We start from the raw sequence: 1,137,983 nt of genomic DNA, 5'->3' as shown, positions 1-1,137,983 counted from the left end.
AGAACGTACCAACCCCAGCTAAGGGCCAGAGTGTGTTGTATATGGAACAGAGGTACTTCTCGGGGGCAACACTACAAATAAATCAGTTCTGATGAGCGAAACAGAGCTCACCTCCCATGCCCACCCATTCAATTCATTCCAAAGGCTTGAGCGCATTACGGTAGGATAGCTCTTCATGGATTTCCAGGAGAGAAAATCCTTGAGGAAACCGGCCTGCTTTTTCTCTGCAGGAGCACCCGGATGTTGTCAACCCAAATTTATGACAGAGGAAACAGTGTAGATAAGTAAAACACAAAATGCAAGTATGGAACTTCTTTTAGGTTTACTCTGTAAGTCACTCAAATAACCATCCAAAAACATGCGACTAACTCTCAAGTGCTTAAATTGCTTCAAAAAGGTACTGTTAGGTACCTGAGTAATTTAAGAGCTTTTTGAGGAAAATTCTACATTTTGCACTGACCTGGCTTTGTTCCCTTACAGGGATCAGCTCTCTCTGACAGGATGTGAACCTCTCCCTCCTGCACCTCAAAGCCAAGACTTCCAAAAACAAGGTCAAATCACTACAGTTAAATTCTAAGTACGTGCCTCGATTTCTCCTCCCTGTCTTCAAAGAGCATTGTTAGGCACTCTGCATTTTTTTTTTCCCTCTCAAACTGTGCCACCCATTTCAAATTTAAGCTTCTATCTCTTGAAAGACACATGGCCCAGATTTCTACTGCCTCTATTTTTCTTTCCCTCCACGATCATTTCTCTAACGGTATTTAACTCTTACAGGCATTACTCGGGTACAGCTTGTGCTGCGTATGTCCCAAGACCTGAACGCCACAGGTTTCCCTGGCTAAACTACAATCTGTGACCCTATCAGTGAAAGTGAACAAAGACATAAACAAAAGTCATAAACTGAATTTATTTGACTTCTGATAAAACTTCTTCTGACAGGTTTGTTGGGCGGTTTTTTTTTAGCTGACAATTTTTGTTCCAGACTTGAGGCTGTTTCAGGCTTGCTGCCTGTTTACTGTGCCTGTGGTGCATGCCTATTAGAAATACATCACTTGCTGGCATCAAAACAGAAGGGTAAGCAGTAATTAATGGCATGTTCTATGAATTTCACCCTTTTCCTTCTCCTTTCTGCTACTAAATGTGCAAGAGATGACTGGAGAGGTGCTCTGACAACACTAGGAGACAAGAGTATATCCATTACTTACCTCAATAAAAAGGAACCTGAAAACAACTGTTTTCTGTCACCTTATTGCTTTAGTTTACTCTTCTCCCCACAGGGAAAATTTTACTCTTCTCCCCACGTTAATCATCTCACACTCATCTTACACTCCCAGCCTTTCTTTGTTCTGGTTTTGTTTTAAAAATTAACTTTCATGTTTTCTTGGAGCTGAGAAAGCCATTACGGAAAAGACCAAACCAATTTTTCTTTCCAGTATATGTGATTGTTTTCTACTTCCCTAAAAGGTTAATGTTTAAAATGAATAATGGGTAGTGGGGAACAGGAGAAAGAAAGAAAGGTTTTTCCTGCTTGCCTTTTTCTCAGCTCACACAGCACAGAAGTATTGCTGTTTCCTTGCACTGCTAGCACTTTTGCAGCCTACAGAGCTGTTTGCACTTGGGTGGTGGCCTCCAAACTAGATTCAGGCTACTGATGGATCTGCTTAGAAAGGGAATCATTTTGTCCTCCTCTTTTCCTCTCTTGACTCCTCTTAATCAACAGGTTTTTGCTGCTGCTGCCTCCAAGGCTTGATTATTTCCTGCCAGCAGATTACTTACCAAGTCCCCTATACAAGCCAGCACCCATGAATCTGCAGCAGTTTCACCAGTTAGTAATCTGTGCAAATATTCCTCCTGCTACCAGTGGGCTTCAAGGAATGAAGCCAAAGGAATTAGGGTAAGCTGGAAGAATAGCTAAAAAAGCCATCAAAAATGTAATAGTTCACACAAATTTAAGAGCAGCAGTATGAAACGTACCCATCAGCAACAAAGGTTACCTACTGCTTGTGCTCATAACTTCACAACAGCAGCGGGAAGAGAACTCGGTTCTTCGTGATTCCAAAAGCTGACTCTGAGCTGGCAAACAATACGAGGTCTGCGGCACAAAGCAGCAGGATTCCAGCCAACAGGAGGGCAGCAACAAAAGGCAGGAAGCCACGCTGTATCCAAGCCTTGCGGAAATAGTGCAGTTCCATTTTGAAAAGCCATTGGATTATCCTGGAATAAATCCACATTGGAAAACACTATTACTCCTTATTAAATCAAAACCTACTGGCTTGTAGAAAAAATTAGTAGTGCTGTGAATTCTCCTGGGGGTTGAAAATATAAGAGAGCCTGACATGACATAAAGAGCTCTTGAGCTGCAGCAGAACATAATTCTTTGCAAGAGGGAAGAAAGTAAGGAAATCTATGAAGTCGACTAGTTTAGTCCAAAAATACACGGCTCAAAATCTCAATATAATTATCACAGAGCCTGGAGCTCCTGTTGGATATGTTAGCCTAAAAAGAAGAAAATATTGACCCAACAGTATAAGCTAACATGTACATTTTGTTTCAGGAAGATGCTAAATACAATGCATTTAATTTAACAAAATAAACATCTACACTTATGCAGTCATCTATTGGCGATCCCTGATGTTTATACTGAAAGTGGTAATTTTGAAACCAACAGAGCCCACAGACAATGACAATCTCCCTCTGGAAACAGCCCAGTTATTCAACATAGCTCAGCAGTCCAGGCTTCTGGATGTTACAAAGCTGAGGCATGTCTTTTTGTGTGCCCACTTAATTTTTTGTCCTCCTTAGATTTCACCCTCCCAGAGTTTCAGTTCACAGGTAAAACCATACAACTACTGACTTCCATGATAAAAGGTGTGCAAAACCACCGATTTTTCATAGTTACGCTGCAAACCTGACGCTCTGGCTAAGTCCTATCATAATTTTCCACTACCCTGCTGTGGACTCTCAAACCAGAACCTTCTGCATCGCTTCCTTTTTCTCTGCATGTCCTTGATACATGTACAGAGGAAACTGTGCACTCTCCAGAGATGGATGAATGTATTCCTGAAACCTGAAGACTGTGGCTTTGAGAATTAAATCTGCCACAGTGCCTTCTAATCGTAAGGCAAATGTGTCACAAATTCACGGTATTCAGATTTCTGCAAATGCCTCTGTCAGAAATCTAAATCTAAGCTGGAAGTCCAGCCTTGTATTTCTCTCACCTAGGTGATATTATATTTTGCTGTTAATCTCTTCCTTCTCTCCACATATCATCCATTTGGATTCATTCTGTCTCATTTTCATACTAAGAAAAATTCAGACAAAGTAGGATCTAATGGTCACAGAAGATCCTGGTAATAAAACATCTAGGCTCATTTTTGTTCATCTATTGTTGTGTATAACTTCACCTTTGCATTCCTTAGTTCAGTCTGTTTAAATCACAGCCTCCTCAGGGAAAAGACCTCACTCTGTGTGTGTAGGTAATTATGAAGGCTTAGGAGAGAAGAAACCTCCACCTTGGTTAGGGCCTGTAGGCACCACTGTAGTACTAAGGATAAATCCAGAGAGGCCGCCTGACTACATAAGGCTGTAAAAAAAAAAAAAAAACAACCCATCAATGAGTATTGCATGTCATGGTGAAAACGTGAACAAGACGGGAAAAAAATTACCTCTGTGGATGGCACAGCTGAATTGCACTTCATTATATTGCACTGGTGTCACACAGAGTGCGATAGACTGTTGAGAAAAAAAAAGAAACTCATGTCACAGGCAGTGTAAGGAAGTACATTGCTAAGGGTGCATTAAACTTTGATGGCTCCATTTATACATTATACATGTGCAAGTCAGCAAAGCTGTACTGGTGGTAATTTTCCAAAGGAATCAGCTAATAATGTTACAGCACATGCTGGAACAAATTATTGCACAGGTTGTTGCTGTTTTTTTCTGTTTTTCTTTTGCTTATTAGCACACAAAACATGTAATGCTCCACACTATTTTATGCCCTAGGGTATGGACCAAAGAGCAAAGTAAAGGGGAATTGTAAGGAAGATTGATAGAGATATGCTTTGCCTCTATAAACAGCATGCTGACGAAGAGGAGAGGAGAGAAGATTAAAACTGGAGGTCCCCTTACATTTGAATCACCTATGACTCTCAATCTTATGGAAAAGCCCACTGCAGAAATTATGCAAATTACACCACAAGCATCAGCAGTTTTAGGAGGGGCTGGACTCTTTCAAAGCCTAAGGCCACAGGTGTTTAGAAACCATGCTGACAAACAGCATAAAATATCCTGGTAGAGAAGGGCTGACAGGAAAGAAAGCAGCTGATACTTCAGTAGTTTTCTCCTTTGAAGCAGAACTCCAGCTGATTACGTAGTTGGAATATGAAAAAGAAAAGGATAGCGTGAGTTCTGTCCTCAACATACCATTAACTCTGAGAACAATCATTGCTGCACAGGGAAAGGCAGAAGGCCTAGAGGAGAGGGTAACAGCAAATCTCAGAGAAATTTTTTTATTTTCACCCCCTCGATAGTTGAGTCTTACACAAAGCATCAATTAGTCCTGATCCAACATCTGCTTTCCACCAGTAATTCTCCAGTACTCCAATGATTCATAGGACATTTGGGACAGCCCAGTAGGAGAGGACAAGCATCTAGAAAACTTCAGTTCCACAGGTGAAAAGGCATCATCTGTCTCTATCATCTGCTGAAGAACACCTAAACCTCATAAAATTTTCCAGGCTCTGAGGAAAATGTGAGACTCGCTTCCATTGTTTCTGTTGCAAATAAAGGACTGAATTAATATCCTCCCTACCCAAGGTATGCTAATCTCAAAGATAAGAAAGAGACTAGCATATTAGGAGTCACAGGAGCAGCAGCAATACGTTAATCTGAAAATAGGTATTTCTGAGATTTGAAAAAGTTGTGATAACTGATAAAATGGTCCCATGACTCAATTTAAATATCTACGGCTTGAGAGAGGACTATAGGAGAACTGACATAAAAATGCTTTGAGGCAACAACTGTATTCTCATTCTCTTTTTGCCCAGCCACTGGCACAATAATTCTTTCCTCAGTGTTAAAACTTCTTTATATACTACCATAACAAGCAATAAAAACAACAGCAAAAGGAATGAGAATCTCCAATTGAAATGAAACTTATTCCAGACCATAATCTAGCAGGATTATGCTCCCCTTCACCCAATGTGAACTGAAGCAGAAACACACTGTAACTCGTGCAAGTCTCTGTTCAGTTGGAATAACTTACTTTCAATACTGAAAATGTTGCACCGGAACATTTTGCCTATTTCCAAATCTCAAAATCAATTTTGTGCTTGTGGCGGGATGACTCTCTACTGAAAAAGATTAATTACTCTCACTACAGAGACAGCGTATGATTTGTTCACTGTTCACTGCTATCAGTTTAGCTTTTACAGCCCTTTCTCCAACTTATTCCCATTTTTTTGTTATTCCACTCTCACATCTTGCTGTAGCTTTTTTTAAATTCCGAGTTCTGCACAGCAGTGGTTTATTTCGTACAGCACCTTGCACAGCAGGGCTGTTCTCCCTGACTGCTGCCATTACAGACAAGGAAATACAAAGAAGGACGCTTCTCAGAAGCCCCCGGGTGCTATCTCAGTAGCACATAACTATCACAAGCACTGCTTGCATTTGCAGGATACAAAATTGAAATTCCACCAACAATGTCAGAAACATAAAGAACAAGTACTGGAATTGCTTGTGCTTTATAGACACTTCCTGACAGGAGCTTATCTCTGCCTGTACAATGTGTTGTTATTCCGGTAAACACTGCATGTTGGTTTATTACAGTTAATGAAATGCAGTCCTAACAACTCATAAGATACAGAAGGACTGTTAGAGCATCTTGCAGGGATCGGATAATTCAATGTGCTGTGGTTAACAGGAAGAAAAATGTGGGAAAGAGCAGATTATTAGTGCAAGAAAAACAAACTAGAGGGAACTTCATGACCACCGGGAACTTTTTATGACTTTCTGGCATTCAGGTCTCAATTACCAGAGACACAACTCAGATCATAAACAAAATTTATCTCTGGCAGAGGTAGGCTGCTACATTACAGACCTCAGAAAGAGTGAATGTTTTGATAATGAAGTTAAAGAAAACCAGAACTTCCCAATTTGAGAGTAGCCTTTTCTGATCATGATGCTAGTGCTGTGCTAGGTCAAAAGTAAATCAATAATGCAGCCCTCTGGAAGGCTCTATTTATGAAAAATTCTGTAAATTGATGCTTATGTGCCGCTGGCAAAGAATAATATTTTCTTTAAGGGGCCTAGATCTCTGGAGATAAAAAGAGGTTGTATGGAAGTCAAGGTATATTTATACACTGACTGCATAAATACACACACTGTGGCTGAATTTATCAAATTTAAAACATGACAGACAGAAGAGGGTTCAGAGAAGGCAGCCCTGCTATAGCCTGTAAGAAAATATCTGTTTCCTTAGGAGGCAGAATCTGACCCACCACGTGCGAGTGAGCAGTGGGAAAAACCTCATGAGGGACCTGTCGTGCAGCTCATTAAAAGCTAGAGCACAGCAGGTGAGTTTTGTAGGAAGGGATCTTCAAAGCTTTACTTTCTTTGAACAGAAAATCCGTCAGATAGGGGTGAAAAGCAGCTGGGAGCTGTATCACACACCTTTGCAGCAATCCTGTGCTACTGCTATACTCATAACTACTCTGTTTTACACAGTTTGTCCAGCTTAGCTTATGCACAGAATGTTATTAATCAAATGCCCTTTTGGAAAAAGAATTCTGCTTTTGCAGCTGATTTATTCATGGCACATGAATGATGAAATCTCTCTCTTGGCTTCTACCCTTCAGAGGCCAAGGAAATCAAGAAGCACAGGTGCATTTTAAAAGACTCATTAAAAGATGTAAAAGATTCCCTTCAATGCTGGTGAAAGGTGAGCGTGCGTGCGCACACGCGTAAGGGGTTTTTTGTTGTTTCTAATTCAAGGACTAAAGGGGGCTTTCAAAGACCCAAGGACAGGCTAGCTACCACTCAGCTCTCACAGGCTTGCAATACAAATTGCATGTAATTGCCCTTGTGCCACTGAAGACCCTCCTCCAATATTTTCATCTCGTGGCAAGTATGGGAATGGCAGCCCGTGTCTCTGAATATGACGTGACCCTTCCTTTAACAGCGTGTGCCTGCTCCCCACCTCATGCACATGTTCTTTTCCAAGGCATTTTGCATTGGCTTCTAACAGTCACTCGCCTTCACCAAAGTGATTAAAAAGTCTGTTATTTTATAGATATCGTTTTGCATTTATCACTCCTTAGTTTCAGCAGTTCCCTGAGGTGACCACATTAGCATCTTAATTACTCCAGGCTCCTTCCATAACCAAAGTAGAGACTTCAGATGGGATGAGTTGTGCTATGCACATCTCTCTCTTTCCACTAAGTTCAGAGAAAGCTCAAGGCACCGGATTCCTACTCTACGTGCTCCAGTTTATTACAATGCAGGATAAATTCAGACAGTAGCATTTTCAGTTTTACCCTCTCAACCCATATAGCAAATAGGAACAAACAACAGAGCGTGGTCAAACCTTCACAAGTGAAACCAGCCAGACACAAGTCCATTATTACCCTACCCAACTACTTATTCATTTTACAAACCATCCTTAGCCTCTGTGTCTTTTTGCACTCCACCCTGCAAAGCCTCAGGAGCAAGATTAATGTTAACTATGTGTTTTCCCATTAAACGCCTAAATTTTTGCATTATTAAACCTTTAGATTATAAACTGGCATGGGTTACTGGTTTTGTGCAACACCATGTTCATAACGTAACAGCATTAGCAGTGGCTGGGGAAACCAAGGTAGCATTCAGGATTTCGGGAAGTTTTTCCAACCCTGTTTTCAACTGATTCACTCCTCAGCACAGCTCCTCCCTCCCCCCTGAGGAAAAATATAATTATCTCAATTTTACAAACAAAGCGTAAGCTCAAATAACTGTGTTACTCATAGGTCACAGAGGGAATAAGTGGTAAAGTTGGAAATGAAACCCAGGAGCCTTGCCTACCAGTTCCCTACTCTAATATACATTAAGCACGAGGAGGAAAAGCTTGCCCATCTGGACATCCACATGATGGGGTAATTTTATTGTAAAAATATCTCTAATTGCTGTTTCAGCAGGCAGGTTTGGAATTACAGATGGAGTGGAAATTTTCTTGCCTTTGCTGAAATTAGCTTTGAAGCTTCTGCTTTTCTCCTGTTTCATAAGAGTTGCAGGAACAGAATTTCAGGATCGAATTGTGTTAGCAGAAAGATTTTTTTTCATTTGCACCATGGATGCTTTAGCTGTTCACTGGAAGGGGCCAACCTATTGCTGCAGGAACCGTCCCCAGGAAGGTACCTGTGCTTTTCATTTTGTATTTCATCGTTCACAGCTGCCTAGAGATTGTACAGGGCTAAAGCACTGCTAATCCCTTGCACTGCACTGACTACAGACATTTCCTTTCATAATACACAAAAAGCTCCTAATGTGAATAGGAATCTACATTGCATTGTGGTTTGGGTGTTGGGTTTGGTTTTTTTTTGGTTAAAAAAGTCAGTTGGGTGGGCGTGCAGCTTGTACCCAAAACCAGGAAAGGGGCAGTTGTCTAATGGCAGTGCTCTAGCTTGAGAAGCAGCACACTTGGGCATGTTTCCTAGTTGCACCCCAATATCTTGTGTGCTCAAATGCCACTTGCTATTTTCCTTGATTTCTGAATTAAAGTACAAGTATAATTTAGATAGCTCTACCCACTCATCCAAGTACAGCAGCATGAAGATGCATCACACTATGGCACCCACGGGCAGTCAGTCAATATACTGATCCAAGAAATAGTCCCTTGCCAGGGCTTTTTAGGAAGCCAAGACCTTTCCCCATGGACCCACTACTGTCCTGTCAGTATTTATTAGGAAAAGCCTTTACTGAGCCTAATTCAATGCTCAGTACAAACCAGGTCAAGTATCAGTAGCAGTGAGTCACTGTAGCGTGACCTCCTTGTTGCTCAAGTCATGACTCAAGCAAAACAATCTCTTTGAAGTCAGTCCTGTTCTCCAAAAGCCAAATCAGACAGCATCAAAGCCAAGATACAAGGGGTCAATGGCTCTGATGTAGTAATCACAACACCATTACAGGTTTAGAGACCTGGAAATCAAGTACATCTCCATGTTATCATTGCTGAAAAGTTATAGTCAGCTGGTCATCAGAACAATGTGATTTATTAATTTATTTGTGTCTGCTAACATAGGGAGGATAAGCAATTAATAAGGCTTTGAGGGAAATGCTTCTGCTGGATTCACTCGTCAGAGACAGTGATTAAAGGAACTATGACTCAATCAATACAGAACAGGATTATTTTATCATCCTGCCCATTCCCAAGTGCACCTGATGTTTAGAAACCAAGAGAATAAGGCCCCTGACAATGTTATCCATAGAAAGTGTACAAAGGAAATAATAAAAAAATACAACTAACCTCCCCTGTTCAGATATAGGAAAGCTGAGATTTCTGGAAGAAGTGTTTACTAGTAGTCAAGCATTTTGTGTTGTTCAAACAGCTCAAAAAAAAGTACAGAAGTTGGCATGAGAAAGGTTTCAGCTGCTGTTAAAACTTTACAGCTGTAGGAAGAGAAGAAGTTTGTAACCTAGAGCAGCCCACAGGCTCTTCTGCTGCACTACAGCAGCCAGAGCTCCTGCGACCCGAGAGGCAAGTTTCCTGCTCCCTCGTGTGAGAGAGCGCTTGGCAAACAGAAGAAACGTCTCAATGCTCGCCTGTCAGAGGACAGTAAAACAAATATCTGAAGAAACCTGAAGAAGCAGTGTAGAAGGCATTTTCAAAAATGTCATGTAAATTACAACCATATGTGAAAACATATTGGGGAATAGCAATTCAGGATATGTTTGTGTACAGTATCAGAAGTTAACACCCTGAACTATCAGCTTTCTGTGTTAGGTCTCTTCTATTAACTCAGATACAACAACCTTTTGCTTTTCATGCCTGACTACTTCCAAAATCGTGATTTTTTTTCCCCAGGATTCTGTATGTGCAGAATTAGAACATCAAAGCTCGGACTGACAGCCCTCTAAGGACGTGACTATGGCTATTTCTGGCTAGACTTGGAAAAAACCCAATTCCATTAGCAAGTTCTTATGATTAACCAGAGAATGCATCAATTAGAGCACAAAGATGCTGCAGGCTTATCTTCATGGTTACAGCCACAGTAACATTTATTGGACCATCTTATGAGACTTAGCTCTCCCAATGCTAAGTATGCCCTATCTGATGTTCTGGACTTAAACACCAGCACAAACAACCCCCGTGCCTACCAAGGACAGACCTTCAGACTAAAGGAAGGCCTGTCCATTTAGTTAAAACATCTGGGAGGCACACAGGGAGTTCCTTCCATATTCACAGCAGTTATAGTCTGCAAGATGCATGGAAATCTTTTTCCAGCAGGTTCTCAACACTGCGGGGCACACAAAAGGGAACATTCTGTCCAACGAGGAACAGGAAAGAGAAGGGTTGTTTAAAGAAGCATTGTGAGGGTTTCAGAGGACATTGTTTTATGTTAAAAAATAACTGGGGGGAGACAAAGTATTTCATATTGAAATTCTGTCAAGCAGCTACAGATCCCAGTTTAAAGAAAGGGAATGAGCATATACCTGTGAACATGCCTCTCAGCAAATGGACTAGAGCAAATATTTTGATTTCATTAGTAATTCCATTACCCTAATTGGTACAGACTAGAACATTTTTTCCTGAAGTTGTATTAAAATAAAGTTTTAGAACAGGTAATAAAATCAGTATAAATGGACTCTCCTGCCTACGGCTTTATTGAAGATACACAGATTTTTAGCCTTGTTTCCCATGAAAACAACACTTAAGCTTTTATGGTGGTTTTATGTCTTAATCTGCATCTTTGAGTCTCCAAATAAATTTAAGACAACTTGGTCAAACGTGACAGAGGGTCAGGAGACACAGAAAAAATCCCCATAGAATTCTTGTAAACAGGTAAATGTAAGCAAAGACACACAGTAAGTGTCCTGACAGAAGGAAGATGGTAGCATTTCATTAGAAAGCAAAGGCCACCAAAGCCCCAGGCCCAGAAAAGCTTTCATCACATCTATGATCTCTTGGGTGCTGAAGTCAATTAACCATGATAATTAAACCATAGGAAGCCATGATTCAACACTTCTGGTATTCAAAGGCCCTCTGCCTTAAAGGAGTAAGGCATGGTCATGAAGTCTATTCAGGAACCTTGTGGGCAGTGGGGGAGAAAAAACCCAAAAAAGACAACAGTTATACTGGACTATATTTCATAACCATATAATTACACTGTAATTGCCCAACAATTACAGTACACAATGCATTTGTTATAAGCCTTTTTGAAATTGCCACTTAGTTATGTAACTGGAAATGCACCAAGCAAGTAGGAATAATTACAACATAAATATGATGTAGTTAAATATCTGGAGTTTAATAGCACTTCATTAAGAATAATATCCAAGGCTGTTATGTTGTCATGAAGTTAACCTTCTAGTCATAAGGATAAGCATTATTTACATATTTGAAAACAAAACTGGAATGTAATTCCACTGTCATTACACACAGGAAACTGTAAAGTTATGACAGTCACTATTATAAAAAGTGACTTTATACCCTACTTTAATCATTCACATCGTCAAACAGGGAAGCTTAAGTGTACGACAAAGATGAAAAGAGAGGAATATCTATGAGACAGTGTTGTCCCTCTTCTTTCCAGAGAATTTTGACATTTTTCAATCATCTCAAGTTTCCATTTCCCCTGCTATTTTCCCCTTAAGGTTTAAACCAAGGCCTCAATAATTCCACCTTACTGGAACCACAATTTCTGGAGCTGTGCCTCCTTTGCATGGTGTCTGGTTTTGTGCACACAGATCACCCAGAATAAACATTTCCCACAAGCAAACATCTTGCCCACTGCCTTAAGCACAGCAGTAGTGAAACGCCCAGGGAATAACCACTGCACTTCACGTAAACTATCACGAGATGCCGTGTAAAACAAATGCAACCTGCAAAACTCTCAGGCTTTCACAGTAAATGGACTTATGTCTGTTACTTCAGCATAGCTAAATCCTTTAGGTGGTACAGCTAGGATGACACCTCTGAAATATATGAATCTACACAGATTTGACCAAGTTCAAGTCTATTACATTGACCAAGAGAAATTAAAATATTGTTTTCCATTCTAGATACAAGGAGACTCCTCCTGTGCAATTGCCAGATTAAGACATTCAGCGTTACACACGTGTAGTAGTACACCCAGCATTTACAGCTTTGGAAAATGTTGGCATTTTTAAAATTTTCATTTCTCAAGTTTTAGTATGCGTAAGAGACAAAAGCTATTGAAATCTACTAATTCTCATAACAGGCCAGTGGACAAGTTTAGCTAAACATCATTAAGCTGCTCAGTTGCCACTTGTTTTTTCCAAGATGCTGAAGTACTGATTCTTCTAAAGCAAAACCAGGATCCTACTGCCATCTTTCAGCCATTACCCTGTACCCAGAATACCAGTACACAACTAGGTGGAAGCTATTTTTTCCAGAGCCAGCATGAAGTTCTGACTACTACAAACTCATTCAATGCTACAGCAGTCAAGTTACTCAGGAGAATTTCCACTCACCCGAAGCTTCCCCAATTCCTCCCTGCTCCCTTTTCTGCTCTGGTTTGGGCACAGCCATTCAGAAATTATCATCTATGACCACAGAGGCAAATGAAGGCAGAGCATGCCAGGCAGCCTGCAGGATACTTGCACCGGATGGTACCAGAGATAAGAAGCCTCATCAGGGCACAAAAAAAAGCCTGGGAAAGTTGAGCTCAGAGGGAAGAAATAGCAGAGGAAGGACCTCATAATCACAACTTTGCTCTTTGACTCAATACAAAGGTTGTAATTCAATTTCGGAGTTCTGCTTCAGTGCATCTCTTATGATGTTAACAGAGAATCTCTCGACTGAGTTAAAGAATTGTATCAATCAGCAGACAGACATTATTTTATAGAGAGAAAAAGCAAGAGAAAGACAGTTTATATATGTGTGTCTGCACTATGTTCCAATTTAATTACTTATAATTATAAGGTAGTGGGATGTGAAACGCTAATTGAAAATTTTGGGTGCTTACGTCTCAAAGTCAGAGAAGAATTTGTGTGCCCATCTGGTTAATAGGAAAGGGATTTTATTTTCTAGATCATTGATTTATCATCATTAAGGGCCCGAATACAGAGTTCTGTAAGTCAGCTTCAGGAATATGTTTCTTCCATTACGTTTACACTCTGTCTAAAATTGCCTCTAGCACTATGAATGTTAAAATTGACTGGATTCAATTTAGTGAGATCGCCTTCTTGCTCTGTCAGGGGTTATTTATCTCATTTAGCTTTTGTAATGGAAGTTTTTTGCTTTTTTGAAAAAAATAAAGGTCCACATAATTATTCTTTTTTTATTATTTCTAAAATACAAGCCCAAAACTGTATTGATTTTGAATAGTAACAATGTCTTGATGGCACCTTTTGTATAAATATACTCACTCTTGCCAAACAGAATCTCAATAATCAGAAGTGAGGCTGTTGTTTTATTACAGGCTATACAAGAACAAATCCCCTTTAGCAATCTGAAATTCCTTTCCCATCCAGTGCAAAGGTCCATGGGGTACTTCAGAACATTACATGAATTAAGAGCCAAATCTAGCACGTCTTATATCAAGTTTACTTACCATCCAGACTTGTGACAGTTTGTAGAAGAGTGACTGCTTATAAAAGAGGAGAGAGAATGCCCCGGAGGAGCCAGCTTTTACCTCCAGAAAACCTAGGAGTAGCATTCATACCAATTTTGGAAGTTCCTTTTTAGGTCTTTTTTTGTGCAGATGGAAGAACCAGTTAGGAAGAAGATTCAATCTCTCATAACAGCTTATTCCTAGATCTTATTTACTCATTACTCCTTCCAAAGAAGACCTTGCTGAAAACAACTCTTTTGCTCCGCTGAGTCACCTCACCAGCTTTCAAACTAGCTAAAAGTGTACCAACGCTACAGCTGGCCAAAGAATTCTGGTTAAATTTTTGAGCAAAAGATGAGTATCATCAGAATACCCAGAATACTGTAGAATACCATGAGGTTTCTTTTCAGCTTTCAGTTCCACAAGTACCAGCTGAGGATGCTGCTTTTCTTGTTGATAAGATTAATACATGAGAAAACAGGGAACACCAGACTCAGAGGAGAGAAGATGGATGGTGTAATTTACAGCTCGCTAAAGAAATAGATGAATAATGCAACAATAACACATAGTATTAATATAAGACTACATAAAGAATGTGGTCTTGTAGTTAAGCATCTGCCCCAGTCTCAGGACAGATGGGTAAAATGTTGGATTTTTCAAGTAACAGTATAAAAAGAGGCATTGTGTTTAATTTTCCTGGGCCTCGGTCCCACATCTGCTATGCTTTCTGTATAGTGCTTATTACAACACATCCATTACTAAGAACTATTATATATATACACTACTACTGTTAACAATACACATAAATGTATAAATACATGCCTAGCCAGCAAGAGCAGAAAGAAAATGCCTAGTGCTCAGTCACCCTGTAGGCAAACAGCTCTGTGCCAAGCCATACTGGTCCCTCTGGTATCAGCAGCAGCAACAGGACTGAGATACACTAGTACAGGCCATGGTAGTTTGAGGAAACCGACTTAGTACTCCTAATGATTTATTTATTCAGTAACTCCTACAGGAACAGCAATCCATTCACCCTTCTGCCCTCCCCTAGCACTAAAGTACTTAATTTTTTCCTTTATTTTCTTTGGCTTTGTTGATTTTTTTTTTCCTTCACTGAATGCCTTTTACCCGATAATGATTAAATTTTTTTCAAGGTTGCAATTTCAGAACAAAATGCACAAAGCTTTGCAGTCAAAGCCTTTATTTTCACAAAGATACATTGTCAAAGGGCCATTTTCTGTACAGTACAACTCTCACCTGCTATCAGCATGCATCTTCTTCCTGGTACTACATACCTATATTTCCCTTTCTCCTACAGGAGGATTTGGAGGAAATATGTAATTATTCTGTTGGGTCAGTGGGCATCTCTCCCCTGAAAAATTAATCTTATATAAAAAGAAAGAGTCATAGTCTAAAGTACCAAATATCTGGCAATAAATATGCTTCCCTCAGGTTTGGTTTGAAAACTTCCATTTAACTCAAAAATCAACTTGCAGTATTTGCAAAGAGATTCATAACTGAATACATGCCGCTGGCCACATTCACGTCCTGTTATAAGAAAAGTCCCTGCGTCTGTTAAAAGGCATCAAAGGATTTAGCTCTCAATAACAACAGCTTGCTTGCCTTACTGGGAATCTACACGGGGTGGGAATATCTGCTTCGTCCACAGCAGGGATAACGGACATATGTCCTGCTTTTCCAGAACACACTCTGAAAGCAACCTGGCTGCCATTGCTGAGAAGACTTGGCTGCCTATCATCCTTCTGCACATCCTGGTTTCCTTTGGCAGCTGACTCCAATGAGTGAGCAGGGAGAGAAGGAACATGAGGTATGTTGCAGAGGACACCAGTTCTGCAGTCCAAGCACGGCTAGAGAGCCCCCCACAGGGACCCGGACTTTAGGGGTCACAACTGAAAGATGAGGCCTACAGATTTTTCACTGAAAGGCAACAAAAATAAATATATGCATGACTGTATTTGGGTGAAAACTTTCACTTTGGGTAGAACTGGTAGCTCGCCTCTGTACTGGGAAGTGTTGAAACAATGATTTCACAAAAGTAACTTCAAGCATCCTGGCATTGTCTTTCCCTCATCTTCCCTAGGCAGCAGACAAAAAGCTCACTCTCCATCAAACAAAGACCACCTGGTTTAGGTAAGGTGACTCAGAGCAGACCGCAGCATTTTCCATGAGTCCTTAGAAGTGCAGTGAGGCTGAAAGCAACTTGTTCCTCCTCCCCTGCTGAGCCATTCTCCCATCTCTCTTATTTCTCTCACCTCCCACTAGCACAACCAGTTACATCCTCACCTGCCCTTTTGCTACTGCAAACCTTGCATGAATTTGCTATTTGATTTCTTCCAGCAGGAGCCCTGTGAAAGCTCAGATTGGCTTCCTGTAGAGGAGAGAATACCAGTCTATAAACACTAGGCTGATGGAAATCAAATTTGCTGTTGGCTCTTGAAATAGAGATCTTTTTTTCTGTAGCATTAGCTCCTGTACAGGTCTATCTTCCCAGCTGGGCTTACAGCACTGAGGATACTGATCGCTAAACACCTCCCAATGAGCACATATTAGAATTCAGACATTTACAGCCATCCAAAAACCATCTGTGGAAATCCAGTGACAAGACGCTCTCACATTTACAGCAGAACTATTAAACCCTCTTCCTTGTTTTCTGCAGCTAGCCAGCCCCAGGCACACGTTCATGCATTGACAGGGTTACAAGGCAGAATGCAAGCTCAAAAATGATGCTAAAGTGTACCTATTTATTTTTACTCCCCAGCTATACTCATGATTTCACAGGGGCCTTCTGGTTATCCTTATATTAATTTGTAACTTCCTAAAATAATCATGTTTCCAAACCACTCAGGAAAACGCTACAGTGAAAAACCCAGGTATCAAAACATAATTAGATGCAAACGAGCTCACGACCCACTACATGGAATGCTCCCTCAAAAACCTTAGAGACAACCTCCCCCCCCCCCCCAAAAAAAAAAATCACATGCAAATGTTAACCTTTAGATCTGAGCTTGCAATTAAAGCACTGAGCTTAGACTTGCAAGACTTTCACTCTGTTCCTAGTTCCACTAGTGACCTCGGGCAAGTCATTTAATTTTTCTCTGCCTTAATTCTCTATCTTAAATGAAAGAATAACAGCTGCTTTTAACAGAAGGAATTGTAAGGGGGGAAAAAAGGGAAGCTAAATCAGTAGGTACTTAGGCTGGGCTCAAACATGGTATTGGAAATTAGTGGCACACTTGACAACTAGCTCCATACCCAAATGCCTGACGAAAAAGATGCCACATATTTCCAGCATTTAAAGCAGGAAAACCTTGCTATGACTACTTGAACAGTGCAGAAGTTACTGCTTTCAGGGAACCACTCCTTCAATTTTAATTTTTTTTGTATAGACCATGTACAGATAATGCATAAGGAGGTAAGAGGGGAAATAAAAGCAATGGGAGAGCGACAAATTCTCCCAAGACAATTTCCACATTTAACTATAAAAAAGGGATCCCTCATAAGCATCATCTCAAGAACTACAGTTTCTGCATCCTGAACCTTATTATTGAGAGGCAGAATAAACTGCATATGCATACAGCTCATGGTAAAGGTGTCAGAACAAATATAGCAACCACAGTGGAGGAGTTGAGAATGCCACCATGACGAGTCTAATAAAGTCTAATGAAAAGAAAATACAGGCACAGACAGCCCTGTGTCCTGGATGTAGCTCACGGTAATCCAACTGTCATGATTTGAGATTAAACACTAATATCATGGTGCAGTGATAGCAACAATCTTTGCCCACCTTCCTGCAATCAACTTCAAAACCAATTGTTAAATGCCAGCTTTGTGCTGGTAAGTACAGGCAAGGAAGTGTGTTAGTCCTTTCAGGCAGACGTGAATGCAGGCAAAAGGCTATACATGTATGTCAGCGTTTAGAGAACATCCACAGGACTACACACGTGTATATCTACTGTCAACAAATGCCTGAAGGCCAACGTACATCTCTTATGTCAGTCAATGAACATATACATCAATGGCTGTCTGATGCATATTTGTTTTAATGTACAGCATAGCCATTTGAGTAAGTATTTGTGCAAGTGTTTAACTCCTTATCTTTGCGTGTCTTGCCCCTGTGAAAACACGTGCATAGACATGCACGTCTGAGTGTGTATGTGACAGGCATACACATTAACTGCATATCTCAGTCAGGATATGCGTGTGCATGAACGCGTCAAATGGCTGGTGGGTTTTTTGAGAAGTGATGCTACAGGGCTACTGCTGTAAGCTGTCTCGTGATTTGAGATAATAAAGCAATCTGCCTTCCTACCAGGGAAGAGCCAGAGGTGCAATCATTCTAAAACTCCTATCTAACAAATTCCCTCTGATACCTCCTTTTCTTCTACTACAAAATTAGCACAGGCTTGGAGAGCTTATTAGCATGGGCTCTAAACTTCATCTGTAATGTGCTCACATCTCAATATTGTAACAGGAAGCCAGGGAAAGGCATGGAGGGTGAAGATCTATATGCAGAGAAGTGTTAGGCATTAATGAATAAGGCATGATTAAAAAACAAACAATCCTTCCCACCCACTCACCTTTTGGGAACTGTTCATCTGTTGGGTACAGACGATCTTGCGATCCGTTTGGTAACAGTGATACCTCTTACCTATCAAATACCACAAACATGGTTTTAAGTTAAAGCCTGATATGAAATGTCAGAGACGTAAAATCCACACATTCAGGTACAGTGTGAAACCTGCACAGAACATGATACAGTAGGTTGGAACAATATATTCCCAATTCACAGTGAGAAACAGACAACTGATGCGATGCTTCATTTCCAAAGTATAATGCATGTTCATTATTGTCCATATGAGTGGGCAGGACATTCTGTATTCCTTCTCAGCACTGTAGCAGTGCAATTTGCATCCAGATCTGGAAGAACAGTTGTATTTCCAGAGATGCTTTTAAGAGGTGCCTGAGAAAAACTGGCTCCTGACAGGAACCAGGTAACGGGTGGATAATACACAAACCCATTTGCTAAACGCCACTTGAAAAATCACAGGCAGCATAATTGACTTTTACAGCTTGGATAATGTAGGTCACTGCGTTAGTGCAACAAGAAAATGAATGTATGTTGGAGTGAAAGACAGAAGGGAAGTAATTACAAAATATAGATTAAATAACCATCAGATAACAGGCATAATAATAAGAACAACTAGGGTGAAGATAGAGGAGAAACAATTTGTTAAATGGATTGCAGCAGGGTCCTAAGGAACTGCTGGTCTCGGATGCTAGGCTTTTTCTCCTTCATTTCAAACTCAATAAAGTATTCCTCCCCATTTTAGAGCTGATATCCTACTTCTCATGGTATCAGCTTACAGCTTGCTCAGCCTAGAGAGCTATTAAGTTAGAACCTGATTATATTAACACACAATTCTTAACTCTTGCAGAAACAGGAAGCCATAAAGTCTCCAACAACTAAAAGGGATCACAGTTCAATCCTGCAAAGCTCTGAATTCTGGCAAAGGCTTACTAAAAGCTTTGCCTTCTCAGTGCTTCTGCAGTTTAGCCCAAAGAAGTTTAAAAAAAACAAAACCAAACCCATAACCAAAAAACCTCTGTTCTCCCCCTAAACAAACAACCCCAAGAAATCCAAAACAAAGGAAAAATACAGCACAGGAACTATACAAAGATGCATATGTGGGTTTTTTGTCCCCTCCACATTAAACAATTTCAGTCCAGCCTGGCTTAATAGCACTCTGAACTTACCAGTAACAGATAGCTGTTTCTTTTAGAGCTCACTGAACATCTGGAAGACTGTCTGTCTACCAGCAGTTAGGTATTTTCACATCACGTTAAATCACCATCACAACTACCACTCCTTTGAGGAGGGTAAAAAAATAACAGAGATCTGAACTTCTATTTGCTAGAAAAGGGTCCATGCAAACCTACAGTGAGTGACACCCGAGATGATCGAGGGTGAAGAGGACAAGGCAGAAGGGATACAACATCACTGCTGCTTGTACTCAATCAGTACCGTGTATCAATGTTTAAGTGACACTAACCTGCGCTCCAGAAGAAACACTTTTGTTCATCTCAGCTCCTGCAAATTCACATCTGCTAGCTGATACACAGATGACACCCAATGGCATTCTGATTGTCATTTGACTAAGGCCAGGGATGGAAGCTGGAACAAAAGATTGAGAGTCACTGAAAACTTCACGGAAGCAAAAGATGCATAATTTTCATGTTGAAGAGGAACAAAATCCATCAGCTCAGTGTCCCTTACACAGCTGCCTCTGAATCTAACTTTATGAGATCAAAGGGAGTCACGCAACAGCCACATACAAACCTCTAGAAGTGGGAATACAGAGCGAGCCTCACAGGTACATCTACGTCCCCCAGAAAGGCACAGACCATCATTATACATAACAACATAGAAGGCTACCAGCCACCTCCTCTTTGTCCCACAAGTGTGGAAAAGGTATAGCCAAGGAAAAAAAAAAGAGGACACTAAAAAGGGCTCTAAAGAAGCACGCCTGAAGAAGAAACCTTTGGTCCTCCTGAATGCAGGAGAAGCTACAACTATCCCATTCATTACTGCATTGTACAAAGCACAGGATGCCCTTGCCCCACAGAAACTGTTGAGTTTTAACATTTTTCTCCCTTAAAGTAAGAATTTAACATGGGCTCGTCATCTGCATTTGACCATGCGCTAGGACAGCCTAACATAGAAACACAGCACTGGGGGCGGGGGGCATCTAAGAAGCAGGTCTCACTTTTGCTCATTCAGTGCCTGAGAGGGGGAATGGGAAAGAAGCTCATGTAAGACCCGATTCTTGTTTTTACCACAATGAGGGGCAGCACTGCCTCATTTGGTGATTTGCAACACAGTCCGTAATAAACCTTCTCCTGAAGCGTTACTTCTGCTGTATGCAGCTCATAGCCTGTGGCTGCATTGGATCATCCCTGTCCTCTGTTCATTAATCAATGGCTCCTCTGAATGCGAATGAGTTCTGAAAGGAGCCAGGTGAAAGGAATGGCAATTTGCTCACAGCTTGACAATTACACATTTTTCAAAATAAATTAAAGCCAGAGATAACAGCAGCACACTGTTTTCAGAAGTCCTGCTTATAGAGAGAAATTAATTGGAAAGTACATTGATTGGAGGGGCTGCTGAATTCCAGCATGGAATTTATTTCCCCATTGTTCCACGGCAGCTCCCAGACTGCTTAACCAAACAGAACCTCTCACCTCTGCTCAAACCAGGAGGGAGATAAAAGGAAGCATAAATAACCTCTACTCATTTGAAACCGTCTTTGGAGAAACCTCATTTCTTCACAGAATAAAGCAGTGTTTGGGAGGGAAAGGGATCACAATCTTCAACGAATCTTTGCTTTTGGGTTACCCAAGGCAGCAAAGCTTCAAGATCAATTAAAACAACAAGGCATATGGCAATGAGTAGTTTTACAATAGAAACGCTTCAAAATAGCTCTTTCATCCCAAGACATACAATTCAGGGGTTTGGGCGAACAAGCAGCAGATAAACATGATGGGCATAAAATATCTCTGCTCTTTACGTCTTAATGAAGAAATTTCACAAGCAAGCAAAAAGAGAAACTCATCCACTCCAGAACTACAGGCTCTTGGTTACTCCCTGTGGAAAGGTAACTAAACTCCAGCCCAAACACTGTGGCAGCTTGCCACTCAATCTGAGGTATGGGAAAGAGGTAACTTCAGGGATTCCTGGGTTACAAGACACCACAGAGCACACTGCAAGGACCCCAATTTAGAAGAGAATCCTTTCCCCTGAGTGTGCTAAGAAGCATACCAACTGACAGCAAGGATAGGACAATCTTCCTAGCTACTACTACCTTAGATTACAGAAGGTGATTGTTTTCTTGTAGAACACATCTGGGGTTGTTGCTTTATTCTGTTTAATTTTTTTTTTTTTTTTTTACACAACCCTGCTTGCCTTACCAGCTTGCACGTGTTTAAGAGGGCAGGTCTGCATAATGAATTGAGTTTGTGTAATCAAATATTTTAGGAGGAGATGAGATTAGTTTTAATTTGTTGTTCTCACAATTCCTCCCCCACTCTTCCTAAAACTGCACCCAGCACAGCAGGAATTTATGTTAACCAGGGCTTTTCAGATCTGATGCTGGCATAGTCAGGCAATTATTGCAAATAAGTAAAAGATAGAATCCACAAGAGAATCACATCTACTTGGATCCACATTTGTTTCACTACACAAAACGTAAGGTGGCAAGATGATAATTGTTGCTTTCTTCCTAAGAGCAAGACACTGGAATGCTCAGAAAAGACCAAAAAACCGCTCCCATTCCAACTGGTTTAGATATACAACATCTTCAGCAATGGATATTGCTGCCAAAAGCAAGAGTCCAGGGTTTATAATCCAGTTGTACTACAACATCCGAAACAAAAGATTAAAACCTGATCTCATTCCTACAGTTGCCCAGATTTGCTTATCTGAAACTCTTGGTTTGCCCCATTAGGAAACAATGGCTGCAAGCACAGTTTCAATGGAGTCAGCATGTGACTACACCTGAGGTTTTGATTTATACCCTTTATAGCTATCTTTAGGTTTCATCTTTCCACACATCATCACCATAGTGTTATTTGCAAAAAAAAAAAAAAAACCCCAACCAAAAAACCCCTCAGAGTAATAGCAAGTACCCTTCCCTTTATTCAATGCCAGGGTAAAATAGATTATTTTCTGTTCCAGCTGAAATTACTCTTGGCTAAGCTAGGAGACATTTGTATGAATTATTCTTGAGATCCTTGGGATCCATGTGCAGGGAAGAGGGGTATGAATCGGCAAGACAGGAACAGCTGCAGCCCACTTCTCATTGCCTAAGCAAGTTATCTTCATAATAAAAATAAAACAAACCCCATCATCAGCCAAAAGCAGAAGCAACACTCTGAAGCATCATCTGTATTAACCCTTCCTACATATGAATAAGCAACATGCTGTTTTTACATAGAAGTCAGAAAGGTACTAGGGCATTTGGCTGGGATACAGGCTACAGTGGCATCAGGCCAGGGTGGTTTTCTGGTCAGTTGTATGTGCCTTTCCTTTGCTCCGCGTGATACTGCTGTGTGCTGGGTGGGAAAGAGCTATAGAGCAATATGGCAGGAGTAGTAAAAAGCAGGTTTCAGAGAGCTTTTTATAGCCCCCTAAGTGCCACCTACATTTCAGCCAAAGCATAGTTTTAACCATAGACCTCACCTACATTATTTATTCATATCAAGGCCATGCATACTTCAGGAGTAAAATACTACTGAACTCAATGACAGTTTGATGATTAATGCCATGGGAACTGTCTTCAACTCTGAACTCATTCAGTGCTGCACATACAGTCCCTTGAATTACTGACAACACACTCTCTCATCTACAGCAGAACATATAAATTCCCTATGGACCCCTACACCCTTCATCAGTAGTCCGTTGACACAATGTCATTAATTCCTTATCAATTCCCCAGTTCAACACCGTTCATCAATTCTTATGTTAATGATAAAGCTTCTCCTCAGTGTCATTGTGCCCAGCAAAATGACAGATCTAATGGATCAGAGATACCTGAGCTATCACAGAGCTTGCACATTTCGAAGCACTTTCAAGGGAAAAAAATCCAAACAAACAAAAGCCTAAAGAAATACAGAGGGGGAAAAAAACCCAAACAAGCATAGTGCAGGTTGCATATTAATGTTGATAACACAAACTTTAAGCTGCCTGAAGTCCATTGAACCCCACAGGCCATATTTTTTAAAAGCTTCCCTTTTAAAGAAAGTTACAAAGTGTTTTTTAATTATTATTTTTCCATTTGCACTGCTTCCATTCTTTCAAGGGATCAGCTGAGGACATGGGGAAAAACCACTTTTCTTTCCTTGTCACCTTCTGCACCAGTCAAACTGTATCAATTGGTATGCAGGGTATGAGCCAGCCCATAGGACTTCCTATTCATTCCCCGATTAACTTGTTTTGGTTGTGCCAACTTGGATTCTGCTGCCAAAGCCACGTAGGAAACTGTGCTAAGGGACTGTATGTTTCAGAAAGGAAAGGCATAGACCTCACATCTTCCAAAAAACACAAAGAAATGCCAAAGTAGCATTTACCTGTAACTTCAAGACACACTAACTTTTTATTTATGGATCTGAAGCACAAGTCATATATCCAAAATATACCTCCATTTTGGAAGCAGTTGAATCCTTTTCAAGGCAATTTGTAAGATTTACACTTGCTATATTTAATAAGGCTATTAAACACATGGACAAAGCAGACTTGGAGATTGGTAGTAACAAACTTTTTCATTCCTCACTCCTCTGCAATTCCCTTGAGCATGCTGAACTTATTTACAGCAACCTTTCAATTGCCCTGGCCTGGAACATCACTGCTGCTGCTTTTGGAGTTTTGCTGAAATACAGCCACAGGGCTGAGTAGCACCTATGGACAGATCCAGCTCCACTTCAGTGCAAGAGGGGAAAAAAAACATCCAAAAGAACACCTTTTGTGTGTCTCTGTTCCTTTTGAAAATCGTTGCGGTTTTATTCTCTAAAGAGTTTCTATCTTCCAGTGGGCATTCCTACCACCATTCTTACAACTATTTAGTATTATTGTGGAAAGGCTCCTAAATCCAGCGGTCTAGACCCTCCCCAGGAAAGCCTAGGTCCTACTCTGAGAAGTGATGCCCGAGACGATCCGTAACCCCAGTTACTGTGCATAATTACAACTTAGCATTTGTTACTTATGTTATTAATATTTGCACCTATTCAAGAAACCACTGCACACACAGAGCATATCCCTTCCCAAGAAATACAGCCACCTCAGGAGGAAGGAACTTGGCATCTCTTAAGGTACAGCAGAACTAGGCAACTGCTAGAGACAAAGAAAGAGGAAGGATGCTGTACAAAGACAATAAATACCTCTGTACTAGCAGACATTGCCACTGGTATCAGCCAAATATTCCAGCCACCAGTGTGAATGGAAAGGCACCCTCTACCTTTGGTGAGAGCTGCAGTACAATTCTAAGTAAATCAGCCCTTCAAAACAACTGATCACATGAATGGATGCAGCTGCAGAGCACAGCAAGAGCAAAAGGGTCAGTGTGTCTGGGCCACATCTCTGCAAGCCCCATGAAAAATGCCAGCAGAGGCTTGCCCCTCGGTGCCTGGGAGGCCTGCCCGGTGCCATGCCAGGGGAGCGCCCTCGAGGTTTGCAGCTCCCTGGCAGACCTTTGCAGGTCTTGCTTCATTAACTCCTCAGGGCTGCTGCACTGCAGAGATAGGCAGAGCATCAGTGGTTCTTTTCTGAAAAATTCATTTACACAGTAGAGCTGGGTGGGACTGGGGAGGCAGCAGCCAATTAAGGAGCCATCAAACTTCTCTTAAAAACCTCCCTCAATAACATTTCCCCCTCCTGCCTCCAGCCAACATGGTAATTGTGTCTAATTTCTAAATTTTCATGCAGTTGCTGCATTTGCCTCCCCTTAATGAGATGTAAATGTGTTGCCAGTTTGTGGATTTGTTTAATTGCAGGGTAGCTAAACTGTGATTGGCCAGAAGGTTCATTTTTACATTTATTTATTTAGCACACACGCAAGGCATTTTTAAGATTCTTTTCTCCAGCTAAAAGAGGGAGGGGAACGTATTCTATTCTCCTGTTATGTTCAGGGTTCTGTTGCAAAGAAACCATCTGGTTTTCCAAGTGTTTCCTGGTGAACTTAAAAGACTTCTGCCACATTCTAAGTGTTTGAAATAACTCTAAATACCTCCTGTTTGATTCGGGTTCCTAAGCTAGACTCTGATGCTCACAGATCTTTGGTTCTCAATGGGCACAAGAAACACAGTCAAAGCCTTTTAAGCAGCTTTGCTACACAACAATACTCATTCACTGGGCTCTTCCTCACCTACTTCTCATAAAGGCATTTAAAAGAAAGGATGAAGGACTCAGGTCCTAAACTGGGTAAAAACAGAGTCATCATTACATATTCTAACTCCAATAAGATCCACTAAAGCTTGAAGGAAATACCAACTGATTTTAGTATCTTTAACTTACTGCCACTTCAGAGTTTTTGCTCAAATACAGAAGAGTAATAAGAAATCTCCTGAATTTTAACAAAACTTTGCAAGTGTAGATAAAACCCTAATTTGCCCTGCAGAATCTTTACTACTGAGGATGATGATTATAGGAAAGCCCTGGTTTGATTTGCAGATCTCAAAACATCTGGAAGTAAGAAAATAATCTCCTATAAACTGTGTCCACCTGGTATCAATGATGTAAGCAGAACCACAGGGCCATTTCTGCAGGGGCAGCTTTCAAACCAGACCCACACAGTAGAAGAAAAAGTTCTGGTTTTGCTGCTTTGTAACCCAGACATCAATTCTGCTGCTACTTAACAACAATTAGTCTGCTGAGAAAGTATAGCTTTTTCAATACTAAGACCACTGTATAAATAATATATTAGTTTTCAGAATTTCTTTAACATGCTGGTTTCAATCAGTTTTATAGCACCTAACACTGCTTTTAGCACTTACCTTCATGTAATGACTCACCCATATAACTCATTGAGACTTGCACACATAAATTTCCCCTCCACCTCCCAGTAAAATTCTAAAGCAGCAGTATTTACCTTAACATTAGACATCTTAATACAGCACCTAGCACAACAGATTCCAATTACCATCATCTCTAAGCCCCAACATCTAGTCTCAAGAAGTTAAGGGTCCCTTTCCCATTCTGGTGTCCTACAAGAATATCAGAGGATACATCTTGCCCCCAAAATACTACTCCTACAGGAGCACAGACCTGTGCAGATCTATATTTAGACCTACATGTTTCTTCTTGGGCTAGAAGGCCCAAATAATGACCTTGGATCAGAAACACTTAACACATTTAGGAAAGCTTCATTTCCTGGCAAATCTGTCTAGGAGGCACTGCAAGCATTTGATTGCTAGTGAAAGATATCACCACACAAGTGGTGAATATCTCGCTGTGCAAGTCACTTCCACATATCCTGAAGAATGAAAGTTGATTTCAGCTCCATCTGCCTGTTATTCCACCATAAACAGATAGCTACAAAGGTAATCAGCATGTCCCAGGGCCAAGGGCATCACTTCTCTCAACCATTGTCAGTAACGGCCAATAACACAAGCCAGCAAAGTAAAGGGAAGTGACAGCAGGGAAATAATTTAGCCTTTAACTGACACGTTATCCAGTTAAAAGCCATTTACCTTCTGCTGCTCGGTGTGTCATTGCTCATTTTAGTTTTGAAGTGACATCTCCCCAAGTGCCATTAACATGCCAGCACTGAAAGGGAATTTATAGAGTATGCACCCTGGAGAATTATAGCCTGGGTGGTTGTGGTGAAGGAGAGTACTTTGTGGACTCTTTGTTTATCCTTACAGCTCCCACCCCATCCAATTCAGAGCATCCAGAAGGGGAAGTATCACGCAACTCCACTGTCATCACCTTCTCCCTGCAGCACGGTATGACCTGATAATGCATTTCAGTAGCAATTATTGTCTAGGAGGATCCCCTAGCATTCAACAAAGTACAGCATTTAAATTCCTCTTTCCAGAGGAAGAAGGGTCTATTCTACAACACTGGCAGGCCAACACTACTGAGTGGACCATGGTAACAACTCACCAACAAACATAAATGTCCTAGGTAAAGCACAAAGGATTATAGTGTAAAACAGAGGGAAATTTTGTGCAATAGCATGACCTAAACCGGAGGGGGTTTTTCCAGGACTAGATGCCTGCAATTACAAAAACGTTACATGAAACTGCATGTGAAAGAGAGCTCAGCTCACAGCTACTTCTTGTATTTGATGTGGTCCAAGAGGAGAAGACTTAGGACTACTATCTTCCCTTCTAATCATCCAAGCTAACCATAAAGAGCAGCGGATTTCAAGCTACTAGACAAACTGTGGCTTCTTAAAATGATCGAGTCAGGGCAAGGATAAAAGACACCATTTATCATAAGCCAAGGAGTAGCAGTAAAAGCCCAAGTCACCTTGGAAGTTAGAATTACTAATGCTATCAGCATCGATATCTACAAGTTCAAATTTGATGTAGCAAACAGACACAAGTCTGCTCCCACCGCAGTAAGGTCAGGCAGGATTCAAACCACACCAACGGGCGACTTCCACAGGAAGCTGTGCACCCTCAGTTGCTAAGTAGGAGAGGGGCAAACAGTCACTAATTGAATTCACAGTTGCCCTTTACTCAGATATATTCAGACGACAGATGAATTTGCATTAGTTTAATGTGACTCACCACGGATAATGGAAAACAATACTTATGCTAATAAGAGAACAGAGCAAAAGCTTTGCAAATGAGACGCCATTTGTTCACCAGCCGGGGTGCAGCTGATTAGAAACAGCACCATGATTGATGGCTCCATCCACCCCCGCTTCTGGCATCCCACCTCTGTGGGGCATCCCCACGGCACCCTTACTTCCCCAGTGCTTTCCAGGCACCCCAGAGGCGCAGCCTGGGCAGGGGAGAGGCACCTCAAGCCAGGAGAAGACAGCCCAGGAGCCAAACGGGAAGGAGGGCGCCTAGCTGAGGTAAAACCCCAGCACTTGCCAGCATACCTGTGCCTTCCCACGAGGCCACACGTGCTCCTTCCACCGTCAGTGCCCGCTTTTCCACTTCCTGGCCGAACCCCACACCGACCGGCAGCCCCGGCTCTCACCGGCCGCCATTTTCACCCGAAACATGGCGGAGGTGAGCTGCTGCACATGACGGAGGCGGGGCGTGCACCTGCACGGGGCGCCAAGTGGGCGGGGCGAGCGGGGCGTGGGGTGGGCCCGAAGCGCGTGGGGAGCGCGTGGGGAGCGCGTGGGAAGCACGTGGCGGCGCGTGGGAAGCGCAGCACCAGCAGCAGGAGCAGAGTCGTCGCAATGTGTGTGGCACCCTCAGGGCAGCACTTCCACCCCGCCTTGGGAAGGGTAAGGCAATGCCTTCAGAAAACCAAACCAAACCAGAACAAAACGGAAAAAAAAACCCTTGAGATTTGGGGTGTTTCCTTCGTGTGGTAATGCGGCACAGAGCAGGTCCCTCCCTGCCTTTGTCTTCTGTCAGAAGCCATCGCCCCTGAGGAGAGGAGCAAGGGTGTTTTTCCCTGAGGGGTGACAGCGCGGAGGAGCTGCGAGGCCCTGCGAGGCCCCCGGTAGGAGTGCTGGGCTTTGGGGGAGACGGGGGTAAGTGGGTGGAGGAGGTCTGAGGGGGGCACACGCCGGCCCTGCGGCTTCCCCTGGCCTTTGGTAGCTGTGGTGCTAGAGGAGGTGTGGCAATCAATTTCTGTAAATATTATTTATTAGGTTGCCAAGCACTGTTTAATGTATACAAACCTGTGACCAGAAGGGCTTGAGGCAGAAATTTGCTGCTTCTGCTTCAGGGGTGTTTGTAGCAATGTGACTGAGCAAGGTTTGTTGGTTCTCACTGCTACTGAGCGAAGTCCCAGTCTTCGAGTCCTTGGTTTCGTGACTAAATTGCCTGATGCCAATGTGAAATGTGTATATGGAGGAGGGTTGTCTGCATGAGTGACCCGAAAACAGTTCGTGTGCAAGGTAAACTTGTGTGAGAGTTGTCCTGTCAGGCAGTGGCTCATTTACAGTTTTTAAAGACTCTGTGATGGAACGAAAGCCTCATGAATGGAGGTAAATGCACAGCACGAGAAAACATTGTGGATACCTGGAAAATGCTGCTTGGCATTCATGGGATATTTTGATGCCTTGTGCTAGAATAGAGTTGGCACCCCAAAAACACGAGGGAGCCAGGAAAGAGGCATGGAGGGTGACTCCATCAGCAAGGTGAGAGGGGATGTGGCAACAAATGCGAGCCAAATATGACACTAGTGTGAAGGTGTGGGCTGAGCAGGCAGAGCTCTGAAAGGACTTCAGAGCCAGCAGGCTACTTGCAGGCAAAAATTGTGGTACGTGGGCAAAGCTTTGTGGAATAACCATGCTGTGGCAGGATATGATTCAGAGGCACTGGCACAGCTGTATAGGCTTTTATAACCTTAGTTATAGTACTGAACTATAATCGTGTTGAATTGTATGATAAGAGTTTACTCTGCTCCTGCCTGTGCGAGCTCTGGAAATTTGTTGCTTCCTTAATTTTCACAGCCACTAAGAAAGATTTAAAATACTTGTGGTTTTAGGAAGGGAATAAGGATGTGGGTGTATAATGGCATTGCTGGCTTGGCTTACTGTACCCAGTGTTGTACTTTCATAATTTCTTGCACTTTGGCTTTTAATATGTTATTATATAAATATTCATCAAATACAGAAGCATACTGACCCAGAACAATGGAAATCAGCATCTCCTGGAGGAGGACTGGAGGTAGGGTGCCACATTATCTTGGGATTTCCTTGAATATTTGTATTTAATTCCTGAGATTTCTAAAGCAACTGAATAGCTCCAGACTCAGGGTGGTACCGTAGCAGAATCTGTTCTTCGGCTAGTTAGCTATTTCAGCAGGGTAAAGATCTGAATAAATGAGAAATGTCTGAACTAAGGAGGCTTGCCCCACTGAGAGATGCTGACCTGACTCTTTTTAAAGTAATGTAGCTGCATGTTTCCAAGGGCGGAGGGGATAACTGCTCAGCAGGGGAGGAGGATGCTGCTGGGAAGGTTTGTCCTGTTTTGCCCCTTTTTTATTCCTTTCCTTTTCTTTTAATAGTGTCTCCTCCTGTGATCCATCACACAGGGTTAGGCAAATCCTAATCCTTAATGCAAGCAAATGGTACAGTTTTCTGCCTTCTGCTCTCTGCGATCTCTTTTCTTGCAGTAACAGAGTCCGGCTGGCATTGTGACCTTGTGTGGGGCATTTGGCAACTTTTGCAACGTTGGTAGCTTGTGGATAAATTGCTCTTCTAGCAGTGCTTTGGCAGAGGCAGTAGTTTTGGAGGAATGCAGTGGCGTTTTGTGAAAGTTGCTCACTGGTGTTCAGACCAAACAATGAAGATGTACATAGCCCTTTCCCTTGGAGCTCTGCCAGCATACCCAGACCTGCCACTGAAGTTTCTACTGCTGCTTGGAAACTGCGTGCAGCTGCAAGGATATCCCACATTCATGAGCTATGGCATTTGTTTCATCTTGCCTCTACTACAAACATCTGCACCAGAATCCAAATCAGAAATGCTAAATTTTACTTCAGTTCAGGGACCACTGAATGAACCACAGCCTCGACCATCACAAGAACTTCTACTATATAACTTGCTGAATCTAAATTCTGAACAGTAACTTCTCCAGTGGCTCGCTCCTGTGCTGCTTTGTATCATGTCCCCTCAGCAGCTGGACACAGATTTTCTCCTGAACCCCTTTACCCTTTTGTCTTCCAAGGAAAATTTATACTAGAATGGAATTTGCATTAATCTGAACACGCAGTGCCTAGGACTCTCCTGGGACCTTGCTCTCTGTTGAACCCGTTTTTATTCATCCATCAAAAAGTATTAATTCTCCCTTTTGCATTGCGCTCTGCCTGGATTTTTTATTTTTTTTCATTATCTTTTAAAGCACTGAGGAGCCCCATCCCCTTCTGCTCAAGCCACAAGATGATAAAGTTGTTTTTCCCTCCAGCTCTTTTCAATGCATCATTTAGCAGACCTCCTCTAACATGTTCTGAAAAGCCTCTCTTATCCCAGGTGGAGGGCAGGGAGGAGGATCCGTAGGCTGGTGGGACTATGGAGTTGAAATCCATCTAGGTTTAAATAGCTCAAGGTCAGCTCAGGATGGAAAGGACAACAGCAGATTTCTGGAGACTTCGTTCAATGAATTGTTGATTGGAAAAGCTCTTTCAGATCCCCGTAGAGCAGAATCTGGAAGAAATGTGTTTTCCAAAAGGAGGACAGCGGGTTAGTTGTTAATGATTTCAATAAAGCAAGAGAAGGCACATTAGGAGGTTGGCCATAAGGGTAAAAAAGGAGGCTGGTGTATTGCTCATTAGTGGTTTGCTAAAATTAACTCCATTACCGTGTTTGCTTTCATTGCAAACCTTCCATTTAATTGCAATTACCACTGAACTGCAAAGAAGGGACCCTGCTTCGTGCTACAGGTTGCCTGTATCAGGAGAGAACCCAAAGCTGAGATGTGTGAACTGCTGTTTTAGGGATTGTCTCAGTGGTATAGTTGAGCCTGTTGAGCGTGGTTTTGCTATGCCGGTAACTCAGGAGGAAATGGGGATTTACTGTTGTTCCTTTCCAAAGGTATCACACGTATTATTTCACAAGTGTGGGCAGGGAGTTTGAACTAAAATAAAAAAAATCCAGAGGACCTGATCCAAAGGGTGGTGAAGTCAGTGACAGCTGTGATATAGTTTTGTTTCAGCCTTGGATTAAGCCCAAACCCCTACAAATTTAGTTTCTGTGAGAAAAAAGTGGCATTTTTTACCTTTTTCCTCTTGTACTCTTGCATTTCCTTTGATGTTCCTTTTCTCTTTCACAAGCTACTGATTCTCATCTTGTCTTTTATTTACTGCCAGTTCTCTCATTATGTCAGCATCCTGTACTGAAATGCTGTTCCATTTTCTGCATACACCACATACACCATCGTGTTTTCTGCATTTACAACTTTTAAATAAAGCAAAGGCTTTGCTGTTCTCTGTGAAGGTGGTTGCCAGTTGGCTAGTTAGTGTTTGAGTTTATAATGCAGAATGAAAAAAAGGGAATAGCTGGAATGCTATTCCAGCACTGGGAGGTATTTTGCTTTCATCATAGAGATATCTAGTCCGTTCAGAAAATGGTGCCAGGGACAGTTTTGACTAAAGACACTAGGATACATTGGGCAGCTTTTTTTTCTTTCTAGTGAAATCCATGAGGATTTCAGGAGTCTATCCACAGTGTGAAGACAGGGAGAGAGTTAGCCCTCTGTTCTTAAGGGCTTCTCCGAAACCTCCAAGGATATCTGCTGCTCTTTCTGGCAAGTTCAGATGAGAGAAGGGCTAAATAAATTACACATGCATAGATTTCAACTTGTGGCTTTGTGGTGTGAGGTTACTGCAAACCTGCCATTCCCTTCAGCCTCTAGTTTATCCTCCTTTGCTGGTCACAGGTAAGTGTAGATCCATCTGGTGGCAGCTTTTTTGGGAACAGAAGCTAGTTTGGGAAGAGAAGGCTGCAAGCAGCAAAGTGGATAGAAGGAGAGAAAAGGAAAAAGAGGTGATAACAATTCTTTGATGGAAGTAGGTCAGTTTTTAATGCTATGGCCTGTCTCTTTGGGCTCCTTAGGAACAGTTATAGCTGCAGTTTGAGATGGAGATTGCACTACGAACTGAAAGCAGATGTTCTCTGAAGGCAGTTAGCTACTAGCAATAAAATGCTAAGTGTTTGGAAAATGCTGTAATTCAGTCATGTGATTTTTGTTTCTGTACTTTGGTCACTGACCCTACAATGGCACTGAAAAATGGGAGTAGATTGTATTTAGGAAGAAAATGGAAGATGGCTGTCAAAAAAATAAATAAAATGAAGTGGCTAAGTCCATTTTAATTAAAACTCAGGGTGAAGTAGTTATCTCATTCTTGTAGATGGTTCCAAAGCTCTGCTTCCCACTTTATGTCGATGTTTTGTGTCTGTTGATCTGCTGCAGATAAAGTTAATTCATAGAGCGATACCAATATGAAGCTACTTCTGGTAATGTACTGTGTAATCAGCAGAACTGGCTGCCAGGAATTATGTTGCTGCTCTCACCAATTAGTGCTAGCATGTGGGGTAGTTATAAATATAAAATGAATTGGGGGGGTTTTGATTACCTGATTGTACAGGAATGTGCTCAGGTAGTGTGGAGCTAGGAGAGCATTAGAAATGCCTTGCCAGATCTCTGCCGTAGGTTCGGGAGGAGTATTGATCGATTGGTATAGCTCTGTAGGTAGACGAACTGAGGAATGGGGCAGGAGGGAATGACCATAAGTGAGCCTTCCTTCTCTGCTTAGCCAGAGGCAGAAATATCAGAGTAAAAATACTCTGGTTTTAGCTCTAACCTTGTCAAACCATAGATACCCATTTTCGATTGTGAAAGCTCAGCTTATCTAGCCCTGAGAATGCTGAGCATTTTCTCCCTGTGCTCCCAGGGCTCTGTAAATGAGCCACAAATGAGCTTCAAAACTAGAGCGTTGTTTGTGGCAAGTGGATGGGGGGGTGCGGGAGAGGTACGGCCAGGAATCAGCGACTGACTTGGTAGCCAGAGAGCTGCCACTAGAGAGGGGCACTGGAGCTTGCTGTGCAGCTCTTTTCTGACTGTGCAACAGGTTTGCCTTGCTGTGCATTGGTTTCCCTAACAACAAAAAAAAGTAATAAATGGAGCTGTGTAAATAATCAGTGTTTATATTCAGCAACATGCTGAAAAGCAGAAAGCACGCTTTTGGGGAAAGAAGCATTTGTTACTTTCCCCGGAGGTGGAGGGAAAACGAAGAAGGAAATACGTGTTTCAGGTTGAATGAAACATTGATTTGTTTTGGAGGAAGGGGGAGGAGGTTATCCGTTCTGTTACAATTTGGCGTATTTTTAAAATAAAAGATCTTGGTGATGGAAAAAAGAAAGGGTTAGTTTAAAAAAGAAAAATGCTGAAAATATGTTTCATTTTTTCTAATTTGTTTTCTTTGGTTGAAAGAATTTCTAAATTTGTGTCACGCGTTAGTCCCTCTGCATATGTCTATCAACAAAGCCTTTACTAGAACCACCTCTCCCTGTCAATTAACAACATTTTCTCCAAGGGGCAGTGGTTATTTAGTGCCAGCAGAGGTTATTTAGTTAATTTCTGTGTGTATGCAAAGTGAAGAAGCTCCAATGTTTCTGAGTGCTGGCGCAGACTCGGCCAGAATCAAAAGATGTGAACAATATCTGCCCCCACTGCATTTATCCCTGCAAGACCTGATAGTTGTTGGAGCTGACAACGGCTGTATCATTATTAATACTGAAGGGAACTCTGTTATGTTGTTATGCAGGTCCAGGTACCACTTATTCTTTGTGCTTTCTGGATGCTGCTCTTGAAGGACAAGTAGCTTTTGAAGTAGACCAAGGTTAGATCTGGCAACCTTTACTGATATTTTTTCCTTTCTCTCCCCTCCCCTACATACCCTTGCCCTGTCCTCCTATGTTTTGCATTGGTTCTGTGTTGGAGGTACATTGTGGGTTGAGTGTATCTCTGGGTAATTCTTTCTCGGCTGGGGAGGGATAAGCAAGGGGCCCATACATGTCAGGAGCATGAGACTGGCTGGAAGATACCACTGATTAGCTCAGACACTTGGAACTGTTTTCAGCAGCCCTCAGACACCCAAGGAGAGAGCAGGAAGAAAAGCACAGCCTGGATTTAAGTGGGGATCCTGTGCAGGTAATAAAACACAAGGGACCTGTATCAGAAGCAGATAAATGATCTGTTAAGTCCTGCAGTCAGCAAGTAGGGAAGTAGACAGAACCAAATGCATTAAGTTCAGTTGCATCTGTGCGTGTTTGCTTATTCATATGGATGAGATGGAGCGCAGGGATGGTGAAGGCCGCAGACTGCAGGCAGGAGGGATGCAGATGCAGAAATACGGTGGAACAATGTGTGCGTGTGTGTTCATGATTATGTCTGGCAGTGCTCTGCATGAAGCCCAGCACAGAGACAAGACATACAAGGTCCAATTATCGGCAAAACTGGTGGAGAAAGAGTAAGGAGCTATCAGCTGTTGACCTCACTGATGGATAATGCTCACTGTTCACTGGTCAGCATTTTGAGTTGGAGGAGACTGCAGCATTGCCAGGGCATGCTAGTGTTTTATGGCTTCCTAAACATGTGGGGAGGTGAGGCTGTCTTGTGATGCTCTGGGGAGAGAAAGAAAAATGAGCCAGTTAGGAGAAAGTAAGAAGGACTCATGGCCAAGCTTGTAATTTGGAGTTTTCTGTAAATTTGCTACGTTGACTAACGGGAGGGGAGAGGATGAAGTAGGCAGATGGTTTAAAAGCAAAACCAAAAAAAGGTGTCACCTTTACTAAGTGCAGATGAAAAGAGCAACAAAAGAGTGACCAGCAGCTTCTTAGCTGTTCCCAACCTACAGCTAGGAGCTCTCCAGCCCAGCTCGACCAACAAACTGCTTATGCTTCTTGCTGCTGGTTTCCTGGTAGCTTTAGCTCTCCAAGTGTTACTGCAAATAAATGCCTGCAGTCCAGAGCCAATTAAAAAAAAATGCGATGAGAAAGGTAGAAAAATGGAAAGGAAGGAATAGGTCCTGGCAAAGAGAATTAACGGTCCACCTGGCTGGTCTCCAGTGAGCTCTGATTCCTGCTTTGTGAAGCACTGTAGAGGATGAGGAGTAGAAAGCGAGTGGAGTGGAGCCTGTGCCGAGCAGGAAGGGATATGAGGAAGGATGAATATGCATTATGTGGGAGTGATAGGACAGAGGGATGAACAGGAGGAGGCAAATGCAGCTGGGGGAGTTGTACAGGGTCATCATCCAGAGAATGAAGATAAACATTCAGGGAGAGAGCGCTATGGAAAGTGAATATACAACTGTGATTTGTAAGAAAGCTTTGGGGGGATATTTTAACAAGGCCTGAATATCTGCGCATGTTGGGGCTGAGCCTGCGTTCTTTCACTTTCAGATTGCAGTCAAGCTCGGCAGTAAGTAAAAGTTGGTGCCATCCTATGCCCCAGAGTGAAATGAATCAGGAGGTGGTGCTCACATCCCCCAAAAGATTAGTTCTGCTAGGCGTTGTGGGTTTCAGCTTCAGGGTTAAATAAGCCTGACGCAGTCTATGTCACTATGGAAATGACTGCTGAAGGGCAGGATTGGGTCAGAAAGGCACTGGAAAGCAAAGAGCTGCTGCGACAGGTCCTGGCTAAAAAGAGGCTCTAAGGCTCAAGCCTGGCATTTCCCATCTTTTGTTGCTGGTTTAAACAAATACATCTTGTGTGGATAACCAGTTAGCCAGCAGGAAAATGGTTAGGAGAGAGAGGTGTGCTGCACTGAAGGACAGATAGATCAGAGCACCAGCAGAGGAACTAATCCAGCCCCTCTGGTACCAACTGGCTTTGATGTGGTTCCGAAATCAGCTTTCGCTGGGTCTCTGAAGCAAGGCATTGCTTCAGAAGTGCAAACTGCTGCTCCCTGCAGAAAATTAGTAAGGCGACTTTGGATTCCACCCTGCATCTGACCTAAACAGCTAAATAGGTTACTCTAAGTTTTAAGAATTGCCCCAGTTTTCCTTTTAATAGGCAATTTTTCTGCTTAATTTGCAGAACAAGCAAAAAGCTGTTATGTAAAATTTATCAGCAGCAATTGGCTCTCATTAGAGATTGGGAGCAGGAGGCTTTGTCGTAAGGGGGAAGGATCCTCCAAATTTTCATTTACCAGCTTTAGTTTCCCAGCATTTATGCTGACTTGTGCCCTGAACAAATTCAGACACTGAGCCATCAACATTTCTTTCCTATTCTCACAAGAGCTGTTCTCACCTTCCTCCAGTCTGGTTTTAGAAGTCCTTAAGCAGTCAGTAACCAATTCTGTTCGAAGTACATGATCCAGGCTGAATGAAGTGCCTGTAAATTGCAGTGCTATTATTACAGGGTTTGAGCAGTGAATTTTGCCACGTTGAGCAAACTCAACTCCAGTAGAAATATTTTGTTCAAGAAAGTTAGAGTGCAGTTGTGTGCAGACCTCCTTGCTGGGCGAACAAGTTGTCCGGTTGTGCCTATGGGAGGCAGGCAAGGTCAGCCTTTATGTGCCACGTGGACTCCAGCAGCTTGGGTCTGGAAACTCCTTCCCGAGTCTAACATCTTTATAAATATAGTGGGATAGTTGCAGATACCCGCAAGGCTGCCTTTTCTCACCACTCTTTTCTCCAATGTCCTGTGCTGGATATAGCAGACATAGAAAGAGCTACTGTCCGTATTTCCTGGAGACCAGAACACAGCGTGATCTGAAATTGCTCATGTTTTCTTCATGTTGCAGCAGCGTCTTTTGGCTCCAGCTAAAGACAGCTGTGACTTGCATTGTGTAGGGGGACAGGTAAACTGTAACATACCTTCCTATGAGAGACTTTAGGGAAGTGGAAATTATTACTGACATTGAAACATTCAGATGGGGATTTTTCCTTTCCTTTTCCCCCTACAGTAAATGTTAATTATACATGAAGGTTCACTACAGCAGAAGGGATTATAATTAATTTATATTTGAACTATAATAGATTTCACTACAAACTGCATTTCATTGCAACAAAGTGTATTATAACTGTTGTTTGCTGCCAGCAATTTACATAAACCGACCACAAAGCATTGCATCCATTAATCCTGCATTAAGGACAGCAGCAGGCAGATAAAACTATGAAAAAAAAAAATTAAGCAAGTCTGTTTAACTTGTGAACAGACATCTGGTACTTGTTGCAGAACCTATGTAATCTAACCTGAGACATGCATTGGACTATGTGAATTTGTAAGGTAATATTTGGATCCAAATCCATGTCTGAACTTGCCTAGAAATGAGAATTTACCTGTGTGTTTTCTCTCTACTTTAAACTGCAAAAAAAATTTAGAATCCATCTGAAAGAAGTATAATGCTTTGTTCTTCTCGGTGCCCTGAGTCACATGCCAAAGCAGTGTGAAGACAGTAGTGACCCAGGGGAGAGGCAAGCAGATTTTTATTCTTGACCTGATGGAAAAAACCCTTACTTTCCTGTGCCTCTCTCTCCTTTTCCAACATTACCTACATAGTTTTATGGGATGGGAGTTTCTCCAAGGCAGGAATTACACTTACAAAGGTAGGCTGGAGCAACTCCCAGAGCAGAGTCTCTTTCATAGTACAAGCATTAAACCAAACATACCAGACGGTATATTAAAAGCATAAGATGGCAAGTTGATAACTTTTAATTGGCGCTTCCTAGTTTATTACTGCTAACACACTAACCTTACAGCTCTCCCTCCTTGTCATCTTTTTGTGATATCTCAGTGATATCAAGTCTTGGGCCTTGGTTTCTTTGCCATCAGGCATACTCTGACACCTTACAGCCCTTCACTAGGGAGTGTATCAGACTGCTGATGCTATCTGTTGCACTGCATGCTGTCACCTTCTGTCTCTGAACATAATATAACAAGCTTTCGTCCACAGACAGGAGCTTCATCCCTGATGACCCAATCTCAGACTGTAGAAAAGGGCAAGACGGCCTGTCAGGGACTTCAACAAACAGCTCGACAGCTGTTGTAAACAGCCGAGAGGAAAGGTCAGAGCCAGCCCTCCTTTGCCACTGATGAATGTTTCCTCTCCTACGCTGCCAAGGTTTGGCCAAGCAATGTGAAATGCAGCAGAAGGGGCCGAGGAGAGAAGAGTCAGGAACAAGCAACACAAATAAAGTCAGTTTGACCAACAAAGAAGAGAATTTGGAACTGTGGCTAGACTTTGCAAAAGGCTGAGGCTGTCTCTCAAAACAATAAAAAACTCTTTCCAGAGAAAGGATTGATGACACTTTCAATTAATGGCCAGGTCACTGATTATCCCTTTGTCATTTATTTTTACAAAGTGCCTTGGGATTTCTTTGGTTGTTAGAACCAGCACCTGCAGGATTCCCACTTTTCCTCTTTCTTTTGGAAGCATTCCGCAACAGCTTTGCCTGGGAAACACAGGTATGAATGCAGCTTCTGCCATCTTCTAGGGGGCTTGGTTGCCACCCCCTCAGGCAAGGCACTCCATTCTTTTTGGGCATCCAGTGCGTGACTGGATGGTAATAAGGATTTTCACTGTTTTCATTGCTGTGCCAATGTAGAAGCAGTGCATATATGCATGGCTGGCCCTGGTGTGGTATGACTGGGAGTAACGCTGCTCGAACTGTATTGGTAGCTTGATGTAGGAACCAGTATTGGGCTCTGGAAGCGCAAGTCATTCTCACCCAGAAGAGCTCAGATGATTGAGGGAGTTACATGTCAGCACTTTTGTCTTCCACAGAGGGCTATTAAAAGCCATGCTGATATTGCAGCTGGGGTCTGTGTATGCAGCACATCTGGATGTACTCGAGTTATCTTTATGCTAGAGAGCTTGGGCACCAAAAAATAAAAAATTGCAGCAACACAGCTCTCAGTACAGTCAGCACAAGCCTGCCTGAGACCCTGGAAAATTAGCTGCTAGCTGAAGTGCTATTGTCCTTAGCTCCTGTGCTCGTCAATATACCTAGATTAAGTAAGCCTGTACCGCTGTCGTCTTGTGGCAGTGCTGAAGCGCACTTTACATTGGGGCATTCCTTGCCCAATTTGCACTTTCTTTGCTTTCTGGCTATTTCATGGCTATGCTGAAGGCACTCATGGCCACTTCAGCGAAATCTGGTTTGCTTCCAAGAGCTTTCTTACACAATTCATACTTATACTCTAGCTGTAAAATTAACAGACTGTTTTATTACACAGGCTTTATTATTCAGGAGGACTCATCCAAAGGCTAGGAGCAGTTTTAATCCCAGCAGAATGACACCTTGGCAGTAAAACAGTTTTGCTACTAAGATTTTGTTGGAAGTTTTTGCTGAGAAAGGGAGAGAAGTCCTGAACAGGCTACTCTAGCTCCACTTGATGCAAGAAGATGCAGGATAGAGTGTCCTAATTTTGGAGCAGCACAGAGCAACCATGAGGCTAGTCCCTTTCCAGGAGATGCTGCGGGAAGTAGAGAAATGGGACTCTGGTGGCAGCATTGCAATGCCTACCGTATTGAGGAGAAGCCACTGCAGGGAGTGTCGTGACACTGTGATTATTAAAGACCTGGCACCATTTCCTTCCCACGCACCCCGCAGTATGAATCACGGTTTAGTGAAAAATACCCACAGAAACCACTTTTCCTGTGCCATCTGAATATGTACATTGTCCTAAAATGAAAACTGCTGTGGTCTGAGGTGCGGGATCAGAAATGGCTTCCAGAAATTCCTTCTGTCCTGCAGTGAGACAGAAGTGACAGTCCTGCCATAGCAGGCTGTGTGGGGCGAGTCATCTGCTCCCTTACTTGCCTCTGACTCAGCTTCTGAGATAAAAAACCATTTCCAGAAAGCACTCAAGGTGAAAATATTTCACTTTGCTTCTGCTCTGCAGTTGCCAGTCTCACTAATTTCTGCTCTGATGTCACCAGCACTGGCCCCATTAATGTTATTTATAGTGTTTATGCCGTGGGCTTTGGTTGTGCTCAAGGCTCTGTTGCTGGTCTGCAAGGAAGGGAAGAGCAGCTTGAATGCTTTCTGTGACATGTCTTTCAGCCTGGAGTGTATTCCATGCTTTTCATGTCAAACCTGGGCTGCCTGGATCTACCCCATACTCCTGTCTGTACCTTGGTTTGTTCCAGCAAACTGAACCATCCTGGGGCTTATTTTAGTTAGTTAGAACTTAGTTTTTAAAATGCAGCAAGTCATGAGACCAAGCAAATCCGATAAAGACACTTCAGGGGAAGGCAGTCTGCAAAGCCAGATGCAAATGCAGCCAACCAGAAACCAAAAATATATTAGTACTGAGAGAGCAGGCAATTATTCTCCTCTCTGAGTTGCAGGATTTTCAGTGTGTATGACTTCAGTGCTACTTCAGGACAGCCAGGCATCCGTTTTTGGCTGAAAATGAGTAGAGCCATGGTTGCTTCAGAGCTCATGTCTTTTCTTGCATGACACCCATAAGCTGCAATTAATTGATGCATTTAACAAGCACATGCCAGTCTATGTGAGATGGACCTTTTCAGCTTCTAACCCAAAGTACTGAAAAATCATGAGGCAGTCTTTTTATCTGATTCTGCTAATGATAAAATTAAAAAAACCAACCAACCAACCAAAAAAAAAAACCAAAAAAAAAGAAAACAAAGAAGCAGCCAGGGCTTCAGTATTTACCTGCAGAGGTTTAAATCTCTGCAGTTTGTGTCTGTAAGCTATTCTGCCTGAAAGCTGAACTTCTCAGGTAATCTAATGATTCAGGGACCTAAGGCTTTTTAGAAAAAGCACCGGATATTGCCAGAGATGGTACATCTGTAAGCACTGGAAACTCTGCAGTCAAAAAGTATGTCCCAGAAGAGCTATTTCAGCACTTAAGCTGATCTCCAATATGAAGTGTGCACTCGTGTCAGTGTATAGGAGAGAGACTTGGGCAGATAACGTGTGCCTACAGAACAGGCCCTTGTATCTTTAAGACATCCCATAAACCACATGGCCTGGATCAGTCCCTGGGTGAAAAATTTTTTACAGTGAACTTGTGCCCTGTACCTTATACGTTTCACATTTTTCTGCAATATTTCAGCTTGTAAGAAGCCACTCAATGTATTAATGATCAGGAAATAATAACGTTCTCAACCCAGGGCCAAGTATCCTCCATCTCCCTGCCATCTGTAATAACAGCCCGTTTAATGGATGTGTGCGAGATGGTCTCTTAGGAACCCTCGGGGAGCTACACCGAAAGCACGGTTGCTCAGCTGTTGCTGGAGAATTTAAGACTCTCTGCAATATTTCAGTGCCAGTTTGGTGACTTTCCCAGCGAAGTCAGTCTTTGTTACCTGCAGCAGGTTCTGTGTTGTTTCCCGTCTGACCTGGGAGCTGATTTCTCCATGGGCACGAAGGTATCTTGCGCATGTGCTGTGAGCCTCCTACGGTAGAGATTGATGGCAAGCAGCAAGAACCACATGGTTGCAAAGTCTCCCAGCAATTGCCATGCATGATGGAGGAGGCTGTCAATCAGCAGTCACCAGCATCAGTGTTATGTTAAATCAAATATATCAGAGTGGCTGCCTGTGCTTGTAAATTGCCACTGGGTATCAATTATGGTTTGCCAGATCAGCCTTGCTCCATGCTGCCTTTGTTGCGTTGTCCATGCTGTGTGCCTTTTGTGGCTTTAAAGGCGATGTATGATATTGCCTCCCAACCCAAGAGAAATCCTGTTTTGAGGGACACTTTTCAGAGTGATTGGTCACAACCATTAGACCTAACACATAGCTTGTTCTGCCACCTAATTCATCTTTAGTTCTTCAAGAGACCAGCACTAAAGAAAACGCAATTACTGGACTTGATCTAGGAATCGTAGACTTAAAGCTGATGGCCTTTAAGTGGTATGAACATAATGGCCTCCACTAAGCATTAGTCACTATGAGACTTTGAACACAGGAACTTGGGCTATTTTTTGTAAGCCTGTCAGCTATGAGCTATATATCTTTGGGCAAGTTTTGTCTTTTCCCTGTGGCCCAAGAACAGCTGAACAAAGCATGTAATAACACTGAAGTGTCTCTAAAGACTAGGTTGTTGATTAATAAATTCTTACTGCAGTTTTTTTTGAGATTTTTGGATGCTGACCACTATTTTAGTGCAAAGTAGTATTGATTATCATCATGCATATATAATACAGTAAGTTGTTACTCATTTCCTTATTGCTTCTCTACTCTGACACGATCCTTATTAGGTACCTCAGGGGACAGGTTAATAAAACTCTATCTATTTACATGAAATACTAAGGGAAGCATTACCCTTAGCACAATCCCATTCAGTGTCCTAGCAAAACCCATCCATTTGGCGCAAGGCTCCGAGGCAGTGTTTGAGCACATCTCCTGAGCGTCAGGCTGGGATTCTGCAATGATATATGTTTCCTTTCTTTTTCCTCTGCTGCATTTTGTAACTGCTAGTCCGACCTGGGATTGCTACCTATCATAGAGAGAGGCTGCTTTTTTCCTGAGTAATCTCACAGTACTTATTTTTATAGGTATATTGAAGATAATGATCCTGCTTCTGAATGGGAGATAAGAGTGAGACAAAGACAGAGCTGCTGGCTTTTAATTCTCACGAAAAGCTTCAGATACTACAATGAGGACCGTATATGAAGACAGAGCGGTGTCATGAGTGGTAAGAGAGTGAGCAATGTAGCAACTTTGATATGAACAGTGACCTTTTCAGCATTAGGCATATTGCATTATGTTGCAGGAATAAGGCTTAAGACCCAGACTCACAAAGGTGACAAAGTGATGGTGAATTCAGCAGCAACTGAGCATCTAAATACCTTTGTAGATATGGACATAAGTGCCTTATTTAATCTGAATTAACATGACTGAAAAAGTGAAGTGTTAGCACAGTGGAACATACTCTGTCTGCGGTTGTGTCTGCACTTTCCACTGTAACTGCCATTTTGTATTATGGGTTGCACATGTTGCCAGTCTTGCCCCAGGCAAGGTTAATGAATTTCTTGTGATCTGCCTGGCTTCAGAGAGCTGCACCATAACTTGTTGAAGGATCATCACTGGGAAACAATCGCAAGGCAATCTGGAGCCATTGGGTTTGATTGTCTCTCAGTGGTTGGCCAGATGCCATCATCAACAGATTTGCAACACGGTGATGCCAGTGTAGCGGGTGTCTCAGTCGCTTCTCAGCCCAACACATGGCAAAAGGCTGAGGAGAGCAGGGAAGCCAAAAATTATCGGCTGGAAGTGGGGGCAGTGCAGGAGAGAGGGCAAGCGGGATTCTGCCAAGCCTTAATACCCATAAAACCCAGGGTCACAGAGGAAGACTATTAATATAGATTTTCAGATAGTTTCTTTCCTTGTTTCCAGTATTTCCTGGTTCTTATCTCCTGTAAGAGCAAAGTTGGCAGAGCTGGGCAGCCTCCTCTCTCCTCACCACAGCACTGGTCAGATTGTGTCTGAAATCTGGAGTAATAAAGGAACTGCAGCAATTTCACAAGTATTTTACCCACTTGTAGTGTGCAAGGGACTTGTTTTATGGTTTTACCATCCTTTCCCATACAGAGAGGGAGAAGCATTCTCATTTAATATTAATCTCCCCTACATGGATTCAGGCTGCTTCTGACAGCGTAACAATTATTTAAACTTGTTTAAAAAAATTCTAGGATTAAAGAGATTATTTTCTTGTTGATTTTGGTAATTCCTCCTGCTTTTGCATCTTTGAGGCTGAGTACAGCACAGCTACCGAGTTCCTATTTGCTCAGAGTTCACCCTATCCAGGGGCAAAATGGAAATTTTGTTTCCATTTGTAATTGCCAAGTTCATGTCTGAGGTAAGCAGCTCCCGCAAGCTGGGTATTAGTAAAGCAATTGAAGACCTTTTAGGTGGCATTGTTAGGTGAATAATCACTTGTACCACTACACAGGGAATATTAATTGTACGTTTGTGTGTACAGTTAGGATCTTTCTGCAGAATTTTACATTATGAAAGTAAATTTGAAAGAGACAACAACATTTGCAGTTTTCCTTTGTGATGGTTTGTATTTCTCAACTACATAGAGACCAGTCCCTTCCAGCAGACAGCCGAGGTGACTCCACTGTCAAATCAAAGAACCTCACGTGCTACTGTCACAAATTTAAACAATGTCTAAAGATCATCTATTGTCCCTTGCATAGTGTGTCTTTGTTAGCTGTGGAAGAACAGCTCAACTGCTCCAGCCTACAAGTTGAAATTTGCAACTGGCACTTAAGAAAATCTAGAAAAAAAGAATAAAAAGAATAATCAAAGAGCTTTAAACATCAAAAAGCAAACAGGTCTATGAAATATACATAAAAACACACTAAAACCTCAATCCCAGCATTACCTGTCACCCATCCGATCATTAATTCATGTTTTTTTGCTACTGGGGAAAGTGAACTCCTTAAGTGGGTTCTTTGGCTGGGTCTTCCCTTTGCTAAGCAAGACTGCCTGAACAGTCCAGCTCATCACTCCAGCAGAAAGGAATGTTTGTGGCTTCCTGCGATATCCCATAAATGTACCTTTGCTTTAATTAACTGGTTAGACAATCTTGCTTAACAAAGAGAAGACCTAGTGATATTTGTATCTAAAAGTAAGTTTCTATAATTACAAATTAATTAAGAAAAAACTCTCAGTAAGCTTTTCACACTAAATATTCACCGTTAGAACGAATCAGACGACCCATTATTTTTCTTCCCAACTGCTTCATGCTGCATGATAGACTTTATCAATCAGCCCCAAAAACCAATCTTCTCCCAGTCTCCAGCACAGTCATCATCAATCACATCTGTGAGCAATGGTGCTAGAGCCTCATCACAGCCCTTCCTTTGCTAGCAAGCGTCGCAGCTCAGAGAGAGAGAGGTGGAGATGTACGTTTCAAATATCGATCATTCTCTCCTGCAGTGAAAGGATGGTGGGAGGGAAGAAAAGAGAGAGATCGCATGTGTTAAAATGTTTTATTTTTGTTGTCAGTGTCTCTGGCTAGAAACTGATAAGCTGCAGGAGCTGAGAGCATGGAGAGAGTCTGGCATGAATGGTGTGTGGGAGGGAGGTCAGGAAGGGAGGAAAACAAAATGTCATGTTGCTACTACCATTATTTGTATTATAGCAGTACTACCGAGCTCTTAGATTGCACGTTCTGTCCACCTACTGTGAACACCTTTATAAAGGCCAGGATTATTATCTTCGTTTTCCAAATGGAGAAACCAAGGAAGGTTTAACTTGCATGAGGCAAGCAGGCCCCAGACAGAGGTGAGAGAAATGCTCCATTTTCTTGAGACTTAGGATAGCACTCTGTCTCCCGGGTTGCCTTGCCTTCCCTTTATAGAAGAGGGTGAATTTGAGATCAGAGTCTCGCTGGGCAGAGTACAGTACAAGGAATACAGGAAGAAAACAGAATTCCCAAAGGTCCCTGTATTCTTTCCATTTCCTGAATTCTCTTTGTTGTCGTGGGTCATCAGTTGTCATGTGGTTTTCCATCTCAAGACTTTATTTTATGCTTGTATACACGCACAGGAAATGTGTTCCAGCTTCACATCATTGTAGTGGGAACCCCAGAGAAGTAAGGTGCTTCTTCAAATATATTTCACTGATTTATTTTGTATGTATGTTTCACACTTCATTGATTTCACTTGATTTGTTCCTAATTTACAGGTAAAGGTAAAGCTTAGTCTCTTGAGTCTAGTTTTTCCACCCGTTCATACAAACTGTGTGTCTGTAAATCACACCTGTAATGTCTGCAAGGGAGACAGAGAACAGGATGTCTGTCAGTCTGTGTTACACCCTTTAACACTGTTGATTCGCCTTCCAGCACTGAGGGAGTTTATTCATTTGAGGTTTCTTTAAGCCATTCTTAGACGCTGAGAATTTAATCTCTGAGTGTTTCTAGTTGTCTGCATTAACTACTTGAAGAAATCAGGCTGAGGCTGCACAGCCAGTTGAAATGTGGCTCCTTGTCAGGTTTAAGGAGGTTGAGAATTGTGAAGCACGCGTTCACCATCTGCAGCATTGCCATGCTGTGGTCTGCAACTGTCTCTGACCAGGCTGATGCAACGTGGTTGCATGGAGCTATACTGGATGTTGTGCTAGGATTTGAGTTTTGTTTCAGGAACTTTCTGGAGAATGAGTGAAGCCTGCAGCTAACGAGCTGCCTATATTTGCAAAGCATAAATGATAGACAACTCGGAGCTGGAATACAGGCTTTGGATGATGATATGGAGCTATAAGCTTCTGTCTTTGTCCCTCTGAATCACAGATGCTATGTTTGGTCAAAATAAATGATTTGTATGTGGACTTCTGTATTTAAGTTACATGTACCACACATGTCTTGAGCTGGAAATCCCTCAAAAAGGGATTTATCTGTCTTTCCCAAGCTTGTGCTTTGAGCAGTCCTATGAAATATCTTGATTTTCTATTGCACATAGGGCTTTTTGTTTGTTTGTTTTTGCATTGGACAAATATATGACACTTATCCAACTGTTTATTTTCCACCTGTGTTAGTCTGGTTTCCTGCTGATCTCAATTCTGCAAAACCACAGCAAAGCCCATCCCTTCTGTCATTAGGCTTCTTAAATACAAAGAATGTGTATTTTGTCCAAAATCAGCTGTGGAATTAGTAGCTAAGGTGCACAGGCTTCCCAGTTCCTGCTTCCCCCAGTTACCTGGGTACCATGCTCTTTGAATCACATCCCATTCCTTCGTCATGTAAGCAGAATAAGCTTTCAGTGGGACCAGTGAAAAGCAACATTAAGAATAAAGTGCCCAGGAAGGGGATGGATGGAGATACAATGGTAATTAAGCTGGCAAAGTTATGTGGAATCAAATCGCCTCACGCTTCCATGCCTTTCTGTCCTTTAAAAAAAAAATTCTCTGGATGCCGGTTTACCCTAATTGGCTCTTCATTCTGGCAAGCCAAAGAGAGATCAGCTTCTCTTTCCCTGCCTTTGTGTCCCTGCTTCCCGTCCTAACTTAGTGTAGTCTTCTGTGAAATTGTTTTCTCTGCAGAGACGGAGTTGCCTCGTCTCTCGTAATTCCACTAGAATAATCCTTGGCTCTGTGCTAGAAAAATGCTGAGCGTAGTCACTGAAGGGAACGCTGGGGAAACAGGCATCTGCACACATACACCTTAGTGCTGGGGGAATTCAGGCAACTCAGAAAACATGGAAGATTTGCAAATATATCTTTCTTTCCTTCAATGCTTGTTCTGTGGCAAAGTAGAAAAGGCTCAGGGAGCAGCCAGCCAGGAGGGCATGCCAAGTGAGCAGAAATAGTGGGGCACTGAAGGCAAATGCAGGGAGAACAAGTGCTTTGCACAGGACCTCACCAGGTAAGGAGCAGGGTGTTTTGCGGGCAGTGCACGTAGAGACCTGGGACTGCTTAGCATCAGAGCTGAACACAGGGCCAGACTGTCAGCATCGTAACTCCACTGACCTTACCCAATTAGTACAAGAGGTTTTGTCCCAGAGTGCTTATGATCTCAAGTGATGAAAATAATAACCTGACTTACCTTTATCTGTAACTCTGTGCTACAAGAGGGAAAGACCTAGGCGTAATTATTTAACTAAATAAAGGATCCTCATCAATGTCCTGTGACCAAGATAGGCATTGCCCTCATTTTTACTCAGAGATATGCAGAGGTAAAGCACGGCTCCTTTAATAGATCTTACAATTCCAAACTCACCATCTGAAGCCCAAACCATGTGGTGCCAAACCAGAAGGAAGCATAGCTATTAAATGCGTGTGATTTAAAGCCAGAAGGGAACACTGTGGTAGGCCTCCCTCATACAACTGAGTAATTCTTTTCCCTTGCTAGATAAATGATGACAATAATACCGAGCTTAACAATTCCCAGTTACACTAAAGAGCAGCTCTTTCTGAGAGTTAGTCAATAGCGATTTTCAGATATTATCGACATAGCCTACAGTTCCAGCCGTATCACACCAGAGTCCTGGCAGACGGTTCACTGCTCCCTGTGGAGACAATAGGACTTCTTTCAGAGTTTATTGTCACCGTATCAGTATTGCGCCTCAGGTTATCAGCCAGCATCCAAATGGCAGTGCTGAGGAAGATGCTTATCCTATGGTCCGATTATTCAGTAATTTCCTGTTATTATTCTCTTGTATTTGCTTCTGAATCCTGGCCATTGACAGCAAGAAGATTTGAGATAGATAGGCATGCTCGAGTTAGTATGGTAGTGCCCGCATTCATAACCTGGTTGTGACCTGTGATGCACTGAGCTTTAATGAAGTCTGATAGATAGTTGAAAATTTTCTGTAGTTACATCAGCCAGAGTAGATTTAAATCTGAAATCAATTTGTAGACATGGCTTTGACATGGTTCAAATTGGAAGGATGTAGAGCAGGAACTCAGGAGTAGGGAGACAGCAATTGCCGTGTAATTATGGGGTCTCTCGCTTAACGTTTATATGTGATGGGTGTCCAAAAAGATGAGAGGTTGTCATTTGCATTATGGATATGCTAATTTGTCATGCTGACAGACAACAGAATCCCAACTCATACAGCCATTGTAACTAATTAGACAGACAAACCAATCAACAGACATGGCAGATGAGGAGTTTTAATGTGAAGAGTTACATATATAGAGTGACCTCACAATGGTGCTTAGTATAATTTTGTTTAATACCAGAGTCTTAGCAGGAAATTACCTTAAAAAGCACATAAAGCGCAACAAGGCAGTAATTACAATTTTGCCAAGGTTCCATAGCACCTTTCATCCTGATGGATACCAAGGCATTTTATCAGCTGTTTAGATTCACTTCATGAAAATGAGAATGCATTAAAATGTAAGCTGGATACCAGTGCGCTTGACCAGTGCTGCTCTCTGCGGAGGTCAGTTCGGTTTCCTTTTTAGTTCCGGCATTAAAGATTAACTCTTTCTTTCTTTGTCCATCTATCTACTTGGTCTTTGTCTTGTTCATCAGAGGTGCACTGCACTATAATTAAAGTAATATGAGGAAGTCTTTTGTACAACCCTCTATTTTTTTTAATTTTTATTTTATTTCTTTGTTTCCAAGAAGCAGATACGGCGAATCTCCTGTTCAGGAAACAGGATCCAATAGCATGAGGATTTACTTCTCAGCTTTGTCGCTTTAAATGCGGTGAACTGGGCAATCCATTTCCTGTCTCTCTCATTCATAGAGCCATCTGGGTACATCAGCTGTGATGGATCATTTCAATATTATGCCTTCTATCCTGGAAATGGAGCTTTCCCTCCCCTTTTAGATAAAAGCTGCTAATATTTGAGTCCCCATTCTAGACAACCAGGCCATCAGACATAAGGCTTCCTGACAGCATATTTGTGTCATGAGCATGTGACACTGCTCCTTGCTTCACTAGCCCAGACAATAAATATTATGGAGCCAGAGCAAGAAATGAGAAGGGGGATTTACAGTGCATAGCATCATATGGCTTGTAGGCTAGGTTCATCCCTGGGTTAGTGCTGTTCAATTCAGAGGAATTATCCCAAGCAGTGAATCTGCTCCAATGGCAGACATGCAAGACTGGAATTTCAGCTCTGTTTTTTTAACTCACTCTTGTCCAAAATACATAGAAGAAGGCTTAGCACAGGGTGCTGGGGATTTATACTGAGCTTGGTTAATCTATTGCAGAGTCGGGAGAATTCTGAGGCTGGGATTTGATTTTAGCTTGGGTGCTATCGAGCTTTTAAAGCTATCCAACTTCCAGAGGGATTCAGGTAACAGCTAGGATTAGAACATTGTCAAAGCTGATATGAAAAGAATTTACATAGGTAAAGGCTGAGGGAAACTGAGAGAAGGTCCCCAGCAAAGTTTGGCGAGTGGGCAGATTAATTTCTTTGTTGAGAAATTCAGGGTAAATTATTTTAAAAACAGTTATTCTTCCACTTGCGAACCTCTTTGAAATTTAGCTGACCTTTAAAAACTTAGTTTGTTATTAGATAGCTCAACAAAATGCTCTTTAAGCATTTGAGCAGACAGACTGCCAACGCTTCTATGAGGCATAAGGACTAGGAATAGAAAATAGTATTGGCAAAGCTGTAAGTCATTGCATCCCTCAGCAGAGGAACTCTTTTGGCTAAGGAAGTAATGAAACTGGAAGGGGTTAAATGTTCAAACTTTCTAATCAGCCAAGGGTTCAGAACAAATAGTTTGATGTATGATGTGCTTTCCCTTTTTTAGTCAAGTTTTAGTTTCTTTGCAGTCATTCTTCTTATCTTCCTGTGCACATAAAAAGCAGTAAAAGCATTTAAGGTCTGTGAGTGTTTTTTATACAGGATGAAAGGTGTTCATGCATACAGTAGCTGTGCGGTGAGCTCCCAGTGGAATCCCAGGCTACATGGAATTTACCCATTAGATTTCATTTTGAAGAACATCCGTTCTGTATGGAAATCACTGAAATTTATCAGACCGTCAGTTTCGCTTGTTTAGACGAAGATTAAAGCTTACAGTTTTTGCAATGCCTGGTAATTTGGACATGCAATCTTACAATAACAAACAAACACGCACCCGCCCACATCCCAGTAATACGAAACCATGTGCACTTAAATTTGGGGTTTCCTGAAATCAAAATTCAAAGGCAGCCCTTGCCGAAGGAGGTATATGGAATGGGGAGTGAAAAGAAAATGACAGCTATCATATCTGTCTGAATACCTCTGTGGCCTCTGTTACCATAGCATCTGAGCTCTTCCGAATCACTAACCAATTTTGACTGCACAACCCTCCTGTCCGGGGTAGAAGCAGTTCCACTCCTTTAAATTCATTCTTCCTATGGAGAGTTAAATGGAGAGGAGGGGAGGGAGAGACCTGTGGAGAGGCCAAATAAATCAGCACCATTTACAAAAAGGTTGAAAATTAAAAGAGAGGGTGGGGAAAGAGGCAAGTGCTAACAGTAAAACGAAAAATGAAGAAGTGCCATGATAAAAATGATACAGTGTCCAGGCAACCCAGTCCCCAACCTTGAAAACCCCATGAGTAAAACATTGCTCAATGAAGATGAATTCTTTCAGTTAACCTTGTTCACAGCAACATCTTTGCAGGTCAGAAAATTACTACTTTGTCACTTTCCAGCTCTCGAGTAGGTTCCTGAGTATCTCTGCATATGGATGGGTAGATTGGATTGGCTTAGGCTGAACTGAATTGGCAGACAGATTCCCTAAATCTAGGAATATTGTGCAGTATCATTCTTTTTCAATAAGAATATAACAAGGAAAAAATCCTCCCTGAAACAAACAAAGGGACCTCAGTATGTTGCCATCACGCTGTTTTTTAGCTGTTGGCCAGACTGAAATAGCTGCACTGCAGCAGAAGTGCCTGGAAAAATTACGAGGACTTCAGCAAAACTGCAAAAGCTATAGGAGCAAGTTGCTTGTGAGTGCCTCCTCCATTCCCATCTGAAAGGATTCATGCACCTTCCTTCTTTGTACCTCAGCCCTGAATGCGCTTTCAGCTCCCCTGCAACTATGCAGTATGGAAACAGTCGTCTTCACCTTCTCCGCTTTTACTTGGTCTTTTGACTGTGAGGCTGGATGCTTGGGTTCTCAATTAGGAAAGGTCCTCCCTGGGGGCTTTTGGACCCTAGATCAAATCAACAGGTCTATGCATTTTCATGATGCAATGGGCCTGTTGTACAGCCACGAGTGCAGGATGGCGCTCCATCACCAAGCAAATACAAACCAGTGATATGCAAGGGAAGTGCTCCACAAGGCAGCACGCTCCCCGTTCTCCCTCCAAGCCATCCAGTTGCTTCCAAAAAGCTGGTGATTTAGTCTGGGGAGAACAGCAAAATCTCGTAACATCCTGCCACTTCTCACATCCCCAGGCAAAGAGATATGGGGGATAATGGAGTGTCATGTTTGTCTAATGGACTTATTACTACTTACCAATGCAATTTCATCAGCAAAAGCAGGCAAAAATTGATAAAGAGATAGCAAACAAAGCGTTGCAGTTTGGTGTTTATTGATAATCCTTGCTCATGGAATAGTTTCAATCCTGAGGCAAACATGAGAGCCCGAATGTCCTTAGGCAGTTGCTTGTAGGCAGATCCACAGCAGCGTACTGAGGAATAAGGATTCCTAGCTACTCTAAACACTGAGCATTCATTTAGGATAATAAGGTGAATTGGTCAGACCTTGCAGGTCACAGATCCTTACGTTTCACTGAACTGGCCTTAAAAGGGGATCAGTTGTTCAGGTCTCAGAAAACTACATGGCTCCATGCCACAGGAAAAAACAAACAAGCAAAAAAATCCTGGTGTGCCACCAGTGTCCAAGGTGCTAGGGCGAAAATTGGCATGAAAAGCCTGTGTGAAGGCAACAAGAAGCACGAGAAATTGTGCCCGATCCTTTTAGGATCTGATCTTTAGCTGAAGAGCACAGTAATAGATTGCAGAACCATATCAGATCATTGGGAAAAAAGCTAGATGGAGAAGCAGAAGCATGTGGCCTTGAGAAATGGAAAATAGACCTTTTCTGCTTTTAATAATGTGTCAGCCTTTGTATAAACTGGCCCAGAGCCCAAAGAAATGGACTGTTGCTTCCATTTACAAGAAGATCAAGTCTGGCCTTCTGATGGCTCTATAAATAAATGCTCCATTATCTCTTACAAATATTTTTCCAATATGTTATCTAACCCTAGGTTTATTCATTCACAAATTTGGTCACCTTTTATAGCAGAAGCTATCTCTTACTTTTATCCAGGAATTTCGAAGTGCTCCACACATATCGGTGATTTCAGCTTGTTAAATGTTACCAAAAAGGAAGCTGAGGCATGGAGAAAATGAAATAAATGTATCCAAATTCATGCTGTGAGTCAGAAACAGAGCCAGGAATAGACTGGCAATGAACATACCAGAAATGATGAAAGGTCAGGACAAAACCCAGGACTCACTAGTTAGATGAAGCTGCCTCTTTACAAGGTAAGACACTCACCAGAGCTAGGATTCACTGTGTGCATGAAGAAAAGCTGATAAAATAGGTATTCTTACATTGCTTACACTGTTCTTGTTTCTACTTTTCTCTAATTTCCCAGTCTATATGTTTGTGGTTTTCCCCTCATCAGAAGAGGGTGTTTAGCATGCTGTAGTATTTCACTGGTAGCTTTGAAACACTGTGTTAATTTTAACCTTCCAATATCTGTCATTGAAGTGAAGGAAGGGGATGCCTCAGATGGTCGTTTTGCTTTATTTTTCTTGCAGAGATTTGTATCCTGGGTAAGCATATTACATAAAAGAGTCACTGTTTGATGCAATTTGTGTTAGTTCATTAAGCACAAGATATGATTAACACGAACACTTCTTTAATCAACCAAAGATGCTGTTGCACTTAAAAGCCCTGTGCACTTCTAGCTGTTCTTTTCTCTGTATTGCTGCTCTGCCCAGATTTGTAGGAGAGCAGACAGTTCACGGTCGCTACACGCCAACATAGAGCAATTTTGAGCCCTGGTAGCAGTTTCAATACTGGATCAGAGAACCTGCAAAAGAATCTGCTTCTTTCCTGCAAATAATTGCCTAGCTTTTGCACTTAAACCATGTATCTGGGCTGTTATGCACCAAGAAGGACTTATTCCATTAACTGAGGTATAAAGAGCTGTGTAATGCTTAAGCAGGATGTGGAAGGTCAGATTACCAAGACCCCTGTTTCACCCAGCAAACCACTACAATGCAGGTCTGTTCAGGCTAACACAGAAAGAAACAAAATGATTTTTATTTTCGTCTTCTTTCTTGATTCCCTCTGCCTTCAAGCCAGACTGACATACCAGTTATGGTTTCCATCTTTAGCTCCATAAAGATATGATCTTTTCCATGATCTTTTCTTGCAGCTTACCTTGTGGTAGCTTGTCCATATTTCAGTACTCTTTGTTACTAGTTTTAAATAAAAAATGACTGTTTCCTCACCGTTTAATTCTTCTTTCCCTAGGCTTAGACTGCCTAAGGCCAGCTGCATCTGCCCCTGGCTGCAGTGGCTCAAACTTGCGGCTTTGTGTCCTTGCCGTAATGGGAGTTACGTGGCGTCTCTTTGCCCAGTCTGGTATTATCAGACCATAGGGCAAGCTAAAGAGAGAGACACAGACGCTGCTTACAATTCACTTTGGCCACTCACTGCAGTCTGGTGATTCTCCATTACATCTCTGCTCATTATGAATACAGATAACAGACTATCATGAGCTGAGTAGCCTTATCCTTAAGAGATAAAACTAATCTGTGTGCTTAGATCAGCAGCCTTGTTCTTGCCTAATCTCACCTTGGAAAGAACAGTAATTGCAGAAACATAGAAAGGAAGTAAAGAGTAAGGGGCTGAAAAACCCGGTGAATGTATCCCTCTAATTCTATCCTCTGAGCCTGTGGACTCGCACTGGTTCCTAGCCACATCTTTTCTGAGTATTGTGCATTTACACTGCACATCATAAGAAAACAGTCTTTTACAAGAATTCTCTTGTTCAAATAAAAAAACCCCTTATGCATGGCTTAAAGAATAATCATGCTGGGTAAAAGAACCCCTTGTACTCGAAGCTTAACTGGTACAATGGGCACCATGTGCAAAACGCTTTCCTTTTATACTAGATTTCCTCTCTTTTCCCTGTTTTGACCACCTTTTGTTTTTTCTCAGAACAAAAGCAAAATCCATATGCTCTGATGACCTTAGTGTCAGATGGCTGTCTTTTGACCCTACACTAATGCAAACAATGAAAGCATTAAAACCAAGATTGTTCAAGTTCAAGCTCTAAACCAACTAGGTTCAAGCAGGCGCACAGTCCTGCTAATATTACTTGTAGCTTGCAAGGACACGCCTGACCCAAAGGTCTGCATTCAGCTACAGCAAACAGACCCACATGCATGTTTCCCAGATGGGTTTCCATTCTTACTGTGGCCTAGGCCAGACCTTTTAATCTTACTTTGAGCTTGTTTTTGGAGAGAAATCCGATATGACCTATAATCCAGATCCAAATCCCCTTCCAGGCTGACTTTGTAGTTGCTATCCTAAAACCCCAGTGATTTGGCCATTCCCAAACTCAGTGCCAAAAACTATCATCTCCTTGCCTTTGGTGAAAATTTATACCAAAGCTTTTGAGACACAGTTTTCTCCTTTCAACTCATGCAATTTCAGCCTCCAAATGTGAGCTGAGACTGCAGAGTTATAAATGAAAAAACAAAACAGCATCCAGTTTGTAAAATCTATGACTTAATATTGATTTTGAACATCCCATGAATTGAAACAAGCCTTCTGTGCAGAAATCCTCCAAAGATGCCATGTTCACCTCTCCTCTTGACACAACATTTTATCGATCTCCATGTTTGTGCCACATGAATGATGGATTATCGCATATCAAACCTTGCAGTATTCATTTAATGCCTTTGAATAAAACATTTCTCACAGATTAACTGAGCAGTTTTAAGTGAACAACCATTTTCATCTGTTTTAAATTTTCATGGGTACTTTTCTGGAGAATAAGTAAACTGTTAATAATTGAAGGGAATGAGACCTTGCTAATCTCTTTGTATTTTAATAAAGTCCTGTTGCACCCCGTTCATTTATTTTTAAAATATCAGCATTTATAAAAATTCAGTAAATTCACTTCCCTCCCTTTGAAATGAATAATCCCGAGATTACATGAAAAGAAGCGATTATTTATGTACCAGGGAACTGGAATTTCATTGTGTCCAGATAGCTATAAATGTGGCTTGTGATAGATTGAATGGACCAGAGGAGGGAGAAACACTTTTTAGTGGAAGCAGAGATGCACCGGAACAGCAAGTTTAGAGAGGGGAAGGTGTAAAGAGAAAGAAGCAGGAGGCTAGAAGAGAAAGAATAGGGAAGCAGTTTGGTCACAGAGACAGATGGGCATATAAAACCAAGACAAAGTGTGGGTAGGTAAATATGTAGAAATATATGTACTTGGATGAATGCATACATCTCTCTAATGTTTTTATCTCTCATTGGGTCCTTTCATCCCTCTGTCTATGATGCTATTCCAGTGACCTATTGCAACTCTTTCTCCAGTTCACCTTTTGTCTTCTGTGTCTCATTGTCAATCCTTTTCTGTGCCTCAGACTCCAATTCAAATCTTCTCTGCCTGTGCCGAGAGCTTCTCAAAGCTTGACTTTACATGGTCCCATTTCTCTTTTTCAAATACAATTACTTCTTTACACACAGCCTCAGGATTACATTTCAAAGGAAGAGAGAAAACCCAATACGTACATGATTTCTTTTATCATTATCAAGACAATGTCAACCCGTAAAATGCTGGTCTCAAAAATATTTCATTCCTGCAAGTTTCATTAAATTCGGTGGTCAGATAGAGCATGTTTGGTACAGGGATCTGATAAAGAGAGTCCTGAAGGCTCCCAAAGATGCTGTACGTTAGTCATAGATGGTCAGAACGGCAAGTGAGTGAAGAGGCTTTGGCAGCAGTAGTGAAAAAAAACAAAATAAATGCATTAGGTGCCCTCCTCAGAGGATGTTTGTGCACACAGAGTGAGGGATTCCTTCTCTAACTCTAGGTTACTACAGATTTTTATGACCAGTAGATTTTTGCTGATTCCAACCACTCAAGCTATTCTGCTTTCAGTTCTACATCTGGTAATTGTCTTTTGGTTTGAAGGGGCTATGTTGAGAGGGTAGTAATCAAACACTCATGCCATAAACTGAGATCTCTGCCTCCTCCAAGAATCTCTTTGAAACGTTGCTTGTAAATTGCTTGTTGATATTTGACCATGGGTCACCTCTGCATAAATCTTTGCCAGGTATTAAAACCATTGAAAAGATGCTGGAATGCTGATACAAGTTGATGTATTAGTGGGAGGAACAGAAATTGGACTGGGCAGCACAGCTTACATTTAGATAGACGGCCTTCTGTGTGAGTGATTCCAAGCAACAAGTTGTGAAAACCTGTTGTGGGAAGGAGCTTAAAACAGCTCTGCATTAAATCTTCCTGTACAGGAGAAAATCTTCTTTTTTCACATTTTTAATCAAGTTTCTGCTTAGCTGTTTACTGATGAGCTCATGACGGGGGATAGAAAAAGGCAAAATCAGTGCTTGAGACAGATTTTTAATGGAGCTGCTGTTATCAAGCTAAGCAGGTTGAGTTTGATCAGTATTTAGGGTGAGACTTCTCAAAAAAAATGCTACTGTGCTGCTAGAAAGGGTATTGTTCAACAAGAACATCAGTGTATTAAGTACCTCTAATTAGGCCCTTGGCAAAGGAGTATGGTCACAGAGGGTGGTATCAGTCACTGCCATTTGGTTGGATATAAAACTGAATGTCTGAGTACTAGTGATCTGGGACACCTTCCCATTCACAGACTAATATTCTTCCTATCTGTATTCCCCTTGGATTTGCACAAGTTACAGTTCCTTTCACTTCCTATCTCAGACTGTGTAGCATCATCCTTAAATAGCTGTCATATTCCACCCAAGGTGGAATTTGCTGCATTTCAGTGGTGGATAAAGTGATTTCAGTTTTTGTACAGGAGAGAGATCACATGGAAACTGGGCTAAGCTCTGGGCTGTGCCCTAGCAATTTCTGCTACTTCTTGGGCACAAAGCAGTTGGGAAACTGGATTATCCATTTGCAGGCAGGTTCCCAGAAGCACATGCAGCTGGCATAGCTATCTGTATCACCCCATCCATGGCCCTGCTTGAGATTCCTCCTCAAAGTATTACTGACTGCTGGTGTGCCTCTGGGTCATTCTCATTTATGCCATGGGCTGGTACCCCGTGGCACCAGTCACAATGCAATGGTTGGACTTTCACATCAGTTGGAATTTTATCTTTATCGTGTACATTAAATGCACAGGACCAATTTCATCTGGGGTGTAAGCTCCCCTGAATAGCCAGGGAAGAAGCATACAGGAGGAATTAATTGATGGGATAGTTCACACAATGCTCAGTGTTTGTCCAGTTCTGTTGTATGGTAAATCAATTCCAAAACACAGTCAGGCAGCACTGAATGCTTGGGGAAATGCCACCTAATTTGCATTTATTATTCCTGCTGTATGTCCAGTTATGGTCTTTGGCTCATGCATCTACAGACAGTGAAGAAGGAGGTTCTTAGGGCAGTAAATAGCTGTCTTGTCCTCTCCTTGGAAGTGAAATAGGGGCCAGTTTACATCTTTCCATTGTGCATTTGTTTAGAGCAACTGCCTTTCTACCAGGTCAGCTGTTCATCCCTGTGTGCCTACTTGTCTCTAAAAGATATGGACTGTTGCTTTCCTGCAGTCCAGGCCCAGTTGACTGTGACTGATGGCTTTGCTTAGAACTTGGGAACTTCAGGCCAGTGGAATATTTCAGTGGAAATAAGGATGTAGCCTTTTTAGAAAACTAAAGTCTTGTCTGGAAGTTCACTCGCTCTCTGGAATATAACACAATCAGTGCTCACATGACTGCTGCACGCACTCCCTGTGACTACAGGCTGGAGAGTAACGCAAGCCAGGGCTCAGCTGCAAACCCTTTGTACTTCTGTGACGTGGGCTTTTTTGGATTTGAACTGCAACTGATGTCAGTGCTCTTGTCACTTGAAGCTCTGGCCTCCTGATGATCTGGTTTTTGCAATTGGCTTGTCCCAAACCGACCTCCTTTAGCTGCTACTTAGTAAATGCACGGTCATACACATACCACGACACCTGGGCATGCAAGCACACAACTCCAAATTCATATGAGACAATTCACTCTCTCTCATCCCGTCTCTGCACTTACATACATTTTTACAGTCTTACAAACAGAACCATGTAGGTTAAATCTTTCCAACACACAGGCTGCTGTGGGTACATGCTTTCTTGCTTGTAGACACAGCCAGACACGCAATCCCAAGTTTGCAAGCAGTAACATTCAAAATACAAATATTCATACTTTGCTTGCTTTCTTGTGCGTGTTTACACACATAGCACACAGTCACTTTCCTCCATGTGTGCTCTGGATCTCATATTTCCACAAAGTCTCACAAGCCCTCAAACATTGTCTGTCTTGCACAAGCAGACGCAACCCCTTGAAATCATTAGATTTGTGTGAACACCAGTGCGTAATACACACACTGTATGACAGGTAAAGTTATCCAGGCCACCCTCCTCTGCATCACACATCCACTGTCAGTGCAGAGATCACATGAAAACATGTTTTTATTTTTACTTTACTTGAGATGTACAAAACTAATGAACTGAACTTTGCTCTAGGACCAGTAAAGCAGCTGTGGGAATGTTTTGAAATCATGTTACATTGAAGGTCTGCTATTTTTTAATATACCCATATCCCCAGGTGTATTTTCAAATATGATCTATGGGTGAATACTGAGCCAGCTGTAACCCTGACAACAGTGACCCAGATGGTAATCAGCAAAATGGACTAATTAAATAATGTTGAGTTAGAACCAGTGCTTTGCAGAACTCTGTTAGACCCTGCAGTGACTTAATATAATTTAAAGATGTTGAGCGAATTTCACATTCTCCATTGTGATCCCACACCTGGAGATCCTGGAAAGGACGTGCATATGGACAGCACAGACAATATAACAGCCCAGTGTGGCAGTGTGTATCTGCAGACATCTTTCTGGAATTAAAAGAACTGGATGTATTTATCCCCATAAACCTCTTTGAGGCCCTTGAATAACCTAGAGACATGACTATTCTTTACCAGTCAGGAGTCATAGTGACAGATCTGCCGTGGAGTAGAGGAGACTTTTGTAGAGTTAGAGCACCATGGCTTTGTATTTTTAGGGCTCTCCATTAGTTTAGGAGGCTTACCTGTGCCTTGAAAAGGGAGGGACATACAGCAGGTTTATGTGTCCTGTTTGCTCTGCTGGAATACTAACCCAGGCTTGGGATGTTGCAGGGACACTCAGAGCATCGCGGCTCACAGGGACAAGGAAGGCTGGTAGGATGGGATCCCTGAATCAGTGAATTAATATTAAGGGCCCCCATACCTCTGACAGGACACAAGCAGGAGAAAATGTGTTAGATGAGTCAGCCCACATAGAGAAATATGACAACTATCTGGAGGGAAATAGGAGTTAGAGTGTCAAAATGGTTGCTAAAAAAAGGGATGAGGAGCTAGTTCATTGAGGCTACGGTAAGCACACAGGGCTGAAAGGCTGGGCCCAGTGTGGAGAGCAGAGATCTGTTCCCAGTGTTGACTGAGAGGCTGGGCTAGTGGTGAGTGTGGGAGGCCATGATTCAGCCACCACCAGGGCCTGTGTTTCTGCAAGCTTTGAATCAGCCTAGCTGCAGCAATAGAGAGGGATGATTGGAAGCAGAAAACAAAGCATCTGTGAATGGGAAGGGGCATTGACTTTCTGCCTTTATCCTTTGAGACCCTCTTTGGCAGTCCTAGCAAGGAGAAGAATAATGAGCAACGGCCAGTGTCGTCGTTGTGCAGAGACCACTCCAGCCAACTGATTTATGGAGCAACTGAATAATTCAGCTTTCTCCTGCAATGCTGTATTAATTCTTGTTCTGTCACCAGAGCTGAGGTGTGCCTGGGGCATATGGGCTTAGGATGGTTACTTGACAAGCTCCTCTTCCTCACTGTACCAGGACACTACAGCAGAGCTGAGACAGAAGGGTATAAAAGAAAGGGGCAACTGGAGTAGCAGCAGAGAGATGCTGCTGGTGAGGAGTGTTGGGAATAATTCTTAGATGAACAGGGAGCCCAGAGGAATGCAAGATAATTGCCAAGAACAAGACCAGGTCAGTCCAACCCTGGAGCATCCATCAATTTAGCTACGGTAATTCCAGCAGATGTGCACAACTTTGTTCCTGCTTGAGAGCGGAGACCAAGGGAACCTCTTAGCTGCAGAGGTCTGAAGAGCTGTCTCCTGGACACAGTAATTTCAGCTATGGTGATTGTGTGCTGCTAACTCCATTAAGTGTAACAACTCCAGGAATGCTACAGCCATAATGATGTGTTACCCCTAATAATGAGTCCATTTGTGAGAATTGCAGTCCCCAGTGTGAAAAATGCTTTGAGACTACATTCAAAGGTCCCTCAGTGGATAGGGGGTTGGAGTGAAACGTCAGGAGAGAGATGAAGACACCCAGGGATAGGGGATGGATGTGGGGGGCAGGTTGATGATGTGCTTTTGCCAAGATAGTCTGGGTGGCATCTGACATTTCAGAAAGCTGTAAAAATCCAGAAAGTAAACAAGCCTCATTAATTCCAACAAAGGGCAATGTACATAGCTGCCAGCTTCTGCTCTTTTCTTTAGCTTTCCCCCTTATTGTCTAAGGGTTTCATTATCGTAAACAGCTTCACAAATTGCATAACAAATAGAGCTTTAAAATATTTAAAGAATAGTCAAATGGTAGGTAACACATATTCCATGGAGTGAGTCTTTTTCTTCCTTCCTTTCCATTACCATAGATCCCTCCTTTTCTTTTTCTCCCATATCACCTCGTGTCTCTCCTCCCTTGATGTCTTCCTTGCTCTCTGCTTCTGCCCCTCTCTGTGTCTGTCTCCTCTCTCAGCTTCTCACTCTGCCAGACAGCGCGCGTGTGTTCCCAGTGCCTCCAGTTATTCTCCTAGCTGTTGGGAAGGAAGAGATTTGGGGTGGAAAATTTAATGAGGTGATCCATAAGCCAGCTGTTTCCCATTTGTGTTTGTTTCTTGCTGGAACGAGATAATTTCTACAACCACTTGGCACAATGAGGGACAAAGTGTCAGAGTCGAGCTCTGTGACACACACAGACTTTCACATGCTTTTGCTCATGTATGATTTGGGAGATGTAGAGCTAAACTCAAGCTAAGCTCCACCCCAGGCGATGCCCAGCATAAAGCTGCCAGGAAGAGATCCGCAAGCAGGGTGCCTTTCAGACAGAGGAAAGCAGCTTGAGAAAGCAGCTGACATTGAATAGCACGCACAGCAGTGACAGACATTATTTGCAGAGGTGCCAAATCATTTCTGCAGGTTCAGGCACAGGGTAGTGAAACCACGCTCTCTCATAATAACCTATCGTGCTGAGGGGTGCCTGGATAAGGATGACAATTCATCCAGGGGTGCTCTCCCTCTCTTTTCTTAGGGCTAGTCTGTTGGCCCACATATAGTATCAGAAGATGCTGTATTGTTAGATATGGAGCATCATATTCAGGCATGAATTTATTTTCAAAAGCGAAGATTTCTAGTCTGTTCCTGTTGGTAGAAAGTTCCCTTTCTGAATGCCATGAACCAAAAAAAGATACAGACTCACCTATGGATACTAGAGACAGTGCTCCCACTTGACAGAGCTTGCTTTCTTTCTTTCTTGGTGCTAAATTCTGTCAAATTCAAACTGGGCAAAAGTGAATACTGCTTAGCCAAGGATTGTTTCATTATTTAACAAGCCTACCCAGAGTTATTATCAAAGTGAAGAGCAACTTGGGAGTATATGTTTAATATCATGCTCCGGGATTATGTCACATTGTGTGTTAAGGCTAAGATGGGATGTTGGAGATTTGGTTACTCCGTATCCACTGGGGTAGGAGTTCATACTCAGGATGATCAGAGGAGTCGATGTGACAGTCTTATCTTGTGGTATTGGCCTCCTGCATAAAGGAAAGTGTTGCAAAACCCAGCTGTTCTCATTTGAAACTGATCCAGTGCAGATATGTGAGATGCGCATAGCTGTACAGGAGTCCTGACTCCTTCCCAAGAGTTCAGGAATGGTCTTCTCTGTGGTCTGCTTGCCTGGGCTCTCTGTTTCTGATCTTTGCGTGTCAGCCTATGACACTGAGACTATGCAGAATAGAGAAACTCCTTCTTTTGTCCGAGGATCAGCCCAAAAGCAATCTCCTATCTTCTGTGGTTTGCCTGCTACTGCTTCAGAAGTTTCCCGTTACATGAGCCTGGAATTCATTTTGTGCTACCACGGCTTGTGGTTAATAGCACTGCTAACTTCAATGCCACTGGGATCCTTCTTCCGGCTGGAGAATCACCATGGAGACCCCTGATGTGTCTATGCACCCAGCACACCTCTTGGCCCTGGCATTAATCCTTTTGCAATGTACCACAAAGCCAGCTTTAGCTTGGAGGAACGGTCAAATAAACATGAAAACTGCTCCCAGAGGAGGTAAATATTCGCTAGACAAGCAGAAAGAAAAGCAATAATATACCATGTAAGCTACTGCCTTTTATTAGCTCAGCTCCCTTTTCTCCCCTTGTAAAGTATTGTTGCATTGTTACATTAATCTTTACTCTGAAGCAAATTAAAGCAGGGACAGTTGTCAGAGTATTATTAAGAACATCTGTTTAATTAGGGCTGCCTTTGCATCCATTTGAGAGAGAAACGTAACACCCCCGTTCATCCACTCCTGCTGTCTCACTCCCCTTTCCTACCCTTCCCCAGCTATGTTGCATGCCAGAGGAAGAACGTGTAGTGAATACAGGAGCACCTGGGGCCTTTATTACCTTCCATTTCCTCTGCTCATAAGAGGTGTCAGTTCTTCCTATTAATGCTAGGGAAGGAGGCGAGGCAGGCAGGGAGGTATAGCTGTCGTGGGGTTTTTTAGTGATCTCTGTCTTGGGAGCCTCTATCCTTACTTTCTTCCCCTCAGAAAATAATTTGGAATTCTGTAAAGAGATCATGAATAACTATTAATTATCATTAGCAATTTGCCATTCCAGGCCAGCCTTTCATCTGGGAATCTCAGAGCAGTTTTACAAATGCTAATTAATTGAGACTACTTCATGAAGTACTCCGTTAAACTCATTTTACAGGGGTAAATCAAGGCTAAGAGATATGAAGCGACTTGCTTGAGCCAAAAGTGGTGCTGCCAGTGGAACCCAGGCTTCCCAGCTACAAATCATGTATTGCAACCACGCCACAAGTGAGGTTCTTAAGCTCTCCCACCTTCCCCACCATGCCCCAGCTGGACGATGGCATTCCCCCCGACACACAAGGCAACACCAGAAGGTGATAAAAACAGTCACCAAAGCTTTGGCTTTGTCCATTTCTTTGTCTTCATGAGATGGTTCACAAAATACAGGTTCACTAATAATGACAAAATACATTGATCTAACTACAGTCTGTCTATGATAGCCAGCATTTGAAGGGAGGTAGAGGACTGCTGTGAACGTATTCTGTTCTTCCTTAAACATTTGCTACTGGTCTTTGTCAGGACTGTGATCCAGCACGGCTTTTGCTCTGACCAATTCAAAACAGTTCTTACAATCTTATACCTGTCTGTATCCCTTCCTCCATGTATCTCTGCATTTCTGTGTCTTTCCAGATTGCAGTATCTGATTGTCTAGGCACCATTTCTTCTGTATTTATGTAGCCATTTACCCAGGCAGCCAGCAGTGATTAATCATTATGTCTACAGTCTCAGCTGGGAGAGGTATTGACTCATAGATTCAAGTCCAGGAGGCCAAGAGCTTGTTTGTTACCTGATAAGACTAGACTTCATTTGGGGCTGCCCAAGATGTCACGGGTGGTTTAATGAACTAACTTCATGAACTATGAAGGTTGGAGCTTAGCTCTGCGCCACTGCCCAGGAAACACAGTTTGTGTATCTGGTATTGGTCCTATTCTGTGTGCAGCAATTCGGCATGCTGCAGATCACAGCAGTGCAGGGAGGCGCTTGCAGCAAAGAACAGTTACGAATTCACAGGGGTTGAGGGAAACAGAACTAACTTCTCCCTGCAACCCTTTATCTTCTCCATGCCCTATCTGTCCTGTCATATGTTCTTAAAAATTAGACATTTCAATTGAGTCAAACCTTTTTCTCCACTTAGCTCAGACCATTTTCCCTGAAGAGTATACTCCCTGAAAGGTCTGCCTGTTCAATCATATAAATTATCCACAGACTCAGGCTATCTTGGTGAGTTAATCAGGTGTTGAGTTATGTCAGGTCACTCAGAAGTTCAAAGCAGTCCACACCTACGTGTGAATCCAAATTCCAGGGAGCAGTTGGAGATATTGTAGCAAGAGCTGTTTTACATGCTAGAAATAGTAAAAAACCCATAAATTGTAGCTCCATTTACAAGTGCTTGGAAATATCTCGAGTTCTGGGATAGTCTGAAATATCTGGACTCTGAATATTTGAGGCTTTCCCATCATTATAAGTATTAACCATATAATTAGGTATTATCTGAGAATTATCCATAAATACTCACTACAACATGATATTTGCTAAGTAATAATTAGGCTATGAAAGGAACTCAAATAATACCTTTGTCTAGAAAATTAAAGGCCCTGCAATGCATTTATACAGCACCATGCTGAGGGGGTAATAGGGTTTAAAATTGCAGTAAATTACAGTCAGACCAAATCTCAGTCCCCTTAAGTGTAAAAAAGCTACAGGGCAAAAGAGAATCAGGCCTCCAAGGAAATTTTAGAGTCAGAAAGCTATGTAGATTATAGTTCTTTACGACACATTTGAAATCCAGTCAGTGAAAGATGCATGCATCACAGTGTGCTTTACCATCCAGCTCCAGAGGAGCTGTCTGACTGCCATCAGCATGGCTGAAGGCCCCCAGGCCATGTTCACACATTTGTGATACCAGGTTAGGTGCTGTGCAGGAGCCTGTCCTGCTGCACCCAGCTCCCTGGGCACTGCACAGAGCCGTCCACTGACAGCTACAGCATCCTCATCGATGGGTTGACCATGTTACAAAAAGAGAGGGGACAAGGCACTAGGTCCGTTCACAGGGACAGCACCTGCGGACTATACCTCCTTCAACGTTTTCATTTTAATTGAAGTCCCCATTTTTCAAACTCAGGTTTTTCTCGGAAGTGCAGGATTTTTATTCTCTAAACTTTCACTATCCTAGATTGGGTGAAATGAGAGCTACCAAGGATGGAAATTATTTCAAGGGGATAGAGTTACGTTTTGCTTGGGTTTGCAATGTTTCAAAACTCTCCTGATGAGCACAGCAGAATCTTACGTATTTATTTATCATCATTAGAGATTTTGAGTTGAACCTAAGGAAGACAAACATGCAAATTTCATTGAATTTCATATTTCTGTTAGATTCATTTCAGAATCACAGGGCACAAGCACATTTAGGGCAAGCCTTTGCTGCATAGGACTAAGTGCTGAGTATCTCAAAGCAGACTACAAAGTAAAAGGAGAATTTAAACATTAGATCATTTCTGCTTCAACTTTGCCCTCCCTCCCCCTTTGAACACAGTGTAAAACAGGGATAGTGACCTTCCACATGAACTCCCATCAGTTCTGCATGCACAGCAGGGCTTGAAAAGCAAGCTGCAAATAAGGCTTAGGGCCACACAAAAAGCTTTGAAGGTAAAATAGAACCCCAAGTAACTGCTCAGTTGCGGGGCACCATGTCTACTGGACGAGAATAGAATCAGCTTTTGATGAGGGTGGGGTCACAGAGATAAGATACGGCCGAATGTGCTAGTGGCAAACTGATCGTAATGAATCTGCAGAGAGAGCTGAACTAAACATGGCTGGGTAAGCTTGGTTCTGAAATTGTCTAACGTTTGCATGCTGGAACTTGGAACTTGACCATTAAAAAGTAGTTTTAGGTTGATTTTCCCCCTTCTCTCAATCTGATAGGTTCTTTTAATTTTAGCACTGGTGATCTCTATGTAGTAGAAAAAGCTGACTTCTGGTATCCTGCCTGAAATCCAGGATTTACTAAAAGCTCATTGCGTCCTAGTGGTTGGCAGTTTATGGCTTTTTCAAGAATAAAAGCAGCATTTGACTTTTGGAAATGGAAAAGAACAAGAGCATACTGCTTGTGTGAGGCTTACTGACTCCTCTCCATGCATGCTTTGCTTGCGGGATTACAACACATTCACATTTCCTCTCCTGTGTAGCCAAACCTCTAAATGGATCTTTTGGTACCTGGTGCATTTTGGTCAATAATACTTGCTGTCTCTTAGTTCTCTGTAGAGAGGGACTATAAATGAGAACAAGCACTATAACAGGGTGCTGTAACCACTGGCATCAGACACCCTCTGCAGCAGCTGACGCTCCCTTTGCGTCGAATATATTTGCCTGGGTATAGTAGTGCATTCCTGGTCACTGTATTTTGAATAGTGATTTTCTGTGGATGAGACCCAGCTCTCATCTTCTTGTTTGATGGCTCCTTGAGCTCTCTTCTTACCCAAGAGAGAAAAGACATCCTTCTCCAGCAAAGACATGTCTGCACTGAATGGAAATTTAGTCTTCGTGTGCTTTAAACGCTTTCATAAATAGATCAGAGCTGATGAAAGCTGCTAGTGCAGCGGTCGTAGCGGTTGGAATCCTCTGCAGGAGGGGAACAAAATGAGCAAATTCTCACTCCATACCTTGTACCATCACGATGCCTCAAACCTCCCTCTCCGGCCTCTGCAGCTGAGAAATGGCTCCCATTTCCAGTCAGCAGAAACCAGTGGAGTGGAGTTAATGCCACCTGAAGTGGGGATTTCTTGGTATAGAGACCCGTCTGTTCACAGTGGGATTGGGCCTTACCAAACTCAGTTCGTGCTTACCCAACCGCCACCAGTCAGTGCCAGTCTGGAGTTATACAGGGTTGGGACCTGGTTATCTCTGGCTTGGAGCAGGTGGCACTTGGGAGTCTGGAATCTGGATTTAATTCTAATCTCTTTTTACACTCGCCCTCTGGCAAAGACCATCGGCTTCAGGAGATCCCAGTCCTGCCCTGGTCATTTAGTAAGAGAGAGGCTGTGAAATCTTCATACCATTAGGAAATAACAGAGCTGAGGAAAGAAGACAATTTGTCTAAAAGAAAAAAAAAAGTGTGTGAGGGCATCAGTGGTGTTTAAATCTGTGCAGAAAGTGCATTATAAACATTAGCTGCTGTGCAGGAGGCTGAATCAATTGAAATCTCTAACAGATTTTAAAATGTTTTTATTAAAGTTCCCCTTTCAGCCTTTTTATTGTAGGTTTTAAATTCTAATGTGCAGAGAGGACAAAGTAGGTGACTTAAACCTGCCACTGCCTGGTGAACTCTGGCTTTTTATATAGGGAGTCCTCTGCCCAGAAGGCTTTGAAAAGAAAATGTGTTTCTGTGCTCTGATCCGTGAAGGATCTGTGCTATGTTTGTTCACTTCACAGAAGTAAACACGTATGTGTTGAGGACAGAAAATTTAAGGACAACGCCATGCTGGTAACATTAAAACTGGCTTAAAATTTTTGTAAATTTGGCTGAGGATATAAAACCCAGTCCATATTCAGTGTACACAGCTATACCAGCTTGGACTGTTCAGATCTGCATCCTGCCTAAGTTTTGGACAGGAGTCTGCAAGTTAGAACATATGTATTGTAGGACCCTACAATTGTTAGTTGTTCCTCAAATGTCTGATGCAAAGGGCCTCATGCTGGTAAGCCTGGGGCACGTTTATTTTACAGAGCTCTATATACTTGAACACTGCAGCCCTGCCCCAGCTATTTGTAACCCATATCTCTACCCAAGATTACTGCCTGCCTGTCTGTGGGAGGAATGTTTCACATGAGTGCTCTGTAAGCTGCTTCCATCAGACTCAGCCAGGTTAGCGCAAACATATCATTTATGCCATTTGAGCTAAGCTGACCGATTATGACTGAAGTGGATCAAGGAATGCTCTCAAGAAGCAATCTGTCTGCTGAGCTGCAGGGATGGTAACTTCTGACAGAAGGGCGATAACAGTGCTGTGAGGTAGGGAGACAATGTCTTAAACTTTTCCAGCTGGTCTGTAGAAGGGCCATCTTTTGGTAAAGGCGTTCTGGCACAGATGCTAGCCTGCTAGCTCAGGTTCCCAGTGTGGTATCAGTATAAATCTCACAGCAAATTTTGCAGGTCCTGTTTCGTGAATTCCTGCCATCTCAGCCAGGTTTCCCCAGCGAATTCAAGTAGATAGGTGAGGGATTTTCACTTGCCATTGCAGAAATTTCCATATTCCAGCCATCTGGCCTTTTGGGAAGAAATTCTACAGCTATACAGCAGCACAGCCCTAGTTCAACATCCTCAGTAATCGGCATTCTTAGGCTGTAGAATCAAGCAGCTCTGAATCTCTTATTGCAAGACAGAGGTCCCGCATGACAATAGTGAGTAATTGGCACCATCTGCCACTGTGCAAAGCCTTGTAGGCTTTTCTGTAGCTGGAGGAAGTTTCTCTCCACTGGCACCTGTATGCCATTTAAATTATGTATGTGTCCCCTCCCTGATATCTTTGTTTCCAAATGAAAGGCAGAGATGAGACAGCAAGATATTACTGCTCTGCCTACCTTTCAAGCACTCTAAATCTGGCATGTAACATTTGGAGTGGTTTGAGCTTGGTTCTTGCATGGTTTCCACTGGGGCAAAAGTAGAAGTATCCTCCTCTTTGGGTCAGACTGCCATTCTACCACACAGGCCATTGAATAATGGCATTCACTCTGCAGTGCATCAGCCTGGGTCAAGTCCCAGTATCGTTTTCCATTTCTTGAAATCTTCTTCCCCACCTTGTCGCTGTTTTCTTTTTTTAAACTTGAAAAAATCAGGACATGGTACTGAGCTTTGGAGTCAGAGTCCCTGGCGGATTATTAACACCAATAATGAAGAGCACAAGTTTATGAGGATGAGGAGTTTGTTAAACTCATTAATTTTATTCATAATAGGGAATTAATGTGCAGAAAGGCAATGCCAGCCTGGCAGTAATTGCTTTTTGGTTTTAAAACACTAAGTGGAAAAGTTCGAAATCATTTCCAGCTGCTGCTTCCTTTCTCTTCTCCTTCACTCCCCCCTTCCTTCTCTTACTCTACTCCTCTCTTATTTTTGTTTCACAAGAGTTGATTTTTTTTCCTGCCTCTTCTTCATTACGAGTCATTATATTTCATCATTACAAGACTTTGGTCATATTTCATTGCTTTCCCATTATGTTTTCATAATTCTTTCTCCCAATATTACTGTACAGAGCAGAACCAGGCAGAGAATTCAAGCAGCCCAGGTCTATTTCAATGCCATAGCTCTTGTTAGAGTTAACGAGCAGCCAGACCTCTGGCCACTTTTGGTCTTTGAGCAAGCAGATGCAATTTGTTTTCCCTCTTGTCACTGAATGCACCATCATCTTCAGGCAATGAGTTGTCCCACCCATGATTCAAGGATAATGCCTTGCGAAAATGTAAATACTATTTCATGCTCTCTTTAAAGTTGAAATAGCTCTTTCTCCTGTAGACTTCAGAATGTGAGAGGAGGGAAGATTATTGAATAAAACAATCGAAGAGGAGCGCTGACCAGCCTAAATCATGCTTAACATTGTCTGGCATTGTGGTCTTTTGTGCTCTTGGAAAGGAGCATCATTCAATATTTACACTGCAAGGAGAAAATCTGCTATGTCAAGCTTGCTGCTGTTGTAATGCTGTAGCCCTGGACTAATCCCCAGACTTTCTTTTAGGTTTGATAACACTGTCTTAAGTACAGCTTAGTCCTGGACTGAGCCCAGAAGTTCGTGGTCTTGATTGTCTGACTCATCTAAGTTTCATGTAGAAGATGTGTGGTTTGGTTGTCAGCGTTTAACATACACATGTACCCAAGTGCATGCAGTCAGCTTCAGCTTTGCTTGAAGACAGAATGGGAATGGTGTGAAAAGGTCAGAGGCAGGTGTCACACTTCAATTTGAAGAGAAGAATGAAGGAGTAAAAAGTTCAGTCTTTTTAATTCGTTTTTTTATTGTTGCAATAAATTTTATCAATTGCCTAAATGCAAGCAGATTCTGAAAAAAACATCTGCAAAGTTCCCAGAGCCTTACAGGAGAACTGGAAACTTTAGAGGCAGCTTTGTAGTGCCTTTCTTCCAGGGTGCTAAGGTGATTCAGAGAAAGTCTTGAGAACTGCTCTCAGTCAGACTCAGTCTCTGCTAAGGAGTTGCAGTTTGGGCTTTTTAATTGTCTAGACCAGAACATTAAGTCTGAAAAAGTCCTGTGACCCAGTTCCAGATGGAGACCTCGTGACTTATCTCAACTGCACCAAAATATAAGAAAAATTAGTTATCATCCTTTTCTTGCTCTTTCCCTCTCCTTCTTTGTTATATCTTTAGTGTGTGTATGGCTTAATTTTAGTCCTGATAAAAGCAAATGACATTTTAATTTTTATAGCATGATTTATTGTCATTTGGGTTTTAATTTATGAAAAAATAATTGAAAAGAAAGAGAGATTTAACCCTGACCGGCATTCTTGATAGCTGTGAGCCATAGCTATGAGACTGTCGCTATTTCAGGACATATTTTATTCACCCATGCAGGACAGGGATATATAATTTTCTGATACTAGTTCTGTGCAAAGGCCTAATTGTTTGCTTGCTGGCTGAAAGAAGATTTAAAAAGAAAAATAATCTGATGATCATAGTACACATTTTTTTTCTACTCGTTTTCTGCAATCAAAATGAAATACAAGGAAGTATACCTGTTGTTTATTCTATTTCTCTGCTCCATCACAGACCTTCTCTGTTGCTTTGTGGTATGACCATATCACCAAAGATTTTTGTCTGCTATAATTTATAGCTGATTTAGAGAACTCTCTATCTTCTGTCCCTCCTCCTTTCATGCCCTGGTCCCGCCAGCACTATCTGGCAAGCCAGGAAGACTTTCATGTCTAGCTGGCTGCAAGGATCGCAGTTCTGTCCAGGTCCTAAGCAGACGGTGGCTGCCTTATTGTCAGCAGTTGTCTTTGCCTCTGCCACAAGCACCCTGGCAGGCCAGAAAATATGGTTACCAGGCTGCCTTTCTATACTCCTGCTATGCTCCTGCTCTGTGAACTGCAAAGGGATTTCATCTTCCTGGAGGGCTGTGCCTCTCGGAGCCTGACCAGGACTTGGCAGCATCCAGCAGTGCCCTAGAGGCCCACAAAATAGCACAGATGCATCTACCAGCACCTCTTTCGTTCTTTGAAGATGCACATGGTGCCTCATCAGAGGCCAGTCATGCTCTGATGCATGGGTCAAACCCCGGGAGCTTGCCAGGGATCCAGCCTATATCAAATGGGGCAGAGCTGTGTCCCCCAGCCCTTCTGCACCGGCTTGCTGCCCTAGCTGGCTGCGGGAGCACATCCTCTGCCCCCTCTTAATGGAAGGTGACACTGTGGCTGTGCTCCATAGCATGACCAGGAGGCACTTGGCAGCCAGAGAAGCAGCGTGAGTGCTTGGACCCAGCCCCAGTGTGTGCCAGGGCCTAACTGGCACAACTGGTCCTTGAATGCTAATCAGGTTCCTTATTAGCATCACCCAGCACAGGCACTGGGGAAGGAGTGGGCATAGTAGCAAACAGAAGCATAAGGAGTGCTACCCGAGTCCATTGGAAGGGTCTGACTAATCCTCTGTCCTGTCTAAATGGCTGGCATGCACTTGGCTGCAAAGAGGGATCTTTCCTCTAATGCTTTTCTTTATCTTTTATAGCAGCTGAGGCCAAGCTCAGTATTTACTTTTGTTCTTTTTAAAATCCTCTTGGTCTCTATTTTACCTGGTAGTGAATTCCACAGCTTAATTATGCATTTGAAAGAAGTAATTGACCTGTATTCATCATAAAGGTGATGCCTTTTCTTCACTTCCCTCCCCCACTACTTTATTTTATGTATTCACAAGTTCGCACACCTTCATCACAAGATGCCATTGCAAGGTGGATGTGTTAGGAGGGTTTTCTTTGGTGCCTGCTGTGTATGGCACAGCGAGCACGTGCCACAGTGAAAGATGAGTATGCACGGGGCTGCAGCTTCCTTTTTTCCTCCTAGTAAATGTGTCTCTGTGCACTTGGTCACTGGGAATTTATGCAATGTTTTCCATATATGAAAAATGCGATACAAAAAGAGCTTGGCTCCTCTTTCACCTGCAGAGGGAGCTCAGTGAGGGCCAGGGAGATACTAGCTCTGCCTTTTCTGTACAATCTGCAGATTTATCACATTTTGGACCCTGGGCTCTTCGACAGAGGCCATTCACCAGGACTAAGCTCTTCTGAAGGTAAAAAATCCCACTACATTTGTTCCCAAGCAAGCTCCCCTGCTTTTCTCTGCTTTAAACATCTTTGAGTAAACTGCTGTCAACAGCATCCTCTCCTTCGCTCTCTCCATGGGGTCTGTCTTGTAAGCACAGCACGGGTGAAGAAGAAAAGCGAGCAGATGTTCGGGTTTCACACTGCACCTCTCCTCCCTCCCCATCTGCCAGTCCTGGAAGATTTTTCACCAATAAGTGCAATGGGGATTCTTAATGAACAGCCAGAAAAAATGTCCTGTGAATACCAGGGGCAGCTGATGGATGTGTGCTGGTGTTGAGGGCAGGATGCTGGGGTGCTGCAGGGATTTCTTGCTTAGGCAAGACAATTCTGAGTTCCTCCAGCCTTATCTTTAGCAGAGGGGGTGGATCAAGGACCACTGAGCAGAGCTTTGCCAGTTCTGTGAAACTTAGCATGTCTGTGGCCTCCAGTGTTGAAGGACTGATGGCGTGAATCGCAGTCCTGGTGCCTGATCGTCTGCGGTCTTCTTGTATCGAAGAGGCCTGTATCTAAGAGGCCAAGAGGAAGAAGCTTGTGGTATCCTTTCTGGAATTCCCACATCTTCATGTATCAGGAATTAAGATCCTGGTTCTAATGTCCTGTCATGACACCTACTTAATTTAAATGCTGATATTTATTTGTGCAGGGAAGGAAGTGAAATTCTAACCTATATAAGCAGGCTTCTAAAGTGCAATTCTAGCAATACAATGCAATATTCTAGCAATAGATAAAATCACCGTGCTTTGCATATGTTAGGGATGTGGTGATAAACCAGGAATTTAGATAGCCTGAATTTCTCAGTGGATTACACTAGGAAATGCAGCTACTACAATGGGATGGAGCGCATTCTTCCAGCTAGCACATAGCACGGTCCTGGGGTGATATAAAGCCATGGGCATGATTTCTTGTCAGTCTGGGCATGTGTTTCTTACAGAAAGATTCTCCCCCTTTGGAAACATTTTCTCTGATTGTGATTCCTCTCAGCAGTTTCTCTCTGACCTTTGAGTTTAGAAAGCCCTTAAGTACCAGAAAGAAGGAAAGCAAAATATTTGTAGTGACAAATTTTCACCCTTGCTGGCAAGTCAGTATTAGTCCTATTTTTGTGACATTGTCAGGCTCTAATGGATCAAAAATGGACCTTGTTTCCAATAGCTTTGATTCCCCAAGCAGGTACCTGTGCAGTAGTCCATATTTTGTCTCCAGAATGTGATAAAATGATATAAAATTTTATAGATGTTACATGTTTTGTTTATGTGCTTTATTTTATACATTTCAAAAAGGATAAAAATGACAGACTCAAAATATGGTACTCTTGCAAAACTACACGAAATTGCCAGCAGCATCCTAAATTAGAGTACATGTAAATAGACTGTACGGCATTTGGAGAGCCTTGCTGCAGGTCTAGCTTGAGCAGCTGATGGTGTAGAGATTTTGCTCGTCTAAACAGCTCCCAGTTATGCAGCTCTATAAAGTGGCAGCTGGGACAGCCTAAGCACGGGCACTTGGACTCGGAAAACCCAGTGACTCAGCAGGCAAGTCCCGCGTGGAAGGACAGCCTAACTAGCACCATGGTTTTCCACTCTGAGGTGCTGTGCTTGCTGGAAGCGTCCTCCTGCATGTGAGTTGAAGAACTGGCTTGGCTGCAGCCTACAGGCAGCAAAGAGCCCAGCGGACTCTGGGTTGAGACATGGCTCACTTCAGTGCATTTGCTGTCGTCTGGCTGGATCCCTTCCACTCGCTTTAAATCAATGCTGTGGTTTCAGACAGATGTGGTATGTTTTAGCGTCTCTGCCGAACTGCTTGGCTGTCTGGCAGTGCGCTGCTGTAAGGTCTACTGCTTGCCATGCAGTACTGGCTGCATTTCAGTGACAGATGACATTTTCCTAGTGTATGCATAGTTTATAACCAGCTTTTATTTAAGCTTTCTCCTTGAGCAAAAGGACATCTATTAGGAGGAGAGACTGGCAGTGGAATCAGGGATCTTTGATGCCATCCTGTTGATTGGCTAAGAATGTACCACATCCTGCTTCACAGAGCACAGCAGGAGTCAAATAACAGAAAATATCCTTTCCTTGCATCTTCAGATCCCTCTCAGCCAGCACTTGGCCCAAATATTCTCCCTTCACTGTCTTTCAGAGCTGTGCTACTGCTGCTAATTCTGCCTCTGCATACCTTCTCTCTTGACTTCCTTAACCTTCTTGCTACTCTTTCACAAACATACAAGCCATCACAAAAAATAGCCAACTACATGTCTTCTTCTGGCAGTAGCTTGCATGTGCATTTATTTTTGACAGTTATTTTTCCGTTTGATTGATGAAACGCACTCATGTTTTGATTCTCTGATTCCACATATATCTGCATAGTGGATAGGAAAGAAGGTGTGACACACGAGCATATGCAGTACATGGATTTTGTGGGAGTGTGGATATGAATATACATTATTTTTGTATGCATGTGTGCACATGTCTTTAGATGCCTCTCAGTCTGTGCCAGGTGCGGTATATGACAGTACAATGATTTTTTACATATTTAACGCATTTCTGTGCAACGTCAGTATGGTTTATTCTTCATGTGAATTCCTATTTTAAACAACCTGCCTTTCCTTCAACCAGCATATTGTTTTAAGCTCTGCCTCTCTATGGACTATGAAGAATAGGTAAATAGAGAGCCAGAGAATGGAGTGAGGCAGCTGGGAGATTATTAATATTGAAAATATCAGCAAGCATCAGCCCTTTGATCACAAGGCATGTTTACAAAAGGACCTTTCCACTGCATGAGGATGCTCGCACACTCTACCAAGCTAGTTGGCATTCAGTGCATGCCATAGCATCTGGTTCTGTCTCTTGCTCTGTGGCTGTCCAGAGAGAGATTGTAAAATGAGTCGACAGGTAGATAAATAAAGAGAGAAAACTGGGCTATTGTCAGAGACAAATGCAGGTTTATGGAGATGCAGCTTGACAGGAGGCGGGGAGGGATAAGTCACGTTTGCAGACTGTGTGTGGAGGCATTGCAATTGCACTGGAGCCTGTGGTCCAAAGAATTCTGGATGTGGGCTGAGAAGACTGGGAAAGGAGAGGGGAGAGGTGGAATCAGCGCTGTCAGTTGGCTGGACCCGGTGTGCAATTTCAACCCTTGTGCTGCACCTGATGCCAGCTGTGCCACATCACTGCTGCAAAGCATTTATGCTCCCCCAGGTCGTGATCTGATTGTGTTCATGCTGATTATGTCCTCTGGGCTCTTCCAAAAAAGAAATAATAAATAGCACCAGTCTGCTCTGTGCTGCATCCTCATCTGGGTACTGACTTGAATCTTCTTCTGAACCACCTCCTTGGGAGAGGGTTTGAATCACTGCAAATCAAGAGCAGAAAAAGAACTGTGTGATCACCCAGTCCTGTTGCTCCCAGTCTGTTCTGCAGATATTAATACAATTTCTGTTGTGTTTTTTCCCATGGGAAACTAGTGTATGAATCTGGTGGCTGGTTTTTTTTGGTTTTTTTTTTTCTTTTTAAACCAGGAATCAGCAATACCTAGCAAGACAGTTGATCCACTTTAGCATTTCAGAGCCTTAGCCCAGGTATGTTGTGACTGGTATAAAAACACTTGTAGCAGGAGATGGCATAGTGGAATCTCTGTTCCTTGGCTAAGACTGCCGGATGCTAGTCACAGTGTAAATACTAATCATTAATAATAATGTCTGAGTAGCTATCTGAAAGTCTCCCTTGCTCAGTGCCATCCACATTGGCAGGCAATGGCAGGAGATGGCTCAGTATTTCATAAACAGCATTTGCAAGCTTTTGTTCAGACTCAGTACAGATGTTCAGTTCGGCCGTGTTTGTGCCCCTTTTTATTCACTGTTGGCTAATACACGGGGAGAGTCTGGCCGTTTGGGGGAAGGGGGTTCCTTGTGGGTGTTCAGAGCACTTTTAGAAAGGCACTTATGGGTAAGTGTGAGAACGGACCTTAGATCATAAGAGTTACGTGAAACCTTTGCAAAAGGAGAGTCTCAGTCCCTTGCCAGTGTGCTCGTCAATCCATGTCTGCCATGCAGGGCTCTAAATTGCACGCTCCCAATGTCTCTGCAGATTAGACCGTGTTTGGAAATCAGCGAATTTCTAATGCTGTAATGCTGTAAGAGGAAAATATCCCTAAGAGGAGAAACATCTTAGATTTCACTGAAGTGATCTACACACTAAAATGATGGGAACAGAAAGTAAGGAGTAGGGACAATTCACCTGTCTCAGAGGCTGCTAATTTCCAGATCTCTCCTACGGCATACAGAAGAAAGGTTCTGTGTTTTTACTTCTGAATCTCTCTATCCCTCTCTCTTAGTCACATGAGGCATTTTTTATAGATTTAACCACCCTTGCCTTGTCTTTTCCTCACACCCAGCGGCAGTGTTTTATATCTTTCTCACACATGCAAATACCTGTACACAGAAATGCACACACAAGCTGTTCTCATAGATTTAACTCGTGCATATATCTGCTTTACGGTTGAAAAGATTCCTATAGCTTTCGCTTGCACATATATAAATAGTCTCTCACACACACACATACACGAAAGCGTGCTGCTATACCTTTAGTTCTGGGGTCACACAGAAACAGGTTTTGCTCCTTTCGAAAGGTAACAAGTGGGGGAGGGCGTTGCCTAGCTTTACATTACTAGAAGTCACATTAAAAGATCTGCAGAACTCTTTGCTGTGGCAAACCACAGTTTAGCCATAGGAGATGGAAATGCTTTAATTTAGCTGAAATTACTGGAATTAGTAGAGGTAAATGTCACGTATATCATGGTAAATGTAATATCTGTGATGTACAAGAGATATCCTAGATAATTAGCTGGCTCCCTCTTACCTTCAAAGAAAGGTTGTGTTTTCTTTTGTACTGTTTACTTCTGGAAGAAAAAAACGCCACAGCAATAGAAGAATGTATGGCTGTAGTATTTGTTTCTCTGCTTTCCAAAACTGGAAAATGGTCCTGGAAGACAAATATGTCAGTAGAAACAAAGAAAAGCTCATTTTTGAATAGCAGATAATATTTTGGTTTGCAGCAACTTTGTTCTTTTCAGAGTTTTCAATTTTCATTAGACCAAAATAAGCAAAACAGCAAGCAAACAAGCAAAAAAAGTATTCAAATAAAATTTGGGGAGGAGGGAGTATTTTCCCCTCAAGATTTTTGCCAAAAAAATTAGTGCTTTTTTTTGCCAGCTTGTCCCTAGACTTTTGATTCAGTCTTAAATTTTTGTACCCTTAGTAATGACCTGCTGTATTATGAATTGAAAATTTTTTTAACGTTATACCTCATAAATAATTTTAAGGCGCTCTTCATATAGCATTGCCCCCTTATGCCAGCAATGGTCTTATCCACCAGAAGAGGAGCCTTTAGTGGGAGATGCTTCATTGGGAGGGATGATAACTGCTGCTGAGTCAATGGACATGAATTAGCTATAAATTTCCTCAAGGGTGAATATTACTCTAGCAGCGGTTTTAGCATCTTTGCCTGACAGAGAACAGTAAGTGGTAATATTCTGACGTCATTTTAAATGTTCTTAAGGCTATCTCTAGTCACACTGTTTATACAGTTTAAGGTCTGAAACGTAAGTGTTGCTGTTATCCCAAGATAAGACACAATGAAATGGTGTCTGTAGCTGGTGAGGGTTATTTCTGAATATCAAATTATTTCATGCTAGAAGGTTTTCAAATGGCCTCTAATTAAATTAAACAGCTTCTTTTTTTCTTTTCTCTTTATCACCACAGGCAGATCGAGATTGTGTTGCATTTATGGGGAAAGATCTGTATTTATAGTGTGGAAAGAATTTGTACAGAAGCCACAGTTGTCTCTCTGCCTGGCATGACATTTTCATTCCGCACTAATGTTGTGTAACCTTCTGGTAAGTAAAACAGGCACAAAGTATCTACCAGCATTGTAAAGACAAAGCTACAGGTCTTTCTTCTCTTGTGCTTAAAATACGATAGCAGATACTAAACCCTTTTCTTTCTAATATGTTGGTGGTTGGAAGTTGAAAGCTGAAATTCACACTTACTGACATGAATGCAAGAGCTAGGGCTTCAAGAGAAATATCAGGTAACCTTGGTTGCAGCAGAAAAATACACAAGAAATACAATACTGGTAATATTTGCTGTGGAATTCCAATTACACTTTGGCTTTCATTTGCTGTTTTATACAGTTGTATCTGAGCATCTTCTAATCTTTCATGTATCTGTCCTCAGAACATCCCTATGAAAAATTGCTGACCTATTTTCCCAGGAGTCACAATACAGATTGGCAAAAGAAGTAGTTCATAACTTTTCCAACATCAGACCCTCATCAATTCACGGTTGACAAAGGCTACACAGGAAAACTGGTTTCCCCCAGCACAAAAACAATGCGATTGGAGGCATTCAGTATTGATGAAAGATGCTCTTTGTGTAACAGGCCTGGGCTAGGGAGCTGTAAAATCTGAGTTCAGTTTGTAAAATCTGTTGTAAAATCTGAGTTCAGTTTTGGCTCTGCCAGAGCCTTCCTTAGTGTATGTTCTTGGACAAAGCAGGTCTTCCTCTGCCTCAGTTTTTCCATGTGTGAAATGCACAGCTCTGTCTGATTAAGCACTCTCAATAGTGGTCCAGATGTACTGGGATATTCAGGGACAGAAACTGCATCACTTCATAATTGTGTGAATTCCAGCAGCATTTTGCAAATAGCGTTCAGACATACAAATGCTGGCCTGGGAAGCTTGCCTATCACTGGGCTTGTCACTTGTCACTGGGCTTTCTCATTACCATAATCAATACAGTTTACACCCAAAATAATCAATGAATAGCAGTCTACTCCAGTTCCCTTCACTTTTTTCTCTACTGTTTGCACTACAGCTTGCATTGTTGTAAAAATGTCTAGAAGTTGAGCATAATAAAATGAAAAAAAAAAAATCTAATTCAAAGTTAAAGGTGCAGTCTCATTTAAGGTTTCCAGAATAGCGCAGTTTATACAGACACTTGGTGCTAGCATCTGTGGCCCATGCCGTTACTACAAAAATACTTTGTAATAATTTTGTTAATACATAAAAAATAAGTATAAATGCAGAACCCAGGTTCTTTGTGACTTTCTGGTGATGACAATTCAGATTAAGAAGAAATGAGAATCTGTTGCAGCAAACAAGTTATAATATTAAAATGTGCCCTTTTTTTGCTTTGTTAGTTTTCCTTTAACATGCTGTGTTTTTTAGCCTTCTGCCAATGCTCCGCAGTTTCTCAGCAAATTACTCAGTGGGCAACTGGCTGGTCATCTCTCAGATCGTCTTTTAACGGCAGGAGAGGAATGTACACCAAAGCTCTCCATAGCTGTATAAGCAATATACATGATCTGTGCACACAGAGAAGATTTGATGTATGCCAGTGGTGCCAGATTCTCTCTGTGTGTGCAGATCAGCAAAACTATCCATGTGCAGTCAAAAAGCCTTCATCCTGCTCCCTGTTTGGATTCAAGGAGCACTTTGGAAAAAAAAAAAAAAAAAAAAAAAAAAGGCTGCCGGGGGTGGCTGCTACTACTTGTTCATCTAAACAAACACACGCTCATTATGCGGCAGGAGGGAAGATTGTGGTTCACCATGACAGTTCATTTACTCTGACACCTACCTCAGGGACTATTTAGAAAGAGGGACATCAGTAGTAGGCTTTTTGCCCAGAAAATTGTCTCTCTGTGATATATGGCCTGCATTCACAGGTGGAGCATCTCTGCCTCGGGGAACGGATATCTTTGAAGAAGAAAAGGACCGTAGTTTAAAATCACTTTAGGCTTGGCCCACAAAGACATAGGGATCACTCATCTGATCTTCATGCAAATGATCTTAGGGAGCCCTTGTTCTTCTAAGTGACTTGCCCAAAGTCTCATGACAACTTAAATTCAACACTGGAAGTAGGAGCTACGTGTCCTCGGCAGCTGCTGTAACTACTAGGCAGAGCCACGCCTGTGGTTTGATAAGACCAAGGAAGCTAAGCAGCAGCCCTGGCACTGCGCTCCTGAGACAGCCTCCTCTATGTTTTCTGTTCAGCACGAGTGGTATGTGGGCAGAGTTGTAAGAGACTGGCTGGGTAAGAAGGTGAAGGCACTGGCTCTCCTTTTAACATCTGGAGATGAAAATACTTCCAGATGGCTCTATGAGCTTTCCAAATAGAAAATTCACGGTCATGTTCAACTAATTATTTGCAGCCAGAGAGGTCTGGGACATCTTTCAAATGCTGCCTAGATAAGCAGTAAATTAAAATCCAGTTAAGAATGAGAAGACAGAGGGAAATGATGCCAGGTGTGGAAAGTGGTGGCCTAGGTGTGTTTAAACTTGATACTCTGCTTGTCACACTTCATCCGATTGCCAGCTGTAAAAACAGTGTGCTTGTGCTCAGGGGCCTCAAGGTAGCAGCACTGTTGCATGTCTGAAGCAAGCGGACACCTGAGCACTTGCAGGCAAAGTACTTCTTGAAGAACATCTCTTCTGCCTCGTACCATTGATCATAGAGCCGGTTCTGTCCTCCCTTTTAATATTACTTTCCTTGCTGTGCATCCACAAGAGCTCTCCTGGTTTAGGATTTCCTACCCTAACCAAATCACTAATATTATGAATCCAATCTCATTATTAATAGTGTTATTCAGTGTGATCATTTTTATCACAGTTGTGCTTAGAAGCCACTCCCAAATTCCTGGTTTTGTTCTGCATACCCAGTAAATAACAGCATCTTTCCAAAAAACAAATGTCCCAGGTAATCCAGATGAAGCAGGTCACCACTGCAGCATTTTGCATCTTTCTTGCAGTCTAGTCCATGTAACTGACTTCTCATGTCAAGTCCTGGCCCCAGTGAAATCAGCAGGAACTTCGCCACAGGCATCAGCTGGACAAGGATTCCATCTCTAATGCACTGAGTGTGATCCAGGGTAGTTAATGACACTTGGGTTTCATCTTCGTTCAGAGGGGCTGAATTTTTTTATGTATTTGTTTATTTATTTTGGGCTTTGCTAATGAACAGGTGGCCTCTGATTCCTGACTCTCTTTGTAATGAAGCCATTTGCAAATATGTTGCAGAATTGTTTACTAAATACAGTTTACCGAGCTTTTGGAATAAAAACTACTTAAGATGTCCAAGAGCTCCGGCTGGTGATATGCCTCATACGATCTGTTTTTCAGTAATGGATTATAATTCCAAACACGACACTACTTATTCCACTCTGTGAAGTCTAATTAACTGTCAGAAATGCATTGTTGAAGGGATGATGGATTATACCAAGGAAAACATTAATGAAGCTCATTCCAGGCAGCCCACGTGAAGACCACAGCTGATGTCACTGGCAGCATGGAGAGTCCGTTCCTTTTGGTTTCCAAAGCCTCAAGCAGGGAGAACCTCAATAGCCTGTCAATCCCACCCAATTAAGAGCCCATTAGATGCACCCTTTTCTTTCACTGACATGATCAAGGTGATTTTTGTCTTTGCAAGTAGCTAGCTGTACTGCAGAAGGAGAGACCGTGGAAAGTGAGCAATGACTATCCAGTAGTCACAGTATGACTTTATTATTCCTGACCTGACAGTGCTGCCTGCTAGCAGAGGAGGTGTGAAGTAGCCAAGGTGAGAGAATAAACTATGCTCGGCAATGCACGCTTCCTAGAAGGTCAAGGCTTGCCTCCTTTTGTGGAGTTGGAGACAGCTGAAAAGTCTGAGCTCTGAAGCATTCGTCTTTTCATGTTACCACGTGTATCCTCCCACCTCAGATGAACGCTATGCCACACAGTGACATCCAGCTCTGAAACTGTTGTTCTGATGTGAGCCACGTGTCTTCTCCTGACCATGGCTTGAAGACAGCCGCCTCCAGTCTCGGAGCAGTAGGCTGCCACTGGTGTCTCCTTCCTGTATGTGTGCAAAAATTTTGCAGGATCAGCTTTTCTCCACCTCTCTTCCTACTGCACCATCCCCAGCAGAAACAGGACAGACCTGGTAGTGACCTTCTGTGCTTCCTCACACAAATTGGGAAGCTATTAGTTTTGAGATTGTACTGGAGAACAGTCTTCCCAGTGGTGAGAGCTCCAGTGTCCCAGACAGCCTGATCCTCTCAGCAGGGAACTGCTGGAAACAGGGCAGAGAGCATCCGTTCAACACTCACAACTTGTCTCCTGCTGGCCAAGGCTGTGCCATCTGCTGAAGAGAGAGGAGCATTTCTCTCCAGCCACTCTCCAGCCTTCGGGTGCCAGTTCAAAGGCAACAGCAGTAAATGTGACAGCATGTAATTAAGTGGGAATGGATACCCGTGTGAACCCAGCGGACAGGGGTGAACATAAGATGCTGGCAGAATTCCTCTCACCTCATCCTGAGCAGATGGCACCAGATTAGCCCTTTTTTTTTTTTTTTTCTTTTGTAACCTTTTAAATAATGAAGCAGCAACCTGGCTAAAATAGCCCCATCTGGATCATATAATCCTAATCTTCCTCAGGGTTAAGTGCAGTTATCTCACCATGGGCTGAGGTAAGAGCACGGTCACTGGCACACAAATTGCGTGGCTGGAAATCGATTCTGTTAGGTGACTTCATTTCCACCTGTGTTAAATCTGGGATTAGAAATACTCCCTTCTAGCTCCTAAACTAGTGGATATTCTACTGCTGACTTTTTTTACCATTAGCGGTTCTCTCCCCACTCACCAAATCTGCAACAGACGGGAAGAACAAGAGCAAGCCTTACTCTAAATTTAGCTGAAATCACATTTGCCCGACCTCGGAGCTGGCCCTACGCTTGTAAGAGGTCGGGTTAGAGGGTTGGTTGTGGACTGTTCTCTGTTTCTACTCAATGGCTGGTCCAACTACTTAATTTAGTATAGTGGGATGCCCTGGGGATTGAGTCCAAGACTTCAGCCTTCCAGTTTCTCCTTCCAGTCTCTGCAGGACCAGCCTGGGAAAGGCTGTGGGTACCAAGATAGGATGGGGCTTAAGGGTGATGCAATAAAGTCTGAATAACACTAGTGAGATTAAATAAAGCACAGAGGGTTTTACACTATGAGGAATTATATCCTATTAGACTACAGGATAATCCCAAGAGAGGTGGCAGAATGCAATAGACAGTTTAAACCAAATTGCTTATACCAGCTTGCGAATACTGAAAGATAAAAGACAGCAGATAGATTAATTAAAAATCCATGGTTCAGACATGCCTTGATATGTCTCTTACTGTCCCTGGAATTCACGAGGAGAGAAAGCAGAACAAAGCGAGTGGAGTAGGCAAGGGCAAGGTTCCTAGCATTTTTTTTTGGCATTTGATTGTGTCAGTTAATTTAAGCCAAAGACACTGCAACACAAAAAACATTGCAGCAAACAAAAGTCTTATCTGAACAAGTAATTTTTCACCTTTTTTATGACTGCATTTATCAGACAATCTCTGAAATCAAGTTCACCTCACTTATATCTCATCATGAAGACTCAGTGTCTGTTGAAATGAAAGCAGTTAATTGAGGTCTTTTACAGAGAGCCACATTACTTTCTCTCATGCATCATTGAGTTAATTATTTAATGACACATAAATCCTAACGGTTCAAAAGGTCTGGGGCTGTGCTGGAACTACATTGCAAAGCTGTCTTTCATCTATCTCTTCTCACAGAAGAGCAACTTCCACTTCCTTGTGAAGAAGGAGCTATCTCTTTGAAATATTGTTGTGGCAGCCATCAAAAGGTGCGATATGAAATGTTTATTCACACACAGATACTAGATATTAAGTGAAATGAAACATATGTGATTGCCTGTTTGTTTGTTATTCCCCTGTTAAACCCTAAAGACATTTTCCTATCACTCTCTCTTGTCGGATTAGCTGTTGAATAGTATGCGTCTGTTTGATGTAGTTTGTTAGTTTCATTAGATAGTATTTCTCATTAAGGAAATATCGCAAGTTAATTAATTTGTAAAAAGACCGAACATTTTGTTAATAATGCTTTGGATTTATTTGGTACCTTTTATGTAAGAATCTTGGAGTGCTCTGCAGAACTGAATTAATTAATGATGAAGTTGCATTTTCTATCACACAAGTGTGATCTTGGCACCTTTGGGACTACAGCTTTTTGTTTGTCCTTTAAACAGGGTATTTGGACCCAGCCCTGGCAGATGCTGCGTACCTTCATCACTGAGTGACACAGGAACTCACTGACCCTTTCATGGCCTTGGGCACACCATGTTTTCATCTCAGTGTAAGTGTACTGGCCCTGGTCTTGCAGAATCTTTCTAGGGACGCTTTCTGAGCCATTTTTCTGCATTCTTTCACTGCCCAGAAATGTCTTCTTTTTGTGAATAGCTAGACCACAGTAAGAGTATGGTTTCTGCTAATGTCCCTACCTGTTAAAGTGATGTAAGACTGCTGAAAAAGTGGACTGGAAAGGTTGAAGCTCCCAAAGTAATAGTAAATGCCCAGTATTCAGAATTGCCATGTCACCTCTATATCCTTGGTCTGAATGCTGCTGTGTGAGTACTTTCCCCTTCTGTCCCTAAGTATGAAAGGTTCCTTGTGAACAGTTTGGTTTGGACATTTAGCCTGTGTTATGTTATGCTTTGCTAAGTACATGAACAGGATCTGCAGACAAACGGAGCCCACAGGCTGAGATTAGGCTTGACTTCACTTTCAGTGGCAGGGAGATGCTCTGAGCTTGGAGCAGTGTGTCTCATAGCCTGCTGCCAAAAAAAAGTGAAAAAGCACATGTGGCCGGTATGAGTTTCCCTGAGATAATTTTCTTTCAGCTGACACTGGCTGCTTCTTACTTGTAGCCATTTTGTGAATGGGAATGAATGCCTCTGTTTCACAAAAAAGAAATGGCTGTTTCTCAAACCCATACTCCAAAGGCTAGAAACAATCATTCTTCATTGTAGACCAGCCTTTGTAATGTGTAAATTATCTTGTGTCCATTACAATCAGTTAAAAACCTAGCATAGATATATTCACTGTAGCTGGGGAAATTCGAACACATTTGCAAACATCCCTTGTCTGCAACGGAAACAATAGGCTGAGCACAGCTGCCTGGAAACAGCTCAGCCACCAGTGAACAGCTGCAGCTTTTGCGATGCCTGCTTTTCCGAGAGATGACATCTGTGAAGGTACTGTAGCAGGGCATCCAGTTTTATGTGAGGAGAATACCCTCTACTTTGAAGTGGTGCGTAAAACCCTGGGCACCTTTAGGAGCTACTCTGGAGCTTTACCAAAGAGTTAAACGTGTTCTGGAGATGTGTTGAGGCTATATTGTTCTGCTTGACATGATCTTGATAACTCGTCTGTTTTGGAGCTGCAGAGGCACTTTAATACACAGGTTGCATGCGATGGCAATTGAAGATGAGATGGGAAATCAGCCAAAGAAAAGAGCCGAAGTTTCAATATGAAAAGCACCCAGAATTTCAAATGCCTGCCAGAGCAGGATTTTTTCTAGCGCCAAGAACATGAGAGAAACGGAGCTTGGGAGAGGTTGGCCCTGATTGTCGTCTGACTTGTGCCAACCCTTATGCTGGAGTACACGTATTGCTCTGGGAAGGGTAACTCCAGTCATGGTGTGTTAGTGTGTCAGGGAGTCAAGGCCACTCTCCTGGAGTGCAGGGACTCCTCTCTTCACCAACACTTTTGCAGTGCCTTTTAGTAAAGAGCTGTTGCAGCCTAGGGGGGAGGTCTGAAAAACCTATTTAGAGCCCATTCTGCATGCACGTCAGCTGGCATTTGTGTTCCCTGTGCTAATCGTGCTGCAGAGGCCCTCCACATGAAAACAGGAGCTCCATTTCTCTGGTGTCCATAATTTCTGCCACAGCTACCTCCTCCTCTCTTCTCTAGAAGATCTAAAGACCATCTAAAATGAGGGCTTTCTGCAGCAGTCAAAATCACAAAGTACTGGAGAAGGGTCTGAGTTGTCTGAAGTGTCTCATTTTGGTCAAAACTTGAAAGAGGCAGCGAGAATCCAGCAAGAAATGCAAGATTTTTCTAGGTCATTTGTACCTACTTGAAAATTACGAAACACACAGATATGCCTGCACAAATTAAGGGGGGAAAAAAAGAAAGAAATCCTTCATGGCCTGTGAAAGACAAAGATGCCACCTGTGAATCAAAAATCTTTCAGTCTCTGGAGGCTGTCAGATTGTGTTGGGGAGAGGTATGCTTGCCCTCTGGTTACACTTTTTCCTTCACGTTTGGTTTTACCCACTCTGAGAGACAGTATGGGATTTGGTAAGGCTCTGCACACAAATTGAACCCTTCTCCTTCTTCCACTGAAAATGCCAGCAAATCTCTTGCAGTCTTCAACAGAAGTATCATGCTTTAACCCTTGCTCAGAAAACTGTGAGGCAGTGATTGCCACACCAGGACTGATTTTACAATAGAACATTTTTCCAGGGCATGTTTTTTTAATAAAAATACATTTCCAAGGACCCCTGCTACTAAAGAGATCAAAGAAAAAGCTTAGCTGATATAAAGGCAGTTGCAGACATACATAGCAAAAGAATATGAACAGAAATTAGCAAGGGGAGTGAGGACTACTCTGAAAATAATTCATATGCCTGATATAACAAGAGCTGTGCAGTTTTATTAATTATTCCTAAAGCAGTTTTTAGGAAATAACCTTTTTTACCTACTTGCTTCCTGATTCCTTGTTTCAGCCACAGCTAACAGGTCCTCTTCGGTTTCCTTTCCTCAGGGAAGGAGCTGTAATTGAAAGAAGGAGGAGAATGAATTAAATAGATCCACTTTGAAAGTGAATTGTAGCTTTTCAGGTTTCCCAAACTCATACAAGCTGCCCATGAGATAAAGCTTTTGCATCTGTGGGAGAGAAACAGCTGGATGGCCAGGCCAGGAGAACCACTTCCAATACACTTTGGCCACACTTTCTAAATTAAGTGTCTTAAAGATTCCATTTAGATTCTGTCAGGCAGTTTCTGGGTGTTAATTAAATACTGGCTGATTATGGAAAACATATTTATGGGGATACTAGACCTGTTGATGCCTCTAGGAGTATTTTATAACACATCCTACTTAGAAATAATTTTTTTTGCATTGATTTTTCTGTACTCTTTTTTTTTTTCACTTACTTTAAGAATATTATAATGAAACGAAAGATCTTTCTTCCTTAAAAGTTTTCCTGCCATAACTTAAAAATTCTCTGCTTCTTAGTGGATGAGTAGGAGACCGCAGGCGATAAATCATAAACTCAAATTAGAAATATTTAGACTGTGGAATTGCAGCAATTTTGATGAAAAATAGAGACATATTAACATTTTCTTCTGATTTGTGGGGCTAGACACATATTTTGCTATGAACAACAATATTTTTATTGTGAGTGTCAGCAAGTTAATAGTTAAAAGCTGACAGAGAGGATTAGAGATTCAGTGGCTTGAAATACCCGCAAAACCTCTTTGTGGCTTCCCTGCAGGAAAAGCGTTCACATAAATGTAACAACAAGTGTGTGTGGAACTCTGGCAATTTATCTTAAGAATATAACTCTTGTGATTGTCACTGTGATGTTTCACTGTCAGTAAACAGCTGAGATAACTAGCTTTTCTTTTGAAGCTTCTGCATAGTTTCTGTGTGTGGGTAGAGGGGGAGCCTTTGCATGACTGTCATCTTACTGAGGGCTCCTGGCTTCCTGTTGTGCGAACTGGTGGCACTGCTCATGCTGGACCTATGTGAGATCCTTGCATAATTCCACCCTAAGGAGTCTATCTAAATAACACTGTGTAATATACCATACAAAGAACCTCCAGATTTGACTCATACATAGGAAATCCAACATAGCACCAACATTTTCCTTGAAACTATTAAAACTGAGATTAGGAACACACTCCAGAAGAACAGGAATGGCAAACGAGTATGACCAAAGCTCAAACAGATCAAATACAACTCTTTTAGGCTGGCATTTTCCCAAGAAAGCCGGATGAACAACTTTATTTTGCAAAAAGGATTGAGGGTTGTCAGAGACACGGTTTAATGTTGCATCAAAGGAAACGTGACCTCCTCTGTAAGTACAGGTTCCTTGAACATCACGTTGCACTGCAGATGGCCTGGTTCTGGGTCCAGATGAGCAATGCAGCCGGCTGAATCACAGAGACAACTTGATATATCATCATTTGGCTTTTATTTAATACACAATAACATTGCCTCTAAGCCTAAATTAATTGCACAGTAGTACATATGAGTCACTTAATTGTAATTGTTATTACCTTAATTTCTACCATTACAGTGGATAAACAACTGTACTTCATTTTCCAAGTGATGTGGCTTACATTTATAGCACATTTTCTTTCTACCTTGCACATTTCTCATAGCAGTTCTCTAGAAAACTCACATAATGTAAATCCTCCCTAGCAGAGGATTCTGAAGCATTGCAACACTTTGTGCTAAAAACTTAACCTTCAGCTGTGGCCACCTCCTGGGTGGGATGTGGTGATGGATTAACACCAACCTGCCCTACTAGGCAACAACTTCAGCTAGTAGATGAGCTTACACTCTCTTGTCTTCTTTTAGTGGCTGTACCCCACAGAAAGGTTTATAAATCCATTGTGCCATCAGCTTTATAGCTTTTCCAGACAGTGTCCTTTTTTTTATTTTGAATAGTAGATACATATTTTGTAGATCTCCTGGTCCTGGGTTCAGTTCTAGTAGATGATTGAGCCAGGAGCGGTGTTTTCTCATGAACTGAATGAGACAATGCCTTTCCAGCAGCAGAGCTTTAGAGATCCATCACAGCTGCTGCACACATGCAGATCTATAAGAGGAGAGTTCACTAATAACTTTATTTCCTGTACTCTCCCTTCAAGCTACAATCCCTTTAATTACAGGCCTGTAAGATTTTTCAGTAGTTCTCACTTCCCAGCAAATACTTTGGGTAATAGTAGCTCTATTGATGGACCCATCTACCAGAGCAGAGAAAGAACCAAAGCTCATAGATTTAAAATGAATGGAGTGTTTACCTGTACATCATTTTAATGGATGGTGAAATTCATTCTCATGATAGACCCATAAATGTCACTTTCTGTCTGCCACAGCAAAATACTTGTGTAACAAATGGCATGCTGCATTAATACCCAACAAGAGGACGTTCAAAGCAGCTTGACTTGCATTACACACGCTAATAAAGGCTCAACCTGGGATTTTTATTCATTCCGTTGGCTCAGGGAGCAGCAGAAACACATGGGTGGAGGTGCAGCAACAAGGAAGATGAATGATATGAAGACAAATAAACCAGCCTGGCTTCCCAGAAATGATATCTCTTTGTTGAGCTTGGGTTTATTCCAGATACTCTGGTAGGAACAATTCTTTTTTACCTGGAGCTCCCTCTTCAATTTATATACAATCCACTGTCAGGTTGCTCAGCTAGCCTGTGCTCCAAGAAAACTCTGAGACTGATCAGTTTCTTAGATTTGTCAGTGGAAACAGTCACATCCCTGAAATCCCAATGTCCAGGGAGGCAATGAAATCAAAGCCCTCAGACTGACACAGATGTGCATGAAAGAAGAACCATAGCCCTTTGTTTCTTTACAGCCTGATTTGCCACAGTCTTTTAGGACTGCAGCAGTGTCTTTGTGCATGGCTGCAAAGTACTTTGGACACTGTGGGCAGTATGCAAACAGTAAGCATCAAAATATATTCAGCCTTCCTTTTGTTTTCCAGTGTGTCTCTGTACTTTCTACCCAGGAAAGCCTTTTCTCAGGTTCTCTTGACTGGATTTCACTGAATTGTGGAGTGGTACAGATACGAAAGCAGCGATACTGCTCATCAGCCTCTCCTAGGCTCAGCGGCTGGCGTTCAGTGTAGCAAACAGCATCACTATTGCTCAGTAGGGAAACGACCACAGTTACTGTACCAGTACTCAGCTCTGTTTCTGTCCTACTGCTTTTTAAAAAATGCTGTTTGTCTGCCTCACAAATCCATACTGATGTCTTGAGAGATGCCTGTGGAATTTCAGAAGGGTGAAACCAAAATAGAATTAAAAACGGTTCTTTAGCAATAACTCAAAACCTATGTAGTTCTATAGAGATTAGGTCCTTTCTATTCCTATAAATCATCCACTAGACTTTAATAGAGAATAATGTCTCATATAAGGGATTGTAAAAGTAGGTTCAAAATGTAGAGAAAAATAGTCTCTCTCTCTCTCTCCCTCTAAGTTTCCCACAAGCAGCTGTCGTCTTGGTATTTTTGATGTACTTATCACCCTGTGATGGAAAGGGCTGGATGTTTCATGAGCTATAAACAGTCCTGCCACCACTTTGTGTCTGAGGCTCTTCCTAAGAAAGAAGTCCTGTGAAAGCTTTCTTGAATCAGCCCTTTATTGTTCAAGAAAGGTTTTCATTAAAGATGCCTACCAAAAGAGAACACCCACTCTTTGAGTCACCCAGCCTCTCCCTGGCAAGGTAGGTGATAAATTGGGAATGGGAATGGATTATAAATCCCTAATCATGGGTGCCCAAAAGTGTTAGAGAAATGTTTGTTAATTTGCCTCTTCCAACATATTTATATATATATATATATATATATGATAAATATCCCCTGGATAGCAGAGCTTAAAGCTACAAACCCTTTCTCAAGAAGCTGCTAGAGACAGAGCTTGTGTAATGCAGAATAGTTTTCCCCTGGTTGCCAATTCCCATGATCAATGGGCCATTTTCCTCAGCCTTGGCTACAGCTCAGATAGCCCCGAAGCATCCAGAAGGGCAGCATTGCTCAGTATTTGGATGGAGTCATATCTTAGGTCTCCATCAGAAAGCCAAGAGCATCTGTTAATCTCCTGAGCACTGTCATTGGATCAGGACATACGGCAATTGACAGGCCCTCAGCGGAGATGCGATCTGAAGAGTTCATCTGCTGCTGATATTTTTTCTTGCCGAGCTGTTGTGCGAATATGTTTAAGGCAAATACCCTTGCTCCACTCTGATGGCCTCTCTAGCTTTTTATGTGAGGAGAGTGGTAATTCCATAGTGATATTTCAAGAAAGCTGGTTCTCTGTATTTAAGAGCTTTGAATTGTGGAGAGAAAGGGAAAATATAATCTTCTTACATTATCATTAAAGGCATCAACTAATCCTGCTGCAAAAGGTGTGATTTGCTGACCGAAAGGAAAAAAATTCTGCTGCATGGGAATACGTATCGCCAGCTAATGAATACTTCTTCCCTAGTTACTCGAATGCTTATCTGTCACTGATAAATTCCATATCCCTGCCTAGTTAATGCAGAATCCCCATGTAGCAAATGCTATATCCCTTTCTCTAAATATTTTCCTTTTTTCACTGCTGTGTAAATTCAGCCTGTGCAAAACCAACAAACTAATGATGCTGGGATATAAACGTGCTGCAGATCAGGCAAGAGGTGGTATAGTCAGGCGGGCTAATCATCAGACCGTCAAGGGTCACACACTCGGTTTTTCATCTTGCTGCTGACTTGATCTGCTGTCTTAGGCAAATCCCTTCACCTCTCTCTGCTTCATGTTATACCCAAAGGGAAAATATCAGTATATCCAGCTTTGCCCCACTCCTTTTAAAAACAGAAAAGAAGAAAAGATCTGTGTAGAAGCAGCTAGGCATTTAGCTGTGTGACAGTGACTATCTGCCATCTTGTCCATGGCAGGAGGGAAAGCCTAACTGTTGATTCCTCATTTTTGCAGAGAGATAGCCCAGCAAGTGAGCCATGAGGTGGGACTCAGTTGTGCGACCTCCCCAAGAGGAAGAGGGATGTGAGCAAGGTTAGTGAGCTTCTGGGCAAGAGGATTTATGGTGAAAGAGCTGCCAGTTTGCCGACAGTACTTTTTTTTCCCCGTGATATGTTTTGCTACTATTACAGGTGCAAATTGGCTAGATTTACCTTGCTGCTGTGTGTTTACAACAGTTCCATCTACAGACATGCAGCAAATTAGCTCTGCTGATAACATGTGCTGCTTCCCTTTCCTCGTGTCCCAGATGTTTGTACATTCTCTGGGCTTTGAGCACTCAGTTCTGCAGTAGCTTCAAAAAAATGTTCCGTGCCTTGGATAGACTTTGCATAAGGAAAATGTTGGGGGATGGCTACAATGGTGTTAATAGAAAGAGTTTCAGGTTTGGTGCAGGTTGTGCAGAAATGTGACTCAAAGCCAACAATGTCTGTAGAGGTGTGTGGGCTGGGGACAATAACAGAGGATAACAATAACAGAGGATTTAGTTCCAGGGAAAGGAGGTTTCATAAATAGAAAGTATATACAAGCAAGATGAATGCAAAGGGACTATTGTTTAGAAGGCTGGAGGAGTTGAAGCATCTAATACGTGAATAAGAAATATTATATTAAGAAGCTGAAGGCTCATAGGGAACAGCAGTTCTGTGACAATAGCTAGAATTGTCTTGGACATGTGGGTTGACCATCACCAAACACAAAGATACAACCAGCTTCTGACATTGCTGTCAGCAGACTTGAGGTTTGCAGCCAGCTGGCAGCAGAGGGTAAGTCTCTTATTTTAACATTTATTTTGTGCCAGTGTTTTGCAGTGCATCTGAGTGATTGCAGCACTATCCAAAAACGAACAAAATTATTTTGGATTTCCCATTTCTTATCTTTTTTTTTTTTTCTTAATGACTTGCTTTTAGTTAATGAAACATCCTGCTTCTTAAGAGAGAAAAGAATAGACCATGATTTCCAGCCAAATGTGTATGTGTTTGCCAGTGCCTGTCAGCATAATACCCCATTAAAGTTCGTGCATGGATCTGGGCGCAGGAAGCTGATTGCAGGATCAGGACCTGAGACTCTTTACTTGTCTAGTGTTGCTCACGTGTGATCTGGAATTTGAATTTAGGGCTTACTTGTTGGCCTTTTATCAAGATGTGTGAAAGTGTCGATTACCATCAGTAATCTGGGTGGACATGCCAGGAACTGAACTAGGAGCACACGGAGAGGAAATCAAACCTTCTATAGCTTGGACTCCACACCTCCATCTTCTGTGGGTTAGACAAAGATGACTTGTATAATCCTGATTGAAAAGTGGGTAACAGTTGTGATTTAAAAGGAAAGCATCCTTTGTTAGCTTTTGTGGGTTTTGTAAAAGCTTTTTTATCCCATATGCAGGGAGAAAAAGAGGAAGGATGCCTTTGAATAACAAGTGTGTCTTGGAAACATTTTTAAGATCCCTTTAAATATAAGCTACAGCATATTTCTAGGCAGTATGAACTGCTATTATATTAAAAATGTAGCAGTGGTGTTTTATGAAGGGGAAACATTTTTTAATGCGAAAGTAGTGCTATTTCAAAATGAATCGCTTTTATGAAATGGATGAGGTAGTTTTATTAAAAAAGACCATTTGTGAGGGAAAACTGTGGCTGTATTTCTGTCCTACGGTATAAGGCAAATCTGCATTTTTCCCCCACTCCCTTTTTGGAAAAGCAGGGGCTAGGCTCTGATCAGTTGGGTTTTCTGTGGAGACAGTTTAGGCTCTGTCTGCGTACACAAATGCTCTGCAGTTTTACGTGAAGGGTATGGTAGTAGCTGTTGACAAAGGTAAGGTGTTTCTTTGGCCCAAGTACAGACTGACCTTGTGGAAAACTGTGCTTAGGCAAAGTTCGCATTTAGGTTAATTGTAAAATATTACCCTTCTCCTCCGCTGTGTAGAAAATGCTGTGATAGCTGGTACCCAGTACTCCAGGGTAAGGAGGGGAGCAATCAAATGTCAAATGTATCGCCAGCAAGTTCAGGGTGCACCTCTCTCCCTGGGAACCACTCTGCCTCACCATGGCTAGCATCATTACCAGGTCTTTGGTTCTGGTAGCAGAGGGCTTTGCATTAGCTCAGAAGGGGGAAGCGGGCCTTGCCATGGCCAAAAAAAGGTGGATATTGTTGCTGATAGTTATCTGGCAATGAAGCCAGCAGCGCATTCCTCCTGCAAGAGCCATGAGGCTGGATGCTTTTAATTTTCAAGGATGGTAATCTGCAATTCTTGCTGTTGCACAGAATGAGAAAGCTGCACAGCAGGTGGTTGGTGCAGTTAAGGAGGTTGGCTAAGGTTCCCAGTTATAGCCACAGCTCACCCTTCCTGCCAAAGGTGTGCTTCTGCTTGAGGAAAGGAAAGCATCACCCCCGCCTGGTCTTCAGCAGGCGTGCCAGCTTAGTGCATCTCCGCAAGAGGATTGGAAACATAAACACTGTGTAATTCAGTTAAGTGGGAAGAGAAGGCAAACTCATCATAATAGCTCAAAATAAGAAACCCAAACCCAACAACCACCCCAAAAACAACAAATAACAGCTGCTTTTTGCAGGAGCAGCAACGGCCAATTTTCCTTCTCATAAAAGAGAGCAATGATGTGTGTCTCTCTGAGCGTGCTGCAGCTGCAGCCATCTCTCTGAGCACAGCTCTAACCAAGTTTCCGGAACAATATGATAGATTGTATCTGCATAATCAGAAGAATACAGGATCCTAACTGAGCCAAACTGCTAACAGGCAATAAAGCCAGGGCACTAACACGCTCACCCCATAAAGCACCTAATCAGTTACCTTTATATTTATACAAGTGCACTGCTTATGGATATATTTTTGGTTGAGTATAATGCATCTGTGCACTGAGTCACAGGGTCGGAACCGTTTGAACAAAAGTTAGGGGACGGTATACTACTTCTCCCCTGTTGCCTGAGAGCACGCCACTGTTCCCAGCTACGTTGCTGTCACTTGAGACCGGCTTGCTGAGCTGTGATTCAGAATACTAGTTCTCATCTGCATCACCTGTGCAATTTGTTTTCTCATTAAAAGCTCTTGTTCCTGGAATTACATTATTTTCCCAGAATGTCAGTGTGCTTCTTTCTCTCCCCCACCCCTTGTCCCCTGTAGTGAGCATCACATCTTCATGGTTGTAGGCACAGAGAAAAAGCTTGGTAATGCACTCTCCAAAGATCAAAAAAAGTAAAACACTGGGAAAATCTTTTTTTTTTTTAAGTGCACTTCATTGCATGAAGTTGTGAGTATAGAAATAACTATGTAGCTGTCGTACAGAACTATGAAGCAGATCCATGCTTACTCAGAACTTGAGGACAGACTGTGGGCGGCACAGGACCAAAAGACAGATTTAAACTTTGTTTTCAGAGGTATAATTCCTCCTTTCCTAAAGTACCCTCTTCACTTATCTTAGGGTATGTCGCGACTTGGTATACGTCCTAGAGAGATGTTGCCAAGAGAGGTAGTGCTTTACCAGCCCTGTGACTGACACACATCCCCTAAGCACTGTACATGTGTCTACAACAACACAATCGACTGGAACTGAACCCTCCAGAAAACCCACGTCTGGCAATTCCCTGACAAGGAGTGCAGGAGAGAAAGGACACTCAGGTGCCCAAGGAAATAACCGCTGAATATACATGATCTCTCCTGACCTAAACAGCTGTGTGTTGTTGCTGCGGTCATATCGCTGGTACTTCTCCCTGTCCCAGTGTCTTACTGTTTCATCAAACGTTGCAAGAGTCATGAAATATCTTTCTTCCCTCCACAAATCTTCAGTTTCTAGCTCTGCATGAGTATATGAATATCTCAGCTTTCCATTCAAATTAAGAACATAAATAGTTACGTAGATCAACTGGTTGCAGACAGAGTGTGCTTCAGGTTAAGTTTCTATAATTGCTGGAGTTGAAAGGCAACGGAAAAAAATTCCTAGTGTTTGTTTTGTCTTTAATCATGCCTTCACAAAGTCAGTTTTGTGACTCCCTGGGGTTTAGCTGGATATTTTTGCATATCTAAGAGAGGCGGTGTTGCCTTCCCCCTTCTGTCTCCATTATTTGTCTATTCCTTTGTGTCAGGTCCAGCTTAAGTTGTGAGCATTCTCTGGGCTGTGGTGATAATTATATTTATTCCTCTGAGATGGTTTGCATTGGGTTTGCAAACCAGACAGGGCCTCTGAGATCCTACTGTCTTTGGCCCTCTGATAGCTTTTGAACCATTGGCACATTTCACACAAATTTCTCCAGAGTGTGTCAGTCTCAAAGAGCCCTCAAAGAGAATGATATTTTTATTACCCAAAGGGACTGGCAGAATCCTCTGTGTCTATAGGCTTCATAAACATAGGTGGCCAGAGAAGCGACTCCATTAGTCCGACTACTGGGGGCTGGACTGTCAGATCACCCTTATTAGAAACCAGGATCTGTGTGGGAGACATTGCAAATGCCCCAAGAACAGGAAAAGCTGCTCTGTGAGCATGCATCTCGCTAAACAATAGCACCTAAACCTCGATCCATTTCCATAGGAAATTCAGAGTTCTCTGATTCCGCTGCTCACAAAGTGATCTGAGTGTTGATGGGCTTTTATTTATTTATATATCTTTACATGGTGTTCATTTCACTGTTTAAGCAATATAACTGTCATCTATCACATTATTTGTTTTGCCCTGTCCAGAGAAAGGAGCATCTGAGGACTGGAAGTAGTATAAATGTTGCTGTGTTTCAGATAGAGAAGGCAACATCCGAGAAACACACCTTGTGTCTGTCATTTTGGAAAGTGCTGAACACTCTGATCCCTTCCCTTCCTGGGGACAGAGATGCTTCGTGGGTGCATGATTCAAGTTAACTTAATGATTTAGTCTCTTTTACATCTAAATGAGTGGGTACAGCATACCCTCCGGGATTAGCACAGATGACCTCATGTCTGGAACAGCACAGTACACCCTGCTTCCGGCAGGAATGAATGTACTTTCTGGATGTTTTGAGATTTGATTTTCAGTGGTGATCTGTACCGAGCATCTTCCTTTAAGAAAAAGATGTGCAGAGCCTTATATGTCCCATTTTCAAGGGATCAGGAGAGTCCCAGTTTCCTGCATGAGAAAAAGGTAGGCTCTGGGTATAAAACAATTACATTTAAATACTCTATTCCTTTTAAATGCGCATCTAAACCAATGAGATACCTCTCTGAAAAATGCTGGAACCTTGTTTAATCAGCTATCTATCTCCTTCACCACATTTCAATAAACTCTGAGGGTAGACAAAAGGCCTCTTGCGGTGTGAGTTGGGAAGGGATCTGCACCCTTCGCCCCCGCTAGCCTTGCAACACAAGGACAGTCATTGCTCTTCTCTGTCAAAAGCTCTAATTCCTAATTTAGGAGGTAATTCTAGTGCAAATTAGTGCGCCTTGCAGATAGAATTAGAGTCTGTGTGATGATTTGGAAAATACAATCAATTTACTCCAATTGTTTGTACATGTCAGATCTCTCCAATAATGAAGAATTTACTCCTCGTGCATGAATACAAACAATGAGCTATTAGCCATGCGAGATGAGAGAGCCTGTCAGAAACAACAATCCCAAGATGCGATGCGCTACATTTGAACATCAGTGAGGATATGCCCAGGTCTGTGCCATAGGTTTTCGTGCAGCCAATCCAGCCCTGTGCAGAGGCCGTGGGTTTGAAACACTGAGTGTGTGAGGAGGGTGACTCCTCCTAGTTAGGGGATGAAAACCTACTCCCCTGTCCAAAGTGATGTGGGAGAGGGGTAAAGGGAAGGCTCTGAATCCTGCTGCTACAGCAGGAGAAGAGAATCCAGTGCTGGGTTCAGGGTGGCACTGCCTCTGAAAGGGGGACTGTCCCCTGCCACTGAGCTCTGCAATGTGGCCGGAGTGGCCACGTTACCCAGCTGTGAGCTTCTCCGCAGCTCCTGTGCTCCCCAAAGACTTGTTGTGCCTCTGGAGCCTGTAAAGAGTGCCACTGTGCAACATCTTTTGAAGTCCCACTTGGGACTTTGCTGATGCAACTGTTATTAATACTGTAGGTGTGGATTCTCTGTTGCAGGAATACGTTTTTTGAGATTTTGTCCTGTGTGGAAGACAGACTGGATCTTCAGCTGGTTCAGGGAGCTATGGGCTATTTCTCAATACGGTGATGTACATCAGCAGAGAGTGCCCAGTGCTCCTGCCTCTTTTAGAGCTCTTACAGACTATCCCTTTGTTCCACATCCATCCAGGGCTCATTAGAGGGTAAATGGAGAGTGGCTGTTGATCTAATCCTTAATTTCTGGTCTTTTCATGGTCTGATCTCAACAGCTTTTTAGGAAACAAACAATATGCATATTTCATGAAATTAATTTTCAATATCTGTTTAATTGTGAATGCTGTCTGTGAGGCTATGAGATGCTTGCTGCTCCTTGTGAATCATTTGAGCTAACAAACAGGGAAACTAGGAAATTGGTAATGAATTTCTGAGCGCTAAGCCTTCTTCAGTCTTCTGCTCCTCTCCCTCTTACCTCAGAAACTAGCTCTTTTGCCTGAGTCCAGCAAAAGTCTGGCAGCCAGACACCTGATTTCTTTCCAGCACAGTTTCACATCTGATTTTTGGCTTTGGGCAGTTTCTAGCCCTCCTTCTGTCTGATACTTTCCCATAGTTTCTGCACCTCCAGAGTTAGCAGGATAAGTAGGTCATGTAAAACCTCATCCTTGTAATGTTGTACCGAACTGCTCGCTGCCTGCAACCTGAATGACTTGCTGTTGTTTCCAAAAGGGCAGTTTGGCAGGTCGGTTCTTCTTTAAGTCAAATGACAGGGAAAAAAAACAGCTCTGAGGTCTTAGTGGCTCTCAGAAGTCCCAGGCAGTTAGTGTGCAATACTCAGTTTCCTGAATATTGGTAATATGGCAGCTTGTAAAATGTGCTTAACCTTCCTCCTCTTTAGAGGCTGAGGAATCTTGGCTGTGCAAGGGAAAGGCTGTTCCCAAGAAAAGGTTCCCTTTAATCCCCATGATGCCTGCTGGAAAAGGTGACTGCTTTAACAGGGGCCCATGCTGGCTTCTGGGGCTGGAGGCCAGGACGCAGAGATCGCCTCTGTGCTGAGTCCAGGTAGGAGATTCTTGTGGCTGTAAATTACTTAGGCATGCAGATGTTTAAGCATATGTATCCTATCGCTGGGGCCAGCCTTAATGCTGTGGGAAATGTATGAGATGGTAAAACCTACATTATCTGGGATTTAGGATGTTTGCTTTGCAGAACAAGGGATTAGAGAATAGAAAGCTGAAATGACCATCTGTCTGCAGAAAAAGGATCCTGTGAATTAAAATTTCCGTGGTCATTTTCCTTAATCTGCTTGACTTTATTTGATATCTTCTATCGGAACCGATGTCCTTGTGCCCCAAACAGTACCATAGTTAATTTTCCACACATGGAAGTTTTCTTCTACTTCAGTCTTTCTACAAGGAGTTGCAAGTTAACGGTAGAAAACATTTACTTCTCTGTTGCTCTTGGAGTTTCCCATTATTTGCAGCCCTCTATAATCTCAATGCTTCCAGCACCTTCTATCTCAAAGAATGACAGCTGTGAGTGTGCACCTGGTTTTTGTATTGCTTCTACATGTAGTATTGAAATGCAGTTGCCTCTGGGGTGGAATGACTCATGCTGTTGAACCATATCACTGCGCAATAGTTTAGATCAGGAAGTAAGTAGTAATACTGTGTGCTTATATACTAGTGTTGTCAATTTTTGCAATGTGATTGTGGATCTAATGGTATTTGATGTTTCTCTGTAGAGCCTCTGTTCCTGGAAACATAGGAACTTTGAGCTTTTGTTTTTAAATAAGCTTCTAGGCCTTGTGGCTATAGAGAAGAAATCTGAAAGTGTGTTAAAAGTGTAGCCTACAGATTCACAATCCAGAAACCTGAAAGCCCCAAGCTTATTAATTTTAAATCTCATTAATTTTAAGAGCAAATTATATTTCCCTTGAAGTAGCAGAGACATAATACCTGCAAAGAGCCAGCAGATCCCTGGTTCTGTGATGGAGTTGTGCACTGTAAAATGCAGAGGCCTCTGCTCACCTAACATAACTGATACAGAGATGCTTAGTGTCTGAATGAAATAAAGTTCTTTTCTTTGTTTTTAAACCTTTCCTTGCTCTCATTCTTTGGTGGATGTAGTTCTGAAGACAGAGAACCTGCCCATGGGAGCTTGATTCTGGGTATCTTCAGCAAGACAAAGAGGTTGCTGAGCACTAACCAGCGCTGGCAGAATGGCTTGCAGTTGTGCTGGCATTGGCATGCGCTCTCCAGAGCCTCACAGGTGTCTTCAGAGTGAAACACACCAAATAGATTGGGGTTCTCACCCTAGTGCAGGCTGTATTGCTTGAGGAGTTTGAAATTTTTTGCTGTACTGTGTGTTTTCCTTTTTCTTTTCTTTCTTTCTTTCTTTTTTTTTTTTTAATTTAAGCACAAACCAGCACCGTCACTTAGCATTTCCTTGTTTACAGCAAGGTGAGTCGTATTTACAGTGCTGGGGAATTTGTCAGGAGCTGCATTCCGCTCGTCATCTGTTTCTTCCCCATTTCAGAAAGCAATTAGCAGGCAGAGCATGTGAATAACAAAATGTGCTGGAAGGGGCTGTTCACCCAACTGTGCCGAACGAAACGGCTGCCTGTCAGTTGCTGCAAGCGACTGACAGCTCTGACACCAGGGTACAACCCAGGTCCTGTAAACAGGGATGCCCTGGACTGGCAAGTCAGCGGAGAGAAGAAAGGGATCCACGTGAAATAGCAACTGGACTTTAGGGTGCTGGAGGAGACCATCTTGGGGCAAATAGTGGCAATTAGGGGCATATAGTGTAGGGCTTGGTCCTTCCTCTTTCCATGTAAGCTGATGAGTTGGGCATGCAGACTTCTAGCGGTGTCCTGAGCTGCTCTTATCTTAGAAAGGAAGAATAGGGGGGAAAAAAACCTTCTTTTGTGCTGACTTCCGCTACTTCAGATGCAGCCTGGGTTGACATAGCATGTGTGATTGGCATTTTAGCCAGGGGAGAGTTAAAAGATGCAGGACAACTGAGTAGTGTTTCATGGACATTTAAAAATAAATCATCTACAAATATAAGTTAATATTTTACTTCAGTTGCATGGGACGATTCACTGCCCTTGGAGTTACTGTACTGAGTTTGGATGCTGGATTCAATCAGGGAAGTGTGAAGCAGAGGGATTTTAGTCTGCTTTAAGTGCAAATGTCTGTGCAAACTTAAACACGGAGCTGCTACAGACTTTTCCATTATTCATATATTAGATGTCTTGCTCTAAGTATGGACTTGGTATCTCCAAAACTCAGCCTCTCCTCTATATGTGTGGCTTGGGGGAGGGATGAGATTACCCCTCTTTTTTTAGAAAAGGAGCACCGTAAGGCTTTTTGAGCTGCAAGACTGAAATATGTGTATATTCTTTGTCCAGAGCTGTGCAAATCTCAGAAGAGCAGGTCAGAGCAGTGCCTGACAACCGAAAAGCTTGGATTTTGTTACTATCCTATTCTGGGAACTTGAGCACGCTGCAAATCTAAAGCTTGCACTTCTCACTTTGCTTCACAGAGGTAGGTCTGGGCAATGAAATCAATTTTTTTGCAAAACACTCAGTGTTTGGACAGGCCCTGTTCTAAAACAGAAAATGCTGCCTCCCCAGGGTGAGGGACCAGAAGGGAAAGAAGGAGAGGAGAGAAGGAACATCCTCTTATCCCAGGCATTTGGATACTTCCAAATCTTTTCCTTCCCTCACAGATTTATTGTGGCATCCTTCAAGTGAGTAGGTCACCTGAAAAGCTTCATAAAGCTTTGCATCCATCCAGCTTACTATAAAATAATAATCATACCATTTAGAATATGAAACCCATCAGTATTGCCCGAGGGTAGACGCACCCTTGAAAGGAAAAGCTAAGAGTGTTTGTTCAGAGCAAGAAGGCAGCAGAGAGGATGGAGCTGGATGCAGGCGACAGCTCCTGAGCACGATGCTTTCTGATGGGCGGTGGCAGCTCCTTCCATCAGCCGGTACCTGCGGGAATCCATCAGGCTTCCCACCTGAGGCCACCGTGTAAGGGTGAGCGAAGGTTTGGCTACACGGCAGCGCTGTGAACAACCCGGGCACGAGCTGGCTTCTGTGCGCAACTTTGTGGAGAGATCTAGAGCTCAGTCTCAGGAAGGATAGGGACTGAGGAGCAGCCTTCCCAGGAGTGGCTGTAGGCAGGGGCGTTCTCTTAATCCAGATGTGTTTATGGCAGTTGTTTCCCTAGTGGGAACGGCACTGTACAAACAACTGTCTTCGCAGAGCTGTTTCCCAGTGGAGCATTGTACTTGCTCCTTTCATTGCAAGGGAGAAATGTTATTCCTGTCCTGTCTGTGTGTTTCTCAGCTGCTGGTGGAGAATGTTTGCACATATCAGAACTCATCATGGCAATATTTAATTTGCCTGAACAGGCATGAGCTGCTGAACTGTCGCAAGCAACAAAAACATAGCGTGGTGTCTTGGTGCTACAGCTTGCAGGCCTGAAGTGAAGCGTCATGACCAACCAAGCCTCTGAGCACTGCTGGTTTGATTCTTTGTCTTATGCTGGCATTGAACAGCTGCATTTGTTGGAACAGAGATGGGAGGAGAAAGTGGGTCAGCATTGAACTGGGTCTTAGCAGACCCAAGTTTATTTAGTTGTAGGGACACTTTGAAAACATCCTCTGTGCAATGGGAGCCCTGTGACCCAAGGAAGAGTCCAGATCCCATTCCTTTCTCTGCCATCACGCCTCTGTGAGAGAGGCATTGCAGCAGCTGTGCAAAAGGGCCTTGAGATTCAGCAACAAAGTGGTTATTTAGAAATGAGATGTCTGTTGTTTTTATAATAGTGCATTCCTTTGAAATGATGGGCTCGGCTCCTTGGCAGAGGACGCTGCTGGATGTGAATGCCACGCACAGCCCGCACGTCCACAGACACCGTAGACATAAATGTTCTGTGTGATGGAGACAACCCAGCTTGCAAAGCTCAGATCTGTAATCCTGCAGGAAGAGTGCACGTTTGCGCGTCTGTGCTTGAGTCCAAACGCTGTGCCTTTTCCTGCCTGTGCGTATGTCATCAGTGTATGCCATGAATAAGATGGCTCTAAGTCTGTGTGCTTTTGTAGTCCTTTAGGTTTCAGCCAGGGCTTGAGCTGTTTACTTTCTGAAAGGACTTGGGCAGTCCCTCACCTACAGTGCAGTCTGTTCACAGATAGAGCAAGACTTTGTCTCACTTTTGGCTGGTCTGCTTTAGATTTGTCTCTCTCTTTCTAGATGGAAATGAGTAGCTGGGAGACGAGGGAGGAAAGAGGAAAGGAGAGTGAATAATGAGTAAATGTTAAATTTCTGTTTATGAAAAGGCTGTTTGATAAGTTGGTAGCCATTTAAACAGCACTCTTAATAAAATACAGCCTCTCAGAAAGGCCGGTTCAATTCTGTGCCATACATGGATTTGCAGTATTGGAGATGGATGAGATCTCTCCTCTGCTTTCACGAGAAGCAATTATTTACAGGACGATGCTGTCAGACCTGCATGAACGCTGCCAAACCTGGCAGGTCTGCAGAATAAGCTTGTGTTTGGTTTGTATTTCTAGCTTTTTCCTTCAGCCAAAGTGGCTCTGCTTGTGCTGCAAGCTTTGTTCTGAGAACTATTAGATGGTCAAAAGACAGGCCCTGTTCTCGCCTGCCAGCTAGTCCTGACTGATGCTGCATGTGTTTGGCAGTGTGCTGTGTGGGATGGCTTGGAGCAGAAATGAGTACTGCAAAGGTGTTGTTGCTTGAACCTCCATGGAGAATAAAAGCCTGATTTCTCTCTTTAGCTGGGAATTAGTTTGGGGAATGACTCACTCTGCTGTCCACGTACCTAATTCTGCTTGAAGGATTATCCTGGCTGCTGCAGCTTGGACTCCCCACTCAGATTGTTCCAGTTACTCGAGTGACACTTGGCCTTACTTAAAATGTGTAATTGTAGTTGCTTTTTCTTTGCTGCTTGCTAAGCTAATGGGGTGATCAAAGAGGGAGGCAGGAGGGTCCACTGGGAAAAGTCAGAGATCTTTCATGGCATTGCCAGAATGCCAGAGCTCAACTTGGTCTAGCTTGTGGTATCATTTTTTACCAGAAGAGATCAAACACCATGAGCTTTGCATCTACTATCTGTAGGAGACAGATTGATGTTTCTGTTCCACTGGAGCCTATGGCTCAGAAATAATGACCTGGTGAGAGGCACACTAAAATAGTGCATGGAAAGGTCATGATAACAATTACAGGAGAGTAATAAAAGCAATTAAGTATTCACATCAGCTTATTCCTTTATAAGGGTGGAGATATCCCATTTTAGAGAGGAGCACAGGTCATGCTGTAGAAAGATGATGAGCATATTTGATGCAGCAGGTGATGGATTCCCTGACTTGAGCAGGGTGAGTGTCCTTTTTGTCCGTCTTCAGGGCGGTGCAGGAGCAGGAATCAGCACAGACTATGAAGAAGCCTTCCCTTACACCTGCTCTGAAGGCCATGAGGCAAGAAGCTGCAGGACTTCCTCGTGCTGTGAAGGGGAAGCAAGCATCTGTGCCAAATCCCCACGGTGGTACCAGTCCTCTAGGGAGAAAGAACAGCAGCAGCACGCTGGAGCTTTCAGCATTCTTAGTCTGAAGATGCACAACCTCTGTGGCTTCGACATCTAATTCAGCCGCTGCGATGCCTCTCCATTCCTGGACTGAATCTAGTGGGTTGGGAACATTCCTAACACCAGAGGCTTTATCTGCCACGCTGCAGGCTTGTTCCTTCATCTCTGCCAAAGGGTTTGTAGCCTGAATCCTCTGCTATGGAAAGGCAACATTTTGCTGCCAAGGTGATGGTGTAACTGAGATTTAAGGCCTGTGTGTGTGCAAAACCCTGCAGTGTTTGAAATGGAAGTAGAAACACAGTCATCCTCAATCTGTTTTTTTGTATGATTCACAAGGGGACTTCTGGGCCTTGAAAAGAAAATGCATATCCCATGCCAATAAGTAAATGTTGCAATGCTTACGGGTGCATTAACAGTGTTTTCAGTGCAGGATTGATACTAAAGCATTGGGCGAGTGTGTACGCACATCCCATCAGCTTTACAAATGACAGTGTTGTTGCTGTGAAATGGGTGAGGAAGCAGGCTCAGAGTTAAGTGCCTTGCACATTTGGAGTCAGCGGCAGAGCTGGAAATAGGACCCTGGCGCCTTGGCTCTCAATCCTCTGCTAATCACAGCACTGCAGGTGAAATGAAAGCCTTCTCCAACCTTCTACTGCTGGTGCCCAGTGCTAGGAGGCACATCTCCTCCCTCTTGGAGCAGCTGGCATGGAGATACAGATGGAGAGCTGACAGTGCTGTCTGGGGCTAGAGAAACTCCTCGTGCTGCTCATCTAGGATGCTGTGAGGGTGTCGGCTGCTCTTGCTGAGTTGGAGGGACTGCAGTAACGCTCCCTGCTATTAACCCCGGACTGCTTTTGTTTTGTTCTCTGATTCTATCAGAAAGCAATGTGCTTCGCTCCCTTTTTGTTGTCGGTGGTGGTGGGTTTTTTGTTTAGCAGCAATTTCGCCTTTGTTGCCAAAGCTGCAAGTAGGGCTGGGCAGAGTGAGGAAGTGTAATTAAAGTTTGCTCAGACAAAGGCGTTTGGTGACGAGATGCAGTGTTGCTGAATCCACAAGGGGCACAATTAACTGATAAGAGTAAACTAATTGTTATTCATATTAAATTAGGGCACAGGTGATTTGGAAAATCTATAGACACTCCCATATGCTTTGCGATTTTGCATTGCAGATTATGGTTTTATAAGGCCCTTCTGGGAGTCGGATTATAGAGGCAAAGTGTGGAGCTGTATCTAAACTGAACATACTCTTTCCTGATTAACTACATGATAAAAACATAAATGTGCACATCAGAGGATTTATCACTGTGTTTGCATACTAATTTTTCTTTTCCAGGCATGAACACAACAGTTTTTTATAGATCCAAGCGATTCTGTTCAGTGGCAGCTGGGTAAATCCAGACAAGGTGATGTGATTCCCATGTTGTCACCTAATAGTTGTGAGATGGAGGTTAATAGCAGGGAATTGGCATATGGCAGGGACATGACTGCGACAGGAGTGGTAGGAGATGCTGAGATTTTTTGCTACTGGTTCTTTTGTGCCGTGCTGTCATGGTCTGTGAATATTTGTAGGCAAGAGGCAGCAGGGCTGTGCTCAGCGTGGCAGGATGAGGCATGGCTGCGAAGAGGTGCAGTTTGCCTGCACGCTGCACGGGAATGGCAGGCTGCTTGAGGTTTTGGTGCAATTCTGCATCAGGCTCTGTTGGTTTAAAACAGCTCTGAAATGAATATTTATAAACAGGACACGAAAAAAGAGTCTAAATTGCTTGTGTGATCTTGGGACGTGTGAGATGTTATGATTATTTATGCGCTTCTATGTCTCGCTTTATCAGTTCATTGTGTTGCAATCCCAGAGTGTCACAAGCTGCTCATGAAGGAAGTTCTCTCTCAGTAAGATCCAAAGCTGCCTAGCGAAGCAGTGGTAGAAAATGCGGGGACAGCAGAGCAGGAAATGGGGCAGAGCATGTGTGAACAGCACACGTAAAGTGCTAAGGCAGAGAGAAATGCAGGCCTTTGGCTTGGACCTGCTGGTAAGTCTTCTGAGCCCTAAAAAACAGAGAGAACCTGTGACTTATGTCATCTGGAAGTCCCCATTTGGGGTTGTCTCACTTAACACACCCAGAAACCCAGCAATAATTCTAGCAGTGCATGCACGTTCTTGCTTCCTCTCCTCTCTTCTGGTCTCAAGCTGTGGCATGCAGAGCAGAGACAAGAGTTCCTGACCTGTGTGATGGGCGCGTGGAGGGTTGGGTGAAGGTTTGGAAACCAAGCTTAACTACAAAGCAATGTGGAGAGAGCTGGGTTGCTGTTTATGTTTGTTTGATAAAAGAGTGCTTCCCAATAAATTAAAATCCCTCAGAGAACGGTTTGGATGTATGTGATTTAGCACCATCTGGGTTCCGCTGGTCTCTGAACAATCTCTGCCTTGGATTCTGGCCAAGATAACGATCGGAGAAAGGCTGTAGCTGGACAAGGAGTCTAGGGGTTATTGAATCACTCCTGCCAACTCCCAGCCACCTGCTAAACTATTTCCTTTTAGATGTTCCCCTGAGTTAGGTTTACCTGCGATGGGTCTTTAGCCCGTGAAGAGGTTTTTCCAAGATATTAAGAAGCACCACTGTCCAAACGGAGGTCTGTGCAAAGTGTGGCTCTCCTTTCCTGGGCTCTGAACTGATGCAAGCTCTGTCTCTTTCAGCAGCGTGGAGAAGAGGGGTCTTGCGTTAGGCTGAAGAGATCTTTACTGGAGGAAATCCCAGTGGTAAAATGCCAGGCTAGGGCTTAACTTGTTTGCCGATTTGAAGGGGAGAGCACCACCTGCTGATAGATCACCACAGCTTTTCTTTTGGTCTCCCCAATGCTTGCTCTGACCCGCTCCTAAATGTGTTTTGCATATATCTGTGAAGCATCCTGAGGGCATGCTGAATCCACACTTAAGGGTGTATAAATGCCCTCCACATGTAAAGAGCCTCCATGGGCTGAAACAGCTGCTGACAGGCAGCACTGCCAGGGAAGAGAGCATCTCCCTGTCTTGGTTTCAAGGCAAAGATGGGCCGTACTCAGGGAATGGTTTTCCTGCGAAGGTCCTTTTGGATATTCATCATACCCAGTGGATCGGTGCCCTGCCCCTCTTCCAAAGCCTGTTGTTGGTGTCCAGTTCCTTGCATCTGTCTGAGGGCACTGCCCAGCTGGGAAGTGCTGAGTGATCAGTTTGTGCTTGTCCGCTGCTCACTCGAAGGCTGGTAGCAGCAAGTCGAGCTGGGTGATGAAGAATAGCTTGTGTAGGTGAAGCCCATGAGATAGACTTTTTGAGTGGAACATAAGGAGATTTTCGATGGGATGACAGCTTTTATTGTTGCTGTACCTTTACCAGAAGAAAAAGAAACCTTGGCTTCAGAGTAGATTTGTCACTGAATTATGCGCCAGTTTCCCCCCCCACTGAAGCCCAGCAGACTGAAAGGCTGGTAATTGCTCACTGTAGCACAGCAACAAGGGCAATAGCAGCGTGTGCTGGAAACGGTCTGTGCAAATAGCAGAACGTGTTGCTCCACTCCATAAGAAGCTTATGCTCTGCTTGAAAACCCATTGGCCTTCATTTGGCCCTTGGAGAACAATAACTGGGCTAGCGGGTGCTTGCTGGAGGATCTTTTTGCCCAGTATGCACATGTCAGCCAAAGTAGGAGCAAGGATCCAGTCCAGAGCGTGGGATGGACAGCGGTGCTTAAAGGGAGCACCATAAACAAGTTGAGGGGTTTTGTTGCATGGAGAGTTAACGCAAGTGGTTAGTTTGATTTGTGGTTATGAGCAGGTACTGCTCAGCCTTCCTGTGGGAAGGAGGGGAATTGCCTGAGGTTGGCAAAGGGGCCAAACTTTGAGGGTTTTTTTTCTCCATGGCCTCTCCCAGAGCCTAGGGTCCTTCTCATCTGCATGACGAGGTGAGACTGTCAAATGAGGTGCTCCCTTCCTAGTGTCAGGGTTGGCTCTGAAGAGCTCAGGCATGCCGTTTCAAAATCTGGCCTGCCTCTTTCCTTGTCCTGTTTCTGTAGGTAGTTGGATCTCAAGTCTGGCACCACAAGACAGTAATAATCTAGAGCCCAGCCTACGGGCTGAGGAAACTCCCAGAAAGCCTGAGGTGAGGTAGTTCCCATGTTCGGGCTGCCTGCAGCCTGAAAACAAGACAGCGCTGCTGGAGGGAGTGAAGCTGTGGTTGGGGTAGCAGGGGAGGCTTCCAGCCAGGTAAGACGGGAAAACATGGACCGCATCATCCCTTGGGTTGCTCCAGCTGGTACACTGCTCCCTCCCAGCAGCCCGGCACTGTGCATCGCTGAAACGTACCCTGCTATTTGCTGAATATTTGCCCTCATGCTCTTCCCTTTGCCCTGCACTGCCTCAGCTAATGAGGTTATTGTTTAGCCGGAGAGAGGCATCCGCTTGTGTTTGTGCCTGGCTGCAGCGCGGTTCCAAGCAGAGATCCTCCTGACAGTGCCAGATGGTGAGCCGCAAGCACAGGGAAGAGGAAGGAAAGGGAGCTGCAGCTCTGCCCCCTCCAGGGAAAAAAGCCTGGTGGGACTGTGTCTGCCCCGGCTCTGCTGCTGGCTTTGGAGTCTGGAAGGGGAGAGACGAAGCACGGTCAAGGAGTGGGCCTCCAGACAGCTGGGGCAGGCAGTGTGTCAGGCTGTGAGCATCTAGTTTAGGTTTTCTTGTGCCTCCAGTCCTGTGGTAATAAACTTACATAAACCTAGCCGGAAGCACAGCATTAATATTTAAAAAAATGACATTTAAGGCATTGAATATATGCTACGTTCTCCAGAAGAATATTTGTGTGTGTGTGTGTGTGCACACTTGGGGCTTTGTTTTCCTTTTATAGTGGATTGTTGTGTGTATGTATTTTACTCGGGGTATTTTGTGCTATAATAAGAAGGGGGAGGGAGCGGGAAAATACTGCTCTGTTTATACACACTGCTGTCAACAGTGATGCTGCGTGTTTCAGATTTGCATCCTCCGTGAAGTACTCTGGATTCCAGGCAAACAACACCCTTCCTCCTTTATCCCAAAATCCTTTGGGAGGATTGCCCGAGCCTCTCCTCCCATACCCCTGTCGCTGGCAGGCTTGCCCTCTCCTGGAATTTGGCTCTGGTGAATGTAGCTCACTCCGTACCCAGCATGCAAACAAGTCGATATGCTAAGGTTCAAAGGGACAACCTTGGAAAATGTCAGAGCAGCATCTCTGCACCGTCGTTCTGCTGCTCCGATCACAAAAAGGAGCTCTGAGTGAGTCAGGCTGTAATTTTCAGCTGGGGAGGGGGGGGGCAGGGGAGGGACACAGCAATGCCTCTGTGTGTGTGTCTATGTCCCTCCTGAGCTTCTTTGACACTTTTCGCAATGCCTTTCACCTTTGTGAGTCTTCGGAGACACTGATGCAAGGCTGAGCCTGAAATGTTACTGCTCACCCATAATTTTTATAAATCTCAGGCGTAGCACATCTCCTTTCCCTCCTCCCTGAGTTTTTATGTGTTTAGGTTTTCTGACAGGAGCGTTTTTATGTCTCTTCTCCCTTGTTTTCCCCTCTCTCACCCAGCCCTGAAATAGTCAATGAATGTGCCCTTTCTTATCTCCTGATATAGGCCTCAAGGGACAGTTCCTTCCTATCCATCTCCTGAATGCCGTAACAGCAGGTAGCCTGGGATATGCTGGAAAAGCGCTGGGTCTGAATCCGCCCTTTTGATATAAGTGGACATTATGCATTTTTAATAGATACAGAGTTCCCTGAAACCCTTAGTACTAGCTGAATTGGCACAAAATTCCCAGGCAAGTTGACTTTGGAGCTGATCTCTCCCTAGGTACCTTGCAGAAAATGAGACCAAGGACAAAAAAAGGCCATGTTCCCTTTGATTGCAAGAACCGCCTTGTTTTGCAGAGGAGGTGGCTGAGCAGAAGCTAGCCCGGCTGTGCCGTCCCTTTAGCTCTGCATGAAGGATTCTGGATTGGCAGTCCTTGTTCATCCTTGTTCATCCAAGGAGCAGGTGCAGTGTGAGGGGAGAGCTCCTTCCTTCAAGCATCACCCTCTGTGGACAGTACTTCAGCACTGGCCTGGAGGCATCATCTCCCTGGATTGTCCAGTGCAAGCCTTGCCAATCTCAGCAAAGCTGACTTCCACCTGAGCAGTGGCTTGGGGCTGTGCATGGAGTCCTCCAGCTCGCTTCAGGGGGAAAGAGTATGAGAGCCGCTGTCCCTGTTCCTGTGATGATGCAGTTAGGATTTGTCAGTGTGTCTTGATGCTTGCTAATTTGTGGGTAATGCTTTGACTTCCAGGCTACATAGCAGACATCTCTGCTCCCAGTTACCCCTTGAGATCCACAAGTTAAAACTGGGGTCTGAATGCTATAGGTTAAAAACAAAAAGGCTGGTGAAAATGGTGGGAGTCCCTGGTGAAGATCACCTAGATTGCTCCACAATATGAACCTCAGCTCCCTGAGTACTGAAGCTTTTTGCAGTAACTGGAAGGTTGTGGTTTTTCCTTTGTTGTTCCTTTTTTCGGTAAAGCATAAGTAAATCTCCCTACACCTCCAGGTTACCATGGCACTGTAACCTTACCAGATCTGGAAGAGAGGGAGTAACAAGGGAGTAGCTGTAGCTGTGGATCTGTGCATGTCCACTGTGGAACATGTAGCCGAGAAGAGATGGTGGTATATGGAGGGGGATGATCCGGTTGGAAGCAGGTGAGCAGGCAGCAGAGGCAGGACAGGTAAAAGGTGACTCGTCCCCAACCTTGGGGCTGACTTTTGGCTCATGTTAAACTGTCCAGCTGCGAGCGTGGCATTCAGAGACATACATATTGTGGTGTTCATCCATCTCGGAGAAATCTGCTGCTGAGCATGAGTCAGCCCTGCCTGGGTTAACTATTAAAGGGCAGTATTGGGAGATAAGATTTTTACTCTGCTCCCCAGCCCCTTCAAGCCCTGCATCCTCCAGGTGGTCCCTGTGAAGCAAGGGAGTATACCTAGGGTCCCGCTGCATCGTCAGGGATCACAGAAGCGTCCTGTCTGCCCACTGGGCTTGGTGCAATTGTCCCCAGATTAGGGGCAGCGGTAGTCACATCCAGAGCCTCCTTCCCATGGGGAAAGCATGTTCCTGCTCTCCCCTGCCCAGTGCCAGGACCCTTAGGCAGCTGCCAGGGTGGATGTGGGGGTACCTTGCTGTTTGGGTAGGGAAGGCTGAGGGGGCTGTCGTGGTTTAGCCCAGGGGCCATGGAAAGACATGGTGCTAGATAGAAGGGGAGTTGGATGAGATCTAACAAGAGTTGTCCGCTGCTTGCAAAGCCCATGTGGACTCAGCTGGGGAGCCATGGAGGCACGTACGACAAGGAGTAGAGGGTGGTTCCGCTAAAGTGTACATGCAGAAAGTGGAGCAGAGCTCAGCCTGCCTTCCTGACAGGGTGGAGGGGAACCTTGCTTTCCACCTAGCATATGGTCACCGCTTTCTCTCAGAGAGGCGCTGAGCCTCCTCACCAGCAAGACCCTTCCCTCATGCCCAGCCCTTCCTAACCTCACACTTCCCATTTGCCTGCTGAGCTGGGAGAGCGTCTCCCCTAGCCCACGGCTGCAAACTCAGTGGGTGATGCCGCGGAGTGAGGAGAGCAGCAACCAATTCCTTAAGGGGCCATCTCAGAGCCTTCCCCAGCTTTTCCTCCTGTCGTCGCAGGGAGAAGTGCCCCTGCCTAAGTGGAATAAATTGGTACAGACCATTAGCACCGCAGGTCCTCCTCTGGTGGGGGGGAGGGAAGGGGCTGTCGGCACTGCTCTGGATACAAAGCAGCCAGCCACGCTCTGGCTCCTTCCTCCCACACCCCGTTGGCCTCCTCCTCCTCCCTGTTTGCTCGCTCCCTCCCTCCCTCTTTCACTCTCTTTCTTTCCCTTAACGCCACGCTGCAGAAAGGCAGACCTGGGGAACTGGAGGTCCACAGAGGCAGTGGAGGAGGAAGGAGCTCTCCAATGCTGTTTCTTTGCGAGTGAAACGGCGAGGCAGAGAGGCGATGGAGGAGTGTCTTGGTTGCTGCCTGGATTAAGAAAAATACGTAAAAAAATAAATAAATAAAACCCCGGACCCAACAAACGAAGAAAAAGGGAGGAGAGAAGGAGGAGGAGGTTGCTGGGGGGAGCCCACTCTGGTGGGTGAACAGCCGCTTTGAATCGTGCCTCTGTTCCCAGGGATTAAAGCATGAATGGGAGCAGCTTCCCAGCCACGATGGAGAGAGAAGGCGATTCAGGCTATGGGAATAAGGTAACTCTTGCCTCTTGCAGGCGTTGCATGGCTGAGCTGAGCAGGACAGAGATCCTTTATGCACAGAGCTCTGTGTGTGTGTGTATGTGTGTATGCAGCGGGCAGGGAGTGGGGGGAAGCAGGAAAGACTCAAAGCGATTTTTCTACCCCTCCCAGTGTATTTAAAGGATGCAGAATGGGTCCCGGGGGCTGCAGTGCTGGAGATCACTTTGTCCCCCTTTCTCAGGCTGGGTGCCTGAGGATGTCAAGCTGCTTTGGCTGGGGAAGGCTGGCTGGGTTATGGGGAAATATGCCTGTGTCTCGCCTCCAGGAGCACTGTGCTCCCAGCCTTGCCCTCCCAGACCTGCACCTGCTCTGGGGCTGCCCTTCTGGGCTTGCCTGCAGCTCTCGGGGAAGCTGCGTGGGGACGACAATGGCCCCGCGCCCTTCCAGCCCGCCGGTGCATCTGTGCAGATGGGAGGGAGGTGAGAGACGACTGAGAGAGTTGCTCTTCTCTTCCCTTGGTCATCCTCTGCCTTTTCTTCGCAACAGAAAGGGATGAGATTTAGGAGGAGGGGGAACTGAAATCCCTTTCATTCGTGCCAGCAGTGGTGAGAGCCAACTTTGGGGCTGCTTAAAGGGAAAAGCTTTCTGAGTGCTATCTTTTGGGGGGAAGAGGAGATGGCTGAGTGATGCTTTGCCATCTGAGGAGTGATCTCTGTGTCATGTTATGTTGTGGTAGTGGGTGGGGATGAAAAATAGTGATAATGGGGGAGAAAGTCCATGGTGATCAATGAAGCTGTCCACAAACGATGCTTTCCTTTTCCCTGCTGGGCCTCTCTCTGATTCAATTCCTGGGTCTCTGACCCTGAAAGTCCTAATTTCACTCAGATCAGAAAGCACAACTTCAAATAGTATTGGGAGGTGGTTTAGCCCAGATGTTTGGGAGAGCACTGAGGAGAACCTGATGTTTACAGCTGTGGAGCCCATATCCAGTAAATCCCAACAAGTACTGGTCTTGGCCAGTCGTTCCTCGCTGTCTTTGTCAGGATCTTGCTGCTGCAATATCCATTTTTTCTGTGCTGTCCATCAGATACCCCCTCCTCCCCTTGCCTTCAGGGGTTTCTTGATGGGTCTTGCCACGGGGTTAGGAAGCATTTGCTTTGGTGACTTAGAAGTCCCCGCTTGTATGCACACAGTGCAGAAAGTCATGAGTCCCAGTGTGCTGTCAATTGACGTAAGAGCTTGTATACACATCTAAGGAGCTTACAGTCCAGTGTTTGTTATGGATTGGAAGAGACTATGCGGTCTGTTGCATAGGTCTGTACGTACTCGTCTAAATTGTTAGTGTCCCTGAAGATCTACAGTGAGGTGTCACCAACTTGGATAAATGATTGTGTGTTTGTGCAGGAAGAAGGGCTGTGTAAATGTACGGTGGAGCTTCAAGCCATTCTTTTGTTCCATGAGTGATCCTTGCTCGTATGAGGAAATTCTCCTAACTCACCTGAGATGCGCCTTGTTTGCCTTGTTTTATAATTAGTCCTTCTCTGTACACAGATCTCCAATGCAAATGAATGACCAAAGTTTGGTTAGAAGGTTACAGTGGTTGGGATTGCTTGGGTTACCTGACAGAGTTGGGATTGAAAAGGTGTGGGAAAATGGAGGCACTCGAGAAAAGAGCATAAAATATCTTCTTTCTGTATATAGCACCCAACTCTGTTTTCTGTGTCAGCTTCAAAGCACTGAAGAATATGGAGGATGTTCTGGTGAAGAAATTGAATAATTAGACAGTGAAAAAGAAGGTTGAGAGTTCATTCAGAAATAGAGGCCAAGAGTTCTGGAAACGGCCAAAGCCAGCAGGACAGTGAGTGCAACTAAAATGGGAAGGTAGCTGACTGATAATTTTATTTCCCTGGTTGAATATGTATGAAAGACAGAGGAAGAAAAATGAAATCGGTGACGTTGGCTCTGAGTACTTTCCCATTCCATGCAGCTGAGTTATAAATCCCTCCCTGCAACCCCCATAGGCGTTCCTAGTGAAACACTGTCAGCTTCTCTGGCGGAGCACTGTGAACTTGGAGTCGTTAGCAATGCAGTAACAGCTTAAATGAGAGCTGTCTCCCTCCAAGCCGGGCTGACCCGAGGAAGGTGCAAAAGAGGGGACCCAGTGCCCACGTCATTTCGATTCTCTAGGACAGCAAATTGAGAGGGCATCCGTAAAGAAGGGTGGGAGAGCTTTCCCAAGCTTTCCCACTTGTTAGTTGGAATCTCAAAGTTTCCTGACCCATCGAGGTGGCTCATAGTGGAGAGTGAGTGTAAAGGGAGGATAGTACCCCAGCCCTAGGAAGGGACTGTCACCTCGTACGTGTCACAGGCCTGACGTGGTGCCACTGGGGTCAGCGATTCTGTTCTCCTGTGGCTTTGTCCTCATCAGGGCATTGTCTCATAGAGCTCCAGCCAACTACAACGATGCTTGGATTTGCTCTCTTTCCTCCTTTGACCTGCAGTGTTGCTCTGAGTCTTTCTGGGTTTTGCTCTGCAATTGTGCACCTTCCAAGGCAAGAATCGCAGCGAGTGTGTCCAGCGTGCAGGGCCTCGTCAGTTTTTAGCATGCTCACAAATGCTGCATCTTTCTGGCAAACAATTGCTGTAGCTGGGAGATCTGGCCTAAGCTGACCAAGAAATCTTCCAGTAACAAAGTGTGAGCGCACGCTTCCCCCTTGTGCAAAGCTGGCTGCTCAATGTCAAAATAATGCTTTCTGAAAGGAAAAAGTGCATCTACCCTTTTAATCTTTTCCAGCACCCTCATGTTGCAACAGCAGAAGCCCTGGGAAATGAAAAGAATTGTCTTTTAAGGGACACTAGGGCAAATGTTGCAATTAATTTTTTAGTGTTTCTTGGAGACTTGCCTTTTGCAATGCTTTTGCTCTCTCTTGCCCTTGTTCTATCTCTACTAGCTCAAAAAAAAAGTTGCGCAAAAGCATATTTTTTCTTAAAATCATAGAATGGTTTGAATTGGAAGGGACCTTAAAGCCCATCTAGTTCCATCCCCCCCTGCCATGGGCAGGGACACCCTCCACTAGCCCAGGTTGCCCAAAGCCCCATCCAACCTGGCCTTGAACACTGCCAGGAATGGGGCATCCACGGTTTCTCTGGGCAACCTGTTCCAGTGCCTCACCACCCTCACAGTAAAGAATTTTGTCCTAATATCTAATCTAAATCTCCCCTCCTTCAGCTTAAGGCCATTACCCCTTGTCCTATCACTCCATGCACTTGTAAACAGCCCCTCTCCAGCTTTCCTGTAGCCCCTTTAGATACTGGAAGGTGCTATAAGGTCTCCCCAGAGCCTTCTCTTCTCCAGGCTGAACAACCCCAACTCTCTCAGCCTGTCTTCATGGGAGAGGTGCTCCAGGGCTGCTCTCAAACAAAACCCAATGGGCAGATTTGAATCCATAGGAAGACAGGATGTGGTCCTTTCTTGCATCACTGTGCATTTTGTCTTGTGGGGATGAGCAGCGCCAGAGGCTGCCTGGCTTCAAAAGCCACTTGTCATATGGGCTTACCAGCAAGATCTATCACTTTTGTAGATGCAACAGGCCTTGGTCAGCATCTTTCTCTGCGGGTGATGCCCTCTGTGGCTTTTTTGCCCTCCACTTTTTCTGCAGTCCTCTGTTGCATGCAGCAGCCTTGAAAAGTTAGGTGGGCTGCAGCTGTAAGTCTTGTTTGGGGATATGGCTGCAGGTGCATTTGATGTGGCTTCAACCCACTGGAAGGCAAAGCATCTTCTGGAAGCAATGTCATTGGAGGGGTCCTTTGCAGTGTCTTTTGCATAGGTCCTTGTTCTCTGTAACGTTGTCTTTTATGCTTTGCTCATGGGGATCCTGAATTGGTTACCTACCAGTGTTTTGCTTCTCTAGTGGCAAGAGAAGTGATCTTTGCCAAGCACAAGGTCTGAAGAGTGAGGATAGATTCTCCCTTTTTCTCCTGCAAGCCCCAGCTGTTTGTGTTTGGCTTGGCAAGTTGACATCAGGGCTGGATTCACCTTCAGAAGCTAATAAGGGCTTTGCTGAGTGGAGATCACAGGGTGTGGCCCATAATTAATCTTCATATCCTGATCTAGACACGTGCACCACCCCCAAGTGCTTTAAGTAATACAGCATATTAGTCACTATTGAATATATCCTCCTACATTTTTTAATAGGAACTCCACTCCTCCAGGGAACTGAGGCGCTGGGAGACTGAGGAAACAACTGAGAACAATCCACTGTGCTGGGGAGCAGGTCCCGGTCTCTCGCAGTGCTAATGGCTTTGTCCCACAAATCTAGCCAGTTTAGTCCTCCTCCCGTTCTTGACCCTCTCTGTCTGTGGTTGTGTTTGTTGTACCAAGTGGCACTTTCCAAGGCACGCTGTTCACAGTCTCACAGAATGACTTCTGTGCAGCAAGATACCTTATGGGTACCTGTACTGTGCCTGGAGCACACTTGCACAGGCAAGATTTGCACACCTATGTTTTCCATGCTAGCCTGTGTATAGAAGTGTGCATTCTTCCCTTGTACAGCTGTGTGCAACTGCACGCATACGCTGTGTTTCTGCCTGAGAAATGCCCTGTCCTGACGGACTACCACAGAGCCTTTAAGCAATTTGCCAGCTGCAGTGGTACCTCAGAAATCCCTCCAGCTATCCTATCCGTATGACCCATGCAGAACACAGAGTGACATGCCTGGCAGTGACAGCAGAGTAAATAGGAAATGCTCAAGATCCCCCTCCTGCCTGGGTCTGAGCTATTTTCCTAAAGATGGGACAAGAGCTAAGCTTCTGTACAAGGCTTCCTGCGCTTCTTGTGCTGTTCTTTAAGAGCAGGTGATGTATTAGCTCTCAAAGGGTGTGTTAATGCATTGGTCACTGCTGGCCCAGCTCCAGCCTGTACGCTGCCCTGGAATGCTATTTATTGTTAGTTCCTGAGACGTGGTTTGATACTCCAGAGTCCTTGGTGCTGTGAACATCTAGTCTCTGCACTGGAGCATAGCATGTAAGTAAACAGGATGGACAGAGAAAATACTGCATGCTTGGTTTTGATGGAAGGGTAGCCAAATGTTGCCAAGGGAAAGGTGATTGGTCTGTGATCACATAGGGAGTCCCCTGGCAAAGATATGGGAACCCAGAGAAGAAATTCTGCGAGTTAGAACGGAACAATCTTCAGAAAGGCATTTAAAAAATCCCCATCTCTGAAATCTCTGGGGAGGGGATTTACATCTTCACATCATGATTGAGAATTCTCTCCATGCAGCTCCAGGCTGTTGCAAAGACATGCGTGTACTGCAGAGCCCACAGAAGAGAGACGTCCGCTGGTCCTCGAGTTCCTTCCACAGTGTCTGCTGGAGACTGGTTATCCTCTCTGAAATAACAACAGCTGGTGCCCTGCTAATGCAACGTGGAAAGTAGAGTTCAGACTCTCTCCTTCCATTCCTGCCTTGTGCACTCTAGACTGGTGGGCTGGGTTGTCAGAAAAATTTGCTCTTCTGCACTGTTGGCCATCTGGGAACCCTGTCAAAGCCCAGTGGATAGGGAATTGAAAGCTGTAGCTCAGAGAACAAAGTCTGCTTACCCCCCCCGAAAGGTGGGAAACCCTTTGCTTAAGTGCATTGAAGACGCAGATGTTGGCTCGTGTAGATTCAGCTGTACAGTAAAGAGAAATGGGCATTTCCAGGGTGCAGTTCATCTCATCTGAAGGCATCCATCTAAAATAGGCCAAATGAATTCTCCCTGTTGATTGCAAAAGGAATCCAGACAGCGAGCTCTGCTGCGGGGATCTACACCTATGGCCCTGCAGGAAGCAGGGGTGGGTGTCTCCCACCCTAGGCGCCTGCAGATGGGTGCTGCAAGGCCAGTGCAGCTCTCCTCTGACCTTTCGTGGGCCAGATGTCCACAACTGCGGCACAAAGATCTCCTCCGGTTGGCTGCAAGGTCTCACTTCTCCAGCCTCGTGAACGCTGTGCATTATGTTGTGTGGGTGGCAAAGCCCCAGTTTCTCCAGTGCTGCAGCTCGCTGTGGTTATGGGGACTGAGCTCGCAGAGAATGAGACTCGTTTTACTTTCTGACAGGAGAAAGGAGCATGGGATTTGTCTCAGCTGCCTTGCTGGATGTCATTCTTAAATGCCCTAGCACAGTTTCTTCCTCAGATTCGGCACCTGGAAGACAAAAGAAGGCTAATCCAGAAGAAATACCTTGACTCTGCCTCACCTTCCATTCAGCTGGAAAGAGACCAGGAGCAAAAGGATGGATGCTGAGGCTCTGCTCTGGATTTCATGAATGGATGAATGTAGAGACGCAAGTGGGGATTTTGAGGGGATTTGGAAGCCTGCTCCAGGATTTGTCTGGCACGCAAAGCATTTATAATACTTCCAGCATTATCATAACATAATGCCAGCATGATTCAGGGCCCATTCCAGCTCTCAGTGAATAAAAATCATAACTCCTATCACCATCAGTAGGAGAGGGATCCCACTTTTGATAAGTTGTAGTTTTGCATAGCCCATACTCTTCTCTTGTCCCGGTGGCACAAAGCGAGGGCTAAGATGCTTTTATGTGCTGCTGTGAACGAGTGGGTCTGGTTGTGTATGTGTGGGTGCTGAGCAAGCCGCACAAGTAACGCTGCCTCGGAGCAGCGCACCGTGGCCTCTTGCAGAGAAACGCAGTGTGACAGTGGAGTGGGTGCCTGGGTTACCTCCCCCTGGGCTTGTCTATAAATACCACCTTGGTGCTGAAGCATTCTGGCTAAACTCCTTACATTTCATCCTTTGTTTTTCCATCTGTTTAGCAGCTTCTAAAGCTAAAGAAGAAACATGTACCAACGCATTTCTCTTAACACAGGTGGCCCTGTGAGGGCCAGGACTATACCTGCGGAGGCTGCGTAGGAGAGTCCTTGGGGGAGTCCAGCTTCTCAGCGAACGAGCAAAAGCCAGCAAGCATTGGGAGTGACATTGCTCTGGCCACATGGGACCAGACTAGATGATCTTCTATGATTATTCCATCTGAATCCCATAGACTGTGGCACGGAGAATAAACGTGGAGCTGTGCTGAGATGCCGATGGCCCTGCAGTGCTTCTGCCTCGCGCATCCAAGTGAGCTTTTTCCAGCTTCAGCTCACATCTTCCCCATCCAACCACAAAAATGTAGTGCCACCCTTGTACTGATGCAACAGTCCTGTGGTAGGAATTAGTACTGTGGGAACCGCTGTCCCAAAGCCTTCAGCCCATCCCTGCACAGGAGAAGCACATCAGAGTGCCGTACCATTTTCGGTTGCTCCAATGCAGGATTTTGGGCCTTTTTTGCAGTCTGCACTGATGTGCTCTGCTCATTTTTAGAACGGCTGTGGATGCTCGCAGTGCAACAAGAGATGCACTGAGCTTGCATATTTCCCCCTGCCTCCTTCTCTCTGAGCCAGCCTTGCCTGTCATCAGCCAAGGAGTAGCATTTCCTGAAGGCTTTTCTGTATGTGTAGATCAGGGGCAATACAGAAAGAAATTCATACTGTTTCATTGGGTGTAGGAGCTATCATCCAACTCTGCAGGGGCCTGTGACAACGTGCTAGATAAGTCACCGTCCTCCTGTGGGCACCACATCACTTCCCATGCCCTCCTTGCCCTGCCATCCCTCCGTCCCTGTGGGGAACTGTAACTGCAAGCCCAAAGGAAAGGTTGGAGTTTGTGGAGTGTACAGGAGGTGAGCGATACTGTGCTGTAGCCATTAATGGGGTACATTAACCAAATGATGAGGGAGCGGCCTGACAAGGCTGTTAACTCTTGTCCCTCACTGTAACAAAGCTGTAAAGCCCTCCGGAGGGATCAAAGCGAGAGCAACACTGCACTCTCCTCAGTTGAGTCCAGACTGAGAAAAGAGCAGCTTTGCAGGAGGAATTTTGTTAGAGACTGGGTGCGGTACCTGGAACCTATTTTGGCTCATGAATAAGTTGATATTTCTTCTGAATAATAGATGCACATGATGGTAGCTGAGAGGCAGATCTGTGAGTGGGCTGGGTCTCTGAAGGAGGGAGTGAGACATATGGAGTAAGCTGCAGTCCTGTTCTGAACTGCTTGCTGGATGCTGGAAGCCCGGCAGAACTGTGCAGGGATGACGCTTGGATGGTAAACCTGCATGACTGAGGCAGGGAGGGTGCCTGTTTGGTCTTTTCGTGTCTCCTACGGTCAGTGTATACCACCACCCAGCTCAGGCTCTGGGGCTGAGGAAGATAAATGTTTTTTATGATACCATTCATTTGCCTCCATGAGGGGCTTGGTGTGAATGGGAGGAGAAGGGTGCTGTGATGAAATCCTAGCACAGTTTATGGTGGGGGTCAGCAACCCGTGATGTGTGTCTGCCAGGGCAAGCAGGCGGATTTGGGACAGCACAAAGCAAGGCTGAACCCTAAGAGCTGTGGCTTTCTTTGGGAGGCAATGGCTGCGCTCAGATTAGCAGGATGCTTTAAGATGCTGCCTCACGCAGTGGTACTGAGAGGCAGCCTCTTCCTTGAGAGACAGCTTTCACCTGACTTTCTAGTGGCACGTTTTGCTTCTAATTTGGGAGAGAGAAGTATAATCTGGCACAAGCCTGCCACCCTTGAAAGGCTGCCAGCCGGTTTATGGCACTCTCTGTCTGCATGCTCCCTACAGCCTTGGTGAGGCACAGGAATATTCTATCCAGCCTCAGCTCTTGCAGTAGCCGCAGGGATGCAGTGCCCCAGGAGAGGCTGACTTTGGCTGTGTGATGTGGGGTTGTATGGACATTCAAAGGTTTATTCAGACGGGCTGTGATCCACTTGGATGAATGGCAGCTGGTTGTGGAGATTAGAGCTACAGAAGTCACTACTAATGAATAATTCTTCCAGTGTCTGTCTTATGACAGTGGCACATCCACAAGGCGTGACTCTAACATATTCATTTTCAGAGAGCGTGCAGCTCCTGGAACGACCTTCCACAAGGGTTTGGAAGTATTTGTTTCTGTTTGTCAGTTAGATGAGCATCACTTCTAGCATGATTTTTACCAGGAAAAAAATTTGCAAGTGCTAAAATTGGGAGCATTGAAAAGATTGGGTGGAATCTGAGTGGTAAGGGTGGGGGCCAGGACAACTCTACCTGCGTGGGAAGCCGTTGGCGTGCACATGAGGTGTCTGTTCAGCGTTGGGGCATTTTGGGCAGTGGGAAGGATGCTGATAGATCTGTATGTGCTAGCTTGGGCTGCGCAGTGAGATTCAGGCGTGACAGGAGGTTGTTAAAAGAGACTGTGAAGCAATGTGATGAGAGTTCAACTCACTCATTCTTGGGTGGCTGAATTTGAAGTCACATCTACCTTAGAGAGAGTTAGGTACTTTAAGTTATTAGTTACTTTAGCTCTGAAATTCTCCAAGTGCAAGCAGCCAGTGTTCAGCCAAGAGTATTGAGAAGGGGGCCTGGCAGGCATAACTGTGAATAAAATTACTTTAAGATGAATCCCTTGGCAGCAAGGTGGAGCTGTCTGGATCCTGGAGGTGTAGATACTATCTCTGCCTTGAGCCTGGCAGACTAGCCTCAGGAAGAAGCAAAAATGGCAATAAAAGGTGCTTTTCCATAAATACAGCCCGAAGGACAATAGGAGGGGGAGCTGCCAATTTCCGCCCTTTGTGGAGGAGTAACTGTCCGTGGCATTGTGAGGATACTGGGATTATTGTCACTGTAATCTTGTGAAGAGGTGCTGGGGTCAGGAAAACATTGCACACTGTAAACCTATTGCTGCTGAATCCTTCTGGGGTTTTGCACTGGCAGGACGCGTGTGTGGAAGGGGTGCTCTGACCTGTGGAGCAGGGGTCCCTAAGTTGTCTCCTTGCCACCGCCCTGTCCCTTGGCCTTGGGAAATTTGACAGCCGTGAAGCCCCTGGTGGCAAAGGATTTGTTACAATCCTCTGAAGCTGTCACCCCACACATATACCTCCTTTCTTCCTCCAATTTATCTTTTAATAATGCTGCCAACATTATTTCTCATCTCTGTCTCGTGCGCTCTGTGCTCTGCCTGGCAGTCCTTTTTGTCTCACCCAGGCATCTCGTACCACAATGCTCTAATGGGAAGAGACTCTGGCTGCTGAAGTTAATAACTTATCCGACAGCCTGAGTTATTCTTGTTACAGAGCAAATTGTGAGCTATGCAGCAACTCAGGGCTGAGACCCCGGTCTGTGGGGGGAAAGGGGTTGTGGAGTAGGCGAGCGTTCACATTCAGGTTGGGATCAGCACGTGCTGCTAACGCTACGGTACACTTTTGGCTTGTAAATCTTTCTAAAGCAGTGTTACATTGGGTAGATGTGGGAAAGTGGAGGAGCAGGGAGTCCAGGGAAACCTGTTCAAAAGGGAGCCTGCAGAGGAGGCAGAATGAAATGAGGTCTTCACTCTGCACTGAGAAAACCAACACATTCAGAGAGACTGAAAGAGGAAATTCTTCTCTTTTTTTGTCAACATGACAGTGACTCGGAGGAGCAAGTGTGCTGAGATGTCCTCACAGACGTGCTGCATCCCCCATTTTCATAGCCTGCATTCATAGCTTTTTTCAGGAAGCCCCAGTCCCTCGAGCTGCAAAAAGGCTTTTGGGCCACATGCAGCACTGAGCCCATCTGAGTCCAGGCAGCACTGATTTCTCCCTCTCAGTCTCAACCGCTGTTAATGCTCTGGCTCATTATCAACTGAGTCAAAGAATTACTAACTCTTGTTTTTAAAGATTAGTCATCTATAGGAATGACATTTGCAAGACTGACAGTTCCAATCAAATGCCAAGGGCTGCTCTTGTGCTTGAAGATATTTGTTTAATTAAAAAAGGTAAAATCAACCTGACTAATTAAGTGTTGTACCTTGAGATACAGCCTAGCAAAGTACAGATGTGGTCCTAGTCACTTGAAGAAGCTACCAGGCTGCCATGGCATGTGTTGGACAGGCCTGAAGGGAGTGTGGTGGGTCTGTGTTGTAGCAATGTTGATATTCTCCTACCACTGTTTCCTCCTTGGGCAAGAGATGGCCTGCTTCTCTGTCCCTGCCATGCAAGGTTGGTGACAGTCGTAATAATAACGATGTAATTTGCTTGGTTGATTTGAGATGCACCGTAATTACTGCATGATTACAATATTCTTAGAGCAGCCATTACAAAACCCTCCAGTTTCTCAAAGCTCCCCAAGGGCTTGTCTCACTCTTCACCTTGCAAGTAAAACCCTGCAAGGGAGTCTATCTGTCCATCAGCCATGTCTGCGTCTCTCTGTGTGTCAGATTACATGTGCAAGCTTTCAGCCACTTGTAGGTTACAGTTCCCTGGTGCTGTGACACTCTGTGGACCACGGGGAATATTTCCCTATGTCCCAAATAGTTCGGTAGCAGGGTGGTGCTTGGACGAGCAGGTCAAGCTTTTTGCAAGGGATGAAGATGCCCTTGGAAATGGCAGGGGCTGGTGAGTGGTACTGGAGAACTGGGCAGCAGGGAGAGGCACTCGTAGGTGCCTGTCTTCCTGTGAGGGCAGCTTGTTCACTGCTTTTTTGAGTTGGGCTCTGAAACTGTTGGCTTAATTCTGTCTCCTGCTTTTGTTCGGCTTCTCCATTTCTCATTCATATGGAGGAGATCTGGGCTGGGTTTGGCCCTTGGGTGATTCTAAAATTAGGAGAAATGACCTTCCCCAGGCATGCACACCAGGCCATCAGATTGGTGTGAGTTGCACTTTGCCAGCACCTCAGGCATCAGTGCTTGTGCCATTTCTGAATTTAGCCTGTGAGCTACTTGAGCCTTGTGATTCCTGTCCAAAAGTAGGCAGCTATTTTCATCTCACCTCTAGAGTAAGCCGAGGTGCAGGTGAGCCAAAATAACTAAGCCACGGGGGAAGCCAGAGTCAGAACCAGGCTTAGATTGGAAGCTGGACAAACTGGTAGATTTAGCCCCTGCCTTTCCCACTAAGAGAGAAACTAAGAGCCAAATCCCACCTCCTTGGGCAATGCTGGAATAGCTTTGGGTTTATTGGATTGGCATATGGGGGTTTTATGCTAGTAGAGAAAAAGAAATTGTTTCCTTCCAAATGCCTCTCAAATGGAAGATGAGCCATGTCATTCCGACGTGTCAAAGCTTCCCAGGCAGGCAAAAGCACCCGTGTTCACTGTGGCAAAAGGAGGTAAGGGAAGAAGGACGAGTGCATCACGGGAAGCCCTGTATGTTTCCTTTCAGCAGGCACAGTAGGGTCTGGCAGGGACCAGAAATGGAAGGGAAATAATTTTAAAATGACCTTCCTGTTTCCAAGGAGAAGTTTGTGTAGGTTTGTGGCTGTACTAATGGACTGCAGAACTACAAGCGGCAATTGATTGTGTTGCAAGCTGCTGAATTATAGTTGGGCGTTTGCTTTATCATCCCAGATCCCCCCTCCCTTCCCTTTCCATGCTGTAGCATGAAAGAATCGATGTTAATCCCTCAGTCCCATTAGTGACTTTTGCAGAGGTCACAGGCTGTCGCACTCTCTATGCCCTGTTTGACCACCCAGCACTGAGCAGGGCTTAGGATTTGAACCTCATCTCTTTAAAGAAGCTGTCTAACAGGGATGGGAGGTGGGGATTTTGTCTATAGGTTGGTGTAATGGTTTTGGCTATGATTTTGTGACCGACTGCTAACCAGGGAGCTGAGAGAGCTCAGAGTGCCACGCTGCACCTTTGCTAGATCTGTCCCGCAAGGCCATAAGAGACAACACCTGCAGGAAATAGTTCTGTGACTCGGTGAATGGCCCTGTCCCTCCAAGCACTGCTGCTACGATATAAATATATTTCTGCAGCATTGGGGTATGCCATGATGCTGGAGGGTTTGTTGCTCAGGCAGCAGATAACAAGGACTTTTGAACAGGCTGCTTGAGTAGGGTGCAGCAGCTAACCTGGGAACCCTGGTCCTGTTGCAGGCTTGTCTGCAGTGAAAAGGTAGTTTGCAATAAAGCAGGAATTTATCTGTGAATTTATAGCCCAGAAGCTCTTCAGCTCGAATTACCTGCATGGCTGCTCTTAGTGCTTGCGAAATACAAAGCAACTAATTCCAGGCTTCCGCAGCTGCCTCGTGAGCAGCACGTGTTGGGATTGGCGTTGTGGGGAAGAGTGCGGAGGAGATGTGCATGTGAATTTACAGCGTGCTGGGAGCACTCTGCCTCCCCTAAGCAGGAACAGCACCGTTGTGCTCCCGCAGCAATGGAGGCTCTTCGCTGCCTGTCCGGAGCACCTCTCAGCCTGGACATGTGCACACTATCAAGCAACTCTGACAACAGCTCCTGCAAAGCAGTTTTTACTTCAGTGGCATCTTCAGGGACTTGTGCCTACAACAGCTGGTGTTTTCAAAAGTAATGGAGAATTTGGATGCCTGCATATTTTTTTTTTTTGCCTAGCCTTCAAAAAAACCACCTTTAAGATACTTGATGTTTGCTATTGAAAAAAGGAAAAACTGTGCTTTTGAAAACTAAATCCCTTTTTAAGGTGTTCAGGGTGCACAGTGGTGGCTTGCTGCAATGGGAGAGGGCTAGCTTGCTCACTAGCTCTGCAAAGCTTCGTTTTCCCCCCTTTCTTTATGCATTAGAATTGGGTTATTAATATCTCTCTTAAATAGAGCAGGATTCTATTCTTTCAGGGGTGAAAAAGGGAAGAGCTCAGTAATTAAAAGCAAGTGCTGGTGGCTATGAAGCCAGGTCTCAGGTACAGAGCTGGTGAGCTGCCTTCCAGCCGATGTTGAAAGGTGCATGCCACATGCTGCAGGCTCTGACCCATGGCTGAGCGGGCAGTGGACCCTGCTGGGCTCCCCCAGCCTCATCTCCCCAGTGAGTCAAGAGGCAACAGCATGTGGGAGGTGGGCGGTCTCATCTCCAGGTCTGGAATTGGGAACATATTGCAGAGGCAGCTGGGAGATAAAATAGAGGGCTTGTGGCTTGCTGGGCACAGTTCTTCATATCTGATGGCCATTTGTGAACTTTCCTAGGTGCCAGTTTGGTGGGAGGTAGCCCCCAGCATATCTGGGGTTCTCAGATGCACCCAGAGAATCTCACACTCTGCATCGAGACAGTATATAAAAGCCTGTGACTTCTCTCAACCACTAGCAACAAAAGCTGTGAACTGTGTGGTGGTGAGTTAATTCTTACTACAGCCTTAGCAAGCATCACAGTCTTTCTTCTGACAGCCATGTCCATTCTTTCATCATCCAGCTATGTTATGCATGTTTAACTTGTTAGGCTTCCTTCGGTAGAGGGAGAAAGGCAAGTTCATAGAGAGCCTGGTCTTGGCTTGACATGTTTGGCTCAATGATTCAGTCTTGCAGATCCTGGAAAGGTGAGGCTTGGTTGTTATGGCCTGCTGCCTCTTACATGAGGTATCACGTGGAAACGTGTTGCCTTCAAACCCTTTGGACAAAGCATATGCAAAGCCTATTATGGAGCTGCGGAATTTAGTCCAATCATGTTGAAATTGGGTCATCCTTTGTTAATGTCACTTTTTAAAGTCTATGGAAGTCAGCGGTGCACAAAATATTCAGTGCAATGCAGACCAGAGAGGTGGAAATAGAGAGTCTGGAAATACGTCTGTTTCTGACAATGTTGATGTGGTCTTAGCTGAGCAAAGGGGATAGCTCAAGGTATCGCGTCACCAGTTTGAGAAGACTTGATGGAGAAACCCTTAAATGAACTATTTGTTGGAGCGCTCTTTTCCCAGCACTCATTCAGCATTCACCCACAAGCAACTTTAAGGAAAGTCAAACTACTTTTCATGGGTGTCATCAGCATTTCCCCTAAGAAAACAACTCCCAGTTGTCTTTCTATTTTGGAAGTGGGCTGTAAGTCAAACTGCTTTTCATCTTGATGGAGATGCTTTTTTAAAACCCATGTGTGAAGTGCAGCCGTTTATCAAGAAGTATTGGGTGCTGTAAATGCTTTCTCATCCAAGACCTGAGTCAGCCCACAGCTTTCCTGGCTTGAGAGAGAGTCTGGACCAAGCGTCGCGACAGACCAGTGCATCCTCTGAAAGCAGTAAGGGCAGCGCTGCCTCTACGACAGAGGATTTCCTGTGTGGCCAGGCCAAGACTGATGAGACTCTCCCGGGCACCAAGGATCCACATCAGCTTTGCCACTTTCTGCTGCCAAGTGCTTGACACATTTTTTGCTTCTGCCTTGCTAATCAGAAGAAGATTGCAAAGCCCAGGTTCAACACTCTTCAAAAACACTGTAATAAAAGGATACCTGCCCCTTCCAAGGCATTCCCGTATGTGTCTTTGGAGCAATGAGGAAAGGAAGCGCCGTGGCTGTAGTTAAGGATCTTCGAGAAATCCTGGACAGAACTTGGGCACTGTGGTGACGATGGCAGTGTAAGAACCTGTACAAGAAAGCAAACAGATTTAGGACAATGCATTAAATCTTTTAAGGATTTAACAGAAGATCTGCCTTGCTGTTGGAAGCAGTGAAATCTTGGCACTAGGCAATGTAGTCAGCATAAGAGCAGTACCATCACATCTCTTGTCCTCCTTCTAGCTCTGGCCACCTCTACCGGCATCTGCAGGGGTGGAGCAGCATGGGGGGAAGATCAATCTGGAGAAGAGAAAGTTTCTGATGCTTGTTAAAATTTGGCTGACGCTCTGAAACTCAAGGGTTTATATGTTTTCCAAACTGGTGGGTGGTTTATTCTAATTCTGGATATGCAGTTTATTCACATACACAACTAATCCTTTTTGGAATCCTGTTAAGTTCTTGTTGTTCTTAGTATCCTGTGGCAATAAGTTACAGAAGCTAATTGTGCTTGTGTTGAGCTCCCTTGATCCACTTTGCTCATGCTTGCTTTAAATTTTAAGTGTTGTTCTGAGAAGCTTGGTTAATATTATTTTTTTCCTATGAGATAATCTGTGTTCTTCATCCCATTTATTGCAACAAGGCTCAGGACTGGAAGGGGAGAGTAGGTCAGGTTTTGCCTCAACTGTTGGCAAGGTTGGGGACATTCTGCAATCTCTGTGCCTCAGTTTCTCCAACAGCTTGGAAAACACAAGGAGTTGCCGCAGTATACGTAGCCAAGGCAAGTGTAGTGACAGAACTAGGGTTTGCAGGTGACGCTGGACAAAAGTATCAAGTGGAAAAACAGCCTCCTAAAACCGAGCTTCCTTTCCAGGCTTTTCCAATATTTTTGCATTTTCTATTTTTTGTGTTTAAAAAAAAAAAAAAGAAAGAAAGAAAAAAGAACACATTATTTCTCTATTTTTGGCCACAGGAATTATTTTAATTTTTTAAAAGAAGGAAAAAAATGCTGCAGCTCAGACTGCATTGGCCCAACATTTTTGATTTCTGTGGATGAATCCAGTTCTTCTCTAGCTGGCAGTTTGGTACAGTGGTCTGAAACATTTCTGAATCATTCTCACTCCCTTTCTTGACTTGCAGTTCAAGCTTCATGTTCTACAAATCAGCTCTAGCTCAAGGATGGTGCTTTGCCCCTTGCGGCAATGGGACGGCTGGGCTGCAAAGCCTCTGTCCTTTTCTCCCGCGAGTCAGGAGAATCTGAGGTTGAAGTTAGCTGCCCTGATTAAATCCTCGAAGAACAAGCAATTCTGTGTGCTCATTACTCAGTTCTGGCTATTTTCTGCTTAATAACTAAACAGTAATTAGCTCCACAGTTTTGCTACTATACTTATAATAGCCCCCATTAAAGTTATGGGGGTTTTAGGCAGTAATGGTTTACAGAGTAATTAACGAGCAAGAGGCTTTTATTACTACCTTTATTTTTAGCCTGTGCTTTACAAGCCTTTTCTGCTAAAAACCAAAATCTTAGGCAGAGGCTTGTCGTGCCCGTCCCCTGCCATGCGGTGTGGAGAGGAGCAGGGCTGCGTCCGGAGTACCTGGAGCTGGACACCAGTGCGTGACAAAGCCCTTGTCCCCAGTGTCTGCTGTGCTGGGTGATTACAAGGGAGAGCCATAACTGCCCTGTGCCTCAGTTTCCTCATCTGAAAAATGGGCACGACAGCGCGGCACTCACATCCTCGCAGCCGTTTTCGGTGCTCAGGCGTGCGAACTTGGATGTGAATTCAGGATTTGTTGGGTTGCAGTCCAGCCGCTCAGTGGATTGAGGTGGGCTGAGCAGAGGGACCAGCTCTGGTTTGCTCCGTCCCTGCATTGTCTCTCAGCAGGGATCAGACCCAGTTGCTATTGTAAAGGTGAAAGAAACCCTGTGTTTAGGTTTAGGGGATGCTTTGCCCAAGGTGAAAAGCTATTAGTGAGAGGATACTTGGTATCCTGAAGTATGAGTGTTTATTTTCTTTGTAAAGCTTTTTGTTGTAGGGTTTGGCTGTGTTTGTTTGTTATTTCTGGGCTGTTTTGTAACACAAGTGTTTGGGTTTTTGTGGGTGTTTTTCTTACATCTAGACAATATTTTTACTCCAGTGACATGTGTATATATACAAATTCAATTCAAGCAATTCTTTAGTTTAACGTGTTCTAAATCACTTCAGTGTGGGGAAACCAAAGAGTAGTGGTGCTGGGGCTGATCAGCCCCAAAGGAAGAAAGAAGGTAAAAACTGACTCTAAACCAAGATTGCAGATCAAATCAGTGTTTCCTACGGTAAGTGTCAGAGCTGATGCCAATTAACTTGATTTAAAAAAGAGAACCTTCAGCATTTAATAATCCAGCACGTTACTAACACATGGCTCCAGGATTTATGAAAGCTTTTTTATTAGATGAGTGGCCTTTTAATATTGTCATGCCTTGACACCATTGCCCTCTGCCGGAGGATGTGAAATCTCTTTCACCATGTGGCACAGCCCTTCTGCTTGCAGCACATCAAAATCTATTTCTGCCAAGGAAAGTCCTTCCAAACTATGCAAAACACTTTTGGTTTAGAAATATTTTAACCCCAAAATTGCTTATGCTTGAACTGATGATTTGGGGTTTTGCCTGAGTTTTCAAAACAGAAAAAAAAAAGTATACTTTCTGTAGTGGAAAATAGAGTTTGATCTTTTTAATTAGTTCATGTTTAAATTCGTTCCTCCTCCTTCTTTTCCCTGTGGAGGAGGAGATAGCAGAAGCCTAAAACTGACAATCTGAACAAAGCCAGGTTTTGTTCGGAACGTTTTCAGTGGGAAAAGGAGACAGGTATTATGATGGGGCAGAGGTAGAGTGAATGCCTTGAAGAGGAGCATAATTTGCCCCAGACTAATGTTTGGCTAGCCTCACTTGTGCCGTAAACAGCAACCAAACCATTGTTTGGCTTTGGTAGCAAGGGATTTTTTGGATGCGGGGCAAGCCCTCTGTCTTGGGCTGTGAGGCTGTGACTTCTCTCACCGGCAGTGTAAAATCGCAGGCGACCATGTATTTCCTAGCTGATGTTGTTCACAGGAGAAAATGGATTTCACCTTTTGCAGCTTTAACATGCGACAGTGAGGTGGGAGCGTGGCTTTGTTACACTGAGAACTGGCGTCACCCTGCACTGCGGCCCTCAATTGCATTAGCGTGTTGGGAGGGAACACGCTTGAAATACTTCGTCTGGATCCAGATTTCATAATGCTCACAGCAGCCCCAAGTGAATTCTTACGATGTCCTTCATTCAGGCTTCTCAGGGTCATCAATAAAATCAAATCGCTTCAGGAATTAACAGTGAGCAAATGCCTTTGCTGCAGAGCAGAGCGCATGGTACACCGTGGGTGCCGACAGGCAGCTCGGGGTGCAGAAGCGTGGGTCAGCAACTGGGGGTCAGGCTGTGGTCTGCGGCTCCACGTCCCCCCCCAGCTGACCATCGCCATCCGCGGTTCGGATCCGTACTGGGGTTGCGTCCCTTTGGGCGCATGTGGAGCACGCTGCGTATAGGGAAGGGAACGTTAATTACAGCCGCTGCACGTGGGGTATCCAATTCGCATCTGCAGCTCGATGGCACAAAAGGAGCTCAGCGTTCAGCCAGCCCCAGGAGGACATGGGGAGGAAGCATTCCCACGGCGGGGAGTGCAGTCCCCGGGAGCTCTCTGCTGCCAGCCCAAGCAGAGCTGCAAAGCAAAGCCGACAGCTTTCTGCTAGGGCACAAGTGGGCTGTGCTGGCCCTTGGCAGCTTGAACACCAAAGTGACAGATGATTGACCAGGGAGCTGCTAAATGCTCTGTAGCAAATTAAAAGGAATCGATCCTGAAGAGACCAATGCACAAATCGTTGGAGCCTGCTCGTTTTCCCCTGTGTTGAAGGGATGGAAGTCAGAGTAGCACCCCAGCCCAAAGGTGCCCATTCTCCATCATACGAAGCCCGGGGTCAGCCTGTTCCAGGGCAGGGTGCTGACAGTTTGAGTCTGGATTGGCAGGAGGCGAGGAAAAGGCAGCTTTAAGGTAAGAGCACTGTGTTAGGAGGAAGCTGCCCTTGACAAACAGGGCATTTGATGCATGCCAGCCCACTGTGGCCGCTTGCCAGATGCTGTGAATTGACTCAGAGTGGCTCTTTTAGCATGTCATTTCCTCCCAGCCCCTCTCCAGTGGCAGAGTCCTTTCCTTGGTGCATTTGCAGCAGAGGCACTTTACCAGGCAAGGTGTTCAGTCTTTTCAGAGCTGCCCCTTAAGGCTGTGCCCTACAGGGATGCTCAAGGGACGTGCTTGGCCTTTATTAGAGGATTCAAAGGATGCCAGCCCTCAGTGCCCTCTGTTCAGGCACTGACAACTGCAGGGACAGCAAGGATGAGGCCATATGCTCTTTCTTGAGGGCACCGTGTGCTTTGGCAGTGCTAGGCCAGTGGGATTTCTCCGGCTCTGAGAGCTGGAAAGGGATGCAGCAGAAGGCTGATGTTTACTGGAATAATTCCTCCTCTTCCTCCCTGGTTTATTTTATCTGGATGAGGCTGCTTTCTCCAGTTCTGAAAAAAAATTGGGACAAACCCGTGCTGCTGGGAGATGCTTCCTTGAAAGTCTGCAGGGTGTCCGGCTGCACAGAGCATATCCTTGGGCTGTGAAAAGCTTCTTCCTGCTACTTCCCCGTACTTGACTGCAGGAAACCCTGCTCTGCATAGGACCAGATGTCTGTGGTGGTTGGTTTAGAGGTTTGTTGTTGTTTCTTCTGGAGACCCTTCCACAAGACTAGCTCCCTCTTATCACCCTCACTAGCTGCAGCTTGCCCCGATCCACCACAACCTCCTTCCACACCGCACATCCTTGCATTTCCTAAATGCAGTTTGCCAGCACATCTGCTGATTGCGTCCTCTGACGAGGGTCTCCTGAGTGAGGCTTTGAGTCTGTACACAGTGCCGGAGGAGGGTGGGTGTACATGAGGAGGATGGGTCCCCAGCTCCAGAGATGCTGGCACCGTGATCTTTGCACGAGTTTTTGTATGGGAGGTGGCAGGTCTCTGCCTGGTGAGAGACCTACGGGGGGGGAACTGGCTGTTTATTAGAGCTGGCTGGAAATTTTTTGACAAGTTGGGTTTTTGTATGTGCGTGGGAGAAAATGGATTTGTGAAACTTTTGTTGAGGGACATTTACATGTCCCTTTTAAGGACAAAGACCAACCTGTGTTTTTCCTACCCCTTGTTTTCCCTGGTAAATTAATACCTCTGTGATTGAAGTGCTAATTTGGAAGAACCAGTTTCTGCCCAGCAACTGGAATACTGCTTGCTTGCACTTTAAAAAGACAACCCATCGGTTCTTGGAGCCATTTCACATCAAGTCTTTCACTGGGCTCAGTGCCGGAGGCTGACTATACAGCCCAGTGGTTAAGGCATGGCCAAGGGAAATTCAGATCAATCCAAATTGGGCTAATCAGGGATTTGAGCCTGGATCTCTCCTTGACTGCCCCATGCAACCAAGAAAAAGCAAGCTCCAAGGGTCTTGGAGAAAAACATTTGCAAAGTAGCATTGTATCTACAGCCCAGACTTGAGGACCTCCCCTCTGATTAAGGAGGGGATCTGATATTTTCCAGGGCAGCGCAGCAGCAGTGACTGACCAGCCAGCCAGCGGCTGTGCGGTGGGAGATCAGTGCTTTTCCCCAGAGCCTGCTGCTCCCTGCCTTTGACTGCGGTATTCTCTGGGCTCTCCCTTGTCTGCAATGCAGCCCTTTTAGCAGCGGGCTAATGCGTTCCCCCACATGGGAACAGTGGTACTAAACTGCTACCCGTGTTTGCAAACTCTCCACCACCCGTGTCCCTGCTAAGTGATGTACTTTGCTTGCCAAGATACTTGGATAAAATACAGTCTGCTTAAATCTTGTATGTGCTTGTATTGAATCAAACTAAGCCATTGTGGCAGTTTAATATACTCCAGTCGCAACACCTCCGAGATGGAAAAAATGAACCTGAACAGGCCATTGGAAGCCTGAGTTTAAACTGGCTGCATCAAAGCTGCCAGTGGGATGGTCTGAGCCGAGGGGATTACGACGACGGGTAAAACACGGGGTGACTAGCTTTGCTGGAGCCGTATTCCCAAGAGCGTAGGCGCAGTGCCCCTGAGTGCTCTGCCTGGTGGAGGGAGAGGGTCTGGTGGGTCAGAGCATTTGCTGATGTGTCAGGCAGGTAAAGTAGTGACTATGGTCTCTGCTTCCTCCTACGGGCTTGGGCATAGCATGTGGTGTTGTGAGGCTTGGCTGGCTTGTGGACGAAGGGTTCTTTTCTGCTGGCGGATGGTTCAGACACTGCGGCACTGAGCAGCTTTTGCTTGGCTGAAGCAAGGACCTTGCTTGAGAAGTGGATGCAAAGGAGAGCAAGGCTCTGGACACCCAGGATGCATCTCTCCCTGGAGGGGTGGGACACGTTTCTGTTGCTCACTGGCCCAGTTTGATTTGCTCTTTTTCAGGAGGATTTGTGAACTCTATGGAGGAGCTCCGTAGTACTTTTCTCTGCCTACTCACCTTTACTCTGTGTTGCAGGTTTCCTTCCAAATGAGTCCCTGAGGTTCCTGCTGGCAGGTCCAGCAGTGTCCTGTACAAGTGCCCTCCTGCTCCTGATCCCAGCAGCTGAGGCCCCTCCAAACCTGCTTCTGCAATGGGTGGGTTGTAAGCACTGGTAAGACCTACGAGTCGTGTCACCTTCACTGCTCTCTCCCTCTCTCGCGTCCTCGCTCTCTGTCCTTGTTCCTTCTTGCCCATTTATTTCTGTTCTCCATGTGCTCTGCTGTTCTGTCTCTGGGGTTTTCACTGTCAGGTAATGAGGAGCTGTGGGTCCAGTCAGTCTTGGAGATGCCGAAGAGACGAGACATCCTGGCTATCGTGCTGATAGTTCTGCCCTGGACACTACTAATCACCGTCTGGCACCAGAGCACCATTGCTCCACTGCTTGCAGTGCACAAGGGTGAGAGAAATCAAACCAGCCCATGCCAAGTCTGTGCATCCCTCCCTTGTCCTCATCTCCTCTCTCATTTCATTTCTCCATGGCAGCCATGCTCATCTCAGCCCCCAGCCCATGCTCATGCAGAAGCCTCCCCACTTCTGCTGTAGGAACAGCCCCGTGCTCCTAGGGGTTCTTCAGAGACATCAAACTCCAAGCCATGCGATATGCTTACTGCAACTGGAGAGCTCTTTATGGCCTAAACCCAGAATCAGTCAGAGTACTGAAGGAAGATGCTTTTCTTTGTTCCCTGATGATCTGTAAGAGAGGAGTCCCTTCCTGCTGGCCTTTGCAGCATTCTGCACACAAGTTAGTCCAGCAGGAAAGCTGCAAAAAAGAGAGCAGAGGAAACAAAGCTGCCACTTGAGACAGCTGCTCTGGGAGACAAGAGGCAAAGAGCATTTTTTAAGTGTCCTCAGGAAAGCAGCAAACTGGTGCTCTTGCACTTGAAGGAGAAGGCAAGAGCCAGGATCTCACCTGATTGTTTGGTGGAGTTACAATGCTATGAGAGAGTCAGCTTCCACGTTACCTGTCACACAAAGCATTAAATAGAGCTCTGGCCCAAATCAGATGAATGCGGGAAGTTCTGGGGATCCTCTCTGGCCAGAAGGGTCCCAGTTTTTATCCTGTTCCTGGCACAGCAGCAATATCCAAGGGCTGAGAGCTCTTGGGGGCTGGAAGAAGCCACACTGCCTAGTGCGGTCTTCATTCTTGGTTCTGCGCTTCTGCTGAGAGCCAGGGCAGCTTGGGGAGGCTTGTCTGTGTGGGAGAAGGCCAGCTCATTTTCCCTCTCTGGTCCCTTTCTCTGGGAGATTCTCTCCCTGTTTCATCGTAATGTTCGCACCCTCCACAGTTCCTTATCCTTTTGCTGAACAGTCTGATGCGCGGTTTGAATTGTTGGTAGTTCAGAGTCTGTCCCGAGCAGCTTTACCTTTCCTTGGGAGGACTGACAGCCACCCATGAGGCTTTGGGCAGTTCTTAAGGGAAAAATGACTGTGATTCCCTCTGGAAGGTGGACAGTGTTTCAGAGGATGAAGGATCTACTGGGCTCTGAAACAGAACTTGAAAGACTACTAAGAATATGCTGTCCATATACCAGTTTGATTCAATGCCCTGAAAGCTAGTAGCTGTTTTTTTGTGTATGGCCATGGACAGCGCAGAGACTGCTCTGCTCTGACTCAGTCCTGAACTTACCGATGACCTTGCTAAGACACTTCCTCTGCCTCTGCTTCTCTGAGCCCCCAGTGGAACATGAGTGGTGATAGAGACCAACCTGAAAACTCTTGGGAGAAATCGTTTTGTTCTTATAACGCATTTCTGAGATCCTTTGGTAGCAGGTGCTGAGAAAGAGATGTGCACCTATATAGCGAGCACAGAACAGCAGTGCTTACACATGTCAGGATTTACAGCTGAGGGTTTGACCTGCAGGGGTTTGCAAACTGTCCTAAGCACCATCCTGGCTAATCACATTCGCGTCTGTGTCCAATGCATTCTGCAGATATTGATTTTTTAACCGATTCCAGTGTTCTCTGCTTTCAGAGAGCTCTGCTATGTGATGCTGATGTGCTGTGCCTTATACAGGGCCTTGGACACCTTGTCCCTGCCCCCCCCACCAGACAGACACCCTCCCTCCATCAATGCCAATGAGTATGAGGCCTTCAGTCAGTTCAGGGCTGGTATCAAAGTCTATGCTGCTGGAAGAGTAACATGCTATGAAAAAAACATAGGTAGTACCCTGCTGGGTCAGATCTAATGTCTGTCTGTTCCTGTTCTTTCTCATCTGAAGTTTCTGGTAGTAGCTGGTTTTGCAAAATCTATGGCTCAAAGTATGATGTGCCCACTAGAGAGCAGCTGGCTTATGTCCTGAATGGAGGTCCCCTTCATCTCTGCCAGTACCTAACTGTAGCCCGTGGTATTCCTGCTGGTCTACAGCTGTACGGAAGTGTGACTGTCACACCCTGGAAAAGTGACAGGTGCATGAACTTTTTTTTTTTCCTTGAGCTGCTTGTGAACAAGTCTCTCTTTGCAAGGATTTTACATGTTCGGATCAATGTATCCTATATATATATATATATATATATACGCTGTTCATTGTTCACATCCGCACTACTGAATGGGCTGTTATGTTCAGAGGTTAGTAGGGTCTTTTTGAGGAGAGGTTAGTCAGAAGCAGGTGAAAGTCTCTGCAGGAAAAAGCCTACAATTACAGGCTTTAATTTCTATTCTCCACTTCTGGATTTGAAGTGTGTCTTTCCCTGCTTTTCTGCGCCCCATCCCAGGCCTGTCAGGAGAGCAGTGGGGTATTGCAGTATCCCGGCCAGACCATGCTGCTGGGGGATCTTCACTGACTCATTATTTTCCACCAGTTAGTTCCCTGCCTCCCAGTCCAGGTGCTCCAGTGCCCGAGTGCAGAGCCATGAGTCCTGTCCCACTGAGCATGGTGCCCAGAGCACTGGAGCTCGTCTGGAATGACAGATCGTCAATCCGTGTTGCTATTTTCTTTATCTAGACCTAATTGCTGTACAAGCCTGTCTCTTCTGGGTGCTTTTTGAAGTTGCTTATTCTGAGCACTTAGCTGCATTGTCCTGGGCTCTCAGGCCGTGTTTGGTCATGGTTTTCTAACAGCAGGAACTTCTTTTCTCGTGTGTTTGTCCCTGATTCCTTTATTTATTTGTGTACTTATTTATTAAAGCCTCCATCCGAGCTTGTTTCCTTTCCTCTGAAACCATGAGGGTGACCTGCTATTTGCAAGCAGCCTGCTGGCTCAGCCCAGGGGGGGTGTTAGAGGACTGAGTCCATGCGGCTTTTTCTTCTCTCTCATACCCTTGCTCAGATGATGGTGGTGACTCCCGGCGTGATCTCGCTGCAGGCTTGGACTCCAAGGAATACTGCTTGTCAGACCGGGACATTGTGGAGGTGGTGAGGACAGAATATGTTTATACCCGCCCACCCCCGTGGTCAGACACCCTTCCCACCATCCACGTCATTACACCCACCTACAGCCGTCCCGTGCAGAAGGCAGAGCTGACGCGCCTGGCCAACACCCTCCTGCACGTGCCAAACCTGCACTGGATCCTGGTGGAGGACTCACAGCGGCGCACGCCTCTCATCACCCGGCTGCTGCGGGACACGGGGCTTAACTACACCCACCTCAATGTGGAGACACCCCGCAACTACAAGCTGCGAGGAGACATGAGGGATCCCCGCATCCCCCGGGGGACCATGCAGAGGAACCTTGCCCTGAGATGGCTGAGAGAGACCTTTAACAAAAATAACAGCCAGCCTGGGATTGTTTACTTTGCCGATGATGATAACACCTACAGCCTGGAGCTCTTTGAGGAGGTAAGACCCTGCTGGGGGGCCCCCCAACCGTCTGAACAGAGCAAATTAGCAGGTGGGGTGTAAAAGATGCTGTGTCCTGAGCTGAGGAGATGCTGTGTACCTCCTCTCCTGAGCTCTGGATCAGTCTTGTCTGTATAATGGTCCCACTGCAGCTGTCCTGAAGTTTTCTCTGGGGTTTGGTTACTGCGCTGCAAAGTGTGCATTTCCCAGTGTCAAAGGCACCCATGCAAAATAATGGGAACCCCAATTTATCCTGTGGCATGTGATCAGGAGGCAGATACATTTTAATGTAAAGGAAGCTAATGAGGAGCTGCCTTCCCCTGTGGGGAGCCTTGTTAGGGTTGGAACATTACCTGCTGTCCGACGTGCCTGTGCAGAAGCACGTGCCTAGCAAAAGAAACCTCAGCTGTCCTTCCATGCCTCAGCCTGGAGATTTCCATCTGGTTCCTGATCTGATGTTCTCCACCACCCCTATGTATTGCACTTGGCTGTCCCTGGGGTTTCTCTTCCTTGCTTGCTCTTTGCATTTGTTTGCTCTCATCCCAGAGCGTCCACTGGTCAAATTCTGTAGCTGTCAAGAGCCTGGCACCTGCTCTGCACAGATCCCCAGCTGAGGAAGCAGTGCCCTTTCACAGTTACGCCTGAATGGTGTCAGCACAGTCACAGCGCTTGCAGGACATCTTGTTCAGAGATGCTCCGTGCGGTTGTCTCTGGCTTGCTGCACATGCGAGGAGCGTGCGTTTGTCAGTGCTTGACTTCTCCTCCCCAAAAAACGGAGCCCTTCACGCACTGCCTCGGAGAGGGCTGTCTCTCTGCTGTGAGATGTGTGCAGTGCTCCCTTCCAGGGCTCTTCCTCTTGCAGCATCTGGGGACAGATGGTCTCTCATGCTGTTGTAAGTAGGCGATGGGGCTGAGATCTCAGCCTGGAAGTTTGCGGCTCCGGGAACTGTGATGGCAGGCTGAATTTCAGCATGTCCTGACGGTCTTGTCAGGCTTGAGCAGGGGAAGGTTCCCATGTGCTTTCCCACCTTTGCTATTTGTTCCACTCCTACCGGGGATCCAAATGGACTCCAGTGCCTTTCCCTGCCTGCCAGTATGCAATGGTCTTACAGTGCCAGGTACACTGTACCTCTCCCGGCTTCCAGCTCAGAAATTACTTGTTCCCTTGCTCTCCTGAGGCCGAGCTCTTGCAGCAAGGGACAAGAAAGGAGGATTGCCTCCTTCCCCACCAGTTGCCAGTTTTCCTACCAGGGATCTCCTATTTATTCGCTCCATACATGCCCCCCCTCCCTTCCCTGATGGCTTTCACTTGAGCGTGGATAGCCACAGGAATATGCATGCTTTTAAAGCTGAAAGCAAATTCAGACTGAATGTCTTGCTTCCACAGTCCCCTCTGAGGCTGGCTCTGGCAGTATCCTGAGACAGACACCACACATTAATACAGCAGAAAGGGTTCCTTCGTTCACTCGTGTGCTTTGCTCATAGAGGCTTCTCCTCTCTGATCTGTAGCTGCAGTTAAGGTCACATGGAGCCAATGAAATGTGCTGTGAAATGCAGAAGACACGCACTATTGTTCCCTGCGGAGAGGGGCTGCCGTTAGCATGTGTATAATGCAGAAGGGCAAGTGCCAGAGCTCTTCTGGTCTCGTTTGCAGTAATTAGCAGTGATGAGATTAGCTCTGGGAGATCCCTGATCTAAGGGACTGGGCTGAGAGCGGAACACAAGGCTGAGCCTGCCAGCAGAGCAGGACAGGGCGCTGGGGGGTGAGCGGGCGAACTGGCATTCAAATCATCTGCCTTGGCAAGTGCAGGCATGTCAAGTGTCCCCTGGTGGCTCCTATCTATTTCTGTTGACTCCACAGGGAGTAGAGGCCTCCAGTGACGTTCGCTGAGTAGCCGGAGCAACTACAAGGCACCATCCTGCATGCTGGGAGTTTCTGGAGAGGCTGCGCTTCTCAGCTGTCCCTGAGGTTGTGGGCTACAGTCCCTCACTCTACAGATGCTCTTAGCCTTACTGTGGCTCATAGGCAGCTCAAACTCCTTAGCTTTCAGAGAAAGCACCTTTCTTCCTAGGTATGCCGCTCCTGCATTTCCAGGTGGCTTGGGCAAGGTGCTTCCCTCCTCTGTGTCCTGATTTCCCCAGCTGTTCATGTGGAGGACTGGTGCCCCACAGCTCTAAAGACCTTTGGACAAAACACCACTCTTAAATCTCAGTTATGTTTATTATTGACAGCTTTGTTTTTAGTGCTGAACTCATGCTTTGTTCCATGGCTATCCATTACTATTGCTATTGTTAGTTGCCACTTCCCAAAGCAATTTGCTTCTCCAGCTCCGGGATGTGCATCCTTGTACAGGTGAGTAATGAGCTTGGTGGCTTGGTCCAAGCCACAGAGGGTGCCTGGGACCATAACCCAGGCTCTTAGCTCTAGGATTTGTGCTGAAGCTCAGGGACATTCATTTCCTGCGGGACAGTGAAGTCATTCTGGTGCTGGTTTGTGTGTTGGAAGTCGCATGCAGCCGATCCTTCCGTGGGCACCCACCGTACCCTTCTCTTTCCTTGCCTCCAGATGCGCAGCACCAGAAAGGTGTCGGTGTGGCCAGTAGCCTTCGTCGGTGGCTTACGCTATGAGTCACCCAAAGTGAACGCTGCAGGGAAGGTCTATGGCTGGAAAACTGTGTTCGACCCCCATCGCCCCTTTGCTATAGACATGGCGGGGTTTGCCGTGAACCTCAGACTGATTCTCCAGCGATCTCAGGCTTACTTCAAACTGCGAGGAGTGAAGGGAGGCTACCAAGAGAGCAGCCTGCTCCGGGAACTAGTGACCTTGAATGATCTTGAGCCGAAAGCTGCCAATTGCACTAAGGTACGATCTCTTCCTCATACATGGGTTGTAAGGATCCAGAGGGAGGAGAAAGCCCATTCAGCCCCATCATTCTGTCACTTCTCCTCTGGGTTTGAAGAGAGCGTGCCCCCATGGCAAGGCAGCTGGGAAAGGGCGATTATGTATTCAAATGTGTGGAGGGCAGTTATCTTTTTTGGTTGCTAGTGATTGCAGTAGGCCTTGAAATATGGAGTCTTGTCTCCCCTGTAACTGTTCCTCTTTCTTATATTACCTTTAGAAAATATCATTATTTTCAAGATGGGCTTATCTGTGGCCTTGCTAATCCCCTGGAGCAGGGAATTCCATAGGTGAAATGTATGTCGGTTGCTTTACGTGAATTCCTGAGGGGGGGCTTTTGCGTGCTGGTTCTGCGATAAGCTAGCATCCCATGAGACTTGGCTCTCTGGAACCCATCTGACCTGTAACCCAGGAGTACCTGCCACAGTGTTTCCTGGCTGCAGGAAAGACTGTTCACACAATCACTGCCTTATTGCGAAGTCGCCTTCTCCCTCTCGACACCTATGCAATATTGCTGTAGTTGTCCACAACAACCTGGATCTTTCTGTGTCAGAGACAGTGTAGAAATGTTTTAATGCCTGGGATATTGCTCTGAGCTCCAGGAGGCTTCCATAAGGCTTCATTTTGGGAGGGGTTACTGCTGTCAAATGACTGCTAGTTGTTTGACTGTACCCATTGCCTCGGAGCTACCAGGTCATGGAGCAGGACCCCTATGTGCTAAATAACGTAGAAACTCAGAACACAATGATGGTTCTTGCCCTAAAGACTTCCCAGTCTAAGATGAGAGACAACAGATGGATTTCTATCCAGCATGACAGGGGAGTGTGCGAGATACAATGAGACAATGCTGGTTAGTGTGACAGGCATCAATCATAGCACATCAGCAACGGAGGTGCTGTCAAGTGCTTTTGAAAGCTGCGTGAGCGGGTCCGCTGAGCACTGCAGGTGTGGAGGGGGTCCCTCGCTGATCACAGACCCCTGTGTAGTAGCACTCTCATGCCTTTGTCTGTAGTGGGCACCAGCCAGTCTGATTTAGGGAGTCGTCATTTATTTTAATTATCCCAGGAGGACTGGAGGGGTTTTTTGCAAGTAAGCTGTTACTGCCAACAGACCCAGTGTCGGATCCAGGTCTCCATCCCTTTTTGGGATAGGAAAATATTTTGGATAATACCCTTTGTCTCTGCTTTCCATCTGCACTGCTCCAGAGTCCCCAGCTGCAGAAAAACCAAGGATCTCTATGTTCAGCAGCGCTCAGGCAAGGAGTCCAGGAATAAGGAAGAAGAGCTAAGAGGGAGGAGCAACTTTACTTATTATCTGATACCTACTGTGCCTCATTTTTTAAATCTACATGTCTGTGGTTATGGCTGTCCAGCACTGGGATAAATAACACAGATGGTCTCCCAAGGGTGGGAAAAGAAATTGGATTAAAATTAGATCTCAGCTTTTGGGCACTGCGTGCCCTACTAGCTAACAAGAAAGCACTGGCTGGAAATAAGTGTGTTTCCAACCAGCCAAGGGAGATGCACAGGTTGCTTTTAGTCTGGTGTACAGAAGATCAGGAGTGTTTACTCCATGGCCAGCTCTGCGATCTTCGGTATATTGTCCCTGCTGTAAATAGCTGTTGGAAAGAAGCTGTTTTAAAAGGCTGGGGATAGGAAATGACGGTTTTGGAGGAACATGGAGGAAGGACAGGTTGTTTCCAGGCAAGAGGAAGAAAACAATGCTGTCAGGCTGCCGTGTCAGTGCTGTCACACAGAGCTGCAGGTCAGAGATGGAGAGGAAGCAGGAATTACTGGCCAGGATTTGAAGCAGACTGCATTTCTTTTTTTGGCTAGGCTGCGGGGATCTTACAAGGGTCCTTGTTGTGAACTGAATGCTGTCTGCTCCTGGCAAACTCTGAGTGCAGCTTTGCAGGTTGAGCTTTGCCTTTCTTTTTTTAGCTGATGCCAGCAGCCTCCATTTCCCAGTTGCTGCTTTGCTCACCCGTTTGACGAGGAGCAGAGTCCAGACGAGCAGCAGAGAAGGACAAAAGTAGGCTGTGGTCTGGGGTCCTCTGGCCCCAAGGTCAAAGCACAGACTTCTTTCTCATTGTGCTAGTGTGCTCCCAGCAGTTGTCACGATTTGCTTCTGTTAAGCATACTCCTGCTTTGCAGTGAGATTTACATGAAAAATTATGATGTGCTCAGATAGAGTCGTTAAGGAGGGATCAGAGAAGTATGTAAGATAAGCGTAGACATCTGCTCTCAAAAAATGCTGCCTTCCCTGTATGCAGTGCTGGTATTTGTAATATTTATCAGAATTCAGCCCACAAATGCACACTCTTGCAAAAAGCTTAAGCTTTGGCCAAAGACATATATCCTGCTTATTTTCTTTGATTTGGGAACTGCCCAAAATGAAGGAGAAAATTAAGGAAGTCAGCATTAATCGCCAAGGAGAAAGGAGAGAGTTATCCCTCATTATCAGGAGGGAAGGGTTGGTTTATACTGGAGTTGTAAGGAAACAAGGCTTTGCAAGCGTGCTGTGCATTTCTGTGTTCTGCTACTTCTGTATTTCCCACACACCCCCCCCGAAAGCAAACTGTTCAATCCAGGATAGAGGTCTGAGGTTCTATATTCCCATGAGGCTGGTGTAACTGGGACATATCCTGCTCCCCATTTTCTATTAACACCAGAGGAAACCAGCAGCAGTGCGCTCAACCAGGGAGTCCTTAAAGAAGAGAGACTTTGAGTGGCCCCAGCTATTGAAAAAGCCTCAGCTTGGGCTGGCACAAGAGGACAGACCACAAAATAACAAGTTCTTTGGAAACGAGGCGTCTCTCATTCCAGCTGCTCCTGGACGCGCTTGTTTCTCCAGGGAGGTAGGCGTACGTATGTTTTTTTGGGTGAGGCAGGCTTTTGTGCGCTCGGGTAGTCTTGGTTGCAATTTACTGGGATTGAAGTGGTGGATCAAAGTAGTCATTTCTCCTCTCTCCTTATCTCTTGGCTGAGTCAGATCTGAGATTAAATCTGCGGGTTCGCAGCTGTCCCAGCAGTACCTGAACCACATGCCAGCGCTGTGGCTACCATGGGTCTTGGAACAGGCTCTGGGAGGAGAATAAATCCTTGTGCATGTGGAGGAGACCAAGCCCTTGGGTCCAGCAGCAGCAGCAGCAAAGGAAATTGCACAGCAAAAGGAGACCAGAACTGGCTGTTTCATGATGTCACAGATCTAAAAGAGCTAAAAGTGGCTCAGAACAGGCAGGAGAGAGAGAAAACGTCAGCCTAAGGCAAGAAGGCTTGAAAAGGAGTACTTCCTCCTGCTTTTATCCTGTGGTGCTACATACGGCAGGCAGGGGAATCAGCCTCACGAGCTCTTTGTGTTCTTTGCCTTCCAGGGGCTGAGCAGCAGGGTACGGATGGAGCAGATCTGTCCTCTTTCGGGTTAGATTGTTCCTGAGACCAAGCTCCTCTTTTTGTGTGGGTTTGTGACCAGTGGTTTGCAGTGAGCGTTCGGTATCCTGACAGCACTTTGTTGGTTAAGCATCGCACACACACCAGTGAAGACGCCAGTGTTCGAGCTGTTGATTTTTATGACAGACATGCAGAACTTGGAGGGTTCTTTTGGCCTTTTCTTGTCCTGGTTAGTGACCAGAACTGCTGTGCCAATGCCATACCCTGTACCACATCTGAAAGCTGTAATTTACATCAGAGTAGTTCAGGTTTTGCAGCACCGTTTGCCTGCACTGCTCCGTGGTGGACCTTCAGATCTGTACTGTGGCTGGAATAGCTCAGGTTAGACAGCTGTAACCCTTTCTTCTTTTGTGGTCTTTCAAGTTTTGCCTGTAATACCCATCACAAAGCACAAACGTTCAAGTTCAACATTACTGTTTGAGCTCTGGCTCATCTAATAGCAGTGGCCACGATTCTCTCGACATATGAGCAAAGCAAAAGTTACAGGGAGAAGCAATCTTTATTTGTTATAGCAATGGATGTGCTTTTGGGAGAAGAGGGCCTCCACGATGCCTAAGAGAGCCTGCAGAAATTTGGTTTAGCACAAGCTGAGAGGAAGCAAATCTGCGTTTCAGCTTGGTGTCTCTTTTTCTTCCCATTGTATAGTCTCCATTTCAAATGACAATTATTGAAACCCTCCACAGAGGGTCCGTGTGCTTGAAATCCTATGACCCCCCTCCAGCTGTAGGCCGACTTGCCTGTTTGCTTTTTAATTTCCTGTTAGAAGACAATGAAGAAGTCTGCTATGGAGATGACTCTTCGTAATCTCTTAGATCTCCTTTGAGTCCTGTGATTCTGAATGGCAAGGCTGTAAACGATTGGAAGTGGTTTGCAGTAGTAGAGATTTTTAAAGGGGACTCCCTCAGATGACCTAAAGGAAACCACTGTTCAGGGGAAGTCAGATATCTGGTCCCCCTCCCCGGTTACTCCCTTGCAAGCTGTACTTTCTGCACAAGCCAAAGCTTCCCTGAGGCATCAAAGACGCTGCTTGTGGAAAAAAGTCAAGCAATGGGCTGAGAGGAAAAGCAGGTGTTTCTGTATTAAATGATGATCTCCCTCCCACATTAAAGAACACAGCATGAAAAACGGTAGAAGCAGCTGTATCAAGCTGCAAACTCTGCAAATCGGTCCATTTTAGTTAATTTGATATAACTCTCTTTTTGGGCAATTGGCTTTAACAATGCAAAAGGTGGATCCGGTTTAAAGAAAAGCTACAAATGTGTAGTTGCCTTCTGTTTATGGGGTATGTGGTTGGAGTTGTTTAACTGTGAGTCCCGTTCCTGGCAGAGCGCAGCCCTTGGCCATCAGCAGGGTTGAGTGTTTATGTGTCGGAAGTGGAAAGAGCTCTTACCTACTCCCATTGGAAAGAAGAACTGGCTACAAGATTTTTCTAGCAGCTGGACTGCATTAAGGTTTATCCATTCTGTTTGTTGGATGAGGAGCCCGCGACTGATGCTCGTGTAGCACCGAGAGCCACTTGTACAGACCTGTTTGGTTTTGGCCTTTTCATAGGAAAGTAACGCAGTAATTGCAGCAGCGCTGCTGCAGTGGGTGAGCAGGACTATAATAAAAGCTAACTTTGATGACCGGGGCTCTGAAGTGGTTGTGGGGGAGCGATGAAACGGTTTTTTTGGACCCACTCCAGACAGCAGTTGGTCTCTACTGCCTTAGTATTAGCGGGTGAGATTTAAGCCCTGCACAGGAGGTGACTGCTCACATCAGAGACAAATTTGGTCAAACAGCTTCTTGGGAAGGTAGGGGTGCTCCTGTTTAACCACAAAGGTTTGAAAAGTGCTTTGTTCATCCTTTAGAAACGGAACGTGCCCTCGTTTTTCAGAAAAGCAGGGACTGGGTACGAAATGGTTTGCAGATACTTGGATTGAATGTGCAGGGTATTGTCATAGCAACAAGAGGGAAACCCCCCGCAAGGTAGGAAACATCAATGCGAACAGGTGAGGGGAAGCAGGAAACTGTAGCTCTGAAGGAAAAAAGCTGCTCCCAGCAATCCAGGTTCTAGGAGCAAAGCAATAAGTATAATTGAATCTAGTGAGGGGAGAGTATTTTAAACAGCTTCCAGAACTGTCTGTGCCAGCAGTATAGCACAGCTAGTAGAAACTATTTACCTGTAATACTCCCCCCCTCAAAAAATGTTAGACCACCTTTTCAATTTATATTCTTTCCAGTACTCCTCCATGGATGTTGATCTATATTAAACTTTGCTGCTAGGACAGAGGGAAGCTTTTAGTCGAAGCTTCAGTTCTGTTCTAGGCAAGTTGGAGAGGGGCTTTAAAGCGATGCAATGTGGCGTACCTGGTACAGAATAGCGGATGGCAGCGTGGAGCCAGGATTTCCAAGGAAACGTGTGTGGGGCTTTTGAGGTGATATGGCAGATTAATGCTTGCTGGGTTACATACAGCCCAGAGCATGTGGGAGGAAGGGAGTGTTCTGCAGCTAGCTCCTGCGTCTTGCAGCTCTGAGACAGCAGAGGTTGCAACAGAGAAGGGGAGCAGCAGTGCGTACTTCTCAGGTCAGTGTCACTCTCATATCTTTTTAGGGTCTCAAAAGAATTTAAAAGTGAAAAAGAAGTGATAGTGAGGTTAAGGAGCAGACTGATGTCTTCCCTCCAATAATGGATTTTCAGAGATGCACTGAACAATTCATGTTAATATTTCACACAACCGAAGGCAATGGTGGCAATTGGAGCAGCGGGTGGTACTCAGTAGAACTGCCTCTCCCCTCTAATGCACAATGTGACCCAAAGTGGCAACAATTTGCATTTCCACTCTGAGCTTTCCTTGCAACTTAACTCCACCCTGGCCAAGGACGTAATAACACAATAACCAAGAACCAGAGCAAGGGACTTGGTCTATGAGGAAATATGTATGTGATCCTCCGGTTACGAAGGAACCGCCTTACATCATTGAAAAGGTTGACGAGCCTTTCGTGGAAGATGGTTGATAACTACATGGAAGGAGCAGGTTAATGTCCCAAGACAGTACACTGTAAAACGGGTAATTTCTGTGCACCGTGCGTTTTGGATAGCAGTAGGCCTGCCTAAGTGAAGTTTTATGCAAACCTCCTTTCAGCTGTGAATGCGCCATTAGGCTCCAGGGTAGATGGTTAAATTGCACTATTGATTTAATGTGCAAGATATTTGTTAGTGCAGTGAAGAGGTGGAGCTAATGACTCCTGTTGGCTTCTTCAGATTTTAGTCTGGCATACAAGGACAGAAAAGCCTGTGCTGGTGAATGAGGGGAAGAAAGGATTCACAGATCCCAATGTGGAAATCTGACTGCATGGCTGAGCGGAGACCAACACCAGGTAAGAGCTCACATTTTTCAACAGTAATGAGAAGCAGCAGTAAAAAAGGCAGATACTAAACAAGGACAGGAAAAAGACAAGAGCTCTTTTAAATCTTGCTTTTTTCATTTCCATTTTTCACATCTCTGACCCTCCCTTACTACCAAACTTCTTGAGACCATTAGTTAATCTCTCCTTTTATCTTTAAGACAAGCTGCTAAAGGGGAAATACCTGGTGAGAAGTTGGGGGGAAGAAGGCAAATCCAGAGACTGAGAGTATAGGCAGAAGTTACATGGTTAAAAAAGCAAACCATTGTCTAAACAGGGAGGTTGCCTTATTAACTGTACTAATATAGCTAAAGCACAAGGGTAAAGGACGTGGATTCACCCACCTGCAAACAAAGCTAAGGCAATATCAGTGAATGCATTTTTAAGTCAGGCAGAAGCTTTCACTGAGGGAGGAGTTTAATTTATATCCACATTAAAGCTGCACGAAGTCAGTGACAAGTAAGGGAGGGTGTGGATTAAACTCCCCATGAGGTGTTTGTTTGCCTAAGGTGAGCACTTGGTGTCTTCTTCAGTGGAAAGGAGGAAAGAACAGGCACACTGATGGCTGACTTCCTGCTCGTTTGTTCATGCCCTGGCTTCTCACCTTTAATTACCCGGTGTATTCGGTCTTCTGTATTTCCAGAGCGTAACTCTGGTTGGTTTGCTAGAGTGAGGGATGGGCTACTCGCTTCCATCTGCATCCAGACTGTGTTGCTGCGCTTCATTGTTACGGGGGAAAAAAATAAATGCACAACTCCCTTTATCTGGGGTGTAGAACCAGGCCTGGAGGGGAGAGAAGGTTGCTGCTTGTTCTTTTTTCCTCTCGAATACAGAGAACTAAAAGCAGCAAAGGAAAGGGATAAATTTGCTCAGCAGCAGTATATTTTTAACAGTAATGAGCTCTCTTATAGCACATTCCCTCAGGCTAACTGGACGGAGCCCTGCCTGCTGCAGTGGCCTGCCTTTGCCGCCCGTTGGCAGGACAGCAGAGGAAAGCCTGCACTGCATATTATCTGCGCTATATATAGCGGCTTTGCAGAGAGGCCATAGCTCTTCAGCGCTGTCACAACTGCTTTTCACCAACACCCAGTTGCCTAGCAGCAGTACTCACAGATCTGCAGTCGAAGATGGGTTTTGGGATAGTTCCAAGGGGTGGCAGCTAACTGCAGCGAGGCAGAAGGGTAATATACATGCTGGATGTGTTTCTGTTGCAGAAGATTTCTTCATGCACAGCCTGCAAGGTTCCTCTCCACAGCATACAACTAGCCAGACATGCAGTAGCCAGGACCTCTGCTGACTTCCAAGAGTTTTAGCGTACTGAAAACAAGCAACACTGCATACATAAACTACCCGGATTCCCCTGCCCTTCCCTCCTGGACTCTGAGCAGAACCAGATGCTCTGGAGGTGGAGAAAAAGCACAGAAAATAAAGGACTGACATCAACTTCAGTACAAGACCAGCTGCCTCGCGAGATGCTCGGTTTGGGAGGAGCGCATGCAGGGCACGATGCACTGGAGACACGGCCCGGCTGGAATCATGGTCTAGACTGAGGGGGCTGTTTTACAGGACCTGAAAGCGAGGGTGAGAATGCCCGGAGGAGCGTGTTGGCCCCTGATGACTTGTTTTTCCTGAGACACACGTACCTTGTGGCTATGTGTGCGACAGCCTAAGCAGCTCTCTGTTCACGGAGGGGACAGCTGCCTTCTGAGATGGCACCTTAGCCCTTAATTTTAAACCTACTTTAATCAGTGTTTATTTCGCTGCACAAGACAGGGAAGGTTTTGGGGGAGGGTGAGAAGCAAGGCAGGTTAGAACAAACCCATTAAGTATCTCTCTTCTCTTTGTATTCCCTCTCCTTTCCCTTCATTAGTTTCACGGTTTGGAGGGCATTCTGACGTACCTCTATGTTCCTGGATGGAGTTATGTTTATAGCATGTGGTTCTCTATTCATCCATGCCAAAATAATTGGAATTGGGTTTTAATGAGCTGTTGTGGCCGTACACCATAATTCTTCATCCAGGCTCAGATCTTGGTTCTGTTTAGCACTAATTTGGTTCACATGAGCATTAGGTGTGGGATTCTCTGAAGGGTGCTCCTACATAAAGCCAAATTTCCACTCTTAAAAAAAAATAAAGTTAACTGCTTAAAACTAGGGATTGAATGATAAAAGCTGATTTTAGTGCATTTACCATTCTACTGGAATGTATCCTTCAGCCCTAGCCCCTTTTTCAGGGCCATGCCATGCTACTGCAGAGCTACTGGCGTGAAAAGCCACGCTGGAGCAGTTTGAGAGTTAACTTCTGACGGACAGAGCAGCACCCTTGTAAAGGGGATCCTGCGCTTAGTGTTCTGTTTCTTCAGCACCTGGCTTGAGGTAGGTTGAAACACTATACGTAGAAAATTAGTCGCCTCTTCCCCGTTCTGTAACATCAAAGGACCTGAGATAGCGTTGATGAAAGGGTGTTCTCTGATGAAACTGTATTTTGTTTCTCGGTGAGAGACACAGGACTGAGCAATGCAGAAGAGGAACCTGGGTGCTACTGCCTTGGTTGACTCTGTATTTGAGATTGACAAACTTGCTGAGGAAGAAATTGAGGTACAACATACCCCTTCTCCCCACCTCCAGCCCCTTTAAAAAAACCCCAAAACTTACCTCCTCCTTCATAGTTGTTGTCAAACCTTTGATCAACCCCCACTGTCCCAATTCTTTCAAAAAGGTCTGAAGCACAATTTTACCTTTGAATTGAGGGAAAATGTAATCCTGGAAATAGACTTGGTTATTTTTAGCCCTAACACATAGAACTATTAAAACGCTATAGATTTGATTGTTAGCTTCACAGTGCAGAAGTCTCCCCTTGGACTAATGACATTGTGTATTTCGTAATATTTAAAAAAAAAAAATAATATTTTTTTGTAAGTTATTTTCTCCCGCTGTATATCAAAACCATTGGGGAAAAGTTGCATTCTTTAGTTCCCAATCATAGAAGCCTTGCTGCGTAGCCTTTGCAAAAATGTTCCTTTAGCTGCGTTGGCTGGAGCGCTACTTGGATAGAAAGCACTTGATGCTACTGGCCGCTGGATGCTCTATAGGAACGGGTATTGTTATCTTGTATTAAAACAGTAGCTCTCTGCACTCAAGCAGATTTATTCTGTTATTGTATTAGCCTTCCAAGTTCACTTCAGTCTGCAAACCCTAGAGCGGAAAGAGACATTTTTAAAGGACTACAAAGTTTTCATACCATTTTAATAGTTTCCAACCGATGTCCTCTCCTAGCTGCGTGTTTTGTTTGACTAATCTTAATTCCAGTCCCTGCTGGGTCGGCAACCTTCCCTTCTTGGAAGGAAATAACTTTCAGAAAAAGGCAAAGGATCGAGTCCTGAACGCAATCCTGCATATACGCTCCACTCTCCTCAAAGTTGGTCGCACGAGCCTGGGCCCTTCCAACTTGCACAGAGGCTGCCGTGGTCCTTGGGAGCAGAGACACGTACATTCAGTAAGACCAGCTCTGGCCAGGATGGAGTGTATTACAGCTGCACTGTCTGTTCTCAGTTTTAAACAAACTGTATTTAAATTTGTTAAATAAAATTATGGTTTCTAAGAGTCAGAATACCCTGCAACTCCATTATCAGAGACAGTGCACGTGTTTGATGTTTCTCTCATAGCCTGAATCCTCTGGTTATTGGAACAGAAAGCAGGGGCTGAGCGACTTCTCGGAGATTCTGAACAGATTCACGGCTTGAATTTGATCTCTTCCTCTCCCTAAAGAGATGGCAGCTCCTCAGTGACTGCGGAGCTGGTGAGTTAAAAAAACATGTCATGTTTTCCTAAATCCCGTGTTTCTGTTTTGAGGGACAAAAAGAAAACAGGGCCCAAGATCCCAAGATTTCACAGCAGGTTTAACTAGAAAGTACAGATATGCTTTCCCATTTGCAGCTATGTATGTGACCCCTTTAGTTCTATCCCAACCAAAATCTGATCCCTGCTCATTTTACAAGGGGGAATTTCATCTTTAGGTGCTTCACAGTGAGAGCCGGCGTGGAGGGAAGACTAGCTTGTCCTTTTCTCCTCCTGCACCTCCCTGGAAGTTCTCATTCCTGCCTAGCCTGAAACATAATGATATATTTGGTAGAGGACAAAACACATTTCACTTTTTAAAACTTTTTTTTTTCCTTTTTGAGAGAGAGACAACCTCCATAGTAAAACTTAGTGGAAAAAAAAAAAAGCTCGAATTAAAGTAATTTGACAACCAGCTTGGCTTCCAACAAGTGAACAAGTAATGGCCTCTTTGCAGAGTGAGTTGCTAAATTCTGCCTGGAAGCACAACAAAATGGTTTTCCACACCTGGTTACTCACATGTTCAGCAACTATTTTCTCCCTATCTAATCATAAAACCAAGGAGGCCAGTAATAACACATTTTTAAAGTCACTGGAGAGCTGAGCTCAGTATTCAGTTCAGATGGCTTCAGTTCTTTCTGTCTCTCTCTCTCTCTCTCTTTCTCTCTCCGGCGTCCAGCACCTTTTTACTCCCCCACATTCAGCAGACGGTCCGTAACATCATGCGCAGCCATCCAAGCTGTGGGTCCTCAGTAGTGCAGGGAGGTGAGCTTCTGTATCCATCCATCCATCCTTCGGGAGCCCCTTTTCTCTTCTGAACTTAGTGCCAAAGAGCAAATCCTTTACCTGGGTCTAGTGGAAATTAATGTGCCCAAGTGCCTGGGCCATCGTGTCCCCAGACATGCAACCAGGAATATTCAAGATGAGCCAAAGATGGGAAAGCAGCTCTCATCAGTCCACGTACTGGGTCCTTCCTAAATAAGGTATGTCGACAGATTGTATTATCCGTCCTGCAGTGCGTTCTTCAAAAATGACAATCTGCGGAATAGAGAGATATATAAAGTTCCCTCATACAAAGGCTGAGTTACTTTAAATATTTTTAGGAGGAAAAGGCATGCGATCACAGCAGGGGAAGGAAGCATCATTTAAAGAGATCAATCAATATGAGTCTGAACGGTAACTGTGATTCTTCTTCAGCACCACATGATGCAGAAAATGAACCAGCATCAAATCAGGTTTGTCTTGATTATGAACTTGATGCAGTGCTTTGAAGTTTAGCTGCCATCCTCGTCATGTCTTAATGGTTGTCAGAGCCATAGTCAGCTTTAGAGCAGCACCTTCCCTAATTTTCACAGATCTTAGGAGGTAGCAGTCTCCTTCCTCTCTATTGCGCTGGTTTTCAGCTAGAGAGAGGTAATTAATGTACTGTATATGCCTAGCTCTTTGGGACATGACTCAGAGCAGGATCTTTAATAATACAAACAAGCAGAGAGAAATCCCACCACAGCCTCTCACCTCATTGCTCCCTTTCCATAACCAGGGGCCAGGAAGGTAGAGCGTTTCCTGAGGTCCAATTTTCCAGTAGCGGCCCAGGTTCTGACCGTTGACAAACACAACTCCTTTCTCCCAGCCCTAGAATCAAGACAGTACACAGAATTACTGATGCAGCTGTATTGCCTAGTTAGCATTCCCACAGGAAACTAAGTCGACTTTCACACTTGCTTTCTTTCAGGCCACTTTCTGCAGGTTTTCTGCTTGCTTTCCCTGTGCAACTCCCTGAAGCCATGAACATTTAAGTAAGCCCTGTTGAACAGGAGTTATCCTTAATGTACTAATTAAAAGGATAAAGCTTTCAAAAATGTGCAGTTCACGATTCATGCTTGTACAGGAAACCTCATCCTTTTGAACAGACATAGCTTTATTTCTTCCCAAGCATAGAATATCTCCCCTCACCTATTTCCCAGGTGACAGAAATACTGTATTGCTACTGACTAGCATAATTTACAACAAAGCATAAATGGCAAAGTGAGCAGTACAATAACGATTGGCATGAACCTTGGCTCTAAGGGAGTGAAATCGGACGAGGAAGTGTAATAATACTTAATATCTCATCTTAAGTTCTATGTAAGAGCAGCAGTCTTCCACAGAGGGAAGATGTGAACACTAACTCTCATGCCATGTCTACAACGAAGCGACTCTCTCCATATCACATTGAGGAGGTAGGGATAAAACTAGTGCCTCCTTTATTTTTTGTGCCCATTACTCCTCTGCAACTAGAAAAGAAATAGCATTTGTATGTCAATTAAGAAGACTTAACTGTTCATTAGCAGCTCTGCAGGGTCAGTATCACACATGTTTTCTCATCAGGACCACTACAGACTGAACAGAATTACCTGCCAGCTTGAGAAGACTTCTACACCCTCAAAATAATTCTCTTTCTCCAAGATTAGAGGAAGACTACAAGACAGAGCTTAGTCAGAGCTATTACACAAGTGTCTCTCTAACCAGCTTTTTCTTGATCAAGAAAAAATGGGGGGGAAAGAAAAATAGGACTTGCCTGTAGCTTCAAGAAGGTGTCCTGTGGCTGATGCTCTATCCACAGCCTTCCACGAAAAAAAGCCGGACCGACAAAGTAATCTGGGACTGTACTCCATCCAGCAGTATGTCGCAAGCTGTAAGAGAATGACCAAACACAGCCGGGAAGCACCAGGCACCACTGAGAGACACAACCCTGGTCTCAAGATCATTTCAAACTGCTGCTTACAATGGCTGATGGATGTTGTTACAACAAGGTTGCTATTTCCTTGCATGCCTGAAATGTCAAGCAGTTGCCTTCTAGCCGTAGGGCCTGAAGGTAATATTCTTTGTGCTGTAAAGGGATGAAGTGTTTATCTATCTCCTGCAAACATTCAAGGCAAGCACCTAGCTGACCTCTCCCCTCCACTTAAGATAAGTGTACTGGTGGTACATGTCTCAGTCTTCATTATCCTACGCTGATAGGCCAGTTTCTGGTAGAAGAAAAGGATATATGGGGCTATCACCATCTCTGATACTTTACAGCAACGTAAAAATCCCTGCTTCATGTTGGCTGCTGAAGTGCCCATCCTCCTTCAGGTATGACAGCGCCATGGTGCAAGCTTTAAATGCAGGTGGCTTGCACAGGCTAAAGGAAAACCTGTAGAATTGACAGGATTCAAACCAGACATTCCTGCCCATGTTCCTGTTGAGGAACATGAACGCATCCTTTCAAGTCTGCAGCACTTAGGGGCAATCTGGCATTATTTCTTACCTGTGGCAACAATTTGGGAGCGGGGGACACACAGAAGAGAAAATAAGGAGTGTAGAAGCCCCACAGAAGCGTCGAGCTTCTGTCAGAACACGTTCCTTCTGACCTTTACGAACTGCATCTCTTGGATTCGGGGAAGTTATTGATCCAGTGCAGCCTGACTGCTACTGAATGGTTCAACTAAAAGCCTATGACAATTCCTTTCACAACAGCATGCGCTCCATCCTCCTACGCAGTGACTGTGAGCTGACCGCGTTTCATTGCTACTGGTCAATCGCCAGTAACTGATTGTAGCGTTGACTAATCTTGCTTTTGTTTGGGCACAGCAGTTCACTTGCTTTAATGTTCCTCACTGGAAATATTCTTCTAAAACCCTGCAGTCAAAGGTTATGCGAGTTACCCCATCAATAAGAATCCTTCAAGTACCCTCCTAACACCTGTTAAGATTGTCCTTAGACATTTCAAAATACAGGCTTTTTTGCTTTTAAAAGCCATTTCAGTTTAACACGGCCTCTCTCTCCTTCCTACGCAAAAGGCAGGAGCTGTGATATCTTGGGGGATGCACATGTGTTACTTTCTGGTATTAACGACATAACTGAAAACAGTTTCTCTGGATAGTGGCCAGAGTCCAGAGGGCATCTGTTGCCTTAAACGTTTGCTAAGGTTTTCTATATCTACTAACAGAGGCTCCTTGACTTACCCCGGCTAGATTTCTTTTTCAGTCTTTCCTGAATTAAAGCAAAATAACTTAAAAGAGAGGAAGCCATCTGGACTTGTTAAGGTGCTATTAGTAGCGTCCTAGAATTTATCCGTCCCTTGCAAGTTTGAATTACTAAATATATCAGCCATATTGCTAATTTCAAGAAAGACACAAACTCCTCCAACATGTGGGAGTGTTAAGACCCATCCCTTTGGGTAAACCACGCTTTTACCTACCTGATTCAACCCCGCTGCACAGGCTGTAAGTCTTTAAATCCTCCACAGTGAAATCACATTTCACCCCTAAATAATGGTATGGCTAAAGAGGCACCATTTTCTGCACGATTCTGGGCAAAAGTATCAGCAACGAACTTATCAGTGCAAAAAATGTACCCACCTACTTTTACCTTGTGTTGCCCTTCTGATACATTTAACTGCTACCTCTTAGATTTTGTGCTGCTGGTAAACAGTTGGTTTCAAATGAGGCAGAAAAAAATTTTAAATCCCACAAACCTTTTCATGAAGCCAGGTTTCATCTCCAAACTGTAAATCTTGAAGTTCCTCAAGGGGGTTTTATTCAAGAAGACGTCACCAATTAAGCCTGCAAGAGCAATGGGGGTAATGAAGAGTTGAAAAACAGCTAAAGCTGATAGATTTTCCTATTTGAATGCGAGGAACAGCAGGAGATGGAAAGCAGCCACATTCTGCAATGGAATTAGAGTCCATATGGTCCCATTGCTCATCCAGATTGAGTGGGGAACAACATTACTATACTTTGGCCTCTCCCCTCCCTCCTTTGCTTCTACTCACCAAGCCGTTAAACACCCTCCAAGCAGAAAACATTGTTGGCATACACAACAGATGGGGTTTTGTTGTTATTGTTGTTTTTTAGTTAGCTGTCCATGTATAGATTTTTTTTTAAAGCGGTAGATCAGTTACTTCTCTAATAGGCACAGCAAAATATAACATGGGCAAGCACTAACGTCCAGTCCTGATCCAGTGCTTTTCATCCAAGGATCTTAAGATACCTTAATAAGTAATTTACTGTTAGCACTCTTGCTAGATAAAGTTATTCTCCACGTAGCGGTCAAAGCCTGGGTCTTAATCCAGCCTCTTAATTACAGGACTGCAGCTGAGACTGCAGTAGACTGAGGTGTGTAAAGCACAGAGGCCTCTTCTGCAGTAAAATAAAATTAGTACAGTCACGTGCCTAACTCCATTAATCTATTTTGTATCGGTTTTGCATACAGTTCCCCACTAAAATAGAATCCCGGGGTCTCGACCTCTTCCAGCTCCACAATTGTGTGCGATAGGCTTGAACATTTTAGTAAATTCTTCTCAACAGGATGCAATTCATTCCTCCTGATATTGTCTGAGTTTTTAAACGTTGTGATCCTCCAATATCAAACCCCCAGGGGAAAACACAGATTAAGAAAGGTATTTTCCTTCTCTCCCTGTGAAGTAACAAGCTCACAGAGCAAGAGAAAGGGTACCCTAACATCACGGAGTAAATCTAGAGCAGATCAGGATTCGTCGATGGCCTTGGGTTTCGTTGTACCCCTATAAAATAAGAAGCCTCAATGCAAGCCATCAAGCAGCCACTACTTTTTATCTACGATCACTCCAGACAGGGGGTGATGAGCTGTGTTTTGTAACGAGTTCCCTCCGTCATACCGTTTCCCACCGACTCCCGGACACTAGTCTTGGCTAGCACTGCGATAGCTGTATTGGGTCTTCAGTTTGGTTCTGTGCAAAGCACACAAGGCAGTCCTACAGTGCTTAAACTCAGAGAACTCTCTAGGGCAGCTTGGGAACAAAGAACTTGACTTACCTTTCCTCTGTTCATTCAATGCCAGGCCATAATTTACGCGACCACGGTTCTCTACCAGGAGCCTTAGCTGCCTGAATCCCTGTAAGAAAAAAAAAAAAAAAAAAAAAAAAAAAAAAAAAAAAAGGAAGAGCATCAGCTGGACCATGTGCTGTATCATGGTTAACAGAGGTCAGTAGAGGTGTTTAAGAGGGAAGGCGGCACCAATACCTTTGGCATTTGCAATTTACCTGTTTAAAGTTCTGGATTATGTGACAGAACAGTGTCCCCATATCTTTCAGCTACTGCAAATAGTTGTGCCACTGAGAAACTTTCAGCCTTTTCACAAAAGTTTTCTTTTTTTTTTTTTTTTCTGTTGAATGTTTAAGTACCATTTTGATATCACCCACAGAGCCAAAAATGGAGTTTGACATAGTACAGGCTTATGTCACAAAGCTCTCCCACAAGTCATAAGAACAACTAGTATATCCACCCACCTACTCCTAGGAGCCACGCACAGCTCTGTTGACATGCATTCAATCAATATCCTAGTCTTACTGCCAACTTCTGCCAGGGTAAAACTACTCTCAGAGCTAAAGAGAGACATTCCCCCTGATTTTATTTGAGACTCAAGAGGTGCAAAAGCCCCCAAACCCCCCTAAAACCTGCTTTGTGCTAAGGACGTTGAAGCCTACACAGACTTAAACTGCACAAACAGGGTACTCGATGTCCACGGTCGTGCGTGTGGCAGGAAGGCTGGCACATTTTGTGCAGCAAGGACTACAATGACTTGAATTTTCTGCGTGGAAAAGTATTCAAAAACCCACTTCTCAATCACACATAGTAACTTGGCAGTGAAATGTGAGACAGTGTCCAATTAGGGTATTACAACCATTCCCTGTGTCAGGCTACCGTACCAGCTAGTTAAACGGATTAGGTGGGAGATGCCCTCTTGAGAGCTATGCCTCTTCAGCGGTTTTGGTTCTGTTATCCACAAACTATTGCTGTGAGCAATCTCCAATTAGTTACCTGTCCTTCAGGAAGGGAGAGCTCCACTGTGTTGTAATCCAGCTCACCAACATACATGGTGTTAACAAACACCTGCAGAACAGAGCACAAGAGAGGAGAGCAGCTTCTCATCAATTACGCTATAATCATGTGTTGCATAGGTTACTGCAAATGTATTTGGGAGGAAATTGTCTCTACTTGCAACTAGAACTCAGAGTCCATAACCGTGTCACTGATTCAGTCTAGGTGGGGAAAATATCACGCTATTTCTCAGAACATTCAATATTCTGATGTTTAAAGATATTGTAAGTTTTAGTAGACTGGAACCTCAAACTGATTTACATATGATAAGGGTTGGCGTTTAGCTGAGAACTGAAAAGAGCGAATCACACTTCTAATGTAAAACTTCACGTTTTCCTTCATAGCTGACCCATTTCCTGCCTAGCTGCCAAGATCAAAGCATTCTGAAGTTAGCCACAGTTACCTTCTGCTCCTTACCTGTGCTCGGTCACGGACATGGTCCCTTGAATGCAGATGTCCACCACCAAATATGACAGTCTCGTAGAGCACATATCCATACGACTGCCCACTGCTATCATTTAGATGCAGATTCTCCATGTTAATAGGAAACTCTGACTTAATGGGCTGCAAAGGAGAAACAAATTTAAAGGCAAAAGTGGCCTCTCAGCATTGACAGGCCACATAGAGGCAATTCGTTTAAGATAGGTGTTCCACTCTGCCACAGGTTACATTTATCCTGTAAGCCTCCAGAGGTCTGTTCCGACCTGAATTACCTTATGACTCTATGAAAGCTACAGCAATGAAGACAAAGTACCAGAAAAGGGAGACAAGGACTTGCAAAACTGGAATTCCAAGGGAACAGAAGTAGCAGTAAAAAAGGTGAGATAAAAGATTTGCCTCCTTTACATATCCTTGACAAAACATTCCCCCACCTTATCCTCATGGGATAACAAGCCAGTGCACTAATCGCCTTTTCCACCTAAGAGGTGATGCCTTTTGGTACTGAGAAGCATTAAAATTGGTAATACCTGTAAAAGAGATGGTAACACATCCCAGAGAGAGATATATTGATGCAGCAGGATTGCACCATATGATGCCTTGCTTTCAATCATGGGAGGGAGAGGAAGAGGCTGGCCTGTGATGCAAAAAAAAGAAAGGGAAAGATGGAACAACTATTTCAGATGCAAACAGCCAACACAGATTAAAGGCCCCTCCAGTCCTCCCCTTTGGTCAGTCTTTCCATTGAATTACAGAGCCCCATATCTGCCACAAAAAGACCTGAAACAAGCATGAGGGTTGGGCGAGAACGACAGATATTCTGTAGCCACAGCCACCTACCTGACCCTAGAACAGACTAACAATAAGATACAACAAATAAGATAAAATATAACCAATGGTGTTTCCTTCAGATTTGCATTTATTTCCAATTATCCAACATAAACTTCCTGGCATAGACAGAAGCTGCTAAATGCTACTACCTGCCTGCTGAGAGCAGACGAGATACCTTATGTCCTTGGTCCTCCTTCCCATCTTTTGGAAAAAGCACCCAGCCAGTCAACCAACAAGAGCCGCAGGGCTCCAGCAGAAGGGCCAGTTTAAACGAGTTTCTGATTTAACACCATAGGTAGAACAGTATTTTGGTTCTTGGATTTATAATTACCAATGATCATGCTGAAGAGTTGTCGGAGCTTGAAAAATTTGGACGTATAGTCTCCAGCCTCTGTCAGCACAGCATCGTAATCTGAAGAAGAAGCGCATATATTTTAAAAAACATACAGAGGCTCTGGGACAGCCTTCATGTACACTGTCATCAAAGAAGTAAAAGCCCAAGATGCTATTTTCTTGGCACTACGTTATGGAAACCTGTACACTTTTATCTGTGTGAGTGTAGCTAAACAAGCATAGAGTTGCTTAATTTGGAGAAGAGCCACTCAACAAGGAGCAACGTACTTTTAGAGACCTAATTTGCACGTATCCAGAATTTCACACAAGATAAAGTCAACAATTAACAATCTTAACAAAAGGCTGTTGGGATGAAAAGAGCTTTATGGTGCAACTGGACTTGGTAAAATTAAAAACCAGAACTGCATCCTGGATCACCATCTTTCTCCCTAGAAAGAAGAGCCACCATGGAGATAACACGAAGCAAAATCATCATCTGCGACTTCTATTCCCAGTTCAGAATGAGGGGATCCTCCACACCCTGGAATGGGTCTGGAAACAGGAAACACTGATGTAAGCCCCCATTTAGACAGGCATTTGCTTCTGAGCTACGTTCCAACTCGTCTCTCCCTGACAAAGTAGTTGCACTCATCATTTCTCAGTGTTTCCGTCAACTGTAACTAGCCCAAAGGCAGTGAAAGAAAACTCACCGTAACTGGTGACGTCTGACTTGTATTCATCAGCCTCCAAAGCACCGTTCATGAAGCCAAAGTTGGTGCCTCCGTGAAACATGTAGAGATTGATGGACGCTCCTAATTTGAGGATGCTTGCTATAGTATTCACCATTTCTGTAAAGGAAGGGCAGTGCCAGGAAGGCCACAGACCAAGAAGCTAGGCTAAAACTCTTCCAATAATTCAAAGTAGCCACAAACATTCTGGTCCTTGTCAGTCAGTCACGCCTGTGTAATTACAGTGATTTATATTGTGATTTGTAGTTTGCCCTCAGTAGGGGCAGCACAGCTATTGACATATTGGGACCTATTAATACATTCAAATGTACCTCTCCTATAGGTGAAAAAGGGTAAACCTCGTGTACTTGAGCAGGAATTTTGCTTTTGAGCAGAAGAGTTGTAAGGACTACTCCATCAGGCTCCCAAACTCAACACAAAATGACTCAATTACAAAGACAATTGCAGGAGGATGAGAGAGTCATTGAAATAGTCTTACATAGCTCTGTTATCACTGTACTTTAGATGCCCCAGAGGTTCTGGGGTTGGTCATTTTTTTTTTTTTTTTGTACTTCTCTTCCTTCCTAATGAGCTTTTAAACTAGAAAAAAACCCGATACTTTTCAGAAGGTGCTACACTTGCTTAACTCCACCATATTCCCACAAAAGGTAAAATAATCCTCTCTTAATGAGTGTTTATTCACTGGACAAGTAATGTCGTTATGATGGAGGTTTCACAAAACTTGTGACATTTGTACAAAACACAGATAAAGTCTTCACAGGATTTAGATTAGCTCAGGAGGTGAAAGAGATGATTTAAATCACTGGGCTGCATTTTTTAAATCAACATAGAGTAGCATGAGGCCTTAGGACACATTGACACTAATATCTTAACATGTTTGGCTCTCTGCACACCCCATAGAGTCCCTCCTCAAGGAATAGAAAGAAAAATATGTATTTTTTAAAAAAGAGCTGCTGTTTATAACACTACTAAAGAAAATCCAAGGCACAGCAACGTGACCCACCCACTGAGAGATTATTCATTTACAGAGACTCACACAAAGCAAAGGTTACAGCAGGACAGAAAATTTGAAAAAGATGTATGTCATTTTTCCATGAGTGTTTGCTGAGCAATAAACCCCCCTTTCTACAAGAACAGTATATGGTGCTCACCGTCTGCATCAAAGACATAGTGAGGGCCTCCCCAGTTATCAAACCATCCGGTCCAATACTCCATCACCATCTTTGGCTGGTCTCTCTGTATCAAAACAGCAGCAAAGAGTTAAAATGGAGCCAGGGCAGTCTCACACTCATCCCTATTTTCTAGAGAAGCACTGTTCGAATGCAGTTTGGCGACACGGTTTACAAGAGTGTTTTCTTCTCAAGTTGGCATTAAAAAAAAGCAGCTGAGGAGCTCCCAGCAAGATGCTGTGGGCCAGCAATGCCCAGAACAGGCAAGCAAACCAGAGAAGTACTCTGCTAGGCACAAAGCAAAAACCACGGCGCACAATCAGGTGACACCGAACAGTTCTGGATATTGTTGTTTGGTAGAGCTGTAGCAAAAAGAGAAACCATCACTGTTTAGTTCTGCTAGAAACACACATTTATAAACGTCTGCTTACCAGCTACACCACTGCCAGCTGAGAGTTTGCAGGTGCACTGCAGCCGATGCTTGCCAAGGTAGGAACAGCAGACCTTAGCGGCTTAATGCCTTTTTAATGCCGCATATGGTGTTGGCAGGAAAGAATTAGCCTTTGCAGGAATTAGGTCTTCATTAAAAAGGCTCTGCGCACAGAGCAACTGCTGCCCGTTCGTCACTGCTTGCCAGCTCCCTTAGCTCCTGTAGAATTCCACCCGGCCCCATCACACCGGACAGGACAACATGTGCCCAGCCTGGCTGGCACTCCCTGCTCATGGTATTTATTTCTAGTCAAGGCAGTTTTGCCCTTTATTGGATAAGGGCTTTATCTCATGGCACAGGAAATGGCCAAGGTAAGTGGCATTAAAGAAACTCGTGTTTCATTAGGAGAAAACAACTGCAGGTGCCTGTTATAATCTAATTGTTCCAGGTTCAGACCAGCTCTTGGAAATATGTTTAATCAATCCATCCCCAGTAAACTAGTCAAAGAAGGAGTTTTATCACCCTCTGGAATAAAAGACCATAACAAGGAAAAGATAACACAACTTCATAATCCTTACAAATATGAACAACAGGCTTCCTATTTTGTAATTAGCACGTGTGGCAAAGTAGGAGCTGCTTTTACTGGGCCATGTTGCACTCGGTTGGTGGGGAAGGTGCCACCTTCTGTTCATTTGCAGGGTTTGGGGAATTTTTTAAGACCTAAAGAAGGCGAAAGCACATGCAGCAGAGCCTCTTTTGCCTGTACAGGAAAAGAAAACAAACTAAAGTGGTAGGATTCAACGTTCAGGATGCCAGCAGCAAGGTTTCCTTTCACAGTCCAGGCAAAAGCCAAGGGAAGAGATCAGAAGAGAATCGATCATGGCCAGGGGCACATATCAGTTGTTCACATCTTTCCAGGCTGACATTTGGAGCAAGCAGAGCAACAGGGAAAGAAGAGGACAGAGGATACAGAGAGAACCTGTCACTAAAAACCCACAACTTGTTATTCCTGCACCACTCCCACTCTGATGCCAGAAGGATTTGGCCTAATGAGAAGGAAACCCAAATATTTGTTCAAAAAAAAAAAACCCCCAAATCAAGACACAAAACCAAAACAGACTCTTGGTGCTTCATTTCTAACGCTGCCCTGGAAAATCTAGGTGGACAAAGTTTTTCCGCATCTTACCTGCACTGTGTCCAGGTATTTCAGTAGCCCCGGTTCCAGTTTCTGAAAGTTAACAGTGGCCAGTGCTATTGGGAAAAGAAAAAGTTTTTATTTGATGAGGATGAGGCTTTGGGCAACGTGGTCTAGTGGAGGGTGTCCCTGCCCGCAGCAGGGGGGTTGGAACTACATGATCTTTAAGGTCCCTTCCAACCCAACCCGTTCTATGATTAATTTAGACACATAAAAAATGCCTAGGGGAGCATCAGCCCAGCCCACGCTCAGGGGGAACTGGAGTATCTTCTGAACCACCAATACAACCTCCTCGGAAATTTCCCATCAAAGCCTTTGCTTAGTATGCAGAATCTAACTGGACCGCAGCACACAGTGGAATACTTGCAGGCCATCATTTTAGCTCTAACGTTCAGAGATACTAGAAAGAGAGAGCATCAGAGCAGCTCATGGGGTGTCACAAGCTTTAATTAGAGGCTGTAAAGCACTTGGAGATCCTCAGATAAAAGGTGCCACATAAAAGCAAACTTATTATTAGAAAGTCATATCTGGATGCCACACTGATCTCCCAGGCTTTAGCTGCAGGAATCGCTACCCAGGCAATATCTTACAGCTTGTCATGTCTGTGGGGGTGGGCAAGAGAAACCACAGTACAAGTGAACCAGACAGAAATTGTAATTGGAAAACTTATCAGTGCTTCTGCCCTGTGCAGCATGGGGGAACCGGCAACTGGTTTGTGTGTGCTGCATGTATAGCGAAAGTCGCTGCACAATCTTCAAGCACTGGAGCGGGAAGAACTGTCTGCAGGAGCTGATGTGTTAGAAGACACTAATCTGGTATCAGTGTCCCAGCCCCCGGTACACGTTTGAACCATTTTCATGCTTTCCTAGCCCTCGGTCACACTGATGATATTTCTCCCAAGAAACTTTGAAAATGCAGGAGCAATGATATGATTCTGCATTAAAAACTGGCTTCTTACAAGAGAGCTGGTATCAAATCCAGCCCTAGTTGTGTCAGGCAGAGCACTTCAAACAGAATACTTACAGAAGCAAAAGCTCACTTGTCACTATTTATACCTTGATTTTAATAGGCTGACCTATGTAGTGTGCTGAGCTGAAGAATTTGGCACAGGCAAACATGGTGGGAGAACAAAATCAAACGTGGATTTAGCATTAATGTAATACATTAGTTGGCAGTCCTGAAAGCGAACGTGTCCAATTCTGCTCTTCACGCAGACTAACAGCACACCATTGAAAAATGGTTGTAAAGGTGTGGAGAACCAGAGTGACTACTCCAGGCTTTAACAGGAACTACAAATGCTTCTTGGAAAGAAGTTGGTACACCACTGATGAACAGAACAAACAAAATCACAGAATCACCGCGTTAGTTTTCAACCCCAGTATGGAGTCTTCTATTTTCTTTACGCATTTCTATGGTGGATTTTGTTCTCTCTCCTTTAGTGCTTTCATAACCACCTTGCTGCTATACCGCTTTGAGCCCTAGTTATTCCACGCATCTGATTACTTGACATGTTGACTCTAATGAGCAGATTGTTATGACATCTAAGAGGCAAATTGGTATCAAAGAGCTCTCAGCATGCAACACACTGGAAAAGACAACTGCAAACAAGAACGAGCTCTGAGGCAGTAAACATTCCCCCAGAAGATGGTGAGGGCTAGGCAGGCATTTCCACACCAGCCCTTCTGCATGTCAGCTCTCTGGCAAGGGAGAGAGTGACTCTGTGTGGTCGAGGCTGAAAACTGCTGCACGCGCACGAAAAAATACACCTGAGTAGACCACCGTACTGGTGAAGGCCCATGGACTTGAGAGTTACTGAATTTGTCCTTCTCGTACTGTCATAGGAAAACAAGAGGATGACAAAACGGGAGGGATAAGTCTTTCCCTTTAATCATCTCCATGCCTGAGATTAGAAAATTAACAGTATTTGTGACTGAGTGATGACAGGAGCACTCAAAGACTGCGCCCTGCAAACACTTCATTCAGGGAAGCAATTACTACTGAGGCAGGCAACTGGCAGAAACACAAGAAAGACCAGAGGCCAAGTACATCGTAAATCTCAGCTGAACTGGATCTGGAAATCTGAAAATCAGTATTGCGCTGTGCCCCAAACAGTCAGAATTAGGGCACTCTGAAATGCAAACAGCTGTACCTCCGTTTCTTCACAGTGCAAAGCAGGAGGGGTGCTAAGCAGCATTTTTAAACACTTAATAGAATTGCACTTTTTAAAAGGGAAATGGAAAATGGACAGCCTTTTGCATTATGCGTATCTGACACCCTCCTTTCCCTACCTACCAAAGGTGATACACCCCAGAGCAAGCTCGATGAGAAGACAGGGCTGCCCTGCAAACTACTGCTAAGCTCACAGGTTGTTAAATTTCAGAATCTAGGTTTTGACAGACTTATTTCAATTGCGAAGCGGGTACCTTAAGAATAAGTTATTACTATTAGTAACTGCTGAGGTTACTTGTTTAATATATATTCAACACACTAAGTAGTATTTTCAGCCTTTTAATCTGGGGGAAACAACATTAAGAAATGCCAGGTGCTGCCATCTCTTGACTAACCTCACTGGGAAGTACAGACGCCCAACACTCGACCTAAGGCAACAAGGAATTTAGTCTGCGCACGCTTAGTGTCCTCGAAAGCAGAGAGGCTGCCTCCCCACAGAGCAATCCTGCTATCGCTGCGTTACGCCTTACGTCGACAAAACCCACTCTAAACCTTACCTTTCTAGGAAGGGACTGGGTTTGTTCTGTGTGTAGACACAAAGCAAAGGGGGTCCCTCCTCTGTGGCCGAAGATCCTACCACAGACAGAATACAGTTCACGGGTGCAGCTTAGCAAACGAAGCCTTCTGCGCTGTTTCAAAGGCTGCATTTCATCCGCCGCCCCAGAGAAAGAACACAGTCTTACCTTCCTGTCCTACAAGCACGTACCTCCTTCCACTAAGCCAAATGACAGCCCGTTCTTGTTGTCCGAGGTCATTAAGAGCTCCACAATCCCTCTGTTTAACAGGGCCTAAATTAAAAAGAGGAAAAGCCGTCGCGTTAACAGCCTGAGTTTAGTATTTGTCAGGACATTAAAACACTGAAGTACATTATCACCTTCTCTGGGGAGAGCTTGAAACTGGTAGTGGCTTGGTAAGAAATACTACTCCTGTGACATCTCCCTTTCCTCCTGAAGCTTCCCTGCCTACTTTTTCCAGCTTAAAACCAACTGAAAAATCTTATTTTGTTTTAGAAAGCCAGATCGGTTTCTCACTGATGCATCAAACTTCAGGATTTTATCTTCTTCTGAGATCAGTTCAATAAATAGCTTCACTGCTTTCCATCAAGAGAGGGCTTCAGGTAGAAGAAGAAAAAGAAAAGCAGCTCACCCTCCCTGGCTTTTTAACAGTGGAAGCTGAAAGGAGAAAATAGCTGGTTTGCCAGTGAATGCCATCACAGGACAGCTCAGGTACCTATGTTCTTGAACAGTCGAGTCTGAATGAATTTACTGGTTCTTCAATATTGCAGCACTGTACGAAACAGCGCTCTAAGGTTTTTAAAATGCATATGCACACACAAGGTTCTTCCCATCAGGATTGTTCTCTTACAATTGTTTTTCTACAGAACAGTGGCTGATGTTTGAAGGAGGGGTTAGGAAATCCTAGTTGCAAATTAACCCCTCTTTTCACTGCACCTGCACTGGAAGTCACTCCTTCAGCTTCAAGGAGCTTTGAAAACAAGCCTTCAGTCTCTTAATTCTAAATTAACTGTAAAATGGTGATAAAGACACATCAGCTCACACAGGAGTTACCTGTGTCACGTGCACCAACTAGTTAATGTCTGCCCTGTGTTTAAAGAAACCTTTGCATATTGCACATGCCTACACACAGAGTGGGCTTGAGCATTACACGCAGTCTGCATTAGAGAAACGTTACAACGCTGACTTTAAAGCCAAACCCAATTCAGAGTTAATATGATGACCTGGTTAGTTTATCAACCTATCACCACTAAATCAATACCTGAACAGATGCTGGTATTTGACAAAATTCAGCTGCTAAGGGAACCAGAATTTCTCACAAATTTTATGATGATAATTCTTTGAGCACTGCATTAATACTAAGTTCCTTCCCCTCCTTTTGAATATAAGTGCAAAATGGAGAAGTGGCAGCTCTCTCCCACACATTGAAATGCATTACAGGATTTCAGGGTGCAGCAGAGACACCAGGAATAGAAACAGCGTCCGAGGCAGACACAGGTGTGTGCTCAGCTAATCCCAGCTCATGTACTGTGTATCAATACACCCTTTCATGGCTTAGATGTTTTGGATGGCAAAGGCACTGCACCCAAAAGAGTGGGAGAAAGACAGGGATTTCAGGTTTGGTGTGAGTTCTGGGTTTGATTTTTTTAATGGGTATATTAATTCCAGGAAGATTGCAACATTGTCATATATGCTAGATGCAGATGTGAATTAATCAGCTTGCCACATTCAAAGCTCAAGGCCCAAACCAGAACAAAGACTAGAAGCTCCACCTCACATTAGATCCCGCTCCAACTAAAAATGAAGCCCTGTAAATCCTGCTTTCCCACATTTTCATCTTTAACCACTATAATATACTTCCTCAGATCTAAGTCACTGGAATATGACGAAACAGCACTACAAAAATACACCCACAGGCCTGGCAAGGAAACATTATCTGTTCTGACAAGCCTGCGAAACATCACAAGCTCTTTCATCACTGAGATAGGGAAAAGCAAGCCCGGAGTCGGCACGCTGTTCAGACACAACAGGCTCTCTATGCCCCGTTCGTCTCTGAAAGCTTTGCTTACATGCTTGCCCCTGGTGGGACATAGGGAGGGAAACTATGTAGATGTAACAGACAATTTTGACATTATCAGTTCAGATTGGCAATTAACTCTTTAACTTGGTCGTACGTACCTTCTAAGCAATGTTAAATCACTCCACGAGATGGAGTTAGCGGAGAAGCAGGCACCGCTCTAAGCAGATTAGCACTCCTGCCATGCCATTTATTCGGCTGAAGAGCCTCTGTATACCTTCAGCAATAGGACAACCTGAGCCAGAGTTAACCTCAGGGTGCTCAGGGCAAAGCTGGGGTACCCAAAGGGTTCCAGAAGGATCTGATAATGCTGCAGCGAAAGCGCAGGGAACACACAACCAATAGCTCATACTCGCACACCACCGGATGGGTAACGTCTCAGTGAGAAGAAATTAAACAACGAACCTTGTGAGACGTACTGCAGATCTCTTAACTGTCTGCCTTGCAATTGTACTGGGGGCAAACGAACAGGTCAGACTCACGTTAGATCCACCAGGATAACCTGGCCTCCTTGGGCACTGGCCAACTCTTCATCATTCAGTTCAGAGGCAGGAGCCACGGCACAGTCTAGTCTCCGTTTGACACGGATAAGGGAGGCATTACGCAAATTAAACTGCCTGGTGCTGAGCTCCAGATTACACAAGTTTTGGAGTGGTCCGATGGCTTGTTCAGATAAAGCTTCCTCCCAGGAAAGTCAACAAAGAGAAACCTTTCTCTAATGTCATCTAAGAGAAGCAAAACAGGACCAGTGGGAGAAAGCTTCTTCAAGGCCAGCTATGTATTACAGATACTCCCCCGTTCCCCTATCACCCTCTTGTCTGGAAGACATAAGAACATGGGCTTATCAGCATTGAGAGGGTCATGTGCCATCTCTTCCGCTCCAGGAAGAAACATCAAGGGAAACGCAGCTGGATTACGCACTGATGCTTTCAAGGTTTTCTGAAGCCACGCTCAAAAGTTATTCAGAGGAAAGAAAATACTACGAGGGTGCTTTATGAGAGATTCACCATAGAAACAGGTAAATGTGCCAACATTACCATTTTAACATAGGTCATGTAGTTTGGGTCTTTGGCGTAGGAACCATATTCATTCTCCACTTGGACTGCAATGATGGGTCCTCCTTTCTTGTACTGTGGGGAACAAAAGGGAGTTGTTGTTCACCATGATTTCTAGTCAGAGGGACCGAAATCACAGTGGCACTGGCTTGCAGGAAAGATGCACGAGTCTCAGATGGACTCAGCTTCACCCTCTCATCCTCCCAAAGTCTCTGCATAACCAAACAGCTCGATGCGGAGAGCTGACGCAGACAACTACAGTCCATGCTGGTTCCTAAAGCGAAGCTGGTAGATTTGTTATTGCTACAACCCGCTGCCGTTACACACTGCTCACACTCATCTGTGCAAACAGCCCCCGCTTGTGGACAGAGGGTACAGGATTCTACTTGCCTGAAGAGGGACAACGATAGGCATTAGATGATCAAAATAGGCATCCACAGCTTCTGTGAAGCCCCTGTATGTAGTCCTCAGTTGCATCTCTGGGTCTTGCAGTAGCCAGCTATAAGAAAAGCAGCAAACAGAACCCGTTAGAGCCTCCCGTCCGGTCAAGGCTGCCAGAGGTACCGCCACCCACCCACATGAAGGCACGTCTGGGCAGGGATCACCGATCGTTCTGCGTCACTTGGCTAAGGACGCAGCGCAGGTATGGACCACATCGTGAGTCGGTGAATGGCACCATGTGAGGCTATCTACCACTCACGCTTTTAAATGAGGCCAGACTGCAATCGCCAAGCTGTTCCCCTTCTTTTTGTTCTGTATTTTGGGCCTAAGTTCATTTCATTAACTTTCCCAATAAGATTTCAAGGGCTAAACTTACCACTCTAAAGGTTACTCTGGAATTCCCTGCATCCCCAAGGGCACTCTTCAACCAAGTATTCCCTCATAAAACCCCAATCATCGCTCAAAACAAAGCTTCTGCTAATTGTTCCCATGGTTTCTACTGCTGATTTACAACACTTAGTTTGCTGGTTTGGGGTTAACACGGAAGAGGGGAATTTGTTTAAGAGCAGAACAATGTAGTGCTATAACAACTTGAGCAGAGCGAGCTTGTACCTTCCTTGTCTCTGCAAAAGGAGGCATTAACTAATAGTTAATAACAGTTACTAACAGTTATGAATAGTAACTAATAGTTACTCTTGTGAGTAAGTCCCTGACACACCTTTGCAGTTCTGCACCTGAACTCTCCGATGCCAAAGGCAGGGCATTCTGAAAAATGAAAAGGTTCAAAGAAACAATCCTTTAAATTTTGTCAAGTGTCTCCACCGAGGTTTCCGCTCCGTGAAGGTAAGGAAAACAAGCGGTATGTAACCTGGCACGGGTTCCACTGGGATCTAGTAACCAGGCAAGTCTCAATGCTGACGTACTCAACCTGGCTCTCAAAGCCTCTTAGCAGCAAGCTGTGTGCTTTAGGAGAAAATACAACAGGAGGCTAGGAAAGTTAGGGGTCTTTATTACTGCCAGCCATACAACACATCTGTTCTAGCAGGACTTTTAAAATGAACCTGAGATGAAGCGAATTTTTACATCAAGCTGCAAATACTACTATTCATATTGTACAGACAAGTTGTAACAGCAATAGGAGATGGGTTTCCCCAATTCTGTTTTCTTGCTGTGACCACTAAGCCATAACACAATTACCATTTTAAAGAATAACTGCTCAAAAAAGATTCTGATTCCAGGCTTACTATCTGTACTGCTTAGGAGAGCTCAATAACATAATGGGTCCTTCACCTGCTTTGGGGACACAGGGAATAAATACTCCCATCTAACAGACAGCCATTCTAAATCTTTGAAGGAGGCTCAACTGTATAATCAGAGGTTTGGGTTGGGGTTTTTTTTCCACATTCCCAAACACTTGCCTCAACTGAACTACTTACACGCTTACCTGGGCAGACCACCGAGGTCCCATTCAGAGCAGATATAAGGTCCAGGACGCAGAATCACCCACAGTCCATTTTTAGCTGCCAGTGAAAGGAAGGCCCTAGAGATCCAGAGAGCGCAATTATTGTCTGACTGCAGAATCCCTACTCCATGCACTCCTAATACACCAATCACCGTGAAATTTAGGTACCAGAACCAGAAGAGAATTGCTTGACGAAGCAACTATGCTAGGCTGGTACTAAACCTCTAAATTCCCAGGACTCCAGAAAGCAGGGGAAGGAATGAGAGTCTCCATTGCCTGATCAAGGTACAGGCTTTGCTTCAGAAGCTGGAAATGGCATCTTCATCCAGAACCAACATGCACACTCTCCCCTCAAAACAGGAGTATTTAATAATAGAGATGTCTGTACCACATACTCTAGATCCAGATTTCGACTGAAGTCAAACTTCCCTCTTTCCTGTTCATGAAGGTTCCATGGCACGTACCTGAAATGCAGAGTTAGGGCAGTGGAGGTGAAGGGCTGAAAACGGCATTGCTTTTGTGAAGCACAGAAAAAAAACCTATGCGCTCCCTTTGTTAGTCAGTAACAGATCCAGAGATCACTGTACGTACACATCACAAGTGTCTTTACATGCTATTTGTGCCTTTCTTTCACTTTCCTGACAAGTCCTGACTTTGTTGCACTCTTCTCCTGTACTCTGCAATATCCGAGTTTCTCAAGACCACCAAATGTGGTCTCTCTCTAAGTATATCTTTCATTCTCCAAACCAGAGCAATTTCTAAATCACAGCCGTGCTGAACGGCCGTTTCAGAGCCTGGCCCTTCCTCATCAGGTCAGCATTAAGAAGGCACTTTCCCAGTACATCTGATGATAGACATCTCTTCCAGTCGGTATTTGAGGATGCTGCAGTGCGTGATGGTTAAAGAAACCCCGAGTCCCCACTACTCTCCTCTGTGTCTTTTCTCATAATAACAAGTACAGAAAGATATTGTTATGGAATTAATTACACCAACTACTACGGAAGAGGGGAGAGGCTGCAAGGTACAAGTGACAGAGCCTAGGGAGTGAGGACACTTACGTCGTGAGGGTGTTTAAGCCACAAGCTTTCATCTTAAGCATGCGGTCTTCCCAGTATTCCCTGGGGACTCGGAAATAGTGCATCGAACCTCCAAATATGCGGAAAGGCATGCCTTCCAGGAGGAACTGCGAGTTTTCTGTCTGCAAGCCTAGGGTCCTCCCCCATAACTGCAGGGGGATCAGCTCGCTCCAGTTAAACCTAGAAGAGAAAGAGAGATGTATGAGCATCCAGTCTCCAGTAAAGAAATCTGTCCCCCTAAGAGAGGCTGCTCATTTCACCCTACCTGGCAGGATCAGCTCTGACCTTCCTGCTTCTTAAGTAAACCACGCCCTTCGTCATACAGAGCACGTGAATTCTTCAGAAGACTATGAAACCGATGGAAGATCTGCCCAGGATGTGTATTTAATATTCATTTCACTAGCAGCTTCCATCCTGAATGCCCCGAGCCACTCTGCCATGCTCTGCGACTGAAGTATAGCGCTACTCAGGCAGAGATCGTGGAACTGACTTGCTGAAAATACAAGATGGGCAAGTTTTCACTCAATACCAGAAACCTCTTTGCTAACTTATGAAGTGTAAGATCTCCCTGTTTTGCAGTAGGGTGACATACGCTGGCTGACTTCCAGATCCTTGCTCCAGCAGCAGCTGCATTTCAGTATCATTACCCTGAATGTCTTGTTGTCTCTGATACCTTCCAACTCAATGCATGGAAAAATGAAGACCCCTCACCTGTTCGCTGTGAACGGAGAACCTTTTCCTTTAATTTAAAGAAAACCCCTGGGCTACATTGATCACTCAGGAAAGATAAGGTCTGCTGTCATCACAAACTTACCTCTGCCTGCATCACTGCTCATATCAACACCTTAATATGTTCTTTGCCAAAAGAACCGGAGCAAAGGAGATACCAGGTTCCAAAGCACTTACCAGCTGCAATACTCATGCCATCACAGGCTCCGTTCGGGTCAGTTCCTGCATGCAAGAAACTACTTCCTACTGCCTTACAGGGCTCCCCAGTTCATTTGGGCTGAACCAAGAAAACATTTTAGCAACTAGTCCAGATCCAAAGCAGTTACACCGCCTCCATCAGACCATCCCAGTTCCACAACTCTGAATACACAGAAGAGTTAGACAATAGCAGCTTGTTCCTCCGAGACGTTGTCACAGCCAGATGCGAGGAATGAATTCCCATCTCAAGAAAGCAAGAGCGACCCACACATTTGAGAGAAATGTCACATTCGCAGAAGAGGGAAATACCTAGCCTCTGGCTGTTTTCTAGACTACGCGTAGAGCGGGTATTAGCAGAGGGTGAGGACTTCTCAGAACTCGTGGCTTACAGGGATTGCTAACCAGGAGCCTGCAGCGACTACCCGTCCTCCGACACAAGACAAGGAGACTACAGAGGAACTAAATCTAAGACTTCCAGGATACTGAACGGGCTGGCTGAGCAAAGGGGGTACCTGTATAGCACAGCATTCTCACAGGGCTCTGAAACAACCGGCAGCAGGCACGGGTAATACCTGGAAAAGGAAGTCTAGATTAGATATTCACTGCCTTCAGTCCATGAGCACTCATGTGCATTTATTGTCAAGCTATTTACAAAAAATAGTGCTGAGCAAGGAGATAGTACCATATCCCTTTCAGAAGGTGGTACGGTAATAGCAGAGCTCTTATTTAGGTAGCGCAGCTCAAAGTAGGAGAAATAAATACAAAATATCTCACAGCCGTATTTAAAGGGTGGCTGCCTGAATAGGAACAGGATGAAAAATGCTCATCCGCACAAGAAACTAGGTACAGCGAGAGAACAATGACGTGAGGCTAGGAAATGGCAGCATTGCTCCCAAGGAATCGCTATGAATTTTACCAGCGGGGAAGGTGGTTCTCAGTTCACACGCAGGATATCTGATGGCTACCTGCCCCTCTATTCTGCTAGAACTACATCTTGCACAGATTACAACTTTTGTTGGAGTTGTGAAACTCCAGCTGTATCTACTTCTGTTGCTCGGTGGCAAGCCCGAGGCAGAAAACTCAAAGGGGTCTGGAGACGCAAAACTCCAATTTTTAAAGATTAGGTTGGAAAATACCTAAGTTTCCAATTTCTTTCTGAGCTAGGTAAAGCCCTAAATTACCCCTGCACACTAGAGCACTGCTAACTGCCACTGGTGCCAGAATGAAGGCTGTACTCAAGAAGCATACGTAGCCAGATAAAAATAAACAAATCACTTAAGCTCATCTTCTTAATCCTGGGCGTAACTTTGTTGGCAAGTTTCCATCAAGTTTCCTGCCTTAAAACTCCCTGACTCCAGTGTTTTTTCTCACCAAGAAGGACTGGTAGGAAGCTCCCAGGTTCCCAATATTTTCAGCATATTATCCTGGATATCCTGAAACCCACATGTCTCACTAGGATCTGTTCAAGCGACTTCTTCTGTGACTCAGCAGAGCTTCATCCTGTTACCCTGAGCTGGATTTCCACAGCTCAAAGCCCACCTGGGCTCTGTGCTACCTCTTGAGAGCAATGTATAGCTTTGAGTAGATTTTTTTTTCTCACTTTTATAATGACAGCATAGGTTGCAAAGAATCTTTTTTTGTCCTTTTGCTAAAGGTTACTGGCCTGCTTTGTCCCTCAGTAGCAATTTTCTCCCTGCTCCAGGGAAGTCTCTTTTTTTGGGGAAAAAAGGAAAAAAAGCATTAGATTACCAAGTTCTGCTGGACCAGAAGCTTTGAAACCTGGTTGGACAAATTAGTCCTTAATGAAACAATCTGTCTGTATAAGACATAAGTTGGAAAGTCGCAATTAAGTGCTAAACCAGACAGCTATGGTAAGGCATTCATGCCTGTAAAACAAAAATCAAGCTGAAGTCCTCTCTGGATGAGATAAGAGATTTAGCTTTGTTAATGGTCTAACGCATACCCAGAACGGTCGGGAGAAAAAGCTAGCAGAAAAGAAAGTCCAAACAGGGGAAAAAGTGTGGAGACCATTAGCTTGCTTTGCCAATACTAAAGAACACACTTCAGAGGACAAGGGACTTTACAGTTAAGCCCTAAGCCCTACTTAGACCTGCCTCAGAGGGCTTTGCTGTTTATTCTGGGCTTCCTCTGGCCAGAGAAAAGTGAAAGCTTTGAGTTGCCCTCCCTCACGACTCGGTGTCTTGCGACAACCGAGGTCCTGCGTCGGTCAGACAAGCCGCAGGTGCACATTCAACATGGCTGGGATAATTATCGCTGTATTTGATAGCACAGTTTATTCTCAGGTGACCTGTGCCACGGAGATAAACACTGGTTACCAATGGAGACGGTGTTTTATAGATACACTTTTACAGAGGCCAAAGTTCTGCGCTTCTATCAGCTGTCAGCTTGCAATAATCCTCTGCTAAGCATGTATGTGGCACAAACCCAAGACCAGCTATAAAAGAATTTTGCTTCGAATTAAGCAAAGATTTATCAAGGCTTTTCTATAGCTCTGAGGATCAAGTAACTTCCTACTATGAATTTAAGAACACAGTATAAAATATCCAAGTTATAAAAAGGATCTGAGTGGTAATAAATACCTACATCTTCCCTTGCTTGAATATTATCTCCAGCACTTTGCTGTCAGGGACTGAAGAGCTTCTGTCACTTGGCATGGAGACGCTACCGTGCAGACAATATACCTCTGGCTATAACATGAAACACAAAAGAGCATCGTCCCCAAAACGAACGCGATCTAAACCACACGGGATTTAAGCTAGAACCTTGAATAACTTCTTGTTACTACAGGTGGGCTATAAAGGAACGGATATCGGCCTGGAGCGTACAAGTGGGGGCAGCAGAAGAAAGTTAACGCAGTTCTGATGGGAGAGGCGGACACCACCACACGCTGCAGCCCGCGTCTCCGGGTACCAGTCCGTGCCGTCATCGATGACGCGCGGACGCAGAACAGAAAGAACCAGACCCAGAACAGGCTGGAGCGAGAGGGAACGACGCGCTGGTGCGAGCGCATGAGAGACACCCCGGCAGCTTCGGAGATGGGTTAGATCTGACGGAGCGATTGATTTGCAAACGTGCATCATCCATCAGAGCTGCGATGATGTAAAGCCTTACGAGAGCCAAGGTCAGCAGGGATGATGGCATTAACCTAACGCAGAATGTGATTTATAGCGCTGGCAATCGGTCTTTCCTTATCCATTACTTTTTTACGATAGACAAGAAGTTGCGTGTCTTACGTGTAACATTTATTTAAAGCTTTTTAAATCATTTCTGCGCGGAGGTAGCGTTACGCCCTCCGGTCCTTCCCACGCTCCGGTCCCACTGGAGGCACGCTCTCCATCACGGACGGACAGGGAGCGCCGCGCTTTCCTTCTCCATGCGCTCCGATAAGAAGAGATGTTTGGATTGCATCGACCCTGGGTCGCCATAAATTAATTTCCCGGGCAGCGCGAGGGAAGCACAAAGTTAATTACCCCCGTTCCCCGTAACGAGCCCCTGGTTTCCATTCAAGCGCCGTAGCTCTCAACAGCAGACCCAAATCCCGGCGGCAGGCCTGCGGGGCTGGCTGTCCGCCCTACCCCTGCCGCCCAACCGCCCCGGGAGCCCGCAGGCCGCCGCGGTGCGTCCCCCGTCACCGACTCCCGCCACCGGGACGCGACCCCCCGCCAGTCCCGCGGCGCGGCGGGGGCGTGCCGGCTCTCACCTGCGCAGCAGCAGCCACAGCACGAAGATGACGAACGCGACGCCCCCGAGGCGGCGCTGCCGCCGGCCGCCGCACGGCCACATGCCGGCCGCCCCGCCGCGGACCCGGCCCAGACCCAGACCCAGACTCCGGCCCCGGCCCCGGCCCGCCGGCACCGCCGCCGCGGACCCCCCCCTCCCGCTCCGCCCGCCGCTCGCCCGCCATTGGCCGCCCGCCGCCGCGCTCCGCCCTCTCCCCCCGCCGGCGTCTCCGATTGGTCGCCTCCCGCCCGCCCGTAGGGTGGGGCGAGGGCGCGCGGCGCTGCGGACTGGCGGCGCTTGTGCCAGTCATGAGGCGCCGGGGCTCGGCCGGGCCTGCCCGGCTGCAGGTACGGGGGTGGCGCCGACCCCACCGACACCCCCCTTCGGCGACGGAGCGGCCCTAGGACCGGCCGGGCGCAGCGCGGAGACACTCCCCTCTCCCCGCCGTAGGACAGCCGTTACGCTGAGGTAACGGCCTGGCGCGCGGCAGCAGTCACCGCCGCGGGCCTGTCCCCTCAGGCCGCGCCCCGCCCCGCCCCTGCCCCTGCCCCGCCGCCACGGGCACTCCGGGGAGCGGGGAGGCAGCTCCGAGCCCCGCGGGCCGGGCCACACCGCCACAGGGGCGGCTCTCCTGCTCGGGGAGAGGGTCTCACCGGCCCCGTCCGGGACCCCGCCGCGGGCAGGCGGCTGTTTCTGGCTGAGGCGCGGGTGCTTGCGCTGCAAACTGCCCTCGCCGCCCTGCGAGAGAAATTCCCTTTGCAAGGCGTGCAGGAAACCGAGGGAGGGGACCTAAGGCCCTGCTAGCAATAGCCTCTTGCCGTGTAGCAAAGTCCGAGACCGAAAACCACCACAGTCTGCCGGTAATGCTCTGCATCTCCCTTCCCTGAGAGAGAAGAGGAGCTGGTTCATCCGCAGAGGTTAACAAAGACACTGTAACTAAACCCCACAGAATCTGAACTTTTTTGCAACGCCTTACTTCAAAAAGTGCTTGTTATCCCTGGTTAAATACCTGAAATACCACAGAAGAAAATCACCACAACTTACGATGCTCTCAGTAAAGTTGCCATCATTGCTTTATTGATTCCAAATCTGAGGGGGAAAATAGTTTAATTTACCATTGCTTTTACTCCCCCTACATGGTACACAGCAGGGAGGAGGCAAGGATTTGAGGCAAGAGAAGTAAATGTTCCTGTGCAGGACCTTGGTTTTTGATTTGTACGTCTGTACTGTTCTTTGAGATTGAGAAAACACCAGTATGTGGCAGGAATAGGGAGAACAACAAGCACTCTGTACATTAGGAAAGGTGTGCTGGGAAGAGAGAGAGAGATGAGTGCTTCTAGATAAAGGAGAGGCATCCTGCTCCTCAGTTAAAAAGCCATTGCACTCTGCAAGTGGTTAGAGCTGCAGTATTTGTGGCTAACTTGTGCAATAGACACCCGGGAGGACAGGTTTTTAAGAAGAGCGACTCGTTCCGTTGAACTAAAGATTTCACTGATAGAGGAAAAGTCCTAAGGGGTTAGGCTGCACCTCTGCCGGAAATTCCCGTTTCAGTCTTGACTCAGCAGAGATGACCAACAGGTCTAGTGTTTCTCTTTCCAAGGAGGATGGGTTGCAAGCAGCCTACGATCAAGATTTGGAGACAAGAGGCTCGTATTCACAACCGTGCTTTATATCTTCAGGCTGCACAATACTAGCCTAGTAACAGAAGCTCTGCCAGGCACAGAGTGCAGCTGTGGCAGGATGGGGGTGGCATCCAGCTGTGCTCCCAGTCAATATAAGACAGAAAGACTGTTTCCACTGGGGTATCCCCCTCTCCACTCCCGGGGAGAGAATTGGTGAACAGGGGAGCGAAACAGACCAAGCTGTAACAGATGATGTAATTTAAGGCTGGAGGTTAGCTCCTGACTTCAGCCCTGTAGCAGATTCCTGGCCACAATCATCCGCATCACCTCGTTGGTACCTGCAGCAGGATGAGCGTGCAAAAGACAGACAGTTAGGAGATGGTCCAGTTCTGCCCCCAGTGAAGGCAAAGAGAAATCTTCCCTGAGCTGCAGTTTACAGCACAGAAAAGCTCTTCCCACCAATTGAGGTGGCATTTAGGAGGCGTTGGGCCAAAATACAACTGCCAAGTGCCAGCACATTGCTCAGGAAAGGCTTCAGAGCAGTAGATTCTGGTGCTTCTTTTTATTTGGGCATTGAGAAGACGCAGGCACCAGGCATCAAGCACAACTTGATATATACCAACATCTGAATTCTCTGCTTTACTATTTAACACATATACAACACATAGAAAGACTGTGGACCTACTTGGTATTGGAAAGAGTGTGTCCCTTATCAGGTACCCTGGTGCGGTGGTAGGTAAAGGGATTTAAAAGGAGGGAAAACAAAATGGTTAGGAGGCCAAACTGAGATTAGAAAAGGCCAGACACTGTTAAGAGAGACAATGTCAGAGTGAAGATAGACCAGAATCACGGGAAAGGAATCGTTGGGGAGTGTCCGCACGTGTCTGTAGGAGTAATGGGATGAAAATGGCACCGCTAACATGACAACTAGATTTCCTCCCCTGCTGTAAGACTCTTAAAAAACTGCTCCAAGGGCTCTTGGCCAGGGGATTCACACACATGACATCAGGGACACCTCATGCTTAGAGCAAAATGGGATTCTCTAACCCAAGAATCAGAGTCATGTGGGAAGGTGGGAGCCTCTGGAGGGCCTGTTCTCTCCTGGCTTCACTGTGAAGTCACCGGTACTAACAGTGTCTTTTACCTTCCAGGATCTGGTGGACTCTGATGTCTCGCATAAACTGCTGCACGGCATAGTCCTTCAGGTAGCCATAGCCCCCGTGCATCTGTAGAGCCTGGTTACAGATCTAAGAAGACAGCATCACTGGTGAAGTCACTTGTGTGGTGTTGAGGACAAGTCAGTGACAGAAGCTCGGTAAGAACCCAGGAACCTGGGCTCATTTTTTATTTCTGATCACCTAATCTTGTTTCCTAACAAAGTGTGGTGTGATGGCAAGGTGCTCCCAGTGCTGTCATATTACCTATGTGCTGTTTCACATTAATGGTGCATTTATATGAACACAATAGCCTAGAAATACCCAGGAAACGCTTGATTTAGCTAAGGCAATTTTTGCTGCATTTCTACGGTGCTACTGATGCAAAAAGCAAAACGCCGGATCACCACCTAGTGGTCAATCAGGCGAGGAATCTGTTCGGGGCTCTGGTTTCTACTGAATCATGACTCCGTGTGTCATTATCTGTCAACTTGGGACATAAAACATAATAAATAGCAAAAATGCGGAGTGCTGAGAAAATATGGTAGCTTCTAAATGACACTGATCTAGGAAGTGTCAAGGTGCAGATTTCCTTTTCCTTTCTTTTTCTCCCTTCTTGCTTTCTTTTTTCAGGGACATTTTGTGATATTTTATTTTTCAGTGGTCTAGGAAAGACCACTTGCTACCTAGGACCGATCAGCCTGCGATACGCGTATTATCCTTTGAAAATAAAAATGCTCTACTCCCTGTCCTGTATCCCTGCTTGGTCCCCTAGAAAGTAGTGTAGAAAGCACTAGAGGCCAGGAGGCCTGAACTGTGGAGAGGCTAATGCTGCAGCCTCCACAGGGTGCAGAATTCTGTCCCATAAAACATCCTGGTGCTGAAATGAGGTTTCTGGTTCAATGAACATGCTTGGGTCTGTGTCCCTACAGTGTCAAACTTCTTTCTGACATCCTGGGAACCAAGAGGGGTCTCCAAGCTCCCAGTTACGATGCCAACTGAGGTTTGAGTAACGTACCGCAAAGCACTCATCAGTAGCAAAGAGCTTGGCCATGGAGCACAGCACAGCCGCATCCTCCCGTCCCTCCTGCAGTGCCCGCGCAGCATTTCGAACCATGAGTCGTGCTGCCACCAGGCGCGTCGCCATCTCCGCCAGCCTGAACTGTAGGTACTGCCAGCAGACAGCAGAAGAGGAAAAAATAGGTCAGCTTTTTTGAAGGTGCTTGGGTTCTGAACCACATCCCCACTACCTTCAGGCAGCTCTCAGGCCTGACACGCTTTCTTACTCAGGAACAGCACGTTCCTGACTTCTCTAGGGAAGACGCTGTGAAGTGAGTGATGGGACCTCTGGCTGCTTGTTCAGCCAGGATCAGAAACAGGTCTGGGAGTGCAGATCTGATGGAGAGGTTACCTGATTGTTTGCTAAGGGTTCCCCAAACTGTTTGCGGACAGTGAGGTGTTCCTGAGCCAGAAGAACAGAGGCATGAGCTGCTCCTAATGAACAAGAAGCTGGTGGGAGAAGCCAAGGACACAGAGTGAATATGAAGCTAATGCAGATGGGCAACAAGACAATCCTGCCCTCCTCCCTTTGCTCTCAGCTCTCTTTCTTACCAATATTTATCCTGCCTCCATTCAGTCCCTTCATGGCAATGCTGAAGCCCTGCCCTTCAGCTCCTAGCCGGTTGCCAACAGGAACAACGCAGTCCTCAAAGATCACAGCCCGAGTTGGCTGGGAATTCCAGCCTACCTGGGAAAAAACAGAGCACTTTCCAGACTGCCTGAGGAGCAGCACACCTCCAGCTCCCAGCAGAGAACTGCCCAGCCTGCTCTCAACCCCTCTGTCTCATTGCCAAGCTGCCACAGAGTGCCTGTGGTCTATGTGGTTTGGCCTCAGCGTACCAAGTTTGGAAACTGGAACGCATGTATTTGGGAAGAGGCACAGATCCAACGAGATGTTGCTGAGATTAAAATCCTTCACTTACCAGAGGGACGCATATTGGGGAAACTTAACCGAAGCTGGACTTGGCTTGGAAAAAATACACCAGGCTGGGACTCCAGTCCCATCCAAGAAGAGATCCCTAATGCTTTGCACTGAGCTCATCTCTGTCCTGCACTTCCCTCAAGCACACAGCAAGCAAAAAACAAGCCTCTTACCTTCCTCTCTTTCTTGCCAAAGCTGAGCCCTGGTGTCCCCTTCTCCAGCACCAGGCAGGAGATGCCCTTGGGGCCTGGGCCTCCGGTGCGACACATGACCACGTATACATCGGTGTCACCTCCCCCACTGATGAAGGCCTGCAGAGGAGCACAAGAAGATAGGGGTGGCTTTTGTATGCTAACTCTGAGCCTGCAGCAACTGGGGTACAAAGATGGAGGGGCAAAGACCCCACGGCCAGAAGGTATTTAGGGACCCAACTGTAGCTCTGGTGAATGCTCTGCAGAGCACAGCCTACCTTGGGAGAATATACAGAGATGAGGAGACAGTAGGAAATGGTAAGGACGGTGAGACCCGGGCCCCCTTGTGCATGCAGTGCCATCCAGCAGCTTTAGGAGGAGCAAAGAGATACCTTGGAGCCATTCAGGACGTAGGTGTCCCCTTTCCTCTGAGCTGAGGTCAGCAGGGAAGCCGCATCACTTCCGCTTCCTGTAGGAGAGGGAAGGAAGCAGCCGGTGAAGCAGCAGATCCAGACCCTGCAAAGTCTCACAGGAATTGGGGATCGTAACCAACGACACTTGGGTTTGTACCATGAGCATCCCAGCAAGCATCATCTGCCCCCTCCAAACTTCCCGGTGATTGCCCAAATGAACATGAAAAGAAACTTTTCACCCCCAGCTCCGTGCAATGTTCACGTCCAGTTAAACTATGTTAGGAGTATGGGAAGGGAGAATATTTCTTGGTTGAGGATGCTCACCTGGCTCAGTCAGGCAGTAAGAAGCAAATTTTTCCATGCTACAGAGCGACGGGCAGAACTTGCGCCTCTGTTCCTCATTGCCAAAGGTGTCGATCATCCAAACACACATGCTGGAGCAGGAAAGAAGGAGCAGGATGGATTACAGTACGTGAACACAGCCCTGGAGGCAGCCCTCCTTCCGCCTGCCCCCATGCACACTGAGAGGGAGCAAAATTAGGTCCCACAGAAGCCAGGAGGGTGGAGATCACCTTCCATTCACCACTGACTTGCTGCCTTGTGGAGCAGCAGGTTCCTACTTAACAGCCTCGGCGTTCCTCAGCGCTAAGCCCTACTGTCTCTTTGGAAAACTGCACCTGGAAGAAGGAGGCATCATCACTCCATCTTTTGCAAAACGAGCACGTCGCTGAACACGTCTGTACATGCAGGACAGGGCACCGGTATCAGCTGGCGCCTCTGGGCTATGTTACAGTACGACCCAAGCACAAAGGCTTTTTCCAGGCAGGTTACTATCTATAGACAAGCCTAAGTAGAAGAGCAGGGAACAAAATCCAGAACTCAATCCCATCTTGCATGCCACAAAGCTAAAATTACTTCTTGGTGGCATCTCAATTTTGTAGCCTATTTGTTTACTGCCATCCAGAGATCCTCACAGGGACATGTCTACTTGGGGTCCCAACTTTAAATAATAAGCGGCACCAAGAGATCTGTCTCCAGCTGGATTTACAGCCCACAGAATGACTGTTTTTCAGCCAGGCTGACACCATCCGCCACTCGGCGGACACACTCACTTGTGGATGCTCATATAAGCAGTGGTGCTGGTACATCCTGTTGATAAAGCTTCAAAGATTATGGAGGTATCAAGTCGTGACAATCCAGAGCCACCGACGTCTGGTTTCACGTAGATCCCACCGAATCCTAGCTGGGCTGCCTTCCGCATTGTTTCCACAGGGAATATTTCCTATTGGGACAGGCAGAGGCATCGCAAGTGAGTATTCATGATCAATTCAATCTCAGTATTCAATCTCTTTTGGTACACCTTGGCTCCCAAGTCCAGTCCCAAAGTCCTGCAGAGTTTAAGTTAACGAAGAGGTGGCTACCTAGACAGATACGTACCATCTTCAGGAGTAAATTCAAGTTTTCAGATGACTGAATAGCCTGGCTAGGAAAGCTTCAAGGTATTTCTGATGGCTTCCCACCCCAGCTACAGCAGCAGCTTCAAAGAAAATCTCCACAGATGACATTACAGCACCGAGAAGCTATTGCAGGAACCCTTCTGATGAGACCCAAGGATCATAACATCCTAAGGGAGGAAAAAGCGAGCAGTACAACCCTCCAGAGGCTGCCATACCTTTTCATCCCACTCAGCCATGTGAGGAGCCATCTCCTTGGTAGCAAAATCAAGGGCAACTTTTTGGAATTCCTTCTGCTCCTCAGTCAGGCCGGCAGATGCTAAAAAAGCAGGAAGAGATCAGAATACGCGACTGTTCTGGGAAAGCAAGCACTACCACCTCTTCTATACCCCAAACAATTTCAAAGTGTCCCTTAACTCACAGAAACACTTCAGGGGCTCTGCTGCAGAGACCATTTCTCTGTTCCTCGGGACCAGCATGAACTGTGCTGACAGAGGGCAGCCGGCTTTGGGAAGGAGCTTTCTTAGGACAAACCAAACCCAAGGTCTGAGCTATGTCTGTCTACGCAACACTAACAACGCTGCAACACTGGGACAGGGACAGCGCAGTCCACGGCAGCTGTCACTCTGTCTCACTAGGTCTGTGCTGCAGAAATACAAGGACACAGTCCTGGGACTTCAAAGAAGTGACACTAGGAAGCAAGCAATGAATAAAGATGCCCTTTGGAAACTTACGCCCTGCGTTTGAAAACAACATCTAAAATTTTCGTTATGCCCTGCATTTGAAAACTCCTGCTTCATTTGCACATAGATCCAACAGCATTATGTTAGTTTCTCTCCTAAAATTCATAGGGATGCTGCTGTTTCAATCCTAAACATGGTTACATTTAAACATGGAAGCAAATCATCTGGGAGGTGTTTGGGAATCCTGTAGGAGGAGTCTGGCTCAGACAGCTGTTATTCCGTAACTAGAGACTACCTTCAGCGATCAGAAGATGCCTTCAATCAGGGGATAACCGAGACTTACAAATGGGTACAGACAGCCCAACCAGCCTCACCAATGAACCTCTCGCAGTGTTTTACCCAGTCCTTTTAAGATATTCTTTGATTCACAGTCAAGCTTGAAAAACCGTGAAGATCTAGCAAAGGTACCGGGAAGGGGAAAGCTTTTTTTGTCGCAGGTGGCCACTGTCCCGCTCTGCTGGGCCTCGGGCCGGCCGGAGCCCACGTCTCCCTGCAGGAGCAGGGACATCTCCCTCCCGGCGGGGACAGGAGGCCCCAGGACACCGACCTGCTTTCAACCTCCACCCGAGACCGCCTCCCTCCCTCAGGCAGCGATCGCGGGGACCGGGATCCCTGCGGCCGGCTGGGCCCCGGCTCGGCCCGCGGGCAGGAGCCGGGCGCCGCGGAGCCTTACGGTCAATGCAGGAGGCGATCCCCCGCCGCCCCGCCGCCGGGCACCGCCGCGGCGGCAGCAGCTGCAGCAGCAGCCGGGCCGCGACGCGGGGGGCTCCTCGCAAAGCCATGGCGGGGGCCGGCCGGCCGGGAGCCGTCGTCCGCGGGAGGCAGCACCCCCGGCTGCCGGTCGGCGAGGCAGGCTGGGAGCTGTAGTCCTGCCCTCGGCGCCTCCCGCTCGCGCGGTGGCTGCGGGGAAGGAGGCAAGCCTACAGGCCATGCCTTATTTTTTTGCATAACGGTCACCCACTTCCGACTCCAGTCGGGGCGGGGGACGGTGTGTTTCCTTCTCCTGCGCCGAGGAGAGAGCATCCTTCTCCCCAGTCTGAGGCGAGGGGGGCTGCTGCGGTCGGAGCCGGTGAGGGGGAGCCTGGGCTGGGTGGGAGGTAGGGAGGGGAGAAGCTTGGCATAGAAGGTGGAAAAGTTGATGCCACCCGCTCTGGCAGATGGAGGCCCTCTCAGAGCCAAACAACTTCTAACAGGCTGCTGGCAGAAGGGGACAGGGGTTGGACCAGCCAGCTTGCTCCCTTTCCTGAGGGGACTTTGCACGCATAATCTCTGTGTGCAACAAGCTGAGCCACGCACCCCTGGTGCAAGGCCGCACTGAGCTCTGGGAAGCAAGCTGTTCTCCCTTTTCCAAAAAACACAGTTCCTCTTGCATAGCAGAGAGGGGCCATGCTTAGGCCAAGCACCTTCGGGACTTTTCTCCAACAGCTGTGGGGAAAAGCAGCCCTTCTGCTAACGTCCATCAGAGCAGTGCTGTGGAAGGCCTGCCTGCCTCCAGTGCGCCAAGGGTGTGGTCCACAACCAGTGCCAGCATTTGCACTGATAGAGGAAATGGCTGAGCTCAAGGAAGGAAATTTATTTACTCTCCACTTACTGTACAGCTTTTACTGTTGTCTGTCTCGGACATCTCCACTTTTTTCAGCTTGCCTGAATAAGCAGTAATTCCTCTTCCTTCTCTCCTTCAGCAGGTGCTTCTCAGTGAAGAGACAATAATTGAAAGAGACCAGAGATGCCTTGGCCAAGCAGAAAGAGAGACAAAGGAGCAGTAGCAGGTCTGTGCTGACATCCTGACTAATTTAGCATCTCTCACTTGAGGTTCCAAGCTATAGTAAAACTACAGACAGTCATCTTAACCGTCTGTCTTTCAAAGCCACATGTCTTACAGACAGCATTTCCTCTGTAAAAATGGGCTGAGCATCCATGTGTGACTGAGACAAGTCTGCTACCTATACAACAGGGACAGTGATGTATTCTCAGCACAAGGTGGTTAAGAAATGTAACTCATGCTCACTTATGAAGAGTTTTCAGATCCTACACAGTCAAAGTATACCCAGTGGGAGGAAGCTGATGTGGTACCATCTGTAAAAAAACCCAAAAAGGAAAAACTTTGCACTTGAGGCAACATTATGTGGTGTTTAAGGTGTGAGATGAAAAAATTACACAGTTAGCCTCGTCCATGCCACTCACCAGCTTAATTGACCCCAGCAAACAACCACCTTCTTACCCTTTAATCACTTAACTGTTTTTTTGTTTTTTTTTTTCCTGTCTGGGTCCTGGACAACCCGGGATACAGCCACCCTCTGAACAGGTAGCACAGTGGAGGCTTAATCTAAGGTTTTCAGCTACTGCAGAAATTTAAATACTTCAGTTCGCTGCTGAATTTTCCTGTTAATTCACCAGACTCACCTAAACCAACTTTGTTGCCTGCAGCTGATTTCTCAGTAATTAATTAAAAAAAAACCAAAACAGCTTTATGTGAGCAACATGGTCTATCTGGCTTTTTTTATAATTAACTATGCCTATTAAACTACATTTGTGCACACTACACACAAAAATATATCCTTATTTCAGATGCAAACTAGAACTACTCAGAAACACTGGTGCATAATGCTACTACCTTACCCATAGCATCTGGGGTGCACCAAACTTCTGCTGCAGTCAAATGCCAGTGTGTGAAACCGGCTTAGACAGCTAAAAATGTTTCAGCACCAGTCTGTGTTGGAAGCGAAATGTGTTTTATCTGAATGGCTTTTTATTGTTTCTTTTAAGATAAAAAAGAGCCTGATGCTAAAATTGCCAAAACTGAGGAGGAGACTCCGGATAAGGAGGAAGAAGAGAAGTCCACAAAACCTCCAGCTGGGAGTTCCAAGTCAGGATGGAAGAACTGGAAGAAGACAAAAGAATCCGACTCCGGTGGGGAGGAAAGCAAGATAACGTATTGTCACTGGCTTCTGAAATCAGAGCCAGAGAGCAGGCTCGAGAAGGGAGTGGATGTGAAAGTAAGCACGGACACCCATCCTTACTCAGCAAAGTACAGAAGCAGTTTCAGTACAATCCAGAGCATTAGAGCCTGAGTGCTCAGTTACGGGATCAGACAATTCAGATTGTTTGCAATATTAACACTATTGTGTCTTCTCAAAAAACATTTGTCTTCCTGGAAATAAAGACATAATGTTGTTCTTTTCCAGGGTGACAGCCTTGGGGTTTAATACCTGTAATAAGAGGAAATCGGCTCCTGAGAATGCTTAGTTGTTGATAGCAGGGGCAGCATCTAATTCAGACTCTACCTTTACACTGCTGCAGTGTTCCTCCTTTGTGAAGGCTTTTCTTTAGCCCCTGTAGGAACCAAAAAAAATTGTCTCAAGTTTGTACTATAATTGAAGGATCTACTAGGAATAAATGTTTAGGCACAATGTGACAATGAGGCAATAGAGATCAGACTTCCTCCTGAACTTAACTTGTATTTTCATTCCCTTGGCAGTTCAGCATTGATGACTTGAAAGCTCAGCCCAATCAGACAACCTTTTGGGATGGAGTAAGAAACTACCAGGTAAGGAGCACATGGCAAAGATGGAATCACTGAAATAGCACTAGGAAAAAAGCAGCTCTCCCCACAGATAACTTGTTCCCTTTGCCTGAAGGATTTCCTTTTGAGGCACTCTGCCTGCTTTTACAGCTGTATTTTGTCAGGATTCAAAACTCCTGCTTAATTGCCTCTAGGTCAAAGGTGGATTCAGGCTGGGTAATATTCTGTCAAATCATCCAGTTTTTCTTTAGCTTGGATTTTAGCTTAGACAAGCCTTTATTTTTCTTGACACCTTCTAGCAAGTCTGTCTGTACTTACCCAAATACTATGCCTTGCCAGTGTAGACCTTTTGTTCCAGGCCTCTGTGCAAAAGAAATCCACATGTGCTTTCCCTACTATATATGATCCCCCTACCATACGTGCTTCCCCCTATAAATGATCTGCTCTGCTGCTTGTTTGCTGACAGCTAACTTAAATTGTCTTCCTTCTCTGAACGAGGGTGACTGAGCTGTTAAATTCCCACATAACTTTCTAACCAACAGGATCTTGTTCTTTAGCCTTGTTTTTGCTTCATTTCATTGCAGCATAAAACATCTGGACAACTGTAGGAAACCTTACCCGAGTAGCTCTGAAGTACATATACCTCTCTCGTCATTAGTTCTCGTTCCTAACTGCTTTTAATGAAACCCTGAGAGCTTGACACGAAGAACTCTAAGTCTCTTGTTTTCATCCGACAGGCAAGGAATTTCCTGAGAGCCATGAAGCTCGGGCAGCAGGCCTTCTTCTACCACAGTAACTGTAAAGAGCCTGGCATTGTTGCCATTGTCAAGGTGAGTGTCTCTTTCTGTTCTGTTTCAAGGGGAGAGGGGGAAAGTATTAATCAGTGGGTTATCAAACAGCTCATTAGCCCTACTTCTGTCTCAGCACCAAAGGAGTGTAAAAGTTGTCTAATCAGAGCCACGAATGAGCCTAGGGCACTTAGGCTCAATGGTACCTGTCATGGCAGGGCTGACTCAGGCGTCTTTCCCCAGAGAAATGGAACCAAACTGCTGTTACCCTGCTGACATTTCAGACTGCTTCCAGCCAAGTGTTGTTCCACACCCTGATTAAAATCTGATTCACTAAATTCCAGTCAGCTGAGCCTGCAAGGCAGTAGTATAAAACCTCGGGCACAGAAAAGCTTTTTCTTTAAGAGGACAACTCTTCACAAAGACTATCATCATCTACCCAGTTTTCCTCTGTTGCATGTGCTCCTTCCACATTGCTCTCCGAAGAGGTGATGATGCTTCCTTCACAGCCATACTGTTCTGTAGTGCTTTGACCCAAGAAATGTAAAGAAAGGAAATGTATCTCACCATTAGAATGGAGTTCAGAGAAAGCAAGGCTGATTCTTGCACCAGGATTATTCCTCATGTCTAGTCACAGCTTGCTCAAGGGGATTTCATACCCTTTGCTGACAACAGTTTTTAACTAATGGGAACTTGTCTCGCATTCTTCTCCCCTTCTGCTTCAGATCGTAAAGGAGGCATACCCTGATCACACACAGTTTGATCAGAAGGATCCTCATTATGATTCCTCCAGCAGAAAAGAGAACCCCAAGTGGTCCATGGTAATGTAGTAAACTAAATACAGCTGTTGCAAGCTCTGTTTGCAAACAGTATTTGCATCATACTGCATATCTTCTTAAGCTTCTGTCCTGGCCTAGCGACCTTTTTCTCTCTCAAGAGAAAATCCAATCCTGATTGTTTTCTCTGCCTTTTCCCCTATCTCTTCCAGAAGGCTACCAAAACGTATCTCCCTAAATTATCAAATCTTACCTGGATGCAGAACTGACCTCCATGCATGGCAGAATTCTGGGTTAGGAAAGAGAACAAACATCTTTAAGTAGCATTCTCAGTCTACAGCAAACAAAGCTGTAGTTCTGAGGCACGCTAAATTATAGGGAAGTGACTGTTCACAGGCTGGCTGCATCCCGCATCTTAATTTCGTATTGTCTGTGACAACGTGCATGTACGTTGCTGGTGCACAGTGCTAGAATTCACGTAAACAAATCACCTGCCAGAAGTATCTGAAAGTTCTTTTAGCCTTGTGCAAGAAAAAGCTTCCATACCATTCTGAGATGGTACACATCAGTCATTTGCTTCAGTTTAAAATCTTTATCCCCCTGCAAAGATCTTATGTGACATCTGGAGCCTATATCATTCTCCAACCATGCTCCTTTGCTGCCCATCACTTCCCAGGTGGATGTCCAGTTTGTGCGGATGACAAAACGTTTCATCCCCCTTTCTGAAATCAAGGCTCACCACCTGGCACATAAAGCAGATGGAGGCCCCCTAAAGAACATGATGCTCTTCACAAGACAACGTCTTTCCATCCAACCACTGACAAAAGGTAAGAACCTTCTTCTCTGGACTCTTGGTGCCATTCCCTCTGAGAGGCAGCCCTCACTTGGAGAACTTGGAAGTTCCACTTACGGCTTTTTCTTCCTTACCTTTTCAATGCAGAGGAATTTGATTTTGTCTTGAGCCTGGAAGAGGAAAAGCCACATTAAGAAACTGACAGCAGCACAGCTTCTACCCAGCCCGCTGATGCCTCCTCCTAAACCAGCGTAATTCTCAAGTTTACTTGCTCAATCGCAGCAACGAGAACATGCCCGCGCATGATTCGCAGCTACACATCCCTTATTCTGACACACTGTTATTTTTGCTTATTTTTAAATAAAGCCTTTTAGAATTGATTCCAGCTACTCGATTTTTAATAGTGGAAGAATCTGCGATTTACCTCTTGAAGGACAAAACAGGTACATCCTCCCTGAGGATGTTTACTACAGGATCCAGTGCAGTTCCATGTATTTCAGAGGGATGTTTCTCTGCAGAAAGGTATCACTAAGCTTCGGTCTAGAACAAGAAAACTTGGATGTATATACACATCCAGCCTGCTCACTGCAAAGCAGATCACCTTTAGCTTCCCGCACGTACAAAACTTCCCATGTTATTTTAGTACCAACATCAGGGAAATAAGAGAAAATAAAGCTAGTTTGTTCATTTTTAAGCTACATGGGTCCTCCACCAGCACAGTGGCATAGCTTAAAGAAAGACCAATAATTTATAAAGATAACAAAGGACAAACTCCTTATGTTTGGAGGGCCGCACAGCATGGCACTGAAGAAAAATGTCTTAATACCATAAAAAAACCAACCCAGACCCAGGCCAGGCAATATAAACCATATCAGACAAACTCATGCACAGCGTTTGACAGCCAGGGCTGGCTCTTTTTAATTGGAGAGACAAAAAACCCAAGTTTTAAAATACAGCCATTGAAAGGACGACGAATTAAGAAACATGTAAACACAGCAGAGGCTTAATTACAGGTTGTACTGCTTGGTTTAGTACTTGCACACTCCCCTCTGCTTGGGAGAGAGGGAATGACCCAAGTACTGAACAGAACCACCCAGCTCAGGGGGACACAACTGCTCGAGTAGTGTCTGGCCCTTTACCACGCTAATGAAACGCTTTTCTGTAGTACCTTGTCCTGGAGTGACCTTATGCTTCAACTTTTCTCTAAAGATGCTCAGCACATCTGCTCCACCCTAGACAAACAGAGGGCCTAGTGGGTGACAGGTTGAATGGTCCATTTAGATTAAGTAAAAATGGGGATCATTTCTAAATTCTGGTTCCACAAGTAGGGACAGAGGGAGAGGGACACAAGGTAGGAAAAAAAAAAACAAACCAACCAACCCAACGTATAGGCTCATGCACCTTTTCCAAGTAAACCCTCCAGAAGCGATGAACTGATGTTTAATAAAATCTCCTTACAGTGCATCGTCTTGTCAGACAATTATCTTACATCCAGTACTGATGCTGTTCAGCCAGTAAACAAAACACTCCTGGAATGCAGAGACATCATCCGTGGGGTTTCTTTACTACCACATGGCCTACAATCAAGAGGAATAGGCAAGGAAAAAAAAAATCTAGGCAGGATGGGAGCTGAGGGAAAGCAGGGGGTGGTTAGGGTCATGGAAAGACAGTCTGCTATCCCCAGAGGCTCCCAATGGGAGCTTTGCTTGTCTCTAAAAGATTGTGTATTGCACAGCACAAGTGGTTCCCCCTACGCAGAGGGGGGGAAGTAGAGTGAGTGTCAAAAGCAACGTCCAGATTCCTTTACCATGTGAGACCCACAGCAGGTTACCACCCCTTGCCCTGCCATAACAAGGTAGTTGTCTAAAGTAAGCTTTTGCTTCAGTCTTAGGAAGACACGGCTCCAGCCCATGGCACAGACTTCTCATGTAAAGAAAAGCAAGCCACGTCTTCACTATTACAGAGCAGAAGCATGGTGTGACACGAGCATTCAGCAGAGATGAGATCATTAGTGTCCTCTACAACAGAGCAAGAACTGTCCAGCTCTACTAAAAACCACAACCTTACACATGGTGAGTAAAAGATAACTTACTTTGGCAAGCAGAAACACATATTTATCACTGAAATACAGTAGCTGTCTTATTACATAAAAAGCTCCCCTTCCCACCCAGGCCCCGTTCCCTCCACCAGCACTGTTCCACTAAACAAAGCAGAAGATACTTCCATTTCCCAGCTGCAAGACAACTATTCTACATTCAGCTGTAGGACAGAGGCAGAGGAGATTCATTCCAGAGTCAAAAGGAAGCCGGACAAAACCCTAGCGAGCCACAAACTCACAGGGAAATCCAGACAAATCCCACTTGCTAGAGCTCATTCCCCACCATTTAGTGCAGGCTTGTCTCTCCGTCTGGTAGGAGGTCTAACCACCTGTTTCCTTGAAGGGTATCTAAACAGGATGGATATTCTCCAGACTCAGTCAATCAAGTCTACAAAGCCACATCTAATTTTTAATGGAGGAGTGATTCCCTTCTGGGAACATTCTCATGATTCTACTTAGCTGAAGACTAAAAGCAGCTTATTTTAGAAAAGAAAAAATGTGCATTCAGGTTCTCAGTTCATGGCATACCCTCAGACCTCACTGGTGATTTCAGCTCAGGTCTCAGGAACTTGTCTCTGGAATCAGAGAGCTCTACGATCCTTCCAGTTGCTGCTTGACTTCATCTAGCAGCACACACAGGCCACAAGCTTCTTAAAACAATTGCGTCCACTTTCTGTCCTTACTAATCCTCATCCCATAGGCACGAGGGAGCAAACAAAACAATACACATGTGTTTCCATGCTGCCGTCTGTCCCTACTACAAAGTCTGCTCTGTCACAAGGACACAGACATGAGCAGGGCAGAGTGTGCAGCCACTCCCAAGAAAGCCCCCATTTACTTCTCACTTTCCAAAACTATTCACTAGACCTGCAACTGGGACCTGTACGAGCGCAGCAACCAGACTGAATCTCAGTGGCACTCAGGCAGCTGCCGGGACAAGACTAGGAAGGCACTGCTCTCGGCCAGGAGCCTTCCTGCCCCTTCTTCTTGCCCACCCAGTGGCACTGAGACCTTCACTGCTCTGCCTGACCTATGCCACCTCCCACATGCCTCCTACCAGTCAGAGCTCCCCCTTGATGAAACACGGCAGTCAGGAGCCCCGCAGCAAGGACTCGACAGTCCCAGGGCTGAGTCAACTCCATTATATAACTGTTAGTGACAAGGAATCCAACGCCAGCGTGAAGAGGAAGGGGAGGCAGCGAGGGGATAACACTAAGCAATTTCAATTAGGCCGCACCTCAGTCTCCGACTCTCTCCTCTACCTTCCAGCTAATCACCGTGTCACTTTTTTCCTCCTGAAGATTTCAGAAAGGCAAGAAAATTATCCATCCTACATAGCCCCAAAGCAACCTCCACACCGCTGGAAAGAAGCAGCAGATTTGGCCTTCACTTGCTCTCTCCCTCCCCGCTGCCACACTGAACGGGTCTCGGGGCAAAGAGGAGATCAGGCAGCTCTGCAGCCTCCAGACACATGCCTCAAAGCAGCCGACTCCAGAGGAATGTAGTTGATTGGGAAGCACTGAGGTACCTTCAACTCCGCACTGCCAGTGCTCCAGCTTGCCTTACCCTCCCATCCCCTTCCCACCCTACAAGTCCTTTGAAGAAAGGAATTAAGTCAAAAACGGATATTTATTTTCATGAAGTCTCTGAAGTTTGTTTTTTTTTCTTCCTCCTTGCTGCTGTCCCCACTGGCTCCTCAGCAGCCTTCCTCTGCGTGGCCTCTCACTGCCGGCCGTTGTTCTCTGCAGGCTGGCTGGGGGTCTTGGCCTCGCTGTGTGAGGATGTTCCCTCAAACCTCTGGGAGGCGATGGCTGCTTGGTGGGACATACTCTTCCTCACTATGTCTCCTTTCCGCCAAAGCACCACCTCCTGTAGTAACACAGGCTTGTCAGGGCTTGCGAGACCTTCTTCTGGCCCCACCCAGACCCAAGGGCTGAACTGAGCTGCCGGGCGAGCAGCTTGCACCAGCGAGAACTCAGCCCACGCTGGCACCTTCCACCCGCAGCCGTGCACACCAGCCCATTTGCAGGGGCACGCAGAGGCCTCGCAATGCAGCCCTTCTGAGAATTTGGGCAGAGTGCTCCTTCCCAGGATCTGAGCACGCAGAGGCAACCCACTAGACATCTAGGGCAGCTCTGTCCCACGGCCCTTGGCTACCACATTGAAATTCATAAGGTGAAGCACAGAAGCTCCACTAAAGGGCAACAGAGAGGAAAGGATGTCCCAGGTAGGCACCTTCTACATGCATCCCCCCCACCACGCACATCTCACCTGCGTGGATCATTGCTTCTGGACCCTCTTTGCACACACTTACTTGTCTAGTCCTTACAGATATTCCATCAACAACATGATTCTCCCCCGTGGGAATCCCAAATTCCCAGAAGGTCCTTATAACATCGTATCCCAAGTGACAGTCTACGGGTCCAAGAAGAAGTAACAGCTCTGTTTCTCACCTGCTGTTTAAAGTAGCGTCTCTCTTCCTCATCGATCAGCACCAGATTGAGGTAATAACGCACCGAGAACTTCTTATTGATGTCCCTCATCGTTGGAGTCAGCTCGTAGCCAGCCAGAAAAAGTCTGATGGGAATGGACTCCCCTACAAAGTGCACAGAACCGTCAGCACAGACAGAACACAGATAAAAACTAGGACAGCACCAGCAAAACAAAATCTCACTAGGCCACAAACTTTGTGACCATTTCTGCAAGCTGAGTAAGATGAGCTAAAAGACCTCAATTCCCTTCAAAACTCAGCACGCATGGTCCATAGCCAGATCCTGCCATTGCTGACAGCTGTTCCATCTCCACTTTAACAGCGTAGGACTCATTTGTGACCTGCATCAAGACAGCCTTGCAGGAAAAAAATCAGTAAGGTGACATTTTCTCTGGCAGGTGACTCTGCTGGGCAATAGAACTGGAAAACAAGTGGTGGCACAGGAGATTGGCACAGAGCTAGAACACCATCTTTCTGCTCCAAGCTGCAGCAATGCCAGCTGGTGGTCCATGCCAACAGTGAATTTACATCTATTCCTGGTTCTGCCACTGCTTCATCAAAAGAATTAAGTCATTGCAACTCAATATGCCTCAATTCTTCCTCATCAGACCAGAGAAGGAAAGGGATTGTATTTAATCACCTCTGTAAACTGCTGTGAGTTTTTTTTCACAGGAGATAGGATGCATACTACTACTGGGTGTACAGACTCAGCTGAAGATACTGCAGGACTCATATTCCCACCCCAAGAGACTTCAGAAGAGGAATTCTGAAGGGTTCATCTGCCTCCTCACCTCTCACAGGTGCCCCATCCATGATCTCATATTTAGCTATTGTGTCATTCTCATGATATACGTTGGGTCCGGTCCCTGTCGTTTCTCTCTTGATGATATCTATCTCCATGTGTTTGATCTTGATTCGCACCAGCAGGAAGTAGATCTTTCCGACAATCACATCTTTTAAATGATACCTAGCCCATGAAGGAAGAAAGCACCACAATCAAACACTGCGCAGCAGACCAGGACTCTGACTGAAGAGCGGGAACTTGCTTGTCAGGCGCTTCACTCTTATCCCCGGCCCCAGCTGTAAATTTCAGATAGCATATCCACCACCACCTCCACTAAGATGCTGTAAACAGCGCTTCCTCTTTCATCCTCCAGTTTTTTGGAAATGCACAAGAACATTTAGCATGATCAGATAAATTAAAAACAGAATTTCAGGCTGAATATCTGCAAGAAACCCCTGCGACAGCAAAGCCTCCGAAACCAATTTTTTAGGTCAATTAAAACTAACCCAAATGTTACACTGCAGGGAGATTTGCTAGCATCAGCTGGGAAAGATGCATTAAAAGTAATTTAAAAGAGTTATTTCCAAATTCTGTGCCTGAATTAAGGTCCCACTTCAGCTGTATTGTCTGGTAAAGAGCAGACGTTATACTTTGAAGACTCTTGCAAATACTGATCTCGCTGAGGATTCAGGGAATGTGAAGTTACTCCTTGGTCCAGAGAGCACGTGTATGGGCAAGGAGAGGAACCCACAGATCCTCAACCAGGATCTGAACTGTCTGCCAGCCTCACTGAAGCGCATGAACAAAGAATCCCTTTGGGATCACATGCAAGACAGATGCCTCGGGCTTCCAAACCAAGCCGTCCCCTGTAGCAGATGGTTCCCCACAGCCACTGGCCGCTCTTGACACACTTACTTGGACTTGTTGTACTCGAACTCAATGTGCAGGCAATCCTCAATCCCCACCTCCATCTTAATAGAGGAGTTGAGCTCTGGGTAGGTGCTCAGAGTGTGCACGACTATGTCCATCTCCTTCACCACATCGTTCAGTCTGCGGCTGACAGTCGCTCGGAGGAAATACCTGCAAGGAGAGTCCCCCTCCTATTAGGGCTGTGCAGGCAGCAACGGAGACGAAGCAGGGAGGGACCTGGGGCTGAATGGATTGCACTGGGCTACCCAAGCAGTCTTACTGGTACCCTGGCTTCTGGAGCAGCCAATACTCCATGTTGGAAGAGACAGAAGAGAATTTTCAAATGGAAAAGCAGACTCTTCTAAGACTTCCCTAAGCCTTCATGCATTTGTGAGCCTGCGTTACCTAAGCACCATTTTGGGGATCTGAGTAACAGCTGGCACACGTTAAAACCATTGCCCTTTTGCAAGAGATTAGATCACACCAGTCTCCACAGACACACCTCTTTCTGCAGATCTCAGAATTTTCCAACCCCCGCTTCGAAGCCAGAGACTGGATTTCAAGAGATGGGAAATATAGTTTGCAACATATGAACGAGATACAAGCTAGGCATCTGTTTGCATATAGAGCACAATTAAAGTCAACAAGACAATTACAAGGCAGCAAAAATGTCCCCACTGGAGACTAAAGCAAACAATTTCTTTTGGTTTTTGAATTACAACTAAATTAGAAAGTATTTGGTTGATTCAGAAGGGGCTTATTTCTCTTGTCACTTAAATGGGACAAAACAAGTTCCGTAATGCCTGATGCATGCTTACAAAAGCAGAGCCCTCAAAGGCAGCCTTTTACAACTCAGCCCACCAAAATTCATTTGGAGTTACGTTATAAGCTTGCAAGGATGTCTGGGAAGGGATGCTGCACTCCAGTATCATCACGGTAAATATCAGCACTTGAACACTGCACAGGACCAAGAACTGGGGTCAGCAAAGGGAGGAGACTCACCGTAACTTCACATTCTGCCCCGTGTAGGACTCGTAAGGTTTCTCCACATGTGTGAATTCGAAGTCAAATGTCTGTGATTGAGTGAATTCACCAGGACGGGCCAGGTCTTTCACCAGAGACACGAACTCATGGTGGTTTCCTCGGTCATAGTAGAGTTCTAGGAAGACATAAGTCCAGGTTAAGCAGTGATGCTTAATCCCATGTGACGCAGTGAGGAAAGGCAGGAGATTTCACCGCTACGAGCAACTCTCTTGTCCAGATCACTACTTCCTTCACCACTGTTCAGAGAAACTACCAGGGGAGCCTGTGGCTGCAACGTACTGCACTTGTTCACTGCTCTCCATCAGAGCCGGGTGCTGGCCAGAACTTTCCTCCCTGAAACAGGAAGGAAGAGATCCGCACAGCCTCACCTACAGCAACAAATCAGGAACTCTGCTTGCCTTAGAGTGACACGGGTCACCTATTATCAATATTAATTGTGTTCGGACTGTTTGAGGAGACAGCAACTCACGCAATCTCTTCCAATAATTTTCTACTCAATATTCCAGGCCAACGCATTGCCACTGTAAATAAAGGAAAAAACACCAGTGCTTCTCTGGAACAGTAAACAGTGACAGAGCAAAAATGAAGGGCTAGGAGGCTTCCAGCTGTTCCTGCTTATCCTTTAACAACAGAGTTTGAGTGGTCTTGATTTGCACCAGGGAATAAATAATAGTGGAGATCCTCACCAATTCTGCAATAAGCCAGCATTCAGTGCGTGACTACTGAGTGTGTGGGGAGGCAACTGTTCCACCAGCCCCTGGCTAATGCATTAATGGCCATGTGAACACTGATGAGGGAAAAGCATTCACCTTTGGAAGCACTGTTCAAACCAGCTCAGGTAACCAACATGGTCACATTGCTTCAGTTTTCCCCATAACCTTCTTGCGTCAGCAGGAAATGACTACAGGTTTCCTAATTTAATGAAAGCAATCCTCTCTACACTTCCACAAAGTTTTCTCCCTTAAGTCAAAGCAACAGAAACTTGAAACTCTGCAATTTGCATTCACCGCTCTGTATTACACATAACCATCAATGAAATCTGCCCTTCCCAACCCTGCGCGTGAGCTGTGTGACTACCAGACACCCACACAGTCCTTCTAAAAGGTAAAGCCTTAGCCAATGCAATATGATTAGACGAGGAAACAAAAACCTAAGTCATCAGACAGTCATATACACACAAGTTCACTGTCAGCACTAAACTGTGCAGAGGAGGCTTCCAAGAGGTATTAGGATCGTTCAGGAACTGCAGTGAGACACAGTTCTCCACTCCTTGAGATGTATGATGAGATTTCAGCTTTTAAGTGATGCCTGTTCTTTACCGCCCTTTGCTCACCTTATCTCTATAATGGAAATACTGGCACTAGAACACCCCTCACTTACGCAGAAGGGCGGGTGCCATCAAGCCCTTAGGCTGGGCAGGCAGGGGACAGAAATAAACCGACTCTCTGCATTGAATACACGTCCATTGAGAGGAGAGCGTTTGTTGATGTGACAGGGAGAAGCCACGTGCCACACCAACAGAGGAATATATCATCTTCCTACACGATGCAGAAGGCAATGATCAAATTTAAAGCAAGGGGAGGCAAATGTCAGTGTACTAAGTTCTCTGCTACCCCAGAAGGACACAAATTGGCACTTTGCAGCCTTAAGAAGAGGAAGGACTGATGTTTCCCACGCTTTAGAAGACATCATTATCATGTCAAACAGGTATAAGCTGTAATTTCAGGTTTCCAGACTGAAAAAAACCCAAAACCTGCCAATGTTTTGGTGGTGTGCTCAGGACACAGTAACCACAAGCAAACCGAAATCTCAAACGGGTTCTGTGCTCCCTGAAGATCGCGCAGGACACCACGTTCGCGGTCTGGACTCTGGTACTTGGTCTCGAACAGCCATCTCCTGTGACACATCACTCCTTTACATCTCAGCCTCCCTACGTGTTAAATTGTCTCATACAGATACTGACCTCACGGCAGCGAGAAGTTAGGATGTAAAGCAAGCTGTTTTGAGATGGAAAGCATTAAGGACGTGCCATCATCAGTGCAAACTTCAGCGCTTTATTAAAGCGGCCTGATGGGCAAGGAGAAAAGACTAATGTGCAGCCAGAGCAGCTCCTACCACACTCTGCTTGGGCAATAATGTGAATTCAAAGCAGTTATTCTAAATACGTACGGCTCGAAAGTCTTCCAAAATGGGGAATGAGAAGCAGGCGAGGCAGCGGAGAGGAGACAGAGCAGAGCAGGAAGCGAAGCTCATGCTTAATTTCCGCTGATAATCATAATCAAATAGGAGGTCATAAGCTAGCTCCTGATGAACAGGCTTCCTTACGCTCCATCGTTTACAGGCTCTCTCTGCCTGTCCTCCCCTTTCTTTCCAAAACGCAGTGTTACGCACAAGCGAGGGCAGCAAAAAAGAAAATTACACAGCAGTATCGGGGCCGGGTGGGAAAACCTCTAGCTCACTTTCCTAAACCACGCGATTTGCAACGCAAAGGTTGCAGGTCTATGGTTCGCGCAGTGATTTTGAGGGTTAAACCCGAGTTCAGAGGGCCGCAGACGCGAGGCATCGCACACGCCAAGCACAGTTGCATCACCGGGAACATTTTGAACCTATATTTCAGCTTTTGAGTCTCAGGCATGTCCATGAAATGCTGACATCTCCGCTCCGATCGAAGAGTGGGCGTGGCAGCTACCTTTCCTCTAAGAAAGCAGGAAATATTAAATCTGAATTGGTTACATGCACTGATGAGCACAAGTTCTGAACCACTCGAGGTCACCCAACTAATTGTGCAGGGCTGCATGGTCACCCACTCAAAGAATAAGAGAATAAAAGACGGAATCAGCCGAGCTGAGCCCGTGGGCCTCGAGAAAGCTGATCTACCCCTGTAAAACACGTTGTGGGGTAGGGACTGGGAAGGTGCAGTTGACAATTTGAGACCTACGGGCAAAACCCACCCGATTCAGCACCCTTGGCAGAGCCATTGCTTCCCGCTGTACCCTGGCCTAACCAAACCAATAGGCACACGAGAAATGCAAACAGACAGCTCGCAGAGCTGCGAACACAGGCAGCCTGGAGAATACAGCCCGACAGCTGGCGTTGCTAGGGTGTCCGGGCTCGTTCCCTACCTCCGAGCTGAAACTGGTGACCAAGCAGGAGCGAGAAAATAGGACGAGAGAACAATGACCTGGAAAGGGACTGGAGTTCCCTCCTTTCCACCGGGGCTCGAGCCCAGAGAACAGACCGGGTTGCCCAGCTCGAACGGAGGGTGGAATAATTTCAGGTGGCCACGGGAATCCTCCGTGCAAAGCGCTGCTCGAGCGTGAGCGTAACCTACTTCACACCAGCGAGGATTTCCGTACCGCAGGGCGCAGCGACGTTCCCAGGACTCGCACCAGCGTGCGTGCAAACCGGCCGCGCTACGACAGCGACCGGAACGCGCCGGCCTCCGCGCAAACCGACCGAGCCGGGCGGCACCCGGGCAGGGGTGCCAGGGACCGGCAGGCCACCCCCGGGGACCGAACCGCCAGGCAGCAGGCCTGCGCCCCGCTCACCGATCTGCCCGATGAACTCCACTTTGATGCCCTGGTGCTCCAGCCGCTTGTTGGGGTGCTTGAGGGTGAGGACCACCCGCCCGGAGACGGTCTCCCCGTCGTAGAAGAGGAAGTATTTCTCCTTCTTGCCTTCCTCCGTCTTGTGCTCCACCCGCCGCCGGCTCTCCGCGTCGCTCAGCACCAGCTCCAGCTCCGCGCTCTGCCCGAACCCGAAGAAACTCATGGCACCGGGGATGGAGGGCGCCCGCGGCCCCCGCGACCCCGCCGGCACAGCGCGGCCGGCGGCTCCCGGCCTGCCCGCAGGCACCACGGACAGAGCTCCGCGGCGACGGCCGGCGGCGACGGATCGGCTCCGGTCCCCGCGGAGAGGGGATTGCGGCGCAGGGCTGGGAGCGGCACGGCGGTGACGGCGGGCACTTGGGGCAGGGGCGGCCCGCAATGCGGCACGGACGGCGGGGCCGGGGAAGGGGGGGGCGGCGGCGGCGGCGGGGCCCTGCGGCCCGGTGCCTCCCCGGCTGCCGCTGCAGGGAGCCCGGGGCGGGCGGGCGGGCGGGCGGGCGGGCGCGCGCGGCCCCGCAGCCCCCCCCCCCCTCGCGCGCGCACGCGCGAGCGAGCGCTGCCCCCGCCTCGCCGAGCGAACGCTGGCGCCGTCCCGGGCCGGCCCAGCGCACCGCGCATGCGCCGCCCCACCGGAACCGGGACCGCGCGGGGGCGCAGGCGCCGCCCGCCCCTTTTCCCGCCCCGCGTTCCGGTCGGCGTGCCGCGCAGGCGCGTTGAGGGCGGCGGCCCCGTTGCTTCCGGGAAACCGGCGGGTGCCGCGCGGCGATTGGCTGCGGCCCCGCGGCGCGCGCGATTGGCCGGTTCGAAGCGTTCGGTGGCGGCGGGATGGCGGCGGCGGCGGCGGAGGAGCTGTCACGCGCCCTGGCGGAGTGGCGGCTGCGGGATGTCGGCAGAGGTACGGGTGACGGGGCGGGGGGTGTCGTGTGTCGGTCCCGGTCCCTGGGGCCGCACGGGGAGGAGCCCTTCGAGCCCGGCGCCTCCGCTCTAATCCGCCCGTTCGCCGTTTGTTTCGGAGCGAAAGGCGTGCGCTGACGTCGCGTCGCGTCCGGTGCTTACGAACTCCTTTTCCCTCAGTGTGGGTGAGCGCGGTCTGGGAGCTGGATTTCACCGAGGCCGAACCTCTGGATTCCAGGGTGGCGGAGGAGATCGCGGAAGACGGGCTCGGTGTTTTCACCCGGCTCTACCGGTCTCTGACGCCGTTCGCCGCGGAGGATCACGAGAACAGGGAGGTGAGGGCGATTGTTCCCTTACGGGGGTCTGGCCTGCCCGGGAACTTACAAACTATTCCAAAACCGCACCAAATTCTTGTCGCGTGTGCCGGAACGCCGCTATTCCCAAGCGGAAAAAATACGTTTATAGCTTAATATAACGTAATACAAGTTACACATATATACGCTATAATTATTAACCCATAGTTTAATATGTATAGGGGGTTGGTTGCAGTGGCAAGTGTTAAAATGTGCGTAGTAGCTGCTCTTAGAGAGCTGTTACTGCAGGATTGCTCACTCGCGTGTTTTGCCTCAGAATATCTGGACCTTGTTTGCTGAAAACAACTCCCCTCAGAACGCTCTCGTCGCCGTGTTGCATCACTTTGTCGAAGCGGGCCAGCATAAAAGAGCGAACGCGCAGCAGAGGGTTTACGCCCTTCATGCGGCTGGGTTGTACTTCTTACTGCTGGAAATCCCAGGTGAGCGAAGGGACGTGCCTCCGTCTCGTTGGGTAAAGCATTGTTCAGGCAAAATCAGCTTTCTCTCATTTATAAAAATCCCGGGTGGAACGAGTGATTGCTTTTGAACTGTTCACTTGATCTTCCTGAAATCCTTGGGGATCACGTTCAGCCGTGGTGGTGAGCGCTGAGCAGCTGTTACGGTCTGGTGGCAGCTTGGTCTCCCGTTGTAAAGCAGTTTGATGGTCTCGGTCCGGGTTGGCGTTGCCGTGCGTCTTCTTAGTAGGTCGACAGAAGAGTCTGAACGGTGCGCAGAGCTGGAACCACACGTATCCCTCTGGTGTGACAATAATACGCAGTGAAGGCAGAAGCTTATTCCCGTTCCTCCTCTGTAACTAGAGAGGATTTCACCGTGCGGTGCTTTTGGACAGGTTCATTTGTGAAAACAAAAGCATTTGTTTAAAATAACCAGCAGCTGGAGTTTTCCAGCAGCTTAATTCACAGCAGTAGCCTTTTGTACTCAAGGCTAACGCATACTCTAAAGTTTTGCTGATCTTCGTTGTGCAGCAGATGACCAGCTAGAAGGGATCAATTAGCTGGTGATCCTACTGGAGAAGGTCTTCGCTGATGACATGTCATCCTGATGCAGTTTGGCTTTGCTCAAACAATTCTTTTCTCCTGAACTCTCTTAGGCTCCCAGGACAATGCTTTGGTCCTGGCCATCCATTTGGCTGTCAAAGCAAATGGAGAAATAGCCAGATGATTTGATGCTCTCTCTCTGTATTTTGTCTGAAAGATGGCTGATAATGTCTTTTCTGGGCAGGCAGCGTGGCTAACCAGCTGTTCCATCAAGTGATGTTTGATAAATGTCTTCACACCCTGACAAAAAGTTGGCCTCGAGAACCAGAACTGCTGAGGAAAAGAAAGAAGACGCACGCTCAAAGCTCTCAGACCAATGCAAGAAGAAACAGAAAGAAAGGAAGACCACGCAGGAACAGCAATGTAAGGTGTTTGTGTGCTTTTCAGCTATAAATCTCTATTAACAAGCAAATTGATGGCAAGCTGTTCCACTTCTAGCTCAGTGTGATCCTCTTCCTCTTTTTCACCTGTTTTTTCATTCTTAACCTTCTATTCAGGAGTTCAGCTGTATTCTTGATCCCCTACCTATTATTAGGAATTTCAGAGGTCTGATGATTCAACGTTAGCTGCAGTTTCCTGGCTGCTGACTAATAGAAAAAATACATCTTTATTTGTCTGTGCCATATTATTAGAAAGCTCAGTAGCAGAAAGAGAAACTAATTTATATCAGCTTCTTCAAGAGACCTTCAAGTTAGTATGTGACCAGCTTACTAATGGCATTTGCATTTCCTTGCCAATTTACTGATGGGAAGTTAAGGACTAAATGCTTTGGTTCGCTGTACTTGGCTGCAAGTTCTAACATTTATATGTTGGTTTTTTAACGGAACTGAGGATTACACATCAGAAATTCTGAGAGAATATCGGTGCCATAGGGCCATGACAAGCAAAGGTTGTTCCATAGGTGCAGTGGGAATTACTTGAAGTGAATCTCCAAGTGTCAGATTAGAATTCAAATAATTGTCTTCAGTTCTGATGGACTTTATCCTTCAAAACGAGAATAGGCTGTGTTGGAGCTTTTTTTTTTTTTTTTTTTGTATCCAGCATCCATCTTTCTGTCTGGGTTTTGGTTGGTTTTTTTTCCCCACTGTTAAGTGTGTTAATTCATCTGAAAGAAAAGATATAGAATTTTGGATGTGAAATCATGTAAGACCTAGCCTGAGAACTGTCAAGCACCGAAACGTGCAAAAGAGATCATCCAGTGCTGCGGGACAGGATGGTGCTCTTTCTCTTTTTTACCAATATAGATGGAAGAGATGCTGGAAGAAGAGGAGGAGGAGGAGGAAGAGGATTGTGAAGATGTTTACTTTTCAACTGACGATCTTCTTCAAATTCGCAACGCGATCTTCCTCCTTCTGAAAAACTTCTTACGACTTCTGCCTAAGTTCCCCCTAAAAGAAAAACCTCAGTGTATGCAGAACTGCCTGCAGGTAACAAGATTCAACTCAAGGAACCATATGTCCCCTAACACAGACTTTTGAGGGATGCAGAGCACTCCATAGCCACAGGAGTGATGGCAGCCCTGCCCTTTGTAAACCGGTCCCCTGACTAGACTGTCAGTGTAAATCTTGGAGCAAGGTCTGACTCAGCAGTTCGAGTTTTGTTCTGAGGTGCTTAACCCTCACTATACCCTGGGGGAAGATGCGTGATATGCAGTCTCTGGGCTTTAGGGTTCACCTTTAAGGGAGGTACTGTGGTTTGAAAGTTAGACTCAAGTTCTCTGTGGTCTGCCTCCCAAGCAGACCTGCACATCTTTCCCTCGAGTGAATTAGCTAAGCTTGGCTTTCTTTCCTTGCAGATCTTGGTTGAAATGACAAACTTTGAGCCAGCAGTACCTGAGTTCGAGTTTTCAGCAGCAATGTGAGCGAGTTATTCTTAATGTTTATACTGTGCTTTGGGCAAATAAAGAGCTCGATGCTTGGGTTGTTATTATCCTGTTTGTACAAAAATGAAAGCAGTTATTTTTTCACTGAAGATAATTAGAACGTGTTCCACCTAGCTAACAGTAAACAACATTTAGTGAATATTAAATGTTTTCCAGTCAATGAGCACGTTTATTTGTAATAGTTGTAAATGTTTCTCTGATGAGAGATGAAGACATCTCTTTGCCTTCTTTTGCTTAGGGATGTTAACAAAGCCAAGTACGTTCCCGAACTGGCCTATCATGGACTGCGATTACTGTGTTCCCCTCTACATGGTCCAGAAGATAAGGTAGAAGTTGGACAAAATCTTTAAAATCCTCACTGCTGTATTGAAAAGGACTAGTTGTCCTTCTCTGCACGTCATTTTTGCTTGCACGTTCTTTACTTATTACGTTAGTTTTACTTTTTGTATGTGTGCGTGTGTTTGCTGGGTCAGGGGCAAGATGCTTTTTTCCACCCCAGTCCTTATTTCCTTTGACTTGTATGAGGATGCATTTCGTGTGCATTGAATTCTGTGCTCTAGTGACTCTTGTGGCAAATAAATCGAAAACTGAGGATAGCTACAGTGGCATTAGATCTCTGTTTCTTAAAAAAAAAAAAAAAAAAAAGTTCCAGGTTGCTGCATTTGCCTGGAATTTTCTTGTTTCCTGCTAGGTGGAGCTCCAGCACTGCTTGGTAGCTTGTGAAGCATGATGGGGAAGTGTTATGTGCAGCTGATGGTAAGCAGGGTTGATTCTTATTCAGAGAATACTCTGTCATCTTGGAACATCCAGTTCCACCAGAAAAGTGTCTGCAGCTTTACATTTTTACTTTCTTAAATTGTCAAGCGCACTGTGTCATCTCCCACTTATCTGTGTGCTGCTCCTATGGACGGGGCTTTTGAACTTTGGGTGTGACTGTGCCGCTGTGTTTGTGAGTCTGTGTAAACCTATCTGAACTAGTTCTGAGCTAGCAGGGCAGGGTATTAGCAGCTGTCTAGTCAGGAAAGCCTGGAGCTTAGTACACGCTGACCTGGCGTATACGTGCGTATCTGCCCAGCTTCAGCAGCCTTACACCTGCGTGTTTCAACCTCCTTGGTCTCAGCGCAGCACAGGCTTTGCAGAATTGTTGACATTTGCGGTATCAGGAAGATGTAGTAGCTCCCCTTCTCAGACCGCCTCACCTTCCCTGCCTCTCCTGTTTGAATCCTGCTCGGTGAATGTCAGGATAATGAGGCGTGCTATGGTCCCAAAAGTGTGGCAGGGAGGAAGCTTCAAAAGTTCAAGTGCACATGGTGGTAAAAAACATACGTTTAGTTTAAGATGTCTCCTGTGCAAAACCCAATGAATTTCCTCAGATTCCAAAGGTTTCTGGCGAATCGAAGTCCACTGCTTTGAAGGGGATCTGTTGATGTTGTCAGGAAGCCCTGCTTAGGCCTTACTGAACTTGTACGAGAACGTCACAGCTAGGAAAGATGTTGTGTGCATTAATGAGTCATCTTTGAGTTATCCTGCCAGGAGTCATGCTTTAACAGGTGCTATTATTTGTTTGGTTCAAAATAACTTCATAAACCTGGTCAGAATGCTCATCCGTGGGCTCCAGTTGCTACGGAAATGAACCTGAAAATAACCTTTTCCTTTTTTTTTTTCTTTTCTCCACCCCCCCCCCCCCAGATTCTTCGTAGTGTCTTCCAGCAAATCCTCAATGTCATTCTTATGCGGGAAAGTGGTGCGGGTTCCAGATGCGCAGTCCTTGCAATCACATCGGCTGTGATCAGTGCCAGGAATCAAGCTGTAAAATTCATCAGGTGAAGTACAGAACTCTGGCACTGCCCTTCCTGCTATGTCTGCTCTTTCTTCTGGCATGCCTTCGCTTTACTGTTTAGCTGATAAAGGGATGAGACAAACTGGCACTGACTTTGAAGTTGTTTGTGCAAATGAGGTTTAATTAAAATGTCTGTGATGGGAATTTACTGAACTTGCTGGCAGATGGGAAAGAAGGTGCTGTTTGACAGAGAAGTGGCAGTGAGTGGAAGGGGCCTACCTTCTGTGTTCTGCTTTGTGTCAGTTTTTCAGGTCTTGTAGTTTACTACAAAGTATTGTAAAGAAGATAAAAGATTAATATGGACATCATTTCTCCTTAGTTCTTTGTTTTCTCTTGCTTAACAATATGTTTTGCCTATGTCTGTTATTTCCCGGGTGTGGGGATCCACATTGTTGGAAAGTGTGGTTTGTGCAGAGATCCCCAGGCAACGTATAGTAAGTAGAGCGAGAATGAAGAAGCTTTTCATATTGTACTTCTGCTTGTAGAAAGGTATTGGAAGAAATGTTTTTGTGCCTGTAAAGCCAAGTTTTGAAATGCATTCCAAAAGGACTGTCCTTGACTTGATTTTTGCTCTATTATAAAACCAGCCTTATTAAAATCTGCTTTTCTTCTGTGCAGTTCTGTAGTAGATGAGCTGAAAGAAGTTGTTTTTCCTGTTCTTCGAATATTGCTGCAACATATCTGTACCAAGGTATGCTACGCTTTGTTGAATCCTGAGCTGAAGAACTTATGTGTGGATACATTGCAGTATCTGTAATAGTTTGGAAATCCCTTTTCAGAATGTTTCCTAAGGAATGAAAATATTTTCATCATTTGCAAATTTCTTGACAGCCTGATTGTGTTTTGTTTTGATCTTTATCAGAATTCGCAGATGCCTTAAAAATAGTTGTCACTCCTACTAATAGCAGGAGAATACTGAGGGTGAACACTTCCCCACTCATTCATGACTAATTGTACCCTACTTGTGACCTTTCCAAAATTTGCCAGTTTACCACTGTTTTGGTAGAGGAAAATGAGGATTATGAGAGCTCTTTCTCTAGCTAACTATCTGAAGACTGCCATGTAGAAATACTGCCTCTGGATTTAATCTAAGCTGCACCTTTGCCTTGGGGAGGTTGCTATGTGACTGTGGGTGAGTGCTGAAGTAGTGACCAAGGAAGCTGTGATTCTTCTCCCAGTCCTTGCTGAATATGACCGTATCACCTCATTAAATCAAAAAATACTTTTCTTAAGCCCTGAAATGCCATTCTGGCTTCTAGAGCAGAGCATCGAAATATCATATCATGCGATTGCCCTTGTTTTTCAGGTCCCAGATAAGACCGATTATCGCACGTATGCCTCACAGGCCTTGGTGAATTTGCTGAATAAACTCCCTTCTGTAGAGTTTGCTGACTTCATCGCTTGGCTTTATAAATACTCACGCAACTCTAAAGTAAGCACATCTCCTTGATGTTCCAGGGTTCAGATACAACAGTATTTTGAAGGCAAAGGGTTCAATATCGGTACTGAATAGCATTGTTATTGCTGGTACCTAGAGGTGGGTAAACTGAGTTGGCGATGTCCGTGTCTTTACTCACGTTAACAGAGCGCCTTCTGTGCTTTTTCCCCCCGAACAGATTGCCTACAGAGTGTTTGCTCTTGATGTAGCGTTAGCTTTGTTGGACGTGCCAGAGAGGAACTTGGACAGCTCCTTGTCCCTGGATCATCAGAAGTTTTTAAAGCATAAGTTTTTAGTACAGGTCATGGTGTTTGGCCGGTGTTCTGACAAAGCACCTGTGGTCCGTAGCAAAGCTTTAAGCAGCTTTGCCCACTGTCTCGAAATGAAAGCTGCTGCTACCTTGGAGAGTATACAGGACTTATTACACAGCTGTAAGTATTATGGATAAATTAGATAGTGAAAATATTTCTTGAATGTTCTGGGGAATAATTAGTGGGGAAATAGGAGAACTAGTTGTCAGGAACTTAAAAATCTGCACATGGTGTCCTTGTGTATTGTGTCATATTGAGAGGTAATAGATGAGTCTCGTTACTCATGAAGCCTTATATTTGGAAGGGATTTATTCTCGTATATCGGTTCTAACTAGATTCCTCCATGAGATACCTTTGAAGGATATTTACAGACAACTGAAATTGCTCATTGGAAGGGGAAAAAAGAAGTTGATTCTTGCCTGGCAGTTGATTAAATCTTGAGTCGCATTTTGCTTCTGCTCAGTTGTTTTGTTCGTGATTGGCATTCTGAACTCCCTCAGGTGTGGTAAAGGCCAGATGGCACAATTCAGAAGTATGCACATAGCATCCTACAGTTAGATGACTTGCCTGAAAAGAATTTGGGATGACAGAATATCTGGAATTAAAATACTTCATTTAATTTCTTTTTTTATTTCGTTTTGGCAGGCTCTGACCACACAGTCTTGGAAGCAAACACGATCACTGCGAGTTCGATAGTCAGTGCAGAAGGTATAGAGTCATATTCTTATAGTAAGTCTCAGGCTTTTCTTGGCATGCCAGTTTCTAAAAATATGTATATCTGTAAAACCTAGGGCATGCATGAGGCTCTCTGTTTAACAGTGAACCATCTCGCTGGGTGAATGTAGGCCTTTTTTTATTCTTAAACTTTTGACTTTTCTTTCAGGTATGTCCAACCATCCACTGAAGACCTTACCAACTTTCAAAACTATTGAGTTGACAGACAGCAACGATACTGCTGTGCTTGATGGTATGTCAAAATTAAACTAGCCTTTTCAGATAACTTTCCAAAACCTTAATGGAAATTAGACTTTCTGAAGTGTATTCATTGTCCATTTTTCAAAGAAAGTGGAGAGAGCTTTCTGTAGAGCTCTTAAAAAACACTTATGTGTGATGAAGGGGGTGGAAGTGCCAGCCATAAAGAAATACTGTTTCTACTCAAGTCTGAAAAATACATCTAATCTTGAAATACTGACGTTCGTTTGTACTAATGTGGTGGCAACACTTGTTGAAACGTGGGTAATTTATTCTTTCCAAAAAGGATGGTAATTGATGTGGGATATAGTACTTGTAACTCCGTAAATTTAAGGGTAATTAAATCTCTTGCTCCAGTGCACAAAGAACTGATATATTTTTGCCATATAAAACACAGCACCTTTGATGAGCGCTGTTACGTAGGGAAGAATTTGCTTCTCTGCAGCATCAGGTATTGGCTGGAGTTGAAAGCAAAATGTGAGGTTAAATGGACTGATGCAGAATGGCAAGCAGCTAGTTCTAATCTGTTGATAGCATGAAATCAGCATGAAAGTTGGCTTTTGTGGCCACGATGTTCCTTTGAATCTCTTCCTTTCTTTTCCTCTTCCGTGTAAAAGCTTTTCTTCCTAACCTTTAGGCCTCTGCCAGTATCTTTGCTCTCAATTCTTGCTGTTCACCTCTCTTGAACTGCTGACAATTCAATTTGCTCCTTAGTCCACATCCTGCATTTGAGTCTTTGTTACACGTCTCATGCTGCTCCTCACATGGGATCTCTCTCCCTATCTGCGTGAGCCAGGCTCCAATCTTCCCCATTGAAAGCTTTCTTTTAAAACATTTCGCTGATAAATTTCATTAATCTGCTCTCTCAGATAGAAAACTCCTCCAGGCCACTTAAGATATTGTGTATTCCCTGTTTAGTCGCAGACTCCTTGTGGCAGAGGACGCCTGGTTTTATATCCGATCCCCAGCTGAGCGTACACTTGGCACTTGGCAAAACAAATTAAGAAAAGGATTGAATGAAAAAGGACTGTCTGGAGCTCAAGAGAATAGCTGAAATACAGGGCTCTCCGAGTCAGTCAAGGTGCATTAGCAAAGCTGTCTGGCACACGCTTGTGTCTGGCTTATGCCTCTGCTAATTTTGCACTTCTGTGAAGACCAAACAGCTCGTATTTTAGAAGCAATATAAATCTTAGCCGAGGATAGTCAGAACGTGCAAAATGCACAAGGGCAAAGATAAGGAGGGTAGAGATAATTTGCAGGGTGAAGTATGCGCTGCAGAATTGCTACTGCCCAACAGTATATAAACATTATCTTCCCTTGATAGTTCTCAGCCATTTAGAACTCAGGTTTTTTGTTTGGTTGGTGGTTTGTTGTGTTGGGTTTTATTTCTCTTCTCTATATCTTTGTGAGTAAAATCAATGACAGTTGGCAAAGTGTAATTATTTTAGCAGATTTGGTCACCTTTGCAAGAGCGGGGCTATTTTAATGGCAAAATCTTCCAATAAAAGGGTTCTGTGCTTTTTCTGTCAAGTTGTTCTCAGGAGGAAGATGCGATTGCAGTTAGCTGCCCATTAAGAAAGCACAGATCAAAGTCCTTTTGCTTCCTTTGGTAAAAAAATATTTTCAAACTACTTTTGATTAGTTCCCTGTGACTAATTCTATTTCTTAATGGCAACAGAGTGGATCTCCACATGAATCTCTCTAAGTAACAGATCCCCCAATTCAGCATGTATTTGGGAAATCTTATGTAATGCTGTAAGAAATCTAACAAACAGCAGTAAATAGAAACCTTAAAAGCAATGGTAAAGCACTTGAAATCAGTAGCGCCAGCTCGTCGTTAGTCCATTTGAATGACTCAAAATGTGACAAATAGTTGATTATGGCTCTGTGTATTCACTTGTGTGTCATTTCATAAACTATCATCTCAATTATATATTTTTCCCGAGGACATGCAGAAATAAGTATGAATGATTACAGAAAGTAGAATTGGAGGCCTAACTTGACATTCAGGGAGGGGAGATGTCTTCTGGTTTCCTTGCAGACTCTTGGGTTCTTCTTTGCAGCTGCCATCCTGCAGCCTTAAGGAACTCAGTCAGTTCATAAATGGAGTAATTTCCACTTTGTAAAACACAGCCATTCATATATGAGTACTTTATACTGCGTGGAGCTCTCAAGCATAACTCGCAGAAGGTTGTAGGCTCTTGGCATACAAGTCTGTTGACCCACCTTGGGTCTGCGTTGGATCCATTTGTCTGTGGTTAGCACTCAACACGCTTTTCCCACGGATGGCAGGGTTACCTGCGCTACAGACTTTTGTTAGAACAGTGCATGATTCATCTGATGAGCTTTCAAACTGTGAAGGTAGCCTAACATCTTTTATGTAGAAAAATTAATAGGTCAGAAATTACAGATTATTTTTTTCCTTTTTGCTGCGTGTATCGAATGATTTGGTGTATCACTTTCTTTTGTTATGTCCTAAGATAAATTTTCAGATGAAAGAACTTGGAAAAATGGTTGGGTTTTTTTTTTTTTTTTCTCCTCTGGCTTATACCTCATTCTGAATTATTTTGGGTGCGTTTTTGTTGTACTTTGCTCAGTCCTCCTCTCTTGCCCTCTGAAGGTGTCAGGCAATAAATCGTTGCTCAGCTGAGTTCAGAGCTGGATTCCTCCTTGCTGCTGCGCTGTGTTCAGCGTGTTAGTGCTGTTAAATATCGGTGTGGGTAATTTCTTTTTATCGCGGTTTCGGATAGGAAAAGAAGTCATGGCCATGCTGAGACTGAGAGCCAGAGATGAGAAAACCAATGTGAGGAAATCTGCTCTCCAGGTACAGTGGTTTTTGCATGATTCCCTCTTCTCGGTGATTACCCAGAATGCCATTAAAATAAGTAATTAGGCCATAGTCCTGCAGTGAACTGTATGTAACTTGTAGCCCACCTGTAGCTTCCTGCTGTTCCTGCAGAGTGCCTACGGGCCTTAAAAAGGCCTCACTTGCTAATTCCTGATAAGTAAATAATGCAAGCATGATGATGGAAAATTTTTCTAGTACTCTTGCTGGCATTCTCTTATTCCGTCATTTAGAAAGAGAGGCTCTTTTCAAATGTCAATAGGCATTTCAATTAAGCGACTTCCTTATAAACTGAAGCTTATTAGCTGCTTAGTTTGTTTTGACCTTGTTAACAAAGAGATTAGGTTATATCCAGCCTCCTTTTGAGGTATGCATTGCTTTGCCTGTTGCTCAATTTTTTTAATGAAGTCATTAGCTTTTAAAGAGATCTGCTTTGATGAGAATTTCATCATTTTAAAAAATAAACATCTGCTGTTGACTGCCTTCCTCTGTTAGGCCTCTTCACCCCAACTCTTCCCCCTCAGTTCACATACTGATTTGAGCCACTCAAGTTAAGGCTTTACAATTGTTTTCTTTTGATGCTTTTTGATTTAAATAAAAATCCCCTCTTCCTTATTACCGGGTAAAAGACATGGTTCACACAAGAGATGCATTATTTTCGAGGGGATATTGTGACATTCATTCTATCCACATGCTATTATAAAATCGTAATGACTGAAAAGATGCTTTCTGTTTCATTCTACATCTCTGGTTGTGCCCAGTACTCATAAATTGTTAATGCGATGTTTCACTCTCAGTGAGATAAATTAATCTCTAGTTAAAGTTGGTAGGGGGTAGATTGTCTTTTTGATTTGCTACCCAACGCGCGTGGCCTGTATTCCCAACAAAGTTATATTTGCTGATATTTGACTTCCAGGTTTTTATGAACATCCTGAAGCACAAAGTGATCCCTTGTACCGCAGAAGATCTGTCCACTCTTCAGGATCGTTGCCGGGACCCTGCTGTTTCTGTGCGGAAGCAGGCCTTGCAGTCCATAACAGGGCTCCTTCTGGTGAGAACAAAATATCGTGAATTCCTGTGCAGACATGAGATGAACGAACTGTGGGTTAAAAGGAGGAGGAAACAGACAAATCTGGTACACGTCAGTTGTTCATTCAGTGAATTTCATTTTAGGACTGTGTTTTAATTTTTTTTTATTACCTTTTTTACTTGGAAGTCTTGATTCATTCTTACACATACTTGTGATTTATGTAGGATGCTTCCAACTGTTGGAAACATTTATTTTCCTGGCTGTTGGTTTATGTGTCATGGAGAAAATGTTTATGTTGCTGGCCTTCTCAAGTTAAAAAAAAATCTGAATCACTTTACTAAGATGTAATGTGTAGATGATAGCACTGCAATATTTTTCCTTCTTTTCTATTTATTCACAAAGGGTTAGTAACTTAGTCTTGGAGCGTAGGGTTTATATTAAGCAAAGCTTTTTTTTTAGCATTAAATCATCTGCTGTACAGCTTTATTGCGATACTGTTATAATTATTTATAGAGTTTCAAAACAAAGTATTACAGTACTTAAGCAGAAGCACCAGGTAGCTTGATCATGGATATGATCAAATACCTTGTGGTGTCACAGAGATACAAGTTCCCTTGTCCCGTATGCTGCCACATTGCAGTGCTAGTTGAGCAGTATGCTGGGGTTTATTAAAATTTATTTTCAAAGTTAGTAGCTGAATCTAGAGGTTACTAGGCCTTTGCCGATGTTACCAATGCATATAGGACCCTATAATGATTTAAACATGTTTCTAATACAACGTGTGTTTCTCTCAGGCTCAGCCTGATAATGTTCTAGTGCAGAAGGCCTGGTTAAATGGAGTGGTGCCTGTTGTGATGGACACGGAAAGTTCTGTCCAAGAAAAAGCCTTGGATTGCCTTGATCAGCTCTTGTTGCAACATATAAAATATTATAATAAACTCAGGAGTGAAGATGGAAAGCAGGCTCTAGCGTGGGATCTCCTTACCCTCTTGACTTCAGAAAACCAGGAGCTGAAGTAAGTGCAGTTTTCCCTTCGTTGTGGGTTCTGATTGCTTTTCTGTAACAGCCCTTTGTCCGATGCGTAGTTTGTACTCTCAGGCCACAGACCATTAAGTATCATAGTTTCTATACTGTTTAAATGCACGTGCCGTCTGTCGTGCGAGGACAAGGAACTAAATTTATTGGTGGGGTATTTTTAAGCTATTTGAATTCCCTGCTTGAAACAGTCAGTATAAGTGCATATTACTGCTAGAGATGGAAGCTATCGTGTTGTGAGGGGCTTCTGTTGCTCTGCCCGTTCCTGGGACAGCAGGGCTGTAGAGCATGGACAAGGTGGCAGCTGGTGAGAAGAGTGCGGTTTTCCTTTCTGTCAAGTATTTTCACTTGCTGCTCTTCTTACCTGTGCTCTCTCCCTGAACTCATGTGTTCATGTACAGGAGTGTTGCATGCTGTTCTTGATGTGTTGATAGCAGCATGAATATTTAAGTCAAATGGAGGTGTTCTGATGACAGAAGTAAGAGAGGATATATAAAGAAAGGAGAACATCGCCTTTTATTAATTCTGATGTACAATATGTTAGTTGTCTTATGACAAATAGAATTATTCTGCCTTTTGCAGAATGCTGTGGGAAGAAGCAGAAGAAATGGGATGACACACAGTATGACAAGGACACAACATTGATTAAAGACAGCTGTATGTTTATTAGTCAACAGGGCATAATAGCTCAGAAATAGAAAATGAGATACTGGTTGTGCTGCCTTGCCAATCTGTGAAGCTGTCGATGTTCTAATTTGGGCTATTTTATAACATAGTTTGCAGATTCATGGCACCTTCTTCTTCGTGACCTTAGAGTACCTTGCAGCTTGATAAATGTCACAACTCTTTCAACATGAAGTAGGTAACTAAATAGAAAAATGAGCAAGTTATGGTGCCTTAACATTACTGTATCCTGTCCCATTATGGGTATTAAATAACAACTACTGGAAAGTCTTGGTTACAGATTGCTGAAATTATATTTTCTTGATTTGACATGCTATCAGGTGGACCTTCTGTCTTACTGACACAGAGCAGTATGTCCATGCTTGTATGCCATCCCTGTAGCATGTCAGGATTACGAACTGAAAGACTGAAAATACTGCTAGTAAAATACATAGTAGAAATCCCTACATACTCCGAGTAGTGGGAATGTCAAGCGACAGCCGCTTTGTTGTGTTGCCCAGTGTATCCTGGACAGGGATGTTGGATTTTACTGCCAGTGTCTAAGACCCAAGTGTTTTGTTTACTCCTCCTTTAACTTTCTTTTCTTGTCTTTCTTCCTTGTAGCCGTTACTTCAACAAAGCTTTTCATATGTGGTCCAGACAGAATAAGTTCACCTCCACTTTCATTAATAATGTCATGTCTCACGTGGAAACGGAGCATACTGTACCTGCTTGGATGTTGCTTGCTAAGGTGGCGGGTTCTTCACCCAAGCTGGATTACTCCAAGATCATTGAGTCCTGGGACAATGTCAGCAGGTATATGTGTGCTGTGAACCCCATCCTCCGTTCTGCAGGAAAGAGATGGGGGTAAAGAGGAGGAGCAAAGCAAGTGAGGGTTTTCTGTCCTGCCACAGGCAGATTGCTCTTTAGCTGCTTTGTTCTTTATTCAGGCAATCAGTTCTGCAGCTAGGAGGCAAGCAATGGCCCGCAGATTTGTACAGTAACCAAGCTTTTTGAGCTTTCATTTGGTTTGACAGGTCTGCCTTAATAATGCATATCCCAGATGAAAGGATTTTTCTACCGTGATTTGGTGTTGTTCAATGTTAGTTTGTCTGCTCTACTGTTTTTCAGGCAGCAAAACACGAGCATTGATACTACAGGACATATACTGTGTGTCATCGGTCATGTTGCAAAGCACCTTCCTAAAAGCACCTGCAAGAGGCTGATTGGTGAGTTGCCCTGAGAAACCCCAGAGGGGAAGGCAGGATTCACGCCTCCCATCTCAACAGTTATTTCTTGATAAGCTTAGAAAATGCTCATTTTATGTGTGTGATCTCATTTTCAGAGAATGTCAAGTGCTGGCTGAGGGAGTCTCAGTGTCCCCTGGAGGTGATTAGCCCAGCTGTAGAAACTCTGCAGAAGCTCTGCCATGCGTATGCAGATGTGCCGGAGGAGGCACAGGTGTGACTCAAAATATATCTTTTAAAATAGCTTATTTCACACTTAGGAGGGCTGTCTCTTGAAGGCAGCCTCAGTCTCCCGTCTGTCGGTTGATTAGGTCTCTAAACAAAGAGGATCTGGCTCCAACAGCAACTTGAGTCTGTTCTGCTCAGCTCTCTTACTTGCTTTACTGCAGCTGTGCTGGAGAACATGCTGTAGCTAAGGATGGACTTGTAAGAAATCTTCTTTCTTCAGAAGGATTTTTTTTTTCCCCCCCACTTGAAATACCTTGCATTTGCCTTCTGTCAGAGTTTACAGAATTCCTAAAGGAGACGTATTGCAGTGCCTTTATGATATCAGCTATTTCTCAGGCTTGGTCCAGTTCGAAGCTATAGGTTTGTACTATGAGCTCTGATTATTCTCTATTAGACCTGCTGCAGATACACATATTTTCTAGACCTCTTTCACAGGACCAAACAGTGAGTTAATAACACATCATTTTCGCATTTCTCTTTTCTGCCCCCATTTGTTTTATGCCATAGGTTTGTTCCACTTCTGTAGTGAGAAGGTGGGCTATCTTTTGTTGGTAAAATAGGGATCTCGGCCTGAGCACAGTCGCAAAGATGCTAAAACTGATGCAGGTCTCTCTTGCTAATGATTTCTCTTTGTGTATGTGTTCTATTTCTCTTTCAGTATTGATGACAACTATTTTATAATAGGAATCCCAATAAAGTTTAGTAAATAGTATGCAAAACTGCACATTCTGTACTTCTGAAGCCAGGGTGGATTGATGGTTTCTGTTTGGTTTTTTAAAATTGACAGTCAGAAATTCCTCCCTTGTAGGTACGGTCATCACAGTATGTTGGCTTACAACCAAATGCAGATGTTCCTGTACATCGGCCACTTTAGCAGTTCTAACGGCTCAGCTGCCATATGTATATGTATTTGGTTTCTGACGTTACCAGTTTTTGACGGTAGAAGAAGAGAAATGCTTTATTTTCATCACAATCTGGTGGACGATTAGCTTTTTTTGTTTGTTTGTTTCCTCTCCACTCCTTGGAATTTGCATCATGTTTTCATTTGAATTGAACTGCATTTTTCCAAACAACATTTAAAAATTCATAGAGACAACCTCAAATGTGTTGGATGTTCATGTGGAACAATCGCCTAAATCCTTTTTGTTTAACTGATTTCTATAATGAAGTAAACTTAGGCTTGTGGATCATTTAAAAGCCAGATTCTCCAAGGTGTTTTGACACTTGTACACATTTTTTGATGTGCAGGAAGAATTTTAAAGCTCTAAGGCACTGTCTGATTGATTTCAACAGGACCTAGATTATTAAAAGCATATAAGGACTTTCAGATTAGGGATTTGTGTGTGGACACATATTAGAGCCACATTTTGTCTAATTAATAAATTGCCGACTAAATTTTGTTTCATTATGGAACAGGAGCTGCTCAACCAAGTGTGTGGAGATTTAGTATGCACCTGTGAAAGCTATATTTCTAATATAGTCCTTAAAGAGGATGGAGCAGAGCAGCTGCAAGAAGATCTTTTGGTAAGTTTGGTTCCCCTTCACGGGTTGTTCAAAGGATGTCGGTGTTTGGTGTTCCTTAAAGTTCATGCCACTAACTGTGTTACGTAGGAAAATACTGATGTGCACACCTTGTGCGTAAGCTTGTAGTGAAATCTGGTATTTATGGGCCAGGGAGCATACAACAGTTTTATACATCAGTGATTGCTTTAAGGATATGAGTCCCTATGTATTTTTAATAAAACGATATGGTTTTTTTTCTTTGCTTTTCCACTCATACTTCTTAGATGAGCTGCTTGAGAAATAAGTCTGTAAAACACGTAGAATGCTTTGAGGTGTATTTCAATATTATTAGTAGATGTGGGGGGGTTATAGCGTATTAGACACACACACTCCATTTCTGTTTCAAAGCTTCACCTTCTGTTCTCTACTCACTGTCTTCTTGAAAGGGAAGAGAATTTTAAGTTGTTTTTGGACAAGTACCATACCGACTCCTGCTGACTTAATTTGCAGCTCAGCCATTGCCTTTTGACTGCAGCGTTGCTTTTTCTCTGCAGGTGAGACACCTCTTCATCTTGGGTGAGGCTGCACAGCTGTGTCCAGCCAAAGTGGAGAAACGCATCTTTCTTTTGATTCAGTCCATTCTGGCTTCTTCTGTCGACAAGGACCAATGTGAGGCTCTCTCCTTACTGCCTTTAATTTTGCACTTACAGACACCACTGTTTACCGGAAAAGCGTGTTTTCATTCCTGACCTGTTCTTCCCTAGTGTCAAGTTTGCCAGATGGTGAGGAAATTCCAGCTTCTCAGCCACTGTCCCAGATCAGAGGATTAGCCATGCCTCCCGTGGTCAGAGCTCATGCATTCATTACCTTAGGTAAGTGCCATCCTACTATCGAAGCGTGCCCTCGTGTATCCAATTCTCACCCTTTCCGGTTAAAGTTCTACTCAAAAGCTGTGTCAGTTGTAACAGATAGCCGCAGCGCTCAATGTTTGCGTTGCCTCAGCTCATAGCTTTTAGCAATGCAAATATCCATGGGACCAAGTAGTACAAACCATAGAAATACTGCCATCTATGTGACTGCTTCTCAAGGTGGTTAATGCATTAGTAGTGATTAATAATTAGCAATGTCCTTCAGAAGAGTACTGTCCTTGTACTCGGAGTTGGTTGCTGTCTGGCTGAAGGATCATCTTACCTGTAGTAAGGTGCTCAACAGAGGATGAAGAAAACTTGGCGTTTTTGGTGCGGTTTAGAGCAGAATGACTGCACATAGTTTCTTGTTCTCCTCAGTATGAATGAAGAGCTTCTTTGAGAGAATACCGGTCAAATCTGCATCTCCAGTGTTAGGGAGAATACTAAGTGAAAGTTCTGGTTTTGTAGTACCTCCATCGTTAGGAACAAGTCTCTTCTCTTGCAGATAGACAGTAGTATTCTTTCCTTAACTGCTTTGGGCAGCTTAATACTTTTGTATTGAGCTTAGGAACAGTTAGGGAGAAGTACTGTTAGAATGCAGGCTTTTTTATTTTAAGTTGGTTTAGTGATGCCCTTGGCGGTGGGTGTCTCCCTGCTATGCTGATGACAGCTGGGGCTGTTCTTTTTAGCTGCTTTGAATAATACCCTGTACACAGAAATAGTTCTCTGTGAAGGAGGGAATTTGGCATAGAGACCCACACTATAGGTCTAAGAGGAGTTTGGAAGAACTCCTTGAAGTATCATTTCTTTGAGAGATCGTGCAGATTGCTCATCAAGTTTCAGCATGTGTTTCTTGTTTATTCCTCTGTTTACTTCCTGATTCCTTTCTTGGCTCATATTGGACTCAAAGGAGGCAGTAAGCTGGGCTGTGGTGGTTGGGAAGAAGAATATATTCACAGCACTGACAGTCTTGTCCCTGTTTCACAGGTAAATTGTGTTTACAGCATGAGGACCTGGCAAAGAAATGCATCGCAGCTCTAGCTCGAGAACTGGAGGTGTCGCATGATGTGGCTGTTCGCAATAACGTTGTCATTGTTATGTGTGATCTATGTATCCGTTACACATCCGTGGTGGACAGATACATTCCCAACATCTCGTTGTGCCTGAAGGACCCAAATCCCTTCATCCGTAAGCAGACGCTGATCCTGCTTACCAACCTTCTGCAGGTAAATAAAGGTCTTAAGCACGTATCTGACAACCCGCCGCAAGTACCTCCATTGTGCTGGATACTGGCAACCTGACCGGTGGCTGTGTTGCTGGTACCTTCATTAATCTACACTTAATTGAGAAGACTTTAAACTATGTATTTTGTTACTGTGGTTTTTTGCTGGCCAGGCAGAAATCATATCGAGGACACTTAACACTGTTGGATAATGAGATTATTTTTTAGTCAATGGTTACCTCTTTTCTTGTCTTCTCTTTGTTTCTTTGAATTCCCTTCAAATTCACTCCTATATGAATGAATATAACAAGCATCATGGCACCTTTTTCTCCTACTGTGTCTGCTTATTGTTCTAAAAACGTAAAGGTTGAGAAGCTCAAGATGTTTACCCTCCCGATGTTCGCATGAAGCCAACCAAGGCAGATTTGGAGTGCATTTGGCTCTGAGAACAGTGTTGAAGAGCATGTGTGCCTTGGGATAGAACAGATTTTTCAAGTTTCTACTTTTTTATTGATACCTGTGGTAAACCTAGATGCTTGCTGCTGTGGCATCTATGCTGTTTAAAACATCCTCCAAAACATTGTTGTCTTTTTGTGTACTCACAGCTGAAGTTGTATAGCTTGCTCGTTTACCCAATGTACGCTCTGCTAGGCTCCATCAGATACTGTCCTGACTACAGTTTGAAGGTTCACACTAGGTTTTACCTGATTCGGGTTCATAATTTATTGTCTGCTGATTTCTTACAGGAGGAGTTTGTGAAATGGAAAGACTGTCTCTTCTTCCGTTTTGTCAGTGTCTTGGTGGATCCAAATCCAGATATTGCCAGGTAAAATATCCGTAAAATAACGATGGAGTTGAAGATCAGAGATGCAGTCAAAGGAGTCTCAGTCTTGCACCTTCGGCAGATGATTCTCGCATTAACCTCTTCACTCATACAGTTGTTCACGCCTTGGGGTCTGCAGTGGTAGCAAAGAGTGGTGAGCCTCTTTACAAGTCATTTGAAGGTTCCAGGGTAGCGACCTGTATGTTCTTGGCTGCCTTGAAAACATGCAGCTCTGCTCTATTCTTGACTCTCAGTTATCCAGGAAAAAAAGGAATTTCTGAAACAAACCTTTATGAAATCTTTCTCATGGTTTTCTAATAGGCTCTGTCTTAAGTACTGGTTTGGTTTTAGGAATAGGATTAAATATTCTCTTTTTTTCTTATATGGCATGCCTTGTCTTTTTAAACCTTCTACCTCATTTTCTCATACTTGGACATGTAAGAGGAATTATGCACGCTGGCTTTAAGTGCACGTTTATAAAGATTTTGTAGGTTTCTCAGCCTCAGGCTGCTGTGTTATGTGACAAATGAGTGGGGCAGGTTTCTCTAAGGATGGGAGGTCGTGGCGGGGATGCTGGATGCAGAGGAGGCTTGGACAGCTCGCTGCTTCCTTCTACCTGAAACAGTCCATCTGAAGATTGGTGTTTCCTGGGCCATCAACCTATCATTGCTTGCTGGTGGATATTCACACTTCCTTTTCACTTCAGTGAGTTTTTAATATGTAAAAATGTCTTTCCAGTAGATGGTGACATTGCAACATCAGTTTCCTAGAGCTTTAGCTAAGGAACATGGTGCTCTTTCTTTGAGAGCCTTTTTCTTTGCATCTGCGTTCAGTGACTGCATCTAGACAAAACCATGTTCCTCAAGTTGACTTGCAGCTCTTGCAGGACTTTTGGTGATTAACTTTTTGCAAAGTACTGTAAGTATCTTGGCCACAATGGAACTTAAGTTATTTAAATAATGAAAGTTTAGTTCCTGGATTCAAGTTCAGATTTATTTCTGTCTCTGTTTACTTTCATGGCAAAAAAAAATGAAGTAGTATTGTGGATGAAAAAAGGCTTAAAGTCAATAAGCTGATCTCCTTGTTCAAGCCCTGATGGAGCTGGGCAAGAATTAAATGTTATATTGAGGGAGACAAGGCAGAGGAAAACCATCCTCCTGCTTTATGGTTTGTGACCCAGGGGTGTTTCAGGGGTGGCTTTTAGAAGCCACCTAATGGTAAGTCCTTTCTTTTCCTCCTTGCCAGGTTTGGAGAGTTCTGCTTGGTGCATCTCTTGCTGAAGAGGAATCCAGTAATGTTCTCCCAACACTTCATTGAGTGCATCTTCCATTTCAATAGCTATGAGAAACACGAGAAGTACAACAGGTTCCCCCAGACCATGCGGTCAGTTGAGCACATTTGTATCTCCTTATTGCTAAACGACGGGCTGTCTGGCCATGCAGCTTTTGGTTGCAGCAAAGCACTCATGGCGCTTTGTAATTATGTGTGCAGTAGGGGGGAAACAGCTAGGGGAAATAGTGTTAAATTAAGTGTCCTGTCTTCCCCGTGACACTTCTGGGAGGACTTTTGCATTTAATTTCTGGGAGTGTGTGGTATCCTAACAGGTTTATGGGTCTTGAAAGTGGCATTCAAATATTCCTCGCTGATTTAAAGTCTTATTATTTCTGCGATTTCGCATGATCTGACTTGACTCTGGTAAAACGTCTTGTTACCAGGGCAAAGAATCTCTTCTCTCTGAAGGGAAAAGATAACAAAGAAAAAAGGATGTACATCTACAAGTTCCTGTTAGACCACTTTACAGATGAGCAGAGGTTCAGCATTACAACAAAGATCAGCCACAGCATACTAGGTAAGCGTTTGTCTTTAAAAGTCTGGCAAAGAACTGATGTCTCTATAAAACCATTAGGCTCTCAATCCAGCTGTGTTGTCTTCCCGTCTTTACTGGCACTGCTTTTTCCTGTAAAATACCTCTTATTTTTCCCCTGTGTGTTCCAGCATGCTTTGTGGATAAGGTCCTTCCATTGGACCTGGAAGCCAGTGAGCTGCTCTCAGATACGTTTGCAGTCCTTAGCTGCAAGGAAATCAAGCTATCAACTATGAGATCAAAGCCCGATGAAGACATTCAGCCCGATGAAGACGAAATGGCAATGGCCAATGCTGTCATGCAGGTGGCACAAAAAAAGCTCATCTCGCAGGTGAATGGCACTTGATCTGGTGTGGGAAGTGGGTTGACCACCGTATGGGGAGGAATTTTACTTTTCTGTGATGGAGAAACTTATGCAGAAATTGTCCAAGTATCACAGCGATGCCAGTGACATACTGTCGTTGTCCATTCTGTAGGCCCACTCTGAACTGAGGGCACCAGTGGAAGCACTGCGTGTTGTAAGAATGAAACATTAAGGCTAGATTTGTGAAGCTTGCTTGTACTTGAGGGGCCAGTGGGAGTGATCCGAAATGCATTTCCTCTGAAGCAGTGAAGCTATGCTAGGCTAAATTTGTTCCGTGGATCTCTTATTGGTAAAGCATTTGAGCATAACAATGTGTTTTGGTGCACCTTTTGGCAATTTGCCTTCAGTGTGAGAATTGACTGGCTTGGGGATGTATCTTGAAAGACTCCACTAAGGTTAAAAGCCCATGCACACACGTGCAGCGTAAGAGCAGGCTTAATTGCGGTAGTTCCCTTGCTGTGGAGTGGTAACTCCTCTCGTGTCGGCCGTTCATCTAACCACAGAGTGGCTTCTCCTTTATTGCATCGTGTAACTGTTCTTGCCTTGTTCAAAGGTTCAAAAGAAGAACTTTGTAGAAAATATCATCCCAATAATCACATCACTGAAGTCTTTAATGGAGCAGAAGAGGATCCCAGCTCTTAGGGACCTTATGAACTACCTGCGGGTAAGGGAAGTGTTTTCTTATTGGGTTTCTTTCCCTCTCTCGAGTTAACGTGTTAGATGTGCAACCAGTAACGGAACGAACACCCTTCTTAGAAGGAAATTTAGAAGGCATATGATGTTGTGACACTGCCACTGTGTTAAATAATGTAGGAGGTGGAGGGATTTTAGATAAGGATCCCACAGTGTGTTACGTGTGAGCCTCCTCAGTGGAACGTGGGCAGAAAGCTTGAATGCTGGAAAGCTTTTTCATGTTCTGAACTACAAATTGGAATCAAAACTCTTAGTCTGTTAAAAACACCTCTGCTCTACCAACTGGTATTTCCTTTTGCACTTAAAGCAGCTGTGATCTGAATGGAGACATGAATCAGTAGTCAGGAGAGATTTCTGAAAGAGTTTAAACATTCCTTATTGCTCCAGGAAATGATGCAGGATTACCGAAATGAAATCAAAGACTTCTTTGCTGTGGACAAGCAGCTGGCAGCCGAGCTGGAGTATGATATGAAGAAATACGAAGAGCAGCTGGCCAGGGAGAAGGAGTCAGACCAAGAGCAGGTCTTGGCAGCGCAGGCAGAGGTTGGCGCCATTAACTCCGTACACGTACTGTCTCTGCTGCTAAAGTTTGTGTACACGTAACACCCAGAATCTGTATGTCTGTGGACCTTGTTACAGCACTCTTAACAGAATGGTTATGTAATGCTCTCCTACCTCTTTGCATTTGCTGACAGAAGCTTTGGTTTCAGACTCATTTAATACGCTTAGGATGACAACAAACAACACACGTTAGCCAAAGAGGAGCAGCAAACAATTAACGTAGAAAGAATTCTATTTAAAGGGAAAACCAAGTCTAGTTTGCCACTGGCTGTGCTTACATGTATTGCTCTCTGTTCCCAGAGTGCTAAAGATGATAAACGGGTCAAAAAGAAAAGGGTTCCTTTTGTCTGACTTTAGGTGTATACAGAGTGGAAACTTAAATCTATCCTAGTCATGCAGATCCTCTTTTAATGTCAGCATAAAGAAATAAGTATGTGCTTGGGTCAACTGTCCTGAACTATTTTAGATACCTACCTTAAGATGAGATGACTTCTACTCTGGAAGTACCTTCCTCTCTCTGCTGACTTTAAAGAGCACCTATATATAGACCTCTCAACTAGGACATATGTATCCCATCAAAACTTCCTGTTTGCTTCTTGTTAAAATTTTGGCCAATAGATTCTTTCTTCCTAGCACCCCTTTACGTCCATTGTACAAAGGGCAGTTCTTAATCATACGGCATGTAGTTCTGAGTGTCTTGTACCGAGGGTTTTCTGCATTCATATCCATCATTAGACATATGATCTTTTCTCCTGTTTTTCTGTAGCAAACTCCATCTTTGGAGACAGCTGTACCTTCTGGTGGCTGGAATAATAATAATGCTCAGTCTCCTGTTAGTGGGAGACAGTCCTTGCCATCTAGATCAAGTCCCTCCTCTGTGCCTTCCGAATTTACTACACCTAGGGCTGATGTTCTGAAGCAGCCGTTACTCAGTCACAGGTATGGGTTTCTGTTTGTATTACCAGATATTCCGCAGGGCGATTGCTTTGCTTTTCCACTGCTTGCTTAGTGGTGTGAACGTCACCAATATTGCAGCACAATCTTCTCCATTACAGTTGATGCTTAAGATCATAAGGGATTGGGAGGGGACGGATCTCTCTCCTCATTACATGTATCTCATCCGGGCTTGCAGAAGGAGATCACTCGGTTTCTGTCATGTTTTTTGCCCTGTAGGCCAGGATCCTTGAGCACACTTGCCATCCTGAACTCTGCCAAGCAAGCGATGGAAGCCAGAAGTAAGCAACGCAGCAAGAGTGTTGGAGGAAGTTTATCGGCTTTATCACTTCCATCAAGTGCAGCTGTCAGCAAGCAAGGTAGGAATGTTGCTGCAAACTGATCTCCATTGGACTAGATCTAGTTGACACAGCCTGATTGTTAGAGCCTTGAGGTCTCTGAGTGAATATATTTCTATTCTTAATTATTTCCTTGTTATTTCTAGTATCAATTCAAAGCCTGAATCAACACTCTACTGGAGAAACTGTTTCTGTGGTGGGCCGTGCAATCAGCACACCAGATCGTAAGTACAACCCAAAGGAACCCTTTCCAAATTGGGCTGAGCACTCGTTCTCTGAGAGAGGTAGCAATACATGGCTCCCCTAATGAGCAGAGAAAATTAGTCATTGATAGCTATAGATTATGTATTTATCTAAATGATTGTAGTAAATAAGAACTGTTCTGAAATTGAAGGTCTCAGATGAATGATGTATGTAGGAAGGGACCATCCACTACAGTCTCAATTTACATGTCACAGGGTATTATAGTATTGAGTCAGTGCAGGAGACCATTTATTTTGGGCATTGCCCGAAGCGTGCAAGATTCTGTTGCATTGAGACACTTGCTCTCCTTAACTCTGGAAGCGTAGCTTAGCATTTGGAGACTGAATTACAGAACCCTGCTGTGGAGGGAAATACTGACGGTCTGGTCCTTTTCAGCTCTAAGATGGTGGGTTCCTGTTGTCCAAACAAAAGATCTCAGCTGAGCTATGACCTGCTTCTAGAGGAGGCAGTGAGCTGTGACAATTGCAAGAGAACAGAGAGATCTGCTCAAGTGGGGTTAATAACCTGCGCAGTCGTTTCTGAGTGCGCGTGCATTCTACCCGAAGAAAGAACTGAACATTGGAGAAGGAATCATTTGTTTCTTTCACTCTGCTGTGGAAATTAAAGTAAAAATACACAGAGAGGAATTTTTAATACACAAATTGCGAGAGTCTGCTGTGCATATGTCAATTGCAGCTGAATTGCAATCTCACAAAACCTGACCTTCAAAAGTTAGGAATTGTTGGAATGCTCTCTGACAGCCCTGCAGCATTCTGCAGTGTCGCTTTCTGCAAGCGCAAGAGGCAGTTATAGTAAAACACAAATGGAGCTGAGTTCCAGCAGTAGATTCCCTTCCATTATGTCAATTCGCTGCTGAACTCCTTTAGGGCATCTCCGTTGTAGTGCAGATTGTGAGTGTGATGTGCACCCTTACTCTGGAGAGAGCTCCAGTTAAGTTGGGAGTATAGGTGAGTGCCTGACAGGTCATCTCTCATTAGGCAGTTGTGAATCGTTGCGGGGAGGGGTCGATGTTCCAGAAGCATAGCTATCCGGCTGCACTCTGCCTGTATCTGTGCAAACACCTGACCTGCACGCACACAGGAGAGCAAACGACATGTAGCCAGTAAGGCAGTCAGCTGTGCGGCAGTCTGCAAATACCTGACATCCAAGAGCAGGCAGGAGCAAAGCAGCGGCAGTGATGTGCATCCACTGGAAAATCTGACCCTTCTCTTCCCTGTATGCTCCACTGTTTGGCTAGATTTGTCTGCCTCGATGTTTCTCTTTGCTGCCTGAGCAACAAGCAACGATCTTTGTGCAAAAAAATCAGGGGCATGTTTTTAGAGAGCAGAAATCTTTAAGCGCCATATCTCTGTCTGGAAGCTTGCATGGCTGTTTCTCTTAAGCACCATATGGTGAACAAGGAGGAAGAACGTTAATCTGCAGTTGTACTAGGGCTGAATTCCTACTTCGCTTCGAGGCAGCACGTGTCCTTCAGTGGGGAGACAAACTGTACGGAGCAGTATCATCACTTCGGTTCGCGTGTGTTGAGCCATCTGCGTGGTGGCGCTGGGTCTTGCAGGCTGATAGACAATCAAAATAAAACATGTTTATTTCTCTGGTATATCATTCTAAAACTATTGGAGATGCAGTTCTTTGTAAAACATTTTGTCCTTGAGAAGTTAAGAACAGCTGTCTCTTCTCTTTCATTCGACTGTTCTGGCTGTCGCTCTCTCCCCTGCTATCTTTGGGTCTCCTGCTCATCTCCTGCTCGTTAATTTGAGAATGGCTAAGTGGCTTCTGACCAAGTGTAGATTGCTTCACTGTGGTTCATAAACACGTTGTAAAGATTCCACCTTTGATTGCATGGGAAGCCCTACTTGATGACAGTTCTCTGCCATTTCCTTCCTTCCTTCCTTTCACACAAACTTCTTACTAACCAAGGTAACTTGTTAAGGCACACACCGCGCAAAGTCAGGACACTTCCACATCAGTCTTGAGAGATGCAGAGGCCAGCTAAGGCAGAGAGATCAAGTTGGATTTCCACTACGAGCTTCAGTGATTCCCTTCCAGGACAGAAGAGTAGTTAAAGAGCAAACTCAATCTGTAGAGAGAAGTCCTTCAGACAGAGTTTCCAACTCCTGCCCTATAAAGCACTTTCTACCTTAATTCCTTGTGAAGGATTCTGGGGAACATGAGCATAAAACAGAGTGTTGAGTAAAGTAAAATCTGAATATTGTGACATCTCTCCGGAGATAAATGACAGGAAAGAGACAGCTGACAACTACGGCCTATTCAGGCAAGCTAAATTCTACCTAGCTTCCTTGTCAAGTGATTCCTCTTGTCTGGCTACAGGCAGTTCCTCGCAGAAAGGGCTCTTCAGGTCCTTTGTCGGTCTTCAGAGGCCCTGTATTCTGCCTTCACTAGGCAAAGCAACCAGTCTGAATCGTGTCGTGAAAGACGGCAAAGCTTCGAAGGAAGCTGTGGCTCTCCCACCTAGGTAGGACAAGGAGGAGCATGACTGAGATCCTGTATTTAAATGAATTTCCTCCACGTAGAAGGCAGGCTGTAAGTCTGGAGTATGAAGCTGATGCGCACAGATGGCCCGTCAGATTCACCACATAGTTTTGAGGCTGGATGGGAGACACTGAGATCTGCTGGGCTGGAAAAGGAATCTATATGTGCTTGCAATTAACTGGATGTACTTACTCTGTGACACTTAAGTGTTCTACTAGAGCATGCCTTGCCCTCCAGCTATGTCACAAGCTGACTGCTAATATGTGGGGTTTTTTTCTTTCAGAGACCATTAATGACTTGACTTTTGGTGCTGGGGTCAGTTACATCAGCTTGACGCACACACCTGGTTCAGCTCCAGGCAAGTTATCTTTATGATTCTTAACTTGAGGGGGGAAACAACCCCAAATGATCAAATCTGTGGCATTTTTTTATAATATGGAAATATTATTTGCAGAGAAGAAAGAGGCTGAGGACGAGCGAAGAGATATTATCTGTTTGACATCACCAGAGAAACCGTAAGTTCAACGCAGGTCTGGAACAGGAATCACAGTGAGAAAGACTGATAAAGTGCTTTAAGATAAAGGGTCATTCTGTTTCCTCCTTCTAGCCCATCCCTGCCACGGGAGTGGAAAGTAGAATCCCCTGCACAGAAAAAAAGCAGCCAACGTGTCCCTCTGAGACGGTCCCAGCGGAGAACTCCACTGAAACCAGACAACTGATCCTTTCATTGAACTTTTGTACAGAATCATCATGTTGCCTGATATCTGTCCTTTTCCTCTTTAAATCACTGTGGGCATGCGTCCTTCCTTCCTTATCTATTCTTCTTTGGTTTTTACGTGAAATTGTCTAGAAGACGGGCATACAAAGCCTGCATTAACACGTGTATGTATTATAAGCTGCTGCTTGTTGACAAAGCTCACTGGAGTGCTCGAAAGCTGCAGTATAAAGGGAGGCTTGCTCTTCACTCACAGGACGTATAATCTGTCCATTTGGAAAAGTAAGAGCATAATGTTGCCACGAGCTCAGCGATAAATGCATTTATCACAGCTTGCAGGGAAGTGAGTGGCTCAGCTTATTCACGCGATCCCTCATTGTCCCTCCTGGTTATATATTAGAGTTGCTTTAATTTGAACAAAGGTAAAACAGCTTGTCACTGCCACACCCCTAAATCTGGTAATTGCACGCTACATCACCTCTTATTTGTTGTGCAAACTCCTGTGTGTATGAACAGCCTTCATGTTCTTTTATATGGAATATTTCCATTCTTGAACTATGTTATTTCCAACTATTAAAATTTTTATGAAAATAAATGGTTACAGAATTAATTCCACCCACAGCTTCTCTCTTCTTCTTGATCTGACAGAGAAATTATTTTTTTCTATAGATTTCTACAGTCTCAAAGTCTCTTCTACTACGTCGCCGGTATCTTAGGCACTCAGTTCAATTAATGTTGGACCCAGCAGCTTTTAAATATAGACTCTAATTTGACTGCAAGCAGGATATGAGTAACTCACTAAAATCAAGGTTGGTAAGTCATATGCATAGCTTTGTGCTCTGCACAGATAACTTGTTTATTCTAAGTGCTGGAATCTGACCATTCCTGAGTCTCTCTGATGCCACGTTAACCTAACTGAAGTTTTTCCGGTGTTAACTTCTATTACAGAGCTCTTGCCCTAGATTGCATTGAAACTTGAAAAGGGAATCTGTTTTATTCGTGCTGGTTTGTCATTCAGGCATGAACGACAGAAATGGAGTAGGCTTTTCTGCAGAAGTGGAAACAAACAGGCTGAGTGTGCTTTTGCCACAGCCCTTCCAGAGGCACTTACCTCGTGCACCGGAATCCCATAATTTGCCCTCACTTTCCCTATTCTGTTTTGAAGATCAGAGGAGCCTTCAAGTGAGGTTAAACTTCATTCCCAAAGTCAAAATCTGGGAACAGGGGACATACGGAATGGCTGGCTTAAGCGATGGTCAATTATGGCCACATCCATTTATTTTGTACTTTCTCTCCTGCCTTAAAATACCATTTAACCCCTTTGAATGGTAAATTGGAATAGTTTATTTCCTAATCTGTGCTTTTTCTGGTTTTTGTTCTGTCCTTGAGCAGTATTGAGATGAGCCCTGTAAACATTAATCTGTCTTCTCGAGAGAAGAACCAGGGATAGACAAATGTCCAATAAACAGATAAACAGTAACATACCTTGGACTTTCTGTAACCTTCAGCTTGATACAAGTGAATGAGTGCTCTGACAGAAGAGACTTTCCCTTATTTCACTTAATTGGAAACAGAAGCCTCCAATAATATGGCTGTTTAAAAAACAAAACCAAAACCAAACATAAAAAACCTACAAGAATGCTTTATAGCTTGGTATTTATGTAAAACATTCTTGGCAAAGTTAAACATAATACATTAGTACAAACCTGAATATTATTCACAATGATACAATGAATTCCATCAATCAGATCTCATGAGCTGTATCAGGGGGATCATCTCCCCTTCTCTCGTTAGAGATGCCACTGTCACATTTTAGAACTGAAAAATAAGTCTTGATTCTTAGCTTGCTGGCTTTTCACGTGAAGGCTGCCTTTGGCTCATGGCGAGACTGTAGATTGTGCTCCCATAGTGCCCAGAGCTACCCTGATTCAAACCTTTTCTTTCTCTCCCTTATTACAGGTATCCTAAAAGCAGCATAGAAAAGGAGTAGTGGATATACAGAAGGTGCAAAGGAATGTTACGTTCGCTACTGTCATAATGATTAGAGGCAGCGTGCAGCCAGTGAACAGTACTGTGTGGCTTGGTTGAAGAGCATGTCTTAAGAAGGTAACCATAATGTAGTTGCAAAATAGCACTGGTAATGTCCAAGTTACACAGAGAACGTATGGTTACTGCTGCCCCATCCTTATTTTTTACTTTCATTAGCAAAAGGAGAAGTGGTAACACTTTGTTTAGGCAAAAACAAATGCAGCAATGGCATGTCCAGCGAGGCCCCTAGGAAACAAAGCAGATTAATGCAGAACACTAAAAAATAACACTGACGGTCCAAATCGTCAAGTATCCAAAATACTATATACAGGAAAAGTTAAGACAACTCAATTCATATTGGAAATACAAGAAACACTAAATTCTGCTACATTAAAAAAAATTCTTAAACCACAGCACAGTTCTAGTGTTGCATCCACATCTTGCAGTCTTATATTACCCAATGCTGTTCAACACCATCAACATGTAAGTTTCTGGGAACCACGTGTTTCCAATTATTCTCTCTAAAGCCAAGAGAACTAGATTTGTTTTCTTTTTTTTTTTCTTCTTTCCTTTTTTCTTTTACCATCTAGAGAAAAGTTGCAATTGACACTACAAAAGTGCTTTTGTTATTGAGCTTTTGCTTTCCCAACTCCAGAAACAGTTGCCTTGGCTATGCAGTTTAAACCTGTACAGTTGCCATAGCTGTCACACTGTGTTAGTGCTTTAGGGAACTTGCAGAGGGGTAGCAAACATTGAAGTCACTCTGTCACCTTGTTGGAACTGAATCCAAAAAGCCATCCCTGGATATTTCTTGCAACAACAAAAACAAAGTGTTGGTCACTGGCAAGAACAGTAAGTTTTATATATAAAAAAGTTGATCGCTCCTGCCGTAAATTTACAAAAACTATCCCTGAGTGACTCTGTTCTGTCTCTGGTAAGACCTCCTGTGACAAGGAAATTGCTGAAGCTAGCTTAAGAGGAAAGAGATGCTGTTCCACCTGCAGTTTTTTATTATACTTTGCAATAATACTGATATGCTCCGAGTGCGCCATACTATAGCGACATTTGAGCTCCTCTCTGTAGCTTAAAAAGTAAAAAAATAGCTACATTACTTAAACCCTGCTGGCATCATGTATTTACACTTTAAATAGAAATGTTACCTTTTCTGAAGTAATCAAAATATATCTTTGCAAAAAATTTAGAATGTGGGATTTTATAAAATAAATGCAGAAGGTAAAAAAGCTGGAAGATATCTCAGTACCTTTTATGGCAATCTTAGCCCACGAAAGTATTTGGCTTTAATTTTCCTGAAAGGGATGTCTTAGCACTAGGTTCTCTGCCTCCACTATAAGCCTCTTTAAAACACCAAAAGACGCAAGAGGCAAGCCTGCTTTGTGCAGATTAGAATGAGGGGTTACCTGCGTGCAATGAGTTTTCTATAAAGCAGTGAACAGAAGCAATCCTTCTGCCCGTGTTTTGTGTTAAATGGAGTAACGACAATTCAGTAAGTTTACAAAAGGGCTGAGAACATTAGTTGCATTTACTGTATCGGTATCTGTCACTGTAGGATGTTCAGATACCCCATTCTGCACCTGAGCGGTCAGAGTCAAAAGCACAAGACAATCACAAATGTGTAAAAGTCACCAGCCAGGCCTGGGCAACAAGCTGCTGAGAGGAAAACTCCCCCTTGCACGGAGTTCTTATTCTTTAAAGTCCGTCTCTTGCCATTATCAGCACCTTTTTTTGTCTACTAGTAATTTTGTACTAGTAATATCTATTACACGTTTACCTAACGCTGTTCCCCTGGTTGGTTTGCACATTGTGGCTGTGTCCCTGCAGCACAAATAGAAGGCAATTCCACAAACTTCCACAGCCCAGTCTCTTGGGAAGTATTAAAACGCTTCCTTAGTCCAAGGACAGGTTTACGTGATCCTGTTGGTATCTCCGGAGGCAGGGGAGATGCAACTTGGGCAGTGAGGAATTACTTTAAACTTTGGCAAAGAAAAAAAAGATATACAGATAGCTAGCTATCAAGTTCTTGTGTGTTCCAAACTCTTCCAAGCGCACTTAATTCAGCTTTTGCTCTTGCTTTGAGTTCCTGGAGGAGGTATTTTCACACTTGCTTTTGCTGGTTTGCAATATTCTTTTGGCGTCTTAGATGACAAATGAAGACTTGTGTCTGAAGTCACCCTGCAACAAAACAGTTTGGGATGTATAAAGGATCTAGTGGCTTTCCAGGCAACTCTTTGTTCCCGCTGCCCTCAACTGCAGTGTGCCCGTAGATCCGATCTGTATAACTTCTAGCTCTCGGGCTAGGCAGCACCCCCTTCCAGCTGGTAAGGAGATGGGGAGACCAGTCATACTGGCCAGGTGCTCCTTCTCCTGCTGTCCTCCTGGCATAGCAAGGCATGGCAGGGGACTTCCTCATTCCCTCTTCAGTATCTCTGCTAACAGGGAGAGGCTTTTTCTGATCTTAAGCTTTAGTGATCTATTCAAATCCCAAAATGCAAATTCTCTTGTAAAAGCATCATGGCCTGCCCACTTAATCCAATGAAACTCATCCTAAGGGGGTCAAGCCATAAGATGACAGAGCAGAGCTGCATTTGATAGCACTTGGCATCAGCCACTTAAGGCAACTTTAACTGTTCATCATTTCTAAGGAAATGACTCAGCCTTCTTCACCCTTCTGTTTTCTCTCTGTTCTACATCCTTCCTTCTGAGTGGTGCCCACTCTAAGAAAGTCTGTAGGCCCTAAAAAAGCTAGAAGTCCTCTGCCCACCCTCTTCCTCTCCTAAACAGAGAGATGTTAAATGCAAATCATTTGTTACCTCATCATCTGTCCGGATATAGTTAACACCATCAGGTTTTGCTGGAGTCTTGTAGCTGAAATAAAAGAAAAGATCTCATTGCTGGGACAAGGAGACTGCAGGGTTTTGGAGGGGAGGTGCTGAGAAAGATGAAAATGAGGAAGAGCAGCCAAATGAAAAGAAAGCAGAGGGAGACCCAGCTCATTGCTCAAATGATAGATCTGTGTGTATTCCATCATTCGTCATGACTAGGATTTTTTTCTAAATTCCCCTTCAGCGCAGGGTAAAAACATTGCTGCATGTTTCCACAAGACTAACTCTGCAAAGAGATTAACCGCTTCTTTTCTGGGTTCTCCTGCTCTGGTCCCTCTGCACTACCTTTCTCTGCGCCTCCTGCATTGTTTCCTGTGGCAATTACAAAGTTCATTTGAAACCTTCACTGCCAGATGCCTTTCAGCATTTTCATTAGTTGTAAGGAAGCGCCACTTGTTTGCAATCCCATAGCAATTCAATTTTCATTCCTGACTGTCAAGTCCCGTGTATGCCGACCCTCAGCTGTATTTAAATAGCATATTTGGAGCTTTTTCTGAAAACCATACCAAACAAAAAAAACAAGACAGGACTTCTGCTGAAAAGCAACATTTAAGATGGAACAAATCTATCTGGTGAGAATCTTGGTTTTACATATATTATCCCTTCTACAGATTCTGTAAGGACATCAAGGCTTGTTTCTGATGCTAATGCTGTTGTTTTTAACATTTCAACGTGCATTCTAAAATGGTTGTTTTTAATCCCAAATTTAGGTTCTCACAACTGGTGAGATTTCCTGCAGAGAGCCTACTCTTCTGCATATATTTTCTATGCATGTCCTGATGCTTTAAACTAATTGTGCAGCGAGCTCTGATCATTAATTTGTAGACCTCGTTATGCCAACAGCGTATAACCTGTAGGTTATATGGTTATATTGGACAAACACCTGTAGGCATTTAATTGTGCTGGTCCCTCCTTCCTGTGCAAAGTATGAGGATATTAGAGCACAGCTTTCACTCCTCTGTCTGGTCTTGATAGCAAGCACAAGAGGAGCCATACCAAAATTCTCCCTTAGGCAAATAAACCTTCATGATGGTGCAGAGTTTACAGTGGGGAATCGGATACTTCAAGAACTGGGTTGGCCTGTAGTCTTTGGTAGGGAACTAGGAAGGAGTATGTCCGACTCGGGTGTCGAAATACATTGTAGCCACCAATTTCTGGCACCCTTCAGACTACTCCATGCTAGCTGTGGGCACAGGGACTTGTGTGAGAACACTCTGAACCCCAGCTTACCTTTCCCCGCTCTCTTTGCTGTTTGCAAAGTAACCCCTTCTGTAGGCGCAGCAGATACCAAGAGTGATGAGTACCAAAACTGCTAGGACCACCAGGACTCCACCAATTATCCCACCAATATTGAGGTCATCTGGCAAAAAGAGAAGCCATCATCCGGTATTTCTTTAAGGCAGTAGCAATATTCTAGCTTTACATACACTAAAATGACATATCTTGAATATTCTAAGCAAACCCAAATAATTCATAGGGAACTAGTGAGTCCCTGATTCCAAGAATAAAACTGTGCACGAAACTGAACAGTGTTTCAATGGTTCTCTGCATTTTTAGATTTTTTTGTCTTCCGGTGTTTGGGGCTATGAGAAAGCAAGAAAGACTTAATGCTCTAGGATGTCCCCCTTTTTTCCCTATGGTGATGGCAATTTATTTATGGTGATATATTAACCAGCATTGATGAAAATTATGTAGAGCCACTCACAGACTTCCATCTCCTGCTCCTCGCACTTGGCAAAGCCAGCATCATTTGTTGCTATGCAGGAGTAACGGCCTGTGTCGCCCTTGTGCACGGCATGGAAAACCTGGTGAGGAGAAAAGGAGGGGAGCAGGACGTGAGAGACAGAAGGACCCGCGAGGGTATAAGCATGTTTTTAGCAACTCTCCATTGCCCAGGCTTCACAGTGGGCTGTGAGACATCTTCCTTCCCTCTTTCTGAAAAGGCAAGTGGTTTCAGCAGTGATCAAAACCAAACGTCTTCTTCCATCATAAATCTTCCCTTTCCCAAGTCACTCAGATCTTAGAACACCTAACCTTCTTCAAATTACACCTTCCTTGAAAGCCACACAATGACTTTTCTCTTTTACAGGAGACCTTAAAAATAACCTATGCAGCAAAACAAATCTTGATTATGTCTGTAAGGACATTACCAGAGTGCCTGTGGTGGGGTTCAAGGTGTAGGAGGAATTCTGGAATTTGGTGTTCGATTTCGTGTCTGGTGATAAAGGTTCGCTGTTGCGGTACCAGCTGTAAGTGGACTTTGGGTAACCTTCGTTCTCGTGGCAGTGGAGAGAGGCTGTCTTGCCAACAGGTACAGCTTTGGGCACAGTGCATCTAGGCGTCATCGGTTTCACTGTGGGAAAGACACAAACCATGTGAATGGCACTGCTGAGTAGAACTAAATAATTTCTGATATACTTTCTAAGATGTCTGTGCTACAAAGGCATCAGAACTTTCCGTTATTTCCAGCTGGTTTTAAACAACTTTGAGTGCCGCTGTTTCGACTCTGGGGAGATCCACAGCCTGTTCTGTTAGCTAGCAGTTCTGGCAGAGATATCTGGGTTTAAAGTAATACCTTGCACTGTGAGCTGGATATTAATCTCATCGATGGTTTTAGTATCAGAAGGTGCTGCCACTTCGCAGCGGTATGTGGCAGTGTCCATCCGGGTGGTGTTTTTAATCACCAGCGATGTCCGGCTCAGAATTTCTGCACGAGTCACAAAGTCTCCTGATACAGAGGAAAGAGAGAGAAAAAATTCAGGGTGATTACAGAGACTAATTTTAGGCATCCAAATTAAGTGGTTGATCTTGAACTCTTTCTGGAGTCAAGAGAACCACCTAAAAGGAACCTGATGCTCTAAAGTTAAGAGCCTTCCTTTCACCAGTGACCACAAAGGAAACCAATGCTGCTAACCATGTAAGAGGATGAACTGGAAAGCATCGTCCCAGATCTCAAAAATTGTGGCAAAATTGGACTTCCAAGACAGCCTCAGGTTTTGTCCTCTTCGGAAAATTCATTGGGATGTGGCTGTTGGTCCCATCTAAGGTGCTGAAGTAATTCCAGATGGAGTCAAGCCCTACTGGCAGTCCTGTGTTTGAGATTCACCGTCCAGCCAAAGAGTCTGCTTCTAATCATGTGCTCCCAGGATGCTGCAAATCGCCGTGCTACCTCAGCAGTAAGCCCTGACAGCTCAAGACAGAGATCCCTTCTCAAGCACAGGTGGAGCCCTCAAATGTCACGTGGAAAGACACAAGGGGTCAGCGTCTGGTCCGGAGAGCTCAGATGCCCAGGGACCATGCAAGGCCCAAGCTGTAGCATTTGCTTTCTTACCCAAAAAGTATCTCCTACATGGGATCTCACTCCAGCTCTTTGTGGCTCCCTACTGTGAACTGCCAATAACGAGGGCAGAGAGCAGAGAACGTCCCTGCTCTCTCTCCATCTTGCACTTCCACTGCTGAACTCTAGTTCCAGCAGAAAGCAGCAAGACAGCCAGAGGCCCTGTCTTTTACAGACTTGTTTGTTCTCGATTGTATTGTTTCTGAGGCTGTTTTGGAAGCCTAAAAACAATGAATCTTCATACCCTGCATTTTATTGTCAAAAAATACGTAAGAGGTTTCGCCATCTCGGATTTTCTTCCACTCGATTCTGGGATCTGGTGTTACAGTGGATTTAATGATGCAGGACAGCTCAACACCTAGCAGGAAAAATAAAGGAAATACAGATTAATAGGAAGCAGCTGTGTTTTTGCTCCACTTTAAGCAGTCTTGCACAGTGTTTTATTAGGAGATGCTGCCCACAAAGCAAAGCCTTCTCTTTCATCTGCCTCACAAACAGAAACACTGCTGGGTTCCAGGAGCTATTGGGGAAGATGGATTTTGGCCAGCAAAAATAATAGCCGAACAGATATCAACTATGGAGAGAAGTGAACACACTGTTCTCTACGGGCTCTAACTTATGGCAAACAAGACCTTATGACAGGGTGAGTCCACAGCACTGTCTCGCTGCTAATCAGAGCCCACAGTGTGAGTCAGGGATGCAGAATCTCCCTGGGTGGTGTCTGGTAATGTACTGAGGACCACGACGCCTGGGGATAAATTCAGCAAACCCACTCCCCTTTGAAGCAGGCATTGTCATCTCCATCTCCTCTACGGAAGAAGGCATCGCAGCAGGGTTGAGAGGTGGCTTACCCAGTATCGCATTGCACGACTGTAGCAGGGCCAAGATAAAATATAGATTTCCCACCCCCCTTTTCAGTATATTAATTGCAAGGCGACTGCCTTTCCTCCTTTTGGGATCCAGTTCAAAAAAGCACTTAGGCAGACACTTTGCAATGCCAATGGCTTGCAGGGGACTTCAATAAACCTTTTCAATCAAGTGCTTTGCTAAATGGGGAGACGTACAGACATATTCTGAAGCGCTTTTCTGAATCTCAGGCTCTTGGTAGTCCTGCCTCCCCCAAGAAACCAGACACCATGAGCAATAAGCAAAAATTTTTCTCAATTGTTTGGACCGATGCAAATCCCCAAGCAGAGGGCAGTGCAGCCATCGCGTCCAGCAGCCAGCGGGCCCCCGCAGCACTCACTTTGGAATTCCTGCACCACAGGCTTGGTGTTGCTGGATGTCAGTTCCACAGCCAAGAGTCTGCAGCCTGGAAAAACAAACAGAAGGTAATAAGAAATAGCACAGCTCATAAGTCACCCAGCTAGAAACACACTGCCTGCTGAGAAATCTTCTCAGACAGCTACAAGGACTAACTTCCCTAGATAAAACCTATTCCTGACTATGAACGCCGGTCCAGCAGGCCTAAGTTTATTTAGGAGTTGTGGTGTAAATACAGGAAAATATCATTGTTAGAAGTAGCAATTAAAGAGGAAGATTAACATAATGGCACAAACCCAGTGCCAGGACAAGCCATTTCCTTGCGCCTTATGCTTATTTAGATGGTAAAGGAACTCTTGCTCTGATAATGTATTATTTTGCAAATTTTTAATTTGCAAATTTAATATTTTGAAAAGACAGGAAACAGACCAATCTCAAGAGTTCCGGTCAGTTCCTAGAAGGTGAAATGTGCCAGGCCTCTAACATACGCTGATTATATCTTCAAGTATTTTAAGACTCGGCGTGGAAATGTAAAATGCAAGGTAGTAAATCATGAAAGGACTGTGATTCAGGAGAAAACAGGAGTTCAGCTCTTTGGGTAGAGCCCAGCCAGACTGACACTGGGACAAAAGCTCTATCATGCAGTGCTGCAACGTATCCTTATACCACAAGCTATTTCCCTTTACTGTCCTTCTTGCTCTGAGCGCCAAAATGTTTCCAATTAATACAGTCACTTTTCCTCTTTCATATATTATTTTATTTTGAAAAATCTGCCTTCCATGTCTTTTCTGCTGTGCGCTTCACCGGAGCACGTACCAACAACATTCACGCGCTACTGGATACCCACGCTCACCGACAACTCTCTTGACGGAGAAGGAAACGAGCAGGCAGTTTCCAGCACGGCACGGTAGGAAGAAAGCGAACCAGACAGCAGAGGCAATCCATGCCTTCATCACAGAGGCTATTTCGGAACTGGGTGTTCTGGCTGTTGCAAAGCCCATCACCTCTCAGTCAGACTATGGTATTCACAAAATACTTTGGCTGCTCCAAAGCCCTGTCTTACAGGAGGAGGATACATACTATAATCGGTGCCAAATAATCAGCTACAGAGGTATGCCACAGCCCCATACGCAACTCTGCTGTTACAAATCCCATCAAGAAGTTTGTTGAAATCTAAGGGAGCACGCCCATTGACCTCACTGAGCATTCGATCAAACAGCAAGTTAAAGATGACGGAAACCAGTGCCTCAGTGACGTGAGAAGAGATGTATCTAAAGGTTAAGACTTTCTCACTCAGAGTAGAAAAGTCCTAACAAACCTGAACAGAAAGCAGAAAAGGCAGCTGAAGGGAGATGTGGAGAAATAAAGGATCTTCAGCATCACGACAAGACAGCTGGAAATTCCTTGTGCTGGCCTTCAGGGTGGAAAGCTTTTGGACAGAGAGAATCTGGCAATGCGGGGGCAAAATTCCTCTGGTGGAGTGGATCGGACAGCGTAACAGAGCAAGGCAGCAGTCTAAGAAATACATAAGAGCTGCAAAGTCACTCCCACTGAAAGCTCAAGGGCCTTGAACACCTAAAATCCTTTCAGCATTTTTCAAATGTTGCCTGACAATTCTTATCCCTCATTGTTTGTTAAATGCTGACACTTTCCTCGGTGCCTTGGCTCTCAGTGCTTATACCCCAAAGACCACTGGGGAGAGCTGGAATTTGGCATGGTTTAGAAGCTGCCTTTGTGTACAAAATAATTGTTAGTCATATAAAAGCCACCGGCTGATGCAAACTAATAGTTGGCCCAGCCAAAAGTGCTCTTAGCAGGACCTTTCCACCCTTCCCCCTTCTGCACTCGGAGACACTCATGCAGCATTTGGGAGAAATCCAATATTGAACCAAGATGACAGTGCTCTGGACTGTAATGTAGCTATTTGGGAGAAGCCTTGTGTGTATCAGAGCTGAAATGAATAACAGGACAGTGCAGTGAGCACTTTGCTTTCAGTCTGCTTATGCTTTCCTTCGGAGAGCCAGTTCCTTTCCCTCTGTTCGTCCTGTGATCCTTTCAGGTGTTCTCTCTGGGGTTACGATCCTTGCTTCCCTCTTCCATGAGCATAAACAGATTTCACTGATCCCAGCAAAACCCTAGAGCATTAGAAGTGGCTAGGTGCCAGAAGACAAGAAGCAATCTTGGGAAAATCCTTTTGAAATCTTTGGACACATTCTCAAGAATAGTGTAGGGCACTTCATGCAAACGAGGCACTTGATTGCTCCTGCTGCTGGAACCAAGAGAGCTTTTCCTGAGGGCCCAGGCCTGAGCACTCAGCTTAACTGTGGAGATGCTGGTTGGCTTCCTGCTTGGGACAGGTGGCTCTGATAATGCATTTGGCTCAGTTTTCAAAAGGGGGAAAGTCATAGGCTCTGCCTTCTTCAGAGGCAGCACCCTCCTTCATAGGGGAACTGCACTACAAAACCACTTCTACAAACAATAGCTTTCTCTCGAGACATGGCATCGCAGATGACTATAGAGCTGCAGAAGAAGACAGCTTGCACAGCGTCCATGTGGTCTGTACTATCCTATAAATCTTTCTTTTGGAAATGCTAAAGGTGGGGAGGGAAAGGGTTCCTTGTTCCCTAAAAGAAACTTGATGTACCAGTTTGGTTTTTGTTAAATGTTCTTACTTAGACAAGATGGGGTTTTTTTCAGAAAAATTGTGTCCCACCAAGTAGATAGCCTGGTAGCTGTCCTACTGCAGTACATAGACTGCTGGTACAATATAGGTTCAGCTGAAGGTGGAGACAGTAATACTCCAATGCTGTGTTGCTCTGAGTAACTGAGTTGTGACTCTAGAAGTGTTCACCCCAAGACAGTGGGACTCTATCAAACTCCAGCCCCATCTCATTTCTCGGAAATTGTTCACAGCAGGTTTTTTCCCACCCGCTAAACACAAGAGATGTAGGTCTATCCCTCAGGCGCAAAGCAGGATGACAACAAATTTTAGACAGAAGCTGAGTCCTTGGAGACTCTATGAGAGATTCTGAGTATTGGGTGTGGGCAGAGATCAATGTGGCTGCTTAAGTCACTGCTAAGACAGATTTATTCTGCATGTGGCAGAAGAATACTGGAAGTAGCATGTTCTAAAAAACAAGCAGGCTACAACTATACAGGGAGCAAACCAAAAACCCCAAGGGACCACGCAGATTGCAAAGCAGGAGCAGAACACCTTTCCAGCTCTTTCTAGCATTACTTTGGGGTATCTCTTGTTCACCGGTCTCCATGGGGCTGGAGGAATCTGCACCAAGCCAGTGCTTCCCAGCTGTTAGCGCTCTCCTGTTCGGGGAGCCTGGACATCCTATGTCCCCTTTCCCTGCTGTTGGCAAGTGTTGTCTCTTTGGTGACTGCACTTATGGCTTGCTTTGTTTTGCCCTTAAATCATCATTAGTGGTGACTGCCACCTTTTAAAAGGAGAGTTCTGAAGATGTTCCTTTAGGCCTCTTTCAGCCCAGTGCAAATAAGCTATGTAAATCTCACTTCAAAGGCCTCAGCACCCAGGGTTTGGAGAACAGCCGGGCATAGACATGCATTCCTTTCCAGAGCAGCATGCGTGCCACAACAGACGCACCTACCAGATCTGTATGTGGTACATCTCCGAATACCTACCAGATCTGTATGTGCTACAGCCTCAGCCAGACATATGGTTGAATCCCAAATGCCATCAGTTCTCCAAAATAGAATCCAGGACAAGGCAGTGAAGTCTATAACATATTCTTATGGCACTTCTTTCAGCTACAGAGATCCAGCCCATGCTTGTTACTGTGAGTCATGTTATCTGAATCATTTTAAAATGCTACACCAAAACTATAGTTTCAGGGAAAAAAAAAATAATAGCAGCTTTATAGACAACTAGACTGTGTTAGATCTCCTATCTCTGTACTGGGTTTAAGGTAAAACCTGACCTTCCATCTCCTTCCATCCCAACCTCTTCTCTTTTTAAAACCTCTAGGCAGAAATTTGAAGAGGAGGTGAAGTATTCCTGAAGTATTATAGGCAAGGTAAAAAGATGACATGGAAACAGTTCAAATAAGTTGCTGCCAACAGTCTATGCTGCGGTATCATTCAATGCTTCTTTGCCGATATTGCAGTTATCTGATACGGTGATTTTAGTTAATGCACTGTCAGGCACAAGCAGTACAAAAACATGCAGCTGTATTTAAACACCTGCCCACTAAAGCAACAAAAATACATCTTGCTTGAGGTGCCCATCATCACTAAGCCTTTGCTTGATTTGTAAGTCAAAATGCAACTAAGCCATGTGGGAACGCTGCTATAAACCACATGCCTTGTTAAGCATCTTCGCTTTCTGGATGGTTACTCTGTGTAGCAGGAGCACTGCGGAGTGAGAGTGAGTGATATATTGTTAGGTGTTAGAAACACGCTAGCCGAACCCTCTGCGTGTCAGCGCGTTTATGACTGCCAGTTTGGAGATGCCCCCTGCAGCGTCCATCCTCAATGCTGCGAGCTGCAGCGAAAGGAACAGTGACAAGGACGACAGAGCGGAGATGATCAGAGCAGCAGGCAGGAGACAAGCACTGTTGTTAAGGGCAGCCCAGCTGACCCCAGGACTGTCCCTGCCTTACAAGTGTTGTGTGTATGCAGCAGGGAGGAAGCTAACTGTTAAATGTGCGAGAAACCTCCAGAGGAAGAGGAGAGGAAGCCGTACAGTGCTGGACGGGATAAGACAAGGAAGAGGGAGGCCAAGTTTCTGCCCTCAGCTTATTTTGAGGAAATTACCGTAAGCCCTAACTTTCAGAAACATCCGACCATCTGTGCCTCGAAATATCCATCCTTTTGTCTCTCAGTGCTTCAGGCTCTTTCTCCTTCCTCCTCTCTATCCTCAGTGCACCTCACTGCGATTCCACAATGCGACTTGTGCCAGCGTAGACAAGGTGCTGTACGATATATCGGCAACATGGCATGGCATAGGAATGAGATACCAAAAAATGCCTAACCTGCTCTGGCTCTGCTAAGTGTTTGGAGGTTTTTTTGTCCAACTGTCCCTCGGCTGGGGTTTTGGGAATAGCTGAAGGGACTTAAATGCACTTGTGATATATAAAGACTGGATTTATAAAGGGTGCATAAATGTGTGGGCAGGGAATGAATGGCATACCTCATTCTTATTGAATTTCAGTGGGAATTAGGCATCCTATTGATCCTCATTTACATTTTTAGGTGTCTTTCTAAGTGACGGTTCATATAGGTCTGTTGTTTGAAAAACCCAGCCTATGCCATTAGATGTAGTCAGTAGGATTTTGCTTTGTCTTAACTTTCAACCCTTGCCTCCAGTCCAAGGAACTGGCTGTATGTTTGCTCTGGCATGTAAGTTGCAGGTTAAAAAACCCCCTCGAGCCGGTACAAGGGAGCAGGCAGGTGGACCATGCTGGTCAAGGGACCAGAGCGAGCTGCATTGCCTTTCTTTTATTCCATTCTTCCATAGCGCCTCCCTGAGATCAGCAAGCCAAGCCCGACTCACGGGTGGGCTGCCCTGCTAGAGAACAATGTAGATGTGCCGGGAGAGATTAGCGAACAAAAGCTTAGGAGTGTCTCCGTTCAAATTAAGTAACAGATGGACCTGGTCTGTGTGGGAGCTGATAACGGTTATAAAAAGGCCATCACCAGACTGTGGCCAGCCCACCCTGGAAAAAACCCACTCAGTCATAAATCCTCTGTGCTCTTATAGCTGCTTGTGCTAGTAAGGCTTTTTTTTTTTTCCCCCACCAGCTATCATAAAACAGCATGACTTATTTTAGATGCATGGCTTGTACCGCTCAGTTAAAGGGGTGCCAGCTCTCTGATAGACACCTACAGAGGAGATGTGCCTGCCTGGGCAGGGAATGTGAAGCAGAATTAACCAGAGAAGGCAAATGCAACATTACAGAGCAGTGTTTGGCATTCCACATGGTTCCAGCTTTTGCTTTTCTCCTCTCTTAGGTAGCTAGCTGATGGCACTCGTTTCTTCTGAAATGCTGATAATAAGGGATCCTTAGGTGGTCTCAGCAGGACCAGGGCCCCACAGGACAAAGTTGTGTGGAAGACCATTGAGTATTTGCATTCATCTGAAGATGTGAGAATTTCGGATTTTGGTCTTAGTTCTTGCTCTCTTCCTGCTCACCACTAGAGAAGGTAAGGAGATGCCTCTGCGTGAACAGAGTACATACAGTTCTGGAACAAAATCTTAACCTGTTTGAATCTCAGGATTTAAACTGGGACCTTAAAGACCTGACTGTATTTGCTGCAGAGAAGGCCCATTAGCATCCAGGCCATGCACAAGTCTTTCTTTTTTCTTTTTTTTTTTTTTTTCCTTCCTTCCCCTTTTGGACAGGAGGATTTACTGTTCTACCTCCTAGTCAGGCAGCAAAGCCACTGGTATACACACAGCCTACACACCCACGCTCGGCAGTGAAACAGGTTGCTATCAAGGAGATATGGAGCCCTCTTAAGACAAAAGCCTTTCTGCAAAGCAGCCTCCTTCTGCAGACCAACATTCCTCCTCTCTCCCATGCAGGGAAGGAAGTGTAGGTGTTGCCTGTTGAAGACCGCACGCTGCTTTCTGATGGTTTCCCAGAGTTTGGTTTTGTCATGTTGGGATGCAGTTGCAGACACGCTGCCTCAAATACCATCTGACAAGGGCTTCTGGAGGTAAGAATTTCACAATCTTTGGTTGCTGTTTTGCTCGTGGCACTGGAGCGTGTTGAGAGATGAGCTATCAAGGCCCTGCATATCTGCACCTTCACAAAAATGAGACAGCCTGTTCTCAAGATCAGATTTGCATGCCACCCACTCTGCAAATTCTTAGGCCCGTGCTTGGAGGAGGCATCGTGAGCCATGCTGCAGAGCTGTCTGAACAGGAGGAGTTCAAGCTTACTCACGGTCTTAGCATAAGCTCTTGGCTGGACCTGTTGAGCTTAGACCTAGCAGGTTCTCATGCTCTGCTCTCCTAAGGGAACACAGATGCTTTAGGAGAGAGCCACAGCTGAGCCAATGGCTGGCAACCTGGGGAGAAAGCTCCCAGCTTGAAGGGCCTAGCACACTTAGCCCGTTTAATTGAAACAGCTTTTCACCCGTCGGAACAGACATGGCTCGAGAGACCAAGAGCCAGCTCCGCGAAGGTATCTAAATGCTGTTGACATCAAGAGGAAGACAGGCATTTAATACTTTGCAGATGTGGCTGTACTTGCCTTGCCCAACATCTTAATCTGTGCATGATCTGGTTCTAGCTCTCCTGTTTTTCCAAGCTCATACCCTGGTTTCTGGCTCTTCTCCTGGAAAGGACTGAATGTACGTGCGAGATGGGAAGGAAGCAATACTTGTGTGGATGACTAATACCTAATACTTAAAAGAGATTAAGATGGAAGCAGCAAGGGCTAGAGAGTTTCCAGCATGTCAGGCTGCATCTCTTTCTGTAATATAATTTCAGGCCATCTTCTGCTCAAAGAAAAGATGGAAAGAGTTAGAATTTGCCCCTCAAAATCTAGGATGAAGGGTAATGGAGAGAGAACAGAAAGGAAAGATGAACAGGAAAGCTGTGCATAGAAGAGGCTGTTAGTACCAGCCCTTGCATTCTTGAATTGCTTCTCCCTTCCCAAGAAAGAAATGTGAGGCTGAACTGAAAGTCGCATTTCCCTTGGGTAAGCAACAGGGAATAAGGCCTGAATCTTCTGCGCTGCATTAGATACCACTAACCAGGGGATTAAGTCCTGCCCAGATCATTTATTTTGCCTTGCCACTGGCCTTTGAGGTCAAGCCCCTTACTTACACAGATGCTTTGGGCTTGCAATGTCATGCTGATTCTCCAGGAGGAAAAAACAGGGGCAGGTGGCCTTGCTGTGTGGCTCTGAGGGAAGGCCATTAGGCAGGAGAGCTTCTAATTACGGCTGCACCAAGTCTTTGGCAAAAGCCAGAAGAGAAATAAGGCAACAAGGAAACAATTACAGATCACTTGGCTAGGAACGTATCAAAACAGTCACATTGTACTGAGCGCTGTTCTTGCCATTTTCATTAACAAACGGACAGCATAATTACATCTTCAAACTGGTCTGGCTCACAGCCAGTACGGACCATGAACATTAGTGCATTCGCAGAAAATGGGACACGAGGGGATCTCAGGAGGTCAGCTCATCCCCACCTCCGCTTTAGGGCATGAAAATCCGAGGAATACAACTGCCTGGGCCCCTGGATGTCTGTTGAGGTTCTCACATGCAGTGTTTCCCCGTGATCGTTTTCATCTGTTAAAGCGCTGCACATTTATCAGTTAAGCCTCAGTCCCTTCAAATTCAGTGTCCCCTGCGATTCAGTAAGGATGTACGGTTCCAGTTCACTGGAGGAAAAAAACTGAGGAATGGGAAGTCTCAGGAAGGGAAGGAACACACTGTCTCAGCCGGCAGTGGATATGCCATTCTGGGATCTGTTCACCGGATCAAAGTGTCTTGCAACAGCAGAAGCAAGGGCCAGGAACAAAAATGGTGAGCACCGAACTGGGAATATTTGCACAGGGCAGATTTGAAACCAACCCTTCCTGCCTATTCCCACTTGCCTTCCATTGTTTCCTTAGCCAGCCCCAAGAATTGCCATACAGGCACATCCTACGTTCTTTCTCACTTCAGCAAGTCCCTTTCCTCCCGAAAGTGGCAGATGCTGATACCAAATTAGTGCAAAGTGGGAGGGAACCAGCAGATAACTGTGCTAAGAGCCAGGGGCAATGGTCTTCCTCCCGTCCTCTGCCTTCCTCCCGGCAGGGCTCTTGTTGCAGCAGGCAGATGCTAAGGGAAGTCTCCAGGGCAGAGTCAAGTCAGCAAGACACGGCAGGGATCTATGGCCACGATCAGGGAGACAGAATGAACTGTAACGGGAAAAGGGGCAAGTTCCTTTATTTTTGTCTTGTGTGGGAATTTGACTCAAGGATTGCTGAGAATCTCATAAGCCAAAGTGACGTTTTCCAGGCTGAGCGCCAGCCAACGCACAGACTTGATCTCAGCAGGTATTTGACTTCGTCAGGAGCTAGGATGCTCGGTACCTGCCTGACCCTGGCTTTTGATGAGGACACATATATCAAAAGCTGCCTGAAATGCAAAGACAGGAAATAAGCGGATATGCTATCAGCACCAGGCTTTGCAATGCTCTTTAGTGTCTGGCTGTGTCCCAACCATCAATACAGAGACTCGCAGGGTTTTAGCCTATAATCCTCTATTTCTCTGTCTGTGACTCTAATCTCTTGATCCTCCGTTCTCCTCCAGCCTATAGCTTGACCAACAAAACATGGATCTGAAGTTCTGCTTATCAGAGACCAACCATGTCATCTTCCTGTGGAAAATGGGAGTTGGGAAAGAGAGCAGTAGTCATCAGAGCCAAGAGCTGAGAGTAGGCTAGAGAAGGGAATGGGAGAGGGCATAAGCAAGCACACAGAGAAATCATTTATGACAAGACTGAAAACAGCTCTCTTTTTAAGAACATTTTTTCCAATTTTACAGTATCATTTTTGTCCTTTTTTTGTGTGTATAATTCTAGCCTCGGGTATAAACCACAATTGTCTAGCTAATGCGTTGTACAAAACATGTACAAATGAACATTGCAAGAGACTGACTGCAGGCACCAAGGGAACGTTCACATCTGCCTATGAGCGTGCAACCAAGAGCCTGTGAAACTACTGCCGTCATTCCACGCCGGAGAGGTGGGGCTGTCTTCTGTAAGGCAGCTTTGAAGCTTTGCAGTGAATCTGTCAGAACAAAGGATGCAGATCTACAAGGGAAAAAGGCATTCAGTAGAAAGCTGCCCGAGCCACGTGCAGGCCTGAAGACATGTGAGTTGGGGGAATATTGTTCTAGGGGCATCCCTGAATCACCCGAACAGATCTGAAAAGACTTACCTTGTTAACATCAGCCTGAGCGTAGGCTGCAAACCTGCAGAGGGAGTTGCGCTGCAGGGTTCAATAGAGATTATTTTCTTAGGAAGTACATTGGGAATTAAAGGGAGCCGGAATGAAGTCACAGACAGATAAAGATGAAAAGCTTGACACAGAGCACTATTAGGAATATGCTGGCATAAATGAGCAGGGGAAGAGGGAGGAAAGTAATGCCACTGTAGAGCAAAGAGTGAGGATGAAAGCCATTTTGGCTTGTCCTAACTTGGGTTCCTGACCAAGGCAAGCTTGTTAAACAACAGCAGAATCGAGCCTTGGCATGGAGGGGTTAAAAGATTACTTGTCCTGGGAGAGTTGAATTAGCCACATATCTGGGAACTAACTTCTCCCAGACCCTGACTTGTTTTTCTCCTTAAACATCATCTGCTGCTATTTTTAGCAGAGAATTTTCTCAGCCGAATGCTCCCAGTTGAGTCCTGGTCAGAGGCCCTTTTCCCAGTGAGACACAGGCCCAGCAGCAGGAAGGTTGCTGCTCTGCATGGAAGATCATTCCTGGCTACGTGCTGGTCCCCAGTTCAGCTTAGCTCTGTCTCATTGTCCTGCCAGCGTTGGGGTGTACCTGTTGTGCTCCAGGTCTCTCCTGAGGCATGGGTGACAGTCCCCACACCAGCCTGGTGCAGGCATATTAAATGCTCTCACAGACCCCTAAAAGCCAGGGGAGGCTGCAATCTGGTCTGCTCTTTCAGAAGCTGCTAAAGAAGAGGGTGGGCTGGACTTGATAACTGCCTGCGGGCTTTTTATGAGTATGAATGGCAAAAAAAAGGTGGGGAGGAGATAGAAATGATTAGGCTGACATTAATAACAGGATCTGCTTCTCAGCACTAAAATCTATTTGGATTCATTCCAGTTCCTCCAAGGGAAACCGTGGAAGCTTTTATTGTTCATTAAAGTTGCAACTAAAATCGGACTGGATAAAGCTTAAGGAAATACCTCTCAGAGGACAACCCTGCTTTGGCTGCTGGAAACAAATGAGGTAACTCCCTTCTGCTTCTTTGGTTCTCTCGGAGCCCTTATTCCTCCTTAGCCAAAATGCTAACCTGTCCATCAGTCCATCACTCCCTTCCCCTGGCTCCTTGCTGCTTAGCCTCCAGACAAGCTATCTGTCTGCTCAGGCTGTCTGCCGATGTGCAATTAGCAATGCGTCAGTGAATGTTTGGGGCAGTTCGCAGGGAAACAATGCCTGTAACTTCTTTTATCTACTGCTTGATTGAACACCTGCCTGCCAGAATGGGCATGTAAATCAAAAGGCCAGATCAGGGCACATAGATGGACGAATTGAGTAAACCAGGAATGAACCCCTGGCTTGCCTGTGCTAGCGTGCAGTTAAAGCTGGGGGACCCTGGAGGATCGAGCCCTCTGGATCCTGTGACTAAAGCACAGCGAAGGCTGCAGACCAGTGCTGGAGAGCAGCAGCAGTCAGTTGGTTACAGCAGAGCCACATTCAAGAAGATCCCTCTAACAATGGCCCCTTCTTGGTCAGTGTATCTGTTGCCTGTGTGTCTTGGAGTCACGTCAGTGAAGCAAACAGATTGGGAACATATTTGTACTCCCCACAGCAATACAGAAGCCAACCCAGACACAGAAGAGCAAGCTGGGCTCTTTTCTGCTCCTTGCCTCAGTGCCAAGTTTCCAGCTCTGCTTGAAACCTGTGGCCGAGCCCTACTTTGGCAGGGGTGAGGGGAGAGGACAGGCAGGGTCAGGAAATACTCTGCTTTCAGCTCATGCTTGCAGAAGTTGGCAGCTGGCTACAGGAGAAGGGAGCCAGACTGAACTCGATCGCGCACCTCTGAAGGCCCCCACGAGATTAAATTTGGCACTGTACGGCTTCGCCCTTCTCCTCAGCTACGCTTGAACAAACGGGGCTGAGAACAGCAGTCACCTGGACAACCCACAGATGCTGCATGCGGGCTTCTCCAGTGGCAAGAGCTACCTTCAAAATGCTTCCCCAAGCCCAGCAGGAATCCCAGGAGCCCAGGATTTCTCTCTTGACCTTCACGTACACATTCCCACACACGAGCACTTAACCTTTGAGGCTCCTTTGAAAATCCCAGCGACAGCATTTTACGGATGAGTATGTTTCCCCTAACATCTGCCCCCTGTATCAGATGCTGCCAGAGCCTCTCTCTCTTCTGGCTCTGCTCCCAGCTGAAGGACAGACAATAGGCATTTGAATACAGTCTCCACTTCCCCTCCCAAACACCCTCGGGGAGATGGCACATCAGAGCCAAGACAGCGCTGAGAGCACAGCTTGCCAGCCAGCAACAAGTCTCTCCAGATCACCGCCTGCCTCCTCTTTCCATCCCAGTGTAGCCGAACCACTGGCTACAGTTGTTACTGGCCATGCAGGCCAGCTCTGCTGGGCAAATCCTGGCAGCATCCAGCTAGCCAAACTGAGGAAGACTTTTCTCAGCACGCTGATGCTGGAGCCAGCCTGATGGTTCTCCGAATGCTGCCAAAATCGACTGACCTCCTGGGTTTCCAACCCTGCCAGCCAGAGCACTGGTTAACGGACCTCTCCTGTACCTCTCTGCCACGCCAGCTCACCTGGAAACACACCGGCCACCTCTTGGACTCCCCCCTGCTCTCTCTCAGCAGCATCTAGCTGCAATTAACTGATCCAGGCAGTGCACAGGGCACAGAGAGGAGCAGTTCCACCTGCAGGAGGTTTGACAAGGGTTCAGGGAGAGCTGGCTTGGATTCTCCTGAAGAGCCATTGTTCCGTCTTTCTAGAAATAGCTCCGCTTCTCGCATCCTGGAGCCATTCAGCCTGTTTGGCACTGCTTCTGCTGCTTCAGAGACAACAACAGTGAGTGAGAAAAACCTGTCTAGACACCGTTTACCTTCCATCAACTCCCATTGCCACATCAAAGCACCACTTCGAACAAACCTGCAAACTGGCCAAGTAATAATCCTCAGCTCTCCTGTGCCTGCTCCAGCCAGAGGCAGTCAGACCCATCCCATCATGCTTCAGAGGTCACCTTTAATCCAGGCCCTTCTGACAACAGGAAGAGAGGTAGGATGAAAAATTTCATTACAGGAACATCGACAGAAGTTACCTGGCCCCAGACTGCTCAAGTGGGGGCTATGTCCTTTCTGCTCAGCATCCAGGGACAAGCAGAAATCTCACCTAGCTCCTATCAACAATCTGCAAACATCCAGCTCCTTTCAAAAGCAGCCATACAAAGAAGTCCTCTGGGCAGTCCAACCTGCTCGGATGCTGGATCCCTTACCTTTCCAAAGCCATGGACGTGAATGCTGAGCAAGCTTTGCTACCACCCAGAGATCAAAGAATGTCTTCCGATGGCAACCGAGGAAATGGAGATCACCGAAAACTACAAGCAGCTTGTCCACCATGAGGCAGCAAGTCACTGTCAGAGCAGGACAAAGCCACAGCAGCTTAGGTAAATGCTCCAGATACCTTGACACCAAGGGGGCAGCAGTGTGAAAGGAGCTGGAGAGGTTTATAGGTCACTTGAACACGAGTTACTTGAAGTCACGGCCGTGGGGAAGCACCTGGCACTAGCATCAAGCACTGGCCCTATGCAGCCAACACAAGAGCAACATCTAGCTCATTATTTTAATAAGGGTCCTTTGAAATACCTTCTGTGTGAGAGACAGCTAAGAAAATCCAGTCTGGCTTTATTCTGTCTCAGGCAGAAACAGCCTTTATTTTGCAAACTGCTGCTAACAGCTCTGTCTCATTAGTCAGTGTTTAGGGAACCAGGCTGCAATTGTTCTGAAGGCTGGCATTGCAGAAAGAGCCTTGGTAATGAGGTCTACAGGAGACGATTCCTCCTGACAGGCCCACAATGACCTAGAAATCCTACTTAATTCCCTGTCAGTGAAAAGTGCTGAGTAACAGCGAGGTGCAGAGACACTGGGGGCCGATTTGAGAGGGAGGCTGCGGCCTCTGTTCACGCTTTGGACTGTGATGCAAGAGCTCTAGGGTGGAAAAGCCAGCACCGCTCAGCTATGCAGCAGCTCCCCAGATAAAGCAGAGGGGAGGCTTGCCAGGCAGATAAACAGAAGTTTGCTACGGGAAGGTTTGTAGCCTGTTTCCTTGGAGGAAAATGCAGCAGGCTGGCACAGGCTCGGGGCTACAGACATGCTGCTTCCAAGTGGTTTGTTTTCCACAAGCAGCACGTGTACCGTGGTTAGGAACCTCTGGGCTGGATGGCCCCGAGCCAGCTAGGCCAGAAGATGAGGTACAGGGACTCAGCTGGAATGCGGGCTGGATACAGCTGACGTTGAAGACCACCCCCAATAAAGACCCTTACAGGCATGTGCTTGCCACCTGTTTCAGCCAGCAGACGAGGGGACTAAACCAGGAATTCTGGAACTGAATGCAGTGTCTGTTAAAGAGTGGTCTGAAGACTCCCACCCACGTGAAGCTGTCGCTGATGTGTGCTCTCTTACAGCCTCAGTGCAGAGGAATGCGTCTTTGCCCATCGTGTGCAAGACTGCTATTCCCATACCGCAAATGCATCCCTGTTTAAAGTACAGCTCAAATCTGCAAAGGACTGCTGTAAAAAAAGAAATGTGGAAATGAAATCACCAGCCAAAACAGTGTCTAGAGACATCTCAAGCCAAGTCCCTCGAATGTCAGCACCAGAAGGAGGGCTCTGAGACAGAGAACCTAGCTCGCTCTGCTGCACTGGCTCTGTTGGCACAGACAGAGGATCTGCCTCGGAGACATGAGGAAAAGACATATGCTGAGAAAGGAAGGACCAGCTTTATTTTACCAGCCTGTGTTCCCACCAGAGATGTGCTTTAAAGACTGCCTTGCAAAGTAGGAATTAAATCCAAAGGTGCCTATGCATCTTCCTTGCTGTCATCCCCTTATCAGTTATCTCCAGTCTGCTCTGAGCCAGAAGATGAAAGGATCGTAGCACCACTTATCTTCCCACTTAAGAACATGCTTAACAGCTTGCTGTTAAAGAGGAGGACGCTCAAGCCTCGGGAAGCAGCTGTAAATTTTGCAAATGGGTTCCCTCACATTTCTTTGAAGGAGCTACTGCTTCTCAATGAGGGACACAGATACAAAAGGAAACTGGGGAGGGAGGAAAAGAGGGAAGTCTTTGTAGCAAGGAAAGACTTTGCCTCATGTCCAGAATGCGTTGAGTGACAGATGTGAGATGTATGGCATGTGTGTCTCAGAAGTGACCGAGGATGAGCCAGGAATTGAAAAGCTCTTGGGAAATATTTAAGTAGCCAGAATTATGACATGTTTGTCACTAGAGTACAAGAAGTTCCAAAACCACGCTGTCCTTGAGACTGTGCAGTGTTACAGCCAAGAAGGTTAGGGATCCCCTTACATGCTGCAGGCAGAACTGCTGCACGCAACCCAGCTCCAGCTCTAACAGTTGAGGCCAGGTCACCGCGCATCCTCTGCGCTTCTCCCAGAGCCTGCTGCCTCATCTCCCCTCTTCACAGAGCTACTTGTTATCACGGTGAACCTGAGTCCAGCTTGCCTTTGTCATTTAATAGCTGAGTCAAACTGTCAAAATGGCCAAACAGGACCTGTTCCAAATATTTGCAGAAAGAGGAGGCTGGAGGAGCCTGCAGCAGAACACCAGGAGCCTCCCCAGGCAAGGAGAACAATTGCTATTGTTGACCAACAGCAGGCTGCTGGTGGGCAACGAGCACGCCTCGGCGCAACATCGGGGGGGGGGAGAAAAGCCCCCGAGTCCTCCCATGCTCACGGAGCTCTGCAAACAAACTGGAATCTGGAGTCCCCTCTGTCCCCTGGCAAATCCCCAGCAGTCCAGCGCTGCAGACTTATCAGCCCTGATTGTAGCTCAGCTGTTGACTTGGAGAACTCAAGGCGCAGTTGGCAATCGGGAGAGGGGGGTACCCGAGTGCCTTAGAAGCTGCTGCCAGCCCAAAGGCAGACTTCAAAGGGCTTATCTTGCCCTGTTTTGTGGGAGAGCGTGCAGTGCCTGTGGGTGAGGACAGCTGTTTGTTGGCCAGGCCCATCAGAGGATTTTTGATGGAAGAAGAAAGAAGTTAGCACCTGGTTTAACCTCTCCTCCAGCACGCACAAGGCAGCTTTGGCAGGCAGAGCTCTGCACAGCCCTGTTATTTATGGGATGTTGAAAACTGGCCAAAATGAAGGGAAAACACCAGATACATAAGGATGCTTACCAACTCAAATAGCCAGTTCTGCTTGAGGGAGAACCCGTGACACTCGGGAGGCGATTACAAGGCGCTCTGCCTTTCATCTCCAGATCGCCAGTTCAAAGGCAACTCCATCAGCACTGACCAAGCTGTAGCCAACTAATAGCTATTTGTTCCTGCACGAGAAATGAGATAAGCCATTGTCTCCTTGCTCCCTGAGAAATCAGACTGGCCCCATCGATGTACACTACGTTCAAATCTCAGCAGAGCAGCTAAGACCAAAGAGGGGGAACAAACCAGCACCTCGTCTGCTGTAGGAGCTACAAGATCAACAAGGAGATCCATGGTGGTTTCATGGCGTGTGTATCCAGTCCTGTCAGCAAAGCACAGATCATTCGTGCTAATAGAGGGTTGCGTATTACTCCTTCCACCTTCGTGGCTGGTATCTAAACACCTCAACAAAAACAACCCGCTCTTCCAAGGACGGGGCACTCACACTGGCCGAGGAAGTCAGGGCTGGTCCAGAGGTACAAGTTGCTGATGTTCGCAGAGGTGGGACCTCCCCTTCTGAAGTATGTTACTGATGCACAGGACCTCCCTACTACAGAGTGGGTGTTTTCCAGGCTCTAAAAATAACTAACTCCAAACAACATGGTGGGTATAAAGAAATATTTATCTTTGGGCTTTTGCAGAGATCAATGCAGAAGAAAAAGATTAAAGCAAAGATTTAAGTGTATATTAAAAATAGCTGTTGATAAGATCCTTTGAGGGGATAAAAGCTATTTTACAGGAGCAGCAAAAACTGCAGGACTTTGCAACACCTTCCCTGCTGTTAACTGTGTAAGCTCCCGGAAATCATTCAAGAGAGTGTTAGCAGCCAGAGCGCCCCAGGAGGAAGTCCATTAGCAGGCAGCAATCTCCTTAATGGATCCTCCGGGTATGTGGTAGATGCTGCCTTGCCCGGACACTCGGTTCTTTCCACGGCTGTGATTCAAGGGCTGCTCACGCAGCCATTATCATCCCATACTCTAAGGAATGCTCCTCATCTCTATGGCAGCCTGATAGCACGATGAATTAGTCCTTTGGGTAGCTTTCATTGAGGAAGGACACAAATTGGTATAGTGAGTTCTTTCTTTTCCTTTTTTTTGGACAGAACCTAGCAAAGACAGACACCGATCCACGCACAGAAGCCGTACATGCTACCGTAATGCAGGTAAAAGCAGTAACATCTAATCAAAGTCTTTGTTTTCCAAGGATGGCATCCTAGCAAAACAAAAATATTGTCTTCATGACTGATCTCGGCTTAAAAGATCAAGCAGAGACTTGTACATCTATGTGCAGACAAAATCATTAAGTCCTCAGCTGTGCAACTGATTCCACTTGAGAAGGTCTGAGAGAGCACGCAGCCACCCCGGAGAGATGTAAAGTGGCAGGAACCGTTCTACTGGGAACGAAAAGCAGGACTGCTGTGCAGAGCCCTGCTGACCCTGTTAAAAGGTAAGCTTGGTTTCTCAAAACAGCTCTCCTTCATGGCGTTGTTTGCCCATCTTATTCCTTATTGCTAATGAAACCAAAATTCTGACTTACTTTGGGTAAATAGAATAGTACAAGCTCCTTCAGCAACCATTGAAGGACTCGATGGTTATACATCTTGAGACATGCTGGATGAGACTGTCAAAAGTGGCAAGTGAATTAGGTGTCTCAGGTCGGGGAGTGAGCAGGGAAGTCAGATGCTTTCACTGGACCTGAATTTTTAGAAGTATTATACTTCCACCCTGCAAAGCAGAGTCTAAAACAAAGCGCCCAATTTACATCCTACCTGTCAAATGCTGGCCGCTCACAGAAGGAATTGCCCCAAAGTTTATTAAGGCGTGGATTTTTGGAAGAGGCTGTGGGTGTTAGAAACACAGCCTAGTAACGGAACAAATCCCCTTAGATTTTAGTGGATTTCTCCAGCTCAGCAGAAAATCTTACCTAGGCCACCAAAATATATTTTTAATAGTGTGATTTAAAAATCTTGAAATACTTCTGAACAATGTCAACTGGTACCTTTTAGCCACATGCCAAAGATATAATAAGTCCCTGGCACACTGCAGTTTTAAAGCTCAATGTCTTCAAATGAGCCAGCTGTGCCCAAATGAATTAAGAGGACTCTTAAAAACCCACTGTTCTTACATTTGTGCTGTAATAATCAGGTACATTGATGGGAGTATGTTAGAGTGGGTTCTGGCTTTAACTCCGAAATCCCTGGGATTTATGACTTAAAAAAAAAAAAAGAAAACCTTGAGCATTATCTGAACACAATTTAATTTAATCTACTTCATCTATTGCTGCACTGAAACCTTCATTTCCCCTTGTAACTGACTCTCTGTTAAGCCCTGTGCTCCATCCCACAAGGGGCACTACATAACCCAATACATTATATTATTTATACTGACAAGTGATTCTTGCATGACAGAACAATTCCCATTAATTTTTTGAGCTTATCTCAAGTACCTGTGGGCTGTCAGGTTACAGCATGTATGTGGCTGGTTTTCTTTTTAATTAGTTAATGCCAGCCCAGTGTTGACTGGACTCCCATTTGACGGCTCTCAGCGGTCTGCAAGTGAGTTCATGGGAATCCTACTCAACTGTGCTCTCAGGAGCAGGGGAAATTGGAGATTTTTTTTTTTCTTTTGCCAACTCCTGGTTATAAATTTTGCTTCTGCATCTGCTGCTCTTTTCTCTGCCAGTTGTCTGTTTAGAGCATGCACCACAAGCCATTTCCTTCAATACTCAACGCAGCAGAGAAGGAGCTTTGACTGTCTTTGACAAGACAGTGAAGAACTGCAGAGGAACACCCTCTCTAGACCCTGCTGCTTGCATATTAGGTTGCCCAGAGAAGCTGTGGATGGCCCCTCCCTGGAAGTGTTCAAGGTTGGATGGGGCTTTGGGCAACCTGGGCTAGTGGAGGGTGTCCCTGCCCATGGCAGGGGGGTTGGAATAGATGGGCTTTCAGGTCCCTTCCAACCCAAACCATTCTGTAATTCTATTATATTAGCGTTTTTTCTAAGAAATTTGAAGGCCTGGCTTAGGATGCTGCTCTAATAAGAACTGGGCACCAGCTCAATTATGCAGCTGTCCTGGTTTTGCACTTCCAAGCTGTGTGTTAGACAGCTGAACTTCTGCACAGGAGTCACACAAAGCTTTCTTAGAGTATGAAATGCAGCCAGGCAATCAAAGTTAGCGTCTGCTGAGGAAGAAGTGATAACAGAACCTCAGCTGGCCATTCTTGTGCAGGAAACATCTTTAATATACGCCTCCTTCAACATTTATCCCCAAAGGAAGCCTGCTTGACCTCTGCTTATCTAAAATGAGAAGCAGAAGTTTGTGAGGAGTTGGTTGTCCTTGAGACCAAAGTTCTGGTGAAGTCCATGGAGCACCTTGCTGTCCTGTTCCCCGCAGATGTACTTTTTTGCTGGTAGGTCTCTAGAAAGAGAATTAAACTCTCCAAACAATACCTCTAATCTGAAGTTAATACTGTGAGTGTTAGCACTCTGAAGGGTCATAAGCAGACAGAGATCTGAGCTTTCCAGCCAAAAAAAAGGTCCAGTTTTTATGTTATTGTTTATTTTTCTGAAACTGAAAACTCTCATTTCCAGCATGGGAGTTTGAGGACTGCAACCCAGCAGGTATTTCCTCCGCCCCAAGTACAGCTATTGACAGAACTGCACCCAAACAGCAATCCAGACCCTTTGGGTAAAAATTAAAACCGTGTCCAGAACATTCATTAGTGCAATTAAAGCCATTAACTGGTTCTTAGGCCATGTCCTGACTCAGCAAAGTAATGGGATTTGTAGCACGGCACCCGCCCTTACTCCTCCACTACACGGACCTGATGTTTAGTGGTTGAATTTGGTTTTGATCCTGTGTCTCATAAAAAAAACACGATAGTCCCTAGGGGTTCAGAGGGAAGGCAAACAGCCCTTATCAATTGGAAAAAGATGATGCAGTTCATATTCCAGTTGATAGAGAAGCCAGATGGAGAATGTAATTATCCTAATTAATTTTATATCTTGAATTAATATCTTTTTATATAAATGGCAGTTTCAAAGCAGGCCACCAGCTTTTATGCAGAGAGTAGTTGTTTTATCTTGTTGAGCGGCGCGTTTGCAATACACGCTCTTGTTTTGCAGAAAAGGACTCTTGAGGACTCGGGATCCTGTTGGTCTGTGGAAATTTTCCCCTTGCTAATTCCCTCCCACCACTTCAGGCCTGCTCTGTAAGGAGTTCACGAACCTTCTCCGGATCATCAGGGCTTGATGCAATCAACTGTGAAGCATTAGCTCTAAATATACAACTGGGAGGCCGGTTCTGCTTCAACACACAAACACTCCTCGCAAAGGATGATAAAGCAGTGGGTGCAATTTGCAAGAGAAACTTAAATAATAATCCAAGTAAGCTGCAAGGAAAACAGGAGCAAGTGGGGGGCTAATCAACGTCTTACCCTTTGGAGATGGCTAAAGTTCGGGGCAGGAGGCTCAGAAACCAGGCCCACCCACAGCTGTTATGTAGAACAGCTTTTGTCCTCGCTTGTGAGGCTAAATGCAGAAGCTCATCCCGCTTTATTTACTTGTTTAGGTGATTTTCTGGCAACTCAACGTGCATTCCTGGTGCAAATCCTCAGCGTGTGGACAGATAATTGAAAAACAGTTGCAGCGGGCCAAGAGACCCAGAATTCAACTTGTACAAGGAAAATAAACAGGTCAGTAAAAGAACCTAAGTTCACGATCAGAGCAACATCTCAGTCCACAGCTCTTTCTCCTAACTAAAGAAAACACATTTTACTCTTTATATCTACTTGTGCTTCAGTAACCAAGTAATTCTCAGAAGTATTCAGAGCAAGAGGGAATGTGCTGGTGTCACGTTTTTTTGTCAACAGCTGTAAAGTCGATGTGCATCCAACTACTTTTTGGTGGTGATGCCAGATATTGCTTACTCAAATAAGAACACCAAGCCCTTCCTAAGAATTTTTTTGAAGATGTTATTAAGCGTCTGATTTTTGGCATGGCTCTCAAAGCTGTTTGTCCCGATTTTTTTACTGCCTGTTGAAAAGAAAGCAATACTGCAAATAACTTCCCATCAGAAAATACCAACAAGCAACTTATCGTAACTGCCGTAGAGCTAACAACATTTCTACCGAGTGATTTTTTGGCACTGACAGCTGACTCGGAACAGTTGCTGGTGGCTGGGACAGATGGACTTCATATATATGTTAAAAAAAGAAAAAGGAAATCAGAACTTCTACTCTGTAGATTTTTGAAAAGCCTTTTGCAAAATCCAACATATTACCAAAACCTCAGAATTAAATCAAAGGGAGGCTTGAATACGTTGAGCTTTAAAACTGAAATGGACTTGCCATATCTCCCCATCAAGGACTAGAAGGTATCAACGTGTTTTATTTTCAACAGGAAATACTTGTGAGTTTTGGGAAGGTCTCCACGGTTCTGGAGAGCTGGATTTTTTTTCATGTGAAATCCTCAAAATCCAAATGTCTGTTTCCACGGGCAAGTTTGCAACAGAGACCTCAAGGTAAGAAATCACACTGATGTCAACTGTAAGCCCCACTTCTCATCACTGACGCCAATAACTTCCGCTAGCATTATTATGACCGTGGCATTTCCCTGATGTGCAGCATCTTTAGATGCTTTTAGTGCCTAGAGCTGGTTTTGCACTGAACGCTCCATGCTTCACTGGCTCCTCTTTCATGGCAATGTTTTAAGGCCATGAGCAAGAGTAGGGTCCATGTTGGCAATAACTGCAGGAGGAGGCCATCTCTGCCCTGCAGCGCTTACCGTCTAAGCAGCACCATGTAGTCTAAAGCATACGGGTCAGAGTTTTGCAGTTTGGGATCTCAGCATCTCATTAGCTTTGTCAGCTTCCTTTTTTGCCCTTTCTTTTTCTCTTTTTTTTTTTTTTTTTTTCTTCCCCTGAAGTAATCAGTTGGCATCAAGTGTATCCTTATGGCCTCACTCCTATCCCACTATCCAGCACCAACCCTGCAGGCTTCGGGACATGTTTAATTTTAGGTACTGCTGACAGCGTAACCTTAACTTAGTGGGATGCGCAACAAACTTTTATTTTCAGCCACGCTTCTGCCCACTCTTCTGGGCTTATGACCCCAAATTTGAAAACAGCTGGAAATCAGTACAGGATGAAGCACTTTGATTTGGCCATAATCCTTTCTATTTAAATAGAGAATAAACCCAGTTACTACTTGATTTACTCACCAGATAAATGCTCTCAGACAGAGGTGCAAACCTAGTGGGTTTTAGCAACTTTTGTCTGTCTAAAGAAATGCAGCAATATCTGTAGTTCATCTCCGGTCGTGCTATCTTTTAGGCCAGATTCAACAGGACACTGAGGCACTGCTCATGTAAGAGGAAGGAAATGGAGTACTTTTCTACCTTGCAGCCCAACTGTAAGGGGAAGTTGTGTTAAACCTGTCATTTTTTTTCTCATTCAAAGGGAGCATCTGAATCCAGAGCTAGCACCTGGAAGACTATGCGATGCTCCAGGATTAGCCACTCCCAATTTCTCCTCCTGAAACTGTTTCTGCTACAAACCACAGTAAAGCAAGCGAACAACAGACCCTGGAGCGCATGACAACCATCTCCTCATCACAGAGGTGTCAGAGTCATCTTCTCACCCTCCACTTACTTTTTTTGGTAAATAGTGCCCAAATCTCACTTTATTTGAGGCTCAAACCGCTCTGCAAGTTAGCTGGAGTCATTGGAGAATTGTTTTGTCCTTAGATAAACTGCTTGAAATATTTCAATACACTTCTTGAGTTGACCCAAACCAGTTATTTGTGTGTCTGTACACACGTGCATGCGTGTGCAGCCCCGTGTATTTTAGTAATCAGTTGCTGGTCGTCACCCTAACCCCCTTCTGTCCCCTTTTCTCCTTCTGCTGTCTGGGCAGATTGGGGGAGGGCAATGCAAGCCCACCGGCTGCTGTCCCCCTCCTTATTCCCCCCCCCCCCCGCACTATTAATAGCCAGACAACAAATGAGCCCAAATTCATTCCTGAGCGGAATTAGCAAATGTTTTTGCAATTAAAACTGCAAACATTCATGTGGGGCCCCCGGAACAATAGGCGCCTGTGCCTGGTCGTGAATAGGCACTAGTGTCCACCCTGCCTGCCTGCCGAGGCTGCACATTCCTGGCACCCTCATCCCTGGACCCGCTCCTTGCTGAGCTGGGATTTTGGGCCGGTTTTCCCCTTCTCTCGTGTGTGTCCCCCCCCACACTCCCTACAGCACCATGGTCCCGCCGGGGGAGCCGGCGAGTCCCTGCTGCGGCCGCCGCGGCTGCCCCCGGACCCCTCGTCGCATCCCGTCCTGTCTCAGCCCCCCGGGGTCCGGGCAGCGCATCCCTCCCCTCCCCGGGACAAGGGTCGGGGCAGCGCATCCTTCCCTGCGCTCACCCCGCTACCGAGCCGGGCCAGCGCATCTCCCCGGTTCCCCGGGACCGCGGCCGGGCCAGCGCATCTCGCCCCCCCCTTTCCCCGACCCGCGATCGGGACGGGGGCAGCGCATCCCCCATCCCCGGGCCCGCGATGGGGCTCGGAGCAGCGCATCCCCCCTTCCCCGGTGCGCGGCCGCGGCGGGTCCCGCCTCACGGGGACGCGGGGCCCGGGGTCACCGTCGGGCGGACCGGGACGAGACGGCTCCGGTGGCCGGGACTCACCGAGCAGGGGCAGGAGCAGGAGGAGAGCCGGCCGCCGCAGCGCCATGATGGGGTGTGCGGAGCCGAGCCCGCCGCGCCGAGCCTGCGCACTGCCCGGGCGGCGGCGGGGGCGGCCGGCGGCGCCCCGGGGGCGGGGGGTGCCGCTCTCTCCCGTTGCCGCGGAAACCGGGCGGGGAGGCGCGGATCCCGGCGCCTGGCACCGCGGGGCGGGGGGGAGAGGACGGGAGCGGGAGTTGCCGGGGATGGGATGAGGGGGGCGGGAGCGGCGTAGAGAGGAGGGACCGACCCGCAGCCCCGAAACCGGGCGCATCCTCCGGCTGCTTCCCGTGAAAACTTCAGCCCGCGGGTGGGAAGAGGCGCTCGTCCGAAACGCTCCGTCCGTGGGACCGTTTGTTAAGCGCCGCGGAGGGAAGTTCGCCGAGAGTAAGGAGCCGGGAAGACTTTAGATGTTTTAGAGCCAGCAGAAGCTGGAGATGAGCTTGAAGCAACGGTTTTGGTTATCAAAACCCGTCCACGTTTTGCTCTAGAGTGGGTGTTTTCCCCCTGTATTTAATCAGAACCCCTAAACCCAAGGATTTCTTTGTGAGACTTGTCCCTAAAAAGCTATCTCACATTGAACTGTGCATTTCATTATAAACTTTTGATCAACTTACAGGAAGCAAGAACCGCAAACAACCAGTTGGGGAGCGAGTGCTCCTCTGGAGGAGCTGCCCTGAGTCCTCCTGCTGTACCAAATTGTTTGATACAGCCACAGGCTCTAATTTGGTGATTCTCCCCTAAAAAGTGGCTTTGAACAGAGAGCATCCCGAGCTGCTGTGTGGTCCTCAAAAGTGTCCCAGAACCTTTTTCTTTGATTAAGAAAAATTATAAGCGCTGGACACTCGTCCCGAATTCAGCAAGTCAGCCTGGGTTAATGCTGGTCCGTGCGTCACCGACTGTCAGTGGCGTGTGATGGGGATGTAATTAAGACGCTGTTGAAGATCAAGCAGCTGGAATGAAAGCCGAGCTCTTCTCTGTTCTGTAAACCAGCTCGGCAGAGCTGGTAGAAATTAAGGGATGTAAAAATGTATTTAACTTGATAATGTAGCAGATCTAACTCAAGATGCTAATGAGTAGATTTAAAGGGCTGATCTGAGCCTGGTGAAATTAATACAGAGATTCTCATCAATTCTAATAGCCAGATGGGACATTTCACTGAGGATGAAGGGGAAGGAGTTGCCTAATAAGACTATCTGGCTTAAAACCTAACTCCAGCGATCTTTGGGTTGGGTCCCTGTTGAGTAAGGAGTCATTTTGACACAGTCCACTTGGACTGAAATTACAGGAGATGTAAAATATGATGACATAGAGTATAATCAGCGATAAAATGTCATCACTGAGGTGTCGGGTTCCTTCCAGCAGCAGCCTGATCAGGGAAGAATAGAGCTGAAAAAGAGCGAACAAGAAAGGGCAGGAGGCTTTCTTACGCACTTCTGGCCTTTTAAATTGTGTTTATGGGGCCAGGTGAAACGTGGACCTGCAAATGGTCCGCAGCACCCCGCGCTGTGGGCTTTCCAGCCGCCGACCCCGCTGGAAACCAGGCTCAGCCTGTTCCACGCTGGACTGGGGAAGAGCCGTGCTGGGAGAGCGGCAGGCGGATGGTGCTGCGGTGTGCCGGCTTCCCCAGCCATCTGGGCCGCTCGAAGGGGAGCTGGATCTGTGCGAAGGAGCTCCTCTAAGCCTCGGTTTCCCCCTCCGGGCTGCTGGAGCTTAGCCTGGGCATGCATTGAGGGGGTGACCGTGAATAATCAGTGCAGACAGAGGCCAGGTTTGAAGTCAACCGGCAAAGCAAATGTGAGCTCAGCGGATAACGCCAGGGCATGACACCTTGAACATCATCTTGTATATACATCCCCGCACGGGACATACATGCCAATTGCCTGTATCAGGCAGATACGAGTAGCGCCAGCTCTTCTCTCTATGCCGCCTCTGTAGTTTTATTACGGCAAGGTTCTGCTTTTTAATCTGCCGTCGCCACTGAGGAGCCATTCGAAATGTGAAACTCAACAAGCAAAAGGAGTCACAATAAATATTATACAAGAACCGTAGCGCTCATCAAACCAGGATGGCAAAGTGCCGCAGCGTGCAACATTGATTTTCACACACAAATGGAGCTCCCGTTTCATTATTTAATGTTGAAACAAGTAACTAGAATAAAATATGCTGGAAGAGCAGCCCTGTGTAGTGCAGGGATGTATCCGGGCATGATGAGAGGCAGCATAAACCTGCCTCTTCCTAAGATTTCTTTGTTCTCTGAAGAGCTTCCCATCCGTGCTCAAAACAAGAAGAGGAATCTGCAGGAGAAATGGGATGGAGCACGTGTCCCGCCAAGGAGCCCTCCCCAGCTCCAGCGAAGGCCTGAGGTGGGGAGTGATGGAGAAGAAGGTGCTGCATGACCCAGCCCAAGCCCAGGCGGTGGTGGTGGCAGGGGAGAGGTGCAGGATAAGGCGAGGAGCGGGGTGGGCCTCGCTCCTGGCACTTGTCAGAACGGAGGGAAGGTGACCGAGCACTAAACTGGGAAAAAAAAACCAAACCACCTTGGGGATTTCTAAAGGTTGTACGGAGCGTGTTGTACAGCGAGTGTTTGGGATCCGAAAGCAGCTGAAGGCGACTCAGAGAAAATGGATATCCTCTTGATGCTTGTAGTGCTGGCAGGCCCAAACCGAGGTTCAAGCCCTGCTGGGAAGAGGCTGCTCAAACCTGTAATAACAGGCTGTGCCTGTCACCGTGAGTTTTCAATAGCAATACAGACAGGAATGTTATTATCTGAGGCACCCGGGCTCCAAGGACTCTGCCAACGAGCTGTGACATACCTTGCGTGCGGAGGAGCAGCCTGTCTGTGTCCTCGGGGCTGTCCATCTGGACCCATCCCCGCTATTAGGTTCTCTCCAGACCTCTTTAACTCTGAAACTGTGATTACGGCAGGCTGCTCTGCTGCCCTGTGAAGAAGGAGGTTCTGGCAGACACCGCAGCCAGTGCAAGAGTCTGATTGTGCTGCCCCGGTGGGAGGACAGCAGCCCTGGAGGGAACCTGCACGAAAGAGAAACTTTTTTCCGTGTTAAGAAGAGGGCTGTGGGCCACTGTGTTTGCTCAGGGGGCAAATGCCAGCACACAGGGTTTTGCTAGACGATCTGAAGTGTCTCTAGAGCAAAGTCCCGCCTTATCTTGAAGAGTTCCTAGAGTGACTTTAGGCTCTGCAGATCAAACGATACTCCCTTATTTATACATATCGCTTTTGATTTGAGGATCTCGAAGCACTTTGCAGATATCTCATTTACCCAAGATCATTCTCAGCAGCTCTGGGAATCGATACAGGTATCTGGCCAGCTTCCCTCCCTCTTCCGCGCTGCTTCTGCTGCTAGGGCAGCTTTCTATGGATGCACTCACGCTGCAGTGCCTCTCGCTCACTCCGAGCTGAAGAGAGCATCTCTTTTTTTGTCTGCTGTAGTCTAGACAAGTTGTTGATTCCCTGGTGTCACAGACCATGACCCCACTCCTACACCAGTCCCATCGTTTTTCCCTAGTTCATTGCTCAGGCATATGCTCATCTATTTTGAATCATTTGTATGTGTGAGGCTGAGTCGCTCCTAATCTCGTCTCCCTCCCAGGGCGTCAGTCACACTGGCATGTGCCTTTTCCCTGTCTGCCTCCCTCTCTTTATGGACTATGGATATTTTTAACTCCACCCTCTAATTAGAGGTAGTTTTCTCTGGATATTTTGCGCACAAGGGCTCTCACGTCTGTGGTCAGCAGGGCAGGCAGTAAGCGCTGGGGACTGGCCATGCAGAGAAACCTTCCTGCTAAATAAATACGCTGCCCTTCACCTCCCAGCAGCACGTTTCCCGAGAGAGCGGGGTGGGGGGGGAAGGCTCGCATTCCTCGGGGGGGTCTGTCTGCAGCAGCGCGGTGGGATACCAGCTATATAGAGGAGCCAGCGAACACCCCCGAGGGACGGACACAGCTGCCTTCTCATCCTGCAGCCCACTGCCTGTGGCTGCGCAGAGCTCCCTGCAGCTGTCTCCACGCCGTACAGTTAGCGCTCGTGGCCTGGAGCAGTCTGCACCCCTGGGGATCCCCGAGTCGAGCTCGCTTACCCTGTGCTGGTCCAGGGATGGAGACGAGAGCGATACTAATTAGTGATGGCCTTGAACCACGTTCCCCAAGTAGGAACCTGGTCTCCCCGGCTTCCCAGCACTGTGCTGCCCAAGCATCGCTGTCTACCTGGCTCTCAGCATCCTCAGCCAGGAAGGAAGCTGTGATCCCGCCGGCAGCCCCAGCGCAGCACAGAGGCGCGAGGGAGCCGTCGCATGTGGCTGGGACACGCAATCCTTTTCTCTCCTCGACGAACAAACAGCATCTGGCTGACCCATCAGGCAGCGAGCACCCCTCGGGCTGCCCGCATCGCGCTGCAGATTTCCTGTAGCTCTGTTCACAGCCAAGTCCGCTCTCTCCCGCTCCATCCCCCAGCAAACGGGAGCTGCAGATTACAAGGCCAGCTGGTCATTATCACGTTACACTGCTCCCTTCCCTTGCCAAGGCGAGCCCGGGAGATGGCACCAACTCGCGGAGCAGCAGGTTGGGCGCTCAGGCTGGTGACCCTGCTCAGGTCTTAACGCTACCGGACGCATCGCTGGCAGAAGCAAGTGCAGCTTCCCCAGGCCAGGGCTGTGTGGAGGAGATGGATGCTACTCCCTTTTCCCCTGCCTGGGCTGTGGAAGCAAGGTTTGACTGTCAGCAGGAAGGGGATGCTTCCTCCCTCTCCTGATCCCACCTAGATGCTGCTTCACAAACATGGTGATAACTGTTAGAGCTAATGCTCTGTTGAATTTATCTCTGTTCTTGAAAGACGCCAAGGGACAAAGAGGGAAAAACATTTGCTTGAGGAGAGTGAGGATGCCCTGCAAAGCTCGGAGCTCCCGCAGTCCTGATCTTGCACTCGGGCTGCCGATGCCCTGGGGCTGAAGGAGCTGCTCTGGTTCGTCAGCATCATGGCAGGAGGGCAGTCAGGTCTTCAAATCCATATAGTGCAGGTAAGAACAGCTTGCCTTTGCAGTGCCTCTCACTGCCTCCCAGCAAACTTATCCCCCTGTAATCACCTTTGCTCATTCTCTTCCCGAGTCACTGTTTATTCTGGCTCCGAGGGCTCATGCTGATGTGGTGGAGCGGTCTTGTCTGCGAGCTGAATTTTCCAAACTCTCCAAGATTGTTTTGACACGCTTGACTAGCAGTTGTGTCAGCCAAGGGTCTCCCACCACCCAGGCAGCACCTTGCTCGCCAAACAACACATGCCCTGGGGCGAGCAGTTAGCCATGCACACACACACACCCCCCCCCGCCACGCACCCACACGCCTATTGCATTGCTTTTTTGTTTGATAAGTGCCTGGGGTGTCCCCGTCCTGGCTCTCCTCTGCGTGTCTCCGGCAGACAGCGCTAGGCTCCCCACCTAAAACTGGTTTTAATGGCCCTTGATGACTCCCATGGAAATCAGTACTGCGTCGGGCTCTGAACTGGCAACTGCGCTCGAGCAGAGTAGGTTGCTTGGAAAAGAGTCCAAAACTTGGTTCTTGATCACTCGGGTACCTGTTAGTGCTATTTCTTTATCCCCCATCTGCCTGATGAGTTAACCAGGTGATGGGCGTCCCATGCCCTGAGATCAGAAGCAGTCAGAGAGGAGGGCTCGTCTCATGATGTCAGCTGCCTCGTCGCCTTGGGCAGATAGCAGGAACAGGTCTGCGGCCCGGCTGCGTTAGGGCTTTGTGTTTCCGGAGGCCTGTGAGGACAGGGAGGACTTCCCTCATGGAGCAGAGTGCCATTCTTCCTACCCTCCCTCCCCGCAGTCCTCGAGCAGGCAGGTAAAAGCACTCTCCTCCTGCCTTGCAGTGAAGTGCAGTGCTTGGTTTGGAGGAGGAGCAGGGCCTTAATCTCTGCCCGTTGAGTTGTGCTTGCAAAGACGATTAGACATATGCCAGCTAATTCGTAGTAAACAGGATGGAGGGAGAATTTGCCACTTATAAATGGCAGATGAGCAAGCCCATCGTTCCTGTCGCTCTCGGGTAATACATGCTGACATAAACCCAGTTTAGCTGCAAGTTTATCATTGCTAATCCTGCTGGTCCATGCCCCTGTTCTCCATCATCCTGGCATCTTTCTTCCCCTTTCCCTGCTTTGTCTTTCTCTCTCTTGCTCCTGGTACTAGCATCTCTGGCCCCGTGGGGCAGACAGGTTCCCCAGCATCCCCCAGCCTTCTCCTAATATATTAGTGCCAGTTTGTCTTCCAAGGAATGTTTCTCCTTCTCCTGAAAGTACCCCTGCACAGATTAAAGCCAGAGAGAAATCTTGTCATCCCAGGGTTTTGGACAGACACGTTTCCAACGCCGTGGTAGCTCTGAGCACTAACCTAGCAGAGCCTCTACCTGCCTGTCTGGTCCCCTTGGTGCTGCTGCTCCACGTGATGAAGCATTGCCCAGGTCCCCTCACGATGTGTCAGTGATGCTCCTGCCAGACGCCAGCGTTGGGGAGCTCAGAGAGCAGCCCACAAGTGGGGGGACCCTGCAGGTGCTGAACTGCTGGTTGAGGCTCTGGTCAGCTGTGCTCAGCGCTGGAGCCTGCCCAGCCTGGAGTTTATTCGATACTTGTACCTAAACAGACCCTCCCGTGGGCTTCTTGCTAACAGCACCACGGGGAGCTTTAGCCTGGAACCGCCCCGTTGTTTGGAGAGCCACGCAGCCAACCCAAATACTGTGCTCTTCTGCCCAAGGGGTTGGAGCCTTCGGAGAGGTGGAAGGGAAGATGCACATCCGTGCATGAGAGCAATGGCCACAAAGCTTGACCTGGCTTCCGAGAGCCGTTGGGGATATAAAGCTGAATGGCAGGACCAGGGGACTTGTGCTCAGCTCCGTGGCTCTTATCTCTGCCCCACCAAAGGACCCCGGGCTCCCTCCCGAGTGCTCCAGGTCCCACCAGGACGCAAAGCCTGCTTCTGATACGCTGTGTGGGTGCTACAGGATGGCAACCGGAGCCAGGCCAGCTACATTTTTCCTGGAAATCCTGTTGGCTTTCCTTCACCGTGATGATACGAGTGTCCCAGCTGTCCTTGCTTGACTGATCCACCCACGCAGAATATGTGCCTTTGTCTTGCGGTACTATCAGACGCCTAACAAACCTTGCCCTGCTACGCTCCCTCGTTCGGCTAAGCGCTCCCCGCATCCCGAGCGTCTGGTGTGTGTCCTGCCTGACCTTCATCCCTTGGATCAGATCAGCTGGGGAAAGGAGGTCACAGGAATTCTGTGAACCAAAAACCGGGTCAGGGCATGTATCCATGGGGCCACACCGGCCCTGGGGCAGGGTGAGTTGGGGAGGGACGGGAGGTGCTTGCAGGTAGTTTGGGGTGAAAGAAGGGGTCCAAGACCCCTGGCTAGCAGGCTGAGCCAGAGGAGAGCATCCTTTCCTGGCCAAAAAACCCTCTCGGGAAAGAGGGGCTGTGGGTGCCAAGCTGTGAGGCATCTCCAGGACGGATTTCTCCAGCCCAGGGGTTCCCTCTTGTGGCAAGATGCTCCTGGCTCGGCCACCCTGCTCGCAGCCGGGCGCGGAGCCGAGGCGGTCCCCGACCCGCCCCCCCGAGAAGGGCAGGGAGTGCCGGGGGACCCCAGCCCGGGGCTCGGGGTGTGCTGAGCCCCCCGCTCCCCCTGGGCACACCGGTGCCTCGCAGGCTTCCTACGTGCCGCCCGCTAAAGAGCGGCACCCCTGGGCGCTGGGACATGGGGTGCAGGGTGGCCTCAGCACCAATGCAGCGGGTATGGGTGTGCAGTTATCTGCCAGGCTGCAGAGCGGCACCTGGCCCGGGGTTTGTCACCCAGGCGGCCGCAGGGATGTCTGGCTCGGTTCAGCAGAGCTCTGCATCTCCCCCAGCTCGCCTCCTGCCTCGCAGCAGGGGATGCGCCAGCTCCGGATGCCCGGCACCGTGTACCTCTGCGCCCCATCCCTGCGGGCAGGCTCTGACCGAATGCCCCGCGTCCCCCATCTTTGTGTCTGTGCAGGGACGCCGTGGCGCAGCGCTGCCCTGCAGCACGGCTGAGCTATGGAGATGCAGTTTATGGCAGGTAACCCCAACATTCACAGCTGTGATGGGGGGACGGCAGCAGGACTGCGTAGCAGGGCGGCTGCTGAGACCCTGGCTCCTCCGTACCCGTCTCTGGGCGATGAGCTGGGGGACAGACTGGGCTTCCCTCTTGCGTAGGAAACTAGATGTTTGCGGCTGCCTAATGATGTTTGTGGCTGCTGCAGCAGCCGGGCACAAAGAGGAGGCCTCCGTGGGCTCCCCTGCACCAGGCCAGGGGTTTGCGCAGCCTCTCTGAGCCCCTGTCCCTGCTTGGCTGGCGGGGGGAGAGGCTGGAGCAGAAGGGAGCCGGTTCCCTGCAAGCCGTGATGAGTCAGCACCTTGCTGCAATGCTGAGCAGGGCTCCGCACGGCGCGGAGGCGAGCAACACCCGGGCGGCATCGATGTTTATTAATGACTGTATTGGGGATGCTGTTTAGTCACCGCTCCCACTGAGCCTGAGAGGCAGCCTCCCCTCCTGCCGCGGGGTGGGAGGCTCCTCTGCTGTCCTCAGGAGACATCTGAGGTACCCAGGCACCCGCACCGCTTAGCGCGCTGATAACCAGGTCCCACGAGAGGCCTCGGCGATGCCACCGCCGCTTCCTTGTCGCTCGCTGTCTCCCCTCCCAGCAGAGCAACAGGGCAATGCCTGCTCAAGATGGGGGAAACTGAGGCACGCTGTGTGGTGAGGGGTGACAGCAGGACACGGCCCCGGCCGCGCTGATCTCCTAATGGCCGGCGATGCAGTGGGGTAATGCTGGCAGCCCGCATCTGGCGCATCGAGGGGGATTTATTAATGTGAGAGTGCTGCAGATTTAACTAGGAAGAACGTGAGCAAAGCGATTAGGGGGTGGGAGCGGGGGGACGGCCCTTAAAGTGCTGGGCAGTGGGGGGGGGGGGTGCTCTGGGCAGGCAGTGGGGCCACCGGCCGGCTGGTGCAGCCCTCCCCGGTGAGGAGCACGTTTAAGGGCCAAGTCCTGTTATTAAACTCTCCGACGGGCATTTTCCCACTCTGCCATCTGCAGTGCCATGAAACTTGCATGAGATTTGAGATGAAAAGCCTATTTCTTTGAATGAAGTTTTAATAAGATCAAATTGGAAAAAAGAAAACAGTAACTCTTCTCCCTCCCCTGGATTCCTATTGAATTTACTCATTTGGAGGCAAAAATCTTTGCAAACTGGCGGTGCCCCCCCGGCAGGCCGGTGCTGAACGGGGGCCTGCGTTGGGTGCTGGGTGCATCCGAGGGGTCTCTGCCGGGGATGGTGGCAAACTCGAGGGTTACAAAAGCTGTGCGGTCCTCAGCTTTGCGGCAGTCGCGAGGGGGCCATCCTCACAGCCCAAAGCAGGGGTGCACACTGACACGGGGCGCAGCTGCTCCTCCTTGGCGCGTCGGGTCCCTTTAGGATGCCGGGAAGCGCCCGTGTACAAAAGCCTTAATTAATCCTCTCTTTGAAATATGATTTGAATGTGCTTAAACAGACTCGGCTGGATGGGGAGGGGGTGCCGCCGGCCCCGCACCCCCACGGTGCTCTGGAGCTTGCGGCAGGGCGGAGGGCGGCGGAGGGGGGGAGACCGGGGGATGCAGGGGGCTCCGGGGGGGGGGGGGGGGGGTCCGGGCGGGGTGGGGGGGGCTCCGAGCGGGGCGGGGCCGCCAGGGGGAGCCCGCGGCCGCGGCGGGGAGCAGCATCCCTCGCCGGGCAGCAGCATCCCTCGCCGGGCAGCAGCATCCCTCGCCGGGCAGCAGCATCCCTCGCCGGGCATCCCTCGCCGGGCAGCAGCATCCCTCGCCGGGCATCCCTCGCCGGGCAGCAGCATCCCTCGCCGGGCATCCCTCGCCGGGCAGCAGCATCCCTCGCCGGGCAGCAGCATCCCTCGCCGGGCAGCAGCATCCCTCGCCGAGCATCCCTCGCCGGGCAGCAGCATCCCTCGCCGAGCATCCCTCGCCGGGCAGCAGCATCCCTCGCCGGGCAGCAGCATCCCTCGCCGGGCAGCAGCATCCCTCGCCGAGCATCCCTCGCCAGGCAGCGGCATCCCTCGCCGGGCAGCAGCATCCCTCACCGAGCATCATTCCCCGCGGAGCACCGTCCCCCCGCCATCCCCCGGGCTGGGACACGCTCCCGGGCGCAGGGCAGAGCAGTGGGCTGTCCCTGCCTGGAGCTGCCGGGCTCCCGTGAGGGGTTCTCGGCTGTGGGGTCCAGCTGAGCCCTCGGCATCCTCAGCACGGTAGGAGAGTCCCTCCTTGCCCCAGACCACCATCCCGAGTGCCTGGGACCCCGCATCAGCCCAGAAACACGGCTAACGTGGCAGGTCCAGCAGCAGGACCCTGGAGGGATGCAATGGGGAGCCCCTGTGGGTGGGAAGGGCTGAGCTTTGGCCAAGGAGGAGCCCACGAGCTCGAGGGGAGCTGCGTGGCCTGGTTTGTTCTCCAATAGCCACAAAGCCCAGCTGGCATCTCCTAATTGCCTGGGTAATGGCTGCGCAGCACATGGCTGCACCCCACGTGCTGGCAGCAAGCAGCAGCGTGGCGTCAGTTTGCTCTCAATGCACAGCCTGGCTGAACGCCGGGCCGGGGCACAACGCCCTCATGGGGGGCTGCAAGCTGGAGCCAAGACCCACAGGAACCGGCCGTTCGCTGCCTCTGCAACGACCAGGTCCCAGGATTCGCAGGTGGGTCAGGCTCGGCAGGTCCTGCTGCCCTGGGTCCAGCTCCTGGAGGAGGGTAGGCAATGTCTGACAGCAAGGGGAAACTGAGGCACGTCCTGGCACATGTGCTGGGCATGCATAGGGAAGAAGAGCAGGTTGCACCCCAGCATGGCTCACCCACAGGTGCCCGCTTGAGGAGCAGGACCTTCAGGCCACCGTGCCCAGGTCTGCTGTCAGCTGTGAGTTGGTCTCAGTCTCGTGTCAGCCATGCAGGATGAGAGTCCGTGGTGTTTCACGGCAGCCCCTGGCCACAAAGGTGCCTTCCCCCGGCAGGTCCTCTTGGCCATATCTGCCAGGAGCCAGCTTGTCCCTCCGCACCCTGCCCTCTCATGTGCTGCTGCCCAGCTGCTACCTCATCAGCGCATCAATAAACCATCTCTCGCCAGCCTTCCTCGCCCCTGCCAACTTCTGTTTCGATACCAGAATGATAGTGCTGCCCCAGCTGGGAATGGAGCAGAGAGGTAACTCCAGCATCACCTCTTCCATGAGCTGATAAGGCTGAGGGAGAGGCGAGAAGCTGCCTGGAGCTCAGGGAGTCTGTTAGCAGGAGCAGCAGCGCTGAGAAAGCAGGCACAGATTCAATTCACTTGGCAGCGTGGGCTGGATCCTGCTGCTGGATCCTCCACCATGGATCCCGAGCGCCTGCAGCGTCCGTGGAGGTGGTGCTGCAGGGGCTGTGCTGCACCCAGCGCCGGTTATTTTGGGCAGGCACCAGCACCCCACTCTTTGTCCCCCCCTCCACTCCACATGCCCCACCTTCTTGGAGGCATCGTCCCTAACCAGCGGGTGGCTGGGGACCAGCGCGGTCCTGAGGAACGAGCTGGGGGTGCCCGATGCCGAGGTCTGAAAAGCTGTGAGAGATCCGGAGGTGCCCCCGAGACCCTGGGCGAGGGCTCAGCGGAGCAGCCCAGGGGCAGAGCAGGGCAAAGGGCCGGACGGTGATTTGTGTGCTCAGCACCGTGGGCACGGCTGGCCCTCCCTTTCCCTGCCCTCCGGGGTGGCCCCGGTGGGTTCCCCTTCTCCAAATGGCTGTGGATGTGTGTAGATGCATTTCAAACCCTTGGATGGGTAATAAATAGAAGCAGGCCCGCTGCCTTTTGTTTTGATTGATTCCGTTTGTTCTGCATAAGCAGCTCCTTCCCCTTGCCAAGGCTCGGCTCCTGGAGAAGTAAGATGCTGTGAGACGGAGGGGCCCAGCCGTGCCGTGCTGGAGGGGGTTCCCGGTGCTCCCGGCACTGCCGGGGGGGAGGTGGCCCAAGGCTGAACTCCGACGTGGGGGAAACTGAGGCACGCGACAGTGCCAGGTCTGCCTCTGCAGTGGGTGGATGCCCTTGGAGAAGAAGGGAAACTGAGGCTGGGAAGCGCGATGTGCCGTGCCTGGGGACACACGGCAAGGCAGAGGTGGCTCTCAGCTGCCTTCTTCTGGTGCTGGGTGAGGGCGAAGCCACCAATGGGCTGGGCCAGCAAAGGGTGATGCGGCGACGTTGGCCACTCCATGGGTGACTGGCACTGCTCTGCTGCCGGCACACAGGGAAAATGACTTTATAAATGAGCTTGGGATGAAGATGAACGTGAGAGCCGGGACTCTTGGCTTCCCTTGCTGGCTCTGTCGCAAACAGCAGCCTCGGGCAAGTCTGGTGTCTCCCTGCCTCAGTTTCCCCAGGCAGGAGAGGCTGTTTACCCGTCAGGAGCTGGGGAACCGGCAGGTTTGGCAGCAGGAGGAAGCCCTGCGGATGAAAGGCACCGCTCAAAGCCGGGGCAGCCGCTCCGTGGGCTCCCTGCAGGGCGGCACAGCAGCGAGAGCCCGAGCAGTGGGCGATGGGTGGGGGCTGGACAGACCCCAGGGGCATCACCCTGACGGTGCCCCAAATGCAGCCCCACTCCCTGGGGCTTCGCCTCCTGGCCTGGGAGCCCCTGACACCCCCATCCCTGGCAGGAGGAGGGATGGATGTACGGGGGGGGGGGGGGGGGCGGCTAAAATTATCCCCCCCGCCCCGGTGCTGCCGTGCCCCCCGGGTGAGTCAGAGCGTTCAGGGGCGCCTGTGCCCGCACCCCAGCTGCGGTGCTGCGTCAGGGGAGAGCGGGTGTAGGCCCGAAGGACGCAGCTGCCTCCCCGCCACGTCCGCTCACCGCTCCTCTCCTCCTTCTGATCTGCCTCATTATCTCCTGAGTCATCGCTCCCACCTCCGCCGCAGCCACCGCCGCCCGCAGCCCGCACTGTGCAGGGGCTGCTACCCAGCCTGGCCGGGGCTGGGGGCTGCCGAAAAGGCGAGGGAAGTCCGGTGGGCTCCTGCGTGCGACCTCTTGGTCTCCAAAGGCGTCCCGGTGATTCGGGGCGGGGGGTAGCACAAGCGGGCAGCGCTGCAGAGCATCTTCCCGACACGTGCCGCTGGACGCCCGGACGGACATACGGGATTGCGGCTGCTCCTGCCCCGCAGGAAGAGGTCCCTGGGCATGGGAAGCTGCGGTGCTTGTCTTGCAGTGATGCTCTTGGGCTGGGAATCAGGCTTCAGCGTGGCAAGCAAAGCCGCAGGCTGCTTTCCAAACCCTGCATGGGGCAGGAGCCAGGGATAGAGTTGGTGTGCTTGCTGGGAACGAGCTGCTCCCCGAATAGGTCAGGATCCGGCTGCTGGCATCGCTAAGCACACGTTGGGGTGGTGCAGGTCCTGGGTTTGGCACGCGCAGGCTGCGGCGGGTCCGGGGCATGGCCGTCCCCTCCCCGGGGAGCCCGGGGGATGCTGCAGAGGTTTCCGCTCTGAAGTTGCCTGGGTAAACCAGGGCCTGGGCTGGCTCCCATTTTGCTGCTGGGATGGGAGACATGGCTCTGAGCTGAGTGGAAACCCGAGGTGCTTGCCTCTCCCCGTGTCCCTTGGCAGCCTCTTCCCAGTGCTAATTCCTCTTGCCGCTAACAATTTGTGCCTTATTAATTCTAATTTGGGCTTGCCTGGTTTTCTCTCCCAGCCGTTGCTCTTCGCGCTGCCTTTCCCCGGCAGACTGAAGCGCCCGCAGCGGGCAGTGCTGCTCCCGGGGGTATTTCAGCCCCCACATCTCCGCTTGGCTGCGTGGGTACAACAGTTTAAGTCTCTTGTCAGAAGGTGTTTTCTCCCGGCTCTTGAAATGTCGCCGTGGCTCTTCACTGGCTCAGCGTAACCGACGGCAGGATGAGCTGCGGTGGCTCAGAGCCAGGGTCCGTCTCGTGGACCTTTTTGGAAGCTCCCTGGCCCTGGCTTAACTTGTCCATCACTCATTTATTGCTGCATCTCTGGGCCTGGACTATTCCCCCACCTCTCTCTGTTTTGTGCCTTACTTCCCTGGCTAATAACTAGGTCAGGAGTCCTGGAGACCGGAGAGCAGCAGCCGGGTGGGTGGTCATCTCCCATCTGCTTTCACTCCCGTCTCTCCTTTTCCCCCTGCCTTTTTGGCTGGCAGGGCTCCTCCGGCTCCGTCCTCTTCCTCGGGGACGTGGAAGGGCAGGAACTGCCATGTCCACGGGGCGGTGAGGACCCATTTCCGCACAGGGAGGTATTTTCACGCAGTAAATGGATTCTGGCCCTCCAGCCAGGGCCGTCGGTGTAGGGAGGCTTGTAGCCACGGTGCTGCGGGGAGCCTGTCCCGGTGCGAGCATCCCTTGGGTGCAGCTCTCCTCCATGTGGTACTTGGCGGGGGGGACCTGGCAGGACACCGGTGGGTGTGCAAAGACGGTGGTGGCAGTGGCCTGCGAAGGACATGGCAAGCGGGAGGATGCTGCAAACAAAGCGCCGGGAGCTGCGCGAGGGATGCTGAATCGGCGTGAAGGCAGCGAGCGGCTGAGCGACAGCTACAGGAGCGCCCGCGGGCCAGCCGCACGCTGCTGAAGGGCCTGGAACGCAAAGGCTTGGAGGATACTTATGTCTGCAGGCTCGGAGGAGAAAGGCTGCTCTTAGGAGGAAGGTCTCGGCTGGAGATGTAAAGACTAACTGCTTGCAATGCCCCGCTCCGGTGAGGAATCCGGGTGATGTTGCAAAAGCTCGCAGCGAAGCAGCTGCATCATTCGTGCAAGGGATGCGCTTGCCCCCCGATGCCTCAGTTTCCCCCTCACGGGGGTAGTGCTGCCCCTGAAAGCCGCAGCCCCCGGGCAGCGAGAGGCACGGGGCTACGCCGGGACATGGGGGTCCCGCAGCAGGATCCGGTCGCGCTGGCAACCGCTGGGAAGGCATTAGCATCCCGCTGGGGAGTGCGGGTGCCTCCGAACAGGCTTCCCCTTGTGCGGCAAGGACGGCCGGCGGCTCTGACCCTCCGCCGGAGAGCGGGGAACAAGGGTGGCTGTGTGCGCCCATCGCACTCGCTGGCCTGCCGCCCCGACACGCATTCCTGCAACGGGCAGGGCTTTCCGGGCTGCCGACGCTGGGATGCAAGGGGGGATGTGCTGGCTACTGTGGGGGGCTTGTTGTGCATTTGTTCGGTTTCAGGTTGGTTTGGGGGTTTTTTTTCTCCTTTTTTCTTTTATTAGCTGCCTTTGGGTGTCTTTTTGAGCAATTAATCTGGGTCATGACATTCGCTGAGCAGATCGGAGAGCCCGGGGCTCATTAGCACCCAGCCGAACGTCGCTGGAGAGATGCTCTCGGCGGCTCTGCGCCTCTGCCTGCTTGTTATTCCAGGCGAGTCGGGGGCTGCGGCAGCAGGAGAGTCCCCTCGGCAGAGGCCCCCACCGCACTGCCGTGGGCAGTGGGGGCAATGCGGGGCGGCCCGGGTCCCCATCCTGCTGCGACGGCGCGGCCGGAGCAGCCGGCGATGCTGTGTCGGCGCTGGGGTACCCGATAATCAGCAGGCAGCGCTGTGCTGCAGGGCTCAAGGACTTTTGAGGGTCTCAGCATCCCTGCTTCGGCTTGACTCTTTTCCCTTTCCCATCAGCTGCTCGAGTCCTCAGCAGCAACCTGCAGCTGCTGCTGCGCCGGCACCGGGAATGGCATTCGGTCCACGTGGCCGGGGCCCCGCCAGCCGTTCGCACGAGCTGATGCTGCTCCTCTCCCCTCTCCTGATGGGGAAACTGAGGCAGGAGACCTGATCTGGCCCCAATCCAGCTGCCCACCGTGCCCTGCTCCTGCCAGCAAGGGGGGAACCGTCTCTCCCCGGCCAAAGCCACCCCAGCTGCCACAGGGAATTGGTCCGTGATTCCCCAGCCAGGACTCGTGTCCATCTCGTGGACGTTTCTTCTGTGGGTTTGGCCGGCTTCTGCTCTTGGCTTCCCCAACGCCCCGTGGCCATGACGTGAGCTGCGCTCGAGCTTCTTGTCCCGGCTGCTCCGGGCTGAACTCCTGCTTCTCTGCCACAAGCCCTGGCTTTAAACCCCCCTGCGGGGTTTTTGCCTCCAGCCTTTGCCCCTCTCCCACTGCCGACCTCCCCGCGTGGCTCGGGCCCCTCTGCGGGGACAGGGACCGGGGACGGCGAGGAACCTCCCCGCGCCTGGCTGGCTGCAGTGCAGCATATGTGCTGGGATCTGCTCCCTGCCTGCTGTTTATCCGCTTCCTTCGAGTTAACTTATGTTTCCATCGCTGCCCATCTGTCTCCTTCTCTTCCTGCCTTCCCTCCCCTCCTTGCGTGCTGGCAGGTGATGGCGGAGCATGGGGTCCCCGTCCCCAGCAGCTCTAGGTGACCCCCGGGGGGGGGGGGGGTGGCAGGCATTTTGCTTCCCTCTGCTGCTCCCGCATGGCTGGATGCTCGCTGGGGCACTTTTTGGGGGGGACCTTAGTTCGGATGCACCTGAGGCTGAGATGTGTTGAGCTCTGGCCATTCCTTCCATCCACCGTTAACTCTGGCAGCAAATTTTGGTTGGAGGATCCCTCCTCTCCCATTAAACCTGAAGCCTCTGGGGCTGCACTGGTGCTGGCAGCCCCCTTCGATTCCTTCCCTTCCTCCCTCTTCCTCATCTCCCTCCGCTCCCCGGGCTCGGCGACGCTCCCGTCCCTTCCGTGCAGTATTTGCTCTTCAGATGGCTGTGTCTTCCCATCGGCGCGGGAGGGAAGCCCGGCCCCGCTCCCACCCGGAGCCCGGCTATTAGGGATACCCGGGCTTCTTCGGGAAACACAAAGGCATCGAGTGCCGGAGCCAACGTGCACCTGCTTTTCTTGCTGCTTCAGAAAGCCCTTGTGGCTGCTGCCTCCCACTTCTCCAGCTTTTATTTATAGTCTGTCTTGCTCGCGCTGGGTTGGTTCTTTTTTTTTTTTTTTCTTTCTTTTTCTTTCCCCGGCGCAGCTGAGCTGCTGAACTCGTAACACCGCGGAGAGGCTTCTCCCTTGGCTCGGCTGCGCGCAGCCACGGCAAAGGGAGTGGAAGAGAAATCGGATCCCCACAGGAACGGCCCGGAGCCTCGTCACCGCGCTCTTCGTTAGCGCTGATCACCTCCTGCGGGCAGCCGGCGGGGATTGTGCATCAGGTCGCTGCCCGTGGCCATTACCCACGTTCAGGAGCTCGTTAGCTGCTGTTGGCACGAGGGTTATCGGTCCTCGCTGTGGCGCCGGGGTCTTGGGGACCCTGCAAAGGACAGCCCTGAGGAGGGACGTCCCTCCCGGGGTCACATCAGTACGGTGGCACCAGTCACCTGCCCGACGGGAACCCAACTGAGACCCAGCAAACTTGTGCCACCGATGGCCCTCGAGGGAGGTGCTCGGCGCCGGGCAGCGATGGGGCAGGCGGTCGTCTCTTCGCCAGCGCTCCCGAGACCTCTCCCCGCGCGGGGCACTGCAGGATGTCCCCATGCCCAGGGCCACCGCCTGACGTGCAGAGGAGGAGTGTGTAGACCTCAGCCAGGGGACATCGGCATCACCCGCCCCGGCCGGCAGCGGTGTCGGTGCCGTGGGAAACTCCGGGGCTGGCCGGACCCCGGTGCGCCATCCAGTGCTGTCCCATGTGGGACACTGCCAGCCTGTGACATCGCACAGAAAAGCCATCAAGGGCTGCAAGGAAGCACCGAAAGCTTCGCTCCCTCGTGCGAAAACCTGGTGCTCACCACGGCCGCCCTCTCCTCTCCTCCTGGGCGGAGGTGGCGAGGGGACACGGCAGGGGGAAGGGAGAAAGAGGGGGCCGTGGACCGAAATAACAGCCAAAAATAATAAAAAAAATCAAATCACAAGGCGAGAGGCTTGCCATCTGCCGCGTGGGTGCCGGAGCAGGAGCCGCCCGCCAGCCCCGCACTGCCACTGCAGCCTGGGTACCGCTGGCGCCAAGTGACTCAGCACCGGGGAGGGAGGGATGCTCTGGGATCCCTTGGCGCTTGGCCCCACGTACCCCGAGACATGCCCCGGGGGGGACAGCCAGGGCACAACCCCCCCACCCCCCCGGGGGCAGCTGCAGGCAGGAGCTGTGGGCAGCCCATCGCGGCCGGGGTCAAACCCTTCACACCTCCGGCGTTTCCTTGGAAAGGAGGAAAAACCAGGTGGAAGAGGAGACCTTTTTTTTTTTTTTTTTTTTTTTTCCTGCAGGAGCCACGTTTCCATGGCACCCAGCAGGGAGGTGCTTCTTCTCCACGGACCTGCTCCTTCGTGGGGTCCAGCAGTGCGGCGAGGGGAGCCCGGGGTGCCCCTCATCCGTGGGCACGCCAACCCGGGGCACCCGCAGCCGGAGGGAGCCCGGATGGCCGATGCCGCCCAGATGTCGCCCAGATGTCACCCAGATGGGCACGGCTCGCCACGATGCCACGGGCGGAGTGAAACCACCGCGTGTCACCCCCGAGGTGTCACCTCCGGGACACCGCCCTGGGTCTCGTGTGGGGCACGGGTCTGAGGCGGCCGCTGGGTTGTGCCGGGAGAGCCGTGTCCCCGGCTAACGCCGTGCCGGCGAGGGAGACAAAAGCGCGATTACTCACTGCCGGGGAGGAGCGGCTCAGCGCATTACTCAGCCCCACCAGCAAACGGGTCTATTCTTCGCGCATCAACCTGGGGGACTGGGGAGGAGGAGGAGGGCAGGGGGACGGGGGGGGGGGGGGCTTCATTTTTCCCATCGAGTGGTGACAGCCCACCTCCGCTCTCCGGGCCCCCCCATCCTCCTCTGCCCTGCGTCACTGCCGCCCTGAGGGGGGGACACCGGCCGGGGGCGAGGGGGGATGCTGGGGCAAGGGGCAGCTGATGCCTGCGGTCAGCCCTCCGTCGGGGGTAACTGGAGGTGACGAATCTGAGGAGGAGAATGCAGGAGGGCCAGGCTGTGGCGGGGAGGCTCACGTGGCCGTGGGTTGTGGCTCCCTGTTCCACAGCGCTGTCCCCAGGGGGTGGCAGGTTGTTTTGGGGAGGGGGGACAGTGAACGCCAGGTCCCAGCTTTCACCCCTGCCTGCTCCCAGGGCTGCTGGCGTGTGTTTTCCTGGCAAGCCCGAGCCAGCAAGGAGGGATTTCAGTGACGCTGACGGTCTGCGGGGCCGTGGCCGGACGCGGCTGCCCCAGGGCACCCTGCTCTGGGGATGGGGCTGCAGCCTCCTGTACTCCTCTCCCCTGCCTCGGGTATCTCCAGGTGGCTCCCCAAAGGATGTGCCCAAACCCCCTCCCCACAACGTGCCCAAGCCTGCGTGGCAGCGGTTAGATCACAACGGGGGCTGTGGGGTTTGTTGGAGTTCGGTGGACACGGGCATGTTTCCGTGCAGGCGCCGGCGTCACGCCAGTGCAGGATTTTCCCGTGATCCGGGTACATGTATCCCCCCCGCCCGAGGGTTGCTCCTGGCTTAGAGGTCTTTTAAGGAGCTCTTGGTGAGGCTGATGTGGGGATGGATGGAGATGCTAATGGAAGGCTGCTGGAGAGGGGAGGCAGGGGCGAGGGATTTGCCACCATGGATGCTGCTTCTTAATGGAGTAAAATAATCAATATGGGTTCAAGTGGGGAAGGGGGTTTTAAGTGGGGGAGCACATCGCTGCCCCGATTCAGGAGCACAGGAGCTCCCATGGATGATGGGGATGAGGGGGGACAGCGGTCCCGAGGGGATGCCCACCAGCAGGAGGGGGATGCAGGGTGGGGAAGGATGCAGGAGCGACAACAGCCCTGACAGGGAGCACCTGGAGCCTCCCAAACCCGTGGGGGCTGCAGCTGCGGAGCATGAAGCTTTAAAGAGAGGAGCAGGGCCCCTGCCAGCCTCTTTGCTGCTCTGCCCTGGCTCGATGACCCTGTGGCTCTCCTGGCCAGGTACCGGCAGCACAGCTGGGCTGTGTGATGGGGGGGGGTGCTCGCCGTGTTTGCAGGGTGCTGGGTGCAATGGGGTTGTCCCTTCCGCTGGGAAACAGGTCTTGATGCGTGATTTGGGGTAGGGAGAGTTGGCAGAGTGGGTCCTTCCCCCAGCAGCACCCGGCTTTCCAAGGTGTCTGAGGTGGCGTGAAGTGGTTCAGGTGGGGAGTCTGCCTTGAACTCCAGGAGATGTGGCTTGGGGGGCTCTGGGGTGCTCTGGGCATAGAGTGGCCACTCAGGTCTGTTAGGGGAGTCCTGTTTGTTCGTGGCTTTGGTTACGGGCAGAAAAATGTGCTTGTGTTGCTCAGTATGCAACACAAAGGGTAATTTTGGGCTGGACCAGACCTCCTCTGGCTGGTTTGGCACAGCAGCTCCTGCCAGCGCCTCTCCGCAGGGCGCGTGCGGTGCCCTTGCAGCCGTGCCTCTCCATGTGGCTTTGCAGGCGCTAACAAACGCACCCGCGTTGCGCTCCCGCCTCCCGGGGAGGAAAACTTCATTATCCAGGGAGATGCGGTGGCACGTTCCTGGATGCCCCATGGCAGAGCCAGGCGCTATGTTCGGACACCTGGCTGCGGTGCCCTGGGTTACAGTGGTGGCTGGGGGGATGATTTTGCTGAGAAACAAGCAGTGAATTTGGGTGACTTGGGTCCCAGCACCCTGCTGCGGCTCCGGGGCGGGGGGGTCCTTACTCGCTGCCCTTGGTGCATCCCTACTATTGCTCCTGCTAATGCACCCGCAACCCCCTGTGAAGCAATTAAAACTGCAGCTACCCGTAAAAATCCAGCGCGCCGTGCAATGCTGCTCTCTCGCCGATGAGCTGGTCCCCGCCTGGCCTGGGGTGGGGGGACCTCGTCCGTTTTGGAACCCATCCGAGGGGAGGGCTGGGTACCTCTGCAGCCGGTTGCCCCAGCAACTGTCACTCTCGCGCAGCATCCATCACGCCAAACGTTTCGGAGCCATTATCGTGCCTTCAGTACAGCGAGGCTGCGGTGATGGAGCGCTGCTGGGGGATAAGCGTCACCCACGTCACCTTGCTATTTATCTCGCGGCAGTCATAAATATCCGCTGGCATCTGCGTGTCCCACCGCTCTAATCCCCTCGCGGTGCTGCTCATGTGAAGAGTTAACCGAGCAGAGACCCGTGTCCGTAGGAGATTCGGCAGAAAACCAATTAGGATTTTTCGAAGCGAAGTGCTGTTAATTGCCTCTATCCTCGCAAATTAATAAAGCATCGATGCTATTGTTTAACTCTGCGTGTGCGTGCCTGGCTTCAGGTGGAGCCTCGGAGTATTTGAGGGGGGGGGGCTGAGCGATGAGCAGGGGGTTGGGAAGGGTCGTGGGGGTGATGGGGAGAGGGGCTGGGGGGGGGGCTGTGCTGCCCCAACATGGAACGGGTGTTGTAGAGCAAAGAGCATGGGCTGGCCCCGGAGCCGATCTGTGCGCAACGGGGTGTCTGCAGGGAGGCTTCCCCGAGGGGTTTTGGTGGGTCACAGCTGTACCCCACGGCGGGCTGCGGCCCCCCCCTGCGCTCAGCCGCTCAGCTTGCAGCAAGCTTTGGAGGGCTTGAATTATTTTCTTCTTTGAGCTCTGCCAAACAGGGTTGAAATTACACATGCTCTGCCTCGGCTCCTTGCTCCCGCTCGGCAACCTTGAGGTGCGATTGCTGTCGCCCGGGAAGGAGCCCTGGAGCGCTGCGTCTTGCTCCGGTTGCTCTTCCCGAGGGTCCTACGTGATTATGAAGCACCATGTGGGCTCAGTTAATAGCTAATAACAGCTATTAAATATAAAAGTGGCTCAGTGTCCCTGTTCCAGCCCTGGGGGGGGTTGGTTCCTGGCAGGGTGTGATGCCAGCTGAGGTCCCCTGGACGGGCAGGACAGGGAGGTGGTTTTCCCAGACCCGGCTGCGATCGGACGCAGGACACGATGCTGGTTGCCCTGGTTTGGTCTGTCCTGCCCTGCCAGTCCCTTGGGGGCATCTCCTCCTGTCTGAGTCCTCTTCTCTCATTTCAGCATCCTCCACGTGAATGCATCATCCCCAGGGATGGCTCATGGGTGCCTGCTAGCCCAGCATCCCTATTAAGGCAGAAAGCATACTGACTTTTTCCCTTCTTCAGCACATTTATTTATTTTTTTTACCGCCTTTATTTTGCTTTCCCTGTCCCCTAGCATCTAACCCGGCTCGTGTCGAGGGATTCCTGCTCCTTTTCTGAGTCTGCACCACTCCTGATCCAGCGCTCTGCATCTATTAAGGACTTAAAATTAAGTGCAAAAAATATGTTTTTAAAATAGGCTTGACTTTTTTGGCGCTGTCTAAAAATAAGCAGGCGCTGAGGGTTGGAGCAGCAGGTGTCTGGGGCTGGGCTGATTTATCGCAGGGGGGCTTGGTTCTCCTTAATTAAGTTGTAAGACCTTCTCTTGTGTTTTTACAAAAAAAAAAAAAAAAAAAAAAAAGATGGTTTTGGCTCGCTGCATCCCTCCCGAAGGGAAGCCCAGCGTGGCGCTCTGTGGAAGACACCCGCTCAGCTTTGAGTTTTATCCTCATCCAAGGTTTTGCAGGGGATGCCTGGAAAAAGCGTGAATCAGCCATTCTCGGAGCACAAAGCGGGTGTCCCCCCCCCCCCCCACCGGGGGCTGGCTGGGACGGCTCCCCGCCTGTCCTCTGGGGGTGTGTGGGGGGGTAATTTCTTCGGAGCCCCTCAGGCAACCAGCTGGGAGTCTCCCAGTCCTCCGGTTGGGATGCCTGCGCAGGTAATTTGGGAGCGGCGTCTCACGCGCTGTCTCGCTGCTCAGGTGATAACACGCAGGTAACACGCACGGACTTTTTGGGGAGAGGAAAGGCGCGTAGGGCAGTGCCGCTGCAGGGAGGGCATCGCTCTGCCTTCCCCTGTTCCCAAAGGATGCTCGGTTCTGGGGGTTTTCCCAGTTGATATGGGGGGCGTTTGATTGCTATGGCTTGCTCTCCGGTGGGACTGGCCCTGGGGAATCAGAAAGGTGCTGGTGGGTCCCCACGGGTGTTTTTTCCTGCAGCCCAGCCTGCCTTGGCTTTAGGTTGCAGGGCTGCTCTGGCCGTGCCTGATGCTGCGTCGCCCTGGTCCGTCTCTGGCTTTGCAGCGCCGACGGGGAGACGTTTGCACAGTCAAATACCTTCGCATCCCTGCAAGGGTTCAAGGAGCTGGGGCTGTACGTTTGTTCCCGTTAAAAAAAATGAAATAAAATAATCTGCTGTGACTCTTTCCTCCTTTTTTTTTTTTTTTTTTTGCTGATGAGGATTCAGGCCCAGGTGGCGAGAGGGAAATGCAAATGCTGGTGGAGGACAGAGCACACGGGGATGGGGACATCAGCCCAGGGTTTCAGTCCTCTGACCCGCAGCACGGGCGATGCCCGGCCGCTCCGGCGAGGCCGTGGCACGTCGAGCTTGGTGCAGTTGGCAGAGCGAGAGCAGGCAGGACCGGAGGGACGGAGCCACGCTCCTGCAGAGGCTGTGCTGTCTGCACAAAGCCTTCTGCAAGGCCACCGTGTCCTTGTCAGCCGGGGGTGACGCAGGTACGTGTGGCTGCTGCTCCCCGTCTGTTTTCCCTGTGGATCGGAGCTCCCGCTCGCCTTCCCCACCACCCCGCAGCGGTGCCGGGAGCCACGGTTGCCGTGCAAGCTACGGCGCGGTGACCAGAGTGCCGGCGGAGCTGCAGCACAGCAGGGAAACGGCATTTATTTGCTGCGACAGCTTTGCAACAGATTCTTTGGCGGAGCTGACTGCAAACTGCAATCCTAAACTGTCGGACGGCTCCTTTTTCCAGCCTGGGAGTGTGAGAAACAAATTTGTTTGGGTTATAAAAACATATTAAAAAGCAACACATTTTGTTTTGCAATATACATAGTTCTTCATGCCAATTTTTTTTTTTTTTTAATGAGTGCCATTCTAATCCCTTCCAGACAAAGACATTTCTTAATAACTTTTTGTGGAGGTAATTGCTGGGCAGGCATTTGAAAGCGCTAGGCAGGGAGCTGTCAGTCACACGGCTGCTGGTGACAGCCGTGCATCACTCCGGTACAGGGGGGGGAAGGAAGGATGAAAAGCCCTGGAGTGTCTCTAGACCTGAAAAAGGATCCAGCCCTGGGGACCCGGTGCCCGGAGAGGTGATGCTCAACGCTGGTGGTGCAGGAATCAGGATGTCTGGAACAACGCAGGAAAGTGGCTTTTTGCTCATCGGATGTGCCCAGGTGGTTGACATCTTGATGTCTCTACTTCTCTAGTATTTTACTGACTATTGTTTAGCTCTTCCCCAGATCTTAAGCTATGAGGGTCTGCCTTGAGGAGCATCTTACGGGTACCAGCAGCTTCCTTCACCCCTGGACTGGGGGATAGCAACCTCCTGCTGACCTGCTTCGGGCCAGGATGGCAGTCAGGACCTCCAGCGCTGGGTTTCCCTCGTAGGAACAACGGGTGAGGGGTCCCCGGGAGCTGCAGGCGGGTTTTGACCCCAAACCTCCCGGTTTCTGTCAGCTCCTCTAAACGTCCACCCAACAAGAGGGGCTGATGGGGGAATGATGCAGGTCTATTTTTTTCCAAGCGGTGCGTCTCCTTCCGGGGGTTGGGAGGGGAGGTTGGCATCACTTCTGCTCTTCAGCTCATTTTCTTTACAGAGCTGCTTTCCGCATCACCTCTCCATGTCGATGCGTGCCTGTCTCTCCTTATTCCCACCATGCTTGCGGCCCGTCCTGGGGTCTCTCCGAATCTGCTTTGGTGCTATTGCATATGAGTGGGTCCAAACTTGTTTTTTTCTAAGTTGGTGTCAGCTGCTTTTCGAATCAAGAAAAATGCTTGTGGGTTGTTGTGGTTTTTTCTTGTTTTTTAAATGGCACTAACTTTGATTTGTAATTAAAACATCCATTTAATTAGGCAGGTACCACAGAATCTTTTAGAAACATGGCTATTTTTATATATTTACTCCCCTTGCTTGTGTTTTCTTCAGTGACTTCGGTTCCAATTAAAACTACCTCCTTATTAAACCATCAGCTTTTAAATTAAGTCAGGAGCTAAAAATACAGCAAGGCCACCGAGCTGCCCACCCCATCCCCACACCTCTCCCTTGGACCGCTGCCTCCGCGTTGGTTTTCTCCCCATGAGGTTCTCGAGGTGTTTGATGGAGCCGGTGCAACCCTGGTGCTTGGCTCCCTGGCTCTGCTCCAGCAAGTTTTTTCCTACCTCATGCAAAGAATTGCTGGGTTTTGGGTTCAAATGTGCCCGGAACAGCTTGTTTGGGATGGAGGAAGGGGTTAGGCTGGGATGCTGCAGCTGGTTTTCTCCCACCCCATAATTTGGGGAGCCTTTGGAGCTGGCTTCACCCTGAAAAGCCCATCTTTTGGGCTTTGGTAAGACGGCGCTCGCCATTGCTGTAGCAGGACTGGGGGGAACAGTATGCTTTTGCTGAAAACATTTCCGTGTGATACGTGCATTTGCAATATAGGAACAATAGCCGTCCTGCCAAGCTAAACACGAGCTGTTCCCGAAATTGTTGGCATTTTGCTTTTTGCCAAGGGTCTAGAGAGGAGGCGGGTAAACAGCCATTAACTCTGAGCTGCAGCAAAGAGGTGGCTTGATCCCCGTGAGTTAGGAGAGGAGAGTTTGGGGCTGGAGGAAATCCCCCTCTGAGCATCCAGGTTGCAGCAACATCAGCAGCAGTTGCTGCCGCGTTTGCCCTCAGAGCCAAGAGGACTTTGTGCTCGGGGAAACTGAGGCACGGGGCCTCGGTTTCCATGCACAAACACGGGCACTCCGAGGAGCCACCCCAGTTTGCCCCAGCAAGGCCAAATCCTGCCTGGTGATGGCTTTGCCTGGGGAGCTGGGCTGCCGAGCTCGCCGCCCCCCGCCAGGCACCGCGCTTGCTGCGAGTTCTGTTTAACGGGGAGGTAATTTCCCAGAGGTGCCTGAAGTTGCCTTAATGCGAGCTGTCAAAATGATGTACAATTGCGCCGGGCTCCCTCGCTTCCCCCTGCCTCTCCTGTGACGATTTTGTCAAAGCTCGTTTTTGAGAAGCTGTTTTGACGGGATGCTAATGGCTCCTTCCTCATCAGGCAATTGCGAGCGCGGATGTCCCCGAACGCGCCGGGCGGAAGCTGCTTCTTTCTGTGATAATTAAGAAAAATGATAATAATGGGTTTAAAGGAGAGCAACTGGGGGTCGGGCGGTGCTGCTGCTCAAACAGCCTGCAAAGGCCAGAGGTAGCATCTCATCCGTGGGCTGGTGCCAACCAGCTTTTTGGGAGCATTTGGTGTCACCAGGGCACCTCTCCGAGGGTTGGCTGGGGCTTACCCTGCAAGCAGGGACCTGCCTCGGCTCGTCTTAATAAAATGCAAGGTTAAAAATAAAAATCAATAAATGCCAGATTATTGAGATGGGATTAATATCAATTTTAAACACCCCCCTAACATAAATGACGACCCAGCGTAGCCCAGCTAATGAGATTGGGAGCCTCAGCAATCAAGGCGGAGGATTAGAGATGATCAGAATAAATCCCAAACGATGAGGGACGTTGCTGAAGTCTATCCTTGGAAGACCCCTCTGGTATGGACCTGCCCGTGGGGGATGCTCGGAGCTCACTCTGCCCTGCTCTGAGACTGGGTGCTGGTACCCGGCTGCAGGTTTGGGCGCGTGCTGCAGCGCTCGATGCCTGCTTGGGCATTGGAGCCTGAAACCCCATGGCACCCCACTTTTGCACACCATAGTCAAATCCCACCTGTCCTGCAGCACCCTGTCTGTGACTTCCCATCTCCATTCCCACCACCTTGGGCTCCACGGCTGGATCAAGGCACCGGGGACGTTTAGATGTTGCCTAAAGCCTGTTTACCCACAGCCCTTGGGTAGCCCCAACCGTCTTCTCCCGCGGCCACCCATGGTCTCCAGCTGTGCTCTCCCTTCCCGGTTCCCAGCTTAATCCCCATGTGTGTTTTTAATGCCTCTGCATGTCTCTAAGCTCCTCTGTACCCAGAAGGCAAACGCTCCTTGTAGGATTCAGATGTCTCCCCTGTGGATTAGATGGGATGGCTGCAAATTCCTTGTAATTTCCTCATGCGGGGTCTATTATCTGCTCCTGGGAGGCACGGGAGGAGGGGGCTGCAGGAGCAGCCCCCCCTGTTTCCCATCTGTGTAACGCCAGGCCAGGGGGAGGTTTAGCCAGCGATCCCTTGTCGGGGCTCTGATTCAATTATTCCCCGCTGCAGCCTTGCCTGTGGCTATTGGGGAGCGCGGCCCCGGGCTGGGGTTTGGTTCCTCGCGTGGTGTGATGGAGAAGGACAGCTCATCCCTGGGGCAGGGGGGGACCACAGCCTCCCGTCCCACGCAGGGCTGACTGCTGCCCAGGTGAGCTCTCCCCCTTCCCAGATGAGCTGGTTCATCAGCTGCCCGTGCTATTAAATATCACTGCCCCTTAATTAGGTGACTGGGATGCAGCCCTGGTTACAGCCTGGGTTTGCTGATTCAGCAGGTTATGAGAAAATCTTTTTCCTTACGGATTGGAGTGGGAGCTGGGCAAAGGGGGAAGAGGTTTTGGGAGGGAAGTCCTTTGGGGCTGGGGATTTCTGGCTGGTCAGGGCTGTGTGGTCCATGAGCTTGGTTCCTGCTGCCTGTTGTCTTGTATCCAGCGGCCAGAGAACAAGCGAGCTGGTGCTTTCTGGTCCTCGAAGGTGTTTGCCCTATCCATTTGGCTCTAGGGATGGAGAACATCAAATGAAGGCAGCTCCGTGCATCCCGCATGGTGGCGTCCCTCCCCCCCCGCCCCGAGGCTGCCAGCGTCTTCCCAGGGTGGGAGCCTGGATTTGTCTTTCTGATGCCTCAGTCAATGGCATCGATTGGGCTGGAACGAAGAATCGATTGTAATTTGGTCGGAGGGCTCTGTGCTGGGTGCAAGAGGAGTAATTAGAGCAGCAGAGGCAGCGCAGGGCCGGCTGGCGCGAGGTCGGGGCACTGGGGCAGCCACCGGAGCCCGTCGCCTGGGGAGGGATGGATGGATGGACGGCAGGGAGGGCGAGGGGCTGGCTCCTGCTTCCCTGGCAGCCGGGATGCCTTTTGGCAAGCAATTTTCCCCAAATCAGGCAGATGCTGGGTGCTGGGAGGGGCCTGCGAGGGGAGGACCTCAGGGACCCGCTGCACTTCCCAAGGAGCAAGTGATGGGAGATCAGGGAGGGACTCAGGCCTTGCTGCTGGCAAGGGGAAAATGGGAAAAACTTCCCCGCAGGCTAAGGAAATGGCACCAAGGAGCCCTGAGCTGGGCTGCAACGCTCGTGTGCCGAAGCTGTTCCCGCTCTCCCTTGCCCTTCCAGCCTGCCTGCAACCCGCTGGCAAATCCCACCCACGCAAAGCAAGCCCGCTGCTTTCCCCGGCTCTGCCTTCGCGGGGGGCTGCGGTGAAATGGCCTTTCTGCTCTTCCCCAGCAAGAATTACGGGGCCATCTGGATTTCAAAGAGCAGACGGGCAGCTGGTTTAATTGGAAGCTGCTCCTTGCAGAAGGAAGGAGGGGGCTCGTGCCTGACGGACACCCCCAGCTTTGTCCTCCGGTGCTATCTGTGGGGATGCTGGTGAACCGCATCCCGGCTGGGCCTGGGGGGCTGTCTGCGTGCAGCCAGGCTTTGGAGGAAGCCGGAGGTGTCTTTTGGTGCTGGGTGGGTGGAAGGGAACGGAAAGGAGGATGTAAACTTGGGGAAAAGGTCAGCCGTGCTATAAATAAGTGGCATCCGGGGAAAGAAATGTCAGTATGCGGCAGTAGCGACACACCAGCGCCTGAGATGGGGAGGGAAAGGGTGCGGATGGTTGTTATCTGAGGGATCAAATCCGCAGGAATCGGGGCTAGCGCAGCAGCGGAGGGGGCTCTCCCTGAATTTGGTGGGTCAAAGCGCAGCTGTCGTGCTGCCCAGGTTGTTATTGGGGATGCTATTGCAGACGAGCGGGGTTTGGGCTCGTGTCAGTCACAAGCCGCCCCGTGGTCCAGGCTCTCGGGGCCCCAAAAGCTGCTGTCTGATGGGAGAAAACCAGGCTGGAGACGAGGATTTCCAGCTGCTCCTCTCCCAGGACCATCCTCATCCCTTTCATCAGCGAAAATGGGCAGATGGGGGGGGGCCTTTTCATCCTCCTCCTGCCCGAGCTGGGAACTCATGGGTCAGGAGGATGACTCAGGAGTGGGTGAGCATCCTAGAGGGTTTGCTTTTGGGGATGGGGGAAGAGTCAGCAAGGCATGGTGGGGTGCTGGGGCATCCCCTGGGTCTGTGCCGCCCTTCCAGGGGAGCAAGGCACGTTCCTGGGGGCTGATTGCACATTTGTCCCCAAAGTGGTCTGACTCGCTGCCTAATCATCTTCCCCGGCAGCCCTCTGAATGCAGGGCTGATTGCTGCCTGGCAGGGAGGGAGCGCAGGGGGGGGAAGCCGACTCGGGGCCAAGCCCAGCTGCGGGGAAGTGATGCCGCCGCCGCGCTGCTCCCTGGCCGGGCTGGCTCGCTGGGGTGGTTTCAGCGGTGAGCTGAGGACTAGCCAATTAGTGTCTCTGGTTTGTGCCAGTCTTGGTTGAAGGGATGGTCTTGGGAGCTGCGTGTCCTGGCGGTGCAGGACCCCCGCGTCCCCAGCAGAGCCCTTGGGGGGCTGCCACCTCTCCTCGTGATGGCTGACTGGCTTCTGTCCCCAGGGAGTGCCACGGCAGGGCTGTAAAGGGGTGACATGGGGGGTCCCTGGACCTGGTCCTCCCCGTCACTGTAGTCTCCCCTGAGCCCCCGGGTTCCTCGTGACCCTGGGAAGGTTTCAGGCTGTCACTGTGATGCCCTGAGCTTGTTGGGGGCACATGGTGCTGAGCCATGAGCCCCCAGTGGGGCCGAGCCGCGGATCCTGGGCTGCGTGCTGCGGGGCAGCGCGGGAAACGGGCACGCTGTGTTTCCTTGAGCCCTTCATTGTGGCATCTGGGCTGTGGCTGGAGGGGACCCATGGAAGGGCCGTGGCCTCTTTTCACGCTGCCCGGGCTCATGTGCATGTGCAGGAGCAGACAGCTCGGAGGGCTGTGCCCTCCTGTAATCCTGTTACAGGTAGCTCTCTGCTCTTCAGGTGCTGGTTTGCAGGAGGTGAGGATTTGCCCACCCACCGCGGGGCAGGGAGCGGGGGGGGGGGGGCTGGGGCTGGAGGGGTACGGCTGTTTCCCCCCAGCGGGTTGGGCTCTGCCGCTTCCCCTCTCCATGTGCCCCCCCCCCCGGTTTGCTCCTCGCAGCTTGGTTTCTGGGGGCTGCTTGGCACGGCTGTGGGGAAAGCGATCCTGCAGGGGTTGGTCTCTGGCTACCCGGTCCTCGGGGGCTGCCCTGAGACCTCGCTGAGCCCCCCCCCCCCCCCCCCCCCAGGGATGCTCGGTTTGAGGGAGGAGGAGTGTGGGCAGGGAGGTGCGTGGCCGCAGCCCCCCGCAGCTGCCGTCTGCTCCCCTGCGAACAAAGGCAGCTCTGAGCCTCCCCTGCCTCTTGGCACGTTACAAGAGAGCCCTTCTCTCCGGCAGCAAAAGCCCTTTCCAAGCCGGCTTCCCCCCCCTCCCCGGGCAGGCAACCCCCTTCGCTGCCCTCTGCCAGCCCTGCCCGGGCGGCTGGAGCCCAGCCTGGCACCTGCCTGCCCACCCCCTTCCTGGGGTGCTGCGGGATTCCAGCTGTGGAGGGGACCCCCCCACACACCCTCCCCGGCAGCTGGGCCAGCGCGTGCTGCTGGGATTTTTTTTGGGGGGGGCAATGCTTGCAAAGCAGAGGGTCCTGCAGCCCGGTGCTCCCTGCAAAGCACCAGCAAGGGTCCTACGGGAGCAGGGCTTGGGGAAGCGCCGTGTGCGTGGGGGGCTTGGCTCGGTGTGCTAGCTAACCCCGCCAATTAGGGGTGCCTGCTGCTCCCCAGCAAGCCTCGGTGCCCCCTGGTTCAGTGTGCGCTGAGGAGCGGTGCCGGCTGGCTGCGCCTCGCACGCCGGAGCACGGGGGATGCAGCGGGTGCTGCTCCGGCAGCGGCTGCGCAGGGCTGGGGTGGGCTTCGGCCGGGGGGGACCGCGGCCGGCTGCAGCCTGCGGCAGGGAGCGGGGAAGGGGGAAGAGCTCCTGCCGTCCGTAATTACCGGCGAGGTTGATGCCACATGACTCAGGGACGTCAGCAGAGTGTGTCACAGCTGATGACACGCTGCATGTGCAGGGGCTGGAGAGGATGCCAGGGCGAGGGATTGGAGCACCGGGACAGCAGCGTCTGCCTCGCAGTGCTGAGCCAGCCTCGCCGCCCGACCTTCAGTGAGTCACCTCTCCTCCCCGGCTTGCCATAGCACGTTTTAAGTGGCCCAGCCTGTCCCTCTCCCTCCGGGATCAGGGCAGGCATGCTGCTGAAGCCCTGTGCCTCAGTTTCCCCGTGGTGCAGGGGAGGCGGTAGCTGAGCAGCTGCTGTGGGGCTGTGCTTCTCCCCCCCCCCCCCCCAAGGAGAAATGCACGCTCCCAGCTTTTTGGGGACATGGTAGGGTAAGCCAAGACAAAGTGTCGTTACTCATGGCGATGACAGCGCTGATGACAAGTCCCCCAGCCCCCAGGAGCACGTGCTGTGCCCATGCTCCCCACGCGGGGAGGTGTGTTCCCAGTGCCAGAGAGGCCCAGTGAGTAATGGGGTGGGCGGCAGTGCTGGGGTGCCGTGGGGGGGGGGGGGGGGCGGGAGCGGCAGCACGGTGCTGAAGTTGGTGGCACCGAGCAGAACACGCTCTGGCATCCTGGTGGGGTGGGGGATCGCTGCCAGCCCCGGGAGCGTGGCAAGCGCTGGGGGACACACACGTGTTCCACCTCGAGGCAGTAGGATTGGGGGGGGGCTACAGCACCAGTGTGGGGACAGTCTGCCTTGTGCTAAGGGTGAGACAGGTCCCCAGGGAGGTCGGTGGTGCCTTGCTGCCCCTTGCTTGGGGGACCAAACCCCAGCCCGTGGTGCCTGGAGGTGTCCGCCGTGGGTCTGGGGTCTCCCACCCCACCTGGGCTGTATCTGCTGCAGCCGAGGTCCTGCGGAGCAGCACCACGAGGCTGAGCCCGACGGCGTTGGCTTCCCCTGGCCAGCGCTGGGACGGGGATGCCCTGCACGGTGGAGAGAAGTATTTTGGCTGGAGACAAGATAAGGATGGGGTATCGTGTTACCAGAGTCGGACTCTTCTTTGAGGTTAATAAGACAAGACAGACAATTGCTGCCGCTTGATCCAGGGAGTGCTCTGTGAGTGAGTCTATTAGTGGGCTGATGAGTAATCAGCTACGTTGGAGACCTGCTAACGGGAGGAAAAAGTTGTTAACGTGACTCAACTGACCCCTCTCTGCAGAAGTTAGTGTGTCTTTTCTGAAATACCACAGGTGGATTATTCCACGACTTGGATGTGGAGCCGGGAAGGCATGGCAGGATATTCCTCCTTGCTTGCCAGCTGGAGTCACGCGCCGGCGATGAGCCACCGGCAACGGGAGAGGGGACGGGGAGGGAACGAGCCTAACCCCAGCTCGGCGTGAGCCGAGCCCATCTGCCTGCTTGTCCTTCAGCAGCTCCGTCGAGGGTTTGGTGGTTTTTTTTTGGTCTTTCCCGTGGTAGGCTCACTGTGCACACAGCGACGCTGCAGGCTGGCTCAGCATTTCCATGCTCGGCTTCCGAGTTTTCAGGGTTCCTGCGTGTCCCTGCCCTGAAGCCGTCTTCCTTGCTGCGGTGGCAGGGATGGGGTGGGCTCCCTTCTCCTGGTCCCTCTGTGGAGCGGGGAGGAGGTGACAGCTGGGCGATGTGGGATGCCGTGAGACACCGAGTCCCACTTTCCGAATGTGGGCCGCTGCCTCCCGAAGTGCAGGAGGCAGCTCTCCCGGGAGATCAGGTGTTGTGAGACTCGTGACTCCACCATGCAAATGCTGGAGGCTGTGAATAATCATGTACTTGTGCAGGGAGACTCAGCCCCGTGTGGGTTGGAGCATCCCGTGGCCAGGCGGGAGGCAGCCAAGCCTGGATCTCCTGCTCTCCTGGCCGGGTTGCTGGCAGCAAGGGGCTAGGAGGAGAGCAGCAGTGACCCGCACCCCAGCAAGCCCCATTTTCAGCTCAGCCCCTCTCCAGCAGCAAGTATTTTTGCTGCCTCGTGTGAAGGCTGAACCAGAACCTCGCAGCTTCAAGGGCTGGAAATCTCTGAATTTCCAACCTGGACTTGTAGCTCATTCCTGCTTTTCTTGTGCTGATACCCAAACCTAAACTTCTGTCCCTGATCCTGAAAGCTAAGTCCCAGGGTTCAACCTGGGGCTGCAGCTCTCCCAAATGACCCTACAGGTGATGGGGAGAGCTGCATCCCCCAAGGCTCCTGCCCTTGCACTGAGGACTCCTGCCTCATCTGTCAGAGTTTTCAAAGAACAAAAAACCCCAAACAAACCAAAAAGCGATGACATTTCTTGTTAGGCAAAGCGGTAAATTTATCACTGGGCAGTTGTCGAGTGACTCAGCTGTGTGTGGCAGGCTGTGCTCCCCATGGCTGTGCGCTGGGGTGGAGGACAAGGGCAGGCTTACCGAGTCCTGCAATGACTTTTTTTCCCCTTTCTGTTGCCTTTCAAGCCGGGGGAGCCCCGGGGATCCCCAGGTCAGCAGCACGAAAGATGGATACGGCTCGGGCCAGCGAGGTGGGAAGCTGCCAGCCTCAGGGCAACGTGCAGCCCATGGCGGCTGCATCGCTGTGCCCGGCGTGCGCGGGTCTGGGGCGTGCGCGGGTCTGGGGCGTGCGTGGCTTGTTCTGCCCCAGCTCATTGCCCAGCAGCTCCTATCTTGGTGGGGGGAGCTGCCTGGCTGCCTCCCACGTGGCGGGCAGGAGGTGGCCGTGGCCGAGGACCCGGGTGCTCCTCGCCTTGCTTCACCGCCTGCTGCCTTCGCCTGCTCCTGGTTCTGCCACTGCAGACTGACTTGAAAGTACACGGAGTGCCCTGTTCATGTAAATAAACCCAGCTATAAATAGAGAGGGAGAGAGGTGTGAAAACAGTGGGGAATGAATTTCATAAAACCAGCAAATTAGTCTAGAGAAACAAGGGTGTGAACCGGCAGCCGTGCTCCAACCCAAGCCCATGTTTCCAGTCTCTTGAGGGATGCTGGTGGGGCCCCTGTGCTGCGCTGGGCTCGGAGAGGTACGTGCCAGCAGCGGGGCTGGGTCCTCCCCATCTACCGTGGGCTGCTGACACCTCCTGGGCTGGGCTGTGTTAGCGTAGGTGTCATCAATGTCCTTCGCTGGTTTTTTTTCTCTTTGAAATTGTGGCAAAACCCAGCTAAAGACATGAAGACGATCTGGCTGGTAACATGGACTCCAGCTGAACCAGAACGTATCGACTCTCTCTGGCTGGGCGAGGGTGGATGGAGCTCCGCTGGCCTTGGGCTTGCTCCCTCGTGGGCAGTGGATGTTGGCTGGGATTTTTCGGGTGCTTTGAAGCCAGCAGGACTAGAGCGGGGAGGGTGCTGGCCAAGGAGCCCTGCCCTCCTGGGCTGCTGCAAACCTGACTTTCAGGAACCAGGCTGCACCGACCCGGCTTGACGTGCGATCCGGAGAGCAGCTTAAAGAGCAAAACTGCCCCGATGCGAGGGTCATCCTTGGCTCTGCCAACCCCGCCAGCCCACCTTGCAGATTTGCAAGCTTTCAGTTCAGACCTCAAGCCTAAGAGCTGAGTCAGACTTTTATGAGGTCTTGGATTTTGCTGGGGAAGCAAACTGCCCGGGAGCTCGCGTGAGCTCGGGCCGGGCTGGGGGATTGCTCGCTGCCCGGCCTCGTGCTGCCCGCAGGCTCTCGCCTCCTGCCCAGGGTCATGCGGATGCCCGACCCTCAAGAAGCATAATCGCGAGCAGAAGGTGTGGGATGCTCCTCGAGCTTCTCAAACGCCTGCATCCTCTACAAGGGTTGGGTTGGGGTTTTTTTGCCTCTTTCCAGGACACGCATGGGAAGAGGCGGGAAGATCAGCAGCTGCTCCAGCCTCTCCCCAGATACTCTCCCAACGGTGTGGGCAAGGGGAAGACAGTGAGTGCTGGGGACTAAATGGCATGCCCCCCCCCTCCATGCGAGCCTGTCCCCTCCCGGGTTGCCTGTCATCTCGGGGGGAGCTCAGCGGCCCGTTTCTCTTGCTGGCACGCTCCTCGGGGAGCGAGCCCGGCTGTTTGCCCATCTGGCATCACCAGAGGTCTTTGCAGGGAGGAGAGGTGTGCAGGGATGGGAGAGCGCAGGGGGACACGTTGGAGGGGACAGGGTGACCTGGAGCTGGCGCAGGGCGCAGGGGCTTAGGGATGGGGCGAGTGGCATAGAGCAGGAGCAGGGGGAGGTGACACAGGTGGTGCAAGGGGTGGCAGTGGCACTGAGCCGGTGCTGGGTGTGGGGTGGCAGGTGAATGTGACACCAAGCTGTGGCAGGTGGCGAGGAGGTGGCTGAGCAGTGCAGGCTCTTGGCAGAGGTGACAGCAAGCTGGTGCAGGGGACAGGCGGCACAACTGATGCAGGGTCGTAGGGTGATGACCCTGAACCTCTGGCGGGGGCAGAGACGGTGGCAGGCACGTTACCCTGAGCTGATGTGGGGTACGAGGTTGCGGTGGCACCAAGCAGGTGGCAGGGACGTAACCCCAAGGGTGGCAGGTACAGATAGCACAGCCGATGTCGGTTGGGGTGATGCGGAGCTGGTGCGGGGGGCAGGTGGCTCAGCCTGTGGTGGAGAGGTGACCCTGCGTGAGCGCAGAGTGACACTGGGGTGTCAGAGAGGCTGCGTATGGCAGCAGGGGCAGGTGGCAGAGCTGGGGACAGGGAGGCGACAATGTGCCAGGGCAGGGGGCACATCTGGGGACAGGGAGGTGACGCTGCAGCGGGACAGGGGTTACATCTGGGAGCAGGAAGGTGATGCTGCGCCAGCGCAGGGGGTCACATCTGGGAGCAGGAAGGTGACACTGAGCCAGTGCAGGGGACACATCAGGGGACAGGGAGGTAATGCTGAGCTGGGGCAGGGGACACATCTGGGAGCAGGAAGGTGATGCTGTGCCAGTGCAGGGGTCCCATCTGGGGACAGGGAGGTGACACTGTGCCAGCGCAGGGGACACATCTGGGAGCAGGAAGGTGACACTGAGCCAGTGCGGGGGACACATCAGGGGACAGGGAGGTGACGCTGAGCCGGGGCAGGGGTCCCATCTGGGGACAGGGAGGTGACGCTGTGCCAGCGCAGGGGACACATCTGGGAGCAGGGAGGTGACACTGAGCCAGTGCAGGGGACACATCTGGGAGCAGGAAGGTGATGCTGTGCCAGTGCAGGGGACACATCTGGGAGCAGGGAGGTGATGCTGCGCCAGTGCAGGGGGTCACATCTGGTGACAGGAAGGTGAGACGAGCCGGTGCAGGGGACACATGGGGGACAGGGAAGTGACGCCGAGCTGGTGCAAACGGGAGACAGGAAGAAGACGCTGCTCCGGGGCGGGTGGCGAGAGCCGGTCGGGAGGTGACCGGCCGGCGGAGGTGACCCCGAGCCGAGCCGTGCCGTACCGAGCCGTGCCGGCGCACCGCCCGCCGCTCCCGGCAGTGCGCATGATACTGCGGCGCAGGGGCCCCGCGCGCGCCAACCCACCTTGAAACGGGCCCGGGCCGCGCCGCCGGCCAATCACCGCCCACTCCGCCGGGGCGCGGCCAATGGGCGGCGGGCGGGGGCGGCACCGAGCCGCTAAAGGGCGCAGGCTAGGCTGCGCCCCGCGCCGTGCGGCGGAGGGCAGGTGCAGCGCGGCGGCGGCATGGGCGCGGGCATGGGCGCAGCGGTGGCGGCCGGCGGCCGGCCCTGAGCCGCCCCTCCGGCCCGGCCAGCCCCGCGGCGGCCCGGGGAGCCCTGCCCCGGCCCTGCCGGCCCTGCCCCGCCCCGGCCGGGCCGCCTGGCGGGCGGAAGATGCTGCGCACCGGGGGCCGGTAGTACTATGATTTGGTATGTGGCCGCTTTGGTAGCAAGTGTGCTCGGCGCCCGCGGGCTGCCCGTCCAAGGTGAGTGGGGCCGCGGGGCGTCCTCCTCCGGGATGCCCCAGGGGGAGTCCGCCGGGCTCGCCAGGGCGGTGGCGGGGCCGCCTCTGCATGCCCCCCCCCCCCCCCGCCCCGCACCTCCGTGTACCGGCCGCGGCGGGGGGGAATGTGCACGCACCGTGAGCGCGTACCGGGCTGGGATGCACGGCACCGGGCTGCGGAGGTTGCACCGGGGAGCTCGTACTGGGGGGGCAGCACGTCCCGGAGCTTGCACCGGGAGGGGGGCTGGGGGGGGGGAGCACGCCCCGGGGGTGCGGCGCGCTGCGGTTCCGGAGGGGGTTTGCGTGTCGTGTCCCCCCCCCCACCCCCGGTGCCTGTGCAGGGGGCTGAGCGCTGCCCGTGTCCCCCGGGCGCCGGTGCTGCAGCGAGGCGCTGGTTAGTTCTTTATTCCCCGCTGTCGGGGGGCGGCTGGGAGCGCCCGGCGCATCTTCCCCAGGCGCTCAGCGGGGTTTGGGTTTTTTGTGGTTTTTTTTTTTGGTTTTTTTTTTTTTTTTTTTTTTCAGTGACCTCCTAGAGGGCAGCGGCTGCAACTCGGGAAGTTTAGGGGGCAGGAGCTGGCAGCAGCGCCCGGCCGGGCTCCCGGCGCCGGTGTGCGGCAGGTCCTGCCTCCCTGCCTGGGTCCCCGCTCCGGGGGCTTGGCAATTCCCTTTGGGAGAAGGCAGCGGGTGCGCGTCCTTGCTGGGTGCACGCCTGGCTGGGTGCGGGGGGAGGCAGGCAGGCAGCGTGGCCCCTGGCAGGGGCCGGAGCGCAGGCAGGGGACAGGCAAGCGTTTGTAGCTCCCCCATTTCTTCTCCCAGCCGGGGGGAAGCAGCAGGCAGCAGCTCGGAGGGGCGCAGGCAGCGTTTGCCCTTCCCTGCAAGGGTAGCCCGGCTGGGCAAGGAGAAATGCAAAAGGGATTCGGCGCCTTCCCCTGCAGCACCCCGGCTGTGCCCGTGCGCTCCTGGCTGCGGGTTTGGGGGTGACTTTGCTCCCCCCCCCTCCCTGCTCGGGGGAGGCTTCCCTCCTTTCCAGCCCCCCCACTGCAGGCTGTGCCCGGGGTAAACTGAGGCACAGGGTTGTCCAAGGTCAGGAGGGAGACAGCGGCAGGGAATAACCCTGATTTTCCTGCTCTGGCTTCTTTTCCTTCAGCCGCCAGCCCCCTCCCTCCCTGCCAGCCATCCCTGCAGGTAGAAGGGGGAGCCGCCTGTCGCTGGTGCAGCACCGTCTCCCATCTCTGCTGCTGGTACCTCGCTGGGCACAGGGTGGTCTCTGCACCCCGGTGGTCCCTAACCAGCATGGGACCCCGGGAGCTGCACCGTGGGGATGCGGTGGCCACCGGCGGCAAGCGATGCCTGGCTGGCAGCTGCCGCCGCTCCCTCCCCGGGGCGCGGGGGAACACCGCCTCAGTGGGCGCGGGTGGGCTGGGAGGGGGCACCTCAACCCCCCTCCCTCCCCCGCATCACAGCGCTCCTCGAGCGCGCGGGGTCACATCTGCACCCTGCCACGGTCCCTTGGCATCCCTGCCTGGCAGCTGGATCCTCGGAGATGGGGGGGTGGGGGTGGTCAGGTTGGGGCTGCCCTTTTGGGGGGACGGAGCCCCTCTTGCTGTCGAGCCGCGGCCGGCTGCTGCCTGCCTGAAATGCATCCTGCGGCGTGGCGAGGCAGTGCTTTGCAGCAGTGTTTTGTAGAGGGATCCTCTGCCTCGGAGAGGAGCAGAGCAGTGAGTTCAGCACCCGGAAACTTGGAAATACCCTGGAGCCACTCGGATGGGGCTCCGGAATTGGTGGGTGGGTACCAGGGACCCCGGGTGCGGGGGCGCTGCGTGTACAGAGCGGCGCGTACGTGATGAATGAGCGTGCCGTGAGTAATGCGTGGGTGGGTGTCCTGGTAATGCGCCGGGCGTAGCGGGTGAGGGGGCGCTGCGGGCCAGCGCGGCCCCCCGTGGGAGGGCTGCGTGGGGACGGGGAGCCCGTGGGACTCGCCTCGGCTGCAGCAACGCCTTGGTCCCAGCGCCGTGCCCTCCTCGCAGCGGGCTGTCACCCTGCATTGCTTGGGGACAGGGATTCGGAGCAGGGCTGGGGCTCGCCATGCTCTGGTGTCCTCGCTAGGGCTTTTCCCCTGGCCGTGGCCTTCCTCCTCACGCTGCCTCCTCCTCCTTGCAGAGCCAGGCTGAGATGCAGCGGTGCTGGCCCTGGGCAGCCCTCTTCCCTGGCCCGGCTCTCCAAGGGCTTTCCAGGCGTTAATCGGCTCAGAGAGGGAAGGAGGGCGCGTTATCCCCTTTTACAGCGTGGGGGAGGAGAGCCAGGACGTGACCGCGCCGGGAGTGGGTGTCGGAGGAGGGATCCGGCCTCCTGGCGTTCCCGGCAGCGCCGTGACGCCAAGGGGCTTTTCCACCCTCTCCCACGAGCGTGACGCGGCGCCGCACGGCAAGCGGGGATGCTCGTGGATCTGGCTGGCGCGGTTTGCGGAGGGAGGATTTGGCTTCGCCAGCCCTGGGTAAGGGGCTCCTGTCGAAGAGGTCCCCCCTCCCCGGGACATCGCGGCAGGTGATGCTTGCGGCGCTGACCGGAGTGGCTCGCCGTGGCGGTGCTGCATCCCCTACTCGCTCCCGGCGCAGAGCTGGTGCACGCGAGGGCTTCTGCCTCTTTGGCCATGGAGGGGTTTGGACCGGCAGCCACTGATTTTTGGCACATGTGGCTTTGGCCCCGCTCCCCTCTGGCAAGGGGATGGTTTGGCACTGGGAGCGGCCAAGGGGGTTGGCCCAGCTCCCACTTCCACCCTTCCCCGGAGGATTTCTGCTCCTCCGGACCTGTTGGATGGGAGCACGCGGGACAGGGAGGGACGTGCGTGTCTCGATGGTTGACTTGGCTTGCCGGAGGGTTTTTGTGGTGATGCTTTCCCGGCTCGGTTGCCTTTTGACTTGGAAGATGCAGCTTCACCGGTGATGAGCGGAACCTGCAAGTTGCTCTCCAGAGCTGCAGCGGGATGGGTTAGCTGCTATTCTCCTCCAGTCCTCTGTCTTGGAGGCTTCTGGCTGGGAGAGAAGCCCTGCACGTGGGTGAGCAGCGCGGATCCAGTGCCGTGCCGACGGAGGAGTCCTTCCCTCTCCCTTCCCCTGCAGCAGGCATCTCCTGAGCTGGGGGGCCCTGAGCGACCAGCTGGCCTTTGGAAAAACAACTCCCTTCCTCCCGCTCCACGATGGAGAGGCTGGCGTTGGTGGGAGGGCTGCCTGAGCCAGGAACAGCGTGATTCAGGAGCTGCTGGCGGGCAGCTCAGAGCGCTGCCTGCATCCCAGTTACCAGTCGGAGGGATGCGGAAGCATCGGGATGATACGCGCTGCTCCGTGGGGAGGGCGGTACCATGGGTACTGGTGTGCTGCGGGTCTGGATTGGGGGGCGCAGCACCCCATCAGCATTCTCCGGGTGCGGGAGGTCTCCCCCGGGAGCAGTTTTGGCTCCAGCCTCCTGCCGCAGCTGCTCGCTCGGCCCCGCAGCGCGCGGAGGGAGCTTGCGGGGAGCGCGCAGGTAGTTGCTGGTCGTTGCTGGGAGATGATGGCTCCCGCGAGGCGGCCGCTGTGCGGCACGTGGGGATGCTCTACGCTGGACCGGCGGCGTTTAGCGGGTGGGGGGATGCCAGGGACCCCCAGGTGGGAGCGGGGTGACCACAGGGAAGTGGTTTTCTTGCGCGCCCCATTTCTGTGCCTCTCTGAGCACCGACCTGCGCTAACGCACGTGCCCGCTGAGCTGCCACCCAGTCGGGCATGGTCCCACCTGTGTCACTGGAGGGAGCGGGGACCCACCGCGGTGGGCATGGGCTGCCGTGGGGCAGCGCTTCAGGCATGCACAATCCCCTGGGGGTGCCAGGGCAGCTGCCTGCATGAAGATGGCGTGGGCAATCCCGCAGGACACCTCTTGTCCCCGGGGATGGGGACTGAAGTTGCCGTCTTGCCGTGAACGGGGCGCCGAGCCACCCCTCACGGCTAATCCTGCTCCTCCGCCGGCCCTGCGTGACCTTGAGGCGTGTCACTTGACCTGCGCGTCGCCCTCCATCCATCTGGAAAATCGGGTTTAAAACGGCAGGAATCGCGCTGAAAGCCCAGATGCTGCTTTCCAGCTGGGGGAGGGGGCGAGGGCTGCGCTCCCGGTCCCCGGGGCTGCCCCCCGCCAGGGGACAGGCGGATGCTCTTGTGGGGCTGTGGGTACCCCTGGGTGGGCAGGGGGGGACCAAGCTTGCAGTGGGGGCTGCAGCCCCCACCGAGGTGTTGCGGGGGGGGGGGGGGGTCCCCCGCCCTGGGCTGCGGTCTCTGCCCTCCTTGTTCCGTGGCGCTGGCTGCCTGCTGTCCTTCCCTGCCGGCCTCCATATGCCACACTGGTGGCCTTGTCCTCAGAGATCCCCGCTGTACCCCGCCTCTGCCGATGCGAGCGGGATGTGTCAGAGCAGATCTCGTCTCCGCTCGGCAGGGAGGAGAGGTCCACAGGCTCGGGGGCTTGCGCCTTGCTCCCTCGGCCATCCCCACGGCGGGACGGGGATGAGGACAAGCGCCTGGGGTGGGAGATCAGGACGGGATCCCCTCTCTGACCCCAGGGCGTGGGTGTCTGCTGGGCAGGGCTCTTTGCCTCGTCCCTTTGCCGTGGGATTGGCGTTCATCCCCACCGCGGGCTGAGGTGCAGCGCTATTTCATTTGGAAACCTGCTCTGCTATGGCTGCATCCTTCTCGCAAAGCATCTGCAGAAAGGGTCCCGCTTCAGCGAGATGCTGGGTACCCCCAGCTTCACCGAGTTCCGTGTCGCCTTACGTCTCTGCTCTTGGGATGGGAGGAACTGGATGCCCAGACCCAGGCAAGGGTCTTCCCAGGCTCGGCATCGCCATCCGGGGACCCCCGTGGTGGCACCGTCTCTACGCGGCGGCAGCCTTCCCTCCTCTCCCTTTGGGATGCTGTTCAACTCCACCTCCACATCTTGTATTCTTGCCTCCTGGCACGCGGTGTGCTTTTATTTTTCCTGGATCTGCCTGGATGACGAAGCCTGTTGATTACTTGTTTTTCTTTACGAGGCATCCCTCGGCTTCACGCGAGCTCCCGCACCAAGGGGGGGGGTTTGGGGTTCGCCTCCCCGTTGCGGCTCCCTGATGTTGACCCTATTTCCAAACCACAGGTTGAGCCTTGAAACCCCCCTGGACTTGGCTGGGGAAAATCAAGTGGGTTTAAAAATACCCTGTCTGTTTGCGCTCTGTTTCTTCTGGCGTGCGCGGGTTGTTTTCAAGCGTTTCCCCACAAATGTGGGGGTGAGAAACACTTCTTTTAATTGAGAGCTGCAGTCTCCATCGCTCGTGTGCCTTCAGCGGCTGGGACTCGGAAGGAAAACCTGGTCGGGGCTGGGAGCGCAGGGTTAGTGGGGTGGGAATCTGGGGAAACCCAAGAGGGGGGTGTCTGAAACATCTCCCCACTGCTTTCCCGATGGCTCCAGAAACAGGGACAGGAGGGTATGGGGGCCGGTGGCGGGGCGGGTGGCAGCTGGGGAGAGCCGGGGGCCGGTTAGCCGCCGTGGCTGCCAGTCGGCCGTGCGCGTGGGGAGGCGATGCTCAGCCGTGCGTGCAATTCCCCACTGGCCTTGCGATCAGACACCGGCGCTGTGAGCTGCCGGGCCTGACCTATTTTTCCTCCGCCCGGGTGACCCTGGCCAGGCATGGGTCCGGCAGAGCGGCTGGCTCGTCCCCTACCCGGGGACATCACCCACCGGTTTGCTGGGGAGCCGCTCTGGGGCTCCCGGCGTTGGGCAGAGAGCGTGACTCCCTGATGCCCATCACCGGGGCGTCTGGGTGGCCTCTCGGGCAGCGCACTTCTCCAGCTGGGCAAGCATCAGCATCCCAGGCTGCGTTTGGTGTTCAGCGGCTGGAAACCAAGATCCTACCTTGGTACCCCCGGAGCTGGTGGGCTGGGGCAGGCAGGGGCTCGGGGAGGGTCCAGGGCTGCAGCCCCCTCCGTCCTCTGCTGCCGGTGGGAAGCAAGAGCATCCCTTTGACGGCGGCGAGGTGCTGGGGACCCGCTCGGGCGAGGCGGCTGGGGAAATGCATGTCCTTGGATGCTCTTGAGCTGCACGTGACAGCTGCTGTCCCCGTTCGGCACAGGGGGGCCGTGGGCAGGGAGGGGGGTTCCCAGCCCCGCAGCGCAGCCCCCCGCCCCCGGATGGGCACAGCGGGGTCGGGATGGGTCCTGGGGCAGCAGGGGTGGGCTGACACTATCCCTGCTGACAGGGTGCGAATGCCTGAGCTCATCAGTGATGCAGCGATAACGAGGACCAGAGAGGTGCAAGAGTGTCATCAGGATGGTGCAAAGTGGGGGGCAGGAGCAGGGCGCGTGTGTGCACGCATATTGTATGTGTGTGCGTGCGTATTGCATGCGCGCACAGCGATCACCCCGCCTGGGTGAGGTCTGGGCAGGTACGTGGTCGTGTGAAACCCTGTAGCAGGGTGGGTGTCTGCAGCGGGGGTGCAATGCAGCCCGTGCTCCTTGCAGACGCTTTACAGCTTTGCACCCCGACATTGCCCTCCCCGCTGCCACCAGCCAGCCCTCCCGGTTGAACAGCCGCCATCCAGCCCCGGTGCCCGGCTTGCACCTTGCAGCAGGGAGGGGCTTTTGTCCGCAGCTGGGGCTGCCGGTAAAACCGGCTCTACCCGCCGTCCACCCAGCTCCCCTTCCCACGGGGGCACCTGGCTGGTGAACCCGTGGGGTGGCACGGCGCAGGCCTCTCGCCGCTTGTGCCGGAGCCAAAAATAGCCGGTGATGCTCGGCTCCCGCGGCGGGGAAGCGGTGATGTCACTCGCCGCCAATCACCGGCGGCCCTGAGGAGCAGCGCGGAGGAGTGGGAACGTGCTTCCCCGAGCATCCCTCCCCGAGCATCCCCCCTGGAGCAGGCGGTGGCTGTGTGCGCCGGGAAAAGGGGGGACCCTTCCTTGATGGGAAGGGAGAGGTGGGGCTGAACCCCATGCTGGCAGTTTTGGGGACCCCCCCTTTGGCTCCCCCCAGCCCTGGGTTTCCCTCTCCCTTTCTGAAAGCCGTGCTGAGGATGCAGCTTTGCTGCTGATGGTGAGAGCAGGATGATGACAGGCTGCAGCTGAGCAGGGAGGCACAGCCGGGGTGGAGCAGTGCCTTCGTCTGCGGCCAAAGCCCTGTTTAATTACCCCCGCCGGGGGCAGGCAGGAGGAGCAGGGTGCCAGACTCGATGTGCGGGTCACAGCCGGGTTTCAGGCCTCGGGCTCTTGGGGATGCCTGTGGATGGGCGGACTTGTCTGGAGCATCACTGCTCCGGGGGCTCGACCCGCCCTGGGATGGCTCCTGGGGGAAAGCCGGATCCTCGGGGTACCCTGCTGAGAGCAGGGGGTCCTCAAAACCCCGGCAGGGTCGCTGGGCACAGGGGTTGGGAAGCCATCCCGGAGCAAGTGGGTACTTGATGGTCACCATCTGGAGTCCTGTGGTGCCTTGGGGTGGCCCTGGAGCTGGGTGGAGGGGCTCGAGGAACCCCCCTTGCTTTCGGGCTGGCGATGCCCTCGGCAGGGCCATGCGGCTGGGCAGGGGCATAGTCCCTGCTGTGGCTTTCCCGGGGCTCCCGGTCCTCCGGCTGTCGCTGATGCTGGGGTCCAGCAGCGGGAGCAGCCACCATTTCTTCCTTCGCCCTCTCGCAGGTGCCCTCGGCTCGAGAGAGGAGCCCGAGTTTGTGACCGCTCGCGCTGGCGAGAGCGTGATCCTGGGATGCGACGTGATCCACCCGCTCACGGGGCAGCCTCCTCCCTATGTCGTGGAGTGGTTCAAGTTCGGCGTTCCCATTCCCATCTTCATCAAGTTTGGGTTTTACCCTCCCCATGTTGACCCGGAGTATGCCGGTGAGTCTGGGGGGGTGCGGGGGTACGTGGGGGACACGCCAGGTCCCGGCTGCGGCGCAGCCTGGGATGCACGGCTCCACTCCATCCGCTCCTCTGTCGGAAACCGCGCGAGCTCTGCCTCTCGTTGCTCGCTTTCCACCCAGTTGGTTTTAATTAAGCAGCAGTGCTAGGAAGCCAGCTGGGCTGCGTGGGACGGGAGCAAGCGAGGCAGAGAAACCCAGGGTGACGCGTGGTGGCGGCGGCTGCCGCCGCTGCGCCCTGGAGCAGCTGTGAGCCTGGGGGGGGATGCTGGGGGGACGGTGGGGATGGAGCCGGGGCCACACGCTGGGTGGAGGTGGCAGGTTGGAGCTGCAGAGCCCACGTGGCCGCTCGCCAATGTGCCACCTGCCCCACGTGGCTGGTGTCTTCTAATGGGATGACTGGGCTGGGGACCAGCCCCGAGTGGGGCGATGTGGTGGGGACAGACCTGTTTCCATATGCCATTCCCTGGGGAGCACCACCGAGGACCTTTCCTGGGTCTTACCCTGCTCCCAGGCTCTGTGGGAATTGCTGTCCACATTGCTCCCTGGGAAATCCTGCGGCAGGGAGGATGCCGGCACCTGAGCCTGGGCTGAGCCCTGCCAAACTCAGCTCACGCTCGAGCGATGCCAGAGCCCAGCGGCCGCTGGGCCGGGGCGGAGGTTTGGGCTGCTTTACTGCCGGTCTGGTTTCCTGGGCTGCGCGCAGGGTCAGCCCTGGGCCGCCCTGCTTTTTGGGAGGCTCCCAGGCTGGGGAAGGACTTTGGGGCGCGTCTGCTTGCCGGCTGTACCGCTGCCAGCCCCTGGCCGGGAGCAGAAGGCCGGCGTCGCTGCGGGCAGACGCCGTTCCACGCGCCTTGCCTGGCCGCGGCGGCTTACTCTGCCCTCCCCAGACGGGCTGGCTGCAACCGGCAGCACCGCGCCGTGGGGCTCAACCAGCCCCAAAACCGGGGAAGGTGGGACGCAGCCCGGCCCCAAAGCTGCCCCAGCTGCTCGGTGACTGCACCGGGCTGGGGTGTCCCCTGCAGCGATGCTCTGGGGGAGGGGGGGCGGGGGGGGCTGGTCTGGCAATGGGGGGCCATCGTGTGGGGCTGGGGGCCACCGAGCCGACGGCTGCGATCTCCCCACAGGTCGGGCCAGCCTGCACGACAAAGCCTCCTTGCGCATTGAGCAGGTCCGCTCCGAGGACCAGGGCTGGTACGAGTGCAAAGTGCTCATGCTGGACCAGCAGTACGACACCTTCCACAACGGCAGCTGGGTCCATCTCACGGTCAACGGTGAGCCGGGGGTGGGGGGGGGCCGCGGCATCGCCGTGGGGCTGCGTCCGGTGCCGAGACGGGTTTCCCTTTGATTTCTGATGCGCGCTGGATCTCGATGGTATCTGCGCCGTGCAGACAAGCGAGCCCGAAGCCATCCAGGCTGACTGCTCCAGCCGGGGCGTGACTTAAAAAGGGACAAACTTTTATTAGGGATCCTGCAGTTTAATTATGCGGAGCTCGTTTAAAGGAGAGACATCAAGGAACGGGGCTGGGAACGACTCTCCTCTTAACAGACGGATCAGAAAATCAAATCTTTGTTTTCCTGAAATTCAGATTTACTGGAATTACTTTTTCATTTTATTAAGGCTGCATGTGAAACTAATTAGCAAATTGTCACTCTCCACATCAGGAAAGGTCTTTGGGTTTAGCCCAGCAGCAGGGATCTGCGCCTCTCCTGCTGCAGCGGGGTGGCTGGAGAGGAGACGTGGGCACCGGCAGCTCCTCCCTGGTCTTGCCTGACCTTGAGCAATTAATTTAACCTTTCGGGGGGACGGCTGGGCTGCGGCACGGAGCAGAGCCACCTAATTGAGCCCAATTAGCGTGCGGGAAGCTTTGCAGGCGGGGCTGTGCGGCACGTCAGCCCTGTCCATGCCCGCTGCCTTGCCGCTGCCTGCTTTCCCCCTGCCTGCCCTCCTGCCTGCTAATGAGCTCGGAGGGCTTGGGAAGGAGGGCGAGAGGGAAGCAGGAGGAGGAGGATGGTGCCTGCTTCACCTCCGCTGCGTGCACGGATCCTGCAAACCGCTGGCCCGAGGAGCTGGAAGTGGCCGTTGGCCCCCCAGGTGCCCTGTCCCGCCCCAGGCTCGACCCCCTTTGCAAAATGGGGTGCTTTTGGGGTTTTATGCAGCACGGGGCATGCAGGGGCTTACTAACAAAATAATAACCATAATCTTCCCGGCCCGAGGAATTGCTTTCAGGGGGAAGGCTGTGGCTTTCCCCCAGTGCATTACAACGCTTAATTTTCTTAGGGGAAAATAAAAATCATTTGGGGAGAAACAAAATATAATTCTCTTTTTCCCCGAGCAGATTAAATTGCCAACCTGTCTTCCTCGAAAGCGGGCTTTAACAACCGCTGGTAATTAGGGGCGGGCTGTAATCCTGCCAGCCTCTTTAATCAGGAAGGCGCCTTTCGATCTGCACTGCGGTGTTTTCCCATGTTTTGACAATAGCAAGTTAATGTGCAACGAGAGGGGGACGTGATGCCGTGCCCTGGAGCCGGTGGCGGGGAGGAGAGGGGATGGGGCTGGGGTGCAGCGTGCCCGGGAGGGGATGGATGCCCTCGGCAGGTCCCCCCAGGGACAGCCCCTGCGACAGCCGCTGTCGTTGCCGTCCCTGCGGCCCCGTTTGCGGGGATGTGCAGCACGTCCCCCGTTTGCGGGCAGCAGCCTCCCCTCTGTCCCCGTGCGCTCCCCCTCCAGACCCACAGCGGCCATGGGTGAAACAGGGGGGTCATGGCAGTCTCCCCTGCCCCGCAGCTCCCCCCACCTTCACGGAGACGCCACCGCAGTACGTAGAGGCGAAGGAAGGCAGCAGCGTCACCTTGACCTGCATGGCGTTTGGCAACCCCAAGCCCATCGTCACCTGGCTGAAAGAGGGAGACCTTTTGGGTCCCAACAGCAAGTACCAGGTAGGTGGGTGGCAAGGGGCTCCCGGGTGCCCCGCCGGCGGGGACGATATTGACGGGACCACGGTGGCGGCAGCTCCGCCGTGCCTGGAGCCGGACGTGCTTTCTCAGCATTTCTTGCCAAGAAACCCATTCCCCCCCCCCCCTCCATCTCTGCTGAGCAGCGGCCTCTAACGCTGCCTGTCCTGGGGTGCGGGCTGGAGCCCCCCCCCCGGGGGTTTGGGGCAGCCCCCTTCCCTGCTGCTCCCTGGGGGCTCTCATCCTGGGGGCCGGTTGCTGTGCCAGGTCCCAGAGATGAGGGGGGGCTGCAGCGTCCCTGGGCAGGGCTGGATGCAGGGAGGGGGTTTGCCCCCCTCCCAGGACCCTTTTTGCATCCCAGAGGCTCCCGGGTAGAGATTCCCCCCTGAGCTGTAATTGGTAAATCAGGCATTGGAATCGGCACAGGCACTAATGAGAGTAATTAGGAATCATTTGTTACTAATTGAAATAGAAGGATGAGGGAGAATGGGGGGGGGAAGCTTGGCTGGGAGCAGGGCTCCCTGTGCATGGCAGGGCTGCTGCCCCGAGGGTGACGGTCCCTTGCCCATCCCTCCTCCGCTGTGTCCCCGAGGAGGAGGAATTCGGCTGCTCCTCTTGTAGCTGCGAGGTGGCCCCCACGGGGAGGATAGCATCCGAGCTGGGGTCTCCCCCTTGTACCCCACCCCGGCGGTGGAGCTGGTCCCTCGGGAGCGGGGGATGCTCCGGTGAGGCATCCTGCTCCTTGTGAAGCGCTGCTGGTGCCGGGGCGCTTGGCAGGAATGGTTTGGAGTCTGCCGCCTGCCAGTCACTTCTGCGGGAGATGAATACGTTGTGAGGGTTATTTATTTATTTTATTTTATGGTTTTGTTGGTGTTTTTTTTTTTCCCTTCCCCTTGGCATCGAGCAGAAACGCGTGTGTTGGTTTATTAATATCCGAAGTCTTGCAGAGCGGGGAAACCCGTTTCTCATCCGGCCCTAAAAGCGCCTGCAGCTCTCCGCCGTTGGAAGCGGGGAGGAAGGGAGGGTGGGTGCTGAACCGGGCTGCATCCCCCGTGGGGGTCCCTACCCGTGCTCCAGGCTCTTCCCTTGTCCCCAGGTGAGTGACGGGAGCCTGACGGTGCTCTCCGTCAGCCGGGAGGACAGGGGTGCCTACACCTGCCGGGCGTACAGCATCCAGGGGGAGGCTGTGCACACCACGCGCCTGCTCGTTCAAGGTGAGATCCTCCAGCCCCTCCGGCTCCTCCTCGGCCGTCGGCATCCCCTGGGAGGGAGGCTCCGTGGGGAAAACTCCGCGGACCGCAGGGCAGCGGTGCCACCCTGAAGCGACCCGCAAGCCTTGCGGGCTTGGCGTCGTGCCGGCCGCCCCGTGGCTCCGCAGCCCGTTTGTAGGACAGAAGAATCCACTTAATTGGGGCACCGCGGTGGCCGCGCCGAAGCGGCCGTGCCGATGAACGGCTTGGGCCCCGGTGGCAGCTCGGTTTTGTTCGGGAAGCGGGGAAAAGATTGAGACTGTCACAAAGCGCCTTGTCACATAGCCGTGATGCATGGCAGGCCTCCTGCTCCTCGCTCCCTCTTTTATTAAATAAATCTTTAATTAGGTCAACAGCTACCGGCAGAGAGAGGAGCGCAGGGTGTCCTCTGCTCCGCTTTTGCCGTGGCAGCGGGTTGTGGGCGCTCGTTGCCGGCTCCCGGCAGTTTACTGTTTTCCCCCTGGGTTTTTCCTGCGGGTGATGCGATCCTGGAAAAGTGCTTGAGATGAAGGGAAGCGCGAGCTCGTGTGCCCTGGGAGAAGCAGAGCCGTGCGCCACGGGCACGGGGCCCCCTCCCCAAAGCTGCAGAGATTAGGGGAAAGGATTGGGAACAACAGGGCCACCGTGCTCCCCGAGGTCAGCCCCTGCACCCCGTGATCCCAGGGGATCGGGGCCAGCTCTGCCCCGGAGCCCCCCCCCCAGCAGCTCCCAGCCAACGATGCTGTGATGGAGCTGAGCCTGAGCAACCGTTGTGAGGACATCGTTACTGGTGGGGGTGACGCTTTTCCCTTTCCCCCCCCCCCCATCCAGGACCTCCCTTCATCGTTTCCCCTCCGGAAAACATCACGGTCAACATCTCCCAGGATGCGCTCTTCACCTGCCAGGCCGAGGCGTACCCCGGGAACCTCACCTACCTGTGGTACTGGGAGGAGGAGAACGTCTACTTCAAGAAGTGAGTTTGCAGCCAGCACAGTGACATGTCCTCATCCCGCTCCCAAATTCTGCTGGGAACCCCAACGGGGTGGCTGTTGCCCCCGGGTCTCCTCGCGAGCCTCCTCCCTTCTTCTCTTACAGCGACCTGAAGTTGAGGGTGCGGATCCTGATTGACGGGACGCTGATCATTTTCCGTGTCAAGCCAGAGGATGCCGGAAAATACACCTGTATCCCCAGCAACAGCCTGGGCCGCTCGCCATCAGCCTCTGCCTACCTGACGGTGCAGTGTGAGTGCGGGCAGCGGGGCCTGATCCTGAGGGATGGGGCTGGCATTGATAATTCCCGGCTCTGAGGCAGCCCCAGAGGCTCTGTTTTCCCGGGATGATACAGCAGCCTTTGGACGAGCGTGCGATCATCCTCAGCAAAAGGCTGAGAGCATCCCGCTTGTAGGGTGCGAGCAACAAGAAAGTAAATAGCTTGAGCATCCTGGTAGCACCGGTGTCCACCTTTGATACAAGCAGTTTTTGACCAGGTGAGCATCTTCTTGCCGCTGCTGCCGGCACGCTGTCCTCATCGGCTGCATCGCGTCGGGCAGGGAAACACCGGATCAGGGCTCTCAGTCTCAACTACCCGCTTGTATTTTTTTTGGTATCTATTATGGGGGGGCTTGTTCCCGCGGCGTGGTTTTTCTGTGAGCTCGATAGCTTTGCGTGTCATATTTTTCAGGCTGTAACTGATCTAAACAAGCGGAGGAGAAGGGGCTGTAGCAGGAGCGTTGCTTCCCACGCTTGTTCTCTCGGGCTCCCCGGGTGGTAATGGGTAGCGTGCCACCGGCGTCCTGTGGCATTCGACAGTAATGGCCTCAATTGCTGCCGCTCGCAATTGCAATATTGCTCTGCTGTAAAAGACTGTAGTGGGTTTATTTTATAATGAAAGACAGGCTTGAGCAAACTGGGCTTGTGATTTGGGTTTTTGAAGGCTGCCTTGTTGCTGCTGCCTGTAGATCCCCCACCACTGGTTGGTGGGAAACCCCACGCCGGTGGGGAGCTGCTGTGAGAAGGGCTGGTAAATCCGATCGTCTCCCTACGGGGATGGATGAAGGGGCAAGGGGACAGCGCGACCGGAGCCGTGCCCGGGCAGAGGTGCGATTCGGGGCTTGGATGTGCCCAACTGGGCGGCTCTTGGGGAAAGCGTGCAGCCTCAGGCCATTAAATCTGCCCTGCCGCTAATCCAGGACCACTCGTCAAGGCTGATAGCTGTTAAAAATAGCTCTAATGGCAAGAAAAACGGCGTTTGGACAATCAGCCGTTCAGATGACCCAGCCAGGCTTCGGCGTGAGGAGGTACGCTTGGCTTTTTGTGCTGCAGACTCCTTTCCTCCAGAGCAAACCTTGACATCTGGACCGGGGCTGATGCCTCGGGAGGGAGGTTTCCCACCCGCCGAAGCAGCAGCCGTGGGCTGGGGATGCAGCTCTGGGTCGTTAGTGAGCCGGGCTGGCCCCCAGCCAGTGACCTAGTAGTGAAAGGCTCGATCCCATTACCCTCTCCCGCGCCGCCGGAGCCCTTGATTGCATTTCCTAAGAGGTGGAGTTAAGCGGAGGGGGGTAAAGCCCGCTCCATATGCAGCGCTTGGCAATCTGGGTTACGGTGCCATTGCCGGGGGCGCACGGTTTCGGGGAGCGGTTGGGGTTATGTGTTTAAGCAGGGAGGGAGCAGAGCTCCCAAACTTGGTAGATTTTGCCCCAAGAAAGCAATAAGGAGGGGGCACCCCTGCATCCTCCATCCCTTCCTCCTGAACAGCTTTGTGTTTTTGCGTCAGCAGCGCAGGGATGCTGCACCCAGAAGAAATGCATTCGTCCCTTAATGCAGCGTAAACCCCGTCAGGATTTTCCCATAACCTCACGCTGCCGGTGTCTAGACGAGATTGTAGAAATACTCGCTCTTCTTATTCAAAGTAACTTCTCTTTTTTTTTTTTTTTTTTTTTAAAAAAAAAAAAAAAAAAAAAGCTTCTTATTAAAGAAAGTCTAGATTCTCTCCAACCCACTCGCACTTAATTAAAAAGCTCTTAGAAGCACTTTTAATGACACATTCTAGACTGGAGGATTGCGAGACGCCTCGCTGCGTGGGTGGTGCAGCGAGGGGGGGGTTAGGTATGTATTTTAAGCTTTTGCATCCCATTGGAAAGGGCGGAGGTGGTTGATGCTGAACGCGACCCAGCCTCGATGAGGCACGGGCTGCGAGTACAAACAGATGGGAGGTAAAAGGCTCGCGGCAGCCCGGCCATGGATCTCTTCTCCCATCTTGGTTGCTGCAGTTGGTGTGTTTTAAGGCTCGGGAGTTGAAATAGTTTTCATCGCTGGTGTGCAAAACCAGGCTGCAGGGCTTGCTGGATGTGCACTCCATCGTGCACGTGTCCCGCAGGCTGAGCGCAGTGGAGCGGCTTGGGCTTCCGCGGGATGCGAGACAGTACGGATGTGAGAGCAGGCGTGTTTAATGTTTCTTCTTAAATGCAACTTTTAATGAGCCCCAGGTAGGAACGCCCTGAGCATGAGTAAAGCCTCCCAGAAATGCCGGGTATTACAGTGGATTTGTGCGTAGCAAGCCTGGAGATAACGGCCTGGGGGAGCCAAGGTGGTATTTGGGTTTGGAATTCATTATAAAAGCGCTGTAGGTCTTCTGAAGCCGGGTGGTGGAGGAGAGATGGACTCCTTCCCCATGCTAATGTGGTGCTGCTGCTCTCCCAGATCCTGCCCGCGTGGTGAACATGCCCCCCGTCATCTACGTTCCCATCGGGATACACGGATACATCCGCTGCCCGGTCGAGGCAGAGCCCCCGGTGACGCTGGTCAAGTGGAACAAAGACGGACGTCCCCTGCGAATCGAGAAGGTAACGCAGCCCCCGGGGAGGGACGGGGCGGGGGGCATGGAGAGGGTGGGACCCTCGCGTCCTCTGCAAACACCAGCGAGCGTCACTGGGCGCCCCGCGGGTCCAGCCCGCCGTCAGGAGAGAAGCAGCCCCGTGGGTGGGATGACGCTGCTTTTTCTTATCAGCTGTGGGCAGAGTTAATTTGGGTTCTTGCGTGGAGCCCAGGGCGCCTGTAGACGTGCTGTCTGCGTCTCCCAGACCTAATGCCTGCTTCCCTCTAAAGTGACCTCCTGATGGCCCTGTCTTTTTTTTCCGATGGCAACTGATGGTTAAAAGACCCTTTTAACAAGTCTCTGTCTTCCTGTAATCACGGTTTGATAGTCTGAGCAAGGATATTAGCCATTAAATATTTAAAGAAAACACTCAATATTTTAAATTTTTTGCTTAAATATTAACGATCCAAAGTTTCAATTCCATTTAAGCCTGTTGCTGCTGTGGGTTCCTGGCCCTTGGTGCCCTCAGCCCCGTGGATGGAGTTGTGTCCTTGGTGCCACCAGGATGACCTTTACTTAGGGTGTGATAGATGGTGATGTTAAATCTTTTGGGCTCCCTGAAGCAGCCTGACTGTGCGTATGGAGGAGAGCGGCTACGAGATAAACCTGCATGTCGCTGGGTGCGAACAGAGCGGGGCAACCTCCCCAGGAAGGCTGTGTTTGGATGAGCTGATCTTGCCCGCGTTTCCTCTCTCTGCAGTTGAGGAGATGGCTTGGATGCTGGGATTTGAATTGGGCATCTCCCGGGGATGCGACAGCCGCTCTGGGCTTAGGGGGGGCGCTTGGCTGAAGAGGAAATAATAAGCTGTGGTGGGTGCAGGATAAGTCAGCTCCCTCTTTCTCACCACCGCAGTATTCTGGCTGGAACCTGCTGGAAGACGGGTCGATCCGGATAGAGGAGGCAACCGAAGATGCTCTCGGCACTTACACCTGTGTGCCTTATAACGCCCTGGGTACGATGGGCCAGTCTCCCCCTGCCCGACTGGTACTGAAGGTAACTTGCCTGGAAAAATCCTGGCTCTGCAGCCGGCGGATTTGCCGTGGGTTGTGTCCTCTCGTGCTGAGAAGAGCTCCTGGGGTTGCGCAGGGTGCCGGAGTCCCCGGCCAGGCGGCGTGAATGCGCGCGTGCTTTGCGGAGGCATCTTGCACCGTAGTTAGGCTTTTTTAATGTGGATTTTGAAGTGTGCGTGTAGCTCATTCTGCCTTCCTGTTCCCCGCAGTGCGGCGGGGATGGATGAGGCGGGGGTTGTTTTTCCATGCCTCTCATTTGGTTGTTAATTCTGTGCAGAAATTCAGGTTTTACTTTGCTTTTCTGAGACCTTCTCCATGAAGAGAGCTCAAGAAGGGCTCTGTGCCCCCAAACCTGCCCGCTTTTCCACTCAGCTTAGCAAAACCCTTTTGCTCTGAGCCTTGTTTCTCTTACCTGTGCTGAGAAAGGTGAACGTGGGCCCTCACAAGCATCCTTGGAGGGGAACAGCAGAGGCTGGGCCACAGCCCACACTGTTCATTCACCGTGTGACGAATATAAGGCTTTGATAGCGCTGGCCCAGGGTAGTTTGAGGAAACACGTCCCTGGGATGGGTTTTTTGCCAACAAAACACTTAGCCCTGCTGACCTGGGCTTGGGTTCATGGAAGATTTTTAATAAATGGATGATTTGAGCTCTAGAGACGCTCCGCACGCTCTTGCTGCGTGCGGAGCCCGAGGCATGCTGGGCTCCCAGTGCAGTTCCCATCGCGACTGGGGTGGGAGCTGCTGCCTCTTCCTTCCCTGAACAAAAAGTCCCGTGCTTGTGAGCAGCAGTGATTCATGGTGCCTCGCTGAGGTTCACATGATAACGCTTTGTGTATCATAGACACACACGTCCGCGGAGTCGATGAAATCAGGTTGATGTCTGATGCGATGTGGGTGCGTTTTTCCTGTTTACTTAAACAAGATGCTCTAGTGCAGCGGCTTTTTGGAGATAACTTCCCTCGGGGGGGTATAATTTGGTGTGCCGTGGAGCTTCCTTAGCACACGCTCTCCGCCGCAGCTTTTCTTGCAATGCCTCAACCTCACCCAACCCGATGATTCATTTGTTTTGGAAAAGGGCTGGGTTTGGTGGTGGGGAGCCGCTCGCGCGCGGCGGGAGATGGCGTGGGTTTGACGCTCCTTGCCTTTTCCCTTGCCCGCAGGACCCCCCCTATTTCACGGTGCTACCAGGCTGGGAGTACAGACAGGAGGCAGGGAGGGAGCTGTTGATTCCTTGCGCTGCTGCCGGAGACCCCTTTCCCATCATCGCCTGGAGAAAGGTACCCGGCCTGCCAGACAAATCTGCAGTGCCTTTGGCTTTTGATGAATATTGCAGACAGAGAAGCCACACTCTGTCCCGGTAAGAACAAACTGCAGGTATAGCTGCTTCGCTTTGGGCTGAGCCACTGCCGTCCTGTCCCGCAGGTGGGTGGGGGAAGTCCGGCTCGTGGCCACCGAGTACTTTAATCCCGTGAAACCGTCTCGGCAGCATCTGCAAAGCTGAGTGCTGCCCCGGCCCCCCCTCCTCTTCCTCGCCAGTGCTGCCTGCAGGACACCTTCCTCCTTGCCTGTCTGTGAGGTGGTGACCGGCAGGACGTGGCAGCCCCGGCGATGCCGTTCTCGGGCTACAGACATCCTGCGGCGGGAGGGGACGTGCCACCGGAGCATGTCTGGGAGGTCTCTTGGATGTGTTTCAGCAAGGGGCTGGACCGGTCAGCAGCCGCTTTGCTGCCCCGTGACTTTGAAGACCCTGGGAAGAAGCTGTTTTAATGATGCTGGAGAGGACGTAATGATTTCAGGATGTCCCTTTCTGTAGAGCAGGGTAGGATCCGGTGTGGTGGCACAGCCTGGGAGCAACCAGGGCTTCCCAGTCCTCCTCCAGCTTTCCCTTTGCTTCCCATCTTCACTGTTCCCACGGGAAAGCCACCGTGCAGGGTGGTTCTTTGTCCCCCTGTCGGGATCTTCTCTCCAAGCCTCCCGTCCCCTTCTTAGGGCTCATGAGAGTGAGCGGGGTCCCTGTGTCACCCAGTGGGCACCGTCCTCAGTCCTTGCAGCGTGAGATGCTGGATCTCTTTGAGTTCCTTTTACCAGCACGAGGAGGACCATGACTTGCACAGATTGCAAGAGACCAGTGACCTACCTAAAACTTCTTGGCCGTTTAGTCTTTTTCTCCATCTTATTTTTCTTCCCTCTACCCTCACCATTCTTATTTAGGTTTCTTTTCAACTCCTCTTGTGCCTTCTGGCAGTCCTCCTCATGTCATGATTCTGGGCTTATCCCCCACGACTCCAGCTTGGGCTGGGCTCAGTTTTCCAGTGGCGGAAGCCAGCTCACTCGCTCCCCAGCAGCCCACCAGCACTGACCAGTCTCTTGAAAGACTCCTGAAGACTTGGGCTTGGCTCTGCTAACCCCACGTGCCTGTCTGCTCCTCTGCTCATCCTGCACGGCACTGAGCCACGGGTCCCCATGTCGATCGGCAGAGACCCCTGCGTGAAGAACAGCTGAAGAGGACTCAGGACAAGATGGGATTTGCGCAACTTTGGGTGATGGGTGTAGACATGAGTTGTTACGAGATCCATCTTCCCGCTTGGCTTGAGAGCTCCCGGGCACCTCCACGCACACCATCCACCTGCGTCCCCGCGGGGCCCTTGCTGCCCAAACCTCTGCCGTGAAGGGTCCTGCTTCTCCTCTGCCTCTGGCTGAGGGGCAGTTTGGGCATCTCCTGGGGCAAGTGGTGCCTTCCCTGGCCTGGGAGGGTGTTTCCTGGGGGCGGCCGGTGCACCTTCCTCTGCAGCGGTTTCAGCTTTGGATGCTGGAGGTTGAGCCCTGGCGCAGGGCTCGGTGTCCATGCGAGTGCCGTGGGGTTTTTTTTCCGCTTGTGTGCGAGTGCTGAGCATCAGCCTCCCTGACGCGTGCCTCTTGCGTTGCCCCGCCAGGTCGTCTCGAAAATGGGGCAACCGTCTGCCTTGCCACGACCGGAGAGACCAGATCCCTTGCTGGTGGCCGGCGGTGTCCCCTGGGCCGCGCAGGTAGCTTAGTGACCCCGCTGCCGCCTCGCCCTGCCCCGCAACCCGCTTCTGAGTCACGTTTTTTTTTTTTTTCTCTCTTTGCCCGGCTCCCCCCCCCCCGGCTCCTTGCCCAAGGTAGGGAAGCCCAGCAGGAGCAAGCACAACACGCTGCCCGGCGGCACCCTGCAGATCCGCTCCCTCGGCAAAGACGACCACGGCGAGTGGGAGTGCGTCGCCACCAACGTCGTCGCAAGCATTACTGCCAGCACCCACCTTACTGTCGTAGGTATGGGCAGGGCGGGGGACGGGTCCTCGGGGGTGGAGCGTCCCTGGGTGGGGTCCCCCAGGCAGCGTGTGGGTAAGGCAGGAGATGGGGGTGCTTCCCGTGAAAAGCAGTGTCTCCTTTAAATCCTATTTACCAGTGGTGCTGCCTTTTCCTGCTCCGTTATTTTGGCCGCCTGTGGACACAGCTGTCCCGCTGCTATTTCTAGCGAAATTCCAGGTGGCCTTTGCTTGGTGCAGGAGGAGTTCCCTGGAATCACGGCCGGGAGCAGCCCCCTTGCCTTTGCCGGCCAGCGTGTGGTTTTTCTCCCCTTCAGCCCCCTCCCTCTCTCCCCGCAGGCACAAGCCCTCACGCCCCGACCAGCGTGCACGTCGTGGTCGCCATGACCTCAGCCAACGTCTCTTGGGAGCCCGGCTACGACGGTGGATACGAGCAGACTTTCTCAGTTTGGTACGGCCCTCTGTGAGTCATCCCGGCATGCTTTGCTCTCTGCTTCTTTTCCTTCCTAGCCGACCCGAGCTTCGAGCAGCGAGGGGGAGGAGGGTGGTGAGGGTGCCCGGCTCAGTGCCCGTGGGCATTACAGGGCTGAGCACCCGTTTGGTGCCTCGGAGAGATGGGTGGTGGTGGGATCACATAGGTCCTGTGTTTCGTCTCCCTTCTGTGCTAGCCGGTACCTTCGTCTGCCCCAGCAGGTTTTAGTCTGCTTATGGTGCAAGGGAGACGCTTTGCATTCGTGTAATTTTGCCTCTGGCATCTAATTTCAAGATAAACTGTTTATGAAGCTTAACAGCCAGGGAGAGGATGGAAAATGCAACCTTTATAGAGTGCGTCCTGGAAGAGCTGTGACTAAGCAGAAATGATCTCTCCTTGCTCTGCAGCTCCCTGGAGGTGGTTAAATCCTGGCTGAGTTCACAACCAGCCTCCATGAGATGCCGGCTGGGTCTGAGCCTTGTGGGGTTTTGCTCCCGTAGCTTCTGTGCCAGCCTGCCCTAGCCAGTACCCACAGCCAGCGGGTGCATCCTGCCTTCCCGCAACGGGGCTGGGCTCAGCCCTGCCGGCTTTTCCCCAGGGCAGGGGAGGGCAAAATGTAGCTGCAGCGAGGTCGGGGTTTTCTTTAAGCTTTGCATTTGCTCTTATCTTCCTCTTCTGAAGAGCTGTCCTTGCAAATGTGGAGAGGATGGTGCCTTCCCAGGCCTGGGCTGACGTTCTTCAGCCTTTCTTCTTGCTCTCTCTTTCCTTCCTTGTCTTAATTTACCCTGATGGAGACTGCTGATAGAGTGGAGATAGAGTAGATGCTACCTGTAACGATTTCCAAGGCTGGACAGTGGCAGGATGGGGCTGGGCAGTCTGTCGGGAGATGGAAAGAAGCAGAAATGGAGCAAGCAGAGGGGAAAAATGAGGGAGCGAGGGGAGCGGTGCAGACCTTGCTCTGATGAAAATGTCCTTGGGAAGGAGTGGTTAAGCCTCTCTGCTCTGGAGACGTGTCTCACCTTGGAGGGAGGGCAGCTGCTGCTGGTGCTGCCGGGTTCCTGCCTCCTCGAGGTTCTTCCAGCCCCCACGCTGGGGGAGAGCAGCCAGCGACAGGGAAGGATGTTTGCACCCAGCCTGCCTCAGGGAATTCCCAGGGTGCTGGGGGGGGGACCTGGAAGAGAGGGGCAGAGACCCGTCTGGTCCTGACTGTGCAGTGCGAGCCCTGGGACCAGGGATCTGGGACCGTGCTGGGTCATCTAGAGCTGGCCGGCTGGAGGGCGTGCGTTTTCCTTCCTGCTGTGGCTATGGGATGCTCGAGGAAAACATGTCTTCGCCTCCTGCGGAGCCCATGCTCTCCTCTCGCTTACGCGGTTGTTGATGCTTGAAATACAAAACCTGCTTCCCGGGGACAGCCAGGGCCACCGCAGCATCCCTCCTGCCTATGCGTTCTTCCTCGGCAAGGGTGGTCTCCTGTGCCCAGAGGCGATTAGTGCTGCAATTACCCTCTGCTCTCCCCACCCTCAGCCCCTTGCCGTTGCGCACCCACCCGCAGCAGCACTGGGGAGAAGGGATGCGAAGGCGGTGGGGGTTAAATGCAGCAGGGAAACCCACTCGGGCGACGGAGCTGCCCTCCGTGCCTCCGCTGTGGCGGCGGGGGATCCTGGGAGCTGTGGTCCCAGCCGGAGCTGCGGTGGTACGGAGGCTTTCCTGCCCACAGCCGCGCAGTTTGGTGGAGGCACGCTGCACGTGCATGGCTCTCCACCGACTTGCTTGTTTCCATAGCTTGCTGCTTCTCCTGCCTCACCTTTTGCTCCCTATACAGCGGCATTATTTTTTTCCTCCGTCTCTTACTTCCTACTCGGTGGACTTACCTGTCTGTATGCTGGGAGCTATAGACATGCCCACTTATCTATGCAGAATAGACCTTCTGCAGTAATCCTTCCCAAATCCTCCGCGGACACCACCAAAACCTGCAGCCGAGGGCTGAGACTCCCTAGAGCATCTCTCTAATACGAGCACCGATACTTGCAATATCATTGCAGCGCGGTGACGCCGCTTCAGGACGTGGGGCTCTTTCACCGTGGTGCTTCCCGGCGAGGTTAAGGCTCGTGGAGTTGGCTGCACGCTCGTGTGTGCTGGAGTCGCGCTGGGACGGCTCTGGGAGCTTTTTTTCCACCCTGGCTTTGAGGGTTATAGACCTCTTCAGAAAGGCTGCGTCCTGTGCTCCCCACAAGTGCCTCTGCCGCACTGCTAAACCCCGAGTTATGCCCTGGGTGGTGCTGGCAGCCCCTGACTTGTGCAAATGTGGCAAAACCATCAACGTAGTTAAACGTCTGTGGTGGGATTGCATGTGCAGGGCTACAGCTGAGGGAAAGCTTGACTCTGGCTCGGGAGCTGTTGAGGTGTAAATGGGAACAGGACCCACCTTCTGCTCCAGCTGTCCCCTTTTACTCACCAGAGTAAAAACGCACCGGCTTCCACTCCAGCCTTTAGGAGATAACCTCAGAGCGGGGCTGTTGGCACTGCTCTTGTCCCTGACCCTGCTTGGAGGGTGCAGGTGGTGCACGGCAGAGGGGAGGGCCGGTAGCCATGTCCGTGTGAGCCGGGGGATGCTGGTGTGGCACGACGGGACGGCGCCCCGCGCCTGGCAGTCCTCGTGTGTGCTGTCCCCGAGCCAGCTCTTGGGTGGCGAGCGGCTGCCCCACATCCATACGCATCGCTGCTGTCAAACCAAACCATCGCTCGGGAAAGCTCCATTTTTGCTCGAGAAGTTAATGCTGCCTCTTTGTCCTCCCTGTCGAAGGCACCGTCCCTGAGGATGCTCCCTTTTCTCTCGGCAGGATGAAGAGAGCCCAGTTTGGTCCCCATGACTGGCTGTCTCTCCCTGTGCCAGCTGGTTCCAGTTGGCTACTGGTGGATACCTTGGAACCGGAGACTGCGTACCAGTTCAGTGTCTTGGCTCAAAACAAGCTGGGCACCAGCTCCTTCAGTGAGGTGGTCACTGTGAACACTCTAGGTAGGTCCTCCGCGGGCACAAGGGGAGCGGGGGGGGAAGGAGATTCAGGAGGTCCGTGGAGAGAAGTGGCCCTTTGCCTTGGTCCACGTGTCCTATCTGCTGGGAGCAGAGATGATGGTCAGCAGCCACAGAGAAGATAGTTCATGGAGGGTCCTGGGTAAAGCTTGTAGACTTTGCTGGATGTGTGAGGCTCCTGAAAGCTTGTCCTAAGAGACAACATGGGAGAACTGTACTGTACCAGTCACCTTTCAGATCTTCCTTAAGTTCAGCTGGGGTCAGGAGGTATTAATAGAGCACAAAATCACTTGTGTGCGGCTCAGAGCGGGAGCTAACACTAAGGGCCTCGCACTGGTACCTGCCTCGGGGCTGTCTCCGGCGGAGGTGGGAGGAAGCAGGAGGTTTTTCTAACGCTGTGCCCCTTTTCTTGGAGTCACTGTATCGTTGGTCCCCTGCTTTTTTCAAAAGCCGCTTTCCTATCTCTGAGATAAGAGAGCGCACGTCCGAGATGTGTCCTAAACTCCTGGAAGGTGGGAACTGCCGCTGCCATGGTGGTCTGTCCGCCACCGATGGGGCACGTGTGGGAGAGCATCCTCTGCGCTTCCCTTCGCCCCATCTCAAAGGTGCCCCTGTCCCATCTGCTCTATCTCCAGCATTCCCTGTAACAACTCCAGAGCCTCTGGTGTTGGTTACCCCACCGAGGTGCCTAACAGCCAACCGGACACAGCAAGGCGTCCTCTTGTCGTGGCTTCCTCCCGCTAACCACAGCTTCCCCATCGACCGCTACATCATGGAGTTCCGCGTTGCGGAGAGGTGGGAGATCTTGGATGATGGCATCCCGGGGACCGAGAGCGAGTTTTTTGCCAAGGACTTGTCCCAGGTAAGCAGGGGCTGCCCACGCCATACCTCTGGTGTTGCACCATCTGCTGCAGCTCTGGGAAAGCTTTTAGTGTGGCTCGGTCCCCGTGCTGGGGTCTTCAAGCAGCTGGGCAAGGTTGGAGGCTGCGGTGGGGGACCTGATGGATGTGCTTGGTGTTTCAGGACACCTGGTACGAGTTCCGGGTCCTGGCGGTCATGCAGGATCTCATCAGCGAACCCAGCAACGTTGCTGGCGTGTCCAGTACAGGTAAGGGGTGGCTCTTCCTTCTACCCCCAGCTGTGGGAGCATCTCTGCTTCTGCAGGTCCCTGGGCTAGCGCTCGTGTCATGCGTCAGTAGTTACGACAGCGACGGCTGGATTTTGTGCTTTTACCTGAGGTGCTCAGGCTGTGAGCTGGGCTGATGGGCGCACGGTTAGGATCAGTGTCCTGGGCACGCTGCTGGCCCCGTGCCGCCTCCCGATGCAAACAGCCCAGCAGCACTCAGAGCGGGCGAGGACAAACCGCCCCATTTAGTCCTTCCCGCGGAGCGCAGTGTTGTCGGGCATCCTCTGGTGCAGAGTGGCAACACATCTCAGCTCTGCAGGGTGCCTGGAGAACAAAGCTCCGACCGGGCACTGCGCAGCCTGGAAATAGGAATGAAAGGTGCAGAGAGGGAAACGTAGCACTGCAGTGCAGAGTCCAAGGGGAAAAAAGCTTTGCAACGGGCGACTGCAACACGCCGCAGCTTGCGCGTGTACCCTGTACCCTGGTCCGGCTCGGAGGATGCTCCTTGAGCAAGGGACAGAGACAAAGGGATCTGATTGCGATGGGGAAGGCATGGGCCGCAGAAGGCGATGGGGATGCGGAGCACCCTGCTTTTACGGCTCTCCTGAAAAAGCCGAGGAGCCACCCAGCTCTGCTGCGCGCAGGGATGCGCGGTCTCTCTCTGCCCCCAAGTGGTGCTGGCGCGGTGCGGAGAGCCTGCCTGCTGCAGGCTGCCTGCTTGCCTGCCCTTACTCCTCTCACATCATTTTTCTGATGAGGTTTGGCAGCGCCCGCGGGGCGTGCGTGTGCCCTGGCCCCAGGCAGCTGCTCTCCCAGGCTGAAAGCCGGTGTTCCCGGCAGGCGGATGCGCGCTGACCCTGCGTGCAAGTGCCGCGGCAGCAGCGCTGGTGTGTGCAGGGTTTGCATCCCCAAATGGCCGCAGCTAAGGTCTGCTGGCGCTTTGGACGCGCTTGTTGTTAGCGAAGGGGTGCGATGAGGGTTCGGAGCCCGGTTTTCATTGAAGAGGTGAAGTATGTTGTGCTGATGCACAAGGGAAAATACCTTATGTTGCTACAGCCTGAGCTGCAGCGGGTTATTGGGCCAGGAGATAACTGCAGGTTTGCTGCAGTCGTGTGCACTTGTACCTAAATGCGTATTTGTGTGGCATGGAAGCTTTTCCCCTGGGGACCCGTTGGCCAAGACAAAAAGCTTTATCTGCTGTGAGGTCGCTACATCCCTTGGCAGTGGCCTGCAGCAGCGCTGACTGCTCTCCGCGGGTGGGCCGGGCTGGAAGCAGGGTCTTCACTTATTTATTGTCACTGCTGGTACCAGTCGCCTTCACGCTGTGGTACGTCCCCGGGGAAGGCGGCAGGCAGGGGTGTGTGCATAACGCCTGATTGTTGTGGTTTTTTCCCCCAGACGTATTCCCTCAGCCTGACCTGACGGACGAGGGTCTAGCCCGCCCGGTGCTGGCTGGCATCGTTGCCACCATCTGCTTCCTGGCTGCTGCCATCCTCTTCAGCACACTCGCCGCCTGCTTCGTCAACAAGCAACGCAAACGCAAGCTCAAGCGCAAGAAAGGTGAGTCCGTCCCCGGCGCGCTTCCTTCCTCCCTCCCTCCCTCCTCCTCCTCGTTTCTCCTCCCTGGTCGTGTTGTGGTGGTAACCTTCTTCCCTGTCTGTCTCTTCTTCCGTCCGTGCGCGTCCTCAGGTGAAGCCCTGACTTCATCCCTCGGCTGTGCCTGAAAGCGCCCGTGGTCGGGAGCGGGAGAGGCAGGGTGGGTGAAGAGGCGACAGAGAAACTAGCCTGGGATTTCCGAGGGAGCGCTCTCGCGTGGTGATAACTCCTAGAGCCGGGGGGTTTAGGGCTGGGGCGTTCTCTGGACCAGAGATGGGGGGGACCGCTCACCTCCTCGAGGTCCCCCCGGAGCTGGGCTCTCCAGCTGCTTCCTGCCCAGCTCTACCCAACCCGGAGCGGGCAGTGCCCGACGGCCGCACTAGGCTAGAGAAGACCCCCGCAAAGGAGACCCTTGCAGCTCTGCTTCCCGAAAGCTGGGACTGCAGCCGCCATGCAGGAGGGGCCGGTAGGGAAAAGGGCAGCCGGGGAGCCGGAGAGGGCAAGGGAATCGGCTCCTTCTCCTCTAGCCTGCGAGTCTGCGGCAGCAGGACGGGCAGGACCCTGTGACGGGAGCTGTTTGTTGTCAGCAACCATTAAAGCACTGGAGCAATGAAACCTTGGCCTCTTGTTGAGTGTCTTTTGTGGTCTTGATGTTGAGTTTGTCTTGTCTCTGTTGTGTTGCGTCTCCTTAGCGTTCTCTCTTCTTTCCCCTTTTTATTCTCTTCCAGACCCTCCTCTCTCGATCACCCACTGCAGGAAGAGTTTGGAGTCCCCGTAAGTATCTCTTAGATGCGGCACCAGGCTGTGGGTCTTCAAGGTGCCTCCTTCCTACAGCTGTTGCAAGGCTCAAATGGAAATGTCTGACCTTGTTTGGTTGTTTTTGGTGTTCCCTGAACTTGTGGGAACACAGAGGTTCACAAGAGACCAATGGGCTTTGGAAAAGAAAGCAGCAGGGACAAGCGCGGCAAGCCTTGAGCTAAGAGACGACCCTGTGGATCTATGGACGTTGACCAAAGCTGGAGTTGACTGGTGGAACTCAATTACACAGCCAGCTTGAAGAGGCTCCTTAGGAGAAGGGCTAGCCTGCTGCGTATGGAGTCCTTCGTGCAAGCTCAGTGTAGTTTTTGAGTCATTCTCTGTTGGCTCTGGTTTTTTTCATGGGAAATTCAGAGAACCTTACACACATTTCTTTTCTTTTCCCATGAAGAGTGCCCCGCCGAAGCCTCTTTCCACATGTGCCCAAAGGTGGCGGGTCATGGTGCTTGCAGAGCCCATCAAAAGGATGTATAGCTGCTAAACAGTGGGAGCATCTTCCTGATGTGAGCGCGGGAGTCCAAGATGTGGATGCCTCATGTTTTGGCTCCTGGACCATTATAAAATGTCCCAGTACTGGTGGATCTTAATCTTGCTTTTTTCGGTTCATCCACTGTGCTGAAATAACTGTGCCTGCATCATCTCTGGTGGATCTGCTACCTTTTGCGCTGCCATCCTGTTTGTCTGAGGCTTTCTGGATAGGGGGATGAGTGAACTGTTCTGATTCTCTCTGCCTTTTGAGGCACTCAGCCTTAAATTTGAGTGTTCAGAGCAGGGGAAAAGTTGGTTTGGAACGATCTGTCAGCATCCAAGTGAGATGGTGTGTTCTGCAGGAGGGGACGTTTGCCTTGGCGTCGCTCCTCTCAGGGCCTTTCCTGGGTGTGGATAGCTCAGGTTAATGTAGGAAACTTCTGAAGGAGTCAGAAGGGTCTTGTCTTTTGTCTGCTGGGGCCATGGAGCTTGTTGCAAGGTGTTGGTGGAGCTTGTTGCGAGGCGTCAGTGGGAGCTGTCTGCCCTGGGGGAGACGCCGTGCGTGCCAGGCTCCACTCCTGAGGAGCGGGGATGATGTGCCGCGGCCAGGCAAGGCTCTGCTGTCCTGGTTAGCCCCCCCAGATTTCTCCCAGTGGTTCCTCTTTTGAGAGCTGGTAGCACTTTGTTTTCTGGATCCGGCCGGCGGTTCTTCTGGGCGAGAGCAACTCCTTTCCCCTCCGGGTGACCGTCCCCTCTCTCGGTTTTTCTCCCCTGTGGTCCAGGTTGTCTTCCGGCAAGGTGAGTCCCGAGAGCATCCGCACGCTTCGTCCCCCCTCGGAGTCCTCTGATGACCAGGGCCCGCAGGCCAAGCGGATGCTGAGCCCCACCAAGGAGAAGGAGCTCTCCCTTTACAAGAAGACCAAGCGAGCCATCAGCAGCAAGAAGTACAGCGTCTCCAAGGCAGAGGCCGAAGCCGAGGCCACCACCCCCATCGAGCTCATCAGCCGCGGGCCGGACGGCCGCTTCGTCATGGACCCGGCGGAGATGGAGCCCTCCCTGAAGACACGGCGGATCGAGGGCTTCCCCTTCGTGGAGGAGACGGACATGTACCCGGAGTTCAGGCAGTCGGACGAGGAGAACGACGACCCTGTCGTCCCCACTTCCGTCACCGCCCTGAAAGCCCAGCTCACCCCTCTCTCCTCCAGCCAGGAGTCCTACCTTCAGCCACCAGCATACAGCCCCCGGTTCCACCGGGCACTGGAGGGTCCCGGCGCCCTGCAGGCCACCGGCCAGGCCCGCCCGCCGGCCCCCCGGGCTTTCCACCACCAGTTTTACGGTTACCTCAGCAGCAGCAGCCCCGGGGAGGTGGACCCGCCGCCCTTCTACATGCCAGAAGTCAGCCCGCTGAGCTCGGTCATGTCCTCCCCGCCGCTGCCCCCCGAGGGGCCCTTCGGACACCCCACCATCCCCGAGGAGAACGGGGAGAACGCCTCCAACAGCACGCTGCCCCTTGCCCAGACCCCCACGGGGGGCCGGTCCCCCGAGCCCTGGGGCAGGGCCGAGTTCCCCTTCGGCAGCCTGGAGCCGGCCCCCGCGCCGTTCCCCCACCAGCTCCAGCCCTGCGAGGCGGCCGAGGGCTCCCAGCCCACCGGCTGCCTTCCTCGGGGGCCGCCTCCCTCCTCCCTCCAGGTGGTCCCCGCGTCCTACCCGGGCATCCTGCCCCTGGAGGCACCAAAGAGCTGGACCGGCAAGTCACCGGGCAGGGGTCAACCTTCCGTGCCCACCACCACCAAGTGGCAGGACAAACCTATGCAACCCATGGGATGTCAAGGGCAGCTAAGACATACCAGCCAAGGTATGGGCATACCCGTGTTGCCTTACCACGAACCGTCCGAGCCCGTCGGCCCCAGCGGCACAAGCACATTCAGCCTGGACACCAGGTGGTACGAGCCCCAACCCCGACCTCGGCCCAGCCCTCGGCAGGTCAGGAGGGCTGAGCCCAGTTTACATCAGGTGGTGCTACAACCTTCGAGGCTTTCTCCTCTGACCCAAAGCCCCCTCAGCTCCCGCAACAGCTCCCCGGAGCTGACCGCCCGTGCCCGGCCCCGGCCGGGCCTCATCCAGCAGGCGGAGGTGTCGGAGATCACCCTGCAGCCCCCCGCGGCGGTCAGCTTCTCCCGCAAGTCCACGCCGTCGACGGGATCCCCCGCGCCGAGCAGCCGGGGAGGCAGCCCCAGCTACCGACCTACCGCCACCTTCGCCTCCCTGGCCACCGGCTACTCCGGCTCCCAGGGCTCCTCCCTGCCCGTGGACACCATGGATGTTTTCGGAGACATCCCCTCTCCGAGGAGGGCCGGCGAGGAGATTCTCCAACCGGAGCCGACATCCACCACGGTAGCCACCACGGGGTAAGTGCGTGAGCCCCCGTGGTGCCCCCCCCCGGCCCCCTCCCGGCTTCCCCCACCCTGCCTCACCCGCTCCCTCTGACTCCCTCCCCACCATCGCCATCCCAACTCGTAGGGTCTCTCTGGGCGCGCTGCAGCATCCCTTTTGGAGACGGTGTCCCGCGGGCTTTGCTAGGAAGAGGCTGGTGCCGCGGGTTGCATGGCCGCTGCCCGAGAGAGCTGGGTTTTAGGCAGGCGACCTTCCCGGTGCCGGCGGCGCGCTTGCCTCCTCCCCGGCCGCTCCCTTGGGAACCTGGGAGTGCCGTGACTCTGGCTATGGGCCGTTTCCCAGGCGTGCAAAGACCTGGCTCCCGGCTCGCGTAGGTAAGTGTCCTGGTGTCACTGGCGGTTGTTTCCTCTTCTAGCTACTGGCTCTTGGCTTTCTTCGAACGTTAGGGCCGCCGCCGCCGCGCCTCTGCCTTCCTCCTCTTCCTTCCCGCGGAGTCTAGAGAGCTTTAATGCATGACAGAAACAGCTATCACGGTCACCGCCCCACCTGCAAAAGGGATGCTGCAGCCCCAGGACGCGGGCAGGGAGAGATCAAGGACTTAGCCACACCAGCAGCATGTCAGGAGAGGAGGAAAAATAAAAATAAACTAACCCCAGCGGAGATCGGGAGGCTGCCGGCACGCTCAGATCCTGCCCTAAAGAGGGATGTGGCTGCACTAGACAGTAGCGGCTGGTTTTCCAGGTACCAGGGTTGCTCCAGGCAAAAAGCGTCTCTCTCTCTCTCTCTCTTTCTCTCTCTCTCTGTATTTCTTCTCTTTCCCTCCGTCTTTCACAGCACCTTAGACCCCGTAGCCGTGCTTTCGTCCCATCCTTTCGTCTCGCTTCATTTCGGCTTGTTGTCTGGCGGGGTCAAACCCCCCCTCTCCGGCTTGCGGCAGAGAGGAGTCGGGGGGCCGGGGCACGCAGCCCCGCGGAGCCGGCGCGGTCGGAGGCGTACGGAGAAGAGGCGTGTGTTTTGGGGAGGGGGGAGGCAGCGTTTCACCCCGCAGCGCCCTCCGCATTTCACTCCCGCCCTCTGGTACCTGGAAGCGTTATGGCCTTAGAAAAACTATCTGGCATGGCTCAGGAAGGAGGGCTCAGGGGAGACGATGGGGAGGGAGAGGAGCTGAACGAGCCTGGAAGGACTTCTGTGTGCCTCTGGAAAACACAGCTACGGAGCAATGCCATTAAGCATGTAGACGTAGGTCCACGTCTCCTAGCCAGGGCACCCCAAGGAGACCCAGCTCCAGGACAGATCCGTGTTAGAGCAGCACTGTTGTCCGTGCTTTTATGCAGTGTATCCATTTGCTTTGTTGATTATTGTTTTCGTTTCTTCTTTTCCTTTTTCTTCTGTTTTTTCCCCCTTTCTTCTCCAGCCTCGTTTCGTTTGTGTTTCGGTTTGGTTTCTTTCCCTCCTTTTCCTTTGGAGTTGTTGACGTGCTGATGTGTTGCGGAGCTCGGCTCCTTGCGGGTGTTGATAACTGCTTTGTTTTTGATTAATCTCAGCTATCTGGGCAGTGTTGTCGAGACAAGCTTCTCCTCAGCTCAATAGGTAAGGGTGATCCATGTCCGAAAGGATGGTGTGGGCGCTGTGGAGGGTGGCCGGGAGCGGGGCATGAGAGGGGACACGGAAGGGGCTTTTCCAATACCATCTCTTCCTTTAAAGGGGAATAAGGAATCCGAAAACACTAGGAAACACCTCTGGACGCACAGTCTCTGTGGCTTTTGGGTTTCCCCTCCCAGCAGCACGCTGTGCTCCCCTGCTTTTGGGGAGGCGGTGGGGCTGGAGAGCCCGGTGGTGGCAGCCGTGTCTTCATGTTGAGGTTTGGGAGAGCCCCGGCAGGGCTTGCGTGGCGCAAGGGTTGCGCAGTGTTAGGGAGATGCGTGTTGAGGTGGGGTTGTCCCGGAAGATCCAAACCAGGAGGAGCTCATGGCCAACCCCCTGGAGCCAGGTAAAATAGCCGCATCTGGAGCAACCAGCTGCAGACAGCGCTCTCGAAGTGAGGCTCCAAAAATCAGTCTCCAGTTGCAGTCCAGGACGTGGAGAATTTTGTTCCTGTCAGTACCTGGATCTGTTTTGGTTTTTTTTGGTTTTTGGTTTGTGGGTTTTGTTTTTTTTTTTTGCAAGTCTCCTCAATCATGGAAAATGGGAGAAGTCTTTATTTCAAGATGGACTGTATGGTTAGCAGCAGCGTACCTACAGTTTCAGGCTGCTGGTGAGGTGTTTTATCGTTCCTGTCACGAGTGTAGTCATAGTGAAAGTCCTCCCTCTCTGAAATACTCCTTGGAGAAATCTTTGAGACTTCTTCTGACCCAGCTGTGATTAAACAGCCCTAAGCAGATCTTGAAAGACTCTCCCAAGAAAATACGTCTCGGGCTGCCTTCGTGGGGCCGGTTTCCTAGATGGCCATGGGCATGGCATCCCTGGAACTGGGATGGAGTAATCGGGAGATGGTTTTCAGACCTTAGAAGCAGAGAATGTCACTAAAACTGCTAAAGTCAGATGGGATAATAATCATTCCTGACCCCAAGGATTGGGAATGCTGACCTGTTTGGCTGTCATTCAAGCTGGTTATGAAGGGAGAGGTGGGATTGCAGATGGGACCATTTCTAGGGCCTGGCTGTGCCCAAGCCTCCTTAGGACAGGTCTTAGAAAAGCTTCAGCTTTGCTGCCTTGCATGGGAAGAGTCAAAGTCCTGTCTGATGCTCTCCTAACAGCCTGAGGAGCCTTGTTGGACTGGAGAAGAGCCTCACGAGAGAGAGATGAGATGCCTAGAGAAATCAGGTAGCTGTTTCCAGGAGAGGGAATTTCCTCCAGCTGATGTGGAGGGCTGTCCTGGGGTGAGGAAGGAGTGTTGTGTCACAGTGATGGGAGCAGGTACAGGATACGTGCTCCACGGAGGAGCCATTCTCTTGGTATGGCAGAGCCCTTCTAGTTTGAGTCTTGCATCCTCCAAAGCTCTTGAGCGCTTGGCCACCGCCTTCTGTTTTCCCCTGCCGATCCCAGAGCAGGGTGTCCCATGAGGAGCAAAGCTAGCACCGAGCCTTGGTGAGATCTAGGCTGGGCCAGACTTCTCAAGAAATGGGGGAGCCCTCAGCGAGGACATGGCTCTTTCTCTATTCTTTTTCTGTAGTGCTTCCCTACTCCAGGAGCGTTAGGGACACGAGTAAATGTGGCTTTAGCACAGCAGAGGTGAGTCCAGGCTCACGTCTGAGTTTGGTGTGGCTCTTGCACAGATCCTGGCTGGCTCCTGTCTCTGGCGCTGGGTGCCACGAGCTGATGGAGCTTCAGGAGCTGGGTCACAGAACACTTGCTGAAGAGCAGCCGTGCGTCCTACGCTGAGATGCTGCCGGGGGTTGGAGCGGCAGGAGCAACTCCAGAGTCGTCATCCCCAAAAAGGGGAAGCCAGAAGAATAAATCTCGCTTTAATAAGCGAGGAATCCTGTAAAGAGCCCAGCCAAGTAATTTCTTGATGATTTGGGGTCATAAAATTGTCAGTGCGTGCAGAGCACAGGGATTTTATACCAGACCAGCCAGATTTCTGTACTGCAGTAATAAAAGCTGAGAGGAGGAGAGGGGGAGGCAGTTTGCAGGCTTGGTGGCAGCTACAGCACGGTGGCTTTTGCTAGGTGAAGGTCAGGTAGTTTTTACCGATGGGCAGGGATAAATAATGCCATTCCTGAGTCGGCACGAGCAGTTTTCCCATCATCTTCTCTTTGGACGCAGCGCCCAGCGATGCATCTCCTAATGGGGAAGAGGGGGCTGTCGTCTCCCTGCAGAGGGAAACCCAAAAACCACAGACAAGGCACCAAGCTCCCCTGCCCCTCGGCACCGCATCCTGCCCTGGGCGGCCACCCCGGCCCCCACCTTGCTGGGGCAGAGCTGCCAACACCGGGAGTTCGGGGGCTTGGCCATGGCGTAGTGTTGAGTGACGAAGGGACGTCGGCGCCAGGCGTGCGGGAGGAGGAGCACCCCTCGCTCCCCGCTTGAAAGAAAACAGGTTCCCCTTTAAAGACGTCCATGTGCTGATCCTCTGCATGTGTTTCATGCCTCCTCCCGCTTGGAGAAGTTGTGAGTCCGCTTGTCTGAGTGCGTTTTTCTTTCTTTCTTAATTATTATTATTTTTTTCTTTTCAGTCTCTTTAATTTCCTTATATATTTTCTCACTCCTGTTTTTCATTTATCTTCCTCTCTCCCCTCCCTTCCCCATGACTGTAACCCCTCTTCCTCTCCAGTCCGGCCCCTTTTCCCTCACCCTCTCTCCTCCCCGCTCCTCTCCCGTCAGCATGGTGAAGTCCGTTGTGTAGATGAGTTGTGGTGTTTGCAGACAGAAGGGACCCCCTTCTCCAGCGTGCTCCCCGCTGTGACCAGCCCCTTCGTCCCTCATTGCGGTGCCTTGGCAGCAGGAGCAGCAGCTCTGGGGCAAGGGGCCGTCACCGCCGCGTTTCTCTAGCATCTCTCGCGCTGAAGGATCTCAAGCGATGCGCGATGGCGTTCCGGGGATGGAGGCAGCAGCCAGGGCTGCCTCCGAGCAGAGGGGGAATTCCGACTTGCGGGACGTCTCATGGGATCGCACAGTACTTGAGCCTGGTGTAGGCAAATTGATCTCTTCGTCTGAGGAGGATGAAGGGTTGAGACACAGTGGGCTCTGGTCCTAGTGCATGCTCTAACTGGTCCAAGTGGATGCTCTAACACGTCCAAACTATTCCTGGATGTCAATGTCTTGACTCAAGGAGAGAAGGACATAGGGAATGTGTGTTGAGACCTCCATGAGGTGAAATACGTGTATTGCGCCCTTGAATGTCCAGGACCCTTCATTTATATGGGTTCCCCCTTTTGGATGGAAAGAGGTTAGTGATGCTTTCATGGGCCTTCTCCCTTACATCTTTGCTTCGTATGTGGAAAGACATTTGAAGAAGAGGAGCCGAGATGTGTGTTGGGTTGGATAGCTCTTCTCCCCTAGCTACCTCCTGCCGTCCTGGCGCTCTCTGGGGTCCCTCAGTACCTTTGCAGCCTTTCCAGTACCTCTCTGTCCATGCCGTTGAGACCTTTACTCATACAGAAGGGTTGTCCTTTGAAGGCTTGAGGAAAACTGCTGCTCCGAGTGTTGGTGGTGCCTCGTGGAAGGCTTGTGTTAGGAATTCATGTGTGCTTCTTGAAGCTCCTTTGCTCTACACTGAAGTCTCTGGAAGAAGTTTGCCTGCCTCCCTGAACCTCTCGTCTGTTGGTGTTCAAGATCTCTCTCGTGCATGGGCAGCTGCCCAAAATGCTAACTCTGGGGGCAGGAAGAGGCTTTTGGCTGAGCTTAAAATGAAAATTAATTTGAAAAATCGGAGTCCTTTGAAGAAATAAAGGGTGGGTAGAGCAGATAAAATTTGGCTGGTGAGTAGCATTGTTTTGTCCTCCTTTGTATCTCTTCCTTGCCAGAGGTCAGACAGTATTTATGGTGACACATGGGTTCAGTGCGCTCGCTGTTTATGTTTGTGTGTAAAAATATAAGTCCAATTATGGAGAACTAGTGGAAATGAGCTTCAGGCAATTTCCTCATAATCCCTTGCGTAAATCTGTCTAATTTTGTCAACATGCCACAGTAGCATCTTCTTAGAAGGAAAAAAGATTGGGAAGAACAAGAGCCTTTTACAAGATGAGCTTTAATAATATTAGCAAAGTTGTCTGGGTGGTGGGAACAGGTAGTAGAGGGCAGATGCTGATGGGCAGGATGGTGGCAGGATTGCCGACGTCCAGGACTTGGCACACATGAGCTCCATGGGTGATGGACTGGGGCTGGAGCAGTCGAGGTCACCGTTAGCCAAGTACCTACGTGAAGAACTATTGTGCAAATGATAGAATGGTGGATATAAATGGGAAAAGCCAGCTATTGACTGTTCAAGTAGGGAAGTCCCCTTTGGGTCACTGTGGTCTTTTTCTGAGCCAGCACATGCACGGGGTGCAGCCCAGCGGCTTTGGCGCAGCTCAGCGCGTAGTGCCCCAACAGAACTCGGAGCCGCAACTCGCGGAATCTCTCGTGAGAGGCTGGTTGCGCTTGGGAAGAAGGCATTTAAGCGCTGCAACTGAACGGGCTTGTAAACGTCGAGGGAAAGATCTCACCTGGATCCAGCCAGCAGGACTACCAGCTTGTCTAATGAGTTACTTTGTCTTCGGCTGCTGTGCTGCTCTGCTGGGAGCATCCACGCCTCAACGTCTCTGTTGCGATGGGAAACATGAAAAAGGGCTTTGCTATACCCGGTGTCTGGGTTTCTGTTGCATCTGCTGTGTCCCAGCTGCTTCATCGATTCACACTGCACTTTTCTTGATGCTCTCCAATGCTGCTAGCAGAACTGAGCAGCTTTGCAATCGTACACATCTTCAAAAACAACCCCTTCTGCTCCCCAAGGGGGAAAAATCCCTTGGGAGCTCTTCATCTGTGCCTCTCCAGCTGAAGTATCACCGCTCCGGCAGCCGCTTGGGATCTCAGACGTAAAGCGTTGCTATCGCGCCGCATTCTCTGCAGCGGTGGCACGTGTGGGGACTCGCAGAGGAAAGCTTGCGGGGTGTCTTTGGTGCCGGAGAGGCTCCACCTGAAACCCAAGGGAGACGAGAAGCTCCAAACTCACCGTACGTGGACATGCTTTTGTACCTCAGCCTGGGTGTGCTGGGGCTCCACGCTTGAGCGTGCGTGCTTGCCCGTTTGCTGCCGCTCCTGCCGGCACTGGCAGAGGTTTTGCAACACTGGATGAGTCGTACCTTACTGATAGACCAGGAATGAGGTGGATGAGTTTGGCCGTGGCTTTTTGGTGACAAAGCAGGAGTCTGAATACACTGATGCTGCCTCCTTGCAGTCAGTCAAGGTGACTCTTCTACCTGCTCGCGCTGCTGCCTTGTGAAGAGCTCATGGCTCGTAGGGTTTGCTGATCCCTGCCCCGGTCACGGGCGCCTGAAGATGCAGGAGTTGCCATCAGCGCTGTCCTCTGCGTGGCTGTTTTGAAAAGGTTTGGTCGCTGACCTCCGGCGATTGAGTGGTGAGAGCAGAAGAGTGTCATCTCCTCCACTGAAGGGTAGGACAGGCTTGTCAGAAGCACGCTGGTTTAAATCTCCAGGCTTTTCTCTGCGGAGCCTGGCTTCGAGTGTTGCCCTTATTGCAATGACAGGTGCTTTGTGGATGCTTCCCCTGTCATCTCTGGGCACCTTGTGTGCAGGTTGCTCTGTGGTGACTCGGGTTGATCCCAGGTTGTTACCTGCGGCCTCGGCTGCTTTGACTCAGACATCTCCTTCTGCAACGTTTGGTGTCGGTGCAACTTGGAGGGACGTGAAAGTAAAATGGAGAGGGGGAAGGAAATGGGAAAGCAGCAAGAGGGAGGGATGCCGTGATGTGTTATAGGTGAGAGCTGGACCGACCGCTCTCCTAAGGAGAAGGTTTTCCTCTACTGCCCTGCTCTCCACAGCAGTCATTCTGTCCGATCCTTGGATGGGAAAAACGGGTACAGTGAGGAAAGTAGAGGAAAAAAACCCTTTGCAAAGGGGAGACCTCTTAACCTTGAGCTGGTTGCTGTAGAAGAGTTACTCAGGGGTTAAGGGCAGAAAACTATCACTTACAACTGCTGGCTCTGCTGCAGGAAACACCCTTTTGCAAGTCTCCTCCTCGTTCCTTGCAGTAAAACCTTGTCAGTGTTTTCATTTCAGCGTCCTGTCCTGCAGGGCAAGAAAACCCAGCTCCCAGCCTCTCGGTGTTGAGGAGCAGACGCTCCCACGATGTTGCGTTTCTGTTGTTGCTTATAGCAGGGACCTGGGAACGAGGTACCGCTCCCGGCTGTGTCGGCGTGTGCCCTTTGTCCCTGTCTGTCGTGTGGCCCCTGGTTTTTTTTGGCCGTGGGAGCGGGAACAGGCAGAATCCTGCCTCCCTGCTGTTTGTGGCGCCGGTGTTGTCCGCCCCGGGTGGCTCATGGTGCCCGTCTCGATGCTGCCGTGCCGCTTCTGCCTGTCTCTTCCTCTCTCTCCATCCCAAGGGGTTTCCCACCGTTTCCCAGAAATGCCTTATCGGACATAGGATCTGCCCCGTCCTTTTTTGTTTAGCGGTGCTGGCATGGCAGGCAGGTGAGCTGGGGTGCCGGCAGCTCTCTTGCGGGGCTGGCGTTGGATATTGCCGGTAGGACCGGCCGGGCTTGCGGTGCCGGAGGAGACGTAGGGGGACGGCGGGGACCCCGCAGAGCGGCACGCACGGGCGCCTCGCTTCCTCCCGCCCTGCGCTCCAGCACGCCTGGCTGGCCCCGCTCCCTCGGCCCCGGGTTTCTCACCTTTACCTTTTCCTTTTCCACGGCAGAGCTGGCTGGGGTTGACCGATCCCCCGCCGGGGACGTCCGGAGGCCCAAGCGTGGCTGAGAGCCACTGACGGCACCTGTCTGCTTTTGCTTCCTAGAAAACGGCCATCTCCGTCCGGGGACGCTGCTGCACCTGAGAGGCTCGAAGCTCTGAAATACCAGCGGATAAAGAAGCCCAAAAAGTCATCCAAGGGCTCCTCGAAATCCAGAAAACAATCCAGTGAGTGCGAGGACCCCGGGGTCCCCAACAGCATCCTTCTGTCCCCCCGTGGCAGAGCTCGGGCAGGTCCCTGCTGGCTCCAGCACCGGGGGGTCCCCAAGCCCATGCCTGCGTGCAGCCCTCACCCCCTGCCCCCCAAAAGGATGGCTCCCCGGGCTGCTCACCCGCAGGCTGTCCCTCCCCTGATCCTCCCCTGCCTCCAGACAGAGTTCCCCTTCCATGCGTCTCCTATCTCTAGGGATTTATTTCAGATTTTATTTTGGAGCGCTAATTTAATTTTCCTTGATGCCCAACGTGCTTCCCTCTCGCCAAGCAGCCGGGTTTGGGGCCAGGCTTGCCGTAACCTCCCTTTTACGGCACGCAAAGCGCTCTGCCTGCCGCCGGCGCTGCCGGTAGCTGCCGGCTCTGGTCCCATCTACCTTTTCTTCCCCCTCCCCAGACGGCTCTGCCTCCCAGGTTCAGCACCTTCCCAGCTCTCAGGTACTGTGGCCTGACGAAGCTGTCTGCCTCCGCAAGAAGAAGAGACACCCTCGTCAGGACCCCTTCGCCCGTCTCTCGGCGCTGAAGGACGACCTCTGCCACCGGCAGCTCCCCGAAGACCAGACAGCCATTCTCAACAGCGTGGACCACGACGACACCGGCGGGCACGCCACGTTGCTTTAGCCTAGCGCTGGCCCGAGAAGGTTAAACAGGAGGGGGTGGAGGGAGCCAACGTCACGCTGCCGGGGGACGGAGGCGATGCGAGGGCGGGGGGGGACGCCCCTACGCTGCCACCTCTGCAGGGAGGCTGTGGTGGGGATGAGCTGGGGGGATCCTGGGGCAGGTTGGGGGGACGGGGAGGATGCGTGGGGCTGGACGCTCCTCAGATCCGCTTCTCCCCCCCAGCCCGGACGGCTTTGGTGGGGTGGGAAGGGGGGGAATCGCACCTCGGTTTCAGAAAAGATCTCTAGGGTTAAAAGGCATAGACGGAGCTTTTGACATCTGCTTCTGCAGCACGCGTTTAGGGAGAAAGTGTGGAATTGAGCAGCTGGCCCTCAGTCACCGGAAGAAATTAAATGACACAGGGTGTAATTAATTGACAAGAAACTAACAACCCAGACGGGAACTGGTAATCCCATGAATCTGATTATGATAAAAACACGACCAAATAATCCCAGGAAAGCTGTAATTGTGAAAATCTCCCTGCCTCCCCCTTCCCAGCCTCCCTTTACGTGAAGATAACAGCAACAGAACCATCCGTGACATCTTTCCTTCCCTATCTCTGAAAGGGAAAACCAGAAAGACCCTGAGCCTCCCAATCGGTCTGAGATGTGAGAAATCACCATTTGTCTGTGCAAATGCATTTGAACCTTGTTAACGCGTACTCAACGCTGCGCGAGCACGCAGGTATGGGACTGTTTTCATCCAAGGGTGTTTTCCCCCCCCCAAGTACAATATGTCTCACTTTTGATGAGGGCGGTTTTGATTAATTCTTCCCGACACTCCGTATATCGTTGGCAAATGTTCTTCAGTGCTGTGTAGTAACGCGATTTCTTACTACGTAACGTCTGTAATCTTTATTCGTAACTGCAAAACGGGGAGACGCCGCCGCAGGCGCGTGAGCGAAGGGGGTTTGGCTGCGTGGTCCCAAAAGCCTCCGTCGGCAGATGCTGAGCCCAGGCGAGAGCGGCTGGAAAATCCCCAGCTCTGCGGATGGAGATGGATGGCTCCTCGGAGCGACCGCGCAAAGCTAAGCCCAGCGTTTCGCGTCAGCTTAAAATGCGTTGCTGCTGGTTTCACTGTTTTTCCCCTTCTTTCTCCTGCTCCAGCCCGGCTGTGTAGGCTGTGACACCCGCCGGGGTTGTGTCCCTCCCTTTGCCCCATCCGAGGAGACCCGCTGTTCCCCTCTCGGTAATGCTGTTCTAACTCTTCACCAGAATGTATTTCCTCTTCAAAATACTTAGGGTAGGTTTGGCGACCGGTGGTTTTCTGGATTGCATAGGCCTTTTATTTTTTTTTTTTTTTTTTACCTTAGTAGGAAAGGTGTAGCCCGCTCCGAGAACAGCCGGGCTCGCTTTCCTGCTCTGCCTCCACTCTCTGATTGCGTGGCCTTGGGCAAGTCACTCAACCTCTCTGTGCCTCAGTTCTCCCATCTGTAAAATGGGGATAAGTCATATTTGAGCACTTTGGACAAGCACTTGGTCACCTACGGACTGCAAGTGCTATGTAAATGCTGAGTGCTAATACCAAGTGATCCCTACCTTTAAAATATTTAGAGATTTTTTTTTTTTTTTGAAGTGGTAAAATCAACCGCTGCATCCAGGTTTGCACACTTCTTCCTCTGCGATAAAGTGCTAAACCCTCCAGCCTGCCTGGGAATAAAATACCGAGTGTTTCATGTGGATATTCTTGCTTTGAGTGGATTCAGGCTGTAGAAGAAGCGTCAGGAGAATCGAAGAGCCTGTAGGCATGTTTTTTGCCCCAGGCTCTCCATTTGCATACGAAACTTTTGTTTATTCCCAGGTAGAATTGCCAAGAGATTCTCCGCAATCTCGCCTTTAATTCTGCTTTGCCTTGGTTATTGCTCTTGCTGCTGGTTGAACCTCAAAGGGCTTAGATGTTTGGAGAAAGACGTGAGCTCTCAGCCAGGCGGTCGGGATGCGGCGTTCCGACCACGCCACGCTCCCCGGGAGCTTTTAGGTCGGAGCCTGTTTATCGCTCTGCCTCGAAATAACCTGGTTTTAGAGGTTGTGCTTCCTTTTCCAGCAGGATGCTCGGAAACCTGCAACCACGAAAAGCAGAGCACCGCGTCTTTTCCAATCTTGAAGCCCTGACTTAGGTTTGAACCACTTGACAATGAATCCTCTAAATCGATAACGAGATATTTCCGAGCTTTAACAGCTTCGTGTAGGTGGTCTTCAAACCGTCAGCAGGTTTGTCTCGGGAAGGAGGGAGGGTCTCGTAGAAACGCCCCTCTCTTTCCAGCCTGCACCAGAGCTTTTTATTGAGTATGCGATGAGTGACCTGACGTAAGACCCTCAACTATCGGAGTGAGAATTCAACTTTGCTAACAGTATGACTGTGGATTTCTTTTATTTGAGCGTGTTTTAGGGATTGCCCTAGAATCCGCTCGGATCTGAATTGATTTAATGCCATTTGCCCGCTTGGCAGCGGGGAAAACTCTGCCTGGCTAACTTCAGCTCGCCGGTAACTTCAGCGGTGCGGTGAGCCGGCGCGCCGGCGGCAGTGGCTCTCGCCGCACGGCTGCTCCCGACGCACAGGTGACGATCGGGACCGGGGGATGCCCCGGCCGGGGGGAGACGCAGAGGCTTTGTGCTGGCCGTGCCGCGGCTGACTTGCTCTTCCTTTCGCTCTCGTTGCCTCGACCTCTCTAACAGAAGGTTGTTTTTTTCCATTTGAGTGCTTTCCAAACTATTTATGACGCCCGTTCGTAACAGGCGAGGCGGTGTCTTCAGGCTCTTGGGGTCGCTACCTCGGGACCGTAACCCCCGTCCTGTCTTAAGGAGCTCTAGAGGACTTGGAGTGCAGGGAAGGTTGACGGAGCGCGCCGGCTTGCTGGGGTCAGTCTTTTGAGAGTTGTTTTCCTTTTGCAGGTGTTTTGAGCCGCTGGGCCCCCCTGCTTTTCATGGTCTTCGACCTTTAGAGGCTGGAGCTGCAGCCCTCTCTCTTTCAGCCGTGTACCTGCCACGCTGCTGGAGTGGGAAATCCCGCCCGGGCGCCTCGTGGAAGCGGCTCTTCCCTAAAACCATCCTTAACTCCTTTTTCCGCTAGACCGAGTTACCTTCCGATAGACTCGGGCCGTGCTTTGGCAGACGGGCTCGCCTCTTGCTTTGGCAACCTCCTCGCTTCTCCCAGCCCTCTGGTTTCCATGCCCTTCAGGGGGTCGCTCCTCTCTCCTCCCGCGGACCTGGGACATCGAAGCTGTGTCAGACGATGCCAAACGCTTCCCCCATTTCATCCCTGTTTGAACTCCGTTTCGCTTTGGTGGTTTGCAAACACAGCTGTTGCTGCTTCATTTTTTTTTTTTTTTTTTTTTTCTTTCATGCTGCAAAATATATCTTGATTTTTATCTTCCTGGGCCAAACTCTCTTATTTTGTAAGCTTGTCTGAGGTAGATGGCTCTTGCTTTACCAGTAAGCGTACGATTCCTCCTTGCACGTTGCGAACGTGATGTGTTTCGTTAAGTCCTTTGGGCCGCAGTGAAAAAATGCCTCTGAACTGCAAGAATTATTTGTCCCTGGGCTCCACTGGTGGTCCGGTGGGCACCAGCCCAGCTTTGGGTGGTCCTTGCTGGTGCCTCCGCCTGCGAGGTGGCCGAGGTGGGGATGCTCCAGTGCCGTTTTTGTGCCGCCGCAGGTGTTGCAGGATTCAGCTGCCCCAAACCGGGGGAGGTAACACGGAGAGGTAGGTACCGGGGTGTCTCTGAGATCCCTCGGACAGAGGGGGTGGTCGTGGGGTGCCGTCCCTCGTACCTTCTCCATCAAACCCGTGCCGTCCCGTCGCAGGCAGGCAGTGGGGCAGGGCAAGCGCTTTGCCTGGTTTTCCGTCGGGAGCTGCTGAGTAATCGGCCACGTGTTTTTCAGGTGACTTTTGCTGTGCACGCCCACAGCAGGTTGGTTTGGCAATGTTGACGCGAAGGAGAACGCAAGTTAGGAAGCGGGGAGAGAGGGAGTGTTTAGGGCTCGCTTGTGGGGCCCTGTTTCTGTGTCGCTAAGCGCATCCACGGGCGCTTGGAGCGATGGGTCGGTAGGATGGGGGGAGCTGGGGGCTCCTGGCGTCTCTTCCCAGCTCTGCCCCAGACCTGCGGTGTGAACTTGGGCTGGAGCCCTCGGTGGGAGCCACCGGCATCTCCGGACCACCGGCATGGTTTGCGGTCTCGCCGGGCGCGTGCGTGGGTTCCCCCCGTGCAGAGTGGCAGGGAGTGTCCGTGGGAGCGGGCGATGGTTTTTCTGGAGCAGGATGCTCGCTGTTGCTGCGTGTCAGTCACCCGTGACTTCGGTCGCCGGTGGGCTCCAGGCTTTTGATCTTGCCAGCTGGTTGAGTGCCATCCGCTGTGGGGAAGGCTGGAGGTGACGGTTTTTGGGTTATATAAATATAAAGGGAATACCAGCTTTGCTGTACCTACCTCGGGGGCGTTGAGGGCTCAGGGTTTGTGCTCAGCAGCCCAGGCACAGTCCCGGCAGGGCTTAGTCATGTCTCACGGCATCTGGGCACGACACGCACATTTCAGACGTATTGCTGCTCATATCTTGCAGTTTGCGTTAGGACAAAATCTGCCTGGTATTTTGGTTTCTCCTCCTGCTTCAGGCAGTGATGTAGATCTGGGATTTCGCCGAGTTTTGGGTTGGTTTCAGCTGTAGTTCTCGGCTTGGGGGGTATTTTTCGGCAAGGCTGGACCGGCTGCCTTCAGGGATTTCCACGCGTCCTGCGCGGGCTTGCTGTAGCCCCGGGCTGGCAGAGTCGATGCTTTTTGTGGAAAGAAATCTTTTCAAGGAACCGGAGTAAAACTTACTGTATATATGAGATATAAATAAATAGAGAAGCGTAGGACAAAGATAGATAGGTAGGCAGAAGTGCAGTAGATTTGCATGTCGGGGGTATGTTTGTCTCTAGGGGAGAGTGTTTAGAGCCGCGGTGGAGGGGGAGGGATTGGGATGGACGAAGTCGGGCAGGGGCTGGGAGCAGCCGGAGCATGGGGGGGTATTTGGGAATGGACAGGCACAGCCCCACGGCAGGCGTGACCCACACCTCATCCCTGCTGCACACAACCACATCGCTTCCTTTTTATTATCCCCCCCCCTTTTTTTTTTCTTCTTTGTTCATTGTATGTGACTCACCCCTGGGCCGTGATATTGAGAAGCAGGAGAGACAGGTCCTCTCCTCTGCGCGTCCGATGCACGTGGGGCATGACATGGGAAAGAGACGTCACGTTGCCTCATCTCTGGTGCAATCATTTAAAGAAAAAGCACCACCGTGCAGAGAAACCCTTCTCTGACGTCCCTCTAGATGCTGCTCTCCGGTTACTCGTGTGAAAGCAGTTTCCTTTGCATCTCTGCTTCCCAGAAAAGCATGAGTCAGAAGGGATGAGAGGGATGCGGCTAAATTTGTCCCTTGGGCTGAGGAACGTGGTGCCAGCTTGTCCCAGCAGTGGCTCCTCGGTGGGACAAGATGTTCTTCACAGTGTCTTTTTTTTTTGTCTTTTTTTTTTTTTTTTCCCCTTAAACCTCATTAGCAGGACTTCTAGGATCTGAAACATAGAGGAGATTCGTTCACCAACGATGCCAGAGCCAGTGTATTGGCAAAGTGTATTGGCATCGGGCACGGGGGGCGGCTGAATTCAGGCTAGATGCCTGCTGCTCTCCAGGAGCCCATCCCCGTGCTGTCTGGGCACGGGATAATCCTTAAAGAAAACAGGATGTTTACTCCCATTTCCCCTCTTCAGCTTAGGTGGGGGGTTTTTTTTTTGTTTGTTTGTTTGTTTTTTGGTTTTTTTGCTTTTGCTGAGTATCTCTACTCCTCTCTGCCTGTGGTTGCTGGGGAGGGGAGAGGCCGGGAAGTGCAATTTGTTCCGGTTAGAGGCGACCGCCGAAATCTGTCGGGGAAGCACACGAGCCAAGTACTGGGAGGCTGGGGGAGCAGCGGTGGCGCGTCTGGCTCGGCACCGCCTGTGCCAGCAAAAGAAGAAACTTAGCCTTGAACTTAATTTCCGTCGGTCCGTACATCCCCGCATCGGTCCGTACATCCCCGCATCGGTCCGTACATCCTCATCATTTGTGTGGCGGTAGGCACCTTGCCCGGCGATGCTGGGTGACCTCGGGACGCGTGCCGACGAGCATCCCCAAGCCCCAGGGCTCTGGTTGTCTTTTGATACGTGCGTGGATGGATGAAGGACCGCGGCTAGGGAGGAGGGTGGGCAAGAGAAATGGGGGGGTAGAAGGGGCTGGTCCAGGCTGAGGGGGTTTGGATGCGGAAAGCATGCGCTGTAGTGGTAGCTAAGGATTTTTATACTGGTTGCAGTGGGGTGGGACATGTGGTACGGAGGGCCTGGCATCCCCTGAGGAGGAGAGTTTGCCCAGATTTTTGCTTTACCATCGAAATGACAGTTTCTCTCCCAGGGGGACTTTTGTTCTTGTTCTCCTGAGGTTACAGGGGACCAAGAGGGCTGCAGAGGGGGGTGCCCATCTTCCCGGGACGAGGCAGTCCTGTGGTCTGAAAGCTCCTCTGACTTCCACCCACTCCTCCCCAGCACTCACATTAAAAAAAACACAAAACAAACAAAAAAAAACCCCCACGAACAAAAAACCTTGAGAAATGAGCCCCAGTATCTCTATCTAAAGAATGATATTGGTGTATTGAAACTGCATTGTATATAAAATTAAACAAATATATATTTACTTTCTATTTTAGAAGGGGGGGAGAATAAATATTTAAAATAATTCCTTAGTGATAGGTGTCAGAAACTTCTGTGCAGCATGAGAGAGGCTGTCAGAGGTGGGGAGAGTCTGAACAGCGGGAGCAGAGCAAGTATTTTTACATTATATTGCGCTTTGGCTTCTCTGCTTCTCCATCCACCTATAAATAGACAAAAATATATATACAAATATATATATTAAAAAAATAATAATTATATATATCTAAGTCACATAGCTGTTTTATTTTTGTATCCATGCCTAGTGCTGTTTGAGCAATACGGTGGCGAGGGAAAGAGGAGGGCTGGGTAAGGCTGGGGGTTCGCTGGCTCCGGCTGCCGTCCCGCCGCCGGCTCGGCGTCGCCGCTGTTTGCTGTCGCGTTGTTGTTTCAATAGGGGAAAAAAATTGAAAAGGGAAAAAGCCTGGGGACGGGGGGGAGCCCGGGCACCCCGTTTGCTGCAAGCTCGCCCGGCGCTGTAGCGAGGCCGTGGCGTTTCCACCGAGGGCTGCGTCTTATTTGGGTTTTTTTCAGAGAAACGAGGAATTTCAGCTCCAAGGGCGCTATTTTCAGCGGGAAGGACGAGGCCGGTTGCAACCCGGCGGGGAGTGGCGCAGGATGGGGGGACACTGCGGGGCTGAGCTCCCCACGCCGCTACCTCGCCGGGTGCCGTCGGCCACCCGTCCTCACCGCCTTCATAAATCCTTAGGGCTCGTGAAACCCTCATACGGTTTACGGAGCCCTGCAGAGCCGCCTGGGTGCCCGCGGTGGGGTCCCCCCGCGTCCCCGCACCCGGCCGGAGCAGGGCACCCTCTCCGTAGGCACATCGATACCTCTACACCGAACAACAGATCTCCAACCATCAGGGTTTTCCTGCTGTCGTGGAGGCTGCCGGTCCCGGCTGGGCACCGGGGTGGGATGCGGGGCTCCTCCTGCCCGGGGAAGGGGGGTGAAGCGGCATTGAGCCCCGCCTCAGTGGGGAAGGTGCTGGGGGTGCTCGGTGCTTTTCCTGCGAAGCGATACGGACCCGCCGTGGCCCCCCGCGCCCTTTTCCCCGCGTGCATGCAGGCGGCGAGGGGGAGAAGGGCCGGTTTCGGGGCCATCCGCTCTGCCTTGCTCTGGGCAGGGTTTGGGGACTGGCTTTGGGCAGCGGTGGGGGAGGCTGCCGCTCCCCTCGGGCTGGGTCCCACCGCCCTTGGCCCCGTGGGGGACCGACCCGGATGCTGGTTTTTGGGCTCAGATGGCCCCGCGGCGAGGCAGGGGAGGGTGGCGCAGCCCCTGGGTGCTCCCATCCCTCCGGGGACGGGCAGAGGTCCCTCACCGTTGTCACGCCATGTCCCCGACCGACCGAGGCACGAATGTAATGCCCGGGAGCTGGCCCCCTCGCAGCGGCACTGTGTCCTCCGTAGGTGTCACCTGTATTTTCCATGATATTTCTGTCTTCTTCGTCGGGAAAATGGGGGGGGGGGGGGGTAAGGGGGTGGGGGGTGGGATGTTTCTAATATCAAGCCAAGATTTGTTCAGCACCAATTCTTGATATCAAAGCAAAGCATGTTTGATGGGACTAACTTGCATTTATTAGCAGTAAATACATAAGTGAGTATTTTGTATGTTAAAAAAAGAAAAAGGATGTGAGGAGGAAGAGAAGGGATGAGATTTCTCGCCGGTTGGTGTTTGGGCTGGGGGGCTGTGTTGCCCCCCACCCTGGCCGGCGGGGCTTTGGGGTATTGCTGGGGGTGGGCTGGGGGGCGGGCAGCTTTCTCCTTTCCCCATCTCCCCTGGAATCACTTACAGAAAAAAACAGGAGAAAAAAAAAAAATATAAATGTTTACAAAGCACACTTTCCACAGTACTGTTAACCCTCTGGATGCCAAACAGACACATAAAGAGCCGCCCCTCCCCAGGCACCGTGGGACGAAGGGGCGGCCGCGCCGACAGCATCGTCCTGCTTCCCTTGGTTTTATTTAATTTTATTATTTGAATTTTTTTTTGTACACGCAAGCCTGCTTCCTCCATCTGCCGCAGCCGCGTGTGCATCTAGCCGGAGCTTGCTTTTCGGGGGTACTTGCTTCCTGCCCCCTCCCAGGCTCTTCCCACTTGGCTGTTGGGAGCGGTGGGAAAAACCGTGCGGGAAAGAGCCCGTCTCCACTCGGGAAGGTTTCGGCTCAGTGGGAGGTGCTGGCACCCACTCCCTGCCCTCCCACATGCACTTTAAGGCCAAACTTCTCTTTATTTCCCCCCCCCCCCCCCCACCACGGGGCTGGCAGAGAGCAAACAGGGGATGCTCCCTTCGCCCCGGGGGGGATGCAGGACCATCCATATGGCTGTGTGGGCTCCTGGCCCTTTGCGTTTTCCATGTGGGAAAGCCCTATAGAAATTCTCCGGAAAACACCTACGCTGCTGTAGGTTTCTCGAGCCATCCTTTGGGCACTCGGAGACTGCACCTACACGCCAGCTCCGGGGGGAGCATCCCTGGTCCTCCGGGGAGAGCATCCCTGGTCATTTGGGGAGAGCATCCCTTGTCCTCCAGGGGAGCATCCCTGGCTCCCCCGGGGAGCCCAGACTTTTTAATCCCCTTTGATAGGTTTGTAGAGTCTCTGAACCCTCGTAGACCTCCATAGGTAGCTCTTCATTTAATTCTCTCCTAACTCCGTAGTATTTTCCCCTAAGGCAGGATTTTCTTCCGGACCCAACAGGTCTCTGGTTGCGTGGGACAACTTTTTCCTCTCTTTAAGAAGAATTTCTTGCCTATGGATATAAAGACTAGACCATCCAACCTCGTTTCCATTTCTTGAATGTCGAGTATTACGATGTATAACACACATTAGGGTGCTCTTTGGTGCTGTTTCAATGGTAACCAGTGGAACTGACTTTTTTTAATAATAATAACAATAACAATAAAGGAAACTTAAGTACCACTGGTTCCATAATGTTTGTTGTTGTGACTTTTTTCTTTGGTTTGGTTTTTTGTTTTGTTTTGTTGTTTTTTTGGTTGTTTTTTTTTTTTTTTAATTTTTACTAAAAAGTGAGTAGCGATCAGCTGCCGAATCTCTGTGGTGTTGATTTTACTGACTTGTGCGCTGCAAACCGTTGGCCGCTGCCTGGCTGGGCAGCGTGAGCGGCTGCCGTGAGCCGGGCGGGCTGCGTAACAGGCTAGTGGGAGTTGGGTTCGAGTCACTTCGTTTCTTTTTTAAATTGCACACAGCAAAAATAGCATTTGATGGGAGCCCAGACGGCAACTAGAGGGTTAATTTTTGAACTTCAGGTATGATCCTCAAAAGAAGAGAATAAATAAAAAAAAAAATAAAAAAAATAAGAGAAACAAAACACTATTTTTTCAGTAAGCTTTTTTTTTCTGTAAACGATTTACAAATAAATCTGACATAATGGTGCTGTACCAAAGCCTTATACGAAACTTATTCCGCGCTCTATATAATCTCTCTGTATCTGTATTGTTGCTCTCGGCCTCCGTGCTCGCCAAGGCCGGTAAAATGCCAGCAGGAGGGACCGGCGGCGGCATTGCTCGGCATCGGCATCCCCGGGAACGGCCGGGCTCCTACCCGGAGCTTGTCCGGGACCCTGGGGAGAGGAAGCCGAATATCGGCATCGCTCCCCAGGTGTGCGATGGGGGGCACAAGCGGGGGTCCCTCACCCCAAACTCTCCTTCCGACTGGGTGCTAGCCTGCCCTGGGCAGGTAACCGAGACCTCGCCGGGAGCACTGCCTGCTCCTCCCGGCCCCCCCCCCCCCTTACTGCAGGCAGCGGCCGGACAAACTCAGAGCTTGTCTCTAAGGGGATAACGACCCGCTGAGACCCCTCAACCGGGGGGGTTTTTACATCTTCCAGCTCAGCCCAACCTACGCGGCGCTTGGCCAAGGCAGAGCTCTCCTGGCTCTCGCCCTGCCAGCCCTGTCCCTGCCCTTCCCCATCCTCCCTGGGGACAGCCGGGAGCTGGCTCTGCTTTGATAGCTCTAAGCAATAATCCCACTCTGCCAAGAAAAGTTGGGTCCCTTTGGCTCTTGGACTGTTGTCAGTTAATGAGTAAATGCTAATAAACCAACAAAAAAATTGGAAGAAATGAGAGTTTGAAGCCCTGCCTTACTGGGAGTAGCTGGTCCCGTGGTCTCTGCCTGTTGGGATTTTAAGGCCTGCTGAGTACTTAACAATTTATCGCCGGTAACATTGCATGTTCATAGATTGACTTTTTGGGTTTTGGTTTGGTTTTTTTTAATTTTAATGTACCCACTATAAGAAATTCTGGCAGTGTTGCAATGTTACGTACAACTAGCCATGCTGTAGGAGAATGATGGGTTTTGGAATCGATTAACTTGCTCCTCATGTAACATTACCCTGCTTCAGAAATGTTTTGTATTTTGATATAAATAAACATTTGCTAAAAAAAAAAAAGAAAAAAAGACTTGTTGATGTCATTGATTTGGGTTGGGGGGCTGTGGGGAGGAGGAGGGCTGCCCCAGGGATGTTTATGGAGACGACGCTTCTCCCTTGGGATGTGGGAGGATGCTCCGCTTTTCTTTGCCAAACGTGCAATGGGGTATGTGGGGTGCCCTCCCGTGCCTTGGGGTGCCCCAAGGTACATCCTCCCGCCGGGTCTCCGTGAGCTGCGCGGCCACGTGGGGCTTCTCGCTGGGTCTACTCCAGCCTTCGGCAACATTTCTTCCTCTCCGCCGTCCCGTTCAGCCACGCTCGCAGGAGGGCTTACGAAAAAGCCTGCCAGGGTTGCACCCCACACCCCCCCGGGTGCCCCTGAATTTTCTCCCTTGGGATTTGCTCTCTGTAGCTCCCTTGTCCCTGTTGCTGTGGAAGCCCTGTGCCGGCACGTGGCTGCCGTGGCGCCCGTTCCGGCTCTGACCCAATAATGTGCCGGGCTCAGCTCATCGGTGCTGCTGCCGCCGCCGCGCAGCCAGGATGATCGTTTCCGCCTGGCTGGTGTATATCACAGCACGGAAACGCATCGGTGCTCCCTTCCCCTCTGCTGGTGCCCCAGTAAGCGGTGGGACGGGGAAGGGGTTTGCCGGTGGCACTGGGGGCTTCGCGGCAGGTTTCCCCCCACCTCCGGGCGCTGGCTGGGGTTGGGGGGCTCAGCGGCCGCTTCTCTTCCAGGATATCCCTGCGGTGGAGGAGGGAACGGTCTTGCTGACGGAGCGGTGGCTGCACAAGGTGAGGATGAGGCACGCGAATGCCGATGCCAACCCACGGGAGCCCGGGATTTAAATCCAGGGAGGTTTGCCCAGGATTTCGTACCAAGGGGTGGGGATGCAATACGTGGTCCTCCCACCCGGGAGCCTGCGGTTGACGGTGGCTTTGCTGCCTTTGCAGGTCGAAGATGGGGTCTCCAGGTTCTTCGGGTGGATGCTGACTGGCACGGTGGCGCAGCGGGCAGAGTCGGCGTCGGCTCCTCCGATGTGCTCAGTGTCAAGCGGGATGGCCCCACAGGTTGGGATCCGTGGGCTGAGCGTGGCCGTGCCCCGCGGCAGTGTCTGGGGGCTCAGCTGGGAGGTGCTGGGCATGGAGAGGGTTCCGGGGGGCTGCTTTGGGATTAAACACACCCTCGGATGAGGAACCTTCCCACTTGCACCCTCGGAGGCACCCAGCTCCAGCCACGCCGCGTCCATGCCGTGACCAGGGTCTCTCTGACCCGTGGCTCCTCACGCCGAGGCCCTAACCACCTCGCTCCGCTTTCGGCAGGACGATGTGTCTCTCACTGCGCACCCGCTGGGACGGTCGCTCAGCCACTCCTTCCTGGGGCACAGGACCACGACCCAGCTCTTGAGGCGGAGGTAAAGCCCCGTGGTGCCCAGGAGGACCAGCTGGGGATGGGGTGGGATGTGACACTGCGCTGGGCTGGGGAGCTCGGCGCTGGTGGCTGTGGCACATGAGGGGACCGGCGCAGTTCTTGCAGCCAAACCCGGGTTTGCTGGGTGCTGAGTGTGCCGGGGGATGAGGAGGTGCAGGAAGGGCTGGAGCAAATAGAAAACTGGTGAGTCCTCCCCGGCACAGCCTTTGGGGGGGCTGCCATGTTCCCCAGGGCTCCCCTCGCCCAGACACCCCACATGCTCCTGGCTTGCTGACCCTCTGGCTGCCGTTTGCCCCACGCCTGGGAATTAAACCCTGCGTGGGCTTCGAACCCCCATCCCCTGCAAGGAGAAAGGGCTGCCCGATCCTGGTGGAAATCCAGCCCTTTCGCTGCCCGATCCTGGTGGAAAGCCAGCCCTTTCGCTGCCCAATCCTGGTGGAAAGCCAGCCCTTTCGCTGCCCGATCCTGGTGGAAAGTCAGCCCTTTCGCTGCCTGCTCGGGGCAGGGGTTCCCGTGCACCCCCCCTAACCTTGCCTTGCTGCAGCACCTCCCAGCTGGCGCTCCAAGCCAAGCCAGACGGCGTGCCGGACACCGAGACGAACACTGAGCCAGACACCGATGCCCACGTCCTGCTGTGGAGCGAGGACTAGGAGGTAAGAGCCCCAGCTTCATCTGACGGGGCGAGGGTCCCTCGCTGTCTCCTCCGAGGCCGGGGATCCCACCCCACCCGCTGCCGCAGCTTCCCTTTCCCTCCCCCTCTTTTATCCAGGCTGACCCGCTCTCCGCTCCCCTTTATCAAAGCTTTTTGCCACCTTTCCGGCGCTGATTCACCCAGAGGCAGCTCCCCTGCTAATAAAGTCTGTGTACGCCGTCGGAGCGTGTGCCTCGTCCAGGACTGCGTTGGTGTACGGCGTGCGGTGCCGCGCAGTCCATGGCCTTGCCGGTGGCCGTGCCACGAGGTGGCGGTGCCGGCTCGGCAGCTCCCGGTGCTGGCGACGGCGAGGTGGCAGCAGGGAGAAGGGACCTCCTTGACCACCTCCAGCGTCTCCATCCTGGGGATGGGGGGGGCTGCTTCTGTCCGTCTGTCCATCCCCTTTCCCTTGAGGCATCCCTGCTGCCCCCCCCGCTGCTGGGATCCCCGTCGTTTTCCCCCCCCCCCAGCCTCCCTGCAACAATGGCTTTTGGGGGCTGGCTGCTCTGCGGGAAGGTGCGCTGGCCTCACACCCCTCGGCGTGGCAAATACGAGGTGGCTGGGCTGTTTGTGCAGCTAAACGATGCTGCAGGAGCTCATCGAGGGGCGTGCGGGTCACGGGCTGGAGGCGCAGGATGGCACGGGGATGAGGGATGCTCGCTGGGGCAGGGGAGAAGAGCACCGGCATGCAGGGGAGCTGTGAGCCCCCGGCACCCCCGGCACCCCCCGGCACCCCCCGGCACCCCCGGCACCCCCGGCAGAGGCGGGCAGCTCAGCTGTGCTGATGGGCTGGAGCAGGGGTCACGCAAATGTCCCTTGCCAGGGCTTTTAAGCCCCACAGGGAGAGCTGGGGCTTCCTGGGGGAGATTTGGGCTCTCTCCAAGGGTACAGGAGCTGAGAGGAAGACTTGGGCTGTGATCACCAACGATCCAAGGCGTTTCCACCCTTCTGAATGTCCTCAGGTAACAAATTTGTTTCACCTCCCTGGCACCAGGCAGCATCCCCTCCTCCTGCGGGGCTCTGGGTCTGGCCCCCGGCTCTTTCCCAGCCCCGGTGGGGGCCAGATCTCTGCTGGCGGGGAGAAAGGGGGACACAGCAAGGCAAGGGGAGGTACGTCCCACCCCGGGGGGAGGCACCGTGCCCACTGCAGGTAGGTCTGGCTGGAGGCACAGCGACTGCCTATCAGTGAATTATTGATTGGAGTTACTGCTACGGCTCTGACAACACCATTACTGGCTTTGACTTCATGTTTAAATCATCACTCCAGTAGCTCTGAAAGATGCTATCTTTTATTTAAAAATGCACTCGGTGGCTCTTTCTGATGCCCTGGCTTTGGGTGCGCTGCTGGCGGGGGGGCTGGGCAGGGGTAGCTCGAAGCAGTGCAGCAGGGGAGGGGAGGGAGCGGTGGGTGCACGGCTCCGGGAGCTTGATCCCTGCCAGAGGGGCTTCAGGGATGCTGAAGGTCGCTGGTGGCCGATGTCCCTCCCCTGGGAGCTCTGCAAACGGATGGGGGCTGAGTGCTGGGGAGCTGTGCTGCGTTTGGGAGGGGGTGGCTTTGAGCCAAGCCCCTAGGCAGGCTCTGAGGGGCTCTGCCCTGCTTCCCCCCCCCCCAGCTTTCCTTGTCAGGGCGGCTGAGGCTTGGTGGTCTGCATCAGAGGCTGGGGTTGTTTCCCCACGCCTTGCTTCTGCCTGCCGGGAAATGGGGGGCCAAGGCTGGGCGGGGGGTGAGGGAGGTCCCTTGCAGCCTGGAGAGGCAGCTTTGGGCTGGATTTCTGCGTCCACATCCAGCCCTAGCCGTGCCTTTGCTACCAGCTCCCTTGCTCCAAGCGGGGCTGTGCAAGCCGTCAGCTGGGATCGCAGCCCTTGCCCCCACTTCTCTGTCTCGCTCCAGCCCCACCAGGACTCAGGAGCGCTCCTTTGCTGAGGGTGAGAGAAAACAAACTTTCATCTTTCGTGCTCGAGATCGGGTAAGTGGGGAAGGTGAGGAGCTGCAGAGGCTGTGCCGTCCCCTCCGTACTGCTCCTGCCCTCCGCTCCACCTTCAGCTCCAGCCCTGCACCCCTGCAGCTGACGGAGCAAGCGGTGAGCATCTCCAGTGCCGTGTGCCCCCAGCTTCGCTCCCACGCAGCCCCTGGCCGTCGCTGTCCCTGCTCCCTGTCCCTTGTCCCCTGCGCATCCCCCAGTCCAGGCTTGATGCCAGATGCTGCGTCCGTGCCTTGACGGCTCCTCTCCGCCGTGACCTGGCTGTGGGACGTGCCGGGCAGCCGCTGCTGCTCTGGGGCTGCAGGTTTGGGGGCACAGCAATGCGGGTAGCAGCCTGTCGGGCCGAAATCCACCCCATGCCAAGCTGTGGGGCTCTTTGGGGTGCCTCATGGTATCCCCTGGCCGGGAAGCAGGCGGGCGGCTGTGGTTCTCGCCCCGGCAGGACGGCAGGGCTGTCTGCAGCCTGCTGTCAAGGCGGTCCCCGTTGCGTTTTTATCAGCATTACCATCCAATATTCCCCGGCTGCTTCATCTTTGCTTTACATTTATCAATATTACCGGATGATCCGCTGGTCCCCCTCCATGGGTTTATTAATATTGCCCTCTGATCTGCGGGAAGCAGCCACGCTTTATATTCCAGCTCCATCCCCAGCTCCTCCAAGCCCCGACGCCATGTTTAATTAGATTTTCTCCTTGGCTCAGGCAAACACAAATTGAGCTCCTGGTATCTCTCTCCCGCGCTGGAGCTGGTGCCTGGCCGAGGCGGACGGCATCCTCCGTCGCATTAATATGTCGGTGCTGTCCGGGGCCAGTACACATCTCGGGGCGGCGCAGTCTGAGGGGGCTTGCCCGTGGGAGGTTATTATTTTTAATTCCCCCCCACCCCGCACCCTCTTTCACGCGGATGGCATTTAACCTGGCAGGGAAATATGTTTGCCCATGGGGTTCAGGGTGGCCGGGTTGAGGGCTGCGGATTAGAAAGCAGCCCAGGGGCCCTGGAAACAAGAAGCCCTGGTCCCTGGACCAGAAATCAGAAGCGGAGCTCGGGGCGGATGGGGCTGAACCCCCCCCCCTCCCGTTGCATTACCCCCTTCCCACTGCTCTTGGGCCATTCGTGTCATTTCTCGAGGGGTCCTTCTGGGTTTGGCTTTCCCCAAGTCAGCTGCCAGGCAGGGTGCTGGGGACCGGCGCTGGTCTCTCCCGCTGCTCGGTGGCAGCCTTTCCAGATCAGAGGGAAGGAAAATTGTTTATGCAAAGTTTGTCAGTTCCTCCAGGCATGAAGGGAAGCGCTGATTGTTCTCTAGCTATCGCAAATCTTTTGCCAATTTCCAAAATTAAAAATTTTCCCTGCGTCTTACAGACATATTTGGTGTTCACACTTTGATTTCCAGCCTCGCTGTCCAGCAGACACTTCATTTTTTTTTTTTTTTTAAATATTATTTCTTTATTTCCCCCACCCTGGATTTCTCCTCCTGCCATGGTCTTGCCCTCTGTGTGTTCCTCCTCGGGAATACAGGATGGAATTTGCTCAAGGGATGCTCGCGTGGATGCTCAAGCGGGGACCAGAAGCCCCTCCTGGGGCTGGATCTGCCCTTTTTGGCCAACGTGTGATTCCACGGGGCAAGATGGACCAAAGACCTTTTTAAACACACACCCCCCCCAAGTCTGGCAGCTTGCAGCCCTTCCTGCTGCACAGCCCGTTTTGCTGCTGGGGTGCAGGATCTGCTCCCTGGGGCTTTATTGCCTCTCCTCTCCCAGCCGCTGCCTGAGGAGTGTGTTTGCCTGAGTTAATAGAAAGCTAATTAAGCTATTTATCTGGGAAAAGCAGCCACTCCTGGTAAGCACTGCTGTCAGGATGAAGGAGGAACGGGCACAGCGGCGAGCTGGGGAAGGCAGGGGCGAGGGACGGCTGTCAGCAGCCTCTGGCAGGGGGGAAAATCTCAGCTGGGAGCAGCCCTGGGGCTGAGCGACGTGGGTACCGTCCACAGCATCCCCAGCGGGGCCGCTGCCGAAACAAGTCCTTGATGATGCTACGATGCTAAGATGACTAATAAAGTACTTTTCCATCTGAGAAGTTGGTGTCACTTTATATTATCACCCATTGCTCTGGGCCATACTGAAGAATGGCATTTGCTCCTGGATGAGCGGAGCTGGATCACAGCTCGGTGCTACCCTGGGCAGGGGACCCAAATCCCCTTTTTTTCCCCCCAAACTCTCCTCTGCGGGCAGGCCAGGCTTGCTGTTTGCAGAGCACAGCGCTCTGCTGAAGCAGGCTGCACTCTAAATTGACTTTTCTTAGCGAAACCCTGGGAGGTTTTTCCGAGGTTTGCAGTCTACTCTTCAGGGCTTTTATAAACCTTTAGTAGCTTAAGATGCAACTAAGTTTGCCCTAATGTCTCATAAAAGCAGGTAGGGTTTTCTTTGCCCTTCTGCTGCATCAAGGTCTTAGCCCGGCGCTTTCCTCCACTGTTGTGATGGGAAGGAAATGCCTCTTAAATCTTCCTTTTTAAAAATTCAGAACAAACCCATCAGTGGTGGCTGGGGGGAGGAGATGGGCTCCCCGGGACAGGTGTGATGTCTAATGGGCGATGTCGTCTTGTCCCTGATGCGGTGGCACAAATCCCCTTGGTTTCATCAGCACGCAGCACCTGTGAAGCTCTTTTGCTGGAGCGTCCCTGAACCTTCCATTCATCCGGAGTGAGCGGGACATTGTAAAAATTTGGGAAAAATGTATTTCTCCGGAAAACTGGCAGTAACCCAGCAATGAGAGGGCTCGGGGGGCTCTGCGGCTCATCTCTGCCCCTCTCTGCTTGGTGCCCAGCGCTGTGCGCCGGGTGAGTTGGCTGATGGGCTGCATCACATTAGACACGTGCGCGGGGTTTTTTATCAATTGGTTTGTAAGAGCTTCTCAATTTCTGGCCGGGGTTTATTCTCAGAGACATCAATAGAAATGGCTTTTGTGGGGTGGAGATAAAGCGCTGCCTTGAAGGTTTGGAAACGCAGTCTCCAGCCTCATCCGGACCTCGGGATGCTTCCAGGTCACTCTCTGGTGGGGTCCCGCAGCCTGTGAGCGCTTCAGAGCCCAAAAAGAGGATTTCTGCAGCCAGGGCAGCCTGCGTGGGAACGAGCATCGTGCTGGATGTGCCCCCACCAGCGTGGCAGGGTGCAGAGCCTCTTACGCCAGCCCCAAACCCTCAGGGAGCCTCGCAGGGGTCGGAGCAGGGGCAGGTGAATGCAAACGGGGGGAGGGAATATTTTTTTCTCCCCCTCCGACCCCCAAAACGATGTGAGTTGCAGCTCAGCAGGAAGCAACAGATCGCAGCCGCTGGAGCTGAACCTGCGAACCAGCCCACCGCCCCAGCCACAGCTCTGCGCCCCAGCACCGCGCACGAGGGGGGCCCAGCACCGCTCACCGTTTCGGCACGGCCGTGTTCGCCACCGCCTGCACCTGATGTGGCGGATGCCGGCGAGGAGGGAGCCGGTCCCATCCGGGCCAGCCTGGTGAGAGCTGCACCATTTGCATATTACTGGTGAGTTTATGAATTATGCAGCCACCACGGCACGTCCAGAGGAATCGGCTGCAACATGCAAGTGCTGAAAAGCGTATTTATCTTTGTGTCTTATTGATTTATTTTCCTCTCCTGTTTTTCAAGCTCAGGCAGCTGCAGTGAGGAAGGGAAACCAGCCCAGGTGGCCGGGGAGCTGCTGCAGCAGGACAGTGTGCCCCACCGCAGCCAAACCATCCCTTTGGGTTTCTCCACTTGCAGGATAAAACCAGAAAGCTGAGTGCTGCCTTAGAGAGACCAACACCATCTGAGTACTCCGACACTTGTTTCAGTGGAGCAGGAGCCTGGGAATAGTTCAAAGAGAGGGGGTAATCATTTTTGGGGACAGCAAAGATGCTCGTGGAGGGTGTCCTGGACCACGGGGAGGGTGAGCGGGATGGTGACTGCGGGCTGCTGGGTCTTCACGTGTGCGAGAGCAACGCAGCCCCGGGATGCAGGAGGGTGATCTGCAAAGAGTTGGGGGGGCTGGGCTCTGCCCTGGTGTGGCAGCCTCAGGCAGGCTCATCGTACCGTGTTAGCACCGAGGGGAGGTGCAGGACGTGGCTGTGCCGCCGTAGAGGAACCGGAGCCCTCTCCTGCTTGGTTGGAGGGGGGTCCCGCTCCCCGCTTTACCAGGGAGAGCCGGTCCTCTGTGGGTAGCATCGCCAGCTCCTAAACAGGAGCCGGGCTGCGAGGACACACCAGCATGTTCGTCCTCATCCAGGTAGAAGTGCAATCATCCATTATCGCACTTTCTCCGTTGTCTCTTTGTCCATCCATCTACCTTTTCCACTCATTAACTCCACCATCTGCTCCTTCATTTATCTACCACCCCCATCAGTAAATCATCCCTGCATTCCCCCTCGCTCCACGCATGGGAGACGTACCCCCAGGGCCCCCTCCTCACCCCAAACCCCCAGGGCCAACGTCCCTGTTTTGAGCTTGAAATTCAGGGCTCCATCCAGAGGAAAGCTCCCAAGTCCCTTGGGGCTTTATTTTACCTTTTCTGATGGCTCCAAAACGCTCAGGAACCCGGGAAGGGATCGGGACCCGCTCCATCCCCAGGTGACAGGCTGCGGGTACCACTCACATCCACACTCCTGCATCCGTCGAACCGTCCCCGGCTCGCAGCCCTCCTGGCTCTGCCCTTCTCCCCCCCGGCAGGAAAGGTTAGCCGAGATCACACAGCCAGCCGGCTGCCCAGATTCCTGCTCCCTGGGGCTAATTATGGAACAACATTAGATAAAAGTCAACATATGTTGTAAAAGGCACTATGTGTCACTGCCTGACAGTTCCTAACAATGTGCTCATGTAACAGCTGTCAGACTGCAATGCTCGAAAATGAGTAATATGTTGATTTATGGATATCGGATCTGCCCTTACGTTCGCCAACAGCAACACGCGAAGCCCGCGCGGCAGCGCCCGTTTCGCAGAGGTAGCGAGGACGGGCTGTTTGCTAACGCTGCGGTGCGAGACGGGCTTGGCTCGGCCTCCCGCTTTTTCCAGCTGTGCTGAATTTCCAGATGTGCCCGCGTACGCGTGGCCGCTCGTACGCAGAGCTGTCACTTCTTCTGCACGGTGCTACGGGCAGCAGGAGGAACCGGTACCCCTCCACGGGCTCAGACAGGACTCAAGTTCATTTCCCTGCTAACCGTAATATTTCATTTCAAATGCAATCGATAAATCCGCGCCAGCCCCGTTGAGCCCTGCGGCTGGGGTGATGTGGTGGGATGCACCCAGGCTCCGGCCGTGTTTCCTGTGGGGCTGGAAGCCCCGGTGAAATGCTCGGACCCAAGAGCAGAGGCTGCACCAGGCTGGTTTATGGCTGGTGGCACTTGTGCGCGTTTGCCTCCCGTGGAAATAAATACTGCTTCTCTGTCTCCTTATGCAACCCTTGAACTGTGAGCCTGGTGCTGCAGCGATGCCCCAAACCATGTTCCTTTATTCTCCGCCGCCCCAAAGGCTCTGTATTTTGGGGTAAAATAGAGTGGGATTAGAGCTTGGGCAAACTTTGCAGTGTGGGAGGTGCAGTGAGCTGACAGAGGGGGGCAAATCTCCCCAAATTCTGCACCCTGCTACTCTCCACCAGCTTTTGGGGTGAGGCTCTGCTTTTTTACTGTCCTCTCCCTGACTAGGATTTGGGGGGGGGAGCTGAATCACCAACGTTCCCGTTGCAGCAAAGGGCAGAGACCCAATCCAGCCGCTGGCAGAAGCTCGTTAGTGGTTCACGCTAATCAGCTTCGATGGGGACCAGGGGGAGGAAATTCCTCCTTGCTTGTCTTAGGCATGCTCAGAGGGATGCCCTTAAGTATGGCTCGGGGGGGGGGGGGGGCTTTGTTTCTTGCTGCTGTGGTGCTTTGGCTTGGATGAGGCAAGAAAAGAGCTTTTTGGGAAGTGTTGTTTTGGTTTTTTTTGTTTTTTTTCTGGGCAGAGCTTGGCTTAGGTGGGGCTGCCGGGGACACAGGAGGGATGTGGTGTGTCCTGCGCTGGAGAGGCTGCTGTGCTGCCTGAAACTCATGTAATTTAAAATCTATGTACGTATTTGTTTTGCCTCCTCGTTTTTAGCAAACCTCAAGGCTTGCTTGAGCTGTGTGCTGGAGATGTTTCTTGCTGGGGTGGGACTGGGTGGTTTTGGTGAAAGCTGGGGTTTGCTTCCCCTGTGGGTGGCTGTGGGAGTGGGGCGGCAGGGCAGCCCCAGGGCTGCAGTGGGTGATGCGGCTGGGGATGCAGCGTGGCTCAGGGGGATGGGATTTAAGCAGCCCTGCCTGCTGGGAAGGCAGCGGATCCAAAATTAATTTGAGGTGGGGATGTGTTTTCAGCTCTTAATGTCAAGAGACATAATTTTTTCTTTGCTTTTCCAAAAGGTGATTTCTAGCAGGATTTGCATCACCTTCTTCAATTTATTCCAACTCACAAGACATGTTTTTTTGTATGTGCATGCTGGGTTTCCCACCTTTTTGTATGGCTGTTTTTGATTTTTTTTTTTTTTGGCAAATATGAGTAAAGATATGAGCTACGCTTGCTTTGACTTCTTTTTTTGGTCCTGGGGTCTCATAACCTGTAACAGCACTGCTAAGTTTCACATGCTGCAGGGGAATGTGTAAATCCCAGCAAAACTGCTCATTTCATTGAGATTTGAAAATATAATGAAACTGGTTATGTAATTTTATAAAAAGCAATAAAAAAAGAAGGTTAATGTCCTTCCTCAACTAGCAGCCTGTGTATCTTAATCTCCAAAACAATAATGGAAAACTCCATTTGTAGAGCTGCTGAGTGGGTTGGACTGAGCCTTCACAAAACCTCACATAAGACTAAATAAACTAAGGCTCCACTGCAATTTGCTCTTTATAGACTGATATTTACCAGCCTAGCAACTACTTTCTAAGTGAATATATTTCATTTTTTTTGTAATACATATTCATTATTTACAAACCTGTTTCCAGCTCTCCATTTTTTTTTTTTTTTTGCTGCTTTGTGTGATTTCTCATGGGAATTCTTTTAATATGCAGATTTCATATAAAATATTTCATATATAGTTGTTTTGGCTAGGTAATTATCTAGCTCTATTGTGTTTAATTCTAAAGATAACTTTTAAATTCCCCAAGCAAACAATCTATTTTGGGGTTTCCTCTCCTGGGGAGGTTGCATTAACCACAGATGAGACCTGCATGCAGGCACTGCTGTGTTTACAGCCCCCCCCTCCCTGGGAAGCCGGAGGTGAGAGCTGATGACTTTTCCCAGGTGGGTTTTTTTTTAGTTAGCCAGTATTGATTGCAGCAGGGTTTTGCTCCCATATCCCTCTTGGGATGAATTGATGGTTTTGGGGACCAGTGAGAAAGTTGATGGGGAAAGCATCCCAACCTCCCTGTGCAGGGTGAATAAATCCAGCCCTGTGCCTGTAAATGCCCAGTTTCAACGGGAGGTGAGCTGAAGGTAGATGAACAGTGGTGTAGAAAACAACCCTCCTGCTCCGTTTAGAGGTGGTGGGAAGATTTGTGCAGCAAAAGCCATCCCTGATGTGTTAGAAGAGGTTGCATTAAACCCCCGGGGCTGTTGCCTGCAGCGTAGCTGCTTGCTCCTTGGTGTAGTAACCGCAGATAGCAGAGGGGTGCTGGAGCGAGGTGCTCACAGCTGTCAGGGGAAGGAAATGTGTAAGACAGACGTAGCTTGGTGTGTGCGTCTGGCAGAGCATCCCCTCAGATGTGTGAGGGATGACTCAGAGAGATGACTTAAAAGCACATCACCTCGCCCTGGGTTAGCTGTATTTGTTCCCCGAGTAGAGCTTTAGCTCCTGAATTACTACAGCTAATTCCAGCCTGCAAAAATAACCTGAAACTATCGGCAAAGCCAAGTCCGTGTGGTCTGAGCCACCACCTCTCCCAACACCGGGCTTTTGTGCCGCATCAAGGAGGAGAGGAGATAGGAAAGCAGCCCCAGGCTGATTCCCTTGCCCCAAGGGAAAAATAAAACTCTAAGAGTCTCTTCCTTGTCCCTCTTTGCTGCTGCTGTGATGGGGAACACGAACTGGTGACCCCCTGGAGGAGTGACAAGCTGTCTTCTCCTTCAGCGGGGTGGTCATAAACCATGGCAAAACCAAGCACAGGTTAATGGGCTTTGGACACCAAGCCTGCAATTCATCAGCACCGGAGTAAAAGCCGTATGGTATTTGTAATGCAAATCACCCAGCCATGCCTTAATCATTACCACTGGGAGACAATTAGGGTTAAAATATAGATTTTTTTTTTTTCCATAACAAGGGCAAACAATAGAGAAATAAAAAGAAGAAAGACTGGATATGATTCATTTATATCAGCCTGTTGCTTTGAGGCTTAGGATGATGGTTAGGGGCTTGAGCTGGGCTGCTTCTGCTGGGAAAACATCCTCAATCCAGTATTTCTGCACCGATATAGGGGTTAGTTTTAGGAGAAAAGCGGGGTTTGGGTGGGCTCCCCCACCTCGGGGGTCAAAGCTGGTTGTTCCTGCAGAGATCCTGGGGGAGCCCCTCTGGCATGAAAGCCTAGCAGTAAAATGGGTTAGAAACAGGGAAATGAATCAGCTGTTCTGGAGTGTGATCGAAAGTGCAAAATAAAGGACGAAGGAGGCGAAGAGCAAATGGCCTTTTTTGCATTTTTATAACCTTGTGGGTTTTATGGTCAAGGTAAACTTAATAACATGGGACAAGAGCCTTACTCAGCACTGCCCTGCGGTTCTGTGGGGAGCGAGAGCAAGGTGGAAAGGGCTGGGGAGGGCACTGGGGGGGGCACACGGGCGTGCTGCCAGGACCCCCAGGAGCTGAGGTGGGTGGCTGGAGCCAGGCTGCACTTCTCCTTTTGTCCCCCTCGCTTTTCTGCAGGGTTTTATCCACACCGGTCCCCCTGTCCGAAACTTCACAAAACACTATTTTATGCACAATTTTCTGGTCTTGGCGGGGGGGGGGGGAAGGCTGTTTTCACAAGTTATTCCTAATCACATCCCCCTGAGGCATCTCCTCCTTACCCAGCTGTCCTGCCTCAGCACCATCACCCAGAGCTGGAGGGTGGGACCGGTGCAGCCGGGGTGTATCCCCATCAACCCCTGCCATCCACACAACTATTTTCCCTGCCTTTTGCCTCACTTTTGCTCTCTGTTTTCCCAAACTAAGTGCAAAGGGTGAGGAGGCAGAAGCAGCGTGTCCTGCCCAGCTCTGCCCATCCTCTGTACCTTGCAACGCTCTTTCCGAACCCAAACCCAGTGGCCAGAGCCACCGCTACAGCTTTGTATAATGCTTACCAAAAATGCATTTAAGACTGTCCCTGTGGGGAAAAACCAGAACCAACAGCGCTCTAATCTTTAATTAGAGAGTTAATTAGCCTCAGTAGCTATGTACTGCATTGTGAGGGGGTGGTTGGACATGGGATGAAGCTGCTTTGTGAATGTAACAAAGAACAAAGACTTTTCTTTTTGCTGATGCTGTTTTTTGTTTTGTTTCCTTCTTCTTGAGCTCCAAACACCAGCAGCAGAAGTTTTGGCTCTCCGGCAAGCCCTAACAGCGAGAAAGACAGCACGTACCTTGCCCCCGCTTTGAGCCCGTGCAGCGCAGCAGTCCTTCCTCAGAGCACAATAATTTCGGTTTGGAAAGATGCGGGCAATAACAGCAACGAGCATCCCCCCACCAGTTCCAAGCAGGCGTTCCGTGCATACAGCGATGTGCCATCGCTCCCAGCCAAAATAATCCGCTTTAATCACACCCGGCCGCTGCATCGCGCACCAGGACCCCCAGCACGATGCTGCAAGCGGCCCGGCTGCTGCTTTGGGCTCAGCCAGCAGCTGAGGGGTGGTTACCCACGCTGCCCCCCTGTCCCCCCTCCCGTGCCACCTCTCCTGTCCCCCGGGGATGGCTCCCGGCCGAAAGCCGCCTCTCCGCTCCCTGGCAAAGGGGGAGATGTGCTTCACGGCCCCGGGGGTCTGGGCATCGCCGGCCTGGCGCAGTGACCCGGGGCCAGCCGGCAGTAAATATGGGACCGCTGGGGTGACACGCGGGGACGTGGGCTCGCTCTCGGTGGCTGCTTTGGTCACCTGCTTCGTCATCTCTAACGCTGATGACAAGCAAAGAAGCAGGAGGATGCGCGGTGGGTGCGGAGAGCCCAGCGCGCTGTACGCAGCACACTGCAGCGGGGTGTCCGGTCCCGCGTGGGCGTGGGCTGCGGAACACACACACCCCCCACACCCCCCCCCAACTCTCCCGGGGCAGCAGGACCGCGCTTTGGCCAGCGGAGGGTGCTCTCGGCTTACAATTGCCCCAGCCCTCGCCTTGCTTCAACTGACCCCCCCTTACCCCCCACCCGCGTCCAGGGCGGTCTCCCCCAGCCCAGCACCCCCTGCACCCCCCCAGCGGGGTCCTGCCTTCCCTCCAGCCTGGGTGTTTCGGGCAACGGGGGGGGTGGGGTGGGGGCTGTTGGCTTCGGTGCATCCCTCCCGGGGGGGTTGGGGGGACCCCCCCCCCCCCCAGCTGTATGGGGCTCTGCTCGGGGCCAGCAAGGGGAGAAGATGCAGCAAAGGGGGCTCGGCTGTCAGGGAAGGAGCGTGAGTGTATCCAGGGGGGAAAAAAAAAAAAAAAAAAGGAAAAATAAGAGGGAAACTAGAAAATCGACACAACAAAGTTGACTAAACCAAATATTTCCATCCCTGTAGGAGGGAGCCAGGCTGACTGGAATGCTAAAATCACCTCTATTTGCATCTTTTTAAATAGGAGCCGATAAAAGCAAATACTCCACCACCAATAATTATAATATTTTAATTGCGTTTCTTCAGGGCTTTTGTTTTTCTGAGACACAAAGCCTACATTGCAAACTGGCAAAAAAAAAACCATTAAAAAAAAAAAAATCCCTGCCAGTGTGGTTTTGGGTGAGCTTTTGAGCAGGGTGGCTGTGTGGGGGTCCTGCGTGTGCTCCCCAGTACCCGCAGCACCCCTCAAGGCCAGCTCTGACCCAGGTGGGGTGCACACCCCCTGACCCTGGTACCCCCTGTATGCAGGGGGGAAGAGGGGGTGAATTTTGCTCCTCAGCCCCCCTCCCTCCCAAAGGCCTATCGGTTGCTGGGGTCCCCCCACTTCCCTGTGCTCCTCTGGTGGGATTTTACAGCATCTTTACAACAGCTGAGCCTGTGGCTTTGGGCCCCCCCCCCCCCCCAGCACCCCAAACCCCCAGGTTTGAGCAGGACGGTGGGATCACACCCTTTGTCGGCTGCCTGGCAGGGAATTGCTGCAGGAAAAAGCAACCCACCCCCACCCCCCATTTTCCTGTGAAAAACTGAGCCTCTCACTAACAAACACATGATAAACTCAACGATAAGCCCTTTGCATTTTCAGCCCTAACAGGGGGGTTTCAGGGTGATATTTCCATGCTTTTTTCCCCCCACAATACATTTTTTAATTGCTAGCAAGGGGGGCAGGGGCTCTGCCCGAGGCCACCCAGCTGCGGGGAGTTTGGAGTCGTTCCCCCCAGCCCTGCCCAGCTCAGCCCTCTGCACCTGGGTGGGTGCTGCAGGTGGGTGCACTGAGCCCAGGAGGAGTTTGCACTGCAAAGTGGGAGAGCCCGAGGGCGTGGATGAAGTTGGAGGTGATTTCTTTCTTTTTGGGTTTAATTTCTTAGCTGCAATAGAAATGGGTTTGTTTTTTAAATAGGCAAATGCAATTGTTGCGGTGCGCAGCTGTTTCAGTAAATGGGATTTTGGTGTTTTTCTTCCTCTGAGAGGGAGCCGCATTGTGCAAATCATCCCCCAAACTGCTGTGGGGTGCCCAAGAGCGGCTGCAAGGCTCCAGTGAAATGACCCCCCTTCATCCACCCTGTGCCTCAATACCCTGTGTGTGCCTGTGCTGGTTTTGGCTGGGGTAGAGTTAATTTTCTTCATAGCAGCTAGTAGGGGGCTGTGGTTTGGGTTCGTGCTGAAAGCACGTGTTGATAACCCAGAGATGTTTCTGTTACTGCTGAGCAGTGCTCACACAGAGCCAAGGGCTTTTCTGCTTCCCACCCCACCAGCGAGTGGGCTGGGGGTGCACAAGGAGTTGGGGGGGGACACAGCCAGGACAGCTGACCCCACTGACCAAAGGGATATTCCATGCCATATGACATCATGCTCAGCATGTAAAGCTGGGGTAAGAAGGAGGACGGGGGGGGGGGGGATGTTTGGTGTGATGGCGTTTGTTTTCCCAAGCTGCTCTGTGTGTGGTGGAGCCCTGCTTTCCTGGGGATGGCTGAACGCCTGCCTGCCCATGGGAAGTGGGGGATGAATTCCTTGGTTTGTTTTGCTTTGCTTGGGCATGGCTTTTGCTTTACCTGTTAAACTGCCTTTATCTCAACCCACATGTTTTCTCACTTTCACTCTTCCGATTCTCTCCCCCATCCCACTGCGAGGGGAGCGAGCGAGCGGCTGCTGGGGCTGAGCTGCCAGCTGGGCTTAAACCCCGACAGTGCCCACACAGAAGTGCATCGCCTAAGATTTAGGGTTACCAGGGAGCGTTCCCAAAAATCACCCTCCATACATTGCTAGTGTAGGGCTTGTGTTTACTGTCGCTAAACATCCCCGAGCATGCCCACGCATTGCCGAGCTCCCCAAATGCCTGAGCCAAAGGGCTGCAGGAATAACAAGTTAATACCAAATACCCAGCGCAATAAAAGTCTTTCTGAGCTTGGTGCAAGCAGGATTAGGTTTGGTGGGCTCTGCTCCTCCTTCTTCTGGCCTTGAAGCTGCTAATGACCCCAGTGCATTATGTGCTAATGACCCGAGCCCTTTGCTTTGGGTCAGCTGTGCAGAGAGCCAGGGGTGGAGGCTGCAGAGCTGCGTCCTGGGGGGACAGAGGGTCTCCCCATCGCCCACCTTACTCCGAAGCTGCAGGTGAAGGAGGGGACAGGGCTAGGTGCATGAGGTGCTTCTGAGGCAGGGGGCTGTCCTGCCCTCGGTTTTGGGTGCACTGGGTGTGCAATTTCATTGCTCCGGGGGATAGATGGAGCTGGGTTTGCCATGTGCTGCCCAGGAGGAGGGTGTTTCTCCCCGTTTCTGGCTGGCTTGGCTGATACTGAGATGTTTGTAGGGTGCAAGGTGGGAGCTGGATTCCTGGGCAGCGGTCCTGGTGAGGTGGTCTGGCTGGAAAGCGTACGCGCAAGGTGTGCTGCCTGTCACGCTGGGATTTGGGGGGGGTGGGAAGGAGTGGGTGCCTCTGCTTCAGCAGGAGAGGTTAAAAAAAAGAAAAAAGGAAAAAAGGGACTGAAGGGGGGTATGAGCTGTGTGGTTTGAGCCTAGGGTTAGCCTGCTGCTGTGTGTTGCTTGTGAACTCACCCCACTTTATCCAGGCTCGGGGTATCCCAAAAGCGCAGGCGGTGACCCCGGGGGAAGCTGCCCCCCCCCAAACCCCCCACGGGCTCTGCTCCCCTCGTACGTGAGGCACCGGAGTCGTTCAACCACCAGGCACAAGCCTAGGGGGGAGCAGGGTTCATTAGCTCCGGCGTTACTGCAATGACTTGTTTTATTTAGATTTTCATTTCAGGAAAGAAAAATGAGACTTTTATTATTATTATTATTATTATTATTATTATTATTATTTGAGTGTTTTGGTTCGATACAAACCAGCTCTTTTGCCCATTTTCTCTGTGTCCGGTCCCTGAGCCAACAACGGCTGGTGGGGTGGAAGGGGAATGGAGCGGGAGGGGATTTTCCTTCTCTTTCCCCGGTGTCAGCATCCCCTGTCCTTCCCTTCCTCACCCTCCCAGGACACAGAAACAGCCCCCAGCATCACCCAGAGGTGACCCGACCCTTCGCCATCCCATTTCCAGCCTGTCCACCAAACCTGAGGGGAGCTGATATCTTCTAGGTCGGTGCAAATAAAACCGAAATTGGCCTTTGTGCTGGGGGTCGTGTCGGCAGGGTCCGTTTCTTTTGGGTTAAAATGCATTTAGCTGCACCGGGGTCGAGGGCTCTGCTCGCACCCGCAAGCAAACCTGCAGCACGTCTTGCTTGCGTGCACAAAGATCCACGCGCACTAAGATATTTGCAGGGTCAGGGACTAATAATTTAAACTGCTGAGCAAAATAAATAAGTGTAAAGCAAAACCAAACCCAGAGCGCCGCAGGAGCAGGCAATATTGTTTGCTTTTCAAATAGACACACAAAAAATACAAACAGTAGCAGGAGGGATACAGAGATTAAAATTTTTATAAAAACAAAATACCAGAAATCCCACCAGGAAGCGATGTTTCCATTTTGTATGTGCATAAGATTAGCAACACTTTGCTGCCTGCTGCAAATGTCCCTCTCCCCCTCCCCATGGAAAACTTTGACAAAAAACGATTTTTTTTTTGGGGGGGGGGAAATACTGAAATTTCCTGCAGAAAATATTGGCCTTTTACATTGGAAACCGCCCCAGCTCTGGCCTGGGAGGCAGCTGGGAAACAACTTTCAGGGGTCTGGGGTCACTGGGGTGGGGGGGGACTGCTGACCCTCGGCTTTTCGTCGCGCGACCTGCGCGTCAGGATTTGTTCTTCTGCCCTGCAAAGCTTTGCTCCTTCTTGCAAAACTTTGGCTAAAGCAGTTTCTGCTGCGGCTCGGTGCGGTGCTCGTGCTTGCAAACAAACCCACGGTTTGCTGGCGTGCGCGCGGGGACGCGTGCAATGAGATATCTGCAGGCTCGTACGTTCCCAGGTGGATTTCTGCTCCCGTGCCGGCCGAGCACAGCCCCGAGTCAGGGGCTGCTCGCTGCTGCAGCCAGGGAATGTGCTGCGGGGGATTTGTGGGTTTATCCGCATTGCACCCTAAAAAGCAGGGAAGCACATCTTTGGGGGCACGGGAGGGAGAGTTTTGCTTTAATGCCCCGGGGACTCAGCGACAAGCCAGGAGTTGCGTTTCACAGCCAACTTGCGCAGCGGCGCCTTACTCAAAACGCTCCTTTCCTTTGTGCGTGCTCAGGCTCTGAACCCAAAAACGTTTAAAATTCTTGCAGCGTTTTTTTCAGTGAATATTTCAGGGATGTTTTTAGAGAGCAAACGTGCAAACAGTATAGGCAAAGGCCAGGAGGTACGCATTTGCTTCTTTGTAAGGCAACAAATGTGCTGTATGTGGTTAAGGGAAAGGTGCTGGGGAAGGACGGGGAGCGGGGATGCTGCCAGCTCCAGGGGAGGAGAGGGAAGCGTGCCGGGGGGCTGCAATGCTCGCAGGAGCTGCAAACCCTCGCTGAGCAAAGCCGGTTCAGTCTGACGAGCGTGGGGGGTTTATGCAGCGGTAATACACGGAGCCAAAAATTAGCTATATGGGGTGAATCGGGTGGCCTCAGTCGGCGAAATGGAAGTGATGCTCCCGGGCCGTGGGTTTTTGGGCACCTGGTGATGCATTGCATCCCCCGAGCGCTCAGCGTCGGGAGAGCCCCGGTTCCCGCGGAGGTGGTCTGCGTGCTGTGCCAAAATCGCGCCAAGGCGGGTTGTGAATTGTGATTTCTGGAGTGTCACCTGGGGGCTTTTCGGTGGCCGGTCCCTGGGTAGCCCGTGCCTGAGCCCTGCCTGCCCCGAGCCCGCTGCCGTCCTTGCAAGTGGTTCCCCTTGGTAGGGGAATGTTTTCTGCCTGGTATAGTTTTTCGATCTCTGGATGTTTGACTTTTGAAGTTTCAAAAGTGTTGTATTACATTCTAAAATAATAAATGACATCTGTTTTGAAAGCAGAAAGTCTTTGCACAGTAACCAAAACTGGATATTTTTTTTTTTTCATTGAAAACAATGTTGAAATGGACGATTTGGCTAAGAAAAAGCTCAGATTGATTTACTTTTCAACTTCACTTTTGCCATTTTGTCCGGTAACGCCTCGTCCTGGTGCTTTGAGTCGCTCCTGAGCCCCTGGGGCTCCTCTCTCATGCTGTTGTGTATCCAAAGTGAGCTTGGAGAGGGGCAGAGCCGGCGTTCAGAGATTTTCTGGACCTGGCGCAGGTGATGCTGACCGCATCCCCAGCCACCAACAGGTCCCAGACACCCAGCTCCCCTGCAGCCCCCCAGCCCCGCTCCCCTCGGGCGCCCACGTTCTCCCCAGGGCCGAACCCGAGCCAAAACGCGTGCCGGGTGGGAACGGCGGGGAACTGCAGCGGGGCGGCTTTGACAAGCAGATCCCACGGTCGTCCTCGCCTTCCCCGCAACCATTTGTTGCTGGCGGCGGCTGCGGGGGGCCGGCAGCGCCCGTGCCCACCCCGTCGCAGAAGGCTGGAGCCGGCATTTGAATAATGAATTCTGTTTAAGACTGAAAGCTCGGAGATCCATCTGTAACAAGACTCGAAATAATTACAGCTGATGATTGCCTGGTACCTCAGCCAGAAAAAACAGAACAGATTTTGGCCGCCAGCAATTACAAGCAGCACCCGCTCGAGCACAGGGAGAACTTTCTGAACGAATTCATGAATATATTTACGTGGATCGGGAGCGGTGGGGATGGCGATTCGGGGTGCAGAACCGCAACGAGGGGGGTGTCTGCGTTCACGTGGCTCCCAGACCCCGTCTCTGGGAGGATGGCGGCACGGGCATCCGTCTCCAGCACCATTTGGGGCTGGGGGGAGCAGGGCACCCATACCTGTACTGGCGCTTGCGTGGGACTCTTACACCACCCCGGGAGGAGAATTGGTGGGCAAGCGGGGAAATCGGAGGAAAACGGGGAAGAAGAGTGTTATTTTCTCATCTCCTCGTAATGTTGCAGCTGTTTTGTTCCCGTCTCCGCGCCGGGGGTGGCCCAAGCGTTGGCGGTGTATGGGCACAGCTCGGCTCACTCTGCCTTCCCTCTGTGTTTCCCTAAGCTGTGGTGGAGACGAGGCCGTTCCCAGGAGCAGCGGGGTACCCAGAGTTGGCGGGGGGGGGGGTGGGTATGGGTGATGAATTTCGGACTCGACTCTACCAACCGTTTGCCCTTTTCTCCTTTGCTTCATGGGCAAAGGCCGAGTGGAGAAGGAGGGTTTCACCGCCCGGCACGGTGGCGATGCCCTCGGGTGGCTGCTGAAAACACGTGTGTTGTCCCCAACAGCCCCGCACGTCTCCCGGGCTCAGATTTGCCTTCCGTATAATGGAGATAATTTATCAAATAGTGAATAATATGCTTTCCTTCTTCCATGCCTCTTCCACGTATCATTTCAACCGACTCAAAATTGTCAAATTAGGCTATTTTCCTTGACTGTTCCATTTAGGAGCGGGGGGAGCTGAAGGCTTTGATAATTGCGCAGTGCGCTCCGCTGATGCCTTGTAAAATAAACAACGAGCAAAAACGTTATTGCCCGAGCTTCGAGGAATGCCCTCGCCGGTAAAGCATAGGCTTTCTCTCCTGAGGTTAGACGCCGATGATTTTTAAAAGTCTGTTTTCTTTGCCCCCTAGCGCGTGGCTGCCCGAGCCTGGCTGAGGCTGACAGGGGGAAACCTCGGCCGCCGGCTTCACGAATCGCTCGGGGACTGTAAGTACATTGCGCTATCGCTTTTTCCCATCCGCCAAAATTGCATGTGCTTTGAATTGTCCTAGCGTAATGCGTCTATATTCATCATTGCTCCCTTATCTTGTTCGGCTCCAATCTACAAGGATCTGCTTAGTTCTCCTCTGCACCTTAAATTCTCTTTTATCTCAACTGGTGTCACCGCCGAGCCTGCAGACAGCTGTAGCATCTTTCCTCCTGCGGCTGGAAAACGCGCGTGGAGACTCCCTGCTCCGTCCTCATCCCCTGGCTTTTGCACGGGACGCAGGACTCTTGCACAACCCGGCTTCGCTAGCCCCAGGGCTGGCGTTCAGGAGGATGCGATGGGCCGTTGCGAGTGCTTCCGCTCTGCAGCCATCCTCGTGGCTGCGTGTGTTCCCGGCGGGAGGGATGCTACCGGCGGGAGGGATGCTCCCCGCCTTTGGGGGTGATGGGGCGAGAGCCTTGTGTCAAAGGAAATTGTGCGACGGGGCGGATGGGTGCGATGTGAAGCTGTTTCTTCACCCCTCCACCCTGGGATGAGGTTTGTATTCCCTCGCGCGGTGGGAATCGGTGCAGCGTTGCATCTCAGGGGAGGAGAAAACTGCAGTACTCTGGTTTTGGGAGCATAAAGGGGTCATGTGGGGGAGTTTCTAGGTGACAGGCAGCTTTTTAATCATACCTGGGGTAGAACTTTCTCTGTTTTGTGTTTGAACGGGAAGCCAGGCAATTTTGGTGGCAAGAGCCAAAGTATAAACTCGTTTTTTCTTGAAACCGCGGCCAGTTTTTGAAAGTCGAGAGCATCTTTTTGATTGCTTGCTATCTCCAGAACACAAAAAGGGGGAGTGGGAAGGAGCGCTGGTTCCTGAGAAAATCTGGTAGTGTTGAGCCATTCGCCCCAACGAATCACCGTCTGACCCCCCCCCCCCCATTTCTGGCTATGAGACCACCTGGGAGGAGGAAGGACAAAGATCTCTGCCTAAGCTAGGAGACCTGATGCATCCCTGAGTATTCCCACATCTGGGAGAGAAAGTCTGCAGCCAGGTTCTGGGGTGCTTTTCCTGGGGGAATCTTTTGCGTTTCTACTTTCCATCCAAACTAAGGGGAATGCAAAACCAGAAAGCACTTTATTTGATGCCAAAGCAGCCTGCCAGCCCCAAGGAGATATGCAGGGAGGTTTTGCTGGTCCTGCCTTACGTTTTGAGCTGATCTTATATTGCCAATGGGTTTTTGCAGGTCCTTTATTTCTGTTGGTATTAAGATGGGAGGATTTCTTCTTCAGTCATCCAAGTTATTTCCTCTCTTACTGTCTTTATCACTGGAGCTGGTTAAATAAAACAGGACTGCAAAATGACTAGCGACTCTGGGTGCCCCATTTGAATTATACCTAAAATACCCAATTTTGTCTCTCTGTTTCGGGATGAAACGCGAGGCGCTGAGCCTGCCGTCCTGAACCGATGCGCTTCCCTCGGCCTCTCCTAGAAATCGCCATTTAAACCCTGTTCTTTCCCAGAATATAGGAGCTGCTTGGGCAATATAGACTGCGCAGCATCGCTTAACGGGGACCCAAATAAAGGGAACAGCTGGTTAATCAGTTCAAGTGGCTGGGAACCAGTTTACCGTGTATTAAGTATTCTTTGATTCTGTTTAATTGGGACATTGCAGAGACCCTGACGTCCAGTAATAAGGACAGTGGGAAGCTGATCAGACAGCTCGTTAACACTCAATTAATGTCGCTCTGTACAGCACAGCAGTAACTTTTTAAAAATGTATGCGCGCAGCCGAGGTGGAATGAAATCGCGACGGCAATTTCCAGAGCGCCTGATCTGAGGTTGCCACGCGGCGCGGTGCTACCTTGGTGCGTGTGCGCAATTCAAGTGGAATTAAAAGTTGAAGTGCAATTTTTTTAGGTGAATGCAGCCACTTTACACAGTACAGAAGTAGTTCATTTTTAATTTATAGGCGCAATTAAAGCGCACTAAGAATAAAATTCATAAATCTTTAGCTAACTGACCGCGATTCTTCTGAAAAGTCTTTTTGTTCCTCCTGATGCGGGCAATGTGGGCGCCTGATGTGCCCCGAATAATAATAATAATAGCCAGCTATTCCCCTTCGCCCTCTTCCTCGTCAATCCTACGCAGGCTTTATTAATCTTACCTAGATATGCCCTTGTGATGCCTGCGTGCTTGCTTTGCACCCGCGGTCGTATAAAGGCTCCGCAGCAGGTTTAAGCATCGGGTTTTGGCTAGGTGACCCGAGCGCCGGGGGCAAATTTCTGCCCGCGTTATTTGTTCAGATGCAGAAACGGGGCACGGGATGCCAGAAACCATCCTTCCCTCCGGGGAACTGTTACCTCTGCTTGGCGTGTGCGGTACCTGAGATGCAGAGGGGCAAAGGGACGCGTCCCTGGGCATCTCGGGGCTGAGAGTGGTGGCCGTGGCCGTACCGGGAGCCCTGGAAAGGAGCAGCGTGGAGAAGTGCTAAGTGGCAAAGGAAGGAAGGAGCAGGGCTCATGCGTAGTCCTCTGTCTCTCAGAAGAGACATCTTGGTCTGTAACGGCTCCGGAGGGTTTTTCCTGGGGCACGGATGGAGGAAGATCTCAGCCGGCTGGGTTCGGCTTTCCTTTCTCCCAGTCGCTTTCCCATCATTTTCCCCCTGGCCAGACCGCGTCCACACTTGGCATAGCATGGCTGGAGGGGTAAATGCCGTCTCTGCATTTCCCTAATGAGCTCTGAGTCTGCTAACGAGCCTATTGCTCCTTGGCAAAGCGGGTCCAACAGAGAACCTCTGCTCTGAGGGGGGCACAGCTTTGATCAGGGGATGCTGCTTGTCCCCAGCGTGGTCAGAGGGGGACCGTTCCCCGCCGGCCACTTTGCAACTCAACTCCCTCCAACCATTCATCTCTGTCAATCGTGGATTCATTTAAGGGTCTGATTTGCCCCCCTGCTTTCTTTTCTTTCCTGTTTTTTTTTTTTTTTTTTTTTTTTTTTTAATTACATCTGCACACTCAGTCATGCAAAAAATTACACGATTTCAGAGATTCAGCTGACTCCGGTCTTGGATCGCGAGGGCTGCTTAGTACCGCCATCACCATTCAATTAGCCCCGGCACACAAAAGAGACGTGCTGGAATAATACAGCCTTTAGATGAGAAGCCACTCTGTCCCTGGAGAGCTCCGTGGGGAATGCCGGCGCTTTCCCTGCCGCGTGGCACGTGCCGGTCCTCGACGCTCATCCTCTGCCTGGATCCATTAGGATAGTGATGGGGACCAGGTCCAGGAGGTTGGGTCCGGTTTGAGCACGCCGAGAGATGCAACAGGCAGGGATTTAGGTGTTCGGTGCTGCTGGTTCCCGAACAGGCGCTTTGGTTTTGTTTAGCGGGGTGGCTGGTTACGTGTCTTCTGCAAAATCCAGGGCGGATGCAGGGCGAGCCCAGCTGTTTTGAGCATCTTCATCCTCCCAGGGGACAAATCGGTCCCCTCCTACAGCAGCAGTGCTGGGGCTGGAGAAGCCCTGGCGTTTGCCGCTGCGTCCTCAGCTCTTTGCCGGTGCCCTGGAGGATGCTGAGGTGTGGGGACGGCCCCCAGCCCTGTCGCAGACTCACCCCCCGCCGCCCCCAGCCCGTAGCTGCGTCTTCCTCCTGCCTTTGCAGCATTTGCGGGTGGGCTGCTTGAGACGGCGGTGAGATTAAACACATGGCTGGAGCCAGCTTGGGGAGGCGGCGTGAGATTTTTCTTGCAGTTTATAGATGACAAAAACTCGCCTTTCCAACGCTTTTCCCCCCCTTTGTCGCCAAAAGCCTCGATTGTGCTGATAAAATGTGGTTTGCAGGAGAGGCAGGTGCCTGCTGCTGCACAAACGTGCCGGTCCCGGGACAGAAGCGGGGACAGAAGCAGGGCCAGTCCCTGACCGCGGCAGCCTCTCCGGCCATCCCTTCCCCGGGCAGCTGAAACACCACGGCAGCTTTGCCGTTCTTGATCGAAACCCTCGCGTTTTTAGGACGGCGATGACTGAAAGTAAATCTGTTGCTTTGAAAGGAGGGGCGGAGGACCAAAGAACAAGTTATTTCTTCCCTTCCACCTCTGCCCTTGAGCAGGAGCTGATAAAAAGCCGAAGGCAGGTCTCTGCTCTGCCAGGAGATCGGACTCCACTCCGGCTTTGCCTAGGAGCCGTGTGGATAAAATATTAAGCACCGGGCTGGAGCAGCGCGGGTATGGCAGGCATAATCAGATGAGTAGTTAAAGGTCTGGCATCCTTTGGGGACACGTGTGATTGATCAGCCTTTGCAAAAATAAATAACCTGGCCCTTTAGATCTATGTAGCAATTTTAAATTTTTAATAAATCTGTATGTATGGTGGAGGATAAGTCGTCGCCCTGCACTCTGTGCCTGTGATTCTCTGGGTGAATTTATCATGCTCTCATTTCAGAGGGCTTCAGATCCCGTTGATAGGCAGTTTAAAATTCCCATCCCATCTTTATCTCGCCAAGGTACGACAGGGAGCCGGGCTGGGTATCGGCTTCGCTGGGGATGCTCCGACTCTGAACGGGGAGAGGGGGGAGCCCAAAACGTGGTGCCTCTGGGTTTGCCAGCCCACGGTTTGTAGAGGGAGGAGGGAGAGGACCTGAAATGCAGTGGGGGGGTATGAAATCCCCCAAACTGCCTCCCGAGGGGCAGCATGCGGAGCAGGGGCAGCCGCTGGCGTGGTGGCAGCGGAGATAACGCTGCAGCCTTCTGGGCACGGGGAAATCGTGGCACTAGGCGAACGGCATTTGCAAACTAATTATGGCAGCATCTTCAGCACCGGCCCCTGCCAGCGCTTCCGCAGCAGGCAGGCGGTGGGGGACCAGGTGAGAGGCACGGCAGCATCCTCAATTTGCTGCCCGGGCTGCTCTGCCTGCAACATGGAGCTTCCTTTTGGGCTGGGAAGCAGGCAGCCGGGGCTGCTGCGGAGCCGAGCGTTGCTAAAGAGGGCTGCAGATGGCAGGGCTGGCTCCTGCCCCGCTCCGACGGGGAGCAGATGGCTGCTCCCGCCGCACGGGCAGGCGAACGCCGGCAGCTTTGCCCAGCTCTTGGGCTTCTCTTCACCCGCCTGCCTGCACGGGGTCGAGGCACAGGGGGGTGGGTGCAGCCCAGCGGAGCCCATCGGTTCCTACTGGAGAGAGCAGCCGAGGGTCCGGGCAAAGGGTTTGCTCCTCTGCGAACGTGGAGGTGGAGGCAGAAGGCTCCAGGTGCAGCTGAGTGGGGCAGCTGGGAAACACAGGACCTGTATGAAGGCAAAAAGTGCCTTTCCTGGGGTTTGGCGTAGGGCTCCTGGGAGGTGTTGTGGGGCGGCAGGGCTCCCCTAGCGTTGCCAAAGCTTGGCAAAAGACTTTTGGCACTTTTGTGCCATTTTTGTGCCGTGCAGCTGTACGGTTGCGTCCCGCTCTGCCCCACGTGAACGTAACGCTGCTGCCATCCCACCCCTAAGCACGCAGCGGGTCTGTCATCCTGCGGAGGCTTTCCTGGCCGAGGTTAGAGCAGGATGAAGTTTCCCAGGTGCCCCCACTCTCTGCCGGGGTCTGGCAGCGTGCAGCGGCGGGGGACACGCGTGCCCTGCGATGCCAGGGCTCTCGTCTTTGCAACTGGAAGCCCGGCTGGCCCCTGTTGCTGGGATGTGCGTGATCTCCCCGGGAAGCGATGCTGTTAAAGAGCGTATCCCAGCTTGGCGACCCAAACTCCATGCTTAGCGGGAAGGCAAATCCGAGCTCAGAAAGGTTTTGGGGTTTATTGTAACCATTGCTGTGGGAAAGCCTTTAAAATCTCCAGAGCCATGGTAACGTGGATGCTGACATCTCTGCGTGTGTCATCTGCACAGGGCCTGCGCTCCTGCTGGAACTTCTTGGTGGCTGCAATTAGCTCGTACTTAAGCACAGATAGTTACTACTGATTTTTTTGTGTGTGTGATGTGTATAACAGCCATCGGTATTTTTGAAACTGGGCTTGAGCTGGCAATAAATTCCCGTAGTGGTAGCTTCTGGAGCAGGAGATCTGAGCCCGGTGCCTCACTGATGTTCTCAGCTGGCTGAGGCTCGCCGCAGGAGCTTGGTGCAGGCGAGGAGAAGGCAGGAGGAGGTGAGACCTGAGGTCGGCTGGATCCCTTACAACGTGTCTGTCGTCATGCTCTGGTGATGGATTTTGGAATGGCGGGTGGGAACGGAAGCTGCTGCTGTCCCTCGAGGGCGGCAAGCAAGCTGTATTCACAAGCTCGCCCGGAATCTGCCTCGGCGGCGGCACAGCGACTTGTGGGGTGAGCGGCGGTGGTAAGACAAGAGGAAACGCTTAGTTGGGCTCATTGGTCACGGCAGTGATTTGACATCATCTTCCCACTGCTGCCACTAGTGACATCGTTCCCAGAGGGAAACTGCTGCCTCTTCGTTCCACCGTATGAAGGAGCCCGATAGATCCAGGGCGAGCTACTGGTGGTGCTTGGAGGTACGGTCTGGCCACTGGTCGTCATCAGTGGCCCCAAATTTCCCCCCACCCGTGCACGGGAGTTCGCCTTGTCCTGCTGCCCTCCCCAGCCAGCGCCGACGGGCAGGCAGGGTGCAGAAGGTCCGTCCTTCTGCCGTGGCACGAACGGTTTGTGGCTGCAACGCAGCTCTCGCCAACAGCAAATAGAGCCCAACGCTGTTTGCAGAAGCCCAGCGAGCAGCTCTGGGGACGGGGGACAGCCTGCACAGTGCCGTGACAGCCAGAGGGAGCCCCAGGCTAGACAGCAAGGAGATCGAACAGGGAAAGGTGTCCAAGCCATCCAGGAGATGTGCAGGAGCAGAGGGGCTGTGCGTGGGCCCCGGCACAGCGGTGGGAGCCGATGCTTCCGCCTCCGGGTAGTCCCAGCCTGGCCGAGCTGCGATATCCATCCCTCTTCAAACACGGTTGCTCAGCTCTTTAGGAAAACTTATCAAAAGCGGAGGACATCTGCCTCTGCGGTAATGGAGAGCTGTCACTGGAGCTGCAGGATGCTCTTTAAAGGCTGGGAGGGGAGGAGAGGGGGTAAGAGAGCGCGGGGATGAAGGCCAGCCAGCAAGGTTAAAATAGCATTCAATAGCGAGCAGGTTTGCCTTGGGCATCCTGGCAGGCATGCAGCCTCCGGGTCCACCCAGGTGGGAGGATGCTGACACCCGGTTGTCATCTCCTTTTGTTTCCTGATGGCATCTTTAACCTTTCGGAGGCTGGGAAAGCCGGCCAGCCCTGCTAGCAGCGCTGGTGAGGGCGGCTGCGTGCGCTTTGGGTGCGTTAGGTCACGCACGGTTGGGTTTTTACCCTTGCTAACGTTCTCTGCGTCCCCTCCTCTGCTACAGCCGAACGAGGTGTGACCCCCGCCGAGGAGCCAGGGGACTTGTCCTGGGGTGAATTTGGCCCCGCGTGCATTGCAAACCTTCCCACTGTTTTTTAAATACTCTCGTCAGCAGAGCCCAGATCTGGCAGCCAGATTCCTCACGCAGGTTTAAATGAGGGATTGCATCCCTCCTGTGCTCTGTTTGTTGTCTCAATTTCTCTGATCACCAGCAAAGATGATTTTTTAGATGTCCTGTTTCTTGCAGATAATGTTCCTCCTTGAGCAGTCCTGCTTGGGCTTAAATAGGCGAGGTCTATGGCGGGGGGGGCAGAGTTTGCCAAGCTGCTTCGTGGCAAAGGTGCGTGGGGCCCAAAATGCTGCTCCTGAGAGCACGAGGGGGTTCACAGAGACAGTTTGGGGGGGCGAGGAGCTGGAGCAGAGCTGCTACAGAAGAGGATGACTGGGGAAAAGCAACGGGGAGGAAGGCAGCGTGCGGTAGGCTAAGGTGGTAACGTCAGCCCAGCCCCACGCAGGAGGCGAGTGATTCCTAAGCATCCCCAGCACGGTTTTTTCCCAGCTCTTTTGGATGGCACTGTGCTTCCAGGCATGTTTTTGCTCTGCTGCAACCCGCGGAAGCTGCTGCCTGAGTCATCTCACCCCTGTACGGCTGAAATCGTGGTGCGAGTGGCATCCGATGCTCTCTCCGCTCCTCTTTGCATCCTTCCTCTCCTGACTGTATGTAAAAGCCGCTTTCATCTCCTGGCTCCTTTAGCATTCTCCCTCCTATTCTTTTTTTTTTTTTTTTTCTCCCATAAAAAGCAAAATTTTTGGAAATGAAGTGAGAGAGCGCGAAAAAGAAAGCCCAGATGCAAGTTTTTTGCTCATGAAAGGGAAAGCATGGAATACAACAAATTAAATAGCCACCTGGTGAGAAAAAAGGAATTGGAATGAAAAATGGGAAGGGGGGGATAAAACCCAGATGAAAAAGGCAGGCTGGCGCTGGTAGATGCCAGACAGGTCTGGGAATAGAGGCATAGCATGGTGGTAAAATAATTGTGCCCCTTCAGCTGAAGTCCACCACTTGCTTTCTGCCTCGCTAACCCAAGCCTGCCATCCTCTGTTAGCTCCCGCAATATTTTATCTGCCAGCTCCAGCTCTGTTTCACCGGCGATGGAGAGGACTAGATTAATTAGGAGAGATCTCTTTTACACAGTCAGCCTGGCTCTGCGGGGGGAAGGCTGGGAACTATTTAAAGGGATGAAGATGTACTGCAGCAGCTGCCATCTCTCTGGCTGGTAATGTGCTCACTCACCTAGCTGAAAATTCATCTCCTTTTGCCCTCTGCCAGTAATTCCCAGCAAATAAAAGTGAAGGCGAGCTCCAAGGCCAGGGCACGGTGTGCGGCTGGGCTGGGGTGTTTGGGGAGAGCAGGTGTATACGAGGAAAAAGGAGCGTGGTTCTATCTGGGTGAAGCTCGGGACCTTGCAAAAGGCCTGCGTGTTCTACTTGTTTATTTTCCCGCTGCCCGTGGGAATGGGGCTGCCGGTTTCCCCACGTCCAGGAGGGACCCAGGCATCTGGGGGGGTGGTGGGAGCATCGCTCCCCCGTTTCTCGGCTCATTAAGGCCCAGCCTTCAAATGACACAGGTAACGAATCCTCTGCAGGGTGCCTGCTGGCTTTAATAAGCTGGAATGAACCGAGGAAGAGAATTAACCTGGCAGGATTAGCTTGCTCTGCAGCGGGATGCTCGGATGTCTCCTCCCGGGCTGTGCCTGGAATCTTAACACCTCTCCTGCCCGCGCCCGGCCCCCGCTGCTCTTCCGTAAAGCACCCAGCAGGCTAAGCCCCCCGTGAGGCAGGGGGATGGAGCAGGCAGGGAGGCAGCACCCTTGCCTGCACGCCGGAGGATGCTCTCCTGCCGGTTTTACCCCCGAGCGCGAGCAGAGGAGCGATCGCACGGGGCTGAGCTCGGCAGCTGCCAGATGCGCAGCATCCCAGCCGGGCTGGCGTCCCTCCCGCTGCCTCTTGCCACCGGCCTCGCTCCTCCAGAGCAGGAGAGGAGCAGGTAGGGTTTAAGAAGCCGTGTGTGTGTGTGTGCACTTGGAGGGTGTTTCAGGCAGCACAGGGGACTGGTTTTGGCTGGGGCTCCTGAAGCCTAGTTTATCATAGCACTCCTATGTGGAATCAGAGAGCCTCGTGCTTGAAAACCCTGCAATTACAGTGCATGTGGTTGGGTCTTTTGGCTTTTTATTTTCAGTAAATGGTTTTGTAATGCAGCCCCCCTGCGGGGCACGCTCTGTGGGGCAGGCAACGTGCTTCATGTCCTAAAAGCGGGTGGGATGCTGTGCTGGCTGCGTGGGAGCGGTTCAGGGGCTGCAGCTGTGCCGGAGCTCCCAGCACCACGCCAGGGCTGTCACCCCCCGATGCCTGAGCTCCCAGGGGGTCCGGGAGAGGGGGCACCATGTCCTAGCTTTGACTAACACAGATTGCACGGTGCTTTTGGAGAAGCTTTCCTGCAACGACACATCCCCCTGCTCCGTGTCATCCTCCCTCCACGCTGCAGGTCCCTGGGGAAAAGTTCGTCCTGGCAGCTGGGTGAGCCGTTGCGGGTGCCCGGTTGCATGAACGATCCCTTGGGACCCCGGGATCTCTGGGCAAGACCCCCAACTGCTGCAACCCACCTACCTGGGACCTAGAGGAACGACTCATTGAATTGCACGCCTGGCTCCTCCGTGGGCAGAGGGATGCGGGAAGGGAAGCGAGGGACGGCACCGCCGTCTGTCACCCCGGCAAAGCAAGCAGCCGGGGGAGCCCTGCTTTTTGCCAGGCTGCTTCCCAGCCGGGCTGCGTGCACCGGGAGCCGGCGCGCTCCTCCGTGTGCATGGCGCACGCATACTAATGTGCTCCTCCTGCGGTAGAGGAGCCTTTCCCTGGCAGATCCTTTAAAAACAGACGTGGATTTTGAGAAACCCTTGATGGCACTGCTTGTAATTATAATGTAATCGGTGTAATGGAGAGCCCAGGGGCTAATTTGCATGTTCTTAACATTATATCGAGACTTGTGGGGTTATCCCCCACCTTCCCCTGCCCGCATTTGTGGGGGGTTTAGTGATGCTGCTGGGGTCGGGTCCATCCTCCTGCCCATCAGCAGGAGGAGATGAGAGGGACGAGGTTTGCGGGTGCAGAGCAAACGGCTCCTTGTGGCACCGCAGCCTGGGTTGGAGGGCCACCGGAGCCATCCGTAATTGATAACTCCCAGGCTGTAACGAGCTCCCAGCCCAGGCTAGGAAATCATTTGCAAGTTGATCTGGAACAGGCTTGGTCTCATAAAGGGTTTTCAGGTTTTGTGGCTAATATTCGGAGTGCGAGGAGGTAAGGCAGAAGGTAATGTTGTACCTCTGGGTGGATGGTGGCAATGAGTTTTAGCAAGTGGAGAGCAGACAGGGTATCTCGTCCCCAAGGTGCCGAGGTGGGAACTGAGCTCCCATCCCTTGGCACGGGCATGAGGCTGGTGGCAGCCACCAGCTCCAGCCTGTAGAAACGAAGCTCAAGCATGAAGCTGGAAGCGGAGAGAGCCTGAATAGCCCAAAGGGTTTTGAAAGGGATGATATATGATGAGAGGAGAGGGCTTTCCACCACTCCGTTGTGCTTGTATTCTGATTTTCCTAGGAGAAATCTGGGTGAAGTGCACTGTTAGCGGTGTGACACAGAACTGCGAGGGTACAGCCCAAATTGCACGTGCGGTCGGGCAGGGTGGCTGTGCCTGTGGCCCCCTTTAGCCTTAAAACCTGGTGACTGACTGCCCATGGAGGTATGGTCTGTGATGAGAAAGCAGCCAGGGAGAGTTTTATTCCGACGTGGGAAGGTGTCTGCTTTTCTCTTCCAGCCCCGTCCGTGGAAGAAGAAAAACAATCAAAGAAAACCGGGGAGGGTGATGCTCTTAAATCCGCCGGGGCTTTGGGAGGATATTGTTTGTGCTTCTTGAATAATGGCTTTTGATATGTAATAATATATTGTGCAGTTTTTGATGGCCAATATTACATTTATTTTAAATGATATAATCAGCCCTCGGCGTCTCAGTTGATTTAGTCAATTAAGTTTTTAACCTCATGTCTTCAATCTCATCTGTGAGTAATTTAAATGTGGTGATTTTAATGAAAGTACATCTACCTGTTCATTTATCCAGACATATCATTGCCCTTTGGATCTCTGGTAGTAGGGACCGGAGATGTTTTTTCTCTTCTGCATGGAAATGTTTACCAGGGGTGAAGAGACAATAAATTGATTGGCATTAGGGAGTTGTTTGTTTGTTGTTGTTTAGTGGTTTGGTTTTTTTCCAGAGCAATCCAAATATAACAGATGCAGCGATTTCCAAAGCGAAGCGACACGTACATTAAGGCTTTCAGAAAGGCCGGCAGGCTTGCCTCTAATTCTGGGGTTGCGTTCAACCCCACGAGGAGACGGCAGTGATTAACCACCCAAACCCGATACACGCACAGCAGCCCTCAGCCGCTGGTGCAAATGCCGCGGTTTGCCCCGGTAATTACACCGCCTTGCAGGGAACGGGCACTGCCGGGACTGAGATTCAGCCCCAAACCCCTTTGCATTGCCGCCTGGATTGGGAAATTTATAGCAGCGATGTCCTCAGGGAATCGGCGCCGGGGGTCCCCTTCCCAGCGGGATTGGGGTGCAGGGTGGTCCCCAGGAAGACACCGAGCTGCTGCAGCCCCTCTGGCAGCGCTCCTCGCTTTTGCCTCGTGCTAAATTCAAAACCAGAAAACGAAGTCGATGTTTTCTAGCCTTCGCCGGCGTTGCTAAAAGAAATCAAGATAAATGAGCCGGTGCTCCTCGGTGGCTGGCTTTGCGTGCTCCCGGGCACGCTCGCTCCTCCCGATGGCGTTTCTTTGGCCGGGCGGCCCCGGTGCAGCCCTCCCGCCCCCCCGGCATGGGGTGGGTGGTGAGGGTCCTGCTGCGGGCACACGCCTGGACCCCTGGGAGAGGGGGCTGGTCCGAGGGAGATGTCTGCAGTACACTTATTTGAAAGCAAGCTCAGAAATGTTGATATTGGCTTTTTGTTCCCATCTCATAGGCTGACATTCCTAAAATACATTTTCTTTTGGTTTTTGAAGCAAAAATACTCCGAAGGGGCATTATATGCGGTTTTCTCACAGAATGCAACCTGCCTCCCCCTGAAAATACTTGTTTTAAAATTTTCAGTGGAAAACGCAAGCAGTTTTTGATAAAAGCATTTCTATTCATGAGCACTAGCTCATAGAGATTTGCAAGAAATAAATAGGCTTTGGCAGCAAAAAAGTCTCTGTCGAACAAGGGGATGGGGAAGGTTTGAAACTTGCTTCGGTATAGTTTGCCCACGGAATTTCAGCAAAAATTCACCAACAAAAGTCTCAGGAGATGTTTTCCCGTCAATCCCAGTCCCAAATCTCCTGATGCTGGTGAGAGCTACGATGCTCTTATGTTAATGATCTTCTTGGCTGCTGCAGTGCCTTGCTCCTTGGAGCTTCATCTCCATCTCACCCTGGGACGCGTTTACCGCTTGCTGGGTGTGTTGAAGGACCGGCCCTGAGCTCTCTCCAGATTATTAGCAAGCGAAGGTCGCTGTGCTGCGTCTCATTGGAAAGTCGATTTCTCCCAGACTTTCAATAAACACTCCACCTTATTAGTGCAGGTTCTTAACGAATTCCGTGCATATCATGAACCAGAGAAACGCGGGGATGTTGCCTGTGTTTGTCTGAAGCCAGTTTTGTTTGCAACAGCGAGGGATTTATTTCGCAGTCCCATTGCTAACGCTCCATCTCCTCTTGACCTGGGATGAGGGCCCTCGAGGCATCTCTATAAATGGTCGATAATGCATAGCTGAGGGGAAATGAGTGATTAGTGTGTAATGAATTCACCAGGGTCCAGTAGCACAACGTCTTCCTTCCAGCATGTCCCCTACTCAAGTCCTCTGCTGTGATGGGCAGCATCTCCTCTTGGAGATACACGGTCTGATCCTCAAGCCTCTTGCTTGGATGCTCTCAAACCAGGTTTTCAGGCTGGTGCTGACTCTGGCCTGCCCTAAGTCTCCCAGCTGAAGTGTTGGGACTCCTCTCTTTGCTAGTATGAGGCTGCCGTGGGCACGATAGAGCTGGTGATGCTTGGGAGCGTGAGCTTCTGAGCTGGCAAGCTGGTCCAGCAGATACCCTGCGTGTCCGTACTACCTTCTCTCTTTATTCCTTCAGAGGTGCTTATAAGGACGCTCAGTCACGAAGGTTACGTTAAAACGGGTATTTCCATCTCTGATAAGGAAGCACTCGGAGCCAAGGATGCTCAGAGCTGCCTTGCTACCTCCGACTCTTCCCTCATGTCCTCGCGGATGCAGCTCCACTCTCCTGCGTGTAAGGGAGACGGGAGGAGAGGCGCCCGTGCTGCTTCCTTTAAGCAGAGATTCAGCTGTGGCTCTGAAAACAGAATTAGAGGTAGGGTTTAATCATACAAGCTCTGGAAATATGGTAGATTAAATCTTTTTAAGGAGGGCGGCTAAGCACTTTATTTGCTGTGCAGGAATCTTCAGGGGGTCGGAGACCGGAGAACTGGATTTAAAGCTTTTAAATTCCTTTTTTTTAAAAAAAAAAAAAAAAAAAAGGTTCTTTCACAATGCACGGTTGGACAGGAAAGACTTTAAAGTGAGGGTTACAAAAGCCAGAGAGAGAGAGAGAGAAGGATGGGTGGAATGGAGACACTTGTTGAAAACAGACATTAATAACGTTGTGTTGAGTTGTCCAGCCACTTTTAAAGCATGGGTCAGCTCTGGGAAGTGATTTTTTTGTAGGGGAGGGAGACTTTTCAGACTTTCTGTGTTGTTTCTCGCCTCCTTTGAGGACAGATTTATTCTGTGTAGAAATGGGGTAGGTCTGTGCTAGCCCCATCCCTCTCCTGCCTGGTGCAGCCTCCAACGTAGCATCTGAAGATGGTCATGGATGCCGGCAATGCCGGGTGCTGCGGGCCCCCCGACTTGGGAATCCAAGGGCGATGTTTAAGCCGAGATTGGCATTCTGTCTGGAATTGGGGGTTTTGTTTGGGTTTTTTTTCCCAGCTAGGCACTGCCTTGCTCAGGGGAATTGGTCCCATTCGGTTGCCTCTTAGACAGCCTGCTCGGGGACGTTCACTTGTGTTTGTCTTGCGTTTTTCTTAATTTCACGGAGCTGAGGAGATCGATGGGAAGGTAGGCCTGGGATTTAAGACTGCCTATAGCATGACTCCGTGACTGATGACCGCTGCAGCCGCTGCTGCTCTCGGGGGTGGCAGCTTGCACAGCTGCCGGTGCTGCAGGATGGGTGACACCCCCGGGAGGGATGCTGCTGTGACCGAGGGATACCCGCGTGGGTCGTGATGCTGTAACCACCCTGGGCGAGGAGCGGTAAGTTGGTTTTGAAGCCTCTCGATGGCTAAACTCCGCCCTGGGAGTCCCGCTTGGAGCAAGGAGAGCCGGTGGGACCATGGCCTCTAGTGTCAGCAGAGCGGTGCCGGAGTCTCGGTGCCGGCTGTATCGGAGATGCTTGTTGCCATAGAAACACCCTGTGGCAATGTGTTTATTTGGAGGGAGGTGGCATTTGTACGTTGGCAGGAGCCCGGTGTGGACGTGCCGCGCGTTAGCAGGCACTGCTGCACTTTTCCGACCCGGTGCAAGCGCTCGTGGTCGCTAGGCGTTGCGCGTGCGGGAAGGGAAGGGTTGCCTCGGGTAGGCACTGGTAGGGCTGCAACTGCCGAACCCTGAAGGTGGCGAAGGTGACGGGGGGAAGGTCACTTTTGGTGGTGCTCTGCCATTCTCCTAGATGCAGGCACCGACGAGGCAGCTTGTTCCCACTCTTTCTGGCCTGAAGGCTGCTTCACGCTGTTAAAAGGTTTGCGTGGCCCCAGCTGTCCCCAGCGAGACCCCTCCCCATCCCTCAAGCAGCGTGGCAGCCTCCACCACCCACCCTTCCTTTTAATGGCCTACTTCCACCGAGCAAATGAGGCAGCGCCTGCCATCCCTCCCCTCGATCTGCCAGTGAATTAGCACTCCATTAACTTAACGAGGGCTCTCCCGGCTGCCCTGGACACGGACACAGTGTGCAGTGCTACCAGTCAAGGGGGAGGTGGGAGCCAGGCTTGGCTGGACTGGGCAGGGTGGGCTTCACCCGGGAGTTTTGGGGCTGTCGAGGCTTTTCTCTGCCTCTCGGGTCCGTGGCAGGGATGGCCACGGAGGGGAGGGGTGATGGGAATGGCCGGCGCTGCCGAGAGCGCTGGGTTGTGATGTTGTGTAGGCTGGGATGCTGCGCGGGTTGTGATGCTCCAGCATCCTTCACAACCCCGTCTGTGCCATTGCCCCATGGGGGACCAAGCAGGGTGCGGTGTCCCTCGGAGGAGGTGCTCCCCCTCGCCAGGTAGCAGGCAGCACGGCAGCCCTGCCTCAGGCAGCACCAGCTCCTTCCCCAGGCTTTGTTTGTTTACAGAGTTAAATTTGCAATTTCATGGTTTGGTTACAATGAGTTTAGTTTATAAAATTCATGAGCTGTTAGGAGGTGTTGAGAGGAGGGGCGACCAGTGAGAAAAACACGCCTGTGAGTCAGCAGGCAGCGGGGACGGGGCTGCCGGCACTTGCCGACGTGGGTCCCGGTTTGGGGACAGCGTGGGGCTCAGAGGCGAGGGGAGCACGTGATAGGCCCGTGCAGGGGGGCAGAGGGATGGGTCCCCACCGGAGGAGAGATGCTCGTTTCCCCTGGTGACACTCACCATGTCTTGACCTGCTCACTGGGCTGGAAGGTCTGCAGACCCCCATACTCTTCTTGGGTGGCCTTCAGAGAGCCATCGGATAAACAGGCATCCTTCCAGGGACGGAGCCCAGATGCTGTGGTGATGGGTGCTTGGGAACAGGAGGGCTCAGCCTGCTGGGGGACCCTGGCGCTGGCTCAGAACAGGAATTTGTGGTTCTTTGGGGCTTTGGTTGGGAATCCACAAAATGAGCTCCGGTACCTGGAGCTCAGGAGGGCTGGGAGAGAGGGATGCAGCTCCCCCGAGCAGTCATGGTGCAGGCGGTACGCTTGAGCTCGTCTCCTTGTGAAACGAGCCGGTTTTATTCCCTTGCATTTGACTTTTCTGTGGGATTTCTTTGCAGCTGTTCCTGTGGGTTTGGGGGCTGGCTTGGGAGCAGTGCAGACCCCCGATCCCACCCTCCTCCCTGGCTGGCCGCCGTGTCCTCCATCCCCCCAGCGAAGGCAACGCTCCCCCAGCAACCCGCGCCGGAGCCGCTGATGCACTGCAGCGGGAATCGAAAGGCGAAGTGTCAGGAACGATCTAAACAAATATTAGCCAATTAATATTACATGCCGGGGAGCTCAGAGGGAGGAGGAAGGGGAGGCCTCGCCAGAGGATGCAAAGCCATGCGGTACCTGTCCTGCATGGCAATGGCTGTGAGCCCCATGTGGCGCGAGCAGGAGCCAGCAGCGTGCGGATGTGAGTGCGTGCACCGTGCAGGGCTGGGCTGACGTTACCGCAACATCAGAAGAGGCTGATGTATTTCCAATTTCCTTACCGGTCAGAAAACACTACTGGACTGCACTGGAAATGCTAAGCTGTTAGCAAAAATGCTAAGTGTTTTTGGCGTTCCTCAAAAAACCCCTCGTTATTGGTCACCGTGTGGTCTGTTGCTTGTAGATGCACCCCATAAATAGACACCAAACCCCCCTTTTCCTCCAGCGTTTATAGGGATGTGGACTCCCCAGGGTGTGCGATCGCAAAGGCAGTGCCTGTGTCTGTGCCTCTTTTTTATGGATGTGGTAAATGAAGCCCAGAAGTCATTGGTGGAAACTGAACTGTAGAGCAAGGCAGGCAGCTAGATCTCACCAGGATCTCCGAGATGTCCCAAACCTGTAAAAAGGAGGCACCCAGGGTGTCGATCTCATTGCGGTGACCTCTCCAGCAACATTGTCCATGGGGGAATCCTGTGGTTGCTCTCTGCATTCATCTACCATTACCTTTGGGCAGTAATTAGCACCCCCTTAGCTTGGTGAACTGCTCCATTTGCAACGGTTCACCATGTGAATGTGTCTCTGTGAAGCCATTGGGCTTTCTGGAGATCCTCATGGCTTAATTGTGGGGTTTCTCTTTCTCAGTAAACCTGTGTACATGATGCGTGTTGATAGACAAGATGCAGGACCCAAGTGGGGTTCACGGTCCCTTGACTTGTGCATGGGGTCAACATGGCTGGAGCCTATCTGAAAGGACGTCTCACTCTCGTACCATGCTATTGGGGCACATATTTTTCCATCTGAAGTGTTTAATCACCCAATTTGTGTTAAGGAGCATCAGATTTTGGTTTCCAGCTGTGCCAGCACAGAAGACGCTACCTTGTTAATGAATCCCGGACTTGAAACGTCTTCTGTGCGTGCAGGGGGACATGAAAGCCCAGGGAGGGGAGAAGACTTCAAGGTGCCTCAGGAAATTGGGGGCAAGGGCAGGACCGAGCAGAGGGACGAGACCACCCGCAGATCACGCTGCATTGTGCTCAATCCAGTATCCAAATTTTAGTCTAAGAGGATTATCAGGTGTCTGTTTGAATTACTCTGACATGAACAGCCGGTCAGAAAATGTACATTCATTTGAAAGGTCAAGTACATCTGATTTCTGCGTTTGGTATGCCGGGGCTTATCCTTTCAACTCTCCCTTTCTTAATGAGATTCTCGTTTCAAAGCGTCGCGCTGCGCGCGCAGGACTCGTCGAAGTCAAGCGCGTTGGAAATAGTTTTTGTTAACGTGTTTACCCTTTTATCTGCCTCTGCTTTGAAAGCTCCACGGTAGACAATGAGGATGCGGCAGGACGGCCAGCTGGGGCGTGTTTGCCAGCAAAATGAACCTTGGATGGAGATGCGATAGCGGGGTTTTGTGCAGCACCAAGAATTTTGATTCGTGCACGGCAAGGCGTGCAAATGGAGAGGGGGCTCGGAGGCTTTGAGAAGACCCTTGGCCACGGCGGGGGCTCGGGCGGGCAGCGGGGCGTTAGCAGCTCCCATGGAAATAAAGCCGAGTTTGGCCTGGCATGGCAGAATTGTGTTTCTTGATTAAATTAATGTGTATTGATATTTCTCCTGTTGTTTTGACTTCACAGGCTGTTTAAATTCAGGCTTGTCACAACAAAATACAAAGGAGGTTGCTCAGAGATTGATTTTTTTCTTTTTTTCTTTAATCCTGTCTCTGAAGAAGAGTATTTTAAAATTTTATTTTTTCGCTACTTCCAGGTTGACAGCCGGAGAAGGCTGCAAATGTTAAAACTGTTGTGCAAATAATTATGTTAAAATGCCGAGCGTACATTATCGAGGAAGGCGCTCCTTGATTGTAAAGCACGAATCAATTTTCTGCGTCACAAAATTACCGACGTCGGAGTTTGCTTTGGTGATTTATTCCCTCGCATGACGATTTTGTGACTGCCAACCTACTTTCCCCGGAGAGTTTTTTTGATGGGTGAAGCTTTGGTCTCCTTTTTGCTGTCAGGAGCCGTCTCCTCCCCGCTCCTGCCACGGATCCCCTTCCGATTCTTAAAAACAGAGCCTTTTATGCAAGCTGCGTCCCAAAACGCTCCGCCAAGTTAAATAATATAGTCACAAACCCAAATATTGAATAATGACTGAGGAAAGGATTAAGGGAGACAGTCAAGGAACAAAAGAGAGATTCTCAAGTGTTTTGAACACAAAATTGAGAAGACAAGAGATGCACGGGAGGTTTTTTTTCTCTCTGCAGCCGGAGAGGATGCGGATTTGAGGGGGCCCCCCAGGACTGTGCTCCCCCCCCAGCCAGCTCAGGCTGCAAGATGCCAAAATATCTGCTTAAATCCGACCTTTTCGACAAGCCTGGCTGGTTTGAGGAATTTCTGTTGGAAATAAATTTTTTTTTTTTTTTTTTTTTTCCAAAGGAAGTCTGGGGAAAATATCTTGTTTTCCTGGTGGAAAGGTCCCACGGAGGTTTTTCTGTTTAATTCTGGAAAGAAAACCTTGTTTTTCTCTTGTTACTTTGGAAGGCTGCAGCCCAGACAAGCGCCATCAACCCTAATTCTTTCCTTGACTCTGGTTTTGTGGGAAGATTTAAATAAAAAAAAATGCCGGGACGGGGAGGGGGGGAGGGAAATCACAGGCATGTAATTTCTCATGCGATTCATGAGGTTTTTTCTAGTCCACCTCGAACTTGTTGAGTTGCAGGAACTGTGTGGTGGGTAGCTGTTGGATACTCATATGGTGAGAGAGAAATAGACTGAAGGAACGAGCGTCTGATGTTGCATAAAAACTTATGTAAATGCCTTTTGTATAGCTGGAAGAAAATCTAGGACTCCTCTAAATCTAAGAGTCAGAAATTTGGCTGGGAAGCCATAAATTGGGTAGATGTCTTTTCTGCAAAAAAATTCAAGATATTGGCCAGGGAAGAAGCATCTGTGTTCAGCTGCAGCAGAAAGGGTTACTGGACCTTCTGCTGGTTTCTTTTCTTTTTCTTCCGGTCGGTCCAGAACAGGCTGAAATGTAGCTTAGGATAAACTGCAAGGTGATGATTTACATGGCAGGTGACACTGGAAAGCACGTTATTCTAGGAGTAAACATGAGATGTGATATATTTACTGCCTGTCTGGGCAAATTATCCGCTCTCAGATGTCTGGCATGTGTTCGTGTAGAAAATGCGTATGTCCAAAATAGCCGATAAAGTGGGTGCAGAGAAAACAGTTAATAAATGCAACCCCCCCCCGTGGCTATTGCACATCCCTCGCACTGAACTCTCTTTCATTCCCTCTTTGGAGAAACCGATGCCAGAGCCGATCTGAAGCGAAGAAGCTGGTTTTGGGCGAGCGCACGGACAAATTTCATTTCTGCTGTCGAGGCGAGACGAGCGTGGCTCTTGCTGGGAAAAGGAGAAGGATCCGTATTCGCGGGGACATCGGTGCTCATGGTGTTGGGATACGGGAGATGCAGAGGCCAACTTCTTGTCTCGCCTCCCTTACTTAGCGGGGTTGTAGTGTCCCATCCTGCCGGGGAAACTTCTCATTTGAGATCAAGTGAATTATCCTGCTGTTATTTGTCAGTCTTGTCAGGCTGGCTGTGATTTACTCTTCATGTTTATCCCTCTTCACCTTATATTTCTCACTGATGAGTAAACAAACCTGCAAAATAATGAAGCGGAGGTGGTAAACTCCAAGAAGCTCGTTGCCGCACAAGGTGACGGTTTGGGAATCGAAATGCACTTTTCGAGACTTGACCTCTGTCGCGTTAGTCATTCGCGACCCTTCTCGTAGAGACCGCTTTAGGCCATATCTATTATGGATGGATCGCCTGTGTTTCCAGAAGGCTTTTTCATTTTTTCCCCCCTGGGCGGGTTGCAGGATGATTGCTTTTTATTTGTGCGTGTGTGCCCACGGAGAGCTCCGGATCTCATCTGGCTTTTAAGTATATACTTCTGTTATCTAGCAGGTATTGTAGGTGGATGTGTAAATTAGTGTACTTCTGTTTACATAGAAATGAATGTATAGTATAAAAACAATTTACTTGTAAAAGACTCATCCTGCCTCCAGAATATGTTTGAATCTTAACACAAGACAAAGTAATTTAATCCCCCCAAACCCATACGTTGTTTGCCTCTCATTTTTTCCAGCAAATTTTACCTTCATCCAAAGATAAATCAATTTGTAGCAGCTATTGGCAGCTATTTAAACTGGTGAATTGAACAGCTTAATTAGGGAAAATATATTAAAGGATCTGAGAGATACTAACCCGTTCAGTGCCTCCTCTTGGGTGCCTGTCTGCATGGTCCTCCACCCTATAGCAGTGTCTGGGGAGATACCCCCAATTTGCTTCTCGTGTTTGCCGCTGCTTTTATCTGATACTGCAGGGCGAAGGCAGCCGTGGTGATGGCAGGACTAAAACCTGACAATGCCTTTCTTGGCCCGGCCAGTTCGGGGACTCGAAACTTTATTCGCTTCCAAATTTTTTCTTTTTGTTTAAATTAAAGCAATAATAATTTTTTTTTTTTTTTTTTAAATTATTGGGGGCTCTTCCTAAAGCACCTAGCTGCTGCCCAGCATCTGTGAGCATCCCCTGGGAGCAGCTGCCTGGAGCGTGAGACGTAGTCATGGTCTCATAGTTTGCTCCACACCCAAATAACCGGAATAGAAATGGTGGGGAGCAGCATTTCCCAAACACCCCTTCCCGTTCAGCTCCATTCACGCGTGCTGTTTGCCTTTTGAGGTGTGCGCGGGGAAAGGCACCCGATAAAAGCACATACCGCAGGAGTCAGGCTGGATCTGCTGTTGTGCCTCGTTCTTCCCCGTTAACGAATACCACGGACGAGCGTGTGGGGAGGTGGGTATCCCCTCATTCCCAAATGACAGCTTGTTTCGGTGCTAAATTCATCAGTAACGCTGCTCTGACGAACACTCCCAGCCTTCCAGGCAATGCCGAGCGCTCCTGCCCGGCATCCCCGTCTTTCCCGGAGATCCCAGCCAGCGGGGCAGCTGCTGTTGGTCTTTCCAGTGCTGAGATGAGGATGTCTCTCTACCGGACCCATGTTGGTGGGAGACAGCGGCTGGGGCCTCAGTCCCAGCTAAAAAAAACCCTGTTAGAAAGTGGATTTTGGAAAGGGGTTTCAGCCTGCTGCTGTTTGGGAGGGTGAGCATGGTGGGTATTAGCCGAGGTTTTCTCAAAGCTGCGCTTTGCAGCAGGGTTTGCCAAACCCAACTCCCCTCGAGGGCTCTTCCCTTGGGTGGTTGTGTGGATCCAGGATACCTAGAGATGAGCAGGCTATGGGCTGGCTTCAGCAAACGAGATCTTTTTCTTGCAAAGGCTGAGAACTTGCAGAGCTGAACTCCCTGAGGCTTTTAGCGTGTGGGATGGTGATGGGTTACAACAAAAAAACAATGTTCAGTTAATTTAAGATTCAACTTGAGGTGCTCAGATAAAATAGAGTTGATATCAGGATAGTCTTGCTTAAAAAGAAGAGTATTGTCAGCGTTCTCCATCTGTTCCTGTAGCTGTTAAGAGCCAATATTAGATATCTCCACTGCAGCCTGGGAATCCTTAAGTGAGCGCTCACGGCAAAAGCTTCACGTGGGAAGTTTCTTCTCTCCTTTGCCTTCCTGGAGGTTAACTCATGCCCAAACCAGCCAGGCTTTGCAAAACTAAGTGTTCCTCGTGCTGTCTAGTACTTGTTTAACGTCCTCCACTTCTCCCTGAAAGGACAGGGCTAAAGGGGAAAGTGAAACATCAGCTGGAGAATCTCCTTGTCATCAACTTGAAAGTCTCCTAATGACCTAAGAAGTGGTTTCCTTGCTCTTGCAGCTTGTAACAAATGACAGACCTTGAGATTTTTCTTCTCCCACCTTGTGGTTTTTTGCTCCGCAGCAATGGAGACAGCGAAGTTTTGCTACTGAAACTTAGAAAAAGAGAAGAGGTCTTGTGGCAGGCTAACGCCTCCGATTGCTTTGAACTTAGTATTAAAAAATATATATGCAGTTTCATTTTTTCATTGCAGATGGCTTATTCCACGGTAGCATGTGCATATCCGTGCCCATGCACCACGCGTGTGTGTTCACGTGCGTGTGTACATGCACAGTTATTCTTGCCTCAGCACAATGATTTCCTAACGATCTCTTACCCATCCAAGACAGATTGCTTTTCATGGTTCAGTGGTCGCAGCTCAGGCATCCATTTTAATCAATAAAACAGTCAAAAGCGAGAATAGATTTACTTGTTTCTGGTTTTTTACATTTAATTGAAAATTTTCGAGTGATTACAAACATAGATATTGTATAGATTGTGGAGTTTAGAAGACAATAAGTGCCAAAAGAAAAATCTCCCTCTAGCCTAGCCTTATCTCCCATCGTGATGCACAATAGATGTCGGTGGTTTGTGCCTGGCCGTATCCTTTCCTCTCCTTTCTCGTGGCTTGTAAAAAATGGGATGGATTTAATGGGCCTTCACCCAGACATCACAGGGAGCATCCGCGCCGGTCTGTGAGGAACGCCGTTAAATCCTCTTAGCTGTGATGAGGGAGAATCTCCCTTCACATGTAACATCTAAGCACCAAGCGAAACCTGGAGATGCCATCATCCATCCCGTAAGCCGGCTGGTCGTCTAACATGTGTGAGAATGGGCCATAAAACCTCTCCAGATCCAATGAAAGAGGTTTAATTTTAATGAAAGCTGATTGAAAAGCGGTTTCAGGGAAAAAAGGCTTTCGGTCATCAATAGGGGGAAAAAAAAAATATATATATATATAAAATTTCCATTGTGTTTTTGGCAATCTTTCATGCCTGCGCCTCTGAGATGTCTAAACCAAGCCCCTTCCTCAGATGGGACCCGTGGGAATAACTAGTTGGTGAATAAGAGGGATTTGGGCAGCGGGAGGAACAGGGATGTGAGCGATAAAGAGATTTGCTAGCGCCCGAAGGTGGATGCTGCTGTGGTACTTATCCCTTACCAGCGGGTAGGTTAACCTCACCCCACTGCACTGTAATATTGCGTTTAATTATTTCGTCTATTCACTGTCGTCGAAGTGCTTGGAGAGACGTGTTTGCAGGGGTACCACGTGTACAATAAATTTCCTGAAATTTGAATAAATATGTGCATGGAGCAACGTCTACCTGGTTCGTTGCGTGGGTTTGGAGAATGAGTCGTCTTGGATCCCCGTGGTTTCCCAGCTTGCAGCTCGGAGTGATGCCCGAGACACTTTGCCTTTTTTCTGGGGGCTCTTTGGGGGGAAAAAAAACCCAAGCCATCTTGTCTCTCTGGTTGTAAATTTAATAAATCTGGAAGCAGCACAGCAGCTGAACGTATAAAAGTCATAGACTGTTAACTCAAATGAGTGCGGGAAAACTTTAAAAATAGTCATTGAGACCTCTGCGCTCTCTGCGAAATGAGATCTGATTTCTCTTTAAGTTGTTTTTAATAGCTGGAATTACCCAAGATTGGTGTTTACCAGCTAATAGGTTTGCGAGCAAGCTGCCTGTTTGGTGCCCATGGTGATATCATTTACACTGGTATTCATGCGATAACCTCTCGAGCGTGCAGGTCTCCTCACAAATTAAAGTTGAACCTTGTGTGCCGGGTGCGTTCTGTCTCCCAGACGGAGAATTTCCTCGATACTTTTATTGTCATCTCCGATTTACTCAGCTTCGTTGCCTGCTGGAAGCATATTTGTTCCAGCGTGGGCCAAGATGTGACTCCGGAGGAGCGGCTGTCATCCTCGATCTAGTCAAGGACAGCCGTGCCCCGATGTCGCTGTCAGCTTGCGATAAGCGTGGCTTCGCTCCGTCCGTCCAAAAATCAGGGTGCAGATCTTAGGAAGGAGATGCCAACTTGACGCCCCCCACAAAAAAAAACCTGGCGATGGGTTTGGGGAGTGCTTCGGAGAAGAAGAATGGGTCTCGGGGTGGTTTTGTTCACATAACGTGGCATTATCTTGCTTACCCCTGGTATTACGGGGTGAGCCGGAGACCCCCGGTGATGTGCAAACACGTCCTGAGCAGCTTGCGGTAAAAACAATTATGCTGCCACAAAGAAGTCTGTAGATTCATGGCGATTCCTCTCTTGGCAGCGTTTTGACTCTTCATCTCACCCTACGTACCCCTCCCCAGAAGGAAATGAACATTTTGAGGAAGAACAGATCCCTTTCTTCGATTTTTCTTTTCGAACACAAAATCAAATTCTCCTTGAGGAAAAAGCTTCAAATGGAAAACTCTGACCAGCCTGAATTAGGGGGGGACTTAATTTACTATGGTAAAACACTTTGAGAGCTGCAGATGAAAACTGCAATTTAAGTGCCTAATATTATAATTATATACTGATGTGTTTTATTAATGGGATTGAATGCTCACAGCTTTGTAGTAATGAGCTTTTTTGAAGATCCATATAATAGAGTTTTCTGATGGTAAGGACCCCTGCATGCTGTTCCCTCTAAAAAGCACCTCGAAACTCACGGAGTAGCCAGGGACAGGGTTAATTTGTTGAACTGAGTAGTAATTAGTCGCCTGTCTCTGGAGGAGCCTTTCTTGGAGGGGAAGAGGAACCCAAACGTCCTTCTTGAGGCGCCGTATGGATGATCTGAAATCTTATTGTGGTGGGACAAGTGACTCTCGAGCAAATGAAGTGTTTTGGGAACCCTGGAGATGAAAGGTATCACGTTGACAAATTAGCACTTAGCAGATTGCTAGTATTAAAGATCTGTGGGTTTGAACAGTGTGTACATTCGGTCCTCGCTAACACGGGAGAAGAAATAATTTCCCCGTCCTGTAACACCATTTTGAACGCACTTCTGATAATGAATGGGAACAAAACATCAAAAACTTGAGTGTTTTCATGGGCCAGGGCACCCCGCTCCCCCCAAAGTTAGGCTGGAGTCAGTTAAAACGGTGCATGTTTATAGTTTGCATCTGCTTGCATATTCCATCTGAAAAAAAACCAACCCCTGAACGATGCTAGCCTAGATTTGGAACCGAAGACAGACTTTAAGACTGATTTAAATTTTAAACAAAATGTTGAAATGGGATATTTTGATGATTTAATTTTTTTCTTATAGTCAATTTATCACAACTGACTTGCCTGTGAATAAATTTTGACTTGGATAAATCAACATATAGTATTAATTATATTAATAGACACATTAATTATATAACTGTTAGTGCATAAGAATTCAAGGCTTTCTAAGCCTGAATAGGGAGAGCATTGAAAATAAAATAGCAAATTGTCGAGCTGTTACAGTGTGGACTGGATATATCTTATTAGGTATCTTTTGACAGGAAAAAGTAATTGTTCAAAAGACACCACAATGTTCTTTACAAATCTTGCTTTTCTCTAAATGCTTCCCTTTTATGCAAGAACGTAATTAGCTTTTGTTAACTTTTGTACGGGCAGTTTTCATTTTGCACTTTCTGTGGAAACTGTGGCTGCTTTTCTAAAATAGCTGGAAGTTTTGTTTCTTCCCTTGGCATCTTTAGTCCCAAATTTTCACGAACAGAGAAATTCATGTTTGGCCTTCTGTCACTAGTTAGGCGTCCTTGATGCATTTATTTGGGAAATACAAAGCCAGGATAGTTTTTGCCCTTCTCCCTTTGTTAATTAACCCAATATGTACAGTCATATTTTATTTGGCAGCTTGACTTGAGAGCCCAGCTGCTGGGAGATGAGCCATGAGAGGAGAAGCAGAAGCTTTGTGTTAATACGTGGATTTTGTAGCTCGTTGATGTTCCCTAGAGCATCTGCTCCTTGGCGTTTGCCTACGTATCTCAACCTGGATCTTTCCAGGAATGATGGAAAAAGGTCTAAGGAAGGAGAAGTGGGAAAACAGGGATGCAAATGGGAAAACGGGGATGCGAAGTGGGTGGACTTCCACTGCGTTACTGAGTGGATGCTGGTAGCTGCTCCCGTAGACGGCGTCTGCGTCCAAGAGCAAAATATTTGGACCCTCTTTGGGGCAAAACCTACTTCTCTCTCCCCACGGCCAAGAAACCAAGTCTGGCTTTCAGCGACATCCTCAATCACCTGCAGCAAGCTGGGTTTCGGGTGGGTGGGAAGATCCCTGTCCCGTGCGTTCACCTCTTTGCGTGCATCCCTTCTGCTCCTCTCATTCACGGTCGCTGTCAGTAATGAGATGGGAAGACTGGGCAAGGAGACAGCTCCAGTGCCACCCTGTCCACCCCCACATTATCCTGACTTATTACATTGTAATAAATTGAACCATTCCACTTCATTATTTCATATTTGAGGAGATTTATAGATTGTCCTGGTGGCTGAAGAGGCAGTGATTAAAGGAGCAGTGTGCTAATGAATGAGCCTCAGCACAAAGCCTTTTTAATTAATGCACAGCCCAGGGGCTGTAAACGGCTTGCTGATAACAAGCCTGGCCCATTCAGGACATGAACTGACAACTTTGCACAAAATGAAGGCTTACGTGGAGACATGGGTACGGTATTGAAATGGCAATTAAGGCTAATAAAATGATTCGTCTGCCTACCCATCGCTGCGGTGCTGGCCCTCCTTTGGCATGCCCGGCCCGTTCTCTGCCTCAGAAGTAATGGCAGGTGGAGATTTCATTTGGCTCTTCCAACCTTTCTTCGGTGATTTAATTTACAGGCTGGCTGCTGCATCTGTTCCTTCATGTGGCTCTTTCAGTCGCGTTAGAGATGGATTTTTCACTCCAGGCTTTTCTGAACTCACCTGAAATTTCCCTGAGTCAGATGATTTTTGTCCAGCATTTTCCACCGTTGGTTTTTTTTTATTATTTTTATTTTTTAAAAACTCTTCCAATGGAGTGTCTTGCTGGGAGACAAGGCAGCGAACTTGTTGGCAGTTGTTGTCTGTCCGTCCATCCATCCATCTGTCCATCCATCCATCCTCGACAGCGGTCTTGTCAGAGCCCTTGGCTAAGCAGAGGGTGGTCTTGCACGGCTCTGGGAGGGGAGGGAGCGTGCCAGCATGAAATGTCAGCTTGCTGCAGGATGGCCTCAAACCTGCCCGTGCTTTTTAATGAGTTTCGTGTCCCTTTTCTGGTTGGCAGTGTCGATGCATAGCGTTAAACAGGCTCCGTGCTTTGAAAAAAAAAACAAACCAGACTTTGAAAAAGTGCATTAAGGGACAAGTTGATGCTTAAATAAACAGTTGTGATAAACTGGAAGTTCCTGTACAGCAGAGCGTTGTCCTTGGGAAGTTATGGGCCGGATGAACCGCATAGGTAGATCATTGCTGCTTCACTAAATTCTGAGGAATTAACCCGCTTTGTGCCAAATCCCGCACGGTGGTGCTTTGGTGTGTTTAAACGCTGTGCCCTGGGTCAACCTTGGAGCAAAACTCCCTTGATGTGTTCAGGAGCATGCAGCTATCGTGAGCTGAACCAAACCAGACAGCTCTGATGCTGTACGGGGCCAGGCATCTCTGAAGCATTTGGGAAAACTCTGTTCCTCAAGCATCCCCAGTGACCTGGGAGAGATGAGGAACCCAAAGCCCAGCACCGTCCCATCTTACCAAGGTTCAGCTTCTCCATTTCACCTCACCGAATCCCTGACAGGTTGAAGCACCATTTTTCAGTAAGGGATGTGGGAAGAGGAGGTGGCAAACTTTCGAAACAAAATAAAATAAAAAAAAGCAAAAAATATAAATGATGCTGCCTGTGGCCCGCAGATTTAATGATATTTACCCATTTGATTGATGAAGATGATGAACGAGGCTTTGTGGCCTGTTGAGGGTGAAAAGTCTAAGTACCAGGATGGAGAATGAATCAATCACTTCTCCGGCTCCCCTGCCAGATGGGTTCATCAGTTAACTGTGGTTCCCAACAGGGTCATATATTACCCCTGGCTGAGGGACGGCATGTCAGCTATGGCTGCTGACTCTTCTCTGGAGAGATCGATAACCCGTGGCGAGTGGAAGCAACACAGCCTAAATGAAACCACTAAAACTCCTCTCCAACTGCATTTCTGAGTTAGATTTTCTTTGCTGATATACACGTTCCCGTAACGCGTCCAGCAAGGGTGGGATTAGACCATTGCGCCATGCGGTGCTGTGTTCTTCAGGGCCAGGTAGGAGACATTAAGTGGAGAACGTGGTGGAAAGTGCTGGTGGTTTGTTGGAGAATAGTCTTCTCTGTGTGCTTGCAGTCACCCTGTTCTTTTTTTGTGTGATTTTTTTAATGGCCTTTCTTTAGTATTTGAGCACTTGCTCATCATTTCCATGGTGAAGCCGTGGTGGTTGTGAGGAATGGTTCTGTCCCTGCTTTGGGGAAAGGGATTTGGGGCACAGGGGTTGAGGGTGAGAATTGTCTCACCTGAGCTCAGACACTGCAATGTTGGACTCCTACAATGGCCAGAAGACTCATTCCTTTGGCATCTCCTCTTCCTGCCGTCAAAAGGTTGCACCTTCTTTGGGCCAGGACGGTATCTTTATTATTTTGAGAAGTCTGTGAATTATTTGAGGATGTGTTGGTAAACAGGGTTTAACAAACAGTTGCGCAGAACCGTGTAACAAGCTCAGGACTTGGGATGTTCATCAAAAGTTTGGGGGTTTTATATTTCCTGAGTTCCACCAACCTTGTAAGCAAAGCCAACGTGATTTATGGCTTTGTGTTATGCTCCTGTGAAACCTGCAGGATTTTGATATAAAATTCTCCTGGCTTTAACTGTCAAGTTTCACCTGAGTCCTGCTTTGGAGACCATTATTCTTTATGTTGTCATTTCTGAAGAGCCTTTTACAGCAGGAGCTCGGCATTATATAGCACTTAGTAACGAGCAGGTTACACTCCTGAGTAAAGAACATTCTGCTATGTTCAAACCTTTTACGGTGATCATTGCAACTGTTGATGTCCAGGACAGATGTGCAGAGTGGTTTGCAACATATTTGTGTAGGGAAACGCCGTTCTGCTCAAGTAGTTTTTGGTTTGTGATTTAGAGCTTAGAGATGCCGGAGGATTTTCACACCCTCTGAGTTCAGTTATCTAAAAAAGCCCCAAGTTGTGTCAGTGGAGAAGGAGAGGCTCCTGCCTTTGGTGCTATGATCTACCCTTGGGAGGAGTCTGTCCCTCTCTTGACGTGGTCTGTTGACCTCCCCAACCTATAATCAGGACCCATCAGCAATCTGGCCTTAATTACCTGGCCTTAATATGATGGGCTTAATGTCTTGGTCGGACAGAGATGCTGTCACGTGCAGAGCTCCCTGCCAGCCAAGAAGAATGTGGTGGGAAGTAAAGGGAGGAGGACGTTGCGGTGATGCGGGAAAGTAGGAGCTGAGGTCCTTGCAACGTGCATGGCCAGACCCTGCGTTTTAAGAAGGGAGATGTGGGCCAGGCTTTGTTGCCGTCACAGCACGTGCAGAAGCCGGCACGCTGAATTTTCAGCCGTGGGTGGTGTGAAAATAGGAGGAGGGGTGGCTTTCAGGCGGGGCTGATGGACGGAGATGTCTCTGCACTGTTTTTTTTTTTTTTTTTCCCTGGCTGCACTGCAGACTCTTCCTGTGACCTTGGGGATGTTTTCAAATCTTTCTTTTCCTCTTGCATCTGCGCAGCCTGCTTAGGCTGTGCTTTCTAGGGCAGGGAGCATCTCTTACAATGTGTTCTTAATCGAGGTTTGCCTCTCATCTGAAGTTTCTGGGCATTGCTTTTGGTATCAATAACAATCATGGTAGTGAGAGACCAAAGACAAAGGAACGATTCCCAGGAAAAATAGAGCAGTGGTACACTGCTGTGTTGGTAATTCAGGAGTAAGGAATACAGATGAGTTTTAACAAGGAAGAATAAGAACTAGAGAGCTTCAGAGTGCAGTCCTAGTGTGGACTAATAGCTGTTATATGATGAAACAAGCTGTCCAGACCTCCCTGCGCTCTTTTTCTTGGGAGGGAGGGAAATGCAAACATTTCCTAGGAAGATCTGCATGAATTCATAGGGACGGTGCCTAGAGTAGAGCTCAGCCTAGGCAAGGGCTGCGATACTGGCCCAGAATCACAGGCAGGGCTAGAGGAGCTGGGGAGAGCCCCGTCTACCCCTGGTAAATCCATGCCGAGCCTAACTTGCAAGTATCACGTGAATTAGAGCGTTTTCAGGTTGGAATTGCTGGCTAAACTCCACGACTCATATTCATTCCAATGCAGTCATTAGAGAGGGGCTTAAACTCGTTATCTCCTTTTCATTAGCATTAACCATTAACTCTGGATAGCCGTGTTATTGATATAAATGTCTTTGAAACCTTCCGAGCTCTTGGCTTCAACAGATTTCATAGGCTGGTTGGGGGAAGTGTTTCTTTTCATCAGTTGTGAATTTGTCACTATTTCAGTGGAATCAAAGGGGACTTCTTGTGTTGCAAGGCAGGGAGGATAGAAATACCAGCTGTACTTTGTCTCTCTCATTCATTAATTCATATACATTTATCATAAGGCTTCCTATTTGTCTCCTTTTTAAGACACATAATCTCAGCCCTTCCAATCCCTTGTCATATGGAGACAAGAATGATTTAAGGACCTGGAAAAGTTCCATATGACAAGGGATACAGAGACTGGTATATTTAGTCTGGTCATCTCATTTCCTGAAGGATAGAACAGAAGATGGAGATGACCGGGTTGAGTATGCCAGTATCTCTGCAGATGTCCCACTGGCTAACGCAGGGACGAGCGCATGGATACACATCCACCCACCCCATTTTTTTCTGCTGGTAACACATTTCTGGGCTGTGTTAAGTTTGACACGAGTATGAAATAAGATAAATTTGGTAGGAGCTGTCTGGATGGCATCTTGGGTCCTGAACTCAGAAGTGGATGCTGAACTTGTTTGGGTCATTTACTCCATAGGCATGATTTACAACTTGACTGAGGTTATAGCTGTGGTATTTAAGATCTCATTTAGATCTCCTGCAATTGCAAGGGAGGGTGGTGGGACTGCTGTTGCTTCCCAGAGCAGAGCAAGGACCCCGGGACCTGGCCGGCAGCCTGGGTGCCAGGAGGGGTATCCGGGCAGGAGGCACGGCTTGCCCGAGGGATGGCTCTTGCAGCACCCTCGCCCATACGCCTTGTTTACGAACTCGCCGTGAGCTCAGATGGAACGAACTGTTTGAGAAATCTCTCCCCGCAGCCGAGCCTAATTTGTCCTGTCAATCCGGTGCTCGCCTTCCCGCGCTCGTATTTAGCGCCATTGATTTATTGGATTGCAGGAATATTAAGAACCTCAAACTATTAGTCCTGATTACAACTTCTTGGCGGCTTCATCATTCCATGTGTCTCGCTGCGCTCCGAGGGAGACTAGCCCCTTTCCTGGCTCTTGGCAGCTATTGAGCATCAGTTCGCTGCTCTGCTCTTCCCTCTCTCCTCCCCGTCCCCTCTTGCTTTCCTGACCGTGCCTTTCTTGCAGCGACAGAAAGCAGGGAGAGGCCAGGTGCAGTGAAATGAAACAACTTTCTCAAGCTGAAATGAACCCATCTGTAGCAGGGCCGGGGAAATGAGCCTGCTTGTGTCCTCGCCCTGATGCGTCGGAGCTCCCCTCATTTCTCCTCTGCTGCTTCCTATCCCTGCGCTCCCTTTGGCCGTCACCCGTCCTCCTGCAGTTAGCCCTGGCTCTTCTTTCCTACCTTCAACACGCCCTTTGAAAATCCCAATGTCTTCTTTTGCCTTAGAGTAGCCTGCACAATGTTTTCCCTGCTCATCCCTTTGCTGGCTCCTGGATGCTTCCAAAAAACAAACGGGGTCATCCCAAGTACGGATGGGAATGCATTTAGCTCCTCTGGAGAGACGGAGACGCCACCCGCAAAGAGATGCTGCAGTAGCCCTGGTTTTGAAGCTGGCCTGGATCAGGAGAAATATAGCCTCTGGCAGCGAGGGAGGGGGAGAGCAAGGAATTTGGGGTGAGAAAAGTGCTGAAAGGAACAGTCTGTGCGCCACGCTGTGCCGGGGAGGGCTGCGTGCGAGGGCGGGGGGTGCGGGTGTGCCGGGCCCCCCGGGCTCCAGCTGGGGTGCGAGCGTAGGGATGCTGCTCGGAGCGGCTGTGTGAGCGTTTTCCCTCTCGCCGCGAGGATTTTGTGGGTGTGCGAGGGGGCTGCAGCCCCCGTGCTGTGCTCCGGTCGGGCTGTGCGGGGATGCGGCAGAGCTCGCGGGGCGGCAGGACGTGGTCGCTGGTGCTGAGGCAGGGACTGTGTTTGCAGGGGCGGACCTGTCCTGTGCATTTATCTGAGGGGCTGTTTGTGCCCAGGCTGGTACAGACGAGTGAGTTTGTGAGCTGGTGAGACAGGAGCTGACAGTGTCAGTGGGTGCTTTTGTCACCGGACCCTCCCATCCACCTTCGTTGGCTTTGCAACCATCCTGTCCCTTTTCTCAACTTTCTCCTCTTGTGGGGAGCTGTGAGTTTAAGAAAGAGCCTCCTGAACCTCCAGCTTGGGGGGGCTGGAGGTGACCTGCAAGCCACGGGGCGTTCACTGGTGCTTTTTTGCTCGCTGATATTGGCTGGTGGGGTCCAGCAGCTCCTGCTACCACCACCCAGCAGTGATGCTTTGTGGCGGGTGGCAAGGCTTCGTGGACAGGGGGGGAAATTGCCCAAGAGGAGTTCATTAGTGGGGCAAAAAGAAAGAGAAAAGGCTTTTAGCTGAATCTGAAAGCGCCACATTATTATGGTCAGGGAGGCTCTTAGCTCTGCAGTGCCCTCTAAATGATGCCAGGCACTGCAGAGATCCCCCAAAAGCTGGGTGGGTGGGATCCAGCTCCCTGCCTGGGGTTGCCAGCTGTGTGATGCTTTGGAAATGATGTCATGTCCCACACTGGCTGTCACAGGCAGGGGGAGAGAGGCAGCAGGCTCCCACCACCCCGTTCCTCTTCCTCCTCCTCCATCAGGTATAGGGTTGTATCCCAGCCGCCGGGAAATGGACGGGTTCCTCCATCGGCACAGGCGGCCGGAGAAGCGGGTGCAGGACCCCATGTGGTGTCCCCCCTCCCGAGCCTCCTTTTCTGCCCTCCAGGAGCTTCATGGTGAGATGAGAGCTTCATCTCCAGCCCTGTCCATCCTTCATTGCTCATGGCCTTAGAAATATTTCGGAGAAAGGGTTTCCAGTCTGCTGGCTTGAGGCTCGCTAAACTCCTCGGGGCGAGCTGCTGGTGAGTAATGGCTGGTGTGTGCTCCATGAGGACCTGGCCGTTTCCCTGTGAAAGGCTTTCAATCATGCTTTCCCAGCCCCGTGGCCACGCAGTGCTTTAGCCTAATTACAGCAGCGCTGCTTAATACACTGCAGCCACCGGCAGAAGGGCACTTCTAAGCTTCGACTGTGTCTCCTGGCTTTTACTGCCCACCGGAGAGGTCTGATGTGTTGAGGAGCACCAGGTCCTCCCGGTGTGGATGTCACCAGAGAGTGGTCCTGTTGCCCCATCCACCCCCTCCAGGGTAGGACAGCTGGAGTTTTGGGTCCTGCCTCTCACGTCCAGCAAAGGGGGAGGAGAGCAAGGGGCACACCGGGTGGATTTGGGTGGGTAAATTCGTAGCCAGCGACTCTTCGGTCCACTGCCACCCCTCGTGCTGTCCTTTCCCTCAGCCATCCTTGCTCCCTGGACCCACGGCTCAGCACCAAACACGCTACTCACGGAGCAGCCAGCATGCTTAAGGAGCTAAATTTATTTCATTTTCTAAACTGCAGCTGGGAAAAAATAAGGAGCCATTAGGCTGTCAGTTGTCAGAGCTTTACAGGAGCATCAACACATCATGCTTTTCTTTACTGAGACATTAAATGTGTCAAGACCCGTGATGGACTGTCTGGATCAGATTCAGAGGGCAGATGGGATGGCGAGCGAGGGCAGGAAGGCTTTCTCTGCTCTCCCAGCAATGCCGGGCTCTGTGGTTGCACAAGCCTCGGAGCTTTCCAAAATGTAAGGGCAAAGCCCTTCAGCGCCGCGGCTGGGGGCTGCTGCCATGTGGGCATTGTCACCTTCATGGGACCAGCCACGCTGGTGGCTACAGGGACGTTGGCGGGTAATGGCGAGGCTCGGGTGCTTGGTCCTGTTTGCATCGCTGGATGAAGCGGAACTGCGTGTCTCCGGTGCAGCACTTGCCTGGACAGTTTGGAGGCTGCCCCGGCGCTGATGGGAGAGTTTCTGCCCATTTTGTCCCATCAGGAGGTTCCTGCCTGCCTGGCCACAGCAATATGCTGGGGCGGAGAACTGGCAGGGAGAGCAATGTGGAAACTGTGACTTACGCTAAGGAGAATTCAGTGTGGATGTTGGGTTTATTATTTTCTGAAGCATAACCCGAATTGGGATTTTTTTTTTTTTTTTTTTTAATGAGTTTGTAGGATGCCCAGAAACCTCCCAAAGCCTTCAACATCGCAAGGCTCTCCCGCATGCAGTGTTTGGTCTGCACGTACATGAGATGTATGGCAAATATTTTATTTCAGATGCTGGCATATTTGCACTGGCACTGACTGCATTACATGTGAGTGATGAAAGGCCCTGTATAAATATGGTGTTTCCATCGGTATTGATTGCATTATGATTGCAATTACATTTGCAATGGAGCTGACTGTATTATATGTGTCATTATATTGGCAGTCGTCATTAGTGCTTGCCTGTGGCCACTTTCTTTTTCCTCCAGTCGTGTCTGGAGCAGGAGCTGAACCGTCGAGGCAGAGCGGCAGAGGCGAGGCTGGCTCTGGGATGTTGCGTTTTGCCCGGCAGCGCTGCCCTGCCCGGGGCCGATGCTCTCCTGGCTGTTACTTCTCGGTACCTTCAGCCGCACGTCCCCTCGCAGGCGGGGTGGCCGAGCAGCTCTGCTCTCCTGCCAGCTCCCGCTGCTGCCGCAGTCCCTCCCGGGTCACGGGCACTGCAGCAAAGACCTCTGAAATTTCAAGATGCCCTTTGAAAGTTGCTTCTTGCTCTCTGTGCTGACCTCCTCATTACACAAGCTAATTTCCTTGGATCATCTGTGCAGTAAAATGTCTTTTCTTCTTTGATTCAACCTCTGTCTTTGTTTTGTTTTGTGAGAAGAGGCGCTGTGGGCTCAGAGGCAGTTTTGATATTTTCCAAGCCAATATCCCTTCCTGCTAAGAACAAGATGTAATCTGTGTGTGCGTTCACGGGCTCGCACAGTGCAAGCGTGAACTTCCTGGAACAGGAAGAAAGGGATGTGCGTTCCCCGAAGGCGGGCAGGGAGGTACGGCATTGCCTTTTACTGTCCTCTGAAGCTCGTGAAAAGGATGCCCTTTGCTACCCTGCCCTGGAAATGTCATCCTGGACGGGGAGGGAGTTTTGTGCCTGCTCCTTGCCTGCGGCTGAGGCAGGCTCCGTGGCAAATTGATTAAAAGCAGATGCTTTGAGCTTGGGAAGGGTTTTCCCCTGCCTGGGCTGGTGTTAATGGGAAAGGTTACAGGTATGATGGGCAGTGAGGGCTGGAGCGAGAAGGGGCAGACGGGTCAGCCAGGGGGTAGGGACGATGGGAGAAAGCGAGAGGAGCAGGGATGTCTGTGGAGGCTTCCTTCATCTGCTCGCTTAATTAGAGAGGAGATGGGGAGCAGGCGTGGCGACCCCGACTTGGCCGCCCCTGGCCCTTTGAAGGGTGGTGGGGATATGCTCTGGGCTCTGCCTCTGGCCCTCAGCCGCTGCCCCAGGGAGTTTGCCTTCCACTTGAAGAAAGCATACAAAAAATTAAAAAAAAAAAAAAAAATCCCTGAAGGGGTGAAAACGGTGAGGGGGAGGCAGGGATGAGGAAGGGACACAAAATACACTCCCTCTCTGACAATCCACATGAGTTTGAAGTCAAAACATTCTGTGCATGTCTGCTTTTTTCTTCCCTCGCCACCTGGTAGCTATTATCAGATGACAATTTATTCCAGGCGTCCTCTTGGGAAGAGATTTCATAAGCATCAAGATTTTAAATCCAGAAAGGGCCATGATGAGCACAGTGGCTGCACGAGCCAGAGCATTTGGCTCCCAGTTCCCATCCCGGGCTGTGTACTTTGCTGTTGGCTTTGCATCCTCCCCCTGCAAAACCTCAGGTTTTGGCTCTGAAGTTTGAAGTCCAGGAGCATCCGTCGGCTCTTGGACCAGCTCTCCAGCAAGGAGCTCCAGCCACAGCCGGGAAGAAGGAAGGGCTCTTGGAGCTTGGCCGGGAGATGGGCTGCGCACGGGCTCTGGGGACGTGCTTCATGAGGGATTTCGTCTTTTGTAACCTTTGCGAAGCAGATAGAAACGGTCGCTGCCAAGGAGCAGGTAGATCGCAGGAGCTCCTGTGCCTCGCTGGAAGGAGACGCTTCCCACAGCGACGCTGTGCCGTTGCCTGTGATTCAGGAGTTTCTCATCAGGACAAATCGCGGGTTCACGCAGTGCCTTTTGTCTTAGCTTTTGCCTTTGCCACAGAGGCTTATTAGTCAAATTGTTAACTACTAGAATATTACTTTGCAGTTAACGACTTAGTTGCACTGGGATAACACAACTCCAAAACCCCCGATATCTTGTCAAAGCGGATGCCTTTTCCCTGTGTATCGTGGCTTTTCCCTGCAGTGGGGAGGCTTAGCCTTCTGTTGTTAGCGTATTACTGTGCAACCTTCCCCCAGCGTAAAAACCCACCCCAGCTCCTCTCGCAGTCGCCCCGTGGTCGCCCAGCTCCCTGTGCTTCTTGCAAGTGCCTCGCAGGCATGACGCGCGGGGCTGCGCGTACCTCGGCGCCTGCAACTTCGCCTCGCCGACAGTGAAAATAGACTTGTCATGTTCGGTTTGGTTTGGTTTCCAGCAGATGTATTCACAAATAACTTCATTTGATGGCGATGATGGGGAAAGAAAAGAAAATCATCCCGATCATTTCCTGAATGTTATCCAATGATCTGCGGAGCTAGTCAGAAATTTAAAAAAAAAAAAGGGGGGGGGAAAAAAGGAATTGTGAATAGTTTGACAAGAATGTCAGTGTTTCTTGAACAAATTACTCGCAGCACGTAATTCAATTGGCTTGAGTTTCTAGTGTGCTTCAGTGCTGGTTCCCGAGCACTGAGGCAGGGCTGTGCTGTCTGCGTTCCCAACGCGCGAGGGATACGGCGTGCATTAAAATGCAGTAAAAATCACAGAGCCTTTAACAGTGCTCCTAGGGCTTGAGCGATGATGTTTCAGGAGGAAGGGATGCAATCAGGTCGGTTTGGCCTTGGCTGCCCAAGGGTTTTCCCTTCCACTTGGTGTCTGTTGTGAGAGCTGGAAACCCCGGGGTTTGCAGGCGCTTGGCTTGGTGGGATCTGTAAAACTAAATGAGTGTCGATCTGGATTTCATTCTCGCCTGCTCCCAGTGTGAACTAAAAGTTTGCAAGTGCACTGAAAGCAGCAAGAGGAACGAGGGCAGGCGTGATGCGGGATGCGCTGGAGCTCCTATTCCCTGTGCTGCAGCCGCATTAGAAACCCGCTCCGGTCCCGCCAGCTGCAGGCAGCCCCTCTGCGTGCAGAGCTCCGGGCTCGTGCGAGCAGGAGCCGGGCCAAATTGTCCGTGCCTGCAGGGTCCCATGGAAGCGATGCCGGTGGCAGTTTGTATCTCGTATAGAAAGCAAAGGTGCAGGGAACTTCAGCCGAGGGGCTGCTGTTCAGGGTCTCCGTTCAAACTGGATTTTAAGTTGCTTTTATTTCAAAGGTGGGTTTGTTTTGTTGGCAGGCGGTGGGCGAGGGAGCGGTGCCCGTGCTGCTGCTGCGTCGCTGCAATGCCGGATTAGGCGGCACGAAGCAAGGAGGGGGTAAATACAAGCGATAAAAAAGAATGCTGTAGGATGGCTTAATGCAAATTCCCTTCCTGTCCTGACTGTGTGTTTGGTGAGCAACTCCTGCGAGATGGGGTCTGGTCACCAGGGCCGGGGCTGTGAGATGGGGCGAGTAGCTGGCTTGTCCCGAGGAGCCTGACGCCCTGTCCGAGCGCTGGAAGCAGACTGTGAGGCTTTGCCTCTTGTTTAGAGAGCTTTGACTTTTATAAGTTCAAAATGAGATGGCAAATTGAATTTGTTCATGAGCATATAGGCTCTCTAGGGTTTCCTCTTTAATTCAGTAGACTTGCTTTAAGGGATTTTCTATTTTAGCAGAGAAAGGATGGGGATCGGTGCTTTCATCTTTCTGACTTCCTTTACTGGTTTCCCCCACTTTGCTCCTGGCTCCTGCAGAGTCCATCCGAGAGCAGAAATGTCCCTTTCCACGGTTCCCATCCCGGTTCCCCCGTCCCTTGTCCTTGCGCACGCTGCTGCACCCGGGTTTTTGGGCAAGACCCCGCTCCCCGCGCAGCAGTTCACAAAGCTTTTGGGAGGACCCATTGGAGGGGCTTCAGCAAAACCCACCCGTGCTTTTGGGGCTGGCGGAGGATGCAGGACCTCAGTCCTTTCTCCTTGCTCCCCACCCTCTTTGCCCTGCTGGTAGCAGGATCTGCCTGCGTGAAAGCGTCGCCTCCAAGTACGGCTCGCCGGCAGCTGGCTTGCACCGCGCGCTGTCGGTGCCATCCGAGCAACAGGCTAATGGGAGCCATATGGAGCGAGCGGCGAGGCTGGCTGCATCTCCCGCCCCCCCGCGCTTGCAGGGAGCCCCGGGGGGTTTCCAGGCAGTGACAGGAACAGTCACGGGCAGAAGGACCTGTTATTTGCTCTTTCATGGTTCAGCAGTCTCTGTTTCCACCTGGCGCTCCCCGGGGAGTCCCCGTGGGCTGCGGAGGATGCCGTGGGCAGGGGGAGGCGGGGGCTTTCGTGGGATGTGGGGCATCTTTACACAGGACGAGGGCGTGCGTTGGACCTCGAGCTGCCGGCTCTTCCCACATATCCCATCCTGAGATGGGAGGAAAAACACGCTCGGAGTTTTTGCAGCGGCTTTTGGGCGGTGGGTTCTTTCTGCCCATTTCCCTCCCTTTTTCCATTTGTACTGCTGCTGAAAAATAGAAGAGGGTGCCGCTGAAGAAGCAGAGGCAGAGACCTCTTCAGCATCTTGCATACGGTTTGGGTTCGTTCGTATTTTTTGTCTCAGGCTTAACGCAATGAAGCGCCGCGGTCTGCTAAGCTCAGAGGGCCACGAAAACAGCGCGTGTAACAAAACTGGAAATCAGGTGAATTTTGCTGTGCTTTAGGTTTTGTTATGAGTCGAATGTCGTCCTTCTGGGACCGTCGGGAAACGGCAGACAGAAAGGTGCAACACTGAAATTCATTGCTGCCGAGCTTGCCGCTGGCGCGTGTACGAACCTTGCACTTACAGCAAATCTCTGGGGCGCAAACCCCTGTGGAAAGGAGGTGATAAACCCTCCCGAGACTCCCTGGCAGAGCAGCACCTCCGCATCTGCCGTGGGGATAATGGGACTTTGTGACGCACGTCAAGATCTTGACTGGGAAGGTGCTGTTGAAGGACAAAGTCTGATGATGTTTGGATCTTAATGTTTTACAGCTCCCCTGCCTTCGAACAATGCCTAAAAATACAAGTGTATGCAAATTATAAACTAATTTAGATGATGGAGCATGGGAATATTGCTCATACTCCCCAAGCATGGCATTTCCAATCATATCTTCGTTTCATTTTTAAGCAAAGAAATCATAATCTTGACATGTTTATCATTCAGTGCCTGCACCAATTATCTCTTTGGGTTCATTCTATAGTTCATAGAACTGATAGATTATGATCATGTTGTTAGGAGAATTGTGCAGTCATTATTCCTCCAGCTGGAGGAGAAGTTGAAAAACAATTATAAAGAATGATTCTCCTTTGGATTGCTTTTAGAGTTCATGAAATAGGCAAGTTCCTATTACCTGGGGCCACGAGCTGCGAGGCTATTGCCACTCTTGGTTTTGATCTCTCGTGATCCAAACCTGACGACTTGTAAAGCTGATTTTCTCCGGCAAGCTCCAGTTGTAGTTATTATTTTTTTATGGGTTGATATCAGAGAGATGAATGCTATTGGCTGCACAAGTGCTGAAACCCTGAATGATAATTTCCCGTTTAATTACAGCGCATGGGTGGTGGTGATGCACCAGTGCATACATTTTTTGGGGGGGGGATGTGGGAGAAATTGAGACCCAAGGCTTGCATCCAAATAACGCAATGTTGGCATCCGCGTGTAATTTTGACTCGAAACCGGATGAAGCGTGGCTCCCTCAAATTAAGTTGTGTTTTCTTTCAAGATCCTTAATGAGACTCAGGGGATTGTGACCCCCAAAGAAAATATTTGCAGGAGCTGCTGCAAAAAGAGTCCCCTGGGACTTTGGGAGTTGAAGGCAGCGTGCTCCTGGGGGAGAGCTTTTCTTTGATCCCTAGAAGGAGCTCTCTAATCCCATCCGTTAACACACTTGGGCAGCTCGAGGGTGATTTGGCAGCCTTCCTTCCGTGATTGATCGTCCCCAGAGGAATACAGTGCCTTTCCGCTCCTCCCTTGCCCCAGTTCCCATGCACTCTACTGAATTTTCAAGTTACTTGACCAGAAGGGAACAGACCCAGAAAAACAAATGTCTTGTCGAGGTGGTGTTCCCATGCAAGGGTTTTGCCTCCTTGTCTCTCCAGGGCTTTCTTTTCCTTCCTCATCTCCCAGCTGGTGTTCAGGCCATGAGCAAAGGGCCACGACCAGTGCATCGGTTGCATCCACGCTTATCCAATTTGGGACTGGATGAACCCCCCCCTCCCCGTCCCCCAGGCCTTGTTGTTTTGCCTTCTCAAAGTGGTCAATATTGAATGCTTGAGCAGATCTATTTATTTAATAATGTACCCTGTCAATATTTATGTAGCTTGTAGCTGGCTGGCTATTCCATATCGGCGTGGGTAATGACTGATGTGCAGAAGTAACTCTCCAGATGTAAAGTGCTGTGCGCCTGGGGAAGGAGGGAGCAGCACTTGAGGGGGGTCTAGTGATTTTGCAGTGCCTTGGAGTGGCAGCTTCCCTCCCCACGCCGGTCACAGCTTCCCTCCTCTTGCTTTGAACTTCTTCCTTTTCTCTATCCACCCCCACCTCGGAGGGCTGGCTCAGATTTTCCTATGGGGAAAGGAGAAGACCATGGCCAGAAGATAATGTGCTTGCTATCAGACCCTCAATTCCTTCGGGGACCAGAGCTTGCTTCTGCTGTTAGTATGGGATCTGCTTAGAGTACGTGCCCCAGAGCAGAAGAGCCATCTCCTTAAAACTAAGCTCATACTTCACTAAAAGAACCTGCTTTTACATGGGTGCCCCAACCGCGGCTCCAATTTTCCAGCTCTCTTTTGCAAAGCATGGATCTTTCTCCTGGCGTTGCACGGAAATGCATGGAAATAGGGTCCCTCCCAGTCCTGCCGGCTGGTGCTGGTTGACCTGAGCAGCTTTTTCTGGTGAAAGCAGGAAAGCCAGGGGTGAAGTGAGCTGGGTCCCAGGTCTTTTGGCTTCTCTGACTGCAAAGAAAAACGGCGGGCTTGACAGCACGGTGGTGTTTTTGCATGCTTGAGTTGGGCGGTGGCGTCAAGAGTCCTTGAAACTTTAGAGGAAAGACGGAGAAGCAAGCATTACTATTTATTATTTTTGAACACCTACCACTCCGAGCTCCCGGAGTTAACGGGCTCCCTGTAGCTCTCTGCTTGCTAGTATTTGGTAGATGGATAAACATACTTTATTTCTTTATAAAGGGGAAAGGTTGTTTACAAGTTTTAAAACAGAATGGAAATGCTGTTTTCCATCAGAAGTGTTTTGTGAACAATAACGAAATAATGTTTAAAAAGCCCTTGAAGTGTCCCTTTCAAATGAAAAACTGAAGTGCTGGGAAGAATATTAAATGCACACAAACCCGAGGTATTAATGCTTATTAATGAACTGAAGAAAAAATGAAATGCAACTGAAAGCAGCAAACTATGCCTGGCACCAAAACCTTTGTGAAGATGGTGCCAGACCTCCAGAGGACACGGTCACATCTTTCTTTAAAGACAAAAAAAGTCACAAAAATCTAACCCCACCGCAAAGTGCCGTTTGCTGCGTGGTCACGGGCTGTGCGGGAGGGATGGGGGAACAGCCCCCGGTGCTTGCCATGAGCCTGGGCGGGTGCCTCTGCCTTTGGGAAGAATAAGCCCTGGGGCTTCCAGACCTAAGGTGATGTCTTAATATTGATGGCCAGAGAGAAACTCTTTTTGGGTAGGGACCGCCCGAGGAGTTGGCTGTAGGGTTCTTGCATCTTTCTCTCTGGTTGTTGTAAGCAATGCGCCATGGATGTGCTCAGATGCTGCTAATTCTGCTTGCCGTTGCTTTTCTTAAAGTCTATGTGACTGCTTTTTTAATATTAGACAGTAGGGAAGGTGATATTTCTGGTGAATTCTCCTTTTTGTTTTAATTATTGTAGCATGGGTAGAAAATAAAGCTTTAAGAAACTGATTCTCTGACAGTGTATGATGAGTCAGAGCAAGACTTGCTTGGCTTTGAAAAGCAGGTCCAAGGAGGATGTCGGATGTATTTCCGTTTACTTCATGGCCAAACCCATTACAAAATAAAAATATTTCCGAGTGCCAGAGGAGGGAGCCAGCAAAACACAGGAAATCTGAAGGTTTCTGCTTTTTTAATGTCTCTTTTCCTAATGAAATCAGAATAAATTGAGCTGGCACTTGTGAAAGCGTTGATAAAAGTGGCGTCGGTGCCCAAGTGATGACTTTAAAAATCTAACATTTGCAACTTTTTATCTTAGAGGACAGGGCTTCCCCCTCTCTGCTTTGCCCACCTGCTTCACTTAATGTTTTTGCAATAACCTCAGTGGGTTTTTTTGGCCTCCGGTCTTTCCCCTGTTATTACAGCACGGAGTTATCCATGTGGATAACTCGGACGGAGAGTTTCGCCTTAACGATGCTTGCCCCGTGAGGCAGAGATGGGTTTTGCTGATGGGCTCTTGAGCGGGGCCAAGGTGCAGAATAACCGGCTCCACCGACAGCTCCTCTTGCTCCCGCTGCGCCCTGGAAAAAGGTAACAACGGAGGAGATATAACCTTGGCATGGAGCTGCTCCCCCGCAGCATCCCTTGCCAAGGGGACATCGGGTTTGCGCGATAAGATGTGCTGCGGCGTGGCTCATCGGTGGAATGGCGGGGGGGGAACCACGGTGCTGCCTGGAAAAGCTGGGAGAAGCAGGGAAAAGGACATCTGGGAGATGCCGGAGGCATCGCTCCACCCCGCGGCGTTGCTGCTGGAGGCAGGGATGCAGCGGGAGAGACGGAGCGGCACGCTCTGCCCTGGGCAATGCAGGTGTTGCTGCGAGGTGGTTGACCCAAAATGTCCGGGTCCAGCCCCAAAAGTCCTCTCCGGTGTCTGGGATGGGTGGGAGCTGCCATTGCCGCTCATTTTTGGGCCTCGCCTTTTGATTTACTTGCACCCCATCCCTCTGCAAATTCCCGTTCCCCATCAACTTGCCTTGCAAAATGCCTGTGCCGCATATGAAATGGAGGAGATAAAATTACAGTATCTCAAAATTGGCCGGGCTCGGTGCAATATATAACATAACAGATGGTACTACATGATGCCTCTGAAATATCTGTGCAATAGCATTTTAAGAAACGTATAACTGATCAGGCAGCATATGGAAAATACTTTCTGTGCTGCACGAGGGTGCGGTGCCCCCTCTCCTGGCACCTGCTCTCCCTCCCCGAGTTAGGGGTGCGACGCGGCGATGAGCATCTCCCGTCTTTAATGCAGGTGTCCTTGTCATTCTCCTGGGGCTGGGCTGTCCCTGCAGCTGGACCTCTGTGCCATGCGGGCGAGCACCGTTTCAGCATGACTTTTAGCAAAAAAACCCTCCAAAACCAAAGTGGTTTTCGTCCAGGAGCAGAGTGAGAACACGGCGGTTTGATGGCTTCTTCACAGCCTCCAGAAGGTCCCTTCCCCTGGGGGCATCCCAAGGATGGGGCTATTTGCACAGAGTAAGGGACCACCCAGCCTCCCCTCTGCTGCTCCTGGTTGAAAATGGGATCTTGATCCCGTATTTCCCACCTCCCAGTGCCTTAAGCAGAGAGCAGTGGGTTCATAGGTGCTACTTGGACCACCAGAATGCTCCCAGAGGAGGTTCCTGGAGAAGGACCACCTTGCTCATCCCCTGGGCTGCAGCACAAGTGGTGGGTCTCCAGTTGCACTTCGTGCCGCTGCTCTCAGCCCTTTGAGCCCCCCGGTTCAGCCAATTTCCGACGCACCTCGTGCAGTCGTCTTGCTCGTGCTGTCCGTGGGCTGCTTGTTGCCTGGTGCGCATCTAAAGCATATTTGCCGTTCCCTGCTCTGCTTGCTGGCCTGCTGCCTATCTCCCTGGCCTCATATGTTGGTTGACCCCTCTGTCTAACAGCGAGGACAATATTTCCTCTCCGCGAGGCTCAGCTCATATTCTTTAAGGTGCTTCGGGGTCACGGGATGAAAGGCTCTGTGCTGTTTCTGCCATGAGTCAAAGTTGAGCTAAGAATAGATCTATAAACAAGACAGCAGAGAAGGTTTCCTAGCAGAGCCTGATGGGACCAAGGGAGTATGTCATCGCTGGAATCATTTGCAGAGGAGATGTGGACCCTGCTGAGCCCTTGGTCTGCAGGGTGCCTGGCTTTGCAATGGAGTGGATGGCTCTGGGCAAATCCTCTCCTAGTCTGGAGGTTGGTTGTGGTCGCACGGAGAAGTGTTGGGGTTGGGCACCTCCCCACCCAGTGAAGAGCTCTGCATCTCATGATGGCTGCAGGAGCCTTGCCGTGGCGGGTAATGCTGCAGGAAGCCGCTGGTAGGCCCTTGATGAGATCAGGAGTGATGAAATCGAGTCCTCCTCCCCAAACCATGTCTCGCTGGGCGCCTTGGTAGAGGAGCGAGGGCTGGGGCGAGCTGCACGGCTGCGTTTTTCACCGGCACGTGAGATGCTCGAGCAGGAGGCACTACGCTTAGTTGCTACCCACGCTCGTGCAGAGAGGTATTTAGAGCTGTCAGTCTAGCGTGCTGTCTGTCTGTCCACCCACCCAGATATCTATAAAAATCCAGGGTATATTAAATATCTGTGAGAGCCCTGGACATGCTGAGCCCTGCTGCTGAGACGAGGGCTCCTGCCGCAGTTCGTTGTCCTGTGTATCCCCCCGTCCAGGCTGAGAGAGTTGGGATCAGAGTCTGAAATGTGCAGCATGGTCCCCATTTCTGGAGTAATCTACATAAAAGCCAAAAGTGGGAATCTGGCAGAAAGCAGACTTCCCTCCTTTGTCTTTCCCGACTTTGTCCTCTCTGTTATCTTGTCGGCTTTCTGCTTGCTGCCGTGTTTCTCTTTAATCTGGAGCCCTCTGTTCTTACCTGAGCTACAGAGGCTTGACGAGGAAAGCCACTGAACTCAGAGAAAAATGAAAGGGAGCAAAGCTTAAAAAAAATGTTTTCTTTCTCTCTCAATCTTTAAAAAAAAAAAAAAAAGAGAAAACTCAACCCCCAGAAGCACACAGCCAGTGAGCGATGCCTGAATTATCCTTGAACCGTCTCCTGCTTATGGATCAGGATGCGTCGTTTCTGCCCTGTTTTCTTTTCTTTCCCCCTGCTCTTTCCCTGACGTTCTGTCATTTTGATCAAAGCTAGGCAAACAAAAGTCTCCTTTCTTGACCCATGGATGGGAGAGGGGAATCCTGCCCCGGTGCTGGCAAGCGTGCGTGCAGAGCTGATGGGATGGGGGAGCCTGAAGCGGCAGGGTGAGCAGAGTAGGGGGGGGTTGGTACAGAAGGAGCTTGATGTCTGCGTGGAGATAATGTTTTGTACACGACGACAATGGATAATTACTATGATCAAAGATTTGTGTGAGGGTATCTTGTGTTTCATCACTCTCTGGAGCGGGCCCATCCTCCTGACGGCTGAGGAAAGGTGCAAACTCCATCGCTGGCTCTTCCCACGAGGATTTCTCCCAGGAGATGGGAGCACGTGGGTGCGCACAGGGGCCAGGCTCTTCTCTGGGGTGCCCAGAGAGGGCGAGAGGCAACGGGCGCAAGTTAAAGTACAAAAATTTGTCTTTAAATGTAAGAAAAAGCTTTGTTATGGGAAGGGTGCTCGAGCATTGGAAAAGGTTCCCAGGGATGTTGTGGGGTTCCTGGCCTCACGGTGCTGCTGTGTTTGCTGCTGCTCGTAGCACGTCTTTGGAGGTACCTCATCCAGCGTGCGGCTGGTAATGATTCTTGACGGGAATTAGTAGCCTGTCCATCTGGCCCCGTTCTGCCAGAGGAGATAAGTGCACTTAACAACACACCAGCTCTTGTTCAGGCCCCTTCTTCCCAAGCCAAAATCAATAGCAGGTCTCTCCAGCTTTTAAAGACTTAGATCCCATCTTTTCATCTCTCTCTTGCTCATTTTTCCCAAGCAGCACACGCCTGATTTTTCTTTTTTTCACGCTGCGGAAATTTTCCCATTCTACCTTTCATCTGAACCTGCCTGGCGTTCGCCCAGCCAGGGCTGCAGCTTGCACACCAGATAAGAAACCCTGTCGTAACTGGGTTCCCCAATCCCCATCTCCATCTCGCTCCCGGTTACGAGCTCTCCCGCGGCCGCCTTTATCTTCAAAGTGCTTTACAAACACTAATTAATCCTCCCAGCACCCTGCTGCGGTAGGTGAGGGTACTCGTGCCGGTACCCCTCACCTGTGCCGTGGCACCGGGTTTCTCTCCCCGGGGCATCCCTCGCTTGCTGGGTTTGCTTGCCCTGGTTTTAAGGAGCGGGATGATGTCCCCCAGGCAGGGCCAGCAGGACAGTTGTCTGCATCACCGTGGCTGGGGACGGGCGCGAAAGGAGCGTCACGGCTGGGGACGGGCGCGAAAGGAGCTTGCCTGCAGGTTAATGCAAACCTTCAAGAGGTGAGCATTTCTGCTTGCTGCATCTCCTCCTGAGCGCCAGCCTGCTTCTCCCTTTGCTTTTGCTGCTAATTTAGTCGCCTCGGCCAGCTTAATTGTTCTCGGTTTGCCTTTGCCATGGGGTTGGGCAGGTGGTGCTCACCCACCCTGGGGTAACTGATGGCTGTAGGGATGAGGAAGCACTTGGGGAGGGTGATACATCTGCCTGATGTACCCGGGGACGATTTATTGGGGAAGTTCTTATGGTCTGCAAGATGATGCTGATCAGGCAGGTCCTTGTGCCTCTGCGGCCTGTGCAGGGAGTCGGTGGTGGCTGGTGCTTGAATAACAGATCTGAGCTGAACGGCTAAAGCTGGGGGAGCAGAGTCCTGCCGGGGTGCTGGGGGCAGGCAGCTCGGGCTGCTTTTGCCTGCATCTTCCGTTTATTCCTGTAGTAGCTCTGAGTTCAGAGAGGCGCTTGCTTTTTTTTTTTTTTTTTTAAAAAAAAAAGCTCCTTTTTTTTCCCCTTTCCTTGCATGAAATGCAAATCAATAGATGTTGTATTCACATTCTAACAAGATGTCAAGGAGAAAAGGGTAGCCTTTCATTCAGGCAGAGACACAAACACACACAGGCAGAGGCGGGGGGGGCAGGAAGGGACAGGAAGGGGGGAGGCAGGCGGAGGGAGGGAGGGAGGGAGGCGGCGGCTCCCGCCGGGCTGCGGGGCGGCTCCGGGGCAGCGGGGAGCGCGGTGCCGCTCTCTGCCGTGCTGGCCATTGCCGGCGAGGGAGGAGGGCGCAGGAGAGGTGAAACCCAGAGGCACGCAGGTTTTTGGGTAGTTTCTATACCCTCAGAGCCGTCTGCAGCCTTTCCTTCCCCCCCCCGGCGTTCCTGCTTTGCTCCCGCCGCAGCTCGCACCCCCCAGGAGAGCAGGAACGCAGTGAGGGAGCGGCGGGGTCTTTGCAAAGGAGGAGACCTGCGGAGAGGTGCAGAGGAGCTGGAAATGACCTTGGATTGGGCTGGGAAGGGTGATCCGTGGGGCCGGGAAGGAGAGCGGGCGGGCGGCAGTGACGAGGCTGGTGGCCTCGGGACTTGGTGGTCAGCAGAGAGAGGGTGCTGTGCAGAGAGAGGGTGCTGTGCAGAGAGAGGGTGCTGTGCAGCACGTGGTCCTGTGCTCACGCAGGACTCGGCTCCGTCGAGGGGCCTGGGTCACGTTCCGGGGCTGGGGTCAGCCTGGCGGAGGCTGCTGTGATGCCCGGGTCCCGGGGATGTGTGGTTGGACGTGGTGATGGAGCGTCTGAGCCGCTCGTCCTCGCCCTCCCTCCCTTGCTCGTAGGGAATCGCTTTGAAGCGATGGCCGGTTGTGCCACACGGGAGGTCACGCCGCAGTCCTGGGGCTGGGATGTGGGATGGTGAAAGATCTTGATCCTGCTGCGTTACCTTGCAGACCCGGTCCCTGGCGCGGCTGCCTGCTTTTGGGATGCTCTGCTCCCCGGTCCCCGGCTGTGCAAGGAGAGGGTGAGGGAATCTCTGCTTTATGGAAAACTTAAGTGTTATTTGCTCTAGAGACTAGAGTGGTCCCACATGTGAATATGCATTGAGACAGCTTGGGAAAAAAAACCAACCCTGAAAATACGCACAAAAATCACGTTTAAATGTGCCCAGCGGACCATAATGTCTCCTCTCAGATCGGGTGCTGCCTGTCAAATTTAAATATGCATTTTAGATTCTCTGCTTGATATCAAAAAACAAACAACTCCAAATATCCCAGAAAAGCTCCACCAGCTAAATACATATTTATACGTCTTTTTTTTTTTTGCGTCTTGGAAATCAAACAAATGAAACAGGCCAGTGCCCTGTTCGGTCCTGGAGAGCTAGTGAGCACTGATAGATTTGTTTCCCTGACCAAAGCACATTTATTCCCATTTTGCAGATGGGAAGGCAAAGGCCTCGAGGTACTAAAGGTCTGGTCCGGGGTCATACTCAGAGCTGCGCTTGGTAATTTGAGTTCCAGCCTAATTGGCCAAAATAGATGCAAGGAGAGCGGCTAAGCATGTGCTGGATTTGGTTAATAGTCATTGCCAGGTGAAAAAAAAAAATAAAAAAGGCATACAGGAGAAATGTGGTGGGAGGAAAACAAAGTAAGAGTGTGTTGTTTTGAAATTTGCCCAAATATAGCTTTTCAACTCAGGTTTTGAAAGCAGAGCAACATGTTTGTTTGGAGCCCATCAAACATTTCTGTTAATTAGAAATGATTTCTTTGTTCATCTCCTTTCGTTCCTTGAGGATAACAATATTTCTTTTCGCCTTGGGTGGATTCAGCGCTGGCACTGTGGGTTTTGGAGGGCAAGCCGCAGCCGGGTGGTTCAGTTTCCCAGCTGGGAGCTGCGTCCCGAAGCAGCACGGTCCCCTCCGGGGACAGATGTCCCTGTCCTGGGCTGTCTGCGTACAACACAGGCACGCGTCTTGCGGCCCTGGGAAATCCCAAATGCCCCCTTGCAGCCCGTTTCCCAAAACACTTGCGAAGCAAAGGATGAATGTGCTTAATGTCAGCTGGTTGGGCGTCAATTAGAGGGAAGTTCGGGATAGAAATATTGCCATCCTCGTCTCAAGCTGAGTGAGACACTAGGCTGCTTGTTTTTTACTCAGTGCGATGATTTATCTCTATCAGAGGTCAAAGTTATTCTGAACAACATAACTTTACTCTTATTAAAAGAAAAAAGTCCCTGGGCGTGTTTCCTTCGGCGTGCTGCTAAAGATGCGGGAGATGGGCTGCCTTCAGCACATAATATGGGAATATGGTTGAGTTGAAAGCTTTTAAAAACTTGTGGTTTATTCATGCAGAGTAGAAAATGAAAAGAGATTAACAGCTAAAAGCAGAGAAAGTTTGTCCCGGCAGTCCGCGCTTGGCTCCCTCCCTCACCAGGTAAGGGTACCCCCTCGAGAACACGATGGATACGGCTTTGTGCACCGAAAACACCGTTCCTGCTCCTCCTGACGCTGCTTTGTACGGGAATAATGCGAGATAAGAGGTGTGTGCACGGAGGGGGATGCGATTGCCGTCTCTGCGATTAGTCTGCGTCGAGCTGCAACGAGTGGGTGGGAGGAAATTATTGGGGTTCTGTGTCTGGGTTTGGATGCGAGGTGTTTGGTGGCAGGGAGGAGCTGGAGGGCTCCGACCCCGGCTCTGTAGCAGCTTGGGGGAATTAATGTTTGCAGCCCGGTGTTCGTGGATGCATCGTCCTTCCCAGAATCGTGCACGTCTGATGTGGAGCGTCTCTTTTCCAGAAACTCTCTGAGATGATGAGTTTAATGCGAAAAGAAGTCTTGAGGGAGAAGAGTCCGGGGAACCGATGTGTCCTGGGGAACCAGGGATGGTGAGAGAATGCCCAGGCAGATGAGCACAGAGACTAAGGCGAGGAGCAGGATGAAACCCTGGGATGGGAGATGGGGAGGTGGAGGAGTTTGTGACCACTGGTGCCAAAAAGGTGTGGTGGGCTGAGAGCTGGAAGTCTAAAGTATTGGCCTAAAAGTACACTTGGGCTGCCCTGGAACACAAAAAGAGACCTTTAGTGCGGAGTTAATGGGGAAAACTAAACATTTTACTTTGTCTTTAAGCATTAAAAATTGCTTACAATTTATTTCTAACAAAGCCGCAATGAATGCTAAATGAGAAACGTTTTTTTTGGTTTAGAAAATGTCAAAATAAGTACTATTTCTTTTGGAAACTTATCTTTGCGACCTTTTTTTTTTTTTTTTTTTTTGCAATGCAGCAAACTCAAGCCCTAGCTGGCAAATGCTTTGATCTGGGGGTGGCTGTGGCAGGGGGGGGACGTGGCAGGGGCAGCCGGCAGAGAGGTGGAAAGCCGTGTCCAGTGCCCTGTGCTGGGGATGCTCGGGGCTTGGCAGGGACGTGGGAACGTGCCAAGGGGAGTCTGGGGGAAGGCAAGGATCGGGGTGGGGGGAAAAACTGTGGCAGCCTGGAAGGAGAGGATTGCATCAGAGAGCCTGAGGAAACACTCCTTGGCCTCGGTGGGAACTGGATGGTATCGGGTTGGGGGGGCTGCGGGAGCAGGTACCCTGGGCTCGGCGTCCTTTTGGGGCTCTGTGAGCCCGCTGAAGGGAAAAATTATGGCTCAGGTTGGGATGCACAGAGAAGGTTGCTTCTCAGTTTGAGAGATTTTGTGCGAAAAACACCCACTCATGCTAAAAAGCTTGAATTACTCGCCGGTTTGCCTCTCTTGGCAGTAGGCAGAGCTGCCGGTGGCTTCTCAGGGAGGGGGGAGCAGAGCTCGCAGAGGGGCAAGGGTGAGCCAAGAGGCCAAAAACCCGGGGCTGCCCCACCGGCCAGCTCCAGCCTGGGGGCAAAAGATTTCCAAGCCCCTTCAAAGGCGCCCGGTGCACGAGGAGTGCGTGGGACGGTGCCCGTCCCTTTGCTGGGCTGCTCCCTCTATCCCGAGCGCCACTGGCAGCCGGTGCTGGGAGGGATGCTCAGGGGGGTCGATGCCCGCATTTAACTCCCTGGTTGCAGAGTGAGACCCGCAGAAGAGCAAGTGTGCGTGTGTCAGTCAGCATCTCGAACCAATGGGTGCCTGGTAGGAGGTCTGCTTTCCCCGGTGCACGCACAGAGCCTGGTGCTCCTTCTGCTAGTTGTGTGCGTGTGTGTGCGTGCGTGTGCAAGGAAAAATCAGAGACACTGACTGCCTGCTGCCGTCTCTCTCTCTCTCTCTCTCTCTCTCTCTCTAGCTCGCTAACTCGGTCTCCCTCCCTCTGCAAACATTGGATTTAAACCTGCTCAGAATTCAACGCAGACGAAAGCAGCGGCGGCAGCAGCAAGCAGCAAGCAAATCAGCCGCTAGTCTACCGCAGCTCCAAGATGTACCATCCTGCCTGCTGGATCGTCTTCACGGCCACAACTGCCCTGCTCTTCATCCCAGGTAGTGCAAAAAGCTTTTTCTCCAGGGGATGGGAGGGTATCGGCTCACGGGGTGGGAAAGCCGAGCGGTGTGCGCGCGTGGGGGACCCGGACTTCATGCACATTGCGCACGAACGCACACATGCAGGCAGGCAGCGAGTTGCTCTGCAGCAGGGAATTGCCAAGTGCTTCCAGCAAGCGGGGTTCAAACAGCCGTGCCCGTCCCCCGCGGCAGGGCTGGCCCCCCCGGGCGGGCACCGAAAGGCACGCACCCGGGCGGCGCTGGCACCTGCGGCGGGGGCTGACCGGGCTTGCACAGTGTGTGTGCAGCCCCCCGGCTGGGCAGAGTCCGTCCCCTCGGGCTGTAAATGATGGGGTCACGGAGCTTTCTCCCCTTCAAAGTTGGGCACCTCCTCTGCCCTCCTCTCACGCTATTCCCCGTGCTCCCCCTCATCCCTCCTTCCCTGATTCCTGCCAGGCAAACTCGGGTGCCTGCCCCTCGGCTCCCTTTTGCAAAGTGCATACGAACCCCCCGATCCGGGCACCCGGGGGGGCTGCGGCGAAGGTGCTGCATGTAACCTCCACGAGCCGAGCAGGTGGCTCCCGAAATGTGGGTTGGCTTCATCCCCATGGCTTGCCAGGGGAGGATGAGGGGGGGAGATGCTGGGTTCGGATCCAATGCTGGCTCAGTGCTGATGCTCGGCGGGTGGGTCACGGCGGGGCAGCGAGCGCAGCCCTGCACTGCATCCGCGGGGAGGGAGCGATGGGGGCAGACAGCAGAGCTGCACGCTGAGGGGAAGAAGTCGCCGGCATTTTTTTTAACGATGATGTGCAATTTTAGCAGCTGAAAAGATTACGGTCCTTGTGCAGGCAGATGGGGACTGGGTGTCAAGGCTTAGATCCGATCTTAACCCAACATGTGTTTTTCATGACTGTCAGTGAGAATTATGTTGGACTCGGGAGGGCAGGGACGAGGCACAGCTATAATTTCAGCAGCTTTCCATGGTTTAGTTACAGCGCTTTGCTGTGCAGGGCTGGCATGTGTGGGAAGAGGATGAGGCTGGCGGGGGAGAGGTTAGCTGTGTCACAGCTGGAAAACAGCTCATTCCACAGCTGTGACGAACACGAGGGGACTCGGGCTAGCACTTGCTTTTTGGAGGCTTGTGCCACGGCACCATCCACATCCAGGGGTCCCGTGGCGGAGCGGTGCCACGCTGCAGCCCGAGCGGTCAGCAGGTACAAGAGCCCCTGACACGGGGCCGGGTACCACTGATGCTCTGATGCAGGGGGATGCGATGTGCATCGGCCCTTTGCCGGATGCAAGGGGGTTTTTCGTGACAATATTATCTTGAGCAAGGCAGAGCAGGTGTGCCTGGCGTGGGCGCAGCTTGCTTCACCAGGGCTGTGCTGAGCAGAGCGTTGGCTCTTTCACCCTCTTGCTAGATGAGGTTCCTCTGGGGCAAAAACGCAAAGAAATGGATGCAAGGCAGCCGTGCGGTTCAAACGGGAGGACGCGTGACACTTGATGGGCTGTCATCAAGGTGTCCTTAAGCTGTAGGAGCTGGCAGAGACCTGGCACGGAGCATTTGCGGTTTGCTGGTGCCCTGCTGCAGTTTCCTCGGGACTGGGCCGTTTGGCCCAAGGCCTGGGCTAGCTGACATCCGTGCGTGCCAGGGAAGGAAAAGGCCGTGCATTTAAGCCCCCAGTAACTTGGGAGAGGTTTCTTGATCCGCGCTTAGGCGGTCGTAGCTTTCCCTTCTTATTTCTATTAAGCAGCAATATCTGCTTTGGCTTTGAACGTCCCCTGAGCCAAACCAGCCCAGGACTTTGCCCAGCTGGGCTCAGCCGTTAATCCATCAAGCCCAAACCTGTTGCCTGCATTAGAGGAGAGGAAATATCCCAGTGCACTGGGCTGGCTGCGTGGTGCTCTGCCTTCCTGCCCCCACACCAACCGCCTTCTGCCTCGAGCATCTCCTATCCTTTTTTAGTTTTTGCATGGCTTGCAGAGGTCGGATGTTTTCCTGCCCAACCTGCACCGATTTCAGTCGTGCTTTCGCTGCTGTGGGTTGTAACACAAGTCAGGTTGGCAAAGTCTCCCTGGATGGCAGCCGGGGCAGAGGGAAGTCGAATGGTCCCTGCCGATCCTCGGAGCCTGCGCCTTCCCAGAGTGCTTTTTGGGCTGTTTATTATTTGCAAGCGTAATCCCACGTGTTTTATGCAGGTGACGCTCCCCTGGGATATGCAGAGGCTGTTTGTGAAGTGCGAACTCTCTCCCTCTCCGTTTTTATCCGAATCCTGCGGGTGTTTCGCACGGGGTGGTTAAAGTGAGAAGGGAACCTGCTTTTAGAAGGTGTAATTAGAGTGAAGGGAAACATCACAACTTGAAGGCTCCTGCAGAAAATAGCATCGCAAAGTTATTATTAGCTGTAATAGCTTATTTGCCAGTTTTTTTCCTCTTTCTCTCGCTCCCACCTCTGTTCTTCCCCCCCCCCCCCCGCCCTTACTTTTGTTAGGAAAGATGCATTTTTCCCATCGGGGCTCGTGTCGTCTCGTTACCAATTTACTCTTGTGGAATCTAAAGACACGAAAGGTTAATGCAATAATGAAACCCTGACCCCTCTGGTCATAGATAGCGTCTTACTCTGCAGCTTTTTATTTCTTTGTAAGACAAGTTTCCATCCAAAATAATTTCGAAGGGTTAATTCTGTTGTCATCTGGTGCCTTGGGGTAGGCGGGTTCCTGGACATCAGTTGCTCTCTGAGGTGGGTTCTTTCTGATGGGAAGGATGCTGAGGATTTTTAATGAGCCCGGCGCTGCAGGATGGGGAGGTGGAGTGGGTAATTTAATTGTCAGGCTATTGGCAAACGCTTTGAACTGCTGGGCATCTCGGGTGCTGTTGTTTTGAGATGTATCAGGGTGGGCTGTGCTGCACTGGGGGATGAATTTGGGGTGGAGGGGGAGTATATTTGGCTTGTCTGCAGTTACGGTGCGACATCACGGCTCTACAGGTGGTGAAAAATCAATGCACAGCGGCTTCTCCAGGCATTTATATCGCTGCCTTCGCTGGCTTGGCAAAATGACTTGTCATGGCAGCGGCTCCTCTCAGAGGAGCAGTGCAGGGTGAGACGGATGATCCCATTTTTCACTGCTCCTGGCCATTTGGGTCAAGATAAAGCTTGCAGAGCTTGGAGAGTCCCCCAGCGCTCTGCCATCACCCCTTGCACCCAGGACCAGCTTTCCGCATCCCGTCGGAGATTGTGCCTGTGCAACTCCTTACCTCCCCTGCCTCATCGTCATTGGGGCGGCATGGCTTTGGTGGTTGTAAATCTGGTCTAAAGTTTAGGAAGTGGACATTGCAGGAGTTCAAAACGCCTTTCCATCCCTTCCTTGTCCAGAGCCCCTGCCATGGGAGCATGCTTTTCCCGCTGTCACCTCTCTCCGGCGGGGGACGCCGGACTAGTGGAGGGCTGCTGATCCCTGCCACTAAGCCCAAGAATAAGTACCTGGAGCACGTTAGTTCCGCTTTAGTGTCATTTCAATATGAGCGAGAGGCACTTAAAGGGATTTTCTGTGCTCTCCCAAAGGCTGGGGATAGGAGTGGATAAGGCGCTGCAGCCATCAGTCCTCCATCGGTCGGAGATGCTGGGGAAGAGGGAGGTTCTGGCAGCATGGGGAGCCTGCGCCGGCGGGCATCAGCCCAAAAACACTGCCTGGTCTTCCTCTGGCCGAGGCTTGGGCTGTGGTTTCCCTGTCAGAGGTCGATTCCTCTGTCTGCTGGCTCCCGGGACAGGGAAAAGCTGGCGTCGGCCTTTCGGAGGATGTTTTGTTTCTGCTGGGGAGGAGCAGCGCTTGCTCGCGTTCCCAAATGACGTGGGGAGGGAGCGCGATGGCAGAACGGGCGCACGCGGCTTTTGCTCCGTGCGAATCCCCGCGGCACAGGTTCTCACGACAATTTGCTCTGGGGGCTGCGGGTTTCGGGGCCGGTGGTTCCTGCGGCTGCCTTCCAGGATGCCCCAAAGTGGCGAACCTTGCTTTGCCCTTTCCAGCAGCTTCTCTTTGACGGCGTCTCCTTTGCGTATTCACTAGTTGCAGACGGCCGGGTGGAGGAGCTTTTGCTGGTGCGAATCCCTGTGAAAAACGGAAAAAGGAGAAATATTTCAAAGGCACCAATGGGAGCTGGGTACCTTAACCAGTGCCTTTGAAAATCTTCCCCCAAAGGCTTGAATATTTGGTTATGGTGAATTTCAAGCTGCATAAACAGCTGTGTTCGTATTTTACACCTGAATATGCAATTTGAAGTTTGCCGCTCGGCTTGGTTAGAAACCAAAGTGGGGTGAGGAGTGGGGAAGGAGGCTGCTGGGGTGCTGCAACAAACCCCGGCACGTTCGTGGGGGGAACAGGGTACCCGTGAGGGTCCTGTTGCTGCGGTCAGGCGGAGATAGAGGAAAACTTGTGGTTTTTTTTCCCTGTAACATCCTCCATGACCCTGTGGTCAGCCTGAGATTTGCAGCCCTGTCCTTTTCCCATCCCCAGTCGGGCAAAGCTGGGCACTGGTCCCCATCCTGCCTGAGCATCCCCTGAGATGCTGGTGAGTGCGGGATGGGGAATGATCTCAGCTGTCACGCTTCTCCTTTTTGTTTAAACTTAAAAATAACAACAGCTCTGCTGCAAATCTCCTTGCTTCCCAATCATCTCTCCCTTTCCCTAATGAAGGCATGGTACTTATAATTACCAATGCGGCAACAGCACGTACAGAGGTGGCTTTGACACTTGCTGCTCGGTGCGTGGGTTTTTCCAGGGAACTCCTCTTCGTTTCACGCTTAGAGGAAAGAAACACTTCCCCGCCTGCTTCTCAAAAGCCCTGGGACTGCGTTATCACCCTCGAAGGGTGACCAAGCAAGGTGGCTTGCTAGGTCTAGAGAGGTGGGGATGGCAGGGGCTGCATCGCCCTTGTGAGCTGGTGGTAGCGTGAGCCCAGGTACTGCGGGGACCTTGGAGCTGGTGGGTTGTCCCTCTGGTCCTGGCTTAGGGTCGGAGAGCGTGGGCTGGCGGGGGGATGTGGGTTGGGGCATCGCTTCGAGTTGCGTGGAGGTGGTGGGCTTCTCCTGGCAGGCCCAGGGAAGAGTGTTTTGCAGAGGAGGTGTCTCTTCAAGATCGTCTGAAGCAGGGAGTGGTTGCACGGTTGCAGAAAGCAGAGACTGTGGTTTCAGGGGCTTTCTGGAGAGGGGACTTGATGCTCCTCATGGTTCTCATGTCCCGGGTCTGTCTCCATGGGCTGAATTTCCTGGATGGACACATCAGCCTTGGGTGCCACGGCTCAGCTAGCTGAAGAGACCCATCAGTGCATCAGCGTGAGAGCAGCCTCCTTGGGAGGAGCCGTTTTGGGGAAGTTGGACCTGTTGCCTGTGCGGCAGAGTCATGTGCACGCTGAACACGTGTGAGATGAGGCAAGGAAGGGGGAAAAAGAAGAGTTATTTTTAGATTTACTTTTCTGTGAATTCAGCGCTAGTGAAAAGTGCTGGATTGACAGCTCTGGAGACTGAAGCGGGCTGCAGGGGGAAGGGGTAGCCCGGCAAACCTCCCTGCGAGCTCCATGCTTCAGGATGGGGTGCTGGGACCGGATCTCGTCGGCTTGGACTGTCCGGACACCAAAATCACGGGGGGGTGTCCATTGTCTTGACCAGGGCTGGTGCGCCGGTGGGCTTTTATGCAGAGGATGCCAGCTTCCCGGGGGACAAGCTGGGGTTCCCTGTGCTTGCTGTGGCTTTGTCCTTCGTGGCTCACCCCGTGGTGAGCTCCTCACGGCTCCTCAGCCGCATGAGGACCTGCAGCAGGAGGGCTTGGGCTTCCTTCTGGTACAGCAGGACCATTGCCATTTCCACCAACCAAATCCACCAGGCACGTTTCTTCCCATGCTCCTTGCAGAGCGTGGAAGAAGAGATCTTCACACGGGGCTTCGGGCTCTCGGAGCAGCTCCAAACCGGTGAGACTGGGGGGGGAACCAGGCTGCCCGCACCCCACGACGTGCTCTCCGAGCAGCATTTCTCTGGTGTCCACCTGCCAGCCCGTCGCCTCCTCTCACCCAACTGTTTACTTCTGGCTTTTGTTTCCTGGACTTGTTGCTATGCATGCAGTGTGTGGAAGGAGCTCCAGCGAATATAGGCCACACTTTGATTGTTCAGCAAGCTGGAAAGTGATGATTATAATTTTTGACAGAAGGGAAGGAGGGGGAAGGAGATCTCTGGGCTTTCAAATCTGCTCTGTCATAAGCAGGATCTTGCAAGGGCCTTCTGATGACTTCTCCCGCCCCAAAGGAAATGGCGTTTGCATAGCAAGAGGGGTTACAGGAAAAATTCCTCTCTTCACAAGGACAAACCAGCGCTTCTTTCACCAGGCTTTCCACCTCGTGCGGCAGTCCTGTCACAGCGCATAAACGAAATACGGTTGGCGTTGGCGAGTAATCGAACGGGAAGCATCCAGGAGAAACCTGGATGCTGCTAAAAAAAACCCAAACCCCTCCCAACCCATCCCTGTTAGAGCAGCGCGCACGGGGTGCGTTCTTTGTGGTGCAGCTGCTGGCAGAGGTCCTGGCCGAGGGCTGCCCGCAGCACCAGCCCCAGGGGACGCGGGCGTTAACACCAGCCTGAGCAGAGCATCCTGAAACTGTCTGGAAACGAAGCCCAAAAGACCTCGTAGGCTTATCCCAGACAGGCCACGTCACGAGCGGATCACCCAGCACGTTCCTGGGTGGCAGCAGAGCCCGTGGAGACCTTGGCTGCTCCTGCCATGCCCCTTCGTGGCTCGGCGGTCCCAGACAATCGCCGTTGGCATCGGCTGCGCGGTCCCTGCCAGATCTGCCCGTTTATTTACTTTATTTAATGGCGTTGGCTAATTTCCACTTTAATTTTTTTTGTTGTTGTTGTTTATTTTAACGCGATCACTTCTAATGAGGCTAATGACATTTAGTCTCCATGGTGGCGCATTTTAATTTGGTCACCGAAATGTCAGTGTGAGGCGGCCGCTTCCTATCTGCCCGTGACAAAAGGCACCGCGGACAAAGGGGCTCTGTCCCCAGCTGTCCCTCGCCCTCCTTATCTCCTGCCTTCCAGGGACGGGCCGGGACATTTGGCAAAGCCACCCTCCCACCGTCCCCTCCTTTGCTGGCACCAGGGGAGCGGGCTCGGGCGCCGAACGCCACGAGGATGGAAAGGCGAGGGCTGCCGGAAACGCAACCTTTTGAGGCGAGCCAACGTGACATAATTAATCAGATGTCAAAACCTCTAAGCAAAGTTAGCTTTGATTGGCAGGGAAATCTGTCAAATAGGTCGTTCTGCTGCCCATGGCGCTTTTCTCTCTCTGCCCATCCGTCTACCTTGCCACCTCTCCTTTCCGTGGCCGGGGTGGCAATGTCCTATAGCCAGGTGGGACCTTCCAGCTTGCAAAGCGTGGACCAGCATCTCCTCGCCCTCACCGGAGCCGACGGTAGGGCTGGTGCCGTGGGAAAAAGCGACGCGGGCGCTCGTGAACCCCCGTGCTGAAATGCCGTGGGGTTGGAGATGGGGTGGCGGGGAGGGGTTCTGCGAGCCGCAAGAGGATGTGGGCATTCGCAGAGGTCGAGGTGTTCAGATGCTGCGGTGTGAAGTCGGAGAGGGCTCTGGTGTGAAGTCGGAGAGGGCTCCGGTGCAACGTCGGGATGCCGGGAGCAGCCGAAAACCCAAGGGAGGCGGCACGGGGGTTGCAGGTGGCTGCGCTGGTGAGATGGCAACTTCTCTGCGTTGTGTTGTACTTGAGTCCTCTGAAGACGTTGAACCTTAGAAGCCCGAGCCATTTTGCTTAAGAATGAGTCCTTTTTTCTGCAATCTGGGCCCAAATGCAGCTGAATTTGATCTGTTCTCCTTTGATCTGTTCCTCCCTCTCCATTCTATGTACCAGGAATGGATGAAGATTAAAGTTTGCAGCTTCTGAGCGAACTAGGTTGCTCATCACTGCATGATACCCAATTACCTGCTGATACCTCAGGAGCGAGGAGGTATTGATCCTGCTTGGATTTGAACTTGTTGAACCAAAGAGTCTGGGTATTTCAAATCTGTTGCTTAGGACATGCCATTTCCTTCAGGAATCAAAGCGTGATGCGGGCTGTGTTTCTGTGCCCCGCGGTCCTCGGGGACGATGTGAGGTCGGTCTGTTGTCTCTGCCACATGGGAAATGACCAATAAGTGATAAATAATAGCATCTGTACTCTCCGCGGTGCAGGAGGATGTAGATGTAATGACTTTTGTGATGTACATGAGGAATATCTCCATTGTACTGCAAACGAGTCCCCAGAAGCTGTTTTTTCCCCCCACACGGGTGGTTTTCTGTTTTTTCTGTGCCCTCCCCGCACACCATCTCTGTCTGAGCACCGCAGGCTGCAGAAGTGCCTTTGATGGCATCCCCCGTGTCCATCTTCCTCCTCTCCTCTGCTGCCCGTCGTGTTCCCAACCAGAAACAGCCTATCAGTTCGAAACAAAACCAAAAATTCTCCTGGTGAGACGAGGCCTGAGGGACCGGATCGAAACGTTTGTTACGGAAACTCGGTGGTATCATGAGGTCTCGCTCTTGCGTACTGGTTGTTTCTAGTAGATCTTAAAACCCGTCACGGCGAAGAGAAATTTCATTGTCCCTGTTTCGGCAGACAGGGAAGCCAAGGAATAAAGAGGGAAAATAACTTGCCCGAGGCATGTGCAGAGACACGTGTTTAAAGACGTGTGCTCGCTGTAGCTCCAAATCTGACGTGGAGGTTTCTGCGCGTTTTCCCTTGTGAAACAGTGAGTTTCGGCTTCCTCCTTTGAGAAACACAGGAGAGAGGCTGTGAGATCAATGCATTGGGTCCCAAAAGCCCTGTGCTGGGCTCACACGGAGCCGGAGCATCACGGGGCTCTGGGGCTCGCGCTTACGTGACCGTCGAAGCAACTGATGCCCTGGTTGGTGTCACGGGCAGGAGAGCCTGTGCCACGCCGCAGGTGGTGATGTCTGGAGGTAGGCAAACGTGAATTCCCGGTTAACAAGAGACTTAAGTCTGGCTTTGTAAGTCGAGGGGCACCCTCTGCTCCTCTTGAAGTTGGCAGGAAGGCAGCGTGTGCTGGATCCTCCCCCGCTGCCGCTGCCCTTTCGCATCTCACCTCTGCCTGGCTTCCCCCAAGGTCTGAGAGCGACGATCTCCGAGGTGAAACCAGGAGGTGAGCAGAGAAGGAGTTCTCAAGCACGTTCTTTGCTCAACCCTTGGCTCCAAATGGAAACGCTCTTTGCAATTTAACGGAGAGCACGCGTTCGTCCTGGCGATGCCGCCCTGCTTCTTCTTCGTGTGCTGCTCCGAGGCCGAGCGCCGATGCCTTTGCCAGCCCTTCCGTATCCTCGGGATACTTTATCTTTATAAAGTAGCAATAAGTGGACAGTATAATATATTTCACTTTTAATAAGGTGTTGCCAGTTGCACGCACTCCGCAGAGCAATTAGTGTCAAAAGCAGCTAAGCAATGGCGGGGAGCCGTAATTCGACTGTTTACTGGGTTGGAGGATTTATGGGCAGGCGTTGGGGGGAGCTGCGGTCGCAGCTTGGCTGGAGATACGGGAGGTGCTGTGCTCCGGCTTTAAAACCACGTGCCTCTGAGCTGGTGAGAGTCCTGCCAAGTCGTGGCAGCTCTTCAGAGAAGAGGCTCGAACGAGCCACTGCTTTATTTTGGTGGTCCCCCACCTCCGAGGCTTGGGAGGATGCTGATGAAAGGGGATGCTGAGCCTGCTCAGCTGCGCCAGCCAGCCGGGCGCTTGCCCAAAATTCGGGCGAGGAAGACCGGTTTGCTCTTGGTGCGTTGGCCTGGAAGGAAGAGCTTTGCGGCGTGAGGTTGTCCTCTTGGGGAAGGGTTGCATCCGGATCGAAGGGAGCCCCTGGGCTTGGTTGGTACGTGGGTGGTGCAAGAGGGGAGTTTTCAGGTCTCGGGGAGGCTCTTCTGCATCCTTCCAGCCCATGAAATACCTGGAAGTATCCGGAGCTGATGGGGGACCGTACTCGGTGGCGCTGCTTTACATGAGAGTAACCCCTTTTGCCGCACGACCTTTTATATCCCAGGCATCCAGGAGTTCTTGCTTTAATTTTAATTTTTTTAGCATCGGCACAAGTTGGGCAAAGAGCTTCAGTGAGCTCAGCCCGGGGAGGTGCTTGTCTCTGTCTCCTTCCCGTGAACTGAACATCCCCTGCTTTTGTCTGGGGACTCTCTGATCATCAGAGGTTGTGCCGCGCAGTAGGAAGGTAGTTTTTATAAAGACTGTCCGTGTGTTGATCTCTCTGCCGAGGCAGTCAGCTAAGCGATCCTGCCAGAGCCCTCCTACCCAGATCTAACCGGGCTCACGCTGGCACTTGGGGCGCGGGTTTCCAGAGGCTTGGCCCAGCAGTCCTGAGCTGGCAATAGCTTTGTGGGTGGGCAAAAAGCGGCGTTAATCTCGAGAGGTGGTGTGGGTGGAGGTGGTGCCGTGCCTAACGGTACGGATCGGGCTGCGGGGGCTGCAGATTCAATCCAGCCCGGATCCGCTGCAGGGAAGGAAACTCAGTTTGTGTCGGATCTGATTTCGGGGCAGGGGGTGGGTCTGAAATCAGCCCGTTGGGGAATGCACGTGAAAGCGTGGGCTTGCAGGAGCTAACGGAGCGAGGCGTGATGCTGGAGATGCAGCGGGTGGGTTTTGCATCCCTGGTCCCCCGGGTGCCGTCGGTTCTGTGCGTCTCAACCTGCACCCCTGGCAGCGTTCGCCGTCCCAGCCCCTGGGGCAGCCTTCGCCTTCCCCCGCGGAGGGGACAGCCAAAGCGTTTGGTTTCTGGAGTGAGCACAGGCAATATTTCCGAGCCCGCGGCCCCATCCGCTCCCCCTTTCCCACCCCCTGTTTCGCAGTTCAATAAAGTCCCGGTTTCTTGGGTTTGTTCTCCGAATTGAAAGCCTTCCATTTTCACACCTCTGTAATTGGTGCTATCTGTTGAGAGAAACTCTGCGACTCCAGCCAGCCGAGGTCAGGAGGAGCTGAATTGAATTAAAAGGAGCAGAAATTGGTTCGAGGTGGGCAGAGGGCCACGGGGAGAACTATGCAATTTCTCTCCTCGGGGCTCCTGATGAGCAGAGCGAGCGGCAGCTTCCCATCTCGGCCCACGGGGGGCTGACATCGGCCCACCCACACCTTAATCTGCACACCGAGGTGGGCACCTCTCAATTGAAAACAAGGAAATGAAACCCAGCATCTCCTCCTTTTATCTGGTCAGCAGGACAGGACTCTGCTCCTCTGGTTCCTTGGCTAGGATGCTGACAACTGTCACTGAAATGACCTTGAGGTGATTAAATACAGCAAGAAATGATGTTTTTAATAAAAAACTAAAGCTGTGATACAAGCTGATGGCTAGGAGATTTAAGATGCCGTGTGCTAATCCTACCCGTAACTCAAACCCAGGTGGAAAAACCCCAGTGCTGTCAGATTGAGGTAAGGGCGAGCGTCCTGGTGTTTGGATCGTGGTTCCCCAGCTCAGTCTCCGCTGGCTTAAGTTGGTGTAAAACCGGAGCAACTTCAGCCGAAGGCGGTGGATTTGTAGCCCTGTGGTAGAGCTATGGCTGGAGAGCGTGCTGGGAAGCGCCGCTTTGTGTGACGGCGTGGGGTTGTCTTAGGGGAATAGATGCGAAGCTTATAGCTCTGGCAGAGCCACTTGGAAATTTTCCCACTATTTCCCCCCCCACCTTGAAAAATGTCTCTTTCTTGACTCACAGAATGTACCAATGGTGAGCACTCTTTGCTTGGCTCTGGAAGGTTTGCTTGGCTGGAGGATGCTGTTTCTAGGAGCAGGAGGAGCCCCGTCGCAGGAAGGGAGGGCTGTGACCTCCAGTCCCTGCTCTGCCCTTATCCCTCAGCGCACTCAGAGTCTCTCTTCCCCAGGCCAAGCTGGGCTGGCTTTCTCTTTTGGAGCTCTTCTGCTGGGTGTATAATTAGTGTTTATAAGAGATTTGGCCCCGGGTCTTCCCCAGCCCAGCTAAATGTCCTTGGCTCTTCAGAAATAGAGCCGCTCTCGCTTTGGTGCTGGCTTGGTGAGCATTCAGAGTAGAGTGGCTCCAACAGGATAGCGCAGAAAGGGGGAGACGTTGCAAATGGTGAAATTTCAGGCAACAAGGGAACAATTTTCCACCCACTTCTGAGCTGGAGCGAAGCCCTTCCAGTCTCTCTTTCTCTCACTCCCCAGCTGGGCTGGCACCGGGGATGTGCCGTTTATTAGAAGCAGCGAGAAGGCGCGTGGCCAAGGTAGCCTCGGAGGATGCCAAGCGCGGTACCCCGCCTGCCCAGCTCTTGGGAGGGTGTGCTTGGAGGATGTCCCCAACCCCGTTTTTTCCCCGCTCCCCAGGGGACTCGGTGCTTGTGGCCTCGTTGTCCCCTGCTCCCATCCTCGGGCAGGAGCGGAGCCACCGGCACGGCTGCAGCCGGCAGAGCGCCCTGCGGCTGCCCCAGGCCCCCGCTCTGCCTCTCTCGTAATTTATACAAGAGCGAGCCGATGTTCCCTTTTAAATTGACAAAGGCAGAGAATGGAGCCCGGGAAGCCCTCTGACCCCGGAGCCCTGGTCCATGAAAATTACAGGCGCTGCACAGCGCGTTTCCTCTTGATGTACTTGCAGTGGGGAGATGCTGGTTAATTTGCCAGGACTCAGAGGTGACCCGGGTTTAATAAAGAGGATTAATGGATTTGAGCTAAAGGTCTCGGCTGTTTTGAGCTGATAGCCTTCTCCTTCGAAGACACTACGGCAAGGCACGGCTCAGCCTCTTGCGGGGAGAGGCTTAAAGGAACGCGCTGCTGCGTCGGGAGGTGATTTCCTCGAGGGTCAATTAGCAAAGCCAGGTACCCCGACCCCATCTCCCCGGGCACGGGCAGCGCTGCTGTGAGGTGCCAACCCACCCTGTCTCCTGCCTGTCCCTGCTACCTCCGGGGACGTCAGCGGAGCGGCGAGGCTGGCACGGCTCCGGGACGTCCCCTTCCCTTCCCGGACACGTGTGCCATCCGCGGGGCGGGGAAGGACCGGGCGGCTGAAGGCGAAGGGCACGACAGCTGGACGTGGACCTTGTGCTCAGCCTTTTGCTTCTGTTTTGGGGTTCAACGTTGAATTTGGGCTCAGACCCATCGTTTCTGCAACTAGCCCCGTGCTGGGGCTGGCTTAGGCTAGGTAATAGCAACGGTGCCGTCCGGGCAGCGCGTCCCTGTGGCAGCGATGACCCTACCGAGACGAGTTTCTGCTTCATACCAAGTCTGGCAGTGCTTCCCACTCTTCCCCGACCCCTCGGGGAGGAAGGCAGGGTTGTAGGGATGGGGATGGGTACCCCGGGGACTCTGCAGCGGCAGGGAGCCTGGGAGCAGCAGGGGAGGTGATTCGGCTCAGGGGCTGGATGCCTGAGCGTTGTCACAGCGAGGCGTAGGGATCTAGGTAGGATGGAGAAGGAGTTTCTTGCTCGGGGAGGAAGAGGAGGATGCACGTGTAAGGTGTGAGGGGTGGCAGGGCTGAGTGCTGGCGGGGGGGCCGGGCAGGGGCTGCACGAGGGCGGTTTGTCTTGGCAGATCGGCGCTGCCTTCCCTGCAGGCATGCTCTTGTAAGGGTTAACCACAGCCTGGTGAAAATGATCCCACGGGGCCATCAAAACTCGTAGCAGGAGCGATAGGCTGCCAGCGGCCGTGACGGGGAAAAGGCTGAGCTGAGCCGCTGCCATACCTCTGCCTTCTCTCTTCATGTTCCCAGCGCTCAGAGAGCAATGAATTCCCTGTAGCATCCCACTCCCTGGCCCTGGAGTCTCTGGCGATATTCCCGTAGTAAGTGGAGTGCTTTGGATGGGAGCAGCGGGGGACCGGGCCGCTTTCCCTGCCAGGAAAATGCATGCACGCTCAATGCAATCAACTTACCCTTCAGGTCGTTTTTGGGTTGGATGGAGGAGATGCTCTGACTGAAACCCATTTATTGAGTCGAGAAGGTGCAATGAAATTACAAGCTGTAGCTTTTACCAGCTCCTGGCTTCTGCCTTGTCTTTTTCTTATCCAACAGCACGCCTAGCATTATGAAACATTATTCTCTTAAAACCCCATTTCTCCTCTTTTCAGAGGGGTATGTAAGCACCCAGGAATTCATCCTTTGCCAACCGCAGGCAGAAGCGTTCAACAAAAGATCCCGGCGTGGAGCTGGGTCATCTCTAAACTATTATTTATCTCTCTAGGGCCGGACACTGACCTCTCTTACCGTGGCGCTCATCAGGGAAATCCAAGCGAACGATTTCCTTGCAGAGCTGAGCATGAGGTCAGAGCCGAAGCCATTTGCACTCCCGTCCCGGTGCAATCCCGGAGCTCTTTAGGACAGGAAGCGAAGGCATTAAATGTATCACGGGGAAATTAAGTACAGGAGCCTGAATGAATGATTCAGCAAACGCACTTGAATGCGATGCTCTGGTGCGACGGATCCCGATGCGCTGCCGGATGGCAGCTCCAGATGGAAACCATGGAGGGAGTTTGTGTGGGGGGGGGACGTGACCGCACAAATCCCGAGCATCATTAGGAATGAAGTCAAATTTTGTCCATCCGAGCGTGTGTTTTGGTCACTTCGGGGTGATGCTGGCTATTTTTTTGGTCTGAAAATTGTGTGACTCACGGGGAATTTTTCCTTTTGTAATCAGGCCTATTTTCGAGTCGCTGCCGAAATGAAAAATAGGAAAAAAAAAAAAAAAAAGAGAAATTGCGAGTTTGCTGTCATTTAATCTCTTGTGCTGCTCCTAATAACCAGCCGGCACAGAGCTCGGTGCGCTAGCCTGCCTGGCAAATAATCTTTAAAGCTCACAAGTGGCCAGGACTTGGGTTTGGCCTGACGTCCGCTTCCTCCAGCAGCCTGCCAGAAAGCAGCATCACCTCCGTACCATCCTCTTCCTCGGGAGGCGTGAGGGCGGGCTGCTGGCGAGGGCTGCGTCCCTGCCTGCCGCCGTGAAGGTTTTCTGATGTGACACGAGAGATCTGGCTAGTGGCTTTGCGCTGCCTTCATCTATCCGGGGTGGGGCGGGGGGGCGGGCTGGGGACCAATTTTAGCTGTGCAGTAGCTGGGTGAAGTATCTATTTTGGTCAGCGAGGTGCAAAGAGGAGCGCTTTGACCCCCCGACTCTGCTTCCCGGGAACGTCCTGGTTTCAGATGCAAAAAAAAAACCCCGCTTTGCAGTCAGGTCAGGTCCTTTCCCTGGAGCAGAGCCCCGCACCGGAGCCGTCCTCGCAGCGCTCGCCCTGCCGCTGCCCGGGGGTGCCGCGGTGGGGACCCCCCCACCCCTCCAGTGCGCGGCGGGGTCTTGCAAACGAGCGTAATGAATTCAGCCCTGCGTCGTCTCCCCTCCGCCGCTGCCCGTAATTTAGACCTGCGATTGCTGTGTATTATTGAGCTCGGCGTCGGAGATTAGGAACGCGGTTTTGCGGGAAGGAGCTGGGCAGAGCGTCCCCGGCTCCGTCGCTCGCCTGGGAAGTGAGCGGAGCGGCTCCACGTTCCGATCCTCCGGCCCCGCACCGCTGCCGCGGCTTTTCCCGGGATAGCTTTCATCCCGGGCATCCGGCCTAGCGCGAAATTGCTGTTCACCCCTGCAGCAGGAGATTTAATTATCATTAGCTTAGCTTGCATAGCTCCACGTGGTGTCGTGCAGCTGCGAGTTTATCTGGGCCTTTTAAAAATCCAGCTGCAATTTTTTTTTTTTATTTTTTTTTCTCCCCCTTGCGTTTTTTTATTCTTTGCCTCTTACAAATGCTTTGCGATCAGACGATGTTTTGGGCTGCTTTGGCGGCCTCTGGCCACGGTGCGTACTCGAAGAGGGAGGAGGATGCCTGGTATTTCTAGGAGACTTGCAGCCAGGCAGAGGTAGCGACTTCTGCATGTTAAAAAATATGCAAGTTCCATTCCTAGGGCTCGGGCAGTTTTTGCTGTATTCGATGTTTATTGTATCGCCTATCAATTACACTGGGGAAAAAATAAGGCAGAAACATCCCAAAATCGCCTTTTTCTTACTGGCAGGTCGTGAGCGGCAGTCGGGGTCGTAGAGGGTGTGGGAGGAAGGGGGAGAGATTCCTGGGGGCGTTGGAAAAGCCAAACTCCCCGAATTGGCCAAATTGTCGAGCTTTTTTTCAAGACCCTGGCAGCTCGTGCAATGGGCTGGCAAAACTCCAGCCCAATCTCTCCATGAAACTGCTCCTTTTAGCAGAAGTTTCTTTGCATCCAGCGGCGTCCCCAAAACTTTCTTTTTTGACTCCACAAATTGCAGGGGTTTTTTTTCCCCACCAAAAATCCACTTTTTCTGGGAAATCCCAGGCGGGTCCTCGTTCTTTGGGCCAAATCCCTGGCTCGATGACCTTTTCCCATGGCTTTTCCCATCCCTTCCCCGCCCGCCCCACGCAGCCCTCGAAGCCCGTTTCCCCCTATTGCCAATAAAGGCAAACAAAAATTAAATCTATAATTATCATTACTAATTCCACTTAATTAGTCACAAGCCAGCAGCCAAATTGGCTTTCTCATAATTATCAGATAAGCGGTAAGCACATCTCATAGATTATAATTAACACTGCTTAATTAAAATCTAATATACATACACCCTTTCCTCAACATATGCCTAATTGGGTTCACAAACAGAGGGGGTGTGAAGCCCCCCATCCCCGTCGCTCCCCCAAAGCTTCGTTTGATGCCGCTTTGGCGTTAAGTTGGTGGCGGGGCGGGACGCTCTTCTTGGTTTGCTTTAAAACACCTTGGCTCAAAAAAAAGGCGTCTCCCCCACGCGTGACGAACTCGCACAAGACACTCTCCCGACTTCACTATTTTTTATTATTATTGTTACCGCTCCAGCTGTGACCTCTCCATAATCCCCCCCGGCGTAGACGGGGGGATAAACGATAAAGCAGCTTGAATAAATTACGCTTTCGAAGGCGAAGGCCGGATTTTGGCGCTGAGCTCTGGAAATTGATGCCTCTCTTATTTCCTTATTTCCCCGAGCGGGGTCGGGAGAAGTCTCCGAGGCTGCGGCGAAGCTTTTTGCACGGAGGGAAACTCTCGCCTTTGCTCGCACCCTCCCTGGCCGTCGCTATCTCTGCGTGAAATGGTCTCGCTAGCCCCTTTCCCCTGGGGGGTGGCAGCGGGGATGGTGGCTGTGTGCTAGGAGGTCCTTGGGCTTCTCCGGGGCTTGGATGAGCGGTTGGTGCTTGCCAGGTGAGAGCCCACCTGCGATGCTCTACGCTGGGGTAGCCTTTAGCTCCGCTTTCCCTGCCTTTAAATGCTTTTGGATGGGAAAGCGGGGTCCGAGCCGGCTCTGCCGTCCCCGGGATGCCGCTGCTTGCCCTGGGGGTCACAGCGGGCCACCGTGTCCCCTTGCAGGTGGCCTGAAGAGGTGACTTGTGAGCAGGGTGCCGATTGCCGGAGCTGCTGCCGCCGTCCGACCTTGCGGCAATAATTACATCTTGGTCCCGGTAGCCGAGGCGAGGCCTCCCGTTTGCAGAGGAGCTCTCGCCTGTTTGGCTGCCTGAGAAAAGCAGAAGCTACTGATAGTGCTGATTATTAATTAGATCATTTGCCTGCCAGTTTTTGCTGAGCTAATATCTGACTGGTGAGTTGATTCACTGCGGGAGATTTGCGAAATGTGATTTCCCTCTCAGAGATGCTGAGCTGAGCTCCTCGCGGCCGGGATGGAGGGAGGGTCCATCTCCAGGACTTCATCCCAGCGAGAGCTCCCGGCCGCGATGCCGGGGCTGGAGACCCCTCCTCTACGCAGGGCAAGAGATGGGACATCGCCATCGCGAGTGTCGGGGGCGCGGGGGGGCTTCGAGTTCCGGGAGCATCGTGGCTGTGGGTGCTGCAAGGGCATCCCGCCGCGCCATGATGGGAGCTAATCTCGAAAGGCCTTTAATGCGGCGGCTGCGGAAAGTAAAGGCTTGGCACGTGTTCCGGTGTCGGGGGAGGATTTGCGGATTAGAGATGTGTAATTGTATGTAGTGCATGACAAAACAAAATAAGTGGCAAAAAGAACTCAGTCGTACTAAGAATTCAAAGCGAGCATTAAGCTTTTTTACATTAAGGGGGGGAAAAAAAAAAGCGAGCAAAATGTGCGAGGCAAAATCCCCTTTCCTTTCTGCAGCCTTTGCTCTTCTGCGCGCTCCCCCCGCCGCTGCGACGCGGATGCGGTGCTGGGGCATGAGGGATGCTCGCCGTCCGTGGGAGGGAGAGGGGCCAGCCACGTCTGAAAACTTTTCCTACCCAGGTGCCAGACTTGGATGGATTTGCTGGCCGGGGATAGATGCGCATTTGGAAAATGAAGGCGAAACGCAGCCGGGGATTCCTGGCTGGTTTTCCTGGCGATGTCAGCGTGCGTTGGAAGAGTCAGGTGCCTTGAGGCGGTGGTGCGGTCCAAGGCCGGTTGCAGGAGGGGCTCGGCTGAGCCCCCTGGTCCCCGCCGCCCCTGCCGCCGTGCAGTCGAGCATCTCGGCAACCGGTTGCTCGCGAGCTTTTCGCTAGACGGTGCGAGGCAGCTGTATGCTTTTTTCCGTGGGGATTTCTCGCCATCATAAGATCTTCCCAGATTAAGTAAATAATTTCACATTAGCTTAATTAAGTCTAATAGACTCATTAGTTCACTCTTTGCGCACGTTCCCAAGGGAGCGATGGCCGGGAACTGCGAAGAGTTGCTGCGGAGGAATCCTGTGGCATCTTGAAGGCTGGCTCCGACAGCGGGGAGCTCTGCTCCTGGTTGAAGGTTGGCTCCAGAAGGTTCAGGAGTTAAAAATTCACAACGTCCTGGTGGCTTGAATCGTGGGCAGGTCTTTCCTGCCCGAAATGCTGCTGGATTTTGGGCTGGCTGGTAGCTCAAGCGTGGCCGTGTGGGTGGGTGCAGTGTCCCAAGCAGGAGCGTGGTCTGGACCGTCCCCTGGTGTCACAACAGCCTCCGTGTGCTTGGGGATGCCTTGACCTGCTTGGAACACGGTAGCACCGTGGGACCAGTTGGGCAGTCCCATGAGGCCAGGCTTTGGGATGCATTTTTGGGAGGCGTTTGCAGCATTTTTGCTATTTCTACCTGACGCTGGCTCCACGAAGCCAAGAGGTTTCTAAGCCCACCATGTCTTGATGCTCAGAGGCACGGAGAAGAGCGAGGGGTCCCGATCCGATGGCGGGGTTTGGAAGGTCCCTCTGGCTGAGGCATGGGATGGCAGGTTGTGGCAGGAGCAGCTCCCGGCTGGTGCTTTGCCCAAAGCTGCGGATGGGGGTGGCGGGGGGGACATGGTGTGACTGGTAGGGGACAGATGTTGAGCGGAGTAGCAGATGTGTGGGGGAAAAAGGCTGCGGCTTCCCCGAACAGAAGGTGATGGGTGCTACGTGCGCGCGCGGGTGCTTGCCAGGGGAGGGAGCGTATTTGTTGGCGGTAAAGGAGGATTTGGGGGGTTTTTGTTACCTGCCTTCCTGGTGGCGTGTGGTGTTGAATTATACTGCACAGGACGTTTTTATGATGCATTTTGAAGTTACGTCAAGGGCATTGAGAGCGTAGGGATAGGTGACCTCTGTTGGCATTTGCATAAATCTAAATAAATAAAATAAAATTGAGAGAGGAAGGCAGGGACCTGTGGATCTGCTCATTCGAGTGGCGTGTTTCTATCTCCCGCACACAATGCCGAGGAGCGGAAAGCACAGAAGAGGGAGGTAGACATCTGGTTTCCCTTTCAAAAGTGTTGCCTGTTCTTTATTTATAAAGAAATCATTGTATTAAAAGCCAATACTCATCTCTTGTACCAGCAGAAGAGCAGAGATAGGTGGATAGATTAGAGAGAAGTGGATTGTGCATATAAATGGGAGTTAATTTTCTGATTCTTTGGAGAAGTGAAACCTCGTCGAGAGCTGTGGGGTTGGGGGTTTCTGGTGGTATTTCGCCTTCAAAAGCAGCGTGAGAGATGCCTGTCGCGGCCGGAGGGATGCTGCACCGCCGGGTACCACCCTGTGCTCTGCATCCTGGCAGAGGAGCAGGGTCGAAGGGAGAGCCGGCAGCATCCCTCGGGCATCGGAGGGGGCACCTTCTGTTAGACTTTTGTGGTTTTGAGATTTGTGCCTCCGGATCCTGCCCCGTAGCATTTCTCTTTGCCCCGTGGCATGGCGTGACTCCGGATGGGCAGCAAGGTTCGGTCCTGGCCACGCATCAACTCCAGCAGGGATGGGAATGGGAAAAGAATGGATTGAAACGCTAAATATACCCAGCAGGAACCAGCTGGAGCTGGTGGAAACCTCGAACGTATACCTATAGAAGAAGAACACAATGTTTCATTTGTTTTGTTTTATTTCACAAGAAAAATCTTCACAGCCCAAACTGTCACTTTGGAAATAATTCGTGGCTGAGGATTTCAACACCCACTCCAATGATATTTTATTCTGACCCTAAACAAAATCAATAGCTTTTTTTTCCTCCTCCTTTTTCTTATTCCTTGAGAAAACAGTATTTTTCAGCTCAGTGGAAGAAGAAAATAGATTCTGCCCAGTGTTGTTAAAAAGATATTATAACCAGTGTCTCTGGAAGTGTAAAAAGTACATGATCTAATATGTCTGAAGCAATTTTGAAAGGCTGCTTTATTTAGGATAATGGAGAAGCAGCAGTAAACCTCATAATCTTCTTAGATAAAGAGTACAGCAGGAGGGTTCAGAGCTGCAGCTTTCTGCCCTGGCTTCATGGTTTTTTTGGTTTTTAATTTTTTTAAATATTTTTTTCACCTGTCAGAGCCAGGGTTCAATGCTGGCTGGGGCACAGCGAGGCGGTGGTACCCACCGGCAGCCTGCTGCGATGCTCCTGCCCGCCGGCTCGGTGGCACCCGCTTTGGGTCTGTAAAGCCCCTGCGGAGGGGAGGGGGGCTCTGGGATGCAGAAGCATCTCTGGGAGGGTTTAGGGCAGCAGGGATGTGAAGGGGGGGTGTGTGTGTGTGTCTCCGGCACCGATGCTGTGTCTTTTCGTGTTGCCAAACGCTGAAAGCAGAGAGAAGCCTTCAGCAGTATTGTTCTGTTGGTCATCCTCCTCGGGAATTACAGAAAATCTTGTTTGTCAGGAGGGAGGCAAAAAGAAAAAAAAAAAAAAAAGAAGAGGAGCCTGGTGAATTTGAAAATAAATTATAAATTTTTTTTTAATAAATTATGAATACATTTTCTCTGTCAGGATTTGAGACTCTGTGCTCTGATCAAGAAGTTTCTGAGTGTGTTCTCTCCCCGCTTACTCAAATGTAGATGTGTGCATTTCTCCTCCTGATTTTATTTTATTTTATTTTGATGAATTTTTTACTCCACCAACAACAAATACTTTGTTTGTTCTTGACGGGCACCGAGGGAGAAAACTTTTGAAATTCCGCTCACGCGCTTCACTTGCAATCAGGGTGAGCGCTAAGAGGATGCTCCGTGCCACCGCAGCCCCTCCGGCACTTGGGACGGCGAGCGGGAGGCGGCGGTGGGGAAAGGGCTGCGGAGGGAAAGAGAGGATGGATGGAGCTGGTGCAAGGTGGGCTCGATGTGTGCCACCAGCCCTGGTGCTAACAGAGGTCGCTTCTGGTGGGAAGGTCTTTCCGAAGGTCTTTCCAAAGGTCTTGATGTCTAAATCCGTTGAAGAAACGAGATCCAGCCAGTGATGCCACCTTACCGGCTGGTTTGCATCCTCTTGTCTCCGTGCCCAAGCTTCCAAGCGTCCGGGTTTGGCGTCTGCGCCGGGCTCTGGCTCTGCTCTGGCTTTTGCTGCTCGGGTGCGGGTCGGGACCCGGTTCCTTACAGCCGCTTTCTCCTGCTGCCACCCGAGGCTGCTGCCCAGCAGCACGTCCTTGGGCCGCTCGTTGGACTGGATAAAAAGGGACTTTATTAGCCTTCCCTTCAGAGGATGACAGGGGCAATCACTCTTGTAGATTTTAATTAAAATGTTTAATTAAGCCCAGTTCTAGCAGGCGGAAAAGTTAACACTGATCCTGGCCGAGTCCCCAGACTTGGAGTTAGTGGAGGCGGGGGAGAGGAGGAGATCGTCACGGAGGAGATGTGTTAAGCTGCCCGTCAGTAATGTTACAGGACTCTGTTCAGAGCGTGCAGGAAGGGCAGGAGACGACTGCGGTCACAGTGACACGCGTGCGTGCCGGTTATTGATTTCTCTGTGGTGCCAGGTAGAGGGGAGCGGCAGATTTCGTGGCTTTCCTGCCGCTGTGGGCTGGTTTTTTGCCTGTTTCACAGTGGTGGCTCACGTTCTTCAACCTGAGGTGCACTGCAACCCTCAGGTCCTTCTCAGCAGCTCTCCTGCTCGACCGATCCCCTCCCAGCCTGTACTGGTGTGTGGGATTATTCTGTCCCAGGTGCTGAGCTCGGCACTTTTTCTTGCTTAATGTCATAGATGCTCTTCAGTATTTTGAAGAACAGAGCTGCTCCTGTAAAAACAAATCCCTGAAGCGCGTTGAGGTTTGTAAAACTCATTTCCCATGTGGAAGTCCCAGGGACGACAGTGCCTGAAGTTGCAGAGGAGCCAAGGCAATGGCTGGACTGCTGTTAATTGTACCAGGACAAAGAGAAGATCAGCAAGACAAGACCTGGCTCTGCTGGGTTTGAACTCTTTTGGCCCATCGCCTTGGAAGCACAGGTCTTCCATGCAAGTACATCCATGGTTTTTAAAAAAAAGCATCGGAAACCAGTTCCTGAAATAGACTGTGGGGAAGGAAGGAGGGGGGGGGGGGAGAAAAAAAAAAATCAGTGCAATGTACAGCCTTTCTCCAGGGAGCAATTACCAGCCTGAGAAAAAGCTGTTAGTGCTCCGCTCCCTTCAACGCCTTTCCGTGTGTGCGCATCCTCTGCAGCTCCCTTCCCGCCGGTGCCCCAGCGGCAGGTACAGGAGGAGCCGCCGGCCTGGGAAGGAAGGGGCCACCCAGCTCCTCCAGAAACCTCCCCCGAGAGCGCGAAGCACGGCTGCGCCTCCCTAAAGCCTTACCCCATTCTGTCACCTCTCCTTAGGCTGAAAGGGAAGGGCAAGTCAGGAGAGCCCAGAGGATGCGGGGAGCTGTTGGCGGTCTCCAGCCTCATCTTGCAAGCGCTCTCCTTTTATTACAGCCTTCTGCCGAAAGCTCTCCTGCCGCCCGCTGTCTCTCGCTGCTCGGCACGGGGAGATGCCAGCCCTCTTGGCTCCTTGTACTGGTTTTCCCACCGCTGCAAAACTCCCATTTTGTCCGGACCGTGTGAAGCAGCGGCGACAAACCTTTGCCCCTGGCCCCTTTGTGTCCTGTGGCAGGTTGGGGCTATCCTCACCTCGTTCCCCAGATATTTCTGCCACAAAGCACCGCTCTTTCCCACGACGCGTGGCTAGGAGGCCCCGCGTCTGTTAACTTTATTAATACCTAATACGATTCAAGCCGTTTTCTCTAAGCGTTGTCCTTTAAGAGATGCTCTGTGTCTTCGCATATCTTGTCATTGAAGGCGCTGCGTTAAAGCTCCATCTCTTACTTTCAGGCTTTGGGGGAGGATGCTCCTGGGAGGGTTTGGCTTTAGGGCTCCTGTGTTACCAGCTGTGGGGCGAGTTTTCAATTTGAGGGTGAAGGTTGTAACTTCAGGGCTGGTGGCCAGGATTACTGAGAAGCTGAGAAGCTTCTCAATAATAATAATAATAATAATAATATAAAAAAATCGATGAGAAGCTGAGATTGCAGGGGAATAGGATGACCAAGAGGACCAGAGTTACCAACTGCAGAGTGATGTGGTCTTGTTATCCAGTTAACACCTTGTGGAGCTGGGGACTGTTTAGCTCTGGCTAGCAGGAGCCCCAGGGCGAGTGGCCGAGGGTTTTACGGCTGGTGGCTGGCTGTGAAAAGCCAGGGTTCAGCCTGAGTTGAGGATGCAAACCGCCGTCACCGGTTCCCTGGTTAGCATCCGTGCCGAGGTCGGCCGTCTCCATCTCGGAGGCAGGCTCCTGCGCTTCCCCTCTGCGTGGCGATCGCTGACGTGTTTATTTCTCTGATTAATGAACTCTGCAAATTAACCTCCACGCTGCTCTATAATTGCTATTAAGGCTTCCAAAATCACTTAAGCGTTTCCGGCGCTTGTGAGCCCATTCCGTTCGGCTGGCCAGTGCGGCGTGCTGATTGCAGGGAGATAGAGCCCGTCTCCTGACCTCCACGTTTACAATTAATTATTGCATTCAGCACCCAAATTACCCCCGGTCTCCACGTGCTCAGCTTTATCTCTCTGCACACACAGGCTTGGCTTTTAATTAAAGGCCCTTCAAATTAAACGAAAACAAATTCAATTATTGCCTCTCATTGGAACAGCTCACCGCAGACTCCTGACTATACTTCTTCTACGGAGAACCTGGGGAGCGCTGGTCTCCCATAATCCAGTCTAACTAAATTTGCCTGGTCTGCTATTTTCCTTATCATCAGTTGAGCTGTTCTCTCGCCGCCGGGTCAGACGTGGGCTTGACTTGCAGCGTAAGCCGAGTTTAAAATGGTATTGCCCTGTTTTGTCCGCATCTTCGTATCATTGCTCTTCAAGGTGAAGATGCTCTTGTATGCTGTGGAGGGGTGGGACCATCATCATTAGTCTTCATTTGGGCTGCAGTGCAAGGTAGAGGACCCCAAAAATGAGGGTTTGGTCTCCTTAGTGCTGGATACCCGACTGCCAGGCAGTGGGATGGTCCCTCACCCAAGGGGACTGCTGTGTTCAGGGCTGCACGTTCGAGCGTGGAGTCCTCCAAGCCCCAGGTCTTCTCAAAGGGGAAAGCGTCCCGTGACAAGAAGGGCAAAAATTTTCCAGAAGTGTTGTGACTCGCGTTCTTGTTGGGAAAGCGTCGTGAGTTAACGTTTTTTCTGATGGCCTTCAGTATGGCAAAAACCAAGTGGCTGAGAAGGTTTCACAGCAGGTGGACGCCTTGGGAGAGCTTGGCTCAAACAGGGGCTCTTGGCTGGAGATGAGCTGCATTTAACCCAAATAGTGCCTTCTAACTCTTAGATGCCTTTTCAAGTGATGTTCTTGCCTCCCTGCTTCATCTGCAGCCATCCGGCCAGGGTTTCTCAGCTAACAAAGCATCTATCTGTCCCACACTTCAGTCATCTCCCAAAAAGTCCTTGTTTATCTCCCACGTGAAGGAGAGAGAGAGAACGTGGCTCTGGCACCGCTCTGCCAAGTCATTTGGTCCCGGTTATTATTTTTATTCCCTTAGCAGAGTTCGTGCCATCATCTGTGCTGGCAGGAGCTGGCAGGAGGGACCAGCTCCAGCCTTGCTGATGCGGAAGGGGAAACCATCCAGCGCATGGAGGAGGGGAAACCAAAGCCATCAAGCATGCCCAAAACCCAGAATGATAATTAACATTTGGGGTAAGACTCTCTGGTGGTGTAAATTAGCGAAAGCTCTGCAGCGGTTTGCCAAGTGACATCAGCGGATGATGGGCCTCGTTAGCTTCACCCGTGGAAACCCTTCCCTGGCTCGCAGGGGCTGCCCGTGCCCGGGGAGGGCGGTGGGCGACGGCACAGGCGCCAGGCGGCAGTGCTGCGGAGGGATGCTCTGCCAGCGCAGTTCAAAAAGCACCAGCCTGTGCTTTCTGGAGCAGCCAAACTCCTCATAACTCTCCCGCTGTGCCGAGCCTCTCCGTGTGCCGCTCTGTATGGTAATAACACGAGATTATATCGCCGTTTAAAAGGCCGCAGCGATCTCTTTTATTTTGCTCGCAGCCAAGAACCGCTGCCTTGCGGTGATTGAAGGTTAGGCTGCTGTGACTGCCTGCTCCCCACCTCGAGGGCAGCCTGCCCGGTCCCCCACACCGATTCCCAGCTTTCCCCTTCATCTGGTCACCTCTGGGAGCTTTCCCCGCGTCCCTCGCTCGCTCGTGATGCGATGTTCCCAGGTCTGCGCGGGGCGTGGGTGGAGGGTGGCAGCCCCTCCTTCCCATCCAAATTGGGCCGCACATCGGGAAGCGGGATGCTTCCCGGCATCCAGCCTCCGCTTGGGGTGGGGAGCATCCTGCAGCACCTCCTTAGAGGCTGCAAGGAGTTTTGCTTTTCTCTTGCCTCTGACTGGTGCAAAGGCATCTCGGTGACATGAGCAACCTGCTTGGCTTTCTAGTCCGGGGCAGGCTCCGGAGGGCTTTGGTCCCTCCAGTGTGCTGACAGCAAGCTGCGGAGAGAGGGAGAAGCGTCTGTAAATAATCACATCGCGTACACGGGGTCTGTGCAACCGCTGCAAGGGGTGGAGAGGGAGGCAGAGCCCGTGGGAAGGGAGAGATTCGAAAGCCAGGAGGCACGGAGGGTGCGAGAGACGGGAGGAGAGGCGGTGCGGATGGATGCGCGGGAGGGGACTGGAGAGGAGCAAGCACGGGAGAGCCGGAGCAAGCTCATCTCGCTTGCCCGCGGGGTGCCCGGGCTGAGCGAGACGGCTCTGTTGGCATTTAATTTGTTGCTGGACACCGCGTCCCGTGGCTCGGAGCAGGGAGGGTTTCAAAGCCAGGCATCGCTTTGTGTTTTTTCTTTTGGCTACCACCCGGCGTTTGGGCAATTATTAGTCTAGAGCAGTTGTGGAGGATTTTCTGCTTCAGTTCACGAGTTCCCCCTTGCTGCACAAACACTCTGGCGGGGAACTGATTTTCTCTGTGATGTTCCTGCGGCCGCTGAGATGTCAGCTCAGCGTCCGGGGTATTGAAATGAATGTCTCTTCTCCATCAAAACCGTCTGGAGTGCTTTAATAACACGTGGTGAGATCCCAAGGTAATGCTCCTGTTGTGGCCGAGGATTAAGATAGGACGTCAAACTTTATGTCCGAGGGAATCGCGTTTTTCCCTTACCTGCAGCATCTTTCCGTCGGTGGATCTCGAGGCGTGTTAATCCTTGCCGCTTGCCTGCGAGGCACAGCGGTGTTAGCGTCCTCGGGCTGCAGCTGGGGGAAATTAGGCACAAGGGGAGAAATCCCTTGTCTGAAGATGGGTGGTCGGAGAGGAGTCCTGACTCCCATCCAGCTCCGTGCCAGCCCTTTCCTTTTCATTAAATAAATGCAGTGTAGTAAAGAAAACACTCTGTGCCGAGCATCGAAGGGCTGCGTTGCGTGGTGAGAAGCCCAGAAGTGTTGGTGCAGCCCGGGGATGCGGCAGAGGGTTTTTCTCAGGCTTTTTTTCATTTTCCTGGAGGTTTGCAGCGGGTGGAAGAAACGCGAAGGCCTGAGTGCAGGTTTGACTGCAGTCGGGCGCTTTTCACATGCGGCAGAAAAAAAAAAGTTATTAGGCGTTTTGGAAAGCGTTTGTTTTGGGCGTGCATTTGCCTTGAGAGGCCCATTGCTGCGCGCGAGCCCGTACGTTGCAGTGCGGTGATGGCAAAGTATGGTTTATAGGCCTAATGGAGCAAATTTGTCACTGGAGCAAGGAGGTGTGACTCTACTCGAGTTGGCAAATTGTCCCCCTGTTTCTGCAGACTGCTGGTTTTTCCTTTCCTTTCCCCCCCGCTTTCCTCTGCCATCCATCATCATTCAGCACTTGCTGCAGTGATTTCCCCAAAGTCATCTGTCCCGAGGCTGTGCCATTACTGCGCCGGCTTTGGCGTGATAGGTTTGTTTGTTCTTGGAAAGCTATAAATATTGCTGAAGTAATGGCTTAGAGGATGAAGCTGGGCCTTTTTTGGGTGTCTGGGTTCCAGGGCGGGTGAAACCTAATTAAAAAAAAATATAAAAATAACGGAGCTGGTTCGATGCTGTGAAAGGAATGAAGGTGTTGAGCAGGGTTTTACCTCCGTCTCCATCAAAGACCTTGTCCCTCCAGCTTGTTTTGCTCTGCTGCAGCATCCTCGCTGGTTTCTGCATCCCATCTTGTTGTGTCCTGAATGAAGCAGGGGAGTATCCCACGGAGAAATGTTTAGTGGTCGCAATATGTAATTTGTCTACCATTTGGCATTTTACCAGAAGCAAGTATCTTTTTCTGGTTGGTTTTGGGGTGTGCGTATATGTGTGTCTATGAAAAGTGTTATTTGGGACAAGGGCGTAGCTTGTTTTAAGCCAGCTCGGCTTCTGTGATTGCAATGTAGACGTAATTTTGGTAATTAGAGTCACTGCCACGTGAACCGTTAATCTCTGAGGCAAGAGCGGTGCTGTCTGGCAGAGGGATGTTCACGCGGCGCAACGTTGCGGCCGTGTGCGGGGTACCTCAGGAGCTTTCTGGGCTTTCTAGGCCTTAGAAGTGGTGGGTCAAAATATTAAACAGGGTTTTCTGTTAAAAGTGAAGTGTTATTGCTCTGTGGGTGCTAGGGTCCCCAAAGAGAAGCTGTGGATGGGAGATCATAGAATCACAAAATGGTTTGGGTTGGAAGGGACCTCAAAGCCCATCTAGTTCCAACCCCCCTGCCATGGGCAGGGACACCCTCCACTAGCCCAGGTTGCCCAAAGCCCCATCCACCCTGGCCTTGAACACTGCCAGGGATGGGGCATCCACAGCTTCTCTGGGCAACCTGTTCTGGAGGACAGCTTGCCCTTAGTCTGGATGTTCTTATCCCAGCGGTACCAAAGCACCCTCTTTATATTTAAGATACCCTCTCAGAGATTAGAAACAAAAATTACTTGACTTATCAACCCTTCACCGCAGGTAGAGCAAACATTTCATATCCCATGTGTGGGATGGTTTGGCCAGACTCTGCTGTGAATGCTGATGAGGGATGCATAGGACAGGGAAAACGGAGACTAGGTTATGACCAAATGGGAAAGAGTCTGAATTCCCTGGATAATTTATTCATAGTGAAGGATTCGATCGGCTCGGGATGGGTAGCGGGTTGCGTAGCACGGGGCATGGCTTTTCCAAGCCATCTGGAGGATCTGCAGACACGCTGCCATTGAGGTCAGGTGAAGACGCGTGTCGGTGTACTTGAGAAACGCTGCTCTTCGTGGCCTCCCCTTGCCACCTAACGGCTCTTTCTGCTGAGGACAGAGCAGCTTGCTAAGGAGTGAGAAATAACTTGTGAACCCAGAGGATGGCACTGCCACTGCTGCTGGAGAAGGAGAACGTGGGTGGAAAAAGCTGGCTTTTGGCTCCTCTCTGCTGATTGACTTTTCCCCCCCCACCGGAGAGCAGGGGCTAATTGTTATTTGTAGCCATCTACATCCCTTGCTTTATTAGCGCAAAAGAACGAGCGGACATAAGATGGATAGGTCTGTTGCGCACCTTTGCCTTGTTTGGAGAGGCACGGCGCTGAAGGCATTTTTGCTGTGAGAGATGCTGATTATACAAGGAGTTTTTGCTTTTCCTGTCCTCCCGAGAAGCTGGCACCGCAGTTTGCAGCTGTGTAGTGAAGCAAGGAAGAAAAGAGAGATAAGATGGAGAGAGAGCGGCGCCCGGGAATGAGTTAGACCTGTAATAGAGCATCTTCCTTGCAAGAGGCTGTCACTGAAAATCCTCGCCTATTGTAATGCACCAAGAGGAGAAATGAGGCGGTGGTATGGTGTAGGTTTGCACGGGGAAACTTTCATGTGGGAAAGTTTTTAATAGGGGCTTCTCAGCGTGGCTAATTTGCCTGGAAAGCAAGGAGGTGTGTTTTGCCTGATCCCAGGTGATTTTCCGTGTTGCACGCAGTGTACCTGCTTGGTGAGTCCTGGTGGTGCCCTTTGAGTGTGAACTCTTGTGTGAGGGATTTATATCACACTAAGTAAAAACACAGCCACAAAAATCTTCCCAGTGAGCCCAAACTCCATTTTTTCTGCCCAACCTGAGTGCTGCCCAAGGCATGGCTAAGGTTAAATCTTTCCTTTTCATCCCCGTCTTCTGTGAAGACTGGACGACTTCGCTAAGTGTGATTGGAGCAGTTTGTTTTTAAGCTCCACATAAGCACTATGCTGGATTTATAGCGTTTTCATTCTTTCTGAATCGACCCGCTGGGAGCCATTAAACTTTTATTGCTCTCTGCAGTTGCCTGGCTGGAGCGGGATAGAGCGGCCCTGCTGCTGGAAACGCTCCGTCTTTGGCTGCCGGGGTCGTGTTGGGGAAGGGGTGGGAGAAGGACGCCGGGGAGAGGCATTCCCACGCACAGGACCACCCAGGGCTTTGCTCGTTAGCTGTGAGATGCTTTGGGTGCAACGGTCTTCCAGTCCTCTGCAAGGCAGAGGAAGACGTAGGAGTACGTCCTCCCCTAGGCCTTGCTGTTTCCCACCTCTCTTGACTGAGAATAACACTGCTCGTCTTTAAAAGCTGGCAATGCAGGAGATTTAACACGATTATTTTTGTTGCATCCTGGGACTATCCAGCTTATGAAGTACCCGGTGCAGACTGACTCGTGCTGCCCGCCTTGCCCGCGCTGGTGCGGACCTTGAAGCGTGTCCTCCGAAGGATGCCCAGAACCGCTGCTGGGGGTTGGTCTTGGGGTGCTGCACGGCGCCATCTCTTTTGCCTGTTTCATCCACAAGCCTCGTGTCTAAATATTAACAAAATGACCCTACCTTTTTAGGGGCGGGAAAAACGTGTTGTATTTTAGAGCGTGGGGAAGGCGAAACGTGGGTGCCGTAGCCTGACCTACCTGACTTGAGACTCTTTTGGTCCAGGGAGAGAGTAGAACCTCCTGGCAGGGCATTTTTCTCATCATGGAATAGGTTTTCGGGATAGGTGAGGCGAGTGCCTCGTTCAGGTGCTGGTCCCTCTCCAGCAGTGCTGAGGCTCGGTGCCCGGCTTGTAGGTGGCTAAAGCTGGGGGAGATGTTTCCCACCCAGGAGAGAGGGACCAAGCTAGGAGCACAGCTAGATTAAATCGAGAAGGTGGTCCCTGACCCGAGTCTCTTGTGTCTCGCCTGCTGTCCCTCCAACACCATTTCTGCTAGGAATTTGTCTTGGCATTGCAACCTGGGGCTCCTGTCCCGCTCTTTCCCACTGCACCCAGACCTTCATCACCACGGGCTTTCTCTCCAACAAGGCACTTCTACAAGACAAAACGCCATTTCTGGATTATTTGTTTTGTTTTTTTTTTCTTTCTGGCTGAACTTTTTGCAACCCTTTCCTTGGGTTCCCACGAGAGCCCTCCTTCAAGCTTGAGTGCGTTGGGTCGACCGTCCCTGGGGCTCGAATATTGAAACCGAAACGTTGGGCAACCGGAGTTCTGCAAACAGTAACTGAACAAACCCGGAGTGGACGCTTTCCCCTGCTGAAGGAAGGTTTGCATTATCCTCTCGTAGCTCCGAGAAGGCCAGGCTGGGGTACTTCTGCCGGCATGTTTTCTAATTTAATTACTTATCCTTGTCTCAAATTGTTTATGGTACACTAGGCTATTAAATGTGCCATAAGCAAATGGCTCTTGAAAGAGGAAGAGGATTTATTTGTTTTAGCAACCACTCCAACAAAAGTCTATTTCCTCAGCTAATTAAGATTCCATTCGCTAATTTAAATGTTATGCTAATTAAAGCATAATTCTGAAACTGTAAAAAGGAACTTAAAAAAAAAAAAGGGGGAGAAAGAAAGAAGCAGCAAGTAAGAAAGAAAACTGGTTGGCCTTTAGGAATTACATTAAATTTATTGCATTGTTGTAACAATGGTGAGCGGAGTAATTATTTCATTTGCCTCTCATGCGCTATTCATGCTGTTGCTTTTATTCATTTTCCCCCCATTCTCGCACTTCATCTCATTAACACCCGTTCTCTCCCCTCTAATGGGCATCATCTTGCGACGGTTTAAGATGAATTGTGAGCGTGATCCTTGTGTTTCTCGGAGAAGGGCCACACAGAGAGTATTTGAGCTTGTTTATCTTCCAGCCCAAGCAGAGACAACGCTCCGTGGCCAAACTCACTTACAGAGTTGCATTGTGCTCACTTTAATTAAAATATAAATAATCTAGTTTGGGGAAGGGAAAAAAAGCAAGAGGAAAAGGAGCACGGTCTGTTTTGTTTTGTGGTTTCTTTATTAAATCTCTCTGTACGGGCAGAGAGCGGGACTGGCTCCTATTCTCGGTTCGCCCATCGGATTCTTGCCACGTAGCGTAGAAAATAGTATCACTGAGCGCTTGAAAAGCAGGCTTAATTCACTGGAGACTTTGGTAAGATTCTCAAGGAGAAACTTAAATACATCGGGGAGCAGGGGAAACTTCATTTGCAGTGGGGAAACTGCACGTGCTGTTGTAGTTTTGGCTGTCAGTTGAATGCCAAGTGTGAGAGGTCCATTGCCCACCTTCAGTCTGGTTGATCCCACCGAGGTTCATCACCCACCGAGGGCTGGCATGGCCCTGGGACAGCCTGGGAGATGTCAGGCTCTGGCTTGAGATGGGCATCAGAGGCTGCAGCCTGAGCATCAGCTCCTTGCTTTGATTTTTTGCCTTGCTGGCATTGCCCGGTCCAGGGTAGCCATGGGTGAGACTCTGATGTTTGCTCGAGCCTCTGGAGACGGTGATGAAAGGGCAGAGCCATCTACAAAGTGGAGAGAAACCGAGTTATGGAGAGGAAGCGTGTGCCTGTACTGGAAAGGAGATAATAAAAGGAGAAGGGGGAGATGAAAGATGAGCGTACGGAGACCTGGCTGGGAGGAGCAAGCCATGAAAACCAAGAAAATGGAGGTTGTAGCAGACCCGATTTTATTGCCCTGTCCATCCTCCTGTCAGGCTCGCCGCCTTCGTCCAGGTCCCTCTTTGCCCCCCCAGCGCCGGGGTGCGGGAGCTCCCCTGGCTGCCCCCACTCCTGGCTGCTCCGTCCTGGGGGAGAGGATGTGCAGAAAGATGCTTTGCAGTGTTGTCTTGCTGTGTTAATATTATTAATAATGAAAATCAGGCAGGAGTTTATTATTTTGCTTTAAGTTATGCATTTGGGATTTTTTAAGAGGAAACCAATTAAGATTCTCTGATGAGCCCTCCAGCTCCCAGCGGCTTTGGGAAACACTTGCCACGAAATGCATTCAGCCGATACCTTTGTGTGTGGTCCCGATAAATAAGTTTGGGTGATGCTTTAATAACCGACACAACTCCTCCTCCTTCCTCACCTCCCTCGCCAGCCCTTATGCTGCCCACTGCCAACGCCTTGCCTGGCAGGCTCAGTCCTTTGGTGGTAGAGGTTGGGCTGGTGCAAACTGGGGGTTGTGGAAAAGCCAGTGTGAAGTTCAAGGCAGGGCTGGTTGGCTTTCTGCTTTGCTCAACGGCGTGGTCTATGAGTTGTTAGGTCGGGCGCAGAGCTGTGGGATGTTGCCCGCATCAGCTTGGTGTGCTTGGTGTGCTGCTTTGGCTGCTCCCAGTTGGACGTAGGCATCTTTGGGGTGTTGCGCCGTATCTGTGGAGGGATGGGGACTGAGGGGTGCTTGTTCCTGGGGCAGCGGGGGACCCCTTTCCCAAACACCAGTCCCTGTGTCCATCCCTAGGTTCTCCCTGCAGCTGTGCTCCAGCCGTGGAGCATCTCCTCTCCATCCCAGCTCAGCTCCCTCACGCTGCTCAGCCAGGTCCCTCGGTCCAGACCCACGAGCAGCACCTGCTGTTCCTGCCCTAGTCCGCAGATATATTTAAACTTTGATCTTGATGGGAAGTGACTGGTGATACATTAAAGCCATATGTTTTAGATGGAACGGCGAGGACGTGTAAGCTCAGTGATATTCACATCTAGAGAGAGCTGGGAACTTGTAGTGCCACCCACGCTTGGTATTTCTGCTAGCTCTGCGAGGCTTACACAGCTGTGGAAGGCAGAGTGGGAGCGAGATCTTCTGCTTAAGGGATTTTGTAGAGAGAGATGGATTAGATAGATTTGATGGAAACTGATAGTTTATGAAAATGAATTCACCTGCATCTCAATTTGGTTCTTGATGCCAAGAGAGAAAAAAGAGAAGGGGGAAAAAAAAAAAAAGGCAAGAGAGGGAGAGAAAAAACAACCTGAAGTTAATTAAAGTGCAATTTTGATGTGCTGTGCTGGACCGCTTTCTTTTTAACTGTTTAGCTAGCGGGATCTCTTCATGTCAGCTTGCCAGAGAGGAGTAAGCAAAGTGACGCCGCTTCTCGGGATCTCTCTTCATCTCCTTTGACTGCCTAATCGGCAGCTTAGGAGAATGAAGTGGGACTGTGTCAGAAGAAGTGAGGAGAACCGTATTGGCCATGGGTACTTGGCAGCATGGAAAAAAAAAATCGCTTACGATGGCTGCGTTAATCTCTGAGGCTATCGGAAGTCCCCTGCCAGGAGTTGGATGTAGTACTGCTAATTCAGCACCCAGCTGGAGGAGGCTGCCGTCTCCGCTGCCTGTCACGCCGCTCCATCGTGTTTGGCCACTGGAAGCTTTGAGGGGGGAGCCAGATGTTGGGTAGGACTAAAAAAAAAAAAAAAACCAAAACCCCTCTCTTTTCAAACTTCCCTGAGTCACCGGGAAGATGGCAAAAGAAAACGCGAGCGTTTCTCTTGGAGACGGCGTGGTCAGGGAGGATTGCGGGGGACTTTGCGTCCAAAGGCACGTAACAGGCTTTGCAAACCCAGGGGGGGAAACAGGATCATCTCCATTTCGAAGAGCGCAGGAAGAATCACAACCTGCTTTTCTTTTGGTACGCAGAGGTACCCCTGCCTTCGGTGTGCTGTCAGGCAGGACGCAGGCAAGGATTTGCGGCGAAGCCATTCGGAGCGAGGATTCAGGGGGCTGTCGGACCTCGGTCCGAGTGTTTCCAGATGACAGGGCTGTTGGGACAGCTGGCTCTGGGGCCGGTGGGAGATCTGGTTTTTCCTTGGTCTGGATGCTGGAGCAGCGCCTTTCCTTTCTGCCCTGTGATGGGAAACCCCACGAGCATCCTCCCACCCTGGGGAGCTTGTATACCCACCCGGCGCAATCCTGTTGTGAGGGCAGCGAAGGCCGGATAGGTGCCTGGAGCATCATCAGAGCAGCAAGATCCGGGAGCTGAACCGTGTCCTTCGTTGCCATCTATCAATACTCTTATTGCTAAATAACTATTGGCATGGATAGGCACAGGCGGCTCCTCAAACTCTGCATGACCTGAGGCAAATCACTTCATCTCTGTGCTTCAGTTCCTTCATCTAGACAACAGGAATAATAATCCTTATTTTCTCTCAGCCTGTGTTGCTCTTTCAATATAAATATGAACTCCTTTGGGCAAGAAGTGTCTCTGGGAACAGTGAGGGACAGCGAGTATTTGGAGGTGGTACATATACGAGCAAGACCTTTATAGAGGGGCGTGTTTTTCAAAGGAGGATGGGAGGGGAAAAAAATTTAAAAAAAAAGCCACAGAAAGTTTAAAACCAAACGTGTGGGTAAATTGAGGCATGCAAGTCTCGCCTTGGAGTGTGAGCGGAGCGTCTCTGCACGGTTAGTTTATCAAAGGGAGGTTAAGAGGTGATTTGGTTGTGGTCTACGTATTTCTCGGTGGGGGAGAAGTTGCTGAGGACAGGTCTTTAATCTAGCAGCAAAGAGCGCATCAGGATCCAGTGTGGGAAGGTGAAGCTGGACTCATTTCCAATAGAAGTGGCGTCCAGTTTTTAAGGAGGGGGTAATTAATCATTGCAACAACTTACTCTGAACCCCAGCAGGGCTGCCCTAGCCGGTAAGCTTTAAGCTTAAGGAAGAGGGTTTCTGGGGGGCTTTGAGGAGCTACAAGGAGTCAGGAGCTTGTGCAGGACCCAGTGGCTGCAGGAGCCTGGTATCCGTAGGGATGGGGACAGTGCGGTCCCATGCTGGCTGCTCGCCTTCAGAAAGCTGGGGTTTGCTCGGGTTGGGGGGGTTCGCCCCGGTTTGGATGTCTGCACGGTGCTCGGGGGTCCCCAGGTGCACGGAGCAATAGCAGATGCATTAAGCACTAATCACTGCCAAGCCTCCAGCCATCAGGAGAGTCATTGGGCTTTTTTTTTTTTTTTTCCTCCTTTAAAAAGAGTTTTTAAAAATCAATATAAATAAATAAAGAGGCCATAAATCTGGAAAGACACCCGCAGCTCCCTCTGGAGCCCTCTAATTTGCGGGGATGGGTAGGAAGGGTGACGGAGCATTGACCTGCCCGAGACAAATGGGGGGACGCTGGCTGGGTGCTGGGGCAGCCACCGGGTCCTCCATGGCTGCAGCAAATGGGGCTCGAGGGGGGGGTTTGCACCAGCGAGGGGGTGCCTGGAGGAAGGGGTGCCGCGTCTATGTTTTGCATCTGCTTTAAGATATAGGACATCCCCGGCTGGCTGCTCACCAGGGGAAAAGCCTGGCTTTAGGAGCGTTATGCTAATCTGGAGGCAGAGGCCAGGGACTGCTTGAAAAACAAGACGACGCCAAGGCAGGCCTGAATAGCAGCCCCTTGTCTTCGCTCCCCCCTTAGCTCATCTGGTTGGATTTGCTTTCGCAGCGCCTGAGCTTGCAGCTTCGGGGGCACGCGTTACTCCCAGTCTAATTTATTTGTGCTGAATAGCATCGCCTGACTTTGGCATAGATGGGTGGAAGTGACGGGCACGTTTCCGTAAGGGGACCCATCCAAGCTTTCTCTCATTTCTCGCCGCTTCTCGGCAGCAGGGGTGTTTTCATGGGGTTGGGTTTGGAAACATCCTACCTGTCTCTGGGAACTTGGGGTTAATAGTGAAGTGCATTGCCCTGCTGTCGAAAGCTAACCGGGAAATCGTAGATTAATTGCGAAATGCAGTGCAGCGGGTGGTTTCCAGTGCTCCTCCATCCACGGTTGATGGTACAAGCTAGTTAAAGCTCTTCCCAAGGGGCAATATATTCTTATAAAACAGAAGATGCTCTGTGTGCCCCCTCCTGCCCTGGCCAAACAAATACTATCCTGGGCAAATAAAACACATGATCTAGCTGACATACGCAGCAACACCCTTTACCTGAACAACGTGTCCTCGTCCCTACGGTGTGCGGCAGAGAAGCAGCTCTGCCTTGGCAAGGGTCCTTCCGAGGGGCAAATATTTATACATGACATCTCCAAATTAGTAGCGGTGGGCGCAAGGTGGGAGCAGCGGGTGCTCGGGGTATCCTTGCTGGCCGACCCTTGCCGGGTCCCTGGGAGGGGAATTCATCCCTCTGTGCGCCCGGCGTGATCTCAGCACGTTGCATGGCTCTCTGGTTCCCTTCCGCTCGCCCTGCTCCCTCGCGGGAGGCTGTTTCTGTGTCTGTCTCCGGCACGGAGGATCTTTCTCGGGCTGGCCGCCGCCTGGTTTTGCAGCAAGCGCTGCGCTACTTGGTAATCACAGGCTGTTAGCAGCCTGCGGAGGGTAGTCCGGCTCAACACCAACTCTGCAAGGAGAGATAATGGTAAATAACCAGCAGCTATTGGTGAAGGTTGAAGTAAAATAAATGGATCCGATTTTCAGTGCTTTTTTTTTTTTTTTCTTTCTCCTTTTTATTATTTTTTTTTGCCTCGCTCCATCCTTTCTTCCAGTGTGACAGGAGAGCAGCTCGAGCTGGTACAGCCCCAGCAGGGCTGGAGAGCCCTGCACCCAAACTGAGGGTGCCCTGGTCTTTCACCAGGGGCTCCCCCAGGTTTCAAGTTTTTAGGTGTTGAGGGGGAGGCAAAAAAAAAACAAACCCCAATCTGACTTCTTGTCAAAGGATAAGCTGGGAAGGAAAATGCTTGATTGCTGCTAAGTGGATGGAGGAGGGGAAAGGGGGCTCGAAACGTTTCCTAACGTCTAAAATAAATCTTCTCACCAGTCTTGCTGCCCACACGTAAACAAAATGCATTTTCAACCTGTTCTTTCTCTATCCTTGATGTCGCAGCGGCAGTTTTTGCGAGAAGTGCTCGTGGGCTGTTGGTGGAAACGTGGCAGTGGGAAGTGAAGGGTCCCTGTGCCCCGCGGGGGCTGCGGGAATCGCTCCCGGTGCTGCTCGCTGACCTCTGCTTGAGGCTTTGAAATCAGTGTGATAAAAACATAATAGTTTCCCACCTTGCACATCCTCCTTGTCAAAACAGAAACGTTTCTTGCAGGACTTCATCCAGGATTTAAATACCTCCAGAAATTCCTCTGCAGCAATTCGCTTTCCTGTTTTACATCCAGAAGCTCTGCTGCCAAGCTGCTTTTCTTCCTTCTCGGCATCTCTTTCTCATTACTGCCCGCCGGTTTTGAGGAAATGGGAGGATGCAATCCTGATTATCCTGATGGGGTTTTCTGTCAAGCCCTGGGATTGCACGTTCCTGGCAGGGAAGAGTAGGTGCGGTAACTGGCACCGCTGTTGGTACAGGACAGGGAGGACCCTGGACCCCCTTGGCCTTTGCAAAGTATTTCTGGGGCCAGGGAGAGGTGCTGCAAACGATTTGGGTGCTGGGGCTGGGTGCACCGTGCCGCAGGGCATCGCCGGAGCCCTGGGTGCCCGCAGGTGTCACGGCGGCCCCTTCCAGCTCTGCTCAGTTTCCCGCGACTCAAGAATGACAAATATGCCAAGCACGGTTTAATTAAACGCGCAATGCACTGGCTCATTAAGTGGTTGCTCAGAGTGAAGAGAAAGCCTTGCTGACAGCCCCGTCAGCCTGGCCTCTGAAGCGTCGCTGGCAGGGGTAGAGGCCGAGGAGATGACTCACGGCCAAGCACAGCGTGATGGCGAGCGCGTTTCCGACGCCGCGGCAGGCTCCTTCCTCGCTGCGAGGTGCCGCGTGTGCCGAGCAGGGATGCAGAGGCATCCGTAGCCCCTCTCCCCAGCTCTCGCTGGGTGCCACGTCCCACTCAGCTGTCCAGCGCTGCGGACAAGAAATAAAATAAATGTCCATTTTACACCCATGCAGGCTCTTTAAGCCCTTATTGCAAGCAATGTGCTGTCTGCTTTTTCAAGTTCTTCTTCAAAAGCGTGTCAGATTTCCTTGGAAACGTCTGAAACTTCCCGTCCTTGGCGCGAATCCTCAGTGGTGTCGAGGACATTGCGTGCCGCAGAGCGGGGTCGTTGCTGGCGAGCCGCGGTGTTGCTCCGTCTGTAGCTGGGTGTTGCTCGGTGAGGCTTTTGGGGCTTTTTGCAGAGATGCTGCATGTGTGGTACCCACCACCAAGGAGTCCTCAGCGAAAGCTGCTTGCGGGGGCATCATCCCCACGGCAAGAGGTTTACCCAGGCACGGGGCTCTGCCAAGGCTGAGTGATGGTATCTGCTTTTCAGCCCTTCAGAAAGACTAGAGGGGAGTCAGTAAATCAAATATCGTAGGGGAATCTTCTCAAAGAGCAAGGTCACCTCCAAAAAGAGGCGAGATGAAGAGGCTCTTGGACGCCTTTTTACAGCTAAAGAGTTCCTCAGCTTAGAAAAGGCAGCCTTGCTGACCTTCCCCACCCCGCTCTCAGAGGGGAAAAGCTCCGGTGGCTCTCGTGGCTGCGGCGAGCGATGCCCAAGTCCTTTTCTTCTTCCCCTTTTGAAATTTGCATTTGCCATGAAGCTAACCCCGGACCTCCGGTGAAGGGCAGCTTCTGCTGAACAGTCGTAGGGAGATGAGAAGAAAAGGGTCTTCTCTCGCTTCTTTTTCCTTGAGCCTCGGAGTGAAATTCCGTAAGGGCTCTGTGAAAGAGCACTCGCACAAGCCTCTAATTTCAGGTGTGAATATGGAGACTTTTTCATTAGGAAACATATGGTGTTAAGGTTAAAAAAAAAAAAAAAAAGAGATGAAGTTTGACAGCCAGGAACAAAGCAATGAAATAATAACTACAGGTGGGCAAAGCCTCCAGCAGGGTTTGCAAACAACAAAACCAAGCCAGGGGCAATTCAGATCCAAGTGTTATTGTTACTTATTAGAGTTGGTGGAAAATTTTACAGGGCAAGAGTTTTTTTTTGACAGAAACTTGGGTTTTCATCAAAAGTGAAATTTCCATGGGAAGCATTCACCTTCTGCAGGAAATTTGGGCATCTGGTAGGAGACAAAGAAAGAACTAAAAAAGCGAGAAAACAGAAGTCACCAAGCAGCTGAGGAATTTATATGGCGAGTGGTGGATGAAGTCGCTGGGGCAGGGCGCTGGGCGAACACAGACTGGAAAGGTAACAACTCATGGCTAACCGGGTGGTTGGTCGCTCGCTCAACCTGTGCTGAGGAATAGCTGATCCGACCTTCAGCTCAGGGGATGCAGGTAGCTGGCTCCATCCCTGGTATCAAGCACTGGGCCGATCTCCCCTTTCAAGCAGGTTCATCTTGAGTTAAATACACGGCAATTTCCTCACCTATAAGAGGACGTTTCCTTGCTTCTTTCCTTTGGCACTTGGTGTAAGTCTTCCGCCTCCTCATCTACTGCTTTATTCTTATTGCTGGGAAGTGTTGCCTAATGGGTAGAGAATCGGGACTGGGATGTCTGAGAGGCAGCTGTTTGCCAAGACGTCTTTTATTTCTCTGTCTCTCTGCCTAGTAAAGCGGGGTTAAAGATATTAATATTCTTGGTGAAATACTGGGGGAGATGCTGATTAAAAGCAGGGGATGGGAGGTAGATCATCGCTGCTGGAGCGTTGCGTCCAGCCTCACATCCCTCCTTGGGGCCTCGGGAGAAAGTTGAGCTCGGGAGCCGAATGTCATTGCCGAGGCTCCACTTTCTTCTCCGCTCTTTGAATTCCGGGTCCCGAGCGGCATTGCAATTTATGGTGAATATTTTATACCTCCAAATGATGTTTTGTGGGATTCCGCTCGTCTCGCCCGCTGTGCCTCCGTCAGTCTCGGAGGACGGCTGCCTTTGTTGTACGTGTCAAGCTTGACGAGGCGCCGTTTTTCCAAATGGATAATTCTGTTCCTTTGCCATCGAGGAAATTGTTTCCTTCCTGGAAAGGCTGCTCTGTCGCTTAAACGAGGCTTTGGCTGCCAGTGAGTCGACTGGAGAAAATATGTCAAATGACTGCAGGTGACCTTGAGAAAAAGCATGGATGGGTATGTTGAGGGGGCGGCTTCCTTATATTTTTTCACAGTCCCCTTTTGCAGCTTGTCGCGACTGGGAAGAGCTTCAGTGCAGGGTGGGAAGAAGGCAGATGCATGGGTTATCGAACCCCCGGGGTTGTTGCCCTCCATATATTTCGCTTCCCATTAGCAGGCAGGGCAGCACTGAGAACAAGCTGGGGCGGGGGGGGGAGGGAGGTTTCTCCCCAAAAGGGAGAAAACTCAGGGGCCTTAAATAAGAAAAATTGAAAAGCAGTATGTATTTAAATGGGAAGATAAACCACACTAGAAACAAGTCAGTAGAAAGCCCCAAGTCAGGAGATCAGATTTGGAGCGTGCCGCTCATCTTCCAATTTCAGCCGTTACCTTCTGCCTTGAGCTAGATAAAACGGGCTCGATGCTGCCTACGTCAGCCTGGCGATAACAGAGCCGGTCCCGTCGTGTGCCCCTGCAATGCGGGAGGAGGATGGAGCCCGACCGGCGTTGCTTGCTGCCTCGGAGGTTGGAGCGTTGTGCTCCGCAGGTGGCTGCATCCCAGTGCCCTCGGCGTGTGCTCCCACCACGTCTGCAAAGGGCTTTGACTTGGGGGACCTGTGGGATGAAAGGTACCATAGAAACACGAGTTTTATTAATACCGTGGAAGGTTGCCAGTCATAATTAAAACCGTGAGAAGCTTGGCGGTTTCACTTCACAGAGCTCGGTACAAATATTTCTGTTGGGTTTGATCCATGCTGCTTTGTAGCCACTCGGTTTCACCTTGCGCTGCCGAGCTGCGTGAGGTCTCCTCGAAGAACTCGGTGAGCCCTTGCCGAGGTGCAGCAGGGCAAGTCTTACGTGATTTGAACGCTGACAAGCCGGCCAAGTTTGCTCTCAGTGGGCCACGGTTTGCTTGCAAAGTTAGGATGAATTGGATGGGAGCGAAGTAACTTAGAAGTCAGTCAAGTAGCGCCTTGTGTGGGATTTCACCGGCATATTTCCCGCATATTTCTGTCTGTCTCGGAGAGGAGGAGTGTGGGGAAGGAGGTGGGGAAGGAGCAGACTAAGAAGAGGAGGCAACCTTTCGTAACTGCGTAGAGATCTCTCTCCTCCTTCCCCACTCTTGCAGCAAGCCATCTGCTGCAGCTCAGCAGGCTTTAGCCCAGTCAAACTGTTTTCCCACCCCCCTCCACCTCGTAAATCGTTGCTTGCAAATTCAGGCAGGTGTAATCATGTCGCTTATAAACGCATCGTTTTGGAGGACCCCTTTGCAAACGTGGTTCCTCTAGGGACTTAGGGTTAGCTTCATGGCACCTGGATTCAGCTCCCTGGAAGTCCGGTGCATGGTAGGTGCCTAGGTTCCTCCGTAGTCATTGGAGAGACATGGGTGATCCAAGAGTTACTGCTCACTTTTTGCGTCTCTCTGGTGGTGGTAGAGGAAACCTGGAGGATTTGCTTGACTGGGCATCAAACATTTAGAAGGCAAAAGCTGGATGAGGTGGCACTTGGTGGGATTTTAGAGGGGATCTTCATCCTATTTGAGCGGAATCTGAATGGAGGGACCAACTGAGAGCTCTCTTTGGGCTCCTACCCTTCAACTTTGAAGGTGGCTCTAATCAGTTCCTGAGGAATTGTCCCATCCTTGGTATACTCCCAGGAATGGAGATGATGGCTTAACCTCAGTACGACAGAAGCATTTGGTACAGGATATAGTAACTATGATATCGTACTTATGACAACAGCCAGATCGTCCACAAGATGATTGAGAGAATTAAAAGTCCTCTCATCCACACCGTTGAGCCCAGCCTGTTGGATCCAGCCCACAGACACAGTCCCGCTGCTCTTCCCCTCTGTTCTGCGAGTTAAAGATATCCCCGAGCGGTGCAACGATGGTTTGAAGGTGGGTTTCTTGAAAGCGCTGCCTTCTTCCTCGACAACGGCTTCCCAGCCGCGTGCAGCGGGGTTAAAAATGGAGAAAGAGACGAAGAGCTCTTTCCATCTGTTGCCCACCTCTCCTTTGCAAATCAGATGGGAAGGCGGCACGGCAACTGCCTGCATTGCGGCACCCCTCCCCGCAGCAGGCAGAGCAAAGGGGGCACAGCTGAAAGCGCGCCTGTGGGAGTCTTGACGGTGAGGGTGCGGGCATGCGAGATATTTTTAACGCCGTTCCCCGAACGTGCAGTCGGCACCGGCAGAAAGTGCCAGATTGCCAGCCCAGCCAAGAATTTTCAGGCTTGGGAATCGTCGGGGAGGGAGCCGAGGCGTGAATTCAGCGTGCCGCGCTTTTTCCCAGAGGCGTGCGTGGTGTGGGGACCTCCTGGCTGCACGGAGAGGTTTGGAGCATCCCTCGATAGGCAAGTCCTCCCACGCCATGCAGAGGACATCCCTGTTTGCCCCAGGAGCCTTCCCCTCTGAAACGTCCCCTGTTCTGCAAATATCCTCTTCCTCGGTGGCCGTGCGGAGCGGGGTGGGACCCGTGGCCTCAGCGGGTCCCTGAGGATGGGTAATGTGATGAAGCGGTGCCAACCTAGGCGGGGTTTTGCTGTTTCTCCCCCAGAAAGGGACAGCTGACAGCCGGGAGCTGAAGCAAAGCCGGCTGCTTCCTCCACTGCGGCAGAAACAGGATTTTTGCCTGTTCCTGACCTAGAAATCGGGCCAGCCACCTAGAGGTGAAAAGCTCTGCATCCTATTACCCATCCCCGGAGCCTTTTAATCTTCTGAGATGAAGATCTTTTGATCTGAGCAGCTCTGTAGCCCAGCCCGGTCTGGCCAGGAGGTGTTGAATGTTTAAAAACCCTCGGCTGCTCTCGCTACCGGGGAGCGATGGAGGCTTAAAAACGGGGCTGCGGTTCCTCCCGTGGCTGGGTTGTCCGTCGGGTAACGGGGGCAAGGACGATGACGCCTGCCAAACGCCTCGGGTGCCGATGTGCAGTCTGATCTCTAAAGGTTGTTGCTGTGCTGTTACTCGGAGCAGTGCCTCAGGCCGGAGCAGCATCCCTGGGGCTGCTCTCCTGCGGTGGGACAGCAGCGCATCCATCCCTGCCGACCCCTTAATTTCCTTAGGAAACCCCTGCCTGGTTCTCAAGCGGGCCAGCGGCACCTCAGTATCTCCAAGTGCGAGGATAAAGGCTTGGAAAAACGACCGAGGATCGGGAACTGCCGTTCTTGAGGCGCTGGCGATGCTGGTCGGGCGCTGGGATTTTTTGCTGGGGCTTGCGGGGAGAGGCAACCCCCCTGGCTGCAGCCCCCCAAATTGTACTGCTTGCTCCATGGCTCTCCCCAAACCCCGGAGCAGAAAGCTCATGGGTGGAGAGTCTGGCAGCTGATGCCGTGTCCTTAGAGCCACTGCAAAAAACTTCATTTCTAGCCTCCAAAGCTGCACATTCCGCTACCTCTTCAGCAGCAAGGAGTGGTTTTTTGGAGAGCTGTTATGTGCCTGCTCCTGTCTGCACCGAATGGCATCCGAGCTGCCAAGATGTTTGTCTAATGCCTTCTCTGTCTGCGTAAACGCTTTTCTTGCTGCAAATCGGTGCCGCGTGCTGGCAGCTCGGGGTGGTTTTCGGGGATGCTTACCTGGCTCGAGGAAGGAGCCGTGGCCTGGCAGGGCACAACCTTGGGCTCTGACCTTAGAGCATCTCGGCACGTCTCTTGCTGCCTGATGAGGCTTAGGCGGTCGCCTTAGCGCTGCGTGGCAGATCATTGCAGGAAGATCAGCTATTATTGGAGTTGGTGCAGAGGATTCGAGTGATGATTTGCTTCTCTCTCAAAATACAATTAGTCACTTCCACCAGCACAAGGGAGAGCAAAGGCTTGAACTATTTGTGGCTTCAAGCTGAGGAAGCTGAAGAGCGAGTCCTCCTCCATCTCTGCCCTTGGTCTGGACAATTCCGGACAAGCTTTGCCTCCCGGTGGCTTTTGTTGCTGATGCTCGAATTGTGCTCCGTGTTATGCATCCACCTTTTTAGCACCTTTACCTTTGTAATCGTGCCCTGGGTGCCAGGTGAGGTGGTGGAGGCAGAGGATGGGCGTTGATGGAGCCAACAGCGTCCATCAATGGTATTCCAGCAGTGGGGAAGGGGGAGAGAGAATCCACGTGCCAGAATCCGGCACGGAGGGGCTGTTATTTTGTCATTCATTAGACTGGAGAAAGGCTGTATGCCGTCATATTTCTTCCCTTCCCTCTGACTGGCGGGGATGCGATGGTTTGGGCTCAGCCCTGCCCTCTGTGCCGTTGCCAGCTCTGCACCCGGGACCGTTTCTCTCCTCAGTGGGAGCTAAGGAGCAACTTTGTCGGCTGGCAGGCTGCCTTTTCCCTTCGCAGAGGCGCGCTGGCTGCGGCTTTGCTCGTTTGTAGGTGAGCTGCGGCTCGGCTGGAGCCAGCAGAGTGATGCATCGTGCCAAGAAGTTGCTTGGGTGAGATTTTCCCTGGTTTGGTACCCAATGGTGGGTGCCTTAAAGGAGCTTTCCTCTCTCTGCGCTACTCTTTGCCTTTAAGCGTGCCTGGTTGTTAGTTGCTGGGAGTACAAAAGTACCTCAAGTCAATTGGTCTTTCTGAAAACCTTAATTAAGTGCTTTTTGCTTCTATTGAGCCCCTGCCCTTAAAAACGGCCTTGCAATTGCGAGACATTACCGACACTTTAAGGCTTCTTTATCATCTTAACTTTCTGCTTACAGTTTCTTTCTTGCTAGAGCAGCCTCTTCTCTCCTCTTTCTTCCTGCCTGCCCACCCCTGCTCCCCTGGGTTCTCCCTGGGATCTCTTTGGGATCTCCCCGGAAGAGCTGCAGACATCCCATCCCTGCTGAAACCTTTCCACCCCTGAGTCCTGCCGCGTTGGTTGTGAAAACAGGGCGGTGTTTCTACACTAGCGGGGTGCGCTTCGGTCCGCGGGCTCCCCGGGGCTTTGACGCGTGCAAGCGTCTTTGGGCTGCATTTGGCATCGTGCTGAGATCTGGATCCAGGTGAGATTTGGAGGGTTTCCAGTTTTCTTCAGGCTCTCTTGCCCCGTCGTGGGCACGCACCCCCGTCCCGATGGCACGATGCACGCCGCTGTTCCAGCCCTCCCGCCCTGGCTGCACCCGTTGTCTTAACTCTCCCCTCTTCCTCCTCCTCTCTTCTTATTATAGCAGTCGTATTGTTTTAAGCTGTAACCACGGTGCATTGTGAGTTTTCATAAAGGATGTGTTGTGGAAGGGAATTGTATTGTATATACTGGCTGTGTGCTTCCTTTTAAACTATACCCCTGTCACCAGGCAGCTTTCTACAGGTTGGTTGCTGAGTGAACAGCTGAGAACCTGTGGGAAGACCCAAATGGCACTTAAATTATATTTGCTCTTTGATTTCGAAGACATTTAGTACCATTTAATAGAATCAGAATGCAATTTAACTCTGCCAAGTGGGGGAGGCTGCCTCGGGAGAAGTGACACTGCCATAGCTGGGGAAACAAAAAAATTTAAGTGAGCAAAACAGCAGGGTCGCGATTTACTATCCGGATAATTATTATTAAATAAAGAGCAGAGTGGGACTGTGTCTATCAGCTTCCCCGTGCACTCGAAATGGCATTAACCACTTCAGCGCTGGGTGATGCTCTGGGTTAGCTGCACCGGGGGACACACACGCACACCCCCTCAGAGACGTGGCATCTGAAGAGGCTGTTGCGGTGGCGTGTTGATCGTTACCCAGAATTAACCTGGGAGCTTTTAACTGGAGGCTGATTTCAGCGCATGCAGCGTTGCTATACCAGCAGCTCTCCTAATGCTCCCGCTACCCCGGCTGGGCTCGCTCTCCCGAGCGTGCCGCACCAGCACTTTCACGCCCATATACTTTTCCGCACCAGGAGCTGGTTATTAACAACGTAATGCAGGAGAAGGGACATCTCTCCAAGACGTGAGCTGCGTTGTGCTGACCAGGCTCGCCAGCACATCTAGGAGACAGCACCGCGGGGAAGTCTGTCTTTCCTGCCGCCCTGGTTTTTGGCTTAAAGGATGGTGAAGACTTCTTGTTTGACTTTAGGCAATTTTTTTTTTTTTTTTTTTTTTTTTGGTGGAAGTCTTTAGGTTTGGCAGCACTCAGTTCTGCACAGGCTGCAAAAGCCAGGCGAGGTGCAGTTCAGCCTGGGTGCAGCAGCTCGGGCGAGCTGCCTGGCAGTGCCCTGCTTAATTTAAGGTTTTCGTGGGCAGGTCTCCACTGCAGCGAGACACCGCCGTGGGCAGACTATTTCTAGCTGTTGTTCCCTGCCTGTATAAAGGAGATAATAGCACTTTCCTACCTCAGGAGGGGTCTGCGGAGGACAAGTCTATTAAAGATTGTGAGGTGCTAAAGATGCTTTACTGATTGGGGCCATAGGAGTAGCTGAGGTATCTAGTTTAGGAAAAGGTTTGCGGTTGAGAAATCAAAAGATTGTCTTTTTTATTGCCTGCCAGCTCTGCCGGCCACCTGGAAATCAAATCAAATTGTTAAAATTTATTTTTGCCTGGAAAAAGTTACAGTAAACTGGGAGATGACGTGCTTGCGGTGATGATACGTTGCATTCTTCAAGCATATTTCGGCTAATAGCCCCAAAGTTTCTTACACAGCAGGGAAACGTGCCCAAGCTGCAGATGTGCAAACTGAGGCGCTGAGAATTGAAGTGATGGTGTTCACCCACCCCACAAGGACTTTGGAGCAGCCTTACTCTTAGCCCTGAGCATCCTCCAGACCCAGCTGCTCAGGAGAGCAGCTGGTGGACCATACATCCATATATTGGATGGGTGAGAGCTGCGGAGAGGAAAGATTCCCCCCAAATAGTCGGCGGTCATCTTCTGGTTTGTCCAAGCAGTCCAAAAACCTCTGGTCACGAGAGCTCTGGTGCTGCTGGGTGTCAGTATGGGTGTGTAGGCAGCGGCTGCTTTGCAGCTCTGAAGTCTTTGATTGCTCCAAGATGAGTTTCTCCTGGAAAGCATTGAGTTCTTGTAGAGCAGCCATGAGAGATACAGGCGCCAGGTCCACATCCCTCGGCTAATAATAGGTGTGAATTTATGCCTGCATCTCTAAAATAGCTTGATATGTCCAATCCTCCTGGATAAAGGCGAGGGATTGAATTATTACAAAAGGACGATATTTCATTTCCTATAAGTGCCTTAATCTCGTGAGTAAATATTACAGCTTTGTGCTATAATCCCTAAGCTGGTATATCTCTTCCCTTCCCAGTTACCTTTTGTGTTGATTTACATTTAATATGTTGCCATTAAATTTCTTTCTCTCTCTGAGGCCTATTATAAGTGCAGTATTTATTCTGTTGAGTCTTTTTTAGCCACGTTTGTATTGTATTCTAATGTGCTCACACAAAAGGCTGCCGGGCACATTCCTGAGATATTTGCATCTTTTTCTTCCCTACTTTTGTCTGCGCTGCTGAAAACACACGCTGTTTTGGCCCCGCACCCAAAGTAACGTTCCTCATACTGATGAGATGCCTACAGGAAAGTCTCTCTGCTAACTCCTGGGCTTTCCTGGTCCGCTGGTCCTCCCGGTCCCAGGAGGAGCATCTTGCCTGCTAGATCTGAGCATCCTGGTGCATGGGAAAAACTGAATCTCCTCCTTTCATCCTTGGGCTCAGGGTTTGCATGAACTCACCCGCTTCATTAGGTGGTGATTTTCTAGAGTCTGCTGTCAAAATTGATGGCTGCAGGGAATGGGAACGATCTTTGCCTTACTGGCAGAGAGCACAAGGGGGTATTTGTCCACCATCTGGGAGAAAGTGGGTGTTTACTCTTAAATGACTGTGTGGTCCCTGGGGCAGTGCTAATTTACCTAGCCGCACGTAATTAGTTAACTATTTGCATACAGGAGGGAGTGGACAGAGAGATGAGCGCTGGGTATTTAATGGGAGCAGGGCAGGTAGCAGTGCGGAGAGCCTGTGATAAGGCAAAGTTGGGGCAGCCTGGGGGTTTTTTTCTGGCTTCTTGCGTCAACGGTAGAGCTTTCTAACCCGCTCCCCGGATACCTGAGGGTCTCTGCGGCCAGCTGGCACTTTTGAGGGGGGGTTTACAAAGAATAATAGAAAAGTTTCTCCGAGCTGGGTGTCCTCGGGGGACCTCCCCTGGCTGGCAGTGGTTTGGGGTGCGTGCCAGGGATGGTGCCAGGAGGACGTTGGGTTGGGGGAAGATTAGACGTTCTGGGAGGTGGTGGAGGGGGATGACTCTGCACTCTTTTGGGTGCTGTACCTTTGCTTTCCAGGCTGTAAACTCAGCCTTCAGAGGGAGGTTTGAGAGACTGGGGGCGTGTGCTGCCCGGGTTGCCGATTTCCTTGTGCAAATCCCTGTATTTTCCTGTGTCCCTGTTCGTTTCTCCTCTGTCCCCTCAATATAATTGCTTTGCTCCTTTCTAAAGTGCCTGGATCTCTTCAGATTAAGGGTGCTCAGCTGGAGCTATTATTATTGTGATGTTTTTATTGCATAGAGAGACTGAGATATTAAAGGACTCTTTCAGCTTAGGCTTTTAGTGGTAGAGAAGATTGTCCAGAACAGATTTGGGTAGAAACATCCACCCCAAGAGACAACCTGAGGCAGTGAAGAGCTGAGATCATCTGCCGGGGTTGGGAGAGAGACTCACGCTCAGACTGCAGATTTCCACCAGCAGTCTGAATGTCAATTCTTCTCTGGAGCATCCTTGCCCACGAGAAGCAGTGATAAGCTTCCCTCGTTCCCACCTAAGCCCTTTGCAGAGGGTTGTGTTGTAAAGCACAAGGTCCCACAGACTCAACTCGCTGGGAGGGAGCTGGAAATAAAGCCTGTCCCACATGGCTGGGAAAAAAAACCCAAAAAACCCCTATGTGGTTCTAATTGGGTCAGAAGTGTGCCCAAGCCAGGGTGTTCGGGATCCCCCGTCTCACATCACCACCACATCTACTAGGGACAGGTCTTCTGGCAGAGCCAATGCCAGTTCCTTTGGTGGGGCCACTCCAGCAATTAGCATGGACTAAGCATCACAGACTAGCAGGCCTTTCCTTCTGAGATTTGAGTCTGGGATTAAGGTTCTGCAAGATGTAGAAGAAAACGAGCACATACAAATATCCAGGGGTAGTTATAAAATGGCTGCGTTCCTGAGCTGTGCCAATGAGGCGTACAGCAAAGGAGGAAAAAACAAACGCTGGCGGTTGGGGGACACACAGAAACAAGGCTTTTATCTCCTTTAAAATAACCCTGCTCTGTTTGATTTTAAATCTTCCATCCTCACCAGAGTCATTCAGCTGCTCAGTGCAAAGCTACCAGGGGAGTTGCGGGGGGAGAGGGGAAAAAAAAAAATTTAATTGAATCCTTACGTTTGAGTGATGGCTACTCTGAGCGCTTGTCAACCTGATGGTAAATCTTGGGGGTGTTAATTGCTCTGAAATCCCTTTCCTCTCCGGTTCCTCTCGTCAGCGGTTCCCCACCTTCCACGCAGTCCCCCATCTCGCTTGTTTGCAGCCCACGGTGTGCTGCCCGTGCACGGCTCCGAGAGCCGAGGGAAGGCTTGGGGTGAGGAGGAGAGAAGCCTTTCCCTTATTCCGTTTCAAATGGCTCCTGTTTGCTGATAAGGTTAATTGATTTCTTTTGCTTTAATTAACGAAATTCAATTTCCACTTAATGAGAAAGATTTTGGCGTGACACGTGTAAATGGCAAAGTGACGAGTGCCGGGTGAGGAGAGAGGGAAGGGAGGGAGGTGGGGGCAGGCGGTGCCGGTCCCCCACCCTGGGCATCCTCCTCATCTCCGCAGAGCGAGGTGCAGCTCGTAGCTCCGTCTTCTGCGATACCCAGGTGCGTTCGTGTCACTCACCAAACGTGCTTTGCACTTCAGTATAGCTAAGAACTGTCGCACCCGCCCTGTCTGGCAGAGAATTGACCCTGGGGTGGATAAGAACGCTTTGCTGCTGCTTTACTGAGCCGCCGCGGTGAGATTGGCGGGGCTGGGGTGTGATGGCAGCTCTGTATTAGGCGTGGGAAGAGCTCCACTGGTTGGAGGACACGGTTTGGTGCCATCTGTGCACGCAGTGGGATGCACCGCTATCCTGTCGTGACCCATTGGGACCACCGCGTTGCTGGGTTGTTTGTGCCGCTAAGGCGAGAGCTGTGTGCTGCCCAGAGCGGTGTCCCACCCGTCAGAGAAGCTTTGAGCGGGCTCTGGAAGATGCTCTCAGCGACCCTGGGAGAAGTGCCCTCCCCTGGGGGCCAGGTACCAGCAGCATCGCAGCCCCGCGTGCCCTGCTAGCAACAAGCGGGCTCCTTTCCTGGCCCTGGGCTGCTTCGTTTGCGGCAAAACTGGTATCAACAGGAGAGGAGGGCGGGCGGGGAAGGAGGATGGCAGAGAGAGAGAGTCACTTCTCATCAAGTTGATCAATCTTTGTGCTGTTGAAGCCTCTCAATGAGTTGAATGTGATTTTCTCTGCCTTACGCACAAGGTGGAAGTCGATCACTTTCAATTTTCAGCTTGCAGAACTGGCACTCTATCAAGCCGTTGCCTTGCATAACCGTGATTGCTGCTGGCCAGGGCTTCCAGCACGCCGGGAGCTGTGGTGGTGGTGGTGGGGGGGCTGGATGCGTGCAGCGGTCCCCCTGCCTCGGTGACAGGGGTTCTTTGCCCAGCCAGGGTGACAGCCGGCTCCGGGGGTTGTGAGGGGCTGGCTGCTGGGAAGAGGAGGGGGAGATCTTTGCATGGGGCTGAGAAAATGCCGTGGCAGGCTTTGGGGGCGGGGGGGGGGGCATTCGTGGCAGCGCGGTCTCCTGGTGTCAGCTTTATCCCCCCCCAGGATTGCAAACCCAGAGCCCTGAGACCGTTAAACTCATTGCACGTAAGCCAAAGGCTCTGCAGCTCTGCGGGCAGGGAACGGGAAAGCGCTGAGCGGTGTTAACCTGCCCGGGAGCGTGGGGCTGCTCTTGGCTGCCCTACAAATTCCCATCTCCCAGGAAAGCATCCCGGAGGAGGATGCAACAGGCGCCGGCAGGGTTATCGGGACAGCATGCGTCGGGGCTGTTGTCTACAGCCCGGAGCGGGGGTGATGTGGTCGGGGAGCCTCCTGCCCGCTGCACATAGGCCAGAGGCTGCAGATAAGAGAAAGTGATTTCTGGTTTTAATTAACTGAGCTTTCATTTAAGGATAAACAAAGGCCATGTTTGTGTGCTGACAGCTGGCTGTCCTTCTGGGTCAGATAAGAAGGCAAGTTATTGCCTCCAAGCTGTGAGAGGGACCAGGAGAGAGTCCAAGAAGCGGGAAACGTGAACAAATGCCGAGCGAACCTACGTGCCGGCAGCCGGGATGCTTTATTGTGTGCGTTCAATAGCGAGCCTTGCGTCTATTCATCCGCCTGCCCCTGGGTAGGAGTTGCTGTCCCGCGGTTGTTCGTGCAAATCCCTAAACCGGTGGCGGGCGTCCAAGGTTTCCTCTGCAAAAGTGGGGTGGTCCCGGGGGCTTCGCTGGCTTTGGGAAGGACGGTCGCCCTTGTTGCCAAGGCTTGCTGGTAGCCCAGGGGGCAAATGCCCCCCAGTACGTGCTCCAGCAAGAGGAGGGCATTGCTCCGAGGCAGGGCGCTTGCCAGCCAGGCACCGGGTTGCTTTGGCCTCGGTAGGATGGAAGGTTCCCTCAGGAGGGGGTGGTAGTGCCGGGGTAAACGCCAGCCTCGCCGGCTCAGTATCGCCCGCGAGATGAATTGAGTGTTTGAAGAGCTGAGGAACTGCAGCATTCGCGGCCGTGTCATCTAAACGATCGCGTTCAGAGGGGGAAAACGAGCGCTCCCAGGTCGTCGGCAGTCACCTGCTGCTGGTAGGTAGCAGTTAGACGGACGGAGGAGTGAAAACGCCTCTCGAGGGCTGCTGGTGATTCAGAAATTCAGTCAACCTACATGGCACCTTTCCCCAGTCTGGTAAGGAGAGGGTGTTCGCAGCGTGTGCCACCGCTAGCTGCTGCGTTCCGGCTTAGCGGAGGCTGGGGAGTGCCGGATTTTGGCAAGGGTGTAGGCATGGGCAGAGGGCACCGCTCCCTGTAGGTACCACACTCACCCTGTAGGTACCACACTCACCCTATAGATACCACACTCACCCTGTAGGTACCACACTCACCCTGTAGGTACCACACTCACCCTGTAGGTACCGCACTCACCCTATAGGTACCACACTCACCCTGTAGGTACCACACTCACCCTATAGATACCACACTCACCCTGTAGGTACCACACTCACCCTATAGGTACCACACTCACCCTGTAGGTACCACACTCACCCTATAGGTACCACACTCACCCTGTAGGTACCGCACTCACCCTATAGGTACCACACTCACCCTGTAGGTACCGCACTCACCCTATAGATACCACACTCACCCTGTAGGTACCACACTCACCCTATAGGTACCACACTCACCCTGTAGGTACCACACTCACCCTGTAGGTACCATACTCACCCTGTAGGTATCTATGTGCGCTTCTGGTGGATCAAAGCACCGGGACAGTTCCCTCCAGGTCTCTGGGGCTCTTTGCAGGTGAAAGCCAGCAGCTGGCTTGGCAGGGTGAGCAGATGTGCTGCTCTGCACATCTGGGGGGGAGACAGGGAGCAAAGAGCCTCCTCCACCGTGTGAGATCTCTGCAGCTGAGTCCAGCCCTTGTCCGAGACGGATGCTGCAAGGAAGGTTGCGCTGGATGTTTTCTAAGCTAGAAGAGATCTTTAATTTTTTTTCTTTTTTTTTTTTTTTTAATCCACTGCCAGAAAGTCCTTTTGTGACCAAAATGAACATATTTGCAGGAAGTTTTTTGGTGGGTCAGGGTTTTCAGTTGTCTTTGTGAAAAATCAGAAAGCAAAACCTGATGTTTATCAGGCTGTGGCTTTTGCACATCATCCCTTGAAACTAAAATAAAGTAGAAATATGTTCATTTCTTAGGTAATTTTTTACTGGACTTTTTGCTCGTTCTCTTTCACTAGAGAGAGAGAGAAGCAAAAGACTTCAATTACCTTTTGGGATGTGGAGGAAAAAAGTTCATTTTTCCTCTAATCTTCAGCAAAACAAGTTGGCAGTTTCAGTCCAGTTCTAGTCTTGGCACATTTTCTCCTCGTGCCTAATTTAAGGTGACCGTTGTAAGATCTGCTCGAGTTTTGCATTCCTCAGCCTTGTGTTTTTGCACTTCCAAGACTGCGTGATGGATCTTAAGGAGCCTGCATTATGCAGCCCTGTATCCATCTGTTGTCCTTACAAGTTAAACAGCCTGAAAAAAAATGGATTAGAGCCTCAGCTCCTATAATGAAGCAGCAATTTGTCTCCAGATCCTGATCCAGGTGTAGTAGAGCTAACGAGCCCGCTGGCCTTGAGCATCAGAGAATGTTAAATAACGGTTTTTTGGTGGAGAAAAAGCTCGAGTGGGGAAGAGAAAGTGGTGTTGGGAAGAGGGAGGGAGGGAAGAAGAGCAAAGGCGGGAGGAATCGGCAAGTGGGATGGGGTCGTCCCCGCTGAGCATCAACTGCGGAGCGAAAGGGCAGGCTGGACGCGCAGATCGTGTTGAGCGTCCTCTCCAAGATGTTTCTGAAGGCAGTTTCAAGCAGTCGTTAACCATCCGGTGATGCCACGTGCTTTCGGGAACGCGGAGGGGAGGAGAAAGCCCCGTTCGCACCGTCTGGTTGCTTTTCCTACGAGGGGACGCCGAGTCTCTTAGCGACTCTCGCAGGGTACGGGTTAATGGAAGGGGTCCCCCCAGATCCGCTCCTGCTGCTTTCCAAGAGAGAAAGCAGGCGTATTAAGGCAGGTAAAAACGGTGGCGAGAAAATAAGGAGGGGAAGAAGGTCTCATTCCATTATGTGGGAGAAAATACCTCCCAATTAAAGAGAATGAGCTGAAAGTGGTAGGTGTGGGGGAAGAGGGAAGGGGGGGGATCGTGCAGGCTCCCAGGAGAAAGACTGTCGCCTTCAGCGGGGCTGATTTGCCTGCGGTGGAGTAGAGGACGGGGAGGACGGCTGGTAGGGTAATTTTTTTCATGGTGAGGAAGGTTTGGTTATAAAACCGAGAGGGAGAGGGAGGGGAGCGAAGGGAAGGGGAGGCCAGGTTGATGGAGATCACGTTCCATTCAATTTGGAGAAAAGGAGAGAGAGAAAAGAAGATGAGCCTGAAATGAGGCTTAATTTTAATGAAGGAAAATTCTCCGCTAAGTAAGGAGAGTTAAAAGGGAGGGGAGAGGAGGGTTTGAAAATGATAGGAGCCTGACACGCTATTGTGGTAGAAAGATTTCCTTTTCTTTCTTTTCCCTTTGGTTGAAAAAAAAAAAAAAAGATAATAAAGACAGTGGAAGGTGGGGGAGAAAAGAGAGGAGAGATCTAATAAATGACTTGCAACACCTGAGAGGAGGTGGCCTCGCGGTGACTCTGGGGTCCTGCTCAGGACTCCATGCACGGGATGCAAATTACTTCTTTTTCCTATGTCTGTGCCCCCCACGATGCGCCATGCCAGCCGGGGCAGGTTGAGTCTCGGTTCAAGCCTTGTTAATGATTTTTCACTCGGAACTGACTCCTTTAACGGGTACCGGGAGGACTTGAAGCCACCCCAGGGGCCACCTGATGGATGTGTCCATGAAGGACGATGAGCAGGAGACCCTTGCTGCTGCTCGGGGCGTTACGGTGACCGTCGGGGTAGGATTTTTGGGGACTCGCTGCCAGCAGCACGGTGCACAGGACGGATCCGGTGCTGGGCAGTCGTGCGTTGTATCTAGTGCGATAAATGAACTTTCTGCTGGGCCCCTGAGGGTTGGCTGCACTCAGGATGCGTGCTCATTCCCAGCTACTGATTTCCATTAGAAGTTGTTAAAAATACATGAATGATTTCCCTTGCAGTATTTTCTTTGTCTTCTGAGCACGGTAATTGCAGCGCCTTACACACAAGTGTGGCACGGTTGCTGCCGAGGGGAGGTCCAAGCGGGGACTGGTTGCAAAATGATGTCTCTGTGGGGTGGGTGGCAGTGCCGAACCAGTGAAACCCCTTTTCCAGCGGTATTTTATTGCTCTGGGTGCTGGTGTAAATGCACCGGGAGCCTTTGTGATCCTTTGCTGGCACAAACCCTTCAGATACGCTTGAAATGTTTGGCTGAGTACCTGTTGCCGTTGTCGTTCTGGCTGCCCTTGGTTTGGTGGGAATTAGTGGGTATTTCATAGATTTTTGTTTCAATCTGTTTCACAGATTTCTGCTCCTTCTGCAAATCTCCTGCCTGGCTTCTAGATGGTGGGTACACAGACCGAGAGCGCGCAGGGAACCGCAGTTAAAAGCTCATCTCATCTTCTGCGCAATTCACATCGCAGAACTTGGTTGGTTTAAGGCTTTTTAAAAGACGAACGCATCCTCTAGGGACGAAGAAATCCATCTTGTTTCAAAATGCTTCCGTGTTTATGGCTACAAATTCAAATAGGTAGCCCAGGTGAAGCTCACCGTTTGCTAATTTATTCTCTTGTTCAGGTGATGTTGGGTTCATGCAGGCTTCTTGTTCTTGATGAATAACCTTAGTAGGTGTTCAAGCAGTATTTGTGTAAAGCTAGCTGAAAAAATAAGAGGCAAATTGCTTGCCTTTGCTGGTTCCTAATCAACAAGCAAATAAGGGACTCTTGGGCACTGGTGAACTGCTCCCTCCTCTGTCCAAGCTCTTACCCTTCCTCTTCGCCAAGGTACGTGAGGATGCTCCAGAAGGGAGTGAAATCACCATGATTTCATTTCCCACGCTCCGTCATTTCCCCCCTCGCCAGGAGAGAGCTGTGTGGTGAGTGCCAGACCTTTTCTGGAGCAATTTCTTAAGGGACGTGGAAATCTCTGGTTTTGTTGTGCCGGGTAAAATGCTCGCTCCCCTCTGATCCGTGACTTCCGTGGCTGTGAAATGGGAAACGTAATCTGAGACTTCGGACCTTTTTTTTGTCTGTAATCCAAGGCTTAGATCCTTGATTTGGTGTGGCTGATTCCCTCCTGCTCCCCTCTTCCCCCCAAATCCTTTCCCTTTGAAATAACACCTGCTCATATCCTCATGTCTGTCATGGGGAGGCAGAAAGATCTTCTCATCACGAGGAAACGCAGTCCTCTCCATCCCCCCCACTGCCACGCATCCTTTTCCAAAATACTGCATAATGTCAGACTAAATCCTTATCAGAAATTTTAATGAGCAAAATAAAACCTGAAATCTGTGTGATTAAAATCAAATCTTCCCTCTTCTGCTCTGCTGGAGCTGGCTGCCAAAACAGAGTCGCACCGCTGACAATGGGAGGCCCCTCGTATTTAATTACCTCCGGCTTCAGTCGGTGCTTTAGATAGACATCCTCTGCGGTCCCTGCTGGGGCCGTGGATAACCTCGAAGAACAAACAAAGGGTAAAGTGGTCTCCACTAAAGTGTTTGGCAAAGGCTGCTGCTCTGTGCTGGGGTAGATGGCCCGCTTCTGGCCCCGGGGAGAGTGCAGTACCTCCAGGGGTCTCTAGGGACAAGAGTTGGCCAACGTTGAGCCCGGGTGTTGCTTTTTCCTCTCCCCAGAGATGGTCTTGTCTTAATGCTTGTAGAGGACTTTTCCATGGGCGACGGTTCCTCACTGTAGCTGCCCTGAAGATGCTCTACCTGTCCGTCCACCTCTCTGCCAAATTTCTTTTGACTTCTCCCATCAGCCTTGCAGCACCCGTGCTGCTAAGTGCCTCCCTGTCTTTTCCTACCTCGTAGAGATCCCCTTTTTCCTGCATCACCTACCTGTAGGGCCTTGAAGGCATGTCATAGTCCTTTGCAGCTGCTGTTAGGCAAGTGGACATAGTGCTACCAGTTACCACCATCCAAGGTATCTCTCTCCAGACCCAAGGTGGAGGCTCACCAAAGGGAGAAGGGGTGAATCGTGGCGGCTCTTGCCCACCGCCTCAGTGCTGTTCCAGTTCCGCATCCCCACTGTATGCATGGCAAATCCACCTTTCGGCCCCTTTCTTGAAAATGTGGTGTCCCTTTGCTCCACACTGCCTTTCAGCCTCCCCTGGGCGCTCTTTGCGGCAGACTTCCAGTCACAGGTCCAGCAGACTTCCAATCACAGGTCCGCGCAGTGCTTCAGTGAATTAATTGACTTATTTCCCTGTTGTTTCCATTCCTGGATTGATTCCTCGGGTACCTTTCGAAATCACCATCTGACTTTCCCGAAGTCTCTTGAATTACGTCTTCACCCGTATCCGCTGTTGTTTGTCTCCTTCCAAGAGGCCGTTTCATTTCATTTGTCCTTTGAAGGAAGCGGGAGCATATTTCATGAGCCGTAGAATTGAATCAAATAGAAGAGGGCAGGGAGCACTCACCTGAGCTCGGACCTTTCCCCATTAGAAAGAGAAAGAGATAATTAAGAGATACTCAGAAGGTGCAGCCAGCCCATGTTTCTGGCAGGCATCCTGACTGGGTATCTCTGTCTGCTTTGCCCAGGATGCAGGATGCTTAAATTATCATAATTTAATGGCAATAATATGAGAATCTAGATAGAAATAAGCTAGAACAAATGCTGGGACGGGAGTAGGAGAACCTTGGTAGCAATGACCTTGCTGTGCCTTAAAACCTGATAAGCCACGGTGACTTGAGCTGGTGAGACAGTAATGAGGTGAATATATGCAGATGGCGGTGTCCTCTTCAGTTCCTCGTGACATTGTTCACACGCAGTTGGACAGGACTGCCGTCGTGACTTGTCTCGTAGGCAGCTGGCTCTGAAACGGCGGTGCGACGGTGGGATATCGACTCCTCATCGCTCTTCCCCTTTCTTTCTTTCTTTGTTTTTGTGTGAATTGAGAGGCAGGAGTAATTATGCCAAGATTAGAGTGCTAATCATCACTTGCAAATGGGGGAGTCATTTCTGAAGAAGCAATAATATATTGAGAGAAAGTATGGATTGACTGACAGTGCAAGTCTGAGAGGAGCCATACAACTGTCATCCTTCAAGCATACGTCTCCTTGACCTCGTGAATCTAATGTTGTTGATGTGTGGGTAACATCGGGTCAGAAATCTGTAAAAATCATAAGAGAAATCCTGTCTTGATTAATGTCAGCGTGGCCAGATACTCTCCCCTTCTCCGTAACTAACTGTTCAGCTTGCCGAATGTGCTGGGAGAAAAATACTCGGCAACTGGCTCGTGAGACAGCTTTGTGAGCACTTCACTTGATGTTCTCCAAGCCGCGTCCTAGGAAGGCTGGGCTGGAATAAAGCGGCTCTTCTCAGAAAGGCGTAGTGAAGCTGGGGAGGAGAGGAAGGCATTGCAAAGACTGGCGTAGTACAATGCGATGCTTGCAGCCCCCTCGGCTTTGTGGGGGTTTGTGCAGCAAAGCTTTTTCTCAAGAAGGAGCAGAGAGAGACGTCTTGTTGAAATCGTTGTTGCCTACTTGCCCTCTCCCAGAAGTAAAAGCCCTCTGGGGCTAGAAATGTAGATGCTCTGTGGAGGACCAGCAACTCCTTCCTCCTAATTTCATTTCATTTGACAATAATAAAATATAACCCCACAATTAAATCCGTATTAATAGATGCAGTTACACACAGTCATGGGGGCTGTCGAATTAAGGTCCGGTCCTGCTCGGTCCCGAGTGCCTTTCCTTTCTGCTCGACTGCAGTGGGGGTTTGAGAGTTTGCAGGCTCTCATGTGGGGTACTCAGTATCTTGCAGGGTTGGGGCTTTTAATTTTGCAGATCATCAAAGGCAAACCAATCCATCAATTATCAACGCTTCAGCTTGCCGCTGAGTAAATGAGAGTGTTGCCGTGTATCAATTAGCAGCATCGGATGCCCTGAAATGATAACAGAAGAGCCTGCTTTTGAGACGTGCCTGGCATCTGCGTTTTCTCTCTCTGCAAACGGTGGCAGCCGGTGCCCAGATGTGTCGAAAAGTGGTTGTGGGATTTGGTCTGCTGGGAGAGAGGAGACATTCGAGAGGTTGACTTCATGGGAGAAAGAAAGCGTAGATGCTCCTAGGATGGTCCAAATCCCGTCTCCTCTTCAAGTGTTGTAGCTCTTGTGTAAGGTAGCTAGTTATAGTGGTTGTCTGCTGAGAATCTAGTTATACTTGGGGTGCTTGGAGAATTGGGATGCTTTTTTTTTTTTTTTAAGGTATCTACTTCTACAGCATCAGATCAGTACGAAATTCAGCTAAAGGAGCAGCATCCCTAACCTCACGCTCTGCAGTCTGTGCCCTTTCCCCCCCTCTTTTCAAGCCTCCTCGTGTTTGGGGTGTGACATGAATAGGTTCATTGGAAATGCTAATCTGGATTGCCCGCCGCTGCGGGAGCTGTTCCCAATTCCTCAGCGCCCATCGCGGAGCACGCGTGCTGGCACGGCGCCGGGTCCTGTTCCCTACACCGGTTCTCAGCGGTGGTTTGTCCTGCGTCCCCCTTAGTTCATCACCACCAGGCTCTCATTATGTGTTCAGATTCATATTCTCTTTCTCCTTGCATTTATTTATTTATTTACTTATTTATTTATTATTATTATTCTGTGCATTGAGAACTCAGTGAATTTGCTGGATGGCAAAATTCCTTTATTAAAAAAAAAAAAAAAAAGAGGGGAGGGAAAGCTCAGCCCCTCCCCCTGCAAACCCCAGTGTTTTGTTTTGATTTCATTTATTTAAATATATTCCCAAAGGGTTTAAATAAAACAGAAGGAAACTCTGTGACAGGCCTTTGAACCGAATGCTCTGCATGTTTCCGTGCTTCAGCATCTTTTGAAGTTGTTCATTTCTTCCCCTTCCTTGAAACAATCCAGTAGGTTCAACGCAGGAAATGTTTTGGGGTCACCAAACCTTTAGGTTTCTAGAGAAAGAAATTTGATGGTTTAGTTTTCTTCTCCCCTTAGTTAAAAAAAATGTGTCTTGCAGCCTTTCATGATGTGAGGATGGAAGGATGCTGCCATTTTAGGTTTACATTGCTGCTGCAAGGAATCGTGCAACATAACCGACGTTAATGGGGTTATAAGTGATGATGCAGATGTTAATTTAGCAGCTGATATCTTATAACCTCAGGTGCGTTTTGCAAACAATTCCCCCTTGAATTCCTCTCACCGGTGGCTTTTAGCATCCCCTTTTTTGGTGTGGGGAGACCGAGTCACGGCGGTCGGGCTGCTCAGCTTCACGCCACGCTTTGTTTGGGGTAGGGCGTCGTGTCCGTGCTTTGGTGTGCGTCCAGCTGTTTGCAGCTGGCCAGCTGCGGCAGGGGAGGGGATGTGCCGAGGTCAGCCTGGGAGCAGGTTTTGGGACCTTTATGGTGACCTGTGCTGGGGTGGCAGAAGCTGATCCTCCCTCCTCCGTGTCCCAAGGCATCGCTGGCTCTCCCGGGCTTGCTGCCTTGTGCCTGACGTGCGATAGCCTTAAACACTCCTGGCATGTTATATATTTCAAGAGTTTTCACACCGCACTTCTCTTAACAGCTACAGCAGTGCACCTGAGGGACTGGAGCTGATCTTTGTCACAAGTGTTTAGCGCTTGATACAAATGTTTATTATATATTTCAACTAAATTAGAGTCAATAAACTATCTGCATAAATATAATCTGTATGAACAAAACACACATCCCCTCCTCAAAGAGGCTATTTCCTGTGCAGGGGCTCTAAAGAGTTGCAGGGATGTCTGATTCTCACTTCTGTTGTAATTGGCATTAAAATATAATACCTTCCCTTCAAAGAGAGGCTCCCATACTGTGCAAATGCCTTTCCTGTCCAGGCGGGGGCCAAATAATAGCAAATTATAAGCATGGAAAATATTTAGAACAAAAAAAAAAAAAAAAAGGAACGAGGACTCTGAATTATCAGAGCTGATCCATAGCTTGCAGTCTCGTACAATTTGTCTTTTCAATACACCATATGAACCAGCTATGAATAAAATCAGTCAATTTAACCCCAAATCAATGCTCTTTTGTAGAAGTGCTTAAAATCTAAGTGGAAGGGAAAGCTTTGAAGCTGCCTATCCCTTGGTAAACGCAGCACTTACTCGACGTTTGATTTTAGCAGGAAGTCCCCTGGTCTCCCAGTGCCCAGCACAGCACCTTCATTAGAAAAGCTGATGAGCAATTAGCAAATGTGTGGAAAATGACTAAATTAATTTTTTTTTAAAAAGGAGAACAATGTTTTTTCTTTCCATGTTCGGCATATGTGGCTTCCGCGAGCCTTGCTGCAACGAGGTTGTGTACCGACTCCCTTGGAGTCGTGTGCCGAGATGGGGAATTGTTGAGGACACGTGTCCCCTGGCAAGGGCAACACACATCTTGTAGGAAGCGCGGAGCTTCCTTTGTCTGCTTCGTGCCTCCAGGGAAAGCCCATTGCTTCTCCACCTTGGGAGAGCTGCCAAGGCTGGGAGCGCTGGCAGCCGCTCGCTTCTCAGCAGGTTGGCAGGCTTGCGTCTTCATGAGGGATCCAAGCGAGCCAGGTTGGCTCTTGCTGTCGGATTAGAGTCTGCGGCGTGATAAAGACCTGCAAAGTGGTTCCCTCGTCTCCTTTCGGGAGGGAAGCTCGCGGGCGCTGGGATAACTGCACCAGTGGAGGTGGTGTTTGTGCTGATGTGGCTCTCCTGGCTTCAAGCCATGGCCCCTTGGCTTCACTTGTTGGCTACTGTCAGTTTTAGCCAAGCCAAATCTGCAGCCCGGGCAAGATACTAGTCCCTGTGCAGTGCAGATGGTTGAAACCCCATTGAATGAGATGTTTAGAAATGGATGGGATGTTACAGCCAAGGAATTGAGCCTGACAGGTCGCCACGGAGGTGCCCAGTGACCCCAAACTCTCTCTTTTGAGTCCAAGTCAAGAGCGCTGTGGTTCAGCAGCTGTGATCTGGCAGGGCTGGGAGGATTAAAAGGCTGCTTGGGTCTTGTTGAAAGGATTTTGCCCCTTTTGCTGTCGTATCTTGGCTCCCCAGACTTGCAAATGTGCTTTCTCCAAAGCACCCCTGAAGGAGATCCAGACCCTGCTGGGAGCTGAGACCAGGGAGACTGTGTGATGTTCTCAAGGTCTCACCGGGACGGTGTGGCAGAACAGGAGAGTCCCAGCCCCCACTTCCATCAGTAACATCTCTGATCTTCCAGCTTCACCCATTTACCTGTTATGTTAAGGCGATAAAGTGTTTTGCATGAGAGTATTACAGGGTTATGGCTGGGCTGGGGGAGAAAGGGTCATTCCTTGAGCAGGTCCATGAGATGGTTTTACTCCTTCTTTGGTGTCAGGTCTCCTGAAGATCCACATTTGGCAAGGTGCTTTAACAGAGTAAAGTCTCGGGGGGGACAGTTGAGCAACCTGCAGTCTTTAGGAGGTGGTTGTGTTGGTGGGCCTGATCTTGTAAGTCCTCAGGTATCAATTACAGAAGTGAAAGGTTTTGTTCTCCCTCTTTGTTTCGATCAATTGTTGATAAATAGCTCAGTGCTGTGATGGATGTTGTGATCAGCAGTTTGAACTTACCCTGGGCCTGTCAAATTTGATGTATATCAGATGTCTGCACTAATTTATACAAATGTTTCACAGTGCTCCAAGAAATCAAAACCTTGGAAGCACAAGAGTTTGGCCAAAAAGGACCAACTTTTTTCTCTTGTCCCCAAAGACCTTGTATTATTTCAGTAGTACTCTTGGACACTGCGATGATCGTGGCGTTGATCAGTTGTGAAACGCAGCACGGTTTGGAACCAGTCAGCGTGATTGAACCTCATAGGCTTGTAGATGTTACGTTAACGCCTAGAGACCCCAGCCAAAGTCAGGGTCCTGCAACGTAGCTGTTGCATGCGTGCACAGGAAGACAGAGTCTTTCTTTCCGAAAGCTTAGTTCAAACAAACACAGCTCTTGGAGGGGAAGAAGGGAAAGAGTAGCATGCCATGACTTGCAGAAGGGCATGCAGCTGGTCGCTAGCGTGGCCACCTGGTCTCCTGTGGCTTTGTCTTCACTGTATCTGCTGCTTTCCTTTCCCAAGCTGGCATTTCAAGCAGGTTAAGAACAGAAATAAAAAAGCAACTCTCACTAAATTCCCCAAATAAAAACATTTTGTGGTGTAACCTATTTATAGCTAGATGAGTGAAGGCAGCACTCACTCAGAGGGACATCGGGAGGTTAATATGTGTGCAGCTGGTTTGGCCAATTGATTTCTGTGACCATTAAATTCCACTTCTAAAAGCCCTGCATACACATTTTAGTTGATACGTCTTGGATGGCGGTGTGCTCGAAGCAGCGCTCGAAGCTTTGTTTTTTCTGGTTTAGAGGCAGTAAGACGTTGCTGGTGAAAGGTGCTGGAGATAAACACGGCAGGGTTGGGGTTTTTTTTTTCCCCCTTGTTGTTGTTTTTGTGTTTTAATTGGCTGGCAACTCTCACCATTTCTCCCCCCATCCAGTCCTTATTTAGTTGAGTATGTAATTCCATACACAATACGCACACGCTGAGGTGTGGTTTCAAGGTCTTAGTGTGTTTAGCAAATATTTCAGCCGAAACGATCTGTTCAGCTGTTACATTGATTGCCAAGATTACAGCACGACAACAAACATTATTTGGGGGATCGGAGATGAAATTACAGCCCACTCTCTCCGGCGTCTGCAGCGAGGAGCAGATGCACCGTTAATTTTGTGCTGCAATGTCCATTACTCCACGCGGCGGTATGGCGATGCATTCGCATTGCAGCCAGCCGTGCCTGATGGCGCCGCGGCGGAGGCTGTAAACTCCATGGCTCGCTGGAAGGATCCATGCGATGCCAGGGCATTTTTTGACTACCGAGGGCTGTAGCAGCGGAGGCCAAAGCAGGGAAAGCAGAGCAGGTGGTAGAGGTTGGCAGAGTCACGTTGAACGGCTGGGATGCAAAAAGCGACTCTTGAAACAGCGACAGATCCCCAGGCTTTCCGCGGAGCGCGGGACGGTGGTACTGGCCGTGGTGCAGGTTGTTTTTTACCGTAAGAGTAGCTCGTTTTGGACCAATTCAACAGCTGCGTGATGATAAGCCTATTTATTTTGGAAGGAGTAGTGATGGGCAAATGGGGTGTCCTCTCTCGGTAAGCTGGCGTAGGGTCCCCTCTGGACACGGCGTTGGGGCGCAGTTGTGTTAGTTTGGGACTCGAACCCGAATCTGTTGGCTTGCGGATTGCGTGGGACTCTGAAGTTGGAGCTGCAGAGGGTGGAGGAGCTGGGCTATGGCTCGCGATCTGGCTCCGTCCCCGCAGGATGTGCGAACGCTGCTGACGCACGCGGTCTGACCTTGAGCGCTGAGCTGGAAACGGAGCACAGCTACCAAAGGCAGCAGAAACCCGGCCGCCGCGAACCGGCCTGCCTCAGTTTCCCCCATCTGTACAGTGGGGAGCGTCCTTCTGCAAGCGTGCGAGGGGAGCCACACGTGACGCTAGCACATCGTGACGCGTGATGCTAGCACATCGTGACGCTAGCACATCGTGATGCGTGATGCTAGCACATAGTGATGCGTGATCTTAGGGCCTTGTGACGTGCTGACGTCCAGCGTGCCAGGGAGGGACCGTCTGCGAGGACGAGGAGAAAGCAGCAGGATTCTGCCCCGTTTTCTCCTCCCCGTGCGCTCCCTCGGGGGGAGCGGCAGCAGGGCGTGCAGGTGAGCAGGCTGTGGAGAAGGAGGATGACTTCCTTTGGGGGAAAAAAAAAAAATCTGACTCCTGCGCTGTCCTCCCCGACGGCTCTCGCTGTGGAGTGTTCCCTAAATATACGCTTTTCACCTCTCATATAGAAAGAGTAAAATATCTGCTCTAACACATGAAGCTGCCGCATGCAGAATGAGGTCACTGCGCTTGATCTCATTATGAACTTTTTTTTTTTTTTTTTTTATGGTTGGAAGTGGAATATCAACTGTGTAGTGGCCACGGAGGAGATAAGAGGAATATGCAGCCTAATGCACGTTATTGCCTTGAAGTTTGGGGCAAGGGCTTTGAAGTCCCAAGGTCAAGGCTGGTCAGGGACTCTCTGACCTTGAATGCGCTGCTCCAATCCTGCCCGATGCTCCCATGAGATTTTTGGCAGAGAGAAGAAGCCCAGCTAGAAAAGTTGATTGAATAAGATTTCTGCTTCTGCTCTGATGCTGGTAATGGGGTCACCCTTATTAAAGTTACATTTATTGATAGCTCTTCAGGAGTCTGTATAGAGTTAATAAGCGGTTAGCAGATGTTAGAAACATATTGCAGATATTAGTAGTAGATTGGTGTAAATCCATCAGTAGATGATGCTACTGGTGGCTACACGCCACGGTTATAAGCTGAGCACCGACTCATTGGCCCGAGTATTCGGCAATCCATTAACTGTTAATTATTTGCCTCTATTACGCCTTGTTTAACTCCCTGTTAACCAACTGAGAATCCCTCTCCGGGAAGTTTGGCCTGAAATAACACAAAGTACGCAAACATCTCTGCCAAAATCTTGGGTAGCAAGTAGTTTGTAGGTTTGATTCAGGCTTTCGCCTTGGATCCTGCTCGGAGCTCCCTCCTCAGCCCATCTCTCCCGTTTATTAAGCATCTTTGTCCTACGAGTGATAGAGGCTCGAAAAGGAGGTGATCAAAGGGAAGGAGGAGGATGGAGCGAGATCAAATATTAAATTCCTGAATGTTTTCTGCTAAATGACAGCGAGGGAGCAGGAATGAATCGAGGGTCCGATATTGCTGCTTTCAACGCCTTTCTCTTCCAAATGTCACCACGTAAAAATCAAACTGAAGGGAAAGGGAAAAGCCAAACAGCGAGAGGGACACATCACAGCCCCGTGTCTTGCTAAATGACACGCACCGAATGCTAGAACGGTTTCGGTACCTTTTATTAGGAGCTGCTCCCATCTCAGGGAAGTTAATGAGTATCCAGTTTTCGCTGCCTGCTGGGTAATGTCAGGTCTAAAATACAGCAAAGCCTGTCTGAGGCAGCCACTCATGGGAGCAACAAATACGGGTTGCTGGCAGAGACGGCTCAGAATTGCTCTCGGCGGCTCTGGTCTTCTGCTGTGACCAAGGAGCTCGTCTGCCGGTGCCAAATGGGGAAAGATGACAAAAGTGGCATGGAGTTGCATCCTTCGCTCAGCCGGGGAGGTATTTCTGCCTTTCTCTGGTGGTTTCTGGCTCTTTGGTGGCCCTCTTCCTCCACCCCAGCTGGAGGCTGGCATAGGGACGTCCCTCCCTGGATTTCTTCTGTGTTGTGGAAGGTCTTTAAGCGTTCGAACGCCTTGGTTTAGCCTTGCTTTGGGGTTTGCAACAGGCTAGGAAGCCAGGGAAAAGCGCTGCTGTAAAATTATCTGGGTGGCTTGTGAATGTATAGACCTTGCACTGCCATACCTGATTTTCTTTATCTCCTACCAAGCTGGCCTGTGTGGCCCACTGTTTAGCTAAAATTTCTGCTCTGCTGTCAGTCCTACCTTTGATTAAGCCATTCATCTGGAGGTGAGCTGACGTGACCCACATCATTCCGTAATTTCCCAGGTCACGTCTGGAGCCTGCGCTGCAGCTCGCTGCCGACCCTCCTGAATCGCTGATGACCATGGGCTCTAATTACCTGTGGCGTGGTCGGTTGGGATGCGTTCGGGAAACTGTTAGGTTGGCGTGATGATGAGTTGCTTGCAGCTTAGTGAAAGCATGATGAGTTGCAGGTCAGCCCCTCTCCTTCCCACCTCATGGAGGTAGAGAAGGGCAGCAGAGAAGAAGGTGCATGGAGAAGCCCACGTTGGGCTTGAACGCAGCTTCCAGGAGAGGAACGACTTCATTTCACAGCCATTTTGGTAATCTTGCTTGGGGTTTTTAGCATCTGCCTGCAAACGTGGTCGCTGTGGGAGTCTTTTGCAGCTTAGGGACATGCTTCCCTGCACCTGTGTGCAGGACTTTTGGGTCCCAGCAGAGGAGAAGACCTGGAGGACAGCCCACACATGGTGTTCAGTGACGTGTCCTGGTGGGATGGCGTGGCCTGGGGAATTTTCCCTGGGGAGCAAAGCCCAGGCAGTGGCTCCTGACAGCCTGGCTCTTGCAAAATGGAGTCAGGAGCAGAACTGAGGTTTGCCAAGCGCTGCTGCCCATTCTTCATCCAACGTGAGAGGAGGTTTCCTCTGGCCTGCCTGCCGATCTGTCTGCGTTTCTGCTGAATAATGGAGCCAGCATGGGGGAGCGTGGGTGGGCGTAATGTCGCCTGTTACCATAGCATCTAAGTGCTTCTGCAACGCTCGTGTCTCGATGGAATGGGTCGGTGTTATTATTCCCATTAGACAGATGGGAAACTGAGGTGCGGAGAACTCGGGAACTGAGGTGGGCTTAGCGGTACTGTCACTATTTTGGGAATACGGACCCCAAATGGCAACCGCAGCTCTAAATGAGGAGCTTGGGGGAGCTGGGTGCTTTGCAGTGGGGTGCTAGCGGGGATCTTAAAATCCAGGGACGTGCTTTTCCCATCCAAAATACGTGCCATCGTTCAAATAGGAACCGTTTCAGAAATATTTTTATGGTCAGACTCGTTTGCAATGATCGCGCTGGCCTGCTCTGGCTTTTTTGGAGCCATGTTGTGCCTCTTGCGTTTCCTTTCATTTGTTTATTTATTTATGTTGATAATCCCCACTTCACAGAAGGGATCTGCAGCTAAGGAATTAGTGGCCTGTCAAGGCAATTTCTCACTCTCTTCACCCAGGGCATCTGGTTGGTTTACATTAGGGATACTTTAAAAAAAATAATTGTTTGGAGCCCATAATTCATTTATTATTCACTTCAAAACATTTGTGTATGACTTTGCCTCTTTTGAGTTTTCCCGAGTCCCAGGCAGTTGACATTTACTGGAATTATTTGTCCCTAATTACCTCTATTTTTGATGAAGGAGAATTAAGGCGTAATCAACATCCCCAAAGTATCTGAAGTCAGACAATTGCAGAACGGGTTCATTCCCAGCAATACTATGTATCATGAGGACAGCTTTTTTTTTTTTTTTTTAATCTTCTTGTTTCTTTATTGTTTCTTTATACAAAGCTCATTGTATATTTTACTTTAGCATTCTGTATATATTTCGGCTATTTCTGTAACACCGATGTCTAGAATAAGCGGGGATGTTTATATTGAATTTCATGCTCACTTATGCCCAGGCATAGTTTTTGCTTAGCTGACTGACACAGCTGTAAGAACCATGGATGGTTACATATTGTGTTTCCAATTTCGCTTGTTTTTTTTTTTTTATTCTGAGCCATTTTCAGTCAGCGTAGCATGCCGCCAGTTTATTGCACAGGCACTATTTAAAATACCCGTGTCTCGTTAAAAATAATAAAGGTTTAAAGTGTTATTCTTGGAGTATCTTTAGCTGGTAATGACCTTTCTACTTCTGCCGAGCACTCAGGTGAAGGAAAAACGCGGTTGTTCTTTATTACTGGAGGAGCCTAACTAAGCCGCGTTTGCCAATGTCAAATTGCTCGCGAGCTGTTTGACCTCCTATTTACTTCTAATTCCTGCAAGCTGTTAGTAGGAGCTACGCTAAATCAACCTGTCATTTGATCTCGCCTTTTGCTACCGTCACCGAAAGATTTTATACTTAGGAGCATCAGAGAGGAACTGCGTAAAACTCCTTAAGAGCGTATCAGAGTTTACAAAGTGTGTAGGTAGCTGTTCGGGGATCTAAATGGTACAAATTATAGAGTAAAGGCTGTGGGAGAGGAGAGGAGACAAACCGGTGTCTAGCCTGGAGAAATGTAGGGAGCAGCAAGGGAAAACACGGACTTTAAAGCGAGATTCCACCTAATGGGATCCCACGTTTCTTCTTGCTCTGTGATCTCAACACCGATTACGGGTTTACAAGCTTTATTCTTCTCCCTGACTGCTGGAGCTGCAAAATCAAGCTGCATTCACCCTGCTCCGTAGCTCATCACTAATAATAAAGATCCTTCAATGGGAGTCGAGTTGACAGTTGTGCTGAGGACAGTCATCGTGGGAGCCGGCACCAAGAGCGAGAACGCGTTATTGTTTGGCGTGAACCATCGTACCGACAGAACACCGCTCGCTCAAAGGCCCTGAAAACGCTGCTCAGTTGTTAAGCTTCTCAATATCTCTGTTAGGGAGCTGACGTTCAAGATTTCCCGCAGCGGGGGAAACAGAGGCAAAGGGAGGATGAAAAGGGAGGTGCAAAACAAAGCGGCGATCCTCAGATTTCTGGAGCCGAGTGGGGCGTGGGAGATTTGGTCCGTAGGAGACTTGGTCCATAGCTCTGGCGTGGAAGGTGTCTCAATTCCCCTCTTTTGGAGAGTTGCTGCAGAAGTGTTCGTCTGATAAGTGCTGCTGTGTTATGGTATGTGGGAGCTGGGAGGAGATGGCTTTTTTCGTGGTGGCAAAGTGGCGCGGATAACTCGCTCTGTTGTTCTCCAACTGCTGGAAACCAGCCTTTGGCGAGCAAACAACTTGTTCTGAGCGTTTTAAAAAGCCTTACGTTACTCTGATGTAGCTGCGCTTGCAAAATAGTGGGCAAAAGGCGTCGTACAGAAAACGCGCTCTATTAAAGTATTTATTGGTATATGTATATATAAAACCACTGCAGAAGGCAAAGCCATAATGGGTCCCTTTAGTAGGTAATTATGGTCAGGTTCTGCTGTATCCTCGTTCCCATTCCTCTTTCTGTCTCCGAGGAGCAGTTGTCCAAGCAAAAGTTGTCTGTGCAAAAACAACGCGGGGAGCGGCATGGTTCATCTTGGCACGGCCACTCAGCTGGACTTGGGGGAAGCTGCTGGTGTGGGGTTGTAAATGACGTGAGCGTGCAAGATTGCTCACTACGGGCTTGCCTGCTTGCACGGGAGAAGAAGAAATCCTTCGGAGACCTGTAGACCCTACGTGCAAGTTCCGCTTGTTTCGCAGCATCAAGGGGACTAAGAAAAGACAGAGTTGCAATATAAGGTAGGGCTGGGAAGAAAAATTCCTGACCTGTTCCATTGTGGAGATAAGTGAGGTATAAAATTGGGTCCATATTTAAGTCTGAGGCAGAATTGCTTTCCAGGGATGAGGGCACGCTCTGGCCAGCACCTACTGAAATGCTGCCGTGTCTCCTAATTGGGCTGTTAAAGCGTTAGGGAGCAAAAAAAACGTGGTAATGACCTTCCTTGAAACAAAGCTTGAGAGAAGAGGAAAGATGTAGAAGTGTCTTAGCAATCTGTGACCGAGTGCTTAGCACCAGGCGCTTGGATATGGGGAAGATGAGGGCGATATCTGTCTCCAAAGAGATAGCAGCGTTGTGAAAACACAGCAAAGTAAATCACCGCTCCCCAAGCAGAGCCAGCCTGTATAAATCAACAATAATATCTCAGCCTTCTCTGACTGCACGTCTGAGACACCGTACACAGCTCCAGTCACCGTGTTACAAAGAAGGAAATTACAGAATAAGAGAAGGTGAGAATTAGGGCAACAGGACCACAGCTCTGTGAATATCAGATTTTTTTTTCATAGCACTTCTGAACAATTGGGGTCAGATTGTTTTTGATTTTTTTTTTTTTCTAGAAAATCAAAGTAACACTCAAAATGAAATATCAGACAGTGGAAAAAACCCAAAATGTTTTGAAAAAAATCACGTCCTTCTCCAGGCATGGTTTTTATTTTTCTGGAAGCCAAAAAACATTCAGCGGGGTTGGCATAAATTTCCTCAGAGCTTCAGCTGAGCCAGGTGCAAATTTCTGGGGGAGCCAGTTCTCGGCTGGCTCGGACTCCAAAATACGTTGGAAAAAGGGCGATGGATGGAGGATCAAATGAACCTAAACCTTCTCCTCTGCGTAAGACGGAAAGAGAGAGTGCAGAGTTGTGCGTTGGTGGGAGCAGCGTCTCAATTTGGGCCGTAAGGGAGTCGGACAAGGCAATGGGAAGGAGAATATTAGAAGCTGCTTTAGGTTGCTGTACCTGAATGATACGTGCGTTACCTGGTCATGAATTTTAAGTGCGATGGGTATTTCTTAGGAAGGCTGGCTTGCCTCTGGGGTTTTGCATGGGGCAGCGTGGTTCCCCTGGCTGTATTTACCTTGGATGGCTGCAGCAGCAAAACCCAAACCCCGCAGGTCTGGGATGCGAGGGACTGCCGCTTTCATCGTCTCTTAACGGCGAAGGTGGGAAATGCAATATTGCTGAGCGGTATGTTCATAATAAGACTCCTTTATTAATGCTCTGTAATGACCTTGCCGGGGCACAGTTGAGTGCCTTGTCATCTATCCTGATCTTATTAGAGGCGTCGGCGGGATTTGGTGTGCCGGATTGCAAGTTACTCTTTATCTCGGTTGCCATCAATATCGCGCGCTGCAATCGCGTAGTCATGATGGGCTTGTTCCCAAGGGCCTTGAAAACATCTAAAACCCTCTTCGTGACTTGCTATTTTAAGAGTCGCATTTATAAGAAAAAAAATAGACAGTCGCAGTAGACCAACAATGTCTTTCCTATCAACAGCAGATACATCAGAGATAAAGTGTCCTTTCTCTTTCCTTTCACTGGTGCCACGCAAGGGAAGAAATCCTGTTGATTCATGGGCTGGGGGTGGCCGTTGTCTCCAAGGGCTACTAATCACGGGTATTAACGGAGCCAACTGGAGAAGTGGGTCAGCGCTCGGCCTGAGTTAGAAGGAGCGGGTGTCACCAGAGAGAAAAACGAGCGGAAAGCTCAGAAATGATGTTGGAGCGGGGGGATTTCTGCAGTCGGAGGCTGGGAAAGAACGGAGAGGAGAAAGGCTCTGGTATCTCCACAGCAGATATGAGCAAACATCTTGTGCTGTTGTAAATGGGTGAAATTGAATTGCTTGCTTGCTTGTAAATTTAAAAAGATAGCGTGTTTCTATCAATAACCGGAGGTTTAAATAATAGACTTTGGTCTGACTACCAATCTCCTTTCCCCATTTAGGGAGAAACTCTCAGAGCAGCGGGGAAAGTCTCCACGCAACAGCTTGTAGCTCTATCTATCACGCACCTTATCAGTGGGTGTACTACAAGTTCTTCTACCAAGTCATCATCTTTTTCTTTGTCTCTTCATCCTCTTCTGTGCTTTAATTTGCGGTTTCTGTAATGCCGCTTACAGGCAGGCAGCGCGATGGCTCAGCCCAAACCATTGCTCGGATTCAACCGTTGCAAAGGAGCCGGAGGCAAAGCATGGGGGTTTGCGCGTGTAGAGGATGAGCGGGGTCCATGCCTGCGTACATCCCAGTGTAGCTACAGGCGTTTCTGGGATCTAAAACCAGCCAAATCCTTCTCTTTTCAGACACTCCTGCGTCTAAAAGTGCTCAGTAGCATCCCCAGCGTTTTACCTGGCTGAATGTTGTGTGTCCCGTCGTTGGCTTCCCTGGCCTGAACTCGGGACCGTGGCAGCGCAGGAAACCTATACGGTGGGACCTCGCCGCACGCTTGCAAAATGAGATCCCAAGCAGGAGCTCCGCCATTGCCCCCTCAGCCGAGTCATTTTGTGCCCCACTGCCACCCTATTAAAATAAGCACGAATTGAGAATTAGTGCAGCACAGTGGAAGGGACAGGCAAAACAAGTCCGAGGCTCCAAACAACAAATTATTCTTGAATCAAACATCTCATTAATGGCTGCAGTGTCGCCACTCTGCTTTGCATAATTAAGTTTCATGGGGCGTTACAATTAACAGTTGTGCCGCGACGTAGGTAGGAACAATCTCCCGTTTATTTACCCTGGCTGTATCTGAAAGTGCTGTGTGGTGAATAAGACGCATTTACAAGTAGATTAGGGTGCATTCTGGGTCATAAATTGAGTAAGGCTGTAATTGCTTTCCAACAAAGGAGAGCTGCAAATAAGACAGGCCGCCTCTCTTTTTTTTTTTTTTTTCTCCCCTCCTGAAACCCCTTTTTTCCTGTTGATGTGTGTCTAAAAATTCTCATCCCCAGCTAAATAACACAGTTATGGCATTGAAAACCTTGTAGAAGCTTTTTCAACTTGACAGCTCCTACCCTGTAATATTTCAAGGCATATTTTCCCCCCTTCTTCTTCGGCGTCTTCTTCCTTCTTGAGACTCTGCTGCAGAGACTTGTTTTAAAACCGCATATTATGGCTTTGTACGTTATCAGTCAAATATCCACATGTGCATCCATGATGGGGAGGGGGAGAGGGGAGATGCTTGGGTTTCAGGCACTTGGAATTAACTGGGAAAGAAGCCAAAATGTCATTAGAAGCACTCAGATACGGCAGAATGCAAACCACCTCCAGTCTATATCCAGATATGTAGGCAGGCCCAGGAATTAAATATTTATCAAGGCAGGGGGATTAAAGCCTGACCACAAATACTCTTCTTGGTGAAGGGCTTTCCCTGCGAGGAAGGAAGGATCCGGAGAGTTAGCAATACCGCTTGCATGCTGTTGAGGAGCAAGAGAAGCTCTCGCCGCCTAGAAACTCTCTAGGCCAAATGAGCTTTTCTTGCTTCAAATATTTCTTAATCGTAGTTTCTTATAGGATTATGAAGAGGCTGGTGGAGAATGTTAAAAAAAAAAAAAGGGGTTTTTTTTTATTTCTCGGGTGGTTGGTAAGACTTGGAGCTGGAGTAGCTCGAAAAGGAGAGAAAGATTCAACTCCCAACCAATTCTGCTCCTCGTTATGCACTTAAGGAAAAGCTGCCATTTCCTGCTAAAAACCCATTTGTCTTGCAAATTTCTATAATGAGCAGATTTTGGAATAAATACCATGTAATCTGCAGTGACAGTTCTCTCATTTCTTTTTTATTAGTGCAATCTTCTCAGCATCTGAAACACGGAGCAGTGGAGTCTCAGAAGAGGTTTAGGCAGCTCCGTGGGAGTTTTTTTAACACCTTGGCACACAACTCTGCCAATCGCTCTCCTATCGCATCCCTCCCCTCTCTGTTACCTTCCATTTATTTATTCAATTGTATGTTTTAGCAGCATCTGTCCGTAGCCCCAGGCACCCTTTAAGTAATTTAGAGTACACACAGTCGTACATTAGCGAGACATGCCCCGTCACGTCATCCTCAATTCCTACAACAGCCTACGGAGCAACAGCCGGGTGGGTACAGCTGCCGTCTCGCTCAGTTTTCCATGTTCCCAGATGCCTGGGGAAAAAATGGAAGGGCTTCCCACCTAGCTAGAAGGGATATCTTAATTTTTTTTTAATATATATATTTATAAATATATATATATTTTCCATTTTCTATTCTGATATTTATCAGATCTTACTATCTACGAAGCGGGTATTTTGATGGGGATTGGCAAGGGTGGAGTTTCTCTTTGTCCTAGAGAAGGTCAGACTGGTCTTTCCGAAAGCGAAGGATGAATAGCTCGTTGCGTTCGTCCCGTGGCTGTGGGCTGGAGCTCGGGTAGGACGTCCCCGGCTGGAGGGATGAATTGCCGCAGCTAGAGCTTGGGAAAGAGCTCGAGTTTGTAACCACGCGTCGTTCGAGCTGACCTTTACCAAAGTGTATTTAAAACTCGAGTTTTTCCCTTTATGTTTCCTCCAGTCTACAAGTGAATTACAGATTCCATTGCTTTTAAAATGCGTAGTGTTATAATACTTGGTGAACTTTGCCTTTTATTTATTTATTTTTTTTTCTTCTTTTTCCTCATAGGTAAGTGGCATTTGCTTAACGTTGAAGTACTTGAAGGTCCAGAGTGGGGGATGTAAAACATCCTTGCCCAGCTGGAGGTTACTTGGCAGGTAAACTCAAATCTTTTAATTCTTTCCGCCCCCCCCTCCCCATGTCCAACCCAAGCTGTTTTCTCTCTCTTCTGATGTTACCGAAGCGGGCTGATACTGCAGGAGAAGGCCACGAAGGTGCGCGAGCTTCATTTACGGTTCACCGCTTTGAGGACTCGAGTTGCAATTTGGATTGGCAGCGCCGCGTCCGTCTTCTGCGCGGGGCTGAGCATCGCGGTGCGGGAAAGGGGAGGTCCGCAGTCCCCTAGAAGGGTGATGCTGAGACGCGCTGTGCTTGATCCAGCCGCGTTTTTCAGCAACGCTCCGTGCTGTGACGGAACCCGTTGCTTTTGTACGAACGCAGAGGGGTTTGTCCGTACCGAAGGCGGGGTGGGTGCGATTGCGCTGGGCTGGGCAGGTTCCCGTGGGAGGCGCTGAGGGAAGTTCCGCAAAGCTTCAGAGCTGCGTTTCTGGGAAAACGATGCTTAAACTTGCTCTCACCTCCCTCTGAGCTTTTAAAGCACAGTGCCTGCCTCTGCAAAAACAACTAGCCTGTGCGTAGCTTTCTGATATTGCGCAGTGATTTTCACAGTCAATAGCAGTTCGGAGCGGTTTTCTCCCTCAAGCCCTTTTAGCCCCAAACTCCGCACGAACTGCTACTTTCTCTGCTCAGAGCACACCCCTTGTTCCGTACGGTACCCCCAAACAGCCTGGGCGAGACGCCCGCGCCCCAGCTGCTGCCGCCGGCCCGTCGACGGAGTGAGCTGCCCGGGGCCGGGAGCGATGGTGCTGAGCAAGGTTCGCCGCGTCGTATAACTCTCGACGGCTCATTCCCAACATGTCACTTTTTCTCAGGTCGGCGTATTATCTCGCCCTGGCAGATGCAGCAAGGTAGAAATACAAGGCTATTTGCAATGCAGTTTATTAAGACGTGTTTTAGAGGCGGTTTGAGGGAGCACTGGCTGGAAATGTTAATCATCATCTCTGACAATGTATTGACCTGCCTTCTGCCTTACCCCGCTGCCTCGGGGAACTGGAGGGGAGCGACGGCCGGGATATCGGCGTGCTTCAGCCGTGCCTTTCCCTCCCTGCCGCCCTCTGCGCCGCCTCTCCCGTGCAGAGCAGAATGCATCGCTGCTGGCAGGGGGAGGAGAAACTTTTTGCCTGTGGAAAAGCAGCTTGTGGGTGGGGAAGGCAGAGGAGAAGAAGCTTTTATTTATTTTTTTTTTTATTTTACTTTTTTTTCGGACCTGGTAGTTGTCTTGCTGGGAGAAGGGAGTAATCTGACTTCTGCGGAAACAAATGATGTTCCACGACTACCGCGCTGCCTTCTCCTGCTCTGCCAGAAAAGGTGTCATTATTTTTCCCCTTTTGTTTTAGACTTCTGTGAACCAAAAGGGCTTGAGGATTTTAATGGTCTATCTCAAAGATTGAGAGGCCCTTTATATGTCAAGCCACAATCCCATCCTAGGCTATACTGGCCTCTGTTTGATTTTATGAAGCTTATTTTGGATAGATGGTATTTTTATAGCTCCTGCCTTGCTTCACCGATGGCCATATTGATGTAGCGCTACAGGACAGGGCTAATAAATAGTTTATAAAACTGTAGGTTCATTCTCCCAAGTGATCTACAGCCGCATCTGAGCAGACTGCAAATCACTGCCCTGGTGACGCCGAGACTCCGTACCGCCACGGCCCGGGGCAGAGCCGTGCTGCGCCACGGGAGAGGGAGAAATTAAAGCAAAGCAAAGCTTTCTCTTGCTGAAGCTTGCACCAAACTTTCCCTTATGGTGATGTTGTGCTCCAGCAGCGGGTGGTGGAGCGGCCGGCTCGCGTTGGGTTAGAGCAGGCTACCTCCGCCACTGGAGGAGCGCGCCGGCTGCCAGCCCTGTCCGCGGGCTCTGTGGAGGTGCCATCGCTTTGGAAAGTTTTTCTGTGGCCACTTAGAGCCTATCACCCCAGTGTCACGATATTATTAGCAAGGACAAATTCTGCTGATAGTACCTCCTCTCTTCTATGGACCTTCCTAACCCTTGGGATGCTGCGGCTGTGTAAGCCGTGCTTGTTTGCTGTCCCGCTTGGTCTCAAAGCCGCAGCGATTCCTCCGTGCAGAGGTGCTTCTGCCCTGGGTTTTTTGGTTGAGAGGTCATTCTTGTGCTTGGCTGGCAGTTCTCGGTGACCCCCCATATTTGCTGGGTCCCCAGGGACCCTCCTTAGGATGCAATTCCACTGAGCGATGGGTGTTTGAAGTGTGGTGCTAGGGACAAGGTGTCCCTTCCTCCCTGCTACGAAGTCCCCATGCTTAATTTTGCGTTGGATGAAATGCTGTGCAAGGAGTTTCTTCTAGATACGGACGGAGTGCCGTGGGGCTCCCACTTCCTGGGGGGTCAGGATCTTACCCATCACGGGGCTCTTGTTAAAACACTGCCAGCTCTGCCGAGCTTCATCTCGCTGTGTCGTCGTGCCATCCCGCTGCGCTGCTGGTGGCACATCGGCTCAGGAGAGGGGATGCTGAAACGTCTCGACACCGACGCAAAAGATGTCAAGACGGGGGGCTGTAACGAGCTTGCCATTTGAGGACCCAAGGGGTCCCCTGCCCTGTGACGTGCCAGCCGCGACGACCAGGTTTTATGGTGTAAGGACATGAGAAGTGAAGGATGGGTGACAGCTTGGCCATCACGGACTCCGGTGCAGGACTTAACGGGTACTCATCCCTCTTACCATTGCTTCTGCCTTTCCTGAGCCGCGCTGGCTACTGGGCCATCCACCCAGCACTTGGGCATGCAGTTATAATAGTCGTGATTTTTTTTTTAATCGGTTTTATTTTATACCATGAAATTTTAGGCATGGCTTGCTAAGTTTGTGGGAAGGGGGTCAGTAGGCTGGAAGGAGGTCAGTAGGCTAAGCCTGGCTTTCTGGTGGGTTAGTAGGGAATAAGCACGTCCTTTTGTGTAACCATCCATTTCTATTAACCTCGGATGCCTTGCGTCCCAGGAGATATTCCCCACCTTTCGGAGGGATGAGCGTTTCTTCATTGCTTTGCATAGAAAGCGGTTGCAGGTAGATTATCTCCACCCCATATGGGATTCTTCTGTAGGAGAGACATGACCGCTTGGTGACAGGGTGACTGAGAAGGCTCGGTCCAGCCTGATGAGATGGATGTGGTTCCCAGCCTTTACTAGAGCCTGGCTCTGGCCAAATCCTCTCTCTGGCCCATGGGTGTACATCCAGCCTTGAAATCATCCTAGCTGCCTGCGTTCGATGTGCGGATTTGGGTTTATGGTATGTGCGACCTGATGGCACCTGCAGAAGGGCTTCTCGATGACCTGTCTCTGACCACAGTGTCATTTAGCCGTGGCGTTGATGGGCTCAGACTCAAGTGGAACGCTTTTGAAGATCCCACCCTGTTCTTTTATTCCTAAACACTTATTTAGAGAGTTGGCTTTTAAGTGCCAGGATCTGGGATCTGCTTGGCTTGTTCTCCGTTTTCCATAGCTGTCTTTTTTTTTCTTTTTCCCCTCCTCGTGAGCTGTGTGTGTGTGTGTGAAAACCCACGGCTGCCTGCTTGGATCAAAGGCTGTATCATGTTGCTTCCTTTCGGGTATTAGAAATACGAGCCTCCCTCATTTCTCCTGCTTTGCAATGTTATAACACTTAGGATTGAGGAATCAATGAGGCTTTCTCTTCGTGGATGGTGGCATACTCTGTAATGTCATCTTAAAAGGGACATGAGGCATCTTTATTAGTCTGTATGTGTCGAAGCTGGGTTTGGTTTCTAGAAACACAGGGGTTGATTAAAGTGTGCGTGCGAGGAGGCAAGGGCAGCGGCGTGGGTGTGAGATGTGCCCAGACACGCGTGTACATTGATTTTTGCCCTGCCAGAAATGCCATGCATCCCCTTCATGGTCAGTGCTCGCTTTGGAGGCATCTCTGGGCGTTAACTAGCAAAAAGACTTGTCCTGTCGTGGCTAAGGACTTAATTCCTTTGCAAATAGCTTAGAAGAAGGAAAAAAGCAAAACCAACCCGCAGCCTTCCCTGCACCCACCGTCCATACCCCGCCAGCATTTGGCAAATGATAAAATATTAAAGCCGTATTTTTTAATGCTGTGCTCAGTTACCGCGTTGCCCTTTTCTTTGGAAAGGAAATGCAGTTGGGGAGGCATATGGAGGTGCTTGTTCTTCTTGTTGCCATGGGTATGTCTGCAGTGTCCTCAAATATGCAGCTCTGGGTGCCCAGTTTTGGCTTGGTCCCCTCGGCTCCACCGGTGCCGCACGCTTACCAGGGATGTTAGGTCCGTATTGCTGGTGCTCTCCCTTCTCTGAGAGGCTTCTTATACTGCTTTAGGATATTTTTCCCTGTCAACTGTATAATTTGAAGGTTTATTTGGCTATTACGACGCTATTACTGTCGGTATGAGGTTGTTACAAGAGCTTACTACAATCGCTGCAGTGATTGATATTTCTTTAGGTGCATCTTTGTCACAGAGCAGGGGTTTCAGCCTGGCTTAGGGGCACTCAAGCTCTATTTTATCCAGGGTGAGCTTAAAGCACCCAAAACCTCCGAAAAGATGTTTGGGGGGTGTGGGAATGGCCAGGCAAGCACCAGAGCAACTCTGCAGAGGTGATGCATGCAAAATTGGGTTCTCCTGAAGGACGTTTTGAAGTGAGTCTTGGGCTCTTGAGGAATAACTGGCTACAAGGGATGGGTGGGTGATACTGATACAGCCGTATTGCAAGCACACATCGTGTTTGACGCCGGCTTGTGCAAGGAAAAGTGGGAAAAGACCCACGGGGGCCGTCGTGTCTTTTAATTTGTTCCCTGAACCAGTCTAGGACAAATTGGCATGTTGGCGTAGGAAACCTTAGGCTGTCCCTGCTTGTTTTCTTCCTTGGCGTAACTACCTTATGGTTAAATTTAAAAGACTTCAGTCTCCAGATAGCTCAGCTGAATGTTTTTTTTTTTTTTCTTTAATGCTGTGCATGAAAGAGAAGTGCAGCCCTTCTTCCAGCTCCGCAGCAGAGTTCAATGAGAGAGAGATTTGGAGTCGATGTAACGTTAGGGCAGAGGAACGTGCACAGATACTTTGCCAGCTCCAGGCTTTAACCTGGCATTTTTTTTCCCCTCGATGTAGATTGCTCTCACTCTTTCTGTGCCTGATACGGGAAAAGTCCCAGCATGGGATGATGAGATCAAGTGCGCATTGGTAGCAAATGCAATTTGTAAAGCGTTGGTTGTATAAATGACATTGTGTATAAAAGAAATGTTGCAACACAACCGTACTAATGCAGCCACGTGACACCAATTTAATGCATTTTCCCCATTAAGCTGCTTGTTCAAGACATCTTTCGACCATTTTGAGTACAGCAGTGGTGTGTAAGGCCTCTATTTTCTGAGTATTACTCATTTTGCAGCTAACAGATGTCAGTGTCTATTTGTCCCTTATGGAAAAGTCCCTGTAAAGTTCAATAGGGATTAAATTTGTCAGGCTCTATAGAAACATAACAGGATTCTATGGAAATTACTCTGCAATCCTATAGAATGTAATAGATAATCTCCTCGTCTCTGGAGGTATTTTAACTCTTGCATAATTGTGGACCAGAATAGAAAATCTCCGTTAAATTCAACAAGATGGTTCAAAAAATCCTATAGGAAAATGATCATTTTCTATTAAAATCAGTAGGACTTTTTCATCAGCACGTCGGTATTCATTGGGAGGTTTTATTCATTTGCCAATCCTCCTAAAAAGTGTTTTGTCAGGAGGCTGATACTTGCTTTGTTCTAGGGAACAGTGATTTGTGCATAAATGATGCGTATGTCCAATGCTCGTATAATTTATGGCGAGGCATTAAATTCCCTTTCAGAATAACTGGAGCAGGATGGGGCTTTAAAGCCCTGCAGGGAGGAAAACAATTTTGCTGGGGATTTGGAGAAGGGGTCTGCCTGCGAAGACACCTCGGCACGCCACTATTATGTTATACAGGTCGTCAGCAGCTGAGCAGCAGACCGCAGGCAGGGCGTTGTGTGCACGCACGGATGTGCCACAGACGCAAGCTTTTCTCTGTCATCTCTCTGGCTCCGGCGCTGCTTATCTGAAGTATTCAGCCCAGGATGCTGCAAATTAACGTTGGATTGAAGCTCTGTTTCTGTTAAACTGCCCGTGGCTGGTTTGAATGGCTCCGCTGCCTCTTGCATCCTCGGTCTGGCTTTTTATGCGGTGGCCCGGGTGGTGGGGAGCATTGGCTCCGCCGAAATCCAGGGCTTTTGCTCTCGGAGGTCGTTGCCTCTGCCGCGTTGCTGGTGGAGCTCAGCCAACATGCGGGTTGGAGCAGTTAATTATGGAGAGAAGGCTCTGCTTGGCTGGGGAGGAGGGGGAGCGACGTGAAAAGCCACCCCTGAAAGGCTCGTCTTCCTTTTCTCCAGCCTTGGAAGGTGCTGCTGTGCATTTTGATGAAGGCAAAGCACCCAAGTCGTAGGAGCGTTAGCAAAATGCTTCCCGCAGATCATCGCCCGTGTCCGGAGTGGCATCTCGGGGCACCGCTTGAGCCCCGCGCCGTGCGAAGAGGCAACCTCAGGAGGGAGCTTGCTGGGACGCGAGCAGTGTGGGCACGGGCACGGTGGGTGGATGATGCTATGGTAGAGCTATGCCCATAACCGCTCTCGGGGGGCTGATTCAGAGAGGGGATTGCCGTCTCTGCTGCAGACTGACATGCCAGCGTGATTGCTCTTTTCATGGTCCGTTGTGTAGGAGGATGAGTCATCCTGGGGAAGGGAATTGCTAACTCCTTGGGGGGTATTTACAAAGGATAATTTCAGCAAGGAAGGTTACTTTCTTTTGGCAAGACGCAAGGAGAAGGACTTTCTTCAAAGGATGGCAAATCAACTTGTCAGCTGAATGCCGGGCACGCCGGTGCCGTTGCAGAGGGGGGACAGCATCCTGCACCGCGGTCGCGCTGGCCGGCGTGCATCTGCCCTCAGCAAAGTGCAGCTAGCCCTGTGCTAAGGGGCGGTGCAGGTCCGAGTTTTATCCTGCCGTGGCCTAAAGCTTGGCTGAGCCCGAGCGAGGGCTTACACCCAGTACGCACACAAGAAAAGTTTGGGGCAGATGCTTTTCGTTTTGGTGTGTACGTGAAACGCAGGACACAGATGTATCCCCCTCTGTGGTGGGGAACAGGTCGGGGAGAAAGGTTTGCATAGCAGAGATGAGATCAGCTGGTGAAGTTAAGAAGGTCCGTGGCCAGGAGAAATTTAATGCCACAAGGTAAAGGTCAGGATGTGCCTCTTGATGGGGTGATGCATAGAGACCGGGAGCCAGGTCCACTTTTAAGTGCCTGCATTCCTTCGCGCTTGCCCCTGTGCAAACGCGCCCAAAGCAAGACTGTAAAAATCAATTGACACAACATATGTAATGGTCTCATTTACTGGCGAATAGAAATGTGTGTAAATCTGGCATTAAACATGAGTTTACACTGCTCCCCTTCTTGGGAGAGCAGTGATTGACAGCGCTGTGTAAATGACATGAAGACGCCGGTAGAAGCTGGGAAACATTTACCCTTCCAAGATACGTGTGTACATTGGAGAATTGCCTTGCCTCGCCGTGAGCTTAAACACATCTGGAGGGATCGCTTCTTGCACGGTTCCTTGCTGTTGCTTACAATTAATACCTTTGTGTGGAAGAAGCAGTGCACGGAGAAGCAACCCTGTCTTGAACAAATTCTAACCGGTGTTTTCTTTCCTCCTGAGCCATGCTTGTTCCCTCCTAGAAGGTGCTGGAGCAAAAACTCCTGCAAAACCATCGCGTGGCAGCAGGTTTTCAAACTCCAGAAGCTGGGAGGCTGCGCGGGTGCATAGGGGCTGGCTTCTCTTACTGCGCCCGTCAGGCAGCTAGTCCGAGCGAAAATCCAATAGCAGCCATTTGAGATTAAATTCTGAGCACTTGAGTAATCTAAAGCCAGCGAGGAGTCGGTGTCTCAGCAGTCAGTCAAACGGTCTGGGCTGTCATCTTGTTAGAGGGAGAGAGAAACTTTGATTTAACCGAAGACCCTTAATTTTCAAACAAGGAGGAGAAGCAATAACGTTTTCCGACTCCCACCGGCTGTTACCATTTCACGTAGTCTTCAGCTTCTAGAATTTGTGACTTTCTTCAGGGTTTGGGCTTCTCTGGCAATTTTCTTTGACAGGAGGATCCGTACAAATCAATTAATGGCAGTAAGGGTGGAGAGCAGTAGGCTGCACGGGCGTTTGGGGGGGGAAAGCGCTAGAGCAAACTCCCTGGGATTAAAGACAAAAGAGTTGCCATTAGCAATGTCTGTGGATAACAGTATAGGAAGGAGAAAAAAACCCCCCAAACCCCAGAACTCAACAGAAAGCCCTGCTGAAGCTCCTCCCAGCCCTGGTGGCCTGTCCTCCTCCGCTTTTGCAGAGGTCTGGGTTTAAGTGTGTGTTCCCAGGTGCCCTGGTAGCACCTCTGTGCCCGCCGGGTCCTCAAGGCACGTGCGGCGTTAAATCGCTGCCGTCGAAATGTTAACTCATCACAGCCTTCCGAAATGACTGGAAATTAATTGCGAGCTTAAATACTGCCTTGGCCTTTAACTCTGCTCCGTACCGTGTGAAGTAAAGGTTTTGTCTCATCAGAAAGACGTCTTTCTGAAGAGGGAGAAGTTGTTCTTTTTCCCACTGGAATCCATTTTCCTTTTAATTGCTTTCCGCAGAGCCAGAATCGGCCGTGGGCCTTGCCTTTATTTAACTATACATTTATTTATTTCATTGCAAAATCCCATTTCCCAGCTGAGGGTGATTTTTTTTCACCCTCGGCGGCGAGCTTTAAAAATAAGCCCCGGTGTCCTCTCCGCTTTTTTTTTCTTCCCCCCTCCGTGCTTGTGAACCGAAAGGGCAGTCAGCAAAGAGGTGTGAATTAGATTTCGGTGTCGCGGCGCAGGAGCTCCGGCTACACCGCCTTCCCCCTTCAATGCGATCCTTCCAGAGCTGCTCGCTAGCACATCTCACCTCCTTCGGCGCTGTTCTTCTCGCATTTATTGCCTTCATTTCCATAGCGCGTACGGGCACCCGGGCTGCATTCTCATACACAGCTCTCCCCTGTAATGAGTGACCTAGATAGCGCTTTCTTTTCGGACAAAGCAATAAACAATAGCTTCGCTAACAATGCGCTTGGCTGCTAATTCACGCTGAGTAGGGCTTGGACTTAGCATTAGAGAAATACTTGGAGCCAGATTATCTAAGGTACTCGGATGCCCCCTATTACCGTAGTATCTGAGTGCCTTGCGGCTTTTGAAGATGCTTATTTTTGCGTTAACCCTGTGGTGTTATCCCTTTTTTTTTTTTTTTTTTTTTTTTTAAAAGGCCGGGGACTGAAGTATCAGGAGTGCTAGAAAAGCTCTGGGCACAGGGGCTGGAGCGAATCTTTTGGTAGCAAGAGGGGTTGAGCAAGATGCCGTGGGGTATTAATATCCGGACCGTTTTGTGCTGTACCACTTAGACCCCATCCTAATAATTTTCCCTTCGCTAGGAAAAGCTGATGTCCCAGCTGGTGTAAATCGATAGAGCCCGGTGCAACCGCCATCGTGTGTAAAACTCTCTGAGATGTTTCGGAAGGCTCCAGGCTCCCTGAAACCTTCTCGTCCGTCTGATGTGAAATCATCGGCTCGTGGTCGGTCCCGTGCACCTGGAGACTTGTTTCCCCCACCTCGGCCGTGTTGCGGGGCCGATAATTTACTGTACCAGGCTGCTTCCTTTATCTCCGTTTATACTCGCTTAATGTGGTTGGGAATCCACAAATTCCCTTTTACACTGTTCTGAACGTAACCTACTAAACCTTAATCATGGTTTGGGGAGTAGTAATTCTTTGTTATATGACTCTCTTTTTATTTTTTCTTATATCATTTTTCCTTTAAGAAAAGATCATTAATCCATATTTCTGAGCCTTCCCATCAATCTATAATTGAATCATATAAAAAAGACTTGATTTTACATCCATATAAGAAAGAATTCAATTCTCCCTAATGCCTGCAGATTTATAAGTCTTAATCTCCAGATTTCTCGGGGTTTTTTTTCTTTTTTTTTTTTTTTTTCTTTTTTCTCTTTTTTCTAATAACCCAGCTTGTCTGGAGTTATCCAAATTAATTGTGAACTTGAATATACTGTGATCTGAGGGAGATCAGTTATCTTTTCCGTAGAGGAGATGCCAACAGCTTAACAGGCCCATCTCGCAGGGAAAACAAAACCACTTCTAATAGCTACCTAACCTTGGTGTGTTGGGAAGCACCCCTCGCAAGCATCTTCAAAAGATGCTCGCTTAATTATCGCATTTTAAACGCCGTATTGCACTGCGGGGCTTTCCCCTCTTAAGTCTCCGGCTCCGCTATCGCCTCCTCCTTTAAAAGTACAAAGGGAGCACGTCGTGCCTCGCTGGCTCAGTGGGCTGGGAGGAGAAACTCTGCCTTTGCAGCCCCGGCTCTGCCACCAAACTCGCTTTTAAGCCTGGGCTGAGTTATCGCTATCGCCTGGTTCAAGGCATCTTCTCATTTAATAGGAGCAGCCCCCCGCGGAGCGCAGAGCCCGTCCTTTGGCTTGCTTCGGATGGGTTATACCTGCTGGGGGGGATACCAAGTGCTGCTCTGAGCCCTAATTTTGGATGAATGCAGTTGGGAAGCTTTCGACGGGGTTTTACTACACCCAGACAGAGGGGTTTGCCGTGCCGCCGCGGTAATGGGAAAGGGGGGAGAGCGACCAACTAACTCGCACTCGAGTGGATCTGAAAGTCTTGGAGCCCGCTGCCAACCTCCTCTTGAGCTGCGAAACGGCGCTGGGTTTTTAATCCTGAAATTGGGGTGGAGCCGGAGCATCCGTGTGTGTAATGCATGCGGGGAGGCGCCGGCTCTTGCTAATTGAATAATACACTTAAAAATAAGATTCTTGGCTTGATGGAAAGATTCCGGCGCTGTCAGGCTCGAGCATCCCGATGTCTCGGGTGGCCCCTGTTTTCGAGCCGAACGGTGTTGGCTAAAGCAGCCTTTGCCCCGGCTTCGCCCTCAGCATCTTGGGGACATCCCACCTCGGAGGCACTCGGGCATCCTGAGGAGCTGGCTGCTTCACCTTCTCCTTTCTCCTCTGCGGCAGAGGAGGAAGACAAAGGCAGGTAATTGTGCTGTCTCCGCAGACAGTAAATTCCAGCCAGGGTGTCCATTTTAAGCGTGCCGTTTGGAGCCTTGACAGTGGCATGCACGTGGGAAATTGCTCCGAATTGCTCCAGCCTCCACTGTGTTTAACTCCTGGGAAAGGTGTTTTGAAAAGCAATGCATCTAATATTTGTTCTAAGTTTCTTGTACCGGGCAGAAGAGCAAAAGCCAAGGTTTTGCTGTACGTGCATTTACCAGCTTCCATCCCTGTCTTCTCTTGTAGGCTCACAGTCCCATCTGTTAGAGATTTCTTGCGCTGCTGTGCTTTTTTCTTTATTTTCATGCCATGCCTGTGCTGCAGATTCATCCTTTTTAAACGAGACACGGGGATCTGTTAGCGGGTCTCCTGCTGCGTCCCCTTGCTGTCCGTCTCTCCTTCCAGAGCTGCCCATTCCCTTTCCCTACCTTCTCTCCTTGGCAAGAGAGGGCTGACATTGGCTTTATTTGGGGATTTGTGCTCCTTTTTTTTTTTTTTTTTTTTTTTTTTTTGTTCTCATTACTTTTTCTCCCTTCCTCCTTCCGTTCTCCTAGTTGCTTTCTGAGTTTCAGATGGATTATCCAGATTGTAAAGTCCAAACCCTCGCCTGCCTGCCAGGCCCTTCTGTTCCCTTCCAGTTCATTCCTTAAAGCCAATGGTTTAGCCCCATCTTTGCACGGAGCGGGGCCGGAGGGTTTGCACGGGTGCTGCAGCGAAGTTGTAGGAACAGCTCTGTGCATCCAGGTAACGTGGGTGTCAGGGCTGTGGGTCGCCCGACGGACATCGGTTTGTCCCACCGAAGGCTCTGCTGGTAGGTGAGGGCTTGTTTGGTTGCAGAAGGAGGCCAGGGCTTTGCAGGAGCAAAAGCAGGTCACCCCAGGAGTGTTTCTGGCTGCTTGCCTTCCCCGAGCTTGCCTTCCCCCTGCCCACCCTCTTTTCGGAGAGCTTTAGGAAACAAGCTGGCTTTGGATGGTGTTTGTAAAGGAAGAAAGGGAGGGGAACAAAGGAGCGAAGGGATGCCCGGCTCATGGCTGCCAAAGTCACTTTGTGTCCCCTTGTCCGTACGGATGAGGAGCTGTCCTGAGCAGAGGGACCCCCCCTGGCACGCAGGGGTCCGTCCCCTCAGGGCTGGGGCAGGGATGACCCCACTAGTGATTCCTGTTGGATGTAACTTGGGAAATTGCAGGTTGGGAGACTGTAAGCGCTGCTGCAATGAGGGAAAAAGGAAAAAAAGAAAAAAAAAAAAAAGAAAAGAGTATTTTTCATAACTTGCCCCTTTAGTTCGGTGGAAGGTTCAGGAATTTGGAAACGTGGTTCTTCCCTTGAGGAGTTCATTCTCCAGCTCCCTCCTTTGACTTAGCAGAAAGGGGATGTTTTCCTGTCTTGGAAGGGAACAGGCATGACCATTTTCTTCTCGTATTGTTTAAAACCAGCAAACATCCTGGAGTGATCCTGTGCTTCGTTAGATGGAGGGAGAGAACAAGAAACCAGGTGGGGCTTCGCTCTGTGCTGCCTGCAGCGCCGGGAGAGAAGAGCACTTAATCACTGCTGCCACTGGGGTCCACCAAAAAATGTGTCTGCTCAGCCTGTGTTTAAAAAAAAAATAAATTACTTTCCTGGCTGGGGTCAGAGGGGAGAACAAAGCAATGTGATCTACTGACTAGGTGGCCAGACTGTGGATATAAGCCATGGTTTTCAGTCTCAGGACAGCGGGCAGGTCACTTTGCTCTTAGCCTGCCTTGGTTTCCCCATCAGCAAAGCTTGATGGGTTCATTCCAGCACTTTCCTTTTTTTGTGTGCAATGCTTTGTACCTGGGGACGAGTATGTACATAGAAATGCACCTGAAATGCACAAGAGGTACGTATATGTGTATTAGAGAATAATACCGTTTCTCCCTCTGCATAGTAAATTCGAGGTGATGTCCCCGGTGACGTTACCGTGGCAATGAGCCAGATTTGGGGCCCCAGCCCATGAGATGCGATTTAGGACTCTAGATAGGTGAACACAGATGTTAAATACTTTCTTGTGGTTATAAAACCCTGGCTTGCTGGTGTTTGCAGCGGATGATGGATGACTACTGAAGAGCTGAGATTCTTTGAAATGTTCTGCTTGCTGTCAAGCCCTGTCTTTTTGCCTGTCTATCCATCTTCTCAAAATAACTGTGTTCTGCAGTCCTCTTGCACACGTGCTCGGCTGGCTCCGTGGGGAGATCCTTGAGTGGGATAGCTGTGGGACTGCAAGGATTAAATTATTAAAAGCGGCATTTGTGACGTTCTTTCCTCCTGAGGGTCTCGGAGCAATTTGCCGAGGTCTTCTCTACCTCCTTTGCACATGGGGAAAGCAAGGCAGAGCCCGAAATTGTGCGGTAAGTCAGGAGCAGTTTGGAAACGGAGCCCAGCGGTTTTCCATCTGGGGCTCGTGCTCCTTTCTGAGACTGCGAAGAGCAAAGCGTGCTTCGGAGTAGGTAGAAGAGGCGCGTGGAGAGCCCTGGAGGGAGGCTGGAGGCTGCAAGATGACAAAGTCAGTCATCGTGCTGAAGCAGTGATGTTGGCTCCATCCTCCTCCTCTTGCTGCATTTCTCTTGTTTGTGCTACCCCTTTGGGAGTCCAGCTAAGGATGGAAGAAATTGCCTGGAAAAGCCATCAGCCCACTTCTAATTCCCTTCTGAATTGCTGTTTCAGGCTCTGAGAGTTTGTATTAAGCCTGCAGCTTTGGAATAACAATTCTGTTTTCCATCATGAGTTGGTTCTTCCAGCTCCAAAGGCTCTTGTGGCACCCCTAGGTCCAGCCATCTCCCAGGTTTGGGCTTGATTTCCTGCTCAGGTTGTCTGAAGAAGGTTTCTTTCAAGCCTTCAGACCTTGGGGTTGCCCACTGCTGGCTGCTTCTGTTTTCCCGTCGCTTCCCCAGAGCAGCTCCTGGCCGGCAGCAGCTTCGTCTGCTGGAGACCAGAGCTGAGGCGAAGCATAAAGCAGGTGATAGAGAGGAGCAACGCTCCTCTACTCCGCTACGCACAAGCCCCTCAAGACATTCAGCTGCCCCGCAGTTAGGTAATAAACAAATCAAATGGCAATGTTAAGAGTGAATAGCCTGAGGACAGTACCAGCTTTGGCTTCCCAAACCTCTGGGTGCTTTTAATTAGAGGGTTGGTGCTTTGGGGTTGTTGTTTTCTGTTTGAGTTTTATCCGAGTAACTTTGCATCAGCTAAAGTTGTGTAAGAGAGCTTCTCCACGCTCCGGTTTTATACCAAAACCTGCAAATGTGTGGAGCGTATAGAAATCATTATTCTCTCTTAGAAAGCTTGTTTTTCAAAAGAGGAGGAGGAGCTGGGGTTACAGCTAGGGGAGAGAGCTGGGTATCTGCAGCGCGCTCCATCGCTCTCCCCTTTCTTGGTCTTTCAACTGGAGGTACTGAGCCTCACCTTCCTCGCTCAGGGTGACGTCTGCAGTTTAATTAGCAACTGCCACTTCCCTTGCAGGGAAGTCTTGTAGAGTTTCATGGCGATGATACTAATGAACGTCTGTGGAACTCGTTCCTGGAACATATGGCAATGAATATTTCTGTTGGGTTCGTTGTCGCTGTCCCACCAAATGCTGTGACAGGGAGATGTTTCCCCGTTTTGCTTTGAAAGTCAAACGCTAGCACAGTCTCTAATATGTCTGTAGGATTTTTCCATAAAGATGAAAGGCGTGAGAGAAAAGAAGAACGATTGTTGAACCTTAATTATTGTTTTGCTTTAATGACAAGGAGCCTTGAGCACCAAAGAGCAAAGGCTTTGCCTCCTGGGTCCCTCCCTACACCCTAATACATGAATTTGGGGTCCTTGCTCTCATTTTGCGAGCTGCCCCGAGCCCCACGCACATCACCGATTATCCAAGGTACGGTTTTGGCCCTCCCGCAGTCTGTGACTTTTGGGGGTGAATCGTTCCATGTGCCATCTGTCTACTCTTCCCCTCCAAACCCCATCGCGGAGCAGAAACACCAGCGCAGCAGGATTTGCCCTGTTGTGCCGGCGCGGCACGGGGAGAGCCGTTTCCATGCAAACAGCCGTCGTCTCCTGTCATTGCAGTCATATTCTTTTGTCCAGAAGATAAACTGCGGAGTTTTGCTGCGCTGTAATCAGGTTCTGATCTAAACCTTATGGAAACCGAGGGATCCTTCAAAGGCAAAAAGCAGTGACCAGCAGACAGGCTGCCTGCCTTTGACCCCAGCGTGCAGGGCTGCTGCTTTTCCTCTCTTATCCCGTACTTCTGCCTGTTGAGAGAGCCTGGGAGGGATGCGCAGGAGCCGGGGCATGTCCCAGTATTTTGCACTATCTCAGGTCTTGCTGTAGGTAGAGCTGCATCCCTGGAGATGCCAGAGCCTGGCAGCTTGCGTTGTGATTGCAGAGGATTTCTTGTACCTGTTTGGGCTGGTGAGCAGTGGAGGGTCTCATTTGGGATGGGAAGCTTGTTTCCGGAGGCTTGGGTTTCTCCTGAGCCGGTGCTGAACGCTTGGGCCCCAGGAGCACCGAGTGGTGCAGCGTGAGTCTGCGCTAGACACTAACCAAGATGCTGGCCTCTAGAATCCAAATCTTTAACTCTTCAGCAGCCCCGGATGACTTCCCTGCAAGTCAAAAACTCCACCAGCTTGGGCTAAAGGTCCATCATCTGTTGGCTGATGGCCCCTGTGGGGGTCACACGGTGTGGTGGGCACATTGGGACCCGTAGCTGTAGCCCAGCGGGGGATCCTCTCCCTCCTCTTTGCTTCGCATCTCTCTGCGCCAAGGTGCCCGGCTTGTATAAAAATGCTTCGTCGAGGAAAAGCTCTTCCCTGTGCACCAAGCCTGCTTCTGAAAGATGTTGCATAAGCTTCTTGGTGAGCAGGTAACTTTTGTATTTAGACTATAATTGGCTTTAAATTCCAAAGGTCCATTGCTAATGATAGCCAGAGCAGTTTAATTAAAGGGGCACTGTCAAGTACTTCCTTTATAGTTTTTCTTTCGTGTGTGCTCTCGGTTGTAATACCCTTTTTTTTTTTTTTTTTTTTTTGCAAGCTTGAAGGTAATAATTAAAGTAATTCTCTGCTGATTTTGTCCTTTTCTATTTGGCAAACTTTGATCCATTATTATTTTTTAATGGAGGCGAGATTAACATGGCCACTTCTGTTCCGCAGCCGGTTCGGTTCAACGCAGCACCTTATTGCGCAGAGGTCTCGCTGCTCTCGTGTCGGTGGCATCGCTTGGAGATGACATCGATGCAGCTTTGGGGAGGGTTGCTGATGCAGCTTTGGGGAGGGTTGCTACGGCAGCCACAGGAGCTCGTGCTCTACCTAAAGAGTCTCCGAGCTGCCTTATAAGCTGTTGGGAAGAACCCGAATCTTTGGTGAAGGGTGGTGTTTTGAATTCCTCAAAGTGAGGTGAAGACAAGTCTCTCCTTTCCCTCAGTAGGAAAGCCCGTCTTTGTATATGTAATGGCGTTTTCCACGAAAAAACAAAGTATTTGCAAGGTGTCAGCTCATAAAAGTAGCAATCTCATGATCTAAGTTATAAAAACGCTCAGTTCTCAGCTGTCTCTTTGCAGGTTTCAACTCCAGACTTAAACTGGGGATAAATAATTAGTTGACGACTCCAAACTCCTCGGTTTCCCTGCTTGTTAAAGGAGAACAAACGGGGCTGAAGGATGGCAGCTGACTGTCAGACAGTCAGGGGCTTTTGCAGCAGCTCAGCTTGCTGCCTGCTCTCCCCTTCCCACGTGTCTCCTCCGGAGGAAGAGCTGAGCGACGCTTGCCCTCTCCGTGGCTTTTTCCCCGAAAGCGCTGCCTGGAGGAAAGCCGCGGTGTGAACCTGCGAAGGGAGTGGGTGGGATGGGGCGGGAATGTTTTGCCTGGATTTCAGGCAGCGATGTGCCCCCAGTTAGCCTTGGGACCCCGTGAGGTGGGAAATACCGACCGAGCAAAAATCCTCTGTGTTCACCGGCGGCTGCTCAAAGCTGCTCTGTCTTCCTTAGAGCAGCCAAGGAGGGTGCAGTTTAGATTCGAGAGGATAAGGCAATAACCATTCCAAGAAAGATATTCGCAGCGGGTCAGATTTTAAGCAATGTTTGCACATGGCAGCCTCTGCCAAGAATTGCTTGTAATTTCTTCCCCTTCGGTGCTCCCTTTGCCCTCTCTCTTTTCTCGGAGCCGCTGTCCCCTGTCCGCCCTTTCTCCCCACCTCGTGCTGAGCAGGAGCACGTTGGCAGCAGGTTGGTATTTTGGTTTTAAATTTTAATTTTAATTTTTTTTTTTTTTTTTTTTTGCAAACACTATCAATTGCTCGATTGCATCTAGAGGCATTAAGGGTTCCTGCTTCCCGTCTCCTGCATCAAATTATTCGGCAGCCGGTTATTGCACCCGCGTGGGTGCAGCTGGCCAGGCGTGGTGGCAACCTGTGTCTGTCCTCCGCTGAGCCGGCCAGCCCTCGAAGCCGCGCTCTCGTTTAGCCCATTAAGGCTGGCTTTCGTTTTCCCTGGTGAATCAATTTCTCAGTCTTTAAACGGTACCTTCCTTGTGCTAATCATACAATAGAGCTACTAATGAATGTCTCAATTATTTAATGTTTGAATCGAGTAATTATTTTCTTGAGGTAGCAAATTGAAGTTTTCAGGAGGAAAAATACCATCTCTCTCCCCCCCACCCCCCTTCTTTTGCTGCTACATAATTAAGTAATTGTATAGCCAGTGATTTAATAGCTACAAGATCAGGAGTGACATATTTTATTCATTTTAAGCAGGAGCGTTTCTCATTTCTCCTCTTTCTCTCCTGGAGAAGCCCTGGCCACCCTCTGGGAAGGCAGGGAAACCAGCTGCAAAGCTTTTCCGTTGCCTCTGTGGCATTTCTATCAACCCCGAAGGATTTTTCTCTTCCGCGCTGAGCTGCCTCGCACGTTGGCTGCCAGCGGGTGCTTTCCCGGGCCGTCCGTGGAGGGTCGTCTCGGAGGGATGCTCTGCGGGTTTGCTGCGTATCACCGCCACGGGCTCGTGCCCCATCCTTCCTCCACGCGCGTGGGCTGCGTCTAATGCGCTTTTGCAATTTTTGGTGTGTATTTGGAGGGGAGGGGAAGAGCCCAGATGCTGTGTATCGTTTATCCAGGAGCTGTTTCTGCAGTCGGTGATTGCAAGACCCCCCCAGACAGTGCCCCGGTCGGGGGATACCTCCCTTCGGAGGTGGCACCCGCCATCGGCGCAGAGCGTTTGTCACGCATCGTCCCCGTATCGTCTCGCTGTCAGTGAGGGATGCCGAGCGACAGTCGCGCTTGTGAAAACCTCTCTACTCTTTTTAAATAAATAAAGAAGTTAATCACTAGGGAATTACCGTGCTCAGATGTTGAGACATCCTGGGGATGAAAAGAAGCGTCTAAGGAACGAGCATATTTAGTGTCGACTGAGCATGTATCTGATTTCCCTTGTTTGCTTGCGGGGGTATCAGGGGTGGAGAACGTGAGGAGGGCTGGGTGGTTGTCTGGACAAATCATTCACCTTCCCGGCTTGTTTTTCTTCCACTGGTGGATGGACCATGGTTTCTTCAGAGCCAGTTGCTGTAGCTGGGTAATTTTTGCTGGTGGGACTTGATCTGTAGCTTGTTAGTAGGTGGTTGCTGGGGAGTCGAAACTTTCTGTAGTCATAAAATGACCTGATAAAAAATGGATGATGTGTCGTATTCTTGTTCTCCTGCCACAGACAGAGTCCCAGGCAGGCTGTGATTGCTCCCTCCTTGCATGAATGCAACATTAGGCTGTGCTCCTGGCGTAAGCGTTCGTGACCATGAAGCCGAAATGGGCTTTGTTGGCACGATCCCCCAGATTTCGGATAAGTTCCCAACAGCCAACTTGCTTGGCGAGAACGCTGGCAGAGCGGGAGCACAAATGTGCTGTGAATAGGCATCGGAGGGAATTCATTAGCAGGACTTAATTAGCAAATCCTAAGTGGCAGCGCTCCAGGGAGGAGCAGGGCTGGACCCATCCGGGTCACGGTGAGCATCCCACCAGCCGGAGGGGTGTAAGGTAGGGATGCGCACCCAGGGGCGCGCACACACCCCCGTGCCTTCTGGAAAAAGGCACTTTTGCAGGAATTAGGTGCGGATCTGCGCGGACGCATCCCCGCGCGGCCGTCCTGCTTGGTGCCGTGTCGCTGCCGGGAGTGACAGAGCCGCCGTCTCCTGCGACAGGGTTAAACTCCTGCGACGGTGAGTGATTACTCACTGGATGACAAATGAGCCGAGGGCTGCGCTGGCATTGCAACTAGTTTTTCAAGGGCTCTGTCTGTTGTTAAAGAAATAGGGGCTTGTTTGTAGCTCTTTAGTTAACACTTTGTCTTGGGGGCTGCTGCTTCTGCAGCATCACGCGTCTCTCTTCGGCCACAGCTTCAAATTTCCAGCTGTGTTTGAAGCCCCTCAGATGGGAGTCTTGGTGGCCTTGGAAGCCCTGGGGATTACACAGCCCTTAGACGTGGTGGGCACCCTTGAAACCCGCACAGGAGCGGTGGTGATGGCTTCACAACCTTTCCCAGGTATTTTAAGACACTGCTTCCTGGTGTCCTTATTTAACACGCACATTGTAATTAAAAAGAATTTCCTGTACTCCTCTGGGGCTCCTGAGAAATTTGAGAGCTGGAGGGCTTTGTATGTTATGTTAACACGCTTGTTAAAAAGGAGAGGTCTCCTTGGCAGAGCTAAACAGACCCCAGACACCAGCTGGGACAGGTGTAACGTTGGAGGACCTTCGGGAAACACGAGCGTGGGGTGGGTTCGGGCGTGCGGGAGGGACTGCGGGTGTTTGCCAGAGTTGTGCAAGGAGGAGGAGGTCAGGGTCCTTTGCTTTGGGTGTGAGCGCTGAGCTCGCGTTGCCCGACAGCAGGTGGGTATGCCTTGCCCCCGCGTCAACTTGCAGGGTGACTTTCTGGCTGAATTTGGGAGGAGCCGGTGGGTGCTGAATGTCCTGGCTCTCCGGTTCTGGTTATCCCGAGCCATCGCGCCATGTGCACAGCTAAACCTTCCCGTAACGTTAAATGGTTTAGATCATCCTTCAGCCCGGGCACAGGTCTGTGTTCCTCTCCCCGAGGGGGTTTACCCGCTGCGCTGTGGTGGCCGTGGGCACAGCTGTGGTGCCAGCTGCTACGAACCCTCGGGTTGCACTGACCTGGGGGCAGGAGCCACGCTGATGGAGTTTGCTTCCCGAAGCCTCCTGAGAGTTTCGGTGTTTGTGGGTCAGGATGGAGCCCATCCGGGTGCTTGTTGTGAGCTTACCGGCCCCGTGCGCTGAAACCCAAGAGCTGTGGTGGGGGGGGGGGTGTGCAGACGTCCTGTGCTGCTGCCATGGGTCCTTTCTTTAGCTGGAAGATTTTAAAGTCAGTCACCACGGGCAGATTTCAGCTGAGAGCTCAGCAGCATTACTTGGGAGGAGGGAGGGATCGGGCTTTGTTCCTGGAATATCAGCTTGATTGTTTTGGGGCTTTTTTTACTTACTTTTTCGTTCGGCTTTGCGCAGCAGTTACTGATGATGTTAGGAGCTAGCCAAGGGTTAGACAGCAAAGACAAACTCGATGAGTCTTCACCTGGGACCAGTCTGCCCTTTCCCTTCCCGGTTCCGCTGCTGCGGCGCAGCTGTGTGCAGCTGTGCTTCCGCACCGCGCCTCGCATACAGCCTGCAAGAGACCCCGTCGCGATCCCAGCAGGACTTCCCTGCTGCTGCCGTGGTCAGAAAGCTTGGATTTATGTGTCGTGACTTCCCGTGCCCCCTTCTGCAGCTGGTAGACAACCTTGCCTCCTAGCTATGCGTTACCCCGTCCTCGACACTTCCCCGAGCGTCTCTGCTGCGGTCACCGCTGGGTGAGTTACTGGGTGTCCCCAGCGATAACCGTTACCAGACGTTTACGCGCCTTGAGATGGCGTTGCCAGGGCTCCGTTTCTTACGCCTCATTTCACAAGGAGCATTTGTATTTCGCAAAGGTAACTCCCCTCCCTAAATTCGGCTCTTCCCCGGGGCTTCGCTGTGGCGATGTACTCGCGTATTCCCGCGGTGGGATGCACCGGGAGCATCCAGCTGTGTTGGGCGCATCCAGCTGTGTTGGGTGCATCCAGCTGTGCTAGGAGCATCGAGCTGTGTTGGGCGCATCCAGCTGTGTTGGGTGCATCCAGCTGTGCTAGGAGCATCCAAGCATGCTCAGCAACTCTGTTTTGGGCACCCGCATGGTAGTTATGGGGTTCCCATCCCCTCCGGTGGCTTCCTCCCTCCCCCAGATGAGCTCCGTGGGGAAGCATATCTGTAGGAACAGCACCGGGCAGGACGGGCAGTGCCTGAGTGGAGAGAGGCGGTGGGGCTGTGAGGGAAAGGACAGCTTGGAAAGTCACCGCGGTGCGAGAGAAAAAAAAGCAGAAAAAGCAAGGCATTGTGTTTTGAAACATTCCCCACATGCAAGGTTTTTGCTTGCCTGTGTTGCAGTGATCCCAGTTTAAATCGTAGATAGATCTGAGTTAAATAACTTCTTGGAGTTGTCATTAAAGGCCCCCTTCTCAGGTTTGTTTCTGTTTCTTCCCGCAGGTGAAAGCTGCGGGACTCCCTAGTTATCTTAATTTCACCTTGAGGGTTTTTGGCTGCAAACTTGTGGCGTTTGGCTTTGCGGAGATGATAAAATCTCAGATTTCACTCGTGAAGGTTTCACTCAGCTGAAAATCCCTGTTGAATGAGGAGCGTGGGATCAGACCCCTCATTTAGATCAATGGTTCAGGGGAAAAAAAAAAAAGAGAGAGATGAACTCTGAGCCTGTGAAGAAAACCTGGTCGAGGGATGAGGGAGGAGGGAGAGAGCTGAGTTAATGGAAGAGAGATATCTCCAGCCTGGAAATGGATGAAGGGAAAGGGAACGTATCGCGCCTCATCCTCCTGGGATTAATTTTGAATATCAAACGCTTGATCTCGAGCCGTTCCTCAGGCAGCCGGTCATGTTTCTGTGAAAGCTGTATTTTGAAAAGAATTTTTCTGATGCTTTAAAACAGAGAAAAGCAAAGCAAATGACCTTATCCTGCTTTGCATTATGTCACACTCGATGATATTCTTTTGCAGTACTTGCAGATAGCTTGACACATCGAGGCAGACAGCCCCTTATTATTAAATCTGTTTGCAAATGTGCTCAGATTGCCCTTCACATCCACCCCTGGTTATGAGCGGTGGCAGACCGTGGCTGCGAGTCGCAGGTCCCCATAAACACGCGCCGAGCTGCCTCCCCTTCTCCCCGCCTCCCAACTAAGGTTGTCAACACTTTAGGAATTAATAAAGTGTCCTACTGGAAAAGGAAGATGTTTTCTTCCCCCCATCTGGTATGTTAGCGGGATGGATGGGAGGGTTCCCGTGATGCCTTCATCCCGTGGGTCCTCCTCATCCTCTTCGGACTCGGCAGCAGAGATGCTGACCTTACTACTCTGCCCGCGCAGCCATCCTATAAATGGCACTGAACAACCCAGTCCCTTTTAAGCTGTGTCGTGTCTCCCTCCCGGGTCAGACGGGGCCAGTGGCATTTTTGGGTTTTTTTGCTGTTCGTCAAAGCCGAATCAATAGTGCCTCGCGCTGCTGAGCCGTGCTAGTGCCACCGCCGGCCGTTCCTCTCCCGCATGCTGCGAGGAGCGTGCCTCCCTGCGAAAGGCCACGTCGTTCACTCCGATTTACATCCTTTCCCCGAAGAAAGCCGCCGCGCGAAGCGTCGCTGTCAGCGTCACCCGGTTCGCCTCCAGCAGCAGTCGTTGCGGGGATGCCTCTGATGCTTGGCTTCCTCCTGAGCTAAGGGGAAAAGTCCTCCCGAGAGACAGCTGAGGGAAAAATTTCCTTTCTGAACTCCAGGCCATTGGTAATTGGCCTCGGACCTCTACGAGGAGCTGTCGTTAAATAAATACCAGGCTGCCCAAAGCCACAAATGGGAAAGACTCCCAGGGGTTTCGCTTGGGCCTCCATCCAGGTCCTGATTTTTATCCTACAAGCAGGTCTTTGAGCTTCAATATTCGTGCTCGTGTCTCGTGCAAAACCTGATAATCTCTCTGCATCGCTGGCAGTTCGTGACAAAGGCTCCCGGAGCAGCTTGGGCATTTCTGCTGAGACGTTGTCTATCGCTTCCAAATTTGTTGGTTTTCAGTGTCAGTGCATATGCACTTTTCATTACAGGAGGATGACTAAAAGGCACCTCTTAACCTTGTATTTTTTGTTCTGCAATCTGTTTTTCTCCTTTCTTATCTTCCTCTTGAATGACACACCCCCAATTTTTTCATTTGGTATGGAAATGTGTTTAGGATCAGACTTTTTTGTCTTTTCTTCCTATCCCTTGTGTATACATCTGTCTGTCCGATGGCGAAGAACATACTGGAAGTTGAGAGCGTTGTTTTCTTCTGTGATAGCATCACAATATTTTTGGTTCTTGTTCCCTCTCCCTTTCTCACTATGTCTTGCTTTCTTGGCCACCGTTGCCTGTTGATCAGATGTTTTTGTTAAGTTGTCCAGAGTGATGTGTAGGTTTTTTTTTTTTTTTCTTTCCCTGAGTGGTTACAATTAAGTTAGAATCCATCAATGTGTATGAGTTGTTGGAAATGTTGCTTTTGATAGGCATTACCTTGTACTTGTCTGTATTAAATTTCAGCTGTCATTGTTTTCTTAATTGCCTGTGTTAGATAATGTTGAATTTCCCACAGTCCTCTCCTCCTAAAATGAATAGCATTTGTATTCCAAATGCTTCAAACTTGACACCTTTTTTCCCCATGCCATTTAAAACTTCACCCCAGCTTGGCTGATTGACTCTGCTATCAACTTCTCATCTTTTTCAGTCATTGCTTTCTCTCCTTTCCGTCTCTCTGTCCATTTGCTGCTCCTCTCGCAGCTGCCCACCGGCCTCGGAGGGGTGTTTTTGCCGTGGTAGGAGGTGTTACGCACACCTTGGATTTATCCGGGATGGGTAAGGAAAGCTCCAGTTCCCTGAAGGTGCAAGGGCGAAGATGTGGCGCAGGGGGTGAAAACCCTGCGGGAGCTCTGGGACGTGGGTTTGGGTTGTTAGACCATGATTTTCTCAGCCGTGGTGGCTTGAATCCAGCCAACGTGCATGTTGTCCTACGTCCTCCTTGCCATGGAGATGTCATGCTTGGGATCTGCCTGATACAGGGGTGGGAGAGCCATGACTCAGGAGGTCTGGCTTTTATTTGTCACTCTCCCACGTCCCCGCTTCGTATGGCTTTTGACAAGCTGCTGCTCTTCTCCAGCTGCTGCCTGGTTTGTGTACTTTACGCTCCAAATTCCTCGTTCAAATGACATCCCTTCACAAGGCATCTGTAGGAAGACGGTTTTCATCTTCCTAGCCTGCTGCTTCTTCAGGGGTACCAGTTATTATTAATTAAGACATTTTTGAAGGCCTAATAAATTATACCTGCTTTTCTTGAAGGTATTGTTGCCTTCCTCAAAAAACTCTTAATAGATTAGAGAGGTGTGACTTTATTTTCTAAAAGCCATGCTGTTTGCCATGTCATGTTCATCGAGGTAGTTTATTACAACTTTCAAACCACTAATTTAACAAGTTTACTTAATGCTGAAATAAGCCTTTGAAGTCTGGAATTATCTGTTCACTACCAAAGCGAGGAGCGATCATTTCCATGCCAGCAAAAATTACCGAGTGAAATTGTATGGTAATTTTAGTCTTAATTTAGTTTTCAATCTATGAAAGTTTCCTGGTATTTTTAAGTGACATGAAAGGATCTACTCTATTCCGCGTCGCCCAAAATTGTCTCCTGCAGCAAATGAAACCATTTGGTAACGTGGCAATTATGAAAACCCTGCTATAGCTTTTCTCCCTTCGTAACACCTCTTTGAGGAGGAACTGGACGGCACGTTAGCTGGTTGGCAGACCAGACCTTCAGAAGGGGCTGGAGGACCATAGAGAGGTGGCGAGACCTTTGGCATTGCTCTTGAGGCAGATGAAAGTGAGAATTTATGGACCCATCTGCGGGAGGGAGGTGGCAAGCTTGCCGGTTCAACGAAGCTTGGTTGAATCCTTCCTAGTCAGGGTAGATCTGAAGTTAAATGCTGGGAGGTGTGCTGGTATTTTTATCACTGCATCTATATTTTATGGGACCATCTGGTCCCGTTAAAGCTCTGAAAGTCAGCTTTGGTTGTATTGAGTTTCCCAGGAACTGGGAAGAAGAGGAGCAAGAGTAGGTGAGGTGTAGGGATGAAGCGTGTCTCATGGCAAACCGAGCACTGATAAACTTGACAGACGGTCAGGGTGAGAGGAATGATACGGATTTTGAGTGCAGCGTTTAAATCCCGAGTGGGAACGGGGCTCCGTGCTGTGTCTCCCCTGAAGGTAACTGGTTTTCTAGCTGTAATGTTCCTGTCCACTGAAATGCCATCAGCATCTTCTCCTCTGGGGTTACTCAGAGAGACAGAGACCTTGGTAACTCTTTGTGAAAGCAGCGGTGACAACTTGAAAAATGGCTAAACCAGAAGGCGGGTGCCCTTCCAGGCAGGCGCTGGAATGAGTTGCTCCAGGACAGTTACTCCGGTCTCCAGCTGGGTCCCATTGATGGCCCCATCCCGGTGGGGTGCACGAAGCGGTCCGGCTACCTCATTTCCCACCTTGCTTCCTCCCGCCCTCCCCTCTCTCAGCTGCAAAGCCGGCTAAATTGCTGCCGTCAGGAGAGGACGTGGGCAGGCTTGCTGCTCGGGTCGTTGCTCTTGTGCTCCGGCAATGCTGGCGCTGCCAACCCCGGCAGCAGAGCAGCTGCAGAGTTATCGAAACTTGGAGCTTTCTCCTTCTCGTTTCGGTGTTTGCTTGCTTGGGCAAGGCTCTTGGATCCTGCCGGTCCCTTCCCCATCCTGCACGTTGCATTTCCAGGGCTATGGCCCGGAAAAACGGGAGCGGAGGGGCGTGCGTGGACTAAATTGCCTTCTGCTCGATGGCGCTGGTGGCTTTCCCGGAGCTGGGCTGGCTCACACCGAGCTTCGGTGGCGGTCCCGGTGTGTTGGACTGAGACACGGTCCCGCTGTGCCGAGTTGGGATGCGAGCTGTTGCCGGGCATATTATCTGCTTTTCAGCGTGTTCCCAACACGTGTGGTGATGGGAAAGGAATTCATGGGTACGTTGGTTTTTACCGAGCACCTCAGGTGTCATGATAATTTGACAATAGAAACATTTTTCTTTCAGCTGCAAACCAAACTTGCTCTTCGTAGCTGGATCTGACGATTCCCTGCAGATTTGAAAGGCACAAAACAAAACTTTTATTGATTTCTTCCAGAGAATAGCTTGCATTTCCTCTGTAAATGCTCCTGCAACTCCCTGTGATTTTTTTCCAACACCCCTAACCCGAGCGCACCGTTCACTCCTGCACGAGGATCGTGGTAACTCCTTGCTCTCCAGAGGACAGGGACTGAGTGTCTGAGAAACCCCTCGAGACGCAAAGGTGCCTGCGAGGGAACCTGCCAGTTCCTTGGCGGAGGGAGGCTTTTGCAAACCAGGGGCACCTCCTCCTTGCGGTAAATGAGATTTCGTGGCGATAACTTGGCCTGGCTTATCTCGGCCACGATTTTCCCTCTTGCCCCCCCCGAGTACCTCGGAGCTGCTGGTAACGCCGTGGCTTTGGGGCAGCTGCTCTTGAGCGGTGCTGTCCGTGTTAGATTTAAGCGAATAATTCATGTCAGCGTTTTATTCATTGAATTCACCAGTCTCAAGTTTGGGGTCTGTCTGCTGGGCAAGTTGCTTTTTCCTCCGATTTATTAGTCGTGGAGTGATGCGCAAATAGACATTGAAAGTTAAATATTAGAAAGCATTTGTGATTCAGAAAGCTGGGCTGGCTGGCGAGCTGGCACGGTTGGGCTGGTGGCCTTCCCTCTGGTAGGGCTGCCCTGTGTTTTTTGGGGAAAGCATCCCTGGGATGGACGCACGCTGGCCGTCTGCAGGCTTTCTTCACCCAGCTGTTTGCTGGAGGTGTTGGAAACAGGGGGGAAGCCATTTGCTGAGCAACCCTGCTTTTGCAGCCCTGTTCTCTGTCGAGCGTGCGAGGGGCTCTGGGCTCCGGGAGAAGGAGAGGCTAAAGCTGTTTCGAGCCTTAAAACAACCCGTGCGCAGGGCTTTTCATTCACCCTCTGCTCCTGAAAGGCCGGGGGAATTGGAGCTCCTGTTATTATTTAAGTGGCTTTCCAGCTGCTCCTTCTCGTCCTGTCATCTCACTGCCCGTCTTTGATTAATGACCGGACCGTCTGTTCCAGCGCTTCCCTCTCTCCTTCACTTAATTCCCTTTTTTCTTTTTTCCTTCCCACTTTCCCCCCTGCTTCTATTTTTTTTTTTTCCCCTCACACAAACTGCTGATCTAAACGTTCAAAATAAATTATGCTGAATAATGGATGAATACAGCTTCGTAATTCATGGTGCCACAGGGTGAGACGAAGCCGCGCGTGCTCTTCCTCTGCTTCTTGCCCCCCGTGCCATCCCATGCCCTTTCTCCAAGCAAACCGAGGCGGTGGCAGCACCAGGTTTGCTGCAAACCATAGCCAACTACTCTTTACATCCCATATTAACTCAGAGAAGGGATTTAACATCGCAGGATCGTGCACACGGGGTGTTGTGACCATCGGAGATGGGAGATGTTGATGTTCAGCCCATCAAAGCTGGTCCCTGCCTGCTGGGGCAGAGATAATGGGAATTAATTAGCCGGTGACATTCCCTCCTCCTGCCTTTCCGGAGAAGGATCGTGCTGCTGGGAGAGGTTTTACAATCAGGTGGCAGGGAGTGGGCTTCTCGGTTTTGGGGGTCTTGCTTTGCCCCAAGTGTCACCATGAGAAGGTCTCCTGGAGTCCTGTTGTTAGTTAGCAAGGTTCGTTTTGGCAAGTTGAGATATTATATTCAGAATTACTCTCCATAAGGATATCAGATGTAATTATAATATGTTGAAATGAAGTACTTCAACCTTATCAAAAATAACATTTTGATAATTTTTCACTGAAAATGTCAACACAATCAATAGGCTCCTGCAAATGTTTTGATTTCATTAAATTCAGCAGATTGTTCTGCTGGAATCTTTTAACCCACACTAAATATCCTTTTTTCCATATTGGGATGAACTCAGATAATAAGGTTACCTTTTACAAAGCCACATGGTGATGTGATGAAGTAGAGCTTTTTAGCCACAGACCTCCGTGTTCCTTAGTGAAAGGATGAAAGAGTGGTGGGGATGACTGAGACAGGGGAAGAAAAAAGGATAGACGAGAGACATCATTTTTCTCTATCCAAGTTTATTATCCCATCCATTTGCCTCTGTCTTTTTTCTGATATCTTGTCCGTCAGCCGCTAAAACCTAATTCTGTAAGAAATAAATACAACTTGAGTAAATTAAGTGAAAAGGCTGCGCAGAACCCAATTACTCTCTGTCCCCCGGACGCTTGGGAACAGAGTTCATTTCCCCGTAATGAGCAACGCGGTGAGTGACAGCCTGGCGAAACGAGCCGCGGCTCAGAGCTGGTTTCATCCGGGGGCAAGCGTGGGGATGCGGAGAAGTTAGGAAGGGTTATGCCCCTGGCGATGGAGATGCAGGGACGCAGGAACCTTCCCCTGGGAGACTCCAGCTTGCGGTGAGCACGCGTTGCCTCCTTGGCCAGCCCCGGCTGGCTTCCTGAGGGGTTATGGAAACCATTTGGTCATAAAAATCGGAGCAGCGGAGATGGTTACAGGTGGCCAAGCGCTGCCTTTCAGACTCTCCTGGTTTCATTTGCTTGAAGGTCTCAGCATCCAGGCTGGCGGTGTGCAGGCAGAGCCGTCCCCTGCGAGGAGGGAGATTTGGGGGGACCGCTCTGGGCAAGGAGCACTGCCTCGCAGCCTGCGGGAAGGAATACAAAAAGATGGAAAAACAAATGTATATGGGAACCAGAAAGCGGTGTGGTTAAGGCATTGACCTGGGACGCAGGACTCATCCCTGCTCTGTCGCAGCCCTGACTGCATGACCTTCAGCAAATCGTTTTACAGTCTGCTTCTCTCTTCCCCAGCAGTGTGTCATTTTGCTCACTCTTCTTCTCTGATTGCAGGCAGGTTTGGTAAAAGATTTCGTTCCTCTGTGTGTGTATTGAACTTTGCACAAAAGCCTCTTGTTCCAGCTGTTGCTGTAATACGTGTAGCGTGCTTTGTAAGGAAAAGGAGCGTACTGGAATAAGGCAGGAGGGAACCCACGCTGAAACCCTCCGCTTGTTTTTCGTTCTGTGCGCACACACGCAGCGGTCTGTGTTGGTAAGACTAAAACCAAGAGCTTGCTTAAGTCACATCACTGAAGCGTGCTTGTACGTGGGCATTAAGAGTTTCATAGGTTTCAAAACCAGGGGGGGAGTGGATGGGGAACCAGTCTCGTGTAACACGGGAGTCGATTCGATTGCTGTGATGCTGGCGACTGCAGAGTCGATGGTATATGTTGTTACCATAAATATGAAGAGGATGAGGGAAGGATCTTGCCCCGTTCCCTTTGCCTTTTTGCATGTATTGACTCTTTTATACAGCTTCCTGAACGTTCCTCCGAATCCATAGGGATTATCCAGGATGCCGGACTTGACGGGCTGTGGCCCTCCGAGTCCCTGCGGCACATCCCTGGTCCCCGCTGTGTGCTTGTTTTAAGTTCGAGATGCCTGCGGCAAGTCTGAGCCAGCGCAGCTTGTTTGCAGGAGTCATCGCGGTGCATCGAGTAATAACTGCACGAGAGAAGGAACTTGCAGTGCTTTATTATGCGTAATATCCAGCCGGTGAAAGACAGCTGCTGCTGCTCTGTGGAGTATTATATCCCCATAATCAATATCAGGGAGGAGGAACTGTTGGGCAACCTGTTCCCTATTATGGGCACTTAGGCAATGCTTGGGTTGACAAAGAACCTTGTACCAACTGCAGGCAGCACATGTTCGACATGCTCCTCATATATCAGGGAGCGATCCAGCCAAATGCCCAGATGCTCTTGACAGCTAACTTTGGAGAGGAGCAAATGACAAAGCAGCCTTTTCAACCGGGTGAGCCTCCTTTTGCTTCGGATACTTCGGTGACCTGCTTTGCTCGAGCCTTGCGACCCAGGGCAGGGAGACTGACGGTCGTGTGCAATTAAGTCAATAAATATCAACCACGCGGGCGAGTGGAGCGGTGTGATCTGATGTCAGGTGTGAAGGACCGGGAGCCAGGACTGCTGGGCTATTTTTCTGGCACTGCCGCTGATTCGTTTTGACTTTGAGCAAGTCATTTAATCGCTCGGTAATTAATCCTATTCATACAGCTAAATTGAGTACCGCTAGATACACGAGCTCTCACTGCAGGCACACTGCGGCCGTTCAAAAAAATCACAGCAACACCTATAATAGAAGAGAAGGTGTTTGATTTCAAAGCGTCCTGCCCTGCCACTTGAATCCTTCCCATCACGTACCTGTAAAATGGCCTGCGGCAGGTCTCTGAACAGCTCTGCTTCCTTACTGCGGGGAGGAGCGATGCCCGCCGGCCGGAGCTGGAAAATCCGTCTCCTGTCTTGGCAAATAAGTGTTAATGAAGTTCGCGGGGAGCCTGGGAGGGATGGTACTAGGTAAACGGCAGATAATTCGTGCTATTTTAGAATCGATCTGCTCCCTGGCCCTTTGGTTTGGAGCTGGCATAGCAGCCCCAGGACCTCGGTGCCTGTGCTAACGGGACCTCCCTCTCTCCTGACCCTTGCGCCGTTTAACCAAGGAGCCGCTGAAGTCGATCAGAGCGAAGCGTTGGCAAGCAGGGCCGGCGCCTTGTGCTGAACGTTTTTATTAGCTCGATACAAACTGCGGCAGAGCGCTTATTGATTCCAGTGATCCATTGCCATCGGTAACATCATTTGTAAACTTTTGGGGAAGCAGGAGCGGCAGCAAAGCCTGCTGTATGATCCGAGCCGCTTGGGCATTCCAATTACCTTTCCCGGGCAGAGTATTTACTCTCTAGACTTGACTCCAGGCTTTGCTGGCAGGTTAGGAAGGGCCTGGCAAGCAAAGAGCTGCAAACCCCGTCATTGCCCACGACCGGCGTCGGGCTGGAGGCCATGCACGTACTGCTTAACCTCTGCGTTACGTGGGAAAAATGCGAGACCTTTTACATTGCTGTCTGCCCTGCCTTGAACTAACGCTGTCTGGAGAAGCTTTCTTGTGCTCACGGTAAGTGAAATTAAAGATCTTTGGACCTTCAGCTGCAAGGCTTTGCTCAAATTCCCCTGGACTTATTCTTGCTCCTGACAGACCCTTGTAATTGTACCGTGTCTCTCTTTATATTTATGCATGTAGATCATATATCAATCACCTACCGAGTGGAGCACTTTATTGAATGCAGCTGCTCTTTGGTAGTCCATTAAGCACGTTTCATTGCCCAGATGTGGCACCACAGCCCCATCAGGGGAGAGTGTCCCCTTTTTCGCTGTTGTGGATGAAGGTGAGGGATGTGAGTGTTGGGGACTCTTCATAGATGGAAATGTCTGCGGTTCTGCACACGCACTGAAAGGACTTTGGGGAAGCTGGGATAAGCATCTTGTTCCTTCAGCTTTTGAAAAACAGCAGATCTCTATCACTTGGAGGAGTTTCTCGGCTAAATAGTGGCAGTAGATCCACTGGGTACGCTGGGGGAGCGACGGGCTTCAAACAAAGTCAGGACAGTTTAACCGGGATTTACAAACCCACCCAGGAGTTGTGGGTACGTGCTTCGTTTGTGTGGGATTTAATACCCGAGTTCCCCCAAATGGCCTAGGAAGTTGTGTGACGTGTTTCCCCAAAGAACGTTTTGCAAAAACCTGGAAAACCACCAGTAAAAGTGCTTTGCCAGAAAAACGGTGAATTTTGGCTGACTGGCTTTTAACTTATTAGCAGCTCTGGGAGGTTGTGGCTTAACAGAGGATGCAATCGTGAAATAAAACTCTAGCCGTCCCCTTCAGCGTAGCTTTTACCTACAAGAGAGATGTCAGTTTGTTCGGTGCAATTTAAGAACGCGTAAATCCATGTGTATTTTTTTCTTCCGTGCTACATCTGACTAGTAAAACTGTTTAGATGGTGGGACAATATGTACTTACAGAGAAACTAAATTGCATTTAGGAGGAGGAGTTAGGAAAAGCAAAGGAAGAAAGGGAAAGCCAAGGTGGTACCAGCCTGTACCACCAGAATTACCTTTGCTGGAGGAAACAATCCGGGTTACTGACTCATCCTTATTATACACATCACCTTTCCTTCCCCGCCGGACCTCCAGGCCATGCTTCCAGGTCATTTCCATAGTCCTCTCTTCAAATTTACCGTCCTCTGCCTCCTACCTCTCCCTCGGTCGGAGGCGGTGATGGCTGGTGGAGTAATTGCTCCGGGATAACGCTGGACTCCGAGATGGACTGGGAGCCGTCTGACGCTGTCTTGCTTCTGGTCCTACCCTCCACAGGGAAATTTTAAGCGCGTTGGAGTGACGGCTTTGCAGAAATTCCCAGCTGATGGGACGCGTGTTTGGACTGACTGGCTGGTCGGGAATTCATTAGGAACTTTTGTGTTTGCAGCTGTCTCTCGGATTGTGTCTTTATTGATCCTGCCTGCCCATGGCCAATGGGAAATATGTGGAAATGATGAAGCTCTTCTGAAGGGGAGTTCATAATCTTGCTCAAACAAAGCCAGGCCCCCAGAGGGAGGGATGAATGGCCTGTGTGTAGCCTATTTTGAGATGATACGGCTATCACATCTTGTTCCCCTTGTTTTGCTGGGATAACATTCAATTGCCCCTGCCAACAGCAGCTTCCCATAAGGGTTGTTGAGACAGATAATCACTTGCCCCAGTTACTCCAAATGAGAATACAAGTCAGCTGCAAGCCTGGCTGGGGCCGAGAGGATCAGTGGGGCTGGCACCAGTTTTAGGACTCTAGTGGTCCCCTAAAGACCTGGTTTCTCAAGGAGGTTGCGGAGCTGGAGGTCAGCCTCAGCTCCAGCTCTGCCACGGCTTTGCTGCTTGACCATGGACGAGTTGCTTCATTTTGTGGCAGGGTTTGAGCCGGGGGTGCTGGCTAGCGGGTCGAGAAGTTGGCAAGTGAAGCCAGAGTTTCTGCTCCCTAGCCATTAGCGGTGGGCGGCCCTTCCCGAGTCTTCCAGCGCGGGGACGCGTAGGAGGACGAGATGGTGGCTCTGTGGAGTGCGATGGGTTATTTGGGCTCTGCTGACCTCCCTGCAGGGGGCTGCCAGCCTGGGTGTCAGCCGTGAAGGGGTCGGCATCTTCTGCGGGGAAGCTTCTCCGTAGCCCACGTTGTTTCGAGCGTGCACTGCGAGACCTCGGCAGAGCTGTCAGCGGGTACCAGCTTTCACTTGCTATTAGCCTGGGCTGGATTTGCGCAGGCACCCAAGAGAGGTAAAGCCCTAGCAGCCCTGTATCGATGCCTGACAGCACCTTCCTATTTGTATACCCAAGCAAGGAGACAACTTGCGAGACAACCGCACTTAGCCCCTGCCAAAGCCAAGCGCCGGAGAAGTCCCTGATGTATTTAGAGAAACACACTGTCTTGCCGTGTCTGCTTCGGAGAAACCTTGCTAATCCTTCCTGAAAAGCCCAAAGGGGGATCCAAAGCAGCTTTTCATTAGCCAGACAAGCCCTACACGTTCCCCAGCAAAATACGTACAACGGGAGGGATGCTGCCATCTGCCTCTCTGCGGCAGGCTGAGTGACGGGGGGAAGCGGGGAGACGCAGCCTTTGTGCTGGGAGCGGCGTGCGGGCAGGGAGAGGGCTGCGGGTGCGAGCATCGCACCGGGAAGGTGCCGGGAGCTTTGCGTTGCAGCGAGGGCTCAGAAAAAGCGGGATTCCTCCCCGGGACTGCGCCGTCTTTTGGGCATCCCTTGGGGCTGCAAACCTCGGCGATGGGTAACCTGCTCTTTTCCCACCGGAGCCTGTCCAGGCTCATTCCCAGACTTCCTAATGATGGATAGCCCTCGCTGCTGCCTGCAGGCGGGCAGGGCTGCCTGGCGTGTTTCTCTATGCATGTGCAAACACGCTATCCCTGACGCAGCGCCTTTATGGCAGAACAACTCTATCCATTGGATTGGGCCGTAGTGTTTCTTGCTGAGCCAGTACAGCTAGTACAGGAACTGCGTGTAAACAAGTCCAAAGTGCACGGAAAGCACTTATTGAGACTTCCTACTGCATTAGCCAAGGGATGGGAATTCATTTCTCAATGAGGCTAGCTGAGCCAACGTCGATTGTGGTATATATCCTCGGGACCCGGAGCGGATGAGTGCGAGCGGCAAGGCCATTAACAAGGCTGTGCACATGTAAATCCTCTGCTGCTTGCTTTCCTTTCTGCCTGCTGCGTATCAATCCCCGAGCTGCTGTCTCTGCTTTCCCCTCTTCTCCCCTAGCTGATAGACCCTTGAGCTGCAGCAGGTTAGATTGCAGCCCGCTCTGGATCAGGCTAATAGGTGATGCTAACAGGTTGTCAGCTCTGCGGCTGTACGAGGATGCATTTCCCAGGCTGTGGTAGCTAAATCCAGACGGACGTGACTTGCATGTCCACGATTTCCCTCTTAGGTTGCAAGACCTGCAGCAGCTGAGAGAGTGCTCTGGCGATATCTGCAGGCATGGCGGGAAATCATTTTCAGTGGTGGAAAGTGACTTTGCTGTATGGATAAAATCTTGTGAAATTACTCTGGGGTAAGAACAATTTGTTTCAGTCTCCATCTCCTGAGATACTGATGTTGGAAATGTCCAGATTTGCCAGACCTGCTCTCTCTGCACCCATTTTAAATGCTGGGGTTTTTTTGTTTGGGGTTTTTTTTGTTTTCTTTGGTTGTTGCTGTTTCGCATGGGCGTACTTGTGGCCTCAGGGACAAAAGTTGCACTAAAGCAGATAAAGGGCTTTTAAATATGCAGGTTTGCTGTGCGGATGCGTGAGCGCCTGCTAAGGCATTACGGTATGATTAAAAAGAATAAATCCTTCTGCGGTGAGGAGAATACCTGGGTGAAATTAAACCCCCGCTGAAGAACTGTGTATGTACGTATATACGCATGCCTATAGACTGGTATATAGAGATATAGGCATAGATATATAGGTGTCACTTTGGTGACATGGCGCAGGCGTCAGACCTGCCCGCTGGGTGCAAAGGGACTCTCCGAGGGCCCCCGCTGACGTGGGGAAATAAAGTCAAGAGCAGCATTAATTCAGATGGCTTTCCGTCCCGTCCAGGGCTGTTATTATGGGGCTGTTGGTGAGTAATAAAAGACCTTTTAGTGCCAGGGGAAATCAAAGAATCTTACGCAAAGGCGAATGCGTCTGGACCGTGATTATCCTAAAGAAATTGGTGATTCAGCTCTGGCTCTGTGTGTGTCTCCTTGCCTTTTCTTAAGGTGTTTTTCGCCAGCCCATGGATTGATAGATTGACGCCTGAGTGCCTTTGTTGTCGGGAGCTTGTCATTAAGGGTCTGTGCATTGCTTAGAATTTAGGCTAACCTGTGCTTTTCTGGCAAGGGGGATATTTTGGGAAAGATTTATGAATTTTATGAGATGGATCCAAGTAGTGATAATGAAGGCTTTGGGATGGTAAAAAGTATTTCTCTTGAAGAATAGGAAAATATTATGAACCTTGACATCTCTCCCTTTCTAGAGGCAGCCTGTGAACTCTTAGTGCTGGAAAATTACTTGGAGAACATACCATAGGGCAGTGTTTCCTATACTCTGTTGTGTCTCCTCTTTTACACCCTCTCCTGGCTTGGCAGGGCTGAAAAGGCTGTCTGTAAAGGACAGCAAAATGATTTTCCTGGGCTAAGGGAGCTCCAGCCCTCCTTCCTCCCTTCCCCATCAGCCCTGCCTACGCCCATGGTCCTTGGTCCGGGTAGCATGAGCGGTGCTGATGCTCTGGGGTACCTGCGTGCCTTAGATGCTCTGGCAGCCCCCGAGCATCAGAGATACTGGTCCAGTCGGGTGTACCCGATGGCTCCCAGAACCAGGTCCCTCAGAGAAAGGTGCGCAGAGCCTAATAGAATCATTTGCCTGGGAAAGATTTTCTCTGCAAATCTCAGTCAGTTAGTGATTGACTTCTGTGCCAAAGCATAAGGTTTTACATCCCCGATGTATTTTTATATCTTCTGATATAACGATGAGCTTCCTTACGGGTCTCCTCCATCTCTAATTTCTACAGAGCCCTGTTTCTGCTCCCCCGTCATCGAAGAGCTCAAACCAAGCTTGTCAGAGGCAAGTGGGATAAAAAAGCCACAGACCTCTCTTGTTAGAGACATGCTTCTGTGGGTTTCCTGAGGGCTCGGGGACTGCACTACCAACACTCAGAGAAGCAAATGCACTTTGTACAAACCGTTTAACCTCTCTGTGCCTCTGTTTACCCTTTTAAAAAGGTATAATACCCTCAGAGATGCTGGGAGGATCAATTACTGTTTCTGTATTCTGAGATCCCTGGATAAAAGGGTAGAGAATTATCCTGCCAGTCTGCCTCAAATATTGTTTTCATTAAGATTAACACTCTTCAGTAAACAGAACCGTTAAAGCCGTATTAGGTGTTTAATAAGTAATAGGTGGTTGATATCCATCACGTTGTCTTTTCGTAGGGAGCTGTTGGGTAATGCACAGTAACAGGCCTGTTGAAGTGAAGCATCCCACTCTAATTGCTCTTCACTGCGTATTTGATTAGCGGCGCTTTAGGGTTACGTGAGGATGATTGGGTGGACCTCATCAAAATTCCTTGTCTCAAGGGCACGGAGGCAACAGGAAACACAGGAGCAACATAAACAACTCTGGAGATTATTGAGGCCAAGATACGTAAACTCAACTCTGCCTTGCAGTTAGCCTCCTAAATCCGGAGGGATGCAGCTCAGGACCGATGGAGTGATGGGGGCATGGGCAGAGGGCTGTCAAATCCTGCTGCGCTTGCCATCTCTAAAAAGAAGAAGTCAGGTGCTGTGTTTTCCCGTTGCCTGTAGGCAGTATCTGCACATACTTGACACGTAGTTATGAAATCGAGGCAGCTTTAAATGGAGTGCTTTTGTGCTCAGGCTCCACTAGAGATGGAGAGTCAAGTGGAGCTGCACTCCCACTCCCCCATCGTTAAACTCCGTGGGGATGGCAGAGTTCACGAGGGGATGATTTCTTGGTCTGTTGCATCAACCACTCTTTAAATTTACCTTCTTTTTTGCTGGTTCACAATGTCCCAGACCCTTCCAGGCCAGGACCTCTCAAATATTCCTCCTCCTCACTTAACAGAGATTGTCCTACACTCTTGACCACGTGAGTAGGTCTCTGTCTCTCCCCGTATCTGGGTTTTTCTTGCCTGGACTTGGCTGGCAAAACCTATGTAGCATATACCGTTGCTGAAGAAAAATAGCATTTTAAAAGCTGACAGCCAGAACTGGGTCCTCAGCTGGGTCAAGTGCAAGTGCATAGAGCTGCACTGATTTACACTGGCCGAGGTTCTGGCCCATAATCTTTTGTGATCTATCATAAAGATTATGTTGATGTAAAATGAAGAGGTCTGTCTCAAACTCGGCTGAGCTTTCAGTATAAATAGTGCAACCTTTGGAAGCCCGCTTCCATTTTGTCCCTGCTGCCCATGCAGACGTAACTCTAGCTTAACGCTGTTGGTTTGGTAAGAGAAGGGATTTTCCTTGCCGGCAATTTTGCTCAAACTTGGAGGATTTTTCTTTCCGGTGGGCTGAACTGGGAGGCAAGCAGACCCATGCCTTGGGCTCCTGCCTACCACAGCCAGCTTACTGGTGCTGTTTTACAGCAGTTTCCCTCGCCTCTGGAAAAAGCGGTGCCGGCACTCGGTGGCCGGTTTGTGCCAAGGCGCGTTCGCAGTTATTGACGGTAGCTGTTAGGCGCTGGTATCGTCGTGCACAAGCCTGGGAGGTGATGGGGACGTTACAGCTGTGACCTGCAGCACGCACGGAGCTATCTGCCTTGGCAACTCGAAGGGCTTTTAGCTGAGGCTGACATTTGAATAATATCTATGAAAGTCACTTGAGTTTCTGAGAAATTACTTTCGTCTGAGAGCATGCCCTGACCCTGTATGGGTGCAAGAGACCCATCTCCATCTTGAATATTGGGTGGCATGCCCAATCTGTATGATGGAGGCTGATGAAGACGGCTGCGTCCTTTGGCTCGCTGCGGAGCGGCAGAGAGCATCTCTGCTGCGCTTTGCGGCAGGCGTGAAATGACAGTGCCTGCAAGCCTTTGGCTGCGGGTTCCTTCCCCGGGGAGGTATGTAGTGAGATATCACTGACTCAGAGTACTGCTCTCCGCTGAGTCCCAAGGAAATCCCATTCTGCCCACCAGCCAGAAAGGGAGGCTGCAGGATTTCTGTCTGCCTGCAAATAATGGGAGAGTAACACCAATTAAGAGGACAAGCTCAGCCCGTCTCCTGCTGCTCAGCGGAGAAGATCAAGGCAGGTTTGTCGCCGTTTGAAGACCGGCCTTTGAGAAAATTGCCAGTGAAGATGTTCTGAAATCGCTCCAAACCTTGTAAGTTGCTGCTGCTACGAATACAAATCGGTTGAGTGGAGTTTCATCTGGAGAGGAGCTGGCGGGGAGCCTTCCCCACTGCCTGGCGAAGGGCGATGGAGCCGCCTCGCCGTGGGGTGCCGGTGGGAGCCGAGTCCCAGGGCGATGTGCTGGCAGGAGAGGGCTAAAGCCGGCGGGAGCAGAGTCCAAGAGGGAAGAAGTTCAAGCAGGAGCGCGTGGGACCAGAGCAGCAACAGCGACGGTGTCCTTTGCCTTGAGCTGGGCCTGAAAAGAGAGGAGCGGCATTTTTCCCCTAGGATTGCCTCCTTCCTCATAACCCTCATCTCCCGGGGTGGGGTGAGGGCTGAGGAAGGCGGATGGGATGGTGCAGCGCCGTCTGCGTTAGCTACGTGCTCAGCCAGCCTTGTCCCCAGGCTGGTAGTTGAATATAGAGCCAACGGGGCATCAGCCAGCGCTGGCTCTCTGGGAGCGGCGGCGGAGAGATGTAAGAACATCTCCATCACGTTGGTGCCTCTCTAGTGAAGGTCCATGAGTGCGTTTTGGCTTTCGGGCCGACAGCAGAGCGTAGCAGCCTGACACAGTGTCCCTAGCCGAGCCTCTCCATCGCGGTGCTGGGGGATGGAGCACGTGGGTGAAGCCGTGGTTTGTTCCTAACCACAAAGACCCAGCAGGCACAGCTGTCCCTGGGCCACCAAGCCATCTTGCCACCTTCTCCATCGCACAAGGTGCCAGCAAGGAGCTGCTTGGGCAGCGTGTCAACCTGCAGCCCTGCTGTTTGCAGCCTTCTGGCGCTTGGACGGAGTTGCCCAGAGCTGCTCGGGTTCCGCAGGCGTGTTTCTAACGGTCTGCTTTCTGCCGCCACGGCGTCGGGGCAGCTTGATCTTTCAGTACCCCGGCAAACTCCTGCCAGCACCTGGGGGAGCGGTAAGCCCGAGTCCTCCGACCCGGGGCCTGGCACTGATTTTTGCCAGGTTTTGGCTGCTCTGAAGCAAGGCATTGCATCTCACGGGCAGCTTTATCCGAGCTCCCTTTGATGCTAACCAAGCTGTACCGGGTTAAGCTATCCGAGTGCCTGTGTTAACTCTTGGCCCCAGGCTTTGGCAGAGGGCAGGACTCACGGAGAGCAAGAGCAGCGTCCATCACTTACCCGAAAAGGATGCAGTGCCTGCGCATCGGTGCCTGGGCTGTCTGCACCTCTGACCTGGTGATTTATTTAAAGCTTCGTTATGCAGTTCGCCCCTCCATAAGCCAAGCCCAAAAGATGGCTCCAGCAATCTGCAGGGCTGAATTAAACATGTGCTGTTGCTTCTTGCAGGCTCTCGCTAATTTTTGTGCAAGGAGGGAGGAGGGAGAGCTCAAACAGATGGCCCGAGTACCAATCTCACTGTCTCTTACCTCCTTACTGAATAAATGAGCGGTGCAGGGAGAAATTCGGGGTGTGTAATGCGTCCTCGGGATGTACACTTTCCAGGCAAGGCTGGGCTGTCTGAGGCTGCTGGGGTCAGTGCGGATGTTACTCTTAGACCCTCTTGTCTTGCGATACCGGTTAATATATGCAGCTCTTGATCAGACTCTCATTATTGGGAGATTCAGCAGGGACAGCTAGCATGGGCTTTATTTTTTTTTTTTTTCCCTGCTCCATGTTCATTTAGTTAGGTAATTTCTTTCCCTCAGGAAACTCAGGCTCGGATGCAGTATCTGGATTTTCAATGAGGTCCATCTTTATTTTATGGTTGCGACAGGCGTTCTGTTTTCCAGCTGTTAAAACCAACACCCCCCCCCCGCCCCCTGCACTTTAAAGGACAGGTTTTCTTCATGTAGTGGTGCTGGATGCTGTCAGCGAGAGCGATAAATGGAAAAGGCCAGGCTCAGAGAGGCAGTCTCTGCCATCTTGTGAAGGTATTAGAAAAAGTTTCTTCTATCAAACAGGTCCATGTCCTGAGAAAGTTGGTGGCCCTGCCAGCCACTGGTCTGGGGCGAGCAGATGGGTGCAGCCACCGTATCCACGGTCTGAGGGCTTCAACCAAGGACAAGAGGTCGGGTTTGGTCAAGGCTCAGAGCCTGGCTGCATCCCTTCTTGATCAGCCCTCCCGTGTGGAGCCTGCCGGCTTGTCCGGCGTGGGACTGCGGAGGAGAGTGGGAGGCAGAGGCGATGCGGGGAGGGACGGCAGCCGCTGATGGAACGAAAAATGCTGACATAAATTAATCAAACGAGGCATCTCGCAAGATTGAATTAGATCCTGATTTATGACTGCAGTGCTGCTGCTTCTGCAGTTCCTATGCTCCATGTGTATTCCTCACCCCCTGATTTATGGGGAGGCTACTGCTGAGAAGGGGTCCCTATGGAAAGAGTGGATGGATGGATGGATGGATGGATGGATGGATGGATGGTGTGACCAGCTGGGCTAGTACTAGCCATCACATCATGTTGTTCCTCAGGACTTCACCTATTCAACTGCTGTATAAGCTCCATTTCTAGGCGTTGTAGATGCATTGCATAGCTCTTCAGCAAGAGAGAGCCTTTAGTCCTGCATCTTGTTCAGCCTCTGCCTCTTCGGCGCCACCAAGAAAGCCCCAAGAAGCACCTTTCTGTGCCCATCTTCCCCCAGGCTGCTGCAGAAAGGTCATTCCAACCCCTTCAGATTGAGCTGCTTTGTGAGAGAGTCTGGTTTCTCTTCGGAGGGATGTTTCTACTCTCCGGGATCCAAATCCCTTCATTTCTATTTCACTCCGAGAGCTCCCGTAGCTACTGGCTCCAAGACCGTGCCTGTGGAGGAGAGCACGATTTGTCTGGCTGCGTCCAGTACGTTCGCACGCTGTACAAGGCGGAAGGTCGTCAGAGCATGAAGTGGGCTGAGCGACTTCTCATCCTTTGCATTCGCAGAGGAGCCAGGGCAGCTTGAAGGAGCGTGATGCCAAGGCGGCTTTGGAGATATTTATGGGGACCTCACTCCCCATGCGGAGGGAGCAAGAGGAGATAAAGGGATTAGGTGAAAATTGAGCACTTGGGCAATGGACAAGCTCAGAGCGGAAAGTTGGTGTGTGATTACTGATGAGCAGGGGATCGAGGGCCGTGCGTGGTGCGGAGTGAAAACGTGTAGCTGTGTGGGATGAGTTGGAGGGGGAGGAGCGTGAGGAGAAATGTAGAGGGCGAGCAGGTGAGAACGGGGATTTGGGGAGAAGTGTGTAGGGTGCTACCTACCTGAGGGCTGTCTTGTTTGCCTACCGTCCGTGCGGCATTCGTTCAGCTTCTTTAATTCCACGTAGGAAAAGCATTTTCCAAAGAGCCAGCCCCTTCCCTGGCAGTGGGTGTCCCTCACTGGGGACACTGGGGAGTGGCTGGGGTGGGGAACCAGAGGACTCGGCCTCAGCAGGAGGACAGTAGCCCACAGCCTTGTTTGCAGCGATGTTCCCTGGGTACCCGGCGTCGGAGATGAAGAATAGAAACAGCTCTTCTGTCTTCCTGCAGCGTATTGATTTTTTGCTCCCTGCTCTGGCCTTTTGCTCGTCCTTTTCAGCAGCTGGCGGTGGAATGAAATATAAGGTTTGAAAAACTAAAAATACAAAAAGTGACAGCTTCATTGCTCCGAGTGATGGTATTTCAAGGGGAAGCGTGACCTGAAAAAACAGAGACGATGCTGTCCTGGCCTGCCTCCACCTCGCTTGGCGAGGAAGGGAGCAGTGAAAGGAAGGTGGCTTGGGGCTGGGGTGCTGAGTCTTGTCGCTGTTCAGGAGCGACCCCGCTCCTTCCACAGAGGTGTCTCTGGGTTGCGTTGGAGGTTTGGGAATGGGAAGGGATGCCTGCAGTCCCGGGGCACGGGATGCGCTGTTCTGGTCCCTGCCACATGTTTGCATGGGACGCATCCGCTCGCCGTGCCCGTGTGTCCCCATCCGAGACGTGAAGGTGGCTCTGGGACCCGTAGCTGTTGGCAGCGGGGATAAACCCAACACCCCGTTGCTGTATATCTTGCGCCGCTGTACCTGGAGCGTGATTTTAAGGCTATTTGCAGGCTTCTGAGTGGTTACTAATTAGCGGCTGCCGCAGTTCGCTGCAGCGCGCCAGCCTGCCTTCGGTGGGAGAGTGCCCAGCAGAGTTTAAATTACTTGTCATTTGCCTTGTTTTGCTTGGCCATGGGAATGGTTGACTCTCTCTTAATTGGCATCGTAACCACTGGGGTGATACTCTCAGAGGTTCTTGATTGGATTCCTTATTTTTGGGGGTGGGGGAGGAAGCCTGGCAGATGCCACAGAAATTAAGCAGTGGGATTTAATTCCTCTGTGTCGTTTGAGAGACAGGCGATGCAGGAGCAAGAAATCCCTTGGGTTTTCCGCGTTAGGGCAAACTCAGCCAGGGATTTGGATGGTGCAGGCAGAGGGTAGGCATGGGGGAGCTTCATCCTTTCCGTCTTCCCTGGGTGCTGTGGGCTCCTGGGCTTCGGGAAGGCTGCGCAAAGGCGGAGGGCTGGAGGAGCCGTGCAGTTTGCGTGCTTGGGTTGTACCAGCAGAGACGGGTAATTCTGGAAGGTGTTTCAGGGTGGTAGATGGGTTAATCTGTGCGTGCCTAGCAAGGAATTGCACAGTCCAAAACCTAGAGCAAGCATAAAAACTGTCCCCCTGCCATGGCGAGCATCACGAGGACTGTACGTATGGGATGGCTCCAGCCCCAGGCTAGCGCCCTCCGAACTTGGGCTTTGCTGGTGGGTTCACAAACCTGAGGGGTTTAGGATCCGCAGGAGCCCTCGGGAGTTTCTGTGCCCCACTGCACAGCCGAGCTCAGCGGTGCAATGTTCCCCTTATTAAATCCGGTGGCGATGAATGGGACGTGACACCTGCGTATATGATTCAAATCGAGTCATCCCGTTACACGGTGTAAATCAATAAACAAAATGTAGCCACTGACAGCATTTACAGTTCCCCCTATTACTGCCAACCAGCCCATTTTCGGTGCGTGAAAGAGGCATTTACACCCCATTTAACTGTGCTTTGATGCGGGATCCTGTTCCTGGGAAGAGCGGAGGCTTTGACAGGTGACATTAGGAGAAGGGGAGATCTACAGCGCTCATTTGCAGAGACCTGAGCCAAGGGTTGTGAAACATATCTTCACCTATTTGTGTTGTCCATCACCCTAACTGATGATGTGCGGGGTTGGGAAATCGAGTTTGGACAGGGGGTGATGCCGAGCGGGGGGCTGGCATACGGCTGCGCTGGTATTTCCCGATGGTTCCCGTCCCCAGGAGAGAGGGAAATGTTGTTTCCCTCTCTGTCCTGGCTGGGGAAAGGTCTTTCTCTCCGGCTGAGTGACAGGGAGAGAAAGGACAAGGGAGAAGCAGGCTGGGATATGCACCGAGAGGCATCGCTCTTGGAATACCTCAACTGTCCGACTTGATTTTATTTAATGGGCTTTGCAATCTGGTGATTAATCTGGTAATCAGAGCAAATGTTACAGTAGCGGCTGGCAATAAAAATATAACCTAAAGTAGATACAAACCCTCTTTTTCTTCTCTTTTTTTTTTTTTTTTCTTTTCCTTGCTAAGAAATTGTCAGTTGACATCTCTCCCCTTCACGAGGGATGGCAGGAGGGAGAGGGGGAGATGCATGCGGGAGGAAAGCCGGGTCCCTGCTGCATCTCGCCACGGCTCAGAAAACTTCCCCGCTCCTCGCCGGTGCAGTGGGGCCGTGCAGTTCCTCCACCCCGAATTTAGGCAACCAGCACCAATTCGTACAATTTTTTTTTTGGGGGGGGAGGGTAGGCACGGACAGGAATCGGATCAGCTGCCCTTGGAACTGGAAATTGTTATTTTTGTCTCGTTTCCTGGAACTCCTCCAAATCTCTGAATTATTCCAAAAAGGACAAGAAAGGCCTTTCTTTCTCTCTGCCTGCCTTTGTTGTTGGTTGATTTTGTTGGTACGTGGATGAAAAGGGCAGTTTGTGACCAGGAGGGAGAGACACGGTTAGAAAACAGCAAACGGGAGCAGGGATTTTGCAAAACGTACTGCTTCAACATCATTTTTGGCAGGATAGGGACATAAATCTAGGCATGTTTTTAACATTCCCCATCACATTTTCCTGCAGATTTCCACCAAAAAAGTCCCCTAAGCCCCGAAACACAGCTTGGTGAGAGACAGCACTGGTGTTGGTTCTGGAGGAACAGTATTCCCATATGCTTTGCTTAGTCCAGATCTGCTTCCAGTAAATATCCTCGGCAGCCGGTATTGAAGTTCGACTCTCTGCCAGTCATCCACATCTAAGACTCGCATTTATTTATCCTCTGCGAGTCCCCTGGCAAATGTCCGGGGCGACTTTAGTCCTTTCTTTCTCCAGCTCCTTGAGCTTTTATCGTACCCCTCATGGGAACTGCGAGGCGAGGAGCCTCTGCCCTCTGGAGCTGAGGGCTGCAGGGGATGGGGATGGCGTTTCCAGGCTGACTCGGTGCCAGACCTGAAGCTGCAGGCTGGAGCCTTGTGGGTTTTGCAGGCTGTCAAACGGGAAAACACCGCTGAGGTTCATGCAAAAAGTGGGAAAGGGGACGCTCCAATGCAACTTCTTGTTAGAAAGGTTAAATATATTAAAATTGGTTATTCCCAGTTTTTAAAAGGGTTGGGGTTGATGCTTCCTTTCTAATCAGGAGCAAGTTGAGAAGGGTTTTGAAATCTTTCACGTGATGGCGTTTGAGATGTTTCCCCCCCGCTGACCTCGGGAGCGGTTTGCGTTTGTGCGCGAGGACCCCGGGGCTCTGGAGGGGCAGCGCGGGGTGGGAGCAGTGCCCTGCGCTCCCTTGCTGCCGTGGCCGGTAGCGAAAAAAAGTCTCACACTCGATGGGTTTCAAGCCCCCAAAAAACTCCCTAATGTCGGCAAGGCAGCGCCCACAAACTCATTAAAGCTCTTGGAAGGTGACCCGGCGCTTCTGCAGCGGCTAGCAATCAAGCGAGCTGTCGGTGTGTTTACCTGCCGGCGCAGGGTGCTTTTGCACCCTCTGGCACCCAGCACCATCATTAGTGTTGCCTGATTTCACTTTGCCACCTTGGGAAAGATGTTTCTTAATGCCGCCGTGTCCTGCGCGCCCTCCTCTGCCCTTCTCCGGGCTGCTGAGCACCGTGTTTTAACTTTGAAGGAAGCACACCCTTCTTATATGTCTTTCCCATCTTTCCTTGGCTGTCTGTCACCTTTTGCTGCCAAATTTCCTGGACTGTGAAATGAAGCTTTTATTATCTTCCGAGAAAGGGAGGGGGACGGGACGCGCACACACACAGAGAAATTAAATTAGTGAAATTAAAAAGATGATGATGATGACGACTGTAACCTAACTTCAACCCTTTTCATTACGCCTCAAGTAGCGAGACAGCAGGCTGTGTTCTGGGGCTTCTGCTTGGATTGCTGTAAAGAACCGAACTTTTACTTTCAAATTAACCTGTCAAATCATATATTTATAAAGGAATTGAAGGCAGGAGAATGAGGGTCCCGGATATTCCCACGCATCAATTAGGGGGAAAATTAATTACAATTTACCAGCATTACCACATTAGCGCTCCCTTGATTAGAGAGCAGATCACTCTGTGCTGTGGAAAAAAGTTAAAATCGGGGGTGTAGAGGGAGGGAGGTCGGTCCCGGGGCTGGCTCTGCCGGCGGGCACCCCCTCGAGAGCTGCCGCTCGGGGTTGGCGTTTCCCTCGGAAGGGCTGTTTGGAAGCACTGAGTTGGGCACGGGGGTGTGGGACACTCTGCAAATCCTTCATTAGACCTTGACAAAGCCTGCGGCTTGGGGTTGGGCTACTGCCAACGCTGGGACAGGGAAAAACTGGTTCTCCTCATCCTCGTCAGCACCTCTCATCCCCCTCCTGGCGCTGCATCCCAGGGCTGATGAGGTCCCTGCTTGAACCCATCTTGCCAGGGAGTCCTGGAGGACCATGAGATCTTGCGCGTGTTTATTCTGGGGGTTACTGAATATTTCATGCGCCTAGATTAGTGCTGGAAGGAGCTCCCGGGCCGTGGTTCCCCCGGTGTCTGCTCACGTGGCTGCTAAATGGAACCAGCCGCTCAGCAAAGACCTGGGGAAATGGCTGCAAAGCTGCTTTTCGATGGGAAAGCCAATATCATCTCCGCGCCTAACCGCCGGGCCATTAGCAATTTGCTGCCGCAATAAAAGGTTGCGGCACGGGCAGAGGCCGCGGGGCGAGGCGAGGCACAGACGGTGCCCTGCCGATGACGGTTCGATCCAATACCGCTTTATTTTGCACCCTCGGGCAGCTTTGTGCCGTGGGGACAAGCGGCTGCGGAGGGGGAAGGTCAGAGAGGTCTTTGGGGGGGGTCTGGGAGGGAGAGGGGGGAGGCAGATTGTGCGCCACAGGGAGAGGGAGGGATTTCGCGAAACTTTGAGTAAGTTTGGGAACAGATGAACCTGGCACGTGGCCACCTTGCAAAGCCTGTTGTGGGGTTTTTTTGGGTTTTTTTTCAATATTCCTGGCATCAACTGCGAGCGAAGATGAAGTTCGTAGGCTCGGAAAGCCCAGCTTCAGAGGTTGAATCTCAGGCAGGCAGCGATGCAAAATACCGAGGTGCTGAATCCGGACTGTGAATGTAATTATGTGTGGCTGGAGATCACCCTGAGATGCAGAGTTAGCATCCCTGGGAGTCAAGGGCAGCGTGGCCACAGGGCTTTGCACGGCTCTTTTCTGTCCAGATAGAAGAGTGCCCTAGGTGACAGCGCCTGTTTGCTGGGACAGGGATCTTTCATATTTGCCCTGGGAAGGTGAGATCAGGTGCTCGGAGAAACGGTCCAACCACTGGGACTGGTCCCAGACAGCTCATTTTCCCCCCCCCCCCCTTGCAGAACGAGAGCTGCTTTGTGGCCGGGGTGTGCCACCTCTTATCAAGGACATTGCAGCTGTGGCGTGCGGTGCCAGGGACGGCGTGGGAGGGGAGGGAAGGAGGGAGGGAGGGAGGGAGGGAGGGAGAGCCCAGGGCTGCTCTCTCGCTCCCCATGTGCCCGTGCCGGGGTGGTGGTGGGCAGCATCCAGCCTCTGAGCTGCTGCTGAGCGGCGCAAGCCGGGGAGGTGGGAGCTGCCTGGGATGGGTGCACCGGGAAAGCGGCTGCTTTTCAAGTGAGATCCGGCTGCGGCATCTCCTGCTTCCCCAGTAAGAGCCTAAATCCTGCTCCTTCTCAGATGGCCCTGTCCCTAGAGAGGGACCAAAATACCCACGTACCCCCCCCCTGTGGGGGGAAGGGTGCTGTGCCCTCCCCTGTGAGCTGGCTTGGCCAAACCAGGCATTTTGGGGATCGCACCCGGTGCAAATCTGCCACCCGACGCCCCTTTAGTGACCGGCACTGGGTGCTGCCGGTGAGACCTGCCGTAAGCCTGCCTGAGCAGGCAGGAGAGCGCTCTCTGCAGCAGCTCCGGGCTGATTTACGCCCGTGAAGGATCCAGCCCTTCAAGGGAGCCGGGGGTGGGGGAGGCACCGGGGTTAGGGACCCCAAAAGCGTGAACATCCCTCTGACAAGCTGTTTGAAGCTGAGCTGATCAGAGAAGGTGACAGCCCTGCCACATCTGGGAACAGTTTCTGTGTCCTCCTTGTTGACAGGAGGAGTTTGATTCCTTTAATATTTGATGTGTTCTGTCTTTTGCAATGTTTGTTTTTGGTGTTATGGGGTTTGGCTTCTTTTTTTTTTTCTTTTTTTTGTTTTAACCTACGCTGCTCCTCAGAAACAGCTGCCCGTCTGCAGTGTGGATGGGAGTTCTCTGGAGAGGCCAGGGGAAGGGGAAGGCAGCACGACAGCAAATGTGACACACGGGTGGCTGGAAACCCTGCCTGACCTGTGAGGTTTCTGCTGCTTCTCCCCATCCTCCTCCATCCGCCCTTCCAGCTGGAGTTAGGTGGTTGCATCCTTCCCATGTGCAAGAGGAGGCGGAGGACTTGCAAGGGACCATCCCTGCCCACGTGCCACCATGCCGGGGTGCAGGTGAGCCCCGTCCTGCTTGTGTTCGTGGGGCTCCCACCCATGTGCAGCCACCCCTCCATGTCCACCCCTCGGAAACACGGGGACTAAGCAGGCTCCGGTGCTGCGGAAGGGTCGGGGTGCCCCATGACCCCCTTGGACCTGTCCTCACAGGGGAGGGGATGGGTGTTTTGCTGTTGGACGAGGAGCCTCTGGCCGGGTGACAGCGCACGATGTGACTTTAGGAAGCCCTGGGTGGCTCCCGGGCAGAGCTGGCGTTGGGGATGTTGCTGCTTGCAAAACATCTTGCGTGGCCGGGATGCTAATAAGGCTTTTCATCCTCCTCCTGCGCCTGGTCCCCTCCCGGTGACAGAGCCACGTCACGCTGCTTGAAGGGGAGCAGGGGGGTGGCAGAGGGGAGATGACCTCCTGGGAAACTCTTGGACCATCTTGCTTCAGACCCTTTTCCCCAGCCTGGGCCCTGCTCCTGCAGGATAATGAGCTGCTGGCAGCTCTGTCGGAGCGTTTCCAGCAGCTGGGTGCCCTTGGGCTCGACGCGGCAGCTGTGGCAGAGCGTCGGCGCACAAGTCCCACCTGCGGGACGCCATGCTCCCGCGCCCGGCCCCCGCCGTACCCGTTGTTGCTGCAGATGGGCAAAGCTCCCACCTGGAGAGCAAAATTTCCTGCAGTCGGGACAATTTCTGCTCCCCCGCCGGCTTCTTTCCCTCTCCCGGCACATCCCCGCAGAGGCAAACGTTCGCGTGTCTTGAAACGCTGAGCTAAGGCTGTCTCTACGAGAGGAGAGAGCGGGGGAAGCGTGTGCTGAAGTCGCTCGGGAAGATTTCGGTAGTCTGCGTTCAGAGCAAGCATCTGCTTTTTCAGTTTAAGGCACGCGGGGGCTGGAGAGCCTCTCTGCAGGCAGCAGGACAGGGCGAACAGGGCTGCTCCATTTTTCGGATGGGCTCCCGGAGCGGGACCGAGCTGGGGAACGTGTTGCCCTTCGAAGGGGAGCTTTGCTCGGCAGCGTGCTGCCCGGATGCCTGGTGGGAAGGGGGGAGCAAGACCCCAGAGATGATGAGCGAAGGCTCTCCCGGGTTCAGCGTGAGCTCTCTTCCATACAAAGGCTCCCTCTCGTTGACATAAATTTAAGTGGGTGCCGCAATTACTGCAGGCTCTGACATCTGAAACGAGCGGAGCCACCCTTGCTGTAATTCATTGCCAATCTGATTACGAGGCAGAGCAGGGAAAAGGCAAATTATCAAACAAAGCAAAAAGAGAAAGGGAAAAAGTCGTGCCTTGCCGTTCGAGGTCGGGTTGCCTGCCGGGGCAGGACGGGAGGCTGTGCTGCCCTTACGCCCTTGCTGTGCTCAAGCGACATTGTCCGGGCTCGAGTTTGAAGGTCTGTCACCTTGGGCATGGTGGGATGGAGAGGTTCGTCTCTGCAGGATTTGAAGGTGTGGGTGCCGGCGTGAGACAGGCCAAAGCAGAACAAATCAAGGACGTGCGTTTTGTGGGCATTTGCCTGGGCGAATTTCTTATAAGCTATTTCTGGAGGAGCGGGGCTGACAGACATGGGAGTTAGCTGGGCTGGAAGGAGATTACTGCTGCTTAGCTCCAGGTCACTCATACAAATCCTGCTTTCTGGTTGCTTACCAGAAGCCGGACATGATGTGCCTGACGGCAAAGCTGTGGCTTGAGCCTCCTGAGCTAGGGAGCACAAATTTCCCTGTTTCCTATTCCAAGTGCCTGAGCTGTTGGCCATCTCTTCCCGAGGATGCTGGACAACCGAATCCCAGCTCCTACCCGCTCTCAGTGCTTTTGGACCTCTCTGCCTGCATTTCCAAGGGGATTTTGCTCCTGCTCACCAGCTGGGAGGAGGAGGAGGAGGACACTGCCGCGCAGTCCGGCTGCTCCTTCGCTCCTGCTGCATCTCCCCGCATCCCTCCGGGGCGCGTGGGCAGGGAGCATCAGAGCACCCTGGGTAGCCATGCCTCCTCTGCTGCTCTGCTCTCCCTCCTCCTTTTCCTCCTCCCAAGGTGGATTTCCACATCTGTCGGACGTGGCGACATGCCAGCTCCCTTAATTACAGTCTGCTTACCTGAATTCCCCCGTGCAATTCCGGCTGGATAACGTTACCCTTCACTGGCCAGCCTTAAAGAAACACAGGCGGCAGGAAGGCTGCTGGACCCCTCTGCCTTCGGGATGTAAATGTGGGTTCCTGGATGCTCAGAGCTCCCCCAAGGCAGCAGCAGGGCAGTCGTGGTAGTTATCCCTAAAAGCTTCAGACCCCATCCCGTGCCCGTTCGCTCGCTGCTTGGCTCCGGGATGGGGCCGGCATCCATCTGTCCGGGAGAGCAGCCGTCAGGGATGGTGGCAAATGCGGGACTTGGGAGCAGAGCTGGAAGCCGCGAGCATCGTAGGAGGTGAATGAATGCACTTCAGAGCTGCTCTAATGGTTATAAGTGGACGAGATAATGCGATAGTTTTTTTCTTATTGGCCCAACAGATAAGTTATTAATGCACGCGCTTTCAAGCGGCGTGTGTGATTTGCATGGATACAATAAAGCAAGATTTTCATTATATGGCAGGGCGCTGCTTGATCAAGGGATGCTGAAAGAAACTGGGGGCTGATTTTGTGCACTATTTATTGGTCTTCATTACCAGCCGGCCGGGCACTTTGTCCCGCCTCAGCTCAGCGCCTCTCCAGCGTATCATTAGCAAAAGAGAAGCATTTCACGTGTGCCTTGTCGGATGATAAAGTTATCAGCATTCACAGTTACTTCGCTTGAGTTGCAGGCCCTGGTTCAGGCTTTGTTGGAGGCAGCACGTGTGATTTGTGTTAACAAAAGCGCTCATCTACCGCGAGCCGGATGAGATGCGAGGCTGATGTCTCGAGAAGCGGAGCGTTGACGTGGGAGATCCTCTCCCCATCGCCCTGTGCTCCATCTGTGGCCCCTCTCAGGATGCCCTGAACCCCCCGAATCTCTCGCTCATCCCGTGCTGTCCTCCACCTCTCGGGGAAGCAGCGCGCTCCTGCAGACCCTGCTGAGCTGTGTGCGGGTGCCTGGCCGTCGCCCATGCTCTAAAGCAGCAGCTTTTCTTTGCTCCGACTCATTTTTTCACACTCTCTCTCTAGAAGCCGATGTAATCTCTTTCCTATTGACACTCGCCGCAGATCTTTATTGAGAATACTGTCCAGGGGCGATGCTGGCAGCTCGGGAGCCGGGCCGTCAGGTTACTGAAGCCCCGTTATTTGCTATTTCAACTCCTTCCTTCTCACGAGCTGGGTGAAAGCAGTGTCCTGTGCTAGGACCGTGGTGTGGGACCACGGCGGGGACCCTCGGTAATGCAGATTGCTCGGGAAGGGGTTTCCCTTCCTCTGGCATCCCTGCTCTATAAAGAGCAGAGGCGTTGGGGAGCTCCTGGTATCTCCCCCCTGGGAATCGGTCCCTTCCACCCAGCTCTCCAGAGCTTTTGGGGTTCAGGGCTGCTGGCGATGGGGAGGATTTTATATTCAAGGCGTAGGGTCAGGAAAACGTAGCCTGAAAGGTGTCAGTCCAATCTCACCAGCCTTTGTGCCTTTATTTATCTGAAATCCCACAGAGCCGCCCTTCGCTGTGGCTTGCATCAAAATTCATCTGATTGTGGCGTGGGTTTTGCAAGGTGGTTTTTTTCCCTTAAAGCCCCAGGTTCCTGCGACGGCGCAGGAATCTCAAGCTGCCTTCTCCTTCTCATGAGAAAGTTTCTCTGAGTGCCAGAGCAAAACTGGGAGACGCGAGCCTTTGGAGGTGAAGCCGAGCTTTCCTAGGGAGAGGAAGCCGTGCTTCCAGGCAGGGGTTTATTGCCCATAAGCAGCTGGCTTTCTCCTGTGCCACCGAGCTTGTCCGTGAGATGCTCTGAGCCAAGTCCAGCCCTGGTTGTTGTGCAGACTAATTGTGTAGGTGTCTGCATTTAAACTAGGTGTGGACCGGGGCCAAAAAGTAACTCTGCAAAGGGAGCAGCCTCGTCTTCTCCACCCGCTTCTTCTCACCCCGTATTCTATCTTGGAAAGCTCAAGGAGAGGGGGACCTGGTGTGCGAGGTGTGCAAGCGGGAGACTGCCCAGGAGCTTGAATCTCCTCCTGGCCATTTTGCCTTCGGCAGAGACAAAGCAGCCCCTGGAAATTCTTGCAAGCTCTCGGCAGGTGAGGGAGCGTGCCGGGGTCCGGGCAGAATGCTGCCTGCACGGCTGTGCCAAGGAGGGGAGGGTCGTGCGACAGCTCTCCAAGCTGGCCGGCCCTTTGGCATATGGTGCCGTCGTGCTTGGGTGCTTCGTTTTAAAGAATTATCAAAGAACCTGTCCATCTGGGCCCCCTCGCCGCTGCCGGCGCAGCGGGGCGCCGAGCAGATGGTTTGCAAACAAAACAGCTTCGGCTGAGAAAGGGAAGGAGACCCGTCCAAAGTGGCACGTGGCTGGAGCTCAGCCCCCGGCGCCACGAGCGGCAGCATCTTCCCCGCGATGCGCAGGTGTACGTCTGCGGGCAAGCGGGCTCTGCGGCTCCTTGCCCTGCAAAGCACCTCACGATTGCGCTGCGAGAGCTTCGCTCCCCGCTGCCTCGCGTCCCCATCCTTCCCTGTAATGCACGCACAAACGCTGCTCCGCACGGGCTCGTGCCTCCTCGTGCCTGTGAACATGAGATCGCTTTGCAAAGGTGGGTGCTGAGCGGTTTAGGGAACGGCTGATCTGCCGCTTGCATTACCTGTGCTTTCCCTGAAAATCCTTCAGCCATCCGGTCGCTGACCCTGAGATGTGACAAGCTCACAGCTCTTGCCAATAAAGTAGTGACTTGGTTTGAATAATATCTGACAATTACGTGCTGAGCCCCGGCATTATGCAATATTTATGCACGCGTCTGGACTGTAAAACAGTGATTATCTAAAAGGAGCAATTGTTTGCAATCTTACGCTGAATTTCTTTTCTTCTTTGGCCTCGGAGAGCCACACTGTTAATCAGCGGCACACGCGCCGCTCGTTAAACGCTTGCGCTAAAACCAGACCGGCCATTAGCCCAGCAGGGCTCCCTATAGTGTCTTGGTGCGGTGGCACGAGGCTTTGTGCGGCGCCGGGCTGGTTGGTTTTATTGCCTCCGGCTGTGCGATCGCTCGCGTTCGGGAAGCGAGGGGAGGTAAAGGGGGTCCGGCACCCAGCCCCTGCTAGCTGAGCTTGCGTGGGAAGATGGGCTTTGATGTGATGGAGAGCGAACGCGCGCCATCGGCAAGAGGTGCCTCGACAGAAGGGCTGAGCCCAGGCGCCTGCTTTTGGGGCAGCGGCCAAGCTCCCCTGCCTTCCACCCTCCCTTTCGACTCCCGGACACGTCGGGCAGCTCCGTCGTGCTGCCATGCCCTTGGAGCCAAGCAGTGATTGAAATCTCTCTTTGTTCCTCGCCCCCTCCGCCACAGCAGCTGCCTTGTGCCTTTTATTTTTATTCCCCCCCCCCGCCCCTCTCTCCCCTTCTTCTTTTTCCAAGTGTTGTTTGCTGTCAACCTGGGCCGAGGAGGAAGTCAAAGCTGAAGAGACAAATGCAGGCTGTCAGATTGCAGGGGTGGGGTGGGAAGAAGAGGGCAGCGAGTCCTCCTGCCCTGCCGGCAGCGGGAGGAGGTGCTGCACGGCACACGGGAGCCCCCGTCACGCTGGGGCCGCGGGGGTGACGCTTGTTTCTGCAGCGCAGCGGCGGCAAAGAGAAGTCTCTATTTTGGGGAGAAAACAACCTTTGCCGTTCGCTTGGCGCTCCGCGGAGGCGGCAGCGGGGCAGACAGAGCGTTATTGCAACTCGCGCTCCATCGCCGCCCAGCGACGGCGCGGTCGCGGCGGTTGGCGGAGGATATATCCCGGCGTAATTCCTGCAGGGATGCTTGGGTTTGAGGTGGAGGAAGGCTCGGGGCGGGGGGGGGGACACCAGGAACCGCACCTAGGTGGGAGCTCTCAGGCAGCAGAGACAAACAATGTGCCTGGTCAGCAGAACAGGCGGTGGGAGCCGAAGGGGCCAGGATTAGTGCTGCCACAGCTTGTTAACATAAACTAATACAGGCGGCTGCGTTGGACGCAGAGAGATAGGAGGGAGAAAAACGGGAAGTGTGTGCAGGAATAAGGGCCCTGATAATGAACCTGGCAATGAGAATGCAAAGCAAAACAAAACGGGAAGAAATGCTTTCGTTGCAGAGCCCGGGCTCTATCTGCTCTAGCTTCTTGCTGGTTTTCAAAGACTTTCTTCCTGGCTGTCCTGCCTGGGATTGTGGTTTCCATCTTCTGGGGTCCCCAATTTGTTCCGGAGCAGTGGAAAGAGAGAAAAGTCCCATTTGTGGCCTGTGCTGGCACCAACCCCGCTTCGGCAGGGGTGCCCCGCCATCGCCGTGTGGGTGCAAGCAGGGCGATGCTTCATGAGGCCTCCGGGGATGAGAGACATGGAACCCATGGCCGAGGTGGGTCGTGCCTCCTTCCCAGCCCACGCAGGACTAGCTGCCTGCTGCTGAAGTGGAAGAGCCAGCGGTGAAATGGCTTTGGGCTCCTGCAGCAAAGAGCAGGGCAGGGTCCGTAGCTGTTCCCAAGAGATTTGGGGCTAGGGGGCTCCTTGTACACCCTGGCAAGGGAGGGATGGAGGCAGCGCGTTGAGCTGCTGGGTCGCAAGAAGGCAGGTGATCTCCAGCCTCTCTTTTTTTGGGTACAAAAAGCGTAGGGGTGCAGTTTGCTGCAGCGTGTGGGACCAGGCGCCCACCCCAGCAGCGCAGGACCAGCCCCTGCTGAAAGGCAGCACCGGTTTTATGAAGTGTGCCTTCTTGCCTAAAGGCTCCTGTCTTATCACAGGTCCCTCAGCCGTGGACAATTCATCTGGTTTTATGGTGATGACGGAAGAATCCAATCTGCAGCCTGTAGCTGGAAAGTTGAGAGCCACGCAAGGCTGGCTGGGGAGGAGAGCAGGCTTTATTGATGGGCTGGGCTCCTGGAGGTGGGGTGGGAGGAATCTTGTTCGTGGGTCCCTTGGACCATTGCCTCCTGACTCTGCCGTATCTCCTTATTCACCCGCCTCAGTTTCTTTTTATTTCGTGTCTTCTCCTTTCTTTTGGAGTAAAGGTTGGTGCTTGCAAGGGCTTTGGAAAAGGCAGCAGGAGCGAAGGATGTGGTGCTGGCTCAAGCACCTCCCAGTCCTCTCTCTTTGCAGAGCCCTTAGGGGAGCTGCCCCATCTCTACCGGTGTGTCCTTCGGCGTCAGAAACTGCTGCAGAAGATGTCTCGGGCTTCCCGCCGCGGCTCTGACAACACAGAGCGATGGCCTTGCCTCCAAGGTGACCAGGGAGCTGCTGATGGGCGGCAGCTCCATCAGTCTCTGGCGTTGGTTCAAAGGGGAGGGAGGACGATCGCTCAGTGCTCTTCTGTCCGGCCAAATTAGACCTTGCAGAAACCACCCCACGGCCCGGCGCTCGGTGAGGAAATTGTGATTGCCAGCGTTGGACATGCTCTGCAACCCGAATTCTGCGTCCTTCTCGCAGGAACGGCGACGCTCACTTGAGTCGCGGGGCGTGCAGAGCAGGCTCCGGCTTTCTGGCCTGGTTTTGATAATTAATTGATAGTCGAAAATGTTTGACAAACAAACAGCAAACAGAAATCAAACCGGCTCACGTGTGCATTAACATTTCACGTTGCCTTTCTTGTTTGTTTGCTTTTAAATCACAAAACACTGTGATACATTTTTAATCGAAAGCGCTATTGGCTATTTCCGTCACTATTTCAATAACTTTCTTGATCAAAAAGAAGTTCAATACAGAAATGTAATGGGATCTTTGAGGAGGTGGGCGAGGGGTTTTTGACAACCATTTTCCTTTCTACAAAGGCCCTTTTTGTCAGGGAGAAATACATTTAAAAACACGCTTATTTGAGAAAAGCCACCCCGAGCTGTCGGGATGCTCTTTGATGGCTCTCTGCATCCTCGGCGTCTCAGGGCGGTACACGATGGGCTGCGCGCGGTGTGATGAGCCCAGGGCAGGGTCCTGAGCCCCTCGAGGGGTGGTTTCTTTGCAATCCCACGTTGCGACCCTCCTTAAGGCGCTCTCAGAAGAAAATCCTCTCCGCAGGGTAAACCTGGTGACTTGCACGTGACTCTCTTATCTTGAAAACTTAGCTAAGGTTTTTTTTCCCTCCCCTCTTTTGAGGGCAGGAGATGAAAGGCCTGTTTGTGTGTATCTGTGCGGGTACGCGAGCACAGTAAATAGTGGGTGGGGAATATTAATATAGGACTAAACCCATCCCTGGCATGAATCACAGGGAAGACATATGTTGCGACAACTTTCCTAAGGGGGTTCTGGCCAAGGTAGATACCAAGCGTTCCCTGGAGGGAAGAAGGAGGGAATGACAGCTCTTTTCTTCCCAAGACTGATGTAATTAAAGAGTTATAATGTCCTTTAACTTCCCTGCCCTTGGCACTGTTGTGCGCTGGCGTATTTATTTATTTTTTTTTTTTTAGCACTGATGAGTGGCTAATAGGCTTTACGCGGAGAGGCAGGAGGCCCAGAAATAAAGCTCAGCTTTGCGAACAGAGGAGATTATTGTATTTCCCTGAGAGTGAGCATCCATCCATCCATCTTCCCCATGCGGCTGACTCTGTGGCTAAGCATGAGGTTAAAACCACCGTCCTTCCAGCTGTCGGTTAACACGCTGAACTTTGTAAAGGGAAGCTTATTTTAATTTAATAGGAAAATACATTATACATAATCCTCGCAATAAATTTCCCTTCAATCTAAGGAGAATCTACTGGTGTAATGCATCCGCACAGCCCAGCCCAGATACCTGCAGATTTGTGGCTGCATGGCTTAAATAATAACAATAACAATACCGGTAGCAATAATATCCTTTGCTGCTGTCCTTGAGTGACAAAGATGACGGAAAATGAAGTTGTAGATAGCTGGAGATGACAATGTGAGTATCCTCTACCCATCTTCCAGGTTATTAGCAGGTGTCAGTCACTGGAAGGAATCTAATCATTTCCAGACGCAGTGATGTCTCCGAACATCAGCCGTGGTGCTGTGGCTGCAGAAAGCAAATGGGTTTTATGGGCTCGCTTCCCATTTCTGCTCAGACCTGTTAGAGAGGCTGTAACGGTGCAGATGTCCGCGGCCACATCGCCCGCTGCAGCGGGGGTCCTGGCACCCTGCTCCTGGGTGTCACCGTACCGCGCGTACAACACCCGCTACCTGTTGCTGCTGTGGAGTTGCACCACCGACCCTTTCATACCTTGCTCTGCTAACGGCCCTTACCCGGTTAACCATCCTTCATCCTTGATTAATCCGAGAAGGATGGCGATGGCGAGGCTGTAGCCGTTGAGAAGGGGGGAGCACAAGAGCAGCCTGCGTCCCTGCAGACGTGGCGTGCATTTCATGAGCTCTTCTGGAGCGAGGCGTAGAGAGAAAAATTGCATCGCTCCCTTTGAATCAGCATCCTTGGCGCGTGGCGGGATAAGCACGTGATAACGATCGCTTTCAGAATGAGCACCCAGCACACACGATGGGTGTCAAGGCTTGCTGCCGTGGGGAGGCTTGCTTCCTCGCACCTTTCCCGGAGGGTCCGGCTGGTCCGGAGGAGCGGGAGAACCGCACAAGTTCATTGTTTTCCAAGCAGGTGGTGCTCTGCGAGCTTAAAGTGAGCACCAGATGGGCAGAGATGATGAAAGAGGTATCGGCGTGAAAGGCTTCCCTCTAGGGTGTTAAATATTACATTCACCGAGCCCGCCGAACTGTTGAAACCAATAGAACTAATTAGAGAGTCGATGCCCGGGAAGGACGCGCCTTGGCTAACAGCTGAAAGAGATGCCAGATCATACAAAACCCTCCCTTTGTCTGCCCCAACATCTCGTGTGAGCGTGGCAGGCAGGGCACGGCATCGTTCCGGGGACAGCACTGGAAAGGGAGAGCGTCTCACGTCCCAGGGCCCACCTTCCAGCGTGGGTGAGGGCTGGGAAGCGGAGGGGCCAGCTGGCTCCTCTGCAGCAGGGGTTTTTTTTTTAACCCCCTTCTCATCTGCTAAGCAGCTTGAGAAGACCTTGAGAAGATCGGTGTTTGCATGCCTTTGGAGAGCTGTGGCGTGCGCTGTGCTCGTGCATGAGGTCCCTCCCGGGGAGGGGAGAAGGAGCAGGGCTTGCTGGGCTCATAGGGGCTCTGGAAAACATGGGGCTGTCACCCTAATGATATCGCAGTGAGCGGCTGCTCCTCTTTTTCGGTGACAAGTCGGGCTTTGTAAGCAGGGAGGCCAAGTGAAACCCATCGGCACAGCGTACGTGTGGGTTTTGCTGGATTTGATCGTGCAACTGCTCTCCATCGGTGCCTTCTCTGGGCTTGCCGGGGGGGCGAGCGGGCATCGCTGCCCACCTCGTCCCCCCAAAAATCAGTCTTTCCCCAGGTTTCCATCTCTGCGGCGGAAGCTCCTGCCGCGGCACGCATGTCGTGAGCGAGAATAAATCCATTACTGCGCCCTTGTCAGTCTGGGGTCCTATTCTCTTAATGGGCTTGTTAAGAGCGTGCGTGCCAACAGCTGCCCTGAAAGAGGGCAGAATTAGCCAAGCCAGCCCATACCATCTGTGGCCTCAGTCGGAGCGGCTTCGTGTCTTTGTGCCGCAAGTGCCCCTCTCCTCTCCCTCCCTGGCAGCCCTTGCAACGGAAATACTACTACTACTACTACTACTACTACTACTAATGAAAGAAAAGGAATGAAGACAAGTAAGCAAACATAAAGATGAGTTGTTGCGTGGCGTCTGCGCAGATTCTGATCTCAATGTCAAGGGAGCATCGTTCCAGCCTAATGGCATCTTTCCGTGAAAGCGCTTTGTAGCAGTCATAAATAAACATGCCGGCTGAAAGGCACGATAACAAAAAAAATGGAAACTGAGGCAGCCAGGATCTTTATTATTGAGCGGACAAAGTGTCTGTGATTAGTAAGAACAGGGGAGAGGAGAGGGTAAAAATAAAAGGTGGCCGATTGTGTTGCTGCCTTGTCCGTGTCAAGAGAGGATCTGGCTGTGGTAGGTTGACAGGTTGTCTGGATAAATAGTTTGGGGGCAGAACATGCATTTCTGATGGAACTTTCTTTTTTACAGCAGAGATCAGGAGCTCCAGAGGTACTGTCAAGGACGGACGAAGCTCTATAAATCAGGACAGGCTTTTTTGTCTGTCTGAAAAGTCTTATCTCGGAGTTCGTCCAGGCAATTTTTTGAGGTCTCTCTAGCTTCCTCCCTTCTCCTTATCAGAGCACCACAGCTTTAAATGCAGATAGATACCCTCTAATGGAAGCACAAGCCAGAGCCCTCACTCCTTGTAAGTGCCAGCTCGTAATTTAGTTGTGTGCCCTTTGGCACCGATGCATCCATCAAGAAAAGCAGAGGCGGCATCGCCTCCCGGCACGCCAAGCAGCGCGGTGGCAGCAGGGGGCTCGGCCGTGGCGAGGGGGACCCCCGGCTCCCGTCCTCCTTGCTCGGTGCGGGACGAGCCGTCTGTAAAATGGGCTGAGACCGGCAGGTTTTTATACCGCGCGGTTGTGTCGAGGGGATTAGGGAGTGATAAAGAAATCCTGTCTGGTATCTGAGGCTGCAGGGTGGAGATGAGGCGGGTGTAGAGCAGCCATTTCTCTGAATTTTTTAGCTTTTCCCTTGCTGTGTCTCTTTTTTCCCTCCGCTTTTTGTATAAGCTGGGAAGGAAGGGCCAATTTTTGGCCGGCGGTGGTCCGGAGGGCTGTCACGCACCCGAAATCAGAGCTCACCAGGATGAAAACCGAAACGGGGTGGGTTTCTCCGCCAAGCGGTTTCATGGGGGAAGGTGTCCAGCAACCCTTCGGCTGCTGCAGCCCTACCCAAACCTCCCCTGACCTTTTGAAGCTCACCTGCCAGCACCCGGCTCCGTCACTTCGCCGTTCCCAACAGCTCCAGATTGTTAATTCACCCTCCCCTTTTTCTTTTTTTTTTTTTTCCTCTTCTTCCCCCCCTACAAATAGCATTTTGCTGGCTAAAGCAGCGTGTGGCATCAGCCCGCGAGCTCCTGACCTGTGGACATGTGAAGGGGCTTTAATGGGTTTCTTCTCTTTGCCCCACTGGGCTGTGACCGGGAGGGGAGACAGAGCCGCCTGAGTCGCTAATTGCTTTGGCCCTGCAACTCCCGAATGATGAAAAAGATTAAAAGGGAAGGAAAACAGCTATTATATCTCTTTCTTGAAAAAACTTGCAGCATGAAAGGCTCATTAACATCATTAGTGTTTCATTAACCTCTAGCCAGACAAATAAGCTTGGAGGTGATTTAACAGTATAGGGAAAAAGAAAGAAAATTAAAAATTACCCAGGTGTAGGTGACATTCTCCAGCTTACCTCCGCTGTACATTTTGGAGAGGTGTGGGCTCCGCTGCCTTGCCTTGCCTTGCCTTGCCTTGCCTTGCCTTGCCTTGCCTTGCCTTGCCTTGCCTGCAGCTTGGAGGGCTGCCAGCGGCGCTGCCTGCTCCGAGGGGCTGGAGGTAATAACGAGCAGGGAGAGTCATCGATTGTGACAAAATGGGATTCGTTTGAACACAACAACATCTGAAATCTTGAAAAGGAACACGGCTCTGCACAATGCTGACTTCAGAGGGGAAAAAAAAAAAATAATTAAAAAAAAAAAAAAAGAGGGGAGAGGGGGAAAAAAAATCGGTGGCTGCAAAATGACTTTCTTTGTTTGAGTGAAATGCTTTCTCCCCTTGTTAATTTTTGCGGGGTTTTATTTGATTTTTATCTCTCCCCAAGTTTATGCTCTCCACCTCCACCCCACTCATCCCAAGTCCATATGCGTGTATACACACACGGAGAGATGTATTTATATACATGCAAACGCACGCTCCGGCTGCTGCTTTGTGCCAGCTTTGTGAGTCCAATTGTAACTCATTGCCTCTCTCTCAATTGCCTTCCCTTCAGCAAGACCTGCTGGTATTAAAGGAACATTGTTAGTTCCTCCCCGAAATCTAAAGGTGGATTGAAAATGTAAAGAAATTGCAGTGCTTTTTTTTTTTTTTCTTTTTTTACTCTTTGTTGTAGCATATTCTGGTGGCTTCCAGAATTGCCTAATTAATCTGGGTCGTCCATGAGCAAGTGATAAGAGGCAGTTTCTGCCTGTAGGAGAGGTGAGACTAAAGAAAATTAGTGAAGGGGAGATGTTTCTTCCCATCTAGCTGATGCCCAGTTGCAGAGGGATGAAGGCGACTTGCCCAAGGTCACCCAGAGGAGATCGTGTCGGAGCTGAGAGCTGAACGTACTCCTCACGTATCCCGTATTTTCCACTCGTCCTTCTGTCCCACAAACTTTCCTTCTCGCCTGTGCTGTGTCCTGCGCGGTTTGCCTGTTTCTGGGGTTATTTTTGGCTTGTGGTGTTAGAAGCGGCAGGTTTCCTGCGTTATCCGTGGGGGTGGGAGGAGGACATCTCCGCTGCCTCCTTAGCTCTAATCCTGGCTCTCCTATTTACTCCGTCGGTGGCTTTGAGTAAGTCGCCTAACTTCCGTGGCTCCGTTTTCTCTAGCCATAAAACCTGGCTAACTCTTACAGCGTTGCTTGAATTAGTCCTCATAAAGAGTTTTAAGCGTGAAATATCACGTCAATGCCAGTTTTCGTGTCTCTGCCCGCTCTTGCCCAGCGTTCACAGCGACAAGAAATCTCAGCAGAGTGAGTGGATGTTTCCTTGGGCTGAGGTTGCGATCGGGCTGTTGTCCGGCCCGAGGAAGGGATGGGAGATGCTGAATAACATTGCACCGCTAGCCCTGGCTCCTCGCTCTTTTTTTTCGGTAGCACCTCGAGCCCCTGCAGTGCTCAGGGACTTTAAAAAGCCGCAGTCTTTAGCGTTCGAGGAACTTTCTGTCGAGCGTGAGTCAGCCTGAGACCTCCGTATTTCACAGGATCCCAAAGCAGCCCGCAGGCACAAATAACCTTTACGTCGTGCTCGCCGCTGTTTATGTAAACTCAGCTTCTGCTTGTTCCTGTCATGCCGTGCCTGCGCTCGTATTCCCGCGAGGATGGAGAGGTAGATAGAGCAGGTAAATTTTCCCAATGAAAAAGGGTCTCCCGCGTGGTCTGTGAAGGGAAGACAGCAACGCCAGCGGACAGGAGCCGAGAGCTGGATGCGCCTCGTGTCAGGTACGACTTGCAAACCGGCGTCTGCGATGACAAGGACTGCAGCAGCAGCTGGATCCTTGCAGGCAGAAGAGGGCCCTGCCTGTACCGGCGTGCCTCTCCTGGGGAGCGATGATTGGCGTGGTGATGGGGAAGGTGCTCTCCTTCAGATGCAGCCTCCAACCTCGGCTAGATCCTGTACCTGGGCTGAATAGCATAGCCCGCAGGTACAGATGTGGACCCCACTTAGCCAGATGTGCATGAGACAAGTCTGATTCTCTCTTCAGGCAGGGCAGGCAAGCCAGGAGAGGTTCGAGAATGTCTTTAAGCATCTCCAAATTAGTCTGTGTGGGACAAAACGCAGCCAAATTTCCTGGGTGACCGGATACCGAGGAGTTGAGCTGAGAGGTCTGATAAGGGGTGGTGATTTGGGATGCTCGTCTGAGCATACGAGCAGTCACGAAGAGCTCTCTGAAAATTTGGGACCCTTTTCTGCCGGATGAGCCCTTTGAACAAGGCAGCGTTCAAAATCGCTTGGAGAAATCTTGGTCTAGTTTTGCCATCGTGAAACAGCACAGACTGAAACACTATAAAGATCATTTTTATTGCCGTCTATCAGTGTTTCTATCTGTGTTTCCATCCCATCCTTTTGACAACAGTATATGAGCAGCCAGGATTTATCCTTCCCAGCTAAATCTCTTTCAACCCATGCAAGAAGCCCGGGAAATGATTTGACAAAAATATATAGTTCACCAAAATTATTCAACCCTCAAGCGCTCGGGTTTAGGTCAGTGTAAATTTGGAATAAATATTTGTTCTGGTTCTTATCTTAGCCAAGCTGATTTACCCAGCAGCAGCTGATAACTCCTTTTAAATTCGCTGCAGAGTCATCTTCTTCCAAATGCTTATTTCCCCGCTTCTCCCCCACGTCCCTGCCTGGGTTTGTTATCATGGGGTGGCACACACGGGTGCCAGATTGCTCTGCAGGATCCTCAGCCCAGTGTTTTTCCGAAAGGAAAAACAGGCATGGGAAGTGCATGGAAATGTCCTTTTAAATAGAGTTTCATCAATAAATTAGGAAAAGCTGCCCCAACTTTTCTTTAAAAGCCCAAATCAGAAAAAAGTGTATGACTTGCACAAAAAATAGTGTTTAGCTGGTTTGCGATATCATTTCACTTGTTCAACTTTAAGCAGACTTTTTTTTTTTTTCCTCTAAACCTAATCATTTCCTTCTCCGACTACAAATCTCTTACTCGAGGTGGAGAGTGCTTTGGAATAGAGTTATTTTACCATGTCTCTTTATTTCTGTGAACGACAGATGAGGTGAAAACCAGGAGCTGCACCTGGACCGGCTTCTGCCATTTCTTTGGCTCTGCCACCCCTTCCCAGCCCTCTGCGTTTCCCGCAAGTGCCCCTCGCTTTGTGCAGTGCAAGAATACGAGGGACAGCAAGGACGGTGGTCTCAGAGCATCCCTGTCCAGCTGCATCCCGGCCCGGCTGCATCCCTGCCCGGCTGTATCCTTGCCCAGCAGCATCCCGGCAGCATCCCTGCCCGGCTGTATCCTTGCCAGCAGCATCCCGGCTGCATCCCTGGCCGTGCCTGGGGAAGCAGCACCATCTCGCGTCGCTCTGGAGCTGGCACAGCCGGTACCTGCGCACATCGCACCTCCTGGGGAACCCGGGGAAATGCTGGCAGTCCCCGACACCAGCCCTTTCCCGGCTGCCTTATTCTGCCCTCTTAGGATGTGGACCACGCTTTGCTCCTTTTTTTCCCCACTCCTGTTTTTCAAGGGCGGGGACCTCTGAAGCCTTCTGTTAACTGAGATGCTGTTGAATGGTTCAGAACCGCGTCTTATATCCTGGGAAAGTAGGGGTGGGTCTGGTTTGGGACATACAGAGGTGCTGAGGTTCGTTTGCTGTTGCTCACACTCCTTTTATACCCCCTATTATACCTGATTAATATATTAATATATTAATATATTATTATACCTGATATAATAACTGAATATAATATAATCAGGAGCCCTGTTTGTTTTGAGGTGTGGTTTTCAGGGGTACGGAGGACCCAGAGTTTACAGCACTAAAGAACAAGGAGTTGCCGCATCCCATAAGGGAGTTTTCTCCTCTATAATGCTGCTGCCCCTGGAGACCACGACACCTGGAGATGGTGGGTTACAAGTGTTTCTGATAAAACCAGGACTGGGGGCAGTCTAAGGTCCAAAGCAGCTGGTTTTGATCAGCTTCATTGAGAAGAGAGTATCGCTAGCAGTGCGAGATGCTGAAAGGAAAAGCCAGCGCACAGCAGCTCTTGCTGGCCAGGAGTCGCATGTGTGGCGGCGGGGAGCAGGACTTGCAGCTGAAGGCCTGGAGATGGCAGGTCTGAGACAGCTGGGTAATGCTTTTCTTTTTAGAAGAAAGGTTTTTTCCTGCGTTGGAAACAGCTGAGTTGAAGCCGACACTGAGACGCTGCTGGCTGGAAACGATCAGCACGGTCCCTGCTTGGGAATAATATCCTCTTAGGGGAAACTGAGGCACGATGTCTTTACAAGAGCAGTAACAGCAGCTGTATCCTTTGTACAGCAGCTCTGGGCACCGTGGGCGCGAGCTTGGGTGCGTTTCTGGTAGGAAACTTTGTGCCCCGTGTCTGGGAGCCCTGTTCGTGCAAGGAAGCAGAGGGCTGGGGCAGCGAGTAACGCTTCACACCGAGAGGCTCCGGTTCCTCTCCGGCAGCTCTCGCGGTGACACGGGGCACGCGCCACTCGTCGCTCGCTGCCCGCGTGCAGATGGCTTCGCCGCCGTCTGCAGTCGCCTTGCAAAGAGATGTGCAACTCACGGCACGACCTCCCGGGGCAGAAATCCTATTAAGCAGCTCCTCTAACCCAGGGGTGTGTTTGGGGTGCCCCAAAATTTCTTGAAACAGAAGGCTTGGAGCGTGCAAGGTGAGGGAAGCTGCCCGTGGCTCAGGGGATTGGAGACAGTGAGTTTTTCCAGGCAAGACTTTTTGCTGAGAAACTGTGTGTGTGTGTGTGTGTGGGAAATCAAAGAAAACATTTGGAGAAACAAAATACTACAGCGTCCTTCCCACCAGCAAGTGTGTTTTGTTTGTCTTGTTCAAATTGAAATATTTGCATTTGAAATGCACCTGCAAGTGTGTGTGTATATATATATATTTACAGGTAGAGCCCTGGAAGATGAAACTTGTGGTTTCAGCAGAAAGACTAAAATAGCCTCATGTTTTTGCCTTTATTTTTCCATTCTGGCTAGTAAAGAGTCTGTTATTGGCACAAGGCTACCTGGAAAATGCCCGGCTGTAGAGCATCAATCAGTACAGTGCAGTTTCAGATTTGTGGGGGCCAGCTTGGGTACATGGAGAATAAATATAATTCCCTCTGTTACCACACTCCTCTCTGTCATGGCATTGTTAGACAGCAAAGAACTTTCTCCTGCGTCTTCTTTAAATTGTGTTACGTGAATCACAGTGGGGGTGCAGGAGGGGGTGTGATGAGTTTGTAGCTGGCGGCAGATTTAACTTTACGGGGTGGGATGGAGAGAGGTTCTGTACGGAATGGGGACTTTGGAGCCATCCAGCAGCCAACTCTGCTAATGCACCGGGGAAAGAAAGTGCCCGTGCAAGGCAGAAAGTGCCCGTGCAAGGCGGAAAGTGCCCGTGCAATGTGGAAGGTGCCCGTGCAAGGCAGAAACTCTCTGTACAATGACGTTTGCTTGCCAAAGACCCTTCCCAGGAGCTCTCCCGCGCCTCTCAGCACCCGAGACCTGCTCGAGGGACGAGGCAGGACCTCCGCGGGTCCCCGGTGCAGGCGACAGCGTCAGGGAGGTGGCAGCCGGCTGCCGAACACCCGCTGCGGCGTTTCGCTGCCGGAGGGCCCTAGGGCGGGAGCCAAATTGGGGCTGGATATTGACATTGAAAGTTGGCTTTTTGAAAGGCACAACAGCCTTTGCTTGCTGCAGAGCTAATTATTATGCAAATTCATGCTAATAAACTCTGCCTTGCATGTTGTTGAGAAGCTGCCTTTCCCGGTTAACATACCAGTAATGAGAGGTAGATTTGTAATTCAGATGCCGTTGGTAATATCCTAAATTACTCTGCGCTATAATGGACTTTATTTCTTTCTCCCCTCGGCTCCCCCCCCCAGTCCAAATGTCAATGCAAATCAGTTACAACTTTGCATATTTATTGCAGATGTATTTATTGTTGATACAGGGGTGAGACCCTCAGTTAAACAGCCCCCCCCCTTCCAGCGGTGCCGGGGGGCTGGCGGCGCGGTTTTACCTGGCTGACGTCAGCCGCCGCCTGTTCCCGCGGCGCTCGGAGAGTGTCGGGATGCTTTACATCCCTCCAGCCTTCCCCTGCTCCAAGCTCACACCTCGGTTTTGGAAAGGGGAGTTTTGCGACTCTTGTTTCGAAGAGTTTACGGCTTCGGTCTCCTCTGCGCTGGCTTACTGCTTTATTTTGCGGCAGTGGCTTGCAGGAGGCAAAGCCCAGGTGGTGTTTGGCACGGGGGGGGGCTCTGCCAGCTGCAGGGGTGAGCAGCCCTGGGGAGGGAGAGCAGCATCCTCCTCCGGACCCAGCATCACCATCGCCTTTCTTTTTTCCCCCCAAGGAACAGCTCAGAGAGCATATGGCTTTTTTTTATTATTATTATTTTATTCATTAATTCCTTTCCCTAGCATCTTAGCATGTGGTTTTACATGACTGCTTATTCCCTGAGTTGGTAGAGATAACCAGGGAAGCACGGATCATTTCCAGACTAAGCTAGGATTTAGGCCTAAAGCTAGTGAACTGAGGCTTAGATTAGATGGCATCAGCCCTCTGTAATCTGTCTCTGTAAGATTTTGGCCCAACTTTGTCATCTTAATCAGTGGAAAATCATGCAAGTCAGCTGCGCTTGACGTTTCAGCTACTGTTGGGCCGCTTCGGAGCCAGAAATACCCTTCTGTTACTCAGTGTCCCGTGTAGCAAAAATGTAAGCGCAGGTTTCTTTTTGGAGCCGTGAACCAGTGATCAGAAAATCCTGATTTGAGGCCATCTGACAGGGAATGAAAAGCAAACCCATCCCCGCATTGCGCTGGAGGCAAACCGGTGGTAAACAACTGCCAGCCTCGCTCCGTTTGGGGTGAAAGGAGAGGTCCTGCTCCTGGCTGGTGTTTGGCTTTCATTTGGAGCAAGGGGGGCAAGAGTGCCAAAAGAAAAAAAAAAAAAAAAAACCAAACAAAAAAAACCCCAAACAATTTGTGTTACTTCAGATTTTTGTGGGTTTTGGTTTTCTGGCTTTATAGCTTTCGTTGTTTTCCCTAGGAAAACCTTGCCAGAAGAGACAGCTCCAAAACTTGGGAATATTCATGGCTCTCCAAATCCTTTGCCTTTGGTATAGACAACTTGGTGATGCCTTGAAAATTGGCTTTTAGGGGAATATTCCCCTGCTTCTGGCTCTTGGGGTGATTATTTGGGGAGGGAGCCGTTGCACACACGCTGCGTGTGGGTCGTGCAACACTTACAGGTTTTGAAGCCTTTGAACATTTTTACTTTGCTTCCATTTGCATTCTGGCTCCTGCGCTGCAAGAAACCAGCTGGGCTGAGGAGAGAGGAGAGACTTTTGAAAGGGACTGGGAAACGCTCTGCAGCCCTGCTCTTCCTCCTCCTCCTCCTCCTCCTCTCCGTGGTCTCCCTGCGTGGACCAGACACGCAGAGGGATGGTCACTAGATACCCGGTGTTTGCTCTGAGTCGGTGCTTTGCAATTTTTTCCAAGGCCGTACTAAAACTGTCAGAATCGAACCTTCCAGCCTCAAAATATCGATGAGTCACTGAGGAGCAAAGGGGCGTAGAGCCAGAACACCGCGTGCAGCCCGTGGTGGGTAATTTAAGACTGAGAGTAGCCTTGAGGACTGTGCATTATTCCCAGCCCCTAATTTGCTTGCGTGGCCCCCGCACAGCCCCTCTGCCGTGCCCCAGCTTCAGACCCGCGCCTCGAAGGCGGCCGTGCATCCTCGTGCGCCTTGTGCATCCTCGTGCACCACGTGCATCCTGGCACCGCGCACGCTGGCGTGCTTGCGGCGGGGATGCCAAGCGTTGCTTTGCGCTAAGCAGGGACCAAAGGGTGTAGCGTAGCGAGATGCCGGACCCCGGGGAGCGTGGGGATGTGTGCGGGTGGGCTGCGTGGCCAGGAGCTGGGAGCGATGTGCAATGCCGCAGCTCTTCCACACGGTGCTGACAAAACTCCACGGCAGGCGGAGAAGCTGCTGGATCATCACTCCTTCCATAGGTCCGCGCTGTCCCCTCCGTAACGCTGCTGTAGTTTCCCCCATCCCATACCTGGAGAGCGGCCGGCAGTGCCTACCCCAGGACTGTGCCCCCCAGGGCAGCATTACACTTGGCCCCAGGGATGCTGTGAAGAGACGGTTGGATGGTTTAGGCTGTAGCTCTCAGCTCCCTGATTGCTGCGGGGTCTGGAGACCCCCGACAACGTCCTACTGCCCTTGCACCAGCTGCTCTCCGAGCCGTGGAGCCAGGGTGGACAAGGCAGATGGTCTTCCCTCCCGTTTTCAGGTCAGAAGCCGAGGCTGAGAGGGTGCGCGTCCACGCTCCGAGGAGCCCGGCACAGCCCAGGGACTGCTGATGTGCTGCAAGCCTGGGGGGCTTGGACAGAGCCATTGCCCAAGCTGGTGGGGTGGCAGAAGCAGGGGTGAAATCTCCTCTCGTAGCTGCGCACGCTGTGGCTTCACCCAAGAGCCAGCCTCCCACCGAGTGTCTGCAGCAGTTTCTTAATTGCTTTTCTTAACTTTGTTACTCTTCTGCTGTTGGCAGTGCCCTGAAGCAAGGAGTCCCTCAGGTGCATCAGCTCTCGCATGCCAAAATTAGCTTCTTTTATTTAATTTTAAATAAACGTAGCTTCCTTTGAGTGCCTCCCAGCATCTGCCACGAAGCAGGCAGAGGGAACGCGTGGTTAATTTTGCATGTGCCGTTCCTTAAAGAGCCGTGTATTATTCGGCCTTCTGAAAGTTTTTAATGTTTCTTGCAGGTGTGCTTTGTGACCCTGCGCAAGTCGGGCTCTGCGGCTACAAAATGAGGATATTAATACTTCATCTCTCCCGACGTATGTCTGTCTGGGCTGGTTAGAGCCAACAATTGTCAGGGCAGGTGTGTGGGCTCTGGTGCACGTTGCTGTCGCGCAGAGCTCTGAGCGGGGCTTATGGGTGTTTGAGCCCTGCCCGTGTTAGGCTGAGCCCCAGGACTGGTTTTACCCGGGCAGAAGTGCAAGGCTGGGGGGGACATCAAGGTGTTGGGAGATCCCTCCTCTGCCACAGGTTCCTCATATAGCCTTGGGCGAGTCACTTAGGATACCCATGCCTCTCCTTCTCGCTGTTTGGGATCACGATGGGATGGCATTGGGATGGCGTAACTGGGGTGGTCCGGCAGGGAAGGGTCTCAGAAGAGCGTGAACCAGAAGGGAGAAGACCCAGAGGGTCTCTCTTCTTGCTAAGCTTACTAAGCAGAGGACGGCACGCACGTGCGTGTTTTACATAGGCCGCTAAAATAATTTATGGAGAGCTTCTCCCTTTTGGCAGAGGAGGTGGTCAAGACGAGCGAATAAATCTTTAAAAGAATAATGTTTTCAAAATCAGGCTCCTTGTCCTCGAACCCTTTGATGTATGAGAGCAATAGTAGGTAGGACACGCAGTGAAATATACATGAGATCTCCCTGGAAGAGAATAGCGGAGTGGAGAAAATATTAGTGTTTACATCAAAACTCAATTGGAGCACTCGTTTCAAGATGATAGTTTATTATATTGAATGCAATTTAGTCCCACAAGGATGTTTCTTCTGCGGGTGACACACAGGCTCATTCCCCACCTCCGTCTCCTCCTCCTCGCCGTACCTGGGCGCTGCCGTCCCCGCTGGGCGATTCGTTCTCCCCCTCTCGCTGCAATCTGGGGATGGTTGGGAAGGGAAGGGGAGGAAAGCATCAGCTTTTGGCAGCTTTTCTCTTTTCTCAGGCTTGGGGCTGGTGTCGGCTAGGGATGTCTTGACCCCAGGTTGGGAGAGACGTGCTAGGAGATGAGAGGATGCAGAGGGAGGAGATCTCTGGTGGAGAGCTGGTTTTCAGGCCATCGGTCCCTCCTCTCTATCCTGCCGCTTTCGAAGCCAAGCTGGCACCCCGTGTAGCTACAGTTAATGGATGGGAGAGGTTTACTCCTGATCTCAGCTCTGCTGGGAGCTTCACACCTCTTTGCTGAGCCTGGACTTGAGCAGGTCACCAATGGGCTACGTTTGCCCATCTCCAGGTACTGCACCGTGTGAAGGGGAGGGCTGGGGGGAAGAGAGGTGTGCAAGACTGGTCACTCGGCATCCTCCAGCAGCCCCGATGCGATGGGGACGGTGAAGGCAGTGCTTTCAGACACGTGCCCCAAAGTGACCTGCCTCTTCTGCTCCAGACGCAGCAGATGCGAAGGTCTGCAGTCCTGCTGGGTGCATTCAATGCACTTTTATTAGCGGTGGGTGCACAACGTGGCTTTTAACGGCTAGATGCACAGTACCGGGTGGCAGGTATCTTTAGGCAGAGGATCCTAGAGGGCTTGCCTGAATATTTCCTCCAGACCATGCAGGTACCCATCACAGCTTAGGCGACGTGGGGCAGCCCGGCTGTGCTGGCATCGCCCCCCAGCTGTATGTGAAGCCCTGAGCATCCATGGCAGCACAGCTGGGCCAGGAGTCTCGTACTGTCCAGCTTAGCCAAGGTAGAGAATACTTGAGTGTCTCCAGGCACGCGGCGCAGCAGAAGTGTATCATTTTGTTTACTCTTCTTTTTCTCAATGCGTTTTCCTCCTGGTTATGAAGAGCTGTGTCAGAAATCCCTCCCGCCCAGTGCATTTTTTACCAGTATATTAGCCGGTCTGGATGGTGGGGCTCTAACTTGCTCTTGAATAACGTTGGCTGTAATCTCTGCACATTTCCTGGGCTTGCAGTCGATGCGATTCCCCAGGGCTGGGGCTGTCAGGGCCGGCAAGTGTGATTTGCTTTGCAGGCAGAGGATGAATGCCCTTAGCAGAGTTATTAGTTCTGCAGGTGGCTGCTGTGCACGGCGGGGGGGTCGCCGGGACAGGAGGGGCTGCCCCTGGGATGGGTGCTCCATCCTACCTGGGTACGCTCCCGATTGCACGAGATGTGAGCTCTCATCTCTGCTTTGTTTCCTAGTGTGCAATCAATTCTATGTATGTAGGCTACAGAGAGAGAGTGTGAGATTTTAAAAAAAAAAAAAAAAAAAAAGAATAGAATTTATTCTGGTGCAAATGTTGTTTTTCGTAACCCTGTTTCTCTGTGGGCCCTGGGGTGGAAGGAGGGAGGCGGTGGTGCAGGCGCCGGGCAGCAATCAGGAAGCGAGGATGAGATTTTCAAAGTCACCTGGGAGATTGGGATGCTCAGTTCCCATTAATTTTAATAAGAACAGGACATCTGTCTCGTAGCTGACTTTGAAAATATCAGCCCAAACTTTGTCTAACCCTTAGTTCTTCCTCCACCTGTTGCTATCTCGTAACAATGCTTTGATGGCATTTAGCAATAAAAGGAGCTTTTAAACACGCGGCTGCTTCCTAACCGGCTGCCGTGATGGATTTATGGAGACCTTGTTAAAGGGAGAGCACAGCTTTTCCGTGGTTTCAGACCTGCTGCGAGGCAGCAGAGAGAACGCCTCTTGTTTTTGCCGATGATCAAGAGATCAGCCACCATCTCACTAATAAAGGGTCAAGAATATCTCGGGCAAATCTTGAATTTAGTCTCGAAACCTCCAAGAAGAGAATGATCCACATTCTCCCCAGATAACTAATTCCTGCGAGCGATATGGTCTTGCTGGGGACCCGGCATCCCAAACTGGACCCTCCCCACGGCTCCTGCCCCCCCAGCTCCCTCGCAGCCGTGCGATGGCCGGTTCGTATTTACCTGGTGATTGACTGTCTGTTTGCACACCCTGCGCCGCAGTACCGCTGTCTATCCGGCGTTTGATTTCTTCATCCTAAGCGTATTACTTTGCAGTTGTCTTTATTGAATTTCATCTTGCTGATTTTTTTTCTTTTTTTTTTTTTTTTTAGCTGTTTGTCTAATTTATCACGAGTATTTTGAATTCTCAGCCTCGCTTCTGGAGCATATCCTGCTCTTCCCAGTCCGGGCTCCTCTCTGTAATATCTCAGATGCTTTCCGCTTTATTATCCCCCTCACTGTTGAAATACAAAGCGAATAGGCCCAGGGCAGACAAGGGAAACCCATTTGAAATGCTCTCCCCGGTGATGGGGAAGCGCTCGGCAGCTATTCCCTACGTCGGTTGAGCCGATGACGTTTTCACCCAAGATTTCTGCCCAAGATTTCTTCCCAACTTCACTCCCAAGGATGTCACACGGGACGGTGTCAGGCACTTTAATGAAGTCAAGGTATATCGCATCTGCTGCCTCCCCCTCTCTGATCCATGAGACCAATTACACCGTCAAAAAAGGAAATTAAGTTGGTTTGACATGATTTGCTATTGACAAATCCGCGGTGGCTGTTTCTTATCACTCCATTATCTCCTCAGTGCTCCCAAAATTGATTGCTGTGTAATTGGGCCACGTGTTTCGCGGAGCATAGGGCAAAGTGTGCGCAACCCCTCGGGCAGCCAGGAAAGTGGAGACAAAAAGCGGTTTCCTCCTCGGCTTTCATGTTTTCAGCTCCGTGCATTGCTGCTGCTGGGGAGGGTGATGGGTGATGGGTGCACCCGGACGGGGTCCTCCTGCCCTTGTGCAATGGTCGCCTCTGGTAGGCGTTGTGTTGCAAACCCAACACAGGTGTCTTGGTCGTTTCCATTTTGATGGCGTTAGAAAAGGGCTACACGCTTGGTTATTCAGGGATTTATGGGATCTCAGGGGAAGCTCAGCATTGATCCAATTTATCCCGTTGACTGCCAAATCCCTGGAGACCATCAGCAGATATCGAGTCAGCCGGTTCTGCAGCTCATCACCCTCTGCCTGCCCCTCGCTGTGGTCTCCCTCCACCAGCTCCCGTGTTTACTCTTCTTACGAGCACCACGATTTAGTTTTATGACCTAGCGATCAATTCTCCATCAGGAGCTCAGGAATGGCTACTGATGTGTTTCCAATAAATGGTACATCAAGGAAAATATATATGATCCTGTCCTGTCCCCACCTCGTTTCCTTCTGCGCCGCACCCACCTTTCACAAACATCTCCAGGAGGCAGAAACGGAGACTCGTCGTTTGTTCGAGGCATCGAGCGTTAGGAGCGAGGGGATATATCGATTCCCCTGGGGTAGGAGGGACGGTGGAGAGGAAATCCATGCCACGGAGTCACTGGCGAAGCTGCCGGTCACCCGCGAGGCTGCGGAGATGGGGAGCGTGCGCCGAGCACGCCCTAGGTTTGCAAAGAGCAATTGCTCTGAAGTCGGAAACTAAATGTATTTCAGGGAAAATAACTGGAGGCTGATGTTAATAATTAAGCTTTCTAATGAGAGCATTAGTTTTTCTCTGGTAGATGGATTCAGCCTTTCCTGTCCTGGCAGTGTTATGTGTAAGCCAAACTCAATTTTCCATCTGCCTTTGTTGCTCAGGACAAAACGCAGCGCGGGCAGCAATTCCTCCTCTTGCCTTTCGTGATGGACAGGGCAGAAGAGGATGGGAACAGTTAAATTGAATGTACTCCTGCTCCACGGGAGTTTGGTCCTGCCTCTGCGACCCTCCGGTTCCCTCATCTGTGAAATGGACTTTAGGGATCCTGCAGCTGGGTGGATCTTGTTGAAGAAAGTATTTTCCGAAAGCAGTCTGGATTTCTCTGGGATTCACGTTGATGATGGTAGGAAGGGACTGGAAACAGGAGCATCTATTATGCCCCGCTTTTTTTTTTGCTTTTTTTTGTCTTTTTTTTCAGGGGAAAATCCAAAGTAAGACTTTTTGTTTAAAATTGGCACATCAAAACATTGCAAATGCGGTTTGGTACAACGCACCGGTTTGATGAAACAAAGAAAAAAAAGTCCCCCTTTCTGAATTTCAGCGTTGTGGAACTGATGATTCCAGAAAAACCTTTCAACTTCTCACCCTATCTCAAGATGAAAACAAATGTTGAACTACTGAGATTTCCCAGAGGAAGAAAATTCTGCTTTCCTAACACCTCTAACACTTACTTTTTGTTGTAAATCATTTTGAGCTCTACAGATGAAAAGCTCTTCGTAGATGCAAAATATTGCTGCTTTTTATTTTATTTATTATTCATCATGATAGTTCATGCCCAAAGAGGAATTCATATTCTTTCTTTTTTAGCTGCTGGGACCTATGAAAATCACCCAGCTACGGAGCCTGAATGCTTGTAGTTGTGGAAAAAATGGGAAATTCATTAAAATTTCATCGTTTCTGGCTTAAAGTGTTTACTTGATTTGACCGTCTCTGTTGGGAAATGTCTTCTGGCTCCCAAAAACCCAGTGGGCTTTGCTTTGCCGAGGCCGGCCACTTTGTACGCGCTCTTGGCACGTTGCAGAAGGGAACGCGGGAAAAGGGGAGGGGGGGACCCCGTGGGAACCGGGGTGCTCGGGCTGGGGGGGGATGAGGAGGCAGCTGATGAGCTTTGCTAATTGCCAAGCTTTGCAAGCAGCCAAGCCCCAGGCGGCGTGGCAGGGCCGTGTCTTTTCCGACGCCGTGCCGGGTTGGATTTGCTTTGGCACGAGGCGGGCGCAGCACCTGCTCCCCGCCGGTCCCGGGAGGAGGACACAGGTAGCCGGGAAGGAGGTGTGTGGGGGGGGGATATTAAAAAGTCACCTGGCAAAGCTCCCGTGTGGTGGTGGAGGGAGGGAGCCTTCGGTGAAGTTTCCCCAAATATGCAATTAATTTTGACTTAATAAGACATTTATTGTATAATAAACAACAACTGATTCATGAAAAAATATTTATCGAGGATTTACGGCCGGGTAATGAATTTGTAGCTCAGTTTGCCTCGACTAGATTTATTTACATAGCAGTTAAACCCCAATCAATAATATGCTTTTAATAATCACTATATTTAAGTGGTATTTCAACAATACACTGTAATTAGGCCATGAATTCTGCTGTAATTCTTTAGATTTAGTATACTTTGGGGTTCAGAGTCTCTCCTTGATCATGATGCGAGTGCTCCATTAACATTAATTAAGTGCGTGCCAATCAAGCAGAGAATAAACCTCACTCTGTGCGATCCGTCGGTGAATAGCAATAGGGTAGTGGGAGAGAAGCAGCTCAGGCTTCCCAGGATAGATAGCAACTGTTTCGCTTCAGCATCCTTCCCTGGCTCGTATATCTTCAGATCAGTCATCACCAGGATTAGCTCCCGGCAGAAGGAGATCCAGGGCTACTGGTGAGCACGTTTCCATCCACCTGGGCCACACTGTCTCACTGTGATACGAGCCAAAATAGCTCCCAAACAAGGCTTTGAAAATAAATCGCTGGTTTATCTCCATGGAGCTGTGACCACAACTCAGGCCAGGGGAAGGAAGTCACCGGGAGTTGGGTTTGCTGGGCGTGCTTACTCTGGGTGTGGGAAAACAGCTCCTGAGCTGGATGGTCCATCACGGAGGATGCAGGACAGTGACGCTCATCCTGCTCCCGGTGCGGACGGGACGTGGATTTGTGTTGGGTGCAGGGAATGGGTCCTGCTCGTTGCGGCTGTTTAGCTGCTGGTGCAAGGCAAGTGACTGCAGGGAGGTCTGGGCACTTTGCTTTCCTCTGCTCGGGGTGGTTTTAGCTTGGCTTTTTAGTCGGCTTTAGTATTCTGCTGGGCATGCTGATAAACGTGAGTGTGGAGTGGGTGCACTTCAGAGCATGATTCTGCAAAGTTTTGCTCTATTCGCAAGGCACTTGGAAGTCTTTCTAGATGAGTTACGCTTTAAATCCACATTTTTCTCCGGCTCTTGGTCTGTCTGTCTGTCTAATCTCTCTTTGTCTTGGCAATTGTACCTCCTGTCTCTGTCTGCAGCTGATGATATCGCTCCTGAGAAAGATACGGGTGTGTATATTTAGAAAATGTCTCCTGCATTCCTCTCCCGCAAGGGACACTTGAAATGGCTTTGGGAAAAAAAAAAAAAAAAAAGAAAAAAAGCCAAAAAATATGGCCCTTCAGTCTCTTGCTTCTGCCTTATTAGAACAGGGCCCTGGGCTGGAGTGACGCCACGGTGGTGGGGCTGGCAGCGGAGGAGGTGAAGGGCTGATGAATATTTACCACACCTAGAGAAAAGATTCAGCGCTGAGGACTTTTTTCTTTTTAATTCGGTAAATCACCTCATGCTGCGGTTGAAGCGCGGGCCGGCGGCTGCAGAACCAGCCCCTCCTGATGAGATGGGGCACAAAACCTCAGCCGGGTTAAAAGCTCGGTGTGAGAAGCCCCGTTTGAGCTTTCCCCAGTAAGGCGCAGAGTCGGGAAATTAAGCAAGACAGCGGACAGGGAAGAAGGATGTGGCGTGTTATGGTAATCGCTCTTCTTAATTGCTTTGACTGCAATGACCAGTCATTTCTTATCCTAACAAAGACATGATAGCCATCCGGTGCTGATTGCAAAGCAAATCCCAAAGGTAGCTCCTCTTCTCGCTCCGTCACGGACCTGTGCTGCCTTGTGCCTGCCAGCCCCAGGACGTAGCCGGTGTCGCGAGATAGCGGTGGCCGGTCCAGGGGTCCACGGACCCACAGGGGGCTGAGCCTGATGAGTCCAGAGGGATTTTGCCGGAGCGAGGCATCCGTCCGACCACCTCCGCTCCGGCTGCCTGTGAGGATGGAGGTGCAGAAAGGCAAGGCAGGGACGCTGCCGTCAGTATCTCACCAAACCCCTTGGACCTAAACAGGATCCTGATGCTCAGCTATACAATTTGTGCTGATTCCTCGGTAAACTCATGGTCTAAAACCAACAGGAGTGGGTGGAGAGGTGCCTGCTGTTTTTTGGCTGGGCTTGATCCAGCGCAGAATAATTGTGATGACTGTTTCACTCTGTGCCTGACAGTTCAGGGCTTCGAAATCCCCCCACAAAAAGAGACCTGCGTATAGAAACTTGACTCGGAGTCCAAAGCAACGCTGCAACTGGCAGAAGTGCAGATCTTCAGGCTCAATCAGATGCATAAAGACAGACAGGCAAAGCTGAGATGGGAATATGTTGCTTCAGCTGTGCACAGAAAGCTGCTGAAATTTTCCATATCAGAGAGATGCTTTACAAAAAGGCATAGTCTGGCCTGGGGTTTGCAGGGAGGAAAACAACAGCGATGACGATAGCAGCAACAAAAAGCTGCCCCTGCTTTCCACACTGGTGGGAATTGCTTGTTTATTCTCTTCCAGTGACTTTCTGAGCCAGCTTTCTCCATTTACAAAAGCATCTGCCCATTTGCCCTTGGTGTATCACAAGCTCCAGCAGCCCGTCGGGGAGGGTGTCTGCCACCACTGTCACCGGTGGCAGTGAAGCTGTGCATCCAGCCCGGCTGCATCGCCGGCGTGAGAGCCGGGCTGGGGATGCGTTTGGGCTCAGAGGTGCCCGGAGAACCGCTGTGTTGTGGAAAGGGGCTGGCTGAAGTAGTTGAGGGTATTTATTTTGTGGGGTTTTTTAATGCAGAATGGTGTTTTCATGCATTTCTCCTTATTCCCTGCAACGTGCCTCTTGGTGACTACAGGGGGAAAGTATTGGTCATGCTCTGAATTGGGCTGGAGATCTTCAAAATGAATCTGAGGAAGAGAGGGATGCACACCGTTGCTCCGCAGGAGGTTTTTAACTAGTCTTAGATACTCAGCCTGAATGAGAGAGCTCATGTTTTGCGAGGGGAAAACTTTGCTGCTACCAGCAACATCTTTCTCTCCAGTAAGGAGTAACTTGCCCGGCTCAGGTGTGCAGTTGGGAAGCCTGGCTGGCCCAGCGATGGCCACGAGAGGACTTTCGCCTCCCTGCTGCATTATAATTCCCCCGGCATTGCAGCAGCGATGGACACTTGGACATGGGTTGCATTAAACATAGGGTCAGTCATTTCCCTGCCTTCATTCTTTGTCTGTAATTCTGCACCTAATGGCAGCAATTAGTCACTGTCGGAGAAGGGATGAGCAAGCTCCTGGCTCATCCCTGCTCTCTGACGGATCTGCTCCTCCAGAGGGATGGAAAGGTCATTAGCAGAGGGTTAGTTATTGATCGGCTTGGGGGAGAGAGAGGGTCCAGAGGTGAAGCTCAGCACCTAGCTTAAGCGATGGGCCAGAGAAAGAAGAAAAATAGGCTGGCAGCAGCCCCGGGGAGCCCACAGCCACCGTGCCACAGATGCAAGGGACAAACGCTTATTGATTGGTGAGGTGTTTTTGGAGGTAGGTTATTTCTTTCTCCTCCCTAAAGCCGGGACCAATTATGGCTTTTGACTGGCAGAGACGAATGCCAGAAGTACCAAGCCTGGATTTCCTAGGGCCAACCTGCTTCTCCTTGTGGTGGGGTTGCAAACCCACTGTGCTAAAACGAGCATCCTTTTTACTGCCCGGAAGAAAGCAGTGATGTCCCGAGAAGGGGGACAGGGCTACTTTTTCCATGCACTCCTCCGCCAGTTGTACCGGAGCAGCTCTGCACCGTGGCTTGCAAAATGTCATGGAGGGAAACAAGTAAGGAATAAGTCGCTCCTGTCTAGGAAAAACGTGAATCAGAGGAAACCCTGAGTGCAGGGCTGGCGAAGGAGCTGGATGCTTTGGGCAGTGGCTGTGCTGGAATGAGGAGGGAAGGATCCAGGGCGGGTTCGATGATTTGATCAGCTCGTTTTTGGCACTGACTTTAATTAAGTTGTGCAGCAGATAAATTAAGGCCATTGCCAAGTTCCTAGGAGAGATGCGGGAAGGAGCTTTACGGTAGGTGAGGGCCAGGCTTGCGGTGGGGTGGAGAGTCGTGGGGAGGCTGTCCGATGGGCTGGCGGGCTCTTCTCCCCCACCTTGGTCATCGGTCACATGTCAGGGCCTGTTAAACACCCTCTGACCTCCTCTTCTGTCACGGCCGTGTCAAAAAGAGGGATGAGGTTATTGACCATGTCAACAGGGCTAATAAACCACAGCCTCCAAGCCCAGAATCACAGGTTATCCTCGGTCCGCTTGGGTTTGGTTTCATCCTCTCTGCCCAGCTCCAAGGGTCCCTCCATAGGTGTGGAGACAGTGGTCCTAGAGAGACATCAGTAGCGATGCTTCCTGCTGCCGAAGCAATTCCTTAGGACCTCAGAAGTGTTTCTCCTTATGCCTTGTTCCTCCTCTCCTCTTGCCTGGGCAGTGGTAGCTTTGTTTCCCAGACGGGCAGCTGGCTGTATTCGCTGATGGGTAGTCTAGCTCCTGGAGGCTCCTTTCTCTTGAAAGGAGGCATGAAACCATTTCTGCTCCTCCAGGTCAAGGGCTGCACATCAAGACAGGGGCACAGAGGAGAGCAGAAGAGCTGACAAGCCCACCCAACCTCTTGATGCCCAATCCCGATAGGATGGCTGACAGCCCTCAGCCCAGGTAGAAGCAGGGACGGCTTCATCTGCGGGTGGGAAGAAGGCATATCTGCACCCTTTCCATGGCTCGCGTTGTCTCCACCCTGCAAGTGATGGAGCGCAACCCTCTTCTCTGTAGTGATTATCCTGTCCTCGGAGGCTTCTTTGACCTTCAGCACCAGATGGATAATGCTGCGGGCAGGCAGGAGGAAGGCTCGGGGAGCGCTGCCTTCAATACGGCTTCGCCCTCCTGATTTATACGGGGGAGAGAGCGGTGCTGATGCATGCTACTGCTCATAGATTATCTTCATTCCAGCGGCAGTCAGGCAGACAGGAGAGGTAAACGGAGAGCTATCCGCCACCCTATCCGTCACCTTCCCTCCGGCAGCGGCGGTGGCTGCCGCAGAGCCGTCTCTTCAGAGGGGAACTTTCCCTCTCCATCAAACACCGCAAAAAAAGTCATATTCTGCAAACGGGTCCATGCATCTCTGGAGAGCTTGTCATGGCTGTGTCTCTCCCAAGCCTCCCTGGATGGGAAAATGCTGGAGAGGAGCCGATAACTGTGGTCTCGGGGGAGTGGAGTTAGGGTTGAGGTCTCTGTTCAACCGGGAGGGTGATCAGGGCAGTGCTGGGGCTCGTGGCTGGGTTTCAAGGTCTGGGCATGGTAGTTCAACCAGAGGAAGTGTCGTGGTTTAGCCCTGGATGGCAGCTCAGCCCCAGCAGCCGCTTGCTCGCCCACCCACCCCCCGGCAGGATGGGGGAGAGAATCGGAAGGGTGGAAGTGAGAAAACTCGTGGGTTGAGATAAAGACAGTTTAACAGGTAAAGCAAAAGCTACACTCAAGCAAAGCAAGACAAGGCATTCATTCCCCACTTCCCATGGCAGGCAGGTGTTCATCCATCCCCAGGAAAGCAGGGCTCCGTCACACCTAACGGTGACTTGGGAAGACAAACGTCATCACTGGGATTAATCTTAATCTTGCTTACCCTCCTTCTAAGGGAGCGGGGAGGCTTGTTCTGCTCATGTCTGGAAAATGCTCTGAAATCCTCCAATGAAAGGTGCTGACAGAGCACCAAGGATTTCCAGCATTCCTGGATTTAGATAAATAGATAGGTGGTGGGAAAGCACTTGAGGAGGTGGTTTTATCAGCCATGCCATACCGCATCCTGCTCCGGCGGGGCTTGGTGTGCCGGGGTGGACCGGCAGCGGGGTCCCTGTGAGATGCCCCGTACAAAGAACACGGAGAAGCCCATTTTTTAGAGCAGAAAGTAGAAAGTCTTACGCCGGCATCAGGCAGGAGCGTCTCAGGAGGAGGGCAACTTATACCTTTCTTTTCTCACTGCCTCTGAGAACGTATGAATTATCCAGCCTTCGCCGCCCGCAGACTGGGATCAAACCCAGACCTGGAGAGCGCTGGCTTTGCTGCTGAGGCTGGGCAGATGGGGATGCGCTATGAGCAGGCATGGTAAGGGGCATGCAGGCACGAAACCTAGCACTCCCTCTTGGAAAGCATCTTTGCAAAGCATCATGTGCTTTGGGTCTGAATTTAATTTTAATTCCCCCTTAATGGTTTTTTTTTTTGGTAAAATAGTCATGCTTTAGATCTCTTTGATCTTTTTTTTTTTTTTTTTTTAAATCAGCTGTATGTATTGCCCAGTAGCTCAAACATAATGAGTTTACTCAGTGTGCAGCCAAAGCAGTATATGTGCAGGGAGTGCATAGCCCAGCTCTGCGGGTTCCCAGTGCCGCCGGTTTGCGACACGCACGTTGGGAAGCTCCAAGCAAACTCCTTCCACCTAAACCTCCGCAGGCTGCCGGGAAGATGGGAGACCATATATCCCAGTCCTCCTTTTGCTCCGCAGGCTCCTGATCTAACACAAATCTGATCAGCATCCCGTGGCCGAGCAGCCTGGGCTTTGGTGCATTCAAAATTGCCCTGCGGCATAAGATGAGCAAAATTTGAATGCCTGGTGAGCAGCAATCCATCGAGCAGGAGCAGGGGGATATATGACTCCAAATGGAAATAAATTCTATTGCTAGGGAAGAGAGTGGCCTGTTCTGAGCTATTGCACTGGACTGCTCAGTAATTTGCGTGGTGCAGCTGGGAGGAAAAGAGCCTTATTTCGGGAGAAAGCTCGAGTTGAATTGTTAGAAAGAAGCCTAGTGAGAAAGAGCCAGGAAGCATAAAGATCAAAGTTGAAAATCATTTACATTTCATCAAGAACTTGTGGAAAAAGGACAAGAAAAAAATCTGTCGGTTATGCTAGGTTTTCAGCAAGAGGAGTACAATTCAGACTAGGAGGAAAACACACACAAATTGACGTTTCCCTGTATTTTCAAAGTGAGAATTGACTGCTGAGCCGCCAGTGTTACTTGAAGTGACATTTGTGGACGCGTTGTGAAAATCCTCAGACAGCACAGAGCCTTGTTCAGCACCCAGCCAAATGTCACTTTGAACCCCGCGATGCTCTCGCGAACGCTCTGACGGCAGAAACGCAGATCTGGGAGCTTGGAGTAGATGGATGAGGCTATCCGTAAAGGTTGGCTGGTTTTCAGTCTGCTCACCTCTGTTTTTTTGGGGAGGGGGAGCCCTTCGCACCGGCACGAAGCGGTGGGTCCCCCAGTGCCACCGGTGCGCAGAGGGAGAAGCAGAGACGGGCAAAGCGTCGTCGGGATGCAATTTGTCCTCTTGCCCAACTCCTTTGAATGTTCATGTATCGTTCCTCTATCTGTAGCATTTTAATGCCTTTATAAAATGTTTCCTAACGACAGAAAGATAATTTGGCTAATGCAGCTCTGCGCAATTAGATTCCCTAGTTAACATCATGTTCCTGCGTCAGATGCCCTTTCATCTCCTAGCCTATTTTTCATACCCTCGGTAAATATGTTTAATAATCAATTGGCATATTATTAACGCACAATAACGATCTTACTAAATCGAAGCTCAATCTTTATTTCAGACACTTACAGTAAATATTGACTGTTCTGCAGAATTATGGCAGAGCCCTGAGCAGTCTGTTCCAATGGGAACCAGATCCATTTTTTAATACTAGTTATTGATTTTCGGCAAGCAAACTGCCTTGAGGCATCTGTGGTTTTTCTCCTCCCCTCTGAGCTGTTGGGAGGTGATGGACATGCACCAGGTAGACGATTTCCCTTTGCTCCATCAATATTGCCATCGCTAGCGATGGGCACAGGTAGCGGGCATTTCTCCATCTCCCTTTGGAGGTTTCCCCAAGGTCAAGGTTGCTCCCGTCCCCATGGTGCTGGCAGGGCATGGGTATTGTCTGGCGAAGCAGAGCGTCCTTCTTGCCATTAACCCATGAGCGAGGAGCGTGCTGCCACCCACCGAGGTGACAACTGCCTGCTGTGAAGATGCTAGTTTAATTTTCTGCCTTTAATTGCTGCTAAAGAACAAAAATAGGCTCCTTTGGTCATTTGATGAAGATTCCTGCCAGCTCCCATTTTCCTGCTGTCCTGTGACCTGTCCACATGAGGGCTGATGAGAAATGACACTCACTTCTCCCCGCGCATCCCTGGTTGACGTGACACTGGCATCTCAACGTGGACGAGCCAGCCGACGTGCAGATGATGTGTTTACTGCCCTGCTAAGAAGACCCACTCTCTTCCTCCATGCTCTCTGTGTCTCACCAGTCAGGGCCAGCCTTAGGAGGACTTTTTTGCATGCTAATTCAGGTGCACAACCCCACCAGTGAGGCCAGTTGCCCTGCACATGCTGTTATTTGGTGATGGTCCCACCAGCTCGACGTGTTCTGTTGCTTTCCCCAGAGGAACGGGTTTTTGCTCTCCCCCAGTGCTTACAAAAGCCAAGGGAATAGCAGACATCTCCGTTTTTCCCTTGAGTGGGAGAGGAGGGAGATGGAAATGAATCACATCCCATGCAAGATCTGTTAGCGCGTGCCTTGGAGGGAGCAGGCAGGGTGGTTTTTCCCTGTTATTATTTTTGCAAGAGCTCTGTGTTCTTCCATGGAGAGAGGTTTGAAGGTAAGGTTGACTCTCAGGGCTGTGAATTACTGCGTGGCATGTACTGCACACATGGAGTTCTTCAAGAATGACTCTGCAGATCGTTCTTATGGTGGGCCAACGCGTCTGTTGAAGCTAGCGAGGGACAAGGAACATCTTTTATGTGTGTGTGTACGAATGCAGGGATAGTTGTCCATGCTCTGAATCCAGAGGAGCTCCCAGATGTGGACAAGCTCTTATAAATGGCTGTGACGCTCCATAAAGACGAGAGCTAATTCCCGGGCTGTGGGCTTGTCCCCACGCCCACAGCTGGGGAAGGGCTGCGCCTTGGCCATAGCTCATTGAGATGTGAAGTCCATTGGCGTGGCTGACTGTCTATGTATATTTATGTAGAAGACTTTGCGTCCCTGGAAGGTGCTGTTGCTTGTTATTTTGACTGATTACAGGAGAGTGACTGTACTACAATAGCAGGAGCCACTCATTAGCTTTGGCGTAGTGAGAGAGAAATCAGCAACTCATTCCAGCCACATCCGCCCCTGGAGGTGAATATTAAACAGGAATTGATCCTGGGTAATGAGAACACAGCCCGGACTGCTGCGATTAGCACTGGTTGAATTTTAAATAGTTAATTATTACAACAGGCAAAAGGAGCTTGTAGGGGGGTGGGTGAGTGTGTTGCCTTCGGGGTGGCGGGTGTGTGTTAAGGGATAAGAGTTGGTGTGGTTACAGTGAGTGTTGGGGGGGTGGGACGTGGATGGGTCACGTTCGAGGGGTTGTGTGCCTTTGGCATACGTGTGAATGGGGTGCACTAGGGATGCTGCCTGGAGAGGACTGGGAGGGCTTTTACCTGGCTGAGGAGGTAGGTGGGCAGCCCCGTGCCTTTTGGGGGATTTGGAGGTATATATCTTGGAGCGAACAAGTTCTGGGCAGGGATTAAAAGAGGTCCTGGAGATGAGGGTCTGGGGGCCCGTGCGTTTGTGCTGCTCCACCTGGGTGTGCGGGGTCCGTTTCCAGTCCCTCCAGCCTCAGGTCAGGTAAAACCCAGAGGACTGAGGCAGGCAGCAGGTCTGGAATGCTGCGGTGGGAATATATTGAAGCCAGTTTTTCTCGTGTTCCCTCATCTCTGTTGGCTTCCTTCTTCTGGAGCGCTGCACAGAAACAAAGGGAAGGCGAGAGAAGGTGGCGGGTGCCAGGGAAAGGCGTGCTATCTGCCTGGAGACAGCGGAATTATCCAGCTCGAATAAATATCTTTCAAAAAAGAGAGGAAGAAAGAGAATTTCACCCTTCTCCTCACCCCATGCCTCCCAAAATACCAAATCACCATGATTAAAAATTGACTCAAATGGACAAGCAGGCGCAGTAATTGATTGTGGCCTTTCATTCTTGCAGCCACACTTAATTAACCTTTAGACTCAAATACCAAGCACTGGTTAGACAGAAAGGTGTAGGCAGGGAAGAAGAAGAAGACAGTGCCTGTTGGGAGAATCCTGGGCTGTAAGGAGTCCTTCGGGGTGAAGGTGCCTCGATGATGCTGGGATGCTCTGGGGAAGAGCAGGCTACCCAATAAAGCATGGTTTGGGGGCTCTAGGTTTGTTTCCCTTTGCCAGACTGCAGAAAGCAGAAAAACCCCTTTCCAGACTTTTTCTCCCCCCTACACACCCCGCCGCGTGTTCCAGCTCGGCTCCGTTTCGTGTGCTGTTACTGATATTTATTGCCGTCGTTGTGCCTAGGACCGTAGTCAGGAGCTGACGCCAAGTTGTGCTCAGTGCCGTCGAGCTGACAAACTGTGCACCGGTGGGTTTGTCTTCGTGCTGTGAGCGTTACCTTGTAGTGGTGGGGGGAAAAAAAAAAAAAAAAAGACAAAATGTCTGGCAAGGAGTGCTATAAATGGACTCAGTGGTAGTAAAAAGCTGTCATTTGAAGGGTGCCTGTTTTTCCAGCGGTGTGTCAAGCTCAGAGAGGTCAGCACTGAATCTAATGGTTAAGATGCTGGCAGGATTGCCTTGCTTGGGGTGATTACCATAGACCTTCGGCAGCATCTGATGGGGATTGGACTAGATGACCTTTGAAGATCCCTTCCAAGCCAAACCATTCTGTAATTCTACAATCCTGGTGTGTCTCCTGCTTAAATCAGTCTCCAGAATCGAACCGAGAACATGTGGCAAACGGGGGATTACTGTGGCCTTTCCCTTAGGGAAGGGTTCGGAATACATCCTTGAGTATGACAGTCTGAGAGAGTCAAGAATAAATGCCCCAGCACTGGGCTGTGTGGAGCTTGGTCTTCCCACAGTATTACCTCCTAGGCAGACTTTTCCCCTGAGGAGCTGTGGGAGAGCGTTCTTGGGTGCAAAATGGCTATTTTGGTCTCTTTGGAGGCCTGCCTGTCTCCCACACATCACCCTTTCTGTTCAGCCTTTGACCTGGTGCTTTCATGCTCATGATCTTTAAGGCAGAGATCCTCTGGCCTCCTTACAGCGTGGCTCTGCGCAATGAAAATGTGCTTTGACCTGGAAAGCCGTTTCCAGCAGCAGATGGAGTAGACCTGCAGGCCAGCTGGTCCATGCCCTGCCAGGTGTTGTGGTTGCTTTGGTTTTAAATGCTTTGGTTTAAAGAAACTTTGAGTCTGCCCTGGAATTGGAGATTTATCAGAGGAAACTTGGGGTGAGGTGTCAAAATGTAGACTATAAATGAGGTTACTAATTTCAGAGGAGACAAGGATGAACAATGAGGAGGCTCCGAGTGGTTGATCTAATGAAGACAAGAAGTGGCTTTGAAACTCTCGTGTAGCATCGGTTCTGCTTTTCAGATCAAACCCTGGTTCAGCATTAAAACAGGATGGCTGGTTTGGAGAGCATGGCTGAAACCCAGAAGCGTGAATCCAAATACTTTGTGTCGCCTGGCACGATAAATAGGAAGGGTTCCTATAAGAACAGTGGCAGCTCTTGAATGTCCACGGGATATCGTTTGCTTCCAGACGTGTGAATGCCTGAGCCCAAGCCTGGCCCCAAGTTTTTGGACTGGGCTCAGCTCCTGCTCCAGACTCCGCCGCGCTTTTCCTTGCCGTGAGCTGTGTCCTACCTGCAGCTCTTTCTGTATGCATCTCCCTGCGATCTGGGGGCCTCGGGAGGCTTTGAGACAAATTGCATTTGTGCATATCAGATGGAGACTTTGGGGGTTTGAGCAGGAATTCTCTGCCTTTTGTCTTTTATCATTAGGAGTCAGGGATGGAGGTGACAACGGAGTCATGTATGAATGCAAAGTAAACAAAGCTGTGTGTGGGTGTGATGACATGTTTCTTTTGTCCATAATGTATTCATCCTCTGAGTGCTCCAGGGTTATGCATTTAATTTGTTGTGCAATTGGCAGCTTTAGAAGTACTTAAGCATCCAGCTATCCTTGCCTAAAAATAACTGAATAGCAAGTGTTTGGGGTTTTATTTTTTTTTCAGGATGAGGGGAAGAGAGGTGGGCCAAGGAGACAAATGTATTCTGCAAGCCAGGAAGGCAGTGCACAATCCTGACAGGTCCACCATGCTTTTCTAGTTATTTTGGTCTTTTCTTCTCCCCTTCCCCAGTTAGAAGCAGCTCCGTCCACGAGCAAATATAAGGGAAGGGAGAGGAGTAGGCTGGTGGTTAGAGAACCAGCTCGGGATTTAGAAGATTTGGGCTGAATCGCTCATTTTGCTGCTGTCTTTCTCTGTCATCCCAGGCTCTCTGCACCTCTCTCCAATCGTAATAATATCATTTCTGCACAAGAGTGTTGCAAGAGTAAATATATTAAAGATTGGGAGGCATTAAGGTACTGTGGTAAGGCTCCTGCATGGCAAGAGATCGTGCACTTGCAAATCTCAGCAGCTCAGAGGGTTGACGAACGCAACCTCAAATTTATTATTTTTAATATCTCATTATTTCTGAGTTAATCAGAAGATTTTAAGCTGACCTTGGCAGGGAGAGACTTGCCTTGTCAGGTCTAAGGCAGCCTCTTTGACTTTGTTCCCTTCGTGCCGTTGGGTCCCACCTCATTAGAAGCAGGACCTGCAGGAGTATATCCAGCCTGAGCTGGACCCAGCACCCACGGTACTGGCAGCGCGGGCTCTCTCTGGCACTTTTGACTGGGTAACTTAGGGGTTTGAGTTGGTTTGGGTGCTTGGCACTCCTGGAAGCCTGGCCAATAGGGCTCAAGGTGCTGGTACTCAACATCATCTCAAACCGCTCGGGGTTGTTCGACTCAGCGATGCAGTGGGTGGCTGCAGAGCTATGGACCTGCTGCTGCTTGTGCAAGGGACTCCTGCAGCAAGCCATGCCCTGCACCATGTTTTCGGGGCTGCTCCCTGTCCGTATTTAGCACCTGCACCGTGCTGGAGCAGCTTCTGAAATGCTTGCAGATGTGTTTGGCAGCTCCTAATGGAGGTGAAGTTTTTCTTTCAGATCCTACAGAAGTTTGGAGCCAAAAAACCTTGTGAGCCCAGGGTCTGAACCCCTAGGAAGATTAAAATTCCCTACCCCTACTTTGCAAAGGCGCTGAGAGTCTGTCTGGCAAGACAGGTTCATTAACAAATTAATAGAATAATCAGCGGGGCTTTGTGTGCGTTTTGCAGATAAAAAACTGGTAACAGCATTCTTTGGCTCTTTAATGGGTTGATAAGAGGCAACTATCTGCTCCGTGGCGGGGCTAATCGTGGAGATAACGGAGGTTAAATCAACTGCAGGGCTCTGGTGAGGGTACTCGCAGAGGGAGCTGCTTTTTGGGGATGGATGGAGGAGGGAGCTCGGGGGCTTTTAAACATGATAAAAGGGAATAGGCAGCAAAGCGAGGGAAGGGAAGGGAGAGAAACAAGCGCCAGCCCCGTGAATATTTTTAGGAGCGCTGTGCGGAGCCCCCAAGGGTTGCACCTCTGGGATGTTTAGGCAGTTAAAACGTGGCTGGCAGGGCTGTAGGGAGCTCCATCTGCTCTCAGACCTCTTGGTGGTGGTTTGGACAAAGAAGCAAGCTGTTGCCAGCCTCTTTTCTTCGTACTAAGGAGCTGGGGACAGCAGCGGGATGTGTTTCTTAGGGGTCCTGCAGGGACGAGGCGGGTTGGGTTGGTGCAGCAAAGCCAAGGCACTGCCTGGTCAGCGGCCCCACCGCCAAAAGTCTGTGCAGAGCCAGGCAAGGGCCTCTTTACGAGGATTTCAAGCTCCTTCCTAACACAGATCAGACTGGAAGGGTAGAAACCAAACTACTCCTGGCATCCCAGCCCAGCATCCTCACCGCCGCACCCAGGGGGCCAGACACGAGGGGAATGAGTGGCAGGCGCAGACAGCCAGCTTGGGTAGCGCTTCCCATCCCTTTCAAATTGAGGTGTCTCCTGGTCTTTTTGAACAAAGACCACAGCCTATCTCCTCTCCGCAGGCCTTCTGCACCTGCGACTTGCTGCAACTGGGAGCAGCCCTCAAATTTGCACGTAGGAGAGCCGCACACTCGATGGCTTTCGCGGAAGCGTCGTTTTACCTTCATGAATAACAAACGTGCGTGCTGAAATATTGATGGCGATGTAAGAGAGATCCTTGGGCTTGCCTCAGGAACGCGGTGGTGGAGAGTAATCAGGATTGAACACTTGTTTTGCTTTCTGCAGCCTCCTACATTGAGGTTTTGGGGTGCATCTGGTGTCCAGGGACCTCTGTGTGTCATGCCGAAGGCGGAGGGTTTGTCCTCGCGTCACCTCCCCAGCCTGCCAGCAGTTTGCTCTTGGTCGGCTGCAAGAGCAGGTTGCGGAAAGTGGCCGTTGGGGCTGCGATGGGAAGCGCTTGCCTCTGTCTTTCCCTGAAGGGCTATTAATTTATACAATATTTGCTTTGTTAAAGAAAGGACATTGTCAGGTGGCTTTCAACTGATGTGTGAAAGTGACTCTAATAAGATGTTCTGGGGAAGCCTGCAGGCAGCTCCGCCTCTCCTCCAAACCTCTCTAGGTCTCCTTTGAAAGGAGCATCGGCAACCTTGATCCTCCTCCTCCACTAGCCGAGGCACTCGCCGCACTCGCTGCAAACTTCTCCGGCACGGGGAGCACGGGGGGGGGGGGGGGGGGGGGTGGAGGCGCCGGGAGGGCCGGGGAGCCGGGCTCGGCGGATAATTGCACGCGTCTGGCTGCCAGGGAAGGGAAACGAGGAGGAGATGGCATGGAGGGGTGGGAGTTTTCTTTGGAGGAGCAGCTGCAGCTCGGGGCTGGCGCTTGGCTAATCAGCGTGGCGTGGAGGAGACTGCAGATGAGACCCGGTTCTTCTACCAAAGGCGTATGGGCCGGTGGTCAGGGCATGGGATTGCAGATCGGGTTCTCTCTCCCCTCTTCCAGCATCCTTTGGATGGAAAAGGGTGGCGAACCCCAGCACGCCGTCGCCACCAGCTTCTCCTAGCCCCGGTGCCAGGCTCTTTGCGGGGTTTCGGTGCTCCCTGGGGTCTCCCTGCCGTCCTCACTGCAGCGTGCAAGTTAAATAGATTTAACTACTGCTGCTCGTATGCCTCCTTTCTCCAAGGGACAGCGTGCAGGGTGGTTGGCTCTCCCCTTGCACGTCCACACCACGCTGCCTGCCCGTGTTTGCCATCTTCTCTGATGTTGGGATGAAGAGTGGGATTGCTAAAGGCGCTTCTTGCATGCTTTGCTGGGCTATTTCCTTGTGTTGTAGGGGAAAGGCAAAAAAAAAAGCCCCTAAATAAAAGCAACTTCTGCGTAATGAAGTGCCAGGACCAGCATGTGCAACCCTGGGAGTGTAAATCTGTGGGTGTAAACCTTCCCGGGTAACCCGTGTTGTTTTTCAGGGATTTTTTGGGTTTTTTTTTTTTTTTTGGTTTTGCAAATGTTGAAGGAATTAACTATTGATTAACTAATTAATACCATGCACTCCTATCCCACCTTTCAGCCCAGAAACGTCCAATCCCCTTACAGATATTAATGAAGCTTCAAAGCGGGGTGATTGGCGTGGCAAAGGGCTAAAACTGAGGCACCGGTCCAAGCTCGGCGGAGTTGGTTTGCGGAGCCCTGCCTGCGGCTCTGCCCACTCCTCCTCCTCCTTGCTCCCCGCTCTTCTGCTGTCAATCCCGAATGACAGGAGGCCTCTAGCTGCCTCGAACAGAGCAGGACGGTTAATAAACCATCAAACCCCCCAAAACCATTAGAATCGAAAGAGAGAACAGAAATGGGAGATAAAAGGCGATCGCATGCCTCCGCTCCTTCGGTCCCCGGGGGGATGCACGCACCCCGGGGGGGGGGTGTTCACTTATGGAAGGGACTTTTTGGAGGAAAAAAAAAGGAATAAATAGGTACAAATAACAGGCCCAAGGACATAGGTGCAGAGCCCAGTTTCTGCACGGAGCGGTGGTACGAAGGTGCTGTATGTTAGCCCAGAGCAGTCGGTTAATTTGGGGGTAAGGAGCCTTAACACAAACTCCGGCAGTAACAATCTGCCTTTTTTATTTTTTATTTTTTTTTAATTTTCATAAGGGTTCTGGGGCTGTTGGGAGGCTTAATTAATTAGTAAAGATGTTTTCCACTGTTATTGTGCCTCCCCTCAAAGGCTTCTGACAGTAAATTCTCATCAAGTGGAAGATCTAATAAGTGCCAATTATTGAAGTTTGCTAATTGCCAGATAATAATAATGCTGATTAATAATGCTTTTAACACCACTGTTGATTTCAAATATGGGCACATGCGCCGCAGCACCATTGATTTAAATTGTAATTTCTTCTGCTTTGTGGCTAAGTGGGGTAAAAATCAGGTGGGTGGTATTTTTATTTTTTTTTTTTTGGTCCGAAGAGCATATTGTTCTAACCCTTCTCTCTAAAAACCTGCGAAGTTCGTAAGCAAGCGATTTAAAAATAAATAAATAAGTGCGGGAGGATAATGCATCGCGGAGAAGAGGTTCGTTCATTTCCTTGACAAGTGTAATTTAATTTTAATTATTTATGATTCTTCATAGCCCGCTAGTAAATGTTCTGTAGTATATTTTGTAAAACTAATGAAGTCTTAGTAATAGGAGACCTAACGTGAGCCCTGCACGGAGCAACGGGAGGATGCGGCTTGTTCTCTCACCTTCTCGTTATTCCATACCGGACCGGTGTTGTTTTGCTTAATTATCCCGTGTGGATCCCACCCACGTGGGGATGCTGCTGCTCCGCACGTGCCGGTGGTGTGGGAAGCGGATCCCAAAGCGTTACTCTGGGTTTGCTGTAAAACTTTTTTACTTTTTGAACCGTAGCGGTGGGAGGGAGGTCCAGCGAGATGGGAGGCTTGCCCTTGGCGTGCAGTTAGAGCATCCCTCGCTGCCCCTTGGGGTTTGCGATACCGCTGGGGAGGTTAAAAAGTTGGGTTTTCCTCTAAATTATTCCTTTTTGTTTTCTGCTCCTAAATTCTCCAGAGGGTAAGGAAACAGGGAGCGGAGAGGGGAGGCTGCTCGCTTTGAAATTCCCCCAAAGGGGAAGAAAAAGTGCGTTCCTCCACCATGGCATCGTGACCAGGGTTTGGGATGGGTGCGGGATGCCGGCATCTCTGGCCGCTGGCGTTTGAGGAGAGGCGGATGGATCTGCTGGGTGGGCATGCCCAGAACAGCATGGGGCATTGAGCGGAAACCTAAATTTAAATGTTAAAAAGCTTTTGTTCATTACTGGTGGCATTTCCTCCCCCCTCCCCATTTGTCACTTGGAGCAGAGCTGTGACTCTTTTAATATCAAACAAATAATAAGCTCCCTCTAAAGTGATTTTTCTGACAAGGAGCTCAATATATTAAACTTTATCTATATTTTAATAGCCAATTTCACACCAAACTGCCTTCTTAATAATGTATTTACCACCTGGGGATATTATTCCAACCCATCTGGAAAGAATTGGAAATTAACTGTCCCTAAACTGAGTCTGTGTGTGCTTTAGATGCAGCGGAGATAACAGCGGTGTCATTCCTAGGGGAAGTGGGGGAGGAAGCTCATCATGCACCGAGCAAAATGTCAGCAGCAAAGGCAATAGCTGGTGGGGAAAAAAAAGTGTTCTCCTTTTGCATCCAAGAGCCCAGCCCACCTCAGGGATATTCAGCTGCTCGGGGAGCAGCCGATAGCACCTCAAGGGCCTCTCCTGCGCTTGTAAGAGAGGGGGGGGTTTGGTTTCCGAGGATGAGGCGTGGATGCAGGGCTCGGGGGAACACCAGCATCATGCCAGGCGAGCCCAAACGGTGTCGGGACCCTGCTGCTGCAAGTGGGCACCCAAAGGATGGGAAAAAGTCGTGTTCCCCCAAGCCGGTGCTGCTAATGGGAATTCATGTGGTCAGGCAGCGCTTTTAGCTTGCTCCGTTTCAGAGTGGTCCCGTCCGGGTCTTGCTGATCCCATCTGAATCAACACTGATGCAGCCTAGGCGGATTGCAGCGTCCGCTCTCCGCCTGTACATGCCAGCATGCGCGTCTGGAACATAGCGTTTTGTTTAGTCTAAGTCATATGTATAGTTATTGTTGCTATCCGTTTACTTCCTCCAGTTTCCTTTACTTCCTCCAGTTTCCTTTACTTCCTCCAGTTTCCTTTACTTCATACAGTTTGAAGGAGTCGACCGATTCGGCTCCCTTGGTGCTAGGTTCTGTGTGAAAAAACACGTGATGGTCCCAAATCTAGAGAACTGGTGTCACGTCTCGGTGCTGGAATCGGCTGTCCCCTCTGGACAGAAAGCCAGAGAAAATACCTCTTGTGGCCCTTTTACCCTCAAAATAGGAGAGTGCTAGGGTACTTTAGTCCAGAGAGCAGTCATCCTAACCACAGCTTGCCAAGCTGGGCTTAAATCAAATTTTGCCGGTATTTCTTATGAAATATAAGCCTGTCAAGGTCTATCTAGGTGATGCTACTCATTCCTGGCTGGACAGAACATCCCTCGCTGCCGTTTCGCGGCAGCGAAACATCAGGGATGCCGTTGCCTGGGACTAGATCGAGACTAAGCCAAAAGTAAGCTTTTCATTTCCCCCAAGCCAAAAGCCCTTCCCGAGCCTCCCGGCTGTGTTTGCCAGGGGAAGAGTGGCTGTTCGGGTCGAGGCTGTTGGTTTTTAAGCCAGACCTGATCTGTAATTAGTTATTGGGCTGGCGATGGCGGATGAAGGGTTTGCAGTGCCCAGGCATCGGTGCCGGCATCCGCGCTGCGCGGTGTAGCGGCATAGACCTCCCTCGCACCGGGCTCCTTGGCAGAAAAATCGCAAAGAATTTCCCTGTTGTAAAGTTTTACTTGAATTTGACTGCGTTTGGAGGTTTCTTTTTATTATTCATGCGTTTCTATGACACGGCACCGGCGCCGAAGCGGATTAATCCCTGCGATGTTTCCTTTTGCTTTTAAAATAATTAAGGGCAGCTGCTACTTAAAGTCAACTAAAACATCCTAGTTTTTAGATAAAAGTGCTTCGTGTTTGTTGTTGTAACGAAGCAGTTTGACATCGAGATGAAAGTCTCTGCTGTTTGTGTTGTAAAAACTGGTTTTGACGCCATTTTTGAACAATGTCAAACTGTTTCCTTACATTTTGAACAAGACACGCTTTGATCTAAGAAAAAACCCCAAGATGTTTCAATCAGAACAAAGCAGCAGCAGCTCTTAATGATTTTAAAATAGGATCAAATTGTAAAATGTTTCAATCATTATGTTATGTCACATAATGACATCCTTGTAGCTGTGCCGTGTGATGCTCAGCGTTGCATTTAGCATCGTGAAATGTTGTAGAAATAATTCAAAATAATCTAAAATGCTGAAACGAAATACTGAAATTGCAAAGTGACTCTTTAAAGCGTCAAAATTCTAGTTTCTGGCATTTTCGGAGTTGCTGAGCTCCTCGGAAGAAAGCGTGCGGGCGCTTTTGTATTTTTTCATTCTGAAACCGAACAAAAACAAAGCGTGGAGAAGCTGAAAGCGCCTCGTGAAATGGAAATTCTCCCAATCGACCCGTTTTACCTACAGTCCCGTACTGCTCCGGTGCGAGGGGAGACACTGGGGAGGAGGAGCGGGGCTCTCCAGGCTGAATTGTGTTTGCACCTCCCTGTGCTGTACCGGACACTTTGGGGTACTTTCCTTCTTTTGCTGCTTTTGCGATTTCCTGTCGGAGGTGCCGGGAGGGGATTGATGCCACCGCGGAGGGCTGGAGGCAACAGGGTTCAGGTTTGCATCCTGCGAGGTCCAAAGGGCTTGGTGCCGTGGTACCCCGGTCCCCGGGGACATCCCCGGTGTTGCTGCCGAGCATCCGGGAGCGGGGGGAGCGATGGCCATCGCTGCGGTCCCCAAATCGTCAGCTAAGCACCGAGACCGCGTGCGACAGGTGGGTCAAGGAGGAGATGTGCATAAAGGCTGCTTTAATCCTGCAAGGGGAGGATAGGAGCGCTGACAGTTACCTGGGGACCCTGAGATACCAGAATCCCGAACTTAATCAGGCAGATAACGGGAGCAGCTAGAGATGAGGCAGGAGCAGGAAACGTCGAACAATAGGAGCCAGCCCCCCCCGGGCCCCCGTGCTGCGACTGAGATAATAAACTATATAAAAATCTGTCACCGTGTGATAAGTGATGAATTAGAATCAATTATATGTTTAAAATAATAGACCTCCCCATGGTCTTACCCTCCAGAACGGTGATGGCTTCTGCCTGGGCTTGGCAGCGGTGATGGCAGGCTTGCTGGCACTGTCACCATCAGGGCTGGGACAACTCCCGCCGGCGGCTTCGCAGCACCGGGGAGCTCGGCCCCGCCTGGCACGGTGGCAGCCGAAATCAAAACTAGCAGACGAGCTTTTGGCGTTTCATTTTGCATTTGCTGCCGGTCCCTGCAGAGCCGCGTGGCACATGGATGCGGCCGGCTTGCGCGGTGCCTGCAGCGGGCACGCGCGGTGCGGTGACCTCCAGCCCGCTGTTCCTCGCTATTTGTAGATTTTAGATGATTTACCGTTTTTCTTGCATTATCGGGTGCTTCCCGTGCGTGGCCTTGCTGCTGCTCCCGGCGTGGAGCAGCTATTTCCGAGCCGCTGAGTGCTGTTCTGCTAAATAACGCCGCTTGAGCGCGTTTTTTTTCCCCTCCCTCAAATGCCAGGAGGATCAACCGAAGGTGTGAAAATGCAAGATTAACCCCGTGAATCATCCGTCAGATGATGCACGGTTGGTTTGCGAGTGCTGGGCTGGCAGGAGGGGGAAGCATCCAGACTTGCTCGCCCCGTTGCTGAGCGTTGGATGCGGTGGTTGGCAAATGCTCCAGCATCCTTATGGGTCCCTTCCAACTCAGGATATTCTGTGATTCAACGATAAAGCTCTTGCAGGGCGGCGGGAAGGGCGTGCCCGTCCAGCCTAGTACTTCATTCGGGTTAAAAACAGAGATATTTGGTCTTTCGACCGCACTGCTTGCAAAAGGGGCTCGGGAGCAGGGCTGGGGCTTGGATGGACATCTCGCCTGGCGGCGGCGGTTGTGTTTGTGTGCTGGTCTGGTGGTTTCGGTGAGGATCAGAGCGGTGCGCTTGCTTTTCCTCCAGAAGCTACGGTGCTGTAGCTTGTCACGGACTCGCTGCAAAGGGCTTTGAGACTGCCGGGCTCAGTCTGTGTCCTTCCTAGGCGCATTTCCAAACCCAGACTCTTTAAACAAACACGTAACCCTGCTCAGGTGTTCTCAGATGGTTTTTCAAAGCTGTGTATTGCTGTAATTAAAGTTGATATTTTTCCTACCGAACGCGAAGGCGGTCTGCCGCCCTCCTCCAGCCGCATCCCTTTCTTTCTGCAAGCTGGGAGGTTTCCCAGCTCCCCGCGCCGATGGGAGGGAAAGTACTCCTTGGGCATCAAAAGTCGAATTGGAAACCCGTGCCTAGCCTGGCTTGCTTTATTATTTTGTTAAATAGCACAAGTTGCAGCCATAAAGCCCCTGGAAGCCTGTGCTGAGCAGGGGCGCTGGGACCAGTGCTAATGGATTGAAGTGAGCGGCTCACCAGCCACAGGGGTGCCCTGGGATTTCCCTTTTGAATCTTATTTACATTCGGACTAACAATAGCTCCCAAGCTTGGCTATAAATAATTTCTAGGAAAGAGTTGTCTAATTAAACGTACAGCGGCAAAGAAAGTACTTTTAACCACAAGGCTGGTGTCCTAATGAACGTAATCACTGGATGGGGACAGCTTAGGAAACAGAACTTGACATCTCCCGGTGGAGGCGGAGAGATGGAGGGGAAACATACTTGGGGAGAATACCCAATCAATATTTAATTGCGTAGCATGTAATCTGCCTTAGTATTTTTTAAAATAAAATTGAAGCCCCACAGAAACTGGAGAACCTTTAAAGCAGATTTGAGGAGGGGGAGCCTCTTTTTTTAACAGCTGTCTGGGGAGGGAACAACATCTAACCGCCCCTGCAGGCATGCAAATTGGGCTGGAGTTGGCAAAACGGTCTGCACGCGGGCTTTGACGGCATGGTTTACGGCCTTCCCCCTTCCGCCGCGGTCTTCCTCCTTTCCTCGTGCCTCAGTTTCCTTGTCTGTAAGCAGGGAATACAGGAATTCCCCCAGACTTCACAGCTGTCCAGCTGCAGCTTGCATCTGGAAAGCATTTTGAGGGCTGTTGCTGGGGCAGCGGGTGTCCTGCAAGAAGCGTGCGTGTGATGACCATGGCCACGATGGCTCCAAGAAGGAGTGATGGACGAGTAGCCATGGCTGGTGCCTGTCGGGTTTATAACGGCCTCAGAGCCTGTGCTGGGGGGTAAAGTACAGCGGGGCAGCTCCTGTGCAGCCTCTGCGTGCTGGCTTGGACCCTGCAGAGTGTTTGGGCTTCCCAGAAGACTCAGACATAAAATGAGGGTGCCAACTGGCGTATAAATTACTGCATCTCCGGGTGGAGCAGAGATGCTGATTTATGCCGGTGGAGCCGTAGTATCTTCCAGCATGGAGGAAGATTTGGGAATAGCGAACCCCTGAAAAAGCGGTTTCCACTGGTTGGTGGTGGTGGCCCTGGCGGGGAGATGCAGAGGAGGGACAGCGGTGGGATGCTGGCGTCTCAAACTGCGCTGCCAGCCCTTGCTCCCTCCCCGGAGAAAACACTCCGTCTCCGCTGCGATTAATCTAATCGGCCACTGGATGTCAATGTTGCCTCATCCAATTACGAGTGGGAAAGCACTGGATCTTCAGAAAGAGGGAGAAAATGCCGCTGTCGGAATAGCGGAGGTCGGATGTTGTTTTCTTCAGCGAAGTTGGCTATTAAGCACCGTAGGGCCATGTATGGAGGTACCGAGGAGGAAGCAGTCACTGCTCTTGTTTTGCTCAGCCAGGGCAGGATTCGATCCAGTCTGTGTAAAGACTAAACCCTGATTTGGGACAAAAAAGCCTCAGCAGAAGGAAAAGCCGGATACAAAACCGTATCCCCTTCTTTGAGGCGCAGCTTGGTGCATGCTGAGTTGTCGGCGGTTGGCATCAGGCCCTTACGTGATTTTTCAGGAGGGCGGTGACGCATCTCCCGCGGAGCTGGGTCCAAGGAAGGTTTGAGGACGCGCAGTCAGAAAATACAGCTCTAGAAGGGGAGGATTTTCAGCAGCGTGCGAAAGCAGATCTGGATTTAAACGTTGCAGCTTGGCCTCCTCTCCGTTATCCATCTTCTAGCCAGTCGCGGGGAAGCACAGACAGCAGCTGCATCCTGCCAAGATTCATGATCAAGAACGCCTCTCCCCCACCTCCTCCCTCCCTTTGACAAATATTTTAAATCCAGGCCCCGGTTTGGGAAGCCGGGGTGGCAGCTGGCCTCTCCAGCCTATTTGCACACCCAGATGGGGCATCTCTGGGAGGAGCGCACGTCCTTGGGAATCCGGGAGCCCCGAGTTTTGGTGCAGGTCGATAGGTACGGCCCCGACGGGATGAGCAAAGACGGGGCGAAACGCGTCTCAGTCCTCTCCTGTGTGCTTTGTGGCGTGAAAACCACTTAACAGAGACGCGAAGAAGACCTGGGGTTGCAGAATCTGTGCGTGCTCTTTGCTCGGGCAGCGCATCCCTGGCAGCGAGACCTGGGGGCTGGTGAGGGCTCCTTGCCCTCGCTTGCACCGCTGCAGCAGTTAAAGGCAGGACATTGCTCCCCTGAGCTGTCAGTCCGCTGCCTTTCTTTCCTAGCAGTAAAAAAGAAGGAAAATGAACTCGTCGTTTCCATCCCTTTGGAATTATTCGCCCCACTTTCACGTTGGGTTCATTTGGGCGCGTTAATATCTCAAATTTAATGATAAGTCTAACGGAATTCATTTATAAGATAAATAAGACGTTATTAGTACATTAGTAGCAAAAAATGTGCAAGGACACTGCTAATCTAAGGTGAAAATGCCTTCCTGAGTGAAATTTAATTAGCAGATTGTGTTCTATTAGTGACTTTTATGGGGAGTTCATGAAAATGAATACAAATACGATCCGGGCAGCCTCTCCTGCGAAGCGAGAGCATCGCTAACCTACCGCTGCTGCCAGTGAAGGGAAACGCCGATGTGTGTGCTGTCCCCTTGCCAGAAGAAGACTTTCTGGAGGCAGAATGGCAGCCTCTGGCCACCTTGCAGCTTAGGGCTGTGGGTGAAGGGCGGCGAGTCTGGATGTCACGTAAAGTGGAGCGTGCTCACGGCAAGTGAAATGGGGTGGGGGAGTCAGAAGCGGTCCCGTCCCTTCCCTCTGCCTGAGCAAGCGGCTGGTCCGAGCTGCTTTTCCGTGATAAGAACAGTGATGGTTATGGAGATCTCCTTCGTGCTTCAAATTTTCTCCCTAGGCAGATGTCCTGTAGCGGTCAGCACTGATAGCAGACGATGCCAGGTCCTGCAAAGCATCCATCACCGAGACTCAGCATCAGACTGCCACGTGCTGGCAGACCTCTGCATTTGTGCAAGCCCGTTGGCGTGCGGTAGCTGCAGGGGAATGGATCCCATCCAAGAACATCATACATCTTTTAAGACTTTATGGTCCCCTAGCAAGCCAGAGGGTGTTGTGCAGCTGTTACTGCCAGGCCGTGCTGGAGTCACACGCTGTGGAGACGTGCTGGTGTCCCTTTTCCTCCTGGCTTGCCTTGCAGAGCCAGCGCAGCGGGGACTCCCATGTGAAGGAGCCGAGGAGGTGACATTGATGGGTCTTCCTCGGTTTTGTGCTAAACACCAGCGCTTGGTGTATTTCCGGAGCTGGAAAGCATTCCTGACCTGGTTTCAGCACCTTATAGATGACCTGGGAAGGAAAAACATCTTGGGATCAGCAACAAAACAGAGAAATAAGTAAAAGGCCTCTCCGTTCTCGGTCTTTCCTGGGAAGGCTGTCTTGCACGCCCTGCTTTGGGAGTAGCTGTCACTGTGGCATAAACTCCTCCACTCGATCTAGGACCTTCTGGTCCCAGGCAGTGTGTGGCTAAGGGAGATACCTCTTATCTCTGCTAGCTCCTTGCTCTCGAGACCAGAATCCAGGGGGAGATGCTAGCTCGGCCAAAACTTGCAGCAAAACTGCCGTTGACTCTGGGGTGGCCGGGAGGTCTGGATGCTGTGCAACAGGCTGCCCTTGCAATCTTTGTTTGCAAAGCACTTGTGAGGGTGTTGGAGCTCCAGAGGAGCAGAGAGAGGCTTTGTGCACTGAGAAGCATCATGAAAGCAGTCCCCTTCCCCTTAGCAGCCCTGTCCCGTCCCTTGTATTCATGCAGAATCAATCCCGTGACCCCTGCCAGGCTCTTGAGGCTGGTGGAGAGTCCGTTAGTTCTCTTTCTCAACGTCGGAGGCACCTGGTGGTGGTTGGGAAGATCCTTCCCTCCCATCTGCGGGTGCAGCATCCAGCTCTTGCCGATTTCTTCGCTGAACAGAGGCGGAACAGCGAAGCAAATGCACGGGGAGTCATTATTCATGCAGATGATCCTCACAATTCAATAGAGGTAATTAGGAGAATGATGGAGGAAATTAGCACTTTCTGCGGGTTTATTAATATTAATAAAATGATTCAACGGTTAAAAATAATAATAATAATATTAATAAAATAAATACAAAACTGCGCAAGAGCTGTGCCCAGCTACTAAACACCAGTCTGCTCCAGGCAGTGATCAACCAGTAGCTTGAATTAGTCTTCAGAGACAGTTGTTTTGCCCTCCAGAGATGGTATCGCAGGAGCCAGAACGGATTAAGGCATATCTGGGGTCATTTCTTGTTTCCCACTTTCGTCTTCCACATTAATGAGAAGAGCTGAAGCTCAGCGGATCCTTAAGGCATTGAAAATTGAGTGGCTTGTCTTCAGCATGCCCATGGTCTTGAAAGTAGGATGTTTCCTGAGAGCTGCCTGTTGTCCTCCTGCTTCTTCACCTCCGTTATCTGCAGTCATCCTAAGCAAGGAAAATGTTCCCGCATCCCCACTGGCTTGGTGTAATGTGGGTTCCTGGGTCTTCCACGAAGACCCGTTTCCAGGTTGCCCTCTGGTTGCGTTTCCCATTCCCTCTCGTATCGATCCCAGCAGAGGACTGTGGACCACTGCCACCCATGTGCAGCGTGGCCTCGGGAGAGTCGTTCAGCTCTCCGTGCCGCTGGCATGCCGGATATGCTGGAGTATTTGGGGGAGGTTATTTGCTCAGTGAGGAGGAGATTATCAAATTAAAGACGGCAGAGTATGTTATTAATGAAAATACATGGCAAATGTATTTAAATATGTAAAAATTTAATTAGAATTTTTATTATTAAAAAATTGCTAAAAGTACTTACTGAAGCCCTCTGCTTTCTTTTGAGATCAGGGCTTTTTTGGTTTCTTGCATGCTGAGAGGAGGATTTGGGGTAAGGAAAGGAATAATTGGTGCCGAGTGGCTTCTGCAGAGGGCAATGGGACTTTTGCCTTGGATCTCGGGTGCAGGATTAGACCTGGCTGTACCCATGGGAATACCTGGCTAGACTTGACTCTTTTAAGAAGGCGTGAACGGGGTTTTGCAGTCATCGAAGCACTTCTTTGCTGGCCAGGAGAGACATCTGGAGAGGTTCAGTGTCGGGCCAGGGACTGTGCTTTACCCTGAGGATGGTGGAGGATGGCAGCAGGCTGCCGGCAGCGCCGGGAAAGACAGGAAAGATCTCGGATGGGCTGTTGGACTTGCGACTCCTCCATCCACGGGAGATGTATGCACCTAAAAAACTTCTTGGGAGAGCGAAGCAAAGGTGCTCTGAGGTCCCAAGCTGCGTGCTCTGTGCCCTTTCCTCCTCGGCACACCTAGCATCTCCGTGCTTGGGGCACCAGGGAGAAGCTCGGTTTGTTTTCACTCCGTGGGGAGCTGTGAATGTGCTGGTGGCAGCTCTCTCTCCTGGCTGACCCGACTGCATTCGCGCTCCCGAGTTAGAGATGCCGATCTGGTGGGTGGTGCCAATTCCCAGAGCCTTCTCCATCCATCTTTGTTTAAATGGGAAAAGATCAGAGCAGTTGAACTCATTGCTTTAATGATAGATTCCATTATATTAAATGATAATTGCAAAAAATCAGTTTCTATAATTAAAAAAAAAAACCCCTCATGGCTAGGCACGGTGGCTTTCTGCTGGTGCTTTACGTGCGATCTCCGCCTTATCACTGGGGATCCTCACATCCTTCCCGCTTGTGTTGCGTGCGGTAGGCGAGAGCACCCAGCGTTTCACCTCCGGCGAGCCACCGCTGCGGCTCCGGGATGGGGAGCCAGCCGGGTTTCCCTCTCCCATCGACTCGTGTCTCAGGAGCCGTGCCCAGGGCCGTATATCCTGCGCTGAGGTGGCAGAGCCGGCGAGGAGAGGCGAGTATTTCCATTCCGGAGGAATTTGCAGGGCTGGCAGTTTTAAGGGAGGAGGGCGGGGGGAAAGCAACCCTATCTCCCAACTTGTAAATTAAGCAGATCTGGTTGGGAACTGTCACCGCAGGAGAAGAAATATGAAACCTCTGGGGTCGCGTATGCAGAGTAATTTTTCTGACTGTAACTCTACTTAAAAGTAAGGATATGATGAAAATGCTTAGAGCATTTTAAATGGACCCAGCAGAGATCTGATTCAGCTCCAGTGAAGTCTGTGCAGGCTTTATTGGGTGTTGGCTTACTCTAAACTCACTACCGCCAGATTTTAGTGTGTGGCTGAGAAATAAATTGGTTCCTTCTCCTTATTAACCCAAAATATTCTAATATTCTTAGATGAAGGAAAAGCAGTAGTCCTTTTTTTTTTTTTTTTTTTCCCAATTTATTTTATTTTGGTGGGTTGCGATGCAGGCGAGCAAGGAGGTTGGTAATGTTGAGGTGAGACACCGGGGTGCTTGCTCCCCACCTTCATCCAGGGTGCAGGTGGGCTCCACAGTGAACTCAGGATGGGTCAGGTCTCCAAGTGCTGGAAAGCCCCCAGAGGTGAAGCTGACCTTGAAAGGCATCCAAGGATGTCTGCGTTTGTCAGGCTCCCTGCGAGAACGCAAACCGGCCGTGTGCGAGATTACAGGAGAAGGCTCATTTTAAGGAGATTTAAAAAAAAAGAACGGGAACTTCACAAAAGCTCAAAACGTAACCCAACATGAACCTCTCTTGCGGGTAAATCAAGACGGCTCCAGTCCCAACTCTGCTCCCCAGTCTTTGCCTCTCTTGCTTTGAAGCGGCTGAGCTGGGTGCGTCCGGCTTCTCCCCGTTGGCGTGCAAAGGCAGCCCGGGGAGACCTTGCAGAACAGCCCTTGGAAATCAGCTGTGACCCTGAAGCTGCCAGTCCGTGGCGCATTGTATTCCGGGACGTGCCGGGTGCGGGGAGTTCATTTCGAGGAGAAAAGCAGGAGAGGTGCAGCATGACCTCTCCCTGGCATGATGGGGAGCGGGTGCGTTTTCCTCCCCAATTCCGCAGAGACCCCGTTTGCTCCCCTCTGCCCCCAGCCCTCCTGCCTCTTCCAGCGGGCAGCGCAGGCAGGAGCCGAGAGCTGCCCCATCAGCGAGAACGTTCTGAAGGCTCGTGCGCGTTGGCTGGTTGCCCTGGGAGAGCGGGCACGTGGGTAGGTGTGAGAATGAGTGTGTCAAGGCAGAGGCAGGCTCCTGGGCTCACCGGGGCGATGGCGGACAGGGCGAGGGGTGCGTTGCTCCTCGGTGCACCTCTCGTGAGGTTTGGGGAGCTATTTGGGACGCTGCAAAGCGTGGCGCTTCTCTCGTGCTGCAAGGCGCCAGCAAGGGAGAAGGAAGGTTTGGGAGCTCATGAGCAATTAATAAAGCTGGGTTTGGTGGCTAATTGAAGATCAGGCAACTGTGAGTGCGTTCGCGTATGCCTCCGTGAAACGTAGCATCCAGATATTCAGGATTGTGGTGAGGTGGGAGGCAATTTGGATGGAGAGGAGAGTGAAAGCCACCCCAGCTTTCCCCTCTCTCTCCCCCCCCCCCCGCCGCTTTCTGCCTCCCTCGGATTTCAGTGGTGCGAGATTTTCACCCCATGCGTTGGAAGCAATATCTTGGAGGAGCCTTGGAGCCATTTGTTTTCCCTTTAATTGGCTAGTGGGGAGAAAAATAACGAAGGGAAGTCATGCAGGGGAAGTTCTCATCGGCGCTGTTTTTGGCAACAGAGTCACAACATCCTAAATTTATTTATTTAATTGCATTATTAAAAGTATAAATAAAAATAAGTCCAGGAGAGCAGCCGGATCTATGCTTTGCATCTCTAAAATAGAACCATAAATGCCACAGAGCACTGGGGGAATGATTTATTAGCCTGTTATCGTGAGTGACTGGGACGCTTTCGATGGAGTCCTTGCTAATTTCTAACAGCTGCATTAAATCACAGATGCTATCAGCTATTATAAAATAATCACCCAGCGGTCTGCAAACCGGCACGAGCCCAGGGTCAGCGCTGGAGCCCTTCATTTGTTTCACATCTCAGCCCCTCCGATTCCTGTGAGGGTGGGAAATAAATAGGACTTGTAGCGGCCTCATTTTATCATCCGGGAGTTGACAATAAATAAAACCTCTATAAACCTTTTTCTAAAAGGAGTTTGGACTGGAATTTGCAACGAGAGGAAACCTTATTTTGTGCTTAAATATGGCCGTGTGATGTCAGGACTCCTGGGTCCTATTCCTGGCTCCGAAAGGGAGCTTTGCGCTTGCTGATTTATGGGGCAGACGGAGGATTTCAGGGTTTCGGCTGCAGACAGGGCTGGAAGGAAGAGAGAAGGTCCTGTAGCAGTTAGGGATGTCTGCCGCGGCTCCTCCGCCTTCGCTCCTCCGTGCTGTTTCAGACAAGTCACTTAAAATTTCCCTACAGCTTGACTGGCCTTCCTCTCGTTTGACAAATAACGCGTGTGTTTATGTGGCTGGGCTCCGGAGGGGGTTAATGCTTGGCCTGGAAATCTCTTTAGAAGTGCCAATTTGTAGCGACGGAGAAACAACAATGAATAGGAGAGCCTGCGAGGTCCGGGAGAAGTGAGCAAGCGGCTGCTTATCAGGATGGTGGCTTGCGGAGCCAGCCGCAATAGCAGGGATAGTTTTAAAGGGTGAAGGAGATGGGAGGGGAAAAAAACCAAACCCACAAATAAATAAAAATAAAGCAGTTAGGAAGAAAATGCCGCCCATCCGCAACGCTCATGTTTTTCTTGACAGTGTTGCTTTATGTTACAACAGCCGCTTAACGTGACGAATGCCGGCTTTAATAACAGCGTGCGTTAGGGGACGCAGGCTGGGCAGGCGAGCGATGGAGCTCTCCAGCTCATCGTGCTGTCTGATGCCCTTCCCTGGGGACCGTGGTGTCTCGCACCGACCACGTCGAGCCTGGGGAGATCACTTTGGAACTGCTGGATGCTGTTCTGGGAACGGTCGTGGTGGGATAAAAGGGGCTTTGGCCTGAATATGGCAGAAGGAGCCTCAGGGCTATTTGTCGGTGGAGGTTGTCAGCTCTTGGGGGCAACCTAGGATGCTCCAAGGCCACGTGTCCGTGGGGAACGGCGCACAGTGGAGGGACCCTGGGTTTCCAGGCTGGCCTTGGGCAGGTCTCTTTATTTCCTCAACAATATTTGGGTTCCTTTGTCTTTTCCCGCCTCATTATTCTCTCCGCAAAATGGGATAACGGGCTTTGCAGCTTGCAGGTTGTTTCCTTACTGCGGTATCGGAGATTGTCGGGTTGTCAGCAACCTGGAGATAGCAGGGACTGCTGACAGCGAGCAGAACTGAGTCAGTGCTGTGTACAGAAACCTTGCTCAGCCTTTGAAACTGCAGTCAAACCCTCCCCCAAGGTTACTCCTGCTCATAAAGCATGCTTAGTTTTGTTTGCTGCAAACCTAGATTTTAATCCCAGAACCCAGACAGATCCGGGCTTTGAAGAGAATTGGGTTGGAGTCAGAAGTGAACGGCTCAGACCGGGCTGACTCTGAAAGATGAATTAAAACTGACCTAGGAAGATGGAGATGTTCCCATCCACACCCCAGCTTTGCAACTTGCATATTTATCTCCTGGTGCCCGATACCGCTGGGAATAAATCAGCAGCGAGACACGCACGGAGCAGATACGCTGGTTCAGAGAGTGGGGGACCTGCGCTGGCATTTACCCACAGCTCAAATCAAACTCTCGGGGAAGTTTTCCAAAGCCTTCAGGAACCGAGATCTTTCCCTCACGTAATGTTTTTTTCCCCTCACTTCAGCCCTTAGAAGCGAGCATTTCAAAGGTGAAAAAACATCATCTGCACTGGCCACAGAGGGGAAAGACTGAAAATGCCGAGAATTTTTATTTCTCCCGGGACTTGCAGCCCGCGAAGCCTGGGTGGTTCAGACAGGCGGAGAATAAGCTTTTAGACCTTTACCTGCTTAACACGACCACGGGACCTGCCCAGCAGCACTGCAGGGGCGAGGAGGGGGAGCGGGTGCGTTTTCCTCCCCAATTCCGCAGAGACCCCGTTTGCTCCCCTCTGCCCCCAGCCCTCCTGCCTCTTCCAGCGGGCAGCGCAGGCAGGAGCCGAGAGCTGCCCCATCAGCGAGAACGTTCTGAAGGCTCGTGCGCATCGGCTGGTTGCCCTGGGAGAGTGGGCACGTGGGTAGGTGTGAGAATGAGTGTGTCAAGGCAGAGGCAGGCTCCTGGGCTCACCGGGGCGATGGTGGACAGGGCGAGGGGTGCGTTGCTCAGTGGTGGGAGCCACGGGGCTGTTGGGGACCATCCTGCCTGAGAGGAGAGGACTGTTTTGGAGGGGATGAAGGCTGCAGTGCTGCAGCTCTCGTGCCGCAGGGCACAAGCCGTTGCTTGCAGGGGAATACAGATTTTTCAAGCTCCCATTTGTCTCTACCTAATTGGGCATATTTTTCTCTTCCTCCCTCCTTCTTCATCTCTAAATCTTGCTGTGTTGGCCACTCTGCCGATCCTGAGGCAGGTCTGAGGTTCGGTCCAGGTCGGCAAACCCTGGTGCCCTGCGTCGGAGCGGGGCTGTGCAGGGCACCAGGGTGTGCAGTCACTCACGTCTGCATTGCACGAGGACGGGGGGGACGCCTGGTCCTCCTGCCTCCGAGCAGGTTGTGTTGGCCCAGCCAGCCCTGAGGTGGGTGGCTCTCGTATCATCCAGGTGTGAAAAATATCAGTGCGTGCTGAGGAGAATGGGTAGATAGCGTTTTCCTTTCTTTCACCTTCTGCATGTGTGCTGGGGACACCGTTTCTGAGCCTCCCAGGACAGCCAAGAGCGTGGTGGTTCCCTCTTCCAGCAACTAGCGTAGGTGGCACAACTGCGCTCTGATCATTTCCACGTCTCTGTATTTTATAAATAAGCCCAGAGGCTATGCGATGGCTTCGTATTTAGAAATAGGGTAAAGAGGGCCATGTGCTATCTATTTATTTGTTCTTTTATTCATTCAGCTAAGAGCTCGCAAAACACTTTGCAAGCGTCTATGAAATGAGCCTTGAAATGCTCCCGGGAGAGGGAAGAAATGTTCCTGCTCCGCTTGGCAGGCAGGGGAAGCTGGGGGGCTCCGAGAGGTTCGCCGCCTTGCCCGCGGTCAGGGTGAGACCGTGGTAGATGCGGGAGTAAATCCTGCGTCCCGTTTTCCATTTCTAGTCTGTAATGGCTGCTAAGATTCAAATGAACATTACGTGCCCGGGCTCAGCGATGCTGAGCCGTTTGTGGTCATGAGCCCCTTTTCTGGTGTTTCTCCTGCTCCTGGACTAACTTGAGAACATGATTGTGTCTCCACACCTCGTACATGAGGATGGTACCAGTGATGGAGGAACCACGTCAAACCCAGCCTGGCTCTTTTGCTGTCGGAGCTCGTTCCCATCTGCACATCTCGAACTCCTCCATCTCAGAGATGCCTTCAGGCCTGTCCGTGCTCCTGGCCCCATGGACCTTGGGGTTGGAGACCCCCGCCCTGGGCATGGCCTCTTCCCTCTCTCTTTGTTGTTCAGGTTCAGCTTGTGGCACTTAAATACTTCCTGTGGCTTTTGCCAAACTCGGACCTCTGCCCCCCCCGGCACTGAGTCAGGCTCATTCGTAGGGTTTGGGGTGAACCCGAGATGCCCACGTAGGGTGAGGATCGAGGTGTGTGTCTGGCCTTTGGCTTTCTTTGGGCTGGCAAATGATTTCGCAAAGGCAAGCGTACGTGATGGACTTGTGCTCCTGCTTCCTTGGATGCGGTGGGTATGTGCAGCCTGACAAAATGGCCGTGTCCCTCCCTCTGCAGAAAAGCTGTGTAGGGTTTTTGGGGCACCCCCCCACCCCCAGTACCTGGAAAGATGGGTGCATGCAGCTTGCCGTGGCTCCATCAGCACCCTGACATCGGCTCCCACCCCCTGCGCTCTCTCTGGGGCTACGGGGTGGGGGGGGCCCTTGGAGGCGGCAGTCGGGGGAAGCGGGGCCGTGGCGCTGCCCCGTGCTTGGCCGAGCAGCCGAGAGCCCGTGGGAGCGTGCAGCGCTGCTGCCCTGTTTACAGCAGCTCGTCTGCCTCCGCTGTTCGTAACCTACTTTTTTCCTCCGTTCTCTCTAAATAGGACTTTGGGCCACGGGTGGATGGAGCAGCTCTTCCCCCGTAGCTCAGAGGCTTCAGAGCAAGAAGGGGGCATTTTGCAACCTCGGAACTGCCCGCCCTGCATTGGTCTGGGGAGGGGAACATGGACCCTGTCCCCACGCACGGTGGCTGTCCCCAGCAGCCACAGCGTGCCTGTACTGTGCGCACGGGTACCGGTAACGCATTCAGGTTCCGCCGAGCAACCCCACTATGGAAAACCCATGGGTTTTGGGGTGGTATCGAAGCAGGCAGGATTTTAATTACTGCTCACTGTCCAAAGGGCGTTTGGCCTCATCCTGCACAGGGGCAAAGCTGTGCAGAGGTGGAGACAAGCTGGCTGCCTCCCTCCCCGTTCCTGCAGGTGCAGGAGCCTCCCGTGTGCTGCAAATTGCCTGCTGCACCCTGGAATTAAGGGGAAAGGCAGGGACTACCTGTGTCCTCTCCCCGCCCCCAGATAAATTTGCCTTGAAGGGGTGTGCTTGCAGGTGCATAGCCTTGGAGTCCTCCTCGCCTGGCCCTGTGGGTCAGTGCTCCCCTCCGGTCCCCCCAAACGGGGTGTCGTGTCCCCCCCCCCCCCCCGGTGTGCCCTGCCTGCAGCGGGGTGACTGCAGACACCCCTCTTTGGACTGAGGACCCCCAGCTGAAGGTGCTCCCCCACCCTGCACTTCCTTTCTCTTCTCTATTGCTCCAATTCCCTCCTTTTCTGATTTTTCCTTCCGCTTCCCAGGGATGCGGGAAATTTGGGAATGGGCTCCTGGAAACGCCTCTTTGATGGATGCCGGCAGAGGCTGTACGATGCAACGGGGTTTTTGTTGTGCTGTTTGGCAATCAGCTGGCAATTTTCTATTTTTTTTTTTTATTTTTTTTTTTTTTTGAAGCAGGCTGAACTTTGGCGTATTCTGATATGGAAATGTTTTGTCAACGAAGTAAAATGTCGCATGTCTGTAATGGTGTGTGTGTCCCCCCCCTCCGCCCCTTCCCTCGAGAGCTGGGTTTTAAGGGAAAGACTGCATGGGAGTTGAAAACTTGCCCAAATGCACTAAATACCAACAGGAATGGCAACAACAACAACAAAAAACAATCTTGGCATCACGAAGAAAAATCTTAACATTTTGCTTTCCTTAGGGGGAAAAAAAAAATAAAAAAACCATCCTGGATCGTTGTCAGAAATACTGCTGGAAAATGAAATCCTCACCTGTCAGGCTTTTCGGGCGATGTTTGACGGCTCTGCGTGGTTCTGCTGTACCCCGGTGTCCCAGCCCCTTTAAGGTTTGCTTGAGCAGGGTGTTTTCAGAAGGGTTTCCCCCCCCCCCACCTTTAATATTTGGTGTAACGGGGGAGGCTGCTTTTAACTCCGCAAGGCGGGCGTCTTCAGAGCTGCCTCCTGTTTGTATTTCCAGCTGTCAGGTTTACGCGCCCTTTCAGCGTGCCGTATGTCTCTGGTTCGGCCGGGGATTTTAGCCGCGTGCCGAGCATTAAGCGTAAAGTTCTCCTGTTCAAATCCACCGCCGTGGTCGTGCAGTCGAGCGGGCGTTGCAGGTCCTCCTGAACCACGACCTGCCTCGTCGTGCTGTCGCCGTGACCCCAGGCTGGGATTGCGCGTTCTCGGAAGGATTTTATGGAAGCGGGGAGGATTTGTGCATTTAGGGCACGAGGGTGGTGTCGGAGGGGCTACCTGGGCATTGGCTGCTAAACCAGTCCAGCAGTCGGGTGTTGGCAAGGAAAATGAGCCTTGAGTTTGCATTTTCTGCCCAGGTGAGCTCAAGCACTGCGATCAATTTGAAGAATAGGCTGTGGTTTTTTTCACAATTACCTCAGCAGTTTTTGTGTGTGGGTTTTTTGGGTTGTTTTTTTTTTTTTTTCCTAAATTCATGCGATAAAATGCATTAAATGTAACAGCATGGAAAATAAAAGTTCAGTTTGTGGAGAGAGCCTGATTTAGTGTGAAGATAAAACAAGATAAAACAACTGGAAAAATTAAGTGGGATAAATAAATTCTGCCAGAGAAAGGCAGGGGGAACAGAGGGGGAGAGCTGAGCGTGTGCCGTCGGCCGGGCAGCGGTCAGTCGAGCTGCGAACAGCTTTCCGAAGGCTTTCATCCTGGGAAGGGGGTGATGCTTTGCTGTCCCCCCCTCTGCACACCGACAGATGCTCAGCTTTACCCCGGGACCGTGAGATGTGATTCTCCGTGCTGCGTTGCATGGTGCTTCTCCTGCCCGTGCACGGTGCTCTCCGTACTCGCTTTCGGGTGAAGAAACAAGAATATTTGGCAGCAAACGGGAAAAGGGAGAAGCAGGGCGGTGGGGTGTGGGGGAAGAGGTGTCGGGATGGATTGCCAAATACGCTGGGTAAAAATTAGCAGCTGCAAGCGTGCAAGAGAAAAGGTGGAGAAGAGAGGGGGTAGGGACAGATGGAGAGAGGGAGGGAAAGAAAGAGGAGGTGGGAGAAAAGGGAGGAGGGGATAATAGTGCAGAAAGATATTAGTTAAAAATCTTATAGCCCCGAGCCCAGACGCCATCTGTACGTAGCAGGATACCAACAAGATACAACTCTCTATATTCACCATGGAGGTGTTACAGACATCTTGGCCAGATACTGTGGCCAAGATGTTCAGGATTAGAAATTTCACATGCCCCAGGAGAGAGATGTCTTTAAAAGAGCCCGGGTTTTGGAAAGCGCCGAGCAGCTGTCTGCAAGCTGGGAACTGGAGAGGAGCTGTAGTCTTTGAAAAAGCTCGTCTGGGGTTTCCAGAGGGAGATCTGGAGAACTTCCACTTCCACCGGTGCTGCCGGGCGAACCCCTGCGAGCAAGGATTAGCTCTTTGATTAAACAAGCCCCGGTTCTCCAAGGACTGCTCTCCCCTGCAGCTCTGCTGGGATTTTGCTTTCCTGGGTGCAGCGTTAACCCCTTCCGTTGCGCACAAGGCTGAATGGCTCAGAGACACCAAAGTTCATCTCCGAAAAAGAAGAGCAAGCTGCTTTTTATGATCTTTGCCTTAAGATTTTCAGTTTCCCCTGCCTGTCGAGGACTGCGTTTTCCGCTTTGAGAAGGACGTGGTGGTTTGTTGTGCCCACCGTGGGACAAGTCGCTGTCCTGAGGCGAAGGGCAGCTGTGTCTGCGCTTCATAGCGTTCCTCCACCTGGGCAGCGTGCTCTTGGGAAGGCCATAGGCTGTGAAGAGCTATGGTTTAAAAGGAGTTAGAAATGCTCTTTGGAGCCCTTTTGGAAGAGGCAGTGTCCCAAAGGGCGCTCATGAGCGAGGAGGTGACTTTTGCTGGCCAAGTGCCTAGGGTCCCGGTGTCACTGGAGTCTCCCCATCCCTCGCTGCATTAATCTCAAGGGAGCCGGACCGGCTCCCCGCTGCACAGAGGGCATCTCGGCGTGCCCTGAGCTGTGTGGAGAAGGGGAAAATGATCCGGGAGCAGCAATGAGGCTGGAGAATAAAACCCAGGGCGGCCGGCCGTAGGTCCGGGTGGCTTCAGGCTGCTCCCCAGCCCGGTGCCGGAGCAGAGGTGCCGCTGAGCCACTCCACAGCCCCCGGGCTCTGGTCCCTCACTAATTACTTCCAGGCCTGTACTCTTGACATTTGCGAGCTCCTGATTAGAGCAACGAGGGAGAAATCTCCGAGGGAGATGGAGGCCAAACTGCACCGCTAATAAAAGCTGAGATTGACAATCGGCTGGGAGGCGAGAGACGGGGAGGTGCAGGGACTCGTCCTTGCAGTCTCGGTTTCTTTCCGAGCCTCTGGGATGATGAGAGAAGGTCAGGGCTTGTTAACGTCACCGTGAGGAGCAGGATCTGCCACTGCCATATGCCTGGTGCCCCCAGGGCCTGTGCCAGCCTCTGAGTCCCTCTCAGTTAGGTGATATTTTTAGACATGGACCTGAGCTGAAGCCACCCGCATGACTTCCCCATACAACCTCAGGTCTGCAACCTGTCTAGGTACAAAAGTGGCTCTGCTTTTGCATCTGCTGACTTTGTGTTTGCATCCAGATTTTGTAGCCTCCTGGATTTCAAGTCCTTTTTCCCTTGCCCTTTTCTCCCCCGTGTCCCAGCTTGCTCCCTTCACTTGATGCCAGCGTGCTCGCTCAGGAGGTGGCATTAACCAGAGCGGTGGGACTGGAAGTTCTTTGTGATGGGGAGGTCCAGGAGACCGCGTCAGGAGAGGCTGCTCGGGCTGCCTGTACCCACTGTGGGCTGCCCAAAAGACGTATCTCCTGCAGTCTCCTGCATAGCTGTCCCAGGCTGCTGGGTCTGGACCCAGCTAGGCAGGTTTTTATTACGTAAATATATACAACATCCCTCTTTCCCTCCCTGATGCCCTGTATATGCTTACCTGTGCCCAGCTGTCTGTAGCAGCCGGTTTAGCTGTCTGTCTATCCGTTCATGCCCTGCCTTTACATCTGCTCATGTAGCCATGTCTCTCCAGTCTCCTCGGAGGCTCCTTCTGAGACAGACAGGCTTTTCCCCCCCCTTTAAATCTCACCTTTCCTGAATCGCGCTGGCTCTGGCAGGCTTTCTGCTACACGCGCTCTATGTCTACGGCTTCCTATCCCAAGGGATAAACACCATTTTACCCAGCAGAGCTTCTGGTCCCTGCAGCATCCTCCCCGCTGGAGCTCGTGCTGCTGCTGGACGAGGCTCGGGAGCACCCGGGGTCGGGCTGTCTCGCTGGTGGGGAGCTGCAGCGGGTTTGTGCTGATTCCTTTCTGCTGCTGCTCCCTCCCTGCCAGCAGACCCGGTTCCTCTGTGCCTACCAGGGTGGGAGCAGATTGGGAAAGAGATGGGATGTCCTTCCTCTCCATCCTTCTCCCCAAAGGATGCCTGGCATTGAAGCAGCCAACCTGCATGTGTGGGGTTAAGCCAACTTTTCGGCAGCAGCTGAAGAGCTTTCTGATGGAAAACTCAGCCCTGCTTTTCTCGGCGCTTCCCTCGGTTCCTAGGCTGTCCTATTTATCTAAGCTGCAGTGAGCATCCCTCTGGTGCCTGCAGCCATAGCTGGTGCCGGGAGCCAGCGTGCATCTCTGCAGTGCTAGCCCGCGGCTAGTGATGTATTTAGGGTCGCTGCGTCCCACTGCTGTGTACAATGGACCTGCCATGCTGATAATTGGGCTTGGGATCACTGAAAAACCCTTGCAAAATGTCTGTATCAGTTTTAGCAGCTGTGTTTGGGTCTTTGAATGAGGTTGAGGTCCCAAAATAGCTAAAACTTCCACTGGTTGTTACGCTCCTCCTCTGGCCCCTGGAAGGGGGCAGCTTCCCCGTGATATATTCAGTAGAAGAGACAGATGCCCTTTGGAGGAAGGCACCCAGCCGAGGTCCAGCCTGTCTTGGCTTGGGCATGAGGAACTGTACAGCACACTGTGGGGAGATGGCAGCGTGAGGTTGGTTTTCTTTTGTAGGCATGGACACAGATGTGTCTGGATGGTCACCGAGGTCTTGGTGCCCTCAATTGCTCTTTGAGGAGGTAAACGGTGGTCTCTGGGTGTCTCCAAAGAGGACATTTGTTGCAGGGATAGGGCAGGGAGATCCTCTGAAGCTCCCCTCCAGCCTCCACGACCCTGCGGGGCGGACGCGTGGTGGCAGGACGCCGTTTCTCACTGCCCTGCCTGCAGGCTCCCAGCCCCTCTCTGCTGCCTGGGCACGGGGGAGAAAGCGGTCCCAGCCCTGCAGCGGGGTGGGGGACGCATCAACAGGTGGATGCAGAGAAAGATGCAGCGCAAGATGCAGCGAGGGAGTTCGGGTGGGCAGGGGAGCCAGCATCCTGCTGTATGGCGAGCGTGAGGCTGTGCAGCGTGCGTTGCATGAGCAAAGTCCCCTTTGCAGCCGGGGTTGAAATGGTTAAAGGGGGGCGGGAGGCGGGGGGGTGGGTGGGGGGGTCCCCTTGGCTAGTAGGAGCCTGGGTCCCTCTGCGTGCCGAGGAGCGTGGTGCGGCGGGGGTTAAAGGCTGGCGTGTGTGAAGCGTGCGCCCGCTCCGCTCCCCGCCCGCGGGTGTGCGGGTGTTGGGTGCGTGCGGGTGTGCGGGAGCCAAAGTGCCGGTCAGTGATGGAGCCGCTGCCATGACAACCCCGGGAAGTCAGCCTGCGCGCCGCCCAGGGATGCTGCGGGCCAGCCGCGCCGGCGGGGCTGGGATGCTGCTGCCGCCGCCTCGCCCGCTCCCCCGCGCCCCGTCCTCCCCGATTTTCGGCTGAGCAGCAGCTGGGAGAGCAGCCTCCCACTCCGAACCCACGGCGCGGGGAGGGGGGGCTCTGCAGACCCACTTCGTGGAGCCGAGGAGCGTCGCTGGCTTCTGCCTCGCGTCCGGGCGGTGGGGACGTCGCCTGCAGCTCCGCGGGGAAGTTTCGATCTTGCGACAGAATCGGCATTTTGGGGAGCTTTTGGGTTTTGGTGGTTTTTTCTGGTTTTGGTTTTTTTTTTTGTCTTCGTTTTCCTTTTCCCTCTATTTTTTTAAACGAAAGAGCAACAGCCGGCAAAGAGCCCAACTCCAAGCCTGTTTTGCTCCCCCAGCCTGTTTTTATGGCTGCCCTCCCTTTCCTGCCAGAGACACTTACGTTTCCTCCTTGGGTTATAAACTTTTGATGCCAGATCTCCGCAGCGCGTGCCCAACTGAATCTTAAAGTAGCGTCTCGAGCAGACACACATCTGTGACCTTCATCTCTTGCTCTGCACCTTCTCTCCTCCTCTTCCTCCTCCCCCCCGGCCCTCCCGTCCTCCTCCCTCACCCAAGGATACTGGGGACTCCCTCCGGATGCCGCTCGGCAGGCTCAGTGCTCGCAGGCTGCCTTGCCGGGGGCTCTCCTGATCTCCGTGGAGCTCCGCATCGCTCGCCCCGGTGGTTTTGCTCCCCCCCGTCCCCACACACACGCACCCCCTCCCTCCTTCTCTCTCCCCCTTCCCCCCCCCCGCCCCTCTTTTCGCTCCTGGTGGCCTTGTCGGGTGTGTTTTTTGCCTGTTGGAAAAGTCCCTGCTGCCCAGGATGGGGGTCGGTGGGTGCTTAGCCCTGCCCTGGAGGTGCCTAGTCGTCCTCTGTCTCAGGCTGCTCTTCCTTGTGCCCGCAGGAGTGCCCGTGCGCAGCGGAGATGCCACCTTCCCCAAAGCTATGGACAACGTGACTGTGCGACAAGGGGAGAGCGCCACGCTCAGGTAGGAGCAGCTGGATTTTGGGCATGGGGGGCATGGGGGGGGGGTCCTGGCTGCGGCTCTCGGGGGATGCTGTGCGCCGAGCGGGGCTGCCGGAGGGTCCTGGGACCGGCTGGAGACTTTGCGTGCGTCCTGGGGCTCGTCCCCATCGTGGCAGGGGACGCCCCGGCGGAGCGGTTTTGGGGGGGACAGATGTGCTGGTGCTGCGTTGCGGGGAGCGGGCTGCAGCGCGGGGCTGGCAACCTCCCGTGGGTGCTGGCGGGGGGCTGCGGGTGCCAGACGAGGAGCTGACAAAGGGGCTTAGGTGGCAGACAGTGAGTTAGCGCTGCCTGATGCTCCCGAAGTTGTCTCCGTGCGTGTGCCTGTGTGGGAGGGGAGGGGGGGGTCCGCGCTGCCTGCGCCGATGCCAGCCTGCATTGCCAGCGGGTTTCCAAGGCTGCGATGCCTCCGAGGTGTCAGCGTTTCGCCTTGATCGCTTTATAGTCTCTGCACGAACCTGTTAATATCAAATCAATCTTTTACTCCAGGGGTGCGTCTTATGAATTCTGATGGATGCTTTACCTTACGCCGTTTGCTGTAGGAGAAATGCAGGCAGCTTATATGCAGATGGGCCGCTTCTACGCTGCACAATACGGCAGAGCATCCCTTTTCGTTCCCTGAATGAGTTACAGGTGTACATGGCGCATTGCCCGCGTAGGATAGCAGCTCTCGATAGACATCGCAGCAGCGTGGCCAGATGAGCAGATAGCAGCCCAGCCTTTTTCGGCGGGCGATGGGGAGCCAGCTCGCGTCCGGGGCTTTGGGTCGTGCTGTGCGTGCTTTAGGCGGCCCAGGGAGAACCTGTGCTGGTTAATCCAGCTGGGCGAGCAGCCCTGGGACTTGAGGAAGAAGCACGGGAATAGCGGGACGTGAGTCTGGAGGAGTTAGCCTGCCGCTTTCTCCGCAATAGCGAGCGGCGGGTGCCCCCCACGCAAGGCTGGCTGCTCCCTCGCTCAGACCTGGAGTAACAGGGCTGCAGCAGAGAGCTGCTGCTCTTCCCAAATTCAGGCACAGGGATGGCACCAGCCTGTCGTGCTCTCCGTTAGCAGTCGAGCCGTCGGCAGGGGTGAGGAGCTTGTGCCAGCTTGAGCAGAGGGTGCTTCGCTCGCCTGGGTGGCGGAGGCACGGAGCGGGGGGGGGTCAGGCAAGCTTTCTGCGGCTGGGGTGGTCTGGGTAGAGGGGAAACGTTCGGTGCGTACCGCGGTGGTGGGAAACTGGCTCCGGCTCGAGGTCTGTGCTGGGGACAGAGGCGTTGGTCGCTTGTCTGCCTGCCTCCCGGCACGGCGCCTGCCAGACTTTGGGATGTTGCCTGTGCCAGGCGCATCCTGATTCCTCGGTCCCAGCCAGGGACCCGCTGGGACGCACTTGTCGTCGCAACGTGTAACTGGGGGCCGTGGCACAGCAGGAGAGGAGAGGGCGCGTTTCCTTCTGCTCTTCATAATTGAACTGCGAGGATGATTAACCCGAGCTGGAGCGAGCAAGGCGGTTGAGAGAAGACAGTCCCCCAGAGAGATGCCTTTGGCCTTGGCGCTCTTTTCTTCCCTTTCTGAATTTGCCTCCCCAGTGAAGCGTGGGGTTTGGGGCTCTCGCAGGCAACGCTTGTGGAGGTCAGAGCAGGATGTGAGCGAGCTGTGCGGGGGGCTGAGCCCCTTCCCCGGGGAGCCCCGTGGCTCCGGTGCCGGCTGAGCCTGCTGCCAGCAGAGGGCTGACTTGGATCTCCTTATTTTTTTTTATTTTTTTTTAATTTTTTTTTTAAGCTTCTGGCCTCTTTTTCTGTGCTGTTTGTGAGAGAGGATGTTTGTGAAGCAGCCAGCCCCGGAGCGGTGGGGTATTTTAGCCTTCCTGTAAGGAACTCTGCATCCCCTGGTGGGACTCTGAGTGCCGGTGCTTAGCACCCCCCTGCCCCAAAAGCACTTGCTCTCTACCCATTTCCCTCCTCAACCTCTGCCCCTGCCCAGGCTCTCCAGTGCATCTTTTCCATGCTCTCACCCCCTCCCTTTTTTCTTTTCAAGTTTAGCTTTCCCTGCTGCAGTCAGGTTTCTGGCCTCCGGCTCCCGTTTGCCCTCAGTTCTCCTCATGTCTTCTAGCGCTGCTGGTTCCCAATGACTCCCCTCTTCTCTCCCACCCCTATTTCCCTGCTGCCCCTCTGCAGCCTCTGAGTAGCAAGCAGCTTTTCCGTCTTCCCTTGGCGCCTGGAGGCGGGCAAGGCGTTGCACGCAGCAACCCAAAGGGGTGGCATCAACAGCGGGTTGCACGTAGCAGCCCAAAGGTGGAGAGGTTCAAAGATGTGGCTGGTGTTTATTTGCAGGCTACGATCCCCTACGGAGAGCCAGGAAGGGGAAACTGCCCTGGGCTGACTTTCTGTGTGGGGGATGTTTGCGGTAGATGTCTAGCGTGGGTGCCCTGGTGGGGTTTTCTCCTGGCAGATAGCGCTACCCATGGTGGGAGCAGATGTGGGTGTCCTCTGCTGTCCTCTCCGCAAAATGGCACTTTTCTTGGGGCTCAGACTGAAGCTAGCTGAGGAGTTGGGCTTTGAGAAACTGAGCCCCGTAATTCCAGCTCGTTGCACTTGCAGAATTAGCCAGGATCCTGCTAGGTCTGGAGGGGCCAGGTCCTCTCCTGTCCTCCTTCGTAGGGGGCTGCTGGCTGGTCCACGAGTTGGGCTGAGCCTGTGAGTCTCCCTGGCTTCGGCAGGGCTGGTGGAAGCTCCTTGCTTCCCAAGATCAGCTCTTTAACCACACATGGCATTGCAGAAAGGAGGAGATGCGAGAGAGCGGAACCGCGTGCTAGCGGTGGAGGAAACCTGGAGGCTTTTCAGGCTGGTTGTGGTTTTCCTGTATTGGATTTTGGGTGCTTCCATTTCCAGCTCGCTGGCCTTTTTTGGAGGGAGGCTCAGCGTAATCCTTGCAGAAAGTAAGGCTCCATCTACAGGCAACTTCTGGGTCATCTTAGATCAGCAGCAAACGATTGCCCTGTTTTAAGCAGAGATCGTTGATAATTCACTACTTTTTATTGTAAGAACAAACAATTCCCGTAACAGTCATGCACCTTTCCTCTCCGGGGAACTCAAGGCAGTTTGCAAATTCTCTGCGTGCTATTAAAAAGAAAACCAAGCTGCCTCTTATCTGACTCTGACATAGAAAACCTTCTGCCGTCAAGCAGGGCAGGTGTTTAGGTGGCAGCAGTAACCCGTGTTACCCGCCAGCCTGGGACCCCAAACAGAACAAGGAGCACACCGGTAACCAACGGGGAGCTTGAAGAAGGTCACTTTTTAATTTCCCGGCTGGGATTTGATGTGGAAACAAGGATTAAGTCTCCGCTTTTGGGAAGAGTGCCACCGAGTCTTGGCTTTCTACGCACGATGCTTCTTGGATGCGTGCCCTGGGAGTGGTGGGGGGCACGGGCATCCATCCCTTGGGTTGCCGCGGGGGCACCGCTGGCGGGTCCCCGGCACGGTTAGCAATCCCCGGTGGGCTGACCTTGGCTGGAAACCTTGGGTTCTGTTGTATCCCAACCGCGCGGCAGCGGTGAAAACGGCTTCGCCATCGCAGGGGGCTGCCGGGGTGCGAAGGCGATGGAGGCAGCGAGCTGAACCGCGGGTAACGCCGCTGCCATGGCATATATTCAGGAGATGGTAAAACGGGGATGTGTAGTAAACGGGCTCGGAGTGCTTGTGCCGCCAGCAAAGCGACCTTTTATAACAGGCATCAGTACAGTTCATAAAGACATAAAACAACAGCTGCTCAAAATTTCAAGGCTTTATAGTTTTTATCTGTATTTAAGAAATATCGGCCCTTTTTTTTTTAAGGCAAAGAGAGTGTGTTTCCGTGGTTGGGAGACAGGGGACGCCGGGATTTCTCCTTGGCTGTCGCCGCAGGGACACCAGGACTCGAGGAGGCCCCTGTGTTGCTCTCTGCCTCAGTTTCCCCATCTGTAAAACAGAGCCAACAGCAGTTGTTTGTCAGTGATGGTTAGCAGAAATGAGTGCTCATAGGTGGTCTTAAGACTGGACCAGAAACCTTAGGCATGTATAACTAGGGTTTTCTGTAAACTGGAAAATACAGAGATGCTTTTCCCCCTGTATTTAAAGGCAGATTTTCAAGTCAAATCCCCCTCCACCTTTCTATTCGCTCCTGGAGAGCCCGTGGCCATCCCCATTGCTACCAAAAACCAGGGTAGCTTTGCTCATTCGCATCCAAGGCTCTGTGACTGGCTGTATTTTCTCAATTAGCAAGCATGAGAACAATCCCAATTAAAAATAAAAAGCCAGAAATACAACATCACGAGATGCTGTTCTTCCATTTATCTTTGCAATTATAGTTTTAATTATTTCTGACAATGCTGCTTTTTTTTTGGGGGGGGGGGGGGGGATATGTCTGTGTAATAACCTACCACAGCCTATTTCCCAGAGCTCGATGAGGCCTCAGTAAAACAAAACCAGCAGGAGCAAGCGGCAGGACCACACTCTCTGGGCATAGGTCTGGGAAGTCAGGAAATCAGATTTTTACTTTTTTCCCCCTCTTTCTCAGTCAAACCGCCGGCCCTCAGTTTACCTACCTATTAATGGGGGTTGTGACACTCACCTGCCGCCGTGCAACGCCGGTACCCGGCAGAGAAAAGAAGCGTTAATGCAGCCACGTCTCCGCTGTTAAATCCTTGCTGGGAAGTGGGATGAGAGTTGCCACTTTTTTTTTTTTTTTTTTTTTTTTTGTGTGTGCAAATGCTAAAAGCGTGGGGATTAGCGAAGAGCAGATTAGCGAGGACTTGCTCCATCGCTGCCCCCTCCCTCCCCCTCCTACCCAAAAAGTTTTTCTGGAGCAGCTAAATATATACCTGCCGTTTCCAAGGTAGAGCTCGCTGCGTGGCGGAGCTGTAATTGGCGACTCAGTGAAATTACAGCCACGGATTCTGGCATTTGGATCCTCCTGGCTGGCATAATAATTTCTCCCTAGGTAGCTGGTATTTAACTTGTCTTATCTGCTCCTGATAGTTATAATTACAGTGCCCGCTAATTTCCCCGTAATATTGCAGCCGTTGGAAGGGTGGTTGGAGAAAGGTCGGGGGGGTTGCGGGAGGGCTCCCTCCACCCCAGCCCGTGGCACGAAGGCGAATGCCGCTGCCGAAACGCAGATGTCGAGACCGCGCAGCTGGTGCTCAAACCTCCCCGGCAGCGTTCCCTTCCCACCCCGGTGGGGTTTGGAGCAGCCTCGCAGCCCGCCCCCGCCACAGCGTTGCCCTCACTAGCGTCAGGAGATGAGTTCCAAATCCTGCTGTCCTCGCTGCGGGATGAATCTCGGTCTCCGTCGCGGGTTTGCTGGTTTGTTGGTGGGGTGCTCGTTTGGGTCGTACGGGGCGAGGGGGCACTGTCCGGCTGTGCTAGGGGAAGATTCGGGGCTGCTTTGGGGGAGTTCGCCCTTAGCCGGTGATCGTAGCCACAGCGCTGGCGTTTTGCTTCAGAAAAGCCTGTTTTTGAGAGCGCGGCGAGCCGGTCCGGCTCCGCGGTGGGAGGAGGAGTCGCTCGCCATCACCTCGCCAAGGGCCAGGACGCGAGTCCTAGGAAGGTCCTCTTGCCTAGCAAAAAGCCAACCCCTGCGCTAAGTTTTTGAGCTCTACTAGCCAGAAATAGCTACAAGCGGTGTTATTCAGCTCCAGGGGATGAGACTGAACTGTTAGTAATCCTTTCGCTATAGGGTACACGAGATCTTTTTGCAAGCGTAATAAACTCCCCGGGATTGCAAGCGGTAATAGCTGTCCTTGCCTCGGATCACGCACGCTGCTCCAGGAGCTCGGGTCTTTGTTTCTAGAAAAAGGATTAGGTGTTAACGCTGCAAATGAAACCAGGGCGCAGGGGCTGTCTTTCACGTTCCCGGTTTCTGAAGAGTTTCTCTGTTCCTTTGGCTGCTCTCGCGGTTTGCCTCCTCCGTGCGTTTCTCAGCCCTAAACCACGGATGCTTTTTACAACAGCTGGACATATTGTTTTAAGTGATAATCTTTAGATACTGCAGCCCAGCAGACAGTTCATAAGGAATATCTGATTCGGTGACTATCACTGCTTCTTCCGTCCTTGTGAGCAGCCTTTGAGGGTTAGGATGTTCTGGTTTTTCTTCCTTTTTTTTTTTTTTTTTTTTTTAATGAGAAAAATAATTCCCCCGCAGCCCCTGCCAACAATTCTTAGCCTGTAATGGGTTGTTTACTGCAGGTTTCATTTGATGCCTAGGTCTTGTCTTGCCTGACAGACAGAACCCTTCAAGGTCGGATCTTTAGTGCAAAATACTCACAGATTGTACTTCTGTTTTCCTATGAATATTTCCCAAGATTTGCTTAAAATGAGTTGTTTCCATGACTATACTCACTTGACTGACTTGTTCCTCGGGATACAAATGGGTCTCAAAGTCTGTTTCTCCGCGGAGGGGGAGGATAATGAGAACAACTGTTGTGGAGTAGGATCGGATCAGTAAATTGTGCTGACTCTGATAAGGCGCTTTGTGCCATCTCTGGTGCAGGTGAGGTTCAGGCGGGGAAAACAGAGGAGCAGTCACACAGAGCATCTTATTTTTTCTTCTCTTGGTGTACCAAGATTTGTACGTGCGGTGTCACCTCCTGGCTGGAGCTGGAGAGAAGAGGAATGGGAGGCCAGGAGGGAGGAAGTGGAAGAAGAGGCAGAAAAGTTGGGAAGGGGGGAAAAAATATAAAGAGCAGGTGCAAGAAAGGAATGAGCAAAGGGGAAAACGGAGTGGCTGAAAGGACGAACCAAAGAAGAAGCCACGAGTGCTGACTCCCATCGCGTGAAGTCCAGCGCTGTGGGATGAGTTCCTAAATCAGAGCCCAGCACTCAGCCCGGCCGGCTGGGCCACGGGGATGTGCTGGCTGCAGGGAGCTGAGATGCGGGGGGTTTTGGCCTGAGCCAGCTTGCTGGTACCCGAGACCCGGGGAAAGTGCATCCCCTGACCTCCTATTTGTTTATATTTTCTGTGTGTGTGTGTGCGTGTGTGTATATATATATAAAAAATCTAACAAATTTCTAACCCATATAAATCCAATTACCCATGTTTTGCCTGCAGGGAGCGAGGGAGATTAATGTTTGGTATTTTGGCAGGAATGTAAAAAGAAATAGGTGGTAATAACAATGAAGGCTCATAAAAAGGAACCGATAGCCGTGTCTGCGCCCGGGAACCTGGCCGTAATTCTCGTGGGCATTTGCCGGCAGGCCGCCCTGCTCCCGTGGAGGGGCAGGAAAGAGCCAGGAGTGCTTCCTGGGCACCTGAGCATTCATCCTGCCAGTGGAGATGACATTAATGTGATAATAATGGAGGTTGATAAAAAGAAATGGTTTATGCTCCCAGGGCACCTTCTCGTAACACATCCCTCTCTGCGTTGCAGCTTGTAAGAGCCATGGGAGCGTGCTGCTGTTATTCCCATTTTGCAGAGAGGCAAGAAAGTCCCAAGAAAGGAAGATGACTGCGGGTTTGGGGGTTTTTTTTTGGTTTTTTTTTTTGTTGTTGTTGTTGTTTTGAAGGAGAGATGGGAGCTAAGCTCTTCACCCTCGGTCATGAGTCTGTGGTTGTGTTGGTCCTTGCAGATCTGGCTTGGAATGACGTGGCCCAGATTTTTTTGGGGCAGTTTTGGCTGTGGATAGGAGTTGGGAGTACCAGAGTTGTGCTCTGGCATCATTTTTTCCTCCGCTCTGAGCCCTTCTCCGCAGTGTCTCTGCATCCTGAGTTTTTCCCTGGCACGAACCCGGGCGCACGAGGTGCCTTTTCCCTGCAGCTCTCAGTCAGAGACCAGCAGTCTCGGGGGATTAAGCAGTCAGTCACTGCAAGGCTGTGCCCATCGCGTGGCGGCAGTGCTTGGCTTCGTCCCCTTCTGCTCCTCGGTCGCAGCTCACGGTCCGTCCGCGTGGTGAGCGCAGTCGAGAGGGCGTCGCGCTGCCAGGCACCTCTCCTCCCTTGGCTTTGACACTTTGGAGCTAACCGCTCATCATCCTTCATCAATAGCCTCCCCTCTGTCCCCGCTTGGGCACAGCGCTGCTCCCTGCGTCCCCTGCGTCGCGGGTTCAGCTCGGCGAGTGCCATCCTGCTCTGCTCCCTCCGCTGTCACCCACGGTCACGTATTAATCACGGTTCAGATATTGCATCCCTACAGCGGTTTCTGCCTTCTCTGCTGGCTTTGCATCAGGCTCCTTGCTCTCCGTTTATTACCACCACCAGTTTTATAACCCACTTTATCAGATGACTTTTTTTTTTTTCTTCCCTTTCTTAAAGAGCATAACCCATGAGCAACTCATCATTTCAGAAAGAGGGAGAGCGCCGTTAGCAGAGGAGAAAGCCTCCGTGCTTATACGTTAAATGAAGAGGCTGCTTTACCGTGTTGTTGCATTTAATTCAATCAAGGCAGTTAAAGCCGAGATTTAAAGTCCTTTGTGCGATCACAGGAGTTGCTCTGATGCAGCAGCAGGTAGAGGAAAAGATTGAGCCCATTTCCAAGGAGACTCGAAGTAACTGTTGGAAGCAGCCAGGCCCGGGGCTTACTGCGGCAGCAGCTACGGTGGGAAGCTGTTAGCATTCACGTCGCATCCCATCTCTCTCTCTCCGTCACCCTCCCTGCTCCTGCTCCTTATCCCCATATATTCCTTTAAGTGGAATTGATTAGTCTGGCGCCTTTTTTTTTTATTTTTTTATTTTTTTTTTTAACTGGGGGGAGGGCTGTTTTTAATTAATATTCTTAACTGTATGATAATTACGCTGGCTGGTCCCATTGCTGTCTGAGTCACCCTCTCCTCCCTTGTTCTTGCAAGAAGGCTGTTTGGACTTAATTAAAGTTAGGGATCCAGGGCTAGCAGGAACAGCGGGAGTCTTGCAGGGCTTTTGATGAAATGATTGCTGTGGGGGAAGCGGCTAGTTTCTTCCCAGAGCCATAGATCGTGGTGCTGCGACGTGGTTACGACCATCTGGTTTGACCACCTGCATCACACAGGCCGTTGCGTCTCATCCCGCGTTTCCCATCCTGCGTCCGCAAACTCCCGGACATGACGGCCCCTGGTTTTTGGGGCAGAAGGAGCCCGGTTTTGGCCTGTTGTCCCCTGTTTAGAGACGTCCCCTGCCCGAGGGAGCGTGTCTTTGAGCAACACCAGCTGAGCTCCCCATAGCCATCGCGGCTGAGGGTGTTGCAGGTCATGGTGGGGGACGTTGGAGGGATAACGGAGAAGCTGCGTGGACTCGGCGGGTCTTTTTCATCTCATTTCAGCGCTCGTGCTAGCAGACAGCACTGCCACCAGAGCTCAAATGCAGCCCAAGCGAGAGCTTAACAAGCTCCGAGAGCTGTCCAGAAAGTTATCCTGACACCGAGTGACAGACTCGCAATTGATATCCTCCGGAGACTTTAAACTCACTTCTGTGAGGTTTCCAAAGCTGGTTTTGTCTCATACCTGAAGAATCCTTTATCTGCTGCGACGCCTCCCCTGCCTTGTCTCATTGCTCTTGACGTTTCTCTTTGTTGCCTGCTGCAGCACGGGTAAAGTCAGCTGCAAAACTATTTAAGAGGGGGTTTTCTCGCTCCCTGCTCCTCCTCTGGACTGCTCTACTCTCTTGCTGGGGTTCCCGTATAAATTGCCGGGGCCGATGCCGTTCCTGCTTGGCTCCGCAGGGAACTGGCTGGAGCGATGTCAGGACCATCCGAGAGGGCAAGGGATGCTCCACGCCACTGGGGAAGGGCAGATATAGCGTCTGCTGTGGAAAAGGGAGGAGAAACGGTCCCAGGAGATCGCTCTCCTTACGTCCTCCGGAGCAAACAATCAAGGAAAATTTTTGTGATCAGCTAGGAAAGGACGAGAAGCTGTGCCCCAGCCAGGGGAGGTTTGTCAAGGAGAAATTGTGTCAGACTAATCTAATATCCTCTGTTCGACAGTGTAACAAGCCTCGTGGGTAGGGGGGAAGCAGGAGATGCCTCAGACGGTGACCCAGGCAAGGCTACTGTCCCACGAGCTGATGGGAAGCCTGGGGTGGGAACCACCGTCCGGAGCGGGCTGTGAGGAAACGGGCTGGCTGCTGTAAGGTGCTTCTCTGCTTTTGAGACTCAGCCCAACACGAACTCTTTGCCCAACTGATAGGAGAAGCTACCTTTGCAGTAGTTTCAGGCTGCAGTTGGCTGATAATGTCCCGGTGGATTGCACAGAGGGCTTAGGGGAACCGTCTTTATGTCCTAAATCTCCTTGTGCGGGATTCCTGGTGCGCGAGTGGGTCTGTTCATAGCATCGTTGTGCTGCAGGACTGGTGTTTTGGGATGCCACCGAGGACTTTGAAGGTTTCTGAAGTAGCAATGTGGCTCATTGTATGTTCCATCCGATGGTGCCCTGTGCAAGAAGGTCCAGGGTGGAGCATATTCGCTGGTCTGTAAGGTTGGGTTGTTTTTTTCTTCCAGGCAATGGGGGTTGCCAGCCTGCTGCAGGATGGCTGCTGGCCTCATCCTGCTGCCTTCTGCCACCTTTTCGTGTGGTGGTCCCGAGCAGCAGTACTCCTCCTCCTCTTCTTGCGGAGGATGTCGTGCTCCGGTACCCGCTGCAGAGCCAGCCCGCCCCCCGGCAGAGCGCACCGACCCCTTCCCCGGTCACCGTGCAGACCTGTTATGCACAAGAGAAGTTTTTAAGAGGCAGCTGGGGCCTGCCCAGACTCTATAACCGAGGCTGCAGACTCTCAGAGGTGCACTTGGAGCATTTTCCTTGATTTTGCTTTTATTGCCCGGTAAATCAGTGATGGGGCCAGCCCGTCTGCGCGAAGCAGCTCCCTTTACTAGAAGTGCTGCCTCTCCCCATTGGCCGCATCCTGCGCTGTGCTGGTGAGCTGTGAGGGCGCGCGCTGTGGTTTCGCCTTCACCAGCTTTTCCCATTTGGCCCTGGAGCGGGGATTCCGCTGCAGCCGCATCCCTCTTGGTGATGCCCCGGGTCCGCGATGCTGGCTCCAAGCTGAATCCCTTCGCCGTCCCTCTCCTAGCCCGCCGCCCCGAGCCGGGAGCCATCGAGGGTGGCCGAGCCTGCGTGGTCCTGGCCGCAGGCTCCCTCCGGGAAGAAGCTCCGACATCTGCTTGGCCTCGCTCTCCAAAACCCGTGCTTTGTCCTGTGATTGCTGAGCTTGCAGCTGGTTTTCAAGACTGATGCCGCACTTAGCGGGGTGCCAAAGCCACTGAGTCTGGCAGGTTATTTCCCTTCGGAAGCCATTTATCTTCTCCCTTTCAGGCGTGGGGGCTTCTGTCTCTCATCTTTCTTTTCCTCTCACGCGGGAAGGAACCCGCTCCTCCCGAATCGCTGGCACTGGGCGTGGGGTCAGACCCCATCTGAGGAGCATGGGGACATCCTGGGGAGAAGAGGCAGCTTTGGGGAGCGGGCGCCATGGGCGAGGGGGTGGCAGGGCTTGGTGGGCTTCTGCATTAATGTTTGGCATCGATCGATTCCTTTCTGGTTATTATTTGGAGGGAGAGTGCTCCAGACTTTGGCTTCTCGTGAGTGTCTTTTTTGGATGAGGCTGCCCCGCGAGCTGCTGGGATGCCAGCAGGTGCCGGGCGTGGGTTTGAAAGCTTTTTTCTGGCAGGGAATTGGTAATTTGCCTCTTTCTCGGGGGTTTGCGTGGAGTGAGTGAGAGAGAAGCTGAGACGCAGAATGTCAGATGGGAAGTATGGGAGGGCCTCAGGCTCTGCCACTGCCTCTCGCCGTGGCCTTGGGCACCTCACTTAACTTGGGACTTTGATTGCCTCACTTAAAAAGCGGGGGCTCCAAATTTCCTGACTTTTGGTCCTATTCCCCACAGCTGAAGGACTCTGATCCTTGGGTAGGGGCTTGCACGCTGCCAAGCACTTTGGAAGATCCCATCCAGAAGTTACCTTCAGGAGCAACGCTCTTATTAAACGCTAACTTAATAGTAGAAGAGAATGCTGTGTGATGGTTATTAAAGTTTAACAACTGTGTATATCTATTACCTAGCTGCTAAATCTTTATATGCTTTAAATAATCAATTGATATTTAATTAGCATACAGTACTATTACTGCCTTCCTAAATCTATAATGATAAACCAAGTTACAAGTTATTGAACGTTAATTACTAACTGATGATTAGAAACAGCAAGACATTTACCAGCCTCATCCCAGATATAATACAGCGTGTCCGTGCACACTGCAGAGCTAAACCACGCTTACTGTCTCTTAATAATCAATGGGTGTTTAACATGCAATATTTGTCTAATTAGCACTAAATTAAACCCTCATTGACAACACTTCAGGGTAAGAGATCTGCATCAAATATGATGGATTAGACACGGAAGGGCTGTTATTGTAAGCAGGAGATGTGCATGTCATTTGCTCTGCTTGTCACGGCTGGCACATGCCTCCCCGTGACTGTCAGCCCGGTCCTGGGGGGACCGGTGATGGAGTGGTGCCTCGACGTTGGATTGACAGTCCTGGAGACCCCAGGTCTCTCTTTACTCAAGCTGTAGACACGAGCAGCTCTTCCCATCGCCCTCTCCTGCTTCCCATCCCCTCTCACCCACGGATATACTGGTGCCTCCAGCCAGGAGGATGGGTTCTGGGGTGGAACGGGGTGCGTTCTGTGCAAGCAGAGGTCTGCCCAGCCATCATGGGCAAACGCTTCTTCTGCATTTTGTCCTATCTACCAGCTGATTTTTTTGGGGGAGTCTCTGTCTGGGCGATGAGGATCTGGGAGGTGTTTGCGGCCATCAGTGTAACCTTGCGTCAGGGATGCTGGGTGAAGACTGGAGGGATGTGGGGGTGAGAGCAGCCCTGAAGCCTGGCGCAGCGTCTTGCTGCGGTTTGTCAGCAAACGTGGAAGCTGTTTTGCGAGAGCAGCGGGATGGATTGCACGGCCTCCGGCTCTTTGCGAGAATCAGCCTGTCCTTCACACTCGGCGTGGATGTAATTAACTGTGCTGATAGGATGTTATGCCAACAGCAAAGCCGAAAACACCAGAAAATGAGTCAGAAGCGATACCGGGGCTGTTCGGCATGGAGGTGCGGGGAAGCGGCAGCCAGGCGCGCTGCACGGCTCGCCTCCCGCCGCACGGCACGTGCGGGAGCATCGCTGCAGCCTCCCGTGCCTCTGACGGAGGGCAGGGTCCGTGCTGCGGAGAGGAGCAATGCAACGCGGGGAGGCTCCCTGCGGGCTCTGGCACGGCTTTGCTGTAGCGTGCAGGGGAGATGAATGGTCCCTGGGAGGTGTTTCGGTCCCTGGGTGCGCGATGGATACGTAATTTCCAGCTCCTAACTCCCTCCTTTCAATCCTTTGCAAGGAATCGCTATCCTTGCTATGGCAGGAGAGGTTTCTCACCTCCCTTTTCACTTTTGGTGGTGAAAACTCTTGAAGCCTGAGCAGCTCCTTGGTTCCTTACGGGTCTTTCTCAGCACCCCCCCCTTCCCCAGAAGCCAAGGTCCTGCAAAATGCAGAGCCCCACGGCGGGGGATGGATGTCTCCTGCACTCGGCAGGAGCTGGGATGAGAAAGAAGGAAGGGGAGGGAGGAGGGGAAAAAAAGACTTCCAATTAGCAATTGAAATTGTTCTTAAAAGAATTTGCCTATTCTGCAAGGAATGTTTAGTAATTGATAGCAATTTCTAGCAATTAAATACAAATTAATTCGTGCTACTGAGTAGCAGTTTATTTATGGCTCTGTATTTATGGGCACTCCCTCTCCTTAAAAATATCGTCGTTGCTTTTGGTAAGTAATTAGAGTTTACTGAATAATTTCCCAATGTAGGTATGAATTTTAAATAATTTTTAGTACCAAGCAAGTGTTTCATTGTATGGCTGAGTGAGGGATTATCATTATTTATACTGTAGTAGGGCCTAGAGGCTGGGACAGCCACTGTGCAAGCGTGTAGCAAAGTGATAGTCCCTGCCCAGAATAGCTTACAGTGATTTTTATGTCCTGGGTCTCCGCAGCAGGCTCCTGAGCAGGAAATAAAAAAGTCATTTGCAATCATTTGCACCAGTGCAGCACGCAAGCAGTAGCTTGGCTGCAACTGCGTTTCTCCTTCCTCTCGATTAGTGGGAAGTAGTAATTCCCTACTACTAATAGTAATGGTTAACCGCTCAAAAGAGGAGGGTCAAGCCCCGGACCCTGTGGTGGGGAACAAAAATCATGTCTTTTGATTAGTTTACTTATGTTTTGGATGCCTGGGGGGGGCAGGACCCCTGGCAGGGATGATGCGTGAGGGAGATCTGTCTCCCGATGTGTGATTTACAAAACGTGGTAGTCATCTTCAAAATACTGTAAGCAAGAGAAGCTGGCCAGACTGGAGGGAAGGTGCTAATTAAAGCATATGGTAACAGCATCCACGCAGGGAAGATCCTGGAGAAGGGGAGAAACCCAAGCCTGGAGAGCAGGCGTCGCCTTCAGAAGCGAGCTTGGGAGCTGGCAGCAGCGTTTGGGCTTGCGGTGCCAGGCAGGGGTACACTCCAAAGTGCGGCCTTTGTGCCCTAAATGTGTTTTCAGGGTCCTGAGGTGGAGCGTGCTGTTTTTACTCAGGGTCAAACTAGAGTCTGGGAACCTCGGAGAAATAAATACCCTGCGGGATCAATGTGTAGGGGACAGCTTTGGGATGTACCACGTATACTTATGTTATAGATAAAGTGCTTGTGGGCTATTTGGGAGCTTTGAGGCTGCTCGGACCATCGCAGAGGTGCCTGCCCCCGTTGCCGCTCCTGTCCCCTTTGTCACCTGCGGATAGCGGGATCAGCCCCCACGTCTGGTTCAAAGGCTGCGCTGATCCTGCCTGGGGCTGCACAGCCTGTTCTGGCTCGTTTCTGGGCTTCATTACTGAGCTTGATTAAATGGTACTTGTGCAGCCAAGGGTTGGGAAAACACGCAAAGGGACTTTTCTAGTCATCTGAGGCACTTAGATACCGTGGAGAGAGATGCTGAAGGCATAGAGGAAGAGAGAGAGGGGGTTTAACATGGCAGTAACGAGATGTAACCCATCAGGGCAGTGTCCTCCTGGGCTCCAGGTGCCTCCAAGGAAGGGAGAGGATTGAGACAGAGCCTCAGGACCTGGAAAAGGCTCCCTCTGAAGAGGAAAAGAGTGAGTGGAGAGTTGCCTTGTCCTTGCGAGGAGCTGGGGACGGGTCGCTCTGGCTTTTGCAGAGGATGGAGCAAATGAAGAGAAGGTTTTGACCTCAGGATCTCACTTCAGTATCTTGTTTTATAGAGTCTGTGTGTGTGCGGACAGCCGGCAATATTGCTCGTGCTGTTAGAGCGCACGGAGCTGGATTTAGCCATCGCCTCGTGGGCTGCGCAGCTGCATCCCGGGATGCGCACGGTGCGTGGGGTGATGCTAAGAAAGGAGGCTACTCTTGTCGCCTCTCCGTGAATCCTCAAGTAGGGTGAGGTCTCCTAGACTATCAGGTCAAACTGGTCTCTGGGGGCTGGGAAAGGCTGCAGCAGAAGGTGCCAACTCTCCTTGCAGGGCAGCAACGGGTGAGTTTGGGCAGCCCTGAGGCTGCCGGCTCTGGGACAGAGCGCAGTGTCCACCCCCAGTGACGATGCGAGGCAGCCGTCTTGGCAAAGACAGGCGCGGGAGTGACTTTTAAGGGTGAGGAGCAACTTCAAACCAGCAGACTTGTGGTCTTGAACTCTCCTGGTCTGGCAGTCTGCCCTTAGATTTCACAGTCCAATTATTTTTGTGCCGTCCTTCCCGTGCTGGAGAAGCGGGGAGCTTTCCTCCCTGCCCATCTGCAAACCTTGTCTCACGCTTCACTTAAAAGTTTTTCTTTTACCCGTTCCCTGCTGCTGCGAGGGTCCGGGGCACGGCAATAGCTTTCATCTTCTCTCCTTTCTTGTGATGATTCAGAGTTGGTGGCTTTTGGCCTCTGCACTACGGGTCTCCGGTTTGTTAGAAGCCGTTGCGAGGGTGGTTTGCGGTGCGCTGGTACGTGGAGCAGCGATGCTGCGGACCCTTTTGGATTAATCGGCTGCCTGACTGCGAGGGATGAGACCCGATGACCCAGCGGGTCCCCTCTGGGAGCTGCGTAACAGCCCCCCGCTCTCGCCCTGTGATCTGAGCGCGCTGGCACCGGGCTCGCGTCTGGACGCGGGAGATCTTAGGAGATGGTTGAGACTTTTAACTGCGCTCTCTGACGGCCCCGCTCTCCCTCCCGGCAACTCTGAGACGCTCGCTTGTGTGATTAACTTCACATCCCAAAAGTCACCGCCTCTGTAAAGCTTCGGGACTCCGCCAGTGCTTCTGACTGCTTGAGTGCCCCGCAAGCCTCCAGACAAGGGTCAGCGAGGCTGCTGCTGTCAGAGGAGCTCAAAGGCTCCACGTTTGAAAGCCAAGAGTACTTCTCCGCTCTTTGATTGCAGACTGAAATGCCTGCAGACTGCAAGGGGCGTAAACAGGGAGTTTGGGCTCTCGGCAGCCTTGCAGTCGCTAAATTTTTGTGCTCGAGCTCCCTCTGCGCAGAGCTCGGCAGGGGAACGCCGCGGCGGGATGGCGGTAGATGCCGAAATAACTGCGTGATGAGCGGGAGATGGCGGCGGTGGCTCTGGCCTCAAGGCTGCGTCCCCAGGGACGTGGCGAGGAGGGTGAGGGTAAGGAGCCGAACCATCCAAATCCCTTCTGGAACGATGATGGTTAACCTCCTCCCGCGGCAGGATTGCTCACCAGTGATTCATCAGCCCGCTGCTGGTAGCGCTGGGGCGGTTCTCCTTTGCTGTCTGCAGAAATAACGCTTGGGGACAGGGGAGGGGGAACGTGGCGTCCCCCGGGGAGATTTTGGTGGCTCTGAAGTGCCACCGCGTGGATAACCGCCCAAAGCTGGGGGGCTGAGAGAGGGAAACGTGCAGAGCAGATGGCGAGGGCAGAGGTGGGAGTGCTGCTGGCGCGGTGACTCTCCGGTGTGTCATTGACTGCGCGTGGCCAAGGGACGGTCCCTGTGCCGGGCAGCGCTGGGTGGATGCGTGGCTTGGGGTGCAGGGGTGCCTGCCAGCGCCCGCGATGGGATTTTGCCCTGGCCTGGCTCCCTCCCTTTCGCATTTTAGAGCAGATGGCTTGAACTTTCTCCGTTGCTCGGCCAGAAGTAGCGTCTGAACCAGACGAAAACCAGGCAGACGCTGCGAGTGAATTTGCCGGGTCGAAGCCTCCCTGCCCTTATTGCTGTCTGCCTGACAGCAGCCCGTCCCTCCGCCAAATCAAAATTCCATGCACGGAGCTGGCTAAAAACATCAATTAGCTCTAAAACAATTATTATTTTTTTGAAATGCCATTTTATATATGCAATAACACAACACAATAATCCTGGGTTATTTAACAGAGCATTTACCATGAAAACAGTCATTACTCTTTAAACGCTGCTGACTGTACAAGCCTCTTAACATTAAACAGCAAGTGAGGCAGAAGTCTTGCCGTCAGAAATGCCACATTCCCCTGAATATATTAGAGACACTGTCATCGGGAAGCTCGCTGCTTGGCTGAGTGGCGTTTCCCACGCTCAGGAATCTCTCATGATGCTGCCGGCTGTGGGGCACGGGGATATCGCCCAAATTTTGCTGTGTTGGAGAGGATCAGATGGGTTCAGTCCATCTTTGCTACAGCCCCGTGGCTTTATCCCCAGCCCTCTCTTCCGTACCGCCCTAAGCTCGAGGGGTAGCAGCCGTATTCGTTATCCAGCCTAAACCCAGTAGATTTAGCTATTTTAATATTGTTTATAGGGCCTATCATAAAGATGTTTTTGCTGCTGAGTCAATAATGAATTTAGTAGTAAATTCTGCTTTCCCCCCCGCTTTGTGGTTCTGGGGAATTGTGCTGGATGTACATTATTTACTTATTAGACCTCTTCTAGATACCTGGCATGAACCCGGGGGAACAGATGGAAATACCATTCTCAGGCTACCAAAAGCCTTTGGTTTAAGCAAAATAGTTGTGTTTAAAGATTAATTTAAGATGCTTTAAAAATTGAGCAGGTCATACATTTTTAATATTGATTGATATTATTATAAAAGATTCAGCTCCAACTCTTCTCACCAGGACCTCTCTTGGCGCGCAGACGTCGCGTTTGTCTGCGAGGGACACGGCTTAGTTATTTTTAATCTCTGAGACTCGTTCTTGTGAAATTTATGGGAAGCGTCGCCTCGTGTCTGGCACACCAGAGCATCCCTGGAGGAGGTGAAGCTGCATGAAGGGCTGGTGGTGGTCGAAGCCCGCGTCTCTGCTGGATGAAGGAAAGGGGATGGTACATCCGATTCCAGTAGCATCCCCAAACTGGGAGCAAACCGATTTCTACTAGACTGAAAAGCTTCAGTGCAGCAAATGCTGAGGACCTGAATAGGCAGAAGCTAAAACCTGCCCAACAGCAAGTACATTTGGTTGTGCTTCTTGCAAACTTCCCATATTTATTTCTTTATTTAACATTTTTCAACGTGGAAATGGAGATGAAAAGAAACTCCAGGACTGGGTGCCTCCTTTGATAGTGTTTTGTTGGCAAGTTGGAGAGATAAAGCAGCCATCCCAGCCCTGGAGGAGCTGAGTTTGCTGCTGAGGAATAATTCTCCAAATTGCATTTATTTCACGGGCGTGAAAGGTCACAAAGTGAAGGGAAACAAGAACTGTATTCAATTAGACAATTCGATCAAAATAAATCTGTCAAGATGGCATTCCTGCTGAGGAATCAATTGACTTGGAAAATGAAGGCAGCTGCTGCTGTTGTTATTATTGTTGTTATTATTATTATTTTAAATTAGCTCCAGTACCTGACATGAGTACCTGAGTTGGAGTGCCTGAGCGGTTTGCATCATCTATCACTCTTATTAGATATTAATACATCCTCCTCCGCCTTGCATTTAGTGCCCTGTTAATAGTCAAGTGGCCCCAGAGTGCTTCCTGGGAGGTTGATATGAATGATTAGTAATGAGAAGGGATGGCGAGGCTTTTTTTCAGGCAGAAGGTTAAAGGAAAAAAAAAAAAAAAACAAGCAAGCAAGCGTGTGGCTGGTGTGCTTGCTCAGACGCGTTTCTTGGTGGCTCTAAATCAACCTGATATCTCAGGCGTGTTCTCCTTTGTTGGGGGGTTATAGTGGAGAAGATACCCAAACAATTTACCTTATGGATGGGGATTGGGAAGGAAAGGTTTCATCTCCCTACGTCGCTGCTGCTCCTGCCTCCCTGGGTCTCCTGCCTCAAGCTGGCTTGGTAGCACCAGGGATGGTCCCCATGCCTCGATGGGTAAAGGTGTTTGCCGAAGGGTGCTACGGGAGGACAGGGGTAGAGGAACGTGGTCCCTCGGGTCGGAAGGCGAGGAGAGGCTGAAGCGGGCAAGAGCCGAGATGAGATGTATCGTTAGGGAACAAATGATTTTGCAGGAGAAGAAATCCTCCTGTTGGAGAGATCTGGAAGCCTACACAGTCCAGTCCATCATCTGAGCTATTTAAAACTTGATTTGATAGAGCACTGGAGAATACAGCAAAGAAACAGGCTTGCCCCAGCTGGATGAGAGCCTGGATAACTCTGACAGATTCCTTCCAGCTTTGGCACTTCCCTCTCTGCTGCTGTCAGCCCTTGGCGTCACCTCTCTGCTCTCCCAGGGAAGTCCCCTCTTTGAACGTATGATATGGGGAAATCAAATGTGAAGGTTTCTCAGGGCTGGCAGGTAGAAGTTGCTAGGAGTGTCTGGGCTGACTGTGATAGGAAGGGTGATGAGAGAACTTTCCTTCATCTTTTACCAACTGGGGTATTTTCCTTTGTATCGGGCAGCCTTAAAAAAAAACCCCCAAACCAACCCACAGAAAAGAAAGAAAAGCCACCATCCTCCTTTAAAGACAGACTTTATCACAGCAACATACTGATCTGCTTCCCAACTGCCTTCAGCTTGGTGCACCTCACCGAAGACGCTCTTCCCATGCCGTGGGCAGCTCTGCCTGTCTGCTGCCTGCGGATGGGAGGCTTTGCCCCCGGGGGGCTGGGCGGTGGTTCCTCCTCTCCTCCGTGTCTCAGAAGGTGGCTGAAGTGCTAGCATTAGATGGCAGAGAAAACCAAGGCCCTCCTGGACATCTGGTAGGTACCAGCATCTTGGTTCAGTGCTGACCCCATGCCCCAGCTGGTTTTTTTCTGGGTGTGACTCCATCCTTCTCCCCTAAACGCCCTGGTCCTGCCTGGACATCAGTCTGTTGTGTAGCTCCTAGACCACTGCCCCGTGCATTGAAACGTGTGTAACTATATTCACCTTGAGACTTTGGGGCAGGGGACGCGTAGTCAGAGCAAGGCTGAAAATGTGCTCGCCGTTGCACAGCCGTGTGCGCGGGCGGTCCGGCCAGGATCACTGTGGTGCGACGTAGAGGGCAAAGGACACCGGCTATCGCCGCCTCCTCCCGTTGCTTGCGTTTTTATTGACTGGTGATGACAAACTGGTTTATGGACAGATCTTTTATACCCACTAGGACTCGGCAGTTATTTTTGAGATGATGCTTTGCCTCAGAATCTTCCTTCCTTCATCCTTCATAAATCTTGAGCGAGGCTGCTGCATTCAGACCAAGCTTAATATTCTTCTTGCAGATCTCTGCACCAAAATGGCTGCATCCGAGCAGGGAGGTGTAGGCGGCTTCTCCTCCACCCCTTTGCTCTGCTCAAAGGGCAGTTGTGAGTCTCGGTGTTAGGGTCCGTAAAGGGGTGCAGGGTCCTCGGTTGGGGCAGGATGGTGCTACCTTGGGGGGTGTTTTGCATCAGGATCCAGTGCGTGGATGTGAGCCTCCTCTCTTCTTCCCGTCAGGTCGTGGGTTGTGATAAAGGGTTGGAGTATGGAGGTGGCGATGTTAGCTAGGGAAGAGTGAAGGAGAGCAGTGAGGAGAGTAACGGGAATAAGAGGAAAGAGTAAGGAAGAGATAGAATGAGACTTGTGTTGCAGCTGTGTGTTGCTGTTGTTGGCTTTTTTTTCAAGTAAAAAGCAGAGGAGAAATAGTCCAGCCCCCTCATTTCACCTCTCCTCCACTAATGCATTCGGTTGCAAAGGACAAATCCCATTCACTTGGCCTTTCTCGTCTCCTCATTAACTCCGATGACCTTGGGGCCGTGGTGAGAGCAAAGCGTTTATCCCAACAAAAGGATTATCAAAATAAATAACCAGAGTTTTCAGAAAGGTCATGTCCCTGGCAAGCCCAGGCGGAGGCAAAACCTCTGTGCTCAGCTGAGTTTGGACTGGCTTTTCTTCCCAACGTGTCGGGTGATAAATCCCGCTTGCAGTCACCTCACCCACGAGCATCCTCTCATCCCTGCCGTCCTCATGGCAAAGCTGGAGAATATTTTCCTGTGAGCGTGGGGAATGGGGCAATGCTGAGCAGCAGCAATATCCCCCAAGGATGTCTGAAAAGCCCCACGGGGCCCCAGCATCGCACTGTCATCGCCGTTCCCCTTCCCAGGGCATCCCGAGGATCTTCCACTGGGATGCGACCAGCAAAACAAGCCCCCAGACCCCCTGTTAACAGGTCACTGGAGAGGTCCTCCTGTAGACAGGCTCCGTGAGATGAAATGGCATGAGCTCGGACGGAATAAAACGCTGGAGGCGGTGTCAGAGCCCCTTGGTAAGCTGTCAATAAATCCTCACCAGCATCAAGCAAGGGGGAGGAAAAAAAACCAAACCCAACCCACCTGGACTTGTCGGTGGATTAACATTCGTCCAATTTTGTTTATGAAACACCTTTTCAGCCTATGCTGTTCAGAGCAGCCTCAGACCTTGAGGGGTCTTCAAAATCGTGACGGGAGCTGCTGGCTCTTGAGCAGACCTTTTGCCGAGGAGAAGGTAAGTGTGCAATAAGAAAACAAGGTGCACGTGTCCTGGGAGAGAGGGCGTGACCGCTGGAGGTGGTTCCTACAAGTACATCCGTGCCTATGTGCGTGCCTACATAGGCGGTTCCAAGACAAGCCACAAAGTTGTAACTCCTGATCTTGGAGTTGTTAATAATAATGATAATAATAATAATAATAATAATAACCTCTCTAATCTTCGTGTTGTTCGGGACTGCTCCCCTATGTATTGCATTGCTCTGGTTTTGTTCAGGCTGGGCTCAAGGGGGCAGATTTTGCCCTCAGCTTATCAGACAGCGCCTTCTTTAGGAGATGGTCCTTTTTCTCTGCGTTTCCGACAGCAAACCAACCTATCTCTTGGGTGCTCCGACCGCCTCCTGCTTTCGGTTTCTCTGGGGGAAAAAAAAAAAACAAAAAAAAATACATTTTTGACTGGCACGAATGAATCCGGCTGCTTACAGTCAGCCGCGTCGTAGGCTGTCGGCAGAAGCCAGGCATCGCGCACCCAAGTTTTGAAAACCAAGCGATGAGCTGATGGGAGCGTAATACCTGTCTGGTGGGAGAACAGAGCTGACTCGCGGCTGGAGGCTTTCTCACATTACAGGGCGAGATCCTGGTTGGGATCTGAGCCGGCTCGGCTGCTCGGCACTTCCCTTCTGCTCCTCTCGGCGCCGTGCAGCTGGGGGGAAAAAAAAGCACCTGCCTTTGCTGCCGCTGCCCGAGTGAAGTGTTATCTGGTTTTATTCTCCCTCCTGTCACCCTTTTTCACACCTGTGTGCCACAAAAATGTCTCCTATCGTCATATGCCCCGTGAAACTCTCCCGGAACGTTTATCTATTGGAGGGAAATAGCGGAGGATGTGATTTTGAGACTGGCGTCCTCCCTCCGTCTTTCATCCCTTCTCTTTGACGTGATTTAGCATCTCAGAAGTTGTAAAGAGCGTCTGTCTTCGTGTCGGTGCACCTGCTCCACGTGCGCGCAGGTGGGCGGCGGCGGCGTTGTCATTGTGAAATTTGTGAATAATTTACCACGCAACCAAAAGGACCCATAAAGCTTTAAATTATTAAAATACATTTCAGTTCGGAGGAGAGATGTTGGAGATGTTTGCTTTGGCTGCGGGCTCTGCCTCGGAGTTGGGGTGGCTGGAGCAGCAGCGTCTCTGAAAGGACTCTGATGCTGCAGATGGGCTCGCGGTGATGGATGGGCTGGCAGAGCGGGAGCCAACGAAATAAATAAATAAAAAGATCCAGATAGGCACAAGAACCATCCCGACAGCTTTCATTATTTAAACCGGAGACGCCCTTCCCTGGGAAAGGTGGGGGGGGAAGAAATAATAAAAAAAATGACCTTTTGTTGCATTGCCAGAGAAATGACATTTTCTTTCATTGCCTTTCTTTGTTCGTTCGGAGGTGGACGAGCAGGCGATTCCTCTCCCGGGAGCTAGCGCGGGGCAGCCGCTGCCCAGCCCGACCCAGGGCTGCACGGACTCGGGCTGTGCGTGCAGCTCTGTGCAAACCCCCCCATTCGCGTTGGTGCCAGCAGGGCTTTACTCACCAGCACCACAACCAGGGACGTTCCCACACATGCTTTCCACCCCCTGGGTTTTTTCCGCTGATGCTCTTTTACATGCATCTTTGCGCCGCTGCGTGATTTCCCTTTGGATTAGGTACCAGGAGGTAGACACGGGGCCCTGCCAGCAGCTCCAGCCTGGAGCCTGGGCCAGGACGCTCACCAAACACCAAAATTCCCGGCTGCTTTCGGCAGCAGCTTGTGAAGGTGATGCACGACGGGTAGGAAGCCGCGCCCCGGCCAGTTTGCATTCAGCGTTCAGTTGCTATCTCCTTTCGGATAATGGCAGCCGAGTGTGAACCAGTGCTGAAGCAGAACCAAGTGCTGCCATTTAAGGGGCTTAACACGCTTCTCTCCTTTTTTCTTTTCAAGCATGCCGAGAGCTGGGAGTTAATTCTGGAAGCGTCACTTGTGCGAGGATGTTTCTGGCAGGCTTGGGGTTGCTAAGTGTAGCTAAGTGCCTCGAGCATCCGTAACTATTCGGTTCCTTTTTTTTTTTTTTAATTTTTTTTTTTTTTTCTCCCCGAAGAGAAACTTTCTGAAGAGGAAGAAGGATGCGAGCGCGATCAGCCGTGCTAAATAATACCGTAGGGCGCTGCCAATACTGATATGTGGGGGGGTGATGGAAGTGTGTGCTGCCTGGGCTGGCTGGTTCCCCGTCTCTGATGTCCTCTGGATCCTTTCGCTGGCACCTTTTAAACAGGGAAGCGTTTGGAGCTGGGTCTGGGGGGACCCTTGGGAAGGCAGCGAGTGCGGTGAGGGGATTTTGGTGCTTTCTGGGCTCTGGGTCTGCTTGCTCCTGGTCGTAGCGGTGCACGGATGGGTTGAGGCGTGCAAGGATGGAGAGCGAGCTCGGTGTGTCAGCTTCAGAGTGCAGTGGCACTAAAGAGATGTACACCCGCCGCCTCTCTGTTATCCCCACGTGCTCCGGGATACGGGGTGTGCGTTGCAGTGGTGATGGGGTGGGCACAACGAGGTGGTCGGTACCGTTGAAGACGCTGGATGAAGGAGCTCGTTTCTGGAGTGATGTGATTTGCCTCTGGTGTTTTCAGGAAGGATTTTCTTAACTGTTTAAACCTGGTAAATTGCAAATTTCTTAACAGCGTGTTTCCCAGCGAGGTATAAAAAGAAGGTTCCGAACCTTCTAAGTGGTTTTTAACAAATACAAATTTCATTTTCCATTAGGATGTTGGAGTTGGTTTCTGAGGTGGTTAATGCCGCTCTTTGTAGCTATTCCGGGTCCTGTTCTCGCAAGCGTAGGAACCCCGTGTAATGCAGGCTAAACCCCAAAGCTGATTCAGTTTGGTGGCTGCTCCTGCAGTGGCACCTTTGGGGGGGTGGGTTGGGGGCCCAGTTAGGTGTGAGCTGGGCTGAAAAGCATTGCTGGTAAAGGATCGTTCCTGTCCTGAAGCTGCACGCATTTCCCAGCTAATTCAGCAAAGCAAATCCCCTCGTGCCCTTCTCCTTTCCACTCTCTAGTCCCATTTCCAGGGGACCAAGAGGGAGCAAAAGACCTGAAACCTCCTCTACCTGCCTGCCTCTCGAGCCACAAAAATTAATAACAAGCTTCGGCTCCCGAGACCATCCTCCTAGAAGCTTATTTATACCTGTGCTTAGTGTTGATTCAGCTGCCTTGCAACCATCACTCAAATTCACAAGAGCCCTTATAGAAAGGAGAGATGAAAACCGCCCTACACCGCTCCTGCCCCTCTTTCTTTTTTTATTCTCCCTCCTGCACGCTCGCAGTACTTGCCTCCTTGGTTTTGAGCACCGGGGAAAAAAGATGTTGTCACCGTACGTGATTTCAGAGCCCCTGTGCAAGCCCCCCTCCCCGCCCCCCGAGGGGCATCGCAGCCCACGGCCTCTCTTCTGGTTAGTACTGGCTTTGCAAAGCGAGGAGCCGCGATCAGCAGATCCCTGCTCCTTAGAGAACCTGTGCCTCGCGCTGCCCGCATCAAAGAGGAGAGGAGAAAAGACCCGACAGGTGCCTCCTCGGCCTTTCCAAATATCCCACCGTCGGCACATTTGTATTAGATATTGATTTCTGTTTAATAGAATAAGCCAGGAGAAATCACACTCTTTGTTGGCGTTCAAAGGATAAACCATAAAAGCCATTAAGAAGTACTGTAAGCGGCGGGATGATTAATGAGACTTTAGGTGCATTCTACTGACTGCTTCCAGATAATGTCTTTGAAAGATCCCGTTGCTTCTGGCTGCAATTCAGAGCTATTTATTTGCAAGGTGAAGCTCTGAGAAACGGCGCTTCCAGCGCCAGCCCTGCCCGATACCGTTACGGAGACAAACTGGATGCCCCCGATTTCCCATCTCCGGAGGGATCTTTTTGCTTTGCAGTTTTGCTCGGCAGCCTTGCCGAGATACTGGGGGAGGTCAAGTGTTGAAAGATGCTACGTCTGCCCTCAAATCATTGCTTCGTGTCTGTGGCGAGATGCTGACTTAGGGGAGGGCTGTGGGGTTTAAGGCTTGTAGGAAGGAAGCCCTTATCGGGAGATATCGATCCTGTTTGGGTTTTTTTTTCTTCCGCTTGGTGCTAGCGTGTCTTTTCTGTATCTCTGTCCAGATGAGCTCTCTTGCAGTTGGGCTGTCTGTGATCCTGACAGTGCTTGTGCATCCATAAATACCTCAGCCTGGGCAGAGCTCACAGCTGTGTGCTGCTGCATCCAGGGCTAAAAACCCCAACAAGCTGTCTGCTAGGTCTCCGTGCGGGTCAGCGTCCCACCATGAGCCCCAAAACCGCGTGTCCTTGGGCAGCCGTGCCCGCTGGCACAGCATTCCTCTTCCCTTGGTGTCAGCAGTGCTTTGCCGAAGCACCGGAGATGTCACCAGGGAGCCCGGCAGAGCTGGAAATGAACGTTTCCTTCCATCCCTTTGATATCACCTCCGTGGGCTTTTACTCTCTGGGGTCAATAACTGGGTTTTACAGGACCCCCCTGTTTTTTCCGGCAAGCGTGTTCTCTGTGGCAAGCAGAGGCATGCTTTCTCTTCCTGGCTAAAAACACGAGGGTGATGATGGGAGTCTCACACTTAAGGTCTAATCCCTTCTTTCCGCTTGCCCGCTTTGCTTTCCCGGTTGCCCAGTTTGCAGACCTCAGGGCGCGATGTGCGGAGGGATGGGGCGGAGGGAGGTGCGGAACGGGGACGTACAGCCCCACATCCTGACTTCCCACCTGCTCTGCTGGGTTTTTGCTTTGGGGGAAGTCACAGCAAATCCTGTTTGTTTCTAAACCAAGCCCATCCGCGGCGAGATAACAAACAGAACCCAAGGAAACAGATAAACAGAGTTAAAAAAAAGCTGCACTTGAAATGGTCCTTTTTTTTTTGTTGTTGGTTTTTTTTTTTTTCCCCTTTGGAGAAAAAGATTGTTCCCCGTGTTGGGACAGGATACGGGAGGCAGGGATTTTCTGTCAAGGGAGCGGGAGCTGCCGGAGTTTGTCATCAAGAATAATAATAACAACCAAATGCTGATTGGCAAACTGTCGTTGAGGGGGTAATGAGGATATAATCCAGCACAGCAGAAGAACAAGGAGGTGGGGAGCAGGCAATATCCCGTCTTTAATGAACAATAACGCTGCTGGTAGGAGAGGAAGGGCCCGATTCTGCTATTTCCTTCCTCGGTGGCCGTCTACAGAGAGAGCTGGAGAGAGAAACCCACCTTCCTGAAGCGCAGGGTTGGTTTTCCCCATTAAACTAAAAGATAAAACTCTGCTGCTAAATAGCTGACACTGTTTTAATTCTCCCCGGCTCGCCACCTCCTCTCTCTCCCTGCTACCTCCTTCGTCTGCTTTTCTCCTTTATTTTTGTCTCCCTCTTTCTCCTCTCCGTGCCTCTCCTCCATCTTTGTTTCGCTCTGTCAATCTCTTCCTCTTTTCTAAAGCTCCCTTTCCTTCCTCCGCTCTTCCGTCTCCTTTATTCCCTTTAAATTCGTCGCTGCTTCTCTCTCCCAAGCCCTCCTCCTCCTCCTCTCTCAGCATCCTCTCCCCGGGGCCCTCCGCTTCGCCAGCCCTTCCCGCGGCTGATTTATTGGCTCACTTGGAGAAAATCGGGGCCGTTTTCGGCTCCTCCAAGATGCTGCCGGCAGCCGGGGGGGGAGAACTAAAAGGGCACGGGTTCGTTTTAAGCATCGCGGTCAAGTGCGGTAGTTTGGGGCGGGTAACCTCTCCTGCAGGCTGTGTGTTTAGAGAGGCAGGTTTTATGGTCTTTTGGCTTTCAGCATCCTCTCCCTTTTATACCTGCCCTCCAGACATGAGCTCTCGAGCAAGGTGCTCTCCTGGCTTTGCCGCTCGCACGTGCTCAGCACTTAATAAGCGATAGTGAGTAGTAAAAACGACAAGTGGAAGGCTGTGCGGGGTTGGGAGCCCCGAGATGGGGGATTTATAATGTTGATGAGCGCCGGGTTTGCCTCTGCCACTGACTGCTGCCGGAGATTTAGCAAATCCTTTAATCTCTCTCCTTCCTCAGTTTCTCCAGTCGGTTAAGTGAGGATAATGAGGCATAACTAACTTGCAAGCTGTCGAGGGAATGGTTTAATTAGCGGCTGATCTTGCTAGGTGCTGTGGGGTTTTGGTTCCGGAGCGTGGATTCAGGCATGAGAAGGCTCCGAGGGGCTCAGGACCTGCAAGATATTTGACTGCCTAAATACTTTAGAGGATCCGGGCCCCAGCTCGTACGGCAGCTCCTCCAACCCCCAGTGCAGGGAACGTCCCCGGTCCCCCGGCCGGCCGTACCCCACGGCACTGAGCAGGGGATACGGGGGATCTCGGCTCCGCTTTCCTTCGCCGTGCATTTTGCAGGCAGTCTCCTTCCTTCCCTTTCTGCGTGCACGGGGGTTAATTGCCTCGTGCATCTGCCAGCCGCAGGGCTTCCCAGCCAGCCATGCTCTTCCAGGAATAGAGGCTCTTGGTTTTCAGCTCTCTGTCATAAATCCAAAAAAGAAAAAGGAGAGAGAAAGAAGGGAGGAAATCTATTCCTTCCAGCCGTCTCTGGCTTACGTGGCCGACCAGATACAGTGGTTTCTTCTGGAGTGGGCAGGAAGTGAAGCAAAGGTGGTGGAGGAAGAGGGGTACGTAGATGCCCCTCAGTCGCGGGGGGTCAGCTGTGGACCCTCATGTGGTATCTTCCAGCCTTCCAGCCTTCCCCATTGCGATGCTCCTTGCTTCCTTTGGATGCAGTTCCTCTGGATCTTGGCTGCCTTTCTGTCACAGGGTGGAGAAAACACTGCACTTGATGCTTGTTTATGAGATCTGATCTGACTTTTATCGGGGGGAGGGAGCGTGTGTCTTATTATCTCCGCTGGTTTTTAGCTGTAACCGTCCGTTAGAGGCACGACGGGTGTATTTGATACTGCCCCCCCTGCTCTCCTTGCTGCGGCTGCCTCGCCTGCACATGTTCCAGAGATTTATCTGACACCGGAGTAAACCACATCCGCTGCCTGCCTTCTGTCTGCCTGCTTTAGTCCCTTAACAAACGCAATTATATTTGTCTTGTACCATCTTTTTTTTCTCCTCGAGCTGAGCCCGTGCTGACTAGTGTTTAGAGTCCCATTCTCTTTTCCCCTGCCAAAACCACAAGGGAATGGTATTTCACATAAAAGGCTTTGAGAAGCAAAGAAGCTCTTGAAATCTCACCCTGGAGTGACCTTTTTTTCCCCTTCCCTTGAGCAGGCAAAGGGCATCGTGTGACCCGTCCACTCAATCCTGTAAATCGTTTTTACGGACATGTAAAATATCGGTGAAAAATACTTCATCCCTTTAAAGAGAAAAATAAACACTTTCTCTCGTCATTATACAGTTTCCAGGAAGAAAGGCACAGTTGGTATTGACAAAGCTTAAAAAGAAGTGGTGGGGGGGAAGAAAAAAGAAAACCCAAACCCAAGATGCTGAACTTCTCGCAAAACAACTCGCCTTTGATATTTACAGATGTGTAATTTGCTCCTTGTCGGATTTGGTGTGAACTCGTCGTCAGCGGGGCCGGGCTCCAGTGGCGAGACTCACCTCCCCAAATCACAAGAAGGCAATGTCGGCTTATATTTTTCAGCTGAAAATCCAGTGGGAGCTGTTGAATGTCTTGGTGGTCATTTGGTCTCACAAGAGTGATTGGTTGCACCCTAAAATGTTGTGTAAAGCAAGGGTGCTCATTTAAAGGGGCCTTTCAAGGTCCCTTCCAACCCAAACCATTCTGTGATTGGGCTTGGCCATTGCTCTTTGTCGGCTCTGGTGGGAGCTTTGAACGTGAACCTGCGCGAGGTATCTGAGTTGGAAACGGCGGCAGTTAGCTGAGCTCGGCACTACCCTGAGTGTCCAACGCAAGGTGCTCGGCCGGGGTGTTTTGCATAAGCGTGGCTGCAAGTAGTAGTGTTTTATCGCTTCAAAATTCCTTTTCCATCAGCTGGGATTGATTTCAAGACGTGAACTTGACTTCTCTTGTGACCTGTACTTGACTGTGTGCTCCGTCATGTTTCAAAGTACTCTGAGAGCCGTAGAAATGCGAGGCCTCCTCGTCTGCCATTGAAATATTTTCATTCTTTGTCCCTTCCTGGGTTTATTGCCTTCGAGTTGTGCGGCTGCCTTTGAAGTAGGGATGAATTTTAGCCACGGAGTTACATCTCTGGGTGTAGATCCATGCTCAAAGGAGGGAAACATTGACTACATTTTCTGTTTCCATTCAGCCTGTTACAGAGTTGGACCCAAGCTGTGAAATTCAGATGTAAATTCCTCCTAAGCCTAGGCACAGTTTGATCGCTGGGCTTTTAAGCGGGCAAGCTCCAGTGCCCGGGGAGGGAAGCTTAGGATGCCTTCCTTAAAAATAGGAGTGACCACTGACTGCAGTCCCTGTGCACCTAGAAAACCAGTTGGGAGTGGGATTGGTGTGTCCTGGATGATGCCGCAGTCTTCCCATCTCCGGCTTCCCAAGGCTAGGCTTAAAAAGGCTGTTTCTCCCTCTGCCTCCGAAATGAGTCAGTGATGTAAGAGAATTGCAAGGCCAGGCTGAAAACAATGGGAGCCAACTGGGACTCTGGTGGGGGGGAAAAAAACCCAACAACAAACGATGCCCCATTACCACCCTGCAAGCATCCAAAATGAGAGACTTTATCCCCGTTGCATTCCCCGCGTTGTCTTTCGGCTCAGCCCCCGTGGGCGAGCGGGATTTCCACGTGGCCTCGCCGGCAGAGCCGCCCTTGGCCGGTGGCTAATTGGCCGTAGTCACAGCTCCCGGCTCGCTCCATTTATATCCGCGAATGGGGATTACTGGGAGCCGACCGACTTCAATGGCAGCTGCGGAGAAACGGAGCGGGAGAGGGGAGAGCAGCAGCAGCAGCAAATGAGCCGTGCAGATGTTGGAAAGTGAATTAGCCTTTAAGAGTGTTTTCCGTGGCGAGGCAGTACGGCAGCCGAGGTAAGAGGGAGCACGTTGCTGACAGCATCCCTCCAGCAATCCCTCATATTTACCGAGGGATTGAGATGAGTTTGTTCTCTTCCAGCAGATCGAAGGCTACGGAGATCGCAGAGCCTCCTAGGGTGCGTGGCAGGGCTTAGTAATAAAGAATGAGTCAGGTCTTCAATATTACACGAAGGTACTGGGCTTAAATAATAAATGAAGCAAAATTAATCAAGGTGTATCTGAAGGGAGATATGGACGTTCCAATGCAGCGAGCTCGGGAGCAACTCGGCAACTGTCAACACGCAACAGAAATGAAGTTGTTCCTAAAAACCAGCTGGAGAGGAGTCTCTAGATGTTGTTCCTCTTCCTATAAACAGTGTCATTTGTTCTGAGATTTCTTGATTTCTGAGATCCACTGCTGCTTAGGAAGAGTTGTCCACGACCAAGAAAGGGAGTTCTTGGAGAAGTCATGGTGCTTCGCAGTCCCAGTCTTGACTGGTGCGTGGAAAAGGTAAAAATAAAAATGTAACAGAGTGATGCTGAGTAGGTGCAAATTCAAGCTGGGCTCTGGAAAAGGGGGGAGCCCTCTGAGGCATGGAGCTTCCTTTCTCTGCCCCCCTTTTTTCATCCCTTTCCCACCCTCCAATGCTTCTGGTTCTTCTGCCGATCCCTGCCAGCCTTGTTTTGCTTAGGGAGCAGGGGAGAGCAGCGGGACGGATCTCAGTCGTTTGTCCCTCTGTTTGGTGGTACTCTGGAGCAGACGAGCCCAGGCACGAAAGCGTCTGGGCTTATTTCCATTTAAACGGTTCAGAATAGCCTTGTGGGCTTAGATGTTCATCGTCCTTTGACTTTCAGTGGGCTTTGGGTACCCGGCGCTCAGATTCCTTTGCAGATCTCGGCTTGAAGCCTTCCGACGAGGGCTCCGTTTAACCTTTCCTCTTGTCTGCAGAAGACACATCACATTAGCCCATGCACGCAGATGGAAAATTGAAAAGGATCTTTGCCCTTTTCCTCCTCCTAACGTAATGACTCAGGGATCCCCCGTAAAGGCTGGATTTCCCTTACGAAGCTGTTGGTGGCAAAAGACGTACAAGGTAATTGGAAAAGTAGCCAGGTTTGAGATTAAAGTTGTTCCAACAGCTGAGACGTTTTTCGGAAGCTTCCCCTCTGGCTGATTTACATAATGCTCCTAACCATTTCAGGAGGAGTGTTGGGAATCCCATAATGCAAATAACCCCCAAGCCTATATAATCAAATGCCTTCACCTGATCCACGATGAGCGCAGAAAGAAATTTGCCACATGTTTTACCCAGCTCAGCAATGTCTCCTCTGCAGACGGAATTGCTAACAATATTCCGACCTGTTGGAGCACAACATTGAAACGTATAGAAACAAGACCCGCAGCCACATTCTGCAATTCAATCTTGTCTTTATTGCGGCGGTGGAGGTGTGCTGCATATTAGCGAGTATTTTTTTTCCCCTGACTAACCTTGGCTAGGTCTCATTACCAGTTCCTGGCTCTGCTGGGAGTTGGTCTGCATGAGTCCTTGTCCTGTCGATGGGAAAGTGACTGGATGGGGTGGTGACTCACCATGGGTTCCCATAAACCTTGTCCTGCAAAATGTCTAGCTTGAATTCCCACCAATGGCCAAATGAAGTCAGGGTTGATGGGAGAGGACGTGCTCTTACCCTCTCTGGATGACTGTGATGCTCCTGCAAACTGATGGTGCCGCATCGACTTTGGTGCCCCACACAGATTTCCCCCTGCTGAGGACCTGTGCCCTAATCCTCTCTTCCCCCCCACTCCCACTTTTATCTCCTGGAGAAGAACAATATATCTCTTACTCACTTGGTAGTTTCCTTTCCGTTCCTCGATTGAATTATACAGAGGGTGCACTTGAGTGATTTTTAAATCTGAATGAAAATGTGAAGAACCCTTTGCTGTAGCGCCGAATCCTACAATAAGGCAAATTGTTTAACTTCTCCGCACCCCTATCTGGCCCTAATTGATTCTTGTAACCCAACTGTGATTTCTAACGTGTTCTAGTCAGAGAAATCTACCGGCACTAATTCAACACGGTGAGCACTGGTACAGCATTTAATGCGACGATGAGATCAATGTCCCTTCCGAAGGAACCGGCGAGCCCTGCCCGGCCACTGCAAAGCAACAGCTCTGGGGCAGGCGTTTGCCAAAAACTTTGTTTCCAAGGATGGGAAAATAAGTTGGTGGGGTTTTTTTTTCCCATCCTTCTCTTTCCCCCCTGTGTGTACCTGCAGCTCTTTCTTTTCCCATAGAAATCCCAGAGGAGGCAGCGGCTGCTCTTCGGGGACCAAAGATTAAAAGCATTTTAGATGAGCCTGTGTTCGCCATACCCTTTTTGTGAACCCCGGGATGTTTTGGCATTTGGATTCAGCGTGTGGTTCGGGCAGAGGTTGAATCCTGTTCCTCTGCAGCGGCTTCCCTGAGCCTCAGCCCCGCTGTGCACAGCAGGGATCCAGGGGCTGTCGTCCAAGGATGCTTTCACTCGGCATTACAACTTGTATCCTCTTGAGCCGTGCTATGAATAGAAGGGTGGCTTTTCTTTTTTTTTTTTTTTAACTATGCTAAAAATACTGGTTTTCTGGATATCCTTGGCTGCTTCTTAGTAAATGGGGTGAAAGTGTGGACCTCTGGGCCGCATCCAGCTCTTGCGTTGTGCTCTGCTGGGAATGGCAGGAGGCCCCAGAATGAATTCAGTCAGGTCTTTGGAGCCACAGAGGAGCTGGCTGTAATTTCTCTATCGCTACAGCTTTCTGGAATTGTTAACGTTTATCTCCTTGCTCTGGGCTTTGGATGTCAGTAAATCAGAAGCCATTTACCCTGATCATCATATTTTAAACAAGAGGAGTAAGGGCTGTGTTGGTGGGAATGTAGCCACAAGGCTTTTCCACTGGAGTAGCTACAAGTCGTAGGAGAAGCCCTTGTGGAAGGAGATCTTCATGGAGAGGAGGTGGATGTCCCTGCTGCCTCCACGCAAGTGTGTAAGTAATGCCTTGTGGCGTGGCGATGGCACGGGGCACAACACTCCCCCATCTCAGGCTTGGCATCGGTACAAGGACACTGCTGTCATTGTCTTGATCTCTCGTTGCTGTGTCTTCTCCTTCCCACCTCCTCTCCTCCAGGAGGCATTTCTAGCTGCCAGCGCTCGGTGAAAACAAAAGCGGTATTTTAGGGCTGCATGCAATGTGACTGGCAGGTGACAGGCTGCTTGATGGCAGTGACTGGCAGGAACCCGGGCTCCCAATTAGAGATGACAGGTCCAGCCGCCACCGTGCCATGCTGGGAGGAACAAACAGCATTGCCAGTCTTGGTCAGTGGTTTTCAGTTGCCCAGCAGTTCCACCCCTTGTTTTCTCTTCCACGTTGCTACGCTTGCATCTCAGGATGCCGTAAGACAAATCTTCTTTGGCAAGGTGGCGGTTGGAGACTCCTTCTTGACAGCAGTCAACCGGTTGAGTTGACGCCACGAAGCCAGCGTTGACCGTGGCACGTTAGGTGTTTTGCAGACAGCAGTTGGCTTGTCCAGGCAAAGCCTGGGCTCACCCTCCCAATGACTCAGGCATTTATTTGTGGGCTGGTAGCTGTGTGTCATGGGTGGGTATGGCTTGGAAGGGCAGCAAGCTCGTCCTCCCCCAAAGCAGGCTGCCAGCTCCAGAGTTGTTTGCTGTAGTTTCTCTTACAGTAGCTATGCTGAGATTTAAAAGAATAAGGAAAAAACCAGATGCTGGAATCTATGGGAGATGAGATTTACATATATAGAAGGACTAAAAAGCTTCATTTTTGTTTGTTTTTGTTCTTGTTTGTTTGCTTTCTTACTTTTCTGACTGTTTTTCACATTAAAAATTCAAGATATGTCTGTCTTCTATTTTCTGGAAGGCTCAGAGGACAGCTGGAGAACTTGTTAGGATTATATTGTTTGAGACATGATTTCTTTGGAGGACGAGAGATAGCTGACTGTTTGAAACCCCACTTTTGGAGGTGGATTTTGTTGTCACCTCCTTTTTTAATGATTTTTTTTTTTTTTTGAGAAAACCTCATGAGAGAGATGTCCTTGTTAAACCCTGCAGCGTGAAATAATGGCTCAGAAATCCTCCAGTTTTTGGGGACCTCTAATAAGCTTCCCCAGACAGAGCACTATATTCCTATTTTGTCTGAGGTAACATGAAAAAAAAGAGGCAAGTCAACTATCGAAAACATTTTTTTTTTTCCAGTTAAAAAAACAGAGAGCAGGCAACGTCAAACCCCAGCTTTCTGTATGCTCTGCTTGTAAGTCAAGAAAAAAAAAAAAAAGGCAGCACCCCGCTTTTTTCCATTAAGCTTCTTCTATAATGTATTAATAGAGAATTATATCCTCGCTATGGGATTATTAAAAAAGAAGAGAGATAAAAATGATAGAAATGAATCCGTATGCTATTATGCGGATGACAATAGATACACTTAAGCCTTCCAGCCCTGACCTTGGCACATGTTTCATCTCAACTCTTGGAGAGTCTGAAATTGATACACTGACACTTACCATTAACATGAAGAACCATCATCTTCCCCCAAGAGCACGAGGGGATGGGAAGGATTTTGCCGGTGCTCCGAGGAGCAGAGCAGGACCTCTTCTTGTCTCGGTGCAAAGCCTTCTGTCCCCCCATGATTTTTCTCTTTAATTTTTTTTTTTTTTTTAAACAAAATTAAACTTGTTACAGAAGTTTTTGTGCAGCTGGGTGCCTCTTGCTCCCCACTTGATCGTGGAGCGGTTTGCACAAGGAGAAATCGGTGCAGATCTTTGTCCCAAATGCCAGGCCACCTCGGCAACGCGAGGGGACCTTCTCTCCGGCTGCCCCCAGGTTGTGACGTGTTGATGGGTGACAGGTGGGTGCTAGAAAAAAGGCTGTGTGGGAATGAATGAGACTAAAGCTGAGATTTTTTTTTTAATTTTTCCCCATATATTTAGCAATTTGAGTTTTCCCACATCTGGAGGCAGCCATGAACTTTTTCCCCAGTGCTGTGCATCCCTTGCAGGAGCACAGCAGAGGAGGTATCTGTAGTCCTCATCCCTTTCTGTAGCATCTCTCCCCTGACCACTGGGGACTCCAAAGCAGAGGTTTCCAAAACCCCTACTTACCACCAACTGCTGCAGCACCTCTGGGGCAGAGAGAGATTTTTAGATGCAGCGGCCAAATGCAGCCAACCTAGAAAGCAGGGAGTGCAACCAACTAAAAGCCCCCCTCACCCAGCAACACAAATAACAAGGCACTGCATCCTCCCTCCTAAAACCGGTCTGGGCTTCTCCGTTGCCGCCATCCCGGATGATAACGCTTCTCTGATGACCCTGAGCCGGTGCCAGCTCATATCATCTCTCACTAATCCCAGCCACGAAGCCCTCTAACCCCGCTGCTCACCCTCTTATCTCTTGCTCCCCTATCTGCCCACCTTAGATTTCAGCTGGCGTTTGCCTAATCCGGCTCCGAGCCCAGGGGATCTCGGCGGAGCCACTGGCCTAATATTAACCTTATGGCACCGGGGCGGGTTTGGAGACTTTCTAGATGTGATCGGAGCCTCTGACTCGGAATAATAATAGACAGGCAGGAGCAATCATAAATTAATCTTCTCGTCCATCTCTCCCTTCCTCATACATGTATTGATGTGTTTCTATAGCCCCTCCGCATCCTCCCTCTGCTCTATTCATCCATCTATCCCCTGGCATGTCCTTTAATTACCTACCCATTAGGTTTCCTCTTTCCTGGCTTCACATTTTATCCCCTCTCTGATTGCAGCAGGGAATACGCTTTAACCCTGCAACAGAGTGGGGGGGGAAAGAGTTTGGGCAAGCGTCACCTGCCCTAGGGGACACTGTTGGGATGTCCATCTGCTCCAAACTACCACCGGGCATGGGAGAAAGCCACGCCACAGCAACCATGAGTAGGACTGGAGCTTTGGAAACCCACTCTGTCCTCTCTTCATCCCCTGCCTCCCCTTCAAGTCTTTTTGCAAAGCCCTCATCTTCTCCAAAGCCTTGCAAATAACGCACAGCGAGCAAGGAAGACGCGATGGAGATTGCTGCTTTTGCTAGATAGCGGGGGCTTGCAAAGAGGGGCCGGGGCTGCGCTATCCCTGCACAATTTTGGGAAACTGTGGTGGGTGCTGATACAGCATCTGCCTTCGGAGCAGATGAAACTTTGTTCAGATCTCAGCTCCTGGAGCCAGCGTTCGTGTCCAAAAAGCACAGCAGAGGCTCTCTGTGAACACCACCACCGCCACAAATAAACCCAAGCACCAGCAGGATGACAGCTGTAATGAACCAGTGCATACGTCCCACTTGGAGGTTTCGGAGAGGCTGTTCAGCTGCTGATGACTGATGACATTTGGATTTCAGCGAGACAGTTTTCACAGGAAATCTGCAGAGGAGCCAGTTTGAAGACACCCCCTCCGCTTCCCCTAGTAATTGCTTAATAAGCATTGTATCGCAGCAGCCTCGTTGGCTGCGCGCACGTCTAGCGGTGAGGGACAACACCACACCGGGAAGCCGACACTTACAGACTCATGAAAGGACCTCGTGAAACCACCTGCCTCAGACTCTGCCGTCGAGGCGGTACCCATCCCATCCCCACCGCATATTTGCCTACGTTGCTCTTAAAAGCCCCCAGCAGTGAGCCACGCCGCTATCTCCTGCAATCCTCTCCCAGCACTTTCCGATGCTTGCTACCGGAGAGATTGCTGTTCCCAAATATCTAACCTTGATCTTCCCTACTGCAAATTAATCCAGTTCCTTCCTGTTCCGTCTCGCAGTGGACACTCAGAGTGATCGATCGGCCTCTTTTCTATAACAACTTCTGACATATTGGAAAAAGCGAGATCGCATCTCCTTCTCTGCCTTCGGGTCCTGCAGCGGCACTGGGAGGTTTGCCGCGAGCTCTGCTTGGCCCAGCCCTGCTCAGCAGGGAGAGGAGCTGGTCTGCAGATCTGCTCCCTCCTTCTCCTGCTGCTCTCAGAGTTAAATCGGGGGGCTGAAGTCCCCGAGCCTGAAGGCTGTAGGGTGGGGAAGAATATGGGAACTAATATTCGACAGACCAGTTAGTCATTTCTAGCTCAGGGAATATAAAGACTTCAAAAAGCAGCGTTTCAAGCCCTGCTCCCCATATGCACGCACAGCGGTATCTCCCTCTGCCCTTGCACTTCTCCAACCGAACACCCCACGAGTGGATGCTCCATTCTGGGGCTGCTGCCTGCTCCCAGGAGGGTCTGTGCCCGAGCGGGTTCCTGGGGCCGCGTGCCATCCCGGTATCTGTGCCACCGCGGCTCGGCACCACCATGGCGATGGGCATGTCAAAACAAGAGCGAGCAGCTCCGTCAGGAGCGCTGCTATTTATACCCCGAGGGACTGATGAGCACCAGCAGCAAGGGAGAGCACAATGGTGAGCGGCAGGAGCTTGATTACCGAGGGGTATTTTTAGAGCGTGCGGGGGGTGCGTGTGAATCCTCTACCCCTCCTCGGTGGAGGGTTTTCATCCCCGCCCCTCCCGAAACCCTGACGGGCAATGCTAGCTAACGACACGCCGCCACTGCTCCGCGCCTCGTGCGTGCAACCAACATTAGACCCCTGCCTGCCAACTCACTTGCGCTCGCGACAGCAAATGGGTAAATCGCTGCAATTACACTCAAAAAGCCACGTCCCCGGTCCTTCCTCCTCCCGCCCTTCTGCACACATGCCTGCATCCTGCAAAACAAAGTAATGGGTGGCAATCGAAATGCTTACACAGTTAATGGTACCTCGCTCTCCACTGGCAGAGCTGGAGCCAACGTACCGCACCGGCGGGTGCTGCTCCTTTAGCTGGCAGCGGGAGCTGGGTGCGTGTGTGGGAACCTAGCTAGAAACCATCTCCACTTAAAGGGGAGGCATCAGCTTTTATAAACCCGCAGGTGACAGGCTGGCCTTCCATCGTGGCTTAATCACAGGCAGACAGGAGCTGCTATTTGCAGGCACATTAACACAGCTGTGTCAACTTCTAGGTGAATCAGCTTTGCTTCATCAGACACATCAACAGACTCAGCACTGCCATCTCCTCTCCTGCTCAGATTTATTTTAATTGCAAGCTGCAAATAGCATTCTCTCTCATTTTCCTACCCACATCCATCTGGAAATATCTCTCAGATCTTCTACTCTTGCTCTCCTGACTTTTTTAGCACTCTTCTCTCCTGTTTCCCACCTCGCCCTGTTCCAGATTCACGCTCAGGTTTGCAGAGGAGACCGGTGAGTCAGAAATGAGAAGGGTCTGGGTCACAGCGACCGATTTTTCAAAGCCCAGAGTGTCTAAAAGCTGGGCCCTTTCTGACCGAGACCTCAAAAATTGCTCCTCTGTAGATGCCAGCATCCAAGCCTCATCCCGCCTGTCACCTGTGCTGGACCCAAGGGATGGGTGCCAGCATACCTGGAGTTTCAGACCCTACCTTATTGCCCCCCCCCGAACATCTCAGCCCTACATGAAAGATGCTGGACACCCAATAGTTTCTATCTGTATAGAAAAACCCTAGCCCAGCATCTCTGAAAATCAGGTTATGTCTTCAGGGACCTAAGGTGGGTTACAGGCATGGAGGAGCTAAGGAGAGAGTAACTCCACAGCTACTCAGGTCTAGCCAACCACATCTAAACCTTCCCAAAGGGGTTCGTGTAGCTCGGCCACCCTAGGAAAGGTGTCTGCCGGCACTTAGCTCCCCTTGAATCCATCAGCTCTTCCCAGCTCCCCTTGGATACGCAAGATCCATTTCAGACTTGTCCTTGGACACCTCTTACACGCAGCAAATTAATACCGGCAATCAATCATTAATCAGAGCTCTCCTCCAGCTACCGGGGAAGGGGGCTGAAGCGGGCCAGGCTCTGCTCCCATTTATGTCAGACAAATGCAAGCCCGTGGAGCGACTCCAGATCTACACGGCGTAACAGACAGCAAAACAGGGCTCGGTGCTCAATCACGCGGCACCCGAAGCCAAGCACAGCAGTCAGCGGCCCAGCATCTGGGCTATATTTGACTGGTTCCAGCAAGAACGCTCTTAGCAAAGAGAAAAAGGAAGAAAAAAAGTACACCAGTGGTTAGTCACCTGCCCGGCCTCGCTAAGAGAATGTAATCGTTAGATACGGCTTTTCCCATTATAGCTCGTTAATGACTTGCCATTGTCCTCCGAACATGCGAGGAGGGAAGCATGGAGGACAGAATCTCTCTGGCTGATTGCAGAGGTGTCCTGGACTCGCCACACAGAACCCTCAATCGTAATTAAAAGCTGCTATTTCCCATTTCTTACAAAGGCAGGTTGGCAATTAAATCCGCTCTGTCAAGAATTGCGTTTTCCTATATATATATATACACACACACATACAGATATAGGTAGATTTTTAGATGCAATTATTTGCAAAATAAGAAATGGCCTCACTCTGAAGGCATTTAAAAAGGACTCCCATCATTCCACAGTGTATAAATATTTTTAATGTCCTTAACGTGGCCAGCCAGGCTCATCCGACTGCTGCAGGGCTATTTCTTCTGTGCCTGGAGCCACGGCTGGACTGACACCCATGCCCACCCTGAATTACGGGAGCTGTAATCCACCCGCCCAACCGAGGCTACTAACCCGCTTATTTTAATTATCTCTGACACCAGCCATAGATATGTACTGTGAAACTCATGATCTTGTGATTTCTGGCAGCTCTCTTCAGGGACCACGCGACACATATTACTGCCACAGACAACAGACCTGCTCATAAACTGCTCTGCCTGCATGTGCTGAGAGCAGAGCGTTGGCTTTTATGGGCGATGCCGCCTCCCAACTATTTGTAGCTACTGTAAAAACCATGCAGCAGCCGCCTGGAAATGGGCAGAAGAGCAATTTGGGGCAGATTGGAGAGCCAACATCTCCGATCTTCCTAGAAGGATTCAACCTGCTGGGGAAGGCAGGAGGAATCGCCAGCAAGGCTCTGGCTCCGGCCACGGAGCAAACGTGAGGCAGGCGATGCGCACATCAGACACCCAGCTGATCCATCTCCAGCAAGCCGGGGAGGGCGGGGGGGGGGTTTGTCCCTTTGCCCCCACCACAAAGACCTCCAGCAGCACCAACACGTTGTGTAGTCCCCGTGCCTTAGCGCGCCTCGGTTCCCTGCAGACTCCTAGAAGCAGCCTGCCATGGCTGCCTTTAATAACTTTGCAATCAGGTTTAAATTGCCACTGCAAAAGGTTTATAAAAGTTTGTGTTGCCTGCTAATTAAATCCATACAAATGCCGGCTCGGCATTAATTTACTGTAAAATTAGTGTGAGGCTACAGTGGGTTATTTGCAAGAAACTTGCCCACGCTGAACTACCAGCGAGGAGCAGCTGACCTTGGGAATTATCTCCCCAAACCCTCCCCGCCACAGATCAGACGCAGCTATTCTTCGAGGCGCCACATGCAAATATTGTTGCTTTTCAATTATTTGGCGACTGATCCGACGGCTCAGAGACAGCGGCTAATTAAAATCTAATTGAAATAAAATCATTTCCAATTCTGCCGCCTTTCATCGCCTCTCGGAGCAAAGGTTCCTTGTCTCGCAGACTGCCTGTCCTCGGTCCCATTTGTTCCTTAGCTCTGCAAACAACCCACATGCCATCGTCCTCTCTGCCAGGGTGTTTGCAACGGGGCCGCCACGGAGGCGGGGCCAGGATACGTCCCCACGGGGGCGAAGCGGGGAAGGTGATGGGAGGACGAGGAAAGTCTCAAGGTGGGGGGAAATAAATATGAAGCAAAGCGAGGAAAAGGAAGAGAATGGGAGAGGTAGGGAGAAGGCAGGGGAGGGAGAAAAGAGGACGCATCCAGGGCAGAAGGAAGCAAACCCCAGCCCTGCCCTTCCCCATACGGATAGCAATGAGGTGCCTCTTCTCCCGGAGCAGCCTCCCGGCCTCCTCCAGCTCGGCAGCACCCAGACTGAGCAGCGGCCGAGCACAGAGGACAGACAGACCCTCAGGTTCTCTCTGGAGGCTCAGTCGTGCTGGTTGTGCTCCTGGTTGGGCTTGATCTGCTCTGGCCAGCATCCGTTCTGCAAGGCTGAGCCAAGGGGCCCCCTCCAGCCGTGCCACGGGGCAGGCAAGGAGCAAGCCAGCTGCGCAAACCACCTCTGTTTCACCCTTAAAAGCGAGGGAAAAAAAAAATCATCTACATAATTCAAGCAGAGGTGGCAGAAATGGCTTCCCGATATAGCTGCGCCTCAGCCACCAAATATAGAACTGGACACACTGTATAAAACCCAATTACTACTGTGAAAACCTCTCTCAGACATACACACTTGAGACTGTATTAACTCCAGCAACACAGTATATCTTGTCATGCCAATAAAGTTCTTGACACTGAAATTGAGAGGAGGGAGAGCATCTATATGTACACGGGGACCAGGGATAGAGAGCCACGGAAAGCAAAGGATACAGGAGAAGCAGCTGATTGTAAGAAGCCAGTTTAATTTGCCTGACACATTTGCCCTAATATTTTTTTTCTTTTTTTCCTCAACGACTTTACAGCTCAGCAGGAGTAATCATAATAATAATAAAAAAAGCGCCAACCAGGGTTATAAATAAAACGAGAGACAAAGAAAGAAAGAAGCACACGCGGTGTTTAGAGGCAGCTAAGCCACCACGCCGAGGTCTTTGGAGAGAAGTCCTGCCGTGTGTCCTCCCCGCTGTGCTTCATTTATCCCTTTGTGGCCAGATCGGACGCTCTATCTCGAGCCGGTCACTCGGCACCAGGGCCACGTGCGACCTGCAGCACGAGAGCATCCCATGGTGATGCCCGAATGCACGGGGATGGGGAGGTGCTGTGGCCGACCCCCCCCCGCCTTTTTTGGGGTGCAGAAATGATGGAGGGGTGATGGAGAGGCACAGGAGGGCTTGGGGCTGTTGCAACCCCTTGCAGGTTGCTCAAGTGGAAGGAGAGCTGCCGGTGTACCTTCCCTTTCCCTCACGTCCCCGTGTTCGCTGCATCCTCCCCATCCTCGGGCAGCATCTCGGGGGCACTGACACACCCCCCCCCCCCCGCCCCGGAGACACCCGCTGCGAGTCCCTTTCCCTGGCAGTGCTGCTTCCAGCCGGCTCCCACCTGAAGCGCTCGGCTAACAAAGTCTGCCGCTCCTCCGGTTTCACTCCAGCGAAGCGTTCTTCATTATTAATCCTCGCAAGAGGTTGTGGAGGATCACATTGATCAAATGATATCTGCATTAGCAGGAACACAGCGGAGCTGTCGCTACATTACGCAGCTCTTTCTCCCTCTCAATATTCACAGTAGCTTAAGGGCTAAACAAACTTGGTTTGAGGAAGGAAGGGAGAGTGGAAACCTTTTGCCTCCACCTCGCGATTACCAGCGGGCTGTGGGAAACGGCAGCGCTGTCTGGCAGGTCGGGGCTGGGGAAGCCGTGCGGGGTTGGGATACCAGGGAGGCAGAGGCACCAGCTCGGACCCAGCCCTAGCCAGGAGGACGCTGCCCAGCGTCAGTGACAGATCTGCCTCGGATCTTTTATAATAAAGGTCTTGGCTGAGTCCGCTGAAGGACCTTGTTGCGTGTGGATCCTGAGGTGAGGCCAAAGGGAGAAGTTCTTTTGCTGTAGCTCAGGGGAATAAGATGCAGCGATGCCCGAGCAGCGATACGGCACGCTCCCGGCTTCGCTGCCTCGCAGGTTCTGTGCCACAAAATGGCCCTTTCTCCTTGTGGAGGTTAAACGGGTGGCTCGCAGGCAGCTGCGTGCCTTGCCGTAGCGTTTCTGCTGCGGATCAGAGGAGGTCTGCAGCCGTGTGCTCTGTGGAGGGGGGTTCAGCAGCTCAGGAAAGCTGAAGTAGTGCTTCACAACCAGGGGTGAGCCATGAGACTTGTTGAAACAGCAATCATTAGATGTGGTCCTCCCTGGAAACCCGCTGAGCATTTTCCTTTCCCCTCACACCTCGTCTGAAGCACGCCTTTCTCACTCCCGCTCCGCAGGCTGGATGGACTGAGCAGGTTTTCCTTTTCAAATGACCCAGAGGGGACCCAAAAAAAGCCCCAACCAGACTGGAGCAAGGTTTGTCTGCCAAAGGCATGACCCAGCCGGGCTCCCCCCGGGTCCATAGGCAGGGGAGCACGGCAGCACATTAGGAAGGACGAGGGCACATCGTTGTTTGTTTATTCCCCGCTTTAATAATTGGCTGATTAAGTTGGATTATTTTTTTTTTATTATTTGGTTTCAGTGGCAATCAGATTGAGAGCTGTAATATCCACTCGCACCTCGTAATTACCATTAATTTCTTCTCTCTCCTCCGTGCGAGGCAGGGCTGGGGTTGGCAGAGGCAGCCGGGGAGCACGGGTGAATCGGATCGCGGCATTTTGCATATTGATGAGCCAAGGTAGTGCCCGCTCCTCAGCCGGGGGCCGAGACAAGCGGAGAGGGAGGAATTGGTGGGGAGGGAGACAGGGTGAGGAGCAGGGGGGGAAAATCCACCTTAAATCTCAGACAAAGGCAAGCCCGGCAAATTGTCGGAGTCAGCACAACAGCCTGTGCGAGCCTAATTACCATAACGATGTGAAAGAGCCCAATCAGCAATCTGGGGCTAATCTTTCATGTATTACAGGTCTCTCTTTCGGAGCGCTCCACAGCTAAATGCATTTTTAATGAAGATATTCCTAGACTCGCAGATAATTTCCCACTCTTTACAAGGAGGGTATCAGAGCTCATTAAGCGGGTCGTTCTTCTTTTTATATATATATATGTATCTGCGTGTGTGTATATATATCCTAGTTCTTCGGGAGGCCAACGGCGGCGGCGGCAAAGGGAAGACATCCCCTGTGGCAGGGAGGGAGGGATGCTCGCTGCGGGGGCGGGGGACCGGCTCTCGCCAGGAAAGTTTGCTGTCTGCGTCTCCCATGGGTTTGGGTGCTCCTTCCCTCTCCTGGGGCTGCCAGCATATAATAAAAGATAATAAAAAGAGGGCAAGAGTGGGGGGCAGCAGGCAGCGTGGGGATGGGGTTGCTCAGAGGAGGATGGGTTGTGGCGAGGCCAAAGCCAGAGGTGAGCGGCGGGTGCAGTTATTGCATCCTCAGCTATGGCCGGTCAGGGACTGTAATGGTATTATTGCTCCGACGGCGATTTCTCGTACGGCTTTCTAAAGCGCTGTCAGATGAAATCTGGCTGGAAATTAAAGGGGGAGCTGAGGCTGGCCTGGAGAGGATGAGTTATTTGGGAAGTCCCGCTCCCCATGGCTCTCGTCTCGCCAGGATCTCAGCAGAGGCTTTCGTGGGGAGCAGGGAGGGGAGGAAAACAGGGACATTGCCTTTAAAGTGTCAGACAGCCGGCTCCTGACAGGAGGGGGATGCGGAGGGTGTCTTTCCAATTATCTCTGTAGATGGGGCCAAATCCCAAGAGGGGATGAGGAACCACAAGACAAAATGAGGCCAAGGAATTGCCGGCGAGAAACGGGAGCGATGATGGGTCTCGTCCGGCGCCGTGTCTCCAAGAGTGGCCGGTGCGGGTAACGTCACGGTGCTCAATTATAACCTGCCCAAAGGGAAGAGTCGGCTTTGAACTCGAGGGAAGAAGCGCTTGCTGCGTGCCTGCAAGCGGGAGTGCGTCTGAAGTGTGTATCTGATGTCGTTGCAACGCCGGGTTTTCTCCTGGGCTATGCATTGCCAAGCCTTTGTCTGAGCCTCAGCAGTAGTGCTGGGGGCTCCTTTCCTCTCGGGATTTAGCTTATAAACCTAAATATAGAAGGCCCTCTGGCGCATAAAGCTCTGGAGATGGGCTGGAGCGGCGGTGTGTTAGGTCCGATCCCTTGCTTTTGGGTAGGAGCCTCACCTCTGGCCCATGGCTGATCCAGGCTCAGCTCTTAGGTCTGGATGCTTGTGTTGGGTGGCCAAATTTTCTGCTCCTCCGGGGCCTCCTTCCAACTTGCAGGGAAGCTTGGTTTCTGTTTGGCCTCATTTCTGACCTTCTTCCTTCTTGGTATTGGGATTGCAACCGGCTTGTGGAGGTCGGGGGATACGAGGGGCTTCTGCTAAAGGCAGGATCAGAGGTTTATGGAGAAAACGTGCTGGTGAGCATCCTGGGACCAGTGGCTTGTATGTCCTGGGGGAATTGTTTCCCTCCTAAGCCCGTCCCGAGGAGCACCCAACGCGAGATCAACTGGAGACAGCAGGCAGCAAGGGGTTAAAGAGGTAGAGGAGCGAGAGGAGGACGGCAGAAGTTTACAGGGATGATAAACACCATCGAGGATGATTTTCTCTCCACGGAGCGGGCCATTGATCTGTGATTAGAGTAGCTGAAGCTCTTACAATCAATCAGGTAGGAAATCACATCATTGGAGGTTCGGAGGTCAGAGAAATTGGGGAGAGCGGGAGGAGAAGGAAAGAGCTGCCGGAGCCTCTCGGAGGTGTTTGGAAAGGCGAGGAGGAGCTGTGCCTCTACTTGGAGATGCTCCTCGAGCTGAAGTCCTTCAAGCACTGGTGTTTCAGCCGGGCTGGGGTAAAAATGCATTGTGGTGTTTGCAGTGCCGGGCTTTGCTGCTGTGCCGAGGAATGAATAGCTTATGTGTGTGCTTTGGTGACTGCTGTAAATAACTAGCTACTGTAACCAGGCAGGTATTACGGATTAATTCAGTAATTGGTCCATCTGGAGCGTGTACTTACAATATCAATTTATCTATGTAGCTCCTAATATCTTGAAAGGAGCTTTAGGAAGATGCACGCAAATAGGCGGGAAGGGAGACCTGGGGAGAGCTTGGTTAGCAAGCCAATGGAGGGGAAGGTCACGAGATGAGCCGTCAGGTAGGTTGGTAAAGGGTTACTCTCAAGCAGATCGATCACGTGTAATCTGGCCTTGCGCTGGGAGAAAAAGAAATAACAAAGATAGGGCAGATTAAATAGAAGACAAAGGCGGAATGTGTGATTACAGCTTCCCTTGTCCCGCTTTTCCCTCGCCCCGTGACGGCAGCCTCGCCTCTCATTTTCTGCCTGTTATTTTGTCTCTGTCCTCAGCCCCATGGCTTCACAGCAGGGTGCTTTTAAAATATGATATGATTCTGTTGCCTTCTGTGTTTGGAGACCCATAGCAGGCACTGACCTTTCAAGTCTCTTCATGATTAAAGCTCTTATTAATTTCCTGTGGGGCTGCAGACACTCTGAGGCAGTAAAGTGTTGGGAGTTCATTAACATGTGGGGCTTTAATTAGTCGGCAAGAAATCCCTCTCTGTCCCGATTTGACCAAGGAAAAAAGAGGAGGGGTAGGTAAAAAAAAAAAAAAAAAAAAAAAGAAAAAAAGAAAAAGGAGAGAAAATGATGTTGAAGTAAAAATAGTTGCAGCAAACGTCTTCACAGTAGGAATAGATTTCAAGGCATATGATGTATTTATCAGGCACTTTAGACCTGTGTGCACGTTCCCCATGCAAACCATCAGCCGTGGCCCTTTCTGTAGAGATGCCGAGACGTGCTCCCAGGGAGAATCGTCCCGCTGGCACCAGAAGCAGTAAGTAATAGTGTCAGGAAGGGAATGAGGAGAAGGGTTTGAAAAACAAGCCCAGTGAGGCTGTACAACAGCCCGCTGCTGCGACCGGGGAGCGCTGCCTGCGCCAGGCTGTTGCACGCTCCCAAACTTTGCAGAGCGTACCTTAGCATCGCTGCAAAACCAGGCGCCGTGAGCGTTGGTGCACTGGGGCTTAACCCCTTCTCCCTTGCGCCTTTTTCATAGCGGCGTTGTACACGCAACATCGCTGTCAGAGCAGATCTCGACGGAGCAGAGAGCAGCGTTGGGCTCGGCAGCAGCCCAGGAGGTGTACTAGGTGTGGCAGCACGCCATCAACATGTGGCCCTTTTATTTATTTAAACCTCGGGTGGAATAATATATGTTTGATTGCCCAGTTGATCTATTTGTGACAAGTGTTAAAACACATGTGCATTGATTTTCTTTGAGGAGCGTATTTCTAAGGGTAATTTAATAGTGGTATCGAGCATAGCTCTTACTGGCCGGGGAAAAGGCGGAGGGAGGGGATGGGGGGGATTAGATGAAGAAGAGAGAGACACTAATGGCGTTTTCACAATGCAATTGCTTAGGTCAGTGAAAAGCTGTCACAGTTTAATGCACTCGCTTGTTGGGGATGTTATCATATACAGGATTAAGCCATTCCAAAACATGAAAACAAGAGCAGCTTGTTAGTGAGGGAAGCTGTTAAAGAGCTGCTGTTGCAAAGTTATGATCGCTGCGCGAAGGGAGTTACGTTGTGCTTTCCCTGCTGTCCTCTGGCTTCCGTGAGCTTGGCGAGACTGCAGGGACGCTCTTGTATCCTGAGACCGACTAGTCTTCATCTCCCCTTTTCCTGGAGGAGCTGGTCCTTGGCACGTACATGGAGATCCCGGATCCGAAAAGGTCATTAGGCGATAGGCGCAGAAAGGCTAGAGCCTCGGCGTGGCTAAATCCGTGTACACCTCCTGGCTTCAGGCTGAGACCCGGTGTGCTGATGTGTCTTCTTGTAATGACCGACACTGTGAGTGATTGAACCTTGGGCTCTTTCGGCATGTTCCCCATCTGCCAGGGAGAACGAGTCCAATATTCACGCGCTGTCTTCCCGGAGCCTTAGCAGGTTTGCATTTTGGCTGTTGGTGGGGAGAAAAAAATTTTCTACGAGCTCGGACTGGGGTCTAAAAGTCAATCTGGGCTCTTCCAGCTGAAACAGTGTCCTCTTCCATACCCACGCAGCCTCCTTGTGTCTCACGGCACCGCAGAGCCGGTACTCCGGATGGCAATAACGCCGTTCATCATGCAGCACTCAGGGGAGGCTCCGGTTCCCTCCTCCCTGGCTGCATCCACTCTGCAGGACTGGCAGGAGCAGAAAGCATTACAGACTTGTCCGTGTCACCCAAAATCAGCAGATTCGACTCTGAATACATATGGGGAGCTGCTTTGTGGAATAGGATGGAAAGGCTGTGTCATCTTCCCGTTGCCACTTTTCATAGCTGGGTTGTATTTTAGCCTATCTCCTTGCTAACGTGTAAGCCCCTCTCTACCATACATAATATTTAGTCTTCCATCCAGTCTAGTTTGAAATGTCGAAAACAATGGAGCATCTCCTCCTTCCTCCCGGGAGATGATTGCGCAGCCCCGTAGATCTTGGCATCAAGAACTTTTTCCATATTTATACTTGACCTAAATTCTCTCCCTCTCTCAAATAGCCATAGTTTTATCCCTCTGGCACCTATACCTCTTCTGTAGAGTTTTCACACTTGAAATACTTACAGGTTGCAATAATACGGGTACCTTCATATGTATCTTAACCAGGCTATAAATCCTGCTAGTTGACAAGGTTATTGTTATCTGGCTTCTGCCATGACCCACTGTTAAAATACATGACATAAATTACACAGAACATATCATACAAGCCATTTTTCCTCGTATGAAGCCTGATAAATATTAATGGCCCATTGCTGTAGCTTTGTACCGCGGTAGTATTGGAGTCAATGAGGTTGATCCAAGACATGATAATTGCTAGTGGACATGGACCCTAGGCAGCCGCTGAATTAGCTCTCTCCAAGCACGATGCACTTCTGGAGCTCCAAATTGTGTCTCGGGGGTGGTTTTTTCAGCCTTTGAAGTCTGTACCATAGAGGGGAGACCCAGGTTGGATGAGACAAGGGTCAACCCAAGACTCTTCCCATGTCTTTGCCGCTGATTTGTCCTCAGTTGAGTCGCGTGTAATATTAATTATGTGCGTGCATCCTTGCCGCTGGATGGCAAGGCAGCGGCGTGGATATCGCCTCTGTCCCCAGCCCCACGTCGCTGCTCTTCCCTTGCGCCCTTGGGACCCGTCAGCCCGCACCTCCCCTTATCTCCCCAATCTAAATTCGCGGCGCCTGCCTCCTGTAAATGGCACTTTATCCGCTGGAAATGTGAATCCGGTCGGTAGCGTCGGCTCCGTCATGCTTATCAGAAATACATTATCAGGTGGGGATTAGACAGAGCCTCGCGCTCCTGTTGCTGTCCATGCCGGGCAAATAATGAATAATGAAAATTCCTGGGACCAGAGACAAACGCTCTTGACAGGCAGGGAAGCGCCCGCGCCTGCCTTTCACTCACTTTAATGTGACAAACATGGCTTCTTCCAAAATCTTTCCACTCCATTCACCATAGTGTGTCTTGTACTGTTTTTTTTTTTCCCTTTTATTTTTTACCCCCCCCCGTCCTCCTTCTGCCTCCTCACTCTCCCAGCCCCTGAACCCCTCTGCCATGGAGAAGGAGAGGGCGAGGATGGATTCAGGAGGCCACCACCCCCCCCGACTCCTACCCCGTCTGCTGGAGATCGCTTTGAGTTCAGCTCACCTCACACAGGGATGCTGCGTGGTTTGGGTCCTTACCTGCTTTGAACTTTGATATTGCAGTGTTTTTCCCCTGTTGTTAGTTAATGAGCTTTCAGGAGAGGATGGAGCGTGGCAGAGACATCGCTCTGCTCGCACGGCCCTAGCCCTGGTGAGTTTGGTGCAGATGAGAGGGAAGGGACCGCATCTTCCAGCACATCGGTCCTGCATCCTTCAGTGCTGACCTTCCCCAACCCTTATGGTTTTGCTCCCTGCTCCCCCAGGCACTCTAGACCTGTCTGCGCCTTGTCCTGTGCTGCGGACATCCCGGTGGTCTCGAGCCCTTGCCCTTTTCTCAGGGTCGGTGGATGCTCGGCTTTATTCTGTCTCGTACTATCAGCAGCATCTCTTCCCTCCCCTTCCTTGGACACGGAGCAACCATAATACACTTTCCCCGGGGCTGACCATCCTCTCTTGGCTTTGCTCAGCGTGTAACGCAGGAGGACTGAACTCCTTTTTGTGGTCAATATAGGAAAGGCAGCAGCAAGTCCTGCAGCAGTGTTCCTGGGCTCAGAGAAGAGGTTTCCTGCCATCGCTGTCCTCTGGCTGCCCTGTGCTGTGTCTCTGCTCACGCGTATGGATGTGGGTTATGTGGTAATGTACAGCCTGGCGTGGGGGGCTCCGAAGTCCCTGGACACGCTGCAGCTTTTACCAGGACGCTGTAGGTGAGCTGTGGAGTAGGGCCCTTGTCAAACGAGTGTGCAAGCGAGACGGGGCCGTGGAGAGGAAGGGGTTCCTTCACGCCCAGGTATGGGATTTTTCACGGCGCTCAGGTTTGGCCTGCCTCTTGTCTCATGTAAATCAGCCGTGGCAATGCCATCTGTAAAGGCTGTCTACACGAGACGCGACTCCAGCGCTGGGGTTTTTTTCCTGCAGTTGTCATCTAGAAGCATGCAATAAATTTTATGGACCAGGGTTTATCGAGCACAGAGGATGAGGAATTGAGCTGCCTGGCTTGAAGCTGAAGCTGATGTTCTGGAGAGAACAAGCGCTTTCAGACGAGTGCTTCGATCACTCACAACCCACTTTCTGGAGGAAGGCAAATGACCGTGTCCCAAGCTGGCATTTCCCAGGGGGAGCGGAGAGCCCCGGTGCCAGCCATCCCCCCCTCCTTTGCCTTGTCTATCCTGGGTGACATCTGTCTCTTTCCCAGCCTGTCTCTTTTAAAATGCATCGAGCCTGCTGCTGGGAGGACGTCTCGGCTTGGCACCGGTGGTGACAGTCCCTCTTGACGCAGACTTCCTGGACGCGTCACACAAACTCCGTGACTCCAGCTCTTCTCCCCCCCGTCCACCCGGCAGGGAGGGAAGGAGCTGTGAGCCCGCATCACATCTGCTGCGCAGTGTGAGCCTTTGCCAGTGAGATTCCTGCTAATTAATGTCAAACTTATTTTAGCAAATAATGCACATTATCTCGTCCTGCGGAAGGGGTTGTTGTCAGCACCGATCGTGGCCGCTCCAGAGGAGATTCAGCTCCGAAGCGTTGGGTTTTGGGCACGGAGAGAGGCGGGGATGTGCCAGGGAGCGGGGAGCCGGGAATTGCTCCATTCGAGGCAATGGTGAGAAAATGCTCCTGGGTTTTCGTGCCTGGAATGCTTGGCCAAACACATAGTCAGTCCTAGCCATGTTTTCGTACTTGTGAAACCTGTTAGTGCCACTGGCTCGAGCAAGAACAGACTCTGGAGTTTTGGAGCCCTCTCACACGCGTGAGGTGTGCTCCTTTGGTCTTTATCTGTAGCGAGAGGTTTATTTACTTCTCTCTTTGAGTCTATGATCCTCCTCATAGAGGGAAGCTGGAGGAAGAGGCAGAGCGAGCCCCAGTCGTCTCCTCCCTCTCCCAGTGCCGCAATATTCAGTAATTCATGCTTGCCGGGGGGATTTGCCAAAGCACGGCTAGTTGACCACTACCCTGATTCCCTGACTATCACAGAGCAGAGATGAGCTGGTGATTTATCGTTAAGGCCAGAAAAAAACCCCCATCGGTCTCTGGCAATGCTAGCAGGGTCGCTTCTGTAAGCTGAGACATCTCACCTGCTTTAGCAGAGCTAATATGTCAAAGATTGCCACTGTTAGCTGGCTATTATCATCCTTATTTTTCATACGAGTCAATTGAGGCACGGCGAGAAAACAAGCACTGTAGGTACGGCGAGCCAAAAAATAGCCAGATGTCCTGGGCTTTGTCCCATTTTGACTGTGATGCTTTTTTGAAGTGATGGCTGAAGGGAGCTCCTTTCTCCTTGCCCTGGGTCAAGGCCGTATTGGTCAGCTAGTGACTGCAATCACTACCTGGCATTTGGGGCTTTGTGCCCTCGGTCGAGTCCGAATGCGAGTTACATCCTCCTGTAGGTCTAACGCCGCATTATGTCTTTAATTGTGGACTCCTTTTACTGTCTGGGACAGTTACAGTTGAAGTTAATGCAAGTTATTTACTCCTCTTAATGGCAATTCCCATTATTGTGCCATTTTTTTAGAAACCGCCCCGAAGGCAATGTGCGAGGTTGGGTGACAGAGCGGTGTGCTGGGAGAGCCCGGAGGACACGCTCTCTCTTGTGCTCTAGCCGGAGGCATAGGAAGAGCTGCGGGAAAGCTGAAGAAATTTGGGACTAGAGCTCGGAGGAAAATTTCCTTGGGAGCATCTTTTCCCCACCAGAAAAAGGCCGCCTTTGTCAAGAGAGACAGTGACGTGTGAAACATCTGTTCTGTGCTAAAAAAAGGGAAAAAGGCGTATAGAAGCAAAAACTCTAGAATATGATTTCCCCCTCCCCCCTGCTTGTTAACCAGCAAAATAAAAAAAAAAAAACCCCAAACCCACAACCCACAAGTGTGAGCGTATGGGGTGAAAAATAATAAACAGATGAATAAAGTAAAATGATTTTCTGGCTGAGCAGCTGATTTTTTGGCTTTTGTTTCATTTGTGGATGTCAGAATTGGTATGGGGGGGATAATGTAGCGTCTGGACTTGGTGGACTGTCAGTAAAACAAGCAAAGATAGACCAATTAGATGAAATTAATTGCGGCACGTGCAGTTGGCTGGACATGGAAATAACACTGCATACAAGGGAGCTCTGAGCAAATGCCTGGGCTGAAAGAAGCGCAGCATTGCCACGCTGAGCACTCCCGACCTGCCGGGTCGAAGGTTGTCTGTGCAACACAAAACCAGCCCCTTTTGCATTAACGGAGCCTCTAATTACCCCTCGCTCGCCGTCCCCGGGCGATGAACCCGTTACGGCTCCGTCGGAGCAGAGAGCTGCCTCTGCGGCTGGGGGGGTGGCGAGGCGCGGAGCATCCCGCAGTTAGAGGCTCGCGTAAGAGATGAGCACTAGACGTGGAGTACTCTTAGCAGATGCCATGGCTGAACTTTCTGCCTCACTTGAAGCGAGCGGCGCTACGTCTCCGCAGTCCTAGAGGAGGGGGAAGAGCGAAAGCATGAGCAGAAGCTGTGATCTCACGTAAGTGATAGCACGTCAGGCGGAAATTAAATGCCTCTTTGTCTTCTCCCAGCCTGCTGCTTGAGCCGTGCCTGGGGGTTGTCTCCCCGTTGCTCTGCCGAACTTGCTTTTCCCCGGGGCGATGCCACGCTGCGGGTACCCGACCCCGGAGCTGTGGGGTGGTGGTCCAGCCAGGGACGGGAGCAGCAGCAGCGAGGGCGAAACGTTGCGTTTGTCTGATCCAGGGCTTGGTGTGAGCACTTCACGCTCGCCCACCGTGCTAAAGCACCTGTTTGTCACTGTCCCTTCTCCTCCTGACAAAGTGGCCTTATGTTTCAGTCAGAGGAAGAACCTGTCTTCATAGCTTCAGAGAAGAGAGGGAAATGGCTCCAAGCCTGCAGGAGACAGGTATGACGTGATAGGCCTCCCTGAATTTCACATGACGGTGACAGCCATTAGAGATGGTCTCTGCCAACCAGTAGCTCAACCTCCATCACGCCTAGCCTGTGTGCCGATCCTGCAAGCCACCCGTCTTGTCATGGTGTGTGCCCACGCCTGATGTCGGTCGTTCCTCAGGTTTCCTTGGAGGAGCAGAAGGCACCAGGGGCATTAGCGCAGCTGAGGGCAGCAGGACCCTATGCTTGTATGATGCCCTCACGGTGGCCTGAGGACCACGTGTCCTGCAGGGTGCAGGCATAGCTGCTATATGAAGACTGGGCACGAGGCACTGACCAGACCCCTTGTCTTTGCTCCAGGTCCCCAAAAACCCAGGAGCAATATCACAGCTTCTCCTCGTGCCTTGCCATCCCTGCAGGCGAGCTCTCCTCCCCGAAACCTCCACGCTCGGAGTCCCAGCCCCGTTCCTGGCTCTGCGAGGTGTCTCCTTGGGATCATGGGGTTGGGGTCCTCTCCCTCCCTGGGGGGCTGGAAACTTGCCTCTGGCCTCCTGGAGCTCTTGCCTTTGGAGTTACGGCTTCTCCTGCTCATTAGCTCATAAATAATACGGACCAGCAGCGTTCAGTGCTAATTAATTTTGTGAACTGAACCAGGGTGAATGGGGTAATTGCCCGTGGCGCGTGCGGGCTGCCAGGTGAGCCCTCCTGCTTTCGCCCTCCTTGTTTACCAGCTTCTCTCTGTTTATTTTAAGAAGCATTTGGTCCCCTCGCCGTGTGAAGAAGAAAAGCCATGTGATCCAACCCAGAGAGAGCGCAGCAGGCGCTGAATATTAAATTAAAACACATCCTCGCTTATACACAAAAAAAACCCCCAAGCTGGAAAGGTTAAGAGCTAACAGAGATCCTCAGAACAGTCTCTGTCTGTTTGGAATGAATTAATCAGACCATTAAACAAATCTTTTAATCTAAAGTATCCCTTTCATTTCAGTACTCTGTAAAACAAAGTGACTGGAGTGTGAGGGAAGAGTTTGCCATCGCTTTGCCTTATTTGTATTGCAGAGGCGGGCGGGTACTGTGATTTTTTCTTCCCTGTCCTCCTCTTTTTAGAAACAAAAATGGGGTTAGATGGAGCACCTGAGCTGGGACAAAATGAGCACGGAGAAAAATAGGAGCTCCCATTGCTCATGAGATATTATGTATATCATGGGCAGAGAGCACTTTTTTTATCTCGGGGAGCAGGAAAAGCGCAGGAAGAGGCAACATCTCAACTGCAGATGAATAATATGTGGAAAGTGGCGCGGAGCAGAAGTGTTGGGGTGATAAGCCCAGGGCAGGGTGGGCAGCGAGTGTTACCGAGGTCTTGCAGCCCAGAACGAACAGGAAAGTTGCTCCTGTAAAGGCTTAGGGCAGCTTTCGGCACACAGAGCTTACTGGTCAGGGCTGGGGAGCCACGGGGGCACTGGTAGGTGCTCGTTCAGAGTGCCATCTCGGAGACCTCGATTGCAAACTGTACTGCAGGAGGCTTAGCATCCTTCCACCTAAAGAAGGGTCTGTGAAGATGCACGCATGGCAAAGCCCTCAGAAACTCTGCGTGCCACGTTGGACATCACGTGTGGTTCAAGACTGGCGCTTTCCAAAGTGCCGAGCTGCGTCGGTGCCTCTCAAGTTGTGCTTTTAAAGGCATTTAGGAAATTGGTGGTGCTCAGAGCTTCCCATGCCTGTAGGCTCAGCTGGTTGCTGCAGCCTTAATGTCCAGCTCTGGTCTTTGGGGTGGCACTGAAAGCAGCTGCAAAACTCTGTGGGGATGTGATCTTCCCCTTTGGACATTGCTTGTTGGGATTTTTAAAGCCCTTTCTGGGTTTTTCCCCAGCTGAATCTGTGCAGGGCTGTTGGCAGGACCTAACCCAGCCAAGGACCCTCTGCCCCGGGCACAGCTGGTGTCCCACCGCACAGCCCCGTGCTTCGCTCCTGACTTTGGTTGGGGAGGGAGACCTCGCACGCCAGCTGCATTTCACCTACCACCTCTCCCTGCTATCGCTCTCACAATATCGGTGCAGCCAAAGGTTTGAGCAAATGCTACTATCGCACTCGCATCTGTGGGGGGGAGCGTGCGAACGGGAGAGGCAGAGATAAAGGAAGGGCAAATCCAGGTAAAAGCAGGCAATCCTGTTTCAAAATCAAATGTATCCTCTTTTTTTTTTTTTTAAATTTTTTCCCCCTTTTTAATACACTCTTCAAAGCTTGCTAAGATTAAGTGCGCGATTTATCTTTGTGGAGTTTGAATTTTAAAAGGAACAGCCAACTGTGTGATCGTATTATTAATATTTATACCTCGTCACAGAATGTTGACAGATTAATTATGCAATATGGTATAAAAATCAGCAGGCAGCGTGGGAGGGCGGTGGCAAAGTTCATGTATTAATAACACAGCGGGGTGGCTCGCACGCTCCCTGTGTGGCTCGGTGTTATCAGCGCTGCATCCCGCGCAGGGCTCGTGGGGACAGGGATGCTGGCAGCGGGAAGGGAAACGTGAGCAGCAAAAGTTGCAAAGTCCCGGCCCCTTTGCACCGTCCCGGGAGCCTTCTTGGGGCCAGAGAGAGGGTGTGAGGAACTTTGCAACTGTTCTTGACCTGAAGAGCATCAAGAGGTGACTTTGGGCAGCAGAGAACCTGGGTCAGGAGACGGGCGTTTGCTCTGAAGCTGCAGCTTTCATCCCTGTCTTGTCCTCCCGCAGCAGTTTGACCTTCTCTTAGCAAGCGATATCAGCTCTCCTCGCCAAGATTGGTTCTCCTCGATGCGTCCGTCCGTTGTGGGAGATGCGGTGTATTCTTTTGAGGTCTTGACCAGTGCTAGGCGCTTTGGAGAAAGATTTAAATCTTCTTTAGTGGACAATTACGAGCTGGCCAGCTGTACAGGGAGAGGCTTTTCCTTCCCTAAGAAGCCAACTTGGGTCATTGAGCACAGCATCTGATAGATTTATAGAGGGCAAAATAGGAAATTATAATTCTGTGAGCCTCAGGGGTGGAAATTATAATTCTGTGAGCCTCAGGGGTGGGAACAAAGTCATCTGATGGGACCCTCATCTTGTGTGCTGTCCAACCCTGGCTGGGGGAGTTAAGAGTTTGTAGATATTTTGAGAAGGATCTGGGAAGTGTGTTACCTCTCAGGACCTTCTCTGAGGTTTTTCTTAGAGATCTTGTATGGACAGTGATCTGGGGGACTCGGAATCCATCGGCATCTGCTTCGGGGAGATGGACGGACAGACGTTAAATTAAGATCGGGTGCATGGATGATTCATGCTAGCCAGCCCGGCTGGACAGCAGAGGTCTGTGGCTGGAAATAAATCCTTCCAACTGGAGACGATGACGTTTGTCATCATTGGCAGAGCTGCCTGCACAGCTAGCGGAGCTCACGCTGTGCCCTCCGGTCATCCTCGGTGGGAAGAAAAACTCGCCCTCCCGAAGCCCTTTCAGGTTGCTATTTCCATCACGGCCTCTCTGTGCCTAAGTGCTGCTCTTTTTTAATATTTTTTTTTTATGAATCTTTTTTTTCTTGGTGAGTCTCAGGGGGATGTTTTATATGAAACAATTTGCCTGATCCTTCTCGAATAATTTCAAGCAGCGTCTGGGGTCAGGCCACAGGGATGTACTTAGGCTGGTCAGGATTTCTTTGTCAGCCAAGCCCTGGCTTTTCGAGAGGCAGCAAAGGCATCTGAGATGCGTCGGCGGCGAGTACCTCTCTCCCTCATGCTCTCCTCTTGCATCCCGCTCCTGTTCAGCCCTGGCACAAGCTTTTTGCTTAAAAAAAAAAAAAAAAAGGCCTTTGAGAGATCTGCAGAGGCATTTCAAGACAGATATCCCAGCTCCGATGAGGTGTTTAACCCGCCGGACAACAAAGAAAATCGTTTAAGGTGGGCTTTTGAAAGCCTTTCCGAGGATTTGGCTTCTCAATTTCCATTCAAATGAACTTTCCCTCTTCCAGCGCGTGCAGCTTCCCAATGCCTCTTTTTACAGCCTCGGCCTTCGGTCTTAATTAAAAAATGGAAAGAACAAAGGCGCAATTGAGAAAAGCACTTAAGCAAACGGTTGAAGTAACAGATTTTCCCAGGCTTTCAGTGCAGGCTTAGAGGTGCTTCGGGGCTTTGCTCCATGAAATTGGGGTCCTAAGGCTAGTGGTGCAAATCCCTCCTGCTTTTTCACCCCCAAAAGCAAGACCACGTTGATGGGAAATGTTTTGATCCACCCAGAGCAGATTCTTGTCTCAGAAACTTGAGGTGTGAAGATTGTTTCATTTTTATGTGTTTCTTTCTTAATTGGGGTGGAAACAAGGACAGAAGCCTCAGAATTTTTTGGAAAACGAGTTTTCTGCTAACGGCAAAGTTTATCTCCTTCAGGGTGGCCGGGCAAGATTTGTCAGTAATATCTCTCAGATGTGTGGAGAGCCCTTAAATAGATGGGAATATGGAAATACAAAGGATTGGCTATTAGTGAATGGAAATTGGGAGCAAGAGGTAAGGGGAAAGGCAAGAAAAGTCCAAAATGCCAGCAGACAGAGCCGTCCCCTGCAGCTCCCTGATTGGAGCTGGATCTTCCTCCAAGTTCCCTCCTGCCTTTCCGGATGAGAAACGTTGGATAATTGATTTATTCCAGCCGCAACCCGCCTGGCTGCCTGCTGCCCCGCTTCCCCTGAGTGCTTGCAGTTGCTTTTCTGGCCCCGCTCGACCGCTTTCCCACCACGCGAGGACACGGTGGCTTGGCAGGGAGCAGATGGACAACCCGTCCTGTAGACATCAAGTGCGGGAGGCTTAGTGCTGAGCTCTTCGGAGGTTGACGGCTCCCAAGACCCCGACACATTGCAGGGAGCATTTGAGAGAGGGCTGTTTGTCGGTGGGAAGGCGGCTTTTGCTGGCTGAAGGTCCTTTTCCAAGTAGCCCTCAAGGTTAAAGTTGGATGCTCCTTCCAGATGGTCTCCATCTGATGCATCTCATTACGGGGTTGAGCTGCCTCGCAATCCCAGCCTCCCAGTGCCAAGAATAACAAGGAATGGAAGCCAGCAACAGCGATCGCTGCTGTTAGAAGGGCATAAGATGATTTAAGGGTCAAGACAAGACCATATGGCCCATCAAGGCCCCATCGTAACAACCCGGAGGAATATAAAACAACTTGTGTTAGCGATCATCCTTCCTGCTTCCTATCAAGGCTGTTTGCTGTAACCTTTGCAAGATCAATTCCATGGTTCCTTCTTGCTCTAATTTAAATCCTGAGCTGCTTTCCAGCACCCTATGGGTCCCCTCATGGGGTGTCCTCCCTGGGGGGCAGGCAGGAGGAGCAGAGCCACCACGGGGGCTGTGGCTACGGGCTCAGTCCTCTTGTCACCATGCCTGGTTTAGGGCAAGCTGGTTGACCCTGCGTGTGTCCCTGAGAAGTTGGGTGTCATGCGGGAACCCTGTTGGCACCTGAGGGTGTGCCGGAGGGTTTACAGCTCCTGCCAGGGTTTCTCATTCTCAAATCAGTCTCAGGACAATGAGGGGCCCCAGCCCTCAGTCAGGAAAAGGGGCCATCTGCATCCTGTGCGCTTTGAGACCAAGGTGAAGTGACACATCTTGGCACAACCGACCCGAGAGCTGTGGCCGCACGGGTAAATCTGTATTTCCAAGAGCGGATTTGTTGCTTTCCCAGAGTGCCAGCGCAGGGCTTGGCAGGCAGAGGCTGGAGGCAGTGATGCTCCTTCTGTTCCCAAGGTTTTTCCCCCAAAACCATACGCGTGCATGTCTGGGATCGTGTGGGCAGCTGCACCTCAGGGCCATGGCTCCTCACCCCAGCGCCGTGTCTCGGTCCCGCTTTGGTGATGGAAGAGCCGCCGTTCTCCGCTCGGCACTCGTCCCGCAGTCCATTTGCCCGAGGGAACACTTACAGCGCTGACCTTAAAGAGCAATTTTGGGCAAGCACGGAGCAGCTCAATTGTTCATAAACCTGACATTTATGTCTCAGAGATTCTTCCTCTGCAGGATGCACTGCTCTTTGTGATTTTATCAAATAAAATGCCCCTTTGCCCCCAACCAACCTCTCTCTCCTTCCCTGATGTTTTTGTAGGGCAATCATCGCGAACAGAGAGCTTAAAGGCATCTGCCTGTCCTTAATATTGCGGCGCGGAGAGGGTTAGGGAAATGGTTGTGTATGCATTATTAGCTAGTGTGAATGGTTAAGACTGTGCTCTGGTCCTCTAATGTTGGTAATTACTGAGCAGGGATTAGGGGCTTGCACTTCGCACGCATAGAGAAATGGAGTATTAAATGTAAACAGATCAAACTACCTGATGGACCCTGAAAGTTTATTCCTATGATTTTCACTGCTCTGCCAAAGTGCTTCCCGTGCTTTCAGATCGTTTCCCCGTTCTTCCCAGGGAAGAAGCCCTGGCCACACGGCGGGTGTATAAAGAGCGCTCTGTGTGTGAGCCAACATAATATTAGTGTCATCCCGAAATAGCCGCTAGCCGGGGGGCAGGATGACTAGCTGGGATGTGGGGAGCGCCTCTTCAGCTTCCTGCTTCCCTTCGTGTTTCGGTCTTACAAAGCCGGAGCAAAGGCAGCAGCTGCAGCCAGAGGTACTTGTGCGAGATGCTGCGGTCTGATGCTGAGCCGGTGGGGGTGGGGACCTGAGTCCAGGGTGCCCTGCAGCTGTCACCTCCCCTCCCTCGGTGCTGGCCCCGTCCCCCAGCTCCTTCCTGCTGGCGGCACAAGGACACCCACTGGGTGAACAAACACTGCTTACTCTGCTGACCAGGGCATCTTCTATCAAGGCTATTAATATCAGCTCCACATGGAGAGCTTGCTGCCCTGGAAGTGTTAATTAGCTTTCCCCCTTCTCCCTCCCATTATTTTTCCACCTCGCTCTTTAGAAGATCTCTGAACCAGGAGATCAATGCCTCCTGCTAATCGGCTCTTCAGCAGCTTAGAGAGGCACCACAGAATACTCCGTTTAATTCTCCTCTAACACCTTTGCTAATCATCCTTTCCAGCCCCAGAGCCCCAGGCAGGCGGCGAGGGGAGAGGCTGGATGGGGAGCGCAGCAGACGCTCATTTACACCCGGCTCGGAGATCTGGCAGGACCCTGCGCACTGTGGTGGGCAGAGCGGGGCTGGGAGGGGGCAAAGCGGCGGGAGAGAAAGGAGGGGAAGAGCCCACGGGACGAGTACCGCGGCGTGAGCGTGCAAACCGTGCGAGAGCAGCGAAAGCCTTGTCTCTGAACGCTCTTGCTGCTTCCCGGTCATGTTGCATCCCATCTCGTGCTCTCCCTCAGCGATGGAGATGCAGGTTGTGTTGTGAAACCGTGCTGGGAGTAACACAGGCAATAGGTGCTCCTCTTGGCCTCTCCACGCACTGCCCCGGAGACTGTGAGGGCTTGTCGGGGTGGGTCAAACCCCCAAATTCTGGCGTCTGAACCAAGCTGTCTCTCCGAGTGCTCTTCCCCGTTAGTAGGGAGATGCAGGACAACCCAGGAGCGTGCAGTCACCTCCTAGATTCTGCCACAGTCCTCGTGATACCGCCCGTCCTCAGGCTTTTCGGCTGGTTTCACCCGGGGGCTGTGGGCATCGGAGGCTCTGCCCATCACCGCTCGACTCCCAGTGCCATGGCCATCCTCCCCTCCACGGGAGCGGGACTTCTCCGGGGTCGCTCGGCTTTGATTCATCCTGGCAGCCCCACGTTGTACCAGGGAAGTAGAAACCCCTGGGCTGCATCAGTAACCTGGTATCGCTCCGGGGCTCGGACAGTGCCCCCAAGGGCGACAGTCATCATGCTTTGGCCCGTTGGCTAGTACTGGACAGGTCTACCAGAGGCCGCATCTCCTCCGTTGAGAAGACGGTGGCCTGGATTTAGCTACGAGGACCTTAATAAACTTTTCTGTCTCCGACTGCTGTGATCCAGCTAAATGGCTGTGAGCAAAAGCCCACGTGGAAATGAGAATGCATGCTAATGAGTTGTGTTGCCAAAACCAGAAGGAACCAACTCTACAGGGAGTTTGTACTTTTATTTTTTTTTCCCCGCTACCCAAGTTCAATAGCAGTGAATTGCATATTTCTCTGAGGCTTCTCAACAAACAATTTACAGTGTAAATATATTTGTTGGCATGCAAATCACTCTGCATTATGAGTCTTGATTAATATTATAATGTGTTGATGAAAGCCTGTAAGTGGTTCTTGGAACTAAGGTTCCTGACAAAGATCGGCTGTTTGGGTGCCCAGTGTTTGAGGAACATTAGATTAGGGTGGTTTTTTCCCTTTGTTTTGGGTTTTTTTTTTTCCCCCAGTGCATGTTGTTTAATAGATTCTTTCTTTCCCCCCTCCCTCTATTTAAGCGCAAAGTGGCAGTGGCGTGCTTCAAACCGCACGATTAATTAATGCGACCGAGCTCTTCCCCGCACCGCTGCAACCCTCGTTTCTGCTCCTCACCCCCCCACGTAAGAGGGATGCTGCTGCCCTCTGCCTCGCCGCGGGGTGGTCCTCAGCCCCTGCCGCTGCTTTCGGCGCTGCTTGAGGTCGTATCTGCAGGTGGTCAGGGTGGCCAACGCGTGCGTGCGATGCCGGGGAGGGACGTGCAGCGAAGCGCGGAGGGGGGATACAGGGTTATTAGCAATTCCTGTGCTTGCCGGTAGCCGGGCGGGTAAGCGGAGCAGCAAATCGGTGTGTAGACCGAGCTGCTCGGTGAGCAGCGGAGCTAATGAGGCTTGATTGCCTATGGAGCCATCCCCAGGGACTGCGCTCCCCCGGGGCCGCTCCGGTGCGGAGGAAGGTTTGTGCTCAATCCCATAAATCCCTTCCCCCTCTAAGGAGAGTCCCAGCACTTTCCAGGACTAAACAGCTTGGATGTTGCATCTTCCTCGCCGGGGCAGCGCCACGAAGCACCGAAGGGCTTGTTGGGGGGTGCTGGGTGCCCCCATCCCGCCTCCGCTGCTTCCCCAGCTCCGTCCTTCGTGACGGCTCCTGGAGCGCCTGGAAAACCCACCTCTCCTTCTTCCACCCCATCCTCCTCCTTGCCCAAAGCGGGCCACTCCGGGTGCTGCCCCTGGGGAAGAGGATGCATTTCCAGCCCCACTGTGGCATTTGCTCGCAGAGAACGAGAGATTGTGGCGGTGACAGGCTTTGGGAGCCATCCTCCTCCCTCCGGCTCTTATGAGGGCTGCTCTCCTTGCCATTTTCCTTCTAGCCTTTGGAGCTGAGCTCCCGAAGGTGTCAGGACAAATGCCACTCTCGTCGGCGCGGATGTGCTGGGAGATGATGCCCAGGCAGGCGGGAGCGGGGAAAAAAGGCAAGGGGGGAAAAAATAACACTCTTTAGCAGGCGGTAGCGAAGGGTTTAGTGACAGCCTCAAGTTTTGACCTTTGTTAACTGCTGTTTTGTTCAGAGAGTGACAGTGTGCCGCAAAATACCGAGTTTTGTGCTTGTACTGCTCCGGAGAGCTGTGCAGGTCGTGCACGGCTCTCTGCCGCGATGTGCCACGCAGGGAGCACGGGGCACACTGAGCTCCCCCCGGCTCGAGAGCTGTAGGAACGAGCTGTTTTGGGGCAGCATCTCCCCTTTCAGCAATGTCCTGTGCTTGAGCCGGCTCCTGGGTTTGCTCCCCTTCGTCTCTCTGTAGTCCTGAGCGATTTTCTGCAACGGCTCGTGGCGTAGCCAGCCGTCCCCGGGGAAAGCAGGGTGGCACGGCTGTCCCCACCCCGCTCGTTGCCCTCCAAGTGCGGCAGCTCGTGCGGAGCACTCAGAGTCGGAGCCGAGCTGGGCAGGGAAAACACAGGCACCTAAAGGAGAGACAGAGAGAAGGGGGGGGGGGGGGAGGAGCGAACGAGCACACGCGTGCCTTAAAAGAACATATTGCCTTTTTTTTCCCCTTTCCTTTGCTTTTTTCTGAAAGCAGCTGTGCCTTTTTCCAGCACTTTTAAATGGTTGCCAGGGAAACAGAGCAAGGGAGAGTGGAAAGGTTAGATGGATATTGGACGAGGCTAATGCACTTGTTTCAACTGAGAATTGACAGGTGCTTAGGACACCGAAGGTCCTGATAACTCCTCATTTGCACGGCTCCTTTGTAGAGCCTCGAGTACCTCCCTACCGCCGTTAATTGTGTTTTAATCATTTGCAAATTATAATCCATCTCCATCAGGGGATCTCTAATGGTGGGTTTATGGAGCGCGTCCGCATGTTCCTTAGCCCTTTCGGGACACTGGGGATGAAATATTGGGTATGTCGGGGCCTGCTGGTACGGGTGGTCTGGCTTGAAGGGAGTTTGATGCAGGCGGAGATCCCGACGGAAAACGTGGGAATTGGCAGCTGGGCGGCCCGAACGTGCCGTGCCAACGTGCGGGGGAGAAGTGCCGGAGGGAGCCGCGTGTGCACGTCGCCAGTCGCTTCTCCCAGCGAAGGGGGGTCTGGTGTGGGAGAGGTGGTGATGCACAAACCCGGTTAGTGCATTCCCTTGCCCGCTGTCCCGCGGGTCATCTCCAGCCCCACGCTGGCGGCGGCATTGGCGGAGCTCCCATCCAGCCCCACGCATCTGCCGGGACGGCGCTTGCAGCCCCGTTTGGCTTTTTCACCTTCCTCTGGGTTAAAAAACAAAGATGAATGTCTCACTATGGATTTTTGTCACTGTTGCAGTGCTCGAAGGGGTTTCCCCCCCCTTCTGCTTTAGGTTTTGTTTTTGTTTCGCGTCTGTCTTGTCTAAAATAGCAGCTCTATCTACGGAATAACCAAGGGGCCTTAAACTAGGCTGTTCAGGATGAGCGTCACATCTGGTATTTGCAAAACACAGCGAGCGATAAATAGCTACAGTGTCGTAAAGCTCAGGCTCTGGAGAGGCATGGGTGGTTGGTGAGGCTTTTATTGCTTTTTGGTTTTGTTAGTGTTTTCCTGGGGAGGACAGAAGGGTACTGATTTAAAAAAACCAAGCAAAACCCTACTTGTGTTTGCGGGTGTGAAGGTGCAGAGGAGCGGCGGTGTGATGCTGAGGGCTGGGGCTCTGCCCCCGGTATCCTGAACCCCGTGCGCATCCCTCGCCTCCGAGCACGGATGGACGAGGGGGCTCCCTCCCTGCCCCCGCCGGGGCTTTCCGGGGTGACCTCAGGGGACTTTGCCCTCATCCTGCCACCCCCTCTGAAATACCCGGCTGAACCCTCCCCGGGGCACTCACAGCCAAGCCTCGGAAGGCAGCAACCCACCTTTTTCTGAGCTGTTGTCAGCTGGGTCTAGTCTTTGCCCAGAGCCACAAATAGAGCTGCTCGCTGATCCTTCTTGTCAGCAGCTTCCCAAGCCCGCCGCCTCTCCATCACTCCTGAGTGACGGGTACCGGGCTGGCACAGAAATGCGCAGCGCTCATATCCCTATTATGACATTGTCGGTGTCACAGCTGAGCGCGAGGGACTCGCGAAATGTCACTTCAGGTATTAGAAAATGACCGTGCCTCTGCTGCGCTGTGGGTCGTGGTCCAAAGTGCTCTTCCCCCCGTCAGTCCCGACCGGAGGAGCCTCTGCCTTGGAATATGGTATCTCAGCTTTGGGGTTTTTGGAGAAAAGTGTGATTTTAGTCGTGAGCCAGGCTGACAGCCCCGGGCCACACAGCCCCTCCAGCCATGGCACAAATGCTGAACAAGCTCTGCATCTCCTCTGTGCAGGGCTTTCCTCTCCCCGTCCCGCTCTCCTCGTCCTGCTCTGGACCACTCTGCTCTGCCAAGTCCTTTGCAAGCATCTCCCCCTGCTTTGGAGGGATCCCGTGCTAGCAAAAAGAGGGGAGCATGGACCTCATCCCCAGCTCCCTCAGGAGTGATGTTAGAGCGTCCCGCACCCGGATGCAACCATGTCTCCCATCCCTTCCATGCTGTGCACGGAGTTGCTTCCTCCAGCCAAAGCCTGTTGATCTCAGAGCAAAGGTAGCCAGTAGTGCTCAAGCTGACCCCAGAGCTGGTCAAAATAGGTTGTCCCATGCCCGACGTGAGCCCGGTACTTCCACAAGCCCATTGATGAACCTTAATTCAGGAGGATGTGCCCTACCCATATGAGGGACTCTGGAGGAAGGGCAGCAGAGCAACAAGTGCCAAGCTGCCTGCCGGCAAATCGGTACGGGATGGCGAGCTGGAGCAACGCCCGCATCCCTGGCTCTGAGGCAGCTCCTTGGCATCGCTCAGCTACGGGCTGCCGTAGGGCTGCCTTGCACCGAGGTGGGCTCAAAAACTGGCTGCTGGGAGGTAGTGACCTTGTTAGCAGCCCGAGTGGCTCCTTTTTGGTGCCGTCCGTCTCTCCCAGTCGCGCGGTCTCGTCCCCTGGGCAGCAGGTCTGGCTCCGGCGGCGTGTCTCGGCAGTGCCCGCCCGAAATGTGCCTCGTGGTGCCAGGGCAATGGGCTCCCCGGCGAGCTGGCATTATCCTGCTTGAAAGAGAGATCAAGAACGGGAGAGGGAGGTGGGGCGGGGGGAGAAGAGGAATGATTTATGAGGCTTCGGTTGGCCAAGCAGGGCATTCTCAGCATATTCCAAAATAATTTAGCATCATCTATTCTGCCTGCAGTGGGAGCTTGTTGCAGAAAAAAAGAAAGAAAGAAAAAAAACCCCACCACAATAAAGAATCCAGAAACCCCCTTGATGGGATGGTTAGAGCTTGAAGTTTCTTTTTTCCTGAGGGCGGCTGTCTCTTCTCCCCAGTTCTCTCTGTAAATCAAACCGCCGGTGTCGGATCGGCGGCTCCGTCTTTCCCGCAGCCGCTTCCCCGCTTCCCCGAGGCCTCCCCGTGTGCCGAGGGGACGTAATCACCACCTAGAACGGCTTGAAGGACACAAGCGCGGGAGCCGAGAGGACGATTTGTAGTGAATAATTTAGTGGATGAATTTAAAGCTTTTGTTCTCGTTGCAAATTACCTGCAAACTGTATGGGAAGGCTTTGATCGTGCAAATTCATTTTACAGCGTCTCTATCTGCCAGCAGACCCACCTACCTGCTTACCTGGGGTTTTAACAGATGTATTTTTCCGTGCGCATCGGTATGTTGTGGGGGTGGGCTGAACCCTGCCCGTGCCTGTAATTAACCCGTCATTTTGGTGGGGGCAGTTTTAATTACCGGCATAGGATCGCCTGTCCTGGTTGCACTGGAGTTTGGAGAGCGATGTTTGTAAATGAGAATGATGTTGTAGCATGAAGTTTTCGAACCCTCTGCCATCCCTTGCGTATTATGGGGTGTCTGCGCAGCCCTCGAAGCCTTTTGCTTTTGGGTGGAAGGGGCTGAGATGGGCACGGGGCAGGGATGCAGGCAGGGATGCAGGCAGGGATGAGGGCCAGTGTTGTCAGCCTGCAGTGGAGGTTGCCTTCCCCCCCTCAGCTCTCCTTTTGCACCACCAAGGGCCTTTTCTCCGCATCCCTAGCCTCTTTGTGCTTCGTGTGGACGCTCAGAGCCGAAGCTCTCTGCCTCCCCCCCCCCCATTCAAGCTGCAGCGGCGTAGCGCTGAGTTTCTCTGGGGCTAGGGAATTTAGCCAAGTGCATGTGAAGGAGGCTGCAGCCTGCCTCGAAGAGAGCCACGTGAAATGAAGTTGTATCGCGCTCCGAGATCAAATTATCCTTCTCGGTTTTCGGGGAGAGGACTCGCCGCAGCCCCATGCGAGAGCTCGCCGCCTCCTCCTTGTCTCGGTTTATATCCCCGGTCCCCTGGCAGACGCTGCAAATGCTCACTCATCAGGGCTTGCTCTCTGCGCTAATGGCCCTCTATAAATAAGCCCCAGGAACAGTGATAGAGAACAATCATAAAAGGCAGGCGCATAAATTAAAGCCGATGTTATAATAAACTAGACAAGCCCTTCATCGAGGGTTTTATGTTTCTCCTTGAGTCGGCAGCTTTGCCAGGAGAAAATGATTTCTGCGCGTCTTGGCCCAGTCCTCCGTCTCCCCACTCTGTAGGTGCGTGCGGCAGAAATAGTTGGCATCACCATCCCCCTTTTTTCGGCATTACGGGTTAAAAAAAAGCTGCAGGAATTTCCCAGAACAGCTCTCAGCTTCCCTTACTCAGGTCCTTAGGGTGGCGACAGGACCACGGATTAACTGTCCGAGGTGGCTTTGGCCACATTTTGTAGCTTTTGAGTAGATATAAATGATATGTCGTGCCCCTGGGTGGCTGAGATTGCTGAGAGCTCATCCCAGCGCCTCCATGAAGGGTGGAAGTCATTGCATTTGCCCCTGTGAGCAGGCCTGGAGGGAGATGCCGGTGTATAAAATAGCAGCATCTTGGCACAGACAGAGAAGCACACGTGGTACCTCCAAAAGGCTGCTCCTTCCCCTTAGCCCCGAAGCGTCTCCTCGGCCTCGGGAGTGCTATATATACTGCACCGAAACTCCTGCCGCTCCCAGCGAGTTCATAGCTGTCTCTCCGCATCACGTCCTGGATGGCTGAAACTTGGCAAGGCGAGCGGGAGCGGCGGGAGGAGCCGCCTGCTCCCAAAGTACGACTTCCCCGCGGTGAATGATGCTGTGCAGGGAAGTTAATGCAGAGCCCGCGTCTTGGCGAGGTCCCACCAGCACAGCCCGCTCCCAAATCCCGTTGGGACACTTTGGACCTGAGCTAATGGTCCTGAGAGCCGGCAGCGAGGATGCAAACTGCTGCTCCGGGCTCTGAGCTTCCTTTCGAGCCTGCCCGCCCATCCCTTGCGGTGAAATACAGATAACGTCCCTACGGTGGCAGGTCAGGGATGGGGAGGTGGCAGCAGGTTCCTGAGGGTCTGGCAGGCTCTCGTGCCCTGAACGTGCTGTGTTTTGGCTCTGCAGAGGCCATGCTTGTCTCCACGTCTTAACTGCTTTGCTGGCAAAGAGGGGCAGGGCAGAGGGATGCGTGCTGGTGGGGAGATGCCACCCCATGCGCCTTGCTGTGGGGAAAATGAGGAGGAGAGTTATAGGCATCTGGCTCATCATTAGAGGTTCAGAGCAATTTGCAGGCACGTGTTCAGCTCTGCGATGAATCCATTCCCGACCACGTGCGCGGCTCCGTGCAGCGGCATCGGTGCAAGGCGGGGAAGATGCTGTGTGGAGTTACGTGTGTCTGGGGGCAGCTCGAACGCATCCTCTCGGTGCTCGAGCATCCTCTCCCTCCGTACGTTTGATGGAGGGAGACCCAACCCGTGCTGGTGCGGGGAGGTGATGGCCAGGAGGATTCTGCGCACGGCTCTGTGGGGAGGGTAGAGGGAAAGGAAGGGGGCAAGGAAGGAGAGGAGGGGGACGGAGGCAGAAAGGGAGAGACGGGAAGAGAGGGCGAGCGGGTAGGCTCCACTTTCGGCTCCCTGCTGCTCTTCGTGCTCCGGCCCGAGCTCCCCCTCGTGTTCAGCCGCACGTATTTCTCTGTTGCTCTCCCGACAGTTCTCTCCGAGTTAATGCAGGGATGTTCAATTTTTCCTGCCACCTTTGTGCCGAAGGAGCCGGACCCCCACGGGGCAGCGGCCGGCTGCAGGCTGGCTTCTTCCTGCGACCAAGGCATCCCCCCCTTGTCCCCAGTGAAACTGCAGCGTCGGAGGCACCTCCGGCCTTTCCGAATATTCCGCCCGGAGCCAGATGCTCAGAGGAGCTCCAGCGAGAGCCAGAAATCCATAGTTTTGATCGTGCAAGGAGAGGTGTGTGCCGCAGACGTGCCCCTGTGTGTCTGCCCCGGCCGCTGTGCCGTGCTGTGCCGGTGCCTGTGCGGCGTGGGTTCCCTCCGGAGACCGCCTGGCTGCTCCCTGCCACCACCGTCGCTGCTCATCAGCCCCTTGCTGGTCTCGCACAGGGTCGTTTTCTGCTCCATTTCCTCTCCCAGCCTTCAGATCCCCCCCACCCTCGAGCTCTCCGCTCTCTTCTTCATCATCCTGGCTGGGATAAAATACGACTGCAGCTGCGAAGCGCCGAGATCGCAGCTCCCCTCGGGGACTGTTTGCCCACATCACCTGTCGGATGGGGAGCCTGCATGTCCTTGGAAAAATATGTATTTCAGGCCGCCGGGGTGCTAATTTGCAAGGCCCATTACTCAAACGAAACATTAAAATGGCCGTCCATAAAGCAGAGCCTTTATCCGTGCCTCCCCCTCGGTCTGAACTCCCCGCGCCAGGTATAGGCTTCCTGTCAAGCCTAAGAGCCAAAAGCAAAGATTTATTGATAGGTACCTTGACTCCGGCTTGCATTTTAATTATGTCGCCGTCAGCCTGTGCCGAGAATAAACTCGGCGGCTACTGTGTTATCCTCGCTTCGTCTCGCCAGATGAATGCACCGCGAGAGAGGCGGGTTCATGGAGTCCCTGACTGGGAACCTTTGCTTTCCCACATCCTTTCCTCCCCGCTCAGCACCGAAATACTGATGCCGATCTGCACGTGAGGGAAGGATGCGGGGGGTGAGTCCTGCGCATCCCCGTCTCGCGGTGCCTTGGTTTCCCTTCGTGGAGGAGCTCCGGTTCGGGCTCTCCCAACCCACAGAGTTTGCGGGGAGGGTAAGCGCTCGCCCTGCCATGGCCACCTCCGCTCCGCCGGGACGGGAGGAGGAAAGCAGGGCTCGGCGAGGAGCGGAGCCAAAATTGCTTTTTGGACTCGGCTCGATTTCACGCTGGGAGCGAAGCTGTGGTGCCGCGAGGAATTGAGAAGCCACGCTTGTCAGGGAGGAGATGCGATGAACTTCGGAGTTCGCTTGTTTATTTTCCATATATATTTGTCTGCGGGGGTGTGTATAAATATTATTTGCGTGCGCCAGACGACACTGGTGTCTTGCTTAATGCGGGTGCAAAGTTTGACCTGGCACTTCCCGGTGGAAGCGATGCATATTTATTAGCGAGGCAATGGGTGGGAACGAATCCCTCGCTCGCTCGGCGTGGCAGACGCTATCTCAGCAAAACGGGGGCTATTATTAAAATAAACAAAAGCAAAAGCAGCTCAGCCATGACAGCATCTCCCGTGCTAACTTTGTGCAGAGCCACTTTCTCCCTGGTTCCCCAGGTGCTGCAGACCGGCCCCTGCCTCAGTTTCCCCATCGGTAGCAGTGACATATAGAAGTGACATAAGTCTTTGCCCGCAGCCCGGCAGGGGAGTGCGAAATGCTCCCTTCATTAATAAGCACAAAGTGCTTTGATATTTTTAGATGGAAGTGCCACGTATTGATATAATATTACTGTACCTCATTTGACTTCTTTTTCGATTGCAAGCCCCCTCTTGATCCCGTTACCTGCAGTAACAGTTATCTGGCTATATTTTATCATCTGAATATTTCAATTAAATTACTTTAAGGGGGAAAAAAAAAAAAAAAAAGAAAAAGCCTATGCTGAAGTTGGAAATGATCACTGTATCACTCCAACTTCCCTCCGTTCCCAGAAGGTTAATTGAAAGGCAGCCATCTTGGTGACGTTTAGACAAATGAGGATAATTATGTGTTCTCCAGCTCTTTGAGAGGTTAATTGCTTAGATGTACGAAGACTTGAAGAACAAAGAAGGAATAAATCAGAAGCGGGACTATGATCTGATAATGTAATTTGGTATATTCACGTACAACTCAAACAAATAAACCCCCTAATTGCACGAAGCTGTTTGGCCGCCCCGTGGGGTTGCCGGGATCGGGCACCCAATGCCAGCCGGTTTTGCACAGACCCGGCCTTTGGTGATGCTCGGAGACAGGGTACCGGTGGGAGGTGGAGAGGTCTTGAGCTGGGGTGGCTGTTGGCCCCGGTGATGACTTATCTGGCTCCAGTGCCCGTTGCACCGAGCATCCAGCTCTTATCCCAGCGGTGGAACGGCGGGTGGAAAGCAGAGAGGGGTCAGCAGAGGCACAGGAGCGGCGAGCAGAGGATTTCCTCTGGTGGGTTATTTTATTTTGCCTAATTGCAGGTGAAATTTCTGCAAATTGGTAATTATATTCTTGGGATGATGGCTTACCCAGGTCGTTTACAGATCTCGCGGTTGGCAGGAGCGCTTCACGGCGTTCGCCCTGAAATATGGCTTCACCCTCCATCGGCAGAATTTCCCTCTTTTTAGAGGTTATTAGGGCTGCCTGCGGGGATTTCACACACTAAATTTTTGCAGTGGCACCATCCTGAGGGAAGCTGATTTTTTTTTTTTCCTTTTAATTCCCCCGCAGTGTTTGGGGTGAGGGTGCTTATGTCTGCACCAGTTGTTTCGGAGTAGGTTTGTCCGTCTGTCGGCCCCTCCGTCCTACTGGGATGGGGTACATGAGGTGCTGGAAGGGGTGTGCACAGAGGGAGTTGATTTTTTTTTCCCCTCTCCCTGCCTGTCTGCCCCACACAGTGAGGGGCACAGCTTGGACCCAAATGCCTGGAAAGTTTGGGCTTTTAGCGAAGCTATGTGAAATGCCAAGCGTTTTCAGCCGGGATCAAATACCGCTTCATTTTTCAGCCGCGAGGGTGAGGAAAATGGTGTGCTTTTTTTTTTTCTTCACTGAGAGCTCGGGGAGGGGTGAAACATCTTCATCTGGAATCTCTTTTCCCCCTCCGCTCGGTCTCCAGGGAAAGTTTGAATTGATTTCAAATGAGAAAATGTCTCCCCAGCCCTGACGTGCGAGGAGCCCCGAGCCTCGGCCTCCGAAACACCGGCGAGTGGTTTTTCCACCTATCTGTCAGGCCCGTCTGAAATTGCAGTTTAATTCTCCGTATTTGCTCTTGTATTGTGCATTAAGATACAGCAAGTTTATCCAGCAGTCCAGCTGTTTTGAAGATAATTACTACAGAACTCAACCTGATGTAAAATAATCCTCCCGGGCAAGCAGCCAAGAGCCTGAGACTTATCCTCCAAAGACTGAAACCTCTCCATTACCCTTAAGAGCCGCAGAGATAGGAGCGGGCGCCTCGTGACAAATATATTTTTGGTGGCAATTAATGGGGGTTTGGAAGAAGAGCTTTGCTGCTATCGGGGAGGGCGGTGGGGCCGGGCAGACAACCGAGAGGACCACATTCACCGGCGACCTGGCTGGGTTTCCAGCCAAAGCACCCTATGTGCCGTCGTTTTCCCTGGGGACCCGTTTCGGGATTGTCACCCACATGTTCTTTTGCCACCCACCCTCCCGCCTCGCTGTGTTGCCTCCCAGGTGGAATAAAAAAAAAAAAAAATACAAAAAAAACCCAAGAACAAGGGAAAAACCCAACCCCAAAACCCCACCGCAGGCGTAGAGGGCTCCGGGTTCTCGACTGTTCAGGTCTGCTAGCACTGCCAGCAATAAACTCCGCGTTTCTTCTCCTCCTTTTGATTGAAGAACACTAGAAATCAGCCGGGGCGCAGGTGCTGCATTGTGTTAGATTAGCGCTGATTGAATTCATACACGGGCGCTGATTGAGGTGCAGGGCTCTGCCGATGCCGGCGTGCCACAAGCAGGGGGGGTTTGCCGGATCGTGTCCCTTAATCAGGCACCCTCAAATGTGGCGATGGTGGCGGTGGGCGGCTCTCGTTGGGTTTTTTCTTCCCTGCTGGGACGTAGGGCAAAGAAGAATTTGGCTTCCCTGGTGAGAAGATGGCGCTCTGCCGATGTTTCCTAGGGTGGGTAGCGATGCCTTGATGGATGCTGGTGGATGTTGGTCATCTCTTTGGAGAGGAGCTGGAAAGATGTCCCGGCCTTCTTCAAACCACAGGATAGCCCAGTGGCCACAAGCAAGTTGGAAATAGGTGCCTGGCTGTGTCAGGGACGGGACTTTGGGGAGAGGTACCGTTTTGGGCAGGGAAAGGTGCGTCGCTGCACTTCTGCCAGTGCCCATGGTTTTCCTGGACTGGCGGCCCCTGCTCGGCACCTTCGTTTTCATCTCTGTTTGGGAGATCAGGTGTGGCTGCCGGCGCTGACTGATTCCGATGTTAGCATTTCAGCATCACCTGCTCTATAAACATCCCCATTGATTTGCTCTATTCAAAGGCCTCCCGCTTTATTTCTTTTGCTGCCGCCTCATATTTCCTTATGAAGATTTCTCTTAAGCTAATAACAGCTGCCGGTCATCGGGGCTTAGGCCGATGCCTTCTGACCTTCCCCGCTGCGCCGGGGGAGCATCCCGACGCGTTGACACGGCCGGACCACAGCTGCGTGGGGAATTGGGGGCTGCTAGGCCGTAGCCAGAGACTTGTTTGCAAACCTGGTATGGTCCTGAGGGCGGAGAGCGTTGCCGTTGTTTCCTGATCGGCGATGCATTGCAGAGTGGATTATAATGGCCGTGATTTGCGTGGGGCAGGGAGAGCAACCGGGAGCTTTGCGCAGGGCAGGGACATGATGGATCCCTGCAGGAAAGGGCTCAGGTAGGCCCCCGATCCACTGAAGGCAGTGCCGACCTTCCCGGGGACTGCAGAGGGATTCTGAGCAGACTCGGAGTCATCTGGATATGGATACGTCGTCGTGTCATAAACAAGGGACTCACGGTGGGAAAATCAAATGGGAGCCGGGAGCAGAGCGTGCCCGAGCGCCCGACCCTGTCACGCCACCCTTCCCCTTGCCGATGATGTTGTCAGGGCAGCGTGTGTCCCCGCGAGCTGGAAGTAGAAGTGATGAGGAGTGAAAAGGGCTTTAGGAACGAAAGGGAAAGCCTAGCTCACTTTAATAGAGCTGACTGCAGTGTCGGGATTTCCTTGACATGGAGCGTTAATTCAGAAAAATCCCGTGAATGGCTCTGGGGAGAAGATGCGGTCAGTCAGTGCCCCAGCTCACCTCGCGTCCCTTCCCAGGGAAACCAGGACCGGTTCCTGAGCCATCTGCAGCGCAGCTCTGCCTGCATCGGCCTTAGCACCGCGCTGCGCTGCCCGCAGCGGTACCCACGTCCATGGTTCCCAGATGGGGATGCAGGTGCAGGGCAAGCCCCTTCGAGGCCAAAGGCGACCCAGCACCAGGCTCAAGCTTTGCATCCCCCGGGCTGTCGCAGAGGCCCAACCAACCCCAAGCCCTGCGAATGCTGGGTGCAAACCAGCCGGTGGATTTTCTGTGGCGTGGCCACCTCGGGGGCCGCACGGTGACCATTAAGTCTTGACTTCTGATGCCTTGTGCAGACAGCTCCCGCCTTCCTCGTCATCTTGTTATCGTTCTAATGTCTGGGAGCTGCAGTCATGGACCAAAACACCATTAAACTATCTGAAATGGAGCAACTCGCCAGCCTCTGCCCTCACAGGCTTATTATCTTTGCAGATGGATATTTTATATTTAGCAACCACTAATGTATCAGTTTGGGCTTTGATTTTTCACAGGGAGCAGCTTCTATTCTGGTGCTCGGTAGCGGGCGGGCAGACTGCCACCGCAGGGGAACTGGTGGGGAAAACCCTCCCCGATGAGCCCCGAGCCTCCAGGGAGGGCAGGAGGGTCCTGGAGCCCTCGGAGGGCTCTGGGGAGGCAGTGGGGAAGAGTTTGCCGGTGGTCCGGAGCTTGTTTGCACAGTGCTTGGGGAATCGGAGTGATGCGGTAGCGGTGGGGCCAGGCAATTAATTAAGCTTGCAGAATGAGACCCGGTGGCATGTGGCTTCAGGGAGGCAGTGGGCTGACGGGCGTACGGTGTGGAGGGAGGGATGTTATGGGGAAAAGGAGAACAGTTTAGGCTGGCCAAGATCCCTGTGCGTCCCACGCTCTGTGTTTTCCCATGGGTTCCGACTTGCAGAGTGGGTGGCAAGGTGCTGGACGGGAGGTGGTCGTGCTGGGCGATGCCAAATGGCACATCCTGGGTCCCCTCCATCCTTGGGGTGCTGGCATGCGTGGGGATGCCGTGGGGCCGCGCAACCCACATCCTGGCACCAGGATGGACGGGAGGGGTGGGAGAAGGGATACGGTGGGTGGCTCAGGAGACAGGGTGCCAGCCAAGGGGATCGGGAATGAAGACAAAGTACCTCCCGCCCTCCGCACCGAGAATAAATATCAGGGATGACAGTGACAGAAACCCAGGCGGCGCAGTCCTGCCCTCGGGGAACTATTGTGTGAGACCCGCCGTCGCACGCCGCAGATGCCATTGTACCCACGGCTAATTTGATGGTTTACGTTGTTGGGAGAGGATTAGAGGAGCCGCTGCATTTTGATGGCCTGCTTCTAATTTGCATCTTCAACGAAGCGGGAGCCCCGCCAGGTTCTGTTCTTTTGTGTTTACTTCTGAGGAAGTGTGTTTATTTCCGATGATTACAAATAAATCTCCTCTGCCTTTGCTCCAGCCGCCTGGAATAAAAGGCGTTTGGAGCCTGTTAACACCATAGCCGGGGTGAGTATTGGAAGTGAAGGAGAAATCCCATTAGGAGTCTCCTGCAAACGTAATTAACAATTTCTTCTCAAAGACAAGGGTGCCGGGGTGTTTGCTCTGCCCCTGTGACAGCTACTGTTGTATGGAGACTTCCCAGGGTGAAGCACCACCCCGTCGCTGTCGAGGGGCTTCGTTCCTGGTCCGGGTGAGCTATTTTAGCTGCTGAAAACTGGGTCAGCCAGCAAGTTTGCGACTGGTTTCGGCATCTCCATTTGTCATCTTGACGAGACGCCTTGCCTACAGGAGAGAAAAGCAGTTTGGGGTTGAAGGGGCATAGCAGTATTTAAAAGTAGAGTGTTGTTGCTTTGCATAAGGAAGCGGGAGGGTTTGGGGTCGATCCAAAGGCGAGCATCTCCCCCTCAGCCCTCTCGGCTCGGCCAGGGACCGGCAGTCTCAGCTCTGCGGGTGCGAATCCCAGACCGCTCAGGATGTGCATCAACGTTTTCAGGTCCCTAGCATCCCATCCCATCCCTCGGGATATTTTGCACCCACAGAGGGTGGTTTGCAAGACTTGCTTTATGCCTCCAACTCTTTGCGCGCCGTTTATCCCTCCGAACAAGTGCCAGAAAACTTCTGCTGACCCTGGACGTGGTATTTCCCTCACCACGGGGCAGACGTCGAGGGCAGCCCCAGCCTCACGTCGCATGTACAAACCCAGGCTCACCCTCGTGCTTGGCCAAGTCAGCAGAGCAGGAAAGGTCTGCCACACAGCCTGGGATGAAGGCGGCAGGTGTTATGTCACGTCCCGCGCGTAGGAGAAGCGCTGTCAGCGTCATTGATGGGGCCGGGCAGGAGCCTGCCGCGGGAGCGACGCGGGGGTCTCTCCTAATAGGTCTGAGAGGAGGGAGCCGGTCTCTTTGTGCTGCCGAACACAAAGAGCGCGTCGGCAGAGTTATCTGTATTGTTGACAGTAAGTGAAATAATTCCTCGGCAAACTTCAAAATTCGCATTTAAGGATGAGGAATAGGGGCAATTAAAGGGGAAGCGGCACAGCGCCGGTGCCCCCAACTCCCTCCCTCATGCATCTCCTCGCGCTGCCGCGTTCGGGTTCATCGCCCGAGAGGCCACGTGTATCAGCGTGAGCACTGGGGGGATGGAGCTCGAGCAAAGCCCAGCATCCCAGGCTCCCCAGCAAGCCGCTCCAGCGGAGAGCGGTCGCAGTGGGAGGCAGCTGAAGGGCTGCAGATGGTGTAAAGTCTCTGCTCGAAGGCACCGTGGGTCGAAGTGGGACGCAAAGATGGAGGAGCAGATGGGAGGGGTCGCATTGCACGAAGAAGGGCTGCGTGGGGGAGCCGGGACGAGGCGGGTGCCAGGGACTTGGTTTTAGGCTGACAACACCGGTCCTGAGATATTCCCCCCACCCCCCCAATTGCTGATGGGTTTTCTCCGGGTGAACCACAGAGCTGGGGTGGGTTTATTTCCCTCCAGTCTGACAGGCGCTTTATTGTCTTTTGTCCCTTCCGGACTCGTAAGGCAGGGTTTCTTCTGGAGATGGATACGATGCCTTCAGGAGACTGTTAATGGGGGTTTGTCTTTGTTCTTAATTAGATCCCTTCAAGGGAAAACCTCCTGGCCCGCTTTATTATCCAGCTTTGTCAGAGCTTGTCTGCTTTATCTAAACACTTTGCAGAAGTCTCTTTACCTGTTTGCTTACTGGAGACATTATCATAATCCTGGTCAATTGGAAATAGGTAGCAAAGTCGGCTCAGCAGGCGAGGGAGCGCTGGCGGCTTAGCAGCTAACGGAGATCACTTTCCGAGCCAGGTAAAGAAGCTGGCGGGGTGCTCCTCGTGTCGGGGTGTGGGGCGGTATTTGCCTTTGAAGTGCCAGTTCCCAGGGTGCGGGAAAACTCGCGGTGGGAGGGCGAGATCGGGCGAGAAGGTGCCTCCAGAAATGCCACGCTCTCCATGGCAGCCGATGGATGTCTTTTCTGCTGGTGGTAGGGCTGAGGCGTTGCTAGGAGGTGCAGGAGGGCTTGTTTTTTGAACTAGGGTGGTTTGTCTGGTCCCTCCCTGCCTGCATCTGCAGGAGACAGCCTGGGCTCTGGTGGAGACGAGAACGATGCAAAGCAAGCAGAGCTGAAGGGACATGGTCCCGAATTAGCTATTGAGTGGCAGCAACTGAAGAGTGAGCTCGAGGGATGGGGAGAAGGAGGAGCCTTTGCCTCCTTGCTCTTGGCATGAGTTTGTTAGAAGAAAGAGTCTCCAATTTGCTTCTGCCCATTTGCTCCGAGCGGTTTTGAGGGTGGTATAGGCAAGGGAGGGTGACGCTGTCCTCGCATCCCTCTGCACTTGTGCAGGTGCGGCTCTGAGCTGTAAATGCAAGCCGTAAACGCAGAACAAGCAACCCCAGTTTGCAGGAGTCCCAGCCTGGCCCCAAGTCTCCCCAGGAAGCACCCCGGTACGTACCAGCCAAAGCCGGGCAGTGATGATCGAATGTATTCGGTGACGGCACGAGCTCCTCGTCCCTATCACTTCAAACCCTCGTCCTTGTGCTTCAGCCCTAATGAGGGGACCTGAGAGTACCTCGCAGGGCTGTAGTCTGGATATTTATATGAGCGCAGACATGCAAGATGTCTGTTTTACATATTGCTGCCCTGATTTTTCCGTGCACGCAATGAATAATTTACAGAAGCCGTGTGTAAGTATCTCTTTATTATTCATTATAATGAAGTGAGACAGCAGTAATAGTCCACTAGACCGGAATCCCCCAGGGCTGAACTTAAGTCGGCCGCGCTTAGCTCTCCCCCAGTTAATTTGAATGAAGGGAGGGCTCGGCTTCCCGATGAAGACGATGCTGTCCGAGGGCACGAGGCCGCCTCGGTCCAGCGGAGCGGAGCCGGTGCTGCCGTGGGCACCAGGGCGCATCCCACGCTCGGGCAGGCTCCCGGCATGCCGGCAGTGCCGCAGCGGGCACGAGAGCCATCCGTCTTTCCCGGCATCCATACGTGGTGTGGCTGGTGGAGACGTACGGCTCCTGCAAGGGGAAAATTACTTGTTTGTGGGAGGATATATAGCTCGTTCCTCTGAACCGAGCGCCCAGGGGGACCCTCAAACATGCCAAGTATCACCCCTTCCCTCCAGCCGATTAATAATCTCGATCGAGGTGACGCTCTGCAATCCCAGCAAGGGAGGTGTATAACACCCCCAAAGCCTCGGCAGGAGAGGCACCGCGGCGGGGACGAGGACAGGGACAGCCCTCCAGCCCGTCTCTGAATTTACAGGCGTGCGGAGAGGGACTCGCACGAGTTTCTTGATTGACTGTAGGTGCTTTTCCCAAGGATCTCGGCTGCACAAAGCTGCGGCAGCGCTGCCGCTGCCGGCACAAGCTTGCACCTAGCTTGCTTTGCCTGGTTTGCTTTTACACCCAGCAAAAGCTCCCCAACTGCCATCCTCGAGCGGGAAAGGCGAAGCTCCTGAGAAATGCCAGGCTCTTAATTTAGCCAAATGCTCGGCAGTTTTGCTGCGGGTGCCGCGGCGGCAGAGAAGGCCAGAAGTAAATAAATCGAGAAAAATCTATCAAACGGAATGAAAAAGCCGTGTTCTCCGCGAACATTTTAATTCCCTCCCCCTGCCCCCCCCGGTCCTGTTCTTTGCCAAGCGTAAGTCAGCTCCACGGACCGGAGCTGCTGAGCCTTGGAGCGGGGAGGGTGGGAGCCAGGCAGGAAATAAATAATGGAAACAACCGCGTTGCGTTTTCGAGGCACTTGTAGGATTTACAGCTGCTTATCCAAATGTTCCCTTCTCTTCCCCGTGCGCTGGTTTCGCCGTCTCCGGCTGTTTGTCCTCTTCCCCTCTCCCCGTGCCTGTGCCGCAGCCCCTCTCCCCCGGAAGCGGGTGCGTATATCACCCCAGGGATGGCTCAAGGGCCGTGCCGACAAGCTGAACTGTCAGCAAATTTTACAGCTTCATCTGAAATTCTCGGCACGCAGCGAGGGCGAGGAGGGGGCGGCGGAGGTGGGCGAGCGGCGGGGGGCTGTGGAATGTCTGCGCGGCTTGCAGAGGTCAAACGTAATGGGATTTTCGTCTGCGGTTCCCCAGCTCTGTATGAAAAAAAAATAAAAAATAAGGCAGGGCTTTTTTTTTGATGAACCCGCTGTTTTTGTGAAATCTCGGGTGATGGGGGATGAGGGATGTGGTGGCAGGGTAGCCCAGCCGTGGTGCCGTCCCGCTCGTGTCCCCTTTTGGGATTTGGGGTGCTCACTGTGTGCGCTACCCCACGTTTGTGACCCACTCTCTGTCGGTTCCTTCGCAGGTGTACCGTGGATGACAGGGTCACGCGGGTAGCGTGGTTGAACCGCAGCACCATCCTGTATGCCGGTAATGACAAGTGGTCTATAGACAACCGTGTGGTCATCCTCTCCAACACCAAGACCCAGTACAGCATCAAGATACACAACGTGGACGTGTACGATGAGGGCCCCTACACCTGCTCCGTGCAGACAGACAATCACCCCAAGACTTCGCGCGTCCATCTCATCGTGCAAGGTAGGTCGTAACATGCTACTGGCAACCCACCCGTTTGATATGGAAGGATGTCTGGACTCGTGAAGGGTTTGGAGGCCCTCTTGGCGATGGAGATGTAGTGATTAAACCAACATCCATTGCTTCGGGGGCTGAGCAGCACGGGGACGGGGGCACGGACAAATCCCTGCTGTGCCAGGGAGGAGATGGACTTGCATCGTCTCAGCCTCGCTGTGTTGTACGGCTGTCATGTGGGGCAGAGGATGCCTGGGAACTGAAATTGGGGCTGGCATCCTCCTCCTCCTTCTCCCCCCTTGCCTGTCCCTGCTGTGAATTTGACCCATCCTGCCGCTCGGTACCCACGTGGCTTGGGGAGCCATTACTAAGGCGCTCGAGCACGCTTCTGAAGATGCTTCGGGAGAGCTGAAAGCAAAGCGTGGTGGAGGAGCGGTCTCCAACAGCACAAGGCTCCGTGGTTTTGGGATAGAAGGCAGATTTCATGAGCGTGTCGAAGTCGCTGCGGGGCCGTGAATGGCTTTTGGCACAGGGCTGCTTCATGGGCAAAGCGTGTTGGTGTAGGAGATGCTGTTGGGTTGCAAAGCAGCGGTCCTGAGGCTGCTCTGACCGGGGGAATCCGGGTGCCGGCAGATCAGAGGTACCCGTAGCACTCCGGTGGATGCCGCCTCGGGATCCTTGCGGCTTTGCACTGGCTACTGGCTTTTGTCCGGTCTCTAGATTAATTTTTCAGAGTTAGTGTTAGTTCAGGTTAGATAAAGATAATGAAAGTTTCCTAATCCTCTGAAAGAAGATTTATCTGGCTGAGTAGAAAGCTCTCGGAATACAATAAAGCGTGTATAAAACCAGGACCTAATCTTTCCTTTAATTTCAAACAGCTGATGGGTATTGATTTTGCAATGAGCAAATCTGAAAAAATTCTCAGCCTTGCCACGTCTCCGAGAAGCCCCCGACATGGATATGTATGTAGTTATGTCTCCTTCTCATTTGGAAGAGGCAGGGTTTGATTGCAGTCACCCATCCAAGCGGTTCTCCTGCCCGGTCTCGGTGGGAGTGTGTCAGGGGGCCCCTCGCTGGGCAGCGCTCAGCTCGGGAAGAGGGGAGCGGAGGAGCGCCGGGAGCATCCCCTCCGTCCCTTTCTTGCACGGCCTCTCTCCCTTTCTGAGTTGCGTGCGAGCCGTCCGTCTGCAAAGTTTAATCTGTTCATCCTGTCTGCTCTCTAATCGTGCTAATCCATCCAGTCCACACCGGTGACACATGCGAGTGTTTTGCACCTAATGAAATCAGGTGAACTGGCATCGGCGCTCAGCACCCTCTCCCCTCACCCCTTTTTCGGATCGGGGCCTGCGATGCTGGGCTTAGCCGAGCAAAGGCGAGGGATAGTTTCCATCCAGAGCAACTTTCCAGTGGTGAGGTGTTCCTAAACATGCTGGGAAGAGTTTTCCCTTGGTTGTGAGCAAGCCGCGTTGCATTGCTCCCATCGCAGCAGTGACTGTGGCTCTCAGCAGCGTGAGGGAAGCATGAGGGGAGCTGAGGACGCGTGGTTACGCAGGCACAGGTCAGCTGGTCCATGCTGAGAAGTTTCTGTATTTCTCTTTCAATGTGTTAAGCCCCACACAGTTTGCCTAAGTTGGTCTGTTGAAAAAAAAAAAAAAAAAAAAAATCCATGTGTAGGTGCCAGCATGCCGTTCCGTTGATGGTGGTGGCCAGAGAAGCAAATCCTTCCGTGCTCTGTCCCTGCTGCAGCTCCGATGCAGTTCCTTGGGGGCTAAAATGTGCTTCCTGCTGTAGCTCTCCTGCCGCTAAATACAGCCTCAAAAGTGAGATTGGGGACTCTCCTTTGTCGAGGAGGCAGCCGTCCTGGCAGCAGCGGCCCAAGGACCACGGGGATGCCCCAGTGGCATGCGTCGCCCATGCCAGCTGGCCAGCGCGCAGGCAGTAATGACCAGTTAGTAACCACGTTCAGGGCAATTAATTTATATTTGTATTTTGCAAAAGTAAAAGTTGGCCGGATAGAGTATTGATTCTTTGTCCCCGTATTCAATCGGGTTTTAATTGTGCTACTGCGGGGCCCGGCCTTCCCTCCTAGCAACTCGGCGATAAATCTGCCAGGGAGTTGCAGTCAACAGTAAATGTGTCTCTTAGTGTCGTTATTAATATGTCTCTTGGATTGGTTCATTGCAATGGTCGTTAACAAGGGTTTATAAGAGCGTAGATGGCAGGGAGCCAGAGGGATTTTTTTTTTTGTCTCCATTTTCCTCTTATTTCAGGGCTACCTAGTGACGATGGGACGGATGCTTTCAGGGACGTGCAAGGTGCTCGTGGCATGCAGAGAGTTACGGACGTAGAGAAAAACTGGCATTTAATCTCGTATAGGTGGAAGATGAGCCACCTCATCCTCTTGCCATGAACAGCTTGAGCAGAAGATGCCGTGAGGCTGGACCTCGGCCGAGCCCTCCTGCCTCCCGTTGCAGGATACGGGGTATAGTTCAGTCTGAAGAGTGGAGCTCGGGGTCGATGTTTTGGTTGAAGCTGTGGCTTTTGCAGTCAGCGGTCCAGGGAAGAGCAAGCCTGGCATTCTCCGTGTAGCAGCGGCTGTAGAGAGGAGGGCGTACGTGCCAACGCAGCATTGCTTTGGGATCCGCGCGCCGCACGGTGCCCTGTCTGGCGGAGATCTCGGCGGTGAATGTCAATACCGGCCATCGCTCCCTAATAGTGGGCTTTGGTATTCCTCAGATGTCCTCTGTTTCTGATTTATTTAGCGAACCCTCCTCTGTACTGCCTTAATCCTACTTGCCATAGATTTTTCATTAAAACCTCTCCTGGCTGTTGGCATTGTTACTGTTAGTTTCTGGTCGGCGCAATCCATTTTCCTGTCTCGGTGTCGTGCTGCTTTCCTCCCCCCGGGAGCCAGGGCGGCTTTTGAAGGACCACGGCCTCCATTTGCGGTAGTGAGGTTGTGGTTGGTTTTCCACATCCATGTAAGGATGCTGTCCTGGAGCCAGTCCCGTGTCCCTTGTTGCATCTGCCGCCTCTCAAAGTGGCACCCACGCAGGCGTAGCTCTTCAGCAAGTGTCTCAAAAGCAAACTGAATCTTTATTTTTTTTTTCCTTCTTCCTGATAACAACCGGCTCTTGGAGTCTCTGAAAGGGCAACCTTCCCCTGCTCTTCTTCCCTGACACAGACCAGGCTCCCCCCAGCACCACAGATTTCAGCACGGCCACGGTCAAGCTTGCTTTTGTTGTCCTACCTTTGATATCCAAGGAGGAGCTGAGAACGCAATACTTACTAAGACCTTACCAGGAGGCTGTACGGCACGTGAGGAGGTGAGGGGAACAGCTCGGCCTTCTTCGGTCATCATAGGAAAGACCTGATAATAGGCTCTAAAGCTAGAAAGTGCTTTTATATATATGAAGTGCTTGGTATTTAGATGCTGGAGAGTTGGGCGTAAGGGGTGTGGACGTGGCGTACAGAAGCAGATGCAGCTCAGCTTGGAGAAGGGAAAGGGTGAGAGGCTCCCTGCTCGGGAGGTTCATCTGCACGTGGGATACTTACCCCTTACTGGGTGGTTTGGGTTCTTTTTTTTTGGTCTAAGAAACAAGATGACAGGAAGAGAGATGTTGTGCGGTAAATGTGATGCAAAACATCTGATACAAAGTGTTGGCAGATGTTCCCCGTTGCTGGCAAGGGTTTACGTACGTCTTGGAGGGAGGGTTTGCAGGAATGGCCAGGGTGGTTCTTTGGGGCTTGGGCCACATGTCCATCTTGCCGGGTGACACGTGGTGTCCAAAGCAAAGTGTTTGTCACCTGTATGTGCCGCTCATTATGGTATGGCACTGCTGGCAGCAGTGAGAGGGTGGCCCAGGGGGAATGCAGCTGCTCGCACCGAGGTCTCGAAAGGCCGAGGGCTCAGTCCAGCTCCTCGGTGCCTGCCCAAGCTCGTCTGTTGGCATTTTTGGAATAAGCGCACAAATATTACTGGGCGGTGGTTGAGATCTCCAGCTGGCACAGAGGAGATTCCCTCGCACATGTTTCTCTCCTCTTGGCATCGAAGCTGCTCATCAGGTCAGGTGGCAAAGGGCCGGTGACATTTGATGGGCACCATATCCGAGCGTGTCCTCCCCTTTGTCACATCTCTGCCTCTAGACAAGTGTTTTGTCGATGACTCTGTTCAGAGGCTCGGCTCTGGCTAGCCCTCACCCCACCGGGTTAATTGTCCCAGCGAGGACGAGCGAACCGGTTAATGGAAGCAGGAAAATCTCCAGGAGGTCAGGCTCGTAGCAATGGGGATGGAGTGCAGGGAAATAAAAAGGCAGGTTGCAGGGAAATGCTTCTTTTCCCCCCAAGACGGAAGCAGGATGGGATGCAGCATCCAGGCCTTGCGTGTGTTTGCCGGACCAGGCGCAGAGCTCACTTCTGCCCTGGAGATGCGAGTATCCCGTGGGAGTGGGAGCAGGGAGGCATCGGCCGTCAAGGCGCCATGCTGTTCTGCCATCCGGGACTGCACCGGAGGCTTGCCCGGGGCTCTTGATGCTTTTTCATCACTATTCCCCTCTCTTTAGCTATCGTGAGCCTGTAAGGGTAACGACAGGATGCTGGTGGGCACTGAGCAGGGTTGTCTGGGAACACGGCAGCGGGACGTGACCAACACCACCGCCTCTACGGGCTGGACCGTCAGTGGGGTTCTCTCCTCCACGCTCTGGCAGAACTGCCTCCAGCCTATTGCAGAGAGGTGGAGTGAAAGGAGCGCCCGTGAGAAGCAAGGTAGACTGGTGTCCAGGGATGGGAAAAAGCTTGAAAGGAGCAACCAGCCCCCTCCCAGCTCACCCTTCCTTCCACCCCAAAGAAACAGAGGATGGGCAAGAGAGTAAAGACAGCCAAACGGGGGGGGAAAGCAACAGCGATGTGGTGGAGGATTCAGAGCTGAGGTGGGCACAGGCAAAATCTGGAAGGAATAGCAATGATTGAAGAAAGAAGCATCCGGAGGGGGAATTAAAAAAAAAAAAAAAAAGACGAGAAGAAAAGCCCAGAGATGTGTGGAACAAAGGGAAGAGAGAAGGAGAAGTGTGCACGCAGAAAAGCACCGAGCATCAAATGAGTGGGAAGCAGCAAAGGGGCAAAATGAAAGAGTAATGAAGGAGTGAGGGCACGGAGAGGGGGAAGGTCTGGAAAGAGGGAGAGCCCGACTCACAGGAAGAAAACAGCATGGACCGCCCAGGCGGGACCAGCCACTGTCCTTAAAGTGGCTGGCACAAAGTGCACCCCAAAATCCGGATGGGAGTATGGAGGAGGGACGGGATGGGGAGCACCCGGAGAGGATCCTCGGGCTCCTGTTCTTGAGGCTTCTTGAGATCACTGAAAAGGAGCCGGCGGGAGTGGTGGTGTCGGGACGTGCTGTGGGGCCAGCGGAACAAAAGCACGGCGGCAGCTGATTAATTACAGCCAAAAGCGAAAACGGGGAAGAGGGGGGGAGAACCGGAGAAGTTGTTTCCCCATTATATTTCCGAACAGAAAGAACGTTTTAGCGTGCGCACAAATAGCTCCCTGGGAAGCACTCTCACTGCCTAATTGTTCATAAATTTACTGACAGGTGGTTACACAGTGGTTTTATCGTTTTCCCCGTCTCAAGGCGAAAACCTGGAGAAAAAGGGTGCGTGGCGAGCGGTCGGGAGATGCTGCCTAGCATGGGGTGCTCGATTTGGGTGGTGTTTTATTTTTCTTGTCCCCCCCCCCCCCCTTTCAGCTGCACTCAAATGGTGTGCCAAAAGATGGGCAGGAGGATGCAGTCATCAGGGGAATATCAGCCGGGCCAGGAAAAAAAAAAATCTCGTCTCCGTGGCAGGGAGGATGCGTTTGAAATGTGCGTGTTACGATCCTTTCCGTAAGGATCACACAAAGGGTGTTTTACCAGGAGAGGGCTGTGAAAAGGGAGTGTTTAAGATGCAGAGAAGAAAAAAGGGAAGATCTTCCCCAAAACGGAAGCGCCTGTAGAGTGTGTGAGGCGGCGGCGTGGCATGCTGCATGCCAGGCTGGGAAATTTGACAAAAAGCCTTCTGTTGACCAAACTGTAGCTGTCAGATGCGCTTAATCCGTTATCTGGATAAAATCAACCCTGACGAGCCTCTCGGATCGGGTCAGAATGGGTTTGATCAGAGACGATACTCTTTGCTGCCGAGAAGCAACACTTTGTTAAAACTCCTGACGTCGCCTCCTTGCTCCCCCCACCCCAGGCTAGACAGGATGCACGTTTGCACGGGGATACTCCGTGCACCTTGGCACAGGAGGTGTCTGAGAGGGGGTGGTAAAGAGAGGTACCGGGGCGGGAGCGCACCCTGCGGAGGCTATCGTCTCCCCATACGGGGACCCGTCCCGCAAGCAGAGGTGGGCAAGTGGCCTTTGTTCGAAGAGCCCATAGGTATTCATCCATCATCTGGCTTTATCAAAGGTGTAGGAAGAGGTCACTTTTAATGTCTTTGGAGCTAACGATGTGGAGGAGGGCCATCAGTTTGTGTCAGCCGCGGAGCTCGCGCAAGCTCTCCGCTCCGAGGTGTGCAGCAGTCATGATCTGGCAGCTAAAAATAGTCCGGGGCCGCGACGGCGAGCGCCTCCGGTAGGGATCGGCACTAAGGAGCAGCCGGGAGATGAGTCAGCCTGCACGCGTGGTGTGTGTCAGCATCACGTGTTGTCAGCGATTACCGACACGTTGCATCTTCCTGCACGGTTTAGCAGGGAAGAGGCATCCTCGCCAGGCGAGGCAGCGTCCATCCCTCCTCACTCTTGGGTGTCTGGAAGCGGCTCGCATAATCTGAGCTCTCCGGTCTCGTCCCCAGTCTGGCTGGCCGCGGAGCAGCAGCTCCGAGTGCCCGGAGGAGATGCCGGGGGCTGGCGGTGTTCAGGAGAGTCCCACGGATTGCTTGGCTGTGCCTGCGAGGGATATGCCCATCGTGGCACGTAGCGTCACGGGACGCAGCAGCGCCGCCGGGGCACGATGCTGCGGCCAGCGCCACAGGGCTATCGGTGGTCCCCGGTTCGGGAGGGAGGGGAGGCACAGCATCTTACAGTCCCCGCCAGTGGTGGCAGAAACCGGCATGCACCCCGGCCCGACGGAGAGCGTGAATCGGCGCATCGGGCAGTTCGGGTCTCGAGCGGTAAAGGAAGGAGATAAATCATGGGCTTATTGTTATTGAATTTAGTGGCATCGCTTTCACATTCAATTTCTCTCACCGGCTTTCCGAACAAACGAGAAATTACAGGGCAAATGTATTTTTTGGCCGACCAAACATTATGCATTAACTTACCCGTGATTAATATTACGCAGGGTCGATGAAATCTGCCGCAGGCTGCTCGGGTGAGACCACGCAAGACCGCGCCGCTCCTTGCTTCCTCGGGATTTATTCTGTATTCAATTTGCTTGTAGTTCTAGCTTTTTGAAAGGAAGGCGGGACTGTGAATAAGAGGGGATAGGGACCCTGTGCTGCTGAATCGCTTCCCCACCCGCTCCCCCCAGCTCTGGAAGGCGAGCATCTCATCCCCATCCTGCGAGCAGTCTTGGGGACGGGGGGACAGCCACGTCCATCCGCAGCACAACCCTGGGAATCCACGTCCCATCCCGATGGCTGCCCAATTTGGGCCAGCAGCTGGCCTGTGGGGGCCTCTGCCCGTTACAGCTTTATTGCCCTCAAGCAATTGAGGAGTGGCTCAGACGTTTTCCGTAGCTATTGTACGATCAGGCGTGTAGTGATGTGCATGCGGACTAACGGGAGCTGCTCAGAGGAGCAAGCTGTTGTAAAGTACGTTATGCGGACAAGGAAGCGTTAACCTGGCAAAAGCCAGAGCGGGTAACGGTGCTCCGTCTCCCTGCCTGAGCGATGGCTTCTCCGGCTGTTAGTATGCTCACCCGGCGATCATTTCTCATGGTCTACGTGTGGTGAGGAGAGGCTGTCGTGGCTCCTGGATATGTGCTGCGTAGGGGATGTAGGGCAGGGGGAGGTTACCCTTCCTTTGGCAAATTTAGAATAATTGGAGGTAATCCAGGGAAAGATTACTGTCACCAGGTACACAAATAGCAATAGCGTTGCGCTGGTGAGCAGGGAGGTATTAGCAGGGCTCTCTGTCCCGGTCCCTGGCTCCCGTCTGACATGCCAGGGTCAGTGACTGAACGGAGCGATGGGACGGACCCTGACGTCCAGTGCCAGGGCAGATCTTGCAGCGGGGGCTTCCCGGCAGCATGTGGGCAGTGTGTTGATGGTGGCTTTGCTCTTTTTTTTGTGTCTTGCAGTTCCCCCCCAGATTGTCAACATCTCTTCGGACATCACCGTGAACGAGGGCAGCAGCGTGACCCTCATGTGCCTGGCCTTCGGGAGACCGGAGCCCACCGTCACGTGGCGGCACCTCTCCGGGAAAGGTGAGACCATGCTCGGGGCTCGGTGGATGAGGCGCCTGGGTCCAAGGAGGGGGTCTCACCCAGTCCGTGTGGGATGGATGGATGTCCCTGTAGAGGTGGCTGGGCTGGCACAAAGGTGGTCCAGGGTTTTCCGGTGTCTGTTGTGGAGGGTGGAGGTGCTGGCCCGTTGGTGTGTCCTGGTATGAGGGTGAGGATGCTTGTTAAGTGATGTTCCAAGTTTCCTGGGTGAAGGGTGATGGTGCCACGTGTTCGGGACGTCTCCCAGGGCAGGGCTTCGTGAGCGAGGACGAGTACCTGGAGATCACGGGCATCACGCGGGAGCAGTCCGGGGAGTACGAGTGCAGCGCCGTCAACGACGTGGCCGTCCCGGACGTGCGGAAAGTCAAAGTCACCGTCAACTGTGAGTGCAAGGGATGGGGGAATTGTGGTGGGGTGGGCATGGAGCCTGGCGTGACTCTGCACGGCGTCTCTGCAGATCCGCCGTACATCTCGAACGCCAAGAACACAGGCGCCTCGGTGGGCCAGAAGGGGATCCTGCAGTGCGAGGCCTCGGCCGTCCCCGTGGCGGAGTTTCAGTGGTTCAAGGAGGACACCAGGTGAGGGGCTGCAGAGGAGGGAGAGACCGGGCATGGCATGGAGGGGGGCAACCACGCCGGCCTCGGGGCCTGGGGGTGATGAGGAAGGCTGGGATCAGCTCATTTTGGTGGGTCTGAGTGCTTGGCTGAGGGCTGAGGTTGTCCCAGGGTTGTTTCTCCCGGGGATGGTGGTTAATGTGGGCCGTGTGGGTCAGGGATGGGTTGTGGGATGGAGAGCACAGTGTGCTTTTGGGCAGCGTGGTGGGGCGAAGGGCTCCTCTCTGTGGGGGAACACGTGGGTGTGCAGCGGTGTTGGCTGGAGGGGAGGGAGGGGGCAAGGTACGTTGCAGAGCGCCGGTGCAGCGCTCTAAGCATGTCGTCCGCATTTCCCGCAGGTTAGCGAACGGGCTGGAGGGCGTGCGGATCGAGAGCAAGGGCCGCCTGTCCACGCTGACCTTCTTCAATGTCTCGGAGAAGGACTATGGCAACTACACGTGCGTGGCCACGAACAAGCTGGGCAACACCAATGCCAGCATCATCCTGTACGGTAGGTGCCCTTTGTTTTTTTGGCCAGAAGGTACCAAGCTGGACTAGAGCAGAAATCATCCAGCATCGAGTCAGCCAGCAAGACAGGCTTGCTGAAATACCGAGCAGCCATCCCTCCTCCAGAAAATGAAGCAGACAAGGGAGACACAGAGGGGCAGAACAAGGGAGAGGGACAGACAGGGCAACAAGATGACAGGCAAACAGAGTGGAGGGGGAAGAGCGAGGAGCGAGAGCCCCGGTGGAAAGAGACACACGGAGAGAGAGGGAGGAAGAAAAAGAGCTGGACTGACAGACACACAGGCAGAGAGGGAGAGACCCGGGGGCACAGATGCTGAGCTGTGGATAGGCAGAAAACAGACGCCAAACCACAGAGCTGGACCTCCGCTTGCTATTAATGTCCTCAAAACGCCCTTCTTGGTCTTTGACACAGCACTGGCCGGTTTCAACACTAATCAAGCTTGGGCTTTTCCATGTCTTTTCCCCGCGTAGGCGAACCACGGCTCCCTAATCTTCCCACGAAGCCTGACCTCACTTCCAGAAAGAGTATGAGTTCTTTTTCCTCTTGAGGTCCAGTTCCTCATTTGGCTGGTCGCCACTCCCGTGCCTCCCGAAGGCACTTAAAAACGGACCGGTGGTCCTGGACTCCTTATCCCACAAAAGCAGATTCCCAGGGGACTGTGCTAAATAGCTCCCCAAATAGCTTAAAGTTTCCTTTCCTGAAATCCAGGGGAGCAACTCTGCTGTCCTTTTTTTTCTCATGACGCTGAAAATTTTAAGCTCTGCTGTTTCATCACACCTGAGGCCAAGAGGGCTGCCTACCGTCACGTCTCCTGCAAATTTCCAGGAGAATGCTGTGGGAAACAGTGTAAAAAGGCTTTAGTAAAGTCCAGGTAGACAACATCCACAGCCTTTCCCTCATCTGCTAATCAGGTCACCTTGTCACAGAAGGAGATGAAGTTGGTCAAGCAGGACCTGCCTTTCACAAACCCATGCTGACTGGGCCTGATCGCCCGGTTGTCCTGTACGTGCTGTGGGATGGCACTCAAGATGATCTGCTCCATAACCTTCCCCAGCACCGAGGCCAGACTGACAGGCCTGTGGTTCCACAGACCCTTCTTCCAGCCCTTCTTGTAGATGGACGTCACATTTGCTAACCTTCGGTCAACCGAGACCTCCCTGGTTAGCCAGGACTGCTGATCAATGATGGAAGGTGGTTTGGTGAGCACTCCCACCAGCTCCCTCAGTCCCCCTGGGTGGATCCCATCCAGCCCCATGGACTTACTGTGTCTAAGTGGTGTAACAGGTTGCTAACCATTTCCCCTTGGGTTATGGGGGCTTCATTCTGCTCCCCGTCCCTGTCTTCCAGCTCAGGGGCTGGGTACCTGGAGAACAACTGCTCTTACTATTAAAGACTGAGGCGAAGAAGGCATGAAGTACCTCGGCCTGTTCCTCATCCTTTGTCACTATGCTTCCCCCCCGCATCTAATAAAGGGTGGAGATTCTCCTTAGCCCTCCTTTTGTTGTGAATGTATTTATAGAAACATTTTTTTTGTCTTTTACAGCGGCAGCCAGATTAAGTTCCAGCTGGGCTTTGGCCCTTCTGATTTCCTCCCTGCATAGCCTCACAACATCTTTGTAGTCCCCCCTGAGTGGCCTGCCCCTTCTTCCAAAGGCCATAAACTCCTTTTTTCCTGGAGTTCCAGCCAAAGCTCTGTGTTCAGCCAGGCCGGTCTTCTTCCCCGCTGGCCCGTCTTTCGGCACATGGGGATGGCCTGTTCCTGCGCTTTTCGGATTTCCTTCTTGAAGAGTTTCCAGCCTTCCTGGACTCCTTTGCAACCCCAAAATGTGCCCCAAAGCATGCCCTGAGACTCCATGCGTCCAGGTGCCGATGTCACCCGCGTCGGCGAGCCTTTATTGCCGGCCGCGAGTCGCGTGGCTCCCAAGGTCTCCGAGCCTGGCCATCCCTGGGGACTCTCTCGCAGCCCTTTGCATCTTACTGTTCATGAAGTTGTATTTGCACCCCGTGACCCACCACCTGCACACCCAGCTTCTCCCAGTGGCATGTGTCTCTTGCTCTGTGGCACATCTCTGTCGCTCATGACATATCTACTGGCCGAAACGCAGGCTTCCTCTGCATGATGGGCATCCCGGCAGCCTCCCTCGCCGATTGTCCTCTTCTGCTCCTACCTACGGGGGTCTGGCCAGGCGCACAGCCCATCCCTGACGTGCTGCGACGCGGGATTCCCTGAGGAGGGTGAGCCGGGGCATCTTCCTCTTCAAACAAGGACCATGTCAACCCTAAATGTCTTTCGAGCTCCTTACCTACCTCCTCAACGCAACCTGGACCCCACGCCAACACCGGCAACGCTCTCCAAACAACAGACAAACCAGCACCCCTTGGCCAGGGAAGGCGACACGGAAGGGGCCAGGGAGCCGTGGGGATGGTGGGGAGGGGGGTACCCTTCATGCTATCATCACACCCGTTCTCCACTGGCCTTAACGCTGTCCTTCGTCTTCCTCTTCTTCTCTCCCCTGCCCAGGGCCCGGAGCGGTGCACGACGGTGGCAACGCGGCATCCCGGGTGGCCGCCGGCCTCTGCCTTTGGGCCGCCCTCCTCGCTTGCCTCCTCCTCGACTTTTGATAAGGGAGCGGAGGGTCCCGGGAGGCCCCGCCGCGCCTCTCCCCCACCGCGGGCTCGGTCTGCCGCGCCGCCCGAGGACTCCTCTCTGTCGGACGGGCGATGCGCCGGAGGATGGGCGGCGGTGCCGAGCGTCCGAGGATGGCCACGTCTCCCACGTGCCGGGATCGTTCTCGCCGCCGGTTATGCTGTACAGACCCCACCACGTGCCACCGGACTCTCACCTGCCACCGTCACCCCGGGGATGCGGTGCAGCATGGACAGGGCTCCCTGTGGCCGCCTCGTCTCCGACGTGGGTGGCGTGGAGCCGTCGGGGCGGGCGCTGCCCGGAGCTGTCGCCGGGGATGTCCGTCTCATCATCTTGCTAAACCGCCTATGCCCAAAAAGACCCCAAGGTTGAAGCCCTCTGGCTCTGCCTTCAGCCCTCTTGGTCCTGAATGTCAGTTCTCGCCGCCAAAGCTCCTCCCTAAGCGTCCCCAATGTCACCAGTCCCCCGCCGCCTGGCCTCGCCTCTGCTCCAGGGTCCTTCCCACTTGCCGAGGCATGGTCCCATGGGGTCACCCTACACCACTAGTTATCCTTCAAGGGTCACGCACCTCCTGCTACTCTTCCTCCCAGCTATCATCATACCTCCCCCCGCCCCAAAAACCCCTCACCTTCCTGAGGGCACAAGGCTGCTCTCCCAGGAACGTGGGCCGTGGGGACCGTCGCCACTCCTCGCTCCGGACCCCTGCCCGCTCCGCTGCTGCCCCCCTAATGCCAGGACCTGCCCTGCGGCTCTCACCACAATGCGCTGCTGGCACTTGGCAGGGAGGCTCCTCCAGGCTTGTCTTGCAAGTACTTCCCAGCCTGCACATGAAAAGCACAGCACCGCCGGCGCTAGGTGGAGGCACTAAAGGACACAGCAAAGCACCAGGTGATGAGCCCTTTTTTCCTACAGCTCCGATGCTCCTGCCCATCTGCACGCACCCGGAGGGGACGGGACTGTGCGTTCCCGGCCTCGAGGTTTGTGCCTCGGCCACCCTGCAGCTCCCCGGTCCGTCTCCCAGCATGGTCTCCCTGTATCATTTGGCCAGGCATCTCTGCCTGCCCGAGGGATGGAAGAAACACAGGAGCCCCAGCTCTGAGCTGCAACATCCGCACTCTGCCTTGTCTCACGCCCGCCACGTGCCCCTGCTCGAGGAGGGTCTGATGCGTTCGACGTGGAGGAGGAGGCTCTGGCGCTGCCGATTTGCTGCACCGGCACGGCGGGGATGAGGACGGCTCCTGTGCCCCTAGCTCGCTGCTTGCTGACATGCCTTTGACAGCAAAACGAGTGCGCCCAGACTCTACCCTCTGCTTCCTTCCATACGGCCGCGTGGCCTCCCTGCGTACAGGCTTACTCACCCGACAGCACCCTCTGCCACAGTCCCCCTCGCCGGGTAGGTGGCAGAAGCCCTGAGCCTTCCCACTGCTCCGTGGGTGCCCGGGAATGCTTTGGGGCCATGGGCCGGGGATGGACCCTCCCGTCCTGCTCCTGAAAAGTCACAAGCAGCACCAGACCCTTTGCCTGCAACAGGGACACAACTCTACAGCGACACAAAACATCCCCGTCCTGACCCGACGCCTCCCCGTGCCTTGCCTCTTCCTTCTCCCTCCATAAGCAAGATGGCTTAACAGCAATGGCCCCGCACACGCTGCCTTTCCCACGCAAACTCTGCCGCTGCCAAAACCTCCTTGCCCCGCTGTCCTGCTTTCTGTGGCTGCGAGGGAGCTGGGGCTGATGGTCCTCAGCATGCAAGATAGGAAAAAAAAAAACTAACCCCAACCTCGAGGCTGCGACGTGCCACCGTCCCTTCCTCTAAGCAGCCGTGCCCTCTCCTCGTCCCTGCTCTCAATGGGCTGCCCGGGACCCGCGCTGACCGGCATGTGGCACATGGTCGTCGCCAAAAAAAAAAAACCAAAACCAACAGCTACAAAATCTCAGCAGACACTCCTGCCCCTCACACCCTCGACATTCGACATGTACCGCAGCTGACTGGCAAAAACCACGTAGACCGAAGCAGAAACCGCTCCAGCACTGGCCCGACATGACGGCTTACCTGATGAGTGCGCATCCAGCACGGCACGGACCAGGTGAGTCCGCAACCTGCGTTCCCTGCAGTGCTGCTCCGCTTCTCCACTGGTGTCCCGGAAAAGTGTCACCAGCAGCAATCTGAGTCCTACCCCACGGCCCCAGGCACCTTCATGGGGCAGGGATGGCACCGTCTTCAGCTGGCACGGCGACTTGCACGTCCTTCCCCATGTACCCTCGGGCGCAGGAGATGCCTTGCCCCAAAGCCTTCACCGGTCCACGCCACCCTGCGACGCCCACCCCCCGCTGCCTCCCTGTGTCCCCTCCCGGGCCAGCCCCCAATTTCTCTGTCCCCGCAGCAGAAATGCCAAACTAGCCCCAGACACGTGGGACCAGAGGCCATGGCATATCAGAGAGCGGAGGTGATGCCGAGACACTGCAACGCATGCCGAGACCAGCGGACCTGGTGCCGGGGCCACCCCTGCCCCATCCTCCTTCTCCCCGGGTTGGGTCGGCTCCCCTGTCCTCCTCCCGCCGGGACGGCGTTCGACTTTCTCGTGCCATGTAACGTGCCATTGTGAGGAACGTGTTGGCTGTCTGAGGCCGGCCCCGCCGTGGCACGGCCGGCGGACCCCTTCGTAACCATTGCTCTCGGACGCTCGGGGGGTGGCCGGGCGCCCGGGGTGGGGGGAGCGCAGCTCCTGGGTCTCTCCTGCCGACGGCCGGGACAGCCGGTCTTGAGTTTCCGTCGATCATTGTATTCCAAGGGTGGCTATACTACCTGAGATTTGTGCATGTTACATTGTAGTTGTAACCTTTTCTAATTCGACAAGAATAAGAGATGGTTGTGATTGTGCAGTGTATCAATAAAGTTTGACGAACTTTGTACCTTCGGGGCTTTGCTTCGCGGACCCCGCACATCCCGGGGAGGGACGTGGTACCCGATGTGCCGAGCCGGGAGGGTTCCCGCATACCCGGGACCTCCATCGCTCCTGTAGCGTCGCCCGACATTTAGGTGGAGTTTCTTTCGATTGCCCCCTGCAACACTTCGAGCCCCCCGACCGGGGGCTCACTGCCCTTTTGGGCCGTCCGTCACCCCATCTCCTGCCGGGAACTGATGGGTCCCGTGTCCCACCCGCCTCCGTCCCCCGGCCGCCGATGAGCACGTACCTTTTGATGTAGCCTCTGCAGGGTAAGGACCAGCTTTGCTCTCATCGCTCACCTACATTTGGCAGGAGCGGCGTGATCATCTGGTGACACAGCCGTTCCCAGCATCTTCTCCATCATCTCGTAACAACGCCCGCTCCGACAACTAAACCTTACCCCCGCACAAGGGATGCCTTGGCAGACGACACGCTCCTAAGGGTAGTTTGTTCCTATCGCGATCTGACGGCACATGACACGGACAAAAATGTCTTCGGCAAAGATGGCAAAGACCGTGAGGAGAAGGAGCCATGTCCCTCGGCATCTCCCCGGCACAGCTACAGTCTCACCCTTAAAATGCCAGGAGATGCCGCACTCCCCTACCCCATCAACTGGGAGAAACCATTCAACAAGCTCCCCTAATCTGGGACTCACTGCCAGGAGATTTTTTGGGACCCACGCCTCACTGACCAGCCCGAGGACAAGGCGGCTGTTCCCCGATCACCTCTGGGCGCCTGGTCCCCTCATTGCTGCGTGCCGCCGATGGAGCTTGCGTGGGGCAACCGGGGGGGATGAGCATCCCTGGTTCCCTAGGGGAAATCCCGAGGCTGATGTCCCTCGGCCGTATGTCCCAGGATGGGAAGGAAAGCCACTGGAGGCACCGGGGGTGACTGGGGGGGTACTGGGGGCTCTGGGATGATGTTGGATGCATCAGGGGGGGTCGCTTCCGTTGTGCAATCCCCTCGGTGGGAGTGAGCCTCTCTTTGCCTTCCCTGACATACAGATGAAAAGCCTGGTCCCGAGAGTTTATCCCCAAGTCCCACAGCAAACTGCTCTCCCACCGACGGCGGGCACTGGTGCGCTGCTGCAGCCGAGCAAACGGCTCCATCCCGGCACCGCCACGAACTACCACATCTCCATACATCAGGAACATCTCTGCTGTGCCCCTCAGGTGACCCTGGCAAAAAGGTAAGTGCTTCCCAAAACCCACCGGCCTCCCTGGGAGAGGGGTCCGGGAGGGGAGAACCACCCCGCCTGCCCCGAACACCGCTGCCCCTGCAGCTCTCTGGGCTCTATGACCAAAAACCTCTGGACCTCGGGCACGGGACGAGTGACATCCTGCACAGCAAGTGGCATGGGTCATCACTGCGGGAAGCTCTCTGTTTTGAGCCTCCTCAAAAATAAAAGCCCGTGAGGGAGCCAGGACTGGTGCAGTCTAACCACAGGTGCCACGAAGGAACGCTCACCCCGATGCATTCAGCCCCGATGCATCCCATGCCCCGGCTCATGGCACATCCCCACGCCTCGCCTCTGGCATCCCCTTTTATAAGATCACCGAGTGCTGGGGGAGGTGACACGGCCCCTTCCCCACCATAAGCCTGGCTGGGGGGTGCCCACTGGCTCCAGGGAGGATTTCCTCCACGGCCCTTGGCAACGCCTGACCTGTGCCTACGGACAGGGACCGCAGCTGCTACGTCCAGGGGGATGGGGGGTGTATTTCAGGCCATGACATCCATCCCTCCCCCTCCCACCAAGACATATGTCAATGAATTAATACATAAATGCATCCATCAACCAGCCTCTCCCCCTTTAACTCACTCTTTGTCCCTCAAACCCTGCCACCGGGCACCCCTGCCTATCTGACCTAGAGCACCAAAAAGTTTGACATTAAAGGGAGGAGGCGAGGGAGACAGCCCCGGTACCTCCATACCCTTTCCTTGGGTGCCAGGTCGGGTCCCTCCCCACACCCCCGAGCAGCTGGGTGCTGCCTCTCCCGCCAGGCTTGCTCTACCATGGACCGTCCCCGCCTGGGCATCCTAAGACCTGCACGAAGACCGCCACCATCTTTTCCCCTGGGAGAGGCGTATCTGCTGCCAAAGGCAAAACTGGCCACAACACGCTCTCCTATAAACCAGGGGTGCAGGAGGGCTGGCTCCAGCGTCCCCCCGTGGGGCTGGGCTGGCCGGCTGCCTCCCCCTGTGCCATCCCGGCCCTGGGATGCAGAACACTCTGTGCCCAGCCGTCCCGTTCCCACGTCCTCGCTACCCCCGTCCCTCACTTGGGATGTGCCGTGAAGCCTCAAGGGCACGGCTCTCCCCCAGCAGCCACATGTCACACCGCAAAGCAACACCTTGCCATCCCTTTTGATCTCTCCCCATTCTCTGTGCCCATTTCTTGAGCTGCACAAACTCATCCTAGGGTCAAGAAAAAAAAAAAAAATCAAACACCACCACCACAACAGTTCTGCCATCGCTACTGACCGGCTTCTGATCCTAAAAAAACATCCTGGATGCCTTGGGGAAGCAAGTGGCCTGGAGGCTACGGTCGAGGTTGAGGACCAAACGCACCGAGGAACCTTCTGCAAATCATCAAAAAACCAAGACACCGGCCCAGACGCACCCCCGGCCCGTGTGGGTTGCACCTACACCCAAACACGTGGCTCCGTCCCGCCGTGCTTCGCCCGGCCGCAGCTTTGCAGGGGGCACCCAGTTTCCTACACCCACCTCGCATCGCTGCATCTCTCCTTCCCGTGGGACTTGCTTTGGCCACTCCGTAAGCATCCCCCTGCAACGTTGTGCCGCCCGGGCCAAGGGCTACATGGAAACATTTTGGGGTTCCGAGCAGCCGGGTGGGATCCTGCCCGGGGGGACATAGGGCAGAGCTGCACCCCACATCCTCCCCATCTACTCACCAAAGCCTTACCTTGTGACAGCATCCCCGCCGGCGGGTTCCACGCACCACGTCTCCGACGCTCTCCCCACCCATTGCAACGATTTGGTGCTCCCACCCGACATCCCTCCCCCACCGGCATCCCTCCCCATTCCCCGGCGTCGCGGGGTGGGGGAGAATGCGGGGCAGCCCCGGCCCCCGCGGCAATGAGCACCACAACCAGACGGAGCGGCCACATGGAACAATCGTTTTAATGGATAGGCAGAGAGAGCCCCCCTCGCCGCCCGCCCGCCCGCACCCGGGCTCCCCCCCCCGCCGCGTGCCCCCCGCCCGTCGGCCGCAGGGAAGGAAAGGAAACCGAAGGAGGAAAACCGACCGCGGGAGAGACCCCCGCCAAAACGTACGGCGAGGCGACTGGTCCCGCGTTACGGCTGACGGCTCGGTGCCGATCGCTTCGCCTTCTTTTCCTTACTTATTTTTGTTTGGTTGGGGTTTTTTTATATATATATATACACACACACACACGCACGCGCACACACACACATATACATACATATATATATATATAAAAAAATATAAAACTGAGCTATATAGATCTCCCTTTGTCCCTCGGTTCGCTTTATTCTGCCGTGAAGGGGCCGGGGCCGTGCGGTGGAAGGTGATGGAGAGGGGTCCCGGTCCCCCCGCGGCCCGTCATCCCCGGCGTGCCGGTGACCCGAGGGTGGAAAGGCGAGGGGATTCGGGGACGCGTGGACCGAGACGCTCGTCTCGTTGAGGACCGATACACACCTAACTCCATATACAGCATGCAGTAATGGCAGCGGAAGGATCCTGCCGGGAACCGTGGCTAGAACGCTAACAAAAAAAAAAAAAATTATATATATATATGTATATTTATATATACTGTATATATATATCCCATAAAAAGATTCAGCGTCTCCCTCTGCGTCGACGCGCGGCGAACGTCGCCCGTGCCCTTGGCAGGAACTGTTCGGACGACCGCTTTTTGGGCCGGTTTGGGGGGGGTCGGTGCGGGAATCATCTTTCTCCTCCTCCTCCTCCTCCGTGCCAAGTCGCCGGGCTCGCAAACCTCCTCGGCCGGTCGCCTCCTCGGTCGCGCGGTGAATCAACAACTTCTCTCCGCTTGCTCCCCCTCTCCTTTCTGGATTTGTGTGTTTTCTCTTTTTTCTTCCCCCCCACCCCCCCCTCTTTTTTGCATTTCTGTTTTTTAGGATCTAAGAGTTCTAGGCTCGTATCAGAAAATATAATTAATAAAATTAACCATGACTCAGAATCCCTTATCATTCACGATGTCCACGGGTGGTATGATGAACGCGTGGCTCGACGCCGGTCTCCTTCCTCCCTTTCCATTCGTGGCGGTGTGGTAACTGTCGAAGATCTATATATCTATACATATATATATATATATATGTATACGTGGATATATATATATATATTCTGGAACACAAATGGCGGCACGGTCCATGAGAAGACGGGGAAATCTCAGCAAAGAAGAAAACCAGCGCGTCCGGACAGAGGGGAGCAGGCGGCGAAGGGGACCGGGGTGGTGGGGGGGAGCACTGCACCCCGACGGCCCCACCGGACCTCCGCGCTGGCCCACGGCAGAAAACGGGGGGAAAAAGGGGTGGGAGACAAAAAAAAAAAAAAATAGGGGGAAAAGAAAAAGACTCAGTCGCGTTGCATCTTCAGCAGGAAGCCTTGGATTATTTTTTTTTTTTTTTCCTCTCTCCTTTCCAAATTCCCGTTGCGGTTGGTTTGGGTTTTTTTTGCGTGTTTTTCCTCTCTCCCCCTCCCCCAGGTGGCCTGGCCGGATACTCTCTCAATTCTTATGATTATTTTCGGAAACGGTGAACACTTCTTCTTCTTCTTCTTCCTCCTCTCCTTTCTGCTTGCGCTCGCTGGCCGTGGTCGTCGCCGCCGCTACTCCGCGGGCCGGCTCTCGGGTCAAAACTGGCGGGCAAGCTGGGCGAGCGGGAGGGCCAGCAGCCACACGCAGCCGCCTCGCCGCCACGCGCCGTTGTTCCCGTCGTGCACGGCACCGGGGCCTGCAGGAAAGGAGAGAAACGCCCATGGGGATTAGCCACAAAGGCAACAAACCCCATAAACCAGCAAATAAATAATAAAAACAACAAAACCCACGCCGTTTCAGCCCCCGGCGCTATCGCACATGATGGCGTCGCCCCATGTGAGAGCTCCCTCGGCATCCCCATCCTCGAGGGCACGGTACCAGCCATCCCAGAGCGCCGGCAGTACCCAGCCTCGTCGCCAACAACGCGCTCTGCCCACCGCCCCAGACCATCTCAAGAAGAATGAGGTGGGACGAAGAGGGTGGTCAGGAAGAGGAAAGCCCGTCTGCACCAAGGGAAGCCCACCTTGGGGGTCAGGAGCTCACAGCTCACCGTGGGAAAAGGCACGGAAGGTGCCTGACCCAGTGGCTTTCACCAAAACACCCCAAAATGTTGGCCCAGGGGAACACTAGGGTGGGAAGAGACCTCGGGCTGGTGCCCGGGCTGGTGCCCTGACTGAGCAGGGCTGCCCACGAGGTCAGATCGACCTGTGTTTTGAAACCCAGGACACATCCCCTTGCTCCACAGCCCGACCGGGGCGCTGAGGACCATTAACCATTTGGTGTCCCACCAGTAGTACTCTTCCAACACACTCACAGACACCTCGCAGCGCCTCCCGCTTAGCCCCAAATCCTGGCATCCCCCAAAGCCGTGCATGAGGGCAGATCCGGAGACGCGATTACCTCTGCGCTACCTCCGCAGCCCTCCCGACGTCTACAAGTCATCCCGAGGGCTGACCACTCAATGCATCACCAATGAAGCCGCCTGGCTATGGAACCCCAAAATCAAGATGACACCAAGCCAGTTGGCCGGTCGATAAAGATGGCACGGCAGAAAGCCGGCCGCCCTGGCCACGAATAACATCGGGAAGAGGACGGGACACCTCTCCATCCTTACCGCATCCCAGAAAAAAAGGCGGTAGAAGCATCCCCGAGGAGGAAGGACCCACAAGACCATTGACACAGCAACACGGGGAAAGCAGACCACAGAGACATCCCTGCTTACCCCCCTCCCCCGGCCACGGGGAGGGAGCGAGGGAGTAGGAGACCGCGGTGGGGACGGACAGGGCATGCAGAGGGCACAGAGCACCACCAGACGGGCACAGGAGGCTGGCGGGGAGGACGCAGGACGGGAGGGCAGCTAGACCACAGCGAGAAAGCCCTAATTCATCGCGGGATGCGGTGGGGTTGCCGCAGGTCCCGCCTGGATAATTTGGGGCAGGAGCTGGAGGGGCCCAGAGGGAAACGGAGCATTGCGGGGATCCCCGAATTACTGACCTTTCCAGGGTGTCAGAGCGGTAGTTGTCTCTTCTAAAAATTAAAGAACAAGCGAAAGTTAAGGCAAAAAGGGCAGTGGAAAGCGCAGGCTCGAGACGCTTCGCTCAGCCTGCCCTCAACCTGGGGCCAGGGAAAACAGGCAGATGGGGCAGCAAGTGTGATGCTGCTGCCTGAATTGCACCCTGCTGCTCTGGGGCCACGGTCCCCCCCATCCAGACTACAGGAGCTGGGAGGAGCCGTCTGCGGGACCTCAGACCTGGGCCGGGGGGCGGTTCTGCAAAGTCCGCGATAGCACCCCGAGCAAAAAGTAAAGGGATTTTTGGGGTTCAGCTCTCCCCCGTGTTCCTCCTGTTCATCGCCCATCCCTCTTGATAGCCTGCAACATCCTAAATTGTTTGATCGCCCGACACCAGCCTCCGGGAAATGATGCGGACCGCACGATGGGGGAGAAGTGGAGAGCTTTTTTTTTTTTTTTTTTTCCCAACTCCACAAAATGATGTGGTTTCACTGAGCACTCCATCACGTCACAGACAGCACCAAATGAGCCGCTGAATGAGGCGGCAGGCCTATAATAACAAGTGCTACATGTTAAATAAAGCACCAGTTGACCTCCCTGAAAAATCAGATTAAAAAAAAAGGATTAAAAGATGTACGCTACATTAGCCTCTGTCACATGGCCACGGAAAAGCTCACGTCTCAGTACCTGCAGGGATTAAACCTCCCTTTGGTGGGGAAAAAAAAACCCCCAAAACACTCGCTTGGCCTCAGGGTAAAGGGGATACATACAAAATTGCCCCCCCAGAACCACCCAGGTGAGATGTTTCTCGTGCGACAGGTAGCGCAGCCATCGCATGCCACTCCCCTCTCATCTTCCATTACAATAAATAAAGACATATTAATTGCCGGACCAAAGGGTCTGGTTGCTTAGGGACCAGCGAGCTTGTTCCAATGATGCTCGATAGCGACGTGCAGGGCCAACCAAATTGCTGCTAATTACAGGGGGGTTGTTCCCGGTGGTGCTGGGGAGCCCTGTGCCAGGAGACGGGGGACCCCTTGGGTCTGCTGTGGGGTTGGGTGGCCTGGGGAACCGTCCCTTCCCCAAGGGGACTAATAAAGACTGAAAGGATCATTAAATCAGTGTGGTTTGATGGAAATCACAGTCAAAGGAATCCGATTTTGTTCCCTGATGGGAGTCACAGACGGACAAAGCGAAGGGGGAATCACGAAATAGACTTTGGCAGGATGCTTCACCGCGCCCTCCCCGACGCTGCCACGACGGCACGCGCCATACGAAACATCGCTCCTGGGTCAGAAACCAAATACCTGACAGCTCTCAAAGCCGTCAGAAGGGAGAAGATGTCTTTAACCTGGGGGGTTTTTCACCCAGCCTGTATCTGCGGACGCCAGACCGAGGTCTCACGCTAGTTAAGATTTCCACCCCCATAAACCCGTAGGGAGCCTACACCGTCAAGGCTAAGGCCGTACATGTAGCCCAGGCTACGCCGGGTGCTTGGCACAGCCACCCTAAGGATGGAGCCGGAGGTGTCCGTCTCCCTGAAGACCGGGGTTATTTGGGACACCGATTACCAGGAAGCCCAGTGGGGAAGAGAACTGAGATAGTTCCTAGGCAACGCTAATGATGGCTTAACGGGCAGGTAAAGACATTAACGTTCATCAGACCTTTTTGGGGAACAAATGGTTGTTAGGCTCGTTAACACCCAAGGTTAGCTCTACACGGGGGCTGCGGGCACTGAGCTGAGCACGGAGACAGGACGAACTCCTCTGCAGCAGCTCAGGAGAACCCGGCGCGACTGCCGATAGCGACAGCAGGTGAGGACAAGCCCTTCCTGTGATGCTGCCTGCCTGGCATCCCCCGCTCTCCCCAGACAAACCTCTTCCCTGGCTGGGGGCTCCCCTGAACCACCTCCAGCCCCTCCCCGAGGACAGCGAGAAGCGGACCACGGAGATGCCCGGGATGATGGCAGCTGGTCGGCGATACATCGTCCCCCTTCCAGGGAGAACAAAATTATCAGGGAGGAAAAAAGGGCATGCTGCTCTTGGGGGGAGTGACACAACACACTGCACGGCCATTGCAAAAGGGTCACCAACACCACGGAAGCACCTACCGAGCCCCTGCCAAGCTGCTCACCGCACCCTCTCCCACTGAACCAGAAACGCTTCCCACGCCCGTACGCGACGGAAAGGAAACACAAGATAGGCATTGCCTTCTGCAAAGATATGCAGGAGGACAGCGGCAAAGAGACCGGATTTCCAGGAACACCATTCCTCCTACTGCACAGTGCTTTCTTCTTTTTACTGGGTTTTCCTTTCACTTCTTGCAACCACCGCATGCCTACAAGCCGGCCAAGCCCCCACATTTGGACCCACCGGGACCCTGCTGCGCTCCAGCCCTGTCTCTCCTACGGAAGAGGGGTTCTCCTCCATGGTCTCTGTGGGTTTAATTAAATCCTTTGTACACGCTAGGAAAGAGTTTGCAATAGCAGGATGGCTCGAGGCCGTAGGAAACTGGTGCTTTCCATCAAATGCTCTTAGCGCTGATTAATGCCAACCTCCGCGCTGCTCTGCGGTTCGCTTAACACGGGCCACTGTTAATGTCACCCACAGTCAGCACTTGCCACGGGGGGATGGATGGCAAGGAGGAGGACAACGTCAGGAGAGGACAGAGGTCCCCAAGCCTTCACTCCTCTGGTACGGTTCAGCAGTGAGGACTGCCCGCCCCGTATCCCGGGCAGGGAAATATCCCTGCGGCAGCGGCCAGGGATGAGGTCTGCCGGACATCTCCGGTTCTCGGTGGCGGTGAAGGGGATCTGGGGACCGTGGCCCCCTGCTCTGGCTCTGCCACCGCCTGAAGAGGCTTGACAAATGTGTCAAGCCATTACAGCCCATGAGCAGTGTCAGATGGAGGCATTGCTCCCATCCCAGCTCCGGCACACAGAGAAAACATCCCCGGGACGAGAGCTGCTGCCTCTCCCCACCCTCTGCACCTTCCCATCTCCCTCTGGCACCATCAGTAAGAATATATCTGCTTGGCAGGAGCGGAAAACACGACCAGAAGGTGATGTAGCCCGTTATTCTTGGGCAGGCACAGGGCACACCGCGCGGCAGCCCATGACATGGTCTCCAGGTGTGCCGTGACAATGCTGAGCACCACCTCTCCTCCGTTCAGCACAGGAGGATGCCTTCATCACAACCTCCGGCCCACGTGCTGGGGCAGAACGGATGAACAGCAAATGCATGTGTCTCCCAAAAGACAAGAGAGAGACCCTTCCTATGTCTCACACGCCGGCGGTCTCACCGTTAAACCGTGCCCCCTCCCTCGGCACTACTCACCATAGAGGATCATGCTGGCGTTGGTGTTTCCTAGCTGGTTGGAGGCTACGCAGGTGTAGTTGCCGTAGTCCTGCTCGGAGACGTTGAAGAAAGTCAGTCTGGAGAAGAAGGCTTTGTTCTCCACTTTCAGTCCTTTCTGTCCTTCAGCCAGCCTGGGAGAAAAGCAGAAAGGGAGATGGTCATGGGGATGGCGTCGGGAGGAGAAGCGTCCACTGTTTTCCATGGCCTGTTATCCCCTGGTCCTGCCTGAGAGCTTGGGGGAAGATCGGGCATGAACAGGGAGACGGGAAGGTATCGGGAGAGACATGGGAGATGGGCGCTGCTCTGCTGGGCCTCGTCCCTTAGCTGCCAGCCCCCACGGTCCCCGTCCTGTCCAGAGGCATCCTCACAGACGCCGAGTCCCTGCTGAAGGGGACAGCTGTGGGGTTTGCCGAACGCCGTGCAGAGGGAGGGATGCTCACACGCCCAGGGAGGGTACCTGGGAAAGGCGGGGGACCCAGCAGAAGAGCCTGGCTTCCCTCTTGCCTTGGCCTTGCTCTGCAGGATGCTTCCTCGCACCTTCCTCTTCCCTCACCCCTGCCAGCTCCCCGCGTGCCCCTGACAGGGCTGGCAGCATGCACAGGCAACAGCCGCTGCGGCAAACGCCTCTGGGTGGACCCAAATGCCAGCACCGTGTAGCGAGGAGGCACAACCACTGAAGCCTTAACCAAGTTCTTTGACTTCCCCGAACTGGTGTTCCCCTCCCGCTCTGCTCCTGCGGCTCTTTTACTTGCTAATTCCTCCCGGGAGGTGCCAGATCCCCGTTATTGCCCCTGCCAGGCTCCGACTGCCGATCCGGGCGGGCTGAGCCCATTCCTGCTGCCGCTTCTCGGGCCCCCGTGATCTGACCTACTTCTGAGCAAAGCCTTTCATCTGCCACGCAAACATCCGCCGCTTTGTACACCCCACCTGCTCCTTTCCTCCCAAAACAGGCAAGGCAGACGGCCCCAGCCTCCCCTGTAGCTACTGAAGCATCTTTTTCAGCTAAAACCCTCCTTATTAGTGACCTGCATGGCTCATCCTGCGTTCGGATGCGCCACGGCCCCTCTGGGCTTCCCAGGGAGAAGCAATGCAAAAAATGGGTTAAAAACCCTTTGCCTGGGGGTCAGAACGAGACAGTTGCTCCAGAGCGGGACCCTAGCCCCAGCTGCTCCGCTCCCCTCCTCGCTCACCAGCCACCGCCCTGTGCTGCTGCTTTGGTGGGACCTGGGACCTGCTGGTTGACCTAAAAGGGTGATTTTCACCCCAGCGCCAGGCAGGCCGTCTCTGCGGCGTAGCAAACCCTGTCTCCTGACCGACACGGCGTTTCTTCTGCCTTTCCAAGAGCAAAGGGCTGACACTGCCTCCGTGCCAGCATGTTTAAAAAGATGGCAGGGGTTTCATCCGCTCCTATGTGCGTGGATTTGCGCTGCCAATATTGCCCTTGGCCATCATGCTTCCCCCAAGCGGGGATTTACCACGAGGCTGTAGAACAGCAGCAGTCCTGCCCACGCTGCTTACCCTGACGGAGGCTAAAACCCATCTGACAGAGATTCCTGCAAAAATCCCCCCCCTCAAATGCCCCTCATCTATTTTCCACCCCGCAGACGGCTTTGAATAGATCCCGAATGGCGGCAGCTCCTGCCTGCCGAGATGCCTGGATTAGCCCCCAACGAACACAACCTGCTGCTGTCGCAGGGGACTTGCTTCGGCATCCAAACCCAGCTTGCGCCGAGGGTTACCGGGGACTCCACCGGCTACCGCAGCCCCGTTGCCGAGAGGGGCTCGGTTAGCAAACACCAAAGGTGCTGGCACTGGGCACAGCTTGCATGGGGCGGGTGGGTGCTCTCCCGTCTCACCCCCCTGCCCGGGCTCTTACCGCTTGTCGTCCTTGTACCACTGGAAGTCGGCGGAGGGGACGGCGGAGGCTTCGCAGAGCAGGATGCCCTTCTGCCCCACCGGCACCCCGGTGCTCTTCGCGTCTGAGATGTACGGCGGGTCTGCGGGGAAAATGGGAAACCTGGGGTCAACGCCTGGTAGGCTTGGGGCATCCCACCCCCTCCCCTTGCTCCTCAAACTCCCTTTGCTTTCCCCGCACTTAGGAAGGAGCCAGAATCGTCTCCGAGCCCATGCCCAGCTCCTGCTACTCTGATGCTGCTGTCCAGGGGGTGTCGGGCTGATGGGGGACCCCACACCCCAGCCTCCTCCATGGAGCCTCACAACTATCGGGAACCACGTGTGACCCTGTGCCAACCCCACACAGCTGAAGGAGTGGCCAGAGGGGAGTTTGGGGGCATCTTCACCTCTATCTCTGGGCAGGACCGGTGCTGCTTGCTTCCTTGTTCTCTTTCTTTCTCTCTCACATTTTTTTCTAAAGGAAAAAAAATTCCTATTTACTGCTCACTTGTCTCCTCTCCCCGGGGGTTATCAGCACAGCATCTCACCATGGGCGGAAAACCCAGGTTGATGGAGATGGCTGAGGAGGAGGTGGTAGAAAAAAAAAAAATGAAAGAAAAAAAAAAAAAGGTGGTAGAAAAAAAAGAAAGGGGAAAAAAGGGCAAAACACCACCTGCTCAGCAAAGTGCCACCATCTGTCTCAGCTCTGGGCTGTGTTCACCCCAATTCCCCACTGCCAACGTCCCATCCCCTCGTGGGGCAGCACGGTGACCCGCTCCCTCCCCGGTCCCCGACATCCCTCAGGCTACTCACAGTTGACGGTGACTTTGACTCGCTGGACGACGGGCGCTGCCACGTCGTTGGAGGCGCTGCACTCGTACTCGCCCGACTGCTCCCGTGTGATGCCCGTGATCTCCAGGTACTCATCCTCACTGATGAAGCCCACGGCTGCAGGGACAGAGGGAGAGGGTTGTGAGCGAAGGGGAGGAATGGCAAGCCCCTGCCACCATCTGTGACCATGTCACACCGCCATCGGGTCCACCCCGCAAGTGCCAGCATCCCCACGCGCCTGTGCCCAAGAAAAACCTTGCCGGAAAGGTGTCTGCAAGTACCGGACCTCCGCGGTGGCCCCAGCCCTGCCAAGAGCATCACTGGCTGGAGGTAACGTCCCCAGCATGCGCAGGATGGGCGGGGGGGTCCTCACCAAACCTGCACCCTGCTAGGATAACCTGAAATCACCTCTCCCTGGCCTCTCCGCATCCCTGGGAGGCACCGCCGGGCTCGCCCGTCTCTACGCAGACACCCCGCGCTAATTCTTCAGCTTCAGTTAACTCACGGCCCCACAACTTTTGCTGCCATCTCCCTTCGGCTGAATCGCTTTGCCCCTGTGCCGCTCCAGGCTCATTTCTGCGGTCCCCGTGGCGGGGGTCTCCCCTGCCTGGGCTCCTGCTTTAGCTCCAAGCCTGGCAGATGCGCTCAGCAGCCTTTCCTTTCGTCTGGCATCTCACGGCTCCCCCCCTCCCCATTCCTTGCAAGAGCCCGCTTTCCTTTGAAGCGCTCCTGGAAACCCACGGCGCTCGGCTGGCGAGGCGCAGGTGTTGGGCCGCGATAGTCTCCAGGTTGACGGAGATCGCGGCGTTACAACAAATGCAGAGTTAAGTAAAGAAACCCGGCAATCAGGACACGTCTGCCAAACTTCCCGGAGAAACGCCGCTCGCCCCTGAACTAACGGCACGAGCGAGTTTTCGACGGCCCACCGAACGGGGACAACTTCTCCCTTCCTTTCGTTTACATCTCCCCATCGCTTCCGTCAGATCTCCCGCAGCCGAGACGCTGTAATTACTGTGCGAGGCATCTCCGAGACCAGTGTCACACTTAATATTCCTATAAATTTTAAACGGTAGTCCTTGGTACATATGTGTGGCAATTGGTGTCATATTTTAATTAGGCTTGCCCTACACCATCTGAAATTAATAATAGCTCGAATTACCAGTGTAATTTATAAATTAACATTGCTGCAGCATTAGGAAATAAATTAGCTCTGGACAGCTGTTTCTGGGAGTGAGTGCCAATGGCACAGAGACCGAGCACAGGTCCCCGGTCCCCAGGGGACGCGGTGAGCTCGGCCAGCAGAACCGGGCGATCCTGCTACTGCCGTCTCCGCACCGGCGTGACCTGATGGGCTGCCGCTTGCCACGCTCGACCGGTCAACCGTATGCGTCTTGCTCCTAACAAATGCATGCAAACTATACATGTGGGAGACTCCTGTCAGGGCATGCACCGTCTGCATCCCACCAGCTGATCCTTTTATAGCATCTCTTCCCGCGGTACACAAATAGCAAGCGTGGTCACACGCCAAGGCGTCCGTCTTGAAAGCACGTGTACGTGGAGGCTTGGACGCGAGGCCCTGAGCCAGTCCCGATGCGATTTCTGTAACGCCCCCGCGCACGTCAACACGGCGAGCTCCTGCGGCGAGCACCCCGGGCGCCCGCTGGGATCCTGCTGCTGCAATCCCAGGTGCCGCTACTGTCAGCTCAGCCTAGTGCAAATATGCTCAGCTGTAATGAAATCACACCTTGGCTCCCCCCTGCACCAGACCTCGCACAGCCGCCTACGCACGGCCACCCCGCAACTTTGCACGTGCGCTGTTCCCTCGCGCATTCGGCAGCCGAACCGAGCACCCTGTGTGCACGCACGCGTGCATCCCACCGTCCCAGGCTGACCCAACTGCCCCGTGCCGCCCCGTGAGCTTCGGAAAGCGTTGAAGCGAGTTTTCACGTGCGACCTGCCGTGACGAATTGCGACGTCGCCCCGCGCCCTCAGCCCCACGCTGAAATTCCCACCCGGGAACTTCACTGTCAAAACCGCTGAGCTCATCACTACTCAACGCAACTGAAAGGCAAGGTATGAAGGCGTTACCCCAAAATCAATATCCTTTGGAGACACACAAATTGCAGCCTTACATCCAGCAGGCCTGCAGCAGCGTGCGCTGCAAAAAAGGAGAGGGGGGGAGAAAAAAAAAAAAAAAATCCCTTTTATGCCTGACCTAGAATCTGCTTCTCTGTAGCACAGCGCTGCCTGCTGATAAAATAACGACACAGCCGGTGGCCTTCAGATGCTCCGCGTGCAAATCTGACTCTAGTTTGTGCAAAGGCTCAGATAACACTCCGCTTCCTAACTAACCAAAGGCCCTTCCCTGAGCGGGCCGGAGCCGGCTCGCACGCGGCAAGAATTAGCTCTCGCCGTGGCTGAGCCGTAGTGCGCGTTCCCGGTTTGATCTGGGAGCAAAGCAGCTCGAGTGCATTTCATTACCCAGCAAAAGGCTTCATTAAAGTAACTGCGAGGGTCAGCTTTCCACCTGCAAAAGCTCAGGAAATTGAGAGATGAAGGCTTCCTCTGTGCCGGCGTAGCACTGAAGTCTGAGTTACGTGCGTGGTAATCGGCTGATGGAGAGGCAGAGTGCAGGGTCTGGCATGCTTCACAGTGGTACCCGCGGCATTTTGGCTACAGCCCATCGACCCGGACATGCAGAGCCCACCCTGGACTGAAACAGGATGCTTTGCACCGGAGCTGATGCTGGCTTTTGCCTTGAGCACGATCTGGTATTGCCCATGCTCAGATAACGATGATCGGGAAGCCTGTCCCAGCTAGAGGTCCTGGCCAGATCCTGCCTCGTTAGCACCAGCTACTGCACCTTGAGGAATAAGGTGATGCGAGGGAGCGGGGCTGGGGTTAAGCAAACAGTCTGTAAGTGCAGACCTTGCCTTACAGAAAGCAACAGGGTGCCCGTGTCACCGTGGCTGCTGGGGTCCCTCGGGGCTGGCGGGGCACGGGAGGGACATTTATCTGCTCGCCGGGATGCATGGGGACACAGATGCTGCTTTGGGTGAAGCTCAGCTCCCTGGGTTTAGGAGCGAGGCAAGCCCCAGCCCAGATTTTGGATGAGGATTATTTTTCCAACCAGTCTCACATATATCAGGCCCTTTGGGACCGTGCTGCGGTCCTCCCACCGCTTGCTGGAGCTAGAGCGATGCAGTGGGCACCCAACTCCGAAAGCACCCCGGGGCTCAGGGATGCTGGGGACAGGGCTGGCCCAGGGCCCCGCGGCTCCAGGAGCTCCCCCCCGGCCGGTACCAGCCCTGCCCTGCCTGAATTGATGTTGGGAACTTTACAAGGCTGGCTCTGCTTGAGCACAATTAGGAGCTGAAATATTGCAGGAATTAATGGGAGAGCTCTCTCACGTCCTCAGGAGCTAGAAAACCAGCACAGCCAGCACCCATCATTATTATTATTAATACTAATAATATAACACAGGCCAGAAATGGAACAGCCCTGGACTAGGCAAAAGCGTCATCCTTGCTCATCAGCCGAGGATGATGAACTAACCCAGTGCGAGCCAGGGAGATGGAAAGCCAGAGCTTGAATCCACCTGCTCGGCGAGCACACTCTATTTAGAACTTGCTTTGCCAGACCTGCAACTCTGCAGTTCTCCGTAAAAACCTGAGGGAAGGGGAAGAACAAGCACAAAGGAGCAGGGGGGGGAAAACAGCCCGGAGCTGCAAAATAGCCAAGACAGACGGGATGCATAATGAATAGCCCACATCATGGGCAGAGCCGGGGAGCTCGGCAGCGTTCGGCACAGCATTCAGGAGCCTCCAGCCAGAGACGTCTGAGGGCCACGGCAGCGAGCAGCCCGAAACACCGAGTTATAAATAACCGAGCGATGTCTCTCGCGTGGCGTGGCGCGGATAAGCCACTGCGGGTACATTAGAGACGTTGCCGTCGACAAGGCTGCAGCGGGCGCCAGGCGGTGCAAGGCCCCCGGCGCAGGGGAGGTGTGATCCTGGTCCGGCACGGAGCACTGAGGCAGACCCAAGAGATGGCAAAGCTGTGCTTGGGGTCCCGCACAGTGCGGACGCGATGAAGTGCAGGCAGATGCCTCCTGCACCCGTGTTCCTCCCTCCTTGCCTTACTCCTTCCCTTGCTTCTTGTTTTCCCAGCCCAACTCGTCTCCCTTCTGCCTCCTCCTACCCATTTGCTTCCATTGAGCCTCTGACAAGACAATAACTCACCGGAAAGCGAACACATGTTCCCAAATTAATTACGTGCCGCTATCCCCCGGCTCGCCGTTGCAGCCATGTTCAGGTCTCTAGGACACATGGCTTATGGCTTTCCCTGGCCGAACGCTGCCCGCAGCGCCGTTAAAAAAGCTCTGCTGAACCGGGAGCAAGGCGCTCAGCAATCGTCCCGCAATGGGTTTGATGTCTGGATGCCCGAAATCCCCGGGGCTGGTCCTAAGGCGTGACCCTACCCGCGACACCGTGCCGTTGCGTTTGCCGGGTACCGATCCTACTAGCCAGGATCGGCCGGAGAAGGAGAATATTTTATGGAGATAATTTTATTAAAATGTTTACAACAATGCAGATATTGACATCTCGCTTCAATCAATAGCACAATTTATTGTCCTTCAAGGTGAACATTAAGCCAAGCTGCCCATTAGTCAATATTTACCTCCAAGGTCTATAAATCTTTATACGGGCTTCAGCGGATGTTGACAGCGGCTGATTTCAGATAAGTAAAAGTAAGAGCGTGAAACATTGCTCCTTTTGGAGGTGAAATAGTAACTAGTTAATTACAGTCCCTACAGCGATTCTGAACTATCAATTTATGGCTACTTCTGGCAATAAAAATTAACATCGCGCAGACTCCCGGCTCCAAGTCACGCGTTAAAACCGAGCGCCATATATTTCAAACGTCACTCTGATGCAGTAGTGATGGCTGTCCTATAACAGTTTATAGTAAATAAATAAAACACACAAAGGTAATAAGAGCAAATTGTCGGCGCCCGAAACCCGCTTCACCTCTCCTCCGCTGTGGCGGCCAGGCGGGTGATTTAGTACCATTGCACGGGCAGGTCGGCTCCCGGTGCGCGGGGAAGGAGGCGGGGGAAGGAATCACCCCAAATCCCAGCTCCCAAAGCAGGCAGGACAGCCCTGGTGATCCGCGTAAAGAAGAGCTAAAGCTGCGTCTAGCACACGCCCTGGCCGAAGATGGGGGAAGTATCTGCTTCACCTCTTATTAATCAGTATTAACCGCTCCTGACTGTTCAATTAACACATACAGAATGAAGTTCAGGCAGTTCAAAAATTCCCTTTCCCTTTTTCTTTTCATCAGGCGAATGACACCGGTTAGGGCAGCTTGCCCTCGGCGCACCCCCTCTTTCTGACTCCCCGGTGCTGGCTTAATGCTGCCACGCTCCGGTAGAGAAAGATTGGGGGTAATTAACCTGCTAGAAATCATCCAGAGCAATCATTAAAAAAATGATTTTTTTAAGATTACCCTATCGACCTGAGCGCGGCACGTTCCTCTCCTCCTCTCGTGAATATTACATCCCCGTACCACATGCTCCAGCCCGTTTCCCTCTGTGACCCCCCCTTAAAGGAGTGATGCCTTTAGAAAGCACACCTACACGGCCGGCGGCCGACAGATACGGGGTACGAACCTCCTCCTCTTCAGTTTTCACAAGCCTTCAGAAGGACTGTAACCCCAGAAACAGGCACGCAGCTTATCAAAGACTGCGTCGTACTTACACGGGGCCAAGTCTCTCTCTTTTTGAAGTTTCCCGATGACGAGGAATGAAATCTCTCCTCTTACATGTTTTTCCATGTTAATTAGCGTGTTTCCGTGGCCTGATGTTGTGCGAAGCCCCAGGGGATGATGTTCTCACTGCCTGGCTTTTGCACGGCGCTTGGGGCTGCGGGAGCTTTGCAGTAGCTACCTCCGCTGCTGCAGCCTGCGGTCCCTCCTCATCCTCACGCCCCAGGGGTGCTGACCGTCACCAGTCGTGCCCGGTGTCACCAAGGAGAGGGGAAATACCGTTTTCCTTGCTCATACGCTTCATTTAATTGCATTTGACAGGCGCCCTCCGAACACAGCTCCCAACTGGGAGCGATCACGAAGGCTGTGGCTCTGCAGCCCACCGCCAGACCTCTGCTCTTTGCTACCAGGGACGACATTTCCCTCAACTTCTAGTGCTATTCGGAGCTAGATCTGAGACAGGACCCACTTTTGTGGCTGTATTTGCTCAGTGCATCTACAGTCAGCCCCAAGACCATGCGTTGGAGTCCCAAGACTCCCCCCGGCACGGCCACCTCGCCGTCGTGCCCTGCATCCAGGGCCGGACCTCCCGTGCAAAGGCATGCCGGAGCCCCCTGCCCGGTCTGCTTGCCTCTGCGTAACGCTGCTGAGTCGATCTAGCCGCCCATTATAGGACCATTGTGAGGAGTTTTTAGCTTAAAAGTCCTTGAAAGTTTCCCACTGTGACTCGTCAAACAAGATCTTTTTCACTTTTCCTCTCTTCTCCGCTAACAATATTTATACTCATTTCTTTTATTGAAATCTATCTGCCGCCTGTTCTATTAAAGCCGCCTGAGTGGCAGCTCCTATTCTCCGGGAGCCCGCAGCCCATCTATTCTCCAGACAATGAGGTACAAACAGTCTATCTTCTATTGTGCTTCCCGGCCTTCGGCTCTCAAATCTTCCATCTCAAAAAGGCATGTCAGAGATGCCTCCACGCAAAAGATCGGGATCCCAGGCTGCACGGGGGCTTCCCGACGCCGGCCGGGCTTGCTGCCCTCCCTCTCTGGGTGAGCATCTCTGGGGAGATGCTGCTGTGGTACCTGCGATCCCTCGGGGATGCTTCTCCCCCATCCCCTGCGCACCGCGAGTCGTCCTTAAACGCGGTTCAGTCGCCATCGGGCTCGCTGCTGCTGGGATGTTTGCATGCCTCAGACAACTTATTTGTTACCGGGAATAAAACAAAAAGCATTAAACCTGTTGTTTGCAAGAAGTAGTTCCTTGGGAAATAAAAGGATTATGGAAATTAATATTTAAAGAAAGAAAACAAAACAACTCGGAGACCAACCACCCTTGAACGAGGCTCTAACTCAGGAGCAAATGAGTCGAATAAAGAATGAGCCCTTTTAGTTCAGCGCGCGGGAGGGACAGGCTAGTTCGGAGGCAGCTCAGGGCTCGGCAAACCGGCAGCGACCATCCTCGGCCTCTCCCAGCCCCTGCCTCCTCCCAGGGTGCTGGTAAAGGACACCGAGCCCCAGGAAAAGGTCCAGATGGCATGTGCCACCCTGTTAGAGCAAATGAGCAACGGTTGCAGTTCACAAAGCCCCTAAGTGGTGTCAGATCTGTAGCAAAGATGGGCGTAGGGCTCATCAGAGGGCTGCTTTTCTTAATGATACCCACGCATTATTGCAAGCGTGGAGCTGGACAGCCTCCTCCTCTGCTCGGAGGGCAAGGTGCTGCCCTCGTGGTGGCACCGGGAGGGACGGATGCTCCTAGAGAAAAGGTTCGGCAGAGGCAGCAACCGGCATCGAGCTGCTTCCCACGCAGCTTTTCTGCCTCCTTGCAGGAACGCATGCAAAAAGCACGTGAAAACCAAATATCGAGGCTCCCGCGGAGCCAAGCCCTCTCCAGAGAGTCACCAATGAGGCAGCATCTCCTGGCAGCTCCGCGCTCCCGCTCGAGCACCAACACTGGTCTCAGAGCACCCGAGCCACTCCTCCTCCCATGCTCTCTCCCGCAGCCTAGAGCCACCCAACACGAAGTCCTCTCTCCTTTCTTTCCTTACTCTTTCTTCCTCCCCGCGATTTTTTTTCCCCGTTGCCACTTGCAAGGTGAGAGAGGACAGCGTCGCCAGAATGAAAGATTCTCCTGCGTGCCCTCTCCCAGCAGCGGCCCTAATTCATTTTTCATGGCCCCTTGCAGTGACAAAAGCCGCTGCTTCTCTCTTGTAAGCGTGCGCCATGCAATAAGTCAAAGCTGATGTGCATTTTCCCCCTGGGTGCCGAAGCTGTGCTTTTGATTTAATTTGTCCTGTTGTTTGGCGCTCAGCCTTTGCCGGTGAGCTCCTTTGGAGATAGCGGCAAGGTAGGGTCCCATACCTGCGGAGGGGCTGCCTGACAGATGGGGTACGGTGGGTAGTGTTTAAATAATTTGCTGCGATGATACCAAGATGTTGGAGAGTGACAGACGCTGCCAGAGAAAATCGCTCAAACACATGCATCCTGTTTGCGGGAGCGCTGCTCCTCGATGAAATCCTGTTGCAACTTGGCTTTCCTGGAGCACATCCCATTTCTGGCAGCTTTTTCGCTGTCTCTAGGAGAAGCTGTGGTGCACAAGGCTTGGCGAGGAGAGATAATGCCAAGAAATCAGGTGCTCCTGCCTGGTATTTGCAGAACTTGCGCAAAGCACCCCCAAAAAAATACCCAGCTGGGATACTGGCGGCGAGATCCGCCGCATCTCCTTCCCAACCACACGCCCCTGCACGCAAGCGGCATTGCTCTGGAGGCGAAAGCATCCCTGTCCCCTGCCAAACTCGAGGCACCCCACTTTCCCCCAGATTTGTCTGAAAAACAGCTGCTGGCGGCCAGGACCGTAGAGTCCCTCTGGCTGCAAATTTAAACCCAAAGGGTTTCTCCGTAGGACAAGCTCTTAAGAAGCAATTGCAATCCAAAGCGTTAAATGGCTGTAACCTCAGTTAAGCTGTATTTCAGCCGCATTAAGAAAATATCCCTAGGATGGGAAGCAAGTGGCATAATGGCATTAGAGTGAAAAAATAAGCATGAGTGCCGGCTAAATCCATTCCCAGCGCTGGCAAGAAGTCATGGCCATCCGGGAAAGTTTCCCTTCTCCCTGCGTATCCCTGCGAGCCTGGAGATCGTTGCTGCCACGGTTTTCTGTAGATGGGGGCTATTTTCCTTCCCTCCTCTTCCCCTGGGACTCCCTGACCCCTCTTCACCCCCCGGAGCCATCCGAATGGCAGCAGGGTGAAGCTCGCTGTCGCCTCTCCATCATCTTTAGCCCATCTTTATTTTTTCAGACACGCTATTTTCCAGCCCAGTGGCCTTGCTCTGTCCCTCGTGTTTTATGGCACTGATGTCTCCATTTCTGGAGGATCATTCGCAATATTGTGGCTTTATTGAGAGAAGCCGGGGAAATGCACGGGCGATGAGACGGATGGGTTCGGCCAGGCCCGGGGGGCATGGGGGACTGGCGAGGATTTCCAGGGCACTGGGAGGGACTGGGAACAAGGAGACCGGAGACTGGGCTGAGCCCCATCGCTTGAGCCCATCATCCCCTCTCCAGGCATCCTGTGAAGGTATCGGCCCCACCACAGGTGCTGGGAGGGCAGCGAGAGGCATCGCTCTGCAAGGGAAAAGCCATTTTAAATAACAGCAGTGTATCACAGGAAGGGGAAAAACCCAGGGCTACGGCATTGCTCTGGCTTTAAATTATACTGTAGAGGGATAAAAATAAAAGAGGGGAAGACAGAGAGAGAGACCAGGAGGAAGAAGAATTGCCATTGTTTTACCAAGCAGATGGGAAAGTTCAGGGGATCAGAAAAAGACTATTATTATCTTGACTCGACCGAGAGAAGACGGGAAAGGAAGAGGCATTTTTTTCCCCTGCAGTAAGGAATGCTGTGGCAGAAGTCATTTCAGCAAAGAGTCGGAAGGAAATGGTGCCATCGGCTCTGGGCACATCACCGGGATTTGCCTTTATGTCCCCTCCTCCCTGGCAGTGACACCGCATCGCACATGCTATTGCAAGGAGGGGGCGGCGGGCAGGGGAGGGGTGACCAGGGCGCACATCTCACCACCTCCAGCTGAGGCAACGTGCCAGCTGTGCCGCCAGATGTGCCCGCTGTCGGTGGCGCTGCAGATGTGGGCAGCCCTTCACGGGTCCGGGTCCCCCGTGCCGTCGCAGGCTGCCTGGTCTGGTGGCAGGACCACCCGCCCCAACTACCCAAACTCCTGCTGCCCTGCCCCAGCGCGACCGTTCAGTTTCCTACAAACCATTAAAGAATACACTCAATACACAACACATCTCCCGCTTTTCCTGCTGGCCACATAACCAGGAGCAGAACACAAATTTTGCCCCCCGATTCATGCGATGAGCCCCTTTTTTCTGCGTTTGCAACGGCACTTACAACTCCGGGGGGACTCGCTGCTGCTCTTCAGCTCAGTACAGGGCAGCCGAGCAGCTCCGGCTCATGAACACGTTTCGCAGTGGTGTTTCTCACCCTCGCCACAGACAAGCAAACTCTCTTTCTACCTGTGTTCAGGCCAGGGGAAGCGCACAGCCCCAAAGCCCACGGCGCTGGCCAAGCACAGACACCAACAACTGATTTACAAAGCGGAGCAGACACTGGTGCAACATCTTCCCTGCCAAGTGTCAAGGTCATGGGCCAGGGAAATGAGGAGGGGGAGCGCAGGTCTGCTCCGTCGGAGCATCCTTTACCGGCCACATCCCTCCTTGCAGTCAGTCTCCAACTTTTCTCCCTTTCCCTCCAGCAAATTTTGCACGGTTTCTTTCTCTCCTCCCCCGTTCCCTCTTCTTCTCTCCGCCACGTGGTCCTTCCCTCGATCCCTAGGCCTCGCCTTGTCACCTTTCCTCCTCTGCACCCCCGGGACGCGGAGAGGGGTTGGCAACCTGCCCTGCCTAATCCTGAGGCTACTGACTCCTCGGGCACTTAATATTCACGACAGAGAGAAACATTTCACGGCGAATTGGACGCACATTCAACTGGAAATGGAAATTTTATGACTCTTCTCACTCTGCGCCGCAGATTACACCAGCTGAGAAAACATGGAAGCAAATGAACAACCTGTGAACTGTAAAGTATATTAATAATGAAATCACAGCCCGGGAAATGAAGGCTTTATTCTGTTTATATTCTGCTCCATTAATAGAGAGCGCTCACGCTAGCTCCACCCCATTAGCCGGCAATCTGCACCGAGGAAGAGCCCAAGGACGGCAGGGGAATGGCGGCGGGGGGCAAAAACCTCCTTCCCACCAGGGCAAACATCTCAAGATGTCTTCGGCCTCGGTGCCCTGCCCTGTGCAAGCTCGGTGAGCGGAGCAGATGTTATAAGGGAAGGGAGGGAGCAAATGGCAACGCCAAGAAAAAGAAAGGTGCTAATTTTGGGGGAAATTACCTCCAACACCACCAGAAGCCCCCCCCAGCAAGGTGCCGGCACTGGGAAACCCATCTACGCTCAGCCTCGCGCCATAGCTGCGCTTCCTCCCTGTGCTGCTCATTCCCACATCTCGCCTGCCGGGGTTTGAGCATCTCCAGCACCTCTCCAGGCATCCTTCCCTTCCCTCATCTCAATGTCCCGTCCCTCGGGGGATGGAGGTACCCCACGTGTGCATCCGCAGCCCCGAGGCCACGCCGATGGCTGCCGGAGAGCAGCGGCAGACCGAGCCAGGCTAGCAGGGCTTGGGCAAATAAATATTTCGGTGTTATTCCCCAAAACCCAGCCCTTGGCTCGGCAGACCTGGGCCACACATGAGGCAGCCCATCCGGGCTCTCTCCTCCCCGAAAACAACTGCGGTGGCTTATGCAAAGCACATCACGGGAGCTAAAACGAGCCGGAGCAGAGTTTTCTATAGCTGAAGCGACCTGGTGTTGACAGAATGGGGACGCATTTCCACAGCTCAGATTTTTATAATAATACCTCGGGGGAGTCGCTGGCAAAGTTTGGCCCAAATATAATTAGTTTGCACAGCTATTAGGGGCCGATAAAAGGTTTTAATTTGTGTGGAGATCTCTCGAATCTCAGACACTCCCGTCCCTTGCTCTTCCCCACGCCAGCCGAATGAAAGGCGAGTCCCAGGCAGGGAGCGAGCTGCCGACACAAAGCCGCACACACATTTACCGGGGAAGGAGGGAGCCGCGCTCATCCCTAAAGAAGAGACAAAAAAAATCTGGCAAGCTGACATCGGTGGCGTGTTGGGTTTTGCCTGCCTTGTCCCACCACACCAAAGAAATAACTAATGTATCCCCTTCTTCCCGCGGTTAGCTGAGGTGCTGCTGGGGATGGAGAAGGGATGCCGGCGCAGGTGATGCTGCTGATGGCGTGAAAATCGCCGGCTCCACACAAAGCCGGAGCGCGGGATGGCGAGGGTGTCATCCCGGGCAATGGGAGAGAACAGAAACTTCCCCGCTGCCCTGCCCAGTCCCACCGTCGCTTCACTGACGAGATTGTCATGCAGACGGGTCAGCTCTGGAATGAGGGAAATAAACCTCCGATATTCTTATTAATATCACTTTGCATGGGGCGCCAGCTCCCTCGTGCCCGGCACGGCGGCAGCACCCATCTGGGACTTTCGCAAGACCACGGCGGGTCTCACCTTTGCAGGAAAGGTAGCCAGCGACCGACGGGATGAGCCGAAGGGTAAAACATGGGGGTGCAGGCAGAGCTGCCTGCTTTTGCCCTCCAGAAGGGCAGCAACCGGCAGCACCACTGCTCCACGAGAGTGACCGGCCCATCCGCTTCCCCAGGCTGAGATAAGAAGTTGAGCATGCTCTGCCTCTGGCAAGGAGGGAAAGCGTGACATTGCAAAGCTATGTTTAGGGAATATGCTGAAGCCGAGAGGATTTTTTTCCTCCTTTTCTTAAGGGAAAGACATTGCCTCGTTTGTAGTTGGTAGGGGTCTTGTTATTTTTGTACCAAGATGCATATTTTAAAGGCAGCTATGCCAAATATGCAAACAAATCAGCTCAGAGAGTTCATTTCCACCATGCGGGGAATCAAAAATATTACTGTTATATATATACACGTACAAGTACATAATCTCCCATTGCTTCGAAAGAGCAGGAGGAACCAGAGCACGTCAGTGGAGGGGAAATGCTAAAAGGAGCTACCCGCAGCCAAGCGCTTCGCCCATGGCACGCTAACCATGTTTAAGTCGCTCCTTGAGGAAAGCAAACCCTGGAGCCCATGATGCAATGCCACCGGATCCCACTCCCATGGGAGCTGATGGGGAAGCTGCTGGCACCCAAGGGACTCAATATTCACCCTGCTCCCGGCAGGATCCCATTGCCGGTCTCAGCACATGCTTTGCAAGCAATGCCAGCTGCCAGCTTCTCCTTCACCATGACCTTGCACAAAACTAGTGTCCATCTCAAACTCCTGCTTCCCCAAGAGCGCCGCAATCTCTTTATTCCCACCCCGCACGGTGCAAATGGAGCCAAGCCACCGATGACCCTTCTCCCGGCCGATCTGTCTGGCGTGCGCCGATTAAGCGCGCATCAAAACCGGTGGCAGATTTACAGGTTAACAATGATTTAGTGGAGTGCACCACAGCCAAATTAATGCCGGCTATAATGTAGTTTACCTCATTAAACAATGCACACCAAGATCCTGCCTGTTGTAAAACAATTGGTCTCTGAAGCCTAGTGTTCATCTTCCAGGGTTGCTGGGAGATAATAAATGGGTAATATTCCGGCGATAATGGTAATGGAGTCACGGCTCAGAGCTAATATTATGGCAAAGCAGTAATTATTTCAACAGTAAACAAGGGGACGGTTGAGCTGCCGACAGGATTGGAGCCGGTTGAAATGCTTCGGTTAATTTAGCTGGAGCCCAGGCCTGCTACTGCCTCCTGGAAGGAGGACGAGGTGCTCGACCACCGAAGGAGTCAGACGAGCCTCTGTGAGACACTTGGCCACCACGAGACCGGGGGGGACGCACGCAACGAGGTGAGGTGGGACGTCACGTATGGCATAGTGACCAGCCCAAGGCTGCAGCTCAGGGCTGGCTCTGTGCTCCATCGTACAGCCACAGCAGGAGGACTCACATCCCTTCTTGGAGACACCACTTGTGTTGGCTCACACAACATCTGCCCTGATCCTTCTTCCTCAAGAGGGGCTCAAACCCCTCATCTCTACAAGCTTTGGTTGGCCCTTTGGTACGCATTCAGCCCAAGGCAATGCAGACAAACCATCCCTGCTGCCTAAACACCGAGAAGAGAGGTGAGACGGGTGCTTGGCCTCCTCCAAAACCACCCGAACCCTCAACAGGAGACAAGAGACAGCGCAGAAACACCAGACCCAGGATGAACACAGAAGCAGCCTTACACAAACCATCTGCTCACTCTGAGAGAGATTTCCCTGTTAAAAGGACCAGTAGAGACCATAAGACTCTGGTCTAAAGTTAACTAGGTGCCTTGAGGCAGGGCTACAGGGAGCAATGCTGCGGGATGCTGCGAGGGACAAGGCAGCACAGAAGCAGGAGGAGATTTTCCCACCCAAGTGGATCCCCCTTCTCTCGGTGCCCCCAGTCAGGCTCCAGATCTGATGTCTGATCTACAAATATCCCCTGCCTCCTGTGCAGAAAGGATCCTGGAAAGATGAAGCACAGCCAGCAATGTGCTTAATGGACAAACCTCTGAGAGGGGAGGACATGTCCCCTTCCCAGGGACAAGCAACTCTTCAAGCTGGATTTTTTTTTGCAGTCGCTTGTCCTCTTGTTTTAAGCCCCGCCAAGAGCCAGAGAGAATCAATATATCCAAATATACCAGACTTCTCCCAGAGTCCCTTTGCTGGTTTGCTGCTGATGTATAGACAGATGATCTCATGAGACCTCTGCCACGTTAGGCCACTGTGTCTCATCTATCTTAAGTGCATATACGAGCTGTGATTACTACTGCGTCTGAGCGCCTCACGTCTTGAATGTATTTATCCTCCCATCGGTCCTGCGAGACAAGGGACTGCTATTGTACCTCTTCCAGGGAGGACGCAGAGGTTAAACGGGCTGATCGCCGAGGATATCCGGGCCATGGCAACGTCGGGATCCTCCGAGCATCCTCTGAGCATCTCCCCTGTCTTGTGCTTCTGCACCTCACGCAGGCAGCACCTACCCCAGAAATCACAGCTCAGACTCAGCTCAGGGCTCTGGCTCCACATGGGACCTAGCTTTCAGCACCGAGCCTAATCCTGAGATTAATGAGGGATTCCCACTATAAAGACCTCTCGATCAGACCTCTTACGAGTAAATACACCATCAAGCCAAACCGTAATGTTTTCCTACCCCGGCAGCTGCTGTCTTAAGCCTTACACCAGAATCCATCATACTACAGCAATAATCAAAAAGCAATTAGACAAAACCACAGCAGAAAAGTCCATCAAGGGTCGTTAAAGATGACGACTTGGAGGCAGCCTCTGGCTCAAGACGTCCGCTTGTGGCAGACCAGTACTGGCCAGGCAGATGTGCTAGTCAAGGTATCTGTGTGCACACAACCCCTAGTTTTTACACCCTCTCCTCGTGTCCCTCGCCCCATCACGACAGGATAACCACGCCTGCCATCTGACCACAGATCCCCCGTTATCATTACTGCCAAGCCATGCTCCTCCTGGACAGAGGCTGCCGAGCCCTTGTCCCTCCTGGGAGAGCCCTCACTGCAATTCCTCAGCACATTTCCCGAGCTTAACGGGAGGCGTGATGAGTCTCGTGTCTGCAGCACGGATAAATATCCCCTGGTTAGCTCAACACGGTGCCGCTTCGGCATCGCCCTGTGCCCGACAGCTTGGCTTTATCCTAGCCAAGAAATTCCAGCCTTCATCCGCCGAGAGATGAAAACCAGCCTGACAACATGGCAATCGCCATGACAACATCAGAGTTACCCCCCAAAATAAATAAAGGGCCCAGTAACTATGGAAACACCTGAGTGACCAAAATCAGGCTATTAACTAGAAGACCTCTCTGCAGTTTACAGAGGGCATCGGCACCGCGAGGCTGGGGACCGTAATACATCCGGAGCCTTCGAAACGAACAGATGTTGGGCACCTATGGGTGCAAACACAAATGTGTGTGGGCACACACAACACTGCCTCTCAGAGCCTGGTGTCCAAGTCCCCTGCACAACCTACACCTCCTCTGGAAAGATGCTGCTGCCTTCATGCTGGATGCTATATCCTGACCATGGTTATTTACATCCTCCTCTCCCTCTTTGCCCTCCTCCCTCCCTTCACCCTCCTGAGGATGCCTCTCTTGACCCCCATCCTAATGTTCTTGGCACTCTGAAGCGGTTAAGCCTCCTCCGCCAAGGCAGAAGTAGCTGTACCTACACCAGCTCCCCTTCTTGTTCCACCTCAACCTGTTCAGCTGCATTAATGGGGTTAGTACAGCATTACTGGGAGAAGAAATAAAAAAAGACAGAGAGGGAAGGGACAGAAGACAGGCTAGTAACACATTTTGCTTGGACTGGCCAGTGATTCACAAAACCCTTCTCCTGCTTTTGCTCACGGCAGGAGGATGAGGATGCGCACAGGCAGGGCACAGCGGTGATGGGGGCACCGACAGGGCCAGCACTCGTGCGATTCACTAGCAGAAAACTCTCTTGCTCAGATTCACGCAGCGAAAATGCTCTCCTCCTCCCGGCTATGGGGAACTCTTCCACCCCCCAAACCAAACAGAGCCTCAAAAACAGGCTTAACGGCTCCCATAACGTGGCAGCAACTGCAGATGCGAAAATTCAGCAGAGCTTACCAGGCCAAGCTGCTCAACGTGTATTGCACCAGACCAGAGCAATGCACGGGAGAGAAAACAGCCGAGCGGTCAAGGGAGCTGGCAGTGGCTGGGAAAGGGTCTCGAGTGAGATCAGTCACCGGGGAGCCAGGCTGCTCTTGGTGTAAATCCTCTGAAGGACCCGACCGCATGCTCCCCCGGTGAGCAAACACTCTTATTTGCTCCATTTCCCACCAAGAGCCGCGCAGTAGGCTTATGGCTGCCAAGAAAATAATAAAGCCCGTGAAGTGCCTTTGCACAGAGGAGCACTTGCCGGTGTAAGCACGGGGACCGGCTCCTTCAGCTACCGGTCTGTCCGTGCCTGGCACAGACAGCGCTATCAAAGCCTCTCCCCAGCGACATCGGTGAGCGCCGCTTACCCATCCGCTATGTAAACCCTTAAATTATGCACCAGCTTTCCCTCAACCAATTCTCCCCGGTCCCTTTTCTGCACCACTCCAAGCGAGACGGAGAAAGACGGAGAGAAGGAGCAGGAGGCGGCTCGCTCGAGACTTCCCCGGGGATGAGCGGTGAGGCAGACCTACAAGCAAGAGAGGGGCCGGCAGCTAGCTTTGGGTCCCCGCTCTCTCCTGGCTCTCCAAATTAGAGTATATCCTACAAGAAAAAGGGTTACATCTCGGCATCTGCTATAGCACCTCTGTGCACCTGCCCTGGCTCTTATTTCGGTCCCCACGTTTCCAATCCTCGTCTCTCCTATGTGCGCTGAATGCAAAACGGAGAAGTAGAGGTGCCCCTCGGTGGCTTGGCAGACCCAGGGAGAAAAACAGAGGAGCTGCCTACGGAGATGGGCAGCCACCAAAGTTGTCTCGGAGCACCTCTGGGCTCAGCACCCTGCATCAGCAGGAGGCTAGGCTCAAGTAAATCTCTGTGATCATTTGTTCCCTTTGAGTTTTGAAAGCAGAATGCCTAATCATGGCCAAAATCAGGTAAGAGCTGCTGCTGCAAATTACACAGCGCCACAGGTAATTTCTGATTAGCTCACTCTTCCTCTCCTGGTGCATCCTCAGTTTCCATAGCAGCTAAGTCCTAAGTAAAATGGAAACATCTGGTTCAAGCGCAGGTAAAGATTCCCTGGGGAAAGAAACCTGCTGGATGGCAGCAAACACAGAAAACAGCCTTTGCGAAAGACAGAGGCATCGTAAGCCAGGAGCCTGGTTAGGAGAGGATGGATGGTGCGCGGGAGAAGGCAGCGAGGGGCACGGGAGTGGGAGAGGAGGGTCCTGGGGGAGCAGGAGGGGCTGCGGGAAGGGGAGCGGGGCTGCGGAGAAAACAAGATGCACGTGAGAAAACAGGTGGGGAGGAGGTCGAGCGAGACAAAAACACATTGTCGGGGTAGACAAGGGGCAGAGGAGAAAGAAGAAAAAGGCTTCGAGGGGGGAGGCACATGGACTGCCTCAACCATAAATGCCGCCTGATGGGGACAGATACAGCGACAGCAACTTCCATGCCATGGACAGACGCTCGGGGCTGGAGAGGAGCACAGGGATTTCATCATTCAGCCACGCACAGACCCTGACCGAAGGCCACCGTCTCGAAGGCACGACCACCTAAGGCGCATAAGCTAATGCGCGCACCGGGGGGAATGGTTTTTACAGAGGCTCCTGTCAAGGGAAGGGGCTGAGATGCCGCCGACTCAGCTCGCTCTCTGCCTGGGCTACGGAGAGTGATGGATCTGGCCCAGCAGCTTGCTACAGCGCAGACAAGTCACAAAAAAAATCAATGGAGCTGCACCGAGACGCCGCAGCCATCGTCAGGCAGCTGAACAGAGAGAGCAGACGCGGCGCCATCCATCACTGCCGCCGCTGCGTCGTCTTCTCCGGCTGCCGGACAGCCCGGCCGGGGCATCCCTGTTGTCTGGGACAACAGCCCACGTCGGTAAAACCTCAGGGGGAAAATGTCTGAGGTTGAACTCAAGCGGGATTCAGAGGATCAGAGTCAGGCACTGCCCCTCAGCCGGATCACCCCACCCAAAGCCCCCAGATCTCAGCCCCAGCTCGCCGGTGAGAACCTCGCGGCCACCTGGGAGTAACAGGGCAGCAAAAGGCAAAGCAGACGCCAAGAAGCAGCCGGGAAACGGGTTTGAAATAATGTGCTCCCAAACGGGCACGTATGGGGATTTGCTTCCCAGCAGTCACACCCACACAGTTCTGCTCAGGTTTTGCTTACCAATTAACAAGGCCACCAATTAATGCTTCGTGTGTTTTCCCTGCTCATTTGCACTATTTACAGTCCTCCTTTGAAGCAACACGAGAGAATTGCCAAAAAACTTTTCAAAACAGGGCCGGATGAGCACATACAATCCCTACGCACGACAGCCCTGACCTGGTACCTACTGCCAATCCTCCACAGGAGCAAAACTATAAGTTCCTCTCCCAGACCACCACGATGGACCTTTCTCCATCAGAGTCATCAACTCCTGCATTAAGTCCCATCTTTTCCATGCACACCACCTTTTTTTTTTAACAGCTGTAAGATGAACAAGCCAACAGCACCTCTCCAGCTGCTTGCAAATGGTGCTGTGCCCTTCCCGGAATATTTTGGGTAACGTTTGGCTCTTACCTTTGGGCGAGATGTGTCTCCAGGTGATTGTTGGATCTGGCCTGCCCGTGGCTATGCAGGTGAGGCTGACGTTGCCACCCTCGTTGATGGAGATGTCGGAAGAGATCTCGGTGATTTTCGGAGACACTGTAATGACACAAAAAGGGAAATGAAAATGCAACCGGGTCTGCTCCGACTCAAATCTCAAAACATGGGTGAAGGAGGCTGAATTTCCTTCCTCCCTCCACCGCGACAAGCTATGTGGTAGCCCTTCAGTCTCATCTGACCCGACAGAAAAACTCAGGGGAAAGGGGGTGGAGAAAACGGGGTTGATGTGGGAAGAAATCGTAGCCAGAAGGGATTCAGTCATTTTAGGGAGGCTCAAGACAGCTCCTCCTCAGCACCTCCGTGGCGTGCGAGACGATATTTCTTCCCCACTCTGCTTCCAGTACTCATCCTGTCCTCCAGCCCTGACAAACCCTTTCCAGTAGAGCTGCATCCTACCAGGGAAACACCATCCACCCCGTCCAACCTGCCCCGAAGGCAGCCGTCGCTCTCGGCTCAACAAGAGCATCCCAAGCACGCACATGGCTCGCAGCTCTTGCGGCAGCCGTGCAGGCTCTCCGTCATGCCTTTGCAACCAGAAAAGCACCAAGAGGAGCTGGGCATGAAGATGACAAGTCTACCAAGGAGCCTCTAAGATCTACCACCACGCAAAAGAAGGGAAATTTGGGATGAAAGCCATGCCACTGCCTTCAGCAACATCCAGGAGCAGGTCAGATACGAGGGGCCAAGACCCAAATTGGGGACACACATACAGGACGGGGGGCGATGAGAAGGGGGGCTGAGAAGGGGAAAGGATGAGGAGCAAGCAGGGAGCGCTCGGCCCCTGCTGCTGCGTGAGCGGAGGACGAGATGCGGCTGCCAGGGAGGGCTGGAGTTTCTACGAGCTCTACGGCAGGGCTGTACGAGAAAAACGATCGGCTGCTGTTATCAGCCTGCACCTGCAGAACATAATAAAGACCATCACCTTCCTTGGTTTATTTTTTTTCAGGCCATTCTCCGGAGCCTAGCAGCGGATTGGCACCCCGCTGCAGCGCTTTGCAGGAGAGTCACAAATCACTTGCAAAGCATCCTGCTTCTTCCACCTTCCCTGGGTGAGCCCCATTCATCGACCCGCTTGAAGCTTGCAGCCCAGACCATTGCAACACCCCTATTCCTGACCCGGACCCCGCTCCTGAGCACCCCTTCCCTGCCTCTCCCCACCTCCCACACCTTCCCGGGGCTGCTCCGAGCCGGAATGACTGCAATGGCCTTGTGCGCATTGCCTCTGCTGTGCAGGTAAGTAATTTATTGATCCGTAAAGCACTCCAAGACGCTCTGGAAGGGATTATGTCATGCCAGTGCCGTGCAATAAAATAAAAAATGATGGATTTTTTGTGAACATGAGGGTGATTTAGGGTTTGTAGTTGGAAGTGTAGTTAAAGTACATTTTAAGTGGAAATCAAGGTGGGTAATGAATTATTCTCTGTTTTGAAGGGCTTCTGGGAGTTCATTTTTTTGCTGCTCTGGGCACAACGGCTAATCTGCTAATCATGCACTGGAGGACAACTACGGATCAGATGCTCCCAGAACAGCGGGGGCTCTGGGGCAGGACAGTGGAGGGCATGAAGATGACACCAAAAGAAATATTAATATGCATCAGTGTCATTAAGCCCAGCGTAAGGGGACGACACACAGCTCCTGGGACCGCTGGGAGATGCTCTGCCAATAGCCAGGTAGTTCATCGGGGAGATGCAATTAATTACAGCGGTGCGACGATCGCCCCGCCGTGTTCCTGGCGAGGTTGGGACCACTAGCCAGGTAACCCATGGGCGCTTTGCAAAGACTGAGCTTACAGCCTCGACACCGAAAACAGGCCAAGGAGGTATTACCGTTGCCATTTCGGAGAGGTGGAGATGCAGGGAATTGCCCTCCATCACCTGCAAAGAAGCAATAGCTTCCAGCTGTAAGTCCCGACAAAACTAGAGCAATATTTATCACCTTCAATGCGATGCTCGCTAAATCACAGAGGAACCTTTCTGATGTTTTTAATTACCGAACACACGTCAACCCAGTTTAGCTTGTTTTTTGCAGAGCTCACCGAGACTTAAAAAGAAGCAAGTCAGACTTTGCGCTGCGACTCTGGTACCGCAGACGTGGGTTTGCACCTGCCCAGGCGAGAAACAAAAATCTGTAATCAAATCAACTGACCAGATTCTAAAACATAATTAAAAGAAATTAAACTCGGATTTCCCAAAATGCGAGCACTACGTCCTCCTCCTCAGCAATACAACAGGAGATTTAAATTTACTCCTCAGACCGTGTAGGGGAGGAGAGGCGATTGCGTTGCTGCTTGGCCGGGTACTGGGAGACTTTGCAACTCTCTGACAAATGCAAAAGCAGCTCGTGCACCGGGAAAAAAGCCCACCAAGCCTGGGACAGGTTTGGGGAGACAGAATTTACTGCAGCCCACCTGGGATGAGATGAGGCAGGAATGGTCAGGAAGTAAACCAGAGCGACAACGTCAGCGAAGTCGTTAGCTAACCCTTAAATTAAATGTGCAGTGGTAGGATTTAACACGACAGTTATTGTATGCTAATTAAACGTTTGAATAATTAACCACACGAACTATTTAAAATGCCTTTCTGGAGACTGAACAGGTATGTTGTAAGGCTTTTACCACACTAAGGAGGGAAATTTTAATAAATAAGTGATCGCAAGTCTATATTTAATATTATTTAACAGTCACCGGTGCTCCCGTTCCCTCTGCATTAAAACGCTTTCACCGGCAGTTGGCATTGCTGCAGCAATGGGGCAGAGGAGAAATTTCTTATGCTGAACGCGGGACGCAGATGGAGCTGTGCCCCTATGGGAATGAATAAATAAATAAAGCTAAATAAATGCAGGCTTCCCAGGCGGGAACCCTCTCCTTGCGGGCAGTCCTTTTGTGTTCAGCGTCTCTCTTGCTCAGAAGTGATTAAACATGGCAGCGTTGGCCAAGCTGCTCCAGTGACACAGCACAGATTTCCCCAGAGAGGGGTTGGTGTTTTATCGATCTGACTTCTTCTTTTTTTTTCCCCTATCCTTGCCACGATGATGGGAAAGGTCTCTGGGCTGCTCTCAGCCGCTGCAGCCCTCCACAGGTGCCCAGGGCATGCCTGCAGCTTGCCCGGATTTGGCGCCCGCTCGCACACACGGAGTCCTCAGGACAGAAAGCAGCTTGCTTAAATATTTAACCAAGCCATATGGCGCGTTACACGTTCGAGGGTGTTCAGTCAGGTGATATACGTCTTTACGGATCCAAGCATATGCGCTTGCCTACACAGATACATTCCCTGGCACTGACTACATCCCCGCTATGCTTTCACCTCCAAACACCTGGCCCAGCACCAACGCTGGTGCAAAACCTCACGCACCCCATGCACGTACCCTGTAGCCCTGCCATCTCCCATCATCGCTACCTCCCCATCCATCTCCTTTGCATCAATGACCATGCTGCTTGTCTGTGCTTTCCTCTCCCCGACACCGGGTCCCCGCCGCACCCCTCGGCGCGGCTGGGCTCCCTGGGTGCCCCAGATTTCAGCCATGCATCAGGCGAGAGGCAAGGAGACCCCTGAGTATTAGGGGAGCGCGGATCTGGAACAACCTTTCCACCAGAGACAGGGAAGGAGACCTCAACAAGTTGGGTGCCTGCAAGGAGCAATTGCACTTTTTTTTTTTGCCTTAACCACCTCCTTTCTACCCAGTTTTGGGAGCCGAGCAAGCGGCGCAGAGATACACGTGTGACCTTTCCAAACCTGCAAACCCCTTTTCGTGCAGGAGCCGGGCAGAGCGGGTGCTTGCCCCAGCAAAGCGTCCGGCACCGCGCAGGGCTTGCAGCCCCCAGCAGCAGCCTGGGAGCGAGTGGGCTCTCCTGGTAAGCACTGCTTTGCTTCCCCCTCATAAAACATGCAAACCTCCATCTTCCAGCACGAACAACATCTGCTTCAGATCAAAGGAAACAACAAAGAACAACTATAAAAGCGTCTCGAAGAAAGAAAAAGAGGAAGATTCAGACGCGTTCTGCAGGCGATCTGTGATGCGCACTGGCAGCTTCCTGAACATCAGGCTGACGCTGCTCCTGCTTTTAATAACAGCCTCTTACCGCTGTCACCTGCAGACTTCCCCGTGTTTTACAGAGCGCTGCTACCACGGGTCCTGCTTCTGGGACCCGGCGAGCAGGAGCCCTGGGTGCCCTAGCCTTGCTTGCAGCGATGCTACAAGTCGGACCGAGCCCACGCTCCTGGGCTGGCAACAGAGGCATCCGCCAAACCCAGCCGGGACCGGGCACGAGGCAGGGACCCCAATATTTGGCTCTCTATCCAACCCCTCCAGGTTGCAGCCAGAGCAGTTTGCCTCTCCTCCGGCAGCAGCCGCCGGGTCGGGAGAAGGTACGGTGCTGCCGCAGTGCCAGGCACCTCCGTTGTGCCTTCTCCCTCTTTTGTGTTGGAAACCTTTCTGCTTTTTAAGGAAGGCAGAGAGCAAATGGAGAGACCTGTGCCTTCAATTACAGGTCTGTTATAACAGGCTTGGAAACGAGTTTGTGCCACTCTGACACAACCATAATTAAGAGAAAAGCAAAGAGGGCTTCATCCTTCCATCATATCAACACAGCTCAGGAGCCGTATTGAAGAAGTCCATGAGGAAGGGCAAACACAGCCTCAGAGCCTGCTTCCAGCTACACTGCTCGGTCACGAAGGCTTGTATACAAACCCCTTACAATTACAGGAGCTGATCCTGCCCCCCGGGGCTGCCTCTGCCCTGGGTTTGCACGATCACCCCCTTCCCCTCCGGCGTGCCGCGTTCAGCTCGGCTTTGCTGAGGGACCGAGTCCCTTCTGCGCAAACCTGGCAGCGGCCAAAGACGTGAAGAAAGAAGCCTGGAAATGAACAGGACATATGTAACGACCTTAATAAGCAATTAATAAATAACTAATGGCAATTGCTCGTTTTAAAGCAAGGCGTAATGAGATGTGTCATACGGCACCGAGATGTGTCTAAATGATTTCCCAAGTAGGTAACGGCTCCTGTTGCGGCAAAGCTCTCCCGAGCTTGGAGGACACAAAATTTTTTACGCCCGTCTCTGCAGCAGGTTATACGGCATGGCATCGTAATAATTCAGAGGAGGAGGGGGGAAACAAGACGTTTCCAATCATTCATTAGTAAAGTATTTGTGAACGCGGGTATAATTCACCGCATAAGCAGCAGGGTTTCTGCAGACAAACTTTATAGCTAAGTGCCAAAAGGGAGCCCAATCTGATACCACTTACGACAGCATAAATCAGCAATGCTCCTACCGCAGTCAACAAGGGATACGCCAGAATAAACGTGGCACGGAAGGAGAGTCAGGTGCTCCAGCACAAGGACTTTTTCCTGACTTTTTCGCACGGGTCCAGGTCACCAACCTGGATCCAGACTGCCGCTGCCCTAAGGAGCCGGGGCTAGATTTGATACCCTGCTTTGAAGGCTTTGAAGGCATCAACATCTTTTTTTCCTACCACAAAAAGGAAGAAACACCTGACACCAAGTCCCACACCTTTGGGGAATCAAGCAAGACTTTGCTTAGCAGTACTATTAATAAGCAGCTTTATGGAGCAGGGAGAATCCATCATTCAGGTTTGGGAGACCCGAGCACTGCTTTCACGTTACAATGCCCCAAGGAAGTCGTGGCCCTGCTCTGGACTTTGTTGCCTTCTCTAAAATGGATCTGATGATGATGAATGAAAAAAGAAAAAGAAGAAAGATGTAAAAGTAAAGTTTTTGCATTGTTATCCATGAAGAAATACAGCTGAACAAGGACTGTTTGGCGGCTCAGCTCCCCATCTAGACAGATCTCATTTTCAGCTCCACACATGCTGCACAGAGCAAGGATCTCAGTTTCCAGCTTTTGCACCCTGAGCCACCTGGGATTCCCCCCACAAGTCAAGCAACGCCTCATAAAAAGCAGAAAATTGAAGGATCTCGAAACCTTAAGACACCTACATCCTCATTCCAGCATTATTGACACCTCTCCTCAAGGCACGACAGCCTCTGTCACAACTACCTCCAACGGTGACCATCAAACCGACAGCGACTCTGTCTCACCCTGCTTGGGGATGCAGGGTCCCCAGTTTTGCCACTCTCATCCCACCAGGCTCCGTTGGACCCCCTGGGAAAAGTTCCCGCCTGGGGCCGAACCTCAGCGTGCCAGGGGTACCCGAGAAAGTTTGAACACGACTTCTTGTTAATACAAAGCTTGTCAAACCCATCACCTAGAAGTGCTGAACGTCTTTATTAGATTCCTTTATCTCCCCCCGAGATCGGAGGGACATGGCGAGATGATTCTCAGCGGAGATGTCATCATCCAGAAACTAATTAAAGGCTGCGCGGGAAGTTGGGCCACGCACACTCTGGAGAACAAAACGCATTAGCAACCCAAGTCGAGAAAAATATTACAAGTGAACTTCAGATCAGAAAGGGCGAGCTAGGGATTTGACAATAGCTCTTCTCTCCGTGTTTTTCCTCCTGCTCATCCCTGCACTCCCTCATCCTCGATATGTGTCCCCCAGCAGAAGCAAGCCGCCTGGGATTTCGGGATTGTCTGGGACCAGCCCCCGCACTGCCATCTCCTGAGGGATGCATGACAACATTGGATCCTTTCCTCCACCGGGTCACACCCTGGGAGAAAATCATGATTTGTGGACTTTCTTTTGTTTTTAATAAAAAAAAGCATCCTTGCTGCGGGTCAATAAGCTGCAGAGAAGGATGGCTTGATGCCTGCACCGCTCCCTGCTCTGCCAGATTAGTCCTGGGCAAAACACTCCGTCTCTTTGGCTCTCATCTCTCTATCAATGCAATGACAAGTATTTCTCTTCCTCGCATGCTTATTATGAAGACAACGGCATTAAGAGATGGTGAGATACCCGGAGCCTGTGGTCACAGGAACCATAGTGGGGAGATTTCTGCATGGAGACAGTCGTGCTAGCCATGGCCTATGTGCAGCTAGGACTCACGTCAGCCGAGATGCACAGATTTAGTTTAGGGCATGCATCTCGAGTGGACGTGCCTGCAAATAGCACTTCCCAGTCAACCTGGAGTCTCCTGTACCAACGAGCAGCAAGTTTACACGATATTCCTCATCTGGTCCAACAGCGCACACTGGCCTGCTAAATCCAGCGTGAAACCTCAGCTCCTCTCCCCAAAACCAGCCAGAGGGCAAGGGGCCATGCCCCGCACTGATGGTGCAGGTCCTGCTCCCAGCCCTGCTCCCGGAGAGTGGGGGGTCTCCCTGTGCCCCCCGTCAGCTCTCCATCCATGAGGAGCGAGCATCACATGGACGGACAAGGATGCTGAATCGGCCCTGTGCCACTTGGCTTGTCAAAAGGGACCCGGCAGGAACAAAGGAGCTCAAACGTCCTTTCCGAAGATAAATCAGATGCTCTAATGCAGCCCGCATCTCCAATGAATATAGGGCAGGTGTCTCTGAAGTGAAGTATTAGTTAAAATGATGCTCTTTAAATTACATTTCGGCTATTTCAGGCAGACAGGTTGTGTGTGGGTTGGGTTGGGTTTTTTTATGATCTATCTAGAGGCTTAAAAAGACACAGAGAGAAATAAATCTCCCTTCCATTAAAAACACACTATGCTCTTGCATATTTGTTCTTATCTCCGCGCTCTCGCACTTGCGCTCCCTCTCCCCCGACTCGAGCACAAAGTAAGTGTTTATGATTACACTTTCCACACTGACACTAATCTAATTCGAGGAGCCGTGTAGCCCGTGCCCTGGGAAAGCGCGGCGGCTCGCCCGCCCTTGCAGGAGGATGAGCGGCGCTTCCCAAAACGCTGCGACGAACGCTGGGTGCCTGATGGTTTTACTTCAAAAAATGTCAAGATTCACGGCGTTAACATGGAACTGAGTGAAAGTCCCAAGTTTTGATTGCATTGCAAGTGAAGTCTATTTGTATCTTCTGGGTCTATCTGTGTCCTTTTCGCCTCTATTTATCTATTTACATCCCTCCTCTCCTCCCAAGCTCCCCTATGACATCTTTGATGCTCTCAGACCCCACTGCACTAGGTGCCATACCTCTGAGACATAGAAATACAGCCTTTGCATGAACAGGTGAAAAAGGAGACGGCAGATTAATGCAGGCTGCATCCTCAGCCCTCCCGGACATCACCGCTTGCGAACTACCTTAAAGCACCACACTGGCATCAAGCTTAGGGGAGGGACGTGACGGGGAGCAGGAGATGGATGCGCAGAGGGATGCCCTCGTCGGTGCAGGGAGCAGGGTTGGATGCAAAAAGTCTTTAACAACACATGTGCCGTTGCCATCCCTGCTTGTCCCCAAGCCGCCCCTTTCCTCCCATCCTTCCCCAGCCCTGCGCACACCAAGCTCCAGCCCTTGCAGATGTATCCTCATGCTCCAGCCAGTCTTTACTTCTGCTTGGGCTTCTTCCTGTGATCGCCTTTGGCTCCGGTGAAAAATTAAGGGATCAGGCAGGGAGCATGACCCTATTATTCTCTGATTAGGTGGTCTGGAGGCTGCTACGAATGACCAGACCCTTTGTTGGTCTGCTTATAAAGCAGGACATTGGCAAGATCCAGCAATTCAAAATGAATGGCAGGTGAGGTGATTTATGCGTCCAGATGCTGCCCCTCCTTCTGTCCCCATGGGAACACACATCTTTGCACAAGACTTGTGAACCCATCCATCGCTCCAGCAGAGGTAGGTCTACCTTCCCAAAGATGCCCTGGTCCACTCCTTCCTCCCCTTAGTCATTTTTTTACACAGCTCTACTTTTGCAGGTTCTCCACCTTGGGCTCCAAGAGCCCTCCAGCCTTCTTCACCCCTCCCAAGGAGTAATTCTGGTCCTGCACCCTACCTATGCACCTTGATAGCATCCACCCTGACCCAACACGTCAAATTCCCCAACCCAAGGCTTGGCCAAAGCTGCCAGAAACAAGCAGGAGAGCAAATACCAATGAGCCAGAGTCCGTGCGACAATGCACATCATCCTTCCCACGCCTTAAAATGCCCTTAAGAGACTCATCTTAGCACCGCAAGGTTTAACTCTCAGAAAGTTCAGCAAGGGTAGAGGTAAGGTGAGTCTCTTCTGCCATAATTCATCTCCCCAGCTCACACGCCCCGAGGACGTTTTCCCGCGCCTCCCCGGCTTCTCTCGGTACCCGCGCACATCATCACCTCCGCTTTCTCGGGGTCTGCCCGCAGCGTGGGCATTAATAACCCTATCATCAAAACACCCTGGTGAGATAAGGCAGCGTTATTATCCCCACTTTACAGATGGAGAAAAATGAGGCCCGAAGAGCAAATGGCCCAAAAGCACCTGTTCGGATCGATGCTCCGTCACCACCTGCTTTTCAGGCTCTGCGGCGCTCGGGAAGCCATGGAAAAAGCACTGTGAGAGCGAAGACGGCTGCCAGGACAGGTATTTCCAAGGGGCTACACGAGACGAGAGCACCGCGGTTAAAAATTAGTCATTGGGCTGTAGAGAGCACAGCAGGATATCCGTGTACACAGAGGGGCAATTAAAATTTCATTACCAAATTTCAACCCCAATGGGCTATGTTTGACAGAGTTGAGAGGAGAGGAAAGGGAGGAAGCGATGCCACCGCAAGGCAGGGATATCATCGGCGTGCCCAGAGTACGTGGGGGCTGCTCTTCTTTTCCGTTAGGACTGCTCCTACATGTTTTGTTTCTCCTAAATGAAGCCCTCAAGCCTTCTTCTCGGCCATCCTTGCACCTCCGAGGACGCCAGAAAAGCTGCAGGGAGTTATCTCCCCCCAGAGCATCCTTTAATTTCCCTATTTGTCTTTCTAATGCCCAGCCTCATCAACGGCACCATCTATTCCTCATGTGCTCCTGCTTTTCACGGAAGGACTATTTTTACCCCTTCCTTCCTATGCCTCCCTCTCCTCCCTTTTAATCATTTTGGAGGCTCTTTATCCACAGTTTCCTTTCCTTTCTTTCCTCTTTCCCTTTCATTTTTAAAACCTGTGGTTCTCCAATTCAAAATCATTACTGTTTTTAACTTGGCTCGAGCCTCTTTAATTAAGTTACTTTCCATTATTTTTTATCTAGTCCATTTGTCTACATCCCCCGCACCCTCCCTCATTCCTCCTTTCCTCCCCAAGGCAGGCTGGGTATGAAATCTTACATTTCCATTTGGCTAACAATCACTTTGAATTTTTAAATGCTATTAAATTGGATCACACCGGTCACTGGACTGGAGTTGTCAAGCTGTGATATTTACTCGCGCCAGTCAAAGGGAAATGAAATTGCGGCGGTGCGGCGGGGGTAGGGGGGAGGCGATGGGGGAGCGCAGATTTATTCTGCCCGCGGTACTTGCAAACAGGCACAATCCCTTTGGATTTTTGAGCGAGTTCAAAGGAAACTCTTACGCTCAACCATGAATGTATTGTAATGTCTTTAATAAATCAATTACTTGTTGGCAGGGAAGTGTCACTGCATCTCCAATCCTTGTAATCACCTCAGCCTTGCTGTGTTTTAAGTGCTGAAAAATCACGGAGGTAGACGGGGAGCCAAGAAGAGGCATCGGCGTAGGGCAAACCAGAGAAAGCACTTCTGCTTCGTCTTGCCAGAAAAGGCCGAAAGACGCGGAAAACAAGTTGTATCACACAAAAACACACCCGCCCAGTGACCCTCAGCACCAGAATAAGGAAATCACGGTGACGGAGGGACCCTGCCAGCACTGCATGGGGCTCAGCCTTCCCAGGAAAGCTCCCACGATGCAAAAGTTTGGGAGGGACGACCACGGCAGGTTCGCCAAGAAGCCCAGGTATAAAGCCCGTGGTGATGGGAACAGCCCCCCCGCTCCCGCCTGCCCGGGGCTGAGCATCGCTCTCGCAGGCAATTTGCAAAGCACCGTTTTCCCACTGCCCCTGAGACAACATTAACTAGGGGCCTGAGTTTTCTGCTCCCACCTTCGGAAGGGTGCCACTACTTCAGTTTTATCAAAAGAGGCCTTTTCCACTTGAAAATTTGCTAAAAAAGAAAGAGAGCAGGATTTGATTACAAAGCAGTCCTGGCCAAATCCAACCCCTCCTCCTCCTCTCCGCTGACAATATCCTCCCCTCCACAACAACAATCATCTGAGCACAAACAGACAACGAAGCTTTTCAGAAAGTAATGAACTCCGGTCGGAGCCAAGGCAGGAAGGGTTTAATGTTCAGCTCGGAAAGCTTGGTGAGGCTATCAATTATATAGCCCTGCTGCTGAAGGAGCAAAAAAAAAAAAAAAAAAAAAAAAAATATTTCAGACAGACTCGGCCAAAAAGAAAAGATAGGGAAGGAAAACACTGCAAGAGAGATTTAATTCCATGAGCGGAGAGAAGTGTTTGCAAAAGAGGAGGAGGATCAAAGGCTGAAGGTGTCGGGCTGGCTGCAAGGAGGAGGGATTACAAGGAGGGTAAAGCATGGAGAAGACATCTCTGTTGACCCCTCGTCTCGAGGCGGGCCCAGGCAAGGACAGCCCTGGGTCCAAATGTGGGAGCCCGTTCCCTGCGAGGGCTCAGTGATGGGGAGGCTTTGGCAGAGAGGGGGGGGTGGGCTGAGACCTGTTCATCTCATCTCATGTAGGACAGCAAGCCAGGACGGGGTCTGCGACCTTCACTGCCTTGTCCCAGGCTTACACTAGATGCTACTGGAGGAAAGGAGAGGAACCCAGAGCTGAAATCTTCTGGGCATCTCTACTGCTGGCTAGACAGGACCAGCAACCCAGACATGAAAAATGAGCATGTGGATCCACCACACGCAACGAGACCTCCCTGTCCTCTCGCCTGCACCCAGTGGGGCCGTGCTGTAGGGCTCTTCTAGGGATCCGGCCCAGGACTAACGAACAAAGCCACCTCGTTTCCAAGGGACGGGGCAGAGGGGATTCACTGCTATCCTGCACTACCAGCTTCTCAGACAGACAACCAGCCAGATCCAGAAAACCCAAATGAGAAATCTTTCAAGACCATATTTCCCTGTCTTTTCTGAAAGACCACCTATCCACCTCTTTTCTGAAGGTCCTTGCCTTTTTATTCTCTGCTTCCCACCTTGCCTCCCCTTTCTCCTTTGCCAAATCTCGTTCTCCTCCATTGCAGCACCAGAACAGACAGGAAAAGGACGGCAAAACACGATCACAACTCTCCCCATCTTTCAATGCAACTCCCCTTCTCCAAGCTTCAACCTCTCCTTCAAAACCCAAGAAAAAACCAGTGCAGAAAACACCACGTTTTCCCCCTGGGTCCTCCCTTTCATCCTCCATGGGCTCAGTCACCCCTCCACCCCATCCTTAAGCTTGTGGATATTTGCTGGAGGTTTTCTAGCACTTGGTGCCTGCCATGGGAGGTGGCAGGGCCGGGCTGGCTCTTCGGCAGCTGTTCCCTTGGCCTCTCCTTTATCTCCAGCATTGTGTTCACATCTGCTTCCCCCTCTGCCTCTTTCCCCGCCGCTGGGAGCCTGGTTTTAAATCACTGCTCAGCTCGCCAGCTGCCAGGCGCGGGTTGCATGCCGCCCAGCATGCCCTGTTTGGATGGGTATCCAAAAGCCGTTTGCAAGCCTCCCCCTGCTTTTTTCATCTTTTTTTTTTTTTTTTTTTCATCCTCCCAAACCTGCCAGCACTGCCACACTGCTTTCCCCTCCTCCCTTTTGGCCCCAGAGTTATCTTGGCTCTGGAAATATGTTCAGACACCTGGTTGCTGGCAGCGTGGGGCTTTGGCAGCGGCCGGCTGCATGCAGCTCTCTGATAGGGAAGGGGAGGCGAGCGGAGCCCAGCCGGTGCGGGTCAGCACGACCCACCTTGGCTACCGGGGACGTGCCGGTGGCTACTTGCACCGCTCCCGCCCTGGCCGGTGGCTTTTTGCAGCCTAGCACTGGCGGCAGTCCCACCACTCGCATCCCTCTGGCTTTGCCTGGAATTTTGGCCGAGGCCAACTTCTGGTTTCGCTGGGGATTTGTACGGCAGAAAAGCACAGATTTGTACAGCATCGCCCAGGAGCTGTGTTGGAAGAGATGCGTTTAGGACAAGACATCGCCATCTGCGGCTTCCTTCCCCGGCAGAGAGCACTGCTCCTGAGCGTGGCAATTTTGGCAGAACAAGGCAGCAAAAACCCTAGGGAGCAAACAGAGCGGGGCACACGGAGGGATGTCTCACTGCCACTCTGTCCACGCAGTGACTCCAGACTAAATTTCCCTTTCAGATTGCACTCTCTCTACGCTATCCAAAAATGAGAAGGCTATATCCTTCCCTCAGCCAGTAACATGCAAACTTCCCTGAAAAACTTGGCTGCTGCCTCCCCAGCATCCTTTCACCTGTGGTCTTTGCAGGATTGCAAGCCAGGATCCCCGTGGATGCCGCCTTCGACGGCAAAGGCTGCACCAAACAGACCAAACTCTCTTGGGAAGAGCCCTCTGCTCCTGCTCTCCGACTCCCCGAGCCTCTGCAACAGGCTTTTGCTTCTGGACTCACCTCCGGGGGGACTGGCCAGAAAAATCAGCTTTAAAGGCCAAAAAGAAGAGCCAGATTAAAGTATCAACTCTGAATTTATGCTTGGGACTTAAGGTTTAATAATGCAACAGAAAATCAATATTTAATAAAGCAAATGATGGAGAAAAACACTGAATGGGAGATGAGCCGCTGCTCGTGTTTTCAAACATGTAACTCCCGGAGGAGCCGCTTTGGCAGGATGGATGCAGTACCAGATTGCCATGAAGAGCTGGCACACAGGATGCCCCAGGTCCCACTGATTCCAGCTCTGGTGTCAAGGGGGCTCACGGGTCTTTTATTAAAGGACAAACAAGGAATTACGGCGGTGGTCAGAGTCCAAATACCCATGGAGAGAGATCAAATGCTGATGCACAAGGAGAGCCGAGCAGCTGCCTCGCTGAACAGGCCCAGATTTGTGCTAGGGCTGGAGGCTGGGCTTGCAAAACACGGGCAGGCAGGCAGCAGCGCACCCAAATTCAGGTTTCAAACGCACCGAGAAGAGATGTCAAGGGATGGAGATCTCCTGAGAAGCCGGGAGGGAGCGCAGGGGCTCAAAGCAGAGGACAAATCCCTGCCTGCCAAGCAGGGGAAGAGGTGGTGTAGGTAGTTCAGGGGTGCAAGAAAGCAACCGGGGCATCGAACCTGTCTGGCGGGCGCGGCGGCATGACAAGCACGCATCCCTGGGCGTGCTGGGCCCGGGCAGGACCAGGGATGCGGCAGGCATGCGGCCGCGATGCTGGGGACAGATCGGCAGCTCAGACTCCCTCCCCTGGAGGCTGGAGAAAACTGCAGCGAGCCCGCGCGTGGCACAGCGATGTCACCTGCACCTTGTGCAAATCCAGCGCACCCCAGCAGCCACGCTCTACCGACGCGGACGAGTTGCCTCTTGGCATTTCTCAGATTTGGGGTGAGCCCCACCAGACCAGGCTGAACGAGCGAGCCCGAGGAACAGATGCTCCAAGACGTTCAATCCCGCAGGCAATCCTTCCTGCGCCCCTAGCCCACTGCCTGCGCTAAGCCCTTCCAGCCCTGATACAAGCTGCGTGGCCACTTGGGAAGGGGGGCGGATTTTCCCCGTGCCCACCCATGTAACAGCGGGTGCTGTCTGGGGCAGGTGGCTCGGGATGCACGAAGACCCCCTGCTCCGTCTCACAAAGTTTGGGATGAAGTCCTCAAAAGAAAGGAGACCCTCGCTTGCGCAGGTACTGGTGCGCGGCAGGTCGGTATCTCAGTCGGGATCTCTCCCGGGCAGCAAAGCGAGCTCCGGTGCCCTTGGATGAAACCCCCTCCTCTCACACGCAGCGTGCGTCGGGTTGCAGCACGGCAATAATTTGTAGCTTGCGCCGGGATCCTTCACGATGAAAGATGACATATAAATATAAAACGTTATCGCTCCATAACAGCCACATGCTATAAAACGCCGGGCAGAAGGATCTGGAACTAGATGGAGGCAATGCTTTAAATCCTTCCCTGCAGAGTTACTGCCGCTAAAACAACAGACCCGCTCCGAAGAGCTCTGGCAACAGAGGGAGAAGAAGAAAGGCCCCGATAAAAACACCACAATAGTGGAATTAGGCGAGTAAGGTGACTTTATACCGGCGTGACCTTCCTGTACTGACAACCCTGGGGTAGCTGTAGTACCGGTACACCAGCGCCGTCTCCTCCCATTCATCCCCTGCCGTGACTTTCGGCGGATGCTCCGCGTTACTATAGTAACAATAAAGCGCTGGTACCAATATTACACTACAACGAGTTGACTCTGCTCCCGCGATTACGATAACAATGCTGTTACTGTAGTAACATTACATTGTTGAGGTCTCACTGTTCTACCCTTAATTTTATTGTCATAAGATTAAATTGCAATAATGTTATTGAGCCGCCATTAGCGTAACCATGGTAACAATAACATTAAGGTAGCGATATCACATTACAGTGGTCCAACCGTTCCACCACAAATATTTTAATGTAGTAAAACAAAAGAGATTACTGCAGTAACATTAAACTGCAGTGACCTCATTAAACCACCACCGGGTTTATCACGCCGAACAACGGTACTTTGGAAACGGCACGCGGCGGCGGGGAGATGCCCGACGTACATCCCGGAGGCGCGGGTGCTGCCGTGCCACTCCTTTGGCTGGCAAAATCCTCGGGGAAGGAGGGGGACCCGTCGTGCAAGGGGGGTGAGCACGAGACCTGCAGACAACTCGAGTCCTGCTTCAGCCCCGCTCGCGCCGCTGGCCTCCCCTTTCACCCGCTCTGTTACACTGAGCTCGCTTCGTTGCCACGAAAGCGCACGCAGCTGCAGCTGGGCAGGATGGAAATAGCGGAGCCACAGGGGTGTCGGAGGTGGAAATGGCCCCAGCGGGCATCGCACCAGGGCACGAGGCAGCTGGCGGAGACCGCAAAGGGTTCGTGTCGGTGTTGCGTAGGGGAAGCCTGCACCACACCAGACTGCAGCATCACCAGTTCACCATGGGAGAAAACCAGAGAAATTAGCCTCAGCCTTGGTGTATGCGAAAAAGAAAAACACGAAGGAAATGAAAACAGTCTGTGTGTCCTATGAATCACTGGCTCTTCCTTCCCCTCGCTCCATTCTCCTGCCAATGATTTCTCCTTGGGAACACGATACATCCTGCCATGGGTCTGGCGGTGCCTGGCCTGCCGGCATCGCTGGGGTGCCAGGCAAGCACGGAGAACGCCTTCCCCTCCCCACTACTTCTCCGTTACCAACTTGCTCTCTCCTTTTATCGAGGGGGACACGTCCCCGGCGGGATGCAGCACGCCTGGCTCCCTCCAGCAGCAGAGCAGGCACGTAACTGGGGCAGCCCGAAGCCGCAGCGAGGGCAGACGTGCGAGCCCGGAGCAAGCGCTTCCAGTGCTTCTGGAGTCTCTGCTTTCCCCCCCCTCCTGCCCCACGATATAATTGCTAATTAATAATAACGTTTAGCTCTCAGATAGCACGTTCCATCTTCAAAGACCTCTGTCGACATTAATGAATTAATCCTCATCAACCCCCCTGTGAAGTAGGTGACAATTATTATCTCTGCCTCACAGATGTTAAATTGATTTGCAAAGAGGTCAAGTGACTTGGGGGAGGCCGGGGGGAGCCTACCCAGCTACACACCAGGTATATGGTCACATCGCAAGGGAGCATGGAGGAGTTGATGGGACCCTGCAAAGAAGGGAGGGCTGGTAACTTTGGGAGGGAGATGGAGAGATCTGGGGTCAGCAATGGATGCAGGAGCGGCAGAGAGGAGGGGATGCTCCCAAGGAGCAGAGCAAAACGGGGATGCAAAGCCAACAACTAGGAGAGCGTGCGAGAACGCGTGGGAGACCTTCAGTCCTCAACAGCAGCCCTAATACAAAAGGAAAAGATGCTTTGATGGACGGACGGTGATTAGCAACAAAAGAGAGACGGGGAAGGAACGCATCAGTCAAAGGAGCTGAGAGCGCAGGCGAAGCGAGGGAGGATTTCGATTTCGTGCCGCTGGTTTCCTCCCCTCCACCGGTTTGGGGAGGCTCTCCCAGCTCTCCGCACGCCTTTAAGAAGGCATTATCTAAACCTGCTTTTGGTTCTAGAAGGGACAGCTGCTTTCACAGGGGAAAGGTGTGGACACACCAGAAAAACCCATGCCAGACGCAGCTCCTGTGGTTTCTGCTGGGCAGCATCCCATCCAGCGCGAAACCCCAGCCCATGGCTCCATCGCACAGCCAACATCTACGAACCCTCCCTGCCACTGAGTTACCAAACAGCCCTGGGCAAATCCCCCTGCCCCTCCTCACCCCAGCACCGGTGGCTTTCGTGGTGCAGGGGACAGGCTCAGCTCCGGCCCGACGTGGCAGCGGTGCTAAAACTCCTGGGGGGAGGGTGGTCAGGAAAGCTCAGAGCAACTCCGGCAAAAAAAAAACAACCCAGAGCAATGCATTCCCATCTACTCTGTTTTCCCTGCAAGCCACCTTGAGGCCTCTGGACAAGGGTGATGATGACTGCAGGGACTGATCCTTCCTCCCAGCTCCTTGGCAGGGCGAGCGTTTCCCGTGCACCTCAGTGCAAGGCAGAAAAGCGGCCGCAAAAAAGTTATCCTTATTCTCCCACGAGTGAAAGGGGCTTATGGCATCAAAGAAAAATTAATTGGGCAGAGATCGGCGCTTGAAACAAAGCCGTCTCGGGCGCTGCAGCCCCACCGGCGGCTTTATCTCGCCGACGCACACCTTGGCAGCGATGCTCCAGGGGCGGCCCCGGCATGGGGCGAGGTGCCACCGGCATGCCACGTCTGCCCCCCGCCACCGGGGTGGCCCCATGCCACCTGCGCCCCGACTCTGGCGAGCAGGTAATTAACTCCCAAACAAAGGCAGGGATTTGCAGATTAACCCAAGCCCGGGAAGGAGTGGGAAAACTCATTTACCACCAAACAAAAGGGGAGGGGTGATTAGTTGCTCCAGTGACAACAGAAAGAGCCAGATAGGGCCAGGGAAACTGATAAAGAAGCGAGAAAGCCTAATATCCCCCAGTTGCTGCTTTTTTTGCTTTTTTTTCCCCCCTTCTTTCTTTCTTTCTTTCTAAGCACTAAAATTCCACCATTTTCTATCATGCAAATTTGTGTGCCTAAGTGAGATTAAACTCCGGCACGGTGCCTCCTTCCCCAAGTCCATTTCCCGCGCCGAGATAAGGCCAACTTTCCTTAATGCATCTTACAAGGCAGTGGGAGTGTTTTGCAGGCACGCATTGGAGACGGCTTATTATCAATACAAATAAGAGCTTTCCAGACACCCTCCTCCTCCTCCCTCGTCTCTCTTTTTTAAACCCAGGAACCCGGAGAAAAGCTTAAATAGCTGAAGTGTCCTGCTGGGAGCGGGGAGAAGGGGGAGGCTGCGCCTGAGATGCTGCGGCAGGGGCAAGGAGTGGGACTCGCTAAGGAAAGCAGAGTGGGATACAGGAGAGGAAGGGAAAGCATCGCTCCTCAGAGGTCAGTGGGGACCAAATCCTCTTTCTCGCTCTGGGTTCCTGCCTCCCTCCAAGTTCAGAGCTTGCCTACCGCAAGCTGGGCTTCCCTGGATTTTGTCTCTTTGGGATTTTTCACCCAGAAACGCCACTCTCTTCCCAAGGGTCCAAAGTGGACTCCTGCACACATGGGAAGTGCTGCTTCCCTGTGCTCTGCCTGGCCTTAGGACAACTCCTAAGAAGAAATGAGGGCTGAGCGAGCGGGACAGGCAGGGACCACCTTCCAGATGCTGCAGATGACACAGACACTCCCTGAGCCATTCATTTTAGGTCCAGCAGCTTCTTCCCTGGGGAGATCCAGGTGCTAAGAACCTCCTTGTACCTTTTGCAGCTATGTTGTTGGCTCACATCACCTTGGCATTACCAACGGCTGAGCCTGACCCCATTTAAAGCAGTCCCCGAAACAGCAGGTCTGAACTTTGAAGCATTCAATGCCAAGGGTCTGTTGTCTCCTTTCCAGGCTCATTTGTCCCACATTAGCGCAGAGGCAGCGGGAAGCAGAGATGCGCCGACCTGCTATTCCTGGATCGGCAGCAATCACCTTTTGCCTTTTGTAGCAGGATTTCAAGACTGACAAGTGTTTCTGAAAGCCTGACCGACGAGGAAAGGTGGGAGAAACGGGGCTTGCATCGTTTCTGAAAGAAGGTGGCTAAGGGGCAACACGATAACAACCTTCCCAAAAGCTAAAGGTTGTTACAAAGAGGACACTGATCAATTGTTCCCCGGGTCCGCTGGGAATAGGCTGAGAAAAACTCCACTTCATTTGCAACAAAGAAGGTTTAAGTTAGATATTAGCTATACATTTTCTAATTATAAAGGTAGCAAAGCAATAGAATAGATCGTCTAGGGAGACTGAAGAACCTGCTTTGTTAAAGAATTTCAAGAATAGCTTTCACACGCGTTTGCCAGCGAAGTCTCTGCCTCCTTGCAGGGGGACAGGCTAAATTAGCTCTTGAGGTGCCTTCTACCCACCTATTTTGGGATCTCAGCCACCAATACAGTCAACCCAGGAATAAATGTGCGGCGCTTCCCCAGCTGCTGCATGGACATCCTTGGTTCCTGGTGGTTTCTAGCTGATTCTCTCCCGCTGCCTTGGGGGACCGTCCCAAACTCTCATCCCCTAAAGGAAGCTCCTTCTCCCACCCTATCCTGTCTTTTGCTTTTTCCCCACATAGCACCTCTTCCTCCAGCAGCCCTTGGCAGACACCAGGGACGCCCCAGCTCCCCACTCCCTCCATCCACGACTATTTCCCAGCAATACCCCCTAAACTTGGGGAGGAGAAGGGATGCCCGGCATGGGCTGAGGGCGCCTGGACCCTGACCGACATGCACCCATCACACCTGCCCCGGGGAGCAGCGGGCTGCTGAAATCCCGGCTGGAAGGGGAAGAGCTCCTTGCCCCCTGCAGTCAGTCCCTTTGGAGAGCGCAGCCTGCCCCGGGGCACGATTTAATTGCATCCTGAGAGGTGGGAGTGCTCCTGCCTCCAGAGCTGTGCCCCCAGGCTCTTTCCTGGCGCAGCAAGGGGAAAGTCAGGACCTGCTTAGAGCAACCTGCGCACCTCCCTCTTTCTGGCTGCACCTGCACTAACCCTGTTGAAAAGGGGAGACCCCCTTTCCCACCTCCTCTCACCGCTGCTCCTTTCCTTTGGGCTGCGGGAAGGGGCAGGAGGTCCCACAGCCACGCACTGAACTTGGCACATCCCTGAAACCTGGCGCTTGGACGCCCTGCCTTCCCAGGAGGGAGGGGTAAGCGCTGCTTCCCGCAAGCTGAACGCCTTTTAGGGCAGGATTATGCCAGACTGCATATTTATTGGGCCCATTTTCCAAGGCAGGAGACTTAATCCTGGCACCACAGCCAAATTTTATCAGGGTCATTAAGGCAGGTCTCCCTTTAATTGGACATGATATTCAATCTCATGTCCTGCTCCAGCGTGTTGCTGCACATTACGCTCTTGCCACCTTCCACCTGAGAAAGGGCTGGGTGAGCCAAGCGATAGCTCTTGAAATTAGGGGGCCCACTCCTGAGAGCCGGTATTTCTGTCGGCAGCAGCGAGGATGTTCAGCATATTATAGGACTGAGCCCATCACTGAATCCTCCAGTATTTAACCGTACCACTGCAAGGAGTTAAGATACGACCTTCTCCTCCAGTACCAAAACATCTCTTCCTAATGATACGGCAAGACACAGGAGGGATGGACCTGGATGGCTGGTGATACGGGGAATTTAGGTCAGGAAACGGGAATCAGAAGAGAACAGATAGAAATTGTCCTGCATCACCCCGGCACCTCATAGCGACTTCAGAACTTGCGGGTGATCGACTTTGGCTTAAGAAACTCAGGCAGGTAATAACAGATTGCAAGATAAACAGCAAGGACCCGGGCTGGCAATGCATCCGCTTTCTCTCCGCGGTTAATGGAGATGGAGAAAGTCCGGCTCTGTTTAGTTTGCTTGATTGCTCGAAGGGGAAAGAGAAAATGGAAAGGGAGGGAGGGGGGAAAATAAAGGCCCTGGGTTTGGCTTTTTTTCCCCCCCTTCTATTCATTAGGCTGTCAATAACGCTCAGGCCTGGCATATCGACGTCAGATTAGCTCAACCCGACTCTGTACAAGACCAATGCCTTTTTAACCCAGCTCGTTTCCAAATCAATACACCCATCAGCATTCGAAAATTAGCCCGAGACGAGATTCCAATACTAAAGCTGGTGTGTCATGCTAAGAGGGCTTCTGGCCAAATCACAGAAGAAGAAGGAAAAAGGGTTGCTAGCAAGGGATTAGAAATTTTCCATTAATCTTCCCCGAGGCCGTCTCCCTGAGAGCACATTGGGCCCCGTACATCCCGCCACGCGGGGTCCCCTTTGCCCAGCACACGTCCTGCAGCACAGATACGGGAGCTATCTTCCATGAACGTCCATCTGCTTGAGCATCGCGCGTGCCCACGCTTGTACGTCCCCTCTCAGGAGCCCGGGTGCGCTCGCACGCTTGCTGAAGAGCACACGTACGTACCCTGCAGACTGTGCAGCCTCGGCGAGGCGTGCTCACGCGCCACCGTACGCACACTTGGCCACCGCAGGTGCTCCGCCACCCCATGCCGGCCTTCCTCCTCCTCCTCCTTACAGACGTATAGAGTTTCAACACACAAACACATATTGTTGCTAGGCATACACACACCCCCGCGGAGTACACAAATCTGCCAGCTCTCTCTTTTCCCCCAACACAAGTTTTACTTCAAGCATTGCCTCCAGCATGGAAAACAAAAAACTCCCATCAAAATAGAACAACAACAACAAACAGCAACATGGCTTTGCCAGTGACTACTTCGGGAGGCAGAGCTGCCTGGATCAGAGCCCCACGAGGACTCCAGGAAAGTTGGATAAATGCGATTGCAAATGCCTGGGCACTGCCCAGCTTCATTGGGACTCTCCAACACTGTTGATCAGCCTCTACATTTGCACCAAGTTGTCTTACATGCAGTAGGCTCGACGTAGGAGAAACGGGAGGACAAGACACCGGGGCACAAGGGATGAACAGAAATCAAAGCCCCAAGCCCAACCCCTCTACGAATTCCCTTCCTCTTACCTTGCACAATGAGATGGACACGCGATGTCTTGGGGTGATTGTCTGTCTGCACGGAGCAGGTGTAGGGGCCCTCATCGTACACGTCCACATCTTGGATCTGGATGCTGTACTGGGTTTTGGTGTTGGCCAAGAGCACCACCCGAGGGTCCAAGCACCATTTGTCATTGCCGGCATAGAGGATGCTGCTGCGGTTCAGCCAGGCCACTCGGGTGACTCGGTTATCCACGGAGCACCTGGGGAGAAGCAGAGAGGTGACCCATCGGCTCTTGGGCTCTCTTCCCTCCCTTCCCCAGCCCCTCCTGGTCCTCCTGGCAGTACTTTCAGCTGTGCTGCCAGCAGCAGTTTCAGAGACCAAGTGCTTTCAGTGTCCAAAGAGAACAATGTCAGCACTTTACCTGCGGTGCTCAGAGCACCGATATCCATCTAAACTGGTGGCTCTAGAGATTCGCCCAAGAGCTTCACAATGATTTCAGATGTAGAGAGGTCAGAGCCACCCAGCACCAGTCATCAAAGGACCTTTCACCCCTCCGTTCCCATTTGCTCCTCTGCAAACCCAGAAACAACCAGAGTCGAGTCAAAACCTTCATCCTCAGTCAAAACCTTCATCCTGAGTCCAAACCAGACTTTTTTTTGGGGGGGATGCAGGTTGCTGCCTCCTGCCCAAACCCATCACTTGTCATTCTCTCTGCAGACCTTCATATCCCTGCAGCCAGGCAAAGAAATGCAAAGTGGAGGCGGGAAAGCGGCTCGCTCTGCTTCACAAAGGAGCGAGGAAAATTTATCTCAGGAGAAAGCCAGCTCTGACACACCTCTAAAGAGAAACCTTGAGCTTTCTACCATTTGTCCCCTCTGTCAGCTCTCCTTTCGCTTCCCATCATCTGCATTGCTGCATCTCCTCCACTTACTGCGCCTTACCCCAGCTAAGCATTTCAATTATCAGGTGATGTTCTGGAAGTAGAAATCTTTTATTTCTAGCCCCATTAACAACCCGATTCCCCCCCCACCCCCCCCGACCTCCGGAAGACAACACAGTGCAAATCCAGAAGAGACTTTGCTCCTGAAGGGGATTATTTTCCTGTCTTGCTCCTCCCAAAGGTCTCCGCCAGCCTGTAACCCTCCATCCCCGGGTCCCCAAGCAAGGAGCCCCCCCGAGCCGGTTAAAACCCCGCTTTTTCTCCGAGCAAGTTTGGGATTACGGAGCCGTTACGACTTATCCGCGCTTTGCTGGATGCCGGAGATGGAGGATAATGTCCTTCCATAAAACCACTCAGCCTCAGATCCACTGTTCATATACTCCCCAATCGACTTCATCACTTGTGCAGAGGCTGGGATGCAAATTAACTTTGGAGGCACCAAAAAAGAGCACGGCAGCCCCTGGGAGGGCTCGCACGGGGTAACCTCAATGAATGCGAGGGGCTGAACGGGCTATACATGCCAGACTGCGGTAGCAGGGGAGTTACCGGCAGGGATGAATATATCTGTGGCATGCGGACTTATCCTGACGCTTTAGGGATTGTGTCCTTTCTCAGGGTGAGCTGGCTCCTTACTGGTGGGCAACTTCTCTTCCTGATCCGTCCATACTGATGCCAGTGAAGACACAGGTACCCACCCGAGGACAAGCTGTCTCGTCTAGTCTCTTTTTTGGAGGTATCTCTTTGGCCCTGACGGTTACAGGAGAAGCCTAGATAACTCCCTCAGCCTCAACACGCAACGTTTGGAGGTTAAGGATGATGGATCCCCATGAGGTGACTTGCCCAAGGCGAGACGGGTAGTCCGCAGCCCAGGACTCCCCTGCTGATTTGCTAGGCAAGTACCCAAGCTACTGCACCATCCTCCCTCTCTGGTGTGAAAAACATCCAATAAATTAAACAATTTTACTGCTGTTCCATAACGATATTGCGATAATAATAAATTAAATGTGAGCAGATTTTTTTATTATCTACATAAAAAAAGCAATAGATTCAGCCTGGGCTGAACACCAAGAACTCGGCTCTCGCGCTCAGCTTCATTACAACTTGAGCAAAACCTGAAAGTTGAGTTGCTCAAGTTGAACAAAACTTGAGATTTCTTCCCAGAGGATGGTTTTAGTATATTATAGTCCAGACTTTAACTCTACTGGTAGCTTAGCCCAATGGGGTTTGAATAAAATGCAGGTGGATACTTGGTGCTTGGCTCTGGCCTGCCCTTCGCAATGCTGTGAAACAGGCTCCTGCGGTTGCAGCGAGCAGCACGTCTGCACAAACGCAGGGGTGTCCACCCTGCCTGCCAAAGCCGTATTGCGGAGAAGGACCGGGTGATGAGAAGCCAGACGTGGCTTGAATTTCTCGGACCGGTCCCTTCTGCGGAGATTATCCCCGAGGACCTGTAAGCAGGCTGAACTAAAAATATATATTTCCTCTCTCCTCCTCCACACCAGTTTTTTTGTGAAATGCATCAGCTTGGAGATCCCTGGATAATAATGGAGCCAGACAGTGTGTAATCCAAGCATTCCCTCTATCATATGGGCATTTAAGTGCTTTTGAAAAGCAACGGGGCTCAGGTAACGCATGAGGCAACAGTGAAATAAGTGCTTTCGCCCTTCACAGCACCCGGCCACAATCTCTTCTTATCACCTAGACACGCTTCTCTGTCCCTGGGATCGGCAAGCTTAAAGTTGTTATTTTATTTTCTTCCCTGCCTCTTAAAGCTCCCAAGCCAATATATATATATAAAATAAAGGGCAGGAAGAGCTCCCGGGAAAGACGCACTTTCACCTCTGGACATGGTGTGCTATTTAGGGGATGGCAGGTTGTGCTCCTGCCTGAGCTCCTTCCAACCACCGTGCCAACCCTGCTCCTCCTCGCACAAGTGCCGGTCGGGGTCCCCGCGGCCAAGGCTCGCCGCAGCGACCCGATGCTCTTCCAGCCCCTCCATCTGCTCCCCCTTCCCTCCTCCAGCAGCTCCTCTCTCCGCAAACCCGGCGCAGGGATGGGAAGCCCTCCTCTCCTGCACGCAAGCAGCCGAGCGGAAAGCCTTTGGCTTCGGTCGGGAAGCCAGGCTCCAAGCACAGGTGGAGAGCAAAACCACCGCCGAGCCTGCAGCCTCCCCCTTCCCACCCCGCTCCTGGCGAGGTGCAAATCCCAGAGATGCTCCCTCCACCTCGCTGGAGGCTCTCGCCCTGCCTGGGAGGGAGGGGAGAGAGAGGTCCCTGGCGCTTGCCTCCAAAAAGAAGGTGTAAAAATAATTATGAACAGATGAGGTAATTTTCTCTCTCAAGATCCTTAATTTTTGATACGTTCCTGCTCAGAAGGCAGGGCCTTCTCCTCCAGGAAGATGAAAAACTGCCGACTGTCAGCACAAGGAGGAGATGCTGCTGCTCCGTCTCTCTGCTGTTTCTTTCCCTCTAAACCCACAGTCCAAAGCCTCAGGGTTTTTCCTCCGGGAGGTGGAAACGCTGCTAGCACACTACTGCTGCATCATCCCGGGGGTAGCTAGTGACAGTTTGCAGAGAGATGTAGCTCCTCACGCTGTACCAGACCCTCTGCTCTCTGCCGCCACTGAGGGCACCTCAAAATGACCACGAGCAATGGAGTTTGGGCATTTTAAGACAGTTGTGTGCACTGATGAAAGGTGAGAGCTGCGTGCATACATCTTCCCTACTCCTCCCAACCTGCCTGCTCGTGCCCTTGTCCCACACTCCCTGGGCAACAATGCACAGCGGCCACAAAGGGGATACAGGTGCAGGCTGGTTCTGCCTTTTCCAGACCCATTAGCATCTCTGCAGCCAAAGCTTCTTGGCTTTTGCTATCCACCCTCTACAAGCAAGCTGGTCCATTAGGACCGGCCGCTATCCCCCAAACCAGCCAGCATCCCCATGCAAGGAGCCCATGGGTGCAGCCGACAGCCCACCTGGCTGCAGGGACACCAGTCGAAGATGGAAATTGAAAGTGGGAAAGCATCGCTGTCAGGTTTCCGCCACCTTAGGTGACACCAGACCAAAGATGAGCAGGGCTGAAAATGCCAACAAAGCCCTCGGTGGGGACGCAGCAGCCACGGCCAGAGGGGACCAAGCTGCTTTGCAGACACAGACCTGCTCCCAGAGAGCCCACGACCAAACTGCAGCCGCCACAATCAACTCTACCAGGAATAACTTACACAACAGGGTGCCAAAGCTGAGCGCCCTGACCACTGATCCTGCCTGTGCTTCATACAGCCCCCGGTACCTCCCTGCATCTTCGGCGCAGACACAGATGGCACAAGCCAGCAATGACATGCCCTCCTGAATTTCTCTCTCTGCTTTCGCGAGTTTGCACACAGAAAATGACGGGAAAGGAGGTGGCCCGGCAGTGGGGGGAAGGAGGTTTTTAATTACTGAAGTGTAGTAATTGGCACACAACACTTTTTTGTTGCCTCTTATGCAGATCGCTGGTGTTCCAGAGGGCTGGGCTGGAGAGCACAGATTGTCTCAACCCAGCAGGACACACACGAAATGAATAATGTTAATTAGAACTGAAAAGAGCTCAGCGAAATTACCAACCTGATTGCCGCTTTCATTGCAATTATCAGGGTACAAACTCCATCGTGGGGAGGCAGGGACGGGGCTAAACCTGGCTCACCCCAGCAAATTTGGTGGCCCAACCTTGGGGCCGTGACCAAGCTGCCCCCAAACCAGCCCCTGCACTCAACAACCCCCTGGGCTCGCCTCTCCTTCCACCACCACCTAATTTGCACTGCGTGCCCACCCTAGAGAAACCCCCCTCCCAAATCCAGCCTGCCTGATGGAGTTTCACACGCACAGCACCGACCCACCATCAAGCATCCCTAGATGTCTTGTCTTTTTCTTCCAGGTCTAACTCAGCAATTCCCAGACACTTCTGGATTTTGAAGCAATCCCTGCCACGCCAGCAGTGTTTTGTCTCTGCTACGGGCCAGACCAATCTGGAAATCAGTTTGGAAGAATTAGCCTGGGGTTAAGTTTAAAACTAGGTGCAAAAGCCTCCCATTGAGGCTGGGCAAGGAGACGAGCTGCTCCAGCCCTGCCTTGTCCCCAGCATCTCATGTCCCTTCCAGCCTCTGCACCAGCAGCTCTGCTATAAATGATCAACTAAACTAGACTGCTGCCGGAGGCAGGAGCTTCTCATCTCAGATTTATTTCTGTGATTATCACATTTTATTGTTATTTATTAGGATTAATTAAAGGCTGGGCTGTGAACAACTCAATCCCATTCAAGCACAGTCCCACCGCTCTCATAGACTTTCCTATGATGTTTACACTCCGGTGACAACAGAAGTTTGGCCATCAATTCCTGAGCGAAGGGAAAGCCGGGGTCAGATTGTCCCACGCTCCTTGGGACACGTGTTGCCCATGACCCTGTAAGGCTGGGATGCACACACCATGCACAGCCCAAGGTGTGGTTATCATGGAAAAGGTGGTCTGGAAGCTTTTTTACTAATAAATATTAAGCCAAAACCCTCGTTGCCACAACCCAGCCTGGTTTCCCTCTCCTCATTCTTTGCTGTATTGGGTTAAGTCATGCACTAGCAATTTCCACCAATCCAGCCCTTCTTCAGCAGGATTTACAGCATCTGCTCGCTTTCCGTGCACATACAGACTGCGTGCGCTTACACACAGTCACTGCAGCACCGTATGCTCATATACGCACCGACATGCAATGCTACCCTACACACTAAGAACAAACCCAACAGAAAAAGCTGGTGCAGACATACTGCCGTTTTTTTTACAGCACATACCGAGAGCACGTGTGCTCATCGACACACGTGGCAAAAGGCGCGCGCACCTCCAGCAATAACGCCGTCCGCTGACCCCTCCGCAGGCTGCAAGGAGGGCAGCAGCAGGGACACCCGTCTCAGTCCATCGAGCTTGGATAACTGGGCTTGATGTGCAAACCCGCGCAGGTAACAGGCTCTGTGCAGGGCTGAGCAGGGGATGTTCACAGTGGCAGATGGACTGTGGGATTAAAACGGTCCGTAGGTTTGGTGCTGGGCTGCTGGAAGCCCCAACTGCTCACCCAGGCGGCTCTAACAGGGGCTCAAGGCTCATCCCTACTGGGGTCTGCCTGCTGTGTGGTTGACACAGCGGTGGGGTTCTTGGCATGTCCATCCTCCCCTGTGCCCCAGGACCACACCGGCCGGCCTTGCCCTTAACTGCAAGATCAGCTGGAGAGCATCTCTTGAGCTCACCCTGATGTGACACCACCAAAGACGCAGCCCGAGGACTTCTTCGCAGCACAGCATGGCTGTCAGGGCCGAGAAACCGCTTCCCCGCGCGGGGAGCCTGCTGCCTGCCAGGCAGGAGCTGACCGAGTGATTAACTTGGCAGCGGGGTCCGGCAGGAAAGGGGGGACCCTGCTGGGGCTGGCGTCTACCTCCAGTCCCCCACTCTGCAGCAGCCGGAGCATCTCCAAAGGCTGCGGGGTGAGGAGGTGCCCTCAGATCAGCTGCCGCCCCGGTGCCTCTTCAAAATCACGCTGAGCTGGTCAAAAGCAGTGCTCAGAAGTGGAAAATAAAAACCCTTTGTGCTTCCCCCTCTCTTCCCTGCCCAGACAGAGTTTCTTCACGGTTGTAGCAGAGGGAGTCGGGGGCTCTGGGCCGGGAGGTCCTGCCTTTCCCACCGGCTCACGCTGCAACCTGCAGCAAGTTCCTTGCAAGTCCCTGCCCTTCTTTGCTGCCCTCTGCAAAGCTTTAAAGATATTTGGCACCTCCTTGCCAGGGAGGGTGAGTTAACGCATGTTTGTAAAGTACCTGATCTCCTCAAGTGAAAGTTTATACACACAAATGATTCACACTAATTACATTAATAATAATATACTGGGCTCAAAAAGATCCCCCTTGGTTCATTGCCTGGGATTTGCAGAGCTGCAAACAACTCCCAGTACGCTGCCTTAGGCGAGCTTATTGGCAAGTGCCAACGAAACAGGAGGAAACTGGACTGGGGAGGAAGGAAGAGCTGCAAAACGAGCTGGAGCTCCCACTTTGCAGCCCGCGGACTGAGCCCGGGGCAGGGTACGCAGCAGCCGCGAGTCACGCGATCACCTCTGCGTGCACCCAACACCCCGCCGGTCCCAGGAGAGCCCTGCACCGGCACCGAGGACAGGCAGGTCGCGATGCAGCAGGCAGGGATGGCTTGTCTGGAAAAGTCTTTATCTCTCTGCAATGCAGCAGTGCACTAGCACCTTTCCAAGTCCCCTGCTCCTGTGCTCGGCTCATCCAGCCTTTCTATTTATCCTCCTATTGTCTCTGCTAACAACAGGGCTCTGCACATCTATAGCATCTTCCATCTCAGCATCTTGGAGCGTGCCACAAAACATCAATGAGGGCAGCCGCTTCGAGATGGCACGTCGAGGAAACGTGTCCCTAACCTGGGCTCCCACCCTTGCGAATGACCCCACGGAGCGGCACCAGAGCTGGCCCATCTGTTTGGGTGCCCTCCAAAAGTGCTGATGGCACCAGGGAATGGGGGTGACGCCAGCACCAAACCTCCTGTAGGCAGCTGTGCAGGGACACGGACGGTTTACTAATGAAATGCCACCCCGGGATCCTGCGCTGCGCTGGAGGGACATTTTGTTCCTCCCCATTTTCTCCTTTTTTTGCATTCCCACAGCCCAGTTAATTGCTCGGGGGGGTCCTGGATGCCAGCAGGCATACAGCCCTGGGTGACAGTCACCCCTTCTCCAGCAGTCTTCCAGGGTTGCTTGCGAAAGGGTTCTCCCTTCTGCAGGGAGGGGACCACCCCAGACCAGGTCCAGGGTCTGGCAGCTGCCTGCACGACGTCTTGAGAGGCTTCAAAAGGAGGTGTGGGAAATGCCGCAACAAGAAAATAACCCTGCAATGATCCCATCCTCTCCCCCCAAAGCATTACAGAGCAGTTTAAACCCTGTAAAAATAAGGTCTCCTCATCTGAGGAGGTGTGGAGAAGAAGTCTCCTCTCTGTGCCTCCAAAAACCTGGAGACATCTCTCCCTGCTATGCACTCTTCTCTAGTAAGACACTTCTTTGCCACCTACGAGCCCTGGGTTGAGCCACTCAAGACACCCCAAACTCCCCATCCTTCTCAGCCCCCCCCGCAGCTCACGCTCTCCTCCTCCAGCCCAGCGGGGAAGTTCCTCCAGGCTGCACTCCCAGCAGTTAGTGCCGATCCCCGGCGCTGAACTCACTCAATTACGAGCTGTGCCCCCTGAATAAATCCTGGTTCTGCTTTGCACAGTTGACACTAATGGCCCAGGAATAAAGCGATGCCATCCACCCCAACGGTCTGCAAAGGAGCGCGTTTAACTAAGCACACAGGCAAGGGACTGCTGAGCTTAACTGCACTGAAAATGTATTCGAAGGGAAGCGATGCACTTAACTTATTACAAGTGGGAAATTATCACTAAAGTGGCTTTTCCTTAGAAGTTGAGGCACAAAACAGGAACGGCAAGGGGTGAGTGCTCTCTGCCAGGACTGTGGGGAGGAGTGAGCAGGAGCTGGCTGCTTGAGGATGCCGTGGGTCAGGATGCAGCCTGGGACAGGAGGAGCACGGGGCAAGTGGGAGCGAGAAGTGCTGCAAACAGAGGGCTGAAGGGCACCGATGGGGACAATGTGGGGAAATCAACCCAGGGAAGAGCACAAGATTGGGTATCGGGATTTCAAGGCACTGGCAGAGCTCTCCAGTAGCCCAGGACACTGTAACGGAGGGCTGAGATGGGGAGATGGGGGAGCTTGCACTGGTACTGGCTGTGGCTGACCAACTGGTTCTACCCGTAGCAAATACATTTTGCTACACACTATCTGTATTATTTGTAGTCTGAGAATAATTGCAGGTTACCACATCACCTTCCTGCACCAGTTCTCCCTCACGCTCCTAATTGCAATTCCACCACAACACCCAAGCTTATATTGCTTCTACTGGCCGATGGGCAGAGAGGGACGGAAAGAGGACAACGAGCAATTAAGAGAGAGGGGTGGTCCAGGCAACACAAGACTGTGTGGGATGAGCAGGGCATTAGGGATAAATCCCCAAACCTCACAGTGCCACTCTGGGTCCCAGGGTGATGGGGAGAGGACCCTTCCCTTTGGCAGAAGAAGAGGCTTCCCCATCCAAGGTCACAAGAGATCAAGGTGACGAGATTGACAAGAAGGTAACCTGTGCCTCTTGCTCCGACATCTATCTCCTCATGGAGACCAGCTCCCTAGCAAGAACCTACGCAGCTTCTCACAGACACTGAAAACCCACCACATTGCCAGATCTTCCCCATCATGTAACCAGAAGGTTGTTTGCCACACGAACAAAGTGCAAGTGCCTCGTCTCATGACCTCCTGCCACGATGGGATGGGGACATGTCCTTGAGAGAAAAGGTGCCGGAGGAGACACTGGAGCCACAAGGAAAAGGGAGAACCAAGTAGGGGGAGAGGATGGACAGGAGGGATGTCAAGGAAGGAAACATGACGGAGCCAAAAGCAATGGGACCTTCCCCAGCCATGCCACTCGCACCAATACCCTCTCCCCATTTATAAAATGGCACTAATGAGACTGAAAACAAGAGAGGGAGGGAGGGACAGGACCCTTCCCAGTACAGACCCCCCCCTTTCCTCCCCTCTCCCCTTGAGGACATCATCCTTAAAATATATTTCATTTCACAGCTGCATTATGGTACCACAAAATCCTGCGAATCCAATTTAAGAACAGATTACCTCCTCACTTACTTCATTTGAAGCAATTACATGTTAATTTTCATTGAGACCAGCCTAATGCATACCAATCTGATGCTGCAATCTCATTTGAATACTTGAGGGAACGCTAGTTGGGCTCCGGGCTCTGGAGGCTCATATTTAAAGGGCCACTTCACATTTCCTTTCCCTTTCCCCCCGGTTATTTACACTTTCGTCGCACTTGTGGCGCTCCCTCCCTCCCTTCCCGATGTTCCCAACAGCTGGTGCCACTCGGGAGACCATCTGAAAAAGCCAAGCAAGTTTTGCAGCAAACCTTGCAGAACGAAGCTGCGCCCGTCACCAGCCTGGTCCCCAAGGCAGGACCTTCCTCAGTCCAAAATTGAATATCGCCAACGTCTTTCAGCACCAAGCAAATAACCTTCCAGCGTCAAAGTCGCTGGTAAACACGTGCTGCTACTGCACGTGTCTCTGCAAAGCGACTCCTCCTCCTCCTCCCAGGCCAAGAACAGCCTCCACCAGGTTTCTAGCTGATGGTTATCTTCCGCTCCCTCACGCTCACTTAACGCTCGCTATCTAGCCAGGCCCACGGTATCGATTGGCATCTCGGACACCAAGCTTTGAGTAATTAATAACGCCACGAGAGCGTGGATTCAGTTCCTGGTTGAGCCGCGGAGGCATGCCGCCTCTGTCTCGCCGTACACATTTCGGTGATAAGCATTCATGTTGGAGGCTGCACCTTAATTAGATTTTTCAGATTGCAAAGGGCCCTGAGACACTTGTGCAGACACCATATAAATGTATATTGCATTGTACTGTAATTAATCCAAGGTGACGCAGAGGCAGACGGAGCGAGGGAGGGACCAATTCACGGCGAGACAACCAGCCCCAAGACTTCAGCACGTCGCTGGGCGCGAGCCCACCCTGCACCCCCAGCAGCTGCAAACCAAGAAAACTCCCTCTTTGTGCCACCCACCGAGTGCTGGACTATCACCAGAGACGTGTTGGACAACAGGTATTTATGTGAGCGTCTCAGGAGCAAAAGGCTTCCAACAAAAAGCCATAAAGACAAAGAAGAGATTAGTTGCAGCTCTGCCTCCCCAAAAGAAATAATCGATTGCATCGGGCAGTTGTCTATGCCACTGCTGAAAGCACTCGGACATCACGGCTGTGGGCTATAGCGGGGGGTCCCCAGACATTCATGTCCCACACTGGACAGCCAGGATGCTCCAAGAGCACTGATGGAAGGGACAGGTTGGTGAGACAGTTTTGCTGAAGGAAATCTTTGGGGATGGAGTTTGCACTGAGGATAACTCAGGAAAGGTGCGGAAGCTGATGAAGTGATAGAGGAAAAACTATTGCCTGAAACATTATTCAACCTCCTAAAGCCTTCTGCACCCACGCAAGTGACCTGCCTAGAGCTGGGGGAAGGCTTTTGCATGCTAAAAGCTGTGGGACTTAGCGCTGGTCGTTTTTTCCCTGACTGATACGAGTTCCCCTGAAAACAGAGATGTGAAATCCAGGTTTGGATAGCGTGGGGCTGGTCTCTGTGCCCACGAGTATTTTGCCTGCAGCAGAGATGCTCTGCTGACCTTAAACACATGCAAACCTGGAGACGAGCTTGCTCTGTACATGACTGCCTCACCGTGACGCTGCTCCCTTTTGTACTGGGCCGGCCAAGAGGTTTCACACGCATTGGGAACTCCCTTTATTTCAATTAATGCAATACAACTGCTGCTGCTTGAGTCCAACAGCCTTTGCCTCCAGGAAGCCGGCTGAAGGCAAAGCAGACGTCGGCCTGAAGCTACAGCACTACCACCAGCACATTGGACCCTTTATGCACAGTTGCTGGGCTGGATGAGACCCCCAGGGAACACCATGGCTGCTCTGAGCCCCACGGTAGCTTGTTCGATGGGTGCCAGCATGGTGGGTGAGATCTTCACCTCCCCACGGACACGATGTCTCAGCCTCAACTGTGCCCACGTACTGACCCATGGGGCAAAAAAACCTTTTCTGCGGGAGGGAGCCAGGCTGGGAGGCTGTGCTTGCAGAAGGGGAGCCTGCTCTCTGCCAAGGCACTGGTGGGTTTTGGACAGGATGAAGTAAGTCGCCACGGGGTATGGCGAGAAACCAGATCATCAGGATTCAGGGGAGGAAAGGCACGTACCTGGGTAACAGCGTGCCATTAACACATCTGCCACCCCGCGGGACTTCCCAGATGCCGCTCGGCTGCAAGAACAGACCCACAAGGTGACCCAAGGACACGGCGGGTGCTGGCAACACCAGCACCCAACCTCTTCCACCATTTCACCCTCTGTATCCCCAAATTGTTCCCATCACCACCTTTCACCGGTGACCCACCCCTCCGCAGCACCCTCCACTCCCCGTACAGCTGGCTGCGGTGTGAAGCGCCCGCGCTCCAGCTAAAACAACAGGCTTGTGGTGGCTCGGGGACACGCTTTCAAAGCGCCAGGAGAGACTTTGGTTGCCTGTTTCCCACTGAACCAACTCAGTCCCTGTACGAGTCTTTGAAAAACGCGTCCTTTATAGTTTTCCATTTTGATGTCACATCTGTAAGAATATATGGTGGGTTTTTGTGGGTTTTTTTTTTTCCTTCTCCTCACCCTCTTCTTCTTTTTAAGAGGAGATGTCATGCTTTGAACTCTAATTTTTATTTATTTTATTTTCCTAGAAAAGGGCTGACTCCCCACCGAGCACGGAAGGAGAAAGAGAAAGGGAGGTGCGGAGGAAGCCTTCAAAAAGTGCCCAGATTTAATTTTTTATCAGAGGAACAGAAAGAGAAATTTGTTGATGATCAAACAGATTCAAATACCTTAAGAGAAAGGGACCGCCAGTAAATGGAAACTTGTTAAGGAATTACATGAAAGACATGGGAGATGCTCGAGAAGCAGAAAAGACGCTGCAACCAAGTGGAAAGCCAAACCCATCAGTCCCAAACCACTGGAGCAGCGAGGATCAGTAGGTGAAGTATTTGCTCTGCAAAAGCAGCAGACGATGGGATAGCCAGTGGTTTGCAGAGGTGCTGAGCTGGCTCAGCACCAGCAGCTTCCCGAGGGAGCTCAGCGCCTCTGCAAGAGCAGCCCCGGCAGGCTTTTTACCTGCTCGCTTCCCTGCATAGCTAAAACAAGTGTAGGCAGTCAAATAAAGGGCTGCATTGCTTTGAAAAACGGCACCCCAGGGGCTTTGTGTTTTCCTTTTCCTCCTTGGCACCTTCCAGCTCAAGTGTGCTCAGTTTATAAATCCAAAGAGGGTGGGATTTGCTTTCCCCCCTGCCTTTGCTTTGGTTTTAATGCACTGGCAGCACTTTGCAACTCAAGCTGGGATCTCAAAAGCCAGCGGAGCCCTTTACGGGTCAGGCTATGGGATGCGGGACAGAGCGATTTAGGGAGGGGATGAGCAAGAATAAGAGGAGGAGAGACCACGGCAGCACCGAGATAGCCTGCAGCAGAGTCAAAGGTGCACAGGACTTGAGAGATGGAGACTGATTCACCCTCAACCCCTAACCCAGCTTCCCAAGCCTCTCCTTGCCAAAACCTTTATGGGGCCAGATCCTATTGCTTCCTGAACTGTGACCCACCCAGCTTAGCTCGGAAATCTTTTAAATAGGAAAACAGAGCTGCCGTTTGCTTTCATGCGGAGTCAGTGGTGAGCAAAGCCCAAGGGTTGCATTAGATTAGCAGCCGGCTCCTCCGAAGGCATGGAAACTTTGATCATTTAATATGTATGCGCCGTGTCGGAGCGAACAGGTCTCCAAACCCCAGTAAATGTTTTATTAGGGCAGCTCTGGCTTTCGTGCCCAAGCCTTGCTCCTTTTGGACTCCGGGGATCTTGTTGTGATTGGAGAGACACTGCTCATCATCTCCCCCTCTCTCAAGAAGGGCCATGCAGCTCCTGCCTTGCTTTTCCCTTGCACCACGCTTAAAACGCATTAGAGCCCCGAACGATGGCACGAGCACCCCAAAACCAGTCCCTGCCTTCCTCAGAGCACCTGCTCCATCACCACCAAAGCGGCCACCACGACTGCCTGGAGCTTCCAACCCTGCTAGGACAGGGCAGAGCCCGTCACCCTCTGCAGGAACGCACCAAGAAGGAGCAGAAATCTCCTCTCTGGAGCTGGCTGAGGTATTGCACCAACCCACCCTGACCTCCCCTAAGTGCAGAAGCAGGAGTGGAGTATCTCAGCGATATCAGAGCCCCCCCTCCACTGCCACTCTCAATTCAAAATGAATATAACAACTCTGCTCATCACTGGATTTCCAACTCCCAGAGAGCTGGGCTTCAGATTAGGAAACAGTGCATGAAGAAAGAACGGGGCCAGATATGATCTCAGCATACAAGGACTCCTGTTCAAAGGACATTGGGCCAGTATCATAAATACAAGTGCACACAGCTACTTCCCCGCTTACATCTGTGCCTCGAGAAGCCCTACAAGAGCCATTCAGGGGGAGAAATTATGCTGCTCGTGCCCTATTAAAGCTGCTCCCATTTATTTTTTTCTGATTCTAAAAAATATTTATATCCAAAATAGACAAGAAAAGCCTAGTGCCAAGAAAATAGAGGATTTTTTATAGATCTTGTTTCTGCAAGAAATTACCAAGACAACAAGTCACTAAGTTCCAAGAAAGGATTTGACATTTTCCCGAATAAAAATAGCACCTGAAGTGGCATCGCTTAGGATAACACCTTATGGGCAAGTGCTACCAAAGCAACCGGAGATGAAAACCTTCCCACAGAGTGGCAAAACTCACCCATGGGATCCCATACTGTACAGCTAGGTGTGTTAGGGGATTTTTGTATTAAGCAGAAGGACAGGGGTCGGTTTTTCCCTCCCCTCAATGGCTTTGGATTTAATCCGAGGTGCAGCCACATTCCAATGATCCAACCGACAGCCGCACCGGGCTATCGCTGCTGAATGCAAGAGCGAGAGGGATGGGTGCGGAGAGGTACTGGGTAGGAAGGGACCACCTGGTCCAGGTAAAGGATGCATCTCCCAGACACGCAGCTCTGCAAGTTTTACCATTCACTCCTTCTCTTAAGAGTGAAAAAAAAAAAACAAAACTAAAAAACCCAACCCCTAAAACCCATCAGACCTGTGCACATGGTATCACGCCGTGAAAAAGCCTAGACCAGAGGCCAAGTCGAAATACAGGGGAAAGCTTGGACAACAAATGACTGAATGAGGACACCGGGATTTTGTATAAGCATTATGACCATGATAGCTTTCTGCATTTTCTACCTCCAGCAACAGAAAGCCCCGAGGTGCGTGGAGAAAGGCAGATCACGCGGCGTTTGCAGCCTGACTCCGTGCCACAACCACCGCAGACCTTACGGGGAAAGCTTCCGTCTCCCGGAGCTGAGCGCGGGATGCAGCCCAGCTCCATCTCTCCTCTCCAGGAGAGATCGCATCTCCGCAAGCCGCGGTCCTCTCTTCCCCACGACTGCTAATTAACACCCAACCCGTTTCGAGCCTAACAATCCCCTGCCCGTGCACGCGTGCCAAGTCCCAGGCGTTGACCCAAGGCCAACGCTGTCTCCTGTGCTTTCGGATGCGGCCGCGCCGCCACTGCCAGAGCGGACGGGCAGGCAGATGGATGGCAAGGAGGAGGAGAAGTGGCAGCAACGCTGACCGTGCCGGGAGAGCCGGGGAAGGGAAACGCGCCTTCTGCTAGGTGCTTTTGAGCACCGATCTGCTGCTCTCCACAGCTCCTTTGGCGAGGCCAAGCTGCCCCGCCGCACCGCGCCGCCTCATCGCTGCCAATGTGGAGCTTGACCCTATTTATCCAGATGGCCCAAATCCCCCAAGCGTTGAGGCTCCTGCAATTTTCCAGGAAAAAAAACCCAGCGGTCTCATTACATTTAAACCCTCCTCCTTCATCCAGCCCAGCAAACCCACTCCTTCCCCTCCACCTGCCCCAAAAGTCAGAGGAACAGGGCGAAAGTAGAGACTGGCAGGGAGAGGTGGGGATTTCATCTATCGAGAGGCTTGCTTTCTTCCCCAGTTTTAAAAACTAGAATATGAATGTGTTTATTTATAAATCGAAATTCAAACTAATTATTAGCTAGAGGCTTTCAAGTAAAAATGTAGGTCATGCGATATTATGTGGGATAATAGCAATTGTTTCAGCTTCAGGAAGCGCATAAGTAATGGAGACTCACTGGCTGTCCGGCTTGCTTAAGCATCGGACACATCCACCCGGCAGGAGGTTTGCTCTGGCACCGGCTCTTAACACAAAACGGGGTACCCTTTCGACTTCTGTCCCCTGCCTTCAGCCTGGCCACCCTCTTCTTTTTGCACCCGAGGAGCACTGGACCAGAGCCCTGTGGTCCCCACCCCAGCAGCCAGCAAAGGTTTTGCAAACGGCGCAGACACAGAGGCTTGAAGCACACCCAAACTCACTCCAAAGGACGAGCTGGACCTGACAATTATGATATTTAGAAATAATAAGTAAAAATAATAAGAAATCCAAACAGACAAGAATTGTGGAGACTTCAAAGACAGGACCTCGTGATGAACATTCTAAGCTACTCCTTAAAACAGAAGTGAAAGCATCGTGAGACCTCCCTCTCTCTGCCTCTCAGCCATCAGAACCAACTAAACTCACTGCACAAAAGAAACGCTCCTTATGCCCGTTCCTCTTTTTAAGACGAGCCTTTCTAATCTTGGGATGTGAAGAGCTGTGAATCTTCAACAGCTTTTCACTGGTGCCAGTGCTTGTGGGCAGCTGATATCAAAGCCAAAGCCAGGGAAAGTGAAACATGGGGTTTCCATGTAAGAAAATGGTTTGCAGCAAGAAAATCTTTGTGCCCGTGCTGAGTCGGAAGGAGCAGCACCAGGAGATAACTTCTCCAAGCCAGCCCAAGCGAGAGAGCACGCATAGCAAATGTAACCTACTTGCAGTCAACTGTGATTAAGGAGAAACAGAAAGGTTGCCAATTAAAAACACTGAATGATTTCAAAGAACAAAGAAATCTGTGGACATTGTTTGATCGTGCATATTCTGCATGAGAAAAAAAAAAGAAACAAAACAAAACAAAAAAAAGAGGCTAAAAATAGGCTGGATGCTGAGAGCCAGATTCTCAGCCCGGCAAAGACACCAGCTTCGGGGAGTTAACGTGGCTTTACCCATGCAGCCGTCATTGTTGCTAAGTTCTGATCTCTATTTAAACTTGCAAAAGGTTTTCTTTTCCTGCAAAAATACAAGAATCTCCCTCCCATCTTGGAGCTCATCTCTCCTAAAGCAGCTCACATGATGGCGATCAAAAATAAGCCCTCCAAGCCTAAGCTCACTAACATTCATTTCTCTCTTGCTAATGCTGGACTTCTTACTGTTAATCCTTAAATATATCCTTAAATAAGAATGACAGTACCTGAAGCGCCTAACAACCCCGTATCATAAACAGAGACAGCCTCTGCATTCCTAATTTAGTTTGCCACATGAGAGCTGACACTAATCCCGGATCCTGAGTCCCGGATATCTCCGACATAAATGCCATCGCCTCGCTCACCTTGACGTTACAGAGCAGCCTGAACTCTCCTTGTCCTGCTCAACTTTCATAACGGGTTGTTGGGTTACCACATCAAAAATTGCCCTTTTTTTTGCAATCTGCAAATCCTCGTAGGGGTAAGAGTCCAGTTTTCCAAGGGCTCCAGACCAGCACAAAGCAAACAGTGAGAAACCGGCATCCGGCCTCCTTCTCAGCCTAACGGCATAAATGGATTTGCTCCCAAAATACCGGGAACCTGGGTAAATGGGTGCACTTAGGACACAGGAAAAGAGCGCTTGACATTTTGCAGGGACTCCAGAAAGAAAAGAAAGCGAGGCTTTACAAAGAAGAGCTCGCCTGTCGTGTTCCTCGGTGGATGTTAGTATTTATCTCCAAAAAGGCAATCTGAAAACAATAGACTACAAGGAACCGCAGCTGTCTCCTGCAAAGCAGGCACCAAACCCAGCCACTAAATGCAATCTTTAACATGAGAAGCAGAAAGGAGGGAAGGATTTTAGCCTCGCTCCGCAAGCAAATTGAAGCACAGCTTTAACTCTACACCAAATTCCGGGGCTCGCAGAATGATTACCCCCATCAGGGTGAAGGTTAGCACGCTGCAGCTGCAAGCCAGCCACGAGCCAGAGACAAGAAATACCGTCAGAGCGGCAAGAAGAAGTGGCAAGTGCCAACAACAAGCCAGGCAGAAGCCCTAAACTTTATAGCAAGCCCCCGCGGACCCGGCAGGCACGCCGTGGGCCAGCTCCAAGCTGGCGAAGGGAAGGTGCCAGAGCCCATCATCCTGTCAGAGCCGTCAGCTGGCAGGGCTGCTGCAGCACGCCGGGGCGGGTGGCCCCGCGCCGCGGGACGGGCAACGTCCCCCCGCAAAGCATCTGCCGCCGAGGTGCCGCGGTAGGAATAATGAGTCGGAGCAAGCGCTTCACTCCGGTCTTCTGCAAATTTGCGTTGCATAAGCTACAGGCTCCCCGGAGCTGAGCGGGGTGTTGGGTCTTTGCAATCCAAATTGGCTCTGCCGCGCTTAGATAGGAGCGGTGAGGAGCCGGTGCTGTGCTTTAACGCATCGACCCGTGCTACATTGTGAGCACCTGTAACTGCTGGAGGGGCTGGGTGTCTGCCAGGGGTTTCGGGAGCCTGAGCCCCCCGACCCGCTGTGTGCTCGCTGCTGGGCAGCATGAGGCATGCCTGAGGGGTGCAGGGGGGCATCCCGAATCGGAGCAGGCGGGCAGCATGCTGGCTTCAACACCGTCCCCACTGGCTAGTCGCATATTGCGGGTCTGCACGAGCACGTCTTGAATGGCAAAACAGCAGCTTGGTATCGCTTTGCCCCGAAGCCAGGCGCTGGCTCTCCTTGCTTTGATTTTCATCCCGTGGCAAAATGGAAGGGATAACGGCTGCCTAGCACCCAGGTACTCGGAAAGATTGTTAGTTATACAGTGCCTGCTGCAAAGCATTACGTGTTAAGTCTTCCAGCACAGAAGCGCTCACAGATTTTAGAGACGGACGAATGCCCCCGAGGCTTATACCTCTGCAGGACAGGGCAATTACGCTCCAAAGGTCAGGGGCTGCGACAGAGGAGAGACGCAGGTTTCCAGGTTTGATTCCTATCACGGTCGAGATAAGCAGCAACCCGCAGTCTGGGAGCGGGTTCAGCTTTCAGGCTTGTGTTCAGAGCCGGGATTTTGCTTTGGGCCCGTCCATAGCCAACAGTGAAGTGGAACAAAATCACTAGAAGAAAGCACTTGGCTTCTCCGTTTCTCTGGACAAGGTCTGGTTCCCCCTCGCTCGCACACCAGTGGCTTAGGCAAACAAAATCGTGCTCCTTCTGTGTATCAGATCGCACACACAAATGGGAACTGGCAAACGTCTCCGCTGCTCACCGGCAATTTTTGCTCGAGGAAGGAGACTCAGATCTAAGCACGCCAGAGGTATACACAATTTACATCCCACTTAAAGACTTAGAAGAGGAAATAAGGGGACTGTGCTGTGTTTGCTTTCTGCTGGACCCGCTTTCATCCTCGGATGGAGCACACGGAGCTTTGTTCTATGCAATAACACACGAGGATATTTCTCAGCGCTGCCAAACCTTACAGTATGACCAAGTATTTCTTAACCTCTCTTATTTTCCTTTTAAGCCCCAGCTCTCAGTCATACGTGGTTATACAAGAACCTCGGCTTTCATTAAGGAAAAAGAAACCCTTCGCACTCCTCCCTCTTCCCCTTCCAAAAAAACCCCCCGCAAAAACCCCACCAAAAACACCCAAATTGAACAAAAAAAACACCCAACAAAGCAACAATGAAATGCTTCAGAAACCACCTCCGCTCTTCAGACACATGGTTTTAAAAGCAAGGCTCCGGGTTTTGAATCCGTGAGCTCCGCCGTGTTTGCTCCGTACCGCACAGGAGCCCCTCAGAACAACTCTCAGGCTCCTTCCCGTCTTTAATCTGTCTCAGTGGGCACAATAAACAACTACAAATGGAATAACAATATTGAAAAAGGGGGCCGGGAGGAGGGGAGAGAAGATGCCGTAATGCAGAGAAGGCCTGAGATACCAGCAAAGGCTTTTAAGAGCCATACATGCTAATTACGGTGTTAAAAATCTGTCAGTCGAAGGGCTGGATATTAAATGGAATTGGCTTGAGATGACAGGGCTGAACTGGATTTTAAAAAATTATTTATTAAAATGCTCTGGATACAAATTAATGTTCTTAGTTCAAAATGTATTATTGTCTCTCTGGCTTTGATCTGCGGAGCACTTTGAGCGATGAATGGGAAAGGTTGTCAAATTTCCCTCTGCACGCGCTCTAAGTGACTCTGCATCCCTCGCCGAAACGCCGCTTTGCAATTTCCTTCAGCAATACCTCTCATTACAGCCCCGGGAAGATGTGCACGCCGCAGCCATGCCCTGCGGCACCGGGGAGCGGCGGGGTTTGCTCCCCAGCGCTCGCCCCGGGGGTGCTGCTGGCTGGATTGCACCGGCACCGTCTGCTGCGTGCAAGCAGCCCTGGGGGCCAGGCTTAGGGCCAAGCTCCTCTCCTGCCTGCTCTGCCTGCCCTGCCTGCTGCAAGGTCTGCTGCAAGGTGCGAGGCCAGTTCTGGGGTGAAGTGCTTGGGAGAAAGAGCAGGCACCTGCACAGCCAAACGCACCCACGCTTGGGGCTGATCGGAAGCTTGCTGAGGCCGGGGTTTAAGCCTGACCCCGGCTTTTAAGCGAGCTTTGGATCCAAGAGCCAGGACTCAGCTTTGCCCATTGCAAAGCAGCTTCGGGAAGGACTCGGCTCTTCCCTCCCGCTGATTGCGAGCGGCCGCTCGGTCTGTGTACACTGCTCAGACAGAAAATAACCGATCTGTTCTAGGAAACCTGAGGCTGAGAGGTGTTGCCCATCTCCAAATCAATGGGGTAGAAAGGCCAGGACTAGCAGCACAGCACGCGTGTCCTTCAAACAGCCCGGACGAGGTGTGACAGCCCCCGGGCCGATGCACAGGCAGCGCGGGAGGCTCCAGCTCCCGGCCGCGCACCGCGGTCCCTTAGCCAGCGAGCAGAGCTCAGATGCAAAACCCCTCTGGTGGAAACCCTCACGTGCATTGTCGGGCAAGCCCATCACTGCTCTGCACCGTCGCACCGCGCATGGGGCTGGGGAATCGCTCTCCCCTGCCTGAACAGCCCGGCTCATCCATCACATCCAAATTCTCCCACCGCCTCCAGCAGCCACCGCCAGCCACGTGCCTTGGCTCTCTATAGAGTTCACTCCACTTGGCTCCCAGGTCACCTCCTTCCTTCCCACTTTATCTCTTCTTATTTTTTATTTTTTAATTTTTTTTTTTTTTTAAACAATGTCTGTACAATTTCACTCTCGATAACACACGAGTTAATTAAGCCGTGATCTCCTGGAGACAGGTTGCTACAAGGAGATAAGCAGCAGCTTCTGTTCGCCATAAACAGCTGTGCTCCTGACCAGCTTCTGGGGATTTGCTGCTTTTGTACAGAAGACAAAACAATCATTGCCAATTAAACCTGGACATCCTATTTTCCCCACCATCGGTGAGGCTCTTGACGTCACCTTCCCCATGATCCTTCCAGAGGAGTCGAGGGTGCAGCGGTGTACCGCACGGCTTAGGGGAAATTAATACCTGAAGTTGTAGTACGCCAGATAACGGTGTTAATTCAACGGCAGTGCAGCTGTGCTGCTTAAAAGACAAAAGCCGTTGCATTTCCAGTAGAGTTGTGTCAATAATGTGGTTTTGGTGGCTGAACAAATGGAAGGAAAAAAAATAAAATGCCAGGGATTAAAAAAAATAAAAATAAAAATCCTGTAGGGTCAAGCAAAATGTTTCATTTGACCCAAACAAAACTTCTCGTTTTTTTGCATTTATATTCTGACACCATCTCAGAGGCGGGTGAAGGCAGCTCTTGGCAGCCGCCGTCGAAGCGGGACCCGTCAGGCTGGGCTCTGCCAGGGCTTGCCTGCAGCCGTCCCCATTTTCACCAACTGTCGGAGACGACGCATGCTTTACAAGGGCTGGGTGGGTTTGCAAGAGGGGCAGATCAGGAATTCGAAAGGTCTCAAAACACCGGAGAAACAGCCTGATGTGAAAAGGAGGAAATTGAACAAGAAAAAGCATGAAAGCAGGGAAAAATCAAAGTAAATTACAACAAAACCAAACAATTTCGCTCTGCCCAGTGTGGGAGACCTTTGCTCAGCTTCCTACCCGCCACTCTTCACCCACTGCAGAACCACTGATTTTTACCAGTTCTCACGGATTTCACCACCAGGACAGCACCAAAACACCAGCATGGACCCAGAACCGTCCATAAAATGGGGACGACCACCTTGACCTCACTCTGCACCCAAGGGACCCTCCAGTCCAGCAGTAAGGAGGGACCTGGAGATGCACAGAGCATCTCACTGCACCCACCGGCAATGCAGGGCTGGGTGCTGGACCAGAAAAATGACCAAAATGGCAGGATCTGAGACTTTCACACTTCTGGAAGCTCAGTAACCTCCTCTTGGGCTGCTCTCCTACCGACACAATTACCGGAATATCATAAGCGATATGCCAGGAGCTGCTCATTAAACACAGTCACTCATTGTTGGGGGGCTGAGGGGGGAGAAAAGAAAGGTGGGGGTTCCTTTTTTATTCCCCTTGAATGTGGTTTTAATGATTTTAAATCCCTTCAACCCAATTACAGCTCTGTATCCTGATAAGGGACTCTGAGCTATTGTGCACTGGAGCCATTATCTGGCGGTCCATAGAAAAATTAGTACCTGGAGAGGCTGCACTGGGAAATAAATCTTTCCCTGACATTTTGGGACCAATTCTTGGCCAATTAGAGCACACTTTGCAGTGTAGGTAATGTGTATCCAAACTGCTCTCCCTGCTGAAAAGGCCAAGCAGAGAACAAGCATAATCCATGCAAAAGAGAAGGAAAAATTACCCGCTGCAGACTTGTAACTCGCCAGTGCTCCCCGACAAGTTATGCACCCCGCTGCAAAGAGCTGCCTCGGCCAGCAGCGACAAGCTCCCTCTGACCCCAAAGCCATGGGAGCAAAAAAAGCTGCTGAGCGTTGTGCTACCAGCCCCATCCCGCTCCTCTCCCATCGCCCGTGCCATCTCAGAGCCCTGGGCTTGGCCGGGATGTCCATTTTGCCTGCAAACCCTGAGCTGCAGGTGTCTGTGGATACAGAGCCCGAGGGATGCATGTAAAGCTAAAGAAGGGGACCTGGCTGGTGACAGACGTGCCCCCGTATGGCCCCAACGTTTTTTGATGTTGCAATAACAACAAACCCACCCGGGGCAGCGAGGACCTGGCTAGACTTTGCACAGGCTGCGCAGCAAGTGGTGACAGCTCCGAGATACCCCAAAGGGGACAGGAAAGACCCCAGGTGGATCTGAGGATGTCTACATCCAGCCTGGGGTGGGACAGACCAGAAACCTGCTTCACCAGCCCCAAACCCCTGCAGGTGACCGCAGCGAGAAACAGGAACCCGAAACAAGCCCCCATAGCACGTGGAGAGCGCGTGGGCAAGGCAGATGGACAAGGGGGATGTTGGAGATGGCCAGAGGGAAGAAAAGGCAGCACTTTCTGCTGGTTTAACAAGAGAAACACAGCTTCCCCACAGTAAAACCAAGAAGGAGCCCCTTCTGAGCCACTTCTCCTTCGCTGGCACATGTCCGGCTGATTTGGCACCTCTCTGCCTCCTCCTCTACCCATCGGCTGAAGCTATCCTTACAGAGGCTCCCTAATTACTAAAAGTTGCAGATAACCTCCCAGCCCCATAACCAGCGCTGTGGACAACCCTCCCGGCCATCCCCACGGGATGTTCCCACAGCCGCCCTACGCACAGAACTGCCAGGGCGCCCGGCTCTCCCTCCTCCCATCACTCTCCTCTGTAGCGTTTCCAGGGCAATGGGGAAAACAAGGATTAAACCAAAACTGAACCCAAGAAGGAGAAGATGATCCCAAATCTACCACCTCCCGGCCGAGCAGAGGGATCCGCTCCGTCCAAAGACCCGTCACGGGCGCTCAGACAAATGCCGGAGGACTGGTGAGCACCAGGCTCAGCATTGCATGATGCTTTGAGCAAGGATCAGAAACCGCAACCGCATGGTACCTCCTGGCTCGGAGAAGATCTCGCACTACGTGGTTCCTAGGGACTTCTGCAGCCACGGGTGGATGCACCCTCTGTACCAGCTCCTTGGTGTCTTTGCAAGGTGGGAAAAGCCTGGCTCTGCCTTACAGATTAATTTTGACATAAGGAGTAGTCCTACCCACCCCTCCAGAGGAAAAGAACTGAACGAAGAGCTAAGACCACAGCAGAAAGCAGGTGTCAGCGTGTATAAAACACACCAACTAGCACAAAACCTGAGCTCAGCAAAGAGCAAAACCCCCAAAGTTCCCACCCACCGCCCACTCTGAAACTGAAAGTTGAGCTACAAATGGCAACCGTGCATTTATGATGTATTTGCACTTGGTTCAACAGCAAGATCAAGGAGAGCAGCCCCTGCCTGCCACGAGCACAGCAGTCCAGCTGTGCAGGCACTAATGGCACAGCTGGCGCCGCGCGCCGCAGTGACGGCAGAACCAGTCGCTTGGCAAATTAAACTGGTGCCTTGCGTTGCCTTTTAACACCTTCCTCGCTCACCCACCCGGGCAGGCAGCAGGAGAAGGGATGGAGGGTCTGCGGGTTCACCACGCAGTCAAAGCAAGACGGGGAAGACTCGAGAGGGAAAGGCTGGATCACAACGCATCTCCACTATGGGGTCGAGTTAATGTTGCATGGGCATCTTGACGCAACTTTTTCGCCTATAATACTACTAATGGTGAGCGGTTAAATTCATCCCTGGTGAGAAGATGATCATAGTTAATGGAATTAATGCAAGGTTTTAATTTGCCTCTTGCTGCTCGGTCCTAGCAACTCCCCAGCCTCCGGCAGAAGCGCCAAAAATATGGTGTTTGATCTTCCCTCCCCTGACACTCATGTACTTTTCATAGTATTCACCATCTGGAGGTGAGAAAACCCATCAGGGCTCCCGGCTCCGCTGCAGCACCGATAATCAGGCAATCTGGTACTGCAGCCACAGCGCGAGCCCCGGCTCTCCCCGCTCACCCTCGCCTCCGGGGGTGCAGAAGAGGTCGAATTTGTAGACCTCAACACGTGGTCCAGCAGCTTCTGGGAAAGGGCTGGGAGCAGGAGAGGTTGGTAGCCCAGGGCTTACATGGCCACAGCAGTTGCCAGCATCTCCTCTTTGTGCAGCAGCACCCAGGGATGTCACCAGACCTTGTGTAAATGAGGGAGAAATATGTGGATGTGGGCTAAATTTGGGGATGCAAGCTTAAAAGCAGAAGGGTTTGGGGGCGGCTGGTTCAGATGGCGGAGCTACTGAGGAGCACACCCAGCATGGGAAAAAAAAAAAAACACCAAACCCACGGAAAAGCTGCAAAACTAAGTAAAGAACTGGCCAGGAAAAGTCTGATCCAAATAGACTGGGACAGCAGAGATGGGGGGGAAAGGAAAACAGTATTAAAAAAAGCAGCGGTGTGTTGCTGAAATGAGATTAGAACAGTAACAGGTTCACTCCCGTGCCAGCTAAATCCCCATTAAATCAGATTAATGCAGATGGTCTTTATGTAACTGACCAAGAAGATCAATATTGTTGTTTCAGTTGGGGAAGAAAAAAAACCCCAACCTTAGCCTGTTTGACAAAAACATCATTTGAGTAACCTGGGCTAGCGGAAGGCGTCCCTGCCCATGGCACGGGGTTGGAACTAGATGGGCTTTGAGGTCCCTTCCAACCCAAAGCATTGATTACAGACAGCGACCTCCATCAGGGCTACCTCGCTCAGGACCACCGAAATTAGGCTGGCTAGATCAAAACCATCAGGGGTAGCTTGTTCCTGTACTACCACTCTGGGGGCTAACTGAGTTTTTCTCTTTCTTGGAGGGAGGAAATTTGGGGGTTCTCCCTTTGCCAGGGCTGCAAAGCTCCGTGTCCCCCCCCCCCAGCCACACAGCCGCATTTCTAACCCATCCAGAAGTTTTCCTGCGCCAGCGATACCGAAAAGCTGCATCCCACCCCTAAGCCATATCTGCGATGGCATTTTCTGTTATTCCCCCACTCCCACTAAACCCACTCCCACTTTCTGCTGCAGACAGAATTACCTCTCCCTACACGGCGGGCAGCGGACGTCGCCAGACATCACCCCTCCCAAAGCCTCCCAGTCCTCTGGGATCAGAGTTTGGAGAATAAAAAGAGAAAAAGGCAGCAGGGGAAGGGAGGGAAGAGAGCGCGGGAGAGGCTGGGATTATTTTCTCCAGGAGCCATTATCCAAGGGCCTATCGCACAATTAGCACCTGGAGAGGCTGCGCTGTGATATAAATCTTCCCGTGACATTTCAGGACCGATTTTTCGCCAATTAGAGCGCGCTGGCTCGCACCGCAAGGCCATCCCTGGAGGATGGGAAAAATCCAACCGGAGGTGAGACGGAGCGGTGGTGTTGCTTTGGGCTCATCGCTTTGGTAGCAAAGCGGTGCTGGGGTGGGGGTGCGGGATGCTGGAGCCAGGCATCTCCCCTGCCAGCCTGGTCCGTGCACCCACAGAGCTCCTCCCCACGCTCTTGCTCCGGGCGATGGGAATCGTGTCCGTTAGCTGCCGAGAGCTCAAAAACCCATCCAAAAGCCCTGGCCCAAGCCCAAGCTTTTCCCAGAGTTTGGAGAAGCACCCTGGCTGCCTCTCTCCCCGCTTCATCATTAGGGACGGATGAGATGCTCTGCAGAAAGCGCTGGTTTTGTTATTCAATCCTGGTTTTGAAAATGGAGAAGCACCAGTGTATTTCCATGAACAGGCCAATTTGCCCGCCTTTTTCTTCTGGTTTTTAATTCAAAACTCTGGTGTTTAAAACAGTCTTTCGCTGCAACCTTTCCTTTACATTTGCTTTATATCGGCCGTAAATCTGAAAGCTCAAAAGCAAACAGAAGACTACTTTGATTTCGTCGAGGCAAAAGAGTGAAATCCAGTCAGAATATTTTCCCAGATTTTAAATCCGGTGACATTTTGAAACGTTTTGTTTGCGAGCTGAACCTGAATGATTTTTCTTTTCTTTTTTTTTTTTTTTTTTTTTTTTGGGTACTGCCATCAATGCAAGCACCACTTCCAACCTCAGCACCTGGTTTTTCTAAACAATTTGCTCTGCCCTCTTCGAGAGCAGGTTTCCTCCATCCCTCCTCCTACCTGCTCTGCATCAGTGCCTCCAAGTTCTCTCTCAGGGCAGCACTGCTGCCTGCAAATACGCTGCAATTCCTCACGGATCACGGCTGCTTAGCATGAGGAGGGTGAGCTATAAGAATCCCTAACTTTATTAAAACTATCCCATTTTCATCATTTTGACCCCCTCTCACCAAACCCACGGCGCTGGGGATGGGGTGGGCTGCGAGGGGTTAAGGCAGGCAGGGCTCAGCCCTGCCCGTGGAATCCCCCTCGGTGCTCAAAAAGCTAAAAATAATCATAAATTGCTTCCCCAGGTAGCGTTCGCCTGTCCCCCGGGGGAATCAATCACAGCATCAAAGGGAAGGCATCTCCAAAGGGCTCCGGCAGATGCAGAAACGCACGTGCTCGGATAGAAGAGCCGGGTAGAAAACTGCAGCAAATCGTGTCGTCTCAGCATCCCCCTCCCGACCTGCTTTTTGGGATTGTTCTATATTTTTTTTTTTAAATTATTTTTATTTTAAAAGTTGGGTGGTTTGGTTTTTTTTTAATTCAGATTTGCTCCGGGATGAGTGGCAGAAATCTCAAATTTAATTTAATTAGCACCTCCTTCCTGCCTGGAAACGGCTTTTTTTCAACCCTGACGGTTTCATCCTTTGCTGGCTTCCTTTGGCTAACATTGACTACTTCCCTCTGTGTTTCTAATGGACCTGAAAGACTCTTGTTACATACTTTATTTGTGCTCCGGCACCAGCGAAGATAGACTGAAAGCTGCCGGGGGAATAGATTCAGATGGCGAAGGGATGCAGCAGGCCCAGCAAGGAGGGGGAGAAGCAGCACCCGCGCTGCTTCTTCTTTCTCTCCATCCTAGGGAGATGCTGATTCAATTCATTTTTTAATTGTATTTCTTCCTCGGCAATCGGCGGCAGCCGTGGAAGTGACAGTGACACTAGATGGAAGGCAGTTAATAAGTACCAGCATTAAAAAAAAAAAAAAAAAAAACAAAAACCCAAACCAAACCAAAAAAACCCAACGTGTGGATGCAGAGAGCTGTAAATCAGCGTCCGTGCGGGAGAAGAGCCTCGTCAGCCAATGTCCCATCACGAAGCTCTCCGCGTACAGTGTTAATGAAGCGGGGAAGGCATTTAAAATGCAAAGATTCCCTCCCGCTCTTACAAGCCCCTGCATGTCGAGGGCAGAGGTAAAGCTCCCAGATCAGCAGCTGGACCTGCAAATCCACTTGAACACAGCACGAAAGGAATAACCCACCCTTCCCCCCGCCAAAAAAACCAGCACCCTCCTTCCCGCAAGTGGCAGAAGTGGCCTCGAATACATCCCTCCTGCGAGAGAGGAATTCGTTATTCTAAATATACACTAATTGCACACTGCCAGAGAGAGCGAGGAGACCCCACACCTCCGCGTGCGCGGCCGAATGAATGCGCCTTGATTGGCATCGCAGGCTGCGCTGCGGCATGAGAAGCGTGCGGCGTGTTTGCTGATGGGAAGATGTTTTGGCTTTGGGGGGGTGCTGGCTGGGAGCACCCAGGCTCGGGATTAAGGTGCATTAGAGGCTCCCCGTGAAATCAGTGCGGGACTTTGCCCGCAATCAGGGACACCAAGGTTACGCTAGCTCAGAAAACATACGCGTAGGGGGATGGCGTATAACCTGCCCGTGCGCCTGTTGTTCACTGAAGTTAGGTGAAGAATTATTTTTGAAGCAATATTTGATTTCTCACTGAGAAACAGACCTCTTAAATACTTCTGCCTCAGTTTTGAACAGGTTTGGGGCCGGAGGATTTGCAGGTGTCTGATGAAAACCCTGTGTTCCGACGGGGAAAATCTGAGTGAGTATTTACAATTGTCTATCTTCAGAGACGTTTTCTTAAGACAAAGGGAAAAGAAAAACAAATCCCACTTGACCATGCCCTTGGCTCCAGCAGGTTGCTATTTAACCCCTCTGTCCCCCATAATGTTTTATTGGGGGTGAGTATATTCACTTATAAGCTTATAAGCGTATAGTCATATATTGCATCAACTCTAGTGCTGTTAACCACGATGCTGGGAATGGATTTGCACTGGGGAGAGGGACAACACCCAGACTGGGGGCTAAACCCCATCATGCTCAGCACGGCACGGCAGAGGGGAGGGAAGGCAAGGGGAGACAGAGCCCAGAGCTCTTCGTTCCCAAGGCAGGGTCGGTCTCCTCCACCAGACACCGCCGCCTCTCCAGCCAACGCCTAGAACTATCAGAGGGATAGGTGATGCCCTCATGGGTACAGCCGAGGTGGGACAGACCCGCAGCTGACGGAGACTTGCAATATCCAGAAAGCACCGACTCACAGACGTGACCAGCAACAGCAAAGTGGACACAACCACATCTCCCCCTCACCTTCCTTGAGCAACTCGGAAACGCGGTACCCTGTCTTGCATCCTTCTCCCTCTCTTCTCCAACCTGTGCAACACCCCAAAAAGCCTTCACCCCTCTCTCCTCCCGGTGATGACCCTCCCATCGCCTGTTACTCAAGCACACACGCACACTCAGCATTGCACTTTCTAAAGACAATCTACTACCTAGCAATTACCGAGCGTAGAGAGTAGGACTGGAGTTGTATTGACTTACAAAGCCCACACAGTCGGAATGCAGCCCAAACAAATCAATGGCGTATTTAGCCAAATAAACTGCTCTAGGAAGCTGATGACTCCAAGGCCTCCATGCATTCACTGGTCTGGAGGCATATTTTACTGGAATGCCCTGTGGTTTGCAGGTAGAGCAGTTTTAAAAGCATGAAGCAAACTGACGCCGGCGCTACAGACCTGACTTCCACCTCAGCAGGAGGTTCAACCAGCTGGCATCCAAAAAGTTTCATCCAACTTAAATTATTACATGATTCTTGCTCACTTACAGTCATGAAAGTGCGGCCCCAGACATTGGCAATGACCCCCAGTTATTCCCTCTTCCCCATTAAAATCTGATAGTGAGAGAGGATTGGCGACACTGTGCTGGGGCTCACGGCTCTTGCAGAAAAGCAGATGAGAAACCAAGGCTCTTGAGGAAGAGGAGAAACCAGGGAAGAGTGGTATTGAAAGGGGGAGTGGAAACACAAGCAGGTGGAGCTCAGCTCTTCCAGAAAAGCCAGTTCCCTTTGGAATAGCAAACCTGGTCACTTTTGCAACCCATGCCTCCCAATTGCCATGTTCAGCTTAAAAGCTGGAGCAGACGTTGGACCATTTGCACCCTGCGACTGTCCTCCCTTCCTCAAGAGAAGTCAGTCCTTAAGCCCTCCCACCAACTCGGATTCATCGGCAGCGTGTTGACCCTGCCATGGACAGGGCCAGGTTGCGATAGTCACTGTACAAGCATCAAACAGGTCTCTGTGCAGCCAGCTCTGCTCTTCCCCGAGCTTTGCATCCAGGGAGCAAAAATACTTCCCACACGGAAGCAACAAGTCAAATAATCTAAGTAGCTGAGGTCATCTTCTCCAAACCCTTTAAAAATATATATTATTAAACAGGCAAATGTCAACAGAAAACGTAATTTGGAAAGAAAGACCTGAAATGTTTGTTTTGAAAAGTGGCTTTGAAAATGGACGTTTTCCAGGCTTTTTAATTTTTCCTTTTCTTTCTTTCTTTCTTGGCTGAAACTCTTCACCAGATTTGGCAGGTCTTCACAGATGGCGCTGGCCGACCCACAACTGAATTTTCAGAGAATAAGCTATTTGTCCAAAAGAAGAAAACATGCCCAGATTTGCTAGGCTCCAACCCTCTCCCACGCTGCTCTCCCCGCTGCTGCAGCCGTCGGCTCGCCCACCCTGTGGCTGAGGCTGCAGCAAGAGGAAAGCTCATCTAGAGCAGGCGAGGAGCTATTCCTTCATCAGCAGATGGGTGCAGATGGGTGAAGAGCATCTCTTGCAAAGAGCATCTCTTGCAAAGAGCATCTTCTGCCATGAGCGGTGGAAGGCGCAACAGCACCCAACGCCTTTTTGCACTTTGCTTCTTCCGGTGCTTAATGAGGAAGGATATTTGCACCCAACAGGGCTGTTTCCTTGCTGAGCAAGTTCCCTTTGGTCTCTGCGGCCCGCAAACGCGATGCAAAGCTTGGCCTGGGTGCGCAGAAACGGTCGTGATTTGCAAGTAAACAAATGTGTTGCTTAAGATTTGCTCTATCGTCGGGCAAATCCTCTTTGATTCTGAGCCTCTGGAAGCGGAGCCAGTCGAGGAGACTAATCCCGAGCGCCCCTATTCAGGCAAGCTCAGCATTGAAGCTGTCTGCAGGGGTTGATGCTCAGGGAGATGCGAGTGCTCAGCACCCATCAGGATGTAGCCCATAAGCTTGCCCTGCTCTCTGAGCACCTCCAGGAGATGCTTTTTAATGCCACTTAGGAAGCTCTTTGCAGCCCACGGCAGCAAAGGAGAGCAGAAAGTGCTGCCGCTCTGCCCGCGTGCGGGCAGCAGGGGACCAGCACCACGTGCTTCTGCGAGACAGGGATGCCGGCAGCTCCCCTCACCACCGCGATGCCGCAACCCCGAAGGCAGCCCAGCTCCCTCTCCACGCTGCAACCCTCCCCCAAAGCCACGCTGCCATGACCTCGCTGCTTGCCGTAGCAAAAAGAACGATGGGGATGGCTGGCACAAGGGTGCAGAGGGACCGTGACTTGTCCTCTGCCTCTCCCCAGCACCGAGCCCCTCTGACGGACAGAACACCCACCAGACCTAATCCTGATCTCCTCACTGAGATAACGCTCAGCCCCGGATCCCCAACTAGGGAAACGAGGAGCGTTTATCCATGCCTCAGATGGGCGGTCTGGATCCTACAAATGCATGCCCAAATCTCTGCTTAGCTTGGATTCCCTGCGGTTTTGGGGGCAAGACAGAGAAAGGAGGGTTGGCGCCAGTATTTAAGGCCCTGGAGAAGCAGACAGGCACCCAGGGGGATTTTCAAAAGAGGACGTAACACCCGCGAGGCTTAGGGGACTAGGCAAAGTCTAAACAGCTTCCCCAATCTGACCCTCAGCTCCATCGCTACCATGCAGACACGGCGCTGGCTCAACGCGTAACGGCATCATCAGGAGCAACATGTTAATAGCTGATGCGTACAAAGACAAGCGAGGATTTGATATAGCTCGGTGGAAGTCACCACATGGCTATGTCATTTGCAGCAGCTGAGAAGCTAGCTGTTGGTGTTTGCTCACAAACAATATGTTCGTCAGGATTTGGCCTCGTCTCTCAACTAGAAGATTTCCTTATGGAAGTTTCTCTGCAGGGAGCAATGCCACAGAACACGCATGACGGGATCAGTCTGGCGTCCAAAGCTCACAAAGAAAAGGCACAGCCAGTGCTCTAGTCACATCCTCTCCGCCGGATCCGTCTCTCGCTAAACTAAATATTGCTTCAAATCATTGAAATATTTTTCCCCCGTCCTTGCCCCGATGTTGCTATTACTCTGCTGATACTGAGCTAGCGAGGGCCCAAAAGGAGTGCTTTCATGGTTTTTTACACTTGCACTTACTAAAAAAAAACCAAACAAACCAACCCCAAAACCCCCCAAACAACTAAAAATCTATTTCTGGTTATTTGTGGTTTTGCTTCCTGACAGGTTCACACCTTTGTTGTCCCTTCAGAGGATGCATCAAACGCTTGTGATGTGCCAAGTGACCTGGAAGCGGCCCCAGCGTGTGCTGTGAGACGATACCCAGCGCATGAGAAGCAGCTGCAGCCTCGTTTGCCCAGGACGCAGCACGGAGCCGCATTCACCTGGAGGGGAGGGCTCCCGGCGATCGCCGCCAGCCCGATTTTATGACTGGCACGATGCAAAGCCTGAGGAAGGAGGATGATTTTTATGTTTTTGAGAAGTACCGCATGGCAGCTAGCAAGCAAAATCTTTTTTTTGTTTGGTTTTTGTTTTGTTTTGTTTTGTTTTTGTTAAACCTAGAGGACAGATACAACTTGGTTAAGCACAGCCTGGGAGCTCAGCCTGGAAGGAAAGCACCCCCCCATCCCGCAGCCGAGCCCCAGCCCTACCTGCAAAGTCAATTTACTGCTTGGCTTTATTTGTTGGGGAGAAAATTCCCCATCCGTGGAGGCGTGCAGGGAGGAGGATCGTAAATCTGCCAGCTGCTGCTCCCGACGCCTCCCCGGGGCCGGCCGCAGTCGGAGGGGGTCTGTGCTGCCGAGGGAGCCGCACGCAGCTCTGCGCGGTCGTTCGAGTGTCTGATCAACTGTGGAGAGTTTGCACAGCTTGGGAGGAAATTAGCTCCTCCAACTCATTTCTACGATTGCCAGCTCCTCCTTTTAGCCCCCTGCCTGAGCTCCTTGGAAGAACCGGCTTTGCCCATAAAAGCAGTGGAGCAGTTATTGTAATGTCCAGGGACCCCAAATGTCGCCGCATCCAACGCTGTCAATAAAAAAAGGCAAAAAGGTGGTCCCGTGGGCGCTGCAAAATTCATCCCTCAGGCCCATGGGGCTGCCCACAAAGGCACCCAGCCCTCAATTAATTTAAATTTCTGCAAAGGCTCCCAAACCTCCAGCAGCCTTGGACGCAGCCAGTGGCTCGTTCAACTTCCAGTTTACAAGGGCAACGTTTCTCGCGCCTTGAACGACAAGTACCCGCAGAAGACGGGATGCCCTCCAGGCTGGCGAAGATGCGGGCTGGGAAGCCAAGGGGACCCGGGGAGCCTGACATGCACATCGGGCCCCAGGCCGTGCGCTGTTTTCCCCTCTCTGCTTCTGTTGTGCGGGATCCCATAATGTCATGTCCATTTGCAGATTGCACTTTATAGGTTTTTATTTGGCAGCCTCGCTTGACTCTGCCCTTTAATTTATCCATTATACATTCTGATTAATTGGCCGATAAAGCTCTGTCCAGTTTTTTAAAACAAATTCCCAGTCCATTTGCTTTTAGTGGAACTGCGAACAAGCAGTTTAACTCATTACATTATAGCGCTCGTGCTTAAGGTTCACTCTGGAAGGAGATATTTCAGGATCATACATATGGAAAACAGCTCTGATCTGCATTAATAATCCCTCAGCGGGCTGGGGCACGGCGCTAGTTAAGGAGAGATCCCACGGCTCTCCCTGCGAGCTGCACGGGAGCAGAGCCTTCCTCCTGGTGCTCCTTTCCCCAGCAGACTGGGAACCTCCTTTCTACCCATGCACTGACGCCAAGTTAACCATTAGTTTCCATAAACCCAACTTTTACACCCCTTTTTTTCTGGGCTTCGGTGCCTGGCCGCCCTCTTCTGCAACGAGCCATCCCCAAGCTCCCTTTCCTCTCATATTCCCTCTTTTAGGGCTGGGAAAACATCTCCTTAAGCCCCCCGCAAGCCACTGCCGGAGCCTCTCTCCAGCCCACCTTCACGGCGTTGCCTTCAAAGCCCTCGGCGGTAGCTCCATCACCAGATTTCTGGCTGCCAGCGCGGCGGCAATCCCTCGTACCCAGATACCTTCAAAGCCCAAACGCCTCCGCCTGAGCGGCACGTCTGGAGGAGGATTCAGGTCGCCCATTGCAGATGCCTCCTCGGGCATCCCTTGCTCCCGTGCCGTTATTTGCTTTGTCTGCAAAAAAAAAAATCTCTCTGTTTCTCAGCACCCAAAGCCCCGAATGTAAATCTGCCAGCCCCTGTTACAGGGGCAAATGAGGAGTGACACATGCAGAGATGGGAGCGAGGGGAGAAGAGGATTAATTCTGCCGGGTTGAATTCTAAAAAGCACGAACGGAAGAAAGAAAACTAACCGGAAAGCAAACGCCATTTCCCCTGAATATGAAACTAGGAGTGAATAAGCGATGGACTTCCACAGGGCGCCTTAATTCCCGTCCGTCAGCCTCACTGCCTTTTCCCCCCTCTAAATGTTATTATCTATCACTCTCCTGGCGTGAACAGGACTGGGTGCATCTCTCCGTCTCACTAGCTCAGCTGATAAGCTTGACAGACCCGGGCACTGGTGACAGCATTCACATTTCCAGTGGGTAAAGTGCCATTTACATGAGGCAAGCGCTGGTGATTTTCCATCAGCCGGGACAGAATGAGGATGGGAACAGCTTGTCAGCTTCCACTCTGGAGCAGCACTTTTTTTTTTTTTTTTCCCTGTTTGCTTTTTTTTTTTTTTTTGGTTGGGTTTTGTTGTGGGTTTTTTTTTTAAGGGCAAAATCTGGACCTTGTCCTCCACTCAGATTTATAAACACCACCACGAACAAGGCCCTGGCCCTGATTAAAATTCCCAGCATGCCAGAGTTTGCAAAAATCTCCGGACCAAAGCAAAACAAGCTCAGGGGAAAGTCTGGCAACCCATTATATCTGGCTGTTGTCGAGGGGATTAGAGAGGAATTTGGCATGCTCCCTTTTTCCTTCCTTCGGACTCACGCCTTATATTTTTCAAGGATCCTTCTTTAGACCACACTGCTTTCTTCTGGAGGAGCTGGTTGGTTTTTAATGTTCCCTTTTGTCTTCCTGACACTGCCGCTTTTCTTTGCCCTTTTACTTCGCAAATCGTCGCCTTCTTTAGGCAGGAACAACTAGAGGCCAGTTCCCACAAGGGAAACCGGCGGGGGGGGCTGGGGAAAATGCGTGGTCGAGACACATTCCTTCGCTATCGGTTTCCTTCCACCCTACGCCTTCAAGTTCTCCATCCTTCTGCTCCAGCCAAGCTGGACCGCTCGATGCTTAAAGGAAAGAGTGATCCACACACCTTTCTGGTCCAGGTGACCTCTTTTTGTCCCATGCCATCACAGGTGAAGAGAAGAGGGGTCGCAAGGCACTGAGCCATCCCTGGGGAGGGACCAAGGGGCTGGCGGATGCGGTCAGGATGCTGCTGCACCACCAGGATGTGTGAAATAGCTGCAAACCCGCTGCCTGGCTCCCAAAGCCGTGCTCGGCGGCTCGTCCCCCGCAGCGCCCAGACGAGTCACGGCGCGAGCAGTCACGCCACCAACACAAGTAAAACTTCATCCCCGGCAAGCGTGATGGAAGCAATAAAGATCTCCGACAGCACTGATAACCGCCAAGGTCACCAGCTTAAGGGCATGCTCCTCTCTGACAACCAAGGCTTTATTGACTTTTTTTTTTTTAAAAAAAGAAATCTCTATTTTTTTTTTATTTTTTTTAGTTCACCCGCAAACTTATTTGCAGGCCTGTTTCAAGGTGGATCCCCATCCAACAGCCTCTCTAGCTAATCGCTATCGTGTTCAGAGTACCCCGTCAGCCCTGCAGTGGATGTGGCTCCACGGAGGAGACGAGATCAGACAGAGCCCAGCGGCAGCAGCCTTGGAGGTTCGTGCATGGCGATGCTGGAGCTAAGGGCAATGCAAAGGACAAATCTTGTTTTGGGCTGGAACCAACTAGCGACCCAACTTTTGGCCAATGAACAGCACAACTGATTAAAAGATGGGAAAGGCTTTTACTTGCCATTCGTTCTTTAAATTATTCTTGCAGGAAGACTCCACATTTAGGAGGTTTTTTTAGCAGAATGCTACGCCTAGCTATCGCTCTACATCTCCATCTTCCTTTCTCATTGGGAAAATATCTAGATGAGGGGAAAACCTCACACTTTTACCATTGATAGTGTTCCTCTTAACTCTCCATGATCAGAAACCATTTACATAAAGAACTACAGGACGCAGCTGAGCGGTAGGCAAGGGAGTACGGAAATGCAGTACGACCTCAGGAACAGGAGAGGGAGTAGCAACAGCGGAAGAGGAAAAAGTAGGAGAGATTTTCACCTTGCTTCTGCCCCGTTTCATCTAGGTACCAGCCCATCACCGCTGTAAAGTCATCTGCTTGGACACCTACCCTGTGCTGGGGACAGCACGGATGCACCAAGCCATTCCGCACAGCATTCGCCCCCAGCTACAGCCTTTGCCCAGGGGCTGCTCTGATTTCACACCTAAATCCTTGCTGGAAAGGGCAATATCTAACTCCCAGCTATCCAGAAGGGTATGCCACTGGGCTTCCAAGGACGTTATCCAAGGAAAAACCCAGGTGCCGTATCTGAGGAGAGGCTGCTCTCCCCGGGGTTGGGCACAGCATGGGTGGGAGGCTGCTGACCACGGGAGGTGAGCAGCAGCCGTGGTGTTTCTTTGCCTCAGTCATTAATCATAAGGACACAGGGAAGGTTTACAGTTACTCCAAGCAGGCAGCGAGCCAGTCAAGGAGGAGGGAGGTACCCCTTTCCACTTGTCTCCTTCAGGGCTACTTCTGGAAATGCCAGAAGCCAGGAGAAGTCTTTGGCTCCATCCCCTCCCTCGAGCCGCTGCAGCAAAGCCCAGGAGCTGCAGCTACCAAACGAAGCGGGAGAAATCTTCCTCCTTTCTTTCCCCCTGCAAAACTCCTCCGGGCACGGCAGAGCCAGCCTGGCAGGAGGCTGCGCGGGGAGGAGCCCGTCTCGCCCGCATGCCTTTGCTTCCTCCTCTCCTAAAACCTGCCTGGGCCAGCCCCTCAACATCTGCCGTGCTGCTCCTCTTGCCCCTCACCTGCTGTTCAGACAGACCTTCCCACCCGTCTTTGGGTGGCCAGCTGCACTGGTTTTTTCCAGCAACCTCCTCCTCCTCCTGCATCCCACCCTGCAGAGCATCTCTGCTCCCGCGTCCTCCTGCTGCCGGACACAGCGAGAGCTGGAGGGGCTGCAACCTCAATCCGCTTATTCAGCTGCAAACCCAGGATTTGGGGGACACAGTGCTCAAGCTCCTATTTAATTCATCCAGAGATCTGCATAAAGCCCCTGCCCGGCAGAGTCTGGGAGGAAAAAGCTAATTTGCCACTATTTCTATTAATTCATACAATCCGTGCCTCGAATCCTAACCCGTGGAAAGGAGATCGCAGGAATTCACAAACCTTTAGGGGTACAAATATTGCACAGAGCACGACAGCCTCGCAAACCGTACAAGATGGGGAAGAAAATCGTGCCTCAGCCTTGTCGGAGAAGGCTCCGGAGCCCAAGTCAGCTCCGAAGCTCCAGCTCGCCTTGGTTTGCACTGCAAAAAATAACTCCCCGGAGTCCAGACTTGCAGCCATGCCCTCAACTATCTCCCCAGCCATTCCCTCGCAAAGGCTTTCTTCTTGTCCTGGTGCTAAGAAGGGTTATTACTCCTTCCTCACAGCATGCGACAGAAATGTTTGTGCAGAGAAAAAAAATCCCCCAAGTCAGTACATTAATGTCCTGCAATGAAAAATAGATCTGTCTAAATATGCTCAAGGTAATTCAGAATACATTTGAGGTGATTTCAGGCTCTAAAGTCTGCCTGTAACAGCATTTCAGGCTGTGTTTATCAGTGCTTTCCCCTTGCACTTGCATTTTTTTTTTTCTCCCTAGTTATTTTTAAAACATTTGCACAACAACAGAACAAAATGATCACGGCTAAGGGTAGAAAGCAGCCTCACAGCAGCCTCTCCCAGCAGCTCTGGAAATTTTACCTTCCCATTTACCGAACCCAAAGCCTTGCCTACTGCAGGCTGGGGTTCAGCTTAGGTCAAGGCGAGAAGGCTGATCCCCATCCTACAGCGACAAATCTGCAACGAAGTCCCTGAATTCAGCCAAGCCAAAGCCAAACCTCGACCTGGGTGACGCGCAGCGTTTCAGAGTGACACCAAAGGTCAGGCGTGAGCTTCGCTCCTGCACAAGAGCTCCCATTTAGCAGCTAAACCTGAGGACGCTCCACAAGTTGCAACAGAACCAGACCCTCCTCTGGTTTCTACCAAAGAGCCACCCATCCTCGCGCCTGCTGAAGGATAAACCTTCCCGAGCCAAAGCTTGTGCAGGGTTAGGTTAAAGCCCCAAATCCGCCGCTGGGAAAGGGCCAGCGCGTCCGCTCGGAAAAGCTCCTGTGGGTGCCCCGGATGCCATCCCAGTCCTCCCCTGCCGATTCCCTGCAAGGAGACAGGAGCTTGAGAGATGACCCAGAGCGGTGAGCCATACATCCCAGAAATGAAACATCAAACGGGCTGTTCCCAGTAACAGATCACACTGCCCAAGTTCTGCAAAAGCCCATGACACATGCACGGCAGACCTTTGGGGAACGGCACCGCGGTTCCCCCCCCGGCAAGCTGCAGAATCGCATCCTATTTGCGGAGAAAAGCAGAGTTTTGCAGCAGGGCAAGGAAACCCAAGCAGAAGCAAGCGTGCAGGCTGCTGCAGCGGCATTTTCCTCTATGACAGAGAGAAACTTGTTGACTTGTAGCCAGTTCAGATGTATTACCTGTGGCAAAGCCACCCGGTGCAGACCACGCACTGACAACACACTGCGGCAGAGGAGAGCACGTGTGCGTGTCGTGCACGACTCGTACGCTGTTCTGAAGTACGAGCTTGGAAAAGAAACAAAGAGAGATGGCTTTGGGCTCAAGGGGACCCATCTGTTTTCGAGGAGTATTTATTTATTTATCAATTAATGTATCTATTTTACCTTGTGCTTTTGCACCATCTTGAAAACAAGGAGTCATAATATCCCTCAAGCAATTCTGCCCCTTATCCATCTGGTAAACAGCCATTCCGCTTTATTTTCTTGCTAGCTTTTTTTAAGCTCTCCGGTTTCTAACGGAGCTGAAATCCACCAATTTCATGACAAGGACATCACCATTAATGATGATAGCAGTAATAATGACATTGCACTCGCGCAGCGTGCCTCCGCCGGCAGATTTCAACCCATTTTACGGTCACCTGCAAGCACCCATCTGAGGGAACCGAACGCGACGCTAATTTTAGAAGAAGCAAAAACTTGCAGAGAGGAGCCGAGCTCTTCCTCCAGTCCCAAGACAAGTCTTTAACAGGGTTATAAATAGGAGCCAGGATTGCCAGCACCTTTTCTCCTGGTAAATACAGGATATCACGTGCGCGTGCGCTCAGTGACATTTTCCCAAGCACTTCTGCAATTAAACCCTTTCTCTGGCTTTACACCGGCTCAGTATAATTACCGAGAGCTTTCCAGGGGCCAGAGCCTGGTGTTTGCCAGCAGAGGGAACCTTCCCATTGCTGGCTGGGAGACGGAGGGACCTTCAGAGCTGCTCTGCAGCAGCCAGCATCACTTCTCCCAGCCTTGGGGCCGTTCGGGACCCGCTCGAGCACCCCGATGCATTTCGAGTCGGCGCAAAGCGGCCTGCCTGCTGCAAATACTCCGCTTGCTGGGACACGCACGGGCGATGAACGCAGCCCCGCGCACAAATCTACCCGCTGACAGCGTTGCAAAGAGCCGTTTGCATCCCCCCCGCCCGGGGACACCTTCCCGCAGAGCCCACGCTACCTATTGCTCTGACACCCAAGGCTCCCCCAGCAGCCCCCAAAATAAAAAGCAACCTCTTCCCCGCGTCGGGGCGAGCGTACGCCGTGGGCAGGGGGTCTCTGCCCGTTGGGAGGGAGGGAGGGAGCTGCTGCCCCAACCCCAAATTTATGTGTCGCAGAAGTGTATGCCTGCATCCATTATTCCTGCTAGGCTGTAAAACGTTCCTTTTAAAAAGTTTTTAAGTAAAACAGAGTCCCTAGACGAATGACACGGGGTTAAACTACATCTATATTTCCCAGCAAAAAACCCATTAAATTATAACATATATATAGATATTCCCCCCCGAATGACGGAGCTGATGCTGCAGCTGGAGGCAGGGCTGGGGAAGGAGCCACACGCGGGATTTATAGCCTGAAACCCTCTAACAGTTGTTCACAGCGTTAGCTCTCTGCACATTATAAACACTTACCATTTCCATCTCCTGCACTGATTGTACTTTGCAGTTATGAAGTTGTTTCCACTTTCTCCTCCCCACCCCCCTCCTTCCCTACTATAATATTTAGTCTGCAGCTCTGCTTATTTACATACTTAATTTCAGTTCTGTTTGCAAACACAAATTAGTTTTGTGCAATTACTTTGTGCATGGACATGGAGTTTATCCGCTTCAGCGGTTTAACAACACTGAAAGTGACTGCACAGGACCATATGGCTCTCTATATATAATCACAATATTACCTGCACATATTAGTTACATAAGAGCTACGTTATAATTAGCGCAGTTCAAAGAGGTTCAAAGAGAGGAGGAAAGGAAAAGAGAAAAGAGGGGGGGGGAAACCCAACAAAAAGGAAAAATAGAAAAGAAAAAGAAAAGAAAAAAGGGTGGAAAGGCAAAAAAAAAAAAAAAAGGAAGAAAATAGAAAAGGAAAAGAAAGGAGGGAAAGGAAAATATAACACAAAGAAAGGAAAGGCGAAAAGGATTCCCCGACCTCAGCACGCTGGCAGCGTGGGAGAACAGAGCTATGCAGGAAATTGATTTTATGACAGAAGTGAAAAATCAGGTGAAAAATTGTTTGGGTCAAATTAAATACTTTGTTCAACCAGAAAATAAAGGTTTTGTTACATTGTCAGGTTCTCTCCTTTTAGTTAGCGTGTTTGTTTAACCTTAATAACAACAGTTTGTTACATTTTTGTAAGCAAAAAAAAGGTAATTGAAACAAAAATCCAAATGTTTGTCTGGAAAATGAAACAAGTTTTCCTAGATTGTCTTTTCCTTTCCCCAACCCCAAATCCCTGGCCTGAGCTTAGCTCAGAAATACTTTCAGGCGACCCAGACCTCCCTTTCCCAGGACAATGAATATTCTCCTGAAAACCCGTAACGGGATCTACTGGGTGGAAGTTTTTAACCACCCCGCGAGCGGCTCCTGTGCGCAAAGACACGCAGGGTGTTGGGGTGGGGTTTGCAACCATTTCCCTGGTTTTTTGGTTGGGTTTTTTTTTCCCCCCTCAGTTTTTTTGGTGGGTTTCTTTTAAAGGGAATAGGCACATTTTTTGCTGAGAAGTGGTTTTGCCACACGTAGACCTCAGGGATCTCTAACCCTGCACAAGGTGCCTGGTAGCGGTGACCTCGCCAGGGGCAGCTGGGTTTTCCCATTCGTTCGCATTCCTGGTGCCACCAGCACAATTTGACCTGAAAAGACTGGAAATTTGGTAAGGATAGCGGGGTTCGCAACCCTGAGGGATGCTCTCCCGCTTCTCTCCTCCGCGGTACCCCCTCTCCTCCTACGGATTTGGCAGAGCAGGTTTCAGCAGCTGGAAGGGGATGGGGACAGGGGACCCATCAACCACGGCAGCATCCCGGCAGCGGCGGTGCCGGTACCCTCGCCGCAGCACCTCCACCGCAGCTCAATCTCCACGGCCCATTTAATCACCGGTCTTTCTGTACAAGCAGCCAAAGACCCCGCAAGTGCATCATATTTTATGGTCTGCTAGGAACCGGTGTAAGAACACAAATTCATTTCACGTGTGGTGAACAGCCTCCAGATTGAAAAGCTTGCCGGCCCGGAGCGCTGGGAGCCTCTGACCTACGCACACAGCATCCCGGGCGGCTTTTTCCCGCAGCCCCTTTGGGTGCCGGGGACTTTGAATCACTTCACAGCTTCACCTGTTCCCACGAATGTCACAGAAACCTTTATTTTTTTTTTTTTTAATTCCCCCCTTCCCCCGCTGCTTGCAAGACGGTCTTTATTTATACAATACATTTCACATCCAAGACATCGCTGAGAGCTCTACACAAATATTAATTACCAAGCCCTAGGTGGTAAATTATAAATATCTGTTCTCTCCAGATTAAAAATCCTACGTTTAATAATAATAATAATAATATAATAATAATAATAATAATAATAATAATAATAAAGAAGACTGCACTGTGGCACATAAAGTGCTACATGAAAGGATGCTCCTTTGCTCCAGGGCTGCAATAAAACACACTAGACCCCAGAAAACTTAAAATAGAGAATGAGTGAGGGTTGGTGCTTAGCAGGCAGGCCACCACGCCGGGTGCGTGCACACTCAGACACGCAGCTCTCCGAGAGGACACCGAGCACGTGTAGCCGCACAAAACACAGCCAGTCGATGCAGGGGGCGAGTGGAAGCCGGTGCAAATAACGCTGGGTTGGAGCAACGCTTGCAAATACCTTTGGGTGTCTAACGGCGATTATACGCGGCAGGATTTGTGCTGCACCGAGTGTCAGAGTCCCACCGAGACGATGATGGACTCGCTGGGTACAAGGCCAGGTGTAATAAGGAAGCAGCTGCTTTTCGATTCTGCTCTGGGATCTCTCGTCCTTGCAGAACACATTTTCTGGGGTATACTTGACACTCGTTCCCCGAGCAAAAACTGCCACAGCTGACAGTGAGGAATGAGCGGAGCGCGCACGGCGGAGATAAGGCCCTGCAGCGATAAGAGACCCGGGGTCGGTTCTGCTCGGCCGCAGCACGAGGCAGTCCGCGGGGCTGATGCTGCTGCCCTGTTCGCTCGCGGCCAGCTCCAAACACACCCATGCAAAACCCAATGCACAAACAAACTCCAAAGCCATCTGGTTGCCCTGTCGTGACGGCGCAGGAGCTCTGTCGTGGGACGGTTGAAGTCCATCCGTGAGCAGATCTCTATCTAAGGGATCCAATTTCAACAAGACAAGGAGGAAGAGGCAAAGCTTCCTCCTCCCAGTGGTTTTATCTCCTGCCACAACGCACATCAGGTCATGCTGATGCTGTCAAACCCCAAAACATCTCAGTTCTCCCTAGCAGCTCTTGTGGCCTTTGCAAGACTCGCCTGATTTCTCCCAGCACTAAAAACAAACCCAGAAGCCAGAGTTCGCCTCCAAAACCTCAGAACAGGAGCAGTTTGCACCAATTCTTGCCCTGCCCAAGCCCGCTCAGCTTCGGTTCGAGTGCTCAAGTGCATCACTTCCAAGCCACGGATGGTACAAAACAGGGCAGATCATTTGGGGCCTTATTTATTAATTTATTATTATTGTTGTTGATATTGTTGTTGTTGTTGATATTGTTATTATTGTTGATATTGTTATTATTGTTGATATTATCATTATTACTATTATTATTATTATTATTGATTTTCTTTCTTGCTGCCTGCTAGCCTCCCCTTTTTTTTTTTTTCTTTTTTTTTTGCGTAGATCAAAGCAATCAACGAAGAGGACAAAACCCCAGCTTCCCAAAGCGGGAGAGGCAAGCAATCAGCGCTACTGGAAAGGACACGCCAGGAAGTCAATGAAGATTGGAAATAACATTTACAAAACTGGGACTCAGCAGGCCCAGGGTACTTTGCCTGGCTGTTTGAACAGTGTGTGCTCCTCTTTCCCTTTGAGTGCAGCAAACAGCCGGTCTCAAAGAAAGGGTACCTGAGGATAATAACGCCGGTGACGATCGCTGCGGTAGCCTCCCTGCGCTTCGACCGTGATTTCTGCTTGCACGGCTAGCAAAGTCCGTGCGGTTGACTTTGTACACGGGGAGGGTGTTTAACAATTTGCCTCTGACCGCTAGCTACCCCCACGCCAAACCCCGGCAATGTTTTACGGACCTCGAGCAGCTCTCTGGCCCCGTGCGTGGCTTGCGGCAGGGCTAACCGCTCTGCGAGGGGCAGGCAGGAGGCTGGACACAGCATCCTCATCGCACTCTCCTCCCGCCGCCCTCATTTTGCACAAAATATTAAGCAGAAATGGACTGCGGCTCAGTTTGCCACCTAATTTCAAAGGCTGGTGCCTCCAGCTGCCTCTTCGAACCAGCCTTGTAGAGAAAGGAGGCTTAATTTGGCATTCGTTTAGCAAGAAAAAGCATGGGTCCTACAAAAAAACACGAGCAGAATGTCATAACTATTTACTGCTCACCCACAGCACGATGCCCGCTGGATTGCTGCTGCAGGACCGTTAAGCATCCTCCCCAGTACACACATCCCATCCCCAGGGAACAGCCAGAGTAAAGCACAACACATCTTCAGAGGAACAGAGGGGACAGACACAAAGAGAAGGACGGGGGCAAAAAACCATCTCCAACCAGAAGACTATTTGATTTAAAAAGAAATCTCTCATATATTCACACAAGGAACAAGAGTAACCATTACTTCTCAGACAGATTGGAGGTTTGACATGGAAAACCACCCCATCCCATCCCCCTGTTTCTGCCTCAGTGCGATGCCGTGGAGCACAGCCTATGTCTCAGGAAAGCTTTTGCCCATGTTGGCCACCACCACCATTTCAGAGGAGATGGAGCACGCTGGGCTACCAAAGTGCCACCTCTGCCTCTACTCATCCATACTGCAGGGCCTGCTTAGCTACGTAACTCCCGAGGAGCAGAATAAGTAGGACCTCTTACGAACTGTGGTACGTCAAGACATACGGGGAGCAATAGTACCACCTGTAGGCACAACGGCTTTCTCCCGGCCCCACTTTCCCCCCTCAGCCAGCCGTATCCCCCGTTTCTGCTCCTCCAGCCCCAGCTGTGGTCGATGGGTCCAATTTCACAGCTGCTCAGTTCCAAATTGGACTTTCGCTTCCCAGCTGTACTCGGACTCCTGCGTTTGTTTGCCATCAGCTTTAATTAGGAGAGGTTTCATTGCCTGACGCATCCAACCCTCTGCTCCAGCTCCTCCAAGGCCACCTTCCTCACCCATTCCATGCTGAGCTGCTCCAAGGCTTGCAGTCACTGCCTTGGACCCATCTCCTCATCTCCTGCCCTGCCAGCTAGGAAACGGCACGGCGTGAAGACATATATATCCCCCTGCCCCACCAACGGGCACCTCTGCCGGGTCTCTCCCTGCCTGCTCTTGCTGAGCCGTGATGCAGAACTGAGCTGGAGAAATCAAAGCTGATTCCAATCTTATTATCCAACACGGCCCTATCAGCTGAGACAGCGACATTTATCACATTAATAGGAATGATAGAAGAAAACTGGGATCCTGTCCAACAAGCGCACTTTATCACGTTGCACTGTCTTACAAATCCAATTATCACCAGCCGAAGGTCTTAACGGCCCTCCAAGAGTGGCTCTGGAAATCTTAAAAGACTATAAAAGCACTTGTCCAGAGCGTGCGCTATCGCCTTTGCCAGGGCATGGGAAGAAGCATCACATGCTTTTCAGGAGACTGTAGCAGCTTCACCCCTTAAAAGAGAAGTCCAGAAAAGGGGGACAGTTGTCACTAGCAAGTCTCCCACCATGGCAGGGGAGAAGGAAGGAGAAAGCCAGATGCAGACAGCCCAGCCACGCGGCACGAGGAAGAGCAGCCCACCACCAACGGAGCAGGGACACAAGCGATGCTCTCCCTGGCAAGCCACGTCCCAGGTGCATCCTCTGCCTCAGGATGTTGCCCGAAACCTGTGGGATTTGTCCCCACAAAGCACGAAGTGCCACCTGAAGGAGAGGCAATAGGAGTTTGCTCTTCTCCCTGCTTTTCCAGACCGAGAGCAGCGGCAGGAAGAGACTGCTACAGGCATGATCTCAAAGGACTTTGCTGCTCTCTTGGCCTTCTGTCCCGCCTCGCTACAAAAGCACTCGAGAAAAGCTTTTCTCAGCTCTCGCTGAATGAGGAACAGCCAACCCAGCATCAATTCCCCCATTTTCCTTCAGCCGTCAGTTATTAAGGTTTCATTCCAGCTTGATCCAAAATGATTTTTTTCCCATTTTCAATATTGCAAGCGAAGCAAAAAGCAACAAATTTGCTTTCCCCCCTTCCCCCCCGTCGCTCTAATGATTGTACCTTAAATAATTTATCCACTCCTCTTCTACACTCCCGCCCTTCACTCACCATTACCTAAGCATGCTTCAGCATTTCTCCTTCTGCCCCACTTCAGCTACCGCTTGTGGTCAGAAACGATGGCCAGGGGAATTCATCACAGCGGGACAGGCTTTTCATCTCATTCTACTCCACTGAGCATCTAGAAACAACAGCTTCTTATTTTTATCGTCTCCCGCCCCGTGCAGTCAATTTTGCTATTCCCCCGGGCACACGTGGCACAGAGGCACCTCCGAAAGTCATCGCGAGTCAAGCATCTGCGTACCATTCCTGCCTCATCTTCGAAAGCCTCCTTTGAACTTCAGCGGGATGCGAAGCCCCAGTGAGCGTGGTGACAGGAGTGAGAAAGACAAGATGCAGGGCACTGGAAAATCCCGGCCGTTGTCTTCAGCCACGTGAGCGTGCAAGCTCTGGCTTCCCGGCAGCCGAGAGGAACAAATTCTCCTCTTGTTCGTGCTTCGCTAACGTGGGGCTGGCACGGGTACAAAAGGGGAGTGTTTGCTTTATTTTGCACTGGCTTTTACGACGGGTGCGGGGAGCTCGGAGAGGGTTGGGAGGCACCATGTCCCACCGCACGGGGATGCCGGTCTCACCACCCTGGGTGAGAAGAAAGAGGACACGTGGCCCCCTTGGGTTCCTAACAGCTCTGCCGACGGCTCTCCTTCATCCTGTGGCCACCCATGAGGGCAGATTTATGGGATGAAGCCAGAAAGCGTGGCCCAACATGGTCGGAGCAGAGGCAGAGGTGATCCAGGCTCAACCAGACAGGCCTAAAGCATCACTTGGATCCTGCCGTAGAGACATGGTCCATCATCAGAGCGGGAGACGGGGGCGATGGCAAGGGACACATTCTAGCCCCAGTAGAGCACAGCCCCTAATCAGATACAAAGTCCAGGGACACAGAGGCTTTCCTGGACAGCGGTTCATCCTCTTCCACAAGCACAGCAGGTTCCTATAATCTGGATTATTTCTGCCCGCAAGAAACCAGCTCTCCAGGCATAAAGCTGCCATAAACCAAGCTTTACCAGGCTGAAGCCCGCGAAGGCCGAGCAGCTGCTGCCTCTCATAATCTCCGGCAGCGCTGCGAAGAACTACCGCGCCCCGGACCCACAGAGCTGACACGGGAATCCCTCTCCTGATTCACTCCCCACGTTTCCAGGCATTACTGCTAAATAAAGTGACAACCAGACAATTTACCCCGGTCCTCTACAGGGTCCTCCCTTTTGCGGCCGTGGCACAAGAGATAGCAACGTGCTTAGCCACGTCTGGATGGCATTACCACTGCCGGGAAGCAAGGGGTCTCCATCGTGCTGCTCGTAGATATTTAAAGTGATTTAATGGTTGTCATTCATTATTAATCATGGTTATTAGAAGGATGGCTACGAACACACGGAGAACGGGATCTTGTGAGGCTAGCTAGACATTGCACAGACACTGAGCAGAATAAAAAGGTCCCTTCTAGGAAAAGCCCTGCTCTGATTAAACAACAGCACTTGCGGGAAATATTTTGATTTTGGGGGCAGGGTAAGGAGAGAGGCAGACACACATTTCATAAAAGCTTTTCCAGCTTTTAATCCTGGCGTGTTTCATGGCTGTGTAGTCCCAGCAGGACTTGCCGCTCTCCTCTGCTTACTCATGCCAAGGTGGCCTGGGAGCCCCTGCGAGGGACATGAGCTCCGCTGTACAGGCTGAGATAAAAAAGATGCTCCCTGCCTCCAAGCATCACCCTCCAAAAGACTCCTGGCAGGTATAAATCTAGTGAATTCACAAGGCAGCAGGGGGGAAAAAAAAAAAAAAAAAAAATTGTAGAGCACTGTGGATGTTCAGGGCAATAAAGAGAGGTTTTAATAAGTGCTGTAATGGAAATTTATGTCAGGGTCCACAAAATATTACAGATGGTAGCTTATGCAGCCCTCGTATTAAAAACAAAGTAAATGAAATTATCCTGAAACAATAGATGAAATTATAAAGCATAAAACGAAATGGGACGTACCCAGCTCCTTCCCCGGCGGCATGGGCACGGCCCGGCTCTGCATCCCTGCCCCAGCATCCCAGCACTGGATGCTGCCCCTTACAAATCACTTTGGTGCCTTCGCTCGCTCTTAATTACAACCAAAAGAAGCTCCAGAGGCTTGGCCAACAGAAAGGACCCTCTCTGCGTGCGTACAGCAGAGATGGATGACAGCAGGGAGATGGAGGGGAGAGAAAGCGGGAGGAAGAAGGGGGGAAAAAAGCAAAGAAACAAGCAGAAAACCCAGGGATTTCTGAAAGCGTGGCTTAATCTTTTCAGAAATGATGGGGATTTGGCAAAGCTGAGATTTATCAGGCATCCCGGAGGCACAGCCTGCTTTTAACACAAGCTTGCTCATCCCGGCACGGGATCCATGTCCATGCAGGGAGCGTGAGGGTCTCCCAGCTCTCCGGCCCCTTGATCTGCCCCGGGAGGGCTGAGGGACTCGGCGGCAGGTTAAGGACTCGGACAAGGCAGATGCTATCACACTCCTCGCTCCTCACCACTACCCCGGGAGACTACCCAATTTTCTCTCGGCAAAATATCTCCCACACCCTTCATTTTTCAAAGCTGCGGGGGGAAAAGAGAAGGAGGAAAAAGAAGAAGAATCCCAACGCTTAGCAACCGTATGTTTTTCAGCCTCTTGAGGTTTTGCTCGGCTTCGGGGATGGCAGAAGGGCTAGGGCTGGTTGTTCGATGCAGTTTGTTTTCAGCCCATAAAAGCACTTACAAGGTGGATTTTCTTCCATTTCCACAGAGCCTTGCACACCGATGCTGAAAGCTCTGGTAAGAGGAGCTGTCAGGGCACATTATCCAGAGGGGCTGATGCCTCTGGAGAAAGGCAAGTTGAAACCATGAGCGAGAACGAGGAGAGATGACCGCCGAACGAGATGTGCATGAAAAGAGAGAAGGACGCGATCAAGAATTTTAAAATCCATTTGGAGATTTGTTGCTTGGTTTCGGAAGGACTGACAACACGCCAACCTAGGGCATCGGGCGTTTTACCTGTGCCGCACCCGCCGGCCAGTGGCACTGCTTCCTAAAAACCGGGATTTGTCTTTCCAACATTCACAGCGCATCCTTCGTGATCTCCATCAGCAGCCTGATTCAGAAAAGCAGCAAGGACCAGAGCTGGTGCTTCACCTTCTCTGTTCTTATCACCTGTACAACGACGACACCCTCAGCTACCTCCCCTGAGACCAAAATCCAACATGCCAAAGAACGGGGAGACGTACAATCAGCCCCCCACCCCAAAGCAGGGTGATTATCGCAGCGTGTGCCTGCCTCTGCCCGCGGGCAGCCACTACCAGCAAGAAGTATCAAAGAACCAACTGCTGGGGAAGTTTATTCCAAACCCCCATCGCTAGAAAACCAGTCTGTGGCTTGAAACAGATTTCACAGCCCCTTTGCATTTGTTCTTTTTTTTACGTTTTTAGAACCCTAATGTAGTCGTGGATAGTCTCATTCCCTATATTAATCCTAATCCCCCCAGAGTGAGTCACGGTGTGAGAAAAAAGTGGCCAAGAAGGAGCAGGGCGGCTTGTCAGGTAAAAAAAGTTAGCCGAGAGAAGGAGGAGGAGAAGCAGAGGTGTCTCCAGGACTCGGCTCAATCCTGCAAGTCACCATGTCTTCCCCCCCGAGGCCCCTGTCATCCCTCGGCTCATTTTAGACCGGTGTGAGGATCAGCAGCAATTGGAAGTATGTTGGGTTTTTTTTTTTTTAATGCCTGCAGCCTTAGCTTTCTCCTGGCAGAATTCAGAGGAGCTCTGAAAACCCTTCTGGAAAGACACGGAAGGTCTCTCTAATTGGCACAATGCAGTACTAGAAGAGAGAGGCCCAGGGTAGGGGGGGGAAAGCCCGTTTGGGTACCAGAAGCTAAGAGCGTGGCAACGCTAAGCCCTGTCCCAGCTAATTAGCCCCTGCAATCAATGGGGTGTGTTAGTTTGTTGAGGATACCCCGCTAAACCAGTTTCCCCCATCCCTGCTAACGGGGACGAGAGATGCGCGCAGACCACCGCACGACACCCCGCGCTGTCACCCAAGGTTTCCACGGCTGCCCCGAGGACACGATGCAGCTCGCTGCTGGGCAGCACCTTTCACGTAATAAAATAGCGCAGTTCTGAGCAGCCCGCAGTGGTTTTACGCTCCAGATGCACGGAGAAAGCTTAAAAAAGTGCAAGCAGGGCACAAACTCAAAGGCTGTTCGGTGAGCAAATGCAGCCCTTCTTGGCAAATACCACCCAAAGGAGCCGTTTACCTGCTGCTGCTCCATCCATCCGTGCCGCAGGACTTCCTAAGAGGCAGCAGGAACTGGAAAATCTCTTTGACAAGAAGAAAGGTGATATTATTGGCATTACCGAGCAATCGGAATGACTGGCCCGTCAAAGTCTGTGCTATAATGCATTTACTTTCCTACTTTTAGAGGTGTGGATCTCTCAGAGCCACTGGAAACATGAATCGCTACCGACACACGTGGTGCCGGCCCAGGCGGACACAGACCGTGAAGGGAAACTACAGACCAGGATGAATTTCTACAGGAGCACCATGCTGCAAACGAGGGGAAAGATAAACAGCTCGGTCCCGAGGAGCTTGATTTGGGGAGATAATAAATTAGAGCTCACAGGCAGCAGTATTGAAACATCAGGGTCTAAAGACCATCAATGGTGATCGTCTAACAAAGGAGTATTCATCTCTTCCATGCAGGCTCACCGTACTTGGCTGAGCATCCTTCATCCTAAAATACCGCAGACCTGAGTACCGGGGACAGCATTACGCTGACAATGTAAACACATTAAGAAAGCAAAGAGTTACAAGCTCAGATGTTGAGTGTCGCAATCACGTCCAACCTATTTAGCAAATAACGTGGAAAGAAGACATGATGGATAAAGACGAAATTAATGACTGAACTGGTGCTCAGTGATTATCAAGCAACTAGTGATGAGGGCCTGATTACATTCACAACGGATAATAAAGGCTTGCCCCAATCAGTAATATATATCCTCAGTGCTTCAAAAGGACTCATTTCCAACGCTGGGAAAAATTATGGGAGAAATTGGTTGGAAGGAAAAATGTCAACAGAGAAATGTGGGCTCGTAACACAAAACTTATTAGAGAGCCAAAAAGTCAGGACTCCACCATCCAAAAAAGACAATTTTGGCTAAAAGCCCTATTCTTATTGCTAAAGCAGCAATCAAGCATAACGCAAAAATAAAAGGAGAAATAGACAGCAATCAATGTACATTACAAGTTATGAAGTGCATTGATAAGGGAAGCTAAAAACACCGCGGGGGAGGCAATTGCTGGCTGGCAGAACCGCGGAGGTGATTTTAACAGCGCTAGACCCAGCCTAGCCCAAGGCAAGCTGGTGTCTCACCCCCAGCCTAGCCCAAGGCAGCTGGTTTCTCTCTGCTAAAAGGCGCCACCAGAAATAAATCGGCTTCGAGTCTGCTGCAGCCCCGGCCACGACATTTCACCCCTCTGCAGCTCTGTTCCCAGCTGAGCAATGGGTACAGCGACAGCTCCCGTCCCCACGGCTGGCGTGTCCTCCGTGCAAAGCAACGACTTCCCACCGCCGTCCATGGAGCTGCACCCCCCCTGCAAGCGCACAGCACCCTCATCAACAGGGCTAGAGCCAAATCACCACCGCGACAAACAAACTCACAACCGTCCCCAACAGTCTGGACCCAAGCCCCCCAAGTTTGACTCATAGTTTGACCCAAAACTTCAGTCTAGAACTCTTCCTCCAGAGGTTGGTTCAAGCCTTTTGCTGTGTAAGGAGTGAATTAATTACTGACCAGCACCGTGGGGCATCTCATTTTAGCTGATGCAAATACCGTGGGGCTAATATTGGGAAAGGCACATTTTGTCTTAGGAACCCCAGATCCCAGCTAAGTTTTAGCTCAGGGAATTACAGCCAATCTCCCCAGATGCTCACGCGGAGGAAGACACCTTCCTCCCCGCCCCGTCCCTGAGCGGCTGAGCTGGAAACGCTGCGCACTGACAAACAGATGTGCTAGGCATTGATATTATTGTAACGTCTTTCAAACAATTTGTATCCCCAGAACGGTGGTAAAGAGATATTGTATGGCAAATAAATTAAAGCATTTGGCCATAAAGCCAATAACAGAGAGACAGAGAGAAAGAAGCACAGACACTGGAGGAGCGAGAGGTTTTTAAATGAGATTAAAGAAAGATGGAAAGTCAATGGGGAAAAAAGGAATCCTAAAAAAAATATTAAAGCAGCAGCAAGGATGTGCTTTCTGGGATTTGTGGATATGGCTCGAACAAAAGGGCAGCCCATTTGTGCCAGTCTCACGAAAAGCGCTCGGAGGTGAGAGTTTAAACCCTTATAAACACCTGAAGAAACAATAACAGCAGAAAATAGAAAAGCAGGGGAGGAGAGCAGGGAGGGGAGCTGCTCTGCTCGCTCTCCTGCTTGGCTGAGCCGCCCCGCTCACGCCTCCCTGCCCGGCCGGAGCAGGGGGCACAGGTAGATTGATCACTCGCACGACTGCTGCTATTTGCTCCCGAGTCCCTGGGATGGCTTCAAACCCATTTTTATTAAGCCAGATGGAGAGAGGGGGAAGGGGAAGCAGGGGGGGGGAGGAGGGAGATACGTCTACGTGCCAGGTGCCAACAAGGGGGAAGGAAGAGAAAAAGAGAAATCAAGCGTGGAAAATAAAAGAAAATGTAGTCGGAGATATAAAGCCTGTCAAATTGGCTGCAAACAGTAACAAAAGCAAAGGAGAGATAGTTTTCTCTTTAACAAATGCTTTGATCAGCTGTAGTTGATATAATTACTATATAAAGCTACAGCAAGACAGAAATAAGATACATTTATCTTTGCAGAGCAAAGAGACCCTTTCTGATCGCTTCCTTTCTTTCCCAAGCTGTGACAAACAGACTCCAGGCTGGAAGGTCACACAGCTGAGATTTTGCTGGTCCCTCTCCACAGGGACATGGGACCCAAACCTGGCCCCTTGGGCTTGGCTTTGCTCCTACGGCCCCTGGGAGCCATCACAGCTCCTGCAAACCGTGCCAAGCAAGGGGCTTGGACGACAGGCGATGTCCTGGGCACGTAGCCGGGGGACAGGAGGCGGTCGTTGCAATGGAGGAAGCCACTGGTATTGAGTTTTGCTCCCTCTGGTGAGGACCGGCTGAGGGGAAGGGTGGAAACGTCCCGGCTGAAAACTCTGGCTGCCGAGAAGCAGACGTCCATGGAAATGAGAGACAGGGAAGGGCTCAGGGTGAGCGGCACCGTGCACACCCAGCAACCCACGCCTCACCTTGCACAGTGCAGAGAAGAGGACAACAGCCGAGGAAGTTTCCATTGCAATTCCAGACCCCCGGACTTGCCGCCGCAACCGCTCCATGGCTCTGACCACGGGTGTTTCGCCTCCTTCCTCCTGCTACGCTGACCTGCACCGCATCCCTCTCGCTTGCGACTGCTTCATCACGGCAGCTGGGACACCCAGTACCGAGAGACATCTCCCTGCCCCAGGTAGCGGGGGAAGGCAGGAGCCACCACGAGCGTTCCCGTTTTCAGGTTGCACCGCAGCAAGAGGTCTGTAGCTTCCAAACATCACATTTGAATTTCAACCGCTCTTACTTATTTTAGTCTAGCTAGGTTACGTTTAAAAAAAAAAAAAAAAAGCCCCAACAAGCTATTTCTATGAAATATTTCCCTTTTGACAAACTGACGTTGCTCAATAGAAATACAATTTAGCCAGAAAACCCTGCCGAACCCCAGCAGCTCTCATTGCAACCGCTACCGTGCTCCGGGGTCTGTCCCCGCCTCGGTGACAGCCCGTCTAGCATCTGTTTGTGCAGAGAAAGCAGAGACAGACCCGTGATGCCCCTGGGGTTTCAGCCTGCGGCACGGAGGACACGAACGATCCCAAAGGGTTACGGGGCAATACGGTGCCGGAGCGACCGGACCCCTACGCGTGCATTTGGTGGGAGCAGGGACGGCGTAAGCGTGTGCGTGCATAATGCAAGATGAGTGATGCAGCAGAAAACCATGCCCGAGGGAAGTGAGCGTGCGGGCAGCAGTACCTACAGCCCAGCAGAAAGCGGTGCAAGATGCATTACATCTTGTAGCAGGACAAGCGAGACGTGCCCGTAAGGACGGTTTATAAGGTCACCGGGGACAGGGGGGAGGTTGCACCGGTCCCTGCACGGACACCGGGGACAAATGCACGAGGAGCACACGCGTGTCCCTGACCGCACGCAGCCTGGCTTGCAAGCGGGAGCGGGGCTCCTCTCTCATACTACATGCAAAGCCCTGATTTATTTAGACTGGAACAATTTGTCGGTGGCTGTAATTTTAACTACCTCCGTGCTGAGGAGCCAATCAGGGGCTGTGCTCATCGAGGCTTTTATGAGTTCCCATAAAAGCAGCAAAATGAAAACTCAGGGGCCCTTAAAATATACTCCACGGGTTTGTGCAGTGCAATTGGAGGCTTTTATGACTCCTGTCAGGGCTTTTATGACCCTGTAAAACTGTGCAGCAGCCTAGCCTGCAATGAAAAGTGGCCTCAGATGTCTTAAAAGCCTAAATGGTCCTGTACATTTACAAGACCTGTTGGTACAATGCAGGGAAGCCCCGGGGGGACGTCGCCCCGGCTCAGCTCTGCCGCGGCCGGTGCTGGGTGCTGCCGAGGAGGGTGTGGGACGAGGGGCAGCACCGCAGAGGTTTATCATCTCCCTCGGAAGGCTAAACCCCACAGTTTTCCTAAAATATCGGGAAAAATAAGCAGCCGCCCTCCTGCCAGGGGCAGGGCGCGGGCTACGGGAGACGTACTGCCGAGCAATGAGCTCCCTGGCTCCACAAAATGCGATTTGCAAGCAGCCGGGATGCGAACCTAGCCAATCTCCAGAATAAGTGAGTTTGATGGCATCACTCTCTCATTTCCCAACACAAACACCACTTGATTTAGCAGAAGCAGCAGGGTTTTGTTTCCCCCCCTTTAATAAAGCCAAGACTGCGAGATTAGGGATGCTGCAGGAAAGCAAAAAGAAAACCCATCAGGCAGGCAGTGACAAAGGAGCATTAATAAACTGTACAAGGTACAAAATGCCAAAGAGAAACGGGGGGAAGGAGTGAAGAGCAAAAAGGATAATACAAGATCCAGGGACGCAGCCAGAGGTTGCAGGATGCTTGGGTTTGGTGCTGCGAGCCAGGGCAGAAGCACATTGGGTCACTAAGCCACAGAATTAGAGCAAATGGTGCAAATAAAACCAGTAGCACATCGCAGAGGGCATTAACAAAACACATGCCTGAGCCCATAAAAAAATAAGCCATCTCCCTATGCTCTCCTGAGCAAGAAAATACGCCACAGTCTCCTAAAATAAGAAGAGCTGCTTCATGCATGAGAAAAATGCTAGTATATCAGCACAGATAAACTTCCAGTCTCCTACATGCCATGTCTAAATATCTGTTTTATTGCTCTGAGAAGGTAAGCGAGGAAACCCACCCCCGGCTGGGTCACACATTCAGCGACGTACAGCCCGAGCTGGTGCCCAGGCGGTGGCTTTGCAGCATTTCTCAGTGAACTGCAAACCAAAACTGACTAGCTAGCGAGACGAGCTGAATACGAAATGGATTTAGGAAAACTATGACCGGCGTACGAACAACCTGCTCAAACTCACGGAGCTGAAACCGGGTGGTTTTGTAATCCAGCAGGAATTTTTTCACGGGCCTCTAGTGACAATATCTGTATCAGCTTCCTCCCTGGGTGATGGTGGGACCAGCGGCATGACTGCTGAACTTACCGTCTCTCTCTCCCAAAACTTTGCTTTTTGAATAAATAGTTTTCAATCCAAGCTCAGATAGCAGAAATCAGTTCCTGAGTAATCTCACTAAAAAAAAAAAGCCCAAACTCAACTTTTGAGGGATATTTCAGAACACGCTGCTGCTGCCTTCCTCCATCGCTTCAGCAGCCTTGCAGCTTTAGCGCGGTGCAGAAAGACGCGGAGAGGTATTAATCCCACTAAACAAGGGTTGAAATGAAAATGCCAACAGATTGGTAACATGCCAGACTTGCCAAAATGCTGCAATCCGTCTGTCGGTGTTCCTAAGCAACTTTGCACACCCAGCAAAAAAACCCAAATCCCATGGCAAAGCCTGCGTTTAGCATGCAAGTTATTGGCTATTAACATTCATAGTCAACACATGCAAAATCAGGGTAAAGTGTAAAAAGAAAAATTGCCTTTATTTTCCCTTCCTTCTCCCCTCTCCCCCCCCCCCCTCCTTTTTTTTTTAGGAACAGAGCATGGATGTGGAAAATAGCCTATTGAGCCCACTTCCCCGCCTCAGAGGAGCTGCAAATGTGATCCTTTGCTAGCTCAGACAAAATCTGCCATGCTACATTAGGCTTGATAGCAAATTTGCTACTTGCAAGCTTTTATCAAAACTGTATATCTAAAAATCTTAATAATACGGAGCTTTTGGTTGGCCTTCCCGGCTGCCTCCTCCCACCCCTCCGCATCCCTCTCCCCGCCGGGCGCACGGGGCTTTGCTCGGAACCAATTCCCAATTTGGAGCTCAGCATTTTTAGCCGAGCGAGAAAGCAGAGCGTGCCGGGGAAGGGAGAAATCGGCCAGATCTCGATGGCTGAAATTTATTCCGGTGCAGAGACGACCGAATGAGACCCGGACGCTTCTTCCATCTCGCTCCTGACCTATTTTGAGGACTTACAAGTTCATTTCTGAATGAACAAGCCATCCACAGTCAGTGGAACAAATGTAACACGGCCTTCAAGGGCTCTACAGCAAGGTTCCCCGGCGGCTGGTAAGGTGCAAGGGCCGGTCAAAGATATTTTTTTTATTTTTTTTTTCCCTGAAATTGCTTGTACAGAAAGTCTTTCTCCTCGGATACTGTTTGATGTTTAACAAAGGCTCTGCATATGCCAGAGCCCCAGTCTCATGGGGCTGCTGTAATAGCCGGTCCCTTCTACCCAGCCACCTATTTTAATGAAATTTATAGAAATTTAATATCTCTGAGACCTCTTTCCTTCTGTCAAATTGGGTAGAAATTGGCCAAAGGGCTCAAAAACTACAGAAGGGAAGGAGTGGGTGAGGCAGGCAGACAGGGACTGCATGATTGCATAGTCTCCTCTCTGGAAGGATCCAAACTAAAAATCAATATCTTTTTCTTTTGTCTCTATGGTTTTGTATTTCTTTTTTGTTTTTGGTGTTTTTTATCAGGGCATTTTTTACAGAGCAAAATTTCCCCTGAAAGAAATAAAAAAGATGCTCCCATGGAAAATTTTCTATGCCAAACACGTGATGGGAAGCTTTCAGTCGGCATCACTCGGAGCTGCAGGACCGGCTTTGGAAAGGGGGTGCCATCACTCGCTCCCCTCCCTCCTCCAAACTCAATACCTGGAGTTTTCCTGAGTCCCGTCCCCGCAACATCTGAAACTACAAGACAGGTGATGGAAAAGCAGAGAAGGTTTTGTGCCTAAAGCGAGGTTGGTCCAGTTGGAGGACTGACTCCACAAACTGGAAAAAGACACTTGACCTCCCCAGACCTTTCTGCAAAACACCAGTATCCTCAGTGAAAAAGCTCATTCGGCCTCAAAATCGAAAGAAAACGAGACAAACTTTGGTGGAGTCGTTTAAACCGCTGCTCCAGAGTCATCTCCCATGGCAGGCGCTGCATCACGAGCCAGATTGACCAGTTTTTGGTTTCTATCACCCGGCAACTGCCTGAGCCAGCTGGGAGCTGAGGGGTTTCCTTGAATTATATTAGCGGGATAATCTCCGCACCCTGGAAGCGGGGGGTGGTTCTTAACTCCATTACCAAAGTCGACAGAGCAGATGGATGCAAAGCTTTCTAGGAAAACGGATGCTCTGCAGATGTCCGTGAGCTAAGCAGGGCAAACGTGAAGGAAGCCATCCGAGATTGCTGCGAGGGACTGCTGAAATGCAGAGGACTCCGCTTAATTCTTAATGGAAGTTTGTTCAAGCTTTAGCAAAGGACAAAGCCTTCCTCCCCTCTGCAACGGAGCGCGATGCTCTTGCCAAGTACAACAATATCTGGATTTTGTAGCTTGCCCAGTTCCAGCAGGCCAAATCCTCAAATAATACTTAAAGATATTCTCCGAGGCTGTTCGGCTCTGAACACGGAAAGCTGCCGTCGGAGCTTGCTAGCGCTTCCTTTCCGAGGGGCGACCGGCGCTTTGGCAGGCTCGCCTGAAATTAAGCTTTCAAAGGGTGGCTAATGAGATTCCTTCCTCTCCTTTCAGCCCCTTCAAAAATGTCTGACTTAGGGTGAGACCTCGTGGACTAGAGCATATTTTTTCCTTCTCCTTACAATTATAAGGAGGGAGATGTCCCGAGAATCTCTTTATTCTGCTACAGGGTTTTTTTCAGGGATACAAATGCCCAAATCCGCCCACCCTGATGTTCTCCTCACCACTGGCAAAGCTGCCAGTATCTCCTTCCACTTCTCAAACCGATAACTAAGCATGAAGCTGTCTAGTCTCTCCCAGACAAGTCACCGAGATGCGTATTTGTGCCACATTAACGATCCTACTCCTCCACTGACTGATTAGTTACTCGGCAGGATCCTCTGGATTTCCATTAGGAAGGGAAAGCGATGAGAGAAGCACGTATTTCTTCGGGTTAATCTCGCATTTTGTCACCTTTCTTTTAAAGCAAACTCAGAAACAACCTGCAAACACGCCGCATCCTTCTGGGAAAGGCGAAGGCGCGCATCTGCAGAAGGCAATTCCCAAACTCCGTAGGGAAAGCGGCTCACCCCAAAACGCATTTCCTTGCACCATCCCTCTTGGCTACTTCAGCAACGTCTCTCTGGCCGTTCCCTCGTGCTCTGCCCCTGCCTTGGCCTCCATCCACCCCCCGCCGCCACGCTCAGCGCGCTGCATCCCCAACGAGGCTTTGGTCACAGCCACGCTCCTCCGGCAGCACCAATTCCCTCAAGCACAGCAACCAGATAAGACCTTTATCAGCCGTTTCTATTCTGCGACAGGGAGAACACGGGGTGAAATTCAAAGAGGTTGGAGTTGGACTTCATAAAAAGGGCTGATTACCCACTTCACGAACCGCAGCAAATCGCGGCAGCTCCCCGTGCCTCTCCGTTTTCCCCGGGTCGGCTTGGAGGAGGGATGCTCAAAGAGAGAGGGAGCACCCCTGTTTCCTTCTCTCCCTTTCCCAGCCAAGCGACATCTCTATTAGGGCTGCAGAGGCTCCCCGAACCTGTGGCTCCCTGCCCGGATATCCTAGGTACGAGGTGTCGAGCAGGTATCTCTGTATTTCAACCTTTCCGAACCAAAACCCCAGCAGGGAAGGGAAATCCTTGGAGGGGTGGAGATCACCCTCGGCTACACGGCGAGCATCTCCCGAGGGAGTTATTTCCTCGCCCTGCTGCACAGCTCTGCCCGTGTCAAAGGGATGTGGCATGGCACGTCCGAGTCTCGCTTAAAAATGAATGGTTTCTTCTATTTCCCCCGAGGAGAAAGGAGCGCACACCCGCACAGGCACACACACACAAAATCAATAAGTCGCTGGGTCTCAGGGAACAGCTCTTTTAATTACAACTGGACGTGGGGCAGGGTTTGCAGGCTGGCAAGGAGACGCCTGCAGTGGCACACGGGGAAGGACGGTCCCTGGGGACGTACAGGGGCCAGGGGGACCATCGGTGATGCTGGAGGCAGAAGGGAGGGATGTTACCCATTCCCCCCAGTGCTCTCTCTCCCAGTCCCACCTGGGGATTGCCCAGAGCTGGTCTTGCTTGGCTGCAAACCGGCCGGCCAGCGCAGCCAGTGTTTCTCCTTACCCTGGTGTGAACTTCAAAGGAGACAGCAACACGCTTGCTATTTATCATAAAGGGACTTAATCCAAAGAACCTTTTGCTGCTGGTTTTATCCATCGCATTTATCTGCTGATCTCTCCCATCTCATCTTGCATTCAGTGCAGCCTCCCCTGAGCTGCAGCTGGTTTGTCAGCAGCAGGCATAAATCCTGATTTAATACCTGGGAATGGGGGGCAGAGCCCTTTTCTGGGGAGCTGCAGCCGGGGCGATTCCTTTGCAAGGGGCATCGGGATGCTGCCGGTCCCACTGAGCTTCTCCGGGCAAACAGGCAGCCTGAGCCGCTTGATCCCCCAAAAGCGTTGCCAGAAGAAAGGCGAGATCTTCGCCCTAAGTCTCCCCTCGATTCCACCAGCTCCTCCATCCCTCCTCCCTCCCACCCACACTCGCTCGCTCCTTCTTTAACTCCGTTTCTGAGTGCTGAGTTACTATCAAGGAAGGTTTAATAGGGTCCTGGATTTTAAAGCCACTGGCAACGCTGGCCTTTTATGGTTAGTAATGAATAAAAGAACCCAAATCACCTTTTTTTCTTTTTCTTTTTTTTTCCTCTTCTCTCTTAACAGTTTCTGCCTACAAATTAAAGTCATTGTGCTTCTTGCTCTGTCTCGCTCCTTTTGTCTAACACATCCCAGCCCATGCAGCACTAGTCCAAGACCTGCTGTGCTCTGCTTCTCTTGCCCTTTTTTTTTAATATTTCACAATATTTACCCTTTCCCATTCTTCTCATTATTTTCTCCCACTTTCATTCTGCCTCTTCTCCTTGCTATCCTCTCCCCTCTCTTTTTTACCCCAAACTTATCACGGGGGTAATGACATTTCGGAGCCACGCTGCAGAATGAAGCCCTTGACTCCTTTCCGGAGGGCTGGCAACCAGCCCTTCACGCTACAAAAAGCCAAAAATTGCTACTATCTTGTCACCAATTCTTGTTATTTTTAGCACTCTTTCCCCTTAAAGCGCCAGCTCCCTGAATCACGCGATTACGACGAGAACCTTATCTCCCAACCGAAAAAGCTTCGTGACCTCACAGCTGCCGAGAAGTGCTGGGAAATATGACTCAGACTTCCAAAAACACGCAGAAAGACCGAGCTTAAGTGCATCTTGCTGAAACCGTAACTCAAGGGGCACCTAACCCCGCTTATTAAATGCTCCTAATTTTTAATTTAATGCTGGAGAGAATTAGCTAGCCAAACACTGTCAGGTGGCTTCAGAAGTCTCCCTGTTACTTCACTTAATTAAGACAGCGCAGAAAAATCTTCATATCCTTTGGGTGAAACACCGGCTCGGTTGGACATTTTTTCATTAGCTTCACCATAAATAAGATTTCAAGACTTGGCATTTACCACAGGAGCAGAATGAAGAAATCAACGTGAAGACAAACCCTTTTGGTAACCCGCAAGCGGATTTCAAGGCAAAACCGACTCTCTTATCTTCACATTTATCTTTATCCCATTGATAAAGCGCTATCGATGTCCGGCAGCTATCTGATGGCACGCTAACGGCTCTATTTGTAGCTCGCAATGCGATAGCCCCGCTCTCTCCCCTCTCGCCAGCGGATTTTTGGATGACGGGAGCGTTACACGACCTTTTCTTCCACTTTTTCACCCGCCTTGGACTTACTCTGCATACAGAAATGACCAACCTCAGTGAGCCCTAAATAGTGCTCAGATCCCGGTTAATTGGGAATTACATAATTATAATATAGAAGCCAAGAAGAAAAAAGACAAGAAGAGGAAAAAGATGAACGGCTTGATCTCCATCTCATCTCCCTACGAGTCCTTGCCTCCCTGTCTCATATTTACCCTTCTCACACGTGCTTATAATTTTTCCTCTGTAAAGCACGGGGCGACGCACCGAACGACACGGAATATATAAGTACACATTTTACTGTACTACTGTTATTTATTATTAATAATAGTAATGCTAACTCTGCCCTTGTAGGCACCTCTGCGAGGGAAATAGTGTTTGTAAATGTCAATAGGCTCTTTCCCAAAATGATGCCCAGGCGTCTAAAGCAGCCGTGCTCCTTCCCTGCGCTGTTAAGCGGGGGCACATCCCCCTTTCTGTCCCTCCTGGTCCTCACATCCTTTCTCTGGCTCTTTTTGCATGGAGAACATAGCTGGGTAGATGCTTCCTCTACCCTCCCTGCAGCAGAAAAACAAATCCCTTCAGACTAGCCCCAAAATATTTTTTTTCCCCCACTTGGTGACTGAACTTGAACCTCCTTACCAAAATAACTCCGAGTTAAGCAGTTCAATTTAAAATGACAAGAACTGTGTGTTTGTTCCCTCCCTCATTTCAAATGACACACTCAAAAAATAAAGAGCCTTTTTTGTCTTTCATCTTTTCTCATGCTTTCCCTTTCCCCCAAATAACGTGAGAGCTCTGGTATGGGTGGGGAAATGATTTCAGATGGCCTAAAAGGCCATTATTGCTTCTTCAGTACAAATGCGTGTGGAATCTGATCCGGCTGCCACGAGAAGAGAGATCCCATGTCCAACTGCCTACAAAGGCCGATCTATGTAGGACATAAGCACTTCACGGAAACCAGAGCAGCACAAAGGCTTCCTCCAAACTCCATCTGGCTCGTGGGGACAAACACCGCGGCCACCAAGGCAGCTCTTGGTGCAGGAGACACTTTGGGTCCATCTCTTTTGGGACCAAAACCTTCTCCCATAAAGTCCATGGGATTTTGGATGTGTTATCTGCGCTCCACAAAGATTCACCTTCCAGCAGAAGAATTTGTTGAAACGTTGCTGCCTGCCAGAATATGGTTGCACTAAAGGACAGCTGATGCCTGACATTTATCTTCATGACTGAAGACTGTAGACCACAGAACATGAGAGGCAGAGTTAGTTATCTTCTTCTTACCCATGATTGACAGTAAATGTCAGGAAAGATTAGTTATTCTGTATCATATACATGCCACGCATGTTTTTAATTCTCCTACTGCTCCAGTACTATTTTCAGTCGCAGTTGTAATAAATCAAACGTACTTGCTCTGCGTGAAGAAGAGACTCTGCAATTGGAGAAGACCTGCTGGTCACCCACCGTACCTATTTCACGTGTCCTTAGCCCACTACTCTGACCACGATAACCTTAATTTCAGTTAAAATTGTAATTAAATCCATTTGCTATTTGTGCATCATGACAGATCCAACAACACAAGCTAATAAACAAGTGAGTTGCTTTACCCATCAGTGAAACGCAGCCACCTTTGGGGTGAAAAGTCCCAGTATTTAACAACCTGATGCCACCCACAGAGCAATTTAGGACAGCCAACAGAAAGGCACGAAGGAAGAATTAAAAATGAACAATGGCAAAATCTGGAAGACACTAAAAGTACCACCTTTGTCAGCAGAAATAAAAAAACAACTGTCTGGAACGTGGTCAGCAGTCAAAAACTTTGCTTTTAGTCTTGTCGAAATGACGGGGCTTATTGCAGCAGTGTGACCTGCCACCACGCTCACGAGAACAACAAACCTGACGTGCTCCGTGGAGAACACGCATTAAAAGCACAGTTTTAAATCACAGCCGCCGGCTTTGCGATTGAGCTAATTACAGCTTCGGTGTAAGATACAGCAAGCTCTGCCGCAGCAGCCGGGCTTTCCTGCGGTCAGGCTGGAAGGCAGCCTGCCCAAAACTCCTCCAGCATTTCCTTGCGCTCAGATCACCCTTCAATCCGTGCGGTACAGAAGGGCTGGGAAGGACTCCATCTCGCCCTAGGTCATCCGTACCCGAGCTAGCAGCCTATTTTTCCTCTACTGTCCAAGAAGAGCATCTCTAAACTGGCACAGGTACCCCTCGAAAGACGACCTGCTTGCTCCTCTGCAATCCCTGCTGAGGCTGAGGACATGAGTTAAGTTTTATAGGGCTGAAGTGGGTGAGATTAACCTCATCGTAAACCACCAAGATCTCACTCTGATCAGAAATTCCCTTCTGTGCATGAAACAGCTTCCTAAAAGACCTTCCTTCAAACCAGCCCTCCTTTGTATTAAAAAAAAAAAAAAAAAGAAAGAAAGAAGCTTTTTAGCTGAAATCTCCCCGGCTAGCTCTAATTGTGGTAAAATGAAAAACAGTGACAAGTATCACAGATGGAGCTGTGTCACAGGCAACGAAGCCCTTTTTGTCAGCAGGACTTGCTGACCGAGAGGGTGCTAGGCTTAGGTCTTGTTTAGATCTTGTTTCTCCAGCGTGAATCACCAGGCGATCAGAGGGGAAGGCATGCCAAGCCTAGGCTGTAGTCCCTTCTGAGCATAACTAGGAGCTGCAGGAATAGAAACAAACTCCACGAGACCTGCAGAAGCAACAGGAAAGCGTAACGTTGTCCTGACCTGCTGTCTGTCTTGCTAAAATGGATTGCAACGTGTAAGACAGAGTACGAGTCATTTGCGAGCACATCACAGCTCCGCATTTGCCCATACGAACCTGACAGTATCTAATGCCTTGCTTCAACAAGGGTTGAGGTTCCTCCACGGTTTAAGAGGTGCCACATAAACTCAGGCTCTTACTAAGACGACGTGTCAACGCAACCCAAGAAATGCGTTCAGCCGAGACTACCTCCTCCTGGTGCGTGTGTGCGTATCGCACAGGCTCAATCTTCCTTCAGGGAGGAGCTGAACGGAAGACCCTCACCACGCATCGCATTCCTAAAGGCACTGGACCGACTGTCCTTGGGAATCAAGTCCTATATCTAGTCAAGGAACGACGAATACAAGCAATACCACGTCTTGACCCTCTGCACCCTGCTGCCCAGTCTCCTCTTTTGGGATCAACCATGCCAAACAGCACGGGCCTTGCTCTTCTCCTTTCTTTGGGGTGCATGGTGCCCCTCATTGCACCCAGCCAACCGATTCCAAAACAAAACTTTGGGGACACTTGAAAACCAACTCTGACTTTAGGCCAAGGGAGTTATCACCTTCGCTTCATTTCATCCCACATGCCTCTTCTCCTCTACGTCGATGCTGGTGTTTGCAGCTAGCCCTGCAAGCTGTCTAGGGAAAGCATGGAGAAGACTGCAGTATCTCCGGGGGGCACACAGGTCCCTTCCTAATGGCTTTCACGTCTTCCTGTATCTTTAAATAATTGAAATCTCTTTGTTGCTAAGTACATCCAAGCAAGAGGGCACTAAAAGTTTTAAGCCTCTCTGGGGAGATCGGGGCCAGGAAATCTACACAACTCACAAGATGTCCTGCCACCAAAGTACCTTGTCTCCTGAAATGAGACCAACTACACCGCTCCTCCGAGCTGCTTGCCTTAATGGTTGCTCTCTCAGGATGCCTGTCGCTGCTACGGGAAAGGCATCCTCCTTTATTCATAACAGCATTTTCAAATCTAGTTTTAAAAAAATCATTTCAGGGTAGAGCATGATGTCTACAAAGTGCTCCTCCAGAGAGAAGTGGCAGCAGGGTAACGTGAGGTTCCTGTCAACCCTAGAAAAGCACAGCACACAACTAAACATGGCTGGACCTTACAGCAGATGCATTACCCTGCCTAGAGCAGACATAGCAATGGAGAGGTAGTTTACATCTTTCTGACCCATAAATTCCCCAAGGGGAAAGAAGACCTAAAAGGCATATTTTTTTCCCACACATCAGGAAGGCAACTCCTCTACAACTACGAGGGGTCAGGACATTGCAACCAGGAGAAAGCCACCGGTGAGATCAGCAGCACGGGTCGACCCTGGGTGCATTTTATTTGAAGATAGCAGAGCGCTCTTAAAGACCCTAACAGCTTGCTAATGATCCTGAGATGGTGAATACGTATTCCCCATGTTACAGAGGAAGAAGGTGAGCACCAGAGAGGTGCCTCGGCATGCAAAGGGCTCAAAGGAATGACCCCAGACAGCTGTCCTTTGCTGCACCCACCAGTTCACGCTTCCGATAACTAAATCCCTGTGCATCACTCCTCATGTAAATAACCATCCATTTATAACTCATTGTAATTACCTGCCTATTTCTGTGTCCCGCCTTCGCAAGGTAGTCTCTCTGCAATTATAGTTAATTGCCTTGATTGCTACTGCATATTTCAAGAAAGTTCAGAAAAAAATACATGGGATAGGATAGTCTAACGAGGACCCATACAGGGACCAGCACCGAAAGAGTTAATATTTGAGGTGTTTGATTTATTTTTCATTCCTGCCACCAAAGTACACCCTATGCATCTGAATCCCTACCAGAAACACAGGCACAAATCTTGGCCATTTCTGTAGCAGCTCATGAAACTTTCTTTGAAAAAAAACAAAAAGTCCTAAGCAGCAGCAGAAACAGCTCCCTACAGACGTTCTCGGCATCACAGTAGTAGCGGCAGGTTTACATCCCATTACCTATGGCAACTGCAGATATTCTTCAACCCATAATCGACTCATCCTTGGCCAGGCTCTAAATCTCCTGGGGCGGCAAGCTCCATCAGATTATTGATTTGTGAAGTAAGCCAGGCCCATGGGCTGCCCCCCCAAACTGAGCGATCACTGGTGATGCCAGAATGTTCCCCCCTGCTCTGCCACAGGACTTGAACACAGGCTTCAATGCATGACCAAACGGCAACCCCAGCTATGAATGTCACCATGAGCCATCAGTGTCCTCAGGTGCCCTCTGTCCATCCTCTGCTATTCCTCCCTGTCCATGTCTGCTCGCTCCCCGACGGTGCTCCGTGCCCAGCTCCCGGAGCTGCACCGATGGTGTTATGACGCCCAACTGCTCCTCAACAGGGAGGTCGAGCAGAGCAAAGGCTCCCACCCAACCACAAAACCTCAGCTCGGCTTCCTTCTGAAGGGACATCAATTACTCGGGGCTGTCAGGATGATGAGGCAGCCCAGCCTCCACAATAAGGAGGATATTCAGGCTAATAACTTCCCATTAAGCTCCTCGGAGCTGGATGTTTTCCATGCTTTTCTGCAGGGTTGCTGCCAGGGCTTGTTTGCTCCCCTCACCCAGCTAACTCTTGAAGGGATATGGCTTGAGGCGCTGTTGTAAAATAGGCTGTCTACCACCAGCCCTGCCTGGAAATCCTTGGCAGAGCTGGGCAGAGAATCCACAACCTCTGGGTTTTCACTCTGATTGTCAGGTTAGCCTTCCTCCTCCAAAGCAGGGTGACAGCATTCAATGCAGAAGATTTAAATAAAATAGAAAAGAAAGAAACCTCTTATCCACCACTTCTGAACAAATTATCGCACGCTAGCATATTGCCACCACGCTGAAGGGACAGCCAGGTGAGGATGGCCAGGATGCTACGTTCTCCCCCCCGACATTCACTAACCTTCAAACGCCCTTCACCATGAGCTGAGAGGCGAATCACGTGTTCTCGTGTTCAGGGCTAGTTTACGACACCAAACTGAATATCCACATTTGCATCCCTCTGCTTCTTCAAACACATTTGCATCCCTCCTGGTCCTCTTCCCAGCAGCTTCTCCCCTTCCAGGGCCAATCACTGCACCGCCACCGCACGCACCGGGATGGGAGCGAGCCCTTCCCTCCCTTCCCACTCCCGTGCTCCCTTCTCGCAAGCCACGGCTCAGGGGACTACCCCAAAGCACTCCACGTCCTACGTTTCTCAAGAATACTAAACTGGACTGGACTTTTGGGGGAGGGGGAGGGGTTTACCTTCACCTCGTAAAATTTGCTTGAGAAAAAAAATCTCTGATCCATTAATGCTTCATGAAAATTTTACAAGGTTTCTGCTAAAGGAAGGAAAACAAACAGAGATGGTGTCGGCATCCAGGCACTCTTTAAATCAAACATTCTTTCTCTAATGCATTATTATTTTTTTTTTATGGTACCAATCAGGAAAGCAATCAAGCATGAAGCCCACAGCTCCCAGTGCTTCCATTTCCAGCATCTGAATTTTTCCCAGTTCAGGACATAGCATCCCAGCGCTCCCATCAGCCCCGTGCTGGCTACAGCAGCATGTCCCATCAAGTTGCTGGAGCAGCTGTAAGGGCAAGATGAACAACAAAACCCACCACCCAGAAAGCCAAGGACACAGCAGCCTGACGAGGATCCTGATCTACAGGAGAGATGCTTTCATGGAGTTAATTAACTTCACTGCACCAGCATCCAGAACCGGGGCGGGATCGATGTGTGGCGTGCACGGGGACTGTGAGCATCTTTCAAGCATGCGGGGATGGGTGAGGGAGTGAGGAAGCGCCTGTCCTTCCCTAATCAAGGCAGGAGCCTTTACACCCACCGCAGCATTAACAACTCCTTCATTAAAAACCAGAGCCTAGGCTGTTTTTCCAGTAGGGAACGGTGCAGCACGGCTGGGCTAGCAACAAGAGGTTTGCCATTAATTCAGCAGCTGAGGTCCAGTCCAGGCAGAGACATTTGGAAACTGGAGACCAGAGTCAGCTCGAGACCTGTCTAATAAGTCTGGGAAAATGTCAAAGGTATTTCTGTCCAGAAAGGCCCAATAATCTTTTTTTTTTTTTTCTTTCTTCCCCCTCCTTTGTTTGTGTGTTCCTTTGTTTTTCTGAGACCTTCCCTTTTGCTGCAGAAACGTTCTGCTGCAAACGTACACCATTCCCAAAATCAGGCTTCTTCATAAACAGTATATTAAAAACCAACCCCCCAAAGGAAACCCTGCAACTGAATACAGAACACAGTTATTGAAGAGCTGCACAGTGACAGCTAGCGATGAGAAACGAGAACACCAAAAGTAAGGGGGGGAAAAAGTAAATAAACAGAACACTGAGCAAAATATTCTGCTGAGAATTCAGGAGACATTAAATATCTAACATCAAATGTGTGTATATAAAATATACATAAGCTTCATAAATCTACATCATATATAGATATACAATGTTAAATATATATTATTTACTTCGCAAAACTTTAAGAAGTCCATTTTCAACCACAAATGGTTTTGTCTCTTTTCCACCTGCCGCAGATCCTGAGAAAGGACAAAGTCTTTTTTTTTTTTTTTTTTTCTGAAGAACCGCACAGAGATTTGGGATAATTCCCAGGGGACGGGAAGGATGCAGATAAAGCCATCAGCATCTCGGGCACCTCTGCAGCGAGATCCTGCCTCTTGCTGCCCCCCAGCCTCAAGCCCCTCTCACCTCCAGCCTCTCTTAAACAAAACCTCTGCAGAGAAGAGAAACCCTTTTGTCTGGAGCAACCTTTAGCGGAGCAGCACCCCATTTCCCAGCACCTAACACCCCCCAAGAGCTCACTCCGTACCCCGCTATTCACAGCCTGGCCGTGCTCCATCCCTAAGGGAGAGCTTCGCAGACTCGCAGCGAAAGCATCAGAGCTGCCAAATAAAGCCAGAAGACATGGCTTCTCCCATCCATCTTCTCCCACAGCTGTTTCAGAGAGTTATCTGGGGATGTCTAAGCTGGTTAAATAAATAGGGGGCCTCCCAAAACACAGATACACGCTGGGGATGAGTCAGATTAGGGCAGCTTCATTTCCACCTCGTATTTCTTCTGCTGTGCTCTCAAACCCTTCTACATCTCCCAGGTTGCAGCCAGAGCTGCCGAGCATTAGCAAAGAGCAACAGGAGAGAAACACACAAGCCTAGGAGAAAAAATCAGCACTAAAGCCTTTGCTGCCTCCATCCCTTGCTCTGGAGAGGCCGAGAGGCTGGTTAATGGATGTCAGTTCTGTTTCCATTGAAGAAAATAAAAATCAATGAAAGCCTCTTAGGCAGGCAGGGCACAGCCGCGGCCCTCGTGCTGCCTTGCCTTTTTCACGCTCGCCACCCCGGCCAGAAAAGGAGTTGGCACCCGCGATACCCAACACAGGAAGCAGAGCCAAGGAGCCCTGTAGGTTCCTATAGGGGCAGGAGAAAGCGGAGCATCCCTAACCTACCCCTCCACACTACCTCTTTACCTGCAGATGTTTGCTCCTATGGATTTCTGCAGCAACGGCTGCGTTAGGGTGGGAAGATCCTCAGCTCAATCTGCCACGTTGGCAGAGGCCCCGTTGCAGATGCAATTATCAAGATAAAATTCTCTTCTGACCACTTTTGGGTTTGTTGGTTGGTTTTTTCTTTTCTTTTTTTTTTTTTTTCCTTTTTCTGCTCCTGTGGTTTTACCATACTGACACAAACAGCGCTTTGCTGGCAGAAGGGGGTCCGCGCTCTGGGTGGTCTCCATAGTGCTGGAATCTGATTTTTTCCCTTACTGCTAAGGTGTTTCAGCCTCTCATGCAGAAAAGATGCAGCTTGGACATTTCGTTAGCACTAAAAAGAATACTAATGAACTTGCAGGTTGCTGGGTGAGGTACCTGATGATAAGCCACATGCAGAATTGCTTAGCTGAGTCTCCTGGAAGTTAGAGGGATGAGACGCAAATGGACTCAGGATCCAAAAGAAAAAAAAAATCACGAAAAAATATCCTGTTTCTTCCCCCATTTCTGCTTGGTGAAGTATCAGGTGTGTTCCTGCTACTTAACACCCATTCCTGGCTCTAATACCATGCCCCAATCAATGTTAGATATTTCCTGTTTTGATCCTATGGCTTCTTCTAAACACTTGGGTTGGGATTTATCACCTCGACATGCAAGTTAGCCATTTGGACCTTGTTTTATAGCAAATGGAGAGAAAAAGGCACTGCTAGGACACAATCTGTCTGACCTATTTTAGACATCTGCCTTAGACTGGGATGAATTGCACCCTAAAAAGGCCCATTGCTCTCCAGCGACTACCAAGGGGGACTAGACAAACACGCTCAGATGCAGACATCCATCATCTCGGACACCTGCAGTTACAGGAGCAAGTATCCCAGATTGCTCGTGCTTTTCCAGGCTCCTACAGAAATGCTAATGGATCGAGAGCCACCCAGCCTTTGCTTTTTCTCTTTTCTTCTCGCCTTAGCCCATGCTGGTCATCTATGTCCCCCAATGACAAAAGACACGACTCTGGGAGATGGAGTGGTCTCCTCTCTTTCCAAGACCTACTGAGATCAGGCACCTAATTTCTGGATGCCCAAAGCTAAGACTGGTCTGACAGGGAACATCCTGGTTTTAAAACTTACTCCCAGGTGAAGCAGCCAGTGACAGGAGCACATTGAGCTCCGCTGCAGCATCTCGGTGTAAGGGTCAGTGCCTCGGAAAAGGGTGAATGGGGCTTATTTTGGACAGAAAGCCACATGATACAAGAAAGAAAATATAAGGCGGCACATCCTACCCAAAGCAAAGTCCATCTCCACGGAGGAACTTTCTACGGTACCAAAAACCAGACCCAAATCTAATATCCCCCACGCTGGGGAAAGGTTGGATGTGGATCCCATCTCCCCAGCTGCCTTGCCTCCAAATAACATACCCTGATATATTTTTAGCCTTGACTCCTACTGGAATGAGCTTATGCAATCGTGCTCTTTGCCTGTGTGCCTCTGTCTAGCAATCTTCCCCAATAATTTGTGAAGCCTTTGGCCAATTTTAACTAAATTTGACAGAGGAACAGATGGCTCAAAGACATTAAGTACCTGCAAGTCTAGTACAGATAGGCAGCCAGGTACAGGAGAGGGACCCTGTGAGTGCCCCGCGGAGGGAAAAGCCACATAAAAATGAGATTCATCCTCATCTGAACCTCAGAGAATCCACAGAGCACAAAGCCTTTCCAAACGTCCCCGCCGCAGGCGGCAAGTCATTTACTCCTACTTGGACCAAAATGAAGCAAACTTGTAAGAAACCCGGATTTATCAGCTTCCATGCCAGTCAGAGGATGGGTTTTGCATACAAAAGCAGAGCCTGCGTGACAACTTAGACGAAGGAAGAAAACCAACAAGGAAGGAAAGTCAAATTGCTGCTGGCTCCAAGGAACTGCTGGAAACCTTGCACCGAGGGGATGGTTCATGCACCAAAGTTGGGGTGGCTCCAGGGAGAGATATTTCTTGCATCAAGGGAGGGCATGCAGAACATCATCTCGGCAGCACCGGGCTTGCACGGCACGCTACACGCCAGTAATAGAGCTGCTCATCTATTTCCCATCAATGTATCTTTTTAATGAAGGAAGATGGCTTTTTAATAAATAAAACCTTCCACTAAAAATAGCTGCACGGTCATCTATAATCCCCTGAAAACTTAAAAAGGCCCAAAGTCGAGATGCAAAGCACAGAGCAATAGTTAGTGGTGGGGAGGTTGGTGCCGAAATCAGGCAGTCACCTCCAAATCTTTTGCAGAAAAACCCCAACCAAACTCAAAACAAAAAGCCCAAAGCACGCAACCCGCACACACCTGCAAATGCCTCACCCTCCCATCACCAAAATAACGTCAAAAGCATTTTGCAAACTCGCTAACACTCACAAATTCCTAACGCTTAGACAAGTGCTATTGTTCCTATTTCAACACGAGGGGGGGAGAGGCAAAGAGCATCAAAATGACGTCATCTGAAAGGGCGAGCTAGCGGTACACCCAGGATGAAGGAGGCAGCAGCCCCCCACGAGCCAAAACTGGGGAGGGATTAGGCACCGAGCCACGGGGCCACCTCCCCTTTCGTGTCTATCAGCAGCATCTCCCCTTTCCTCCAAGTACAGCAGATTTGTCCACAAAACCAGCTCCGGGTGGTGCAGCCTCACCCAGCAGGTACAGATGGGCTCGCTGATCAAGATGAATCATTTGGCACGTTAAAATGACCTGGACGCAACCGCAGAACGGGCTCTTGCTCAGCGACTCCTCCACGGCCGGGGTATCGGGGGAGAAAAAACAAGAGGAGCCTCCGAAATATGGAGCAGCCCCACATCTGGCCCCTCCGGCTCGCCTCCCCCCCTCCCCACCAAGGTCTGGTTTGTTTGCTACGCCGAAGCCCCCCTCCCCGCTCTCAGACAAGGTTAATAGGGTAGAGAGAGAGCATCTGTTTATGAGAAGGTTATCAAGTGAAAGGCAGTAATGCAGCCTCCAAACCAGCTTTTCATAGCCTCTTACTTATTATTTAATTTGGCTCCAGTACGTGAAATTAGGCTAATGGCTGTTAAGTGGTTAAGGCACGCACATTGTCCATCTGCCGAGAAGGCTCCGGGCCGTTGTTCTGTTTCAAAGGCTAAGGAGGAAAAATAATATGAGAGTTGCATGCTGTTAGTTTGAGAGCTCATAAATGCATTTTCTCCCTCTTTCCCCCGCTTTTTTATTTCTTTTATCTCCAGTGCTTTGCCTGTTGCAGCAATAGGAACTTCTGGAAAGCGAGTTACTGGCTTTTTTATTTTTTTTGTCATTGCTGCTGTGCTTTTTTTTTTTTTTGCTTTTTTTTTTTGCTTTTTTTCCTCCCCTTCTTTTTTTCTTTTTTTTTTTAACTGAAGGGAAGGGTGAGCCAGCCCGTTTCAGCAATGCCACAGCGACCAGCTGTTGCAGTCTTCTGATTCAGGCAAGCAAAGTGCAGCATCCCCCATTTGATATCAGCTGCATTAAGCACTAAAGCCGGAGCTTTTCCTCTCTTCTCCTTGACACCAAGACTGGCAGCCTGTCTCCATCGACACAACATCATCTTCACGGTTTTCCTTACACGCAATCTGGAGCGCTCAACCCCTCCCCACCTGGACTCCTTGCTGCATTTAATGAGCAGCTCCACACATAACCACGGAGGACGCGTGGTTTCCTACACATTTTCGTCTTAAATGACGCAAGCTCAGGCTGGAGCTCCCTCTTCCCTTGAGTCTTGCATACGGCCGGTGCCCACGCGGATTCTCCTGCGTCTCGTACAAGACTCGCGCTCATTCTGCCGTTATTTCAGAGGACTAACGAGGTCTCTCGATCGCTACCTGCCTATTTTCATGGACGTTGTAGGAATGTAAGACCCGGCCCTCCGTAAAACCTGACCGAAATCAGTCAGCTGATTCACAAAAGTGAGCAGAAATGGTGAAGGGGAAAAGGGACACGCAGAGGAAGAGACACCACCTGCACCTCGCTCCCACGAATTCTCAAAGAAGGTCTGAACGAACCTAGGCAACAGAGCCAGAAAGAGGGTGGCTAAACTGCACACGAACCCTGGCCAAAAATCCTTAGAAGAAGATCCCATAGGTTTCAAAAAATATCTCTACAGCGACACTTTTTGTCCCTTGGTCCCCAGGTGCAGTTTGCAAGCCCTGCCTCACCCACAGAAGGACAACACTTCACTGCTGGGTAAAGCTATCGCATGGCTGGACCTGGTTTTATTAAAAGAGGGTGGACATGGAAGGATCACAGAGTATTATGGGCATTTTAAGCAGTTTTTGGCTATCTCCCCAGCAGCAGGCACCTGGGATTGCTGCTATCCGTCCCCCCAAAGGCTCACGCTTCACTCATCGTTGGGATTTGACTTAAGGAAGCCAGGACTGCCACCAAGGCAGCACCATCGCTTGGGACCTCCCTGGCATCAGCGACCCGGCGGTGGAGGGGAAGGTGCCAGCAATGATGCCTGTCCCCAAATGCCACATCTGCCGGGGAGCAGATCTGCGGTAAAAAAAAATAACAGCCGAAACCCAGCTCTCTCCTCTAAGTAAGAGCCGAGCTGTCTCTGAGCGAGAAGGGTTATTTATGGGGACGCGAGGAAGGAGAAGGCAGCTGAAGAGCATTTCTCATTTCCCTCCATTACTGCAGCAACCCCACTTGAAATCCAACTTTATTTCTTCCTTCCCAAACCAGAAAAAAAAAAATAATAAAAATGCCACAAACAAAGTCAGCCTTCCCTCCCTTGTTATCCTCCCAATTTTGCCAGGGGTTAGCGGGGCTGTTTCGGACTCACAGCAGGAGAAACAAGCAATAGTTGGCACCACCCGGAGAAAAATTAGAGCATTTACTAAGGGGCTTGTCCCCCCACCTCTCCCCAAAGCGGCCCCCGTCGCTGCTTTGCCAAGGGACGGCTTTTCCCGCTGGCTTTATCCCCATGTCCTGCCTCTCCCGACAAGTATCTGCACGAATTACTCTCCCCCTGTAGTGTATCGATCTCCGTTCGTTAGCCCTGCGCAAGGTATATAAATATATAACACACACAAAAATTCGGTGTCTGTGCGCGACGCTGGCTGGCGCGTGCAGAACGCAAGTGTGCTCAGGGGGTGGTTAGTTACACCACTCAAAACCCCCAAATTACCACCCATCTATACATTTTGATGCTCGTCTCGCGGGTTCCTGCCAAACCTAACGCAAACCGCACCATCCAGACTCCGCTTTTTGGGGAAGGGATGAGGCAAAAAGGAAATTAAGCCGAGGAGGAGCGCTGATCGCGCTGCCTGACATGAGAATAAAGCGGCTGTAAGCTGGAATAACCACCAAAGCGAGATGCTCAGCCCATGTCCTGCAGCTCTGCACCTGCTTGCGCTGACAAATAAATGCACGGCGTGCAAAGCTGCCGGGGATTACGGAGAAGAGAGCGAGATTCGCGGAAACTTGTCTGGATTTGGCCGACCGGTGCGGAAAACTTTCGCTGGTACAGCAATCTCCATCGGCGGGGGGAGTGAGCTTCTGCAATATTTTTTTACGCTGGCAAAACCCCTGCTTTGACACATTTATGCCTGCACGTCTGTACTGTTGCCAGTCCCCTCGCAGGCTGGTAGAAGCTATTAAGCTATCCTAGCAGAAGTCTGACACCAGGAGAGTTTTGTGTGAATAGCATATCCCGGCAAATCTGCAGGATAGAGAACATCTGAAAAACAGGTTAAGGGATAAATACTGACAAGCCCTGACTGGAGAAAAGAGAGCATTCATTCAAACGCCTGCACAAACTGGAGGATTGCTACGGTTTTCCCCCAAAATGATGCTGAACCAGATTGGCGGCGATCGAGCCGCGTGGAAGAGCCCAAGGAGGAGGTGATTCCCCAAGCTGAAGGACCCGTGTGAACCTTGCCAGGGTTTTACAGCCCCTTCAACCTCCAGCCGGAGCGTGGCGGGGCTTCCATCTGAATTTTGGGGGGAAGCTGGCAGGGCAGGACTTGCAGGAAGCCTCCTTCGAGGAGCTTGGAGTGCTAACATGCTGCCAGGGAGCATATGCAAGGAAGGGAAGCATTACAGCACTTTGCTTCTGATCATCAGTGTTTTGAAGGGTTTTCTTGGCCTTAGTCACCAGCAAATTTGGCAAGAGGTTTCCCAAGCACTGAGCTGGCAGTTGTAGGAAAGAGGGTGGCTTTATCCAAGACATAAAAATCCGGGGAAATGGCTTTGAACTAAAGCTGATGGGGGGAGAAACACGAAAGGAAACGTCCTCGTGTGCACAGCAGCTGCTTCGGAGGCAGCAGGGAAAATTTGCGGAGAGATGCGGGTGAGCTCGGAGGAGAGTTTTTCCCAGGCTGCAGGATCGCAGCCTGGAAGGAGGAAAGCTGAGGAGGGCAGGCTCCATCTTTTTTTTCCTCTGATTACTTTAAGAAAAGGAAGCTTTGACCCCCTCCTCTCCTCCCAGGGGAAGATGAAGAAGCAGGAGATGCTCACAGCCTCCAGCCTCGCCGGTGGGACGGGGAATCGCTCTGCCCCCGCTGGGATCCGCAGCCTGGGCCGCTCCGGGGAGTGATGGATGAAAGGGAGGGAGAGGAGGAGGAAGCTGCGTCTTAAGGCTCTGCAGCAGCAAATGGCCTCGGCGATTAAAACTGAGTGGGCAGTTGTGTATCACTCTGGATTTTCTGCCTGTTTCATCACTAGCGGTGACTCAGGAATATTCTTCATCGCCCTCAAGCGAGGATATGATCATTTTCTGCCACTTGAGATGAAGCTAATTTTACAGCAGCTCGGAGAGAGAGAGATGTCATGTGCTGATTCCTATCCTGCCTGCATCGCACACCAGCGCAGCACGGCAAGGCTAGAGGTGCTGACTGATGAAAGTTATACCACCCGATACCGGGAGAGAAACACCATGGGCCAGGGGAGGGGTTTTGGAGCTGCAAGGGTCCCTGAAAGATGAGAGGAGAAAAGCAGGACAGGATGGAGACTTCTCAGCAAGGAGAAAGACAACAGCATCCCCTCTCCAGCCAGGTTTGTTAGGAGGAGAAGCATCCAGACTGCCTGAAGGTTTTGAATATGCTCCTAATAGGACACGCGCGCTGAGCAAGACTGATGGGCTCAAAGGACAGATCTCTCTGCTCAAGCCCAGCCCAGTCCCGGGGGAGAGACCGAATCCACCGAAACCTGACGTGCGAGGAGCCCACGCTCCAAAGGGAAAAGCGTTCGAGATGCCAGTGCCAAATTGCTCCCTGGGTGCTGCAAACCCCAGGTCTGGCTGAGCTCCCCATCTCATCCTACCCGTGCTTCCCACAGGGCTGGGACGAGATGGCAGAGGAACCGGTGCCACCACCGGCACCGCAGCTGGACCACCCGGGATCCTGGCTGGGAACCTACCAGCCCTACAGCCGCATTCAAATGGGTTTTCTTGCTCGCTGATCAGGCCACGTATTTATTTTCGAGATGCAAAAGCTGCCTTCGCACCAGGCCCTGGCAATGCCTCGCTGGGCACCCTGCGCGAAGCCGCAGTCTCCCAGCCACCGGCCGGCATGCGATTCCTTGACAGCCCTGGCTGCAGGAGCTAACTGGCAGTGGTAGCTGCATTTGCAGGGGAAACGGAGCGGTACTGCCAGCTTCTAGTGACAAAAGGAGTGTTTATAACAGGCGCGGTGACAGCTGTCCGAATGCCACATTTATTTACAAAACGTTAGTTAAATTACTGACAGTTGGCGCTGCAAAGGGAAGCTGAGAGGAAGAGCTGACATCTCCCCGTCGCACTAATTCGGCAGCCCCGCGGCGCCTCTCCGCACGCCGCAGGCTTTCAGCCTCCCGTTCCACCGCGGGCTGCAAACGCCCTGTGCTCGGGACATGGCTCTGCACCTCCCCTTCCCACGGGACCTGCAAGGGACTCGTGGTGCAACTCCCACCAACCCTGCAGCATCAGTCCCAGCAGGGTGGGTGAAGTTCCTCCTACGCAATGCATCACCATCAAGCCTTCTGTCTTTTCTAGAAGGACCACAAGCATATTTCTCACCCCGTGATCTCTTCAGACCTTGGCCGTCTGTTGAGACTACTTAGGACAGTGCCACTTGAATGGATGGAGGTCACCAAGTGAGACATCTGAATGGCCAGAAGTGTCTGGCACGCTGGTTTCAGACTCATAAAGGTGTCTGAGGTGAAGGGCTCCATGTCTTGCTAAGCAATGTCAACAGTCTGCACGCTGCTGGCTTCGAACCAGCGAGGAAATTGCAGCTGCTGTCCTCCGCGAGCCAAGGACAACCAGAGAAATTTAGGACACTCGGCTGACATGCACCAGTGAAGGCATCTCCCTCAACCAACCACCTCCATGACTAAGCAATAACAACCCAAGACGGGATTTTGACCTTCTGACCATGTCCTACCCTGCCACGGAGCACAAATACCTAGAGAAGGGAGAGCCTTCCTTTAATTTCACGAGTACACACCTTTTGCTCCTCCTGTTTGTAGAAGACTAAACCCCATCACGCCATCAGAGCATCTCCAAACTGCTCCCTGCCACGTTTTGCCCTGGCTCTCACGCTCTGCAAGTTTGCTGAGCAAACAGGGTCACGACGTGCATTGGCCAGCCTGAAATTTGGCCTCGGAAAACAATATATTCGACATAAACTTCGATTCGAAGCAGAACTGCTCCTACAACTAGAAGAAAGCAATAGGGACGATGAAGTATGATGGAAAAATTTACTCCAAAATGTAAAGCCGTTCAGAGATGAGCAGGGAATTTTTCTTTTTTTCAGCTAAAGGGAAACTCTGTGTGTCCAGAAATCCTTCCCTTCTGAGACTGAGTGAAATCAAAATCACACTATTTCCTATAAGACGCTTTAAAACCCCAAATCTCGCTTCAGCTTAATCAGAACATTTCCTCTAAAATTCAACAAGATGCTTCCATGAACTCATAAACTCAGATTAAAAAAACATAAGAAATACTATTTTTTTCAACCAAACCCAAATCTGCCCTTTTCCCAACAAGGAAATTCTATTTTCCAGTCAACGTACGCAAAAAAAGAAATGGATTTTTTAAGTAAAAAGATCTGTTTCAGAAATAAAAATTTGTATTTTCTTAGGTAACAAACGGTACAAGCCTGACATTTTTGAATAAAAGTACGAGAAGCAGGTGCTCGCCTAGCTCCCACTGAATTGCAACGCAAACCTCGAGAGACCTGGAAAATACTTGCTCGAGTTTTCACCTAGGTCAGTCTTCCTTTGAACTCATCACGAGCTTTCTACTGGACTGTAAGAGAAGAACAGGGATGTAAGATATAAAAGATTATCCTGGCATAAAGCCCTACAACTATAATTTACTGAATTTGGAGGACTTAAGGGTAAGAACCCAACTGCACTTTCAAATACCAGTGCTGTGCCTAGCTGTACGTCTAAACCATCTTGAGATTTGGCAGTGGCTCTGAACCTGGAGCTGCCCTCCTCTTCCTCAGTACCTTTGAGAATTTGCTTTTCCCAACAGCTTTCTATCGTGATGCTTCTTAGAGATGCGTAAGAAACGTTAAGTCTGAAAAACGCACGGGTTTTGCTGAACAGAGGATGTAAAGCTGCGAAAATAATGATCCCATCATGGGGAAAAAAAAAAACCAAAAACCAGACTCAAAAATCCAAAGTAATGAATGTTTGGATCATGTCCGGGGCTCTGCATGTGTCTGATAAAACAGACGCAGGTGTCAGAGCCATTTAGGTTGCAGGCACAGAGCCGGTCAAAATCGCCCATCTCTAGGAGAAAAAAACCTGTGATATTTCACCAGCTGCTCATGTTGGAAGGTGGTTTTATTCCTTATTTACTCTGTCCTCATTGACATGCAGAGCTGGACTCGCACGTCTCCTGTTTGACCCTTGGTGTCCTTTCCTATCCAGCTCTCTCCCCAAAGGGGTCCCCACCTCCAGACCAGGCTCAGCTCTCCTGACCTTGTCTCCATCTCACCGACACCGGTTTTTCCAGGGGAGAATCCAGCTGCAAAGTCAAGTTTGCCTTCAGCCTTTACCGTACCCACCCATCTGCTCTTCTGCCTCCTCACTTTGCATATAAACTAACGACTGCTTCCCAGCATGACTGCTGGTGGTGAGAGCCAACACCACTCGCCGCCAGCTGAAGAATCCTTATTTAAAGCAAGATTTTTAATATACTAATGATTAAGACGCATTTGGCATTTCAGCAGACGCTGCAACATCCAGACAGCTACGCCCAAGTCTCAGACTTGGCTCCTTCACAGCCTTGCACCTCTGAAAACTAAACCTAAGCAGAGCAGAAGGTGTCTCCCATTTGCTTTGCAAAGGTGCCGCACGCAACAACGAGCAAACTCTTTCTCTTAGGAGAGGGCTCTCCGCATTGCTGTTCCACGCGCAACCCGTTAACAGTTTGCATATTGTAGCAAGCCTAAAACGCTGCCTTCCAACCTGATCCACAGTCCATTACAGTTAGGATAAAGACTTGTGGTGACATTAATGAGCACTGGATCAGCCCTTTTGTCGGCATAAATCTCTCTATTGCATTGGTGGGATTGCATTTTCCCATTTGCTTGTTTGTTTGGCTCTGTATTCTCATTACAATTTCTATTAGCCCGCTCTCCCACTGATGCGGTCGTAGATTAGTTCCTTCCTGATTTTCCCCTTTCCTCCTGAAGGAAAATAAGGGTGTCTGTGCTCAAACCAGCAGGTTTAGGTGGGTCTGGGAGGAGGAAAGAACAACTCTGCTAGGTCGAGAAGAGGATTTTTCCAACAGCCTAAGCTGGAGTAACTCCAGTGAAGCCAGCAGAAGAGACGATGATTTAGGCAAGCTGAAGAAGACCCGCATCCCAACCCACCTCTCGTTAACACACGCACGGAGCTGCCAGTTCACAATGTGCAACGCCAGGCAGCGGTGTGCTCGTTGCCCAAAGGACTGTGCCAAGGCAAAGCAGGGCAGCGCGGGGATGGCCAAGAGCTAGAGATGAGGCCAATTGCCATCCCTTGGACTGTCACCCCCCAGGCTGAGGTTAGCTCACGGTCATGATGAGCGCGCCTTCTCAGCAGAGTCTGGGGTTGTGAGTAGTCCCGCAGCTGGGGGTGGCACTGCTTTCGCTGGCCCCAATCCCTGAGTTTGCTTCAGCTCCTACCTACCGATCATCCACCCACCAAGCAGCTCTGCGGTACCCCAACCATACACCTCACAATGACAACTCCCTGGCACCTCCTGCTGAAAAATGCTCGCCGTAGCCCCTTCAAACTCCAAGCAAGGGCAGGACACCGATGGATATCTGTGGTGCCCTCCGGTACGATACTCTTAGCATTTTCCTTACAGAGGGATGTGTCCTGTCACAAAAAGACTGCAGTGCAAGCAGATGACTCACGGAGCCAGAGAAAGGAAGTGTTGCAATTGCTGCACACGAATATACACATTTATAGGACCTAGGAGGGCACCTAACGTCACACGAGGAGTTGATAGCAGGGCTAAGAACTGAATCTCCATTTCATAAACCCGGCTTAGCAATTGGAAATGCCACCCCAGCAACTCTCCGCTGGCCAGCTCTGTCACCTGCAAAGCTGCTCTGACCTCCCTTCCTCCTCTCCATCAGCCCTTCCCATCCCAGAGGAGCAAGGTACAAATCTGTTTGACTTAAATCTTTCCAGAGCTGGTAGGTCGGAGATGCTTAACCCTACAATGGAGACGACAGCTCCAGAAAGGCACGCTTGTCCCCTAGGAGACCCCAGCCCAGGCAGCTCCACTGAACTACAGGCAACAGCTCTACCAGGAGAGCTATAAAGGGAAACCCTCCTCTGGCACAGCAATCAGGAGCTTGTCTCATCTCAGATGGAAATTGCACTCAAGGAAAAAAAAAAAAATAATCCATGCATATGACAATTTTTTTTCCCCCACTTTAAGCTGATTCCATCTCCGAGATGGGAGAGAGGTGGCGAAGATTTGCTGACATGTCACTTTAGCAATAAACTCCTCTTTCAAAAACATGCCGTCGCAAGCAAAGCAATCGACTCGCAAGCTACAAACAGCCGCGAGCGTCGCACGTGGGCACCGCTCGGGGCTTCTGCAGCCCCTCTGATCTCCAGGGACACGGAAAGGAAACCTGGGCCAGAAAGACGGACCCAGCAATGACGGGAGGAGGAGAAAGGCAGGGGTGAAGTGGCACTGAGCTCTGATGGGAGCAGAAACTCAAGTCCTAACTCTCATTTGCACTGATTTCCTGAGTAAGGGCGCCGGTGCAGGAGAACACGCTCTCCCCCTCCTTCACCTTAACATAGGAAGGGTCACCACAGCCCTGAATTTATCCCCTAACCCTCCGGAACAAAAAGCAGAGAGGTTTGAAGGAGAAAGTGAGCGTGCTGGATACTGAAGGAGTCAGGAGAATACACTTTGGTTGTTACTATATGAGTCGGCAGCTTAGCTCCATCCTCACCCCATGCCCCAAGGACCACTGGGGCTGGTCCCACACAAGCCCACGGGCTCAGAAGTCCTTCGCTGCTCAGTAATCAGGAAAAGCAAAGTAATTATACCTTGGCCTCTGCAGCCTGCAAGCCCAGGCTATGTCCCCCTGGTCTGGGCTTGGGAAGTGGGCAGGGAAGCAACCAGGAGCTTCGGTCTCTGCTGGGCGTGACACTACGAAATAAATAATTGCAGCAGGACAAAAAAAAATACCAGGTACCGGGCTCGGAGACCATCAGAATGGGATGAATATTTCACGGGAGCAGCTTGTGACGGGCCTGAGCCCTGGGGAGGGAGATGCACGCTGATCCGGTCACGAGGAGTTTGGTGGTTGTGCAAGGATGGGGCAGTTGGTGGGTAGGGCAGGAGATGGGAGTGCTGCCACGAGCAGCACGTAACTCGGGGTGTCCTCGGGGGTGCCGGTGTCTGGGAAAGGGCTGGACGAGCAACACTCCCTCGCTGGGGTTACTGCAGCTCCTACCACCAGCAAAGGAGGGAGTGGGGAGCCTCGAGCAAAACGGACGCAGAGCTACCAGACAAGATTTAGCAATCACGGCTGGACCCTTTCGTGTGCAACCTCTGCCCTGGCTTGCTTTCCCTATCTGCACCAGGAGCCCAGCCCCACGCCGAGCGCCCGGCAGCGCCCTGCGAGCCCCCCATCGTTCAGCCCCGAGGCTACGGGGATGGCGAGCACCGCTTTTTTGGGGACAGAGAGCCCGGAATGGGTTCCCCTGCTCCTTGGCAGGCTTTTTGCACTCATCGACTGCAAACCACTAAGGCAGCTGCCCAAAACCTCAGCGGAGAATTGCCATCGCTCAAGCCCCGGCCGGAGCAGCCCTCCCTCGGCACGGCGGGGAGAACGCACAGCATCCCCCAGGAGCCAAGAGAAAGCAGTGTGCTGGAACACACCACGCTGGTACCCATCAGAGCCCGGCCCTGCTTTTCACATTATACAACAACAACACAAAAAGGCAAATTCCTGTGGATAAAGGGGGAAAGATAGGGCAGCAAAGAGTCGCAGAAAACAGACTCATTTCTGAGAAAGATTCTTTTCTGCTTCGCAAACAAGCACTTTCTGTTTGCATCCATCAAACAAACATGCTTGATTTTGTTTTGTTTCACCGCCAAGTTATCATTTCTCCAAAATTATTTCAAGAGCACAACAGGGGCAAAATAAATTTGCAAAACAGGCTTAGGTAAACCATGGTGGAGCTTAGTGGCAAAGTGCACAGCCCTTTTCAAAGCCTGAGTGGAAACCACAAGAAACATCAGGGTTAAAAAAAAAAAGCTTTGCCTCATGTTAAACTCAGATTTGACTTTTAGCGTTAGAATCAAAGGGGGAATGAATAAAGGCATCGAATCCCCCTGCCAAGAAAACCAGAGGAGATGTACAGAGAAGTGGCTCTCGCCCTACAGCCAGATCTGCCCGGGGCATCGGCAAATTTGGGGGGATACCACGCAAACGCCTGTGCATGCTGATGGGATCGTCAGAGCCTCGCCGTGGAAAGCGCTGACTGATGCCAATTAAAGTGAAATCATAATCAAGCCATTTGTTTTGGTGCTGAGAGAACTGCTCCAAAGGTCTCAGCAACGCCTGGACTCGGTTCAAGCGCTGGATGAAAGTTCAGCGCGGGTCTTCTCCAGCATGAACCACTCGCTACTGGGGAGGGTAGATGCTGTCTGGACACGGTGGGAAGGGATGCAGACCGGCCTCATCCTCACGATGGGGCCATGTGAGATCCAGCAAGACATCCAGCTCTGACCTTCGCATACATGTGAGCCCTCAGTGTAACCCCAAGAGCAGGAGCAGCCCCAGCTCAGGGACCAAGGCATGCATCAGTAAAATGCCAAGCTGTCGGACTCAACACCCTTTTCCTATTCCTGTGGGTTTCGCTGCATCCAGGGGTAAATCCTGCCCCTCCTATCCCAGATAGTAGCTCTAACCCAAGGTCTAACCCTAGATTTAAATTTAATACAGCGACTAAAGTGCTGGTACCGAAGCAAGACACAGGATTGTACCCTTCAGCAGGCATTGCAAGACAGAAGGAAATATCTGAACATCTCTGGTGACTCTGGTCCTAAACTGAGTGCTACTGGTAGATGCAGGGTAGCCAGGTTTGCCTCGCAGCTGTCAATCCATCTCCTTTCACCGGCACTGAATTAGCTCTGCTCAGAGGGGTGGCAGGGACGGAGCTGAAAAGAGCCTCCTTGGCCGGCACTGCTGCTCAACAGCAGCTTGGGCTTCTCAGTGCCCCACCACTGCAGATAAAATAACCTATTTCCAACAGCCAAGCCCCCTCCCTCACAGGGGACAGAACTTTCTGAGTGCTTCAGAGAACCAGCAACTTCTGCTGCTAAGTTTTCAGCTTGCTTTCCCTTTTGTCAGCTGTCAAAAACCAAGGAGGGACCTCTAGAAACATCTCTTTCCTTCCAAATCCTTGGCTACGCCTCACCATCCTCCCACCTCGCATGGAAATGAGTGGGAAAAGAGGAGACCCTATTTATTGTTTTCCTTCCCGTGCACCCTTTCCTCAGCGCCACCCTTTCAGGGCCGGGGAGAGGGCAGGGCTGCTGCCTGCGTGCTGGGCAGGAGGTGGCCGGGAGCAGCGGGGTCCGACGAAACCTTTCTGAGTGCCATTGCTATTCTGAATGAGTTAACTCCTCCACAACAGATCGATGGTTGCGCCAGGAGCCGGGCTGGGAGGGTAGCGGGCAGGAAGATTCAAGCTTCCTTGATTTCCTCCTCTGGAAACGCGTGGGTTTCACGTGCTCCTCTCCTCTCAGCTCCTGCCACAGCGCAGCACGGCTGCGGGGACTGGGACCTACCCGGGGATGCAGCAAGGTACCACTGCCTGCCGGAATAATCGTTCCCACCTCAAACCAGAAGGAAAATGCCCCAAACTTCCCGTGCAAAACACAGTCCTCCACCTCTCCGGCTACCAAACCAGTGCGCTGAGCCGGCAGCAGCAGCAAGCCATTAATTTCCAAGAGCGATGCCCACCCTGGGGGCAGGACAGCAGGAATATCATCGGCACGGTGGGAACATCACCCGCGGTGTTTGCACGCCCCAAAGCCCACGTGCCCATCTCCCGAGGCACGCTTGTATTGACCAGGCACCTGCCAAGGGACACGGACATCCCTTGCCACCAGCCCAGCTCCCCACCTGAACTGGGATGCGCATACGGCAGCTCTGGGGTGATGACAAGCCGCTGCCCTCCCTCCCCAGCACCACCTCCCAGAGGCAGGATTTGTCCCCTTTCCCGCCAGGCCTCACGGACAGAAGGAAAACATCCCTCCTGCTGACTCACCCTGGCTTTCCTTTGTTCTCCACGACACCAGACGAGCACCCAGTGCTGGGGCAGAGCACTGGCACGGTCTGTGCCAGAAACCCCGGGCAGGTCCCCGCTACGGCAGGAGCAATTCACCTCCTTCCAGTAAGTTTGCAGAGCACCCGTGCCCGTACCACCCTGCTGCTGCCACCCTCCTGCTGCCACCCTCCTGAGTATTTTGCTGCCCAGACCTCCAGTAAGCCCAACCCCTCCCTCTTTGATACCCCCACCGCAAGATCTGTAGGATTTTTGGTGCCTGGGAGAGCCCAGCAGGAAAGGATCTACTTTTCCCCCCCCCGCCCCCCCGCAGCTTGGGCGGGGGAACAAATACTTAAGTGAAGACACCCCGTCCTTCACCCTCAGCCACCCATTTCCAAGCCTCTTTGCCCAGTCGTGCCATGACGCAAGACAAAAACCCCTCCTGGGAACATGCAAAGGCTGCAAACAGCTGAGTTGCAGAAAATAAATAGGGAGGGGATTCACGTTTCCAGGGGCCAAACCCAGCCCCTGGTTTAAGTCCTCTCGCTGCGTGTAAAGAGACCTGGCTGAAATACCTCCTTAGGATTTTTTGCCCTGGCTTGGCCCTGCTCCACTCGCTGGCGTAAAGCAGGAGTGCGGCTTTCACCGCACACACCCAGCTGGCCCCGCAGATGTTAGTGTCACCTATGCAACGCGCCGGCGGAGGAAAGTCACTCCCGAGCATGCCGGAGTTGCAAGCGCCGCTTCCCAGCGCTGCAATTAAAACCCGGCTTTTTATTTTTAATGTCCCTATCAAACATCCTCGCCAAGGATCTCTTCTGGGATGACTGCACCCATCTGCTGCGAGCGCAGGGACGGGTATCTGGGCATAAGATGTCCCAGAAGTTAAGCCCATCAAAATTAGGGTTTTCTCAGTGGCCCCTGCACCCCCTCAGATTGCTGCTGCAGGCGACAGGACCCCGGTGCAACGCCCAGCCCCGCATTTCCCCCCACCCCAAAGAGTTAATGCTGGCAGGTAGCAGCAACCCCCTGCCTCCGGAGCAAGGGAATTTTTAAGGAGGGCAGCATCCACCTCCACCCACCCGGAGCCAGCCCCATCCTGCACCCCCCTCATCCCAGCAGCTCTGGACATGGGGAAAAGGCACAAAACCCCACCGGCGGTGGGGGTGTCAACAACTCCCCCTTTTCCCAGGCTGGGTTGGTTTGACATGCATGAAGGCACCCCCGGCGCTGCACCCCAGGAGCAGAGCGGTGTTTATCCCCACCGAACGCAGGCAAAGTGCCCGAGCCATGACTACCGACAGCAGGAGCCGAGCCCGTGCCTCGCACAGGTGTAGGGCAGGGGGCCAAGACAGAATCGCACTCCCTTTTTCTCATCCCCCAGTAACTTTCCCGGAGACGACTCGGGGGGTGCTGAGCCAAAGCCCAATCCCCTGGCGCCCAAACCCCCTCTCGACTTGCTGCCCAGCGCCCGTCCTGCACCGCCAATCCACATGATGCATCCCCCATGGGGAAACTGAGTCACGTCCCCCAAGGCACCGTCCGCCCTCCCCGTGCAGCGGGACCCCCCCATGCCCCCCATGCCCAAAATCCAGCTGCTCCTACCTGAGCGTGGCGCTCTCCCCTTGTCGCACAGTCACGTTGTCCATAGCTTTGGGGAAGGTGGCATCTCCGCTGCGCACGGGCACTCCTGCGGGCACAAGGAAGAGCAGCCTGAGACAGAGGACGACTAGGCACCTCCAGGGCAGGGCTAAGCACCCACCGACCCCCATCCTGGGCAGCAGGGACTTTTCCAACAGGCAAAAAACACACCCGACAAGGCCACCAGGAGCGAAAAGAGGGGCGGGGGGGGGGGGGAAGGGGGAGAGAGAAGGAGGGAGGGGGTGCGTGTGTGTGGGGACGGGGGGGAGCAAAACCACCGGGGCGAGCGATGCGGAGCTCCACGGAGATCAGGAGAGCCCCCGGCAAGGCAGCCTGCGAGCACTGAGCCTGCCGAGCGGCATCCGGAGGGAGTCCCCAGTATCCTTGGGTGAGGGAGGAGGACGGGAGGGCCGGGGGGGAGGAGGAAGAGGAGGAGGAGAAGTGGCAAAGGTGCTGGACGCTGGGCGAGCCGGCTCTTCCCGGGAAGCAGTCCGAGGCTCACTTGGGCGAGGAAGCGCCGGGGGAGCCGCCCGGCTGCGCCCCGCTCCCGCACACTTGTCCCGAGTTCGCAGCTCCCCTCCGCAGCGCGGAGCGGGAGCAGTCCAAAAGCCAGTAAGAACCAAAAAAACACGCCCCGGAGCGAGCTAGCAAACGGGTCCAGACGCAAGAAGGCACAGCGGGCAAAGGCCTCCCAGGTGCCCAACAGTTCCTCTCCTCCAGCCCCGCTGTCGGGTCCCAAAGGCGGGCTGGTCCAGGCAGGATGCAGGATGCCGGGATGCAGGATGGGGGGGGGGGAATGTCAGGACGCCGGGATGCAGAACGCGAGGATGTCAGGATGCCGGAGCCCCCAGCTGCCCTCAGCGGCGGGAGGACGGGGCGCGGGGGAGCGGGCGAGGCGGCGGCAGCAGCATCCCAGCCCCGCCGGCGCGGCTGGCCCGCAGCATCCCTGGGCGGCGCGCAGGCTGACTTCCCGGGGTTGTCATGGCAGCGGCTCCATCACTGACCGGCACTTTGGCTCCCGCACACCCGCACGCACCCAACACCCGCACACCCGCGGGCGGGGAGCGGAGCGGCGGCGCACGCTTCACACACGCCAGCCTTTAACCCCCGCCGCACCACGCTCCTCGGGGGACAGGATGTCAGGACCCCCCCGCACCCCTTCCCCTCGCTTCCCCGGCATGCTTACCTGCACCCGGCAGCCAGCACCGGACTACCTCTAACATTTACCCTCCTCTACCTCTGCGCCAGCCCCTCCCCAGGCGGCAAAGCCACTATGCAGGAGGGGAAACTGAGGCACGGGACACTTCCCCCCCCCCCCCCGAAGTCAGGCAGCTGGTGATGAGGAGAGGCAGGAGCATGCCCTCCTGGTCCTCTGCACCTCACCGACACACAGCATGAGCTTAAGTGGCGAATTCCTCCCCAGCTGCGAGCACGGTCCCCGCATACTTTTTATCAGCTCATAATTTAACAAATATCGCATTTGCTTATGCCTAGTAATTCCTCCTTCCCTCCGCTAGCGGCTAAACACATTAATATTTCCAGGCACAGTTTCATGCTGGTAAAAGGTGCCGGGGAGCCATCCTCAGAGCACAAACTCCTAGAGCCACTGAGCAAGTGCGGAACCAGCAGCAGCCAAGACGCAGCTTTCGGGGTGCTGCGCCCCTGGAAGCCCCCCACGAGCTGCGGCAGCCCCACATTAGGGGAAACCGGGCCTCCCCCACCCACTGTCCCTGATGACTTCTCTGCGACATGGGACCTTATCCAAAAATCCTCCCTCCCTCCATTCCCCACCGCATGCTCTGCAGCTATTACATGGCACCAATTTTTTTCTTTTTTCTCTTTTCTTTTTTGAAATTGCTGCCAACCTGAGCTGGATTCAAACCGGTGACCTAGATGTGAAAGGATCCATAGCCCGTTACTAATCCCTGGAGTCTCCGAATCCCCTGTAAACTACTGCTTAATTCACTAACTGTGCTATTTAATCTCTAAAACATTATGAGCTGTGCCGGGCAGAGGAAACACTCAATCAAATAAAGCTTTATTATTATTGTGCATGCTGATAGGTCATATGAGAAGGGGATTGCTTTGCAAGTCTCTCTACTTCTTCTTCTTCTGAAGGCTCTCTGCTCCTTGAATTTAACGCTGGTGGGACGTGCTGCCTCCAGTCCTACGTTTCCCCAGAGGGGACAGCAGCGTTCCCCAGGTCTTGGCAGAAGGAGTTTAATCTCTGCAGCTCGCTCTGCTCCTAGCCGCTCTGGCAGGGGAGGGGTAAACGCCTGCCTCCAGCAGATCCTTTGGGCCCACAAATTACATGGGAAGGGTCTCTGAAGACCATCGGTGGTAGGATGAAACTCCTTGTATGGGGCTGTGGCATTGCACCAGGGTGCACGAGTCAGTGAAGAAAAAAAGATGCTGCTTTTGCTGACTCCTGCAGCACCCAAGCACCCCCCGGCAGGATGGGGACCCCGCTGTGCCACCTATTCGCTGCTGAGGAACACCCTCGTGCACGGGACCTACAAGCCATTGCCACGCTCTTCACGCAAGAGCTCGTTCTCTTTGCGAGGCCGCTCCTTTGGATGGGCAGAGACTGTCTCCTGTGTCAGCAAAACCAAAGGGATTTCCAATAACCACAGCCAGTTAACCTCTTAACACAGCATTCGGGCCCAGATTGCCAGGAGCATCTTAAATCACGAGAGAAAGCACCTGCCCACGCTGAAAGCGTGCAAGGTTGGGGCAGAACGTGACCTGCTGAGCAGCTTCAGCCCTTGCAAAAGGGCTGCATTTGGCCCACTGTTAAGAGATCATCAGTGTTGTTTGAAAATCCCAGGGAATTTAAATCCAATATCACCAGCTCCTGCATACTAAAGCCCAGCAGAATCCCTGGTCTTTCTCCCCGTCTCCGGCTCTCCCTCTCTTGCATACATACGACGTACATATAAATCAGCTTGTCACAGCTCGTCTCTTTTCTGACAGCTGTAATTGCTTCAGACTATAAAAATATCTATAGACAATAAACACAACGCATGAAAACAGCAAAGAGAAAACGAAATCAAGATTCCTTTAAATAATTCAGTTGCTCCAGCAGCAGAGGAGCCAGCAACTGAGTCCAGCTGTGAAGGTTCAGCAGCAAGAGAAAGAGAGCTTTGTAGCCTCCTCTGGGGATGAGAGCGCCTTTTTTCCTTCGTTGCTTTTTGACCACAGCAGAAGAAGAGTCTGCCGTACACGGGCTAAGCCACTTGCAAAGCAGCACCTATCCGAGCACGAAACGCAGCCTCTTGCTTTCAGCTTCTTCCCTTTCTTCCTACTTACATAAAAGTCTTTTTTGCTTTTTTTTCCCCATCGCGAGCAACAGGCAGGAGACAAACAGAAGGAGCAAAGCACAGGCACACTCTAGGTATCTATTTATCTCCGTATCTATCTCCTCAACCTCCTTTTTTCCAGCAAGGCTAAAGGCCCCCCTCTCCTGGCAGAGACCACAAACAGGGTAGCACGAGCAGCACGGGCAGGGAAGCGAGGGGCTGGCATTGCTCAGGACCTCGGCGGGAAGAGGAGCAGCGCCAGGGATGGAAGCAGGGGAAGGATTTTCCCTGGGGAGATGGCAGGGAAGGAGTCAGAAGGAGGAAGAGCCCGCGGGTTTGCTTCGCAGAGGAGCATCTCTATCGGAGCGATCAGAGAGATGATGGCTGGGGAGGGGGAGACTTGCAGGCGGAGCAGAGGGCAGAGACTGCAAGCCCGGCGGTTTGTCAGCCAGGCAAAACTGTTTTCAGCAGATATTTACTCAATTTTCTAGAAAGAGATTGGACGGGGTGAAAGGCGGCAGTGCCAGTTCACAGCGACTCCCGTAAACATTTTTCTATCCTTGGCTCACGTGGGCCCTCCCGCCGCCCAGCTGGGGCTTTCATTTTAAGATTTTTAGCAAATCGGTCCCAAAAAACCCACCCCCAGGGAAGAACAGCAGTGTTTGGCCTGGGCCGGCGCTTCCCGCAGCCTGCTGCAATGGACCCCGGCTTCTTCCAGCAAATGCTGCCCCAATCTCAGGCTTTCTGAGCAAAACCAAGCCTAAGCGTCTAATCTGCAGATTCGAGCGGTCCCAAAGGCTGCTAACCAGATGCAGAAGTGCAGTTAAGGTTCCTCTATTAAGTAAAATATCATGATCCCTGCATTTTTTTTCACCTTGCTCAGAAATATCTAGCACAATTCTAGCGTCTCTTTTGCATGTAGCTGCTTGCAGGGATGGTCAACAAATTCTCCCATACAACCCGTGCCTATATACCTGCCTGCAAACCTATATACATACAATACTACGCCTCCCCACACCAAAAGAGTTCATTCCTGGAGAAAGAAAAAAAAAAATTACTTTCAATAAGTAGGTCATAGGCAAGGCAATTTGTACAGCCAGATTTTTCTTTTAATTCCTTTCTTCCTTTTCACGAAGCTGATAGATGGCAATCTATAACCCCAAAGTGGAAATTTATTTTTAATCTGAAATTGCCAAATATGATCAGAAACATAATTTATGCTTGAGCCATTCTCGTTCCTTCAAAATGAAAACATGATTTCATAACCCCATTCGTGCTATCGCATACCACGTTATTCTCCAATAAGCCCAGAGTTGCAAAAAAAATGCTTAATTTTCTCAGCATTAGTCAGGTGAATGACACACGAGTCCGGGGGAGCTTTTTCTGAATAACTACTGAGCCCTCAATGTCTACAACCATTCACCGCAGACACAAAGGACGCGGGCTCCCGTTCCCCTCACCACGCTGATTCATTTATCCCTTCGTTAACGGTGGCCCCAATTAAGAAACAATGATTGAGAGCCTTATTTGGCTGGAGCCATTTTGAGCCCTTCTCGCCCCAAAGGCATTCCAGCGCCGAGCTGGAGAAATTGCCGGATTGGGGACGTTTCTAGGCCAGTTTTCTGAATGCAAGAAGCATCCTCACGGGCACTCAGCCCTCGATCCCCTGAAGGCAGGCAGCGACTACCAGCACCCTCTTTACAGGGTTTCAAAACAACGCAGGAGACCCTATTAATCCCCGCTAAAGATGCCGTTAATATTTAACTGGCATTTATATAAACTTACAGTAACTGTCCTATTAAATTCAAATGAAGTTTGCTTTTGGGAGCCTCCCCCTAAAGCCGCGCCGGGATCCGTCACCCTGCTCTGCCTGCTCTTTGCACCAGCCTCCTCGCCGTAAAAAGGAACATTTTGTTTGCCCTTTAAAAAACCGCTGGGCTTGGGTTTGTCGCTTGCTCTCATCGTGCTCAGAGGCCTGGGATTTTCAAGTACGAGTTAACTCCTTCCAGGGCACCCCCGGCTGAGCTGTGCTGCCTTGTGCTCACTGTAGCCGAGGGGCTGGAGGACCAGCTCGCCTGCAAAAGGTTGCAAAAGTCTGTCCCGAGCCGGTGCTTCAAAGCCAAAATCAGCAAAAGATTCACCTCCCTGCAACATCTCAAGAGGTAACCCAGAAGACACCTCTTGAGGAAGAGGAAGGTGGCCTGGGGAGGAGGAAAGCCTCATCACTAGCTCCCAAAATACCCCATCCCTAATACACGCAGAGATACACGACAGCATCCTTGAGGATGCTCTGAAGTACGGGCCAGGCAGCGCTGCGGCTTGGACACAAGCTTGGGGGGGGATGCACAGCAGTCCCCAAGGCCTGGCTTTTCCTTCTGGATTACTCTTTTCTCCCACGGTTCTCAGCATCTGAGCCTTTTACAACAGCCCAGCCAAGCCAACGTGCGCGTTTATGAAGCGACACCCCTGCATGTCCAGCCTTAATATTAAACATCTATGCAGGGAGTTAAAAAAATTATCGAGGAGATACTGAGCCATGCTGGTACAGTGAAAGTTATGACCTGGAATTGATCCCTGGTAGAAATCAATATTGGTTATATATAAATCTGTTTCTCGTTGCATTGTTGTGAGGTTACGTTGCTATATTAACGCTCCAAAAAGCATCCTTTACGCTCGCTCCGCATCCACAGCGGCGTTTGATCGGCATGAATCAGGTGCCAGAGCCAGCTGACGACATGGGATAAAACCATGCCATTAGCCATCTAATAGCATTTTATAAGCGTATGACATTAACCCGGTGCTCTGCAGCTCAATCCATTCTGCGCTTTAACAGGACTAAGCGAGCGCGGGAAGAGTGAGAAAGCTGAACAGGCTGAAAAGCAAAGCCAGCCAGGCCTGCCTCCCACCGCGGACAGTTGGGACCTCCAACACGGCTCCCCTAAACATGAAGACACCAGCTTCTCCCCGCCCTGAACTTCTGCCCACAGTGTGGGGGCATCTGTGAGCTCTACGTTGGATAACCCTTCGGAGGGGCAGCTCCAAGAGCTGCTGTGCCCTCTCCCGCGCAGCAAGGATGGCTCCGAACAAGACACGCAAGCCAAGCCTTCCCCAGCCCATCCGGGTATCACCGCACACATCCTAAGCCCGAGGGGGAAGCAAGAAGGTAAACGTCCCTGGCTGATGCTGGCCCATCACCACATCCACCTTCACCTCATATCCCCCAGCAAAGCCCTTTCCTACCAGAAAGCCATTCGGTCCGTGCAAACCAGGCAGTGCAGGTGCCGGGAGCGGAGTAGATACCTTGATTTAGCCCGCAAAGTTCAATAAAAAGCAGATATGAAGAGCCGAGGCCCTAAAATCCCTCTTTTCAAACCACCGAGCACACTCAGCAGCTCTCCATGAAACCCCAGCCCACTGTTCGGCATCTTTGAAAAAAACCAGACTCTCCTGGAGACGCTGATTTTCCTTTTGCCTGCAGCTGCCTTTGGACCTGGATCACACGCCTTCAAAAACAGGGCGGTGAGATGCAAGCTTTGCTTTCCAACTCCCGACCAGCCCCAGCCAAAAAGGAGCTTTTTCAGATGTACCTCAAACCTGAACGCCTGCACCTTTGCGGGGACCAAATTTTGCCAGCCTTAAGTCTCATTTCACGAGGCGCTGAGGTTGCCAAATTGCTCGAGCGCTCCCCGGGAACAAAAGCCAGGCGCGCTGCTGTCTGCCTGTATCAATTTTAGTTTTGCCGCTGGTCCTCTGACCCTCGCGGCACTATGCATCCAAGAATAATATTAATAATAGTCATGCCATTAAGCAAGATGCTTGGTTTGAATCTGAAGATTTTGAGAAATGATCTCATAAATTTAATTCCCGGGGTACCATCTTTGAGCGTTAACAGGCACGGTCGCCTCTGAATTCTGGGAAATGAGCATAATTACATGGAGATCGACAAGGCACAAATGCCAAGAATTCTGTTAACCTTTAATACTGCAAAAAAACTCTCCCCTTGTAATTATCTCTTTCCTTTGTCTTAAATGTTACTGATGAATATTTAGTGGGATAAGCAAATAAAAGGAGGCTGAGGGGCGCAAGGAAGTGCAGCCCTCTGCAGAGCAACTCTGCAAACCTCCCGGCATCGCTGCGGGTTGGGGCTGGGGGGGCAGATTGGGACCCCGGGTCGCAAGATCTGACACCCAGCACAATGATACCCCCACGGTCACACGTGCCCGCTGCAGAGCCAGCGGAGGGTAATTTAAGTTACATTAAAATCCGAATTAATTCCCAGCACTGCTGCAAACGCGCCTTCACTCAAGGTCCGTGGCACGGGCAGGGAGCGATCCCACGGCCCCCAGCGGGACGGTTTCGGGTGCCCTTTCTCCAAACCGAACTTTGTCTTGGAATAAAACTTCCTGGGTAAAAAACACATCACCTTTCAAACATATCCTCCCTAGGGTTGCAAATGGCACTGCCCTCTTGCTGCACATTGAGTCTGATGGAAAGAAGATTTTCTCCCGGCGTGAACTGCATTAATATCTGTCACCACTCTGGCATTTCTGCCTATAATGATGAAAAATATGTGCAGAGAATGCGGGGTGCTCTCAGCATCACCTCCCTCCCCATGAAGCGAAATTAGAAGCAGCTGCTCCCGTTCCCCTCCTCTTTACGGCCCTACAGCATTATCTCTGGAAGCTTATTATTTGGGAGATGGCATGGGGATAACGGAGGCTCACGACCTATCCATATTCAAAATGTGCCTTGCTGCAGACGGGGGCTCAGCTCTCCCCTCCCCTGAGCTGGAGCCCGGTGTAAAGGTCACTCTCCTCTTTTAATGTCGCGTCAGACCGACCGCTGCGTGAACAAGGAAAGGATAAAGGCACATCTCCCTCGCCGGACGGAGAAAACCCATCTCCGTCTTGGGAGGACTGTGGTGGCTGGGCTGTAACCACCTGCAACACCTAACGCTTTTGGACCAGCGTCCAGGAGCCCTGGAAGAGGTGGAAGGAGCTTCCTCCTGGCTTTGAAGACGCTGCTTTCAGCCGCATCCCAACCAGCAGACGGACCTGCTGGTTGGGATGAGCAAGGAGACAGCAAATCCCGTGCCATGGAGGAGGGGATGCACTTGCCCCAAAATGCACTTGCCCCAAAATGCTGCAGGCAGCAGGGGGAACAAAAGGATACGCCATTCATGAGCGTGCCAGCCCCAGATGGAAACGAATCCCAAATTAACTGAGGCTGCCCGGGCCACCGAGTTTGTGAGCTGGTCCACCTCGGAGTCCCGCAGTCCCACCGGGGAGGTTGGGTGCCGTGGGAGAGGCTGGAGCAGTCTGCAGAGCAAACCTTCCCTCCAGCCTCAGAGCGAGATCTTTACAGACTCCCTTCTCCCTCGCTCCAGGAGGAACGAAGCCAAAGCAGTATTTATTCACAGAGGACCGGGGAGGAAAATGAAATAAAAGAGGTTAGCTCATTAAGTACGACACCTACCCCTCCCAAGAGAGGTGCGAGGAACCAGCTTTGCAGTCGCCGAGAGGAGGAACATGTGTCAAAGCCCAGAGCCAGGGCTGCTAATAGCAGTGAGGGCTCCAAACCTTCCCGAGACAGGCGACACCTCATCCGGCTTGGACCTGGGGTCCCATCTGCAACCCCCCCCATTGCTTCTGACCTCAGGGCACAGCAGATGTTTGCTCTCCTCCCTTCCCTCTCTCTTCTTGCCTGCCTTCAACTGGAGCGAGCTTTCTAGTCTCCAAGCTGCTTTTATGCCCCTTTAAAAGGTTATAAAAGCTGTCTTTATATTCCAATAAAGGGATATAAAAACAACCTTTTTCGCAGTTCAATAAACGTGGTTAACTTTTCCCCCCATTAATACTTTTTTGCCTCGGCGCTGTGCGCATGTGCGGGCCACTGCAGGGCACGGAGGATGGGAGAAACTAATCACCGGACAGCCTGGGCTGGCGCATTTACTCCAAAGAAAATACCTCCTGAAAGCTGGCTGGGGCCCAAGGAAAGGCCATGCTGTGGCATGAGAAAAATTCAAAGCGATCAAGTGATGGACTATATACATCAAGGGGCGAGCAGTCGCCCAGCAGGGTTTTGCATCTCCTTTGAACGTAAGCGATGACAAATTGCAACCGTCCTGGTCGGCATCCTTGCACGATTTAGCTAGCAAACCGCGGCATCTAGGACCGTGCCACCTTTCCTCCTGGGTGGCGAGGGACAGGTCGCTTCACCTCTCGCTGGCAACCCCCTGCTCTTTGCAACGTCCGTTTAGACCTTCCGGACCGTGGGTCAGGGATCGCGTCCCTGTCAGAGCATCAGCGCCGCGCGTAGCGTGACAGGACCCTGCTCCCCACCGCAGCCTCCAGACACAGCTTTAATTATTATTTACCGTTTGTGCAGCCATCCCGTGGCTTGCAATCAGTCTTTCTCAAAAGCGCCTCTTTCCTTGGAAGAGGATCTAAACCCGTCCTGCCGCCCGTCCAACAGCCTCTCCGGGCATTAAAACAAGGAGGTTTATTATTTTTTGTGACAGCCTGTTCTGCAAGGTGAACACAACTCCTATGAATCAAACCGACTTGGATTTCATACATCATTCCCCAGCAGCACCAACACGAAGGGCAGGAGGGGGGTTCGGTTGCCGAATACAGAGCAGAGGAGCGTGTTTATCGGCGGTGATCTATTAGTGATCAGGATGCTGCGGGGCGCTGGGACCGTGGCTGCTGGCACGATGCTGCCAGAGGGAGAGGAGGGAGGGGGAAGATGCGAGTCCATAAATAAAGCGTGCCTGGCGCGAGCGGCTATCGGCAGCCGAAATTGAAGCCCAGCACCAAGGCGGCGAGAACCTTTCCGGTCCATGCCCCGACTCCCTGGCCTAATTTATCCCCTCCACATGTACCGCGGGATGGGGACCAAACTCCGGCCGGGGCAGGAGCAGGGCAGATGATCTTGCACGCTGTCGCCCAGAGGCTCCTTGCAGCCTGCCCCAGCTCACTCCTTCACCGCCGGCTAATTAATCTAGCTAATTGCCATTAGCAGGCTCCTTTTTGAAGGATGCAGGAGAACGATGAAGGCAAAGGGAGAAGGTGAGCATCCGGGGCTCCCCGGGGAATTCAGGAACGTTTACAGGCCCTGGCACGAGAAAATCCATACTCATCTTGGCTCCGGGAGGCAGGGCTGCCCTCCCATGCTCCTATTAGCAATTTCCAATCATCTTTTATTAGGCCTGCATTGATTTGCTGCTCATTTCAGTGGGAATAAAGGCCTGTGAGTCTCGACTCGGAATCCAGACGCGAAGCCGACGGTGCCGGTCGGAGAGCAGAGGGGACGGATGGGCTGGGATGCTGACATGGGTTCAGCTGGGCCATTAGCAGAGCAGAAGCAAAGCTGCCATTTGAAAACAGCCTTGCACATCCCGCTGCGTCTCTTCCTGAGCCGGTCAGCACATGTGGAAGAGGGACCAAGGGCAGGAGGGGCTGGGGGCTCCAAAATCCAGCCCTGCGGAGCAGCTCGGGGCCAGCTATTACCCCCCGGGAGAAAGAGGCTCCTAACGCTGCACTTCTGTTTCCAAGCAGCTTGTGAAACCCAAATTCTGTTAGGAATCACCTGAATACTTTGTTCCCACAATGCCGTAGCATCAGCGTACACATTAGCACACACCCCACACGGAAAGGAGTATTTGAATATCAATCCAAAGTGAGTTTACAGGGGGTTTTGTGGGTTTGCTGGTTTTTTGGTTTTGGTTTTTTTTTTCCTCCTGGCAAAGCCATCGCTGCAAGTTATCGGTTCCCAACTGTTTGCACCACAGCTTTTCCCTGCGTGTCCCGGCTGTCATCAAACCTGCTGCTCCCTGCACCCCATGTCCTCAGACAACCCGAGATGTGCAGACACGGGGACAAAAGGACCTCACAAGCCTCCGGGAAGGAGGACCCCGTGCCAGGAGGGAAGCAAGCAGGGTGGCAGGTCTTTCAGCCCTACAGAGGAGATGGTGGGAGATGCAAAGCTCTGTGTGTCTGAGCCTCGGATATATCCCTCTGCACCCACCTCATCCCATCACACACCACCCTTCTCAGCAAACCGAGGGGAAGATGCACTAAACCCCACAATTATATTTAAAAAAAAACCAAACCAAACCAAAACAAAAAAGACCCTGCATTTAGAGAGTGAGAGCCACTCTCTAAAACACCCCAGGAAACATTAAACCGGGAGAGCCGATATAGAGGAGAGTGGTTCACAAATGCCTGCGGTGAGGTGGATGAAAGCCAAGGGCTGCAAGCCTTGGATGTGCCTCACTTCAGACGGCACAGGAGAAAACACAGACGCTCTTAAACTCTGCCCCAGATCTGCCAGCACAGAAACTTTAACTCCGCTTTGAACCAGGCAACTGAATTATCTCGCCGGGAAGCGGCCGCCTCCGGGCAGCGTTCGGGAGGGGATGGGGAGGCGAGGCAGGAATGACTCTCACCGGCGATGCTGGGGCTGCCGGACTCAGGACCCTGCAAGGGATGGGTTAAGGAGAGAGGGGGTTGTCCCAAAATCACGGTGGTGAGCCAGGTGTCCGTCACCAGGTCAACTCTGCCACCGGGAAACAAGGCTTTGCTTCTAAAGACGCATCCCCGATGCTAATTACAAGCATGTAATGAGCAAATTGGGTCTGATCTGGACGGCTTTTCAGGCAGCTTTGAGACAGCCTTCGTATTATTTAAGGATCCGCTGCCCAATTTTTCCCTTCTTCTCTTTTTTTCTGTACACCTCCAGGCAGTCAGGGAAGAAGACAGGGAGATGAAACCTGGAACACCATGAGATGTGCAGCCCTACAATGAGCACGTGGTTTGATTCCCCCTTCTCTCCCCATCACCAGACACCGGTGCTCCACACCAACAACTGTCCCACGCCGAAATTGGGCTGTCAAAGCCCTCGCTGGCACCCGCCGTGCCTTTTGACTGGCACCAGCGCGCAGCTAGCAAACGAAGCGGGCCAAATTTTTTCCCTGGTGTAGCTTAATTAAAGTCAATGATGTTACACCAGGGAGGAACCTGGCCCACTGTCCTGAGCCGGAGTCCACAACAAGTCCAGCTGGCAGCTCAGCGGCGGCAGGAAGGATCCCTGGCATTGGGAACTGGAGTCGGCATTTGCGAGTGGGAGACAGACTCAATAAACACAGCACTAAGTAAACCAGGTCTGTAATAAATAACAACCACCCGCGTTTCGCCTCTTCCAAATGCGACAGAGAACCGGACCAAATTGTCCTCCCAGCTCCCAGGAGCGCTGGGGACATTTCATTAGTCCTGTTACGCAGACAGGGAAAGAGTCGCTGGGAGCTTAATAATGATAAAAATCCATGATGTTACAGCGCTCGTCACCTGCGTATCTCAACCAGCTCCAAAAGGCAGGGAAACGGCTACGCTCGTTTTGATGGAGTTGGGGGGGGTGGAGACACCCGAGGGGGGGGTCAGCAATTAGCTTTGGGTCGCTCATCAAGCCGGACCTGGAGTTTGCAGAGTGGTGTCACTGAGCCACGTCCAGGCTGGGCTGATGGGCTCCAAGTCCCAAGCGGGATGGATCGGGCAAGCTGCTGTTCCACAGCCTTTTAGGGAAGGAGGTTTAACGCCTGGCCGAAGGGACCTGCTGCCGCTCGGCTCCGTCTGCCTAACCGAAACCCGTGCCGACAGACCCAGGGGAGGTCCTACCGAAACTTTAATGTGGTTACGCGCTAACAGCACGGGGGATGCAATTACCCAGCGATCGCGGTATGATTGCACGGTAGCTACGTTTTCCACACCTGTAATTTCCACTCCACTCGTACAACGCCAAGGCTAGCTCCATAGCTGCAAATTAATTAGAGCGTAAGTGCAATATCAGTGGTGCTGCTGAATGCTAAAAACACTCAGTCATGGTGACCAGGAAGCCAAAGCCACAATTGTGGAGATGTAGGTAACCTTACAGCTGAAATGTAGAGAAATTCCAGCTATAGGGACTAGTGGGTGGTGATGAGGTTATTCAAAAGCCTTACCCCGGTGTAATTACACTGTATTTGTAAGGTAATTACAGCCCCGGTATTATACGCTACAACCCTTCATTTCACCCCTAATCCCATGAAGTAGATTCAGAGGGATAAAAGGCGGCAGCAAGAGACACCTGACTGTTGCAAGGAGGACGGACAGACAGGGATTGACAGCAAAGGGAGAGGAGGAAGGAACGGAAATGCTCCGGGCATCCGGAGACATCGCTAACGCCCAGACCGGCATGCCGACCCTGCGATGCTCCGGGGATTCAGACCCAGCAAAGGGGAAGAGCTGGGCTCGGTTGACTGGGATCTATCGAGGAGGTGTAAGCATTCATCAAAAGCCAATCTGCTTTTGAAAAGCAGAAAAAGAGGTTACTTCGGATTAATTTTTCACTTCAGAAGCTTTATTGGCGAGTTCTGAAACTGTCAGGTCGAGATGCTTCAATATTTTCTGAATGAAAAGCTGGAGCGCTGGTTCCAAGCGCCTCTCTGTTTGGATTGTCAGGTAATTTGTACCCAAACATTTAAATTAAAATTTTCCCTTGGCTCATCTGTTTTTTGTGGGGGGAAAGGGAGGAGGACTTGGAGCTTTTGTTTATTTCTCAATTTCTGAAATTTTGATTCTTTGTAGGCTACTTCAGGGTTGAACGGAGGCGGGGAAGGAAACCTAACAGCCCATCGCAGCCCAGTCCCAGCCGGGCAGACAGACCTGATGTGCCTTAGAGATCTCCTGCTGCTCCGTATCTCCACCTGATTTTATTTGCCTGGTGCTATTTGCATTCGTATTTCCACTTGCTCACGAGGCGGCGGATGGGAAGATGCGGGCACAGGAGGGGACGCGCGGTACCGTATCCGTGGTGTAATTCAGCAAGGTCTCCGAATAACCCAAACCCTTTCTGTTGCACAGCACGTCACTGCAACAAGAGACTATTCCCCCCGGTGCTCCAAAAACATTTATGCAGAGCAGACGTGTGGGCTTGAAAATACAATCAGATGGGACGCAAACTGTGCTTTTGCTGTTTTGTTGGTTGGGTTTGGGGTTTGTTTGGGTTTTTTTCCCCTTCTTTTTCTTTAAGTCTAGCTGGGCCAAATTCTTTATCATCTGCTTCTGCAGAAGCCATGCAGAATTTGCGGAGAACAGCATCACCGCAATTACAAAGGAGGGCAAATCCCTGCGGGATGCCAGACCGCATCTCCAGGGTGGGGTTTGCATCCACGTGGACCTGCTCTACTCCCTCTGGGTGCAGTTTCACCCAGGGAAACCCATCCTTTGCAAGGTGCGAGCAACGTCTGCCATGGGAAATAAGGGCTGAGCTGCTGCAGGAATGGCTTCCCCATCTCCATTAGGGGCTAAGCTAAGCCATGAAGCCTGAAAGTTGATTATATCTTTCATTAGGAAGGGCTGAATGATGTTTTTAAACTGGAAAATGAACTTGCAGCTAAGAGGAAACACTTTCTTGGTGAGGCCGTAGAGTAGGTTCCCCGCGGAATAGATGCAGTTGTGAGAGTCAAAATTAAATTGATATTAGAAAATTTCCTGAGGGGAAAAAAGTCATACGCTGCCTGCAGAAATGGCATCTTACAGAGAGCTGGCTAGAAAATGGAAATCCATTGAAAGTCAAATATATTTTTTTTTAAATAAAAAAAAATATAATCCCCTAACTTCCCCCTCTCAGCAGAAATTCCCCAAAAGTAAAATTTCCATGGAAAAGATTCCCCCCCACACTCCCCCTTTGGAAGTACCATTTCAGCTAAAGCAAGAAGGACATTTCAGCTAGCTCCCAGCTCCTGGAAGAGTTTCACCGACTCCCTTTAGGTGGGACACAACATGGCAAGCTGCCCTCCAGGTGGGCTTGGGGGGTTCCCCCCTTCCTCCCAGCAGGTCTCCCCAGCCAGCAAGAACAACTCCTCCTGGCTTAGCCATCAGACAGCCAAACCGCTGAGCTCCTTCCAGGCAACCAGCCATCATCTAGATTTTCCCAATGGAAAATCTATTTCTCTGGAAAAATGGGACATTGTCCCTGGAAAGTGCGTGAGTTTTGCAATAAAGGCACTTTCTGGGGGAAAACGTGCTTTGATGGAAGATTCCCAGCCAGAGTTTCAAAGATGGCTTTCTCCATCCTTACTCGCCGTGCCCTGACGTGTATTTGGGAATGGGCAAATGGGGGCAAAGCAAAAAAAAAAAAAAATGCGGATGCAAAAGCAGGGAGCACACACTGCCCGGGTAGAGCCATGAAAATCTTTCACGCGTTGGCCTCCCTTGTCTACCTCCAACCTGACAAAAGCACCAGGAGCTTGCACACCACAATTTGCATTCGCGGGGAGGGGGGGGGACCGCTCCAGATGCATTCACAAGGGAACCCTTCAGATCAGATTAACAAAAAGCCGCCGATGGCGACAGTTCCTCTGCTGCGCCGTCGCCTGCTAACAATTTACTGTAACAGCCTCCGAAAAGGGACACGTGCTCCTTTGGCGTTTAGGTACTACTCAGTCCAAGGAGAGGTGGAGGTTCCTTGGGGAGGGCGGCCTCAAGGCAAGCTGGAAGGATGCTGCCAGCACCCACTCGTCCCCACGCTGGGGCATCGCTCCTGGACATGCTGCTCGTCCCCAGCGCAGGGACACAGCCACCCAGCCTTGGCACCGCTTCCAACGCCGTCCTTCCTTTGCCTATCACCGATTTTCATAAATAAAAGCATCCAGCACGGCCGGCTCCCCTCCAGGGATGAGCCGAAGCTCCCCATGCTTCGCACCTCCCCAGCTCCCCCTCCATCACCACGACCCACGCCAGCACAGCACCGCACCCCTTAAAACTCCTCCATCCCTCCGCTGCTGCAAGTCAGACGCCCCCCCTGCCCCAAAACCTTCATTTTGACATCTAAAATAAAACCGGTCATAATTAAGATGGGCTGGTTTTATTAGCCTGCAGGCTCCAGTTGTATTTCCGTGCTTTTTTTCTGCAACCCTAGCATCAAAAAGTTGCTGCTAAATGAAAGCCCAGATTCCTGCGCAATCGCAGGATGCCAGTAACATTAAGAAAAACATCAAGTCTGATGAGACCTACGAGACCTGCAGTAAAAACAGGAGGGCTGGTAGCATTGCACGCATCTGCTGCCAGCAACATCCTCCGCACCTTCGGCGGCTGATGCCTGCTCTCCAGGCTGGTATCAAAAGGGGTCACAGCACCCCCTTTTGTGCAAATCTGCGAGGCAGCAGGGCTGGAGCGAGGTCAGAAAGGGAAAAAATCGGTGGCAAAGAAGAGCCAGGACCTCAAGAGTCCAAAGCTTGGAGAGGGAAGCTAACAAAAAGGCATCATCCCTTCGCAGACAGTGAATTGTTGCTTAAACCCGAGGATCACATACAGCCTTCTCGTCTTAAGGGGAGCAGTCAAGTGACGAGATTTCCTAGCCATTAAGGCGAACTATAAAATGCCCACGGTAAAGCAGGAATTTATCACGGCACCGTATAGACCGTAGGGCCAGGAAAGAACCGGCTTGGGTCAACAGGCTGACCTCTCGCGTCGTTTAAAGATCTTTCCCTCATCATCCCCATTAACATCTCGTCTCCTGTGCTTCCTGCCCGGGGACCCTTCCCTGCTGCCCACCTGCTCAACTGCAGGGCACTTTCTTAATGGCCAGGCAGAAAAAACTTTCCCTTCCTTAGCTCCAGGCCACTGCTCCTCGTCCTACCACCTTTGGAGACCATGAATAATTCCCTTTCTTCATTTCCAACATCACCTGGAAGGTATTTATAGGCTGCGATCACTTCCCACCTCCTCAGGAGGCTTCTCCTTTGCTAGACTATAATTTAGCATCAGAGCCGGGCAGCCCAGCCTTGCGATGCGCATGTCTGGGGAAGTCACCTCCCCGCCTTCTCTCTTCCCTACCAGGGAAGGAGTTTTATCCTGCCAATGATTTTATTTTAGGGGTTTTTTTAATCTCAAAAAATCTGCAGGATTCATCCTGCTCCTCCCAGGCAGCGACACAGGTTTCATGTCCTCCTTGGTCATGGTCTGAAATAAATAAATATTTTTTTTAAAAAAAATGCAGCCAGGAAGGGAAATTTGGGGCAATTGCTTTGCAGTCAGGGATGGTTAAAATTCCTCCAAACCTCTTTTATCCGAGAGCTTGGCCATTCAACTAGGATCAGGCAGGTTTTTGTTTGGGATCAATGACCTTGTTTAGACCAGAACCAACCAAGCCCAGCAAGACCTGCAGCGCAGAGGATGTTTTCTTGGTGGCAGTTGGTTGGAGTTATTCTCATTTCTGCCTTTTTCTATTTCCTAGCCGAGGCAAGGCAGGAGCAGAGACAGCAGAATAACCAACGGGAAGACAATTCCCAGGACGATTCCTGCCTCGTATCAGAGGAGCCAAAATGCGCAGATGAAAACTCTGCAAATGTTTTGCAAGGGAACAGGAGCCCTTTTGAAGATGGCTGATTTCCCAGCGCAAACATTTCATCTAGCCCTGCGAGTTCTCTGCAAAACAGTTTGAGGCCCCCCCTCCCCCCAAAAAAAAACCCCTGTCAAAACATTGTGAAAGAGGCTGAAATCTTCTGTTTGTTTCAAAAGAAACCACCAGCACCCAGGCCCAGCAGGCTGGTGGCTGCATGAAAGTACACGTAAATTGGCGTTTCTGCCTTCTGCGTGCAAGAGCCAAGTCTTCGCAGTGCTCCTTGCCCGAGGGACAGCACAGGGTCACCTCTCCTGCGCAGGCAACAACGTCCCCAGCAGCAGCATCGCTCTGCAAAGTGCTCCTTCACTTATAGGTGGTCACGGCCACCACCGAGCCCGCTGCTGTCACACCAGGACAGAAAGCCTGCGGGTGCAATTCAGTCCGGGCCAGCCGGCTCACCTGGTTCATAGCCAGCTCCTCTCCGGCCATTAACTTCCTGGGGATTCAGGAAGGAACTATCCTCACCCGGGGTTGGCTTAAGATTGTTTGCTTCAGAAAGGAGGACAGCGTTCAAGGGGACAGCCCCTGTCCTCGCCCACAGCCCCAACATGAAGCACCCGACCCCGCTGCACCCAACGAGCCCCTGCTTCTGTTGCACCCAAAAAAGAGCCGAACGCTGCTGCACCCAATTGTGACAAGCTTGATGCTGTGCTCCTTTCTCCTCCCTCCCTGGCTGCTTTCCACCCTCTCCCCCTTCCCTTCCTGCTCACGACTGCAGCCTCTCCTGCTGTCCCCAAGTCCCCCCGAGCCCCGCGGACCCTCCCCAGCCAGCCCGCGCTCATCGGCCACTACCCAGCGATGCAGATGGCTGCTGGGAGCCCGGGGGAGGCTTTGCCCCCTGCACGGGAGCTGCGTGCGGGCAGCGAGGCGGGCAGCTCTGCCTGCGCACGGCCGGGCACGCCAGCGAGCCGTCTCGCCCCGTTTCCTCCTCTCCACCTGGCTGCTCTGCCGGGCCGGCTCCTGCCAAGAGCAGCGAGGCGAGGGGAGCGGGGGAGAGCGCCGGATGGATGGGCAGCAACTGTCAGCAGAGCCAGCATCGCACAGACGCACCGAACAAGTCCCTAAGGGTGCCCGCCAGCTCTGGACCCGGTGTGCTCATGGCTATTCCTCTGACCCCATCTCCTCGCCCCTGGCTGGCTCGGGCAGCGTGCTACAGCTGGGGAACCGTCCGTCTTGAAGAGCAAGAAAGTCGAAGCACTGGACCACGCTCAGCAGGAGGAACGTGGATGTTACCGCACGCTCCTGGCTCGCTCGCCAGGCTTAACCGGGCTGACGTGGCCCCGAGCCTGCGGTCCCCCCTAGAGCTAGCCCAGCCCTGTCCCCACGCCGGCATGGGCTGGGTATGCAAACCAGGCTGCCGATGCCCAAAGCGGCACGCGACCCGCTCTCACGTCCAAACTCTCAAGACGCATCCACCCCGAGCTGCTGCCCACCCCCTCCAGCCCCCTCTCCTCTCTCTGTATCCAGCAGCACGGGGCTGGGAAGCAGCCGGTTATAAAAGCCAGCTGGGAAGGAGGGAGGGAGGAAGGGAAGGAGGGAGGGAGCTGCTGCTTTTCGACAAAGCCAGAACGAAGCTCCGGTGCTATGAGCTTCCCCTCCCCATGCAAGCGCTGAGGAGAGGATTGGTACCCTGGGTGCAGCAGGCTGGGGGCTGATAGGATGCATCAGTTAATTTGCACTAATGGTCCCAGAAAGGCAGGGAGTGCTCTCCAGAGGAGAATGCACTTGAGCAATAACCTAAATAGATAAGCGTTTCCAAGCAAAAAGTCCTTGAGGAGGGAAGAGAGGCCCTACAGTTGAATTTCTCTCCCCACCTGCACTGAAACTTGGCTGGGGATGTTGGAAAGGAGCTGCCTGGACATGGAAAAGCATCGGATCTGCAATCTGGGGAGCAGTTATTGGAAAAAGCCGGATTGCGGCTGGACGTCCAGCCCCGCTTTTGGATCCCGCTTGGACAGACTGATGGCAGCCTGGGCAGAGCCCAGCCTGGAGCTCGCTTGGCTCCATCTTCAGCCCAAAGCCAAAAAGTCAGCCCATCTGTGCTGCGACAGGTTGATATAGAGGGCGAAATGCCTAAGTAAAATTCCACAACAGGGCATTAAAAAGAGGTAATAAAATATACACGAGTTATTAAATATTGTCATCAAGATGAACCATAAATCAGAGATTTTATGGTTTCTGATTATAAATTCCATTTATTCTGTAAGCGTTTAAAGAAAGAAAAATGGAGACTCAGTAAAGATTTAAGCCCAGCCATGATGCTGCTGATATTTCACTGTTGCTTGTGGACGTCACGTCTGCGGGAGCCCAGCACTGGGTGCACAGAGTTGCCTGGAAGGAACCTCTCCCCAGGCAGCCTGCCATGCCGTGAAACTCCTCAGCATCCTTACAGACACCACTACGGATGCTCCTGCCCGTGCAAACGCTAAGGTGGGGTCCCCACGCTGTCTTCCCCACGTGCACCACCCGTTTGCACCCTCCCAGGCATCGCTTCTCCTCCCCATCTCCCTCCGCGCTCTATTTATGGGTGGCAAGACGCAGCTGCCTTTTGCAGAGCAAGAAATCAACAGCATTTTGGGGAAGGGAAGGACAAAAATGGTGAGCGTACAGGGGAAATACTGCCTTTCCCTCCTTTCAAATTTCAAGAGAAATATCAAAGAAATTGCTTTCTTGGAAAGACTCAAGGGTTTGTATAAATTGTCAAGTGTCAGTCACCAGCGCTTCCCCTCGCCGCCCCAGCAGGACGGGGATGCTTCTCTGGTAGCCGGTATTTCCCCTTCTTGCTCAGAAAAAACGTCAGGAGAAGCAAATCTTGCTAAGTTTCCCATGGGAAAACGTGCAAATGGACAGCCTGTGCCCACACTCTCCTGAGGAGCCCGAGACTACCAAAAAACCCACTCTGATATTTTAAAGGCAGCAGTACCCAGGAGCCTCGATAGCCCTGCCATGTCCTAGAGGTGCTCACTCCAAAATGAGCATTTCCTATATTCACCGTCCCTTCCCGGTTTTGAGAGTCATGAAATGGCATTAGACATTCCTTCTCCAACCTGAAAATTGGTTGACTTGGTCCCCAACCTGCGTCTTTCAGCTAAACCCCCGGCAGATCCGCGTGCCTGACGTACAGCTTTGCATGGGCTGTTTCCGTTCACCTGAATCCGTTCACCATCCTATTGCAGATCATTTCCAGGGGGACCAAAGCCCACAGACGCAGAACCACAACCCCGGCAGTTAAATCCCATCTTTCAGATAGGCTGGGTGGAAGGTAGACCACAGGGCAGATCCTGTTTAATTAGGGCTCGTAAAAACAGCTCAGCGCTGCACCAGAGAGTGGGGCTGATTTGCAGCTGCCTTTAAAACCGAGCAGGGTTACTGCTTCAGCAGTTTTCCCAGCCAGTTTTATGGATGCAACAATAAAGGGAAAAAAGTTTGCGTGCCGAGAGTTTTACTGCTGAAGCATCTGATAACGTCACGCCGGCTTATCGCGGGATCGAGGGAAGGGGAGCGCTGGGATGGGAAGCAGGGATGCGGACAAGCTGCAGGATGGAGGCAAACCCAGCCTTGCTAAGCCGCAGAAGCTTCTCAATGGGGAGATAAGACACGCTTAAAATGAGCTCTGCCATATTTCCAAATAGCCTGTGTGAAGGTTTATATCCTTCCAGATGAAGCAATGATGGGCTGCCAGGCCTGGGAGCCGCCGGCCTGTATTTATCTGCCCGTTGGGGAGCAGCTATTCACCGTGGTCCCGGCGCTGAAGTGGTTGGGGTTTACGAAGCGCACCGAGCCGGGCTCTGCACTAGGGCAAAACACCGGGAAGTATCATCGACCCCTATTAAACACCGAGTTTTTAAAAAAAATTTTTTTTTTTTTAATTACTGGGTAGAGATGCAACCGCCCGCTCCCAAACTCCTCCTGAGCATCACAGGCTGCACCTGAACCGCTGCGCTGGGGTTTACAGCCCAGTGCAAATTGCTGGGCAAGCTCTCCGCCTCGCAGAGTGGCTGTTTGCAGAGGGCACCCACCAGGCAAAGAGCCAGGATGAAGGACGGGAGCAGGGATGAGTTTATTCCTGATGCTGAGCCTCTGGTGCGCAGCCTGGTCCCTGCACGGGGGGGACCTGGTTGTTCGTGAGAGCCCCCAGCGCTACGGCAGCCCCGGGCACGGGGAAGAAAATACGGATGGGCCTTTGGGAAAGATGTGTTGGCAGATCAGGGAAATAAGGGGAAAGAAAACTAGAGAAAAAAGTAGCACATAGGGTTTCTGGGACAGCAAAATAATCAGGGGATGAAAACCTCCCTCAATGCCTATATCCAGGCAAGGCAAATCAGTGCTTCCCTCCCTGCTTCGCTGGCTGCAGCTTTGGGTGAAAATCTGATGAAGCAAGCTTTATGCATGAAAAAGGCCAATTTAAAAAAAAAAAAAAACCACAGGGCAAGTGTAAGGAAAAAGAAGAACAGAATGAGACTGATGGGGTCAGGGCACTGTTAAGGATGTCAATATCCATCACTCAGCACTAACCTTTCTGTAACTCCTGACCTAGCAGTGGCTGTCGCGAAACCGCAGCAAAATTAAAACAGAAATGAAGCAGCATTAGGTCCCGGCAAGAGGAGGCAGCGGTTGACAGGCAAGGTAAGGGCCTGACGCGGAGACAAGACGGGGCACGGCGCTGGGCCTGCCAACCTGCGCTCCCGGGAAAAGTGCAAGGGATGCAGGATGTGGCAGGCGGGAAGGGGGAGCGGGTCGGACGCGTGCTGCCCGACGCAGCAGGGCACGGAGGAGGAGAGGGCGTGTGGTTCAGCTGACAGCATCGGGCTGGCGGAGGTGAGCATCCTTCCCGGGGAGAGAGGAAGGACGAGGATGATGTAGCCCCGATAGCTGAGGCTGGTGAAGGGACAGTGGCTTGTGACAGCCGGCGGGGTTACAACGCGATCGCTCTGTGCTTTGGGGGATTTCTGTTAAGAAAAGGCTAATTCCTTGGGTACCAGGCGGGTCTGGGGGCCTTTGGGTGGTCCTGAGTCCCATCTGTCCATAGAATTAGCAAATAAAAAGCAGCAAACCTCCCTCTGCAAGGGCTGGAGCTGCTGCAGCACCACCCTCCCCTCTCCTCCTGCCCCCTGCTCTCTGTGCAGATTTAAAGCATGTTCCAGATACGGGCTGACCTTTACAGCACACATGAAAAGGCAAAAGGAGAGGTGGGAATGCACAGAAGGGAAAATACGCCTCGCAATGGAAAACAGACCGTGCGCGTCGCAGCTAGCAGCACGGGGGAGGTGGGTGAGGAAGGGTCTCTGGCCTAGGATCAGTCCCCACCAAAACCAAAGCTTCATCTCAGTGCTTTCCTGACCCCAAAGGGCAAGTCCCAAGGGCAGACCCTGCGCGGCTTAAGCCCAAAAGCACAGGGGACCAGCTTTTCTGCCAAGCAGACCTGCTATCACCCTCATCGCGCTCCCCCAGAGCCTTGAAACGAGCCTAGCAAGTGGCAAAGCATCAAGCCCCATCAGAGGGGTTGCCTTTGCTGGGAAGCATCCGTAATTCCCATTTGCAATGACCTCTCATCGATTTAAGCAGCCACAGGTAGAGATACTGAGGGAGGTAAATTCCCCAGGTTGGCTTATGGAGCAGACCGTGGCCATAGACCATGGCCAAGTCTCTCCAGCACTGGTTCGTCCATCTTGTGCAGCGGGCAGAGCATCCTTCTCCCTCCCCATTCCATGGATACCTGCCTTTCTGTTTTACCAGTCACTCCCCCACCCTGCTGTTGTGACAAAAGGAGGACAAGCACATCCCCCCCGTGCCGGCGGTTCTTCGCCACACCAGGCTCAGCCCTCGCCAAGGAAAAGCACGCGGCGGTAAGGCCATCAGGCAAACCACGAGAGATGCTCTCGCACACACAAACAGCTGTGAACCTGCTGGGAACCCATAGACACATGTGTATGGCAAGGACACACGAGCTCCTGGGGTCCATCCTTCCCCGTCACGGCTCTCTTGGCTTTAACTCGGGCCAAGGCGAGGGCTCCTGTGCTCTTGGCATGACCCTCCCTCCATCTCCCAGCCCGGCAGCGGCATGCAGGAGCAGCTCAGGCTCGTCTCTGCAAGACGTCCAGAAGCTGAGACAGAGCTGATCCATCTTCCCTGCTGAAAGAGTGTAAACAACTCAGCTGCAGGCTTGGAGTGCAAGAGAGGACACGCAGTTGGAAATTTTAAGGGCCAATTTACTAGGTAATTTACTAAACACGCTAATAATTGACATTGCAAGCGCCATACCGCTGTCCCCAGCTCCCGCCTAATACCCGTAGCAAGAGGGAGAGAACAGCTTTCCCTGTCCTAGCCGCTCCGCAAAGCCTCCTCTGCCAGACACGATCCTGCTTGCCATCTGGGCAGCCTCGCTCTGCTCAGTCCCAACCAACACAACAGCAACCCTGGCAAAACCCGCTCTCCTGATTAGTATGCATATTTCCGAGCACTGATTTCACCTGAGGATCTTTGCAAGGCAAGGGTGTGCTGTAATTACCACCTCTTCCCTAGCTGTAATTAAAGACAAACTGAAGGGAGTTATGCCCAGTCTCTTAGTTTCCCTGAAGCTTTTCCCCGTGCCAAAAAAATATCTCTGCAAGAAAACTCCCAGCAGCTTCTTGGAAAAAGGCAGCAGCTCAGACTGGAGTTGCAACCTGTTTCGGATTACGGTAGTTAAGACTACGCTTCCCGTCCAGCCAAGAGGAGAGAGACGGTGTCCAGGTATCCCCCATCCCTTAGCCACCTGCTTTAGGAGGGGATGAACTTTAAACTTCCCGTGGGAACGTGCTGATTTTGACAAAATCACCTTTGTGCTTTTATTGGCCGTGATTCATCTCTCTTCCTTTCCGGGCACCTTTGCTGGTGCTTAGTGGTTTATATTCTCATCTGGCAAACCTTTCAGAGAGGCGCGCTGCAAACGGGACCAGCCGACCCCCTCCCTTCTCCCCACTGCAAAGCTCCGTTTCCAGGGCAGGAAAACCCAATTCAAAATTCAAAACGCAATTCAAAATTCAAAACCCAATTCAAAAGTAACACAAACCTAGGCAATATTGCCATTGATTCAAAATCAATGCAATCCTGGGCACTATTGACAGCAGTTTCTCATGCCATCGCAGCCGGGTGCTCAAAGGACTGGCATTTATTTCTGTCCTGCACCTGGCTGGATGTATACATGAAAACCTGCTGAGCAGTGACTCAAAGGTACAGGGCTTTAAAGAGCCCTCTCAAACACTTTCTCAAGAAAAACCCTAACCAAAAACCTCTCAGCCTCCTTAAAGGCAGTTCACGTTGTGCATCTTCAGCCTGAAAATCCCTCAAAACTTGTCACTTGAAGCAACCCGGGTCACAATTTGCAATTAATCATTCACTTGATTAATTTTGCCTCCTTTTTCTGCCGGCGTGCAGCCTGCGAGTCCCCACAGGCGCGGACGCTGCCGGTGTAATTACTCCACGGGTGGGCTGCAAGCACGTTGAGTCGGTGCCGCGTGGTCGCAACCGGCCCGGGAAGTCGCAGGACGAGTAATCAATATCGATGTTGCCCAGACATCAGCGTGGTGCCGAGCCGCCCACGGCACCCCGCAAACAGGGCCGGGCACGGACGTGAGGTCGAAGCTTCTCGCCCAGATGCTTGGGCAAGAATCAGGCTGAAATTCCTCTGCTGAGTGTAAATGACCTCACTGAGACATCGCATCGCCCATCCCTCCTCCTTCGCCATCAGGAGATGCTCAGCTCTACGTTACTCTCTCCAATGGACCAGCAAAACATTCCTTTAAAGTTTCTGGGGTTGGCTGGCTTTTTTTTTTTTTTTAGTGGTGGTTTTCTTTTTCTTCCATTAGGAGACATGTTCATTAGCAAAATATCAGAAACCTCTGGGGCAGCTTGTGCTTCTAATTCATTTTCCAAATGTACAATGAGCCAGGAGTAAATTTTTAGGGTGAATTTAATTGACCTTTGCAGTGGCATTAGGCAGATTGGCTTAAAGTCTATTAGAGCATAATGTAACCTGGTGAGATTTTTAGGGAAGGTTATTGGAAAAACCTGTCGAGTCGGACCGCTTTTCTCCTTTCCTCCCCCTTCCTCCCTTTAGTTTTTTTCATGGAGAAAAAGAAGGATGGCTCGAGAATGGTGGGGGATGAACAGAAGGGGAGAGGGATGAACAGACGGGGAGAGAATTAAAAGGGAGAAGTGAGGAAAAGAGTAGGAGGGAGAGAGAGGAGAGCAGTTCAAACTGGCCCTCAGCTGCAGAGCGGTGCAGCGGGCTTGGCTGCTCGGGGACGGGCATGAAAATCCACCGACCGAGCAGCTGGCCCATTTGCTCAGTGACACAGTGCCAGCTTACACCAGCTGAGGATCAGGCCCTCCGGCGATGGAAGACATCCCAGCTTTGCGGGAACGGCTCGCGAGCCGCTGGTTCCCGCTGTCTCCTAGGGAAATACGGATCTGCAACGGCTGACAGATGTCGGGCTCGGTGCTGCCTTGCTCTGGATGCCACGGCCAGGGCCACGAGCCTGCCATCTGCACCTGCCTGAGGACACCCTTTTGGATCAGGTCTAAGCTGTCCCTATGGAGGCTGGGGGAGGCAGGTCAGCAACACATCCCAGCTCGTATCCAGGAGGACATCAGAGCTCCAGCACTGCTAACAGGGGCTCTGCAGGGGCTGCTGAGAAGCAGCAAAAGGTGAAAGACTCTGAATTTCACTCCAGTGCAGAGGAACAGCACCACAAGTAGGCACCACCCTACAAAGCCACGTCCTGCACACCCCTGTGACTCCAGTCTTGTGCTCTCGGAGCACGCTTGGGACCCTAATGTACCGTGATGCTGCAACATATGGCACGGTTGCCCAAGCACCCCAACAGCATCACGTAAATCCCCCAGGACATGTTTAGAAAACACCCAGCCCTTGCACCACCACCAACTTTCCATCCTCTGGGTTGCACAACGCCCCACCGGACCCTCCTTGCTGGGGTGTAGCTCCTGCCTGCTTCCAGAAGCTGCAGAGAGGAGGTCCCCTTTGGGGTCAGCACCCCCCAGCACAAGCCCCATTTGCAGCAGCAGCCTCCACGGCACCGCGGAGGGGGAAGAGCACCCGTGCGCTGTGCACCCACGCGCCTCTGCAAGCACTCCTAGATTTGCATTAATAAAATTGCAGCAATCAAAGGCCCCGGGCAAAGCTGGATGCCAGGAAGCCGGCACGGCACGGACGATCCCACCCTTCCCCGTTGCACAACGCCGGCACGCCAACCCCAGGAGCCTCAGCTGTGTTTGCAGATAAGTTGAAACCCCAGCCCATGGGACCCAGCTCTCCCAGGGATCACAGTACGGGGGCCTGACGCTGCGGCAAGGGCTCTGGCTCCCAGCACCATCCTGCTTTGCAGCCGCCTCTCGAAGCCAACACAAGCAGCGGGCTCTCAGCCCATTTATCGCAGCTCGGCATGGGGTGCCCCCGGGAGACCATCCAGAAACACCCAGCTCTAACCTGGGAGCGCTAAAGAAGTATTTTTCCTTTGGTGTTTTTGCACCAGCCCAGAAACGAGGGCCAGCAAATCAGCCTGGGAAAATCTGCTTGGCGGTATTTTGAAACACTACTTATTTTCTGTTGGTTATTTTTCCCCACCCAGCCGTGATAATCTCAGGCACACCCTGTCCACACAGGGGAGGGGTATGAAATGCCGGGCTCACCCCAGCCCACACCCTTCCCACCCTGCAGCAATCCTCCCTGAACTCATATCCCCGTCTCCGACGAGGAGACAGGGTGCAAACCCCAGAGATGGGTGAGCAACACGCTGCGGAGAGCCCAGGGCAGGGCAGGGCTGAACCCAGCTACCCCTGGGCTCGGGCTGGTGCCTTGGTTTTAAAACCACCCTCCGTCCCCAGCCCTACAGCCCTCACCGTATGGAGAGCTCTGCCGGGATGCTCTGCTCTGTGCCGTGGCAGAGAGGCAGCTCTCGCTTGCTTTCCCCCTACTGTGACATAAATGAGATTTCAAGCATCCTGATTTCCAGTTACAAACCCTCTGCCGTGCACTGACCGGTGCTAAACGCGCCTGTTGCGCCGGCAGGTCTTTGCTCACGCAAATGCTGATGCAGGAGCTGGGGTGAAAGATGCTTCTTGCTGCTCTCCCTGCACCAAACCGGCCACAAAAGGGTTACCGACCTGCTCTCCTTTCCAAACTTTGCTGGTTTCTATTCCTCCCCTGAGAGGCTGCGGCGAGGGAGAGGAAGGTTTCAAAAGAGAGCCGGAAAATGAGAGAGAAAAGGGGAACGTTTCAGCTGGATGCAGTGAAATGGAAGGCTTTGTGTTTTAGAAAATTAAGGGTGTAAGGGGTCTCTTTGTGCTAAATGCTCTGGATGGGATGAAAGTAAATAGAGCTCAGCTGGGCAGGGGAGTTAGGGCGACATTGAGAACAATTTTTAGCCCTGTTAGATATTAATTTCCCATACATCATCTGCCTGTCCTCTGCCTGTTTGAAGTGCTCAAGGTTTCAGGCTTCAAAGCGCACCACGACTGCCATTTGCACAAAGCTCATGGATCCGTGGGGAGCCGCATCAGCAGGTTACAGCCCCGCGTCCCAGCAGGACCCCCTCCCGCACGGCCGTGGGGGTGTGTGTGTGTGTGCGTGTGTCCCTCCATCTGCAGCCAGGACCAGCCCGGGGATGCAGCAGCTCGTGCCACCGTGTGGCGAGTTCCTCGGGTCTCTGCGGCAGGAGGGAGCCGGTGGGAGGGGGGAGCTGGGGACACATGGAGCCACAGCAGATGAAAGCGCTGACCCACTTCGTGACCCAAAGCGCTCATTAAAACCCAACCGCGTGTACGCAGACGCCTGGAAAAGCCGGTGGGGTCATAAACCCCATCCCTTGCATCCCTGTCACCGATGAAGCACCTACCAAAATCAATGGCGCTTTGTTAGGTTGCGTCAGCTAACGAGGATAAGGCCATTTATTGTTTCAGCAGTGGAAAGGCTGACGCACCACAAAGAAGGCCCTTTGCCTGACTCCGAGCAGGCAGCCTGCAAATATCTGGGGGCTTTCCAGGATGATTTGGCTTTGACAAGAGGCTTCTGTCCTCTAGCAAGATGCCCGGGCTCACGATGGCGCCAGGGTCCCCCCTTCACCTAGCCCCGCTGGGAAAAGCAGCGGTGCATCTTCGAATCCCCACCTAAGGCTTTGCAGCAATTTAATAACAACATCAGTGCGTTTTCCTGCGATGCCCAGCCCGAGCACGGGGCGAAGCGAGCAGAGGTATTCCCAATTTGCTCGTGGGCGAATGGAGGCACGACTGACCGCAGGGCAGGAGGCAGAGCCGAACCTGAACCGGAGCCAGGCCAGGCAAAGCCCTACCATCTGCCTACTGCAAAGCGAAACAAGCTGAGGTTACTTGATTGAAATAGCAAGGGCATAGATATCCAACAAAATAAACAGCAGTCATAATTAATATATATTAAAAAAAAAAAAAAAAAGGCCTTTCCTTTTTCCTCCTGCACTTTGCAGCCACAGTGCTCAGGGCATATCACACGCCGGAGTAACAACTAATTATAAGTACCAATTACGATGATAATGAAATAATCTACCTTTGAAAGCTGGCTCCCATTAATTTTCTCCTGCTGTAAATAAGGTTGATCGCTGGCACCGGACACAGCGAGCAGCGTGGTTTCACCCTACCCGGCATTGCCAACCCGCACGGCGGCGGGGGACCGGAGCGTCCTCGCACCCCCGGGACCCTCCCGCAGCAGCGAGTTCCCCAGCTCAACAGAAAACCCATGCACTATTTGGGGTGAAACAGAAGCAAAGCAGCGCTGCGAAGACTTGATTTATCTCCTCCTTCAAACAACTGAAACCAAAGTGCAGCTTTTATTTCACAACACCGGCGGCGGCAGAAAAAAGAAGGGGGTGAAGGAGGATGCTTTGGATGGAGACGCTGAGGAGCAGCGTTTTTCCCCTCCTAGACTGTGACTCAGGAAAGCACGTGGGCACAGACTGATGTGTAAGCCAGCAGTTAAGCAATAGCCTGACTGATGAAGTACTCAAGGTTTGCACTTCATTGCTCTCCTGAGTCAGAGCCTGCATCTTGCTCCTGCTACCGACTCATCTCGCATAAGGCTGCGGATGTCACTTGGCTGACCCGCGCCTCCGTTAATCCACGGGGAGACCGGCGATAACGATGCTAACGCATAGCTCTTCTTTGGTGCCACCGAGACGCGATAAATACACTCCGCTTTCTGGCTTCGGATCCTGCTTTCGATTGCAGAGCAGCCCGGTCGATGCATTGCATCAGCTAGGATGGACCACCAAGCCCCGAAACGCCTCCAACCTTGCAGAGAGCCACCGACGTGCAGTATTTGGTCAGATCAGGAAAAAACCTGTGGGCTGCAAAGAGGAAAAAGCAAAAAGTCCGTATGCCAGAGGGGGGTCAAAAGACCCTCGTGTCCCTCGGACAGGATTTTCCCAGCCCAAATGCTTCTAAGCAATAAGACATGCCCAAAACAGCGGGGCTGGGGCTGGCACCAGGGGGTGAGCAAGGCCTGTAGGATTTATATTTTTTTTTTGTTTTCAGCTGACGGTGTGTTTGCTAGAAAATGTCATTTTCAGGAACCGCAACTATCTGTGGATTCAAGTCAGGTTTAGCGAAGAGTTTTTGCAGAAAATAAATAGAACGGGGAGAGGAGGGAGCTGAAGAGAAGTCAAAACATCTCGCGGTGATGTTTCTTGTGTGTTACATTTCAATCTCTCACTTGAAATGTCATTGTCATTCCAAAAAATTGACATTTATATAAAGGTTAAAAAAAGGCTATGTAAGTGAAGCATATGGGTTTATTTTCAGGTTTGCATAAACTGTTTCATTACGATTTGACAGAAACAGTGATTTTACGCCATTAAAAAACCACAACTCCCTACTTTTCTCCGAGGTGACCCCAAGCAAATGTTATTTCTTTGCTCTGGCCACCAACCAAGCTGTGAAAAATAATTAAAAAAGCCATTATTCACCCAGCATTAGCTCAGAGCACCGCTGAGGTTAGGCGAGTACGTGGTGCGATTCCCACCGGAGGGGAATTTTTTCGGAGCAGTGTAGGTGTGCACATCACCCCCCTCCGCAAAAGTCATCCCAGGTTTCAGCAGCTATCAGGGAGCAAAACCAGTGCGAGTCCTTACTGCACTAACGGAGGATGCTAAAACCCCACGAACGTGGAAAAAAAAAAAAACCCCACAGGGCTGAAACGATGCAACCAGCACGAGCGGGGAGTATAAATGGTCCCACCCATCCTGAGTTTGACCCCGGATCCCAGGAAGCCCATGGAAGCGTAACCACCAGCTCCCACCGATTTAATCCCGTGATATTTATAACGCCATGCTTCCAGGCTGGTTTTTTTATTCCCAGAGCCTGGAAATCTGAACAAACAACCCCAAGGCAGAAAAGGCTCTTTCATCCAACTTCTGAAAGAACTGGGCAAAGTCCTGATTTTTCTGAATTTCCCCCCCCCCCCAATGCTGATGTAATGCAAATAAAAATTACAGGGCTGGGGGAGGAATGATTGACTGGAAAATAGAGGGAAAATTTCTCTGTGAAACAGCCAGTCAATGGGTCTTTTGTGGTGTATCAATTTGAAATTTCCAACGCGAGGACCACTGGAGGGGAAATATTCAGACCGACTTCAGGAAGATGTTTGCCCTCCCCTGTGTTTCTCAGGGCTGAGAATGCGGTTCCCCCCCGCCACGGGGGTGGTGGGCAGCATCAGCAGGCAGGAGCGGCCGGGGAAGGACCGAGATGCCCAACTCCTCCTAACTTCACGCGTGGTTGGATCTCAGAGTCCCCGAGAAGCAGCACCGGCACACTGAGGATCTCATCCTGCCCTCTCATCACCCTCCTACCCCAGTACTTGAGAGGAAGACCCTGATTTTTTTACAACAGACTTCAAATGAGCTCTGCTTATAAATTAACTGCGTTACCGGCTTCGGCTCTTCCCAACAGCGGCAAAAATCCAAATCAGAGCACAAGGCGAGTGGTTTTAGAATGCTGGCAACATTTCTGATCTGGATGTCGACTCTGTAGCAGCTCCTTTTCTTTCTTTTTTAATTCTTTAGTTGTTCTTATTTTTTAATATTTATTTCTTCTTGTTTTAAACAAAGCTTCAGGATCCTTAGAAAAAGGATGCGTGGTTTTCTATTCCGTGCTTGGATGATTCTCAGCCCCCGATAGAGAATCCAGAGGTGCTAGCAAAATACAAATGGATAATTAATCACCATAATTGTGGATTGGGTGGTTTTTATTCACTTCAATCTCCTCTGTGGTGTTTCTTCAAAAGAAAAGAGGGGGAGAAAAAAAATGTAGTAGAGAAGAGAAGAAAAGAAAGCCCGTAAGCCTAAATGGGCTGCACAGATTTATGGAGAATTAGTTTAGTCCTAGGGACCTTGTGACATGAGAGTCCAACCAAACTCCATTCTTGGCTTTATGATGTTTTCAAGCCCCCTCAATGCAATTATTTCCTTGTCTCCCTACAGCCCATCCATTATTCTCTATAATAATATGTTTTCTGAAACTCCTTTCCATAAACAACTATAGCAGGCAGCGAGAAACCTCATTGTTATTGATATCATGTCACATCACCAATAAAACGGCTTATGGAAAATGGACTGTGAATGGAGATGGTTTCAATTTAAAACATCCCAAACTTTTACATCATTTAAAGATAAATCAAGCTAATGCGCTGTGACGTCATACGTGGAAATTCAACCCTGATGGTGCCGGCGACTGCGGGGGGGTCATTTTAGGGGCAAGGTTGAGACAATCTTGCTGTGGATCCCACACTGTTGGTAGGAAACGAGTCCCCGGAGGAATTTTGCTTCCTCCTTCCATGGAATCCAGCCCTACACCATCACTCACCCGCCAGCAAGCAAAGACTCTCTTTGCCCGAGCCGCAGCCGACAAACTTCTAAAACCAAAAAGCTACAAGTTTATTTGTCCTTGACCACCACAGTTATGCAAGGAAATAGCACAGCAACACAATAAAATGTGGTTCTTCACCATACATACAGAACACGATGTTCAAAACCACACGCGCTACCCAGCTCTCATTAAAACAGACAGCAGCAATCCTCACGCCCCCCCAAAGCATCATCCTGGGGGGGTTCAAGCCCACAATTCTCGTTATAATAGGTAAAATCACAGCAGTTGCACGCTGCAAGCGGTAGTTTCAACAGCACTATCACAAAGAAAGTATACGAGATGCGCTTAAATCTATAAAAGCAATGTTTGCAGCAACGCTTACTTGATGTAGGACGGTACGGTGGATTTCTAGAGGCTGGGCAGATAGAGCTGGGTTACAGCTCAAGCCACACTGCTGCTGTCTTTGCACTCAAGCACGCGGGTCATGCTCACTCAGTCAATTAAGATAGTCCAGCTATGGTGCTGGCAACATCAGACATGGAGTAATAACTTCCTACACCTTCTAGCTAGACCCAGGAGTGTGTCTGACCCCCCCACCTACCCCAAAGATCATTGATGCCTCTAAACATGTCAAGTACAGCTTGCATTATCCTAAGCCTTGAAAATAAATCCTTACAAGGACGACTATGGAATCAGCCTATTCATGCATTCAAGAACAAAGACTTTGGATTAAAAGATCAAGAAAGAAAATTAGTTATTTTGCCACTAGGGAGAATAAAAATAAAAACATGCCCCAACACACCTGGAGGCAGCCCCATAGGGCGAGAGAACTGATCCTGGAGGCCCTGCATCCTTCCTCATCCTCCCATTTATTTTGATATTTCTGCAATAGGAGCAGCCAGGCAGTGTACTTTCTCAGGGACCAGATTTTTATCTTCCTAATCATGGTCCGGGACCAATACATGGAAGCATTTACCGGTCCAGAAAGCATTTGTACTGTTCCAGTAACTAAGCACTTTTGAAATACTCTTTTCCACTTGATTGTAGGAGCTGATAGCTCATGAGCCGCTAGCTAGAGATTGATGCTTCATATGTTTGAAAGCTAAAACTCCAAGAAGAGTATATAGCGCTGGTTTCTAGCTCTAGTGGTTTTCATAACACCCGGCAGCAATATCATGTCAGAACAGCAGCTGCAAAATCTGGTCTTCAATTATTGCCAACTTCAAGTTCAAGGAGAGCTAAATCCAGGGGTTTGGTGCAACCTGTTGTAAAATGCAGCTCCTAACAGGGCTCCCTTTCCCCCCCCCATACATATTTTTCAGGAGCAACCAGGTGTCTGCACCGAATTAGAAACTGCAGAGTTCAAAGGGGTGCATAGCTAGAGGCACCCCCTGCCATGTACGGCTGAAATAGAGGGGATAAATGGTACGGACAAATAAAACCTTTCTGCTTTCAACCTCAGTCAAGGGGGACCTTCAACCCTTCCCCCTCCACCTTTTACAGCCTGCAAAGGGACGAGCCGAGCAGCAGAAAATGGTAGGTTGAGACCTGCTTTCCTGCCTGTACTCATTTAGCCCAGGAAAAACGCAAAGGAGATCTATGCCATCTTCGGGGAGGGCAACCTGCATCACGTTAGCTTGCATATACAACGGCGTTAGAGACTACGCGAGCGGGTACCGCGGAGAGACGGGTGTGTGCTAACCCTGCTACCCCCATCACTTTAGCGCCTTATATCCTGGACTTTCCCACCCTTCCCAACAAGATGATTTTGGCAGTTAAAATTCACCAGATTACACACGTTTCCACAGCGCAGATTACTTAGCAAAGAGATTATTCAGACACCAGAGCTGCTGAGCTTCTCCCCTGCAATGACACATGCAAACGCGTCCTGAGCAATTTTGATAGCACCACACATGGGCTGTGCAAAACCCCAAAGCACAGAGTTTCATTTAACGTCACATGTGCGACCTGTGCGGAGTATTAAAGCAGAGGATCAGGATATGCTAATGCTATCACTTTCGCAAACAAAATTAATGCTTTTCAAGCCCTGGAGCCCCCAGATTCCTCTTTGCCTGCAGGGACTTGTGTTGGGTGAACACTCAGGCATGTGGGAATTTCATACTCCAGCGATATAAAAGATGAGGGTTTAGCAGATAGGGAAGCTACATAAGGACATAAGAGAAAGGCCATGATGAGTTTGCATCAATCCACAATGTCAAAGGCCAGAAGAGACAATCAAATCTGACAGCCTGAAGATGCCACGCCACACAATTTCACCCTGTAAGCCCTGTAGCAAACAGAAGGATTATTCCCTTGCGCTCAGGCAAACACTATCAAACCCGATAACTTCTTGCTGATGCAATGTATAGGTTTCAGCGGAACAATCAGTCTTGCTTAAAAGACTTCAAGTGATGATGAATTTACCATTTTCCCCACGTAATCAAGGGATAGCTTGGTTTGCATCTGGCTTCCATTCCACCGGAGTTCAAAAGATGTATTACACAAACCAGCCTGGATTTAGATCATGTATCACTGACATCTCCATCAAAAGAGTAAGGCTTTGCCAGCATGTACAAGCAAAACTCCTCTTCCTCCAAACCAGCACCTCAGCGCCCAGGACAGAAGCCATCTTCACCTAGGGTTGGTGAAGGGGACACGTCCCAGTGCTGCCTTAACATCAGTCTCCAGCCTGGGAAGCTGTGGAGAACGTCCATGGACTTCTTGATACCTCCATGGGCTTCTTGACACCTCCATGGGCTTCTTGACACCTCCATGCCAGTAAAAGATGGGGCAAAAGACCCAAAAACCTGCTGCAATGGTCAGCTCCGACCCAAAGCATCCTCTGGGTCCTGCCTGGGGAGGGGAAGCAACAAGGGCAAAATAAATAAATAAAAAAAACAATCTCCATTTGGAGGCACTAAATCCCCACTCCTTTCCAGATGGCTGGAAGATTTCTCCCAGGTGGTAAATATATTATTAAGAACTCATTTCACCGTGAAATTGACTATTCAAAACACAGACAGAAGTTAATATATTAGGACAACCTGTCTGAAAAACTCACGTTAGAGGGAATTTATTTTTGTTTAATATAAAACGCGGCACTACATGGCCTTCCTCAAGCTGCACCCCAGCAGGAACATGCGTTCCTGTATTGGGGCAGTCTGCTACAACAAGACAAAGGTCGCTGGATAAAGTCACCGTCACCTCTGAGGATGCCCAGCCGTCAAGGACATCATCACTGGGAAGCGGTACCCGTGCCTTGGCTAGGACGCTCCTCTGGTTCTTATTGACCATCTCAATGCTTTCATTCTGGCACTCCTCAGGAGTTCAGCACTTAAAAAGAGGAAACCAAAGCGTGGTAATAGTAAAGATCTACTTTTCACAGCTGCTCAGAGACTTCCTTCCACTGACTCTGAAGAAAAAAAACCCAAGCAACATGACCAAGACAAGAAGAACGTCTTCCACAGGAGCATCGTTTAGGTCAGAAGAGCCCTCTGGAGATACCAGATCGAGTCCCCCACTCAAATCAGGGGTATGTTTCAATCTGAAGTTGAGACTAAACTTTCTCCAAATTTAGATTTAAGCCTACACCTTGGAGCTATTCTCATTCACGAATTGAATCCACTCAAAGGCTTGGGAAGGCTGGAACCTACCATTACTAACTGCACAATTAATGCATTTTTTTCTTTTTAACCACTGTCTGATAAGAAGATGCTTAGCTAATGTGTTTGCTAAAGCATTTTCTAATCAAGTCAATTGTTTTGATTTGGGTAATTATTTAAAAGTATCCTGGATATTTGGGGGGGGGGGGGGCAGCATAATTTTGCAAATCGGTAATAAATGAGCCTTCAAAGAACGACAAATAATTTGTATTGTTTAATTTGCTTCACAGCCTTTCTGTTAACGAGCTTCAGCTTTCTTTCGGTGTAAGATCTGACTGGTGGAAGGTCAGGGAGGGTGACCTTTTTCTTCCCATTTAATAGCAAAGGATGAGAGTCTGACTGCTGGATGCATGCAGACTTCAGAGTGTGTCTTCATTGTAAGCTATGCAACATCTCCGTAGGCCTAGCCCTTCTAGAAAAACATAGATGGAAAAAACCTCTGCAAATCATGAGTCTATTAGACTAGAACTTCTCCTTTCATTTTAATTCGGCTGCTAATTAACTCACTTTAAGCTAAATGCCTATATCTAGAAAAAAGTGAACTCTTCGCAGACCTTTGGTCCAAGACACACACGGCTTGGCAGCTACCTCAGCCGAACTTTGTGGCAGCTGTAGCAGCTGATCTAGGAGGAAAGGTCTTCAAAGAAATGCCCTGGTATCCCTTCACTAAGCATCCCTCCTTCTAGAGCATTGGTTGGGAGACTGGGTGCATGTTCAACCTGGACAGACATAATATGGGTTGTACAAGTTGTTCTTTGAGAAGGGACACTGGTGGAAAATATCTGAGGAGCAAGGGAGCATCGAGGTCCAACAGATAACAGGTGAAGGGAAAGAGTTATCCCATCCTGGAAAAGGCTGGACATTTCAAAGAACCACCACCTTTCCTAGACCTTGGAAAATTTCCATACAGAGAAATAAAACCACCCTGCTGTCGTCGGCCCTGAACCAGCCCGATTTTTCAGGAGCCATCTCTAAAATCCAGTATAGCCTTTCTGCTCAGACCTTGAGCAGAAAGCCTACTTGAACCCTAAAAAAGCCAGTTATCTGCAGTAATGAAAAATCACGGCCTCTCTTGGCAAGTAACTCCCTCGGCTATCAGGCTACAGACTTGGCCTCTGGCTCTTTCTCTCAGTCTCTTCTCCGAGCCATTCTGCTGCAGATAAATAATTAAATACGCATTGGAACGGGGACCTGAACACACGTCTCCTCCATCCCGGCTGAGTGCCCTAGCTGATGGGCTATAAAAATCTCTGCTGGCCCAACAAATATTTATTCATGCAAAATGGAGCAGCTTCAACAAAAGAGAGATGGAGTCATGCTCTATCCTTTTGCTCTTCAGAGAACTCAGCCAGGAGCAAACATTGACAAGATGGACATGTGGTTTTGTTGGCCAAACCCAAAACAGTTTTGTCTCTTGGCAGAACTTGTCATCCTTCCAAACTCAATCATACAAGTAAAAACAATGTAATAATCGCAAGAACAATAATATTATTAATAAAATAAAAAAGGCTTTGGATGAGGGAAATATCCTCCCCATCTAAAGTGCTCTAACTCAGCTGTTTGGACTACTGAACGTGAACAGCCGCGGTGGCCTCCTCCAATGAGTCAGGGCCACCCAACTAATTGCAAACCTCACCGGCAATATGCACAGTCCTTGAGGATGCCACAAGACACCCGGTCTCTTAGGAAGCCCTCTTATCAAAGCGGTCCTTCCTTGATTTGCTAGTCCATGCCAGCAAATCAATTCCTAGACAGAATTTCTCTTTCTCGGCCCTCTTAGTTTTGATTCTCTTCCATCTCCCTTCTCCGGTGGAATAAGCGATCATTAATCCCGTCAAAGGAAATGAGACTTTCGCTCACATATAGGAACACATCTGAAGTTCCTGCAAGAAGTAACACATTACCTTGAAACCCTGACATCATGAAAAATGGTTCTGGGGAACGTGTCTTGCTTTTCTTCGTTTTATCAGTTATTCATTCAAGCACCAAAACCAGCTGTTATGAGTGGCTGGCATTTGCTTTACAAAGGGAGCAGGGGAAAAAAAATAAAATAAGGAAAGCTTCCTCTGTGCATACATTCTTTCTACAAATCTGAGCGCTAATAGTATTTGACATGTTGGTAATTTGGGTTTTTACCATAATTCATTTAGTGTGGCTCTGCTTTATTATTGTACATTTTACACAGTGATGCACAGAAAATGTTGTTGCTTTTCTTTCCTCCTTAAACAATTTTATTCCTTATAGAAATCACTCATTCATGCTAGCCACATTCTAGGTTAGTGAGGGAGGGAAGAAAAAAGCAGAAATCAAACAGAAAATAGGCAGCGAGAGAAGAGAAAATAAGTGAGAAGTAGGGAAAAGAGAAAAGACAATAGGAAGAGAAAATAAGATGAAAAATTATGCAAATAGAAGGAAACAAAGTCAGGAGCCAGAAGGACAGAGAGGGGAGACAGTTCCCTGTGTTTTCGGGGACCCCATCCTACTTCTGCCCAGACACTGGACCAAAGGGGAATCTACCTACTTAAGACTCATTTATATTTATTTTCCATGCAGTTGAGCTACTTTTTAGCTCAACACCTGAATTTCTTCTGCATGCCTAAAGCACTTGTGTGACATTAGATAGGATGTTAGGGAAGAAGGCCTGAAAATTCACAGATCAAAGTTCTTAAATTATTTAAATTCAAGTAAAAATTGGGCCAAAGATCTTTGTATTTCAACCATTTTGTTTATTAACTACAGGAAAAATTCAGCTATGCCTCAATTTTTCATTTTGAGCCAGAAAATCACTTTGTTTTCCTTGAAAAAAAAAAAGAAATCAGTTCTATTTTAGAACCTTGCAAAATGCTTTAATTTTCCCTGTATTTGTTAGGTTCTGCCCAAGCATTCCTTTGAAACTGGTCTGTTCCCCTGGAAAGGTTGGTCTCCCTAAATCAGTATGTCCCAGCTTAAGAAGAACCAACCACCTTCCATCATCACCTCCCAACCAGCCACAGCAGAAGGGGAATCCACGCCAGCAAAGGGTCCATGCCGGTGTCACGAATCTCAGCCCACCCTCAGCTCCTCAAGTGCGAAACAGGGAAAGATTCGGTCCCTCAGCTCCCAGCATCTTGGGATAAACGGACGGACAGGACACAGCCAGAGTCAACTTAGGTGGATAACCAGCAATGGAGACCTGGATAACCCACCCGACCTCTTGCAGTGGGAAGGAGCCACTTTGCTCCCAAGCCATCGTTGATGTTATTCCGTCTCTCCGAGAGCTTCAAGCCACCCACAATCCCCTGTTAGTTAATAAGGAAAGCGAGAGATTCAACAATTGTTTTTGCTCGGGCTGCCTTGTAAAGGCTTCGTCGCTCAGCAATGAAACAAAAGGGGACTAATAACACCCCGCGCCGCAAAAGCAAGTGCCAAGGAAGAGACAGAAATCAATTATCTGGGTGAAATTCAAAGGGAGAGGAAGTGGCAAACACGTACACATCAGCAAACAGCACGCATAATCCCATTAACACAGATGCCGTCTCCCTTGCGGGAGCGCCGAGCCAGGGAGAAAGATGATAATTAAAATAAACAAACAAAAAGTAGCCTCAACTTCACGGGTAAGGGATGGCGGGGCGGCTGGCTGCCACCAGGACGTGGCAGAGGGCAAAAGGGGAGCTGAGATGAAGCTGAGGGGATCGGGACCCTGGGGGGGTCCCCCTTCCTATGGGAGAGGTGAGGGGGCAGCAGAACCTGAAGGGTGGTTAAATCATGACCATGGTTAATGCGACCTGCCGAAATGTAATGTCGCAAGGCTGGAGCAAACCCTGATGAGGGATAAGCAACACTCTCAGGGTGCGCTGCTGATCCCCGCGGCAGGGACCAGCCCCCTGGCATCCTCCTCGCCCGGCTCCGCAGAGGCAGGGATGCTGGGCTGGTACCCCGGCAAACACGCAGCCATGAACCGGCTGCGCCAGGTCTCCCCTAAATGTCTCTGCTCTCTTGGTTGATCCACTGAAAAACTTCAGGCTCCATCTCTCACTATTTTCTGTGGGGATAAATCGAGACCCACCCCTGCAGACCCTAAATCCACAAAAATCTCCATTTCTCAGGACTGATGCGGTACGAGGCGCTTCCAGCGATTTTGCCGATGCTCCTGCCCTGGAGACTGATTCAAGGAGCCACACAGGGGAATTGCAAGGAAATAACACACCAGCATCAACACTTCTCTACTCCCTCATCATTTCTTAACACTTGGGGCTGTACAGGGATAGAGATGACCCTTTCGGTTTTCCCACAGGCGACGACATTTTATCTCAGGAACCCATCTGGGCAAGAACTGGTTTGGCGTAATTGTTTGCGCAGCCCCCATCACAGCTTCCCAGATAAAATTTATTACTCCAGCATAACTCTCTATTATTTTTTTTTTTCCTGAGCATCTGCCACTGGCGGCTTTTGGAGATAGGACACTACGTTGATCCGGTATTGCAATCCCTATTTCTTCTGCTCAGAACAGGGCTCTCTCCTCCGGAGTCTGTGAGAGTTAATGGAAAATGGGAATCACATCATCTTCCAAGGATTTGGGATCAGAACCAAAATGAACTCAGGAAGTCAAAAAAAGTCTAAATTCTTTTCCCCTCACCCCCACGACTGCTCTCCCTACCCGAGCACCCTTTGCCTCCAACTCTGGCTCAGATATGTGGCTATTCTATAATTTATAGATTGTCTCCGAAGATGACAGAGCAGCTCATAAATTAAAAAAAAAAAAAAAAAGTCCTTTGCAAGGATGGTTTTCATATTGGGCTTTTTGTTTAAGGAAAGAGCAATTCCAGCTAATTCCTGGAAATACTGTCCTTTGCCTGCTCCACTCGGTCCATCTGTCCCGGGAGCATCAGCAGCCAGGGACAAAGAGGAGAGTGAATCTGCAGCCCCAGGCAGCGTGCTGGGACCCACGACACATCCCCACAAAGAAGGCAAGATTAAAACACAGTCCCGTAATCCCCTGGAAAGCCTCTTAAGCGTTTATATCAGGGTCAGCTCAGTTGGTGCTTAGGCAACGTGCCTCCGAAAAACATCCCAATTCAGGCCCTTCTGCTGACTGCCAAGTAGGCTGAAATAAGGGATGGGATCAAAGGCACAAGGGACCAAGTGGATGAAGGTAAATGCCAGGTAGGTAACCTTCACTAGGGAGCAAAGGCCTTTTATAACCTCCTCTCTCACACCCATCCCCTCCCCTGGCTGCTCCCGCATCCCTCCCCGAGCCAGCCTGAGCAGCTGCAGAGGCAGATTTTCTCTTCCCTTGCTTCTCAGCCCTCAAAGTTTCTGCCCGAGATAACCGAGACAGCTTATCCCAGGGGTGAGCCCATCAGCTTCGATGGAGTCATTCGCACCAGAGACGGGTACGCTGCCTGGGCTGGGGGACCAGCAGACAGACTTCTAGCTGGAGAGGTTCGAAGGAGAGTTAAATCCTGATGAAACCATCTGAAACATGGGTCTTTGACCTCTTGGACTCCTGCATCCCTTCCAGGCTTCCCCGCAGCAGGGCACTGGCACCCAGAAGCAAAAGACTTGCTTCCGCTAATGACCTTCCCCAGGCTCCTTACAAGCTGCTCACCAAATTTTAGCGACATTATCCTAAAGAAATAAGTCGAGGATTGCGTTACAGAGCGCAACTGGGAATTTTAAGGGCTTGCAGCAGGCATAATGAAAACAAAATATCCTTTGACAGTTTGTTTAGGCTAGGCTCTCTGCTCTGCCACATTCGGTTTGTATCATCTCAGCAGCTAAAATTTTCCTTTTTCTTTTCATTCCCCCCCCCCCACACACACACCCTCCCCCTTAAGACAACCAAAATTAGAAGGGAGATCCTGAGCTATAAACGCAACTTCTGTGCCAGTCCTGCTCCTGACACCTAGCAGCAGCGATGGGAGCATGCTGAAATCTGGGTTAATGGTGCATTGGAGCTGGAAACCCAGCTTTGTGCTGTGGGACACGCTGAGCCCCAGGCTACCAGCCTGTGGTTTCCTGGAGCAAGGTCTTCTGAGCCCGGCTGCCAGCATGAACCCGGCTGCCTCTGCTCTGCAACGTTACTCCCAAAAGCATCGGGACCAAGGCTCCTCCAAAGCTAAGCAATAACTGGATTCACCGGGAGTTCATCTCCCGCAGGATGTAGGAGTAGCGCAAACTATTTTTGCCTGAGTCAAGACTTGATAATACTGCACAGAGCTGTCTGCTTCGCAAAGGCATACTGTGCACATAATTATAACCATAAGCACAAGTGTATATATACGCTGAAATACACACAGACATACATTCAGTTTGCAAAGTCCAGATGATCCTACAGCTGTATTTTAATATTTCAATCCCAGGGTCAGAGTGAATCTCACCGTCTCCCTCTTATCTTCCCTCCGCATACCAGTGCTGTCAATGCCATCGGCAATTTTACATGTAAATGAGCCCATCCATCACTCCCTGCTCTGCAGCACCTCACTTCCAAGACTACCATGGAGTTACACCATTAAATCTCCTGGCTTTACAATATACATCATGACATATTTGACATCAATCAGCTGTGTCAGTCCGCTCACTGTAAACCATAAACTTGCTCTGCATTCCCGCTCCGTGCACAGTGATTAAAACCTTCTCAGCCTGGCTTCCTGATTATGGTGATAACTGATGATGCCTTCCCTCCTGACTCAACGCTCGCCAATCCTCCCCTGATCACCCCCACCCAGGCCGGCACTCTTCCCGAATTATCCACGGGCAGTGCTCACCCGCCCCCGTGCAGAGCTCGGGTCGTTCCCATCTACCATTTCTGGGCCACCTCATCCACTTATTCACCCCACTGCCGGCATGTGCGTTGCTCCTGCAGCTCCACCTGCCCCCACGTCCTTCAAAGCAGCTGCTGGAGCAGCTTTGATCATGTCTGGAGTTTAGGTAAAACATCAGAAGAGACATTCTTGGGAACAACTGTGACCTGGATGGATGTAGCTGGGTCAACATGGTTACCCAAAGTCAACCACTACACGCACAGCCAACATTTGACAGACTTAGGTATGCAGTCATCTTTATGTACATTCAATGTGTCAAGTGACTTTGGTCAGACATACCATAATCCTGCTTCACGCAGCATTGTGCTTTGAGGCACCTAAAGAACCCCGTCTCAATTGTCAGAATGACTGATCCTTCCCTAATCGCATTTACTTCCCGAAGAGCGAGCGACGCTGCGTGATTCCTGGTGATGTTAAGTATCAGGTCTATCAAACCAGGGACCAGGCTTTGAACCATAAATGCAAGTTAGAGGGACTGGCTTCAGGCTGCTGAAAGTTTGGCCTTAATTTTCATCTTTCTATGGTGGGAAACTCAGGAAGAAAAATTTAGTTGAGCAAGTCTAGACCTTAAGTGTCTGTTCTGGGGACTTATTTTTTGTCAATCTGCCTGAAACTGCAGAAACTCGATATTTCCACATCATATTTTGTATCACGTACACACACTTGGTTTGCTGTCATTGGAAAATGACGCTTCTCAGAACAACTGATCTTGCTAGTAACTCTGGCCCAAGATTGAAACCATTCTGGAAGGTGTGATCACATCACTAAAAAAACCTACACTTGAGCAAAATCACATCCCCACCAAAGACATTTTCAGATGGGTTCTTCCTAGGTTAGGAAACTGAATCATTTGTGGAAAAAAACCAAAACCAACACCCAAACCCACAAGTGAATGCAAGAAGTCACAAACAAGGAGATCATTACAGCTTCCAGCTAACATATCTTGCTAGAATTTCTTTCGTCATCTAATTATAGCTGTTTCTTGCACCAGAGAAGCCACAACTTATTGCCATTACGCCCTCCATCTGCATATCCCCCTGAGAATCAGGGATGGAAACCACATTAGGACTTGCCGTATCTAAAATAAACTCCTATGGCTGGCACCATCACTTGGGACCTTTCCAGCTGGCCTTTCTGCCGTCACATCACCTTCTGGGTACCTGAAGATAGAAGGGGCATAAGAGCTAGCTCAGAGATGATGTTGTTCCCATCTAGTGCCATGTAAGTGACCCGAGATGAGGCATGGAAATCGTGGAGGAAACCAGACAGGGAAAAAAGTTAGCAGCTCGCTTTCATTCTTGGGACATCCACAGAGAAATGATCCCTCCTTCGCTGAAAGATGAATGGGCAGCTGTACAGGTTATGAGGGAGATTTTATTGCAGATCAATAAATCTGTGTCAGAGACCCCATCTGGAGGGAGTTTTAATTTAAAGAAAAGAGTGATGAACGCCGAAAGACAATAAATCAAAAAGTTGTGAAACCCCATCGGCATTAACCTTCTACCAATACAACACGGGCTTTGGGGCGTGTGTGGGGACAAGAGTTTGCTGGCCCCATGGACCTGGGTATCGGGGCCGTGCAAGACAGGAGCATCAACAAGGATCAAGGAGGCGAAAGAAACCCAGGATTTATTACTGCGGTGCTATCAGAGCTCAGTGGGTGTCAGTAGGAGATCGCTCTCTCAGATCCAAATCGGAGAGAAAGCTGGAAAAAATAAACCAGGCAGAGTTCACAGCAACAAACTTGAGACAGGACTGACAGCAAGAGGGGAGTATCAGAGATTATCTCAAATCTCTCTGCTTGAAACACAAGGGGAAAAAACTTCCTCCCAAAGCCCTCCTTTTCATCGTGTGGCTTTCTCCGTCTGCTAGGCGCTGGCTCAGCTCCGAAAGAGAAGTCAACTGCGGCTCCCATTGCAAGGACAACAGTGCAGCTCTAGCTCAGACACGAAGATACATCCATAACCCAAACGTGGTCAAAGACGACGGCAAGGGAGGCTATATTAATGCCAGAAACCTTCAGAGAGAGGTTCTGGAGGAAGCCCCAGGTCCACAGATGGGGATTCACAGCTACTCTGCATTAGCTCACCTCTGTTGGAGGTCAGACCTGGACAACTTGGCTTTGCTCAGAGAGACTCAGGTCCCCTCTTACGCTCATTTAAGATGAAATCGAGTGCCTGCAGCCCATTTCACACATCTGCACCCACCACCCCCTTGCCTGAATCCGCCTGCCAGCTGCGACACCTCCAGTTCAGCTTTGCATCACGGTGAACCGGAGATGCAAAAGAGAAGAGAATCTCAACGTTGGTGCTTCCACACCGCAACGAGTTCGGTGGTTGCAAAAAAGATGGCGGGTAATTGCACACGCCACCTTGACGCAGTGCCTTCCCCCGGTCCCGTGCGTTAAAACATCACTACGTTCATTTACTGGAGCGCACACCTTATTACCCACACTAAGAAAAGCCACTTTCAGGAGAGGCAAGAACCATTTTATCGGGGTGACCACAGTTATTTTCTGGGTGACCACTGATTTGGGGTGCTCTTAATACAATTTACAGAGATCTGATTTTTCACAGAGCAGGTGCTGGGGCAGCACCAGACAGAAACCTTCCCGGCTGGGAGGTTTCCGAACATCTTTAACACCAGTTGCTTTTGGAAATCGGCACTTTTTTTCTAAATTCCTGAGCCGTGCTATTAATCTTATCTTCCATTAGGAAAACGAGAGCTTTTTAAAAATCCAATTTACTTTTCACCATATACACTTCAGGTTAACTTTATTTTTCACGTTACTCAGCTTGAACTAAGCAATAATCATTTCCAGATTAATGATGATAATTTCAAACACTTTTCAGAGCAGGCATCTTAATATCCTCTCTGACCAGCGGAGAATTTCCTGTTCTACAACAAGATTACATTTAGTAAGATTAAACACGTTTCTGTTTTGCTGGCGGCTGTGGTGATAGGGACTTTGCAAAAGACTCTCAGCAGCGCTCTCCATCCAGGACAAGCCCAGGAATGCAAAACAAATATATTGAGGGTTTGGGTTTTTTTTCTCCCTCTAAAAATAAAAGTAATTAATTTTAAAAGGTACATTCCTGTAGCAGGTCCTGGAAACAGCCATCCTGCTGGAAAAATACAGTCCTGTGCTACATTATGCTCTAACACCGGAAGCAAATGTCACTTTTTATCCCCAATTCCTTTAATTTAACCCCCAAAAAGGTGTTGTCCTACTAAAATGCTCGTTGGATCCGCAGACTGCAGGCTGTCGGAGCAAGGGAAAGACTCACCGGGTTTAGACCTCAAATGCACTTTACAGAGCTGGGCGAGCACCATCAGCTCCATCCTGCAAAGGGGAAACTGAGGCAATGCTGTTGCTTAATTGATGCTTAAACTGAAAACACAAATTACACCTCAGAGGATCTAGCCAAGCCAACTGAAAGGGTGTCGTCCCAGGGGGCTGATGGCGGCGAGATTAGAAAAATCCCACTAGCGTATTCAGTCCCGCTTCTAATGAATTCAGTTTAAAAAGACAAATACTATAATATGAGAGGATAGTTCAGATCGGCTCTCAAGGGCTTTTTACAGGCTTTGAGCCACCAAAACAAGAGAGAAAGCACAGCAGGCACTTCAGCAGCAAAAGGCAAGCTGATGAGTTGATGGAAAACACGGACCAGTTTGGACGCACAGTCGATGCTCCTGCAATTCAGGGGCTGACAGGAGAAGGAAACCAAAGAGATAAATGGAAAAGCATCAAAAAAAAAAAAAAAAAGAAAAAAAGAAGTGATCAGAAAGACATGAAGGAGATCCCTGCATTAAAATTACAGTAAGTTGTTGCTGATTTTCCCCTGCACCCCAGCTCAGACCTGCCTCAGAGAACTTCACCGCAGCCACGAACGAAACCCTGCCGCTCTCGTGCGCTTTCCCGCTCTCATCTTCAGCCGAACGGGTCAGACGGCAGCACACGTTTCTGCACTCAAACACAATTCGCTTTCAGGCAAGGGGAAGGAAAACCGGGCGGGAATTCACAAACCTTCACTAATGACTTGTACATCACCCGTAATTCACTGAGCTCGTAGTGCTTCCCGGCCCCTGAGGTCTGAGCTCAAGTTTTAAAGGTAGCAATGTTTCCCCGAGCAATAGCTCAAAATGCCTGGAGCCATTCAGAACAGGAGTGCTTATAAAAATAAATAAATTCAGTTTAATCAAAACCTACAAATCCTTCGGTCAGAATGGGCAATATTAAGGATGGAGCAAGGCAGAACTCCGTGATTAGAGCCTGTGTCTGCAGCAAATGTCTAATTAGAGGTTGCCTTTCCAAAGAAATTTTAACTGGTTTTGTCTTTTTAAGCGGGATAGGAGAGACTTGAAGAACTCCTAACTGCAGGATAGGGTCTGGAGGGCAAAAATGCCCCAGCAGCGTTGCCCGGACAGATGGAGAAGCCCCGGGCCCACAGAAGTCTTGGGATATTGTGCGCTTTGGCTCAGGGTTCCCCCTTTGAAGCAAATCTGTGCCAGAAACGGGCTGCCTGGGGAGATGTGCCATGGTGCTGGTGACTGCCAGGCAAATCCACCGCAATTCCCAGAGATAGCATCACTTTTTTCCCCACCCCTTTGATCCATCACCCTTTTTTTAAATTATTATTTTATTTGTCTTTCCCCAAAGGACATTTGCTCCCATCGTCAGCAGTGTCACTTTTTAACCGAGGCTCCTTCGGGACCCCGACCTCGTCAGAGCCCAACGTCTCCTCCCAGGGCGGGTGAGAAAGAAGTTTTTTTCCCTGCTCAAACCCGAAGCATTTGACAAAGAGGCAGAAAGAAGAGCCAGAACGAATATTAGCACATCAGCTTTTTGGGTCACCATTAAAAAGGATCATGTGAAAGGAGGTCAGATAAATATTTAACATGGTTATTAATATCTGCTCCTAATTTCATTCCTCCTCCTCCCCCTCCCCGGCTCCTCCCTTTACTCTTCATCTCTTCATTCTAGCCGGTTGATCCCTTTTAAGAAGGTCAGTCGGGATCATAGGACGGCGCTGGCTGGCACGGGGGGGGGCAGAAAGAGATAGCTGCAACCTTCCCCCCGGGGAGCACGGCCCGAATTAGGCTGCCCGCTGGCGATGGATGCCGAGGCATTAACGATACCCTTGGGTTTCTCCTCCCAAGTGCACAGCAGCGTTCAGCCCCAGCATCGATTGCTGCTTAAATCTGGGATTTAGCGGTGCAAAACAGGGGTGCGACGCACACACGCGCGAGGGTGAAGGCTTCGTGCAGAATTGCTGCCAGATGCCCCCGGAGCAATGAGGGGGCACATTATTCCAGCAAAAAGGGGTACCTGCTTGCCCCAACAGGGTTCACCAGTACTTACATACCAGCAGGAAACAAAGCAGAGGCCCCAAACCCACAAACCATCTTCGATCCCCACGGCTGCCAACTCGGGTTTATGCACCACTGAACCCCCAGCCATGGGGAAAACAGGATCAGGTCCCACTTTCCTCCTTCCTGAGCCACCTCTGCGGGTCCGAGCCACGGCTGCTGGGACACAATAGCACTGGCACGTGGCTAACGCTGATGTACGCACCGCCTTCGCCCATTTGGGAACTTTGCAGGGGCATATCATGCTTTTTTTTCTTTTTTTAAGCCTTATTTACAGATTTCACAACACACACCTATAGGCTATACTCCTCCGCGTTTTACTCACTGTCCTATACCGCCATCCTGCCAGCATTTCTTAAAACAATGTTCCTTCAGGGAGAAAAGAGAACCACCTCATCCAATTTCCCTACACAAACAGCCCAAGCAAGTGCCTTGGGGTCTTTGGGCCACCGCCACGACTGCCCACATCCCTCCCACAGCCCCTTCCCTCCCTGGAAGGGGATGCCAACAGCTCCTCATCCTCTCCGTAGACCCAGAAAGTCATTTCTCCCGGTGTTCGCACCCCGCTCGCTGGCTGCCAGGCTGCCTTTGAAAATTTATGGCTTTGCCGAAGAGAACCGCATGACTTAGGGCCAGGTCTGGTTAAAAATAAAAGGATCCTAACTTGAGCAGATGTAAGTCATCCTGCACCATGCCGAACGCTGGCAAAACAACAGCTCGATAAATAATTTGAAAAGGATGGAGAAAGAAACTCGCTCCTCTTGTTTGGGTCCTACAGAGCTGCTACAGAGAGAGGCACCCAAGGGCAAAAAAGGAACAAGCCAGCAGCCCCTCTGCCGCCGCGCTGGGAGATGCAGGATTCCCCTCCGTCTTCGGGCATCGCTGGCGTTCAGCACCCAAAGACGCATCCCGCGCCCGGAGATTTCTGCTCATGCCCGAGAAACCCCAGGATGTGCTGAGGGTTGACGAGTCAAGCACTCGAACGTTAGGGCAGGTATCAACTGCAGCTCTTGGCACATCCCCATCCCAAAGCGGGCTTCGGCACGGGTCCTCATTGCTCGGGCGGCTCCAGGCCTTATTTATTTTATACTGTTCAAACCCGTTCTGAAGACAAAATTATTCACCTCCTCCTCAGCCTTTCTCTGGCGCTTCTCATGACAGTGTCAAATGCTTCACAAACATCCGTGCATTCATCTTCGCATCCCTCCCTCAGTTTCAATATTTTCCCTGGTTTACAGCCGGGAGCGGAGCCCCGGGCCCGCAGCAGTTCAGTCTCCCCAAGTAACCTCTGTCAGCAGGAGAGGAGGAGGGGGGGAGGAGAGAAGAAAAAAAAAAAGAGCACCAAACCCAAATGAACAGCCAGGGGGATGAGGATGACCTTCAGGCGCGGATAAAGTAAACAGTTCAGACCCGCAGCATCTGAAGCGCGGGGTGGGATATTTACATACTTGTATGCAGGCATCTAAATTAAGAAGCCGGTCTCTCTCGGCAAAGATCTGCAAGAGAGCAGCTTCTTGAGGAGGTCACCCAAGGAGATGCCTGCCTGCTGCGGGACGAGGAGCTCTGCCAGCAAAAGCCGCCCCCGCTGCTTTGCAGGATGGCTCCGAGGGGCCAGGAGTGGGGATGCTCTGCAGGGACGGCACCCCGAGGGACCACACCACTCCTCGGAGGTCCAGTCCCGGCTATTGGACATCTCCTGGGCTACCCCTTGGTTCTCCTGGTTTGGTCAGACCAGAGACACGCAGCAGCTGCAGGCAGTACCCAACAGCCACGCGTTGACGGCCCTGTTTCTGAAACAAGCCCTTGAGATCTTATTTGCATCCTTTTCTTCCTCCAAACCATCCTTTTCTTCCTCCAGACCTCCCTTCTCTCTCTCTTTTTCAGTACACAAAAGGTCTGCTGCTAAGCAGGGGTTGCCATGATAACAAGACAACCCCTCGGCTGCTTCGGGTGGGGAAAAGCACCCACGTACAATGCCATCCTCCTCTCCCAAAATAAATAAATAAGGGGGGGGGAAAAAAAAAAGATAGATGCTTAGTGTCACTTGAGAGGAGCGTGGAGCAGAAATTATGGCAATTTCCTGTAACTGGAATCAAATGCCCAACTTGCCGGCTCGCAGCAGGCACTGCCATTAATTCAAACAGTTGTGTGAGAGCCGGGTTTCCATTAAAGGGACCAATTTCGAGTCCATTTCCCTGATAAACAGACAGCAGCTAGGCTCCTAAATTGGGGCTTGATAGATTTGATTAGGGCAGAGTTTGCACAGGTTGTGATTTTGGCGAGGAAAACTGCCGCTTGATGTGCGAGAAAAAATTGCACTCGAAATCCTCCAGCGCTGGTGAGGGGTGAGAGATGCCCCGCACCCCAGCACCGTCCCAATTATCCCCGACGGATATTGCCGAGCAGCGACACGTTAGGGGAATTGGAGAGATTAGCTGCTGTAAAAACAAATATGTTATTTAAACAAGGCATAACGAAGTCCGGCTATCTCCCGCGGGCTGCGGCAGGGATTGGCAGAGCTTTCTCCAGCCCTAGCTAAGGACAGCTAAGCTGCGAGGAGCTCTGCTATCCAGGATCTGGTTCCTGTGGTTTTCTTCCTAGAATTTCCAGCTGGAGGATCGATTCCTGCACAGCACGGGAATTTGTGGCTGGTCGCTCCTGGTGCAACGCATCCGGGATGCTCGCAGAGGTACCGCAGACAGACAGACGGACGGACGAGCGCGAGCAGCAGCACGGCATTATCTTTCAGTCCCGGGTCTTTAGATTTGAAAGAAGCAAACGCACGGGGGAAGGCGGCATCACTTTTTCTGCCCTGTCTCAACCTAAGTCAGCATCTCACCAGCCCTGCCCGAAAACCAGGACTCCAGCTTGCTGTATTCCAGCCCTGGGACATGGATATTCGGGGACAGACTGCCCCTTCCTCTGCTCCCCATCCCAAAACAAGCCGTCGCCCCTCTGGGAGAGGGCTGTAATCCCCCCCGGGATGGGGAGTGGGATCAGAATTCCCACCGCAAAGGATGAATATTCATTTCGGCATTAAGCCCTCTATCAGGACTTCCAGGCAGGTGGTATTAAGACCGGATCTCCAGAGAGTTTTGTTTTATTCTCGGGAAGCAGAGCCCTGACTTTGAGACACAATAACTCACTTAAGGAAAGCTAATTTGCTCTGCCGATGAATTTAAAGCGCGGCAGAAAGGCGACACAAAAATGACAGCCTGGTAACACCTCTCCTGGCTCTCCTCGCCCGTGCTCGGATGCTCGCAGGGTACGGCTGCAAATCCCCGACTCCCCAGGCGCTTGCTCAATCGCTGCAAGCAGCCGCCTTTGGTGAAAGGCCCCTTTGAAGGCAGGTAGTGCAAATTTAAAAAAAAATAAATAAATAAAAGTCCAGATTATATCAGGGCCAAGATGCTTAGTCGCCTCTGTAACTCCCGGTCATCGCGCAGGGTTGTAGGGCCTCTCCGGAGGATGCTGCGTAGCTGGTTGGGAAGAGTGGTTGGCTTTTGGGGGAAGCGAAGCGAGGGGGCATAAAGGGGAACAAAGTATTTCTTGCTATTGCTCAGCAGCCGGGACACACGAGCGAGAAACAAAAACCCTTTGCAGGCACGTGCCAGCCTCCCAGGCGTGAGCGCTTAATGAAAACGTTTGCAATTACAATGATAATGTTATGATTTTAAAAGGAATTAGATTCTGCTGACCTAAATACCAACCGCACGGCAAGCTGCGGCTACGTGGACTTCTTAAAATAAGATTGCGCAGCTCCTTCCCGAGGAGGTACGGGCGCGCGGGGTAGGAGATAGAGCGATGCTGCAGTAACCTACACCCCCCGATCTGCCTGCGCAATACGCTGCCTCAGTTTCCCCGCCTTTACAAAAGGGATAAAAAAGGCTAAACTAGAAGATAAGCAATGAGAGCGCAGACTATTCTTCCGCTTAAAAAAGAAAAAAAAAAGAAATCATCACAGAAAGATGTTTCTCTCTTCTGAAATTGCACAGTATTAAACTCTTGAGCAGTTGTGACAGGTACTATAACAGCAGCATTCATTATCAGTTTTGTTCTGTTTAATGCTCCTCGCTCACGTGCTCCTCCCCAGAGCCTGCTTTACTCCTCCTCAGACACCGCACCGAGTTTGATGCCTCTTAACCCAGTAATTGGGATCACGGTGTCCCCAAGGACGCGGAGCCTAACGTCCCGTCCTGCCAGCCCCCTCAGCCGGCATGTCACTCCGTCTTGCCTTCCAGCCCTACCCAAGGCCACCTCCTCGCTCCATAATCCACCTTTCTCACGGGGTTCGGGGCACCTCACCCCATTTCTTAGCACCAGCACCCTGCTGCATCCCTCTGTCCCGCCGTAGGTGACCGAGCGGGCATCCATCGGCCGTGTCTGTGAACTGCAAAGCCTTGCTCGCCTCCCCACCACGCGTCTCCCTGCAGCCCACCGATGGAAGACCATCCACCCAGCTGCATTAACAGATAATTTTTTGGGGGGGCGGGGGGAGGCAGAAAGTGGTTACTCCACCTCTATCCTTGAGGTTTTAATAAAATAACAGCTAAAGCTCTTTGGGACTGCATGGAAATGTCAGAAAAGTTACGCTGTTTCCCATATATCTCTCGAAGAGCGCGGATCTCCTTGCCAGCGGGCCGGCGTTCCCCATTTGCATGGCTGAAGGCAGGCATAAAACACTACCTGCTCCAGCCTGCGCACCGATATAAACCAGCACAAGGTCTGCTGACGCTCCCTGCATTCAAGTACCTGGTTGCTGAAGATCACGGCCTCTATTTATCAACAGCTATGAAGCTTTTCCTGCTCAAGACGCTGCCCGTCCCACGCCGGGCAACTCACGGGTGATTGAAAAGCAGCTCGGTCGCCGTCGGGGAGGAGGTTAATTATAGCTACATCATCATACCACGGACACGCTGCAGCCGGGGTCTGATGAGAAACCTCTTCCCTTCCCTTTGGACTGTAAAGATGAACATATTTAATCCCCCCCTGTGCTATTCGCAGAGCCCTGCGAGCCCGAGAAGATTCATGGTTGGTTTCTTACAGTGCTGCTCTTCCTGCTAACGATGCCCTTCCTGCTAATATATGCCGGATGGGATTCGCATTAGTCAGAAAGGGGCACCATAAAACGGCACACGGAAGAGTAGAGGAGCCTGCAGGCAATAAAACACCTGGGAGAAGCGCTGCCACACGAGAAGTGAGCCTTGGTCCCCAAAAAAAAGGCTCTGCCCTCTGTGCCGAGCCACCCCACTGCCAGCAGAAACTCTCTTAGGCTCGGTATTTCAGGAGTTTTATATCCTCTGCTCGGTGAGGACATTTCAGTGCTCCAGACCTAAGAGGCTGCAGCAGGTACCAGATGATGATACAGCTGGAAAGTCCAAGCATCACCCGGGGGGGGGTGTCACGGGGGTCCCTCCTCTCCCTCCCTCCCTGCCCAGCCTTCCTGAGCAAAAGCATCGTTTTCCTGCTTCTAAACACGTATCGCAAGCCGACAGAGTTGGGCGGGGGGGGGGAAGCCAGCAGGAATACACAGAGGGTTGCAGCGAGCACAGCCAGCTTGGATGCTGAAGGTGTAGGTGTGACACAAGGCTGCGTCCCCGGGGGATAGCCCAGAAAGCTGCAATAGTAAGAAATTCCTTTTCTCTGGTCGGATGGTAACGGCAAAAAAAAAAATAACATGCCCTCCTCCCCCCCCCCCCCAAAAAAAAGCAAGAGGAATCAGGAGCAACCTTTTAAAAGGTGCGTCATTTCTTTCTGATTTTTAAATGGCATCATATCAAAACACCCCATAAAAAATGAATCTGAGTGTGTTTTGTAAATTATGGATTAGCCAGAAGCGATCCTTCACTAAAAAGATCGGTGCCAAGTTGCAATTCCAGCAGCGTTTCGGCGGAGCATGCTGGGCAGGAGGTCGCAGCAGTCATAACAGTATGTTCTCTCTGTATCATTATTATTATTCTGATGCAGAAATAATACCGGTGCGCTACACAAGGCCGGTGCGTGGGGAAAGAGAAGGCGGGTGGTGGGGGACGGAAAGGAGCAAGGACTGGGCTAAAATTGTCTTTATTCCCTTTATCTTGCCCTGATTAACTGAAGGTACACATTGTCCATAGCTGGGTAGGAAAGAAATCACTCCTCTTCCCTCCCCCCTTGAGCCCATCTCTGAATAATCTGAAATATTCTTGCAAAATCAAGGTCTCCTCACCGAGTGGGAGGGAAACTGTTGCTCTAAACGCATCGTCTTGGGCACGACGCTGAGCAAAGATCGGCATCCCTGGGTTGCTAGCGATCCTGGGGATGGGGTAACCGATGCTGCACCCGAGCGGAGCATCACCTATGCCATCCGCTGCATTTGGGGGTTCATTTCGCTGTTCCCTGCAGGTATCGGAGCAGGGCAGACTGAAGAGGTTAACGTTAAAGGCACCTCATGCCAAAAGGGACCCCGAGGAAGCTCTATTTGGGTTTTCTGCGAATTTTCAGGGAGCTTTTTATTTCTGCTCCTTTGTTTGGCAATTCTTTTCGAACACCAGTAGCAAGATTGGCCAATTATCATAATTGGGTCACCCCTAAAGATTGTGATAGACACCCAGGGCAACCTACCAGAGAGAATCTGACTTATGGCTCATTATTAGCTTGAGCTTGACAGGTTATTTCAGTAACAGGCAGAAAAGCCATCAGAGCAAAGGCACTGGGGAAAACCCGGCGGCTGTGCAGCCTGCTAGGCTGGAGCGTTGGCTCAGCCACCGCGAAACCCCACAATGTCACCCACGGGCAGCTGCTTGGGTTTTGGTTGGGGTTTTTTTGGGGTTGGTTTTTATTTTGTCTGTGTGTGTGGCTTGGGGAGGATGCAGTGTGGTCCGTGTAGGGGTACACTCGCTGCAAATATAGGCATAGCCCCTGCTACGAGTATCGGTTCAGCTTGGAAAAGCAGCAACCTGAAGATCAGATTGAGATCCCACACACTCAGGTTCATCCAACTCTTGGTTTATCTTATTTTTTGGAGCTCTTTTAATACTAGGAAGGTTGGCTGCTGAGTTTTGTGATGGCGTGGGGAGACTGCCTCCTGGATCCTGGTCTTTGTCCATCTCCGGCCTTAATACTCTTGAATCGAAAAGGTCAAGAATCAAGTGGTTATCTCCAGCCTACGAGGTGCACGGTGAAAGCACACCTGGCTTTGTAACCAACAGCTCATAGGAAAAAAGGAGTAAAAAGCTGATTTCTTACTGGACTCCTAAGGACTCCTTCAAAAAGCCCAATCCCAAATCCCGATCTTCCCCTCCCGCGCTGCAGCATCTCTCGCCCCACCGGCATCAAGCCCCGACCGTGGGGATGAATTTTCTTTGCCTCATCCCTTCCGAGGAGAGATCCTGCTCCCTTTCCTCCATCGCCGCTATTAACACTCAGCAAACGCCTCTCCATCCAAACCGTGCGCAGCCAGACAGCTCCGCCGAGGAACATCTCTCTCTCTCTCCCTGAGCCGCTAAAGGACTGTGGAATCAGGACGGAACAGATGTTTTAAGGACTTCATAAATCCGTGAAGATAAAAAAAACCCCAAACCACCCACCCAGCACTTTCTAACAAAACCCCATGCTGACAGACTGGCGTATCAGAAATAAATACAACCACCCACAGAAACCTTCTGATAAATCTCCTTCGCATTATATTCTATATATAATATATATGAGTGTGCGTGTGTATATATATATATAAAAAATATATATAAGAGTATGTGCATATAGGAATACTCATGCTTTAAAAAAAAAATAAAAATAGCCAAATTTAGACCATTATGACTAAAAAAAAGTCTTCCTGCCTCTCTCCCACCCCTTCCTGGGCTTCCTTTGCTCCCATTAATCTGACCAGCTCCCCCATCGCTCGCGTTCCCCTCTGTCCTCTCCCTCCCATGGCTGTTCTCGCTCCCCAACTCCACATCACCACTATCATCTCCCCCAGTAACTCCTCACCAAATTCCAATGAGGTTTTCTAATTAGACTAATTAATTTTCTGCCCAAGTTAATAAGACTGTCTGCAGTTTAGAAATAATTGGACTTCCCAAACACCAACATCCCCTCCCTTCCCCTCTCTCTCTCTCAGCAGCAAGCAGCGATAGGGCTCCTTAATAATTCAAAATCAGCCTCTGTTTTTTCAACCGATGGTTTTTGCATTTCAAGAGTTATTTAGTTTTTTCACTAACACCCTGACACCAGCCTGCCCCTGCCCGGGGAGGCACCGGGAGGGGAGCGCGTGCTGAGGGATGCTCTGGCGCGCGGGGGCTTCCCTTCCAAGAGGCAGTAAATCCCTTCGGGGATCAGCACACCCCCCTCTCCTCCCGTGGAACCAACAACCAGAGTCTTGCTAGATTAATTTTCCCTGCACCGGGCTTTGCTTTTTCCTTTGCAGAGTATCCTGGAGTTAGGACCAATTTTGGTGCCTGATACTGCGAAAGGACAATTTGGTATTAGGAAACTCTCTGTTAGAGCCCCCAGCTAAGGCTTTGCTAGAGATAAGACCTTGCAACACGTTCGACTACTGCCCCAGGGTGCCCTTCAGCGCTCTGGGACAGATGCGCAAAGGGCTGAAGTCCCTTCTGCCGCCCTTGGGGACAACATGGTGATGCCCCGCCGCACAAAGCTTGCGGCCCTTAGGTTCACCAAAGCCTAAGTCGGTCTGAATTTGCATCCGAGCTCCGCGTGTCATCACTGGCACGATGCTAAACCCGGCCAGGTATGTCTTCCCGGTGGGGAAGGATTGAAGAGCATCACGAGGGACAGCCCACGCAGCTCTCCCTCTCTAAGCCACGCTGGAGCTCCAAGGGAAGCCTGGACCGCACGGTGACGGGGGCAGCATCCCGCAGCCTTGAGCCCGAGCAGACAAACACAGGCTGAAGTTCAGAGGTCAGACACGACAAGCGCTTCAGATTTAGCAGCCGAAACTAAGTACTGAAGCAGGTCACGGGGAGGGGGGGGGGGGGAAAGAAAAGGAAAAAAAAAAAGCAGAATTGTGACACCAAAGAAAAAAATCTCCCAGTTTTAAAAGCATTAATGGAGCAGGCAATTCAACAACCTTCACCTGAAAGCATCCAAACACTTTGACTTTATAAAAGAAAATGGTTTAGTGACAATGAAGTTCAACGTTTCAGTGAAAAGGGCCTGTCAGGTTTGGAGGATAGTGAATCAGCCCGTCAGAAGAGGCATATTCACATCAACTCTGACTCATCGCCGAGGCAGAGGAGAGCGAAAGCTTTCCTTTTTTTTTTTTTTTTTTTTTTTTGGCAACACGACCCCGGACCGAGCGATTCCGGCTCACTGGGCTTGGATGGGAGGGATGGGGGGAGGATTTCATGTCCTGACATTGGCAGAGCATCTCCTCCGGGTGAAATTTTGGCTGGTGCTACCCAGAAGGTCAGACTAGATTAGAGCAACAAGCTCTCCTGGCCTTAATACCCTGAAACGGGCGCCCTGCCTCTTGTTCCCCCCCCCGCCCCGCTAATCAAATAAAAGAGAGAAGATAAAATGCCAACCACAAATGAGAGATTTGCAGCTGGGGGATCTAATTCCAGGAGGCTGCAGGCCATAAAAAGAAGGGATCCATTAGCATCCACTTACCTGCCATGATGAAGTGACCGCGATAAAGTGCACAGGATTAAATAAATTTAAGTGAATCCCCTGACGGCATTTTTATGGGATTGAAAGAGGTTTTATCCACTCGCAACCTCTATCCTCGGAGGAAACTGATTCAATAAAAACTAAACCCACTTCATCTAGCAGGAAGGGAAAAAAAAAATACACAAAAACTGCGCAACGTTTACAGAGTCACTAAAGCAGTCAGGAAAAAAATTAAATATAGGCTAAATCCCTGAGTGGGAGAAATGCACAGAAGTCTGCTGCTATAGCTCAGCCCCATTACTTTAACTTCAAACTTTTAATGCTCCTTCACTCCCCGGGGCAGGAGCAGAGTGCTGGTCCCTGCTGCCGGGCACCTTGCAGCTCCCACAGCATTTGAAGGGAGGAAATAATTAAAAAAAAAAAAAAAAAAAGTATTTCCCACCTTTTGCTTCATCTCCTGAGACTCCCTCCTCCATCCCAGCACCTAAATTGCCCCTGCTACCCAACACAAAAGCAGCCTGGATATCTATAACACCTTGCAACCTCCTCTCCCACCAGCCGGGCCAGAAATACGTCTCACCCCCCGTCTGCTGACGAGGACGGGAATTAGTCCCTTCCCCGCTCCGCCGTTTTGTGCTGAGCTTTGCAAAGGGAGGCACCGCCGCTGCCGCCTGCAGATAAGATGCTGATGCTCCCCAAAGAGAGCCATGCCATTTCCCATCCAAGCGCCCCCCGTCTGTCACCGTGCCCGGCGCGCAGCCGGAACGCCGAGCATCCCGAACATCCCACCCCACCGGGCTCCCGGATCCCGCTCCAGAGCCCAACTAACGCTGCCTGGAGCCCCCCGCTTTGCTGTCCCGTGTCTCGGTACGGCCGCAGTTTCCCCGGGCGGAAAGCAAAGCATGGCACAGAGGGCACCTTCTCTGCTACCTCGGCTCTGAAAGGGAATTTGCTGCCAGCAGCATGGCCTGGGATTGAATTTGGGGCTGGCAGCGCACGGAAAACCCTTCTCTGCTGTCGTGGGGGAAATGCCTTTTTCAGTCCATGGCCCCATACAGACTCAGAAAGGTGATGATGCCTCTGCACCCAGCCCCGGGGGGGGGAAAAAAACCCCACATCACTTCTCTTTGTCCACTGCCTGTTACAACCCTCTCCGTGTTCCCCTCCCTCCTCCACCCACCCCAATTTTTCCTCTCCACTCGGTGAGGTATGGCAGCGTTTGGTCCTCAAAACCTGCATCTCAGCTAGCAATGCCTCACCCGTGGGGCTAACCAGCTGTGGTGCCTCCCATCACCTGGACCACAGGCTCAGCACTGCTGGGGTGGTTGTGATCCCCAGGAGGGCTCCCTGGTCCTCCTGAGAAGTTGTAGAGCTGCGATAACCAGAGAGGACTTCACCCATCCAGACCAACCCTTTCCCGAGCCATCAGCGAAGAACAGTGCCACCACACCAAATCCGGTCGGACGCACGTCAGCAGCAGCAGACACCAGAACCCGGGGACGGGGGTCTGACCCCTTCGCTTTTCAAGATGGGCACGTTTGGGGTCCTTCCCCCACCAAAGAGGGAGCTGAGGGTCAGCAGAGCAGCGCTGTGCCCTCCGGGACACACGCACGCTTTAAGCATCCCCGCATCCATCCCCGTGCATCCTGCACCTCCCACCCCATTGCAGAGCACTTGGGTTTGCAATAAACCCCGCTGCACCCTATTTTTTTGGCCTCTGGATCTATCTTTAGATGGATCTACCTCCCAGCAGGGCTTCCAGAGGGGTTCAGCTCCTCCTAACCACAGCCATCACCCATCTATCCAATTTTATCTGCCCCAAGTCCAAGCCACCCTCACAAAAGGACATCTTTTGGAGCCTTCTCTCAGCCCCTCTAAAATTATCCAAGGGGGTCAGAGCTGTGGGGCCAGGGGAAGGAAAACCTCTGCTCTTTCAACCGGCAACAAACTCCGAAAGCCTGCGATGAAAAAAAAAAAATTAAAAAAAAAAAAAAATAATCGCAACGCTGAGAGCGCAGCGGTCTGGCCCCAAACAGCAAACGTTATCGATTCCTATCAGAGGAAGAAGAATAAAAATTAGAAGCTCTTCGGAACAAAGCCATTTTCCTCTGATGTACGTGCATGGGGGGGAAAAAGCCATTTTAATTACTGATCAAAAATAAATGACTTGCCATTTGCTAGGACTTTTTTTTTTTTTATTTTCGAAATTACTTTGTAGAATTACTTAAACTTATTAATATATTTATAAGGAAAGAAAACACCCATAAATGCTTGGAATGCTGAGCCAATGAATTAATTAACATCAAATTACTAGTGGTTACTACAGCTTGATACTAAACATTGCTACCCTATTATGTGGAGGATGGACAAAAATCTCTTGCAGCTGTTAATTATTTCAATTATTAATTTTACTTAATAATTCATATCCCTTTCCCGACCCCCTGGAGTATACTCCGGTATCTACATTTCTTCTTCTCCTTCTCCATTTCTCCCTAACTCCACTTTGAGCAAGACAATCCATCACTCTGCAAGGTTACTGGCTTCAGGAGAGAGGGTGGGGGGTTTTTTTATTATTTTATTTTATTTTTTATAATCGACAGTCATTTCCTCAGAGAAATACCCCCGGTAAATACCTGCTCTAGAGAAACGATAATAAATCCTTAAAGGTGAACTTAGCTGCTTTTTTCCTCTCACGTCCTCCCTTTTAAAAAAAAAGTAATACCTCTTAAAAAAAAAACCAAACAAAAAACCCAACCACCTCTGAGAGCCCAAATCCTTAATAGTACATACATGGAGAGTGAATTACGAATAAATCCACTTTAAAGTCAAGCAGAGAGGATTTTTTTTAAACACCTTTTAGGGCTGGATTCAGGCTGCATCCCCCATCCTGACGCCTCTTCATGCCTCCAGCATCCCCCAAGGCTGCGCTCGGTCCCCGGACCCTTCCCCCGCGCTCGCCCCCACTGCCCAGTCCAGCACGGGTGAAAGTAGAGAAAGGGAAACTGAGGCACGACCTGCCGGTAGGGGAACCCATTCATGAACTCAAGTGCCCACCTCTTCCCATCGGGCAGGTCCCACTGCTGGTCCGAAGGGTGCCCTGTCCCCAAGCATTTCGCATTAGGTGAGCGTAGCCCTTAAAATACGAAGGGATTAAAAAAAAAAAGACACACTTGCATCTTTTTTCCTATTTTTTTTTCCCTCTTTTCTCCTGGTTTTTAAGCCCTCAGCATCTGCCTTTTTGAGCTTTTGTGCTTAACCGCCCTGAATAGAGACTTACTTCAAAGCGAATAGGAAAGTTGGGATTACAGCGGGATTCCCTGTGAGCTGGGGCTTCAGGAAAACTGGCTCCGCTTTGGAAGCGGGTGGGAGCAAGCTCCATGCACGGGAAACATTGCTCGCAGGGAAAGGTGTGCAATAGGAAAAAAAAAAAAAATCATATATATATATATATATTTCCATAGAACAGCTTAATCCTACAAACTCCTGTTGCGTTTGGTGCCTGCTGTGGTTCAGGGACGTAGCAGAAGTCGGCTTGACCCGCGGCGGAATTACAGCCGGTGCCACCAAACCGTCCCCGCTCGTGGAGGCGCACGCCCGTGCACGATTCTGTACTTCTGGGTTTGTCTGGAAATTCATTTCCAGATCAAAAGGAAACCGTTTAATGACAAAAAAATAAATGGGGGTTGGTGGAGGATGGAGAAAAGGATGAAAAAAACCCCCGCAGCCCCAGGGCATTTTTTACCGCTGAAGGGGATTAATATTTCCCAATGGGTTTTTGGGGGGAGAGAGGAGGAATTTGGTGTTCAACTCTGGGGCAGAGCGTCCCAAATTCAATTCCAGGCAGCAAACATTTACGGAGAAGAAAGAGCTCTACACCCCAGCACATGCCCACACAAAAGCCCTCATCTATTAATCTTCTCCCTTGATCTAGAGGGGAGAGCTAAAATGACGTTTGATGCTCTTTGCTGATCTCTGGAGGGCAAATCAAATAACAAAGCAGGGGGGAAAGCAGTCAGAGATACACAGCATGGTTTATATCGCATAAAAATAGGCACACAAAAAAATAAGCACGAGGATTGGTGGTTTGGGGTTGTTTCTGGGAGGGAGGGAGGAGAGAGGGGAGACGTCACCTCCAAAACTGAATTTTTCTTCCTAATTGATCTCTTAAACATTGTGAATAACGAGATATGATTATTTGATGGGTGGCCTGGCTGGCTTCTGCATATTCTTAAGTGGGGTAACAACTGCGTAGAGCCTAAATACAACAACTGAAGTGTCTGGTACTCTGCTATCGAGTCCAAAAAGCACCCTGCCTTTCCGTGGCATCACTTTTCCCTGGCAAGAACGAACCGAGCTTCGCCCACACCTCCGTTAGGCAGCAGGTAAAAATCCCTCCCGTTTTGAATAACTGGAGAAACCGGGACAACAAAGAAGGGAAACAATTTGCCCGTGCTGTCTCAATAATGTGGTTATAAAAGGAATCCAAGACCACTTTTCCCGTCTAACCGCAAAACCTCCCTCCCCGAGCGGCTCTGAATAACTGTGTCACTTTTCCTGCAATTTGCAGAGGCCACACGCTGCTCCTCTCTTCCCCTCGCTCCCACTGATTGGCATTTCCATCTCCGCAACGTGGTGTTTTTCCATTCACCAAGGGAAACGCGCTTCTTTAGGGGTTCCCGGTTTGTTCTGAAACAGGGAGGGGGTTAGAAAGCAGAGGACAAAAGCCCAGCAGCCGCGGAGGGAGCAGAGAGCACGCATGGTTCCTGCTTGGACCCAAACCTACGTGAAATCTGTGTTTTCCTCCAGTTGCCCTGGTTTTTTTTGTTGGTTTTTTTTTTGCAAAGCCGAGAGCAGCACACATCTTGTAGCATGACAGCGGGATAGCTCGTGATCCCGTTCCTGCAATCCTTCTCCCACCATTAGCTCTACCAACCAGCCCATCCCCAACTTCCCACTGCCTGCCGATGCAGCCAACCGAGTCCTGATGCATCCTCCCGAGATTAAACTCCACAGCTTTCCATTCTCCTGGCTGGCACGAGTGCACGGGAGGCAACCCCAAAAACCAAGGGTTACCCCAGAGATTTTTGCCTCTCCAGCATCCCCAAACCCGCTCCCTAACAGGGGACCGCGTGCACGGTACCTGATGCACCGAGATCATCCTCCAAGCCCAGACTTTTCAGCGCAAACAACAAACAGATCCCGCATCCCGCACGGCTCCCCCAGAGCCACTTTCCTTTAAGGAAAAGACTGGGTTTTGTTAGCTCTTCCCCCCACCCCCCCGCCTTTTTCCTCTTAGGCCTGAACGGTTTAACGAGCGTCCTTTTGACCTAGGAAACTTAGTTTTAATTTTCATCACTTTATCCAGAGAACAATGTGTCCTGGGGGCATCTTTGAGCACAATGTACACTTTCATCATCAAAACAAATGCTAGAAATACCCATCTGCCATGTTATCAGAGCGTATTGGCTCACTGAGCCGGACACCGCTTAGGGGACAAGGGAGGCTTTTACTCTTCTCAAAGTCATGAGTGCTCCCTCTAAGCTCTTTAGCATTAGAGACTCCTGTGGAGATGGGTATTAGAAGCTCCATTTCTTTTTTTCCCTAGTCAGGAATGACGGGAGATGGAGCTTTCTTTGGAGATTTCTGCTCCTACGGGGGAGAAAAGAAGAGCGGATCCTCCTTTAGTCATCCCCGTGGGTGCCTTGTAGGGTCTCAGGAGCGATGCTACTCGGTGCGGGGGGGGTGGAGAAGCCAGCTGGACCCAAAGTCAAGGACTCGTCTTTGAGCTGAAGGTTACCCAGGGCGAGCAAGCATCCAGCAAGGCTCCACCTCAGCTTTCTGTCCCCAGAAAGGGGGGTAAACGGCTCCGCCTGACCTATTTTGATGGCGAAGCATTCGCCCCTATCCCGCCTTGGTCTCCGCACCAGCCCCCAGCTACTGTAAATAACCCAGCCGGTGTGTGCCAGCTCCATTCGACTCCCTCCGTTACCCAGACCTTCCCAGTACCCCCACCGGCACCCAGATAACCAAGAACCTTCCGTGCCACGACACTTGGCTTCATAGGATTTGCCTCCTTTAAGTCCCTTCCCCAAACCCACTCCTCCAAGGAGGTTTGCAAGCTACAGCCTTCTCTCCGTTTCAGACTGGAATAATTTGGAATAAGTTATAATAATAGTAAACATAGTAAAAACAACAACAAATCAAACATGCTTTGTTACTCCCCAGGCACACGCATTTGTCTTCCAAGCGACAAAGTAATCACATTTTTGGTTTTAATTTATTACGTGCATTACAGTCGGTGCCTAGGGGCATTATCACAAGTCACAGCCCCAGCGCGCAATGGGAGGAATCGAGGCTCTTAAATCCTCACCTCCTTTAGCTTCTCCACCTGCCAACGTCTCCAGAGATGACATCTTTCCCCCGGTTCGACCTGATTGCAACGGGGCCCAGGGATCGCACCTCAGCTCCACGGGGAAGAGCCGAGCCCCCGGGATCACCACCCCCGTGGAAAGGGGACTCACGAAACCCACGCAGGCACCGCTGAAAGCCGGGCTCTGCTTCATCTCCCAAGGAACTTGCATGGAGAAGCATATTTTTACCTATTAGCTTTTACGTTCTCCCTTCAAACCACCTCAAAACATAATGCCCGTCATTACTGTTTATGGGACACCGACGCGCACGCAGAAAGCCTCGGAAATGCGGAGAAATACAGAGGGTCCTTCCCGCCGGCGGTGCCATCCAGACAGCAGCCGGGACACGTGGGTGAGGACCGGCTATGGAGAGGGATGAGCAGCAGGATCTCAGGGGAGTTTGGAGGGTGGCTCAGCATCTTTCCGGTCCTTAGGGAATTTGGAAGGATGAAACGGGAAGGGATGAGGCTGCTGGCGTGGTACAGCTGCCTGCTGCCCAGCCTCTCCTCCCATGCCGAGCAGGCATCAAAGCTTCCAGGAGACATCTCCATGCTCCGGGGGCTTTCATAGAGAAAGAAAAGGGTTTTCCCCCATCTTTTGACCACGGTCTCACAGATGCTGTTGGTATTTTCACACAGCGAGCAGCAGCTCGCGCTTAACCCAGCAAATAAGGATGCAGCCCTTCGCCTCCACATCCTGCACCCGCCTCTTTGTATAGGAACAGCACCAGCGTCCCAAAAAGTATGCACAAATCGGCTTGTTAGCAAGCACGGAGAGCTCTGCGTCACCTCTGCATCGGGCCAGAATAAGCAACAAGCTTTTGCTGGGCTGGGGAAGGAAATAGGATGGGGGCTGCGACTGCCTCCCCCAAGATAACGCCGAGAGAAATCTCCGGCGCAAACCAGCCTAATCACATTTCTTGCCAAGGAGCACAAGGCTTTTGGCAGGTAGGGGATGGATCTCGGGAGCTGACATGTCTCTCTGCCATCTACAGCTGATGAAGTGTCAAATGAGATGGAACAGAAAGTGAGACCCATCTGGGGAAGCGGGCTCTGCTGGGCTGATTGATACCAGGAGGAGGAGGAGGAAGAGGAGGAGGGTGAGGTGGCTGGAGCACCGCGGGGACTTGCTGCTGGTCGTTCCCGTGCTCGGCAAGGCGATGCCGAGGGGCGCTTTTAGGCTGCTCGGCCCTGAGCATCGCAGTCACTCCTCCTCCTCCTCCTCCTCCTCCTCCTCCGGCCAGTGCAAAGCGGGAGCAGCCTTTGCAATTGCGAGCGCAGTCAGCGGTGACAGCGCTCATAGTCCTCAACACAAATTATGATGATCATTAATTAATGTCCTTATTCATTAGCACGAGAGAGGGTCCCTGGACAGGCTCCTTTGGATCTGACAGGTAGCTCGGGGGAGCTTGGGTGCAGGGCTTTGCAGGAGGGCTGGTTTTAAATATTCACATCAGCGGGTGGGTTTTTCAGCGAGAACAGAGGGAGGAGGGAAGTCGATGACTCTCATTGCTGGGTGATGCTGACTCCCACCCAGAAAGGGGGGAGGACATGTCCCCTGGCCTTGCCCACAGCATCTGCATCCCATACAGGGATTAATAGAAATAAGAAATTTCCAGCCTTGCCCCTCAACTGTCACAGCTCCCTCCATCCAAACAGACCATCAGCCACCCCAGAAGAGCAGAGGGTGACCTTCAAGATGGGGGGGATGATGTTTCTCGAGGACCTTATGGGAATTTGAGGTTAATGGAAATCCCCTTCCAAGCCAAGGAGACACATTACGTCTGGGGGGCCGGTTAGTCAGGGACTGGGGCACGGCATGAGATCCACCAAAATGAAACACGAGCGGAAAAACCCTGCTCACAGAAAGTCAAAAAAACCATATAGCCATGAGGTGCTGTGTTTCATGATACCCCTTAATAGGATCAGCAAAACAGGGTCAGCATGTAAAATACAGCTGCTTTGGAGATCACAAAATATACTCTAATCTGCGGTGGCTTTTCACCCCTAGGGACCTGTGAATCGGGATGCTCTGTCTGCTTATTTAGCTGATCCTGTTAAAAAGGTATCAGAATAAAGCAAAAGGGGGGGGGGGGAAATCCTTCGTTGTGTGAACTGAGCCAGAGAAAACTTTCCCTCTAGCAAGACTCTGGCAAAAATCCCAGTCCCACTCCACCGGTGCTTTGAAATACAAACAAGAGGATCTGCTGGTCCTAAAGCGTGTTTCCTGCTGCCCCGGGGCTCGCTGCCTCCGGGAGGTCCTGGAGATGCTCCTTGGAGCTGGCTCTCCGAGCAGGACTGGTCCTCATAGCTGGTGCAAGGAAGCAGCTAGCTGGGAGATAAGATGACAGGGAGATGCAGGAAAGCAGAAGCAACCCGACCGCAGAGAAACCTCGATGGGTCGTGCCCCAAAGCACGATACAGTTTGTATCTGATCCCAAAACGAAGGTCCCTTTCCCCCACCCCTCCGTTACAGCGTAACGCAGAGCCTGAGGGCAGTGGCAAGGAGGATTTTGTCACGTAGCAACATCACGAAGTGACTGAGAGAGCCGGGAAGTCGGGGGAGCTGTGGTCAGAGCCGTGCTGCCATGCTGGAGAAGGATGCTCGGCACCAGCCACTGCCTGATAGAGACATCACACGGCGACTGTGCATGAGAGAGAGGCAAGAGCTGTCTTCACATATTGCTAAAACCAGGAGAAAAATCCACAAACAAAGGGAAGATAAAAAAAAAACCCAGCTTTTGGTTGCCTTGAGTAAGTTATCCGGTGCCAGTGGCGGGCTGGAGGGGAAAACCCCCCGGCTCTGTGAGGGTCTGCTGCCCACCCAGGTTTGCTCCAGCCTGCTGTCATCCAGCTCCTGCTAACCTGTTGCTATTGACTTTTTTATTTGGGGTCCGCTCTTTGGTCAGGTTTCCACGCCAAAGGCAATAAAGCCAAGAGCTACGGGAGATGTAGGAGTGCCTGTGGGGGGGGCTGTCGGAGCCCCAGGCACCGCACGCAGCCCTGAGGCCACTCGATGGGAAAACGGAGCCGTTTCTGCATGCATCTCCTGCTGCAGGGACGGCAGCTGCCCTGCAAGAAGCCTAGCAGCAATTTCAGAGAGGGAGGGGGAAGAATAAGGCAATAAAAATACCAGTACAGGCTGGGCAAATCCCAAAGGGTACGGGGTTCCCTAATTTTGTGCGAAGAGATGGGATCTGCATGCCAAAGCACCAGCAAAGCATGAAGGGACGGGAATCCACCCTTCATAATAACTCATCGCTATGGGATATCTCCTGGAGGATGATCAGTAAATCTCCCTTAAGGAGAACCATAATAGTATTATTTTGGGACAAGTGAGGTTTTGGGACAGCAGCTTGCCCGGCATCATCCCAAATCCCCAAAGCAGAGCCATGAGCTGGAACCGCCAGGTCCCGTCCCCATCCCTGGGCTGGGCGGCCGATGGGAGCTGCTGCACCGGGCGCTTGGGGCCAATTCAGCCCCGATTGCTTCCACCAGATCAGAAAGAAAATTGAAAAGATTGAGGCCCTCGCATGCACGCCGCACACCGCGCGGGAGCCAGGGATGGCAGCGCTCGGTGCCTCCAGCCCTGACCTTTATTTTCCATTAATGGACCTGGGTGAGTGTCGGCTGTATCTGAAGCTGCTTAAAATGAACTGAAAATAAGAGGGATAAACAGCAGCAGTTAAGGCCTTTTTTTTTTCTTCCCCTCTTTTTTTTTTCTCTTTTTTTTTTTTTTTTTCTAGAGGAATGCTGAACCAATTGCAGCAAAGTTACTGACACAGCGAACGGCTTCTAGGAGCAGACAACTTGCTGGGAACCAGCTCGCAGCCTGGGGCTGCCGACCGCGTAAACGGTAGACGACAAAACCCAGAGGAGAGCTGCGGGAGGTTTGCAAGTCCCCAGAGATGCCAGAAAGCATCTGGTTCAAGTGCCAGCAGGACAGAGCCATCCCATCCCCCTTCAGAGAAAAACAGAATAAAAAAAAAATACGTGAACATCTCTAAGGCTGGAAAGCGAAGAGGAGGTACGGGAAGGTGATGCTGAGAGTTGCATTAGCTTTATACCAACGTTGCATGCCCTGAGCATTTGGCATCCACCCCACGGATGCAATTTGCTGCCCTAATTGGGGTATTTTGCCCCACCTCTCCTGCAGGTCATTGGGCATCACGCATTTGGCAAAGCCCAAAGAGATAAGAGGGCTCTTGCACGTGGCTTGCACACCCCAGGTCGTGCCGGCAAGCCCCACGTCGCGGGGACAAGGGCTCTGGTGCGAAGGAGAGCTCCGATTCGGGCTTTTCCGCGCCCAAATTGCCGGCAGAGGGAAAGAAGCCAGCCCAAAACTTTTAAAAACATTAACCTTCGATGGTATTTACAGAGCAAACAGGGAGCTCACTCAAATTAAATGGCAATGCTTTGCTTCCCTCTGCTACTCCCCGAGAGACAGAGGCACCGAGCCGCCCCCGGGGAGCCAGGAGGCCACGGGGATGGGCGTCCCAGCCCTGCAACACCTCTGGGCTGCCTGAGGATGCAGGGATGGGGCCAGGTTCTGGCAAGCAGGGTTAGGATTCCAGCGCATGCTGTGCTAGACCGCTAACTTTTTAATACTTTAAGCTCATCTCCCAGCTAGGCCTTTAATTTAAATTTAGCTGGATAGCTGCTGCACGTTTAATAAATAACTATTGATTATTTAGAGAGCACCTGGCTTGAGGTTTACCACCTAAGGCTGGGTACACATGTAAAAATGCACGGTACCTATTACTGCCTTATTAAGCCTTAGTCCTGGGCATGGGCTTAATAGCCACTTGCTATTTAATTAGCCAGTGATTTCAGGGCTTACTGGGGAAAAAAATTAAATAAATACCAACAGGGACGTAGCTCTGACAGCCCTGGGAAACGGCACCTCCTTCCCCCTTGGCCGTCCTCATCCGTGCCCAGCACCAAGGAGGGATCGGAGCCGCGAGGAGCACGAGGTGACGGCTTCACGTGCCCCACTGTCACTCTTTGGTCCACCACAGCGGGGGCTGAAGCCTGTGACCGAGCCCCATGCCACCACCCACGGGGACACCAGCCCCAGCCAAGGCGTACCCAAGCCCTGACAGCCGCTGAACCCCCATCTCCCAAAAACCAAACCCGGAGCTGCCGTCTCCTCCTCTGCGACTACATCTCGCCGGGAACGCTCTTAAAATCCCCGCAGGAGCAAATTAAGTCTTGTGGTTTGCAGCAGGCAACGCGCGTGTCTCCCCCTTCCCCCGGACTCAGCATTACCATATTTCACACCGAACGCCAGATATTTAAAGGTAAGTTTCCATCAGGATCCATGAGGATTTATCTACGCGGGCTCCCATTAGCGGTAATAAGATGAAGGCGATCAGCCTCATACATTTCACTTTGGCCAGTATAAATGCCTTCCCATTCATTAGACAGATGTCTGCTGGAGTCACAAGCAGGAAAGAGCTGGCGGGGAAAAAGAAAAAGAAGGGGAAGAAAAGGAAGAAAAAACACTCCCAGGCTACTTCTAGCTTTGTCTTTGCTGGGAAGGTGGTTGGGCTTAGTGGCAATTCGGCAAACACCGGTTGGGAGGGTGCAAGACAGCTTGTTGCACCCGGACCCCCCTACGGCAGCGGTCCCTTGCCCACTCCTCCCAGCAGACACAACCCTCATGCTCATAACCGGGTGGACCGGGGGTTATTTTGGCCGTTTCTTTGCAGGATTTCTAGTTGCTCATTTGCTCCGTCCCAGCGGAGGTTGCCATCTGCCAGCGCGTCACCCCGACAGGCGATTTTGTCAGCGCCACGGTCGGCGTCACTGTGAAGGTGACACTTTCCAGGGGGGCTGGCTACAGTTTGGGGTTTTTTTTTTGTCTGCATTAAATTTATTCGCAGAGCAACTTCAAAAAAAAAAAATATTCAAACGCAACTAGAAAAGACTTTGTAAAAATAGTCATTACCAAACTCCACGCTTTCAGATATTGTTATTGTTCCAGTGAGCCCCAGAGATAAGAGCTGAAACCAGGGCCCTGCTGTGCACTTCACAAACATGCAAAAATGGTCCCTCCCTTCAGAAAAGGTCTGCACTTGCTCTGAATTACAGTACAGACAGCGGAGATTTGGTGCTAAGCACTGCAGATGCCTCAGATGTCTTATCACACATTCACACCAGTACCTGTTAACTCTGAAGCATACTGATGGCGAGCTATAAGTCATCTCTGCATTTCAGTCGACTTGCTCAGCTACTCTTTGGCTGCGTGCACAGCCTTCCTCCGCCCCCTGCTTCCTCTCCAAGTAAAGGTCCCGTAGCACCCACAAACTAACCCAAAAAGAGTCGTCAGAGAGCAGTAACCCCAAGGCAGTAGCCACACGGAGCCGGGTAGCACACTATTAGCATGGCCCAACATCCTTTGCATCGTCAGCTTCCCGCAGCCACGAAACGGCCTGCCATGATCTCCTACTCTTCCTCCCTGCTCACTGGGTGGACAAGGGGTCCAGACAACCTTTGCAAAGCTCCAGCGCCGTGGAGCCAAGTCACCACTTTCCTGACATGACATTTGTTATCCCTAATTACCAGCTTGGCTTCATTTTAAAGTCATTTGCACTGATTACTCTGACTGCTGCCTTGGGTAGTCAATGACTTAGATTAACTAATCACAGCACATAGGAAAATATTTTAAATATATGTATATTCACCTAAATTCCTTCAGTGTCCTGCTTTGCAGCGTCTTGGCTTAAATTGATGCCCACTTGTTCCTCTAATCTGACACTAGCTCAAAGAGCCTCGTGGCATCAATCCGCTCAATTCCCTTCAGAAATGTGTAAGCCCTCAACGAAGCCCCTTCTTAATCTCCTTTTTGCCAGTGATTACAGAGCTGGTGTCTCTAACTCAGCCTGGATAAGAGCCCCCACGTCCCCCATCGGGTTGCCTTTTGTTTGCTTGGCTGCTCGGTGTCACTCCTTGCAGCATCGCCAACCCCACAGTCACCTGCCCTGCTGTGCTCCAGGAGAGGAGTTTAATGCATTTACAAACTGCTGAGCCTTTGGGGTTGTTTAGATCCTTACTTTCAAGATTTTCCCTAAAACCACTAGGCAATTTTAATAATAATAAAAAAAAAAAAAGGCAGAAAGTTGAAATTCTCAATTCTAAATTCCAGATTGCGGCAAATCCACAGCAGAAAATAAATTCCCTGGAGATAAGTGCGTGCTTCAAAGAGAAGACGCATTTGCTCCGCAGCACCACAGCACCTCTCCCATCCTGCTTTCCACTTTCACGTACCACCCCTCACTGCACCCGCTCTCATGTCTTCCCCCTGTAAAAACCCCACTCCTTGCTCTGGAGATGATGTCGGCTCTCCTGCGCTCACCCCTGAAAAGCCACGGATGCCTCTGGCTCCCCAGCTTGCAATGACTTCACCCTTTTCTCTCCACGGCCCCTTGCTTAGATGGGAGCATCAGGGCTATCGGCATTAGGACGAGACTGTGGAGAAGGACGGCTACGTGTGCGGACAGACAAACAGACGGCCGTACGGCCCTCCCTGAGCCAGCGCTTCTGCCTCTGCTCCCTGCTGGGATGGATTGTCATGGTTTAGCATGCAACAAACTCCTTACAGACTTGGCATCGGGAGGAAAAGCAGCTGCAAGAGCCCCAGCCAACTCTCGACGGGAGGGAACATGCCTTAGGCGCAGGTCGTAAACACACGTGCGGCGAAGCTGCTCGGATGAGAAGTAATTTCAGCTCGGCATAGCCTGATGGCAGGAAAGCAAACAAATGGCTGACCAGCGGGAACCCGCTCTGCCCACGGCGTGCGGGAGCCGGGAAGGGCTCTGCCCAGCACAGCCAGCCAGCCGCTCCCCAAAACGGAGGGGAGAGCCCCCCGGAGACGGCGAAGGGCCCGCCTGGGCTCAGGAGCCCAAACACCCTGCGATACAGCGCTGGATGGGAGAGGAGGGAGAGGGAGGAGAGGAGATGCTGCTGCCTTGCCGTTTCTACAAGGATGCTCGGGGCGTTTGCACGGGGGCAGAGACGATGCGGCGCTTGCGGAAGCAACCCACACCCACAGGGGAAGTCTCCGAGGGTCCAGCCTGGGGACATGACGGAGATGCCCCAGGCTGGGCAGGGAGGGAACAGTGCCCGTGAGAGGTGCAGTGATTTCCCACGCAGGGCGTTACAGGAGCCCAGGACAAGCCCGTGCCCAGCTCCATGATCAGCCTGCTGCAGGACCACCTCCTCCTCTTCCCCCCATCTCTCTCGCAGACTTTGAGCATTAAATCTTCTGTACGCATGCGACCATCCACACACGCCTTCTCCCACCAGCCCTTCGCTGCTCCCGGTTCCCAACCCCGTTACCCTTTCCCACTGCAGCAATGAGTTCTGTCCGGCCTCAGAGCCCAGCACCACGCTACGCCTGCACCCATCCGCTGCAACCTGTGCAAGTGGAGACAGCGGGGCTTTGCTGCAAGCCACCGGTCTGGTGGTATTGCAGAGTAAAGGAGGGAGGAGAAGAGCAGGAGGGCCAAGCTGAACCACCTGCACAGGCATCGCATCCCCGACTGAGGACGCTCAAGGTCAGGGAAGAGTTGCAGCTCCACGTCGCAGCCACGCTCAGAGAAATCACTTTCCCCCAACTTATCTCTCTTTTTTTTTTTTTTTTTTTTTTCCCAAGTCTTCAGCAGAGATGATAGGGGTGAGAGCCGGGAGGATGGCAGGGTGAGGGCCACGGGGCTTTTCCATAGCTCGTTTTCGCCATCTAGTGTTTAAGTCTCCACAGAGTGATCCCACACCCTCTTCCACCGCGATACATGCAAAAATACAGATTATTTCACATGGACAGAACTGCTCGGGATGGAAACCAGCCCCTGAGGTGCTTCAGACCTGGTCCCTGTGCACCTGAAACCCCAGAGCTGGAGATGGTCATAAACGCTCACATTTGAGCCATTTTTAAGGAGAAATTTTTGCATGTGGACAAAGAGAACGGGGAGGACGCAGTGGTATCAGTACCTGAAAGCTCGCTTTCTGCTCCCGCTTTCCCCATGCCCACAGTGCTGCCCCCTTTTCCTTGGCTTTGAGAAATCACTGTGAGTGCCTCAGTTTCCCCAACAGAAACGGGCAGGAGGGAGGATAACTTCTCTCTTTAACAACGCAGAGAAAATGATCTATTTTCATACCTCGTCAGTATGCTGGGAATCTTAAAGGAGGAAAGTTTGCCAATGTCTTCTTAAAAAATGAAATGCCTGAATGCACGATGCTTTCCATAAGACCCAAAATGTTTATTCCTCCCCAACAGACCTTGCAAGGGAAAAGCAGAGTTTGATATCCACGAGCGTGCCCCACATCAGCCCGGATATTTTCTAATTCAAAAACGATAAAGCAATTTAACTGATACAGAAAACACAGCGAGCCCTTCCTGTGACCCCCTCCGGGGAGGAGCACAGCGGATGTTCCAAAACAAGCAGGAAAAAACCAGCCCCAGCCCCATGCAGAGCTGCAGCAGAAACAACAGAAGCCAGAAAATAAGGAACAGGAGCTCAGCCCGCTGCGCTGAGCCCCTTTCGCTCTGGAGCGAAGCCCTGCGGGATGCTCAGCTGCTGCACGAGTTACCGGCAGCAGAGCGGTGCTGCCTGGAGACGGCGGTCTCCACCAGACCCTGTGGTCCCCAAAGTGCCACCAGACTGCTTTGCAGTGCTGCAGGAGGGGATTGCCATCTGCTGACAAGCCGCAGCCCTGCATGCTTCTGCAAGCAAGCTCTGCCTGCGCGCTCCTGCCTGCAAGGGCTGCTGGGCAGGCAGGGGCTGCCTGCTTCCCTCCGGGCACGGCCCTTGCTGGGGATGGAGAGCAGGGCGCAGCTCTCCCCGGAGCCCAGCGAGCTGCCGGATGGCTTCCCGCATCCTGGGCAGGATGAGGCCCCGGGATGCTGCCCTGTACCGGCACGGCGGGGAAAAAGCAGCGGCATCTACCGGCAGCTGCTCACGAGTGAATAATCAGCTTATTACAGATTCAGATAGAAAATCATAATATTTGCTAATCACAATATTAATTTCTTGCTAATTGGCTGCCTGATGGCACAGGCAGAGCAAGGGGGCACCAGCTGGCTGCCAGAGCAGCGCCTTGCCTGCCTGCTACACGGCACTGGAGGCTTTGGCTTCCTCCAGCAAAGTCGGGCGCAGAAGTCGAGGTCCCTGTTCCCCGGGACGGCACGCAGCCTTTCATTGTCCTGCCAGAGGGACCCTCACCCTGCTCTTACCCGAGGGCAGGAGGAGGGGAAGGGGCTCAGTACAAGGGCAGGGAAACTGAGGCATCCATCAGCCGTCCCATACGAACTAGGAGAAGAGCAAAGCAGAACACCCAGAAGATCTGGGCAGCATTTTGACGCTTGCACCCTCTTTTTTTTTGCAGCATCACACCATGAAGCCAACACCGCCGCTCCCCATCCACCTCCAGGACTGTGCCCATGGCCCCTCCCTTGGGAAGAGGGGTCCGGGGAGGAGGAGGAGGGCGGCTTTCGGCAGTGGCTCTGCCCTGTTCGCAGGTAACCCCTCTGCGTGGAGCCTGTGCAACATTATGCAGGTTGGATGCCAGGCAAGGCTGATCACAGAGTCATTGCTGCTGCTGCTAATGAGGCCCTTAGGCTAATTAAAAAGACGAGTAGAACACAAAAACATAATGAGGAGCTAGTTTATCAGTCAATCGGAGGACATGAATACGCCAATAAAAGTTGGAACTACCTCCTTGCTGCCAGCATCCCGGCTCTGGCCCACCCCGGGGCTGGAGGGGGAGCAGGCGCTCACCAAAATGGTTTTGAGCTTCTCAGCTCCTGGTCGAGGACCAAACGGGGAGACGAGAGGCGGGGGAGAGGCACGCAGCCTCCTCTCCTGTGCTCTCTGCCTGCCTGGCACAGGGATGCTTGCATTTACTAGGCGGAGGACGGAGGGCTCAAACAGCATCTGCTGGAGCTGGAGAACTTCAGCAGGTCCCCACAGACATCGATGGACCTGCCCAGACCCAGCCCTGCGGCCCTACGCTCACAGACATCACGCTTTGCACCCACGCGAGCGACAGCAGCAACGCTTCCCACCTCCCGCCGGCTCCCAGGCTCTTCCCTGGCCACAAATGACATCTCAGCTGTCTGTGATATACGTCTGCGTGCGTAGAGCTGCTCGGCTCCCTGCCCGGGCTCGCTTCGCATCTGCGAGGGCAGAGGATGGTGGTGGGAGGCTTCTTGGAGCTGCAGTCCCCTCCCCTGGGTTTCGCATTAGCCTCTAACCAGGCGGAACGAATGGGCAGGAGAGGCTGCAATCCCACTGCCTTGGTGTTATTAATATTATCATTATTATTATTATTCTCCCTATGCCAGGTTCAGGGAGTGATAGTTGCAAGATGAGCACCTCAAGCGAACCACAGGGCTGGGGGAGGAGAGGATGGCTGGCAGTGGCTGGCCCCGCTCCAAAGGCACCCAAAAAATTGGGGACAAGGGGACAGGTCCCACCTGGCCCCAGCCGGGAGGTCCCAGCATCTCTCACAGCCACCCATCCCCATTCCCTGCACGAGGACGCAGCCGGCTGCAGGTTCTGGGGGCGTTTTGCAGACAAATGCCTTTGACGGGTTTCCTCGCTAAGCACTCCGGCCCCGCTTGCGGATGAGCTGGGAAATCTCAGGGGCGTCTTTGCGATAAACAAATGTAAACACTTATACCTAAACAGCAGCAGCTGGAGCTGGCGTGCCTGGGCGCCCCAGGGCACCGGCAGCACGCTGCCTGCTGCCGACACAACGCCGGCGAGGGGACGGAGGGAAGGAGGAGGGATGCTCTGCGGCTGGGAATGGGCTGCAGTGATTTGGGGAATGGGCAGGGGTAAAGCAGCACGGGGGCGAAGGGTGGCGGGGGGAAAGGAAGGGATGTCCAGCAGGAGAGGGGCATTTGGGAAGCTGAACCTTCTCAAACCTATCGACAGGCGCTGGCTCGCTGCCTGCATGTCCAAGCACCTGATTTCCCAAGACAGCCCCTGATTACTGCTGTGCCACACGTTCCCTTGCAGGACAGAAATTCCAGATATATCACCGGAGGTGTCGGAGGCGCTCCTCCTGGGCCGTGATTCATTACAGCTAGGCAGACGCTTTGCAAGAGGAGGCAATACCGTTTCATTTGCCGTCCCCATCCCTGGGGCTGGGGCTGGCCCCTGTCCCCCGAGCTGCTGCGCACACTGAGATAATGAATTGGCAGTGGCTGCCCGGGCAGGGGATGGCAGGCAGGTTGCCTCTGCCTGCAAAGATGCTCCTGCAGCGTCCTCATTCAGCCTAGATGCAAAGATTTCCCTTAGTAAGCTTATTTTCAGCACCCTCCTTTTGCGTGACCCCAGAAGTGCAAGGTTCATCCCATTCAACGCGATCAACCCCACCGGTGCGTGGTTGCTCCCCAAATGAACCACCCCTGGGTGGTCCAGACCCCCAGCTCATGGAGTCCCCCCCCCATCTCCTTTGCCCGAGCCCCACAGCGGCCCCGGCTTGTCTCCCCTGCGTGCCAGGCTGGCTCTGAAATGGGGATGCTAATTAAATTACATTTCCAGCCGAAACTGCTTCGTCAAGTAAATAAATAAATAAATAAAAATCAGAAGGTCATCAAAGTTGTGTTTGGAGACCATCTCATTAGCATACATCTGCATAGCAATGAAGGGAAAAAAGGGCCATTTAAAGAGAGCTGGTAATTTACCCAGCCAAGTAAACTTCATTACCTTTAAGTAGCGCGGCACACAAGCACTAATTCACACCTTTAACGACCCTGGCACAGATGGCGGAGAGGGACCCGGGGAAGGCAGGGGCAGCCAAGGTGCCCTGTCCCCCCTGGGAAGCTGTGGTCGTGGTCACCCCCCGCAGCACCCTCGACACCCCGCTGGGCCAGGGGATTTGGGTGCACCAGGGCATCAATGCCAAAGCTTCATCTTCTGGGGGCACAACTGCAGCCGGACTATGGCATACGGAGGGGCTTTGCTTCAGGTCCTGCAGCCCACCTGGGGCCGAGCTCCCTCCGAAACGCCCCCCCGAGCACATCGGACCACATCCACCTCTGCACCAGCACCAACAGCGTCGCCTTGCCTGGCATCACACCAGAGCCCCCAGCAGCGGCTGGAGAGGAAGATGAGGAAAACGGGGCTGCTCCCCTTCTGCCTTTGGATAAGCCAGCACCCTGCACATCCTCCCAGGCATCTCTTGCTCGCTAGCGGAGCCTTGTAGTACCCGGCGGAGCCGTGCGAGGCCACCACAGCCCCGCGCTCCCATCCCTGCCTCTCCATTAAACGCAGCATCTGATTTCTCCAGGCTGTTATGTGTATATTTATTTCCAATGAGGTCAGGAGTATCAAGGTTGTAAAATAACATATTTTCACTTGTTTTCTTTCCAGATCTCATACGAAGCGCTTCCGAAGTCAATTATCTCCCGGAGGCTGTGCTCCCCGCACACGTACGCCCGCTCGGCTCTGCCTTGCAGCACAGCAGCCGTCTGACATCGTCGCGCCGGGAGCGGGGGGGGCCAGAAACCGGAGTGGGGGTTGAAGGAGAGATGGGAAGGGGGAAAACCACAACCCCCCCATGGGCACGTCAAGCCTCCGAAACAAAAATCGCTTGCAGAAGACAATCGGCAGCACACGAGCGCTTCGAGAGCCTGCGCTGGCATGGCAAGCCCAGCCGCGGGGGGGGGCAGGTCCCTTCCAGGTCTCGCCCCCACGCTGAGTCCCACCACAGCAAGGAGCTCACCTCCAGCCCTACCCAGAGATTAAATCCTCACCCGTCGGTAGGCAGCAGGAGGGGAAATGGGATGCAAGCTTCCCCAGGGTGAAGGGGACAGGACTGGCTGTAACAGTACTCCTTGCGGAAATGCCCTTTCCAGTTGGGGCTCCCCCTGGGCGTTCAGCACGTTTGGGGAGGGTAAGAGCTCCCCTTTTTCTATGGGCTGCGTCCTCGACCCACCAAAAGAAAAGGTTACTTCATTGGACTCAACAGGCTTTGGAGAAGGCCTCAAAGAGGCAGAAAGTCAGGAATATTGCAGGAGAAGACACCAGCCCACCCAGCAGGTTAGGACCCCTTTTGGGAAATTCAAGTTCAAGCCCCCTCTCCAAATCAAGCACAACCGAAACCTCAATGCTCCTTCATGCAACGTCCCCGCCAGCCCTAACGGGTGGGAGCATGGGTCACCGTCCCCGTGCCACCCGGCCACGAAGCCAGGACGACATCCCCGTTTGCCACTTCCCTTCCCCTCCCACCCACTTCACTGTATTTTCTAAAGACCGTTTTTTGCAATGTCTCCTTTCATTCCTCATCAGATGCTTTCAGAGAGCGTAATCCCGGCTTGTCAGGCAGCCCTTGCAGAAAGGAGTAAATCCTGTTTGATCCATTCCTGTGCACTTTGAAAATGCAGAAGAGCACCTGAGGCAGAAACACAATAACCCGGTGCGTACGGGGTTTGCTGGGCTCCTTAATTATCCAGGCACCAGAGTCCTTTAGCTCTGCGTAGAAGTGGTATTTCCAGCTTGCTTCTCTCTTCAACTCAAGTACTGGCACAACTAGCTACCAATTGATGGAAAACAATAATAACATTTTAAAAAGACAAGGTCGGGGTTATTTCTTTTCTCTCGCCCCTTCTTGAGACAATAGCCATGATGATGGTGATGATAGCTGGGAGCATAAGGTAATTTTGGGCTGTGATTGAGGGTTCCCTACAGCTCTGCAGACTGAGACGGGATCACTCATCCATCCCTTTTCCTCCTTCTCTTGGCCTCTTGGGGGCAAGGAAGTGCCAGGGCAGGGCAGAAACAGGAGGCAAGCTTAGCAGGCACGGACAGCATCTCTCCCAGCGACCAGGGGAACAAACATCCTTCCCCATACGGGTACCCAGCAGGTCCCAGCTCAGCATCGGGGAGGTGTCAGCATCCCCATCTCTTTGTTTTTATGTCCTTATGGGCAAGGGAAAGACCCCCCCCAAAGAAGCCTTTTCAAAGTATGTAGGCAACTATCTCCCACCGCCATCAGCAGAAGCCTAGCACTGCAATACCTTGAAGAAAATGGATCCCAGGGTGGGATTCGGAAAAGATTTCAGGGCTTGGACGCGGGGTCTGTGGACAAGGCAGAGTTGCAATAACCGACTGCTCTTCACCTATCGCAACCCGAAGCGGAGCGCGTTTGCTTATGCTTTTAGATTTGCTGCAGGCGATGTGCTGGGGCAGGACCAGCTAACCGGGACTGCTGGCGAGCTCCTTAACCAGAGAAGGCTTTCACTTCTCCTTCCCCACCATGTGTCCGGCTCCCAGGGATGGGGACCAGCATAAAACCATCTAAACTGGCATGACTGACTCTCACCCAGACCCAGAAACACCCTCTCGGCGGCACAGCTACGCACAGGCTATTAGATTTGTATTGCGGTAACTAGACCCATCTCAGAGCAGTGCAGCTGGAGCGGTACGAATGCGTTCGGAGACAGACTCTTAGAAGCAGCACAGATATTATTATGAAGTATTTGCATTGCCACAATACATAGCTGGCCCCATTACGGCACTTTCCGAGCACCTTGTAATTACAGATGCCTGTATCCTCGCAACCCTCCGCAAAGGCAATGTACCACTATTACTTCCCATTAACAGACGGTGATCTCCGATCCAGGGAGGCGAAGAAGAGAAGGGTTTGCAAAATAACACTTACATAATCCTGGAAACGCTCAGCAGGACTTGCAAAAGCATCTGTGCGAGTATCTGACTTGTTCTGCCACTTCGATAAAACCTGCCCAGAGCATCGATAGTAAATCTGGTGACACAGGGGGACCTTACGGCATCAGAGGGAGAAAGCAGAGTCCCAAAGAACCTCATGGCCACCAGATCCATCCCACCCACCCTGAAACCTGCACCGGAAGGTGACAAGGTATCATTGCCACAGCTGCCAAATTAAAACCCGACGCAGATCCTGATAGCACAGACGTCTTCCATCCCTCCCTCGCCTTCTCCCCAACCCCGCTAGACCCCACAAAGCATTTTCCCCAGCTGCTTGGCATGAAAGCCGCTGCACAAAATAAAGTTGTGTTGCAAAGTAATTGCACCTGGAAGGCAGAGCCGCTGCTGTGACCAAACACCGGGCGCTGCCTCTTTGAAATTTGTAAAAAGAGCCAGAATACATCAGGAATAAAAACAACAAAGAAGAAAATTGGGACAAGCCACGCTAATACAGTGGAGGTGGGAGCAGCCGGTAGCTGGAAAGGAGAGTGGGGGTGGAATGATTTTCTCTATTCCCTCATGAGATATATAGACATACATTTATTTATATAATTTTATTTTTTTTTAAGATGTTCCTGCTTCTCTCCCCACCCTCTTAAAATCCAGCCTAGTCTCAGCTGCTGCTGTGCCATTACCTACCGGGCAACGCAAGGCGTGATCGTGGCTCACAGGGATGTACCTGCCCCAGTTTTAAGCCTTTTTTTTTTTTTCAGAAAGCAGTAACGACCAAGCTACGGACAGAGCGAGCTCACCAAACCCCTTGCAGCCAAAACTCTGCAACCCCCATCTGCAGAGTGACATAAATGAATAATCCAGATCCTACTCCCAACTATTTTTTTATTGCTTTTTTTTTTTTTTAACCTCTCTAAATGCATCCTAAAAAAGGATGCATTTCTTTGAATTGGCATTTCTTCACGCCCACGGTTTTGCACAGAGCCTGGCGTGGGGCTCTGGGCTGGCAGGTACACGCGGGTATCACTGCAAGACTGATGCTTAATACGAGCAGGGAGGGACACCCCGGGAAATCTGTCATGTCCCCTGGAAATCACCCTGCTGCTTGGCTTATGCGTCACCTCGCAAAGGCAATCCTGCTCGGAGACCAACGTATTATCACCTCTTCTTTTTATAATATCTTTTTCTTCCCCTCCCTCCCCCACCAAGCACCTCACTCCAGTAATAACTTGGATGCCAAATGTCTTGGGATGCCAAATAACAAAATGCATTTCCGCAGCGGCTTCATAATTAATGTTTGCATCGTTTATCTTTCATGGAAAGATTATTCTGACTAACGAGGTTCTGGGCCACTAATTCATTACAGTGCCTTGTCACTTCCTGCTCCTTCTTATTACCCAGAAATAGACTCATTAGTCAGAGTTCAATGACAGGGAGAAATTGTGTTCGTTAATTTAATTCCTCTTCTCTCTCTCTCTGGGTCGGTGTTTGTCCGAAATCAGGGATTAAAAGGAGCGGGAGGAAATACGACCTGTTGCGGTGCTCAGTGCTTCCCATCTCGCTCAGGGACAGAAAGCACCGTGCATCGCTGAGCCCATCACTTCCCTGCAGCACCACACGCACCCGGGGACGGCTCTGCTGCTGCTGCTGTGGCCTTAAAGCTTTTTCACAGCCTGGGCAACGTTGCTTGTGAGCACGAGGCTCCCCGCGGCGGGCTGCAGTTGAATTTCTTGCATCGCTCCCGCTCGAGGGAAGCGGGGAACCAGCGACCCATCACTTGTTGGACTTGGAGCAAAGCAAACCTCCACCAGGTCCCGCTGAACCCCTTTCCACCAATACCTATAACGCACTTCCCACCTCGGTGCGACGGAGTTACAGCTCCATCCTTCACCATTACCCATTTCTGTGTTTCCGCTATCGCTCGCTGCCTTGCTCCCAGTGGTGTTTCCAGCTGGGCATCCCCAAAAAGCCACAACGAGCTGGCTCCGAGCAGCAAACAAAGAAATAAATGAATAGATGGCCAAGGAGAGGGGAAATCCATCCCAAATGAGAAAGGATAACAGTTGCCAGTCGGGACTGAGGGGAACCGATGGGATAGCGGCCAGACCCCAGTCCCACCACGGCCGAGCTGCAGCCATCAACTAGCAAAAAACCTGCAGGCTCCCAGCGGCACTGGTGCATGGGATGGGCAGGTACGAAAAGCACCGGGTCCATTTATTTTCTCCTTGATCGAGGCCCTTTTCTCACCAGCTGCAGTCTCTGCAGCACAGCACAGGGGTTTTTTCTTACATTTATACAGCCCCGAGCACCCGGCCGAGGAAGAACCGCTTTCAGCCTTTGCTTCGGGGGCATAAAGTGGAGGTGCAGGGAGAGGCAGGGGGAATTAGGGGAAAAAGAGGGAGAAAAAGCTATTTTTGTCCTCATGTGTGCTAAAACCTGAGCAACAAGTTTAACACCTGCAGTATTTAACACATTTAATACGGCAAAGCCAGGACCAGCAGAGCAACGCGACGGGGAGCACGCTCAGAGGCATCTGCTGCCTGGGCTGCTCTGCACGGAAAGGGTTAAAAGCCCTTTGATTTACACAGGTTTGGCAGCACGTTCCTGGGTTTCCTACAGGTAATTACAATAATTGTGGGATGTAAACACTTTACAAGGGAGATCAAAACCAGGGGTGTGAAGAGGAGAGGCATGAGGACAAGCAAGATCAAAGGAAAAATTATTAAAATCTATATAGTGCTGCTTCCTAATTCCTGTGAAGTCTGATAAGGGGGCTGGAGAGGCGAGGGAATGGCCTCGGCACTGCATTAGTCTCCCTGCCCATACACTCCCACGATCTCATTAAGCTCGCTTGTTAAATCATACAAGAAAACCTCCACCCAGCACCGCTCCAAACCCATCCCTCGCAGCCCGCGCCCGAGCGCTGCAGGGCACGTGTTATACACGGCGAGGGGATGCACGAGCTCACCCTTTTGGGGAAGAAATTGCTCAATTTGTTGCTTTTCCGAGTGGGATTCGAGCAGAAACTCAAGCGCTTGGGATGGCTTTGACTTTGCGGTCCTCCCGTCAGTGATGCTCTCCCGCTCTAATCTGCGCACGGCAGGAGGATCCGCTTTTCCCTGCGGGATCGGCTATTAACAGTTGACACTTGGTTTAAACAAAGCCTTGAGATTGTCCAAATATTTGCCTCAAACACACTTTGTGTTTTGCCTCTCAGCTCAGCTCCCCTCGGGGAGTGTTTCGCTCCGATTTTCCCATCTATCTCGAGTCCCCCAGGCCAGCGCCGCAGCCCGGGTACCGCTGCAGTCGGCGATGCTCGGGACTCGCCAGGAGCGCGGGGATGAGATCTCAAGTGCCGCCTGATAAAGCGAACCTCGAGTTTACACGCCAGCTCCCTCCCCTTTCCTGAAACAAAACATCAAAGCAAAGGGAAAATTAGCTTCTCGGAGCAAAGTGGTGTTTAAGTCATTTACTTTCTATTTTTCCTTTTGTTCTGCAACTCTGGGCGGGGGAGAAAAGAACACCAAAGTTCAAAATGGAAATCAAAACACTGACTTTTTTCAAACCTTTCTTTTTCCTCCCAGCCCCCCTCCCCCCCCCCGCAAAGGTTCAATTTGTACTTTTAATACAAACAAATTATCTGTTTGCAGGAACGTGCTTCGCATGCCTTGTCTCCTCCAAGGTCTCCTCACGCCTCCGTCCCTGCTCCTCCTAACACCCCTAGAGCAGCGAAATGCTACGTGCTTGGAGAATGGTTTGACACTTCCTTTTGGTAAAAAAAAAAAAAAAGGAGAAAAAAAAAAAGAGCAGCTGAGAAACAAGGATATAGCTTAAAAAATATTCCCCCCACAGCAAGCTGCTAATGAAGACCGGCTATCTCGGGAGGGTCCCAGGAATCTGCGCATCCATGCAGACCTGTGATGGGATTGCATGGACGACAAAACAACTTCATATAGACCTGAGGTCTCCACGGCCCGTATTTATCCTCTACCAGCTGCTTTCCCAGTCCTGCCTCCAATTTCGAGTTAAAAAATGCAGATTTCCCCGCGTGTACCCCAGCTGGAGCCGGGCTCTGGAATAACCCAGCCGGCGCAGCTGGTTGCTTGGAGCATCAGCCCGAGCGCAAGCAGGGAGGGATCATGACATGGTGGTCAACAGGGTTGATAAGGAGCAGAAAGGGAGATGTAAAATAAAAAAAAAAAAAAAAAATAACAGCTGACAACAAGGGTTACAACATGCTGCTCCACACTCGTCTGGGCTCCACGGGGATGCCAGGAGAGAAAGGATGCACTGCTGTTTGCTTAGGTAGGGTATTTTGCTGTTGTTTACAGCTACTTTTTTCTCTTGCTAGACTTTCAGATAAGCCCTGCAGCCGCGTACCTGCTCGACAATACCCTGTCCTGCTCACACACACGTGGTTATAAAGGTATCTTGCCGCAGAGCAAAACAGGGCAGAAACAATCATTCTTTCCTGCCCGTTCCTGGACAGTGCCCAGGGTGTTTGCTGCTGTAATTTTGGTTTGTCTTGCCAGGCCCAATTTTTGGAAGAAGTCAGCACGCTCACAGAAGATCAGTCTGGAAAGGCCCCCGAGAAATTACCTCATTCCTACCACAAGCCGCCAGCAAAACCAGCTCCCAGTAAACCATCCCAGATATTCACGCAACGTGGTTCCCACGTTGCGCCGTAGCCCGGAAATGCAAGACCAAGGTTTGGCCCACCAGCCCTGCCCTGGGAACTTTTGGGGATGAGAGGGACGCGCAGGAGAGCAGAGAGATGTCTGGTTTGAGTGCAGTCCGTACTCCAGGAGCTAAGGTAGCACTTCACGTGCTAACCGGATCCACTTCTGCATCATCACGTTTTCCCCTATGCCAAAGCACCAGCATCCTTAATAAAAGGGATGAGCAAGCAGCAGGCTGCAAAAATACCAGCAAGCCACCACATCCATACACTTGACCATCGGCGCATCCAGCCCACCAAAACCCACGGCACCACCCAGAAATGGGGAGCGCGCCCCACGCTCCTGCCCCCAGGCACCTCCTCCTCCTGCCCACCAGCATCTCCCTCTGCTTCCCACGGGCTGCCAGGAAAGCCCCTCCTGAGACTCTTCCCAACGTTTTTCTCAAAAATGGACACAACAGAGGATTTTGCGATGGCCACGGTGGATACGTGTCCCCCGAGGGCTGCACCCCTTCCCCGGGTCGGTGGCGGTCCCCGCTTGGAGCCACCTACCTGCGCAGTTTCTGATCCCTCTGTCCCGGTGCCACCGGCCGCTGTGCCTGTGTGGCTCTTTCCCTTCACGTCTCATTCCCCCCTCCCCGCTTTAAAAAAAAAATATTAAAAAAAAAAAAAAATCCAACTTTGCCTTAAGGATGAGTAGAATAAAATGTCACTTACTTATTAGGAAAAAAGAGAGAGAAGAAAGAGGGAAAGTATTATACATGCATTCTTTGAAATCAGGTCAGCTTAAAGCTTTGAAATGGCAAAAATTGAAAGATATTTTCCTCCCACTTCCCTTTGCCTTTTTTCCCCCCCTCTTTTAAAGGACTCTCTACTTTCAAAGTGTTTCCTTGAGTCCAGATTTGTCTCCATTACGTCTTTTTTTTTTTTTTGCTGCACCAACGCGCACCTCTGCCTGCACACAGCCGCGCACACAGCTGCTTCCCCTCTAAGGTGGCAAAGAGCTGGAGAAAACCAAAGTAACAAATAAAGGGGCAGAAATGGTGGCAGGGAGGTGACACGGAGGAGTTCATCTCAATACACCTAAGCTAAGTGCTTCAGTGACCTCTGTCTTTGCATGCCTCAGCACTTCCCAATTAATTTTCCCAGATTGTCCCCATTTAAGGGACGGGAGATGCAAGCACAAGGGGAGCCCGGGAAGCCTTCCCGCTCCTCCTACGGCTCAGGACCGACCCATGCAGGGCTTCCTCCAGCTCATTCCTAAGTGATTTAAGCCAAAGTCTCCTACCCCATCTTTTACAACACTGTCTGCAGCCTAACAGGCCCTAACGCTAAGGAAAGCTTAGTACCGAAAGAGATTTTTTTATTATTAAAGAGAAGTTTTATCATCTCCATCCATCCACCTGCCCACCTTTACAACACGCTCGTTGCTGCTATACGAGCTACGTATTGGAAACCTCAAACGGGTGGAAATGCGATGTACAGTCTTCACTTGTTCCAGCTAGGAAGGGGGAGAAATTTGGGCTCGTCCCTTTGCAAAGCATCTGCAGCCACACGTGCTGCCTGACCGGGAAAGACTGTGGGTATATTTAAGACCTGCTGAAGACGTGGGGGTTATTCATTCAGGCAGAGCATCGTGCTAACAATTCCTGCGGGGAGCTGATGGGAGGAACAGCTGTAGGACCACCTGCACCCATCCATATGCCTCTCCGAGCCTGCTGCCTTCCTGCCTGCCCCACGGTTCGGCAGGCAGCGGCACGGGCTGGTGGCGCCGACAGCGGTTGCTGCACGCAGGCAGGGCGCGTGCCGAAGCAGCAGCACGCCAGATGGGGCACGCGGGATGCTCTGGCAGGAGAAAAGCACGTCCCGCTGCAAGAGCCCACCCCGGGCTCCTCTCTGCTGTTTGCAAATACGCCGTCCCTGGTCCCTGCCTGCTCCCGGGCAGAGTTAATGGTCGCTACCCAGGGTAGCACACGCACAAAATAATAAAAAAAATCCTTCTGCTTGTGACTGGCGCAATTCGTTGCACTTGTGATGGGCAGAGGGACTAAGACGGTCCCCATGCGGGGTTGCAACGCCACGGTCAGCTGCTGGTGCTCCGTCTTCACCTTCCTCCTCCTCCTCTTGCCGGACCCACAAAAGCCTGACGCCCCAACCCTGCCTGCTGGCCCCACCCCTCTCTTTTGCAGGTAGGCGAGACATAAACCTCCCTCCCCTTCTGTCCTGCAAAGACCTGAGGTCGATACCTGCTCGGAGGATGCCCCACTCGATCTGCAGCCCCAGCCTGGAGCAGGGCAAACCAAGCCCGCTCTAAAGAATTACCGGTCGCTCTTTCTAACACCATCATAAAAACCAGGAACAGTGACAGCCTGGCTGCTTCTCATCCCTTTCAACTCACGGAGTTTCTCTCACTTTTAGCTTTAACAGCAGAAGTCCCTGCGGTGGGTTTAACTCTCCTCCATCCCGCTGCCCGGCGAGGGTTCGGTGCTGCCGGGCAGGGAGGTGAAGGCAGCCCGGAGCAGGCAGGGGTCAAGTTCAGCTTCTTCCCATCATCGCGTAGGAGCAATCAAGCGAAAAAGCACGAAGCCCTCCTGCCTTAGCTGAGGCTGCAGCAGTGCCAGGCACAGCGCAGCCATCGCTAGATGGGGACAGAGTCCCGCCGAAGCCGGGGAAGGTGCCCAGCATCCCCGCACCCCTGCCCGCAGGGATGCTCCAGCAATGCGGAGAGGGACCGCGGCCCCTTTTCATTAACCGGCTCCACTCACGGTTGTCAAAGCTCGGGTGGGAATGGGAGAAAAACCCCTCTGGAAAACCCAGGGGGGAGGCAAAACCTTTTCGCCAGGCGTCTGTCCTCCTGCCGGGTGCCCGCAGCATCCCCAGTCTCATGCTATTCTGCTTCCCCAGCAAAGTGCTTCGCTTTCTTATCGGTTTTCTAAGGTCTCCCCTCTCACACAACTATTCCTTTGAGAGGAGCTCTTGCTCTCCCTTTTCCCCGCTTTGCAGCAAGTTTTCCTGTGTATTGTGGATTTTTTTTCTGTAGCAAGCATATTTATTGATTTTTCACACTGGGCAAAGCAACACGTTCTGCACCTGTGGGGATCTTCATCTGCAGGACCCACGGGGCTCTGCCATCCCTCATGAAACAGGAGGGAGGATTAGGGGACAGAAAATGTATGACAGCTTTAAACTGTTGCTCCTGTCACCCGGCAGGACACAGGTCCATGCACGCACACAAAAAGCATTCCTTTTATTCATTTCTTACTGAAAAAAATGACGCGTTTTTCCAACTGACATGATTTTCCTGTTTAAAATCCTGCCCTACAGCTTGTCCACAAGAAAAATCACTGCAAATCACCCCGGGATGCTGCGGCGGGTCCGCTCAGACTGGCACCAAGAGCAGAGTCAGACTGCCACTGACCACCCTCCCTATGGACAACTGAAGTTCACGGTGGGTGTATGGATTTCTCCCAATTCTCTGCTTAAAATGCTCAATTCCAGGCACAGCAAAGCAAACAGATTCTCCCCAAGCAGCAACCCAGAGGGATGCTGCATCCCTTACGGAGTATTATTGCTAATCTTCAAGGAGCAACCCTCTTTCTCACCATCTGTAAATAAATCCCAAGGTCTAGGGTCTCCTTCACTTCAACCCCCTCGCGCTACATCAGGGGAGGAGATGCTTTGGTCCTCAGCCCCTCCTAGGCTTGGCAATCTCCCACGGCCCTGCAGTGACAGCGCGACGGAGGCGAAGGAGCAGCTCTCATGGTCTCCATGCTTGCAGCTTCCCGTCAAACCCATGGCTCCCTCCAGCAGCCCCGTCCACAGCTACAGCACGGTTTAATGTGACTTGGAAGACGCCAGAAGACACTTTACTATCCCACCACCCCTCCCAGCCCCTCTTGCTCCCCAGTATCACATCACCAACCCTTGCCCTTGTTGCCTTTACCTCCCCCAAGGCAGGGGAGAGGGAAAAACTAATCATTTTTTTAAAAGTTCATGAAAGAAGCAGCAAAAAGGACGGCGTATTAGGTCAGAGGAGGAGGGCTGTGCAGATGTGTTGCTAGTATCGGTACCAGGGGACCTGGGGTCCCTTCCCCGCAGTTTTGTCAAGGCTGAGGGCGGTAGGTAAAAGCAGGGCAGCAAATCTGAGCAAGGAGGGCTCAGGCACCGAAGGAGTAGGGGTCCCTGCGTACAGGGGCATGAAAGGGCACGTGCATGGGAGGCAGAACGAGCCACAGCCCTGGGGAAACTTATAATTTCTTCCCCCTCACCGATACTTTTAATAACCAATTAATATTTAGTCAACAAGCAGCTCTGCTAAATCCAAGGAGATGGATTTCACAGGAGGGCTATTTCATGTTAAATGAGCACTGACTCATCAACAGCATTTACGAAGGATTATGGATTAGCCGCGTGCCCGGTATCCATCACTACAAATCCAGCGGGGAGGCGGCTGCCGGCGGTGCCAGCACTCAGCTGTCCCATGGCACGGGGAGCACCTGCAGCCGCTTCCCCGGCCCCTCCGAGGGCCGTGAGCGCCGAGTCCGTCCCCCGGCTCAGAAACACCCCTAACAGGGACATTTCCCCAACAGGAGCCAAAGCGGGTGCTCCCAAGCAATGATTTGAGACACTTGAAGTCCCCCCAAAGATGTAACGCAGCACGGAGCTGGGTTGGAGCAAAGCTCATACGCACCAGGAGCGATGGAGGAGAGGAAAGCATCCTAACTAACGCTCCCCTGAAAAACAGGGCACACAGCATCACACCCTGCAAAATATTTTGCAGAGGGATCCCTCCCTGAAACTGTGTTTTGCCAAGGCTCGGTTGCTTGTGTGAAGTAGCAGAAAATCCAAGGTGGGTCCTACAGGAGCCCTGGGCTGCGGCAGAGGGCGAGGGAAGCACCGCCGCTCTGCAAAGGCTGCTGCTTCTCTGGGTGAGAAGGGAAAACTCACCCTCCTCAGGGAAAGCATTTCTTCCCTGCTGAGCCAAATACCAGCAACCAGACGCCAGCTTCCCCAACCCCCTTGCACCCCATCCCTTTCGCATCCCTCTCCTAACCGGGGTGGGTACCACGGGGCGAGATGCAGGCGAGACCCGGGCAGAGGCACGAGCCCCGCGCCGCCGCTTATCGGCGTTGCTTCTGCTGGAGGAGGTGATTAACTCCCTGACCTGCCGAGCTTTAACGCGACCTCCGAGAATAGATAGAATCTTGTTATCTTGTAATGAGTTTTATGGCTTATTTCAGTACATTTTGGCCATGTTTCTCCAGTGATTAGGGCAATTATCAGCCTGTGCGTTTCAGGATTATGAATTATGGAGCCTCTGAAAGACTACAGAGATTTAATATCTCCCAGCGTCCCTCTGCACTTCCAGCGCTTAACTCGCTCTAGACTCTTTATGTTTGGAGCACGGGAACAATAGCACAGCAAAGGAATTATGCATCAAAGTTTGCGATGTGATCCAGCCATTACAATTAATAACACGTAATATTTAATGCTGCCTGAGCCGGGGGCACAGGGCACAGCCGCACCCCTGGGGTACCGCCAGCAGGGATACAGGTGACGTCCGTCAGGGATGGGGAGCAGAGCCTGGGTGTCCTGCCCCGAGGGTCCCTTTTCAGGATTGAGTCCCGGTTCCCAGGCTTGGAGGAGATGATTTAAATCCCAAAGTGCTTAAAACAGAGGCTGTGGACATCCAGCCCATCTGACCCAGCCTGCGGCTATTTCGGGGCTCTGTAGCTCACCTGGCTGGGGACACCCAGCTCTATTCGTCACCCTCTCCATGGGGTGCCCTGTCCCATCCGAAGCTTCTTTAGAGACCTAATGCCACTGAGCAGCTTAAGGTTGGACCACGCGCACGGGATTAGCGGGAGGAGAAGGGAGAGATGCCCGTCAGATGCGACTTGGCTTAGACCTGCTGTCTGAGCAACAGGCACGGACAAGCTGGAGCCCTTCACGTGGACAACAGCACAAGTACCTGGCTCTCCTAAGGGCCCCAATATGTTTCAAAGCACCTCAAGAAAAGGCATTGGCACGACTTCGTGGATTTTCCCATTCAGCAGCCCTTGCGTGGAAGGAGCGTGAATCCAAAGGGCAATCCCTGTGCCAGCCCTGCACACGCAGACACGCCGAGTCCAGCTGCACCGAACCCGAGCTCAGCATCCCCCCAGCTGCAGGGCTTTACTGCCCAAACAGCCAAGAGGCGCAAAGGACATTTGGAGGCTCTTGTGAGCCCCCAAATCTTGCCTAAATGTAAAAACAGTCTGGCTGGCTGGCTGTCCCCTGGCTGTAACGGGCACGGCAGAGGCCAGGCAAGGCCAAGTCCTGCTGCCATCGCCCGTCCTTAATTCAGTCCAGATGGAGCCTTTTAATGATCCTGATCCAGGCTTGGTTTTATTTTTATTTTTTCCTCCCTGCAAACGATCACTAAAGTTGATGACTGGTTGGAAAAACACAGACGGCAGCAGAAATGTTTCGGTGCGAGGAGCAGCGCTGGCTCAGCTTCCTCCTCTCCCCTCCTTGCGTTGACACGAGTGCTTCTTCCGAGCAGAAAAACGTAAAATATTAATTTTGTGTAGGAATAAAATTAAGCCCTTGGAAATGGGCTCCAAGAAATAAAGCCATCGCTTGAGTTAATTAAGAAGTTATTATATTGAAAGCCTGTAATAAAGGCTTCACGATGCAGGACAGACCGAGCTGCTACGACAGCCCGGGATGGGGAAGGACCCGGGCATCGTCCTGGGCAAGCGATGGGGGACGAGAGCAGCAGGGCTGGCCCCAGCCCTCGCCCCCGTCCCCTTTGCTCTGCTCCATCCCTCAACCTGCCGCCCATCTCGCTCAGCTGCTCGCCTCTCCTGCACCGCGCCGGGCTAGGCTAAGTCATTTCACAAGGCACTAGATGCAAAAAATATGCAAAACCAGGCTTCCCCCAAGGGGTGCAAGTGCCTCTGCCCTCCACGAGATGACAGATAAAATCCCCTGTTACTGGAGGAAGGTAATTTGACATAACAGCTGTTCTGACATTCTCTCCCTATGGATATTGCCGGCAATAAGAATGCAAATCAGCGCTCTTTGCACTTCTCCTGGAGAGCAACTTTCACCTGAAGAGTCGAGAGCACTTCCAAAACGTGAACTCATTAAAGCCTCCCTTCCTCCCGGCGAGGCCGAGCCCGCGATGCCCGTCTGACTCCGCTCTGTCCGCAGCCACCCCGGGAATGAAACCTGCAGTCTGGTGATCGAAGCAGATTAATTCAGGGAAAATTCAGAAACTTGTCTTTATCTTGGCAGTAAAACCACTGTCTAGCTCCTTGCCTCAGTTCGCACATTGTGAAAACCAGGATCAAGATGCCTGCCGTGGTAAAAGACCTGGAGAGCAGGCAGAGAGAAGGGCTGTAGGGAGCAAGAGCTTGGGGTGACTACGGTCAGGGAGACGCGATGCTTTTGCTCGCCGAGCACCATTTCTCCAATTCAAAAATGAAGCCATCCAGGTACACGCCATTCCCCAGGTCCTCCCATCCTCTAAATCTCTCCTCCCAGGGACAAGATCCCCATGCAAGGGGCTGTGTCGGGTCTGAGGAGGAGGGACAACACTGCCCTTCCTCCCCATCGCTCCTCCGCCTGGGCTGAAGATGCTCCGAAATTCGAGTGAAAACGGTTAGTGCCCCGCTGCTTTCTGTATGGCAGCTACTAATTATCCCTGGAAATTTATAGGCTCCCGAGACGCACGCAGATGGGTATTTAAGTTAACAGCAGCCTCGGATGCTCTGCCGTTCATTCCACGGCGATACCTGGTTTTGCTCGGGCGCCGACCGACCCCCGCACCGCAGCTCTCCAAGGGGGAAAAGGGAAAAGGTCCCCTTTGCCCCAGACCTTCCATCCCAGATGGAAGCCGTCCAGCTTCCCCCATCCATAGGGACCCGAAGCCGTGTCCATGCCCCGCTCGCCGGCATACGGCCAGCCACCCCCTCATATAGCATTCAGGGGGGCTTGCTCCCTCCTGTTGATGATATTTTACTTTGTATAATTAAACCTTAATGAGAATAGGGACCAGAGCTTCCCTAGCGAGTAGCCTAACCTCTGAACGAAGGAGCCACTCGGATTCCTAATTAATAAATACCTATTGGTATACAAAGCAGAAAGCTCCAAGCAGGAGGGCAGCCCGGCATCTCCCATCCGCCAACGTCCATCAGCGCTTCCCGGCGAGCTGCGGGTCCAAATTCCCCATGCAAAACCCAGGATTGATTCCCAGGCGGCTGCTCTAAGCCCTCAGCTACTGGATTATAACACAGCTATCACCACTCCATTTCTTCCGTCAATCTAGACCCTTTTTTTTTTTTTTTCCCTCCTGCAGTTCAGCTGTTTGATTAATTCAAATCACATCGCTCCCAGACAAGAAACATGGCAAATTTACTATCCACTGAAAAACATTTGTTCAGGTGGACGGAGGCTCCTCTGTTCCCAAAGACCCAGGTCTGAGCTGCTCCAGCGTATGGGAAAACCACCTTAACTTTAAACTCTCTGTCCGGGCTCAGCGCCGACGAGCCTTGGAGGAGCCAGACTAAGCTGGTGCATCCCCAGCAGCCTCCCTCCATCTCTTTGAACAAGCCCCGAAAGACAAATGTCAAAACAAAAGGCACGCAACGACTGCGGAGCGTGCAGCACTTCCCATCCTGGAGGAGATGCTCCAACACGTCCTCAAATGCAGCGTCTGATGGATGGAGGAGGGATGCTGGCAGAGTGTAAGGCTGGGTTTTAGACCTCACGTATAAAAAAATGTGTATTTTTCCATCCTGCAACCCAAAATATGGCCCTGGCTTAGCTTGACCAACTCAAATTAAAACTGTTAGCAGCTACTTTACTACTACTTTAGCTTGAGTTAGTGAGGAAGTAACTATTTTTTTCAGGTCAGACAACCTCTAAAGCGTCCACGTCTCACCACCAAGGCCCCAAGGCAACAACGCTCCTACGGAACAAGAAAATTTTATAATCCCCCACCACACGTAGGAAACTGAGGCCCAGAGAGGGGGAATTGCCAATGCCTGTGGCAGAGCAAGAAAGAAAAATCAGGTCTCCCAGGTCCCCCACGAGCTCCTGACGACTGGGCCATCCTCACTCTCCAAACCAATGAAAACCCCGAAAATGGACACACTTAAACAGGCTTAACCCTCCATTAAATCAGTTCAGTCTCACTTGGTAATTTACTGTTGCAAGCAAAATCAATTTAAGCAAAGGTTAAACTAGTTCTGTCTGTATTAGGAGTTTGCACCATTTTAAATAAATTGATTTAAAATCAATTTACTTGATTTTGTGCAACTTTTCTAATACAAGCAAAGAGGTTGCTAAGCTCAGGTTGAGTTTCAATCCACTGCTTGCTTTATTTCATTGCTGGCGCTTTCCCAAAAGATGTCAAATGCCAAATTTGGATGATAACTTTAAGTAATGATGAAGGACTCCATAGTTAATTCAGGTTTAAACAGATATTTCCTCTATAAAAGTCACGGAACTCTTCCAAAAGGAGGTAGCATTGCCCAAAGTTTTCTGGGCAGCACAGAAGAGTCTCCAACCTGCTTTTCCCAAGCAACCAAAGAAGAGTCAATACACACACACACAAAAAAAAAAGCTTTTCTTTTTTTGTTCCCCATCCCTGCGTACTGCCCTGTTCTCTCTTCTTTGGTGGTCCAGGCTTAGATCGTGAGCAGATCCAGGTGTGACTTCAAAGCATCTTTAGCACAACGAGGACTTAATAATAACCCATCTCTTCAATTTCTGCCAAGCCCTCTCTGAAACGAGGCCATGAAAGCACCCTATTGACTGCCTCATCCCATCACAAGGGTGGAAAAAGGAATAAAAATAGCTCGAGCACAGTGCAGAGCGCTGCAAGAAGAAAAAAAAAAAAAAAAAAGTCCCTTTTCTTTGTCAAGCAAAACCGACCTCTCGTCCCACGAAGAATAACCCCCAGCAGACTGCCAAAAGCTTGCAAAGAGCAGGGTACCATTTGATTTTCACTTCTGTGGTCTGCATAAAACGGTAAGGCAGGACCTTTTGTGTGCATCATCATCTCTAACCCAAAAATTCCTGGAGCATGAGGAGCCCAGCCACGGAGGTGGCTTGGAGGGGGGGTACAGCAAGCCAAGGGGTTGCATTACGTCCTAAGGATGGAGGAGTCACCTAGAAGTGGGGCAGGAGAGGTCTAGTCAGTGTAGAAAGCCATCCCCAAAGGCCCTATAGTGCACTAAGTCCTCAATTACCCAGTGCTATCCCTTGAGTATCGCAGGAACCGCGTTGTCAAAGATTTCTCCCCCGCACCGTACCACGCCAGATGACGTTATTCTCCAGAGCAGTCAGTTCTTCCTGAGGTCCACTTAACTCGCAGCCTCCATAATAACTTGGGGCAGGAGGTCTTGCAGAGCGATTGCATCCCTACTAAAATTTTATTACCGATATAAAATTCCCCCGTATCAGGCTTAATTTTGTTAATTTTCAATTCCATAGGACATCCCTTGGATCCTGAATTACGAGAGAGCAAGTAGGAGCTGCAGCTGACCGCCTCTCCGTCATTAACCATCCCATGAACAAAACGCTCCGGAGAAGAACTGAAATATTTGGCAAACAAGACCCTGATCTCTCCATCACCTCCGTGAGCAAACGGAAGAGTAATTCATTTGCACCCAGAGCAGATGCCTCGGTGATGGCCAGGCACCTCTGTGCTTGGTTGCAGACCAAAGGAAATAATTTTAGGCTATGAGTAGCCATGCCCTCAGCTCCTGCAAATTTGCAGCTGCCCTGGCAAGAGACTGCAGAAGGTTTGATGCTCCCTTTGCTGACATTTTATTCTTGCACCTTACCCCACAGTGCAATTATAGGTTACAAAACCAACCACCTCCTCCAGTTTCTTCTACTGCTCCCATCTCCGGGCGTTATGACAGGAACTATTTGCAAGCTATGTATTGTACAGCTGAGGATGCAGGGAGTGACGTGCAGAGATTGGATTTTATTTCCCAGCTCTACAGGATGGAGAAGAAAAGGATCAGAGGGGAGGGGAGAGGATTTGTGGTTTTGGAGGAGGGGGCTGAGGAGAGGACAAGGTTGGAAATTTCCTCCTGGCAGCCCTTTTCAAGAAGAGTTATTAGAATTTATTTTCAATTATACACAAGAATAAGCCGTCTGCAGTATAGTTAACTTTCAATTTCAACCAATTTTCGACGCATTCAATCATAGATGCCTCAGTGATTAAGAATCTATGTTGCAAAACAATTCCCACTTTGCAACAATGCAATCAAACAGATCTACAACTCATAACCCATTATCCAAGAGTTTCTCAGCTCATTGGTGAAGTGAAATAGGATTTACCAAGCATGCCCTTTTTTACCCTGCGAGCCCCCAAGCTCATTTGCAAACAGATCTGCGACTCAAAACAACCCCCACAGGGATTTTTTTTTTTTTTTTTTTTTTTTGGGGGTTTGTGTTGCTTTTCCTCCCTCCCTCTCTCTCTCCATAGATGCAGAAGTGCAAGGGTGGGATGCAGCGGGTTTGCTGTTTGCAGCTTGGGGGGCTTGGAGCTGCTGGAAATGCATTGGAGGGGGACTCATAAGGGTGAAGGCATGGGGAGGGCTTCAGGAAAGCTGCTTCACTTGGAGCTGGCTGCTTTCCCCCCACCCTTTTCCACCTTAACAAGTGCAAAAAAGTTCTGACCAAGGATACGCAACAGGTCACGACAGCCAGCAACACGCTGTACCCCTTCCCCATCCCGGGCTTGGTGGTGTGCCCTGCCTTCCCCTGTCCTTCTGCGGCCCCCGGGGAGGAGGGGAACCCACCCAGGCTTTGCTGGGCTGGAGGAGGATGATGGCCGAAGGATGCCTCCTGCCTCCGCAGCCCCAAGAAGCACCAGGTAAATTGAGCCTCTGCATGGAGAGCGCGCAACCGGGGCAGCGACTTCAAAACCAAGATGCTTCCTCTCCTGAGACCATTTTAAGTAGATAAATATGACTCGGAGCGGCACAGACCCCCTTTACAACCCTCACCGAGCGAAGCAGCCAATTATCCCTGCTCCCAGAGATGCTAACGTGCCCATCTGCCATTCAGCGCAGAGCACGACTGTCCAGCCCCGCTCGTGGGGACCTCTGCAAAAGGCCACCAGGTCCCTCCGGGAAGGGACAGGTCACAATTTCACGGTGAAGACATTAGGATGGAAGGGCTCAGGCTGATGGGAGAGGAGGAGAAGGACTTTAAAGCTCGCTGAGCCTTGAGGATAGGCAATAAAGCACCTAGAAGCCTGCTGAAAGAAATGGCTTTCCTGGGCAAAGTGTCATTTTTGTCAAGACCGAACTTCTCCCTGGGAACAAGTTGATTTTGAGTAAAAACCATCAGAAAAGAAAAAGCATGAGGCACCAGGTGTTTGGATGACAGGCTTTGGAAAGGCAAAGTGGAAGTGCCACAAAACAGCTGCACAGACTCCCTATTGGCTCCCCACGCTCCGAAAATTACACCCTATGGAAAGGGCACTGAAGACCCCAAATCCCCCGTTTTGCCCTGATTTGGGCCAGCGGGCGCTGACAGGGTCCACGGAAGCAGACATACGTCCCTGCTAAGGGACACCCCGGCAGAAGAGGGGCTCCCCATCCCAAGGGACCACACATGCACCCGCCTGCACCGGCTCCCTCCCTCTCTTTGATGCCAACAAATAACAATTTCAAACCGGGGAAGACACCTGGGAGAGCCGAGGCACTTGTGCTACAAGATAATTAGAGATTATTATAATCGAAATTTCATTGCCACATCAAACTGTGTCTTTTAGCATTAATTAATCTCCTCTCCCAGCCTCTGAGCACTCTCGGCTCTCGCGCTGTAGGACAGCAGCTTGTCAAACACACCAAAGACTTGCATCTCATTACCTTATCAGAGGGGGCGAGCGGGGAGCCGGGGAGCAGCAGCCAGATTCCCCGGCGCAGCCAGGGACGTGAGGACGCCTGCAAACCCCCTCTCTGGTTTGCAAACTTGTCGAACAAGGCGCACGAGGGATCTTCCTCCCCCCCGCCTTCCTCTACCTCTCGCCCCCTCCCCGATAAAAGCAAATCTGGAAAAGATGGTGCTCCCTCGCCGGGAACTTGTCCCGCTCCACCGTACGACCTTGAATAAATCATATAAATTAAAACTGCTGACATCCTTGCAGGGAGCGGGGTGCTCACGCTTTGCTTTCCCAAGTGATTTAGGCTCCAAAGAGCCCATGCAACTATGCTCCTATCTCAGTTACGCTGTAAAAATTCACCTTTAGCATCCCATTACCAGCCTGATGCACGGTACTTCCCTCCTTCGGGAGGTTTGGGGAAGGTGTGAGGCTAAATTCAGTTTTCTACGTGAGGTTCACAGCATCTGCTGGATGAGACCAGGCAAGACTAGCCTTGAAGAACCAACTAAGAAGCGGGAAGATGGACCCAGCTTGGGAGACCTATTACAAAAGTTCTCAGCACCTTTGAAAAAAAATCAAAAAACCCAAAAAAACCCCCCAAAACAACCAAAAACTCCCCCAACCAACCAACAAACCCCACCTGCAAGGGGAAAAACCTCAGCACAGGAGCCTGGTGCCATGAGCCAGGCACACGCTGCATCACTTTTAACAGTGGCTGAAGAAACCCGTCACCCTCAGCACCAACTGCCCCCCTCCCCGGCATCTGGCCGGGGCTGGCAGCAAAGGCTGTGTATATATTGGTGATACGCATGAGATGCTGTATGTTCTAGTCATTGATTCTCCACTGCTTTCATACCTCATCTGAAAATAAATATCCTCTCTCTTGTTTCCACCTCTCCACTCCCCCTTTCCCCGTTATTGGCTTTGTGACGGAAGGCTTTAATTTATTCCCTCTGCCATATCTTTGTGCCGCTGTTTTCTTGCAATTTACACCATATATTACCCACCGTCTTGTGTCATTTAACTCTAGAAAGCGCTCTGAGATACAGTTTGCTTGAAGGATGCTGGAGCCATTAATCCTGATTCCACAGCCCTGCGGAATGCCCGCGGCGTTGCCACTGCACGCGCACATAACCCTTCCTTGGCTCCTGCTCTTTCACAGCCACCCCTGCACCGATACCCGTTGCCTGGCCCCGTTTTAACCCCAAATGAGTAAAATCAAGCCCAACCTGACCACACACCGTTTTCTCCCATCCCTATCAGCCAGGCAGAAGCTCGCGGGTGTAAATGGTACCCAGCGGGGTGGGCAGCTGGATCATGGGCCAGCAGAAACCAGTCCGGGGAGGAGAACTACCGGTCCCCTTCATCCCGGAAAATGGGACGATGAGATGATGAGAAACGCATCAACTACGGCAGATCTTCTCCTCTGAGCCGCTGCGTGCCACGCTGCCGGGAAATTGCTCACCAGAGGGAGAGCTTTGATGAAAGATAGAAAGAAAGGAAAAAGAAAAAAAAAAAAAAAGAGGAAAAATTTAATGAAATGAAAAAATGTCATTTATTTTATTTATTTATCGGAATATTTCCATGTGGAGAGAGGAGGACAGGCATGATTATTCATTGTATTCTACATGGCAGGCTCCACAGGGAAACGCCGCCGTCGTGCTCGCATCCCCGTGCCGCCTGACACGTCGTTAGGGCCTATTTAATTGCGCTCGCAATTGAGAGATGAGAGAGCCCCCCTCTCAAAGAGCTGCCAGTTCAACACTAAACCCTCCCCGCCTCAGCAGAGGCCAGGCGCTGAGCGATTGCAGTTGCAGGGAACCAGCCGCTTAACTGAGCAGCTACCCAGGCTGGAGAAGGCAAACGACCTCCGTTCCAAGCCCACTCCCTACCTTGTGCCTATTTCGCAGCGAGCAAAGCGCTTATCTTGATTTAAAACCACGTCTGCTTTCAGCAGCGCTGACACAACAGCAATCTGTAGCCCTCCTGTGGCATTTTCCATATGCAAATCTTGCCGGGAAGGATATTTTTCTTGTTCTTATTTTACCGATGGGGAAACTGAGGCACTTGGGCAGCAAACTGGCTTCCCCTAAACCGTGCGATGTCCGAGTGGCTACGTTTCGGCTCCCGTCTGTCAGGGCAGCCCTTCCTCTCCTGGGCTGCTCTGGAGATTCTGCATTTCAATAACTCCTCGTTTCTGCTGCGTGCACGGTAATTTTAAACAGCCTTCCTACCGTAGCGGTGATGAAGCAGCGAGGTTTGTGGGGAGAGGTGATATCTTTCATTAGAGCAGCTGAGGTGGTTGGAAAAAGCAGCTTTTATGCCGAAAACCCGGATCTGATTGAGCCCTGATAAAGGGATGCTGCATTTGTCCACCTTCCCTGGCTGCCTAATAAAAGCTCGCTCCTTCAGCACACTTCCCTGCTAACGAACTTTTTAAAACAGCGGAGCAAACGGCAGCCAGCCCTTACCTCCTGCATTCAGCACACCGCCAACAACATTTGCAAAAACCCCTGGGATCTGCAAATATTTCTATGATTTCCCAGCGGTCCGCAGAAACCTCGCGAGCAAGAAACTATTACAAGCCCACGAATAACGGGTGACCTGAAATTATCGCTCAGATTCAAGCAAAACGCTCACTAGTCACTTTTTTTGGAGAGGGTGGGATCAGTTTTCTGATCCCCCAGGAGAAAAGCAGTCATCTTTGAAGCAACAGGCGCTTGCTTTCTATTACTGAAGCCAAAATAACGGCCCGTGGGCAGACGCCCTACCCGGCGCGCAGCTCAGCATCTCTCAAATGAGGAGGAAGAAGGGAAGAAGGCTGAGGATGGGTTGGTTCTGTGGTTTGCTGGTGGTGTGGGTTGGGTTTTTTTGGTTGGTTTGTTTGATTGTTGTTTTTTTTTTTAAACCTATAATTTAAAGGCCAAAGCACTAAGGAGTGCACAAGGGCAAGAGGCGACAAATGCCTTGGTGAAAAATACAAAATTACCATTTTAATGGATGAGTGTTGACTCCCTGGCTCTCCCCGGGGAGGCCTGTTTGATTTCGTTAGCTTGTTAGCACAAGGATTTGACACAAGCGATTAATGCTGAGTTCATTAAGGGGGGGTGGGGGGGTGCGTGCTTTTTTTTCTCCTCTGGATTCAGCCCAGGGAAAGGGGCAGGGGAGGGGGAAAGGCGGGGAGCAAATCTGCTCCCTCCGTGGGAAGGAGCTGCCTGCCCTGAGGATGCAGAGGACAGACGCGGCTCAGCACACCAGTGGCCAACCCAACGGCATCAGCCCCTGAAACGCAGCGCCGTCAGGAGGCTCTCCGGTTTGGGGTTCGAGCTGCAAATCTCTGCCCCCAGCACCCTCGCACCCCCAGGAAGGAATTGCCCTCCTTCATGCCCTCCACCATCACGACAGCGACCAGCTTTCATCCCTAAGCCTGAAAATAATCAACCACCGCGTTTGCTAGCTTTGGGAGCTCCGCACCGGCCGGGGCACCCCTCTTACACCCAGCCCTGGATTTCTGAATCTCTGGAGAGAAAGAAGGAGCAAAAAAGGGGTGAATCCCCATTTCCAGGGGGACACTGGATGCTTGGAGGGCTGCCTGGCCCGAGCCATAAACACGCCGCAGCCCAGCTTCAGATAAAGCCCCTGCTCAGCAACATCAGTTTGTTTGGTTTTTTGGGTTTTTTTTTCTGTCATTGAGGAAGCACAAGCGGAGGTGGAAGGTTAAGTCCACTTAGCTGCTCTCTGCAGGCTCTGCGGCCGGTTTGGCAGATGAGATCCTGCACAGCAGGCAGCTTTGAGAAATGAATGCAGCTGGCTGCGGCGGTCTGCCCCTCTCCTCTCCCCGCCGAGCGAAACACGAGGCCGTCGATCTGCAGAAATGCAGCCCCCCCACGTCCTTACCTGCTCCCATCCACACCGCAGCCGACTGGCACCCCCCCGGGCAGCCCCCGGCGCTCCCACGGTTTAACCAAGAGATGCAGAGCCGTTCGCTACCCAGCACAGCTCCACCGCGGGAGGGATGGCAAGGCGGAGAGGGGAGAGAAGTGACTGTAACTAAAAAGGGGGTAGTTTGGGGGGTTTTTTCTTTTGAAAATAAAGTCCTGCCTTTCTTTTTCTTTGGCTCCTTCCCCCTTAATCTCCTCTCCTCCGGCCTTTCCGCTAAGCACAGCTCCCCCAAGCAGCGGGCTGCGTTTTCATATCCCATCACCTGGGGCTAAGAGCTGTAAAGATGCTTCTCAGGCACAGCTGCACCCTGCCACATCAGCTCAAGTCACCGGGCCGTTACTGAACTATTACCAGCTTCTCGCAGATTTTCCACCCCCCCAAGCTTTCCCCAGATGCCGACAGATCTCTCCGGGTCCTCGGAGGGGGCCCGAAGACATCACCGGCTACAGCAATTCTCGGCTGCTCCTCAGACCACTCTCCTAGACAGAGGGGCTTGTGGTTTAGACAGGCAATTAGCTTTTGTGCTGCACTTTGCATTCTGCAGCGGGCGACGGGCACGCTCGCAGAGCCGGGATGTGCCGGGCAGCCTGCTCGCCTCCCGACGCCAGCCCTGCTCTGATGATCTGCAATGCTCCCCTCTGCAAGGCTCCATCTCCTCCTGCGAGGGTGGCAGCCCAAGAGGTGGTGCTGAGAGAGGCAGTTTTAACGATAAAGACATCCCTCTCCTCAACTGAGCACGAACCAGCTCCCGGGAGAAGGCAGGAAGAGGAGCGAGGGTCAGAGACCGGCAGGGATGCGCAGACACTCGTTTCGGCCTCGGTTCTGCACAAAGCCCACGAACAAAGGTCGTGCGTGAGCTCTCCTCAATGCGAAGCTCGCCAGGAGCTCAGTTTGGGGCACGCTGGTACCCCGGGTAAGCCCCGAGAGGTAGATTTGGGCCGGCGCGGCGGGTCGCACGCGGGAAAGCCCCGATGACAAATTGCATCGGCGCCGTGACGCTAATTAGCTGCTCCGAGAGGTTAAGACAATGCGAGCCCCGTCCCTGCCAGACAGAAGATGCCAAGGGAACGTGTTCTGAAAGGTTTGGCCTCCTTAGCATCTCTCCGAAGTAATTCCACTTGTAACTCATAAAGCTTCCCCAGCCGACTGCGCCGTGCTTGCCAGCTCCTGGATGAGACAGACATTTGTATGAGATATACAAAGCCATTTAGCTGTTCAAAAGCTATCAGCACTTACATGCAAGGTTGAAGCAGGACAGATTCTGCTGTATTCAGGGCATCAAAGGGGATTATCTGGGAAACGATAACAGATTTTAATTTAGATCATCCAAGGTGGGTACTGGGGCTGGGGAGGGAGGGCTAGAGAAAAAGGTTAGCTTAGCTCCAGATTGTAAGAGGGGGGGAAGAAAAGAAAAATAAATAAAAAGGAGAGATAGCCGATCGCAAAAGTTGTGTCCGGCAATTTGCCATGCTGACCACGGAGCCTCGCACACGCTGTCGTCCCTCCGCCTGGACACCCGCCCGCGCTCCTTCCCCACCTAATCCCCCCCAACCTTCGCAATTCCAGGGCGAGCACCGAGCCGCAGCCCCCCCCCTCCCCCCGCCCCCAAATATTGCCATTTTTCCTGGGCACAGCCTCTTTTCCTGCTCAGAGATATATTTTCTAGGCAGGAGAGGAAGAGGCTGCCCATCCGGCTGCGACTGCCGGGTATCAGGCAGTCTATCAACGGCTTCTGGGTACATTAAGTTCTCCTTTGCAGCGAGATCTCTATATTCCTGTCCTCCCAACCTGATTTTCCATGCAGATTTAAAGAGCTCTACCACAATGAACACCGCTACATTACAGGCAAGCCGCTGCTGCGACACAGGCGGGAGCGCTCGGTTTTACGTGCTTTCAGGTATCTAATTTGAGAGGCAGGGTCTGAGGATTTCCACGCGAGGGAAGGACGGATGGAGGGACCTCCAGAAACGACCGGCGTCAGCGCTTTGTGAGCTGCTTTTTGGAGATGCTGGAGGCCCTACTAAATTCTGGACGCTCCCTCAAAATCTAAACATTTCATTAAAAACCACAGAAAGAAAGGGGGCTCTGGCTTTTAAATTGTTTTAATTGAAGATACATAGCAAATCCTTTCAGACTGATGAATAGTTTAAGTCAATCCCAGCCCTTGTTTTCTTTTTAGAAGCAGCTATTTGCCTCGTGTCCTCTCCTGCCACATGGCTTCTTTGCAGGTTTTGCCTTTCTATTTCCGACAGTCCCAGATGGGATCTATGAATAAAACTAAAGAGGAGCTGGAGATTGGCTCCGAGTCATTAACGCAGCAAATATAGACTCTGCTCAAGATCTAAAAGCATGGATGGGGGGTGGAAGAAAAGCTTCCACCTTTCTTCTCGGGGACGGATCCAGGCTGATGTGAAATGACGCATCCCCGCCGACATTAGCGGAGCAGAGGGTCTAGTTCTTCCCTTTTAATCCCCAGATAAATTCAGTGTACACAGTATATAAAACGCATTCCCTGGGGATTAGGGGCTTCTGGCTATGCGTGGCACAACTTTCCTGCCCAAAGCGTCCATCTCGTAGGGCTGCTCTGCGAGAAAAAACCCAAATATCCCAAACCGATCTGCTGGATGACCCGTATCTTTCTCCTCTGGAAAGGTGTTTTTTCCATGCAGTTCTGTGGGAACCAGATCCCACAAGTGCAAGACACTGGTTTGACCCGGGTGTCTGCCCGGAGCCCTCGGCATCACAGCCACCCATCCCCAAACCACTCGCCCTCGACACACAGCGGGGATGCGGCTGGCTTGGCGTCGGGGGAGAGACACCCGCCGACTGGCTCTTTCCAGGAGGACAAGACCAAGAGGATATCTCGGAGCTATTTTCAGTCCTGATAAAGCATCCCGGCGTTTTCTCAGGAAAACTTCTCAGCGCGATTTCCCACCCAGCTTTGCACAGCTGGGCTGCACAGATGGGTCAGGAGAGGAACCGAGACCAAATGAGGCACCCAGCATCCCCCCAAAAAAACCTCCAAATCCTCCAGCTTCCCAAGCCAACGCTCAGGACAGGTCTGCAAGCACGGCCTCTGCATGGGACTCGCTGTTTCCAAAGCTATCGCAAAGCACCCAAAAAACCAAAAAAAGAAAGCCACGAGCCCAGCGTGACAACCTGAACGCCACCAGCCCTGCACAACTCGTAGGCAGGAAAGTCCCATCTGCTTCCAGGCCTCCGAGGTCGAGCTGATGTCCAGTGAAATAACGAGAATCTCTAAAAAGCACCCAAAAACTTGGCAGAAACCACCCATCACCCATGTGGTCCATGGAGAAAATTCCCCACGCCCCCGCCCAGAGCAAACCCGCCGTCTGTCCTCGGTTCCCCTTCTTGGCAATTAAAGTAATAAATAAAGGTGAAGGAATCTCATTTCATTTTTAATGCAAAAGGCGTGAAAATAGAGAACGAATGGCACCGCTGAGAGGCATGGGGCCATAATTAAACCCTCCCCTTTTTTTTTATTTTTTTACTGTTTTTCTGAAGGCCTAAAACACCTCTAAAACCTTCCTTTACAAAAGCAGGAGAAACACACCCCCCCTTCCCCCCCCCCACCGCCCGCCACTAAATGGAATGAAATGGATTTTTCAAATGTCATGCTAGTATCCACTTAATAATACATTTTCCTATAGACAGGACAATAATATATATTTTAATCACTTTTCTACAGGCAAATAAATGGCATGGAAGCCTGGCCTTCACTGGCGCTTGGAAATTATGAATTTTTCAATAACCTTTTCTATTATTCATCCTGTGTTATTCCGTAACATTTCTATGTGAGGAATGTGCTTGCCAGACACTTTATGAATCTCTTCTTTTATTTATTAAACAGCAAGGTAGCTCCCTGAAACCCCTCCTCCCTCCTCTGGAAAGATGTCGGCGGTGCCTCAGCAAGGTTTAAGACATATATAATTACACCTCGGGTTATTAATAATTTCCCCTCCGTAAGAGCGGCCGCGTCAGCGGCTCCTGGGACGCAGCTGGTTCAGCCTCAGGTGGTTTTTGGGGCAGATGCAAGGAATAAAGTCGGAAGTTTAGGGAGCGGGAAGAGGGTAACGGGGTGGGCTCAAGGGAGACGTCCCGTCAAAGCATCCTTCTCTGATGCGCCGTAAATATAGGGAGGAATTCAGAGCTGGGCTCCCCTGAAGCAGGGCTGAACCAAATCAGAGCTAAGGGCTGGGTCCGTGGTCCTGCGTTTGGGAGAAGGGGTGTAAAGCCAGCTTCGCATCCCTGGTTCCCATGGGCGCCCTCTACAAGGGTCCGCACGGTGCCCCACCGGGTAGGACAGCCGGCAGCCAAAAAAAAAAAAATGCCGGTGCCAGGCTCGCCCCCCACGTTTGCACCATGACCTGCTGCAGGAAAAACCCCATAAAGAAAATTAACGCTCTTTTTCACCTCCTGGGTAACACCGCCGCCTCCGCCACCTCTCTCGGCAGCGTGCCGGGGCTTTGCCGGGTGTTCGCGACGCCGCGTACAGCGCAGGAGGGGATCAAAAAGGGAAGCGCCGCTTCCCGACACCTAATACCGGCTTAATTATCTGATGATATCTGTGACTTAACGTCCCCTCACGATGCGGAGACCTCGGCAGCTGAAGGCAAAGAGATCCTTTGATGCGAACCAATTAGGAATACTGATCCGACATTCAGGAGAGCCGAGTGGTTTATGTGTACATTAAAATAAAATAAAAAAAGCAAAAAAAAAAAAAGCAAAGGAGGCAACAAGGAAGAAGACCTGGAATTAATCTAAGTGCTGTGCTCATGTATACCCACAAGGTAAACGGTTAAAAAGATTTATAATTTAGAGGGAACGACCTCTTGGGGGAAGAGCGGGGGTGCTCTTTTTGCAGCACCCGGGACCTTATTATTTTGCAAATGACATCTCCATCGCACGGCAGAGCCTCTCCTGCTAAAATACGTATGAATAAATGATATGTGGAGGAGCCGCTTTATGCAGATTCTTGGCGGAGATAGGAAGAGGGGAAAAAAAAAAAAAGAGAGAGAGAGAAAATTAAGGCACAGATTTCCCATGATGTTCCCGCTCCTGTCCCCAAGGTTCAGATACCAGCACCGTTTGGGAATTAATAAATAAATAAGTAAAATAAAACAACAGAAAAACACCACCTGAAGCTCTGCCCTTACAAAGAGGAAGAAGAGGAATTTACAAATGCGACGATGGATCTAAGAGCAGCTTTGACAGCACAGCTCAAAGCGGGTCAAAGCAGCGAGACCATCGCTGTGGTTCAGCATCTGAGGACCTTGTCCCACATATGGAGACATCAAGTTCACGAGGTGAGCCACCAAGGGCTGGCCAAACTCCGATCCAAACCCCGGTTCCTCCATCTGGGCTCGCTGTCTTTAAGGAGATGATCTCTCCTGCCCATCGCAAGGACACAAGGAAGGACGGTTGCCCCAGTTGTGGCCAGGAACCCGCTTCATACCTGTTCAAATACTGATAACTCTTAGTCCCGCAGCCTCAGGTGGCTGCAGGCAAAATATTTTCTCTGATAACTGCTCGTAATCAGTAGGGGAAAACAGCCCCGCCAAACCCAGCCAAAAATAAATAAATAAATGAATGAATTAAAAAAGCAACCGCGAGAAAAGGACAGCGACAGGGACAGTAATGGATTTTTCAGGGGCGGGAAATGCTTTTGCTCAACTTTTTGTTGTTGCAACAGGGGGCTGGAATCGGAGGAATTGATTGTAGGGCAAGGAAGCGGCTCGATGCGCCGAGGCCAGCGTGCCAGCCGGGAGAGCACGTCCTCACGCCAGCGTCCTCTCTAGACAGCCTCCCAAAAAAAAAAAAAAATCATTCTCCCACTATTGTTACTGACAACAGGGAGAATCCACGAGGCAGAGCCAGGGTCCTACGGCACAAAAAACCCCCCAAAAACCTAATAAAATAAGAAAAATCTCCAGGAAAGTCATCTCCTTCTATACTTTGCAGATAAGGAGGAGGTCCAGAAATAAACGCCAGGTAGGTGCCATCACCGGGACCGCAAAGGCTGCTGCTGAGGCAGAAACCTCGCGTAGTTTCTGCCAGGTGTGAAACGGAGTTACCGTGGGTGCAGCGTGGCACCGATTCCCCGATGCCCTCATTAGGCAGAACTCATCTTTCATGCTCGGTGCTGGTTATTTTTAAACTTGCAAATCTAAGATGAGCAGAAAGCTGAGAAAACGAGCGGCTCCAGCCAGGGTTGGGGACAGAGCAAGGTCTACGGCCGACAGCGGCACGGGGGGGTGAAGCAATAGGAGAGCGGGGCACGAGCGGGGTTGGGACAGGATGGGAAAACAAGGTAAACAAGGGCAAGTGCAATCGCCATTCTTCTGCTCTGGAGCAGCATCAGTGTGGAAGACTAACCCGGTTTTCAACCTCAGCTAGCGGAAAGGGAAGGCTTAGCTGGCGAACCTCCAGACAGCTGGGAGTCCCCAGCAAAAGGAAACAAAGGTACCAGGGTCTGCGATGGCCAACATCTTCAGAAGGAGCTGGTGCATCTGGCTCCACGTAGGTACCGAAAGAAACAGCTACATTTTCCAATGTGCTCAAGAAGTTGGCTGTCGAGTCCCTCAGAAATGCGGGCGTTTGTCCAGCCGTCCGAGCTGAATGCTTTGGAAAACGCAGACTGAACTAAACACCGGGAAAACAGCCTCCGAGCGTCTCTGAAGCTTTACGCTTAAACGACAGTCACCGGCAGCTCCAACTTTTTAATGGCGCCCAAAGTATTTTCAGCCTGGTTTCCTGGGGAAATGAGGCTTACATGTCGGCAGTGCCTGCCCGGCTGTTTCCTTTCTCCATCTCTAGTGATTTCTAAACCTTATAACCCATTTCAATAAAATCTGATAGAAGGACACATTTATCTCCAAGATACAAGTTTGAGGAAAATAGGAAGCTAGTCAGATGAAAGATACTATTAATGCTCTTACCGAGAGAAAGGCAGGACTGCGAATTCAACTTTTCTTAGACATCAGAAGATCTGGCATGAGTTTGCTCTCGAGACACAGACACACAGGCATCCAGGAGTAATTATTTCTGCTGCTCATGGAAGTAGCTGTGTGGGTTTTTTATATATATCTGAAATCAACACCAGAATATTTGCCTGGATAAACTAATCGAAATTGCTTGTTGGATGAGTTCACCGGCTATAAAACCCTGCAGTTACAAGGTATAATTACAGCAGCTTTTATTTTCCTCAACAAAAAAAGTCTTCATTAAAACAGAGTTAAGGTTGTAAACAGATCATTAATTTATAACAACATTATCAGATGGGTTACAGTTATTAAAAGAGCACACACCGAAGAGCCAGAAAACTGAGGACTGAAGGTTAAAACAAGCTGAAATTTGGAAAGCTGGGTTTCATAAATATCACAGCCACCGCCTGCTCAGCAGCGCGGCTCACGCAACAAGGACAGAGGGAGAGATCTGCATTACAGATGGGCTGGCGGGAGGCACGGCACGGCGGGGAGATGCTTCGACAGCAGGCACAACGCCACGGGCACGGCGCCTCCCCGGGAGGTCTGCCCCACTGAGTACCACAGGCAGCGCGGGGGGCTGGTGCTCACCCCGGATGACACTTCCCAAGCCCTTTTTGGGCTGCGCACAGAGGCACGGATTATACCCCCAGGGCTTTGAACCCAACGGGGGTCTGCCCGGCTAAGCCAGCCCCCCATGAAACCCTCCGGGTGACCACGCGCGCCCAAGAGCTGCGACTGTCACGAGGACTCGACCCGGCGACGCGCAGCCAAGCCACGCTTCTCCGTCGGAGGAAATCTCATTTTAATTGCCTACGGAGAGCAAAGACCAGCGCCGCCACTGAATCACGGCAGATAAGGACCACGATGAGATTTCAGGCCATGAATCAAGGACCCGGCACGTCCCTTTGCTGCTCTGTTCAAGCAAAGGTTTCTCCTAGAGGGACAGCAGACAAGAGCTAAAAAACGAGGGCGAGCACACACAGAGAGGGGGGAAATCACAGGAATTCAGAGAAAATAAGGTTTCTTCAGCCGTGTGCTTTCCCTCCAAACCTTGGGCTCGCATTCCTTTTATCCCTTACTCTTACCCTAAGCGCCAAGCACTAGCTATGTCCCAAAAACTCCTGGAAAAGCTAAGCAAGCTGGTGTGGACCCGGCAAGGAAAACAAGCATCCCAGGTGGTCCCCAGCCCCAAGGAAATCTGGGATTTGGTGTCTTGCCATAAAGCAGGGCACAGGCACCACCGATTCCCTCCCGGCCACAGCTCAGGGCCTCCCGCTTCCCTGGAAATTTGCTTCAGGTCTGATTTCAATGCCTGTAGTGGAAAGAGAGAGAGAAATACAACCCTGGAAAACCTTTTAAAGCCTGCACAGCTCTCCCTTGATGGCACGTTGTTAAAAGGGATGTTATTCCGAGGGGACACTGTGAATCTATACAGTCAATGCTCCAGCACTTTAGTGGCAAAACAACTCAATAGCCTCAATTGACTGCATGAAATTCTATCATTTTACCACTATAAAGAAAGAAGGCAGGAGAAAAAAATAAATAAGAGACTACATTGCATTTGTCTTCCGTTAGCTCCCCGTGCAAGAGCATCTCAATCCCTGTCCTTAGCACAATATGAGCCAACTCCTAAGTGGCTACAAAAAAAAAAAAAGCAAGCCAGACACATCCAAAACGCATTCCCCACACTTCAGAGCTACTCTCATGACGACCCCAAAAAGAACAGCCTCAGCGGCACAGAGAAACAGCATCACCCCCAGCCAGCTGCCTTGATTACCACCTTCCCTCTGATGAAGATGATGCGGGATATGATTAAAGATGCTCTGAAAAGACACAGAAGTAATAGATGAGAACTTTTTGCCTCCTTTCCCCAGCTAGGTCACTAGGTGTTCCTCCTCAGCGCCTGATTTCTTATTCCCAGTTCGTCCGGACCCTGCTCTTCTTCATCAGCAGAAGAGCTCCGAGACCGCCAGCGCCTCGATTGTTCCTCTCCTGCTGATTGGGCTTTGTGGCTCTCGAAGAACTTCTGCTTGATGGCAGAAGTCTGTCTGCACTCTCCATCGTCTGGCTCAAAGTGATCATGGAGGGTTCAGAGCATCGCAAAGAACCAGGGTGTATTATTTTCTTAAAGCAAAACCCCTGCCTAACTTCTTTTTTACCCCTTGTTTCCTGCCGTACGTTCAGGAGCTCAGCTGCTTTTGCCACAGCGGCTAGGAAACACGCCAATAACCACGAGCTGTCCTCGATAAATCCCCACGAGGGAGGGACAAGATGCTTTTACTTCGAGTCGCACAATCTAGCAGCCAGGTCACCGGGCTGAGACACCAGCCGGGCGCCTGGCTCGCTCCCCACGCGCTGCGGTGTGACTTTGGGCAAGCCGCCGCGCTTCTCCGCTTCCCCTTTCGCTTTTCCTTTCCTTTTGCCCTTCTCTGCCATCTGACGCACAGGCTGTCTCCTCGTCCCCTGTCCAAACCCCAGCCGCCGCGTCTCTCCCTGCGAGTGCTAACGGGCGATGCCGTTGAAGCCTGGACGCGCAGGGCCAAACACCTGGGCTTCCACTGGATGGAGGGGTCTGCAGACTCGGGAACAGCAGTCCTCCAGCATCCCCTGCCCGCCCCGACAGCCTCTCCCCGGCCCCAGGGTCCATCTCCAGCCCGTGGCAGCCCATATTACACCGAGTCGGAGCGCGGGACTGAGCAGCAGCTCGAATCCTGCCTGCGCCATCGATGCCAGGAGGGACTGCGCCGACTTGTGCAGCCTCCTCTGTTCAAGGCAGCACCTGCCGGGATTTCTCATCGCAGGCAATTGATATTCTACCGAGCATCTTTGGAAAATAATCTGCAAACAAGACGCTGCAGGCTATAAAATCACTCCCTCTCCTTTGCTTTAGGTCGCAGCTTAATAAAAGCATAACACAAGCTAGCTGAGGAAACCGCCGCACTTTGCCCAACCACATCATCCCTTTGTGTATTATTAATCGGTTTCAAGTTGTACCACGGTTTCCTGGGGCGGGAAGGAGAAGAGGGTCTCCGGTTGCAGAGGAGACTGTCTTTTCTTTTCAGGATTCGGCAAGGAAAGTCTCACGTAACAGAGCGGCGCAGAACGAGAGCGGCACTCGGACCTCTCTGGTTCCCCGCGTCGCTTCACGGCGAGGATATCGATATTGCCGGGATGCAGCCCCCCCTCGAAGGGCAGCAGAGCCGAGATCCCAGGGGTGTCTCAGCAGTCACGGCAAGCAGCCCTGCTCCTTCAGTTTTCTCGGAGCTGTGCTCAGCGCTCCCCCAGAGAGCTGCCCAGAGGCAGGCAGCCTCTTGCAAGCCCGATCGGCATTGCAAGTCCATTTCTGAGAGCTGAACTGGCCCCTCTGCAGTACCCAGGCGTTTTATCTCTCACCCAGAGCTTTCCCCACCTCTCCCTTGCTTCATGCTGGGTCCCTGCTCCGTTCGCAAGCAGCTCAGTGTAGCGGTCCCCTTCCCAGGGCCCTGAGCTTTGCATGCCCCTAAAAAAAATATAAAAACCTCATACAAGAGCAATAACACAGAGCTTTGCAACCTCTTCCCGGACCCCAGCGTGGATTTGGTTTTAGACACATGCAGACTCCTCTCTGAACACCCCCGGGACGGACTCGGCAGCTCGCTGGATGCCGCAGAGCCCGTTAGAGAGCAACTCTGAGCTGCCGAGCGCTCCCGTCCGCGGGGATCCTGCATCGCCCAGCACACGAGGAAGGGGTTTACCCCGTGGGAGGGCAGGGAGGCACGGGAAAGCAGAGAGCAGCCGTCACAGCCCCGGGGAGGGGACCAACAGCCTGCTGCAGAGGCTTCCAATAATTTTTCCACTCCCACTGAAAAAGTACAATATATTGTCTATTGGGGAGCAGTTTAAGTTGGTTCGTTTCACACAGTAAATTAACCTGATTTCTTTAATAGGGGATTTTTATTTGGTGTCAAGCCCCAACTGTTACACCCAATACTGTGCCCTGGGACTCCAGCTATTAAACTTTCTCTCTGCGCTGTGTGCATACCAAGCAGAAAGCACTGCCAGACGCGGTGCTGGGGCAGCAGGCTTGGTGACACTTTGAAATAATGGCTCAATCATTTCTAAACACCCCGGCTATTTACTGCTGCCACCTGACCCAGGAAGATTTCTCGAAGCAAAACGGCTTTTTAGATTTACCAAACGGAAAACAAGGTGTCGGGAGCCTCCCGGAGTGCAGACCCTTCCCCAGCTCCCGTGGGGATGCTGAGGGCAGCTCGGGGTTGCTCTCTGACCACGCAGCACAAAAATTCACTCTAGGATGAGGTAAAACACAAAACCCCCCTACATAGCCTGGCCAGGAAGAATATCAAGGTTTTTCTCTTCTGGCAGGGCTCGGTCTCGACTTTCTTTCAAACAACTATCACGGTCCAGATGGGAGCTCGGCTGCTTTGCTGGAAATTGGTACTCTCTGTGCCATGCAGGCTGCGGCCAGGCCATTTCCAGCTGGGCAACTAACGGCACGGATCCAGCAGCCCCAGCTCTCCACTGTGGCTAACGGGGCTCCGCGCCACTTTCACGGGGCCAGAACCAGCGGCCAAGCCAGAGATCTCTGGCTCTCGCTCTGTGAGCAGAGAGGCACCATCTTTTGCGATGAAAAAAATGAAATAAAATCAAATGAGACACAGAGTGATTCCCAGGAGGTGAAAAGTAGCTCTTGGGGAGTAGGTGCGTGGTAATTTTTATTCCCCTCCACCAAAAAACCCGAGCTCTAAGCTGCACCCCACGGCACGGAGCAGCGCCTGCCCCACAAGCCCAGCCCCGATGCCGCAATCCCCCACTCCGGGGGGGGTCACAGGCTCCCCAGCACCTCCCACCCCACCCCACTCCAGCAGCCGTCCCCTCGGCATCCAGCCGCTCTGCTCCAATCCATGCTTGGTTTAACAGCTGACAAATGCCCCCCGTTAATTTTCCTCCTCTACCCCTATCTAGGGTGCTGCTGACATTTTGATATTTCCCTGCGAGATTATCCTTCACGTAATGAATTTTCTCCCCGGCCCCTCCTCTTTTTTTGCGCCTTTTGGCTTTGCTGGCGCACACTCTCTCTCAACTCCGCCGACTCCAGGAGCACGCCCGACACAAGATGAATCGCCCAGAGACTCCTGGTGCATCCTTCTTTACACTTCACATCTTCCCACCGCCGATGAGAAATAGGTTTTTTCCTCATCCATCATAAGTCAGCGTGACAAGGCTGTCGTTCCCCAGCACCGCATCGCTGTATCATGCGCCTTTCCGTCCCGCTTGGCTGAGCAGCCAGCTTCCCCGCGAGCATCTGGGACCTTTCCGAAGTGCTTTCGGTTGTATCGGGGATTCGGGCACCGAGAAAAAAGTTATTTCCGAACAATTCCTTCCTTCAGATTGCTCCTTCCCTCTTAGGCTGTGCCCACAGCGGTGTTATGGCCAAGGAGAAATCATGCTGAATGGGGAAACTGAGGCACGGAGCACCTTCGTGACTCCTGTGAAGTCAAACTGTGTGTCAGTGGCAGAGCTGGGAATAAATATCTGCAGAACCTCCCTTTTTACCCTGCACGAAGCCAGCGCTGCTTCAAAAACCATCTCCTAGCACGGCCAGAAAGCAGCCGTGACCCCACAGCTCACCGGAAACCTTGCCCTCACCAAACAAAAGCACCCTCAAGACCCCTTCACTGCCCCCACGCCGTAAAACACAACTCCAAACTAAACACGCATGCATGGAAAATGCTCACGCTATAAAATAGAATTGCTTCCCCAAACCCGAGTGATGGCATCAAAAATAAAAAAATAAAGAGGTAAAATTGTCAATTCTCATCTCTTCAGTAAACTCCAAGTGTTTCATTTCCATTTTCCTCCTGCACCATTAGTCAAAGCAGAGCATTTCTACCTCAGATACAATTTCATATGGTTACTTCCATATTTCTGACATGTGCTATTTTTCCAAGAACTTCCACTTACTCAGAAATTTCTCTCGGGCCTGACACAGAGAGAATTTGGGGTGGGGGAATCACCTACTACGAATTCAGGCAACACAAAGGCCATCAGAAAGCCAGACCTTCCTGCAGCGGTCACGAGCAACCCACTGCTTTTCACCCCGCGCTGAGCATCCTTCGTCGGAGAGGCGGTTTGCAAGAGCCCGACAGCGGCACCGGGGCAGTTTCGCATTGAGGATATCGGGGCGAACGGGGGAAAATCAGACGGCTCTGTGCTGCGTGCTACAAGCCAGCCCTGTGTCAGAGCTCGTTTCCATGACAATTGCAATAACTTCACTCCAAGCCATCAAAGAAACGGGATGGAAAGCCATCCGAAAGAGATGGAGAAGCAGCAGTTTAGCAGTAAGCCACTTGGACCCCCCCGAGCTGTGCACGCCCAGATAAGTCACCGCATTTTGTGCTTTCGCCCTAAAAACGGCGGCGATAATGCTCGTGGCGACGGGGCTGCAGGAGCCCCCTTTCCACGCCGGCTCCCCACAACATCTGCCCCCCCATCCCAGCGAAGCCACGCACGGTTTGGGGACCCGGGAAGCGGCAAAGGTGACTCCACGGGTCTCGCAGCAGAAGCGGGGAAGAGCTCCCCTTGTCATTCCCAAGACAAGTGGCTCAGCCGGGAAAAGAAGATTTAACTGTGTTTGCTTCAAAACCCCAAAATGAGTTCCCTCCCATCTGCCAGGAGAGACTGATCTCCTAAGTCAGCTGTAAATCGCCTGAAAACTCCCTTGGCACGTGTAGGCAAGAGAGGAAGGAGGCAGGGAATCGCGCTCCTCTCCCGGGGTTCGCGTCCTGCAAGGACGCTGCCTGTAAGCCGGCTAATTATCCAGCGCCCTTCTCGGCTATCACAACTTCAGCTTGTTGGTTCACTTCCTAATTTCTTTTAGCTGCAGGTAAAGATCTTGCCGTCCCAAAATGAGAATCCTGGCTCCCCTAAAAGCCTGCTGATCTCCTTATTCAAGTTCCTAAATAATGCTGACTCAGCATTACAGGGAGAGAAGGGGAAATCCCTCTCCCACCACCGAGGACGCAGGTTCCCCCCAGGACAAACTTGGCACCTACTTAATGTCACTTCTGAGCACTGGACGGTGTCACAAGATGGAGAGGAGCTTCTAGCAATGAAGCTCTAAGCAGCAAGATGGAGAAAATCTGGAGTAAATAGTGGACGTCAAACATCATGCCAAATTGTGTGTGTTTGCAGGCCATCCGAAAACCAAAGATATTCAACTGCCAATACTTCAAAGTTACAAAGGCGATAGAGATATATATATATATACACACACATCTATTTTTAAACTCTTGGGCTCATTAGTCAAGTTCAAGCTGTGTTGCTCTACTAGAAAGACTCTGATGATGCCATTTTTATTCCCTACTGGTAGCTGATTTTTTCTTTGCTTTTGCAAGTTAAAGTTTTCAAAGAGACAAGCTCAAAACTCACTTTCTGTAAATCTGTATTAATAGCAACTAATTCCGTGCAGACCTGCGGAAGATGCTCATAGTATTGTTCATCCCAAACTTTCAGCAGGAGTCTAGTCCTCAAAAATCAGAAGTATGAAAATACTGGTGTGTCTTTTCCCTTTGCTAACACCTTTCTAACCTTAAAAACTGCTTTAGGGCCAGGCTTTTGAGTTACTTCTTACCTTGGTGGAAGACGAGATCTCTCCACGGTGTTACAAAATCCTACAGATGATTGCAAAGTACTACATAAGGGTATTGCACAGGCTGGACACTTAAAAAGAGGAATCCAGGCGTCTGAATTTTGCTGTGGCAATACCTGCTGAATGTAAACTGCAAAATAACTGGGGACTCGAGACGCTCATAGCTATTTGAAATAGCAGGAGGAAAGAAGAACTCTTTTCTTTGAACAATCACCAAAACAAATCACTCCTGAGCATATGCTCAGGCAAATTTGAAGGAAAATCAGAGAGATGCACAAACAAGCCAGCCACGTTAGACGCAGTGAAGGAGGTAGAAACTTCTAAAATGAGTAGATGCTGCTCAGTCCTCCTGAGCCCAGGAGAGGGGGAGAAGGTAACCAAGAAGATGGGAGTCAGAGGGCATTTGGGGAAGCAGTCAAGAGGCACAACAAGCTTGGGGTGCACATCCAGCTCCTCTCCTGCTGCTCATCCACCCGCCGCAAGCAGGTGGCAGGAAAGATGGTGGAGGCGCTGGCGCCTGTTCACATCACTTCTGGCACGCTCCAACATTTTGGCAATGCTACCGGGTCATGCATAAAACGCAGCAAGCTCTGCCGCAACCCCAGCAGGAGATATTAGCTGCATTAGCACTGCAATCTGAATTTTAACTCCCCCAGGACAAACGCAATTGCTGGCATGGCAGGAGGTCCAGAGGACCCAGATTTACATCTCTCCAGCTGGGACATTTATAGCGAGAGGCGAGATGTCCATCTTCGCCCTACGTAAAACCTTCCCTGCCTTGGCGGGTGATGGACACGCTTGAGATGGTGACAGCACGACGCCAGGCTCCCGCCCGCATCGAGCACTCATGTGGCAAGGGCAGGATGAGGATCCAGGCATCCTGATCCTTCCACTTTCAGATAAAACCCCCAGGTTTCAAAAAAAAAAAATATAAAATCCCACAACAAAACCATCCCTCCGGACCTTGCAGCAGTCCAAAATCCTGCATTTGAAGAGGACGGGCACCCCATCTGTGCCAGCAGAGCCACCTCCTGCCCACCACCTCCAGCCGCGTCCCCATCCTCACCCGCCCGGATGCAGGAGGCAACGCCCATGTTGCACCGGTACCCCGCACTTCGCCTTCCCCCCAGCAAAGCCTCAATGGGGCCGGCAGTGCCCAGCTGTGGGGGATAAACAGCTGGAGACTGACGTGGGGAGGGAAAGTCTCCAGGAAGACAACGATGGAAGCTGTCATGTGTCACTGAGCGGCAGCCACCAAGGCTAATTGAGCCTTCAGGCCCCGCGCCTCCCGATGATGGGAACGGGGGAGATTAATGAAGAGAACCAACCTTTCCCCCCCCCCCCCTCTTTTTTTATGATTCTTTTTTCCTAGCAATGTTTGAGCACAGCAGCAGAACTAGGATCAATGGGGGGAAAACGTAGATAATAACTGGTCTTTAAGAAGACATCTGGGACCTGCACGTCCCGCTCAGCTACAGACCGCAATCCTGCCCGACGGACGTAATTTTGGCACGCAGTCCCCTTGACTCCTGCAAAGCGGCTCCATCACTGGAGAGAGGCCAACAACTAGCATTGCTTCAGGGACTGAGTTCATCCCTTGGCCCCCCAATCAGGAAAGGATCAAGGATCTCAGCTTTGGGGGGCAGCAGGAGGGATGGCTGGCAGCTGATCCCAGCACATGGAAGGCTCCTGACCCATCCATCGCTTCTGGGAACGCGTTCAAGCTCTGCAGTATCATATCCACTATTAGCACCCACCAATCAGCGCAATATAAATATAATTAAGGTTTGCAGAGGAGCCAATTGCCATTGCCACTGGGACAGCTTGGGGTTTTGAAGCAACCTTCAGCTGCAGACCAGGGACAGGAGGAAGAGCAGAGTCTGATGGGTCAGACCTGTGAGCAGCACCATCTCCAGCCAGAGCCAACACCACGCACACGCCAGCCAAAGCAACCGCACAGCTACCAACCTAAAACAAGCTCCTCGGATTTATCCCAAGTGGCTTCGGCTTCTCAGAGCCATGCCTACGCGGGTGGGAAGGCAGCACAACACCCCCCCCAAGATAAGCAGCCACCCCATCTGCAGCTTGGGCGCCCGCTTGAAGAGAGGGCAGAGGGAAAGGGGCAGCACGGCGGGGATTGCAACGCGCTTGCAAACCCGGACTTCTGCATCACGCAGCATCTTCGCTGAATATCCGAGCAGGCTGGCGCGGCGCAGCTCAGGGGACGCGTTGGACCCGAAGCGCCGGTTATTATGCGAGTCAGGCAGCTTTTGTGACAATTAGGCATCTCTCGGAGGCGGCGCGGCGCAGGTGGCTGGTTGCCTGCACCTGGGGCTGCACGCAGTGCCGCGCTCGGGGCTGCCGCCATGGGAATCCGGGGGCTGGTTTGGGGGAGCTGCGCCCCTTGCCTCGCATTTTCTGACTGCCCTCCTGCCTCCAAGGGTGGTATCAGGACAGCAAATCACTTCAAGGTCCTGCGTGACTCATTGCAACTCTTTTCCACGAGCCTCAAGCACGGTGCAAGAGAGCGCCAGCCCTGCTGAGGAAGCCACCTGAGACCAGACAAGCAGCGGCCGTGCAGAGTGGACCTGGCTTAATTCAGCTCCTGGCCACCGAAAGCATCCCAAGTCCTGGCTAACGACCTCTCCCATCGCATCAAGGCACTAATCAGCTTCGAGTGGTGATTTCACACGACTTCTGGAGCCAGGCGGGCTCCCTGGCAGGAGCGTGGACGTGGACTCCTCCAGACCGCTCTCTCTTTTCATCAGAGTTACTGTTTTGGGTAATGATGAAGTAAGGGAATTGATTTGAAGCCTAATGAATAATCAGCCACCATCAATAATTGTAATCACTAATCTGGTGCAATTAGAGGCAATTATAATAAATGCAATTTCCTCCCGAGCTGCTAACGAACTGCAAAAATATGAATTGACTTGAACTGGCTGCCTGTGATTTATGCAGTCGTGAGATCAAGGATCCCATTACGCCAACGAAGGCTCTTAAAGGGACAGGGAAGTTGGCTTGTCGCCCTTCTCCATCCCACCCTCCCAGCAAAGCCACCAAACTTCACAAGGAGTCCTAAAGCAGCGTCTTAAAAAGGATGAAACCCCTTTTTTCCTCTCCTCTTCCTCTCCATGTCAGGCCCACGACGTCAGCGCGCGTATGATTCCCACGTTAGCGCCTGCTCCCGTTGCATGACGCCTGGCATAGAGGGATTATATGCGCGAGGAGAGGTGCCACACGCCACGTCCCTGCGCGTGGAGAGATTGCCACCTATTGGCACATCCACACGGGCGATGGAGGAGATAGCATCATCCGCAGATACAGATCAGCAGTTCAAGCAGCAGGTTCTCATCATTTTGGAGATGAAGCAGCCGGTTTCAAGTTGCCTATTATCCTTACGATGCTGTTAAAGGCACTATTTCAAAGTACCTTTTAATTTCAAGTGCCCGGGATGACACGCACGGTCTCAATTTGAAAAGGTGATAAGCACAAGAGTGGGATCTTACGAGAGTTTTTGAGATGAAAAGCAAGCTCACGAGCACTTTTTCCTCCCAAACGCAAGGGAAAGATCTTGAAGAAAAGCACAAACCACTTCCCGAAACGGAAGAGCTGAATTCAACGGAACGGTTGAATTGAAAACGCCAAAATAAAGCGTTTCAGGGATTTTGGGCAGGTGCCAACTTCTCCGTCAATTTGGCAACTCATCAAAACGCAATTTTGCCAAGAAAAGGTTCGATTCCTACAAAAGGGGTTCTAGTGTAGACCTAGATTAGATTTCCCGACTCAAAACACGTTTGACGCCACACCAGGAGGAAATAGCTGTCACCGGGCAGGTTGCACACCCTAAGGCTCTGTATTTCTATAGCCTGTCAATCCCAAGGCTGGAGAGACGTTAAAAAACCTAGCCCGATCAGGCATGCAAATAAGCGTGCCTCCTTGAGCAACCCCCCTACTCAATACCAGCTATTATTCTCCTCGGAGTCAATAGCTTCCACTCTCACGTCAGTAAATCTTGATACTCAACCACCCCAGAAATCAATAGCTGCCTATTATTGGTCTGTAATTGTTACAAAAATTTAATCAAGGGTCAATAAAGGAGAGGAACAAGTCTATCGCAGCGGCACAAGAATTTCAAATGCAAAGTACGTCATTGACCAATTAATTATCCAGTAGTCTTGACTTTTGCTAATGTTATTTATTATTTGGGCAACTGCAATGCCCAGAAGACTCAATCTCTGCTTCGGATGCAAAGCTCTGTACAAGGAACGGAACTATCACCACTGATCAAATTGTTTGCGAGGCAGAGCAGCAACTACATTGTGTAGAAACGGGTACAAACTGCTGTGGAAATGATCACCGCAATACATCCAGCTCCAAACCTAACCTGCAAGCAGCTCTGAGAAATTAAATGACAAATGGGATACTCGTATGAAATAAAAGTCGGCAATAACTGGCGGAAGCTGGTAATATTTCTTCTGAGTGTATTTTGGGGTTTTGTACAAAATAACTACTTCTGTGGAGATTATTTGGATCAAATTCCCCTTTAAAAAGGAAAGAAAAAATTTAGAAGAGAAGGGGATTAAAAAATCCTTTGTAATTTCCACCTGAAGCAGTTCCAGGGGGTTGGTTTGCTCTCTGTTCTGCGTTTATTTATGTCTTGCAGTGAAAAGAAGAGTGAAAAGATAGCAGGGAAATTATAGCAAGCCTCAATGTCTTTCAAAATAAAAAATAATTGTCATTTTTGACCTGTGTCAGTCCTTGCTGATAATTTCTGAGGAGAGGCTTAAAGAGACCATGAAAGTTTCCCCGGAGCTGCCCTCTCCCCGCGACAGTGGCGGTTAATGCACATTGGAAAAAAAAAAAAATCAGATTTCCAGTTTTTATATACGTTTGGAGAGGCTCTGGCCTGGAGAGCTCTCCTGCCTCATTCTCCACTTGCCTTCTGGTCTTTAAAACTAAAATTTTCAAGCTTGCCATAAATCCAGCACGTTTATTTCATGCAAAGGTCCCCATCAACACAGGAACTGAAGCAGCAGCGGCACGGAACATGCCGCAGACCTTCTGCACAGGGCTAAAAGCGTTTAGCCGTATTTATGAGAACCCTTGGGAATTTAGCTAAGTGAGTCTCAGGTCATTTTTGTTTCTCCTCATCTCCAAAACACCTCTTCTATCGATGTCTGCTTGACATCCACACACCCTTCAAACGCATGGAACCTAAACATTTCCAAACCACTCTATTCCCATGTGCGCATCCCCCCCCCGAAACAAAGCGGAGGCTGCGTTTGTGCTTCAGGGTTTTATGCCCAATCAAGGATCTAAATAAAGGCAATCACCTAAAACCCACCCAAAACACCACCTTAACAGATTCTATTTAATTACCCAGCGACGAACGCCGCTGCCGCCCTAAAGATGCAGGAGGAGCGCAGGCATCTCCAAACCCTCGCATCCTCCGCTGAAATTTCCAATTGCAAAACATTCCTCCCCCCCTGCGGCGCAAACCAAGTAATAAATATGGAAATCTGTAAAGCCAGCGAAAACAGGGACTCCAGTGTCTCAAGCCAACAAAGTACAGCGTGGTTTCGTAAGGAAATGAGCAGGTTTATCCCTTCGCTGCGCCTTGATGAATTCCTTACGGTTTCGTGCTGTTGCTGGTCCAGCACCGGCGGGGACGTGGGGAGGAGAGAGACGGCAGGTGGGTGCACTGGGGGATGTGGCGAAGCATCCTCACCTCCCCAAAACCCACCCCATCACGAGTCTGTAGGTTTGAAGCCTCAGCCACTCTCTCCCCTTCAACCACTGCCAGTGATATTTTCCACCAGTGACTTCCACAGGCCAGCTAAACCTTGGTTAAAATTGTGTTTCTTTTGATGGCCCATATATTTCTCACTTTGTAATTTCCCCAAGAACTCTGCCGTTCCTCCCTGCCAGGGTGGAGACGGCCAAAACCCCCAAAAAGCTGCTTCAGGGTTGTTCCTCACTGCATATATACAACTGCAAAGCCTCACCCCATCCGAAGACAGGATAAAAACCTTAATTTGCTGCAAATTTGTTAAAATTTGGCTGTATTTCACATCAGACCCGAAGCCGTTGGAAGTTTTCTCCAAACATTTCACTGCTGGAGCATTTCATTTGTGTGAAACAATTTCTGTTTCCTTCAGTTTCCCCTTCCTTCAAATTTTACATTGCGAGATGCAATCAGAGGAATGAAAATAAAGCAATTAAACAAATCGCATGGGATTCACAGACGACCATTGATACCAATCAGTTTCAAGAGGGTCTTGGCACCCAACCTGCACAATATTTGATTTTCTAGAGTGGGTTTTGGGGTTGGTTTTTGTTTTTTTTTTTTTTTTTTGTAAGTGGAGTTAGAGCTCGGATCTGTCCACATTTGCATATAAAGAATGACAAGGATGCTCTAGAGAAGACCCGAAGTGGCGAGCACTTGCATCGCTGAGCTCCGGCACTATGTGATGCTTTTCGTATTCATGCAACCTGGATTTATTCCCCGGAGCTCGAGGATCAGGTTTGGTCCTTCCTCAGCCTCCTGCTCATCGCTACCTTTATCTCCTCCTCCCAGAGCTCCCATTTACACCGGGTAAACGCACCCCAAACCACCTTCTCCTCCTCTCCACGTAAGCAGCCGCCCCACTAATCACAAAGCAGCTTATTTTTAATTGTGCTGAAACTAAATTGTTATTTAAACTTCAAATCTCGCTTTTTTTTTTCCCCCCCAAGACCCTTTTAATTCCTCCCAGATGTTAATTATACCAAACCACAAAGCTGCAAAAATCTCAGACTGGCTGAAGAAAAAGCCTCTCCGGCCAGATCCTGACGTGAAATCGATGAAGCCGATGGAGCCGTATCAATTTACACCCGCGCCGAGCTTTGGGCATGGGAACCATGTGCCTAGCTACAGCCCCACGAGGACAACGCTTCCCAAAGGACCTGGATGATTTTAGAGGTCTAATTCCCATTTTTCCATACGATTCCGAGTCTAAGGTCCGCTAACTTTTAACGAAACCTTGTGGTCTGCCAAATCTGTTGGGAAATTTGGAGTGAAGCCTCCAACCCATCGGGCTGTTGTACCTTGGATAGCTAAACCTTCGCCCTTACGCTTGTTTCCCCATTCATCTTTCCTTGCAGATGAGTTGGCAAAGATTTATCTGGGCAGGTTTAGCAGCATTTTCATATTTATTTGGAACCGCACGATATAAATTGAATTGTGGGCTCCTTCCATCAGGACATATTAGCGGCTCACACAAGGATAATGCTTTTCTATTACATCTGTACATGGGGAAGCAGGACTTGCACCTCACTTTATCATTTCAGATGTGTTTTAGAGTTTCTGCTATTGAATTACTTTGTTGTTGGGGGCTTTTTTCTTTAAATACTCGTCACGGTAGTTTGTGGCATTTTGGTGGCTGACTCGATAACCCTAAGGTTATGATATGAAAGGGAATGTGAAGAGAGGAGAGAAAACACTGCTCTTCCTTCTCCTCCCCATCACGGTTCAGCAGCAGATACAACCCGTAACAAACTGATTTGTCAGAAGGAGACAGACAGCACACGGTATTAAGAAATTATGAATTATTAGGAAGCTTTAAAAGTGGAAAAAATGATACCTATAAACCACGGGGAAAACACATTTCTAGGACTAGATGCCAAACCCTTTGGGATCTGCAATGCCTTTGCACTGTGCTACAACGTGGGTCCTGCAATGCTGCACCCCGGGCTAAACACCCCAGCAAGAACGGGGCCAGACTCCATTTTTAAGCCCTGTTTCCATGCCAAAATGTCAAGGGGGATGCTCCAGCTCCGATTCCCCTCTCGCTCATGATGGCTCTTCGCAAATCAAAAGCATTCCCCATTTCTTCTTCTCCTCTCCAAACTCTGCACTCCTCTCATCTGCTCAGCCTCGCAGAAAGCTCGTTACACAATTCAGTGAAAGCGCCTGGAATATCATGTGCATCCCTGGGTCTGTGCAGAGCTGAGATGCTCGGGATGACCCAAAATCCCACATTTGGACTCGGCCATCTCCTGCTCCGAGCGGTACAGAGTGACTTGCATCCCTGGGCAGGCAGGTTTACTTATTCCTCTACATCCTGCTGGCAGAGAGCAGATTGCTTGGAAGAAAACAATAAAAAAAATGAAGCCTGAGGAACGCGAGAGAGCAGGATGAAGCCCAGGGGAGCAGCGGTACTGCAGACAGGTAACAGCCTGACCTCCTCCACCGAGAGCCTGAGCAAAAGTACAAACAAGCTACAGGTATCACTGAGCTGCCTGTTCCCAGGACGCTCCCACGGCTGCTTCCCGCATCTCCCCACTCTTGTTCAGCCACAATCCCCAAATCACCTTGTCTCAGCAGCTCTTTAGCCGTGGTGGTGTGGGGGAGGTCATCCCGGGGGAGGTCGGTCCATCCTCACCCCATCATCCCACCGCGCACGGACACGCCATCGGCACGCAGCCCCTCCTGGTACCCAGGCAGGTGTCCAGCACTACCTCTCCCAGCTCTGCCCAGAGATACGAGATTGTAACCCGCTTCATTCACACAACATTAACCCCACCTCCGCAATCCCTGGGAGAAACAGGAGTTTAGCCTAATATGTATTTAAAGATTGAATGTATGTATATATTTCCAAATATCTGCCACCCAGACACGCAGCTAATCCACTTCCAGACATTTTACCAATTATCTCAGGGTCTTCTGCACAGCCCATTACCCCGTAGATGTTACTAAGTGCTGCATAAACAACCCTCTCCGCTGCGTGGCTGACACTTAAGCGGACAAGTGTAAGCGTATTGCAGCAGGACAGCAAATGGAGCCATAACAGTCACAGCAGCGAGCTCCCCCCACTGCGAAAGCCATTATCGCTGGCACATCTGCGCCGCTTGCCCACCCAGAAATCGGCTGGAAGAGCTACATCAGCAGAAAACTCCCACCCCTCCGCACTGCTGATGTCCTGTCCGGCGGGGTCAAGTAAAATTTGGGGTTTGCAGGAGGTTGCTGACTCTGCGGAGCTCATCTGTGTGATGCCGGGGATCCAGCACGTGAGAGGACATCAGGCAAACCCCTATTTCCTCGGCTACCCGTGCGGAAAGCACTTTCCCTATATCCCTACCCCATAATTAAGCGTGTCCCCCACACGTGCGTGCATGCACAGGATGGAGGTGAGCAGAGCTATAGCAAGGTCAGGACTGAGAACAGGGTCCTGCTCATCACAGCAGCTCCAGGACACAGGTTTCGTGCTCAGGGAGTTTCTTTGCACAAAGGAGGCAGAAGATGGGGGACCAGAGCCCCCTCTCCATCCACCTCCAGGCTTGCCTCGATGCGGTGGGTGACGGAGGTGGCCCAGGACAGCCTGCCACCCTCCATCGTTCCCTGCAGCCCGAGCCGCGCCAGCACGCCCAGTGCCCCCCGGCTCAGGGAAGCGTGGCACAGCTGGGCTGATAACCCTAATCCTCACAGTCTGCTTCAGGCAACAGCCCTGTGGGAATCCCCGGAGCCCCAGCCTCCACCCCCTCTGCTCAGAGACACTGGGAGACAATTCCCTTCTTAAACTGGGACCGGTCCGACCTAACTCTCTGAAAACTGGGCAGCACCTCGAGCTTCCCCGGCAGCCCACCAAGCCCATCACCCAAGCCCACGCCACCAGCTCTAAATGTCACCGCGTGCTTTCCCCCTTCCCTTCCCTCCTCCCTATTGTTTTTAAAAGCACCCAGACTGTTAATTAAAAAGGCAGAAATCAATTGCCCTCATCTCCCCATCAGAAGCTCCTCTGCATGCAAGGATTAAAGCCTGCTTCTACTTTAAGTCAATTAGAGATAAGGGGAAGCTGACATTTCTACAACCCGCCTTATCAAACCGCTTGAAAACTGCTCAGATTAAAATGTAAAAAGATTATTTCTTCAGCTCTCTCTGCCTCTCTCCTTCTTTTTTTTTTTTTTAATTATTCATAAGAAACCCAACAATCGGTTGCCGATGGTCCGAGATAGCCCCGCTCCGCCATGGGGTTATTAGTAATTCTCAGTTTCACCCAGGACAGCTGCTGGCATGAGCATCCTCCCAGGCTGCTGCAATCCTCCGGCCCCCCCAAAAACAAGGGGGCAGAAGGCAAAAATACCTCACGACTGCAAAACTCAATGCCCCGTGGGCCACATCCTGATTTCCCATCCGAGACCCCCAGGGATAGGGTCAAAGCCCTGGTCTGGAGCAGATCCTAATGAGGCTCTGCTGAACCTAATTAGCTGCAGGCAGGAGGAAGCTGGGATGCTTCAATGCCCTGCTGCAGGCCAGGGACCAAATATGAACCCAGAACAGGGTCTGAATGATAAATACAGCCGGGGACGGGGACGCTGCTGGCACGGCGCAGGCTCTGTCAGCAGTGCCCGGGAGCCTCTGCCTCGGACCCACATCTGCACAGCGAGAACACCATCCCTGCTCCGGGATTTACCGCCCTGCATCACCCAGCTAACGACCTCCGTGGCATTCCTGGGAATAGGAGAAAACGGGGCTGGAGCTGGAAAAATACCTCAGCATCGAGTTAGGTCTCCTGATGGGAAGGAGCTACCCGATGAGATGAAAACTGTGGCATCTCCCCTTTCTGTCCATCCATCCCCCACCCATCAATCTGTATTCTCCTCAAAACGCAGGTTTAGGAAAGACGAGAAAATATTAAAGTTTCATACAAAAAAAAATGTTTGGGGATCTTTCAGAAACACTCCAAATGTTAGAAGCAAACTGCAACTGCAACAGAGGGATTTCACTGATGTTTTTCACACAGAAGGAAAAAAAACCCCAAACCTCATTTCAGTCCCAGCTGCAGGAAGCAGAAAGCTCTTTATTCCCCAAAGCAGCACTGCCACCCCCAAAGTCACCAAAGACTAAAATCTCTACGTCACACACAACATCTGAGTCGTTCCCCGGGCTGATGCGTGCCCCCACTGCCTCTCCTACTGCCCCCCCCCAAAACCCTGCGACTTGGCGAGTCTCTGCTCGGGGAGGGGGCTGCCCTTGCAGCAAGAGTGCTCCACTGTACGGCTTCAAGGCAATCAGTTACTGCAGCACCCGCAGCCTGAAAAGGCCGGGAGAGCATCCGAATCCGAATCGTCAGTCTCGCCAGCAAAGGGTGGGAGAGATGGGAGTGGGTAGAGCAACGGCTTCTTATAGACGTGCACCAAAAAAGAAAAAAAAGGGGTAGGGAGGGGAAGGAGAGTTAAAAAAAAGGAGGGAGAAAAGAAAAAAAAAAGGGGGGGGGGGAAAGGAAAAAAAATTAAAACAAAATGGAAAAAACTGATGGGAGGAAAGTGGGGGCAGAGGACATGGAGCAGGGGGCTGCCCAAGGAGATGCAGCGCTCGCTCTGCTTGCACCGATGCCTGCAAAACCACGCTAAATGCACAAAAATAAGGGGAGATGCGAAGCGCAGCACCGTCTCATCATTTGGGGGAAAGCCATGAAGTGGCTTAAACCAAGACTCGTGGGTCCCATCTCTGTAGCCCTGCCTCAGTTTACTCATCAGCAGAGGAGGCGTAATCCTTTCTGCTGGCATAAGGATTTCATTAACTTAAACCATTAAAGGTTTATAAAGCACTTGTGAAAGCTCCCGCGTAGGAAATATTCCAATGTCACTGAAAATGTCAACTATAACATATTAAATCTCTCTCTCTTAAAAAAATAATAATATGAGATTATGTCCCAGGAGGAAGTTTTCCCACTAGACTTCTTTATTCTTATAAAAACGATCTAGCATCACTTAACGGCTCATAAATTCCATCTCACATTAAGCAGATATTAAACACGTATTTATAAAGGTTTAAACAGATCAGTTCGCTTAATTTTCAGTTCTCCTTTAGGCAAAAAATAGCGCATTTCAATCGTGAGAAAGTCCTGCTGCGGCTAATGGAGGAGGATCTGCACCAGACCAGACCCTGAGACCCCGCGCGGGAGGGACGGGGGGGACAGACGGGGATGTGTCCTGAGGCCACGCGAGGACGGGGCTCAGCAGCACTTTATGGCCCTCCAGCACAGCACCGAAGGACAAGTCCATCACACAGAAATACCAGATCCTGCACTTAAGCAGGTCAGAGGGACTTAAAAGTTAAGCATAGGACGTAATTCTCTCATCTGCTTTAAAAAGTGTATAAAACCAGTTTAATTCCCCATTCAGTTGTATGGACCAGATCTTTGACAAGTTACTGTCCATCCACCAAATTGAGTTAAGTATATTATTCTTAATTACTTATTTTTTATTTATTTCTCTCTTTTAAAAACCCAGGTCTTTGGTCAGTCCATTCTAACAGCCCGTTCCAGCATGGAGTGACAAAACACAGCCACATATCAAATCCTGGATGGGAGATACTCTCTCCAAAGAGCATCCGAGTAACCATCCGCTGCATAAAACACATAAACACAGTCCCTAAAATTCCTCATGGTTAAAATAATCCCGGCCCTTCATGAGATCTAGAAATATAATCTGAATGCCTTTACCTACAGCAGCCTAAAAATGGGGGGTAGTTTCAACCAGACCTGCTTTTTGGGTCCACCGGTGTGATTTTTTTAGAGGACAAATACAGACACAAACTCACATAGGTCTGATAGAGAAGTTTTCCCTGTTTGTCTTAAGCAACAGAAAGGCTGGATTTGCTGAGAAAATCAAGGCTTTAAAGCTCAGTAAATAGCAGAGAAGGACACCGTGACCGAGGTAAAATAACGTATTTGGAAGGGAAAGGGGGTCAGGACAAGCGCTGCTCCCATCTTTAGGAGGTCTCCCCGTTGGGTGGGGAGCAAAGTCAGACCAGAAAGAGCAACCTGAGATTTTACCATCCTACCCACAACCTCCACAAACCAGCTCCCGTGCCGAATCCCTGAACATCCGGCAGCAGGAAGCTTTCTAACGAAGCTGGTCTGCTGGGGAGCAATTAGAGCGTAAGGACATGGAGGAGAAATTAAATCAATTCCTTGGTCATCTTCCCCACAGCAGACACGGGGGAAACAGCTGTCCCAGACTCGCCCCTTCTGCATATTGAAGGGGGATTATCATTGGCAGGATCGGAACGGGAAGGAAAAAATTAAATAACAAGCCCTGGGACGGGTGGTGACATTGAGAAGGTGACCTCCAGCCGCAGATTGTGGAGAAACCTCAGATCCCCTTATTCCAACTAAAACTTATCGTCTCTTCCTTGAAACCAACTGCTGGACCAAATGCTGAGACCCAATAGCCAACGCCGTATCCATCCGAAAAAGGCAAGGATGACAGACCAAGCAGGCGTCCTCGCAAAACCCAGCAATTTGGCAGAGACGTGATGAGTAACCCTCAAGCCGGTTTTCTACGCCTAATCCACTGACTGCTTCTAAGACATCCACAAAAGGCTTTTTAAAAAAAAAAACCCACAACAACTCCATTATTATTGTATCAAGCTATCTATGCACATAATATTTCTCAAACACTCTGTGTCTTCAGTCAAAAATTCCTAGGTTTGACAAAGATTGAATATTACTGTCTAGATGAGCATGATACAATAGGGTAAAACCAGACATCAATATTCCCGGGGAAAAAAAAGTCAAAACACGTAAATTCTCTTTTATAAGAAATTCTGGGACTTTGAAATCTGGGGCAAAACCCGGGGCAAAACTCTGAAACTGTGAATTTCCTTCACATCACAGAATATTCCCAGGAACAGTCTTTTGACCTCACTGAACGCTTTCATTTTGATTCCAATGGGTTTTTTTATGATATAAAATAAGACAAAAAAGACAAGCCTGGAACATCATACTCCAGCCTGTGAAAATGATACCCATCGGTGACGCTCTGCAGAAGCTCCAGTGGAAGCGACCTTACCAGATATTTTGATTTCACTGTAAACTGGTGATGGAAAAGCCTTCCACCACAAACCTGCTGCCTAGTACTTCCGAGTCCTCAAAAAGGAGAAACAGAGGAGCCCCTCTGCGAAATTCAACAGGCAGTACCGTGCAAAGGTGCGGGATGAGACCCCCCTCTTTCTGCAAGTCATAATTAACCTCCCCATCACCGGGTATCATTAAAAAGAAGAGCTTAAAATGGAACCCACAGGGTGGAGGGCTTGTATGAGCAATGAGAACTCGTATAGCTCCACGGCAGAATGAAACAAGCCCTTCAGGGTCAGAAAGAAACTTCTCCAAGTGGGATGCCGCACTCTGGGAAGCTTCTTGGACCTTCCCCCAACTCCCATTTTTTCAGAAAGAGGACAGGAGACAAGCTGGCCCACTGATCCTACAAGCCACACGCTAGTCCAAGAGCTGAGAGAAATGAAAAAAATCAAATGACAAAACCCTCGTGTTTCCGTGACAGGGTCACTGCAAGCGTGGCACCGACTTGTCCCTTTTAATGAGTGTTAATGCTCTCCTTTCATTTCGGCGGCCATGGGATGCCAACACATTTATCTGTTTTATGAGTCTCAGTTCAATTTCAAGAGACATTTCTTTGGACATCGAACATTGTAATTTGCACTAGCTCCCCATTGCGAACGGCTGAAGTTTGAAAAATCACCGAGTGAGTGATCAAACACATTATAAAAATAGTCAGGCAAATGCACCACTATCTTCTCCTCAAGAGCCATTTATAGGGGCCAATCCAAAAGCCATTGAAGTCAATGGAAAGACTCCTGCAGAATTCAAGGGGGTTTTGATCGAGTCCTTATTGTGCTATCCATAAGAAATAGGTCAGATATTTATATATAGTCTTGAAATGTTGTGTGCCACCATGCTGGCAGCTTGCCTTTTTGAGTCACAGCGTCACTTTTTGCCGTACCTGCTGCAAACCCGAGTATTTTAAGCAAGTCCACCTTTCTAACGTTTCCCACTTTGGCAGGGCTGCCGCCGTAGCTCTCACCTCGGCTCGTCCCTTCTGCTGCACGAAACCCACGCCAGCACGTTTCTCCCCTGAGCTGGTAACAGTTTCACATCCAGTTTGCACGCCCTTTGCACGAGGGTAACGCAAACCACCGGCAGAAAATTGCTCCTGGCATCCACCCGGAGGGAATAATACAGGGTGTGTGGCTACGCAAGAGCCTTGTGCCTCTTCACAGGGGCCAATTATTAAACCAACACACCTAAACAGGGGCAAATGCTCCTGTGAGCACCAACTATTCCAGTTCAAGACAGGCTTGTCCCAGCTTAATCTTAAATATGTTCCAAATCAAGTTGAGCTGAAGCGGAGCCATTCACCCTTGTGTGTTTTCCAGCTTAAATATATCAGGTTAAATTCATATTAAACGGAACGGGGAGACAAGTCTTGTGCTGTCGGCAAGACCTTCGTTACACGCACCTTGAGAGCACGACTGCAAATTAACAACCTGATTTTGCATTCAGTATGTGCTATTTTGCAATAACTTGGGAGGAGGCTTAGAGTAGGTTCAGTGACATTATTTCAGTTGAACACCCAGGCTTCCCGTGAAATAATTGTTACTCGCTAACAAAGTTAGTTCCTTCAGTTCCAGTTTTAGTTTAGATGAGGCTTTAGAGTCAATATTTTCTGGGGCGACAAACCTCACCTTTATTCACGGCGCACCTACCATTTTTTGAACGCTGTGAAATAAATAAAAGCAAGCCTCAGCCCTTTAAACCATTATTCATAAGCTTAAATTTATACAAGTGAATCGTCCCACGGAAAGTGGTAATACTTCTCATAGACTCCAAGTGAAATACATGTCTGTTTACCAATTAGTAGGACTGCAGCAGGTCTACTCGGTGTAGTTCTGTGTTAATTATTTATAACGCTTTGCGGCACGCTAGTAAACGTACAGTAGCATCTCCTCTAAGAGTAATGAGACCTTACTCCTGTGGAAACTCCCCGCAGCATCTGTTACTAAAACTTTATTGAAGTGAGAGAAGAAATGGATGTTTTTGCATCTGCAGGGTGAGTAGCAAACTTCTACCGAGTCAAATTTAGCCTTTGTACATTTTGGTCCTTTCAGTAAAAATCAATGGCGAGAAATAGCAACACATACGTTTTCACCAGACCTTTTATAAGGAAAGACACTTTGGGAATGTGTGTCACTTTAACGACTCGTCATTTTAAGCAGCCGGGGAGATGGGTGAGCGGCTCCGAGGTACACTAATGGAGCTTAAGGTAGGTGTTCTTGTAGGATCAATTTGACTGCAGATAAGTCTTGCTTCTTGGCATGGATTTGATGAATGCTGGGCATGGCTTAAAGATGAGATAATCTGCTCAATTTATTCTTATTATTTATTTGCTATCCTTGTGACAAAATGAATTATGATTCTGCACTGAGCCAGAAGCAGGGATAAAGTTACCATTGGGGAAGAATATGTCATTGTAATAGTATCTTTTTTTTCTTCTTTTTCCCCTGAATGAAATCAGTACGCTGAAAAAATGCTTCGCACATAACCTGGAGGAATCATTTCCAGACAGCAGAGGGGTAAACCGAGCCTTTTTGCTTCACTGTACAAACACAATTACTACAACAGCAGCTTAATACAATTGTTTATACAGATGCCTAGTGTTTTCAGCAGCGAGAAAAATCCCTGTCTTCCTAGGAAGCGATGCGGGGCTCAGCAATCCTGCGCTAGAGCTGCGCTTGGGAAGCGAGGGGTGGATAACGGGGCTGTAACTCGGGGGGGATCCTGATGATCCCCACTCGCCCCAGCCCAACGCGAACCCCCTCCTTCACCCAAGGTCTGCAGCAACCTTGGGAAGAGCCTCCCGCAACGCTGGGCTGCCAGATGCACCCAAGTCCCGCTCGCCCGCGTTGCCGGCCAAGCCTGACGTGCAATCTGCGGCGGGTCTACCTGCACCAGCAGACCGACACTGCAGCCATCGCTCCTCAGCAGGTCACTACCTCCACGGGAAAGCTTTCGGGAGCAGAAACGAGCGCTGAGCAAACAGCCAAGGATTCAGCTCCTAACGTCCCAACAAAACACAATCGTGGTTTTCTTTACTTCACACAAAATACCACGCCAGCTGCTCCAGCACCTTGCCAAGATCTGCAGCTACCTTAGCATCAAGGTTTCACCCATCATGGGACAACCCATACGGATGCGCACCTCTTCCATCAGCAGATGATGCCTCAACCCATCGTGCATGAAGCAAGACGGTCACCTAGTTGGTATTTAACCCGTGGCCAGATAGTTTGCGTACAGGATAGGCTCACGTTTAGCTCCCCCCTTGCAATAACAGCGTGATGCGTGGCTTTGGGTCGATCGCCTCTACTCCCCAACCTCAGCAGAGGGTGAATATTGCCCTGCGATACAGCTTGCTAGTGTATAAACCCAGCAGGAGCAAGAGTCTGATGTTCTACATACCACAGCCCATTAATTTACTAGCAAAGGGGTGTTACAAGGATAAGTGCATTAATGATCAAGTCTTTGAACGTCTGATTGTTGGGTAGCTGAGGATGTGTCAGGAACGTGATAGACAGGTACTTAAATTTGCTACCTACACACAGCACCGGGTATTAACCCTTCATCAATACTTTATGTTTATTTTCCCTCGCATAAAGAAAGGGCACGAGCCTTTTGAAGAGCTGAGCTTCAAGAAGAACGCGCAAGGTTAAAGCCCTGAAAAGTCCCGATCAAGGAGCCGACTGGATTACGGCCAAAGCTGCAGCAAATTTCTCTCTTTCTTCCCAGACAGGGATCTAAACACAAAAGAAATCGGTTTTGGGGGGAATTCCGCCTAATTCCATCAAATCCTTTTTGTCATTTCTTCACCATCCTTTAAACATCTGACAAGCCCAATCGACCGCGCCAGGCACAGAGGGAATCGCAGAGCCGGGGCTATAACTCTAAGTTCATTAAGCGTGAATTATTATTTGAGCCAGCCTCAATTTTCGCCAGCAGAATTAGACATTCCTAAAATAATGTCCCTGACACATGCAGAAAATAGGCTTTACGGTTCTCACCTTGAACTCCGCCAGAACTCCCACCTCATCTGTTACCCTTCCACGGGCAGGAGACGGAGCGCAGCGCCGCAGCTTCACCTTTAATTATGCCAGGTATTTAAGGGCTAATGTTCATAGAAGAGGAGTATACGAGGCAATAAATGGCTTTTGCGGGTGATTAAATGCCCAAGCAGAACAGAGGCACTTGATAAGCGCAAAGGCCATTTGCTCGATTATGCTCCCGACGCCGTGAACTTTATTCCCGCTCCCCGACGAGGAAGGAGAATATTCAACAAGCTGTAGAGAGGGAAAGAAAAACATGAACGTACCGGATTTTATTATTTTTTTTTTTCTTCACCGTTCACTGAAGCTTGCTCTGCCCAAGTGCAACAACTTCCCAAGTTTAAATGACAGCTGAAATGTCACAAATCACCCAGATCAAGGAGGACACCGGCCCAAACGCTGACTGCAGGGAACATAAATCACGTCGCCCTACAGTTCCTTTCCACGGAGCGAACCCAGGGAGCAAGGTGAGAATTTAAAGCAGTGACACAATCTGGGTCACAGGCGGTTTGCAAAGTTTGGTGATGCTGTTGCTTCCCCTCGTGCCAGCCCTGGGGATGGGAGATGGGACCTGAGCCACGGCAGCACCGGGTTTGGACAAGCCTTGGGCGGGGGGAAGCGGGGCTGCGCACCAAGAAACAGGTCAACGGGTCCGGCTGAGGCTCTCTTGGCTTCGTGAAATGGTTGTGGGGAGAAAAAAGTCACCTTTAAGTCAAAAAATGTATTCTTATTAAGTACTTAAATTCAGTTTGAGGTTCTTCTTCATAATGTTGCATTGCAAACGTCTCTTTTTTTTTATTTTACTTTCTTGGAAATGGTGGGGAGCCTCCAGAAACATCTTTGTATCAGTGTTTCCTTCCGTTTATAGCTGCAGCCCGCAGGCTGCAAAAGCAGCGCTTAAACACCAGTCCAGCCATATGTCCAGCAGCACAAGAAATCTATAGCTCTATTTTGCATCGGGTCACTTCCACCCAGCGTGACTAAGGACATCAGCACCATTCGTTAGCAGATATTTGCTATTTCCTGCCAGAGCTTTTCCTTACCATAAAATTGCACACAGAACCCATCTCCCCAGCCTTTTAATTTCCTCGCGTCTCTGCTGAGCCCAGAAACCTGCCCGGTTTTTGCCAGCGGCACATTTCTGCAAGCCCCGGGGATGCGCAGCTCACCGTGAAATCCCACCAACTCCAGCACGGACGCATGGATAAAGCATCACCCATCCCAGTGTTTCTGTCCCTGAAATAAATTCTCCTCCATACACAGCAAATTTGCCCTGTTGTTTTTCCTTCCCCTTATTTAACAATGATATTTACCTCTCCAGAAGGACGTGGCCATTGCCACGCACAAGACCGCAATCTAATTTATCCAGTTTCTTTTCATAACTCCCAACGCTCCATTATTAGGGCAACTTTATATTTCTCTTCTAGTCAAAGGCCACAGCCCCAGTCACCCCGTGTTTCAGACCATTAAGAAATAAGTTAAACAACATTAGACCCCAGAGGAAATTTGAGGCCCTCTACTGTTAAGCTTTTGCTGCAATGAAAATTGATCTATTCGTCTTATTTTCCATTTCCTGTCAAGGAGATGGTTTTCAGCTCCTAACAAGGCTTGGCCATGCACGGCTTTCATACCCACTGTACCCTTGGTACCAGGGTACAAAGCTTCAGGCTCTTCCTAGGTCAACTATCCAGCATGCATTAAAAAAATAAGAAAAAAATTATTAAGAAAAAATTAATTAAAAATTATTTAATGAAAAATCATGGAGAGCATAGGCAGGTCCATGTTTTCCCTCTCCTCCTCCCATATGAACCCTTCTACAAATAAAACCTAAAGATCAGCACTACAATCTAATTTTCCTTCTGGATGGGAAAGGAGCATCCTATTTTGGTACAGACAGGAATGAAACAGTCCTCTCCGAGCAAAATATTCACGTTTTTTCCAACTTGCTTGCCCCCATCGCTGAGCTGGGAGATGCATTTCTTCCTTACCAAAGCTCAAATCCTCCATCTCCCGACTCCTTGGCGAGCAAAAGGATTTGGCCACAGCCAGCTCGGGGAGCCAAGGCAAGGAAAGAGCCCACGTCCCTTCTCCGTGCTCCTGCCTCTCATGCTTTTTTCCCCTTACCTGCTTCCCGTGCAATCGGTTCCCCCAGGGACCGGCGACGAAATACGCATCGGTCTACGCATTGCGCAGCATCGCTGCGATGTGGGTGGCCCTGCAAGGGGAAACGGCGCTTCCCTCCAAAGCTTGAGGGAAAAGGGGGGTGAGAGAAATAAAATTAAGCCCCCGGGAGACCTTGCAGCAGCCAGGCTCCATGACCTTGATCCCTGCCTGCCCCTTGCAGCAGCACTCCTCGGGGGAAAGCGGGGCTGCAAAAGCACGTTGCTGTAGCGTCGCAAATGCAGAGCACGTGCAAACGCGGCGCCCTGGCAGATTTGGGCAGGGGGAAGGAGACAGAAGTGCGGAAATCCTCCACGCACGAGCCGAACATAGGGACTCTCGACCATGAGAAAGAAAACTCCCCAAAATTCAACCTCAGCATCACAAACGCCTTGCACCCACCACGTCGGTGCGGTCCAAAAAGCGGCGAGGGGTACGTGGGGAGCAGGGCTGCTCTGCAAAACCCGGCCACGAGCCATCCGGGGAGTCTGCATGAACACCCGGTCGTCAAAGCTACCAAAGTAACAGCTCAGCAGCGTTTGAAGCCCCCAGCATCGCTTCTCCTCCTATTAACGCAGCAGGTGCCGGGTTGTTTACACCGAGCTGCCGGCGTAGCTCAGGTGTTGAGGTTTTTTGGGGTTTTTTTTTTTTGCTTTAATTCATCACCTTGGGAAAGGCTGCTGTTTAGCTGATGAGAGTCAGGAAGCCAAGAGCCATGATACCGGATGATTTCCTAGAAAGTCTCTCTCTGAAGACTTAAAAAAAAAAAAAGGATGACGGGATGGGATTAATTTGTCCCAGGGACATATCTCCACTGGCTTCGCTGGGAAGAAGGGAGCAGGGGGAGATGCAGCTTGGGAAGAAGCTTTGAAGAGCCCCTTGGTCCAGGAGAGGACATCCCGCCCGTCCCCATCAAAACCTGTGAGACTTTGCATCGCCTCGAGCCCAGCTCCAGCACTTCGGGAGCACGGAGAGCTGCAGCCACCGGTCCGAGCTTGGGATTTCCAGAATTTGGGAGAATTTGGAGCAGCCTGAGCTAAAACACTGCCTGGTAAGCGCAAGGCTTGCTGTCCCCAGCAGCCCTCTCGACACCCCCTCCTCGCACAGATGTGTGCGGGCAGGACTGAACAGCACGGGAAGCAAATCCTGAAGCGCGGCAGATGGCACCGATTTTGCATTAACTCTCTGCTGTAAGCGGAGCCAGCTCAGGAGCCCTTCCCCGTGTCGTTCCCATTGCTGCCGAGGTACCTGCCGTGCCCCTACCAGGGACACCCGCCTGCTCCCTCTCCACCTCCTCTCGCAGCTGAGACTCTGTGCAAAAGCCAGTTTGCTGTTATTTTTTTTTTCCCCAAACGTATCAGTTAGCCTAAGAGAAGATATTCTCTCTTGTCGCAAATTTTGCCTCAATAAAATGTGACATTTTCCTGCCTTCACCTATTTATTGCACAACATGATCTCATTCTCTGGTGCCGGTTTACACACAGAACTTTGCTCTTCAAATTTTTTCTTGTTTAATTGCGGAAGAAACTCTGCTACTTTCGTTGCATTCCTAAAGCGGCGATTTAAAAACCTGGAGCGAGCTGTTTACAGATAAGCAAATTTCTGTTTAGCGCTCTCGAGATCTCTTTTCAAACCTCAGACTTCCTTTATAACCTTGGATAAATCACGGGGGGTTATTCTGCAAGCTTTTATTAACTTGGACCGTGCGTTTCCCCTTGGCTCAGCTGTCTGTAAAATGGGAATAACGATAGCTGCTTTATTATCCGTGGGGCAGGTCTGTCTCTTGCAATCTGCTTGTACAGCACCTAGCACGAGGATGCCTGACGTCAGGTTGGGACTTTCGGGCAGCTGTAGGAATGCAATGATAAATAGGATTTGCAAGAGAGGTAGACGGGACCTTGCTAGCTATTGGGCAGAGGTGATAATAGATAAGATAAAGCATACATGCTTATACTGCTGTAAGACAAGAAGGGTCGGGCCATTCTCCTGTACCAATTTGCAGCTAAGTACGACAAAACCCCAGCAGACGTCCCGGGGAAATAGGTGCTACGCAGAGAAGAGTGTGGGGACCTGCTTATTTACTGATGTCAAAAAGTGTGGAAGCAGCTGCAAGGACCCATCAACCTGTGATTGCCCTGGAAAATAATCCCATCTTCCTAGCTTTCCGCGATCAGGGCTGGAGAAAAATCAATCCAGAGCTGAGATTGGATACAGTAATACAATATTTATGGCTTTGGCACTCTGGTCGGGCGCTGCCCGCTGCGGAGGGGATGAAGTGCAGCTGCTCGCACATCCCGTAGGTGCCCAAGCGATGCTCAGAGTCGGATTCGTTTGCACCCGTGGGCACTGCCCGCTCTGTAGCTAAGCCATAAATGCATCACCCTCCCTGTGCAACGAGTCCTGTAACTTCATCGACATTTCCATAGGCACGAAGGCAAGGGGAGGCACAGGGCCCGGACCACGAGCCCTGCAATCCCCAGGATTGCCCTGCTGTCCCCAGGGCGGGTGCTCTGTGCACGACCACACAGGGCGCTGGCACTGCCGAGAGATCCCCGTCCCGCGATGCCACAGACTTGATGGGAGGAACAAACGGGTCCTGCCAGACCCTCCCCAGGTTTATTAGGGCTTATTAATCCCTTCAAGGCTGCACAGAGGCCACCGGGCACCCAACTCATTTGCTCTGCTTGATGAGAGCAGTCCCAGAGATGCCCATTCCTGGCACACACGTGTGCAAGGAGGGCACAGAGGGAGAAGAAGGGTAAGTCCGTGGTGCCAGATCCCAACCTTACAAGCCTGCTAGAACCAGCCAAACCTCCCCCAGCCCCATCAGCCCAACCACGCGCACGTATTGCCCAGCAATAGTGCCCAGCCAAGCCGTGGCGATGCCCCAGGAGCACGGAAAGCAGCGATGGGGGATGGATGTGACAGACCCCCAACACCGGCATCATCAGTGAGAGCTGCCGCGGGTGGCGGCGGGCACCGTTTGCCCTCCCAAGCCACCAGCCCCCTCCATCTCCAAGTGAATTTATAAGGCTGTCCTGGTGACACACCGTCTCAGTAACTGCAGAATGGCAGTTGTAAAAAATCCCATTTGCCAGAGTATTAGAATCCTATTAGCGCTCCCGGCGGAGAAATAACGCCGGCCCTCCTGGCGGGATTAAAGGGACCAGGACTCAGCCTCTGCAGTTTTATGGCCCTCTCCCCCATTTGCTGATCAAACTGACAGATATAAAGCTGCAGGTGAGAAGTGTCCTTGGCCCATAAGCCCCACGATGAAAAAAGAAACCAAACCTTTGAAGGCAACACGAGTGTCAGTAACAGGCGCCAGCGCTGCCAGGGCAGTGAAAGGGGCCATTTCTGCTTCCTTGCAGCATCCTCTCCTTGCAGCCCAAATTTTTTTTTTTTGGGGGGGGGGGGGGGAAATGCACGGCTGGTGCAGCACCACAGGGACATGGCAGGAAGGACAACGGGGCAAGTGCTGGTGCTGCCTCCCATACACATCCACGTGCAACGCGGGGTGCTGCGGGTAGGACCTAACGAACCCTGTCTCGCTTCCTGGACGTTTTAAAGACCGGTTTTCACAAAACACAGGCAGCTGCATAATTATTGTAATGATCACTCATAAACACCTATCGATTGTCTGGGGATGCTGCAGGGAAAAAAAGGCTATTTATTAAGAGTAAGGAGACGGAGCAACACTGATATGCAATCCCCACCCAAAAGGCTCAGAGCAGGGGTCGAACATCAAACCTCCAGCCCCCCAAGGACAGGCTTTGACTTTCAAGCTAAAGAAACGATTCCGTTTGCAATGAACCTCCATCACCTTTGCTCACCACGCACTCTCCTGAGCCAAAAGCCCATGTGCCCATTTTACAGACAGGGAAGTGGAGTCCAAAGAGGGGAAGCAACTTTCATGCAAGCTGAAATAATTTGTCTTCCAGCCCTTACCCACACGCCTGAGCAGAATTACTCACGTGTGCTCACACCAGCACCCTCCCTTACACCCCAAACCAGCTGCAGATACCGTTCACGTGCCACGGGCTCCTCCAGCACATCTCCTTCCCACGCAACATGCTCTCCACTTCTGCAATATAATTTTCCTCCTTTTTCTGGCCTTGGGCACAAGGATGCCCAGCCAGAGAAGGGCTGAACAGACGCTCAGCGCAGGGAAGGGTTGTTTTATTTTCCTTCCCAAGACACAAATGCTCCTAGGGGCACGTCTGCTGCCTTTTGGGGTCTCGGGGGTCTTGCCTGCCCGCAGGGAGCCCCGTGGCTCCCCAGGGCAGAGGAGACAGCGTGGGGCAGGAAGCGGGCAGCCCTGGCAGCCTTCCCCGCTCCCTGGGCTCACAAGCGCGGCCCAGCTGGGGAGAATAAATAAATAATTGCGGACTGCTTGCTCAGCACGGCTGTAAATAGTTCATGAGTTCCAGGAGATTTATTCCCCTCTTCTCGCCTTAACGAGCCCACGGCAGCCATGGAGAGTTGGGAAGGTTCATAGTTTACAGCCGCCGACCAGCGTTTTTTGGGGGGGAACAGGGAGCCCTGTGCTGCACGGCAGAGGCAAGCTGGACTCACGGGAACAGCAAGCAGAGACCCACTGGCATCGGCTCATCCAGCAGCTCCTGCCCGTTCCCGAAAATAGGAATTATAGATCCACCAGCCCAAAAGCAAATGCTTTTCCTAACCCTTAAGGATTTGCTAAGAGGTCCTTAACGATGATACCATTTGCTGCCCATCTTCATCCCGAAATGGCTGTATCCATCAGCCACCAGGAAGACCCTTTGAGAGATTTATGGTGTGGTCTTATACAAACCCAGGAGACCCAGCCAGGCTCCCAGGGAAACGGGCTGCCCGCAAGAGATTTGCTATGCAAAGAGGACGCGGGAGGTATTAAGAGTTAATTAAGAGGTATAAGTGTGACAGCCACCCCAGGGACAAACACTTACAGCTGAGGACTGCAGAAGGAGTCGACTATTCATCCAAGCTTTCATTTTGAGGTCCCTGCTTTATTTTCACAGCAAACTTGGCCAGACGGGGTTGTTCCACGAGAATTTCTCCCATGCCACCTCTCCCTTCGAGCCATCTAACAAAAGGGCCAGCAAAGCGTGTGAGCTCTACCAGGCACCCACCCCTCCTCGCAGCAGAGCCAGCGCTGTAAAGGCTTTATCAATCCCCGGAGCCATCCAGCCTCCCCTGCTAGGTCTCTTTATTATGTGCCTTGACATTTCAAAGGGTTATATTTCCGCCTGTGAGAACCATCAGTCCAGCAGCACACAGTAATATATGGAGTAATAGAGTCTCAGCACAGCAGGTTTAATCTCATATTGCTGAAGCCCCTGGTGTCCTAGCTGAAGTAAGTTTGTCATTAGGAATTCCTTTCTCCCGACTGCAAGCTTGTTTTGTTTGGGGTTATTATTTTTCCCCTAAAGAGAAGAGAAACACTCGAGATTGATTTATGACTTTCCCATTTCCTCCTATGCAATGCAAACTGGCAAGCTCCAGGCAGGAGGAAAGAGATGGAGAGAGCCCAGCGCTTGCTCTCCCTGCCAGCCAGCCCAGTGACGCCGCATCCCTGCCGCCACCAGCTGGGTGACACCTTGGGGACCCTCTCCAGCCCTGAGCAGGGTCAGAGCCCTTCGCAGAGAGGACTCCACAGCTTCGCCCTGGCAGATTTACCCGCAGCGCTCGAGAGCCACAGAAGATTAATGATTAGCTGTGGTGCATCCACTGAAGGGTTGGCTCTGAAGGGGCAAGGCAGAGGAAGGGAATATAATCATGGTATTTTTCATGGTGCCAACTTGGATTCAGATGGACAAGGCAGTAAATAGGGCAGTAGAGAGAAAGAAAAATAAATCGGAATTCCTCTGCGCCTTTTAGGGCTACCCAAGGCAAGGGGGTTGAGCCCCTAAAAGCATTAAGAATAGATCAAAGATGTGCTGGAGGCGGCAGCCTGCCTGGCCAGGAGAGGGGCCTGGCGCTCCCATGCCCCTACGGGTCACGTTCCTCCAGACTAAGGAGCCTCAAATTTACCTCCCAGTCAAACCACAGCGCTTGGAAGAAGATGCGAGCATGAAACCATTATCACTTTGTCTGGGTACCCCAATCATCTGGGAAAAATGAACTTCGAGGGGCAGTCTCACTGAGCACGCCAACCTACGTCATCTCGTTGTGCGCTCATCTATTGCATAGCTCCAAAAAGGGAAACGAGGTGGAGAGCTGGGACACAGATGCACGCAGCAATGCTAAAAACCAGCTTGAAAGCCCCGCGCAGAGAGCCTGCAGCACCGCATCCACCTCGAGCTGGAAAGCAGAAATCACCAGCACAGCCTCCAGCTCCTCAGAGCCCTTCCCAGACTCCTGGGACAGATGAGTAATACTGAAAAGCTTTATCTCAGACCCCCAAAGCACAGAAAAATCAGAGAAAGAGCCAAGCACGCCATCCCCAAACACGAGCACCAGCAAAATGAAAGGACTTGGGAAGCCTGTCCACACTGGGGGCCTTGGCAATAGGTTTTGTTCCGTCGTAGGAGCTTGCCACATTTGATTGCTTCTTTCCCCTCGAGCATGGTCATTCCTGGGATCATAGCTTCATGGAGGAATGAGATAAAAAGGTGCCAGGAATGACGCCAAAACTCCTGGGCTTAATCCATCCAAGGCTAGTTGACATTTTCCAGTTGAAATCTCTGGCTCTATCAGAGCAGACGATGCTCTGGCAGGCGCCAGATAGCAAATCGGAGGACGTTCACGCAGCGAGATGCTTCACTCAGATGTTTTGGCCGTGACAAACAAGGAGCTCAGCTGGCCTCTCTGCGATCTTTAGATTTCCATTTGGGAAACTAATTGCAGAAGCTTGGGGGTGCTTTGTGGGGTCACTCAGGTGCATCTGAGCAAGCAGAAGCCACGAGGGCTTGCAGACATCCTTCAGGGTAACAAATGCTCCCAGAAAAACCCAATGAGAGTTTCGGAGCAAACCCATTGCATCTCTGCACCGGTTCTCAGAACTCCTGGTAGCCAGCAGATAAGAGCTGGAAGGGAACCGGGCTGAACCAAGCACAGCACGCTCCCCTGCGTGGGACCACGCACCCGCTGCGTGCCCTGATGGCAGCTCCTCCCAGGTGTCCACAGCAGCAGGAGGACACCACAGGCTCATGAATATGCAGAGGCAGGGCAGGAAGGCAGCCGGTCAAAATTAACATCTTTAATGAAATAATAACACAGGCAAGAGACTTGTTTGCCTGACCACGGCTTGATGGCTGGGGAAGCGTGGGAAAAAGCGGCGCCGGGGTGAAGTGAGTTCTGGAGACTGCCTGGCAAACGCATCCTTCCCTCCTCCTGGCTTTTGCACATCTCTTCCAGCCCTCTCGCCACCACTGATCCCATCAGGAGCCACGGGAAAGGCACCTACACCAAACCCACAGGTATGGGAGCAAAGAGGTCACTGAGCACATAAGGACCAACGATTTAAAGCGCATTATATCTCCTAAACCACGAGGATCAGACCCAGCCATGCCGGGGCAGCTTGGGAATCCCAAAATAGCATGGCTGAGGTCCCCAGGTGAGGCCATAGACTTGTGTTTCCCCAGATATCAGGGCAGCCTGTCCCTCCGGCAGCAGAAAGGGATCCTCTCTCGCCAGCAAACCAATCACCGCCGTATTGATTACATTTCAATTAGCGAGAATCCCATCTGGGTAGTGGGCTGGACAGGACCAGAGAGGCAGCGACAAGGCTGGCAGCGCTATCGAGCCTTGCCTAACAGCGAAAAATGCATTTCAATCCAGAGGCGCCTCTCCTGCCCCGTGCCATAGCCAGCATCCCTGGGAAAAAATGCTTACAGCAAAAAAATTGCAGCCAGCGATCAGTCCTTCTGGTGGTGCTCGGATCCAGGGCTCAATCTCACAACCTCAACGAAAGCACGGGGGTCTCCTCCTGCAGGAGCGATCCCTGCCCTTCCTTACTGCGTCTCCAGCGGCGAGGGGGCTGTATATCCCACCCGGCTGTTTAATCCACCCCAGCAGCCCTTTGAGAGGCACCAGCTCCATCAGTAATGCCTTCTGCAGGGCTATGATTTCAGGATCAGGGGCTTTTCTCACCCATATCTCTTAGCGGTGCATCCCGACGCAGCCCTAGGATGCTGTAGCATCGCAGCAAAGCATTTCCCTGCGCTCGCTACGGAGGGCAGCAGGTATGGAGCTGGCGAGCCCAAGCCCCAGCTTGCCGCAGGGTTAAGAGGTCCTTATGCCACAGAAGGAGGCTGAAGTTTCTCCCTCTCTTTTGTCGGGTCAAATTTACTGCAACAGGAGAACATTTCAGGAGAGATTTGTCATTGTTTGTGGCGGTTTGGAAAGCTCCTAAATATGCTCTGTGCAATCGTGAATGTAAATTGAATAGAAGGAAAAGCAATTTGCGAAGCATTAAAATCCCTCTGCAGGTTCCTTTGAAATGATCGATGTCTTAAACCACGATGTTATCTAGACCTAACCGAGTTGGGCAATGCAATCCAATCCCCGAAGTCATTGCCTTCACAGGTAACTTATCAGCCTGTGGACCACGTTCGCTCCCGACCTCGGCGCAGGCAACGCTGCACCTGCAAAGCGCTCGACTCCCTATCTCTTACGGCGCCGTTATCACAGAGCAAGAGATGGGGGGGAACCGGCGTAGCCGAATTTCAGGATGCCTGGCCTCACCGAGCTCCTGCTGAGCAGCATCGCAGCCCCAGATGCCTGTAAGAGAGGGGACCAGGACCACGTTTGCTCCCATTTTCACACGATGCACAAAAAGCAGGCGCTGTCGCTTGGCATGAATCTGTTAACCCTTAAGAAGCGCAGTTATCGGCCTCGTGCAGCGTGTCCTCGCAGCCACCCAGCTCCCCCACCCGAAGCACAGGCAATCTGCAGCAAAACGTGAGCAATCACCGCATCCCCGTTCCCCGGGGGAGCGGTGGGTTTTTTCTGGAGGAAAATCATTGCACCGGGTGCCTGCCAAATCTCGGCGTGCTGCGACGCAAGCCCCAAGGCAACGTGTGGGATCTAGATCCGAGATCACGCAGCTGACAGGCATAAACCCCAGCAAGCAGCAATTGCACTCATCAAACTCCCAGGCCGTGCCCACAGTCTGTGTGTCCTGTGTTAAATTCTGCGTTAAGGATTACGGAGATTTGGGAGCCTTTATAAGTTTTCACAGGACGAGACTTTACAAAAAAGCTCAGAGAGCTCCCAGCAGCAGTTCATGCAAAGCCACCGCCGAAACGACTGCTCTCCGTGATGCTCTTTCTATATGGAACCGCGGCTCCTGGATCCAGCCCCGGTCCCCCAGGAGCACAAAGCCATGCCGACGCACGCACTGATAAAAAGCACGTCGTGCATTACTTGCAAGGCGGCTTCCCACGACGCCCATCAACCTGCCCGCAAGGAGCGGGTAAAAGCGAGGGGACCGTACGGGCCGGGTGTTGTTTAACGCGCCATAGGAAGGAGCCGCGACGCTGAGCTGACGAGGAGGATACAAGAACCGGGACAGAATAGACAACGATCCGTCGAGCAGAGGCATCCGCCTCCCACGGTGACCGCTGCTCCCTGCCTCCCGGGGCACCGGTCTGCAGCAGGCAGATAGGCGATGATTTCTCCGCAAGAAAAGTTTTTTCCTAATCACATTAGCTAGAGCTGGGCCCGTGCCCCGAAGCGGGCGGGTTTGTATCTATTTCAAAGCCTTCGCTTATTAAAATAAATTCACTATTAGAGCTGTGGACCGTCTTGCGCATATATAAGCAGAAGGTCTTTGGGGAGTGGGGTTTCGAGTCACAGAGCAAGGGGAGAAAGTGAGGAAGGAGTGAGCCAGCAAGAAGGGACGAGGGGAAGCGAGAGAAAGGGTTAAGGCTCTCTCCTTTCCTCCCCAGCCCAGGCAGAGGAGCCTCTCTCAATCAGCCTGTGATTGCAATCAGCAGGAAGGTGCCGTTTGCATTAAACAGAGCAGACAAGGGAAAAAAAAAAAAAAAAAACCAGGCTGTGCAATCTGCAAAATTTATGTAAAAATCACAAACAACAATAAAAAACAGCTATTTTTTTCCCCCTCCGCTTCCCCTTGTTATTATCTTCCCCAAGGGCAGAGGACTGGGATGGAGCAGGGAGCCAGCACTTCCCGGTCCCCCTGCCTGCGCCGGCCAGGATGCCGTACCTAAATCCTCCCTACGTCAAGCCTTGCAATCAGTCTCCTTTACTACTAATTTTCCCTCATGTTTTTTAATTAAATTCTCCGCTTCCTTCAAATACCAGTCAATGAACCATCCACATTTCCTCCAAATACCCTTGAAAACGTTGGTATCAGGCAATTAAGCGCGGCGCAGCGCAATGACACCCAAAGAAGCGTTGCCGAAGAGGCGTCGCCCAGAGCACACGTGGCCAAAACGAGAGCTGGGGAGGAAAGCCGGGGTAAAAACCAGATAACTTGGCCACGCCGGATTTTCGGCATGCTCAAAATCAGCAGCTAAGTGCGGTCGCAGCACCCAACCTTGCTGGTTATAACTTCAGGAAAAAAAGGTAACGACAATCCTGAAGATGGCACTCATGGGCTACCCTTCCCAAGCCAACCTCCCTTCCTGACCCTCCCTAATGAGAGGTTGCCCAGCGCCCTGAAGCGGGATGATTCAGAGCTCCTCCAAACTCTCCAAGGTTGTCCAGGTTGGCAGCAAAACGTGTCCTTCCCTCTTGCCCTCCCACAGCTACGCTTTTTGGTTTCAAAGGTGGCTCTTGACAAGGGATTTGAGGCCGAAGACCAAGGTAAAAAAAAAAAAAAAAAAAAAAAGGTTGAGAAACTTCAGGAGTAACAGTGCGTTTTGTGAGAAGGCAGAGAAAAGGGAGAAGAAAGATTTTCTTTCATCGTTTGACATTTCCTGCTTTTTGGTTTCTCTCAGCAGCATCTCCTGTCCGTACACCACGAGACGGTGGGGGGGGCAGCAGCTCCATTTATTCGTCTGGATCCCCTGTGCCAACCTGGGACCGATTTACAGCTCTGCATCGAGACTCGATGGGAATTGGATGAAATGCGACAGTTTTGCTCGGCGTGTCGCTTTGAGGGCTGAGGCTTGTTTGAAGGAGCAGCTCAAAGGGAAAGGAAAGGGCCTTTGAAGCCCCCCGCGGCTTGGGACTGCATGAAAAAGCCCCCGTGAGCCCTCGCCAACTCGGTAACACCCTCGTTCCCTTTATGCTGGGGTTCACTCCTGCTTCTGCGGAGCATCGCCAAGAGCTCAGGACTGAAGCCGCAGAAGCCCTCGTTGCTCCTCAGGGTTTCCAGAGCCACTTACAATCCATGCTCCCCCACCCCGAGCAGGCGAATGCTTCGTGCGGAGCGGTTAAGACTGAACTATGCTTCAGCCAGGCTGCTGAGCCACCGGGGAGCCTTGGGCTTTCACCCTCCCCACCACCCAGCCTTTCCAAGTCATCTGCAACACCGGAGTGGCTCAGACCACCAGCGGTTGGACCTTGAAACGGAGAAGACTTCTAGGGAGCGGCTGGAAGCCATCTGATCAATGATACGGAGCAAGAGGGAATCCTAAGATGCATTTCTGGGCATCGCAACCCTTGTAGGTGAAGAGCCAACTTCAGCTACACCTGAACCGCCTCGGATTTGGCGTTCCAGCTCGGCACAGCCATGCGCGCGCAGGGGCATATTCTGCATTTAAATGGACAAGCAGCTTATCCCAAAGACGAAGGGAGACAGTGGGAAGGCAGCGTTTCAAGCCTCGGGGGGACAGGCAGAGACACAGGCAGAAGGATAACCAGGCACGTTTCCCCCCCCGCCATCCTCACATCACCTTGAGCACGATGACTTTCAGAAGCGTTAAACCCAGGATACCGTGCCAAGCAGGGCGTTACGAGGGCTGCAACGATAGGATCAGGCGGGACTAGTGATAACTAGGGGCTTTATTAGGTTATTTATTTATTTCGATGAGCAGCAGGCCTTAGCCTCAGGTGAGCGAAGAAGTGCCGGTACTGGGGACGGTAGACAGGGTAATATGTTACTGAGAAATCTTCTATTTGTAAGCAGAGGGCTGCTCGGGCTGCTCCTGTGCTCTATGCATTATTTATAGCCCTGCCTAGCGCCGCCGTCCCCTTTATCTGCCTTCCAAGGGGCTTGCTAAGAAAATGAATCTTTGACTCAGCAATTTTTATCCCAGCCAAATGAAAGATAAATACACACACACATATATAAATATATATATATATATATATATAAACCAAATCCACTCTGGGGAGGTGACAGGGAGCTAATCCAGCCCCCCGAGAGGCTGCAGGTATTGGCTCTCGGCGTCTCCGAGGGAAGAGATTTAGCTCGTACATAAATTGTCTAAGGCTTTTCCCCTTCTGCTGACCTCTACCGCCGCGTCTGTCTGTCCTTAGGCTGCGCACCGCTGAAGCAAACCCAAACCTCAGCCTTTGGGAGAGCTTAGGAAGTGCCTAACGCACTCTAGGTGCTGCCATCAATTAAATAAATCTGCACAATACATCAAAGAAAGAAAGAAAGAAGTGGAGATGACTGAAGAGCTCCACTTTTTTTCCCCTATACGCACATATACACACATGTACTTAAAGCCAATTTTTCAAACAATAAAACACTGTTGAAATTTTCTGCATGAAAAATTCATTCTATCTCACAGCCATCTAAAAAGCAAATAAGCAAACAAACAAATAAACCCTTCTTGGTGGAAAACATCACCCAAACCATTGCTGATGAATCCTCTTCGTCACACAGACAGACACAATTTCCAACCAGCCCTCCACACCCTCATTGCTCCCACCTCCGGGAACGAAGAGCAGCTAATACAACTATGAACATTAATCAGCGGGGCTTCTTGGAGAGAGGCAAAGGAGAAGGGAGTTATCCTTCTCCCCATCCCGGCCGCGTTTTCCCCGGGAACACGGATCTGCTCGTTTGCGCGGGTACCCATCCCAAGCCCCGGCTTGCAGCGCAGCCGCCACCAGCTAATTATCACCTCTTCCTCTCCCACATCCAGGCTCTTTATAAATAGTTCTTTTAATCAGGGCCGCTTCCCCCACCGGGAGCCGATGTGCAATCCTAGCAGCGGTTGCAAATGGGTGCCCCAGATCTATTTTGGGCTGTGTCAGGGAGCTGAGCTCCCTGGGGAGGGGGGGGGGGGGCTGTGCCTCTGGCAGGCCCCCATCATCGGTGCACATCGGTTGTGCAAGCTGGCTCGCCCCGTCGGGGTGGGAGAGGGTGCTCGAGCTGCTCAAATCACAGGGAGCATCAGCAAGGAGCAGTTTTCCTTCCCCCCGGGATGGAAACTGCAATGCTGCTGGTTCCTACAGGTGGGGAGCCGAAGGCACTCACATCCTCAGCAGATAAATCCCGACTAGAAAGGCGCCGAGAAGTGATGCTGAAGACATTTGCAATATGCACCATGGAGATAAGTTGCATCAGACCCTGCTAGTGGGGAAATGACTCCTCCTTTCTCTCCTTTGCAGCTCCTCTTGGTAACCTGCCGCCTGGCAAGTCCTCTCCGTGATAACGAGTAGGAGAAGGGGCTCCCTTCATCCCAACTCTCCCCAAACCTGCTCCCATGTCAATAAGAACAAAAGCCAAACACTCCAAAATGGATTTCCAATCCCCAGTGGGAACACAGCCACAGTATAGCCAGGGACTAATCCACCACAGCCTTGCAAGCGCTGCCGTGCTCAGGCAAACCTCTGCGCATCAGCGCTGGGAAACCAGCTCGCCGGCTGCCGCGACACATCGCCACGGCAGGTCAGCGACGCGGCGTTACGGGGTATCTGGTGCCCCCTCGATTCCTCGTTCCTGGACGCCATCCTCAGCTTACACCTGTGCTCTGGGTGACAGGAGCACCCGGGGACAGGGAAGCTGCAGAAAGCTTCCAAAAAGCTGGCATTAGGGTACAGCAGCAGTAGGACACGTGTCCCTTGGGTGACTCCTTCAGAGCACCCCGCACCCAGGATCACCCTGTGCCCACCCAAGAACCCACACCACTCATGTTTCTCCTTGGAAGGACAGACCGTGAAATACCATCCTTAAAAACAACCAAACCAACCCAAAACTCTTCCCTGAGCCTTTTTTTTTTCTTTTTTTCTTTTCGATGGCAGACAGTGGTTCTCCCTCACCCTGCAGCCATCGTCCCGGGGTGACACAGCTCCTGTACAGCCGTGCCTTTTGCTCCGGGACAGCTCCGCTCCGGTGGGGAGAAACGTCGACCAAAGAAGAGCCAGCACCAGCACTCGCAGGCTGAAATCCATCACAAGACCGGTGGAGCAGGCTGGGTATTTTTGGAGACAATTCACTACCCAGAAAAGCCTTTCCTAGCAGAGAAAACGTCCTCTGCCATCAGCCCGGCACAGAGGTGCAGCTTGGCAGTCCCAGCCCAGGAGACGCATTCGTTATCAAAGATCAGAAAAGCATTAAAATAATTGAAAAGGTAAATAAAAGAGAGGCAGCGAAGGAGAATGCGGCTGGCTGTGCCTTCTGCTCGTTAGGAAAGGGGGGCACTTAACACTACACAGACAGCAAATTAGCCTTTAATCATCGCCTGCGTTCGCTGGGTTTTATCTGGGAGCGTGTTTCAGCCGCGGCACCTCCCTCGCGCTGGCAGCCCTGGGGACTCCAGCTTGCCTCCTGTTTATTCCCCAGCTGCTTTGTTGTCTCAGATCAGCAGAATTAGGGAGCCGTGTCGGCAGAAGATACTTCTGTGCAGCCAGCGAGAAGTTCACACAGAAAATTGATATTCGCCGCAAATTATTTTGGATGATTTACTGGAATGAATTAACTCGCAGCGACGCGGAGAAAATTCCAACGCCGCTGCCGCCTGCCTCCCACCATCGATAGCGCAGCTTGGATTTTAGCCTTAACTTTTGTTTTGTGAGGATGAGGATGGTAGCAGCTCGGAGAGGGCCCTTACTAGGGCTCAGTCTCGCTGCCTGTAAAAGGGGCTCGGGGAGCTCTGAGGTGGATGGATTTGCTGCTTGGACGTTGGTAAAACCACCGGGCTTGGGCTGCAGCACAAGCCCTGCAAAACCAAGTCGACCCAACACGCTCGAGTCAAGCTGCTCATCACATTTAGGGCAGGGATGCTCAGCTGGCATCCCGCGGGCAGGAGCGCCAGCCCGGGTGCCGAGGAGGAATTGCTGCACTACCAGATCTGCTCAGGAGTTCAAGTTACATCCTGGTTTTTCAAAGGGCACCGGGAGGGAGAGGCGCCCCGTGGCTGACACCCCTTGTGTGCACTGGCACCCTGGAAAGTTTTGAGAGGGGTGGGAGCACCCAGGGAGAGCAGGCGTTGCTTCCTCCACTTCTCCTACCTCAGTTTCCCCATTTGCAATAAGCAGAGATAATGCCACTGACTGATCTTTTTCAGCCCTTTTAAAACCTCAGGGTGAAAGACTTGGGGCTCACCACGGGGAAAAAGGGAGCGTGTCCCGCTGGGACCGCTCTTCCCTTTGCCTGCAGGTCCTCGTGATGGGGACTTGTGCTCCCTCGCCTCCAAACCAGGGCATGGCAGTGGTCCCCCATCTGCGATGGCATTTGCTGAGGGATCCTCGTGGCTCGGACCCCCGGAGAGGGGCTCGGCGTGACGGCCAGCCAGCTCAGCAGAGGGTTACGCTAAGTCAGTAGCGTTTGGGGATTGCTCTTGGTCCACGAACGCACAGGGCCAGCCCCGCTCCTGTCACGACTCCGCTGACTTTGATGGGCTTACAAGAAGGATGAACTCAATCCCTGAATCCTGGATTTCCCTCCCACCACCTTCCTGACCCTAAATACGACCAGCACGGTTTGGTGGGAAGAGGGAGCCCTCCTGTACCTAGGGCTTCCTCAACCACCCACCCACAAATGGCCAAACCAAGATGAAAAGGTCCCTCCGCTCCTTTACTTGGCTGGTGGAGAGGAGGAGGTTGGCCGCAAGCTGCCTTGACATTTCCTGCGTCCTGGGATTGCTCATAACCCTGCTTAATCCCCTGAGTAGCTTAAAGCATCCTCAGGGATCCGCTGCTTTACAGGCTGAGCCCTGCAAAGCCAAGAACAGAGAAGGACACTCGTTGCAACCACATCCCCCTTGCCCCGGGGCAGAAGCCCAGCTCCCCGGGGCTGAGGATGCCCAGAGGCATCGCTGGCCACCACAAACCCCATTTTCAGGGGGGGAAATCGGAGCTCCCATCCCATCAGGCAGGAGTTATCCTGTATTTACCCCCATGCCTGCCCACCGAGGATCCCCACAGGGCACCCACAGCCCTGCCAGATTCTGTTTTCCCATGGTCAGCTCATGTAATAGCCCGTACGTAACCGCCTAAACACTGCAAACTCTTTGAAATAAGCACGGAAATTGGTTTCCAGGCTCCAGCAGTTTCTAAATAATGGATGTTTAAGATAATAACCAAAAAAAAAAAAAAAAGCAAGTGACATACAAAGATTCTAGAGAGAAAAAAACAAACCCGAGAGCATGTTCTTAATGCAAACCTCCCCAAAAAACCCAAAACAGCACAGGGAAAGCAAGCGGGGACCAAGAGCCACCGGCTGCAGCTGCCAATTTAACCCTGTGCTCCTGCAGCAGAGCAAAACTCATTTCCCTGCGCTCCCCCCCTCGCCCCAGCTCCTCTTCACTTTATATTCCACCTCGATGCAGATGTAATATATTCTGTCAGTGCAAAATTTGGGCTGAAAAATGTGCCGGCCTTCGGGAAACGTCTGGATTGGATCGGAGGGGCGAGAGGAGGGGGGTGAGTGCTGAGCAAAAGCGTAGCAGCCAGGCTCAAGAGACGAAAGGGAACTGAAAATCTGGAAGGCATCAACTTGTGGGTGTCTCTGTTAGCCCAAAGACAACCTTGGCCACTACTCAAAGTGAAGGACTAGGGAAAGGACGACTGAACCGCTCATTCCTGTATGGCAAACTCGATTTCAGCCACAAAAGGAATCTAGTATTCAGCTAAATCCATAAAACTTTCTTAATGTTGGGCTCGCAGCTGGGGTGCACGTGATGGGCACGTCCCTGGAGCCTGCGAGCAGGCAGGAGGTCTCTGTGATGATGAAAACAAGGATTTTAGAAACCCAAGGACCAGCCGTGCGACAACGGGAAGGAGGTTGCATTACCACTACAAGGAAAAGCCATAAGGAAAAGTTTTGGAGAGCTGAGCGATGCTCCCCACACCTGCAGCAGGACCTCCTCACGCCAAGACCATCAAAGCAGCTCCTGGGCGCCCCGAGGGCAGCGACACCGCCCAGGAGGGACGCTCGCTTTAATTACACCGAGCGTGTTACCTTTACGGGTCGCCCAAATTATATACACGCGTTGTAATTCACTCAAAGGGACTTTTTCACCCGAGTCAGCAAAATGAAGAGATTCAATTACAGCCTTTGACTGGGCCTGCTTATTGTTATTTATAATACAATACATCCCGGCTGCTAGGGAGAGAGATGTACAGGTACTGAAATGTTGGCTGTCTTGCCAGTTAATTGAAACGCTGGCGCCTTGCTAAGATTGCTTCTCCCGGCCTCCCCGACGCCGGGTGGTGGCATCTACCTGCTGCACCGTAATAGAGAGGCACTGTCTCCAAAGGACACCTGTGGCAGGAGCAGACCTCTTAATAGCCGCCAACTCCTGCGCTCCAAACCCAAGAGCCGCCGAGGTACAATGGGGGGTTTCAAATGAATCCTGGAAGAGTGCTTGGAGGAGAATGGCTCTATTTTTGAAGAATGGCACGGGGGGGGATCCACAGCCATTTCCTCTGAATGGCTTCAGACCCAGCTGCACTTTATAAGCAAAGAGATGAATTTATTTTATTTATTTTTTTTTTTCCCCTTCTAGCTGCCCAGTCTCACTCCATCTGCAATGAAGTCATGCTACCTGAGTCCTTTTTGTCCCTGTCTCGCCGTTAGGGAAAGGATGCTGAGGTCGAAAATGAACTCATTAGCTGCCGCCGGGACACAAAGCGGGAAGAGAAGTGGCTTTGCCCTCCCGGAGCAGGGCGGGCATCGCCGGGCTCGTGGGAAGAGCTCGGCTCGGCGCCAAGGACTTCACAGCTCGTCCGGATCAAGGCACAGCGGAGATAATTGCCCAGGCGGGCAGCATCCACTGACGTGGCCAGCAAACACCGTCTCGCCGACAGCCGCTTCACAAGAAAACCCAAACAAGTATTTGCCCAGTCCCTGTCTACTCCTCACCCCCCTTTGGGGCAATGCATCGCCTAGTCCTGGCTCCAGATACCCCAGGCTCCGGGATAAATAATAACACACGGAGACGGTATGATGCTCCTTGGCTGCTTGTCTCTCCACCTGCATGGACAGCAAGCCTGGCCCCGAGGATGACCTTTGAAAACCAGTACAGACCCACTCCTAGCGAATCTCGCTTCCCCTTTCCTAAAGTGGAAATAGACGCACGGGATAATCGGGATAATCAGTGTCTCAAGCAGACTGGCAGTCCCCAGCGCTCCTCCTGGCTAGCGGAGGAGATACCCTCCCCACGTAGGCAGCGAGACATGGGGAGATGCAAGCTCCATGCAAATCTCTCTCCCCTCCCCTGGGAACTTCATCTCTTGATCATTTCTGACAGCCCAAGTTTTGTCAGCCAGACGCATTTAAGGGAAGGGAAGGGGAAAAAAAAAAAGAAAAAAGAAAACCAGAGCAAGTCAAAGCAAGTTGGAGATGCAATTGGGGGAGGGGAGAGGGAATAAAAAGTAGGAGGAAAGGAAAGGTCCCTGGAGACAGCAGTGAATATGTAAACTTTCTCGATTTCCTCTGCCTACTCATACCTCTGTGTGTTAACAACTAGACAGACATCTTGTATATACTTGATAAATAAGCCTCTCCATTTATTCAGGGGAGTGAATTTGTAGCTATTATGATTCAAATGGCATGACAGGTTCTGGATTGTTGTATTTTTTGCTATTGAGTTTACAAAAAAAAAACAACATGAAAATTGCAAAATTCAAAGCAATTTTCTTTGGCTATGGATCCTCACAATGCACAGATAGATAGATATAGTTTTATATATATATCTACACAAAAAAAAATACAAAAGCCAGTCCGAGTGCCTCTTCCCTTGAGACAGGAGGATGAGGGGCACAATAAATAATTTAGAAATTGCTACCATCACTTGATTCAGAGTGATGGATCTGGCATGTGTTACAACAAGGCACATGCTGTATTCATTACCCATTGAGCTACATTTTAATTTCTCCCTCATTAACCTTATCTGTGACTGGGGTTGTGCATCAAGTCAAATCCTTCGGATGTCAATCAATTCATTAGACGGTTGTTTAGTTTGTCATATGTGCTGTTATCGCTTATTAGACTGCCACGCCGATCAATCAATCAAAAGGCAGCAAGGAGCTGGCTGGAAGGGGACGCGCCACGGCGGGCAGGGAGGCAGGCAGCAGGCAGGCAGGCAGCGCTCGCTGCCTGCAGCAAAGCCCGCGCCTCCGTAAGGAGCACGAACGTTTTGCGAAGCAGAAGGGAAAAATTCAAAGGAATTCAAATAGTTCCCATTAAGCGGAGCTGAAAACCAGAGCTTTGTTTCAGATCACTGAAGCAAACTAGAGGCATATAAAAATACTACTAATAATAAGGTTAGCCAAGTGTTTGCCATCAAGGGGTTGCAAACTCAGTACAAAGGACGTCATGCCACCTGCCTGCCGGCACGGAAAGTCTCCCCCCTCCCAAGCAATCCTGCCTCTCTCACCACCTGATATTTGCCTCCCATTGAGTTCCTCAAGCGTCCCCCGATGTTTCCAACCGATGGAGCATCGAAGAAAGGCTCTGGGCTGGCCGGATCTCCATCCCCACCAAATCCCACCTATTTGAGCATCATCACCGTGCACGGATTAAGCCAGAGGCCTCACCCGCCTCGCTAGGAGAGGGGCTGGATTCGGGCTAGCACCCCTGGGCACAGCCCGTGCAGGATGGGGGTCCCGGGAGCACCGTGCACCCTCCGCTGGAGCCGACCTCACCGAGATGCTACACCCTGCACCCCAGCAGCAACGCTGACTCCTCATCGCTCCTTCCTCTCCCCGGCGTGCGGCTCTGGGTGCCAGAGAGCTGAGCCCCTCCACCGAAATAAAACGCAAGGCTCTGGCCGAGGGTTGCGGCCGACGCTACGCGAAGCCTTCATGCTCCGATTCACACGCACTTGGCCGAGCGGGTTTAGTTTGCAAGGCTGTTTGCGTGGAGGAAGAGTAGAGGAAATCCCAGCGTGAGCACTTTAGTTCTGCTCAGTGTTTCCCCCCACCCCTCCAACACATAAAATTAAACAAACAGCAGTGTACTACTATTTTTTTTTTCTTTTTTTTTTTGTTGAGGAAGGTATTTGCCAGAAAGGTGGGATACGATTCACTTGCAGTGGAGGCGCTTTGCCAGCTCCCGCTCCAGGAAGCCAACCCCACTGCTCATGTGAAATAGTGGGAAACAGCAAAAAACAGTGGAAAATATCTTCAGTCCCAGTGAAAAAAGTGGAGCTTGCATCCAGCATCGGTGACCACCAGCCAGAAAATGTCAACTACAGCCTTTCCCTGCAGAGCATCAGGTCCTGCACTATCTGCCAGGACTCCCCAAACTGCTGTGCTGAGCATCACCAGGAGAAACCAGCCCTTCAACCAGCTCGTGGGTGAAGCTAAGAGCCAAGGGAGAGCCTAATGACCTTCCTCCTCATCAGCAACCTCAGACAGCGAAGCCAGGCTGTTTGTGCTAGGACTTGCTGCGGAAAGCTTTCGCTTCCCACCAGCAGAAATGTTTGCAGATGAGCGAAAGCTTCCAGAAGGCTCAGGGAAACATCCACATTTTTTAGGGGCTCGTATGAACCCATTAGCACATCTTAATTGCTATCGGCACAGAGGAACGACAGACTTTCACACGTCTGCCGTGTCTGTCTGCCTGCTCAGGGATAAGGAAAAACCACCGGCGCGCAGCCCCGAATCCCGCAGGCTGGAAGTTCGGTCTCCTCCGTGCACAATCTGTCCCCGGGGCTCCTCAGCTGTTTGCAGGAGGCGGCAGGGAGAGGGAAAGGAGCCAACGCTCGTCTCCCAGCCCTCCTCTTGGCGAACGCCGGGAATCGCACCGGGGCTTGCCAAAACACGCGAGCGCCAGAACTGAGCCCAGAGAGACGCCCACGTCCCCCGCGAGCCGGCACCGGAGGAGCCACGCGCACCGATGCCTTACGTGCCTACAACGCCGTGGGGACGCGGTGAGGTTGCCCAAGGACAGAAAGGCTTCCCCGAAGCGGGGAGGGAGGTGGGAGCCAAGGGATGGCATCTCCCTGCCGGCACCTGGGCAGCTGCTGGGGAAAACTTGGAGCTGCTGCAGAGCATCAGTTAATTTGTAATCATGGAAACGGCCAGCCCGGGTCAGTGGCTGTCGGTGGAGGAGCCGGGGAGTGCTGCTGGTTGTGATCTGTTCATTTTTTTTCATTTCTTTTAAGGGGATTTCATTTAAAAAAGCTGCCTTGATAAGGAATTTACCAGGGCAAAATGAGATTACACTGGAGCTCAGAGTAGCTAAAAGCAGCAGCATTGCTGGGGACTCAGAGGCTGCTGCTTATACTATCTCTCTATCATCACACATATCCTTCTATCTAATCTGTCTAGCACCGTATATACCCTTTAGCTCACCAGCTCTCACAATCCTTGCCCTCTATCCATCATCCACCTATTCATCAACACACATCCAGCTCTATCTACCTAGCCATCACTATAAATATCCCATCCATCCATCTCTCCCAATCTATCTCTCATCAGAGAGACCCTTTCCCTACCTACCTTCATATATATACACATATATATCTACACACACCCCTCCCCGTCTGTCCATCTGTCATCAGCAGAGCGCTCACCTCCTCTCGCCTTCCACCTCCCTATCCCTCACCGCACGTATCCTTCTATCTGCCGGCCCATCCATCACAGCCGCTCGCTCGCAGGGGCTGGGGTGCCTCTCTGCTCAATTTACTACCCGAAGGCACCGGATCTTTCGCTGTGGAGCACCGGATCCATACCCTAATTAAGCAGCAGGTCTCCTTTTCCCATGCCCTGGCAGCCCTGGAGAGGGGACAGAGTGGGTCAGTGCTGGGGAAGGAGCTCTGAGCCACCCGCAGCGACTTGCCGCCGGAGCGGATGAGGGGTGCTCACGCCGCAGAGCCCGTCGGGCTGCGCTGGACCCGCACGTGCCATGCCACATCCATGCGCAGGCAGGAGAAAGGAGCAAGCCCCTGGGGCTGGGCAGAAGCAAACCATGGCAGCGCGTAAAACACAGGCAGCCGCTTATAACGAAGGTGCCGAGCGCCTTCTGTCAGCGTGCAGCAAGGATTTAAAGTAAAATCCCAATCCTCATGCTAGGAAGAGCATCTTAACCCCCCAGAATCCTGCCTAGCCCCTTTGCAGTGCTCTGCCAAGTGCAAGGGCAGGGAGGGGAACTTCCCCGGTGCACAGCGCAGATGCGTATGCCACCATGGCAAAGCCCTGCTCTCCAAAATCCCATATTTCTTCTAAAATCAGCCGCTGACCACACCACGCTGTAACCTGCTCCTTGCCAGGCTGGGCGCAGCACCTCCGCACCGGAGCCAAAGGCAGCTTCGGCACGGGATGGCACGGGGGGGCGATGCTGCCGAGAGGCACCGAGACGCAAAATTTGCCAGAGAGAAGAAAACACACAAGTGGTGCTTAAAAACTGAAAGCTGTTACTTTAATTACGGGCTTTCTGCTTTATCACCAATAGCGTTTCTCACACATTCATCAGCAAACCTGGTAATAAATCAATCGCGGGTAGCCAGGAGCTGCAGTCTGGCTCCTTCCCTTTCTCTTCCCTGCTCCCTGCGAGCTCTCGCACCATTAGTATGCAGTCCGGCACTGCCAGTCTGTGCATTTCTCATCGGCTTTGGACTGGAGCTGGTATCAAGCGGATGCCCCCGGCACAGATTTCACACAGCCAGCTTTGGCTGCAGGGAAGGCAGGCGGCTGGAGGAGCCGACGGCGGACGTGCCTGCATCTCTCGGGGCACGTGCCTGGACCTGCCCGCACGCCGTTTGGGTATTTCTGTACCTGTGGGGGGAGGATATGGGGATGGGGCAGCCGGGCGGGCAGGGTGCTGGTGCCCCGTGGCTGGGTGCAGGCACCGGCTGCTGTGCAGGTTCCTGCTCCGTCTGCTCCTCGTTTTGTGCCCAGAAATCCTGACGGCACGGGTGAGGGTGGGGGGCTGTCGGGATGCTGGCTGTGCAGAGAGGTGACCCCCACCTCGGGCACAAAATATTTTCCATGCACTGACATTGGTACCGCACCTTGTCCGCTGTCAAACCCGGACAGAAAACTCGAGTCTGGGGGAGAACCACATAAAAGTGTTTTCCTGTGCCTTTGCCGCGTCCTTGCGCTGGGGGCAGCCCCGGAAAGCGAGCACTGCTGCCTGTCCAATGCCCAAAAAAGCCAAATTTGTAGGCCAGCTGGGATGGTGCAACACCCAGCCGTGCTGCACGGGAGCTGCCAGGCTTATCCCCGCACGCACGAATTCCTGGAGGGATCAGCGCATCCCCTGACGGCCGCCGCAGCTCCCGGACAAGGCAAAGCGCGCCTGCCCAGATCGCCGGCGGGGCTGGAGCGGGATTCGGCACGGGGAACTGAGGACAAGGACGATGACCCTGGCTGAGGACTGCGTGCATAGCTCTGGTGCTCGGATGTAAATGAAACAATTCCAAACCCTTCATTTCTCCGCTCTTTCATTTCACTGTCACCTCTCAGCTTCCCAAATCTTTCTTTTTCCCCACTGAGTGCCTCTAAGCTTCCCCTCTCCGTTAGCAAACCCTGGCTGCCCGGTGGCATCCCCTTGCCCCTCGCAGCGTGCCGATACCTGCCGCTTCCCGTCAGCCACGCGAGCGCCACACAGATGCGCACAGCAGCAGCAGCCCAGATGTGCGCGGCGCATCGCCAGGCTGTCGGGGTGGCGATGGAGGGGGAGCAGCCGTCTCACCTCCCTCTCCCCTGCTTGGCGGTGACCCTCATCGCCGCAGACATCTGCTGTGCAAAATGAGGAGACGGGCTCCCTCCGATTCCTACCGGAGTGAGTGTGCAAATCAAATTGACCTTGAACACTAATTGGCCCTCTAATTAGCACTCTCAGCAGAGAAGCAAAGGACCAGGAGGAGACTGTCTTTTCGGAGGAGGTGGCAGAGCCTTGGTCGGAGGAAGAGGAGCAGCCATCCCTCCACGCTGGGTGTTTCTGCTGCGGTGAAAGGGCACGTCTGCACGTTTAACTAGGAAAATCCCCTCCCAAGGCTAAGTGTTGGGAGCAGGAGCTGGGACCACAGCTCCAGGAAGAGCATCCTAAGGCGGAGGTACCGCACAACCCGGCCACCTCGCAGCGCACACCTTCCCATCCCCGCAGAGTCCCACGCCGGATCACGTGCATCTTCCCGGGATCTCCCCCAGCCCGTCGCCTGTGAGGAGGTCGGCTCCAGCCCTCCCTGCCCAGGGTTTGCGTCTCCATCACGCACCAACCGTCTCCCTCCATCGCTCTCGCCATCTCTCACTCTCCCACGCCGACGCACACATTTCCCTCCGCTTATCCTCTCCTTCAGCCTAGCATTAGGAGCTCTGCGCTTGACATTTTCATCTACGATTATTTACAGGAGGGCAGACCCGAGGAACCGGTCACAGGTGATTTCCCCTCGCCGCCGGCTCTGCTCCGCATGGACCCGCAGGGGCCAGATACCTCACTGCAGATATCATTAATTCTGCAAATCCCCAATTCCCACCCTCCTGCCACCCCTCGGTTCTGGGAAAGATGGAGATAAATGTGCTAAAACTGACAGCAGCTGCAGCCCCATGGCAGCCCCCACTGCCGGCTGGACCGGGAGCCGCTCTCCCCAGCCCGAGCCCCAGGAGCAAGAGGAGCCCCCGGGGCCGGATCCTGCCTGGTCCACAGGCAATTAGGGGAAGCGCTGTACAAAGAGGGAGTAAGACCCTCCATGGCATTGCTTCCCGGCGGTGAGCAACCGAGCCAGGGAAGAGCTGGGGTCATCCCTGCTTTGGGTCCGGCAACTTCGGGGCTGGTCCCACTCCTGTGCGGAGCAAAGCCGAAGAGCAGCACTTGCAAACGTAAACCCAGGCCTTTACACGCTTTCTTTAAAAAAATAACCAGCCGACACGAAGTGATTGCAACCACCAGAAACCGAAGGAGATTCTTCTGCTACAATCACTGCCAGGAGCTGCCGGTGAACTGGAAACTCGGGTCGCAGCTCCTCTTTGGAGCTGCTCCTGCAGAAGGGACACCTTGGCTTCCAGCTCAGAGCAGCTCCCTCGGCCGTCACCATCCTCCATTGCCCATGTGGCTGGTCAGTAAAGAGGTGAGGTCGCTCCTGTACCCGCCAAACTTCCCCACCGCCCCGGATGACATAGCTGACCTCGAATCTTGATGTCATTGATAAATCCCCATCTATCAGGGATGATGTCCCATAATCGTCATCGCCATTAACCAGCAACGGGACCGAGCTGCGCTACGCAAGATCCGGTAAGTCGGGCACCGCCTCCGCTCCCAGCATTGCTCAGAATCCAGAGCCGCACACAAACGAGGCCCCAGCAAAACCCAGCGCTCCTGGCTCGCACCTCGCTGCGGGAGCGGGATCGGAGCATGCAATCCCGGTGAGCTCCCGAATCCCCTCCTCGCAGCGAGCGGCGCTGGCAGCACAGCCGGGGAGCTGGGCTGTGCGCTCACCAGCTGCTGCTTTCTTCACCTAGTTGCCTCCCTGACCATAACTGCTCTTTAATTATTTAATGTCTGTAAAATACCTCGAGACTGAGCATTGGAAGGGAGATGAACTGCATGACCTAAAATTGGTCTTTTCCATCTCAAACTCCTTGCATTTTATCCTGGGATGAAAGGAGCTCTATTAGGCAAAGCATCAGTGTTATTAGATTTCCTTGGAGCTCTAACAAACGGATATTAGATTATTACTGCAGATGCATTTCTAAGGCACTCATCACCAGAGTATCTGGGCATCAATTACACAGATTTACAGATAAAAAAAAATGCTTCCCTCAGGAGAACAGGGTACAAAACCCCTTCTCTTTTTGCCTCCCCTTCCCCATTCCTTCCAAACGCATCCACCTCCCTCCCACTGCCTTCTGCAGAGCCAGAGCTGCTTACAAGGAAAGCTCTCTGGTTGATGGGCAAGCCTTCAATCTTTGAAACATCTGAAGCAGCAAAAGCTTTTTGTAAAGACTGGCAGGAGTCAGCTGAAGAGATTTCAATGTGCAAATGGACATAAAAAAGATGCAAGAGGGGGAATGAAACGCCAGACTTATTGTTCTAAGGACAAAGGATTTGCTATTAGATGAGATGACCCGGTGGCCTGGCTCCAGCACCTACAGGTCACACCACACAGAAAGCCGGTCCTGCTTTAGGGGTGAACGGCAAAAGCTGCAAAGTTTGGGTTTGACCGTGCTGATAACGTCTCTGATAATTCCCTGCATTACTATTGCCATTATGCTAACCCCTAGCAACACCACAGGAGTTGTGCTGGATATTGAACATACAAATCCACAGCTGGAAAGTGCTTAAAGGCTGAAGAGAAAAGATCAAAGTTTGAAAAACAAGGAGAAAGGGCTTGGCCAGGATCACAGGGCTGGTCTGCAGCAGGGACCGAGATGCTCCTCATCCCTCAGGTCCTAGCGCGCAGTCAAGCCAGCACAGGACCACGCCACATCACCCCTGCCTAACTCAGCCTTTCCCGCCCTTCCAGCTTATCTCGCTTCCGAAAAGCCTAAATATCACGATGTATACGTGTTCTTTCATTTCAACAGCTGGTTCCAGAGATTGCGATTTGGCCCAATTTCAGAGCAAAGCATCGCACCGACCACTCTCTCTGGCAACGTCAGGCCATGCCCGTTCTAACCCATAGGCAAACGCTTCACGACTTCACCCAGGAGATGCTTCCACAGCCCCTCTCGCTCTTCGAGCTGCCAGAAGGGGCAAAACCTGAACCAAATCTCTTAATTCCTTTTCCAGTCGCTGCAGACTAGGCTCCCTTCCCCGGCACGGCTTTGCCCTGCCTCCAGGAGCCAAGCCCAGCTGCTCGGCTCATCGCAAAGCACCTTCTGCATCGCCCGCGGAGACAAAGCCGGCCGCTCCGGCAAGCCCAGCTTTGTGCATCAGCCAGACCAGCCGCCGCGCAGCGGGGAAAGCAGCGCTATTTCAGTAAAAAGCTTTCAAAAGCGCCCTCCGCTTCTATCTGCGGGCAGGGCTCCAACTTGGAGCCAGGACAAGGGTCTCCCCGCCTTGCAATCCCAGCTCTGCTCCCATCAAAGCCAGGAGCCCTACGTGCGAGCCACTGCTCACAACGTGACACCTCAATGTACAGACACACGCGTGTAACCCTTCCACTGGTCAGCCGCAACCTCCAAGCTCTCAAACCGCCTTGCCATCGCCGCGATGGACCAGACGTCGCTCTGTGTGAAAGCCGTCCGCCCTGGCGGTGGTGCCTGAGGGGTTAAACGTTTTGCAGGATGGTCGGGAAGGCCCAGCTCATCAACATGAGAAATCCTGACCGACTTGGAGGTATGCCATGATCCTGTCATCCTGCCCTATAGGGAAAACCCGCGCGGCTGCTGGCCAGCCTTGTTGGAGAGACAAAGAAGAGCCGGGGATCAGCTCTGGGACAGGCTGACGGGACAGGGCAGGACCCTACACACAGGGAGACAGCACAAGCAGAGGGATTTGGCTATGCTAGAGGAGGGCATGGCTAGCAAAAGAACCGCAAATCCAAGAAAAAGAGCATTACCCCTGCCCCATCGCTGCGGTGGCGAGATGCTGACACCAGCGTCTAGCCGAGGAGCGAGCACAGGGGGACAGCTTCTTTGTGCAACGGGAGCCAGCGCTGAGCGTGGCAGCCAGGCACAGCCAAAGCTCAAACATTAAAGACCAAAATCCACCACCACAGCTCTTATGGATGATTTTATGAGTTATGAGGTCAACGTGCTCGGTCCCCTCTCGGGCAGAGATGCAGCTTGACCTTGTGCAGCTGCTCTAAGCACGGCTGTAAAGGCACTTTCCGACCCCAGCAAGGGTCAGGGTTTCCTCTCATCTCCCAAATCCCTGCCATGCTCTGGCTGGAGCCAGGGGGTCTCATTGCTAAAGCCCCACAAGGCTGTGGGCCCCCCCTCCTCCCCTGCCAACCCCGTGCACAAGCCACCAGAGCAGCTCCATCACCACCTTCGGTATCTGTGCTCACGAGAACAAGGTATTCCAACAAACCACCCGCCCTGCCCAGATTGATCATGAAGAGCAGGAAGGTTCCCCACAGGTTCAAAGACCCATCCGTCGTTCCTCCTTTCCTCTAGCCTCTCCTCCATCGCGAGCATCTCTCTCCGCGTTTCACGAACAACCTCAGAAATCGATGCTCACTGAATCACAGTTAGTTCCTTTGGTTTATTTATTATTTTCCCAGCTTGAACTCAAGCCTTCTTCCGCCCAGGGAGAGCGGGGGAAGAACCACCCAGCGCTTCACAAGCGCAAACACTACGGGGGAGGATGAGACAACGTCAAGATGCAGGAAAGGCAGGAGAACTTCCCTTCCAGCACACAGCTTCAGGTGCCACCGGGCACGACCCAGCCTAAGCCAGCACTCAGGTGATGGATGTGAGATCTGGGAGGAGAAGGGGGCCTCTGTTTTCCTGGGTATTTTTCCAGACTGTGCATCTTTGGGGCTGCGCTCGATGCAGAGACCCTGCTGCAGTTCTCCTGCAACGATCGGTTAAAGGAAAAAAAAGCAGGCAGTTATCAAAAATCCCTGGCAGCAAGGACGGAGGAGCGCCGGGGCACATGTCCTGCTCCGATTTCTCCACCGGCAACGTCTCTCCATCAACCTTTCCACGCATTAGCTGCCGCCTTTGCCCCAGCCAAGCACCCGACGCTTCGGGTCAAGGACCGCATCTTTGAAATGAGGAGGCAGGACCTGGCTCTGCCCGCAGCGGCGTCGGGCAAGTCGCTCCCTGCTTCTGCGCCAGGTACCAACTCCTTACAGCCCAGCGTCGAAGGGACTCAGACCCACCGGGGCTTCTCCAAAACCCTCGCTTGCAGAGAAAAACCCTCCCGCAGCACCGCGGTTCGCTTCTTCACCGGCCGGGGCTCACCTTTGCAAAGTTAATTGCAAAGACGGCAGCGCCTGAGCAGAAGGCAACCGGCAGGGCTCTCCGGAAAAGCCATTTCCCACAATAAAGAGCTGATGGGATTTCTACGTGGAAAGGGGCAGAGAGGGGCAGGGGTGAGGGAGCTGAGCGTGTCCCAGACAATCGCTCCGCCGGCGCTAACGTGCGGATAAATAGCCGGTGCCGACATCTGCTGAGAAATACCTTCCCCGCTCCACGCTGAGAATTGCAATCTAATAATATCCCATCTGCCCCCCCCTTTCCATCCCTCCCCCACCCAATTACCGAGCCTGACATTATCCGTCATCTTCCCTTTGTGTCGGCGAGAATCCAAATGCAGACGCCGGGAAATTAATAATAATTGTTGTGTCAAAATGCGGGATGTAATCAGGATGCGGCGTGGAAGCTAATACAAACACAAACAAATGGTATTTATCCTCCCGAAAGATCCCTCCCCTCCCTTCCCTAAGGGCCGCTGATGATAATACTCATGGAAGAGATGAATCAGTGCTAATATAGGGATTAGGAATAGAACCCAAACCCCCAGCCTGGGCTGCAATCAAAAGGAGCGCTCTTAATTGAAATTAGAGCTGGGATTTCTGTGCCTCTGCAGAGATGGGTTAAGCCCATCGGGGCTAAACAGAAGGAAAAATAAAAATAGCATCTTTATTCGAGAACAAGAAGGTGGGCAATGAGAAAAAACCATCCTCTCCGGCTTCGGCACACCTGGCTTTCACAGCCCTCGCTTTTGAGGCTGGGTTTTGTCCCAGCACCGATTCCCGCAGGCAGGGCAGAGACGATGCGCTCCCGCTTCTCACGCAGGCATCTCCCGTCTCAGCTCAAGCAGGGGTTCAGAAAGGATATTTCAAGATCAAACCATGCCTCCCATGCTCTGATGAAACCCAGAGATGAGCTCAGGGTCCTGTTCCCCACCCTTTCCTGAAACTTTTTACCACTCCGCAAGTGAAACGTGCTCTTTACCCTGATGCTGACACCAGCAAAGATAAGTGCCCTCGCTTTTATTCCCTTTATTCTGCAGCCGAGGAGTGCGGGCAAAAAATATGAGGGACGGACCACCGGAAAAAAAAAAAGATACAACTCCTGCTTTTATTGCTGCTTCAGCTCCCGGGTCCGTCTGCACCTTGGGACTGATCCTAAGCAGCAGAAAGACAACTTCACCTTCTGCTGCCTCACCCCAACAAGCGGCCTTTAAGCTAAGCACGTTTGAACATCTGCCATTTGTTCAGAGGGGCTGAATTCCTCCTAAACCCCAGCCCCAGGCAAGAGGGATGTTTAGGTGCCAGGTACTTAATGGCAGCATCTCACTTTCTCTCTTTCCAAAGGTCTTGGTGATGGACTGACTCCTCTTACCTTCCTTAAGCATCACCCCGAGTAGGTGTTACTCAAAGGAGAGTCACGAACATGAGAAGCGGAAAATAAGGACCTGGGCCACCCGGGTTTAGTTCCACGAACCTATTAGCAATTCCTATGCTTTAACTCCAAATTAGACTTTACTTCTAAAAACAGGTTTCTAAATTCTTGGCTTGGGAACGGAGCCACAGTCTGTGCCTTCTGCTAGCAAATACAAACCTAGGCTAAAAACAGGCCCAAAAATAAATCAGCCAGCTCCAAACACTCCTGATCCCAGCAAAGGTTGGGATTTGGCTCCGACCTTCCCCAATCTCACTCCGGCTTCCCCCACCTCCAGCCTCCCCTCTCCCTAGCCCAGTTGTCCAAAACGTCCAGCCGGGAAAATCACACTTCCAGAGCCGAGGAGAGGCAGAGGGAAAACCCTCTGCGAAGCCGCCCGCGAGCCTAGGCAGACTTAATTCATCTGCTCGGCAGCAGCAGGTCCTCCAGGGCAACCCAAGGGGATGCAGGTCAAGAGAGACTCAGTCGAGTATGGCCAGTTGGAGATGACTTAGATGCATTCCTGTTCTCCGTCTAAACTTTTGGTATCTCTGCAGTGTCCTCTCCAGGAAAAGCTGGCATGACAGCAAACACGAGTGCATTCAAAGAGACAAAGCAGCAAACGCTGATACTGCTGTTCACCCCAGCTGCATCGCTCTGTGATGATGCTGTGGATTTTACAAGCTTCCTTGCATCCCGGCCAGACTTTGATTTATCCCTTCAAGCTGCAGAAAGCTTTGCAGACACCGAGCTGACTAGACGGTTGTAACGACCAAGGTTTCAGGCAGCGATCTGGTTATACAGAGACCAGAGTTTTGAAGACCGCCCATAGAATTCCTCAGTAGCTTTTGTTTGTACAGTCAATTACGAGCGTGCCAGCGATCCGGCAAGGACGGCTTTGGATTTAGCCTTAAGACTAGACTTTGAGAGCAGCTCCCAGCTCTGAAAAGCCTGGCTCATCGCATATTGAGCCACTGAATCCAGTACAGGTCTTGAGGCTGGTCCAGAGCTAAATTGATTTTAAACACAGACACCATCTAGAAATTCGGTGGGTTTGCAGCCAGATGCATTTGGAGTTGGTTTGCAGCTGGGCAGAGCAGGCCATCAGGAGTTCAGGCATGTGTAGCTAAATTAGCTCCCCGAGGTTGCTCAGCGGGGTAGGGATTCATCTCATCCAGTTTCTGCTCCCCAAAACTTGGCTATCTGGTCCAGCGCAGAAATCTGGCTCTTCCATCAGGAGGAGAGGCTGATGTCTCTGAAAAAACCCTTCCTAAGGACAATAGGGACTGCGTTTTGGCACTGCCTCTCTCCCTGCTAACCACCCCAACGCGGGCTGGACCACAGCCTCCACACCCCAGAGCTGCTGGAGCTAATCCCAACGCTCTGCCTAAAGAGTCTCAGCAGCAAAGCAAAGACCCGAGAAGTTCTCGTTCCTCCTGCCACCTCTAACCACGCACTTTATTCCCAGGCTGATTTTCCTGCCTGTAAAGCACATGTCCGCGCTGTCGGCATCCCGAGGCTGGCCAGCCTCCAGGTCCTCCTCCCGGCTGCACCATCCCCTCGCCGAGCCCGGTGTTGCTCCTACTTGATCCCTCTCAAGTCACAAATTAAAACGGGGAAAGAGGAGCCGGGCAAGGATGAGCCTGCAAGAGACGGTCGCTCCGCAGCAAACCCCGCACCCACGCCGGCGGTTTGCAGCTGGATCATGGATTGTTGCGAGCATGAAAATTCATTCATATGAATTTGGAATATAATACCTGACACAAGATGTATCGCTGCTGCCACGCTGCAATCCCAGATAAGGACACAGCAGTAACAGATGGAGGAACAAGGCACTTATCTTGTTAGCTGATGGATTTATCTCTCCTTCCCCCACCCTTCCCTACATATTCCATAGCGTGCAGAGAGCCACGTTCCTCGGCAGAGCAGCATATGGAGCACGAATTGATTTCTTCCTAACACCCCCTCCACACTTTAATTCAATAAGAGCTGGAGTGGCGGATAAACAGCTTGTTGTGCTAGGAAAATTTCAAAACAGTCAAGAAAATGTCAAACTGTCTTTTTTATGAGTGCCTTTTTTTTCCTCTTTTTATTTTTTTTGTTTCCTTTTCCTTTTTTTTTTTTTCGTTTTTGTTTCCTTTTCCTTTCCCCCTCCTCCTCAGGCGCTCAGCACGGCGGCTGGCAGCGAGGAGTTCGGTGTCTGGAGAGAGCGGTCCTTCCCCGGCTGCGGGGAGGCAGGCACCGGAGCATCTTCTGCCAGGCCAGTCCATGGCAGAAGGTGGCTTCGGTCCTGTCCTTGGATGGAAGCTGGGAACGGAGAGGCGCTGGGTAAAAGATTAGGCAGATGGTTTCATCTGGCAGCTCCCTTAATCTCATTACTGGAGCTGGTGGAAGTTTTTAAATGTGATCTCTCTTTCCTTTTCTATCCTCACCCCATTCAAAATGTCTTCCCCCCCCCAAAAAAAAAGAGACATATTTTCATGGTGGTTTCTTTGTTAGGCATGAATAAAAACTTTTTAAAAAATTTTCCATTTTTGGTGTGCTCTCCCTCTCTTTCAGTGCTTTATTTTAGCTCTGAAAAGAAAGAATTATTAGAAAAGAGGAAAAAGCTCAATTACACATTTTCTGGATCTGGCTTAAAAATGCGGAGCATTTTGGAAATACCAGGGACATGCTTCTGAAGGCCACAAGCCACCTCGTGTGCTCTTGCCCTGCAGACCCCTGTGCAATGTCTCACCTTTGCCGGTAACCTACGCGGAGGCAACAGTTGTGGCGTGGGAGTTTATTCGGGGATGTGGAGCTCCGACCCTGAGCGGGCACCAGTGCGTCCCACTGCTCAAGGGTCCCTGCAGACCTCCAGACCTCTCCCAAGCACCCTGCTCTGGTTATTCCTCACGCAGCTGCCCGTTCCCTTCCACCCTGTAAATCAGCCAAAAGCCTTTACCTCCTCCCCATCACCTCCCTCCTTCGCAGCTCTCCCCACAGCTCACTCTCCTGAAGGCTTCTTGCAAGACAAAAGCCTTCATGCTTTTCCTCCCCCAGCCATGCATCCTTTCCAGCAGCTCATTTCCCTCGCCTTTCAGCTAAAACGAACCTCTATGCAGAGCAGAGACCGCCGCAGCCCCAAAACTCAGCCCAGGAGCACACACAGCCCTGGCTCCCAGCGAGCAGCTCCCAGCGCTGGCTGAAAACCATCTCCGAGTCGGTTTGGAGGAGGGGTTGGAGGAACGAGACCCAGTCCAAGAGCCTGCTTTCATATTTTGAAAAATATCCACACCAGCGTGAAGAAAGAAAAGGGGAATGTGCTCCCAGAAATGACCCCAAACCCAGTGGATTCCCAACAAGCTCAACCGCAGACCTCACTTAACCGAATGAATGAAAACGTGCCCCCCCAAGAAATGCAGGGGCTGCTTTGTTTCCTTCAACACTTCTCCTACAAAGTCACTGATACAGGAGTGACTGCAACTCGGACGTGCAGAGGAGACGCCCTCGTACCCATGGTTAGATGCCATCGGTGGCCTCAGCACCCTGGTCAGGATATAACACCAGCACCACCTTATCTTTTTATCTTTAATTGCTGCTGTAGGTCAAGCAAGGAACTGGTGTCTGCAAACCCCAATCCAGGACATCACCACCCACAGACCCGCTGGGCAGCAGCCATAAAGGCAGACAGAAGCCCACCGAGCGGGGAGCAACACGATTGCTCGGGGTTGCACATCCCTGCACGGTGAGCGTGCAAGAGGGAAAGCAGCTGCTGCTAACGTGCTGCAACAGCACACAGATGCACAGCGGCTCGGGTCGGGCGCTCATTGGGATCATTTTGGGGGAGAACGGACCCGCAGGAACGTGTCCGAGGGACGAGGGCTCCGTCCTGCTGCTTTCCACCTCCCCGCCGTCCGCCTGCTGCTGTGCTAGAAGACGAAAGCCGTCTCCCCACCCCCTCTGCAGCAGAGCAGTGCAGAAGGCTGCAGGATCCTGCAGGGAGACGGCGTGTTTAGCATGCAGGAGAGAGTGCTGAGCAAAAGCCCTGTCTCGTGCCACAGGGCCTGCCAAGCAGCTGGCCGGGAGCAGCAAAACGCTGCTGGAAGGAACAGGGTGGTGGGTGAATTCGTAGCCCCTCCGCTGCTTCCCCTCTTCCTCCCGTTTAATTCACGGTTGCAAAGTAGGGCTTGGGTTTGGCGCCTAACCTCTCTGCCTCAGTTTCCCCCTGCAAAGCAGCAGTGGCAGCTCTGAGCAGCGGGGCGATGCTGGGATCCTGCCCCCCCCTTGCCACAGCCCCACGCTGTCGGGCAGGAGCATCGAGGAACTCACCTCTTTGCTCCAGGAGCGCCATCTCCTTGCTCCATCCTTTCCTCCCCAACTGCAGCTCCTGCCAGCTTGGACCAGGCACCCACAAACCCCCTAATGACAGCGGCAGCACCCAAGGGTGATGCATCCTGGCCAGCACCCACCCTGTGCCACAGCCCCCAGCCCAACACTGAGCTCTCCTCCTCCGCTGCAGGCTGGGGCTCATCCCCCCCAGAGCCCAACCTGCCATCGGCACCCCTCACCTCGTCCCTTCCCCACCTGCCTCCGCAGCCACACCGGGGAGGGGACCACAGCGGGCAGCAGCACACCGCCACCGAGGGCGGCCGGTCCCCGTTTGATGCCACAGTGCCTCGGATTGTCTCCAACCCCCCCACCGGTGCTGGACCCTTTAAAACTTGCCCCTTTCAAGTGAGGCTCTTGCCAAGCACCCAATTACGGCTCCATGGCCAAGGATGAAAAGCTGCTCTCAAGAGCATCCTGTTTTCTCTCTCCTCTTTTTCCACCCCCCCTCCTTTTCAAGGTTCCTTTTCCCTCCCTTCTCATGAGGTTAAAGAGCTAAAGACCAACTCAGAGACAGATAATAGAGTGACAGCGCCTCATAAAAAAGCAGCCGAAGCTTTGGAGAAAGCTGGCATACGGTGCATTAGGGATTTCTGTCGCGGCAGCTGGGAGTAACAGTGACCCTCTGAACTCAATTTGCTCCACGGCTTTAAAATCAAAGAAAGCCTTTGGACTGTCAAACTCCTCCTCTGGCTTCCAAAGGTGGCTGCAGACTCCAGCACGAGCTTTCGGGGACCCAGCGCGCTCCTCACCCTAAAGCTATTTTGCTCCTGGTTCCTACCTGGGGATGGAGGCGACATCCCAAACCTCGCAGGGATGAGGTACAAAAGGGAGCGCGACCTACCAGATGGGAGCAACACCGAGCCCTGGGCTGTGGATATGCGTATTTATTCATTACAAAGTGGCAGCAACCCTTCAGAGGATTGCTTTCACGCGGCAGCCCCCCTCACTGCTCCCCTTACCCCAACCCAACAAGAGCAGAGGGGCGAGGAGGGGGGACGGACACACGCAAGGTTCGCGCTGCATGCAAATAGCTCGGTGCCGCTGCACAAACCCATCACATTCCCCTCTGCCGCTGCCTTTTCTTTTTTTTAAAACGAGTAGAAATTCTTCCCACTACGCATTAGCGCCCAACGTAATGGTGCAAAGCATTTTTCATTTATCATCATAATGCCAGTCAAACGAACCCCCTAATAACATAAATGCAAGAGGAAAGCTATTAGAGTTTATTTGTGCAGTGGCTTTGAACTCGTCCCCACTGCTCCAACCGTGTAACTGGAGGGGATGGATGGAGCCTGCATCTTCGGGTCCTTTCATCGAAAGCTATGCCTCAGCTAGCCAGAGTATTTCCTTACAGACCATTGCAACCCTGTGCTTTTTGCTATACTTGGTGTATTATCAAAATAAATACCTAAATACCTGAAATAATCCAAGTCCTGTTTAGAATCACAAACAGCCGCTGAAATCTTTTCGTGCCTTTCCATCGGCATCACATGCTCCAAGTCGAGGTACCGGGGAACAACGCGCCTGGCTATTAGCGCCCACCTTCAGCTAAAAACCTCCAAATTCTTTGCCTGTTACTCCTCCCACGCACACCTGAAAGCAGACATTTACCTCCCGCACCGCACAGCCCCGCGCGGACTCCCTTATCCCAGCTCTGCACGGCCGACAAGCACCGTCAGAGCTGCTGCGATGCGGCTCAGCCCAGACCTCCTCCTCTGCGACCCACAGACCAGGGAGACCCGCGCTCGTGCAATAGCTCTACTAACGTTGGCGAGGCTCGCTTACACCAGGAAACTTGCCTAGAAGTAAAAGTGTTTGGAAGATTCAAGTCATTCCTCTACACAGCTCTCTGCTCTCCTTTGCTGCAGCCATTCCCATCCCGGGGTTTCACCCACCACAGGCATCTTTCCCTCCTGCCTTGCAGGTCCAGCCTTTATCACTCCAGGCCCAGCCTTTATCACTCCAGGTTCAGCCATCGGCATCCCCCCTCCCGAGGATATTCCAGCTTAACTTGTCCCAACAGCTCTCATCCCACAGAAGCTCCATCCTGGAGAGCCATTCCAAGGCATTTCATTTTATATACAATAATTTCCTCATTAAGCCTAAATTAAATGCATATTTCAGAACCTACGAGTGAGAGCAAACTGTTCAGTCTTATGCTTTATTAAACAAAAATCTTTGTGTGGAAAGAGCCTTTGTGCCAAATCACAGCCCTGCTGATGGGGCCGAGTTATTCCCAACCGTACAGTAACCGGCGTGTCAAGATGTGCAATGCTGGCAGAGAGGACCTGCACTGCGGAGGGAAACAGAACAGCGCCCGCCTGACAAATTAGTTTACTCATTAAGTTAAGAAGCCTATTTTGCTCGACTTCTACAAATCAGTGTGCTTAGCAGTCGGGAAACTTCCAGGGAAGGGATGTGCCTGGCATGGCTGCGAGCCGGCAGGAGCCCCAGCTATTGCTTCTGCCTCGCTGTGCAGGAGAAAGTCCTCTGTCCTTCACCACGCTGTCCCTTGGAGCAGGGAAAATTCACTGTCCATCTGATGGGATACGAAGAAATCCAGGCTCATTTAGTGCTTGGATAGCTTGGAGGACAGGAGATGCTGTGGATCTGCACGCACACGGGGTTGGAGCTAGGGCAGAGGGTTGCAGGTTTAGCAACAGAGCAGCAGGACGAAGGGGGGAACCCATCCCCGTGGTGGAGGTTGGGGACGAGGTGCCATCAGTGAGGCACAGCCAGTGGTGTGGAAGAGCACCCCTAAGCCAGAAACGGTGGGCGACGCTCGAGGTCAGGTTGAGGGGCAGAGACAGAGATGCTCGCCAGCCCTCTGCCTGTCACCTGCCCATGGCCGGAACCAACAAGCTGTCAACCATCCCCCCTTCTGCTCTTGCAGCCTTACAAAGCAACAAAAATAACCACCAATACAATCTAGATATATTTAAAAAGCTCTACCACTGCCTCTCAGTTCGCAGCTGATGGGCTCTGGGACGGAGATTTTGCAAAGAGCTTCCCTGGGTGCAGAGGTGCAGCGGGAGCTGAGCGGGAGGGAAGAAGGGGTGGGAGACAAAACTTGGGTGGAAAGAAGATGACGTGAATCGAGAGCAAGAGTCACGGCAGAGGAGGGCTCGCAAGAAGAGAAGACAATAAAACCCAGGGAGGCAGACAGAGATTAATGAGTGTTTCCCAAATATGATAATTTCTGGACATCAACACATTAAATTTAATATCCTCATGGGCTACCGAGAGTGACTGCATCTCTCTGACCCTACGCACAGAGGGGAGAGGTCCCAGCTGGCTTTGCAGGACCCAGGCACTGCCAGCCCACCCCACGGCACGTCTGCCTGAGTTTTTGTGGGCACAGTGGACGTATTTTCCACCGCAGCGTAGCTCCAAGCCTGTACATTTGTGCCTCCTCTGCAGCACATCCAGCTGTCAGCGGCCAGGCACCGGTGACGCGTCCCCGCGCGCGAGCTGAGGACACGCAACAGCCTGTCTTGGGAAGGTGCCTGTCAATGTGCGTCCCTGCCACCGCGTTGGCACGCTGGGACACCGCTGCGGCACACGCAGCCCTGCTGCGAGCGGCTGCCGGCTCTGCGACCTCCGAGGAGGTGCCAAATTGCATCCTTTGTGCGTGGCTAACCGGGCATCAGCCTCCCGCGCTCCATCCGGGCAGAGAGCAGCTAGGGGAGGAGGCTCAGCCCTGAAATCCCCGTGTTTAACACCAACCCAAGGCACGAGCCAGCCAGGGCTTTCTGCAGGGCTCAACTGCGCCACGGCGGGTGCCAGCATTTTGCTCAAGCAAAGCATACGCGGTTGTGGTTTCTAGGGCACTGCTGGAGGGACAAATCCTGCCCTTATTCTCACTCCAGACTTGAAGGCAGCAGGACTGCTGTCCTGACGTATTTCAGACTGGGTCTGTTGTTGCAGTCTCAGAGATCGCTGGGCGCCTCTCGACACTGTCCAGCCACTCTGCACCATAACCACGTCTGCATCCAAGCCCTGCACGAACCACGCTTGAGCTACCACAACCTTTAAAAAACGCTACCGCAAAAGCCCATGGGAAAGGCCTATCTCCACAGAAACCACTAGAGCAGAAGGATCTGCTCTAGCAACCTGAATGCGACCCCTTGGCTTGCAACCGCCTCTACTTCATGGGTCTCACCTCTGCAAGAGGCTCCTCTGAGACAGACCCGTTGCTCCGGAGTCAGACAGTTTGCCCAGCACTGCGGTCCCTGTCAGCTCCCCACCAAGATTTGTGGGCTGTGCAGAATTGCTTTATTGACATTTAAAGGTCTTCGCCAACTCGGCCCCACATATCTTTGTTACAGAGGGCAAGATTCGCTTCGCCCAAGTCTGCTGCCTTAAAGTTCAGAGTCAAGTCTAAGCTATTTTTGCCTTGTCGGCTGCTGTGACAGTCACCGGTTTGGTGACAAGAAGCACGCTCGGGGCCCCATCACAGCCCCTCGGGGTCTGGCACGGCCAGCAAAGCCTTACAGCCGCCGTGCGCGGGGCGTAGACGCAGGAGGCTGTGTCAGCACGAGCCGCAGCAGAGGAGCAAGCCGGTCCTTGCTACAAGGAGCTGGACACATGCAGACATGTGCTACGTGGTTTGGACAAGGAGCTGAGGTGACCGGGATGACAGCAAAGTGCTTAACGTCCTCAGCTGGAGCAGGACACAACCAGGAGAGCCCCCCCCAACCCAAAATGTGCAAGCATGAGAGGGAGAGCACGGAGAGGATGAGAGCCAAGGGTGCTCCATCCCTGACAAGCCCTTACCAAACCGAGAACCAAGGGCCAGGCAGAAAAAGCACAAAAAAAAGCACTTAAAGCACAAACACACCACGGCAGGACACAGCCCATCGAGCCCCTGTGATGTGTTCAAGGGAGCTCAGCGTTTTGGGGAAAAGCCCGAGACTGGGGTGTGCCTAGTAAAGAGGGACTGCAGGCTTTAAGGGGGGAAGATACTTTGGGTGAGAGCGGTGATGAAATGAGAGAGTTCACAACCCGCTGGAAAGAAAGCCGAGGAATAAGGATAACGGACTTCAAAAGCCAGGCTTCAACCAATTCAGGAAGCTGGTAGATGGGGTCTCCTGGGAAAATAATCTAAGGTACAAAGAAGGGGAGAGCTGGCAGTTACTGAAAGAGACTATATTACATGCACAATAGCAGGCTATCCCCATGCAAAGGAAAGATAGGAAGCATAGTAAGAAGCTGCTATGGTTGAATCAGGAGCCATTCAATGACCTAGAAATAAAGGAGGAATCATAGAAAAAAATAAAAGAAAATAAGGAAACAAGGGCTCATAACTAGGGATGGGTATAACAGAATCGCAGGGATAAAGTCAGCAGCGCTAACATGCAAAACAAGTTTCAATTAGCGAGGGACACGAAAGGAGAACAGAAAGGCTCCTGGATGAGTTCAAAGGAAGAGGAAAAGGAAGGTTGGGTCCATTACCAAGCAGGAGAGGAAAGCATGTGGCAGAGAGCTTCGCTGCAGTGTTCGATTGTATCTGTATAAAGGAAGGTGTGTATATATATATATGGTGAGCAGACAGCTCCAAAATACGTGTTAACAGGGAGCTGGGCATTCACGCCAGAGCAGGGAGGGAAGGAAGAGGGTTAAAAATAAGCTGACAGAAACTGAGGAAGCTCTCCCAAGAGTGCTGAAAAATCAGGCAGAATCGTCCCTGAGCCACCAGCGCTGCTCTTCAGGAGCTCGTGGAGGCCAGCAAGAAGGGCGAGAAATCTTCATATCTTTAAGAAAAAAGCCGGGAGCTGTAGGCAATCAGCTCAACTTCAATCACCGGGAAGATACTAAAACAAACGATGAAACTATCACAGCTTGTAAGTCCCGGGAATTTAATAAAGTGAGGGGAAAAAAAAAAAACACCACACAAAAAACCCCACAACCACCACCAACATGAGTTTGTCAAGAACAGATCATGTCAAACCAACCTAATTTCTGCCTTGACAGGATAACTAGACTTGGTGGATAAGAGGAAAGCTGTAGACATGATATACCTTGACTTTAATAAGGCTTCTGACGCCGGTCCCACACGGCACCCTCTGAGGAAAGTTGAGGAAACACGGTCTGGATGTAATCGCTAAGGCTAGGGGCAGAGGGGAGGAGGCATAACAGCCTGTTGACAAAGCACTCTCAAAGAGCGCTTATCTATTATTTACGACCAAGCTAGGAGGGCAACCTACAGTGGGATTCCTCAGGGGCCTGTCCCCAGCCCCGCGCTCTCCGTTATTTGCATTTAACAGCTTGCATTACCGATTCAGGAGCACACTTATTAAAATTTGCGGATGATGCCAAGCTAGGAGCAGAGGGGCTGGAAGGGCTCTGAGGGTAGGACCAGCATCTCAAATCGCCTCCAGACCAAGCAATATATGGACAAACATGATGCGATGCATTTATTGAGGAAAAAAAAAAATAAAAATCAAAGGCATGTATAAAAAGGAGGAAAAACAACTAAGGAACCACGTGCAGAAGAGGACTGGGGTGTTACAGCAGACCACAAACTACAAAGGAATCGACCAGGCCACAAAAGATGGCAAACCTTACGTTAACACGAGCATTGCAAGAAGGACAAAGGAGAATTATTTTGCTCCACTTGGTTTAATTCAAGGCCTCAGCTGCAGTATTTCATCCCCATCCGGACATCACGCTTTCAGAAAGCTAAAGGTTAAGTCGCCGTAGCTTAACACGTCAGCACCCACGCGCCGACCTGCGCTAACCACGCCATCTTCCTCCGCGGCACATCTGGCTCCGCCGAACCCGCAGGTGGAGGTTCCCTTTCTTTTCACATCAATCTCAACTGCGTTTGCTACAGTGCAAAGACACGCATCTCTAACCGATGGGATGCAACCGATTGCGCGTCTGAGCCACAGGCGAGTGGGGGTGAGTCCATGGAATAGCAATGAAACTGGTGAGACATGCAGACAACTCTAGAGAAAGATGAAAGACACTGGAGTTTGCTTTGTTGCTAAAAGATTGAGTAAGACGTGACAGCGCTCTTCCCATACATAAATATCATACGAAGGAAGTGGCGAATAATTATTTGCCACATCCCTTCGAAGAGGCAGAAGAAGAAAACAGCCTAATTTGCTGCAGAGAACATTTTGGTTGGGTACTCAGAATAACTTTCAGGCTCGTGAAACCCTTGCAGAAGGTCTCCAGGGAAGCTACACCACCTCCATCACCAAAGAGTGGCTCAGTTGCCCACGAAGGATGTCCCACATGTGCCCAGCATCAGCTGGGATCCCACCCAGCCCTACGGTTTTGGAATCCCGCACAGGTTATTCAGCAGCAGGCTAAGGCACAGTGAGCTTTCAGGCAGCATAACAACGGACGAGAGCACAAACCACCTCCTCCGCTGGCAAGCAACCACCCTACAAGTAATCTCTGCAACGTCAATGAGATCCGTCTGCAAGCACCTGCTCACCAGTGGGAGCAAGGGTTCCACCGTCCAGACAGCGTGACCCCACAAATCACAGTGAGCCCACTCAGCACTTTTATTCTTTATTGTTACAGTTCAGACAGCTCCATTATTTATCCAGATTACTTATTCATTTTCTATTTCCAGGGACAACTCACTTCGCTGGATAGAGTTATCATAATCTCTCCTTTCTACCCACCCCCAGCCCCCCTGGACGTGATATTTGGACGTGGTGCTACCACCGTTCATGAAATAACGTTGGCTTTGACTACAGAGGCATCCCATCCGTCTCAGCCCATGGTGGGTGACCATGCTGTTACTCGTTCGCCCCCTCTCTCACACCACGCCAGGGTTCTGACAAGGGGAGGATTGAAAAAGCTCAGCTAAAAATGACAGCTGAGTCTCAGACACTGACTGACAGAAGCACAGAAAATTACCCGAGGCAACTCAATCAGACCAGGTTTTTTCTGGCCATCTTTAGAAACTGAAGGAGCTAAACCAATTCAGACAAATATTACTCCTACCTGGAGAGACAGCAGGGGCTGGCCGTTTAGGAGCATGGTGGCTGCTAGCTTGAATTCAAGAGAGATATCCAACATATTCCCATATCCCCCAGCACCACGGGGTTTTAATCACCCTCATTTCAAGGCTGTACCTCGGAGCGCAGATGGACTTTTACCTGTTTTGCAAAGATTTGAAGGCTGAAAGGTTATCATGGTGGGTAAGTACCTGTCTCCAAGCTGACTTGGATCCCACTATTTGCCCCGAGGCGAGCGAGCGCCCAGGTCAGAGCTCTGAGCACAGCCTGAGGTCCCAGACCAGCCCCCATCACCCAAGCTGAACTGGTGGCTCCTGAAGCCAGCCAGCTCCGTGAAACACATCCTCCTTCCCCTGGGGATTCAGTTTCCCTATCTGAAGTGCTGACATATTAAAGCTTCACCCCCGGTACATAAGCATTTAGAGGAAGAAAAGTATTTCTAACAGCAAAACACCGCCAGAACTTGTGATCGCTCCTCTGCCAAGCCCTGTGTGGATCCTGCACCTCCAGGCACCATCATCATCAGCTCAAACCCGCATCTGCAACATCTGCCCCCTCCATCACGCCTCCTCCCTATGGCACGCATGACTTCCCCAAGACCAAACTGAGGTGGAAAGAATAAAAAAAAAAAAGAAATCACCACCTCAAAACAACGGAATGAATTCCCTTAACAAAATGCTTAACTCTTGTTAAACAAAGGGAGGTTTCTCCAAGGAACGATTACAATCAGAGCAGCAGCCTAACTAGGCTTCAGACAGCACTCCAGGCACACATTTCTGGCTGTCAGACAGCACTCTGCGAGCTTTGCACCCTATTGCAATGGGGGCCGAGCACCTCCGAGCTCGCACGGCAGATTTTAGGTTGCTGCTAGCTTCAGCAAGAACTGAAAATACTAAATACCTGGGCTGGAAGCACTCCCAACATAGAATATCAGGTGCAACAATTTTCCAGCAGCTTCCTCAGTATTTCACCATTCTTACTAAAAACAAACAGGGCAAAAGCAAGAACTTCAATTGACCTTGTGTGTTCACCCCTCCTCTCCAGCTTATCATACACATCCTCACGGGCATGACCCGTGCACATCACAGACCTCCTACCAAACACATCTACATCATCAATAAGGCATTTCCTGACCTACAAGCAGACATCTATTTCCAGGTCACTTGAAGAGAGCTACAAGAAGCGTGAAGTCCCAAGAAATCACATGCTGAGCGCATAAATACTCCCAGCTCCAACTTCCAGCCTCTTCTCTGAACCGTCCTTTGAGGTGCAGAACCACGACGGCGGTGGCGGCTGAGAGATACTCTAATCAGCGCATCTAATTTCAAACAGTGGAAGGACCATGTTACGCCTCGGGATAAATGTGAAAGGCTGCCATTGAAGTAAAAGAGAGGTACGCACTTCAGAAGCTGGAATGTGGCCTTAAAAAAAAAAAAAACAAGGTCTCTAAAACTAAAATATTAAAGTGCATTTAAAAACATAATAAGGCAGATTAGCAATCAAACAGAGCGGCTTGCGGGGGGACTGATAAGTGAGGAGGATTCCAGGAGCAGATATCACTACTGAAAGAAGGCCAAAAAGGCCTTGTTTAGAGCAAAACCGGCTTTTGATCCAAAATACAGCATGGAAATTCATTTTTTCTCATGCATTTTCCATGACAGAAACAGCCCGATCCGCCTTGTTTTAAGCAGCAATATTGAAGCTCCTGCCTGGAGTGTTTTGTACTGGGAGGGATGGGAAATTGCCCAGTGACTCAGTGGCACGGCGCAAGCTATGGCCCCCTCCCTCTTGTAGATATTGAAAGCACTTTTGACTCATTCAGAAAATTATTTGACCCAGCCTGGTCCCAACTTTCTGCACCACGCAGCAGAGGAGCCACAAAAGTCCTGCTCCCTCACCCAACTTGCCAGAATCGAGTCTCAATTGTATTTGCTCGTTAAAACATCCGCGCAGAAGACACCTTTCATCTCTTAGCACCGTCCTAAAAATGAGAGAAGCCATCGGGAGGATTTAGCTTTGGGGATGGGCTGGGAGGGACAGCGGGAACTCAGAGCTTTTTTTTTTTTTTCCTTCAAAGATTTTTCTCAGCGTCTTACTCAGCGATTCTTGAGAAGCAAATAGCTAACGTGTTGAGCTGCAAAGGCTGGAGCTACGGCTCCAAACCTTCCGCTGTCTTCAGCTGATCCCCGCCTCCCCAGCACGCTTCTCGGCTCCCTCGAAACGCCGGGATGATGTTCAAGCCTTGTTACTTCGGTTGGGGTCAGGGAAACTGAAAACATAAGTGTATAATCCTTTCACAAGTTAATTAAAGTACCCATCCATCCTTCATTCAAACCATTAGCCATGGGTTTTTACAATTAATTATTTGGAACCAAATCAAACAAACAAACAGAAGACGACGCGGAAAGGAGAGAGAAAGCAAAGCGGAGCCGGGGCGCTCCTGCGGCAGGGCATTAGCAAGGCTCCTCCGTGCTTCCCCAAGCAACCGCGAACCCGTTTGAGCCAGCACAAGGGTGTGTTGGAGGCGGGGGCCCTGGTTCACGTCTGGATGCTATCTCAAGCTGCTTCTGTGACCTTGGAAAAACCTCTTTGTCTCTGCTTGGTGACCCATTGCTGTGTGCCGTACCCTCCCTTTGCCCCTTGAAGTGCAAATAAACTACAAATAAATCATTTACAAACAACGAGAGCTCTTTGGTGAGGTCTTGGTAGGCTGGGGAACTTGGGTGGATGGGAGCCAGTGCTCCCAGCACTGACTTGCCCGGAGGGCTTGCAAAAGCATCTGCAAGAGCTAAGACCAGAGCGGAAGAGCCTTTCCACCGGCACGGGTAGCCTGGGAAGGGCTCCTGAATATTGCAAGGAGGGCAAGCATCTCTCCTCCCCGCTCGGGTGGAGGCTGGGTCCCCAGCTGAAGCTCTCTGGCCTAGTTTATCTCCTCTCTTTCACCATCCCTCTCCTTTTTGAACGCTTCATTTCAGCACAGGTATGCGAGGGGAGAAGGGGAGGTGGGGAACAGGGAACCATCCTTCCTCTTCTCCACTTTTTTTCCCCCCCCTCGCATTTTGTTCCCTCTCATTTGCTCTCACAGCTACGCTCCGTCTCTTATCCCCAACCTCCCTCTCCTCCAAGCCCTCCCTACTCCCCATCAAGACAAGGTTTAATGTCTTTCCATCTCTTCCCTCTTCCCGGGTAAATTGCAGCGAGCCTGCCGGCTGCTCGGGTGGAACACGCTGTTTTATATGCACCATAAAAGGAGAGAACTCTGTAAACAATATTATTTTTAATAAAATCCTAGGCTTTGGCAGGCCAGCTGCTTTTGTGTCTGTCTTAATTTAATCAGACGATCAGCTCTCTCAAGCAGCAAGAGGGAATGAAAAGCATTAGCAAGGAATCAAGGAACTGGTGAGGAAGAGACGTGATTTCCATCAAGTGCTTTCTGGCCCAGTGTGTTGCTATGTGAGCACGACCAAGTTTTTGGGAAACGCGTTCCCAGCCTGGCTCATCCGAAAACAACTCTGTCAAGTCGCAGGAAGGACGGGAGCCCATCTAGCTGTACAACGCTCATCCTATAGTGCTTGAAAGAGAGCCATACAGCTGGTACGGGTGATCAACAAACCCAGGCTCAATGATATTCGCAGTTAGAGCAGATCATGGTGGCTCTCCCGGGGCACTGGATGGGAATCCTTCCCGGTTTGGTGGCACCCCATGCTTCTACCCAGGTACAGCCACCCAAAACAGCATCCATCGGCTCCCTGCCCACGGCCAAACCCCAAACCATGCTGGCCAGCGGTGACGTGCCCTGTTTGCCATGTCAAAATTCATAACCAAATCAATACGATGATAGTATTAAGGATGAAATATTAAATTCTGCAAATAGATCGTCCAAAAGGTCCAGCCAAGGCTACGGCATGCGTGGGCAGGAGAAATGCCTTCTCTGAAGAGCAGCGGGGAGGAGGCAAGCTTGGCAGCTGGAACAAGGGGAGAGGGAGGGCAGCCCCGAGCATCCCTTGACACGCAGCATCGCAAGCAGCAGCTGAGTTTGAAAGGTGTCACTTACAGACAGCAAAACCTGGCAGAAACAGCAGATTCCGTGACACTTCTGTTCTTCAAGACCAAGCAACAGCCAGCGAGCATCTGCCGCGTGCAGACAACTCCCTTCCTCCTGCACCAAGCCCTCACAAGAGGCTTTGCTGCCAGCAGGCTCAAAACTTGGCCATGATGTCCTCCGTACTAAACCATTGCAGGTGTGATCACTGCCTCCTCCTCCTAGCTCTTTTTTTTTTTTTTTTTTCTTCAGCTAAAGCATCCTGGAGCAGAGACCAGGATTCCCCTTGACTTGGGAGCAATCAAGGGTTCCTCTGCTTCCACTCAAAGCCACAAATCCCCCAGAATAGAGATCCTCAAAAATATGAAATAATAATCACTAATTGCAGGCACAAAGTAAACAAATTAATTGATATTTACTTGTTTACCGAGTTACAAAAAAAAATGTTAATCACTGAGCATGTATTTTTAAGATATTAAACTGTGCTAAGGCGCAGCCATAAATATCACCAGTAAAGCAAATATGGTGCTCGGCACTGCAAAGGAATTAAAATTAGTATTTAATTACAAGAAATCGCTCGAAGTTCTTTTGCTACCATTAATCACTTTCAATTATGAATGTAATTATAAGTCATCTTTTCTCTTTGGGTGGTCGCTGCTGGGACCTGAATCGGTGACCCTCTGCTCCAGAAGAGAGCACCCCACTTTGCTCGCCAAATGACAACTCCTCGCCGACTGTGCTAACGGGACCGATCAATTAGTGCTTTTACGGCGCTCCTAAGTGCTAAGGGCATGCAAACAGGGAGAGGGTGAGGAGGAAGACTGAGTTACTTCATCCTATTCCCTTGCACTGATTTTTACACCGTCCGCCCGCCAGCGGCACGAGAGCAGAATCAGGGCTACCGAGATAAATTGATGCGAAAAAATATTCTGTCCTCAAATCATTAAAGGACGAGACGATAATGTTATCTCTTGCTACAAGGCAAATCAAAGTCTAGAGAGTTCCTTCCCTGCGACACGAAGCTTTTCAGCGGGGACGCGTGGCAGCTCGACTCCGTGCCGGCAGAAGAAGTGCGTGTTAGAGGGCACAGCCGAAACTTGCCCCCATCCACCTCTTTGCTCTACTCTGCCCCAGTCCTCACCTTCTCTTGGGCAGGCAGTTACGAGCCGAATTGGTTCAACCTGGGTTGCACTACGGTGAACGTCACCTCTCGGCAACACAACACGGAACGGGCACGGGCATCCACCGAGTTGGACTCGTGCTCACTCTGGAGGTAATCTTCAGCTACAGATCAGTTCTCAGGGGCATCTGCAATTAAGAAAATCAAACCTATTGGCAGTAAGTGCTAATCTATTTTTTTTTTTGTGAGGGGGGTGGCACTTTTCTTCTGGAGGACTTGCAAATTAAAAAAAAAAAAAAAAAAGGCTGAAAAAGTACTCAGTGCTGAGCCTCCATCATCAGTTCAGACTTCTCCCAAGGCGTTTGGGACAGCGGAGCCCCAACGCTGACCGCAGGCAGCCCACGGAAATAAATCTGTGCGTCAGGCTGGACGAAGGCTGCTGCTGGCAAAGCATCTCCAACCTGGGACACCAGGGCCCTGATAACCATAACGCTCTCCCCCAAGCCCATTTAGCCTCGCAGCCTGCTTCTGGCACCGCACGGTACCAAAAACGACAAAAACACAGAAGACAACACGGAAAAATCAAATGGAAACGTTCCCTTTTGGTTCCCCTGGTACTTCTGCCCAGGGAATGTGATTAGACTGTCCTTATCTTGGTGGGAACAGTTGTTAGTAATAATGAAATCATCCAGTCCTTTTCTTTTTGAAATCCAGCCACATCCTTTGGCTCCAGGAAATAGGGGCAGTGACATGTGCTGTTTTCATAAAAAGCCACAAGACAACATATTTCATTGCAATAAATTCCCTTCCCTCAAGTGAAGAGCGGTGGAGAGAGATTTCAAGGACGAGAAAAGTTTCAGCCAAAAGGAGGAGCTGAGCTGAACTTCTGCCCATCTGACACTTCTCGTGAAGCTGGCTCTTCACGATCCGAAGGAGGTTGGATGACAACACCACTTGTTGCTTTCTTCTCTCTCCACGCTTTCTCCTTCTGTCTCAGCTCCTCCGACGATAATAGGAATCACCCGTTGAATTTCCACACCGACATGAAGTCCAACGTGATGACTCTCAGCCGGGAAAGCCCAGCCTCTGGAGGTTGGCCACTCCTCTCCCCATGTTGGCCGAGAGTCCAGAGAGGACTCAAGTCAAAAGCTCCATGTGTTTCTCCCAACAGAGACTCAGTGGCCAGCTTAGAGTTGGGATTATGCTCGCGAGGCTGCAAATCTAGCCAAACTGCATGCTTCATCCTCACCTCATCCTCCCTGGGCTCTTCCACCACTTGATTTTGGATCCAAACCAAGACCCAAATTCCCTGCTAAGTACTCCTCTCTGCCGAAGGTCAGCCCAGCATCCCTGAGGACACTTGGGCATCCCGGCGAGCGCGTTGCCACCCGGGCAGGTGACACGCATCGCGACTTAGTGGCTTTGCACCCGAATTAACCAGGCGCCGTCCCACCGCGCCATGCTGTGCTGCCTCCTAATTAGCAGGCTGCATTTCGCCGTCCTCCCGGTACTTGGCTGAGCCTCCCTTTCCCTCTGCTCCTCGCTTATTCTGTTCACTGAACTAATTGCTGAGCGCCTGCACCCTGGGTGTCTGCTGCTGTTGGAGAAGATTAGTATTTTTACAGAGGGGGAAAAAAAGATTAAAAAAAAAAGATTGTGTTTTTTAAAGCAGATGAAAGGAGAGCCCAAGGAGATGTGCATTTGACTCTCAAACACGCTCCTTCAAGTCTCCCTCAGCAGTACTTAAAGGCGTTTCCAAAGCAAGACTTTATGAATGCTAAATGAACCCGGCGCCTTGTTCCTCTGCCACAAGAAAGGAAAAAACTTATCTTTTATATACAATATTTCCTCTATGGCTGACACTGTGCATCATGCATTGCTACTACCAGCCCCACTTCAGATGCGAACGCTGACCTTCACAAAGTCACAGGGAGACCGCGGCCGCACAGGGCTGGAGTAGCACGCTGCCGGGCAGGGGTCGAGGATCCCGGCTGGATCCAAGCAGCCGCGTATCGTTCCACCTGCTGCTTTCCAAAAAGGACAAGGTGAAAAGAATACAAATGGGAAAAAACTGAAAGTCTTGCTTTCTATCGCTGTGATCTTGGATGCCCCAGCCAAACCTGGGATGTTGGTTGAGAAGCATCACCTTCCAGAAAGCTTTTTCAGAGCGCAGCTCAGTCACAACAGGGACGCAGGTTGGGCAGGGGAATGATGAACCAAGGGGGAAACAGCAGCAGCCCAGAAGGACAAAGGAGAAAATGCGTTGCTGACCGTCCAGCCCTGCAAACCACCTGTACCACCACCTCTGCTTCACCGAGGAATGCTGGCAGGGTGCTCGTTCAGGCGCCCAGCACCCGACCTCTCCCCGATTTCAGAAAGGACAAGCAACCAGCACACTGAGGCGTTCAGCATCCCAGCACCTTTGGCCATCTGGGTCACGGAATCGAGTGGCACAACGCAGTGCCAGAATTGCCCGCTGCCTTCACTTCGAGCCCGCTCCCGAGCTCAGGCTCGTCCTTACTGAGGATTTTCCGCAGGACCGCCACCTTTCCCTACCTGGGAAGTGGGGGAGAAGCACATTTATCTTCACACAAAACGCTGGGCAGAAGCCGGTCCGCACTCTTAGGAAAACACCCACCCAAAGGAAGTCTTGGGAGATTTAATTAGCTACCGTCTGCACCGTTTGAGCTTGTTAGGTGCTATATAATTGCTAAATATTATTATTATCTCTGCAGGTACAGCAGTTTGTTAGGATAATGATAGTGATTGACATTTCCCTGGCATCTTTCATCCCAACCACATCCCGTATTACTCTATTATAAAACACTGTTCTGCCTTGATTCTCCATATGTCTCCAAACTGTCAACAGGATCATAACCGGCTCTGCGCTGTCAAGAGGCACAAAGCAGCTCACGCAAGTTCATGGGACGTATCACAAGCTGAGCAAGGACCAGCTCAACTTTTTGCTCAAGAATACAAGTTGCACAGGTACACATATGGTATATGGAGAGATATACAGGCTCTGCTTCCGCATCGACACGGCGCAAAGCTGCAAGAAGTGGTCCTGTAAGCCACCACAGCACCCAAAAACCTCCCTAAGTCCATCCCTGTCCCCCTCTCCTGGCAAGCAGCAGTGGGTACCGCAACCCAACCACCACTTTGAAAAATATATTCCAGGGACAGCAAAGCAGAGGGGCCACCGAGTGATTAATTGGAGACTATCAGTTTGGGATAGGTCTCTAAATTCTCATTAAGTCAGGTGCTGAGGCATCGCACATTAATCCAGAACATTTCCCCTTCGGCCCAAACAAATAAATAACTCTTGTATAATGCAGGGAGAACTGGGTGGAGCCATCTCTCCCCCTCTCTCCGTCTCTTTCCAACTAACCAGTGAATAAAACATCGCCCGCAAATCTATTAGGCTAATTTTAAATCCTGACAATTTAGCAGCACTTCAGCAAGATAAGAGCCATTTATTAAAAGCCACAGTTCATTAAGCCAAATGCTGCTGGCGTATTTACTCAGAGAAACGGGGCTGGGCTTGACTCTCATCAAGACCAGAACTCCCCAAAGGAGCAGGAGTGAACCTGTTTCACCCAAAAAGAGAGGCCAGCACGAACCCGAGCCCACCCGAAGCGTACGCAGGGCTGTGGGTGCCTCCCAGTGAAGGGGAGCCTCACCCCGTCTTGCTGAGCAAAGCATGATCGCCAAACAAGAGTCACAGGATGCTTTGCAGTTTTATTACCCAGAGCTATGAAAAACCTCCAGCAGCTCCATCAGAGAAGCAGCTCCCACGGCTCCACGCATCACGGCAAACTTCGGCAAAGCCGTGCACCGCCACACCAGGGACTCCTCCCGAAAGGATCCAGATCGGACGGGCACCGCTGCAGACCCGCTCCCGTTAATGGCGAGCACAGATTGACTTCAGAGAGGGGACGACTGCTTCCGACAGCAAGCCAAGAGAGGGCTATTTAAGCAGAGCTGGTGCTTGCCAAAAGCTACCAGATTGCAGCCGGAGCTCTCCTTCCTCCAAGCTGCCGCCTGACATCTCTGCTAAGGCCCCTCTGCTGCACCGAGAGTCTGGGGCTGAGACGATGACAGAGGGTGCTTTGGGGCACAGCGAAAGGGTTCAGGGTTTCCTGCTTCCAGGGTGGGAGCAGCAGAGAAAAGGAGATGGACACCGCTGCGAGCAGCCCTGCTCTCCGGGAACTGGGATTTTTGTTAACTTTCACAAGGGATGTTTGATGCTCCACCCAAACCAAGATGCCGAGGGGATGTGACAACCACAACCCCATAAAACAAGCCATGCATGAGCCAAAGCAAGCTTGCCCAGCAAAGATGTGCCCGAGCACAACCTGGCACAGCACGCACGGCCCTCTCGAGCTCTGCACCAGCATCGATGAGCTTATTCCCCTCCGGGAACCGCTCGCTGCACGCTTCCCAGCGGTGCACGTGTAGGGAGCGATTGCGAGGGGCTCGGTGGTACCTGAGAGATGGAGCTGGGAGGGAGGGAGCCGTGCCAGCATCGCTGCGAGGAGCAGGCAGCAGAGGGCAGTGGAGAAATCCCATCTGGCAGAGTTTGTGAGCGTAATTCATTCCAGCGGGAGACATCCAAGAGACTTTATCAAGTGCAATTGTCCCACTGCGCCTTTCACCTGCACACGCTTGCAAGACAGTCTGGAGTCACTACAGAGTCTCCCTTTACAGTCAGAGCTGAAAGGAGCATTATAAAGGTGAATTAACATTTAAAAAGAATGTAAAAAACCCAGAACTGTTCTAATGATGATTAATGGGAAGCTATAAGGGAGGCCATGACCTCCTAGTGTCATTAAATGGATTGGCAGGTTTCTGAGCATTAATTATAAATAGCCACAGGAGTTCGAGTGCTTAGCAGAATGATGATAAATCCGTGACACAGGCAGAGGGACAAGGAGTCAGGAGCACAGGGGAACACGTGCCTGTGTGTGCACGCACACGGCTCGGCGTGCAAGGAAATAACGGGTTTGCACTTGTGTTACCGGCAGGAGACAGAAAGCAAAAAAGTGGAAATGAGTCCATCTGAGCATGCTTCTGTGTTTGGGTGGATACGAGGACGGAGAAAGAGAGAGAGAGAGAGAGAGAAATGGGTAAATGATAAATTAGGCCCTGCCAGTCAATCACATTTTCTAAATGTTTTATATCCCAAAAGCTATAAAAGCAATATTCCTTTCTGGCCTTATTGGAGCCATTTCTGTAAGGCAATCACATCTGTTTCCTCAGGGATTTGAGCTGAACTGTGCCTTGGCTTTTTTTTTTTTTTCTCTCTCCCTTTTTTTTTTTTCCCCTCCCCTTTATATTTACTCTCTCGCCTGCTACTAAAGAAGGGTCAGAGCATGCATACAAATAGGGAGGAGGAGTGAAAAACAAACAGCCCCTAACCAGCGGCCAGCAGCGATGAACAGACAAAAAGTGGCTGCAAACTTCTCCAAATTCCCCAGCCCATTAACAAATAATCAGCGACCGCCTGGATTTTGAGTCAGTCAGCTCTTACGGCTAATATTGCCTTTGCTTTAATGTGCATTATTCCACAATCGCATTAATATTACGGAGATCTGCATCCCAGGGCACTGCTGCGCGTTACCTCGGATGTGCTGATCCACCCAGCCTTGCCTGGGATTTGCAGCGCCGTACCGACGGCAGCGCCGCGCTGCTCTTGGAAAAGCCCTTGGAGAGATGTTCACCGATAAATCCCAAATCTCTCTCCGAATATACCACGGGGACCCGGAGCAGCAGCCACAAAGGTACATTTGCTCCACAGAGCAGGAGGAGAGGTTTTGCAGGGGTATGAAAACAGTTCATTGCTAAGAGAGTATGAGCAAACTGTCAGAGCCCTGGGGTCGTGGGTCTGAATAAATACAGGGGATGAACGGAGTGAAGACCTCAGGCTCAGTAATGAGCTCTCCCAGTGAACCGCATCAACTGCGGAGGGTGACGGCCCCTCTCGCTGCCATCGAAGAGAACAAGAGCCTCCGGGTGAGATGCCAGCGGGGCAGCCCCATGCCCGGGCACCCAGAGATCCCCCCCTTAGCTCTCAAGAGGGTGCCCGGAGGCTCCCAGACCCGTTATAGATCTCTGCATCGGCGGCCGCATCCCATCGCCCAGCCTGGGAGAGCAGCCCCAGTATCCAGCCACAGGGCATTTCCATCGGGACTGGGATCCCTATTTCCTCCGGCACTTTTGCAAACCGCTGTTTTGGCTTCTTCCCCCTCTATGGGGATTCAAAACATGGGCCAAAATCACCTCCACCGAAATTAAAAATATTCCTGTTTCCATTTAGATTTAAGTATCATTACCTTGCTGGGTTCTTCCAGGGGAAGCATTATTTCAACTGATTGGAAAACGGTGGCAAAGGAACAGGTTCCCCATACAATTTTCTTCATATCCTATTACTTGCAGTACAATTACAGCGAATACATCAATTCTTAGTCCCAGCAGCTCTTGGAAAGAGCCACCTATTAAAAGCTGGCTTATTAATGGAATTGTACATCCAGGATTAATCGGGCCGCGTTGGCCATTTCCATTTCTCACTCCACAAGTGCTTTTGTTTTCTTAATAGGCTGAAGTAACTTCAGAATGACACAACTTAGAGCTTCCCCCATTTGCTGTGCGTATCGCCAGCAAATTTAATATCGCTTTCCTTTCCGGCGTTGCTCTGGGATAAAACGTGCCGCCACGGAAATCCACGCAGCAGGGTGGGGAGGGGGGAGAAGGGGCTTTCTGCCTTTGCCAGAGCTGCCAAGGGGAGACCTCCCCCAATTGATCGAAGGCTTGAAACCCCAGGGGAGTTTGCAATAGCAAAAACAACCGCCGAGGTGAGCAGGCTGGACCAGAGCCAGGCTACCACTGCAATATCATCTCCTGAACGCTTCAAAAGCCTCCAGCTGCCCCAAAGAGCATCACTGCCCCCCTGCCAGCCCACCCCCGGAAGCCCCATCAGATCGCGACCGTGGGACACGAGCACCATCCCCGCAGCTCGAAGCGAGGACCGCTGTCTCCCAGCGCAGATATTCCCGTGGCAGCCAAGTCATTGCATGTTGAAGCATGGTAATATAGTATGACTTTTCCCTTTAATGGAATTTTTCTAGCCCACTAGGAAAAAAAAGACTCCATTAGCCATACTACAAAGGCTCCTACTTATTAGTATTTTAGAACAGCGGCAAAAACATTTCTTGAATCTAATTATTGCTGACAAATATGAAAATTGAAATCAAAGTTAAATTTTCAGCTACAGTGCCTCATACGGCAGCAGCTCGCCGGCTCCCAACTATTGCATCAACATTTATTCTGCTGAGAAGGCTGCAGAGATTGGGGCCCCCCCCACCCCCTCCAGCCCACCCCTCCATCTTCAGAGACATTAACTCTGACATATTCATCTCAACAGCCGGGGCCGCGTAACTAACTTCATGTTTACCACTCGCACGCAGCTGACAGATCGGAGCGAAGCTTGCAGGGCCTGAAGAAGGAGGGAATAGGGCTGCTTTTTAAAAAAAAAAAAAATAAATAAAAATTTCCCCCCCCCCCAACTTTGCTCTCTCCCACCCCCTTCCATCCTGATCTCAAAAAGGACTCGCTGGGCGATTTTAAATTCCTCGACACAGAGGATGTGGAAGGGAGGGGAGAGTGGAGAGGGGGGAAAAAAAAAAAAAGCCTCGTCAACATATTTCCTTCCTCCCACCTCCCCCCCAACATACTGTAAAAATCAATCCCCTTTGTCATTTTGCTCTGCTTGTGTGAATGTTTAATGGCTGTCGAGGGAGATAATGATTGCTGCTAGGAAATTCATTTCAGATTTGCTATTTATAAAGTACTTGGTGCTCAGGTGGGAAATTAACATAAGGAAGGGGGAAAGGGACCGAACCGGGGGGAAAAAAAAAAAATAAAAAAATAACCAGCAGCAGGAGAGGAGGGATGAGATGCTGCAGGGCCAGCGCCCCAAAGAGGATTTGCATCTGTTCCCATCTCCCCTGGGGCAGAGGGAAAAGGTTTGCACAGAGCAGGGACAGCCATTCCGGGGATCTATGGGTGCTCCCGAGCCTTTCCCGGCGCACACCCACGCAAGGGATGCGGAGCCGGCGTTACCAGCCAAGCGACCGGTGGCTTTTGCAACCAGTGATGCTCCATCAGCCCAAAAACCTGACCACCAGCACCGCCCACGCTTGACACCCCAGCTCCCTCTCCAGCTTCCCAACCCAGACCCTCGCCCCTCCTCGATTCCCCCCTCCCTGACAAAACCTGTCGCCACGTGTTTGATTTTGGGATCCCTGGGGGAAATCCCGTCTGGGATCCCGTACGGCCAGCAGTACGCACGCTGCCATTGAGTTGTTAATTCCTCATCTCAGAAGTTGCTTTTCACTTTCTGATTTTTCAATAATAGGCTTGGTATGAATCCCTTAAGCTTCTGAAATAAGCTGAAAACTGCTTTTCCAGCCATTTACATAAACACAAGTGGATCAGAAGGAATAATCATAGTTTATGCATTATTTGGGGGCTTTGGAGCCGGCTGCTAATGTGATGTCAGGTTTTGAAGCCCAAAACGAACAACAGAAAGCGTCGACGTGCAGAAAAGCGGCACAAAAAGTAAACAATAAATAATACAAATTTGTAAATGTTGTCTTCAATGACAAGGCGGCTTTGGCTTCGTCGCTCCCCCAGCCTCTAACGCATCCCTCTCCCCGCCAGCCTTGTTCCAGAAAGGGCTTCATGAAGAGAGATGTCACTCACGCTAAATCCAAATTCACCTCTTGCCAACCAGCCCCGCCGCTCTCCTCCTCCTCGGCCCGCTATCAAAAACCCCGGTGCTGGCTTTGGGGATTGACTTTGCAAACAAAAAAAAAAATAAAAAAAAATTAAAAAAAGTCTAACGCAGGCATCCTCTGATGTATAAATACCATCTGTCCCGCAGAAAGGGAAGAAAGCTAGAAAACAACCAAACCAGCCCAGGAACTTAGTGTATTCACCAGATAACTCCCCCAACGGAGGGGGGAACCCACTTAAACGGCGAGATAATATTAGAGTATTAATGACCCTTGCTTCGCTTCAAGTGCTTGTCACGCTTCCAGTGAGGCGGGTCAGATTTGGCTTTCAAACCAGTTCTTTACATCAAGAATGCCGTTTCTGGCAAAATCAAAACATTAGCAGAGGATCTGTTTTGAAGAAATAACAATAACAAAATGTAACAAGGCTCGAGTCTCCAGGCTCTTTTGATACTGCTGGAATGCAGCCTTTGGGTTTCTTTTCTTTTTTTTATTATTTGAAATCACTTCACAACTTTGTACATAAAGCTCCAAATCGGAACAAAAATATTTCAAAAAAAATCAATCCCTATTTTTCCCAGAATTTATTTTCACTGGGAATTTGCGATTGTTCTGGTTTATTCCGTTTTGGAATAAATAAATAAACAAACCACTCTGCTTCATCTCTAATATTATACAATTTCCTGTGGCATTTCCTACTTCTTCGCAGCTGCCGTCTCCCATCGCGAGTCACGAGAGGATGCGAACGGGCCACGCGAGCCGAGTATCACAAGCTCCTTTCCAAGCTACACCAGGGTTTCCCCGTGCTCCGTGATGTACAATTACGTAGCGGGGAAAAAAAATACATTTTCAAAGCAAATCCAGGTTAGCCAAACCAGACGCAAGACAGGAAAGACGGCTGGTATCCTTATGGAGCGTGTGACCAAGCGAGGAAGAGGAAGGACCATGCAATGAGCCCAATGTGAACCCAGGACCCACGTCCCAGCCCAGGACCTCCGTGCTCACAGCATCTTCTTCTGCTCCTTCCCGCTCCCATCCTGCCTGCGAGCCAGACCCACCGCGGCTCCAAAAGCAAGCGCTTGGCACGACCCGCAGCTCGCTCGATGGACACAAGCGCCCTCAGCAAGGTGCTGAGCACCCTTGCACCCCACTGATGGGTCCCCACTCAGCTCCAGAAGGTCCTCGGTGCTGCACCCATGACATTTTAGCCTTGGCAGCAGGCACATTGCTCTGTCCCCATCCCCGTGGGAAGGAGGAGGATGCCGTGCCAAGCTTCCATCACCGCCTCCCCACTGCTTTAAAGGGAATACTCCAACCATCAGTAATTTATGCACATTGAGTCCCCGGGATCCTGGCTTCCCCGCACGGCTGCTACAAAGCATTTTGGAGGCGCAGCTCCTCGGCTGCGTGAAGCCCTGCTCAGAGGGCCTTTTTCGGCTCCCCCTGATTAGTAAGCAAAGCATGCGGGAGGCGGAGGAGCTGGAGGAAGGAAAAATGGGGGGTGGGGGGGGAAGGATGCCAAGAACCAAACATTGTCTTTAGTAGGAACAGTCAACGGGACAAGGGGGTCAAAGGGTCAATTAATTTACAACAGCTTTCAGCATTGGACATATTAACTGTAAGCCCATCAAAAATCCATGATATCCTTCTTGGCGGGAGATAACAGAGCCCGGCAAAGGCAGCACCTCTGATTTATTATTAACCAAGAGCAAGGTGCGTGCTTCTGGAAGGAGGAGGGAGGTGGCTAGCTCCCTGGGGCTAGCAGCCACAGCTCCAAACGTGCACGGGGTGTGCGATGCCTGGACGATGCACCAGCACCCGCAAAAGGGCCCCAGGCCCCTGGGATGAGGGTGCCCCAGGGGATGCAGTGACGAAGAGCTCATCCTTTGCAAAATTTTTTATTTTTTTGCCTATAAAAGCTACCAAAGGCCTGGAAAGACCCATGCGCGGAGGTGGAGGATGCCAGCTGAAGATGGGAGACAGCAGTATGGCTTGGACTTCCACTACAGAATCCCAAATCCTGGCACCTTGCTCATTTTGGCCCCTATTTGAAACCAACAGCTCAACTCCAAGTCGCAAGTCCAAGGCAGCTGCAAGCCTTATGCCATGAACATCTGAGATGGATCACGTTTGGGTCCCATTGAGTCTAGCGGGAGATTTGCCACTGCGCATCAAAGGCAAATTCAGTAACACTGAGAAAAAAAAAAATCATATTTACCCTCTTTAAAGCCCTGCTCTAGTAAGGCATCCCTTCAACCGGGGAACAAGCAAAGAAAATTTTGCCCTCCCCTACCACCACTGAAGTTTGGGAAGGAAAGACAGATGCAAAAAGTGGCTTTTTTCCCCATCCCCATGGCCAGAAAGATATTTTCTGGTGCTTCCCAGGCTGCGGAGGAAGGCTTGGAGCCCACCTCCGCCGTCTGACTGTGAGTTGCCTGGGAAGCAGGCTGGTGAGCTCTCCCCCTCCACCTCCACCCTGGTTTATCACAGAAAACAGCAAGCCCTGCTTGCTAACTTGACCTAGATCTGTCAACTGATCATTTTTTTCCCCATAGGGAAAAAATAAAATGGTGGGGGGAAATCACAAATATGGATATTTTTAAGCAAAAGCAGCAAGAAAAATACATGAAGCAGACACTTCCAATATCAAATGCACTTGTCTCGTGCACAAGACAGGGTTGGCACAAGACAAAGACACAAAAACCGTAAGCCAGGGTTCCTATAGTGGATCCACGCGGATAAGGAAAAGTAGTTTTTGCTAAGCACTGGGACATCCCAAAACTGGTCACAGCCTCCAGAGCACCCAGCACAACCAAATCTTAGAAAAAGGACTAGACAAGTCTGTTTTGAGCTGGCTGGGATGGTCCCTATGATGCTTCACAAACCTAATGATACCAGAGGAAGGTTTTATTTTTTCCCCCAAGCTCACAGCTACCACCTGATCTTCTCTGCTTGTCAAACTCATGTTCACCTCCTCTTGGCTGGTCAGTGAGTTCCATCCCAAACACAGGGTCGGCCAACCAGTCCTGTACCTCCTTGGCCATGCAAAGTCTTCTTCATTGCCTCCTCACTTATCCCACCGCTGATAACCACAGCCACCTTCTTCACGCCTGTGTTTTAAGAGCAGTAAGCAACTGCACCTCCTGAAACGTGCAGCAGCGTGTCGGTACCTCACACATCTCTGTCCCACAACTGGGGCTCCTAAAGCTGTTGTAGATACAGCATGAACCAACTCTGGCGCGCGTTGCCCATCGCACCGCAATATAGGCGCTCTCGTTACAAATAGCAACTCTTTTGATGGACATCGCTCCATATACGCAGCGTAGAGCAACCACAACAACTTTACCCCTCGCTATATCCTGCCAGCCAACCACTGCACAACCAGATCAGTGGAGGGATGCTCCCGAGGAAGCAGTAATACCCCGTGCATGAAAAAACCCCACGTGCGATGCTGCACAGAGCACCCACGGCAGAGCCACCCACCCACCCGAGATCCCAAGCGCCAACCCAGCGTTTTAGGTGCCGTCCCACATTTTTGCGCCGTGCAGCCTGCTTTCAAAAGCATCTTTCCAGTCCCAAAGGTCTGCCTGGGTTCCTGTTTGCTCTGCTGAGTCTTAAAAATGTGCCAGTTAATCCCATGCGGTGGCCTGATTTCCAGAGGTGCTGGGTACCTGCTTACAGCTACGGTTAAAATCAACAAGAACGCCAGATGTTCAGCAACACTCCAAATCAGGCCATTGAGTAACCAGAGCGCATTCCCCTCCTTTTATGTACTACATATAACTGGGTTATCTAATCATGTAGGTATTGATTATTACTGTTATTACCTATTAAATAGCTATTTTCTGCTGTTGGGGTGAATATCACATTTTATTGACCTGCACGGTAACTATTAACCACCACGAAGCCACATCTAATATTTTCCCCGGGGAACAATAAATCCAGGTATTCACAGAAAGATGTCGATACACGTAATTTTTCTTATACGCATTCATTAGTGCAATTACCTTCTTGCACGAACTGCCAGAAGGTTTCCCCCTCCCGCCTCTGCCAAGATCCCGGAGTCCTCCTGGATTGCATGGCCCCGACCCAGGCGGCGATCCCAAATCCTGCCCTTCCCAAGATGCGTCTCCGGGCCAGATCCAGCCTTTTCATTGCACACGAGCGTAGCCCGTGTTTTGGTTTGGGAGTTATCTGTAACCCAGCCACATCGGCGGAGCAAATAATTCTTCCGGCTGAGGAACGCTCCGTGTATGATGTTGACATATGCTATTATTTTACATACCTATTTCAGCTTCTATGCTTATTAGAATAAGGTCTTTATGCTAATTTGTAAATCAAATTCCCATAATTCTTGGCTTACTGATGCTAAAGGCCCAGCTAAATCTTCTATGACCTTTTAGCCTGGTTAATCCTTTTACGCACGGTTGAGTGAAGAGTTTTCTTCTCTCTTCCACTCCCACGTGCTGGGGTGGGTTTTTTTGCACAAGCCCTCCTCTTCCTCAAGAAATCGAGGTGGGTCTGAGTCAGGGACACCGGGCGAGACCATCGCTCTACTTTGAACCATGGAAAGAAGGAAAAGAAAACACAGCTGCTGGGTCCTTAAATATGCTCTAAGTATTCATTAGCGCTATTTAAAAATCACGCAGAAAAAAAAATACAGCAAACACAATGAGAGCAGTGTTGCCAAATAGCCACTCGTTTCCCAACGCCCGGGGCTATCCCAGCCCTCTGTAGCCTCAGTCTTCCCAGCTCCCTTCCTCAAGCCATGGCTGGGTCTTTGGCCGGCTCTGCCCCTCGTGTGTGATGCAACGGACACCTGCATCTCATCCTCATGGAGATGCAGCATCCGAGCAAGCGCCCCGGTCTTGCTCTCTAGCACCAACACCCAGTAGCCAACAGCTCCCTTGGGAACGGCAGCATCGACGTGCACAAAACCATACCAGACATTTCAGGGCTCAGAAAGCACCTCCCTAACTCAACATCTCCCGTTTTGGGGGCAGGTTTCCAAAAAAAAAAAAAACAAAAAAAACCACAACCAACAGCGAATCCGCAAAACTTGGAGGAGCTATGGAGGTTTGTACAAATGCAGATGGTCAAGCACTTACGAATTATCCCACTTCACGCTCCACTTTACTCTCAAGCATACTCACAAACCACTTTTCTTATTGTTTGTTTGGCTGTAAATAGGTAAATGACCTGGAGTATTGATAAACTGCTGCAGAGGGCAGCACAGATCTCTTGAGCTATTTGTAGTAGATTTGTGCAAAACACAGTTTTCCTGCATGACGATAATTTTCGCATTTTCAAACACAAGCCAGCTCCCCTTTTGCATACCAAGCATGAGAGAAAAGTTAGAAATTCCAAAAAAATACCACGAATATCGGAGGAGTTCACGAAGCAGCAGCACCATACTGCTGATATTTGGCCATGCCTGCATGTATATATATCTATATATTACCTTTGGCGCTTAATGACCACCAATTTCTCAAAACCCCTTCAGAAAGTTTTTGCTAGAAAGAAAAATTCTTTTTGCTGGGTTTTTGGTTTGGTTTTTTTTTTTTAAATGACTCTCTGGAATACAATTATGCAAGAAAAACTCCATGGGGGACTCCTTCCCTCCAACAACCTAGCATACCCAACATCTCCCAGCCCAAAAAAGGCCCAAACTTTTTTGTTGCCAAAGGCTACCCTGTGCGATGCTTTGCCCAGCACCCCACGGCTCAGCCCTGGGTTCCCCCTGGACCACAGTGCAGCATGGATCCCTGCTTCCCCCCACCCTGGCAGTGACTCAGGGACTTCTGGCACCCAAATCAGACTCCTACAAGGCAGGGGACTCGGGGAACTTTTTTTTGCTTGGGGAGGCAGCACATTCCTCCACACCAAGAAGGAGAATTAAAAAAAAAAAATAAAGAAAGCAAGCGAAAACCCCAACTACTTTCTGATCTGTAAGCATTGATGAGAACAGGGAGAGGAAGCATGAGAGATGACCGGAGCCAGGGAATAGGACTGCAAGGAAACCAAATCAGGAGCAAAAACCAATCATTTTTTTTAAAAAAAGAGCACAAATTCAGGGCAGGAGCAATGAGGAGAGGAAGGGCAGCTTTGCCCCCATCCTGGGGAGCCCCAGCTCTCCACCACCCCACCTGGGGTCCCCGCAGAGGCAACGGCCGAGGGGGCTGGGGCTCCCATCCCCAGGAAACCCCTCTGGAAGCCGGGGGTGCAGGGATGCCAGCATCCCAAGCAGCGAGAGCGGGAAGCAGCAATGCTGGGAGAAGGAGAGCGCTTGAGGAGGGAGACAGGGAGGAAGGCGAAGAGGAGAAATGCCTTGGCGTGTGATGTGCATGCTAAGCAGCCCGTGCCGGTCGATATGGCAGGGGTGGCTCTCCGCAAGAGCGGGCCCAGCCTGCCCAGGAGAGAGAAGTTTGAGCGGCGATGGCGGCTGGCCATCTCCCCCCTCGGCTCTGCCAGCACACAGCAGCCCCCATCCCGGCTCGGACAGCCCCCTGCCCCACGCAGGCAGGGGTTTCACACCCCACCGGGGTCCTGCTGCAGAGCATCTCGGCTGATGCGGGGGGACAAGCAGGGCTGAGTTGGGCATGCGGGTGCCCAAACCCTGTCCCCAGCCCTCGGTGGGCACCGGGGCAGCGCAGAGGTAGCTGCCTCCCGCTGCTGGCTGCTCTCCCTTTCCGCGTGCAGAAGGAGGATGCATCCACCGCCCCCCCCCCCCCCGCCCCGGGGTGCATCCATCCCCCCCGGGGTGCATCCATCCCCCGCAAAGCCCCGCCTCCCCGGCCGGAGCCGCGGGTACCATCCGCGACGGGGCTGGCAGCATCCCGGGCGGGCACGGTGCAACGCAGCCCCCGGGGCGCATCTCCCCTTCCCAGCCCGAGCTCCGCAGACGACCCGGTGCAGGATGCGGCCCCGTCCTCTCCTCCCACGGAGGCAACCCTGCTCCCACAGCCCCTCCAGATGGCTGCGAGGAGACTAACGCAAACTGACAGGCTCAGCGCTCCCGGCCAGATGGGGCTGGCTTCTGCCTCCTCCTTTCCCCCCTTCTACCCTTGCTTTTTGCCTTTTTTTTTTTTTCCCTCCTTGCAAAAGCCCCCCGCTCCGAAGCGCCATCCCCCGGGAGGAGGAGGAAGCCGTGCCCGCCCGGGACAGGCTGGACAAGGACTTCCCAACTCCCCAGCTCGGGTTGGGGGGGGGGGGGCGGGTAGCAGGCAGGAGCCGGGGCTGCACCGAGTTTTTGGGACGACCTTGCAGGCAGGTCCGGCAATGCAAAGGGGGGGGGGGGTAACACAGAGGGGCCCCGACCTCCCCCCTCCCCCAGCCTGTTGGATGCATTGCTTCCGCGGGAACTTAAGTTGAGATGGCAGAGTCGTTCGGCACCGGCTCCCCCCGCAGAAAAAAAATAAAAATAAAATAAAAAAAAAATCACACCCGGGTTGCTGCGCCATGGGAGAAGTTCCCCCCCCAGCCCGGCGCACCGCGGGAAGGAGCACGAATTGGGAGATGCCGCCGTGCCGTACCCGCATCCGCACCCCCCGCAACTTAGCAGCGGGCTGGGGACCCTCTCCCAGCTCTGCCCCCGCTCTGGGGGGCTCCTCACTCCCCCCCTTTCCCTCCCACACCCCCCCCCCCCCAAGTCACCCCCGGAGGGTGCTGCCGTGGGGCCGCGCACCCTCCGCACGCCTCGGCTGCATCCCCCGCAGCATCCCCGCCCGGCCCTACCTTGGGAGAGGAGGAGAGCGGCCATCCCGGCGAAGATCACCCAAGAGACGGGGTGGTGCATTTTCGCCTGGGCCATGTTTCACCGCGGGCTGCGTTTCTCTCCCCTCCTTCCCCACTCACTGCCTGGCGGGGAGAGGTTTAAAATCCAGCGTTTCCCGGAGCAAAGCACAGGAAGGGAGAAGGGAAAGGGAGGGGGGGGGGGAAGGGAAGGAAAGGAAAAAAAATGCACCGCAGGGTGGGGGGAGGGAAAAAAAACCCAAAAATAAAAAAGGGGGGGGGGAAGGGGGGTCGGAAGGGGTGGCAAGGTGCGAGGGACAGGCGCTGCCGTGCCCGCCGCTCCGGCCCGCACACGCCGCCCGGCTGCACCACGCCGCCGGCCGCGCACGCAGCCCTCCCCCGCGCCGCACTCATTGGCTGCGGCCCCCCCTCCCCCGGCATCCGCACCGGGGGGCTCCCCCCCAGCCCCCAGCCCGGCACTGCCCGTCCCCCGCCGGGGGAAATGGGGTGACCCCCCCCCACGGGTGACCGCAGCGGTGCCGTGACTCAGTTTCACCACCTGCGCGATGATGGGAGGGAGGACTCTCCCCCCCACACCCCCCCGTACCACCCGAAATGAAGAGGTGCACCCGCAGCACCTGCCTCTGCTTTGGGGGGGGGGGCTGGTGTCCACAGGGGAGAGCCCCAGCACTGTCCCAACAAGCCTCTTCCTCCTATAGGGTTAATCCCATATGGAAATGGCTCTGAAAGCAAAATTGATAGGGAATAACTCTCCCATTCCTGGCATGAATCTACTTTTATTCCAGATCAAGGCTTTTTTTTTCTTTTTTCTTTTTTCTGTGCTGTAACAGCACGCATCAGATTCCTGACACCAAGACCGTCTACTGCTCTGAGCAGTATCTGGGCCGCTTGCACCTTGCTGAGGTCCAAAGCTGCTTCCATTCCTTAAACTCCTTTCCACATGCCAATTTCTGGTCCCCATTTCACAGCAACAGAAACAAGATAGACCTTTCTCCAACTCTAGACACCCAAAACCACCACTGCTCTCTGCACCACAAGACCACAACACCAACACGCCTATGTACACAAGGTCCTGAAGACCTTATTTTTTTTTCAGCCTTTGTCCAATATGGAGAACATCAGAGACACTGAACCCCGAGACTCCTATTTGACACAAGCCAAATAAATAGCACCTTGTTAAATATTCATTATTTTCATTGGTGATGAGGATGTCTCATTTTGTTGCTCGAGGTGACTCAACATTATAGGCAGAAAAATGACAAAGCAAAAAAAAAAAGAAGAGATATCTTGGAATTTTGTATTTATTCCTCCTCAGAGGCTTCAGAAAAATCTGAGCTGTTCACTTTGCAATTCAGAAGAAGATTTGGCTGCAAAGTCTTGGAAAAATCCAGCTGCGTTTCTCTCTCTCCTCTCTATCACTGCCACCCAGAGAGACTCTGAGTCAGATCTGGGCCAACCGTTCTGCTGAAGAAAGGTGACAAACCACAGGCAACGGTCCCTCTCTTGAAGTCCCATTGACAGGTCTGACAATAACAATCTGCACGTCAAAATGGTGGCAGTTGGGGAGGGATCTGCAGCTCCGGTCAGATGTCCCCAACAGCCCCGTTTGGTGTCAGCACATCCCTGTCACCAGCCAGCCAAAGGGTCACACTGTCCCTAACCAGGGAGATGCATTTCACCCATCCTTGGGTTTTCCACTGTTATCACCCATCAATTTTCATGGAGGTCTCGCCAAAACAGCAGCTGCGGCCTGATCCAGAGAGCTTTACAGCTCTCCTTCCTTTTCCTCTGCAAAGTCTTGGTTCAAACCACAGACCTCGAGGAGGTCCGATTGATCCAGAGCTCTCCATCACCGTTTTATGGTACCACCAGCCTGCTAGTGCCCACACAACCTCCCAGCTCGTTAGGATGGGAAGAGCTAAGAGCAACAGTACCGCTAATGACCCAGTCCTGGGCTGCATACACGCGGTTCAGCAGGATATTTCTTGGGAAGCAAATACAGGCTCCGTGGTATTTAACATCCAGTCCTACCCACCTCATGATGTTGGGGCTTGAGCCGTTCCTCCAGCTCAACAGAGCAATGCACCAACCTGTCACTGCCCCAGCAACCTCCAGCTGATACATTTTGGATGGGGAGAGCCTTGGTTAAGAGGTAAGGATCCCTACCACCATCACATCATCTCATCCTCTCTGCTTCTTCCCCACTACTCCGTCAACACAAGTTACCAACGATAACACGAAATGCAATTTTTACCACTTTTCTGAATTTGACCCTGGCTGCCAAGCCAGCTACCATACTTAGAGCAGCTGGAAGCAGTTGATTAGGTTAGTTTGGTTTATTACCTACCCATTATGCTTTAAAGAACACGACTTCCCTGTCTGTTTGCCTAAGCAGAGAGCGAGCGGTTTAAGAAGACCCTATGCAGTAGCTGCTCTTCCTACGGATTTGCTCTATGCATTATTAATTCACACAGCGCTTGTTCCGAGCACGTATATTTACCCGATGCACCAGAACAGCTCTTAAGGAGCCTTCGGCTTGTGGCTTTGTGGAACATCAACTTTTCATGTTGAACAGCAGGTGATGTTCAACAGAATGCCTTGCAATAAATGCCTAATATCCATTACACTCATACATATCTATGTGCCGGGCTGATAGGAACATACAGATAGCAGGGCTGCACTCCCGAGATAGGGGGACGGGGGGAAGAAGTTACTCATTGGAAATCACACTTATATACGGTGTTAAATAGGGATACCAGACCTCCAAGCATATCGAGCTGCAGAAGGGCCCTTTTGGCAGAAATTTCCGCAAAATCTTAGATGAGATTTATTCCCCCCACACCACCCCCCCCGATCTGAATAGGAGACAAGACGCAACACCTTAGCTGGTGCTTAGCTTGGGGGGTGGGCAAGAAAAAGTGACATGCTGCTTTGAAACGAAAACCTCTAACTGGCTCTAAAAGGAGCATTGTGACCTTGCTGAACAGCACTGCATAATTTTTAATAGACATTTTTTTGCTGGAACTGACATACTCCCAGGCGTGGTTTTATTCCGCTAACATTTTTCCAGAGGGAAATGCCATGTTTCATTGGATTTTTTTTCATCATCCCTACATATACATACCTATAATTACTATATGCATTACAATAGCATTCACAAGCCTTTGATAAGATCCTGGTTCCATTATGTTAGACTCTGTATGTACACCCAGGAAAAAAACAGTCCCTCCCTTGAGCTCTTTAAGTCAAAACAGAGAAAGCAGAGAAAGGTGTTGAGACAAGAGCAAATTACTTCTCATTTTATGGCTAGAAAAATGAGACTTGGAAAGGCTAAGTCCCCGCATGAGGTCAGGAAGGGAATTTTCAGCCGTGTCGAGAACTGAACAAAAATCTCCCAAACCTTAAGTAAGGGTTGCAGGACTGTTCTGCTTCCTCTTGCAGTGTTTCCCCATCCTAGGTGACTTCTGGGCAAGGGGACACTTAAGGGAACGCTTGTACCAGTTATACCGAAATATAAAAGGTGAGTTTTGTGCAAAATACCCTTTTTCTTAATGAGGGATAGCAAGGTGGGGTGGGGGGGGAGGATTTGTAAAGCTTAACTCAAGCCGTACCCCAGCCCACGTCTGCACGCAAAGGCATTTCGGCGCTCCCGTGCCCTTGCGCGCACAGGACACACGGAGCCAGACAGACGAGCGCCCACAGGCAGCCGCCGCGCGTGCGGATGCCCGGCTTTGCTCCTTTAATTACACCTCCTACGGGTGAGAAAGATAAGCCCAAATGGAGTGACTGCATGAAGGGAGGAAGCCTATAAGTTATTCATAAGTTCAGGCTCAAGCTCCTCTCTTGCTTTCACTCCATGACACCTTCAAAACATATTATTCATCTATTTTTTCCTCCTCTGGGAAAAGAGATGGTAATTGTAGTAAATATATCACTGCCAAGTCATCCTCACAGCCTCTGAGTCTGCACGGGGCTAGGGATCCGAGGCAGCGGCCGCTACCGAGATGTTTTGGGATGCCCAGGCTCCATGAAGGACATGCTCACGCTGCCGTGGGGACCACGCCAGTGGCGAGCAAACCCGCTGGGGGAAAACCTCCATCCAGCCCATCGCAGAGACATTTGCCACCTCCAACACCTTCAGGTGGCAAAAAAAAAACCCCCAACCACAAAAAAACCCCAAACCCTACAGCTCCCATCACCTCCACCCCATTTCGGATGAATGCCCCCAGCCCCCGCCAAGCATTTGCAAACGGCTCCATGGCAAGGTGAGCAGAAGACTTTCCTACATCCCCACCGAGCCCGGCAGAGCTTGGACTGGGACCGCTGATTCCCTTGGGTTACCGCACCCTATTTTCATCCCAGCCCGATGGCATTTGGGCAAATTTTGGGCTCTGTTTCTTGATTGCAGGGAAAAAAAAAAAAAGCCATAATCATCGGCAGCCCTGCCTGCGGAGAGCCTTTGGAAACAAGAGCCACAGCGCAGAGATTTTGTTTGCCCTCTCAAGGCTGTTCCAGACAGAATAAAGCACCTAATGCTACTGCCAACTGAAGCGGCTCTCCTTGAGCTCGAGAGGTTAGTTTTTCTGAACGCAGCGACACGGATCCTCATCTTGGCCCCACAGCACAGAGGATTTGTTAAACTCCAGTGTAAAAATAACCCCGAAAGCAACATCTATGGTCACACCAGGGAGGGGTGGGCTAAGGCATCGGTGTAAGGTGCCTGGGAGAAGAGAGACAGGGCAGGGATTTTATTTGTCCTCAATTCCCAAGGAGGTCATTTACTGCAGTGCCCCTGGCACTTCCCCAGCCCTTTCTAGCACATTTGATTCTTGTGAGTTTTCTTAATCTCATCTCCTTCATTGGTTATTGCTCCTTCAGTGCTGAACTCAGCAAGATCGCTTCTGTTTAGAGAAAGATTAGCGCTGAGTACATTAAACACGGTAACGCCATGTACTAAAGGGCACTGGGTCACCAGCCCAGCTCCGAACGTCCCGTAGCACCTTCCCAAAACCAGGTGCCTCTTGCTGGGCCAGCTTTTAGCTCAAGCCTGCAACGCCTAACGCACACCGGCGTCTGCCAAGCAGCAGCCCCAGCAGAACGCATGGCAAGGGACCCTTTGGAGATAAAAACCCCAGCAGCTCCAGTGCCGAGCACACCTTGTTTCCCATTAAAGTTGAACTGATGGCAAATGACATGCCGAGGGACAACAGGATCATCACAGCAGAAGCAGCACAAAAAAAGGGTGGATGGAGAAGGGGCTGGCTCAGCCAGGCAAAATGCTTGCCCAATTTGAGGCACTCGGTGAGCCCCAAATTCCTTGAACTCCTCCTCAAAGCTGCAAGCTCAGAAGCAGCCATGACCAGCATCCCTGCAGGGAGAGGACGCACACAGCGCCGTGCTCGCAAACCCTGCCCTCGCCTAGAGCACAAGGACCAGCCATCTGCATTACCTGGAGAATAAAATTTTCCCAATTTCAAGCATATTGCGCCACAGCAGTGAAACAACAGCGTTTGACCTGACAACGTGCCAAGAGCCACTGGAGATGTGCTCAACGGCCACGCTCTGCTTGGTCCCGCTATCCCCTTAGTTTATTCCTTTCCCCCAAATAAACCAGATTCCTCCTTATTCCAAAGATTTTGCGGGGGCCTTTTCCAGCATCCCACCCACCGGAGCACGTGCTGCCGTTAGTCCCCGTCCCAACCGGACTCTTATCGCGGCTCACCACCTCCGCTCCCTGCTTTCCAGTTGATTAGATGTCTATTTACCTACGGATTACAAGGAGGCAACAAGTCCACCCGGGGAAGAGGCACTGTTGCATGGGCAAAGACTCTGCAAACAGATGGCTCGAGGAGATAGAGGATGTTTACTACCTTGTGCATGCTTCTGGGCTTGAGGGTGACACAGCCCTGGCACATCCCTACTTCTCTCTTTATTTTTCTTTTTCCCCACATCAAGCTCTCTACCACCCTCTCCGGGACTTGGAGAGTGAAGACAAAGACTCAGCAGCTGCCTGGGTCTGTCCTAGAAGATGTTGCAAGACATACTGGTTTTAAAATACCTGCCCTGGGAGCTCTCAGATTTTTACATTTCCAACCATGGGATATTCACTTTGGGGGTGAAAACACTTGCGCAGCTCTTCTCCAGCCCCTCTGAAGCTGGGGGTCACTAGACTTAGCCTTAGCCTAGCAAGACGGCCAGGGCTCAGCAGCGACCCAGCAAACCACTGTGGCTTACGGGCAGTAAAGGAGCCCTGCAGCCACCTTGACGTCGCAGGTGATCTCACCTTGAGCAAACTCACCAGGACCTGGGAGCACAGGGAAAGCCACCAGATGCTGCTTATTGACCAATATTCTCAATTCTGGAAGGGCCACCCTCAGCGCAGCGGAGGCGGTGCCTTTGCTGCAGTGCTCAAACACACCCAGCACCTATTTTGCTTTCGAGAGCCGGTGCGACACCTCTGAATCCAGCCCAGCCTCTAATTACTGGTCGGTCCTTGGCAGGCCTCAAACATGAGAGCCTTTGTACTCCACACAAAGGCAGAGGGAAAAATAAATGTGCACACTACAAAACACTTTTTGTGATGAAAGTGCCATTTGAGACCCTGCAGACTTGTCTAGGGATATTTTTTTTTTCTTCCCCCATCTAATTCATGTCTCCCACTCTCCAGCTGCCAAAAAAGAAACCCAGGTAAGCCAGCCATGGGAGGAACGAGATTCATTTTTCCCAAATAACCTTGCATTTCCCAAATAAAATTGCATTTGCAATTTTAGCTTCTCCTGCTCGTCCTGCTGCCCCAAACTAATTGCATTCCCTGCATGCTCCTTTTCCTTCTCCCCACACCCCAATCTTTAAAGGCTTGTGGTGTTATACAGTAGGCTCAAAGCACGTTCAAGATTAGTTCTGTAACCTGCCCAGCAGAGTCAGAAAATTGAACGTGGTAAAAAAAAAGGGAAGGAAAAAAAAAGAAAAAAGAAAGAGCCAGCTCTTGTCAAGAGCGTGGTAGTACAAGGAAGTAATTTTTCCTCTCCCCATTTCAGTTGGACGTTGCTGTTTACGTCCGCACTAGACTCTGCATCCTTTCTTCTCCATCGTGCAGCTGTAGCATCGGCAAATTGGAGAGGGGAGGCACCAGGGGCGGGGGGGGGGGGAGGCAATAGCAATTGAAATTGGATCCTATTGAATTTTCAATAGGACACCAAAATATATACATATTTCAGCGTGCGCGTGTACAGATATCTAAGTCAACGGAGGAATCTGTGAATAGTCGGTTCTGAATAATTACAGTGGGGGGAAATCATTGGAATAATTAGCAGTTGCTACCAGAACATTCATGGAAATGAAATGCCGACTGCTGTTTATTAAACAGCGCTTTATTTTCAGTTTAGGGTGTTTGGGATGAAATTAGGTGGCAAACACACAGCATCACTGAATGACTGGAAAAGCCTGCGATCGTTAAGGTTGTTCAAGCCGCCTTGCTCATTCCCTCCATTTCTTTCCCCCTTCCTGCCTTTCCTCGCTGTTTCCTTCCTCCTTCCCTCCCCTTCCAACTGCAGCGGCCTCGGGAAGGGGCTCTCACACAGGAGGAAGAAAGACGGTCTCTGCCCTCAGATCTCGGCACTGCAGCAGCGCTGCGGGATGCCGGCGCTGGACCGGAGCAGCCTGCTGGGATGGGACTTGGAAAACCAGCGACGAGAGGGTCACCCTTTATCAAGCTGCAGCTTTCAAAAGCTTTGATGTTCTGGGTTGTTTGGGGTTTTTTCCTCCACTAATATCCTTGGAAAGACGACGCACAGCCCACCCGCACCCCCATGCCTCCACCACAGCCTGGCATACGCTTAATTTTCTTCTTTCTTCCACAGGACCAAAGGCCACGTAAAATGGCCATGCAGCACAGGAGAGATCCACGATCAACAGGTCTGAGCTTTGCAACTGCAAAGCACCTGCTAGGAAAAGCAGCGGCAAAAGCACGCAACCCATGTATCAAAAACAGATAGAATCTGGAAACTAATATTTAGGAAGAAATATTCATTTCTCAGCCTAATAGACATTTTCCAACATCGTTCTCAGCTCTGCAAAATAAGACAGGAAAGAAAATATCCAAAAAAGTCACGTAAGCCTCAGAAATGCACAGCCCCTAGCCTGCTGGAGGTTGTTCCCACCATCCCCACCATCTGAGTTGGGATTTAAATAAGGAGTCAGATCCTGGTGGATCTGGAAAGGAAAGCAGAAAGAGGGGCAGGGTGCCACTGGGGAAGGGAGATGGGGAGCGCAAGTCCACGTCCTTCACCTCCTCCTCCCCACTCTGCCCCCAGGTGCCGTACCATAATGGAACCAGACGTGGATCGACTGAGGAAGGAGAGATGAAGTTTTAAGGAGATGGAAGCACCAATGTGTATATGCACAAGATTTAGACATCTCAAAAGATTTCACACCGTATTTCACGTAATTCACCTTTCTAAGCTTCTCCCTTCGCAATGCAAGAGGCGAGCATAAATGAGACGGGTCAAAAGCCTCATAAGCTTGAAACAACTCCAGGTTTGCAAAATCATTTTCAAAAGCTTCCAGTTCTGGATTAAGCAGGGTTACCTAACGCCAGACAGATAAAACCACGCTCCCAGAAACTCACTGTATGGGCAACTTCACGCCTCACAGACAGAATAAACCACCTTCGATGCTTTGAAAAGAGATTTATGTCCTTCAGACACACATCATCTCGTAATCAGAGAAAAAAAAAAACAAACAACCAACCCACAGTCTATGGTACCTCAGAGATGTCTTCTCCTCAAGGTGATGCAGCAGTCTGGCACGGTCAGTAGAGTCGATGCGGCCGCAAGTCAGCCTGCAATGAGAAGAGGATGCTCATTCACGCAAGGTGCAGAAAATTCAACTGTTTGTTGCTAGTTCAGTTACTGGGGGAGCAAATAAAAAACCCATTAGAAACTGTTTTATGAGCGTAAGAAAATGGCTTAAGGAGACCCATAGAAGCCTTCCCCGTTGCACAGTCCAATCCTGAGCTGGAAAATGTAAGAAACTCCACAGCTATTTTTTGGGGGTAACACTGTCCTCAAGCACCGAGCATCCTCAGCCCACAGCAGGATCTGTACACAGGGATGCAGAAGTGCCTGACCGCGCAAATGAACAGAGCAGGGAATTCAGGCTGTGCCCCAGTGAAAACAGGGGCACAAACCCAATAAACTATGGGGAAAAAATACAGACTCTCTATTAAACATGGAGCTAAAGTAACCCCACGGCTTATTGACAGCTCTACCACATCCCTCCGTGCTAATTTGACTTATCATACCTATTAAAATTCTGCAATTCAGTGGCTTCTATTTCTTTGCACCACCTCTGCTCTGCAGTAAAGCCAACTTCCAGCATTGAAAAAAAACCAAACACAGCCACCCAAAACTAAAAAAAAAAGAAAACCCACAATGAAGCAAGCATCCAACACAATAAAAATAAATTAAAACCCCTAGAGGACACTGAGAAGAGTTGTGGCTTCTTTTACTGCATTTTCCAAGGTGCTGTTTAAACACAGACAGGGGAAGGTGCATAAATACATCAGTTCAGCCCTCTGGCCTGCAGAAGCGTTGGCAGAGCACAACGAGCGACTGGAGCTGGGATAATTATACCTCTGTCTCCGTACAGCCGGCACGGCCGCAGCCCACTGCCTGGGTTACGCTCCGCAACAGCTCGCCCGTCCCCACGCAACGGGGAGCTCAGCCCTGACCCGGTCCACGCTGGAGTGGGAGGGATGTGAAATTACCAGGCAAGATGCTATCTAATTCCCTTCTCAAATCGTCCGCTGGTTTGCAAGAGGTGTCAAAATTGAGCACCCTCCGAGGTGAGGGTTTTCTAACCCCAACAGGCACCCAGCTTCCTTGCATGGGCTGCTGCAAAAACCCCACATCATCTCCCCTCAACGCCCCCAGAAATTTTACATCGAAGCAAGAAACAGCCAATATTTCTAGCTGGGACTAGCCTTCGCCTTCTTTTGCTGCCCAAGGCAGGAGGGAATCCAGAGGAGAGGGTGGCACGGCACATCCGAGCCCCTTCCCTGCTATCTTAAGGGATGCCACGTGAATTTGCTGCAGGGACTGCTCGCCTGCACGGCGCATAGACAGAGAACACAGGTAGCACGTACACATCAGGAGGGCAGCGTCCTCCCCTGAGCGCTGGCTTTCCTGGCATGCCTCCCACAAAACACACAGCCAAGCCTCTGTGCTCCGCAGGGGCACCCCAGGAGAAAGCACAGCCTTGGGCATGCTTCAGAATTAGCAGGGGATGGGGAGCGAAGAGCATTTGCCTCTTATTGCATCTTGCACATCCACCTTCCCCGTCCTTTCTTGCTTCGCTCCAGGCTCCCCCCAGCCACAAACCCCACAGCTCAAGCACAAAATCCTGTTATGTCCCAGGCTGGCAGCTCATGCACAGGCACAAGCCGGGTCAAAAGCATCTCTTGAGCTATACCTTGACCTAAAGGGGTAGAGCAGATGGATGATAACCACTGCCAAGTGCCACAGTGCATGCTACCAACACCACCAGGTCTGGCTGAACTTTCAAAAGCAACCTGCCACAGGGAGGGGGGTTAATGCCAAAAATCCCTCTCCATTTTGCAAGAAACCAGTCTCCAGACAGCAAATGGGAGAGGCCAACTCACCCACTGGCAAAGCTCCTGAGCACAGCCCATGACATCAAAAATAAAATTATTTTTCCTCCCAGACAGCACCCACTCCTCTCAAAGAGCTGCATGCCTGCCCAAACCCCCCTCCCACCTGCCTTTTATCCAAGGAGGAGGTGGCCCACCAACACCTACCACCTGGGAGGTAATTAATCAGTCCCAGGCAGGGCAAAACCCAATTCCTCTGAGCAGCATCACAGGTATCACGGCTCACAGCACAACGAGCTGCGTCAGGCTCAGGTGCTTTCTGGTTATTGATAAACTCCACAGGCTTTTTCAGCCATGAGGGAGCAGCAGACAAAACCCCTTTCTCCAAATTTCTGCTGCAGATACGGGTTTCTTCAGCTCCCTTCCCCGGTGACTGCAGAACTTTGCAGGCATTAAACCAGACGTAGCTGCATGGCAGTCGCTCCTTGAATTACTCCCACTTGTTAAGCCAAAAAAAAAAAAAAAAAAAAGAGCCCTTGGTGTCTCCAGGTAGTAAATTCTTCTCACCTGGATGGTCCTGGGCCACCTGGGGAATCATCCTGCACATAACATGCAGAGCTTTGGGCAAAGCGTGCTCCTGCTCTCCTTTAAGAGTGAGGGGTTAGCAGGATGGGAAGGGACAAAGTGCTTTGGGGACAGCACCAGGAGATGCACGCTGGGGAATTCATGCTGCTGGCACTGCCCCGGCGTTGGAGCATTGGGGGGGAAGAGAACCCGCCGCTGCCCCGAAATGTCCACGACTGCAGCCTCCCCCCTTTCCTGATTCCATCTAATGCCATAACACTTATCGTAATAAATATTGTTAAAAGTGAAAGTCTCTCTGGAGACTTCAAATCTCGGGCACAGGTGTTCAGGCTGTGGTAACTGGGTGACTCATTCATTAAAAGAAATGCAATTTAAAATCTATTACATTTTTTAAAACCAAAGCTTTTTTTTTTTCCCCCCTCCCTCCCCCTGTGCATAGCAGGACCGTTTCTGCTGTGGAGGAGCATGACACAGACCTTACCCTCTCCCATCCCCTGAATCCTGCTGGCTCTTTAAATCTCCCCTCAGTTTTGCAGAGCCCTTTTAATTTTTTTTATTTTTTTTTCCTAATATTTGGATTTAAAAAAAAATAACAAAGGGAGGTTGGAGAAAAGAGGACAGAAAAAGAGCTATGAGGATAGATGGGGTGATAAAGAACAGCTCAGGTGAAGGACACTGAGAAACTCTTTAGTCCGGGGGGGAAGAGAAGAGGGAGTTCCAGTTTGATCAAAGGAGAAAATGCCAGGCGACTTCTCCAGGCAGGGAAAGACGCAGCAATAACCCAACAACGAAAAGTTACAGACAGACAAATTAAATACAGCACAAACGTTTAGCAGCAAGGGTGATTAACCTTTAAAACCCACTACCAATGGCAGTCCTGGATTCAGCATCTCCTGAGATCCTTAAATCAACCCTGAACGCCTTTTTGGAAGATTTATTTTCGACAAACACAAAATCCTGGGCTCAGGAAAGAGGTATCTAATGACTTTCCGGGGCCTGTTTATGTGATCTAAAAGTCCCTTCTGGCCCTAAATTCATTGTGCCGCTGCAGCTGATCCTCAGCTGATCTTGGGAAGCACCATCCTGCACGGCCAACCCTGAAATCAAAGCCCAAAGTTTATCATCAAAGCTGCTCGCTATGTTTCTGCTATCACAATCTCCTGTCCGTGCCTTGCCTGAAATTCAAGCTAAACCAAACACGATGAAACGGGGGAAAGTTTCCATCAAGCCTTCTCCCTCTTTGCCTTCTCCTCCTGCCCGTTTGCAGTTGACTTTTGATGAGAATGAAGCACAAAAAGGTGGCTGGAGACATTTTTCTTCAAAAGTTGCTTCCGGCTCCAATTTTGCAAATCCAGACAGGAAACAAATCAACCCAAGCTGCTGCCCTGGCTTTTCCGGGCACCCAAATACAGTTTGCATACAAGTGGCTCTGTGCTATATGGTGTGGACGAGTTACTGGGACAGGTTGTCCTGCTCCTTGGGCAGAACAAGCAATGACAGAAAAACACTTTAGAGAGGTGTAATTGCAACCGCGGTGGAAGTTTTGTGTACATAGACCTACTGGCAGAGGGAGAAATCATGCTTCCAGCCGGCAATATTAGAGCAGCAAACATTTTGAGTGCCAAGGTCTGCTGTGGCTCCTTCTCTCTGCCTTTCCTCTCCAAGATGATGTCCTTCATTTGCTCTTGCCATAAGCTCTCATGCTCAGTGATTACCAGAAGTCACCGGAGCTTTATGTAGCTCACCTCACGGTTACCGTGCCACACACCGTCCAAAAAACACCCAGGGCTCCTGCACAGCCTGCAGACACGACTATGGGGTGGAGGACAGCGCCCAGGACTCATCGCACGGTCACGGCGTTGGGTGAGGTGAGTTTAAAATGCTCAAATTAAGCACAAACGTGCAGGAACGGCGTGTGATTCTCACCTGCACATTACTCTAGCGCATACAGAGAGCATAGCCCAGCACCACCCTCCTCTGAAAATTTCCCTTCACTGCTGATTTATATCAGCAACCGCTTCTAGCGTAGACCTGGTTGCAACCCCCTCCGCCACTTTCTGCTTCAAGATATTTCCCTTCGTTTGTTCGGGGTCCATTTGCTCTTCCAGCAAAGGATTTCCCTGCACTCCCAGTACTTAGCAGCAAAGCGCACGGTTCAACCCATGTCTTCTCTTGAACTGGGCTTCCCCCAGGAATTTTCCAACCATCTCAACCTCTACCACCGTTGACCCAGACGTGGATTTCCATGCACTCAAGGCGTGCAGCGAGTAGAAACGCAGAGATTGAGCCTTTGCCTGGCTGGCCTGCACAGTGCGAGCTGTGAACAAGCAATAACCTCAAATTCAATGGCTCTTTCACCGTGCAGTGGGGCTGAAATCTCAACGGTGGCATCTTCCCCCTCCATCAGTCCCACTAACCCTGGCTGATGAACACCTTTCCCTGCTTGCACTGCCCTCATCAGAAGCTCCACTCACACACTCCGCACTCCTGCAGCACGTTTAATAGCATCCCACCGCTCTGATTTCCAAGAGGCAAATGCTCTCTTGACTTGTTCCTGGCACCTGGAAGCACCGGAGGAAGACAGGAGTGATGTCTTCTCCATCACAAGCTAGGAGGGGGCTGCATTTACCCATGGAAGAGCTGGATGCGGACCTGAAGTCAGCAGCATCCCTCTGATCCAAGCAAGATCAGAAACTGTGCTTTTGGAGGGATACCAACAGATCTGTCGTGCCTCGTCCCAAGCCGAACGTTGTTTATCCGCAGCTTGACTTCCAACAAAGCCAGAGCAGCACCAAAATACTTTTGTCTCTCGGATATACGACTCTGTTACGCGCTCGCGGTACCCAGCAAAGCCCCAGCAAGCCTCCAAACCCCAGCCAGCCCGCATCCCCCTTCGGCTGCCGATTCATCCTTTGCCCGGGGATGCAGCCTTGCTCCCCCACGGGCAGCGGCTCCGATGGAGGAAACCGCAGACCGAGGCAATCTGGAAGCGACACCTGACTCCTGCCTGATTTGAGCAGCTTTCAGGCAGTTTTCTGGCTCCAAAAAAAACCAAGCGAGGGCTTGGCTGCTACAGCACGCTGTCAGAGGGAGGAAGGAAGAAACCAATATGTCTCCTTGTCCTCTTTTTCCCGACCCAGGGTAGAGGTGAGGGGAAGATGCCCCTGCGAAGAGATAAAATCCCGCCACAGAAAATTCCCTAGGAAACTTGGCGATCGCCTTGCCGGGAGGAGGCAGGGGAGCCGAGAGCCGGAGCCGCTCACTAGCCGCCTGCTGAATGTACCGAAGGGGTAAATTAAATGCATTCATCTCACTGCAGCTCACAATGGCAACGTTTTTACCCGACACGCAAGTTTCTGACAATCAACCTAATTTACTTCAATAATAAATGAAAAAAGGAAGTTTTCTTTTATAATAGCAATCAGGGACGAGTGCCACGGTGCTTTTTTGTGTGGGTTTTTTGTTGGTTTTTTTTAAAGCAAACTCCATTCAACTCATTCTCTTTAAATAAAGTGATTCCTTTATCTATTATTCATTTGAAATACAGGAGGAGGACACGAGAGACTGTGGAAGCATGTAGTTTGTTTCTGACATCTCTGGAATAGTTTTTAGGAAGACAAAACGCACGGAGCTTAAGGGTTTGGTAGTTAAGAGCCCAGTATTTCCATTTCCTCCGTTTTATGATTTTATAATGTTGCCCATCACTCTAGTGTCTACATGCAAATCTTTTCTGGTTGAACCTGTGTTATTTGCTCGCTGGTAACCACGAAGACCAGTAGTTTAAGGGTCCTGCCTATATGTGTGAGACGCAGCTATGCAGCAAACGCTCGCAGGGCATCTGTCTGGTTTTCATGCCAAACCATGAAGTATACGTGACTACAATGCCAAGAGAAACTCCAGCTTTGGTGGGGAAACGCTCCTCGGGATGCAGAAGGCATGGGAGGGGGCAGCTCCTAAAGGGCTGGTTGTCCCCTTGCACCAGCTGCTGAGAGCATCCCTGCACCCAAAGTCCCCGCACAGCTGCAGACCTGTCTCCTTTCAATCCCAACAGGCAGGATTCACCTTCATTCTCCCCCCCCCCCCCCAAATATTTTTAATATAAATATATAAGACATACCCACAGCTCCCTTTGTCAATGGAGAGAGACCAGCACCTCCAGAGTGCAATTCATCCCACCAGCCTGTCTGTGAAGAAATAAATGGCCTCTGGAGATGCCTATTTCTCTCCACCGACTAGGAGGGAGCCCGAGGCAACCAACCCCGACGCTGACATCTAACTTTTAGACATGGAAGTCAGAGCAGATTAATCCAACCCATTACTGGGGCCTTTAATTTTTGCTGGCTTGATTTACAAGTGCTTGCTCAGCAGGTTGAGCCCCAGTGCCACAACAGAGAGTGGACACAAAGTCGTTCCTCCTCTTCCTGCCTTGGATGTGACCATCTTTACGCTGCTACGCACCTCACGGTATTAAATAGAGAAAATAAGAATTATCCTCTCTGAAAACTTTCTCTTGGAACTCAGAAAAGTGAAAATGTTCAATTAACGTGCATTGTTGCCACTTGGAGGTGACAAGCTCTTTCTAAAGGAAGAATGTGTCATTATCCTCATTTTGTAGATGGGGAAACGGCTGAGTCATGAATAAAACACAGGTCCGGAGCCATAATAATCTACTGTTCTGTCCCTGTGAAATATATACATAACCCGCAGCGTTTCTCGGTACAACCCCAGAGGCGCTGCCTGACATCAGCACTGTTTCCCAGGAGGAGAAAGACCTGCCTGGATACAGCTGTGCCACATCTGGATTCACAGCCTTGGCTGGCGTTAACCAAGAGGGATGGAAGCGCCCATGGTCCGGAGGCATCTGCTCCATTTTGGGGAGGGAGGCTCAGAGCGGTGATGTCCTGGGGTGCCAGCAAAACTGCAGCTAATCACGCTCGACAGAGCTCAGTGATCTAGCCTGGACAGCCCAAGCCCATTTTCAGGGCTGGAGATGGCTTCTCGCAGCATTTCAGCAGCAGGGCAATGGCTTTGCTCAGCGCAGCAGAGGCTCCGATGCTGCCCATGTGCCCTTTTTGCTCTAGCTGCAGGTTGACAGCATCTCGAGGACGGCGTTCAGCCCTTCCTAGCAGCAGCGCGCCACGCTCCTGTGTGGGAAAGACCTGCCTGGAGCCTGCACCGTGTCATTCTTGCATCCTAACTGGGCACCTCCTGGGGGCTAATTAGGCTCGAGACCCCAATCAGTGCTTGTGGGTACATTTCAAGCTGCCTCCCACGGCCTCCATGAGATGAATCCAGCCCTTGGCTGCTCAGTTTTTGTTAATTGCAGCTATTCCAGAGGCACAATGGAGCTTTTTTTTTAAAATTCCTCCAGTATTGTGTGCTAGCAGGTGGATCCCATTACTGCCGGCGCTTGGCGATGCTAACAGCACCACGTCCCTGCCCTCCCAACACCACGGCTCCCGCAGGTGGAAGCCACCAGCTGCAAGGGAGGAGACAGGAGCCTGAAGGAGTTGTCTTCTGGAACAAGCAAAAGCTAGGACATCTCCTGCTTAACACAGATGCTGTCTTGCTGACACCCTGCCCGACCTGTTCGCTCAGCTGAAAATTACAGACTAACCTCTCCTCAGCTGGGAACGCACTTTCCTGCTCTCAATGTAATGAAGTCCAGGTCCATAAAGCAAGTTTCCAGCATCACGTTGCAGCCATGTATGCAGAGATGGCCCTAAGTGGATGCTTAGATCACTTTCCCAGGGTTATTGTCCATCTACCAACAGGCCAGTCAATTAAAACTGGCTGTGCTGCACTGATTTTTCACTTGGCAGTACCAGCACACAGAGGAGACTGATGCAGGGGCTCATCCAAGCCACAGAGCAGCCTGGGTCAGGGCTTGCTTTTGGCCACAGTTGTCCTGGGTTGAATGGGCAGCATGGAGCTTAAAGTAGCTCCTGGATGTGGCTAAGAGGTTTATTTTGCTTTTTTTTTTTTTACAGTGTAGACCAACCTTGATTCTTCTGGGAGACATTATTACCAATTCCCAAGGATTTTGTGCTCCTTCCCTTTTCCTTGAGGCCACTGCAGCTGAAGGAAGGTAGCAAGAGAGCTCTGCAGGCAATTTAGAGCCTGGAGATGCAATGATTTCCCCCCAGAGAGAAAGGAAGAAACAGCCACATTGCACCGGAGAGCTGAACAGAGCAAGACACGAGTTTTGGGAGCAATAAAACCCACCGACTCTCTCTCACCTCTGTTCCCTGCATATCCCACCTCACATCCAAGACATCGCTCCTCCTCCATCCTTTCCCTGCTGCAGTGCTCCCGACTCCATCCCCTCTCCCCGCTGGTCTCCTGCAGCATGGCCCCCACTAATCTATGCACCAGAGCTCCGGCTATTGATCACTGTTTGCAGGCTCTCTGTAAACTTTGGTTGTAAAGGTTTCATTAGGCTGCCTCACAGTCATTACATCAAGTAATGGAAAACATCCATCTTCTTCTGCTCCTCTGCAGCAGCCAATGGAAATCGGTCTAAAGAGTGTTAATCAAGCTATGAAAATCATTGGCAGCTCACGCCTTGATGAAGAGAAACTCTGCTTGGGTTCAGAGGCCACAGCACGTCGGGAGGAGTCTGTTCTCCCACTACCGGAGCTCATCGCTTGCGTTTCAAGATGAACGGAGGCTTTGCTCTTCTCCAAGGACCACTACGAGACTCATGGGTCCTGCTACCTGGGGCATGGGGCTGTCCCAGCCTGCAAGCAAGCAGGGCATCTCCACAAGCTCCAGGGTTTCGTTTCTCCACGGGTTACTCAGTTTTCCATACTTATACAAGCCCAAAACTAGACCTTCACGAAGGTGAGTCAAGATCCCAAACCTCCCCTTGTACCTTGCAGATGTTTTGCCCGGTGCAGCTGGATGCCAAAGGAACAGGGGGAGAGAAGGGGTTCAGGCTCCCCTGGGGCTGGGGAACTTCTGAAGCCAATACTCATGTTTAATCAAGGCTAAACTCTCACTGTTGCCCCTTGACGGAGGGGTGACAAACATCCCCAGCCTTACAGGTGAGCAGTAATCTCACTAACGTCGCACTCAGGTACCTACTCTTTAGTCCTGCTCCCACATGGGATATCAGAGCCCTCTCTCTCTCCTAAGGCTCAATATTGCCCCAGATTAACATTCTTCACAGAAATTAAGTCCAGCTACTTGCAACAGCATCTTAAAAAACCCCAAACAACAGGTCTCCCACAGAGGTGATTAAAAAAAATTAAAAATAATCACTGTCCCCACACCAAGAAAAAGCCCAACAATTTTTGAGGCTGCATCCAACAGCATCACTACGCATCCTTGACTCGCACGGCACCGTCTCTCCCAGCAACGCCAAGCTCAAGGCTGCATTTCCCAAAGGTCTTTCAACTACAGCGAAGCAGGTTTGAACGCGAGAAGCCACCAGCCCAACCCAAGCTCAACAAAGCATGAAGAGATTCAAATATATTTTGCCTTATAGCAGGTTGCAACTGTTTAGGGAAAAGCAGATTTGAGACTCAACAGCAGCCTCTAGTTTCAAAGGCCAGTACTGTTCTTGCCCCTGGACCCTCCCCAGCGCAAGGGGATGTTTGCTGACCCCAAAAGTTGTCGCAGTTATCTTGGAAGCAAAGCGCCTTTTTGTTGCAGTCCTTCCATGTTATTTTAGCAGCTGCTGTCTTACAGACTGCTGGAGTAAGAGATTAATGCTTTAATTATACCATCTGAAAGCTGGGAGGCTGAGCTTTCGAATGGTATACAGCACTGACTTCTGGCACTGGTGGATCTTGAGGGACTGCACACTAAAATCAAGCTGGAATCCAAGTGAGGAATAAAAGTGGAAAAAGAAGTAAGACAGTAATCAGAATAATGTGCTTTTAATGCCCAATATCTCACAACCAGCTGGGGCTAGAAATTAAAGCTTCGCGCTTGTTGCAAGTGGGGGACCCTGTCTTGCAAAGACTTAATCTCTCCCATCTCCAGCCCTGGTGTTACAGGAGGTAGCGGATGATAAAACTACTTGCACTTGCTCCGTGCTCTAGAGCCCATCTGTAAGCATCCAACCATCCTCCTTCCCCCCCCAGACACTTCGGGGGTATGTCCAACTGCTCCTGCATCCCCTGCCCTTCCCTAGTCACTGCCAGCAGCGTGACGGAGGGCCGCTCCGTCCCTAGCATCGGCAAGGAGGAGCTAGGGGGGGACAACCAAGCTGGCTCCCCTCATTATTCACCGGTAATGCCTCCATCACATGTGGCAGCTCTGGCGCTGGCTGATGGCACAGCTGGACCATGACCAAGGCTGGTTCTCCATCCCATCTCCATCCACCTCTGCATCCCTGCCGCTTCCCTCTCTGTTTTCCTCCTCTCTTCCTCCACTCCTCATTTCTCTCCCTCTGCCTGCCTTCTCTCACCACCTCCTAACTTATTTTTCTCTCCTCTTCCCCCTCCCCACAATCCTTCTCTCCGCTCCCCCTCCCTCCTACTTAGGAGGAGATCAATGTACTGGGAATGCTGACTAGGGAATTAAATCCAGCCAGCCTGTCTCTTTGAGAGACCTCTCACTAATCAGCTTGGATGGCTTCCTATTTCCCCCCTCCACTCGACAGAGAACCTGCGATGAATTCCTCCATCCCCGGTTCTTGTCAGCCTGCACACAAGGAGGCAAATGTCTCTCTCATCTGCTCTGCATTTGGCTTTTCTTCTCCATTTCTGTATCAAGGAGGTTGGAGGCAATAGCAGGACTACCTTGTCTGCTTCTATTTTCTCGCTGAGCTGTGATCTCAACTGGAACGCAGTCCGTGAGCAAGTAATTCCTTCCCTTCAGCTGTGGGGTCCGTCTGTAGCACGTCGGGCTTCTGTGTTTTGCCACTTCTCAGAGCACAGCTGAGAAGCAGAATGGTGCAAATCGGGCTTTTCACAGCCCCATTTATCTTCCTCCACATCTTTCAACCGAGGGGTTTTACAGGAATTACGCTCACGGACGCGCTGCCGTGCCTTTCCACGCTCGGGGCTGACCTCCGCCTCGCTCTGCGGGAAGGGATGCAGATGCAGGGCAGAGGCAGAGCCGAGCACGGAAACCCGACAGCTCAGCTCACGTAACACCATCACACAAAGCTCTCCAAAACCGAGCCCCAGACTGCAGCCGGTTCTAAAACCAGCTCAGATTTCCATCCCGTGGAGATTTCTGCTGCTCTGAAATCTGCTTGTTTGCCCCCGAACCAGTGCTGACAAGTCCCTCTGCCTTTTCCATCTATTTGTTTTCAGCGAGTTCTGAAAAGGTTCGGTTGGGAAACATCGAAATGTTTCTTTTTGACATTTCTGCTGCCTGGTGTTCTTGGATGGAGGTGTTTAACTTGGACTTTTTGGGCTGAATTGAAACATCAGGTCGGGATTCAGTTCCTGCAATGTAGCATCAGGAGAAACACGGATGTGCGGTGGGGGATTGAGAGCCTGAGCTGGAAACCTGGCCCATGACCCAAAATATGATCCCCTGGGCATGGCAGACGGATACGCACATTAATATTCAACTAAAAGAAAACTTTTGGCTTGCTTTGACGAAGCAAAACGTACCGATTTTGGCCACCCGTAGCCTGCTGCAAAGATCTTGCTAGAGTCCTCTGAGCAAAAAAAACATGGGGACACACACACACCGAGTCCTCACAAAAATAATTAAAAACAAAAGTCAATTTTGTAGCATCTACGTGTTCCTTAAACAGGCAGTCCCATGAGCAGCAAAACTAATGAAGCCTGGCTGCCTATGGATCGGTGTCTCACGGCTCAATTCTCTGATGTCTAATGAGGTGCAAGCTCTGATCAAAGTTTTTCCCCACCATCGGGGAATTCATAACAATACACTCATCTGGGGATCCTCCGAGGCTCTAGCAAAGGATGAGCTCACGCCGCTGCCTCTCCTCCCACCGGCTGGTTTCTCCCCTCCCCGCCAAGCTGCCTACACCAAACCCACTACCTTTGGGCGCAATTTGGTTGAAAAAACTCAAAAGCATCACAGACGGACTCATGCAGAGCCCCACGGGAGCTGCTTCCCCAGAAATCTGGCTGCAAAGAGCTTGCCAGCAATTTTCCCACCTACGCTGCTGCCTGCAAGACGGGCACTTGAGCCGACAGCACACGAAGGAAACATCAGTGTTGCAGGCAGCAGGACAGAGCCCTTCTCCTAATCAAAACCCAGCATCTCACCACCGTGGGTATAGCATTTGCATCGCCCCCCCCTTCTCTCCTAGGAGCCAGGGGCAGTAGGAAAGCTGTAGAGTAGGACACGGAAAACAATTTGAGATGTGTGGGTGGAGAAGAGATAAGTTACACTGGAGAAGAGATGTTGTCTGCCTCCCCTTGGACCAAACAAGGAGCGGTAGGAATTCACCAGCTGCCGAGTCTTTATTGTAACAGAGGAACGCAACCGATGCAGAAGTAATTTCCTTGCATGGCTGCCTACGCGGGATGCAAGTGAAGTGAACCAAACTGTACGCCAACATGTGTACGACTACGCCTGTGTGCTTAAACATGCATGCAAACAAGCTCTGCTTCTCCAAAATCTCCCATAGGCTCATCTCTGCATCTAAATGAAGCAAATCAGTGTTTACCCGCATTTCTAGAGCTCACTGACAGCCAAAATACAAGATTTCTGCTTCTGAGGCCCTCCTAGGATTATCACGTTTCTAGCACCGGCTTTTTCATCAACCTTTTCAGTCACTAGCAAGGATGTCAGAGACGAGCGGGACCAAGCAGGGCAGGACGTACCGTACCTCAGTGCGTCCCCGCTGTGACCATGGGAGGTGGGTTCACGCAGCCCAGCTGAGCCTTTGCAAGCCCTAACACAGCAGGAGGAACCTCAGCAGGACAAGGAGGACATAAAGGGAGCGGAAACGGGACCTTTGCCCAGCCACAGCCCTGCCTTTACCTTCCCAGCCCACAACAGTGTGAAGATGCAATTCCTTACATCACCTTTCCCTCTGAATTCAGCTCACTCTGGCAACATTGGGGCACTTGCTGCGGAGTGCCCTGGCACGACGTTCCCCGCGTACACGCGGGTTGCAACGGTTTATACCGAATACACCAAGCTGATTCGAGCACAAAATTCCTGGGGCCGCTGCATCTGCAACAGTGGTCATGGCCACAGGGGATCTATCACTCGGGAGATGTGATCACCCCGTTGCAGTCACACCTAGCAAAGCCCTGACCAGCTCCGGAGCGAGGAGCAGTGACAAGCAACCGTGCAATGTCACCCTTACACCAATTCGTACCATCTCGGTGGCCAGAGCACGCGCTGAGCCTGAGCACTTGCACACAGTGCCGCATTGCCCACATGGATGCCAACTGCTCAGGTTTGGAGACGGAACTGGTTGCATCTGCCCCTCGCTTGGGCAAAGCTAAATCCAGTTGAACCAGCACGGGTGAGACGCTTCGAGCCGTTTCTGGCGATGCAGGGTGACGGGATGTCTTTCACTCAATGCAAAACAAACTGATGAAACCCCAAAACCTCGACATTGGGGCAGGCTGGCAGGTTGGGGGGAAGCTGTCACCGCCAAGGCGCTGGCGCGCGATGAAGGGATGCGCCAGCCTTCCCCCGCTCCAGCCGGAGCCGCGGATGCTGACGGCTGTCAGTGCCTGGCCAGAAGGACAGTTTGCTCCGCTCTGATAGGAGACGGATGCGCTCCCGCTCTTTAAGCTGGCAGCATCTGCTCATTTCCATCGCCGTGCTGCCTGGCTCTGTGCTGAGATTATGTGGCATCGGACCACAGCTGACACGAGGTGCCCGACACTTGCGTGCCCTTACGAGACCCCCTCTCGCAGCCGATGCCCGCTCGGCATGCCGAGGAGCGGCGAAGGAGGCATTAAGCGTTGTCACCTCGCCTGCCGGGCTTGGGAGACCTTTGAAACGGGCACTACGTTTGACCTTCATCCTCTTCTTAATTAACAGCGCGGGTATTAAATTGCAGCCTTTTATTCATGGACAGGTGTGCGTCTTTGTCAAAGGTCCCTGCTTAAATCATCCGCCTCGTCTCCAATAACAATGTTAACGATGCTCAGAGCCGGCTCTGGACTGTAAAACATATTTCCCTGATGTTTGTTCAATAATTCCCTGAGAATTAAAAACATCTATTACCGGCTGCAGGATGCTAAGAGGCCCCTGGAGCACAGACCGGGCTGTAACTCACTGGAGGGGCTCAGCTGATGCCGCAGATGCTGTTATCCGAGTACCAGGCTCTGGCACTCCGCGGCGTTTGATGTTGTACCAACTCGTGGGCAGCGCAGGACAGTCAACAGCACGGGATTGAGGGTTAGCAGCCATGCCCAAGTCCTCATGTGCTCCAGGATTGCTCCTGGGACACAGATCCTGGACACAGATGTGGCTTTGGGCAACGTGGTGTAGTGGAGGGTGTCCCTGCCCATGGCAGGGGGTTGGAACTAGATGGGCTTTGAGGTCCCTTCCCACCCAAACCAGTCTATGATCCCTGGTTGCTCTTTACTGTCCCGTTACCATCATCGCCGCTATAAGTGCCAGGACGTTATCCCAAACCACCAGAACCATATCCAGGCTCTGTTAGACAAAACATCCCAAAATAGGGTCCTTGCTCCGCATCGTGGAAAAGGAGGGAGGAAGGCTGCTGAGGAAAGGCAAGCGTGGAAGGAGGGAGGATCGCTCTGTGCCACTCGGTGGCAGTGCGGGAACGGAGCCCAGGTGTCCCCAGCCACGTCCCGGGCAGCATCACCAGCCTGCTAAAAATACCTATTTATCACCCAAACCTTAAAATACCTATTTATCACCCAAACCTTAAGCCGTAAGAGCACGTGAGAGAGCTGCCTCGACGCGGAGCGTGCCACAGAACAGTCCCCATCCCTGTCATGACTTCTGGCAGCTCAGAAATGTTGTTTCTGGAAAAATATTTATCCTGTTAATGAAGCAGAGGCAGCAGCGGAGGCCCCAGAAGGTCAGAGCGGTGCTCGTTGCAATCAGCTCCCTTCACAGCTCCCGCTGAATGGGGCTCTGATTGCAGATGCCAATCAGAGCACTCAATTTTGCCTGCCTATTTGGAAATTAAAACATAAAGGCACTTTCCCAGACACTGCATTTAAGGGTGGTTTATATAACATAATCTTGCGGGCAGAAAGCCAGATGGATTCGGAGGGTGGGATGCTGGAGTCGAGTGACTCGATGTAGATGGAAAATACATCTCACACGTCGTAAAACGCACGCTCTGGGGAGACTTAGAGAAGGGGCTGGGGGCTGCTGCCCACCGAAACCCCACCGCCACCGCCCAGAGCCTCCAGGACATGGGGTTTTCATGCGGGTCCTATCTCTGCGCCTCAGGACTGAGCTGTTTCCAGTGGCCGCAAGCCAAACTGCAGGCTGCAGTTTTGGTTCCACTGCCTGTTATTTTTAATTATTATTGGTATTTCTAAGCATCTTTGCATCTCACCCAAACACTGAGACAGTTGGATGATCAGCAGGCAAGAGGAGAAATGAAAACAAACTAATCCAGTCCTGCAAAAGCTCAAATCGTAAAATGCACAACGTTCAACTGCTGCGGAGCGGCTGGACTCGTCCCGCAGTAAGCTCTCATGATTTCCATTTAAATCATCCGAATTAAAGAGCAGTTCGAGTTAGAGCATCTGCCTGAAGATTTTCATGCCTTCCCGTGCCCCCGCGAGCACAGCTGTTTGGATCGGAGGCGGAGGAGCTGGCTGCGACGTCGCCAGCCAGAGACTGATGGAAATTAGACCGAAGCTGGGAACGAGCTGCTTGCACGTTCCTGAGCGCGTGGGGATGAAGTCTCGCCACCCTGAGCTGCGTCCCAAGGGGACACTCAGGTGACAGCACACGGACGACCCGAGTTTCACCGTGTCCAGGGTTCTGCAGAATTCAAAGAGGAGCTGAGCCGAAAAGCACGCACGGGGTTGCTACCTGCTCGGGTGCGATTCAGAATATTAAATGGAGGAGCTGCAGAGCCGAAAAGCCAGCTTCAGCACAGCAATGCGCTCATCCCCTCTGCTCCATGGGCTGGGGCAATGCGTGTCACCCCTTTCCCGAGGCTGTTTGTTCCTTGCACGCTCAGAGGACGTGCCGGTGAGCAGGCACTGATCAAGTCACTTGGGAGCTTTTCCCTCTGGCCAAGGTATGCGTTTTTCTTTTTTTTTTTTTTTTTTAAATTTTTTGCACTTTACTCTCAAATCGGAAAAGACTTCCAGCTCTCTCTGTCCTGGGGAAGCGAGGAGCTGAATGCAAACTTCTCTCCGGACAGGCAAAGCCGGCCAGGGAGCCATCCCTCGGGGCTCCAGGGAGAGCGACCCGGCCCTGGGATGCCTCTGACGTGGGATATGGGATGCTCCAGCGCTCGGACAAGAGCCACCTTGTCGGGAGGAGAAACAATAGTGAATTCCCCGGGCAGCTCCCGGCCGGCACACACAACGGGGCTGTCTCGGCAAAGCCCGGCCGGCACAAGCCCGTACGGCACCACGGGGACGTCCTTTCGCACGTGCAACCCTCAGGGCCGCGTCCAACCTGACCATTGTTTCCATCCCCCCGCCCGCAAACACCGAGGGCAACGAGGACATAACGGGGGAAAGAAAAAAAATAACCAACAAGAAAAATAATCCTGCTTTCTCTAGATTAGCCCCTTTTCCCCATATAGCCTCCCGGCCCCGCACGGGAGCTAACGTTAGCACGCCGGTTATGCAAGCACCTTATAGAAAGCTCCTATTTAAAGCTCTGCCTTGGTGACAGCCCGTGACACAGACATTTCAATCCCCAATGCGAACCATCCTGATGCGTTTCTGCTCATTCATTCCCTTTGCTCGCATCCCGCCAGAGCACACATCTGCTCCCGGATCTTCCTGCCGCATGGAAACACTGTTCTCGAGTGCCTCCATGCCTCTACTCCAAAAAAAAGGCTTTAATTACAGGATAAGAGAGCCCATCAGATCTCTTAATTTAGCCTGTCTTTGTATTAATTAAAACACAAGACATTTAAAGTCGAAAAGTGTTGGTGGGCAACTGAAAGCAAAGCCCCCGGCGGCGCTTTGGGAAGGTAAGCGATGCACGGGCAACTGCTTCCCGTGCTCCTTGCTTTCTGCCCCAGGGGCTGGGAAGAGGCAAGTTATAGCTCTAGCTTCATTTGCCCCCCCAAAAAAAACAAAAGGAAAAAATAAAAAAGAAAAAGTCGCATCATCAAAACGTGGCTGCCAGTAGGGAGCAGCACGGCAGCTCTGTAAAACACTCAGGAGAGCGCAGGACAGCAGCGGAGAGGTGTCCCCATCTCCGCAGGAGCTCCAGCGCATCCTGCCAGCAGCCCCACAGCCACCCCAGCTCAGCAGTGGCCCTAAATCCCCCCACGTCCCGAGGCTGGCGTCCCCAGGAAAGCCGCACCTCGCCACGGGAAGGATGCTCAACCCACGAGGCCACCTGGCCCGGTCGAAACTCAGCACCTTCCTTGCAGGCAGGCGAGACGGTCGGTGCAGGACACCAGCTCTCGCGTCGCACAAGGCTGGCTCCGAAAGACACCGCGACGGCTGCGTGCACCGACACAAAATCCTTGCACGAGCTTTCAGTGGGGCTCTGGTATCTCTCAGCCAGTATTTGTGCGTGGGTACGGGAGCGTTTCTATCTATCCTGGGTGCTCATCCAGCGAGCAAATATCCTCTGGCCTGAAGCAGTCTCTGTGTGTGCAGATACCAGCTAGACCTACCAGAAGAAGGAGGGCGGGGGGGAAGTATAAATCCAAACCCAAACCCAAAGCCTTCCTCCGGCATTCATCATTTTAATTAGCAGAGCTGTGCCTTGAATCTCAATGGGAGATTATACCATAAAGAGAGCCAGGCGGAATAGCACAAGTGTCTCCTCTCACTTCAGAAACGAACAGAGCTATCTGTGAAATTATTAGCAATATTATGTGTCCCATTTACAGCTCCACTCACACATCCTGGGGGCTCACCCGGCACCAACAAGCAATCTAATGGCTGGGACGGTTTCAAGCCTACGGCAGCGCCTGTCCAGCCAGATGACATTTCCAGCACCAGCGTCCTGCCAAATCGTTCAATCCCAGGGCTTGGTCCTTCATCCCTTTCCCCCTCTTCACCCACCCAGACGTCCCCTGGTTGTCACTCACTGTGCCCCTGGCACGGTAATAGAAACGTTAGAGGCAAAGGAGGCTTCTAGAGCAATCAACCCCGCGGCGGGGTTGCCTAAACATCACAGACACGCGTGCCGTGCATGCACCAGCCGTATATACACACCGAGGAAATCAATAAATATATACGCACTAAGTCTTCCGTGCCCCAAACGTCCTCAGGTAATCATAAAAATCATGAGAGTACATAAACGCACGGTCCTTTCTTCTTTGGCCTTTGACAGCAGTCGCCTTATTCTCTCTTATAAGGGTTAAAAACCTCCTCTCAGAATATTGAAGCCATGATTTCACATTAAATAGTCCGGGAGCTGGGACTGCGCAGCCCTGACTGCATTTGTGCACCTCCCCGGAGCACGGGGCAATCCTAAGGGACCACTTCGCCTTGCCACGAGGGAGAGAGAAAACAGGGTAGCAGCGAAACCAGCACTCCCCGTAAATCGTTACGACCCAGCCCGTTGCCTGAATAAACAGGTAACAAGCAGCAAGCTAGACAATCACCCCAATTTGTCTCCCCTAAAAGCCTCCTTGCTGTAATCTCATTTCTTTATTAAAGGCGCCTTGGCTGGCGGTAGGGCTGTACGGAAACACTGCTCTGCCACCGTGACCGGGTTTAGAGCTCCTTCCCTATCATCGAGTGGAAGTTACCGGAGTAAAGAGCCTTTCGGTTATCGCTTTATGCTGAATTGGAGGCTACAAACATGTTCGCCATCCCCTCCGCATTCAGATAATAAAATAAAAATAAGGGAGCGCCAACTGGAAACTCAGCCTGGCGCCGAACCAAAACCCCCTTCCCGAGGTTAAAACTGAAACAGGCAACGTTTGAAGGAGTTAAAGCCTCTCCGTGCATTTTCACACGCTTGTGTGGGTTTTCGGGAGCTTGGCTGGCACCTCCGGCAGAAGTGCCAATGCGCCTCGAGGCAGCCTGGTGCTCCGGCAGCATCCCGGACCGCGGGCTCCACCGGCTGCGCCTCCCCTTTGCCTCTTTGCGAGGCGATGGGTGAAGCCACCTCCTCCGTAAAAATGCTCCAAACCTACGGGTGGAAATGCTAATAAGAGCCAGTTATGCTTATTAAAGCAATTCCCCGGCAGCCGACGCAAAGAGGACATTACAGGAAAGCCCGCTTTCGGAGATGACTAGCGCAATTTGTAGATCGTTATTGCTCGGATAAAATCAGATAACTTTAAAACAATTGGAAACGTTGAGTTTAGACCATCTCCCCTCGGGATATAATACATGCTTTAACGATGCCGCCTGTAAGTAACGCTAGAATTGCCAGCAGTGATACAGTCCCACCGCAGAGAACAGAGCCAGGGTCTGCGGCCGTCACAATAAACCCTCCCAAACCAAAGGCGAGGCATTGTTAGGCAGCGGCGCTTTCATCCTTCCCATGGGTGGAAAAAAAGCCACCTCTGTCCCCTTCAGCCGCTCTTCTGGCAGCACCTAACTGGCACTCGCAGACTTTAAAAGACTTATGGGTGGGATGAGAGCCACGCTGGAGATGTAAAAAGCCTCAGAGACCTCCCGGGGGGTGGTGGGGGCTAAGGTAAGAGGAAGAGTTTGACCCTAAATTGAGAATATATATATAAAAAAAAAAAAAAAAGCATCTCGTAACAGGGACCTCATCTCACTCCAACTCTTCCCGCTCCGCAGCCAAGCGCCCGCCACGAGCCTCCATCCTCCGCACCATCAACAAAAATCACATCCCCTAGACCCAAGCCAGGCTGGAGCAGGTAAGACAACCTAAAAACCACAGCCCTGTGACTCCACGCACAGTCCCTCGCCCCGAGTAAATCTGTAACGCCCAATATTCAGCCACTGCAAAGGCGATTAGTAAGGGCGGGTCGAGGCTTGGAGCTATATAGGAATTATAAAGGGGAGGCTGCCCACCTGCCTTCCAAAGCACAGGCCCGTTAAACCGCAGGGAGGAGGGATGCTCACATGCTAGTGGACGATGGCAGTGGTTGTTCTTGCATCGTCTCATAAATATTTAACAGTAGGCACTTTGTAAAGAAGAATGTTATTAAGGCTGGTGTAGTCGGTGGCTCCAAATGTGGCCATACATCAGATGTTGCCAGTCTAGTATGCATAACCCTCTTAGAGCAGCTGGTGGCAAATCAGTTTCTTCAGGGTGGGGAAAAAAAAAAAAATAGAAAAAAAAAGTAAAATCCCAAGTCGCAGAGCCCTGGGGAGATGCGTGCGAGACGTTTGAGGGATATCCTACCAATAGATCAGACCTTCACAATCACCTACAGCAATACAGATATCTCGGAGAGATGAGGGAAGAAGGGGAGGGTGAAAAGGCAAAACCAAATAAAACAGAATGCACTAGATGAAAAGCAATTCTTGGCAGCAATTTTTAGCATAAACACATCGCTGTTTGGTTTTTTTCTTTCCTGCAACAGCAAATTAATCTTTTTATTGCTGCTGAAGATGCTCTAATAATATTTATTCCAACACTTTACGCTTTATTATAATACTGTTAGACTTCTTTTGGGGTCTGGGTTTTTTTTTTTTTTCCCCTGGACTATTGATTCCGTTTGCTTCATCATAGCCCTGACAGCCCCGCAGGGAGGGATGGAAGAATGCCTGCTCCAGCTGAGAGCAAACCCACCTGCAGGTTAAGAGCCAAGCTGGGCTCCTGCTCGCCTTTTGGAGCACCCAGGAGTCACGGAGCAAACCAAGCTCCTGCTTTTCAGCAAGCTTTAACAGCTCGTTGAAGCCAGCAAGAGGTTTTTCCAACATCAGGGATCAAGCCCAAGAGCCTGGAGCAGTACTCTGCTCTGAAATATGAATTTAAGATCCTATCTTTGGAGCCCGCAAGCTTCTCCCCGCTAAACTGTTTGCTGCTGCTTCCCCCCACGCACCTACGTTGCCAACCGGGGTGCAAGGAATAAAAACCCAGTCACCCAGCCAGTCCCCCCCAAAGGGCACGCACAGCCCGGAGGACCCCACTTTCATTCGCATTTCAACCGGCGTCCTGATGTTAAAATATCATCGCATCCGCATACTGTCCTCCTAAGCTGCGCCGCCCTCGCCAGGTATTTATTTCTGTTCCAAAACGCCGATAATTTCTTTTATTAGGTTTCCAAAAACTGGACGCTTACTCTCGCTGCATAACCAGGAACGGTTATAGTGGCTGCTACGCATTGACCATCTGAGCAATGACATATGAAGTATATTTAAATAGGAAATAGGCCTATTAAGACACTTAGCAATATGGCAGTAGCGAAAGCAGCCCGTGAGTTCATCGTTTGGTTTGAAAATATTGAAAATTATTTTAATTCCCTAATTATCGTAATGAAAACCTGGGGAGAGGATGCATATGTGGAGAGGAGGGAGGGCTGGTGGGACAGCAGGAGAGGTGAAGACGGGCAGGAAAGGGGATTTATAAGGCACAAATCCCCCCAAGCAAGCGTTTGTGCGGCGAGACAGCCCCGAGCCCAAAGGCCAGGGGGATGGATCCTGCAGCTTTCCACCCTAAATATCGGCTCAGAAGGCACAGAAAGCTGTTAGGAGGCTTGGCGCCTGCAGCAAGCAGCCGGTGGGGTCCCTGCTCCACGTGGAAACATCCAGAGCATCCAAGAAACCCCAGAAAGCATCACCAAAAGATGAGGAGCGGGCGGACCCCGTGCTTGCTCTGTACATCCCATCCCCGCACCGTTCTCACCCACTTCCCATGCATGCACCCCAAAACGCTCGCTGCTCCCTGGCCGTGCGAACCCAAGCCAGGCTCAGGCAATACTAGAGCAGTCCTGCTTTGTCAGTCCTGAGTTCATTTAATCTGTGCATGTGTTTAATTCCCCGCTCTGGCATTTCTCTCCTCTATCACTTTTCACAGACTGTCAGTCCCGAAATCCTTTACAGAGCAACCACATGCCATCCCTACTTAGGAATTACGCCAGCTCGAGCAGTCATTAGGCACTTTCCATGTCCTACATGCAGCTGTGAACATTCATGCTAGTGAGACTTAATCAGACAGCGTATCAGCTGCAAGCGGAGCAGGGAGGTAAGCAGGGATGTCACCAACCGCTCCCCTGCCTTGAAAGCTTTCAGGTTGCTCTTGGGGTTTTTTTTTTTTCTTCTTAAAATTTAAAAAGTTCCAGTTGCTTTTTTTTCTGCTTGAGGAGTTTCAGTGTCCAACAGAGACTCCTCATTGCCCATTTTCCCCAGCGATGCCACTGCCCTGGGCAATTCACCCCTTGTCCCTGACCTCCTCTGCCTGCTCCAGACTCTCCTTCCACCTTTCCCTGGGCATCCAGGGGTGCCTAAAACTGCAGACAGGGTCCTGGGCTGGCTACACCACCGCTCTGATCCGATCTGGCAGCTACTGAGAGACAGATTTGCAAAGGCATTTAGGTACCTAAAGATGCAGATCGGTTGCCTGGTGAGATTCTCACACGGTGCCTATTCCCTGTTGAAGCCTGCAGGAGGTAAATGCATCGATGCTCAAGCGCTGCTGAGGCTTCTGCATGCCTCTGCTCCACTGGCCCCCCTGCAAGCCCCCACAGCAGCGTCTCAGCTGCCTTTTCGCCCAGGAGGAGCTAAGACATCACCATCTACAGCTCACTTTGCAACCACGCTTCAGCCCTCGACAGCACGTAGACCTTGCGAGAAATTAGGACGTGAGCAGGTGCTTCCCCCTTTAGCTGCTTGTCCACCCCGTGGACCAGGATTTAGCACCGGGGAGGGTCAGGGAAACCCTTTCGCTCAACGAGTACGAAGTCAGGCTTTAGATTGAAGTCACAGGTTGAGTGTTATCCAAAACTGCATCTGGGGGGAACAGTTTTCACAGCTGGCTCACACCTTTTCTCCCCGACACTGCCGCTGCCTCAACGCCTCCCCTGGTGCTTCATCATCTCATGTTTTATTTTAAGTGCTTCACTGCTAAGGCGGGGGCTACTCTTGTATTCACAAAGCACCTGTTTGATTTCGGATGCTACCGTGGGAGTAAATAATCTTTCCTTCCTTTTGCCCAACACGCTTTGCCAGTAAACCTCTAAGTGGTTTTATTTTGGTTTTTTAAACTAAGGGCGGTTTAAGACAGGGGAAACTGAGGCACACAAAAAGGACGGGACTTGCTCACCCATCACTCGGCAAAGAGCCACATCCCCGGCTGGGGCTACGACCACTAGAACCCAGCAGAGAAGGTGGTGGTGGGAAGACTTGCCCGCGCTCCGGCACGGCTCAGACCCACACCTCCCCGACAAACCCAATCCCGCGGCAATTTCCATCCTGACAAGCTCTATTTTTCCCCCTGGAGTCGTTAGAAAAAAAGCCACGAGGGTGGCGGGGGGAAGGCGGCGCTCACCCTTCGCAAGGTCAAGAAAAATCCCTCAAAATGTCATAGAGTTTTGAGAGTCCTAAATGAAGAAATTGCTTAATCTACCTGGGGGATTGCAGCTATTATATCCACTGCCGTAAACAAGCTTCAGATCCCGCTCCTAAGGATCGCGCCGACAGAGAGGAGCCGAGGCTAAATTGACAAGTTGTCTCTGCTGCCCTTGAAACTCAATTTGCCATCGCTCACCTCATTTCAAATTAGCACAGAAAGAAGCCTCGCCGGCCGAGGCTGCTCTTTTGGGGCTCGGTTATGCAAGAACCCCGCTATTTGCTTCGCACACCAGCGGTTCGGGGCTTTGTCCTGTTGCAACGGGCGTGGGGGGAAAAAAAAAAAAGAGATTAAATGCAGCCCCTTGAATGCTGTTAAAGCTGCCTAAATCAGGGAGAAATTCAGTCTTTTGCTAACAAATTTGCAAAAGGTGCGTACATCCCTTAAAACCTTCCCTGAACGCTTCAAGGGAATAAGCACGAGAGCAGATCTCTGCGCAGAGGTGAAGTTCATACCTGCTCCAAGCCTGGGCTCATTTGGGACCGAACTGAATATTCACAGTGGGTCAGGATGGCTCAAGGAAGAAGAGATCCTCCAGATTTGTGCATGATTTTTTTTTTTTTTTCCAAAGGGCCCTGAATAAAAACACGCTCAAACCACATTTGCGACAAACGTCTTCAGCATCCAGGGAACTTGCTTTATATTTTCAAAAGGGGAATTTGCGATAGCTAAAATTTCAGGTGAGAATTTCGCGTCGATGCTGGATGGATGGCCTAAAAATTCAAAATCTGCAAAATTATGGGCAATCACCCCCTGATATTTCACAAGGAAAGTTGGGCCCAAATAGCTCTGATAATGACTTTTCAGAATTTATAACTTCTTGGGGGGAGGGGGGTTGCATCAGACTTCCAGTGTCAGGGATCAGACAGTTCTTTTGAATTTGGGAATGGACCCCAAATCAGTAGCTTTCCTCCAGAAGCCCCGCTCTCAGGTCCATCGGACGCAGAACACACCAGCAGAAAGGCGACTTGTGGCCTTATGCCTCCCAAATCAAATCAGCCAATTACTCTCCTTAATTGTCTACCATGGATTTAATTGGGCTGGGCCGACGTGCGGCACCTCAAATAAGTTTTCCCTCAAAAAATGAGAAAGTAGCATAGCAACCAACCCTCGGCATGAGACATTATCCTCGAGTCCAAAGCGATCTTTGCTTTCGGAGCTCAACCTGGATCTGGTGGCAACCGCTGCCGCTGCTTGCGTACGCTTAATTTTGCCTAATGCCAACAGTTCCCTGACTTCAAAGGAACGGAGCTCGCTCGCACGTGCTGGTACAGACCGGCACGCTCTCACCGGCACCCTCGCAGCATCGTCGGGGAACAGGAGATGCGGCAGCCGGAGCAGATGAGGACGGGGAATTGAGCAGAGCAGGGCTGTAATCAGGCTCGCCAGCACAGCCGCAGCAAAGCACAGTGTCCGCAGCAGCTGATTCCCCTTCTCGGACTTTGTCCATCAACGCGCCTTTCACCAAGGAGGGGTTAAAACCGTGATGCAGTCTCCTCTGTTGCTCTCAGGAGGAGAAGCACCAGCTTTTCTCACCTCCAGGAGGCTCCTGGAGATGGTCAAACCCAGCTCTGCAGCCCTCAGGGCAGGCAGAACAACATCCACGGATGCTCCTGAGCTGCAAAAGCCACCGCTGAGCCTTCCCAGAGGCCGCTGCCCGGGACCACGCAGGGCAAGAGAGGAAAAGGAGGAGAAACATGGCGTTGGGGAAGAGATGGAGAACGAGGATGCTGCTGCTTGTTCTTCCTGGCTTTGTTCAGCACCCAACGCAACACGCTCGGTGCAACCGAGTCCCTCCAGACCCTACGGTGCAGCAGGGACCGATGTGACAAAGCCACATCGTATTTGGTCACCCGCAGCGCGCGGAGGGGCAGCGGGCTTCGCGTCGCAGCCACCCGCCGTGGCTCCCCGCACAAAGAGCCCGTTGATGGCTGGGCTAACGATAGCCTTTGGCCCCAAACCTGCAGCGGCACTCCAACCCCGCTCCTCGGGCGCTGCTGCGAGCGCGATGCGCAGCAACAACAGGGCTTGTGTTTGCAGGGCAGGAGGCGGATAAAGAGCCAGTGTTCGCTGCTGCCGGCGTTACCGGCTGACCCGCGCCTGTCAACAAGCGCCCGCCTTTCCCCACGCCCGGATCTGTGACCGCCCTGACCCACCCCACCCCGGACACCCCAGCATCGTGCTGCTGCCCTGCAAGGGGACAGCAAGGGGCATTCGGATGCTGGGAGGAGGCAGGTACCGTGCTCACGTCCCTGACTTGGGCTCTCCGGGGTACAGGGAGCGCAGCGACAGCTGCACGAGCGCTTCCCTTGAGCATCACAGCTCTGCCCTTTGCCTTCATCCCTTTGTTTGGAGCACAACACCAACACCTTATGCAAAAATAAAGGAGGAGTCCAAGAAAGAGCCAAACTTTGGTTTCCATCCACCTGCAGACGTGGTATTTGATGGGGGATGCGGTGGGATCGAGAGGGGCTGTGTCAGCCCCTGCCACCTTGCCGACACACGGCCCCTTTAACCTTCTGCCCCTGAAATGCACCCCTAGGTCAGGCTGAAGAGTAGCGGATCATTTTAAATAGCACGTAGAGACACGGCCAATGCTTGTCCTGACCTTGACACCTGCAAATTGCTCGCAATTCTCCTAAGAGCATCATGTGTTAAAGCAGCATACATTAGGAAATTTCTGGTTGGTTTAGATTTCACAGCACCAAATAAGTCACAAAGCTAGCATTTTCTTTCCCAGAAAAACCAACAAAGCATAGAAATAAGGGAAAGCAAAAAGGCAATTAATAGTTCCCAGTAAATCCCAATCAATCGGGAGGCAGGTACCACTGACAGGCCAGTTGCAGCCCCCAGATTGGATCCAGGCTGGGTGCACGGCGCCAAGTTTAGGCCAGTCGGTATCTTTTTCTGCTTTCCCCCCGTCTCGAGATAAACCAGCACAGTCTCACACCAAACGCCCTTTCTCCAGCTCCCGGGTTTCAAACACGTCGCGTGCACCGCATCCTTTTGACTCCAGCCGTGACCGTCAGCGCATCCCAGCTCTTCGCCACGGAAACTTTCATCCCTCCTCTCGCCCTCTCTAATTTATCCCCCGTGCCCCTGGCCGAGGCACCCAGCGCCCGGCACATCGACCTGCCTCCATCCCCCCGCAGCTTCTGGCGTGACAGCGACGGTGGCCTTTGCTCGCAGCCCGGGCGGGGGGGTGTTATCGACATCAGTGACTGCAGGAGAAGGCAAAACTGCGCCTGCTTTCATCGCGGATGGCAACACTCCCCTTTCTGCCACCGTGCCCGCTACCGAAATTCAAGGCCAAGCGCACGAGCAGATGGAGAAGCAAGCGTGAAATGTCCCCCCGCTGCTTCCATTTGAGTCAGCCGCAGGTGATTCCCGCGCCCTGCTAGGCACGGGGGATGCTGAGCTCGTGGGGCAACGGAAACAAGCAGGGAGGGGGGGATTAGGTCCTGGACACCCAAGAAATAACCAAGCTAACCATCACAGAGCATCGAGCACGTTAGCAGAAGCATTTGCCTGAGCAAATTACCTTGAATTGTCGTTATCTCGGAGCTTATTGCTCACCGAGCGGGGAGAGAGCTGCAAGCGCAGGCAGCAGCCTGGCCAGGCGGGCAGGTCACGGCAGGGCTGGTGGGCACTAACACGGAAAAACCCCCCATGTTCTACCAAAATGCATGGTTTATCAACCCCTGCTTCCTCCCGGGCTTCTAACCCTACAGCAAGACTCACCCAAATCGTGCTCTCTCATGACCCACGGCAGCCCCGTGGCTGACTTCCCCCTATATCAGATCATACAGGACCAGATCCGTAAGGAGCATCCCAAAAGCCCGCTGAAGCTCCTGCTGACTTTTGTCACCGAGGATCCTCCCACAACCCAAGCCCAAATCTAAAGCGGTTCTCAAAGAAGCCCCGCGCCTCCCCGAGTCCCCACCGGCAAAAAAAGCTTTCAACTGCGGTGTGTGATGTAGAATTTGACTTTGAGTGATTATAATAAAGCGTTTTTATTTTTAAGCTGTTTTATCCCGTTTCCCTAGCTCACGAGGAGTGCACCTTGGTGTCAACAGGACTCTTTTGTCTTTGTAAGCTATTTTGAGGCAAAATATCTGTAAATTACTTCCCCAAACCTCCACACAAGCAGATCATGCAGAGAAAATAGGCTTTGCAGGAATGCGGTAAATTGTTTCTGTCACACAAGGAAATATAACCAATAGAAATCATTATGGATGAGTCATTATGAGAGGGACCAAAAAAAATTAACCTTCATCCATTTCCTTCATCTGTGCGTGTGCGCGCGAGGGTGTGCACGGGAGGAGGAAGGTGGCGAGCGCCTGCGAAGTGAGCGCATTAGCGCCGGGGGAAAGGCAGGAGGTGCAAGCAGGTGGAGAAAGGAAAAGCCTTACGTGGGGCTGAGTACAGGGGAGAGGGTGCAAGGAGAGGGGTAAACACAGAGCTCCTGCAAAAGGAGAGATGCATCAGCCTCCCCCCCACCCCGAGATGGGAAGGGATGCTCCAGGGTGGGAAAGAGCTCCGGTCAATCCCGTTACGCAGGAGGGGGATTCTCCTTTCCCGTGATTACGCATTGCTTTTGTCTATCCGTGTCCTCAAATCCCTTCTCAGCCCTCGCAAACCTCCGGGGGTGAGCGGTTTGAGGAGAAAGGTGACACCGAAGCTCCCTGAGCGCCAGCAAGCACGGGCTGTCGTCCCGTCCCCCGTCCCCCACTGCCACCAAAGCACGTCCCAACACACCGTGGTCTTGCTTGATCCTCCGCAACACCAGCACAAACATGCATGGTTGTTTGGTTTTGTTTTGTTTTGTTAAATACACAGAAAAGATAAAAGAAATACTGAAGCGTGGGGACGTCTGCTGCCTGCGTGGGAGAGGTGGCTCCGAGAGACAGAAACGTCAGATCGAGGAGTATGTGTGAACGCAGCAGAGGAAAACATTTCTTCCTACGCATTTGGGGAAAGCGCCATGGATAGTAACAGCGGCTTGTGCACCACCCGCCACCCATCACCCCCGTCCTGCACCGGCTCCGCTTCTTCCCCTTGCCCTTAACCAAGCGCTTTTGCTTGCGTGTTTTGCTTCATACCTGTGAGCATTTGTTACAGAGGTTAAAAGAAAAAAAAAAAAGAAAAAAAAAAAGAAAATCCATTTCCAGAGTGGCAGATAACGATTCCTCCAGCCACGCCGTGCAAACAACACGGTGGAAAAGGCTCAAGTGTTAAATGTTCCCTAATGTGCAGTAATTGATTTCCATGTGTGCAGTAATGGATTCGGTCACATCATGCAACAATGGATTTGACATGGGTTCTCGCTGATATTATAAACATAGTTAAGTCGTTAGCCTTGTGCCCGAGAATTAGGCCTTTAATAGCGCTGACCTCCGTGACCCACTCCGGCTGGCCGGCACTGCATCGGCAGCCGCCAAAATCTTCAGGGCTGGTTCATAGTCAAGGACGCAGCCGGCAATTTCACAGCTAAAAGCCGCTCGTAGCTACGCAAAATGCATCCTCGAGTTTTACTGCAACCATTTGCTTGCATGTATGCAATTCCCATCCGGCCTTTCTCCTTCCCAGCCTTTTTGCACAGTGGTTGCACACCCCAAGATGATGTCCTCCCACCCCAGGGATGGGCAGGGGGTGGCAGCATGGATTTCTCCTCCACCGTATCCCACAGCCCAACCATCAGCAGGTTCCCGCACCCGTTGCAAATGCCAGTGGGAGAAGTCAACCACCACGTTGCCTCCTGTTGTAGGAAACACCAGCTGAAGCCCAGCAACATCTCCTGTCAGCGGTGGCCTCCTCAGAGGGACAGAGTGCTGCTGGTGGTGGGGGATTGTTTCTCCTTGCGTATTTACAAGTCTTGCAGCGGTGTTAAAAATCTATTATTTTCACTCCGGCGCTGCAGTACCGTTCGCCTTCTGTCGAGAAGTGATTGGGCTCCTGTCCGTCAGGGACACTGAGTGATTGTACTGAGAAAATTGCATTCAGCAATGGGGGATTTAAGAGGGTGCTTGTCCTCAAACAGGGCTCCAATTAATTAACTCAGAGGAAGGGGCTGCTTGGGGTTTGCTTGGTCTTTTCTGTGTTTTCCTTGTGCATTTAATTTATTGGCGGGTGGCTTGTTTTGTTTTCTTCTTGCTTTTCCGTTTGTCTTTAAGACTCTTTGCGGAATGATAAAGCGTAGGGAATGTATTTACTCGGCAGGGGATTAATTGGCAAACAGGCAGGAGAAATGGTTGGGCCAAGCCCTAAATCCCACCCCTCGCGCTGTACCTGCCAGAACCAGGGAATTGGAAAACCTCCTGGCCAGCCAGCCCGGCGTGCTCGTGGGACTTTGTGGCCCAGGGGTGTCAAGGTCTACTGGAAGCGGCAGCGGGAAAGGACCTCAGTGACAGGGCTCTCACCCCAACCCTGCCAGCCCTGTATCATGCAAAAAAAAATGGAGAAAACTAGAAAACACCAGTGGCATGGGCACGAGGGATGTAGCAGAACTGGGTTTGCAAAAAGTGGGAGGATGGCAGCTGGGCTGAGCTCTGAAAAAACTAGGCAAGTCTTACTAGGATGGTGTCTTCTCTAAGTCAGCTCAGTGCTCTTTTGTGGCACAGGATATAGGGTTGCAGTATCTTCCACCACTCCTCCCATGCTTTGGTCGCCTACTAGACAAGAAACTTGTCAAGACATGGATGATCCCTTAGTTTTATTTGACAACATCAGGGGAGTTTGACCTCAGATGGAATCCTATCACACAGACCATACCCTGAAAGATAATAGTTTACATTTAAAGAGAATTAGAGATTGTCATTGCACATGAAGAGACTGTGAGACGCACAACTCATGGCACCACGTTTATGGGTTCCCACCAAAGCCATGGCAGAGACGTGGAAAACCACTGTAGGGATGGATGCAATCGTGTTGAGAAGAACAGGTCCCCGTGGCTCAGTACTGGGATGGGAATTGGGGTATCCCAGCCTCCAGGATCCATTTCCCAATGGAAACATGTTCCCCAAGAGGGGATGAAGACCAGGATTCTGGAGATCCATGCACAGCTAACAGTGACCCACCATGCAAAACCACCTCTGCTCGTTGCAGACACACTGCCCCACCACTCCAGGCGAGCCCTCCCCAAACACAACAACAACACGACCACAACTATTTCCTTCAGACCTCGAGACCTTTCACATCACCACTGCCATTTCAAGGGGCGAGAAAGGTCCTAATCTTGCCCTCAGCCCTAATCTTTCAAAAGAATTCATCTTCAAAGCAATCTCGTCCCAGCTACACTGCAGACAAAATTTTGATTTATGAGTTGCGGCGACAGCTGAGCTCCTCTGATACGGGAGAGATGGGAAAGTGTTGGGTGGATGGAGTCAGTGCTAGGAGAAACATCAACAGAAATAGGCACCCAGACCACACCTGGAGCAAACACCATGTTTTTGTCCGTGGGAAATTCCAGCCTGCATTGTTTTCTTCATTAACCAGGAAAAGCAAGTTTCCCACCTCCCCAAAACAATTAAAAAAAAAAGTTGACCTCAGCAATATACAATCTCATCAAAGGCTTTGTTTTCTTCTTATAATACCCTTTTCTACTACAAATTGCAACATAGCCTACACGCAAAACGATCAACTGAACCAAGGGGATTTGGCTTCATTGAAATAAAACATTTTGATGAAATTTTAAATGAGAAAACAGTGATGGCCCCACAAAATGATTTGATTTCAGTGAATCTGTGTTTCCATTTTGAAAACTGATTCATTAGAAAATTTTTTCAACCAGCTCTAATCAAAGTGCTTTAGGCAGTTTTGAAAATTTCAGTCTCGAGCTTCAAAACAATTTAATTTGTGTTGTAAAGCAGAGAAGTTTATGACACAGAGATACAGCAAATGGAAGCACTTTTTGACTTTGCAAACACTTCAACTTTAAGAAATTAAATTAATCACAATGTGGGAGAGTAATTTCAAAAGTTTCTTTCCTGAAGTACAGAAAGTATATTCGAACTCATCGAAAGGCAGACTTTATAAATATAATATAAGGTTGTCATCGTCACGCTTACAGCTTGCTTTTCACTAACACCATCTCCATTTAAAATTTCTTAGGGTCGTGAGCAAATGAAATAAAAGAGCGAGCTTGTTTCTGTTCGGGAAAACTCAAGTGATGGGATCATTATACAGAGCATCTCCAAAGGAAAAGAGGCGACGCACAGAAAGAAAGGATAGAGAAAAATAGAGGGTATATGGTAAAAATGGAAAGAGAATGAGAACATCACGGGAAATGCTCATTCCAACAAGGGCCCCATTCACCCTCGCTTGTCTTTCCCTTCAGGGTTAGTTCTTGTTTCATTACCGATTAACACAGCATCTCTTCTCTCGAGTCTCACTTGCTGGAGATCACTACATCCATTTAAATGGGTTTCAAAAGCCAGGATTGATCTATGCCAAGTTGTAATTTTGGACGCTAGCATGATGGGTAATGCACTCCAGCCTTTGCCGAGAGCGAAGGAGGTGTGTGAATTGCTTCCTTGATATGATAAATTCATTAGATAAAGGAACCCGAGATAACAGGCGCAGTGCTTAGAAAGCATCTGGTGGCACGAAGCGCAGATGCGCAGGAAAGGGGGTTGCGGCATGGCTCGCCGGGTTTACATCAGAGTAAAGAGCTGAACAAAAGAGAGTTGTACAGGGCACTGAAAAGGACCTCTGGGTCAAGCAGCCCTACTTTTTCCCCGTCAGAGATAACCACGTAATACCATTCTGACGGCTACTTGAACCCGTGAACTCCATAGCATGGGAAACATCTCGAAACACCGACCAGGCAGACTACGGGAAAAATGAAACATCATTCCCCCAAGTCCAAGGGGATGGCAGACCTTGTCCGAAACACTACTACACAAGGCAGCTAAGTAGAGACGTAAAAAAATATTGCCAGAAATCCGCTCTGCTGTCCAGGCTGGCTGCAGCGGAGCGGACAGTCGGTAGTGACACAGCTACGGGCTGTATAATCCCTGCTAACGCTCCAGCTCCTGCCACTTCCACCTGTAAGCACCGGGGACCCGTCAGCTCGCTGAGCCGACCCTCTCCAGCCTTCGTTTAAATTCAGCTCCAATGCCACGGGGAAACGAGCACAGCAGGCTCCAAGTACCTGCTCCGGCACTTTTGCTCACAGAAAAATAGGAGGAAGAAATAGGAGGGTGTTTTGGCAGCCGTGTAAGGGAGACTAATAGACGCTGCAGGTCGGAGGGGGAGCAAAGCGATGGAGAGCATCAGGGTACTACAAAGCGGGAGACCGAAAAAGGGGAGGGATGCTCTCATGGAGAAATGAGGGAAGGAGCTAGGAAAGCCAGCAAGAGATCAGGGATGCTAAAAGCCGAAGGGTTTAGAGGGTCCAGCAGTGCCTTTGAGGGCATTGCAGAGAGCCCGCGCAAAGGCGAAGCTGCCGAGCACAGTCCTGCAGCAGACGGAAGGTCAGGGATCAGAGAGAAGCAGGTCGGGCTCGAGCTCTTCCAGAAACCCCCGGCCACAACGACAGCCAGTAGCGCCTGCATGCACCCGGCCCTTTGCTGTCCACAAAGCTACTGTATCTAGAACAAGCCTAGCAGTGAGATTACTTAATCAATACAGCAAGACGCAGGGAGGTGGAACCCGGCACGAAGAGATTACCGCAGCAGCAAGAGAGCCGCTCGCAGCCACGGTGCTGGCAAAAGCCCTCCCGCGCCGGCGAGCGAGCTGCCAGATTGATTTTGATCTCATTAATCTGTGGGCGAAGCAGCATGGGACACCTTCCTCCAAACCCTCAAAGGGGAAATATTTTCAATAGAGACGTTCTCCCACCCAGAGCACTAAAGGCACCGGAGAGCTGGAAACGTGGGTCCTATATCTGGGCTATTTATTCATTTATCAGTCCTGCAGCTCGCTACTATTTGCATTTCATGTAAGATAATGAGGATAAATGCACGTCGTTTAGCCAGGGAAGAGTCTTTCCTGCACTTCATTTGAGGCTGCATAAATTGAACATCCCCTTTAGACCACAGTGCAAGGGGATGGTGCTGCCCGGTGGTTCAGCAGATAACCTTGAGCAAGTTAAATCCCCCATTGGGTCCTCTCTACTGGCTCATGAGTAAAACAGATTTGAGGTTCCCCAGTGGATAGCACTCTGTAATTGTTATTTGAGGGATCGGAGAACACACGGAGGGGTCTTCAGCAAAGCCTGCATGAGATACCACCAGGGAAGAGACAAGAAACCCGTCACCCACAGGCATCAACGCGTTAACTACCCTGAAGGAGCAGCTTTAGGGTATAAACCACCCATTTGCAATTCAAGCCAAGGTAGAGAGGCCACTTTCAGCTGCTGCTAGGAGGGGAAAAAAAAAAAAAAGGACCCATTGCGGTCGATCTCCGCAGGACCTCCTGCTCCCGCCACCCCCCTGCCATCCTCATCGACCGCCCAACAGTGCACGCTGGCCTCTGCCGAGCAAGGGTTCGGCTTCAAAGCAATTCAAATCCACGGATGTGAGGGGCTGCTCACAGCTCAGTTTAAACCAAGTTCACCGTGGTTTGGTCTACATCAATTAAGGAGAAATTTAAGCTAATGAGAAGTAAGTGTCCGGACAGGGCTTTACATCGATTTGGTTAAACCAATGTAAGAGAGCAAGTGCACGTGTGGACGTGTGCGTGGATAACTCCATTGCACCTTGGCCGTTTGTCCCTAAACCTTCCTTGGTTAATTCTGAAGGTTTTTCAGAGCAAGCCACCAAACTTGCAATGTTTGGTTTTGTTTTAAAGTAATGATGCTCTCCCTGGTGCTTCTAAACCCTCTGTGAAATAGTCACTGTTTTCTTTTGTACAGAAAAGTTGGGAGATAAATTGCAGATGATTCAGTAAATAACTCAGCCTATGACCTTGATGCTTATTGATTCCTCAAGCTGTTTATCTTTCTTGTGTGCTCCCCAGCAAAAACAATTATCACTTAATTATAAAGCAGCTTGGCTTGAGGGAACCGCCAATTGGCTGGCAAAGATTTGCGAAGGGGTGAGTTCATCCATGTGCACCATGCAGCCCCGACCAAAGCGACTGCTTAAGATTCAGAGCCACAAACTTCATTATTTTCTTTCTAGCTCGTGTTTTTCCCCTCGTTTTAAAATCACTTAAGGATGTTTAGCCAATCCGGGTGTCTGACTGCCTGAATGCTCGCGACGGATGGGATCGAAACAGCAGGTGCCAACATTGGAAAAGGGGAAAAAAGGAGAACTGCGACAATAAAAAGAAGCACAAAGAAAGGCTATTGGTCCTGGAATTAAAATACCTGGACGGTTCTCTCCTTCAGTGACCTTGGGTAAGGCATTTTCTCCATCTCCGTTGCCTCCCCCTTCTTCTCTATGCAGAGCTGCGGCCAGCCCGCGTGCAAAATCCAGCACAAAGTATTGGTCTTGCTCTTGACCGAAGTTTCGCGATGCTGCTGCGATGCGAATAACTGACAGCGCTTGGCGCTTCTGCAGCCATGCATGCTTTCGCAAAGCACTTAGTGACATCCATTAGCACAGGAGAAAGGGAATTATTGTTTCCACCCCAAGGCAGGAGGAAGGAAAGGTACCTCCCCTTGGCTAGAAAGAAAAGGTTTGCAATTTGTAAACACCTTTGGGCTGAGCCACCCTCCAGGGAGAGAAGCTTGCAGAGGTTATCAGGAGTCCTGTGTGGCTCAGGGTCTCAATTTTGGGACAGATTTCCCACAGCCATTTGGTGGGACTTCTACCTGTATGACTGACGGAGCTAATCCTCCCCCTGTACAGCAGAGAGGGCAGCAGGACATCTCCCCTACAGCTCCGAGGGCTTTGTGGATGCCTTTGCAGTACGCCATCGCTCCGCAGGGCATCACACCATTTTTATTTCATTGAAGACATACTGGGCCATGCTGCTGGGCTTCCTCAAACCTGCCTTCCACCCTCAGCGAAACCTAAACGCCAGCCAACACGATTAGGGGACTCCCGGACACCGATGCAATCAGATGCTGCAGATTGAGGGATCCAATGCAATGAAGAGCAGCGGCAGCCAAAAACCACTAAACAGAGAAAATATTATTACACGCTGTAAAGAAATAAGAGATGGGGAATACATCCCAGCGCCGGAGCTGCATGGGGACGTCAAGCCTCTGTCCCTGTTTTGCAAGCAGGTAGCAGAGGCAAAAGCCACACGATGGCACTGCGTTTTCCAGAGCCCTCTGATCTCAGTGGGTTTTGCAGCAGCGCCTGGCCGTGCGAGACACAATGCTGCATTAGCCTTTGCGATAGCAAGAGGGATGGCTGCTTCGCTTCTCGGAGCTGGTATAAGGAGAGAGCTGCAAGGACAGCACGGCATGACGCTCCCAAAACACTAACGTTAAACCAAAAGACAGCCGTTCCCAGGCTGTGCCTCTAGGAACAGCTAGAAGGAAAAAGCTTGGGGTTTGCAGGGAAGTTGCAAAGACCCCACAAATCACCGCGGGCTTTGCAGAGCATCCATGCCCGCATGCTGGAAAACGCTCGAGCTTGGGTCACCGCTCGGCAGCTCCAACGATCACGGCGCCGGCAGCCTCGGCGGAGCAGCACAGAGCCGTCTCTCCAACAGCATCATTTTAAACTCCGTTCCAATCCAGGGCAGAGGTGCTCTCCCCGTCACACCGCGGCAGGACACCGAGCGCTCGGTGCACCTGCAGCAGCCTGATCAGTTTATAATCTCTCAACTCAAATAAAAGGAGACTTTGGTGTCATCTGTGGGTCCTCCCAGAGCTTTTATGCCATTACGGAGCTCCCAGTAAAGCTCAGGACCTGGATCCAACTTGCCTGCAGTTCCCAGGCTGTTGGTTTGAATTAATTCCTGCCTTACAACCGGAGTCACACGGACTGCAAACAGATCAGACCGCAGCTTTGTACAAAGGCTGTTACCGCTATTCTTAACGAGAAGAGCTGTCCGTAATTCCCCCTACTCCTTTCATTCACCAGGTATCAGAACCAACTATTCCTACACGTTTTGTTGGGGGTTTTGTTTTTCCTTTTAAAGCAGCTTAGGGAGCAAGGAAAAGCAATACCTTCCCTCAAACTCCTCTTTCCTCCCCATTGCGCTTGCGTGCAGCGCATCTGCCTTGTACCTCTCACACCCTGGATACAGGCACGCATCTTTCCAAAGGAAAGTACGAGTATCCTCTGCATCTGCTCATCAGCTGTTAAGCCACGTGGCAGGAGGATATTCCACATCCTTGTGTTTCCACAGGCAGGGAAGCCGATCCAGCCTTGAAAATAACAAAGGTTTATGGCCCTGTATTTCACAGGGAGCAGCCATAAGCAATCCAATATATACGGTACCCATGCAGGAGGGGATTGTCACATTAAAAAACCCCTCTAAACGCTTAAAAGGGTTTTCGTTTAGACTCTCCTGCCGCGAAGTGTCTTCAAGGGCCCCAGATTTATTATTTCATCAGAAGATCAGAGAGGGGAAGTTTGTAGAAGATCAAACAAATACGAATACATTAGAAGAGACAGTAGGAGAGGCTGGAGAAATTGTCGGATTAAATAAAGCGGCGTCAGAATCAGCACCGACCGGGCGGGTTGTTTTCCCTCGCAGCTCCCACCCTGCGGACCCCCCAAACCCTGCCCAGGCAGCACCGACCAGGGAGAGACCAGCAGGGTCCTGGGGTGGGGAATAAAGCCCCCAGTGCCAGCAGGAGCCACCTCCCTTCTCCAGATCCCCTTGCTCCTTCCAGCCCTTTCCCATCACGTCAGGTCCAGCAGCTCTAGGATTCAGGGGAATCAGTGGGTTGGGGGTTTTTGGGGGGTTTTTTTATTTGCAAGAGAAGATCTGGCATGACACAGTCAATGCCAAGTCCTGGAGCATTAGCCAGGATCTGCGGATGCAGTGAGAAAAGCACCAGAAGACAGGAAAGCATCTTCCTCTTGTCACACATGACACAGTAGAAGAAAACCGTCAGAGACAAGGCTGGGAAGCCTCTGAATTTCACTATGGATCCACCGTAGGTATCAAAGATGGCTAAAACCAAGCAAGGCTGCAACATTTCAAGATGTTTCTGGCACCCCGTTATGCTACCAGTTATTAAAGGTGGATTTTACGGCGGCAGAGGCGAGTACACTTCCTACTGAATTTTGCTGTAGACCAAAGATTTGGAAAATACCCCAAGGGAGGTGATGCAAGGGGAAAAAGATGGATCTTCTGAAAAATGCCTTGAGATGGGCTTCAGTTTGCTTCCTGGTTCTGCTGGAGACTCCCTCGGTTACTTCTGTCTCTGTGCCTCAGTTTCCCCATTACGAGAACAAGCCTCATCACTTTATCTTCCCACATTTCACGGGACAGAGAAATAGCTCTTCAAACCCATCTGCGCCAAACACCAATACAGCCCCCTTAAACATCAGCGGGTGCTTTTGGCCCATTAAAACCCGGGGTTTGCTGCAGAAAACAGCTACTATCCTTACAATACACCAGAGATTCGACTCGGGCCTTTGCTGTCGGGTGTAGATATTTCGTGCCATGCCTTCATCAACACTTGTGAGTTGAGACACGTCAGCCTTTCTGTTGTCTTGCTCCCCTCCCCAGCCCGTAGCAGCTGAGCAGGCTTCGGAGCCTTCTGTTCCCATCCCACCCCCAGCACCTCTCGGCTCCTCTGCAGCTGTCAGCTCGCACGGCTTCATCTCGGGAGATCAGTGGGCGGACATGAATACACACCAAATATATATAGAAGCACGCACAGGAGGGCCTTGCTTCTGCTCACGCGTCTCGTGGGAGCAGGTCGGGAAACGGGTTGCCAGCACATCTCTTCCCTTAAATCCTCATTCACAAGGAGGAACGTCACACCTCCGAGGTCATGCCACGCTCAGTTTTAATTCATTAAGCTGACTTCAGTGCTGGCTGAGTCTGCAGTCTTGGAGAAAACTGCTGTTTTATTGGGTTAGACACGGGAAAGCTTTGCTTGCTGCTACCTGGGCGGTTGTCACCAGCATTTGGGTTCCCACCAGCACTCCTCTGCTAGCCTGCCTTGGGCACTTCATCCAAGGGTTAACGCAAGAGCAACAACGCCGACCGCCACCGAATCTCTGTGTGGTGATTCACCCACCAGAGCAGCTTTCTGTCCTCTCTGCCACCAACCGCAAGACACCCAAGCCAAGCCAGGAGCTTCCCCCTCTTGCAGACCCTTTAAATAACGAGGCAAGACAGCCTGCAACATCCCTGGGCAGGTTTGCGAGGCACAGGACATGGCTGGAGCATTTTCTTGGCTGCTCCGCAGGGTAATGGAGAGCCTTGGGGCAGGAGGTGGGGAGGTGCTGTCTCACCGAAATACCAAATATCTCCAGGTGACCTCGACCCCCAGACTCACGGCTGCCACAGAGGAAAAAGGCAAGGAAGAAGGAGGGAAAAAAAATAATGTTTTCACTCCTGGCAGCTTGGCAGAGACAGCACCTGCTTCTGCCCGCTCCAGACTCAGCAAAACTCAGCTTTCATCACTTGATAGTGTACATGGCGAGCCCACGCAGACACACAAAAAATCAATGCGCATCGATCCCTAAGCCAGGAATTCATAAACTCCTTTAAAGGTCAAGGATTGATTTTTCACTTTCTGTAAAAAGAAGAGACTCCTGCCATCATCCTCCTGCCCCCATCAACCGACTTGTCCCGTGGTCCCCTCTCCCGCAGCGCCGTGCCGGCATCCCGGCAGGTATTTGCAAAGCTGGTACGCCTTCCTCCACGTGCCACGTACGCCGTCATGTAAAAACCTAAGTGGCACATACATAAACGCACCACGCAGTTGGTACGGGTGCTCATAGCAATGCACGGGGTCCGTTTAACTCCTCGCTTGCTGGAGGTCCTGTTTTTAGGGGCTTTGGGGAAGGCTGAACCGGTGCAAGCAGCCCTCCAGGCTGGCAGGGAGCAGCGTCCCTTCCATGATGCCCATGGTCTTGCCAAGCAGGGTCTGATTTATTAATTTGAGGACCCCTATAACTGGCTATTGTACCTCTGCGTAGACCCACAGGGTCCTAAAATCACGTCATCCGGCATCCTTCAGCAGCTCCTCACTTTGGAGGACAGCAACAACCACCTCCTCTCCAAACGACGCATGCATCCAGCCTCACGACACCAGGGTCTGACGGACGTCCCCGACGTTTCAGCGAGGGGTGCGAGCAGCCCTCCCCAAATGAACCACTCGCCTCCCCTGCCCCTCGGCTTGCCCTCGGCTCCCCTCCAAAAGCAGCAGCCGGCAGTGACAGCTAATTGCTGCAAAATAGCTAGTCTCCATTTCAGGGTACTGCTTTCTTTTGCTTTAGTAGCTGGCAGATCCGTCCTCCAAGGAATTATAATAACCCTGCCCTGGCCCCGTTCCCTGGATTTCTGGCCCCTTTCCCTGGCACACCTCCTCGCTGGGCTGGAAGCCCCTCCATCCATCTCTGCCCCAAGCCCCTAGTCCCTCCTCGCACGCCTGCCTGCCCCTCCATCCATCTCTGCCCCAAGCCCCTAGTCCCTCCTCGCACGCCTGCCTGCCTTCCACCCAATTTTCACACGTGCGGCACACCATCGCCCCTAAACATCAGCGCTCCGCACAGAAATCCCTCGCTTCTTTGGGTCCCGAGTAGCTAAGTGCAGAAGTAGCGACGTTGTACAAGCCTTTTCTATCATCCCTAGCCCTGCATAAGCCTGGTCCTCCTCTGCAACGCGTATCTATATTCACTGCTTGCTACTATCTGCAGCTCCCGCTCCATCCAGATACGGGACGCAAAGCTTCAAAACACAGAAAGCTTTTCCCCGGCTGCGCCACAACTTATTGCTGTTTGGAAGCGCAAGAAAACAAATTTAAACGGCGCTGGATTTAATTGATTTCTCCGCTGTTCCTCGAAGGAAGTTCGGCGGGGAAGGTCAGAAGCACAGAACCGTAACGGGTGCAGGCGGCGACGGCGTGCGGAGGAGCGGCCGATCCGCGCCTTGGCGCGTTGGTGAGGCTTTGGGTTTAATTTAGCAAGCGTTAAGGCAGTCCTAGAAAGCATCGCTGCGGTTAGGAGTAAGGGGCACCTGTTGCAGGAGGCAGTTTCCCCTTCTTTGCAAAGCTCAGGGATGCACCGGCTGTTTCGGATCCTTGGCTGCAAAAGTGCACGTTTCCCTGCTAGAAAAGCCTAATTTAAAGGGTTCTTTGCAGCAAATAAAGGGTTCAGCGTAACACCTCTGGGATCACCCTGAAAACCTCCCACTGAAACATTTCCTCCCCCAAGGGAAGCTTGGAGGAGCTGGTGGGAAAACCTCAAGAAAACTCACAAATTAGTCCTTTTTATAGCAAAACCCCATCCTTATTTCAATAAAAAGCACAAATGCCGCTTTCTGGCCAGAGCTCTGCCAGTCCTTGGCCGGTGCTTTCTGTCCCGGCTTGGCTGCACGCAGCCTCTCTCCTTACACGTTGTCCCTCCAAACGCGCTCGGTGCCACGGCATCGCATCTGCGCCCGGGCTCCCTGCGCCGCGGGGAGGAGGCAGATTATTACATTATAGGGAATGGAAGCGACTGTCAGTTCTCCTCCGCGTCGCAAGGGATTTTTAATGCAAGAGGATGCTAAACAAAAAAAAAAAAAACATAGAGGGGAGCGTAAACACCCCTAATGAGTGTAATTAGAATTCTGCACCCGCTGCTCATGAGAAAATGAAGCTCCTCTAAGGTTAAGGGGGCCAGGATGTGGGATGCTGCTTTGTGGCCATTGCAGACGCAGCCCCAGATCCGAAATACCGACGCATTCAGACGGGAAAGATGGCAGGAGACCATTTTGGGCCGGTAGCACAAAAGAGAGATTCAGACCGACCGCAAGCCTCGTGCCAGCTGCTCGATGACGTTCCCAACGCCACTGGAAAGGGGGAAGGGAATAAAACCAAGCCACTAAAGCCAACATACAAGAGGAGATTATGTTCAAAAAGCCTCCCCGAGCTTTACGATGCTGCTGGAGCAGCACGGTTCGACGGGGAGAGAGGAGAAAGCTCCCCGGACGCGAGCGATGCTGCGGAGGACGGGCAGCCACGGGATTGCCTGCTCCAGCAAAAACCAGCTCAGTTCCCGGCTCTGGCACATCTTTCCACGCAACCTTGGGCAAGGCATTTAATTTTTCTCTGCCTCATTTTCCTGGTGCTTGCCTCAGAGAACTTTGGGCTAAGACTTTGTCTTACAAGGGGTTTGGCTACACTTGAGTGCTTACTTTAAATTCAGTAATTGCCAATTAAATCAACATGCTTAGCATACTTTCATGGACTGTGCTTTTTTTCCAGCTAAACATGTTCACCTTAATTAAAGGAGTCTGCAAGTCATTGCGAAGCCATCACGTCCTGCCAGTTCAGTCTTATCCTTGAAGCATTTGTATGCCCACAAAACCAATTTTGTGTGACTGGCACTAAGGGATGGGACCTTCTATTCATTAGGGGCTTCAAAGTGCCACTAGGCAAGAAAATTAAATCTGATTCAGATGGGAGAAGAAGGATGTTTGAAAAAGACAAGTATTTTCAGGAAAGGGAAAGGGAGTAGACTGTCTTAAAAAGCATTTTTAGACCATATAACATATGGGACCTATTCTGAGGCAAAAGGGCAAGGTCTGGGCAAAGCTGGCCGCAGAGGTTAGATTTGCAAATCTATTGCTAGCTTTTCGGCTTCTTACCAGAAGGATGCGATCGTTGTATTTACGGTTTATGAGGCGGTCGGCGTGTTTGGGTCGTGATGCTCTGCCCCTGCTCCCTAAATAGAGGGTGCTGCAAATAAAAACAGGAAGGAGAACCACTGGAGGGAATGTACTCTAGAGGGTGATTTCAGATCATAAACTCTTTTGCCACGTTGAAGGACTCAAGTCAGGCAGCAGAAGAGGATAAGGGTGACTAAGCAAGAGATTTATCTGCTCTTGCAAGAAAAAACCAGCTCTCACCAGCCGATTAGAGCCAAGGCAGGGAACACCTCGTGCAAGCCTCACGCCTGCAGCCCACGCTGCGCAAGGTTCATGCCTTGGGAGCACGGATCCAGAAACGCGCCCCTCGTTACAAACGATGCAGTCACGTTTTATCTCGGAAGTCGCTGCAAAAAACGGCCGGCAGCAAGCTGGGCTGGACCGGGAGAGCCTGACCAGCGATGGAAAAGCACTGACAGAGAAGAGGGGTTTGGCTACGTGGGAAGGATGGGTGGCTTGTTACTTTGGGGGATTTTAGGGGAGGAAAGGAAGAGATGCAAGAGGGGGAAGAAATAAAACATCCTGCAAAGGAGCCAGCTGGGGACCTGAGGACGTATCAGCGATGCACCGCACGAAAGAAACAGCCAGCACGTGCGCCTCCGTCCCAACCCTCTCCAGTCCATCCTGCCAGGGACTTGCACGAGCGCTAAGTGGCATTCGATTAACAGCAACGGCGGCAAGCTGCAGCCCCGCAGCACCCGTGGGAGCGGCTCAACCCGAGGCTGCCTGCCCCAAAATCTTCCTGGTCAAGCTTGGATCGCTCAGCCCCCTTTGCAGTAGGGCTGCTGGAGTCTTTTAAGGTAAAAACCACCAAAATTTTGCAGGAAAGCACAGAGTAATTTTCTTTTTTTTTTTTTCCTAAAAGAGGATTTGTTTCAGAAAAGCTGTCAAAAATGTTTAATTGATGAAAAGCTGGATTTTCAAGGAAAGACATGTTTCAGAAGTGACACTGATAGCCATGTGAGTAGAAAGTCTGGGGTTGAGTGTGAGGAGTGGGTGGGAGTGCAGGGGAAGAATACATTAGAGTTGCAAATGCAAAATTAAACAAAGCTCTCATCATTTTGAAATCTTTACTAAAAGGGAGTTTTACTTTTTGACCTGATCAGCAATTCACACGGTGCCATTTGGTCTCCGAGCTGAAATGCAAGGACCGGTCGAGATCAGCAATGACCCCCTAGTCCCTTAAACACCCTTCTTATGGTCACAGGGAAGGGGAAGGAGACCTGACATTTCCCTAACACCACAGAGGGGTCAGGGCTGGAAAAATAATCCTGGCAGAGACCTGGATTTCAGCTGCCCCGTGCTCTGAGCACCGACAAAGCTCATGCCACTCGTTGCCGAGCGGTTTGAAGATGGATTTCTTGCTCCTGTGCCAGATGATGCAACACATTATATACGTTACTAGTATTCTACCGTCTATTTTGAACAGGAGGTGCTCATTTAAAGAAATCTAGAGGGATGTGGGATGGTGTCTATATGATGTATTACTGCTCTACGATTGGCAAGAGCTAGCAGCCAGACGTGGCAGGATACCGAATCCTGCAAACGGGTACCAGGAGAGCTGAACTCCAGTGCTTTGATGTCATAAAACTGAAGTTAAAATGAGGAAGGGAATGCAACAAGGAAACTAAAGGATCGAAATATTCCCTAGTATTTTCAGAGAAAAACTTCTTTTTACCCCCGTGGTTTATAAATCATGCAGCAAAACTACAAAGCTAGAGATTTCTGTGTTTGACTAATGTTGCTGCGCTTTCCTTGGAGAGGAACAGTTTGACCTCAGGATGTCACCATTAAATAAGACAAAACCAATCGCCGACGTTCTCCCTTTTTAGTCAGAGCCGTCGTCTCAGTGTTTCACCCGTTTCAGAGTGCCTCATCTCCTGCAGCCGCTTCTCTCCGGGGAGCCCGTTTGCTGTAGGACACCCATAAACTTTCGGGAGCAGATGCAAACGCTGCTCGGGCAGCTCCCCCCATGCTAAGGGGCAGTCCCCAAGGCTCAGACTCCCGTAGAGAAATTCATGAAGCAACGTTTGAAGCCAAAGTGCGGCCCCAGGATGGAGAGCGATGCCCAGGAGCTGGGGTCACAGCATTTTTTGATGCTTTGGCGTGGGAAGGGTCACCAGTTCCAGCGGCTGTGGCCATGAGCTGTTTCAGGGGGTGACCAGACATGCCGGCTGGCTCTCGCAGAGCGGTGGCATCCCAGCACCAAAAGCACGGGCCCAAGGGTGGGATTTTTGCAGGTGGGTGCCCGGCCAGCTCCGGCTCGCACCTGAGCAGCCCTTCTCAGAGGAAAATATCAGGCCTGCTTAGTAAGACGTAGCGAAAGACTTGGAGAGCTGTCTATAAATAATCAGGCTCTGCGCAATAAACGTGCCCAGACAGCTCTGCCAAGACACCGCAGTCCCCATGCTCCGCGTTTCCAGGTCCTTTCTCGTTAGGGAGCTGCCGAGCAGCCGAACGGGTGCGTGATACAGGAGGGCTTGGTGGGGGGCGAAACCAGAGATGCCCTTCGGCTTTACGTGGCAAAACAGCCACGCAATGCCGGCTCCTGGGAAGCAAAGCGTTCAATGTCACCGCCGTGGTGACCTTGAGAGAGTCAGGGTGGGTTCTCGTCTAGAAAACAGCTGGAAAACAACTGGAGCGGGGACAGACTCAATCTTTGCAGCTGAAGGAAAGGGTTAAGCTATTCCTTAAGAGCCAGTGGTCCTTCACGGCAAAAGAAAGCTTCAAAGTGATGCCTAGGGACCCTGCATCACGCAGGTCTAACTCTAAAATCAGTCTAAAAGATTCTCCAATAACACGTGCAAAATAAGATTGCTCCTATTTCAGTGCTTTCCCCTCCATTTTCCCATACAGCGAAGACATCCAGGATGTTTGGCCTCCTGATAAAACTCAAAAGAACAAGCAACCAATACAATGGGGTCAATTAAAAACATGTATGTGTGTTTCTAGGGCTGAAAACACAACCAGAACAGTTGAACCAGCTGAAATACCCTGCTTTCAGACGGCTTTTTTCCTTCACCACCTCAAAAAAAAAAAAAAAAATCTGTATAGCTGGCTTTATAGAAAATGCACACCGTTTGAAAACACTTTCCCTCTTTTTTAAAATTTCTTTTTTCCTGGCTGAAAACACGTGCTGAGTAGACCATTTGGGTCAGCACAAAACCACATTTGGGGGTGAATAAACCAGTTGCTGCCATCAATTTGCCCAAATTGGAGAGTTAAACTCCCAGGTGCTGCAAGCTGGCCCAAAATTACCTCACAGACTCAGAGACCATTTGGTCTGAGTGAGAAACTAAACATTATTTACCCCGAATAATACAAGAGGATGGCCGGGCAACCTGGCTGATGCTCCAGCACAGACTCTGCAAGGTGAGGTTTGAAGAGGAGGCAAAGCCCTGCCTGATTTGGGGGGGTGTTTTGAGCTTAGAGCTGGACCCTGTGGTCAGGTACACATGGCGAGGAACAGCTTGGATGGTTGTAATGGAGAAGCAAGGACTCTTAGGAGCTCCTTCAAGGAGAAAGGATGGGCTTCTCCCCAACCTTTGAGAGATGGACCCAGCCCCAGGAGGACAGCAAGAACCACTCCTCTCTACAAGCAATGCCTCAGCCTTTGTGCTTATTTCGGATAGAAGAAACCCCAACGCTCCCAAAGAACCCCTGAAAGCACGTGCTGAATCAGACGGGGCTGGGAAGAAAATATCGTCGCTTTGAAAGCAAAAGGGAGCGAACACGAGAGCAGCTCTGGCCGCTTGCTGCAAGTTGTTCAGCTTAGGTCTTTTTCCCCTCCAGACAAATTATGGGGAGGGGGAAATTACAGAAAACAGTTTCATCAAGGCTAAGCTGCTGTTGGAATAATTTCATGTTTAGCAAACTGCAGCCAAAAGTGATTGGCAATTTTCAAAAAAAAAAACCTCTTCAGTGCCTTAAAAGCACCAATCTTCAGGCAGGGCTGGGCACTTTCCTTCTGAAAACTGGGTCCATAAAACGAAGAGAAAAAGTCACCGAAGCACTTTGGAACTTCTCAGCCTCTGATTAACTGCGATTCATTATTTCAGAGCTCAGCCTGGTCATCCGAGGCATATGGGATCAATTCTGCTGCCTGCTTTTTTTTAGATGGCCAGTGAGAAAAATTTCCAGCGAAGACGCGTACGCGGCGGTCTCACAACGGCTGGCCCTTTGGAGACGAGCCAAACGGTGGGGCAAGGAGAAGCAAAAAACCGAGCCTGACACAAAGCCTGCTGTTGGGTTTGGTGTCTTATAATCTAGCGGAGTAGCTAGATGCTTTAATGGAAATCAAGCCGGCCAGATTGGAAAGGAGGGAGCGAAACCCCGACAAAATAAATTCTCTGCGAGACACAGCTTGCCAGTATATCTGCTTCGTGACACCTCCTGTAAACTCCAGAAATGCAAATTGCATCGAGCGCAGTCCCACCTCTGTGAAGAGCACCGAAAGGCGAGCGAGCAGGATGGCACTGGGCAGCCACGCGGAATTCAAATGAGGCTTTGCAGGCACCGTTGCTGCAGCGTTCGCCGATGGCCGGGATGGACAAACAGACCGGGCAGCCTTGCACGCCCCGTTTGCACGGGACCACGTTCGTGATGCTCTGCAGGGTGGTAAAGGTTTGTACGGATGCTGTGGCTAATGGCAGGTTGAGGCATGTGAAATCCCGCAATGCAGGAGGGGCAGCAAGGTGGGGATCGTCTGCAGGGGACTGCATAGCACCTCCTTAGGGTGGCACAGAAAAAAAACCCCCAACCCTGCTGACTTGGAGGAGAATGGCAATTTTGGAGCAGCTACTACAACACTGTGACCCTTCCCATCGCCAAGACCCAGGCCCGCCCTGGAGCAAGGAGCGGGGCAATGCTCACCCAGCGAGGGGTTCCTGGGTCTTTGCACCCTCCAGGCTCCCGGAGAGCCCGAGGCGTAGGGACATGCTCCTCCCGCTTCCTAAGGGCACGGCTCAAGCTAATTGCACCACAAGCCACCACCCTGATACCCTTTTCCCTCCAGTCCCAGCTAACAACATCCAGCCCCAGCAGATCTCCTCAGTCCCCCCATCCTTCGCCACACCACGGGAGCACCAGGCAGTACCCTTCCCCCCAATAAAACCCCCCAGAGCTCCCATCCGGCCCAGCAAACCCCAGCGCCGCCTCGCTAAAACCTTCGCCTGCCTCCCCGTTGCCGGCCACGGCTGCATTTCCGCGCCATCGCGTGCCCATCAAGCCGTGGCGGAGCACAGAAGCCCAAAAAAGCGTTAAATATTGCAGCAGCGTAGACCTAGGTGGGAACCCAACCATAGACCCTCCATCGCTCCCGCGCCAGCCCCAAGGAGACCGAAAACTGACTGAATGACTCTGGCAATTAACTTACTTAGTCTCTAACCCAGTTCCTTTTAAGGTAAATTTGCTCGCGTTAATGGAAAAGGGTATTTTGGTTTTCCATCACCTGCCAAGTCATTTAAAAAATTGTTTTCCCCCTTCTCCCCTCTGCATTCACGACTTAATTGCAACAGCTCTTTGACAGCAGATAGGTTCCAGTGGGCTGCCACTCCAGATGTCAGGAACATGTTAGCAGGAAAGGGCCCTGTAGGATATTTATGGCTTTAATTCCTCGGTAGAGGGTTTTGTTCTGTCATGCGGTGACACACGAATTGCTACTCATTTGATCCTGTATTTCCACATCAGTGACACTTTATGAAGGGCTCCTGGCTTCTCTTTACTGTCTCCAAAGTTATCAGTCCCTCCTCTGCCAGCGCTGCCCTGGATAAGCCGGGCAGCGAGGGCGGCTGGAAATGCCAAAGGGCTGTTGAGCAGCAGGGCTCCCTCCTGCATAGCGCTGGCAGAGGATGAGGAAGCTGCAGACTTGCAAAAAAAAAAAAAAGACCATGAAGGTGCCTGGAGAGAAGCAGCACGGGTCATTTAGCCCCTTTTCTCCATCCCTCTATCTGCAAAGCAGACGCATTCGCAGTGACCCCTTTGGTCAAGCAGCTGCAAGGCTTTCCTGGAGGAGGAGATCCCTTGTCTCATTCTGCAGCAGCACCCAGAAGTCTCAGGTCTGGGCTCCACAACCCTGAAGGAGCAGAAGACGCCAGGGTCTGCCCCGCAGAGCTACACCTGCAGCTCCGGTAACACACTGCAAGCGACGCACGGCCCCGAACCGACCTCAGACAGTTGCAGGATCCGTCCCCAGCTCCAAACTGCCTGATATTGGCAGCTCGATCCCAGATCTGGGATAAGCGAGCACATCATAAAATTACTCTTCGCGCGGCACCGTTCCCCATCATCACACCCACACACAAGTGTGTGATGAGCCACCTCGTAAATGGGGGAAGCCGAAAGGAAGGGATTCCCATGCTGCGCTGGAAACGGGCAAAAGGAGCCGACTTGCCAAAAAAAAAAAAAAAGAAGAAGAAAAAAAAGAAAAAAGCCCCAAACCCCAGCCCTGGTAGGCACTCAGCAGAGCAGCAGGTTTTCTGACAGGGGCAAGGCACGCAGCTGCTGTGGGTACGGAGCCGTGTGTTTCAGGACGGCATTTCATTCAGCCCCGCACTCGCACGCATCCCGAGGGCTCGGGGAGCCGCTCGCCGCCCCACTAGGACTCCGCTTCGAAGCCAACGCGTCAGCCCGGCTCGTGCTCCTTAATCAAAAGCCACCCTTTAAATGAAGGGGCGTCGAGGGAGGTAACAGATGGCGGTGGACTTTTGCAGGGCCACGAGGTGTGTCGGTGTGCAGGCAGGACTAAACCCCATCCCTCCATCCCCCTGCTCAGCAGCGAGGGCAGGAGTACGGTGGGAGATGAAATCTCCTCCCAACCTGCCAGCGCAGTCAAATCCCATCATTTCCCAGCTCCAAATTGCCTGAGAATAGCAATACCAAAAAAACCCCACCCCACCCCCATCCTGTGGATTTCTATTTGCTATAGTTTATATCCAACAAGAACAAGCGCATACAAATACTTTCATTATTTTGTCAATACAATTAGCTTGGGAAGCACCAATCTGGGCTACCTCTTCCCTCGCCCCGCCGCCTCCCGGTCCGAGAGGAAATTGGCTTTGCTAAACACGGCAGTTTGATTTTTCTTTTTCTTGTTTTTTTCTTTTCCTTCTCCAACATGCACATTTGCAGGCAGATTGAGCTCTCGCTCTCTCCCCCCCACCCGCCCACCCAGAAAAGCAATCTTGCCGGAGCGTTGCGATTTCTCCATCTGATGGAGCCACCCTCCCGAGCGACGCGCTGGGGGTCCTTCCCTCCATCAGCGCAGCGTCCCCTGCCATTTGCTTCCACCAGGCAGCTGCTTGCCAGCTAGCCACGAGCTACCAATTTGCAGAGGGAAAACGGGATGGGGAACGAGGAAAAAGGACAGGGAGGACCGGGGTTTGACAGCGCAAGTCAGCCCGGCTCTAGGGCTTCTTGTACCGCATCAAAAATCCTGCGGTTACACGATACAAAGCGCTGGCGAGGTATAAAGTCACCCTGCCATTTCAAATTTGTTCGGCTGTTTTTGACAGGTTGGCTTTGTAGCAGCCCGTTTTACACCGGATCCGATATTGTCTGGTGCTTGCTGCTGTAACGGCCAGGGAGATCTCGCCCAGCTCCCCAGAGGCAGCTTCTGCTTCGGCAGGGAAGGGACCCTGCTGGCATCCAGCCCGGACGGGGGCTGCATGATATCGAACAAATCTGGGAAAAATAACTGGAAGAGCACAACGTCACCCTTGCGGGGGGAGAAGGGGTGATGGCAAAGCCGTGCGGCTCTTTAAACACGTGTTTTGCAAAGAGCCCCCGAGCCGCTGGCTCAGTCGTAAGGAATTCTTGGGCTCCGGCGTGAATTTCTTGCGCGATGGGACCGCGATGCCACCGGCGTTGCTGCTTGGGCTGCGGGGAAGCAGCGTCAGGAGCAGATGACCCACAAAGACAGCACAGCAGTCCCATCGCTCGCCCCAGTAACCGCAAGCCGGACCCCACACGTCCCCTCTGCTGCTCAATACCTCCAGCACCCATCTCTCTCCCGGACACGGAGCCTTTTTGGGGCTAATTGACTTCTTTTTCCTAGTCTCGTCCTGCCTGCACGCACGATCACGCAGCCATTCCTCTTGCATAGGACATAGAAGAGCCGCTCAGGCTTGGGCCATTAATTAAAACCCGGTAATGCTAATTTTACTGCCAACTTGGAAGATCCTTACTGCATTTTATTAGGTAATTGCCACTTGTAAGGGGTTTAAATTGATGTCTTTATCAGGCGATGCAATACAGGATAGTTACAATAATAGTTGAAATCATATCCTCTAAGCGTTCAGCCAGCGCTCGCTCCAGACATTGCTCCAGCCTGCACCTCTGAGCTGAATTGGGAATTGCTTCCCCAGAGACCCCGATCCCCGGGCAGAGACGTCCCAACCCAGACAACTCTTCTAGTCCTCCTGCAAATATAATATTTTCTGGCCCATGTTTACGTGGGGAGAAAGGAGAAACCGAAGGGCAGCAGGGACCGGCCTCTGATCACCCCAAAACACTGCGTTTCCTCCACCTTTTCTCTTTTTCTTAGCCAGCATAGAAAGACCAGCCACCTGCACTGCCGAGTCATTTCCAACCTAAAATAAAAAGCCAATGCAGTTTGTCTTTTTAGAAACTGTTTTCTCCTTCCGGGGGCTGATTGATGTCAATCTGAATTGCCTGGATATTGCATTGTAGGGACAACTTATTTTCCCAGCAGATCTCGTACACCTTCCCCTTAACAGAGTCCCTTGTAACGTGCTTATCGCTGAAGCATCCGAGCATCTTCCAGCTTTGCCTCAGCCGTTACACAACAGCCGATAGAAACGCTGGGTTTTCCCAGCCCTTCCCCGGGGAGAGACGACGCTCGTGCGTTAAACAGACTTTGCTTTTGCTCGAACACCGACTCTGCGGAGGGAGGGACCGGAGGGAACCTAGCTCTGCTAGGACCATCCCGAGGGCTGACAGCAAAGCGAGATGCTCCGATCGCAGCGTATCGCTGCCAGAGACGTGCAAAACCTCACGAGCAACGGCCGCAGCTTCCAATTTCTGCAGGATCCCGATTTCCCCGCAACACCCGCTCCTTTCTTCCTCCCTAGCCTCTGGCTCTACCAGGGGATGAGAGATAAATCGCCCCAGCTTGAGCCCAGGCTTTTTAAAGAATTACAGCCTACGGACAGCTTTATAACGGGTCTGTCTGAGTCCCCGGCAGCTCCGAGGCAGCCGTGCCCGTGACCGCTGGCTTTGCATCCCGTTGGCGCTGGGAAGGAGCCAGCGGGAGCACGGAGCAAGGGCTGCCCAGGGTTGGGGGGGGGGATGCTGTCCTCATCGACGTGCCGCAGCGAGGAAAGGACTTTTGCATCCGGACAGGGGAGGAGGAGGCAGGGTTGGATGCGGCACCCACGTGGGTGGCACTGAGGTCCCCCAAAACGAGAGGTCCTGGACGGGGGGGAGGGCTCCCACTCGGCGCTCTGCCCCCCCACGCGCCGTCAGGCCCTGCCTTCATCCCTTTGTCCTCTTCCTCACGTCCGCGCCCTTGAAAGCTGTCTCCTCCATCTGATCTCCCTGTGCGCCGACTTCCCTTCCACACCCTCTGGTCCACCCTTTTCTTTTTCTACTTTCCTCTTTTCTTTGTTCCCTCGCCTGCTCTTCCCTTCGCAAAGATTAAAGCTAATGATTTTATTTCCACCCCCCCCTCTCTGGCAGACTGGAATTACTGGTCTGTAGTCCTCCGGAAGAAAAAGCCCGTAGCAAGTGCAAATGACATTGCAAATCACCTTTGCACGCGTGGAGAGGAGCAACGGGCGGCTTCAGGAAAGGGGGAGGACACAAATATTGCCCCAACCTCAGTCCAAAAATAAGGCAGGGCAATGGCTTGGTTTTCCCAGGGGGAAATTAGGGTTTGGTTGGGTTTTTGGGGGGTAAACCAGGCTGCGTTTATCCCAGCCAAGGGATCTCGCCCCCCCCAGCCAAGTACCGAGAGGAGAGCAGGGATGCCGGAGAGGTGAAGAGCTGCCCGTGGCTGCTAGGCAGCGATCGCTAAGTTTAAAAAGCAAACTCAAATTAACACAGGAGATTTGCAACCTGGGGAAATTACAGGTTCCCCGCGCTAATGAGGACCCAGGGTCTCTGGTTTCGCGTCAGGTTCCCCACAGCTTGCAGCGGAGTCGACCCCGACTGATAAATTTAGAGCAACGGAGAAAATAAACACAGGAAATAAGAGGATTCACCTTCTTAAATGTTTAAAGCCTATTACCAAAATAGGTGCGTGGTGTTGCCATTATAAATGTCATTCCTAACACCTTCTGATTTCCCCCTCCCCGCCTCCCCCACTTTCGCGCCGAAGTGTCCAACCTATTAGGGAACAAAAGGAAGCTGCCTTTTAAATCTCATTCACTCCAGTTCCTCGCCTGATAGATGGCTTCCCCTCTGAAGCTCTGTTTCACATAAAAGCATCTCAGCACGGTGCTGTAAATCTGGCCTACATCAGCTTTTATGGGAGGCTGGGTTGGGTCCACGACTAAATTACCATTTATTTATTTGCTCGCTTCAAATATTGAAAAAAAAACAAACCCACCATTGGTCAAATTGGAAGGCTGGCATCTCTAAAGTGTGTTTTGCAAAGGGGCCTGGATGGAACAGGGGGTCCACCTGCACCGGGAGGATGCTGGGCTGAGGCGATCCGGCAGCGGGATCCTCCTTCCCTGAGCCGGTGCCGGCGAGGGACGAGCAGGACCAGGCTGATGTGGAGCCAGGAGCTTCGTGCCAGCAGCTCCCACGTGCCCGTCCGGCTGCTTAGCACGCTTTATTCTCCCACTAGTCTCTGAATAATTATGCATTAAATATTCACCAGTGGTCTCTGAATAATTACGCAATAAATAACCACCTCCAAGGCAGGGAAACTGAGGCACGGAGAGGCATTACTTGCCAAAGGCCATATAGGAAGGCAGTAGGAGGTAAGAAAGAGAAGCAAAGGATGCCCACGTCTCTGTCCTACCCATTCGAGGCAGCGTGTTCGCGTTTGGATGAACACCAGCTACGCGGCACCTCGATCTCCAGCAGCTACGGCGAGAAAGGGAGGGAAGAGAAAGGAATTGGGTTTGGGATTTAACCAAGCGTTCAGCTTCCCTTTCGAGCTTTTATTGCTTCTCAGTTTTCTAATAAATATAAAGAATGTTTCGAACAAAAGGTCAGCTGAACCAAAGACTGCTTTCTGTTAATAATTGTCACTTTTATGCATTTTTTAAAATTATTTTTCCCCCAGACATCAACAGCCTGGGCAAAACCATGCAAAATAGCCAGACATTTGGGGTTTCCCTCTGAAAAAAAAAAATCTCACCTGGTTCCTGCCAGCCCCATCCGAGGGTCGATGCTGGCACAGCCCCACCGTGCAGGGGGAGATACCCCAAACCCACCGGGGGCCTCCTGGGGCCAACACAGCCCCTTCCCCCACCTCCCCATCCTTTACAGAGCCATGCGTCAAGACAGAGGTCCCGATAAAGAGCCAAACCGCACGCACGTCCCCCGGGAAAAGCCCTCGTTCCCCCCCCCCCCGCAGCTCACCGCTTCAGCGGCGGCTATCCACAATCATCTCCCTTTTGCCTCGCAGCGAGTTTTACTGCCTCCTGCCCCCTCTTCTAATAATCAATATTGATTTTACTGCCTGCGTTATTATCCCAGTTTGGAGATTTATTTTCTTGTTTCGCATCGCGTGGAGGACGGGTGCTTTATAACGCAAGCCCTTATTTTAAGCCTCCTCGGGATAATTATCTTGCCCCATTGGCGAACCACGGTGCTTAGACCGTATTGGAAAATAATCATCAGCTCTCGCGCGGAGGCGTTTGGGTTACGATCGGGGCACGCACGGAGGGACACGGATGCGGAAGAGCCACGCCGCTCGCAGCAAGCCCCGGGGCTTGCTCTCCTTCCACTTATTTCTATCATCTAGTGCCTTTTAGGCTTCGCCCTCACCCTCCGAAAGCGAAGCAGCGCCATCGGCCCCGGCGCGGCACCGGGCACCCAGCGCCGGTTGACCCCGTGGCGCGACGGGGCCGCCGACACCTGCACCCAATTAGCAGAACAGACGATGTGAAACGTACACTTGACATTGATATGATTTAACATTAATAACCAGGTTTCAAATATGTATTACAATGGCTGTTTTTAATAAATATTTCATGAACACCAATTTTTTTTTTTAGTTTTTTTAGTTTTTTTTCCTCTCCCCTTCTGTTGCCAGCTTTGCGGGCTTAATTTGCCTTAATGAGGATAAAAATCGCTCTGATAAATTGCTCCTTTGCAAACGCACACGACGCCGGAGCAACACTTGCCTGAAATATTTGTCATGTGGAGCCAAGTGTCTGGTTAGGCGTTTGCAAACAGACCCCGACAGCGAGGAGGCAACGGGGATATCCCCCCCCTCCTCATCCTCCCCGGGGCCGTGCTGGGATGATGCTGGTCCTCTTGAGACCAAAAAAAGGTCCCGGACACAACGCAGCTTCAATTATATGACAATATGCAGGAGGAGAGAAGATATTTCCTGCTTTTATCTTATATTGAGGGAAGCATCCAACGTTTTCTTTGCGGTAAGAGCTCGCGTATGTTTATGGCCCGATCGCAGGCAAGTCTGGAGTTAATACACTGAGGCTTAGCATTAAGAGGTATTGAACTAAAAGCTTTATTGAGCACACGCGGCTAAGCTGAAGCTTTACCCAAAACTAACCCAAACACACGCGTCCTTCTCCCTGCAGGCACCAGGCTGGCGAGATCTTCGGCATCATCACCCCCGGACCAGGCAGGAGCCGCGGCTCGCTTGTACCTGACTCTTCCTTCCCAAATGCAACAGGGGTTTATTTTAGGAACTCGGCTGGCTTGGCCAGCTCAGCAAACAGTATCTAGGTTTCTCTCTTCTCCAGTATTTATGTTGTGAGCAGACATGGGAGACAATTAGAGGCTGTATAATCAGCAGTGCCAGAGGCAGGGCTTTCATGTGCACGGCGCTCGGGGACTCTCAGGAGGGGTTATTACCATACGAAGCATCCTTGGCTCAGCTTTGCTCAGCTGCAGCTTTCTGGCCCCCTCCCTCCAGCCCCCAAACCGAGAGGAAATCCAAGCGGGATGTGCAGAGCGCGCCACAAAAGACGCTTGAGAAGCAGAACTTCACTTTGTCTTTCATTGCCTCTTCGGCTCTTTCGATGTTTAATTCTCCTTCTTTCCTTAGGTTTTTTTTTTAATCCTTCTCTTTTTTTACGGCACTTTTTGGTGCCTATTACAACCCTCCAGCCTTCTCTCCGTGCACATTCCCCTCTTTAGGTTGCTGCGGACAGCATCCCCGTTGCTGAACGGGGACAGAGACATCCCGTCCCCTGGCCGAGAGCCCACAGAGGGGGTGACGAGGAGTGAGCATCGGGGAGAGACCGAGTCCGAACAAGCGCCGTGGGAAACGGCTGCACATCCTCTGCCAGAAGACATTGAAACCAACGCACAAACGCATCACTTGGAGGAATCGGAGATCTCACCAATCTATTTTTCTTCCCCAAATACTTTCCAGCCCTTGTCCTCCCTCTGCCACTCCCAACGGTGACCCCCATATTTTGGGCGCTCTTCCCTCCATCCTAAACATCACGGAACTGGAAAAACCCAAACCGAACCAAAGTAATTCAACTCCGTCTCATCTGCAACAGCTATTTCTGGCAAGAGCAGCAACTTTATTATCCTGCTTAACTCCAAATTGAATTGTGTGAAATAGAGAATATTTATCGAGTTTTCTCCCAGAAATCCCCCTCGCAGCAAACCCAAAGCGAGACAACATTTTTCTACCAACCAAAAAAAGGGAATACGAAACCATTGCAAAGCAGAAGAGATTTTTCCCCTTTCCCTTGGGAGTTAAATTTCAAGAATCAGGAAGTTTTGAGGGGAAAAGAGAAAAATCTTCATATTCAAGAAAGCCTCAATGGGATCTTTGCCACACTTGGTAACAAAAAATAAAAAAAAAAAAAAAAATCAGGCTGCTGGGTACTTTGGGCCATGATTATGAATAGTGATGGAGAGGTGAAGCAGAAACCGAACAGCTTGGTTTTAATGAGAATTATCTAGAGAATGGCACTTTTTTACCCATTCAGCAATTCAGTTATTCTAATGCTTTGCATTCTCCCCCCCCAATCTCCCTTTTACCAGGTGTGCAGAAAGTTACCAAAAATATCAATTGGGAAATGTCAGAATGAAAAATCTCAGCATTTCACTTCAAAGCAAAGCGTTCTGCTTCGAAATGTCGGCGTTTTATAATTCAATAAGCTGATTTGAAGCATCTTATCTGGCAGTCCTCTGTCAAAAATGGGAAAATCGACTTTTTCGTCCAACAGTTTGGGTAAAACCCTATATTTTCTTAGGCACATTTTTAGTCACATTCAATCACTTTTTGTTTTAATGTTATCTCTGCTGCGTCTCCTTATAGAAAACCTTTTCCTGCTTAGGAAACGGGAGCTTGTCTCTAGTCAAATCCTACCACGCTCTGACCAAAAAGACTGATGAGCTTTAAGAATCCTTAAAAAAAAAAAAAAAGCCCCAACATAAGCATACCACTTATTGCTTTGGCAGGTAATGGCACGCAGAACATACTAGCCACATAACCACCGCCCTAAATATGTCTTGTATTCATTGCTTAGCAGAACAGTTTGATTCTCGGCACTGGAGGATTAAACGCAACCAGTAAACCCAGTTTCATGGTTTCTAACACCACCGTACCAGTGCCCGTTGAAAAAAAAAAAACCACTTAGGAAAAACTACCTCTGAGCAGGCTTTAGCATCAGAGATGATCATGATGCAAACCAATCCCTTCCCAGAGGAAAAACCTTGTTTTAAAAGCCTTTACAAACCCTGGTCTTGCAGTCTAACAGCCAAAATCTTCCCCCAGACAAGAAAACTGTGACGACAGCAGCCAGGACTTGCATCCCTGCCTACGGGCAGCAGCATCCCAGGGCCGGAGTATCTCTCTCTCCCCCCATATTACTGCCAGGTCACCTTAAAGCAAAAGCAAAAAGTGGCCAAAACTGGATATTTTTTTGCAGCTGCAGAGCGCGACTCGATTTTTTTTTTTTCCAGCAGAAGCAAGATAATTATCTTAATGGGGTATTTCTGCATATGCACGCATGCAGATGCAAGAGGAAAATAGGTGCTTTATTTTATAAGCTCATCCAGATTCTAATCTTACAAGAAATAAGGCATGGCATCTAGATGGACGGTATTATGAGAAAATCAATATTGATTATTAGGAGCAAATATGCAGGATATAGCTGACAGTTAAAAATCCTTTTAAGATCTGGGGAGAAAAATGACAGTTAGACACTACAAATATGGCAGCGCTGATTCAACAGCTTAATCACCGAGTCAATCAATAGGGAGTTTGGGCAAAGTTTGTAGAGTTGCAGAAACCTCAGCCTGGGAGAAGGCAGGGCAAAGAAGGATTATTTTTACAGGGCTGCACGCGGTGGGAAGGGGGGGAACACCAGAGGGGATTTTGGAGGGTTTGGCTTTCTGAATATCTGCTGCATGGATCATCTGGAGACCAAACCCAAGTCCGCAGGTGCCACACGTTGAAGGAACAACTGGTGGGAGAAGGATTAGGCAGGCAAGGTGCAGGAGGAGTCACTACGTACTCGCGCACAGTGTAAGAATGTATATGTGCACCCACATAAAACACACCTGGTGATAACATTTGTGCAGTGAACTCCAGGGATTTGCTTCCCCTCGCTGGGTTTAAACCTGACTTGGAGAAGAAAAGGAGTTTCACTGCCTAATGCCTGTCGCACAGGGAGCACACGGGATTTTTCCTCCCTTTGCAAGCGCCTGTTTTCCTCTCGGGGCACAGAGGCGATAACACAGGGGGCAAAACCCTGAGTGGAGCTTGCTCCGAAACACAGGGTCTCCGCCCGCATCGCAGGCGGCATTTCACAGCCCGCATCCCCGGTTACGGAGCCTCGGGAATCAAACTGCTGCATCACCCAAGTCATGCTCCGGTAACACTCATGCACGCACGCACCCAGAGCGTTCTCTCTCCTGCTTATATTTTCATTCTTTTTTTTATTATTACTATTAATTTATTTTTGCAAAGGCAGCATCCCGCGCATCTGCATCTCAACCGAGCGCAAAGTCCCCCCTGCGAGCGGCGGCGGAGGGAGGGGGGGCGCCCCGCGCCCGGGAACGACACTCATTACGTTTGTATCGATGGCCTTCCACCTCCCCAGCACGCCGCGACGATTCAGAGGCGCAGACCTTTGCGGAGCGAGCGAATGGGGTTTGTCAGTATTCAGCGCGTTACGGGAGAAAGCATAATGCGTTCTGGCAGTCAATCGAATATGACATGATAATGAATGTTAACATCATGTGCGCCCCTTTGCCAACAGAGGGGAAAGTCATGTTAGATTACAGCTAAACACGGTGCCGGTGTGAATGCCGTTTGCCTCTCTCGTTGTCTTCTCTCCTCTCTCCCGGCCTCGGGGTTTGCTCGCTCCTTGCTCGACATTTTCCCGCTGCCGCCCGGGAATCAGAGAGCAAGGACCGAGCGCCAGCAAGCCCCGAACCCACGAGATACGCCCTGAAATGATGCGTTTGGAGCTGAACGGGGAGGCGAACCGCTTTGCTCAATCCACCTCCAGCAAGGAGCCAGTTCAGGGTCCCCCCCAAAAACCATAAAAATCACAGAAAAGCTGCTCTTTAGCCCAATTTGCTGTGCAGTCCTCCCCTTGCAGAAGCACGGTGTTACTGATGCTGCGCAGGATTGTCCTCGGGGCTTATACCCCTTGATGCAAGAAAAGGTGCCTGTGCAAAGAGCCCCACAACGAGCCAACGGGGAAATTGAGAAGGATTTTTGGTCATACACCTTCTCCCACTGGGAGCCAGCTTACGTCCTGGGAAGCCCTTGAGGCTGCCAAATTCTCAAACTCTTTGTGGAAACAGACTCCCTAGCAAAGATGTTATTTTTCAAGCAATAAAAGAAAGAATTAGGGAATCTTCCCCCCCCCCCAAGAGTCCAGCAGTAGGGATTTGCCTTGTTCAGAGCACCGTGGGAACGGGGACCCTCGGCAGCCTGCCCTGCACACTTGGGGTGTGTGTCCCCCCAAATCCATCACCGCCTTGGTCCCGGCTCCCACGGTTACGCTTAGGATAAAGCGGCAGCTGAGGTGGGAAAACAAACAACAGCAATCAAGTGGCTCTGATGCAAGTGGTGTTCAAGGCACCGAGCTGATGAGGCTCCCCACTTCATCGCTAATTGGGACGGTCGCTTAAAATAAAATAATGCTACCTAATCACCGGGAGATCCTTCAAGGCACGGGCCAGGGACCACGGCATACGCTGGGAGACTGATGATGCTGGAGACTTGGTACCTTAGAAGTCACATTAAGGGAAGCAGCACCAGGACCATCCTCTGCCTATTGAGTATTTGGGCTTTTTATCTGAAGATTTAAAAGCAGAAAACCCTTTCCCTGCAGACACCCAGCCTGCTGTAACAACTGGTTTACTCTGGGCCTGCCGGGATGCAGGACTGCTCCCTGATGCTGCAGCAACACACGCTGGACCCAGCGGTTGTCCCCCCCGCACCGACCGAACACCTTGAATAACCCGGAGGCCTGGCTGCAGACACGCCGTGTTGCAGACACATTAAGAGACACGCTGCTCACATTGCAGATGCATCGATCACGCCGATCCCTTTGCAGGGACACGCTGATATCATACTACATCTCAGGAGATGAGTTAGATCAGAGCTAACCCTTGGAGGACGCTTTGCCCTCTTCTCTTTGAGCAAAGACCAAAGCAGCTTCCTGCCTTATTGGAGAGAAGGACCAAACTACCGCCGTGATGAGCAGCCATCCCTGCAAGGCGACCTGGGCCAGGCTTAATACTCCTGCTCAGGGATACCTGCCCCCCCGCCATGGTCCTAGCTCCCCTTCCAGCAACCTCCGCAGCCCTGCCATCCCAGCACCCACCCCAAGGCATTAACTCCATGGCGCGGATGCCCTCCTTAGTGCAGCAGCGAGGCTTTCCATCCCAGCTGTATTTTCAGCAAGGCACAACCTAAATCTTAATCTGATCCTAGGGAAAGCCTGTCCCAAACCATACCCTCACCTGCACCCCCCCATCCCTAGGCATCCTCCATCACCTATCCTCACCTCTACCGCCCAGCCCTGCTAAGAAAAGCTCCAGTAATGAAGTTTTAGCAAACTTTGCTGGAGTTCACCGGCAGCCAGCCGCCCTCCGTGCCGTCGGCGTGATCCCCCCCGTGGCTGCCGGCTCAGTGGGCGTGAAGGGGCCGTGCAGAATACAAATGGACTCTTTCACTTAGCAGGAGGCAGGTAATTTCTTTTGTCCCCGCTGATGCATTATTGATTGTGATGAATGTCAGAGCAGGAGCCTGTTCCAAAAGCCATTAAACAATAATTTCATCTCCGGAGGGTAATTGATTGTCAGAGGGAGCAGCTTTGCTAGTTGCAAGGTGGCGGTGACGGGGAATGTTTGTATTTGGGTGGGGACGGAGGGAGTCTTGGGCAAACTTCATGATTTATTAATCAGACACGGAAAAAAAGAGTTGGGAGAGCAAGCGTGCTGAAAATAAGAGGCCAACCTCTTCTGAGTCACTGGGCAAAGCCAGGGATTGCTGAGAGCTGGCCTGACCCCAGCCCGGGCAGGCGGCACGGCTCCGCACGCTTTGCAGGATGCCCCTAATGGCACCATCCCGGGGGCTGCTCAGCTCCAGCGACGCACCCCAATGCCGACCTCGTTATTCCAGTCTGCGGCCCACACGCTAAATTGCTTTGCTGATGCACCTCGCCTCCTGCCCTGCTCCTCCGCTAATGCGCTGCCAGCACAGCCTACGCACTGAGCGCCCCGCACCCAAAATGCCCCAGCTCTCCACCTCCAAACGCTCCACCGACCCCCAGTTAGCTCACCAGCACGTGCGTTTCACTGATTTCAGAAAAAATTAGAGACTACATCGCATCCCCATGAAAAGAGCAAGGGAAGAAGCAGGAGCAGCGGGGTTTGGGAGCTGGGATTAGGTTTGCACCTTCTGGCATCAGGCTGGGGAAGCAGCTTCAGCCACTGGGAGAGGGAAGGACACCCACACACACCCCAAAGAAGGGGAACAAGAGCCCAACAGCCTCAAAATTAATCGTCACTCGTCGAGAACAGGAGTTTGATGGTCATTTAGGAACACTGAAGGGAGACACAGCACTGCCGGGGATGGCTCTGCCGTCCCGAACCACGCACAGCTCCCCAGGAGGGCACAACGCAGCACGGCGTGATGATGCACGCGTCCCCGTGAGGCTGTTGGCGCCGGAGGAGGAGGGCAGCGAGGAGCGGCGGTGGGAGCAGCATCCTCGCCGCGTCTCTTGCGGCGGGCGTGGGAAAGAAAAATCCCGCTGTCAGGAGGACAGAGGGAGTTTATCCGTCTCCTCCGCGGCGCGCGAGAGGTGGATTTATCATGGATTTCCCTTTCTCCCCTGCTTTATTTGGCAGTTCATTATCTTGTCAACTGGAACCGGCCAGCTCCCCCGGCACACTCCATCACTCGCTGCCACGCAAACCCTTGCAGGAGCCACGCACGAGGCTCAGATAAAATGCCCACCTGGACCACCTGAAGGCCACATCTGATCCGGGAGAGGACGGTTCCCCGTGGCTGGGGAACAGGGTAGAGGAAAGGTTGGAGTGCAGTTTTGGGGCATTTGCTCCTCGCTGGCTGTGCCATCCCGTCTCCGCACCCCAGCAGCCTTTCTGCCGTGGGCTGGGAAAGGGCATCCCTAAACCCAGCTGGTGCTTTCGAGTAGAGGCTGCACTTTTGTTTGTTTGTTTGCCTTTTTATCTAGAAATCTTTAGTTCAATATGAACAAGGCAGTTCTATCCTTTGGGTGTAAAAATATAGTATTGCTTAAGCAACTCGCCTTTAAACACACTCCCCAGGATGGTCTAGTTTTAAAAAGAAAAAAACCAGCAGCAAAACAAGACACCAAAACCACAAACAAGTTCAAAACCATAGTTTTTCCAACCGTTTCAGACAATGACTTTTGCCTTCATATCAACCACAAGGCCTTGAAATATTTCTAACAAAAAAAAAAAAAAAGAGAGTCTCTCCCCACAGCTCTCAAAGGAGCAAGAAATGTCAGTGAAATATCTGCTCAAGGGAGGAAAGAGTAATTTTTTGAAGCTGTAATTCCAAAGTCATCCTCATCAACTGGTATGAGATGGGTATGATGCTTCAAACTATTGATGACATTCCTGGCATCAAATGCAAAAGCAGGGCTGTTACGCAAGCTTTCAAGTCAATAAATGATAGAAGACGGACCACGACCCAAACCACAAGCCTAGATCTTTCAAGGCTATTGCAAGCTAAAAGCCTGGCCAAACCAAGCCAGGCACACCACACAAAGCACCCTGGCAAGGAGATGCAGCAGTCCGTCTCCTCTCCCAGGCGCTGCGCTGGTGCGATGCCCCATTCACTAGGTCTGTCTGCCAGGATACCTTCAGAACTGAGGCAAGCGCACGTAGTGCTGCGATCGGTATTTACAAGCAGGTGCCCGAACCAACCATTCGCATATTTATACTCCTTTTGTTGTCATCGGCCTCTTGCAACTACACGCTAATAAACTATGTGCTCCTACGGGGGACACGGACAGTTCCTTGACTTTCAGAACCAGACCTTGAAAAAGTTTAGTACAAATCTTCTGTGTTTATTTGTTTTCATTTATTTCCTCCATTACATTTTCAACGATCAATACCATTATTTGAATAAAAATGCACTACGTACAAGAGCAAATGCCATACAGAGAATACCAATTGAACACGCTGCCTTGAAGTGAAGCCATCGAGGGAGAACGCAATTCTCCCGGGGAGCAAAGGGCCATCAAACCTCAATAGCGGCATACCACCGAGCCACCCTCCTTACAGAGCACTGAAGGGAACAAAGAAGAAAGAAAAGCAAAGAACCGAATCCCGACTTCAAAAAGCCTCCCGGTTTCAAAGCACTGCACGAACATTAACTGACTTGTCTTCCCAACACCTCTTTGTGGTAGGCACTATTATTTTCTGTGCTGCAGGAGCAGCTGGGTTCAGGCTCCGTGCACCCAACGCTGCTTCAGCGGAGGAGTGAGCAGCAGGTCCCCTGCGTACCCCCCCTCCCCCGCCCTTCCCGGGGAGCTGGTGGGCTCTGCCGGGGTGGAGAAGGAGCAGTGCAAGTTATTTCTTCATCAGTTTGACCCCTCACTCAGATTTACTAAGCCATTGTAGATGACATACTGGGAGATGTCATCTGGAACAGCATCCACCCTCGTAAGCCCACGCCAGATGTGAACTACAAGGGTGCTCTGTGCATCGCGGGAGGACGCCGGGACCCGGCTAAGGAGACACAACCCCCCCCACCCCGCACCCAAACCCTCTCTCCTTACGCTCGACACCAGCGGGGAAATGCTCAGCCACGGTCTGAGCCCAGAGCTCCTCTACCCAAGCATCGTCCACAACCATCCCAGCCCGCGGCTCAGCTTAAGAAATCAAAGCACGGCGACTTGAAGCACTGCTCGTAGCTTAGCTTTCGCTGCCGCTCTTAACCTGAGCGACCTTTCCGGCTCTGCCCTGCCAACACGGAGGAAAACAAGCCACTTGACAGGCTCCCTTCTGCTCCCGAGGAACATTTCCCCAGGGAGGGAAGATCAAGGAAAGCACCGTCTCCCTGTCTAAGAGATGAGGAGATATATTCCAGCCGACATTCAGCACTATCAACGTTTTATGAGCTTTGGAATCCAGTTAGTTAGCCAATATTTTACTTAGCTCCAGTTTAGATTTAAAAACTTGACCTTCTCTGGGCGCGCGCCTGCGTTGCATTTCACTCAGCTCCGTTCAGCTGAGCGTGCCAAGTACCAAATTATTTATCCCCTCGTTTTTATTGTTGCACTCTTATTTGTTCATTTGTACTATTCAAAAAAAATCAATAAAAAGATGGGGCTCCCTAAACAGACACTTAGGGCACCCGCACGGCTCTTGAAAGCAGTTATCGCATATAGCAAGAGGCAAACGACCCGGAGCAACTCTCCTCCTGGCCAGAAAGACTGTAAATCAGGACACAAAGCAGCCCTGATCCTTCTCCTGTCATAGAGGGAATGGAAAATTGCTTTTCACCTCTGAGCGGCGCAGCGGTTTGGATGCCCAGATGCAGAGCAGAGTCCCTCCAGACCTGAAAGTGCTTTGGGGGGCGGGGGGAATCACCGCTGTTTGGTGCTGCAAAGCATCGATTGCCTGGCTGGCCCATTCCAGCTCCGACAGCAACAAAACACACAGAGTGAGAAGGAGATCTCCTGGAGGGAAAGCAAGCAGCGGGATGAGCCACCCAAAATTCCCAGCACCCCAGATGAGGGCTGGAAGATCCCGCTGGGCTCCCATCCCGGGGGATGCAGCCTGAGCGATGGGTGACAACAGCAGCGACAGAACACCGCCACAAGCACCTGGGTCCTTTATCTCCTCCTTGCAGATAGAACTATTACAGTAACGAGGTTAATTAATACCCCATGACACTTGGCTTGGTATATAGCTCCCCAAAAGAAGATGCTCCCCATTTTCCTTGCATCCCAGGGCACACACACGTGCACCCACTCGTGCGATGCACGCACCAGAACCAGCAGTTCCCTGATGGCCATCTCAGCACAGCAAACGTGCTGGAGGCGAGCAGCCACTGTCCCCCTCCTCGCACCGCCTGCCTAAAGTAATAATAGATGAAACAATTGCATTTTAATAAAGAAAATTGATTTAGTTTGGTTTATTCATTAACAAACGTGAGCACACGCCGATCCGGAATGATTTATGCCCACAATTTGTGAAATTATTTCTCTATTGATCAGCCCAGGTTTGTTTTCTTGTAGGTTCAGTCAATTAGAGGGAACAGCACTCAGGTGGGCAAATTAATCAGTCTTAAGTAGAGCCCCCCTACGGAGAGGGACTTGGCAAGCCCTGGTGCTGATGCAAACCCCCGCCGAGGTGAGCTTTATCCTTGCAAAACGGCCAGCGCGAGGTTTTCATCAGCATCATCTCACTCCCACTGAAACTGAGTTTGAGTTCCTGATCCAAAGCCCAGTGATTCGAGCCCTGCAAGGCTTTCTTTCAGAGGCTCTTGCATCCCGTCCTCTGTACCCAGCTCGTCTCATTCCCACTCAAGCGGTCCCTCCTCTGCCCCGTACCCCCACGCATTTTCGGATGCGCATCTCCTACGGCCGACAGCCCCCCTGGGGAGGGCAGCTAAGCTATAGCGAAAGCACCACGCAGAGCACATACGTATGGCGCGGCATCGCTCCGCGTCTCCCGTGGCACAGACGCCTACCCGGGACAGAGAGCAGCGAACACGAGAACAGCAGATCGACCACGCGGGAGACGGCATCGCTGCGAGGCAGAGCGACCCAACCCCTCCGTTAAGGCTAAGGGAACAGGCACGTAGCCGCCAGCACACCCTCCGACACGGTACTGCCTCCCGCTGCCCGTCCTGCCCTGCCCGCAGAGCTGATGGCTAGGGTTGCGCACTCTCCTTATCTGCTCCAGCGCAAAGTCAGGCGGCAACGTCAGCCGAGAGGGGCTCGAGCGAGCCCGCGCCGAGGCAGACAGGGTGCAATCGCGCAGGCTCATCTCTACCACCGAAGCCAGCTTTTAAGGGCCATTTAAGGCACTTTCCTTAATCGTGGTGTTCGCAGCAGAACCCCACAAATCACAAAGCAACTTCCCCACAACACTGCTCCCTGCAAACTCTGCTTTCCCCAAATTTTTCCCCCGCCACGCCAGCAAGAAACATCCCCCGCTAGCGTGCTGAACCCCACCTGAAACCCACGCTCAGGGCACAAAGTCCCTGCCCGTGCACACCCAGCGATGCACGGCGCGGATGCGGAGCTGACCCCACGGATGCAGCACGGGAGGAAGAGGGCTTGTCTCCATCTTTGCAAATGTCAGGGCCTATTCTTTCTTGAATGAGATATGTATGTGGCAGCATGATATTAAATTACAAGTCAAATAGTACAAAGGCTTTTAATTACACGCCAAACACAAGCTGCTGTCAGAGAGAAGACACTGGGCTCGATGGCCCATCAGGCTGTTCCGCTCTGGCAATTCCTATCTACCCGGTAAAAGTCCAGGAAATTGGATCGGTAATGGGAACGGGGGCCTTTCACCTCCGGACCAGCCATTCAAATCCAGCCTGGGAGGGAGAAGGAAAGTCATTACCAACCTGATGGCCAGGCGGCAGCCGGTGTGAAATGAGTCGGTGGGTCTGCAAGCCCGCAGGAGCATGAGGAATGGGTTGCAGAGCCTCCGAGCAGCACCGGTTTGACGTCAAAGCCAGCAGGAATAGGACGGAGCATCTTCCCCGGCTCCCAGCAACCAAGTCCCATCACTTTCTGCCAGGAAGGATGCTGCAGACCCTCGCTCCCAGAGCGCAGGGTCCGGCTCAGTCCTCCGAGATGCGTTTAGCAGCATCCCATCCCTTCCCATTTACAGAAAACCCTCGAAGCATTTACGCCCCCTCTCCCACCGATCACGCTGCAAGCAGTTTGGTCTAGCAGAGACCAAGAGTACACTTTGATGCCGGCTGTTTTTAACAACCTCTCGCTGCAGAACCAATCCCTCTTCAACTGATGTGGCTATACCCTCGTAGCCACCCCCCCAGGAGGGGGAAAACCATCGCACTCATCATTAAGGGCAAGGCCCCACGACACCGAGAGATGAAGGACTTGATGGCCACCACAGGACTTTGCGGAGGAGCCCGGTAGCAAACGGAGATGGTCTGCATTTCAGAGTCCATTAACAACTCTCCTCCTTGCTCTGTCTCCCCGCGCCTGCAGCCGGCAGGGCTCGTAGCAGGGAAGGTGAGACAAGAGAAGGGCTGAGCCTCCTTGCCAGCACACTTCAGTCAAGATGCAAATTGGAGAGAAAAAAAAAAAAAAAAAAGGCAAAAAAAAGGCAGTTGAGTGCCATTGTTCCCGGGCATGTTACATGAATCCACACGCCGCCCGCTTTGGTACCCAGGCTGTCGCATCTGCAAGCTCTGCCTCCAATCTGTAAGGCTAATTTGTTCAACAGCTTTGTTCTCCCTCGGGAACGGGGTCGTTGGTCACAGAAGATTGATTAAGCTTTTGGTGAATCAACATTAATGAAAATCAACACTGTCTAATGAGTGTTTTTTATGGCAGCCCTATAAAAAAGCATTAGGACAGGTAAACAAAGTAACAGCCAGGCAAATCAACAAGGTCCCGTCCTCTCCGAGCCCCTCGTCCCCTCCGGCACGGGAAGAACCGTCCGCCAGACAGGGACCTTCCCCGGGGAACGGGATGCTCGTGCAAGCCGCGCTCGCCTTTGCCAGTCTCTCACATTTCTGCAGACTCATCTTCGGCACGAGCTGCGTAAGATTATACCCCCAGCCAGCCCCTTGCTAGAGAGACAAGCTGAATTTAGCTCTAGAGAGTGGGAATTTCTGGCCTGGGAATGGGATCCTTTCATCCTTACCTATCCCCCCTTCTGCCCTGTGGGGTAAATTTGATTAAAATGGCATCAGGGTTTTCTATTTGAAAACTCACTCCTTGCAAAGCAAGCAAAAAAAATTATAATAAAAGGCTACTCAAAACAGAATATTTTGTTTCTGAAGGCCAGTCAGCCTACAAGACTGCAGCCAAATGTCTGCTTTAGGGCAGGTGGCATCAGCAGAGCTGTGCTGGGTCAGAGAAAAGGTCTCCCTTGCTACCCTCTGGGCTCCAAAATGATGCTCGATTTGGGGGGGGGGGGGGGAAATCACAGGTTATCAAATTGATGCCCCAGTTCCAGCCTTCAGCTGTGGCATCAGGGCTGCAAGACCAGCACTGCCGTAGCATGGCAATACCTGGTAGAGGTTTTTGTTTCTTCCCAAGGTGCTTCAGCACTTCTGATTTTCCGAGCCATCCTTTAAAGGCTCCAGATCTGAACGGGATGATTGCAGGAGGCTTCTTGTTACAGGACATCATTAAAAATAACGTATGTGCTTGAAGTGCAGTCAGCAGGACCTTGCCAGGGATGAGCGAGGGGAAAGGCGAGCTCTCTGATCTCGAATAGAGAGAACAACCCATTAAAAAGGAATTTAGCCTCTCATATAGAGCCATCAAACCCTTGGAAAGCCCTGGTCTCTGCCTCTGGGCTCTTGTACCTTTCAAGGACAGAAAAACTCCAGGCTTAAGCCCTTTGACTGTATTTGAATATTTAATTTTTAAAAAAATCAGCTCTTGTATCACTTTGGCGCCAGCTCGTTTGGCCAGGAGAGTGGAGGCACTGACAGCTCCTGCAGTTTTAGCTCAGTGATAGGTTCCTTCCCCTTGAAGCGCCAGATCAAATCGCTGTAGCGGGACAAAAATAATCTCTTTTGTTAAATATACACACACACTAAAAAAATCCTTGTAAGGAAAGGCAGAAAGTCTTGCTACGGTTTGACAGGGGAGAGACATGCAAGACACCCAGCAGGGAATTCCTTCCTTCTCCCAGCGAGGAAGCAGCTCGGGATTTCTCTCTGAGCATCCCTCTGGATTTCTCTGAGCATCCCTCCCTTGCAGCACCATCAGTGGTACCCCCAGCACCAACACGAGCAACGCTGGCGCCTTTTGCCTTGGAAAGGCTCCTGCAGACATCGCTGCAAGCCCCATACAGATGCCAAATCCTTGGGACCACAGCAAGAGTCACCACAATTCTTTACTGAAAGAAATAAGCCTATTTTTGAGATGAGAAGCAAGAGTGAGCTCCTGCACCCAGCCGCATCTTGCTCTACTCCTCCTCCGCATCGTTGGTCTCCCCCGAGAAGCCCACCCAGCACAGACCCACTCCTCATCTGCCCCCCGGCTCCCGTTTTCCCCACACACCCCTCGCCAGTGCCGAAAGCCAGCAGCGGCATCCTCGTACGGCGTAATGTTTTTATCGATGCCGCAAGCTCCCGTGCATACAGCCCCTTGTATCTTTTTGGTCTTGGCAATGTATTATTCATGTGCTCTCTTGTTCCTGTACAAGCCGAGAAAAATAGAGAAAGATTAATTCCCAGGGAAAAAAAAAAATAAAATAAATAAGCAGGATTGCTTTTTTTTTTCCTTTTTAAAGGACTCCGATCCATTCAAAGAGCTGCCTTCTCCAAGCCTCCTGTGTCACTGCTGATTGAGTTTCTTCTCTCCTCAGCTCCCAGTTCTGTTAGAGTATCTTGTCTCCTTAGTATTACTGTCGCACTTCCTTTTCATATGCCTGAAATATATACTATTGTGTTCCGACTTTTAGTTTTTGTGCAGGGATCCCTTTCATGTCTCATCTTCTGTAAGGTCCTTTTTTCTTGGCAGTCAAGTGCATGAATGTTTGCTGCCAGGAGATTTTGCTGCTATTGTATTCCAGACATATTATAATATTTTTTTTTTTTGTTCTATATTGTCTGTGAGGTGTTCCATGGGTATTTTCTTTTCGTGCTAGCATGACTTTTTCCACGTGGATGCTGCCTGCCTTGCTCTTGCCCCTGCAAGAGCGAGAACAGCCTCCTCGGAAATGAGTAAGCGGAGGGGTAAGAGGGCAGGGAGCTGGGGCAGCGCTGCTCGGGGTCGTCATTGAACTCATTATCTTTCCCCACGCTACGCGTGGTTTTATTGCCGGTGCTCCCTTTGCAGAACTGGGACACTGAATAGCACAACGGCTCGCGCCAGGCTGCAAATAAGGGAAAAAAAAAAAAAAAGAGCAACCAGGGATTTCTGTCCCTGGGCCCATGAAAGGACTTTGCTGCTAATCCTGACCTAAATTGCCATGGGATTGTTTTCTGCTGCTAAGAGCAATTTCTGCCGCTGCTTCTTGTAACTTCGGTAACAATTTTCAGCCATCACAACAGCAAAGTCCCAAACGCGCAAAAGCAGAGGAACAGCAGCTTTCAGGGGGGAAAAGATGCTGGTTTTAAGCTCCAGGAGCCTGCTGTGGGAGAGCAAAACTGAGCCCAGGAAGCCCGCCAGCCCTGCCAGCCCCCAGATAAACCGGGATACTAAACCCAATTCCAGCAAGAGGCTTGGGCAACCGCAGGAGCGGGCAAGAAGGAGGTCCCTATCACCCCCATCACCCGAGGAAGCCTGACCTGAGGCTCAGAGCAGGTAGCGCCAGACACAAGCCCCAAGACCTCCAGCCTTCCCGGGCAAGCCAGCAGTCACGTACGGTGCCCACAGGGAGCAGAGAGAAAACGGATACAGCCGCGTCCCTGTGCAAGATGCTGCTTGCATGGCTGCAGGCTCAGCAGGCAGAGGATGAGCTGCGCCTTCCTCCCATACCCACGCACGCTTCATTTCAACCATTCCTGCACACGTTCAACCAACTGCTTGAAATAACACAGATAAAGCTTTGCTGCTTGTGTCATGGTGAGTTTTCTCCGTCTCGCGGTGCAGGAACGTGCATTTTTGGTTACTTGGCAGCGTCAAACCCTCACTCTTCATTTGTCTGCCAGGCTAAAGGAGTCCTTTCTGCAGCTCAGCCTGGTTCCTCAAGCTCCGCTCTTCCTCTCATCCTAGGTCAAGAAAAAACTCTGCAAACCCTTTATCGGCCTACATGGCTCTGCCAGCGTAACCCAATCAGACCTCAAAAGCAACAGCCTCAATGCATGGGGTGTTTCTAATCCTCCTGTCCTCAAGAAGTGAAAACATCAGAAAATCCAGAGTTTATACAGCTTCAAACAACTCCACTGGGGGCCTGAAGACCCAACAGCTTCTGGAGAGATTAGTTCTCCCGTAACACGCTTGTGACCAGGCTTTCTGATCTCTATCAGCATCCCTCAAAGAGCGGCTCCTTTTTCCATTTGTTCTTTGGACCCCTCTCCTCAACTCTTTGACTAATTATAGTTTGTTGGTTGTTATGGCAACTATGGATTTCTCTCGGCATCCAACTCTCATGATTTGGCTGCAAATCGCAACACTGGCCGAATACAAATAGAGTTTTAAATCCTTCTTGCTCGCTAGCCTTCCCGGTAAATCCCCCACAAAAGAGAAAAAAAAAAAAAGAGAGCTGTCCCATTGGCTTGCTCTTATTGTCCTTACTCAAGGAGCCTGCAAAGCCAGAGCAGTCTCTTCTGCACCCCGTGGTAGGTAGGAAACTACATGCTTTAAGTAAGACCTCCAGGACCCTCCCACCCCAAAAGGGGCTTAAGTGGGACCTCATTACCAAGCAGACACGAATATACAGCGTCACCGATGTCATCTCACTACTCAGACCATGGACCACATCCCCTTTTCACACCTCCAGCAAAGCACGCTGGCTGCATTACAGGACAAGTCAAGCACTTTTCCTCCTAAACCAGAGCAAGGACCCACTCTCCCACTTCTCCAGGAAGGGTTTCTCTGGTGGGCAGCACTCTCTTTTCTTAACAATGCCTTTAAGTAACCCATGGAAAATGGGAAGCTCCATAAAGTACCATCAACAAGTCACCAACCCATAGCATAAACGGGACATCATTGTCTGGCTGCTGCTGGCAGCCCCCCACATGCATTTTTCTACCAAACAAATCCAGTTTTGGGACCACAGAAAACACATTGAGGCTGGGAAAGAGGTGACCCAATTTCTTCCTAGTCCTCACAAGATGGTTCGCCTTTTCCTTACGGCGCTCTGCGGCCGCGGGAGGATGATGAGAAAGTTGCTCTGTGACATTCATGAAGTGCCTGCTGATGGAGAGCTCTGTTTACCAAGCCAGCTGGGGAGGGACCTACCATCAGCTCCCAGCGTGTAGGAGATCAATACTGTAATTGGGCCTGTTTGTAGCACATGAACTATTGTAGCAATAGGGGCGATGCGAGGGGGGGGACCGGGACAGGCTGGCTTAGCGGGGGCTTGCTGCCCTCTGCCGTGCCGTGACAGCACGGGGACAGTGGCTTCCTTTGCTCATCTTGGCATGGGTGAGGAAGGCGGGGATGGGGTTGCACCCCCAATGCACTAACGGGGAGCACTAACCCACATCCCTCCTGCTGCAAGCCCTGCAGACCCCAATATCCCCCCCGCCCACCCCAGGCGAGGCAGCTGCAGACCCCCCAGCGCACCCTCCTTTGTGGGCGGGGACTGGGTTGAGTCCTTTCACAATTCTTCTTTTCAGCTTCAATACAGATTTAACAAATAGGAAATCGCAAATAAACCTTCAAAGTGATTTCAGAGGGACCGGGAAGAGGGAGAAAAGAAATCCATCGGCTGCTTGGAT

General features: G+C 51.0%; 10 protein-coding genes and 1 long non-coding RNA gene across 44 annotated transcripts; 6 read left to right on the top strand and 5 right to left on the bottom strand.

The window, feature by feature from the left end:
- The first annotated feature begins 113,920 nt into the window (after positions 1–113,920).
- Positions 113,921–153,537, top strand: B3GAT1 (beta-1,3-glucuronyltransferase 1). Of its 3 annotated transcripts, none has more exons than XM_054803330.1 (7): positions 113,921–114,403; positions 136,241–136,359; positions 136,515–136,661; positions 139,531–140,039; positions 142,606–142,902; positions 149,632–149,747; positions 150,989–153,536. In XM_054803330.1, exons 2-6 carry the CDS (start codon positions 136,356–136,358, stop codon positions 149,716–149,718), a joined length of 1,044 nt encoding a protein of 347 aa, XP_054659305.1. In that variant the 5' UTR covers positions 113,921–114,403; positions 136,241–136,355; the 3' UTR covers positions 149,719–149,747; positions 150,989–153,536. The 3 variants fall into 3 exon arrangements, with proteins under 3 accessions (XP_054659305.1, XP_054659306.1, XP_054659307.1); XM_054803331.1 differs by having other exon boundaries at positions 136,241–136,376; positions 150,989–153,535; XM_054803332.1 differs by lacking the exon at positions 136,515–136,661 and having other exon boundaries at positions 150,989–153,537.
- A 386-nt stretch (positions 153,538–153,923) lies between these two features.
- On the bottom strand, positions 153,924–179,273 carry LOC129196212 (beta-galactosidase-1-like protein 2). The gene is made up of 19 exons (XM_054803302.1): positions 179,139–179,273; positions 174,473–174,670; positions 173,810–173,878; positions 173,397–173,492; positions 171,902–172,010; positions 171,494–171,586; positions 168,571–168,652; positions 165,627–165,691; positions 163,993–164,077; positions 162,803–162,940; positions 162,091–162,171; positions 161,459–161,565; positions 160,908–161,054; positions 160,431–160,502; positions 159,426–159,504; positions 158,108–158,195; positions 156,167–156,281; positions 155,125–155,241; positions 153,924–154,647 (listed from the first exon to the last, which is right to left on the bottom strand). Exons 1-19 carry the CDS (start codon positions 179,219–179,221, stop codon positions 154,561–154,563), a joined length of 1,911 nt encoding a protein of 636 aa, XP_054659277.1. The 5' UTR covers positions 179,222–179,273; the 3' UTR covers positions 153,924–154,560.
- Positions 179,274–180,209: 936 nt separating this feature from the next.
- Positions 180,210–187,627, bottom strand: ACAD8 (acyl-CoA dehydrogenase family member 8). Of its 2 annotated transcripts, none has more exons than XM_054802892.1 (11): positions 187,264–187,627; positions 186,192–186,292; positions 185,632–185,801; positions 184,844–184,953; positions 184,499–184,575; positions 184,089–184,226; positions 183,546–183,681; positions 183,346–183,443; positions 182,953–183,105; positions 181,925–182,027; positions 180,210–181,118 (listed from the first exon to the last, which is right to left on the bottom strand). In XM_054802892.1, exons 1-11 carry the CDS (start codon positions 187,496–187,498, stop codon positions 181,066–181,068), a joined length of 1,374 nt encoding a protein of 457 aa, XP_054658867.1. In that variant the 5' UTR covers positions 187,499–187,627; the 3' UTR covers positions 180,210–181,065. The 2 variants fall into 2 exon arrangements, with proteins under 2 accessions (XP_054658867.1, XP_054658868.1); XM_054802893.1 differs by having other exon boundaries at positions 187,390–187,627.
- THYN1 (thymocyte nuclear protein 1) lies at positions 181,956–192,976 on the top strand. Of its 5 annotated transcripts, none has more exons than XM_054802898.1 (8): positions 181,956–182,095; positions 188,399–188,485; positions 189,483–189,712; positions 190,195–190,263; positions 190,977–191,069; positions 191,753–191,848; positions 192,480–192,630; positions 192,744–192,976. In XM_054802898.1, exons 2-8 carry the CDS (start codon positions 188,443–188,445, stop codon positions 192,788–192,790), a joined length of 729 nt encoding a protein of 242 aa, XP_054658873.1. In that variant the 5' UTR covers positions 181,956–182,095; positions 188,399–188,442; the 3' UTR covers positions 192,791–192,976. The 5 variants fall into 5 exon arrangements, with proteins under 5 accessions (XP_054658873.1, XP_054658874.1, XP_054658875.1 ...); XM_054802899.1 differs by having other exon boundaries at positions 181,968–182,095; positions 188,402–188,485; XM_054802900.1 differs by lacking the exon at positions 181,956–182,095 and adding an exon at positions 186,961–187,120.
- A 508-nt stretch (positions 192,977–193,484) lies between these two features.
- VPS26B (VPS26 retromer complex component B) lies at positions 193,485–204,008 on the bottom strand. The gene is made up of 6 exons (XM_054802894.1): positions 203,471–204,008; positions 199,881–200,037; positions 198,885–199,049; positions 197,977–198,152; positions 197,148–197,290; positions 193,485–196,563 (listed from the first exon to the last, which is right to left on the bottom strand). Exons 1-6 carry the CDS (start codon positions 203,691–203,693, stop codon positions 196,417–196,419), a joined length of 1,011 nt encoding a protein of 336 aa, XP_054658869.1. The 5' UTR covers positions 203,694–204,008; the 3' UTR covers positions 193,485–196,416.
- Positions 204,009–204,240: 232 nt separating this feature from the next.
- NCAPD3 (non-SMC condensin II complex subunit D3) lies at positions 204,241–232,647 on the top strand. Of its 4 annotated transcripts, none has more exons than XM_054802889.1 (35): positions 204,241–204,425; positions 204,605–204,759; positions 205,055–205,217; positions 206,020–206,198; positions 207,080–207,262; positions 207,631–207,692; positions 207,956–208,043; positions 209,407–209,540; positions 210,176–210,248; positions 210,864–210,989; positions 211,174–211,426; positions 211,952–212,014; positions 212,190–212,273; positions 215,029–215,102; positions 216,040–216,174; positions 216,948–217,168; positions 218,476–218,667; positions 218,983–219,080; positions 219,197–219,312; positions 220,743–220,850; positions 221,384–221,498; positions 221,594–221,701; positions 222,725–222,963; positions 223,706–223,785; positions 225,028–225,165; positions 225,498–225,631; positions 225,778–225,977; positions 226,564–226,674; positions 227,091–227,246; positions 228,031–228,203; positions 228,438–228,577; positions 228,703–228,780; positions 231,597–231,671; positions 231,768–231,828; positions 231,921–232,646. In XM_054802889.1, exons 1-35 carry the CDS (start codon positions 204,356–204,358, stop codon positions 232,030–232,032), a joined length of 4,497 nt encoding a protein of 1,498 aa, XP_054658864.1. In that variant the 5' UTR covers positions 204,241–204,355; the 3' UTR covers positions 232,033–232,646. The 4 variants fall into 4 exon arrangements, with proteins under 4 accessions (XP_054658864.1, XP_054658862.1, XP_054658865.1 ...); XM_054802887.1 differs by having other exon boundaries at positions 211,952–212,035; XM_054802890.1 differs by lacking the exons at positions 204,241–204,425; positions 204,605–204,759 and having other exon boundaries at positions 205,078–205,217; positions 206,024–206,198; positions 211,952–212,035; positions 231,921–232,647.
- Positions 232,648–233,661: 1,014 nt separating this feature from the next.
- Positions 233,662–265,530, bottom strand: JAM3 (junctional adhesion molecule 3). The gene is made up of 9 exons (XM_054803210.1): positions 265,368–265,530; positions 241,540–241,605; positions 240,538–240,651; positions 239,532–239,684; positions 239,107–239,309; positions 238,662–238,761; positions 238,187–238,316; positions 236,885–236,939; positions 233,662–236,246 (listed from the first exon to the last, which is right to left on the bottom strand). The coding sequence occupies exons 1-9, from the start codon at positions 265,411–265,413 to the stop codon at positions 236,211–236,213; spliced, it is 903 nt and encodes a 300-aa protein (XP_054659185.1). The 5' UTR covers positions 265,414–265,530; the 3' UTR covers positions 233,662–236,210.
- On the top strand, positions 251,181–264,466 carry LOC129196189 (uncharacterized). Its single transcript, XR_008574086.1, has 7 exons — positions 251,181–251,400; positions 252,368–252,493; positions 258,892–259,134; positions 261,813–262,033; positions 262,258–262,381; positions 262,489–263,208; positions 264,145–264,466. It is a non-coding gene; the product is annotated as an uncharacterized LOC129196189 (long non-coding RNA).
- Positions 265,531–302,107: 36,577 nt separating the features above from the next.
- Positions 302,108–345,196, top strand: IGSF9B (immunoglobulin superfamily member 9B). Of its 13 annotated transcripts, none has more exons than XR_008574087.1 (23): positions 302,108–302,371; positions 310,067–310,264; positions 311,412–311,558; positions 313,073–313,224; positions 314,336–314,453; positions 315,300–315,441; positions 315,564–315,709; positions 318,167–318,309; positions 319,195–319,335; positions 320,515–320,631; positions 322,288–322,380; positions 322,495–322,645; positions 322,981–323,104; positions 325,954–326,129; positions 326,780–327,006; positions 327,168–327,252; positions 328,669–328,830; positions 329,595–329,640; positions 330,933–332,558; positions 340,996–341,117; positions 341,557–341,800; positions 342,111–342,225; positions 342,318–345,196. XR_008574087.1 is itself a non-coding variant. In XM_054803216.1 (22 exons), the coding sequence occupies exons 1-21, from the start codon at positions 302,308–302,310 to the stop codon at positions 341,778–341,780; spliced, it is 4,392 nt and encodes a 1,463-aa protein (XP_054659191.1). In that variant the 5' UTR covers positions 302,108–302,307; the 3' UTR covers positions 341,781–341,800; positions 342,111–345,196. The 13 variants fall into 13 exon arrangements, 7 of the variants coding, with proteins under 7 accessions (XP_054659191.1, XP_054659188.1, XP_054659187.1 ...); XR_008574090.1 differs by having other exon boundaries at positions 342,111–342,503; positions 344,711–345,196; XR_008574088.1 differs by having other exon boundaries at positions 342,111–343,007; positions 344,711–345,196.
- Positions 345,197–426,498: 81,302 nt separating this feature from the next.
- On the top strand, positions 426,499–714,190 carry LOC129196204 (opioid-binding protein/cell adhesion molecule homolog). 5 transcript variants are annotated; one of them, XM_054803281.1, is made up of 9 exons: positions 426,499–426,626; positions 426,778–426,968; positions 618,318–618,402; positions 698,863–699,095; positions 707,365–707,490; positions 707,756–707,890; positions 707,966–708,086; positions 708,461–708,612; positions 711,152–714,190. In XM_054803281.1, exons 2-9 carry the CDS (start codon positions 426,908–426,910, stop codon positions 711,250–711,252), a joined length of 1,014 nt encoding a protein of 337 aa, XP_054659256.1. In that variant the 5' UTR covers positions 426,499–426,626; positions 426,778–426,907; the 3' UTR covers positions 711,253–714,190. The 5 variants fall into 5 exon arrangements, with proteins under 5 accessions (XP_054659256.1, XP_054659259.1, XP_054659258.1 ...); XM_054803284.1 differs by lacking the exons at positions 426,499–426,626; positions 426,778–426,968 and adding an exon at positions 502,212–502,230; XM_054803283.1 differs by lacking the exons at positions 426,499–426,626; positions 426,778–426,968 and adding an exon at positions 617,232–617,877.
- A 1,001-nt stretch (positions 714,191–715,191) lies between these two features.
- On the bottom strand, positions 715,192–1,056,560 carry NTM (neurotrimin). Of its 8 annotated transcripts, none has more exons than XM_054803289.1 (9): positions 1,056,301–1,056,560; positions 855,247–855,331; positions 767,818–768,050; positions 745,691–745,816; positions 726,558–726,692; positions 725,728–725,848; positions 723,831–723,982; positions 720,480–720,512; positions 715,192–719,181 (listed from the first exon to the last, which is right to left on the bottom strand). In XM_054803289.1, exons 1-9 carry the CDS (start codon positions 1,056,374–1,056,376, stop codon positions 719,081–719,083), a joined length of 1,062 nt encoding a protein of 353 aa, XP_054659264.1. In that variant the 5' UTR covers positions 1,056,377–1,056,560; the 3' UTR covers positions 715,192–719,080. The 8 variants fall into 8 exon arrangements, with proteins under 8 accessions (XP_054659264.1, XP_054659268.1, XP_054659269.1 ...); XM_054803293.1 differs by lacking the exon at positions 1,056,301–1,056,560 and adding an exon at positions 942,964–943,005; XM_054803294.1 differs by lacking the exon at positions 1,056,301–1,056,560 and adding an exon at positions 883,063–883,133.
- Between the last annotated feature and the right edge of the window lie 81,423 nt (positions 1,056,561–1,137,983).

This window comes from Grus americana, chromosome 24 (assembly GCF_028858705.1).
Source record: "Grus americana isolate bGruAme1 chromosome 24, bGruAme1.mat, whole genome shotgun sequence".
Classification (NCBI taxonomy): domain Eukaryota; kingdom Metazoa; phylum Chordata; class Aves; order Gruiformes; family Gruidae; genus Grus; species Grus americana.
The sequence above is the reverse complement of the archived record's forward strand: the minus strand, read 5'-3'. Positions and strand labels throughout refer to the sequence as shown.

Coding starts and splice junctions, on each gene's coding strand:
- B3GAT1 (XM_054803330.1), top strand. Junction 136,662..139,530: donor ACTGCTTGCAGTGCACAAGG/GTGAGAGAAATC, acceptor ACCCTTGCTCAG/ATGATGGTGGTGACTCCCGG. Junction 142,903..149,631: donor AAGCTGCCAATTGCACTAAG/GTACGATCTCTT, acceptor TGGCTTCTTCAG/ATTTTAGTCTGGCATACAAG.
- LOC129196212 (XM_054803302.1), bottom strand. CDS start 179,221: ATGTGGCCGTGCGGCGGCCGGCGGCAGCGCCGCCTCGGGGGCGTCGCG. Junction 164,078..165,626: donor AATACCTGGACACAGTGCAG/GTAAGATGCGGA, acceptor GTTTTGATACAG/AGAGACCAGCCAAAGATGGT. Junction 162,172..162,802: donor GTCAGACGTCACCAGTTACG/GTGAGTTTTCTT, acceptor CTTCTTCTTCAG/ATTACGATGCTGTGCTGACA.
- ACAD8 (XM_054802892.1), bottom strand. CDS start 187,498: ATGGCTTTGCGAGGAGCCCCCCGCGTCGCGGCCCGGCTGCTGCTGCAG. Junction 185,802..186,191: donor TGGCTGAGTGGGATGAAAAG/GTATGGCAGCCT, acceptor CTGTCCCAATAG/GAAATATTCCCTGTGGAAAC. Junction 183,682..184,088: donor TTGGCAAGAAAGAGAGGAAG/GTAAGAGGCTTG, acceptor GTTTTTTCCCAG/GTAGGCTGGAATTCCCAGCC.
- THYN1 (XM_054802898.1), top strand. CDS start 188,443: ATGCCTTGGCCAAGCAGAAAGAGAGACAAAGGAGCAGTAGCAG. Junction 188,486..189,482: donor AGACAAAGGAGCAGTAGCAG/GTCTGTGCTGAC, acceptor GTTTCTTTTAAG/ATAAAAAAGAGCCTGATGCT. Junction 191,070..191,752: donor GCATTGTTGCCATTGTCAAG/GTGAGTGTCTCT, acceptor CTTCTGCTTCAG/ATCGTAAAGGAGGCATACCC.
- VPS26B (XM_054802894.1), bottom strand. CDS start 203,693: ATGAGTTTCTTCGGGTTCGGGCAGAGCGCGGAGCTGGAGCTGGTGCTG. Junction 197,291..197,976: donor GGATGGGGCACCTGTGAGAG/GTGAGGAGGCAG, acceptor TGCACTTTGTAG/GGGAGTCCATTCCCATCAGA. Junction 196,564..197,147: donor GACGCTACTTTAAACAGCAG/GTGAGAAACAGA, acceptor GTGTTACTACAG/GAGGTGGTGCTTTGGCGGAA.
- NCAPD3 (XM_054802887.1), top strand. CDS start 204,356: ATGGCGGCGGCGGCGGCGGAGGAGCTGTCACGCGCCCTGGCGGAGTGG. Junction 218,668..218,982: donor TCCTGGGACAATGTCAGCAG/GTATATGTGTGC, acceptor ACTGTTTTTCAG/GCAGCAAAACACGAGCATTG. Junction 222,964..223,705: donor TGCTTACCAACCTTCTGCAG/GTAAATAAAGGT, acceptor GATTTCTTACAG/GAGGAGTTTGTGAAATGGAA.
- JAM3 (XM_054803210.1), bottom strand. CDS start 265,413: ATGGCGCTGCGGCGGCCGGCTCTCCTCCTGCTCCTGCCCCTGCTCG. Junction 240,652..241,539: donor TGTGGTGCAGGAATTCCAAA/GTGAGTGCTGCG, acceptor TTTTCCTGCTAG/GTGTTGAGCTGTCCTGCATC. Junction 238,317..238,661: donor GGAGCAGGAGATGGAAGTCT/GTGAGTGGCTCT, acceptor TCTTTTTGCCAG/ATGACCTCAATATTGGTGGG.
- IGSF9B (XM_054803213.1), top strand. CDS start 302,308: ATGATTTGGTATGTGGCCGCTTTGGTAGCAAGTGTGCTCGGCGCCCGC. Junction 322,646..322,980: donor CACCCACCTTACTGTCGTAG/GTATGGGCAGGG, acceptor CTCTCCCCGCAG/GCACAAGCCCTCACGCCCCG. Junction 332,559..340,995: donor ACCACGGTAGCCACCACGGG/GTAAGTGCGTGA, acceptor TTTGCTTCCTAG/AAAACGGCCATCTCCGTCCG.
- LOC129196204 (XM_054803280.1), top strand. CDS start 618,236: ATGGGGGTCGGTGGGTGCTTAGCCCTGCCCTGGAGGTGCCTAGTCGTC. Junction 699,096..707,364: donor CGTCCATCTCATCGTGCAAG/GTAGGTCGTAAC, acceptor TGTGTCTTGCAG/TTCCCCCCCAGATTGTCAAC. Junction 708,613..711,151: donor TGCCAGCATCATCCTGTACG/GTAGGTGCCCTT, acceptor TCCCCTGCCCAG/GGCCCGGAGCGGTGCACGAC.
- NTM (XM_054803288.1), bottom strand. CDS start 855,413: ATGGGGGTCGGTGGGTGCTTAGCCCTGCCCTGGAGGTGCCTAGTCGTC. Junction 726,693..745,690: donor GAGACACATCTCGCCCAAAG/GTAAGAGCCAAA, acceptor CTGTCCCTGCAG/CCGTGGGCTTCATCAGTGAG. Junction 719,182..720,479: donor CGCTCTGACACCCTGGAAAG/GTCAGTAATTCG, acceptor CCTTTCCTGCAG/GCCCCGGTGCCGTGCACGAC.